At 36.9% G+C, this 1153433-nt stretch overlaps 6 protein-coding genes, 1 long non-coding RNA gene and 2 other non-coding genes across 23 annotated transcripts; 8 read left to right on the forward strand and 1 right to left on the reverse strand.

Annotated features, from left to right (window-relative positions):
* The first annotated feature begins 511 nt into the window (after positions 1–511).
* Positions 512–142175, forward strand: LOC108711037 (cilia- and flagella-associated protein 54). 3 transcript variants are annotated; one of them, XM_018252356.2, is made up of 69 exons: positions 512–755; positions 4070–4175; positions 6238–6381; positions 6534–6705; positions 8370–8428; positions 15650–15793; positions 16540–16653; positions 18101–18202; positions 19679–19877; positions 21164–21256; positions 21903–22015; positions 23701–23875; positions 25594–25676; positions 28322–28453; positions 29724–29874; positions 34095–34168; positions 42846–42974; positions 43259–43412; positions 45304–45381; positions 46235–46353; positions 49811–49990; positions 50397–50489; positions 51170–51355; positions 52686–52828; positions 53864–54011; positions 54754–54909; positions 55920–56042; positions 58075–58239; positions 59370–59475; positions 60670–60759; positions 65105–65231; positions 67480–67585; positions 69015–69127; positions 70865–71095; positions 81711–81859; positions 82793–82974; positions 84079–84303; positions 85998–86221; positions 86814–86922; positions 89336–89444; positions 90923–91075; positions 93794–93994; positions 95906–95993; positions 99261–99458; positions 100161–100227; positions 100323–100523; positions 102258–102344; positions 103090–103212; positions 103752–103805; positions 105395–105605; positions 106850–106923; positions 108878–109047; positions 110538–110661; positions 110921–111065; positions 114153–114310; positions 116332–116511; positions 116787–116913; positions 117357–117491; positions 118271–118379; positions 119396–119522; positions 121783–121881; positions 125820–125961; positions 127206–127346; positions 128152–128363; positions 136997–137179; positions 137779–137885; positions 139020–139191; positions 140385–140459; positions 141950–142175. In XM_018252356.2, exons 1-69 carry the CDS (start codon positions 601–603, stop codon positions 142067–142069), a joined length of 9444 nt encoding a protein of 3147 aa, XP_018107845.1. In that variant the 5' UTR covers positions 512–600; the 3' UTR covers positions 142070–142175. The 3 variants fall into 3 exon arrangements, with proteins under 3 accessions (XP_018107845.1, XP_018107846.1, XP_018107847.1); XM_018252357.2 differs by lacking the exon at positions 45304–45381; XM_018252358.2 differs by lacking the exon at positions 21164–21256.
* A 31899-nt stretch (positions 142176–174074) lies between these two features.
* On the forward strand, positions 174075–208820 carry nedd1.L (NEDD1 gamma-tubulin ring complex targeting factor L homeolog). Of its 2 annotated transcripts, none has more exon segments than NM_001094388.1 (15): positions 174075–174124; positions 178139–178282; positions 182920–183014; positions 185317–185433; positions 185578–185718; positions 187068–187297; positions 187592–187790; positions 189851–190046; positions 191997–192128; positions 193716–193763; positions 194285–194478; positions 195271–195421; positions 197898–198054; positions 205902–205968; positions 207355–208820. In NM_001094388.1, coding segments are annotated over 15 exon segments (2016 nt in total). In that variant the 5' UTR covers positions 174075–174084; the 3' UTR covers positions 207460–208820.
* A 115053-nt stretch (positions 208821–323873) lies between these two features.
* LOC108711038 (dynein heavy chain 3, axonemal) lies at positions 323874–879626 on the forward strand. Of its 4 annotated transcripts, none has more exons than XM_018252361.2 (80): positions 323874–324088; positions 350212–350303; positions 386729–386808; positions 391920–392022; positions 435165–435676; positions 436089–436218; positions 457967–458105; positions 459941–460045; positions 461026–461156; positions 461985–462183; positions 465727–465930; positions 473650–473784; positions 475221–475339; positions 477962–478166; positions 480216–480419; positions 481346–481476; positions 481852–482047; positions 483626–483820; positions 484167–484355; positions 490410–490640; positions 492214–492312; positions 492833–492972; positions 498827–498985; positions 499078–499306; positions 568315–568467; positions 572670–572811; positions 586353–586551; positions 595521–595629; positions 606524–606643; positions 610006–610176; positions 612958–613095; positions 617484–617627; positions 618893–619057; positions 621128–621350; positions 631613–631743; positions 633077–633177; positions 637766–637877; positions 644864–644997; positions 646241–646426; positions 650634–650829; positions 655907–655936; positions 670979–671217; positions 686157–686306; positions 698961–699180; positions 709182–709295; positions 712337–712486; positions 721473–721655; positions 723103–723241; positions 726358–726548; positions 726880–726975; positions 727784–727975; positions 730254–730387; positions 733245–733407; positions 738467–738649; positions 755242–755400; positions 758924–759031; positions 774662–774826; positions 782469–782653; positions 785755–785926; positions 787556–787689; positions 787787–787958; positions 793376–793579; positions 794423–794553; positions 798888–799080; positions 802958–803136; positions 804826–805084; positions 825359–825484; positions 829217–829394; positions 830393–830469; positions 832083–832376; positions 855229–855366; positions 860725–860985; positions 861669–861761; positions 864347–864445; positions 868077–868259; positions 870453–870545; positions 873571–873750; positions 874130–874240; positions 876474–876531; positions 878239–879626. In XM_018252361.2, exons 2-80 carry the CDS (start codon positions 350212–350214, stop codon positions 878382–878384), a joined length of 12633 nt encoding a protein of 4210 aa, XP_018107850.1. In that variant the 5' UTR covers positions 323874–324088; the 3' UTR covers positions 878385–879626. The 4 variants fall into 4 exon arrangements, with proteins under 4 accessions (XP_018107850.1, XP_018107851.1, XP_041442215.1 ...); XM_018252362.2 differs by having other exon boundaries at positions 655910–655936; XM_041586281.1 differs by lacking the exon at positions 727784–727975.
* On the reverse strand, positions 841531–892254 carry LOC108711039. 2 transcript variants are annotated; one of them, XR_001934843.2, is made up of 4 exons: positions 891828–892254; positions 852749–852809; positions 851929–852112; positions 841531–841867 (listed from the first exon to the last, which is right to left on the reverse strand). It is a non-coding gene; the product is annotated as an uncharacterized LOC108711039 (long non-coding RNA). The 2 variants fall into 2 exon arrangements; XR_005966280.1 differs by lacking the exon at positions 841531–841867 and having other exon boundaries at positions 850676–852112.
* A 4797-nt stretch (positions 892255–897051) lies between these two features.
* Positions 897052–909755, forward strand: tmpo.L (thymopoietin L homeolog). Of its 7 annotated transcripts, none has more exon segments than NM_001086208.3 (12): positions 897052–897454; positions 901947–902073; positions 902942–903088; positions 904154–904248; positions 906017–906127; positions 906456–906575; positions 906678–906776; positions 906954–907100; positions 907399–907512; positions 907601–907693; positions 907826–907917; positions 908754–909755. In NM_001086208.3, coding segments are annotated over 12 exon segments (1674 nt in total). In that variant the 5' UTR covers positions 897052–897229; the 3' UTR covers positions 909058–909755.
* A 9411-nt stretch (positions 909756–919166) lies between these two features.
* On the forward strand, positions 919167–928142 carry slc25a3.L (solute carrier family 25 member 3 L homeolog). Of its 2 annotated transcripts, none has more exons than XM_018250691.2 (8): positions 919167–919323; positions 920952–921110; positions 922723–922847; positions 924636–924815; positions 925062–925243; positions 925970–926142; positions 926398–926508; positions 926609–926971. In XM_018250691.2, exons 2-8 carry the CDS (start codon positions 920963–920965, stop codon positions 926767–926769), a joined length of 1080 nt encoding a protein of 359 aa, XP_018106180.1. In that variant the 5' UTR covers positions 919167–919323; positions 920952–920962; the 3' UTR covers positions 926770–926971.
* On the forward strand, positions 924326–924566 carry LOC121401704. The gene has a single exon (XR_005966446.1). It is a non-coding gene; the product is annotated as a small nucleolar RNA SNORA53 (small nucleolar RNA).
* LOC121401705 lies at positions 925308–925537 on the forward strand. The gene has a single exon (XR_005966447.1). It is a non-coding gene; the product is annotated as a small nucleolar RNA SNORA53 (small nucleolar RNA).
* A 53467-nt stretch (positions 928143–981609) lies between the features above and the next one.
* nuak1.L (NUAK family kinase 1 L homeolog) lies at positions 981610–1032262 on the forward strand. Its single transcript, XM_018252364.2, has 7 exons — positions 981610–982512; positions 1003640–1003760; positions 1015665–1015816; positions 1018103–1018168; positions 1025123–1025242; positions 1025847–1025979; positions 1026511–1032262. Exons 1-7 carry the CDS (start codon positions 982261–982263, stop codon positions 1027650–1027652), a joined length of 1986 nt encoding a protein of 661 aa, XP_018107853.1. The 5' UTR covers positions 981610–982260; the 3' UTR covers positions 1027653–1032262.
* The last annotated feature ends 121171 nt before the right edge of the window (positions 1032263–1153433 follow it).

Consider the following 1153433-nt stretch of genomic DNA (forward strand, 5'->3'; position numbering starts at 1 on the left):
TACAAAGTAACAGTAGTCAGCCAGCTCAGCAAAGTAGTCAGACAGATCAGCAGGAGAGCAGGGGGCTAGGCTTAGGGAACTATTCCAAATCATTAAAAATCATGAAAATAATAACTGATGTATATTGAAAAGTTGCTTTAAATTATTTTTATTTTCAAAAACTTCCACTTTTGTGGAGTTCCTTTTTAAGCAGCCAGTCTGCCACACAGTATGCATCTGAATAAACTGATTAGCCATATAAGGCGCATATAATTTATTATTTGTTATTTATATATGCGGTTACGTTTTAAAGATGTCAGAGAGCAATTTAAAGAACCCTACTCTAAAACGGCTCCGTATCCAAATAAAGGTATGTTCGTCGCAAATACTGTTGCACAGCATATGAGACATTATTCTGAGAAACCAACAGCTACGCTTCTTATAAAAAAAACGTTCGACTTGTTAAAAGCTTGTTCTGAACAATGCAACCCGCTGCGTATCAAGCCTCGTTTCGGCAAGGGAACCTTATAGACACGCGGTCTCTTAGCAACAAGCGCTATGGTGCTACAGTGTGTACACATACTGGTAACCAGTGCGCAAAGTTATCTATGATTTTACAGAATGGAGCCATTACCAGCCACCTTCTACGGACAGATAGACAGGAAGAACCCCGTAATAGCAACGTTTGAAAATGAAATTAGCCACCTGCTCGGTTTCATTAGGAAAGTGCGGAGAGCACCCTGCGGGAGCCCAGGATCCATGGACTACAGAAAAGGGTAACGCAGGGGCATCAAATCTATGCATGCATGCAGCTCATAAATCAGGAACACCAGGGAAATGGCCTGCAGAACTACAACTTTCAAGTGGCAGGTTCTGGGAGTTTTAGTTATACAACAGATGGGAGGCTAAATATTTGATCTTTTTTTTTTTAAATGAATGGGACCTTAGTAGGATTGCCACCTGTTCTGTTTTGACCCGAACAGTTCGGTTTTTGTAAGGCCTGTTAGGGTCTGAACTTTCTGTTCGGTTTTCAGCCTTATAAAACCCTAACAATAATCTGGCCAATACTGTACATAAAAAGTATTTAAATACTAAGATACTCACCTTTTTTCTTATTATTACAGGTATAAAAAAAAAGCCAATCAATCAAAAAATAAGTGTTTTTTTTTCTAAATTAGCATTGCTGTAGTTCAGAGCTTCCTGGATAGTTGATTTCTTTATAATAGATCTCATACCTGTAATTAAAGAATTGGGCTTAATCATTAAGCAGAATATAGCTAGAGATAGGGTTGCCACCTGTGTGGTTTTGAACTGGGCATCAACACTTTAAAACATTGGATAGAAATCCAGTCATTTGCATCTAAGTGATGTAATAACCCTGCCCTGGTGTCATAACTCCACCAACATCATTGTGCCCACCTCTGATGTCATCATGCCTGTTCCTACATCACTGCCCCACCCCTGATGTTATCTGCCCTGCCCCTCATGTTCGCGTTGAACCATCAGCAAAGGTGGCAACCCTAGACCTTACATAACGTCTAGCACCTGGCTGACATTGAAATTAGGATACCAATTCTGCAAGATACAAACAGTGCTGGCAAGTGCATGTTGATGGCACCCATCTCCTCCCAGGGACTCCTGCAGTTGTGTGTTCTGCTGCACCTTATAGCAACGCCATAGTATCACGGAGACCCACTCAAAATAGCATGAGATCCTATTTTGGGGTCCCTACCCAGTGTGCCCTTCTGCCTAAAATGACCATCTGGAAAATATTAGCAACCTTAGTGACAATATGCTCCTATTTTAACCTAAAGGAACAATTTTATTTTTATTCTGAATCAGTTACATCGGATACCTCCAGCAACTAGAAACCCCTAATACTTTCTTACATCTCTCCACAAGCCTTTTCCTTTGTTGGTGCTTCTTAAATTTCTTGAAAAGGCAGTTATTGTATTTTTCAGGAAATAATGAAAATATCACTGTTGGTCCTGTATTCATTTGTAAATATTAATTTTCCCTTGAAGATGGACTTTTTCTTTTTTAAATCAACATTAATTTAGGACAACTTAATCCTGCTAGTCTAGTTGCCATAGTAAGAATTATTTCAACTTCAACTTCTGTTTTTTTTTGTTTGCTGGTGTTCAGTATTGAATCCAATAATAGTTGAGGCCTGAGTAGTGTGATTTATACAGAGGCACAATGATATGCTCTTCTCTTGAAGTTATGCCCTCATTTATATAAGATAGCTTCATTGATACCACCGAATTCTGCTGCAGTTGTCCTGAAATATTCCTAGCAGGTCACTATTCTGCTTCAGGTCCTGTTCTGCAGGTCACTATATTAATTTATGTTGGAGGTTACTACCATATATGCTGATGGTGATTATAGAATATAAGCAGTGGCATAAATTTACTTTCTGGGCCCCCCTGCAAAAAATTGTTCAGTGGGATTTTTCTGTGACCTTCCTCCCTGCCGTGCCTAAAGCTGGCCATAGACGCACAGATCCTATTGTACGAATCGAGGATTTGTACGATTTTCGGATTGTGTGTGGAGAGTGCCGACATCTTTCGTCCAGCGGAGATCGGTCGTTTGGTCGATCGGACAGGTTTGATTTTGACCCGACCGATCCCGCCGCAGCCCATTGCGCATCGTAATCGGATTGTTCGGCCATGTGGCCTAACGTTCAGATTACCCCCGATATAGCCATGCTCGTTAATGGCATATCGGGAAAAGATACGCTCGTTTGCGTCTATGGCCACCTTAAGAGTAAATGAATCTGACAGCATAATGTAGTCGAGGAAGGAGGGTACTAGGGGGATTCAGGTCTTTTCTTTGCCCCCTGTCTCCCTGGGCCCCCTCTGGTCACAGGGTCTGCTGATGGTTATTTATACCTGTAAACTCCATTAGGGCAGGAATTGATGTAAACAAGTATAATCTTTCTCTAAAGTGCTGTGGAATAGCTTGGCCATATTAAAGAAAGGATAAAGGCCATCACACTTCTTCTATTTCTTCTATTTCTATATAATGATATGTACTCATATGAAGTTTATATTGCTTTGTATTGCAGGATTCCATGCTAGTCAGAACTGCTGCATACAAGTATGTCGTAACAACACAAAAAGTAGCAGTAGTTTGGATTTTCTCTGGTCCAACAGCCTGCTTTATTCCAGGAAAAAGGCCAGTTAGTAGCTGACAGCTTGATTCATTTGGTTGCAACCAGATTTAAAATAAAAGCTGACATCAAATGGATATGGAATAATTATATAACTGTCTAGTTAAAACATAGACGGCTGTGTTTTTAGGGTACAATTTTGCAGGTTTGCAATACTTGTCTCACTTATAGTTGTTTACAAATAGATATAAACTGGGACAATTTGCTTGGCTTTATGTGCCATTAGCCTAAAGCTTATATAATGGAAGGAGATTAGTAGCTGCTACTTAATGCTGTCTAGAATAGATTTAAATGGTGTCAGTACAGGAATGATAAAATACTTTTCAAATTTAAAACAATGATGCCTATTTTAGAACTATAGCGCCTTGTGTTAAATAAATTGAATGGAATTATCCACTACAAGAAGGGAATAAAGAAGTTTGTAGCAGTTATGGATAATAGTGCCCATTTGCATAGCATTTTCTGCAAGAATCCAGTCTGAGCTTTGGGTATATAGCATAAAGATTTTTTTTAATGTAGCAAATATTTGAGACCTCGCAATGAATATAATGTGAAGCACTGATCATGGCCAGTGGAGCTGGAGCTTTTTAAATGCCACTATTTGCCTTAGCCCTCAAAGAAAAAAGTGACCACAAAGTGAAGATAATTAAGAAGGTGTGGCAGTTTGTCTTAAAATTATATTTACATGAATATGCAACTTTATCAGTGTCGCCAAACCATTGCCCTGCTATTGTGAACTACATATCCCAGCATGCTCAGCCAAAAAGTCTGCCAACTCGTGTATAAAAGATAAAGCATTGTAAGAGAAAGTGCATCTGAGTGTGTATCTATCATCCAGTTTTTATATAACCACTCATTTTACATGCCTGTAATATCTTGTTTGTATGCTCACTCAATCCCTCTGCTGTTTTCTTTTAGCTCCAGCACCTTGTTTCGCATTTGGGTCAAATATAAACCTCGCCTGCCAACCTGGTATTATCAAGAAAAGCTTCTTAATGTTGGAGACAGCCTTGTTCAGATAAAAGTAAGTCAAGGTTATTTCTAGATGTAAATTACAAAAACATCATTGAAAGATTTTAGTCAGTTCTTATCATGTTTTCTAATTTTAACTTTCCATCATTATTTAGTGGGTTTGCAACACCTTTCATCATTAAGAAAGATCATTGTCTAACTGTCTAGTTGCCTTTTAATTTTTTAACACTAATTAGGGTGTTTGTAATGTTTCCATTTGCAAATGGCTAGGACTGAAATTAATTGCGGAAGTAAGGAAGTGACTGAATCACAGGGTTATTGGAGAGACCATCTCAGCAGGACTGATAAAGAGCTTAGGGGTTCTGCTGTTCAGTGATTCACTGGTGTCAATAGAGGATTATATTCCACATGAAAGTCTGACTAAATTTTTGTTTCGAGGCTGAATCATAAAGCACTCAACGACATTAGACAAATCACATCAATGACTCACTTTCCTTTAATAATTCTGATAGAGCGTGGTACATTATTAACTTTAGATACAATGTGAAGAGATTGAAAACAGGAACTGCTACATATAAGGAGATTCAGTAAATATTCAGAACCAGTGTTTTTTTACCAAATGCGGCAATAACAGTCCTCTTTTATAGATCTACAAATGTAGCATGTGAATGTTTCTTTTACAATGTAATATTGACTAGCAATAATTCCTGGTTAATCTTAATATAACGAAAAAATGAGATGTTCAATGTAGTATTAAGCTTGGCTTTTACTGGAGAATCTTCTTGCAACTATAATTAAGTTTGGGATGCCTCGTGTGAGCACTAGGCTCCCAAATGGGTAGTTCTATTAAAGGTTTATTTTCCTTTTAAAGGAGAACTAAAGCTTAAAAAAGAAGTAGAGCAGTAATATTGTACATTATGTTATGGCCAGCTGCACCAACCCAGGGCAACCACAAACCTTTAGCAGAGAAGATCTGTGCCTCAAACGGTGCCTTTAGTATCTCCCCATCTTCTCTGCTCCTTCACTGCACATATTCTCTGCTGCTGTCACCTACCAAGCTTAAAGACCAACTCACAATATAGTGTAAAAAGGATTTGGATTGTTATTAAGTGTGGATCTCTTCGATAATGACACCGTACATTTTACTGGACCTGCACCCAGGCAAGCTGGCCTGATTACACGTGAGTACCTACTTTATGTGCAGTAGTGGATATATATATAAAACATATATATAAATTTCACAGTGTAGGGCTGATGCAGATTATTGGTACATAGCAGCTCTGAAACCAATGCAGTTACTATCATAATTTAATAATCAACCTAATTTTCTGCTTGGTAATTTGCTACAACCCCTGAGTTTAGCTTCTCAACAACCGCCCAGAGCACACTGAGCATGTACAGTGTCACAGACACTCCTAACAAAATCCAAGATGGTGAGCTCCTAGGATAATATTAAAGGGCTGGATCATTACTGTTACAGAGATGCTAAACCTTTAGGCCTGTGCATTACTACTAGTTGTTTGATGTTTCACTGCAAAGTTTGTGCAAGGTAAACAAGTTCTATATATTTTGAATCTACAAATCTCAGCATTCATAGGATGTTTTATTAACGCACAGATTTGGGGAGTGGCAGTAGGAGGAGATACCTTTGCACACATCAGTGCACATATTGGCACATATAGGCCCACTTTAATAGGCTATTTCCTAACAGTGAAGTTACTAAGAACTTTTGCTTGTCAAATTACAATGTAATTAAACAAAAGAATAGAGGATCTAGTTGGATTTATGTATGTAGAGTGATAAAAAAATATGCATTTGCATTTGCATGCATTTGCAGATGTTGAGAACAAAAATTGTAGAGTCTGTGGTGAATTTAGAGCAGCCAGGATTGTCATTAAATCATCTTGCATTAAGCAGCCTTCTGATACTGGAGGGCATGGGAAACGTTTTATTGAGCATTATTGTATTAAGAACCCAGACTAGATATTGCTAATCTAAAACCCTGCATGCAATTTTGTAAAAAAAAAATGAAGGCTTGATGCTGTCACTAGATTGATAAACTGCAATTTTACAAGATTTTAATATATTTTATCTTTTTAAATGCCATTTTTCAGCAATACAAGCTAGCTCTTTTTCAATGTTATGGACGCTATCTGGAACAGTTCTGTTCAGAGGGGATAGATGAAATCACTGATGTCAAACAATTTAAATCAACATTTTTCCCAGATGGAACAGATGATAAAAATGCATCCTTGACGGTATGGTCAGTTTTGTTAGAAAAACTAAAATTATGAATGAATAATGTCCTAAGTATTCTTAATGTTATGATCAGAAAATTCCCCTAACACTTTTGCTGTGTAGTGTACTGAATATGTCTAGCATACTAATTGAAATTTCTTACATATTTTAGTTCCACGCCTTACAAGGAAGGTGCATTTGTTTATATCAGTTGGTGAAGATGAGTGATTTGAACCTTCAAAATCCAGAGTCATTGAAGAAATGTGTCAATATACTGTCTTTTCTTCAACTCATAATGCAGGTTGTCCTGCCACAGGAACAGCTCTGCTGGCTGACTTTCAATGGTATGTCTTCATGGGGCAAGCTTTGGCTGTATTCATATCTATTTACAAAACTAAATAAAAAATGTTTGAGCTTGTAAACCAGTAGACTGTATTAAGAATAATAAAAAAGTCATAAGGCTAACACTAGAAGAGCCATAAGTTGGTTAAATTGCTCCATTTATAGAAGGTACTATTTGTTAGGAATTCATCCAGAGCAAGCCTTTTTCTCTCAAAATCAGGAAAATAAGAAATTCCATTGCTTTCCCCAGACTTCCACTATTATATAAATAGTTTGCTGAGCTTATTTGAGACGTTTCCAAGTCCACTCATAAATTCCAATGCCCTTGGTGACCAAATAAAAGCAAGTGGAAGCAGATGCACCACCATGGGGGTACATGGGGAATTCCAGTCAGTGGCCTCTATAGATGCAAAAGCATGATTCTTGGACTGGGAATGGGTAGGGTTTTCGGGGCAGTGGGTGTGGTTTGGTGAGTCATTGTGAGGTTATGGGGTAAACGGATGTGGCGGACAGATCAGGGGTTGGGCCACTTTTAAGCATTGGGACCCATTTTGCTTATTGACAGATCTCTTTGCCCATTGACTCAGGTGACCATTGGGTTAATTATTGGGACCCCTGGATGGGAAGGCACTGCTAATTTAGTAGTATGGGGCACCATGATGCCTGATGGTGATTAGGGTTAGGTAAGAAAATGAGATAAAACATTCATGCCTCCTGTTCTCTCCAAACGACTGACCTGGCTAGAAGTATACATGCAGAAGGAAAATGAACAGGTGTCACACCACTAATAGCACCAAACACTAAGCACAAAGTTAAGTTCACCCTCCTAAGGCTTGTAATACTAGCCAAGCCAAAACTAAAAAATGATTGTATTATTAGATACCAACATGTTTGGTATTCCTACTTTTCAAAGCTAAGGGATGTGCTGTCATTTATCTTGTTGTTCTTTAAACAAAGAGACTTTTAACTTGCTTATATTACACTGTGATGCCAACATGTTCCCGCTTTATATAGCAATGTATGAAATGAAAGGAAAAAGTAAAGCCATAAGGTGAAACAAATTTACATTTGAAGGGGCAGTATACCCCTTATTTTAACATTAGTTCAATAAATAGGGCTTGTGATGAACATGCTTTTTGGTTATTGTACTAATTAGGAAGTATTATATATTTTTTATTATTTCTTGCACTTAACAGATTAAATTATATAATTAAAAACTAAAGTCACATTCTAGCACATCAAAAGTTCTGTTTCATTAATTTGTCCTCTGTTGGGGATCCTGCATCTGCTGTGCCGCACACAGACAATTGCCACTCAAGAGTGACCCCTGGATCCTGATGGTAGCAGATGTCCTGGATTAGCCTCCTTACCTGCTGAATTGCACCCCCTGGCTAACTGTCACTAGGTACATGCTGCTACTTCCTACCCATAGTTATGACCCTGCTGCTTAAACTATAATTTTGAGCTTGGAGCTGGGTAAAGACCAACAAGCATGTGGAACTGTTTACGTTGGTAAATATAATGCAGTTTTATTGTTTGGTCAGAGAAAAAATGTGTACAGTGCCATTTTGTTTGCAGTACTTAACTTATGTACTAAACTGTTCATTGTATTTTTCATTTCCGAGTGTTTGCATTTTACTAATGTATTTTATTTGATTTCCTTTAGGCTCAATTCATATTTACACTATATGCAGACATCTAATGGTCTTAGGATATTCATCAAAGGTAAACTAATTACGATATAATGAATAAAATCCTCTACCGAATGTTCTCTTAAAGGGCACCTATAACCTAAAAACTATTTCCCCACTGGAGGTGTGGCTAAAAGAGCACTATTATTTTTCTAAAAAGGCCCCTGTGAAAAACTCTGGGCATCACACTGGGAGTGAGATTCTGGATTGGAGGTCCATGTTGGGGCCAATGTATGTGCATAATGAGCGAGTTAGACTCATGTGTGTGACAAAGACATTGAAATAAATTTTTGAAGATTTCTCACAGTCCTGTGTGCCGTTGGAATTCCTTTGCTGTACTCTGTTGTGGGGCTGCCGAAACTCTGCCAGTGAGCACCAGGCATATTGCTGTTATCTGTTGGGTGTGCGGGATCCTGCTTTGTTCCTAGCTGTGACAAAGATAGGTCATATCTTGAAAGAAAATATAGTTAAATGGGAATTTACCACTTGACTTATACAACATATTTATGTTTTGTCAGTCTAAAATATTTTTTCATGTACCACACTGTCAATTAAAGGAGAAGGAAAGTTACAGAAGCAGTTTGTTTCCAATAAGTTAACCACAATAGTGCAAGCTATAACACTATATTTATTCTGCAGAATGCTTTACCATACTTGAATAAACAGCTCTAGAAGCTCTGTTTGTTTAGGATAACAGCTGCCATATTAGCTTGGTGTGGCATCACTGCCTGCCTGAGTCTCTCCCTGCTCACTCATAGCTCTGGGCTCAGATTACACGAGGGAGATGGGAAAGGGGGGAAAAGGGAGAGCTGACCAAACTGAGCATGCTCATGCCGTGCCTTGGAGATTAAAACTGAAAACAGGAAGTCTGATGCAGGAGCCCATGTGTACACAATAGAAGGAAAGAAATGCTGTGTATTGTTTGACAGAGGACTAAGAGCAGCATTACTCTGAGGGTTTACTAGTGTATTAATATAGACCTTTCTGATAATGCTTACTTCATTTTAGCCTTTCCTTCTCCTTTAAAGTTCACCTTCTAAACACTTTTTTCAGTTCAATTGTTTTCAGTTTCTTCCCCAGAAATAAAGAAGTTTTTTAATTTCTTTCCATTTTTTATTGTTTCCATTTTTAAGTTTAAAGTTTAATGTCCCTGTCTCTGGTGTTGAGTTTGTCAGCTCAGTAATTCAGGTGCAGACTCTAAACCAGGGATCCCCAACCTTTAGAACTCGTGAGCAACATTCAGAAGTAAAAGAAGTTGGGGAGCAACACAAGCATGAAAAATGTTCCTGGGGTGCCAAATAAGGGCTGTGATTGGCCATTTTGTAGCCCCTATGTGGATTGTCAACCTACATTGGGGCTCTGTTTGGCAGTGCACCTGGTTTTTATACAAATAAAACTTGCCTCCAAGCCTTGAATTAAAAAAAAAAGCTCCTGCTTTGAGGCCACTGGGAGCAACATCCAAGGGGTCGGAGAGCAACATGTTGCTCACGAGCTACTGGTTGGGGATCACTGCTCTAAACTGTAACAATTTTGCAACATTTAGTTTATACATTTCTCAGCAGCTTCCCTTTAGTATTAGCAACTATTGTACCAATTGAGATTCTGCTCTGCATGGACAAAGATAAGAAATGTATCAACTAAATGTATTAATTTAGAACAGTTTACAGGGTCGGTGACCTCCCCCCCACCAGAGCTGCTTTAGAAGGTGAAAATGACACTTTATACTTCAATAAAAATAAAAAATATAAAGAATCTGGAAAAGTCTTTATTTCTGGTGAACAAGCTAAATCCAACTGAACTGAAAAAAGTGTTGGAAGGTGAACAACCCCTATAAACAAAAAACTATTTTTTGATTGCATGCATTTTCACTGCCTGAGTCAATACTTTGTATAACCACCTGCAATTATAGCTGCAAGTCTTTTGTGGTAAGTATATAACACATTGGCACACTGTTCGGGCTTGAATTTGGCAAATTCTTCCAGGCAGATTTTCTCCATGTTATTCAGGTTAGTCAGATGACACTTCCATATTGAAATAGTGCCATTGGTTCTCAACTAGATTGAGATCAGGGCTTTGACTTGACCACTGCAGGACAGTCACTCTTTTGTTCTCAAGCTTTATAATTACTTAAGAGTTGTATTTGGGATCATTGTTCTGGGAGAAATTAATTTTAGCAGAATAAAACAGGTTCATTTGCAGTATTTTTACCTGTATTTTGCACCATCCATTCTTCCTTATATTTTAACAAAATGCCTAGAGCCTACTGATAAAAAGTATCACTGTACAAATCCTCCCCTTTATAAAAAAAATATCTCCCCATCACTTGTATGAAAACATCTTTCAAGCTTGGGTGCTCTCACTGGTCAGAAAATTGTCTCTTGGGAGTGCAGCATTTCGAGGTTGTGGAATCCTATACTCAACTAAATGAACCAGAGTCTTAGACAGTTCGAAAAAGTATAACCTTTGTGACTACCATTTCGTTTATTAGTGCATCAGAGATGCAAGTACAACATATCACTGTTTTTAAAAGGCAAGTTGTTTAAACTACAGATTAAATGGGAAAGTGTTCTGTGCATCCAAAGGTCATATAATCATTTGCTTAGACACTAATATGACTGTAGGAATATGGCTGTTACTTAAATATCCCAAGTTTTTCTTTGATCTCCTGCACTAAAATATAATTAAATAAGAGGCTTTTGGCATAGACTCCAGATTACTCAATGCCTGAACTTTGATACATTTGAACAATTTAGGGTAAGGCCAGACGAGGAGATTCGGGGAGATTTTTTATCGCCACGTCTTTTGCGCAACTATCTTGTCATCGTGCCAAATTTTAGGCACCCCCAAATGATTGTATTGACTTACCTGAAACCCGGGCTGGTGCGCCTGTCGACATTTGGCACCCCCAAGTGGACAAAGTCTTTCCTTCTCCTTTAAAAGGCAATTCACCTTCATTAGCAAAACTGTAACAACACATAAAATCTAACCCTAAAACCCCCAGAAATATGTTCAAACTTTCCATAACCTGCCAAAGTTTGTAAAGGGGATGTGGTATATAGGGGTTATGGCCATAAAATGGGCGTGGTTTAAAAAATGTCTCCAGACTACGTGTGATCTTTTTGGCTTCTTTCTATTTTTTTAAATGTTGGGAGGTATGCTATAGGCTCTATGCAATAGCATTGTTTGCTATCAAAAAAAAATTGCCATGGATTGTATACTGGGTCTGGGCATATGGGGGCAAATTGACTTACCTTCGAAGTTGTTCCAGGGTTGGCTTCGCTGCACTTCGCCAGGCGAAGTTTCGCTAGCTCAGGGAGGCGAAACGTAGGGAAGTTGCGCTAGCGTTAATTCATCAAGCAAAGCGAAATTACTAATTTGCATATGGAGCCATGTTAAAGTACAATGGACGTATATGTAGCAGCAAATACATTACACTACACAAGCCTGGGAAACCTTCATAAAATAAAATAGAGTTGTTATTTTGCCCTATACATGTGCCCACTGTATAGTTTTGGTGCCATATGTTAGGAAATATAGGAGGGAAGGAGGGTACCCCCAAAAAAATTTACAATCTTTTTCAGCCTATCACCCTTAAAAAAGTAAAAGACGCCAGCATTTTTTGGGACTTATGTAAACTTTTTTTAAAGCAAGCCCTATCTACTCTATTGCACTTCGCCTGGTCTGAGGCGGCGAAGGCAAGTCTGGCGCAAGAGGTAACGTTCAGTAAAATGCGCAAGTTGGTGAATTAGCATAGTTACGTCCCTTCGCCATGGTGCAACTTCACCTGGCGTAAGGGTGCGAAGTAGCACTAAAGTAGGTCCACTGAGCTAGAGAATTTAAACCCGGCGCCCGTTAGTAAATCAGCGAAGTAACAAAATGACGTCAGCGTTAGCCACTTCGCCCTTTAGTAAATTTGACCCATGGTGTTTCCTCAGCTACAGTGTTTGACATGGGCATTGAAGCTTTTATGAGGATGCCTATCATATATTTCTCACACATATGGCTACACCCAAAGGGCACCAACAGACATCTTTCACATAGAGGTTAAATGCTGCATCAAAGTCTGACCTATGCCTAATAAATCTCTAAACATTTTATCTTAATATCTAACAAAGTAGAATGAGTATTACTTTAACTTCAAAAGTTTTCATATAAAATTGATTTGTCCATATACAAATCTGTATGTCTTGTTTTTATATTTAGAAAGAGATGCACAAATGCATGTTTCATAGCATGTTTTTATTGATCTAAATGCTAAAAAAAGTAAAATAAATGTCTTGTAAAACAGTGACCTCTAGTGGATGCTGCTGAGTTTAACACTGATGTATAGTGAGGTTGTGGCATATTTTGCTGATTACACTATAACATCTGGTATTATGTATGCTTGGTTATGTTTCTATTATAAGCATATATCACCCATAGATAGGGTTGCCACCTGGCTGGAAAAATGATCCCAATGTTATTAAAAACAGATAAATATATAGGAAGGCCAGTATTTTTTTCCAGAAAAGATGGCAAGCCTACCCATAGATTTTGATGGATTTCCCAGGAGATCAGACTATGCCACAGCATAAATTGTCTGTCAGATGCTTACAGTGCAATTTCAGCTTCTACACACTAAAATGCCTTCCATGCATGGGACCTGCAATTGCAGAATGCAGCTACAAAGGGTAAAAACTAAGTGTGCGCTGATTCTAGGATTTGCCTGAATTCAGGCAATCCTTTTTTAGCCAAAACCAAACTGTACCTATGGAATCAGCAGAATTTAAGGCAGGGACACACAGCCTGTTGTCAGCTGCTGATCAGCGTCTGTTGTCAGCCTGAATAACACTGGTTACCCTGGTTACCAGGCAGTAACCAATCAGAGGCTTGAGGAGGGCCACATGTATCATATCTGTTGCTTTTGAATCTGAGCTGAATGCTGAGGATCAATTACAAACTTACTGAACAGAAATGTACCATGTGGCCCCCCATCAAGTCGCTGACTAACTCAGAGTTATAGAGCTGAAAAGCAGGAAGTTGGATTCTGGCTGTTTTATTAGACATCTGTTCACTCCAGCCTTTATATATTACATTTTTGGCTAACTAACTATATTAGAATTTTTTTTATTGTGCACAGCCTATCTATTTACACAGTTTTTATTTTCACACTGAACTGTTCTTTTAAGGTAGCCATAGACGCACAGATAATATTGTACGAAACAAATTTTCGTCCGATATATATCGGTCGGCTCGTCGATCGGGCTGGACGGAAAATTTGAAGGGACCCAAACATCGGCCATTGTTAGTACTGAATCGTTAGATACAGGTAGAATTCTATTGTTTCTTCCCGTATATCTACCTGTATATCTGACGATTCAGCTCCACACATGTGCATTGACACAAACGATCTTTCTTGGAAAGATCTTTTCCAAGAAAGATCGTAATTCTTACGTCTATGGCCACCTTAAGTGTTTGTTCAGATCTCAAAGAAAAACATATAAGGTGGCGATGTAACATGTAACAATTAGGATCTTTCCCGCAACCATTGGGAAAGGTCGCTCATTTTCTTTACAAATGTTAAGAGCAGAATGGCTGGATATGCAGGTAGAAACAATAGAATTCTACCTCTATCTGATGATTCAGCAGTATCCCTTGGCCGATGGTCGGGCACCTTCAAAGGCACCCAATAACAATTTTCCATCGTATCTGATCACTGAGGTGACTGATTTTCAAGGCATTTTCCAATGTTGGTCGCTTCGTCTCCCACCATACATGCTTCAAATAACGTAAGATAATATTGGTGCTTTAGTGTAGCCAATGGGAAAGGTTTATGTTCTTTTTCAAATTGTAGTTATTCTAGAAAACACAAAGCATGGGTATTTTTAATTTTAATTTGAGGCTTTAAATTGTTTGACAACAGGAATACCATAAAAATGAATATATAATTATTTAAGGTGTATGAAAAAAATTGTGATCTTAACTTTCTTTGTTTTATGGTTGCTGGAACATATTAACACATGCTGTGAAACTAAATCTTTACAAATCCCTTATTGATAGATCTGTATGAATAACCAAAGTTGGTTCTGGGATTCAGCTGAATCCAAGCACTTTTTACAGCCCTGTGTAAGTGCTTAAACCAAATTTGAACCCTAAGGGTGGTGGCAGACGTGTAGATTCGGGGCAACTAATCTCCCTGAAAAGCCTTCCTGCTGGCAAAAATGTGAATTGCCAGCGGGATGGCATGAGCATGCTGTTAGGGACACTTTCAGGAGTAATGAAATATGGGGGGGGTGAAGCATGGAGTGGGGACTATCTAGGGTAGTAGATGGGGCTTTTCTTATCGGGGGGTTTAGTTCTTCTTTAAAGGAGAACTAAAGCTTAACTAAAGAAATAGTCTAGAAATGTTTTACATTATGTTTTGGGTTTCTGTACCAGCCCAAAGTAACCACAGCCCTTTAGCAGGGAAGATGCGTGTCTCTGATGATGCCCCAGTAGCTCCCTATCTTCTTTTCTGTTGATTCACTGCACTTGCTCTGTGCTGCTGTCACTTACTGAGCTTAGGAACCAACTCAAAATATACACATAGAATATACATGTCACAATAAAAGGCTGATTATTAATTAGATAATTACTAGATGGCAGCACAGACACCAGTGCAACTAGCATCAGAATTTAATAATCAGTCTTGTAGCATCAACTTATATTACAGGCTAACCTTACAGTGCTGTACAATATGTTGGCACTCTAAAAATACATGTTAATAATAATAAAATAATAAGCTTATTTTCTGCTTGATAATTTGTGACAGCCCCTAGGCTTAGCTTCTCAGAAGCTGCTCAGAGCCCACTGAGCATGTGAGTGTCACAGACACTTTACAAGGTGGTAACCCGCTGTGACAAGTTTGAAGTCCTGGATCATTGCTGCTATTGAGAAGCTAAAACTTTAGACTGGTGCAATAAGTTCAGTATATAAAATATGGAGTTTTTAGCCATATTATTTTTTAGAGTTTCGTTTCCTTGTAATGGGGATGGGTTCTCACTTAATAATAATGTCTGTCTGTCATGAAACCTTTATATAGCCACATAGTCCACCCTTATGGTGATTTCTTATAATGCAATATTGTCACACAAAAATTGTACAAAAACCAAAGGAACATAAAAGGCTATTTAAAATTAGCTTATTAAACATTCACTATTATTGGTGACTTAATATATACCACATTATTCCTAACAATATAGTGCCAAAAATCATTCAGGTATGATTTTTTTTTCAGGCACTTGAGTACCTTTTGTGGGCCAGTGTATGCATGGAATCTTCAGTTCCACTTCTATCTGTCCATTACTTGACATGGAGAGCAACACTGTACACTGCTGTTTGCCAGTGCTATTATGACTGCCAAGCAGGTGTGCATGGAGAGGTATGTACAAAACTAAATAGAATTTTTTCCATTGACTGTAACATGACAGAGGGCATCTCTGGTTTAACCCTCCTGCTGTGTGAAAGGTCAAGAAATATCCTAATTCATCCCCATTCGCCCCACCCTGTGACTGTTAGGACGTACACTGTACCATTTGCTTATTTGGCTAAGACCCACCTGGTTGTGCAATATTGTGTTAATACAATTGTTTGGCCCTAGCAAAGTCTGAACGAGGACCACATCAATAAACCAATGCAGTCCTCGATTTAAAAATTAAGCCTGTCTGATCAAGATCTGAATGATTTCAGCCAGATAAGCTGCTCAATTGGTCTAAAGGACCTGAATCAGGAGCTTAAATCTGCCTAGTATGGCCACCTTAAGTGTCACATAGCGGAGGTTCTGACTGTGTTACTGGATATATTAATATTTGGGCTTGGGTTATCAAAGGTACACAGAAGGGAAATGTCAACTGGAGAAAAAAGTAGTTGCAGCTGTGATCTGTCATGTCAGAACTCATTGTATTTACACCTCTTTAAAAATCAACTTTTAAGTAAATAATCTATAAGTGGAACATGGAGCTAAAATAGAATATTAAAAGAACAGGTATATTTCAGAATAATCCTTTGTATAATTTAAAGATCATAAAGTATGTTGTTTCAAGCATGTTACATTTTCAGCCTTTGTTTTCCTGTAACATTTGCAATATTATTAAGATATCTCTTCCTTGAATATGTCTTTTTACTTAGGTGTTTGCACGCCGTGCTCTCAGTAAGATCAATGAGCTTAGTCAGCTCGAAAATATCAGCAATTCGTCAGGCTCAGAAGAGGCGAAAAAAGTATTTACAGAAGCCACTGCTAAGGTAAACTAAGACCTCAAAGCAAAGAAACCAAGTGCTTGTAGCACATGGGCAGGAGCTGCAGTCAGATACAATCTAGTAAGCTGTTCCATAAATCTTGTGAAAAGAAACCAATTACTTTTACATGTAAGGCCCAGAGACCTTACCGGCATTGAACAACATCTGATCTGATAACCAACCGCAACATTCAGCTCTACAAATGCTGGTGGAACTTGCCAGGAAAAATTTACGGAAGAAAAATAGTTCCCATTTGTGACATTTTAAACAAAAAAGTTTGCTCTTTAAAAAGCCTATTTTTGTGGTACTTTTTCCCTGTACTTTTGTGACTTTATGACTAAGGACTCGCTACCATATTCTAAATTATCTTATTATTATTGTTTATACAGGGAATAAGGAACCCCCTGTTGCAAGATATAAGACTATGAGATGTCACCAATAAGGTCCATGACTGTATAAAGGCACACATCCACAAGCCCAATGTTTTTACGGCTTATGGAACTCTAAGGCGGCTTCCAGAATCTGTATAGCTTTGAGCATAGTATATTAATTTTATAGTACACACGTTTTGGTCAGTAGTGACACAAGTAACATCATTAAAGCGATTTATTATGATAAATTATGCAGGTTATTTATGGCTTTTGCATATTATACAGCAATTACATATTAGGCAGGGCTTTACTGAGATTGCTCATCATTCAGATCATGCTTTTGCCCAGTGGAACTTACAGTATAATTTCTCTATCACAGTTACACGCAAACATTAGGGTATGTACATAAATGGACCTCTGATAGGACATAGTTTACTTAATGGCTGCTAAAGGAATAGTTGATCTTAGATTAAACATGCAAGAATTCCAGGTGGGTTAAGTATATGCAAAAAGGTCATGTACTATATTTAAAAGATTCAGTGTTGAGGGCTGATGTGTGGAATAATCTGTGTATTGGCCAGTTCATTTAATTCTTGGGAAAAAGACAAAAAAGATTCAAAGCTGTTCTTTACCTCAGGCGATTGCAACCAGACAGAGAGGTCAGTCAGTATTGGAAAATGCTGTACAGAATGCCTTTTGAATTAAATGGAGCTATATGAGAATACATTTATTTGACATTAAGGGGTCTATTTGTTAAAGGTTGAATTTTGTTTTCACTAAGAAAACTCAAATTTTTAGAGAGTTATATGCCCCAAAGCAGAAAAAAATCAGAATCCAAAAATACTACAGCTAAAACCTGTCAAATTCATGTAAAAGTCAATGGCAGAGGTCCCTTTTTTATGGTGTTTTGGTGTGTTTGATGTTCTAATCTGATTTTTTTCGAGTTTAATTAGTAAATTAACCAAATTCGTGGATGGGAGTTAGGTCAAGTTTATTTCTGGTAAAATATAAGCAAAAACGAGTTTTAGTAATCTATTTTGATGACAACCTATAATCTTAATAAATATGTGGTTCTATATCAGATGGCGGTTATGATCTTCAAACGAGCGGTTTTTGAGTCAAGAAGAAAACCAAAAGGCATGCTTCGGCCAAAGCAAAAAAGCAATTTGAAGGATGTTGAAAAGGTTAGTTCTCTCAGTGCTTAAAATAAATTGACACTGAAACAAAAATAAGCTGTGTATGAAAAGAATATTGTGTTATCCATAGCAATCAATTAGATCCTTGCTTGGGGCAGCCCTCTTTGCCAGACTTGTAATGTTTAGGGGCACATCAGAAAGTAAGTAAGAGTTTGGGTTTGATCCGGATGTTTCTGGGCATAAATAGACAGCACAGATTTTGTTCCCAGTCAGGAAGATTTTTAGTTTAGTTTTAAGTGCATATAGAGGAAGTCGCTGTTTTGAGATGACTCACTTCTTTCCACCTAATTAAAATCTGCAGTCAGAGAGAAGCATTCCTTACGCTTTGGTTGCCCATGCCCTATCGCTCTATATTACTTTTGTCCAACAATGCAAACATTCTAATAAAAGTACTTGCTATTTGGCTCCCAAAGTAATTCTGGACTGGTGTCGGCCCTAGATATTAAGAAAGCTTTTGACTTGGTTGAATAGAGCTACTTGTGGGAGGTGATGGATTGTATGGGCTTCAGGCCAAAGTTGGGTGAAATTGCTACATGAGAGGCCTGTGGCCAGACTCCACACAACTAAATTGGTTTCTGCACTGCTCTTCTGTGTTGCAGTTTGGTAGGGTGTATGAACAGATATGCCTGTATGCAGATGACACCCTATTATATGTGGCAAGTACAGAGCTATGTCTTGGCACACCGTGGTTTAGCAATATAGTGATTTTTCTGGTTTGAGGGTGAAATGGCAATATCAAGGCAGGCAAGCTGTCGCAACAAGCAGTGACCCATACAGGGCTAAAGTCTTTTAAGTGGCATTGATCAAATACCTTGGGTTGCGGATTCATAAAAATCCAAGTACATTTAAGGAACTCAGTGTGGATCCACGGGGGCAGATGTTGGGTACTCATTCTGGAAAGTTTCCTCCCTCTTAACCAATTAGCAAGAATAAGCCTGATAAAGATGGTGGTTTTTCCAAAGCTATTTTATCTCTTCCACAGTTCTTTAGACCAGTCTCATTTTTAAATTGACTTAATGATCTATCCCTTTAAACAGGCAATAAACTGTGAATCAGGTGTCCGTAGTCAAGTATCAGTTATTTTTCACAATGTAAAATTATTTCAATTGTTTTTTTTACGAATGTTTCTAGCCACAGGGCCCTCTGGGGTGGTCCTTGACTTATAACACCCCAAAAACAGCTGTATGGTAGACTTATTTAATGCCTGCAGTCTGCTTTTTCTAGTAACAGTTTGAAACTAGATTTCCATAAGAAAAGTGTGCTCTACACACATCTTGCTTGCAAGTATGTAGTCTTCTTGACACAATTATTTTGAAATAATAAGGATGCTAATCATAATTGGCTTTAATTAGTAGCATGATTGCCAGAAAGCTGTTAATGTGGTTTTTGAAATTATTGTTGTAATTTTTTACCTTTTTATTCTTAATAAATTACAGTATATGTGTCTGTGTGTTGTTACCCTAGTTACCGTGGCCTCGAACCAGCACAGAAAGACTCCTGGTTGAGATGTTTGATAATGGCGCTGTCCAGTTTTTAGCCATCATAGAAGCTCTCTCAGACAGTAACAGAAGAGTCTTACAGGGTGGACCTCCTGTACCCGATGAACCAGAAATACATGACGTGATTGCAGAGCTCTTTTTTGCAGGGAGTGATATAGTCGCAGGTAACAATTTCATTTCAGCTTACATAACAAAAAAATTCTTTACCTGTGATGGGCTAGATAGTATTATAGAACTCCACAACTCCTGTGGAGTATTGGTGATATTTGGAAACAAATAGGCCAATTCACTGGCAATATGTTCTTTTAGACACGAGATGAAGGAATGAATCAAGGGCGGTTTGGTCACACATAAAAGGCCCATTTGAACAAATTGGCAATACATTTTTGTCTAATGGGTATTTTGCCTTATGGGGAAGGAGGTGCAACTATCTTTCACTTTCCATACATTATAACAGGAATATAGAGAACTGGTTTAGGCAATCTGTCCAAGAAAAACAATACAAAACTGCCTTACGATGTTGAAATATTTGGTAATGAGTACTTGCTCATGTTATTATCGCCATTAGTCTTAGTGAACTAAGGGGTAGATCACTAGATTTGATATGGTTTGGTATATTAACCATTTGCTCCACCATCAGTGCATCTTTTGTCTCTTAGTTTGTTTGGATCATCTGATCTGTCATTGCCTCTTTCCAATGAATGGCTAAGGTGTTGCAACATCTGGAATTGAGAGGGGCCACGACTCCCTAAAATTCTTTGTATTTCTACTGTAATAACTCATCAAAACTCTTTACAATTTTCTAATAGGAATGCCATTTTAAATTATGAGAACCCAAAGTTGGTTAAATTTCTCCATCTGAAAATTACATTTTGTGTAGTCTTGTTGCCAGTGACAAATACACAATGGTATCTTCATTCTTTATTTCTGTAATATTCTGTATTCCTATAATATTATATTATTAAATTATATAATATTCTAATATTACATAATATGGCAGTTAGTCGGTGGAAATGAAATGCTTTTTTTTTAAAAAAAACAAGCCATCTGCAATATTGTCTATACATATGAGTGGGAATAGCCATACAATTCTTAATGAGAGTAAACAATTAAATGACATTCACTGTAAAACATTACTTCCAGTGACCTTATTATCATGATACTGATATAGAGGTTGCTGATCTTTACTGAGTATTTCTCCTTCAGGTATTTTGTCGTTTTCCCCTTAATCATGAGCTACTGTATATGATAAGATGCTTCTGTTTTTCTTCTGCTCCCGCCACAGGGACTTTTGGGGGAAATGTGCAGGGAAGTGAATAAGCATTCAGGAAGTATAAAAACACACTAGTTTATTTGGAAAAAACTCTTGATCCATGCATACATAACATAGTAAATTCTTTGCAGTTTTTTTACAAAAGGAAAAAGGTCCCTATCTTGTTTTCTGCTATAGGGGGAGGCAATAAAGGACAACGTGGATCTTGCGGTCAAACTGAATTGCTTAAATGGCTGGAACAGGCTTCACTTCTGGATTTAGCTTTGGAAGGCAAGGTTTACTTCTACATACGAATGTAGTACAAAATAGTAGCTTAGGTACTATTTTGGTACACATGCAGGACTGTTCAGCTTGTATCTATAAACTACATATCTGGCAATATCCTAGTTCCAGTTGCTCTCAGATTATATCTGAATAAGTTTCTGGGATAAACTAAATTAAGTGAAAAAACGGTATCTTATTTCAAATTTCCCTACAGACTGCAGAGGAGTTTTAAGTAGAACTGACTCTGGCCCATTATGCACATTTTTACTCTGCAACTCACCTGGCTGCCACAATGATAAAATATAAGTGAACAGCCGTGCTAAAAATCATATTTGCTGAGAAATCAATAAGAATTATTATTCAGTTCTTTCAGCGCATATTTATAAGGTGATTTAGACTATTTTACATTTTTAAAAGGCAATGGGTGGAATAATATTTTTTCATAAGGAATCAAGAAATACCTTTATTAATAAATGTGTGCCAAGCACTTGGGTTTTAGATCTTTACCATCCCTCATTTATCTGTTATCTTGCTCTGTTTATCCAGAACTGAAAACCCCTTAAACCTTGATTAGCTTGTTACCTTAGCTTGTTTTTGTGCACCTATTATTTACAGTATTTTAAAACGATCAATATATGTTTTTTCCATTTAGAGAAGGATGCCGTTTCTGTAGAAGCTGTTGTGAAGTTTGCTAAATTAGCTTTCAGCTATGAACAGTGGGATGCATTTGATACCATTGTGATGCAAGTCTATACTTTCCTACAGGTAAACAAAGCAATTTGCAAATGTATAAAATCATCATCAACGGTCACTAGCAAACTCTACCTATACTTTACCCTCAGTGCATCTCCAGATTTGTTAACTCATTCGTAGAATGTGCTGAGTTCAAAGGGAAAAAGTTCTGTATTGGTGCCTAAAACGAATATAAAAATTACAATCACAGAAAACCGAATTATCAATTGAAAACTGGCAAGTATCTGACAACTAGGGGAGTATTTATTAAACCTCAATTTTTTCTGGTCGAGTTTTTAAAAGAGAAAACTCACATTTTTAGAGATTTATTATACCCCAAAGATGCTAAACATCCAAAAATACTCCAGCTAAAAACTGTCGATGTCATGTAAAAGGCAATGGCAGATGTCCCTGAAGATGCTTCTTGACATTGTGATCTGCGATGTGTTTCTTGACGTTAATCCAAGTGGGGGTTTTCAGGCAAAAACATGAAATATAAATTTGAACGATTAAAATTGTCGCATGATTTTATCAAAATTTTTCCTGTACCAAATTTTCGAGCTAATGTTCTGATAAATTAGTTAAATTTGTGGATGGGAGTTAGGCCGACTTTGTTTTAATAAAAAAAAACCCCCCATAAATTTGAGTTTTTTTAAATACCCCCCAATGTTAATAGGTATAATAAAAACTCTGCAGGGTCAATGTATGCATGTGGCAGTTTTTGTATATGGTTCACCTTAATTTTCTTATAGTAATCCAGCTAGAAACTTTTCATTCATACATGACAAATTGAGACATGGATCTTAATTATCAGCAGCTAAGTAGCTGTTTTCATATATTTCTCTACATTGATTCTTGCTGTCAGGAGAGGCTCATTAGTGAACAATCTGTGTCAAGTTGTTCATTTTTTACTACATTTTTTAATTGATTTTTTACATAGGTCCTTACCATAATTTAAAGGGCCTAAATAGAATGGTGAGGCAAAGAAAGTAACAAAATCAAGTGAAATGTCAAGTCAGTGAAATGTAAAAGCAAGCATAAAAAAGCAGAAGAGGATGGTAAATAAGTCAAAAGCTATAAAAAAGATGAATTGAAAATGTGTTAAGAATAGGCCATAGGCATAAACATTAGTAGTAGGAAACTATCCTGCTTCAGGAGCTTATGTGGTACACCATATCTTTTTTGTCCATTAAAAGGAATGATACTAGGGTGTCCCTAAAAACCATATCTTTTCCACCACATTGCTCTCTAAAATAGGTATCACATACATATTTACAGATTATGATTGTCATAGGAGACATATCTCCTATGAGAGCTATCCCTACTAGTGCTAAATGAACCATCTTGTATCTAAAAAATTGACCCTTGTTTAGTTGTCCATGGCTACAAAAATGTTTATAGACAGGATTCCTAAAAGGAGGTGTTAATAGATAGGATTCTTATTGTAGGGTCCTCTTGCATCAACTGGGTTACTGGCTATGGCTGATTTGACAGACATTTTTATTGTGCATTGTTTCCTTAAGAGTCTGGATGCTTCTACAACGCCTTAAACCTTGATAATATGCTAAAGGATGCTGGGAATTGGAGTTCAGGAACATATGATTGGGATAATTATGGGAAACAAAATAGAAAGGAGAGTGATATGGTAGCTATGAGCATGCTTATAGTACTTTTATTTACTCACACATCGTTTCTTTGTATCTAAATTCTTGTTGTAGGCTCAGGATAATACAAAATGGAAAGAAGAAAAAATGAATCTTAACATCCTTATTGCAGCTGAACCATTGTTGTCAGGGAAAAAGCAAAAACGCCATCTCCAGAGCGAAGAAAGAAGCATGAAAATACTAAAAAAATCCATCTCACTGGCAATAGTGCATTTAATAGATTTGCATGGTAAGCTATATATACCATTGAAAACATGTCGGTTTACCAAACCCTGTTTTCCAAGACACACTTAATATTTTATATTTATATGTTTGAGGTAACTAACACTGCACTTACATTAAATTTCACTTACACAAAATGACCAAAGAAAGACTTTCAATGAAAACCTCTAGCATAATTTAATAATATGAGATGCAACATTCGCTTTAGGCCTAGTAACTCATAGCAGGCAGCATATACTGGTCTGCTATATAAAAGCTGATTTGTTGTTTGTTACTAGAGTTGGAGCCAGTTTTACTCCTGTTTATGTAAAACTCCCAGTTTATCATATTTACTCTTATAAGTCACACACAGTGAATTTGTCTCAGATATTCAGAGTCAACAGATCTCCTACTGAAATTACTGGATGTTTATTTTGCAATCACAAAAACAGCGGTAAACATCTACTAACTCAGAGTTTAATTATGGACATATATATATGTATTTATCTTTTTTTTTAATGAAGAAGATAAAAGGTGGCCATACACGGGCAGATTTAAGCTGCCGATTCTGGTCCTTTAGACTGATTTGGCAGCTTATCTGCATGTGTATGGGGCCCTCCGATAGGCCTCGCCAATCCAAATCTGGCCAAAAATCATCCAGATCTCAATCTTTCTGTCCGATCGAGGACAGCATTGAATCTTAAAGTATATGTCCACCTTAACATGAGGCAACTTAATGTAGGAATGCACCGAATCCACTATTTTGGATTTGGCCGAACCCCCAAATCCTTCGTGAAGGAATTGGCCGAATACCGAATTTGCATATGCAAATTAGGGGTGGGAAGGGGAAAACATTTTTTACTTCCCTGTTTTGCTTCAAAAAGTCACATGATTTCCCTCCCCTCTCGTAATTTGCATATGCAAATTAGGATTCGGTTCGGCCGGGCAGAAGGATTCGGCCGAATCCGAATCTTGCTGAAAAAGGCCGAATCCCGAACCGAATCCTGGATTCGGTGCATCCCTAATTTAATGTGTTCATTTCTGACATTAAGTAAATGTAACCTATTATATTCTGATTTTTAGGGCTTATTACTAAAGCAGTGCAAAATTAGGGCAATTTGCCATAATTTTTACCAACAGTGCAGGATGCTTCCACCGTAATGGAGCCCTCCACACATTGGCCTAGAAATTTGTGCTAGAAAAAGGAGATTCTACCTAAAGGATGCACACAGCAACCAATCATGCTTTCCTCAAGTGCAATGCACCCTGTCCTTGCACCCTGGTCAAGGCAGATGTTGTGCCGAGATGCACTGCACCGTGCATGTCATGCACATAAGTAGGCATGTGCAGCAAATTGGACACTATGACAGAGGACAGTATTGGGAGGGGCTAAAATGTGGTGATTTGTGTCTGAAAATTACAGTTTGTACACTAAAGTACCCCTTCTTGTCTTCAGAGAAAAGAAATCATTTATGGCCTGAAATATATATATATTGTACCCAGCAGGTGGCACTGTTAGATAACGCAACAAAAGTGATTGTTATTGCTGGTTTTAATAATGTTTAATTTTTCCCAGCTTTACCTTTTTATTAAGAAGGATTCAATTCAAATTAAATTTTTGCCATTTGATATTATTTTTCTCTGCATTAAAAAAACATTTATATTCATTTAATGTTTTTTTTGCAGCTCTTACATACCTTAAATACTGCTAGAGATTCTAGCTTACTTTTGTTTTAATTATTACAGGGGACTCTACACAAGACAGAGCTCAAGATGATCATATGACACTGGCAGAAACTGTGTTTGTCTCTGTTTGCAGTTCTTTACAGGTACAGTTTTAATTATCAGCTTTATCAGTTTATTAATATTAGTTTCACTCAATTTACTGCTCTAAGGTATCCCCAGTTCTTTAACCGTGGTTCAAATATGCACTAATCATTTCATAGGCGTCCCTAAAAGAGTTCTGCTGGCTAAACTTGGCTGCTCATAATACCCTTTGATATATTCAATATATATAATATAAATAACAATAACTTTAACAATGGATTTTAAATAATTCATATACAGCTCCTAAAGGAGATTTATTTGTATTTCTTTAAGTAGTCTTGATGTAAGGAGAAAAGTGGAAGATAGTCTTAGGACAAATGCCATAAAGGGCTGCTTCAGGGCCATTTAACTGCTGTGTTTTACAAGAGCTAAAACAAGTTGTCTAAAACAGTCATTGGTAATGTATGTTACAACACTAAAAGACAATAAATCACAGTCACAAAGAGTATGGTGGTCTTCTTTGGAGCTGTGTTGTCAGATTACCAAACGCCACTGTGCTTAAAGTGCTCTAAGTAGTCTAATGTGCCACTGTCCTAAGAAATTGAAATTGCCACTTGTAGCATTATAGAGAATTTGCTGGTGGGGTTTTCATATTCATTGCAATTCCAAATGCTTCAAAGAAGGCAAAAATATTCTGCTTCCGCCCCTGATGTTGTTGCACTACTGCTCCTAGCATGCTGGAACCTAGGATAATATATTGAAGCACACCGAGAGTTGTCGTCCTGCAAAAGTTATAGAAGTTTTATGCCTCCTTTAAAGGAGAATTCAACCCATTTGTAAAAAACCGAGTACCCCCCACCCCAGGTAGACCTCCCTCCTTCCTCCCCCCAGGCTAACTGCCCCCCCCCTGGGGAAATGCCCCATACTTACCATCTTCTCCGTCCTCTGTAAGCTGACAGGGAGATCGGAATTTCTGCGCATGCGCAGTTGGAGCAGTTTGCTGGTTTGCAACAACTGCGTATGCGCGGAATTACATGGAAATTGTCAATCTCTCAGTCAGTTTACTGTGGACCCGGAAGATGGATGCGTGGAACTCTGCTGGCAGAATCTACTTGGGGTGGGGGGGGGGTACTCATTTATTTACAAATGGGTTGAATTCTCCTTTAAGTTGTCTGTTTTTCTGGCAGCCTGAGTAAGGCCATTCATTACTGTTGTCTGTGGGATTTCAGGTAATTAGGTTGCATCCACTTTCCTGTGTTGGAAGAAATTCAGCACTGTACAAACACGAAATTTAATAAATAGAAATATAGACACAGATCAATAAAGGTGAAGGGCCATATTTGTAGGAGCTTAGAACTCACTATGAGAAGTAAAGACAATAAACCAGAGGGTATTATTGATAGGGTTGTATTATAGGATAAGGAGTTTGACATTTTGGATTGGCTTCTTTAAAATGATGGGTCCCTAGGGAGTGTTTGAAAGCAGAAAGCTCAGTGAGAATGATGGTATGATAAAGAAGGAAGGCTCTGTCTATGTCTTAGTGAGAAAAGTGCACAAATCCAAGGGCAGAGCATGTGGGGCCGTTCCAGATTCAAGTTCTTAGCTATCATGGGTCCAGTTTATAAAGGACATTGCAGGTAATTGATGGCTAGCTGCTCTGCCAGCTGCCAGCATTCTCAGCAATCATCACTTCACAAGGGCTACAGAATGCCATATAGGTGATTCCTGACTTATACTTCAAATACTATACACATAAAACCAATATACATATAATTGCGACAAATGCAGAGTTTTCTAGCTGTGATCGCATATGGGTTTATGCTTAATTCTTTCAATATTTTGTACCATATTAGTTATCAGGCCTCTTCATATTAGCTCATCTGCATTTGGAAATTCCCATTCACAAGCAGAAACAGCAGAATGTGATGAGACATATTATATTCCCAACCAGGTCTGAACTGGAGTCAAAATATGCACTTGCATTCCAAGTACACAGGATCAAACAGCCCAACTAAATACTGATTTTCTATGGTATCTTACAGTAGCCCCTCTTGCATTTCCCAGAACCCACAGATTGCCACTCTGGGCCTGTTCCCCACCCTCTGTATTGATCATATACACATGATTGCAAAGCACCCCATAGCTTTCCATATAATTTTCAACTTCTTTTGTTGTTAAAAAGCGAAAAGTGTCTTTTTTTTGTGTTAGTTACAGTTCAGTTGTGCAAAAATAGGTTTCCCAGGGGGCTATATGTTGGAGTGCTGGGGTAAATTTCTATTAATTTGTATATCAAGCCGTACCCATGTGCACCCAATAAAAAGGGATTGAGCTGCATTTTTTTGATTTAATTATATTATATATGGGGAGGTGGCGCTCTCCTTGATGCTTGCTCTCCCAACCCCCGCTTAATGGTGTCTTTGGAAGAGATCATGCTAGACAAAGAGAAAAGCAGGTATGATCTTTCTCCCCCCAAAGATAATACTTTTTTCACTTAGGATAGGACTGACGCACGGACACTGCCTTGACGGGGCGCGTCAGCTTATGCATGCTTTGTACAAACTTTGTAACTAAAAGTGTCTTTTTTTTGTGTTAGTTACAGTTCAGTTGTGCAAAAATAGGTTTCCCAGGGGGCTATATGTTGGAGTGCTGGGGTAAATTTCTATTAATTTGTATATATATATATATATATATCTCTCTTTATACCCAGGGTATTCAGCCTGACAGAGAAATTATCGTTGATGTCATCTTGTTCCTGTGGCAAAAATGCAAATTTGCACTCCAGAGAATCCAAGCAGCTGATGGTCCCAAATTCATCCACAAATGTGAAGTGAACAGCAAGGTACTCTGCTTTCTTTTGGCTTCATGCTGTGCTTAAAGAGACACTAATGTCAGAAATTAAACTCTTTTTTTAAATCTATCATAATATTGCCTTTGAAATACTTTTGCCATAAAGTGTTTGCACAATGCTTTTACATTACCTGTCTGGTGCCCCACATTCCTGTATGTGGGGGCTGCCATATTTATACAACAGGAGTTCAATAGCATTAGAAACTTTAACCGACAGGCTGAGATGGGACAGTCAGGTTGGCAAAACAGTCAGGTTTAGAAACTTCAACTAACAATTGTTTACAAAAACAAACCTCTCAGTGAAAAACAATCAACATGCCCTATAGGTAACTTTTAATGTACATTCATATTTAAGTAGTTCTTTAGTGTCAGTATCACTTTAAGTGAATGTTCATCTTCTGTGATTAGTTAGTAAAGTTCAATAAAGCCAAATTGCATATTCTTCAAGTATTAACAGTTCTACTCAATAGGGTTCATTTACAAAGCAATGTGCAAAATTTACACACAATCCCAAAATGCAATGGTATTTTGCAGAATTTAAGGGGGTTATTTACTAAAATCCAAATTTATCTCATTGTCCCAATAAAAAAAAGCTTGACCTAACTCCCATGCCCAATTTTAGCTTATTTATTAATAAAAAAAACTAGATTTAATCAGTTCGTGAACAAACTAGATAAAATCAAGCGAAAACTCGAATAGCTCTAATTTCTTGGGCTTTTTCTCAAAAAGCATGATTTTTTTCAAGTTTTTGGCCAAAAACACCAAAAAAAAAAGTTAGGTTTTCGGACTAAACTCAGCGCAGACCAAGAAAACTTCAAAGTGAAATAGGTGCCTCTCACATTGACTTATACAGGACTTCGACAGTTCTGAGATGGCAGATTTTCGGATTCTGAATTTTTGCAGCATCAGGGTATAATAAATCATGAAAAAATCTAGATTTTTTTCCCCTCTAAAAATTTGAGTTTTCTAGTGAGAACATTTTTGGATCCCCATACTTTAAGTCATTAAATAAACCCAATATGACTGTTTTGCTTCCAATACGAATAAATTATATCTTTAGTTTGGATCAAGTAGAGGGTACTGTTGTTTTATTACAGAGAAAAGGGAAATATGTTTTAAAGTTTTTAATAATTGGATGAAAATGGAGTATATGGGAGATCACCTTTCTGTAGTTCAGAGCTTTCTGGATAACAGGTTTCCAGATAATAGATTTTATACATGCACTTGGCAATCTTTTAATAACCATTTTCCATTATCTACAGTGGATATATATTCTTTGTCTTATCTATGAAGTAATGCAGCTTTGCAGTATAATAGACACTGACTCTGTCATCATGGCGGAAGCTGCATTAAAATTAGCTGGGATTGCTGAAGGCATCGCTGATTGCATAATCAAATATGTCAAGAAACCAGGTAAGAAAGTGTTTTCATTCAGTGTTGGCACAAATGTATTTATGTACATTACATGTGTTATGTAGTATAGAACGGGGCATTAATATTTGATATATAAAGCCAAGAGCACATTCCGACTCACAAATATCGGCAAGCACTTATTCACTAAGGAAGCAATTCCTTTAGCTAAATTGTGTTTTGAATTTGACAAGATTATACCCCTACAATTCATAGTTCTGTGCCCAGTCCATATCATCCAGATCACACTAACAAATTAGAGAGCGCAAACCTTGCAGCTCATTGAGACCTTAGGAGTAAATAGTGCCAAGTAGTGGTTATGACTATATATGTAAAAAAAAACCAAAACCCCCCCCCCCAATTTTTATCTAGGATGGGCAAGCCTAAAAATGTTGCTGCTGGGGATAGCTACATGTTATTAAAGGAAAACTATACCCCCCAAACAATGTAGGTCTCTATAAAAAGATATTGCATAAAACAGCTCATATGTAAAATCCTGCTTCATGTAAATAAACCATTTTCATAATAATATACTTTTCTAGTAGTATGTGCCATTGGGTAATCATAAATAGAAAATTGCCATTTTAAAAAATAAGGGCCGCCCCCTGGGATCGTAGGATTCACTGTACTCACAAACATACCAACAAACCATACATGTTAGGTCACATGAGCCAATTAACAGACAGAGTTGTGTCTTTTGCTTCCACACTTCTTCCTGTTACAGTTAGAGTTGAAGTATTTCTGGTCAGGTGATCTCTGAGACAGCACAGAAACCATCACAAAATGGTGGCTCAAGGTGAGAGATGTAAAAGGGCAAGATTTACTTAAATATATATTCCAGTTTGGTAAGATTCTTTAATATGCCACTTAATATGATATGAACTATCTGTTGCTTAAGTGTTCATTTTGGGGGTATAGTTTTCCTTTAAGCCAGTTCTTAATTTCTGTGTTTTGGTGAACACCTCCCTTTGGAGAAAGTCCAAATAATGATTTTATTATTTTTATTATAAGAAATGTCATTATTAATGGGAATATTTTATATAATATTTACATACTACAGTTTGCAAGTTCATGTTTTTATTATATTCACAGACATTTGAGTAGAGAATGTCTTGTGAGAGCCAGCTTTATTCAGCGAGTCTTTCCAGTGGAACCAATTAGATGTTTCTGTTCATAATTCTAACTGCATTTGATCAGTAAAGTCACTTGGCTGTTGATGGTTGCTATGGGTACTGGACCTTTACCCAGGTTTTTAATATAATATATTTCTGCTATGGAACACATTTAACCCAACCTATGGCCCTGCAGCTGTGCCGGGTTCCTGAAAGCTACAGATTTAGCCAATATATAATTAAAATTCCACATTTACAAACAATAATTGCCATTCACCCAGTACTAGAACAATCTGTTTTAGAATTATCATTCCTGAATGGAATCCCTTTATCTTACACATCTTTCAATAAATGTCTAAATGTACTGGATACCAGAACAGAATGTCACATATGAGAATAACGACAATCTCACCTTCAAAATATTGAATCAGAATCATCTTAAAATACAAAATGACTTGGATGATAAGTGAACTCCATTTATATTATTTGTTATATATTTTATTTATTAACAGTGATGCAAAAATATACAGCCAACCTTTAGTTTTTAGTAGGGATGCACCTAATCCACTACAGGTATGGGACCCGTTTTCTAGAAACTCATTATCCAGAAAGCTCTGAATTACAGAAAGATCATCTCCCTTATAAACACCATTATAATCAAAAAATCCACATTTAAAAATAATTTCTTTTTTCTCTGTGAAATAATAATAAACAGTACCTTGTACTTGATCCATACAGAAAAATAATGAATCCTTATTGGAAGTAAAATCATTTTATTGGGATTATCTAATGCAGGAGTGCCCATACTTTACTAATGCGAGGTCTACTTTTAGTGATGTTGTCCCATTATGATCTACATACATAAAAGCATTGTTAGCATTCTGTTCCATGGAAAATATTACTTAAATATTATATTGATTTATATTGCTATTTTTAGGAAAAAACTATTTCTTTTGTAATGTTAGCATAATAAATATCTGAATGAAAAGCATGAAACAGAATGGTGATTTAGACAAGCTGTTTGTTGACAGTGTCTTGAGATCTACCGATCACCAGCTATGGTCTACTGATAGATCCCGATCTGGTAGATCCTGATCTACCTTTTGGGCAAACCTGAGCTAATGTTTACATGATTTTCTAGTACATTGAAGGTATGAAGACCTAAATTACAGAAAGATCCGTTATCTGGAAAACACCAGGTCCCGAGTGTTCTGGATAATAGGTCCCATAACTATATTTTAAGATTTAAAAATCCCAAAACAAACCTGAATCCTAAATTGCACATGCAAATTAGTGCAAGGAAAGATTAAAAGAACCACTTGTGCAGTACAGGAAAAAGAAATTGTAACTTTGTGTGTTGAAATGTCACATGATTGCAATAATTCAAATTCGGTTCAGCAAGGCACTAAATTAGACATTACATTTTACGTAGGGTAGGTCTGCCTCCAAAATGGTTTTATTTATCTTAGGCCTTCAAAAATTCTTAAAAATTTTGAAAACTACCAACAGAAATTGACACGTAGTAAGAAAAATCCTTTTCCTGAGTTTTTGGAGAAATTCATATTCTTGGTACTTTTATATTATAATAGTCTTTTAAAATAATGTTTTTTTTTACACAATCCTCAATGTCTGGAAAATGACTACCACATAAAGCTGAGATTCAAAATGGCATCATCAAAATGGAAAAATTCTATTCTCATCATTTACCCAATATTCAAAGTATAAAAAGGGCATAGATATGTGTTGCTATGTTCAACCTACACAACATGTATTATCCCTTATATCCAGTGTGACTTTTGACTTGAAATATGTGTGCCATCAGCTTGCAGGAAATCAGTATTTTAAAGACAATTTTATGGATTTACCACCTCAAGCAAGTGTTTTGTTAATGTATTTATTTCATCAGTTGCAGCTGTCAGATATTTGCAGATTAAGACTCCAAGGCCATATTGTGAAGTCAACTGTTGGAAATTAGACTAATTTCATGTATTTGCTGTGAATCTGACAGGTTATTCTGACCTAGTGTCTACAACAAGGCAATGTTGTGTGGATTGTTAAAAACTATGTGTCTAGTTCTGTAGAATTGACATTTACAGTTTCTACTAAGATATCATAATATGTCAAAGGCAAAATAACTGTTCTAACTTAGTACAGGTATTGGATCTTTTATCCAGAATGCATGGGACCTGGGGTTTTCCGGGTCTTTCTGTAATTTGGATCACCATACCATAAGCTAAAAATCATTTAAACATTAAATAAACCTATTAACCAAATACAAACGAATCTCAAGTAGTTGACTTACTAAGAAGGTTGGGGATCCAGGTGCACAAGCCCCAGACCTTCAGCTTGTTGCAGGCAATAAATGCAATATGTTTTTCCTAGTAGGACTGGCGCAAACCGGACTTCACTCCAATGCTTGATGCAATTTAAAAGTATATTTTATAAAAAAACATCTCAAATGATATGAAATTTAGCCTTATACATTTCGTGCCTTATGGGCACTTAATCATAGGCGGGGCATCTTCTGAATACACAAAGATGTAATTTTCATTTAAATATCTTTGTGTATATCCAGCCTATGTTTAAGTGCCTATAAGGCATGAAACGCGTAAGGCTACATCATGTGAGTTATAATTTGTTCAATAAAATATACTTTTAATTTGCATTAAGCATTGGAGTGAAGTACGGTTTGTGCCAGTCCTACTATGAAAACCATATTGCATTAAATAAACCTAATCGGATTGTTTTGCGACCAATATGGATCCATGCAGCTTGGTTCCTATCAAGTACAAGGTTCTGTTTTATTATTACAGAGAAAAGTGAAATCACTTTTAAAAATTAGAATTATTTGGTTAAAATGGGGAGATGGCCTTCCTGTAATTTGGAGCTTTCTGGATAACTGTAATAATCAGTTTCACTTGATAGTGAATGAGGTATAGTGAATTATGATGGAGGAATGTTTTTTTGCAATACATATAGAGCTTGATGTAATACAATTTTGCAATAATATACAGGTTTCACATTCACACATTGAGTATTGTTTCTTTTTTTTTATTTTAAACAAAAGTCATGATAATACTTTTTTAACATATTTTACCTGCTTTGTCTTAGAAAAATTGACTGAAAAAGTGAATGATGAATCAGCCACTCAAGGTCCATATGCTGCCAAATTAATACAGCTAGAGGTGGGTTAATCAGCACAATTTGTCATTGGTACAATATGGAGAGGTATAAAATAAAAATGAACTTTTAAGTCCTTTGAAAAAGTATCCAAGCCCTTTAAAATATGCCGGTTGCATATATGTTAACATTCTACATTATGCAGCAATAATAGCTTTTCGTCTTTTGGTTTAAATTTAGTATGATGTTCAAAAGTTGTTTTAGTCCATTCTTCCAAGCAGATTTGTGCTAGGGTATTCCAGTTAGTCAGATGACACTTGTGCTCTTCAGTTTTCATATTGTGCCACAGATTCTTAGCTGGATTGAAATCAGGGCTTTGACTTGGAAATTGTAGGATATTCATACCTTTTGTTCTTATGTTCTTTGTTCTTATGAGTTATTTTGATCTATTGTTTAAGATACATTTTAGCATTTCTAGCATTACTTTGGCCTTGTGTTTGGGATCAAAAACACAAGGCCAAAGTAACATCGGCCTACTATGGTCCAAGTAAAAACACCAATCTCAATTCAGCTAAAAATCTGTGTTGTTATTTTGTTTAAAAAAATTGAGGTACTCAAGCATCATCTAATTAATGTAAACAGCTTGACACCAATCTTCCTGGAAGACTGGGTACAAATCACTCTCTGACTCTTCATCTGCTCTTATAACTCACTAGGGATGTAGCGAACGTCGGAAAAAAAGTTCGCGAACATATTCGCGAACTTGCGCAAAAACGCAAGCGGTTCGCGAACGGTTCGCGAACCCCATAGACTTCAATGGGAAGGCGAACTTTAACATCTAAAAAAAAAATTTCTGGCCAGAAAAATGATTTTAAAGTTGTTTAAAGGGTGCAACGACCTGGACAGTGGCATGCCAGAGGGGGATCAAGGGCAAAAATGTATCTGAAAAATCTGCCTGTGTGTGCTTGGAAGAGATAGTGTAGGGGGAGAGCTGTTAGTGATTTCAGGGACAGATGATAGTAAGTTTGCTGGCTAGTAATCTGCTTGATACTGCTCTGTATTGGAGGGACAGAAGTCTGCAGGGATTTGAGGGACATTTTAGCTTAGGTAGCTTTGCTGGCTAGTAATCTACTGTTCTCTTTAAACAACTGCCATACGTTGACCTTGTAGGCATTGTTTGCCCAGTTTTTTTGGACGCAGCCACTGAAGCACAGTTGCCAGAAAAAATATGCCATATAAATGCTGAAAATAGTCATTTTTCGCCATACGTTGACCTTGTAGACATTGTTTGCCCAGTTTTTTTGGTTGCAGCCACTGAAGCACAGTTGCCAGAAAAAATATGCCATATAAATGCTGAAAATAGTCATTTTTCGCCATACGTTGACCTTGTAGACATTGTTTGCCCAGTTTTTTTGGTTGCAGCCACTGAAGCACAGTTGCCAGAAAAAATATGCCATATAAATGCTGAAAATAGTCATTTTTTGCCATATACGTTGAGTCAACGTATGGCAAAAAATGACTATTTTCAGCATTTATATGGCATATTTTTTCTGGCCTCTGTGCTTCAGTGGCTGCGGCCAAAAAAACTGGGCAAACAATGCCTACAAGGTCAACGTCGTTGACCTTGTAGGCATTGTTTGCCCAGTTTTTTTGGCCGCAGCCACTGAAGCACAGAGGCCAGAAAAAATATGCCATATAAATGCTGAAAATAGTCATTTTTTTTGGTCGCAGCCACTGAAGCACAGTTGCCAGAAAAATTATGCCATATAAATGCTGAAAATATGCATTTTTTTGGTTGCAGCCACTGAAGCACAGAGGCCAGAAAAATTATGCCATATAAATGCTGAAAATATGCATTTTTTTGGTTGCAGCCACTGAAGCACAGAGGCCAGAAAAATTATGCCATATAAATGCTGAAAATATAAATTTTTTTGGTTGCAGCCACTGAAGCACAGAGGCCAGAAAAATTATGCCATATAAATGCTGAAAATATGCATTTTTTTGGTTGCAGCCACTGAAGCACAGAGGCCAGAAAAATTATGCCATATAAATGCAGAAAATATGCATTTTTTTGGACGCAGCCACTGAAGCACAGTTGCCAGAAAAAATATGCCATATAAATGCTGAAAATAGTCATTTTTTGCCATACGTTGACCTTGTAGACATTGTTTGCCCAGTTTTTTTGGTTGCAGCCACTGAAGCACAGAGGCCAGAAAAAATTAAACCAGTAGGGTTTACACCCTAGTTTGTAACGGTGGCGGAGGGAGGAGGAGGACGCTAAAGGACAGCTGTGTGTGGAGTCATGAGGCTTGAAGAGAAGGACAGCTGCATAGAAGTCAGAACAAGTCTTCCGGCGTGCAGTAACCCTCCGAGATCCACCCCTCATTCATTTTAATAAAGGTCAGGTAATCGACACTTTTGTGACCTAGGCGAGTTCTCTTCTCAGTTACAATCCCTCCTGCTGCACTGAAGGTCCTTTCTGAGAGCACACTTGAGGCTGGGCAAGACAAGAGGTTCATGGCAAATTGTGACAGCTCTGGCCACAGATCAAGCCTGCGCACCCAGTAGTCCAGGGGTTCATCGCTCCTCAGAGTGTCGATATCTGCAGTTAATGCCAGGTAGTCCGCTACCTGCCGGTCGAGGCGTTCTTTGAGGGTGGATCCAGAAGGGTTGTGGCGCTGCCTTGGACAGAAAAACATTTGCATGTCTGACGTTACAGACTGGCCAAAGGGCTTTGTCCTTGCAGGTGTGCTCGTGGCAGGATTACTGGCACCTCTGCCCCTGGAATGTTGATGAGTTCCTGAAGTGACATCACCCTTAAAAGCATTGTACAACATGTTTTGCAGGCTGGTTTGTAAATGCCGCATCTTTTCGGACTTGTGGTATGTTGGTAACATTTCTGACACTTTATGCTTGTACCGAGGGTCTAGTAGCGTTGCGACCCAGTACAGGTCCTTCTCCTTAAGCCTCTTGATACGGGGGTCCTTCAACAGGCATGACAGCATGAAAGACCCCATTCTCACAAGGTTGGATGCAGAGCTATCCATCTCCGCTTCCTCATTATCAAGGACTGCATCATCCACGGTCTCCTCCCCCCAGCCACGTACAAGACCAGGGGTCCCCAAAAGGTCACCACTAGCCCCCTGGGAAGCCTGCTCCTGTTGGTCCTCCTCCTCCTCCTCCACAAAGCCACCTTCCTCCTCTGACTCCACTTCTGGCACCTCTCCCTGCGTTGCAGCAGGTGCCTGGGTTCGTTCTGGTGATTCCGACCAGAAATCGTGCGCTTCCAGCTCCTCGTCACGCTGGTCTACAGCCTCATCTGTCACTCGTCGCACGGCACGCTCCAGGAATAAAGCGAAGGGTATTAGGTCGCTGATGGTGCCTTCGGTGCGACTGACCATATTTGTCACCTCTTCAAAAGGTCGCATGAGCCTGCAGGCATCGCGCATAAGCACCCAGTAACGGGGGAAAAAAATCCCCAGCTGTGCAGATCCAGTCCTACCACCCAGTTCAAAAAGGTACTCGTTGACGGCCCTTTGTTGTTGCAGCAGACGTTCCAACATAAGGAGCGTTGAATTCCAGCGAGTCTGGCTGTCAGAAATCAAACGCCTGACTGGCATGTTGTAGCGCTGCTGAATGTCAGCAAGGCGTGCCATGGCTGTGTAGGAACGTCTGAAATGGGCCGACACCTTTCTGGACTGGGTGAGAACGTCCTGGAATCCTGGGTACTTGGAGACAAAACGTTGGACTATTAAATTTAACACATGTGCCATGCAGGGCACATGTGTTAAATTGCCTAGTCTCAACGCTGCCAACAGATTGCTTCCATTGTCACACACCACTTTTCCGATCTGCAGTTGGTGTGGGGTCAGCCACCGATCGGCCTGTGACTGCAGAGATGACAGGAGTACAGATCCGGTATGGTTTTTGCTTTCCAGGCACGTCATCCCCAAGACAGCGTGACAACGGCGTACCTGGCACGTCGAATAGCCTAGGGGGAGCTGGGGGTGCACAGGTGTGGAGGAGGAGAAGGAGGACCCAGCAGCAGAGTAAGAAGAAGAAGAAGACGAGGTAGAGAGCGATGGAGGAGTAGAGGTGGTGGCAGAACCGCGTGCAATCCGTGGCGGTGACACCAACTCCACTGTTGTTGTTGAGCTACCCATTCCCTGCTTCCCAGCCATTACCAAGTTCACCCAGTGGGCAGTGTAGGTGACATACCTGCCCTGACCATGCTTGGAGGACCATGCGTCAGTAGTCATATGGACCTTTGGCCCAACACTAAGTGACAGAGATGCGGTAACTTGGCTCTGCACATGTTGGTACAGGTGTGGTATTCCCTTTTTAGAAAAAAAATTGCGGCTGGGTACCTTCCACTGCGGTGTCCCAATTGCTACAAATTTGCGGAAGGCCTCAGAGTCCACCAGCTGGTATGGTAAAAGCTGGCGGGCTAAGAGTGCAGACAAGCCAGCTGTCAGACGCCGGGCAAGGGGGTGACAGTCAGACATTGGCTTCTTACGCTCAAACATGGCCTTCACAGAAACTTGGCTGGTGGCAGATGACTGGGAATGGGAACAGGTGGTCAAGGTGGAAGGCGGAGTGGAGGGTGGTTCAGACGGGTCAAGGAGAGCAGAGGTAGAGCAGTAAGATGCTGGACCAGAAGGAGTGTGGCTTTTAGTTTGCCTGTTGCCTTTGAGGTGTTGCTCCCAAAGTGCTTTGTGCTTGCCGCTCATGTGCCTTCGCATAGAAGTTGTACCTATGTGGCTGTTGGGCTTACCAAGGCTCAGTTTCTGACTGCACTCATTGCAAATTACAATGCTTTTGTCAGAGGCACACACATTAAAAAAATCCCACACTGCTGACTTTTTGGAAGTGTGCGATCTGGCGGTAACAGTAGAAGTTGGCGGCATTGGCGGCAATGGCGGGTGCGTTGGCCGGCTGAACACAGGTGCCGATACATGTTGTTGCCCTACTGATCCCTGCGGGCTGTCCTCCCTGCTTCTTCTAAGTCTTATTCTCCTACTGCCTCTCTGACTCTCCGTCTCTCCATCTGAACTACCCTCCTCTTGCTCTCTTCTACTAGGCACCCACAAAACATCAATCTCCTCATCATCATTCTCCTCAGATGCATCAATTTCTTCTGACACATCACAGAAGGAAGCAGCAGCGGGGACCTCCTCCTCATCACTCATTATGTCCATCTCTGTCGTGTTCTCTGCCAGAATTAAATCTGGTGTAAGGTCCTCATCTCCTTCATCTTCTTCTGGCAATAATGGTTGCGCATTACTCAGTTCAAGAAACTCATGGGAAAATAACTCCTCTGACCCCAGTGAAGAAGGGGCACCGGTGGTGGAGGAAGTGTTACGTGGGGTGGCCATAGCAGTGGAGGATGAGGAGGATGTTGTGGTAAAGTTAGAAACGGTAGAGGATGGGGTGTGCTGTGTAAGCCAGTCAACTACCTCTTCAGCATTTTGGGAGTTCAGGGTCATTGGCTTTTTAAAACTGGGCAATTTGCTAGGGCCACAGGATTGCATAGCAGCACGGCCCCTAGCACGGCCTCTGCGTGGCGGCCTGCCTTTGCCTGGCATTATTTTTTAAAAAACAACAACAACAACAAAAACTCAGTTGGTTTTTCTGGAAACGATAATACACACAGCTAGATGGCGGGTTGAAGAAAACAGTGTGCAAATAATGCCTACAAGGTCAACGTATACACTACTACAGCGGTGGATACGGATTACGTAAAATATATTATGGCTGCTTGAAAAAAGTCACTCCGGTGTTTTTTCTGGAGACGGTAATATTATGGATATTTAGACAGAATGTGAACAAGGTCACACAGCTAGATGGCGGGTTGAAGAAAACAGTGTGCAAATAATGCCTACAAGGTCAACGTATACACTACTACAGCGGTGGATACGGATTACGTAAAATATATTATGGCTGCTTGAAAAAAGTCACTCCGGTGTTTTTTCTGGAGACGGTAATATTATGGATATTTAGACAGAATGTGAACAAGGTCACACAGCTAGATGGCGGGTTGAAGAAAACAGTGTGCAAATAATGCCTACAAGGTCAACGTATACACTACTACAGCGGTGGATACGGATTACGTAAAATATATTATGGCTGCTTGAAAAAAGTCACTCCGGTGTTTTTTCTGGAGACGGTAATATTATGGATATTTAGACAGAATGTGAACAAGGTCACACAGCTAGATGGCGGGTTGAAGAAAACACTGTGCAAATAATGCCTACAAGGTCAACGTATACACTACTACAGCGGTGGATACGGATTACGTAAAATATATTATGGCTGCTTGAAAAAAGTCACTCCGGTGTTTTTTCTGGAGACGGTAATATTATGGATATTTAGACAGAATGTGAACAAGGTCACACAGCTAGATGGCGGGTTGAAGAAAACAGTGTGCAAATAATGCCTACAAGGTCAACGTATACACTACTACAGCGGTGGATACGGATTACGTAAAATATATTATGGCTGCTTGAAAAAAGTCACTCCGGTGTTTTTTCTGGAGACGGTAATATTATGGATATTTAGACAGAATGTGAACAAGGTCACACAGCTAGATGGCGGGTTGAAGAAAACAGTGTGCAAATAATGCCTACAAGGTCAACGTATACACTACTACAGCGGTGGATACGGATTACGTAAAATATATTATGGCTGCTTGAAAAAAGTCACTCCGGTGTTTTTTCTGGAGACGGTAATATTATGGATATTTAGACAGAATGTGAACAAGGTCACACAGCTAGATGGCGGGTTGAAGAAAACAGTGTGCAAATAATGCCTACAAGGTCAACGTATACACTACTACAGCGGTGGATACGGATTACGTAAAATATATTATGGCTGCTTGAAAAAAGTCACTCCGGTGTTTTTTCTGGAGACGGTAATATTATGGATATTTAGACAGAATGTGAACAAGGTCACACAGCTAGATGGCGGGTTGAAGAAAACACTGTGCAAATAATGCCTACAAGGTCAACGTATACACTACTACAGCGGTGGATACGGATTACGTAAAATATATTATGGCTGCTTGAAAAAAGTCACTCCGGTGTTTTTTCTGGAGACGGTAATATTATGGATATTTAGACAGAATGTGAACAAGGTCACACAGCTAGATGGCGGGTTGAAGAAAACACTGTGCAAATAATGCCTACAAGGTCAACGTATACACTACTACAGCGGTGGATACGGATTACGTAAAATATATGAATGCTGCTTGAAAAAAGTCACTCCGGTGTTTTTTCTGGAGACGGTAATATTATGGATATTTAGACAGAATGTGAACAAGGTCACACAGCTAGATGGCGGGTTGAAGAAAACACTGTGCAAATAATGCCTACAGGGCAAATAATGCCTAAAAGGTCAACTTATACACTACTACAGCGGTAGTAAAATAAAAAAAGTAAAATAAAAAAAAAATGAATATTAAAAAAAAAAATTAAAGTTGGTGCTGCTGAACTACTAGGAGCAGCAGATTAGCACACCAGTCCCACTCCCCAACACTTCTAGACTAATAGCACTGGGCTCTTATAGTAGTAGTAGTAGTAGTAGTAAAACAACAAAAAAATAAATAAAAGCAGTCCTTACAAGGACTACTGTTATTGCAGCAGTCAGCAGATGAGATCAGAAGCAGGACAGCTGCCCACTGCAGCTACATACAGAGCACTGCAGTAGAAGGTAGATTACTAGCCAGCAAAGCTACCTAAGCTAAAATGTCCCTCAAACCCCTGCAGACTTCTGTCCCTCCAATAACAGAGCAGTATCAAAACGATTACTAGCCAGCAAACTTTCAACTGTCCCTGAAATCACTAACAGGCAGCAGCTCTCTCCCTACACTATCTCTTCAGCACACACAGGCAGAGTGAAAAAACGCTGCAGGGCTTCGGTTTTTATAGGGAAGGGGAGTGGTCCAGGGGAGAGCTTCCTGATTGGCTGCCATGTACCTGCTGGTCTGGGGTGAGAGGGCAAAAAAAAGCGCCAACAATGGCGAACCCAAAATGGCGAACGTCGCGCGACGTTCGCGAACTTCCGGCGAGCGCGAACACCCGATGTTCGCGCGAACAAGTTCGCCGGCGAACAGTTCGCGACATCTCTATAACTCACTAAGGGTAAAGGTAAAAAGGACAATCTCAAGCATTTTGACTCTGTCTACAGACCTAAAACATGTGCTTTAAAGTGTTCACTCCATATATAATATATCAGCCAGTGTCAGACTGGGCCTTCTAGGGGCCACCATAGAACCTGATATTTTGGGCTCACTGTCATAACAATTTGATGTAGACACAGTACACTTAATAGGTTTCATATAGTCATTTGGTGGACATGAGAAAGGGCTGATGGAAATGATCCTGAGAGATCCTCTGGTATTCAGGCAATCTAGTCTGACACTTATAGTAGCAGGAAAGCCCCCCTAATTTTTGTTCATAGCTTGAAGAGCACTTAACTTAAAGTAACTGCATCACCTTCTTGTAAAAGTCATTATGTCTTATAATCAACAACAAACTTTGTTTAGAATATTATTCGATAATCAGCCAGTTTAAACCTACTATGGTGTTTATACTCCAGCTGGCCAGGCACTTCTACTTCAAAGCCTTCCATATAAAGAAAAAAAGTTTTTTCCATGAAAAATAACCAGTTAAAATGTTTAACTTTTGCCTAAATTACTAATGATATTTATACCATTTTATTGTTTAATCCTTATATGTGTTACAGAAAAACCCAGTCACACAATTGACTTTTGCATATGAAACTGCAGAAAAGGCAATAAAAGGAATGAGCCTTGCACGCTCACGAGGCTGTACACCAGATGAGTTGTCTGTGATTGACCATTACTGTGTTACGGTGAGATGCTTTTGCTTATGTATTGTGTATATATAATGCTTCTTTTCCCTGTTTTGCTTATCGCTACTCCTAGATCACACATATGGTGTATGCAATAATTCTCATACATCTCTAAGATTAGCTCTCCATGTTCAGCTGAATTCAGCTAAACCGCATATATTATTCAGATTTCTTTCTTACTGAATGTTTAAAAGTAATGTTTGTTAGGATTATAAACTAATTAAATAAGAAAACAACACAAATTAATACTAATCCTTTTTCTGTCTATTTGTATTTGTTACTAGTTGGGTGTGAAGAGACAACATTTAAAGAACATGGCTGTGGAACAGAACAGCCCTTCCAAATCACTTGCAAATAATGGGATGGTAATGGATTTGCAGCTTGAACTAATTATGACTCAGCACCGCGTGTCAGTCAAACTTCTCAATCTGTTGCAAGGTAGGAGATGGTCTTGGTAATATATCTGCGAGAGATTATTCTGGAAATTCACTTCATCTCTTTAGCAAACTGAGCATGGTAATAAAGCTGATGAGGTTGAAGAAAGGGCCAGGTTCGACATACAGATTATCACTTGTGATCTACTCCTCTGTATTTACATTTTTATTGAATCAGAGCAAGACAAATGAATACATTTAGAATGTATTCCTTTTAGTCAGTTTACAAAATTATTTATGAAGCCTATTTTATATAGGGAATAATACACCCTATGTTGTTAAAGCTAAAGAAATTCAAAGTCACCTGGCTGAGTGCTTTTATATAGTTTATGGAACGTGACTTCTAAGCTCCTAAATCCAGATGCAAAACTCCAACAATATTCCTCACCCCATCCCCCAAGGACTTGTGAGTGTCTTTTAGTCTCTGCTATAGAGTGCAGAAAGATGAGCAGTGGTAAATGTAGCACCTGCTATGTAAGGCTCAAATGTAACAATTTCTCCACTGGCTGAGAAAATGCAGATTCAAAAATAAAAAATGCATTTTCAGGCTGAAATCCACCCCATGTGAGCACTGACAGGCAGATGCCATGTCTGCACAATTGGCAAATTGAAGCTGATTTGTGTTTTCTACACTAGTGGAGGAAACATGGGACATGCATATGGGCACTTAGCTCTCTAACATCTTCTCCTAGACCTTTGAAATAGCATGCCTGTATATGTTACAACATATATCTTGGAATACATTTCATTGGTTAGCAGGATGTGTCAAACAGTTTTTCTTTTGTCTCTGCTATATTGTCTTCATTTAAATGTCATTGATTTGCCATTGTGGAATGTGTTTGAATACCTGGAACATGGAACACATTGAATAATTATTATGTGGTAGGTATCATTTTACAATGAAAAGAGACACTATAATAACCAATTATCGATTTTGACAATACATATTTTGAATGTATGTCTTGCTTGTTATATCACAAGTACTCATATGCTTTATGCTTTGTTTAAAAGTTATTTGTTCACAAAGCAAAGCATACAGCCCTCCATTTATTACTGAGCTCTTACCAGCAAAAGTCTCTGTTTTATTAGAATAAATTTATTTAAAGCAATATCCAGATACATAAAACTGCTTTGCATACTAACTGATGCTAACATATTATACAGAATATTTCTTTAAAAACAGAAGTGCATCTAAGACCTAAGGCTAGTGATACACATATCGACTCTCCTCAGCCCACTCCTGTGTCCACACTAACAGGCAATGTGCCAGCCTGTGTGCAGACACGTAGCTAATTTTGGTGTGCATTTTCGCACAGAAAAGCGGCCTAGCGTCTTGTAGATTATAATTATTCGAGGGTTCCTAATATTTTGCCACCCCTCAGAAATGATCTATTTCCTTCTTATTTAAAAGACAAAAGGTACACACACACCATAATATTTTGCGGTGTATGTTATGTTTCAGTGTATTCAGATGTAAATCCTAGTCAACCATTATCTATTGTTTCTTCTGGTGTAAATCCAGTACTATTTTCTAGTGCCAAATTCACTTAGTGTAAAATTTTATTTAGCAATTCAATAGGCCTCCTGCTGTTTCTAACCCCTTCCCATTTCACCCATTTCACCCCTTCACGCACTCATCAGGCACTGATTCTATTAACTGTAATAGTAATTTTTATGAATAGTAAATATTATGAATAGTTATTAAACCATTTATAACTGTATCTAACATATGTTATTCTCTGTATACAGAAATAGAAAAGCTTCCATAACATATTAATTGTAGAAGAATAACCAATTATACTGAACTAAAATCAAATTTGCATACATTCACACAGTCCAGCCCTGTTTGCAAAATATAGTTATTTCCTTACTTGAATTTTTATTATATTTTTTAGGTAGGCATGAACAAATAAAATCATTAAAATCTCCACCTACAAGCCAAGGAAATACAGATCCTTCAGTTCTACCAACAGGTGAAAAAAGTAGCAATTTTATAATATTCCATAATCTCCAAATAGGCATCCAATCAATAGTGCGTTCAAGAAATATATATACAGTATATCTTTTTGTACTTCATTTTTCTCCTGTGGTTCACTGATTATCCTTTTAGTTTGAGTCAGATTTGCAACAAAGAATGCAGAGGCAAAGGAGAATTTCTATGTATTGTGTAGGTACATCTGCATAGATTACATACAGTTGCAAGCGGGTAGCTGTTGAAGCAGCTAGTCAAGTTACCACATGAATTCTTTTGGGCCACAGTGCTTTCAGACACAGCCCTAAAATTCACAGCTTCACAGCTTCTTTAGCTTTAGCCTTAATGACATAATAATAATGTAATATGTAAAGTAATGTCTGGTAATAGGTACTTAGTTTAAGGTGTAATAAAAACTATTTGTGTGTGTGGAAAGAAGATAAGCAAAACTATAGAAGACTGAAGCATTAGCTGACCAAGTTCATGCACACTTTGCCAAACAAGGGATACAACTATCTAATATTTAATCTGAGCAAAAATATTGACACATAATACTTGAGCAAAATTTAAATAAAGTAGACGTACCAGCTGACCCTTGCATACAGTGATTTGTGGTTCAACTGGTAAGTGCACTTGATTTCTACACCAGTATCTGTAAAGATGTAAAAATTGCAGTGTGGATTGTGGCATGTGCAGTCTTATAGCAATGTTTCCACGATTTGTGAGTAGCCAGCAAAGGAGTTGTCTGGTGTTTTCTTTGCAACTGCAATGAAGTCACTGGCAACACCTTCAGATCAGAGACAAAGAAAAAATAACTGGGTTTTCATGTTTGCATTAATTGTAATCTCTTTCAGAATGTAACATCATTGGGAAAATTAAGAAAAACAAGCTATCCAAAGCCATATTTTTAATGCAGAAGGCTGTACTGTTTAACAAAGGTCTTGGCAGTATTTCTCCTAGTCAGCTTCTGGAGGTAACGTGGATTTTTTTTATTGTTGCAAAAGTAACTTGTAATACAAAAATACATGCAGTAAGACATATTAAAGGAGACATATAGGGGCAGATTTACAAAATTCGAGTGAAGAATTCGAATGTAAAAAACTTCGAATTTCAAAGTATTTTTTGGGTACTTCGACCTTCGAATTGGTTAAATTCGTTCGAATTCGAACGATTCGAAGTAAAAATCGTTCGACTATTCGACCATTCGGTAATCGAAGTACTGTCTCTTTAAAAAATACTTCGACCACCTACTTCGGTAGATAAAACCTACCGAAGTCAATGTTAGCCTATGGGGAAGGTCCCCATAGGCTTGCCTGTGATTTTTTGTTCGAAGGATTTTCCTTCGATCGTTGGATTCAAATCCTTCGAATCGTTCGATTCGAAGGATTTAATCATTCGATCGAACGAAAAATCCTTCGATCGATCGATCGCAGGATTTGCGCAAAATCGTTCGACTTCGATATTCGAAGTCGAACGATTTTAGTTCCCAGTCGAATATCGAGGGTTAATTAACCCTCGATATTCGACTATTGATGAATCGGCCCCATAGCATAATTTGCCCCCCCCCCTAATTTCACCTCCACCTCTTTTGATTTCTAGAACGGAAGATTCAATGGTATAAGGAGATGGCATAATTTACCCCACCCTCTCATTTTATTGGTAGTAATGATGGTACTGGTTGCAATTTAGGTTAAAATTATTATCATCTTGAAAAATGACCCGTATATTGGTGCTACCCATAGATCTACTGTGGTCCCTGTCTGTGTTTCAATGAGGGGTGTCCTAACAGTCTGTTCCAGAACCATAGTAGGAGAGGGATAGCCAAACATAGCCTGGCCTTCACACAAACAAAACAAACAAAACATGCATAATTTCCCTATCAGGTCTGCCTAGTTGCTGATTTGTTCATATGCTACAGTGCAGTGGTTTCAGTGCTGCCGGCACCCTTGCACAGCCTGGGAATGGAACAGATGGGTAGGACTTGTCAGTTTTTGGAGAAATGTTCAATAATATCAGCCGGACAACTTTTCTCAGCATATTAATATATATTAAGAGATGGCTTTAACATACAAAAGCAACAAAAGGGAAAGTTGTGCTCACCAGTAAATTGTAAGGTAGTAGAAAGGGGGTGCAATGAGGCTGTGACCATAAAATTCATACAGGAAAAGACAAGAGGTCCTCACTAAATCCATTATCAATATACTGAGGACACCAATACATTGTGTGCATTAAATTACTAAAAATGCCATCCCCTTTAAACAAAACAGGGATTGTTTTTCCATATATTGCAATATATTTAAGCTGGCCAACTATGTCAAAGTTTTCCTAAATATATTGTTAATGGGATGAGTGCAGAGCACCTCTTGTCTTTGTCCCTAAGATAGAACAGGAGAAAAAACTGTTTGACATAAACCATACTGAGGCAAGCTGTTCTCACACAGTAGAGGACTCAGCCCAGTCAAAACCACACTGTATTCACCATCATAGTTTGCATAGTGCATTGTATTATGTAATTAACTACTTATGTTTTACCTGCAACTTGCTTTTCAAGGTTAAATCTCCCAAATGCTTGCCCTTTTTAATGGACAGCACAGTGATCACCTGACAAAAATTGGAATGATAGGAGCTACAACATGAGCTGGCAACTGCCCCTGTATAAACTCTACCAAAAGGGAACAGTGTGCTCACCACAGTTTTAAATTATTAGGTGGTGTGGTAGAGTGACCAAAACAATGTGGGAAAATGTGTGTTTTACCTTTAAGTTCTCCTTAGTGGGAGAGGTAGGCACCAGGAAGGGTGTTCATAAAGAGAGAATAGGTTCTCTCATTAAAGGTTTTGGCAGCCAGATTCTGGAAGCTGGAGTATTCTGGAAAGAACAGGCAAGCCAGGTACTCCGATCCAGAAGTCCAGCTCATGGATTAGAGCTCACCTTTCACAGGAAGGCTGTCCTGTGGAAAGGTATTTAGGTCTAGTGAGGCTGTTAGGAAACTCTCTCAGAGCAGGACACAGAGCAGGAAGGACACCTGCCTGTGTAAGGAACTCCCAGAGGAGCTGGGGGTGCCATTTGCTACTGCAAGGTGCAGAGAGAGGAGACCAAGTGACAGAGGGTCTGTCTGTCTGACTGAGGAAAGCCAGGAGGCTGAGCAATCCCCCAGGAGATTCGTGAGTACAGGGGTGACCCCTACTTATGTGTTTGCTTACTGGTAGTCCACAAGGGGCCCAGTTTAGTAAGGGAACTCTTCATGTGTAAAAGGTAGAGCCCAGTGGGCAGGATTTATTTTTATTATTTGTTTTGTATCCTGAAATGGTCACCCCTGTGTGTAAATAAACTGCCTTAAAGAGAAGAGAAGTGTCTGTCTTGGATCCCGCAGCTTACAGTGGGGATGCAATAGGATGTAACAAACAAATTCTTACAGACATGATTTGCACTCCCATATTATTAAATTAAATATACTGAGAGATTTTGTAACTAAGGCTATTAAGTAATGCCCTCCTATTGTTTCTGTGTACCAGTATTTCCTGTTCTGACCAGTCCAACGCTCATTAAAATTCTATAGATTTACCAGCAACTGTGACACCGTTGGCCAGATTAACTATATTGCAATATAGTGTATGTACAAACAACCCCTGTTTTGTTTATAGGAGAGCGCATTTTTAGTAGCATTTATAGCAGAGGGCACAAAATGTCTTAATGTCCTGAATATATATTGATTTGAGGAGTGTAGAGGATTTGTTGTCTTTGTCAGTATGCATTTTTGGCCACAGCCTCATTGAACCCCCGCCTAATAATTTACAATTGTAGTGGCAAGTGCAACATTCTCTTTTATATTAACTTATATAAACTTATATATACTTATAAATAACACATTTGTGCGTGAAAAAAACATGGTAGATTGATGTTTTTCTACTTTTCAGTTATGTGTAATGCAGTTAGGAAGCAAACTATATATCTATATCCATTACATACATAAACTTTTTACTCCATGTAAGTACATTTTGGTGCACTGAAAAATGTGTCTGCTTTTTCATGCTTCCTGCAACTTGACTAAAATGTAATTGAAATAATGACAGAAAACATATAAAAGATCTGAATGTTACTTTGTTTTAGAAATAATTAATCCTTTTTCCACATCAAATTACTTCTATCTGTGTTGAATTAAAAGAGCAAAATACGTAGAGGGAACACTGCTTGCTTTGGGTTGTAAATGGTTGCTTAGGTGCAAATTTGCCTGATGCTGATGCTTAACAGAATATTCTAGACTTTTTAGTCTAAGGCTGTTCAGGGTTTTTTTTCCTTTACAGAGAGGACATTCTGGGATGAGCTTTGAGGCCCATCATGACTGGTCAGAAAATGCCATAACATTTATAGTCTGTTTCTATCACTTTATAGTATGGCATGTTATATTGACCACACTGTAATTTCTCTGTAGGATTCAGAGAAACTCATTAGAAAACTTGAAGCTGAAGAAAATGCTGTATATTTATCCTGTGTTAAACAAGATCGGTCATTCGGGAGTGAGAAAAAAAGTGTGCCACCTCCACCTCTTTTGATTTCTAGAACGGAAGATTCAATGGTATTTAAACCAGCTCCATTCAAGTCAGATATTAAGGTAAACAGTGTACATTATAAGCCTCATATTAGAATGTTTGGGCATTACAGCATAGATGGAAATGTCAAAGTGTCATTAATTCATATGGATACTGTCTTGAACAAGGACTTTTAAATACAATGAAGGACATGTATTATTTATCATTCATACATATATAACAAAAAAAATGAATTACTAAAATGATGGATTAAAATGAATAATAAATACAGTGATAAAGAGCTGGATGGGTTTATCTTCAAATTAGGTGAGGTATTAGTGGAGTTTATTTCTCAGTGAGGTATAATCTACAGCCTTCAAACTGTTAATTAGCAACAGCTCCCCAAATTCCATTGGCATCAACAACAATTGTATTGCTGTAGCTTTATGTAAATGCACGCAAATCAGTGACCTGAAGTGTTCTTTGCAGGTATCCTGGTACTGTTTGTTTGGAAGATGTGTTACAGGTCCAGATTTAAAAGTACGACTAAAAGACCAACACCTTTATGGAACAGGAGAAGAGGTAATTTTTCACTTCACTCAAAGGGATTGTTCACCTTTGAGTTAACTTTTAGTATGATGTAAAGAGTGGTTTTAATTTTTTATTATTTAGCTTTTTATTCAGCAGCTCTCCAGTTTGTAATTTCAACAAATTACCCTAGCAACCATGCCATGATTTGAGTTAGAGACTGGACTATGCATAGGAGAGGTCCCAAATAGAAAGTTGAGTAATAAAAGTAGCAGAGTAACATATTTGAAGCCTTACATAGCATAATTTTTTTTAGATTTTTTTTTTTTAGAGAAACATGGCAATGAATTCAAAAACAATAAAAAAGAAGGCCAATTGAAAAGTTGCTTAGAATTGGTATTCTATAACATAAAAGTTAAAGGTGAACCACCCCTTTAATATTACAGAATATAGGTAAATGTGCATTGCTTTTGCATGATACTACTTATGCTTTTGTGTTTTCTACAGAAATATACCCAATGTGTCAAAGCACTGTATGAATTTATCTTTTGGGAGCTTGCATTCTAACCTGTTGGTTAACAAATACTCACTATTTCCATTGATAGTCTTGTCTGGTCTAATCCAAACATACAGCAAGTTCAGCCAGTTTGGTCAAAACAAGCAGACTGACTACCCAAATCCCTAGTTTTTGTGGACAGATTAATTATTATGTCTATTTTTTTCAAATTTCTCAGATTCCAGCAGGCAGTGGTAATTTACTGGAAGTTAAAGGTTTAGAAGCAAATGAGAAATATATATTTGCAGTGGCAGCATATTCATCTGAAGGAGTTCTTATTGGTGATGCAGTTGGAGAATCCACCAAACCAATCCTTGCCTTTCCTGCTCTTTCAGTTCCAATGACTTGGGCATATCTTGCACAGGTATATATTGGTTGTTGTATGCATATGTTAACATGTCTGAAAATGAGGAGCTTATGAAACTTTATTGTTAATCCAATAGTAGTTCTGCTTATTGACTGATACTGATCAAACAAAAGTTGCCTACACTTAGGGGCAGATTTATCAAGGGTCGAAGTGAATTTGAGGGAATTTTCGAATTAAAAAAATGTAATTTTTTGGATACTTCGACCATCAAATAGGATACTACGACTTCGATTAGAAGTAAAATAGTTAGAATATTAGACCATTCGATAATCAAAGTAATGTCTCTTTAAAAAAGCGTTCGATTCGTTCAATTCGAAGGATTTAACCGTTCGATTATTCGATTTTACTTCTACCACAGAATAGCCAAATTCGATGAAAAAAAGTTTGAATTCGATATTCGAATTGGAAGTATTTTAATCCGATGGTCGAATTTCTAAGTATTTTTAACCCTTGATAAATCTGCCCCTTAATCAAGATTTGCTTAAATATGGGTTAATATAAAGAAATAGTTTTGAATGTGCCAACATATTTCATAGTGCACTACAATAATGGGTAACTCAGAATAACGGAACAATGATTGCACTTGTTTGTGCTTCTTGGAGAAATGTTTGCCTATTAAAAGTTAATGGCCTTGATCAAAATTAAAAAAAAAATCCCTTGATGCTGCTATTCCCAAGTAAAAAATACATTTAACAATACAAAAAAACTTATATTCTGATTTCTTGTGCAGCTATGACTTTAGATAACACATTCCTTATGCTTATGCCTTACTAAAAAAGTTAATTGGGAAACAAGTGTGCTTAATGTTTTTTCATTGTTATACCTAGAATGCACCTAAAGTTGTGACCCCTTTGTCATTGGTGAAAAATGCTTGCTATATTATTAACAGCTTTGAGGTCTATCATTTATGTGTAGCAGAGTGTAAGACCTTAGTTATTCCTTTAAAGGGAAAACATTGGTTAATCCTGTTGCTTTTTATGAAATCGATTACAAAGGGCATGAAGTAAACATTGCTGTGTTTAATTTGAAACTGCCTGATCACTGCTATATGTATGACTGGATACCCAATCCCTACATTTCTGTAATCTCATTCACATTGCACTGGGGTCACTAGTTCAAAGAATGATTTGCAATCTGCAAATCTGAACAAATAAATCTGTATTGATGTGAGTGACCTGTGTTTGCAGATCTGTTGAAGACATTTTCATGCAACTTGAAGGTCAGGTGACATTTTCCACCACCCACACTCCATCCTGATAAAATGCTGTAAATGATTTTATAGTGTTGTCTTATGAAAATGCCAATTTTGGTTTCTGATTTCTTGCAGAGCGCTTATCATGTTGGCAACTATAACATGGCAAAGAAAGCAGTTTCAGTTCTTTGGAATTACTTTGTTTTACAACCTGTTTCTCCTCAAACTCATATGGCTGTTGTTTTTGCACGTGACCAAGATTATGTGTCGCAGAAAAGGTAAGGAGCTAAAAGTTATGAGCACTGGATACAAGAATCCCAAGCTGTGAGCTAATCTAATGTTCAATAGAAAAAAGAGGTGGACTATTACACATACAATACAAATTCAATTGTTTCCTTGTATTTGGCTCCATTTTCTCAGTTGGAAGCAAGAAACCACAAAAATATCTCAAACATAAAAAAGCATAAGTGGGGAATGGATTGGCTTGTGTCATATACTGCAGTTGAACTTCAGGGATTCAGAATTTGAATTTCCATCTGTTTATATTTTTGACTTTCTGATTGAGGGTGTGCTGCTATTACAGTCAGATACACTTTTTTAAGGTTAAACCTACATGTACATGGTGCTTTTATGTATAACACATATTTATAATACATATTTTTTTTCTAGCTGCTTATGTAGAGCTATTCTTCCTCTGCATTGATTACATCATTAGCAATGTACTTTTATGTTTTCCAAAAACATTATCCTTACAATTGGCTGCCAGGGTCTGCCACCCATTGTACAAAACAGGAAGTGAACTTTGCTTTTCTTTAAAGGAATTGTTCAGTGTAAAAATTAAAATATGTGCAAATAGCCAGGCTGTGCAAAATAAGAAATTTTTCTAATATAGCCAAAAATGTAATGTATAAAGGCTGGAGTGACTGGATGTCTAATATAATAGCCAGAACACTACTTCCTGCTTTGCAGCTCTCTTGGTTTCCTCTGATTGGTTACCAGGCAGTAACCAATCAGTGTCTTGAAGGGGGCACATGGATCATAAATGTTTGCTTTTGATTCTGACCTGCATGCTAACTATATCAGAAAGATTTTTTATCTTGCACAGCCTATCTATTTACCCAGTTTTTATTTTTACAGTGAACTGTTCCTTTAAAAACTACACATGGGACTCCCAATTTCCTTATTGCATTTGCAGATAAATGATTGTGAATGTTACAAATTTTTCTCCTTCTGCAGCAGTGTTTTTTTTTTTGCTTTAATATTCTTAAAAGTGTGCATATAAGGTAAATATTTATAATAAACTGTTTCCAAAGGTTATGTCTCGATGTAATATCAAAGTCATCTCCCGTAATGCTGCAACATTTCCTTACAAGCATTTTTCTATTGACTGACATCAACATAAAGGAAGGGGGGCTGTTTTGTGACTGTCTCTGTAACAATGGAGTACTGAAGAAGTGGCAGGTATACTTCTGTGTATGTTTACTGTATTTATTAAGTGAGGAAGCATTTATGATTGCAAGTGCTTGCACTGCTCAGCCCTCCCTTTTTATTGTTCCAAATCGCGTGATGCTGCTTTTGTTGACGCAGGGGAACTCTAGAGCTACCTCCACCAACTGACCAGACGGTACCGCCACAGTTCCCACAGCAGTCTAACGCCACAAGTACTTGCATTCTGGTGAAAGTGCTGCATTGTGGGAAAAAAACATGGCAATTGTGCTTGAAATTTGATTCTGCTTACTTCACTTGCAGACATAAATAAGCCCTCATATCTTTGGAGGCTCATGGGCCCCGTAACTTTTAGCAGTGCCTAGCATAACTCCTCATTGCTAAAAAAGGGAAAAGATCTTTCCCAAGGTAACGGTATTTTGAAATGCGAAGAAAAGCCTGACAATACAAGGGCACATGCTGAGAGGTGGGAGTGAACCAGAACCAAAGAGCATCCCATAGTAATTTCGTCAATAGACACACAGGAGGCTTATTACAGAAATAATTCACTTGAGAAGTTGTGCACAACAGGCAGTTTGTAGAATCAAAGCAAATGTAATCCACAAAGGGAAATGTATTTGTTTCAAATTGATTTGTAAAAGCAACGGAGATTATAGAGATGTATTTACATTTAGATTGCCAAACACTTTTTATATATAAATAATTTCTTTGGCAATGTCTGTTCTGCCGGACAAAATGCTCTCTTTCTTATCTTTAGATTTGTCGAATTGCTGAATGTGAAAGAATGTTAGTGGCTCTTGATGTCAGTACCTGGCTGAATGATGCCAGCTATGCCCTTCAAGCTGTTGTTCAATGCTATGGTCTGATTGCTCCAATAATCTATCACAGGATCCCTTCTGTTCCTGTTGTGCAGGTAAAAAGTAATAAAATCTGTTTTGCGCATGTCAAGAAGAAAGGCTTAATTGTTTGTATAGAGGACATTAAGCTTAATGTGTGATATGACTACAGTAAAAATAACACAACCCCAGCTAGTGTCAAATAAGTACCCATAATTACATGATTGATCAGCTGCCTGTAGTTCACAACACAAGCAGCCGGCACCTCATGCTTGGCACTTACCCATATTGAATATAGATCAGAGTATAATTTTGATACACAAAATATTAGGAGGACAATGCAATAACTTTACTTATTTTTCTCTGAAATTGATTGCCATGATAGAATTTAGGGTTTAGCTATCTGAAGCCAATCCTTGCTTTGTGGGTCCATTGTTTGATGGTGAATTAGCCATTCTTGTTGAATTTTTTTAGATGCAATATCTGTAATACAATGCACTTTATTGTGGCTCATATTAGCTTTTTTGATAGAATTTGATAGTTTAGTTGATTGACTCATTGATGTTGGCCTCCAAAATGAGAAGTGATTTGGGATGAGAGAAAGGAAAAAACCTAATAAATACTGACTGCATACTACTTTTTGTAGGAAGTATGTAGCAAAAAACGCAAATGTTCCCAGCCATAACATCATTTTGACTTCTTACTATATTATTGTTATTGTCCAGGGTCGGACTGGGCTGGCAGGATACCGGGAAAAACCTGGTGGGCCCCCACTGGCCCAGACCTGCTCCCCCCGATAGGCTGTCCCCTAAAGAAAAGATCTTTTGCCACGGCACGTTGGGTTTCGCGCATGCTTGCGGTGGGGGAGGGAGTTTAGGAGTTAAGAGGGGGCCCCTGGCGAAACTGCCAGGAGGGCCCTTCGTGACGCAGCCCTGTTGGGCAATCAGTACTCCAGTCCAACCATATTATTGTCTATTGTCTGACTTCTGCTGGAAGAATTTAAATTCTGTACACAAGGGCCATTATCTTTCCACCACCAACATATTTAACGGTAAAACCTTTTAAATTATGTTTTTGTGTTTTAAAGATCCTAATTAAATGCCTGGCAGTTATACAAGAAATTCCAAGCAGCACGTGGCAGAGGAAGCAGGCAGCTGTTACTGAGGGAGTCCTCCACATGATTGCATGCATAGTGTATTATGTGGCAAAGGTATCTCATTAAACCAATCACACATTTCCTTCAAAGCCATATTTAGAAGCTTTTTATTTTATGTATGATGCATATAGGAAAACATTTTTCTGATCCTCCTGTGTGTACAGCAAATGGCTGTGTCTATTGTGGTACAATATGAAAAGAATATAATTAGCAAATTGAACAGGAAGTATGTTTAAAAGTGTCATTGATGTTATTGGTGCTAATTATATACATCTGTGTCTTTGTTCTGTATAATTTCATAACATTTATCTAAGTGAGAGACTGTAACTAGATCCTGAGATAGGGAGCTCCTCAGGACACTGGAAGTCTTTATACATTTAGATCTTAACAGAAGGCATAGGACATTTCGGTTTGAATAGACCCACCACTCCATTTAACTTTTGCAATTTTGTAGTTTCATGGGTGGTTGTAGTTCTACAGCAGGCTCCTGTTACTGAAAATATCAATTAACACTGCTAAAGAGAACAAATGCTTTAAGTCCTAAGGCACACATAAATGTATGGATGATGGTGAAAATGCAACGTTACACTTATCCTCAATGCACCAACTGGCCTGCTACTAGTGATGTTTGGGTTGACTCGAAACTTGCGGGTTGACTACCGGTTGGGCAGGTTTGGGTTCAAATTTGGATAGACATTATGGGTTATGGTTGGGTGCGGATCAGACTGGGAAGTACACTCCTCCCTGATTCCTAAGATTCCCTGTCTTTTAACCAGAGCACGCACAAAGTAGTGTACAGCGTGAGAAGACTTAGGTAAGAGTTGGACACGGGTCCAGCAATGGCAACATTTCTCTGATTAGGGTTGGGTGCAGGTTGAGTTTTCTTGACCTCCACATGACTTATTGCTTGACCCAGGCAACAAAACATACAAAAATTGCTAAATTTCATAGGACTAAGGATAAAAAAATTAAATAACAAGTTAAAGTTTGCTCTATGGTAACCCATAGCAATGAATCCCTGATTGGTTGCTATTTGTTTACTAGACATAGAAAGAACTTATATTGACTCTAACGGGGTGATATTTTTTAATAAAAGGCACTAAGTTTGCCCAATTGCAGTACTAGTGCTGTAGCAACCAATGAGCAGGTAGTATTGATCACTTGTTTAAAAGCAACATTGTATTGGCTGCTATGGGTTACTGCACCTGGGCAAGTGATATTATACAACCAAAATCTGTTTTTTACAAATAATAGCTGCATATAAACTGTAAACATTACTATGCTCATTAAAATACACAGAACCCAATCATTGCATAGAAAATGGAAGATAATGTTAAAAAATAGAACATTCTATTTCAAGCTTGAGCTAATTTTGGCAGCAGATAACCAACAGTATAACTGTGCCATCTGCTTAACTGTTAAACAAGTGAACATATTTCCTGAATGCTAGTTAGTATATTGTTTTTGTTTTCTACATAGGCTTTTTATTCATAACAAACATAAGCATAACCTCACATTGTAAAAGCCCATACATCTACAAATTAAACAGATAAGTAACATGTTATTTATGCAAGCCTCCATTGCTTGTTGTATCAGCTACATATGCTTGTCTATTGTTAAGCTCTGGATCTGCTAAAATGCTAAGTGGTCCCCAATGTACCCCCTATTGTAAAATAACATTATGTCACCAAGGAGTTTCCATGACAATATAAAGGCATGAGACCAGAGGCCGAGTGCTTTTATAGAGGTAATAGAACTTGGAAGTGGCTTCCAATATTCTCACCCATCAATGGCTCTTATGTATTATGAAAATGAGTGTACCCTTGTTAAAAAAATGAGACTATTAAATGCTACCCTTGTAGTTTCGTGACCTGTATAAAGCACTCAACCTTCAGACTGTGTCTGTATAGTGTATATGGTCATGAAACATCTCAGTGACTTATAATATCCTTATATTTTACAACAGATGCTACATTATTCCCTATATTCTGCATCGACTTCTAGACAGCTGCAGGTTGCCAATATTGGTTTTACTATTGTGTTTTTCCTGTATTATATTTGTGTATGAGATGTATTTGTTTTATAGGTACTTCGTACATGGGAAGAATACGAATTGGCAATAGCTATAATTGAAGACGGAAAAAAAATTCTTGATATTTCAGAAAATACTTCAATCTTTTACCTATCTTCACAACCAAAATTAAATTACCTTGAGACAGAAAAAGCAAAAGATATAGTTGATAAAGAAAAGGTATGAATATCCTCTAATAGTTATCAAAAATGTGAAATATGGTTTTATACTTAGTATTTAGCAAACTCTGTGGTGTGAATTGCAATAACTGGGCAGATAGGAAACATATTTTTCTTATTGCTAGTCTCCAAAAATGAATCTGATTTGTGTGTGACTGTCTCAGGATAAGTGACTGGGAAGAAAGTCATACCAAGGTTGCTGGTAGAAAAGTTTCAATCAAAGTTTCAATTGATACTTAGACCAGTCTAAGTATCAAGGTCAAGGCAGGAGTCATCAAAGCAATTTATATATTGAAAGGGCAAACTGGAAAACATATATTGCACTTATGGAATTGCTATAACTAGCTTGGCTGCCTTCATAAAGAATCTGGTCTATATCAATTGCAACTGAAAGTAGAATGAAAACATAAACTGCATTTTACATACAAAAAAAGCACGAACAGCCATGTATGTGTGCCAGTACTGTTAGCCACTCTCTGAAATTGTGGCCAGCTTCTTGAAGTCTCAACGCTGCCCAGAATGCTGTTATATATATCAAAATTAACAGACAGCATGGAAGACTAGAGCCCAGCAATTTCATTCCGTTTACTATTTATTATACTAATAACCAGTTTGGCCATATTTCAAAGTCAAGAGAGTGTTTGTTAAGAATAAAGGTGCACTGAATCCATGATTTTTGGAATTCTGACAAATACTGAATCAACCACAAAAGATTCAACAGTATGCTCAGCTAGTAAAAGCTGGAGAGGTTGTATAAAAGTCATTGGGAATGTTCTCTGACAACTTTATTTGTTTTCCCATTTTATTAAAACATTTCGAGATTTTCAGCCTCATTGAAAAAGAATGGGACAATGAGATTCTCACTAGCATGCAACTTTTTTTCCACGAAAAAAAAATGCGTTCAGGAAAATTTTGATTAATTTTTCCTTAAATAAGCTAGCCTTCGAGAAATAAAGTTGCACAAGCTTTGTCTGCATTTTTTTCCTCGCACCTGTTTTTTTTTAATAATAAATCTGCCCCTAACTATCCTTACATATTTTTCTGTCTATTACAATCCATTTTCTGCCAAAAACATTGTTGTGTATTTGCAAGATAAGTAAAAAATTAAACCCAACAACTGTTTTTTTTAAGGTTCAGTTGATGAGGAAATGCCAGAAAAAAAAGCCATCAATTGCTGAAAAAGTGAGTGAACAGTTGTCAGCACTAGAACTGCACCTGCAGAAACTGACTAAACCATGTAAGTATAGATTTTTTCTTTTATGGCCAATGGTCCTGTTATAGCCAAGAAACTGCAGTCAGTGGAAATCCTAAAAATCTTGGATTTTATAATAGGTGATGCTTATAAAACACCCCAGACTTGAGTTATATTAAGGTTGCTCCATATTATCTTATAAATATAAGTAACTCTTTCCTAACTGGACATTTCAGCATATCTTTCTTTTGTGTACTGGCGTGCACCTAGCATGTACTTCTGATGTCCTGAAATTAACTGGAAGATTTAAAGAATCACTGTTCAGTTACCTATTCCTCTCAATGTTAAAACGCTACATCTTTAGCACAGAACAAGAACGTACAGCACATTTCTGTCCCCATAGACCCTTTTGAACAATTTAGATTCCTCCTATATTAATTTTTCCATCGATTTATGCTAAATTATTATATGATAGTAGAATGTGTGGACAGAATACATGCATGTCTTGGGAATTTTATTTTTAGGAATTTCTAATGGTATCTAATATAAATTTTTTGGTAAATTCATACAAAAATGAACATTAGGCAGGGGTTAGAGCAAAATAATAAAAATGAACCCAAATTAATGGCCTGAAATGTCATTCTACTCCTCTGTGATACTATAAATAGATTTCATATCCTTCGCATTTCTGTCTTCCTTAAACTAAGGACAATGTCTAACTACAGAGACACTTCGAAATGTAATTAGCCAAACTTGTGGCAATTAAATTAACAAGTGTATAACTAAATCAATGAGATATGCATCTTAATCAGCTAATTATGCAAGTTGGTTGCTGAAGCATATGATAAATTAATTAAGTCAGTTTACAGTCAAGTCATTAAATTATATTAAAAAAATAGGATAGATTTAGGCTTTAATGTCATGAGACTGGCAATTACCTGAATATTTTCTTTATCAACATGCATACAATAATTCTGAGTTGCGGTCACAATCCAAGATCACTTTGATTAGAGTTTTGAAACTTACCCAAATTGTGTTTGTTTTGACATATTTTATGTTTAAATTGGTATTTGGTCTAAATTCAAACTAAGTGCTGCAATAATTATAAGTACAATCAACAAGCTAAGCTTTCAGGTTGAAAGAAAACAATGAACAATGTTTATAGGTAGATCAGTTTCACTTTTTCTCTAGTTCCAAGGTCCATTACTAACATAATATGTCTGATTTCTGAATATGCAGCAGATGGAGCAGATCTTACGGGACATGAGGATCCAATGTTACTACATGCTGTGGTTGCATGCTGGCCAACAGTCGCAGCTTATAAAGAAGGTAGGAATTATTATATTTATATAATATACCATATAACAAAAGCCATGAATATCCTGTAAATGATATCCTTATAAACGGTGACTAGTGATGTCATCAGTTAAAAACGGTATTGATGTCATTTTTGTCCCATGACTCACTAAAACTTGTGTATTATAACAAATAAAGTACCCCTTTTTGGAAAATATGAAGATATTAGAAGTAACCTTCAGCCTCGTGCTTTTATATGGTTATGGAACTCCTCGATGAGTTATAATATCCTTATATTTTACAATAGGGGGTACTTTATTCACTATATAATTTTCTCGAAAATTACAAAATGTTTCAATTTATAGAGGGATAAAAACATATGGTACTGTAGTTGGTTATTGCAGTTATAGAGTGGCAGGAATTCAAACTCAAAGTCTTATTCTTCTCTTTAGGGGAACTAAAGTCTAAATTAGAATAATGCTAGAAATGCTGTGTTTTTGTATACTAAACATAAACATGAACTTACTGCACCAGAAGCCTAATTAAACAAATTATTTATGTTTTCAAAGTTGGCCGCAGGGGGTCATCATCTTGTTACTATGTTAAACATCTTTGCAAGACAAAGACCATGCACTTTCTCAGTGTGGCCTGGGCTTCAGTTGGGAGGTTAAGCTTAGGGATCATCATATATTATCAAAACAGCACAAATCAAATAATTTCTGCCATAGAAGCCAATACAGCAAGACTGATTAATAATCAGAATATGCAGACTGCACTGGGTCTGCAGGTACAAATCTTGACACAGTTGCCAGCTGCTCTACTGGGAAACAAATTTAGCTACTCAAGCTCTGGGAAGTATGGGGGGGGGGGAGCTTCACCCGTTTAAAGGTATGATTGTTTCCCTGCAGAGCAGTTAGGGACTGTCTGAAGTAAAGCAAGTAAAACGAAGGGGAAATTTCACTGCATACAGTAAGGTTTTTTTTTTATAAAAACAGTACACATTTTTTAATCATAGTATATTGGAGAAAGATTTCTTTTTTTATTAAAGAAAGTAAATATGGGATTTTATTATTTTGCCTTTACATCACCTTTAAAACTACTTTTCTTTAAAAATATGCAAAAAACATTGACCATTGCTTAAAAAAGACACACTGACAACTGTTAATGAATTCTAAAGCACTTGTTTTGACTTTTATGTACATTTGTCTGCGTTATAGAATTGTATTGAATTTAATTAAGTTTCTGAACCAGGCCTTGTGGCCAGAAATGTTCCTGACCCCTTCACCTTATTATGGAGCATGTGTAGTGCTCAGCACCAAAGGCTTTTGTATACATGAACTGGTTACTTAGGCTGGTTCTTATAGGTAGTCTGCTTATCATCAATGATTGGGTCCATCTTCCTTGTGTGTATAGCCACAAGGAAGCCACATTCTATTTGTGAGGTATTACCCCTTAGGCACAGTAGGCCAGGCTGAATAATGGATATGCCGATTTCCAAGCACCAGGACTCTGGCCCACCTGTTTCCAAGCTAGCGGCCATGATCTGGGAGGCTGGGTGAAAAAGGGAGACATGCTACAGACAAAAGCAATATTTCTGTGTTTAGTATTTAGTTTCAGCAGGGTAAGGCATATACAATTGCATGTGAGAAGTTGATTCTCACCCTTGATTTTTACTTTAATACGTTATACAATACATCTATTCACTAACAGTGGTACCAATTCTTGCAGTCATTCCTAACAACCGATCAGCAATAAGTTTTCTTACCTAACTTGCTTCAGGTTAATTGCTCCTAAGTTGTGAAGTGCAGTGATGCAATTTAGAAATTTGTTTTCATTTTATTATTTCCTATTTTTCACCTGTTTTCTGTGGTGGTGCTACTGTTGCAGCGTACAGCATTCTTGTGCAAGCTGCCATTTTCACAGGCTATTAAGCTAATAAGGCCTTTGAGGAGCAGGGTGCAAGTTTTGTGACCACGGTACATGATACAGCATTACAAGGAAGAATTCATAGCCTGTATAGAGCAATACAATACAACTATGTGAGTATAGGTATTTATCTGTCCTTAGCACAATTCAACAAGAAAATGTAACATTAGAATTATGCTACCAAAAACAAGTTCCAGTTTTTCATGGATAATTGTGACAACATCTAGATGTATGAGCTGTACTTCAGTCACAGTAAAATTGCAAATATATTTTGAGTAACCACTAGATAGAGATTTGAACTCGAACATGCTCAGCTCCCAGCATTTAGATTTGTCAGAAACTGGCAAAGCATTAGGAAAAACAAGCAATGTATAGCTGTTTTAATTATAAGCTAAATGGTTTTGTTATTAGAGATTGTAAGCAATACATTTATATCATTTTCTGATATTCCGAAAAACTATGATTGGGAAAGGCATCAGTAAGCCTAAGTGGCCAAAAGGTGTCACTATTGCCTAGTTTTTATATTCAGGTAACATAAGAATTGGTGTGGGCTTGGTTCAACAGCTTCAGATTAATGCCAGTGTCACTTAAACCCAGTGATGGCTATTTGTCAGTGACCTGATTGGTAATGTTGTACGTACATTTGAGATAAAATTGGCAATTTTCTATAAATGTGTTTAGGAAGGCTGCAAAATTTCAGTATGAATTCTAAGGTATTTATTGGTCCATCCTATTTTGTTTGCCCAATAACACTAAAGCATTTTGTTTTGCAAAATGTATTTTTTTTGTATATCACCTTTAATTCCTATTGTTTTCTACTGTATTGCAATTTTTGAGGGACTATATTAAAAGAGAGAGAGCGATACATCTATTTGTTTATGAACTGCATGTTACAATTTTTAAATTTTAAACCTGAATATCCTTTTAATTTCTGATGTCTTTGGTATTTCCAAAATATTCTTTCCTATTTTTTCTTCCACAATTTTTTGTTGTATAATTTATATTTTTCTCTTATCCTTTACTGTTTCTTCTCATTTCTTTCCTCCACCACTGCCTGCCATCTTATCCCTCCTTTCCCAGTGTGTCATTTTATATTCCCTATTGTGCTTTCCCTCTTCTTCTTACATACTTTCCTAACCTCATTTCCTCATGTACAATTAATTCATTTCCCCTCTCTTCCTATGTGCCAATCTCTCATTTTCCCACTCCTTATATGCTATTGTCTTATGCCTTCAACAGATAATGGCATTTGGCAGGCACCTGAAATGGACTCTTATCCCTTATGTTCCATTCTTTCTTCTTTACTCCTCCATGTGCCATCTTTTCCTAATTACTTATGTGCCAATCTTGCCCTATTATTTTATGCTAATCTCTCTAATGCCTCCATGTGTCTCTTCTCCTTTCTCCTAACTCATTAGCTCCATTCTTCCTCCATGTTTTATTCTCTCAACATTTACACCACTCCTAATTTGCCCCAGCACTGTGAATGTTCATCTTCTCCAACCTCTCTAGCTCGTCAACATTTGTTTCCCTTACCGGACATACAGCTGGCATTTGTCTCAGCTGTACATGCAGTTGGGAAATAGTGGTCCTGAACTGAATAGATTTGCATTAGAAGCCAATACATTTTAGTAGTTCAAATAAACGGCCCATTATCAAAGGTTGAATTTTGAATTCATGTGAATTTTTTTTTATTCTAATAAATTCGAATATATTCGACTCAATAAATTCAATTGGGAGGCTATTTAAGTAAAAAAATTGAATTTCCTTGATAAATCTGCCCCTAAATGTCTGAGCTCACTAAGAGGTCAGGTGAGCACAATGTGATATAATCAGTGTATAAGGCAGTTGGCAAAGGACTGGGTTAGCTGGAGTAAAGATAGCTTGCAGGGTCCTGGTGTAGCTTTGGGTGTTCTGTCTGGCAGTTTGACTGAGATTCCTCCTATCCCTAGTTGGTTCAGAAGAAGGCAGGAGGGAAAGTCTAAAACTGTCTAAAACTTGTGTTAAAAGGAGAAATAATTCCTTTGTAATGTAATTCTTGCAAAATTTGTGTAAAACCAGTTCTCCCTATTGATCCTCCAGCAACATTGAAGTAGCAGAGGTGACCATAGTACAAACAAAACCACCCCCAATATTAAAAAGTTTAATTTTCACCGGCCATTTGTACAAGTGATGTTTCAACTATACTTTGTCTTGCAACACTGTAAAAAGGAATCCTTTATACTTATACATATTTTTGATTTTGCCAAGAACAGGGCTGTGTAAACTGCAAGAAGCAAGTTATAAGACATGGTCAAACTCCATTATGTATTCCCCATGGCACAGAATCAATTTGCCATGTTTGTGTATAGATATATATTTTGCTTTATCTACCAAGCATATCTTACAAGAAGTGTTTTTGAATCTTACCATGTTTAAAGAGAATTTTAAAAGTCTTGCAATTTCAAAACAGTTATGAAATTTAAGAAGAGATCTCGGTTCCTGGAGTTTTTTGTACAGCTTTTGCAGAGAGTCGTGTATGAAGAAAAGTTTCAGCGAGCACTTGATTGGGCTAATACAGTGTTGGAACACTTGAAAAGGTAACTCTTCTCTGTATTTTTTTTTTGCAAAAACAACAAGCCTGAAGATGAAATTCATTGCTGCCTCAGAGATTCCAGAATTAAAGCTAACTAAATCAAGTCTCTGTTCTTCAGCACTTATCACTTTCAAGCTACTTCTCCATACTGATCAGCACTTACAGGAACAGTAACACCCTAAAATGAAAGTGTTTTAAAGTAAATAACATATTGGGAGTAATTTATCGAGGATACGTTTTTTCTTTTTTGTGAGAACAACTCGAAATTTTTCTGATTTACGAAAAAACTCGAATGTAAAAAACTCAAATCAGTGAATTTGAGGTGAACAACTGAAAACTTGAATTAATCGAGTTTTCCGTGGGAAACAAATTTGAATAGTTCAAACATCATGAAGGCTATTAAAATCTTCAAATGGTTCAAGGGACATCTGCCATTTATTGCTACATGACCTTCACAGGTTTGGAGTATTTTTAGATTCTAGCTATTTCCAGCCTCGGGCTATAATAAATCTCTAACAATTTGAGGTTTTTTTTGTTAAAAAATTAGTTTTTTATTTTTAATCAAAAAAATCAAGTTTTGACTGCAAAATACCCTTGAAAACTCGATTTTTTTAAGTTAAATACAACTTTACATGTACTGTTGCCCTATACTGCCAAAACTGGTGTGTTTGCTTCAGAAATACTACTATAACTATATAGTTGTATATACTGTAAATGAGCTTCGGTGTAGCCATGAGGGGCAGCCATTTAAAAGACAAAAGGCTCCGGTTTCATAGCAGGTAAGCTCTGTTCCACAGAGCTTATCTGTTATTTGCTGTTTAACCTGTATCATTTAGCCCTATTTCAGATGCCTCCATTGCTACACAGCCTCTTGTTTATATGAACTATAGTAGTGTTTCTGAAGCAAACAGATTAGTTTTTACCAGTGCAGGGCAACAGTACATGATATTTTCATTACTTTAAAATACATTGTTTTTTGGTGTTGATGTTACCACTGAAATCCTTGCAACCTGTTTTCTGTCTCTGCGATCTTTACAGATCATCGGTGTCCTTCTGCCCTTCATGTACCAACACTGCTCAGGGCTTTGCTGGACCATACATGAGCTATGCCATTTCGCCTTCCACTCCATGTTGTCAGAATCTCATTCCATTGCCCCTTCTAAAAATATTTGCACCGCTGTCCCTAGTTTCATCTATGTATAAACACCTCTCATGAACCTTTGATAAATCAGTTACTAACACAGATTCTAGAACTGTTTGGAATCTCAAGGTTCAAGTGCTACCTCTCAAATGACAGTTTTTTGTCTACCTCAGACAGCTGCTTATTTTCATATATCCATATGGCCTCTATGTTGGTGAACCCTAAGGATTTGTGTTGAGGGCCCTGGAGTAGTTCTCTTCTGTGCATCAATGCACAGCATTTTGGTGTACTTGAAATAATAAAAATGAGTGCTTTTAATTTTTCTGCAGTGTCCTGTAAAAATGTTACACTTTACATATTCAGGACTTTATTATCGTATTGTTAAGGTACAGTTACGTATGTTTATTTTCAATTAATGTAATGATACCGTGAATTACTGCAGAGTTCCCCATCTACAAGGTATGTCATGTCATATTTTGATTTATGCAGGTTTAGTCGCTCTCCGAGGGAGTAATGTACACTTATGTTAACATAAGAGTAAATATATGCATGTTATGTAAAAAATGTATGTTGCATTTTGTGTTACATTTAAGAAGGCTGCAAAGACATTTCTGAAAAAAAAAATATGGCATGTACTGATGCTATTACTACTGTAACAGGTATGGGATGCTTGGGACCTGGGGTTTTCCAGATAACAGGTATTTCTGTAATTGAGATCTTCATACCTTAAGTCTACTAAATCATGTAAAAATGAAATAAACCCAGTAGGCTGTTTTTTCTGCCAATAAGGATTAATTATATTACAGTTTGGATCAAGTACAAAATACTGTTTTATATATAATAAAATATAGCTCTCTGTTCAGAAATAAAACATATAGTTATTACAAGAAAAAATGTTCCTGTACTAATGCCTGAGGTTTATTGATTGTAGAGCGTGCTATCTGAGTTTATTTAGGGCTTATAAACTACAGGGAGATTGACACTATGGTAACATTCCATTCTTTTAGCAAAGAAAATAGTAAATAATGTTTATTTTTATTTCAAGTTTTTTCAAATATTTTTTAAATAAACTCATTCGGTTAAGAAAACAAAAATGTTCTTCTCTCTAAAGGAGGAATGAAAATGTACTTGGGATAAGCCGAACTGAGGCTGCGGAAGATGCAATACCAAGTGATTCTTTTAAGAGATATACAGCAGCACTGGTGGAATATCACAAGGTATGGTAAAAAAGCAGTCATTTTTCATGGCTTCTATAGACAGCTCCATGGAAAAATGAAAATGAAATTTAGGGGGTTATTTATCAAAGGTCGAATTATAGAGCTATGTGAGCTTTTTTAGACTTCGAACGAACTCGAAGGAACTCACAACTTTGAGGGAGGAATGAGCTGATTGCTTAGTGTACAGGCATGTAGAATGTCCAAGTTTGCTAAATACTCTATATGTTCTTTCTAGAGTATTCTAACTTCCCATAAAGGCCAGGGGTGTCACAACACATGTTTATCATTATGACGGATTGCTTTTGGCTTAATGCATGGAATAATTTGGGGCCAATTTAGTATATAGATATATGAGATCTACTATACAGGATGCTTAGGACCTGAGGTTTTCCAGATAAGAGATCTTTTTACAGTTTGAATCATCATACCTTAAGTCTACTAAAATCATTTAAACATTAAATAAATCCAACAGGATTGTTTTGCCACCAATATGAATTCATGCAGTTTAGTCAGGGTCAAGTACAAGGTACTGTTTTGTTGTAAGAGAGAAAAGGTGAATCATTTTAAAAAGTTTGAATTATTTGATTAAAATTGACTGTATGAGAATATACGTAGCTTCTGAATACAACATTTGCAAACCAAATTTGGCCCTGTTTGGTATTCTTTACAGCGGTAGGATAATGGGAATATACTGGTAACAACAGTATGATAACAGAATATATGTTAAGACTGTAAGAAAGGATTTCTTTTAAGTAAGTACTGTCAGATTATGGAATTCCTAGGTGATAGCAGGGTTCTTGAGGGATTCATTGACACTAGGATGAAAATGTAAAACACCATTGATATAGTGTGGCAGTATTGAAGGACAACGCAGCACATGGTCACTCATGGTCATGCATTATATCAGAAACAGCCCAAACTGAATTGGAACTGAATTAAAAAAATTAAAACCTCTACCACTCTAAATCACACTCCCACCGTCAAGAATGAGGCACTTTTCTAACCCACTACTTTAAGTTATTTTTAATGTGAGTTTTTTATTTAAGTGCAGATAATACATATGTTTTTCAAATACAAAAAGTATACTGGGAAAATCTGGCTGACATTTTATATGTCTTCAGCAGGACTTTGTCAGCAAAAAGGAGGAGTTTAAAAGAAGGTGATGAAAAGTAAATGGCTTGATAATTGCAAGTTAATTAACAGTGGTGAACTCTGCATACAAAGGATTGGGGCAATATCATTTTAAGTGCACATTTGCAGAATAAAGAGCTCAGCCATCAAAAGTGCATGGTCTAGAGACTTCAAGAGTAATTATTTTTTTTTTTTTTTTTTTTTATCTTTTGTACTGAAGAGACACTGAAAACTCTGGAGTGTAATTGTTATACGATTAATTAAAAGAAAAACCTTTTTCTTCATATTGTCATTTCAGGATAAGGAGCATCCAGCATTAAAGAAAGAAAGAAAACAGATCAAGCCTGAGAAACACAAGGAAAGCTTTCCAACACAGATGAGAAAGAACACAAAGCTTTCTGACTCACACAGGTCTGCCTACACCCTTCCATATTTTGGGTTAATAGAACTGCCATGTTGTTTATTGATTTAGTGTACCCCTTTAAGTATAGCATAATGCAATTCAGAGTTCTTTTCAAATTATCTTTGAAATGTATGATATTACTCCAAAATCTTCATTCTAAATCTGTGTAATTTTAATGTAGGTCATAGTTTTGTAATAAAACTTGATTGCAAATATATAATTAATGTAACGAAAGTTACTAAGGTGATGGCACCACAGGCACTCTCTGTATTTTGCTTCTCCTTCAAGCCACAGTTTCATAGAGTGAGCTTATATTCACAGAAGCTATAATGTGCTTTTATGGGCTATTATGGGCCATTGTGGCAATTGTCTTAGTGATTTTCAGAGTGTATGTAAAACTGCAATCTATCTTTAAGCAATACAGGGAGGTTGTGAATGACATGCAAGTTGCATTTACGTCATTTTGGGCATCACATGGTTTGAGTTTAGGCATATACTTAATATAAGTATAAAACTAGTGGAAACAATGCCCTGTAGTGAATAAAATATATCATTATTTATTATTTGGGGCTATTTCCAAAAGCTGAAAATAGTAGAGATAAATATAGTTGGGTTTATATTCATCCACTTATGACTATAAGATGTGGATTAAAAAAACAGATTCTGCAAACTAATAGCCAAATAAATATATCAAAGAATATAATAAAATTGGCATATGCATACAGTATAAGTAAATATTTATCTTTTACCCTGTACACACACACTCACTTGGCCTGACAAAATGTGTGCAACATCAACGTGGTAATGAGATTTTATTTTAAAAATTGTGTGCATATACAAAAATTCCTGTGATCCATATAATCAGTGCAAGCAGGATACAAAGGATGTGTTCTCTACAATGGCATTGGTCACAGCTTGGGCATCTCAGCAATGGCAGCAACCTGCTTGCTCTCCTGGGTTTAGCCACAGTAGGTCCTGCAGGCTCAGTCAAGGTTTGTGGACTAATCTAAGGGCAAACATGGCAACTTGACAGTAATAACAATTATGTGTATTATCTATATATGGGGTATATATGGCGTTATTTTGAGGGTTACACAGATAATGATATTCAGCAAGATTTGTGGTGGTATTATTTTTAATCATATCTTGCACTTGAAATCTTCTGTGCAACTTATGGCACTGACCAAACAAAGCAATATACAGTATTTTGGTGCAATAGCAAGCCTTATGTTGTTCCTAGTTATGCAGGAGGATGGATATAGATGCATTTGTGTAGCTTTGTTACAGGATTGCTGATTGAAACAGCGCTGGATCTAATTAAGACAGATGTATGCTAGCTTATGCCCTCATTTTACAAAGCTCTGCTTCCTGAAAACTATCTAAGATATAAACGTATGCATATTAAAGAGGACAACTTCGGATTTATGCTAATTCTTTATTTGAAATATGTTGCACTAAAGGTCCAATTGTTATATTATTGTATATTAAAAATCTGCATTTATGCTATATCTACCCTGAGATAACATGTTACTAAATGTCTGTATGTTTATACGAAAATTCCAATAAAAATTATTGAAATATAAGACAGATGTATTTTGAAACAATGTTTTTCTACAATAGAATAAAACATGCTATAGTCTCAAGAGGTCTATCATTTGACATTAGGTTGATGTGTGAGAAAGAAGTTAACTATAAATATAATGTTCAACATTTTTTGTTTATTGTTGGTGTCTTGTCAAATTTAGAAACTTGGGAGAAGATCTTGAGAAGCAAGCCTTTGCAACTCTTCGAAAGCTGTTGCTTCCAGTTGCTTGCAGATACATTAAACATAAGAAGCTCAATACTTTTTGCACTGAAGAGATGCCTTGGAGATCCCAGCTGAACCTTCTACTGGCATATATTCACTTCAACATGTTTAGAAGTAAGCTGGATAAGCTGTGCAGCAATGAGTCTGGATGGGCCCACAACTCTACAAGGTACTTTGTGTATAACTACGGCATTTGTTTTTTTAAAATCATGTTTTTGAGTTGTCATTTCACTTAAAGCAAAATTGCAGATACAACTGTAAAATTGGAAGCACTGCTATATAATTATTTACATGTTTATTTGTGAGATTCTTCAGTGCTATGGCAACACTTATATCACAAAATATTTTTTTTCTTTAATATCAAAAGGAACTGTTTATGTAACTAGTGCCTCATGGGCCCATGTGCAGAATTTCTTCTGGGGTCCACCCTGGCATGGACCTTTGTGCATATCCTCTCCCAGCCCCGGATATTTCTGCCACTGCAAGGAACAAATTCAATATAGAAGCTGAATCATATGGAAGAGGCCTTCTAGTTATTGTCCCATAAGTAGTTATCTTACTTTAGAAATGTATCTATAAGCTGTTACATGTCACACATCATTCCATACTGCATAGTACAGCACTGCACATCTTTTATTTCAGTGAAAAGGTTTAATATCAGGTAGTCACATGGTGACCCAGCAGCCTAATGCTAGATAACATTTGTTCCATGTGAAACCCAATAACAGTATAGCTTTTCCTACTTATATATATATACATCACAAGATAGTGGTACATGAGCAACTTTAACTGGCACTGGCAACAACATGGTGAGGCATTGGAATCACAATTGGTAAGTTTCTTGTGATACAACAACTGCTTATGTGGCAATCAATCCAATGGATCCCTAACCCACACTTTAAAATTATCTACTGGTATCTTTCCAATGTTTCAAGAATTGTGAGTGTGTATTGTTAGATCTGCCTAAATTCTCAAGAAAGTCCCTTAACTCAAAAATACCATTCATACAGTATGTATTGGGTCATATGGAAATGTGGCTATAGAGTACGAATAAGTGCCTGTGGGTGCGAAACGCGTAAGGCGGAGCATCAATTGGTCTGTATGCCTACTTTTTAATATTTATGATAAATAAAGAGTAATTTTTTAACTTTAAGAATTGACTGGAAATATATTTTTGAATTTTTGATTTGAGTGCCCTTTGAAGTTGGGGGCTATATTCCAGCACCTTGGCCCTTTTTTGACAGGCCTGTATAGACTGCAGCAGTTGAGTAGTAAATTTTTGTATTGTTAGATCTGCCTAAATTCTCAAGAAAGTCCCTAAACTCAAAAATACCATTCATACAGTATGTATTGGGTCATATGGAAATGTGGCTATAGAGTTTTTTTTAATTAAGCAAGGTTATTTTTTAACAGTACTCTTTTGCACTAAACCATGCACATCGTGTTAGTATGGAAACCACAGAGACCGTGTCTGTTCTTTTGTTACCAATGTAATACCTGGTTTCTCTTTGCTGAAGACTCTGACTATTTGCCTGAATGGATGTTCATTGAGATATGCTAATATAAACTGTGTAACTCTAGACAATGTCTGTCATTGGTTGCTAAAGAGAATAAATGAATGCCTTGCATAAAAAGGAGATTCATTTGAGGGATGAACAGTTTTGATGAGTGTGAGGAGCTCCCGATCGCGATCCTCTCCTCTTTGGCGCAGCAACCAAGTTGTGTCAATTTCATCTTGGCGCACTGAAGGCATCACACCAGTGCATGATATAATTGCACCACGATTTGCTGCCAAATACAATGCCTGGATTTAGGTTCAACATGTGTTCCTAGGTACGCTACAATGTCACTGACTATTTCCTGGATCCTCACCTTCTTGCTTCGACTCCTGACTTCGCTACTTGCTTCCTGCTCTGACCTTTTTGTCTAGATACGTCTATGAACCTTTTTTTAACCTTTCAGGTACTGCTTATTGGACTTTCTGCATACAGCTTCCTCCTTAGTCCCAACTCCAAACTTTTAAGAGCCACTAGGCCCTGACAGAGGGAGAATGCAGGTATATGCAACTAGACTGGTAGAAGGAATGAAAGAAACAAGTATAAGGAAAGTCTTCTCAAAAAATGTATCAAGGTTGGGGTTGTTTTCCTCTTGGGTGAAGGCGCTTGTAAAGGATTTAGTTATTGATTACAATTACATTAGAGGACATTATAGACAGATGATGGAAAATAAAGAGAATAGAAGAACAAAGAACTGGAAGTAACCCAACCCTGAGGAACTGAACTTTCTTACAAGCAATGAGGGCAGTGAGGTTGTGGAATACCCTGCCAGGTACTATGCTTACGTGATGCCTATCCAAACAACAGTGGATTATTATGAGATTTTTTTTTACTAGAGTGCAGAGAAAATAACACTTTATACAAAACTACAATACACAGTTCAGTCTTATACAAGGGCTTTCAAGCACAAATAAAAATGTTTTTTTTCACGATAGTGTCTTTATAAATTTAACAACTTTACACCAGTTTAATGAGATTTAACTTTAGTCACCGCTCCAGGCTAAGAGCACTTAATGTTCATTTGTATGTAAATCTTTTAATCATGTGTGTATAATTAAGCAGATCCTGGTTTAATATCATGCAGTGCATTCAAAGGCTGTCAGTCAACTTTATTTACAAACTGAAAGCAAGAATGCTGTAGTAAAAGGCATTAGCAAGAAATAACAGTTCTTGAATAAGTCTAATACAAAGTTTGATACTTTTTACATTTACGGACTCCCCCCCCACACACACACACATACTGCTGGAGCTTTCCTAAAAATCCTTATGTTTGTGCAATCTTGCATTTTTATGAGATTTCCCCAAAATAAAACACTTGCATAATTCGTATTTTTAATATCATGGATGTCCTAAATGCTTTTTTATGGCCTTCATCTTCTGTATAATTTAGTATGTTTATAAAGCACAAGATTTTATATGCTCAACACTCAATAGGTACAATTACCGAAAGTGTTTATAGTACCATCTCTACCTAGTTTACTAGCTAGTGAAAGGTACATATACATGTCTTCTCCAGCTTTTGTGACTTGCTGTAGATCACTGTCCTTCAACTCTCCTTGGTAAACTGTTTTTGGGGACCATACATAGAGCTTATGTCCTAGAGGCCAGGACTATTGGGAGGCACAACATAAAAAAGCAGGGTTTCAATTCAATATAGAGAAAGCAGATTTGCACACGAGCCTAGCAATTATTTTGACATTTATTAGAAAATTGTATCATTTCTCACGGGACCTCAGTATGAATCTTCACAACCCTCTTTTAAACCAATTACTTCGTTCAGATTGAAATTTTCAGCAGACTTTTTTCAGGTTGCTATTACATTTAATACAAGCCTGTGAGTGTAGGAAACCTCGGTTATTGATCCGCTTTTTATTAGAAATAAAAAAAGTGATATTTGGCATGCCAAAAACTTTCTTCCTCTGGTTTTTGAAAGTGACAATCTAAAATAGTAATAGCAAATGTAGTTTTTTAACTTGTACATCAAAATTTGAAATGAGTAGTTATTGTTTTTTTAAGGTAAATAAAATAAAACTTAAAAGTTTAAATAGCTAAGAACCATGGTTTGTCTGGTACTTGGTATAAGGATTTCTAGTGATGCAACTGGCCCCTTCTGTGGCCCCCCACATGCTGTGTTTTCTTACCATATGTAAACTTTAAAAGGAATCATCACTACATAGATTAACTGGCCCCTGCATTGTTTAAACCTCAAATCTGGACTAATCCTATGTATTGTTCACACTTGTGACACCTCTATTGTTTATATCCTAAAACCCTGTACTGTTCACACCTGAGATCCAGACTGAAACTGCCCACATTGTTCACCTGTTCACACTTTATACAAAATGCTAATGGGGCACCAGCACTGTATAACTTTATTTAGTACATATTAGAATGATAGCTTTCTCTGTCTCCTGCTCTGTTCTGCCTTCCCTCCCTGTGTGTGCCATTCTCTGCTTACTCAGTGCTGCTTGTGTGTGCCATTCTCTATTTTCCCAGTGCTGCTTGTGTGTGCCATTCTCTGCTTGCCCAGTGCTGTTTGTGTGTGCCATTCTCTGCTTGCCCAGTGCTGTTTGGGTGTGCCATTCTCTGTTTGCCCAGTGCTGCTTGTGTGTGCCATTCTCTGCTTGCCCAATACTGCTTGGGTGTGCCATTCTCTACTTGCCCAGTGCTGCTTGGGTGTGCCATTCTCTGCTTGCCCAGTGCTGCTTGTGTGTGCCATTCTCTGATTGCCCAGTGCTGCTTGGGTATGCCATTCTCTGCTTGCCCAGTGCTGCTTGGGTGTGCCATTCTCTACTTGCCCAGTGCTGCTTGGGTATGCCATTCTCTGCTTGCCCAGTGCTGTTTGGTGCACCATTTTCTGCTTACTCAGTGCTGTTTGTGTGTGCCATTCTCTGCTTGCCCAGTGCTGCATGTGTGTGTGCCATTCTCTGCTTGCCCAGTGCTGCATGTGTGTGCCATTCTCTGCTTGCCCAATACTGCTTGGGTGTGCCATTCTCTGCTTGCCCAGTGCTGCTTGGGTGTGCCATTCTCTGCTTGCCCAATGCTGCTTGGGTGTCCATTCTCTGCTTGCCCAGTGCTGCTTGTGTGTGCCATTCTCTGCTTGCCTTATGCTATCTGAAGAATGTAAGCCTGTCAGGGGTTTGTTCTTGGGGTTTGTTAGCATTTGAAATTGTTGTTAAAGGAAAACTATACCCCCCAAACAATGTCGGTCTCTATTAAAAGATACTGAGTAAAACAGCTCATGTTTAAAACCCTGCTTCATGTGAATGAACCATTATTATAATAATATACTTTTTTAGTAGTATGTGCCATTGGGTAATCAAAAATAGAAAATTGTCATTTTAAAAAATAAGGGCCGCCCCCTGAGATTGTAGGATTCACTGTGCACACATACAAACCACATGTAAGGTCACATGAGCCAATTAACAGACAGAGTTCTGCCTTTTGCTTCCTCACTTCTTCCTGTTACAGTTAGTGTTGTAGTATTTCTGGTCAGGTGATCTCTGAGGCAGCACAGATAGAGTCACGAAATGGTGGTTCAAGGCAAGAGATGTAAAAGGTAAATATTTATGTAAATATATATTCCAGTTTGGTAAGATTCTTTAATATGTCATTCAATTTGATATAAACTATCTGTTGCTTAAGTATTCATTTTGGGGGTATAGTTTTCCTTTAAGGGCCCCTAATGTGTTTAATCATGTGTTGGGGGTTGCTGTATTATCCACAGGGGAGGATGAGGCATATGGATTTAAGGGTATGTTTTAACATGACTTCAATTTTTCACAAATGAGTGATGAGGGATTTCGCTGCAGTGAGCACCAACCATTTGTTTTTTTGGTGTTCTACCACCGTTAATGTGGATATGATCTTAAAAGTTCTTGTGTTTACATGGGTGTGGTTTAGAGTGGGTGTGGTTTAAAAGGGAGAGTGGCCAACCCTGACTTCTATTATCGGCCCTCCACCACAAAGGCCAGTAAAATGTTGGCCCTCAGTACCACAGAAGTTGGACAGCCCTGATCTAATGATTAGATGTTACAGTTTAAAGGAGAAGGAAAGCTCCAAGACAGTTTATTGCCAACAGATTAGCCATAATAGTGCAAGCTAGAACGCTATATTTATTCTGCAGACACTGTCTCTGTTTGTTTAGGATAGAAGCTGCCATATAAGATTGGTGTGACATCACTTCCTGCCTGAGTCTCTCCCTGTTTACTAACAGCATTGAGCTCAGATTACAGCAGGGAGGGGGAGAGAAGCAAACTGAGCATGCTCAAGGCCGTGCCCTGGAGGTTTAAGATGAAAACAGGAAGTCTGATACAGAAGCCCATGTGTACACAATAAAAGGAAAGACATGTGGTGTTTCTTTTGACAGAGGGCTCAGAGCAGCATTACTTTGAGGGTTTACTGGTGTATTTATATAGATCTTTCTGATAAAGCTTACTTAATTTTAGCATTTCCTTCTCCTTTAAAGTTAAGCTCTGCAATTTACCTGCATTTAAAAGGACACTGTGAAATTGCAGTATTACAGTACATATTATGATAAAAACAGTAAATACTGTATACATAATATGTTGTGTATTGTTTGTGGGTTGTATAACATTTGACAAATGTTGCTTTTATTTTTAGGACATTTTAAAATATCATATGCTTGTTTCTTTCCTTATTCCTTAAAATTGGTGGCATATATATATTTGCAGTCTTGCCTTACATTTTCTGGCGTTCTGAAACTATATGGTAAACTGTGAATTCTTTTGCTGTTTCTTTGGCTCTGCTTTTTAACTGTCGGGTTCTTTTTGACCTCAGTGAAGTACTTGTTGGCAAAAAAAATCCCATGTGTCAAAGAATTATATTGCTTTCATTATAACCTGTCAAAAAGAAATACTATAAAAGGAAGTACAATTCAGTTTATTTTTCCCCTCACAGTAAAGGAAGGAGCAAGGTATTGTGAGAAAGCTGCTGTTTGTGTACATCAAACAGTTTATTCAAAAATTGGACATAAACATCAGAAAATAGCAAATATTGTGATTTGTTTGTGTTAATCAAACAACGCATACTCTATAAACACGAATAAATTCTATGTTTGTTGTTTCATGTGTACTTTTTGCAAGGTAAAAACAATGTTTCTACTCTATCCAGTTTATTTATTTATTTATTTACCATACTTGCAGTTTACTTATATCACCAGTCCCTTAATGACAGAGCAGGGAGTTAAATGTTAGGTGGAGAATGTCTGAATAACCACTTAATTCAATTGATTTGCTCTTAAAGAAGAATTCAACCCTTAACAAAAAAAACCCTAACCTACGTAGACCCTCCCTCCCTCCTCCCCTGAGCCTTTCATTGCAGTTTACGGCAGCCATCTTCCAGGTCTTTGGTAATCTGAGACGGGCGAAGCAGCGCCGAAATAGACGAAAATTGCTGAAGCACATGAAAGACCCAGAAGATGGCTGCCATGAACTGCAATCCCTGAATCTGCACAGAGGGGTAAATTAGGGGAATTTCCCTGGGTTAGCAGCTAGGCTGGGAGTGAGGAGGGAGAGGGGTGTACGTAGGGTGGGGGAGGGTTTTTTTTATTACAGGTTGAATTTTCTTAAAAGGGATACTGTCATTGGAAAAAAATGTTTTTTTCAAAATGCATCAGTTAATAGTGCTGCTCCATTAGACTCATGCACTGAAACCTGTTTTTCAAAAGAGCAAACAGATTATTTTTATATTTAATTTTGAATTCTGACATGAGGCTAGACATATTGTCAGTTTCCCCAGGTGCCCCCAGTTATGTGACTTGTGCTTTGATAAACTTCAATCACTCTTTACTGATGCACTGCAAGTTGGAGTGATATCACCCCTCCTTTCTCCTCCCCAGCAACCCAATGTAATGTAATGTAAAGGCAATGTATGTGGTGGTGCCAATGTATGAAAGTGCCTTGAAGTGCCAATGCTAGTGTATGCAAAACCAGTGCTAATGGCATAACTAAATCACATGAATTACATACATAGAACATTTTGAGTTGCATACATCACAACCAATACCAGTACAGAAGGTGAAGAAGGCCCTGTGCAAGGAAGCTTACAATCTAAAGGGAAGGGAATAAGACACAAGGTGTGGGAGTGGGCAAGATCAGAATTGAGTGGGTGAGAGATGTGGTACTGTATTGCATTTGGTAGTTAAGCAGAGTGAGGGTAGGCTTCTCTAAAGAAGTGCGTTTTAAGAGATCTTTTGAAAGCAGAAAGGTTGGGAGAAAGTCGGACAGACGTGGGAGAGAATTCCAGAGGAGAGGTGCAGCCCTTGCAAAGTCTTGAATGCGAGCGTGTGAGGAGCTAATGTGAGTAGCAGGTCAGTAGAGGAGCGTAGCAATCGGTTGGGTGAGTATATAGAGATGAGATCAGACATGTAGGGTGGGGCAGAGTTATGAAGTGCTTTGAATGTCAGGGTAATTATAGAATTGTATTCTGAAAGGTAGCAGAAGCCAGTGTAGGGATTGGCAGAGTGGACTGGCAGAGGAGGAGTGGTTGCTGAGGTTTATGAGCCTCGCGGCAGTGTTCATTATGGACTGGAGAGGTGACAGTCTCTGGAGGGGAAGGCCAATTAAAAGAGAGTTAGAGTAGTCTAGATGTGATATGACTAGAGAGTAAGGTTGAATTCTCCTTTTAGGCCCTGTGATATATCCATGGAAAGGCAGATATCAACTGTTGTTAATGAAAATCATCAACAGTTGATATCTGCCTTCCGTGGGGGTGGGGGGGGGGGGTTGGTTTGCTCTCAATGCTGGGCAAGTCAATTCATATTTATAGAGCCACTAAAATAAAAGGTCACTCAGTCTTTTGCCATGGTTTACAATACCATTTTTGTGTGCACGGAGACCAATAAACTAACTTTTGCCCATATCTTTGCACTGCATCTAAATCACTACAGTTAGCAGTAGCATGTTTAACAACCATAATTTAATATAGGTTCAGCCACCTCTATTATAAAATCTATATATAAATAATTATTGGATAATCATGGTTAGCAGTATGAAGGGGTCAGCTGTTGTGTAAAGATAGCCAACTATGACTGTTAATTAATCCTGTAGGGTTTATTCAGAGATCAAGGGAACTTGTGCAGCAATATTAATTGGTCTTCGTGCTCACAAAAATGACATTAAAAACCAAAAGACTAACTGAGTGACCTTCAATTTCAGTAGCTTTATAAACATGAATTATTATATTGTTCTATTTAGTAAATTTATATTTTCTAGAAAGTGCTTTAAGCACTTTGATATGAAACTTCCATTTTTGATGTGTATATTGCTTGAAGTACAGTGAAAACTCTATTTGACTGCATATTGACCATGCAAAAATACACAATGTAGAGTCCTGCAGACCAGTATCGGGACTTGGTGGACTACCTACTAAGTATGATAAAGGGAATGCAGTACGTAAATGGGAGTTCAACGTAAGAATATGTCCTGTGAAGAATATCCTATTGCAGTGGAGGTTCTCATCAATCACTGGCTGAAATTTAAACAGACTTTCAGGTCTAATTGGTGCTACTTTTGTCAGTTTGGTACTACTCATATAAGCAAGCAGGGAACTGACTTGCAATTATAGCATTACAAAAGGAGCTTGCGGTTAGTATTACATATAAACAGTATGAAAAATCGTTTTCAGTTTTAATTATTGGCATGTGAGTTTAGAGTGCAGAAAAGTATGGAGGTTCAGACTATGAAATGATAATATAGTAATTGACCATAGATAGTTGATGGCTAATATCTTGTAAGAGTTTGCATACTAGAGGATATTCTAGTTTATTAATCTTACACAGAAAAACAAGTTTTAAATCCAGTTCATATTTAATAACTGGTACAGTGTGTTTGCTAGTTTTTATATTGCAAACTACTGTTGTTATAGCAATACTCTAAGCAGAATATAAATAATGTTACTAATAGAAGGCAGTTATATAGCTCTTATGTTATGCCTTGAATCCTATTCGCATAGGTTGATGAATAATAATAGAGAGGAACATTAATATTATGGCTGTAGGGGGAACATGAAAGTTGTTTGCCCAATGACAAAAACTGGAGACTGGAGCCTGAGTAGAGTAATAAATCTTGCAGAATATGGCACCTATCATTTTAATTTGTCTTTAATGAGATCTATTCGTAATTCCTGAGTTCCTAATATTTTCCTAACGTAATTTATGATATATATAAAGAAATGGCAAAGTTTAGACATTTAAAATAATCCATTGCTAACAATCAGCACATAGCTTTTACTGATTTAGGAGAATAAGGATAAATGACTGATTGCTGAGAGTTACTAGGCTGCAGCATACATTGCATATTTCTTAATAACCCTTTAACCATAACTGTCTTTCTTATACCTAGGTGGATTTTCTAATGTCTGATAAGCACATCGCTAATTCATATAATAATCTATAGTCAAAGCACTGTACACCTTCACTTATTGTAACATCACCTGCATCTCTTACATACACACTCGATTCTTAATTCTTGTTTTTTATATTGAACTCACTCAAGTTTTAATATCCCAAGACTATTTGTCAGTTTTTTTGATAACCCTGAAGTCAAAAATAGTTATTTTCAGTTTGCTGAAATTGAAGTGACCATGCCAAACTGATGGGGCAGATTAGCTTGGATCAATTTGGATATGCAGATGAGAATTCCCATTTTGTTTTTATTCATCCAGATCTTATGAGGAGGATAGGGCTGAATGATAGATTTGGTCCATTCAGAATAATGATGTACTTAATAGTGTTTCATAAGCTGTCAGACAAGCTATATTTTAATGTCACCAGCTCTCAGTTGCTTGAACAAATTTAATGGAAATGTTGCTGGTGGGCTGCGTGTCTTATCTTCCGCATCCCCAATTCACACTAAAATGTTTTTCTTTCCTCTGAAGATTATATTATTTGTTTTTTCAGACAAGGTTATAGCCTTGCAGGTGGAACAGGGGAGGAGGGAACAGGAATAACAAAAAATTATTACATTTGTAGAGTTAATGGTGTAAGGATGCAATGTATGTCTATTCTACATGATAATTTAAACTCTGATAAATGTACTGCGCGGTCAATATCTAGGGATGAACACTGAAATTAAAATAAGCTTTTAGGAATGGCACAAATACAAGCTCATGGATATTTTTTTGTAACTATAAAAGCTCCTGCTCAATTTTATTCTTTATAAGTTTCTTGATTCTGACACATACTCTGTTGTTCCCTTTGTTCTGCAGAGTTTTGGATCCCGATTTATTTGCTCTACATCATGCTGGCATTGTTGTCATGACAACAGAAACAACTGTTCTGGATGAGCAAATAGGGAGCCCAGGTCACCTTCATCCCTCACTTAAACTAGATCTTACATCAGGAACCAAACTAAGTGGTAAACACTTATAAATTAAAATCAAGATGTTCAATATTTTGCTGCGTTGTTGCATTAATTACAATTGAATGGCAATATGAGAATGCTTCTATTTAATTGCAAATGACTTGTCAAATCCTTTCAGTTCTAAAGGACAAACCACATCAACTGAAAATTCTTACAATGTGCTATATATTAATGTAATCATTCTCTCAACATTGTTAAAATGAGAGTTATTTCAATGCATGTCTTCCTAGTAAAGCATTATATAAAAAATAAAAAATTACTGTACAAGTGACATGCTGTAAACCAAGTTCTCTCCTTTACTGGACCTGAGCTACATTTATTATTAAATAAATAAATAAATAAAAGTATTCAGAACCTACTTCAATAAACAGAACTGTCTCAATGTCACTGAAAACCTAAAACAGGGGCATGGATGATGCAACACACCATTGGCCTAAAGTTGATTAAATGGAAGGCTGTTAGATTTGTCATTCAAAAATGTAAACATTACAGGTAGGCGTGTGTATATTTAAATGAGCTATAAAAGTGGTATCTCTCCCTTTCCCATTTCACATACCAGTAAGTCATAACTCATAAGCCAGCACCTTATACAGTCCTGATGCTAATCTATTCAAATTTTAAAAGTCCCCCAAGTGCCTTTCATTGTGAGGTTATATGAGTTGAAGTCCAGCAACATCTGGAGGGCTACATGTCATTATAACAGCTTTAAGTGGCTTACTTCTTCGATTTTCCATTAGATACAGGGAAAAGGTGGTTGAGCAAATGAACCTAGTATTATGCGTCTCTTTGTTGAAAGTAAAATATTGACATCCCAATATTTATTGATTTTGTTTTGTTTCTTGTAAGAATGCTCTTTCTGCATTATATAAAATGCAAAGTTGCCAAGTTCTTTGAAAATCATACTTGTGACTTTTTTGTGTATTTTAGATTCCAATGATTTTTCTGAACCAAGTACCAAAAAAACTGAAACTGACACCCCTCGAACTCAAATGACAAATGACACAGAGGATTCCTCCCATACTGTAACAGAACAAGCCCAGCCGAACATGTTATCAGTTATTCTTTTTGACCACCTAGGGAAAATATATATTCATCTTAAAAGAGCAGTGGTGAGATATTTGTACATTATTTCTTAATTAACTGATATAATATATTAATAATGGTACTGAGTGCTGACACAAAATTGTATTCTACAATTTCCATTAGAGATTATTTGCTTTCAGGGAAGCAATGACAGACTCATTGGGCCCCCTGAAAGTCCTGAGACACCCTCTGCCACATTGATACTAGCTCCCTGGGCACCAGTGCTCCATATGTAACTGGGAGACCAGAAAGTGGATTCACTTTCATCATGTAATGGAATAGTTATGTTATTGTGATACATGGTTTTAATTCCCAATGAAACCCTGAGATGGTGCCAATAGTGCAAGGTTTTCACTGTGTCAGTAGATGTGCACAAGAGGGGCAGGCCACATATTTTTGAGAAATATATAATTAGGTTTCATACAGTAAAGTTCTACTACAAACAAAAAAAAAATACTTGACAGCTTTTTCTATATAGAAAGACTTAAAATTAAAATATAAAATTGTACAATTCTAACCTCGCACGTGCAGAGTATGTCTGAATGATACAATACTTTTGTGAACTTTCCATAAGTTGAAAGAGGCAGCTTATAGATAAAATATGAATACTTAAGATCTGGCACAGAGAAACAACTACTTATTATGCTGTTAAAGTTTAATTTGCATGACTACTGTATATATATATATATTAAGGGGGTTATTTTTCAAAGGTCGCATTTCAGAGGTTTGTGAGGTTTTTTATACCACAAATGAACTCACAACTCAAATGCTTTCTGATGTAAGAAAAAACTCGAATCAATGAATTTGGGGTGAAAAACCCAAAAACTTTATGGCAAAAAAAACCTCAAATCGCTCAAATTAATCGAGTTTTCGAGCGAAACCTGACAGGTTTTAGCTGGAGTGTTTTTGGATTCAAGCTATTTCCATGTTCGGGTATAATACATCTCGAAGAATTTGAGTTTTAAAGGACCAGTAACATCAAAAATTTTTTTTTGATGTTACTGGTCCTTTAAGGGGAAAATACCTTTGAAAACTTGAATTTTTTTGGGTAAAAATCAACTAGACCTTTGATAAATAACCCCCTAAATCATTTTCATTAAGTGTGTGTAAATGATACTTTCTGCATCTAGGTGCTTTCACATCGGGCTCAACACTGGACACTCTTTCAGAATACCTGCCGTGTTCTTTGGAATCTGACCCTGGAATTGCAGTTACTCATTAAACAAAATGAGGTTACTAATGGAAGATTTGCTTTGAACAGTGTTCTCAACAATGAAATATGGCTGCCATTTTACCTGGCAGCAGACTCGATTCTAGACATGTTAGTGATCCTCCAGAGCACTGGCGCAGTCAAGGTATTAAAAGTAGTTTAAAAATACTTTCATACTGGGAACCACTTTAGAAAAATTACTAGTCATACTATTACAGATACATTATATCAGATTCATGGACACCGTTCCAAACTAGAATAGCAATTTTTTAAATCTCCAAAAAGGAGGACACGGCCACTACATGTGTATGTATATATATTTGTTAAGTAGTATCATTTGTTAATTTGTTGATTTTATGAAAATATATATATATATATATATATATATATATATATATATATATATATATATATATAGTGAATAAAGTACTCCCTCTTGTAAAATATAAGGATATTATAAGTTACCGAGGAGTTTCATGACCATATAAAAACACGAGGCCGAAGGCCGAGTGTTTTTATACAGGTCATGGAACTCCAAGGTAACTTCTAATATCCTCATATTTTACAACTGGGGGTACTTTATTTATTATAATACACAAGTTTTAGTGAGTCATGTGACAGAAATGACATCAGAACTCACCGTTTATAACTGATGACATCAGAACTCACCGTTTATAAGGATATAATTTACAGGATATTCATGGCTTTTGTGTATTATATATATATATATATAAATAAAACACACAAATTAACAAATTATAGTACTTCACATTTGAATATTTAACCTAAATCAAACATGTTTTATTTTTACTTAATTAGCAATTGGCTTTGATTGGTACAGTTAAAATTTTAAAAGCAAGTTTCTGTTTGGATTCTAAGAACCCAAGAATGCCATTTGACTGTTTTAATATATATAAGGCCTGTGTATACTGTATGTGTTTTCATGGACCTGAATAAAAACTAAGGCACACTTTGAAAATGAAATAATAAACACGTTTGTTTATAGCCATTGCACCTGCAGTACTCCTATGTGTTTGTAACACAAAGTTTTAACTTAAATTTATTTCGATATTTTCATTCAACACACACCAGTCACAATCAGACTGTTGCTGCAGTATTTTCTTATCTATTTAAAAAATTTGAAAAAACATTTTACATTTTCAAATGATCATACTATGCAGTACATTTAATGCACTACCCTTTTATTATTAATTTATTCTAAAAAAATTTATTTACCTGGGTGGAAGAAGCTTGATTATTTCCAAGACCTAAGTGTTTTTTTTTTCATGTTTCACATAATAGTTGAAAGCTTTTGTGTAAGATATGTATACAGTGTGCTCAAATGAATGAAATTAGCATGAAAACATTAGCACTATGCAGAGAGCTCAAGCTGGCCACATAATGTTTATGCATGTCTTACTTATATAACCCCTTTTAGTATTTCCTTTATTTGTGAAGATCATACAGTACAGAGCTGCAAATGCATGCTAATTCTCTCTTGTTGCTTGAAAGGTTTTCACTAATGGAAAATAATGTTCAGTCATGCAAATTTCTATGTACATGCTTTAACAATGAGTGTCCACTTAAAAAAACTAATCATAAAGGGGTATGTTGCTAAGAGCACCTGGGTCTATAGAGTTTCAGGTCATTTCATTTATACTATAGTCACAATATTGCTTTCTGTATTTTATGCACTAGAGATATTTGTTCAGTGCATAACATTGTACATTCTAAATTCATATACGGGTAAACAAGTATTTAAACATTAGTTCCTGTATGCCAGACTGAATTTTTATTATGGAAATATAGGTAATGCTCTTTTGTTGCATCTCCTTTTAGGTTGTTGACTGCGATGAAGCATTTAGTGTTCCAAGCTGTATGGGTGGGCCTGCATACGAGGAAGGTGGATCAAACCTCACATTTGAATACCCTCTTGATGATGTTAATGTCATTGATATGCGATGGATGCATGATCTAGTCCTTAAAGCTATTGAACTTTTGTATCGTGTGCAAAGATGGGAAGCATTGGTTCATCTAGCAGTACAATTTAATTTACTGACTCAGTAAGTACTATTGGATTGATAATTTTTTAGTTGTAGAATCTACTGCATTATAAATCTTTTTGGTTCTGATTCTTTATCCTGATTTTTTGTCATTGACCCATACTGTTCTCATATCATTATTAGTGCTCTTAAATCTAATAATGCTGTCATTGTTGTGATCCTGCAATTTTCTACTTGGAAGCAAAAAATGGGGTCAAGACTCTCAGAATGTGCCATAGTGACACAGATTTAGAAACTTAACAAAATGTAACAATTCTACCATGATTGGGTTCTTTGTCCTTGTATGTCTTGTATGTCTTACCAGAGACTATATAACCCATGAATAAATATATGTAGAATATAGTTAACAGTAATTCTTGCAGACTCCTGCAATTGTACTTGTAATGTTGGCTTTCTGTTGTCCCTTTTTATTATTTTTTGTTTTTACATATGGATTTTCATGTGTAGTGTGTTTTAAGTATTCAATGTTGCTGTTATTGTTCCAAGCTACCTATATTTGCTCTTGACAGTTATGCTTTACGTAGAGACTAGTATCATTGTTAATGACCCTTTGTGTTTGTCTTTACTAAATCTTCATCCTTACATGTTTCAGTGAGAGGTATACAGAACAAGTTACTCCATTGCTGGTTCATGCACAGAGGATGTTAATTGCTAGAATACAAGAAATAAATAGTAAATATGTAGTTGGTCCTGAAGAAAAGGTAAGTAAACGTACAATAATTTTATCTTTTTCAATTCAAATTAGGGTAAATGATAGATTAGGGTATATGTACTTCAAGTGAAGTTAGAGATCGCTACAGTCCTCTAGAGTGAAATTCTGCCACTCTACATTAATTTCTATAGGATTTTGAAAAGCGTATTGATCAAAGGATGAACTTGCACTTTCACCCATTGATAAATACTCTTTTAAAAATCCCATAGAAATGAATGGAGAGTTGCAGAATTTCACTCTAGAGGACTGTGGCGATCTCTTTATTTTGATAAATATACCCCATTGTTTTTAGCTGCTACAATTCTTCATGAATAAGAAGTTCAGAATTACCAAAATTCACATTCCAGTATGTGGAATGACAATTGTCACATGTGACTGATCACATAAACCATTACATTCTATGTATATCATCTGATCTACCCCACATCTCACTTTTTAGGTTTCCTGACTTACTTGTATATATTTTATACAGAACTTGGCGATAAAAAAAAAATTTGAATGACACCAAATGTGCTTCACATTTTATAAAAGGAGTTTTATTGTGGGACCTAAAACCTATGCTACACCAAAGCTTCATTAATTTAATGAATATAGGTAATCTGAGTACTAAGTGTGGAAATTGACTGTAGCATTCATACACGTTGCTTTAAAAAGTTTGGGAAGCCAAATGACACTGGCTCACAGGACCTAGATTTAAAATAGCTTACAGTGTAGTGACTGCAGATACATTAGTGTAGAAAGTGTTCATTTCCTTACTGGAAATAGTTTTTTCATAAAGAATGAGATTAACTTACTTTATGCTTATGTGTGAATATGAGTGAAAAGTATTAACAGGGAGTTAATTTAACAATGAGAAAAGGGAAATTGAAGCTGCAGCATATTTCGTTCTTGTAAAGTAGATAATTAGATTTCCATAGCACATATATGGGGGAATGTAATAAAAGTCTCAAAGCGCAAAACAGTTTGCACAAAATTCACATTTCGCAATGTAGAACTCTTCCTCAAACTGTTATTGCATTGCAAATTTTAATTGCGCATTGACCACTTTTAAAAAGTGGTCAGTGAATTAATTTTGCGCAAATTTGTTCACATTGTGAATATTTTTTCCATTACTGACTTTTATTATATTCCCCCAATAATACCCCTACATAATGGACTTACTTAACTTTCTCTGGTGTTCTTGATTATAGTCCCTGGTGCTGTGACTGCACTGTAGAAATGTGTTGGCACTATATAAATACCAGGAAATAAATAAATAAATAAAATAAAAATAAAATCTACCTTGCAAGGGCCAAACATGGGTTCTATACCAAATAGGAGAGGTATATGAGAGGGATAAAATATATAATTATTACTAAGGGGCCCATTCACTAAGTTCGAGTGAAGGAATAGAGGAAAAAAAACTTCGAATTTCGAAGTGTTTTTTTGGCTACTTCGACCATAGAATGGGCTACTTCGACCTTCGACTACGACTTAGAATCGAACGATTCGAACTAAAAATCGTTCGACTATTCGACCATTCGATAGTCGAAGTACTTTCTCTTTAAGAAATAACTTCGACCCCCTAGTTCGCCACCTAAAAGCTACCGAAGTCAATGTTAGCCTATGGGGAAAGTCCCCATAGGCTTTCAAAGTTTTTTCTGATCGAAGGATAATCCTTCGATCGATGGATTAAAATCCTTTGAATCTTTCGAACGATTATTCCTTTGATCGTTAGATCGAATGAATTGCGCAAAATCCTTCGACTTCAATATTCGAAGGATTTTAATTCGCCAGTCGAATATACATCTGCCCCTAAAAGTTAGGTTTATTGAAAATGCTATAAATGTATTTCCTTTCAATAACATTTGTTTTCTGCTTGATTATATTTTCTGACTAGTGATGGACGAATAAATTCGCTGGCGTCAATTCCCGTTTTTTTTCGTGAAAACGTTTCAAATTGCACGATTTTTTCGTGAAAACATTCGAATTGGTTGATTTTCTCGTGAACTTTCTGAGTTTTTGCGGGAAATTCGCGAATTTTCCAGCAAAGCAAAACGGGAGAGATTCGTCCATCACTATTTATGACATGTCTGTCAAAATGCAGTACTGTAGGAAAGAATTACATACATAATGCAAAAATTACATGTGACCCTGTAAGAAAGAATTGCATGTGTAAATCAAATAATGCAATAATTACATATGAGCCAAACAATACATTATGCTTTCCAGTGCACAGAAAGTGCAAGATAAATATCAGCCTTGTTTATACATATTATAGCAGATGTCTCATTATGCCATACGCTGTATTGTATTGTATAGTATATTATTATTATTATTATTGTGACATTTCAGGCATATGCACAAGGATTAAAACTGTTATCATAAATGCATTAAGACATTTCCTAAATTCACATTTTCAGATAAACTGCAGAGAATATATTGGAAGAGATGTTCATGTTGCTGTGAGTTCTACAAAAATAAAAAATCCTGGAAGCAAAGTTAATTGGAAAGGACAAACTGTTCTACCAGGTCAGAGTAATATTTAGTATATACTATAGAAATAAAGTCCAAAGATGCAGTATAGTGAATCACTTACCTGTAGAGCCCCTAGGTTTGTGTGCCATGCCTCAAACCTACAGGCAGAGGAAGTCATTACCAAAACAATGGTGGCTGGCACTCCAAAAGAGACCAAATTCCGCTGTCAATATAAAAGCAATAAAATATATTTATTCAGTTTACATGTTCATAATCAGCCTTATGCATTTCGTGATGCAAGACATGTACTCATAGACTTTCTTCTTACCCCACCTACCTACCCAACAGTCCTGAGTCTCAAGGAACTTGCTATACCGATTCTGTGTAATTAGTCATTTGAATTACCCTCACATTTAAGGAAAATGATCATGCACCCAATTAAAGTGGGCGTAATTTTAAGCAGCTTTCGAATTTTAACTATTTCAACATTTTCAATGATTTTCAAAATGTTGAAGTTATTCGTTAAATGCAATTGCTATTGAAAGTACCATTTGTTTACTAATGTACAGTATTTTTAATGCCTATTAATCTTAATATGAACACAACTAAATGACTGGAATACAGGAAAAGACAGACACAGTTGTTTGTTTTTTAGATTTAATTTATTAGGACATAATAGATATCAAGCATAAGAACCTTATTTGTAAACACTTTTAATTCTCCTGCATAGGAGAAAAATCACAGATTCTATGTATATTACCAAGATAGAGAAAAAATCATGTGATAATTATGTTAAAAACTCAATAAAAGTATTGTGAACAAAATGTAAGGATATATAATAAAAGACATCTACAGTTTAGCAGTTATATTTTATATTTTTACAGTTTTATGTCAAAGGGTTAAGGGCAAGGGCAGACTAATGTATTAGGATAATTTTGTATGCTTCTTGAATGCTTCTTAAATACCTGCAGAATATTATTGAGGCAAAGAGAAGCGGATTTGCTGAAATCAGCAGCTTCCTCTGCATTTAAAAGTACAGTTTCCGCCTGTGTATGGCTACACATAACGGAGATCGGCCTGAAATATAGCAAAGCAAGTGTTTTTCAGGCCAATCTCTGCACCACTTGGCTCTGTGTAGCTGCACACATGCGCAGAAACTGTACTTTTAAATGGAAGCTGCTGATTTCAGCACATCCGTGTCTCTCCACCTCATTAATATTCAACAGGTGAAAAAAATCATTCAGAATGAGCCTAATCTGCTAGTCTGCCCTTGCCCTAAAGGAAAGGTTTGTGGAGTTGTATAAATCAGACCAGCACTGTGAACGAAAGACCTTCAAGAAGTAGATTATAGTCTGATAAAACTTCAGGAACTAGCAAGCCAAGAATTTTTATACAAGATGCAACTTAATAAATGATAAAAATTTAAAAAAATAAAGATATGTATCTGTATATCCACTTTTCTAATCTTCATAATATCTTGGACACTTCATTGTAAATTTTTGTTTGTCTGCAATTTTTCCTGTTCAATTTAGATGGAAGAGAAGTAAAAGTGCTTGCAAGTGTGCCTCTAGATGTCATGGATACTTTAGCTTGCTTTCGAGAGACCCTACAGAAATCAAAATATTCGAGTAGAGCACTCAGACACAGCAGGAAATTACTCGCTTTATTACTTGCTCATGATCAAGGTACAATGTATTGCATTTATTCTTCTGCATTTTCATAAGCATGAAAGTGGCTTTTTCTGGTTATTCCCTTAACTTGGTAATATGGCATGCATTGATGGCAGGGGTGTAACAATAAAGGAAGCTCACCCTGTGATTGTGGTGGGGGGGGGCAGGAGGTATAGGAGGGTCAATGAGGCACTGACTGATAAGCAGATTTAGTATGTTTGTCAGGAATGTCTTATTCCCAAAACTTTCTGGGGGACCTAGAAACTTTTATTTACACCACTGGTTGATGGTAGCACAGAGCACATATAATGGAGTTGTACCATGCTGTTCGGTAAAATGTTCTGTTTTAAAGTAGGCATAACCCAGCACATCTGCTGCTAATGTAATAGCAACTCAGGTTCCTGCCCCTATTTCATACGTGAATTCCTATATTTTGTACGAGCAGGTGAGTCAAGAAAAGGAATCAAAGTATAACCAAATTGCACTAACCCAACCCTGCACTGTATTATACTTATAAACCTCATTGTGATCCCGTTTTGGGGGCTAATTCAAGTGATTTTTGAAGTGTCAAAAATGATGCCAAGATGAAAGAACTTGGCTGACAGGTATCAGTCAAATATATAAAATGTTATGTATTTTATAATAATAGCATATTATATTTTCTATATAATGTCACATGGCTACTGTACTGGTTCTTAAGTACAGCAACGGTATGCATACTAAATTATTTTCTTACATAGTTACATAGTTAAATTGGGTTGAAAAAAGACAAAGTCCATCAAGTTCAACCCCTCCAAATGAAAACCCAGCATCCATACACACACCCCTCCCTACTTTTAATTAAAATTCTATATACCCATACCTATACTAACTATAGAGTTTAGTATCACAATAGCCTTTGATGTTATGTCTGTCCAAAAAACTTGAACTCCTCTTTACTTAACTTCCTGGCTCTCATTTTACTTTGGGGAAATATATTACAATTTGAGACTGGGTTTTAACATTATATGAGAAAAAAATGTGGGGTAAATGCATTTGCAAATATACTTGAGTATGTATATAGATATGTACTCTGAAGATTTCAAGCAATTTTAAAAAAACTTTATTAAATTTTAAAGTTGCAAACATGGAAGAGCTTGAGAATAAAAAAAGTTCTCGAACTGTTGAAATAAAGAGCAGTATTTGTCTGAGAACACAGCAGCTTACCGTAGAAGAAAACAGTGTTGCAGTGTAAACCAACCTAGATTGAGGTGTGGATTCTTTGCATTCATTCATATTTGGTCAACTTTTATTTTGTTTAGTTGTCCTTTCTCCCAAGTAGAATTTTTTACCTTTAAGTTACCAACAATTAAATGTGTCATATCGAATCTGGTAAGTTCATTAGACCCACAGTATGAGGTGATGGCATTAATGGCTGTCTTTTGTTCCGTTATGAAAACAAACCCTACAACAACATTAAGCTGGCCATCGACGCAAAGATCCGATCGTACGAATCAACGTACGGTCGGACTTTCCCATGTCCCGACCCTCCACTAACCATTCAGATCAAAGTCTTTACCATTCCGATCAAATAGAACAGATCACCCAATGTTCTGCCCCTGAAAGCAAACGTACAATACTTATGTCTGACAACACTAGTGACAGTCTCCCTCTGAAAATCGTACGATCGGCAAAACACGCAGAGATATTATCGGCAGGCGACAGAAATTTTCTAACCTGTCCAATCGACCAAACGACCGATCTCCGACGGACGAAAAATGTCGGGACTCTCCACACATGGTCCGAAAATCGTGGATTCGTACGATCGGATCTTTGCGTCTATGGCCAGCTTTAGTTCTACACAATCCCATATGAAAGACTTCCTTTGTGAGTAAGCTATCTAAATGGGAATGAAATGCTATGGTCTGCTGTTTGCAAGAGTTTCTTTTGCAGAAAAGAATTTTCATCCAGTTGCTTTGTTTCCCCATTCTGTTCATTATGTTGCAGATTAATACATGTATTGTACAAATCCTAATTGTTAAATTACACTTTACATAATGACAATTGTACAAACATTAAAGAGGTCTGCTACAGCATTAAAGGAGCAATTATAGTGTACTTTCAGGGTGTTATTTTAGTAACATAATAATAGCTTATAATTAATGAAAATGCCCTCAATTTGTACTTTAGATTAGGCCCTATGTATTCCTGCTGTTTCCTTATTAGCTATATCTAAATCCATTTGTTTATATCATTACATTATATATCTTCCCATTTGCGGAACACCATTTTTATGTTACATATGTCCTGTTTTCTTAAGCTGTGAAGCTACAAATACTCTATATATTTTAATGCTGTAAAAAATAATAGCATTTGGCAGTACTGCAGAGAAATATACCATTTTCAGAAGTATAGCTTACATTCACTTACTTTTTATGTAAAGGTATAGTGCCACAGATTTTCTGCACATATCTTCATTATTTCCTTATTCATTTGCTTTTATTTATAAGTTTCCTCTGTTGAAAATGTAATGCATAATGAAAAAGTGCCCTCTGATTTATTTTTTTATTTTTGCATTTTGAGTTTATAAAGAAATAACTATTAATTTAATATACCCTTACTTTATGTAGAAAAAGATAAACCATGCAAAACATGTATTGTGGTTTTATATCCATAACTAGCCATTATGGTGTCCTGATTCTCATTTCTCTTGAATATATATTTTACCACATCTGTTTGCTTTTTGATTTATAGGGTTAAATGCAAGAGAACGAGTCAGCAGCCCTTATTCTGCATTTGGTAAAGTAAGTTTTTCTGCAGGAGCTCTGAAAGCACACCAGCCTGTCCCTCCGGACCTTTCAGAAGAAGAATTTCATTCTGTGCACTCGATTGAAAGCAAAGCCCTCCCTCCATCCTACCTTTCATTTGTTATAACGTCTTATGACAAAACAGTTGGTAAGGAATTTCATTGTATGATTGATAACAAGCTCTGTTTGTAGATCAATTAGTTTGTGGGCTTGGGATTAATGTTCTCGTCTTTTAATTAGTATTGCTAAGCTGGACAATGACAGTGAAATATTCTCAAATATATCAAGTTAATTTCATCTTCTTGCTGAAATAGGGTCTCAATCAACAAATCGTGATACCTGAGGGAAAGATTAGTATGCATATAGACATAGTGCTACCTTTCATTAAATCCCTCATCCCATCAAGACTAGACAATTCTGCCTTCCAGAGCTACAGTACAGCATTTTAATCCAAAGAACTGCTTCCTGTCATTCCATGGTATTCGTCTCCCAGCAGATAATTTATCTTCTCCTGACATATTCATTTATTTGCAAATTATGTGAACCTAAACAAAAAGGTTGAACGACCTTATAATTAAAGGTCCTTAACGGAAATGCAGAGGGTGATGACACCTGAAACTAGTAATGTTTCCATTATTTATTTATCTTCCTTTAAAATACTGTAGCAAAACTTATAATAAGGGTGAGCAGGGTGAGCAGTCACTGGAAATAACTTAGAGCTTGAGCAGAAACACAGAATTTGACAGCAGATACAACATAAATGTTCCCTCTAACCTGTCTATTCTCTTTTCTGCCATTGATCTCAGAGCTGTTTTGTGTCTTTGATGGCCATAGTCATATTGCAGACAGAAGGGAATCTTTAACTTCATTGCTCTTAAAATTTCGACTAATACACAATTTGCACTGGACAAAAATCCTAGTGCTACAAGCTAGTCTTATAAATGAAAACAATTTACATCAGAAAATTGTGTATGGAGATGACAACTACCCCAGATGAAACTCCAGAGGTTGCCTCATTTTTACTACTAAGAAATCAGTTTTACACAAGTGATGAAATCCATATAACAATCAGATTGTCATGTGTCGGTCTAAATACTGAAACTCCTTAAAGGGGCAGTAACACCAAAAAATTTAAGTGTTGTAAAGGAAAGACAATATAATGTACTAGTGCTCTGCACTGGCAAAACTGGTGTGTTTGCTTCAGAAAAAAACTATATTTTATATAAACAAGCTGCTGTGTAGCAATGGGGCAGCCATTTAAGCACAGGACACACAGTAGATAACAGACAAGATCTGAAGGATCCCATTGTATACTACAGAGCTCATTGGTTATCCACTGTGTAACATGTGCCTTTTCTCATTTTTCAGCTCTAAATGGCTGCCCCCATGGCTACACAGCAGCTTGTTATATGAACTATAGTTGTTTTTCTGAAGCAAACACACCAGTTTTACCAGCGCAACTCAGCATTACATTATATTTCCATTACTTAAGGCACTTTCATTTTTTGGTGTTACTGTTCCTTTAAATAAACAGTGAAGTTGACTGGCCTTCAGGGAACCTGTCCTTTCCACTGTTTTTGGCAGCACTGTGGGGGGGGGCACTGCACTCTTTTGGCTCTACTGTCTTATTTAAGTGCCGACTGTTCTTGCTTTTTTCTAGACAATAGATCATCACCCGTAAAAGCAATAGTTCTCGTGCTTTAAGATAATTGATTTTAAAACAGTGCTGTCTTTGGCTGCAAAAATGTTGGCAATTTGCATTCAAAATTGTAATTTGCCTACTGCATTTGTCGGGGTAAATAAGCCATTATTTGTAGGTTAAGATCATGCTTATGACCACCTGTTGTAACTAGTGGGTTTTACATGAACACTTTATTGTTTGGGGGTTCTCATATGCTTCTTTTCTATTTTTTATGTGCCTTCTCACATGGAGCTACAGTATTTGTCACATTAGGCATCCAGTAAATTCATTATAATCACCCAATGTTTAAAATCAATTATTATCATTACTGAAATATTAATGATGATTAACGTATTCTTATATTTAACTCTACAACAGAAATTCTCCATTCAGACAACCAACAAGGTCTTAAAGCACAGGCCCTTCATGAGCTTGGCAATCTTCATATGTTTGCAGGAAATAAGAGGTAGTGTACCTTATATGCACTTAATATTTGCCAACATTTGTGTTATTTAAACTGCTTGGATTGTATTTATTCAACATCCTAAGCATTACATTGCTGTGTGGCTCACCTCACAAGAATTGTGAATTGGAGTTATACAGGCAGAATTTTCTATTGATTATTCATGTATTATTCCATCCTGTGTTAAGTGTATAAATGATCATTATAAACTGCTACTCAATAATATTTTCTAGCATTCACTGTTTATTTCATATTTGTATGCACCAAAGTCTGTAATATTTCTGAAGGTTCTTGCAACAGGAACAATATAGACAACACATTTCGGAATGTGTTTATTCAAGAGAAACTGTTTTATTTTATTGAGATATATGATATTTAAATGTTTGACATTACTAAGCTGACACTGCACAACTTTCCACCAGTTATGCCACTCTCAATCAGTTGTACTTCCCAAAAGAACTCTTGTCTCTGTTATAGGTTTCATCATGAATTGCCCAGCTCTTTGGAATGCATGAACAGCAAACAAAAAGTTACCAGGTTCTTGCTTTTCCAGGCCCTAAACTTTCTCTAATGACCCAACTGAGCAGTAGTACACATGAACCTATGTGGAAATGTACAGAGCTTGGGTATAGGAAGCATGTTGTTTAAAAATAGAAAAGCTTTTACATTTCACCTTGCCTTCCTACTAGATGAGAGCCAAGCCATGCTGCACAGTGTTGGTATGAACTAAGCATTAACTCTCATCACTATTTCTATAATCCTTTGATTTTCTATTAGAACATGTGAGCTGGAAGGTTTATTTTGAAGCTACATAACGGCACCTGCATGTGGTCACATTCCAATTCATCAGTCTTTTGTTCTCTAATCTACTGTCTATCAAATCAAATCTGTAATATATGTACACCATAACTTGTGATATAATTATTCGGTCTCGATTCCTGATTCTTAGTTTATAAAATTATCCTTACATTCATTGTGGTAAACTTTGTTGCTCTACCTCACATTAGTATCCTCCAACAATGCTATAGAATATATAATGCTAATAAAATTATTAGGCTGGAGATCGTTTTATACAGTAGTACCAGAGCAGAGGTATAAAAGTAAGAATTATTGGTCCCTAAAATGTTATTTCTGATAACTCTTAAAGACAAGATACTTAAAAAATTAACAATAAAATGTGCAAATAGGAGAACTGATGGTAAACGAGAGTGATGTCTCATCTCAAACTCTCCCGATAACAGATACTGTTTGTATTTAGCTTTTTACTCTACTGTGTGTGAAAATAGTATTCCTTCATGTTTACTGTATTTATTGTAGCAATTTAGTAATCAGGTTGACAGCTGTAAGGTAGAAACCATTAAAACCTAACACTGCATAGGAAATTAATTTATACAACTGCATGTCGTAAATGTTTGTAAAACTGAAAGTGATGAAAACTGTGAAAGCAATTTGAGGATACCAGATTTACAAACTCCACAAATTATTCATTTCCCATTCAGTTGCTTACCAACATTGTGGAACAATGTTGAAAACCATACTTAACTCCTTAAAGGGATACTGTCATGGGAAAAAAATTTTTTCAAAATGAATCAGTTAATAATGCTGCTCCAGCAGAATTCTGCACTGAAATCCATTTCTCAAAAGAGCAAACAGATTTTTTATATATTCAATTTTATAATCTGACATGGGGCTAGACATATTGTCAATTTCCCAGCTGCCCCAAGTCATGTGACTTGTGCTCTGATAAACTTCAATCACTCTTTACTGCTGTACTGCAAATTGGAGTGATATCACCCCCTCCCTTTTCCCCCCCAGCAGCCAAACAAAAGAACAATGGGAAGGTAACCAGATAGCAGCTCCCTAACACAAGATAACAGCTGCTTGGTAGATCTAAGAACAACACTCAATAGTAAAAACCCACGTCTCACTGAAACACATTCAGTTACATTCAGAAGGAAAAACAGCAGCCTGCCAGAAAGCATTTCTCTCCTAAAGTGCAGGCACAAGTCACATGACCAGGGGCAGCTGGGAAATTGACAAAATGTCTAGCCCCATGTCAGATTTCAAAATTGAATATAAAAAAAATCTGTTTGCTCTTTTGAGAAATGGATTTCAGTGCAGAATTCTGCTGGAGTACACTATTAACTGATGCGTTTTGAAAAAAACATGTTTTCTGATGACAGGATCCCTTTAAGTACAGCAACTTAAAAGTACCTTTCTCTCTGCAGTCAGTCTACACTGATAGGAGGTATATGGTGGTGTGAATATCATTAATATACATGAAATATGTACAGGGACACAAAAAAGAAAAAGAAAACGTTAACTGTTATTTGTTAACATTTTAGTAAGTGAGATGCATAGATAATTAGAAATATTTTATATTAGTATGGTTACTACTTTGAGAGATGAAAGTTGTGAAAATATATTGTATGGGGTAGAACTCTCTATTAAAGTCAATGGTGGTCTAAAATACACTTAAAAGAAGCCACTTCCAAGAGGGAGGAGTGTATAAAAAGAGTGTGTAAATGCAGTTATGTAAGGAAGAATTATGTGTGCACGGTAAGGTATGCCATCATGCTTCTTAATTTAAGATAAAATAAAGAGAGAGCCTTATTATAAACAGTGTATATTTTACCAATATATAGATGATAACTGCTGATATATTTTGCCACTTTACTATAATATGTGCCATATACACTGCAGCTAAATAGTGGGGTAGGCAATGCTTCTTTTATCCTCCAAATGAAGGAAGCCTGAGATGACAAGATAATTTATTCTTTTCTATTAGCTCATAATCTGCTTTCCATCTGATATTCATCAACAAAGATGTTCTCCACAGTGACTTGTCATATTCATCTAGTATTTCCTATTGTAGAGGCTGTCATTGCCGTTTACCATTTCAGGTTGGACCATTTGCAAGATTTATTTTTTTGTTGTGTTTCTAACTCATTTGCCAGCTTGTAACGTTTACATTTTCTGCTTTTCATATGTTCATCATTTGTAATAATTTAGAAATTCAAAAAAAGCAATTCATTTCGCATGAAATATCCTCTTCCAAGGTCAGAACAGGAACATTTATCTGTAGAATCTTTCATTTTTAGATTCACTTTGAAGATAAATTCAAGTTACTGAACTTGTAATGTTGGATTTATTTCAGGTTCTTTGGAACCAAAAAGTAAAGGTTAAGGGTCCCTGACTGATAACATTTGAACATGTGAGCACAACTTTTTCCCAACGGTGTCATATTTTGATGCATTTTATATGTTACAGGGCTGCTTTCAAATGCTGGTGTCGGGCCCTTGATGAAACTCTCAACATGTCTGATACCCTTAATTCATGGCAAGAACTGAATAGCTCCCCAGACAGCATAAGCAGTGGAAGATCTAAAGATTACAGTGAGAAATTTCTCAGCCGAGCCGGCATTTGGGGTTGTTTGCAGGCTGCTGTCATCACTGCTAAAATGTCTCGGCAAGTATTAAGAAAACCATCTTGATTCATTTTTATTAGTCACATAATGCTTAGTATCCACAGGGGAGTAATAATTTCTTCGGGTATACGCTGAATTGATAAATCATTACAGTAGAAGAAGTAAAAAGTTCTCCAGCACCAACAGACCTCTATACATACATTAATTTTAGAAAAGAAATAAACCATGCTAACCCCAACAAAGTTACAGTTTTGTGTTATAGGTTAATCAAAGCTACCATTGAAAATTGCTTTGTTACTGTAATGAAAATCGAGCAAGTGAGAATTGTTGTTATAGTGATAATCCAGTCCCAGTCATGGGAGAAAACATGTGTGAAGTCCATCAAGTTTTTGCATTTTGCACTCTGCCCTGAAGTTTGATAAACTTCTGTAGGTCTCTGTGCTCCATGACATTCCTCCCTGAATAAAGCACAGTATTCTTCATTATTAGGGAATGTACACATCCTCGCCGCTCCTCATACCCAGCCTCTAACTTGCACATATTCAAAAAAATGAAACCCTTCCTTTGTAATGCTTTTGTGCCCCTTAGTGCTCTAGCACTTGTGCTTAGTGCTGTTGTATTTATGGAGAGTGGGAATAATCACCAATTAGAAGTCAACAAACGAGTTCATTTCACACACACACACACACACACACTTATGAAACTGCATATCTCTAAACATTTTATATTACATTTACAAATAGGTACATTCTGACATCCAATGTAAGAAAAAGAACAGAATGCTGCATACTTTCAGCTTTACTATTCAAGGTAAGGAAATTCATTTTACACATCATGGATGTTCCACACTGTGCTGATCATTCCAATCTAAATGATTAAAGCTAAATTTGGATTTGTATCTCTAGGCCTTGCTTCTAGCATCTATGCCACATCCAACAGAGAATCGTGATTATGCACTATATGAAATTGGAGAGGGATGTGAAATATCAGAACTGATACCTGGAATAGATCTGTTTTCTGATCGATACAGGGCTGATGTCGCTATTGTTGTTGGAAGCCTAAGTTTTGTCATTTCCGAATTACACGCTGCTTCACAGAATCTCATAGTGAGTATCTGTTTAGAGATTGTTAAAATTTGTGATTATAAATATATATATATAGATTTGCATATACATGCAAGCAGTTAATTTCTAGGTTTCCATTATGAAATGATTCATCCTATCTTAAAGTTGGCAGCCAAATCTAGAAGTGCCAATAATGGCAAAATAAAAAAAGAAAATCTTTCAGAGTTTTTTTTTCTTTCTTTTTGACATGTCTAGGGACATACAGATAACTAAATTACACAACAACCCACCTTATTGTCCATTTTGATATGAAGCAAAACTACTGTACTACGAAGTTGAGGCAGCTAGACTGGAAGTGAGAGAAATATCAGACAAGTCCCTGTTTTCTGCTGTTTTAAATGCTAAATATTATGTACTAATTCAGACACTTTTTGTGCTAGTGCAAGAAACAGTATAGCATTTTATTTTAATTTGTATGTAAGATCTGATGAAGTTAATACTGCATAGCGTTTCACTCCACTGGCATTAATATAGGAATCAATCAACATTACACAGGAAGCCATTTCATGCAAGGTATTGTATGTCAGTGAAGAGCATTTCTTGTCTTTTCATATCACCAAAGAACAAGTCATAGTATTGAAAATAATTTCATGTCAGTTTAGAGTAACTGAAAACATTCCATGTCTTAGATGTGCAAACCATGTCATAGAGAAATATTGATACAGCATTCAACGCCATGGCATGTGGTTGCACATAGATATTTCTCAAGAAAATTTTAAATTCTGTCATAAAATGTTACATTATATGATAAACCATTACATGCCATCGTGAGACAGTTATTGATGGTGTGACTCAAGACAGAAAATTGCATGTCTGTGAAGGAAAATTCAAACTGTTCTGCATTATGATAAGGCATATAGGTGCAAGTCAAGACAAATAACTTTACAATGGCAACATTTACCAATGGCTGCTAATAATAGAAATAACCAGTAGCTCCAGGGATAAATGTTTTTTTCTAGAGATACCATTATTCATAAAATTACCCTTTTGTTGATCTGTTGATGAGAGTCAGTATGTTTTTGGAACATGCAAAAAATGTGAAAGGGGCATAAGCAGATTTGACCTTGGCCTCTAATGGGGTTTGCCCAGGAGCAGTAACCTACAGTGACCAATCAGCAGGTAGAATTTACTGGTCACCAAGGAAACATCTTATAGGTTGAGATGGGTTACTGCTTCTGGGCAAACTTAGTGCCTTTTATTACATATAGGGGTTATTTTGTCAGACTGGCTAACAACAATTTTATTTACCTCCCATAGCACCCAAATCATAGTCTATCCGCTTTATGAGAAGAAGGCAGCTTTACTTAGTGAATGAGAGGCATGGTCTGGTTTCATTGGAGTTATGGCCAGCCAGAAGTGGTCATTAATGGCTTCCTATAGACATTGAATTAACATAACAGAAACGATAGTTCAGGAGGAATATGTTAGGGTATACTGCCCATCATTTGAACTGTACTATTACAGGAAAGCAAAACTTTACTGTTTATATACTGTACTGTGTATTACACTGAGTGGTTTATTATATGTAGTATAACTTCATATACCAGCAAGGTGACGCTTTAGTCTTTATATTGGTCAACTCTCCCTCCTTATAAGATGCGTTTCCTAAATAGGTCTTTTGGACACATTTGCAAGGACCAGGTGATCATGTAGCATTCAGTTATTAAATATATCTTTATTTTTCCATTAACTTTTGCAACATTGGTTTATTTACAGGTTTTGCCATTATTCACATTGTACCAATACTTTGTTTCCATGATTTGCCGTGACCCTGTCAGATCTGTGAAAGGAAGGCTGCTTAAGGTACCTGAAATGTTTAAGTTTATTGACCTTGAGATAAACAGATGCTTGTACGGCATTTACTCGCATCAGACACTCAGTGCTGATTGACATTATCTTGCTTGCCAGCCATTGGTTCAGATACTTGGTACTGTCACATCATTCTTACTGACACAAGCACCAAAACGAATTTAGCTATTCTAATTAGAAAATATTTCCACCTCATAACAACACAGTGTGCTAAAATAACATTAGTAAAATAATATGATAAATGCTTTCCCAAGAGCTTGCAGCATAATTGTTTTTGTTTGTGATATTAGTCATGGTGAGCTGAAGCGTAATTCACAGAGTCTTAGCACTTGTTTTGAATTTAAAGTTCCTATTTAGTAATTTCCTTCTTTATGTTTTATATACCACCTGTTGATTTTTAAAGGGAAACGTTGAACTACAAATTGTTCTTATGGGTAGGAGATTTTTTTTTAATATCCATGAACACACATCAGCATCCAACAACCAAAATAAAGGGAACACCACCATAAGTTATGTTATAGGAGCACAACTTAAATATCATTTATACGTTTCCAAAGAAAATACGCCTTTTCTAACTGGAGGGACGTGTATTCCATGAGTTTTTGTAGATTAAACTTTGTAAAATAATTAATTTAAACTATTATTCACAATATATTCATTTCTGTTTTTCTTGCTGGAATCTATGAAGGAAGACAATTGCTTTTACACTGTGTTTATTCCATTTCTTATTCTCTTTTAGATTAATGTCCTAACAGATCTGCATCTGTTTACTGAGGCCTTCCATGAAATTTGCCTCCTTAATCATGGAAAGCGAATTCCCAGCAGAACAATTCAAGGCTTCAAACAAAATGCAAAGCAATTGGTAAAGTGTTTTATACTGTTTATGCTTTTGCCTTTTACTATTCAACTTATGCTTGTGAAAGTAGCTCACACTAGCCCATTCTGTAAAATCACAGATTTAGCATAAGTTTATGGCCTTACCTTTAGTTCACTGCTTCCTCAATCCCGTGGAAGGAAAAGAGAGCTTGCAAGTTGTTAAATACAGTATATGCTACAATACATTATCCAGAAAACTTTGAATTGCAAAAAGGCCATTTCCCGACAAATCATTTTTAAAGAATTATTTCCCTTTTCCTGTAATAATAAAACAATAATTGTACTTGACGGTAACTAAACTACATGAATTCATATCGGTGGCAAAACATTCCTATTAGGTCTATTTAATTTTTAAATGTAGTCTTATGGTCTGGTGATCCAAATTATAGAAAATTCCTTATCTGGAAAACACCAAGTTCCAAGTATTCTGGATAATAGATCATATGCCTGTTATATTTATATATTTACATCCTTCACATAGATATGTCTAGTCTATTAAATATTAAATTGACATTTATTTTGCAGACTTTCCCTACATTTTCATCTTCCATGACAATGCTCTCAAGTGAAAACCTACAGGTATGAATAGTATGCATAAGATTCATGGCTCATATCTTGTCTATGTTCTTTTTTTCAAATGGTTTTAAGTATTGCATAAGATTGTTTTAAATTTTTCATCTACTTTGAAGAAATAATCCAAACCAAACCTTAGCTTGCTTTTTAAAATTTAACACCCCAAAAATAAGATCTGAATCAAATTGTGCTTAAGTTGTCAACCGCTTTGCCAAATAACATTAAGGGGTGAATGTTAATTTGCAAGTTGCAAATTTGCTGTAAATTATGGCAAAATCTCGATTGTGTTTTATTTGTCATGGTCACTGTTTTTTCTGCAATTGTGTTTTTGAAAGCAAATATGAAAATGTCACCTAACTTCTGAAGAGTTTTCATTAAAAAAGAAAAACCTAACATGGAAAATAATAGCAACATAAATTGTGACTTCCAGAACCAATGATTTTTTCCTCCATAAGTGCGCCCTCACACAGAGCAGAATGGGGCATATTTGAATACTGGAGAAACACTTAAAGAAGAACCAGGGTTCATAATGTATAGCTCTAATGTATAGCACTGTGTATGTTTTGAGTACAAATCCCAAGACTCTAAAAATAATAAATACTATTATTAAAAGTAAAATGCGATTAATATAAACAGAATTTTTACCAAGGACAATGTCTTAAGAGATGGCCTTTCGCATGGAATATTATTCAAATCTGTTTTCTGATATACACTTCTTAAAAATGGACAATTGTTTTTAAACTTTAAACTAATTTAAATAAAAGTAAATGTAATTGCTGCTGAAAGCAGTACCTGTATTGTTTGTTATATAGTTTCTTCACTGGTGGTTGTGAAACAATGTAGCAGCAGCCAACTGAATGACAGGCTTAAAGGAGGCCTAGTTTTTGCTATTTTGTTTCACATCAGAACTAGAGAAATTAAAGGGATAAGTACTACTTTCAATTGCAATCACAAATATTTTAAGACCTTTGACATTTTTAACTAAAGTATAATAAAAGGTTGCTTAGTATTACATTTTCTTTCGTTATACAAAAATTATTTTTGGTGGAGATATCCACTAACAGCTTTGCATTCTTAATTTTTTTAACTTTTAGTGCATTATAATTTCACATCATATATTTTAATCTAATTAAATGTAAATATATATTTTTTAAAAAATGCCTGTTGCATGGTAATTTTGTTGTTGCCATGTATTACTAGTACATAAGTTTGTTTGAATGCAAATTTTGCCCTTGGGCTTTTGAGGCTGAGCTTTTCTGAGTTTACTTTAATTTGTGCTTTATTTATCTTAGTTCATAGTTATAATTCTTGTCTTTGAGGCATTTCTTTTCATAAATAAAGCTTATTTAAATGGAGGACATTGTCATGTCAAGAAAGTTATTTGTTTCAGAGGTAGAAGGGTAAACCACAAAATACATAGTAAATATCTAGAAAGAAAGACCACAGATAGAAGAAATAATAGTTATTGCAGGACATTTAAAATGGAAAAAGTAAAAAGTAGCTAAATTCATACCGAATACTAATACAGTTTAATACTTTTATAGTTTTAATAGCACTCTGCATGAGAATTAACTACTGTACATTCCAAATTGCAGGCAATACAAGAAGTGCTTAACAGGAAACCCAGTTCATATCTACAGTCTGTTTGTGACCAGGACACTGTGAATAAATTTGTGCTGGCTAAAATGCATTTTATTGTCAAGTTGTCTACAACAATTAATGCAATACCTAAAGCAGAGAATAAACCCAGTAATTCAGTGGCTGAAGACTCTGTTAGCAGCCAAGAACTTGAGACTGACATACCAGGTAATGTATCTTTGTGGACTGCAGGAACAGCAGAAATTTGTTAAATGATCATCTCGGCTAACAAGTTTACCATTTTACACTTCTACTGTTTAATACTTTTGGAACTTGCTAGTCATCCATAAATATACAGTAATTGTGAACATTAATGTGCAGTGGTCCAGTAATGTGAAGTGCTTTGTCTCCGACTGGACTTTAGGGATAAATTAAGCAATCTGTGACATCTTTGTGTGAAGAGGCGGAATAACATAGGTAGGACAGATCAATTTCCTCACCAAACGAGCAGATCTTTACATTTAAGGCCAGCCTTAGATACAGATTTAGATATTGTTACAACAAATATCTAGACAATATCTAGTGTCCTCACAAGCTCAGCTATTTTTTAACTTGTCCAGAGTTTCCTTGAAAAATGTTTACATTTTTAGGTAGGTTGCTGACTGCTTCTTTGAGTAGTTAAGAAAGGGGAACGTAGGATATTTGTGAGATGCTATCACTACTGCAATCTCCCCAGCAAACCGTGTTTCTCATCCACCTGACATGCAGCACCCAACACCAGTTTGAGCATATGGTGCGGTCATATTTTTATGCAATACAGTGATGCTTAACACCAGTTTTAGTGCCAATGACTGGCTTCATTAACCTAGTAGTTGTTGCTAATTCTGGCTGCAATGTGATAACCGACTTTGGAATTTAACCCTGGTATGCATCAACATCTACATTTCTAGATAGCTGTTTTTTCAACTTTTGTAAGCTGAAAGTAACCTGAAATGATTTTTATAAACTTACATAGTTAATTTGGATAAAAAAGGACAATAGTTCTTCAATTTAATTAAGGTTCCCCCACACCTCTTCTTATTTTTCCCACCTCTTCCGTTTTCACTATTTATATATTTCAAAAATTATTCTGGATTCATTTTACTCCTCATTGCAATGTTGTTTTCATTCCCTATTATAGTTTGTCTGATTTCTTGTTTGCATGCTTTATTGGCCTTTTTTATACGTGATAAAAGTTTCAGCTGTTCAGCTAACTTGAATGGCATAAATGCAGGGCTCATCATACAGTACTTTGTGATAAAGTAGTTTGTGAGGTGTGTTTTGATTGGCACTTGTTTAGATTTGAGCACTGGAATGAGAGTCAGAGGAACCAAATACACACAGCTAGGCTTTCCTTACGTTGTCATTTTCCACTTGATAAAAGTATTACTTTAAATACATATCTGCTGAATATATTTTTACTTTTAACACAGGAAACAAATCCAAAGATGTTGAAGAGTCAGTCTCTCTTTCTTTGAAACAAGATCTCACACCATCAGAATTAAAGGTACAGTATACATATAAAGAAATAAAGGAACAGCAAAAGTTGACACAATTGAGTTTTCTGGACAGGTTCTCAGCAGTTCAGATTTCATCACATTGTATTTTGACATTCTGGAGAATTTTATTTTAGTTTTCGAAATAATTCAATTATAAATAATTTTTAACCAGAAAAGCAGATGTTAGTTAAAACAAATTGTTGAAATTGTGTTGCAAATCCTATCATTACGGAAATAGATATTCAAGCACAGTTTAAGTCTGAGGGTACTTGAAGATAGATATATGTGCACAGTTTAAGCCTATGGTTACCTGCAGGGATGCGTCAAATCCAGGATTCAGATTTAGGCCAAAAAAAAGGAAACTTAGGAAGTAGCAATGCACATTGAGGATCCTTGATAAATAAAACACTTTATTTTATCATTGCAAAAAAAACCTCTCATTTCAGGCTGAACATATATATATATATATATATATATATATATATATATATATATATATATATATATATATATATATATATATATATACACGCATATACGCTATATACACATATAGATTGTGTTCGATTTTTCATGGTATATTCTTTGTTCAAAAGATAAAACTTACACGATGAACATCAGAGACAAATGTGCTATTTGATTTGCCAATTTTAGCTCTGAGAATACAGTAGGAACCATAGGAAAATGTTTTCAGTCACATTACACAAATTTGCCCCAGACATACTAAGCTCTTTGTTTATATTAGCTGTCAGATTCCTTATCATGGGAGTCCTCTGACAGAGTGAAAATTTTGGTGTGAGAAGCTTGAATGTAACAAACGTTAAACATTCTTCAGTGTATATTGCATACTCACAGGCTTCTATAGCCATAAAACAGAAACTAAAGCATTTCTGCTTGAATTGTTAAGGGTGGTATACACATCCTATTAATGCCTTGTGGCATAATAGTTATTTTGCTGCACAGTGAAAGCTAAAGCAGCACAGAAATGTGTTTAAAGTATCATAACTGATATACCAGCTCACAGGCAATCAAAGCAGCATATGCTTGTATTTCTTTCTTTAACTGGTCATACACAGGCCGCACACAATTTGTGAGTGGATGCAGGTGAAGAAAAAAATCGACTTTAAGGGGATTATTTATCAAATGTCGAAGTTTAAGGGGCAGATTTATCAAGGGTCGAATTTTGAAGTGAAAAAACGTTGAAATTCGACCATCGAATAGGGTAGTCTGACATTCGAAGTTTAAGGATTTTTAGGATCGTACGATCGTACTTCGAATCATACGATCGTATGTTTAAGGCAGTTGAATCCTAGGGTATATGTGGTCAGCCAGCCTTATGATATGAATTGTTAAACAAGGCTAATGCAAAAAGCTGAGTTTGTAACACCTTTATAGAAGCTAAGGAAATTAATTAAGAGGAACATCATTATAAATCCACTTCCTAATACCTGTAATTAAGTTAGAAAAATTGTAAGCTATAAGAGCAGATTAAACTAAGTACAATATCTGGGAAATTCAGAGGGATTACCAGCACTTTAGTGTTTGACTGCTTTGAGCAGTTGAACTCCATGCTTTGCTATGGTATGTTAAAGCTCAACAGCAGTGCTAAACTCTAAGGTATGTGACACATGGGGCAAATTCAAACATTTTGCAAGATGCACAATTTCCAACTCAGCTGGCAGGCAGCAAAAAATTGCCTCTCCGAAGACCTTCATGGTAATTGCGGCTAGAGAGCCTATAGGCTGCATGAAGTATTATTATTTCTATCTTTTTGCAGAGTTCTTAAACTGATGATCCAGTGGGTCTTTCTTTGCACCAACACCATAATAGTTTCCCATTCTTGCTATATTATAATATAATGAAGACATTTTGAGATAGTTGCCTTAGTAATATGTGTATAGCTTATTATTTTAGTCGTACTAAATTGTGACAATGACAAACAATGTTGTGTTTTCTACACAGGGTATATTATTAAATGAGGCAGAGGAAAGACTAAACATGATTCTTCAGAATTTGCAGGAGAAATATGAATGTCAGCTTTCACAGTGTTCTGCAGTTGATTTAAAAATGGCAATTGAAGCAAAACTCCAACTGTCTGAGATTGTTCAGCAGAGACATGAAACTGCTTTAAGGTAGAAATAAAAAATGGCTTAAGGCTCAGTATTTACCTCTTTGCTGTTTCAAGGTCAAAATTCAAAGCATAACTGGAGAAAGAAGGACACTTTGCAAAACAATACAGCTGGAGTACAGGCAACAGAATTAAATATATATATATATATATATATATATATATATATGTATAATCAAGTGTGAAACTTTGAAAAACGGCTAGATTGCTAGCCAAAATCTCAGTCACCATTTAATAAAAACACTGATTGATCCTTTTAAGTCCTGGGAGTGCGGACCTTTCTTCAATCTATGCCACTTCTGTGGAGATACACCCATGCATTTATTGCCCTTCATTTGACGTGAGTGCCGGCATTCCTCCTGTAGAGAGAGATATATATATATATATATATATATATATATATATATATATATATATATATATATATATAGTGAATAAAGTACCCACTAATATAAAGATATTATAAGTTTCAGGGGAGTTCCTTGGCCATATAAAAACACATATATTTATATATATATAATAAACAAGAGCCATGAACATCTTATAAATTATATCCTTATAAACTTACAGTATAATATCCTTATATTTTACATGAGAGGGTAGTTTTATTGTATCTTTCTTACTTTGCTTTAAACTGCTTAAACTGCTCTTGAGGGTTGTAAATTCTAGGGATGCACCGAATCCAGGATTCGGTTCGTGATGTGGCCAGGATTCAGCCTTTTTTAGCAGGATTCGGATTTGGCCGAATCCTTCTGCCTGACCAAACCGAATCCTAAATTGCATGTGCAAATTAGGGACAGGGAGGGAAATCGCATGACTTTTTGTTACAAAACAAGGAAGTAAAAAATGTTTTCCCCTTCCTACCCCTAATTTGCATATGCAAATTAGGATTCGGTTCGGTATTCGGCCGAATCTTTCGCGAAGGGTTCAGCCGAATCCAAAATAGTGGATTCGGTGCATCCCTAGTAAATTCTAAATCCTGTAAGTGTGCTGCGGGGATTGATGCAGACTTCTTTGCTAACCCTGGAACTACCTCCATCTTTGGTGGTGGCGGTAGATCCACGGTTTCCATGGTTCAGTATACGGAAGTGCCTTTTGAATCAAGTACGTTTACTGAACTGGATTTTTTCACGCAATAACTGCAGGCAAATTTGTGTGACAGCAACTGCACTTGTGGATATAAATGACCCCTAGTAAGTTCTGCAAGTAGTGTTAGCTATGCCTTAAAATTAATTTTCAATTACCTTTTTATTATTATTGTTGTTGTTGTTAGTAACAACTATGACCATACTCTGGTTAATTCTGATCCATGAATACACCACCATAACCATATAGTAAATTATTCAAATATGATACTGCTGATTTAGTTATAAAATATTATTATAGCTTATTTTCAAAAATAGTTTGAAATGGTCTGTTTTTATAGTGTTCCTGTAAATGAAATAAGATGACTTTAGCTTAATCTTTTTATTTTAATTTCCTTCTTGCTTTTAGTGTGGCTTTGGCATATTCCACTATGCTTTTACTTCATAAGGCAAATATTTTTATTACTAAGCCCCCAAAGGATGGGAAACATGCATCTTCAAAAGGCAAGCAGCACACAGCACTTAATTTAAAGGTAAAATCTTATACTAGCACACAACACACTTTTTTCTGGTTCTAAAATGTGGCTAAAATGTGGAATAATGGGCGGTAAAAATATCCTTTTACCTATTCTTTTTTTCTGGTTCTGACAAAATATCAGAACAGTTCAGTGTAAAATACACCCAAAAATCCCCTTTGCTTAAGTAAATCTACTATATTTGCACTTTATTGTCTTTGATAATAATTGTCAAGATTTCTATGGCTAATCATTTTCTTCTAAATGTTTTCAAAAGGATGATCAAGCATCTACAATTGTAGAACCAGAACTGCACAGTGAAGCGGAAGCCATACACCTTCTTGACATACGTTTATGGCTTAGATGTCGCCTTTCTCTAGTCAACAGTCTTGTAGCACAGCTCCGGGGTATAGCTCTTAAAGGTATGGCAATCATGCTTGTTTCAATGTGGAATTAATCTCACTGTTGGAGGTTTCTACAAGTTTGGGTTTTTCTAGTACAGTACATACGTTTATCAGTTATGAGACCTCCGTTCCAGTAATCAGATAAAGCATCATATCTTGTTTGGGCTAGAGGAAAATCAGTAAGCAAACAGGGCAACACTATGGGGCAGATTTACATATGGTCGAATATCGAGGGTTAATTAACCGTCGATATTCGACTGCCGAATATAAATCCTTCGACTTCAAATATCGAAGTCGAAGGATTTACCACAATTAGTTTGATCGAACGAACGAAGGATTTTAATCCATCGATCAAACGATTTTTCTACGAACAAAAAAACATAGGAAAGCCTATGGGGACCTTCCCCATAGGCTAATATTGCACCTCGGTAGGTTTTAGGTGGCGAAGTAGGGGGTCAAAGTTTTTTTTAAAGAGACAGTACTTCGACTATGGAATGGTCAAATATTCGAACAATTTTTAGTTCGTTTCGAAGTTGAAGGTCGAAATAGCCAATTCAATGGTCAAAGTAGCGAACAAAAACATTCAAAATTCAACTTTTTTTTATTCTATTCCTTCACTCGAGCAAAGTAAATGTGCCCCTATGCTTAAGTAGGCTGGAGTACTGTTTACATATGAACTCCAGTCTATAGAAGAATCAAGCCACATCTATCTGACTCTGACTCCCTTTTTAGCCATGATGGAGTAGACATAGCTGTAAGTAATGCTGTGCAGGGGATTGGCTTAGGGGAGAATTTTATAAAAAAATAGTTATTCCTCCTTTACTAATGATACCATTGGCATAACATCTGTATAACCACATGGCTGAGGGCCCCAGAGATTATTTTTGCAGGGGATACTATATTGTTATCAATTTTAGCAAAATTCCTGTTTTACCTTAAGTTTGATTAATAGATATTTAAAAAAACTCATATTCTTATTTAAAAGTAATTATTGCTTGAGTGGGTCTCTAGGCAGTAGTAAATGTAGGAGCAGTCCGTAAATGCTGCAGCTATGAAGCATACTCACTAAAGTTAAAATTCAGCCATGACTCTGGCAATTTACTTAAAGGAGAACTAAACCGTAAAAATTAATATGGCTAAAAATGCCATATTTTATATAATGAACTTATAGCACCAGCCTAAGCTTGTCAATAGCAGCTATGATCCAGGACTTCAAACTTGTCACAGGGGGTCACCATCTTGGAAAGTGTCTGCAACATTCACACACTCATAGGGTTCTGAGCAGCTGTTGAGAAGCTAAGCTTAGGGGTTGTCACAAATTATCAAGCAGAAAATTATGTTGGACTTTAATATAAACTGATGCTACAAGGCTGATTAAATTCTGATGCTAGTTGCAATGGTTTCTGACAGCAGCACAGAGCATGTGCAGTGAATGAGCAGAAAATAAGATGGGGAGCTACTGGAGAATCTTTGGAGGCACATGTCTTTACTGCTAAAGGGCTGTGGTTGCCTTGGGCTTGTACAGAAGCCCAAAACATAATGTACAACATTTCTAGCCTACTTGTTTGGTTAAGCTTTAGTTCTCCTTTAAAGATGAGTATGGAGGGTTTTGGTGAAGTTATTTCACATTAACAAACGTTATCTTCCCACCAGTGGGATCTTTTCACCAAGTGAAATTTTTCCAGTGAATGTTTGCCAGATTACTAAGAGCACAAGAATTTTGCCAAGAGAAACTTCTTCTGGATTTGGAAAGAACAGCACATCTTACATTTCATTATCTACATCACCTTCTCCATGCTAATGTTTCATATACATAATTTCTTCATGGCAAAAATTCTCTAGAGGTTTGTCCCTACAACAATCCTATAGGAAATATACACCAACACATTTTCATAGAGAATTTATAACAGGAGAAATTTAATTGCATTTCTCTCACAATGTTTAGTAAACTGATGAATTAAGGAGGCAAACTTTGGTGAAGACTAGGGAAAAAATGCACACTGTAGTAACTGTGTCCTTTTTCTCTTATCCGTATCCTACTATCATAGTCTCCTTCAGGTCTGTTTTAATCCTTAAAGGCATTAACACACATAGCTGTTCCATGACTTTTGTTTCCCAATCCCAGGTGACTAATGGTTAACAATCGCTACCCATTCAGTTAAAAGGCAGTTACTACCAATTGTCTATGATGGTAGTTTGCTCCAAGACATTGTAGTTTATCTAGAGGGGTATGACAAGGATGCTGATCTTCTGACAGAATATACTGATCTTTTGGTCAAAAGCTGGTTTGTTGCTATGAGTTATTAGACCTTTAGCTGACAGTGCCACATTTATTACCTTTACGGCATCTTATTTCAGCTTTAGGCACATTTGTTTAAACATAAATTTAGCAGGGGTAACAGGGGATAGGTAAATGGTGAAAAAAGAGTCCACTGTAACAAAAAGTGTAGGTAGTAAGGTAAATTTACCAGTACCATCAAGGGTTCCAGGTGCTCAAGCCCTAGACCTTCAGCTTGGGGAGGCAATGTTAGACATGTAGTTTTCAGTCAAAATAGATGCTAATTAAAAAAGTTTTATTTATACAAAAAGGAACATCTCAGAAGGTGCCTTAAGTGTTTCGTGCCTTCTGGGCACTTAGTCATAGCCTAATTCATATTTTTTTTCCACATGTTTTTTGTTTTTCCTTTAGCTGAACAGAGAAATTGAAGCTACTCCATGTTTGTTCCTTGTGAGGTAGATAATTTGGTCAGACCAGTACAAAAGTCCATTTTGCAAGGGGAAGGGGATCTGAGCTCTGGTATATGAATTTCCGTGCACAGACCAAACAAGGAGTAGCTTTAATTTTCTTGTTCGTCCTGTTTAGTTTAAAAAACTAGGCAAAAAGAATGTTCAGCACAAGCCCTATTCATTGAGCTCATGCTAAAAAGGGAGTTACTTGGGAAAAAACCCTTTAACATGAACAGCAATAAGGTTATGTCAGATTGTGACTCAAGCAGCTGGATAAATGTTATACTGGAGTTGGAAGTTCATTTCAGTTGTAGCTGTTGTGTTTAAAAGATCTGTATTTTAGGAAGAATTATCATTCTGCCTTGATGTTCTTAACAGAGGAAGACTTTTTAGATAGCTCTGCTATCATAACAGAAGGCATCATGGAGGCTGAATCACTAAGTGACAGCGAGACACAAGCCCACTTTATGCTGCAGGGAGCCTATCTTCATATTCAGGAGGGCCACTCCAAGAAAGCTGTGCAAATTATGTTGGAGGTAAATGTAATATGCTCAAGCATGTTTACTTCTCTTGTTACCATCTTTTAGCTATTTGTATATGTGTGCAGAGCAACTTGTACCAGCTGAACAATCAAGCAACTGAAAATTTAATATAAGCTTCATAAGTTTTCAGGTACTGAAGTTTTATTAGTTACAGAAACCTGTTCATGTAAATCTATGAAGATTGTTATTCTTTTTTCAGCACAAAATCCCATGTGATAAGTAAACTCATGCTGGGATTCCTTTATATTTGCCTAAGCTTGAAAGCTTGGGCAATCATAAATTTACCTCTCAATCTCAAATAAAAAACCTTCTAAATATAATTAATATAAATTTGGCACTGTTTCTGACATAATCAAGTTACGCTTCACTAACCCCCTTTTCATGCAGAAGTTGAGGTCAGATTTTGATTTACAATTATGCCTTATACATTGAGTGGAGGGGCTTCCAGTGATTTTGTAGTTAAAAACTATATGGTCAAGAGGCAGTCAAACCTTATTCCCAGTTTCAGTCACAACACAGTCTTCTCTGTAGATACCGCTTTCCCTGCCGTAACCCCTAGGATACTCTAAAAAACAACTTTTATAAATAAAATTTTGTTTCCAAAGGTTGAGTGAGTAGGAAGAAGACCCAAGAGACTAAATTAAAATGATCTAGCATTTGCTTTGATATGTCTCTGAAATCCTTTCCGAAGCAAAATGGGTAATGTTTGCATGCATTTTGTCTGGAAATGCACTAATAGTTATTCTATTTATGAATTTCTCTTTATTAATTAATTTTAGTTAGTGTGCAGTAAATGTAGAAAAGGTTTTGTTTAGTGATGTGACACAAGATCATTGGGAAGAACAGCAAGAACTGAGTGTTAAATTAAGTACAGTGTTAACAGCCGCTTTAATTGACATCACTATTTATAAAAAATCCAAATGAGGAAGGCACACCTGTCTATGTGCAATTTAAACCCAGTAAGGTTGCTGCAGTAGGTAGGCCATAAACACACAGGGTTCTAGGTTAACATACCATTTCAGATCCCCAAAAAAATATCCCTAAAGATAAACAGAAAACTAAAGCCATTTGTATTTGTCTTAAAATGTATTGTTTTCAAATAGTACACCACAGATAATTATGGTCTTGTAATTTAATATTGATTTCTAATTTAGATTCTGTAAAGTTTTTCAAAATTTACATTTTAACAAATTAGTTTAATTTTCCCTTTCTTGTTTTCTAGTTGCAGCTCACAAGCCTAGTTGCAAATACTTTGAGTGTATGGCAGACAGCAAAGTACTAAACTCCTCTTGCACGGGTGACAAAATACTAGAAAATAACATTTTATTGAAGTCAATATAATATACTGCATTTTGGCAGTTCAAAAATGTGTTATTTCTGGCATAGTAACTGAAAACAGTAAACTACAATTTGTTCCAATTTTAATTGGGAATTCCAGAGGACTTTCTAGCAGTTTGTATTTTTATTGTAAAAAAAATTAGAATACATCTTGATTGGTGAATATAAACATTTAACTTATGTAGAATACATAGCCTGTTTGGTAGATTAGATAATACCTGGCAGATTTGGGCATAGAAAAGTTTAGCTCAATTTTTATTACACCATAATGATTTGAGTGCATGCATGTCACAGAGCGCTAATACAGTATGTATAGATGTGTGTGTGTGTATTTGTGTGTGTGTGTGTGTGTGTGTGTGTGTGTGTGTGTGTGTATATATGCTTTCAGTGCTCCTTTAGGTGATCACAAATGAGTTAACAAAATATCCCTGTAAAGGAGCTGATGGGTTTGTAATCGTTTTAAACTCTATAGTAGGTTGGTATGTGGATCTGTCACTTTTGATAGGTTAAGACTCAAAGCTCCACTATTTAAATATTAAGGAGTAGAAATGTACTTATCTGCCCAGTTTCATTTTGTGAATGGGAATTTTATCACATTATTTCACCCATGTGCAAAATCAGATTGTGTTTTATTGCATAGTTGTTTCTAATAAAAATGTATTTTATCTACTCCTCAGAATATAATCACTTTGCTGGATGAAAAGCAGTTTATGTCTCCAGCGGCATGCCTAACATTTGCTCAAAGCTTGCTTCTCTCAGCTGACTTAATAGAAATGGAGAATGGCAAAGACCAGCAATTATTCTGGGAGAAACAGTTAAACTTTTTGACTTTAGCCCAGGAAATGATAATTAAACAAGTAAGTACGGTATATGCACATTTTGTTGCTGTAGTTCAGCTAGACCGAAGTACAACAACAAATAAATCTATCTATAAAAAAAAGACCGGCAACACTGGAATCCACTTTTCACTGTGTATTAATTGTGCATGTACAACCGCCGTGACATTATGGTCCCTGTTGGGGACTTTGAGCTTTTTAATCTATAATACTGTACAAATGACTTAAAAGAAGTAAAATATATAATAAAATGAGTTCATTAGGTAAGCATTAACATTATCACTTTTTTCTTCCAGATGATATCACTTGGTGAGGCTATTGAGTACCGTGTCACAGATCCTATGACTATATCACCTGTGCAGCCTCTGAAAAATATTTATTTGCCACATATCAATTTATTGGCCAAAATCAAACTGAGAATTGGTAAGCTTAACAGTACAGTTGAGATGGTACAGAACTATAATATGTATTATAGGCAATGATATGTTCGGCATATGAGGGAATTTGTCATTAAGATGGAATTTAATTTTGGTGCAAAGGTATACAAATTGTAGGACAGTACAATTGTACTAGGTCTCTCTGAAAGAACTATTTTAAGAGAATATATGCTTTTATATTAACCCCTTGGGAAACAGATCAAATTGTATTTAGTACAACACTGTGCTAAATGGATTCATGGCATGTACAGCAAGCATTTCTGCTTGGGCCAAAAATATATGGTAGTGGGTCACAGGCGCACTTCAGACCATGAATTATGGCCTAAATTCCACAGCTGTGTATGTATATATAGTATTCTATATTTTATGTCTGTATATAGTTTGAATAGCAAAACCTTAGACATTTCAATATGTTCTTTTTTATTTTAGGACATATTCTGTCCATAAAAGCTTCTACATCATCTGGTATGCCAAGCCTTAATATGTATACCACAGCATTGGAACTTTGCAGGGTATCTTCTTTTCGAGAATATGATCTGGAAGCTGAGCTGCATTTCCAGAAAGGTTGGGGCTTATTTGAGTCTATTTTGTTTCAAAAAGTGAGTTTTTAGAGAATGTTATAAACATGGGAAAATGCCAGATATGAGAGATGTTTTGTAAAAAGCCCAGCGAGCATCTGACAATTTCCATTTTATGGGAACTAATACACAAACAATATTAAAACAGCATTTTCATTATAGAATATACACAGATTAGTTTGTGATAGATATCGCTAGCCAGGGACATTATGCACTGACCCGTTCCCACTCTAGTCTGTTACGTTGTAGATTAACATTTAAAATGGCCCAGGCCCCACCTATGCTTCCACCTACTTATACCTCATTGCAGGGGTCCTAATGCAAATATAAAAAAAAATCTATAGAGGCCTTATGATGCATAGCCCCTTGTTTTCTTTGGTCTGTGACCTGCAGCATAATTAGGCAGTGGTTATTCATTACAGTTCTAAATAGAATAATGAGTAGACCACCCACAATGAATTTGTCACCAGTAGCTAAGTTAAAATAATGTCAAAAGGTTTTGTAATCTATGAAAGCACTTTGCATGAGAAGAAAATGGCATTATTTCATATGGCCAGATAAATATGGGAGTATAACTCGTGATTCAAAAGAATATTTTCTTTTCTTTTTGATATGCAGGTGAATTTATCGTAATGCTTATTTCTTTAGTTTGTGAAAATGTCATCTTTGTCAGAAAAATATGCTTCCTGATCATTTTTGTTTTGCTAAAAAGTTTCTGTAGCAAAATGCAAATAAATGATAATACCGTTATTATTCTGTTTTTAGGCAAAGAGGAGCACAAAATGTTTGAGTTAGGTGACCTTGAGAAAAGCTCTGCCATCCAGTCCTTCTCTGAAGCTATTCACATAAGTCAGAATTATGATCAAAACTTTAGGTAAGCAGGAATAGGAGAATAAAACAAAGATTTTGCTTCCTTTAGCATCATTTTTTGCTGAATAAATTCATATTTACAGGTAAAAGAGTTATTTTCCTTACACCATCTTAGATCAAGTTGCATATACTGTATATATGTGCTATTATGTAGGAGTATTAGTGCCAGTACATGAGAGTTCTACTTTCTTCTGAATTGTTAGTAACGCTAAGATTTTTTTATAATAGGTTAAGAGGCCAGAAACATAACGTTAAAGTGATCTATTTTCACTGCACACTTAATTGCATATAATTTGTGGCAATTACTGTATATTGTTTGAGAAACATTTATGTATTTTGCACTTGTTAATATATATTATCCAAAGGTCGGCTGGGGAGGTTTATCAGGAAAGACTAACCAGTGACCATAAAGATGTTTTTGAGATAAGCTGTCTAGATTTCAGGAATGCGATTCATATAGGTGAAACAAATTACCTGGGTTTGAAACTAACACCAGTTTCACCTAAATCCAATCCATCCTTAAGTGGAAAATGTCTCTTTAAAATTAGATTCCTAAATAGTTTAGGATTGGTGGAATGTAAAGATGTTATGATATATTTATTTAATTGAGAACTTGCATAGCGCTCACTATGCTACAAATGCAAATACAAATGTAGCCCCTGATATTTTGGTCATATTACTGTATTGTAAATATCCTGTTATACAGAGCCAACATTACACAACTCTTTGGATATCATTCACATCCGTCCCTGCCCTGATGGAGCTTACCGTCTAAACTCCCTATCAGATTCACACATATTAGTCAAATATATCAGGAGCCAGTTAACCTCCCTGTATGCTTTTGGAATGTAGATGGAAACTAGTGTACCCAGAAGTCTCTGTAGAAGATTTGTGTTATGTAGCAAATAGGGGGTTAACTACTTCGCACCCTTACTGTGACATACTAAACTGTATAATCACTGCAACACCACATATGTTAAGGAATTTATTTTGTTCATGTTTTTTTCTGTTTTGGTGCAGTTTAATTAGAAAGTCCTATATGGAAATAGCCCTCTTATACCTTCACCTGGCAAATATGGATGCAAACAGGTCAGACCCTAAAGATTCTCCAACAGTGGAAGCCAAAATTGCCTCTGCAAAAGGAAAGGTCAGTCTTTGGTTAGAATCCAGTGATATTTCATTGTGTAGCGCAAGGACTAGTTATAAAATATAATGGTTTTCCTTCCTTTGCCCATCCACCCAACAGCCAAAGGGCCACAGGTTAGACTTTTCCTCCACACTATTCATGAGCAATGGTCTGTTTAGAAATCTAAATGTGGGCATCCAGGCACTCTATAAGGCCCTACACATTTCCTGTAGGCATGGGCTCATGACTAAGTGCCTATAGGGCATGAAACTTGTGTCATAATATTTTAATTTACTTCTTTTAGTGTTATGATTAGAAATGTTTGATCATAACTAATTGCTATAGATCTAGTACTTCAATATACAGTATATTCCTAAATGACATCCATTAGTCTACTGCACTTTATATTTGATTAATGGAGGAGTTCAATCAAATAACGGAGAAAGAAAATTAAATTCTGAATTATTTAAAAAAAACTAATTGTCTTGCAATAAAACATTTTAAATTGGTTTTACGTTATATGTAAATGTTATTGCTATTGACAGTAGTTTATTCTTGGCTATTTCTATACTTTTCCGGGCAAATACTGACTTTGGAAACAATGTACTATAACTGAGCGTTTGTCCAGCCAAGCATGTGTATGGTCAAAAAGAAAAATCAGGCCCTATGGTCCTGGGTGCAAAATTTGCCACACCTCCTTCACAAACCTCTATCCTCCTGATTGACATTGCAGCACATCGCAAATTCCCTGGAGTCCTTCCACCAGGCCCCATGGTGGGGTAGGCCTTGGTACAGTCAAACCCCAGTAGTTCCACCACTATGTATAGCCAGTTGTATAGTATCTGTTCATTTGGCCTGTGGGCCAATTCATTGAGGTACAATATGGATCAGCCCATGTATCCACCCTAAGGTTACCTCTTCTTCCACTATTTGTTACTTAAAATTGCATTTCTTACCTGCTGCCTGTGAGTTGCAAATTCCACAGTATGGTTATGCACATCAGCTAGACTTGGGATACGAAAGATTAATTATCTAGGGCCACATGGCTGGTGCCTTATATTAATGCATATTATATTTACCATTGGACACAGCCCTGCATGTTATTCTATACAGTATGCAGCACTGGACACAGCCCTGTAGTGCACATAACCTTACATAATTATTAGTGGACGTAACACAAAATCTGTAGATTGTACTTGGCAATGGACACATGTCCTTATTACCCTTGGCACTAAAAAAGTTTTGTATATTGTACATGGCATTGGTGACAGCTCTGCAAACCAAACATTAAGCTTTTAGTACAGTAAGAACAGTAATAAATGAATTGCTAATTGGTTGCACAGCAATACCAGTAAATGGTACAGTGACCCACATGAAATGGTACAGAGCTCCCCCAGCATTAAATAGTATAGTGAACCATAAAATAAAATGGTGCAGCGGCTCATATCATCAAATGACATAGTGACCCTCAGAAATATATGGTAAATTAAACAACATTATTAAATGATGCAGTGGCTCAGCAGTAAATGGCCATGTATAGGGAAGAAGCACGTCAACTTATTCTGGAAAATTCATTTATCTTATTTTATTTCAGAAGTTGAAGCACAGCAGTAAATGGCAAAATGACTCACAACATTAAATATCACAGTTGCCCACAGCATTATATGGTATATAGTGCCACAGTTTAGGCAGCAGGCAAAAGAGAGAGCATCTGAGCACTATCACACTCTCACTTATATATTTAACACAAGAGCCTGGCAAAGCAGTTGAAATTCTCACCAAATGCCAGCTCTAGTTGCATGTTACTCTCACCTGCTGTTCATTGTATCAATAGATACTAGTACAGCAGACAGCCATTATTACATGTGGACACTTTGGGGTTAATGTGAGTTAGAGGTGATGTTTCTTGGGATCAGTTACCATCAAGAACCAAAGTCCAGCCAGGTCTCACAGTGCTTTGCATATGATTTCATAGATCTCTTACTCACCAAACATTTAATTCATTGTGGGAAATGGAGTCTTGGCTGGATGAGAGTTGGCTTATACTTCATTGTTTCAAGAATCACAGTTTCAGAAAGCAAAATATACTACTATTAATAGCACTTTCCACTTTAAAACCAAATGAAAATGTTAAATCAATGTAAATTGGTAAGTTTCTTATAATTGTATTTTTATTTTTTACAATGAATGGAGTTCCCCTTTAAAAAGGGAGACAGCCATTGAATGTAAACATTGCCATGTATAAGTATGTTTTTTCATAATGTCCTCTGTTTTAATTTAGGTGGATAAACTAATGGAAGAAGATATCAATGAAAAAATGCTGAGCCTATCAGAACTCTACAGTCTTTTAGCATGGACTGCAATAAGGGCGGCCACACAGGTTTTCAAGTTTTTAACATTTTTGGTGCTATTATAAATACATATATTCCTTACTGTCTTGTTTATTACAGCAAACTCAATTACCATTCCTCCAATCAAAATCTCCTGGTATTCTTGAAGTATTTGGTCCTGGATCATGCATAACAATAATTTCTATTCATCACTACAAGTCCCATTTCTCAAGTCCCATTAATTGCTAATTTTTCCTAAATTTAAGTTAAATGTTCCTGTCTCTGGTGTTTCAATCTAGCAGCACACTAATCCACTTGCAGAATTTGAACTGTTGCAATTTGCTACATTAGTTGATACATTTCCCAGCAGCAACTCTGGGGTATTATCAATTATCGTATCAGTTATAATAACTGCCTTTAATAAAACTGAAGGATTCTGCTCAGCAGGACCAAAGATAAGAAATGTACCAACTTTTGTATCAATTTAGAACAGCTTACAGGGTCAGTGACCCCCTCCCAGAGCTGCTTTATAAAGAAGGAAATGGTCACAAATATAAAATATAAATATAATACATATAATTAAAAAAAAGTATTTTTCTGGTGAACTATATTTAAACAACTGAACTGCAAAAAGTGTTGGTGAACAACGCCTTTAAATGCAAAAAAACCCACTATTATTACTTGTTGTTACTGAGTTTTTGATGTAGAGTTGCTGCATTCTTATATGTAATACTTAGTTCCAAGTCATAACATGTAACTGTGAAAAAGGGTTAGGCCCGCATGCAGTCTGTATCTGTAATTTGTAGTACATATTTGTTCTTTCCAGTGAACTCTTTTAAAGGAAATGACCTCTGCCACCCATATAATTAACAAGAACAAGTGACTGAAGAGTATATATAGGTAAACATATGTATACTGCCTGTTCACACAGTTTTTGGAGGAAATTAGCTATGGTAGGCAGGTAAGCCTAGGACCAGGAGTATAAAGACAAGGACACCATGGTTTATTTAGTCAAACACTTCCCAACATAAAGGTTCATTAGCAGTTCAACAGCACACATTCAAGACTTTCCCCCACGCTGGGGTTCTCTCCATACAGGGTGGCTTCCACCCTCTGGAATATTCTGGGATTCTCACTAAGCCCTGCTGACTCTCCCCTCCTGGGACACAAATTCACCAGTTTATGGCTGCACCACAACTCCCTCAAGCACAAAGTAGGTAACCAGGGGGTACTGAGGTGTAGTCCCACATCTCTTTTATTTCCTGCTTACCTGTGGCCTAATCAAGCAGCTACCTATAGTTGGACAGCTGAAAACACTAAATGGAGTATGGAATGGAGTATGGAATGGGGGGGCATCCTACTTTCTGCTTTACTCCATTCACTCTGGGGATCCATTTATCTGACTTTTCGTGAGCCTGCAAAAGAACAGAAGTTTTACTTGCTGCAACATCATACATTTTCCCTGGAGTTCACAGTTTACCAGCTTAAAGCTGGCCATAGATGCAAAGATCTGATCGTACGAATAGAGGATTTGTACGATTTTCGGACCTTGTGTGGAGAGTCCCGACATTTTTTGTCCGACGGAGATCAGTCATTTGGTCGATCGGACAGGTTAAAAGATTTCTGTCAGCTGACGATAATATCTCTGTATGTATTGCATATAACTCTGCATGTATATATATATGTATATATATATATATATATATACCTGAGCAAGAATACTGGACAACATACTAAATCTATCAGACATTTATAGCTAATATAGTGAAATAGTAGCTGCGTATACATTTGACTAAGAACAGAGATTGCTAATGATATCACTTTCAAACTTTTCTTTTGTTGCTTCCTAGAAACAGGCAGGGCAAGGCTAGACAGTGTGCTCTCCTGGGAAGGGAACAGGATGATGGTCTGTGGTGGGAGCATCTGCTCAGCTTGCACTGACAGTAGGAAGCTGTTTATGAGCAGTCTGTTCTACAGAGCACTGACTACGAGCTTATGCTTTCACATATACCTTTTTTATATTCTGTTTCATGTTTATTGGATCCAAAAACATCACTCAGGCAGTCAGCTATGCTTTGTAAAGCTGAGGAGAGTTTTTGGCTGATTTTACGAGGGAAAATAGTCTTTGATGAACAGATCTTTAAGCAGTGCAAACAGCATCTGTTTCAGCACAGGGTGACTTGGAATGTATAAGATCACACTAGATTTTCTGGACTGGCAAAATATTTTATAATCAGATTTGTGCATATTGCCACTTATTACAGCATGCCACCATATTGCTTCATCCTAAATCGAAAATGTATTTAATGCTGTAATATCTTAGACCAAGAGAATTTGTTGATGCAAGATACATTTGTATACATGGCATTATTCTTTCTGTGTATGAAATCACAAATCTGTCTATTATGACTTTTTTTTTATTTGTCTGTTTAGCAAAGATTTCTATTGCCTTTAACATTAGTTACTTTTACAGCCATTACATTCAGTATAGATAGGCTGTAGTAACAAACAAACCACCCTGCAGCCTTATTTCCCTACCCTGTAGCTATATGCCCTAGTACAGGAGTGCCCATACTTTGCTAATGCGAGTTCTACTTTTAGTAATGTTGTCCCATTATGATCTACATCCATAAAAGCATTGTTAGCATTCTGTTCCATGGAAAATATTATTTAAATATTGATGTGTGAGAAATGTATACTGCTATATTTAGCAAACAACTATTTCTTATGTTACCATAACATAATAAATATCTGAATGAAAAGCATGAAATAGAAGGGTGATCTAGACAAGCTGTTTGTTGACAGTGTCTTGAGATCTACTGCCCTAGTAACTCTGCATGCAGACAAGTTAAATGGGAAATGGGATTTTAAAAGACCACTGCTAATAAAGTTAACAGAATTTACCTATGCCCTTTTTTCATACAGAAAAACCCTCTCCATTATCTGTCCTCTTGAATGCGTCCTATAGTCTTGCTACCTACTTAACATAGACACTTACTGTATGCCAGAGCACATTTCCTTCCATGCCCCCCTCAATCACTTCCCAACACATCCCATTTTCTCCCACTTCTCCTACACCCCAATTCCTTTTTTCCTGCTTCCACTGCACCCCTGATCTGTACATCTGCTTTCTCTAAAACTCTGCACTCTCAAGATGAGCTCTTTGTCCTGCTTCCCAAAGTCACATGTTCTGTTGCTCATTTCAATTGCACCCCCTTGCCAAACCTTGCTGCCCTAATACATTAAGCTAATCCTCAATAAAAATTATGCTACACTGTAAACTGACAACAATACATTAGTGATGGGTGAATTTATTTGCCAGGCGCGAATTCGTGGCAAATTCCCACGATTAGCCTCCGGCGAATAGATTTGCGAAACCACCACGAAAATTCACTGGCGTCAAAAGAAAAATGGACGCCAGCGTCAAAAACGAGACACCGGCGCCATTTCGCAAATTTTTGGGCGAGGTGAAACGCCCCAAATTCGCCCATCACTACAATACATGCTTATTGCAAAATGATTTATAGCTTATAGGGCTAGAAAATACTAAATATGTCTTTAATAATCAGGTAGATACTACAAAATGCAGGATTCTAGTGTTAATGCACACAATATTTAACTGAGCATCTGTAAAATAGAAACGTGTATCTTCCCTAAGTAGTGGTAAAGCACAGTGTTAAAATGTTCAAAGAAAAGCTGACCTGAGAATGGGATCACAATTTGTGTCAAGAGAAAACAAATATTCCCTTTCTTGCACATTGCCAATAAATTGCTCTGGGCTCAAAAGTTCAGAGGCTTCATAAGGATTTAGCCTCTATAGAAAGAACATTGGCAAAACAGAAAATTACCTGTCCATCTGAATGTCTTGCTGTGAAGGAATTTTGCATCTTATTGGTGTGCAATATCTTGCACTTAGTTTCCTTAAGTATGATTCTTTATCTGTAATGAAGTGTAACAATATTTATTTTTATGCCACTGTTTCATTCAGGTGGGCAATGCCATGCTGGCATTTAAACAGTTGATTGGAGTGAGCAGTGTTAGTGCACAGAGCCTTAACACCACTTTGCTTGGGCAGATCCCGAAATTTGCTTGTATGGACCTTCTTGCATCTTATAAGAACTTCTTGTCAGGTAGCCACATATAAAAATAAAAATGGTATACAATTATGTATCTTTCATCTAAAATGTTAAATGTTTTATGAACCTGTCGTTTGAAAACACTGTACTGATATGTATAAAATGGTTAATATGAATCTGTGAACCATCTGGACATGAAATTGACTAACGTAGGTTTAAAAGCCTATTTATGACGGGGATGCAGTGAAGTCCTATTTTGACAAATTCTACTATCCCACATTTCTGTACTTTTCCCTCTTGCAATGCAAGGGCTTGGCATGCGTTGGGTGCATTTTGAGGGCAGATACTACTATGTTTCAATAATTAATGAAAGTGCAAAACTCAAGCACAAAAGAATGCAGACCAGTGATGGATTACTTTATCACCAGCTTCAAGACCAATTGAAAGAGATTCTTGCACTATTTTAGAGCAGGTATTTTAGAGCAGTAAAAGAAAAACGCTGTGCAAATTGACTCCAAGATATTTCACAGATTTTCCAGACGTTTTTCAAAGGTTTTTGGCAAAACAAGTTGAATGCTTTCTTCACTGCTTACTTAGATGCAAAATCACTAGGGATGCATTGAATCCAGGATTTGGTTTGGGATTTATCCCAAACGAAGTCCAAAACTTTTACTTTAAAGCTCTGGGTAAAAATTTTTTTTTTTTTTTTAAAAATAAAAATTCTAAAATTTCTATTTGCTGATTCAGTATTCTTCTGTGGAATATTTAATTTCTGATAGAACGACCAATGTATGTATTTGGTGCTTTCAGGTGCAACAGTGGGTTTTTTAATTGCAGAAATATAAGAAGTCTTGTTGTAGTCAGGCACCACTTTATGCAGAAAACAGTTGTCAACTATTCTGAGGTTCAGATAAAGACACTAAAGTGAACTGTCTGGCTCAAATTTTGCAATATTTCAGTATTCTTGTGATAGGAAAAGAATTACCAGTGCCTCTCTGTAATAGAATCCTATTAATTATTTACTTTTTGGCATATGGTGGGTATAATGTAAAATGCCATCTGCACCTCCTTTTTAAATGCAAATCCTATATGATGTATTAGCTCTTTTTTTTTTGGCTGAACTTACTTTGTATGCCTTTCCCCATATTACATACCCAAACTTTGACCCTGATTCCCCTGCAAATTATTATGTGTTGTTTGTTTGTTGCATTAATTTTTTATCTCAAATGCAATGTTACTACTTTAGGAATACGTTTTTTGCAATTAATTAAATACGAAAATGTTAACATTTCTTACAGGTGAAGGTCAAGGAATGGATAAAAGTGCCCAAAAAGATGGAGGTTTTACAGATAATCTCCCTAAAGAAACATTGTCCTGGGTTCATCTGATTCGCTATCATAATCATCTGTTGAGGCTAATTAGCATGATTAATATGTCTGGTACAGATTTCTATTTCTACATTAATTGTATTGTACATTTTAGTATTCAGGCTTAAGTTTCTTATTAGGTATAGCGTTCACATATTTACCTACACTTAGGGGGGTTATTTATTAAAGGTCGAGTTGTGTTTTCCTGAAAAAATTTGAGTTTTTCAAGGGTAGTTTCACTAAAAACTCAAATTTTTCGAGATTTATTATGCACCAAAACTGCTTAAAGCCCAAATCTGAAAATAGTGCAGATAAAACCTGTCAATGTCATGTAAAAGTCAATGGCAGAGGTCCCTTTAACCCTTTGAAGATGTTTTTTGCCTTCATGATTTTCGGGTGTTTTACAGTGGTTTATGCTCAAAAACTGGATACATTTGAGGTATTTGAAGTTTTTCAGCCTATAAACTGGATAAATTCGAGGTATTTGAGGTTTTCCCCCCATTACTTTCAAGTTTTTTACATTCGGTTTTTTAATAAATAAGCAAACATATGAGTTGTGAGTTTATTTGAGGTAGAAAAAAACCTCACAAACCTGACCTTTGATAAACAACCCTAAATGCCACCACTTTGCCAACATTCCTTCATAACCTCAAGCAGTGGCTATTTAACACATCTTTATTCAAAAAAGGGTACTAAAAAGTCAGTAGGGTTTAGCGTGGAATTCAGCCAAGTGGGCATGGAAAATGTGGACCGAGGTTTGCCCTAATGTCCATAACAGTGGGAGATTTGCTATTTTACAAAATATTTACAAAATATGCACATAAGCAGTGGTGAGAATATTTCTACATAATGCATTGTTTTTTTGTTTTTTTTTAAGGTTCCTCAACATCACTAGAGGAAAACTGTCCTTCAGCTGATACCTTGCTCTCTAGTGTTTTCCAACATGGGGTTACAGTGCGCTTTGCAGCAATGCACCAGTTCCTAAAGAAGAATCTTGAGTCTTATGCCATATGTTGTGTAAATGACTTTCCACAAGAAATTCTGATTGGCACCAAGAAATCTCTCATAGATTTGTGCGTGCTTCGTAAAGTAAGTACCTTATATTTTCTAAAACTCTAAATTGAACAATTGCTTTGAATCATTCTACATATCTGCATAGTATGTATACTTTCTAATAAAATTATAATCATATGCATTTCAATGTAGTTTTTTTTTATGGGAAGTAGGTTGGGTGCTACTGCTATGGCCATGATGGGCAAAAGTTGTAGCAAGTAGCTTTAGAGATGGGAAGACAAGATATAAACAAAATTATTTCGTATCAGCATATTCAGCCGGCAGGCTTTGTTCCCTACATTCTTCTACCCTTTAGAGCTCTACCTCCTTGAGTCAGGTTTTGTAATGATCTAAGTGGTTTTTTTTTTCATTTTTCGAATACTACATTTCTTTGGGTCAGCCCATCAAATTGTCATTTTATGACACATACACATTATCAAGGTATGTCCATCAATGTTCAGGCAAACAACTGCAGAAAGATTGAGTTCCTCAGTTCACAGTTTTTGCAATCGATTGCTTGAACCTGGACATGTACATGGAATAAGATGAACAAAGTCTGCCAAGCATGCACATAAAGTGAGATCATTTTCTAGAACACATGCTATTGACTTAACCAGCTATAACAGGTTGATACTGTAAGTGTGGAAATTATTTAAGGCAAATTTTAAATAGTACAAAGAAGGGAAATTAAGAAAGGAACTAACACAGCTGGCTTCATTTGGTGGACATAATTGTAAAGGTCAAACTTACATGAAATTGATCAGAAAGTTAGCTCAAGTGTCAAAATATTTTGTGAATATTTTGTTATTTGCTGGCCTTATCAAGCGTCACTGTCAAAAAAAATTTGACCCATTATAATTTATTATACTTGAGAGTTGCTTACAAAATGAAGACAATCTGGAATTCCATAAGTTTGCCTAGTTGTTTCTGGAGCTCTTACTCAGGGCTGGAACTAGAGGTAGGCAGAAGAGTGCATTGGTGGGGTGCATGAGGCACATACCTCTTTTGACTGCCTCTGCCCCCTTCTGTAATGTCAAATATCACGGCAGCGCACAAGGAATTTATTTCATGCATTGCTAAGGAATGGGGGAGGAAGAGGAAGTACTAAGTGGGGGATAGTTAATGAGCGGGGGGTGGTAGTAATGAGCATGGCGAGTGGTGTGTGGGAGGAGGCATACCTTGACTCTATTGAGCTTTTGGCTCAGCACTGTCCTTATTTCATTAGAATGACATTAGGAAAAGTCAAATAATATAATACTCCATTGTTTACTCAACCATCCTTTGGAATTAAAAAGTAACAGTTAAGTGATCACCGTCATTTATGTCTAAATTGCCATTATCCCACTATTGTGGAGATACAATTTACAGGCACAATGCATTGCTGAAGGTTAACAGTTATAAGCAGAAAGGCAAAAGGTTGTCAAATACATATATATTTATACACACACCTACAGTATATGTGTGCTTGTGTCAACTAATTATCTCATTCTTTGCATCTTTCCCTCTTTTTTAAGACATTATTCTCCTGTATACTATACATTTATAGAAACAAGCTTGAGTATGTTAAAGGTTACAAATCTATGTTCTACCAAATGCCTTATTTTTTCTCCTTTGTAAATTGGTACTGAAAATAGACATTGTGAAATGTAAAATATAATTGGTTAAAATACCCATAGCAACCAGTCCTCCCTAATGATTCAACTAAATGTCAGCTCTCTAGTAATAAATCAGTGAGTTTTTTTTAATTATTACCATGTTTACATATATCTGAAATTTATTTTCTTAGAGAAAATGTTGTTACCTTAGCAACTAGCAAGTAATTAAGTTTTTTTTTCCTGTTGCTGTGTGTGCTCGGGAAACATCATTTTCTGTTTAAAGCAATTAAATGACATGTGAATGCTAACTAAAATATAAGCACTGTCTTCTGCTATGAGAATTACAATTTCCTAAATGCCAGCAATGACCTTACCATCTGTTACCTTAAATGGTGGTGCCAGCTGAACCAGTGGGAAGCCTTTACATTTATAGACATGCCATTCGGGCTTTTTATACAGTACATGAAGAAAATCTTTTGAATGAAGAACTGTAAGCTTCCTCTGCGTGGGGTGTAGCACTTCTCCATATTTATGGTGTCATTTCTAGTGGCGTGCTTTAAAGCTGTTCAGGTACTTTTATGGATATGTATTTTTATTTGGAAAGTTTAATTGGAGTTGTACCGTAGAAATGCCTAAAGGTGATATAAACCCTCTTGAGGCCTTTTGCAGTGTTTTTTGCATTTTATTGGATAAATAAAAAACCCTAATTTTGTAGGCAATGATGTATACTATATGGTGCTGGTTTTACTTTTGGTTGTAAATTAATATTGTCTTTAAAAATGGACCCTTTACTGGATAGATGTTCACTGGTCCCTGTCTGTGTTTCAAATGAGGGGTGGGCGTGTCTTAATGGTTCTTGACAGAAGCACAGTAGGAGGGGGACAGCCAATCAAAGCCCTGCAGTCACGCAAGCAAAGACAGGCTTCAGTTCCTTATGAGGACAGTCTAGTTGCTGATTGGTTTCTATCCAGCAGTGCAGTGTGCTGAGTGTTACCGGCTCTGCTGCACAGCCTGGGAAAGGAGGCACCAGAAAGTGGAACAGATGAGTGGGATTGTTTTTGCAGAAATTTTCAATAAAGTAACCAGAAACACCAAGTTTTTAAGCACTTGTAAGCAAGGTGCCACCTTTTATGCGATTAGGGTCCTAAGCCTCTCAAGTGAGGCGGTACAAAGGTTTAATTATTCACCAGTAAAAAATAAAGAACATGTAGGAATGTCTTAAAAATATAACTCATTCCACTTCACCCAGGAGTGGCTAAAATAGTGTACATTTGTGAATTTATTGTACAAAATTTTACAAATCTTGTTTACATATAACAACTCCTCCATCCTTATCCATTTCCATACAAAACTCATATCATCAGTATGTACCACTTTATATTTTGCACACAATAATATGTAACAGTAGTGAATATAATTTCACAAATCGTTGAATCCATTGAAGGCAAAAGAGCACATAGGTAAAAATATTATTGCTATTGTGTCATTTGATTTAGATTAGGTCAGTGTGTAGAGTCCTTATTGACCCTGCCTCCAGTGTTTGTCATATTGGCAAACTTACCTTGTTTGCATTCATTGAAGGGGCCCTCCAGACAAAAACTGTTTTTAACCATAGTGAAAGAGAATGTAATTCCAGTCAACCAATATACATTTGTACATTTTCACATTAGTTGTTATAAAGTTTTGAAGTTATATGAAAATACAATTGCTATTAAAAATAGCATCTGTCTGGCTGTTTATGGTCTCTGGTCCCTGTTTCTGACTTATAAACAATGATGCAAGGCTACTGATTAAAGGCCTAGAGGAGAACTGACTCCTGTTACATAGTTTTAGGGTCAGACCAAGAGGCCAAAATATGATAAACAGATATTGCTTTCAATAACAGAATAGTTCATCCTTCATATCACAACAATACTGCCATGTCTGGAATCATGTGTACCCTCTAGTAGAAATTTCTTAGTGTTTGTGTCACCGTACAGTGGAAAATCAAGCACAAAACCGACGTTAAAAGCGAAATACATACCTAATATTGCCTTTTTGATTTCCTATTTACTCTTCCTTGCCCTCAAAACTTGTCCATAAATGTCTGGAGCAAACAGATGATGAGGAGTTAAAGGGGTTGCTCACCTTTAAGTTGACTTTTAGTTTGAAGTAGAGACTGGTATTCTGAGACAATTTGCAATTGGTTTTGATTTTTTTTTATTATTATTTGTGGTTTGCAATTTCAGCAATCTGTTTTGTAAGGTCCAAATGACCTTAGAAACCATGCACTGATTTGAATAAGATACTGGAATAGGAACAGACAGGGGCTTAAATAGATAAAAAGTAGCAATAACACTACATTTGTAGCCTTACAGAGCATATGTTTTTAGATGGGGTTAGTGACCCCCCCCATTTGAAAGTGGGGATGGGTCAGAAGAAGAAGGCAAATAATCAAAAGTTGCTTATAAATGGCCATTCTATAACATACTAAAGTTAACTTAAAAGTGAACCACCCTTTAAAACTAATTAGCAGCCGCATTATCCGATTCAGTATACTCCAATATAATGTTGTCATAATAAAAACACTAGTGGTTGGGTTTAAACAACGGCACCAATATCTTATGACATTTTACATATTGATGCTAGTCCCAGCATGGTTATACTAAGACTTGAACAATATATCACTCAATAATTTTAACGGATAAACTTAGTTCAGTATGGAACTACAAGTATGGGACCTGGGGTTTTCTGGATAGCAGATCTTTCCTTAATTTGAATCTTCATACCTTGTCTACTAGAAAATCATGTAAACATTAAATAAAGCCAATAGGCTGGTTTTGCTTCCAATAAGGATTAATTATATCTTAGTTTGGATTAAGTACAAGGTACTATTTTATTATTACAAAGAAAAAGGAAATCATTTTTAAAAATTTTGATTATTTGGATAAAATGGGGTATATTGGGAGAAAGGCATTCCGTAATTCTGAGCTTTCTGGATAACAGGTCTCTTGTTAATGGATCCCATACCTGTGCTTTTATACATTTTGCTTTAACATTAGAATAGTGATCAGATGGTTGACTGAAAGCACACATATGTGCTAAATACAACAAAAAACAAAAAAAGTTGTGGGGCAGTTATTCTAGAATAAACAGTGAATAATCGAATTTAAAATCAATTTCAATTTCTTGATGTATGCTTTTGGCTGTATTGCAGCATAAATACCCTACCAAAAAAAATCTCTAAAATGCTACAGAATGTGTTAACACTTTGTAAAGGAGCACTGGCTAAGAGTATTTGTAGATTAGTAGTTGGGATAGTTTTCAAAGCAGCCAATACACTCCCAGGAGCATAGCACTTAGAGAGCTTAAGTGAAAAAGCTGAAAAGCCACAACCGGAATTTCAGAACTTTCTCTCTTGTTAGAGATCAGTGTTGCTAGTGACATCACAGAGCTGCACACAGCCCTTCATGCGCTTGAAGGATAACAAATCTCTGCTAAGAACGGCTTGTTTAAAGGTTAGCTCAACCTGAAAGCAGCACATAAAGGTGATTCTCTGAGGACCTATTCTATTGAGACTTCTTTTGTATCTGGTCACTCCTGTTGATTCACTGAGCCAAGCATAAAGCAGCATTGTTAGATCTGGCCTGCCACAATCTCCACTTCGTATAGTTATAAGAAAAATTAGCACCCTTTGTGCTTTTACACCAAGGTCACATGTGCAACAACAGTTGCCTGTTTGTCTAGACATACCATAAGGTATAGCTACTATCACCAATCTGATTAGAGGACTTTGCTAGTTTTTTTCCCAGTAGGTTAAAACAAGATACACTCATATTAAAATCCCAATATTACATGACCACAAATTGTGTTTAGTGTGGTTGTGCTTTACATTTTAAAAAAACATATTTTCAATGCCATATGTTGTGATCAGCCTCCTTAATTTGTCTTCCATAAACGGAAACTGTAATTTAAATTAATCACATTTTTTTTATTTTGAGACCAACATTATGCAACTACACTGTCACCAGTTTGGCAACTTGCTTGCCTTTCTCTCTTGTAGGGCAAGTCCTCATGCCTGTGCCTGGTACCAATCTTTGCAGAGATCCAGGTGCAAAATGGTGTAGTAATGCATGCAGTTTGGCAAAATTTGCTCCTGGAACCAAATTTCAATTGCCCTTCAACTGACTCCTACTTCTGTGTTTTGCACCTGCTGACTCAGGTGCATTAAAAGGGACAAGCAGAGCATTAGGCATGGGAAGAAATAGACACAAGAGCCATATGTGTGTGTAATGTTAAGGTGAGGAAACTAGCATTTCATTTTAAAATTAGGCACTGGTTCCCAAAGCACTGGAGGGGACCCTGAGCCCAGCCTAAAAGCCAATTATGGTAAGAATAGGGAATAGGAAAAATGCCTATTTGCTCTCCTATATACTAGGCTAGATTCAGGACAGCATAAGATTTGGTGTTAAACACTTATGCTGTCCTAGATAAACGTGGAATGATGAATGAACGGGCGATATAAAAATACTTCCATCTATAATTTTGTTTGGCTATGGGGGAAGAGCCTTGAAAAGGGGCCTTGATTTACACATGCTTTAACACCAAGGGCTTGTGCCCACAATAGTAAATGAGCCCCTCAACTGAATCCTTTCTTGTAACCTAATCTGTTTATTATACAGTAACAACTTATACAGATAGAGGTGCAGATGACAGATAGTTGATAGATCTATCTATCTATTTACCTATCATCTATGTATAGATCGATTGATAGATTGATCGATAGATAGATAGATCACACAAGTTTTTGTACACAGTGTCTGATATGCTGAAACCACTGGGAAATGTTAGTGAATGTTAGTGAATCAAGCACTAAATGGATAACTCTGTGTTATAAAGTAAAATGGTATTAACAATTTGCAGCCAGCTTTACATTAAGCACATCTGACATCTTCTCGAGGCATGATATTAAAATGTATAAACCTATTTGTTCTTTTTTTGAAGGAATTAGTATTCTGGTTTCCACGGATAGTCAAGTGTCACAGGCTGACAGGTGCAGGCCCATAATGCCGCATTGCCCTCACGATTGCAGATAGCTAACAAGCATAACATCTTTTGATTATTTCATTTGTTATAGAAAAGAGGCTTTGTTGCTTGCAATCACTGTTTCAGAATCTGTAATGATTGCAATATGTCAGGGTGAATTCAGTTGATCTTTTCTTATACCACAACAGCCTCCATAAGAAAAACACATAAATCATTCTTTCTTTTTTTTTCTTTTCTTTATTTATGTTTTTTCAAAAAAGAAAAAAAGAAGGGGTACAGAAAGATAAAAGAAGGGAGGACATGGGAGTCACAGGCAAACCAAAAATTGCCAATAATTTACATTTCTTATTAAGGAAAAAGTCATACAATGATTACGAAACCAAGTTATGTTGTGACTGATACAATTTATATGGTGCAACAAGGGGTGAAGATATAAAAGGTGGATCTAAGAGTAAAAAGAGAGGGCTTACATATTGCCCATGACTTTAATGAAGTCTATAACCAAGGAGACCATGTTTTCCAATATTCTGGGCTATTATTTTCCAAAATAAAGGGCAGTTCTTCAAGATGTCTGATCTCTTCAACTTTGGCAAACCATTCAAAAAAAGTATGTGAATGCGTTGATTTCCATTTTATTGGTATCAGGGATTTTGCTGCTTGCAAGAGATGTAGGGGCACATTTACTAAGGGTCGAATATCGAGGGTTAATAAACCCTCGAATTCGTCCTACAAAGTAAAATACTTCGACTTCGAATATCGAAGTTGAAGGATTTACCACAAATCCTACGATCGAACGATCAAAGGAAAAATCGTTTGATCGAATATCGAAGTTGAAGGATTTACCGCAAATCCTACGATCGAATGATTCAAAGGATTTTCCTTCGATCAAAAAAAACGTAGAAAAGTCATGGGGATGGTCCCCATAGGCTAACATTGTACCTCGGTAGGTTTAAACTACCGAAGTATGTAGTCAAAGTTTTTTTTAAAGAGACAGTACTTCGAATATCGAATAGTCGGATGATTTTTACTTCGAATCGTTCGAGTCTAAGTAGTAGTCGAGGGTCGTAGTAGCCTATTCGATGGTCGAAGTACCCAAAAAAATACTTCAAAATTCGATGTTTTTTTACTTCGAATCCTTCACTCAAGCTTAGTAAATGTGCCACGTAAATTTAATACACTTGTGATTATATTATTTGACTCTTGATTAATATTTAAAATGATTAATGCTTGGTTATCTTTTCTTTAATCTCTCTTGGTCTTGGTTATAAATCATTCTTTCATTGTATACATTCACCATATTTCTAGCCTAAATAAAAAGGCTGAGGTTCTCACTAACAAACTGGTTGTTTATGTGGACCAATTAAGTGAACAAAAATACCCGGTTTATAAGTAGGGTTTAAACTTTCTTTATATTTTCTTAAACTATAAAGTATCAAAACATAGGAATCAATGGTGCCAATGTTTTCCTATATATCTGCCTCTGTATTAATTGAAGTTCTTCTGCTTTTCTTGACCATGAATCTCCAGGGACAGGATGTATGGTCAGTAGAGGTTGGGGATGAACCCCTACTGTAATCCCTTTGCTCAGTAGGTAATCTTGAGAAACATACCCATGGGAATAGGGCTCATTTTATTTTCTCTTGTATGATTTTTGGTTCCACAGCCACCACCTATGCAGGTTTATCACTTAGCTTGCTAGATCTGTCAATGTAATAATGAAAGGATTTAAGTCTGCTCATGGTTTGATATCTCTGTTTCTCTAACAATCATTTGCCCTCTAATTAAAAGTTACTCACCTGCCATCTGCTCAATTATTTCCTCAGCAACTTTATGAGAAACAGCATGGAACCCTTAGATCCATGTTGTGTGTCTTTCAGGGTGGGGTTGTGCTGTTATTTCAAGAGAAACAGCTAAACAAGTCTATTCCTATATATTGCAACACATTGCACCACACTGTCCAGCAGTATGGGGGTGTTAATCTCTGCATATGCTGTTTTCCTTTTACCACTATATAAATAACACTAACAACCTTAATGATCTGTGTTGCAGACCATTTCAGAGAGTGAGAAATTACAGCCAGCAACATCATCACTGAAGATACCAGCCACTGTCTTTATAGACACCAAACAAGATGTCCTGAATGAACAAATGGCAACCAATTCATTGGGGGAGGAGCTTTGCATACAGTGGTATTTGCCATCTTTAGAACAATTAGGAAAAAGGAAATTTATGGTAATAATCTCTTACTCACAGTGTTACTGTAGTGTTTGAATGCAACGAAGGTACCAGATATTCTGCATGAATAAAGAGTTTGCATAATGATCTCTCTTGTTTTGCAGTGGTAGAATTTCATTATTGTGGAGATTATTTTTAAAAGGTGCCACATAGATGCATTGTCATTCACTCCCACTGAATTAATGTATCAGAGATTGGTTGTGAGCTGTATAAAACACTGACATGAAGTTATACACGTTCAGTGGCAAATAAAATAAGAGTATTGACTGAAATGAGCATTTGTGTGGTCCCGCTTAGAATCATACAGCTCCTCCTCCTCATGTGGCCACTCCACAGTATTACCAAGATACAATGTAACACAAGCCTTAAATAATATTACAATGCACCCATATTTTTGCCTTTTAAGAATGCGTGAAGATCCACCAATTCTAACAAGTCTCTAGAACTCTAAAAAGCCATAACAGTGTTATTATTATTATTGATAGGCAGTGTACAACATCAATAACAGTAACATCTCTTTATACATTGTTCAAAGCAATGTAGACAACAGCTTTAATCATATTTATGTGCACACTGTTCCTTATTATTTCTTAAAGGTATTGCTGTTGTATGCCTACAATAAAAAGGGTTTGACGGTCAAAGATCCTAAAAAATGTGATCCATCCAGCCTTTTGTGCGGCCATGTATGGCTTCCTCTTTCCCAGTAAGTATTTATGTGGGTGCAGTGGAGTTGTTCATATATTAATACATGTTTAGTTGGACAAATGCTTTTGAGGATATACTGTAATATTTCCAGGGCCACTAAATATTTGCATGTTTAATATTAATATTTAAAGTTGACCTGTCACCCAGACACAAAAATCTTTATAATAAAAGTCCTTTTCAAATTAAACGTAAAATCTAAATTCTTTTTTTATTTAAGCATTATTTAAGCATTCATAGCTGTATACTCATTTAAAAATCTCAGCTGTCAATCAAATACTGCCTGCCCTTCCTCTATGCCTCAGGCATAGAGGAGGGGCAGGCAATTACATACACTTTTCATTCACTTACTAGATGTCACTGCACTCCCCACTTTCCCCATGTTCTCTTAACCATTTAATTGTGTAACCAGTGCATGGCAATGGACATCAGGTGCCCCATTCTAGATTTTGAGATGATGCAAGGCTTGGCTTAATAACAGTGTCCACCAAACGGCTCCTTCCTACTTGCTGTAATTATGAATTCCCAGACAGAAGGAAACAAGATTCAAATCATTTTTACAGTGTTAATTAAAGTTAATTTTGCTTGACTAACATTATAAAATAGGATTTGGAATTATTTCTTTGGGTGATGGGTCCCCTTTACATTTCTATACTTCTGTTTCTGATTATGTAGTTTTGCCTTTTTTTGCCAACATAATTCTTTTTTCCAAAATCCACTTTAAAATCTTCTGCCTCTCATATAAGCCTCTATCCAGGCACTGAGGCATGTGTGAATCCAATGTAGGCATGGCCATTTAAAAATAGCTAGTCATGGCAATAACAGCAAAACCACAGACTTGAAGACACTTTTAGGTTTGGTCATAACTTTTGTAGATCAAGCCACCTTTTGGCTATCATGGTATTGCTAAGCTACAACTTCATGTATTATCAGAAGGCTATGGTCTAGCGATGTGGCTGGTGGTTGTTTTTTTGTAGACGAAGGGAAATATATCAAAAGCCACAGTCTGACACCTCTTGTCTTAAAGGGATAATGTATGTTTAAGTATAAATACAACTTGTGTTACAGTATATCATTCTATACTAGTATGTCAGTTGCATGCATACAGTACCTAACATACACATACCTTGTCTAGCGTTTGCTCACTACAGGAGAAGTTGCATGCTTTAAGGCAGAAGGCAGAATCCACTCTTCAGCCTGAGAGAGCTGCATCAGTAACAGACAGTGGAGCCAAGATGAAGCAGTTAACTCAATCAGCAAAATCTAAAACTAACCTAAAAACTATCTCTGTCCCTGAGGAAATACAGGTAATACAAATAGTATGTGCAGTCAACTATCAGCCAGAAATGGAATATAACTTAAAGCATATGTAGCAGATAACATGTAGTACATGTGAATCCAATGCATGCATTTATTGGTAAACTCACGTTTTGACCCATGTCATGAATAAATCCTGTTCTGGTATGAGACCAATTATCTGTAGTTCTCAGAACCTGGGGTTTTCTGGATAAGGGATTTTTTTCATAATTTGGATCACCATACCGTGAGTCTGCTAAAAAAAAATTGAAAAATTAAATAAACAGTAGAATTGTTCTTCCACCAATAACAATGTGTTATGTTTTAAGCTTATTATATTATTTAAATGATGCTTGTAAATAATTCCCACTACAATACAAAACTGCATTGTTACAGAAATTAGGATAGAACATTAAAGAAAATATATTATTCTTGCGTCATTGCAATATATTTTTGCTGTCATTGCTAAAAAAAACAAGTGTATAGTTATTGTCTTTTGACACAGCTTCTGTTACAGACCCTCTATGTCTGGAATCTCAAATACAAAACAATTGTAGGGCAACACCACTATTTAAAACATTATGGTAAACAGTTTATTAGAGTACAAGCAAATCATTTGAGAGTACAGGGGAAAATTTGGGTTCTAATGGTAACTGCACATGGGCACATTTTGTGTATTTTATTATACAGTATATGGAGGTCACTGAATTTTTCAAGAAAAAATAACCAATCTTGATTCCTGTGTGGGTACAGTACATGAAGAGTTCCATATGGGTACTTACTGTACATACAGATTAGGTAAAACTGTTTATACCTGGGGTGCACTAGGTTTTGCATTTTCCTTGCTTGCCTGTGCTTTGTACTGTAATCGTTTCTCAGCTGTGCTCGTTTCAGAGATATTTTACTAAACATAAAGGTATAATTTTCTCAAACATCAGCTACTGTCTACTTTGCTATTATTACATTTTATTCTCTGTGCATTTTTGTGCTATTCTAAATATGGATCTTCCTTAAGTACTTTATTCCCAGAGAGAGAGATTATCTGAGTACATGTTTTATAATTATTTATAGCACATAAAGGATAGCTGGGAGCTATCAGGGTTTACTGAATTATTCCTTGACATGTTGCAATATACCCATGAGTGACCGTGCCTTTATATTTAGGAAATGTAACCCTCACTGGATTTTCTCATGTTTATTACAGAAAAATGTCAAGCAGCTTTGCTTTGAGATACAGCAGTTGTTATGCCCTGTTCAGGATCCAAAGGCATTTACTGAGGTGAGACTGCAGCAAGATGGTTACTTACTTGAAAATAAAACTTAAATGTCCAGTAAAGTTGAGCATGCATCTTGTTACATTTATAAAAAAATGTGTGTGTGTGTGTGTGTGTGTGTATGTATGTATATATATATATATATATATATATATATATATATATATATATATATATATATATATATATATATATACATACATACATACGTACACACAGTTAGGTCCATAAATATTTGGACAGACAACTTTGTTCTACATGGGGTGGGGGGGTTAGGGTTTTTTGGAAAAAGGGGTTCTTCTTTACTGCTTCCACTGCTCTTGTGGATATAAATGAGCCCTAGTGTCTTGCTGTAAAATTAAGCAGGCCATACTGTATGTGTCCAGATTTGGCATTACAACCTATTTGTATTGTACTTTGGAGGGGCAGTGATAATAGGATTGATCCGTCCGATCTGAATATATATTTTTATGTGCCAAAGCCCATCATTAGCTCGATGGAGAATAGTCAGATTTTCTTGTTTGTCCAATCAACCCAAACAAACAAAACAATGCTATATGGCCTCACTGTTATTGGAACTACAATAACTAATATAACATGTTTTGTGAAATGGTAACCTTTATATTTCCTTAAACGGTTACCATAATATATCAGATTTTGTTTGGATGTGGATTCAAATGTAGCCCCAAATATAACCCTGAAGAAACAGTAGGAACTTGCCTAGTAGAAATATCTCCAATTCCCAAAGCTCCTTACCACCACCCCATTTAGTGGGTTGTAAATCTATTGTGAAGCATGCCATTGACCTACAAATATCCATCACGTGGATGGATATTTGCCCAAACCTATAACTTCCACCCTGAAATGGGCCTTTTCTTTCACAGGTACAACTGCATATATCAGCTCCAATACAGTGTTACTTAGACCCCATTGTACGTTAAGGGTGTGGGGGGGGGGGTAACATTTTTGCAGGGATTTCATGATGATTTAAGAGTTTTATTAGTGCTGGTAATAGGGCACATTTACTTAATACAAGTGGTCATGTAACAATTAATTAAGGAAATGTCTTTAATAGGTAGAGAAGTCATTAAAATTCTGCTTTCTGTAAGACTTTTATTTAAAATCCGAGTGCCCTGAAGAAAGCAATTTACTGCCAGCACCAAGATACGGCTTGTCTGCCACTAAATTGGAGCAAGACGAGAACCTGGAAATAGTTGAATTTGCAAATTGTTTTAAAATAGCTTGTTTAGACTTTGACTGAACCGCGTCCTGAGCGGCTTCATGTCACTTATATGATTTTGCTAATTAACTGCATTTATCTATTTTAAGTGCATTGTCATTGCCTATATTGCCGGCTTTTTCTCCCCGCTTGGTGGGCATTGCAGCGATTGTTTGCGTCGTGATATTAATCTTATTAAGTGCGAGAAAAAGATGTGATGTTGCCTATGACAAGAAAAATGATTCTCTCACTGCTCTAATTTCCTGCTTTTCACAGACTCCATTTGACATCACTCTGCCATCATTAATCAGACTGGAGAGAATGTTTGACCCGACACACGGCTGTATGTTAATGAAGGGCTGTCTCTTAGATTGGATCGTTTCACAGCTTACCTAGGATGTACCAAATGTTATCTGTTTAGATGGCGCTTCCGTTACACACAGTGCTTGATTGTTGGATTCCACTAAGCCATTTAAAATGAAATAAACACTATTTATAAGTATTGTTTGGCGTTTTTTTTTCATTTTACTGCAAGTTCTCAGTATATTGCGTCCTTGTTGCCTATAGGGAAACTCTCTCATAAAACCAAGTTAGAAAAGCTATTGTGCCCAGCCATAAAAAAAAAAAGACTATAAAGTGCATCCTGGCTGGCTGATATGGAATTTTCATTGGAAATCGTATCAGACCCTTTTTATTTAGCTTTGAAATATTCATGAGTCCATTATTATATGTTAATCATTTGTTTATAGTGATTTTAATGCTCTCTATAAATATATTGTACCGATTCTACATGCGAGAACACCTATGTCTACCTTCACTATGTCACAGGCTTTATGCGATTGGAGTTTGTGGATGTTACAATAACAATATGGTGGTAAAGTGCATTGCTGCTTTGTACTCTTGGGGTACTGGCTTAAGGAGTTTGTATGTGTGGCTTCCCCCAGGTACTCCAGTAGCTTTAGAAAACGTGAAATGTAAGCAGTATCGGATTCATGTGCAAGTACTAGACTTTATTATAAACACAGTTCCTTCTCCACAATTTTAAAAAATGGCTTTTAAAATGATTGGTTAGTTGAATCTTCTTGCGAATCCATTGAAATATGTGACTGGTACAAGGATGATGAATTCTATTTTACATTTGTTACCATGCTTGCTGGCTGTAGACTCCTTTGGCTCTTCAGTTAGGTTTGTTTACAAGTAGAAAGGGCAGAATTAAAGCTCAAGGTGCCACAAATAGTTCAGTTTTACTAAAAGTATTTGAAGATGTTTTATACAAAGTTTACAAGCTTGTTCCAGTCTGTCAAGTTTTGTCTGTCTAAACAAGCGCCTTTGACCCAGCACATTATTTTCTCTGGTTGTGTTACTTCTTTGGCCCAAATGTGTCATTCAGAATTCACTGAATCAAAAAAATAAGAAGGATGACAACAAGAATATCTCTATTTTTAGAAAGGCAGGCAATGTGGATAAAGCAGATGCACATAGATAACTATGTCATTAGATTGTGAATAGGATTGCTGATAATAAACTGAACAGAAGGGAACTGTATTTTATAAAGGGACAGTAAGCCATTGACAGAGACTGAGAAGATCTGCATCAATCCTACTGACTTAGTATGTATCTTATACTCTACTGTTTGCATGTAGGCTCGATTCAAGCTGCTCAGCTGAGCTGCATGGGCGGATAGAAGTATTTTATTCTGTAGATTGACTAGAATAGCTATAGGAAGATCTCTACAGAAAACAAGAAACTCGCTGCAGCAACAATCAACAGGTAATGCAGTTTAGAAATGATTAATCTCACTAGATTTTCTTCGCCAAAGGCCTACAGGGCTAAAGAAAATGTTCAGGTAAAAGCAGCCATGCCTGTAACCCTCCAGCTAGAACAGTGGCAGTACTAGGAGGAAGGCCATCAGTAAGTGTTTGTGATGAAGCAGGTTGAAGGTAGTAAAGTTTTAGTAGCACCAGTCCCCCTCTTCTCCCCATAACTCCACCACTGCTATAATTCCATTTTCTGTGCCAGACTCTTCTTGCAACAGGCTCCTGCCCCAGAACAATTTTGCTCTATGCACCAGGCCCCTCATCTCTGCATAACTCTCAACTGGCTCAAATTCCTCTCCCTGCACCAGGCTGCTCCAATTCATTTTCATGCACTGCTTTGATACCCTTGTGTTTCACCACTACCTTCTTCCACTCACCTCCCTTACATCCACTAACCACCATACACCTCCACTCTCACCTCCCACACACTCTTCCCCAAATTTTCCAGTTGCTATTTGTAATGGAGTCCGAAATTAGTTTACAAGATGGCGTCCAAGATGGCGGCTCCCTGGTTCCTCACGGACGCAGCCGGATGATGACGACCTCTTCCCGCACTCTGATTGGTCGCCGGCGACGGAATGGACGTCGGCGTCAATAATTGGCGCCGGCGTCAGTCGCACATGTCAGCGCGTCGGTCGCTGACGCCAGCGCGTCCGCGCGCACGTTATGACACCGATGCGTCCAAATTGGCGCCAAATCTGGGACTATATTAAGGAGCTCTGGGAATTCACCTATGCCCAATTATAGGTTTTAGCTTGCTATTCCTGGGTGTGTTCTTGTGATATTCTTGCCTATTTTGTGTACCGACCTCTTGCCTGATTCTTCGACTTCGAACCTCTTCTGCCTGGACTGATATTATTGCCTGTTTGACCATTCTCTCGTCTCATCCCTATTTGTACCGCGAACTTGGACTTTTGCTACCTCCTCCCTTGGTCCTCACTACCTCTGAGGCCTTTTGGCCTTACATTATAATTGGGCCATGGTCCCTTCGGAGGAAAATCCAGCACCGCCTGATGTCGGTGGAGCGCTTCGTGGTCTGGCTTCCCGGATGCAGTCCTATGAGGTACAGCAGTCCCATTTTGGTCAGGCTCTGGAAACAATACTGGCAAAGCTGTCGGCTCTAACACCCGCTGATCCTGAACCTGTACCTGTATCTGTGGCTCCACTCCACGTCTCCGAGCCCCGCATTCCGGCTCCCCCACTCTATAGTGGTGATCCTGCAGCCTGCCGTGGGTTTATCAATCAGTGCGAGGTCCACTTTGCACTCTCACCCAGCCAATTCGTTTCCGAACGTGCCAAGGTGGGCTTCATATTCTCCCGCCTGCAAGGGAAGGCATTGGAGTGGGCTTCACCTCTATGGGAAAAGGAGGATCCTATTATCGACAATGCCAGGTCCTTCGTTCACGAACTTCGTGTGGTCTTTGATGCTCCAGGTCGGGCCACAGCTTCTTCTGCACGCCTGTTCCATCTTCAACAGGGAACTCGCCCTGTCTCGGAGTACGCTATTGAATTCCGCACCCTGGTTGCAGAGACTTCGTGGAATAATGACGGGTATCACACTGCCTTTTACAACGGCCTGGTGATACGCATAAAAAGTGATCTGGTGTCCAGGGAAATTCCATCCCGTTGGGAAGATCTAGTCGCCTTGGCCATAAAGGTAGATACTCGGCAGAGGGAGTTTCAAGCTGAACTCGACAGAGAGCGCTCCCCAACCAAGAGATTCCACAGGTTCCAACCTACTCTGGATCCTCGATTTCAAAGACCCTTCCTTCCCAATCCGGCTTCCACCTTGCCTTCTCCTACTCCTGCGGCTTCCTCTTCTTCTTCCCTGCCTGCGGAAGAGCCTATGCAAATCGGACGGGCCCGTCTGACCGAACAGGAGAAGCTTCGGAGAAGGGCGGCTGGACTTTGCCTCTATTGTGGTGGAAAATCCCACTTCGCCTATGAGTGCCCAGTGAAGCTGGGAAACGCCAACACCTAGGTAAGACTGGGGAGACTTACCTGGGTGGAATTGCTCCTTCTCCCCATTCTTCTGCTCAACGCTTCCTCCTTCCTGTGCAGATTCGTTTTGGAACCCAGACGATTTCTTCTGAAGCTTTCCTTGACTCCGGCGCAGCTGGGAATTTCATGGATAAAGTCTTCGCTGAAAGCCATTCCATTCCCCTGCGATCTCTGGCTGTTCCCCTTCGTGCATTGGCGATTGATGATCGTCCATTGTCTTCTGCTACAATTTCCCACTCCACCGATGAACTTTCTGTTATTGTGGGAACCATGCATCTTGAAAGACTGTCCTTCCTTTTAATTGATTGTCCTTCTACTCCCGTTGTGCTTGGCTTGCCCTGGTTGAATATTCATAACCCAGTAATAGACTGGGCTTCGTCTCAGATTTCCCGATGGAGTTCTTTCTGCCAACAAAATTGTTTACCCACCAAATCCATCATTAAAGTTTCATCTGTGTCTTCAAATTCTTCTTTGCCCTTTGTTTATCAAGCCTTTTCTGACGTCTTTAATAAAAAGTCTGCTGAAGTCCTGCCTCCCCATCGTCCCTATGATTGCCCCATCGAACTCCTTCCTGGAACCATGCCTCCCAGGGGTCGCACCTACCCGCTTTCTCCTTCCGAGACCCATGCCATGAAGGAGTACATTCAAGAGAATCTGCAAAGAGGCTTTATTCGTCCTTCCTCTTCCCCGGCTGGAGCCGGCTTCTTCTTTGTAGAGAAAAAAGATGGAGGTTTGCGGCCCTGCATTGATTATAGAGGTTTAAACAAAATTACTATTAAAAACCGTTATCCCCTTCCTCTCATCTCTGAACTGTTCGATCAACTCAAAGGGGCTTGTCTTTTCACCAAGTTGGATCTTCGTGGGGCGTATAATTTAATCCGGGTCAGAGAGGGAGATGAATGGAAGACCGCATTCAACACCCGCGACGGGCATTATGAATACCTTGTAATGCCATTCGGCCTCTGTAACGCCCCCGCGGTCTTCCAAGAATTCGTAAATGACATTTTCAGGGATTTGCTGGGCCAATACGTAGTGGTGTACTTGGACGATATCCTTATTTTTTCCAGGAACCTTGCTGAGCACCGTCTTCAAGTCCAAGAAGTCCTTTCCCGTCTGCGGAGAAATAACTTATTTGCCAAGTTTGAGAAGTGTTCTTTTGAAGTATCGTCCATCTCTTTCCTTGGTTACATTATTTCTCAACAGGGTTTCAGAATGGATCCTGCCAAGATCTCCGCTATCCAGGACTGGCCTCTCCCCACCAGTATCAAAGCTATCCAAAGATTTATTGGCTTCGCTAACTATTATAGACAATTTATCAAGGGGTTCTCATCCAAAATTGCTCCCATTCTTTCTCTTATCCGAAAAGGGGGTAAGCCTCAGCATTGGCCATCTTCAGCTTTGGAAGCATTCAAGGATCTTAAAGCTTCTTTTTCTTCTGCTCCCATTCTCAGACACCCTGAACCTTGCCAGCCATTTTTCATTGAAGTTGATGCCTCAGATGTCGGAGCTGGAGCAATTTTGTCCCAAAGAGCGTCTACTGATGGAAAACTACATCCTTGCGCTTTCTTCTCGAAAAAATTCACCTCTTCTGAACAGAATTATGATGTTGGAAATCGTGAGTTACTGGCCGTTAAACTTGCCCTAGAGGAATGGAGACATTTGCTGGAAGGCTCTTCCGTCCCTGTGACCATCTTTACGGACCATAAAAATCTAGAGTATATCCAGACACTCAAATGCCTCAACCCTCGTCAGGCCAGGTGGGCACTATTCTTCTCCCGTTTTAATTTCATTCTAACTTTTCGTCCTGGTGCTAGAAACAAGAAGGCGGACGCTCTTTCCAGAAGCTTTCTTCTCGAAGATATCTCTTCTGTCGAACCAGAATCCATTGTACCTCCTACAAAGTTCATCGCTGCTCTATTTCCTTCCTTGGCCTCCCAGTTATTGTCAGTTTAATCCTCTGCTCCTGTAGGAACCCCTGCTGGTGTTGCTTTTGTCCCTCCTGAACTCCGTCATTCCATTCTGGTTCAGTCCCACAGCTCCAAACAGGCCGGGCATCCTGGAATCAGAAAAACCACTGAACTTCTGTCTCGCCTTGTATGGTGGCCTTCCCTAAGAAAGGATGTCAAAGACTTTGTTTCTTCTTGCTCTGTGTGTGCTATATCCAAGTCTGGACGTTCCCCTCCTAAGGGGCTACTCCTACCGTTACCCATCCCTTCTCGCCCATGGACTCATCTATCTATGGACTTCATTGTGGATCTCCCTAACTCCTCTGGTTATACAGTTATTTGGGTGGTAATTGATAGATTCAGTAAAGTCGCACATTTTACTCCTCTTCGGAAACTCCCCTCTGCTCCTGAACTTTCTTCATTATTTATTAAACACATTTTTCGCCTCCACGGTTTCCCTGCTGAAATTGTCTCTGACCGTGGTTCTCAATTTGTTTCCAAGTTTTGGAGGTCCCTGTGTAAAGCCCTTGGTGTTTCTCTTCAATTTTCTTCTTCTTACCATCCACAGTCTAATGGAGCAGCTGAGAGGGTTAACCAGGCCCTGGAACAGTTTCTTCGATGCCATGTATCGTTGTGCCAAGACGATTGGGCGGATCTACTTCCGTGGGCTGAATTCGCACATAACAATGCTTTACACGTTTCTTCTGAAAAATCCCCTTTTTTTTGTATGTATGGTCTTAACCCTTTGGCTTTTCCTCAGGACTTATTACTCACCAATGTCCCTGCCGCCAATGACCAAGCTGCCCACATGTCAGCCATCTGGCACGCCACTGTCGTCAATCTGGAGAAAAGTTCCTTGGTCCAGAAGAAATTCGCAGATCAGAGAAGAATTCCTTCCCCTCCATATGCACCCGGTGACAAGGTTTGGCTGTCTACACGGAACATTCGTCTCAAAGTCCCCTCTCCTAAACTTGGTCCCAAGTTTATTGGCCCCTTCTCCATCGCTGAGATCATCAATCCGGTGGCGGTCCGATTACAACTTCCCCCGGAAATGCGGATTCCGAACGCCTTCCATGTCTCCTTGCTCAAACCTGCAGGTACTTCTTCTTCTTCTTCCTCCTCAGCTCCTGTCATGGTGGACGGTCATCAGGAATTTGAGGTGAAAAGAATCCTGGATTCCCGGGTTTCGAGGGGTACCCTACAATACCTCATTGAGTGGAAGGGGTTCGGCCCTGAGGAGTGCTCCTGGATAAGAAGTTCGGATGTCCATGCTCCTCTCCTGGTCCGAAAATTTCATCGGCAGTTTCCTTCTAACCCAGGTGGTCCTGAGGCCCCCCCTAGGGAGGGGGGTACTGTAATGGAGTCCGAAATTAGTTTACAAGATGGCGTCCAAGATGGCGGCTCCCTGGTTCCTCACGGACGCAGCCGGATGATGACGACCTCTTCCCGCACTCTGATTGGTCGCCGGTGACGGAATGGACGTCGGCGTCAATAATTGGCGCCGGCGTCAGTCGCACACGTCAGCGCGTTGGTCGCTGACGCCAGCGCGCACGTTATGACGCCGATGCGTCCAAATTGGCGCCAAATCTGGGACTATATTAAGGAGCTCTGGGAATTCACCTATGCCCAATTATAGGTTTTAGCTTGCTATTCCTGGGTGTGTTCTTGTGATATTCTTGCCTATTTTGTGTACCGACCTCTTGCCTGATTCTTCGACTTCGAACCTCTTCTGCCTGGACTGATATTATTGCCTGTTTGACCATTCTCTCGTCTCATCCCTATTTGTACCGCGAACTTGGACTTTTGCTACCTCCTCCCTTGGTCCTCACTACCTCTGAGGCCTTTTGGCCTTACACTATTGTCCCAGCAAGCAGGTAGCAACATATATTTTATGAAAACACGTGATTTAAAGAAATACTCAATCCTTCACAAAAGTTGCCATGCTTTGACTACTGCTTCTATCATTAGTCTGATTTAAAGCTTGCAGGTACAGCAGCCTATGATTTTGCTACTTCAGACATACACTGAAACCTCGTAGTTCCTCAATTATTGCTAGTAGTTCAATGATCACAGACACTTTTGTACTGCCGTTTCCCAGGGGCAGAGGCCCAAATGCTAAGTAGCATATTCTGCCCCTGTGCCATATATCCTCATATTTTGCAACATGGGGTACTTTATTATAATGAACAAGATTCAGTCATGTGACAGAAATGATATCACTACTCACCATTTATAAGGATATAATTTACAAGATATTCATGGCTTTTGTATGTATATAAATATATATATATATATATATATATATATATATATACAAACACACACACAGTATATTTATATGTATGATTCAGCTGCCATGCTGTTTGTCTCACTCTCTTAAAAAGGCAGATAAGGCAGCTTTCATTCATATTTATAAATGCAAATTGATGAAGAATCTACCCTGTGCAGAATATAAATTAAAATCAACAGCACATATTCCTATGTATCCTAAATCGTCTGTGTTTTCATTTTAGTACAGATGAGAGGTACTCATGGGAAGATGTTTTTCAATATACATTTATTACTGCTTTTTTTAAGATCTCTGTAAAACATGACTAGATAATGATAGATTGCATGCAGGGACGTAACAATTCACATTATAACCAAGAAGAGACTTGCTGTGCTTTTAACTTCTGCAGAAGGGTTTGTATCTGTCATATCTACCTCTCTTTCTCTGTAACCACAGGCCCCATTATATATTTTTTGTTTACAAAGTTCCTTTAACTGTCTAGTTTCTATAGCAGTGATCCCCAACCAGTGGCTCGTGAGCAACATGTGGCTCTACAACCCCTTGTATGTTGCTCCTAGTGTCCTCAAAGCAGGTGTTCTGCTTTAGTTGCATAACAGCCAGGTGTACTGCCAAATAAAGCCTCCTGTAGGCTGCCAAATAGCCAATCACAGCCCTTATTTGGCAGCCCCAGGAACTGCTTTCATGCTTGTGTTGCATGTTAGAGGACGGATAGATGGTGGCCTACAGGTATGTGCCACCATCTCCTGGTATAAATATAGCACTGATGGAAGCAGTCACTGCAATATTCCTCACAGCGGCTGCAGGTCTCAGTGCCCCAAAACAGAGTGCAGAGTCCTGCAGCAAAAAAATGGGTGCATTGCACTTAGCACACTGCACTGGATGCCATAAATGACCCCTTATGTTTACTGCATTGGACTATTCGATTCAAATCAATGAAAGTTTATTTCATGAAAAAAATATCACCGTTGTCATGTAAATATTTTTCTCCTAATTCAGTTCTGTTTTTTCCCCCATAGACTTTCATATGATAAATGTTGAGATAAGATTGTTTCAATGAATTGCATTTGGCTCAATGGGAACACCTGGAACTGAATAAGAAGATACGTTTATCTCATCTAAACTGAATCTGATCCATTGCCTTTACTCACTCCAGTGCTTTGCAATATACTCTAGAAAAGCCGTTTTCCCCGCTAAAATCCCACTCCATTACTGTGTATCGGGCAGACTCAATTCAATGAGAAAAACCTTTGCTAATTTAATTCCAAAATCCCCCATAGACTTCTATTGCATTTTACTGTGAGATAAACCTTGAGATGAGCCTTTCTCATTGAATTAAATCTGGCATAATGTGTTCTTATCAAGGCAAAGGGAACCACAGTAGTTTTTATTCTAATATTCCAAAACCTGGTTATATTTGCTAAAAGAAAACTGCAATGTGCTAAACAGAAGTGCATAACAAATTAGAATGTTTATGAAATTAGGTTTATTTGATATGACATTATCACTGTAACTCAGCCAACCTGATATTTAAATTTCTCAATTTTAATTTATTGTGTCTCGGTACTAATTTTGTGCCCCCATTCAGTTGGCCAATCCTTCATCCATACTCCTTAGTCTCCTCTTATAAAAGAACCCTAAAGGCAAGGAAAGTCCTTGTCTCACTTAAGTGCCTGTGAAATAATAGCCTGGCACTCTAAACTTAATAAACTATTCCCACACTGGAGAGAATTATGTTCTGCATGTACTTTGTATGTTGTGCCTGTGGCTGAGTGGGTTTCAGCTCATTGCTCGAGTTTCCCCCACAGTTAGTAGATTAAATGGATTCTGATGATATTCACCCTACAGGTGTATGTGTTTTTGTTATAGGCAAATTAGACTGGAACAGGCATGAGAAAGATTAATAATTATTTTAGGACGTGTTGCGCCTTATAAATAGAATAATAATAGACTTTCTCGAATAAATAATAATTTCCCCCATATTACCATCAGTCTAGTGAAACAAGGACATATGCCCATATCTTCAGTTCTCTTTATTCCCCAAACCCCAGCCTCCCCTGTCTACATTTCAGCAGATACTGTCAACCGCTGGTGACTTGCTGGAGCAGGACGAAGAAGAACCAGTGACAGAAAGGACTAGGAGCAGGACAAGGTGCAGGGACGGTACTAGATCAGGGAACAGGAACAGGACTGGAACAAGACAAGGTGGAGACAGGAGCCAGAGCAATGAAACCAAGAGCCAGGGACATGCCACAGTTTTCAGGCAGCAGAGGCCAATGCTCAGGCACAGGAATGAAGTGAGGACGACTGGACTCATATAGGGCAAAGTCAGCCCTGATTGACGGACCCATCCGACCAATAAGGCTGCTGGGAGAGGATAGGAAAGGCCAGATAATAGATAATAAGCCAGAAACCCAAAGGTTCCCAACTTGAATCCCAGCAGAGCCTTACAGTCTGAAGAAAGGACCAGGGAGTCCTAAAAACATGTCTTATAATATTTGTATTTGTTTGACATAGTTAGCCATCAAAAAGCATGCAATTTATGCCCTAGTCTCATTTTTACACTTGCATGCAAAACAATGTATTTTCTTTGCTTCATACTGCCTAACAAGTTTTTTTTTTATACCTACAATATGGGCCGCAAAAGAATATGCAAAAAACGACTCTATATGAAACCATGTTCTTCTTACATTCGCTTTGTTTTCCTTAACCCAAATGTCAGTTCCCCACATCTATATCTAATTTACTAATTTGTACTATTTTGTTCACCTAGTTTGTCATTCTTGTATCCACCATGGATTTCTCTGCTCGGCTTTACTCCCTGGCTTGACAACATTTGCACCAAAGCTTTTTCAATGCATCACTGTCATCTAGAGTAGAATCAGCTGCCACGACTGCAAGCACATACATTAGTTTGGAAATGATGAATGCCTTTACCTCTTGCCAGGGAGAGCCTGCTTACTCGAAAAACAACTTTGTGAAGAAAGGAGACCGCAGTTTAATGATGTAATGTAGGTACAATGCGCAAAATATATATCTGCTATTCTGATACATGCTTAATATGAATCAGATTGACCAGTACCTCTTAAAGGAGAAGGAAAGTCATTAACCATTTGGGGGTGCCAAATGTTAGTCACCCCAAGTTAATGTATTTACTTACCTGAAACCCCAGGCCGGTGCTCCTATCAGCAGAAAACTGCACCTGCCCGGGGTTATTTCAGCTAGCACCACGGAGCGATCCTCCTCCAGCTTCTTCTGTCTTCAAATTTCCCGAGGCAGACGCATGCACAGTAGAATGAAAAAAGTCAAATTTTTAGATAAAGTTCGGCTTTTCACTCGAATGCGCATGCGCAGCTGCGAGAAGACAGAAGTTGGAAGAGAAGCTTTTTGTGGTGCTCACTGGAATAACCCCGGTTTTCTGCTCATAGGAGCACCGGCCTGTCGTTTCAGGTAATTAATTACATTCACTTGGGGGACCTAACATTTGGCATCCCCTATTGGTTAACGACTTTCCTTTAAAGGGACACTCATGTAATTTCTTCTTTCTGCAGTTTACACTTTGTAAGTGATGTAACTGACCCAGTATGCATATAGTAAAAAATATAGATTTCCGTTAAGGCTGAAAAACTAAGCAGCATTGTAATTATTGGTCATTCCCCCCCCCCATATCGTGAAAGTGCATTTTTGAATTATTAGCCATCTCAGTTATTAGTGATAAGCTTTTCCCAGGACCTTCTACATTATTTACATAACCACAAGAAGATGTCTCAGCCAGGAGACAGACCAACCAGAAGGGAAGGATATTTGTTTGACAGAACTAATAAAATGCCAGTTTAGCAAAAAAAGAAGCTCACCTCTCTTATAACCAACCTGAAAGCCAGGAACTTTTGAAATCAAACAGGTGTTTTTGTCACCAGGTAATAGTGATGGGCGAATTTCTCCCGTTTATCTTCTCCGAAAAAATTGCGAATTTCACTGGAATTTTGATGCCGGCGTCAAAATATTTTTGACGCTGGTGACAATTCTGACGGCCATTAAAGTCAATGGGTGCCTAGAATTGTCTTTGGCGTCAAATATATATATATATATATATATATATATATATATATATATATATATATATATATATATATATTTACGCTGCAATTTCACGAATTTCTTGGCCGGCAGCGAAACGCGGCAATTTGCTGCAAATTTGCACCTGGCGAATAAATTCACCCATCATTAACAGTTAATGGAAAAGCTGCAATATTGTAGTACACAGGTATCAGGGAGTAATACAGGAGTGATTCCTTCCTAAGTGCTGAAGAGTAACCCATAAAACCCAATCTACTCCAAGACTCATCTCAATAAAGAACATCTGCAAACAAGAAAGTTCCCTGAGGATAACCCTACTACAATAGTTGGCAAAAGGGAGTCTCCAGCCAGAAGGCATAGACTCCATTATAATCAAATAATTTTTGATTTACTTAAAAAGTATTTCTCTTTTCTCTGTAATATTAAAACAGTACCTTGTACTTGATCCCAAATAAAATGTAATAAATCCTAGTTAGATGCAAAACAATCATATTGGGGAAAACTAACATTTTTAGAGATTTATTATACCAGAGAGCTGCTAAAAATCCAAAAATGTTCAACCTGTCGAGGCCATGTAGAAGTCCATGGCAGATGTCCCTGAAGATGTTTCTTGATATCATGATTTGCACTGGTTTTCATCCAATAATTCAAGTTTTCAATTCAACAATTCGATAAAGTGAAGTTTCCGGGGCCTTAATTCAAAAAAAGTCGTACCATTCAAATTGACACCCAATTTTGAATTTTGTTGGGGCGTTTTTTTTTGCACCGACTTTTTCTAGAAGAGTTATTGATACATTTTTTAAATTCATGGATGGGAGTTAGATCAACTTTGTTTTAATAAAAACATGAGATAAATACCCCTTAAAGGAACAGTAAAACCAAAGAATGAAAGCGTTTTAAAGTAATGAAAATATAATGTACTGTTACCCTGCACTGGTAAAACTGATGTGTTTGCTTCAGAAACTCTACTACAGTTCGTATAAACAAGTTGCTGTGTAGCAATGGTGGAAACTGAAGAAAAGGCTATATGGCACAGGTTAATAAGTGGAGAACAGATAACACCATTATGTTCTACAGAGTTTATTTGCTATCTGCTGTGTAGCCTTTCTCCTTTGAATGACTGTCCCCATTGTTACACAGCAGCTTATTTATATAAACAATAGTAGTGTTTCTGAAGCAAACAGCAGTTTTACCAGTGAAGGGCAACATTGCATGCATTATATTTTTTGGATTTTACTGTTTCTTTAATGTATGGAGATCCACATTATGGAAAGATCCCTTATCTAGAAAACCCCAGGTCCTGAGCATTCTGAATAACAGGTCTCATACCTGTAAACTGTCATCTGTAGTTAGTACCATGCATTTCTGTATCTGCTGTACAGTGCTTCGTTCTAAAGTAGTGCTATAAAAATAAAAAAATATATATACATACATACTGTATATAGCCTTTGTTATAAAACCAAAGTGGCCCTACTAGTTGTGTGACTGGGAGCCTTAACCACATAAAGACCTCTTCCCTACAGACCCTTGGTGAACCTCAGGGTCGTTAAAAGGGTAGGTAAAACTTTAAAGTGACAGTGCTATTATGAGACAGTTTGCAATAGTCTTGATATTTTTATGAGTTTGAATTATTCGGCTGGTTGTTTAAAGGGGACCGGTCACCTGAGAAAATCCTATTTTAAAACCTTAGTCAAGCAAAATGAAATTTACACTATATAGATTATTTGAATTTTGTTTCCTTCAGTCTTGGAAATCATAATTATAACAAGCAGGCAGGAGCCATTTTATAAGACAAGCCTTGCATCATCTAAGAATCCTGTTTGTGCACCACAATGGGGAACCTGATGTCCATCCGCACACACTATTATACAGGAAATGGTGAATGGGGGGGGAGTGCAGTGACATGTAGGAAGTACTGAATGGAAAGTGAAAGTAATTGTCTGCCCTGCCTCTATGCCTAAGGCATAGAGGAGGGGCAGGCAATATTTGATTGACAGCTGAGATTTTTAAATGCGTTTACAACAGCTATGAATGCTTTAATAAATAAAATAATTTGAATTTCATGTATAATTTGAAAATTACTTTTATTATACAGCTTTTTATGTCTGGGTGACAGGTCCACTTTAACAGCTGTCTGGAATTTGAGCCTCTGTGCCATGATGCCTTGACGCATATCAATTTGCCCCCTCTTTGTTTTGCTAGAATGGAGTTGCACCTCTGTCTGCACGCATTGCTACAGGAGGGGTGGGATGTGGTTGGCTCACAGATGTCCTTTTGATTGTCCCTAAACTTGTGCATTATTCTGAGTGCTGGGGTATCCAAGACTAATACTAGTCCTGTACTAAGCACAGTATTCTTAACCTTGTGCAGGGTGAAGTAGCAGCTCTAAATGCTTTTAAATCACAAAAGATTTTACAGCCCTGCAGTTGTGCCTAGCACCTTGTAAATAAAGCATAATTTCTATTGTGTTACACTGGCTTCCTTATGCTGAAATGGTGTATTAGTTTCCTTTATATAGACTATTGTTTGCCCACTGTACATTTACCGAATGGTCTGCATGCATATAGATACGAGAGCTTTCTATGTCATTACACTTGCCCTATTTGTGCTATATATATATGTATATATCCTCATTATAAGCATGGCTCCCAGCAGCTGTACAAAAGCAGCACCACATTGGTTAAACGCACTGTAGCTTGCCATCACATTTGTTCATTATGAAATGTTTAGGATTCAACAGACCGTAGCCATATTGACATCACTGCTTAGAAACAGAAAACATTTCCATTTGCTCACTGTCCAAGCAATCCGTGATTCCAATCAGCCTTTTCTAACTGCGAAGGCAACATGTCTGGGGTCAGATCACGATTCATTTATTTTTAGCCACTGCACACTAAATGAAAAATGGGAACAGTATGCATAGCATGCAGCATGATTGCTTTATGGATTACATTACATGACATTTGACTGCCTTCCTGTATTTTTAATTAGTTCAGTCTCTTTACATGACACCAATTATCCCTTATTTTTAAAAACAAAGCCAATTCCTTTTTTTCCTTTGTGGGTGGGAGAATGTGGCCATAACTGACAAAACTAAAAAAAAAATGAGCAGGAAAAAAAAAAAAAAAAATCTGCCTTAATTAAGAGCCAGGAATATTATGTATAATATTATATTAAATTGACTGCAAAATGACTATTTCTTTTGTGCTGGGCTTTATACTGTATACAATGTGACATACAGTACATAGAACTCTAGAGTATTGCATAAAGGCAAACCTATTGCTTATATTTAGAAATGTTAAGCTAAGTCAAATGTTCCCAATTACACAAATTGTTACTAGCGTCTTACTTATTTTATTAATTGCCATAGCGATAAAAGTATGGCAACACTGGAATACCATTACAAATTGGCAGTGGAACAGTGAGTGAAAAGATAGACTATGGAAAGCAAAAGCAATAAAATATAGGTTTAGAGGAGTGAGGATAGAAAAGAAGGCAGATGTTTTCCAACCCCTACATCATTTTAAAGTATATTTCTCAGAAAAGTTAAACAGGTGTGAAAGAATATTATGGACATTTTATAAAAGATATATATTAATATTATTTCATACCTCCCAACATTTTGTAAATAAAAAGAGGGACAAAAAAGTTGCTGTGCGGAGCGTGGCAAATTTTTTTGGACCATGCCCATTTTGTGGCCACACCCCCGAATTATCATGTTCATTTTACAAAATTTGGCAGGTTATGAAAGTTTGAACATATTTCTGTTTTTTTTTTCCAGTTATAACTGTTTTGCTAATGAAGGTGAATTGCCATTTAAGCTGAGTCGAACTTCTCCCAAGGGACCTGTTATCTTATATTGTTACAATTACTTATTTACTTATCTCAAAATTGTTACAAACGTATCTTATCTGCTGCTGTGGCTGTTCTGGGCCTTCTGCCAAAAGCCAAATAATTTAGAAACATTGTTTCTTTTTCTGGCTGTTCAGTGTGAAGTCCATGAGTGTTTCCATCTTTGTATTTAGGTTATCAAGAAGCCAAAGAAACCACATGTATCTTTAGGGTTTCTATTTGGTATTCTAGCAGTCCCAAGGGTACTTTAGTCTGAGGGATTATAGAGAACAACATTTATTTTTAATGCATTTACATTTTGAACTTTCCCTACAGTTACAATATTTCTTTCAGAATCAAAGCTGGAAAATAAAATGAATTGCGTTTGTTTGATGCCTGAAAACAGTTCAACCTATGTGGAAGTATGTGGGAAATACATCAAACACAAACATATTTAAACAGGCAAGGCTGTACATATCCATTATTTTTTTATAACGTGGTTTGTAATAGTCACTGTGAAATGCATTGTATATGATACAATCCAGAGAAAGTGGTGATACAAACATTGCATTATAGAAAAATAAAAATTTAACATATGCTTCATCTAAAAATAAGAAACTTTGTAAATATAAGCAATTAACAATTCTGAACAGTTTATGTAATAATTAAGTTACTGTTCAGTAGCTCACACTCGGCAAACTGTCACTCTTCGTGCAGAGGTCTGGGTCTGATTTTGATTGACAGGTAGGTCTAATTTGTCTTTTGGGAGGCTTCCTTTCCTGAGCTCACTCAAAAACCAACTCCAGCACAAACAAAATAACTGACTCAGTGTAAAAAAACAGCATACTTTGTTTAATGCATTTTTCTTACATTGACTTCCACCATTCCCATGGTATAAAATAAAACACTTGATAAAATGTTTATTTATTTTTACACAGCCTTTTACACCGTTTTTTCTGCAAATTTTGTTTTACACAGCATAACAGATATGCCCCTAGGTGTATTAGACGTAAGTGTCAATCGAAAACTGACTCAGCCCACTGGATGAAGAGAGAAGGAGAGAGAGACAGGTTGCTAATAGGGGGAAAGTGAAGAACAACTTTATTAATACATAAACGGTACAGAATGTTGAATTGATTATATCTGAAAAGTTCCTTATTTTCATTTTTGCGATTGATCCCCTTTAAGCTGGCCATACAAGTGCTGATATAATCATACAAAACAAAGTTTACATTTTTCATGCTGTGTGTGGGCTCCAAATGGTGATTGGTCGTTTGATCGGACAGGTTATAAAGATAATATCTTTTCATATATTGCCTATCCAACAATATTCATATCTCAACATGTATTGCCAATTTAAGACTGTGAGTCCTATCAGTTACAGGAGATATCTGCTGCTCTGCATAGAGACCTTTATTTACAAGCTGCTGGCAATGCTGAGCTTACAGAACTGACAGCAAAGTGCTGTGTGTGTGATTTTAACTGCACCAATCAAGGAAAAGGTGAGGTCCCTACACAGAGAACCGAGGTGATTAAAACTACTGTATGTCCCCATCAGCTGCTGCTTCTATTTTGAATGAATTTAAAACTCATATTATACTGACTTCCATGTTCTTGATTGATACCTGCTTTATGGAATTACTGCCATAGAGCAAAAACTGTGGCTAAGTAAAAACTTTGGGCACCTCCGTCTTCTTCAGTTCCATGAAGGGTAAAGTAGAAGATGGTTTCATGTGTAACAATGAACTTTTAATACAACCAACAACCGCATTTGTAAGCACATCTGTTCCATGAGCATGAGCTACAACTTACTACACTTCTATGCAGCACTCCCATGATGATTTTTACCTTTTCTCTATGCATTCATCCATCCCCAATGAACCGTGTGCATTCCACTGGACTATCCCCCACTATTTCAGTTTAAAGGAAAAGGAAAGGCATCGTACACTTGGGGGTGCCAAATGTTAGGCACCCCAAGTGATTGTATTGACTTACCTGAAACCCTGAGCCGGTGCTCCTATCAGCAGAAAACTGCACCGGCCGTCGTTGCAGTGAGCATCACGGAGCGATCTTCTTATTGCTTCGTCTTTCTTCAAATTTCCCAGGGCAAACGTATAGGCAGTTGAATGAAATAGCCGACTTTTTAATTAAAGTTCGGCTTTTCGTTCTACTGCGCATTCGCAGCCATGCAAAGAAAGCGGAAGATGGAAGAGAAGCACTCCATGGTGCTCACTGGTATAACCCCGGGCTGGTGCAGTTTTCTGCTGATAGGAGCACCGGCCTGGGGTTTCAGGTAAGTCAATACAATCACCTAACATTTGGCACCCCCAAGTGCTGCAAGCCTTTAGTCTCTCTCTAACTAGACCTCTTTTACTATGTCTATTCTCATTTATATTTGCTCTGCACAAATTTTACCATAATGAAAATCTAATGCAATATAAGTCCTTTCCCAGACAGTCAACATGTTTTCAGTATTTATGTATTCCTTTTAGATTGTAAGCTCTTTTGGGCAGGGCCCTCCACCTCTTGTATTGGTTATTGGTTGCTTTGTATGTAATTCCAAATGTTCAATGTATAAACCCATTTATTGTACACCGCTGTGGAATATGTTGGCGATGTATAAATACATGTTAATAATAATAATGGAAGTAAACTGGGAAAAAAAGGTTAGAGTCCAATTGTTACCAGGCAGTGGGTATATTAATACTCATACTTCACACTGCTCTGAATTCTGGTTTCCACCTATGCTAATTGCTTATTTAAAAACAGCAGCTGGGAGATATGGTTGATACAAAGTGCCCATGACTTCTATTTATGAGAAACACCATTCTCCATGTATGAGGAACATTTGTCTCTGTTTCTGTGCATAAGAAATATACACTACTAAAAAGCTCTCTTCTTGGTTGAATTCTTTGTTTCCCATTCAATTAGCCATGGCTGTCCTGACCTGTTACAGTGCCTCAAAATAGACTATTTATATGCAGTACGAAATGCTTCTTTGAAGCACAATATTCTTGCCTGAAAGTGGAAAACAAATGTAATTTGATTATTTTCAAAAATATCATGACATTTGGTACTTTATTTTCTTCATCTTTTATAATTGCCGGAGCTTGATGGACATCAATGAATTTTCGAGATGCAGCGCTGAGTAAATGAAGGTAACATTTATTTTTTAAGTGACGTACTTTTTGAAGCTCTATTTAATTATATTAACCTGGCAGGTTACTTACTTTCTTGGGTTCATGTTTTTTTACGTACAACTTAATTAGTAACACTATTCAGTATGTGCACTTTGGTGTATGTTTGTGAAGATTCTCATTCATCCAGGTCATGGTATATCTATAGAAATAAGTCAAATCAATTGGACTTGCTGCAGGTCCAGTTGATTTGACTTATTTCTATAGATATGTGCAATTTGGTGGTTCAGAAGTTCACCCACGAAACCATAACGGGGTTGTTCACCTTTGAGGAAACTTATGGAGGCACATTTATCAAGGGTCGAATTTCGAATTCATGTGAGTTTTTTAAAACTCCCATAAATTCAAAATCCAGCCGATCGAAATTTATTATTAAAATCGTTCTTGACTAATTGAAACGAGCCGAAAACTTGAATCGAATTCTATCAAACTCAATTTGAGTTTTTTCTTTGAAAAAAACCTGAATGTTGGGAAGGCTGCAAACATCTCCAAATTGATCCCTGCACCTCTCCCATTGACTTAAACAGTAATTCGGCAGGTGGCGAATAGTCCAATTTCGAATTCTTAAAGGGCCAGAGAATTATAAATCTTGAATATTATATTTTAAAAAACTCAAATCGAATTGGATAACTCCCTAGTCGAATTTGAATTTTCAATTCGACCCTTGCTAAATCTGCCCTTAAGTGTGTTATAGAATGCACTATTCCTAACAACTTTGCCATTGGTTTTATTGTTGAATTATTTGCTTTTCTTTTCACTCTTTCCGGCTATCACTGACTTCAGGTAAAACTCAAATGCTCTGTAAGGTGACAAATGTATTGCTACTTTACATTACTTATCTTTCTATTCAGGCTTTCTTCTATTCATATTCCAGTCTCTTATTCAAATCAATGCATGGTTGCTAGGGTAATTTGCACCCTACCAACCATATTGCAAACTGGAGAGGTGCTGAATAAAAAGCTAAATAAGAAAAATAAAAACCAATTACAAATATCACTCTCTACATCATACTAAAAGTGAATTTTAAGGGAACAATCACTTTAACCTTGCTTTGTATTAGGGATGCACAGAATCCACTAATTTGGATTCAGCTGAACCCCGATTCCTTTGCAAAATATTCGGCCGAATACTGAACCAAATCCTAATTTGCATATGCAAATTAGGAGCGGGAAGGGGAAAACATTTTTTACTTCCTTGTTTTGTGACAAAAATTAACGTGATTTCTCTCCCCGCCCCCTAATTTGCATATGCAAATTAGGATTCGGTTCGGCCAGGCAGAAGTATTTGCCGAATCCGAATCCTGCTGAAAATGGCCGAATCCCGAACCGAATCCTGGATTCGGTGCATCCCTACTTTTTACCTCCACTCTCTTTCTACCGAGAAACTGAAGTGAAATATTTTTACTGGCACCAATTTCTTTAGTCATAGACGAGCCTTCCAAGTCTAAACTCAGGCTTCACTTATTTCATTATGAATAACAGTTACATCGATAGAACTTAACAAAGTGCAGTTGGGACCCAGATAGTCTAAAAACCACTGCCGTAGGGCAAGCAGAAAAGCTTTTGTACATGCCTTTATACGCAATTATTGTAGTCTTCAGAAATGTGTATATTCTAATAAACTTAAGGTAATTGGTTGGAGAAAACAAGGCTGGCTGCCAACAGTCATGGGACAATAAATAAAAGTCATATTCATGATACTAAAATAATTAGAAGTGAAATAACCACCAAAGGCTCAGTCTGTCAGTCTCAGACAATAAAACCTGTGCTTTTCTCAAAGCAGTACTGGAAATACTTCAACCTAAAAAAAAAAATCCCTTTCCTCTGTAATTTATGTGCAGACTCATCATCATTCCCTGCATGATACATGTAAGGGAAACACAAGGCAATAAAAGTGCAGCACTATTATTCCTATAAGACCCATCCACTCATGCAGAAGAGAACATAACCCCCCTCCCGCTACCAAGATGTCTTATTAAATTTGCTTTCGGAGAGGAAACGTAGGTCAGTGTACCACCTATGCTGCTGTAAACCTTAACATTTTTCCATAGATGTTTCTAGTATAGATTTTTTCTGTAGAGGTTTGCTTTATGTTTAGAAGTATTGTGTTACTGCCATCAACTCTGACTAGTGCTTTGGTGCACACATTTTATCTGAGGGACTTCTCATTCTGCCTATGTCATCTAGAAAAAAATCAAACTGCTCCTTTCAGTCCCAATAAGTCCCTCATGGTCAGTTATATTTATTCAGCACAAACCCCTTTCTAATATATAATGCCAGGGAAAAAAAAAACTATTCTTGATCCATATATTTATTAAGTGTCAGACCTCCACTGTGCTGCTAACACAGCCGAGCTGAGAACTGGACAGAAAATATTGGTCTGTTGGAAAAAGCCTGGATGAGCAAACTGTGCAGTTGTCATGAGTACTGTGTTATAGAATGAGAAGACTTGGAAATGACAAGCATTTCTAAAGAGGTTTCTAAGTAGGGAAGGAAAATAAATATACAATTGTGGATACAGTTATGAGCAGTAAAAATATCACAGATGGAGGATGCATGCAGATAAATATATCTGCCCTTAAGGTCTGAGACCAGAATAAACTCACAGCTTCCTTTATGTCATTATTAGACTATTCTCTGTTGCTGGGATAGGGAGACAATTGATGCTTTAGGTCAACATACATGCACAGATTTGGTCTGCTGGCTTAGTCAATTTTTACTATAATAGCTGCCTAGGCAGTTTCAACTATGCTGTGGCCTTTCCAAACTAAATATCTTATATGCATGGCTTTATATTGCATGGTTAGTGGAGGGGAACTCAACTAGTGTTTAAGGAAAGGCTGCAGAGGTAAAAGGGAGATGCATTTAATTCAGCAGCTCTCCAGTATGCCATTTCATCACTCTGGTAGCTAGATTCACAACTTGAATGGTTAATTATTTATTTCTGCGAGTTCGATTTGCAAATCAATCGAGTGTTCCGCAGGAAAAAACTCGAATAACTCCGAAAAAAAAATTAAACATCATGCAGGCTATTAACATTTTCAAATGGTGCAACGGACCTCTGCCATTGACTCCTACATGACCTCCACAGGTTTTAGATGGTGTATTTTCAGATTCAAGCTATTTCCAGGGTCGGGGTATAATAAATATCGAAAATTTTTATCTTTTGTTTTTACAACAAAAAAAAAATCTAATTTTCTTGGAAAACACAACTTGAACCTTCATAAATAACCCCCTAAATGTTAGCAGATCTGCTAGTTATTGTAGAGCACTGGCAGGGAATGCAGACTATCTGGGAATAATTGCCAGCACTCTGTTTGCCCCTGAGTTAAGGAGAAGTGCACCATGGTCTTATTACTCAGTCACAAGTTTTACTGGGGGACTTGATTTTAAATGCACAACAAAGTTAAAATGCTAATAGATAGTGTAGGAAGGAAATTATTCACAGGTACATGTTTGTTGTCTGGGGCTTAAAAGCTTTCCCACTGGAGCTCCTGAGCTGGGGGTAAGTGCACAATGATCTTACTACTCAGTCACATTGGTTGCTGGGGGACTTTTAAAAGCACTACAAACTTATAATGCTCACAAATAGTGTAGGACTCATATACAATGAGGCTCCTTGGCGTAGCACATGAGCTTACATATTCTGGCCAAAGTGTGGTACTAACACATCATTTTTTGTAATTATTTTTAAAAGCAAACCGAGTGCTGGAAAATTTTCTGTTTTTCTTCATGTACAAATATTGGCTTTTTATCGTTTTTGGCAGCTGGTCAATTCCAGAATGTGGGTTAGACCGAGCACTGGGACAATGGTGTATACGGCGGCTGGTCAACGCCACAGCATGAGTTAGACTGATCGCTGACGATTTCTTTCTGTGTATCTGGGAATTATCCCTAAAGAGTTTATTTGCCCACAGAATGATTAGCAGTGGTTCAGTTTGGATACCAAAATATATGGTTAATTTGTCCAATTTTTGATCAGTTTACCAACTGACTGGATTTCTTAAAAATACATTTTACCTGAGTTAGAAACACTTCTTCTATAACAAAGGATATTAGGCTTTTGGGCTTATCAGGTCAACATACATGCACAGATTTGGTCTGCTAGCCTCCAGTAACCCTGGTTTCACATTGCACTTTGTAAGCATCTTTTTGTTTATTTGTACTACTGGATATTCAAGCACCTTGTCTAAATGTATTCTTGCTCTGTCTCTCTTAATATCGCCTCTGCTCTCATGTTCTTACAGTATATGACCTTATATTAGTTTGCTTTTCACTGCAGCTGTAATAAATTGGTCTCACTCTATCAAGGTTTTTGCAATGAACCTAGGAATTATATCTCTCTACTACGATTTCCAGTATACAGTAAGTCGGATTTGGTTCAAGTTAATGTCAAGTCCACAAACAAGGTACCAAGGTAAAGTTCTTAGTAAGACTTCAGGCAGACGTCAGGACAGACTGTACAAGGAGAAGGCCAATAGTGAAGCAAAAGAATGCAAATCACCATGGTTTTTTTTTACCCACAATGCAGTTTTTCACCAAAAATTCCATCTTATAGCGACTGAGTGCTAAGTTGTGAAAAACCAGTATGTGTACTAGTGCATGTTTTGTGAAATATGCAAATGTTGCAGTAACCATGGAGGTGGCCTCACTTTCAGAGCCCCAATGAACATACCTCCCAACTGTCCCGTTTTCAGAGGGACAGTCCCTCTTTTGACAGCTCAACCGGCAGTCCCTCATTTGTACTGGAAAGTCCCGTTTTCTCTGCACTGAACAGCCAGAAAAAGAAACAATGTTTTTAACTTAATTGGCTTTTGGCCTAGATCAGCCACAGCAGCAGATAAGATACGTTTGTAACAATTTTGAGATAAGCAAATAAGTAATTGTAACAATATAAGATAAACTCGAAACAAGCAGACGGAACTTCTGGAAAGGGTTTTATTGGGGTTACTGCTGTAGAACCTTACGCGTTTCGGGAGTAAATCCCTTAATCATAGGCATCATGACCTATGATTAAGGGATTTACTCCCGAAACGCGTAAGGTTCTACAGCAGTAACTCCAATAAAACCCTTTCCAGAAGTGCTGTCTGCTTGTTTCGAGTTTATTGGATGTTTGCAGTGGGGACACTGCTTGACAGAGCACCTGGTCAGGAGTAGCGGTGAGCAGTAGCGGTCCCCTTTTCTTTGTTCTCTAACAATATAAGATAACAGGTCTCTTGGGAGAAGTTAGACTCACAGCTTAAAGGGCAATTCACCTTCATTAGCAAAACTGTAATAACTGAAAAAAAAAACAGAAATATGTTCAAACTTTCATAGCCTGCCAAATTTTGTAAAATGAAAATGGTAATTCGGGGGTGTGGGGGGCGCGGCAACTTTTATGTCCCTCCTTTTATTTCCAAAATGTTGGGAGGTATGAATGAGTGTGGCATAAATAATGCAGTTCACTTGAACTACGCACTCAACTCCCAAGTGAAAGGAGCATGTCTGGGCACAAGTATGAATGGCATCATTATTGGGTTCATTTTAGCACTTTGCGCTTGCCATTGTAATGAGTCTTTGGGCATTTTACAGCATGTACAAACAGGAATCAGGCACAGTGGAGCTCTGTGCAGGTAACAATTAAAGGGGATCATACAGGGTGTTTCATTGTGTTGAACTTGCACAAACATGTGGAACCCTTTACTGCCCTGACGCCATCACCTATGGTCCGGCGCAAATGTAACGGTGTCTTTGCAACTACATAATGTCAGCGGAGGGGCCTCTACCTTACAGTATACATGGACCTTAAACTTGTATTGGAAATACAGAAGCATTTACTCACTTACCAAATGACAACAGTCCCTATATTGCTAGAGCACTTCATTACGATCTCATGCACTTGTGACAAAATATCAAGTATTTTAAAGCCTCTAAACGATAAATGTAAATTGTAAGTAAGTTGTGCATTTGCTTATGTCCAATTACCTTGTGCATCCTAAGTCATGCAAAAAAAACATAAGTTGCTCTCATCTGGGCCTTAGAGTAGAATTGCATTTCCTAATAATAATTTTAATCACCTTCTCCTATCCTATTCAGAAGAACATGTTGTGTGTATAAAGCATGAAATTCTGATTAGTGTCAGATTTGCCGTGTTGACGTGTGTACCTAATACCCAAGTGTTTGAGCCTATTAGTGTTGTGCAGTGATTGTACAGTTAGTAACTATTACATAGCCCAGTGGCAGTAGAATAATGTGTACTCCCACATTGACTTAATATTTAATTTCCTATATTAATAATAAAGTTGTGGATTCTTTTAAACAAGAAATAATATAAGGTGAGGCAACTGTTGTAGTTATCATGTTGATCTATTCCCTTGCAAATAATATGCTGTATGAACAGATGAGATTAAGGGACATGGAGATATTTTACAATAAAGTTGGCTACACAAGGAAGAGGAAACTTTGGCCCTCTTTCACCCATTTTCAAACTATTGTATTCAGTTGAATTGCAATTTATGAATTAAGATCTTGTTAGCTGGTGAAATTCATGTGTGGTTTTGAGTAGTTACTGGATGTCAGGAAGCAGTAGAGGCTGAAGGACCTAAGAACCTGGGGTTAAGTGGATTTCTGCAGCCTTTAAAAGAGATCTATCACAAAAATGAAATATAAGCTTCATCTTGCTGAAATAAGAAACTTTCTAAATATAATCGATTAAAAATTCTGTACCGTTTATGAAATAATCCAATTACTCTTCACTCTCCCACTCTGAGCAACCTGTCTCTGTTCATTCTGTCTTCATGCACTAAATAGTCCATTTTTGATTGACAGATAGGTCTAATACATGCTTTTAGGGGGATGTTGCACCGTTAATCTAGGTGCTCACTCTTTAAAAATAACCGGCTCTGATGGAAATCCTGTTTCTCTTGTGTGCAGGGTGTTTGCGCTGAGTCTGTTATTGTGTTACCTTTTGTTTGTGCTAGAGTTGGTTATTTGAGTAATTCTGCTAAGAAAGGCAGCCCCCACCCCAAAGATGTATTAGACCTACCTGTCAATCAAAATCTGACCCAGACTCCTGCATGAAGAGTGACAGGTTGTGGAGAGTGAGATACTGGAGATTAATGTGATTATTGCTTAAACAGTACAAAATTTTTAATTGATTATATTTAGAAAGTGTTTTATTTCAGTGAGATGATCCCCCTTTAACCTCCTGTGGTTAACAATCGTCTTTGTTTCTAGGAGAAAAGTTGAAAGCCATTTGTTTATTATTCCCACAGCCATCCCAGACTATGCCAGATACAGTAGTGTGAAAAACTATTTGCCCCCTTCCTGATTTTTTATTCTTTTGCATGTTTGTCACACAAAATGTTTCTGATCATCAAACACATTTAACTATTAGTCAAAGATAACACAAGTAAACACAAAATGCAGTTTTTAAATGAGGGTTTTTATTATTTAGGGAGAAAAGAAATCCAAACCTGTGTGAAAAAGTAATTGCCCCCTGAACCTAATAACTGGTTGGGCCACCCTTAGCAGCAATAACTGCAATCAAGCGTTTTTACTAGTCTTTTACAGCGCTCTGGAGGAATTTTGGCCCACTCATCTTTGCAGAATTGTTGTAATTCAGCTTTATTTGAGGGTTTTCTAGCATGAACTGCCTTTTTAAGGTCATGCCACAACATCTCAATAGGATTCAGGTCAGGACTTTGACTAGGCCAATCCAAAGTCTTCATTTTGTTTTTCTTCAGCCATTCAGAGGTGGATTTGCTGGTGTGTTTTGGGTCATTGTCCTGCTGCAGCACCCAAGATCGCTTCAGCTTGAGTTGACAAACAGATGGCCGGACATTCTCCTTCAGGATTTTTTGGTAGACAGTAGAATTCATGGTTCCATCTATCACAGCAAGTCTTCCAGGTCCTGAAGCAGCAAAACAACCCCAGACCATCACACTACCACCACCATATTTTACTGTTGGTATGATGTTCTTTTTCTGAAATGCTGTGTTACTTTTACGCCAGATGTAACGGGACGCGCACCTTCCAAAAAGTTCAACTTTTGTCTCGTCGGTCCACAAGGCATTTTCCTTGGCAATCATTGAGATGTTTTTTAGCAAAATTGAGACGAGCCTTAATGTTCTTTTGGCTTAAAAGTGGTTTGCTCCTTGGAAATCTGCCATGCAGGCCGTTTTTGCCCAGTCTCTTTCTTATGGTGGAGTCGTGAACACTGACCTTAATTGAGGCAAGTGAGGCCTGCAGTTCTTTAGATGTTGTCCTGGGGTCTTTTGTGGCCTCTCGGATGAGTTGTCTCTGCGCTCTTGGGGTAATTTTGGTCGGCCGGCCACTCCTGGGAAGGTTCACCACTGTTCCATGTTTTTGCCATTTGTGGATAATGGCTCTCACTGTGGTTCGCTGGAGTCCCAAAGCTTTAGAAATGGCTTTATAACCTTTGAAATTGAACTCAGGTGTGATAAACCACAGTTAAGTTATTTTTTAACAAGGGGGGCAATCACTTTTTCACACAGGCCCATGTAGATTTGGAGTTTTTTTTCTCCCTTAATAACGTAAACCTTCATTTAAAAACTGCATTTCGTGTTCAATTATGTTATCTTTGACTAATAGTTAACGGTTTTTGATGAGCAGAAATATTTAAGTGTGACAAACATGCAAAAGAATAAGAAATCAGGAAGGGGGCAAATAGTTTTTCACACCACTGTAGTTACTTCTGATCCCATTATGATAGCTGTATTCCAAGGTGTTAAACCACTTTGGCAGCAACATTTAAATGAGTGACTGGCTGCTCACAATGCACTTAGCAAGCAGCCCCTAACTAAATAATGTCTGATGGTTTTCCTTCATCAAAATAACAGTGTTACCCAATTCACCAGCCTATACTATGAGGGTAAATCACACATCACTTAATGTACTATTGTTTATTAGTAAGCACAGCTGTTAAAAGATTTATGTGAAAACACAAAAAATTAACACAGACATAGTAAATCAGTGTAATTGCCATATACTGTGAACCCAAGTTAAACTGGAAAGCCTATGTTACCAGTAGTTATATGTTATTTTTAGACCATCCTTCTCCCTCGATTGGCCATAGTTTTTAGTATCTCCTGCGTGACTTCTTTTTTAAGGACACCAACATAAAAATGGCCAAAGAAAATGCTCAGTGCTGCATGATGCCCATTGCTAATATCTTGCACAACTTCCTTGAAATAAGAGAACTCAGAAGAGAAGCTCTATGAATATTGCCAATTTGTAACTAGGTTGTTGGCATTTGGCGGATGTATATAAATATTTATATATTTGTATAATTTAAATACAAATTGTTATCATAAGTTTGATATGAGATGAGTCCAGGAGACTATGATGGCCACTCAAGAGGCTTTACTGTTTTCTTCTGAAGCCACCGAAGGATTGACTTGGCTTTATGTTTCAGATCATTGTCATGCTGGAAATTCCAATTGCACCACACATACAGCTTCTGGGTTGATGAATGCAATTATTTATCCTGTATTTTCTGATGGTATGCTAGATTCATCTTGCCGTCAGTTTTGACTAAATTTCCTATGCATCTGTAGCTCACACACTCCCAAAATTACAGAGATCCGCCTCCATGCTTCATGTTAGGGATGGCATGCTTCTTTACAAACATAACTTTATGGTAATTGTTTAAAAACAGTTTACAAATTCTGCTAGGGCTATCCAAACGTCTGAGTAAAACTGTATGTAGCGTCTTGTTTACACAGTTAAGGCTTCCCTAGGGGATAATCAGGACCCATACCTCTGTGTGCATATTAAATGGGTCAGCAGTCTACAAAGAAGACTTAATGTTTTATCTCCTATCGGCATAAAAACAACTGTATGAAATGTTGGCCGCTCGTTGGGAACGCTGCATAGCTGATTTGGAAACACCATTACAATGTATCACAGCTATGCGTGAACATAATACGATTAAATTACTAATACTGTATCGTTGCTTCCAAAAGACACTATAACATTGTACCATTATATCCTATCATCAGTGGATTGTATTACTGCACCTAGGGAACACTATAAAGCAGTAAGAGTTGATCATTGTTCCCTAACACTGTATCACTGATCCTTGCAAAGATATTTTCACCATTACTCTTTAGGAACAATGTTATTTTGTAACAAAGCTCCCTAGTAACATCTGAGCTGAGAACACTGTATGTCTGCTTGTTAGGAATAATATAAAGTACTTGGAAACAGGAAAGCAATGTATCATTTGGTCATTCAAGGGTGAGGCACAAGAGAAATCCAGTGAAGGAGTGTGGCTCTATTATGTCTGGAATGTGTGTATGTGAATAGACATGGATGTTCAGATAATGTTCATGCACATTTTCTACATCCAACTGAATTAATGAGTTCATAACAAAATGGCGGGTCTAAAGACTTTTGTAAAATTAATGCTCTGATGCATATACTGAACTAGAAAATAAGGGATTCAGAATATTTTCTGAAAGTCTTTTTAAATGTGCCATTCCATCATAATGGGTTTGTCTGCCTCAGTTGACTACTCTGTTCTGTACTCTGTGGTGTTCAACGGCTGCACTGAATTCTAACAGCCCACCAAGCTCAACCACTCCTCTAATCAGAACCATTGCAATAATACTGGCAGATAATTGCACTATATATTCTGGTAATAAAGCACAAGCAAGTGCAGAAGCATCATTGGGGTGGAATGCTGGAATAGGCATTTCCTTACAGACATTCTTCAAAGTGCAATAAGGCAGTTCTGTTCTCCTGTTATCAAAGGAATTGGCGACTTTGTGACAGATGGACAACCATGTGAAAGATCATATCCTCTATTCCAACCACACTTTTTTCAATAACTCATCAGAGCAAGGACTCCCCCGTTCATTCAGCCATTTATCAGTTGATAAATCAGTTATCTTCTTATATTCCTATAAGTGTATCTTCTCCTGAACTCCCCTCAGCCTTGTACTCCTTCTGCATGATCTTCCAGTCTTCTCATTTTCTCTTTATCCTCTTGTGCTCATTTCAACTTGTTTCTTCTTCCCCTTACTCCCCACATTCAACAGTTTTATCTCCTGCTCATTACTCATTCAGTTCCCCTCTCTCATTTTCTTCCCATGCCTTGCACTTTGTTTTATGTTCTCCCATCTTATCTTCTCCTTAGCCCAATCTCTCTTTCTACCCTTAACTCTTTGTTACACCAAATTCCTGAATTATTTTCCCTTTGAATTACAATCTCTCATTTATCTTCAGATCTCCACTTCCACTTTTGTTCACACTATCCTTTTTTTTCTTCTGTGTTATCTTTGCTTACATATTCTCCTTTTCATTCTTTTGGTTCTTGTCTCCTTCAGATGCTACCCCTGCACTCTCTTCTTTAAAGGAGAAGGAAAGGTTAAAACTAAGTAAGCCTTATCAGAAAGGTCCATCTAAATATACCAGTAACCCCCCAAAGTAATGCTACTCTGAGTCCCCTGTCAAAAGAAACACTGCATTTCTTTCCTTCTATTGTGTACACATGGGCTTCTGTATCAGACTTCCTGCCTTCAGCTTAAACCTCATTGCCCTGGGCAAGCGCATGCTCAGTTTGCTCCTCTTCCCCCACCCCTCCCTTTTCTACTGTAATCTGAGCCCAGAGCAGGGAGAGACTCAGGCAGGAAGTGATGTCACACCATGTTAATACTGCAGCTCCTATTCTAAACAAACAGAGAACTTCTAGAGCTTTTTACTCAGGTATGGTAAAACATTCTACAGAATAAATATAGCATTCTAGCTTGCACTATTGCAGCTAATCTATTGGCTATAAAATGCCTCCGTAGCTTTCCTTCTCCTTTAACACACTGTTATTTTCCCTCTTATTTTCTAGAGCTAGAAAAGTCCAAAGAACTAAAACCCCCCTTGTAGCACTAACTGTACAATACTGTTAATTAGTGAATCTAAAATATGTAATTGACCAAAATATGAGGTCATTACTATAGAAATCCATCCATCACTAAACATTGAATTAAATAGAATGGATTTATTAAAGCGGTAGTAAACCCTTAGTTGGGCCTTTGTGAGGTAGATGATTAGATTACTAGTAGATAACCCCCCCATTCTTTACCCTTTTGTTGTTTTGTTTTTAAATACAATACCAAAAGTGGCAGTATTAGGTACAAAAAGTTAATACCAAACCATCCTCCTGAGGCTAAACTGCCCCCTCTGCCCCACAATTCCTCAGTGGGGCCAAGTGAGAGTTCCCCAGTGTCCCAATAGGCCAGTCTGATCTTGGAATTACTAAACAGATAGATGTTCTTTGGGTAATAGTAAGCCCTTCTATTTCCATTAACAAATATAGCTGGGAGGCACTATTATTTATTACTAACAAGTACTTTTAAAGTACAAACAACATATTCTACAACTACTATCCTTAATAGTACAATTTGCCCTAAATGTAAGAATATGATGACATTTTTCATTTTTGTATGGTCATGCCCTTCTATTTCCTTATAGCTAGAGATTGAGAAGCTAATATCTTCTTCTTTAAATAGCTCAGTGAAACCAAATCCATTAATATGTCTACTAAGCCTTCTAATAGATATTAGTCAAGCCTTTAAAGGAATCATACAGTATAAAAACTAGGTAAAAGATAGGCTGTGCAAAATGTTTCTAATATAGTTAGTTAGCCAAAAATGTAATGTATAAAGGCTGGAGTGACTGGATGTGTAACATAATAGCCAGAACACCACTTCCTGCTTTGCAGCTCTCTTGGTTTCCACTGATTGGTTACTTGAAAACTATGTACCTAGTTTTTATTTTTACACTGAACTGTTCCTTTAAATCTAAGGGAAAAAAAAGAAAGTCCAAATCCAAAAACGAAAGAACGTCTTATTGTACAGTGCTGGGCTAGAGTAGGTAATAAACTGAGCCTCCTGCGTTTATCAATCAGTAGAGGACATAAAGCGTTCCCTTGACAATAGAGTTTACAATCTAACAGGTTAGAGAGCAAATTCCTCTGCTGCCTGGATGCTCCGAGTGATTCATCGGAGACCCACGTGTAGAACTCGTTCCACGAACTACTCACTCTCCGTTTGGCCTACTTTCAGCCCAACCGTAACGCCAAAGCTACCGACGCTTCTATCACTACAATAGCAACTGTCAACTCTCTCTTACACCTTCCAGCGCGTCTGCTTGCGTGCGGGCGGCCGTAGCGTGCCAGGAACGCGTACGCAGAGCACGTAGGGGCGCGAGAGACAGTTGGAACGCATCTGTGACGTCACGTGGCTTTGCCCGAACCCGGGATGGAGAGTAGGGGAGGAGGGGGAAGAGTTCGTTTGCCAGGTGAGGTCTGGACACTGCAGGTGGCGGCGGGGTTTGCCTATCGCTTCCTCCTCCACAAACAGGGCACAGATGAGCTTAATGGCTTGGTATCTCATGTGGGCTCTGTTTGGCGGGAGGTTCGAATAGTTTCAAGCTGGTTTATTGTCTATGTGTCACTGTCATTTAGCAGCCGGTGCGGCGGGGCTTGTTTTTATACATGGCTCCTTTCAATGACTTTACTTCTTGTCAGTGTTGGTAACCCAAAGCTCAACTTCCAGCTCCCTGAATGATGTACAACTTCAACACTCGCAGTTCTGTGTCAACCAGGGGTTTCTGCCTTTAGTAGCTGCGACTTCCCATGTACAGGCTCTAAATCGATTTCCATGGCATATTCAGCATCACATTGACCGTGCATGGATTCCTGAGTGCTGGCGAATCGCTGGGAATATTCCCAGATTGTGTAGCCGTCATACAAGTAGGCCATATAGTCATGAATTGGTTGTCTCAACAAAAAACAACACCCCCTTCCCTCCCCAAAGTTATCATGCACGATTATCATTTTACCCCAATTATTTTTTCCATTTCGTCACAATTTAATTAAAGCCATTAATGAAGGGGATGAAGTAGTATGTATTTTTTGCATTTTGTGTATGAAGTGTGTGTGTAAAATAGGCATAATAAATCCCAAACTGAATCCAGGATTGAGTGCATATCTAGTTTAAAGGGTAGATTCACCTTTTAAGTTAACTTTTAGTATGTTATAGAATGGCCAATTCTAAGCAACAATTCATTATTTATTTTCTATAGTTTTTGAACTATTTACCTTCTTCTGACTCACTCCAGCTTTCAAATGGGGGTCACTGACCCCGTCTAAAAAAACAAATGCTCTGCAAGGCTACAAATGTATTGTAATCCCTACTTTTTATTCCTCCTCTTTCTATTCAGGCCTTTCCTATTCAGATTCCAGTCTCTTATTCAAATAAATTCATGGTTGCTAGGCTAATCTGGGCCCTAGCAACCAGATTGCTAAAATTGCAATCTGGAGAGCTGCTGAATAAAAACTTAAACAACACCAAAAGTAAAAAAAAAAACACCAAAGAAAACCAATTGCAAATTGTCTCAGAATATCACTCTCTACATCATACTGAAAGTTATTTAAAAGTTGAGCAACCCCTTTAAAAAAAGAAAAAAATCTGTCGACAAACAAATGTTCGGATGCAAAAAAAGCCCAAAACACTAAATAGATATTCTTGTCAATTCTGCTTTGTTTGACCATGTTTTTAACCTTTCATAGTTTATAATAACCAATGTTATGCTTGCCATTCTGCTTGCTGCAACCAGCCAATGGGTGTCCCTGAACCTTGTTTTTTTTGTTTTTAAAGAAGTGCCTTTAACATTTGAATGGATCCAATTTATTTTCCATGAGATTTAAGAGTAAATAAAATATGCATTATAAAATCTTTAACCTATCGTGAGATGTAACATGTAGGCTTATCTTGTGCCGGAATAATACCCAATGTATTCGGTATGTTTTATCACTCTCTTAACTGTTGTATTATTGAGCAATCATTTAGAACATCTTTTTTATATATTTATAATTTAACAATGCCTTTGTTGTTTATAAGCATGGATGATATTTGGTTTTGCAAAATGTGAAAGTAACTGATTTTTCCTAGGGGAATTAATGTTTCTGGTAATTATGTATCAAAGACTTTGCATAGAAAGCATCACCTTTTTCCAGATGTATTTCAAGGGTTTATTTTCTGCTTAGGGTAGATTTGAAGTCAACCAAATCTATTCAGTTGAGCATTTTATCTTAAAAAGGGTGTAAAGTTAAAAAATAAATTGCTAACTTAAACTTAACTTACAGTTAAGTCTTGTCAGTGATCTCACATAGGCCCAGTGCTGTCATTCACCCAGTGTAAATTAGTGTAAACATCTGGTCCACGTCAGATGGCAGGACCAAACTGCAAGTCATTTGGAAATCTAACGGGTTATACACCTTCCCTTTCGGTAAAGATGTAAAACAGTGAATTAAAGTGCTTAGAAGAGCACAATGACAAATCAAGTGTCCTGAGTGCCAGAAAAGTCTTTCACCAATAAAGTCAGAAGAAAAGGAGCATGCTGCTATGGTCCACTTGAAGATTAATTGCCAGTGATAAATCTCCTCTTCTGCGGGCAACTAATCTGTAAATGCTTTCCCACTGATGATAAAGTCAATCGCTGCTGAGTAAACTAATGCGCCGCTTCAGTCTTCCAAAAACTCTTGAAGTTTCCTCTTGAGGCAACCTCGGAAGATTGAAGCAACTCTTGGGTTTTACCACCAGCAATTCACTTCATTGTCAGTGGGAAAGCATTAACGGGAGTTTAGTCGACAACCGAAGAGGAGATTTATTGCTGGCAATCTCCTGGTATGCCATTGCCATAAAAGTTATTGTGATGTGGTTGTGTTAAATTCGGGTCACCATTGCTTTTTGTCAGGTGTAAGTTGTGTCGTAATGGTCCCTGCTGTTAGGCATTGGTACCAGGGAAAACGGTGTATTCTGGGATGATGAATCACTTCACTACCTACCAGTCTAGCAGACTAGTTTGTCAGATGACTGAATAGCTATCTGTCTGACTGCATGAACTGTAATGTTTGTTTGAATAGGAATAATGGTCTGGGGCAGTCAGATCCCCGGTTCAGGTGCAAGGTCTCTTAAAAATGGGTTTGCCGAGAAGGGCAGGAATTTGGATCGCCGTACTCAACAGGGTTATTTATTAAAGGTTGAGTTGTGTGTTACTGAAAAGTTAAGAGTTTTTCGAGGGTAGTTTCACTTAAAAAAATTCAAATTTTTCAGGATAAAAAAGAATTTTTCGAGTTTTATTATGCCCCTGAAAATACTCCACCTAAAACTTGTTGAGGTCGATGGCAGAGGTCCCTTTAACCATTTGAAGATGTTTTTTGCTGTCATGATTTTTTGTGTTTTTACAGTGGTTTGTGCTCAAAAAGTAGATAAATTTGAGATGTTCGAGATTTTTCCACTATAACATTCAATCAAGTTCAAAAACTTTGAATTATTTGAGTAAGATGGAGTCTATGGGAGACGGCTTTCCCAAAATCTGGAGCTCTTTGGCTAACAGGTTTCCGTATAACTGATCCCATACATGTATAAAGGATGATAAAATAAAATATTAAGTTTGAGCAAATCCTTAAGTGACCAGGTGCTTTATCCTTAGTCTTGAAAAGGTCATTTATTCAATTGATTGAAAGATTGATGTGCCTATTATTTTGGGGTGCTGTAAATTGAAGTCCATCACATGAGATTCAGAACTGTTGCTTAATGCTGTTGAATTGAAAGCTACCTACAGGTTGTTTAAAGAAGAGCTTGCTACTAGACTTGTGGTTTACTTCTCTGTGGACTGTGATTTTTTTTGTCTGCGGAGTTTCTGCTTGATTGGTTGCTATAGGATTTCACTGGTGCAGTTTGGCATCTCATCCCACAGTTTGTTGCTAGAGTTGTGCAGCAGGTCAGGTACCTGAGTGATACTATAAGAAAAGGGCGATTTGTTGAGTAGGATTTGCAGATGTGGATATTGGTGTAGGTCAGAAGGACATGAGTTGGAGTGCTGGTTGCAATAAAAACTTTATCTAATCGCTTCATCTTTTCCTGCAGTCGGTTAATAGGCTGAAGGGGGGTCTGTCGGATTAAATGGTACAGATCTCTGTGGTTAAAGTTCCTATAGATGGTTACAAATGATTGCTTTTATAATTTATTGTAGAGAAATGAATTTAGAAACATTGTAAGCACCATGCTGTAAGAGAAGCACTTGTCTTCGTCCTTGAAACTAAGCCAAAAGCTTGCGCGATCAACATTTAAAGAAACATTTCGCTGATCACTATGGCAGGTAATCTGCTTCTCCAGGCAGCGCAGTCGTGGCAACAGTATTTGTATTTTAGACTTAAACTATGTCAAACCTGTTACTTCCATGTATCGTTTACCTGTAACCTGCATTTTGTAATTTACTTCTCAATTCATTTTCTTTCTCTTTCAGGTACCACCATGCAGGATAACATCAGATTTGTATCAGCTGGAGATGATGTTAAAATATGGGACTACTCATCCATGACTACAGTGGAGCAATTCAATCCACACAGTGCATCACACCCAGTATCGTCCTTGTGTTGGAGCAGTAATAGTATCCTTTGATGAGTCACGTGGCTGATTTTTTACTCATGAGTAAGCCTTTTGTTTGAAGTGATGTTAGATATGTTTTTCACAAGTTCGGGTTCCAAAAAATGTTTATAGCAATGTATTTGTTTTTTTATGGGAAGAGACAACAGTCACACAATGCACATTATAGGGGATGTAGTTAGTTGAAGGGGTTGTTCACCTTTAACTTTTAGTATGGTGTATAGAGAGTAAAATTCTAAGTCGATTAACAATTGGTTTTCATTTTTTATTATTTGCTTGTTTTAAGTTATTTTGCTTTTTATTCAACAGCTCTCCAGTTTACAATTTCAGCAATCTGGTTGCTAGGGTTCAAATTATGCTAGCAATCATGCATTAATTTGAATAATGGACTGGAATATAAATAGGAGAGGGCCTGAATTCAAAGATGAATTATTTGTAGTATTTGCGGAGCTTTGCCCGAAAAGTACGAATTTTTGTACTTTTCAGGCAAAGCTCTGAAGTGACCCGATTTTTTTTGGACTTTTTTAACTGGTAAATAAGGTCCATTCGGGCAGTCTAAGTCGATCGGATTTTTATGTTAGAAATACTTCGGACCTTGATAAATAAGCCCCACAATGTCCTTGGATCTTTACTCCAATGTCTTTCCCTGAGCATTTTTATTGAGCAGAATAGCAGATATAATTTTTTTTCTGCTATAATCTTTAAAAGTGCTTCTTAGTATCAGCAATAGAGATATAATTATATAAACACATGCTTTTTTTTATTAAAAAATGCTTTGAGTTGCTACATTTTCCAAAATGACTACAGAATACCCTGCCTTTTAATGATAAACATATTTGCTAATTCCTTCCCAAAAATTCAAGGAACATCAAGTCCAAATGACTACATTTGAGAATTTACCAAAATCTCATCTGTTAACCCGATGCACTTAAAAAGTATGTCTGAAGAATAGAAAATGAGTTAATGGATTTAGCTTTCTTTCTGTGTTGTCTGATTCCTGCATTAATGAGTCATTGATGGAAACCAAGTCAATTTGTATTAGGGCAATGGACCATTTCTGCTCCTTGAACAAATCTTTTTTTCCTTTTAGTATGTCTCTAGTGCAAACTAAGAAAACAATTACAAATCAGTATCTGATCCTTTATTCTCCTTGTACTATACGCTTTATAAACAGGCATTGGTTAGGTCCATCGTGATAGGAAAAGTAATTGGTGTACCTGTCAAAATGGCAGTTGTTTTATTTGCCTTTCAGTGCAATTACCACATGTTCACAGCTGCAGTGATGCAGACAAAACTAAACAACAAACAAGGTAAAATAGCTTATGCCGAAGCCCCAAATACAATATGTTGTGCGCTTCCATCCCTCCTAGATTTTTATAGTGTTTTGACCTGTCATAAATAACCTGTCTTCATTGTATGAAGAAAACAAACCTATAAAGACAGCTTTTCTGATTTTTAAGGGGCTTTTCACAAATCTGTTATGTGTATCCAAGAGCTTTGTTCCTATCATTTCTAAATTGATTTGTTGGAAGAGCCATCCATCAACATTGTGTATAAATCGTAAAATATTTATTTGCAGAAGCTCTTTTACAGGCGATACTGATTTAATAAAATGTTTGCTTGCCATAGGAAACACAAATTGTTAGGCAATATACTTTTGTTGTTATTGCATATACCATGCAGATAATGCCAACCCATTATTTTATAAGCAGGGGGCTGCCATCTCTATGGACTTGCATGAAGTATCCAGTTGAAAAAGCTTGCATTCAGTATTGCAACATTCCTAGAAAAGTATGAATGTTGAAAATGTGCCCTGATACATATCGGTACAGGTATGGGGTCCGTTATCCGGAAACCTGTTATCCAGAAAGCTCCGAAGTACGGAAAGGCTGTCTCCATTTTATCGAAATAATATATTTTTAATAATTTCTTTTGCTCTGTAATACTATAGGGCAGGCAGAGTATGGCACACAGGGAGCATAGGGCAGGCAGAGTACGACACACAGGGTACATAGGACTGGCAGAGTATGACACACACAGGGAGCATATGGCAGGCAGAGTATGGCACACACAGGGAGCATAGGACAGGCAGAGTATGGCACACGGCGCATAGGACTGGCAAAGTATGACACACACAAGGAGCATAGGGCAGGCAGCGTATGGTACGCAGGTAACCTAGGACTAGCAAAGTATGACGCACACAGGGAGCATAGGACAGGCAGAGTATGGCACACGGCGCATAGGACTGGCAAAGTATGACGCACACAGGGAGCATATGGCAGGCAGAGTATGACACACACAGGGAGCATATGGTAGGCAGAGTATGGTAAACGCAGGGAGCATAGGGCAGAATATGACACACACAAGGAGCATAGGGCAGGCAGAATACAGAAGGAGACAGGGAAACCACGTTCATTTAAACAGTTCATACTGTGCTACATACAGTGACACAGTGCTGTTGCCCCACCAGCAGTTTGTATGAAGGTGAACAATGTGGCTAGTTTCAGTCTGGGTCTCAGGTGTGAACAGTACAGGGCTTTAGGGGTGTGAACAATAGAGGTGTTACAGGTGTGAACTATACAGTGGATTACAGTCTGAATTTGAGGTGTAAACAATGCAGGGGCCAGTTAATTGCAGTACAAATACCTTTTAAAATTTAAACATGGTAAGTAGTTATAGCAGGCAGATGTGGGGGCCACACAAAGGGGGGGTTGTAGAGGGCCGCTAGTTGGACAAAACTTGCATAAAGAAACGTAGTTTGATCTGTTATCTAAAAGTAGCGTTTGATGGAGTTATTTATAGATCAGTGCATTTATCATTTAAAAAGTTTATAATTTTAAGTCATTATTAAAATTTGTGCCTGATTTTGTCATTAGGAACACTCCTAGAACATCAATAAACACCACAAACAAAGTTCAAGTATTTCTTGAGGTTATCGATCTTTTGCTTGCCTAAGGAACATCCACAGTTGAAGCCAGGGCAGGATTGACTTCCATTGCATAAGCTCCTGGTTGTTGATGAGCACCACTGAGTCAGAAATGGAAAGTGATGCAGCAGAATATGGCATAGCGAAGCAGGGTTTTCTTTAAGCAAAGAAAGCCCTGGATCAACTTGTACTATGAGCTATCTCCCATAACCCTGTATTCCCTCACTTTCTAAAAAGCCATCCAACCCCTTCTTAAAGCTATCTAATGTATCAGCCTGTACAACTGATTCAGGGAGAGAATTCCACATCTTCACAGCTCTCACTGTAAAAAACCCATTCCAATTATTTTCTTCTAAACGGAATGGGTGACCTTGTGTCATCTGGAAAGACCTACTGATAAAGCATTAGAGAGATTATTATATGATCCACTTATATATTTATCCATAGTTATCATATCACCCCTTAAGCGCCTCTTCTCCAGCATGAACATCCCCAATTTGGCCAGTCTTTCCTCATAGCTAAGATTTTCAATACCTTTTACCAGCTTAGTTGCCCTTCTCTGTACCCACTCTAATACAATAATGTCCTGTTTGAATGATGGAGACCAAAACTGTACGGCATATTCTAGATGGGGCCTTACAATTGCTCTACACAGTGGAAGAATGACCCCCTCCTTTAATATCAATCCTTTAGCCAAAAAAAACGTAAAATACCGTTTACTCAGACACTGACATATATCCATCGTTTAATTCCTCAACATTTCCTATCTAAAAAGAACTTAAACGAACCAAACTATAAAATGATATAAATAAAACCATGAGCAATACAACTCATTATCTGAATGAAGACAGACAGCACTGTAGCCTGGCTGATTTCATTACAAATAAACCAGAATATATCACCTTTCCAAAGTGAAATACATTTCTATGTTCATGGATATCTTTATGGGACCAGAAGAAGCATGATATATGTCAGAGTGGCTATTATGTGTGTGTATGTAAAAATGGTATTATCTTTTTATGATGTTCTTTTTCCAGGGCTGAGAAGGCAATGCATAAAATTCTTAGAATGACATTGTTGTTTCTAAAGCTGGTTTTGCCCATCTCCGCATCCCGACCTTTTAGTATTAGGGCTGTGTGGTAGACAAAATGTTGCCTTTCTTCCACACAGGCTATTACATTTTTATTTGAAAGACCTAGAAGTCCTGCAGGGCCCTTGCTGGTTTTTTTTTATCTGAGGAAGTGTTCTCCTTGACAATTAGTTTTGTTCAGGTAACAAAGTTTAATTTTCTGTCAGCTTAGGATTCCCAGAGTATAAAGAAAATTGCATTTAGTGATCCACAGGGCTATAATATCTATTACATGAGTATCTCTATGTCCTACTTTAACACTGCTCTTTGAACGGCATCAGTAGTGTTATTTAGAGACAAGTTTGGTGTATTTCAGAAGTATAATGTTGCAGTTGCCTTTGCTTTGAATGGCAAGCTGAGCAAAACTTTCACATCAAAGGTACACAGACTAAAGCTGGTTTGCAAATTCCATTTTTTTTCTCATTTTTCAGTTTCAGGCATTTTACAGATTAGATAACCAGTTCTTCTTTCTTTGAACTTGAAAGTGACCTTTGTTGATATAAATGTGGAGAATACTAACATCCTTGCTTTGCACTGTCAGAAAATATCCCAAATGTTATTACATTGTCCATAACTACAAATTCAGATCATTTTCTGGTCACTGCTTCTGGCAGTGGTGATAAAATTGTTGTTTCAAGCTGTAAATCTAAACCTGTTCCACTGTTAGAGCTTGCAGAAGGGGTAAGTATGACACTTGTTGTGTTCAGCTTTAGCTCTCAAGAGTAATAAATAAAAAACACTGTCTAGGAATTAAAATCAAAGCACATATTTTTGAATAGGCCTGTACATTTATGGTTTAACATAACTATTAGCATTTATCTGAATGGTTAATTGATAAGTTGGCAGCCTTCCAGTGCCATCAATTGAGATGCCTGCTCTGTTAGTGTCCATGCAACCCTGTGCAGCTAAAGTTATTCTTCAATTCTCTCATAGATTTATCAGATCTGCCTACCCCAATTTGGTATCTTTGAACCACAAACATTTGTTGAATCAGTCATGAATTAGATGATAAAAGTATTGTTGCCATTTGTCTTTCTGTGTCCAAACACAAACAGTCCAAACAAAGCAACAAACAATCTTTATTTATATATAGTTTATGTAAATAGTTCCAAGAGGTATGAGTTTGAGAGAGAGTCCTAAGGGGCTTGATAGAGATTCCCAAGGGGCCTGAGTTTGGGAGAGAGAGTGCGCCAAGGGGCCTGAACTTGGGAGAGAGAGAGCGCACCAAGGGGCCTGAGCTTGGGAGAGAGAGCGCACCAAGGGGCCTGAGCTTGGGAGAGAGAGAGCACCAAGGGGCCTGAGCTTGGGAGAGAGAGAGCACCAAGGGGCCTGAGCTTGGGAGAGAGAGAGCACCAAGGGGCCTGAGCTTGGGAGAGAGAGCGCACCAAGGGGCCTGAGCTTGGGAGAGAGAGCGCACCAAGGGGCCTGAGCTTGGGAGAGAGAGCGCACCAAGGGGCCTGAGCTTGGGAGAGAGAGCGCACCAAGGGGCCTGAGCTTGGGAGAGAGAGCGCACCAAGGGGCCTGAGCTTGGGAGAGAGAGCGCACCAAGGGGCCTGAGCTTGGGAGAGAGAGCGCACCAAGGGGCCTGAGCTTGGGAGAGAGAGAGCACCAAGGGGCCTGAGCTTGGGAGAGAGAGAGCACCAAGGGGCCTGAGCTTGGGAGAGAGAGCGCACCAAGGGACCTGAGCTTGGGAGAGAGAGCGCACCAAGGGGCCTGAGCTTGGGAGAGAGAGCGCACCAAGGGGCCTGAGCTTGGGAGAGAGAGCGCACCAAGGGGCCTGAGCTTGGGAGAGAGAGCGCACCAAGGGGCCTGAGCTTGGGAGAGAGAGCGCACCAAGGGGCCTGAGCTTGGGAGAGAGAGCGCACCAAGGGGCCTGAGCTTGGGAGAGAGAGTGCACCAAGGGGCCTGAGCTTGGGAGAGAGAGCGCACCAAGGGGCCTGAGCTTGGGAGAGAGAGCGCACCAAGGGGCCTGAGCTTGGGAGAGAGAGCGCACCAAGGGGCCTGAGCTTGGGAGAGAGAGCGCACCAAGGGGCCTGAGCTTGGGAGAGAGAGCGCACCAAGCTTAAGAGAGAGAGTGCCCTAAGGGGCCTGAGCTTGAGAACGAGAGCGTGCCCCGAGGGGCCTGAGCTTGAGAACGAGAGAGTGCCCCGAGGGGCCTGAGCTTGAGAACGAGAGCGTGCCCCGAGGGGCCTGAGCTTGAGAACGAGAGCGTGCCCCGAGGGGCCTGAGCTTGAGAACGAGAGCGTGCCCCGAGGGGCCTGAGCTTGAGAACGAGAGCGTGCCCCGAGGGGCCTGAGCTTGAGAACGAGAGAGTGCCCCGAGGGGCCTGAGCTTGAGAACGAGAGAGTGCCCCAAGGGGCCTGAGCTTGAGAGAGAGTGCCCCAAGGGGCCTGAGCTTGGGAGAGAGAGAGAGTGCCCCAAGGGGCCTGAGCTTGGGAGAGAGAGAGAGTGCCCCAAGGGGCCTGAGCTTGAGAGAGACAGTGCCCCAAGGGGCCTGAGCTTGGGAGAGAGAGAGCATGCCAAGGGACCTGTAACTGAGCCTGGAGAAAGGCTGTGTGTTTGGGAAAGTGCAGCAGCTAACTTAAAAGGTGGCGTGTGGTCTGGCTGATAGAGAGCAGTTGAGAGAAAGTCTCTGAACTGTGAGTAACAGAGTGCTAAACTTTGGTGGTCCAGTGTCTGGTAGAGGCCTTGGCTTGTCAGGAAAACTACATTCTCCTGTGTGAGACACATGTACAATCTGGATTCAATCTTTAAAGACAAGCAGTCTATGGTTTATCTTTTTGACTGAATAAAGGCAACATTTTTGTAATTATTGTGTCCCTGTCTGTTCCCTGCTATGGTCCCTGCAACAAGGTGATTTTATTGATTGTTCGTAAATAAATCCTACTGAATTCTAAGAAGAAATTAAATGCTTAAATTTGCACTTTAAAGCAACTGTGAGGTGTTGTTGGGACTAACTATAGATATTCTGTACTCTCTATAGAAAAAGCAGACCTGCGTTAATTTAAATTCTAGTTCGCAATATGTAGTCAGCGGAGGTCTGGATAATACTGTGAACATCTGGGATTTGAAATCAAAAAGACTTCATCGATCCTTAAAGGTAAGCTATTGCTGTTAAAAAAACCTAAAATGATATTGAGTAGCCTGCAGCTCTGAATATTTTCATAGCAAACTGGCAAAGCAGAATGTATTTGAAATGAAATGTATTTGTTTCTGAGCACTCACTGAAGTCGATCACTTCCAGGATCACAAGGATGAAGTTACGTGTGTTACATTTAATGCGAATGACTGCTATGTTGCCTCAGGCTCTATGAGTGGAGAAATCATATTGCATAATGTAACTACTAATTTATCCAGCACACCTTTTGGTCATGGAAGCAGCCAGGTACTGTGCATACCCTTATTCAACAGCATTTCTTTTTTGTTTTGTTATACGTTGAATATACTTTTGTTTTGTGTTCTATGTTCATAAAATACTTTTAGAACATACAACTGGTAAAAATTGGTGGGAAAAATAATGTAAAAAAAAATATATATTTTGCATTCTTTATACATTTTGTTCCTTTATTCAGAACAACACATTTTGCCTTATACAATTACATATAATAGAAATAAAAATTCCTTTAAAGAGAAAAGCTTAGCCCAAAACTTTTTTTTAATAACAACTGATGGGGAAATTTGGACAAAAATCTGGAGATCAGTTACATAGTTAATTTGGGTTCTAGAAAAGACAACTGACTAACGGGTTCAACCATTCCATATAATCTCAGTGCAAAACTAGCTATAAAGTTTACTGTAGCCCTGGATGTTATACCAGCCCAAGAAGTCATGCAAGCCTCTCTGAAAGGCATTAATGGAATCTGCCATTAAAACCACAGACCCCACTGTAAAAAAACATTTGTGTTGTATTAAGCAAATGTTTTGGGCAATGATGTTGGGTGTTAAGGCCTCGTTCCCAATAAGCTTTCCAGTTCATACCACTGGTTTTCAATTGGGTAGAAATTAGGGCTCTGCAGGCCAGTCAAGTTCTTCCACTTTAGTCTTGCTTGAGGCCATTTGTGTCTTTAAGAATAATAGGGCCTTTCCCAAATGGTTGCTTAAAAGTAGGAATCCTGAAAAAATGTCACTATACTCTTTAAGGTTAATGTTTGACTTCACTGGAGTTAGGGGCCCTAGCCTAAACCATGAAAAACCCCAAAACATTATTCTTCCTCTAAAAGACATTACAATTGGCATAAAGGCCGGTAAAGTCAAGTTCATCAGTCCACAGAATGTTGAACTACTTCAGAGTCCTGTGGTGGTAACCTTCATCCCACTCAATCCAATAGTAGGCACTGTGTATGGCAAAAGCCCATTTAAAAAAAATAAATAAAAAAAACTTTCTCCCAACAAATAGTCCCTGTAATAACATTCTTAGAGTTTGGAACTTGGCAGTTTGTGTTGGCAGTGTGTGTCTTTTTCACCCTTCTAGAGATGTTACTATATTTGTTATACAGAACAGAAATAATATTTAATGGACAATAACTAGTTGTGGGAGCACTCCAATGCTATATAAAATACGTAAGTCTAATGGAAGTGTGAGGGATCTGGCCAAGTTAGATTCAAACGTTCAAAAAATGTTTGTAAACTATGTCCAGGGGATGCATTATTTCCTGTATCTTTTCTCTTACCTTTCTCAACTGTGTTGATACATTCTGACGATCAGTGTGATCTAATTTAAGTTTGTTTCTTCAGCCAATACGACATTTGAAATATTCCTATGTTAAGAAGTCCCTTCTGGGCACAGTGTCTGACAGTGGCAGTGTAACCCTTTGGGATGCCAATAGCCAAAATCCATATCATGTGTTTGAAAGTGCTCACAAGGCCCCAGCCTCTGGAATCTGTTTTTCTCCAGTGAATGACTTGCTGCTTGTGACTGTTGGACTTGATAAAAGAATTATTTGCTACGATGTATCCAGCAAGATGTAAGTAACTTTTGTCACTACTTTTGGTCAGTGACTATTTGGAAATTCTCAAGTATAATGTGAATAATAATGAGAACTTCTGAAGCATTATCTATAATAACTGTTAACTGTTTACCTTTTGACTATACATTCTGGCTATATGGACAGTTGCACATGGAATGTCTTTGATCACATCACTTATTTATGTTCGATTTGTTTTTCTTCAACAAGAAAGAAAAAGCTAACGTTTATCAAAGATACAGCCATCAATTCCTGTTTCTGAATGCTACCTGTCTGTTCTGTTTTCTTCTTTAGTCTCTTGCAAACTGTAGTGGCAGAATCTCCCCTAACAGCAGTAGATTTCATGCCAGATGGTGCAACGTTGGCAGTTGGCTCCTCTCGTGGAAAGATTTACCTTTATGATTTAAGAATGTTAAGCTCACCGGTGAAAACAGTCAGTGCTCACAAAACATCCGTCCAGTGTATACAGTTTCAACACAGCAACATTTACAAGGTGAGAGAAGTTCTCATTCCCAAATCACTACATGGCTTGTGTGTTACTTCATTATTGTGCTGCATCCTGAAATATTTGATTTGACCCAGCACAGACATCCAGTAACTTTGTATTCTGTTTCCCCCTTATAATTATTTTTCTGCCTTTTTTTTTTTATACTTACATTTTTTTTATTGACTTGTTGACATTGCCTTTATACCCACACTTCATTTCTCTTTTTCCCTTCTTACATTTCACAGTTTCTGTTTTGCCCTTTAATCCTTCTCCCTCCTGCTTTTATTATCCCTTTAACCAGGCCCATTCCTGTTCCTTTTCTGTTTTACCTCTATCCCATGGTCCCTGCTTTTCTCCCAACTGCTTCCTCTTTATCACTGCTTTCGCCTTTGCTCTAACTTTTTCTTTTTCCTGTTCTTTCTGCCTTGACGTCTCCTTCTCTTCAGTGGGTAATGAGGTAAGCCTGACTTCCCTGCTTATGCTTAATTTCTGTGCAGTGTGTTTCCGAATTCACTATAGATTGCTGAATCAAATTACTTATGCTTAAAATCTACTTCTTCTACTTCTATCTTATTGTTCCTTCATTTTAGCCACTCTTGTTTCCTGGCCATGTTCTAAAGTGCTAAATATAAGGCACTGTAACCAGGAGCCTACTGGCTATGGGGCTTGCATATGTAGCATAGCTGAGGAAGCAAGCTAACCGAAAAACAGATAAGTTCACCCAAGCACCTAGAAGAATAACCCAGGAATTACAATGTATCCTTCGTTAACTAAAGTAATTTGTGACCCACAGAGAAAATAAACAAGTAGAGACTACTCTTAGCTGGCCATACATTATAAGTTCCACTCATTTGGTAAGGTCAACAAACGAGCAGATTTTTACCAATATGCCCATCTTGGGGTAGGAAATATCAGGCTGTACAATTGTTTGGCTTTGGGCCAACAATTGGATCATGACTACTGTAATGCAGTTGGTCAGATCAAGGACCGTGTCAGTGCGCAGATGCAGACCATGTTCCAACAGGGAAAACAAACCTGCTCAATCAAAATCTGACTGATTTTTGGCCATATAAAGTATATTTGTCGGGGGTCAGATTCCTTGCTGGCTGCCATGTGAAATAAACCTTTTAGATGGGCGAGGTGAAACTTTGTTCTTTATGTAAGAGATATAGCCATACTTCATATTGAAATCCAGTCAATGTCTCTTGGAGGTCTTATACTCCATATGCAGAACCTTTGCAAAATTTTACTTCTTTTATTTGTATAACATTGCCTACATTTCTCTTTCCTTTGCTTAGAAACAACCAAAGGGTTTATTCATTCTCTAGACCAGGGGCCCCCAACCACCGGGCTGTGGCCCAGTACCGGGCCGTGGACAGTCTTAAATTGGGCCACCGAGCCTAGGGGACAATTAACACAGTGCACCGAATTAACGCCGGCGCTCCATAATTGGACGCCGACCCCCTCCCCTGGTCCTTACAAAAAAAATTGGCTCTAAATCGGTCCCCGGACCAAAAAAGGTTGGGGACCGCTGCTCTAGATTGCTGCAACTTTTTTTTTGATGTGGGCTTACAATAAGGATCATATTGTCTTCAAAACTTATGTTTTATGCCACTAGAGAGCAGAGTACTGAAAGTGGGGAGAGGTCTGGGGGACTAACATAGGGACCTCTTAGCCAGAGTTTATCAAATAATACGAGATCCTTTGGCCAACTATTATAGATTGAACAACTGCTAGTTCAGCAATAGGTGGATCTCATTGAATGATAGGCTTTTATTAGTCTGCCGTTGCTCTTTACAATAAAATAAAGACATCTTGATAATTGGAAATGTATTTTACTTACTCCTGTATGTGTTTATTGCAACATGACCACCTACCAGTATTCTTGTAACTATTATACAGGGAAACCGAAATCATGTGTAATTTGCACTTAAATTAACATATTTGGACTTTAAATTCTGATAAATAGCAACTGACCATGTTCAGTTTCTTTAACAATACTTTTCCTTAAATTCTGTTTAAGTATTTTCCATTTATTTTGCTGCATGTTTGTGTTTTGGATGCAGTCGAGCAAAGGTCCCTCAAGTAAATCATCCATTCTGTCCACTGCGGTTAACAAGAAGCCTTCAACAAAGACAGCTGCTGGAGGAACGCACAGTGCAAACATAACCAAAGATTTACCACCATCTGCTATATCGTCATTACCTCAACCAGTCATGCCTGTAGATAGTAAAGGACTTCGAGTGAATGATGATAAATCAGGTTGGTTCCAAATATTTTTGTTTCACTTACTCTGTTGTTGTTATGGTTAAAACACCACAATGCCTTTACATATAATGCTTGGTTGATTCTACTCTGATATGCTTCTGTAAGGTGAAAACTCATCTGTACTTTAAAATCCATATATGGCCATATACCTTAAAACAGTGGTTCTCAACCTTCCTAATGCCGCAACCCTTTAATACAGTTCCACATGTTGTGGTGACCCCCAACCATAAAATTATTTTCGTTGCTACTTCATAACTGTAATTTTGCTACTGTTATGATCAATCTGTACCTGTGTGCCAGCCAGCAGCACCCAAAATATTGCTCCCAATCTGTACCTGTGTGCCAGCCAGCAGCACCCAAAATATTGCCCCCAATCTGTACCTGTGCCAGCCAGCAGCACCCAAAATATTGCCCCCAATCTGTACCTGTGTGCCACAAATGCATGATTGCCCTCACAGAGTCTGCACCTGTTGTGCCAAGTTGCCAACAAACAATGCATTGCCCCCTAAGTCAGCAGCATCGCCAAAATTGCCCAGCCCCAGCCCAGATTAGTCTGTACCTCTCTTCAGTGTGTACCTCTCTCTCCAATAACACCAGCCGCCACCAGTTTCAGAACAAAGAATGGCGGACCGGTTATGCCGTACCCACACTGCCTGAGGGCTCCCTCCAACTCGCCAGACCTGCACAACTCCCTTCCTGTGTGGAGTGACGTAACCACGCCAGCACGCCACTTACTACAGCGCATGGATGGGCATCTCTCTCCTCTCTTACTCGAATTGGAGCAAGCAACTAAGCAAGAGAAAGGGCAGGCTTAGGCGCAATGTTTTGCGATGGTTAGGCGACCCCTGTGAAAGAGTTGTTTGACCCACAGGTTGAGAACCGCTGCCTTAAAGGGAAAGGCAATCAGTTTTGAATTGCTTACATTAGAATAGAAAGGAAATGAGCTAATACAAATGCCATTATCCATTGTGCCATATATACATCTGACTCCTTATCTGGCTGTGATTAAAACCACAGAAGGTTCTCTGCCATTCACTGGGTTAATATAAATCAATAAAATGTTACCTAAGTGGCCTAGATATATGTTATAAGGATATCTCACTCTGTTTTAGCTTTCGGTGTTGTCAAAATAGTGCCTTCTAATGCAAAAATTGCACCTGTTTATTTCTTCATTTAGCATGCATATATATATTAACACAGCAGACAGATGTGCTGGTCTGTGTGTTGGGCTTCTCTTTTTGATTGATAGAGAACCGGTGCTTGGAAGGTATTCTGTTCATTCAGCACCTTGAGCCCTGAACCACTGGGCTAGATTAATCATCATGTTGCAAGCCTTAAGTCATCTAATTGCTGTAAAATTAACTAAAACTGGAACAGATTTCTGGGGCAAAATTGCAAACAAAGTAAATGAAAATCTGAGTTGTTTTTCATTGATCATCTTTGTCTAGTGCAGAACTAAATCTTCCAACATGACTGCCCTCTGGTAAAGAACAGCAGAAGGCAATATGCCCCTCCTTTTGTCACTGCTACTTATACTATTAAAGGACAAGTGTGCAATTGATAATGCTCAGACTAGTGATCAGAATATTCAATCTAGTGATTTGGCACCAAGATTTGATTGTCACTTCTCTTTACCCTTTGGTTTGTAAGCTCTTGCGAGTAGGGCCCTCTACATGCTACATAATTTACTGGCGCTATATAAATAAAAGTTGATGACTTCTCCATGTGCATTTAACAGGGTGCTTGCTATTTATTCATATATGGAGCACTGATCACACAGAGGGGTTTTGTCTGCTTGAGGTTATTGATGGACAAAAAGCCAGATGCCTTATGTCCTATGAGTAAAATCACAATATTGACTTTCTTAAATCCTGCATATAGAGATCAAAGTGTTCATTAGTAAAAATGATACAAAAACTATCTTGTTTTTTTTTCCTTTTACAGGTTTTCCAAGAAGCACCAGTCTTGATATAATCCCCTCAAAAGAAACAGACTTTGCCAAAACATCTGATTATAAATCTATAGACTCATTTGGAAGAAGTAGTTTGGGGGATATATTTTCTCCTGTGCGAGATGGTAAGTAAAATGAGCATTGGTATATAATATTGTAATAGCTTTTGTTAATGATTTTGCATCTATTTATTCACATTACTCAAAGCCGTTAAAACTGATAAATGTATACTACAGTATATGCATAATGCTATCAGTGATGCTGGCCCTTTATTCCCTCTATCCTGAATGCTTAGAGAGTTCCATATGTTGCTTCAGTTATACATTTATAGCCATATCGTGTACATATACATTTATAGTTATATTATGTATGACCAAATGTGTTGAGAATTATTCTCTCTGAATATTCCTATCAGAATTAATCAGTTTTGTTATGATGGAGATGGAGTGATATTCTGAGACAGTATGCAATTGAAATCTGGAAAGAGGCAAAAAAAGGAAATAAGACTAATCGAGAACTTACTCAGAATAGGCCATTCTATAATATACCTAAAATTAATTTAAAGTTGAACTACTTTTTTATTACACATATTTGCAAATGTTCTTGCACATTTAAATTTGATTTCACAAACTTTACTTCATCGGAAAAAAGAAAATCATAATTGTATTATGCTCGTCAGTTTGGACACCCTATTAAGTCAGTGTTTAGTAACACAGATCACAGCCTGTAAATGCTTTTTCCATCCAGTAAGAGTCTTTCAGTTCAGGATTTAGGGATTTTATCTCCCACTTCCTTACTGATCACTTCTAGTTCTGACAACTCATTGGGTCGTCATTTTCTACCTCATTTTCAATGATGTGTAAGTAAGGGGAATGTGAGGGCCAACCTTAAAAACCCAACCTAGCCCATCCCATTGTCCGTATGGAGACAGACTCCGCCTTCTGATGGAAGGTTTTTCCTTTAAATGAGTACGAATCAATGTACGATCAGACTTTTCCATCTCCCGACCTGCCACTAACCATTCAGATCAAAGTCTTACCGTTCCGACCAAATAAAGTAGTTAAAGAACAGATCAGCCGATGTTCTGCCCCTTACAGCAATCGTACGATAGACAAAGCTGGTGACAGTCTCCCACTGAAAATCATACAATCGACAATACATGCAGAGATTTTACCTTCAGCCGACAGAAATTTTCTAATATGTCGATTGACCAAACGACCGATTTCCGCCGGACAAAAAATGTTGGGACTCTCCACACATGGTCCGAAAATCATACGAATCCTCGATACGTACAATGAGATCTTTGCATCTATGGCCAGCTTTAGTGTTTATAAAGTCTTTTACTAAAGCATGCAAAGTACAGTTGCTTTAAGTCCATGTCAAAAAGAGTCAGAAGAAGAAGACAAATCATTCAAAAACAATAAAAAAGTCCAGTTGAAAATTTGCTTAGAATTATAGTCATTCTATAACACTCTATAACATACTGCAAGTTAACTTGAAGGTGAACCACCCCTTTATCTGGTTATATCAGTTGTATAATGACCAAAATAGAGTCGCATCATGTGGGGAGCTGGAGTCTATAATGGCAGGAATCAGCCATTCCATTTGGCCTAGAAACGTATCCATGAATTAGTTTACTTTATCAAGGTTTCTTGTCAAGATATGCGTGAAACTGTATTTTTTTTATTATATTGTCTCTTTCTATTCTTTAGATGCTTCACATTTCAGGGGAGCTGAAGATTTATCCTGCAAAGGAAATGGTAGGTACACTTAAATTATATCTAGTTTTGATGGCCATTGCTTTTTTTCAGGTGCTAAGTAAGGCATGGATATTTAGACCTACAGCTTGCATAGTTTTAATACGGAAATAGCATCTGTATATTGCCTTCAAAAATAAGGGGCACAGTCATACTTTAAAGATAAGGTACGTATTGGATCAGTTCAGGTTTTTTTATTTTTTTTATTTTGCGGATGTCAGAGATAAAAATGGAGGCTGACCACTGGACTAATTGAGCGGCTTTCCTTGAAAACCTACTTTTTAAAATATTTAATAAAAATTAAATTAAGAAATCACAATAGTGTGCACATATTTAGAAATGTAGAAGGATATAGAAAAGGCTTCCTTTTTAGAAGAACACCTTGTGTGCCAAAGCAATGTTGGCAAATGAGTTGAAATTTAATGATGTTTTATTAGAATACTGTCGAATTGTTAATACAATTGACATAGTATATGAAGTGTCTTTTGTTTCCTTCCCTTCTTTTGTTTTCTTTTTATTTAAAGATCTGGATTACCTGCCTCAATTTAGTACAATACCTTCTTCAAGGAGAAATCCTGTGGGTGCCAATACGCAAGGAATACATGGCTCTCCCCTACACTTAATTATTGAGAGCCCTATAAAGGAAGAAGATGAATCACAAGATTCCGAATTAAAAACAAGGAAACCACAACTCCTGAAACAAGATTTTAGAGAAAGTGTATGTTTATTTAAGGCTTTTTTCTTTTAGAAAAGGTTTTTCTTTAAAAAAAAAAAAATCCTTATTAGATTTCAATAAACGCACTACATTTACTGGTTGAAAGCCATTTTTTGTCATGATAGATCATTTTCATGCTAAAATGACACTTTCTCATGTTACATATAGGTAATCTTTAGTGTTTTAAAAATTGACCCTTGTTATGCAGTTTTGCTTTATAAATGGATATATTTATACTATTGCACATGTCCCTGTACGCCTATTTATGCTGTTACACTTGACCCTCGAATGCCCATCCAGGACCTCTTGGTAGCTACTTGCGTGGCCCTCTTATTGGTGCAGTCAATAGTAGTCAGCCTCTGTGATAACAGCAGTGTCTTTGTTATATAGAACCAGCAATTGAACACTAAGGGGCATATTTATTATGCTGTATAAAACAGTAGCGGGATAATACGCTGCACATCGCCAGGCTTCACCGTGTAACGGACTGACTTCCGCACGAAGCAATGTAAAATAATGACGTCAAATCTTTCACATGGCGTAAAATTACACACACGTTGAGAAATTCACCATTTATTTTACAAAACTTTTTACACAATTTTTTCTGCGAATTTCCTTTTACACAGCTTATTAAATATGCCCCTAAAACTAAACAGTACCCCGAAAAAAAGGTTACAGAAAAGGTTAATTATAACATCATGATTATTGTACGTTTTGAGTTGCTGAATAAGCAGATTTTATTTATGATGGTTAATCTAGAAAATATTGTTTTAATTTCTTTGTGCACCTCTTAAGTCCTCAAAGCCAGCAAGTGTTGACCAAAATAACCTCAATAATTCACCTATTAATTCTGTGACTCGGACACCGGAAGCAATTGAAAAAACAGGACACCAAATTCTCTCCCAGTTAAAATCAGATGTTCCTGCACATGGCACAAAGATAGCAAGTAAGTTTTGGGTTTGGTTATTAGCATGCACTGAACATCAGTGCTTTGTTTCTTCAGTAGACTGAAATAAAAGAATCTTTTGAAAAGGTAACAATAATTAAAAAAGACATGTATTACAACTATTAAGCTATTGCTTCAATTGCAAAAAAGGGAAGTGTTTAAAAGTCATTAAAATATAATGTACTGCTGCCATGCATTGGTAACACTCATGTGTTTGCTTTAAAAACACTGCTATAGTTTGTGCTCCTATATACAGTCATATGAAAAAGTCTGGGAACCATTTCAGCCTGCATAATAATGTACTCTACTTTCAACAAAAAAGATAACCGTGCTATGTCTTTCATTTCCCAGAGTACTGGGGTGTTTTCTGAACAAAGATTTTTAGTGAAGCAGTATTCAGTTGTATGAAATTGTGGGGCTTTGTGGCTAGTTCAGGGACTAGGGCCCTTGTTAAAGTTGAGGGTCGGATTAATTCAACCCAATATCAACAAATTCTTCAGGATAATGTTCAAGCATCAGTCACAAAGTTGAAGTAACACAGGGGTTGGATATTCCAACAAGACAATGACCTTAAACACACTTCAAAATCTACAAAGGCATTTATTCAGAGGGAGAAGTACAATATTCTGGAATGGCCGTCACTGTCCCCTGACTTGAATATCATGGAAAATCTATGGGATGATTTGAAGAAAGCTGTCCATGCTCCGCAGCCATCAAATTTAATTGAACTGGAGAGATTTTGTATGGACGAATGGCCAAAAATACCGCCATCCAGAATCCAGACATTCATCAAAGGTTGTTATAGGAGGCATTTAGAGGCTGTTACATTTGCAAAAGGAGGCTCAACTAAATATTGATTTAATATCTCTGTTGGGGTGCCCAAATTTGTGCACCTGTCTAATTTTGTTATGATGCATATTTTCTGTTAATACAATAAACTTTGTCACTGCTGAAATACTACTGTTTCCATAATGCATGTTATATATTAAAAGTAAGTTGCTTCTTTGAAAGCTCAGCCAATGATAAACAAAACTACAAAGAATTAAGAGGGGTTCCCAAACTTTTTCATATTACTGTAGCCACTGCGGTAGCCATTCAAGCTGAAAAAGGAGAAAAAGGTTAGGTAGCAGAGAGGCTCTGCAGAATATGAGTTTAAATTCCTATTGAATTCTACATAGTTTCTGTTATCTGCTGTTTCACCTGAGCCATTTAGCTATTTCAGTTTGAATGGCTGCCCCCATGCTGATACAGCAGTTTATTTATTTAAACTATAGTAGTGTTTGTGAAGCAAGCACATCCTTGTCAAATGAAAGTTGTTGCACATCGAATAAAATATCCAATGTCATTTAAAAAATCTGATTAAAGCAGAAGTCAACTTTGATTTATATGTCTACCCCTGTGACTTCAGTTTCTAATAGGGTCTCCCTGGTTAGTAAGACTAATGTTTTAAAAAAATTTGAGAAGACTCTTAGGGCTAAGTCGCATTCTCTTTATATCCCGTGTTAGTATGAACTTCCACTGTGGCGTGAAAACACCAAATAAGCGTTACAATAGAAAACACTGTAATGTGCTTGTTGTAAAACACAAACACACATTTTACATGTGGATATCTGAGAAAAAAATAGCAGAATGTGTGTTTTCTATAACAAACAAGGGAAAGTTATGTTTACCACTAACCATTAAGCAATGAGGCTGTGACCATAAAATACATATAGACAAATACAAGAGTCCTCTGTACTCAACCCATTATCAATATATTTAGGACATTGAGACATTTTGTGCCTTAAGCTACTAAAAAAAGGCCTTACCCTTTAACCAAAACAGGGATTGTTTGTCCATATATTGCAATACATTTAAGCTGGCCAACTACGTCAAATTCATCCCTGGTTGAATAAATGGTTGACCATTTATTGGCCATCAGTGAGATCACCTGACTATAGCTGGAAAGGGTGGGCGCTACAACAGTGGAGCAGTTGCTCCCACCGTTTCCAGCTATAGTATAGTCTTTAATAGAATTAAAGACTAGAACCATATCTTTTGATACTACGATACTATTTGGCATAGGGTTTTGGCTCTGAGTAAAGCCTTTCTGCCTTCTGATAAGTGAAGGAAGTGCTATGTGTTTTAATCGTATACAGTGAGCAATTATCTTCTCTTGTTTTTTTTTTTTTCCACCAGGTGTAAAACATTAGATTTTGGCCCATTTACTGTTACTGGTGATGTTATTTGTCCATCAAGCATAAATTTCCATTATAAGAAGGCATACATTTTTTTTACAAGCAACAATTCCACCCAAAGCTACAGTAAATGTGTGTGTGTTTTTTTTTTTTAGCTATCATAGGTTAGTGAAAAAAAGAACAATGCTGGAATGTGAAATTAATTGAGGAAGAAGACCATTTGTTTTCAAAATGTAGTGGGGAAGAAACTTGTGTTTTGATAAATCTCTGTGACATTGTGGTTTATTTCTTTATACCAGGTCCCAAGGTAGCTGCAACTATGAGTACACAACTTGCCAGTTCTTTGTCTGAAAAGATCGCGGATACCCTTGCAAGTGACAGAACTGGAGCACCATTAACTGCTATACAGATTAATTTCATCAAAAATATGATTGAGGAAACACTGGACGACTTCAGGTAATATTTTTTATATTTTTGCTCAACAATATTTGATGGTTGTGTTTACTTCATATATTTAACATAATATACACACACATAATATCATACAAAGATTCAAGAGTGCAGTTTTGTAACCGCATAATGTAAATGAGAATTTGGATTAGATAGTAGCAGTCGTACTGAGAACCCATTCAGAGTAATCAGAAGTTAATTGTACTTTGTGATAATATTCTGATTGGTGAAATAGTTTATTAATTATTCACATAGACTCTTAACACTTTTATGCAGCCCTTCAGAATTTGGTAGGACAAACAAGGAAATTAAGACCTAACAACACAGTAGGGAGAAGTGCTCTGCCAAATGGAATAACACTATCATTACTTTGTAAGCCTCTGCTTTGAAATACACAGAAGAAGAGTTTTTACATTTATTGACTATAAAAAGAGCTGTACTTTTTGAATAGATTTAATTTGTCTTTAACAATCTTCCCGAGGAACATTATTTTAAGTATTAGGCAGCAATTCTGACACATTGAACCAACTGGAGGTCAGTTGGTTCAGTGTGACCGAATTGCTGCCTAATACTTAAAGATAACATGATATGCTAATGTCAAAATGTTGAAGGGATTTTATGTGCTGATATTGTTTCTGGATAATGACACTTTTTGTTTGCATTAAAAAATATCCATTTGCATTTAAAAATATTGTTGGACTAGGACCTAGACAGAGCCAGGTAATTCATTGGGTATCTAAATGCTTATCGCATACCTAATATTATTCTGAATCGTATGTGCGTTTCCAAGACTTATTACACTGTACACCTTATTGTCTGTTTGCATTTTGTCCAGTTGACTTCAGCAAAAGTGTTGAATATAATTATGCATTCATTTTCCTTTTTTTTTTTTTGCTATCTTTTTTGTAATTGAAATTACAACTAGAAGAGAATTACACATCTTTAGTGCGCCTTTCTTAAGCTGGCCATAGACGCAAAGATCCGATCGTACGATTTTCGGACCGTTTGTGGACAGTCCCGACATTTTTTGGTCCCACGGAGACCGGTCGTTTGGTCCATCGGACAGGTTAAAAGATTTTTGTTGGCTGCTGATAATATCTCTCCATGTATTGCCAATCGAACGATTTTCAGTGGGAGACTGTCGTTACCTTTCTCAGACGTAAAGTTTCATACGATTGCTGTCAGGGGCAGAACATCGGCTGATCTGTTCTTTTACTACTTTATTTGATCTAAATGATTCGTGGCAGGTCTGAAGATGCGGAAGTCCGTTCATTCGAGGATTCGAACGACAGGATCTTTGCGTCTATGGCCAGCTTTAATCTGGGACACCAGTTTCAAAATGAAATAGTTCCTATAAATCTTGTTTTGTTTTTCTTTACACTTTTTTTTTTAATAGATCACTGGTCACTTGATCACCAACATGCAATAACTCCAAAATCAAATTTCTAGGTTATTAATTGGTGAAATTCATGGATACAAAATGTCCTGATAATGTGTTCTGCGTGAAATATTGCATTATATTGCTTTCATGCCCTGCTGTAATTTCACTCTATATTAAGACAGTCTGCCAGATGGAGTTATGTCTAGAAGTTCTAGAGAAGAAAAGCTTCTGACAGAGTGTCTCTGACCCTTTCCATCTTTGTGAACTGTGATAGGACTCAAGGGTGGGGGGTGCTTTTCTGAAGAGAGAGAATTTGTGCCAGCTGCTGAATATAAAAGCTTGTGAACCACATGTGTAGAGCTTCCAAGCTAGCTTCCTCTAGAGAATCTTCATTGAAATGAAAAGCCACCTGACAATCTTAAAATTTCTAGTACAGCTGAGACAAATGGATGTTATTAACCTACTTCTGCAGGGATATTTCTAGAAGAAATATATTGAAACACAATGTTTTGGAGGTCTGGTGCTAAATAACAATCGCCTGTTGCCTGATAGGAACCGGGACAGGTCATATTCACTTGCTTATCAGCTCCCACACTTGCTGTGCTGACAGAAACTTATGGAGGTATAAAACCAAAGAACACCAAGCCTGGTGAGAATTTACCTGATTAACTCCTCCTTCCTTAATTACCAGGCAGAAGGAAAGAGGAAAAAATTTTTTGCTGCTAGCAGGAAATACAACAACCCCTTGTTAACTATATCCCAGACAAAATAAATGCAGTAAGTGTATCCACCAGCTTACCCCACCACAGAGAAAAGAAAAAGTTGTTTACCTCAGTCAAGTAACACTCAAACACACAGTAGTCGGTTATTTGCACTCACTTTCTCCAACGCTTTTAGGTTTTTAACAGCTCCGACACTCGAAGTGCACTCAAACTTATCAAGGAATCAAACCTCAATATAGGCAGGGTCTCCCACCCTGTGGGGATCACTCTTGAAGGAATTTTTCTTCTAAAGAAGGTTCTCTTCTGCTCTTCTTTATGCTGCTGAGTGGAAATTGTTTGTAATAAACCATCAAGTCATAATTTTTAAATGTCTATCATCTGTTAAAATGTTCTCTTCCTTGCAAAGTTTTGATGTGAAAAAACTCATCGGTCTCAATTAAAATACTGTTTTTGTCAAGTCTTCGGCTTATTAAACGTATGAACAGAAAAGCAGATAATGGACATTGGCTACACGTTTACGTTGCTTGTCATCTCTTCTGTGGTACTGAACTTATTAGCTGTGTTCTTGCGACTAATTGGTCATTAGAGAGAGATTCAGCCCATTCAAATGGCAACTAGGAGTTGGCTAATTATGCGAGAATGGGCTTTTATCCCCAAAACTAAACTTGTTAAATGCATTCTTAAGTATATCCTCCTGAAAAACCCAAACTAGTTATTTATGAAACTTTATGTTCTACTTGATGTTACCTAAAATCATTACATAGTTAAAACAAGCTATTATAGAAAACAGTTTTACTCTTCAGCATCCAAACATACAGTAAAAATAATGTACTTTAATAATACATGCATTTCCATGATATTCTGCGTTAACGGCGTTCTATTTCTTAAAGGGGCTCAGAATGCTTATTTTGTTTTCTATAATTGTTCTCTGATCAGGTAAAGCTTTCAACTCCAGCCCCACTAGTAGATCGTTTTTTTCAGGTCCTCCTTAGCTAATAATATTAGAGATACATTAAAATACTGCAATTCAGCCATAGTTTCAAGAATATTTAGAAAGCAATTAAGTGCCAATCCCAAATGCTGGGCTTCCAAGAATACTTGGAATTTTAGTTAAGAATCTACTCCCAAGCAAATTCATCTGTGCCAGATTGCCAAAAACAATTGGATCTGTGGCCATTCGTTTGGATGGTCTAATTGGCTGTAATATGTACCAAGCTTTTATTTTATCAGCATGCGGAATGCTAATGGGTACTTAAACACTCCTAGGTTGAACTAACTAGAAGCTACATGGAGATTTAGGTGCACATGCCTCAGACCTTTCAGCATAGAAAGCAAAATTTTGCCAAAAAGTTGAAAATGCAGTGGATCACCCTTAGAATAAAATGCCGAAAAAATGTTTTTGTGTATTAGGCGTGAAATAAGGAAACTTTCCCTAAAAGGGGCACTTAATCATAGGCTAGTCATATAGTTTTAGTACCCAACTATTTAAACAAAAACAATAAAACGGCTACAGAAAATCCAATCAGGAATCTGTTATTTCCAAACTCTCTCTAATTCTTTTAGTCAAAATAAATCTTTTGACATTCACCAATATATAAATTCTAACACTAAAAAAAGCATATACCTTGTTACATGTAACCTGTAAAAAACAATATGTAGGAAGTGTGTGGAAAGGTTAAAAGCTTATATGAATCTTGCTTTGCCTCACCAAACGATAACACTGAAAGTGTCCCTGAATAATTGGAGTACAGGTATGTAATTTGTTATTCGGAAACCCGTTAAACATAAAGTTCTGAATTACGGAATGATTATTTCCATAGACTCCATTGTAATCAAATAATCCAATTAAAAAAAAAAAAAAAAAAGATTCCCTTTTTCTCTGTAATAATAAAACAGTACCTTGTACTTGTCCAAACTAAGATATAATTAATCCTTATTGGAAGCAGAACCAGCCTATTGGGTTTATTTAATGTTTACAAAATATCTCTTAAGGTATGAAGATCCAAGATATGTAAAGATCCATTATCCACAAAACCCCAGGTCCTGAGCATTCTGGATAACAGGTCCCATACCTCTAGTATGATTTTACCCTGGAATAACATATATACATGATGAATTGTTTTCTGATTCCATATCTAGATTGTAAAATTATGTAATGACTATTATGTCCTCCCTCTTAATTTTACTTTGTAATATTTAGCACATAAACACAGGAAAATATTAACAACCTAAAAGTAACTATTCTGCCTCCTGTTCATGGTAATAAAAAATGTAAAATTAACTCCTGGTGCCCTGAAAGACTTTAAAATTATTCAGAATACTCTTGGCAGTGTAAATTTCCTGAAATTTCCTAGCAACCAATGTCCTGATAAAGGGCAAAATGTAAATAAGGTGAAGTAAAGTAGTACATCACATAATGACATAATGGCATTCTGCTGTAAAATTTGTCATAGTAATTTTGAACATGAAAATACTTGAATGTGGTTGTCTGCATCTTTTGGATCCTGCAGAATGAAAAGAAAAACCAATATCAATAAACTTAGTATAGTCTGTGTGGTTTTTTTATCAAATTTATTTATGAAGAGGTAGCCTCATGTGATGTGGGGCCAGTACTGTCTTTGTAAGGTAATTACTGTTTATTATCCGTTCTATTATACATTGATTAAAGTGCCTTTAGAACCTTAATTTTACTTTGGCCTGTCTTGTCCTCATTGGTAATGACCTTGCTGGAAGTTTGTCTTTTGTTGGGTAGACATTTCTTGTCTGTACAACAATCACTCATTTGTTTGAAGTTGTTGTGTAGGGTTTAAAGCAACTTTAAGGTTCCAAGCAGGAGTAGAATGTCTTGTCTATTGTTTCATCTGGGGATGAAAATGTGCAGCCTGAGAAGCTATCATTTCATTCCTGTTGATTCTGTTGGTTAATGTGTTTAAGGTTAAAGGGATACTGGCATGGGAAAAAAATTTTTTAAAAATGAATCCATTAATAGTGCTGATCCAGCAGAATTCTGTACTGAAATCCATTTCTCAAAAGCGCAAACAGATTTTTTTTTATATTCTATTTTGAAATCTGATATGGGGCTAGACATATTGTCAATTTCCCAGCTGTCCCAAGTCATGTGACTTGTGCTCTGATAAACTTCAATCTAGGGATGCACCGAATCCAGGATTCGGTTCGGGATTCGGCCAGGATTCAGCCTTTTCCAGCATGATTTGGATTCGTCCGAATCCTTCTGCCTGGCCGAACCAAATCCAAAATTTGCATATGCAAAGTAGGGCCAGGGAGAGAAATTGCGTGACTTTTTGTCACAAAACAAGGAAGTAAAACATGTTTTCCCTTCCCACCCCTAATTTGCGTATGCAAATTAGGATTCGGTTCGGTATTCGGCGGAATATTTCAAGAAGGATTTGGGGGTTCGGCCGAATCCAAAATCGTGGACTCGGTGCATCCCTACTTCAATCACTCTTTACTGCTGTACTGCAAGTTGGAGTGATATCACCCCCTCCCTTCCCCTCCCAGCAGCCAAACAAAAGAACAATGGGAAGGTAACCAGATAACCGCTCCCTAACACAAGATAACAGCTGACTGGCAGATCTAAGAACAACACTCAATAGTAAACACCCATATCCCACTGAGAAACATTCAGTTACATTGAGAAGGAAAAACAGCAGCCTGCCAGAAAGCATTTCTCTCCTAAAGTGCAGGCACAAGTCACATGGCTTGGGACAGCTGGGAAATTGACAAAATGTCTAGCCCCATGTCAGATTTCAAAATTGAATATAAAAAAATCTGTTTGCTCTTTTGAGAAATGGATTTCAGTGCAGAATTCTGCTGGAGTAGCACTATTTACTGGTGCATTTTGGAAAAAAACATGTTTTCAGATGACAGGATCCCTTAAAGTGCTTCTATGAATGGTAAACTGGTTAAAAAAATCTCATTGCCATAGATTACTTGCTTTGATTTATATGAGCTATGAATTGTTTTGGTTTTCTCATACTGGTTACTGCATTTATGCTTGTGGCTTGATGGCATTAGATTTTTTGGTTTCCTCTTCGCCCTCTCCACCCTCTCCACCATGCTCTCTAGCAGGGACAGTCTCTTTTGTAGTTCAGTAAAGAACATTATGTTAATGTTCGTCTGCAGAAAATACCTTTCTTCCTCTGAATCTGCAACATTTTTAAGATGAAGAAAATGCTGTACATATTCTTGAGATTAACGATTTAAGGCAGACTAATTTTTTATTGCTTAGTGGTAAAACACTTAAACTTAAAACTTGTTTCTACTAGTTGTTACTAGTTGAGAAATAATGTTTTCTTTATTCTGCCTCTAGTTGTTCATAAAAGGAAAATGTATGTAGCTCAAAAAGAATGCTCTAGGAAGTGTAAATGTCTTTCTTTGTTTAATTATTAGAAGTGTTCCAAGGATATTGTAATCCAAAAGTTTATTGTTCTAGCAAAAACCATTCCTTCTCACCCTTTGTTTGAAATGTTCTACAGTCTAAACAAAGTAAGGCACTGGGATACTAAAACAGCAGTTTGTATGCTGGAATAAAGCTGCCCATAGATGTTGAGATTTTTAAAAGATCAGATAATCCATTGTGAGACCACGATTATCTCGGAACGATCGTACGAATTGTCCATCAACTAAAAAGACCCAATTTGCCAGGAAAACACAGATAGATTGCACTGGGGCCGACAAAGATTTTTTGACCTGGCCGATCAATTTCCTGACAGATGTCGGCCGAAAAATCATAAGATGTCCGATCGTTCGAATCCCACTAACTGCACGATAATTTCTAAGGATTGGTCGGACTTCGCTAATATCGGTCGTTTGGCAAGAGAAATCTTTGCGTCTATGGAAACCTTAGATAGCTGAATAGTAATCTATGACATTTTAGATCATTTGATTACTAGTGCACCGATAAGCAGAAGTCCATTATGCAGGGCAATTATCTGTGCACTTTTAATCCAATTATTTACCTCACACAGTCTAAACATGGAGTAGCTTCAGTTTCCCTATTAAGCTGAAGCAATAACAAAAAACAGATTGTTCATGATTAAAAGTATGTTTGGTACAATGCCTGTGAATAGGTGCCTGTGGGTGCGGGGCGCGTAGGGCGGAGCATCGGTTGGTCTGTGTGCCTACTTTTTAATATTTATGATAAATAAACAGTGATTTTTTAACTTTAAGAATTGACTGGAAATATATTTTTGAATTTTTGATTTGAGTGCCCTTTGGAGTTGGGGGCTATATTCCAGCACTTTGGCCCTTTTTTGACTGGCTTGTACAGACTGCAGCAGTTGAGTAGTAAATTTTTGGTACAAGCCCTAGTCATTGAACTCACGTTGAAAAGTTGATATACTGTTCCTTAAAAAAAAGTGCATACCACACTTTCTACATGTATCAAAGAATACATTTTGAATAAGCCATGTTGACAAGAGGCAGTGCTATTAATACTATTGCTAGTATCTTGCACGTAAATGATCCATGCAGTGCAATGACACTGGTTTTATGAAAACTGAGCTGTAAGCATAACTGTAAAACGTCCACCTGTAAGATTTTGTGTGGGTATATGGAGGTCTACTTTAAAAGGGAACTATCTTGAATATATAATGCAAAGTATAAATAACATATTAAAATGTGGGAATAATACATTTTTATTATTTAGCATTAGTTCATTGTGTTCTTGATATATGCATGACTTTTTTTTTTTTAACTGTAAAGTATTTTCTACACTTTTTGTTTTTCAGAGAAGCATGTCATAGAGATATAGTGAATTTGCAAGTAGAGATGATCAAACAGTTTCACATACAGTCGGTATGTATTGAACCAAAGTGCCATTTCAGAATTACCGATAGAGGACTGGCAAAGAAATGTCTTTTGATTTAGATGTTGTTTGGATGGATAATAAGATAAAAAAAGGGATGGGATTTGGATGCATCAAATCCGATTTCCAAAATAGAAATATGCTTCATATTTTCTAGCAGTCAAAATATATTGAGTCTCTAGGTACTATCACAATTTACAGCAATGCTTTTCATGCCTATCATGCCTCCTTTAGCTCAATTTGTATGTGCAGGTTTGGCAGCAAACACATTTATTTACTGATGCTAAGGAAATATAACAAATGCAGAACTTCAGACTGTAGCTGTGGGAATTACTGGGAAGGTTTTTGCAGCAGAGGAACAAACACTAGGAATGAAATCACTGAAGTATAACCTGAAATGTTTTCTTTTCTAAACATATTTTTGTATATAATTACTGCAAATTTAGAAATTAATTAAATTACAAGTAATCAAAGTACTCTCGGTTACAGTCGGTTTCTCCCTAACCCACAAAAACGGAATAATCCCTCCCAGGCAAGAACCTTTGGCCAAATGATGCCAAGTTTGAAAGCCACTGGCACACAGAACGGAATTCCCTATTCCACAAATCTGTGACCTCAAACTGTCTTGTCTGACGGCTTAGAACATAACAAGCTAAAGAGAGTTTTCGTTTTGAAACAAGCAATTGAAGTATACTGTGTTCCGCAATCAGTGGAAGTATTTTAATATTAAATGTGCCCGTTGAAGCAACATAATAAAGACATGCTGTTTCAGCAGTTTTAAGGAAAAGAATCTTTGTAATAAAACTTAATATGTGCATGACTGTGAGAAAAGTTATTAAGACATTGTAAAACATTGCCTTAAAAGTAACTTGCAGGAATTTCAGTTAATATTTTTTTAACGGCTTACACTGCTGAAAGGAGGGTTCATTTCACAGCATGCAATAAAGCATTGAGGTTATACTCTGGAAACCATGGTGCATTGCAGAAGTTGTAAAAACCAGATGCTGTGTGCATGTTTTTTCTGACATTTGTCATTTATAATGTGAAATTCGTCATTGTTGTCATTATTAACATGCTTTTTTTTTTTATAATACAGTTGACTATGAATAAGGTTCACTACCCAAACAATGGTGTTAATAAGTGAATGCCATAATGTAGACTCTTACATTTGCCCAGCTCTTTTATTGGTTCTTTAATATGCTTTATATGTTTTATTAAAAGTTTTTTAATGAATCCTATAATTCCTCAAATGCTTTTGTCGTTCCTGCCAAGGAATGTGGTGTTTGCTTTTGTCTTGATGTTATGCCGTCTATTGACTATACCATTGTATGCTTGCATCGTTTCTACTTACTTGCATCTTCATCATTTCTCTGCAGAGTGAAATACAGATGTTGTTGGAAAGATACTCCTTGAATGAAAGCTTAGTTTCAGAAATAGAAAAGCTGCGGGAAGAGAATAAAAGATTGCGGGCCAATTTTTAGAAGCAAATGCACTTGGAGAAAAGAATGTTTCTGAATACTCCCCTGTGCTCAAGGAGCAATTTTTCATCCTTGGACGTGTATCACTAAAGTATTGGTCTTAATATTCTGCATGTGAAGCAACCGTGTGAATGAAACTTTCTTAGGCTTCCGATATAATAAGTATCATCACATTCTAAAGTCATCCACTGAGATCATGAAGGTTTTCATCAGGGTTTACATACTGAATTAAGAAAAAGATTGCTATTTATTGTTGCTCAGACATATTTCATGCATTAACAATATAACTCCTTTTCAGGTATGTACTGAAACCATGATCGTTGTTTCTGGCGTAACACTGAATCATACACAATAAATGTTGCCCAAATAACAAAACCGTATCTAAATCTTAACTTGCATTTTAAAACTTTGAGTGCCGATCACAAAGTTTCCACTTCAGTGAACAAAAAAGTTGTTTTGTGCAGCGAAGATAAATGAAAACAATGCTTTTGGTCGAGTTCATAAGAACTAGGCCGTTTGTTATAGGTTCTGTAGACGGGCTCTGTCCGTTTACTGTTGACACTTGCAAATTTTTGCGAGTGAAATGATTTGTAAAGCAGAATGCTTATTTAAAAAGTATGGTTTGGTTCTTCCCAAGAAAATGCAGTTAACTTGCAAAACATTATTATATAGAAGCCTTTCCAAGTGCCTGGTTTTATTGCAATTGCAAACATCTGCGCCTATACAACTTTTATAAACAGGGCCATTGCTAAAGTTTTGGTGGAGAATGATTGTGAAAAACATTTCTAAAATCTATAAGGTAACAAAAGAAATAAGGACATGAACATCCTTTTATCTTTTACTACAACATTTTTCAAAAAAGTGTAATTTTAAAATCTATTTTGTATTTATTAAGATTAGACAAAGAGTTATTTTTCATCACTGTCAGGGTTTACATACATTTGTCTGTTAGTTTTCTTGGATAATGCCCTGTGTCTGTATGTAACTATATGTACAATGTAATGTATATCCTTTGCTGGATGTAGGCTTTGATTCCAGCTAACTAAAATTTGTCTTTAAAGTAAATGTCTTTTCCTTGTTTCACTGGGTGTTTTTAATTAACTTAAAATGTTTTTGTTCCTATCCGATATGGCAAATCTTTTTACTGAAATGGTGAAAAATAATCCTCCGCAGCACTACATCAATACTTGGTAATAAGAGATGAAGAAATGGTACTCTGGCTAAGTCTGATTGATGTCTGGTCAAGCATGATAAGAAAAATTAAAAAGGTGTACCAAGAGAATCACAGTGCCTTTATACGGACGACATGAAATCATTGAATTATTTAATGACCTTGAATTTTAATAAAATGCTTTTATATTCAATCACAATTCTTTTGTAGTTCCAGCTATGCACATTATGTTCAGATACTGACCAAGCAGGTCAAGTATATTGATACTTTATGTGGAGCTGGAATATTGATGCCAGTAAGCAACCTGTTCTTTAAAGCATTATAAAATTACTTCAAACAGTTACTGCTATGTTCTATTTTATGCTCACCTGTTAAAAGGGAATCAAACCCTAAAATCAAATATAGCTAGACCTGCTGTATTTGATATAATGAACTTATGACACCTGCCTACAGGTTCAGTATCCCATTTAACAGTATTGATCCAGGCCTTCAAAGTTGTCACAATAACTAACCATCTTGCATTGTGTTAGGGGTATCATGATACTGCACATGCTCAGTGTGCTCTGGGCAGCTATTGAGACACTAAGGTTAGGGGTTATTGCAAATGATCAAGCAATAGCTGATACAGCAGAGCTGATTAGTAAATGCTAATGCAAATTGCACTGGTTTCTGAGCTGCCATCTAATGTAAATCTGAATTACAAATGAGCCGTGTGTTGTGAATTTTATATTCTATAAAAACTGTATATTGTGAGTTGTTTCCTAAAGAAAAGAAGTTTGGGAGCTGCAGGGACATCTATTGATTTACAAATCTTCGTTGCTAAAGGGCAGTGTTTGCCTTGGGCTGGTACAGAATCTCACAAAATAATATGTAGCATTTTTAGCCTAATTCAATTTTAAGCTTTAGATCTCTATTAAAAGATGGCCACTGCAACATACTACTCCACAATGCTCGCAGATTTGAGGAGCAGTTACCTTTTGCTTCTTGCTTCTTTTGGTTAAAACTTCTGATTGTTTGCTTTCAAATCAACCAAATATTCTGTCTTGTCTTGTAAGAATACCCTCATCTCTTCAACGGATGAAGTTTTCAGTTGCATCCAAGAAGCAGATAATATTTAATTCTTTTAAAAGCAGTTATGCTCAGAGAAGGGGCAACATTATGGATCCTATTTATCATTATTCATTTGTTATTGACAAGATATTTTGATAAATGAGGTATTGCCATTTAACAATTTGTTTAACAATTTTCAGCTTGATGTTCAAAACAGTTCTCTGCTTCTTAATGGCTGCTGAAGTGAATAGAAGAGTTGGCAAAGAACTACTGATGTTTTGATGAACAGTTGTATCCTAAATTGTTGACACCTTTGCACTTCAGAAAATACAGGTCTGCCATAAAAGTGGTGCAAATTAAAATACTTTGGTATTTACATTTGTATTTCTTTTGGTTGCAAAATTACAAATCATAACTTATTCTACACTGAAGCCTGACATGGACTGGACAAACTTAGTGGCACCTGTTCAAAAGATATAGGAGACATTAAACTAGTTTGAATTGAGACATGTTGTTTCTCATTTTGCTCTATTGCATGAGAAAAACACAGATCTGTCAGGAGGGGAGAACATTTTTAAAAACCATGAACAAGCTCAAAGTTACATGTCCATCTTGTATACATCATATGCAATGTTATCAAGAAATATGAGGCCCGTGGCACTGTAGCCAATTTCTGTAGGCATGTTTTTTGTGAAAGTTATTTTGAAAAAAGTGCAAAGTTCGCAATGTTTTTAACCACAACTGTTTGAACCTGGCAGCTGCATTTATTATGGGTCTTAAAGGAGAACTAAACCCTAAAAATGAATGGCAAAAAATAACTTTAAAATAAAGTCAAAATAACTTTCACAAAAACATGCCTACAGAAATTGGCTAGACATTTTGACATTTTGTCAATTTTCCAGCTGCCGCTGGTCATGTGACTTGTGCCTGCAGAGAAATGCTTTCTGGCAAGCTGCTGTTTTTCCTTCTCAATTTAACTGAATGTGCCTCAGTGAGACATGGGTTTTTACTATGGAGTGTTGTTCTTAGATCTACCAGGCAGCTGTTATCTTGTGTTAGGGAGCTGCTATCTGGTTACCTTCCCATTGTTCTTTTGTTTGGCTGCTGGGGGGGAAAAGGGAGTGGGTGATAGTTTATCAGTGCACAAGTCACATGACTTGGGGCAGCTGGGAAATTGACAATATGTCTAGTCCCATGTCAGATTTCAAAATCATATATAAAAACAATCTGTTTGCTCTTTTGAGAAATGGATTTCAGTGCAGAATTCTGCCGGAGTAGCACTATTAACTGATTCATTTTGAAAAAATTTTTTTTCCCATGACAGCATCTTTTTAATTTTCATTGCAAGGTTATGAATAAGCTCCTAAATCTGGCTAGGTGAATTCAACAGTTGAGTCACACGGTATGACCACAGACCAAAATCTTCGCTAGTTTGTCAAAGGACAAATAACTTCTTTAGCATGTCCCACATATTTGTACAGATACCTTATAAAGTTTATTTTATGGGCCCTTCTAATAACCTTACATCTAGTGCCGTTTCAAGTGCTTGATGTTGCAAGGGTGGGGGCAGCTGACAAGGCTTACATGGACACTAAGATATGGGAAGCATATGTCATCCCATTCCAGTATTTGAGTAAAGCATCTTTCTTACCGTCTTCTCTTAGTATAATAAACAGTGACGTATATTTTCTTTTAATCCACCTGAATTCTGTATTCAATGCCTAGATTTTTCAAGACAATTGAAAAAATGTAAAATTATTCTGTCAGTTAAAAAAACGCTATTGATGATCACTGTTTTTCCCCACAGCATTCTCAAATAGCTGCTGGATTAAAAAACAAATTACTCCAAAAATTAATACACTGCTTGATATATATAAATATATAAAATATTTGATCATCATTTCTTTGTTCTTACACAGTTTGATAAATAGGTGTTTTTTGATAACTAGGTGTGTACACATAGGTAATGCAAACCAAAACTGATAACTGCTAAAATCATTGGTTTCATATTAAAATTATGGTCTATGGTGACTTTTGAGTGATGAAAATAGGTATACCAAAGGATTAGCTTCAGAAACAAAATGGAAGTATTGACTTTCTCAGTTGTTACTTGGATTTTCTACAAACCAGCCATGTGAAACCGTACAATATTCAGAACAGAGACAAGAAATGTATTGATAGCAGTAATACAACAATATTGTGTACATGTTGTTGTGGGAAATTAGCTTCTGACCCTTCATCCTTCTGGTTTAATGAGTCAAAATTAATTAGAAAGAAGCTTAGTGGGGTTATAAGTCAACAAGAAAATTACAATTTTACTCATAACAATTGTACAAAAACAAGGTAAAAAGTTCTGTAACTTGAAATTGCTCTGTGGGTTATTTTCCCTCGTCTAGCTCTGCTCGTTGCACTTTTGAACCGAAACCTTATTTATTAGTCATTTTGTTTTCTGTTCAGTAGTGCTCAGAACGAGCTGCATTATTTCATGTTTTCAACTTCAAGAGATATGCATTCAATAGTAATGTTATATTAGTGTTTTATTAAAATCAATATTATGATCATCTGTGGACTAATTGAATGCAATACACAGAGTTCTGCATGAACAATACGACCTTCCCTGAAGTGCTTGGAATCCAGTTTTGATGCTGAAGTTTAAAGGGTGATTTTCCCATAAACTAAAGAAGAGATTGACACTCGTTATTATTGTTCATTTGACGTTCCTAGTTATAGTAGGTCCGTCACACAAAGTTAAACAGTTAATTAAAAAAAATAAAGTATCAATGTATCAGTCCATTGTTGATGCCTTTTATCTTCAGTGCCCTGTATGTTGGGGGCATTGCTCTCCTGGCTCCTAAATCACTGTTACTCTAGATAGCTTTTGGCACAGTATTAGAATTGATTTTGGTGACCACGACTATTGTTTCTGTCCAATACCATATATCAATATGTGGCTAATATCTGTTTTTCAGCCTCTATCTTGCATTCAATAGTTGAGCATATCCAACCAATGCTCATGTTATTTTGAACACTGGAGGCTGTCGTATAACTGAAGTTGTGGTTATTTGGCAAAGAGCAGTGACGGCACATCTATTTGACTAAAAAGGGATTCTATCATGGGAAAACATGTTACAAAATGCATCAATTAATAACACTCCTTTTATCAATTTTTACAAGAGCAAACAGATTTTGCTTATATTTAGTCTTCAAATCTGACATGGGACTAGACATGTTAGTTTCCCAGGTGCCCCCAGTCATGTGACTTGTGCTCTGATAAACTTCAGTCACATTCTACTGCAGCTCTGCAAGTTGGAATGGTATCACTCCCCTCTATCACATACTGTAAATCTGGTGTTTTTATTAGTTTTCAGCTTAAGCTGTCTTTGCTCAAATATTTGGGCAGGGTCTCTCCTCATAAGACATAGATTTTTATATTATTGCTTTATGATACTATGGAATTCTTACCATTGTTCGGGGGTTGTTGCGAAATATGATATTTTCTAATACTGGTCTACAGTATTGTATTTTAGAACTTTCAGGCTAATATTTAGGTTCTTAGTGATGTATGCATACTATTGAGTTATATGTTGGAATTGGTTGATGTTTTTAGGGGGTGGGTTTTGTAATTGTTCAAAATTGGTGATATGTTAAGCATGACCATACTAGCTTCTGATAAAAGGCCTGGAGGGGTCCGAAACGTTGCCCTTTTGTGATGTATATATGGGCTCAATAAACCACTTTTGATAAAACTTGAACAAACAGGTGTGCATCCGGATTTTTTAAGCAATGCAGCTTCTGATAAGGTGGCATGAGGCCATGAAGCACGGTAAGGGTATGGTGTAAGAATATACAGTGTGCCTTGTATTGCTTTTAAATGGAAATAATAAAAGTGAATATACTAAAGAATAGGCAGTTCTGGTGCTCCTTGAATACTTTGCATACGATGGTCTAATCCGCTTGTTGCAGAGGAGAACGCTGTAGCTCCTGGCAATCTGTTGGGATGAGTGCTCTCCATATTTATACTACTACAAGTCACAGTTAAAGGGGAACTCGGCTTCCAAACCATAATTTGATAAAGAGGCCCACATAACACAGAAACCCCTAATATACCCATCACAATTACCTGTTTCTTCAAAAAGTATGTATAAATGCCATTTACATTCTGAAATCCTGGCAGGGATTAATGTAATAATGAACATGCTGTAATTGCAAGTATATTTAAGCGAGCAAACCCCAAGTTAAACCCTGTTTGACCCTGTGGCTGTGCTTCCAGGGTTATCTAGTAAAACAGTCAGACACTCTCCCACTTAAACTAGTCGAGGAGCCCATGCAAACTTTACCCCAGCACTCTGGGCACCCCCTTAGGGGAATAGTCCCAGTATTGGAAACACTGCTATACTGAATAGCTGCATCCAGATACTTTGCATACAAGAGCACTGTAAAGTAATCTGCCATGGACATGTTTTAAAGAAGCAAAACATCAATGGCAGCAGAGTTTTTTGCAGTTTTCTAAATGTACATCTGAAACCACAGTTTTTATCTGGAACCAGTACCTCCATCTTTCTGCAGAACAGTACAAAAGATATTTCAGGCTCGGTGAATTACTGCCCCATACAATCTGACTTTGCCAGAGGCACAGTTAGATTAAGTAGCTTGCTTAAGGGCACAAAACTTTGTCTTGGGAGTTGAAAGCAGGCTTTCCCAGGGGAGATTTCAACTTTCACGTGACTATCATCAGAATGGTCTAGTTTTATTTTATGTATTGAAAAATGCTGTTGTACTTAAATGTAGAAAACTTTAGGAGGATCCTTTGCTAAACCAGTTATTCCTTTCTTTAGTGCAGTTAACTAACAGCATCCAATCAACAATTAGTGGCAAATAATGATGATCAAATCTGACCTGTTTCGCTTTGCCATAAATTAGCAAAATGGCAAAAAAAAAAAAAAAAAATCACCAAACACAGTCAATTGATGTTTTTTTTGGTGCAGCATTTTTTAAACCCCATGACAATTTCCAAGCCACATAAAAATTTTTTTAAACTAAACATTATAGGTGTGGGTTTTTTTTCAAGGCAAAATGCGGCAATATATTGTGCTCATCCTTAGTGGCAAAAGTTAGCAAAGATTGTACAGTTCTTTAGAGAACGACAGTTATATAGAGTTCTCTTCTGGTGAACTGTTTGTTAACCGTTTAATGACTATGATCTTCAAGTTAGAGAATAAAATACAATGCATATTATTTACTATCGGCCACATCACTAGTACAGTTTAGCACATACAGTTTGTTAGCAAATTAGCCCCAAAATCTTTTTTCTAAAACAGTCACATGTTTTCACTCTCTTTACATTATTATGAATTTAATAGAACGTAAGAGTATTGTCCACATTATTATTTAGATGGTTATGGTTTTGTCAGTATGGTTCTCCCTACAGGATAGTGGCATTCAAAATGTCCCATGTGCAAATATGTGAAATGGATGAAACACTAAATAATTATTGGTTTAAATGGCTTTTATAACTTTTTTTTGTAGTAATATAATGGAAATATTAGAAACTATATATGCAATGTAAATACATACATAGGTTTCAAGAGCATCTATGAAGGTTTATGGAGCCTCCGACTACAGTCAATTTTCATAGCTGCTTGTGCTGTGAAAATGACTTACAAGAAACCCTTTGTTTAATAACAGGCTTCTAGTAGAAAGAACAAACCTGTGACTTCTGCACCAGAGTGGATATTTGCTTCCCAACACTGGACAGGAAGTATAGACTGCATAATACTCGATCAGGCTGTCTTAGCACGCTTCCCACCTGTCCCTGCCCATTTTAAGCAGCTAAATTCTGTATGATATGGTTTCTCTTTCTGTCCTAAGACCCATGTCAAAGGGGTAGTGTTCTAAGAGCTTGGTCTACCAGGTTTTCAGCATGGCATCAAGTTGCATCAATTTGCCCAAACCCTCTGCCGCACACACAGACTTATGTCTAGTTCTTTTCATTTTAAAACATAGCCTAGAGTGTATTGAGTCTAAAAGTGTCTGCTAAGCTCCAGTTCTGCTGCTAGCAGACCCAAATGGCAGGGCCATATGCCCAAAATTTTACTTGTATATCATAGACCTGAGACCTAAGTTATTTATTGCCCAAAGTACAACACAGCAACAAACCCTTATAGTATATTGAGCCTCAAAAACAAGTTTTTAAATAAAATGTACTTTTACAGCAAGTAGCTCCCTTAAGTGAATGAATATATATATAAGAATGGAAGATCAACTGCTTAAAAAACATTTAAAACACACAGTAGTGTATATATATACATGCAGGCTATTATAGTAGCCTTGTGCACCCTATGATAAAACTTCCAAGCTTTTTAAAAAATATCCCAGTGATTTATTTTAAATCAACATCTTAGATGTTTGAATGATAAATCATCTGTGTGTTCTAACCTTGCATTATTTGGCCCTAGGCATTCTGGGTAGCACTGGATTTGGCTCTGTGTCAGGTGTCCATTTTGCTGAAACTTTTAGAACCCATCTTTGGGGGATTTCTCCCATTCTTTGAGCAAGGAGAACAATACCATTAGGTGGGGAATGAAAACCCTGCTATAGGCAGCTTACAGTTCTGTTATATAGAACGCCATTTTGGCAAGAATATTAAAAAAAAAATGACGGCTCAATTGAGGAACGGAAACGTGAATTAAAAATGTTAAAGACCTGATTGGTGCGGTCTTTTCATTGTGGTGTGTGTATATATATATATATATATATATATATATATATATATATATATATATATATATATATTTTGCAACTAAGACAAAGTCTGATTCTTTTATGTATATTTCTACAATTAAAATCACAGTCTGAGGGCATTAAGATGCATCATTGTTATTTTGTTTGTGAGGTGCCCCAAGCCTTGTTCTTGATATTATTACAGTGTATGCCTTACTAAGCAAGCTGCACTGCTCAGCTGGAATGTAACGCTGTAATCTATGCAAAGTAATGACAATGAAATATGATTGTTAATTACAAAATATGTAAAACGGAATTCCACTGAATTAGATCTGGGGGCAAATGACATCCTGAAATGAACTGTGGTCCTGTATTTTTATTTACAATATAGTTTCTCTTAAATTCTTTGGACTTCTTTTAGGTTATAAAACAGGAACTGACATTGAACACAATGGTTAGGTCTAGTACCAGCTTAGTACTAGTTGCAGTATCCTCCACAGTGGAAACATGATATTTAGAATGCTTTCATTTCCCAGTTTCCCGATTATTTAGCTCAATTTTAAGGGAATACAGTTATCCTTTAAGCTACTTACTTGACTTGGAAATGCACACATGCATGTGTATTACATTTTATAGTTTATGGAAGGAGACAAATAATTGTCAATTTGTCAGTGTAGAGTATAAAGGTAGAGGGCTTATATCCAAAGCCTGGAAAAATTGTCCCAGTACCGTAACACACAGCAACCAATTAGCAATGCGCTTTGATTAGACTGCTGCAAGTTACATTTCTAACTTCTTGTTATTACGAGTGCAAATTTCCCAAAGTTAAAAGACAATGGCCAAAAGATGCAAATATACATACAAATACCTTGAATAGTTTAATTTATTTAAGAAAACAAAACAACATCCCCATGAAAAAACCCTTCTTCTCTAGAAGTCAATGGGAATTGTTCTCCCAGTTTATGAAAACGTTGATATTTTCAGCATCATTGAAAATGAATGGAACAATGTGGTTGTCGCTTGTGTGCGACTTTTCTTCCTTGATAAAATATATCTGCTACTATTCCAAGTGTTTTTCTTAAAAAAAGCTAATGCTCAAAAATAAGAAAAGTGGTTGCATGCTTTTTGTTGTGTTTTTTTTCCCTTGTAATACGAAAATGTATACATTTGTCTCCCCATGTTGCCATTCCATCAGAAAGAGTATTTAGGCATGCAAGCATTTCTTTAGGCATAAATGTGGATTATTTTGTAACATTTTAATCATAGGTTATGTTTGCATGAACATACATTCTTTGGATTCTTTCAATGATATGGTCTAAGAGTCACCAGTAAAGATATCATTGGTTTATTTGTGATTATGTCCATTTATAGGTCTCTTTATATTGTAAATATCCCTTCCAAAGTCAGATTTGTTTTGAATGTTCATCCATTCTTTAACTGCTTGATATTTGCTCGTCTCTAGGTTGGGTATCACCATAGCCAAATCTTCCATAGCTACTACATAGGACTACTTAATAGCCAACTATCCTCTGTTTTCTATCCTTCTCCTTTTTCAAGAACTGGTTTTATACAATCTCCATTGCCTTATCTATTTATATCAGTGGAGCTTGTCACAACACATATGTTTGTCTACCGCTCATGTGACAAATTCAGGCAGACTGAAGAACTCAAGTAAAAAGAATGTCCTCAACTACAGTTATCCTTCTCTCACTGCAAAGCCTCTGTTGTAAACTATTTGCTGTCTTTCATATTCCGGCTGATAAACAATTTTAATTATCAAATATATGTAACATATTACCTTTTTTACCAATTTAAATAGCTACAGTTGTCTTGAATAACCCACACCCACTTATACACCCACAATGGACATCGGCCTTCTCAGATCACATCGTGCCGATCCTTACTTTATTTCAATTACAAGACATTTATCTCCTTATTAACATCCATGCCCCTAATGGTTACCTGCCTATTTAACATAAACCTCTCCTTACATTTACTTACTTGTGTTTTACTTATCCATACTCCATTTTGATTTGTACCCTTATATACAGAACTGTGGAATATGTTTGTGCTTTATAAATAAGATTAATAATAATGATGCTGTTTGTGCAAACCATACCATAACACCATCATAGAAAATACAACAACATGTAGTGAGTTTTTGATGGTATCCTGTGTAATAATAGATCATACTTAAAAAAAAAAAAAATCATGATTTAGTTATTGATTAGATATTGGGAATACCCAGTCTCGAGAAAGGGGTTTATAGTGGAGACTTTAACTGTAATCCCAAAGACGTTTAGGATCTTATGAGTGTTGAATGGGGAAAGAGAACCATTTCTATCTCAGACAAATATAGTTTAAGGCTGTACTGGCACATAAAAGTAGACAAACAAAAAAAGTTAAAGGGGAACTCCGGCTTCCAAACAAAAATTTGATAAAGAGGCCCACATAACACAGAAACCCCTAATTTACCATCACCGTTAACTTCAAAAAGTATGAATAAATGCCATTTTCTAGTCTGAAATCCGGCTGTTTAACAGTTCTTCTCTTTCTGCATCATTTGAAATCCTGGCAGGGAAGGAGGGACTAAAACACTGATGTTATAAATTGTAATAACTTCTCCACAGCTTACTGATAGCATGCAGGAACTTATTGAAATCACATATGCAGGGATTTGTGGGGTCTAATTCAATTGTCTTCAGCATAGAGGTGCTATTGGAAACCATGATGTTTAATTGACCAAAGTATGTTCAGTAAGATGTGACCTAGGACATAACCTTGTGGAACTCCAACTCCGAAATGTAATGTGAAAAACCATTTCAGGAGAAACTAAATTAGACATTTTAATTATAAGAGGAACACAAGAACAGAGCAGTAACATAGAGTAGAACAGAGAAGTTGGAAGAGAAGAGCATGATGAATGGTGCTAATACCTGCCAAAAGAGTATTTATAGGGAGAATTGATTTTTGCAGGGAGCAGATCATTGATGTATTGTGTTAGAGCAGCTTCTGTGGAATGTTGTGTCTAAAACAAGATAGTGGGGGTCTCTCTTATTCTCATTCAAACTACCCCCCCAAAAAAGTAATTATGTAAAAGATAAATGCTCTCTTTAGTTATACAATGCTTGTACTTGATTCAAACCTGCTTATTGAGTTTATTTCATGTTTACATGATTTTCTAGTATATTTAAAGAATGAAGATCCAAATTATGGAAAGATCTGTTATTCCGGAAAACCTCAGGTCCTGAGCATTCTGGATAACAGGTCCCATACCTGTGATGAGAACATTTGAGTTTCAATAAATACTGCTCTAAGGGTTTGCATTTTGTATGGCTGAGGATGTAGCTGAATCTACACATGCTGGGATTGGACTGAATTCTTGATCTGGTGCATGACTAATACAGGTATGGGACCTGTTATCCAGAATGCTCGGGACCTGGGGTTTTCCGGGTTAACGGATCTTTCCGTAGTTTGGATATTCATACCTTAAGTCTGCTAGAAAATCATGTAAACATTAATTAAACCCAATAGGCTGGTTTTGCTTCCAAAAAGGATTAATTATATCTTAGTTAGGATCAAGTACAAGGTACTGTTTTATTATTACAGTGAAAAAGGAAATTTTTTTTTTTTATATTAGTTGATAAGTAGCTTATACATACATAATTTCTAATGCACAGCACTTACCTACCCAGAATCATATTTGCTTAATATTGCGTTTCAGAAGTGCACTTGGCCTTTGTTCTAATTGCCTCCCATTTTTTTCTGAAGTAGTGTACTTGTTTAACCTAATTTTATAAATACAATGGTATGGGTAGGTGTGGGGGGGTGTTAGCATATTTGCTTCACAATCTCATGTTTTTATTTTGCTTCATTTTGTGATTCATACAAATTTAATGCTCCTGCTGTGGCTCATATGAGACAGCAGGAAGCTGCGGGTGATAAAAGTTTAAGGCAGAAATGAAAAATTGAGCTAGAGCTGCAGGATCTTTTGGTGTGTTTTATAGGCATTTGAATGAAAGATTGGCAGAGGAAACAAGAATTCTACAGTGCTGATTCTAGCCATTTTGTCAGTTGTGCTGCTGTATAACTTGGCGAATCCATTATACTAGGCATGAGATGGTCTACACAGAAAACGCCTCCTTTGATATGCATTGCATTTGGGGATTTCTACGGGGATTTTCTTTCTCGGTGAAATCAAAGTTTAAGGAAATTTCAGCACGAGTATAACAATCACTCGACTTTCATGGGCAGCAATATATGGGATGGTTACAGCAATAACATGTCACAGGCAGTTTTTTCATACAGGGATTCTGCTCAGTACTGAGAAGCTTGTAAAGCCACCATTCAGTTGTGACATCATGGAAGATCAGGGAAAACATTATTTAGTATGTTTGCCTCTATTCGTCTGGAATATGCTGTATTAGTTATAGAGAAGTTGCACCTATTATCACCAGTTGGCTAAATAAATGTAATCGAAATCTATTCTGCTGCGTTTGCTTCCAGCTACCCCACTTAGAAACAAAACCCCGTACAGTGAAGTTTATTCAGAGATGCTGCCAACAGCTCATGCTCTAGAAAGGCATTACTTTAATTCCAGTACGAGAGTTTTTTAATTACAAAAGGATACATAATGGGTTTAAAGGGGTCCTCCACCCAAGAACTGTTTTTTGTAATGTAAGAAAATACTTTCCAGTACAGGTATGGGATCCGTTATCTGGAGCTCCTCATTACAGGAAGGCTATCTCCTATAGACTCCATTTTAATCAAATAATTAAATTTCTTTCAAAATTATTTCCCTTTTGTCTTTGTTCCTGTAAGTCCTGCCCTTGTTACTCATAGTCATCTCACTACCTGGTTTTTGAACTCTAGCCTGTTCTTCTGTTTTCTGCATACCGTATATACTCGATCATAATCCAAGTTTTTCAGCACCCAAAATGTGCTGAAAAAGTCTACCTTGGCTTATACTCGAGTCCGAAGTGAATGGCTGCGCTTCAGGACATCTTCAGCAGAACACACACTCCTGCGTGCGCTCTGTTAGGAATGAACTCATGCTGCTGTGCTCCTATTCCTGGTCTGAACTTCCGGGTTGTGACGTCACTTCCGGAAGTGATGTCACGTAACAACCGATCATTACTGGGACTATGTTTCAGATTCTTCAGTTGCTACTTGCGCTTCTTTGAACAGGCATGGAACGGAGTCCGGACTGTGCAGCACATTGGGATCCTGGTGCTACTGAGGACACTGCTAACTCTGCTCAGACCCTGCACAGTGTAATGAAGCCCCCATCTCCCCCAAACAGGGCTGAGGAGGGAGGACCAAGTCACGAGGGGGGAGATTACAACGGCAAGTGTGGACAGCACAGAGGTCTGACTGCAGCCTCTTCGGATCAGTAAGTAGGAGCTTGTGTTCTGCTGAAGATGTCCTAAAATGTATTTCTCACCCTAGGCTTATACTCGAGTCAATAAGCTTTCCCAGTTTTTGGAGGTAAAATTAGGTACCTCGGGTCCTCTTATACGTGAGTATATACGGTACCCTGATCTTGTGCTTGTTGTTGGACTCTGCTTTCCTACCACCTGCCCAGACCATTGCCTCTACTTAGAGTTGTCTTCTGCTTGCTCCTTTATACAGTAAATTTCTGGAGGGGTTCTTGTTGTTTTATTATGAAATTTTCTGTTGAAACCCAGTTCTTGTAAAGCCTCAGAATGTTTGCAAGTCATTACTTACTCAGCTCCCATTGGCTAATTCAGTCAATAATGCTGACACACACATGCATCCTACTCTACATCACCTGTATATTTGCAATTGCAGCACACTCATTTTCTTGTCTGTACTGTCTGAGCAGCTAATCATATTTAATTGTTCATAATATATAACATATGTATTATGTTAAAACGTATTTATACATGTAATTATATATAGAAAAAAGAAAGTAAATGGGTACTTTTCATCCAAAAAACATCAAGCCCCTGTGCACAATATATAAATAAATAAATGTATAAATATATATTTATAAGGGTTGGAGATGGGGGAGTGATAGACACAGGCTGAAAGAAAGACTATATACAGTAGATATCGGATATAAAGATATAGGGCTGGTAATTTCAGAAAACGGGGATTAGATCTCTACTTAATCGTTGAGGAATTAGCCATGTACTGGAATAGAAGAACTTTTTTTAATAAATTGATTTGCAGAAAGGTTCAGAAAAGTATCTTCCCTTTGAAATATGAGGCCGATAATCTCTCTGCTCGGTGCCTTGGAAGTGAGCACTAAACTGTCACTAAAATATTTAAATATTTCACTGATGATAAAAAGTCAGTGGAAGAATCTGCAGTTTGTCATTTCAATATAATGGACTCATCGGGAACAACATGACTTAGGCTTCATTGATTTCTCCATTAAAGGATCTATAATAGTTATCTAATGTACTTTGAGCAATGTCTGAGTCATTTTTACATGTTACTAGTGAGTTTATGTCCTTGTAGACATAAAATTAATTTCAAATTAAGCTTAGTCCCAAGTGTCGGATTTCTTCACAAGCTGTAAGTCATAGATTTTTTTCTCTCTTTTGGGCAGCCATTTATCAAGTATGTCGTTTTCATTTGTTTAAACGGACTTGGAGACCTTGGAGTATATTTGTGTGGGAATGTAAGTTAATCAAACATAATGTGTCCAGTCATTCCTTTGATGAATAATCTTTCCTTTGCAAGTAATGGCTTATATTTATATACTTTTTGTGAACCCCCAATTGTGTTTTTACAGCTCACTGGTGTGCAGAAAATATTATAAGACTCATTTCATTCATAAATGCACTAGCACTAAAATCAGCACAACCCTGTGTGTACATTGACACCATTGCTTTAGTTACTTGTGTCTATACACCCACCTTGAATCTTGTGGATACCTTTTGGGAGTGCAATTTATTCTGTTAGTGGCAGACTGGGATACCCAAGACCAACCTGGTACTCAAGTTAAGGGCCCACCGTTCAGCCACCACCACATTAGACTCCCCCACTCCTGCCTGCACACTTTTGTGTCCTTTCTATCCCTCCACTGCACCGTACCCTCCACTTTCATACCATCCAAGGATAAAATAAAGATGGCCGTGAGTTTCACAGTGGAATGCAAAATGTCATCTTTTATTTTGTTTCAATCTGTTCGAAGTTGGCTGGTTTGTGGGCAGGTGGAAGGACCCAACAAAATTGGGGCCAACTGAGATTTTCCCGGTATCCCAGACTTCCTTCTAGAACTGTTGAATTGTTTGCAATTATACATATACTGTAGATGCTAGTAAACCCTGTAATTACTGCCACCCTTGACAAAGCGGTGTAATTCCAGGGTTCCTCTTACCAGATATATTCATAATGCAACAGACTTGCACCCAGTGAATAGGAATCATCCACAGCCCCAAATGGTGCAAGTTGCAGTATCCACAATCTCGTAGGCGCCTGCAATTATTTTGACCTTAAGGAAAAAAATCTGCATTATGAGTAAAAACAAATGCTGATTTGACCATAGAACTTGCACTTTGCACCACACGGTGTGAACATAATTAAGCTTTTATGAGTTATTAAGCTCCTTACTGGAAAAGTCTTTATTTTGCAACAAAAACTTTAAGCTGGTCTAAAAAAAATAGTTTTTTAAACTGTTTAGGCAGTTTGTCTGTTATATTCTCCGTTGAGATTTTGGAAACAAATAAAGTCTCATGAAGAAGAATAATAAGTGCTAGACCACATGTTTTCATTGTCCCTGAAAGGTTTTGATGTATTTGGTCATGTCAGAATGCATAAAGAACACAAAGCAAACAAAGCCACAAATGGACAGACTGTATTTATAAGATATAAGATATATAGGAAACTTGATACCCTGCTCACAGGACTTAGGTAAACCTAAAAGTGATTTATTGGAGCAAAACTGAATTTTCACCTGGTCTCCCAGCCTTTCTTAAAATAATTGAATTTTCACCTGGTCTCCCAGCCTTTCTTAAAATAATTGTGACTTCACAAGAATGCAACCCACCCTCTCTCACAGTGTAACACGTCAGAAATAGTAACAAAAATCGAAGCAAATAAATAAATATATATATATATATATATATATATATATACATACATACAGTATATATATATAATATAGTGAAAAAATATCTCAAAAATAATTAAAAAGGACAAAAAAGGAAAAAAGGAACCAATTTAAAACACATATCTTTTTGGCTGTGTCATAAATATTACCTGCCAATTTTCCAACCCCTTGACGATAATGTGTATGGGAGTTGTAGTTCAGCATTGTTTCATCCAGGTCCACAAAATAAAGCAAAAGCTGTTTTATACATATACAAAATTATACAAAATTGTTTTTTTTCCCCCTTATTTTTGATGTAGCTAAAGCGTCAGCCTTGCTCCACTAAATCACTTTTATGCCTAAATCCTGTGAGTGCGGTATCAAGATTCCCGGTGTTATATACTGCACCCTGAACCCCCCCCCCCTCTCTCTCTTGTACACATTTTATAGTTTTCTCTTTTTCTTTTTTACCTTGATTCAGGAGAATGTTTCCCACTTCGTAGCATATAACCTGTCAGGATTACAGGCTCCAGACACTTTGCATGTTAATGAAATGTATTGATTTTTTTGTTCTTTCATTGGCAGAGCAGCCGCTGTTACTTATTTGTCAGATATGGTTAGCTTTAAAGTTTTTCTTTTCCTGGGGTTTTGAAGCATGGTTTTTGGAGTTGGCTTACATCTATTTAGACTGACCAAAATCCTGTTCCCTGAATGATTTCAAATGCATGTGAAAAATATTTCCTATTTTGAAATATAAATGAAAATTGTTCATCTTAAAATCAACTTTAGATATGGTGTAGAAGTTAAAATTTGCAAGATAACAAGAATAATAATAATTAGCCTGTATGTTGATGCTGGATATCCATAGTCTCATTAAAGAAGAACTAATCCCTTAATGTAAACCCCCTACCCCCCTACACTACATAGACCCTCTCCCTGCTCCCCCCCAGCCTAGCTGCTACCCTTGGTAAATGCCCCATACTCTTTACTACGGAGTTCATTGGGGCAATATTCCGGCACTTCGGTAATCTTCGGGTCTTCTTCCTTCACTTCGGCAATTTCCGCAACTTTCGGCGCATGCTCAGTTGTCGCGAAACGGAAGATTGCTCCAACTATGCATGCGCTGATACACCGCTCTCATTCTAAAGATTATCAAAGAGAATAAGATGGCGCCTGTCAATCTACACCGAGGGGTAAGTAAAGAGTTAGGGGCATTTACCAGGGGTATCAGTGAAGGCTGGGGGAGGAGCAGGGTAGGTTGGGGGTTTTTAATTAAGGGTTGAATTTTCCTTTAAGGATGATTTTTAGCATTGGTTTACATCTATTTAGATTGACCAAATTCTGGTTACCTGAATAATTTCAAATGCAAGTAAAAATTATTTCCTATTTTGAAATTTAAGTGAAAATTGTTAAATTCTTAAATTCAACTTTGAATATGGTGCTTAATGGAGAATTGGTTGCACGTTTTGGTTGCTTAAAAACCAGATATATTGCCAAACAGAGACTCCCTGTAGGTTACCATTCCACAAAGGTACCAAACAGCCAATCACAGCCCGTATTTGGTACCCCAGCGACTTTTTTCATGTTTGTGTCGATCCCCAACTTTTTTAAAATTCGAATGTGACTCACAGGTAAAGAAAGTTTGAAACCCCTGACTGTAGACCATAAAGTTCTAATTTGCAACTAAGTTTTTTATTTTATCCTTTGATAGAAGTAATAAATATTATAAGAATAATAATTAGCCTCAGAGTCTATCTACTCTCTGGGTGTTGGATAGCCGTAACCTCAACAAAGACTTAAAAATGAAGGTTAAATGAGGCAAAATACAATGTCAAGTTAAAATCATAAAAAATATCAAGAATTTGCAAATTGTCCCAGAACATATTTTTTATAAGTTGAATTGAACAAGTCAAGTGCTGGGAATTCTGGGAAGAGCTGGAGCATACACTAGGCTTTGTGTCTGTTATAGGTTGAATTCTGTTCCTGAATCAAATGAACTTTACAGATATTTAGCGCATCCCCCTTTTTGGTCTGCATTTCAGACTTTCTGTCATTCAAGACAAGCTTAGAAATATATAAAACATTATTGCACCAGTATACAGTATACGTATGTATATAAATGTAATTCTAAATAGGCTTTCAACTATCACATCCATCTAGTGCTTTGGGTTCTTTAAGTTGGGAGATAGCAGCATATTATTTTGAAGATTACAATTAAGAGAACAGCCCCCGAAAACTTCCCATTCATTGGGTTATCACCCACGGTGAGCACAAGCATACTTTTCGAGCCTTAATAATTATTCTAGGTATGCCAATGGTGGGTTTAGTATTGTTTTACGTTTGATTCTATCTATTGTTATGTTTTTAGAAACTATCCAAAAAGTACAGCACCTTATAGAGGCAGCCTATCGCCAATATCAGTCAAAAAGTTAACAAGGATCATTTAAAAATGCAGGTGTAATATGCAAAGTGCAATTTCAGACATAATTTGACATGCTTTATACAGTGGTTTTCCCTCACCATTCCCATGTAATTGTGGCATGCACAGATTTGCACCGACCACATTTGGAATAATTAGACACAATTGTCAGAGTGGGGTTTGTGTCATTTCCAATGATTGCCATACAAATTAAAAACTGGCATTTAAAAATAAAAAAAAAATTGTAATTCTTTGGACGCAAGTCTGTTGTGACTGGATCCCGCAGAAATAACCTATTCAGGGTGGAGGTAACTTCAGGGTTCCTCGGTGTCAGAATTACACATAATTTATCAGAACTGCCTGGACAGATGCTTAGAGCAACCATACACAAGTGCTAGCAGCATGTTTGGGGCACAAGGACCGTTAATAAAAATGTCAATACGTACATGCAACAATTGCGGCCATTTGTGTGTGACTGCACTTGCAGCTGTGATTGTAGATGATTCCTATTCTTTTAGTACCAAGTCATATGCTGATTTGAGATTGAGTACTCGATTGAGTACTTGAATGTGAATCATAGTCTGGTAAATCTGTCTATTCCCTAATAATAATTATATTAAGGTATACTTATTTATAGTACTTTCACAGATTTAGCAGATGACAAACTATTTAAGGTGTCCTGTTACGATGTGGTATGGAAGTTGGGTCTAAAGTTAGTCAAAATCTGGACCCACCTCATTTCTTTTACTATGAACAAATCATGAAATGAAGTATAAGGGATCTTTTTGTTACTGTTCCCACAGAAGAATCTACATATGCTAATGTTATATTTACATACCATAGAGCAGTAGTACTGTATATTTCTGCTATATTACAAGCTGAGGGTTTTAATTACATATCCATCTGTATGTGTCTATAGGGATATCAGTCACCATGGTTATAGAAGAAGCAGGTATATTTAGAAAAGAAAAGAATTTAGCAGTTAATTATACCAAATATTAATCACACGCTATTGTTGATAGTAGTCGAGAAAAAGTAGAAACACTCTTAGGTACTTGTAGAACTCACCAGTTTAGAAGGGAGGTCCAGGTGCACCGCCCTGAACCCTCAGTTTAGGGAGCGGACCACCGTATAATGAAAAAGGGCAGGCACTAGCAGAGACCAGTCGTCCAGGCAGGCTTGTCAAAACATATAGTAGTTTATTGTAGAACTCAAGGAAACAACCTCACCGCCTTACACGTTTCATATCTCTCAGATACTTAATCATAGGCTATGATTAAGTATCTGAGAGATTTGAAACGCGTTTGTCGGTGAGGTTGTTTCCTTGAGTTCTACAATAAACTACTATATGTTTTGACAAGCCTGCCTGGAAGACTGGTCTTTGCTAAGTCTGCTATAAGTTAATTATACCAGTTCATTGTCATTTGCATTAGGAAAGCTAAGACGTTCTTTGATAATATGTAAGTCTTTGATCATTCAAACGCCTGTAATTGACATTGCCTTGAAGTGTGGACTACACATTTACAGGCAACAAAGACACTTGCACAAGGGTTTCCAGGCAATTCACAAAATAAATTTAATTGTGTTGCTACAAAAACTTGGTAGACAAAGTGATAATATGCATGGGTTTGTTAGAAAACCAGATTTAAAACTTCAACAGCCTGACTGTCTTATTATGAATCTTCAAATATATTAATATACTTATGTATTAGTAGACAGAGGGCACCAAAAAGACATATTTTCGTATATATGTACTTTCTGTAAAGGGAAGGCCACCTTTATATTCTGAGGTGCAAAAATGTTGGAAAAGAATACTTAGGTTGTATATTAATTGGTGTAGCACCTAGTTATAGGTAAAAAAAAAAGTCACATATGGCAAACCCAAACCCCAGGGGAGTGACTGGATTCCTTCCTAGGTGTGCTTTTTTGCCTATAACAATCACCTTTAGCTTTGGGCCTCGCCCTCAGCTTCTCAGGTGCCTCCAGAACTTACTTCATTAGAATCCAGTACTCCCACAAGGGCAGGCAAAGGCGCCAAATGTATACTCTGGGAAGGAGTAGGTAAGGAAGGTGCCCGATATAGGCAGGCTGGGTCAGAACCAGGAGCAGAATGGTGAGGCAAACTCAAGGTCAGGAACAAGCTGGGGTCAGAACCAGGAAGTCACACAGAGGACAGGAGCAGAATGGTGAGGCAAACTCAAGGTCAGGAACAAGCTCGGGTCAGAACCAGGAAGTCACACAGAGGACAGGAGCAGGCAGCAGGAGTAAAAGGAACAACAATCACAGGGAACAGCGCACCTAGGACCAAGCACTTTTGCCCTATAACGGGCAGTGAGTAAGTGCAGAGCAGGGGGTTATACAGGCAGACTAATGGCTAACACAGAGCACCTGTGGCCAGATTAATAGAAGCTGGATCAAGCCATGCCTACTAGGAAATACAAGGATGCAAATAACAGTAAATCACAATCTTGGATGTCTGCTCAAATACATTAGAGTTAATGCAAACAGCATGAAAACACCAGGCCATTGGTTCAAGCCCAGTCAGGGTGTTACAAAAACACAATATGAATGCATCACTAAATATTAACAACAGCAACACAACCCTAAATATTTTGTGTATAAGGAACATAACTGAGCTACATCTTCCCATTTGAGAGAGAGAGGGGAAAAATAACAGCATCAAGGAACACAATAATCACAACCAGTGTTACTATCCTTTGTAAACTACTGAGGCACATACACATTATAATATATATAAACAGGTTGTTTATTGTAGAAAGAGGAGAAGCAAAAGGAATCAGACGGGGGAAAATACATGGGTGTGCTGCAGGTCCGGACTGTCAATCTGTGGGTTCTGGCAAATGCCAGAAGGGCTGCTAAAAGGTGCCTTAAAAAGTCAGTATTTAGTGGGCTGGTGGGGGCTGATTGGGCCTCTGTGTACCTGAAATGCCAGGGCCTATTTTGACTCTCAGTCCAGACCAGTGTCTGTGTGTGTCAAGTAGGCAAAGTATGATATTCAGTTAATACTCTGTACCATTTCAAGGAAAACAACCTATTCTGTTAGTTGAAAATGTAATACAGGCATGGGATCGGTTATCAGGAAGCCCGTTATCCTACTCCTATCTACAGAATTGCCAACTCTCATAGACTCAATTTTAATCTCAAATTTTGCAAAATGTTTTCCTTTTCTGTAATATTTAAATCAGTTCCTCGTACTTGATCCTAACTTAGATATAAGTGGTTGGTAACAAAACAATCCTATTTATTGTTTATCTGATTTTTTTAAGTAGACTTTAAAGCATGGGGATCCAAATTACGTAAAGATCCCTTATCTAAAAAACCACAGGTCCTGATTCTGGTTTTTTAGATAAGGGTTCACCTGTGAACCAAACAGATGGTACAGTGATGCAGCTTTGATGACTTATTTTATGAATTAACTTTCCTATAAAATACATGTTTAATAAAAAACGCATAGGTGGGTATACATAGGGGAACACATAAATAATAGCCTGTCTTTTATACAACCCCAAGAAATATAAGTTTGTTTCTATTAAGTGTTTCACATAAATGCAGAAAGCATTGAATGCCTGCCCTTCATTGATTCAGCTAGAGATGGAGCCACAGTGAGCTCTTCATCTAACACACAGAGAGGTAAGTGGATGCACCAACTAGACAAAGCTGATCTGTGGTGCAATTAAAGAAAGTTGTTTTAAATAACTAGCTGCACATCTTTTACATACATATATATTATCCTGCAGTTAGTGTAGTATATCATGAAGAAAATATTAAAAAAAATCAACAGCTCAAAGATATAAGTTGCAAAGGATCCAGAATTGTTTCTTGATTGAATCCAAAACAAGGGGCCTCATAGGCTTTATATATGCTTTCAAGCTCATACTGAGCAGTAACAGTAGTGACTGAAAGGCTGCACCCAACAAGAACAAGATGAACAGTAATTGAATGTAGGCATAATGAAATCCCAGTCCAGTACCCTTCTTTGCAAATTATAATTCCTTCTAAACCTTTGTTGTTTAAGTCAATACAAACTTCAAAGGTAAGTGCTGCATTGTTCTAAACATACAAATACTTCTCCACAATATGATATACAGCACATGTGATTAAAAGACATTGTATATTCTTTGTGCCATTTAAGTTACAGCATGCAATAGAAGATCTTCCATCCATGAAATCCAATTATGGTAATCACTGGTACCTTTTACACAGACATTTATTTCTTCCATTAATAACTGTTTTGAGAAAATGTAGAAAGAGCTTTGAAGAGTTGAATCTATTGCTAAAATGACTGGATGTTGGTACCTCTGATTTTTGTTTGGCATAGGCAACAGTATAGTAATGGTATCTTCTAGAAATCCTTAAGAACAGTATATTTTGCATAGAGAATAGTAAAAGCTCCCTGTCACCCAGCAGAACAGAATAGCAGAGGCACCTTCACTTTTTTAATGTGACGCAGCCGTGCATAAGCATCCATTATATAGCATTCACAGCAAATGGATGATGTTGAAGCATAAAGAAGGATACAATACTCTGAAGTAAGAAAAACTTACTCAAGATCATAGTGGGCAACAAAAACTTTAGGGATTCTGACAATATTTATGGTATTGTTTTATTACTAAATTATACTTCGTTTATTACTAAATTATAATTCATTCTACCAATTAACATTAATTTTTTTGTTGTGATATTGGTGTGTAAGCAGCCATCATCAGGTCATAGAGCTTGATGTAGAGAAGTAATGGGCAGGCGTTGCCAGATTTGAATGAAGGACTTTTGGGCTAAGCAGCCATCTGTAGCCATCTGACAGGAGTGAGTAGGGACCACCCACAATAAATATTTAAAGCTAATTGTATGTCACAACTGGTAGTGAATCAGAAGCAACTGTACTGGAAAGAGTTGGGAGCTGGGAAGACAACATTCTGCTGGGAATACATAATTTCTGACACTTGGGGTTAAATTTACATATGGGATTACATCATGCTAAACTTTTCTCACTATTTGTATCTTTGAGATCTCTGTGACGCTGGGCAAGTATTGAGGGCGTTTTGTAGATTATTTCTTTGTCTGCAGAGAGGAAAACAATGAGCAGAAACCTTGTCCTATACGGATGAGTTCTGCAAAGACCACACTGGGGGGGGGGGCACATTTACTAGGCTCGAGTGAAGTATTCGAAGTAAAAAAACTTTGGATTTCAACGTTTATTTTGTGGGTACTTCGACCATCGAATTGGCTACTTCGACTACGAGTTTGAATCGAACGATTCAAACTAAAAATCATTTGACCATTTGATAGTCGAAGTACTCTCTCTTTAAAAAAAACTTTGACTACCTACTTCGGCACTTTAAACCTACCGAGCTACAATGTTAGCTTATGGGGACCTTCCCCATAAGCTTTCTAACCTTTTTTTTTGATCGAAGGAAAATCGTTTGATCGATGGATTAAAATCCTTCAAAGTATTTGCGGTAAATTCTTCAACTTCGATATTCGAAATCTAAGGATTTTACTTCGATGGTCGAATATCGAGGGTTAATTAACCCTCGATATTCGACCCTTCGTAAATGTGCCTCTGGGTGTGTATTGGTTCATACAGTGTTCCATAAACATAAACAATTGCTGCTGGTTTGCATGGAGACTGTATGGTGATTAGGCTGCTACCTTTATACAGGTATGGGACCTTTCTAGATGGGCATTTCCAGATAAGGGCTCTTTTTTTAATTTGAATCTATATACATCAAATTGACTTAAAAACAATTTAAACATTAAATAAACCCAATAGGACTGTTTTGCTTCCAGTAAGGATTAATTATATCTTATGTATATAAATGTGCTTATACTGAATGTAGCAAGTCACTGTTATATTTTTTAATCATCAAGTAATGTCATCTTTTGTATTTTAGTTTATGCCATTGATCTGAGATGTAAGATTATGGGTACAACTACACGGACGATTTCTCTACGATTGTGCCGCATCCGATGCTCTGCGACAAAACGCAGGCTTGAAGTCGGATGCAACGGAACACAAGGTAAGCAACATCAATGTCGGATGGTGTCGCAGCGTTCGTCCGACAAGACATGACTGTCAGATGCAGACGCTGCTGTATTTCTTACCTTGTTTTCTGTTGCATCCGACTTGACGCTTGCGTTTTGGCGCAGAGCGTCGGATCCAGCACAATCGCGGAGAAACCGTCCATGTAGTCCTACCCCTAATTCTAACAAGTTTCCACTTTTCCATTTCTCCATTCTTGTTCCCACTAAGTTTCGCTGAAACAATATAAATAAACACAAATTATAGGATATCAGCATGGTATAAATAATTAGATTGTGTCTCCGGGATGCTCTTTAATAAAGTTCAGTCTCAGCACACAATGGAAAATAGTAATGAAAATGAGGTGCATAACTGGTTCTACACCTCAGCGGCAAAGTTGATATATTGATTTATTTTGGTTCCCCAAGAATGATTAACAGTGAGAATGTAGAATGATTCCTACGCCTCTGCTTGTTCACTCATCGTGCCTGGTAACATTTATCACAGCAGCCTTCCCTTTAACTTGCCTTTGGCTACATTCTTGAGCACGGTGTAGTTGTGCATGATCTTGCATTCATGAGTGCGCTTATAAATATTTGTATTAGTAGGAGCCACAGCAAATATACTATATTAACATTCTGATATATAATCTCTTCTTTAGTGCCGCTAATCCACACAGTCACCTCTGTTTCTTGTAACAGTAAATGGCAAGATTTGAATTGTAAATGCTCCGGAAGATAAACATTTAACTCATTTACAGTATAATTAACCTCATGGAGAATTCTGATGGTTTTCTTGCATTCATTTCCAGAGACTTCAGATATGATCAGTGTTGGCTACATTTTAATTATATCAAGTGTGGGTTTTTGGAACCAGTTTTCTAAAGTTTTCTAAGTATTAAGTTATGGGATCTCTTATCGCGATACCAAGTATCCAGAAACCCATCTCCTATAGAGTCCATTATAACCAAGTCATTCTAATTTATAAAAGGATTTCCCTTTTTATATTATGTTATTACAGAGAAAAGTACCTTGTACAAAACAATGCTATTGGGCTTATTTAATGTTTAAATGCTTATTAATAGACTTATTAGATATTATGGTGATCCAGATTAGTAAATTATTAGTTATCCAGAAAATCCCTGATCCCAAATATTCCATGCTTATATTACACTTTTTTTTTATAAACTTTTTATTACAATGTAACCTATGTTTTAGATCCCTGGAAATGACTTTTTTGTGGTTCAATTGCAGTGTTTCCTTCCCAGATTTACAGTTTTCTGAAATTTACACCGTTTTTTTAGGCCCCCAGGATAATGCAAAATTAGTAATATTTTGCTACTTTTCAACTGTTCCCAACACACTATGCGGCAGTTTTATCAAATTGGAGGTGACTTTTCTAATTCAAAAAATTCGAATTTCAACCTATTTTTTGTCTACTTCGACTAGGAAATAGTCCAAATTCGATTTGAATTTTAAACAAAATTTGAATATAAAAATTGATCATGTACTGTCTCATTAAAAATTTGACTTCGACCATTCGCCATCTAAAACCTGCTGAATTGCTGTTTTAGCCTATGGGGGGACCTCCTAGAACCTATTTGAAGTCAATTGGTGGACTCTGAAAAAAATCTACGTTTTTTTGGGGAAATGCTTAGTTTTGAATTCGATCAAATGCGCGATTACTTCGATTCATGCGCTTCGAATTCAGCTGAATACGGACCTATTTGATCTAATATGGACCTATTCGGTCAAAAAAAAAACAACTTTGATTTCGGTTGGTCTTTTTGAGTTCGAATTTCAAAGTTTTTCAAATTCCAAATTTAACCCTTGATAAATATGCCCATATGTAATTATAAATGTAACAGCAAATGGAAGAGAGTCACACAACACTAGGGATGGGCGAATTTTACCTGTTTCGCTTTGCCAAAAATTTGCCGCCGACGCCCATTAAAGTCTATTGGCGTCAAAAATTTTTTGCCACTCTCCATTAGTTAGCAAAGTGAAAATTAACCCTTTGATAAATATGTCTTTCAAAATCCCATAGAAATGAATGGAGATAGGTGGAATTTTACTCTATGATAAATATAGCCCCAAATGGCCAGTGACCAACCCACACAGCTCAAGTAAATATTCTGCAGCATCCAGCGATGGGAACTATAGTCAAGCAACAATAGAGATGTGTTATTTGTTTTTAGCTGCCTATTTGATACAGGTGCCTTTTATGCAGTTGTTGCATTCAAGGAATATCAATTTACAAATATCTCTAAAACCACTGACCCTTTTTAAATGAACAAAAATTGGAAAGTTGCTTAGAATCCCGGTTTTCGTTCATTTTGGGGAGTTTGACTTTCATTTTTTTTTCTAGCTCTGAAATTAAACAGCACTAAATGAAGCACAGAAAGCAGGCAGTGGATTATTCCTTCAGTTGAGGTTTAGAGGTTGATGGTGATTAAAGTATATTTAACCACACATTATCATCAGTGAGGTAGGTAAGGGAACCAAGATCCACTAATCATCCTAATGTGTTTCACAGGAACATTCCATTTTCTCCAAGTACAATTAAAGCAGCCATGAGATAGTTATTATGCTCCATTCAAACAGTACAATTACCACATGTGTGAAAACGCCACTTTATTGATTCACACACAGCCATATAAAGCACATGAAATAAACACATAACAAAGACATTGACCAGTGGATTTAAGGGACAAGATAAAAGCTAATTACTAAAATAAACTAAAACACTTAACAGAATGTATTGCTATTACTGATATATCTATTACAGCACATTCAAGCAGCAGTAGCAAAATATCAAGTTATAGCGAATGAAACCTGTTCCCACTGTCTACAGGAACTAGTGGCTGGCTATTGTTCTGATACCCAGAGGACTATCTGTTTTATTCATTAAGATTTTTTGCCCACTGAATCCTAAGGAATTTGGTTTGATATATACAAGTTTAAAAGCTTTGTCGATGGACATTGCACTAGTAATGTGCTTTATTCTTCTATACAAGTTGAAGCTGTGCTCTGTTAGCAGTTTTAACTGTAAGTCTATACAGTTCCCTCCTCTTCCTAATTTCCATCCTATCCCTTTCTTCCGCCTCTCTTGGGTGGTGACTTGTGAGATTGATGGCATTAGCTATGCAGCTGCAGTCCCATATGTTGTACTATTTAATGCTAAATATTTGTATTAGCATTAAATCTATGCTCTGCTGGTAGCTTTAGCTGTCAATCTGTATGACTCCCTACATTTGCTAATTACCATGCTATCCCCCTTCAACATGGTAATCATAACGAAGCCGTGCTTTATTATTCTGCACATGCTTAATCTGTGATACATGTTTTATACTATGGAATTAAGTGAAATGTAATTTGGTGAGATGGATGGATAGGCAAAGAGACTAATTAACCAAGCCACCTTGAAAAGTACATGTTTTAGTAGCGCTGCTAAGTAGTTGTCCTGTATTAAAGAAGGAAACAATGTTATTGGTGAGTCCTGTCATTTTGGAGTAAATGGTCCTGGTACATGTATTGTCCTTTGTTTCAATGTATTGCAGAATAGTTTTCTGATACTATGGAATGGAACAATCTCAAGGTGTGTGGGTTTGTCCAATAAAGAGGATGGTCTGTTGCAATTGGTCATACCTTATGGAATTCCGACGCCTGGCTATTGTAAATGGGATTTGTCAACCAAATGTAGTCCTTGACCACCTTCATGAAATAATCTGGCCTCAAATGATGAGATATGCAGAGCTAGAGGTTCTTGCGTTTAGTCAAACTGTATGAATGCATAAATAAGAAGTAAAGACAAATGCAATAAATATTTGACTTAAAAGTGGGTGATAGACTTGCAGATGGGAAAACTTTCCTCTATTTCAGTAGACACCCCAAGGTCAGTAAGCACCTACACTCTCACTCCACTCCCTAATAGTGCCAGTTCATTTTAAAGGCAAATTTATTCACAAAAACGATGAGGCAAAATGGAATCATGCTTAGTCATTTCCGTTTTCCCCCCCAGGTAATATTAAATATCTAAACCCAAAACAAAATGAATGGAGTGCTTCTCTGAGTATTAATGTAATTAACATTAATATTCTGTTTTTAGTGATAACTGATATTTGCAGATTAGACTACTAATACCAGGCTTTTGGCTAAACAGAGAGTCAGCAACCCTAGGGTTAAGTGCATGGAAAAGGGTCCATTAGGGTCACTGACACTCTTGGCCTTCAAGATAAGCCTGCCTAACAGTATATAGCTGTCTAAAATTGCTAATATCTCATTAAAATTAAAATGAATCAATGCACAGTGCAAAAGGGCTCAGTGACATAATCTGCGTAAATTTACATTAAACTGTTTTTCCATAATTTATTATTTAGTGTATGTATCCGTAGGTGTGTGCTGGAGAAGGGGGCAGAGTACATACACCCATGTATATATGACTTTGCAGGACCAAACTTTAAATGCTTCTTACTGATCATATTTGCCAACAGATTCTGCTAATATTGTTTCTTCTCAAACCATTAGCGGTTTAATGACTATAATTGTGATAGCACAGGGTAGCACAAAATGACCTTGCTTTCACTCTTCTAGTGATTGCAAACCCTAAACCTAATGTGCATTTCAAAACAGCAGTGCATTATATAATTAAGCCCATTCTAATTTCCAAATCGAGTGATGAATAGGTTTTCTTGGGATCCTTAATAAGAAACATCTCTTTTAAATAATATATAATTTAATGCAAATTATTAATATGTTGAGTGGCTCTCTGATAACAAGATTAACGTTTGCAATTTTTTTTTTAGCTGTAGCTTGGAAGTTATTTTAATCAGTAACAAATTATGAATGATGTTGACTATGATAGGAAATGTTTCTCTGCATTTTATATGCCGTGTGGCCATAAAATTCCTCTTTAGTGTTCAGTATTTTCGTAGATTGTTGATGCAGGAGGCACAGCTGCTTGTTATTTTGGGAGGGTTCCTAGGGATTTACATGGATACAAGAAAGAAAGAAGGGCAACCTGCCCTCTTTTAGTACTAATGTCCAAATCTAAAGAAGGATGAGTCCAGAAACATTTATCCAATGAAAGTTGTTTTTTGCCATCCCATCCCATTGCCGTTGATTTATACATAAAAGCCATCTAGAAAATCTATAAAGCAATATAAATACTGTAGTGGAAACAACACGGTTGCAGTGGACACTTGGGATGACCTCTCTGGATGTGTTATAGGAGGCAGAATGTCTTATATTTTCTAATTTGGCTGCCTACCATTACACACAGGTGCATCACAGAGTCACAGATATTTCTCAGTGGTAGCAAAGCACTTGCATACAATTAATACATGATGGGGACACATTAGGACACATGGGGGCAAATTCGCCAATTGTCTTTGACCTGTGCCCTTCCTTCCCAGCTGATGCTTCTGAGAGCAGTAACCAAAACACCTGTGTGTCATTAAAATTGTATCAATCCTTTGAAAAGCCTGGTTTGGTTTACAGCTCGCTGTGTGTGTGTGTCCATTCCTGAAATAATTCTGCACCATTGGAATATGAGTATGGAGTATTTGAGTATGTATATATTTATATATCACCATCAATGTAGCCAGTACTTTACAAGGCATAAACACAAATAGGTGTATAGTTACGTAATATGTTGGCGCTATATAAATACATGTTAATAATAGTTATATTAAGTGATACAGTACAAATAGACACATCTCTGCTTAAGCACTTCACTGTTTTAATACACCGATCGGATGATATCTCTGTCCTAAAGAGCTTACAATCTATTAAATCTGTTGGTGGAATGATTATATCAATTGAAATGCTGTTGACAGGTTATCGATGCTGAGGTGTATTTTTGGCTTCAAACAATCTGAATAACATGATAAATGAAAAGAGTTTTAACAAGCAAATACAAGAAAACTGTGGCTACATTATATGAACCAGTATCTTTTTTACTTTCTTTATCCTTAGACCTTTTCATGTACAACTAACTTAATACATTTCTGTGATTTATTAAGTAGGGAAGATTAATAACTAAAGGTTTGAATTTGAGCAAAATTGATGCAAAACTGCAAGTTCTATCCTTCATTGTCACCATTCAGAAAGTGATTTGGGTTCATACATGTTACTTTGCAACCTGTGGCAAACCTCAGCCTTCTCTTTATTTGCCACCCTTCAATCAGAGAGCAATGACAATGTAGGGGTAATGATGAATTTCCCCCAGATTATTCATCCCGCCCAAACACTGAACAAGTTGTAGGGGATTAAAGGTTAATACAGACTCCACCAAATGATTTCCCATACGCTTGTCTATCAGGCATCAGAATGAAGCAAGGACTGCTTATGTTATTAAACAGAAAGTTCAATATTATGGCCTCTCTAAGACTAGAATTTAGTAAATCAGGAGTATGTACTGTAATCTGAGCATTACTACATTCCAGCAAGAGCTTTAACTCATATTGTTCTTAAGGGATCTAGAATGTGACTTTCCCCGACCACTTCCAAAGTGAGGCACAATAAAGAAAATATAATTACAATAGGGGACTAAACATCAGTTAACATTCTTAAACAACAAATTGCACTGATTTTTAGCATTTGGTGGGTTAGTAAAAAAAGGTGCAACGTTTATACTGGTCTCATTGCCTATAGCAAATATTTATTGGTGTTATTGGTTATTGCACCTGGGCAAACTTTGTGCTTTTTATTGCATATGGGGGGCTACAGCAATGAAGATGAAAGATTAATATGAAACCAGCTGATTTGTATCCTTATAATAAATCGAAAACAACAATCGCTAACCTGAGACTCTAGGCCAGACCTCATTTTCACTCTTAATTGCACTGAGCCAGGGTTCTATTCAATGTATAAACCTGGGGGCTAAGCAGTTATATTCATTAACAAATTGGTACCCACAGTGAATAACACTTAACTTGTCCTTTAATTAAAAGTTACAGAGTTAAAGGGGTGTACCCTTTAAGTTAACTTTTAGAATGTTAAAAGAGCCAATTCTAATCAAATTTTCAATTGGTCTTCATTATTTATTTATTTTATAGGTTTTTTTTTTCAATTATCTTGACACTTTCCAGCTTTCAAATGGGGGTCACTGACCCCATCTAAAAAGAAATGCTCTGTAAGGCTACACATATATTGGTATTGCTACTTTTTATGACTTGTCTTCCTAACAAGCCCCTCTGCTATTCATAGTCAAGTCTCTAATTCAATCAATGCAGGGTTGCTAGGGTAATATGAATCCTAGTAACCAGATGAAATTCCGAACTGGAGAGCTGCTGAATAAAAAGCTAAATAACTCAAAAACTACAAATAATAAAAAATGAAAACCAAGTTCAAATGCTCTCAGATTAGCATTCTCCTTACCATACTACAAATTAATTTAATGGTGAACAACCCCGTTAAGGGCTGAACTATACAAACGTTTCCCATTATATTTTGACACGTGCCACTACATCTGATTTGTCGCCTGCGTTTTGTCGTTCAAACGCAATCCGACGGAAAACCTTTGTATGCTTTTTCACCTGCAGTCTTAGGTATAGTGAATGCCTATATATGTTTAGTCAAATACTCATATGGGCAGGATAAGATAATTTTGAGCTTTCACTACAAAAGCACATTAGGACTCCACATACTGTAAGTACAGTATATTTTATCATCCTCTCTAGATGCATTTTCTTTCAAAGTTTGGTTATTGCACATGTTCTGAATTTAATTCCTAAAAAAAGTCTAGGATATTTGCTGAAAGTCAATTTCACTTAAAAATTCACACGATTCCATCTGCCGAGAACTCTTTTATCTAAAGGAAAAAAAGTGCAGACCATTCACAAGTAGACAGAAGAGCTTGACCCGGCTTCCCTTGTTTAATGAATTCCTATGGAGAATGGGATACAGACTAATTTATTTTTTCTCGCCATTAGAAAGAAGGCAAGTGGATTTTTGTAGCTATATTAGTGTTTTAATGTGATCTATGAATCATATTCTTGTCCAATAGTTCAAACTAGTATTAAAGTAAAGCCTTTATAATTGTAATTTTCATGAAGGTCAGATTTCATGAAAGCCATATAAACTACGCTGTTCTAATGATTTCTTTAAAATTGATTTTCAGGTTATAAAAGTGGTTTCCAAAGTCTTTTCTGTTGATTAATGGAAAGCTTGCATCCTTTCCACAAACCCACATAATTTAAAATAATGATCACTTCATTGTAGATGTAAGGATTGGAAGAGAAAAGTTTTGTAACTTTAAAGTGGAGAGAATATTAAATAAAAATAGTATCAACTAGAATATTGCCTAAACATGCTACCTCTGCTACCTTTACGTGGCAAGAGCTTTTTGCTTTATTGTTGTTTTTATCTCGGAAATAGCAGAAAGGATATTTTGGAAGATCTCTGCTCAAACTCGGAGCAAGAGGTAGTAAGCTCAAAATATAGTTTTATATAGTATAATGCTCAGTGCCGTAACTAGAGGGGGTGGGCCCTGGTGCATGACGCGCAGCCCACCCCCCCTCCGTACACAATGGATTTCACTGGCGAGTGGGCTGCCGGGGGGCCCTGAGGGGGTGCGGGCCCTGGTCCGCTCGCACCCCCTGCTCCCCCGGTAGTTCCGCCACGGATAATGCTCATTTTATGTTTTATTGTATTGGATAAGTTTATGATAAAATAACATTAAGAGGGGTATTTACTAAGACTACATTTTCCCCCATTTTTGCATAGTCAACCTAATTCCCATCCATGGATTTACCTAATTTACCAGATTGAAAAACTTGGTGTGGGAAAAAGTTGCATGAAAATCGTGCATCAAATTGAATCGTGTGACTTTTTCAATTTGACGATCGAATTGTATGACTTTTTTTTTCGTTTCGATGCCTGAAAAACTTGACTTTCGGATTATCGAACAAAAACCGACCTGAAAACCTCGAAGATCATGAAAGCAAGAAACATCTACAAATTGTAAAAGAGACATCTGCCATTCACTTTTACACTTTTACTTCGACAGGTTCTAGCTAAAGTATTTTCTTATTCTTAGCAGCTTTGGAGCATAATAAATCTTGAAAAATTCAAGTTGTTTTTTCCTCTAAAAATTTGTTTTCTCCCTAAAAAACTCGGCCAGAAACATAAAAAAACGAGGCTTCATATATAGACCCCTAAGACATTTACATTTTCTTAGAACAGTATGCCTATATATGTATGTGACCTGTTATTTAGAATGAGTGGGGCCCCATACAAATTTTGTTTTTTGCCTCCAGTAAGGATCAATTGTGTGTTAGATATGATCAAGTACAATGTACTGTTTTATTATTACAGATAAAAGGTAAATAATTTTTAAAAATTAGCATCATTTGATCAAAATTGAGCCTATGTGAGATGGCCTTTCTGTAATTGGGAGCTTTCTGGATAATAGGTTTCCGGATAACGGATTCTATACCTGTATATAAACTTACCATTGCCAATTACTATCTGTGGTGACAGGGTATATAACTGCCCCTAATTTGTGCATGCCAGGACCAGTACAGTATACTGGACTGAGTGTAGCAGGAATTGCTGTGGGACAGTAACATTAATTAAATAATCACCAACAATAATTAATTAGTCTGACAGCATAATTTAAACATGATTAATCCCAATTTTGCTTCCAATAAGGATTAATTATATCTTAGTTTGGATCAAGTACAAGCTACTGTTTTATTATTACAAGGAAAAAGGAAATCATTTTTAAAAAATTGGAATTATAATGAAGGCTATGGGAGACTGCCTTTCTGTAATTCAGAGCTTTCTGGATAACGGGTTTCCGGATAACAGATCCCATGCCTGATGTCTAAACAAAGAACACGTAGGGGAACATTTACTATTGGTCGAATATCAAGGGTTAATTAACCCTCGATATTCGACCCTTGAAGTTAAATCCTTCGAATATCGAAGTCGAAGGATTTACCGCAATTCCTTCGATCGAACGATTTTCCTTCGATCAAAAAAAGCTTAGAAAGCCTATGGCTAACATTGGTGCTCGGTAGGTTTTAGGTAGCGAAGTAGGCAGTACTTCGGCTATCGAATGGTCGAATAGATAGATCGAACGATTTTTAGTTCGAATCTTTCAATTCAAAGTCGTGGTCGAAGTAGCCAAAAAAAACCTTCGAAATTCCAAGTATTTTTTATTCTAATCCTTCACTCGAGCTAAGTAAATGTGCCCCCTAGTCTTTTGTGTTTACTTTAAAATACTCCATATTCATCAACACCCCCAAACTACAGGTATTTTTAAAGAAGAATTTTTGAGAGGGCAAACAAAGGAGCATATTTGAAAAGATGTGTGTACAAGTGACGAGCTTATTAAGCTCAGTTGTAGTTCATATGCGTGTATTAACACCATACATGGTGATCCTGGAAATAAATCTGTAACTAGCATTTTAAAAGGTATCTTATATGGCAGGTTAATGCTTAAAATGGTTTCAGTATTTTATACTAATCCAGACCTAGTATAACCTAAAGCTGACCATACACAGGTCGATAAAAGCTACTGACATACCGTGTCGGCAGTTTATTGGCCCGTGTATGAGGCCCTCTGATGGGCTTCCCTGATTGATACCGGCAAAAGTCGGCCAGATGATCAGGCAGGGCTAAAAATCCCATCAGATTGTGGACCACATCTGTTTGTTGATGCATCCCGCAATCTGCCCACCCGTACTCCGGCATTATGATCCAATCTCTGTGTATGGCCACCTTAAATATCAGCATTTAAAACCACTATTTATGTGTCTTTTTTCAAATTTAAAAAGAAATAAGAGATCATATTGGCACCAAATGTTAAACATGTTATGGTATCCACAGTGTTTGCATTACAGATAGAAGGTGGCTGCAAAATATAATCCTATTATAAATGAACTGTTAACTAGGGATACCCCAAGTCCAGAAGTTAGTTTGGAACTTGGATGAATTCCAGTACATTTTGCGGGATTTCGATTTGGTGAAATCCTTAGGTGCAGATCTATTATTTGCGCAAATGCATGCAATCCATTACTTATTGAAGAGAAACTTCTATGGTTTAACTATGAATGCTCAAGTCATTTACAAAAAAAACAAACATTTTTCAATTCATTATTTGTTGTAAGGCAGAGTACAAAAAAGATTAAACAGTCGTAAACCACCATATTCTTCACACTTTGCCCCTGTACCCCATTAGCTCCTCTGCCCACAATGTAGCGCAAGGGGCGTTATGGCAAAGTTTTCTTGTTTTCTCTGTTTGCCCTAATGTGTTACTTCAGTGTGCTAATGGGGTATAGTGGCACTAACTTTAGTAACAGTGATACACTCAAGTAACCTAGTTAGCACATTAGGTGTCGCTCTCAATTTAGTTAGGCAATCACATTTTATATTTTTACACTGGATTTCCCAGTTTCCTGTATATATGGTGGGAAGGTGCTACAACTATATGGCCATATCTTTGTATATTTGCTACATTAATCCTGTCTGCTTGTGAGGGTGCTATTATTCATACAGAGAGCACCAGTTAGTGCAGGCTGCAACGGTGCCCTGTATTTGCTCTATGGCAGGTAAAGAATGCAGTATGACACTGGACAGAAATGATTTTTGATTGAGCACTAAAAGTAGCTATTTTGCACCTCTCACTGCTCCAGCAATGGCATCTTGTGCCAGGGTAAATCAGGGTCAAGCTGGGCTGGTGGGACACTGGGAAAAAGTCTGATTGATCCTGGCCCTCATGGGGCCACTGGTCCACGCTGGGAACTGTCGGCGCTCCCCTTGCTTCTCTTATCTTCTCTCATCTCAGTTAAAAAGATATGCAGGGGCCAGATGGAGGTGCTCATGACTGGTGTGGGGGAGGTGCAAGTGGTGGGGTGGGCAGCGACGGGGACAGGGCACCATGACTGGGGTGGGGAGGCCCCAGACAACCCAGTCTAAACCTGGGGTAAATTATACTTTTAGCCCCCCTGTCATTTATGTATCACTATTTGACATCAATTCATACCTGTGAAATTTCAATTCTCTGAGAGTGATTGGCTTTATTCTTTATAAAAATGCTCTTGATTTTGATGGTTTAGTTATTTTTTTGCTGGTAAAGTTCCCGGATGAGTATAGAATGTCCTTAATATGCACCCAAATGCTATATATGAAGGGTCTTGTTATCTTACCTATGTCATGATATCCATGAGGACAAGGGACTGATGATTTTGCAGCTAACTACACGTTAAGTTGAATCCATTTTATAAGCATGTACATACTGACACAGACATGGGACACAGACCTATGTCACTATTAATGCTCCGTTGTCGGTAACATTTCAATCAATGTTACAGTAAGAGCCTGACAAAAGAAATGGAAGGTAAACAACCTTGAAATCTCACAGTTTTAACAAACAGCCGATAATAGTCTCATGAATTGATTTTCTGTGCACAGAAGTGGGTAAATAGTGCTGCTGCCATTCTATGTAAGACATGTCATTTGTTTGCAATATTTCAGGACAGAAACACATAAAGCGCCATTCTCTTTACTTATAAACTCTTGCTAACATGCATAAACTGCCTGTCAATAATTCAAATCCATTGTAGCTGTTATATTTATTAGACTGAAATGTGCCTTTTTTAAAACGTACAAACAGGCAGGTTCTTCCCCCTTCAGGAGAAATCCGAATCTCAGTGTCTGTGTACCCTCTGCATTTTGTCTTTTTCCTTTGGAAGCTGTAAATTTATATCTGCCACATGACTCTAGTGGGAATTAAGTGAGACCACCATCTCGCAACAGATTTTATATGGTAATGACTTTGTAACTAATGACGTGAGCTGGCTGTGAATCAGCTTAAGGTAAATTCTGTCAATGCCAATATTCTGTCTCAAGCTGCAGAGTTTTGCAACAGAACTAATGGCAAGTCAGGGAACAGAGTGCCTTTCCTGCTATGCTCTTTAATAAATTGTTAATGGATAATCATACCATCTGCTCCCACTGTCCTAAAGACCTGCTTCCAAAAGATTTACTCGACATGAACATTCGCTTAGAATAAAATAGAGGATGCTTGCTAATGTAGGAATTCATTTACTAATGTTAAAGCTTTTGTTACAAAATGCCTGCATGCAATTAGTGAAATGTTCAGCATATGCCTTTTGATGTTAACCAAATGAATGATACGCGGTAATAACTAAAATGCTGCAAGAAATATTGCCCTTTAAAGTCACATTGTGCTTTTCTGTACTTGGTACATCATTTTGTCTGCTACCGGGTGTTCAACAGTAGCAATTGACCTTTGCGTATGAATCTTGAATCTTTTGTTGGCTATACTATCAGTGTATTGGGAAGGCTATGGCATTGGTGCTATAACATATGCAGTGCATCTACATGTACAACTTCCTGTTAGGGGTAGGGGAAACACAACTACAAGTACAGAGCTTTTATTGGATCCAGTTGCTTCTCCTTCATTTGAACTTTCCGTTCTTCCAGTTCCTTATGATGCCTCCATTATTTTAATTTAAAAGTAAAAGTTTTCTCACCCTTACTTGAACATGTGTGTCTTTTCTCAAAAATCTCTCTGCAATACAAGTTGTTTTCTCTTTATCATAAGAATATTCATTTACAAGCTATCTGACCATGGTTCCTCTCTTTAGTTTGCAAGTTATTTGCCCTCTTGCTAGTTTAAATCACGTTATGGCTGACATTTTTGTTTCAACATAAGGGGACAGGAGACAGGTCATCTCTGTTTGGAATTAACTGTTCTAACAACTACAAAAAATCATTGCAGGACCATAGGGCACCCCTAGGACTTCCATTATTTCTTGAGGAATAACATCAAGGTGACTAGCTTAATTAAACATAAAACTGTGCTCTGAAAAATCCCTTCTTAGCAGATGAATCTTGATTAGTAAAGAATTTGGAAGCCATAAGAGTTTATTCATCATTTTTTAATGTTTTCATTTGTGACATCAAAAGTTCCAGAGTGACATCTAACACACATCGCTGATGGCAGAAGGTATTTTGCTGGCTTCCCTTGATAATGATTGTATTTTGGACACCATTGTGTCCACTTCTGAAGGACCATTGCTATATTTTATTTGGTACCACTGGCATTTCAAGCAGTTTCTTAACCTTTGCATCCACTAGAGCTGTAGTCTGATTTATAGTAGAGGTCCACTTTACCAAACTAAAGTGCATTGGTGGGGTTCAGGCATATCTGGAAATCCTCTTTGGTTTTAGTGGTATGTGCCTTTTCTGGGTCCCTGCTATGCGCATCTATGCACTTTAGGAAATCTCACCAAATGCCAAAAAACCTACCTACATGTCTGATTATAAGAGGAAACCTTAGCAGACACAAGGAGAAACAGCATTTACATCCATTTGAGTTGATTGGTTGCAAAACTTAAAGATTTTGATATTTACCATGATATGTACAGTGGGAGTGGTTCTGCAATCTCACCATTACTGAGCCTTTGCTTTATTGATGGTAGAGTTGAATGACTACCTGATGACCCATTGAATTGTATATTTCAGATGTGGTTAAGCTTTCTGCTCTGATAAAGTGCCATGCCTCAGCTGTCAGTTTTGAATTCATTACTGAAAGTAAAAATCTGAATTAGGTTTTAGGTCCTTGTTTGCTACAGTTTCTTGGATCTCTCTGATGCAGATATTTTGGGGCATCTTTATCAAGGATTATTCTTCAGATTATTATTCAGTACAACTGATTGAAATTCCACCACTGTTTTATTTCTAGGAATAAAACAAGTATTTATCAAAAACTGAGCTTTTAGTTTTACCCACTGATAAATATGCCCCCCCAAAATCCCAATGAAATCAATAGGCAGAAGTGGAACTTTACTCGGAGAGCAAGCTCTGGTTTCACTCTTAGATAAATATGCCACTTTTCTCCACTCTCTGTCCTACAGGTAGAGATTTATTACCATATATACATTCTGGTGGCACATCATGGATGTCTCTGCTGTGCTGCCTCTTGGCTTGCAGTAAAAAAAAGTAGGTCTCATGCAAGTCGTTTTTAAGTGGGACTAAACAAATTCTAGCAGATAAAATAATTTTAACAGACTTGTTGGGTGCAATTTACAAACTGTAAAAAAAAAATGTTTTCCAGCTGATTCAGATTTTTTTTAAAATACATTTCACTCTTTTGGGACATTGTTTAAGCACCATGATAATTTCTGGGCAGAATGATGTGAAATGAACTTTAGACGTAACACAGTACAAATATTGTGAAACTGTTTAAAAAAAAAAAAAAGGGCAAGAGGTTTGAAAAACCTGTCCAGCTGTGTAGTTTCAGAGTATTCACTTGCTCAGGTGTAGTGTTAATACTTGTTAATTTTTCCCCAATAAAGCTGAAGCCAGATCAATTTGGTATCTTATCAGCCCATGTATTTAGTCAGCCAGACATTGATAAAACAGGTTTAAAAATCCTATTGGTGTGAGGACCACATTGGCCCGTTAATGTGTTCTTCATTGGGATCTGTTTGGCCTGAAGGCCAACTGATCTGATGGGCACAGTATCTCCCATGAGCAGATTTTACCTTTTATGGCCAGCTTTAGACAACAAGCTAGTTAACGTCCTTCTGACTCATGTCAAGGGCCAAACTGGCAGATAAAGGCATTAATCTAGCCTTTAGCAGTTGTCCTGGCAGCCAGTGACAGCAATAGAATATCCTTGTGTTTGAGTTGACAGAATAAATGCCACATCAAAAAGGAGACACCTTTGTTGTACTGTAAAGTAGACCCTTTCTCTTGAACTTTCAATTTCTGCATATTAATATTTCAAGACTAACGTATAGTCTAGCTTAAAAGAGAGCAAAAGAAATCCTATTAATATATTATTTAGACATTTATGAAACAGAAAGTTTCCTTTTTGTCATGAAAGGCAGTTCAGCATCGTCAGATATTTTTGTGTGTGTAGGCTTGCATAAGTGATATCTTTTACATAGCAGCAATAGACTTTTACAGAGCTGTCTAAACCCCCCCTTTTCAAATCCGTTGTTGAAGATCTTGGTCTAATCCCTTGCCAATAGGTTGCCACGGTAACCAGCTACCTGCACACCTGCCTCGCAGTTACAAGGAGAACAGAGAATACAAACTGGTCACACTCAACATCGAAAGGGATAATACAATTCTGTGGAAATATTAATATTTCATACATATGTATATCTTCTAGCTAAGGCTTCATTTCTTTTTTTTTTTTTGTTATTCGCTGAAAAGATTCATTTATGACCCAGTGTTGTATGTCTTCTAAAGTCTTCAACAAAAGTACACAATGGCTCTCTTTGCATAATGGTGAGGAACAGAAGTTAAAATGAGGATTAGGTTTTTAAATCGCATAAAAAGGACATTTTCCCACCATTTCAACTCTGTACATCCTTCGTATGGATTTCTTTATCTCTCGTTTACAGAGCCATTGTGAAGTACAACTCAGATGAATAATGCGAGTGTTGTTAATTGCACCTCTTCAGTATATTTAAATTATACATTAAGTGTAGGAGAAAGAAAATGATGATGAGCTAACTACCTGCACCGGCTTATCTTTTTAACTCCACGCTTTGTGAATAGATGAAATATGCTTTTTCATGGTACAGGTTATCAAGTGCTTATTGGAGGGAGAATTTGAGTTCCTTTACCTTATTATTCTTTCTTTCTTAACGATCCTGCATGTTATATTCAGCAGTCTTAGTAAATGGTAATTCTTCCCAGTATGCTATTTAGTGTTATCAAATACCTGCCATGTACCTGTAAATGAATTGTGTGCCTGGATTTAGTCAGTAGACATGCTAATAAGGGCTAGATAAACTGGTTGTTTTCCATAGCACTTTTTCTCCCAGGAAAGCAGAAGCATTGAAAAAACAGAGAATCTTCATGGAAAACTTCCTACTGACTACAATGGCAAGTTGCCTGAGTTAGCCTGACCATGGTTGTTGATTATTGCTTGAAAACATGCACTGGCTATGGGTTTTTGGATGGCCCTACTACTGTAGTTTACAGGAAGCCATACTGAAAGTGCGTCACATGCCATTGGTCAATATGTAACTGCTTTTAAAACAAGCAGTGCGGTTTCTACCATTTTCTCTTCTCTATTATGTACAGCGTGGGACACTAAGTAACTCCTGCACCCGATCATATGCTACGAGCTGCCTAACTGTAACTACATACTTGCGGTGAGTTGGAGCGGTTACATTTTCTTCAATCCTTACCTACTAAGTATAGACAAAAATGCAAACTAGCATGGCACACGCAGCCTGTTGCTGCTATCTAGCGCTATATTTCGAAAGCATATCATATTGGCACGCTTCCTAAAAGCATAATTCTTTGCCTTCGTTTTCTTCTTGCTACAGCTCTGCATCAATGGTTCATGCACTCTCAGAGAAGAATGGCTAGCCACTTACAAGTCCAGCATTGGATCAACTGGCTTCTGATCAGCGAAGATGTATGCATTAACACATCACAGGATATCAACAGAGAAAGAAAAGAAAATGAACTGTTATAATTATTCTGTCATGCTATCAAAAAAGTTGTGCTTCATCTTCCAAGACATGTAGACTCTGTTTATTTTTAATTTATCGGCCCTCACCAGATACCTTATTGAGTGGATCTCTCAAGGTAATACATTTACAAACCCAGACATTGAGATCTTTCAAGAACCCTTCTTCGATATATTATCTGTTTTACATAGCAAATGGGGAAATGTTCCTTGTGATTTTAAGAGGAATCCTATCTATCGTGATTCTATTTTTGTGTGGAAACATTTATTTTCTCGGCATAGGTATATTTATACAGAAACCCCTTTCATGCCAGCTAAACTCTTACTCAAACCCTCAGATTATCAAAAGTCTGATACTTTTGTATTTTCTATAAAGAGAAATGTATTGGTCTTAGTAAAAGACATCTTTGATCCACTTAAAAAAACCTTAATATTTTGGTCAAAAGTCAAAGAAAAGTACAAGCTTCATGAATCAGAGAGATATCATTATTTAGCCTGTCAATGGGGTCTTTCTCTACTACATAATAACAAAAACCTGGTTTTTGCTGATCACAAGTTAGCAGATGATTTGGCAGAATTTCTGGAACTCCCTGGTCTGATCTCTATTAGCTCTCTATCTAAAAATTTTTGGAATGCCTATGGTATAGACTCGCACCCATTATCAGAATCTTCCATCAAATGGACTGAATTTTTACATTGTCAAGTGTCTCCCTCAGATCTGGTGAAATCTATTAATGATTACAATAAATTAATTTTAGCAGAGAGTTGGAGGATGCAACATTTTAAGCATATCCACCTAGGCTATGGGAAACTGTTTTGGAAAAATCCCTTTAAGCATATCATATTGTCCTAAATGTGACGAGACTAATGTGTCCCTTTTCCATTATTTATGGTCCTGTCCAAAGATTGATCTATTTTGGAGGGAAGTCACTAGGTTTTTGAATTTTAAACTGAAGATAAAAATTAAATTGTCTCCGTGCTTTGCTTTATTGCATCTAGATAATATAATGCTTTCTACAGTTCCTGGATTTTATCTCCCATGAGAGTAAATTGTTGACTGTTTTTTTTAGCTGCTTCTAGGAAAGCTTTATTTAATTCCTGGTTACAAAAAGAACCCCCACATTATCGGATACCATTTCTTTTATGAACCAGCTTAGCTGGCAAGAAGCCTTATTAACTAAAACCAAAAGGAATAATTCCAAAGATTCTATTAGGCAGATTTGGTCACCTTATTTTGAAATTGGCACTTCTAATACTGGTGATCAAATTATGCGGTTTCTTCAATTGTAAGATGTTGCTCTCAACATTCCAGTCCATGAATGGGCATTTTTCTTTTTTTTCTCTCTTATTACATGTACATCCACTGGCTTAGTTAGTTAATTTTAGTTAGTTCTTGTTAGTTTTCTCGAATTTTTTTTGGGGCTCCCCTCCTTCCCCCCTACATTTCGTAACTCATGGCAACTTAACTATACAGTGGGCACATTTGTAGGGCAAAAAAAAAATGTTATTTGATGTTTTGAAGGTTTCCCAGGCATTTGTAGTGATTCTACGTATTCCTCCATTGAAATTTGAATTTGGCGCCGTATGCAAATTAACCATCGCTAGCGTAACTTCGCTTCGCTTAGCGAATCAACGCTAGCGCAACTTCGCAATCTTACGCTACCCCTTTGCGCAACTTCGGATTTTAGTGAATTTGCGGAGCGCTGGCGAAACTACGCCTGGCGAAGTGTGGCGAAGTGCAGCGAAGTTGTGCCTGGCGCAACTACGGATCTTAGTGAATTTGCCCCTATCTATCTATCTATCATTCATCTATCTATCTATCTGGTTCAGAGTGCAGCATTCCTGGACGCAAGGTCATGTGAAGTGAGCAATAAGGGGTGCAGGCTAGTACCCTTAATGCTTTAGCACTTAATGTAGTGATGTGCCGTTCGAGTTTTCCCGACCTGCACCCTCCCAACCCGAACCCAGCCTGGCCCACTCCATCCCCTCTATCTATAGACCTGTGCCCCAGCCCGCGGTGACATCACAAAAGGGGCAGGGCAGGTGCAAGTCTATAAATTGCCACTACATTCCTAGGTGCTAAAGGGATATTCAAGTGGCATCCACCTCCTACCCCTGCATGCAGTGTACTCCATTCTAGGAGTTATAAGAGTTGCATCTCAAGGTGCAACACAAGGTGCTTAGTATCTGCTTTTTGCACCATTGCACCATCTAAGCCCCTATCTTTGATCATTTTCTAATTAACCTTACTGGTTCCAATAGCCCTGGTGGTTTTGCATCACACTAATGTCAAAGGCCAGCGATTATAATCTAGAAGAGTTCTGCTTGTATTGCCCCTTGTAGAAAATGATACTAAAGTGACTCAGTTGTACCATAATAAAAGTCTCCTCAGCTTTATTATAGATGCAAGATAATTGTCCAGTACTAGTCAGCTCTTATTATGTAACATATTAATCTGCAGGTTTTTCTTGTCAATACACTTAAAATACGGAAGGGTAGAAATAGCACAGTTTAGGCGCTTTTATGAGGAAAGCATTGTTTAATGCCTTGGTGTACAGTAGAGTATTTGTTTTACTCCATCTCCATGGTTGCTTGACAGCAGCTTCCATTATATTTTAACCATTAATAATCTGCTGGAAGATGTAGCCCAGTGACATCTAGAGCAAGATTTATGTAGCCTGTAACAACTCTGCAAGGACTTCATATATATCCCAAAATGATCTGTATTTTTAAATTACCCATTTTATCTGAAGTCTATAATACACAGTTCATCTTTTTCCTAATATGCATTTTTTAATCCTTTCATTCAACCATCATCTCTGCAGTTGTGTAACCACAGTAGTCAGCAGTTTTATTTCAGAAAATACAATTGTGGCCTCAAATTACAAATACCTAGATAACATTTAATTGACACTGAGTAAATAAATATTATTCTGGAAGAGAAAAAATATACAGAATATAGAAACAAGAAGTGTGGAAATTCTCCAAGTTGCATATGACCCAAAAAAAAAACTTTTCTCTTTTATATGCAAAGCAATTAAAAATAAAACATTTCCATAATTTCTAACTTATATTCTATAATGCTGCTGGCTGTTTTTATTTCTCAGAATAAATTTTAATAATTGAATAACGGCCAGGAAAAAAACAGCCAGAACTGTCAATAACTTTCTTTAGTTGATGGCAGAAAAACACAATCACACATGTCAGCAGATTCTTCTGTTCCTTCCCAGGGATACTTTTTTTTTATTAGAACAGGGATAAAATATAGAAATAGACAAATTCATTGCTAACTTTAATCGACAAATTGAACAGGAAAATCACATCTAAATATTTTCTAATATGACGTTTCGATATTCCATTTTGTTTTTGAAAAAATAAAATATTTTTTATTTTCTTGTCTTTTAACACATTCTAGAGTTCAAACCAAAGGTACATTTTTTCCCATAGACTACATTTTTATCAAAACATTAAATTGATTAAAATTCTTTCTTTTTCCTCTGTACAAAACAATATTTTCATCCCAAAATATATTTACTCCATATTGGTGGCAAAACAGCCCTATCAGGTTTAGGATTGTTCTCTGTGTTTTTCAACACATTCATCAAATAATCCATCTCCCATAGACTATATTTTAATTTTTAGAAATGATTATTTTCCTCTGTAATAATAAAAAATAGACAAACTAAGATATACTAAATCCATATTGGTGATAAAAAAAATCCTATTGGGTTTATTTTATGTTTAAATCATTTTTAGTACTTTTTTTTCAAGAAACTTTTCATGTTTTTTCCCCCTCAAACCCATACTTATTTAAAGGGGTGGTTCACTTTTAAATTAACTTTTAGTATGATGTAGAGAGTGATATTCTGAGACAATTTGAAATAGGTTTTCATTTTTTATTTGTGGTTTTTGAGTTATTTCACTTTTTATTCAGCAGCTCTGCAGTTTGCAATTTCAGCAATCTGGTTGCTAGGGTCCAAATTACCTTAGCAACCATGCATTGATTTGAGACTGGAATATAAATAGGAGAGGGCCTGAGCAGAAAGATGAGTAACAATAAATGTGTAGCCTTACAGTGCATTTGTTTTTTCATATGGGGTCAGTGCCCCCCCATTTAAAAGGTCGAAAAAGAAGGCTAATAATTTAAAAACTATAAAAAAGAAAAAATTAAGGCCAATTGAAAAGCCATTAATAGCAATTCTATAACATACTATAAGTTACTGTAAAGGTGAACCACCCCTTTAAAGGAAAACTATACCCCCAAAATGAATACTTAGGCAACAGATAGAATCTTACCAAACTGGTATATATATTTGTGATGGTCTGTGTGCTGCCTTAGAGATCACCTGACCAGAAATAATACAACTCTAACTGTTACAGGATAAAGTGTGGAAGTAAAAGACAGAACTATGTCTGTTAATTGGTTCATGTGACCTAACATGTATGGTGTATTTGGTGTGTTTGTGTGCTCAGTGAATCATAGATCCCAGGGGGCGGCCCTTATTTTTTAAAATACCAACTTTCTATTTATGATTACCCATTGGCACATACTACTAAAAAGTATATTATTATGAAAAGGGTTTATTAACATGAAGCAGGATTTTACACATAAGCTGTTTAAGCAATATCTTTTTATAGAGACCTACATTGTTTGGAAGGTATAGTTTTCCTTTAAGAAAAAACTTGGACAGAATAATTTAGCTTGCAGGCAACAATTTGCTCACCAGTGAGAATCACATTGTTCCATTTATTTTCAACGAGGTTGAATAATAATGTTAATATTGACACTTATGTACCAGCATAGAGAGTAGTTGGGACTCATTTACTATAAAATTAAACTATCTTATTGCTTTGTGATATTGCACTTTTGTTGTCCATTATAGGCATTCCTATAAGGGAATATTAAATGTGATCTAAACCCTCTGTACACCTTTTACATTGGGTTATCTAGCTCTTTAATGTACAGTCGGTGTCCCAACTTTGATATATGCACGAATATTGAGAATTGTACATACCTAACAAATATAGGTAAATGCAAATTTGACCTCTGAGAATTACGGTATAATAATAAGTGAGCGGCGAGGACATACTCTTGTTGCTTAAGGAATAGTGATGGGAGAATTAATGCGACAGTCATAAATTTGCGGCGAAACTGTAAGCTAAAATAAGTACTGGAATTGGTGATTTTGGCCCCTATTTGTACTGACAGTCTAAAGTCTGTTAGTACATCTGGTTTTATGCAACCAAAACTTGACTCCAAGCCCAGAATTCAAAAAATAGCATCTGCTTTGAGGCTCTGGGAGCAACATCCAAGGGATTGGTGAGCACAATGTTACTCATGAGCCACTGGTTGGGGATCACTGCTATATAGTAACAGGATTTACATTAGAGGATCATCATGGATTAAGTAGACTGCTAGTCCCCTAGAAAGCTACAGAAAATATTATTCACGCACATTTCGTTAAAGCTGACATTAACTTCTATTGCAATGTTTATCCAATGGCATGTTGGTGAACAACATTCTCCAACATATTTTCAAGGTTCAAAGCATGATGTAGTTCAGCAATAACAGGGGTAAATTCTTGAAGCAGCACTGCAAGATCTTCATACGCTACACTCCAAGTGCTCCAATAAGAGCCCTGTCTGTTCTGTGCATAGTTGACTTTCTCATATAAAATATTTTTTAGCTGAACATATTTAGCCATTAGAAGTCTGTTTCCAGTGCAATACTGACTAGCAATAATTGCATGCTACTCTCAGTATGTTGGCTAACCATGAGATGTTGAAAATAGCATTAGAACAATGATTCCCACTGGTGAATCCTCTTGCACCCATAGGTGAGTTTGCAGTGCCTACTTTAGAGAAAGGGGACTTGAAAGGTGCTCGTTTTAGAGAAGATTTATATCCCCTTTCAAATTCCAACCTTGCTAGACTACAGCTCCCAGCATGGTCTAATCCTAATATAGCTCTGAAGCTCCATAGCACAATACATTATATTGCAGCTTTCTCCTAGCATTATTCTATGACTCTATTATGCTACCCTCTGCCAAATACATGTCTACCTTTGGGCTTTAAATTGTGCCTAATAATTATCACCATACAGTAAAAAATGTATACTTTTCTAAAGTAAAGTAAAATGTAGTTATTAAAACCAGTAAAGTGCAATACAAAGTCTAGTAGCTGCTTCAAATTCAGTGGTGGTTGGAGAGATTTTACAATCTAGTAACAGCAGTTGGTGCCTGTAATTTTAATTTTGATATGCTAATAAGAAGGTGCAATACATTTCTCCCCATTTTTGACATTTAGTACAGCAGGTGGGTAATATCCAATTGCTCTTCTATTATTTGAGGTCTTGAGGCTAAAAAGCATTTTACTATCGTCCATTGGCCAGAATTAGCAGCGGATTTCATGTTCTAATATTGATAGCACACCACATTTAATGCACTTTGAACAAGTCCCTGAGAGATTTGTATGATTAACTGACTTTAAAATTAAAGCTGCCTTCTAGCAGTCCTGCAATTTCATTCTGGAGTGCTTACTCTAGCTATAACGCAGCATGGTCTCAAATATCTAATTAAATAAAAAAACGACATTAAAATTAGCAAATAAGCAGTAGGAGGTTCCAGTTAATTATTCTGACCCTTAAATAGCTCTATAAGCATTCTGCAAAATTCATGAGCAACAGGCTGGGAAAGACTCAGATATAAGCCTTAGCAACAATTACATCTTCCATGTAATTCATAAGTGACACAGTTGGGTTCATTTTTGGCATAAAATGTGTATAAAACCGAAGATATACAGACAAGCAGAGATCTTACTTTGTACGCAACAGTAATAAATTAAATTAATTTATTAATTTAATAAAAATGGTTCAGCGCTAAAAATTAAATCAAAAGTAAAATTCTTTCATTTGTGTTTATTTTCAGTAATATATATATCTTTATATAGTCATTTTTTTCTTGTGGCAGCAGGTTGTAAAAGTAGTCATTATGACTTGTGGTAGGAGAAAGCTACAATATAAAGTAATAAAGCCCAAGTTATATTATTATTATATCAAGGTATAAAGCATGCTGGAAAATGTAGTCTAGCAACATTATAGCTAAAGTCTTGATTTCAACCTTCCCTAAACCTGACTTAAATATTTAGCCCCACTTTATTCAAATAGGCATCCCAAAACTAACTACAGATGCAAGAAAATTTGCCAGTACAGTATGGGATCCGGAAACCCATTATCCAGAAAGTTCCGAATTACAGGAAGACCGCCTCCCATAGACTCCATTTTTATCAAGAATTCAAAAACATATTTCCTTTTTCTTTGCAATAATAAAACAGCGCCTTGTACTTGATCCCAACTAAGATATAATTAATCCTTATTGGAAGCAAAATCAGCCTTTTGGGCCTTATTTAATATTTTAATGATTTTTCTAGTAAACATTATGGGGATCCAAATTACAGAAAGACCACTTATCCAGAAAACCCCAGGTCCCTGAGCATTCTGGATAACAGGTCCCATATCTGTATTACACTATAATCAAATGTCTAAGGGATAAATGCTCTTTATGTGTTTAGATATAGAAAGAAATGGCTTGATGTCTTTGGTGACAAACACAATGTAAAAGAGAAAGACACGGCAAAAGCAGGATTTTCATCTAAAGGACCCTCTTAGAGTAATTGGGCCACTGTCCCTAGATTTCTTTGTAAAGAAATCTTTTATATCCAATGTTGCATTAGGAATCAGTCTCTCTTACTGGTGGGCTATCTCTTAACCACTGATAATATGTTGAATAATGCTGTTGGTTATAGTAACCCCCCCCCCCCCAATAAATCTCTGCCATTGTAACACAAACAGAATTTTGTTATCCATTCTGTTTCATGAGAAAAAAGTGTTCTGTTAAACCAGAAAAATATACAAATGACATTATTATCTGCTCCTTACCTTCTACATCAACCAGTGGGATTGGAGCCTTCTGCAGCCACCCCCCTGTGTGTCTAAGCAGTCCAGGCAACGTGAGCCTTTTTTACTATGAAGAACAGTTATAGTCAGCCCAGATTTGGTTGTCAGGGCTCTGACCTCAAGAGCCCCCCGATGAACACCCCACCTCCCTCTCCCCCCGAATACAGTTTATCTCCATAACTTGAGGCTGTGATGGGGACGAAAGGAGATGGAGGAGCATAATCAGTGCCACATGGGACAGGGCCTGGGTTAGCAAAGGTTTTTTCCTGGTGCCAGCACAGTCCGACCCTGGTTGTAGTATAGTAAAAAGGAGCTTCTCTAAGAAGGTAGGGCAATGTATAGGCTCAGAAATACTAAATAATTCCAAATCCTTTCCCAGAGCTGTCAACCCCCCCTCAAATATTTTGGGAGTTACCAGAATTTGCAGTTTGTCCCTCAGTCTCTCTTCACTTCACAGCTGGAGCAATGTTCCGCTGACATCACATCCCCAAAATTTTCCTGCAATTCCTAGGTCCTCTGATTGCGCACTCTGCCAGGTTTACAGCTCTGCTTTTCTATTGTGTTAAGCTGGCCATAGATTTTTTCGTTATCGCGAGACCACGATTATCTCTAAACGATTGTTTAAATGTATGATTTGTCCATCAACTATATACTATATTGCCAGGAAAACTGAGGGTAGCTGCCTGCTTGGCTCTGCAAACATAGATAGATTGCACTGGGACCGATAACATTTTTTTTTAACCTGGCCGATCAATTTTCTGACAGATGTCGGACAAAAAATCACAAGATGTACGATCGTTCGATTCTCACTATTTTTGATGGATTGGTTGGATTTCACTAAAATCAGTCATTCACCAAAGAAAATTCTTTGCGTCTATGGAGACCTTAAGTTGAGCAAATCTTGTTTCCTTCAGTCTGGGAATTCACAATCATAGCAAGCAGGCAGGTGCTATTTTGTGAACTCTGTTATTAAAGGGATCCTGTCATCGGAAAACATGTTTTTTTTCAAAACGCATCAGTTAATAGTGCTACTGCAGGAGAATTCTGCACTGAAATCAATTTCTCAGAAGAGCAAACCGATTTTTTTATATTCAATTTTGAAATCTGACATGGGGCTAGGCATTTTGTCAATTTCCCAGCTGCCCCCAGTCATGTGACTTGTGCCTGCACTTTAGGAGAGAAATGCTTTCTGGCAGGCTGCTGTTTTTCCTTCTCAATGTAACTGAATGTGTCTCAGTGGGACATGGGTTTTTACTATTGAGTGTTGTTCTTAGATCTACCAGACAGTTGTTATCTTGTGTTAGGGAGCTGTTATCTAGTTACCTTCCCATTGTTCTTTTGTTTGGCTGCTGGGGGAAAAAGGGAGGGGGGTGATATCACTCTAACTTGCAGTACAGCAGTAAAGAGTGATTGAAGTTTATCAGAGCACAAGTCACATGACTTGGGGCAACTGGGAAATTGACAATATGTCTAGCCCCATGTCAGATTTCAAAATTGAATATAAAAAAATCTGTTTGCTCCTTTGAGAAATGGATTTCAGTGCAGAATTCTACTGGAGCAGCACTACTAACTGATTCATTTTGAAAAAAATGTTTTTCCCATGACAGTATCCCTTTAAGGCAAGGTTTGCATAATCCCAAAATCTCATAAATGCACTTGCATGGGAGACCTGATGTCATTGCACAGGCTACACAATTATGGACAATGAGTAGAAGGAGAAATCCAAGGAGGACAATGAGAATTAGGAAGTGCAGAATAGAAAGTGAAAGTGATTGCTGTGACTGAGGCATAGAGGTAGGGATACGTTTATAAAAGGTAAGTTTTAACAAAAAAAATTGTGGTTTCATGTTTAATATGAAAATGGATTTTATTATACAGTCTGGGTGACAGGTCCTTTTTGACTGCAATATCATTTCACCTTGACCAGATCTATGTTAAGTCACTTTGGTTTTAACTGATATCACATTATCAACCAGTGAAGTCAAGCACAGGCTAGGGTCAAATCAGGAAATGCCAACAATATCAAAAGACTCAGGCATGGAACTGTATAAACAGAGCTTACTTGGCAAGTATACATACAGTGAACGGATTTAAATATTCAATATTTAAATACACATTTATTTCCAGAGAGGTATTAGTTCAAAGGGCAGCTCTGCTGCAGATATGTGCACTAATATCCATCCCAATCCAACCTCATTGATGTGTATAGCATGCAGGGAAACAAATTGGATATTTTCTGTTGTGGAACGAATCATTCAGGAGCAGAAAATAGTTAAATCCAAATCTTGGTTTTTACTCATCAGTACTTCTTGTAAAAAAGAACATAAGAATGGATATATGGGGCCCTGTAATTCATACATTTTTTTCCATATAAAGCTCAAATTTAAGAAATGTTTTCATTTAAACAAAGTCGACCTAACGTCCATCCACAAATTGAACTAATTCATCAATAATTCTTCTTGAAAAAGTCGAAAAATTGTGCGTCAATTCGTATCATATGACTTTTTCGAATTGTCGTTGGGAAACGCAAATTTATCAGATTATTGGATAAAGACCAGCGTGGCGCAAAATGTCAAGAAACAACTTCAGGGACACCAGCCACTGACTTTTACATGACCTGGACATGTTCTAGCTGGAGTGTTTTCGGATCCGGATTCTTAGCAGCTTTGGGGTACAATAAATCTCTAAAAGCTACAGGTTTTTTTTCCTCGAAAAATTTGAATTTTCCCCTTTAAAAACTCGACCAGAAAAATTTGAGGTTTAATAATTAGCTATTTGTAGCTAATGTGGCTTAAACCTATCATAGATATAATTCTTCCATAATTCCACTGATGGCTCTGGAATGCTGGGGAGATGTTTTATGGAACAATGTGGATTTAAGAGTCCTGCTTTAATATTGGTAGTCCATAGAAAATATGTATGAATATCTGATAGATATCCTTAAGCGAGGTCTGATGTCTCAGCTGCTGCTGTTTGAACATCTGGCATAAATAAATAGAACCTTGACATATACTGAAGAACATAATCCAAAGCCACAATTCCATAAGACTGCATAGGGTTGCCTAGCAGGGAACTACTGCTCCACAGCTTGGTAGATCATATGCTCTGAAAAATCATATTTCTTTGGAACCCCTTTAAGTGTACTAGCACTATTGGATGGTGCACGAGTACATATATATATATATATATATATATATAAAAAAACTATTTCATTTGCAAAATGGATTTTTTTTTAACAAGAACATAGATATCTTAGGTAAAAACAAAATGGGGACACTTAGGGGTATATTTATCAGAAGGTGAAGGTACAGATCACCACAGTCCATTAGAGTGAAAAAACGCCTCTCTCCATTCATTTCTATTGCATTTTTAAAGTCGTAGTTATCAAAGGGTGAAGGTGAAAGTTCACCATTTGATAAATACGCCTTTAGAAATCCCATATAAATGAAAGGAGAGAGGTGTTTTTTCACTCTAATGGACTGTGGTGATCTCTAACTTCAATTTTTAATAAATATACCCCTTAGTCTTTTTTAATTTTTTTTATATAAAATATATTTCAGCAGCAAGAACAAAACACCCAGCAGATTTATCAAAGGTTGAAGTTAATTTTAGAATTAAAGAACTTCGAATTTCAAAGTAATTTTTGGGTACTTTGACCATCGAATAGGCCAAATTCGACTTCGATTCGAATTGAAAATACTTCACAAATTCGACCATTCGAAAATCAAAGTACTGTCTCTTTAAAAAACTTCGACTTCGACACTTCGCCACCTTAAACCTGCCGAATTGCTATGTTAGCCTATGGGGACCCCCTAGAACCTATAGCCAGTATTTGGTTAAGTTTTGAGAAGTCGAAGGATTTTTTTGTAACATCGTTCGATCGTACGATTAGATCTTAAAAATCCTTTGACTTCGAATGTGGGACTACCCTATTCGATGGTTGAATTTCGAAGTTTTTTTCACTTCGAAATTCGACCCTTGATAAATCTGCCCCCCAGTGTTTTCTCTTTAGATTTTGATTTGAACTAAAATAATAGTTTTGCACAAACTCTTCTATTGAGAAGTATATACCTTGAACAAGCCTTCAAACTTTATTTCAGAATCCTGAATAACGCTGAGTACGCATGTTCATTTTCCCCAATATTTTATATAAACGTTTATATGTATTTTAATGAACTAGATGAGACCCAAATCTGTAACTTGACAATTTCTATGCAATCAAGTATACCTCTGACTAAGTAATTGTAAGCCATAACCTTTAAATTTAGTGTTAATCAATTTTAAATTGGGTACTTTAGTTAAATGCTCTTTACCTACTACAGCTTAAATGCCAAATAGGGCTCAGCTCCTCCAGTGCAGGTGCCTGATGGACATTTATTGTAAAGCTAAATAGAAAGACAGCTTGTGTTTTGGCTGATATGTAGAGATCCTGACTGCACAGCCGTTCTTTCTTCCATAATATGTAGTTAATAGAAATTCTCTGCCCTCTGGTGCAGACTTCATTTATCACATATACCAAGTTGATTTAACTTAAATGGAATGCAGTAGAACAATATATGTTTTCTATTGTGGCTTCTTTTTGTCCATGAGACATTTTTACAGGTAAGAAAATTGGTTTTACTCGTTTTAGAAATACAATTTTTTTTCTTGTAATATACAAAAAGAGATACCCTGTCTCTTAAGTCTTGGATGCTTGGAGTATTGGAGAAATAGTGATTTGCCCAAGCATATAATGAGCTTAGACATGCATTGATCCCTTCATCCACTGTTACAGATCAGTGTCTTAAAGGGGGATGTAAATGTCCCCTACAACATCCATTTACACCTTTAAGCTTTTAAAAGGATCCATCCGAAATGTTTTTACAGATACCATCATACCAAGCAGTGCAGTCATCTTGTTAACTCACATACGGAAATTGCTGTACAATTGTGGCATTCTAATAAACTGCATAGATGTTGCTTTAAAATACAACCCTGGTGTGGCTAGACTTCATGGGTCATTTACTGCCAGTGGGACAGGGTGTTAAGTACAGGATAGTTTTTTTATACTTTGCACCTTGTCATCAGCACCTGTAGGTTGGCGTGGAAAACCATATTTACCCAGTGTAAATTCTTCAGAATGTGTTTTTTAATATATTGTTTTCCTTGCTCAGCTTACTTTTAGGGGCTCTTTATAAAAAAAGATGTGTGCCGCTTTGTATGTACTAGATGTTTGTATATACTATTTTCTTGCAGTATGCATTGGTACTTCAGTATATATTGCACTGGTATTCATATTAAGATATTTTGGGGGGCTAAGATGTTGGAAATTGCAGTCTTTCAGATGATTTTCAGAAATGTACTTTCAATTGCTACATTTAGAAACAAATACAGGAATGGGATTTGTTATCCATAAACCCTTTATCCAGAAAGCTCAGAATTACGGAAAGTCTGTCTCCCATAGACTCCATTTTTTTTTTTGTTACTTAAAATTTTTATTATTTTTCACACAAAAGTACAAAGCATGACATATCCACGAATCATTCATTTACGTAAACAGAACAAGCTCTATGAAGTATCCAGATACAGAAATGAAGAAGCATATCAAATGAATCATGCATTAAAATCAACAGTAGAAAAAAATTAGAAAAATAAAATAAAATAAAATAAAATAAAAAAGACTGTGACATTGAAGCGATTACTGAAAAGTAAGAACCCGCTATATGTGCCATAGACTCCATTTTATCCTAATAATTCAAATTTTTTAAAATTATTTCCTTTTTCTCTGTAATAATAAAACAGTACATTTTACTTGATCCAAACTAAGATATACTGTAATTAATCCTTAGTGGAAGCAAAATCAGCCTACTGGGTACACGTTTACATGATTTTCTAGTAGACTTAAGGTAGGAAGATCCATATTATTCTGGAAAAATCTGTTATCTGGAAAACCCCAGGTCCTGAGCATTCTGGATAACAGGTCTCATACCCCTATACTGTTTTCTGGCGTCACCTTACTGCTAATGGCCTCTTTTGCTCTAAAAACCCAAAGTATGCTTATTTCTGGTACGGGGATTTAAAAATTGGCTTTCAGACTTTTATGGGTCTTTGATCTCTACAAGTCAGTGTTCTCTGTGAAACTATAAATATGTTTTTTGTACACTTGGGGGCACATTTACTAAGCTCGAGTGAAGGATTAGAATAAAAAATACTTTGAATTTCAAAAGTTTTTTTTTGGCTACTTCGACCATCAAATTGACTACTTTGACCTTCGACTACGACTTCGAATTGAACGAAATATCTTTGACTATTTGACCATTCGATAGTCGAAGTACTGTCTCTTTAAAAAAAACTTCGACCACCTACTTCGCCACCTAAAACCTACCGAGCACCAATGTTAGCCTATGGGGAAGGTCCCCATAAGCTTTCCTAGCAATTTCTGATCTAAGCAAAATCGTTCGATCGATGGATTAAAATCCTTCAAATTGCAGTAAATCCTTCGACTTCGATATTAGAAGTCGAAGGATTTAACTTCGATGGTCGAATATCGAGGGTTAATTAACAATTTTTATATTGTTGCACTTTAGAATAATGGAAAATATTGATAGCAAATACAACAGTTGTTGGTATAGAATGAATATGAGTACATCAACATCAGGAGAGTCTATGCATTTAAATACGGTGATTTTACTGAGATGCACAGCTTCACTTTGCTCAGAATTTCTAATAAAAAAACTGTGCCATATAGAAATAGTTAAATGGAAGGTAGATGATATTTGTAGTCAAAAACTGTTATTATTTTTATTGTTGCTTACTTCCTGCAACACATCACACAGAGCCAGGCACCGCCACTAGTGATGGGCGAATTTCTCCCGTTTGAAAAATTTGCAAAAAAATAGTGAAAATCGAAAAGTCGATCGTCCGAATAGTGTTGACAATCATCGATTTTGACGCAAGTGACTTTTCGGACTCGTGTCCAAAATTTTTTGACACCAGCGAAGTTCATTCATTTATTAGTCGGCGGAGAAACTCGCTGCGAATTTGCGCCAGGCGAATTTATTCGCCCATCACTAACCGCCACACCTTCTTAACTTCACAAATCCGAAAATATTACTCTGGAGAACTGTTTCTTCCAAACAGTTGAAGCAACTGAAGAAGAATCTCTTGATCCGAAACATGTAGTGCAACTTACTAAATAAAGGATCACAGTTTGAAAGCAACTGTTCTCCAGAATAATATTTTTGGATTGGATCTGTGCAGACCTAGCATTATTGTTCAACCAATTTGATTTAGTATGTTCAACTGGAAAAAATGGCAGTAAAAGGAATGACATAGAACTGGCAAATACTCAATATGTCTGCAAGTCAGTGAGCTGAATTGGAATATCATGTCTAATAATTACTAAAGATTTGTCAATAAATGTAACTCAAACACAAACGTCAAATATTTTCTACCACATATCCTATACTGTGTATACTGTGCAGCAATCAGGTGGGAGATTAGTACAATGCCGTCTTGTAGAATAAACCTATTGTTGGTTTGTCAGTTGTTGGACAATAATATTGAGTACAACACTTTGGAATATTTTGCGACACTCTGGATAAAAGTGTCACAGGGTGTAAGTGAAGAGGTTTTTGGCACTTGATGTGGCATCATCATATGTATGCTTTCTGGAGGAGCCAGCCTTAGCTTGAACCTTCATGTGAATGGGTACTGTAAATAGACCTCACGAAGACACTGGTGATGCAGAGGGAGTAACATACATTACTGCAGTGGTTTTCAGACCATGTTACTACTTGGAACAGTGGCAAAGCAGGGTCAGCCTGAAGGTGAACTAGGGTTAGATATACCTAATAGCCCAATTTGAATGTTGGTGAATGTTGATGGGGCTCTGACCAAAGGATGATGGCTTAGGCCAAAAGTTATACCTTCAAACGGGGCTTGGACTTAAAAAAGTTTGACAAAAAAGGATTGAGTATCTAACCATAAATAGAAAACGTGTTTTCCCATGAGGGTTTATTGCTTACAGATGGTCAAACTGGCATCAGCTGAAGGCTGACGTCTGATGTTAACATTATTGTTGATAAGTTCCCTCCTTGTACTGAAACCCAAAGAGTTCAAGTAAGGGGCAATATTAGAGAAAGCTAAACTAAAAAGGAATGCATTGGAAACCTGTATTGGAAACATGGCTATTCTTCCAATAAAAAAATGGTTTAATTATAAACCTTTAATAGATCATTGTTTCATTTTTAGCCGTACAGGCTCTCTCTCTCCTTTGGAATAAGAGGAGTTAGTTTAAAATAAAACAATGGGTTCTGAATAAATGATCCCCTCACTTCTCTGACTTCTTCCCTGTATCTTGTGGTTACAGATACATTGGAATTTATTATGCAGTGATTTTTACTTGGAATGCAAATATGATTAGTTACCTTCTTCACAGTTGTTTGAAGGAACCAAGCAGGTGGGACTGTGTGTAAAATAAAAGGTTGTTTTAATTTTATGATTCTGCCTAGTCCAATAATTAACAACATCTCTAATTAAAATCTTTATTTTAAACAAGCAGAGCACATTTTCAACACATGTCCTATATGTTACACTTGTAACACAGGTGCATGGCACATCAATACAGGGGAATTAAAAGGCTGCCCTCAAATTAGACCCTATAAATATTAACAAGATAGTAGACGTTTTACTGTGAACATTTATAGATCCCTGTTTCCAGGATATAAACATCTTGCTTTGAGATACTATATTAAATGTTTCAGCTGTTTGCATTATTGAAAAATCCTTGAATGGTAACTCATTTCTTTTTTTAATTCACTTATTTTCTCTTCCAGAAATAATTTTTAAATTATCCTTCACCATTTTTACTTACAAGCCCTTGCTTTTTATTAAAAATATTTATTTTCTAGGTGCAGTCGTCTTTGATTATTAACCAAATCGGTCTGTATTTTTATCTTGTAAATGAAAAGCTGTTGAGTATATCTTAAATTATGGAGGAAATGTTTAACACAGCACGAAAGATATTACATGGCTGAATAATCCCAATTAATTGCGGCCTGCAGAGTATCTTTCAAAGATGGGTTTATAAACAGCTAAATAAAATTTGATTGTGTTTGCACCTTATTTTGCTAAACCTTATAGAAGCAAATAGCATTTTATTGGTAAAATATTGTTAGATTTTGTATAGCTATGAACTCTTTCTCATATAGTGGCAAGATTCATAAAGGAAAATCCTCATGAATCAAAGGGGTGTTAACCGTTTTCTTACACTGAACCTTTTGTAAACTGTACCTCTCCAAAATCTATATATGATGTTGCTGGGCTGCAACTTTTGTGATTTAATCCTATATAACAGTAATCCCCAAGCATATCTAGTATAGGTAAATCTAAAAACAACTTCAGCAAGTCCAGTTGTTTTTAGATTTACCTATACTAGATATACCATGACCTGGATGAATGAAAATCTTCATAGTCATAATCCCCAAGCAGTGAGTCACGAGCAAGTTGTTGCTCACCGACCCCTTTTACGTTGCTTCCAGTGGCCTCAAAGCAGGTGTTCATTTTTGAATTTTTGACTTTGAGACAAGCTTCGAAGGCATAAAGGCCATGTGCACTACCTGACTCATGGGTAAAATAGTCTGATGACCCCTGCTCTATATTATGCTATAAAATTTTGAGAGCTGTCCTTCAACATCTGGGGGTTCAACAGTGTTATTGAAGGTTTATATACTTATCATTAATGGGGTCATAGGCCCTGTTGCTTGATCAAGCCTTACCCAATGGTTGCTGACCTTCAACTGCCAACATACTCACTTTGAAGGCATTGTGTACACACTTTTTTCGCAATCATTGTTGGAGAAACTCAGCATATTTTTGTAGCTTCAGTTATCTACCTTTCTGATATGAGGCAAAGACAATAATAAAAACACAAAGTTGACACAGTTATCTTTGTAGTTTGCATAACACAAGATTTGCAAGACCCTGTAACTCCATTATATCTGGTACGTTTGTCTAGAGTTGATCTGATCATCATCAGAGAATCTTAATTTTAGCTTAATTTAAATCCCATACAGTCATGGATGGAACATTGGGCCATACTGAAACACTTTGATATTAAATCATAGAACACTACAGGCATTTTTATGCCTTATTACAATTTGTAATAATGTGATTTAAAGAATCGATAACTGTAGCCGTAGTCTCTCGGATGCACAAGCAAGGACTTGTACCTGGACTCATAGTACATAGATACTGTGCAAGTACCAGTAAAAAATATAGTTAAGTGGTCAAAATACAAAAAATACAGTTAATGCCTCTGAAGTCCTATGGGTGCCTTAGGGCATTTATATAAATATATATATATATATATATCTTTTTCTTCTGGATTTATTTTAGTAAAGACAACATTTTTCATAAACAATACATGGGCAAAGAAAACATTATGGCAAGGTAAAATGTAGCAGTCATTAGAAAGATAAAGAAGAGGCAAATTAAATAAGAAAAGTACAGCCTGTTTATAGTGTTATAGTGTATAGAATGAGCTACATTTCTGATGTCATCAAGGTATACTGTACCTTGTAGTATGACCAAAACCACTTATTGCTTGAGAGGAATTTCCACTGATAAGAATTTCTCCAAGCAATCTGAACACAAATGCTGATGTTGAACACATAAGGCAACCTGCTGCTAGAAGCCATATGGATACCTTATAAATGGTTTTGATACTCATCTAGGCATGTTATTTCCTCTTAACACCTGATATGCATCACCAGCTGTTAAAACACCCATTTCAAACTTTGTTAATATTCCATGAGTGGGAGAGAGAAAATAGGAAGAACAATTTTAGAAGTGTTAGGTTTTTTTTTCTAGCAATATATTGATCTTTCCTTCTCAAAAGCTCATAACCTGCAGTGCTACCCTTCAGTTTGATTTTCTTTTCTTTTTAATAGTGAACTAAATTCTCTGATCTCATCGTGGTCAGTATCTTTAAAGGGACATCAGTAAACTATCTGATATTTTTGCACCTAGTAATCTACATGAAATGCTCTTTTGCACCCAGACACATCCTAAATGAATAGACCAATTCCTGTTCAGATTCAGTTCTGCGCTTTGGGTAATGTTGAATAATTGCCATGTTTTCTGCTATGTTCTGACAAAGACCTGATTACTCTTGGTCAACCATCTTCACATGCATTGACCCTACAGAAATTCATTTTCATCCCTTCAGAATGTTGTCTATCTACCTAGATATAATATTTGGTCTGCTCTTGCTTCCTATTGGCATGTTTGGTTGACCTACTTACTAATAAATGACAGGATCTGCACCTCTCTTCTGTTACAGGTCAAATGAGTAAATCAAAGAAATGTGACCATTCATGTGTATAAGTAAACTATTTGCCATAAATTTGGCTCATAAGCTCAATGATCAGATCCAAAAATTGAGGGTGCATGTGTGCATTTTAATGATACACCAGAAACTATTGAAACTTGTTAGAATTGGATTGTCTTGCTCCTGCCCTAGGGGTCCACAGTGAGGAACAATTTCCATCAGCCCTCTCTTATTTGCACCTTAAGTCTCACACCTATTTACATATTACACAGTCTACACCTATTTGCTGTGAGAGTGGGCCCTTATTGTCAGGTTGTCAAGATATTAAACAAAAGGTGGGAGTTTGACAGGAGGGCTAGGACATAATACACAAAAACACAAACAAAAACAGAACAAAGAATAAAATGTATAAAAGGATATATACACACATCCAGGATATAACACTGTAGGTATGAGAATTCACTTTTGGCAGTAGAAAAAAGGCATTTGATTTTATTTACCACCTTTTTAGAATCTCGGTAATATCCCTGTAGAGGTTATTAAGCTTTGTCAGCTCATAAAATGACAGCTCTGTTTACTGAAGAAGACAAGTAATTTTCATGTTGAAGAAAATGGGAGAGTGTTCCTCCCACACTAGCCCTTTATTTCAGAAATGAAATGAGAAGTCACACAAATTATCCTGCTGCAAATTCCATTTATGCATGAGAGACAATTATCTTATACTGGAAATGTATTTCTGTTTAACAACATTTCTCATCTTGGAAAATTGGAGCCCCACACTACAGTAAATAAATGGAGTATTTCATCGAAATGATTATATAGGTTATAAGTGACACATTAGTACCGTTCATTAATGTCTATTATAGTCTTTGTCTTTATGTAATAAGGAGTACAATCAAATGCAGATTAGAACTGGGAGATGCCTTCGCTGCTAAATGTAGAAGAATAATGCAAGTAATGGCATTAATCATTTTTACAGAGAAATAACGTTTTTCCAAGAAGTAAAGAGCTGAAAATGAGGATGCTCACATTTTAAGGTGCATAGTAAATATGGCATTTTAATTGCCACAAAACACCTGTTGTTGACAATGGTTAATACCACAAATAGCCATAAACAGGAAAATATAATTGTATGTAACATAAGTACCACTGCAGTAACCATTAGCAACTATTTAGAAATTATTTTTTTATTCTACTGTAGTTAGCATAATAAAAGTATATCTGTGATCTGCACTGAGATACTTCTCTTAGTAAATGAGCCTACCATAGAAATGATGTTAATTATAATAAACATTTTTGTGTAATTTTATTGAAATGATACAAATGCTATGCTTTACAGATCTGAATAGAAGTTTGTAAATGATTATAGCTTCAAGTCACAAAACATACAACATTTGACTTGATGATGTTACTCTATTTGCAATGACTTTATTCCAGCTTTGTTTCATTTACTAATTAATAAAGGGTTGTCTAAGATCCCACCCACTGCACTATTTACCACTTTTTGGTTGACTTTTTAGAGAAAACTCACAATTTCTGTTGTTGTTCTATATACATGCACCCATGGGGGTATATTTATCAAAGAGTGAAGTTAGATGGCACCACAGTCCTCTAGAGTGAAATTCCGCCACTCTCCATTCATTTGTATGGGATTTTTAAAAGAGTATTTATCAATGGGTGAAAGTTCATCCTTTGATAAATTCGCCTTTCAAAATCCCATAGAAACAAATGAAGAGTGGCTGAATTGACTCTAGAGGACTGTGGCAATCTCTAAGTTCACTCTTTGATAAATATACCCCATAGACTGGGGTGAACTGTGAGTATATTCTCTTACCTGCATTATTTTTGTTTGTTCCTGTTACTGAACTTTAAAGAGATACTGCCCTGACTCGACTAATGACCTTTTAACCACTAAAGCCAACAATCATTTCTCACTACTAATACTGCTTGATCTCTCAGCTGCATTTGACACTGTAGATCACCCTCTCCTCCTCCAGTCCCTCCATTCGTTTGGCCTTCATGACACAGCCCTGTCCTGGTTCTCTTCTTACATCACCAATCGTTCCTTCAGTGTCTTCCACAATCGAGTAGCATCTTCTCCCCTACCTCTTTCTTTTGGGGTTCCTCAAGGCTCTGTCCTGGGACCATTACTATTCTCCCTCTATACTTCCTCCCTCGGCAAATTCATCAACTCGTACGGTTTCCACTACCACCTCTATGCTGACGATACTCAGATCTATCTCTCATCTCCTGATCTCAACCCAGAACTCCTAACTCGTGTCTCCTCCTGCCTCCGCTATCTCTACCTGGATGTCGCAACGCTTCCTTAAATTAAACCTCTCTAAAACTGAAATGGTTCTCTTTCCTCCAACTAACACCAGTAGCATCCCGGAAGTATCCATCATAGCTAACAATTCCACTATGGGGTTATCCTAGATTCTGCCCTGTCATTCACTCCTCATATCTAGTCACTTATTAAATCATGTCACTTCCACCTGTGGAGCATATCCAAAATACGATCATTTATCACCCAAGATGCTGCCAAAATTCTTATTCACTCTCTCATCATATCACGTCTAGACTACTGTAACTCTCTTTTAACTGGCCTTCCCCTCCAGAGACTGTCACCTCTCCAGTCCATAATGAACACTGCTGCGAGGCTCATAAACCTCAGCAATCGCTCCGCCTCTCACTCGCCATTCTGTCAATTCCTGCACTGGCTTCCGCTACCTTTCAGAATCAAATTCAAATTAATGACCCTGACATTCAAAGCACTTCATAACTCTGCCCCACCCTACAACTCTGAACTCATCTCTATATACTCACCCAACCGCTTACTATGCTCCTCTTCCTCTACTGACCTGCTACTCAACTCATTACCTCGTCACATGCTCGCATTAAGACTTTGCAAGGGCTGCACCCCTCCTCTGGAACTCTCTCCCGCGGTCTGTCCAACTTTCTCCCAACTTTTCTGCTTTCAAGAAATCTCTTAAAACACACTTCTTTAGAGAAGCCTACCCTCACTCTGCTTAACTACCAAATGCAACACCACATACAGTACCACATTCCTCACCCACTTAATTCGATCTTGCCTACTCCCACACCTTGAGTATTACTCCCTTCCCTTTAGAGTGTATGCTCTTTTGCATAGGGCCTTCCTCACCTTTTGTACCGGTATTGATTGTGATGTACTGTAGTACTGCATGGCAGAAAAGCTAATGATCGATGCATTAAAATTGTGTAATAATCTTTATGAGGATGCATAACAGAGTGTAGATTTGTTTTGCTTTATCCCATTGACTTTAGCAAATTATGGACACACCTTTATAAATAGATCAATTATATATTTTAATAATGCTGATACTAGTAATTAGCCTCATAGGTTAAACCTATACCAAATAATATAGTTGCATAAATATACTGTAACATAGTAAACCAATTCTTAATGCTATACAGAAAATGGGTAAATAATTTGCGGGGTGAGGATGAAATGAGGCACAGTAATGACATCACTTTGGCTCATGGAGGATGGGGGAGGAGATGATGGGTATATTTTTTCTAGATTCTGGGCAGCCTCAAGGTGGAATGCCAGGGTCTGAACTTTAGTGTAATAACAATTTACCATCTACTACATTGCCGGTAAATTTGCTGGCCCTGGCCTTGGCAGGTATTTTACCTCATAGCCTAGTATAATACCATCAGGGTGGGAACCCTAGCAATAGTGCATACATGCTGTTAAAAGAACAAGCAAGTTGCGATTCCAATTCTAGGGCAATTAGATGTCTGCTACTCACACTAATTTACAATTCCTATAGTGAGAACAAACTTTGATGGCTGACACAATTGCATGCCAAATCCTAAAAATATTTTCTTCATGCCCCCTCTGACATTCATTTTCAAGTTTACCCCCCTATTACCAAGGTTACTAATGACTTCATAAGGATAGCACATTTCCTAATTGAATTTAGCACAAATAGTATTTTTTGAATGTCCTAATTGAATTTAGCAAACACTGCAGGATTTAGCAATTGGTACCATGTGTCATGTGTTTAAGATAAAGATCTTTGTGGTTATCTCACTTTTTGTTGAGTATTTCCACCTCCAGTTTCTTCTTTAGATTGTAACTCCTGTCTCGATGTGCAGAATCATTTTCTGTTTCTTGTTGTTTTTGTTTACCGTCTTCTGTTATGTCACTCACAGTGTGAAAATATTTCTATCAAATGTTCGTACTATCTGTCGAATTTTGCTGTCCAATTACTGCAATGATTTATTAATGTCACATTGAAGCAGTATTTTTCCTGCATGAATAAATTTGCCAGTTAGTGCAGTCATGTGAAACTTTGCAACTTGTAATTGGAATCATTGTTAGCCCAGATGTATCTGCTGGGTTTTGCAATATGAATTACAGTTTTGATTCACATTCACCAACAGGAAGGCAAATGACATTTCTTGTGAATATATGGTGAAACAAATTGGCATTTCCTTTGGTTGAATAAGCTGTATGGTTAAAGCAGTTGCACTTTTTTTGGAGGCATCAGTTAATATTGTAAGTGTCCCTAAAGCTTTTTCATTGCATTTCCCACAACTCCAGGTAGAAAAATTATTAACAGATGCAATAGGATTTTCCAATGACATCCGTTCCTACCAGCACTATGTCGGTCATCTTGCTTTGCAAAGATTACTGTGCAATTTTTTTTCCTGATGTTTTGAGTGGTAGTCTAGCAAAATTTGGGTGAATATTGCTACGGTATAATACTAAAGCCAAACGACAATGAGTAATTATTTCATGTATATTAAATTACAATCATGCAAAAATTGTTCTTTACATAATTTTATTTTATATTTTTAGAGCTTAAGACTATGGTGCGAATTCACTAAGATTCGTAGTTGCGCCAGGCGTAACTTCGCTGCACTTCGCCACACTTCGCCAGGCGTAGTTTCGCCAGCGCTTCGCAAATTCACTAAAATCCGAAGTTGCGCTCAGGGGTAGCGTAAGGTTGTGAAGTTGCGCTAGCGTTGATTCGCTAAGCGAAGTTACGCTAGCGATGGTTAATTTGCATACGGCGCCAAATTCAAATTTCAATGGAGAAATACGTACAATCAATACAAATGCCTGGGAAACCTTCAAAACATCAAATAAAATTTTTATTTTGCCCTACACATGTGCCCACTGTATAGTTAAGTTGCCATGAGTCAGGAAATGTAGGGGGGAAGGAGGGGAGCCCCAAAAAAAATTTCGATCTTTTTCAGCCTATCACCCATAATATAGAAAAAACGCCAGCGTTTTTTGGGACTTAGAAAAAATGTGAACTTTTTTTGAAGCAATCCCTATCTACTCTATTGCGCTTCGCCTGGTCTGAGGTGGCGAAGGAAGTCTAGCGTAAAAGGTAGCGTTCAGTACACTGTGCGCGTTAGTGAATTTGCGTAGTTACGTCCATAGCGAAAATTCGCTAGCCGTAAGGGTGCGAAGTAACACTAGCGAATTTACGCCAGAGTTCGTTAGTGAATTTGCGAAGTAACGAAAATGCCCAACGCTAGCGAATTGACGCTAGCGTTCGGCGCTTCGGCGCTTAGTGAATTTGCCCATATATATATATATATATATATATATATATATATATATATATATATATATATATATATAAAATGGCAGAATGGAGTGCACAACCATAAGTTTATAGAAAGCCTGGGTGCTAGTCCATAGGTTATATAGAAGACTGCAGGGACTGACAGCGAAACATTGGACCACCAATAAAACCTCCACTTTTATTTTCATTATTGATCTGCTGTGAATTATTGCCTTGGAGTGCTGTCAATCCCTGCAGTCTTCTATATATATATATACAGTATATATATATATATATATATATATATATATATATATATATATATATATATATATATATATATATATATATATATATATATATATATGGAACCTGTTATCCAAACTGATTGGAACCTGGGGCTCTCCAGATAACTGAATTGTTTGTAATTTGGATCTTCATTAAACATTAAATAAACCCAATAGGTTTATTTAAACCCAATAGTTTTTTTGCTTCCAATAAGAATTAATTATATCTTAGTTTGAATGAATTACAAGGTACTGTTTTATTATTACAGTGCTGCAAAATATGTTGGTGCTATATAAATACATGTTGATGAATAATAATAATAATAATAAAAGGAAATATTTTTTATTTGGATAAAATAGAGTCGATGGGAGATAGCCTTTCCATGATTGCTTTCGTTACGTTAGTTTTTTTCTGTTAAAATAAAAACCTTTTTTTCTCCATAAGTCCTGTGTGTGCTAGCTTCTTTTGAGCCATTATATATATGGCTCTTGTAAAATATAAGATATAAGATACCGATGAGTGTTTTTATTCAGGCCGAGTGTTTTTATACAGGTCATGGAACTCCAAGGTTACTTCTAATATCCTCATATTTCACAACTGGGGGTACTTTATTATAATACACAGATTTCAGTGAGTCATGTGACAGAAATGACATCAGAACTCACCGTTTATAATTGATGACATCAGAGCTCATCAGTTCTGATATAATTTACAAAATATTCATAGTTTCTGTGTAATATATATATATATATATATATATATATATATATATATATATATATATATATATATATATATATATATATATATATATATATATATATATATATATATAGTCCAAAAATAAAAGGAAGCACTCACGGCATAAAGATTGTTAGAAGTTCTTTACTGAATCGTATAAACATCTACGCGTTTCGGTACCTCAAGGGCTACCGAAACGTGTAGATGTTTATATGATTCAGTAAAGGACTTCTAACAACCTTTATGCCGTGAGTGCTTCCTTTTATTTTTGGATTTAATATTGAATTGGGTTGGCACCCGGTGAAATGATCGAATGGCGGAGCTGAATGCCGGCAACCAATGGCTATATATATATATATAATATCAAAACAGGGGGTTGTGGGAGCACTCTAAAGGCTTTAAAGTATATATATATATATATAAGTATAATAAATGCTATTGCATATGTACCCAAAACAGGGGTTATTTTGTTACAAAGTTATGATCATAAAATTGATAAGCCACCATACCACGTCAAGGTAAACCCCGAATGGCGGTCCCTAACTTGTTTTATATTTTATGTGCATTTTAGCATTACCTGTAATCAATGTCCGTTGAACGCTGTTTTTTCACTGAGGGCTAAAAGCCTGATTGCTGGCTGGGGAGGATTTAGCCCTCAGTGAAAAAACAGCGTTCAACGGACATTGATTATAGGTAATGCTAAAATGCACATAAAAAATAAAACAAGTTAGGGACCGCCATTCGGGGTTTACCTTGACGTGGTATGGTGGCTTATCAATTTTATGATCATAACTTTGTAACAAAATAACCCCTGTTTTGGGTACATATGCAATAGCATTTATTATACTTATATATATACTTTAAAGCCTTTAGAGTGCTCCCACAACCCCCCTGTTTTGATATTATATATATATATATATATATATATATATATATATATATATATATATATATATATATATATATATATATACACACATGCATATTTATAATGCATCCCTGATAGATTCCTTAGTAATTGATGTTAATGGGGTACTCTTCTGCAGGCAGTTTAGTGGTTGATTAGAATTGGTTGGTTTCCTTTGTAGGATTTAAGGGGTACTAGGAAAAAACATGGTCCTTTAACTAAAAGTCAAAATCTTTAGAGGAGAACTGTCATTTTGACAATATTTTACCTAGGGGCAGATTTACCAAGGGTCGAATTTCGAGGGTTAAAAAAAAAATTGCGAATTCGAACGATTTTAGCGCAAAAGGTTCGATCGAACGGTTTCTATTCGATAAAAAAACAAAGAAAAGTGCTGTGGAAGGTCCCCATAGGCTTGCACTTCGGTAGCTTTAATTTGGCGAAGTATGAAGTCGAAGTTCTTTTTAAAGAGACAGTACTTCGATTATCGAAAGGTCGAACGATTTTTACTTCGAATCGTTCAAATCATTCGATTCGATCGAATTTGACCAATTCGATGGTCGAAGTACCCAAAAAATGACTTTGAAATTAGAATATTTTTGTATTCAAACTATTCACTCGAGCTTAGTAAATCTGCCCCCTACTGTATGTCCTAAGCAAACATTTTACTGAATACTTTTTTCTTTTCTCTAGTGAAATTTGTTTGGACGGAACAAATAGTTTTTCTTATTTACATTACATACAAATAGTGTAGCATAGGAATACATTTACTAATTTCAATGTGTGTTTTTATAACTGCCCATATTATTCTTGCCTAATTGTGTCACATTTATACATGTGAAATGTTTTTCATTCGAGCATAGTAATTACATTGTATTTTTCCAGAGATATAGGATGGAGCCAGGCAAAATCAAGTGAACAATAATGAGCAAATAATGCTTATTAGTAGATAGGACTCTTAGAAATCACTACTTACAGCATGCTTCTTCTCAAAATGTCCTCATTACATTTAATGGATGCTATTTCTGCTGTTTAAACACTCAAAATATGAAAAACATGTAGACTGTTTTGCCAAAATATACCTTGTTTTTCCTCCGTGCTTGTTTACCTTGAATGGTGATTTGGATCACTGACCTGGTTGAATTGAATGTTGTACTATTTGTACAATACATGCTGCATAAATCCAATTTAAAAGGTAATATGACTTGACTCCACATACTGTTTAGCTTAACTAGGTGTATTGGGCTGAAAAAATATCTGTCTAAATATGAATTTGTATTAAGCATTCAATAACCTCTGGTACCTTGAATGTCAGAAGCCAGGCATTGTAACACATTTCTGCTATGTGTTTATGAAGAATTCAATTTAGCCCCTTAACAATATTTGTCAAGTAAAGGCACTTACAGCATATATATTATTATTAGCACTCTTGATTCTTCACTTAAAAAGTTACTTAGTGCTGTAACCCCATCTAGGCTAGGCTATACCTTTTCCAGCTAGGAAACAGGCAAAGCACAGTTTACATGTTACCCTCTCTCCACAGGATGGGCCTTTGCTACATAAAAGGGTGAAGAAATGGTGCAACTACACCTCACTTGTGCTGCGTGACTAAATACAAGAATTGGACACCAGAAGGTCCTTAAACCAAACAAATATCAACAGGCTTTATTCTCTTAAAGTGTAAAGCAAGGTTTTATACTCATAATCCTTTGAGGTTTATGTGAAGATAGCGTACCACATGGAAAGATGCCCCCTCAGGATCTCCGTACTGTGACCTGGATCCCACACATTGAATCAGTGAAATCACTAACCCTAAATCCCTATTAGGCTGTGTCTTTACACTACAGGCCAGTTTTGGCTGAGGGGAAAGCTACCTCCTTGTTATCCCTCCTAGTTGGAGCCAGGCTGCTTTTGCTCACTAGCTCTATCTGCCTCACTTTTCTGTTAAGTGCTTTACAGAGAACTACCCTGTCCTGACTACTCCTCATTCACAGGGTCCCTGTATCCCAAACTTCACCAAGGGCCTCGCCACCCTTGGGGCCTTCCCTTTACTGGGCCTAATGCTCTAGGCTCCTAGTGCATCCAGTCCTTCCTGGAGTGGCAGTGGAAAAGCGCAAGCTCCACACTTTGCCCAGCCTCTCTGCCATTAATACACTGTACACATTATGCTATTAAGCAAAAATAGCTATATTGGCTTTTTCCCAGCAACTAGAGAACAAGGAAGTATAGGCATTTATAGCCATGGGGAGTATTAACCCTATGGGTCCCTACAGTGCATTACAGAGAATGCTCTGTCTTTTACAACAATTTATCAGTTGACAATATAACTTCCCATCCTAACTTCACAACTATTACACAAACAGATGGTTCTCAGGTACCCTGCCTGGGTACTCAGCCCAATTACAGGCTACATTCCCCGATCTCATGTAGATAAATCTAACCATTTCCCCTGACACAGTTGATCCACCTCTAGAGCGACGTCACTTGACATCTGCGTAGATCTCGGTTCAGGTTGAAGATTGGGACACTGCCGGTAGGTTCATGCAGCGGGAACAGGGGACTTTATAGAGGGCTAGCAGGTCCGGGTCCAGTTCTCACTTAGTGGGCACGGGTTAGACACGGGTCTGCCCAAATGAACCCGGGCAGTACTCTATCTGCTTTACTTAAATGTCTAACAGATCCTTCTACACTAGGGAGAAAAAAACAAGACAGAGATCAAATTTTGTGTTGCAAAACAAACACGAAAACCTCACAAACTACCTCTACACGGGACATTGCAAGACAAATTTATCTACATAAAGATACCAACTGTTTCTGCCTTGGGGGGGGTATGTGTCTATCAAAATGGATGATAAGTCTGATTGTGGCACGCTATTCTGAAGGGCCCTTGCAAATGTAATTTTTACCCATTATTAAAATGGCCCTGCTTACATCCACAAGTTATAAAAACTGTTTGTAGGAGGAAACATTTTATAATTTAAGATTTTCCAGTATTAAAAACTGAAGAAATTCACAGGTACACATTTAAATACTGGGTTTTGGAAATGTCTCTGCTTAGGATAAAAACATATTCAGTGTTTTAATTGCATTTTTATTAAATATTACAACTTAAAATTCAAGTTTATTTTACAGCTTAAAATACAAGTTCATTTGCTGTTTATTTAAATTCATCTTAAATTACCTTTCTCTGCCTTTTTCAGCATTTAAAATGTTGCTTAAAAAAGGTTAATTTTGTTTTCAAAACTGGCTCTAAGGCATCTCCTTTAGCTAATTATCTATAATTATGAAAAACCTGTGCAGAATATCTTCCTCTCCTTAATATGACCTTTGTCATTTAATTTTGGTCTGAGTAGGTGGTTTCCCCTGTAGTTATGAGAGAATAAATAATTCATAACACTCTGATTATAGGTATGTTAAAAGCTAGCCTACCTTTTCTTTTATGCTAGGAAGGTAGGAATAGTGAATGTTCGCATTTTCCTACTATTCTTCCTATTCTTTTGTGAAAAATTTTGGTGGTTAAAAACAGACTCTCAAATCTCTTGATAGGCGAGCTTCTGCTGCCTGTGTCAGTAAAATAAAAGCATACAGGACATATCATATAAGGAGATGAATTAAACCAATAATTGCTTTGTGACTATTCTCCCTTTACTAGCCTCTGTAGTATTGTATTACTAGATGTTTGAATTTCAAATAACCTACTGAAGAAAGTGCTCAGTAAGACCTTGTATTGGTAATTGATAGTTGGACAAGGGTTGGTTTCCATTCAGGCTTGATAATAAGCAGTAGACTAGACTTCACTTTTGAATTTCTTGTGTAAGACTCGTGTAAGATGTTTCTGTGCTCTTGTTAAAAACTGTGACGAAGATTTATCAGATATCTTGGGATTCCTCAAGGATTCAGGGGCATTTAATCATAAGCAACATTAATATCATATAGCACCAACAAGTTACTATAGAATCAGAGGGTCTTACTTGCAAGAGCTTAGGGTACATATGAAACTAAAGGAATATGAAATAGTTGGTGATTTATTAGTTAATCAAGTACTTCAATCAAGATACATTGTATATACTTCACTAAACAGCTCTTTTGGGAATGTTTAAAAGAAAGGGGAGAGCCTGATAACTCGAGGCAGGTTCTAGGGACAGGCAGAAGCCTAAGTGAAGTTTTGCAGTCAGGAATGGGATGAAGTGATGTGTGGAGAGGCAAAGGTCAGAAGCATAGCACAGGTTGGGTCAAGGAGTGTTCGGTGAAGAATATTGGAGCTGAGATATAGGAAGGGGCTTCATTGTTAAGGGCCTTGAATGTGAGTGTTAGTGATTTGATTCAATTGATTAACTACGATTTTTAGAAGACGAGGGTAATGGTTCTCTCCATACCTGATATGAATGCATATGTTTCTTATATAAACAGGGAATTATGTTTTTAAGATATATGTTTATCTTCACATGTGGTAAGACATAATTCTTCCTTATGGGGCATATTTATCAAGGGTCGAATTTAGAATTTAAAAAACTTTGAAATTTGAATTCAAAAACACCACCCGAAATTAAGTCAAAACTTTTTATTTTTTGGTCGAATAGGGCAGTTTTCAATCGAATAGGTCCGGATTCGAATTTTACAAATCAAAGTAATATCCCATTCAATCAAATTCGATTAGAAGTTTTTCCCAAAAAAAACCCTTCGATTTTTCAAAGTCCACCAGTTGACTCCAAATAGGTTCTAGGAGGTCCCCCATAAGCTAAAACAGCAATTCGGCAGGTTTTAGATGGCGAATGGGCGAAGTCCAATTTTTAAAGAGACAGTACATAATAAATTTCAATATTCAAATTTTTGATTTTTTTTCAAATTTGAATCGAATTTGGGCTATTCCCTAGTCAAAGTACACAAAAAATAGCTCGAAATTCGAATTTTTGTCATTCAAAAATTCACCTCGACCCTTGATAAATCTGCCCCTAAACGTATATAAAGCATTTTCTCTGTTTGATGTTACTGAAAATAATAAAAGGAAAAGGAAAAATAATATTCTCAGTTGGAATTATGTAGAAAAGGTGCATAAACACTATAATAACATCCAAATGTAATACTATTTTTTTACACAGACACACTTCATTTCACAGATTGATATGAAACCATGATAGTCTGCCTGCTTCCCACCACTCCTTTAGTCTCACAGATTGATCCAGCCCCTCCTTGTTCCATTAGGAAGTGATAGATCCTTCAACTTTCCAAAGAATATGTGCACCACCCACTATGGAAAACAGAGGGACTTCAAGTCCCAGAAGTCATAACTTCACAATGAACAAAGTGAGGATAGGGTTGCATTACACTGTGAGCCTAAGGGATCTTGGGGATCGGTTTGTCAGAGTAACATGGTTTCCTTTCAATGTGTAGAATCAGGTATGTATGTGTAAAATAAAATACATCTATATTTCTATCTGTATCTATCAGTTCAGATAATAGTCTTGAATCTTTTCTACATAAGCCCAACTGAATGAGATCATGTCAATAAGAGAGGTATAGTATCCCTTTTACATACTTAGCAGTGGTGCACATACTCTCAGGGCACTTTGTCAAAAAAGGAAAAAGGACTTAAAGGAACAATAACAGCAAAAACTGAAAGTATTTTAAAGTAATGGAAATATAATGTATTAATGGTCTGCACTGATACATCAGAAACTCTACTATAGTTTATAAAGAAGCTGCTGTGTAGCCAAGGGGGCAGCCATTCAAAGCTGAAAAAGGAGAAAAGGCAAAGGACACACAGTAGATAACAGATAAGCTCTTTAGTATACAATGAGATTATTCAGAACTTGTTTGTTATTTACTGTGTATCTTGTCCTTGAATGGCTGGGATCAAGAACAGAGAAATAGACTAGAATTACACCCATGAACTATCAGAAATAGACCTAATTTGGGCAAGGAACAATTGGCGGTGGCCCCTATAAATATTTGGATTGTGTGAATTGAGCTGAATGAAAAAGCCCAGAAGCGCCAGTGCACGCCTGGCAGTGCACAGAAGAGGAGGTGGCGTGCATCAACCCTGCTGCCACCCAGGTATTCTTACAGTGTTACTGTTCCTTTAAGATGTACAGTAGTGTAGCTAAAGCACTGAAAACCTTTCTATTTGGAAGAAGTAATTTGCATGTTGCCTTAAATGTACTATGTATAAAGAACTACTGTATATAACCTGTGGTATAGGTAAAAACGTGTTAATTTGGCATTGGAGGAAGCCATTGCAGATATTTAGCCTCATAAATTTACTTTTATATGCATTTTATATAGTTTATATGAAGTAGGATTTTCTTGGAATATACGAGTGCTGTAATGTAATTAAATGACATTGGATTTATTGTAGTGTTATAATAGCTGCATAGTTTGCCCCATATCAATACACACTTCACACCTGTTTCTATTCTAACTCTATAAAGTATATATCTTCAAAAATGTTCACCGTGGGGAATAACAGGTTTCCTAAATTGGCTCTATATCCTTTATGAAACAGGAAAAAAACCCTTCATTTTCTCAAACAGAGACTACAACCTCCATGCTGATGGCATGACTATTCAGGATCAAAATGTCTTATTTGTGAATCAATTTATCTGCTTCTGAGCTCAGTGAGTTAAAAAATACCTCCAAAAAAATATAAGAAAGGGATTTGTCCTTCTTCGTGTCACAACAATCTTTTTGCTACCAAAAGCGAGAGAGTTCCATTGGACTACATCGTGAATACAAGGAATTATATTACAAAAAAAAATTGTTACCCTTTCTCAACTTCTTGATAATCACAATTCAGTTTGTAGGTTCACTAAACTGCATTTAAGAGACATTTAATTCACATAAGAGCAGGGGATGAATTATGTAATTTATATATATATATATATATATATATATATATATATAACTATATATATATATTTATATATATATAATTTATATATTTCAAATATAGAAATATGCAAACCTGTTTATAGGACATTTATCAAAGATTTATGAGAGTATTCTTTCATTTTAAATAAAGAGCAATGAACACGCAAAGGCCACTTGTTATATTGGTCAGCAGCTGATCAAAAAGCTTTTCACAAGTAAAAGTTTGCTCTACTTCTCAATTTGATCTTCTCCGCTGGGATCAAGACTCAGCTTATATAATTAAAATGAATGATGCTAATGGCAAATGCAGTTCTATTTCAGTGTTCATGGTCCAAAAGGCTTCTTCCTTCTTACCCTTAGTCCAAAACATTCTGCACATTCTCAATCTGAAATGAAATACAGTATGATTTTGATAATAAAGCATTGTTAGCCATCTAGGGGCAGATTTATCAAGGGTCGAATTTCGAAGTGGAAAAAACTTCGAAATTCGACCATCGAATTGGATTACTTCGACTTCAAATGTCAAAGTTAAAGTTTTTTTGTATCGAATTTGGCCGTTTTCAGTCAAACTAAAATCGTTCGATCGTACGATGAAATCCTTTGGATCGAACGATTTCATTGATCGATAGAACGATTTTCCTTTGACTTCTAAAGACTTAGCCAAATGTTGGCTATGGGTTCTAGGAGGTCCCCATAGGCTAACATAGCAATTCGGCAGGTTTAAGATGGCGAAGTGTTGAAGTCGAACTTTTTTTAAAGAGACAGTACTTTGATTTTCGAAGTCGAACTTTTTTTTAATTTAAATTGAAGTCGAATTTAGGCCTATTCGATGGTCAAAGTACCCAAAAAATTGTTTGAAATTCGAAGTTTTTCACTTTAAAAATTCACCCTTAGTAAATCTGCCCCCTTAAACTGCCTTTAAAAAGTTTAGGCTTATTAGTTTCTCATCTGTGGTTTAATGTTCACCAAGCGAAATGGCCATTATTTTTTTCAAAATGGAATTTGTTTGATAACTTGCCCTTGCCCTTCGCTCAGCAGCCCTTGATCTTTATAGGCCATCTTTTAAGCGTCTGGGACACTGCACATGCTCATTTTGTTCTGGGCTGCTATTAACAAGGTAAGCATTATGGCTGCTAGAAATTAGCAGAAAGTGTGGTTGCATCTGTCATAGACACTAATGCTACAGGGCTGACTAATAATTAGTTTGATGCATAATTAACTGGTTTCTGTGCTGCCATGCAATTTGAATATACATTCATTACTAATTAGTCTTGTCTTATGAATCATGATAACAATGGAGGTGTAGCATTTCTAGTCTGTGTTAGCTTTAGTTCTGCATTAATGGTGCATTATTGCTCAACACTGTGCAACATGCTGCCTTACAACTCCATTTATAGCAGAAGAAACAAAGGATTTGTCCTGTTACGCCATGTTGTAAATTCTAATTATTGCCTTTTGCATGCATTCGCCATAAACAAAGTGAAGTGCAGACAGAAGCTCCCCAATACTGAGTGCCATGAAAGTTAGAAATAATGTAAGTTATGCAGTTATACAGTCTACTAACACTAAGGGGGGTATTTACTAAAACTTGAGTTTTTATTAAAACAATGTCCAAACAAACTCCCATCCAAGAATTGAACTAATTTATCTTTTCATTTTAACAATGTGTTTATTATTTTCCATAAACAAGACAATAATGGAGCAGTACATATACAAAATTCCAAAATATTGAATATAAAAGTATACATATATAATAACAAGTAACGATCTTCATGAACAAACTAAGAGCAAAATGACATAAGAGGAAAGAAAAATACATGAAATAAAAACATCCAAGCACTTAGAACATAAAATGGGAAATAATTAGACAATTTGAACTCATTTATCGAAAATTCCTCTCGAAAAATCTGAGCGACAAAATCGAGCATCAATTTGAATCATGAGATTGACTGAACTGTATTGAATTGTTGCATTGAAAACTCGACAAAAATCCCAACTTTATTGGATTATCCAGCGCAGATCAACGATATCAAGAACAACTTCAGGGACATCTGCCATTGACTTCTACCTTGACAGCAGTGTCGGACTGGGCCGGCGGGACAACAGGAAAAAACCCGGTGTGTCCCGGCCCTCATGGGCCCCTGCCAACCCAGACCCCCTCCCCCGATCTGCCGCCCCCCCAAAAAAAGTTTGCGCCAGCATTCTCGTATGCGTGCAGAGGGCTCTGGAAGCAGGGTTTTTCTCACAATACTTCCTACCTGCTGCGACCGGAGTAAAATGCAGTGCGCGTGCGTGCCTGTGCAGAAACGCACACACTCATCGGAGCTGCGGTGTGTCGGGGGGGCAGTGCGTCGGGGGGTGGTGCAGGCTAAGCAGCAGTGGGGACCAGGGGTCCGGAGGGGGCCCTGAACAGCAGCCCCGGTGGGCACCGGGCCCCCCGGTCCGACCCTGCTTGACAGGTTTGAGATGGAGTATTTCCATCTCTAAAAATTTTCCTCAAAAAATTCAAGTTTTCCCCTTTAAAAACTCGACCAGATAAATTTGAGGTTTAATAAACGGGCTCCTAAGTGTATTAATATCTATCATCCTCTGGTTATTTATTAAGTAAAAACGACTTAAACGTTTAGGATTACAGTAGTCTAAACAGATCAGGTACAGGATGCGTTTGTTTTATGTACCAGTTAAGGTCAATTTTAACAAGACTGGAATCTGTCTGTAGGGACTCAAAGCAGATTTGCAGTCTGTCCCACTAAAAAAAGAATTACCAAATTTAATATCTTTTTCTAATCTTAAGATTTTAATATATTTAAGAGTGGGGCAGTAGAATAATTATTGCTCCAAGAGACCCTATCTATTTTGCCTAATTGGAAAAATAATGTGATAACAAAAGGCGTTCATGTAAAAGTGAGTCTTTCATTTCTCCTTCAAAATAATCAGCAGCTTCCCTTTTGCTCTTTCTTTTTCCAATCATCTTTATTATATTCAACTAATCCATATAAAATACTCTTTTTTTTCATGCTAGCCGTTGCTAGGTCAGATGGGAGGTTAGTAGTTGCTACATGTAGCTAGAAGGAAAGACAGTGCTTTTATATTCATGTAAAAAAAACATATATAAATGGGATACCTTCTAATTTCTAACTAAAGAAAAAATTCCAACTTTGCAGTGCACTACACTCATCTTTAAACATTATTGCAGGGAGAAAGTTTGTGATTATTGCATATTTACTTAAAATCATACATAATCTACTGCAGGTCTAATGTGCTGAAATTTTGGTGGCATATTGGTGAATTCACCAATACGTACAATCCATTCAACTGTTGTGGGAAAAACACATTTGTGAATGTACCTTATCAAGCAAAGATGTATATCTGGTTTGTTTGTTCTTTATTGCCTGGATCATTTTATTTAAATGTCAATAAAAATTTTGCAAATGATGGATATGGGATTTTAGTATGGAGGAAATGGATGATATGACTTCAGTAATAAAGGAGGCTAAAGAATGTATTCATCTTTTCATCAGGCAGTCACCATAAGGGTTAAGCCAGCAAAGGACTGGTCCTGTTTTACAGAAAGGTTATTACCTGGTGACATCTGCCAGTATAGGGAATCAAACAGTCAGGCTCACGACTGGGAGATTCCTGTAATAATACTAGCACCTGGTTAAGTGATTGATGAGATCCAGCAAATACAGTTTAAAGGGCAGATTTATTAAGGTTCCAGTTGTGTTTTCCAAGTAAAATTCAAGTTTTCAAGGCTATTTTTGGGTCAAAAACCGTTTTTTCGGGTCATATGTTTCCAGTTTTTTTTTTCTTCAAAGAACTTGAATTCTTCCAGATTTATTATTCTCCCGACCCTGGAAATCCAAAATGATTCCATCTAAAACCTGTTGGGGTCATGTGGAAGTCGATGACAGAGGTCCCTTGAACCATTTGAAGATGTAATAGCCTTCATGATGAAGCTTTTTTCCAGTGGGTTTCGCTCAAAAACTTGATCAAGTAATAGCACACAGGGAGATTTTTTGCCTGTGGTTAAATGTCAGCCTTCTCCCTAATTTTACAGTAGTTTGGCCTCTCATAGTTTACACAGTCAACTTTGTTGCACCTTTAGTAGATAGTCTCCAGTAGACAACATTTGATGTGGCACAGGTGAAGATATGTGGAAATCCTACCTGCACTTTCATGTGTTTCCCATTCAATGAAAGCTGGTCACGACACATTTGAAATACATCAGGTGAAAACTGCTGCGTGTGCCGTTAGTCTAACTATATATTTTTTTCTGTGCATAAAATGTGAAGGCATTTCCTGTATTTCTGGATTTTGCAAGAAAATTAGGTATCTTTGTCAACTGAGGCACAGAAACTGTCATGCTATATTTATTGCAAGTATTGTCTTCTTTTACATTTCTGGCTTAGAGGTTACTACCATGGGTACACTATATAGTTTTCTATATATTTCAGAGGATTTTCTCTATCATAGTTGCTGCATGAATTTGATTTTCTGATGCAGTGGCTTAGTACCCCCTAGTGTGTAAGCAGGTTCAGGCTGAACTTTATACTGCATTCACCTCATCCATGATCTTACAGTGCGCCACTTCTGCCTCCAGTTTTGGCTTTTTATAGACCCCCATCTGCAGATCTATAAATAGGGAAGTGCACTGGGTTAGGGTCTGGTGCAGTTCGACTGTTTGACAACACGCACACCACTGGTACCCCTTGATTCAGGAGATAGAACTTAGGGAACCAAAATGTCTATGATATTAGAACAAATGTGGCTTACTTTATTGTAGCACAATTCAACACAATGTTCTTATTTTTAAATAAGGGGAATGTAAACCATATACAGGTATGTGTCATGTTCATGTTATGTCATGTTCATGTTTATTCACGATTATTAAAATAAAATCCACATGCCACCCAGCTAACTGGTAATATATTAGATGCATGCTAAAGACTACTGGTTTTTGTGCAAATCTTAATCATGCCAGAGCTCATTTCAGTTTATTATAGTGTTACAGTATGCAATGCTGCATTGATCGATATGCAAATACTCTATAGAAGTCCCCATTGTAACCCGTGAGGTGGAGGTATGTGTATATCGGTGGTACTACTGACAAGGGAGTGTTTTTATTTCCCTTTAATTCTCTGTCTCACTCTACGTCTTTCACTCTGCATATTCTTATATTTTTGCTTAAGCTACACAAAGTATTTCTCCAAAAAGTAAAATACTACTGGATAACAGATGGTTTTGAGCCTGGATATAGGAAACACAGAAAGGTTTTGAAATGAAAACCCCTTTTCATTTTGCATATACGCTTACATTGAAGATGAAATATGTTCTTAGCTTCTTCTTGTGGCGGCTGTTCCCCATGATGAAGTACTCATAATCTCATAATTAATGACCTGACAAGATGCAAACATTAATCAGTAAGTGGTACTTCTAGCAATGGAAATGGTTTTGTAAATGATTTTTATACAGTTTTTTCAGTAGGTATTATTTATGCTATCAATACTTAATCTGGGGCTGATTTCCCATGCATATTTCATTGCCTTTCTCAGTATATATTTCTTTTCATAGTTCTTTGTGCATTACGTTATGTCATTCAGAAAACAGAATACTTATCAACGGTATATGAACTGTAGAGTAGTTTACCTTAAAATAAACATTCATATGCAAATCTATCTATCATCTATCATCTATCTATCATCTATCTATCATCTATCTATCATCTATCTATCATCTATCTATCATCTATCTATCTATAATCTATCTATCTATCTATCTATCTATCTATCTATCTATCTATCTATCATCTATCTATCATCTATCTATCATCTATCTATCTATCTATATCTATCTATCTATCTATCTATCTTCATCATCATCATCATCTTAAACAACCAATACAGAGCGGTACTAAAGGATGGAATGTAAATCCATTTCAGACCCTGGATAATATGTATTTCTAATTCACTATGCGAATAAAGTATTACACATACACCTGGTTTTGGCAGTGTTTCATTGTCCTTGAAATTTATGCAAATTAATTCTAGGCATCTTAACAATGGAAGATATTGTGTAGCTGAAGTTGAAAATAACAGTGAAACTGTTTTCCTGGTGGTTTGTTCTTTTTAAGCGATTTCTATCAAGATAGATATAATTAGCATCACCAATAAAGAAGTGTTTTTTTGACCTGTATACACCTCCCCCCCCCCACAATCCTGGGTCTCCTAGTGATGGATTGGGCAGGCATTCTTGGATTGGCATAATGATTCTCCTATAGACTTGAATGGAACACATCCTTTTGATCAGTTATCTGATAAGTATTACTGTACTTGTGCAGAAGGTTGCCGGTAACATCTAACTTAACATCTGTTATTGCCACGTGGCTAAGGAGAATCTTGCTGGGACACAGGAACATTTCAACAAGACATGAAGGCTAAGACATCATTTTTTCCCCTATAATCTATATCATCAAGAAAAACTCAATTATGACTGTAACACGGCTGTAGGTTTGTATTCAATCTGGTTTAATCCACAATGTCTCCTACTGCTTTTATTGCAGTGTTAATGTATGGGATTTACCCATGGACCGCAAACAGTAGCCCTTCATGTTTTCATTTTTATTGTAAAATACTAGTGGTTCTTAAGTAATTCCTGGAAGCCTGTTATCCAAAATACACTTTTAGAAAGTTTATATGTATATTACCACAGATAGAAATGCATGCTATATAGAACAATTTTTCAACCTTTAAATATTTTTGTCTCTACAATAACATAAATGCCTTGGAAGGCAAACATTTACTATAAAAGAAATTCTTTTAAGGCAAAGCATGCTCAGTAGAGTTCATTTCTCACAAAGTATTTAAGGAGTGCTTTAATATTCTGTCATTTAAAATGCAATTGCATGTGTAGTGGATTTCTCTACACTTTAATTTGACCATTTTTGTACAGTTTATAATACAATGAATAAGGGATAATAATGATTAGGTTGTGTTACAGGCATAACCATCGGTGCAATGAGCCCATAATCATAAATCGCGACTCTTTATTGCTACAATCAAAATATAAACACCTTTCGCTGTTGTGAAAATTGTTTTCTGAGGCCTGAAAAGAAGTATTATAGTAGTACATGAGAGAAAAAATACATTCCGTTAATCTTAAGGAGAGAGTGGGAAGTGAAAAAGGCACTAGCCTTGGTATCCAGGTATGTAAATGGGTCAGGACATGACATCATGAGGGTGGAGTCTAAGTGGCAATTTATTAATCTGGCAATTTTACCGGATCTTGCTTTTTGACGCCAAAATTCTGGTAAAGTTGTTGAAACAAAAATAGACCAGCTAAAACCTGTTGAAAACACGTAGAAGTAAATTTTCCTTTGATTCACGGTTTTAGAGGTTTTTGGATATTTTTGATGCTGGCATTCGTACAACAATATGAAAAAGTCAGTTTTTTGCCACTTTTCCCGTTCATGCTTTTTCAGTTCGGATTTTTTAATAATGTCATGACATTTGGGGTTTTATAGAAATTGAATTTAGGCGTGGTTTCAAAAACCACTAAAATTTGACCTTCAATAAATAGGCCTCCACGTGAAGGGGACCAAGCCACATCATCAAGAATGGAATTAAGAGTATTTGGTGAATATAGAGGAAGAAAGGGGCAAACTGATGGCTATTACAAATTTACTAGCAATACATTTGTAATACTGGCCTTGGCTGTTGAAATACCAGCAAGATGGCAACCCTACTGACATTACATTTTCAAATGGACAATACACTGGTTAAAGCAGGCAGTGTCAGACTGGGATGTCCAGGGCCCACCAGAACTGCCAACTCAGGGGTCCCCATCCCAGTCGCAGGCCCCCTGCCCCAATCACGACCCTCTGTGTCCCCTGCCCCAGTCATGAGCGTTTCCACCTGCCCCTTTTGTGCCACACAAGTGCAGTGCCCACCGTTCACAGTAGGGATTGGTCCTGGGTTGGGGGGCACTGGGTTTTTTCCTGGTGCCCTGCCAGCCTAGTCTGACTATAAAAGCAGGATTTTATCAAGGGGCATTTCCAGTGTTCTAAATGAAAAAGACAACTGTTTTTACCCTCTCTAATTTTGAGGTTATTATTTTATTAAGATCCTTCAATTTAACAAGAAAGCACTGTGTGAACAGTATCTTTTTGAAAATGTAGCAGGTTATTAAAGGATTTTGTGGTTGTTTGCTGACTAAATAAAGCTAATTAGGATGCAGGCTGTAGTACACATGCTTACACATCAGTTTACAAGTTCCATTGACCCAGACATAAACTCAAATGTCTTAATGTCCTGTGGCCATGGCTTCACTGCAGACACAGGATTACCAATTCAAATTGCTAATGCCTTTCCATACACGTAGAGAGATATCTAATGACTGTCAGACCCTGTGCTGAGAAAATTTCATAGTTTGTTTCTCATTACAGACAACATCATTAATAAAGTTGCTGGGATTTTTTTTTTTACAAGTGCAGAACCATCTCGCTCATCAGTAGCTGCAAGGAAAAATGCCTATTGTGTATAATTGGCGACTAATTTCTAAGATTGTTATTTATCATAATTATCTTTGTAATATAGTGGCAAAACAGGCTTAATTGCCTTTGACTGGCTGGATATCATGACGAACAAATAAAGTAACAGCAGATGGCCGAAAAGTCAAGAACACGGGGGACAACCTATCGAGGGACACAAGCCACAGTATTGCAGTTAAATTGACCATACGAAGAATTTAGCACTTTCACACCCAAGTGCCAGTTACACATCATTTTTCTATTTGTAATTTTTGGAAGTGCTGAGCTAGGGATACAATGAGCAGCTCATAGATTATAATATAATGGATCAAATTCTGCAACTGGGACTTGATGTTTAGAAGCCTCCAAGAAAAAAATATCACTGCCAGACTTAGGCTGGCATAGACATCTTCCTCTAATGATCTGTATCAAATGTGAGAAATGTGCTTAACAATTTTTGTTCTTTTAAGCAGATATATACTTCGAAGCTCATTTCAAGGCCATTGCTCTATTTTTCCTGCTAATAAAATAGGCAGGCTGAGCCACGACCAAGATGATACATTTCCAGTTGACAAATATCTTCTTGCATACTTGTTTGGAAATGCACACAGATTTATATGCATATTTATCAGACCATGTACCAAGCGCTACTTACAATGCACTTCCCTGGTCCCCTGTCTCATAAGAAATTCAGTATAAATGCAAGTGCATGTGTTTACAAAACAGGGGTTTTTAGTTACAAAGTTAGTCATAAAGTTGAAAAGCCACCATACCACGTCAAGGTAAACCCCATATGGTGGTCCCTAACTTATTTATCTCAGGTCATAGTATAAAAAGACTTGGTTCTCTGCATAATAGCATTACCTGTATTCACTGTGTGTTGAACATTGGTTTCAGTCTGAAGGCTAAATCCTCCCCCGGAGGATGTATTATACTTAAATATACTTTGATTAAGCCTTAAGAGTGCTTCCACAACCCCCAAATTTCGCTTAGCTTCCTGTGGTTTTTAATAGCACCCCATAGGATAGCATCCCATAGAATAGCAAAACACACTCAGGTTCTATAGCACAAGAAACCTATAATTGGGCAGGGTTTCAGTGTCCAGGGCACCCTTTTATGAGAAAATCCCGGCACCAGTGATGACATCATCATGCAGCGACGCTGCACCCATGTGTTCAACATGGGTGCCGCCATTTTGGATTTTCATCGGCACCAGTGATGACGTCATCATGCAGCGCCGCTGCACCCATGTGTTCAACATGGGCGTTACCATCTTGGATTTTTATCGCGACCATCGGGAAGGTGAGCAGCGCCGTCCGGTGCTTCTGGCAGTCCTGACAATCATATCCTTTATTTGGCACCCCCGGGAACTTTTTATATGCTTGCGTTGCTCTCAAACTATTTTTACATTTGAATGCGGCTCACAGGTAAAAAGGGTTGGGGACCCCTGACCTGAGACAAATAAACACTTCACAGTATAAACCTTCAAAATGACCTAGGGCACATTTTGTCTTTATAACCCTTCCAGAACTCATAGAATATAATCATCCAATTAGAAGTTAAACAGCAGGTTAGAACTATATTATCTAAAAATACCAGTGACCTTCTGCTCAAAGAGAAAATAATGCAGGCACAAAGCTATTGCTTTTATGTAGGTATAACGAAAATCAAGTGGCCTATTCGTTACTTCCCCCTTGTCTATCTTAGATCCTTGTCTGTCTTTTTGATTGGTTTCACCCTATCCCTAGTTTGTGTCAAACTGCACCTTCCTCTGTCCAGGTGTCTTATTGCTAACAGTATAGAGGGAGGCAGATTCTTCCATTCTGGAAAATAGTGTCAACAGTGATAACTGCTTCCTGAATTGTTTTGTTTTTGGATGCTTGCCATAAAATGTTAGCTTTAATCATTTTGGTAAAATAGCCTTATATTTTCATTGGAGGCAAACCACTGAAACCTGTAGAGTTTGAAAACATAATAAGTAAATCTATCCTTTTCTACTTATTTATTGGTTTTGAAAGTTTAGATAAAAGAATTAATTTAAACTTGAAATAATAGGGGCTTACTTTAAAAACACATATTTATCAATAATGTTCTTAACAGCCTAGCTAGCTAAAGATTTACGTTTCTCTGATCAACAATGCAATGCTTTTTTACTTCTACCCTTTAGAGATTTTAAAAGGGAAGAAGTCAGTGGCTGCAAAGCCATTTGCTTCAAGATAACAAGAAACAAAATAAGCTGGTGGAAGATTACACTAGTAGGTGGTCAATGAAAATAAATTAGCTGCTTTGGCCAATAAAGGGGGAATGGAATTTCATGTAACTTAAATAAAAGTGACATGCTATCTGCAAAATAATCTGGTTTCCTGAGTGTGCACCAACCCAAGAGTATGGAAGAAATTGATCAATCTCTACAACGCAATAATGAGAATTTGAGATTATTCGGAAATTGTGCTGGTTTGTTACATAGAGTATTTTTCTAGGTTAGTGTCATTATGCATCAGTCTCGGGCTTATAATGTTCTTATGTTTTGAACAGAATATAACACTGATTAATGACTTTGTACAATAAAACAAATGCATGTTTTCTAAGAAAAATGCCTGCTGCTAATTAAGCTATGCAGCATGATTAAACTGTTTTAGCATTTCACAAAAGGGCAGGAACAGAACAAGATGTTGTACTTACCTATGTACTTGTCAAGTTATTGGTTTGTCAGCATATCCTGTAATTCTGGGAAACTCAAGATATTGCAGCTGGACTTTAATGGAAAGGGCTATCAACTATTTCTTAAACCTTAAAATATCAAAGCTGTTATATGCAAAATTTCTCTGTACTCACCGGTGGAAAGATTTAATGCAGTTTTTCAATGTCCTTTCTAGTTATTAGATGTAAAATTATAATTGTTTGGCTTTATAATGGTTATCTATGCAGCATATTCAGCATATTTTTTTTTGCATACCAAACCCTACAGTTATGGTACAAAAGCACATTATTATGTTATTGATACTATAAAAGTAAGTTGAGATTTATAAAATACTTATTTAACAGAAGTAGCCATGTAGAGGCACAGATACTTTTATTTATATTGCAATTTAACAGAGTATATATGAATTGAAGGGGCTGTTTTTATATTTTCTTTGCTGATTTGAGTATTTATAGCTAGATGAATATAGTTCTAGTAAGAAGTATAAAGTTGGAATGGCAGAACAAATATATGTTTGGTGGAATAAATGTTGGGGGACAGATATGTGAACAAAAATGTGAGTGCTCTAAAATAGAATGTGCTAAAAACAATAGTTGGGATTACTGGTTTTGTTACAGAAAGCTTATGTATTTATAATTTAGATACTGTAGCATGTTCTATATAATCTCTCCTTCTGTTGATATACTGATTGCACTATTGTACAGGTATGGGCCCTGTTATGGAGAATGCTCGGGACCAGGCACTTTCTGGGGATCTTTCTGTAATTTGGTGCTCTTTATCTTTTCAATTAAAAAATCATTTAGAACATTCATTCAACCCAATAGAATTTTTCTGCCTCCAATAAGATTTAATTCCGTCATAGTTAGGATCAAGTACAAGCTACTGTTTTATTAAAAGAAAATCATATTAAAACCTGGAATTTTTTTGAAATGGCAGTCTATGGGAGATGGCCTTTCTATATTTAGTATCTGTATAACAGGTTTCCGGATAACTGATCCTATACCTGTACTCTATGCAAGATCATCATAACTAAGGCTAGAATTAATAAATGCTTCTTTACCTTAATTCACATTAGACAATGGGAATTTAAAATAAATGCTTTAAAATCACAATATTTTTATATGGTACTGAAATGTATTTGTTCCCTAGCAATGCAGATCCTCTAAAACATTGTACAATTAGTTACGCACCATAAATTTGTCCAAGTCTTGCCTGTATTCAGTTTCTCAGCTATGTGGGATAATAATGGGCCGAAAACAGCATTACAAAGGTAGAATGTGAGCTATCAATTACTTCAGCTAATTGTACTCACAAAGCATACGTGGAAACAATATCATAAAAGTACAAAGGAAACCTTAAATATAAAATTCCAGACTCAGCAAAACGTAGACCAAGAAAAATAAATGCTCAGCCATGCATTCTACATGAGCGTCTCGTGTGTGTTTTGAGAAAATTACAAAAATGTTATTCAAAATCTGAATTTTGCTTTATACTTGCACAGTAGTCACTTTATTCCATAAATCAGACTGTGTTAGATAAAGTGTCAGTTATAAATCACTATGAGAAATGATCTGTTCAACAGGTAGTTATGTTACACATAGGAATAGTCAGAGAGTAGTGATTGTGAAAGACTGATGTAAAAGGATCACAGAAGACAAGGATGAGGCATATCTGCAATATGAGAAAAATGTTTTCATTGCTTGTGTAGTGAGATACCATACATGTCTGTGCAACATGTGTAGCTGGCAGCTGGGCTGACTCTATCTCCATGCTTTTTGCTTACAAGACACTTAATGCCCCACTCCCAGGTGTTAGACCCATCTCAGTAAAGCCCTGGGCCAGCGATCCTTCCAGGAAAAAAAATGCAGAGAAATACAGCACTGCACCAAGCTGCCATCTTAGCTTTCCCAAGTGTCTAGCACAGAATTACTCATGCATGCGCAGTGGAGTCAAATTTTAAGAATGTACTCTACTGCACATATCTGTCACGATCGCCGCCCGGAGCAGGTCCAAGAGCTCCGGGCAACGCGTCCCTCCTTGCCGGCGTCGCTCCCAAAATGGCGGCGCCCATGGCCGCCACGTGGGTAGCGGCGCCGGCGCGATGACGTCAGCGCGCCGACGTCGGCGCAAGGGCGTCAATGACGTCACAATGGCGCCAAATTCAAAATAAAAACGCCAACTAGACGCCAGAAAGGCGCCCAAGTATAGGACTTTCCCTATAGTATCCTGGGTTTCCTGTGAAGCTTTATTGCTATATCTTGTTCCTGATTTATACTCTGACCCTTTGCCTGGACTTTGGACTTTGCCGATATCTGCCTGCCTGTGAACTTTGCCTGGATCTCGACTACTCTTTTGATTAACCCTTTGGACACCGCGAACTTGCTCCCTCAAGAGGGCTTCCTCCTCGATCCTGACAACCTCCCTGGAGGGAGCTCCCGGCTCCCAGACATTATACTTGGGCCATGGATCCTACTGAGGAAGCTACGCCTGATGTTGGTCGAGCGCTCCGCGGACTGGCATCCCGCATGGAGGAATATGAAGCCCAGCAGTACCGCATAGGGCAGGCACTCGATACCCTTCTCTCCCGAGTGCCTCCAGCGCCTCCTGCTTCCCAAGCGGCTGCAAATCCTCCCATGGCGGACGTCTCGTCTAGCACAGGTTTCTCGTCTGGTGAGCCTCGTATTCCGCCTCCTCCTCGCTTCAGTGGGGACCCACAGGCCTGCAGAGTTTCGCTACTCAGTGCCAGATCCAGTTCGAGTTTCAACCCTCGCACTTCCCCAATGAACGTTCCAAGGTGGGGTATGTGATGTCTCGTTTGGTGGGCAAACCGCTTGAGTGGGCAACATCTCTTTGGGAGAAGAATTCTCCACTGACTTTTGATGCCAAGGCTTTTCTTCAAACATTTCGTACTGTGTTTGATGCCCCGGGTCGGGTCACTAATGCCCCTTCTCGTCTTCTGCAACTCCGGCAGGGAAACCGCAGTGTCAGTGACTATGCTATTGACTTTAGAACTTTGATGGCTGAAACTTCCTGGAATGATGATGCCTATAAGGCCGTATTCTATCAAGGTCTGTCTATTCACATTAAAGATGATCTTGTCTCCAGGGAGTTCCCTGATCTGCTGGAAGATCTGATTGCACTATCCATCAAGGTGGACACTCGTCTTAGAGAGCATCAAGTAGAGAGGGAGCGTTGTAAACGATTTCAACCCGTGTTGGCACCTCGCTTCCAGAGACCTCTCTTGCAAACTCCGGCTGCTCAAGCTTTTCCTTCTCCTCCGGAGGAACTGATGCAAGTTGGAAGGGCTCGTCTCTCCGAACAAGAAAGACTCCGTAGACGAATGGCTGGCTTATGTCTGTATTGTGGCGGACAGTCTCATTTTGCGAACTCTTGTCCGGTGAAGCCCACGAGTTCTGTTCCCCGAGGTATATCTAGGGTAACTCATGTAGGGGGCACTACTCCGAAGTCTCAAGAGAACACTCACAGGTTTCTACTTCCTTTACAGATTCGCCTAGCCACTAAGACCATTGTCGGCTCCGCTTTTATTGACTCTGGAGCTGCTGGGAACTTCATGGACGCTCTTTTCGCCAAACACATGGAAGTTCCCTTATTCCCATTGTCCACTCCGCTTCGTGTCACTGCCATTGACGACAGACCCCTGGTGGCTGAATTTATCTCCATGACGACTGGTTAATTGCCTCTGCAGGTTGGGACGCTGCATAAAGAAAGACTTTTGTTCCTAATTATTTCCTGTCCATCAGTTCCAGTAGTTTTGGGTCTCCCTTGGCTACGCCTGCATAATCCCACCATTGATTGGTCCGCAGGACAGATTTCCCGTTGGAGCCCATTTTGCCAGAAGCATTGTCTTCCTGTTGAACCCCTCCAGAGGGAGGGGTTCAACAGGATGTCTGATCTGAAGACTCTACCCTCCTTTTACAGGGAGTTCTCTGATGTATTCTGTAAGAAGTCTGCAGAATTCCTTCCTCCACATCGACAATACGATTGTCCTGTCGATCTTCTGCCTGGAACCATGCCCCCTAGAGGTCGTACTTATCCTCTCTCTCCAGCAGAAACCACTGCCATGAAGCAATATATCCAAGAGAATCTCCAGCGGGGGTTTATTCGCCCTTCTACTTCTCCTGCCGGGGCTGGATTCTTCTTCGTGGAAAAGAAGGATGGAGGTCTACGTCCCTGCATTGACTACCGGGGTCTTAATAAAATCACCGTTAAGAACCGGTATCCCTTGCCCCTGATTGCTGAACTCTTTGACCAACTGAAGGGGGCTAAAATCTTCACTAAGTTGGATCTCCGTGGGGCGTATAACCTTATCCGCATCCGGGAAGGTGACGAATGGAAGACAGCATTCAACACTCGGGATGGGCACTATGAGTACCTCGTAATGCCCTTTGGTCTCTGCAATGCCCCCGCTGTCTTTCAAGAATTCGTGAACGACATTTTCCGGGATCTCTTGGGAAAATTTGTGGTCGTGTACCTAGATGACATCTTGATTTTCTCCAAGGACCTTGCAAGCCATCGCTCTCAGGTGAAGGAAGTACTCTCTCGTTTGAGGAAGAACTCTCTCTTTGCCAAACTGGAGAAATGTGTGTTTGAAGTGTCCAAGATCCCTTTTCTGGGCTATATCATCTCCCCAGAGGGTTTCGAGATGGATCCTGTGAAAGTGTCTGCAATCCAAGAGTGGCCTCTACCCCTAAGTACTAAGGCAATCCAGAGATTCATTGGTTTTGCTAACTACTATCGGCAATTCATTAAGGGATTCTCTTCTCGTATTTGTCAGGGAGCCGGGAGCTCCCTCCAGGGAGGTTGTCAGGATCAAGGAGGAAGCCCTCTTGAGGGAACAAGGTCGCGGTGTCCAAAGGGTTAAACGAAGAATAGTCAGGATCAGGCAAGAGTTCACAGGCAGGCAGAATACAAACAAAGTCCAAAGTCCAGGCAAAGGGTCAAGAAACAGATCAGGAACAAGATTTGGCAATAAGGCACACAGGAAACCCAGGATACACTTTAGGGAAAGTATTCCTATTCTTGGGCGCCATTCTGGCGTCTAGTTGGCGCTTTTATTTTCAAATTTGGCGCCATTCTGATGTCATTGACGCTCTTGCGCCGACGTCGACGCGCTGACGTCATCGCGCCGGCGCCGCTACCCACGTGGCGGCCATGGGCGCCGGCAAGGAGGGACGCGCCGCCCGGAGCTCCGGGCGGCGATCGTGACAGTACCCCCCCCCTCACGGGGGGCCTCCGGACCACCAGGACTTGGCTTCTGGGGAAATTTGGAGTGGAACTCCCTCACCAGACGAGGAGCGTGAACATCACGGTGTCCTTCCCAGGAGCATTCTTCAGGGCCAAAGCCCCTCCACTGAATGAGGTACTGAAGGGACCCTCTGGAGATCCTGGAGTCTAGGATTTTCTCCACCTCGTACTCGAGTTGACCCTCCACAGAGATGGCAGGAGGAGGAGATTGACCGCCAGAGAACTGGTTGGTGATGGCGGGTTTCACCAGAGACACGTGGAACACGTTGGGGATTCTCATCTCTGGTGGAAGCTGGAGTCTGACAGCCACAGGGTTGATTATCTCCAAGATGGGAAATGGACCCACGAATTTTGGACCCAACTTGGGAGATGGTATCTTCAACCGGATATTTCTGGAAGAGAGCCAGACATTATCACCCACCTTGTAGGGAGGAGAGGATCTTCGACGACGATCCGCGAAAGTCTTATGAACAAGAGCGCTCTTCTCTAGGTTCAACTTGGTAGCAGCCCAAATAGCAGACATATGGGCTGCGGAATCGTCAGCAGCCGGGACGTCAGATAGCACAAAGTCTTGGGGAAAAGCTTGAGGATGCTGACCATACACCGACATGAACGGAGACCTCCCTGTAGAGGAATGACAAGCATTATTATGAGCGAATTCCGCCCATGGGAGGAGATCAGACCAGTCATCCTGGCAGAGGGATACGTGGTTCCTCAGGAACTGTTCCAGGGCTTGGTTCACAAGTTCAGCTGCCCCATTCGTCTGCGGGTGGTAGGCAGACGAAAATTGAAGTGTTATTCCCAAGTCTTTACATAGGGAACGCCAGAACTTGGCGGTAAACTGGGTGCCTCTGTCGGAGACGATCTCCACCGGGAAACCATGCAGGCGGAAGATGTACTTAATAAAGAGTTGGGATAATTCCACCGCAGAGGGTAACTTCTTCAAAGGGATGAAATGGGCCATTTTGCTGAAGCGGTCTATGACAACCCAGATCACAGTATTCCCACCGGAGGGAGGAAGTTCGACAATAAAGTCCATAGAGAGGTGCGTCCACGGACGAGAGGGAACCGGCAAAGGCTGTAACAACCCGCTGGGGCGGGAATGGCTAGGCTTAGAAGTGGCACAGACATTACAAGCAGCCACAAAGTCCTTTACATCCTTGCGGATATCAGGCCACCAGACTAGGCGCCTCAAGAGTTCAAGGGTCTTGGCCGGACCAGGATGTCCAGCTTGCCTGGAGCAGTGGGTCTGTTGCAGGATGGCCAGGCGAAGTTCTGGAGGGACGAAGGCCATGCCAATCGGAGTATCTTGAGGAGCCGAGGACTGCCCAGCCAAGATCTGGTCGGCAAATTGGGGATACAGAGAGGCAATGATCTTGACTGGTGGAATGATTGGTTCCTGCCTCTCAGGGTCACGGTCCACCGGAGTGAAGCTACGAGACAAGGCGTCGGCCTTCAGATTCTTGGAACCTGGGCGATAAGTCAAAACAAAGTTAAATCGAGAAAAGAAAAGGGCCCACCTGGCTTGTCTGGGATTTAGCCTCTTGAGGGACTGTATAAACTCCAGATTCTTGTGATCTGTGTAAATCTGGACAGGAATTTCAGAGCCCTCCAGGAGGTGACGCCATTCTTCAAGGGCAAGCTTGACTGCCAAGAGTTCTCGATTTCCGACATCAAAGTTCTGCTCTGCGGATGAGAACTTCTTGGAGAAATACGCACAGGGGTGCAATTTTCCATCAGTGGAGTGTCTTTGAGAAAGGATAGCTCCGGCTCCGACTTCTGAAGCATCAACCTCGATGCAGAAGGGTAGTGCGGGATTGGGATGTCGGAGAACAGGAGCGGACGTGAAGGCCTCTTTCAAGGACTGAAAGGCTTCTAAGGCAGATGGAGGCCACAGGCTTGGTTTACCCCCTTTCCGGATGAGGGCCAGGATAGGTGCAATGCGGGAAGAGAACCCCCGGATGAACTGTCGATAATAATTAGCAAATCCGATGAATCTCTGGATTGCCTTGGTACTCAGTGGGAGAGGCCACTCCTGGATGGCCGACACTTTCACGGGGTCCATCTCAAATCCCTCTGGAGAGATAATGTACCCTAGGAAGGGGATCTTGGATACCTCGAAGACACACTTCTCCAACTTGGCGAAGAGAGAGTTCTTCCTCAGACGAGAGAGTACCTCCTTCACCTGGGAGCGATGACTTTCAAGGTCCTTGGAGAAGATCAGGATGTCGTCCAAGTATACGACTACGAACCTTCCTAGGAGATCTCGGAACACATCATTAACAAACTCCTGGAAGACGGCAGGAGCATTGCATAGGCCGAAGGGCATGACAAGATATTCATAGTGCCCATCCCGAGTGTTGAATGCCGTCTTCCATTCGTCACCCTCCCGGATGCGAATGAGGTTGTAGGCCCCCCGGAGATCCAACTTGGAGAAAATCTTTGCTCCTTTCAGCTGGTCAAAGAGCTCGGCAATCAGGGGCAGGGGGTACCTGTTTTTCATGGTGATCTTATTCAGGCCCCGATAGTCTATACAAGGCCGAAGAAGAACCCAGCCCCTGCAGGAGAGGTAGAAGGGCGGATAAACCCTCGCTGGAGATTTTCTTGGATGTACTCCTTCATAGCGGTAGTCTCAGCAGGAGAGAGAGGGTAAGTGCGCCCTCTGGGGGGCATGGCTCCTGGCAGGAGTTCAACCGGACAGTCATAGGAGCGATGTGGGGGAAGGAACTCTGCAGACTTTTTACAAAACACATCGGAAAATCCCTTGTAAGTGGAGGGCAAAGTCTTTAGTTCCGCAGTGGAGACATTCACCTTCTCGAGGGGTTTTGGCGGAAGGCAATGTTGCAGGCAAAATAAACTCCAACGAGAGATCTGCCCAGTGGACCAGTCTATGGTGGGGTTATGCAGACGTAACCATGGAAGACCCAATATTACTGGAGTAGAAGGACAGGGAATGATGAAGAAAGAAAGTTTTTCTTGATGCAGCGCCCCAACTTGTACAGATAGTTCCGCCGTGAACATTGTGACGAATTCAAACTCCAGGGGTTTGTCATCTATGGCGGTAATTCGCAGGGGTGAAGACAATGGAAGCAGGGGAATCTTCATGCGTTCGGCAAAGAAGGCGTCCATGAAATTGCCATCCGCACCGGAGTCGAGGAAGGCCCTTTCGAAGATAGACTTACTTGCCAGATGAATCTGCAAAGGAAGGAGAAGTCTGCGTGAATTTTCTTGATACTTCTCCTGAGGACCTCGAGTGATGCCCCCTACATGAGAAACCTGAGACATACCTCGGGGTACAAAACTCTTGGCTTTGGCAGGACAGGCGTTGGCAAAATGGCAATGCCCACCACAGTACAAACAGAGCCCTGCCATACGTCTTCGGAGTCTTTCCTGCTCGGAGAGGCGAGCTTTTCCTACTTGCATAGGTTCCTCCAGGGGAGACGTGGACACATGAGTCACAGGGACAGCGGGTGCTTGCAGAATCGGCCTTTGAAAGCGAGGGGCCAACATGGGAGAAAATCGTCTGCTGCGCTCTCTCTCCACCTGGTGTTCTCTGAGGCGGGTGTCCACCTTAATAGATAGAGCGATCAGTCCTTCCAGGGTGTCAGGAGTCTCTCTGGAGACGAGATCATCTTTGATGCGGATGGATAGGCCTTGGTAGTATACGGCCTTGTAAGCGTCATCACACCAGGAAGTCTCCGCCATCAGTGTTCGGAAGTCTATAGCGTACTCATTGACACTGCGGCTTCCCTGCCGGAGCTGCAAGAGACAGGGGCGTTCGTGACCCGACCTGGAGCATCAAAGACTATGCGAAAAGCTTGGAGAAAGTCTTTAACATCATAAGTCACCGGGGAATTCTTCTCCCAAAGAGACGTTGCCCACTCCAGTGGCTTGCCTTCCAATCGAGACATCACATACCCCACCTTGGAACGTTCACTTGGAAACTGTGTGGGTTGGAACTCAAATTGAATTTGGCACTGTGTGGCAAATCCCCTGCAGGCTTGTGGATCCCCACTAAAGCGAAGGGGAGGTGGAATGCGAGGCTCACCTGTCGGGTAGCTTGCGTTCATAGAGGCTGCCGCCATGGGGGGATCTCCAGTAGGTGGAGCAGCGGAGGGCGCAGAAGGCACTCGAGCAAGCAGGACATCGAGTGCTTGCCCAATGCGAACCTGCTGGTTTTCGTAGTCCTCCATGCGGGATGCCAGTCCGCGGAGTGCTCGTCCGACATCAGGTGTGGCTTCCTCAGAAGGATCCATGGCCCAAGAATAATGTCAGGGAGCCGGGAGCTCCCTCCAGGGAGGTTGTCAGGATCAAGGAGGAAGCCCTCTTGAGGGAACAAGGTCGCGGTGTCCAAAGGGTTAAACGAAGAATAGTCAGGATCAGGCAAGAGTTCACAGGCAGGCAGAATACAAACAAAGTCCAAAGTCCAGGCAAAGGGTCAAGAAACAGATCAGGAACAAGATTTGGCAATAAGGCACACAGGAAACCCAGGATACACTTTAGGGAAAGTATTCCTATTCTTGGGCGCCATTCTGGCGTCTAGTTGGCGCTTTTATTTTCAAATTTGGCGCCATTCTGACGTCATTGACGCTCTTGCGCCGACGTCGACGCGCTGACGTCATCGCGCCGGCGCCGCTACCCACGTGGCGGCCATGGGCGCCGCCATTTTGGGAGCGACGCCGGCAAGGAGGGACGCGCCGCCCGGAGCTCCGGGCGGCGATCGTGACAGTATTGCTCCAATCCTTGCTCTCATCCGAAAAGGGGGTAAACCCAGCTCTTGGCCCCCACCTGCTGTTGAAGCTTTTCAATCCTTGAAGGATGCCTTCACTTCTGCTTCGGTTCTCCGCCATCCTGATCCAGAGTTACCTTTCTTCATCGAGGTGGATGCTTCTGAAGTTGGAGCCGGAGCTATCTTGTCCCAAAGACATCCCTCTGATGGAAGCTGCATCCATGTGGGTATTTCTCTAAGAAGTTCTCTCCTGCGGAGCAAAATTATGATGTAGGAAATCGAGAACTCCTGGCGGTTAAGCTTGCCTTAGAAGAGTGGTGTCACCTCCTTGAAGGTTCCTTGATCCCAGTCACGATCTACACAGATCATAAGAATCTTGAATTCATCCAATCTCTCAAGAGGCTGAATCCCAGACAAGCAAGGTGGTCTCTCTTCTTCTCTCGATTTAACTTCGTCTTGACTTTTCGCCCTGGCTCCAAGAATCGGAAGGCCGATGCTCTGTCTCGAAGTTTCACTCCAGTGGATCGTACTCCTGAAAGATTAGAGCCTATTATTCCTCCTGTCAAGATCATCGCTTCCTTGTACCCTCAATTCGCTGATCAAATCCTGGCTGGTCAATCTTCTGCTCCTCCTGATACCCCCATTGGGATGGCGTTTGTCCCCTCCGAGTTACGTCTGCCCATTCTTCAACAGACTCACTGTTCCAAGCAAGCTGGACATCCCGGTCCAGAAAAGACTCTTGAACTCCTTCGACGTTTAGTCTGGTGGCCGACTATCCGAAAAGATGTCAAAGACTTTGTTTCTGCCTGTACTGTTTGTGCCACTTCCAAGTCCAGCCATTCTCGCCCCAGTGGGTTACTACAACCGTTGCCTGTTCCCTCTCGTCCTTGGACGCATTTGGCAATGGACTTCATTGTTGAACTTCCTCCCTCCTGTGGGAACACCGTGATTTGGGTTGTCATTGACCGCTTCAGCAAGATGGCCCACTTCATCCCTCTACGGAAGCTTCCATCTGCAGTGGAGTTGTCACAGTTGTTCATCCAGTTCATTTTTCGCCTGCATGGCTTCCCAACTGAGATCGTTTCTGACAGAGGGTCTCAATTCACGGCTAAATTCTGGCGTTCCCTGTGCAAAGATCTAGGTATTAATCTTCAGTTCTCCTCAGCTTATCATCCCCAGACTAATGGAGCGGCTGAGCGAGTGAACCAAGCCTTGGAACAGTTCTTGAGGAACCACGTTTCCCTTTGTCAAGATGATTGGTCTGATCTCCTCCCGTGGGTGGAATTTGCTCATAACAATGCCTGCCACGCTTCCACTGGAAGGTCCCCATTTATGTCTGTGTATGGTCTACATCCTCTAGCCTTCCCACAAGACTTTGTGTTGTCTGATGTTCCGGCCGCTGATGACCATGCAGCCCACATGTCTGCTATTTGGGCTGCAACCAAGTCAAACCTGGAGAAGAGTGCTCTGGTTCACAATTCGTTTGCAGATCGTAGACGTAGACCCTCTCCTCCCTACAAGGTCGGTGATAAAGTCTGGTTGTCTTCCAGGAACATTCGGTTGAAGGTACCATCCCCTAAGTTGGGTCCGAGGTTCGTAGGTCCATTTCCCATTTTGGAGGTGATCAATCCTGTGGCTGTCAGACTTCAGCTTCCCCCTGAGATGCGAATTCCCAACGTGTTTCATGTCTCCTTGGTGAAACCCGCCACCTCCAACCGCTTTTCCGTGGTCCAGCCTTCCCCTCCTACTATCTCTGTGGATGGCCAACAAGAATATGAGGTGGAGAAGATCCTTGACTCCAGGATCTCCAGGGGCTCTCTTCAGTACCTCATCAAGTGGAAAGGCTTCGGCCCTGAAGAATGCTCCTGGGAAGGACGCTCTGATGTCCATGCTCCTCGTCCGGTGAGGGAGTTCCACTCCAAATTTCCCCAGAAGCCAAGTCCTGGTGGTGCGGAGGCCCCCCGTGAGGGGGGGGTATTGTCACGATCGCCGCCCGGAGCAGGTCCAAGAGCTCCGGGCGGCGCGTCCCTCCTTGCCGGCGTCGCTCCCAAAATGGCGGCGCCCATGGCCGCCACGTGGGTAGCGGCGCAAGGGCGTCAATGACGTCACAATGGCGCCAAATTCAAAATAAAAACGCCAACTAGACGCCAGAATGGCGCCCAAGTATAGGACTACTTTCCCTATAGTATCCTGGGTTTCCTGTGAAGCTTTATTGCTATATCTTGTTCCTGATTTATACTCTGACCCTTTGCCTGGACTTTGGACTTTGCCGATATCTGCCTGCCTGTGAACTTTGCCTGGATCTCGACTACTCTTTTGATTAACCCTTTGGACACCGCGAACTTGCTCCCTCAAGAGGGCTTCCTCCTCGATCCTGACAACCTCCCTGGAGGGAGCTCCCGGCTCCCTGACAATATCCAAGCCTAAGTCTTTCAAATCATGCCTGGGAAAGACAAGTAAGTGTTACTGCACAACTGTTTTCCCTGGGCTAATTCATTTATTCCTAAAGCTAGTACTGGCCTTTGGAAAAACCTTGGCAACTAAATTCACTGAGGGTTACTTAACATATTTGCACCCATAGTAACTGCAGCGCTGCATTCTATGCCTTGGGCTTATGCTGAATTCTTGAGCACAGAGCATAGTTTGCCCTGCCTCTGGGTATTGTGAAAGTGCTTAGTGCATGGAGCTCTACGAAGTGCAGTTTACACCCCCTAGTGGTCCAGTACTTGGGTTGTAACCATAGTGAATGAAGCCCAAATATTCCCTTCTGTTAAAGTTTTCATAAGCAGGTTGATGGCGGTATCATTCCAGCAGGCTGGACTGTGGGATCAACATGGCTGTGGCTAGCAGCCTGCAATTCATAGTTTAGAGCTGTGATTCCTAACTGGTGGCCTGCAAGAACATGTTGCTCACCAATCCATTTGATGTTGCTCCCAGTGGCCTCAAACCAGTTGCTCAATTTTGAATTCCTAACTTGAAGGCAAATTCTGGTTGCATAAAAGCCATGTGTACTGCCAAACCGATCCTCCTAGTCCACATAAGGCTACAAATAGCCAATTACAGCCCATATTTGGCATCTCTAAGATTTTTTTCCATTCTTATTTTGCTCTCCAACTCTTTTTACATTTGAATGTGGCTCACAGGTTAAAAAACCTGTTAAAAACCTGTGAAAAAAAAGTTAGGGACCCCTGGTTTAGAGCACTGTTTGTCAGACCATTTTAACTTAAGGTCCCCCTTGGAGTTCTAACCTTTGGCCAGGCCACCTTTAGGGAAACAAGTTGCAGATATATGAGACACTGGTGTATTGGTTATTCAATCATTGTTCCAAAACTAAGGTACAAATGTTTCTTCAGTTTTTCTCTAAATAATTGACTATCAAGCTGAGCTGATTGGTGTATCTAGGAGAACAAATAGTTATTCTTTAAAAATCTCACCATAATTGTTCTCAAGTTTGAGCACTCCTGTCACTTCTCCCTGGGACATTCTTATAATTTGGAACCACTGGGTAAGATGTGTAGCTGTATTTCATTAGAGTTCCACCTAATTTGTCAATGTGGGCACCAACCTTGCATCTGTTTAATAAACTGCAGTGATGCTGATTGTGGGCTTACACCATTTTCATGTGATCCAGATGGCTCAAGTTTGTGTAACTGTAAATAAACACAAAAAAGGAGTGCTGGAAAATTCCAGAATTCACATGCACTGTGTTCTGGAGCTTTCAAGGACCATATGCATAAAATGGGGAGCAAACAATCGGAGTAAGTGCAGGTGCAAGAACTTTTGTAATTCTTTATTTTTATGGGTGAAGTTTGTGTCCCCATTTTTGGCACAAGGACTAGAAATCGTAAATGAACCCTGTTGTCTTCCAGGTACAAGACATCTGAAAATACCACATTTACAGACAAAACCAAATGAAATATTCATATACTGAACAATGTTTTTAAAAACAATTTGTTTCCTCTCATTTCACAGCTATTGCTCTTCTCTGAACTTGGATGTACATGGTCCAATCCAATTATTAAAGTCTTATAATAGCAAGCAAGAACTTTATAGATTTGCTGTGCTTAAGAAATGCACTTTTTTCAAAGCTCATTTAGGGGCAATAAAAATAACATCATAAAAAATATTCATCTCCCATTTATCCAATGGACAAGACGCAATTCTTCTGTGCTCTGTTGCACAACCCTTTGCATGGGCTAGACTTAAATTAATTTTAATATCTCTAATATCTCTTTTTTTAATTTCAAGATTTGGGGAACAAAATTAAATTGATGTGTCAACAAACTGCTGTGTAACAGAACCAGCAAATATTGCGGAAAGTAAATTTACGAGTTGATGTTCTTGTTACAAAATAAAATATAGCAAAAAGACATATTGTTTTGGAATAAGCCATCAGGGGAACAAAACCTAAAAGGCAAATTTATAGCCCTTTTTTTGTTACTTCTTTGTAGAGCAGATGATGCCCTCAAAAGACAAATGTTGCAAGCAACTGGGATATAAAACCCTTAATAGGACATTCTAAATGTGTGGGAATCTCATAAAAAACAGGTGCTGCATAATAATGATGCCGACCCACTGAGCCTTCATTTCAAATTGAACAAAACTCCCCTTGCTCTGTTACTGATGTACCAGCTGTTTAATTCTAAGAAGTAGGCATGTTCCTTGTGCTGCTTATTAGTGCTTTAGTTAAAGTCTGTAGTTACCGACTAAGTAGTCTTTCATACTCCGGAAAACATCAGAATCACAGAAGGAACATGAAGTGAAAAGCTGTGAAAAGCACCATTAAAATAAAACACATTAGGGGGACTGTAATAAATGTCATAAACAGAAAAGAACTGCAAAATCAAGGACACAAATTTGCATTTCACATTGTAATATTCTTCATTATATTAGTTATTACTTTGCAGTTTCCTTTGCACAAAGCCGTTTTTTTAAAAAAAAAAATACCTTTTTAATGCATGGTTTAGCACAAAAATAACTTTCTGAGTTTTATTATATATACTGTACATTGGTACAGGTGAGGATATAAAGATTTGCAAAACTTATATTAAATATGTGCAAAGTAAAAAAAATGTTTGCACAAAAGAAAATACTTCACATTGTGTATATTCTTCCATCATTGACTTACTGTATTTTCCTCCAATACAGAGCTATACATGTATTTCTTTATATGTCACTTGTGTGACATTGGTAGCATCTATAGACTATATAATTTGTTTTATTTGAACATGTAAAAAGGACTATTCATTGGAATGAATTTCCTTCATGTTAATGAGCTCTATATTTAAAACTGCAACTGCAGAAATATTCAGTCGTCCCTTAGGACATACATTTGTATGCCATGGAGTCTCATCCATCTGACCCTTAGGAATGTTGTTAATATTGGTTATTATCCTGATGTCAGTGGCTTTCACATCTGGGTGAAAATACACCATCAGCCTAAGGTATTTATTGATTTGTATTATTGAGCTTAGAAAGGCAGGTGTGATATATTCTGTATAATTATTGAGCCCGGTAGGCAAGATAATAGGGTCAGACTCTGCTAGGTTCCATCAAATCATCCAGTTACCCTGTAGTTTGTATGAAAGCTTAGGATATTAGTTTCTTATTTGCTCATAAAAAGTCACCTCTACAGAGCCAGACATATGGCTTAAAGATATAAAGGGAGATGTATCATTCATTGTTGATTTCTTATGAGTTGTTATGATATACACCACTCATAAAGATCATAGCCAGGCTTTTTATATATAAAACACATGTCTGCATTAAAAGTGATTCCAATGGGTGTTAGTGCTTAGTACTGCTGCTGAGCTGCACTGATTCTTAACAGCCGTTTGAAATAAATGTATTAGACTGCTCAAGCAGTGAAACACATGGCTACAAGTTGAGACAGGTATCTTCCTTGAAATGTGTTCCACATAGGGATAGAATTAAAGTTTACTGCCTCAACTGATTACAATAATCAGGCTGTGAATTGAACAGAGCCCAGTTCATTTATTGCCTTAAGTGTTCCTCTTTTGGTCCGCCGATTACTGAATTCCTAGAACTGGTTTCCAAATACATAAAAGGGCAGATCTAACCAAATGATCTATGACGATAAGGTAGAATATTCCCAAGGTTGCAAGATCTGCTAATAAAAAAGATATCTTTATTTAATTGAAACAGCAGAACTTTTCTTTTCTCAATACAATTAGAGGATGTAATGACTGTGCACTGTATGGATATTTGCATGCAATCGGGAACAACACAGAAATACTTTAAAAACGTAAACATACTGTATTGAAGAAGGGCTGTTCAAAAACCTATTACTTCAGCTATTTCCCAGAGAACAGATTTTAGCCAGTGTTGTTGCCCTTAAAAAGATAGAACCTGTTAACATCTATTCCTTAATGTACCTTCATATCCCTTCCTTTTTTTCTATTGAAAGGAAACCAAAAAACTGAATTTCCAAAGCACCAGTGGATCCCACTGAGGCTATATTCTATATGCTAGGCTATATTCATTTTATGACAATGCTAGTCCCACATGTAAAATACAATAAAAAAAATAAGGGTGGAATTTAAAGCGTTTGGCTATTTTGCTGCCTTGCACTGCTGGGGTAGTAGTAGGTTCTAGGTACAATGAGTTTGTATACTTGAGAAAGGGCACTAAGGGCCTGAAACATCTAACAGTATGAATAAACACTAATCACAAGAAGTTAACCTGCGTGCTCTCCTCCTTCTCATCTAATTCTGATATTTTGCATGTTTGGTACATCTATTTAAAGAGGATTGAAGCATTCACCAAAAGTTTCAATTGGCTGTGCGCAGATTCTTCTACTTTTTACAGAGTTTGTATATTCTTCACATGTCTCTATGGGTTTCTTCCAAGTACTCTAGTTTCCGCTCAAACTCCAAAACATATATACATTTAATAAAATTTACCATATTGTGTGGGGATGTGATAGGGACATAGACAGTAAACTCCACTGGAGCTAGAACCGATGTGAATGATGTATAATTTCTGTAAATTGCTGCAGAATATGCCACTGCTATAGAAAAACAGGGTACAGATCCAACAGAACTCTAGTCCTTGCCATCTGTGCTTTTGTGGCTTACACCATATATGACTTTGTTTATTTGTCTACATGGATATTAAAATGGAGGGTGCCATACTCTTACTATAACTTGAACAGAGGTATTGGTAAAAAATGATTTACAAATCATTTTGTGAATGCTGGTCTGTTGGGTATGACTGCCTAAACTCTAATCCCATTAGAAACAGAACTCCCAGTACGATCTAGTTCTTTTCAACTTTCATTTTATTATTATTTAAACTTGCTGTATTTACAAACATGTCTAAGAAAGACTCTTTCCTACAGTGCTTTTAAATGCTGTGGCTGTTGTCATATTAAAAAGAGTTTGAAGTGACATTGCCTTAGAGCCTTGGAGTACTGAGTTCAATTCAGACCAGGGTACTACCTACATGGAATCCAAAGACACAAGAAGCTGAAATCCTTGGACATGTGTATAAGCTTACCACTTTCAACTGTGGGTTCCGGTGCTCATGCCCCAGACCTTCAGCAAAGGGGAGTTAATCATAGGAAATATAATTGCAGGCAGGTACCAATCCGCAAAACACCAACGAGTAAAATCCAGGAGCCCAAAGTTTAAATAATAAAAAAAAGTTATATGTATAAAAAATAAAAGCCTTCCACGTTTTTGTTGCCAAGAGGCACTTCATCATAGGCTTATACTACCTGCATGGGATTTATATAGTTACTTCAGTTCTGGTATCTTCTCATACTCCAAAAACATTTAGACAGGTTAATTGGCTCCTGATAAATTGTCGACATCACCAAACGAGCGGATCTTCACCAATATACCCACCAACGGCAGGGCTATATCGGGGTAATCCGAACATTCGGTCCTAGGGGCGAGTGATCGGATTACAATGAGGAGTAATGTGCTCCAACGGGTCGGTCGGCAGAAAAATGTAACCCTCCCGATCGATATCGTGGTCAGATTTCGATCGGGAAGACCCGTTGAAAGCCCCCATACACGGGCAGATAAATTGCCGAATTGGTTTAAAGGACAGTTGTCGGCAGCTTTATCTGTCAGTGTGTGACCACCTTAAGTCTTAGTACTAACATTATCACTCTATAAATAGGTAGTTGATTTTAAAACATATTTATCTTTTATGGTGTAAAATTATATGCAGCCTTTATAAACACAACCCTTAACTGGAAAAAGGGATAAATTAGAAAATGTTGCTATCAAATTGGATAGAAACAAATGCATTTTATAGAAAGAACTAGGCTAGGGTATAGCAGACATAATTTATTTTATAGTCAGAATTAGGATTTCCCCCAATAACCATTGGATTGTTGAGATGTGTGAAACTGAGCTACAATAAAATAGGACATGGTGAAGAAATCCAGGACATTACTATTCAAGAAATGTCAGCAAATGTTCAGCAGAGTAAACTCTCTTTTTTATGGTTCATCACATTTATTGGAGGCTGGTGAAATTATCTAGAATATGCCCAGCAACCATAACAAACCTATACAAGGACACGCTGCAGTTCAGGGAATATCTGAACATATGTGGCAGTTATGCATAACAGTAAAACACTGATGTGGGAAAAAAACAAAGGCTTTTATTACATGAGTGACTGGAAGACAGGTGGATCAATATTCATGTATATTGCTTTTGGGTAAACAGTTCAAACATTACAAAAGACAGAAAATGATTTTGTTGTATTTATTTGTGTAGCACAAGGCTATGCATAGCATCCCAGTGAAAAATGACAGCACATTCATTGTGCAAAACTGTGGAAAGAATGAATGGTATGTCTTAAGGAAAGGTTAGCCAGATTACAATCAGACGCTAATAAAACTGTAAATATAGACACAGGTGATAAAATGCCCTTGTGGCTGATATCTTTAAGAAAAGAATTCAGCCATGTCAACATTAATATCCAGTGCTTAAAAACAGAAGGGGGATCTAGACTATAGAGATTTACAACTGTGTATAGTTTTATATATTTTTAAAAACATACTATAATGTATTAGTGAATATAATAACCATATAAAAAGTTCAGCAGCCACATATTGATGCAAAAACCGTATGCTTGTCCGTAATGTACATGAAAGAATCACTGGATATGCCTCCATGTATCTCAGCTCCATTCTTGCAAAAGATACCTCGCTGTAAACATATGCCTATGAATAAGCCCTAGAGGGTATGAAATGCATAAGGCAGGATAACTGTTGGTTTGTATGCCTATTCTTTCAACTTCATGTTAAATAAAAACTAGCTTTTTAACTCAATTACAGAGTTTTTGGGATATCTTTTTGTGTTTGATCACTGTAAACATAAGCACATTTGAATTAAAACCACTGTAAGTGTTAGTTGGCAAACAGTACTGAGTTGAAGGACACATACTCATACTTGCGCTTACTCTTCTCATTTTAATAGCTCTATTCCTTGAACAACATGCTAGAGTAAAATGTTCTATGTATTATGTAACAATGACATGTAACGTAGAATATGAACAATGGGAAACAATTAACCTAACTGAACATATAAATAAGGTAGGAGTGAGGGCTTCTAATGCTTCTTAATGCTTTTGAGCAGGAGTAACAATAAAATCCTTTCTATAGCTGGAAACCATTCATTTGTTGGTGTCTCACTTCGTGTATCCTTGAATGACTCTCACAATTAATCATCATGATTATGATTGCTCATAAACAATGATATTTGTGCTTTGGTCTTTTATCCTTTTTAGTAATTAATTGAATAAACTATTCATTGGAAACCAACTTTAGATGCATGGATATGTTTTTTTTCTCTTTTTGACAGCGGTAGAAAAGCACTATCTGCTGAGAAAACCAAGGTTGTTAATATTATTTGTGGACACAAGATCATATTTGTGACCCCCCTGGTCAATATGCCAGATCATAGACCGTGTACATATATGTTTGATCATATTGTACTAACCCTGATATTTTATTCACAGGCTGAATGACTGGATCACATATACATTCTCACTGGCTAATGCACAAAATGCACAAAATAGGGGGCATCCAGGAACTCAAAAAACTCCACAAGGGCCACCAAAAATAGTATAAAATATAGTATTTTTTGAGTGCCTGGATGCCCCCTTTTTAGTGCCATTAGTTTATTCCCTTGTGCAGTTTTTGAGTGCCTGGATGCCCCCTGTTTTGTGCCATTGGTTTATTCCCTTGTGCAGTTATTTGAGTGCCTGGATTCCACCATTGGTTTATTCGCTCCCCAAGCTTAGAGTCTGGAGCCGGTGCACCTAGACCACCGAATCTATGTGGGGAGTACTTTAGAGGTTGAGTCCTGTGCCCCTATTTGTTGTTTCATGCTCTTCAACACAGTCAGATGGAGATCATTGATTGATTTCAACCTAAACATATCAAATTTGCAGTTCCATACATGGTGCACTGGTCAGAAAATCTCAACTCTGCTTAAGGTGGCCATAGACACAAAGATCCTATCGTACGAATCGAGGATTCGTACGATTTTCGGATCGTGTGTGGCATGTGCCGACATCTTTCGTCCGGCGGAGATCGGTCGTTTGGTCGATCGGTCAGGTTTGATTTTGACCCGACCGATCCCGCCGGAGCCCACGGCACATCGTAATCGGATCGTTCGGCCATACGGCCAAACAATCAGATTACACCCGATATAGCCATGTTTGTTAATGGCATATTGGGGAAAGATCCGCTCGTTTGGCGATGTTGCTAAACAAGCGGATCTTTGCATATATGGCCACCTTTACAGCTCTGCAGTGAACACATCACTGCATTAAATGACCACTGTCTCAAAAAAGGGTTAGTGAGGGCGGGAACCTTGTAGTCAGAGCTGCAGTAGTTAGTCTAAAACTTGTTAATAAGAGTTATTCCCTGCTCCCTGTACACATAATAAGTGCATTTGGTTACCATGTTTCTTGTTAGATGGCTGAATTCACCTTTACATGTATACCTATACAGTAAAACTGCTATTGACTCATTTACTTAAATCCTGAACTCTAAATTGTAACACACGCTGACAAGAAGTTATATGTGCTTTTGTTGAGCACTAACTATTCAAAATATATCAGCATGCCACTGATTGTAAATTACATTTTCCTTAAATATAGTGTTAGGGGGAAATAGATTTTGCACAAAATGCAATTAAGACTTCGCTCTGTAGCTTTTGTTCAGAATTGGTAGGATTCCAAGTCTTTGAACTGCCAAGGACATAAAGAAGGTATAGCACCTTGTTAGCTAGAAGAATAGATAAAAGCCCTTTAATGTTTTAATGCAAAACAAAATGCTTGATTACAAAATTAGCTTTTAAACCTTTAGTCATGGATCAGGCAGCAAACAATACTGTGTTAATGTCTGGGTGTAATATAATATAAAACAAACAATTATTATATTGTAGCAATTTTAGAAAGCCCACAATGCTTCTTTTCCTCTTTCAGGTCTGCTTTTCCCCAAGTTCACACTCTCAAATGACCCTCTCAGAAGAGCTGTCTCCTTCAGACATCCAAGGGGGAGGTTGTTTGTGTGCATTGTGAATTGTATGATTCCAGAGGGTGGCCCATAATACTTATTTAAGATTATGGAAAGGCACATGCTACTAAAAATGTGTATTTTTATGAAAATGGTTTATTTAGATGAAGCAGGGTTTTACATATGAACTGTTTAATGAAATATATTTTATAGAGACCTATATTGTTTGGGGTATAGTTATCTCCTTCTCCCACCATCCATACTCAACACCTTCTACCTTGTCTGTTGTCTGGTACATCTATGTTGTGTTGTATAGCACCATGGTCCTAGAGGAACGTTGTTTCGTTTCACTGTGTACTGTACAAATTTATATGGATGAAATGACAATAAACTCACTCTTGACACTCAACTCTCTCAAACATTTCCCCCCCCACAATTCCAGAACAGTGGAAAATCTGTTCTTAGTATAACTTCCTCATCCATTAAATAGGTCACAACAAGCTCATGGTCAACTATCCCTTGTAGTGGATCGAATGTAACATGAACAGTCTAATTTTGAGTCCCCTTGAATATCTAAAACATCTTGGCATGGAAGTGCAGGTAACAACAGTTCATGTAACATGTCAGACACATTGCTGGTAGAATCCAATATAATCCCTAGTTGTATCCCATTCACTTTTAACTGAAGTTACTTTTTACCAGTCCCTTTAAGATATGCAGTATATACTGACAGGGCACTTACCACTCTCTTTTCACATTATCACCCAGAACATTGTGGGAACCTGGTTTACACTTGCCATCCCAGAGTCCTACCTCTCTAGCATTTTGTTCTTTTGCGACCATCACTTTAAGCACAGTCTTACTAGACATTTCTGGAACATTCACAGCCTGGACTGGTGCATGCTGGACCTGTGGAAACTTTGCTGCAGGTTGCAGGGTTTAACTCTCTGCAACTCCATCACAGTAACCAACTTTTACTTTGCTTGGCCTTCTCACCTCTGGCTTTTTTACCATGGCAGGTGGGGACACATTCACAAAAGCACTGTAGTATCTCCAGCATGGCTTCTCCATCTGGCTTGTACAACCCCACTTTATCTGTTGCACTTTATGTTGCTGTACCTTGAGATATTTTATACCCCAAAGCTGCTAAAAACCAGAATCCAAAAATACTCCATCTCAAACCTCCTGAGTTCATGTAGAAATCAATGGCAGATGTCCCTGAAGTTGTTTCTTGACATCATGATCTGCGCTGGATAATTCTAGTTTTTGGAGCGTCAATAGTACGATTCAAAACGGTGTACCATTCTATTGTTACAGTTACAGCATTTTTTTTTCTTTCAGACTTTTCAGAGAAAAATGATTGATAAATGCGTTCAGTTTGTGGATGGGAGTTTGGTCGACTTTGTTTTAATAAATTACTAAGATTAATTTATACTTATTATAATGCACCCTGTAGATGAAAGCATAAGGCCACTAACTAATAAAAGTGATTTATTTTCCTTTTTAAAATTTGAAGCCTCTATATAAACCCAAGTTATACAGACTGTCACTATGGTGTTGAACCTGGCAGTTTACCAGCTGGGTTTGGCACTGTCTATAAAGCAAAAATGAGTCTCCACTTTAATTGTCTGAAAACAGTAAGACTCCAGGCTTTTCTTTGACAGGTAAAGCTGTTACACTGGGGAAATAAAAGGTAAAAAAGAGAAAATATCCATATTCATATCTTAATCGAATGAAAGCTTTTGAGATGATGCTTAGAATTCTCAGTCACACTTTCAAAAGCTTCTCCTATGCAAGTGTAAACAAATTACCTTCAGAATAACTTCTTAATAAGGAAAAAAAAAGTCTAGTCGTTCTTCTTGATCTCCCCCCCTTGGGTGGTCCCAGGCAGAGAGCAGCAGCCTTTCTGATGGGTTGGCTTCTGAAAAGCTACATGGTATTATGCTGACAGCTGTAGACCTCTTTTTGTTAGGGATAACAAACATCCTGCGCCGAGGACAGCATAGAGCCCAGCTTGCAGTATGCCCAATTAGAGAAGCTAAAATCTCATTTGTTTCACCGTGGGGGCTTCAGAAAGCACACCGTTTTGGCCTCATTACTGTATTTTTAACTTTACAAAAACAATTTCATTATGGAAATTAAAGAAGCTCATTTGGCTTTAGCGAATATGCAAAACCTAATAAATTCTTGAAGTATTTTATCCACCCCAGCATGCAGTGTTATTTTCACTTAATCAGAGCTAACTGTGTGTGTTAAAATCTTTTGTGGTTCTTTACCATAGTGGCCGTTATGTGTTGCCAACATCTGATTAAAAACACAACCCTTTATCATTCTCAAGTTTGCTATTTTGGATGAAAGGAGCCATTTGCTGAATGCCTTGGTTTTCAATTACCTCGTTCAGCCACAGTGCAGGTTATAGCGTGATCTTTCTGAAGACCTCTGCTGTCACCGATGGCCCTTATCACTGAATGGTAATAATAAAAAATATTTGGGAATGATATTAAACCACCTGTAAGTTGAATTGATTGCAGTTTTAGATGTGTGAATGGGATCACTGATTGAAAGAATAGCACAGATTTTCTAACACGTCCATTGTTTTGCTGCTCCTCATATTTTGAGCCTGACAACACAATTTTAAACTCCAAGTTATTTTCTTGATGGCTCTGTGCTGATAAAACTCTGATGTGCACTTGGGTTGTCTCAGATAAAAAAAAATAAAACAAAAGCATTGCTTTTAAAATCAGCAGCAGGTCCTTTTTTTTAACCATATTTGCTATGTGTTGTAGTATTTTGACTAGTATCATAAAACCTATATTTTTTGTTAACTGTGTTTTTATTTGGATTTTCACAGAAAATACAAATGGAATGTAGTATGAGTATGACATAGAAATGGCTCTAAGTGGTGCATAGATGGGTATTAACTAACAACTTCAAAAATAAACATATACGATAATAAAAAAAATTGTGTGGTACATGGTGTGGTACAGAGTGATATAGAGTCTATATTTTTTTATATAATGAGCAAGATTCAATTCCATGAATGAAAATGTGAATGAAAATGTATGGATGAGATTCAACTAGAGAAGAAAAAAACTCTTCTCCTAATCCAGTTCCAGTTTTTTTCCCATAGACTTTAATATAGTTTTCATGTGATAAACAAAATCTGTAATTGAATTAGAAGATAAGCTTTTCTCATCAAATTGAATATGACCTAAAAAATTGTGTTAGTGAGTAGAGAAGATACACTTCATGACTCAAGTGTTAACTAGAAGGGAAAGACATTTTCTTGATGGATTGTGTGTGTTTTGAAGGAGAGAGTTACTATAGTCCAGGTAAGATGACGGATGGCTGATGTTTACACCACCCTTGACTTAATTTTGAAATCTCATCTAATACCTCAGACCTTCAGCCTGATCCCTTAGCTTTCAGATCTTCCTCTCTATAGATCTATTGCTTGAAGGCAAAAGGGGACTTTGACTGGTGGAGAGCAATGTTATGGTTGAGACTGCAGGACTTGTGTTAACTAGAAGGGAAAGTCATTTTCTTGATGGCATCTATGCTCTTTGCAGGAGAGAGATATTATGGTCCAAGTGAGCTATGCATTTAAGAGCCATAGTTGTCTCCTGGGTTATGAAGTGTCTGGGAAGGGAATTCATGCACTTATGTTAAATCCACATCAATCTTACATATAATTATGTGGACATTAACATTTAACTATATTTGGGGCTCAAGCTTTACTCACAAACCTTTTTTTGTTCCCTGTGCTCTTACTTCCTGGTTGCCTTGATTCATTAAATAGCAGTTGTTGCAAATAAGTTATTATCCCAAAGATTAGTCACAATTATTTCAATCTTGTTGGAGTTAATACTAAGTGATTTCTAAGCAGATATGAAGTGCGAGAGGCAGACTTACTAGAATGAAAACTGGGGAATAATTTAGGATTCTGAGAAGGTTCTTTTTTCATGGTTATTAACATTGTTTTGACTGTATTCAACTAATACAAGCATTTATCAAACCAAATCAATGGTCAATAGCATTGACTTCTTTGAGTCCCTCTGCATGATGACACATCAAACCATTGCAAAACATTTGACATGAAAACAGACAGGTAAAAACAGACTTAATAGTGTATTTTGTCAACAGTGGATGCAGAGATTATACACACGGTTAGTGAATATAATGTGGTTTTTTTTTTCATTTTTATGGAATGTTAGAATTAATACTTGAGAATAAACAAATATAAATTTTTAGTGAACAAATAAAAACTTTTTATACAAATACTGTACATTGTGTGATATATTCAAATAATTGATCTATATAACAACAGAACAATAATACATTTCAAGTGTTTTCATTGGGACAAAATGTATTTTCCGTTTCCTGGAGAAATCAATCATGTTAAATTTTTTTTTGTGCAAAAGACAGATATGAACTCTAAAGGCATTCTTTGGATACACCTAAAAATACACTTTTCAGTTAAAATGAAAATTGCTGAAGTTTTAAATTGATGTACTTGATGCTGGGGGCTCATTTGTTATAAGGGAGTTAGTGTAAAAAGCATCTGGATAGCTGTGCCTATTTCAAATTTGCAAATAAATTATTAAAGTTGCACTGAATTGGACACAGCTTGATAACTATCTGAAACTCATTGTTTATAAAAATACAGCCTATTCAGTACGAAACAGGATTGCTTAGCAGAGCAATTGAGGCAGGGGAAACTTAGGAAGGAAAGGAAACAACTCCACAGTATTATTGAAATATTTCATTTTTATTATAACTGTATGGAATAGAAAACATAGAATTAGAAATGCTCAACATAGTATGCATAAAGGAAAATTCTCATTTGCCAAATCTAAAAATTGCCAGTTTGGACACGAGGTCCACCTTTAGACCCATTTATAAAGACAGATAGAAAAAAACTCCTGAATCTGTAAATGGAGGGTTTCTAAACACTTTTTCCTTTTAGTTCCACTTTTCCTTTTGGTTCCATATCAATGATGAAATACATTTGCAGGTGTCAGGGGTTAGGAAGGTAGGACAAGATGTCACAGACAACAGAAGTGAGGCAATAAAAGTTGTATTTTGTTTATAAAAAAATATTTGCAACTGTTCTAGTAGCCCATAGCATCTAATGTGTATGTAGCAATTACTCAACCCATGTTTAAAAGCAAATGTTTGATTACTTGGTCAGTTGAATAGTTTGAGTTTTATAGACTTAAGCAAGCTATTTGGCTTGAGTTTGTTCTAGGTCTAAAAATGCAAACAAATCAACTAAGGCTCTAATATTCTCTACGTAAATAAATGTATGTAATGGGTTAGCACCAAATGGTGGGTCATCCGCACCCAAGAAAAATATTTGTTGGTTATGAATTGACTAAACTGTAGGTTTGGGGAAAGTGCACCATTTAGATATATATTAGCATCCAGAGCTTTCTGAATAATTGGTTTCCCAAGATTCACCCAAGAGAACCCAATTGGTTCACCCATGAGAAATATTTGTTGGTTATGGATTAACTAAACTGTAGGTTTGGGGCAAGTGCAATAGTACATTGTTATTGGTGAGCTTTACATATATATTTGCATTTAAATGAAGTAATGGGATGTCTCGTCAATAGGTTGTTACGATAAAGCTTGCTTTGATTTCTTTTTATCATAATTGGGATCCAATGCCGCCTGTATAGTGGATCGGTGCATACTGATTCTGTCCCTCAATTGTCTAGCCTTCTTTCCACAGTACAGCAACTCACATGGGCATTTTGTGGCTGACATGTCAATCTGTTGTAGTAATATGTTATCTGTGATATAGCTTTCCATTGAACAGATGGTAAAAACCTATCCCCAATTATCAGGATATTGCAGATAATGCAGTTAACACATTTGTAAACTCCATAGTTTTGGGAATCCATTGCAGTTGGTCGTGTATACTTGCTTACCGCTATGAGAATACTGTAACCCCTGCTTTTTTCCTGCTTGGGTGCTATTCTAATGCCTACCACTAGGGGCTAGGGTGCACTTTTAGCACTGCAAACACGTCGTAGTACAACTACACAAACGATTTCTCTGCATTTGTGCCGAATCTGATGCGATGCGCCAAACAATTTAAGCAACAGGAACGTCGGATGGCGTTCGTCCGACGTGACACGACTGTCGGATGCAGATGCTGCGTCTGTATCCGACTGTATCAGTCGTGTCGCGCCGAATGAACTCTGCGACACCATCCGACATTTTGTATTTCTTACCTTGTTTTCCGTCGCATCCGACGTGACTCCTGCGTTTTGGTGCAGCGCGTCGGATCTGGCACAAATGCAGAGAAATTGTTTGTGTAGTTGTACCCTTATACACATGTAGTATAATACAATGAGAAGGGGAGAAACAATAGCTGTCTCAAAGCAGTTCCATCCTGAAGTGCTGGCTCCTTCTCAAAGCTCAGGATCAAGTACAATATACTGTTTAATTACAGAGAAAAAGTTAAAAATTTCGATGATTGGGATAAAATGGGGTCTATGGCCTTTCCGTAATTTGGTGCTTTCTGGATAATGGATCTCACACCTGTATATACAATATATATATACATATATATATATATATATATATATATATATATATATATATATATATATATATATATATATATATATATATATATATATATATATATATATATATATATATATATATAAGCAAAGTTCATTGGCACTCACCATTCAAATGGTTAATTGCCGGGTGCTATTCAAAATATCAACAGCAGTTCATGAAAGCACTCACGGCCACAGTCCTCAGTAGTATATCAAAAGATTTTTATTCGTGCATGGTGTAACAACGCGTTTCGGCTCTCAACAAGCCGTCGTCAGGATAGTGACCAGAAGTGAGATACATCATTAAATAACCACCTTATCCAAATCTTTTGGTATACTACTGAGGACTGTGGCCTTGAGTGCTTTCATGATGAACTGCTGATATATATATATATATATATATATATATATATATATATATATATATATATATATATCTATATCTATATATATATCTATAGATATATATATATATATAGATATATATATATATCTATATATATATATATATATAGTGACAAAAAGGCTCCTTTAAATCAGGCTATGACCCTGGAGCATGGTTGAAAGTACTCCTGCCAAATATTCTGCAGGTGGAACATTTAGGAGGAGCCTGGGTGTGATGAGGAGATCTGTGAGTTTGGAGAAGCTGTGAGGAAAGTCTGAATTTTGAAACAAGCTACTTCTGTCACTGGGACTCAAATGAAAGACTGTCTGGTTACAGCAGAGTGGACTTTTGTTTTGTGCTTGTGGAAACTTCAATCTGGTGAGACTCTGCCTTATGATTTTCTTATTCAGCATGGAAGTTGTGTATTGTTTATTTTGTCTGCTGTAAAAATAAACAGAAATAGACAGACATCTGCAATTTTTTCTTGCTAATTTGAGTCGCCTGTCTCATCTGTGGAACTGTATTACCTGATCCATACCCGCTGCTTTGAGCAATCCCCCCACTACTAAAAAATGATTTCAACATTAAATAAACCCAATAGGATTGTTTTGCTGCCAATAAGGATTAATTATATTTGTGTATTAGTTGGGATCAAGAACAGGTACAGGTTCTTTATCTGGAAACCCATTATCAAGAAAGCTTAACATTTCGGTATAGTCCTCTCCCACGTACTCCATTTTCATCAAATAATTAAAATTTTAAAAACCTATTTTCTTTTTCTTTGTTATAATAAAACAGTACCTTGTACTTGATTCCAACTAAGATATAATGAATCCTTATTGGAAGCAAACCTAGCCTATTTGGTTGAATTAATGTTTAAATGATTTTGTAGTAGACTTAAGGTATGGAGAATTATTTTTTAGTAGACTTTAGGTATAGAGATCCAAATTATCTGGAAAACCCCAGGTCCCAAGCATTCCGGATAACGGGTCTCCATTCCTGTACAAGGAACTGTTTTATTATTACAGAGAAAAAGTTAATCATTTTTAAGCTTTCTGGATAACTGAGTTCAGGATAACAGATCCCATACCTATATACAGTATAATGTTTGCTTTTGCCAAAACATGGCTAGCCATATTGTCCAGTAGATGGGATCAGGCTGGTCTCTTCAACATAAGATCTGAATTTAATAGTCTGTTTTTTTTTTATATTAGCTTATGTTAAATGAAGAAAAATATAAAGTATTTTTACTCCATTCACTAAGGCAGAATGCTAAAAAAAAAAAAAGGATTTTATTGTTGTCCGTTTGTTTAAAATATTAAGGTACAATTTTTTTTTCTTCCTTGTTTTGTAGAATGTTGTGTTCAAGGGATTTCATCCTATTATATATTAGTACCTTAATGGTCAGACAGTTTGAAAGGTCAGTGGGATCTGCGTTTGCTGCTGTGGCTGTCGGAACCATTATTGTCCACCATATCACACTGATCTCTGGGATTAGAGCTGCAAACTGCATACAGACTCTGACAAAATTATACATGTGGCATTTCTTTTTAACCCTAATAAAAACAGAAATGACCAAAGAAAGCCCTTATTTATAAAAGGCCCCTTCTTGATGTGAGTGGACATCTCACAGACATTGCTTGCATTTTGTAAACATGACATGGAATTTCTGAAAGGCTATTTGTGTGTTTATGGCAGGAAAGCAATGAGCACTCCTGCCATTGGTAAGGTATAGTTCCAGGGCTAATTTCATGATGTTGAAAAGAGCCTAGTAAATAGCTGAAAGACCCCTCCCAACTTTACAGCTAGAGCCTGAATCAGAATTTGTCGTGGAAACCAGCTAGAATTTTCCCAGTACAATGCCGGGTGCAATTCAGTCTAACAGCACATTTCCTAACAAAAGGTCCCAAACTGCAAACTAGCGAAAGCCTTTATTTTTAAACTTTCTTTGTCAGCTCTTTGCATTGTTTATTGATTAGCTGTAGTCAGTATTTTACCAATAGTCTGCAAGCATTCATGACTGGCATTTTGTCTTTTTAAAACCATCTACATGTGTACAGTCAAAAAGTCGCAGCTTGAAACTCAGACGTGTGTGACGACTGTTCGTGTTCTCTATTATTATTAATGGCGTTGGAGGCCGAGAATATTGAACAGTAATTAGGATCCACTCTATCTGCTGCTGGGATAAACTTGAAAAGGTCACTTTGCAGGCAAGAAATCTTTTATGTACCTATATTTTTTTTTCCCTTTTGCTATTATCATTAATGTAACGATGCTTTGCACATTTATATCAGCAAGGGAGCATGACAGATTGTTTAGTTCATTGGAGAAGATGCAGTAATCATCTGTAGGCAATTTTATGGCAATGCTGTCTCTGTTTAACCTTTCTGTTGTAGCTTCGGGTGGTATTATTGGCTTGCATTTTTAATATGTGGTGGGAGAATGAGCCGAGATGTGCATATTGTTGTAATGTTAATTGAATGAGGCTTATGTAGATGGTAATCGCTCAGAAGAAGCGTATTCCTCCAGGAGCAGTTAGTCTGTGCGAAATAAAAAGTTGGAGTCTGTTTCAGAGCCTAGGCTTGGAGAGCTTTTTTTTTTTTTTTTACATATTCACCTGTTGATAATCAGCACTAACAGAAAATAGAGAGATTAGCACACTCTGTGCCCCTCTTGTATTTGTTTAACCCGCTTCTTCCTGCTTTTCAGCCTGTGGTTCTTTTTAAACTACAACTATAGGTATGGCATATATTAAAACTAAACACGCTATCCAGAAAGCTTTGCAATACCACAGTGCCATTTACCATAGACTATCATGTAAACAAATAATTCATTTTTTTGCTTTCATTTTTCTCTATAAAAGGCAGTATTTTGTACTTGATGTTATTTAGGTCAGCATAAAAGCTTTAGATGGCAAAAGTGTTTAGTAACCTTATGGAAACTGAAAAACTATTGTCTCAACTATTCCAGATAATAGATCCCATACCTGCCTGTACAAGATTTTAAGTTGGTAGTTTGCTGGAAGTTGTAGTTCAGCTAGATTATTGCTCTGCAAGATGAACTATTTCAACCAGAAATCCACAGGGCATACATTTATTCTATACATATACACATACTGTATATATCAAACAACCTTCTAGATTTTGAGTCAATATAGTTTCTAAAAAGTTTTTTTTTCATTCTGTTTGTTTTGTTATTTTGAAAAATGCAGACTTGCTTTATTTAATTACATTCATTTTAACTGCTGAATAAGGAATTCATTTCACTGTAAACAACTCTAAAAAAATTATTAGCTTGGATGCTCACAAATGTGATTCCCAGTGCAAATCTTTTTCTTCTGTTTTTTTCGAAACATTCCATGGATACAGGTGATTGATAGTTTTTATTTTTAACAGCACAGTTCATATTTTTATGTATTAAATTGACCACACCTCCAATTGATGTTTTTTGTTTCTAATCATAAAACAAGCACTGCAGGCATCTTGATCAGGGACTAAGGGTCCAAGGGTAGAGCTCCATGAGCGTTTTTTGATCGGATCGACGCCCGCCGACAAAACACACATGACAAGTTGGATGGAGTTGCACGCATGAAGATATAATTCGACAGTCGTATTTATTATAAATAAATCTGACAGTCGTGTCGTGTCGGATGTAATGTAGTTGTTACCTACGACTTTTCATTCAGTCCAATTATATCTTCAAGCGTGCGTTTGTCGGCGGGCGTCGCTCCGACCAAAAAATGCTTGTGGAGTCCAGCCCTAAAACTGTCAGGGAGTTGCTCAATATAGGTACTGCCCCTGCTGCTTGTTTCGAAGGTTGGAAAGGAACTGGGTACATTTTGATCTCTTTCTATTCTGCACATCAACATTGTGATAAAACAATTGGCGGAACAGATAAATTGTCCCTTGATTCCACTTTTTGCAAACCTTTTATCAGCTTAATAGACTTACGCACTTGATGCATGGCTTCACTGCCAGGGTAATTAAACACTATACAGCAATTGTACGTTTCCTATAATGGCACATATTTAAAAGTTTTCTAGAGAATGGTATCTTGTATAATATTCCCATAAGAATCCTTGAGATACAATTTATTTCAATTTACAGCAATTTTAAAGGTTATTTAAATGTCCTTCTTTGGAACATTACAGAGGAGAAGGGATAGCTGTATGAAGTTGAGGGACTTAAAAATATGATCTAGCCACTTGTTCTGAAACTGCATTGAAGTAATCCTTAAAAAACATACAAAGTTAAATAAAATTAGTTTCTAATAAGGACTGTTATGATTCAGCTATGTGTAAGGCTGGTGACATGCATAGATCTGGTCATTTTACCCATAAAGCATAAGTTGATGTTTGGTTACTTTGGCAATCTGACCTTTACATACACCAATCTATGAATTCAACATTTAAACATGCCTAGGGGAGTTTTGCAGCCTGCTTGAGCCTGTGGAAATCAGTCTGCATATTTGTTTATTGGACATAAATTTCCCAAAATGTGCCTAATAATTTTTGCCTCCTTAACATGTGGCCCATTCAGATAGATGTTAAAAATTGCCCATGTTTCCAAAAACATTGGCCTTTGTGTTAAGTTGAAGAAGTAATATGGTACCTTAAGAAGCAATATAATGCAGTTTTGTAATGCTTCTAATGAGAAAGACGACAGACTTGAGAAGTTGGCTCAAAACATCTTCTGATTGGAAGTATTTATGGTAATTTAAAAAAAATATACATTATATGGAGAAATCCACAAGCAACTTGTAGCACAGTTTCCAATTTTTAAATGTATTTGTCTGTTTTGTTATAGCATATGGGCAAAGAAGCCAAAAACAGGAATTAAAGGATTGCAGTAACTCTGTAACTTTTGGCTAAGCAGTTGACATTCTCATATTGGCTTGACTTTTTGGCAAAAGTTAATTTTATTCTTTATTAATTGCAATTCTTTGTTATACAGGCTCTTAGGGTAATTAATACCAAGCAAACAAATAGCAGTTAAAATGCCTAGCCTAAGACTTGCTGAACAAAAAAAAGACTGTATATATATATACTTGGGATGCAACAAATCCAGGATTCTGCCTTTTCCAGCCCAAATCCTTGTGCCTGGCCAAACTGAATCTGAATCCTAATTTCCACATGCAAATTAGTGACATGAAGGGAGATCAAGTAACTTTTGTCACAAAAAAAGAAACAAACATTTTTTTTCCACTTTTTCCCTTCTCGTCCCTAATTTGCATATTCATATTAGGATTGGTATTCAGTTCCGCATTCGACCGAATCTTTCATGAAGGACGAATCCCAAATATATACATATGTATATGCATATCTATTTGTCTGTCAAAGTAATTGTATTTTATAAATAAAAATAAAACAGAAAAAGAGACCAAACTTTGAAAAGAGCAACTATAGCCCACATTTATAGTTGTTTTCATGCTGCTTCATGTCTGTCCTTGCTGGGTACTGAACTGAACTGGGTAACAGATATAAATGGCATTTTATAAGAAAATATGGTTGTCCTTGTTTCATGGTCCATAGATTTTATTATGTTTACGCTTTTACTTTTCTGCTTTTGGTTCCACCATTTTGTTTATGTCACTTAAGCTAAAATCAAAATATATTTACTGTCGGGTCGTTCGAAAGTCACATTTTTTATGTATATAAAATGCACTTAGAGACCTTTGGCGATTTCTCTGTGAAATGATTCTCAAGAAAGAATAACCTATACTGTAGAAAATACTTATTTATTTAGTTTTGGCCGGTGGTTGTTTTTCTTGTGGGAGGGCTAGTATTCTTTTGTTAAATGTGAGTAGTCTTGAACAGAAAAATAAGTATTTAACTGTTACATATTGTACATCAATCGTTGCCATTACTAATTATATTCTATAGAACTATTGGTACAGTCAGTTGATCCTTAGGTAAAATGGAATCCAATGTATTGAATTAATATTGTATGCAGTTGTAAAATGTTCACAGAAGCGTAATGAGGCTAATGGACAAAGGACAATCTTAATACCAATTCTGTGTTTTATAAAAACATGTGTACAGGTATGTGGCAGACAGATTTACACACTGCTCTCTTGAAGAACAAGGCTTGCATAAGCATACAGCTTTACTCAAAATTTGTGCTCTCACATCTCTATGGAAGATGGCTACTCTGCCATCAATACAAAGTTGAGTCTAAAACAGTGATAAATCAATACAGTCGCACTGAGAAACCCTTGTCAAATCACAACAGCCCTCAATCTGTTTCATTAAGGCCTACTGCCCCCTCCGGGCCTATATACATTGTCACCTATAAGGCAATGAAATACATTTTATATACCTCAAACCTAACTTATACTTCTGGGGAAGTCACTTTCTGTCTATTTGTTTCATGAGACTGACCTTAGCACTCCTACCATCTGTATCCAAGGGACAACCCTCTTTAACTAATTACTTTTCTCTAGGGTCACTAGGAGTACACACTTTAAATAAATTACATTTTTTACCAATCCTTACATATTTCAAAAGGAGTTTGGCTATACCCCCCCAATCAACTGGGGGCTTGAGTTTGCCTTTAATAAAATCTTTCTGAAAAACTAAAGACCAATGTAATTCTGTAAATTTTATGAATTAACATTCTATTGCTGGGATTCTAAAAATATTTCCTCCAAGAAAGCACTAAGCACACTAAGTACAAGTCACTGGTGGTTTTCTATAGCAACCAATCAGCAATTACATCACGACAGAAGCAAATATCTTGTTGGTTGCTCTAGGTAATATAACTGGTGATAATTATCTCTCCTAGCAAAGTTCCCCCTAAATCTTGACACAGTAGTAAAAGTCAGTTATGGTTATTATGCAAGCTGCGAAAGTTACCCTGGATTTATCAGATGAGAGCTGTCTAAAAGGCTGCATTTTTGTGTGTGTTTGCTTCAAGTTGCAAAGGAACAAGTACTGGCACAAGATGTTTTCTGGACAGCATCAATGCATGCTCAATTTTGCATCCAAGCTGGCTTTTTGCACTTGTGCTTACTTTTGTAAATACGCCTTAATTTAACGTGTCCCTTAACTATAACTGTGAACAGTTTTCACTGTTCTTAGGGTAGAACTACACGAGCACTTTTTCCAGCATCCGTTCTGACGGGCTGAGATGAATCATGGCGTCGGTTGGATGCACCGAATCTAATGTCTGAGGTTGTTGCTGTGTGCATCTAACACTACACGACTGTCCGACAGTCTTGTCGTGTTGGATGCACCTAGCAATAACGTTCAACATTGCTATTACCTTAGATTCAGCACATCCTACGTGACGTCTGTGATGCATCTCAGCGCGTCAGAATGGATGCTATCGCAGGTAAAATCGTTTGTGTAGTTCTACCCTTGAGTAAAGCACTCAAAGCACTCTCTATACTGTAAATGTGTTGGTGTGTAACCACAAAAGAGAGAAATGGTCAGCCATTGCCAATCAACTTGCACCCACAGATTTAAGTTCCTACTGCATTTTTTTGGATCATCTGATGTTTGGGCATGATGAGTTTTTAATGAAAGCCCTCCAAATGGGTAAAAGCTCTGGCGGGTTACCATAAATGAAATAATATTGGGCCTGCTAGTCTATGAATTTGTAGCACATCAAAAAAATGTTGATGCCCATAGACCAGTGTTTTTCAACAAATTTTCACCGTTTCCATTTGTCCAATACTGGTCAGATTGGCCCATCACTGGATGCTACCCTTCCATCAGCAGTCATTGGCTAATATTTGCCCTAGTAAGGACTCCTTAAAGGGGTTGTTTACATTTGAGTTGACTTTTAGAAGGATGAGAGTGATAGTCTTAGACAATTTGTAACTGGTTTTAATTTTTTTTATTATTTGTGGAGTTATTTAGCTTTTTATTCCGCAACTCTCCAGTTGGCATTTGAGTAATCTGGTTGCTATGGCTAAATTACCCTTGCAACCATTCATTAATTTGAACAAGATTCTGGAATATGAATAGCAGATGGCTTGAATAAAAAACATGAGTAATTAAAACTAGCTATGACATTACATTTGCAGCCTCACAAAGCATTTGTTTTTTAGATGGGGTCAGTGACCCCCCCCCCCTATTTGAAAGCTGGAAAGAGTCAGAAGAAGAAGGCAAATAATTCAAAAACTCTAAAAAAATAATTAAGACCAATTGAAAAGTTGCTTAGAATTAGCCATCCTATAACATACTAAAAGTTAACTAGTCCCACTGTGCTGAGTGAGATTAAAGTTTATTGCCTGTGAAATATAAATATAGTGCAAATAACAGTGATTATAGGAATTAAATATTATTTAATGAAAAAACAACTGCAAATACCTGCAATATTATATATTACTTAGCCAGAAAGGCTGAAGTAGAATGAATCTTCCACCTATGCTCCATCAATTGGTCCCTTTTTACAAAAAGATTTCAAAATTAAAAAAACATTTTTGCCTGAAAGCAATGCATATGGTTAGCTAAAGATGATACAATTGGAAGAAACATGGGATTTCATTTAATTCTGACAAAGTTATAACCATTTGTGCTAACATGCTATGTTCTTCTACTCCTATCAGTGATCTGAAATCTCCTTGTCTTATATTGCAACACTAAAAACACTGCAACATGAAAAGTGGAGAAGATTCAAAACTAATGATAATGCCCCAATCAAACAGGTGTTCCACTTAGTGATTATTCCCCACAGTATATGGCTAAAAATTATTCTTTTTTGTTCCACAGACTAAAATTTTATGAACTTCAAAACTTTGTGAATTGTTGCAAATTTGTACCTTAAATCATTATTTGGACCTCTCTCCAGGAACTGCAATATTTAAAGCAGTGGGTAACCCCACATTGCAGTTTAAAATTACTGCTTTATGCTGTTTAATCATTTTCTTTAATGATTTACTACTTGATGGTACTCAGACACCGTTATCAACAGCTTTAACGCTCTAAGAAGAAATAGCCTTACCTGGGAACTATCGTTATAATTCGTATATCTTTATATAGGCATAGCATTATCAAAATCCCCCCTTCTGCTTAGGGTGTGATGTAATGTAAATGATAAATTGTACATTAGAACACTCACATTTTGGATTTTACCTATATTCCTTTCACAAGCATGGAAGTATTTGTATTCCAGCTAATAGTTTTTTTCCATTTTACCAAAGATTCAGTGGTCATTTACCATTTTATCTTTATGCGTTTATTGCAGATGAATAAAGTTACAGTAAATGTGCAGTGCTCTAGAGTTATTTATTGCTGATAATGAAAAAAACATTGGATGGAGGCCAATGTTTTAGCTACTGAAATAATGGGAATCCCTAAAAAAAATTATGAATTTAGGAAATGTGTACATATGCAGAGAAATATTACTATCAATATAATACTAGACAAATATGTAGGGGGCTTAGTATAACAGAAAATATAGCAACAACTGGGTATCTGATTGTCATGTATACCTAATTGAAGCAGCATAGTTATCTATATTAAACATATATTGTGTGATTAAAGGTTTCAATTCTGTAGTTAAGAAATGGCATCCTTTGACAGTTAAATTGTCTTCCACAGTTAAACATCCATTTTCAAGCTACATTTTAATGATTAACAACTTACCTCCACTTTGGTAATGTTGAAGTATGGTGCACAATGCCAATTCCTATTTTCGTGCTCAAATACTTTTATGAGTCATTTCATGCTAAATGGCAGATGGCAAATTTGCCTTGGAATGTTGAACATTCATAATCATCAAACCGGCTTTTTTCAGTCAAATCTTTCTTGGTCTGTCTGGGAGTATCCATTCTCTGGAACATGATGGAAGCTGAGTTTACTGGATGCATATAAAAAATGTACATAGCCTTATTGGTTTTGATACTAAAGACGTCACTATATTGTGAAAAATGAATAGATCCTAGCATTACTCATGACTGCAACCTTTGGGTTAGAAACATTTATAAAAGGAAAGCACAGCAATGCAAACATTGTTCTTAAGATTTTTATGCTAATGCTGTTCGTGTGGAATCAGAGAGTCAAAAATGGAATGCAATAATATTTGGCTGCATGAGATTTTTCTTTTGTCCAAAATATAATACGCAGTCACAGTCGTGTTCTGTATAAAAATAATTATACTTGAACTTTGCAATTTATTTAATTAGGATTAAAGGGACACCTATATTAGAGTTTACAATATTATACACTGGTTCACTCCTGGTTTCTGTTTTATGAGTTTTTGGTGGGATCACTATAACAAGAAACGATGTGTTTTTTATGTTGAAATATTGTTATGCACGCCTGTAAAGTCACATGTAGAGAACAATTAAAAGTGGGATAGTGAGAAATGTGAGCTGTAGAAAGGTAAGACCTATTTAATAAACCTCCTCTAAACCCCATTTTTTGGGGGTGGGGAATCTCACATTTTTAGACAAAATAAAACAAAATTTTTTTTTGAGATTTATTGTACCCTGAAGCTGCTTAAAGTCCAAATACGAAAATCCGCAATCTCAAACCTGGCGAGGTCATGTAGAAGTCAATGGAGCATGTCCCTTTTGCAATATGAATATATTGTAATTAGTGATGGGCGAATTTATTCGCCAGGCGCGAATTCGCGGCGAATTTGCGCGATTCGCGCCGAGCGAATAAATTCGCGAAACGCCCGCGAAAATTCGCGGTAAAAATTCGCCGGCGTCAAAAAAAAAATTTTCCGAAAAAAGTCGCCGGCGCCAAAAACGGGCGCCGGCGTCGGAAAAACGGGCGCCGGCGTCAAAAACGGGCGCCGGCGTCAAAAACGAGACGCCGGCGCCGTTTCGCGAATTTTTCGCCGTTTCGCGAATTTCGCGCGAAATTCGCGCATTTTTCGGCGAAGCGAAACGGCGCAAATTCGCCCATCACTAATTGTAATCTGTGCTTTGTTTTTTCTGATAATCCAATAAATTTGGTGGTTTTGGGCTATAAACAGAAAAAAAATCAAGCGATTCGGACGTCAAATCTGAAAAAATTTTTGGTTTCGATCAATTTAATTGAGTCTTTTCCCAACCTGAATTTTTCAAGCTATTTTATTGAAAATAAGATAAAATCGTGGATGGGAGTTTGGTTGAGCTTGGTTTGATAAAAAGATGAGAGAAATTCAAGTTTTAGCAAGTAACCCCATTAGAGTTTATTATACATTTCTAGACTAAGGGTTGTCCCAAAAATGGGCTCTAAAGGGATACATGGTAGGTTGGATGGTTATTTGCTGTCCAAGATATCTCTGAAATCCAGTTGGGGCAGGATTTAAAGTTATTTGGTACCACAGATAATATCAAAACTACAGAAGTTCATATATTACTGATATAGCAATGTTTCTATAGGCAACACAGGTAAGGCTATAGTTCTGACCACATTTTTGATCAGAAAATGGTCTTGTACCTAAAAGTCTGAAAGCCACTGGTATGGAGGGTAGTCACACTAAGGACATTAAGGTCAAAATAAATGGTAATGGTGGATATAACACTAAAATCCAAAACAAATAACTTATTACAAATGATTGTACAAATGACTGTTTTTTTGCTAAATACTGGAAACAAAACAATGCTTTTGGGTTTATTTATTGTTTACATGATTTTTAGTAGACTTGAGATATTTTGATCCAAATAACAGACCCTTAATCTGGAAAACCCCAGGTTCCCTGCATGGATAGCAGGTCCCATACCTCAACCACAGATACACCAAGTGAACAAAAGACACATTGCAGCCATTAAATTATTTTCTCAAATGCTGCATTTTAAAATTCTATGTGGTTATGAGCATTACTGAACAGCCTAGGCACTGCAATCACATCTCACAAGCATGAATCCCTCAACTTAATGAAAGACAACGGTGAAAAAACACTGAAACCAATGGTCAAATCCTGAGGTGCCCTTACAATTTGTGATAAACGTTTTATGCACAAAAACAAATACAGTAATAAAATGCAATGATATTACTGAAATCCATCAAATAGAAGTGATTAAACAGTGTGATCAGTGGTTATTCATCCAATCAACTAGTCACACTGTGCAATTATGTTTCTGCAGCAAAAAAAGCTCAGTACGAAAAAGAAATGCATAGTATTCTGTCACACTACTGTATAAACTAAACTTATGGGAATGCCTTTGTCGCTGCAAAAGTGTAGCTTTTTCATTCAAAAAATAACCTCCTAGGTAGTTACTGGGAACCACAATGGATCATACATCCTTATCCTGGTGAGATAAAATAAAAATATTACAAAGCACCAACACTTGACATAGTAGCTGGATAAAATAAGTGAAATAAAAAGCTTATAGGAGAAAGAATGGCATCCTGCACTTGGGGGTACCAAATGTTAGGCACGCCCAAGAGATTGTATTTAACTTACTTGAAACCCCCGGCTGGTGCTCCTATCAGCAGAAAACTGCACCGGCCCGGGTTATACCAGTGAGCAGCACGAATCGCTTCTCTTCCATCTTGCGCTTTCTTCGCGCATCTGCGCATGCGCAGTAAAGCAAAAAGCCACACTTTAACTAAAAAGCCGGCTATTTTGTTCAACTGCGCATGAGTTTCCCTCTTGAAATTTAAAGCAAGAAGAAGCCAGGAAGAGGATTGCTCCATGGTGCTCATCCGGCCCGGTGCAGTTTTTTGCTGATAGGTGCACCGACCCGGGGTTTCATGTAAGTCAATACAATCACTTGGGTGTGCCTAACATTTGGCACCCCCAACTTGTGCACAATGCCTTTCCTTCTCCTTTGAATACAGTAAATAGTCAGTCAGTACCAAATAGCAATTACCTTTTTAAATGTAATTCACAAAAATTACCGTACACTCAAACAGAGGCATAAAAGAGACGGGCATACTTTTTAAAAGGGAATTCTTGCTTATTTACACATGCATCACTGTTGGTCAGATCTGCCACTGAAGCATGAACTACTGTGCCTTATAAAATTTATGGTGCTGATAATCAAACACTTACAATGTACAGGGCAAATTTTAGGACATATGACGTATGGGCTTAATCATTATAAGAACATTAAACATGCACTTCCCCAAATGATTAAGGGTTCATGATTTAAAATATTTTCTGTTGGTTTTGCAAGCAATACTCGCTTTGTCCTTTATCAGTAATCTAATCTTTTGTTTTTCTTTGCAATCCTAAAATAATGCCTGAAACTGATTATTTTCCATATTAGAAATTCCCAAAAATCCATAATGGTGAAAGTGTTCCAAGAATATTAACATCATTTGCAATACCTTCCTAAGAAAGCTGCCACCATATGTCATACCTGTTCTTGCCATCAATTGTTTAATCCTTTCAGAACAGTGCAAACAAGCCAATCCCTATATTTACTGTTTGTGAATCCATGTGTAAAGCTTGTATATAATACATTTGTAAAGAGGCCGCACCTTAACAAAATACTCCTCTGTAACGGCTGACTGAGAAACTGTGTTTAAACTGGGTTGTTAGGTTTACTGACCAAGTGTTTGTAAACTACAAGAGTTCAGCTGATGTACAAGTACTTGCCTGATCAGGAGCATACGTACTTTGTCTGAAAATCCCAGCTACGAGAGGTGGGAAAAATCATCAAGCAAGGTAGGGGCTATTCAGCAACATTTTAATAGTTGCTCCATGGCCTATAAACTCAGAACATTACATTTTATTGCCTTATAAAAAGTGTGATTTTGTCTGTTTTCTGCATTCTTGCCTGAAATAATAATAATAGACCAAACTTCAGAATATTTAGCAGTTTTCTACATAAATCCTCTCAATATATAATAGAGCAGTGATTCTTGGGAGCACGTTCTAAAATGTGACCTATTTCTAAAATGCCATTTTCATGCTTTGATTTGGTATATTTAGATTTAGGGGCAAATTTACTTATGGTCGAATATCGAGGGTTAATTAACCCTCGATATTCGACTGCCGAATTGAAATCCTTCGACTTTGAATATCGAAGTCGAAGGATTTTCCGCAAATAGTTCGATCAATTGAAAAATCAGAACTATTAAATCCTTAGAATCGTTCGATTCAAAGGATTTTAATCCATCGATCGAACGATTTTTCTTCGACCTAAAAATTGTTCCAAAGCCTATGGGGACCTTCCCCATAGGCTAACATTGACTTCGGTAGGTTTTAGGTGGCGAACTAGGGGGTCAAAGTTTTCTTTAAAGAGACAGTACTTCGACTATCGAATAGACGAACGATTTTTAGTTTGAATCGTTCGATTCAAAGTCGTAGTCGAAGTAGCCAAAAAAACAATTTGAAATTCAAAGTTTTTTTTATTCTATTCCTTCACTCGAACGAAGTAAATGGGCCCCTTAATGTTAAAAATGCTGAATTTAAGAAACTTTGCAATATCTCATAACGGTGATCTTGGCAGTTGTACTGTGATTTGGGATTTGTTTAATTACCACTGGTAATATTTACTGGTTCCTAAATATTGCTTGATGGAGACCAACCCTTAGTTTCTTGCTTTTTTTTAATATTTTTGGTTCTTATAACGGTATGGTTTTTCCAGATAAAAGAGCCTAAATGTTTAGCACTAATGGGGCATTAAATGGCATACAGTAGGACCTTGGACACATTTTTGTCATACATAGCACTGTATTATCTGGTAGTGCTGTGCAGATCGACAAAAAGTTGACCCGACCCCTAATCAATTTAAATGCCCCTGAGTGCTCCTCCTCACCATACTATGCCTTACTACCACCACCACAATATACACCAAGTCCACATGAATTTTTCTTGTTGTACAACACCTAAATAGTGTTAAAATGTTGTTGAAATATTTAGTAATGCATTCTAAGTCTATTAAATATAAGCACACGGAGCAAAGGAAGGTTGCGGACAACTGGAATTATTAGCACAGTTTTCTGAAGGACATTGTGCAAAAGATATATAATTCATGTTCTTGGAAATGTAATGTACGCATCCCTAGATATTACTCAAAGCACAGAAAGTATTGCCATGATCCAAAGGCTCTGTTTACTGCTGTCCCTTGTGGCTGCATCGCCAGTAGTACATCCATTTAACAGCAACCTATACATGCAGCGAAGTCTTTAGCAAAACTCACTTGACTTACGAGTGCTGAAATCTCAAACTTTTGGGATTTATTTGACATTCAAAATATAGCATTCTTACAGTCATGCATAAACAATATCACAACCAGTGCCTTCAAAGGAAAAGTGGGTATCCGAGGCCAATGCAGAGGACCTCATTTATATGTTAATTACATATAAGCAGTGGCTAGTGATTCATGACTCAAGTTATTTGCTCCTGCGGGACTTGTATGTTTATCAGACAGCAAGTATGTGATTATGTTGTACTAATTAGTTTCCAGGTGACACAAAAAATGAGCCCACATTCAATAATTGTATACTCGATAGGTCCATTTCCTGGTAACAAAGTTAATTCTAATTGAATAACTAATCCTCATTGAGCCAAATGAATGTAATTATGTTTAAAACACCTTTTTGCATGGTTTACATGAAAAAAATCTATTAACTTCTTGAACTCTTCTTTCTTCTGTACATATTTATATAAGCATGTGTGTACAGTATGTATATCTGTCTATATGCAATAAATAACATCTTCATTTTCTGGTAACCTACAAAAAAAAAAATCACCACAAACCCGAAACCCAGGGCAGATTCATTTATAAAGTTTGAACTGAATTCTGAAGCATTCTCAGCAGTCTGAATTTCAAAATAGTTAACACTTCCCAGACTCAGTTTATTGGAATCAACTGTTTTGAGAGGTCAATTTCCTATGGGTGCCTATTTATTCCTAAGGTCCCTAGAAATAGTATTGTATTATTGTACAGGCATGGGACCTGTTATCCAGAATGCTTGGGACCTGGGGTTTTCTGGATAAGGGATCATTCTGTAATTTGGGTCTTCATGCCTTAAGTCTACTAGAAAATCATGTAAACATTAAATAAACACAATAGGCTGGTTTTGCTTCCAATAGGGATTAATTATATCTTAGTTTGGATCCAGTACAAGCTACTATTTTATTATTACAGAGAAAAAGGAAATCATTTTTAAAAATTTGGATTATTTGGATAAAATGAAGTCTATGGGAGACTGCCATTCCGTAATTCGGAGCTTTCTGGTATCGGGTTTCTGGATAAAGGATCCTATACCTGTACTATATAAAATGTTGTTTCTGTTTTGTTATATGAATGTGCTGAGTGGAGGTGTCTCATTATACCAGGGACTGAAAGTAGTGGGGCCCAGAGGCAGGGTCAGAACTAGGGGTAGACAGAAGCTGCACATGCCTAGGGTGAAATGGTAGGTGGCACTAGACACACAACTCTTCTCTATCCCAAGTCTGGACCATTGTGTTCACCCACCCACAGCCTGCTCTTCTTCTCCTCCAAACGTCAATGTACAGGCATGTGAGCACTCGTTGTCACATGTGGAAAAGTGTTCAACCAGGTTGCTTAGGGTATCCATTCAGCTTGGTCCACTACTGCCTAGAGGGATCCTATTCAGTGGGCCCTGAGCATATAGGTGCAAATTATGAATGCATTCAGTCTTTGGACTGAAATTTTTTTTTTCTGTCAACAAATTGTAGAGGGGTTGGAAAAAACATAAGGAATCAATCACTTTCTGTACCACAGTTGCAGGCCAACAAACCTCCCCAGTCATTTGAGTGAATAATTCCATTCATTAAAGGTATTGTTAGGAATAGCTGGTGATTTAACTTGCAGGAGCCTATGTGCCGATTAAACACAGTACTTACCAGAACTGCGGGTTTAAACAAAATTTAATGAAAAACTGAAAATATGGAACAGGCAGAAACAAGGTCCAATTTTAGACAAAGGTCTGACCAGGCAGGTTATTTAGACAGGTCAAAAGTCAAGGGTTGGCTGCAGACAACAAGAATCCGAAAAACAGGCCGAAACACAGGCAGAAACCATGCAGAGTCAGATAACCGGCCAAGGTCAAAACCGGGAAGTAAGATCAGTAGTAACATGGGCAGGGCAGGAGCAGGACTTACAGGACAGGAACCGAGTCTCAGTAACAGGATCTCAGAAGCAGGAACAAGATCACTGGAACAAGAACATAAAGCTTGAAATAGGCAATGGTCCAGCACCAGGGTGTAGGGGAGGCAGGTTTAAATAGCCCTCTAATTGATCTATTGCCAGGGCTGGACAGTGGACATGGATCAGGGAATATTAATTGAGTGGGAGGAGTCATGGATGATCATCTGTCAGGCCGAAGCCACATTGCCTCCTGTGGCTCAAGCAGGAGGAGCAAAATGCAGTATTTAACAGGTCCCTGGTTAGAAACCAAAGGGTTTCTGACAGGTACAATACCTGTGTTAACATGTGATTTTTGTATAGTTTATCTTAGTGTTGCTGCCATCCTCCAGCCCCCTCAAACCAGGCAGTAGCTTCTGGGTACCCATGGTGCCCCATGGTGCTGGTGTCAATAGGTGCAGCAGAGATGTATCAATAGAATCAGGGGCACATGCCACTGTCATGGGAAACACAGTAAATGATTCCAATTGGATTTAGAACACAACAACTGCATTCAAAACTGCACATAGCCCACTTTGGTACTATGAGTTCAATGACCCTAATAGGCTTTGTACATGTGCACAGATTAAAATGTACAAACAAAAATCAAAATAATAATGCTATAAAGGGTTAAAAGCATATATCCTATAGCATCAGGCCTGCCTTACGTAGAACAGGGGATATGCAAAATGAATAACTGAAAAGGAGACAAAATAGCTGAAAATAAGCATGAGATTGCTGGCTCCGGTATAATGCAGCCAATGAAACGATGTAATCAGAGTTTCAGATTGGACACTGCTGTACAGATGTGCCCCCTGCTATCACCTGTGCACTGGTCATTTATTTTGATATAGCATGGCAAGCTGGCTAGCTAAAACCTACATTGGACAATGGTCGAATGAAGCAGGCCAATCCATTGTGACTAGTCACGCTGTGCAGCCAGAGGATAATAACAACAATATGCCAGGATTTCTTGGAGAAATGAGGATGAATGGTTTCCTGTCCATGTGAAATTCTTACGAGCTTCGAGCTTTAGTTTAGCCATGCATGCTTTTTGGATGTTGTCGATGGTAAAAATCTGTGTTGCCTGTTATGAAATGTATATAGTATTTGTATTACCTTTTTTAGATTACAGCTGGGCATTAATGACAGGGCTAAGGAATTGGACAACTTGTAAATGTAAATATAAGGTCACGTATAACACCATATTATCAGTTGGGAAAGACTTTCTCTAAAAACTGAAAGGTACAGGTATCTGACCATTATCCGCAAACCCGTTATACAGAAAGCTCCTAATTTTGGAAAGGCCATCTACGATAGAGTGTATTGTAAGCAAATTTTTAAAAATGATTTCCTTTTTCTCTGCAATAATAAAACAGTACCTTGTACTTGATTGTAACTAAGCTGCACTAATCCATATTGGTGGCAAAACAATCCTATTTTATGTGGAAATGTTTTTTATGGTGATCCAAATTACAGAAATACCCCTTATCCTGAAACCCCAGGTCCTAAACTTATCATATACATGTATAGGTACTATAGGGGGCAGATTTATCAAGGGTCGAATTTCGAAGTACAAAAAACTTCGAAATTCGACCATCAAATTATTCGAATATCAAATTCGAAGTTTTTTCAGCAAATTTGGCAATCCTGCGGTCGAATAAAAATCGTTAGAATCTAATGATTTTTATTCGATGTGTAAAGACTTTGAAAGAAGGAAAGAAAGAAAAATGTTGTAGAAGGTCCCCATAGGCTAACATAGCACTTCGGCAGGTTTAATTTGGCGAAGTATTGAAGTCGAAGTTTTTTAAAATATTTCAAATATTCGAATGATGTTTACTTTGAATCGAAGTCTAAGTAAATTCGAGGTCGTAGTATCCTGTTCGATGGTCGAAGTATCCAAATAATTACTTTGGATTTAGAATTTTTTTACTTTGAAAATTCTCTCTAATTCACTTCGACCCTTTATAAATCTGCCCCAGTCAGGGAAGCACTCATGCAGTTACAGGATTTACACCTACACTTAGGAATGATGGGAAATAATAATATACGAAGAGGCATAAATATTGTTTGTAATTACAAATCACCAATACTGTCTCAATTTGACCTTTGCATTCTTTTTAGACCTCCTCAGGAAGGAACAGAGATTTAGTTTTTGCAGTATTTGTCTTGGGAGCTCTATCTAATTATGAGATAATATAAATCTACAAATAGCATCTGATTGAAAGTTTTTTTAGGGACAGGGATGAATTTTCCTCTTAATTGGAAGTGTCTTTAGAGGCTTTTTGTTTATCTTCCCCTGGATAATATTAGGATTGTATAATTGAAGCTGGACTTAATGGGCGTATATCTTTTACCCACTGTACTAACTACAATATTTAACAATGCAATTAGCCTTTACTTGTGAAGGGTCTCTATTTTGTGCCTCTACTGTACAAATGCCTGCATTAGAAGAAAGTGCCTTCTGTGCTCAGATTTCCTGTTAGATAACACTAATTGCTGTATCATAATGGTGGTGAAAGGTGACCCCTCACTGGCTCCAATAAAAAAGGAAATAGCAGGAAAAAAGGCATAAGAATAATAGAACAAGACAAATGGGACAAAACAGAAGAAAAAATACGTAAAAAGACTTACTTTGTGCCGGGCAATAACAGAAGAGCAGGTTTATAAGAACATGACCCCTGCTGGTCTTCTTTTCTATATGTCCAGCATTACAGTGAGAAAGGTCACGGTTCTCTATAGGAACTGGGAAACAATGGTTTCAGAGCAATAAGAAGTTTTTACCATTACACAACGTTTTTGCGTCTGCCTTCGAAGCAAAGGTTTTCGGAACATGTTTTCCAAAAGAAATAAAGTAGTAGCATAACGATAAATTCTTAAGGATAAAGACTAATAAAAAACAGTACAAAGAAATCATGAGAAAAAAAGAGTGAAATTCAGCTGTTTAATTAAATGCAACAATATATGCAATAAAATTGATTTTGTCTTATTCTTATAATATTTTTTTATATTTATTGGAAAAAAAATACATGTAATATAAACCAAGTTTTAAAGAATATATTCTCTCTTAAGTGTAGTGGGTGAAGGGCAATAGTATATAGGAACATGTCTAACGGAATGATATACTACATTTAATTACATCTGCCTGGCCTCATTTTTGGTTTTAAATGGCATCATTTTCAGGGTTAGGCATGCGAGCGCTATCTGCTCGTGATACTTTAGGTGCAAGTTTTTAGCACCTATTGATGCCTGATGTCTTTCCAGGAGGTGGTGGTAACTCCAGGATATCCTGTGTCCCAGGCCTCTGCAGCGCCGAGTGCAACTGTATTGAAGATATATTGGATGCAAGTCTCTTAATTTAAAGTGGTTTTAGGCACAACTACCCCCAACTACAAGGAAAAGGGCAAGTTGCCTTTGCACTTGCAGATGTAAATGAACATGTGTATCTTAACGGTCTATTGTATGAGAATAAAATTTCTCATACAGAGGAGGCCCCACTTCCAAAACTAGCTGATCCAGTTGGGTAAGAGCTGCATTTATAATTTTATGTCCAATCCTATCATTTTCATAAAAGACCACAAGACTAACAGCTTTATGTTAGGTCCCAGAATGCAGAGCAACATTAGTTTTAAAGCTGAAGCTGAAAAATGGCAAGTTCTAACTTTCACCCATTGATCAATACAATTCAAAATATCCCATATGAATGAACAGAACATGTGGGTGAGTTTTTATTCATTAAGTTCGAAACTTACATTTTAATAAATCTACCTCTAAAAATAGTACCTGTGTTTTTATATTGTCACCAATTGTTGAATATCCATATTAATCTCATGTCTGATTGCCCAACATTAGCCAGTAAATAAAGTCCAATTAGTAATGCTATCAATAGTTTTTTTTGGGTTTTTTTAAAGGCAATCTTGTATCCTGTTTTTTTTTATATGTATATTTACTGGTGAGAGAACTCAGCTGACACCAGGAGGCACCTTTATCAAAGGTCAAATTTTGAATCCATGTGACTTTTTAAAAACTCCCATAAATTAATTTGAAAATCGAAACTCATTAAAAAAATCAAAATTTTTAAACTCGGATGAATGGAATTGACCAGACAACTCCAATCAAATTCTATTCAAATTTCAAGTATTTCAAGCAAATTGCATATACTCCATATATAGTAGCTAGATTATGCAGACTGTTGTTGTTCCCTACTCCAAGGGATTAAACTTGACTTCTAATTATTTTATGAGCCGAAACGTTTTTCTGATACTTGGTTGTAAAAAAAAAAATCTCAAACTCATCTTTTTTTTATCCACAATCATGGTTTTTTTTCTCCTTGTCCACTAGCATTTTTATAGAAAAACTTAAAGGGATGGTTCACTTTTCAGTTAACTTTTCGTATGTTATACAATGTCATTTTTTTTATATAGTTTTTGAATTATTTACCTTCTTCCTCTGACTCTTTTCAGCTTTCAAGTGACCCCATCTAAAAAAATAAATGCTTTCAAGGCTACACATTTATGTTATTGATACTTTTTGTTACTCATCTTTCTAGTCAGGCCTTCTCCTATTAGTATTTCAGTATTTTATTCAAATCAATGCATGGTTGCTAGGGTAATTTAGGCCCTAGCCACCTGATTGCTGAAATTGCAATCTGGAGAGCTGCTGGATAAAAAGCTAAATAACTCAAAAACCAAAAATAATAAAACATTAAAACCAATTGCAGATTATTTCAATACCACTCTTCACATCATACTAAAAGTAGATTTAAAGATGAACAACCCCTTTAAACTGGGAGAAACTTGACCTCAGTTGTGAAAAAAAAAAAGCTTGAATTGGAATGTTTAAAATGTATCTCCCCGTGACTTTAATATAAGCTTGCCTGGTTTTAGCTGCCACATTTTTCATTAGCATTTTCCATATTTGTTTGATTGCTAAATCTTGAAAATCAGAAATTTTTTCGTCTTGATTTTCTCAAATTGTGGCAAAAATAATAAACTTGTCCAAAATTGTTGTAGCTTAGATTCACATCGCTGCATGCTTTGAGTATTGACATGGAGTCAAATTTGAAACCATGAATATCCACACTGCAGCATATTTGAGTAGTTTTATTCATAAATAGCTGAAACACTGTTAAAACAAATATGTGGGGGTAGATTTAGCCAATACAGTCTTACAATGAGGTTGATTAGCTGTTGATTGGCTACCAATATCTACATCAAATTAAAATATAATTCTCTGGTGAGTTCCTCCTTTTAAAGTCTTGCATTGAACTACCATTTATGGGTTGTGTACACCTGCAGCCACAGCTTAGCTAAAGCCTCCATTAATGTCATCTGGGTTGCCAAGGAGTTAGACATTTCAAGAATAGCTGATCTGTTCTTTTTAACACATGAAATTCCTAGAAACTCAGTTAACCAGTGGCAGTGGTTATCTACACATCATTAATAGCATAATGCTTTTTTTTGGCATTTTTTTAGCCCTACTTATACTATGGGTGCATTTATAATATGGATGAAATTCTTCTGTAATGTTCATTAGAATGTACCTTCAGATAAACTACTTAAAATGTCTGGCAGTGCTTTTGTTATACTTTCTAATAGCTAAAAACACCTGGAGGTTATTTCAAGCTTCCATTGTGTTGTATACCGCGTGTGAAATTTCTTGTTCTGGTAGCTAGTAAAAGAATTTGAATCTTTAGTGATGATATCCAAAGAGGATTTGACTCTGTTTATTGATGTATTCATGTTGAATCCCTGTACAATTCTGCATGAATTTCATAATCCTCTTCGGTTCCCTACACTTCCAAGCTTTTGGTCTATATGGAGCATTTCTGTCTCTAGAGCTTAAGTGTTTCATCTCCTGCAAATCATTCCCTGTACATTTGTTTTTTTTTCTACCTTGTTCAAAGCTGGCTAACTCTATTATCCCTTGATATTTACTTGTTTGTGTTTATTTCCCACTATTCCTTGCATGACCATTCTATACTCATTTAATAAGTTTCATAAGAGTTTTGAAGTATGATCACATAGCTGGTACAAATGTAAAGCCATTGGACAACCGTAAAGGTGAATGTATTATTTATTTTGATGCAGTGCACTATGAACTAGCAACAAAAACCATAATGTGAATTAATGTGTTATTAAGCTATTTTACTGCATGAGCCCCTTGTTGTGATTCAGTTGTTTGCCTGGGGTCCAACTGTTGTATTTACAGTAGCTCAATTTGGTTCACCAGATAAGGCAAACATATGCTCTTGGAGGCTTTTCCAAAGATGCTATCTTTGTGTGAAGGGCTAACTTAAAAATAAAGGTTGTTATATACATTGTTATATTTTTAGTTGGAAAAGCAAAGCCAAATGTGCATATGCATACAGCTCACTTCTTTGAAAGAAGCCATCCATGCAAACTCTATGAAAGCCATTACGAATTATATGCAAGACAAACAAAAGAGACTTTGCTGGATGCATAATGAATGACATGCACTTTGATTTGTGTGGCTAACTTTATATTTTCCTTGCTCATAAGGTCTTCTTGATAAATGAACTAGAGCCAAGTCAAAGTGCATTAAAGAAAGTATTACAACGGCCTCATTATAGAAACAGTAGGATAACATACATGCTGATGTTTCCTATAAACTAGGCACCATTTACTTAAATTTATGTGAAAACATTAACTGAGCTGTAGAGCTTAAGCTATAGATTTACACATATATTTAAATGTGTCCTCTGCTTATCAGCGCCTTCCTTCCCTCAGCCTATTGAAATGAAATTAATGTGAATGCAAAATATGTTAGGTTTAATAGGAATATAGAACGATTCAATCTATATCCGTTTTCAGATACACTCCCATACTGTAGTAAATCTGCTGTATTTGACAAGCAACTTTACCAGATTACACATATTTGCATTGATACTCATTTCTTTAGCTTATTCTATCATTTACTGAATACATTTAAATACAATTTGTTTAAATAATCTAGTAATGGCCAAAATACACTAGGGCTAATTTATTAACACTGGGCAATTGGGTAACTGGATAGTAACCAATGTAAGCCAATCAGTAATTAGTTTTTTTGCCAGCTGCAGGTAAAATAGTGATAGCAAAAATGAAATTGGTTGCCATGGCTTACTGTCCTGATGCAATTTTGTACAATGTTAATAAATTATACGTTCTTTCTCAGATCAACAAAGAACAACTAATGTAGGTTACTGTAAAAAAGGAACAGCACTAAACACCTTACTGGTGGATTTTAGCACCCACAGAGCTACCCAATGCTAATGCACAAGAATTAATTTAATCAGTGCTTTCAAGAAATAATCCTGGGGGGTGCAGCTCAGGGAACAAGAACATCAGTTATATTAGGATTACAATATAATTCCACTGTTAGATACTCAAGATACTATCCTAGCCACCTATCGACAATCAGTATGTAACGTGGCATCCAGTCACTCCCTATTTACCTTGGCTGACCTGCCCTAATCTAATATTCCATACTTTAGTACCGCTCTGAGATGGCAGGCCTTAAGGTGGCCATAGATGCACAGATAATATTGTACAAAATGAATTATCGTACAATATTTGGTGCGTGTATGGTGGGAAAAGAGCTGACCGATATCGGCAAAAGACTTCGTTATCGGTCGGCTCGTTGATCGGGCTGGATGGAAAATTTTTATTGGCTGTCTTTGAAGGCACCCAAACATCTGCCATTGTTAGTACTGAATCGTCAGATACAGGTAGAATTCTTTTGTTTCTACCTTTATATCTGGCGGTTCAGCTCTACACATGTGGATTGAAACAAACAATCTTTCTTGAAAAGATCTTTTTCAAGAAAGAACGTAATTGTTAAGTCTATGACCACCCTAAGACTTCCCAGTGCCATTCCTCATATCTTCATATCAGCCAAAGAACAAGTTATCTGCTGATCTCTCCCTTATATAACCTTCCCATGGGGGAATTCCCCTTGCCCAATAGTTACCAATTAGAATAACCATACTTACATAGCATAAATGATATAACTCCTTAAAAGTAGTACTGCAATTTTATCTACTTACAAATGCTGTGCATAATTGGTAATGTTTTGTAATTTAGCTAGGCTCTGATTTTTTTTTGTGCACAAAAAATGTATTTCCTTACTAAGACAAGTTTAAGATTCTGTTCACCTTTGTAATTACGATGTCTGCACTGTGAATGTTCACCTGTGTGTACACTGTATAGTATACAGGCCACTGCCTAACCTAACAAAATAGTTGCTTATTAAACTTAAATTGAGAAATGTCAGGTTTATAAATATAGAATTAAAAACAAAACATTTCAATGGATTTGTTCCTCAAATGCTTAGTTGAAACAAACTGCCAGTGGTTTTCTCATGCTTTTCTGAATACAAAGAATTTAAATGGCTATGTGGAGATCCCTTAAGCCCAGTCTGCTTGGTTCAGGAAATCATTATTGTATTTGGCATCTATTAGAACAATATAATGATAAGGTTTTATATAGCTTCATAAATAATTGCTTGCTTTGTTATGTATATGAGGTTCCACATGGTTATTTCAGCTGTAGAAAATACTTTTCACCTGATCCTTCCTGGCAACAAGAATATAATCATTTCACCATCATAAAAAGCTAATTAATGTCCTTTTAATTGATTTCATCATATTTTAAAAAGCACAATGCATGTAGTATTACATATCTCCCATCACGGTGCTTTTACAATTATATATACATGTATACTATCAACAACCATAAATCTTAAGCTAAGTCGCTGTTGGTGAACCTGTGACTTGGAAGAATGTATAAACAACAATGAGCACCAGCATATTGATTGTGGTTGTTGATCCTTTCACCCACAGACGAATAAGGGGGCCTTCACAGCCTTGGTCTTTGTTCCCAATGAATGATTTCACCTAGAATGCAGCTTCTAGAATGTGTTTTCCAGTGGTGCTGAAGAAAGGAGTTAATACATTCCATAAGGAAATAAGAAAAACGCCTCTCAGGACTATAACAACTGTGTTTATATTGCTTAAACAACTATTAGTATTTTTATATACAGGTGCAGTACCTTGTACCAGGTCCGGACTGAGAATTAAAATAGGCCCTGGTATTTCAGGTACACAGAGGCCCAATTAGCCCACATAGAGGCCCAAACAGCACACACCAGTCCACTAAATACTGACTTTCTATGGGACCTTATAGCAGCCCCTCTGGCATTTGCCAGAATCTACAGATTGCCAGTCCGGGCCTGCCTTGTACATAGCAAGTACCATTAATCCTTACTGGAGGCAAAACCATCCTGTTGAGTTCAATTAATGTTTTTTTAGTATATCCAAGTTCAAAGAAAGATTCCTTATCCAGAAACCACAGGTCCACAGCATTCTAGATAATAGGTCCCATACCTGAACTAACATTCTTAGGATTTTTTGTTACTAGAAGTATTTAGTAGATGTTTAAATATTAAAATTGTTGTTATGAGATAACATCTTGTACTGGAAAATAATCTGACTTTTTTTCCTATTACTATAGATGGATGGCAGTGAGAAACCTAAAATACTACAACGAGGTGCATTTACTCAAGCTGCACCATTCAAAGAGGAAAAGTTCCACAGGCATGTCAGGTAAGAGTACTAAGGAACTGCCTTCTATCATTTGTACAGTAAGCATCATGTGACTGACTATGGATATAATGACTATTGATAGTCTTTTTCTCTGCTATTTCTGATAACATGTAATGATGTAAGTATAGAAGTCAGAGATCCCCAGGGTCGGATTTACATAGTGGGTGCCCCTAGGCCCACTGCCGTTTGTCGCACCTGTCCCCTCCCCTTTATTCGTGCAAATTTTTATCATCTGGACTGGAGCAATGGGGATTGGCGCATGGGAAATTTATATATATTTTATATAATTTATATATTCAGTGCATCACCTGTGTTTTTGAACCAATGTTGGTGTGGTTGGGCAGCATGCCACCCCTCTAAAGTCCTGCCGCCCTAGGCCAGGGCATAGGTGGCCTTTCCAGAAATCCGGGCCTGGAGATCCCAGATTATATCTATTGAATGTACCCTAAAGCATCTATATATTGAGGTTACAATAAAGTAACTCAGAAGTATTTAAATATGCAGTACCATCATATAGCTTTTCTAAGTTGCTTATATGTAGTGTTATTGCGTGACTTGTTTGTGGCTTCTATGAGTCCTCAGCAGCTTGGACCCTTTTTTGGGTTATTGCAATAGGAAGTAGAAGCTTTACGTCTTAGGAATGCAGTCTGGCCTCTATCTATATACACCTTGGTTGGGGACAGCATTGTGAAATAATGTTTTCTTATGGAAAGGAATAGTTTCTCTTTATCTCCTTGAAGATAGCAACGAGTACTGTACTTATTATTATAAACAATAAAAGCTATTTCTAGCTACATGTAGCAACAATCTTGCCTTGTGACATAAGCCTTAGATAAGCAAAAAATATCTTGACTCATAAAATCTTTACTCACATAGCCCTATCATTGTTTCTGTTGCATTAAGTGAACAGTCATTGTCAATTGTCGGGCTGTAAATGCAAACGTGAAGGTAGAAAATGTATTTGTGTGCACTGAACAAGTGAGCATTTTAGAAGCTGAAATAAATCAGTGTTGTCAACGACGTTTATACTGTATGTAGGTTGGATAAGTCATGCTATGTTTAAATGCAGATAAGATATGATTTATGCCATGCTAAAATATTCGTCAGCCTACAAACTTTGTATAATAGGTTTCTGAGTTTGTGTGTCCATGGTTCTAGACCTGTTGGCATTACTACAATCACATATGACACAAAACTGTTGGAAAAAGCAAATACACAGAAATAATATTCTTGTCTCTCGTTGCCTACTTTTTAATGTAGAGGGGTGAAGGACTTCATTTCAGTTTTCTCCATGATTCTGGAAATCAATCAGCAGGAGTTTTTTAGCCTAGCCAAAAATAAGTGGCACTATTAGGTTAGTCACAGTGTCCATGCTGAAGAGGGGGAGGCTAAGTGTGTTTATGTTAGATGGTAATAAATGATCAGAGGCAGAAGTGGTCATTTACTTCATGCAGAATAGATTGCAAAAATTTAGGAATTTGGTCTCTGTGCTCCAAAATGGAGCAAAGAGACCTGCAATTACCCCATCAATATGGTACTGCCTGTGTTTGGCAAGTTAGGTAGTGGGCACAGTCCACAATGATACTTACTTACTAACCTATCGCTGGCAATACGGCTGATGCTGTGGTCTGCAACTAGTTATGGAATTGTTACCTTCTGCAAGGCGCTTTTTAAATTGCTACAAAAGGGTGCCTGTGCCTTGGGTCTCAGTAGATGACCCCTAAAGAGTCAGAACAACCACAGAGGGTTTACCTTGCCCTGGATATGGTTACAGCACGTTTATAAACATAAAAGTCCGACTAATACCTGGTACTACTTGCAAAACTGAATTATTGGTTAAATGTGAGACCCAAGAATGTGCATTGATCTATCCCATTTTAAAGTCACAAGTATCTAAGAGAATCTCGCACATAAGAGCAGGAGAGGGTACAGAAGTCACAAACCCCTTTCCAAATAAATGGGTTCTAGGGTACCCCTTGATGTATTCTCCACATACTTGGTTACTAGAAGGTTTAAAGAACATGTCTTCTGTAGTATGCGCTCTTTTAATACCACTTTGCACCAAAGATTATTAAGTTACTCTCTTTTGTAGGGATGTAGCGAACGTCGGAAAAAAAGTTCGCGAACATATTCGCGAACTTGCGCAAAAATGCGAGCGGTTCGCGAACGGTTCGCGAACCCCATAGACTTCAATGGGAAGGCGAACTTTAACATCTAGAAAAGACATTTCTGGCCAGAAAAATGATTTTAAAGTTGTTTAAAGGGTGCAACGACCTGGACAGTGGCATGCCAGAGGGGGATCAAGGGCAAAAATGTATCTGAAAAATCTGCCTGTGTGTGCTTGGAAGAGATAGTGTAGGGGGAGAGCTGTTAGTGATTTCAGGGACAGATGATAGTAAGTTTGCTGGCTAGTAATCTGCTTGATACTGCTCTGTATTGGAGGGACAGAAGTCTGCAGGGATTTGAGGGACATTTTAGCTTAGGTAGCTTTGCTGGCTAGTAATCTACTGTTCTCTTTAAACAACTGCCATACGTTGACCTTGTAGGCATTGTTTGCCCAGTTTTTTTGGACGCAGCCACTGAAGCACAGTTGCCAGAAAAAATATGCCATATAAATGCTGAAAATAGTCATTTTTCGCCATACGTTGACCTTGTAGACATTGTTTGCCCAGTTTTTTTGGACGCAGCCACTGAAGCACAGTTGCCAGAAAAAATATGCCATATAAATGCTGAAAATAGTAATTTTTCGCCATACGTTGACCTTGTAGACATTGTTTGCCCAGTTTTTTTGGTTGCAGCCACTGAAGCACAGTTGCCAGAAAAAATATGCCACATAAATGCTGAAAATAGTCATTTTTTGCCATATACGTTGAGTCAACGTATGGCAAAAAATGACTATTTTCAGCATTTATATGGCATATTTTTTCTGGCCTCTGTGCTTCAGTGGCTGTGGCCAAAAAAACTGGGCAAACAATGCCTACAAGGTCAACGTATACACTACTACAGCGGTGGATACGGATTACATAAAATATATTATGGCTGCTTGAAAAAAGTGACTCCGGTGTTTTTTCTGGAGACGGTAATATTATGGATATTTAGACAGAATGTGAACAAGGTCACACAGCTCGATGGCGGGTTGAAGAAAACAGTGTGCAAATAATGCCTACAGGGCAAATAATGCCTAAAAGGTCAACTTATACACTACTACAGCGGTAGTAAAATAAAAAAAAGTAAAATAAAAAAAAATGAATATTAAAAAAAAAAATTAAAGTTGGTGCTGCTGAACTACTAGGAGCAGCAGATTAGCACACCAGTCCCACTCCCCAACACTGCTAGACTAATAGCACTGGGCTCTTATAGTAGTAGTAGTAGTAGTAGTAGTAAAACAACAAAAAAATAAATAAAAGCAGTCCTTACAAGGACTACTGTTATTGCAGCAGTCAGCAGATGAGATCAGAAGCAGGACAGCTGCCCACTGCAGCTACATACAGAGCACTGCAGTAGAAGGTAGATTACTAGCCAGCAAAGCTACCTAAGCTAAAATGTCCCTCAAACCCCTGCAGACTTCTGTCCCTCCAATAACAGAGCAGTATCAAAACGATTACTAGCCAGCAAACTTTCAACTGTCCCTGAAATCACTAACAGGCAGCAGCTCTCTCCCTACACTATCTCTTCAGCACACACAGGCAGAGTGAAAAAACGCTGCAGGGCTTCGGTTTTTATAGGGAAGGGGAGTGGTCCAGGGGAGAGCTTCCTGATTGGCTGCCATGTACCTGCTGGTCTGGGGTGAGAGGGCAAAAAAAAGCGCCAACAATGGCGAACCCAAAATGGCGAACGTCGCGCGACGTTCGCGAACTTCCGGCGAGCGCGAACACCCGATGTTCGCGCGAACAAGTTCGCCGGCGAACAGTTCGCGACATCTCTACTCTTTTGTCATGCCACCCAATTTATAATTATATCTATCATCTTTCTATCTTGTGTATATATACGTACACTTCTGTTAAACAACTGTGAATAGAAGAAACATTATAATTCTTAAAGGGGTGGTTCATCTTTAAGGTAACTTTTATCATGTTATAGACTGGCTAATTCTAAGCAACTTTTCAGGTGGTCTTCATTATTTATTTTTTATAGTTTTATAATTATTTGCCTTTTTCTTCTGACTCTTTCCAGCTTTAAAAAGGGCGCCGCTGACCCCTTCTAAAAACAAATGATCTGGAAGGCTACAAATGTATCGTTATTGTTACTTTTTAACACTCATATTTCTATTCAGGCCTCTCCTATTCATATTCCAGTCTCTTATTCAAATCGATGTATGGTTACTTGGGTAATTTGTACCATAGCAACCTGAAATTGCAAACAGGAGAGCTTCTGAATAAGAAGCTAAATAACTCAAAAAACCACAAATAATAATAAAAAAATAAAAAAAAACTCTAGAATTGTCTCAGAATATCCCTCTCTACTTCAGACTAACAGTTAACTCAAAGGTGAACAACCCATTTAAAGTAGTGCCTGTGCCATCCCCATCCTTATTTCAATATCAGAGTGAGGCCTATTTTAAGTGCTATTTCCTGGGTACATTACATTGGTTCTGTGAGTATCTTTTGTAACCGGCTGTGGATTTGTTTGGTTCTAACTAATTGTCTCTTTACGCTACAATGATGAGCATATTAACATAATCTGTTTTACAAATCCTCAAGATGCTTTTTGTAACAACAAATATGATCCAAGCCTGGCGTAATGCTGATGTGCTAGAACTGAAGCCATTTCTTTACATCTTTTACTGTAATCACAATTTTCCTCAACACGCCTTTTTTGTTCTTGTTGTCAGTCATGCCTATGACACAGCATGGAGCTCCTTTCGTTTCCTTGGTGAAGTGCTTCATAACAGCAGTTTGTGTTTGCCAAGATTTCCTCAGCCAACCTAAACCCAGTAATTTATATGTGTAAAGCTAAAAAGGAAAGGGGGAAATATTTAAGCAAATACAGTAGAAATATCGTGTGTTTGTATTATTTAATTGAGTTTTTTTCATCTGGTTTCTGCAAAACATAAATATTAGAAATTCTGTGTATTATAGAAGTGTGGAAATGAATGTTAAAGATTTGGTTGGTTAAAAAAGTAAATGTCCATAGGTGATCTAAAATGCCTTTGGCAATAATCAGTAAATGAAAATTGAAAATGCGCAATTTGTTCAAAAGAAAGAGTACCCAACATCGACTGATACTGTGAAATGAAGTTTTCTCCTGGTCTAGAAACCTATAGCAACGAATCCAGCTCAGTAATTACTAACTGCTGATTGCTTGCAATTATTTAGAAGCCTAAAAGAAAAGCTGGATCTATTATATTCCTCAAGTACCTTTTAGGCGAAAAGTTTTTTTTATTTTTTTTAAAAACAGGTTTGTGAAAAATACCCCATTTCTTTCTTTTAAAATCCGGTCAACATCAAGCCCAAGTCCTTAATTATACAAACAAGAGTAAGTTCTAGAACTAACTAGGGTCTCTATAAATGATTGCTTGAGCCTGGAGGCTCATGGACAAAAGCACAGTGGGGGTTGGTAGGTGCCATCTAGCACCATTTTAGGTCCTCTTTTGTTTATTTGGCATGCACAGTTGATGACAGGTACAGATCAACTTAACCTGTGCATGTCCCTGTGCCAATCTCCAAAAGAGTAGGATCTGAAGCAGTGCAAGATGGCTCCTGCCAGCTGCAAATCTTTTGTAGGGAGAAGTTTATACTCATGCATTCTCTGGAAGGATCCTCTGGTGAATTAAGCATTAGAGTTTATTCTATGGTCCCTTTATAGATTATGCATAGTTATCATTTACCCCCTTAAGCTTTAAAATATTCCATTTTGGCTTACCTTTCCTGATAACCGAGATCTTCTATATACTTTTATCAGCTGAGTTGCATTTCTCTTTTTTAATATTTCAGTATATTTTTTTGTTTAGAACATTACATATTTAGTGAGAAATTCTTTTTTATCATTTGAATTTTATTAGTTCCATCAAAGTTTTACAATAAAGAGAGGAAAATAACAAGGGAAACAAGAAATATATGAAAAGGAAAGGATAAAAGACTAAGTAATAGTCAATAGCAAATAAAACATTATACCGAGAACTCAGAATATTGACAATATTGATAATTGATAACTCTGACATCCAAAACTATTAGGCATGTTGATCAAAAGTAAAGGTACAACAGCATGTCTGCCTAGGACCAAATAATGGCCATTTGGGTCTTGAAGAGCCTGACATAAGTTTGTGTATTCCTGCTTTTTTAGATTGACAGAAGCATAGTAGGTGGGTTGGTAGTATTTGGACCAAAGCTTTTATAGGCCCAGTGTTTGAAAATGAGTCTCCTGAACAAGACGAGCCTTTATATTGCTGATTTGACATTGATAGACTCTATTTTGGTCATAGCAGAAGTAATTCAAAAGAGAGCCATTTCTCTCCTGGTCATTTTTGTGGTAGAACGAGGTAAGGAAAATTGACCAGGCACCTCATTCCATCTGGTGGCCCTGATTGCAGTCTGTAATAGTTAGAAAATTTGCTTTATTTTCTTAATTAACTGGTATAGCAAAATAAAATAAAACTTGAATGGTTTTGATATTCTTCAGAAAAACATTTTCAGACATAACAAAAATAAGAAAAGTAGAACAAAGAAAAACTGAAATCCAAATCCAACCTGGTTTAACAACTCAGGGGTTAGAGCCCCTGCTCTTAATGATGATGATAGATCATGCAGGTTAGAGTCTAAATTTTCTTGTTCTAAGTTCTTCTAAGTCTTCTAAGTTGTACTGCATTTTGAGGACAATATGGGCACATCGGGCTCAAGTAAAAAGGGGGGGGGAGAGTGGAAAAGATCACAGTATACTTGTTCCCAGTATTAAAGTGCTCATCTATTTTGGATGAATTATTTTAGTAGTGAAGGAGACGGGGCACTTGAAGGTGCTAGAGGAGAGGATGATGCTTTGGACCATTGAGAACTTAGCAGAGGTCGAATAGAGGGACATTTGTATAAGGTTAATGTGTTGTTTAGTTGCAAGCCCAGAGAAGTTAGGAAGTTGTTTCCTTTGCTAGGATGCATTGCATAAAGTGTGTATCTGTCCTTGGTGGCTCACAAACAATTTAAAGGCAGAGGATCTTATTTTGTCTTATCCTTTGAGTTACGGATCATAGTTTTTTGATATTTCTTGCTCTAAACATGGGTGAAAATTTGAAAATAAAGAGAAGCCACATTCTGTTTTCTGATCCCAAAGAGTAAAAATCAAATAAACCAGTAGTCTACTTAGAAGTTTCTGTATAAATAAAGTCATCCCTTCCCCCAGCTACAACCTATTATCTAGTAAATAGCAGCTCATTATATAGAGGACTTCCCAGTGAACTGCTGTTTTTTTTTTTTACTTTGCTCTATTTGGATCAGGATTTCAATTTCAAATTTTGCCCTGTTTAGAGCAAGAAATAACAGAAACATATATATTTCTTAATTAAAAGCATAGGCAAAGAATGTTCAGCACAAGTCCTATTTATTACACCACTGTTGAAAAAGAAACTACTATACTATATAATTTTCTTCTGAATTATTAAGTATTTGTGCTATGTACAGTCACAGTATTATTTGTTGCATCAAGCAACAGTGCATGTTAATCTTTCAATAGCATGGTCTGTTTGAACTATATACAGTAGTTAATAAAAAGAACTACAAAATAATAAGACAACAAAAACATAGGTGCCAATAAAATGCATTCCCAACACAGTCATAAACTCTGTATATGAATAAAACTATAGCAATATGCAATGGCAAAAAAGGCTGTGATAGATTCTGCTCAGAAACTTGTGATAATAGAATACAAAGCAACTGCCAGTGGCATTTCAGGATTTCACCATTCTTACTATATTATGCAAAAGCTGCAGAACAGTATGGGACCCATGACTGACAATAACTCCCATTGGCTCTCCAATGCTGGATGAACACCTTTGAATAGAACTTGATCAGCTCTGGATCTGTCAATCAAAGTATTGTTTGTTCAAAACAAGATGGGCATACCAAAGGAAAAAAAAAAAAAAAAATGTCTTCCTTAAAATTTAAATAAATAGAAGCGTTATGTGTGTTGGGGGAATAAATTGTGGTCACAAAGAAAAATTATATATAAATACTGTACTATATCCACAGCATATTTAGAAGCCTTCCATCTTGTGCCTACATTATTAGCAGCCGTTGGCAACAGTTTTCATTTCCCCATGCCGTAATTATATGTTTATATTTAAATGCTAAATCTCCATTTGTTTCAGTGTTTTTGCATTTTGTCCCTTCATTATCTGATTAGCTACATGAAGCTGGAAATTGTTCGAATAATGGATTTATTTTAAACCCACCTCAACTAAAGTTGAGAAATCCGATTTGATTAAAGGGTATATTTATGCTAGAAGGCACCATAGGAGTACCCATCTCTTTATCTTACTTGGCTGGTTGTTTCCAAAAAGAATGTAAGCAGGTACAGTGTGTATGTCCTAGATGTATGTATGTATGCATTCTGCTGTGAGAGTTTTGCATTGATTCAAGTCTACGAGGAGTGCTGCCCTTTATTTTTTTTGATTTTTTTGACCTTGAACGTGGAATCCTGAGATGGACATCTTATATCAAGTGAGATTAAAGCTAAGGCTGGCTATGTTATGTCTAAAACATGGGAATATCCAATAGCTTTGTAAAAAAGTATATGTGTAAAAAAAAAAAAACAACCCTTTATTAATATCTTATGTTAATGTATTCACTTGCAAAAATAAGGAAATAATACATGATATTTCTGTTTCAGAATGTGTCCATGCTTTTGTAAAGATGTTTCTAACTCTACTTGTGAATGTTTCTTTCTTGCCTATATTTCTCTCTGCAAATCCTCCCTATCTCCTTCCAAAACACTCAAATTAATTTTAGGCGTGCAATGTATTCTCACAATAGATGGCTAAGCATTTAATGAAAGGCAATAATATATTATTTTTATCCATGGTTTTCAAAAATCATAATATAAATGACACCAATTTACACAACTGTCCAAATAGCTATTCTACATTATTAATGACCCATAATAGATTCCTCTAGTATTTGTCTTATATATTGCATGTTTTTTGTTATATTATTTTCATGTAATTTTCTTCTCTATCTCTACCTTGTCTATATTTCTCTTTCCATAACTTGCTTCATTTCCAACAAAGCCCTCTTATCAGGCTGAATCATGTGTTACACTCTTCTCACAACCATATAGTTTCATCAAATTTTAAAAGTACACAATTTATGATATTATAGATCATATCTCTTTTCAGCATCAACAGATAAAATAATTATTGTATGGGCAGAGACACGCGCAAAGATTCGGTGAGATTTAGTCGCCCAGTGACAAATTGGCTATTCTTTGGGCGACTAATCTCCCTGAACTGCCTTCCCACCGGTTAGAATGTAAATCGCCAAGGGGATGGCACTCGGATCGCTTTGTATTACGAAGTTGCCCAAAGTTTCCTCCTGAGGCAACTTTGGGTGACTTCAGAAAATGAAACACTCAGAGTGCCATCCTGCCGGCGATTTAGATTCTAGCCGAATCTCCCTGAATCTTCTCGTATGTCTCTGCCGTTAAGAGTCTTGTTTAATATAATCATGGATGTTATCCTGCAAGTGTGTAGAGAGCCATAAATAAATTGGCCTAATTGGCTTATTCACACTTTATTACTAAAAACATTGTAATCAATCTGTTATCTGATAATTAAGTGATCCCTACAGCCATATAGAAGTCAACAAGTTGCAAGTAAAACATTTCCAAATCCCAGGAGGGGATTGCATTCTTCTTGTGTGCTAGCACTTACGATCAGTGTCAAAGTCCCTAGTTTGTTTACCTGTATTGGTTACCTTACACTGAGGGCTGTCTTCAGAAATCAGGGGCCCGTACAACAAAATTATTAGGGGCCCCCCCAAGGGAGGGGGCTAGTGATTTAAAACAAAAACACATATTGGCAGTGGCCCTAATGGTCCCAGGTTCTCCATTTAAAAATATAAAAGAATCCTATTTCCAATATACATTCATTAAAACCTTTAGAGATCTGCTTGGGTTTCTTAGCTTCCTCTGCAGGAATGTTGGAATTTGAGATTTTTACTGTTTGTGTATTGGTTTACCTATTAAAGAGTTATCTGTAATGTCATTTATTAATAGGTAATTCCAAATATATGGATTGATACCAAGTTATCAAAGTATTACATTGGTATCATATTGCAATATTTTGGCAGTAACTGGTATCATATTGGTACTATATTGTAACACACTGTCAAATACATACCGTCATTAGATATCACATTGGCATCCCACATACATTACACTAATATCACACTGGCACTGCTCTACCATCACACTTCCACTATTTTGGCAATATTGGAATCACATTAATATTAAATATGCACTACATTTGTATTACATAGGCACTACATGGCACCATTTTGGCAACACACTGGCATTGAATTGCACTACACTGATGCACATGCATTACACTATTCTCACTGGCACTACATAGGTATTACAAAAGCAATATATTGATGGTCCATTGGCACTAAATTGGCATTAGACATGCACCATATTGGCACAACACTAACACTACAGGGGACTATGCAATTCCTTAATAAGGAAGGAATCGCTTGCATCTATGATTTTTTAAATTTTTTTTATTATGGTCAGTTAATTTTCCATTATGCATGTTTAAATGGGAAACATTTTGATTTAATATAAAAAACCTCACATCCCACTCCAAACTGCCCATTATTTTTTCTCCACTATCTGACCACTATCAGGATGGATTCCTTATGAAGGGGGCTGGGCCAATACAGGTTCGGGGCAGGCTGGGCCAATCAGTTGGAGGAAGGCTTTGCTAATGAGGGTTGGGGTGGGCTAACCCAATCAGAGCTGAGGGCGGATTTGGCCGCTCAATGTTCAGCCAGTGGGAGTAAGTAAAAGCTTCTGACCTTATGTCATGCTGCTGCAGTGTGGGTTCTCATAGTCTCTGTGCACTGACAGAAAGGGAGCCCGGATAATACAAGTAAGATTGGCACAGCCGGGCCCAAAACTCACTGGGCCCAGGACAACCGTTCCCCCAGCCCCCCCCCTGGTGGCAGCCCTGCTTGCACTCAATCCTTGATTCCTTAAAAAATCACCAAACAATGTCAAAGATTCAACTACTTATAGGTAATGAGTATTTTGGAGAACAGAAGCTAATTATTTTACTATAAATCAAGTAGGCAAAGAAAAGAATTAAAAGTCCCTATGCAATTTGTTTCCATCTGAAGATGAGAATTGACACTAGATTGATTTTTACACTGGTGTTATGTTCAAATGCACCCTTCAGTAATCATTAAATGTGAGTGTTGCTTTAATTTGAATAAGGCTCATTTTCAATTACAATAACTGTGATAGTTACATAGATACACAGTTGCACAGCTCAAGTTAAACCCCTCCACATGTTCCCCGATTGCATTCTTCTTGTGTGCTAGCACTTAAGATCAGTGTAGCCATGGTCTGTCCAAGACATCATCCAAGCCTCTCTTAAAGGCATTAATAGCATTTTCAATCACAACCTCACCTGGTATGGCATTCCGCATCCTTACTTACCTCACTGTGAAGAATCATTGTCGTTACTTCAAGTGAAAATTCTATTCCTCAGGCCTAAAGTGGTGGCCTCTTGTTCTTTTCTATGTGAAAAATGATCCTCAGCTATCTGCTATAATCTCTATAATGTACTTGTAAAGTGTCCCTTTGCAAGTGGCTCTTCTCCAGAGAAAACAGCTTCAAACTTTGATAGTCTTTCCTTGTGTTTAAATGTTCCACTAATGTTTCATTTCATACTACATTTCATTTTAATATTTTTTGGTATATAGGAAAAACAAAACAGTACATAACCTTTAATTCACTATTCCTATAGAATCTATTTTTCTAGAATCTGGTTTCTTATTGTATACAAAGAAAGATGATTATTAATAAGTAGTTGGACATGAGTGTTGTTACTTAATTAAAACAGTTAAATATGAGTAACTATTAATTAGTATTAAGTAAGTGGGAACATACAGGAAATAAAATCTAAAAGTTAATTGTATTTCCTGCATTTAATTTTGTATCTTAAAGTGGTAAATTCCAGACTTCACAATAACACTAGGAAATAAGGTTTGAGAGTGTTAATAACAGCATTGGAGAGTGAAAGTTTTCTCTTTTTTTATCACAAATAAATAGCTTTTATCAGACTGAAATTATGAAGAGCCCCCCAATCATGATATGAATATTTTGCAAGTGCACATTTTTAAGTCAGTTCATTTGTCCATCTACTATATTGTACAAATCAAAGAGGAAGATCTTTTTTTTTATTAAAAGAACACAGATATATATTGTCATGAGCAAAGCATACATATGGTACTGCACCAGGTTTTAGGCAATTTTAATAGAATTGAGAACAGATGTGAATGTGTTGACATGTGATTAAGAATGCATTAAATTGTCTGTGGGCTATGAGAAAGAGCTTGAAACTTTAATTGCTTTGCACTTCTGTGCAAATACTTTTGGTGCACTGAAAGCAGTTTCATACTTGCCAGATTCTCTACCCTAATGGAGAAAGTCTTGTGGATTTTTAGAACTTGTGTTTACTCTGGGGAAAAAAAAAGAAACATTGCTTGTATTATTTCACATTATTTGAATTTGTGTTCTGTATATGTAAGGAATACTTTGTAGAAATACATATATGTCACATTATGGCTGAGACAAAAGACAATTTGCTACCTCCTCTGGACAGTGCTCCATATATACAGCTGCAGCTTGGCAGACCTATGACAATCCTCAACCATGCTTATCCCTACATCAATAGATTTTGCTTTTTGGCTATTGTTTTCATTATTGACCAGGTATAAACTAATTATTCTTCCCTAAATTCCCTGAAAAATTGCACCACCAGACTTGCATATCAAATGCTCTATCAAAATAAAAAGCCATGAGTGTTATACCAATTTAATGTTGTTTTGTCAATGTAACACTTCTTCTTCCCACTACTTCTTTCTTGCCAGTGTTTTGAGTTGATTCTTGTTTTCTTTCCTACAGAAACAATTTTGCTTTCCTTCTATAGCAACTGCTTTTTATGGCATTTTATTGCTGGGAAACGTCATGCTTGATTCTAAATGTGCCTTTCTTCTAACTGATAGGTTAACTGAGAAATGTCAGTTGAGGTTGCAGCTTGACACATTAATATCTGGTGTTTTGTTTTTCTCCCTGAAGGAACTGCACAAATTTCAGATATTCTTGCCTAATCTAGTACAAAAAGAGTTATAGCCAATGACGAGACAGTGTTGTCAGTTAGATAAAAAAAAGTTTAAGCACTGGTTAAGTGAATATTTGCTGAATTCTGCTTCCCACGTACATTACAGCAGTAGTGTTTGACCAGATTTTTTCTTTGTGGTGCTCAGATTGCCGAAGAGTGCCATTACTAGGAGGATATTCTTATCTTTATACTACCTAGAATGACCTTTTCTAAGCAATGTTTAAATTGGTCTTCATCACTAATTGTTTGAGTTGTAGGAATGAGCAAACATTTTTGCCCAATAAAGTTTTTACAGAACTTTTCAGTTTTGTCACTGGTGGACTTTTTTGCAAATTCAAGTCCCCTGCCTTCCACATCTGCTGCACTCTAGAGCGATAGCTGCATTGAGTACAGTGTATAAGTTATAGAAAAGCAACTGGGGCAACAGTAATTTTACAAACTTTTATGCTCCGAGTTCGCTTATTACTTTCTATTATACATGTATTGAACATGTAACCGAATATATTTTATGGCCTACAGGAGCACTGTTCCTAAAAACAGACTGTGCTTTGAAGGTTCAGTTTTATTGTTCTGATTTTTAATGGATTCACCTTCTTCTCTGTCATTCTGCTATTAATATACCACATTGTTCAACTGTGCACATCTCATACAAACTGCTGGAGGGGCACCAGCATTGTGCAACTGTATGTAGCACACTACTGTTCATCTTAGAGTGGTCCTGATTGGGTTGCTTGTCTCCTGCTGCAATCTGCCTTCCCTATGCTCCCTGTGTGTGCCATACTCTGCCTGCCCTATGCTCCATTTGTTTTTTTTGGTGTGCTACCACCATTAATGTGGACATGATCTTAAAAGCTCTTGTGGAAACATGGGTGTGGTTTAAAGTGGGGTTTGTTTAAACAGAGAGTGGTCAACACTGGCTTCCATTATCGGCCCTCCACCACGTAAGTCAAAAATATCCCGACCCTCTTTCCCACAGAAGTTGGACAGCACTGTCTTAGTTAGTCATTGACTTTAAGAGGGGCCACATGGGACATAAATGTTTAGTTAGTTTGATTTTGATCCTTAGCATGCAGGTTGGATTCAAAAGCAAACGGTTATGACCCATATAGCCCTCCTCAAGTCACTGATTGGTTACTGCCTTGTAACCAATCAGTGGAAACCAAGAGAGCTGCAAAGCAGGAAGTTATGTTCTAGCTGTTGTGTTAGGCATCCAGTCACTTTATAGATTTATATATCTTTATAGATTTAATTGTGTGCTAATTAGAAACATTTTTTATTTTGCACAAACCATCGATTTATCCAGTTTTTTTTTATACTGAACAATTCCTTTAAGGTCTTTACTCAGTGACCACTTGTGTGTAATGGGCAAGGTTACATATTAGAAAATATTACCCGTTATTTTGTATTGACTGATAAGTCATCATCGGAGCTGAAACTAGGTGGGGAGCACTTCCGGCATATACATCTGCTGCCTCTAACTCACTTTCAGCATTGGCTGAAGAGTTGTACCAGAAGGTAGGGAGAGGCTGGGCCATGCCAGAGGCTTGCCTTGGGTGGCCTTCGGCTTTGGCCTGGCTCTGGTCATCATTTAAGCCTCAAATTACCAGGATACTCTAAGAAACTGTGAATCACGTGAGTCTTTACCTTATAATTGCTGGGCAGGTTTGAAAACACATTTAAAGGGTATTTAACCCCCCAAATATATTTGTAAATTTACGCAGAATGGATCATTGAGAACTTTAGCAATATACATTAACTTGCTAATGTTAATGGATTCTGAGAATTAGAATTTGTAGCGACCCCAACTGTCTATGCACTTTCTAAACACTTCTGATACAGGCAATTAACTGTAGGACTGCTGACATTTAGAAATCTGCTAAGCCAAATTCTTAAACTAATGACACATTAGAACCTATCAAACATAAAACATTTGTGTCAGTTGCAAAAGTGCTATCAGAAGCACTGAGAAGTTTTTTTTTATCAATCCATGTTTTGGGATCCCCTTTAAAGGACTTCTAAACTCAGAGACACAAGTTTTATCATTCTCCTTGGTTATTAACAAGGAAAGAGTTAAATACCAATCAAATAGCATTAAGGAAGATACAGTAGTAGGTTGTCGAAATAACCAGTACAAATGTGCAATCTGTACAAACAGCTAACTAAAGAACATAAACCCACTCAATTCCTGAAAGCAAGTCTTCAAATAGAAAACGTTATGCCCATTTTCTTACAGCAGTTCTGTGCTGGTGGTCATTCAGTTCATTCATTTCAGATTTGAAATCCAAGTCTCATGTATCATGAACTGAAAGGCTATTCGGCAAAAGTTTCTTTCAGTGTGCACTGCATCAGTTGTTTGGCTCCAATCCAAGCTCATAAACTCGCAATGCGATCAAAAGGTTGTGACATCGCTCCAGAAGATTAATAATTCCAGCTTTAGAAGAAACAAACACAGCCACAAGACAAATGAATATGCTCCCTCTTTTTTGCGTTGTGCGACCCATGGTGGCATAAATAAGATTTTCAAAAATTGACTTTGTTCCAGATATTTTACATAAATCTGCATTTGTGATTCCTGCATATATATAATTTGTTGTTGTTAAACTCTGGCAAGCAATTAAACTGAAGTCGCATTCATACCTCTTACCGTCCTATCTGATAGCTTGGCTGAATCATGATAAAGGCAAACTGCATACCACATGAAACAATTCCTGTACCTCAGTAACAGTTGCCATAGAGATCATTTGTGCAAAGTGGACAAAAGCTTTTTTTTTTTTCATTTTCTTTTTTTGCTAGGATGAAATTCTAATGTATCCAGATGAATGCTATGTCAACTTCATTAGTTTTTACTTTAAAATTAGAAACGACTCTACACTAAAATAGGAATGTCACTGTGTTGGAACTGTCTCAGGAAACAAAATGTGTAACACCCAAGATGTTTAACAAATTAACACATATTTCTGTAAATGTTCCAGTAAAAGAAGATTTAAATTGTTCTTCATCTGTGTGCTTCTCACATTTCATTCTCTCTCTTTTCCCCTATAATCTATCTATCTATCTATCTATCTATCTATCTATCTATCTATCTATCTATCTATCTATCTATCTATCTATCTATCTATCTATCTATCTTCTATCATTTATCTATCATTTATCTATATCTATCTCCCATTTATCTATATCTATCATTGTCTATCTCTTATTTATCTATATATAATCTATCTTATCTATCTATATATTATCTATCTATTTATCTATCATCTATCTATCTATCTATCTATCTATCTATCTATCTATCTATCTATCTATCTATCTATCTATCTATCTATCTATCTATCTATCTATCTCTCTATCTCTCTATCTCTCTATCTCTCTATCTATCTCTCTATCTCTCTATCATCATCTATCTATTATTTATCTATTATTTATCTATATCTATCTCCCATTTATCTTTATCTATCATTGTCTATCTCTTATTTATCTATATCTAATATATCTTAGTTATCTGTCTGTCTGTCTGTCTGTCTACCTATCTATCAAGTATGTTCTAAAACTCTCCCTATTTATCTATCTGACTGCCTCTTCTTTCTCTTTCCTTCCTCTACCAAACCTTATCTCTGTTTTTCTCAGTGGGTTATTTTATGATAATGTATCTGGTCCGAGGGTTTGCTCTCTTGGCAACCATATCACTTTGCTTTACTTTTAATGGAGGCTTAACAAAATATAAATCTCACAAGTTAACTAGGATCAACAGAAAATAAGTCATCATTTAGTATATAGCTTTTTTTTCAGTACTGGAATTTCCAATATAATATAATGACTATTGGGTTCCTCAACATGATTTATTTATTGAATCATGATTGTTATACTAAGGCCACTATTTATGGGGGGGATTGAGGCAGTGTCGGGTTTGTCTGATTGTGATCTCAGAGGCATTATCTGCTTCAAAGCATATAGCATAAACACAGCAACACTCCATCATTTCTGAGCCTTCATCAGATTTACTCTGTGCACTGTACATTAGCTTCCCTTCTGGATTTATATATATAGCAGCTCCGACAGAATCAAGTCAAAATGTTCAGGCGAAAGACAAAAGAGAATTTCTCACCTCCAAAATGGATTAGATCAGCTGTTTCAATTATCCCCAAAAGAGATACAGAGGGAGAGCAAGACAGAGAGAGAGAGCGCACGAGAGAGAGAGAGCGCACGAGAGAGAGAGAGAGAGAGAGAGAGTGACCAACTGACTTGCACATTAAAAGAACAAAAAGACACTATCCTGTCCTGTGAGGATGCCATATGTTCTGTGTTTTGAGGCAAGCTGCCTACAGTACAGTGCAATTACAAACAGACTGGAGGCTACACTAAAATCCAATGAAAAAAAAGAAAAGACGCCAACAGAGAACAACAATTCTGGGTTTACTTAATTACTAATGGAGACAAACAGCTACATTTTAGTTATTCATCACAACTTAAGTTGGTTAAAATGCAAATTCCTACATTTCTCCTCCTGAAAAGGGACATATGCACAGTTACAAAACAATTACACTTTGTTATGGCTGGGATTATTCCCGCTGGCCTTTCGGTCATTAAGAATCTTAGGATTCTTTTCCATTGTTTTAAATAAAGTATCTATTAGTATGGCAGCTAATATTCTGCTGCTTGAGATGTATATGCTCAATGTTACTTTTGTGCTTCTCTTGTCATTTTATTGTCTTCAGTCCCCTTCATTGCATCAATCACGCTTGTTAAGTCATCACCATCACAATGAGTATCATTTACAGGCACAGTGTGGATGATTTTCATTAGTTGTGTTTTGACATTAGGGTTCACTTCCTAGTTTGTCATACGTGGATAGGTCTAATATTTTTTTTTTTATTCTTTTTTAGTGTTTCCTTACTGATGGTACATTCTCCATGCTGCTTCTGACCTTGTGGTCTACTGGCTACTACCCTATCATCACAACCTTCTATACCACTGTGCTCTATTTATATCTGATGTAAAACCTACCTAGCTACTGTCCCTTGCCCTCTTCTGGGGCAATTCCCTCTCTCCAGTCTACCACTCCTTTATACTCCACTCATTTTTTCATGCTCTAATAGATGTATTCAAAGGTCCCTCCTCTAGAGTGATTCATATTACATCTCTTCCTATATTTTGTTTATTATTTACTGACATTTGCAAAATTGCAATTTGAAAAATAACTAAATGTTCTTAACAAATTGTTGGCCACAGTTTTTGATTTAGAGTAACATTGTCATTTCACTATGTTGCATAATGTATTTTTACACTTCGAAGGGAACTATTGTGAAAATGAAAACAATATAAACTTTATTCCATGGAAATAAAAAAAAATGTTCTAGTTATAATTAGTTGAAAATTCTGGGCACTGTCCCCTGTCAGAAATCTCCTTCTCTCTCTACATGCACATTTGTGTTGGAGGTAGTTATTTCGAAAGAAGGTTAGCTCAAAAACATTGTCATGGCAAAGAGAGGATACACCAATGTATCTGACATAAATGTCAACCATGAACTGACTCTGACTCCTGTCTAGAAACAGTCAGGTGTCTGAGAGGAAGTTAGTGAACAGCAATATGCAGAATTTTTAAAAATACATGTTTATTTCCATGAAGTGATGCTTATAATGCATGTTTGTTGCTGGTATGATGATATGATTCTCTAATTAACAGAATTGCCTATGTCTATTAGGTGTAGATTTCAAATGCATCAATTTTTGCATGAGATCTGCTCCTTCAAGTAATTTTATTTGGCCCTTACTTAAAAATAGGCAACGAGACATATGAATATATTCTGCAGAAGTGCATTTTTCCACATTTTTTAAATTACATGTGGACTATAGCTCACTAATTTAAAACAATCTGTTTAACTGGAGTGGGGGTACTCATTGAAAGAACCTGCAGATATGAAATTAACAATATAATCCTTAAAAACTGTCTGCAGGGCTAACAGAACCCATGCTCCAGTTTGGGTAAGCAATACTATTTTGGGCAAAAATTGTTCCTAGTGAGCACTATGCTACTCACATTGGGAAGGAGATCATGGTGCAGGCAGCCATTATTGGGCTTTTCCACTCACACGATCTTTAAGCAAACCCGTGCGTGTGAAAAATCTCCCCCCGCCACCATGATACTTTTTACAATTCCGGAGGTTACTAAAAGGGTGCAGGCCCAGGATCAATTACACTTCTTGATAGTTATGCCTCTTGCCCAGCGCATGTGCTTTGAATCAGCAGAAAAGAACAAAAAGTGCTTCAGGGGAATATTCAGGGGCAGATCTTTACAGCTTTGGTCTTCTTGGACTGGTACAGAACTCACAGGACATAATGTGCAGCATTTTTAGCCTACTTCTACAAATGCCGATTTTGAAATGCTACTAAAATTGAACAAAAGTATGATAGAACGTATAGTATACAGCAATAAATAAACAGAATTGAGTAGCACTCCTACTGATTTGTTTTGATAATTTCACTCTTGTCAGAGCACCATTTCACTTTATTCCAGTAAGGTGGATTTTCCCAGGCTATCTTAATTAATACGTTTACAAATGATTTACTTCTTAACCTCAGGGAAATCATAAATTGGGTTCAACACTTAAGGACATTATAACTGTATTATATTAAAGAAAAATGATGCTCAGTATGTACTGTTCCTATGTGAAACCATACTTACCATAGCATTCTTACTGTTATAAAATATTGGGTATAAAAGCATTTTGCTAGATTCCAGAGCCCAGTGTAAAGGGAGTGATTAATGATAATGAAGGATGCATGGTTGTTACCTGTATTTGGCAGTGCAATCACCAAAAGTGCTGGGTCTGCATAATGGGTGAGAGTGCTCCTTATATGATGTGCATGACTCTGGCAGTGAGGGGTCATTGCTAAACTGTATATTCCCTACAGTGCCCCTTGGGTTGCTTATAGGAAATCCAGAATGATGACGGACTGTATGCTTAAACATGACACTTTCTAGGCTGTGAAACTCCACACAAGTCAAATAATAGGCACTTGTAAAGGAGGAGGAGTGGGGAAGATATAATGACAATATTTTATTCTGGTACTATTATGGTCCCCCAGGATAATTCCTGCAAAGATAAAAAGTACAACTTTATATGTCTGCTAGAAAGTAAACAAAAAAAAATTAAATAATAGTTTGTCTGCAAATTTATATTAAATGAGTATTAATTTTGCATGTGTATGTTTAAATCAACTTTTATAGTAGGATTTGTGTAGCTATAGTTTATTTAGCAATAGTTTTCCTTTAAAATATGTGTTGTATATTTGGAGGGGGAGTGACAAATCTTGTAGGGACTACAAATTCCAGTCTCCTCAGATGAAGTTGGGGACTGCAACTCCGCACAACTGGTAGACAAAAAGTTTGTATCTGGCAACCATTTACCTGAATAAATCTCTCGCTGTGGTTGACATTGTTTTTCCCTTGTTTCATGTCCTTATAGATGTAAATTTCAGTTAATCTTTCTTTCCATTCCAAAATCAATTCCTGATTATGTCTGCACAACGCTTCTTCCAAACATTTATTTTTAAGCATGTGTGTCAGGGAGAAAGTGACAATATATAAATCTGGGGACTTTGTCACGGAATGTGTAGGAGGGAGCAAGGATTCTGTTGTGTCTGGCAATAAACTATTTGTTCAACTTTTTGTTTAAAGTAAAATGTAGTTTACAAGCAGAGTGCATAAAACTTAACAATCACTGAAACCATATAATTATAACATTTCTTTAACACACCATGATTTGTGCTTAAAGGGAATGGCAACCCAAAAAATAAGAAAACCTAATTCTAAGCAACTTTGTAATATACATTCATTGCAATTTTTCCATGGTTTTTAAGTTATTTGTACAGGCATGGCATTCATTATCCGGAAACTCATTATCCAGAAAGCTCTGAATTACGGAAGTGCCATCTCCCATAGACTCCATTTTAAAATTGAAGAATTATTTCCTTTTTCTCTGTAATAATAATTAATCCTTATTGGAAGCAACCCCAACCTATTGGGTTTATTTAATGATTACATGATTTTCTTTTAGATTTTCTATTTTCTTCAGGTATGAAGATCCAAATTATGAAAAGATCCGTTATCCAGAAAACCCCTGGTCCCAAGCATTCTGGATAACAGGTCTCATACCTGTATATGTAATGCTATTGAAAGCAGTGTTTGTCCCTTTTTATTCTTTGCCCTGGTTTCTTAAACTGTTGATACAATGCAAGACAAGGCAGCTGATTTGCTGGGGAACTTTGTATAAAAAGTACAGTATAAAAAGTATAAGTATAAAAAGTAACAACCAGGAGTTAAGCAAATTCTGCAATTGTTTTTACAAATATAAGCACTATATGTTTTAAATAAATGTATATTGGAAAGTTGCTTAGAAGTATCTTTTATTTTATTAGGCAGATTTTTATTTTTTCTCACCTCTTTTCTTGGGAAAACTCTAAATCAGGTATAATTCAATACTTCTGTATGACTGTGCCCTCTTTATTTTTGTTGCACACAGGCTTATTTATTAAACATTCGACTATTAAGCATTTGTCCTGTTTGTCAACATTTTTATGCCTAGAAGGAACTTTTCTTGATAGGTGTTCAACTGCTTTGAGCAGTCAAACTCCATTTCGATCCATTGGGTGGCTGTGCTAAGCGATATCACTGCTAAGCACAGTCGCCTGTATGTGAGAATTTGGACAAATATTCTCCATGCAGAAAATTCATTTTTAAACCTAAAACCCTAGTAGTTATAAGTAAAACTGGCCTAATAAAAATTTGCAAAACTGTGAATTGTGAAATTCCGCCAAATGCATTGGAATCAGTAGACTTTTCTTCTCAAATTTTTCTTGAGCCAAATGCATTGAAGTCAAGTTTTTCTTGGTTTTTTAACGCACAAGAAAACATAATTTTTTTTCCCCATGAGGCAATTTTTTTAACCTGATACAGATCTGTGGCAAAATGTGTGTTTTTACAAGAGGCAAACATGAATCTGTGATATTATTTCATGTTTTTTCCTGCAGAAGTAAAATCCGTAAAAAGGTTGTAAGTTGGTCAAAGTGCTGTCTTCTGCACATGCTTGATGCCTTCTGCTCCAATGGAAATCAATCAATCATGAGCAGTAGAAAGCTTGTTGGTCGACTTCCTGTTTAAAGGAAAAGCTGCAGTTTTCTGCTTCTATCATAAAATAGACAACTCAAATTTTCAATTTGACCGATAAATCTGCCTCTTACTGTACATTTTAACACCTTATTCTTACTAAGAGTTTCCAGTTGTTTCCTCCTGGCTTTTAAGGATTATTGTGAATACATAGGCTTGTGAAGTCTTAACGAAAATGTAATGCCACATTATAATTTATTGTGGTCTGCATAATGCCCTTAGGACTTAAAGTGGTTCTCTGATGGTACCGATTTAATTGAATTTAGTAACTCCTTGCTGTAAATAACAAGGTTATTAGAAGTCACTGAAGTATTCAGGTCACAGATAAGGTATCTTCAGTGCACATGAGTTTTTCTTAAATTCTCATGAGGCATTTATAAAGCAGAAATGTTATCAAACAAAAAATCTTGCAATTCAGTGCTGCAGACTATTTTTCTTGTGGCTTGTTGAAATCTCTTTGAAATGGCCAGTTACTACAGATTCAAACAACTACTAGCAAAATGTTGAGCTTTGTTGCTTGGTGTTCCTATGGAGCTTGGAGGACAGCACTGGAGCAGATATTCCTTCCATTTATGGTAGTAGTTCCTAAACTGAGTCTGGCCCTGCTCAAATAAAATATGTCATTGTTCAGTTACTATATTGGGCATGCAAGAAACTAAAAGAAAGTGACTATTAATGCTTACAAATTGATATTTATATCATTGGCCAGGTCAGCCATCAGAATTCGCAGAGCCCCCCCATACTGCTTTATTTTCCTGGCTTCATATCGATCTGCTTTAGGAGGCCCCTTGGATGACAGGCCCTGTCTACGAAGTAGAGAGGGAACCCACATTTTAATAAGCTCACCTAAATAAGTCATACATATCTGACAATCGATCTACAGTATCTATATCTACTGTATTTTTGTTATGACCAAATAACAAAATTTTTGTCTGATCAGTCCGAAGCACTTTGTTCCAAAATGACTGTGGCTTGTCTAAATGACCTTTTGCATACAACTAGCGACTCTGTGGTGTGAGTGCAGAAAGGGCGTCCTTCTCATCACCCCGCCATACCACCCTGCCATATAGATGTTCTTTGTGCAAATTACGCTGAATTGTAGAACAATCTACAAATACACCATATGCAGCAAGATGTTCTTGCATATCTCTGGAGGTGATCTTCGGGTTGTCTGTAACCATTTTCATAATCCTCCGCATATGCTATATTAGATTTATCTATCTAATTTTAAACTTAGCATTCAAGGTGTATTTCTTATACTGGTCTTTAGCCACGGTTTTACATTTGTTTTAGTAAAATACAGTTTACATCAAGGGCATACAATGCTTCAGAACTAAATGCTATTAAATATAAAATATTTTTCACATTAGTTTGTTCTTAATAAAACAATATTAAAAAAACAAAGTAAAATGACCTAAAATAGGGAGTATAAAAACAATGAAACGTAAGCTGTTTTAACAGTGTCATGAAAACCTTTAGAGCTCAATGGAGGTTAATCTCCATTTCTAATCCTGTTAAAGCAAATCTCATAAAAGGAAAGCATGTCATAGTTACTGTCATATCTGGCACAGTACAAAAGCCCCATCAGCAGGAAATGTTCCTGCAACTGACACCCCAAAATGAATTGCTGAAAGCTAATGGTGGGACAAGGCATACATCATTTGTATTCCTCCGTTATAAATTACTGCTACATCTCTCTATAAAAGGAAACCAGGAATTTTGCTTTGGAATTTTGAAATACTATCTATACTTGAATCTACTTTTATTTTGTAAAAATAAACTAGAAAGACGCAAGGATTACCAAGGCAGTCTGCACCATGTTTGCATATACTGTATGTACTGGGGAAAAGTGCCCCTGAACTTATATCTATCTATCTTTCTTATCTATCTTATCTATCTATACACACATATATGTTTATATGCTATACATGTATAGGATTTTTTATCTCAAATTATTGAGACACAGGGTTTTCTGAATAAGGGATATTTCTGTAATTTGGATCACCATACCTTGTAAGCTAAATATTATATAAACCCAATAATATTGTTTTGCCACCAAAAATGGATTTGTGCAGCTTAGTTACCATCAAGTACAAGCTACTGTTTTATTACTACAGAGAAAAAAGAAAGATATTTTTAAAAATCAGAATGATTTGCTTAAAATAGACCCTATAGAAGGGGGCCTTCCCATAATCTGGAGCTTTTAATATAGCAGGTTTCCAGATAAGGGATTCAATACCTGTACAGGTATGGGATTCCTCATCTGGAGTATCCCCGCATAAATGTTATTTTGGCTAAAACTATTCTGTATTAAAAATGTTTTATATCAATGCGTGTGTGAGCATTTTCATAGTTTTATAATGTATAATATATATATATATTTATATATATATATTTATATATATATATATATATATATATATATATATATATATATATATATATATATATATATATATAAACAAGCAAGCTGGAGCACTCACTCGAAAACTGGGTCAACTGCCTGGGTGCTGGTTATATAATAATATAAATAGCAACAAAAAACCGCACTCACAGGACTTGATTTAGTGCAAACAAAGTAGTTTTATTCCGACGTTTCGGCTCTAGCACTCGAGCCTTCTTCAGGAGCCTTCTTCATTTCCTGAAGAAGGCTCGAGTGCTAGAGCCGAAACGTCGGAATAAAACCACTTTGTTTGCACTAAATCAAGTCCTGTGAGTGCGGTTTTTTGTTGCTATTTATATATATATAGATAGATAGATAGATAGATAGATAGAGATCCAGTAGTGACAGCACTCCAAGAAAAATTAACCAAATCAGGTTTATTAATTCCAACGTTTCGGTTCTATACTTGAACCTTCATAAGGGAAAGGAACAATAACAGTGCACGAGATGGTGTTTTATACGAAGCATTTTTGGCACCAAAAAGGTTGCTATGGAGTCCTAGCAACCAATAAAGTGAGAAATAGGTACAGTGGTGTGAAAAACTATTTGCCCCCTTCCTGGTTTCTTATTCTTTTGCATGTTTGTCACACAAAATGTTTCTGATCATCAAACACATTTAACTATTAGTCAAAGATAACACAAGTAAACACAAAATGCAGTTTTTAAATGAGGGATTTTATTATTTAGGGAGAAAAGAAATCCAAACCTGTGTGAAAAAGTAATTGCCCCCTGAACCTAATAACTGGTTGGGCCACCCTTAGCAGCAATAACTGCAATCAAGCATTTGCTATAACTTGCAACGAGTCTTTTACAGCGCTCTGGAGGTCATGCCACAACATCTCAATAGGATTCAGGTCAGGACTTTGACTAGGCCACTCCAAAGTCTTCATTTTGTTTTTCTTCAGCCATTCAGAGGTGGATTTGCTGGTGTGTTTTGGGTCATTGTCCTGCTGCAGCACCCAAGATCGCTTCAGCTTGAGTTGACGAACAGATGGCCGGACATTCTCCTTCAGGATTTTTTGGTAGACAGTAGAATTCATGGTTCCATCTATCAGAGCAAGTCTTCCAGGTCCTGAAGCAGCAAAACAACCCCAGACCATCACACTACCACCACCATATTTTACTGTTGGTATGATGTTCTTTTTCTGAAATGCTGTGTTATTTTTACGCCAGATGTAACGGGACGCGCACCTTCCAAAAAGTTCAACTTTTGTCTCGTCGGTCCACAAGGTATTTTCCCAAAAGTCTTGGCAATCATTGAGATGTTTTTTAGCAAAATTGAGACGAGCCTTAATGTTCTTTTTGCTTAAAAGTGGTTTGTGCCTTGGAAATCTGCCATGCAGGCCGTTTTTGCCCAGTCTCTTTCTTATGGTGGAGTCGTGAACACTGACCTTAATTGAGGCAAGTGAGGCCTGCAGTTCTTTAGATGTTGTCCTGGGGTCTTTTGTGGCCTCTCGGATGAGTTGTCTCTGCGCTCTTGGGGTAATTTTGGTGGGCCGGCCACTCCTGGGAAGGTTCACCACTGTTCCATGTTTTTGCCATTTGTGGATAATGGCTCTCACTGTGGTTTGCTGGAGTCCCAAAGCTTTAGAAATGGCTTTATAACCTTTGAAATTGAACTCAGGTGTGATAAACCACAGTTAAGTTATTTTTTAACAAGGGGGGCAATCACTTTTTCACACAGGCCCATGTAGATTTGGAGTTTTTTTTCTCCCTTAATAACGTAAACCTTCATTTAAAAACTGTATTTTGTGTTCAATTATGTTATCTTTGACTCATAGTTAACAGTTTTTGATAAACAGAAACATTTAAGTGTGACAAACATGCAAAAGAATAAGAAATCAGGAAGGGGGCAAATAGTTTTTCACACCACTGTAAGTGGTATGGGACACCGTGTACAGGGAACAAAGGTGCATAATAAAAACAAGTAATGCTAATCTCCTCCAGTCTAACCATCCCCTATGTAGTGTCACGTGCAAGGAACCAAAGACTAGTGTCCAGGACACAGATACCCACCATGTCGACTGCGTCACCTGTCCTGCGTATCCTAGAGGTGGACTGGAACTTAATCAAGCCCCGAGCAGTACAACGAGCCGGCTTCTCAGACGCGTTGCCTAGCAACCGCTAGGTCCCGATATTATGCGCACTGCCTGTTGCCGAACTGCAGCGTAAGTGCCAAAGAGGAAAGTGCGCTGACGGTGAAGGCATACACAGGCATAAGGGGGGACATGATCCACTAATTAAAGCTGAACATATTCCCCTTCTTGTTACCTTGCATTAGCCCATAGGCTACATCGACAATTTGTTCCTGATTTGGACCAACTCCAAGGACTCCCGTCTCTCTTTTCACCAACATTTAAATCATTTGGACACCCCCATCAAACTTACCTTGAACTGTGATTCTAACAACATTGATTTGAATATTTTTGTTGAGAATTTCCATATAGGAACTAGATCTTCAGGAAACCAACAGATCAGAACTCCAAAAAGCAATCATCCCCTGGCTACGATTAGTTTTGTTTATTTTCCTCGGAGTGCTGTCACTACTGGATCTCCATATCACCTCATACTAGACTGGCACCCAGGCATTGACTTCAATTTTGGTTGTGCGACTATTATCTATCTATCTATATATATATATATATATATATATATATATATATATATATATATATATATATATATATATATATATATAGTCAATGTTAAGTCAGTATATTGGCTCATATTGGGAAATATATATATTATAATACAGAAGAGAATGTTGTGCTCACCACTATTTTTTAAAACCATTAAGTATGGGTGCAATGAAGCTGTGACCACAAAATTCACATGTCATAGACAAATATAAGAGGTCCTCTGCACTCAACCCATTATCAATATATTTAGGACATTTTGTGCATACTGCTACTAAAAAATGCATTACCCTTTAAACAAAACAGGGATTGTTCATATATTGCAATATACTCACACTCAACTTTCAAGAAAAGCGAAGATTGCAGACTCAAAGTTAAAGAAAAACAATATTTATTACATAAAAAAAAAATTAAAAATGCCCCAAAATCAGAAAAAGGCATTTCTTTAACTTGTTTGGTTTTTTTGCCCCTGATGAAGAACTTAACGGTCAAAATATATTGGGCCTATGCATTGGGGCCGTTTTTGCCATTTTTTCTTATGTAATAAAAATTTTTTTTCACAGGGACTAAGTTTAACCTGCAATTTACTTGCTGCTTTCATGGTTAAAATGCCCAAACATGGTTTCTCATTAATTGGGATCACCTGACTATAATTGGAAAGGGTGGGAGCTACAACATGGTACTGGCCACTGCTCCTGTATAAACTATAACAAACAAGGGAAAGTTGTGCTTACCACTTCGAAACATTTGAGCGTTTGAGGGTATTTTTCAGTTAAAACTCCAATTTTTGTGTTTAAAATAAAAAAACTTGAATTTTCAAGTTTTTGTAAAAAAACAAGAATTTTTCGAGATTTATTATACCCTGAAGCTGGAAATACTGGAAATAGCTTGAATCTGAAATACTCCAGGTAAAACCTGTCAAGGTCATGTAGAAGTCAATGGCAGAGGTCTCTCTTGAACCATTTGAAGATTTCAACAGCCTTCATGATGTTCAAATTTATTTCAGTGGGTTTCACTTGAAAACTCAATCAATTTGAGCGATTCCAGTTTTCGGGTTGTTCAACTTGAATTCTTTCCATTTGAGTTTTGGAACTCAAATCGGAAAAAATTCAAGTTCTGAGTTCATTCGAGGTAGAAAACCTCACAAAGGTATAAAGTCGACCTTTGGTATAATGTTTTGTCCTTCAGTCCTTCTAAGAAGATATAAAAACCTTGTACTTACTTTATATCTGTAAAAGGTGATTTATATGCACAATTCACTTCCACTTAACTTTCTTATACATTAATTATTATTACAATAATTTGGGCCCAGATTATTCTGCACCAGGGCCAAATGTATAAGCCATATTCTCTGCTATAGATAATGCAGAATCTTTCTCTTTCACTGAACCAGTGCTTTTCAGCCCCAAAACAAAACATTTTTCAGGTTTAAAAATTTGACACTTGCAGTGCTGTCATGTGTTCCCCATTCAAATGAAAACGATGAGTGGCAAGGGTGGATTGGGGGCTTCTCCACAAACACTGCCTACAAATATACCTGTATGCTATCAGCCTAAGCGCCTTGTCTGAATCCATGAACTCAACCATTGTGATGCAGTGCTAACAGTGCACAAATGACCATAAAGAAATGTAGAATGCCTGCTTGGTTTTATCAAGAAAGAACCTTTAATCAAAGAATATATATTATGAAGCAACAAAGCCATGCACAATCTCTTAGATTTGCTAAGGTTGCTTAGGTTTTAAAAACCTTAAGCGGATATATCTAATTATCTTATGAATCATGTTTAAAAGTGACCTCCTATAAGGGGAAAACCTTTTGCCCTTTATATTTCAAGAGATTCCACAGGTTCAAAAACAGACTTTTAATAGATCTTTTGACCTCATATACTCTGATTTAAACAAAATTGAAGCACTGACAAGACTGTGTCTCCATACAGATTTCTAGACGCTGGATACATTATTTGCGAGGATTCAATCTGAACCCAGTTTTTTACTCAACTAATGAGCCAAAAATGTATTTCTTTAATATTGCTCATTGGTGATATTATCTAGTTTCAGCAAACCGTGTTGTATTTTTTAGTAGTGATTTCAATGTAATTAAAGCAAAACCTTGCTGTCTTGTGGCAAATTATATCCCTATCCAGAATTTTGAGTGTCTGAAAACTTCAAAAGATTATCTCCAGAACACATTATTAGGCCCTGTGCGGTTAATGCTGTGGCCTGTGTCAGACCTAGTTAAAGACCAAAGTCAACTCTATGTAACCTCTGAATTAGATGCTACAAGATAACATTTCTTCTCTATTGCTGAAGCCAAGCAAGAAGAACTAGTACTTGCCCTTTTTGAAATTTTAAAAAGTTATAGTCTAATACAGTAAGATAAGGTCAGGAAGGTTACCTGGTCTCACGCTACATGCTAATTATAATTGTTCTTTATTGGGCCACAAAGTTCTTGAAAGGATTTAAGTCTCTGATATATATTCATAATCACGTGTCATCCTGTCAAAATGTGCTATTATTATTATCTTTGACAGTGAAAAATAATTTATCAGAAAGGAAAAATGGCAAATAATTTACCTTACTGTATCTTTCAGGTGGACAAGTGTCTGTTTGCAACTAATGAAGCTTTAAAACAAAGCAAACTTTTAGGCAGTTGTTTCATAGCTATGGGGTTGTTCCATTGTGGACCAAAATCATAGCCCTCAGTGTTAAAGGTTGTCTAACCATCTGACCACAAATCTTCAAGGAATGAAAAAAATCAATGCAAATTCTTTTTTTCTTTTGTTGCAATTAAATATGAAAAGTCACATATCTAATAGTGCTGGGGAAACAAATCACTTTATATAGCATTTTCAATTTAAACTGTACATGCTGATTTTTTGAGCGCCCGTTAGTAAATCGGCGAACTGGCAAAATGACGTCACGCTGGTGAATTTTCACTAGCGTTAGCCACTTCGCCATTTAGTAAATTTGCCCCTTAGAGTGCAACACATAGATGAAACTTTGCACTTGGAAAAATCCGGTGCAATGAAAATAAATATATCTACTCTAGCCTAGTGGGTAGGAATCATCCATGGATTACAATTTGTCCAGAAAAAGAAACAATACCCCAAAGAGAATGGGAATCAGGAATACTCATTAAAGGAGCTAGTCTCTATTGCAGAGGCATTAGTAATACACCTTTATTGATCATAGGTCTAAAAATACATTTAAAACAGAAGATAAGACCTCCATCTTATATATAAGGTAAATGTCAGGATTAACAGCAATCCTCATCTAACAAATATGTGCTAGGGTACATATCTTTCTGGTTTCTGTTCACCAGGTGAAATCACAAAATAAAGTATCAATAGCACATGCAATAATTCATATTGTTTTTCACAGAGACCAGCCAAATATTTCATATTCTACCAAGATTAATCTGTTATCAGGCCAAACCCTCCAAACCTAAAAAGTCACACTTGTGGCCAACAATCCTACTTTGTTATTCTCCCATATGCATGGGCATGCTTTTTGGGAATCAAGAACCTGGCTTGTTAAAGAAGCAAATGTGACTTTAATTGATGAACATGTATTATTGCTTTGTTACTGACTCCAATCCAAGAACATTTATTACTGACTAATATAATGAAATAAGGATCAAAGAATGTGTCACATCATGTGGTAAAACTATTGAAAAGATAAAAAATCTTTTTCAGTTTCTATCATCTTATGTCTGATTTACTCCCACGACAGTGAGTGTTACCTACTCTGTAATTGTGTTATGGTTAATTGAGGAATTCTGTCTTATAATTATTTGTAAATAAGCTGCCAGGAAATGGGGAGCAAAAGAGAAAATCTCCCTTTCCTTTACCATGTACATTAGAGGGGTAGTTCATCTGAAAACACTTTTAATATTATCTAGGGAGCTGTACTCTAATACAGTTTCTTAAAGGGATACTGTCATGGGAAAAAACATTTTTTTCAAAATGAATCAGTTAATAGTGCTGCTCCAGCAGAATTCTGCACTGAAATCCATTTCTCAAAAGAGCAAACAGATTTTTTTTTTTACATTCAATTTTGAAATCTGACACGGGGCTAGACATTTTGTCAATTTCCCAGCTGCCCCTGGTCATGTGACTTGTGCTTGCACTTTAGGAGAGAAATGCTTTCTGGCAGGCTGCTGTTTCTCCTTCTCAATGTAACTGAATGTGTCTCAGTGGGACATGGGTTTTTACTATTGAGTGTTGTTCTTAGATCTACCAGGCAGCTGTTATCTTGTGTTAGGGAGCTGCTATCTGGTTACCTTCCCATTGTTCTTTTGTTTGGCTGCTGGGGGGAAAAGGGAGGGGGGTGATATCACTCCAACTTGCAGTACAGCAGTAAACAGTGATTGAAGTTTATCAGAGCACAAGTCACATGACTTGGGGCAGCTGGGAAATTGACAATTTGTCTAGCCCCATGTAAGATTTCAAAATTGAATATAAAACAATCTGTTTGCTCTTTTGAGAAATTGATTTCTGTGCAGACTTCTGCTGGAGCAACACTATTAACTGATTAATTTTGGATTTTTTTTTTCCCATGACAGTATCCCTTTAAATATTTATTTTTTTTATGCCTGGAATATCATCTACTATCTGATTGCTAGAACTTAATTCCAGTGCATCCAGGCAACAGTTTCAAAGTCAGAAGGTGGGAAACTGAGAGAAAGTAGTCAGAAAAGACAGATAACCAATTAAAATACATAAAAAAATGGTTTCTAAAAGACAGAGACCCTCACAACCAGGTAGCATTTTCAGTTACAGGCTGGAAATAGTCAAATTCAGAAAGGTAATAATTAAAAATCTTACAATATAAACAGTGAAACCAACTCAAACTAAGTTTAGAAGAATAGGCTATACTAAAGTTAAGATGATTATGGAGTCTTTTATATAATGCATGTGGATACAATGTGAACAGGTTTCAAAATTAGCTGGCCATATTTCTTTCCAACCCAGACAGTGGCTCTATTTGTTAGACTTGCTACAAAGATAGACGTATATTTTGTGTTTGAGAGGCATCACACATTTAATAAAGATATATTTTCCATGGAAACAGGTTTAAAAATAAACTTTATTTTCTCTTTATTGAATAACTGAAATGTTATGGAATGTATGTGATCCTGTGTAATAAGATGTCTTTCAAATGTTATTGCTTCACCCAACAAAAAAAAGGAGTATGTGTGCACGCAAAACCTTTGATTGGTATAGTTAATAAGAAAGATTGTTCAATCAAAGCAGCAGCTGCTCTGCTGACATATATGTCAGATATAAGCCTGCGTCTGCCTCGCTTATGACTGTCTAAAATTTCATTTTCAATTTCTTCCTGTCTGCAGATAAAAGTCTAAAAATCAGCATTTTGTGTGAAAAAGTACTTTGTTTTGTACTTTTTCTGAGCTCTTTTCTATCAAGAGTATTGGAAAGTTCAGCCCCTTATTGCAACAAAAGCAATATTTTGATTGTTATTGCAAAATGTTTGTCAAGGGTCTTACTTTAATGTTTTTATACTTCAGTGTAATGGTCAGCAATTCAAAATAGCAGTCTACCAGCCTGGAGTGCAGAGAGATATTTCTGAGAGTTAACAAGCATCTGGTTATACAGTTAACTATGGCAAAGGAAAAAAAAAACATGCTCCATCAGATTAACCAGTGGGTAGATTGTGCTGTAGAGGTAGTATTATTGTGTTAGCTTTACAGTACAACATACCCACTCATCCTGGTTAGTGTGCAATGCTGTGGTGTGATGTCCTATGAAAGAATATTGCAGAAAGTATTATTGTTGCTAAATATTACAGCTAATCAAACATTTCTAATGTCCCTTACTGTCCGTATCCACATAGACATTTGGGGTGAACTTACCTTTTTAAGGGACAAAAAAACCCATTTTGCATAAAACGATAATCCATTTTATTTCTGTTTATTTGGCAAACAAGGGAAGATATGGCACATACCAGGTAGAAAGATTATTTTCATTTTCTTTTAAATGCTTTTAAACTGAACAGTGCAGCGTGGTTCAATTGTCAGCAATACAATATTTCGTTTAAACCTTTTCAAGTTTCAATTACGCTTATTAATGTTTTATATTAGCATGAATGTTTCTTTTTGATTAAATGGGAACAATTGCTTCTTTAAGGTAAAGGTCTGTGAAAGTGTGATTAATCAGATTGAAATGACAGTGCAGACAGGCCATGCCATGCTTCGTTATCAAAATGATTGATTTTTGGCTCTGCTGCCGGGTGAAAAAATATCTGCTAATAAGTGCAGAGTCAAACCTCCAGATGTCATTGATAGCACAAATCATATTTTCACATTCCGTATTATTTGCCTCATTTGCAAGAATGCGGACACCGAAAATGATCTGTTGGATTGAAAATTATACCATGAATATGACACTCGTGTTTAGCTGGGAATGTATCTCTGCACTCCAAACATACAAATAACTGTTCACGGACTTGCCTTTTATATTTTATAAGCACATTGTTGTATCATAGTTGTAAAGGGTTCATTTGCATTTTTGTAGAGAGGTAATAGTAGACCGTTAAAAGAAGACATAAGTAAAATATTAATATTTTGGACCAAAATGGCTACTTGATTTGTTTTCTAAATGACAATTAAAGCTGACCACACAATGTGTGCTTGGCCACGTCACATTGCTTAGTCATTCTTAATGTATATAAGTTAGATATGATAAAGTTTCACCTCTGTTGGCACTTACGGAAGTACAGAAACTATAACAAAAAATCTACAATGTCAATGCTGCATGCAAAGAAGTTTCATTTAACAATGAACCCCAGCACAAGCAGGTACTGAGATTGTAGATTTGCTTAATTTTAAATGTAGGCTTAGTGATGGGTAAATATGACCTGGTTCGTTAAAATTTGCATAACAGCAAAATAATTGGTCAATGGGCATCCCCCCCAATTTTTTTAAACCGTGCAACATTTATTATACAGTAGGATATATGGGGGGGTTCAAAGTAAAATACTTCACTCATCTCAATGTAAGATATAAGTACAATGCTTGAAGTGCATTAGATAAGTTGATCAATTGGTTTACCTAGCTTTGAACTTGGGCCAAGTGCCAATGTGGTAGACACAAAATGCAAGAAAGAAATTTCCCAGCCCTGACCTCAAGTTCATGCACGTAACATCTGCTATATAAAAAAACTAGGCCAAACAAAAAGCGTTAAGATTAACTATAAGGGTAAGGCCAGACGTGGCGTTTTTGCGGCGTTTTAAAAAAAAGAACAGCCAGGCATAAATACGCTACTCAAACCACACGCGACCGTCATGCGTTTTTCAGCATGTACGATTATATTCCTAACATGCTCTTCTCATTGTTCTCATTGAATTTGGACGCCATATTTATAATACGCTGCATTTTTATGTAAAGTGTGGTTTCAAACGTGAAGATCCCATAGAGTCTACTGATTTGGTAGTTTCTTGACGTATTGGGTTTCTGCTAAAAGACGCCAATACTGGCGTCCTGTGGCGGATTTCAGTTTGCAAGCGCCCTGTGTGAATTGTCATAGTGCGTTTTCCATTAGTTTCAGTGGTAGTGCAGTTTATGCATATTTACGCCTGGCTGTTCTTTTTTAAAAACGCAACGTAAAAACGCTGCAAAAACGCCACATCTGGCCTTGCCCTAACTGCGGACACCAAATAAATAAAGATATATTTAAAAGATTTACCTCTTATCACTCTGATCTTGGGCTAGAATTGTTCTTCAATTATTATTTAGCATAAAAAAACTTTTAGGAATGTGTGCAGTATCACTATTATTCAATTATATTCTAATTAAACTATACAAAAATGCATTGATGTGCAATTATAGCACAGTAGTCTGTCATACTATAACTGATGCTATTCTATAAAACTTTGATGGTGGTTTTTACAATATTACAATCAGTTTTGTAAATAAATTGTATACAGTACACCTATTTTTTAAGCTGTTCATGGTTCTCCTCTTTTACGATAGCATACTAAAGCTAATAAAAAGCATACCTGTCTACATATCTTACGGTATATGCTAGTACTGGGGTAAGTCTAGTGGTTTCAGCCCAAAACATGTTCTGTGGCTGATATATGCACTAAAGAGACATATATCTGCTTCACTAGTATCTTTAAGGTAATTTCCTGTGGCTCCAATATTGTCTGTGTAGCTCTCTGTTACCAGTTCGCTAGGTGCAAATGTGCTATGACTACGCCAATTTACTAATATGCAGAGTTTCGTCCTGGGCACCGAACGCTGACGACTTTTCGCTAATGTTACTTTGGCAGTGCGAGCATTTCTTAGCGAAGATGCGCTAACTTTCGTTTGTGCCTAGCAAAATTCGCTAGTGATCTTGCGCTTAGGTCACTTTGCATAGGGCTGGTAATTTAAAGTTATATGGAGGTCTCTATTATAAATGTTGGTGCAAATGCTTGAAGTTACCACTTTTTATTACAAATGTCCAGGGAACATTAATAAAGACAAGAGAGTTAATATAATGCCCTACACATGAGCCCATTGTAAAATGAATGTTCCATATGTAGCGTCCTTTAGTGAATCTACCCCATAGAGAGATAGGTTGCTGTGAAGATGACAGGCTTATTTTTAAAAAAAATTACAGAGTTATTCATTGATAATATTTAGGATGTTTAGTTTAATGATTTAGGATGTTAAGTCCATGAGATGAAAGTTATATTAAGTATTTGTTTTTTACACCTGAAACATCAACATTTGATAATGATATAAATTAAAAGTACTTTTAATTGTGAGAATAACCTTGCAAATACCTATTATGATATTGTATTTCATGTGACAAATCCAATTTATTCATTTATTTTTCTTGTTTCCAGCGATTCTATTGCAAACAATTACAGTCCTGCAGCAAGAGACTTTTCTACCTACTATGTCTACAAACTTAACAGCCTTAACGGTAAGCTAATTTTGGTAAAGCTTTTGAAAGGTAGTGCTTTAGTATTAATGTGTCCTAATTGCTCTCTGCCGCTACTACTTCCTTTGGTTCTGGTCATATGTGACACAAGGAGTTTAGTTCAATCCCTATTGCCTCCAATTTAGTTTAATGTTACATAATTATAACCAGAGACAGAGAGGCCCATTTATCAACATTCTCATGTTAGTGGTCTTAGAAGGTTTTTGAAACCATGACAAAACTCATTTTCTTTAAAACCAATGCCATATAAGTTATAGTAATCTGAAGATCTGAATAAAAAATACAATATCAAAAAAAAACTGAATGATGTGCTAGGTAAAAAAAAACCTTCAAACCCTTAAAAAGTTTTCTGGACAATTACTAGTGAAAAAAAAATCTGAAAACCTCTAAACGTCCGAATCGCAAAAAAAAGTTCAATCGGATCAGGCGAGCTCGCATTGATTTGTATAGGACCAAAACTGCTTTTATTTGGTGAATTTCTGTATTTTTACACTTAATAAATCTACATTTTTGAGCTTTAAAGGAATAGAAAAAAAAAATTTCAGAGAAAAAATATGATTTGTGAAAAAAATAGAAATTTGAGTTTAGATCTCCTCTGATATGGCTGTAAATAATTTATTTTATATACTCAACTTACTGCATATGAAGAAAGGTTCAACATCTCTATAACTGTATTGATCCAGAACCTGGTTATAAACCAGAGCTCAACATCTTGGATGATGTTATATATATATATTGTATATGTCAGTCTATAAGCTCAGTAACTGCCAGTAACACAAAACATACTGTGTGCTGTGAGAAAAGAAGATGGGGAGTTATTGGGGGGCATTTTTGGAGGAATAGATCTTGGCTGTTGCCTTGGGCTGGTACACACGCTAAGATTCGGGGAGATTAGTCGCCCATCGACAAATCTCTTCTTCTTCTGGGCGACTAATCTCCCTGAACTGCCTCCCGATGTCTAGAATGTAAATCGCAGACGGGATGGCAATCGGTGCGCTTCATTTTCCAAAGTTGCTTCACGAAGAAACTGTCAGGACTTACCCTGGTGGTCTAGTGGGCAGCGGGGTCCACCGCCGCTCCTTCGGCGTGGATGCTCGCTGCGCTGCTCCCTCTTCCTCCTATGCCGGTCCCTCTAGGGCGCGCGCGTGCATTATTTAAAGGCGCAGTCGCGCTGGCATGATGTCGCCAGCGCGCAATTGGCGCGAAATTCAAATGTATTTAAGGGGAATTTTGGTTTCAGCAAGTTGCCCGTTGTTAGGTTCAAATTAGCTTGTTCCTGGGTGCTATTCCTTGTGATTCCTGATTGATCTACCGTGTTTGACCCTTGCCTTCCTGATTTACTACGCTGATCTCTCTAATCCTGACCTTTGCCTGTCTGTTAACTCCGAACTCTCCAATCTTGATCCTGCTAATCTGTGACTATTCTGACATTTCCAATCCTGACCTCTGCCTGTCCATTGACCATTCTACGCTATCTCTATCCTGATTTTTGCCTGTCTGATTATTCTGCCTGCTTGTGCTGGCCCGGCCTGCCGGTTCCTGGTGGCTTCCTATCTTCCAGTATCCTTGTAAACAGTCGTGCCCCATTGCCTTCCAGAACTTACACCTTGCACCTCTCGTTAAGTCCAGGTGGCATCTGAGTAAGCTGAGGGCTCCTCCCGAGGCCAAAGGTGGTCACTTAACTGGTGAAATCGAGCCGAGACCAGGGTGCTTGGTTTCTGTTCTGGTGTAGGGTGCCGACCGTGACAGAAACTTTGGGAGACTTCGGAAAACAAAGTGCTCCAATTGCCATCCCACCAGTGATAGCACTCTGAGATTGTACCGGTGGCTGTCAGCTAATGCCTTCCTCCTGGGTCTGGTCGATCCGTTCAGCGGTGGCGCGGAGGAGCCGGCTTCGCGGTGCAGGAGGGCGGTGTCACGCCAAATAGATCGATTCCAATAGAAGACCGCAAGCTAGCAGCTGACGATATAATTCATTAATCTTCCACCGCTGAACGGATAGACCAGACCCAGGAGGAAGGCATTAGCTGACAGCCACCGGTACAATCTCAGAGTGCTGGGATTAACACCAATGTCCGGTAAGCGTACCTAAACCATTCCCCTGCACCCGCAAACCGGCTTTTCTGCGCTATGCAAATTTTTCTTCCGACAGGTTATTAAGACGATCAGCCAGACCGAAGCCAAGAGCAGTCTCTTTTGTGAATTAAATCTACAGATCCCCCGTGAGTAGTTCTGTAGCACACACCACCCTTGTTACAAAAGAGGATAATACACCATCGGGTCCCCCTCTTCTCTTTTTTAGGCAATTACCAGTTAGTCCAGCAAAAGCGCACCTACCTCTGCTTTATCAATTATTCGTTTGTGGATACGTGGATCCACTTTTTTCTGGTGCAGCTCAACCCCCCTTGATACCCAGCAAGCGCAGATCTTCAGCCCCCTCTTTGCAGTTCAAGGAGATTAGTCGCCCCGAAAAAGAGTCGATTTATCAACGGGCGACTAAATCTCCCCGAATCTGAGCGCGTATCTCTGCCCTAAAACATACGTGCAGCATTTTTACACTACTTCTTTTTGAGCTTTAAGTGATCTGGAACAATGTTTTGTCTTATGAAATCAAGGTTGATCATCTACATAATATCTTTGCATTCAAAAACTAGTTTGACAGCTTACCTGACCATCTGCAGCATAGGTTATCTAATCAATGTTAAACATATTCACAAAGGGAATATTTTATCTATGTTTAAGACTAATGATATGAAAGAGGAAATAATTGCAGCAGCTAATGTTCCTCACTGAATGAGAATATCTTCTGTTTGTGGACATTTTTTATGGATCAAAGCATTATAACAGAAAATGATGAATAGGGTTCATAGCAGAGGACGTATTTCTGTGCAAGCAATTATATCTATTATTACATAAATTTAATTTGGCAGACACACTGTTCTCTGCATTAGGACTTTTGAAACATTGTCTATAGTCAATAGCTAAGGATAAGATCTAACCATAATCTAAGAGATCATATCAAGCAAATAATCATGTCATATGCTGATGTGAGCTACAATGAGTATTCAGATAGGTCATGTCAATTAATGCTGCATTTTACTACGATGGGAATGCATTCAACAAAACATCTCAGTTTAGGGGAAGCATGATTGTATAATTGCATAAATATCTCGAAACTCCTTGCTCTGAAGTACTTCTAGGATCATTTTGTAAGAAGAGCATGCATTGACTGGATTCCAACTGCACTCCTTCTCTGGATTTTTCTCTGCATGGCTGGAATCTTGAAACCTGATTTGAAAACATTGGTACCATAGACAATCACATAATAGCTCCCTTCTTTACATAACTAAAAGTCCTGATTGCCTTCTAAGAAGTATCTCATCCAGAAAAAGCACCGCAATACTGAATTCCATAAAGGGAGAAAGGTAACTGAGCATTGAGATAAGAGAACAAAATAAAAATGGGGAATATCGCAAGAACTAAGGGAAACCATGACAGTTGGACAGCAGAATCTAAGGGCCTATTTACAAATTTTCAAAGTCAAGGAAAAAAAAAAAACATGAAAGCCCAAAAAATAAACCAGCAAATGCTGGTTTTCTCAAATGCTAGCTTATTTAAGAAAAAAATGTTGCTCCATTCATTTATATGAGGTTAAAAAACTTGAATCGTTTAATGATCTGAGAAAAGAAGTAAATTTGTGAGAAACTATTCCCATTAACTTATATTGAACCTTTACTTGCAGATTTTTGGTGGGGTTTTGCTGTTTTTTCCTTTAATAAATACTGACATTTTGAGGTTCTGAAGAATTTTCTTGAGTATATTTGCTCTTGTGTTTTTTCACCATGGTTTTGTTTGATTTGTGGGAAAAAAAACACAAATTTGCAGCTGGTATCCCAGTAGGTAACAAAGACAAATCTACAATAGAAGAGAAAGGGGCTGCAAAATTGATGTGGAAAAAAAGGGGCAAAAGTAATTTTAATCGATACAAATGAATACAATCATGGCTTCATTGTGTGTAAATTGGAAGCTGTCCTCATGTTCAAAAATAATCACTAATTCTAGTAATTATAATATTCAGATGTCAACATTCAGATGTCATGGTCTTCAAAAAAAAGTACCTTAAGTTCATTAGCAGTCTGCAGATCAGAAAATGATCAGAAGTTAATTAAGCCTTCCTTTTGCAGGCTGACTATCTCATTAGATACTTTTCAAATAAAAATTGCACAGATATTTTTGAAAGCAAGGTAAGAAATGTATCTTTTGAGCTTCCCTTAATGGCCACTATGTATGTCTGTCAATGTTAGTTAAACTTTGGGATGATTCTTTAGAAAGTAAATTTAGTTTTTGCACTTCCTTTACACTGGAATGCAGCTTTAATTACACACAGCGCCAGGCATCCTAGGCAACCTGGCCGGTCATGGTGCTAAATAGGTGAGCGCACACGTGAATAGGCACATGCGCACATTCACTAATAGCCACAAGCGCACAGTCCCTCACAGCTGTGCAAAAATAGAGAGGGGACTGGACTAGGGGTAGGAGACAGAGAAGGAAGGTGCCTGGAGCCCCCCAGCTTTTGCGCCCTAGGCACATGCCTACTCTGCCTTACCCGTAGTTCCAGTCCTGATTACACACACTAAACTCTGAATGCAACTATATAGAAATTCTCTAAACTGAATGTCCTTTCCCTACTCTCTGAAGATTCAAAAAGGCTCCCTAGGTGTGTTGTGCAGTTATCTAGTATTCAGTTATCCAGTTATTCCATGAAACACATTACACTAGTATAACATTGTCTCAGTGGGCAGAGCTAGTTTGCATATTAATAGCCAGATAAAATTGGTAGCAATGAGTGTTTCATAGTTCTCACCAATTGCATTTGACAACGTAGATCAGATGCCAATATAGAAATAATGGGAGCTAGGGAAGGAAGCCTCCACAATGGATTTGACTGAACATAGAACCAAATCAGAACCCTAATATGCATATTCAGATCCTCCAAATATTGTATCTCACATGGTTAAGGGTTCGGATTTGTTTTATTCCCAATGAGGCCACAAATCTAGATACTAACTTATATTATATTTATCCCCATTTAGAATGTACTGAACAAAACAGGGTAGAAAATGTCACTGGATTCAGATTTCCGAAAAATGTTAACCCTGAACTCAGGACTGTCAAGAAAAAAGTCCACAAGCAAAAGTAAGTACTAAGAAATACATTTATAAATTAACTGCAAGACACAACAGGATTCTCAGATGATGGTATGAAATGCCATCTATTAAAGTTAGAGCAAATGAGCATATACCATTCTTTCCAACGTTGGGGTGTTGAATAGTGGCGTTTCTGACAAACAAAGAACTCTACAATGCAAACATTTTAAAATATTCAAGTACAGGCTCACTAGCTACATCTATGCTTTGTGGCTCTGATGAGGGAATCTGTCCCGTTTTGCCTTGTCAAAAAATTTGCAAAGCCGCGTGGAAATTTGTGAAATGGTAAAAATCCATTCTAAACTAATTGGCATTATCTAAATATCCGGTTTCTACTGTTACTAGAAACTGTAGTGTATCCGTATTAAAATTGTAACTAAAGGACTGACAATTGTATGCATGTTAGTTGGAACATCCACTGAACATTTATGAACACAAACTTATCTAAAATATAAACACACACATGTTAAAGCCCATGTAAACTATTTCAGCCTTTAATGAGAGATACATATACAAAATAAGGAGAGAAGGCGCACACCCTTAAGTTAAACTATGGGGTGCTAATCCATGGTGACTCCCCATAAGGGTCTCCATAACGAATTGCAAACATAAAAATAATGGATATCACACCCGATTTGAAAAGCAATTAAATTTATTACAAAAAGAAAAAAATAAGCAAAAATAGTATACAAAAATCAAATAAAAATAATACTAAGGTGAGCCCAACGCATTTCGACCTTAAGAGTCTTCCTCAGGGGCACAAAATAAACAAAAAAAAACAAAAAATAAAAAAGGCCTTCTTGATTTTTTGTTTATTTTGTGCCCCTGAGGAAGACCCTTAAGGTCGAAACGCGTTGGGCTCACCTTAATATTATTATTTTTATTTGATTTTTGTATACTATTTTTGCTTATTTTTTTCTTTTTGTAATGAATTTAATTGCTTTTCAAATCGGGTGTGCAATCCATTATTTTTATATTTTTAATGAGAGATAAACATGACCTGTCTAGAAGGCACCCCACATATTAGTAACTGAATCATATAAAAGAAATTGTCATCCTTTTTTTTTCAAATCTGAAAGCCAGTTGATTGAATTGAACACAGCGTTTTTTTATGTACCATTTTGTTAAAATTTATATATATTTTTGCACTGTAAACTTTTTTTTAAAAAAATTCCCCCTGCAATCTCGATAAGATATTTTATAGGTACCATTCTGAAAATGCAATGAAATAAACACACAGTGCTCTGAAGGATCTGTCAATAACGCGATCTACATTGAAATTAAAACAAAGTGTTGAATTATATTGTGTGGGTAATGTGATATGGAGGATAAAAAATCAGTTACTCATGCAGTGCACTGCCATGGATTCTAATTAGAGGCACTGTGCTATATGATGCCAGTATAATATTGTTTCATACTGTTAATCCAGCAACCTAATTTTCTCAATATTAACCTTGATTTTATTTCATTAAAACACATCTATTAAAATCCCCACACTGAGCATTAGCTGACATGAAATGAAATAAGAAGGCACTCATGGACTACAAGCTGGATAATTAAAATTCAAAACAAACATTTTGCAAAAATGCAAAATGACAGTGTATGGTTTAGCTCATATTTCCAATGTAAACAGATTGTTTGCAGTGTGTGTAATGTACACCATGACTTTACACTATAGAACTCTATTAGTATAACAATGCAGAGGTGTATGGAATGATCTGATTAAAGAAGTAGAGCCCATTCAAACAGAGCCTCGCTAGAACAGCTGACATTAGCACTTCAACTAGTCTGCAGGGGACACAAATTGCCATCATAGCAGCTGTTTGGAACATACCACATTGGTGCAAAGGCAGTACAATGACATGCTTATAATTGACAGGAGGACTTTGGTTGATGTGCCTCAGACCAGACAGAATTAATATGCTAAAACGGAAATTAACAGTTTAATGTCACACTTCTTACTTGGTGGGTAGCCAGATTTCACATCTAAAGCGCAAAACGTTAAATGTGTTGGCACGTTGTATTGTAAAAAATTCATGTCATTTTTCAAGACTCTTTTACTACTTTTACTACTTTAACAATCCTAGCTCCTGCTCTAACCACAAACTACAATGCACTGAGCAATGGCTGTACATGCACCTTATTATATTGACAGTGGAAGGGCTCAAATCCCATTGGTTGATGTGGAAGGCAAATATGGTGTATGCAATTTTCATTACATTTCGCTAGGTTTTTTTTCCAGAGTTTTTTTTCCACCAAAACAAATTGCATCTTGAAATTTTGACACAGTTTTGTGAAAATTTTCAGTGCTGCCAAAAACATGGAATGTCACCCCACACCCTACATGCCAAGATGCAGTGCCGGGCCATGCTGGGCAGGCGCCCTAGGCAGGCCCGGCAGTCGCACCGCCTATTTAGTGCGCTTCTGCGCATGTGCGAATTTGCGCTTCTGCACATGTGCGAATTTGCGCTCATGTGCGCATGCGTAGAAGCGCACAAATCGTGAAAATCGATGCGCCCTAGGAACGCGCCTACTCTGCCTACCCCTAGTTCCGGCCCTGCCAAGATGTCACTTATCACTAGTCAAGAATTCTCAAGTTGCTTTACTGCTGAATTCTGTGGGAACTGCTATGTATTTTATTGAGTACAAATGATAAATAACCAGGATAAAAAAAGTGAACATTTCTTGCATATTACGCCAGAAAATATGTCATGATAAATGTGTAGCTTATTTCTTATATATTGTCCCATAACACATATTAGATAAATGTGGAGCTAATTTCATGTATAAAGCCCAAAGAACATACATCAAAATACAGTGAAAATTTCATGTATATTACTCCAGAACACATCATGATTAATATAATGCCTGTATCATATATAAGGGCTGATTCGCTAAAATGCGAAGTTTTGTCCCTGGCGTCGAGCACTGGTGAATTTCTGGTAGCGTTATTTCGGCAGTGTGTGCATTTCATAGTGAAGATGCGCTAGCGTTCGTTTGTGCCTAGCAAAAATTGGCTAGTGATCTTGCACTTAGGCCAATTTGCATACGGCAGGTAATTTTAACATTTATTATAAATAGTGGTGCAAGTGCTTGAAGTTACCACTATTTCAAATACATATCCAGGGAACATTAACAAAGACAAGAGAGTTAATATAATGCCCTACACATGAGCCCACTGTAAAATTAATGTTCCATATGTTGTGAAATGTCTGGAGAAAACCAGTTACCAATAAAAGTTTGTCAGCCAAAAAAAGTTCAAGTTAGGACTTTTGCAAATAATTGCGCTTCAAAAAAGGAAAAGTCGCCGGCGTTTTTGGAACTTTAATGCATTTTCGGCACACAGGATATGATGTAAGTGACATAAGATTGAGGAAGATCTAGTTTCTTTTAAGCACTTCACTTGGTCTGAGTTGGCGAAGTCAACTCTGGCGAAAGAGGTAACGTTCAGTGAAATTCACACTTGTGAATTTGCGGAGTAACGATCATTTGCCAGAGCAAAAAGTCGCCTGGCGATAGAGTGCTAATGAACGCTAGCAACGGTCCCGCTACCGAATTGGCACCTGCGTCTGTTAGTGAATTTGTGATGTCCCTGTTGGTGGCAATGCTGGCAAAAAGTCGATTAGTTCTTTAGGGTATCTGCCCCATAGAGTCTCCAGACTCCAGATGTTTCAATGATGCAGGATTATTGGAAAGAAATGGGGGTTATGTAATAAAAGCCACTAAGTTAACCCAGGAGCAGTAACCCATAACAACCAATCAGCAGGCAGAATTTAACAGTCAGCTGTTTAAAAGCAAACCGTTTATTGGTTGTTACAGGTTATTGCTCCTGGGCAAATTTGCTGCCTTTTACTACATATGGGGGTATGTCTATTAGCATAAATAGCTGTGCTTTGACTTCTTAGCATGTGAGGCCCAGCGCATCTAAATTAATTTCCTATTTCTGTTGTTTTGAACACTGCAGAGCAGTAAGGTGTGCTGCAGGAACAAATGGCTTCTCCTTTTGGAAAACATTTATAAAATATTGTTTCCAAACACAACCAGACGAACAGATTGCACTTAAAGGGAAAAAAAAAGCCAGATGAACAGCACGCAAATTATAATTCTGGTCTTTGTCATTTTATTTGCTGCTAACAACCAGATTGCAATCAATGTTATTAATTATATTACTTAATGTGCAGTCTGTTACTGTTTTAGACAACCTTACAGTTATTTGCTGCTCAAATCAACAAAACTGCATTGAGATTTATAAAAAAAAAAAGCCATCTAAAGTCTCTGGTATTTTCCCCCCATGTACATAGTGTATTTCCTACATCTGTCTTCCCACTTGTCTTACTTATGTATCATCTCATAATAACATACATTTTCTTCTGTGTGCCAGATAATAGGATGGGACTTAACCATAATGGATGCAGCTAATGACTCAAGCAATATTTTCAGATACAAATAATTGTGAGCTGAGGAGTGCTAGAAAAGATTTCTGTACGAGTATAAAGATGTTAGAATTCAAAGCCGTCTGAGGAGAAATCATAAATTAAACTCATAAATCTTCCCTATCTTTAGCAGTCCTAAGCATAAGTTCAGCGTGTGCTGTTCTAAAAGGAAAGATGGAAAAAAAAAAAAGTTTATTGAAGGATTTTAATACAATATCTTCAGAACTTCTTAACTGCTGAATTGTATTGTACAAAAAAAACGCACAGAACCCTGCAGAGAGTAAGGAGATGCCTGTCAGCTTCCAGTGCAGATTCACTGGTGGTATTTAAATGAACGACCTGCAGTATGCCTTCTTATTTTGATTAAAATTAAAAAAAAAAGTGACAGCTGTGGAAAAACGAGGTTGAAAAAAATAATATTGCGCTGTCAGTCAGTCCATCAGAAATATTTTTCACTATGGTTTCTGCAGACAGCATTTTCAGTCTGCTGCTATTCAAATACATACATTTAATACTGTCCAATATTTCAGTGTCACAGCAGCGGATCATTGGGAATGTGTTATGTATAAGCTGCAATTTGTTATTGACAAGGCAGAAATCTAGCCTCCCAATAAAGAAGATTTGCTTAATAAACACTAAAGGAAAACCTGTCATCCCTAACAGATACTCTATTACTGGAGGGACATGCTTACTCTAAAAAATGAAATTCGATATGTAAAAAAGGGGAACAAATCTTAAATAAAAATGATCCTACATTCCTGATGTTTGTCATGCGGGAGGTGTTTTTTTGGTGTATATATTAGATGAGTCCTTTGGCCATGGACTGGTCCTCTCTGTGATTTTATTTTTTTTATAGGATAAGCCAAAGCTGAAGGGTTCTGGAAGGCAACCAAGATAGATGTGGAGTTCCTACAAACATATTTGAATAAGTAATTTGACTCCTGTTTGTTTTAAATAGCATTGCACATGTAGTTGGGAAGCCAAACACATGCGAACAAGCTAATTGGATCTCATTTGTTACAAATATTATATCATACATGGCTTTCTGGGAAGTCACACACAAGCTATTTGCATCTCATACAGTATATGGCTGTATGGTAGTTCAGATAAACAATCTTGAGTACCTATACATTGCATCAGGCTTAGTTTGTTGGTGTAAACAGAGGTTTTGCTGTATTCATTTTAATGTTAAACTTGCAGACCAAGTTTTGGATCCCACTGAGCGTTAGGCTTGTAAAAGGTCCTAGTGGTTCCCAAAATGTTGCCTGCATGTTTTTCTGAGCCCTGAATAAATGCTACACTGATTTTGCACCTGATAATGTGCTGCTGGATTTCTTGTTTACCTAAAATTGGATGGTTCAGCGTCTCACTCATAACTCCATTTGCCATGATCTGGCATTTGCCCAGTACACTCAACAAAAACTGCATTCTCCAAAGTAACCAATGACCTTCTCTTGGAATGGTCGCTCACTATTTAATTTTAGATCTCTCTGCATCCTTTTACACAGTTGATAACCCACTCATCCTAAATATTTTGTACTCTGTTGGCATTTGTGACACTGCTCTTTCAGGATTCAAATCATGTTTCTTATTGCTCCTTTAAATTTCTTTTCTAGCTTGACCTCCTTCCCTCTCTATTGGAGTTCCTTCTGGCTCTGTCTCAAGCCCACTGCTCTTCTCAATCTACACTAATTCTGTAGGAAAAGAGAGTCAAACTGAAATATAACTGTTTACTCCAGACCTCTCTCCCTCTATCCTTTCCCAAGTTACATACTACCTTTCTGCTATCTCCTACTTCTTGTTAGAGAACTACCTAAAATTGAACCTGTCCAAAACCGAATCCATTATATTTCTGCCATCATCTTCCCCTGTACCTTAAGCATCACTCACAGTCAACCCCACCTTTCATTCAACCACACAGGCTCCTGGTTTTTTACTCCCATACAAACCCTTTGCAAATCTTGACATTTTCATCCATACAACATATCCTCCATAAACCATTACTTTATATTCTACTAAAACATTAATTCAGTCTCATATTATTTTCCTTGTTGATTACTTCAAAATAGTACTTGCAAGAATTCTAGTAAACCGACTTCAAACTTCAGGAAATTAAATTCAAAATACTAACCCTCAACTTCAAGGCAATTCATTAAAACAAAGAAGCCCCTACCTCTACTTTACCTCAAAATACACTCCTTCATGCTCCCTAAACTCTGCTTCTTCTTTGTAATTTTTTTTCAATAATAGCATATTTAATCTTTATTAGTGTTTATTATTATTCTTTATTTGTCCGTGACATGTCTATTTTAGCCTGTTGTGAACTGTTTACTTTTTTTGTTTCTGCTGTAGATTTTACTTTATGTTGCACATAGTTTCTTGCATAATCTCTCAGGTTGTTTCATTCATATGTGCCTGAGGGCTTAAATGATCCTCATGAGCTGATCTTCATTCTCTTTCTCTCCTGTCCTCTCTAGTAGCAGTTAAGTCCTTGAGGTCAGGTCAAAAATTTTATCAGGACTATTTCCTGCACGTCTTTCCGCAGAACTTTTATTTAAAAGTCCAAACCACCTAGAGCAGCAACCACAATTTATACAACAGAAAATAGTTGGATGTAGCTGAGGTCAAATGGATTTTGAATCAAACTAATTGAGGAATACTATGTGGAAGATTAAAATCAATATTAAGAATCACAATTATAATATTTTGTATTAACTTGTTTTTAATATTGTACCAATGATTTATGTTACCAATATTTAACTGAAAGTAACCTAGTGCCTCAACAATGTTTATGGAGAACTGTATGAGAAGAGTTAGGTATAGCTAATGATAAGCATGAAATCACAATTAGACCCTAACCACATTATGAAATCACAATTAGACCCTAACCACATTAGCTACAGGACAATTTTTCTCATAGTATTTGTTGCATCACCACTTATAAACGAAAAATGCATTGTTTACATTTTAGATGAAATACATTCAAGACTTGATCACTTGGCTAACAGAAAGCCCTGAAACATTCAACTATGTTCTTTGATTCCTCTCAGAAATGGCAGTACCATACATTTCACATCTTGTATGTCTATACGAGAACAGAATTTATTAGATATGAAACACAATTGCAGTGAGCGACAGTTGATATAATTACCACGCATTATTGTATAATTTGGAAATGTTTATAAGAAATATCAGAAGCGCAGTGAGAGGGTGTAATGGCACCCATTGCAAACATTGTCAATTATTTGTCTCAGCTTTCCCCTATGCTACACTTTACCTCAAATTTTACATTTAAGCAGCTGAAGTTCACTTAACAGCTGAGCTTCCAATTTAAATTAAATACATATTCAATCAGAACAGAAGGGGATTTGTAGTATCTTGTGTACGCTTAAAGGGATAATATTGAAATATGCAGTTTCATTAGTTTGCCAAGAATTTTCTCTCCTATTTCGATTTGAATCAAAATTTTGAATTGAATATAGTTGTGGGCAAACAGCCTGCACCGGCAACATTTCACCTTCTAAAGCATGTTAAGTTATAAGGAAGGCCCCCTCCAAAAAGGACAGTTTTGAGCATTTTCCAAATTAAAAATTGTATGTAGCATTCATATTTCTGACTATTAAGGATTATTCCTTAACATATATATATATATATATATATATATATATATATATATATATATATATATATATATATATATATATATATATATATATTTGGTAAATATTAAAATTTTCCACCTTGGCTCAGCAAGTGCAACACATTTAGTTAGTAATGGCACCTGGTTATAGCAGTGAACACTGATGTCCACACAGCTACTTTCCTACAGGACACTATTACTTAGTTGGCTCATATTTTCAGTTATAACACATCTTATCACACATCTTCTCTAGCTGTAACACTGAATCCCAAATTCTTTATATTTTCTTGCTTCTGGTTTGACAAAACCGATTAACTACTTTTCAATGGCAAGGCCATCAACTTAGGTCTTAAACCAATGTACTAAGATACTCTTAAATGGCTTCTTACTCTGTTTACACTAGATATAGAACTGGAGTGATGCTTCCTATAGTAACCATATCTGTAGAACATAACTGAATATTTCTGATACTGGATTTATTCTTTGTAAACAACACTGAATAAATGTATTACGCAATCTGTCCTGAAACAGTAACCTGGCTTTTTAATTTTCAGTTTTCAGTTCATTATTTTGCATGGATTATGTGTGTTTTAACGTACATTCTGCTGTGCCTATGAAACAGCAGCCACATTGTTGTTATTCACTTTGAACAACATTTCTTTAATCCCTGGAAAAATATTCAGACAATGAAAAAGCAAAAACTTTAGAATTAACAAGATGTGTTTTGTGGGATAGCAAAAGAAGTATTCATCTCCTGACTGCCATTCAGAGATATCAAGAAACCAACTGGAAATGTAGTCAGGAATACATTTGTTCATGCTGTTAAAGGCACACTATTGTTCCTGTAACCACACAGTCCATTCTATCTTCCTTTCTGGATTCAGCTCAGTGTTATGTCTTTTGCAGTTGGTAGCTGAGTAAACCAATGATCTCTATGCAGTTGAGTAGAGAAGAAGCATTCACCTGCGTATGTGTGCCTAAACACATTAGAGGGCATTTGCTAGCTAGTGTGCTGTAGAACAGCTTCTACTTAATATGGGGTGCTGTTTGTCCCTATCTGTATATCTGGCCAGATGGCAACTTTTCACCTTGTTTGTTATAGGACAGTAAATCTTGCTCTTATTGGTTCAGTAATGTGACATGACAGTATTGTTTCCCATAATGAATATTGTATCTGTTTTGTAAAACTGAGTTTTCATTTTGTTCATTCTCATTCTTTAATAGAAATAGGTATTTTGTGTAATTTTTTTTCTGGTATATGGTCACAAATACTTATGTACCCTGAGAGACATTCATTCTGTGTACTAGGGATCTTTTTGTATACAGAATGTAGTTGGGACAAACGGCACCCTATAGATATGTAGCTAAAACTAACTACATCTAATATAAGGGAAAACACTTTAATGAAATTCATCACTGTGATATATAGCAATATCATATGAAATGTAATAATAGTTCCTAGGTTTGTTTCTGCTTTACAGCCAAAACAAATCATGTATTTTAAACAGAAGATGATTAAAAGCCACATTAGTGGTGATAGAGAAAGTCATCTTATTTATGGTTTCAAAAACCACTGTAGGGACTGATAAATTAGCCACCAGTTATTATTTAAAGGCAGTCCTCTAGTGTTATAGGCTCCTAAACTGGGGCCTAAAATACAGTTAGGAAGGTGAACTGTTTTTTGATCCTGCATTTAGGTAGGTCCCCTGTATTTCAATATGTGTCCAGTATATGCTAAAGTATATAGGCCTGAACAGCCATGTGCTCAGGGTCCATTTTGTTAATCCTCTTACCTGAGCAGGCAGGAAGGGTAAAGTGGAACCTAGACAATGTCAGGTATAGTAAGGATACGCTAACTCACTTTCATAGGTCACTCTACCAAGGAGTGTGAGTGGGATTATGATCACAGGTACCAAATCCCCAGAAGTAGGGATTAAGTGCACAGATTTAGGAATGTAGTAATTTCCCTAGGATCCACTTAGGATAAAGACTGAAAGCTGGGTTTAACTCTAAAAAATACAAATCTTGGCACCTAAGCCTGCACCTAAAAGGCTGAGATACAGCTTTTAAAACTGCAAAAAAAGTTGCGAATAACCAAAAAAGTGATGGCAGGGAATAAATGCTATCTGGATAAATATCACAACTGCAATCTTGGTCAGACTGGGCCAGTGGGGCACCAGGAGAAAATGTGGTGGGCCCCCTTGTCTCAGGACCACTACCTTCTTCCCTTCCTGCTAGCAGGGGTCTACCACCACTGCTGTGATCTGCGGGCCCATGCTCCTGCTAGTTAAAATCTGCATGTCTAGGGGAATTGAGGAGACATCCAATGGGGCAGGAATTTGTGACCCAAGACCTCTGCCTTCCCAGCCTGTCCAGAGTCTATGGGCCCCAACACCCCCATGCTGGCTAAAAACAGGGCCTGGGAGGAGAGAGAAGTTACATAGCCAGTAAATTGTGACAGGGTGTTGGGGGGCAACCTGCAAAAAAATAAAGAATTGGCCCATAAGTTACTAGTTGTATTCTTTTGTAAAATTGGTTGCTGGCCTCACTGGACATTGCCAACCTGAACTGATTCTTAAGAGCAATTTAAAGGGCTACTGGCAACTTTTGTGATCACAAATAAAAAAAAAAGACTAGTAGTAGCCAATAGTCAACAACATTTAAGGTATAAATTAGTGATGCACCGAATCCAGGATTTGGTTCGGGATTCGGCCAGGATTCGGCCTTTTTCAGAAGGATTCGGATTCGGCCGAATCCTTCTGCCTAGCCGAATCGAATCTGAATCCTAATTTGCATATGCAAATTAGGGTCGGGGTAAATCGTTTGACTTTTTCTCACAAAACAAGGAAGTAAAAATAGTTTTTGCCTTCCCACCCCTAATTTGCATATGCAAATTAGGATTTGGATTCGGTTTGGTATTCGGCCGAATCTTTCACTAAGGATTCGGGGGTTCGGCCAATCCAAAATAGTGGATTCGGTGCATCCCTAGTATAAATACCATTTTTTTAAAAGTTTACAGAGAGCCTTTTTTAAATTACATTATGAGGATGCATTGGGACATTTACTGTGCACAGTTATGATATAGTAAGGCAGCAAATGCTTTTACAATAGGGAGATAACGTTTTATTAGCACAAACAAATTTAATTAGATGGAAAAAGATCTGGAAGAAAAATTACCAGTTATGCAAATATGGCTTTAGAGAATGGAAATCAATATTTGTCTCCCAATTAATGTGTAGTTACAGCATAAATTTACCTTGTGCTATGGACAAGTTATTAAAATAGTGAAACCCTTGCTAGATAAATGACATGCTGTAAGAATTAAGCAGAAAAGACTGACAAAATATATTGTAAATTGCTCATGCACACATTTTTAAAAGTGTAGGCAAGACATTAAGGTTTATGGTTAGGAGGTGTATGCGGTGTAATATTCTGAAGAGAGAGTGACAAATATAAAAGATGTGGTTCTTTGTATATTTATAGCTCACTTGGATTGTATGCTCGACTTTTACTGCTTCAAACCCTGCCACTGGGAATCTGTGATAATATTATGCAACATTATAAACTAGTAATTATAATGAGCAGTGTGTTGTGTATTTGTGTACATGGGGGGGGGCGGTGCTGTAAAGAGCTCCTTGGCTACAGTTGTTATAATGACAATACAGGTATAGCCTTTGTTATCTGGAAACCCGTTGCAAAGCTGCAAATTACAGGATGGCCATCTCCCATACACTGCATTTTAATAAAATAATTAAAAATCTTTTTAAAATTATCTCCCTTTTCTCTGTAATAATAAGAGTACCTTGCACTTGATCCCACCTAAGATATAATGAATCCTTAATGGGAGGCAAAACAACCCTATTTGGTTTAAGTAATGTTTAAATTATCTTTTAGTAAAATTAAGGTATGGAGATCCAAATTATGGAAAGACCCCTTATATGAAAAACCTCGGGTCCCAAGCATTCTGGATAGCAGGTCCCATACCTGTATCACCTGTTTCATCATAATGGCTATGCTGTTAGTAGGCACACAGCTGAAACAGTAAGTAATTTGGGGTTTGAACCGTGAGACAGGGGCTTAAAAACACAACAATGGAGGGTTTAAAGAATTTTGATTAACAATATTTTTGGGAGCATCTGTTGCTATCATTTTAGAAAGGTGGGTGACACTAAAAGCATCCATGGCCAGCAGCAATATTAAAACCTTTCTTAAATACTTTCTTAACCTATGTGAAGGTGCTACTGACTTGAAGGTTTATTTAGATAAATATGTAGCCAGTGTCTTGGACAGTTTTGTCAATATCTTCCTTATTTTATTTTTGATGTCATTTCCAATGGCTCTCTTATTATGTTATAACCCTTTTAACATCAGTCCAGCAGAATTTAAATTGAACACCATTTTGTGGGAGGTCTTTGGCTAAAAATTAACAGTAATGGTCTTGATAGGCATAATTTTACGAGGAACAACTATGGCTTGCACAAAAAAATAGTATTACACTTTTATGGAATGGATTAAAAAATAAACTATTAAGAAATATGGCAAAGCCTTTATCTTAAAAACAATATATTTGGTATTTTGTTATATTTAAGTAAAAGCCACTAAAGACTACTGTGTTGGCAATTTTCCACCAACCTTAGCTACATTTATGATTGTGGTTTCCACAATTTCCACATTCTGTAAAACAGCAGTCATTTTCTTGGCGGAACATAACTGACGACCCACCCTACCACAACATTTCCAGGTTGTGAAATGTACAAGGTACATGCCAAGCCATAACTTGAGATTGATTCTTAAAGGTGAATTGCTCTACTATCATAAATAAAAAGAAAACAAGCTGGATTGTTAAATCCACTTAATAGCGACACTTCTTTAATGACTTGGAATCTAATAAGAGGCATACTGCATTTTAATTGATTGAACAGAATATGTAATATAATTAAATATAGAAACTAGTTCCACATCTTTTGAGGCAAATGCTTTAAGATGCAATTACACAGAGCAGACAAGCAATCCTGATGCAGTGAAGTGTAAGATATTTCAATGCCTTTTGCCTGAACGGACCCATGTAGTCAAATACTAAATTGCTAGGTAAACCATTAAGAAAAAAAATGCCACATATGTACAAAAATCCTTTCAATGCAATAATTTTTTAGATGTGCAAGATAACTATAAATGTTTGTTTACATATTTCCTATGTTTTAACCCCAAATAAACATTTTACATTGTTCAGTGATTTAGATTTTTCTGAATGTGTAACATTGAAGTGTCTTGTTCATCTGGCACTTGGGTCACACCTATGGCATTATCCTTTTCACACTACAATGGAAGGTTTACCCTTTGCCCCATGTAGGCCAGATGATCAAACATAGTTTATTAAAGGACTGCTCATGTCAAAGAAACTGAATTTCCATTGTAGGAGCTTGAACAATGGGGTTGCAGTAGAAGTAATTTGCTTTAACTTAATTCCATTAAGTTCAAGTCCAATGTAACCCAGAATCATGCATGTGCCAAATAAAATCTTTGGTTAGCCAAGTTTTATGCTTTGCAGAAAGAGTGAAGTTGAATTCAAACTGCCTACAGGTTTCTTGATCAATTTAAAGTGGACCTGTCACCTGAAAAAAATATTCTAAATCCTGTTTTATCACATTAGCCAAACAAAATTGCTTGAAAGATAATTCAGAAAAACAGTCAAACTTAAGTACCTTTCTTGACATTTTTCAGTGACAATTTGGCCACTGGATGTCTTGTTTCATCTGCATTTTGTTTATTTTATCTAGCCAAAGTAAAGTTGACCAAGCACATGCAGATATATGTGTTTGCTGTCACCTGAACTAAAGTTTATTGATGTAAATCTATAAACCTGGCCAATCAATGATTTTGGCATATGTATGGGCTTATTGGATGCACCAGGAATGCATAGGCTGCATTTCCCCACAGTGGTTTAAGTGTATGGTGAATTTTTGACATCCACAAGTGTTGCAATCTACAATGATATTTTATTGTGGTAGTCCATGTCCACTGTGTTAGCAGTTTCCTGACAAAAGAAACCTTGCTCTGCCTACACATCTATATTTTTTCAAGTTAGGGTTGCCACCTGTTTTCGAGGTGGACAGCCCAGTTTTGGTAAGGACTGTCTGGATCAAAACTGCCCGGTTTCCAAATTAGGAAAACCAGGCAGGATTCTTCTAGATTGACATGGCATTTAGGCATTCGCTGATCACCACACTATAGCCCCAACCTGTGAAGTCACCGATTCTCCCTGTTATGCCACCGGCCTGCGCCTGCCTGGACCTGTGGCAATCTTATTTTACGCATTTACATTAACATTGAGTGAAATACATTTTAATCTAAAATTATATATATAGTGTGTTTAAGACAAATATATGTATTAATAATTAATAATAAAACAGTAACTTGTACTTGGTCCAACTGAAGATTTATTCTTATTGAGTTAATTTAAACGTCTAAAGAGTTAGTTTTGTACAACCAATACTTATAGGCATATATGTATTACAGTAAAATGTCTGGTTTAATTCAGTCCGTTTTAAAATCTGCATTATTTTAATAATACAATGGAATTAAATATTACATATATTTTTTAAACAGTTTTATAAGTTTTATTTAATTATAGAACACCATGTTCTAAAACCCCCTGGGACATGGTAAATTAGATCATGTGATGTCCCTGCTCCCAGGCAATGTACAAGGCAGTGTAAATATACCACTCTGCTGTACAATACAATGAGCACTATTGGACTGCACAATTGTTTGTTTGCAGTGACTGTATTAAAAGTATTAATATCCAGTTTGAATATTGTTCATAGATAGTAAAGTACATTTATATGTACATGGTGATTTTAGAGTTCTAGACCAAAGAGCCTTACAGTAGTACAGAGCAATATGAATGTTTCTATATCTGTCAAGCAATGAAAAATGTAACTGTGAGAGATCCTATTCTAACATGGCAAAGATGAGTATTATAAGTTAATGAAGGCATTCTTCAAATGCTCTTCTGGCTGTAATTAATATGAATGAATGATGATGGGTTAGAAAATGGTTTCACTCTCTGGAAATATGATGTTTTATATGTATACTGTAAGTACATGATTGGTAAGGTTGAGCTGTAGATGAATACTTGACCAGACTATTATAACAACATATGGATTTTGTCTTGTATTATGATGGGATTTATTTTCTTACAGCAGTCACAACTGTTATTTTTGGAACTTTTACAATTAACTTATCCTTATATAGATCTTTCTCTAAAGAAAATGACAGAACACATTTAAATAAATACAATCATAAACCATTAAAACACTATATGTAATGCAGACAAAGTCAAAGCTTGGGAACATTTCTGATTCAAATAAAACTCAGAATGCAAAATGCAGAAGGCGAAGAGTTAAGCAAATATAATACAAATGGGAATTCCTATTAGAGAGAACAATGTCTTTCCTTTATTTTCCAGCACCTCAAGCGACAGCTATAGACTATTTGATGAACAGTGGTACGTGCTTCTTGTTAGAAGCTGAGCTTGTTTCTGGCTCCTTAATGATCGTCACCCTGTCAAGATTTTTTTTCTCTCTTACATAACCATTGCAAGACAGATTTGTAATATGGCAGTTATCTCTAATTTGTCCATTCTTCTAGCAGACCTCTGTTCCCTCTGTATGGAAAACATCACTTGCTAATTGACAAATAATATCAACTGATATTGGATAAGAGGTACTTTAACTTTTCTAAGGTATTGACTGAAAAATATTTGAACAACCTTTAGTAAGTGATTCACCAAATATACACTGTTGACAATAAAAGAATAAATAAAAAATAAAGTTTAACTAATGCATATTTATTGGACACATGGGGCCCATTTATAAACTATGGGCAAATTTGCACTTGGGCAGTAATCCATGGCAACCAATCAGAGGTTTGCTTTCATTGTTCAACCTGCAGGTTGCTAAAAAAAAAAAAGCCTTCTACTGATTGGTTGCTATGGGTCTTGATAAAGGATCCTTGTGATCCGAAACATGTTGTGATTCAATAAATAATTATTTGCGGCAGAGACTGCTTGTTATGTGTTCCATCTATGTTTCCTGAAATTTCTATGGGTCAATGCCCAGGTGCAAATTTGCCCAGTGTTTATAAATTAACTCCACAGACCTCATTGTAGTAGGGCTCATTTATTTACAGTGGGTAACTTGCACTTTTCCCAGCAGTGAGGTGCGTCGAAACGCACTTTTCACACTTTTCCGCTCAGAGCCACTTGTCCTTACGCCCTTCCATTCCAAATTGGGCAATGCTGCTCCTATTGATGCAAGGAAACAGTGGAGCTACTGCCACTTCGTGACCAGGTGGTTGCTTTAGGATCATCAGCCCCCTGCGTCAATGTTCGGCAAAAAGAACATCACTTTTATTATTTAAGAGGAAACTTCTACAGAGTATTAGTGGTCAAGTTTCTCATGGAAAGTAACTCATGAAAATTACAGCGTTCCATTCATTTTGAGCCTGAGAATCTTAAATATTTTATTATACTAAGAAAACTAGTTGTTTGAGACAATGCCAGTGAACTGATTGAGGAGTTTTCTCCTGTGACTTTTTTTAAAAAAAATTCCTTTGATAAATCCTAAATATTTGAAGTTCCAAAGAATATTCTTGTGTATCTTTGTGTGTGTGTGTGTGTGTTTTTTTTTTTTTATCTCACATTGACTTTGATAAGAGGAAATAGCACATAGTGAGACAACATAAAAGTTCTAAAGAAAGTATATTTTGAGAAGTCCATCACCATATAGAATATAAATTGCTTTGCATATACTGTCAGATGTTCAGATGCAGAACACAGCTCAATAATGTATAACCTATTATACCCTCTGCATCACCTTTGGGAAAATCTGAAAAATCCTCCCTTATGTCTCATCACACAAATCAATAGATATTCACTACACTCGGCTTTATGTATCTTATGAATTGCACCCTACTCAACACTGTACTATGCTGTCTGAAAAAGTCTTCACACAACAACATGTCTAAAAATACAAATAAATATTATTTTTTCAGCAATACCTTTTGGGTCATGTAAGGTTTAAACATGAATTTTAAAATTGTATCAAAGTAAAAAGCAGTTTCCATGAGGAACACCTAGTATAAACATAATTATTCCTATGCTGTTAGAAAATGAAATTCCTTGAATCTGTAAAAATACATTTCTTTTGATGTAAAATCATTTTCAAACTGCACAGGGCATAAATTGTGCTTAGTATGCCTAACAAGCATATGTCATTTCAGTATCTGGATGAAAAGGTTTTCATTACCATTGCTATGATTGAAGTGATAGTGATGGAGTTTGTGGAAGGGTTTGCAAGTTCTATGACTAGTTGAGGGCAATTCAGAGTTTCACTTTTAAAACTAGAACTAAGTGACCAAGGCACAAAACATACGGAGAGCTACTCAATGGAATCTTTATCCTATATGAGATGTGACTGGTACAACTTTTCAGGCATTTTAAATTTATGGTACTTTAGACTGATTTCCGTATACGTCTATCTCTATCACTCCCTCTTTGTCATTCTCTGGCTAGTGACTAGCGATGAGTACATTTTTTCACCAGCCATGTATTTGTTGTGAAATTCCACATTTCACCATCTGCAAATTTTTTCACAAAACTGTGGCAAAAATTTGCAGCGACAAAATTCACAGCAACGTCCATTGACTTTAATGCATTTGGACAAAAAAGTCACAGAGACAAAAAAAAGTTGCCACAAGAAAATTGCCCATTGACTTTTGGAGCGAGAAAAAATGTTGCATGGGTAAAAAAAAAATTGACGCCCATTGACTTAATTGCGTTTGAATTTTTTGCTTTTTCGTTACAGATTAGCTCCCTGCCACTCTGTTCTCCTTCCTTACATTTATCTGTGGCTTGGATTATGGATCTTTGTAGTTTTATGAACAGTAGATTTTTTTATTACTTTCTCCATGTATTTCTAATTATTTGTCACTCTCTTCCTGAGCCTAGATTAGATTCCTGAGCCTGGTGTAGATTATAAAAAGTTAATGGGCCCTACTACTTATCTACATTGCCTTTTTTTCACCCTATCCTCTCCTCATTGCCTACATTCCACTCATCTTTCTGCTCTTAATTTCTAATGTATAAATTGCCACCTTTTTTTTTTCTAGAAATGTATGTTAAAGAATATATCAATTACATGAAAATATTTTCTTAAGTGATGTTGTCATCGAAAAGAAGCATATGTGCAACATTATGTATTTCCTACAAGAGAAACCCCTTAGGGAATCCTTGCATAGTCTATGCAACAAATAAAGGGTTATTGCCAAATGACAATTGCATTCCCAGCAAATTGTTCAAGGACAACCCCATTCTTCAAATTCTTGTCCCCTAAAACATTTGCTGGGATCTCAATAAAAGAATAAAGGGCACAAGTTGTGGCCCAGTCGAGTGACTGTCATTTGGGTATATGATTTGCAGGACTGATACTCTTCTATAAACAGCAAGGGTACCAAATAGACTAGAGCACCACTTCCAAAAAAATTTGAAATATCAGCATTGGCTGTGCATAAGGTTTTAAGCACTGAAGAAATAAAGTTAATCTGTGAGAAACAAGGGCAGACTAATTCACAGGGAGTCTAAAAAACTAGGAGACTTGCTGTTTTTAAGGACTTTAGCCTCTGTTGGTGAAAATCCAACCAGAAAAGCAAAATATGTTTAATTGTTCTTGCTCTCTCAAACGGCACAAGTGTACATCTCACCTGGTTTCTACTACCTGGATATAGAGCTCACTCAAAACTCCTACCCTTTTCCACTGATGATGACTCCTCCATACCAAAACCTGTACTGGCTTTTCCAGGTTCAGTAAACATAGCCCCTGTTATTCTCTACTTTGCTCTGACTTATACAATATTCTGGGAGAGTCAAGCTACTGTGCAGAAATGTGTACAATGTTACCTGATTCTATAGTACATTAATTAGATTTCTTTTTAGGAGACTGGATAACATGTCACCTCATGTTAAATGAGAAATTATTAGGTAGCCCAGGATCATTATTTTAAACTGCAGTATAAAATGTGTTTTTTTTATCTGTAAGTTTTCTCCACTGACATGTCTGACAAACTAACTGCTTGCAGTAGGCAAACAGGGACAGAAACGTGTTTCTAAATATATTACCAAGCACAGATAGCTTTCAGCTTGAAGTAAACATGCACTTGTCAACATAAAGCACATCTTCCAATCTACAAATCTTTATATAGGATTGCACGTACATAATTTATCTAGGAAAGGACTGAGCAAAACTATCACGTCTGGTAAGCATCATTTAAGCAAAACTGATGCTGTTGACTGACATATAGCAGTTTGATGCAGATATAGAGTAAGTAGTAGTTGATCATATCATTTACATATGCTGCAAAAATGAATATTGGGGGTTTGCAGTAGTGGAACATTATTGATGTCATGTAGTGATGGGCGAATTTGGGGCGTTTCGATCCGCAGACTTTCCCGCAAAACGGCGTAAAAAAAATGGATGGCGGCGCCCGTTTTTGGACGCCAGCGCAATTTCGCAAATTTATTCGCCGCCAGCAAATCACGGGAATTCTCGCAAATTCGCGCCTGGCGAATAAATTTGCCCATCACTAATGACATGTAGACAGTATGAAAACAGTATGAGAGAAAACAGTAGGTGTTAGGTTGTTAAGGGGTTCTCAATAATTTTTCATCAAGACCACACTTAATGGAAACATGACTATGTACATTATAATTTGGTTTAATAATCTGTAAGTATTCATCCCTTTACTTCTCTCCACATCCTCACAGTGTAGCCAGAGCAACTGGAGGCCAATTTTCTATATGCCATTAACACAACAAATAATATATGTCGCTTTTTCTTGCATAATATTTCAATTCCCAGGGAGTCTACTCTAGTTTACTTGGGACTCCAAAAGTCTCAGAAAATGTTTTTAAGAGGTAAAGTATCAATCATTTATTATTATTTTTCTAGGTAGTCTTTAATGTTTTACAATATTAAAATCTGGTGGCATGACATTTTGGGACTTTATGGGCTTCCAGGCCTATTGTAATGACTTGACCCTAATAATTGAATTGAATCTTGTTATTGGATATGTGCTTTACTATGCCAAGCAAGGAAAGCAGGGTCTAGCATTTTCTGTAGCTGTTTCCTTGCAGGGTACCCTTTACGATGACAATGCCATGCATTCTCCTTTAAAAAGTTCATGATGATTGTGAAAGGTAAGTAAAATGATCATTTACTTATGATCATTAGTTATAAAAACTAATTTATGATTCCCAATGTGGCAGGTAAAAATGGTTGCAAAACATGGCAAAACAAAAATGAGCTCAAACATGCTTCTGGCTTAGTTGCACCAACCACCAATGTGCGCTCTAGCGATATGTGGGCTTCCCAAAAGCCTGTGGCACCTGCGGATTTACCCGCGGTTGGGCGGGTTTGGGCCGACTTGTGCACAATGTCTTTAGATTGTGGGCAGGGTGGATGTAGGCTAAGTTCAGCCTGCACCCACCCACAACCCTAAAACAGCAACCTTCTACTGCCCCACTTCCATCTCCATGTGCTCTCTTTTTTATACTCATGCTGAACGTGCCCCTCCCCCTTCCGTGACATCACAGTGGGATGGATATATATAAATGAGGGTGCAGGCACTGCTGGGCTTGGTTAGGGTCGGGTGTGGGTCCAGTTTTAGTCAACCCGAACATCACTAGTGCCCTCCCAGTCCTCTTTGATGAATAGTGCTCAAATGAGCCTATAGATATTCAGAACCCTGGAATTACTGCCACCCTGGACATATTAGTATTTACAGGGTTTTCCACAGTGGACTGTGTCAATAGCTGCAACATGAATTGCATGCTAATGCCAATGCACACTTTGAAAATGTTAGCTGCTATCAGTGTCGGACTGGGCCAGCGGGACACCGGGAAAAAACCCATTGGGCCCCGGCCCCCCTCCCCCTCTGGGCCCCCATAGAGCCAGGCCCTGATCTCCAGGCCCCAAATAAAATGAATTGTGGCGCCAGTAGTGTCAGCACGTCGGCATCCGTGCATGTGTGTTCGAGCGTAAGCATTTGTGTTGGCATACGCGCGCGGTGGGGGGTCAAGTCATGTAGTCATTACCTTTGGGACTCCTGGGAACCTGGTCAAGAGGATTTCTCATATTCTTAGAGTTGATGCCATCTTATTTATCTCAGGCTATGACAGGGGACAGAAAGTACCCAAATAGATCCATCATTGCAAAATTCAGACATTTTAAAGAAAGTCATGTATGCATGCAGAGTTAAATATGTCATTCCTCTTTTCCTTATTATATTTCGAAATCTCTTTTAATACAAGTGTATTAGGAACCATTTCTATTCACTCTATTATCACCACAATGGGTTTATTGGTTATTTCCTGTTTGACATTTTACATTCTGTTCATTCATGTGGTGTTCAATGTAGTGCAGCTATTTCTCTTGAGTGTTTTTTCTGCCAATATATATATATACATGTTCTTGTGTAAAAATGTTAACATAAAGGACAATTTAATTTCCTTTGTCTTTCATGGCTAGTTTGCCCTTTGCCCTTTTTGACAATGACTGCTTGCAACTCAGCTTTACTGTTGCCAAGGGAAACAGAACAATTGCTTGCTTGTTTTTAATGGCGTGACTTGGTTACTATTAACTACAAAACCAACACAGGTAATGTAGGACTATCGTATGATTATAGAATGTTCCAATATCAGTTAGGTACGTTATCCATGTAATGTGGAACTGGAAAGAACAGGCAGTGATATATACTGTAACTTTATTCTTTATAACTTTCTAAAGTTTTCTTTATCAAGCAGGGCCTTTTCTAAATTTAAACCAAATTTCCACAAAATGAAAATATGAAGGCCCAAAGCAAAGGGCAGACACTGAGCATCCTAAAAATACTTTAGCAATACTCTTGGAAATTCATGAAATGTATATTGAATTCTTATATGATCTATTTTTGGACACACATGATATTTAAGCACACAAAATGGAACTCTTCAGATAATTTAGAACATTTGATAATGTACATGAGAGTTTAAAGGATAAGTAAACCTTTTAAATAAGTGAATGTAAAATTGATGAGGGTGCTATTCTAAGCATTTTTGTAATTTAAATTCATTATTAATTTTCTTTTTATTCCAAGATATTAAGGGATACATGTGCTGGTCAGTTTCCCACCAGTCTGACCGCCAAGTAGTCAAGGAAGTTGTCAGGAGAAAGAAAGAGTCTGCTCTGATGTTCTTCTGCTTAGGAAAGATGAGAGAAAGGTTTTTAAGGGCTTTAGCACACGGACAGATTCAGGGAGATTTAGTAGCCTGCCGACTAATCGCCTCTTCTTCGGGGCGACAATCTCCCCGAACTGCCTTCCCCCTGCTTTGTGCCTGCTAAAATGAAAAATCGCCTGTGGCAATGCACTCGCGGCGCTTCGATTTCCAAAGTCGCCTTAATTGTTTTCATAAACAGAAGAACATCAGAGCAGCCTCTTTCTTTCTCTTGACAACTTCCTTGACTACTTGGTGGTCAGACTGGTCAGAAACTGACCAGCAGGTGGTGGTGTTATAACAAAATTAATTTAGATTAACAGCACATGTATTGCTTAATATCTTGGAATAAAAAGAAAATAAAGAATAAATGTAAGTGCTTAGAATAGCACTCTCCTCAATTTTACATTCACTTATTTTAAAGGTTCACTTATCCTTTAAACACAATCATTTAGTGCAAATATTAATGTTGGTCTGTTAAACAATAGTGCCATTCTGTAATATTATTTAGAGGAAATATACATTTTAAATATGTTATATATTTCCTTTTAAATGTATAAATATATAAAACCTTTCCTTTTTTTTGGTAATGATGCAGCTGATCTCAAACATTATCTATAAATATGTTTAGGCAAACTTAGAAAGCCCAAACTTGCATCTGAAAATATAATTATAATGGAGAGATTGTAGATGTGCTACCTTGCTTGTTGATTTGATTGCTGCAGGTTCAGGTAGGGGATCTGTTATCCAGAAACCCGTTATCCAAAAAGACCCAAATTCCAGGCTGGTTGGTTATCATAGGCTCCATTTTATCCAAAATTATTTTCTTTTTCTCTACAAAAATTAAACAGTACCTAGTACTTGAGCCAACCTAAGATATAATTAATCCCTATTGGAAATCAAACCAGCCTATTGGGTTTATTCAATGTTTAAATGATTTTCTAGTAGATCTAAGATATGAAGATCCAAATTACGCAAAAATCAATTATCCAGAAAACCCCATGTATCAAGCAGGTCCCATACATGTACATAGGGATTGTTATGGAGCTAGAGAAAAAAAGCAAAACTGTGGATCGCATATGAAACAATGCAGCCAAAAAAAAAATCTTTAATTCTTTCTGTGCATCATAACTAGAAAATGTAACTACTACTACTGTGCTCATCTTGACCATTAAAAAGGATCTGTTTAAATAGTTGTACCAATGAACGTATTATCATCAGTTATTTCAGCTTCTGCTTGTGCTTTTGCCTTCTGCTAGTCAGTAAAACAACACTGCTGCCTAATTGGAGCATGTTCTGATTAAATCAATAAGGGCATATTTTTCAAAGACTGGAAAAGGTTCCAATTGGTGGTGTTCCCTATAATTTTCTCCATAATGAAGATAAGTGAAAACATGTACTGAGTTGCATTTCACTTAGATTTGTATTGTGTTAAATTTTGCTCAGTGTAAAAAGTTTTTAATTCCATTCACTTTGGGTTGCTGAAAACTGATATCAAAAATATTTATCAAACTTGATAAATTGATTGACATTATTTTTGTCCAAGTTTCCAGATCACAATAAAGTTATATAAATATTATATAAATATGATCTATTCAAGTTATTATAAAATAAGCATAGTTTGTTATTTTGAAAGGAAGAATAACGTTTATTTACACATAGTTGTAATGTTCATTAAGGGACAAGATAATAAGTAGTTGTATTCAGACTTTTATGTTGTGGTGAAAGTGCTTTTTAAAATAATGGAATGCTGATCATTCTACAAGGGGTATCAGTGGACTACATTATTATATAATTTACCTATTTGGCTGGCTACATTTTGCCTCTGTCTCTGTGAATGTGGTTGGCAGGTTAACTTTAAGTGAAATGTAGAGGTAGTTATCCGTAGATCCCAACCGAATGTATTTTTCCCTGCAGCAGGTTCTACGAGTGCTGAGCATATCATATTTAGAAAGCAGTAATAGCCCTCAATAGAAATAGAACTCCCTTGAGCCTCGAGCTATAACATTTTCTATAGTGCAATCTTCTAGTCTAGACAATCTATACACAGTTTGTGAACAGTTGTATTGTAAATACTAATAAATTTTTCTGTATGTTTGCATATCCTTTTGCTGGCCTGTGGCTGTTTTGCAATATTATTACAAACTCATGAATTCCATCAACTCAGTTTTGTGATACAATAATGATTTAATTATTCTTAAAGTATTTCTCCCAGAACATATGAGCCTATTAGTTTTCAGTCCCTGAAATTCATATATATATATATATATATATATATATATATATATATATATATATACACACACACACACACACACACACACACACACACACACACACACACACACACACACACACACACACACACACATATAAGCCTATTAGTTTTCAGTCCCTGAAATTCATATACACACACACACACACACACACACACACACACACACACACACACACACACACACACACACACACACACACACACACGTGTGTATATAGTGAATAAAGTACCCCCTCTTGTAAAATTTAAGGATATTATAAGTTACGGAGGAGTTTCATGACCATATAAAAACACGAAGCCGAAGACCGAGTGTTTTTATACAGGTCATGGAACTCCGAGGTAACTTCTTATATCCTCATATTTTGCAACTGGGGGTACTTTATTTATTATAATACACAAGATTTAGTGAGTCATGTGACAGTAATGACATCAGAACTCGCCGTTTATAATGGTCATGGAACTCCGAGGTAACTTTTAATATTCTCATATTTTGCAACTGGGGGTACTTTATTTATTATAATACACAAATTTCAGAGTCATGTGACAGAAATGACATCAGAACTCACCATTTATAAGGATGTAATTTACAAGATATTCATGGCTTTTGTGTATTATATATATATATATATATATATATATATATATATATATATATATATATATATATATATATATATATATTCACTACTATGTAATTCTATGTTTTGTTTAACTGTATGTCTTTTGCTTGTTTGGCTTCATAATGTTAACTATGGATCTCTGTGCAGAGCGATTTTAAGATTTACTTTTATTCTGCCATACATTTCCACCATTTCCATGTGTATTCCAAGATGTGTTGCCATTATAATCACAGTGCAATCAAAGCCGAGACTGTTTTAAAAACAAACTGGATGGATAGAAGGTGGAATACCAGCACTCACGATAACGTAGCTGAATCTGCCTGGGTGACAATCTCGTGTGTAGTTGCAATAGTAGTTGTAAGATGTCGCATTCGCAGGTCTTAAGGTGAACATAAATAAAAATATTTATTATCAACACCCGCAGAGGTGCAACTAATGTTTCGACTGACTCCTCAGCCTGTCTCACATATTTAAATATGTGTGTGTGAATGTATAAACAGTATTCAGAATATTTTTGTACTTGCCAACGTAAACCAGGGAATCTTAATGAAATTATTGCTTTATAATAATAACATCCAAACAGTTCAATCTGCATATAAACTGCCCAGAGGTACCTTAACCAGATGTCATATTTAAAAGTCAAGACTCATGACATGTAGCAGGGGATCTCCATAAGCCTTATTACATAACCCTGTTCATGACCTTAGCAAAGGTTGGTTACCTATTGCATGGCCCAGGTTGCAAATATGAAAAGGTGTGCCTATTTTTGGGTGCATTTCTCCTATTACAGAGTCTGTTGTAGTCTCGTCATTGAATAAGATAACCTTATTCTTAACTATTCTTATGACATACCATAGCTTTCTAGTTGTGACATGAAGTTGCAACTCATGGTAAACAAGAAATAATTTGCTTTCAAACACTGAGTGCTAAGGATTACCAAACTTGGAGTAACGCTGTACTTTTTATTATAGTATCAGTATTGTTGCCTGTGAGGAATAATACTTTTAATTTTTACTTTTAAGTGGCTTTGAGTACTGAAGCTGCAGCTGTCTTTTGTGCATTATAATGAGATATATTCATGTGAACAAACAGATCATGAATGCATAATGCTTTGTTTTGCACAGAAAAAGATACTATATTGGCAAAACAGTGTCTGATGTTAAAATGTATAATTAATACTGTATGTGATACCTGTGTGATTGAAGACTTTAAATTGCTGACTGTTCACCGCTTTAAATCCCTTATCACTGCCTTTATTCAAGTCTACATGAATAATATGAAAAATGGAATTCTAATACAATTTGTACAAAATGCTAGGGGTGAAATCTAGGCTAGTTCCTGCTCTCCTATTCATCTGGTGGCCTTACATTACATTACATTGTACTGTAGCTATAAAAAGTAGACCAGCATCTCTGGTGTACTGGGGGAAGGCAGATGAGTCCTTTGTGAAAATCGAAGATCAAAACATCCATGCAAGCACAGAAAGTAATTAAGTACAGGGGAAAGATATAAACAAAAGTAAAATAAACATTTTCCAGTGCAACTCTCCCCAACAAGTAAGAGATAAGGTGAAAACAAACAAGCAAACAAATTAATGTTTGTGTCAATCACAGCAACTTGGCCTGCCCTTTTTTTGTTCTGCAAAGGTCATTAATCAAAGGCTTTTACCTGCAGCACCGGGTCATTAGCAGGTGCATGTGTACTGAGCGCAATTTATCACCACATTGCCAATATTCTAAAGATATAGCAATGAGATATGACTTCAGTGTGTTGTGTGCTATCATGAAGATTACTGCAGTTGTGCCACAGTGTACTGTTTAATACAAATACTGCTGCTTTAGCAGCGATATTGATCCTAAAGAAGGGTGCTTGATGCTAAAAGATTCTTTAACATTTGTGAGCATACTTCTAGCACTCTTATGCATGTAAATAATTTATGTGTAAAGCTGTGTCTGATTTTATTATTGCTTCCTATTATGTAACGGTTGAACTAGTTTGCAGGAAAGCTGTAAGCATTTTGCTGTTTCTTGATAAGCGGACCGATATCACATAAAATATTTATATTCAGTTATTGTATAATTGCACAATACAGTAGCATGAAGCAAATTCGGTGCTACAGAAATATTTCATTTTTAGATATCCTTATTAAGAAGGGTTTCACTGGCATATTTGCAGGATAAGGAAGGGGCAAATCATTTATAGGAATACCAATTATCCACTTACTCTTCTTACTATTCTTACTATTAGTTTTTATTATTGTTGCAAAATAGTATTATCATCAGTGATAGCAATAATAATATCTGGTTACATTTACAGTAGTATCTGGAAACAGACGGTAAAATTAACTTCTGGCCAAGCAGTAGACTGACTGTGTGTCTGATGGCATATTAGCTTTGCTCCTGCAGAGTGTTTAATTAGCACCTTTGTTCTCACATATAGCCAATTTCCATCTAAAAGTCAAACTCTCTTTGCTCTTGCAATATTTGTAATTGAAGCCCTTGTGCTGAACAGCAGCCAAATATAATCTTGTTTCAGGTAACTGCCTTAGACAGATGTCAGCAATTTTCAAAAGGTGAATTATTGGCAAAGGTTTCCAAAATATGGTCAATACCAACCATTCAAATTAATTAAGGCACATGACTGTGAGAGTCACTCATTAACCCAGCTGCCAGAAACCCTGATACCCAACATATATGTTGGTAATAACCCAACAACATGACCACTTTATGATGTTACAACAGCTAGACATCATCATCCTTTTTTACACAGTTACCACTTACATCTTTATTCGAATGTCTTATATTTGGCCTACACAAAGGCCATTTTTGCAACAGTTGATGATACAAAATCAATGTCCTCTACAAATTTAACAAATACTTTAAATACTGAAACAGCAAACACTGCATTAGAACAAAATAACCCAAGAGCTTTATTGAGTGTGACTACAAGCCCAAATATTGCAGTTGATAATGATATTCCCAAAAAAAGGGTAAGAAATAAGTGTTAAGTTGATGTTATCCTTCTACATAGATTAACCTTTATAAAAATGCAACACTTTACATTGCTCTTTTGGCATCTTTAATTCTGTCATTTTAGTTTTTGTTTGTGGGGGAGGGCAACTGAAGTGAAGAGAAAAAGCTTTTATGTAAAACTGCTACATGATAACTTTAACAAACAAAGGTTAGAGTGTTCCCTTTGAAAGATGTATCTTTCATCCTTTTGCAATCAGGACTTGTATGAGTGTTTAGTAGTAAGACATCTCACAAACATCATATAGACAAAGGGAATGCACACTAAAGATGGATTTTTTCTAAGAATGACTTGTAATAGTTCATTACTTAACCATTGTTTGGCACTCTTTAAACAACATTGGTATGTAATAAGAGTTGTAAGATATTTGACATGACTAAACTATACAAACATATTTAGTATTATATGGAAAGTTGAAACAATACTTACCTACAAGCCACCCACCACTTCATTGACCAGATTCAAAATGTCTGATGAACTGTGCAGAATGAGTCATGCATACTTCCAAGGAAGATGGCAAAAACATTGTTTGAATGAAATTGCTTTCTGTTACGGGGAATTTGCTTCTTAGCACGAGAAGGCAATAAAGCCACATGAGTTCAATCCATTGCACCCATGACATTAGGCAGACCCTCTTGGACATAAAAGTCCCTTTTCCATTTAAGCCACTCCTGTCTGGTGTTGGGAAATTTGATAAATAGATTACATAATTTTTAAGAGTTAGTAGAACCAGGAGAAAGTGAATTGAGACATGGCACTGACACAACCTTCTGAATTTCGAAATGATTACAAATGATTTGTGATGTCAATTGTTGAAAGGCCTCTTTAGGATTTGTATGGATATGTTTGAGTTAACATATCAGATATTAAAATATTTTAATCACATCAATATCTTTTTGAAGGTTTGTCTTGATAGCTTTAGAATGTGACTAATAATTCAGAACAAAAAATATATAGAGGTGTGGGTTGAACATTATAGCGTTATTGGCAGCTGACTACAAAATGGAGTTTATGCCAGGCCCTTTCCAAGTCAACTTGCAGTCTGGATGGTTGCTAGGGTCCAAAACAAATAGTGATAGTACTAGTAGTTGTACTAGTCAGGTGTTATGCACACACTTATTTAAAAAAAAGACATGAATGAACATTTAATAATAAAAATAAGATGAATAGGTCATATATTCTGAATCAGTTTATTTTTAAAAATAATAGAACTGGTACTTTTATTCATGAAATAAACATAGCCGTAGCTGTAAATGCCTTTAAAACATTTGTGCGATAAGGGGCATGTGTGAAAATAGAAGAGGAAAGAGGGTGAAAATGCTTTAGAGATAGGAAAAAGAGCATTTCCGCCAGTTCCAAGTGGTGAAAGGGAAACCCGAGGTTATTGCAAAAGACTTCATGCAATAAGTGGTTTTCGGGTTGTATGGAATTGAGAAAAGTAAGTATTCCCACTACTTTCAATGGGCCATTGGTAGCAAAAACATAGGTAATGGAAAGATATATTGGTTAATGTGATGTGTTTAGTGCAATGAATACCATAGCTGATAAAGGAAAAGTCGCACGTATCACACAAAACGTACCATATCACATTGGATTGAATCAAGCCCAAAGCCATGGTTTTCGGGCGGTAATCTGAAAAAGTTGAGTTTTTGCAGTGAAAATTTGATAAGGTCGATACAAATTGATACAGTATATATTAATTAAATGACTGCTTAAATGCTTGAAAAATCAATAGGGGTCACATTAAACAGGTATTCAATGGCCCTGAAAACTTGGGGAAACATTTCATGAGGCATTAGTGTAAAAATCCATACCTAAAGTAGCTGGAGTACAGTTCCCAACATGCATTAACCCTTGAAACTATATTAGAATGTGCTAAGAGTGGTTGTTCAGCAATATTTGGTAAGGCCTGAGATTTCCTGGATAAAATTTAGTGAGGACCACATTACATTACATGCACTACATTTTTGCAGCTCATTTCACCAAAAGTTTGGATGAGATTTTTCCTTGAGAAATAACACATTTTGTGTCCCAATTGAAAATGAACAAAATTGCATGTTTGACAAAATTTGTATAATATAAAGTTAAGCTCAACTCAATATTCATTGACAAAACTCAACAGCGCAATATTATAAAATCTCTCTAAAGAGTGTCTGTAAAGAAATGTAATATGTTGTGTAGGAAAAAGGTAACTGGTGACTATTTTCTATACAAGTGTCTATTCTGCATGGGGATGTTTTTTTGCATATCTGCACTTATTTTTACAAATTGGAGCTTTTATAATTGTTGCACCAATGAGTAAGTATAAAATGAAATCAAAGGAAAACTATACCCCCTATAACAATGTAGGTCTGTATAAAAATATATCACATAAAATAGCTCATATGTAAAAAGTGTTTCATCTTAATACAACATTTCCATAAAAAGATACTTTTTTTAGTAGTTTGTGCCATTGGATTATCCTAAATAGAACTAAGGGCTGTCCACAGGGTTGATTCACAGTACACACAAACAAACAGGGCAACACATACATGTTAAGTCACATGAGACAATTGATGGACAAAGTTCTATCTTTTACTTCAATACTTCTTCCTGTTACAGTTAGTGCTGTATTATTTCTGGTCAGGTGATCTCCGAGGAAGCACACAGACCATCACAAAATGGTGGCTTAAGATGTAAAAGGACAATCTTTACTGATATCTATATTTCAGTTTGGTAAGATTCTTTAATAGTCCACTTAATATAATATAAACTATCTATTGCTTACGTATTCATTCTGGAGATATAGTTTCCCTTCAAGCAGTGCCACCCACTGGGGCGATTCCAATACACTATTGGAGAATGCTTTACCAACACACACAAGTGACAGTACCATTGTTTTACCTAATTAGAACAATATCAGATTGATTTTATTAATTAAATATTGACTAGTATAATTATAATCTGCTATAATTAGACAAATGTACTGTATAAAAAATATATTCTGCCCTCTTTTATATATTGTCGGTATATAAAATGCTTGGAATATAGCGACATCTTCCTTTTATTTTGTGAATGGCTTTATAACAATACAACAGAGCAAGCCTTTTAACAAGATTGCCCTTAAGATCCAACCAACTTTCACCTTTAAAGAAGTAAGTTTCTGCCTTTAGGTTAGGTTTATTTGTAGTGCGGTAAGGTCTGGAGAAATGTTATGTGCATAAAATGTCTTTTTAAATTCTGTCTGACATGTTTTCTCCAGAGAACTGTTACACGCATTCACAGCATGTGCTTCCTCCAGTGTCTACACTGTAAAATATTGAAGCACTATTAAAAAGATATGGCAAGTCAGCTTAATGGTTTTGCAATGTATATTTTCAGTTCAGGAATGTGAACTGGCAGCTCACCATAGTTTGTAGTATTACTGGGAGGCAAGAAAATGAATGCTCATACAAATAAGGCAAACAGATATTCTAGTGAGCACTTGCAGCATATACCACCTCCTGTTACAGAGCAGGGCATTTAAACATCTTCAAGGTATATTTCTATTGTTTATATTGTTCATACTGTGTTACTGAATTAGAGCATTTATGCCCACACGTTCTGTGTATTGCTACATGTCCCTGTAACAGCACCCTGTCTGCCCATGTCTCCAGATTATCTTCTTTATCTTGCTTTGTTTGTCTCTCCCTACCTAATAACACCTTCTTTTCTTTATCTACCTGCCTTTTTTCAGTTTTAGAGCGGATTACCCTGAAACAGGCCCTTTGCTTTTTAAATATAATCATTCTTTCCTGCTTTCTTTCTCTGTCTTCCTCAATTTAGGGATTACGTCGCTCAGAGCATATTTTAGCTGAACTATTCAATTACTGCTATTGTCTGCAAATATTTTTATCTACCCCTGTGAATTGGTACATCTGGATGTGCAACTCAGAGGTTAATTTAAGGCAAGAGGAAAAAAAGACGTTTGGGCTGAGGCATACCTTGAGAGCAATGGTATCTTACATTTATCTAAGGAGTGCCGTGGAGATGAGTTCTAATTGTTGCTATGGTGATGGCAGCAGCTGATGGTGTTGCATTAAAGGACTTGTCCTATCTCCACATACATCTGTCATCATTCATATTGCTGTAGCATCTTGAGTAGAAGGCTAACACGTGCTTTGTCTAAGAAGATTTTGTAGTAAGCTGAATAAATGCATTTTATTTCAGGTTACTTACCCACAATTACTCCATTGTAATTTGCACAGGGTGTACCTGAAATTAACATAGGGGAAATATGGTACACTAATGAATTAAAAAGGAGAGATTTGATAGTTCTCAAACTGGGTTTATATTTTTACCTGTCTTAATATACATTTATTAGATTAGGGTGTGTATTACGCAGGGATGGAGTTAGGTAGGAGTATCTCCAACCAATGGGGAAAGTCTTTGCTATCAACTTGGAAAAAAGGTTATTTAGAACTGTCTGGCACCCAACCTTCCAGCTGTTGGACTGCTCTGATTTGTGTCATTTCTTTCTCATATTGGGAGATTATACTTTTAAACACAGATCCTTCTAAATAATTTGCATTAGTTATTTATTATTTCTTTAGTTTACATTGTTCCCTTTTGTGCTGCTGCTGCTGCCCCATTCATACATTGCTTTGTTTCTATCAGAGTCTCAGGCAGATCCTATGTAAGGGTGTAGCCCAAAAACACACCAGATTGATGACCCAGCATAGCTGTTCCTGTTAAACTTAAAAAACACTTCGAAGAAGAGAAGATTTAAGAGCATTGTTGAAGTAGCAACATAAATATTGCGCCAACATGTTCATCCATTTGCTTGAAATGCAGTCATAATGCTTAGGGCAGATTTGTTAAGGATCAAGTTGGGTTTTCCATGAAAGTGCAAAAATTTGAGGTTATTTGTTTTGTCAAAAACCAAATTTAAAGGTTAAAAATTAAATTTTTCAAGTTATTTAAAAAAAATTGCATTTTTAGAGATTCATTATACTCTGACCCTGGAAATAGCTCAAATCCAAAAAAAACATTATCTAAAACCTGTTGAGCTCATGTAGGAATCAATGCCAGAGGTCCCTTGAACCATTTGAAGATGTTCATGGCCTTCAGGATGTTCGAGTTTTTTCAGAGGGTTTTGCCCGAAGATTAGATCAATTTGAGGGGTTTTTTTGCCGAAAACTTGATCAATTCAAGTTTTGGGGTTGTTAACCCTGAACTCGCTGATTAAAGTGTTTTCCATTCGAGTTTTTTCTGAAATAAGTTCTTAAATAGTGAGTTCATTTGAGTGCATTAGAGGTATAAAAAAAGTCTGAAGTACCCCAAGCTGATATCTTATGCTACAACCATAAAGAATTCACTCGTACTGTATCCTATATAGTATCCTTAATAGTTTAAGGTACTTAGAAATAAAGATGTGTAAAATTATGTATGCCAGATATACAATGTAAAAAGTGTTGGAATAGAAATGGCGTAGAAAAGTCTATAGTCTTTTATTCAAATCAATAGGGAGAAAACAGGTAGCAAAAACATCCCAGCCTAAGAAGCTGTGCAAAAACTGGCATAAAAGCATCAATGGCAAATGTGGAATGTGGAAACATCACTCTGCGCACAGTGTATGCCTAAAGTCAATACAAATGATACATATGCCAGATTTTAAATAGTGACAATTGGTGGTCTGTTTGTGTCCATTTTTTTTTCCATAGATTTAAAAACAGAGGCCAGATATGGCAGCATACTCTAAAATAGTCAGTTTGTAGAAGAACCGTTACCCCTCTGTCAGTCAGGAATCAGTTGCATAATAAATATTGATTCATTAAATAACTTATGGTTTAAGTAACTAGACCTAGGGTGGGCAAACTGTGGCTTTCCAGCTGCTGAATTTTTAACACCTGTCAACAAGTCAGTTTTGATAGGTGTTTAATTCAACAACAGCTGGAGAGCTGTTAATTGTCTACCTTTGGAGATTCCAGACATTCCAACAACACTTTTTTATAGAACCAGTATGCAAATGGAGCAAGACTTGTTTTTGTCATCTCAATAAACCTTCATAATTAATGTGCTATAAAACATAAAATACTTTTTTTGTTTGTATGCAGATATAACAAAGGGTGGCTATGCCAATGCTATGGTAAGAGAAAAAAATTTAATTTTGTAATCTTTAATTTTTAAAAAAATATATATACTTCTTCAAAAATCTGCATAATTTTTAAAACTATTGTAAGTTCATTTTTTTGTGTGTACCATATTCCTGGCAGGCCACTAATTAACCACTTAAACCACGTCAAATTGTCTGGTTAAATCACAGTATTGAGAGGTATTATTAGGTCATATTGTAATACTGCAACTCTTTATAACAACTAGTTACAGTATAAGTTGGTGTGATGTGACGACCCCTTGAAAACTCAGTGGTAACAAAAGCAGCGGTTATATGGAGAAATCTTAGAGAGCACGATTTTGGAAATAAATGTTGGAGAGTTTTGAATTTCATCATCAATATTTGAGTAGATGCAGAACCTGAAACAACAAATTGGGGTGGACTAATGGGCAGCAAATGTATATGGTAGAGTCTGTGAAGGGTAGGTGAGAAGGCAGGGTAAGCTCAAAAGGGATATGAGAAAAAAAGTCAGTTACAAAGTGGGTATGGAAAATTTGTTGTGGGCAGGGGGCAACCAGAAATAGAAAAAAAAAGCAAATAGCATTAGATTAGAGATGCAAGGCCTCATTTACAAAGTGCAGGGTGATGTACAAATGTGAAAAACCGTAAATATTATTTAAAATGTTTGCATCTTGTCTATACTTTCTATAACAACAGCAATGATTTGCTTTAAACTGGAGCACAAAGGCCTATGTCTACTCCATGAATACAATGCTACCTGAAGGTATCTCAGTATACAGTAGAAACAGACAAAAAGTCTAATTTAGGACCTCAAATGCTGGTGCTTTAAACTAGATGCAAAATTGTAGGTCTATTGACTCCATATTGGTTTCTTTTGGTCAAATGCTATTACATTGTTTCTGCCACTTTTGATCATGCACAAGTATGTCCATTGATACTGGGGGACACTGGAGTCACCCTTGACATCACAGTAATTCCAGGGTTCCCACATTGGTTTATATCAATGGGTAAGTAAATACGCCACTAACACCTAAGTGTTAATAAAGAGTTCAGGTTATGATAGCTCCCCCTGAAATGCTGTTGGTATAGTCAATTGTTATGCAATAACCAACTACACTATGGACAGCATGCTAGCCATAAATTAGGCCCTTGATGCAAATAGCATCATGAGAGTTAGATTTCCAGCATTCACTTGTGATGACTACATCACTCCATCATGAAAAACGAATATCAGGAGCAACTTAGGAAAGCTACAAGGAATTTAGCCAACTGGATTTTGTTAATTGTGGTTAATGGATCTATATATATGAATTAACTTTTAGCAGGTGCATGCAATATCTTACACTGTAACTAGGATATATAAACCTGAAGGCAATATAATATAGAACAGAGGTGGAGGCACATAATTCTCTCAAACATTTAATAGCTTTAATTATCGATTTGTGAAGAAGTACTTTTCTTTTTATTCATGTGTAGTGGTTTCAGCACATATTTAATTCAGGGTCCTATCCATTAGTTTTGCATTAATAGGTAAGGGATAGTGTGAATAGGCAATTTAATGAGAACTGATGCATCTGTCATCTATATCTCTGGTGGCCAAAATCTTTCTTACAGTAGGCTGTCTATAGTCTGTTTTATAGCAAAGGTGCCAGTGTTTGTCATACAGTATGTGAGCACAGAAAGCTCTGATGTGAATGCTAAGTAGGAAGAACAGGGTTGCACCTGCTTTATTGTCATCAATATACGTAAATATAAGATATGTTACTGGCAATGGCTAAACAAAATTTACATTTTTATTCCTTACCTTTATTACAAATGATAAAAGACCTAGATGAAGATGTAACTAGGAAATTCTAATATTAAGCTGTTTTGTTTCTTTCCCTGGAATTATTCTGTCCAATTTTAAATGTTTGTTTCTGCCTTTAGAGAATAAAGCCTATTTATTCCCAATGCAGTTCTGGCCAGTGATTGTTAGCAGATCTCTGACCTGCCTCCTGGGAAATACTAATAGATCATAATAAAAGCTACAAAGCTATGGTTAAAGTAGCAAATTAATGATTTCATTTTCTATGTTTATTGTGCATTCATATAATGTTGTGTATTTATTTTGTAGGGGTTCTTGGCATCAAGTTTAAATTAAGTGCAAAACTCACATAAATACACTCTTTCTCTGTAAATATATATATATAATGTGTATATATATATATATCTACACACACACATACTGAGTAGCTACACACAAACATATAAAAGGTCCTAATGTGGAGCACAACATTGCACTTTATGTGAAGTTCTATGAATAATACACTTTATTTCTTTCACTAATTAAGAGTGCCTGTTCTGCTTCCTTAATTATTAACCCTGTCTCCCTGCAATTTGTTTTGCTGAAACAGTGTGGGTAGATTACATATATAGACGTGCTATATAGGCGTCAATATTTTGCTTTACAAATACTTGCTAGTGATATTACTAATGATACAGCCAGCAGGGTGTAACACAAGAGCATGATTCACAAAAAAAAAAAAAAAATCATGTCATATTACATCTCATTAAGTTATGTAACAAGTGAAAATCTGCAGATTGAAGAAATGATCTGCTATGCACTGGTCCCCTAACTCCAGACAATTTAACTCTTGCTAAAGCAATTGACTAAAATCCTCCATGTTCCCTTATTAAATAAGTATAAGTAACAATCTATCCATTTTAGAGTATAGAAGCTATACTGTTCAGTGTATTCCAGGGTGTACCACCAGGTTAATAGCCCTTCCACTGCCTCTAACTCAGGGGACCCCAGCCTTTTTTACCCAAGAGCCACATTAAAAAGTAAATTAGTTGGAGAGCAACAAAAACATGCAAAGCGTTTCTGGGATTTTCATTTCAGTCCCTCCTTAGAGTTCCAAACCTTTTGTCAGGTTACCCCTAGGCTCAGAGCAATATTATAAATAAAGCAAACATTGATATATGAACCTTCAGTCAAAGTCATAAAAAATACACAAAGTAGCAAATACGTTTTCTCACCCTAACTGACCTTTAATCTGCTTTCAGATGTATCTAGCAATTCAACCTAAATCTTATCCCAACTGTCAGGATGAGCCTTCCTACCATTGCTTCAAGCCACCTTGGGCTGGTCCGCTCCTGAATGTGGAAAACACTGATCTAGTGTATGAGGATTGTGTTCCTTAATGCTAAGCCAATAGTAATTTGGGAGAACTGTCTCTCAATCTTGCTTCACTTCTTTTTGAACTTGAAAGGGGTTCCTCTGTCTAGATATGTCAGTTTGCTGAGCTGTGTAAGACAGCCCTAGATAGATGGGGCTGATTGGCTCATCCATTGCAAGATGATCTCTTTCCTGGCCAAGTGTAAAAGTAATCTATATTATACTTGTGCATCATTTGTTGACACCATGTCAGCAGTTATCCCCAGCAGACAAACTTGAGTTACTAGAACACCGGATAAAGCTATTTTATCTGAAAAAAGGTTAGTGATTGATAATGAGTTTTGTTCTATTACCTGGCATTGTCAGATATATGCACACAATTAACTTATGTTACCTTACTGGAATGTAAAAAAACAGCACCGTTTAAACCGACTGCCAAGCAACAGTTACATTCCACCAACCAAGCCTTTTAAAATGCTTTGACCTACATTTAATATGCCAAACAGTTAAAGGCAATGAAAAGAGAAGCTACAAAATATTTACTACACAAAACCTGCAGAGCTGCAGGAATACTTACCAAGGCAACTGTTATTAGAATCACCAGCTCAATAAATAAACACTATACTATCTTATGTCAGTTGAGGATGGACTTAACATCAGCTTGAATGCTAATTAACTTTAGATTCTTTGAAATCTAATCAGGTATAACTGAAAATAGCCCATTAAAAGCAACAAAAGCCAATTAATGCTTGTGTTAAATGCAAAGATTTGTTACTGTGAATTTTCCTAAAAAGTACAATTAGAATGATCTTGCATACTATTCAAGCACATAAAAACAGGAGGTACTGCAATTAAACATTCTTTTCAAAGATTTATATGAAACAGACATTAAAACATATACAAGTCAGCACACATTGACAATGATCACCAGGGCCATAAAGAAAACTGCAAATGTTTTTGGCATCTATCTCAGCAGAATACACATACTGTATCTTCCTCTTTAGAATAGTTACTAGCACAACAAGTTTGTTTATCTTAAGGCTGATGTTACTCTTGTCATATTCTCCACTGGCATTTTTCAGGGCTTAAAATCACCAGTAGTAGTGTTGTAACACATTCAAGTAAATGGAGGCTTGATAAGTTGTGTTGCGTGTTTCTCCTCCAGTGGAGTATCCAACCAATTCCAACTGGAGGCTTACTGTATGTAGTTGTATTGAGTGTTTCTCCTCCAGTGGAAATTTTCAGGGGGAAAAATTGTTCCTGACTCCAAAATGGCAAATGGACCAATCTCTGGATCAGCTTTGTACTAAGAACTAATTTCACCAACCCTGGATTTTATAACTTGCTAAGAAGCCATACAACCTCTTTTTGAAACTATCTAATATGTCTGCCAGTAAAACCACTTCAGAGAGAATTCCACAACCTTTTTTACAGCTCTCACTATAAAGAACCCTTTTTTGAATATTAAGATGCAACATCCTTTCTTCTAATCTGAATGGAGGCCCTTGTGTCTACAGGAAAACCCTTATCCTCCAATTCTTCATATCAAGGTAGAATATATTTATGTACACAAATAAGTAGTCTTACGCATTTCATGTAATTTTATAACTTAGTCATAGGCTCTTGAGCCTATATAACATGAACCAAGCAAGGCTACCTCTTTTTTATCCGTAAATACATTTCTACTTTTATTTTTAAACACATATTTGAAGGATTGCTCATTGAGTGCCTGTTTTTGCACAATATGGTTGTTTCCATTTCCCTAGCTGAAGGCTCAGGGCTGTACACCATAGTTACCTTTGATTTTGAGTTACTCAATTATATTTGGATTACTTAAAAATGTTGCGATAGTTTTATCTACCCTTGAGCACCTCTTCTCCAGCGTAAAAAAGCCCAACTTAGACCTATCCTTCATAAAGCCATCCTGATTATGTCTCATAAGGCTTTTCTCCAGAACATAATGAGAACATGATCTTTTAATAAATCTCTTAATAAAAAAACTTGCCCACCATAGATGTCAAACTTGCAGGCCTATAATTACTAGGCTGAGATTGTAATCCTTTTACACATATTGGAATTACATTGGCAATCCATAGGTACCATAGCAGATGAAACTGAGTCTGAGGAAAAAAAAAAAAAAAAAAAAAAGAGGGCTGGGTAAAGCTGAGCTAAGCTCACTAAGTAGCCTGTATCAAGCCTTGCTTCTCTATATACAAAGACAGAGATTGGTACAGGGGGAATTGCATCTTCCAGAACTCCATATATTTCACCAAAAGGTCTCAAGTGCAACTTAAATATTACTTTATTATACTTTAGTACAAAATGTTTGAAAATATACACTTTGTTTGCGAGTATATGCATTCCTGTTTTGTTTCCTCTAGGGACAGGAAGAAAACTGAAAGTAAGGTTAGATACTGTATTTACCATTGTAATTTCATTATCTTCATAGTCAGATCTTCACCTACTTCATTGCAATCAAACCGCAATTAAAAAATAGTTGCACGTTGTCTTCAAATATTCCTCTTTAAACTTACTAAAAGTTACTGTTTTAAGTGAACGTCCCCCTTTCATATTTTTAAAAGTTCTCTACTCTGACATAATGATAGATTTTCTTAGGTAAAAAAAATCAATTGGAATGCAAGCTTCTGACAAGAAACATTGTGCATTTGTGTCATCAGTCAAAAGTGAATCTAACATGGCCTTTATTGCAGTGTGCTAGTTCAATTCTTGGCACCTTTAGACGGCTTCAGTGGTGGTATGCTTTAACAGTTGGCTTTTGCATGACAAGCCATTAAACTTTAATGCAAGCTCATTTAGGTTATGTAGCAGTTTTCTCACCCTATGCAGGCAGCATTCATGTTTAGTCATTAAAATGTTTACACTGGTTGCATAAATTAGTGTCATTTTGATAAATTTAACACCACATAAATGAATAAAAGTGCACCTCATGAAGTGAAAGCCAGCAGAGCCCATCTTATGCTGTTTTATAGAATATACTATTATTGAAGTCACTGATTAACCATGGAGATTGCTTAAAGCTTTCAAGAAATTGATCATGGAAGCAAAGACATATTATTTGGAGTTATAAGTATGTATTTTTTAATCTTTAACAATAGATATGGAGTTAAGTCATGCATGTTTTAAAGAATAATTTAGTTTGCAATTAAATTAAAATATAGACTTCTGGGACTTCTATAGCTATTTTTCAGTATCGGTAGAAATGGATCTAAAGTTGCCTTCTATACAGTGAAGGATTCCTGGCAGTGTTTGTAGCTATATAATTGTGATGGGTTATTGATCCCTTAAAGGTGTTGCATTATTCCCTTCCTAATTGCCAAGGTGCAATTCACTGCTCAGTGATACATATGTTGGTGACTGTATGATCCAAAAATAACATTAGTGCTTCTGATGTATAATTACCATTTGGAGCTATAAAGGAATGTTGATGGTTACAGTAAGGGGCCGATTCATCAAGAGTCGAATATCGAGGGTTAATTAACCCTCGATATTCGACTAGGAACTAAAATCGAACGATTTAGCGCAAATCCTACGATCGAACGATCAAAGGATTATTTGTTCGATCGAACGATTAAATCCTTTGAATCGAACGATTCGAAGGATTTTAATCCAACGATCGAAGGAATATCCTTCGATCAAAAAAACTCAAGCAAGCCTATGGGGACCTTCCCCATAGGCTAACATTGAGTTCGGTAGCTTTTAGCTGCCGAACTAGGGGGTCGAAGTTTTTCTTAAAGAGACACTACTTCGACTATCGAATGGTCGAATAGTCGAGCGATTTTTAGTTCGAATCGTTCGATTCGTAGTCGAAGTCGTAGTCGAAGGTCGAAGTAGCCCATTCGATGGTCGAAGTAGCCCAAAAAACACTTCGAAATTCGAAGTTTTTTTAATTCGAATCCTTCACTCGAGCTTTGTAAATGTGCCCCTAGGTGTTCGTATCAACCCTTCAGCAGCGGCATCTATTTCAATGGGATATATTTACAATCATGCTTTCTTTGCCAAGATAAGTTAACTTAGTATTATGTTTGATGTGTTTATTTTTCTTCCTACTTAAACATAGTTAAACATATTAAAACTTTAGGAATAATATTCCAGTGAAGCAAGACTGGAAGGCATAGCAATTAGTGCAATGTTTGCTCAATAATCCATTTTACAGGGGATTTTTTATGTGTGTGTAGTGGGTTATATTATTCAAACTAGAATTGACCCTATTCAGAAAGTGTTGGCCTTCTTCAAACATGATTTATTGTTACACATTTTGTACAATAAAATATTGTATTGTTTTAAGTTTGGCTTATCCATATCAGTGGTTGATCTCCTTTATTGATTGTCTCTCCATTGCAGTGAAGCATTGGTACAATCCTTGGATTGTGAAACAGGCACTACACTTGCCCCAAATGCTCAACCCATGGGCCATCATGTTGAATAACCTGGGTATCTGCCCAATCTTCCACTTTACCCTGTTGATAATATACACTTTTAAAGCAATTTTGAAAACCCCATGCTCATACTAAGGCTACAGAAATGTGATATTTTTTTTTGTGTGTGTGTAGCAGATTTGTAATGCATTCCCTGTGCCTGGAGTGTATTTGTAAAGCATATATCAAGTGATGACACAAAATCAATATATTTAATGTGCAGACAATTGTTATTTTCGAAGAGAAGACATTTCTACTTGAATTTAATAACATGCAACTGGAAGTAGCAAAGTCCTGCTATGTGGTTATTAAAGTGCTCTACACGTGAAGATTAGAAATAGGTTTTAATTGGAAGTTTTAATCTGAGTAAAACATTGATTTCATAGGAAATGCTTATTTTCTTGAAGGGTGATTGCTAGCATATTTGATGCTCATTCTATAGTTCCATTTAATGATAATTTATTTTGCATCTTTGTTATCTTCTAAAATAATCAGCTGTTTTTTTGTTTTTTTTTGCTTTAATGAATAAATCAAGCCTGTTTTTGCTCTGCACCCACAGGTAGTTGTACTTTAAATTTTAACTGCAATTTTTGGTGATGTGGCCAATAACAAAAAGATTTCACTACAAAAAAAATAATAAATAGAAAGAAATTACTAGATACCCACCCTTTATCCACATTTTTGCTCAATGGTTTCTTTTTTAAATAAGAAAAAAAAAGCACAGGGTGAAGAAATTGGCATTGTGCATTGTGTTCTGTTTACTTGTTCTTTATATTGACAGTCTGTAGCATAAGCCTTTTAAACAACAAAGACAAGCAGCTCTACAACCAATCTGGCATAAAAGGGGGGAAAATGAAATCACTATGGAAACTGGAGAAAGGATCTAACCGCTTTCTTTCTAAAGTAAATGCCTGATGTTTGTGACTGCAGGGAAATAAATTTCATAAATTTGTATGATTTTGTCATTTCTGTTTTGTTATAGCAGATTATGCCGTTTCTAAAGCATCTGACCTTAGCTTTATTAAGTGATCCCTTTGCAGAAATAGTTACTGTTTAGAGAAGCAAGAATGCAAAGAGGGGAGGAGTGAATGCTATTCTTGTTTCTTAAATGATTTTTTTTTTTTAAATCACACAGAGATCCTGGCTCTTGGAATGAAGACCACTGTGAGTTTTTCAGCAATGCAGCAACCGGGGGAGCTGAATGCCAGTTAGAAAATAGTGTATCATCCAATTGCATTCCTGCCTTTGATCTTGGACTGAGAAACTCAGAACCTCTCCCTCCAATCCAGAAGCAAATAAATACTAAGGAGAAGAGACAACCCCCGATTCAGTGCACAGACACTCTGAGACAGAAAAACGAAGGCGACTGTCATTTCCAGAGCATAAATGAACCTGTTTGGATTGCAGACTGCAGCAAATACCTGTCTCCCAGTAGGAGTTTCAGACTTCTTTCAACATCATCAGACAATGCAGAAAACCTTGGCGTGCACTGGCCACAGTCTTTATCTCAAAACAAAGGCAGTCATTCTTCAAGTCCACCTGCTATAGAAGAGCAAGGAGAACTGGAAGGGAATAAGCTATGTGCTCATCCTGTAATCTATCCAGTCTCACAATATAGGCAGATGAAAATGGAGAACAGATTTCCTGGTAAGAGAAACAATAGCATTCAAAGGCTTTACCTATATATTGCTTCTTAAACACAAGCATTTTTTAACTTTTATATTATTGCCTTTACAATATTTGAATTTTAACAGTTTCACTATTTAAATGCATGTTTTATTACTTTCTCTTTTGTTTTAATAAATGATTATTATAATGATATAAAGACATTCTCGTATTGAGAAGGGTATTCATATAGCTATTTTGGTCAAACATGATTACAGAAAAGAACAAAGATATCATTCGGTTGCCTTCAGAGTTTTTCTGATCTAGTCTCTGTTGAATATATTTATGCCTCTTCAGTTTTATCAGTATACTTCACCACATTGCTTAAGCTTCTGTTTGATTTTAGAGCTGTGACTTTTTGGCATAGCTAATTATTATTATTATTTCCCTTAAGATTTGGAAGACAGCAAGAGGAGGCATGATGCACCTACTAAAGCAGTGTTAAGTGTGGTATTTCCTCCATCAAACTACTCCACACATGGCCTCTCACGACCTGGAACACCGGCAAAAGGTCATACAGCAAGGTAAGTGTTCTGCATAGTGTGCTGTAGAAAACTCTGAGATTCCATCGAATTATTTTGCTTTGATAGATGTGTTATCTTTTTCACCTCAAATTTCAGTTCTGCGCAGCCCACAAACTTGGCAATACAGTCAACTGCTATCATCTTATACTTACAATAACTGATTTGGAATGCGTGTTTATATAATACAGAATGGCTTTTTAGTAACTTGAAGAATAATGGTCAATTAATCTGGTGAAATTGTTCCAGGCAGATAATTTTAGGGATTCTCCTTTCAGTAACAAGTTCTAAATATATCTAGCCCATTAATCTAGCCAAACACACATATTTCATAATGAATTTCAGGTCACTATTTAAGTACTGTACTGGACCCTGTGTCTCATAATGATTAGGTGTAGCCTGAACAATACCCTTGTTGTGCTTTACCATTTAATTACATAGCAACATATTTATAAATAATTGTATATTTCTCAAAGACAAAGAAGATGGATAAATGTGAATGAAATCTGTAGACTACAGTTCTTTGCTCTACCTGCTTTCACTAAAGTCACAAACTTGTAATTTCTTATAGTATTTTACTTAGAAATATAGAAATATTTTCTTAAAAACCTGTCTGCTTTTTTATTTTAGGCACTGAAATGAAATCATTTGCATTACTAAATTTGAGCACCTATATAAATACAGTATAAAGGGATAATGTTTCCTTGCCCAACACAGCTTTCACTTTAAAACTCTATATCCAAGGCACAGGGATTACTATTATAATATATCCAAAATCTAGCTAGACGTTGGTCTATTATTGTCAGCCACTGAATGTTTTTTTAGAAAAGAAAAAAATGAGGTTTATTGTATTTGCTGTATGCTTGTAACAATATAGGCAGCATGCGTAGAGCTCTATGAATGCATTCACCTACTCAAAATCAGTACATATGACTTGCTAGGGAGAATAAGTGAATTCCAAACAAGCTCAGTGCTTAGCAAGGTTATCCAGGGTTACTGGATAGGCAGGATTGCAATACGAATAGCAGGCTCATGCGCTAACACAAGGCTTGCAATCATTGTTGTTGAAATACATCCGTTGACTGCTGAAAGCTTCATGACCACTAGCTGCCCATCAATGATATACTGTAACCACCTGAGTGTACCCATGTTACTTAATGCAAAAAGCCTTTATTTCAGTAAAATAATCCCTTTATAAAAAATAGTCTTTTTCAGTGCCACACTGCACTATTTGTTATAAACCCTAAACTCAATTATTTTCTCATGTCTTTATGAACTCGGCGAGTTGCATATATTTTTGCTGCAAAGATTTAGTCTTCCCTTTTATCTGGACATGAAGCAGATACACACACAGGGTGTAATGTAAGGTATTGTGAGACAAGCACTTGCTTGTATAAATCTCTATTCAAGCTTATTTAATAACCTCAATGCTCAAGTAAATGTACTTTAGTATCAAGCACCGCTGTACCACAATGCAACCTCTAAAGCTATAAAATAGTGGCTTTTTTAATACCTCAGTCCTTTATGACATGACACATTTCAATAAAATCCAACATACTTTCAGTCTGATGTACAGATGTTTAGTGTTTTTAGTCTGGTGCTAATATGGGGAAGATTGTGATTATCATTAACAATGAGAGACTGCCACATGACCAGTGAAGCAGGGAACCACAAAATGTGGAGTAATCATTCTATTATCTAATGAAGCACATTATATTTGAAGATACATATTTCATTATTATTATGCCAGTTATAACAAACAAACCTGAAATGAAAGCCAGAGTTTACCTACACAATGATGTTTTACTGATGTATACAATTTTGAAAAATAACCTTTTATATCATGAATAATTTAAATGATATTATATATGTATTCAAGCTATAATGAAAATACATTTGTTTTTAGGTTTAGATTGTTGTCTTGGCAATAGGATTAAACTATATATTTCTTTTAGCAATTCATTCATTTGTTTAAATATCCCCAGACAAATTCCTTTTTATTTATATGTAGGCTGTAGTAAGGCACTCATGGAATGTTTCCAAATGTCACTGCAGTCAAAGAATTAGCTGGTTAGATGTATATTTGAACATGGTTATTAAACCTAGTCCCTCACTATATGAGATCATGTCAAAAAGGAAATGAAGGCATACGTGTTGGTTTGCAGAGATATGATAGTGTCTCAGTGGGCTGGGATTTATTTCTGCCTCTGGAACAATAGTTACCTGTGCTCACTATGGGTATTCTTGGCAGACACCAGCAATCTCTATGAGGTCTACCTCTGTTGGGAGATGCTCAGTGAGAATCCCAGATGACAGGCTAGTTTTCATTAATACAAAAAAAAAAAAAAAAAAGAAAAAAAAATCAGTCTGCCCCCTTGGTGAAGGACAGAGCTTTGAAGCTCTCAATTATATCATTTTCATTCAGTCTTGACTTGGCCTGAGGTTTTAGTTCCCCGCCTAAAAGTCAGTAGGTTATCTTCACTCTCTCCCTCCAGTCCATTCTGCTGGACTAGGCAGAAAGATTAGCGTCACAACTTCACAGCCGCATGATGATAAACATTAGTGATCCAATCTCCAGGGTGGCCAGAGGGGTAAGGAGCTGAAAGAATGAAGCACAACAATACAAACAAATGCATTATTACTTTTTCAACTGAATTTTACAGCATAGTATAAAGAATGAAATATCCACTCAAGCACATGATCATTTCTTTTATAATAATACATTAGACATCACAGTAATCACAGAAATACAATGAACAGGCTTTACAAAGTCTTGTTTATGAGATGCTGCTTTGGTACAGTATTCCAATAGCATTTTCAATCACAAGCAAAAAGCACAGAGGCATACTGTGTATATCTGAGTGCATATGTAAAATGAAACAAGGTTCCGACATCTACTTTGTAATTATGTTTACTCTCTACACTATACAAGGTCACACTATTTTAAAATTTAATGAGACTCCCTGCTAGTCTCAAATAGTGCAATTTTAAAAAGGCTACTGTAGAAAAAATAATTAGTCACAAATTTGGAAAATAATACTTCCAAGCTTGGCTCATCCCCCTCCAAATTACTGTATGTAATATCTGTGTTTTTTTAAATGCTAATGCAATTAGGTATGAAATAAAGTACAATCTATTTTGAATTGTATTTAATAGGTATGAAGAGTTAATTATAAAATCTAGATCTAAATCTAGAGCACTTGTAGACAACAAATTCTGATTCTTAAAATAGTTTGTGGTAGCAAAAAACATTCAAAAATGAAGGGTACTAATGCTCACTTATACCATAAAATGCCTAGCTCAAAACATGCATAAGTCTAAATAGGTTTGTACAATGTCATCTGCAAGGGATATTTGCTTGAAGCTCTCAGGGGAAACAAATGGGTTTCTAGTCTCAATGTTTGATTGACAAAAAATAATTTAATAATATTATTTTAGATTTCAAATCACAAGATTATAAGGGTCCTAATTATGGGTTTTGGAAACCGTGGCCAACAAAACATAATTTTCCTTTTATTGTTATAACTATCCCAGTACAAATATCAATGAATGTCTACCTAGGAATCCTTCTTTCTAAGAGTAATTAGAAAAATATTTTTCTCCTATTAAAGTATTACTTATTATGAATCTTGAATTGAGCTTTTCTAGCATGAAATAGTACATTCTCTGAGCTAGTATCTTAGATACTATGCAATCTGCAACAAAACAAAAGAAACGAACACATAGCCTGCCCTAAATTACTACTTCAATTCTCCTCTCCAGTAATGAGACAGTATATTGGCAGTCATGGCACATTTCACACTGCTGAATCAATGATTGTTATTTAGCATATATATATATATATATATATATATATATATATATATATATATATATATATATATATATATATATATATATATATATATATATATATATTACGTATGAGTCTCCACTTATTTAGCCAGACAGAGAATACCAGGATGGTCTTGTGGATGATATGCTTAGTACACATAGTTATTATGATTAAGTATATTTATACCCACCCATACACAGTCTATAACAGGTCAAGTGTTAATCTTATGTACCTGTCTACTCTGTAGGAGATGTCATATTGGAATCCACCATAAGTCCTACATTATTGTCCCTGGAGTTTAACAGCCTCTGAAAGGGAAATTCTCTTATTATAAGGGTATCGAGCTCTTGGAGCAGAGATAATCATAATGCAATGTTGGGAATTACAAGCAAGGTTAGACATCTGCTTTCTGTGTGCAGTACTAATGCTATAGCAAGAAGAGCATCAGATGTGTCTTGTTACTTTTGAAAGGATGCCATGCAGTAACACACAGTCTGTAGAAGTTCCAGTCTCATTAATATTTGAAGTTTGATAACAAAGGAGTTGCCAGTCGATGTGGTTTGCTTTTCAAAAGGTATCTAGAATAGGTTATCTCGAGGGAGAAATGGTAGTTCTTCAAATCAGGCTACAGGGCACTCAATTATTAAAAGGGAAATGCAAACTCTGAAGAATATGCAAACTATATTCAAGGCAATAAATCTCCGTAATTGGCTTGAGTGTGACACAGGTGCTGGTACTGACATATATTTGCTAGCCAGAGCCAAAAAGCCTGCTACTTACCAAGGTCAACTGCTTCAAGAATAAATTATAGTCACTTACAAGAAACTCTGTAGGCAATTATAAATAACAGTCCAATGTTCATGTAATTATTCATTCAAAATATATGTTTATGCTATTGATGATAACTGTGTATAAATCAGTGGAAAACAATTTTTGCTATGTAACAAACTTTAACAGCTATATTTATAACCTGCCCTGACCTGTACCCCCAATTATATGTTATACTGCATCATAGCTCCACCACTGGAAATGCAATAAAGGTCACTGCATGAGAAATCTAAAGCGCAGAGCATATTATATTTATTTAATTATTTAGTTTGAACAATGATTTGATACAAGACTGGAATCCATCTGTGTTACAAATGCAGAGGAGTTTTCCAGTGATGAAACTGTTCGTTACTGAAGCTGCTACACAACATGCATCTCAACATTCTTTATTAGTGTTGTCAATTTATGATACAACCAAAAAAAAAAGGTATCAAAGGAGAAAACCATCTATATGTAATACCAAAGAAGGTGCTGTTCCTCTATACCCTTGTTCTTTTGCAATCTTGTTTTCTTTCAGTCTAAAAAATTACAAAGCAAATATGTCTATGCCCTGTTAAGAGTATTTTTTTTATTTTTTTTAAATCACGGTATATTTTTAAAATCATTGTCGGAATGCTTTTGGATTACATGCCAAATGATAAAGTCACACATGAAAATGAGGTGAACGGAAGTTAAAGACTGTAGCTCTCTGTAAGCACAACACTCCTAATTTATATTTTATGCAAAGATTAATGTGTACCCAGCATGAATGTTTTGATCTCCTCCATCATTATGAGAGAGAACTTTGGATCTGCATTACCTAAGCTGTGTTCCATCAATCAATCAGCAGGGAATGGCTGTAAAAATTCAGCAGGAACCCCACCTGAGCCTAAGGACATCAGCTTCAATAATGGATTACTGCATTTTTGGTTTGGCACAGAATAAATGTCTTTAGTAGATACGTTGCAGTATGATTGTTCAACTGCTTAGAAAGGTTGGTACATCGAGGTAAATTGACAGTTTAAATTACAAACTTCACAACAAAAGTAATCCTTTATATAATATTATATCTTTGTTTGGGAAACACAGCATACACATATTAATATTGGCATTGTTCGATGCTGTTTTTCAGTTTAAAAATATTTTGCTAGTAGTTTTATTACCTAGGGGATCTCTGTAGAGCGTTCGTGTGAAGTTGTATTAATATGTAAAAATCTATAATAGGGTTTATTTTACTAATGCTCGAAATGTGTATTTATTCTAAAGCAAAGCTTTTAACATTTATCATCATAGTCCAAGCTGATTTATGAAGAATCCACACACTGTGCAATAATTTACAAAAGGTTGATAGGATAACAATACAGAAAAATAAATGGGACATGAAATAGGCAGTAAGGAAACCAAAGAATATAATTTTCATTTCCTTTTCAAACGCATTTAATTTCTGAAGCTCTTGGGTGCATAAAAAGACATAACTAATTATAATCTAAATACACATAGGTTACACTGACAGTAGAAGCTATGGTGGTTACCAAACCGGCCAATCATAAAGCTGCTGAGAAGAGGTGGAAAGAAACAAGGTGTGCCTGTTAGGCTGTTATTTGCATCTATAGAGACTCAGAGCATATATAATATTTAAAAAAATAAAATCTGCCTGTATAGATGCCTTATAATAAAATAAAATCTGCTTGTATAGATGCCTTAAAATATAAGGTATGTTCAATTAATAAAGAGCATGTCTTCTAGAAAATGTTTTCTTACTGATTCTAGACCTAGCGATTGCAGACTAAGGATACCATGGTTTAGTTGCACAATGGCTTACACAAAACAGTGTTTAAAAAAAAAAAATAACAAATTTGAATTAAATACAGTTAAGTTAAATACTTTTTGATGCATTTAATATCATGTTAAGTGTTTATTGCTTAAGCATCTTTATTAATTTACCAACATACAGAAATAAACATTAAGGCTCATTTATCAAAAAGGTGCAAGCAACAGGGCATCTTGCTTTAATGAAATTTGTATGGTACACCTTTAGGGACACCTCCTAAAACGGAGAGGAAAGATTTTTAGTACGCAGTGATGGCAGTGTTCAGCAGAGATGCAAAATATTGACTTCCCCTTGAATGCCCTTAGCTTTGGTGTAATTATTTTAATAAAACCTGTGATATACAGATAAAGCAAGGTGCTCAGCAGCCCTGTTCTTAATGCCTGCCTGTACATAGGCTACCTATACTCCTATGCTAAAATTAATTTTTTTTATTTAGGAACCCAGTATGTTGTAACTCATACAGAGTCTTGCATGGTTGTAGGTGTAGTACTTAACTACATAAACAGGCCAGCATAAAGCTGGTCCCAAAATGCCTGCTCAAGGCTGATATAACTTTACAAACAGCTGTATACATATTGTAAGGTTTATTGTTATTGTCATTGTTGTCCATTGTTATTAGTAGCATGTCCATACAGGTCCATAGTAGCATGTCCATAAATGCATACAGTATCTTCATAGTATTTCTATTTCTACTACCATGCAGCACCCCAGTGATATGAGCCATGCACCAGAATCATTGTTCTGGCATCAAATTAAAAAAAATAAAGCCATCCAGACCCAGGTTCCATTCCCAAGATTTTACTCTAAGTTCCTTAGTGCACTTCATTTATCTGTTGAGCCAGTTATTCACTCCTGGCCTGTTCCTGACTACCCCTAATCACTGCCTTTGCCTGATTTTTAGATTTTGAGTCTGCTTGACCCCTCCATGCCATTAGACCTTGCCTGAGCTACACAGTACCCTATTTCGTCCTTACTTTTGGCCATGACAGTCAAATTCTAGTAGTTTGATGACTCTTTACTAGCTCTTTTCTAGGGCAGAAAAATAAATTTGGGTGTCTTTAGTCTTGTCATAAACAAGACTGCTTGTAACTGATGGGAGATCTTAGTAAATGGTGAAAGCTGTAAGAGTGTTAACAGACCACAGTCCCAACAAGAAGAATAGAAAGGACATTTGCAACAAGCTTATTTTTGGCATTAACCCTATTGAAATACTTTTTGTAAAATGATATGATTTGTATATACCCAGTCTACTTACAATACCCTGTATACACAGGGTAGAGATAAGCTAAATATCAATGCTCAAGACAATGTGATTATTATTCAAGAGATCAAGGCAACTTTATTAAATGGGCAAAATTAGCATTTGCCCAGGACCTACAAGAACAGAGGGTCCACAATCAGCAATTGCAAACATATAAACTTGAAGCATCCCCCAGAAATGGAAGACCAATCATTTCCCACCATCTGGGAAAGCTATACAGTATGTGTATTCATATTAAGTATAATACTATAGTAAGTCTATGCTTCTCAGTTAATGTTGTCTTTAAACCTCATTTATCATAAGTTTGTTCTCCTTTCCAATGCTGAGGTTTGTTGGCAGTGGTGTTTGGTGGGGGGTGGGTGGTGGAAAGAATAAGCAAAAAAGGACAGGTTCAGAAAGCTAGTTTAGATGTTCATTTGATCTCACACCTGATTTTCTGTCAGTAATATATACAGCTCCTAAGTTAGAATTTGTGATGTGTGGGAAGGAGAGAGGGATCAAATGGAATTTGTACCCTGAGCCTACCAATGCCTTAAATTGACATTGCAAGGTATAATTAGAAATTAAGAGAAAAAAATAGAAATCAGACTGGAAAATTATGAATCTATAAATGGATTCACTACTAAACCACTAATTCTGTAACATTGTTAAATTGTATTTAACTAAACACAACATGTTGCATCTAGTGTTTAGACCTGTTTTCATAATTACTGCAGAGATTTAAAATTGAATCCAAACAATTTAAAAGAAATCAAGTCTGGATTCGAGGTGATTAATTATAACATTACATTTTGTTTTCCCAGTCTCTCCAAAGATTGTTACTTTACAATTATTGCTCCAGAAATCTGACTAAATAGTTTAGCTAGTTTCCACTTTGCAGAGATGCTGATCATGCATCCAATTAAATAGAAAATTGGCCTTCTATTTAGTATTTCAACTTTCTATTTATATGCATGGTTGTGCTAGTAGCTATTATACTGGTTTTTCTAAAACCATATGACAGAAAGTCATTATCCCTTACTATGTGGTCCATCAGCTTGCAAGCTAATCCAAACACCCCATTCTTGTGTTGTGAACCATGAAAAGTGAATTGAAATTCAGCTGGGATCGTTCTGCAAAAGACTTCAAAAATGAAATTGGAAAATAAAAGCAAGCCATAAAAATAAGTCATATGCCACAGTTATTGGCATTATTTTGACAGTATGAAATATATCTAAGTAACACAATTTTGAATTTCTTTATAAAGAAAAATTTCGTGGCCTAGTGAAGCTTACAATCTAATTTATTATCCACAGTCTCTGTCCGCACAGTAGGATCAATGTCATCAAGAACCAATAGGCCTGCTAATTATTTTGTAACGTAGGAGAAAATTTTAGCACCTGGAGGAAACTCACACACACATATTTGTGGGAGGCATGGTTGGAATCAAGCCTAAGACTTCAGCAATGCACAGCTATGATCGATATCATACAAGGCTAATAAATGTGCAGGCATATTGAGATGAAGTATTGGATATCACAAAGCTTTCTCTAATTTGTCTTTCCTTCAGTAACAGTAGATCAATATTACAGGATGATGGCAATGTTGAAGTAATATTTCTCATGGTGCAAATATATAGCAAGACATACAATACAGTTTTTGCCCTAGTGTATTGAGAATTATTGCTCTATTGTTATTTCAGCAAAATCCATGTTTTCAAGGGTATTCAGTGTAGGAAGCACACATTTATTTCACACGAACACTAACTCCTGTTAATTAGAGATGTTTTGTGACATTGCAGGTAATAGTTACAAAACATTCTTCAGCCTTAAGGCTCTTCACTACATGGAGAGAGACGCTTAGTGCTCCATTAACCACTGATTAGTAGCAGATATTGCTAAATTATTTCAGCACTGGAGAGCTCCTTTTTGGAATTCACTGACTGTTGTCTCTTGGACAAAGTTAATTAAGAAAGATGAGAGGAATTCAGCAGTAGGTTCTTGCACCTATGATTGCATCTTAAAGTAAAATTGTTTGTTACACAGCTTTAATGTGTTTCCTAAGGGAGCAACTAATGCTAGAACATATGATTACTAATACGATTTAAGGAAATAAAATTAGAGAACAATTCTTAGGCTGGTGCTCTTTACACATGTATTAACAGTAATAGATTGCTGTACATCAGACTGTATCATGTATTTGCCATTCTGAATGGGCCCAAATCTTCTGCAACACAATATTCCAACTAGCAACTCACTTATTATACAAAAACATGTACATTTGTTAACGATCTTATCTTATAAATGAAAATAACATGTCATGTTAATAATATGTGAATGATGTCATGACTGCCATGCAATATTGCTTTGGTTGAAATCAGAAAAAGAAAGTGAAATATAACATAGTTGTTGCAAACAGGGGTAAAGGAAAGACCAGGAGGTTGTGTATATAATGATGGGTGACATTTTTAGAAGTTATGGTTTAGAGTAAAGAAATTTTGTGGAAAGGCTAAATTCTGACTCAAAAAAAAATATCCATTGATACCCATTGGCTGCAATGTATTTTGTGAATTATTGCCATTTTGCTAATTTTTCTATGGATTCTCATATCACTAGTTGCCATTTGTTGGTTAGAAGATTATTTGCTGTTGCTGGTAATATAGTTTTCTATTGATTGCTGTTAACACTTTTTCTAAAGTTAAAAGTAGGGTGTTATTTATCAAAGGTTGAATGTTTAGAGTTTTTTATACCTTGAATGAACTTGAATGAACTTGAATGAACTTGAATGAACTTGAATGAACTTGAATGAACTCACAACTCGATTGGTATCTTATTTAAGAAAAAACTTGAATGTAAAAAAACTTGATTCTGCAAGTTTGAGTTTCCATGGGAAAATACTCGAATCGCTCAAATTATTTGAGTTTTCAGTCAAAAACCTCAGAAAAAAATCAAACATAATGGAGGCTATTAACATCTTCAAATGGTTCCAGGGACATCTGCCATTGACTCCTACATGACCTCCACAGGTTTTAGATGGTGTATTTTCAGATTCTAGTTATTTCCAGGGTTGTGGTATAATTAACCTCAAAAAATTAAAACCCGAAACCCGAAAATGTGTTTTAACCAAAAAAATCAACTCGAAAACTCAAAACTTGAATTTTCTTAGAAAACACAACTCTACCCTTAATAGATAACCCCCTTGACCTCAATATAATTTCATTGAATCCAATGCATTTTATCAAATTTTCTAGTTTTGCATATTCTAGATTTGGGGATTTTTTCGCAAAGCAAAATGCCACAATTTCGCTCATCACTTATTATGATGGCCACTGGAACATCGTTTTCAGAATATAAAAGAAAATGAAAACAGAAGCCAAAAAAAAAATGTTTTTAGTGCATTTCATAGGGTAAAGGATTCTTTAAAATTCTTAGCTATTAGTGGTGACACCTATTTTAAACAAACCCTTTTAAATGTGTTTTATAAGGTAAACATCAGTGTTGAAGGAATGTACTTATTGTACTTATTGTAATAATGTATATACATATGTAAAAATATATAGGGGCACATTTACTTAGCTTGAGTGAAGGAATAGAATAAAAAATACTTTGAATTTTGAACATTTTTTTTTGGCAACTTCGACCATCAAATTGGCTACTTCGACCTTCGACTACGACTTTGACGATTCGAACTAAAAATCGCTTGACTATTCGACCATTCGATAGTAGAAGTACTGTCTCTTTAAAAAAAACTTAGACCTCCTACTTCGCCACATAAAACCTACCGAGCATCAATGTTAACCTATGGGGAAGGTCCCCATAGGCTTTCTAGCAAATTTCTGATCAAAGTAATTTCGTTCGATCGATGGATTAAAATCCTTCGAATTGTTCAATCAAGAGAATATTCCTTCGATCGTATGAATAGCGCTAAATCCTTCGACTTCGATATTTGAAGTCGAAGGATTTAACTTCGACAGTCGAATATCGAGGGTTAATTAACCCTCGATATTCGACCCTAAGTAAATGTGCCCCATAATGTATATACACATGTGTACAGAGCAAATGCTGACATGTGTAACCTATATTTATATCAAAATATAGGGACTAATTTGCAAATGTAAAATAAACATTTCTTTGGCATATAATGAGGCCAATTTACTGACTGCAGGGCAGTCAGCATCTCAGCATTTCTGAGGGGTATTCATAAGGGGTGGCAGGTGTTCCCCATACCTATCTCCTAACATACATGTCATTCAGTATGCTGGAGGGTCCAGAGTGTAAATTAGTCCTGTATTTACCACTTACCCTATGGCAAGTGGTAAAGGCAGGAAAAGCTTGTCCCTACACAGCAAGATCCTAGATCAAGTGCTTACTGAATGAGCAAGGTGTGAATTTGCATTTGCACCCCTTATTACTCTACCATTAGCATAATGGATCATTGTAAATAACCCCTAATGGTTTTATTATACAACTTTTTTTTTTCAAATCTAGACATTGGTAGAAGGTTTTTTTTTCAAATTTAGACATTACATAGTAACATAGTAAGTAAGGTTGAAAAAAGACACATGTCCATCGAGTGCAACGTTTTTTTTTTTATTAACTACCTATCTGCCAGTTGATCCAGAGGAAGGCAAAAAAACCCATCTGAAGCCTTTCTAATTTGCCTTAGAGGGGGAAAAATACCTTCCTGACAATCGGACTAGTCCCTGGATCAACTTGGACTATGAGCTATCTCCCATAACCCTGTATTCCCTCACTTGCTAAAAAGCTATCAAACCCCTTCCTAAAGCTATCTAATGTATCAGCCTGTAAAACTGATTCAGGGAGAGAATTCCATATCTTCACAGCTCTCACTGTAAAAAACCCCTTCCAAATATTTAGGCGGAACCTCTTTTCTTCTAATCGGAATGGGTGACGTCGTGTCAGATGGAAAGACCTAATGGTAAATAAAGCATTAGAGAGATTATTATATGATCCCCTTATATATTTATACATACAGTAGTTATCATATCACCCCTTAAGCGCCTCTTCTCCAGCATGAACATCCCCAATTTGGCCAGTCTTTCCTCATAGCTAAGATTTTTCCATACCTTTTACCAGCTTAGTTGCCCTTCTCTTTACCCTCTCTAATACAATAATGTCCTGTTTGAGTGATGGAGACCAAAACTGTACGGCATATTCTAGATGGGGCCTTACAAGTGCTCTATACAGTGGAAGAATGACCCCCTCCTGCCTTGACTCTATGCCCCTTTTAATACAGCTCAAGACCTTATTTGCCCTTGATGCTGCCGACTGGCATTGCTTGCTACAGCCAAGTTTATTATCTACAAGGACTCCAAGGTCCTTTTCCATAATGGATTTGCCTAGTGCAGTCCCATTAAGGTTATAAGTAGCTTGGATATTCTTACATCCCAGGTGCATGACTGTACATTTATCAACATTGAATCTCATTTGCCACTTAGCTGCCCAGATTGCCAGTTTGTCGAGATCCTGTTGCAAGGATGCCACATCCTGGATGGAATTAATTGGGCTGCATAGTTTTGTGTCATCTGCAAACACTGATACATTACTTACAACACCCTCCCCTAAGTCATTAATGAACAAGTTAAATATAAGTGGACCCACTACTGAGCCCTGGGGGGCCCCACTAAGAACCTTACTCCAAGTAGAGAATGTCCCATTAACAACCACCCTCTGTACCCAATCCTGTAGCCAGTTTCCTATCCACGTGCAAACGACTTCATTAAGCCCAACAGACCTTAGTTTAGAAAGCAGTCGCTTGTGGGGCACAGTATCAAACGCTTTGGCAAAATCCAAATAAATCACATCTACTGCCCCCCCACATTGGTAGAAATTAAATGTGCAGATTTTTTTTGATAATATGAAAAGTCTTGTCTAAGACAAATTAATTTAGGGTGAACAATATAACAGGAATATTCTGTAGGCTATGGCATGTCTTTCCCCGTAGATTCAACTGAGGGAAATATCTCAAACACATCTTAGAATAAGTCTTTTAGTGATTTTCAAAACACTGGTTTCTCCAGAGCCTTTTCCTGATAGCAATGCTTAAATGTATCTTAATGGAAGTTTTCTTATACTCCAGTGGAATTCTGAGAGACATTTTCCAGATAAAACTCTAAAAAGAGCCTCCCACTTTCCTGTCTTATCTGCCAACCAGAAGTAATGTCAGTTGTCCTAAGGCCTATCAGACAATTGTTTTAAAAAGTCTTTATTTTAAGCAAATGAAAATCAAATAATTTTTTGAAGATAGTTTCCCTTTAAGACATTCAAAAACAAAATCTTTGCGTTGCAAAACTACACGGATGAGTGCAATAAAGTTACAAAATAAAATAAATGAAAACTACATTCATGCTTAAGCTCATATATTTCTAGTATTAGTGGGAATATATTAAAAGGACACCCCAGGTTTGTCATGATATATGTTGGGAAATCTGTCCATTTACGATACGCTTTGTGATCAGATAGTGGGCTCATGGGGCTTGCCTTCCAAGTTTTGACATTTGTAGGAGATATACGGTATTATAAATGAACTATACCAGCGTCCCTAGTGTCTCCAGGTCAGCTCTCTCTCTTTCCCTCTCTCTTTCCCTCTCTCTCTCTAATATTTTTTTCTCTGTGCAGACAAATATATGTGCATGTACAATTTTTTTTTTTTGGGTAAATTCTCCTATATAAATGTAGCACATTTACTTTTATGCATGCAGTTTGCAAAATGTTTTCATGCAAAGGACTATATTCTAATAAATACTTTTTAAAAACTTGTTGAAAATTGTGAGTTCTGCTTTCTCTAAGGCTGAGAGATTTAAATTACATTTTCAAAGTGATAATTATAAATTAACTCACAGCAGAGAGTTAAAAGTGCACATCCTCCAGGAAATTAAACCAATATGCATGAGGGCAAACATTTATTTTAAACTGGTTACTTTATCGAAACTTTAAAAAAATGACGAAAAAAGTCATTCCACACCAAGGTTGCCACCTGTCTGGTTTTCACCCCAGGTTTTTGGAAAGGCTGACCGGGTGAAAACTACCTGTCCTCATTTCCAAAATAGAAATTCCTTACAGGTCTTTAAAGTGAAAGGTGTAGCAATCAGACAATTTGCCTGGACTCCGAACACTAGAAGGTGGCAAACTTATTTCAAACAACCTTCCAATAATTAAAATCCTTCAATGTAATTGTTTTTTTTTTGTCTTTCTTTGAATTCTCTGCATTGCTTGTACCATTGACAAAATACAGCACTAGACATCTCTCTGATCCAGCCAAGACTTGAATATCCACAATGACTTGCTTTAATTAAGAGGCCTATGAAGGAGGAGGATCAAAAGAAAGTGAACAAAACATTATAGAACTCAAAGTCTTGGCTGGAGGAAAGCTTGCTACTACTACTTTGTTACAATGGTGCATGCAATTAGGACACAAAGTGGACATGAAGTGCAAGGGACAGACAGATACTCCATTCAATTGGTATTTCATTTTCAAATAACAAAAAATGTCATTGATCATAAATCTTAGATCTTAAGCAAAACTATATATTCGTTTTCTTTCTCTTTTAAACGCAAACGTCAGTGTTTAAATTTGCAGTTTAGCAATTCACTGTTGTAGCACCTAATTGCCTCCGGTTTGACATACATGGATGATTTTCCATACTCCCAAGATGTGTAAATCAGTTGAAAGACTGGCTCATGAAAGTTCTGTCCTCTTAACTTGTTATTCTGTCCACATATATAATTGGATTTCACTCTAAATTAGTATTAAATATTTAACCCTGTCTCATAAAACTGATCAGGAAGAATGCTGAAATTGTGTGAAATGGTTTCCCCTGGTACATTCTATATTTAGCTTTTCAGGATTGTTATACAGTATCACAATTTCTGTATAATGCTCAGATTGCTTATGTTTTACAATGAGGATATCTTATTATTTCTCATTCAGAACATTACCCATTAAAGGGTTGCACACCTTTGAGATAACTTTTATTATGTTATATAGAACTGCCAATTCTAAGCAACTTTTTAATTGGTTTTCATTGTTTATTTTTTATAGTTTTATAATTATTTGCCTTTTTCTTCGGACTCTTTGCAGCTTTTAAATGGGCATCACTCCCTTCTAAAAAACATATGCTCTGTAAGGCTACAAATGTTTTATTATTGTTACTTTTTATTACTAATCCTTCTATTCAGACTCTACTCCTATTCATATCCCAGTCTCTTATTCAGATCAATGCATGGTTGCTAAGGTAATTTGGACCATAGTTACCAGATTGCTTAAGATGCAGATTGAAGAGCTGCTAAATAACTCAAAAACCATATAAATAATAAAAATGAAAACCAATTGCAAATTGTCTCAGAATATCACTCTCTACATCATACTAAAAGTTATCTCGAAGGTGTGCAACCCCTTTAACTTTAACTGTTCATTAAAGGGCACTGTCATCCAAATACTTTTCCCCCATTAGAGATGTGGGTTAATAGACCCCACACTCTAGTCGGGGGACTAGAGTGTGGGGCGGCTGGGCGGCATGCCGCCCTAGGCCCAGGCCTTTATGGCCTCGCCACAAATACGGGCCTTGTCATGCTTCTAATTAACTAAGGTCAGCTGACAAACCATAGTGACGTAATATCAATTGTATACAGGGTTGGACTTGGCAAGTGGGACTCCCCCCAGCTCTTGTGGCCCTGCTAGTTCAGATCCGCACTCAAATTCGCAGTCCGACCCTGGTTGTATATGATGACATTACCCATATTTGCTGCTGGTTGTGACCATATCTAACATACTGTAACTTGTTCTTTTGAAGAGTACCATTAATGTTTATGCTATGTGCAGTCTAGTATGCATAATGCATGGGGCTGGACCACTTCACATCTGTGAAATCAACGGTTATGTCCCAAGTAGTGTTATATAGCATGGACTGCAGAGAATGTGCTATTATATAGTATGAAGGACTTGTGCATGCTCTGCAGTGCAGAATGGGAACTCCGCATTTCTACATCAATAGAGCAGGTGCAAATAACATGAGTTTGCCTCTGTTATCACTGACTTGTGAAGATCTTTCACAAAGAATAATTCATGAGCTTGCATCATGCATTTTTGCTATAATGAATGCCCAATTTGAATGTTGTCCACCTGGCCCAAGCCTTAGCATAGTCATAAACACAGCTGTGGTGGCTAAATGATGCTAAAAAATATATATTCCATTGCATGTGCCACAGCATTGTTTGATCCTTTGTTGTTCACGTACATTATTTGTACAATGTGACAGAATTGAAGAGAAGCAATGTATTTTGTCAGCAAGAAAAATATGGAATACACAGTGAATAGAAAACAGAATAGAAAAGCATTGACTATTGCCATGTGATGATGAGAACTCCGTTATAAAAAGAAAGTCGATTTATATAAAATAGAGATTTATCAAATATGTCCATACAAAAAATAAAATTATCCAAAACTTAAAATGCAAAAATAGTAAGAAATCTAATCTAAAATATGTGGCTTCTATTTTCTAAGTGTCACGATTTAAAAAAAATAAATAATTGGCATAACGGGAATGTTATATTTTCAAGCTACAAAAGTTTTACTTTGTTCTTTCTGGCTGACATTTTTCAAAATTGAATTTTGCATAGTCTGACAATTTCTAACTCACATTCTTTCTATTTTCAAACTTAAAAGATTCACTTAGTACCTTTTGCTGACAATGCACAGTATGTAGCAAGGGAACTGTACCTATTATTCATTGCATATAAAATACCTACTTACTCATGCCTGTAGATAAAATCAATGTAATACAGCAGGATCCATAAATGTGGTTGTGGGCTTCTTAGATATTGCTATGAGCATTGTAATTTGCAATCAGCCATTCATTGCTAATATTGTATTTATAAGAGAACAATAAATTGTGCTGAACACAATCAATACCATGGATCTCTGAAAGGATTTACCACACCTGCCTTGAATTCACTGTGATGCTTTCCATTCAGCCTTAATGTCCCACAAACCAAAATCTTGTAAAAAATATGGAATCTTGTTGTCTTAAAATGTATGTCTGTCAGTCAAAAATATAAGTGCCCTCTCTACATACTTCTAGGGGAACTAAATGTTTAAATATAATTTTATTATGTAGTAGACAGCTGTAAATGAGATCCTTTCTTAGTTTTTTGCCTTTATATTGTGTGTCTCTTGAATCTTTATTATCAATTGCCTTCTAGCTGCTAGAGAGAGCGACCTTGCAACAAAAAAATGGATTGAATTTTTAATACCATTATTTTTTATTGCTTAGCTTTTCTGTTAAGCCCCTGCCTACTGTATTTTATCCATCCTATAAATCAAACCCTACCTGCCAGCTAGACTTAGTAACGCGTGTAACCAGATTGCACTTCAGACATTAAGGTATTGAACCAGAAATGTATATAATATAAAACTATGCAGTCCATGTTAAAGTGAAGCACTTGAGACACCAGGAAACTTTGCCCACAATTAATTAAGTTGAATTCCATATGCACCACTGCATTAATAAAGTTTGTTGCAATTTACAAGCTGTGGTTACTGTATATTGTAGTCATGTAGAAATACAGATACGCATGAAGTTCTAGTTAGTGTAGGCACAGAGCAAGACTTATTTTCAAATATATGAGTCGGGATTGGTCTACAGCTCGCCTTTATACAGGTGTTTGCCAGTGACTAAACATGCTTTCCCTATTGCTCAGGCAGAAGACGTTGTTACTATTAGGAGTATAAATCAGCTTATATGAGCAATATGGTAACGGGGGTAATAAAAAATAACTATAATCAATGTGTGGATTGATCTAAGATGTGGAAAACAATCCAGAAAAGTCTTAAAAAGATATAAGTAATAAATGGTCTCTCTAAATAACCCCAGTCTATGGGTTATCAGTAATGACCAATGAGCAGATGGTGTGAGGACCGTCAAAAATTAAAAACAGTGGTAGAATATAAGCTATGAGTAAATGCCCCACTAGGCACAAACCACATAAGGTTGTTTATGTCCTAATAAATACTTTTTAATGCTTCAATTACTTCTACTACTGTTTTAATTTTTGATTTTGCTCACACCTTAGCTGCTAATTAATGTAATACAAAACAAGTTTATCCACATCTTGTAACCCACAGCAGCCAATGAGATGTTGGTTTTCAACAGACTGCTGATTGTTTCAATAGATATTACATCCCTTACTGATTATTTAAATAAACCATACTTTTGAAAAAAAAAATTCCAGATCACTCATAAATATAAATATAATGCATACCCTATTTAGAAAATTGCAGGTCCTTCCCTGGCCTTGTCCATAATGCAGATATTTCAGATATGATTTCTATGGTCGTGTTTAATGAACAACTGGAGTAAACTTTATTTTAACAACATATGGTTCACCATGGCATATGGTGAAAAAAATTCAATATGCTCTGAGATGATATTGCTACTTATCCCCTCTTCTTAGTACGGAAACAGATAGAAGCAAAGGAACTGGTTGCCAATGAATTATAAAACCATTAGTGTCACCTTTGGACATCACAAAAACAAAAAAGAAATGAAAAGGGGCTGTATTTTGTATTGCACCCAGTATGACCAACATTTCTAAAGCTGTTGGGGTGGGGAATGAGATATTTTGTAGCTATACAGGAAAAATGCTATACAGTATATAATATAAGAAATTCTGCTTAATGCCTGAATTGAAGTATGCCCTAAAATGAATGGACACTGATTAAAATGGGCTTAAATGTCCTCTTCATCAGTTCCATGGATATCCATGACCTGTATAAAAGCACTTGGCCTTGATCTTTTATATGATCATACAACTCCTTAGTGACTTATAATATCTATCTATCATCTATCTATCTATCTATTTGTAACAAGGAGGAGTACACCTACCAAATGTCCCCCCATATATGCCCATGAGCAAGGTCTAACACCATTCTCCTATATGGTTTAGGAACAACCAGTTGCTCGATAACATCTTCCCCCTTCTTAAACACATGATACAATAAATCCTGTTTTATTACCATGTGAGGGAAAGAAATCCTCATATCAGGGTCTACCGGGCTCCCATCTATTATCTTTACATTTTCTCTTGCCTTAGCAAGAGTAGGATCTCTTAACTGTTCAGTAAGAATTATCTCTTTAAACCTCTATGTCTCACAAATTTTCATTTGACACACCCCCATCAATTTGAGTATTCTCATCCTCAGCACCACTCAGCACCCACAAGTGGTGTCTGCAACATAATTGCCAGAGACATTCTCCCACGTTATTTTCCCACAGCTTCCAAAGTGTGAGAAATCCCTCCCCAGTATAACATCATGCAGTAATTAAGAGATCAAAACCACAAGGTAAAGAGCCAAAAGGGGTGTCTATAGTTGCATTAATGTTAGGGTATTCACGGGTATCCCGATTTATACAGATGACCCCCTACAATATCTACCTGATACTTTGCAGGACTGAACTTCCAATAAAGTCCGATAAAGCATTTGCAATTTTACCTGCTGGACCCTATTAGCTTCTTGCTGTGTAGCAGCAGCTTGTAGCAAAGCCTTAACAACATCTTTCATTGTCCTGGCAATAGAAAACAATCTTTTGCAAAAGCAGATAACTGTGTGTCTGGCCCTTTAAATTTTCCAATACAGTCTTTTCTTTTCCCAGATTTTTGTGCCAAAGCAACCTCCACCAATTGTAGCGATTTCAGGTTGTTGGACCGTGGTCTCACTGGCGAATAGACCTTTGCGTACACTTCCAGATACTCCAAAACAGAGGCACAGACAATTCAGTTGAGCAGAACTGGCCTTTGACCAGTTTATTCTAGGCTTTTGCAGAGAGAGCAGAAACCAAAAAAACTAAACTTGTCTGGCTCTAACTAATACAAAGAGGCTCTCCCTTACCATACACTATGGGGCCGATTCACTAAGGGTCGAATATCGAGGGTTAATTAACCCTCGATATTCGACTAGGAATTGAAATCCTTCGACTTCGAATATCGAAGTCGAAGGATTTAGCGCAGATAGTTCGATCGAATGATCGAAGGATTATTCCTTCGATCGAACGATTAAATCCTTCGAATTGAACGATTCAAAGGATTTAAATCCAACGATCAAAGGAATATCCTTCGATCAAAAAAAGTTAGCCAAGCCTATGGGGACCTTCCCCATAGGCTAACATTGACTTCGGTAGCTTTTAGATGGCGAACTAGGGGGTCGAAGTATTTTTTAAAGAGACAGTACTTCGACTATCGAATGGTCGAATAGTCGAACGATTTTTACTTCGAATCCTTCGATTCGAAGTCGTAGTCGAAGGTCGAAGTAGCCCAAAAAAAAACTTCGAAATTCGAAGTTTTTTAACATCGAATCCTTCACTCGAAGTTAGTGAATCGGCCCCTATGTGTGTATATATATGTTTGTGTGTGTGTATATATATATATATATATATATATATATATATATATATATATATATATATATATATATATATATATATATATATATTCATTTAGACATATGCAATTTTAATCTTTAATTAATTTAGGTGAAGGACTTTTAACATCAGGACTTTAACAAGTCATTAGAATTTCTGAGGGTCTGCGCATAAAATAAGTCTTTCATACATTCTGTATTAGCAGGCATCTTCTAAAAGGGTTTTCAATGATTTTATTATGCAAATTCTATTTAAATTTAAATGTGTTGATATTGCAAGATTGAACGTAATTGACAGCAAGGTGAAGAAATAATTTGCTTAATTTAAATTGGCTCAAATGGAAGCAGCAACTACTCTAAAGAACATTAATCAAGGGAATAGCAATACAGGGTATTACCATCGGTTTAACTATATTATTTCTGGCATATCTGAACGCACATTGTGTCACAATTGCATTGCATTGCACATTCTCTCTTCCTTTTAAGCAGGGTGTCACATATTTTGCCAAAGAAAAGAAAAAAATCCTCTTCATTCATAACATTTGCTGACAGAAAAGCAAATCTCTTGAACCTGTTCTCATACCGTTTTTTTTACTTTCTGCAGATATTACAAGGTAATTGAAGAATCCATAGACCCTTGTATGGTGACACCACTTAGTCAGGAATGGCTTCAGGGAATATATTCATACATACCTGCAGAACTTTGCAAGGTGTACAACAAATCACTTCAGTGTCTAACAAAGGTACGTATGGATTTGTGTCGGGCATTGACGAGGACTGAATAATTTATAATGTGTGAAGTAGGTACTAGATTTGTTTAACAAAATTCTATATACAATTTATCACTGTGTAGAATATCCAAGGCTTAATAGCTTGTTAAAATATTTAAGCTACATAGAGGCAGAGAAATGGCTAGAATGTGTAAGAAAGGTTCTGGTATTAGATACATGTATTTCATCTGGAATTTATACTGACAAATATGTCTCCAAAGAAATCACAAACAGCATCGTTGTATCTGTCTTTGGCCATTAACATATTTTCAGGTCCAACAAAGTTTGCAGTAATTAGTTGGACCTAGGCCTCCTCTCCTTCATTTTCCCCTCTGTCTTTCTCTGTCTACCTATGAGTGTGTCATCCTACATGTTAACTGAATATACTATATTAGTTCTTGTGTATTATTATCTGCATACCTTGGCTTGAATATTAGAGCTGATAGGCCTGTCATAATATAATATAATTTTTATTGATTTTTAAACAATGCTAAGTCAACATCTTACAGGGGAGCCAAGAGCAATTTTTGAGAGAGTAATTTCATGAAATTTTCTTGAAATGTTTCTCTTCTCGCTTAAAATATATATGTTGCTTTCTGTTACTACTCTTTTTACACCTGCATATACTATAGTTCTACTTTGATTGACTTTTAACATAAACCTCCATGCATCTGAAATATGTTTCCCACTATTGGCATCATTTCTGCTGATTGTAATGAAGCAAAGCACATGGACAGACACAATTCAATGTTTTAGTGCTGCATGTATTGCTCTGCTTATATGCATATGTTCCCACTTCAAAGATAATTTATCTAAAAATATGACTTGAAAAAAAAACTTGATGTCTTTGGGGGGGTATGTTTTCATCTTTGCAGAACAAATTAATAAAACATTTACAATAATATATTATTGCATAATGCCATGGAATGAAGTAAACCTGTTAAATCAGATCATTTTCATCTCCTTTTGTGACTGGTGTTGAGATTGAAGCCTGAGAGAGTACAGTAAGCAATATGTGTAAAAAGATAGCCGTTTAGGCCAAGCTCTTCAGCTTCCTGCTCTCCTAGTAATTATACAATGCACACAGTTAATCTCTACAAGGAAAACTGAGAAAAGATAATATACTCCCTTCTGTAAACTATAAAATATATTAGAAGTTCTATGAACTGTATAGATTCACTCAGCCTGTGTCGTCATGTTTTTATATGGTCCTATAACTTCTTAGTGACTATTAATATAATAAAGTTACATTTCGTAGTGGGGATTCACCCAGGTTGATAATGACCCACACATGATTAAATAGTATTTGTCAATTGATAAATCAGTAATTGCCAACTTTGATCAATCTTAATGAATTCTTTGGGCCTGCAGCATGTTAAATCTACATAAGAATGTTAGAATATCTACCCTTTCTGCCTATCTCTCTTAACAAGGGTCCAATAACACATAGGGGCCTATTTAGCATGCTTTTTAATATGATTTATACCAGAAATATGGTGTAAAAAGTGACGTAAAAGAATATATTATGCCTGTAATACACAGCTTGATAAATGCTTCATTTTTAACTTGCCAATGTCTGACGTGGTTATGTGGGGTGTATTTTATTTTACATAGTTTGATAACAAAAAGTCCCATAGTAATATAATAAGCAGAATCTGCTATATATTATTTATAATGTGTATCTAATGTGCAAGCTGTATTTAAGCAAATGCATTGGATGGAATACAATGTACAGGTATAACTTTTTAAGTCTAATACATTTTGTTGAAAATATGCTTATGTTTTTTAAACACTCCTGTCTTGTATAGGAAGCAGAAGATAATTATACCAGTGCCATTAAGAAATCAATATTAGATTATATTTTGCTGGATCCAGAAGAACAACAAAGACTGGGGATAGAAATTTCACCAAAGGTTAGCATTATCCTTCTTTACATTAAAAAAATAGCCTCCTTCTTTAGTGTTTTAAAATTGTTACTTTACTAAGTGGAATATTTTCTGTGACTTGTCCATACAGTTGACAGTAGGCAAAGGAAATGTGTTGTACCTATATAGCTTGAGATCTATATGTAAACAGCCTTTTTATCTGTTTATAAAAGTAAACTAAAAAGGGCATTTTATTAAAGTCATGAAAGGTGCAAAGACTATATTAGCAGGGGCGCTGTTCCCAGGAGATTAATACTTATGCTTAAATAGCACATTCAAGGGTCTATCGGAATGGAGCAGGTGTAGATTGTCTGTAATTCACATCGCTTCACCGTTTCCTTACAAGATGAGATTTTTCACACCAGTCAACATGTTAATAGAATCCCCTTATACACAAGTCAGATAGAAATCTGAAATGTGCACCGCTAAAAGACAGATAGCCACTGCAGTAAAAGTAATGCTGCTTGGTGCAGCCTAGTCGTGTTGATGGAAAGACACAATAGCAGGAAAGAGATAGGAGGTCAGAGTGATTAGATTTTATAGAAAGAAGAGTGATGGTCACAGAGACAATCGGCAGCAGGAAAGAAAAGAGCTGCCAATACTTGTACACTACAAACTTTATTATTTAAATGAAACCCCAGTTCTTTGGATAACAAGTCATTCAGTGCTCTGTTTCACCTTTTCCATCAACCAAGATATAATTTAAGTTTAATTAGCGTTCAAGTGAATTAGATCTGGCCTTTAGGGACAGTTTTACAGTGGCTCTTTGTAATTTATTTAAAAAGTACTTTTGTGAGCAGGGATTTGATAGCCAAGCTCTTTAACAATTTTCCATTTTTCAATGGTAAAAGTTTGTCATTTTCTACATGATACACCATGCTTTAGAGGGTTTCATTTACAAACATTTGTTTGCATTGCATTGCTGGGATATTTACCAATGTTACTCTCTACTCTCGTTTATTCTTTAGATTTCCCAGAGTGCTGGAAGAAAAACATTTCCTTGGCGAGAAAATGTACGTTCTGCGTGTAACAAACTGAAGAACAGATTGCACATAACCCATCCTATCATGCCTGCCATTCTGCTCAACTTCTATAGCAAGTAGGTCACTAAAAGGGGCTATTCTAAATTGTGAATTACCATGTGTTTTTTCATATTTCTGAAGTCAACTTCTTAAAATTATGAACAAAATGGGTCTGCTAATAACCTATATTAAAATATTAATTTTGAATATTATTTTAAACAGTTTTCACACATTTTGGGCTTGTAAAGGAGTACATTATACTGATGCAGTGGGACTGACCCCTTGGAGGGTCTTGAAGCAGTGGCAAGGTAGGCTCAGCCTGAAAGCCACTTAGGGTGAGAACTGAGAATTTGATCTCCTCGATACACCTGAAAGTCCAACTTAAAGGTCACTTGGTGTGACATATTCTGTAAATATGTATTTGCTGTCTTAGACATGCAGTAAACCAATATTTCATATATCAGTACACTGTAGTCTTAAAGGGAAACATTTTTTTTAAACTTAATAATCTGTAGCCTGTATTCTTTATTTAACATATACAACATATATATATATATATATATATATATATATATATATATATATATATATATATATATATATATATATATATATATATATCAATAGTTTCGATGTTTGTAAATATAGTTTCGATGTTTGTAAATACAGTTTCTAGGTCTTTCTTATCTGAATTCCTCTGCGATAAATTTCTGGGGTGAAGGCACAAAGGGGGCAATTAAGAACATTGAACCCACTGCCCCTGTATGTAGCCAAAATACATGCAAAATATGAATTAATATTGTTAGCTTATGCTGATATCTAGTAGCAACAACTTTATTTTAGACTATCAATTTGCTTTAAACTGATTGTATATCAAGGCCTTATATGACACTGGTTCCTCTTAGGTATGAAAGTTTCAGACTGGTTGACATTGATAATATTCTTAATGCTGCACCAATGATGCTGGATACGTTTGTAAATCACATATGCCTTGTTGCCAAAGAAAAATCAGAATTATTACAGGAATTATGGCTGAAAGATTGCTGTGATATTGTGAACAGAAACCGAGAAAACATAGAAACAATGATGCCTCAGGATGATGAGGTGAGTTTTTTTTTTTTTAAAAATCAGAATGATGTGAAATGATGTCTGTGTTTATGTGTAATGGAAAGTCTAATTTTCAATTGTTAGCCTTATTCTATTGTCGGATTGAGATTAGTGTCCCTTGGCAAAATTGTGAGATTATCCTATTAAATTCTACTGTCAAAGTTCATAAACCAATGCAGTAATATATTAGGGTGCAATTTTCAGGGAACATGTTCAGTAGTAGCTTGTTGTTGTAACTAATTTGCCAAGTTTTATCACTGAGCTACTTATTACAAACAGGAGAGTGCAAAATGAAGGGGGAGCAAATTACAATTGGCAAAAACTGAGGCAAAACACCATGTCTATGTCTTTACATATAACTACAAGTGCATGACTCAAAAGACCATGCTTTTTGCCTACTATTCACCTTTCATTGCAGGGTTTGCCTAGCTGCACTGGAAGGTGCAAGTTGCACATGACATAGAAAGAACATAATACTAGAGTTGCCCTATGTGCTCCTTTTTTTTATAAGGGGTGTCAGGGGGTGCAGGGCACAGCAGGACCCCTATACTAACCCCTTGCTCAAGGCAATCATTGAGTATATAGCCTCCTTGAACCATTGCTCTCCTTGCACTGTACTTGTTACCTGGTATAAGGTGCAGGGTGCAGTTTGCGCTTCACAGTGGTTGATGAAAGGTACTGTATTGTGGTCTACGGGTAGCAGTTAAGTTCTAAACCTTGTGCCAGTCCCCTAGAAAATTAGAACTTCTGTCATTAAATATACAATTTGCGTGTTTAGTGTTAATATGGTTTGCCATTTACAGCATTCAAACTGCATGTAAATTATTTTAAGTAAAACTTGTAAATGCCATTATATATACTGTAAGAGTTGTGCATGGAATGACCATGATTACATGTGTTATTCACCAGTGTTGAACTGGTAAACATTTAACTCCAAGGAGAATGTATAGTGTTGCAGCAAGCATGGCTGTATTTGTGTACCAGCTCAGGAAAAGCCAGATGAATGGGTCCCTGGAGTGAATGGAGGAGAGCAGGATGGGCCCCCCATTCCATACTCCATTGAGTGTTTGCAGCTGCTCGGCCATTGGTTGCTGCCTGATTGGGCTGCAGATGAGTTGCAGTATAAAGAGGTATGAGATTACACCTCAGTGCCCCCTTGGTACCTCCTTGTGCTGGAGGAGGGTGAGTGGCCCCTGGAGACCTCTTTCTGCTGGAGGAGGGTGAGTAGCCCGTGGATTGTGTTAAACCACTGAGCTGAGATGTTGGAGAAAGCTCCAAGTGACTGGTGAGAGTAACAGAGAACCCCTCACAAGAGAGTGTCTAACAGAGGATTCTGGGATTTGTGATGTCCAAGGTTGTAAGTGCTGGAAATATTGTGTTTCTGTGAACACCAAAGTGGGTGTTAGAGCAGGACTGCTATTCTTATGTGTTTTACAAAAGCTGTGATTTTGTAAAAAAAAAAACAAAAAAAAAACCCAGACAAGCTGCATTGAACTTTTAAAGCTGGCATTGGCCTCCATTTTGTGGTTAACCTGTGGCTATGGTCTCAACTAACTTGAATGTCACAAAACATTATCAAATCATGGCAGGGAGGTATATCATTAGCGATCAAATTAATTCATCAGTGACTGCAGATGAGTGAATCAACCATGTTTTAATTCCCAAGCCAAATTATATCAGTAAATATGCATTTTCCAGTACAAATCATTTATGAATCAGCCATGAATCACCTTAAAAGAATTCATGAGGCAGTTTATGGTAGTCAGATTGCCACAGATCATAACAAATAAATATTCATATGATTTAATTTGCTCATTTCTATCAGCGCTAAATTGGGATACAGAATCAAATCATCAAATGCCATTTAGTATTTCAAATGCACCCATATTAATATTATACTTTTCAGCTTGCCTTCAAGGAATCTCTCTTGATAGGACTGTCAATTAATTCTACCACAAGTGTAACATTTCTTTATACAGCCACAAATCCCTCAAGTTTCCCTGCTGAATTTTGATTAGGACAGGGGAATACTATAATTTTTTCGGAATCTCTCTGTAGTAACTGAGATGTTCTAGGGTTTTTTTTCTTTAAAATATTGCTATACTTGGAGATGCTCAGTGAGGCTTCTAGTGAAAAAAAAATCGGAGTGAAGTGCAGTTAGATATGTTTCTATTATAGGCAACGTTGGAGCTCTAACTTAATGAATACTTATTGTTGCCATACATTTTTCCCCAAGAACACTTTAATCACAAAATTCCAAGAATTGCCAACATTGATTTTAATTATAAGCAGAAAAAATCATCAGAAAAAAAACAAGGATGACATTTATGGATAACAGTTCTACCCCTATGCCATTATAAACATTTATCAATAAACTATAGAAGGATTGCTTAACTACTGTCTGAGAAAAATTCAATATAACCCAGGTATTAGATTAAATTAGATCAATCTGAATCAATTCAGATACCAGCAAACCTGGTGTCAACAAGTGTCAACAGATAGAATTCTATATTATTAACAAACTAGTCAGAGGCACCAATGGTTTAATAAATGCAGACTACTTTGAAGGGAATGACATTAACTTAAAGAAACGTGTGTTTCAAAGAATGCTTATTAAAGGCTTCTTAACATTGGCATCCTTTTACATGCAGAATATTTTTTTCTTATAGCTCAAGGAAGAAGGTCACAGGGAGTTATTCCAGTAAGCAAAATATCAATGATACCATTAAAACGGCATCATGTACAAATTTTAAATGCTTTGACGATGCATTGTGAAATACCAAAATGCGAAAATACCAACAAAAAAAATTGGTTTGATTAACAGAAAACTTGGGGCGTTTCTCTTCGCCAGAAAATTAGCGAAGCGGCGCCGGTGTTTCGTTTTTGATGCCGGCGTTCGTTTTTTTTTTCACGGCGGTATCGCAAATTTATTTGCCAGCGTCGAATCGCGGGAATTCGCCGCGAATTTGTGCCTGGTGAATAAATTCGCCTATCACTATATATGATTAGTTCATACACAATACAGCTGATATCATAGCTATTGAAGTTTAAAATGTAGCTTCCTCCCCTTTCAGGAACATTTTAAAAGCGCCCCTGCAAATTTTCCTCAAAATGTAATAATTGGTTAAACTATGGTGACAATGTATTATTCACACAACCATATATTGTAGATTAGGTTTTATTTTGATGTGTTTTGCAATTAAGATGAATAAAATGTTTATTGTATGGTGTTCTGGAGAAAATAATTTATTTGCCAGTAGTTTATGAGTTTATTTGTATTTATAAGTTGAAAGTACAAAAAGTACAATAATGTTGCTCCTGAGCTTTCCAATATGTGTCCTAGTAAATAAAGTAGATAAAAGCAACATTTATCTAGCTTGGATACTGTCATTATACTGTTTAGACATTATAAAGTAGTGTAAATAGTTGTTTAAGAAGGAGTTAAGTAATTCCATGGGAAAGGACAGTATTTCCATTGAAAGCTTTGGACTATACCAAGAGGGCTTCCCTTCAATGCATTGTTCTTTATTTTTTCCCTAGGGCTTAAGAAGGAGGAGGATGGATCATTTGTTTTGTAGTTTAGCTACGCTAATGTCCAATCTTCTAAGAAATATTGTTGAAGCTTCACTTAATGACCTGGTCAAAATGATTGAAACATACAGAAAAGGAAATCGGTATGAAGGAAATCAACCTTCTGATGAGCTATGGTACCCAGTGAAACCTCATCTTATTATGATCTTCATGGTATGTTCCTTACTAGAAAATATTTATGGTACCATCTAATGACTGATACGGTACGTTTTCTTTGCAAATTTCTTAATGCAGGTGATCAGTTTAAAAGGAATATAGTATATGGTCAAAATCAGAAACATATCTTCAGTAACCAGCTCTGTACTACTTACTGTACCTAGTGATTCAAAATTATAAATGGATTCTGTTTTTATGAATGCATAATTTTCTAGATCAACAACATAATGTGGGTCTAGTCTAAGTAAAATTGGTACAAATTGCTTAGCAAAATATTATTTTTTATGCAGAGCAGTGTATACATGAGCAGTGTTTAACAGCGTTAGCTCAGCCCATACAGTTAAAAGAACATTCTTGTCCTGAACATAGCAAAAAGAAGCTGCCCTTCCTAAAAACTACCAAATGAACCTCCGCCCATTTTTAATATATATATATGACATATATATAGTAGATGGCAAAGTGAAAGCAGATAACTAGAATAACATCCCTCCATGGACCATTAGCCAGCTTCTTAAGCTTGGGGGCATATTTATCAAGGGTCGAGTTTCGAATTGAAAAAACTTCTAAATTCGATTTCAAAAAGACCGACCGAAGTGAAATCGAAGGTTTTTTTGGGTCAAAGAGGTTCGTATTCGGGCGAATTCTAATTGTACGATTGAAGGAATAGCGTATTCGATCGAATTCTATTCGAAGTTTTTCCACCAATTGACTCTATATAGGTTCTAGGAGGTCCCCCATAGGCTAAAACAGCACTTCAGCAGGTTTTATATGTCGAAATTTTAAACAGACAGTACATGATAAATTTTGATATTCGAATTTCAAAGTTTTTTTCAAATTCGAATCGAAGTTGGACTATTCCCTGGTCGATACATATAAAAAATAGCTTGAAATTCGAAGTTTTTAACTTCAAAAACTCACTTCGACCCTTGATAAATCTGCCCCTTGGGTTTGAAACTGAGGCATTGCACTCCCATCCCTGGCACGCATTTTTCTTCCAAGCTGTGACAATAAAACATTATGCTCAAATTAAAAATCACCGACCATTATTCCACAAATGGTTGGCCTCTTGCTTGTTCTATGGATCACTGCAGAAAGAAGGCCAAACCTCCGGTAAGTTTTCCTTAACCCATTTACAACTTTCCTTCAGGCCTCAGCTTAAGCAATAACCTTTTCTTCTCTATCTTACTTTTCCTAGCACAGTCAAGCATTCTTTCATAACCATTAATTGATTTTTATTGAAAGTGTTATTTAATGAAAACAATGTGTAGCAGGCACTATGGCTTCTAAGGAAGTGGCTGTTTAGTGCCACAAAATGTGTTAGATCTTTTCTCCCTCTGCCCGGGAAGGCAACTATTTTTAAAGAATTAAATAAAGTCTGATGTCCATATTATAAGGACTTGGCCACCACTCTCTGTCTATTTGGGTCCAAGGTGTATTTCATGCTGCCAAATTTTTTAAATTGGAGGTATTCTTTCTTACACAGAATCACCTTTCCCTCATGCTGTTACCCAGAGTAGATCTCACTTTTACTTATCATTCTGCAAAGGTGTAGATTGCAAAAACTCATGTACATGTTTATCAATAAAAGTATATGCAGAAAGCAGCACCTAGCTGGCATTAACCATAAGCACATCTATTGGAAATGCAGGCGCCTATTGCAAGGTAGTTTGCCAATATTACACAAAAGGAAGTCATGTATGGGAATGGCCATGACTGTATGATGCCTTTATTGGTTAATATGCACTTTTAATAAATAAATGGACATAAATGTTGTGCCATTATTTGTGTATAGTTCACAAGTACAGATTCTTCCAAAATCTGAGATTATTGGAAAACATCATAAAAACCCATGAAAATAGTCAATATTTGGACTTTGCACCTGCACCACTGCAGATAACCATACCAACCATTCAACATATAGAAAATAAATCCATAGGTCTAGTTAGTTTCTATGGGTAACTGCACTTAGTAAAGCAATACCAGAGGGACTTTGGTACTTAAATAAATAATTTCTATGTAAGGTTTTAGTTTTCCCTTAAAAAGATTTTTTTTTTTATCAAACTGCAAGTAATAGGCTGCAAGATTGCTTAAACTGGCAGATAAATTGTAATCTGTGCATTTATTTCTTTAAAAGCACAGCATGATTGCTGTAGGTCTGACATATCAAAAGCTCTTTGTTTTGAGATTACAATAATATCACTTAGACATACTCATTACAATAAAAAACGTGTAATGTTGAAAATAGCAAATAGTTGTTTTCATACAGAGCATAAATATACATGTTGACAGTGTCATGCATCACTACGTTCTGTCATTTTTATCAAAACCTGGCAGTAAATCTGAATTAGAAATCAAATCTATTTGCAAAGTGGTAAATACAGATGGTTTTGAAGCATCCTACTGAAACAGGATAAATCTGGGAGAGAAAAAAAATCACTGTGCCAGCTGACTCAACTGACTGTTTGATACTTTATTATAATTTCTCTTAGTCCTCAGCCAATTCTGTATCAGTATAGTCTGAATTAAACCATGTTTATTGATCTCCCTTGGGAGTGAGTAATGCATGTAGATTATAATGACAAAACTGCATACTGCTCATAAACATTCCCTTACCATCAGGCTCAATTAAGCCATTAAGAGCCATTCTGGAACCTCATTTATTCATTTATGGCACCTTGCTGCAAAACAGCATGGCCCTTGGAAGATGTCTGCTTACCTAATGTGAACTTTTTTGTACTTGGTTTCACATTGGTTAAATATGTAGTTAAACTGTATGGCAATCTGCCCAATCAAGAGACAGCATGTCTTGCTAAAAAACATGACTCTTTCAAGGGACACTATCGTCCGAAAACCTAAAAACTTAGATCATTTAGATCATTAGTTTAGCATTAAATACGTATTTATGTTGCATTTGAAATTTGAAGTCACAAATAACCACAAAAATATATCCTTATAAATAGTTTAGTGAAGTTTGTGCTTAGTGATGCTTTTTGACTTGTTAAATATGTGAATTAAAAAAATAGAATAGACCCCTATACTGAAATATAAAAATACTAGGGGTAGATTTATCAAGGGTCGAATTTCTAAGTACAAAAAACTTTGAAATTCAACCATCGAATTGAAAAACGTTTTTTCCACAGAATTTGGCAATCCTAAAATTGTTTGATCAAATGATTAAATCGTTCGAATCGAACGATTTTAGAGTACGATCGAAGGATTTTTATTCGATGTGTAAAAAGTCTGTAGAAGGTCCCCATAGGCCAACATAGCAATTTGGCAGGTTTAATTTGGCAAAGTATTGAAGTCAAAGTTTTTTTAAAGAGACAGTACTTCTATTATTGAATGGTCAAATATTCTAACAATTTTTACTTCGAATGAAAGTAAATTCGAAGTTGTAATATACTATTTGGTGGTCGAAGTATCCAAAAAATTACTTCGAAATTCGTACTTTTTGTGCTTCGAAAATTCACTCGAACCTTTGTAAATCTGCCCCTAGAAGTCAACTCGGAATTCAATCAATATGGTCTTGGAGCTTCTTATATTCTTAGAACTAGATGTACATTATTCCTTATATAATGCATATATACCCCATGAAAATTGTGTCAATATTTGTACTTAGTGGGTAAAATTGTACCAGTGCAGTTACCCATACCAGCCATTCAACATAATGTAAATGAAACCAAAAATGACTGGTTTCTATGGGTAACTGCACTTGTGTTACTAAATCAATGCCAGGTAAATCACAGTAAAATAATCTAATAAATGGTGTTTAGTGAAGCTGGGTCTAAGTGAGGCTTGTGCCTCATGACTTTTTTTAATATATGTATTAAAAAAGATAATACACCCCTATACTGAAATATATAATGACTAGAAGTCAACTTTAAATTCTATTAATATGGTCTTGGAAATACTTCATGTAAGCAGAGGTACATTATTCCTTATAACATCCATATTAATATTAATAGTTCCACTCATACCTTACTTATAACTAAATGGGATTCTGAACCAGGGGAGTTTCAGGCATTGGTGCCTGAAACTCCCCTGGTTCAGAATCCCATGGACTTCATAATACGCTAAAGGGTACCTTAATTTTCTGAATTAAGGTACCCTTTAGCGTCTCAGATGTCACTGAAATTATTATTTTTCTTAAACTGCTTGATAATGCTTGTTTTGGGGTTAATAATGTTTGGTTGGGACAGCAGTGTATATATATATATATATATATATATATATATATATATATATATATATATATATATATATATATATATACATATTTACCAATGAATACTGGACCCATGTACTGAAGTGAAATGGACTACAAGGAAGGACTGAGACTCATGGAATTACTATAATGGACATTGAATGAAAGTCTTAAAGGAGAAGGAAAGGTTAAAAAGCTTTATCAGAAATGTCTATATAAATACACCAGTAAACCCTCAAAGTAATGCTGCTCTGAGTCCTCTGTCAAAAGAAACACTGCATTTCCTTCCTTCTATTGTGTACACATGGGCTTCTGTATTAGAGTTCCTGATTTCAGCATAAAGCTCTAGGGCTGGGCTTGAGCATGCTCAGTTTGCTCCTCTCCCCCTCCCACCTCCTCTCTCTGCTGTAATCTGAGCCCAGAGCTATGACTGAGCAGGTAAAGTCGGGCAGAAAGTGATGTCACACCAAGTGAATATGTCAGTTGTTATCCTAAACAAACGAGAGAGTTTCTAGAGCCGTTTACTCAGGTATGGTAAAGCATTCGACAGAATAACTAGTGTTATATCTTGCACTATTGTGGCTAATCTAGTAACAATAAACTGCTTTGGTACCTTTCCTTCTCCTTTAATTACTACACTTGATAATGTATTGTGTGATCACCCAATGATATACGGTTACTGGTTTCCCATCCCACTTTTTCCCTACCCCTTATCTCTCTTTCCCTAAATTGGGAACACTGTTTAAGCACTCACAATTTTTGGTGTATATAGGCTTGATAAAGGACACAGTGGGGCCCGGAACGTTGCCTGTTTGACATGTCTATTTTGAGCCAATAAATCACTTTTTGAGCAAATTACCAATTTCCAGTGTGCTGCAGCAACTACGTTGCTTGGATATTAATATTAATAGAGCATTGTGAGGCTATAAATCAATTCTTTGATTTAGATTTGTATTCCAGATGTCCTGACATTATGTGCACGATTTTTCCTTCAATGGTACACTCCATCTACTAACCATTAGAGAATATTTTGTTTTCTGTATGTTGAACAGGCATCATTCCTTTGCATTTAATAGATATTCTTCCCTGGATGATATATTGATTATTTTCCCCTGCCATATGACTTGCAATACTATAATAGAGATTAATTGTATGTTTATAGAACAAAGGCAAATCCGATTTTTCAAATAAAGTTCTAGAGAAATTAAAACACTTATTTGATCTCTTGTGTCTTGTTACTCAGTAAGCATGATCAGCTATTTTAGGACTTACTTTCTATGTGGCTCTTTTGTACAGATGACCATAATCTTTCTGTTTAGAATAGTCCTGCAAAGTAATTAACAACAACAATGGATTTCAAGGAGCCAGTTTGCTAAAAAAAAATTATGAAAGAAATCATTGAAATGTACTATTTAAACCAAATTTTCCTGTAAGAAAAAACAGTTCACAAATATAGAAAAAAATAACCACGATAATGTAGAGGTAAATGTAGAGTTAACCTTTTTTATCAACACCCAACAAATATATATAAAAACTCTGAACATCCATAAAAACATGGGACTAACTGGAAATATTGGAAATCAAAGTAGGCACCTACAAATCTACATTTTACTTATAAATAATTCCATGTCAACTCAAAAACTATCCTAATTTACTACACATATTACTAGAAGCTTACTAGAACTGCTTTGCACACCTCCTTGTTTCAAGTGAAGGTTTTTAAGGTTTTGAAATCATTATTTATTTTGGGCAGAATGGTCATTTATAATTTATTCTTATAAGTATTTTGGTTTTCACCCTGAATTAGTCCTTTTCTGTAAAAAAAAAAAAAATGCAAATATTTCAAGCTACCAGTTTTATTACATAATATACGAATATTTTTTCAATTAATACATTGCTAAATTTCATATCTGTGTTTTTGTGCAAAGCAACACTTTTTCACATTGTACACATTTTATATGAATTATTTCTATTACATTTTACCATTATTTTTTTCATATTTTCTCATTTTCTTTGAATTTTCATTAGATTTGTGATAAACTCCTTTTTTCCCTTGTTAAACTTCATTAAAAGTTTTAGACACTGTAAAACTACATCTAAATAAAGTAGGTGGGGTAAAACTCAAGATTGTTGAAATGTATCAAAGGTCGAATTTCGAATATATGTGAGTTTTTAAAAACTCCCATGAATTCGAAATTCGACCAATTGAAATTTATTAAAAAAATTAAACTCTGATGAATGGAATCAACTTGAATCAAATTTGATTCATTTTTTAAAAGCTGGATTAAATTTTTTCTCTGAAAAAAACTTGAATGTCAGAAAGGCTGCAAACAGCTCAAAATTGATCCCTGCACCTATCCCACTGACTTAAACAGCAATTCAGCAGGTTTTAGGTGGTGAATAGTCGAATTTGAGTTCTTAAAGGGTCAGAGTATGATAAATCTTTAAAATCAAATTAGAATTTTTAAAAAAAACTTGAATCCAATTTGAATAACTCCCTAGTCGAATTTGACAGTTTTAACCATAAAAAAAACTCGACCCTTGATAATTCTGCCCCGTAGTGTATGGTTTTAAAATGACTAAGGGAGATGCACATCCTTTATGAAAAGAGTGGCAAAAGGACTTCAGAATTATCGCTATCACATTTTTGGAAACAAAGCCTTCTATTAGTTTTGTTTACTGAACATGTACCACAGTTTTTAACTGTTAAATTATATTTTGGTTTATAATTTATCAATTCATTATAGATGTGTACCTGTTAGATAAGCGATTTGTCAAAATGTACTAATTGTGCTAGTCTTGCTTAATTACTCCAGTAATGATTAATTGGACCTGCATAGATTTTTTGAGTAGAACAAATTAGCAAGCTTTTGTTTTAAAAGCTTTATTCTTTAGATGATTCTGAGACTTCCTTTCCATTGCAGGTCCAAATTAATGTATTATTGAATAGTGGTGATAGCTTTCCCAGACCTTAATGAGGAGTTTTTCCAAAGTATTACAATGATCAGTCACAAAACTTACATGAACTTATAGCCTAATGACGTAACACTATATATTAAGTTGTACATTCTAGTATTTTTTTGTAGAGTATTTTTTACCCTTTTTTCCAGCATTAACTTGAGGACGCTGCCAAAGCAATATAACTAGATATTTAATTCATTTTTCAAAGAACTGCAAAAGCATACAGGTCTCTCCACTTAAAAAAAGCTAGCCATTCTCCAGCACTGTTAATATTCACACTGCAACAAAAGCTGAAAGAAAAGCAATTAAATAAGTGAAAAGCTGTTGCCTCCTTGGCTCATCTAGCAAAGGAAGCACAGCATATACTGTAAAATTGGTTGTCATTGACATATTAAGGATTTCTAAGCAGGTTGAATTGATTGTTTGTTATCTGAATCCACAGCCAGTCAAACATTATCTACTTTGTCTAAATCATGTGAAATTATGACATAACTTGGTTAAAAAGACATTTGTAAAAATAAAGACATGCTTCACATGTTTCTCTTTCACAGAAACCATTCTTAAACGAATCAGATGTTAGCTTTAATCCATCTGTTGAAGAGATTGTCTGTGGCTTGGACAATGTTGTGGAAAGTTTGGTTATCGGTACTCAACAGATACCCAGGATTGAGAATTTTCTTTTCCAGGTAATTAGCTATAAATCCATTCCATTCATCTTTTGCAATCAATTAGCCTGAATGAAAAGACAGGGTTATGGAATTCTTGTTACTTTAGTAACTATATTATTAGATATAGGAAGCAGATGGGAAAAGGACAGGCACAAAAAAGATGACGACTTTATACATATTAGGAAAGCAATGAGATTTAAGTAAACCCGTAAAACATAATGGGGGTCATTATTAAAGTTTGCACAGCGCATATTTATTTGCATATGGTTGTATTGCCCATGCTTTTTCCTGAATGCTAATACATTGCACTGCTCTCCTCGTCTTTCCATTTTTTGCAAATTTGCATTGTGAATATATTTTCGCAAATGGCTCGCAAATGAGACGGGTGTTTGCATGAGTGCGCCCAATGTGTGAGGTAGTTATGCGCGAAAATAGAGTTGACAGTAACTTAAATTCGCAATTTGCAAATTTTGCGAATATTTTCTCTGCCACCAAAGTTGTGGCATAATGCAAACGCAGAGTGTACACATAAATATTTGCAATTTGATTTTCTGTTTTGATTGAATTTATATTCCACTTAATTTCCACTTCAGTTTATTTTTACTTATGTAGTCAACTGTGGAACAAGGTAAAATAAGATTTAAGTCGTCAGGGCAAAGCATCATTGGATACCACAAAGAACAGTTAATCCAATGGTGATATTGGTTTATGTGGAACACATTATAACATTATTAATGAATGGAATCCACTATTATGGGATTTGGGTGAATCCTGAATCAGAGACCTAATTTGCAGACACTTTTGCATTACACATTTGTCTATCTCGCTATCGCTTAGCGTGGTTTGAAACTGTAATGCTTTTGTATATCTAATTTATTTTTGCATTGACAGACTTCAACTGCTTTTAGGTGCAGACTTTTCATTTTAGTCAAGACTTATTCGTCTTGGATTAATAAAGGAGTGATTTGCATGTCTCCGCCCATGATGCCTTATGGGAGAATCAAAACTCTCATTTTGGTATCTAGGCAGTGCTGTGTATGTAGCATCAGACAAGTAAATACCTTCTGATTTCAGAAGGCTTCACTTTGCATATAGGTTACTATGAAAGTTTGGTGTATGTTGCTTATTTAGTTTGGGTCCTTCTATACCATGACCCAACACACCCTTCTCAATGAAAGTGTGTACCTATGCTTACCTAGGCTCACTTTTCAAGAGGACTATCCAATGAATGATGTTGGCTAAAGGTATTGTACCCCCAGACCCATAGCTTAGGTGAAGGGAATCATGTATTATGCCCAATTCTGTATCTTTGTCTGCAACTTTGCAACAAAACACTACATTTGGTTATACTTTAAGATCTATGATTTCAAGTAAATAATTTATAATTGAATAGTTTATTAGCGCCTACCCATTTCAGATTTCAATGTAAACAATCAAGATACTTGTTTCTGCAGGCAATAGATAATCTGAAAATAAAATACATCAGCTCAGTACAAATCCATGAAGAGATTGTCCTGTCTGCCAAGGCTAGAATAAAGATTGTGATTGAAAAAAACCTATATGGTCCAAACAGGTTAGTACCGTTTTTAAGTTTTCATTTCAGAGCAAAACAAATGCTGCTTGACACTTTAAATGCTGGCCACGAAGAGCGCTGCTTGTCATCACTATTTCCATAGGTTACAATATAACATGTGACATACATTCTTCTATTTGTGGCAACTAAAATGTTAATGATGTTACCAGAACGTGATGTTATTGTTATAATAATACTTAATTTTGCAACCAAAATGATCCGTTCAAACAATAAATCTTAAAGAATTTTGAACGAGAAGCATTAGCATTTCCTCTGCTTTCTGTAGTTTTCAGATTTTTGTGTGAACAGATAATTTGATAAAGTTGGGTGAGCTGAAAAGAAACTAAAATAGAGGAAAGGAAATGTTCATATCAGTTTTTATTATTAGTTTACTTGTGACAAATAAATGAAAAATGGTAAAATGATAGCCAGAAAAAAATATCCAATAAAATATATTTAAAGAAAACAATCACATTATGTGGAATAAGAATGCCTCATCAGGCAGCAGATTTTGACAAAAGGCCAACACTATTCGAAAGGTGTAATACCCGCTTCATATTGGTGAAAATGATTAACTATAGACCAGCCGGTGTTTTACAATATTTTATCTCTCTATTTTACCTGGTATGTGGAATATGTTTCAAAGACTCTAATAAAAAAAAAAGTTTAATTGTCTGTATGGAGAGCAAGTTTATAAATATTGACTTGCTTGGATGTTTTGACTGTGGTATGCAGCAGCTTGAGTCTGACGACTCATACCGTACAACATTTTGTTGGTTTCTACTGTCATCATTGTGGTCAGATATGTTATTGGATTTAAAATGAAAATTGTAGCTTAAAAGATGTGCAAAGAATGGCTGGCATAACAGACCTGGAAGCTTTTCACAACACCTGGGATCAGAAGAAGGACAACCTTACTTTTTGAAAACCAGAAAGCCAAGTATATATTGTTTATTCATCATTTATAGAGTTGTATGGCCTTAAATGGTTTATTTAATTTTTTAAGCAAACCTAATCAACAAATATGGGGAAAATGTACAGTATATATAAGGAAGGAGTATATACAGTATTTAGATCTGATATCCCTTGGAACATACTATTTAATCTATTAGTACAATTTATTCTTTAGGCAAGCCCCTGTAGGTTTCTCAACTGATCAGCAGGTGTATGATTCGAAGGAGCCTTTACAAGTGGCTCAGCAGGGCATCACCACCATGCATTCACCAGAGAAGGCTCATCTGTTTAATCCTTATGTTTTAGTCAACCTTTCTTATTATGCAGACAGGGCTCCTGACGCTCAGCTGGATTTTGACTCTCCGAATAAATTGAGGGGTCTCTTTGATCTTGACTGTGTAGTGCATCTGTTTCATCTTTCATCCTAATTCATGATCTCCCTACCCTCTACTAATGTTCATTTTGTGGGGAATCTATCAATATTACTTTGTTCTGCTCTTTGGCAGTTCCTTTCTGGGCAGTAAACTTTTGGAGCACACATACTGCAGTGGTAATTAAGCAGGAAAATATGTTTAAAAAATGTAGCTGCGAATGTATTGATAATCTATATTACTGATGCCAATGGTTTCATAACACTCTACTGTATATCAGTTGTGCCTTGAAAATTTCCAATTTGTATCTGCTATAACTACATTATGGGGTGTATTTATCTATTTATTAACACTAAAGACAAACATCACCATGTTTTGCTCATAGCAACCAATCAGATCTTTGCTTTTGTTTTCTAACTTGTTGCTATGGGCAGCATCACTGGTGATGTTTGTCTTGAATATTACTAAATATGCCCCTATGTGTGCGTTCAGATACGTTATTTTGAAAAGTAATTTTAAGGCAATATTATACCTAATTTGCTTATAACAAGATTTTCTACAGAGGCTGACCAATCTAGTGTGATTAGAGATATAAAAATTCATATTATTTCCAGTGAGTACGTGAGATGGTATATTCACATGATCTCATTGACCTATTCTGTATTTAATATTGCAGTAAATGAATAAATGTTTTACTAGTAAATTGGTTTATTGAAAGTCCTTTTGTTGTCAAAATGTCAGGATTAGGGTTACCAGATCACCTGAAAACTCAGGGATATGACTAGAAAATCCAGCTGAAAGGGCTGCTCTGATTGTAATTCAATTACATGCATTTATTCGTTGTGTCCCTAAATGTTTACGAGATCTAGTAAACTAATTATGGATGGTCAATCTTTCATAGTCATTCTATTTTAGTATAATAAACAAATTTTCTTTTTATGATGGGAACCTTGAATATTCTTGTTCTGGTTTCCATATTAATAACATTTTGGCAGAGGTTTGCAGACAAGTGGGCCAAAAACAGTTTATTCTACCCATAATTAGGAAGTACATTTCTCAAAGCATATTTACAAACATTTGCAACGGGATTGTGAATGCAGTGTGATTTACTTAAAATTTTGTTTTAGGAATTATACTCTTTCCAGTGACATATTGTGAATGGTACAATATCTTTTAAGGTACTGTACTTCAGGAATGCTGACTTCAGTTGTACTTCCTGTTTTAACGACAATTCATAAAATTTTTTATACTCGTGTATTAATTATTTATGACCATATTCTGTATGTATGCCCTGCAGATATTCCTTCATATACAAGCCTTATCTTTACCTGCTGTCACCAGTGACTGAAAAGAGGCTGGAATCACTAACAAACCAGGATGTCAGTCTCAATATCTACAGGAGAGAAATCGACCATATGAAAACACTGGCATCAGATATAGCCTCTTTTCCAGTATATATATCAATGGAGATGTTTATGCTAGACTGCTCTGAGACTAATCAGGTACCATATTAAAATGTTCCAAAGTATTTCTTAGGTAATAAAGTAATAATGACAAGGCTGTAGTCTGAAGTATACCCAGGACCAGTGATAGTAGAAGAGCATTGTTTCGTAAAATTATTTTTATGACCAGTAGTGCAACCAAAGTTCCAAGCTCTGCACTTTTAGCACCACAAGGGTCAATGGGCTATAGCTAAGTAGTCTGTCTACCAGAAGATTTTTAATTCGTTGTATAGCTGGTAAAACTAAACTGCATTAAAAGTTGAGCACTATGTTTTTACAATTAAGGATTAAAGTATTCACACACCAAAGCAATTGCCATATAAGTTTATTGAAGAGGCACCAGGAATTGTAACCAACATAAAAAATCGTAACCAAATAAATTAGTTTTAAGGATCTGTAATCCCATTCCTATTCCTATTTGTATCCAGCACCCTGGTGGGTACAAGGTGGGCATTTTAAACAGATTCACTAGAACTTTATATGAGTGTAGCATTTGTTTTGAAATTAGCTCACTGGTTTAAATGGCACATGTTTGGGGGCGGGGGTGGGAGAAGATGCCTTTGTGCTTCCTGCCACCCACCCATCATGAATATAGTGCTCATGGCGAAATTGTACCTCTTAGTGCTCTACCCATGGTGTTTTTCGTTGAACATAATGTGTAAAGGGGAAGGTTCAATCATAGAGTGTTTTATTTTTTTGTTTATTTTATAGGATTGTAAAATTGCAATTGCTAAATTGTCAAGCTATTAACCTTCCAATAGATGTTCTAGATTGCATATACTTGGTTATTTTTTTTTGTAGAGTTGCTGTTGTATTTTGTATGTTTGCATTGAGTCCTCAGGCTATATGGATATTGGGTTAAGCCTTCTGTTCTCTTGTTGCATCATAAGCTACTGATGCTGTTACTTTCCTCTTTTGTTATTACTTTCCTCTTCTGTTGTTACAGCTCACCTTAGCTATAGCTCTATAGCAAATCCCATGATTCTTTCCTAGCACATGGTTCTTCAAAGGGTGTCATGAATTCTAGCTAAGAAATAGCTGGGTTTCCACAGTTTAGATCTTAGTCTTAGTCTTGCTTTTAACATTAACTTTTAAAACTATATAGATATATATATATATATATATATATATATATATATATATATATATATATATATATATATATATATAAACATTGTCTAAAAATATCATGTACAATATACAGAAGAAGCATATATACTGTATTTTCTAGATGGATTTGCCTGCTTGAAATGCAGTGAAGCAGTTTCAGATGCATCACTATAGTATTGCCAGACAGATTGATACAATCATAACTGTAACTGTTCCTCACTGGAAACATTCACATTTATGCTTACCTTATATCCTTAAATCATTTTAATATTCACACTGAAGCTGTTCTGTAACAAATAACACAACTTGCTCTGCAGAAATATATCCAGAGATAACTTAGACATTTACTCATGGTTTCACTGGGCCTAATTAAGATTAATTGACGGAAAAAGAATATTCCTTTGGGTGTATGTTAGTGTAGCATGACTGTTTATATATGGTTATCCCCAGAATCCCTATTTTATTTTTAACAAAGGATTCCTGTATATTCAATATATCCGTACATTCATACATTGATAGGTCCTTTTGTAATGTCTTATTTACAATAACTGAGGCACTGAGATGCCGACTCTGCAGTTTTACATATGTACCAGGGAGAGAACCTTAGACCCCAGTAATTGTTCCTGATATAGGGATGTGCTCTTGGTCCCAAATCAATCTTGTCACTCCTCGGAAAGGAAAAAAAGATAATAAGTAGTATTCACCTGATTGCCTTCTTGCTCCGAGACAGCTGGTGACGCTTGTCTTCCTGATAGCCAAGAGTCTCAGATCTAAGGCAAGGATAAAGAAAGGCTGGGAGCTTTCTGAATCTAAATTTGACAGTCGATGGCTGTATAGAGGGTCAGGAGGGATAGAATCTGTGACACGTAGGAGAAAGAAACAAAATTTATCTGCTCGGGCTGCAATGATTAGATGTCTCTTTGTCTGACTTCCTTACAGCGGATGATTGATCATACCCGCCAGCTGACTAATATCATAATTAACAAAGTCGCTGCTACATCGGAGAAGTTTAATCGAAAAATTTGCCAGCAGTATGATGGCATTGTCACAAAAATCACTACCATTGAAGAGTCAACATTTGCTCTGGTGAAGCTGCAGGACTATGTGGACCAGCTAAGGATTGTCGATCTTTTAGAAATCAAGGTAAGTTATATTTAGATTTCTGTGGTTTTTCAATGGTTAAAATGAAAATATTTAAAAGAAAAGACTATATATAGTACATATATTACTGCAAGTGTGCCTTAGTATGCATGTGCAAATTTGTGTATGTGTTTTTATGTCTTGAAAAGCCAACAAGTTATAAGTAATACATTAATTGTATTTCAACACTGCCGTGTGTTTCATTGACAGATATTTTAAATGTTCAATTTTGGCTACAACAATTTGAAATCCATTTCCTTGTCAGTGTCTGGTTGTTTCCCTGTGTACGCAGTGTGTCAGGTAGTTTCCTGCAATGCCTGTTGTGAAAATGCCAAAATGACACATTGTTAATGAATGTTAGAGTGACAGTGACAGAGAGAATGTCTGTGGCATATATTAAGAGCAATAAAAGTGATAGGGACCTGAAGGGTAAATAACACTTTATTTACATATATTGTCAGTTTTTTTTTACTTGAGAGGCTGATAATTCAATTTGGAATAATAATAGGTTTACCGTGTAGGCTATCATATATATTTTGAAGGAATCAAATCACATACATAATCTTAGAAAATATTGGAATAGTTTAGGACTGCTTTCTCCTTAGCTTATATTATTATGTTACTGTGTGGTCAAATTTTAATTCCTTTTTCTTTTTGTTGAATGGTAATTTTTGGTACCTATATATAAGGTCACCGGAATATTATTATAAAAGCAGCGCCAGGTTTGAACCATATGAATGAAATCTCTCCCTGAGGCAAAAGAAGCGTGTGTGTATTCTTAGTACCTTGTGCAGTAGGTAAAGAGATTATGTGTATCTTCTGTGAGCATGTTAAGCACCCAAACAGCACTGAACTAAGGTTATTCCTCTATATTCTTGTCTGCTTAATAGAATTTAAATATATTAAAATACATTTCTTTGAATTTCTAGGACAAACTGGCCATAGCAGCTGAAACCCTTCTCTTTCTAAACGACTATGCACCTTTATCCAAAGAGGACATTATTTTAAATGGGAATACATTTTCCTGGCCTGAAAGAATTATCCCCATCATTAAAAGCAGGTAATATCACTAGGGGGCTGGAAGATTTTGTTTGTTTCTTGAATGAACAATATTCTCTGACATCATCAGAGATACCACAAATATTCAACACTGTAACCTTAATCAGTCAATTTTATTGGTGTGTATAATAAAGAGTGTGTAGTTTGGCACAGGCCATCACTTGTACCTTCATTATTCAATGTTATTAATAGTTTTGGTTAAATGCTATCATGGCTCACCGTAATTATGAAATTACTTTGTTGACCTTTATTAGGATGATTAACCTATCTAGAATTAGAATGATGACGTATTCGAATCATTCTGTTGAAATGGGAACAGTGCAAATGATCTCTCTAAATATTCCATTTCATTTTTCTCACCCATGAATTTTATCAGCGAGACAAGGCTGCAGAGGGCACATGATGCAGCTCTGGCAAAGCTGTCTCAGTGGCAGAAGGATTTTTCCAAGCGCTTAGCTGATGTGGCTGTGGAGGTGAAGGAATTTCAAAGGAAAGAACGGATGAGTGAAGCTGCTGCTTATGTGCAAAAACTGAATGCCATCAATGGGAAAATCCAAGAATCTATTGAAGAGGTGAGTTTCATACTTTTTGCTATAATCTTAAGGAGACTCATCTGGTATTTTTAAGTTGTTACTATTGTCATTGTCTTATATCTCTATTTGTATTAACTGAAACCTCCATATGTTTAATGAAAGGGCCAATACCGGAGGTAAAATCATAACATGTCTGTAAGTGACATGTCTGAGCATGTGCTATATTGTTTAACTACTCAATGAAAAATAATGTTGGGCTAAAGAAAATGGTTTTGATGTTTTATTATTATTTAAATACTAATTAAAATGTTAGTTTTGTGTGTGTGTGTACAGTATATATATATAATATATATATATTCCCAAAGACCGCATACGTTATCTCGGTTTTGATTAATGTTGTGTGCTGTGCTGTGGTTGAAATATTCACAGAAGCAAAGGGTAGCACGCACTTCTTTCACAATTTATTAAAGTACATATAAAACATCTGCTTTACATCATCGTTTCTGTTGTGTTCTACAACCTTTCTCAAGATGTGTTACTGAATAAATACTTTTATTCGGTAACACATCTTGAGAAAGGTTGTTTGAAAGAAGGATAACCAGAGTGCATGCTACTTTTGCTTCAGTATATATATATATATATATATATATATATATATATATATATATATATATATATATATATATATATATATATATATATATATATATATATATATATATTTATGTTTGTGTGTGAATATATACAACTACATATATATATAAGATGAATGATGAAGATGAAAATGTAGGCCTTTATCAAGGATCTATAGTAAAGGCACCCAAGGATGAAAAGTGATATGGTACAATAATAATATTTCTTTTGGATTTTAAGTTAATTGCAATGCTGGTTCTTCACATTCTATATTACTGTGGACTGTTTTTCTGGATGTACGGTACCCATATTATAGACTAGATTAATGTACTTGAAAACGATGACTAGAATGAGAAGTTTCCATGGCAGATAACCATTTATGGGTATTGTAATTAAACATACTGTAAATAGGAAAATGGTATCTCCATAGTTAAAATCATCAATTGTAGATAAAAAAAAGTGGCTGTAGACCTGGAACAAATATTCAGGCCCCCCCCCCCACAAATGAGCTGCTGTGCCTCAGATGCTAAAAAGAATTCCAGCCTATTACTAAGTCCATAAGTACATCTGGGAAAAGGAGAACTAGCCATACCATGCCCCTTGCTAAGGGAAGCAGGTGAGAACACAAAAGAAAAGGAAGTATAAAGAAAGTAATTTAGAATTTTTAATGTACTTAATAGGAGTGCAGCCTCTGTGTGCCCCTGGTATTTGTCTTTTCTGCCTGTACAGCGGTGATGCATCCTTGGATGTAGAATGAATTCTCAACAGATTAGCAACAGAAAGCATTGCACTATGTTGTAATTGTCTTAAAAGCATCACTTTTGTGTTTACAGAGGACTTTCAGAGTGCCAGTCATAAAGCTTTTTCAGGCAAACGTGGTTTACAGGGTCTATTATAAATATGCTATATACCCAGCAAGGCACAGAAAGCGCCAGCTATCCTTTGTTACAGCTTGTGTTTTATTTATTATGTATCTTCTTACAGAGGGCCCTGATTAACAAAGAGGAGGTACTTTTAGAAACTGGACAGATAAGTGCGTTTAACCAAATAGAAGAAATCTGTAAACTAAAAGAACCCTACGAGACTTTATGGGCCACTGCTGTCCAGTTTACGGCCAAATATGGTCAATGGATGAATGGTTCATTTTTACAAGTGAATGCAGAGGAAGTAGAAGAGGAGGTAAGCCTTCATGTGATCAGCTGAAGTAGAATAGTTAAACATTGCTCATGATGTTTGTAGCTATACAGGAAGTTATACACAAGTTATACAGGAAATTCAAATTTGGTTCAAATCATTCTTAATTATTTCATTATTCTTGAAGAATCTTTGTTGCTTATAGACTGCATGCTTTTTATGTTACAGGCCTAACAGAATAGGCAGTATGGGCTGTTTTACAGTGAAATCAATTTAAATTGTATTGCTTTAATATGACAAGAATTAGCCTCTGCTTGGCAATATGATAGATGAATCCTACACCACTGAAAAAAAATCAATAGCTCCTTACTGGAAAAATGTTTGTCATCAGGTACAGAATTTATGGAAAGCGAGTTACAGACTGACAAAAGTATTTTATCACCCGGATTTACACGGACCTCTGAAAGTAGCTACCACCATTAAGACCAAGCTTGAGAAGTTTAAAATCAACATGCCTCTTATAACAGCTTTATGTACACCAGGGATCAAACCCCGACACTGGAGCCTGATCAGTGAAAAGGTAAAGGAACTATTTTGTTTGTTCAATATAAAATTCCTAATCACTATTCACTCTATTTTTTTAGCGATGTAGGATCCATACAGGTATATTTAGCCATAGAAGTATTTGCTGGATTGTATTATAATATTACCAATAATAAAGATGGTTAGTCCCCTTTCCTCCTAATTATATACAATGCTTTGTATGAGCTAGAGGGCAGGATTTTGTGCTTGACATGGGAGTATATGGCATTATACAAAAGGTTCAGGTTTCTAAAAAAAGAACTCAATTTAAATTATAATTTTCTAATGGGATGATACAAAATTCAGCTTTATAAAGGTCAAGTATTAAAAGAGAAACAGTGAGGTTGCTAATCTTTGAGTTCTTTGCCATCTACTTAAGTAAAAAAACTCTGGAAATGTGAAGGCCTCAGGGCAACCTTAGTGATCCTCTGAAGAACACAATGTTGGCTTGTTCAGGATCTAATGTCAGAATGAGGCATCACATAGTGGTTGTTAAGTCTTCTTTTGCATTAGCACTTATATTTTTGGATGCTGCAGTTCTGATTTTAGCCATCTGAGACAGTATGGGCATTTGATGATTAACATCCACAGAGATGCACAATCTACATAAAAACAAAGAGAACTATAATTACATATTGGACAAAAATAATGTTGTTGAAAGTTAAATATGAATCTGCATTAATTGCAGTGAAAACATATATCAAGAAAAGTAAATGTGTGCCAATAAAAGCAGTAAAATATTCAGCCCTTGTTTGTCAATTTTGCCTGTACACATGACTTTGGTGTTTACTCTTTAATTTTCCTTCTCTTTTCTAGCTTCAGAAAATAGGTTTTTTTTCTTTTATAAATATTACTCAAGAATTCAGCCCCCACCCAAAATTATAGACTTTTTCCATAAATGGGCCTAATTACCTGAATTCAGTTTTGATTAGCAGTGTTAATTGATGCAGCTGTGGATGCTATCTGTTTACCTAAATTACCATGTGCAAACAGCAATATGTCTGAAAGTGAATATGCTAAACTGAAAATACTAATTAGCGATGGCAGATTGTTATTCAAGTCCCATCTTTAAGCTTTTTAATGAAAGCTCAGATGTGTCAGGGATTCATGATATTCACACAGATATTTCAATATTATATATGATTTGTAAGTGCAGTGCTTGGGAACAGCTGGGATATTGGATGAGGTTTTTCTAATGTTTTAGATTATCTTTTAGATATTATCTTTGATATTGTAATATCTAGCCATCGGGGAATACTTCCAATACTAAGACATACTTTCATTAGATGCAAGGAGTTTGGTCAGTTTTGTTTATCCAAACCACACACACAGTTTTTGAGAACTGTACTGAGTATTGAAGTCCCATGATATGGACCTACTGTACTTCCCCATTGGTATGCAGAAAACAGTCATAAAAGGCCAACTGTGGCCTGAAACATTGCTGTTATCCAGGCTCTGCCACGTGTATCGAATAAAGGCATTTTATTCTATGATAATTCTGTGCTGTACGTAAAAAGTTTTTTAGTATGAGAATGGAGAATTGTCTGTGCACCGGATATTCCTGATCAGTGTATTGGAGCTGACTCAGCTAATTTTGAAAACAATAAAGATTGCCAACTCATCCTTACTTAACAACAGGTGATCAGGTGTCACTGATAGGATTATCCTTGCATCATGCATACAGCTTTGCAATTGTGTTTATATGCTAAGAAAACATCTCTTTTTTTATGAAAAAGACGTTTTATATCTTCTTCAAATCGATTACTCATTGATCATTGCATGGAAGCAATTACAAAGCTATATTAAATGTGCATATTAGTTTCTTCACTTATTCTAGATGATATTGGGTATGGTGAGGTATGAGGTGGTGCTATTGCATAACTGGAATTTTATTTGCTAATCTATCATTTCATGCTCTGCTGAATTTTACCAGTCCAACTCCTGAAGTAAGTCTGCTTATAGCTCTTAAACCATAAAAACAGGCTTTGGGAAACCTATTAGTAAATTCACCCGGAACTACAAGAAAATTGAACATACCTGTACTTAACCTTTTGGGAGAACAGCTGTGAATCAATGTTTTACTTTAAAATGGACAGCCTCTTGAAGTATATCAGTGATTGTCAAGTTTGTCCCAATAGGATTTGCAGCAGTTGTAGTCATTGCCTTTTTTATATAATGTGGCAAATGGCATCCCTTGTAAGCCCAATATAAGTACAGTTTCCTCAACAGGACGATGAGCCTACTTCTGGGTACATGTTTGTGATTTGTGTATATCAAATTGGTTGATTTTTCATATTATTTTTTTATTCTGAAAATAAAAAATCTACACTTTGTACTAGAACATATTGTAATATATGTAGAGCAGAAGGTTTTCTGTCCCCCTCAAACACCTTTATCTAACTTCATAAGGTTAAACAATACATAACACCATTTTACACTAGAATAATCACAACTTTAGTCATATATAATGTTTGTATTTTCAAGCATTGCTCTATACAATAGTTTTACATATCATATACATATTATTGCAGTTAGGTTTGTTATATCCCCAACTCTTAACCCAGACATGCTGTTCCAGATCTCTCACAGAACATGTAGGTGTCCCTCCTGCGTGCCTTGTAAATAATTCTAAAAGAGTATTATTTTTGCCATACCATATGTTGTGTATATAAAAATGTGTGCTGTTAGTCATCTTTCGAGAGCATGGATCCCACTCAGTTTCACCAAACTTCACACTTAAGTAAAATGATCAACACTTACTAAGAACACAGCTTGTGGCCTCCTATATTAGATTATATTGCACTTTCCCTTTTCTTTACTTTGAAACCTTAATATCTTACGTGTATTATTTATGAAGATATAATTTTAGTGCTTCATTTCAGAAAATGCTGGGCAGGTGTATAAACAGAAATCTATGGAATAGTTTAAATTTCTTTAAACCGTTTATTTTTAATGAAGTTCAAATATGAATTGCATTTAATATTCAGTAAAGGTTTATTAGGTGAACATGCTTTTTTCTTGAATACTTCTTTGCATATGAATAGGAACTGTCATATTGTTTGTTTCGCAGGAAGAATGCTCCATTTGCAGATCAATATAATTCTTTGAATGATCACTAGGCATGGGGGGATTGTGCATAAGGTTAAAGGACTTAAGAGGAAAGCTAGGCTTTAGGTTAGATGAATATTGGCTTATGTCTCAAAGGGGAGGGATTAGAAGCGAGAAATAGATTTCATTATTTTCTGTGATGTGAGCACTCCCTTATGGCCCAAAAAAGATAAAGACTGCCTCTCTCTTTAGTCAGTTAGAACATAATAATCACCCAGTTTGATATAAATGTATAAGTTGTCCTCTTAAAATATATGTATGTGTGTGTGTGTGTGTGTGTGTGTGTGTGTGTGTGTGTGTGTATATATATATATATATATATATATATAAAAAATAATATGGTTGAAGAAAGGATTCTTAATAGCCCTTGATCCCTTCACTTTTTACTTGATACTTCTAAAGTGTTAAACTTGGTGATCGATGGCTTCCTCATTTATATTTAAAGATTAAATCTTAAAATTGTTTGGTAAAATGTATAGCACTGCAGAATTTGGGTAAATATAAAACAAAGGGCAGCATTTTTAAGTGAGATTGTGCAATATTCGTCACATTTGTACCTATAAAACTACTTATGGTCTAGGAAGATTAGTCTCAGAGGAAAATAAATATGCATATCTCTTTCGTTTGGAACATTCCCACCTGTTGTCACCAACTGGTTCTTTCCACATGGAGAAATAAAATGCCACACTAAAGATATCAATATAAAAGTTGAATTAAATTTTATAAAGGAAACATCCTGTTACAACATTTGAGATGGATGTTTACCCCCAATAACCCTGCCCTGGATGGTCTGATCCTCCTTTTATAACTGTTGTCCAAAATATATTAGTGCAGATGAAGTAGACATTCTTGCAAAGACTGCATTTTTTATCATTGTGTTATATTGAGTCTAACAGTGCTAGTACGAGCAATGCTTCATTATAGCCATTGTTGTATTTTTATAGTTTTAGTGACCATAATTACTAAACCATAAATATATGAATATATGAACATGTTGAAGATGCATCACTCCAAGGGGCAGATTTATCAAGGGTCGAATTTCGAAGTTAAAAATACTTCAAAATTCGACCATCGAATTAAAATACTTTGAATATCGAATGCAAACTTTTTTTCATTGAATTTGGCTATTCTGCGTATTCTTCATATAGTAGAGTAGATAAATCATAGAATATAGTGCTTACAACTAAAATAAATTAGGTCAATCTGTCCCAGTGATGTTTGTGCTTATACTATTGAGTGGCTGTTTCATATATACAGTAGATAACCTCTTTAACAATAAGCCCATACAAATGTATTATCCTTCAGCAATTAAAAGTATTGTACCTAAAGTCCATTGAACACAAATGGGACAACCTATGCAAAGGAAATGCATGAAAACCTCAGACATAAAATTACAAATGCATATTATTTGTGAAAAATCTATATTTTCCAATTTTCTTTTTCTGCCGAGTTTAAAATTCAAATATTTATAAAATATCTGAGGGTTAATCAATTATCAAGTGTTATTTAACTAATTGAGATTAATGTTTGTAGTTTTTCTGCATAAAATTATTTTAGTGAACGTCAGTGATATACTGTATGAAAATTGAATAAGATGTTACTCCTGGTTCTAATGCTGTCCTGCCTTATTCTTATGAGTGCAAGAACTGCTGAAGGGAATGATGGCCTAATAACAACAAAGTGTTAATGCAAGGAATCTTTGACATGGTTAGCAAGGCTCAGGGAGTTTGGAGTTAAATGGGAGGTTAACTAGGGGTAAGGGGCATGATTAAAGGGAGACAAAAAAGTAATTTGAAGGAGAAAAAGCTAATTTTTATCCAGAAACTTGGGGAACAACATCTTACCCCACCACCAAGATAGTTTCCCCATAGAATGGGATTCTTTTCTTGGACTAAAGCTAATGTTATGAGTGGGATTTAATGTTTGCTGAAGTTGGTATTCTCCTGGTTGGTAGGGCTTGCAAAATGGGACATCAGTTAGGGATTCAGAGCTAGACTTCCTTTGTTTCCACTTGCCCATCTGAGTGAAGCGGTCACCAGTTCACCATTAAAGGAAAACTATACCCCCAAAATGAATACTTAAGCAACAGATAGTTTATATGAAATTGAATGACATATTAAAGAATCTTACCAAACTGGAATATATATTTGCATAAATATTGCCCTTTTACATCTCTTGCCTTGAACTACCATTTCGTGACTCTATCTGTGCTGCCTCAGAGATCACCTGACCAGAAATACTACAACACTAACTGTAACAGGAAGAAGTGAGGAAGCAAAAGGCAGAACTCTGTCTGTTAATTGGCTCATGTGACCTTACATGTGGTTTGTATGTGTGCACAGTGAATCTTACGATCTCAGGGGGCGGCCCTTATTTTTTAAAATGGCAATTTTCTATTTATGATTACCCAATGGCACATACTACTAATAAAGTATATTATTATGATAATGGTTCATTTACATGAAGCAGGGTTTTACACATGAGCTGTTTTACTCAGTATCTTTTAATAGAGACCTACATTGTTTGGGGGGTATAGTTTTCCTTTAAATGCTGTTGTGTTTGTTAGCAAGTATTTCAGTGTTTTTCTGAGAATCATTCCAATCTATGCGTTACATTGTTTGAAACTGTGATTTTACCGTTCATGTTCTTCATAACAATCCTGGGCTCTCCGAAGTTATTTTTATTCTGAAGTTATTTGTAGATACAATTGTTATTGAAAGTAGTTTGTATATAAACACTTTTCTACACTTCTGGTTCTGACCCTTGAAACAATGTAACAGAAGCCACTTTATTAACAGACCAGTGAAATGGACAAACAAATATTTTTTTAATCTGCAATTTTGTTTACAAATAGCTTTAAAACCACTAAAAATGGCCCTGAAATTCCTTTTTGCATTGTTTGTGAGGAGCTCCCCTTTAAGCTTTCTGGGTATATATTCCTTAGGTTGGTTTCAACATTACTCCTCATGAAAGCACTTCACTTCTAGAGGTTTTACAGTTCGGCCTTGAAAAATACCTTGATGAGTTGAATCAAATCAGTTCACAAGCCAGTAAAGAATATGGCCTGGAGAAAGCCCTGAATAAGATGAAAACAGATTGGGAGAATGTTTGTTTTATTTTTTCACCTTACAAGGACAGAAATGTTCATGTATTAGCGGCTGTAGATGACATCCAGGTAAAGTATATTTTGTTCCTTTTTCTATTATATTTAATATCATTTAGGGGGTTATTTACTAAAACTCAAATTTATCTTTTTATTAAACAAAGCTAGACCAGACTCCCATACACAATTTTATCTTATTTATCAAATTATCAGCTCGAAAAAGTTGGGTCGGGAAAAAACTGTAACAAAATTGAGCGAAAGTCCGAATTGCGTGATTTGTTTGGATTTGACACTTAAATCCCTTAAATTTTTCGAGTTATTGTCCAAAAACCCTGAATTTTTCAGATTATTGGATGAAACCCAGTGTAAATCATGATATCTTCAAATTGTTAAAGGGACATCTGCCATTGACTTCTTCATGACCTTGGCAGGTTTGAGATGGCAGATTTTTGGATTCAGATTTTTTTAGAAGCTTTGGGGTATGATAAATACCTAAAAATGTGAGTTTTTTCCACCAAAAATGTGAGTTTTTGCCCTAAAAACATCAAAAAATCAAGGTTTAATAAATAAAACCCTTAATAATATATTTACATTTGCAGCCCATCCAGAGTTATTTTATTTACAATTACTTTAAGACTTTTCTGAATGTTCTAATTTGTTTAGTTAATTGGATCCCTTATAACATATTTCTATGAATGACTATGTGATCATCTCTACAGGCTTGCAAACACGGAGACAATTTTACAAACAGGTGTTTTGCATATTAAACCTGGTGAGATTCACGTTTTCTTTGTGACCCTTGCAAGTCAGACGATTGAACAATGGAAATAGAGGAACATTATTTACTCACCCTAAAAAAGTGCAAAACAAAGAACTATGTGCGAAAATTTGCAGCGGAAAAATTTGAGGAGTAAAAATGCCTTTGACTTATATGCATTTGGTCAAGAAAGTCCCCATAAGAAAAACTCTCATTGACTTCAATGCACTATGACAAAAATGTCGCCATAAGAAAAAAAGCCCATTGACTGTAATGCATTAGAATTTATACGTAGCAATGGAAGGTACCATCGCTTGCCTCAGTTTACATTTAAGATGTCCATCCACAGACCAATAAAAGCTCCAGATTCAGACCCTCCAAACTGAGTTGGCAGATTATTAGGCCATGTATGGTGCCTAATGATTGACTTGTTCAATGAATAGCTGCTCTAAATCATCCGGATATCTTTTAACCAATCACCATAGGCGATACATGTGTGTGTATGTATGTATGTATATATGTATGTGTGTGTTCTTATGTCGCATAACAGACAAGAAGCAATATATTTTTTTCTCTTGGCACACTGGATTTCTGCCCATCTGAAACAATTATTGTTGGCATCTTGCAATCATACACTACTAGCCACATAATAATAATACTGTGCAGGAATTTTTCTCTGACCTCTTTAAATTATATTTGAGTGTCAAGGGAATTTCTCAGTGACTGGAGGTAATAAGGTTCATTCCTTTTTGCTGGTTGGCTTCAAATCAGCTCTTCAGACGCTCTAACTTATCCATTCGTTTTATCTTGGCTTGTGATTTCATTTAGCTCTGTAATCCAGGTAACTAAGCCTTTTCACATTATTCCCTTTTCTCCACCCTCTTTAAGGTTTTGCTGGAAGATCACATTGTGAAAACTACAACCATGAAAAGCTCTCCATTTATTGCACCATTTGAAAAAGAAATATTAACATGGGAGTCTAAGCTGGTACGTTGCCTTTGGTGAAGCTCTTGTTGGATTTAATTAGCTTTTAGATTTCATCTCCATCGAGAATCTCAGATTTCACCTCCCAATAAGATTTATGCTTCAGTGCCTTTCATTATATAAAACTTTTCAAACTTGGCTTTGCCCTCAACATTCTGCAGAATATTAAGAAGGGGGGAAGAAGTATTGCATTCTTTATGTTAAATTGATTTCACTTTAGTTTTTATTATGTGAGCCTAAATGCAATAGACACAGTCACCCGGTAAGAGAGTGAATCATCCAAGTGAGACACACAAAGAGGCAGCTGCGCTGGCTCATTCTTTACTGTGCTTTACCAAGTAGAACAGAAAACAGGAGTTGAGAAGGCATTTCTGAAAGAATATGTGATGGCACAGAACAAGCAATAAAGAAATTCCATTTCGTTGTAATAATCTAACGTGGATTAGTTTGAGACATCTGCCTCAATTCCCATCAGCAGCTCCGAGAATGGTATTGGTTTCAACTACTTTATCTTTTTGTGCAGTGGCTCATGCAGGAAGTTTTGGATTCCTGGCTCAAGGTTCAAATGGCCTGGCTATACCTGGAACCCATCTTCGGATCAGAGGATATACGCAACCAAATACCAGTGGAAGGAAAAAAATTTGAAATTGTTGATGCAAACTGGTAAGTTTAAATTTTTTTTTATTGTAGGATTAAAGCTGGTATGTGTGTAACAGAAATAAAGATTACAATTGGACATGAAAGGGTAAATCAAGATTTACCATTCCAGACAATACAGCTATTATCAGTGTATAAGTGGTTTACAGCATGTTGTCCTATAACCGTTGTATGGAACTTTTCTTAATGTATAAACATTATTCCAGCAACATTATACAGTTGTATTACTTTGATTTATTTTATTGCATGCATTTATTTTTAATCAGGGCGAACTAGTGACTGTAGTAATTTACAGTGGCTGTAAAAAATGCCAGAATGTAAAAGAAATTACGAACAAAGATTGCCCCCATGCACTAAAAATGAATGAAGAGATCAGATGGGGTCTCTGGTGTTTTATTACATAACATTATCGTTTTTAAAATGAAAGTTAATTTGAAGCATACACGTTGCCCTGTTTATATGTTCCATCTTTTGTTCAGATAATATGAATTTTGTTAGGCAAAGATATATATTGCTAGTTCTTGTTGGTTCTTAGAATGCATAGAAGTAAAGATCATGAGCAGTTATTGCACAGTTATACTATTGTTTATATTATAAGATCATTAGCAAGGTGGTCAACCTCAATAAAATATATACAGTACATATATTTATCTATAAGAACACAGTTGGTGTTGTATTCAGAAACGTTATGTCAAAGAAAGGGAAAATACTGAATGCTAACCAATCATTTCATTCACTTTTCCCTTTCCTTGAAATAAAATGTTAAATATTAAAAATGATTTAAAAAAAATGTAAAACGACATGAGTGTACATACATACATATACAATCAGAGCATTAATAATATCAGGCAATATGCCTTGCATAAACTCTTCTTCATTGCTCAGTGTGTTGCAATTTACTGTTTCAGAGGATAAATCATATTTGATATCCTTAGTCGTATTCATATGGTTAAAGTCAACTTTAGCTAAAATACATTGGTACTTGAGAATGCATGAGTTAGCAACACAATTGTTCCTTCTACATAACTTTAGCACGTTCCCCCCAATAGTTACCTAAATATACACAACACACATATACACATCAGGCACACATGTACACACATATACATAGATCTATGCACACACACCAGCCTTTTTTGCTGGCTTCTCCCTTTATTCTTTATTTTTGTCTTAAATTCTAATCCTGCTGCATTTCATAATTATTCTGTTTCTACTGACTCTTAGGAAAGACTTCAGAAGCCAATGTCATTAATTTTCTGTTAGAAGGCTTTCTTTTATTGGAAACCTTTGATGGCATGAATATTAAGCTGTAGTTTATATTGGTCTCAGCTAGCATTTAATAAAAAAAAAATCAAGAAATAATTTGCATGTGACACATTTCACCTTTTCCAAGTGGAGAGAATAAATCTGCAGAGATCAATTCATGGACGGCAAATAATTGCTTTTTTTTCCCTAGCTGTGCTTTATTTATTTTTTTGAAAGTTTTTTTTTATGAGCTCAACATGCACCTCAGGATTAGAACTGAACAATCAGTTTGTTATTTAAAACTTTCTGACGTGTCTAACAGCAAGACAATAACAAGAACTAGGAAATATTCTTTAATACTACTAACACCAGGATGAATATATTTCAATTGTAGAAACAGAAGGCAGCTGTGATGTTTTTCTTATGCTAAGTTATTTTTAAAAAGAACATGGCTGACAAATGCAAAAATACACCTTGCATCGTCTATCAGTCAATAAAACACTCATAAGCACCTGCTATAACAGTTTCTATCATCTCTGTACAGAAGAAGTAGTATTAAAACTAATATAAAAAGAGTCCTAATTATAATTAAATGAAGATGTGAATGACTTTATTAAGATTATACTCAAAACATATAGAACATCATCTAATGCCATAACAGGGGACAGTGGGTTTGTCAACAGTTAACCCGACCAGGTCATAGTGATTGGATGTCTGTGTTTAATATTTATTTAAAGGGATACTGTCATGGGAAAAATGTTTTTTTTCAAAATGAATCAGTTAATAGTTCTGCTCCAGCAGAATTCTGCACTGAAATCCATTTCTCAAAAGAGCAAACAGATTTTTTTGTATTCAATTTTGAAATCTGACATGGGGCTAGACATATTGTCAATTTCCCAGCTGCCCCAAGTCATGTGACTTGTGCTCTGATCAACTTCAATCACTCTTTACTGCTATACTGCAAGTTGGATTGATATCACCCCCCTCCCTTTTCCCCCCAGCAGCCAAACAAAAGAACAATGGGAAGGTAACCAGATAGCAGCTCCCCAACACAAGATAACAGCTGCCTGGTAGATCTAAGAACAACACCCAATAGTAAAAACCCATGTCCCACTGAGACTCATTCAGTTACATTGAGAAGGAAAAACAGCAGCCTGCCAGAAAGCATTTCTCTCCTAAAGTGCAGGCACAAGTCACATGACTGGGGGCAGCTGGGAAATTGACAAAATGTCTAGCCCCATGTAAGATTTTAAAATTGAATATAAAAAAATCTGTTTGCTCTTTTGAGAAATGGATTTCAGTGCAGAATTCTGCTGGAGCAGCACTATTAACTGCTTCATTTTGAAAAAAATTTTTTTTCCCCATGACAGTATCCCTTTAATCTAATATATCTTGTTTGCTGCATTAAGGTAAACTATTTTAGTGAAAAATCTATGAATTGCATAATCTGACTTTTAGGGGGTTAGTTACTAAACTTCGAATGCAAAAATCCCGAAAAATTTGATTTTTTTTTTAATAAAACCAGACTTTTATTATACGGAATTCATTAAACCCAGAGGATGAAAAAGTCAGAATCAGAAAATCCGGCATCTCAGACATGTCGAGGTTGCATATAAGTCAAGAAGTCCCAATGATTTTTTTGGTGTGTGCTTTTCTGTGCAATACCTTGAGTTTTTGGCAAAAAAAACATAAAAAATCTGATTTTTCGGGTGAAAATCAGATTTTTTTCCCGTAAAGCAAATTTTCAGGAAAATGTATTAATAAATAAGCGTAAAAAACCAAGCAGATTTGATCGGAGTTTGTAGCAGAAAATGTTGAGAAATATATCAGACTTTGATAAATAACCCCCTAAAAAACTTTTTTGAACTTGTACCTGAAGGATTTTTCTTCCAAAACATGCAATACCTTCAACCATAAGGTCACAATGTATGACTTCACTCAACATTAAATTGCTGCTATGAAGTTGCCCAGTGGGATATTAGTCATTTTTCATTTGCTTGGGAATGGTAAATCGAGGCTACTGTATTATATATGTATATAGCACAAAGATGTGTATTTGTACTCCCTCCTATAATATTCTGTAAAAATCATTCATAGTAGCTCACACCTAGCCCTGTTTCCCCTGTTCATGTGGCTTCTATTCTGAAGAGCTTAAGAGATTTCTCACTTTAGTTAATGTGTGCATGAATGTACTGTACATTAAAAAGTAAGTTGTTGTGGCTTAAGCACAGAATGCCCTTTACCTGAATTTATACAGGGATTCTTCAAATTACACACACCCGACTTACATACATCTCACACTTACAAAAGGGGGACTGTTATAGTAACATACTATGGTTTGCTTGACCTATTATTACCATTTAGCTTTAATAACCCACATGCCCCAATCCCCTCTGGTGTGTGTTGTCTACTGTAGAGCACAGAAAGGTACAAATAAATACTATGTTAAGAGTATTTGAAGATTAAACTGTGAAACGTACAGGTGGAGCATTTCATGTAACTAATTGCATTTGAATATCCTATATGATCTGCTAAAAGTCCCCTATATGGCTCAGCATTTTGTGAGGGCCCCATTATGCATCGACTACATTACAGATCAAAACAAAACATTGTTTCATATGGCATTCTTATTATTCCACTTATTTGTGCCTCCTACTGGACCTGTCCCTTGAAAAACCTGTGACTTAAAATAAGTTACATGGTGGCATATGTTGAGCAATTTGAGCATAACATCTAGACAGAGTTTTCTCAGTCTGTAGTTTCAACAAACTTTAAAGCTTCTAAAGTCTAAACATGAAGTACTAAATATGAAGTACTACTGCACTGTGTAATAGAAGATTTATAAAAAACTCAAATGGAGACCAGAGAAGGGCCATCGACGTGAGTGTTTACCTACATAATAAAATATATTATTGAATCCTAAAGTTTATTTAGTTAAATTAGAGAAAGGGTACATATACTGCACATACAAAAATATATATGATAAATTAAAAAATAAGGAACACAAGACAAGACACTCAAAATGCATATGTTTCTAATTATTTTTGTGTCAACATGTCATTTTGATTAATTTCCTTCAATATACTTGTAATTATGGGCAGATATTAATCCTATTGTAAATCAAGGTGAAAAACAGGATCAGGGTAAACAAGTGCAATGTGAATGTGAGATTTGTATTTTCTTTGAAAATGGGATTCCAGGCAAGAGGGATTACAATTGCAAAAACATGTGAAACGTAAATGATATGAATGTTTGAGTGTGCACGAGTGTGTTCTTGTACAAGTTCCCAGTGCCACTGCAGGCTAGTGACTTGTAGATGACCATGGTCTTCTCTGGGAAAACCATAGAAATAAAAAGCCATGTAACCACTGAGAACCACCTACCATTCAATTGAATTGTATTGCCTTTATATTATACTTCATATACTTATATGGGTAAGGGACCTCTTTTCCAGAATGCTCAGGACCTGGGGTTTTAAGGGGTCTTTTTGAAATTTGGAACACTATACTTTAAGGGGGAAATGTAATAAAAGTTGCAAAGAGCAAAACTTTGTGAATAAAAATTCGCCTGTCTCAATGCAATATTCTTTGTTAGGCTTTTATTGCTTTGCAAATCTTAATTGCGCATTGTGAACCTTTAATACCTGCTTTGGGGTTTCGTTAAATATTTTGTTGCAAAAAACTGTTTGCGATTGAGAAATTTTATTACATACACTGCGAACGTTTACAAAAGCAGTTTGATCGTATACTTTGAGAGGAAGGTCTTAATCAGTCAAATATGGCTCAAACATGGTCGCTAACAGAAGGAAGTGTCTTTGGGGTTTTTTTTTTGGTGATAAAGCATATTACATTCCTCCTTTGTCTACTAATAAAATACTCATATAAACATTAAATAAACCCAATAAGATTGTTTTGCCTACAATAAGGATTAATTATATCTTAGTTGGGATCAAGTACAGGGTATTGCTTTAATACTATGTAATATATATATATATAATTAAATAGAAAATTACATTTTTTTTAATTGAATTAGCTCATTGGAGGCTATGGGAGATGGCCTTTGTGTAATTCAAAGCTTTCTGGTTAACAGGTTTCTGGTTAATGGATCATATACATTTTTTTATTGGTTTACTACCGGCCTTGCAGTATATGTACTGTTGAGGCAGCATCTACTTTTGACAGATTTGCTTTGCCATCATTAATGGTCATCAAAAATCATAAAGATCATGTAGATCTATTGATCTGGTTATAGGAAATAATAGAAATAAATCAATCTAGCAATGTGGGTTAATACCACAGAACAAAGCTATTAATTAGGTGGACAAAAAGACTTTCCCTGTCCAATACAGTTAAAATGAAAATCCCCTCACCAAAGTGTCTTAGAGAATAATGTGTTCAGGCTGAGTAGAATTACTGCCTAGCACTTTCTATTTATCTGAAGCTTAAAAGGCAGCTGTGTTTTTGTCAAAAGCTATGAATGTGGCAGTCCTAGTTAAAGGTAGAGAAAAAGATCACTCCTTGTTTTGTAATAAGGGGATTTTCAATTTGAGAGAGAGAGAAAGCCTGTTGTGTGAAGTATGGTTATTACATTCTCTGTATTCTATCTCACCCATCAGGAGGCTAATAATGAAGGAGTCTGTAAAAGAGGCCAATGCCATAAGGGTTATCTTGCAGCCCCAGATGCTGGATAGGTTGAAGGAGGCAGAATTGCTTTTGGATGACATTCAGAAAGGCCTGAATGATTATTTGGAGAAGAAAAGACTATTCTTTCCAAGGTAAACAGACCATTTTCTCTGTCAGCTGTACATGTTTGTCTAAAATATGTTCAGATATCTTTTACGTTGATTTTTCTTATTTCTGAATTCAGGTTTTTTTTCCTGTCTAATGACGAACTGTTAGAAATTCTGTCTGAAACAAAAGACCCACTGAGAGTTCAACCACACCTTAAGAAATGCTTTGAAGGTATTGCAAAGCTGACTTTTAATGGAAACAAAGAGATAACACATATGGAGTCTGCGGAGAATGAGAAAGTAGAGCTTGTGCTGAGAATAATGCCATCGAAAGCCAATGGTCTTGTTGAAAAATGGCTTCATGAGGTGAATATATTTAATCATTTCTGTGTATTTACTTGTTTATAGTAAGGCTTTTATACCATCCCATTATTTAGTTTTTTTAGCATGATCATCATCATCAGCAATTTTTGTCCCAACTGCATTACTCCTACAAACTGCTTTTGAAAATAAGCTGTCCTATTTTTATATGTTTCATTAGGTATGTCAAGATTTACAGGTATATACAGGTTGAGAATTTTATGTGCTGCTGATAGATTAGCAGTTATGAGACAAATATGTCATGTTACTATCCACAACAAACAATATATTTGAAAAAATAGAACTTTTTATATGCAGCCATCCTGCTGTTTGTGACTTACAACATCCACACCTCTCTTCGTTGATTGTAAATGTGATAATATTTTGGCTATGTACCGCAAGAAACCCTGGGACCTGACCCATGAGGCCCAAACATCTATGGCCCTTGTCACAACCAGTTTTCTTAATCTAATGTCCAACCAAATGACTCATCTACTTTATGGGGGTTATTTACTAAACTCTGAATTCATTCTTATTATTAGAATTAAAATTAGTGATTTTGTTTTACAAAATGGGACTTTTAAAAAATAATGAATTTTTCGGAATTTATTAAACCCCGAGGATGGAAAAGTCTGAATCTGAAAATCCACCAAAATACTTAATATTGAGCAAAATATGAATAGCTATTGCATATATTTTTACAGACTCTAAACCGCAATCAGTGTTAATGGTCAAGGGTTATGGTAGGCAGGGCACTTAGTTGCCTGTGGGAGAGGCAATTCCCCACAGGTGACAAAGTATCCCATTTACCATCAATATTAGAAGGGATCAGTTGCTGCCATTATCTTAAACTATTGTTGATTTCAACAGCACAAATGTGTAATTTCCTACAAACTCATACATAAGCAATTAGAGGTATGTTTTATACCACAAATAAGCCCTTTCTAGTCAATAGACTACAATCATAACAAAAATTCTAAATCAATGTTATCCGTATTGTTCCAAATCTTTGCAGGTTCCACAGGGAAGACCCTCTGTGTTTTGATAGTTAAGAAGTGATCCATGAAGCTGTCTATAGCCATTTAACAAAACCTTATTCTCAACAGAGCAATTTCTTATTATATTGGGGCAATTACTTTGCTTATTGTGTGTTTATTTTCAGTAGCAAAAGAAATCCATTTTAGGAATGATCTACTACAGATATATTACTTGTTGCTCTTCTAGATCTTCAACTATCTATTGAGCAATCATTGAGGCATATTATGCACAGGTCAAGACAGACTGCCAACTTGGCCACTCCTGACTATGTCAGCAGATTAGCGGGCAGTGAATCAAAAACCATGGCTTTTCCGATATTTGATCAGGGCTTGGTCAAATAGGTTGGAAAATCCCATGTGGCTGTGTATGTGGTGTTCCTCTGACAGGGCCATATATGTGATCCAATCGTTGGCATGAGGCAAAGCTAAATTAACACATTTTGTCAAATAAAGGGAGCATCTAATAAGAACAACAAAAAAAATATGTAATTTAATTCATGACAGACTGACATGAATGTCAGAATATTTATTTGTTATAGTAAGATGAATATGTCTGTTCATTTGTATCAAATATAACTAAAATTATTCATCTTGTGATAGACCTTTAAAATCATAAGTCATTGTGACTGGTCCTCTGTTTTCATTTATCAGAATTAGTCTTAATTTTATTTATTTATCAAAAGTTGAGTTTTAGAGGTTTGTGAGGTTTTTTATACCTCGAGTGAACTAGAATCATCGAATTTGTAAGAAAATCATAAGTCATTGTGACTGGTCCTCTGTTTTCATTTATCAGAATTAGTCTTAATTTTATTTATTTATCAAAAGTTGAGTTTTAGAGGTTTGTGAGGTTTTTTATACCTCGAGTGAACTAGAATCATCGAATTTGTAAGAAAACTCAAATTAATTGATTTTTTGCAGAAAAAAACCTTGAATCCCTCAAATTAATAGAGTTTTTGAGTGAAACCCCCAGATAAAAAAATCAAACATCATGAAAAACTACAAAAATCTTCAAATGGTTGAAGTGACTTCTGCCATTTGATTCTGACAGGTTTTAGCTGGAGTATTTTAAGATTTGAGCTATTTCCAGCTTCATGGTATATTATATATCGAAAAAAAGAGGTTTTTTTTAACCTGATAGAGTTTTGACTGAAAAATTTTCAGGTTAAATACAACTTGACCTTTAATACATCTGCCCCTTGTGTTTTCATTTATCTTTATTAGCTCACCACCACTTCATTTCTACAATATCCGTATAAGTCACTTTGTGCCAAATCTTAATTAATCATAAACTATGCTTTCATCTTTAAAAGGTTGTTGGACAATATGTCACAGAAAGTCACTCATTCTATTTCAAACTGTCACAAAAGCTGTATGAGACCTTCAGTCAATATAGATCACTCTTTTTGGCTATGCATTGGATTCCATTAGAGTCTGTATCACACTTTTAGATGAGCTGGGTTAAACTCTTGCCTCTGGCGGCAACTTCTATCTTCTATACATCATTTTGATATGTCACCTTCATTACATTGTTAGGTCATGCGTGTGATTCTACAAACGAGATTGCTATTTTTGGTATAAATTAAGGAATGCATTGGGATTTTTGTTCAAACATGGCTTCATCCATTAAAATTGAAATTCTGTTCACAGACAATAAATAGGAATTTCCCTTACTACTTTTTCTTGAATTTATACTCTGTAGAGATATATAGTAAAAGTGTGCAAGAAAAGAATCTGCACATATACCAACAAAAGATAGTAAAAGAGGACAAAACAAGAAAACATACCAAGACTCCATCTATGTAACATGTAATGTCAGACAGGTGGATCACTAATAAATGATTCTGAATGTAGGCCTACAGGTCCATGGGAATCCCCCCCCCCCCCATGGTATTGGTCGTGTTAGATAACAAGTCTCAATTCATTTAAAGTTTAAATAGGCAACTATTACTGAACTAATGGTACCGTATCATTTCTTATCAGTTAAAAAAAAGGTTATACTTACAAATAAACAAGTGCAAAATGATGATCATTATAAGACACTTAATGATCACACATCTAAAGATTTACCGTCGTTCACAGTGAAATTTTCATTGTCCAATTGTTTCCAGGGCCAAGCAGACAGTTACCTAGCAGTTTTCCTAGCTTCAACCAGATGATATTGCTTGAAACGCCTGTTTTAGTTGATGGACTAATCGTACATTTTAACAATATTGTCAGGATACACTTGGTCCTACTATAGTGAAAAGATCTTTTAAAAATCTAAACATCTATGTCCACTTCTAGGCGCTTATAGACATTTACACATAGACTAAATAGTTTAGTAAATCTTTTATTAATTGTCATTCCAAGGTTTGGTTTGTTTTTGTGACAATTGTAAAAAATTCCAGTTACTCGTATTATCCAATTACATGTATGCTTCATAAGTATGTACTAAATGCCTTTCATTTTGTGATTTCTATTTCTTATTTATGCCATCCAACTTGGTTCCAGTGTATAACACAGTAATGGTGGTAAGTAAATCCCAGTACAGGTAATTATGAAGTAGGGAGGAAGTTCTAGTTTACTAGAAAATTATAAACTATTGGTAAATCAGTACCATCTAAGCCAATCCATCACTACGTTAAGTTAAGATCTTGTATGTGCATGACATTATTTTTTAGTATTTACCGATCCATCCGTTTCCTCCATCTGTTTGTCCAATGATTTCAGTTTTATTTTTTGTGTGCGTGTATGTCAAGTTATAGGCAAAAACCAAGCATGTTTTCTTTAGTTTGGTTTCATGATATCTACAGGTGCTGCATAGTTTACGTTATTACCAAAGTGTGGTCTGTCATCAGAATGTCGGCTTGACTCATGAACAAAGAATGCATGTGATTTAATAAGCATTGAGAGAATAGTCAGCACGTAATACAATTTTGTGGAAAGGGCTTTTGTTTCTCCTTGGAACAGTTTGATTCCGGCGTATTGTGCAGCTTTGCGTGCTAATTTGGTTAGAATTGCTGCTTTTTCCGTGATTAAACAGTTTTGGTTTGACTAAAACCCTGCTGTGGGCTAATTTCATTGTTCCTCAGCTACCATGAAGTTTCACAGCATTCTCTAATGCATGTTAGTGTTGTTGTGTTGGTTAGCTGTCTTTGGTGTCCTGTCACATGTAGTGGATTGAGTTGTTTTTTTTGTGTCGTTTGTTTTGTCTCTTCTACCCCCTCCAAAGGATATGTGCATGACAGCTGCAGTTCTGTTAATTTTTTGATGTAACTGTTTCAGTGCAGCTTGTCATTGAAATATAGTTTAAAATGCTCAGTAATGTAGCATGAAATTATAGGTTAGTTTTGAAATGGATGTGAAATCATGTGAAGAAAATAAGTATTGCATCCGATCGAGATAAATTCACTGTGGTGTTTTATGGCTTTTTATTCCTATGTGATAGTAATAATGTCTCATGTAGGGATGGAAGCCATGAAATACATTGTGAAAAGTCATCAACTAAGATGGGGGCCATGAGCATAGAAAATGCAATGGCCATGGAGCTAATAGACATTATTGAAAAAGAAGTCAGTAAAAAGCAGTTTTTTTGGTCAATTTTTTTACAATAACTTTTTAATGATTTGAATGTTTGAGCATTAAACATTGGCTTGTAGTGGGGCTTCCTGGTGGTGAGAGGTCATAGTCAGGGCTTTGTTGCTAATCAGAGGTAACACATGTTGATGTGTTACCATAACAATGGAAGGGCTTTATTGTCATCAGTGGTCCACTTTTAAAATATTTAACTGGTTCCATAACAGATGTTTTCATATTTGTACAGATTGCTGTGGCTGTTGCCATTTATTGCCATTTGTACTATAGCTTAAATGCACACTACTTAGATAGAGTTATCCATAACAGACTACCTTATTGACTTTAGAGGGGTATGTAATTTGCATGCATACCCATTGTTGTTGAAGTATTGGATCCAACAGGTTATGGAAAAAATTTTGTTATGGCATGGCTTGCTACTGTTTAGTAGAATCCTTAGGATGTTTTAACATTATTGCGTTCTGTCTTTTTAGAAAATGTTTTTGTATGTTTTATTCTTCTGAAATGAATTTTTACCTTTTCTGTATGAATTTAAAAACAATAAAAAATATGTTAGTATATCATGCTGCCTCATTGCTTTTCTATTTGCACTACAGAAAACTAATTTCCCTAGCAATAAAGCCTTTCTTCTATGGCCACATTTTAATTTAGATAATTAAAAACCTCATACTCTTGGGGTTAGCTACATTTATTTTTAATTTTGTGACAGTTCCTAGTTTCTAAGGACCAAATTATATCAGTTATAATTTCAAATAAAGGGTCCCTGTTGCCATTTCCATAGTAGACATTTATAATAACATCGGTGTAAAATGATTAGGGAAAGAATACAGCCACAAACACAAGTGCAAATTATTTTGACTGACTTGTAAAATATGCATAAAGGAAAGAGAAATGGCTCCAATTTTTTGTTTTCAGGAAAACTATATAACTTTAGTGTACAATTGTTGCTAGTGTTCAAAATCATGAAAAATGCTCTATGAAGCAGCAGAGTGCCTTCTCAAAGACCTATGAACTTCACACCACTGCTTTTAGGCAAAGTTGTTCACGTATAATGCTGAAACCCCTGTTACTGAAAAGCATGTTTATCAAGGAGGTAATTATACTTCATGGCAATAGACTGTTGCTCTTCAAAGCTACACTTGTATTTTCGCTTATATCCTAAAGCAATTCCCTAAAAAATAGCTCCTTGCAATGTGCTATCTGTTCTAAAAACGTACAACTTAATTATTTATTTTTAAACCTAATAAAAGTACAACTTTATTGTATTTATGTTTACAATAAGAAACAAAAATAGACATTGGAATGACCTGAAATGTAATTTTGTAAATCTTAAACATAAACATGTTAGATTTTTATTAGGAGGAAATTCTTTTCCAATAACAAGGACTTCTGATGCATTCTGAACAGTTGTCAAGAAAATGTAGTATTGATTTCAATAATATAAATCTTCACTCAGCTTGTTAATTACAGTAGAACAATGGATACCATACAGGGACCAATGTGTTCTAGTCAGAAGAAAATAAGTGAAATCAGAGAAACCCTTAAGGACAGCAATCTGCAACTCTACATGACATCTGGTACACAACATACTACAAAGGTGCCTTTTTTGTCATGACATTTAAACCTTGGCACAGCAAGTAGCTTTTGGACCTGATCCACAACAAAACACAAGGGTTTCAGAGAAGCTTCAAGAGAAACTTGGGAATAAGTCTGAAGGCTCATTATCAGTAAATGCATTCAATTCAAACACAAAAAAATGTGGTGTCACCATACATAGAGATCTTTTCCTTTTATCCCTTAGTACATGTTAACTCTTGAGGATAATATAGTTGGATTATTCTCCATCACACATGATAATGTGGACTGTTGAGGCCGAGATGTGAGTCAGTCAGTCAGTAAACAAGATATACTTGTGAACCACTAAACTGCTGTATGTTGTAAAATATGGTCGGAGATAATAATTAATGCAGATACAATACATTCAACATTTACACTGTACTGGTAGTAAAGACATGTAAACAAAAAGTCATTAATGGTCATATAAAGTAAACAAATGAGATTATGCATGGACTGTGACCAGAATGGTGTTCTGTATCAACCAATGAGCCAGATTCAATTTAGTGAGAAAAAGGATTACCACATGAAAACTCATGGATGAGATTCAATTTGAGATGCAATTCAATTGAGCAAAACGTATCTCCCATTTTATTACATGAAAACTCCATTGAAGTCTATGGGAAAAAAATGGACTGGAACTAAGTTTGGAGAGGAGTCTTTTCTCTTTAAATGTGATCTCTTCCATGACTTTTCACTTGATAAACCATGAGATAACTTTTGATGACAGAATTGAATCTGACCCAATGTGTAAAGTCATTATACAACCACAGATCATTTTTGTTTAAATAACATAAAATGTGTGGAAAATTCATTCCACTCATTCATTAAAAATTAAATATTCAGAGAACATCTTTGTTTTTTGCAGTAAAAGCTATATGGAAACTGCTATGTTTTGAGGTTTAAGAATCAACAAATGTAGTGCTATTATGCAAAATAATAAAAAAAAACCTTCATGTATAAAAGGTCTCTTCTAAGAATGTTTTTTAGTCTTCAGAAAAAAAACCTTTATTACAACGGGTAACATCAATGGGAGTTAAGAAAGGGTGCCACTGATATGTGAACAGAAAGAGGGTGAAGAACATGCCAGCTGTTACAGAAGTGATAAAGATAGGAATGATATGTTTTAGAAAGAAATCAGTGTACATTAAAGGAACACAAATAAACTGCTCTGGGCCGAACTTATAAAAGGAAGAGGAAACCTAAACAAAACCAAAGAGCAAACAGAGACAAAAATAATGGTACCAAGAAGAAGCCTGCTTGTAAACTTGAGCAACACAGACAGAATATTGGCTCCACATTAGTCTTTCCAAAGCCTTAGGTAAAATTAAGAGATTAATTGGAACAAGTGCATTACATGGCAAGAACTTGCATACAGATGCAGCCACTTTGGTTTGTCTGTTTGACACAGAATAACTAAACACAGATATCCCATTTATCTCATTTAACACAGAAAACTGCGTCACAACATCCCATCTAATTAAAGCATTCACCATTGTTCACAATGGTGCTTTGGTATGCTAATGGAAAGGTTAAATGCATTAAATGAGTTAAGATGACTTTAGATAACGCAGTTTCTTCAATTAACCATGAGTCATGACGCATTTATCTCACAAATCCAAGTGGCTTCATCTGTACATGCTCTAGCAAGAATCCAAGGGACAACCAATGATAGCAGGGTTCAGGGGAGCACAGCAAGTGATATACAGATCACAGAATGCCATATTCAGGAGCCCAATTAGTGAGACCAATAAGGCAGGTTATGACTTCAAAGACCAGGTTTTTAAATGTAAAATACTCTGAAATGATGCTTATAGTGCTAAAACATATAACAGTGCAGTAGTATAGTAATTTAGAACACAGGTAAGAAGAATTTTAGGTGTTTGCAGCCAGTCTCCACAGCATTGTGGTTAACACAGAAAAGGAAGAAGACATTTGTCTACATTCTCTTTTAAACAATGATTTTCTTTACAGCCTTCTTAGATCAGTTACAAAATTTAACGAGCTTTTTCAAAATTATTGTGCGTGTAAACAAAACAGGTCGCAGAACAGAACCAAGCACAGTTAGCATTTGAATTCTCATTAGATGCACCAGGCAGTTGAATCTATCACTAGAATATGCAACAAAATCACATTACTATTTGTTTATGAAAATCAGGTAAATTTGAAATACACACCATTGATTCACTGTAACCAATAAAAAGCTGGATACACCAATGGATACACAATATCAATGGCCCTCATCACTCCATTAAGGATTAAAGAATTTTGGTTATTAAGGGCAATTTTTAAACAGATAATGAAAGAAAAGTGTGGGAGTACAAACTTTCAATTCTAAGGGACTAAACCTAGGCAATGGATTTATGCCTAATTATGTGGACTAAGAAAGGCCTGCACCAGGTCAGAAATACCAACATGTGTGAACCTGACTAAGAGATCATATGGAATTCCTTTTATTCCACACTCAATTAATTCAGCCCTAATTTAAATTCAGCCTCTTTGACCCACCCTATCTTGTACCTTATCTGCTTGTTTCTTGCTCGTATATGACTTTGACACCTTACACGCAGATTGATATTCCTTTTATTGGTCATTTGACTTATGAGCTAAATGTTGGATATATATACCAGAGAACACCACAGCTTCATTGTAATCAGCTTGAAAAAGGAACTAAAATGTTCTGAAAGCTTGCTATGATCATATTAGTTAACCAATAAATATATTGTAATTTTTTATTTCAAAAGGGTTGCCCTGTAACATTTATGAAAATCAGGGATTCTTTGTGCTGGTTTAGTTTGTAAAATATAGGATTTTCAGTTTGAGGTGAACATATTTCATATTCATATGAAACACTTGGTTATCAAGGTAGCTTAACTTACATATGGGAGTTCAGTGACCATTAAATTAGCATGTCTTTAGTCACATAATATTGATGTTCTCCAACACAGTATCACAAAGAATATGGCAAATAAAGAGCACCAGATACTGTAAATAATATTGCTGTTTTCAATACATTTTTACACAATAAGCTTGTATGAAATTGTGCTAGTGATGTTGATCTAGAGTATTAGGGCATTTGGCTTTGGCACCATGAACATTAAAAGATTCCAGCATTCTTCTCTCTCTCTGACTGATTAAATGGATTATTTGATATTTTGGCAGGACACCAAATGAATCAGATTACAAAGACTTCCATTCATTATTCAGTAGCTGCTCTTTTTATGCAGTTTCTACTAGTGATAATGACTGGTGATTTCTTGTGCAAAGTCATAATATAATAAATCTTGTTGTAGTTTCATTTTCTGCAGAATTTTTATTTTATTATTTTATTCTTATATAGCATACAAAATGTCCCTGATGTCATTGAGAGGGTGTGTGATAGAAACTATAGCAACACTGTGGTTTTGTTTCTCCCTGTTATTTATACTTCATCATGAAGGGTAATGAAAGTATCCATTCTTATTTATTTATATTTTTAAAGATATCCCAGGTAGCCCACTGGTGTTTTCTAATCCCCCAAAATATACACCATTCTTCCTCAGAATGTTGCGATCACATCTTCCTCAGTTTCCCAGATCACACAGTTTGTAGAAATAAACTCTAGGAATAAATTAACTATATGGAACTTTTGGTCAATGCATTCCGAATGTAAAGCAGCAGAACACCCCTTTTTTCTACATGGCTTGTGCTAAATATACTTTTGCCTTATGTTTTAATCTTGAAAAATATTTTTGTTGAGCTAAACAGGTCAAACAGGGAAAGTGAAGATACGCCATCTTTGACCCTTGGGAAGTAGATCATTAGATTCCCAGTTCACAGATAATCTCCCTAAATAATGGACTCCTGCTAACAAAACAGTCACAACGAAGAGGGAAGGAAGGGATTGTATACTAGTAATCTAATTATCTACCTTAGGACTTAAAAGGAAACCCTGAAATCCATACAAACCCTTCTTAAGCCTCCCTCTCCTTGTTCTATTTGCAGGGTTCCCCAACCTGAGTCACATTCAAATGTAAAAAGAGTTGGGGAGCAACACAAGCATCAAAAAAGTCCCTGGGGGTGACAAATAAGGGCTGTGATTGACTATTTGTTAGCCTGTAAGTGAACTTGCAACCTACAGGGAGCTCTGTTTGGCAATACACCTGGTTTTATCCAACCAAAATCTCCAAGCCTGTTATTCAAAAATAAGCACCTGCTTTGAGGCCACTGGGAGCAATATAAAAGGGTTTGGTCAGGGCTGGAACTAGGGGTAGGCAGAGTAGGCATGTGCCTTGGGCGCAAAGCTAGGGAGGCCAGGTTCGTACCCTCTCTTTCTCCTATCCCTAGTCTGGTCGCCCCTCTCTGCTCTGTAGCCGGCTGAGAGGGAGTGCGGTGGCATCTATTTGCGTGACCGTGCCTATCTGCCATATGAACAGACAGACTATAATTGTTCCCTTTCAGTCATTGAAATCAGGTATGTCTGTGTATTAAAAAAAACCCTACATTTGTATTTATTTTGGAATTTCCGATAGTGTCTTTGCATATCTTCTACATAAGACCAACTTAATGAGCTCATATCAAAAGGGATTATATTTTCCCTTTAAAAAATAGCACTTGTGTTACAGCATCAGAAGCAACTCCAAAAGGCAAATGATCAGATGAACACAAAAATAATAGAAAAAGAAACATCAGGAGCTCTGCAATGATATAGCAGAGGGCATTAACCTTACCACATTTATTTGATAATGTGTAGAGTGAACAGGCTATTGCCTGAGAAGACCATCTTTTTGACTGTTGTAAATAAAGGGATCATTTTCACCTTATAAAAATATATATATATCCTGCATTTCTTGTTCGCCACAATGTCCAGGTTATGAAGCTATTAGAAGAAAGGAGTTTGTTCAATATTTTCATCACATTGCTTCCACGCATTAAAAAGAAAAAAAAATCACAGTAGGAATAAATATACAGATACGTTTGCTGAAGTTTGTAATCTAATAATAGAGAGTATGATTAATGCAATGGTACGTTAGAGGAAAATAGTGACAAAACTGTTTATGTTCACTGTCAAGATGATACAAATAATGATAAAGACACATTTTCCTTTAAGTGTAGACCTATGCCATGGGGTATATTTTTCCATGTAGAAACTTGTCACTTAATGATCATTGATCTTGAAGGATAGTCGACGAATCCTTGGCACACAGCCACTTTTACTGGAACCATCATTTGTGGACTGACCTTGTCTAGAATAGTGTGTCAGTTGCAGCACTTGCAAGCAGATACAAGGCCTCTCACATTTACTGTGTCATATTTACCAATGCTACATCTATGTGTCACAAGTTTAGTTTATTATCCCAAAGAGAATGAGGATTTATGGATTATTAGTCACGGTTTATTGTAAATTCTGTCCTCAGCGTATGATTAAACCCTTCATTAATAAAGTTGTGCTGCCTAATTACGCAGCCAAGTAATGGGGCGATTTGTAAAAATGAAACTTTTGGAATGGTGAAGGCTTTTAAGCCCAATTGTATTTGATAGTTTCAGTCTCTTGAGGATTTTGAAATGTCTATAAATGCCTTAAGCACCATACAGAGGTTCATTAGTTATAGAAACACATGAATAGGGAATGAAGCAGCAGTCTTATCATAATGTTCCATTTCCACTCTTACAGACCCCTTGACTGACATTACTCCAAATCTCATTGTTCTATTATATATATGGGTTTTATTCCTTGAAATAATGTGTATAAAGCAGCAACCATGCATGTTGGTGGCTTTAAAAAATGTAGCAAGTTGCTAAAATTACAACATTTTAAGTTGATTTCTATAACTTCTATTTTACACTATAATTCAGCCATTACATTTATTTCAAAGGAAATCTATAATTCCTTCATAGTTCATATGAAATAAATCTATAGCAGTGTCTGAATAATAATGTGCAGCCAATTACACAAACCATGTACCTAGTTTGAAGGGGAAAAAAAGTTTCTATTTTTTTCCATCTTTGCATTTAAATGATGTTCTAGCAACCATTTATCATAACTATGTATTGCTGCAAACAATATTTACATATGATCATAATGCCTGGACTACCCACTGAGTTTGCTTTCTATTTAGAGGTTATAATAACCAAATCTATGCTGTATACTGGTTCTTTCTTATCTCTCTCTTTCTTTTTTGTTTTTACATCATTAAATTGTACAGTTCCTATTGTTCTAGTGAAATTCATATTTTTAATTACACTTATAAAACATATCATTGACAGGAGCATTAAAAACAATATTTAGTAGAACACCAAGTCACCTTTCATGTTGACCATAATGTAACTTTATTTCAGCTCTCCAATAATTAACTTGAAAACTTTGATAAAAGCTGTCTTGCTCAATAAACAGAAGCTGGCATTTTTTCAATACTTCTCCAAATATGTTTACCATTTTCTAACTACAATACATTTGCTGCCACAATAATACATCCAGTTCTGTTAATGTATACATTGTGTTTTTACACTAATACTGCTGCTTTATACAAGCTATAATAACAATATGCATATATGTTTTCTTAGAGACCAAAAAAAAATATTTTACAATAGGTTAGTAGTCCAGTAGTCTCATCTACAATCAGCATTAGTTATAAAGTCTAGTGATGTGCGGATTGACCTGAAACGTGTGGTGACCCACAGGTTGACCACTGGTTGGGTGGGTTTGGGTAGAAATGTGGCCAATCTTTGTAGGTTAGGCTTGGTCAAATTTCGGTAGGACAATCCTCCACTGCTCCCGAAGATTCTTGGTCTTGGAACCAGAGGTGCACACAGAAGTAGCGTACAGACTGCAAAGATGTAGGTACAGGTTGGGTAGGCAATATTTTGTCGCTTAGAGTCAAGTGTGGGTCAAGGTTTTGAGGGTTAGGGTCAGGTCGGGTTGGAATTTGGCAAACCATTGTGGGCTAGGGTAATTTTCATAGCTGTAAACTTTAAGCCATGTAATAATTTGTTTTGTGATGTGCTTCTTCAGTCTCATGCTGCTATTAACTCAGTCATGCTGTTTGACATTTGGGCATATAGTCGAAGTGTGTTGTTCTGATCCACAGCATTACAGGACTGTTTGCAACAGAAAAAAGGTTGGATAAGTAAGAACTGTATGTAAAGCAATAAATTAGGGATGTGTTAAATCACAGATCCAGCTTAGTTTCCATCATATACAAGATGTTTTATTATTACAGAGCAAAAAGGAAATCACTTTTAAGAATGAGAAAACTTTGAATAAAATGGAGTCTATGGGCACATTTACTTAAGAGTGAATAGTGTTTTTTTGACGACATCGTCTATTTACCAAAAGTCCAGCAACATGCTTTACTAGCGAATTATCTTGTCACTGGAGAACTTTCGCTGTTTTTTCCTAGATACATTTTTGCTCAGGCAAATTATTGTAAATCCTCTGATGAAGTGTGAAAATTTCAGTTTGTTACCTGTTCACAAAATCTATTTCACCAGGCTCTGCATGGCGAAATAATACAATGAAGCTACATCCTCAACATGATTGTGTCAGTGACATCATATCCTGTATTCCAAAAAAGTCATAAGCAAAAGTCAAAACACTGGGGTTTTGTCATATTTAAAGTGTGATTATGTTTACAAGTTGTAACTGTTAAAAATATCTTATTTACACTTTTTTAACATTTGAAGCTCATGCCACATTTATTTTAGGGTGGGCTCATGGCCTTGGACATTTTTAATAAGAACGGTGCCACTTCCAGCAATTTTATCAACATCACTAATAAATACATACATATGACCTTTATATAACCACTGAATTTAAATTGACTTAAACGTAAATAAGTTAACAAAGTTTTGCTAGGAAGGAAGTAACGCTAGAGAAAATGTTGTAATTGTGTACTTTAATGAATATCCGTATTCGTCACAATATAACATCTGATGCGCAAAGTATGTTGAAGACTTCTGAAGCGGAAATTTGCAGGTAAGTAAATGTGCCCCTATGGGTGATGGCACAAAGCTAACTGGATAACAGGTTTCTGTACAAGGAATTCTGTATCTGTACTTGTTGTTATTTAACAACCTTTGCGTACTAAGTTTGTGGAGTGTTTGTATCTCTCATATTTGGAATAGACCATCAATAATCCCAGAGGACAAGTAACCCTTGACAATATAATACTGACTATAGTGCAGGGGTGTCCAAACCTTTTTCACCAAGGGCCATATGCGGTAAAATACACAAACAGCCGGGCCACTCACTTGAGGTGAAGTACGTAGGTACGCCGTGCAGATCCTCTCCATTTTTAATTGGCCTGTGTAGCGCAGCAAAAATCTGTTTGCCACGCCCATTTTTGGTCACACCCCCTTATTACCATGTTCATTTTACAAATTGTAAATAAGTAACACACACATACAGACACACACACATAGAGACACACATACAAACACAGACACACACACACAGTAACACACACACACAGTGACACACATACAGACAGATACACACATACAGAGAGATACACACAGTGACACATTTACAGACAGATACACACACACACACACACACACACAGTAACTCACACACTCGATCTGTAACTGACATAGTAAGGTCTCCCTTGCCCGGCTGCAGCCTCCCTAAATCCACCCCTCCCCCAAGCCAAGCACGAAGCAGTTACTCACAGATCATCAGATGCACACACATTTCCAGCACAAACAGCATGTAACAGGCAGGCCACCGCCTTGATGAACAGCACCGGGATCCAGCCCAGCTTTGGCAGCAGCATAGAAAGGGGATGGAGCCATGCTTCCACTTGTTTACCTGGTGCCCCCCTCCCCACACTACACTAAACTCCAGTCACGGGGAGGGGAGGGCGGAGTTTAGGACTTCTAACACTCTTCTCAGAGTCTGATACTGAAGCACTGTAGGTTCCGCCCCCCAATGACGCCTTGGTAAGAAACTTTTTTTTCCTGGCTGCTGAGAAACTTGGCGGGACTTTAGGGGGGAGGGATTTTTGCACACTGCGGGCCAATTAAAAATGGATATCGGGCTGCATTTGGCCTGCAGGCCGTAGTTTGGACACCCCTGCTATAGTGGTTGCTTAGGAATTCTGTTTTTTTTTTTAAGTGGAGGCCTACTTCTCAAAAGTCTCATTTTAGTGGTTTTAGAAGTTTTTGAAACAACTAAACTAAATTTCTATAAAATGTCATGCACACATTGACTTCTAACGTGCCTCGACAACTTTTACCTGGCCTTAAAAAAAAATATTTTTCAAAGTCAGTTTAAATGGTTTAATTGTGCAGTTTTCACTCTACTCTGTTAAACTCTGTCAGTTAATAGTCAATATACTGAATGTTTGTCAGTATATTCAGATTTGTGATTTATGCTATATTCAGCCAGTTAAAATGAATATCTGTCAGCAACTCAGATGATGGGTTTATTATCTGAATCCAGAAAAAACTCACAATCAATTGTTAAATATATAAAAAACAGAAAACATGAGCCCTTCCGTCAAACAAATTTAACATCCACTGTAGAGTATTTTTTAACACTACTAACAGTTCCCCTTTAAAGGAGAACTAAACCCTAAAACTGAATATGGTTATAAATGTCATATTTTATATACTGAATTTATTGCACTAGCCTAAAGTTTCAGCATCTCAATAGCAGCAATAATCCAGCACTTAAAACTTGTCACAACACTCATGCTTAGTGGGCTCTGAGCAGCTGTTGAGAAGCTAAGCTTAGGGGTTGTCGCAAATTATTTTGATTATTTCAGTGAGATGAAGCTTATATTACATTAACATTTTCATGATAGTTTCTGCAATCGTGGTGGGATGTAGACTGTCACTGCTGTTTAGGACAGTGGTGGACAGAAGCAGCAGGGGCCCGTCAGAGAACCTGACCTAAAGCCCCCCCCCCCACACAAATAAAACCAATGGTTGTCAAAATGGCCTGTCTACTTGTTACTACCCACAAATCATTGGGTGGGTTTTCTCTTAAACTAAGGATTTTAGCATAAGAGTTTTAGAAAGGTGAGCGTCCAGGACTCTGCCTAGTAATAAGTGGCAGTATAGGATAGGGGTATGAATGATTTTCTATTTGCTTGAATGTTAAAGGAATGGATCCTTCAAATGCTATAAAGGATAAAGCTACACCGTATTACAAAGTACAACAGGTATGGGATCCATTATCTGGAGACCCATTATCCAGAAAGCTGCTAATTATGGGAGACCATCTCCCATAGACTCCATTTTAATCAAATTATTTACTTTTTCGCTTTGATAATTAAACTGTACCTTGTACTTAATCCTAACTAAGATCTAATGAATCCATAACGGTGACAAAACAATCCTATTGGGTTTATTTAATGTTTTAATGATTCTTAAATCCATTGAAAGTATGAGATCCGAATTATGGAAAGTCCACTTATACGCAAAATCTCAGGTCTTGTGCATTCTGGATAACAGGCCCCATACCTGTACTACAAGCCACTAGGAATATTTGTGAAAAGATCTAAAAACAAAGGTCATTTTTCTAACAGTAACAGCGCATCCACCCACTCCGAAGCAACTCTAACCCCTGTAATTGTACATATTGAGTAGAACAGAGTTTGTAAATGGCTTAAATGATTGTGCAATACTGTCACTGTATCTGATCTGTGGTCAAAGGGCAAAAAGTATTACCTTTTCTTCAGATTCATTTAATTCCATATAACCTACTGCATGTCAGATGGCATCCCTCTAAATCAATACAGTGTCTGTCTCCGATCACCGAGAAAGAATACATACTGTTGAATTACATGGTACAAGCACTCTCAGAGAAAGGGCAGACTGTGTATTGTAGTTGATTATATTCTTGATTACCATTGTGAGACACCTTAAGAGATACTGGATGAAGCAGATCTTTTCTTTTTCATTGTACTATGAAGTGAGCCAAAGAAGGTGCTGAAATCCCAAGTGAGTCAATGAGTATATATGAAATAACTCAACACTCTTTTATTATGTTTAAATTAAAAATGTAATTATCTGATATTAATCCTGAAATACTTTATAATTAAATTCTTAAATTTAGGCCAGGGGGAGGGGGTTGATAGTGATGATCCATCAGTTTGCACTTCCCACATACAGTATATAGCCAATTGCACAAAATCTGTGCTTGTATAAAATACATTTTCTACACAAATAAACCTAGTATTTCTTTTTGTAATTTAATAAAACCGATGGCTTCTTCCAGAGCACTTCTACAATTATAGCTGACTTCTTTCTGGGCACCAAAAATTTTTTTTTTGCATATGGAAGAGCAAAAACAACATGCATAAGATAAATGAAAACAAATGAAATGGTTAGATTATTTACACCTAATCCTTTTTTTTTTTTTGCTGTATACACAAAAATATGACTCCTCGTTATCATAAGCCGCGGTTTACCTTATAAACTTTACAAACAAGTGAAATGACAATTTGGCTCAGAAAAGTCCTAAGGATTCTGATGAAATTTGTGAAAAAGTCCTAGGATCCCTATGAATATTCATGGCCATTTACTTACTGCGTTTGTATCCCTTGTACCATATACTACTTGTATAATTCTCCTGCAAACGTATTTTTAGATTCCTGAATTATTCCTGTACGTATTTTTAGATTCCTGAACACAGTATATATATTATATATTACCACTGCCTTTTGCAATAGCCTGTCTTGCAGTATTCCTAGGTCTGTAACTGTTAAATAGTATTTGTGTTTGACAGTTTCTAGCACTCTATCATACGACTAGCTTATGGAAACACTTTCATTGCAGGCAATATTGATGCCTGTGTTTTCCTCAATTCGCACTAACCTTCTTTATCCCTAATTGCCATTGTCATCATTTACATTCAGATAAGATAGAAGTCAGAAAACCGTGATGAATGTGCACTCCCAGGCAACACATTGCTCTCTTTAATGAATTCTGTTGGTGTGATCTGTCCTTTCATGCAATTGTTACTGGGTTGATTGACAAGGATGGATACAGATGAGAAGCATGTTAAGAGTGCATAATGCAATGCATTTATTATTTTAGGCATGTGCCTGTTTATTAGGATGGTAAACAAATAAACCAGCAAGTTCAGGAATTGCTAAATGCTGAAATGTAACATGATTAATATTTTGGTGACTGCAGAAAAATGATTGAGATTGGGTTTCAAAAACTATAGCAGTAAACCTGCCGTCAAAGTGCCTTAACTCATGTATGAGAAATGTGCTGTTATTTATATATGAATATATATATTATATATTTTTTATTTTTTTTTGCTCTGGGTTGATTCGGTACCTTTGGAGGAACAATTTTAATGTGGTTTAAAAGGAGGAATACTATATGACTTTATTTTTATTATGATTATACTATTACTAATATACTAGTAGCATTATACTAATATTTTACATTAATCATACCCGCTCTTGTTACCTGTGCTGATGCTGGCTGGTTTTCTGGTTGGATTGGCATATAAAGGATAAGTAAAAATGGTTTGAAAATTGACGCATGAAAAAAAGGCCTATTGACTTCAATGCATTTGGTGAATTTTTTGATGTTTTGCAAATTTTTGGCAAAGCAGGTTAGATATGCTCATCATTAGTGTTTATAGGAAACAAAACAAAGCAATGGGCCAATAGGGGTATTGAGAGGTATATTTCAGAACTCAAACAATGAGTCCAGCTTTACGTGTGAAGCCCACTTGGGATGAGACCATAATGGACACCTTGCTTCTCCTATATGGCACTATCAAGTATTTTAACTATTTGGAACCAATCTCAAACGCCAAAATATTACATTTGAATTGTCTTTAAATTTATTTAACTGAAATGTCTGTGGGAACACGTAACTGTAGATGTCCAGTAGTGAACATGCATTGAGTTAAACACATTCAACCAACCAAATGCATCCTTCAAGGTGTGAGCTATGTATGGAAAAATGCATCTAGGCAAAGTGACTAAATAATGAGAAATATTGAATGCTATCATTATATTATAGCAAGTCCTGCTTGTAAATATACATTCATTTGTTGGTCACTCCCTCTAGCTTCAGAATTACTATGGTTTACAATGGACGTTACCATATTCCTTTCCACCTGCATTGATTATATAAAAAGTCTTCTGGTCCTTTAATGAATCAAGTCATGAGTATCTGCAAATGTTTAACATTCCATCCGTCTCAGTTAAACCACACTCTAGTGGTGAAATATTCATCGTAGTAGAGTCCTAGACTATCCATGTCATCTGTATTCTTAGGAATAATTTCAGTGAGTAATCACAGAGTTTTATTTTCAAATAGCTTACAGGGAGGAACAAATAATATATATGGTTTCTTGTGTTTACAGGGTGTCTGGGTAAAGAGATTCTGTAATTTGTGTGTTTTGTATTATATTTTGTTCATTAAAAAAATTGTAAATAAGAAATTCTAGATACAAAAAATTCTAAATTCATTAACAACCATAATGATGACTGTTTACTATTCTAGCTGCCCGAATAAATGCTGTTATACGAAGAAAGGCTGCTTTTATATAACTTTTAAAGTTTAGAATGAAGCCTGTGAAAATATTGACTGGTCAAACTGATCTAGCATGCATCATTAATTTTTTTAATTGAACTAATAAATGTAGAACAAAGCTGAGACCTCCGCATCCATTCTTCCCATTACATCAGGTACAGAGATTATAGCAGTAAAATATTAACTATATTCTTCATGTGCCTGAAGCTCTTCTTTTTCAGTTTGAGCAAAGAATATTATTTTCATCCTAATAATTCATGTTAAAAAGGAACTTCACACACAGCCATTAATGAATATTAAAAGTCATTTCATCATAAATGCCTTTAGATATTAAGATTAAAAAATGTTTATTAGACACAGTTTCAACTTAAAATAGGGTTCATTTAGTGCTATAGTATATATATATATATATATATTTCAAGTTTCAAGTTTCTAAAAACTCCCATAAACCCTTTTTTTAATATATAAAACTACTTTATTATATTCATCTCAATCTGTATTCAAGAAAGACAGTTAACAGTATATGAAATGTCCCACAGATATGTTTGATATTATATATACAAAAATAAAAATAAATGGAGCAAGTGTTTAGCCATTGTCATTTAGGACTGAGGATGCAAATCTAATTTTGCTAAACCACTTAATACAGCACAACACAGAAGTATCTAGTAGTGTTAAGTCTAAAGCAACTGGACTTTCTGAGTGTTTCACTACTCATCTGAGCAGCTTCTTCAGTTCAACTGTGTGGTAGGGAGTTCCCCTGCATTTATACCCTTAAAGGTAGTAAAGTCACAGACATCCAAACAAAATGTTTCCATTGAACTTTTTCAGTTGGTGTTGGCTGAAACACGCAGATACATGAAAGTGTAATCTCTTCATTATGGTACCATGATCCCCATAGAGTCAAGTGTTTTTTTCATTGTACATGACTGGGAATTGTTGTAAAACTGTCTGGGATAAGGATGTCAAAGTGGCATTGTGTGTGTGTCGCAGGCCCCCTCCTCTGTTCAGTGATGCTTTTTCCAGTTTGGCATAAATGGCCTCCTTCACACCTTTTTGAAAGCATCTGTCTTCTTGTTCCAAAATATACACATTGCAGTCTTCAATGAGTGTCCCTTTTCTTTTAGATGTAGACAGACTGCTAAGTCTTGTCCTTATGAGTTTGCCATCATATGCTGGGCCATTCTCTTACTGAGTGGTTAAACAACAGCTCAGTAATCGCCTATCATTAGGGATGTAGCGAACTGTTCGCCGGCGAACTAGTTCGCGCGAACTTCGACTGTTCGCGTCCGCCGCAAGTTCGCGAACGTCGCGCGACGTTCGCCAATAGGCGTTCGCGTCAAAATCGGTCGCCCATTCGACCATTCGATCGCTAAAATCGAACGATTTTCGTTCGATTCGAACGAAAATCGTTCGATCGAACGATTAAAATCCTTCGATCGTTCGAATCGAACGATTTTCGGATGATCGAAGTTCGCGAACAGTTCGCGAACAGTTCGCAAATTATGCCGGTGTTCGCGAACGGCGTTCGCGAACACATCGGCGGCGGTTCGCTACATCCCTACCTATCATAGAAGGATGAACTCCTCAGGACAAGACTCAGCAGTCTGTCTACATTTAAAAGTAAAAGGACACTCCTTTGAGGACAGTTTAAACAACCGCTCAGACAGTTTAAACAACTGTTCAGTAAGAGAATGGCCTAAAATGGGAGGGCGAACTCCTCAGGACAAGACTCCTGACCAGGCCAGTAATTGTGGATCATTGTTAATACACTGAAGGTTGGCAAAAAAAAAATAACAGAAATAAATGAAATGAAAGTATGTTGGAAGTCTCCTTAACTGAGAAGGATTTGGGTATATCTGTAGAAAATAAACTGTGCATCTCTAGGCAGTGTCATCCAGTGTCTTCTAAAGAGAATAACATATTCTCTTACATAAAATGACAATGAGTCAAGGGATGAAAACATAATTTTGCTTCATGTTAAATACCTTGTTAAGGCTCACCTTGAGTATGCAGTGTCATTTTTGGGTCCAGTCATTAAGAAAGGTATTGATGAGTTGGAAAGAGGGCAGACATGCAACTAAGCTGATAAAATGAATAGAACAATCAAGTTCAAGGAAATATTATGAGTTTTGGTTGTGTTTGTGTTCTATTCAGAAAGGCACCTGTGAACAAACATGATTACTCTATATAAGTACATAAGAGGACATAATAAAGAGATAGCAGGACATTTTTTTCACATTGGAAAGAACAATGAACAATAGGTTATACCTTTAGACATGAGGAACAACATTTCCACAAATGGTTCTACATGGCAAGAACGGCTGTTCCTGAGCACCTTGTCTCAGGCGGCAGTGAATGGCCAGATACAAGGGGCGGCAAAAAGCTGCCTCCTGTAATTTTAAGAGATGAATTTCCGGTTTTCAAACCGGAAATTCGGCTCTGCTAGTGCAGAAAGTGCAGTACGCGCTCATTGCACTAGCGATACTGCCCCTTTTGACCTGCTCCGATGCTAAACTTTTAAGTGCGGAACGGGAGAGGGGGGCGGCATTGGGGTTGCTGCCTTAGGCGGCAGCAGCCCACGGATCGACCCTGATGGCAAGGACAGTAATGTTGTGAAATGCCCTGTCAGATGTCTCCCACCTTTTTTTCACCAAACTTTGTGAAAGTCTCTCCACTAATATTCATATATTTTTGATCCAGCACCCCATTTAAGCTGTATCAACACACAGCTTTTACAGTTATAGTACAGTAATGTAAGGGTGAATTTACTCTGACTAATGGTGGTTTGGTTGGATGGATTTAGCCTTAAAGGAGAACTAAAGCTTAACTAAAGAAGTAGGCTAGAAATGTTGTACATTATGTTTTGAGCTTCTGTACCCAAGGCAACCACAGCCCTTTAGCAGTAAAGATCTGTGTCTCCAAAGATGCCCCAGTAGCTCTCCATTTTCTTTTCTGCTGTGTTTGTGAAACTTCTCATTGATACAGGTCATGGTATATCTATAGAAAATAAGTCAATAAAACATTTTCTATCAGTTACTAAGCTTAGGGGCCAACTCAAAATATACAGTACACATAGAATACAAATGTCTTCATATAAGGCTGATTAGTAATTAATACAGATAATTACTACATGACAGCACAGAAACCAGTGCAACTAGCATCAGCATTTAATAATCAGCTTTGCAGCAACATCTTATATTATATCTTTAGGCTGGTGCAATAAGCTCAGTTTATCAAATGTTATTTTTGGCCATATTCCTTTTAGTGTTTAGTTCTCCATTTAAATTCTGGGAACTTTTCCAACCCCTCTTAAGGGAGGAAAAGCAATGTAGACATATCTATGTTGCTATTCTCACATAAATTACTTATTTATACGAGTGGTATTTAAATATTTTAACTTTATATTGAAGCAGGAGTATTAACACATTTTCCAAAACTCTATTGCACTTTCAGAAATTGCTGTTATAATATAATACTGATAGTTTAGCAACGCCTTTCTACCAGGTTGCACATCATTTCAGTGCAACAGCCTGAGAGCAGGACATTTTAGGCTGATTGCCAAGCAACTTACTGTCTGGGGCACAGAATAGAGCTACTTTACAAGGGGAGAGAGAGCATGAGGCAACAGGTATCAGATCATCGCAGATTATTACGGTATATTACTAAAATGCAGCTATTTTTTTTTTAATTTATATTTTTTTGATGCAGTGCAAAATACTCAAATAAAAAAACAGGAATAATGTCCAATTTAGAGACAGGGGTTTTTTTTAAATGTGAAATGAAGTGCTTTCTCCTATTATTGCAGGAATGCCCAATTCTGCAAGAGTGGTGGAGGTAAAACCACAAGCCAAATGCTATCCCTGATTGCTGGGATGTTTTCGGCAGTAACAGCTGGAGGACTGCAGTTGGACAGTCCTTTGTTATATGAAATGTTTTATAATGTGTGTTATTCAAACAGCATGGTTAAAATAGTATTACAATTTCACATTTAAAAATATTGAACTGTGTGCCAAAAAAGGAAAAAAAAAAATATATTGTTAGACTAAGTTCATCCAATATTTGTGCTTTAGCAAACAGCAAATTATTTCAAAACATGTCTGGAATCTTCAAATCTAGTGCAGTTAGTTTCCATGGAAACCAAGACAAAAATAGGCTTATTTATTTATTTTTTTCATCATTATCTGTTATCAGGTTTAGTGCAATTGCAGATCCATTGTTTGCAGACATTACTGAAATATGAGATTCATACATATGTTCTTGTTGTCATACTTAGAGACTCGCTGTATTGACAGTAATCTTTTTTTATAGCCTCATATATTTTGAATATGTCATTTCATGCAATATTGTACAGTGTAAAACAAATCAGGTATATTGATTTCCTTACTTCAAGACAAGAAATTAAATTATGACCACTGAAGACTCTTTGACAGATATGGGCACATTTCCAAATTTTCTATAAAGAGAGACATTCATGGGGTTATTTATCACAGGTTGAATTTTCATAGCTTTGTGAGGTTTTTTATACCTCGATTGAACTCAGAACTGAAAACCCAAATTATTATGACTTAAGAAAAAGCTTGAATGGAAAAAACTTGAATCAGTGAATTTGAGGCGAAAAACCCAAAAAACTTGAATGAATCGAGCTTTCCACAGAAAAAAAACGAATCGCTCTAATTAATTTAGTTTTCGAGCCCACTAAAAAAACTCAAACATCATGATGTCTATTAAAACCTTCAAATAGATCAAGGGGCCTCTGCCATTGACTTCCACATAACCTGGACAGGTTTTAGCTGGAGTATTTACAGATTCAAGCTATTTCTAGCTTCAGGGTATAATAAATCTCGAAAAATTTGAGGTCTTTTTTAAACCGGAAATTCGAATTTTGAAAAATACCCTCAAAACACTCAAATTTTTCAGGTTAAATGCAACTAGACTTAAATAAATCTGTCCCTAAATCTTGCAGAGTAATTTACCAAGGTTATGGACACAGCCACTTAGGTCCCATACAGGAAGTGTTTGTGCCCCACCATTATAAATCCAGAGCAATGTGTAAAGCTCAGCTCACATAAATACCTTATATATTACACCTGCCCAATAAATCCAGTACAGAACTCCCTAGTGCCTTCTCTCGCTAGTTTTCCTTAGCTTAATTCAGGATGCAATGCTAGAGGCGTATTAGGCTATGCCAATGTGCCACCCACCTGGGCATAAAGACTCCGAGCAGGGCCTATTCTATAAATGAGGCCCATTATGTGCAATGCAGAAATAATGCAGGTTCTAACATGCATCATTTGCTAATCCTTGTTTGACTAGCTCTCGTGCTGCTTCCGGTTTTGACATCTGTCTGATGTCATCGCACTTGGTGATTCAAAAATATATAGGGCCCACTGCCAAATCTTATTTGCCAAATGTAGGTCTATTTCTAATATTTCCTGCATCTGTCTAATCTTTGGCATTCCCTAGTTTGCTGCCTGTCTTGACCTTTGCCTGTTTTTGACCATTCTCTCAGATAATGATTTTGTACTGTGCTACTGTTGGTTTTGACCCCGTTCTGACTGAGTAGAACTATTTGCTAATAAATACTCTAAATTGACCTCCATTTCCAGCTAAAATAAACCTTTTTCTTTTTTTCAATACAGATACACAGATAGTGATTAGATAAGATTTTCTTTTGCTGATAAAACATGCATCTGAGAAATATTCAAGAAAGAACAGGAAACTGTGAATCTTTACATATGAAAAAAATGCCAAAAATTGAATGAATATTTTTGTATGTATGGCAAGGGATGAATTAAAAAAAGAGCATAATGCTCTATTTGTATGTTTATGTGACTGTATAGAGGGGTCAGTGTAAGTGTATGTATGTGTACTGGGCTTCCTTGTGAAGGGGTTGAACGTGATGGATTTTGGTCTTTTTCAACCCAACTTAACTTTGTAAATATGTGTGCCTGTGACATAGACTGAGACAGTTCTGGCATTGAGATGAAAAATTCACCAGACACTCAACAGCAAGTGAAGCGGGGCCGACCCCTGCGTGTTTATTCAAGTCTTGTGATGTAACGTTTCTGGGGCGGGCCCATTTGTCAGACTTGAATAAACACGCAGGGGTCCGCCCCGCTTCACTTGCTGTTGAATGTCTGGTGAATTTTTCATCTCTATGTATATTGGAGATGTGCCGACCTCTTTTCCGGACACCACGCTATTTGACTGGAGAGGCTGGGGAATCAGGAATCCTTTTTGTGAGTTAAAGTTCTGGCTAGTGATGTGCGCAATTATTCGCCAGGCGCAAATTTGCGGCAAATTTGCACGTTTCGCCGCCAGCGAATAAATTTGCGAAACGCCCACGAGAATTTGCGGCAAGAATTCGCCGGCGTCAAAAAAAATTTCCGAAAATATGGGCGCCGGCGTCAAAAATGGGCGCCGGCGTTAGAAACGGCCGCCGGCGTAAAAGAAGGCGCCGGCGTCAAAAAAGAGACGCCGGCGCTGTTTCGCAAATTTTTTGCCGCAAATTCGCCCATCACTAGTTCTGGCATTGACATTAGCTGCAGCTTTGTCAGTGCTGCAAAGCTACCTAGTAAGCAACTTGTCTAACAGTCAGATTGTGTTACCTATATACAGTGAACTAGCTATAATAAATGTCATATCTTTTTTCCTCCTTAGTTATTCAGTTGGTCTAATCTGGTTATGTAACCAACATCTGGCCAAAGCCTATTAAGAAAAAAGGGATAAATTATGAGACAAGAATATAATTTATCGATAAATAGTTAAAAACAGTCAAATCAATGTATAGTATATTAGGGCAATACCAAGCCAACAGAAGAGTTCAGAGGGCCTTGCTTATGAATGTTTTCAAAGTAGGAGATTAGAATATTAAACAAAATGGAGGCATGGGGGTCAAGAAATTCTGTTGTATTAGATTTCCAGTAAGGTTGTACCAGATTAAGCAAGTCAATGCCAAGTAAATGGGTTGGTTGTGGCCCAATGCAATTACTAATAACTTTACTACCTGGCTACAAGTATGACTTTTCCATAGTTCACTCTTGTCTACGTCCATTTAATTAGCAAACACATAGTACCTAGAGTGTGTAGCTATGTTTATCTTTGGCTCAGAAGCAGCTGGAAGTGTAAGGGATCTATGTGTAATTTTTGGTTTTAAGTGATTACAACAAAAATATGCTCAGTGATCCAGGCAAATGCAAGGTGCTATTGATATCTGTCAAATGGACAACATAAAATCCATTACTTACTAAAAAATAGTAATGTTAAAATTCGTGATGGGTGATTTATTTGTCAGGCATGAATTTGCAGTAAATTTTTCACGTTGTGCCGCCCGTGAATGTTTTCTCGAAAATTGGCACGTTAAAATTATTCGGATGCCTGTTGACTTTAATCCATTTGGACATTGACGCTTGTAAAAATTGTCACTTGCATTACAATTGACACGTGTCAAAATAATTTTGATGCCCATTGACTTCAATACATTTCTCAAATTTTTGCAGTTTCGCAAATTTTTTTGTGAAATGGGATAGGTTCGCCCATCACTAATTAAAATACAACCATGTATGTATTTAACTACTATAATAGCTTTTCATTAACTATAATAGACACAGGGATCTTGAAAAGGAATTCAAAATTAGGTCACAGATCTTGCAAGGAAGGTAAGAATGAACTAGATGAACAATATATGGGTGATCCCCACTAAGCTCTCAACACAAATTCTGTACAATAACATGTTCCTTGTGTATTAACTTTGGCTTAACACATTTATAGAGAACTGTTGTGTTTTCCTTTCCATGTGAATTGGCCTACTTAATTAGAGGCAACTGAGGACAAGAGAATAAATGCCTAAAATCTGTTATCAAGGTATGGATGACCTGAATAGTTGATAGATTTTATAAAAGGCAGATATTTTTACTTAGTATTCTTAGTACTGTGAGATAAATAAAATAGTTTTCTCTGTTCTAAAAATGTGATAGTTTCTAACATCATTAGGTCTTGATATTTAAGAAAGTTTTGCTTATTGGAGCTTTGCCAGCAAACTGATATCAAAAGTCTTAAGGCCAATCTGGTTTTAGTAGTAAATTTTATTTGACTGTACATAAATAGGGATGTAGCGAACCGCCGAGTATGTGTTCGCGAACGCCGTTCGCGAACACCGGCAAAAAATGCGAACAGTTCGCGAACTGTTCGCGAACTTCGAACATCCGAAAATCGTTCGATTCGAACGATCGAAGGATTTTAATCGTTCGATCGAACGATTTTCGTTCGAATCGAACGAAAATCGTTCGATTTTAGCTATCGAATGGTCGAACGATTTTGACGCGAACGCCTATTGTCGAACGTCGCGCGACGTTCGCGAACTTGCGGCGGACGCGAACAGTCGAAGTTCGCGCAAACTAGTTCGCTACATCCCTATACATAAACCCACTTTATGTAATTTCTTGTCCAGAGGAATCCCCACAAGGCTTCACATTTAACACCAGTGTAGATCTTCAAGATAATGACTGAAATATAATATGAACAAAACCCAAGCACTGTGGCAAAAGAATTTGCTAGATACACACAAGACAAACTTTAAGAAAAAAAATAAAAATGTTCGTAGTCACAGGTCTATATACAAATACAGTATAATTACACCAACTTTTCATTAACATTGCAAAATGGACATTTTGTGTGTGTGTTCCAGATGTTAATGTCACAGATATTGACATCAAGGCAAGTCAAGTAGAAATGTATTGCCATTTGTACATAAGAATTCTTGTGCAGCATAGGGTAGTACAACACATTTAGATTTTTACAGTGTAATACAGAGTACAATAATAAAGTGCAGGAAATATAAATATGTGATAGAATGTGAGATGAGTCCTAATGTTGTTTATTCCTCATCTGGACTGGTTTGCGAATTGTCTGACTGCTCTTGGAAAGAAGCTGCTAAATAGTACTTTACTTCTAGTGTTATGCTTCCAGGCCTTTTGTGCCTAAGAGAACAGTTGAACTTGTGCCAGATAGTTCAGGTCCTCGATGACTCGGGTCACTAGTAATGGTTTTCATTTTGTTCTTACGTTTTAGAGTTATCTAGATCGGATAATGATTGAACTTTAGTGGTGATGAGCCATTCAGCAGTTCGTACCACTGTTTGGAGAGTTTTTTTGCCACAGATTTTTTCACCCAAATGCATTGGAGTCAAATGGCCTTTATTGGCCTTCCTTTGTTCATTGGCCTTCATTTCTCCATCATCAAAAAACAGACTGTCATTCTGGACCCACAAATGGTTAGATGTTGGCCAGGTTTGGAATTGCCAAACACAACAAAAATGATTTATAATCATCTTGTACATTTTATCTGACATTATAGTCCCCTACCTACAGTATAACAAAACATTCTGTCAAATGTTACCTTCTCTATGAAACCCTGATCACACTGTAAACTTTTTAGCAAAGAAGGGTTATTACTAGGTAATGTACTAGAAGTAACAAACTTTAGACAAGGTCTAGCTTCAGTAGCAACCAAGCAGCAGGTTGCTGGCTGTTAACTGGTTGCATATGGATTACTAGACTAAGAGGTTTATTTATTAAAGGTTGACTTTTAGTGGGTTTAGGGGTTTGTGAAACCACAACTAAACTCACCTTCTCTAAAACCATGAATTTTATAAAATGTATTAAAAGATCCACATAAAAAAGTATGAATGGAATAAAATGCTGAACAATCCAAAAAATAAAGCTCTAAAATTTGAGTTTTTTTTGGACAAACCCTAGTGAAAAAAATTGAAAACCACTAACCACTAAAATCAGCTCCCTTTGCCTTCTATAGCACCTTGACTACTTTTACCTGGCAAAGTTTTGTATTAGAGATAGTCGTGGTTTTTAGAGTGTTACATCGGGTTGAAAAAAGACAAAGTCCATCAAGTTCAACCCCTCCAAATGAAAACACAGCATCCATACACACATCCCTCCATACACTCACATAAATTATATATATCCATATCTATACTAACTATAGAATTTACTATCACTTAATAAATCTTGAATTTATAGAGCTTTTAAAAAAAATAGGAAACTCACAAATTTTTAGAGATTTATGGAAAAAATTGAAATTCGATTGTTAGAAATTGGCCTCTAAGTCCAAACATTGCAACTTTTATAAGTAACAGTATGGGATGATAATATCCCCTTACATATTAGTACAGTAGGTTGGGTTACTCTGAAGAATAGTTAAAATCATGTCTAATTGTTTTTGATAAGTGCCAATTTCAATGTATTTGCATGTTTTTCTATGTATGTGTTCTACATTGATGTCTTTATACTCTTAAGGACACTGTAATTAGCTGAGGCATAAATTGGGCTCTAGTCAAAGCACCTGAAATCATGCATCAACTTTCTCTTCACCCAACATAGCTTCTTAACACTATAAAAATAACATTAATATCTTAGTGTGTGATGAATAATGAATGCTCATACATTAAAGGGTTGTGAAATATGAGACACACAAAAGCACAGTGTCAAGTATTCCTGAAAATACTTAAACAACCAAAATAAAGGAAATAAAATGTTTAGCTGTCTAAAATAAATAGGCCAAGACACATCGAATTGTACTTTACATTATGTTAACAGACCAGTAAACTATATTAACTAGTAAATCATTTGTAACCTGTCAGATCTTTTGGTTTAGTAAACTTAATATGTGCAAACAAATGACTCCATTCGAAAAGGCATTAAAGTGACAAATCGGGCTCATTCCACTGTCATTATCACTACTGTTATGCACAGTGCCATCTGACTTGCTGGTAAGAAGTATTGTGCTTAAAGAACACCAATCAAAGAACATCGCTGATTGATATTTATTTATCTTTTTGTTGAAGTTTTTTTTTATGGTTTGATTTTAGTACATGGGTAGGAAAGGTGAAGTTGTTTTCCATAGCAAGGGTTTGAAATATGCTGATAGGACATGGATAGAAGCATACGGTTGCTTGATTCCAGGTCTCATTGATAGTTTTAGTCTAGAATTCTGCATTACAGCTGCATAGAGGTGTAGGACTGGTATAGGATCAAATATCCAGCATTCAGAGGACCTGAGGTTTTACAAATAAAGGATCTATTTTGACACCATTATGACTTCATGCAGCTTAGTTACCATCAAGTGCAAGCTACCATTTTATTATTATAGAGAAAGCCAAAGTCACTTTTAAAAATTATTATATGCTTAAAATGGGCTCAATGTCAGATGACCTTCCTGTAATTTGTAGCTTTCTGGATAATTGGTTTCAGGATAACGGATTCTATACCTGAAGTGGTATAGAAGTGTTTTTTTTAAGTTTGCAGGAATTGGTCAGCTTGTGCCACTACCTTGGTCATGAAGTCCACATGAACTGGACACTCCACATCCCTTCTACATCCCCTTTTATAGGCCAGCAGTACAACCCTTACTGAACATGTACTGGCAGACCTAGCCAGAGCTCAAGCTTTTGTCAAGCTTTTTCAAGCTTTACATCAATTTGATGTATGGCCATTGCAGGTTCTATTCTATTCACATGGGAATTTCAGGCTTCTGCTACTGTATTTGTAGACCTGTGAATACAAAATACCTTAATACTTTTGCAACTGGAATGACACTGGATCCACCAGAGACTGAATTATAAAAAAAAACTTGACAAATGCTCATTCATTCTTATAATTAAATATTAATGAAAGAGATTATTTAGAAAAATTATCAATTCCTAGCAAAATAATATAGAGCATTATAAAGGCAAAGTAGCTTTCGTTTTTCATAAAAAGAACTAATTTGCCATGAACAAAAACACTGAATTCTAAAGAACAGAATTAGCACGATATAGAAATCATTTTTAAATCTCACTATTGTTGGTAAGTACTGAAACTATTTAACGATTGAAATAATTTTAAAATATGGACAGGTTATAAAGGAGAGATTAATGGCAGATTTACCAAAGTTTAAACTGGGGAATTATGAAGGATTTCCTGCAATTACATTTTCCCCAGTTAATAATCTCTTACTGGCTGCTTGGAAATATTTTTGTGAAGCCATAATGTGTTTCATATGAAGTTTCATATGGATCAATAGTGTTTATAAACACCTATAGAAGTATATATTATGTACCCTTTTATAAAATCTTTAAAAGAAGTCTCCTTGCCATGAAAAATTATTTTATTTTTCAGCAGTTGTATTGTTCCTCAGTTTGACATGGGGTTTATTCCAGCTTTTACTAATCTCTGCAACTCATATTGTGAGGATACATATGGGTGGGTTTGTTTTCTTTTTCAATATTCTTATTCATGTGTCAGTCAGAGAAAAAAAAAAGGAACAACCATATATTACACGATAGAGAAAATTATGCAAATCTGGATATACAAGTGTAGCGCTACAGTAAACTGCTTTGTATTTAGCAGTTATAGCTACTTTCCTTTGTGCGTTGATACCACAGATGAGCTCTCTTTCTCAGGGGCAAGCCCTCGCAACGGGGTGGAGGCAGGGTGTAATGTAACTGTAACCAGGTGCAATAGCACAATGATGGGCGCCAGTAGTTCTTTAACGGTTGAACATATGATCCACAATGAAGCACAGAATAACACAGCAGGTTAAAGGAAGCATATACTCACAGCACGTATAGGCTGAATCCCTACAGGCTAGGGAATACACAGCAGAGAGTAAGTTGGCAGCATGTGAGGGGTATTGCCCAGTTTTCAGGATATCTTCCAGTGGCAGACTAGGGGAATTCATATCATCCCTAATCTCAACACTTTAGTCCTTACTCCGGGTCAGTAATACCCTGGGATCTTAATCCCTCTAATCTCCTCGGCGGAGCCTTGAGCTGCTCAACTATTTAGCCTCTCTATCACTCCTAGAGTGATCTATAAACCAGTATAGCTGTCTAATTACTAGGGCCAAGGCGCCTAGGGTCGACACTACCCATTCCCTTCCAGCCTGCTTGGTTGGGCTAAAGCAATGGACCCAGACCTCATGGTTCCTAAACCTTTTATACTCTGGCACAGTGCCATCTGGTGTACACTGTGAGAACTACAGGGGTTACATAAGCACAAGGTCCCCATAAGGACCTTTTAAGCATCCATATAACTAGGGATGTGCCTGTCTGTAATGTGTAAGGGTGTCTAAGATTTTCACATCCCTACACAAGAATCATACATGCTTCTTAGTTCCACTATATATATTGTTGACAGCAACTCGTAAGACACATTGTTTTATAACAAAGAAAATATTAACAATGAAATAAAAAAAAAAAACAATTAAAGAAAAAAGAAAAGAAAAAGGAAAAGAAAATTTTATCTTGGAATCACAGTGCTAGCCATGAATGGATAAGTAAATCGGTACCTTTTACATTTCGTTTTAAACATAAACCCAAAAGGATCAGATTGTCGATAGGCCAAACTAACTTCTAGATACACGGAAGCATTCCTATTGTATCCTCTATCATTTTTAAGGCTAAAAGATGGTTTGGTAGAGAGCCATGATGTCTATAATCTATCCATGGCTTCCAAATTGAGCAAGGTGGGTTGTTTCTAATTTCGGAACACATACAAATCAGGGTAATGATAACTTACAGTATTCAATTTCATGCAGTATATCAATAAAACGCAATCTTAATAACTTGGGTTACACATAGCACACAGTCAAAAGTAACACACAGAACATTCCATATAGTCAGTTATTTAGGGCTAAATGCAATATCTAAGGGTCTGATATTCAAAATAACTATGAGTTTCTGTGAAAAGGTGTACAGGAAAGCTATGAAACATAGGCCTGCATTGCACTGAGGCTTTCTATTGTAGCAAACAGATGCATGTGCAATAAAAAAAAACTTTATAAAGCATTTTTTATACAGTTGAACCATATCCTTATAGCCAATGACATGTTAGACCTTCAAGGAATTGAATAATTAAAACTCTTCTGTATTAAAGCTTAAAGGTGGTTGAACCCAAAAAAAAAATTGATATAAACCTAATCGAGGTGCAACGCTGAGCACTTTTCAAAGTCACATTCATTTTCTGTTTTTAATAGTTTCTGACATATTATGAGAGTGGTAACACCAGGCTCGTGACACCATTAAGAGTCCGCAAACCTAGGGTTAACTGAATCCAGGAAGTGTGTAGACAGTGCATAGTTAGACTGACTGCCAATCTTGGCCTTCAAAGAGAGCTGTTTAGCTGTAGTCTTCCTTTGGGTTGCCACTTGTCCAGTTGTGAACCAGACATACAGATGAAGCCACTTGGATTTGTGAGATAAATGCGTCATGACTCATGGTTAATTGAAGAAACTGCGTTATCTAAAGTCATCTTAACTCATTTAATGCATTTAACCTTTCCATTAGCATACCAAAGCACCATTGTGAACAATGGTGAATGCTTTAATTAGATGGGATGTTGTGACTCAGTTTTCTGTGTTAAATGAGATAAATGGGATATCTGTGTTTAGTTATTCTGTGTCAAACAGACAAACCAAAGTGGCTGCATCTGTACTCATTTTTGAAAGGACTGTAAATTTAGATTTAGATCCCCATTATGGCCATAAATATAAAGATTCAAGTCGACAAGCCTTGCTGCACCATGCTGGACATATGTGCTGGGACAAATCAGCCTGATCCAATTGTTTAGCCAATGATAGAATTAGAAAAAGGGCGTGCACACCAACACTTTGATGGGGTCCTAAACCAACTGATTTTCTAAAACTTCAGTAGAGATCAGCCCAATATTCTGTGAGATATTTTTCAAAAGGCAGATGGGAAGGGGCCAACCAGGGGCAGATAAACTGACTTAGTTTAGTGGGACTGAATTAGCATCTTAAATTGGCACATGTATGGCGAGCTTTAGAACTATCTTCACATTGTGGCTACATTGCATCTTATGTATAAAAAAAAGTTTTGCTTTTCATTGTATAGTGATATTGTAAAAGTAGCAATATGGAAACCAATTATTTAAATGCATGGCTTCTAAGCCACAAAATGTTCCAGCACTTTCAGCCAACTACTTTTATTGAGTTCAACATTTAAGCTCCCTTACTAGGTTTCTGGATTAATGGTTTACACTGTATTTATACATACTGTATATATAACCGCAACATACTGTATGTGCACTCTATTTAATAATGTTAGTTGCCTGGGTGCAAGAACCGAACCATAATTAATAACATCATATTTTATTATGAAAAATGTTCGTCAGGAACAGCACACAAACAGAGCCTCCACCAAAAAACAATACCCCTTCCAAGATGTTGCTATCCAACATTGTAAAAAGCAGTAGAAAATGTGTTACAAATATAATCACGCTATAATTTTACAAAAAGCTTACGTTTGTCATTGTAACGATCCAAAGTGATACTTCATTGGAGTAAGGATAGCCAAAAGTGCAAGGAGAGTGCATATAGAGGAAAAATAGAGTGAGTGGTATAGATAGCATAATTTGCTGATGCAAGGCACTCGAGTTCATTACCTGTATGAAAAGAAAAAAAAGGAGGAATCACCAGTATCTGGCCAAATATCTGTTTATATTGCAGAAGTGAACGTGCTAGAGCACCCAGTCTCCATAATCTACCCCAATGCATAACATTGCTAGACGCCCCTCCATAGCAACCATGGTCTACAGATAGAATGCACATTCGCTGTCCTATATAATATATACCAGCATACTGCTGGCTTTTCAAGTAGACAGTCTTAGCAAGGAAGAACAGTACATAGCAGGTTAATTGGTGTGATAGGTACATCAGAACTATTATTGTCTAGTATACTGCCAGCTAATGTAAATAGTAGTTAGAATTACCTAAATGTATTTGATGGCCAGGCTTAGGTTGGCCTTCAGAGGCATTCTGAATACTTTAGGATTACCGTGCAGAGAAAGGTAGTTATTTAGATATATATATATATATATATATATATATATATATATATATATATATATATATATATAAATTTATAGAAGGAGAGCTGTTGCACGCAAGGGACTCTTGTCTGAAGGTAAAAAATATATGTTCTGTTGGCACCAGGGCATTATCTCCTTTTTTGAAGTGTGTGCAACAGTCCTACAACTTTTTTGTTTTCTGAATATTTAAATTAATTTATAGATACCTCTTCATGGTGTCTCTTTAAACATCAACAGGACAGTACCCCACATTTACCGTACATTGTTATATTACTGTATGGAAAGTCAGATGTTGAGCAAGATGAGGTGTTATAAAAGCAATCCTAGTTGGTATGCAAATAATGCTCATTATTAAATGAGTGATAAATGAAAGGAAGTTCACCTTTTTAAACCATGTATCTTTTTCTCTAATATCTTATCATTTAAAAAAGATTTTTTGCAATAAATTTTAATAGGGTTGGAAGCAATTTTGCTGAAGTTTTGCTGTTTAACCTTAATCTCACTTTTTCAGCCTTTGTGTATTTCTTAATAAAATGAATATAGTTTTGCAAGACGTGGAATAATCTCAAAAGGGTTAGAGTTAATCTGTTTTCTGAGCTAGATCAAGGTGCAAAGGATGAGAAAATTGATACAGAGCCTAGTTCTGCTCTGTTTGTTGATTGTTGCCATTGATTTGGCTGGTGTTGAATTAGTTTCTCTTTCCTATTATTTTTTTAATTTATACAGTGATTTCATTTTAATAGATTGATATGAAAGTTGCTTTTTGAAATAGAACTTCTTTTTATATACATATTAGCAAACATTTGTTTTAATTGCTGACAAGATAATCGCATTTATTGTAATTTATGTGAAATGGAAAGTAACTCATAATTACATTGTTTGTATCTATCTTTAGAGATCTTGCTACATACTGTATGGATGCTTTTAAACCAGAGGTAGCCATAAAGTCATAAAAAGAGCTTTTCAAATATCTTTTGACATGTTTTATCGGGCATGTGTTATTATCTCATTTTTTGATGCAATGCTATACTTACTAGACTTACTCACAGTCACAGCCAGAAGTGCAGTTGTACTTGCATCCAAACATACTCCGCACACTTCCATGTAGTTGCACGAGAAATAACTGAATTCTGACTCAGGCATAGCATCTTGCATCCGTTTTGTGTTGTATAGAACCCCTACCCCCCCCCCCCACACACACTCACAATGTTTTGTGCAGGGAAAAGACATGTGAAAAACTGCGTAATGACTCCAATTGTTTTGGTGCAACATAAGGATAAAACCCCATTTTCTTCAATGCATTTAATGGAAAAAAAGACCTTCCTATTAACTCCTATTTGGTGCATAGCAAAAACAATGCTTATTACATACAATGAAATGTCACCATTTTCAGTGCAACTGGGCAGTTTTGCTCATCACTACCCATAGCACCTTATGAGTATACTGACCACCATCACTCTAAGCAGTATTATTCTAATAATAACTGAGTCAATAAGGCAAGTAGAAACCTTGTAAATAGGCATTCACCAAATCTTTTTCCAAACCAAATTCTAATTTGCATATTTACACTTGAGAAAATGAAATACATTATATCAGTTGTAGCCATAAAACATTACATTACATTACATATCCAGAGCTTTAAAGTCAAATGACTGTCAGTGTTTGAATTCAATTCTGTTGAATTTATCAATATGGCTTACCTTTCTTTATTAATCAATACTATTTCTGTGTATTGGGGTTGAATTTTTGGATTATTGCAGTTAGGGTACAGGTTTAACAAATAAATTCATGGGAATATAATTTTCAGTGTTGGTCAGGAAACAAAAATGATACATACAAGCAATCTATTTTAAAGAAAGTAAAGTGAATTTATACACCAGACAACAAAGAGTCTAACAATAGATGAGACACAGGGCAATGGATGTACATGTAAGACTCAAGACAGGCAATACATGAAAGAGAAGAATATAACCACCACAGCAGAAAGACATGATGTGAAAAGAATAAAAACTATTTTAAAATTATTTTATATTTTAACCTTGGTGCACAATCCCAGAATGAACCAGGTGTTCACAAATCCAGATAATTTCTTAAGGCCTACTGACTTTGATAATGCTTGCTTTCGGATAATTAAGTACTCAGTTACATTTATTTTAATCACTGCTGCAGTCCAAATATTTTATTGATTAAGAGATATATACCATCCCCCTCTTTGCTCTTCATTCACTATTTTACTTTTACTCACTTTTAATTTTAAAGAAAGCTTTGTTAAAGAAACACCTAATCTAAAATCAATTTTCTAATAAAGATACATTGACCTAATTACCATGCACCAATGAATTATCTTGACATTTTGAGACACAAACTAGCCTCTTTTGTGTATTTAATGTGTCATAAATTATGAGCCCACCTATAAGTAGTTTTAAGAAGTCATTGTCTTATAAATGTGTCTTAATAAAACATGTATTAACATTTTCTGACAGTCAGGAAAGTTTTTAACAAATCGACATATTTAGCAAAGCTGATACCAGTGTTAATTTGCCAGAATGTGTTTGACTGCTTTGAAAGGTCAAATGCCATTCTGATCTATGCAGTGCAGTATAGCTGATAGTGTATACATGTGAAATGTGATATACTTTTATGTATGTATTCCAAGTTGTGAAATTGCATAAACCCAGTGTATAGCTGTATAAAACTCTAACTCTCTGATGAATGTGACTAAATTGTTGGTATCTGTATAGCTGACCCAGCTTTTATAATATAAAAATAAAAATGTATAAATGTATATCAATATACAAATCAAAGAAAAAGGTATGGGATGACTGATCCAGAAAGCTCTAAATTAAGTTAAGGCAATCTACCATCGAGTCTATTATGAGCAAAAAATTCTAATTTTTCAAAATGATTTTCTTGATGGTAACTAAGCTGCATGAATCTATATTGGTGGCAAAATGCCAATCCAGTTGGGTTTATTTTATGATTATATTATTTTTAGCAGACTTAAGATATGGTGATCCAAATTGAGGAAAGTTTCCAAGCATTCTAAATGGTTGATTTTTTTTCTGCCCGGAAAACACAATTTTTTTCAGCGAAATTCTGGCTCAGGTTCACAAAGATTTTCACTACTTCTGCAAATTTCCTTTGTATCAGGAGAAAACATTTACTCATGCATATTCAGTAAGATAAAACTGTATGTCAGTCATAATTCACACCTCTTTATTCAGCAGGAATGTTACTATATATTCAGGGACTCCACAATATTATTCAGCTTGGGGCTTAAGTTACAGTCAGGGGGTTATTTACTATACTCCGAATTTATCTGCTTGGGTAAAACGTAATTTTTTTTTAAAAAAAACAAAAAAACTCACATTTTTCGAGATTTCTTAAAGTCCAATGCTGCAAAAAGTCAGAATACAAAAACCCACCATTTCAGACCTGCCGAGGGTGTGTATAAGTCGGCGGCATAGGTCCTTATCCTATTTTGAAGCTTCTGTGGTCTGAGCTGGAATTAGCCCGAAAATCTGACTATTTTAGGCTTTTCAGGCAAAAATCTGAAAAAAGAGCGATTTGGGAATAAACCCTGAAAACATTGTGCAATTCTGGTTTTCGATCGATTTTATCGAGTTTTACCCAAACCGATTAAATCAAGCTTTTTTATTAATAAATAAGATAAAATCGGGTATTTGAGTTTGGTCATGGTTTCTTTATTTAAAAAAAAAGATAAATTCAGATTTTAGTAAATAACCCTCCCCATGTACATTATATCCAGTATATGTTAAATAATCCTTTCAACAATTATTTAATGAACATCATTTTGTGTTTATTACTTTACAGAATGATTTCTGTAGAGCCATGTTTAGCTGGAACACACTGCAGGTTCTCATTTGAGGCACAGTGATCGCTGGCCTGCAATTCAACTATTGCATGTATTGTCTTTTCCTACTGCTAATAATAATACCATATACTGATGGGCTGTTGGTGGTAGGTGTCTTGGAAAGGCATTGAATATCAGGTACCAGCTGTGCCTCTCTTTCTTTGTAGATATCTTTAGAGTTCATGTGTGAAATCTTCTTGCTGCCTTCTCACAAAATGTCTACATTTCCTGACAGCAGAACCCTTTGTTGTTATCTTTATTTTCAGAGCAAAGTATATACCATACAGATTATGACGATAAGCTAAGTGGTTGCTATGAAGCTGTTGAGCAAAACCATAAATATCTGATGGAAGGAAAAAAGAAAAAAAAAGATTATTTTTTAATAATAGTATCTAGACAGAGGGCTAATATATGTTTCTGCACTGTTTTGAATAATTTTTTACAGTCACTTGAACGCTCTACTCATTTGTATTAAGTTTACATAAATGTATAGTAACAAGTAACACGTTAAATTGTACTTTGGTTCTTATATGCATATTTATGTTATATATGAACTACTCTACTGGTATGCTGTGACATGTTGTACATCTAAAACATCAACCATTGATGATATAGTGGATAATGCACCCCCTACCGTAATTTATGAAGATATTAGAAGTCACAGAGGAGTTACGTGACCATATAAAGGCACAAGGCGGCAGGCCAAGTGCTTTTATACAGGTCACGTAACTCTGAGTTGACTACCAATACCTTTATAAATTTCAGTAGCGGGTGCATTATTCATTATAATCTACACATAATCTTTGCACTATGCAACACTTCAGTTTATTTCTGTTCCATTCCCCTATGCTTTACACAGTCCCTCTATACCTGTGTTGTAGCTGCATTTTTTCCTCCTTTGATATGAGTGACTGTGGCATGCTGACCATATATACCATATTGCTACAGGCTGTTGCAGTGGAGGAAAGGGAATAGAGATACAGAGGGTAGAAAGTGCACGGGCATGGGGAGCAACACCAGAGAAGAACGGAGAGTGGGAGGGATAGAAAAGCAATGGGTTAAAGTGGCTCTGAGCAATACAGACAGGAGCTTACTGGTGAATATGCGAGTAGGAGAGGAAAAGGGACTTAGGCCGGCAGAAGAGAGGGAAGGTAAGACAGCAGGAGTGAAGAAGGAGGAGCGACCTTTTAAAGTAAGGAAGCGGGGGAAGTCAAATGCGAAGCTGGAGGAAAAGCTGTAGGGAGAGTGCGACAGTGACAACTGCTGACACATTGTCATAAACGGCACATTCTGATGTAAGAACGTGCCGTTTATAAGGATATAATTTGCAGTTTGTTCCCATAGGGTAATGACCAAACTGTAGATTATATAGTAAATCACATACCCCCTCTTGTAAAATATAAGGATATTAAAAATTACAGAGGATTTCCATGACCAAATAAAAATACGAGGCCATGTCATGGAATTCCGAGGTGACTTCTAATATCCTCATAATACACATGTTTCATTGAGTGAAATTATATCACTAAGTTCTGATTATAATCGATGACATCACTAAGCACTGTTTATAAGGATATAATTTACAAGATATTCATGGCTCTTGTATCCCTGTCTAGGATGTTTACAGCGCCCTTATGAGGGGTTGGACTGGGACACCAAAAAACCTTAGATCAGGGGCCCACTCAAAAACCTTAGACCAGGGGCCCCCTCTCAGTACTATTATTCTTCCTCTCCTCACTCAACGTCTATTCTCCTAGTCTCTTTTCTTTACATACTATAATACAATAATCTATTATTCCATCTATTTGGGCTCTTTGTTCTCATAGAAATAGGGAATGGCCATGAAATAGGCTAAATGTTTAGCAGCATGAGGGTCCACTGACACCTGGGCCCACCGGGGGTTTTCCTGGTATCCAAATGGGCTAGTCCGACACTGCCCTTATGTACAGAAAGGAAGGTAGTTTGTTTGTCCCAATACTGATTTGAGGATACAAATTAGGGGCTACTACACGTGTGTCTCTAAGTTTGCGATTTATGTCTTGATATGTCCGTGTGGTCTCTGATCTATGTAGGTGAGACCGCACAGATCAAGTCACATATTTCGCAACACCGGACTGGTTAGATATTAATTTGGTTAATATGACTTTGCCAGTTTCCAAACACTTTATAGAGAAAGTGCACACCTCTGAACAGCTGAGGTTTATGATATTAGAGACTATACCTCCTCAGAAAAGAGGAGGTGACCGAGAGCTCAAATTAAAAAAGTGAGAGGTTTGGTGGATCAATAAGCTAAATTCACTGCATTCCATGAGTCTCAATAGAGTCTATGATTTATTTGTATTTATGTAAAATAATGTCTGACGCTGTTTACAGTATATTTATGATATGAAACGTATATTTGTGTTTTACATGATATGTGATGTCACTTCCTTTTGAATCCCTTTACATGCATTCTGTGTACCAGTTGCATGTAGCTTGATAAAGGGCTTGTGACTTGCCCGAAACGTTGCATTATGATGTGATTCTTTTAATACACGTTTTTCAGCAAATTACTAAACCGTGTGCCGCCTCTGCTTCTTGGACTTTTAGCAATGTTTGGGGACCGAACGGAGTTCCTTATGGTGGCTGAGCACCGGTACGGACGCTAGTAGTGAGTGTGCTGATATAAACCAGAATGAGGCAGCTTAGCAATAAGATTGAACTATGCTACATGAAAATCACAAAACATACAAATAAAAGCATTGACACAACATATAGAAGACTTAAATGATAATGCTAATAGTTGTCAGGCATCAAACTCTCTTTAAGAGAACATTTGAGTGTGGGTTCCTTAGTAACACCCTATCAGGCAAAAGCTTGCTGCCAACCTCTGATGGCACAGACTGACTATCATGAAACTTTGTCCATGTATTAGATTATAAACTAAAGATATGACAACAAAACTAAAACATTGCACCTTTTGAATTGTGGGCAAGTTAAAGGATCAGTAACACCAAAAAATGTAAGTGTTGTAAAGTAATGAAAATATCATGTAGTGTTCCCCTGCACTGGTAAAACTGATCTATTTGCTTCAGAAACACTACTATAGTTCATATAAACAAGCTGCTGTGGAGCAATGGCGAAAATTGAAAAACGGCTATATGGCACAGGATAACTAATGGATAACAGATAACACCATTAGACAGACAGAGCTTATTTGCTATCTGTTGTGTAACCTAAGCCTTTTCTTCTTTGAATGACTGCCCCCTTTGCTATACAGCAGCTTATTTATATAAACAATAGTAGTGTTTCTTTAGCAAACACAGCAGTTTTACCAGTGCAGGGCACTGCATTATATTTTCATTACTTTAAAACACGTCACTGTTCCTTTAAGCATGAGGTTAAAATGAAGGATCATAAATTATTTCAATTGTTTCATCAAGTCTATACTAGCTTTCAAAAGTTTTTCTCAAAAAGAAACAGCTTTAGTGGTCCAACCAAATTATAACCATTACTGCTATTAAATGTAGCTCTATATGTGGCATTTACACCTCAGTAAACAACTAAGCAAACTGTAGCAGATGCAACACAATGAACTTCCCAAGGTCAGGGTTAAACAAGAAGCTTAACACTGTGGATGGTTAGGAAAGTGAAATGGGCAAGCTGATAGATGAGAGGTCGGATATGCCTATGATGGGGAGAAGCTTAAGATACAGTCACTACAGTTCAGAATAGTGAGTTTAAAATTGTACCTGTGGCCAATATGGGCAAACATAGATCATAGAGACTTTTAAACTTACCATTGTGGCATTGATCATTTGGAGACCCAGTAGTCTGTTTGACTGATGACAGGTTTTTTATTAAGAAATGGACTTCAAATTCCATTGGGACCAATTGGTAATTTCTGGTGCCCCATTCAGACAGATGTACCCTTGCCAATATATCCACCATGTTCAACCAAAGGCTTTTTAAAATGAAAAAAAAAAAGTCATTTAAAAAGACAGGCAGGTTTTCACTAAATCAATATAATATTGCTGAAAAAAGTGAGTAGGAGTTATCTGTTTACTATATAATTCAGTATTTCAATGTAATGTACTTATATATAATTACTATTATTAATATCATCAAAGAGTCATAAGCAAAGCATGAACTAATTTAAAATATAAAAAATGGGTTCACTAATGAGAACACTGAAAATAAATGAATGCCCAAACACAGTAATGAGCAGAAAGCAATAAATTATCCAAAGGGTCTCCTTTAGACATATATTGTAGTAAAGGGAGGAAAGGAAAAAAAAAGTAATGTTAACTTCTCTTCCACTGTGAAGAGTACAAAAATAAATGTAATCTGCTTGTTAGCAAAGCGGAGAGAATACAACACCCATTAAAATTGTTATAGAAAAGGTAAATGTCATTCTGTACAATGTATTGTGCTTAGGGCTCACACTAAGAACAATCTAAATCTGATTCAGCTGCAGAGGTAAACTATCTCAGCAGGAAAACTGAATATAATTTGTTACTTTTTCTGAGCTATGTTTAACGTTGCTGTCAAAGGAGAAGAAAAACGCACAGAACGTGAGCCAAAAACTGTAGACACAATTAAGAAAGACTGCAGTAATTTATTAAAGAGCATGACAATACATTTTTGGTCTCAAAAATTGAGGCATTTAGAAAAGAATAGGGCAGAGGTGACAGCAGTTCAAGAAAAATTTGATATATGTAAGATACTGTATAAATAACTGAAGCAAAAAGCAGGACAAATAACATGCACACTGGTATGCTCAGATAGGAAATACTAATTATTAGACACATATGAGACACCAACTAAATACTACTTTAAAGGGGCAGCATACCGTAACATCTTCTTGTTAAATTGTGCTTAGTATAGGAAATAGCAATGCCCAAGAGCTATGTGACATTATAGAGAAAGTTGTCTCCAACCAACCATTAGCATTAGGAAAAGCTAAACTCTAGTCTAAAAAAGCTAGGAGGAAAGAAATACACAATAAGGTTAAAGGCACACAGAAAAGACCTGCAGCATTTTATTGCCCCCAAGTGATTTCGCTAAGGGATTTGGAAAAAGTGCAACTAATTTTTCAAGCTTGAATTGGAAACGTCACAACTGGGCATTGCTTTCTCTAGTGACAAACATTTTTTTCCATCAAAAATGTAGGACTGTGTGTTTTTGAACCATATAAACAGATATAACATTAAATAATGAATCTGCTACAGCTCTTAGTGATACAATTTTAGTATTCTTGACACCAGCTAATGATTTTTGAGAAATTAAAGTGTATGCATCATATTAAAATGACTTACTTCCTCCATTCATCTGCTAAGTCATCTACAGCTCACAGTAAAATAAATAAGATTATTGATGTAAGGTGTTTCCATTCAATAAACAATGACACGCTCAAAGGATTGAAAAGATTTGGCAGTTTGAGCTCCCAACTAATTTCTTCCAAAATGTTTTTTGCCATTTTTTGGTTGAGAACAACAATTATTCAACATCAGCCCTCAAATCTTCTGTACCCTCTCTAAGTTGTGACCAAAAAGAGTTTGTCATAATTGCTGTATAGTGCCCTGTGCACCACTGGAAATCCCTTTCCTATGCCTTCTATATTATCCCTGCTGCCATTAGATCTCTTATTCAGCCTCAAGTACAGTATCTATGGTTTTTATTCTAACTAACTCTTACAACCTGCTATTTTGGTTTTGGGGAACATTATGTTGTTGAGTTTATACTGAGATTTGCCAATATAGAGAGCTACTGAGTCACCAACCAGCATATGTCCATTCATTTTTATGTCTGGTTGTTTTTTAATAACTTAAACTTTCCCATACTTTTTTTTTTTTTTAATTTGTTTTTTATTAACTTTTTTCAAAAAGACATACAGAAGAAAAGAAAAGAAAGTCTTACAATCGTCTACATAGGGTAGTCAAAGGGTCACCTATTAGTTACAACAAAGCTATATGCAAACATTTCCCTCATGAGGAGCAATACAACCATGCCTAATTCAATGCTCGGAGTGAGTGAGTAGCAGTGTCAAGCAACTCAAGCCAAGGATCCCATATCTTCAGGAATTTGTCCGGACACCCTCTAGCCAAATACACTGCCTTCTGCAGGGGGAGAATTTCGTTTATCAGTCCTTTCCATCTACTTAAAGAGGGGGGGCAAGTATCCTTCCAAGTCAACAGAATGGCTTTCTTAGCATAATACAGTAATTGCAAATAAAATAATCTCTGGTACCGGGGGAAAGTAAGTGGTTCAGTGTGACCCATTAGACATAGCTCCGGGGAGCGAATATTCGGTAAGTCAAAGATAGATTGAATAAAATCTAGTACTTTCCCCCAGTAACCTTATATAATAGGGCATTCCCAGAACACATGGAAGAAAGTTCCAACCTCTACCCCACATTTGTAGCAGGTGTCTGGTGTTCCCGGGTATATCTTGGCAAGCCGTTGGGGGGTAAGATACACCCTATTGAAAATTTTTATCTGAATCAGTCTATCCCTATTTGACATGGAAAGTTCTGGAATCTGCTCTATGATTCCCTTCCAAGCCTCCTTCCCATACTTTTTTAAATGAAAAGAATACCCATGTATGTTCCTGTGAGGTGCCTCCCACGTTTTTAAATCTGTCTTTAATATGTGATGTCTGTGCTCTTAATAAATCAATTCTGGCAATGTTTATGAAGTGAAAGGGATGACAAAATAAACAATATATCAGGCATAAGGTGCATTTTTTGTTGTGGGGTTCTTTATTGTCACAATTGTAGTAGTCCCCTTTCCTATGTTTGTGATTGACATTGAACAATGTCAGTATAAATACAGTAGTAGGGTTCATTCCTTGCTGTAAATTACAATGAAAGAGTTCATAAGGGCAGCTTCTACTAGTAGTGTGGTGGTGCTGCAGGGAATAACTATGCTGGAGGCTATGTGACCTAGTTAAAAGCAACAAATGCACCTTATTTCTATTAATTGTGCAGTTTATGTTGCCATGCATCCCTTACATCTCATAAATGCTGCCAGAGCAAGCTTTAAAACTTTAAATGGCTGTTATGCTGTATGTATACTCCATGACTTCATTTAGAATAAATAGTTTTGCTTCTAACATCTGACCTTGTATGTGTCCATAGGATGTTCGTAAACTTTTTAAGATATATGGTTTTAGAAACCATAAAACACATATTTTAAGACATTCTAGACTTCAAAATACTAAAATATTAATAAGAAAGTTAAGTGATGAAGTAAGAAGTCTTGCTAATTAGCTGGTATGGTCATAATTAGAGGGGGTGGGAAATAGGTGTACAGGTATGGGACCTAATATCCAGAATGCTCGGGACCTGGAGTTTTCCAGATAACGGATCTTTCCATAATTAGATCTTCAATCCTCTACTAAAAAAATAAACATTAAATAAACCCAATTGGCTTGTTTTGCCTCCAATGAGGATTAATTATACCTTAGTTTGCATTGACTACAAGGTATTGTTTTATTATTACAGAGAAAAAGGAAAATTTGAATTATCTGGAAAAAATGGAGTCTATGGGAGACTGCCTTTCTGTCATTCCGACCTTTCAGGATAACGGATTCCATACTTGTACTGACATCTTGGAATACTATACAGTAATACAGAGGTTATAGGAGCTAACATTCCATGTTGCTGATCTGCTATACTGTTTGATCTTTCCAGATGCCTGTAATGTATATAGTGAATAAAGTACCCCCTCTTGTAAAATATAAGGATATTATAAGTTACCGAGGAGTTTCATGACCATATACGAGGCCGAAGGCCGAGTCATTTTATGCAGGTCATGGAACGCCAAGGTAACTTCTAATATCCTCATATTTTGCAACTGGGGTACTTTAATATAATACACAAATTTCAGTGAGTCATGTGACAGAAATGACATCAGAACTCACCATTTATAAGGATATAATTTACAGGATATTCATGGCTTTTGTGTATTATAACCTCTCTATAGTTTTCACTTGGAAAGTAGTTGACAATAGGCCACTTTCTGTCAGTAATAATTGTGCTTTTGGATCTTATTAATATATAATTTTCTGCACAAGTTTTCTTGGATGTTGGTAGCACAATCCAGTAGCCATCTCGGATCCTGGCATAGCAGCCAGTCACCAAACTGGTTATGTCAGCTTTCCATATATGCATAATAAAACCTGCCTCACACTCCTGCAACTGTAATCCTTTGCTGATATCCTTGCCCAGCTGCTTTTCCCAGGACATTTCTTTCTTCTGTTGAATTACATTTAATCAGGTGCGGGCAACCATTCTTGCACCTTCTGTCATGGTAATATTTGTAGCAGAAAGTTCAGGAACCCGAAAGGCTGTTCATAAAGACCACTGCTGGTAGGACTTTCCAGGTCATTTGTCATGTTAGCATGTATATTGTGTATCTTACAGCTATCTCCAATCAACCAGAAATTGCAGTTGTTTTTAAAGATGTAATATGTTCCTCCTTTTACATATAATAATATTGATCATGTACCTCTGGCTTTGACAAGTTTAAGTGTGGGCACTGTGTGACATTTTTTTATATATTGTGGTGAGGTCACTACTAGGACCCTAGGTGGTGGATGGGAAAGGCTGGAACTGCCCTTTACCCTATCTTATGTTTGCTATAAGGGAAGTTCCCAATCCTCAACAGGTTATTAACCATTTGAATTACTCTAAGGGAGACATCGTAGGGGCTCTTAGACATAGCCAAGGAAACCTGGGAAGGGGAAGTGACATCCCACAGTAGTATAATTAATAACAGATGCAAGATAGAATTGCTTCAATTATGCCCATTGTAAGAAAACTTGGCCCAGCCCTAGGCTGCCCAACAAAGGATATACAATTGTAATGCTAAAATACATGTTTTTTTCACCTGGAGACAGAGTACAAGTTTTGTTCCCTCGGTGGAGAGTAAGTTTCTTGCAAGATGGTAGGGAGCCTTTGAAGTAATTGAGAGAGTTGGGGAGGTAAATTACAAGGTACACCAACCTGGCAAGAGGAAGCCAGAACAACTTTATCATGTTAATTTACTTAAACCCTGGAAAGACAGGATGTCATTGGTTGCAGTACCAGCCTATGCTGTTTCCCATGTAACTCGCAAGACCCCTCGGGTCCCTGAGGTTACAATTGAAGAAACTTTGTCCACCTCCCAAAAGCAGGAGGTAAAAGAATTTCTTATGAGGAATAGGGATACCTTCTCTGACCTCCCAGGAAAGACTCAGGAGCATGATATTGTCACTGAGCCAGGGGTTGATGTTAAACTCAAACCCTATAGGATTCCCGAAGCTAGGCCGAAAGATGTGGCTGATGAAGTGGCAAAAATGCTTGAGTTAGGGACTGGTCTAGCCCGATTGTTCTTGTTGCCAAGCCAGATGGTAGCTGGCGGTTCTGTAATGATTTTCGCAAGTTTCATTCGGTGTCCAAGTTTGACACTTACCCAATGCCTAGGGTAGATGAGCTCATAGACAGGCTGGGTACTGCTCAATATCTGACAACATTGGATTTAACAAAAGGGTATTGGCAGATACCATTATCTGAACAGGCCAAGGAAAAAACAGCTTTTGTCACTCCTGGTGGTTCTTTCCAGTACAAAGTCATTCTCTTTGGCCTACAAAATGCCCCAGCCATGTTTCAAATGGCTATGGATAGACTATTAAGACCTCACCAACAGTATGCAGCTGCATACTTAGATGATGTGGTGATACACAGTACGGATTGGGACACTCATCTGCACAGAGTTCAGGCTGTGTTGGATGCCCCCCGTAAAGCAGGCCTTACTGCCAACCCCAAGAAATGTGCCATTGGTTTGGAGGAGGGCAAGTATTTAGGTTACACCATTGGCAGAGGTGTGGTAAAACCCCAGGAAAATAAAACATCAGCCATTCAACAGTGGCCACGCCCTCTTAATAAGAAGCAGGTTTAAGCTGTCCTGGGTATCACTGACTACTACAGGAGGTTTATTCCTCATTGTACCACCTTGGCTGCTCTCTTGACAGACTTAACGAAGGGAAAAAACTCATAATCAAGTGGTCCCCCAGACAGATGCATCAGATGTGGGTTTAGGGGCAGTATTATCCCAGCTTTATACCGGGGAAGAGCATCCAGTGGTGTACTTAAGCAGAAAGCTCAATGATTGTGAGAGGACGTATGCCACGATTGAGAAGGAGTGTTTGGCCATAAAGTGGGCCCTAGATGCCTTAAGGTATTACCTCTTAGGAAGAAAATTTGACCTTATTACTGACCATGCACCTCTAAAATGGATGGCCCAAAAGAAGGAGACCAATAGACGAGTGAATCATTGGTTCCTCATGCTGCAGGACTACTGTTTCACAGTAAAACATAGGCCCGGGTCAGAAATGGGCAATGTGGATGCCCTGTCCCATGTTTATTCCTGTTGGGCCTCAGTTGTTCCAACCATTGGGTTGAAACAAGGAGAGGGGGGTATGTGTTGAGGTCACTACTAACATACCTGGGAAAGTCCAGGTTGGAGCTTATTTATGCCCCAGGTTCCTAACAGAGTGGTTCCGGGACTGCTAGTCCAGCCCAAGTGTTCTAAATTGTCCTGAGGCATCTCAGGTGGTTAATTAAAAAGCCAGAGTGTAAAGCTCCAGTCTGGGGAAAAAGACACAGGGAAGCTGCCTGTGTGAGCAGAGAGAGATTTTTGAAATACTTTTTAAGGTTGGAACTTTTGTTATACTTCCTTTTCATATGTTTTGGGGAGACAGGCAGTAGGCCTACTCCTGGTTAGTTGAGAGAACTGACCTGTATTAGTTAGAAGCCCATTAAGTGGCAAGGAGTTTATTTTGAACTGTTTATGTTGTCTTGCTGCAAGTGAAAATAAACTGCCAGAAAGAAACTACCCTCTTATGAGTTGTGATTGTGCTGTGGGCTGCTTTACCCCTTAGAAAGCTGATCCCAGCTACCTAAGCCCTTACAATATATATACAAGAGGTCCTATGCACTCAACCCATTATCAATATATTTATTACATTGAGACATTTTGTGCATACTGCTACTAAAAAATGCCTTACCCTTTTAACAAAACAGGAATTGTTTCTCCATATATTGCAATATATTTAAGCTGGCCAACTACGTCAAAGTCATCCCATAACTGGCCAAGCAACTCCCAAACTTGGTTGCCCTTTTATTAGTCACCAGTTGGATCACCTGATATATATATATATTGCCAACAAGGCAAAGTCAGTATCTGGTACTATGAATATTTTTTCTATGGTAAGACTAATTGATTGGTTGTCTTTACTTTATTTAAGAAACCCCCAGCAACACAGAATGGCTAGCATGTATTTAAAGGCATCATAAGCAACGTTTTGAAAATGCCTACTGAAGCAAGGTGATTTAGGAGATCAGAAAAATGCTAACACTTATCAGAAATGCAAATGTGGCATTTGTTCAGCTTAATGTGAATACTCATGAATCAGTACCAATTAGCATTCAGCTATGGTTTCAAAGCTCATTCTATCTCACAGATATGATTTTTTTAAAGACGCTGCCTCTACGATGACACTTAGCAGAGCATTTTTTATTTTTGGTAAAAACAGAAGTGTGTTCAGTGTATGCACAGAACTCAGAGCAGACTTTACTTAGTAATACAGGGGGCCAGAAAGGTCATCCAAGGACTAGTCATAAAATGTCTTTGTAAAAGGCTTATATTTGATGGAAAACAAAATACATTTTTTTCCAGCATATCACACTGTAGTACAATAGATGAGGTAATTGCACATTATTTTAAGGATTTTCTTTGGCTCTATTTTAGGAGATAAACTGCGGGCATGAATATAAATAAATGAGACTCTTAAGAAGATGTAAGTGATAATCAAGCCTTTTGAATTGCACTAAATTGTGGCAATCATCTTAAAAATTTTGAAAGATTTCATTAAAGCGCTTTGTCAGGAGCTGCGGTAAATTAGTGGGTCATGTAAAAAACATATTGCATGTTTACATTTGGAAATTGGACTGGTGTTCACAAATACATTAAAAAAAACCTTTGTGTTTATGAAAAAGCTGCCAAATCTCACATCAGCTGAGATAAAGCTTGAACCATAAACGTGATATAAAATTGGAAATGATTGTAATAGAAAATATGTGACAGAATAAGATTTTAGTAAGTATCACATGGACATGCTGAATTGCATGTTCTTTAGAAATACCTACAGCTGCTAAAGGAGAAGGACTTCAAGTGAAGGGGTGAAAACTTCAGTAGGTAATGGGACTACAGGCTGGTTCAGGTTTTGCTGAAGCATAGTCGCTTTAACAACCCATAATATATACATGTGTAATAAAAACTACATACCCTGGTGGTCTAGCGGGCCGGCGGGGTGCCACTCCGGTCTTCACTCCCTGATGCGCTGGTGAACTAAGGAGGCGCGCGGTCCGACTCTGCAATTTTTATTGGTGCTGACGTCACACGTCAACGCGCCTGCGCCTATAAAAATAGCAGAGGCGCGCCGTGCGCCTCCTTAGTTCACCGGCGCATTCTGGGTATTTAAAGGGCCATTGCATTGGATTCTTTGCCCGTGATAGGACGTGTTTTCCTGGTGCCTCTGAGCCTTTGTGCGTTTGTTCTTGTTGATATTGATACTCTGTTGTGACCCTGCCTGTTTTTGACTATCCTGATATCCGTAGTCCGACCCAGCCTGTATCTTGACTACTCCTTCTGCCTGATCCTATTCTGATTGACTACCCGGTTTTGACCCTTTGCCTTCCTGACGATCCTAGTTATCCGCCTGCCTCGACCCTGCCTGCATGACTACGATTCTGCCTAATCCTTTAGTACCGTGACCTTCGGCCCAAAAAGACTCTGCTAAGAGCCGTGCCCCTTTGCCAGCCAGAACATCTCGCTTTGTACCCCCTCGTTAAGTCCAGGTGGCACCCAAGTAAGCTGAGGGTTCCTCCCGAAGCCCAACGGTGGTCACACTACTGGTGAAGCCAAGCCGAGACCAGGGTACTTGGTACTTGTTCTGGTATTGGGTGCCAGCCGTGACAACATGTATGTTTGAAAATCTATATCTTGTGTCTCATACATAGTAGGTTATTTACTAAGAGTCAAATTTTTATTAATAAAGAAAGTCGACCTAACGCCATCCACGACTTTACCTAATTTATCAAAAAATCAGATAGAAAAAGTTGTACGACATTTTCGAATTTGACACTCGATTGTATGACTTTTTTGAGTTGTCATTGTCAGGCCCGGATTTGTGGTGAGGCCACATAGGCCGGCAAAAAATAGGGGCGGCATGCTGCCCAGCCACATTGTGGGGACGTGTGTGTCTCCATTCAATGACACCAGCTGCGCCAGCGCTTTTTCGCCGGCGGGCTGGGAAGGGGAAGTGTAGGCGGGCGCTAGGACCGCGTGGCCGCCTGGTCGGACCAAGCGGCCTAGGGGCGGCCGGGAAACAAATCCGGCGCTGGTCATTGTAAAAGGAAGATCTGCCGTTGACCTCTATGTTACCTCGATAGGTTTTAGCTGGAGTGTTTTTCAGAATTTTTAGCAGCTTTTGGGTATAATGAATCTCTACAAGTTTGAGTTTTTTTACCTCCAAATATTTGAGTTTTTCCACTTTAAAAACTCTACCAGAAAAAAAATGAGTTTTAATAAATAGGCCCCATAACGTGCAGTTTTGTCCCAAAAGCATTTTTATGAGAGTTACTAGAAATGTAGAACTCTGCCTGGCAATTAACATCTATAGTAAGAACAAAGCCTCAAGTATTGTCTCTAACAAAATTTAAGCAACACGCTGTCCTCTGTTTGCTGCACATTCTTAATTAATACTGATAGGCAAGATCAGTAAAACGAGAAGCTTATTCTTTTCATATGTGAACCCTTTGAAAAGTGTAACATATAATCTCATTGGTTTTAACGTTCTCTTGACACATACTGATAATGCCATTATATGTCTGGCTATTGCGAACAGTCCCATAAGGATATATTCCTGTTAGCTTTCTAATATGAGTGATATTCCTAATAATCTGTTTTATATTATAAAAGCATTTATCATTTGAAAGCAAAGCAGTCTAACCTTTTTATCCTATTATGGAAATCCAGTTCTTTATCTCTGCAAATTCCATTTCCTTTTATTTCCAAAAATCCGTTTGATGGGCAGAAGCTGCAGCAGAAATACTGAAAGGCAATTTGAATGCATTCATTAACAGTTAATCCTCTATATGCATTTTGGTTTCAGACTGCTTACAGCAGGATTATTTTATTGGAAATGTGTACTAATTGATATATATTATTATAGCTCGCAAGTTCCTATTGCATATATATATAGTCCATACAGCTATTGGCATTCCTTTAGAGAACAAAAAAAAAAAACATTGTGTGCAATTGAAGGCAAAACAAACAATATAGTCTGGCAGGAGCAGTTATGAAGACTGATGTACTGGTCCCTTAGTACAGACCCATTGTCCTATGTCAAAAAGGTACTTAAAGGATATCATGAAGGGTTCACAGGAGTTTCATTATGCCTTAGACTAGTTGACCAGTGTATTTATATAGGATACACATTTGGGAATAAGAGAAGTTAATAAACAGAACTTAAACCCCCAACCTGAAACTAAGTTTAAACATAGAATTGCATATTTCTTTATTTATAGGTTGATTTATGACCATGATATGATCCCTTTACTATGCCCAAACAGCAGCAGTTAAAACTATTAGATGGGGAGTCCTCCTCCGGCAAGGGTGCCTCTTTCCCTTCTGTTTGTTGTGGTATTCTTGCTACTATCAGACTTATGTCTCCAAATGTACATGTGTTATGATTGTTAATGAAAAATGAAGCATAGCATTAGATGCAGATGTTCTTCTTACAAATAGTGATGAGTGAATCTGTCCAGTTTCACCTTCGCAAAAATGCGAAACGCATTGAAATCAATAGGCGGCAATTTTTTTTGACATGCAACATGCAATATTTCTTGCAGTGATTTTTTTTTTGCAGATGGTGAAATGTGGAATTTCATCGCAAATTCATGCTTGGCGAAAAAAATGCTCATCACTACTCACAACCACAAGACATTTCTCTTACATTAATATGTGATGATTTCCAAACTGAGTTCCTTCAAGGCATTTAAAAAAACAGAAACTGTCTTTTACCCATTGCTCACTGCTGTTTCTCTCAAGTTCATTTTAAAATAGGATATTCCTGTTATATGCGTGGTGGTGGCCATAAGAACCTAGTGAGTACATTTCTCACCACAGTAGGGCAGTCATTTCAAAACATTTAAAAATTCCTATTGATATAATATTACATTTAAAGAAAATCTGATGTGCAAGATAAATTGGGTTCTTGAACACATTACAGTACAAGTATAGTAAGAAAATTCAGAATCACAGAAAATCCCATTTATGTCCCAGTATGATTGACAAATATTGTAGTGTGATCATGAGGTCAATTATGAGGAGGAGTGTGGGGCTCTGGGTAGGTTTTCCTATATATTAACCTTTACATAGTTACATAGTTAAATTGGGTTGAAAAAAGACAAAGTCCATCAAATTCAACCCCTCCAAATGAAAACCCAGCATCCATACACACACCCCTCCCTACTTTCACATAAATTATATATACCCATATCTATATTAACTATAGAATTTAGGATCACAATAGCTTTTGATATTATGTCTGTCCAAGAAATCATCCAAGCCCCTCTTAAAGGCATTAACTGAATCAGCCATCACAACATCACCCGGCAGTGCATTCCACAACCACACTGACATCACTGTAAAGAACCACCTACGTTGCTTCAAATGAAAGTTCTTTTCTTCTAGTCTGAAGGGGTGGCCTCTGGTGCGGTGATCCTCTTTATGGGTAAAAAGGTCCCCTGCCATTTGTCTATAATGTCCTCTAATGTACTTGTAAAGTGAAATCATATCCCCTCGCAAGCACGGTTTTTCCAGAGAAAACAACCCCAACCTTGACAGTCTACCCTCATAATTTAAGTCTTCCATCCCTCTAACTAGTTTAGATGCACATCTCTGCACTCTCTCCAGCTCATTTATATCCCTCTTAAGGACTGGAGTCCAAAACTGCACTGCATACTCCAGATGAGGCCTCACCAGGGACCTATGAAGAGGCATAATTATGTTTTAGATACCATAGACTTCAAATAATCGCTCAAGACATATAAAAATATGTGTAAATCAATCAATGTTTCCATGGAGCATATTTAAGGTGTTAGGTATTCTGCTGAAAGTATTCTTTCTGGGAATGGAAGAAAGGCAGTGTCCTCCTGGGTATGACTTCCCCAAGGCACTGCAAAAGATACTGTAAGGGGATACTAGAGGGTGAGCAGGACAGATGAAAGTGTAATTTGCGAGTATATACTAAAGGATATAATACAAAAGTAAGTAAAACAAGTATATAATGCTGTGTTAACCTAATAATGCCGAGATTGGTCCCAGCAAATAAGCAATGAAGGTACATTATGTTTATGCTAAAACATATTAACTATAGGGGATTTGATATACAAACACATTGAATGATTCCTGGCAGCTTGTGTAAATATGTTATTTATCAAACAGATTAGCATTGTTAACATGTTTAATGAGGCATAAACATTTCATGCACATTTTTCAGTTCTATAACACAGAGCTATTGTACACATTCTTATAGAACTGAATCACAGCATAGCAGCTACAACAAGACAAGTTCAACTTTCTATACAAAGAAAAGATTCCATACCATTCCATGGTGTTCTACTATGAAAAAATTCGAATTTGAGCTATTTGTTGTGTACTTCGACAAGGGAATAGTCCAAATTTGATTTGAATTTGAAAAAAAAATCGAAAATTCGAATATTGAAATTTATTATGTACTGTCTCTCTTTAAAAATTCGATTTCGACCATTCGCCATCTAAAACCTGCCGAATTGCTTTTTTAGCCTATGGGGGACCTCCTAGAATCTATTTAGAGTCAATTGGTGGACTTTGAATCAATTAGATCGAATGCGCTATTCCTTCAATTTGTATGTTTCAAATTTGGCCAAATACGGACCTATTCGATCGAAAACTGACCTATTCCACCAAAAAAAGCTTTGACTTAATTTTCAGTTTCAGCTTTTTGAATTTGAATTGCGAAGTTTTTTCAATTCGAAATTCGACCCTTGATAAATATGCCCCTTAGTGTCGACAGAGGCTAATTCTATATTTGTATATTGTAATTTACACAGTGTCTTGCCTTTACACAGCACATTATATTTTATATATAGTGATGGGCGAATTTGCGCCGTTTCGCTGAAAAATTCGGGCGCCTCGTTTTTGACGCTGGCGTCCATTTTTTGGAAAACAAATTATTGACACCGGCGAATTTTTGCCGCGAATTTTTGCCGCGAATTTTCGCGGGCGTTTTGCGAATTTATTCGCTGGCGGCGAATCGCGCAAATTCGCAGCGAATTTGCACCTGCCGAATAAATTCGCCCATCACTATTTATATATAGGGATGTAGCGAACGTCGGAAAAAAAGTTCGCGAACATATTCGCGAACTTGCGCAAAAACGCGAGCGGTTCGCGAACGGTTCGCGAACCCCATAGACTTCAATGGGAAGGCGAACTTTAACATCTATAAAAGACATTTCTGGCCAGAAAAATGATTTTAAAGTTGTTTAAAGGGTGCAACGACCTGGACAGTGGCATGCCAGAGGGGGATCAAGGGCAAAAATGTATCTGAAAAATCTGCCTGTGTGTGCTTGGAAGAGATAGTGTAGGGGGAGAGCTGTTAGTGATTTCAGGGACAGATGATAGTAAGTTTGCTGGCTAGTAATCTGCTTGATACTGCTCTGTATTGGAGGGACAGAAGTCTGCAGGGATTTGAGGGACATTTTAGCTTAGGTAGCTTTGCTGGCTAGTAATCTACTGTTCTCTTTAAACAACTGCCATACGTTGACCTTGTAGGCATTGTTTGCCCAGTTTTTTTGGACGCAGCCACTGAAGCACAGTTGCCAGAAAAAATATGCCATATAAATGCTGAAAATAGTCATTTTTCGCCATACGTTGACCTTGTAGACATTGTTTGCCCAGTTTTTTTGGTTGCAGCCACTGAAGCACAGTTGCCAGAAAAAATATGCCATATAAATGCTGAAAATAGTCATTTTTTGCCATACGTTGACCTTGTAGGCATTGTTTGCCCAGTTTTTTTGGTCGCAGCCACTGAAGCACAGTTGCCAGAAAAAATATGCCATATAAATGCTGAAAATAGTCATTTTTTGCCATATACGTTGAGTCAACGTATGGCAAAAAATGACTATTTTCAGCATTTATATGGCATATTTTTTCTGGCCTCTGTGCTTCAGTGGCTGCGGCCAAAAAAACTGGGCAAACAATGCCTACAAGGTCAACGTATACACTACTACAGCGGTGGATACGGATTACGTAAAATATATGAATGCTGCTTGAAAAAAAGTAACTCAAGTGGTTTTTCTAGAGACGATAATATTATCAATATTTAGACAATTTATGGCTGCTTGAAAAAAGTCACTCCGGTGTTTTTTCTGGAGACGGTAATATTATGGATATTTAGACAGAATGTGAACAAGGTCACACAGCTAGATGGCAGTTGGTTGAATAACACACTGGGCAAAAAATGCCTACAGGGCAAATAATGCCTAAAAGGTCAACTTATACACTACTACAGCGGTAGTAAAATAAAAAAAGTAAAATAAAAAAAATGAATATTAAAAAAAAAAATTAAAGTTGGTGCTGCTGAACTACTAGGAGCAGCAGATTAGCACACCAGTCCCACTCCCCAACACTGCTAGACTAATAGCACTGGGCTCTTATAGTAGTAGTAGTAGTAGTAGTAAAACAACAAAAAAATAAATAAAAGCAGTCCTTACAAGGACTACTGTTATTGCAGCAGTCAGCAGATGAGATCAGAAGCAGGACAGCTGCCCACTGCAGCTACATACAGAGCACTGCAGTAGAAGGTAGATTACTAGCCAGCAAAGCTACCTAAGCTTAAATGTCCCTCAAACCCCTGCAGACTTCTGTCCCTCCAATAACAGAGCAGTATCAAAACGATTACTAGCCAGCAAACTTTCAACTGTCCCTGAAATCACTAACAGGCAGCAGCTCTCTCCCTACACTATCTCTTCAGCACACACAGGCAGAGTGAAAAAACGCTGCAGGGCTTCGGTTTTTATAGGGAAGGGGAGTGGTCCAGGGGAGAGCTTCCTGATTGGCTGCCATGTACCTGCTGGTCTGGGGTGAGAGGGCAAAAAAAAGCGCCAACAATGGCGAACCCAAAATGGCGAACGTCGCGCGACGTTCGCGAACTTCCGGCGAGCGCGAACACCCGATGTTCGCGCGAACAAGTTCGCCGGCGAACAGTTCGCGACATCTCTATTTATATATCTTATACAGTAACATATATAAAAATAGCTTAGGTTTCACTACTTATCTGAGCGGCTTCTGAAGAAGCTGCTTGGTTGAGTGGTCAAACCATTTCAAGATACTCAGTCTGGTCACTTCAGACTTATTCTTACTTCTACAAGATACTGTAAATCAATAGGAATCAATAGGAATCCCCCAGTGCCAGAATAAAGGACCAGGTGCTCACTATGCACGTGCTACTATATTGACACGATGCGCCATAAAGATCCAGATTGCTCCCGCTGGCTGGTACATCTGAAGGTAAGAGGACACACCAAATTGGCTAAATGCATTACAAATAGTAAGCAGATCTCCTTTTTAATGCAAACATATCAGATTATATTATTATTGTATATACATTTAACTGAAGGGTTATCTTGTCCCTTCAAATTAGTTGGGCTTAGTTGGAAAAAAATAATGTTTTCCTTTTATTATACCACTGTTATCCCTCTTGAAAGTATTTTCTTCTACTAATAAAAATATATTTTGAAGCCTAGAAATATTTTCTGTTTACACTTTGAAATTTTCAATCAATGGGGTTCAGGTTTATCATTTAAATGTCTCTGTTGTGTTACAGACTACTCTAAAAAAAAAAGCCTTTGGCAGGAAGACACATAATTAAAGTACTGAATCTATAACACAATCTATAACCATCCTGCTTCACTATGAGAATCTATTGTTTCTCTACTGGTTTGCTGAAACACAAAGAACTTTAAAATAAATAAAGAACTATAAAAGAGAAAAGAGCAGCAATTTTATTTGCGCTCACAGAAATTCCAACCACCTGCTTGTGAGTTTATGAGCCAAATAAATTTGATGATCCATCTTTTAGATAATGAGAGAATACAGTCAAGTTTTGAAATTTCTTTTAAATAGTGATTGATTATGCTGAACTGTGAACCAGGCTTTTATTAAGCAACCTACAGTGATATTGAACCCTAGAGTCCTCTTTTGGGTGGACAATATGGCATTTTAATGGAAATAATCTTCTTTCTTTTCCTTATGTCAATGTGACAAGTGAGACTAGAATTGAAACTGAAAAAAAGGAAAAAACAGAATATAATGCCATGCACAAATCTTGACATAGTTTCCGCAATAATAGGTTCTTTTTTTTGTACAATTTTCCAGCTTCTGACATTATTATTTATATTAAAGATGTATTATTAAATTGTAATAGGTATTTTTGTTTAATTTTAAATTAATTTTAATGTAATACCTATTAAGAGGCACAGCAAAAGGCATATCAAATGGTGCACATCACCAATCAAATGTTATCTGGATTGAATATTTTGACAAGAAAAAAAAAACACATTTTGTAAATACATTTTCAAATGTAGGTGGATTATTCATTCTCTTTGCAGACAATATGAAAAGCTTATTAGTGCATTAAAGTCACCTTCAACAAAGTGCATTGAATAGAAATGATAATGGTTGGGCAGCAAGTTGTTGGAAAGTCAAATCATGTCAGGTGTAGTGGATTTGATGTGTTGCTTAAATATATACAGTACAGGTATAGGATCCCTTATCCGGAAACCCGATATCCAGAAAGCTCCGAATTACAGAATGGCTGTCTCCCATAGACTCCATTTTATCCAAATAATCCAAATTTTTAAAAATGATTTCCTTTTTCTCTGTAATAATAAAACAGTAGCTTGTACTTGATCCCAACTAAGATATACAGTAATTTAAACTTATTGGAAGCAAAACCAGCCTATTGGGTTTATTTAATGTTTAAATGAATTTCTAGTAGAGTTAAGGCACCAAATTATGAATTATTCCAAATTATGGAAAGATCCATTATCCGGAAAACCCCAGGTCCCGAGCATTCTGGATAACAGGTCCCATACCTGTACAATCATTCTATAATAGGTAACACTATAGATATAGACAACCTGGGCACCAGAGCTGCATAAAACATTGAAAGAAAGAGCACTAAAAGTCATACAGTATAGAAACATTCAATTTTGATTATACAAAGTATATTTTTGATATCTTTAAAGGGCATATATTTGTTGTTTCCAATTCACCAGCGTTTATTAATGCTTTAAATAAAATCACTCTGACTTGCCTAGATGTGAATTGTGAACAGCAGACTCTTTTTTTTCTAACACTTTGAACCAAAAGCCAGATTATTTTTGAATAATTCATGAACTATCCAGTGTTTTTCTTTGATTATGAATCATATATTGCAGGTCCCTCCCTGTGAGACAAGGATCTTCAAATAATCTAGTTTGTGAGTTCAAAGCCAGTATTTAAGCAGCTGGGGTGAAGGAATTCATATTTAAAAAGTCTATTTATGACAGTCTTGTTTATGTGTGATTTTTTGCAAATAAATTTGACCACATATTCCCCCCATACATGTTCATCTAAAGCATCCTATGCATAGCACTCAGGGATTGTATAGCACAAATGAAAAGTCTCAAGAGAGACATTGTATATAAAGGAATAAACTCTTGCCTCTGGCACTGGCGATTTTATAGGCACATTTAAATTCACAAGAAACAAAACGAGAAACAAGACAACTAGCAACAATGAAAACAAGAAACAGAAAAAGTATACATCATTCACTCTTTTTTTTCTTCTTCTTTTGTTTTGCTTCAAGAGCTGGACCAAATCTGTGTTGTTGCTCAGAAAATTCATTTCAGCCATTTTTCTTAAAGAGAATCATTCTCTTTTGTTCATTTATTTTAAAAATGATTTAAAACATCAATCAACATGACACATTATACTGTATAGTGTAGATAATATAGCAGACACGTTTTAATCATTCCCTGCAGTAGACATATACATAGAAGAAAGGAGGTTCCACCTTAATGTTATATATTATATTAAAAATATTTTTTTCACTGCTGAGCTGTGACGTTGTGGAATTCTCTCCCTGAAGTGATTGTACTGGTCGATACAATAAATAGTTTCAAGAAGGGTTGGGTGGCATTTTCGGGCAATACCCTCCGAAAAAAACTCTAGCATCAAGCAGGCTGTTGACCTCTTTAAATAGTTCCAGGGACCCCTGCCATGACTTCTATATGACCTTGACAGGTTTTATGTGATATATTTCCAGATTCAAGCTATTTCCAGGGTCAAAATATAATAAATCTCTAACATTGGACCTTTGATAATTAACACCCCACAGTAGGAGGAAGGGAGCCAATTAGAATGCATCCAAAAGGGCAAATGAAAGATAACATGGGGGTGTATCTTTACATGCATGTTCTTGTTTTTGTCATCCTTTTTTATATGGAGCCAACATATTCTTTAAAACTAAATTCAGATCATAACTCTTTAAGCACCAGAACAGTATCTGGTTCAGTCTTGACACTTACAGTATAGTCACCATCAGTTTTGCATAGCAGCACTTGTTCTATTGTAAGAAGAAAGTTTGTGCTTGTTTGTTTATAATTTGATTATTATTTATGAATTGTATTTATAATTGTGCTACTGTATATCCATTTACTATACCAGTAACCTTTGTAGCTTAGGTTAACCATAAACACAGGCACATACTTATGTTCATTGGCATTATAACAAAAGAAAAAAACAAATATCAATTTAGGTTGTAAGGACATTTTGATTAATTAAAAGTTAAATGTGTAACTTTTAAAAAAGTTTGCTAAATCTTTTTTTTTTACATATTTGACTAAAGGTGGCCATACACGGGCCGATAAAAGCTGCCGACAGACCGTGTCGGCAGCTTATTGGCCCGTGTATGGGGGCCCCCGACGGGCTTCCCCGATCGAGATCTGGCCGAAAGTCGGCCAGATCTCGATCGGATGGGATTAAAAATCCCGTCGGATCGCGGCCGCATCTGTTCGTTGATGCGGTCCCGCGATCCGACCGCCCGTTTGGCGAACGCTAGGATCCGATCGTTGGGCCCTAGGGCCCACGATCGGATCAGCCCGATATTGCCCACCTCAAGGTGGGCATATCGGAGGGAGATCCGCTCGTTTGGCGACATCGCCAAACGAGCGGATCTATCCGTGTATGGCCACCTTAAATGTCCTACATTGTTTTGTATACACATAATGGGGGTTTATTTATTTAAGGTCGAATGTTAATTCAAGTTTTTTATACCTCGAATTGAAAAAAGCTCGATTCTGTGAGTTCTAGTTGTGAAATCTGAAAACTCGAATTGATCAAGTTTTCTGCAGGAAAAAACTTGAATCGCTTGAATCATTTGAGTTTTCGGGCAAAACCCTCTGAAAAAAACGTGAACATCGTGGAGGCTATTCAGATTTTCAAATGGTTCAAGGGACCTCTGTGTAAGGAGCGCCCACTGGCACTCCTTCCATCTTCTAAACCTTTGGGCCCTGACACTCTGCCACTGACTCCTACATGAGCTCAACAGGTTTTAGATGATGTATTTTTGGATTGAGCTATTTGCAGGGTCGGGGTATAATACATTTTTTTAAAAACCTCAAAAAATTCAAGTTTTTAACCCAAAAATTTGAGTTTTGACCAAAAAACAACAACTCAAAAACGCAATTTTTTTTTAGAAAACACAAATCTAACCTTAATAAAGAACACCCATAATGTGTGTCTTCTCCAAGAGCAAATATTGCTATCTCCACAGTCAACTTTCTTTCTGAAGGAAAACTTGCATACAATGTGTGGTAATAACAGACTGTATGAAGTACTGTCTCTAATAACATTAACCCAGCATAGTTTCTTCGACGGTCCCCAAACAGAGAGGTGATTGGCTTTCCTCGAAGGCCACATTTAAATGTGGATCCATGAGGTGTTAAACATGCAGGGTAATTGATGTAAGTAGTGGCTTTTCTTCCAATGTTAAAGGCTTGACTTCAAAACAAAACAAAGGCTTTTATAATTGTAATTCCAAGCAGATAGTTCACCTATTGGAATGCAAAAGTTGTATGAAATAGTATGTAGGTCGCTCCTCCCAATGTCTAAAAGACAGAATAAGAGAACACATCAGGGCTATTGAAAACAAAGATGATAAATCATCCATAGGTAAACATTTCTTATCATGCTCCCCTAGGGGTATCCAAGACCTTAGTGTGAAGGTCTTAGTGTGAAGGTCAGGTGAGAATTCCCCTAAGAGGAGGTAACATCTTGCACCCCTGAACCTAAGGGAAGCATTCTGGACCCTAGTACTTGATGCCAGAATACCAACAAAACACAAGACATGACCTTATGTACTTATATTGATATGGGAGGACATGAAATCGAATGTGATTTCTCCAAAAAATTATTTACACATACATTCATGCTAATTTACCTTGATTTTTTAAAAAAAAATAATATTACATTTTTTTTATTTTTTGAAAAAAAATTTGATTTTTTTTCTTGCATTTTTTGTATGCTTATTGTAAAAAATATTTTTAATCACCTACCCCTCTAAAGTGAACCTACCCATTTTTCCTATACACAACTTTGTAACAAAAATTTGTAACTTATTAAGGTGGTTCATGGGCACATACTCTTGATTAACACAGTACCAGTTCTTTCATAGGTGTATTGTGTGTTTTAAATAGTTATATTGGTTTTAATGTGGATTAATAAAGTGCATTGATGCATTTACCAAAAGACATGGCAATTTTATGTAATTCCTGAAGAGGTCGCTGTCTAATGGCCTTTTTAAGGAAATTACATAGTTGGACCTGTTAGCCCATGATTAAAGGAGTTGCTCCCGAAATGCATCAGGTGATGTGAACCTATTGCAATAAACCACCGTTCTTTTATCTGGAGTGCCGCCTTTCATTTTCTCTGAGTAAGTCTAATTACAGTGGAAACGCTGGTGGCGGAGCACCCAGGATATCATATGGAGCCGCATTAAAGACAACACACGAGGGGTGAGATTGGAGTGGCCTTATTTCCATTTGACTTAATAAATAACACCCATAAGAGCAAATATAGCTATCTCCACAGTCAACTTTCTTTCTGAAGGAAAACTTACATACAATGCCATTTGAAAGCCTATGATGATAAGTGAACTGGCTATTGACTTAGGAAATGTAATTAGAACTGGATGATAAATTGAGCAGTGTGTTAATGTCTTGCCCTGATGCTACACTAACCTCATTTAAAGTGCAGCTTGGATGGTTTGAATAATGAGGCCCCAGGGCTACAAGATTTATAGATGTCTTAAAATTATGTGATAAAGACAGCTGAAAATATAATCTGAAGAAATTACATTCTTGTAAAAACTGGAAAGTGGTGTGCATGTTGGTCACATCCATCAATGAGTATTCGCATACATTATTAGACTGACAGATTTCATGTAACAATAATTTTAAACCCATCAACAATCAGTTTTAGAGACCTTACTTTGAATCAGAAACATGACAACTATGTACAGCTTGCCAGTAAAACAGTTATCAATCTATTTTGTATCATTTCTTTGTTCCATTTTCTTTCACTGCTTGAAATATTTCTCAATGAATTTTGAAAATTTGTGCATCAGTAAAACTGTTAACAACATTTTATAAATGTATAGTCTGTTGTTTGTCATACTGAAACATCTGAAGCCTTCATAATAGCTGTTCTGGGTCGGACAGGCAACTTCTCCTGAAATATAACTAATAATTATAATTTAAAAATAATTTTTTTAGAAGCAATATTATACAACATAGTCTATTTATCCCTACAGCAAACAACACATCCTTCTATAAATTGTTAACTCATAATAAAACCTCTAGTTAAAGCAGGTGAATAGGACTCACAGTTTGTTGTTTGCATCATAATACACAAGACGAAAATATCTTGTAAATTATATCCTTATAATCGGAGCATAGTTATGTAATTTTTGTCACATGTTTCCGTTCCCTTGCCTGCCCAGAACTCTTGCCTTTAAGACCTGGTGGCATCTGAGTAGCAAGGGCTCCTCCCAACATGAAAAGTGGCTGTAATAGGCAGAAGTTTGAGCTGTGACCGTAACCTAAATAAAATTTAGAGCCAAGACCTGGTTTTAGCCAGCTTCCCTAGAGTATACGTGATCTGCACATCTCTCATACGGAACCTCCCTGTCCACTTAGACACCAGCAACCATCACTTCTTGTATTCAAGAGACAATGAGGCAAATTCATTAACCAGCGGAAATTCGCCAGCGACGGCTTTGCTCACTTCGCCACTCTTCGGCAGGTGAAAAATCGCCAGGACAACGCTAATTCACTAAAATGTGAAGTTGAGTCCAGGGCGACGAACGATGGCGAAGTTTCTCTAGCATTAATTCGGCAAGCAAAGTGAAGTTGCGCTAGTGTTGGCTAATTTACATACGGCTGGAAGTTAAATTTCAATGGACGTATATGTTGCAGCAAATACATTTCACTACACAAGCCCAGGGAACCTTCGCTAGCGAATTTACACCAGCGTTAGTCACTTTGCTCTTTAGTAAATGTGCCCCTATATCTGAACTGGTACCATTCTACACCATTCTACACCATTGTAACCAATCACAACTGTTAATTGCCTTACTTCTTTGTTTTGGGTTGTTTTGTGTTTCTTAAAGAAAAATAAAAGTTACCTTTAAAAAAAGATATACATTTGTTTACCAAAAGTTGACGTGCAAACTAACACCAATGTTAGTTCTGATTTCTCTCTAATACAGTCTAGGAAAAGTAGCTGCTATAAATGTATTTAAAAAGCATAGATTTCATGGAAAAAATAAGGTGTTTTACAATCAAATTAATATAGTTGTACTGCTGTGAAGGCTGGAAAGTGTTTTCACAGCTATGGATAACTTCAGCTTTCCTTTCCCATGGTCTCTATGGCCTAGATAGGGATAAACAGCTGCTGGCTTACCAGTCAGTCAATGTTGGGAATTACTGTAGCTACAGTTCCATTTCCTCAGATAATAGAGCGTCTTACTGAAATCTCTATTTGTAATGAATACTCAGTTGCAAGTGCATGTATTCTTCCATACAACAGAAAAAGTGTACCTGCATTAGTCTGTGCTCCATCAGTATATTTAGGGTAGAAAAAAAACATTTTGTATGTCTCAAAATTTCTTTGATTCACTTTTGGTAAAATAATTTGTGGATATGTGGCTAAAAAATGTTTCACAGCATTTTATGAGACTTTTTAAGAGAGTGCGAAAAAAAAATAAAATAAGAGCAATTATAACATCAACAGTAGATTCTTCCACCCTTCTCTGTTATATATCAGTATAGGCTAACAAGAGGATGTCAATGGCAATATGAAAGATAATTTTACATGAATTATTGAAAACTACTGTGTTATTATACGTCCCTGTCCTACATCGTTTGCAATCTATGTTTGGTGCAAAATGTGCTTGAAGAATAGCCATAAATAATGGGAAGTTTTGCAAGGATTTTTATATAATTTTATCAAAATAAACCAATACTGCTAGCCCTTTGTAGATATCAGCCTTTTCACTTTGGTTAGACAGCATTCAATCATTTCTAACTTGGGTAAGCCCATTTATCAAAGGTTGAATTTCGAATTAATGTGAGTTTTTTTCAACTCTACTAAATTCTAATATACTTGAAATTTGATTGGGATTGGAAGGTTATTTAAGAAAAAAATTTAATATCTAAAATTCGAACGAACATTACCGACCCAAAAACTCAATCAGACTAAACTAGAATCGAGTTTTTTCTCTGAAAAAACTTGAATGTCAGGAAGGCTATTACCATCTTCAAATTGGTCACTGGATCTCTCCTATTGACTTATACATGAACTTGGCAGGTTTTAGGTGGCAAATAGTCAAATTCAAATTATTCCCAGGGTCAAGGTTTGATAATTAATCGAAATACGAATAAAGATTCTAATTGAGTTTGGATAATTCACAGTTCGAATTTGAGAGTTTTGACCAAAAAAAATCAAAATTTAGAATTCGAATTTATTATTCAACCCTTAATAAATCTGCCCCTTAATGTGGTCATTTTAAAATGAAATTGTTTTTGTGTCTAGCAAAATTAGTGGTCTCTGTTTCTGTGGAATAGTCATTTCAAAGGTTTTCATTTTGAAAAACCTTTTAAAATATGAAATTAGAAGGAACTGACATTTTAAAAATTTACAAGAGAAATTTCAGTCAAATTAGATCAAAGATAGATGCAACCACCCTTATTTGCCCATGCACAGGTTGGACTTGGTTCTAAAAACACAAAGAGGTGTGGCTCGGTCACAGTACTCAAATTGTATTGGCCAAGCATTACTTTGCTCCCATAGCTTGTACTTAGGCCTTGCCTCAATTTTGTAAATGAGATGAGAAGTCAGATTTCCCTATTTTTACTAATACTATTCATAAATGTAATATTTCAGTAAAAACTAGTGTTTAACATTGCATTTCATTGTTTCAAGGAAATTCATAATATTTGTTCTGAAGACTGTTTGGTGTTTGGTTTAATTGTATCCTGGTAATTATGCCATCTCTTAGTCTATTAGGAGAGTTAGTAATCCATTATTTTGTTCGGAAAAGTGGAATGCATAAATATTTTCATGGAAGTAATTGACATTTAAATGACATCTCACTGCCAAAATTGAATACAAAGTGCATAATGCAACTAATTAACCACTACATGGAAGTGCATAGATGCAAACATTTTATCTTGCCTCCACTAAAAGCTTTATTTGGGACTTTTTATGTGTTTCGTTTTTATTAATTCAATAATTTCTGTGGTTTGTGAATGTCATAAAAAGCCTGGTAATTATATAAATGTTATTATTTTTAATATCACCCAAAGTTTTTTGATGGGTCAAAGGAGAACTATGGGGCCCATTTACTTAGTTCGAGTGAAGGAATAGAATAAAAAAACGACCGATCGATCGAAGGATTTTTACAAAAAAAGCTTAGAAAACTGATGGGGAAGGTCCCCATAGGCTAACATTGTACCTCGGTAGGTTTAAACTGCCGAAGTATATAGTCAAAGTTTTTTTTAAAGAGACAGTACTTCGACTATCCAATGGTTGAATAGTCGAACGATTTTTACTTCGAATCGAAGTCGAAGGTCATAGTAGCCTATTCGATGGTCAAAAAATACTTTGAAATTCGAGTTTTTTTCATTTGAATCCTTCACATGAGCTTAGTAAATGTGCCCCACAAAGTAATAGTTAGTAGAGGAATTAGCCAGGGCCACGTTCAATCTGTGGGCTGCTCTAAATCATGCCATTCAAGTGTGAGTTGAGCAATGAACTGAATTAGCAATGTTTTCAGCAATAACTTGAAGCAATTTTCTGTTTAATTATTTAGGTGGAAAAAACTATGAAAACATCTCTTCAAGAAGTTATGACTCAGTCTATCACAGCTTATGGAGAAACATTACGCAAAAAATGGGTTTTAAATTGGCCAGGGCAGGTGGTCTTGGCATCTAGCATGGTACATTGGACGATGGAAGTTTCACAGGTAACCTAATTACTTAATTAACAGAATTTGCTTCTAATCATATTTTGTTGTAGATATATAGATTTCAATATATTCATTGCCATGTATATCATCTTTAAAACACCTGAAATAAAAAATACAGTTAAAGGAAAACTATACCCCAAAAATTAACACTTAAGCACCAGATAGTTCATATCATATTAAGTGTCATATTAAAGAATCTTACCAAACTGGAATATATATTTAAGTAAATATTGCCATTTTACATCTCTTGCCTTGAGCCACCATTTCGTGATGGTGTCTGTGCTGTCTCAGAGATCACCTGACCAGAAATACTACAACTCTAAATGTAACAGGAAGAAGTGTGGAAGCAAAAGACACAACTCTGTCTGTTAATTGGCTCATGTGACCTAACATGTATGGTTTGTTGGTTTGTATGTGTGCACAGTGAATCCTACGATCCCAGGGGGCGGCCCTTATTTTTTAAAATGGCAATTTTCTATTTATGATTACCCAATGGCACATACTACTAGAAAAGTATATTATTATGAAAATGGTTTATTTACATGAAGCAGGATTTTACATATGTGCTGTTTTATGCAATATCTTTTTATAGAGACCTACATTGTTTGGGGGGTATAGTTTTCCTTTAACTTTTTCAGTTTTGTTTAGTAATATTTTATTACTTTGAGAACATTGACCATATTGTATTAGTTACTTTATGCACACACACCAAAGAGCATCTCAAGAAAGTTAATTTACTAAAAATGCACCATATATCAATATAGCCGAATCACAACTGACAAATGGCTCATTACAGATCAGTCATATAGAGATCTTCTCACCTGCACTCCTTTTTTTCTTTAGATCCATAGTGGTGCCACGTATTTATGGTTATTTTGCAGGATATCACTATATACTCCAATACAATTGAAAATAGGAATAACAATTTACAGGCACTTTGCCTTTTATTAAACCACAGACGTATTTGCCCAGAGAAGTCAATAGTTTAAGGAAACATCAGGATTATCACGGTACAAACTTTTTCTCGACTTGCCTATTTTTATAAAATCACAGAAATAAATTGCAAAACAAAACTTTCCACGATTTCGAGTACAATAAAGCTCAATCGGCCATGTCCAACAGAGATTTTTGATAAATCAGCCCACAAGTGTGGGATTATGGATCCCAGATATAAAAAATATTTTAATCATAGAATAAGCATAGGTAATACATTGCAGCAGAGCAGTTACACTTAGCATTCAATTAATTGTTAATATAGCAAATAGCAATTTTTCATATTTGACTAAACTACAAAATTTCAAATATGCACTTAAAAAAAAAAAGTCAAACCGTAAAAACTAGAATGCTTAAAAATGTGAAAAAAGCAAATGCAACACAGGGAAATCACATTCTACACTTCATTTTCAATGAGTTAAATTTCCAATTGATTTTAAAAACTCCAATTAAAAAATAGCTTGAAATTTAAAAATACACCCTTGACTTTTACATTATCAGTTTTTAGATTATACATTTTTTAATCTCAAATTATTATTTGTGAGTTTTTCTGCAAAAAAAAATTATATTTCAGTAAAAACACAAATGTAAATGTTGATAAATCTGCCCATTACTATCGGAAATCTATTTAAGATGCCCTAAGCTATTTTTCATAATAAGATATTAAAGAATTAATGGTAATAATTTGATCTGAAAGATTATTTTATAAAAATGAGTACACATAATGGTGGAATTTTCATAGATCTGCTTAGTTTTTTGGCATTAGACAATGGTGCACTAGACCATGGCTGTTTAAGAACTAGCTGTCAATTACCAGCCAATATAGCAAATAGTAAAAAGAAATTGTATAACCTTTAACTTGGGAAAAAATATTATTAAAGAGAATAGTATCTTGAGGTTTTGAACAGTTCAGGCCAACAAATGCAATTATGTCATTCAAAAATCTGTTAACCTCTATAAAGGTTATTCAGAAGGCTTTTACACCAGGGTAACCACAGCACTGCTGTATGTCTAGAATCTGAAATATATTACAGCTTTAGTTGAAGCTCATAAAACAATATACTATAGGTCTTTGTTCCTATTGTGATTTTGGCATTTTTATTTTCCACAATCAAATAGAAAAAAAGATCAAAAAGAAAAAATGCCCTAAAGACCTAAAGTGGAACAGTCATAGATTGTGTTTGCTTTTACATGAATCTTTTATACAGATATTTAGGGGCAGAATTATCAAAGTATTAAATTAGAGCTCTCCACAGAAAAACTAACTTACTTTCTAGTGTAGGTTTCCAGACAGTTGGGTCAGCTACACAACCATGTTAGGAAGGTTCATGTGCAGTTATATTAGGACATGTAGATATATTAGTTAAATAGATGGTTGTTTCTAAATTTTGTAAAACAAAGTTTATGTCAATGACTTGACATGTGAATTCTACTTTATGATTAGGGTAATATATAGGATAGGGGACAGGTGCCATTTGAAATATATGTGAGCTGAAAATGTATTTTTTGAGTATTTGTGAGACGTGAAAACCCTGCCTTTTAATTTATAAAGGCTGTTCAGATCTGTACATATACAACTCTGAGGCGTTAATGTATTTTCTCTGAAGCACAAAGTATTACTTTAAGGACATATTTATTATGTTATATAAAAAACAGTGGTATAATACGCCACACATCTCCAGGCTTCGCCTTGTAAAAAAACGGCATAAAAAATAGCATTTTTATGGGGTTTTTTCTTAGAGTGAATTCCACTGGCAGCAATGTAAAATAACTGTGGCAAATCTGGCATTTGCATGGCATACAATTACATACACCTTGATAAATTCCCATTTAAGTTACACTGCTTTTTACAAAGTTTTTATTAAAACAGAAGGCATTCACATACTGTATCTCATGCAATACACTGCCTTAAAAACAAATATTAGAGACTTTAACATTCATGTTAGTACTTATCAGCAGGGACATGCAAATTAGTGATGTGTGGGTCGGGTTTTACCTGACCTGAACCTGTCCAATATCTGCCCTCCCTCCACCTGCTCTCACCGACCCCGACTTCCGTATTCCTTTTATAGACCTGCGCCGACCTGCCCCTCCGATAATTTCACAAAAGGGGCGGGGAGCAGAGCCAGCTCGTGTCTATAAAAGTTGAAGTCGGAAGCCGGCATTGTAAGGTCACGGGTGGGGAGAGCAGGCAGAAGAGCTCAACCCGGACCTGCCTACGACCTAGAAAAGCCTGAACCTGCCCGACCCGCGGGTCCTGCGGGTATTGAGCCTGCCTGCACATCACTAGTGCAAATGGCTCTTTAATGCCCTAGTATTCCTGCTGCCAACTATGCATCCAGATCTTAGGAAGATCAGATGCAGATCACTCTAGCTGTATCTTATTATCTGAATAAGCCTGCATCTGATATTGGGGAGGATATCATTTTGACCCTTCACAGGGGCCAATAGGTTGCAGAACTGGACAAGTGTGTATTTATTGGGAGCCTAAACCTGCTTGTGTAAGTCAAATTTAGAAAGAGACTCACGTATGATTTGAAAAGAATTACATTTAAAAAATTAAAAATAATGTTCCAGTCAACTGCTCTTTGTCCATGGAGAGAGCCAATTTTTTAATTTCCTTTTGGTCCATGAAAACACTTAAAATAATGCCTTGAAGAGTCTGAAATATACAGTAGTTACTTTGGTTGGTTGTTATTGCAGTAAACATTATTGCAATGTCTATACCTGAGAGAAGCAAGAATCAGTTTCTGTGTTGAGAAAATAATGGCAATGTTTTAAATGATGCTCTCTGATTCATTTTGTTTGCTTAAAAAAAATACAAATTGTAATCATTTTAATGATTCACAATCAGTTTCTCTTTCCTTCATATTCCAAAATGTAAGATGTACACATCAATGAAATATTTCAAATGTTATTATAATGGCTTTACTGTTTAGCATTTAAGAAAAAAACAAAACACGATTCTTTTTACTTGGCAAGTAAAATATGCTTACCAATAATTTCTTATTAAATGTCACAAGTATTTTATAATTTAAAATGTGCAGTTGGTTTTAGATAGAAAGTCTCTTGTGAATTATGAAGCACATATTATTCATAAATTATAGCAAATATAGAAGAATGTATCAAATTAAAAACAAAACTACATTATGCTCCATAAACCCATGGATTATTCTTAATGCTCTTTGGCTCTCCTTATGTTTCAGGCTATTATGCAAAAAGCAGGACTGCAAACATATTTGAATGAATGCAGTGAACAAATTGAAGACATTGTCAATTTAGTAAGAGGAATGTTGACGAAAATGGAACGGATTACTCTCGGTGCCTTGATTACTAGTGATGTTCATGGTTTGTACATTTTGTAAATGGCTTAGTTATTCTTAATAATACAAAATGTAATATATATATAATGTAAAATAATGTTAAGCATTTTATTTGACTGCTTCTATAAGTCTCTGATGGACAATGTCCTGGGGGAACATTAATCACTGAATGTGATAATCACATCCGACAGAAATGATCAAGGGTCTTGAATACATTCACGTCAGTTGTAGCTGTGATATTAGAGGCCATGTAAACTTGAATAAACCAAACAAAATTTGAGCAGAATGTCAAAATATTTTATATGTATGCATGTCAGAGTGTATATAAGAAAATTTAAATATTGCAGTGGTAACATCCATAACTTGAACAAAAATATGGTGTGTTATTTAGAGGGCCATTTATTAAAATAGAATTTTAGTGGTATTCAAGCTTTTTGTAACCACATTTAACTCGAATGTAATATGTGTAATTGATGCAAAAAAAGTTTGCGAAGACCATTGTAAATGTTAGCGACCATGTTTACTTCCTTTTTGACCGATTACAGACCTCAATGACTTCCTCGTAAAGTTTGTGACCAAATTACTTTTGTTAACATCCGCAGTGTATGTAATCAAATTTTGCAATCGCAGGTGTTTGACTTCTGTTGGGACCTTGACTGCTTTTGCTTGGTGAAGTTTTGTATCAGACTTTTTATTGATTTTAAACTTAGGATCAGATTCATTAAGGTTTGAGTTGTTTAGTTTTTGAGTTAGTTTTTTAGTCAAAACTCACATTTTCGGGTTAAAAAAACTTTTTTTTTAAAAATAAAAAATTAAATTTGTTGAGATGTATTATACCCTGACCCTGGAAATTGCCTGAATCCACAAAAATACCATCTAAAGCCTGTTGAGGTCATGTAGGAATCAATGGCAGATGATTGAGTTTTTTTCAGAGGGTTTTGCCCAAAAACACAAATAATTTGTGTGATTCAAGTTTTTTACCACGGAAATCTCGAATAATTGGAGTTTTCAGTTTTTTTCCCATTTGGGGTTTTCCTTAAATAAGATACCATTCAAAATGCAAGTTTATTCGAGTTCATTAGAGGTATAAAAAAACACTTGACCTTTGATAAATAACCCCCTTAGTGAATCTTGAATTTTTATAGTTTTAGAAAAATTTAAAAAGCACGCATTTTTAGAGAAATAATATGATTTATGAAAAAAGACCGAATGTTAGTAACTTGACCCTTAAGTGTCAATTTAATATTTGTAAAAGTAATGAAACAATATGCTGTGACTGGCCAGCCTGCTTTGGTATTATTTATCAATATTTGTATCTTTTTCACAATTCGATATTTTAGCTAAAAATCAGGAATTTAATAATGATTTCCTAGCCAAAATGCTAAATATTTATTTAAATTCGAGTTTTGTAAATGCACTAAAGTAAAACATGAATTTGAGGTATTACATTTTCCCCACAGTTTTATTTTCTAAAGCTTAGAGGTCTTTAAATAAACTCACATTTGCCAAACTGTTGTCAAATTCCAGAAACATTTTTCACAAAACTAGCTGTAGCCTTTGAAAAACAATTGCAGAGTGATCTGAGCACATTTTAAGAATGAAATATTCTTGTGATCATTCTTACTGTGAAACACCTCCAGCAATACAATATTTGAACATGTTGTTTCACAATTAAATGGACTTTTCCACACTAACGACCCTTGAGCTCCAGTATTTTTCATAGAAATAGAGCTTTGACAAACTGGAACATATTGAATAAACAACACATTTTTACAACATTTTAATTAATTGATCTTTAATGTGAGTGAATTGTTCTTTACAAAATAATGTTTTTTAAAGAATATTTAATGCAAATGATGTATATAAGTGGATTTATGTCAATCATCCCCTCACCTTTTGTTCTATACAATATCTTAGACCAGTAATTGTATTAGAAAACCTAGTGGTTTGAAATATTTAGCAAAGAGTGGAAAGAAATATGATTATTTGTAAATAAATTCATGGGCAGGAGTTTGTTATATTAACTTACTATAGCAGAACAAAATGGACCTTATTTCCTCGAAAGGCAGCTTATATACTGGTGTTCACTATTTAAAAGTTCATTTTTCCTGGCTTGACTCGGTAAGCATGTTTAGAAAGTAGATGCTCTGCACTTGCAAAGGGAATATAAGTAGTTCCCAGACTTATAGAACATCTTGGTTAGTTTTTCCTAGAATTTCAATTGACTGTGAGACTGTTGAGAGTTTTGAAATAGAAAAAACAGTACAGTATGGCAGTGCTAATATCCCTATATCAAGCAAACATGTTGATAACAGAGGTCTCAGTAAATCTTGCTATCACTGCCATCTCTAGATCCTTTTGCTATTATACATCCTGTCATATTCCGGTGAGACCTAAACCTTATTTAGCAACGTTCACAATTTTGCACTAAAACTTAAAAATTCAAATCATAGTTTCAAAAACGTATTAAGCATGAAAAAGTTGAAAAACTGGTATGTAAAACATCAGCATCTAAAAACTTGTGAGGCCATGTGGAAGTTGATGAGAGTTGTCCTAGGGATATTAAAACTCTTTATTCGGCTTGAGTTTTTCTAACTTTTTTTTTGAGCTTGTAAGCTCACAAATTCAAAGCATTTGATTTGTATTCAACAATTCTATTCAATCAAGTTTTTTTATATTTGGATTTTTTAATAAATATGCAAACATTTGAGGTTTTTTTTTAATGTGAGGTTATTCAAAGTAGAAAACACCTCTAAAGTTACAAATATTAAAATTCTGATGAATGGGCTTCCCCATATTCTGAAGATATATTCTATGCATCATGATGCATGTTGCTGAGATAATGTAGTTATATCCTCTTTTTGTTATTAGTGAAGTATTGCAAGTTTTACATCTGTGTCGAGATGGGATTATCTTTTCATGGCAACACATCCTGAAAATGGTTAGGGAAGATTTGCGAATTGTCAGCTAAACTACACTGCCTTAGCACATTAATCAAACCTGGTGGCAGCTCAGTCTTGGAGGAATGCTCATAGTTTCAAATGTTTATATGCATATTGGCATTACTCTACACAAAGGTGCCATTACTTGAAAAAGAAATTAACTTACAATTCCACACTAATTTTAAATACATCATCATGTCATTTGTCTAATGATTATCATCTGTCACTCCTAATTCTGCTGAGAGAAATGGGTTACAGTACTCTGTTTTTAGCATAGCTTAATTAATAATTGTGTCATGGATTCCTTGAGGTATTTACATTTTATAATGGCCTTATAATGTTTTATCGGCATGATTATATTTTAAAACACCTTGCTTAGACCATCTTTGAAAATCAGTGTCATATTAAAATAATGGTAAAGGTTTATCAGGCAAGCTAGTTGTAATTTTTTTACAGGCAGTTAGTATTTTTTTCTCTCTACCTGTGTAACTCTAACCAGGGAGTTTATTCTTTCTTCATTTTGCTTAATAGGAATGATCAATAAATGCATGTTTATGATTTTATTTCTATGTTTTGGCTTCATAATAGAAGTGAAAACATTTGATATCTGGGCTCAGGGTCCTGAGGGTGTTAAAAAAGAATTTTAGTTTTGAATGACAAATAAAGATTATGCAGCATGTCTTTGCCTGAACATCTATCCATTGACAGCACTCCAATTTCATTAAAACCGCCTTTAATAATTGGAGTGCTGTCAATGGATAGATGTTCATGTACTATGGGGGAGCCCCTGTGAACAGGCTCAGGGATATGCACCCAAAAGCAAAGTTGGCCGAGAAAGTAATTGCGGTTTAACTGGAACTGTATGTGTTTGCCTGAGCAGTGGGTGGCTGATGATACAGAGTAATAAAGTGGCTCAGTATAATCACAAGAAATGTCATTAGTTTTTTAAACCAATACTTGGTAGAAAAGGCATATGGAGATCATGCTTTGGTGAAAACCTTCACTTCACCCCTTTTAGTTTTTGTGTGGAGACATATTTGGTACTTTGTCACATTAGGTCGTTCAATCTCAAATAAGCAGATGCACTTTTTTCCCATTGATTGTTGATTGGTGAAGTTTTGTCTATGATGCCTTGCTTTTTTTTATTTCTGCCTTTTTATTATACAATAAGAGTAGCTGTCAATTTCTTGAAACTGAAGTTCTCCTTTCATCTTACAAATAGATTTTTTTATGCTTGTCATTTGTGTCAATGCATCTTTTCTACTTCAGGCATTTTCAGAGTTGAAGCATTTCTTTGCAATGTTTATATTACCGTTTTTTTTTTTCTGGACCAAACTTCATGGTTTCATGGCTTTTAAAGCCACCTGACTTGATGCAATAAAATAAATAATTGACCAAATGCTAAAACAGCTGTATTTATAAGCTACATATGTGAATTATGTTAAACTTTAGAAAAACAGTATTTTATTGTGCCATTTGGGATGTCAAACAGCTTGGTAATGATAAATCTGTTCTTTGGCCTTAGATATAATTGAATACAGAGAAACTCAGATTTGTGCCAAGCATGTGTGAACTATTCATAAAAGTCTGAGAAACCTGCAGTTAGAATTATAAACATTTGCATGAACATTCATTTGGGTAAAAGGAAGCAGGTACAATAAGCATACAGAATAAACTTATTCAGAAACACATTAAGAAAAAAAAAAAAGCATTATATATGTATATTTATCCACTGACTCTGCAAGGGACATAAGATAAAATTTATTTGAACATGACACTAAAGTTACATTAGCGACTAAAAAAACTGGAGATAAGATCTTCTATGAAAAATGATGGCCATCTTTAATTTTATTTAAATACACATATTTAAATAAAAACTGTTCTAAATACTCACTGATTCTCTAGCTATGCTAAGTGTGATCTTATTTAAAGCGAAATGCTTGAATTACTACATTTTACTTAAGCTTTGTACATTTTTCCCTTGATCTATAGATGTTATTCAACCCAAGTAATCTGTACCTGAAAAGCTTTCAATATTATAGTATTTGTAATGTAGGTGTGAAATCCCAATTTAGGTGTGGAATTCCATATCCATAAACCTGATATTTGTATTTCTAAAAATTACCTCCTTTTTTTCTAATTGTACAGAACCTTGACATTCATGGTTACAGAGCTACATGAATCCATATTGTGACAAAGCAATCCTATTGCATTTATTTAACATTTACATTTTATGTTATTTAACATTTATTTTTAGCAGCTATAAGGTATGGTGATCCCAATTACAGAACAATCCTTCTACCTGTAGTTGTTTAATATCCTCTACCTGTAATATTTTCGAGGATTAGGTAGGGGGTGCTGTGGAGGCTGATGAGGGAAGGGTGAGTCAAAGGGGTTGCATGACCCAAAGGGAACATGGCAAGGAAAGGCAGGAATGGAGTGACAAGGTCGATGAGTCAGACTGGTACAGGAGCAGAGCAGAACAGGACAGAGAGGGCGAAGATCAGGACAGGAACAGACAGGATGAAGAGGGCGAAGAGTCAGGACAGGAACAGACTGGTTGGGACAGGACATTGTGGGTGTAGATCAGGAGCAGACAGAAAGGATGGACAGGATGGTGCAGGAATATATAGGGAATAGAGTGAAACGATAGTATAGGATGGTGCAGGTGTAGACCGGGTCAAACTAAGGACAGAGTGCAGAAGGAGACTAGAGCAGAAGGAGACTGGAGCAGATAGCAGGAGAGGGGATAGGCACATCAAGACAATACAAGGTTCAGAGCCAGGCAGGACAAGACAGGGAAGGCAACGCAAGGTAAGACAGAATAGGAAGGAGGCCAGAACAGGAACCCTTAGCAAGGGACAATGCCACACTGCTAGGATGGGAACCAATGCTCAGCACAAGAGTGTTTGGAGGGCTGGTCTTATATAGGGCAGAGTCAGCCCTGATTGGCTGACTGCAACCAATCAGGCTGCTGCTGGGCTGGGGCTGCAGAGGCCAGGTAACATATAGTGAGCAACCCTACAGGCTGCTCACCTGGCCAAATGGTTAAGGTATCGAGCCAGGCACTGGCCCTGGCACTAATCCTAGCAGAGCCTGACAAATATACTCTATATCGGATGTGTTTTTATTTAATAGGTTTTTTATTGCACATAATTGAACAGGCCAACCCATTTCATCTGGATATGAAATATGTCATATAAAACACAAATTCTTTGGCAAGACTTTGACTAATATGGTGCTACAGGAAGAGATGCTGCTCCAATGTGTGAATCAGTAACTATGCTACAGAAGCTAAAGGTGCAGGGGTGATGTAACCACTGTGTATACTATGGATTCCAAAAAAATGTGCTCAGGAACTGCAGAGGTATCTACTGCCAAGTGTACAGACCCAGATCACTGATTTGATCTAATTACCACATGCATTACTTTATAGTGGAATGCATGAAACTGAAAATGTTAGGCTCTTGCTTACATTTCAGAAGAGATGTACTCTGCTGGGTTATGTTCTACTCTATTTACTTTGTTATTACTGTTACATAATCAGAAACTCAAGCTGTTGGCTGGACCAGAGCATGATGATTGAAGTTCACTGGGTAAACACTGTTTTTATTACATTTTTCATAAAAAGAAAATGTTTTTGTGGTAACATGATATAGTTTATTGACTAAATGTAAGCATGCAAATTTTTAAGAAAAAAATAGAATCTTCAGGCATTTTCATTATGTTTCAATAAAAGGGCACTTAACTGATCTAAAGGTGAAAATTACAGTCCCTAATGCAATACTTATTTATACTTATAAATACTATAGGAAATACTATAAGTAAGCTCAACCAGTGGTTCTGGTCCATGTTGCTAGCTATGTTACTAGCATCAGCTATGGGTATTGGAAACAGTTATTTGTTTACAGCTTTGTATATCAAGGGTTTAAAATGTGTATCATTTATAGACTGTAGTTAAACAGCTGCTAAGTAATTACAGTCACTATTTTTATCTAGTGCTTCTAATGTTATAAAAAGTGCATGTAGAAATTTTAAGAGGCCACACGTCCCTCGTAACATTTTTAATGAAAGCACAGTGATATATATGACCACTTCCTTCAGTTACATTATACAGTCAGAGGACCTTTATCAAAGTATCCAAGGGGCTGATCAAAAATCAAAATGGCAGTCTTTCTGTGGAGAATGTGGAGAAAAACTATGGACATAAAAAATGCAAAAATATTTTCTAAACCATTGAATAGTCAAAATGTATTAAAGAAAAAAAAAAGTTGCCAGAAAAAACTAAGTGAACAAAAAAAAGAAGTCAGTGGTAATAGTCTCTTCATTAATGTCTTTATTTTCCCACTTTATTAAAACAATCTAGGTGTTTACCCTCATTAAAAATGAATGGAACAATATGAAGTTTCATTTCAGTGAAAAATGCACAAGAGTATATGATTTAGCTTTTTTTCTTAAATAAGGTACTGCTTGAGGAAAAAAGAAAAGAAAAATTGTCTGCATTTTGCTAGCATTTTCCACCCTTGCTCATAAAATGACTGAAAATAAAAAAAGAATTATCTGAAAAACAAAGGGCCTTAAAATTTCAAGTTAGCGAGGGGGGGGGGCCCCTCGCTAACTTGAAATTTTAAGGCCCTTTGTTTTTCAGATAATTCTTTTTTTATTTTCAGTCATTTTATTTTTTTAACAAACTGTCAATATGTTACACAGTGCTGACCATGTAATATGCTATGGACCAATGCTTTGTACCATGAACTACACATATGACTCTTCCAACGGAGAGTTTAAATGATAAAGCTTTACGTCAAATTGTACTAATTCTTCAAGCATGTGTTGAAGGATTCCCACATAAAGCTTTTGGTGTTGAACCATTTTCAGCTGTTTCAAAGATCACTGGCCTTTCAGCGTATATAGAAAGCAATACAAGTGGCATTTATACAATGAAGGTTCACCAAAGGTTAAAAGAAGAATCTATGAGCTGCTGCAATGGTGTTTATATCAAATGGCAACAGCAGTGCTAGCGAAATTGCTCTCTTTTTCAATGAATAAGAAAGAAGATTGTGGATTGAAAATCCATTTAATTTGTTAGCACAAAAGTTAAGCCTGCCTCTAGACATTTATAACTTTTTTGTACACAATTTTAACTTTCTGTTGAAAGCAGAGATTTATTAGCCAAGTATATTTATAGTAAGGAATATGGTATGTGTGTATTTACTTGAATATGTGTAGAGTTTGTTTGTATTGCCTTCTGTTGTCTTGTGAGATTCGAGCACTTTACTACATGGATGTTTGCATTTCCTATAAGAAATTTGTGATTTAATAGCAGGTTGCTTTAATTTGCAATGCATTATCAGTAAAGTATATCTTTGTTCTACAGTATTCTTTAATACTTTAGGGTGGTTATTTACTAAACTCGATTTTTTTTTTTTCCATTTTTGAGGTTTTTTGGAGAAAATTTTTAGAGGAGAAAAAAACTCAAATATTTCTAGATTTATTATCCCCTGAAGCTGCGAAAAGTCAGAATCTGAAAATCTGCTATCTCAAACCTGTCAGGGTCATGTACAAGTCAATAGGAGACGACCCTTTTACAATTTTAAGATATCATGATCTGTGCTGGGTTTCATCCGATAATCTGAAAAATTAGGGGTTTTCAGCAAAATCCAAAAAAAGTGGTGTCAAATTCGAAAAATTTATATGATTCAGGTTTTTGCTAGATTTTATCTAGTTTTTTCCCAACCCAACTTTTTAAAGTTTTTGATTGATAAATAAGGTAAATCATGGGTGGGAGTTTGTTCAAGCGTGGTTTAATACAAATATGAGATAAATTTGAGTTTTAGTAAATAGCCCCCCTAGATGTACCAAACAAAATTATACCAAGAATGGCATTATGATGTAGTATTTTGTAATATTAAGTAGAATTCCAATCTTTAAAATACTGGTGTTCCAAGGTTTAAATAAGATCCTGCTTTATACTCCCTTAGTATATACTGTAAAGTTTGATACCATAATAATACAGTATGTTTAGTTTTTGGTGCTTGCACAATTTATTATTTCAGGTACAATGAGCTCATGTCCATCTCTCATTGAAACAAACACGCGTAACGAATAAGCTTTAGGTGAATTTACTAAAAATCATAATGGGGAACAAGTTTGTTTAAATAAGAATAAACTAAAATGAAAAAAAAATGCAATGTTAGCAACTTGTGATTTTAAATTGCGTATAACACACTTTGCACAAATAAGTTTGTTAGTCAGATTTTTATTATATGCACTGAGCACTGGTGCAAAACATAACATTTTCAATCCTTCTTTCACTGGTGGGTGTGGTTGATAAACAATTTTGGGATTTACAAAACCTATGTTTTTTCCTTTATCTGAAAAGAAAAAATATTTTGCACAATGGAATACTGTCATGGTCGGCACCCAACACCAGAACAAATGCCAAGCACCCTGGTCTCAACTCGTGCTCATCTGTAGTGTGACCACCTTTGGCCTCGGGGGGAGCCCTCAGCTACTTGGATGCCACCAGGACTTAAACGAGAGGTGCAAGGCTAGAGGTTCTGGATAGACAGAGGGGCACGACTGTTAGCGAGAGTCTTTTCAGGAAACCAGATTCGTCGCCAGAACAGGCCGGGACGAGGCAGGGAGAAGTAAATTGCAATCAGGCAGGCTAGGGTCAAAACCGGGTAATCAATCAGACAGGAGAGTTCAGCAGAAGGTGTAGTCGATATTCAGGCAAGGGTCAAATATAGAGGTCAGGATAGTCGATAACCAGAATCAGAATACTAAATACAAAAGCTCACATAGCACCAGGAACAAGATCCTATCACGGGCAAGGTCCTGTGGCTTTAATAAGCCTTTTATAGTTTTCAAATTTGGCTCCATTGCGCACTGGCGTCATCACGCCAGCGTGTCTGCATCTTTAAATAGCGAGGAGGCGCGCACCCATGCCCTTAGGGAACCAAGATGGCGCTTGATACAGATCAGCGTGACAGGTGTCCCTGCAGATGGCGCGGTGGGCGTCCCCGCCGCACCACTGGACCATCAGGGAAAGTTTATCACAAATACATTTTAATATTGTAAATATTTTTCCATTAACAACTTTTATTACAATCTTCCCTTAAGGCAGAGTTATCAAAATGTGAGATTAGAGCTCACCACAGAAAAACTCACTTGCTTTCTATTTCGTGCTGTTAAATGTTTTGAAGCGTATTTATCATTGGGTGAAAAATAGCCCTAATCCAAATCTTGCTGAAAAAGGGTTGGCTACAGCCTGACTACAAGTCTTTTGGAGGATCGGTTGGGAAAATTATTGATTACATTGGATACCGCCAAATCCCGAATCAAATGCTGGATTTGGTGCATTTCTGACCCTAAGTAACCTTAATTTATGATTACAACTGTTTCTTTTAAAATAAAATAATGCTCTCATTCTTTTTTCTCCTCTCTGACTTATTAGCTTTCTTTTCCCCTGTTAATTATTTGCAATACTAGGGCAAAAAGCTTTTCCACGACAAGTTACTGTTCTCAATACTTCTGCATTTTTTTTTTTTTTTTGACTACTGAAGTGAATGTTATGGGATGTATAGATGATCTCTATTTTGTTACACATTTCTCTGACTGCTTTTATATCTATACTACTTGGCAATATTGTATTATTCGCACAGTTGATGTCTGAATATTGTGAGAGTTGTATGATATTTCATTCTATCTTAGTGGTTTCATCCACCCACCCACTTCATGTTGGTCGTCTCTTTGTGAATTGCTTTTTGCACTGAAAAATAAAGAATATTTAAAAAAAAATAAAATAATGAATGCGACCAGCATCATGTATAGGGAGAAGTGTTTTCAACTGAAAAGTGCATGCTGTAAATTAAAAAGGAAAATATAAAAATATATAATTTATTTACCTTTTAAGTTAAAAAGGTCCAGCTACTGTATATTTCAAAATCTATCTATCCATACAGGAGAGCAATGTGGCACTGCATTCATTGGGACTAATGAAAAATATTAATTATTGATCAGTTGTGATCTTCCTTATGATGTGTTTATCCTGTTTTCTTGTGATGCTTTTTAAGGGGGTGAATTCTCCTTTAAATGTGGTGTCTGTTTGTTTTTTTCAAGTATTTTTTTTACAATTCATTTTTAACCATGTGCAGTTTACCCTTCTTCCATGTCTTGCAAATGATTATTATTAATGAGCATCAAGCTCCTTTGAAATAGATTTTTTTTCAAGATAAAGCAGATTGCTTTTCATTTTAAGTCTGGCTATAAAAATTAAGCACCTCATTAATCAACCTGATTTCAATTAAATATCACAGAATACAGACACAGTAAACTGATACCTTAGCAGAACATCAGATGTGGACTTGAGTTCTTTGATTTTTATATTTTTAGAACTTACACTATCCAGACTTAATAACTTAACTCCAGAAATCCTAAGAAAGCTGGGTCTATTTTGTGAATAGGTTTCTAGTCATGAGTCTTCTCAGAGTTGTGCTTAAAAGATTTACAGGACGCAGCTAACAATGAATTATAACAAAAAAAGAAAAATTATAGCAGGTAAAAAAGCTAATATATTTTGCAGTGTTGCAATGGCATTATATGCAAGTTATTTTAAAGAAAGAGAATTTGATGTATTTGTTTCACATCAAATAATTCTTTAAGGATAGCCTATATTTTTTGTAAGCTGATCCCATGTGACAGAGCCACCCATTCAATTCTGAAATACACATGCCAACTGCCACCACAGCTCCAGCCATCTAGTACAGAAATGCTTCTGCACCAGGGGGATTTTTTATATATGAGAAGAACAGGCTGTAAAAAAAAGTTACTGTCCAGGTTCAAAGAGTCCTTTACAAAAAAAATGGCTCACACACTAACATGTAAATGGCAAGTTATTCGAAACAAGAAACCACGCAAGAGTTAGGGAACTCTGGTATTTTTAGTACCGAATGCTCGAGCCTGAAATCTCAAGCATTCTTAAACTAGCCCCTAAAGGGTCATTAATCAACATTCAAATTTAGGTTTTTACATTGAATTAGCAAAATTCAAGCTATTTTTCATTTTGAAAACCAAATTTTGATGGAAATTCATTGAAAAGAATGGGTAGAATGTGATTTGAGTTATTTCACATATTTTTGATATTCTAGTATTTTTAGTATTTTAATAAATAAGCACACATTAAGATTTTTTTAGTTTTTACAAATAATAAAAATATGATTTTTGATCAGCCTCCCCAATTCCCTGATGTATTCCACCCCTCCAACACAAAAACCCACTATATATATATGCACACTATAAATATCTATAGGCTGTACTGCTTTTGAAGCTATGAGTATTTTTTTTTTTTCGTTTGTAAAACATACTTCTTTACATCTTGACACCAGTGTATGTGAACACAATGCTAAATCTAAAATTCTTAAATGGCATACTTGGGAAACATAGATAAAATACACAAAACTTTCCCAGGTGCAGTAACCAATTGCAGCCATTACAATTTTTGCTTTTACATAGGTGGCTAGTAAATACTACCTTCAGGTTAGTTACTATAGTCTAGGTAACCAAACCTGTAGCAAACGTTGCATCTATTATTACATAAACTCATTAGACAGATCAATAAAGCTAATTAATAATGGAGCTACACGGCAAGAATGCATCTATCTGTATCTATCTGTTTTTCCAGACTACTAATGGTTATGTGAGGGTGGTTATCTTAATTCATCAGAGAATATATTATCTTCTCTGATTGTCAAAAAATCTCAAAGTATCAAGATTTAACAGTATATTTTATGTAGTATAGCTTGGAGTGGCCATGTTGTAATAATTTAATACACATGATACAGAAAAATAATCTAGTGATCTATTCATCAAATTGGATGCATTATTAGTTTGCAAAAGAAAGTTTTGTCATGAACATGTACTCCAGCAAGAGCAATGTGTTAGCTCAAAGTGTGCATTCATGAAACTCCATGTAAATACAGATATGGGATCTGTTATTCGGAAACCCATTATGCAGAAAGCTCCGAATTAAAAGACCGTCTTCCGCAGACTGCATATATTCAGAGAATCCAAATTTTTTAAAATGATTTTGTTTTTCTCTGTAATAATAAAACAGTACCTTGTCCTTGATCCCAATTAAGAGATCATTATTAGAAGCCTGTTGGGTTTATTTAATGTTTTCATGATTTTCTAGTAGACTTAAGGTATGAAGATCCAAATTACAAAAAGATCCCTTATCCAAAAAACCTCAGGTCTCAAGCTTTCTGGATAACAGGTCCCATACCTGTATATTAAAAGCAGAAAGGCTGCTGCTGGTAATCCTGAAATTATAGTTGAACCAAGTAAAACTGTCATATTTATTATAAATGTTGCCTCTTTTGTATTACAAGTTTCCCTACTTTACATCATGGATGCAATGTATTATTTGCTCAGAAAATAAACTCTTCATTGCAATGTCAAGACTAATAACCTTAATACACAATAAAATGTGTGTTTAAATGAAATGTCACTGCCTCAATCACAATTAGCTTTTTGCTGTGTTTGCATGTATCATTTTAACAAATACTAGATAACTAGATATTAAAGTAAGTAATGCTCTTATAAATATATTTTTCTGTTTTAGCTCGAGATGTGGTATGCAGCCTGAATACACGTGACGTTACCAGCACCTCCGATTTCAGCTGGATTGCACAACTGAGATATTACTGGGAGGACAAAAATGTCATTGTACGAATGGTTACCACAAATGTTCCCTATGGTTATGAATACTTAGGCAACTGTGGAAGACTTGTCCTCACACCTCTTACAGATCGGTGCTTCAGGTACAAATATTCTGTCCAATGTAGTGAACCTTACTCAGATCAAGCAACCCTAAATGATGATATTTTATGTCATACTACATATTCAGGAGATAGACAAGGCACAGCTATAATGATACAATTACATGTATGAAATATAATGACAAGTACACAAAATTAAAAATTATTTTCTACATGTTATTATTATCATTCACCTCATATAAAGATTTTGAAAACATCACCCTTAGGGGCAGATTTATCAAGGGTCGAATTTAGAAGTGATAAATACTTCGAAATTCGACCCTCGGATTGAAATACTTTGACTTCGAATATCGAAGTTGAAGGATTTTTCACCGAATTTGGCCATCGAACGATCAAAGAAAAATCTTTCGATCGAACGATTCAAACGATTTTAGCTTACGATCGAACGATTTTACTTCAATGTGTTAAGGCTAACATAGCACTTCGGCAGGTTTAATTTGGCGAACTATTGAAGTTGAAGTTTTTCTAAAGAGACAGTACTTTGATTATCGAATATTCAGACTATTTTACTTCGAATCAAATTCAAAGTAAATTCGAAGTCGTAGTATCCTATTCGATGGTTGAAGTATCCAAAAAAATTACTTTGAATTTTGAATTTTTTTACTTTTAGAATTCCCTCGAATTCACTTCGACCCTTGATAAATCTGCCCCTATTGCAACTTCAAATGTTGATTTAAAGTAGTTGACCAATCATGGCTCGTTGAACTTTAGTACGTATTGTTTACAATACAGTATATGCACAATGCACTCAACTTTATGTATATTGTTCGTGTTTCACAGTAGGAAATTTAGGAAATCACTAATCACTATACAAGTTTCCTTATTTTCAAAGCTTTAAAAGAATTCAAGTCTCTAAGACCAATCATAGAATAATAGGTAAATTTCCATTATCCATCTGAAATATATATATATATATATATATATATATATATAGATATATATAGATATATATATATAGATATAGATATATATATATATATATATGTAGTCATGCATTTTCTATAAACATATGTATATTCTATTGTCTATTGTGTATTTTTAACAAACGGAAAAACATTTATATACCAATAATAAACCTTTATAGTTTGGAAGTTTTACAGCAACCACAAACTTTATGCATAACTGCTGCCAGTGTTCTCAAAGACACATTTAAGTGGTAAAAAGAGTTTAATGATCCACCCTAGGAACTTTAAAAAATTCCCTGCTGCCAGATACCATTTCGAGAAAAGTATTTTGGCATCTAGCTAAAATAATGTCATCCTGCCATTTCCAGACAACAATTAATGTATCCACGTACATGAAGACAGCAAGTTTGTTTGTGATTTGTTGTTTCTGGCAGAGTTAATACATTTAAAGCAGCTTCAAAATTACAAAACAAGAGTGAATCAAATACCACCTGTCTTTTATGGTCGAAAAGCCATTTATTCAACACTTCTTCTTTAACAGGGTGAGCAGTGACCTTTGCGTTGGAAGGAATCAAATGTTTTCCTGTCATCAGAATATAAAACATTAAACAGTTTAAAAAATAGATGTGGAGAATTATTAAGGTAGATAAAATGGAAGACAGAAGACTAGGTCATGAAAGGCTTTAACCGTGTAAAGCGAACCTTGTTTTTATATAAGCAAAAAGAACTATGTACAATAAATAAATGCTAAATTGATATATAGCATACTCACCCACACCAATTTCCCCTATGGATCAAAAGATTTTCAATGCAAATTGTGCGCAACAAATGCTTTTGTGTGCTCCATCTCTATAAAATCTAGACTGTGTACTAGATAAGTACTATTTCCAACTGAATTTGGATATTTTAGGTTTTGCTTTGCTGAATTTTTACTGTGCACCAGATGCAAGTCTGACCAATCCCTGGATCTACTTGTAATATACATGTTTGCTGCAAAATAATCTCAAACCAAAGCTGGAAATTTTGGGGAAACCAATCTAGACTTCATTAGTTTAAGATTTGCAGACACTCAGGAAATTAGTCTAAACTCTATCAGATAAATGGGATGGCATCACTTCTGACTTGTGGCGTTAAAAAGGCATTAGGGAGAGGCGTGACCAAGATGGCGACTTGAGCGGATTTGTCCACCAAGAGCTCCGCACATCAGCTTAGCATTCTGGCGATTATAGCAGTTAACCTCTCCAACTGATACCGACACAAGGTGTGGACAGCTGTTGGCAGCCAAATGGGGAAATCTGGGACCAGATCCAAGTCGGAAAACCGGCTCGACCGCTACTTGCAGCCTTCCCATGGCCCAGATCAGGCCCCGGAAGGGGAGCCGCCATCTCCAGCGTCGGACCACGAGGCGCCGGCGGCCTCTGCTCCTGAGCCGTCTAACGCAGAACTACTGGCGGCTATCAGAGGTACGCATGCTTCCACTACGGCGCAGCTGGAGACGATAAAGGTGGATTTATCTTTGCTCCGACAGGATCTCCAAACCCTGCGGGAGCGTACCACGGAGGCGGAGCGCAGGGTGTCTGATATAGAGGACGCGATCCGTCCGATGCCTGACGAGATAGCCTCGTTGCGACACCAGGTGCAGGCGCTGAACAGCAGGGCGGAAGATTTGGAAAACCGCCACCGCCTCAACAACGTGAGAATCTTGGGGCTTCCTGAAAGGGCCGAAGGGGCCGCCCCGGAGGCCTTTGCGGAACGCTGGCTGAAGGATGTGTTAGGGGCAGAGGCATTCTCGGCCTTTCTGGTGATTGAGCGCGCCCACCGTATTCCAACGCGGCCTTTGCCGCCCGGCTCGAACCCCCGGCCCTTCATCATGCGGTTTCTTAATTACCGCGATAGAGACACTGCCTTAACCATGGCGCGGAAGAAAGGCCCGATTTCTTGGGAGGGCGGCTCCATCTCTCTGTACCCCGACTACTCGCCAGCAGTGCAGAAGCTGAGGGCCTCCTATCTTGGAGTCAAGAAGCGGCTCAGGGATGTGGGCATGCCCTATTCAATGCTTTATCCCGCGAAGCTAAGGGTGGTGGATGGTGGTGTGACCCACTTTTTTCAGTCGCCACAAGATGCGGACCACTGGATCAACACGCGTGGGCGGCAGGTGGGCCCGCATAACAGCCCGCGCCGTCAGGAATAATCTGCCGACCTGTTCGTGAATATGTTGGATAATTGGTCGCCTATACTGTGCCTTTTCTGGTTGGAACCTTTGTTGAAGTCCCTTCTCGGCCTGCTCCTATACCCTGCCCCGGTCCTTGTTTGTGCCTTCGTGGCGGGCCATATTACTTCTCTGGCTTCCCATGTGGAGGTCTGTCCTGGGCCTCTTTCCTCCCTAAGCGGCGCCATTGAACCAAGACTGTGGCCGGCAATGATGGGACGGAACTTGTGATCTAGTGCTGCAACTTTGCTGCAGGGGCTACAGATTCTGCACCCTTGCCTCCCTTTGCCCCCCTGCTGTCACATGGCTCTACCACCTGGGCGTGGGCATCTGCTGGAATGTTTGCTCCCACAATTATCTACTATAGTGTCTGAGCCCCGTTCTGGCTGGAGGTAGTTGCTCCTCTACTTTATCTGCATCACCGCTGCATTTGTCACGGGAGCAAGAACTCTCTACGGCGGAACCAGCTTCCACTTCAGGGCGGGACATGGTTGCAGCTACAGCCCAGGGCTCGATGGCCGGAGAGCAGGGTCATTATGCTGCAGTAATGACTGGTGGTCGAGACTTTTTCTTCTGGGATCTCTACTTATGACTGTCATTCTCACTTTTACTGCCACAGGGCACGAGTTGCCTACTGTCCAAGGTTGCATTTTGTTTTCAGGGGTTATTCTGCCTATTAAGGTGCGAGTTCAGAGGGTTTTCATGTGGACTGTGAGTATACTCATCGCATAACTTTGTCACTTCTCCTGTTATACTTGTTTTGGGTTTAGGCCATCTATGTTGTCTGGATGTGCAGGGTGGGACGGGGTAACAACCATTTTGGGGTTGTGTTGGGTTTGTAACATAGTTTTGTCATTCAAGGTACATGGGCAGGTAACTCAGGGGCGCTCCATGGTAACATGGTATACACGGGCCAGAGGGCCTTTACTTTCTCAACGGCGCATCACTGGTCATCACACAAAATGGAGGGGGGTAACGTGAAACTGCTTTCGTGGAATGTTCGAGGCTTAAACTCTAAATTCAAACGGGCTTTGGTCTTTGATTATGTCAACAGATACAAACCAGATCTTCTCCTTTTGCAGGAGACCCATCTAGTTGGCCAAAAGCTCCTGTCCCTCAGGAAAAGATGGGTTGGGCACACATATCACTCCTCTTATTCCACCCATTCGAGGGGTGTGTCTATTTTGATCCGTAAGAGTTTACGCTTCGAACACCTCGACTTATCTACTGACCACTACGGGCGCTATATAGTCCTCCATTGTAGGATAGATAACCAGGATCTGCTAATAGTCAACTTGTATGTCCCACCCCCCTTTGATAAAGAATTGCTGGACCTGATCTTCGCTAAGGCCTCCACATACCTCCCTTGTCCGGTTTGCTTCATTGGGGATTTCAACACAGTATTAGACCCGCAGCTGGATAGGTTTCCTTACACGGTTCAAAGAACTGGGCCCCTGGCACAGTGGGTAGAAGCCTTAGGGCTAGTGGATGCATGGAGGCACGCACATCCTCATGATAGACAGTTCTCCTGTCATTCGGCCGGGGCTCATTCCCTGTCCCGGATTGATATGGCTATTGCCTCCCCGGATTTCCTTCAAGGGATCCGTAACATTGATTTTCTTCCCAGGGGCCTTTCTGATCACCCCCCCCTCCTGTTAGAACTTCATTTCGCCCCCAAGCAAAGACACTCCACCTGGAGGCTTTCTCCTATGTGGCTTGATAATGTAGAAGTGGCGGAAGCCAGTAGTTTGGAATATGGTCTTTATTGGGAAATGAACGCAGGTACCAGCACCCCGAACATAGTATGGGAGGCGTCTAAGGCCTCCGCCAGAGACACGCTTATTTCAGCTATCTCCAGAGTGCGCACTCTAGCCAAGCGAACTATAGTCGAGGCTGAAGGCAAGGTCCAAACGGCTGAGAAAGTTTATTGTGAGTCAAATGATGATGTTACTCACCGTTCGCTGGTTGTAGCACAGAGGGAACTAGAACTAGCGCAGGTAGCGGTGACCAGGAAAAAATTACTCTATGCAGCGCAGAGAATCTTTGATCAAGGGGACAGGAATGGTAGGACTCTTGCGTACCTAGCCAAAGCAGCTCAGTTGACTACGCTTATCCCCAGAATTAAGACCCCGGCAGGTACATATGTTACGGACCCGACTGACATAGCCAACACTTTCTCTGATTACTTTGAGGGACTATACTCCTCACAGGTGCAATACTCAGACCTTGAATTACAACAATTCCTGCACCGCATCCCCTTTCCAAGACTAACCAGGGAGGAAGCTCTCTATTTAGACGGGCCAATTACCCTTGAGGAGGTTACAGAGGCCATTGGTAGTCTCCCCTCTGGGAAAACCCCAGGCTTGGATGGCCTACCAGTCGCTTGGTACCGCCTACTCAGAGACCAACTAGCCCCTCACCTGCATGCCACGCTGTTGGGAGCGCCCGCAGCTGGTTCCCTACCTCATTCCTTCTATTCAGCTCTGATAGTTCTTATATTGAAGGAGGGGAAAGACCCGGACCTGTGCGACTCGTACCGTCCTATTTCTCTAATAAATACCGATGTAAAAATACTTGCAAAGATATTATCTAGGCGCCTCAATAAAGTCATAACCTCAATTGTACACCCGGATCAAACCGGTTTTATGCCAAATAAGAGTACCTCTATGAACCTACGCAGGCTATTCTCCCACCTACAAACCTCTCATGTAAATCAGGGCTCTAGGCTCGTGGCGGCACTTGATGCCACAAAAGCATTTGATTCGGTTGAATGGCCGTATCTCTGGAAGGTGTTGGAGGGCTTTGGTATAGGGCAGAACTTTATAGGATGGCTCCAACTACTCTATCGTGCTCCAGTCGCACAGGTCCGGGTCAATAATACGCTTTCCAGGACATTCTCCCTATTTCGAGGGACTAGGCAAGGCTGCCCGCTTTCCCCCCTGTTATTCGCATTGGCGATAGAGCCTTATGCGTTAATGATTCGGCAGTCGGAGCAGATCGTGGGCTTGCAGTGTGGGAGGTTGGAAGAAAAGATTGCATTGTATGCGGACGATCTCCTCCTATTCCTGGCCGACCCACAGGACTCTCTTAGGCACGCTCTTGACTTGGCAGATCGATTTGGTACCTATAGTGGCCTAGTTATAAATAAGAGCAAATCCATCCTCTTTACTTTAGAAGCTGATCAGAGGGAGGGCGACATTCAAGGTCTGTGTTGGGTTTCCCAGTTCAGGTATTTGGGAGTTCAGGTCTCCAAATCTACTCTAGACTATGTGGCCAAGAACATTGACCCGGTGCTGACCAAATTTAAAAGTGTAGCTGCTCAATGGATAAATCTCCCATTAACAGTGTGGGGTAGGGTGAATCTTTTCAAAATGATATATTTGCCGAAATTCCTTTATTTCCTACACAATGCCCCGGTTTGGGTCCCCCAGCAGGTATTTCGGCAAATTGACGCAGTTCTTTTCTCCTTTATCTGGGCACATAAACCTCCCAGGGTTAATAAGGTGACTCTCCTGGCCCCAGTAGACAAAGGAGGCTTGGCCCTCCCCCACCTCAGACTCTACTACTTTGCGAGCCAGCTGTCCTTCATCCACAACTGGTTCAACCCTGACCTTGAGAACCCATTGACCGCATTGCATGCCACCCTGGCAGGTTCGTTTGAAGCTATTCGTAATGCTCCATATAGGAGAGTCAAGGACACGCCAGGACTTCCTCCCACACTGAACTGCCCACAACGGGCTTGGGTGCTTGCCCATAGGATGCTGGCACGGCCAACCCCTTTGCCCTCCCCCCGAGCTCCTTTGTGGAGAAATTCTAATTTCTCGCACCTGCGACAACTTCCAGACTTTGTCTATTGGCCCAAGCTAGGAGTGAAGCATCTATCTGATTTATTGGCAGAGGATACCCTCCTGACCCAGACCCAACTCACCACTGCTTTGGGGTGCCGGCACATTGCTTGGCATAGGTACTTTCAACTCCGCCATGCTGTTACTGCGCAGTTTGGCTCCCTGCTTATTCCCACGGCCACGATGCCACATGAGGACAGATTGTGGGATCCAAACCCCCAGAAACTAGTGTCTAGCCTATATCGAATATTAGTGACTTCCATGGGTAGCCCCTTTGCTAAAGCCAGGACTAAATGGGACACGCTTATTCCTAATATGGAGGATGATGTGTGGGAGGAGGCAACTGGCGAGCTCTACAGCTTTCTGATTTCTACTAAAGATAAAATGATACAATTTAGGATAATACACTGTACTTACATTACGCCACTTAGGCTTAAGGCCATGGGTAGGAGCCCGGATGCTGCCTGTCCCAAATGTGGGCATCTGGGTGCTGACTTTTTTCACTTAGTATGGTCTTGCCCTATGATCAACCGCTACTGGGCAAGGGTGGTTTCTCACCTCTCTGATGTGGTCCTGCTTCCTGGGGTACTGGCACCAGAGGTATGTCTGTTAGGCGTGGTTGAGGCCCTTGCCCCCCTTGTTAAAACCAGATGCCTTCTGCGCGCCCTACTGTTCTATGCTAAAAAACAGATAGCTATCAAATGGATGAGCCCCCTGCCCCCGACAATCAAGCAATGGCAAAAACTGGTCAATGCTCGGCTTCCAGTCATAAAGCTAACGTACTCTGCTAGGCACTGCCCCCAAAAATTCGATAAGATTTGGGGACCGTGGCTTGAGGCACACGATGAAGTGGCCTTATGATGTAATTCGTTAGGGACGCCATCTGCTTTCTGATCTTGTGCTCCTATATTGTGCTGTCTTGCCTGGAGGGAGGTGTGCTTTGGTCCTGTGTATCCGACTGGGAATGTTGTTATTTACGTGCCTGCTCGTTTCTTGTTGGGATCTGCTGTTAACCGTGTGGAGTTTTTCCTTGCTTTATTGCACTGTGGGGGTCCTGCGTGACCTCGCTGTATTCTGATCGCTGTCTATGTTACCTGACGTATACCTTTATGTTGTTTGTTATGTTTTAAATGTGTATAAATAAACACCTTTAAAAAAAAAAAAAGGCATTAGGTTTTAATTCTTTGGTGCGAGTCTAGTGCACCTATTACATGCATAGTGGCATAGTAACATAGTTAGGTCGGTTTCAACAATTATGTCTTTATATGACCTGCCTAATTGCTAGTTAAGGTGAAGGCAAAAAAAAGAACAAACATCTGAAGCCTCTCTAATTTGTCGCAGAGGGGGAAAAAATCCTTCCTGACTCCAAGATGGTAGTTTGACCAATCCCAGGACCAACTTGTACTTTGAGCTATCTTCTATAACCTTGTATTCCCTCACTTGCTAAAAAGTTGTCAAATTCCTCCTCCTTCTTATGTATCTTATGTATTAACCAGCACAACTGATTCAGGGAAATTATTTCACAACGTCACAGCTCTTATGGCAAAAAACACCTTCCAAATATTTAGACGGACATTCTCTCTTCTAATGGGAATAGGTGCGCTCATGTCAACTGGAAGGACCTACTAGTAAATAAAGCATTAGAGTGATTATTATATGATCCCCTTATATATTTATACATAACTATCATATCACCCTCTTCTCCATAATTATCATATCACCCATAAACAATGCAACATGCTGAAGGAACTGCCAAGCTACTGCTTTAGGTTGGCGGTAGCTCAAGAGTTCATCAGTATCAATAGGTGCTATGTAAGGAGTAGGATGAACAAAAGGACTCTCAGTGTGGAAGTTCTAAGAGCAGCTTTAAATGCAAGTAACTTGAATGGTGTATATTCAGGCAATGATTGTGACAAACTTTGCATGTGTGCACCTGTGGTAACACTTTGTAAATGACTCCCTATAGTGTCCATCTCACTCTCTTTTATTCAGAACTTTAATGGGGGCCCTACAGTTAAATCTTGGGGGAGCTCCAGAAGGACCTGCAGGCACAGGAAAAACAGAAACATGTAAAGATCTGGCAAGGGCAGTGGCAAAACAGGTATGAATTTTGTAATTATAATTAAATAAATAATATGTAAAAAAAAAAGAAATATATATATAACCAAACACTTGCACTCTATATTTATAAAGCTGAATAAGAGGGTGCAAACAGAATTGCGATTTTTTTTTTTTCACAATGCGAATGTCTATAGGAGCTTTTTAATATGTCACAATTCGCAAATTGCGAATATTTATGCACACACTCTGCGACTCAATTACGCCACAACTTTGGTGACGGGTAAAATATTCACAAAACAGTTTTGCAAACTGCGAATTTAAGTTACTATGAACGCTATTTTCACGCACAACAACCTCGCACATTGGGTGCGCTCGTGCAAACTCCCGTCTCATTTGCGTGCCATTTGCGAAAATTTGTTCATAATGCGAATTCGCAAAAACCGGAAAGACGGGCAGAGCAGTGCAATATATTAGCGTTCAGGAAAAAACATGCGCAATACAACCATTTGCAAAAAATATGCGCTGCGCGAACTTTATAAGTGACCCCCACTGTCTGCATTTGGCATTGCTGTATTCATGAGGGCAGGGCTGGGGGAGAAAATAGGCATAAGGTATAAGGGCCCTGCTCTGCATCTTGCACTGGATTTTTAACACGACATGAGGTGCAAACTGCTATTCTATGAACTTGAATACATTTTTTATTCCAAACAACCTGTATAGTAGATTCTCTTCATATCTGCATGGTTTTCCTCTGAGTACTCTGCTTTTCTCACACATTGCAAAAACATAACGGTTGATTAATTGTCCATAGTGTGTGTGAATGTGATAGGGACCTTAGGCTGTGCGCTTCATGGGGTCAATAATTGATGACTAATACACAATCTGTGTAAAGAACTGCATAAACATGTTGGTGTTATATAAATAACAGGCAATAAGCTGAGGGAAAATGTTGCATTTGTTTTTGTTATATAATGGCAATCTGCACAAATGTTTGTTACCCACAATATTCCCTCATCTATATTGCCAGCGCCAATCCCTAGCATACAAGTGTAATGAATAAATGGACTCTGACTTTGCTGAAATGTAAGTGTTCATAGATTTATTCATAACAGACACAAAAAAGCAGAACACAATGTTTTGGGTATGTGGGTTTACCCTATCCTTTCTCAAGTGATGTATATTTGGTGTTATATTAATTCCTAACATAAAAAAATAGAACATTTATGGGCAGATTTATCATAGATCGAATTTCAAATTTATATGATTTTTTTTTTACTCTAATAAATTTGAATTTACTCACAACTCAAATGGGAGGTTATTTAAGAAAATCTTCTAATATACGATTGAATGGCCCCAACCCAAACATTCTAATCTAATTCAAATTGAGTTTTCCATCTGAAAAAAATTGAGTAAGTCAATTAACATATTTAAACGGACCTCTGCCGTTGACTTGAAAATGAATTTGCCAGGTTTTAGGTGGTGAATTTTCGAATTAGAACTGTTTCCAGGTTTGAGGTGTGATAGATCTCACATTCGAATTTACAGTCGAATTGGGGGATTAAAATTAGAATATGTGAATTTTGACACCAAAAATTACTATTCGGCCTTTAATAAATCTGCCCCTTAATGTAAACGTTACTTATTAGTCCTGAAACCAATAAGTAACAATAGGATGTTTCTTTTAGGCGACCAGTAAGCACCATCTTCCTTGTTTTTGCTATAGGTTACTAGCCTGGGGAAAATATTCCCTTTTATTACATAGCCCCAATATCATCCATTACTATGCTCATTTTCAAATCCAATTAAACATTAGGGCAAACGGTGTTGCAGAAAATTGCCAGGTAAAAAGAAATTACCATAAGAGGAAATCATTTACTTAACACAACAAATGTAATGTCTGTATATGAAGAACATCTACAGTGACTTGTAATATAATGACATTCTTATGGCATTCCGTCAAGAATGTACTATATGTTATCTTCTTCCTCTAACTGCTTGTCAGTCTGCTTTTGTAATAACCATTATTCCAGGTTTCCATGCTAGTGACAAGTTGGAGAATTACTTCAAATAGAACAATGCACTCCTTACTGAGTTCTTTAACTTGTTGACAGATTGGCGAGTAAATGTTTTGAAAGAAGAATAATGCACCTCAGTAAAGAATATTAAAATGTTTGTTTATAGCTCATTACAAGATTATTGTTGAGACAGGAACATTCCAACGTTGTCTTCTTTTATAAAACATAAAATAAACATGTTATCTTATATCAAATAGAATTTGACATCTACAGTATTATCACAATGCTATTAGTCTAGAGTAAAGCTGTGTAACTCATTTCAACATTCTGAAGGAGCAAATAAACTGAGTAGACGGATTACTCAGTCATAATCTGTAAACAATAAAGACTTAGGTGAGGCTGAAAATGCAAGCATTAATAACAGATGTATGCGTGGTAGCGATTACAGAACTGTAGAACTATAGAAATAATAGTTATTTTAACCCTTTACAAAATTGAAAAGAAAATGTGCGAATCCTTTAGAAAAGTTGTCAGGTTTAGTAGTAGGGAAGGTTTTGTTGTGTAATTTTACTTTATTACCTGCTTTAAATGGCATACTGACTCTTGAAACAGAAAAGGCTAAAGGCAGAAAAGGCTAAATCAGGCATATATAGGGAAGATCAGTAGCAACTAATAAAATTGTTATTTAAATGTACAAATATCACTTACTAGTGATAGATACTGTATACTTTCTAAAAATGTGTACATGTATATCAACTGCTAACTGACTAACCATAATTCATTTGTAGTAGAGGGAACTTATGCAGAGGGTAGACACTGAAGGAAATTCAGCAAAAGACTGATTAAATCAAGTATTTTATCCATGAAAGTGGTATCCACCAAAAGCTTTGTGTGTTTCGTGCTACATATGACACTTAATCACATCTCTTTGTTACAGCAGTCATACTAACCTTTTATTCTAGGACTCTATGCTATGCCAGATGGTGTTTTTTACAATGCTTAGATATGCAGCATTCCTACTATAGGTGTTATTAAAGTCAGGATAACATATAATATATGTATATATAATATATATAGAGTGCATTTGCAATGGAGGCATTAAAAACTGTAAAGCAAACTGAGCCCCTCATTCAACAGCAGCAAAATATTATGTAAATGCTTCAAAATATTTACTGCCTCCTCTTCATGTGTGCAGATGGCATACCTGTACATCCATTTATATAAAACAGAATCTCCTCTTAGCCCTAAGTGGGAAATAGTCAATTAAAGGTTTAGAACCAGAGGTTAAAGGGATGCTGTGATGGAAAAACATGTTTTTTTTTATTTGACAAAATGCATCAGTTAATCAGAATCCTGCATTGAAATCCATTTTTCAAAAGAGCAAACATATTTATTTATATTTCATTTTTAAACCTGATATGGGGCTAGACATGTTTTTGGTTTACCAGATGCCTGCAGCCATGTGATTTGTGCTCTGATAAACGTCAGTCACTCTTTACTGCTGCACTGCAAGTTGGAGTCCATCAACCCCCCCCAGCAGCCAATCAGCAGAACAAATGTCTATTCAAAATAAAGAAAAACGATTGCACACTCTTTAAAGAAAAACAAAAAAGCTTTTATTTGCAAATCCAATGACTTTAATGCATTTGGACAAAATAGTCGCGCGTATAAAAATTGCTGCTCGCGTCAAAATTATTTTGATGCCCATTGACTTCAATGTGCTTCACAAATTTTTCACCATTTAGTGAATTTTTCTGCAAAGCGAAACACCACAAATATACCCCTCACTATTAAAGATTTAAAGATACAAGGGCAAAGTCAAAAATCATTGAAGTCCACTGAAAACATTATGCCAAAATAACTGGACACATGACTGGTGTCCAGTGTGGTTAAATTGTTATATCTTCTCAAATTACATATAACCAATAAAGCTTAATTGCAAGAAATGCTATTTAGAACCAATGACATTACAATGTCTGCAGTCGAAAATCCATTTCACCAAGGGGATACCAGGCACATTTGTTAGTGTCCCCTATAAAAATAAGTAAAAGATAATTTTAGCATATTACTCAAACAATGCAAATACCCTACATGACATCTAGATTGTGGGAGAACAGTAATACATACATTATTCTGGTCAATCTGACAAAGTGATTTAAAAAGACAATTTGCCCCCTAATCATTGCATTCCAAACACCTATGCTTAAGGGTTGAAAAGCCGGAAAGCATCAAAAGTTCCATGCTGCATGTTTTTATTTTGCTACAATAAAGATTATATATTTTAACTGATGTCCAGTGCTGCCTGATCCTTTTCTAAAGGTGTATAAGGCAGGGTTACTAGTGTACATGAGGTGTCAGTACTGTAAATCTGCTCAGGGCAGGCTTTAAGACTAGAGTACAAGCTCCTTTGCCCCTGTTAGAGCTGTGCTTTGTTCATTTTATGAGGGTATTTTCAAAGCAAGCTATGGGATGTTCCAGAACATGCTCATATATTGCCACCACTTGAATGTGAATGCTGTACTGGTGAATACAGGCAGTACTGTATGCAGAGCAAAGAACAGTTTTGTTCTCCATTCTAGGGGGTATATTTATCAAAGAGTGAAGTTAGAGATCTCCACAGTCCGCAGAGTAAAATACCACCTCTCTCCATTCATTTCTATGGGCATATATATCAAAGGATGATAGTGAAAGTTCACCATTTGATAAATATGCCTTTAAAAATCCCATAGAAATGAATGGAGAGAGGCAGTATCTCTAACTTCACTCTTTGATAAATATACCCTCCCATTCTGGATTTTGCATTTTGTCCTTGCTTCTTAGATGAGTGCTTAAGTGTCAATTGTATGGGCTCTAAGGAATGCAAATTTTGTACCCTACAACTCTACAGAACTGGCTCCTACGACCCTAATTAATAAACCCTACATTCTTATAATATTATCTGACCACCTGCTTGTTGTATTATGCTTTAAATGCTAGTATTACATGTGAGAGTATTCCCAAAAGTATACAATAACAGTGCTGTCTTATGGATATGTGTGTGTAATTTATTTGCATTTTTGCAGGAGCTTCCAGAAAATGTTCTGTGAATCAATAAATTGTTAAATGACTTTGAAACTTAAAACACATATTGTAAGTCAGATATTATATTGCATATTAAATAATTTTTTTCACTATTTAGCTAGAGCAGTGCTACATTTATATAAAAAGGACACTGTCTGTAATTATTGTTTCTCATAAAGTATCCTGTCAATAATGTAATAGCTTATTCCATGCAAAATAAGGACATGTTAAAATAAACAAAACTTGTGGTCTAGTTATTTTTTTTTCAAATTACTTTTTATATAATTGCTTTAAAGGGGTTGTTCACCTTCAAACAACTAGTTGTTTTCAGATAGATCACCAGAAATAACTCCAATTATTTTCTGTGTCACAGTTTTCCTATTATTGAAGTGTAAAATGTAATTTTTCACCTTCTAAAGCAGCTCTGGGAGGGGGGGGGTCGCCGACCCTGTAAACTGTTCTAAATTGATATATTTAGTTTATACATTTGTTATCTTTGTCCCTGCTGAGCAGAATCTCTGGGTTTCATTACAGGCAGCTGTTAGAATTGATACAATAGTTGCTAATACTCCAGAGATGCTGCTGAGTAATGTATCAAGTAAATGTTGCAAAATTGTTTAGAGTCTGCCCGTGAATTACTGAGCTGCCAGACTCAAACACCAGAGACAAGAACATCCAACTTTAAATTTAGATTTTGGAAAAACAGTAAAAAAGTAATTTAAAAAACTATTTTTCTGGGGAATAATCTGAAAACAACTGAACGGAAAAAAGTGTTTGGAAGTTGGACAACCCCTATAAGTGATATTCATGTACATTTATACTCACTATTAGTAATGAGCTAAATTTATCACCAGACATGGATTAGCAGTGAAATTCTGTGTTTCGCCTTCTGTGAATTTTTCGCACAAGTCTAGTGAATTACGTGCCCAAGCAGTTAGTGCTGCAGCATGCACTGGCACATTAACACCACCACCATAACTAGTACCAGATTTATCAAAGGGGTGCAAATTGTGAACCATATTGACCAATTTGTACGACAAAGTTAAAGGGATACTGTCGTGGAAAAACATGTTTTTTACAAAATGTATCAGTTAATAGTGCTACTACAGCAGAATCCTGCATTGAAATCCGTTTTTCAAAACAAGAAATGGATTTTTTTATATCTATTTTTAAAATTTGCTATGGGGCTAGATATTTTGACATTTCCCAGCTGCCCTCAGGTCATGTGACTTGTGCTCTGATAAACTTCAGTCACACTTTACTGCTGCACTGCAAGTTGGAGTGATGTCATTACCCCTCCCTCCTACAAGCTGCTGTAATGTAAATAGAGCCTTGTCTGCTGAGCCTGTCAATTGAACAATAGGCAGGAATCAAGATAAGCTCTCACTGACACCACTTCAGAAGGACTGAAATAAGAGTCCTGTGATCACTGCCCCCACTTACGTTTCAAAAATAAATATATATATATATATATATACACACACACAATTCATTTTGGGCACTGGAAAAAATATTTTATATAGATAGTTTATTATATTTGTTTACACAAAAATGAATGGCAGAAACACAGGAGTACACTCCCAGGACTGATGACAGGGAATAGAAAAAAAGGATAAAAATAGGGAGGACATACTTGTAAGTAGTTAATGAAAAAAGAAGTATTGCAGGCAGGAAAGGAGCAAGGTCTGTGTGAGGTGGATAGCAGAGGGAACTCACAGCTCCTTTACCTCATCTAGTAACCAGTAAAACTAACTAGGAAGGCAGCAAGGAGAGAAAGTTCCCCCCTCCAAAGGAATGCAGAGAACACACTTACAGAAGGCAGGAGCTTTGATAGTGTCTGTGGGAGGAGGGGCTGCTAGTGCAGCTGTAGAGCAGAACTTAGGAAAGTGAAAGTAATTGGTTCCCTGCAACCATGTGACCTCTCTCCTCCAAACATCACACGCATGGGCAGAGAGGGGAGGGGGAGTGTACAGCTAGATTCTCATGTCGTAGTACGACCTGGCTTTTCATTACAGAGTGGCTGCCTCCAAGCACACAGGTAATGCTGTGCCTGCTGTTAGAGCAGCACAGAATGAATATGTAATGAGCAGAAATGGAAGCCCCCATGACAAAATACAAACTAAAATAACTTATGCATGGAGTTGTGGATTAACATTTTATTTGCCAGACAGTGTTTATGGATGTGTGTTTTTTATAAAAATGCAAAAAAAAAAAAGTTTAAAATGACGACAGATTCCCTTTAAAATAGCAAGATAAAAGAAAATTTGCAAGATTAGGCATGGCATCACTTCCAGCCACAGCAGTGAATGGATGCACAGGGAGACAAGGGAGGTAGATGTCGGCAGAACACATCTCCTTGCATTGGTTCAGCCCCACAATCTGCTTTTATAACACCTGAGAAAGTGACTGTTTCATGTGCACTCAGAAGTGTGACTTAAGTAAATTTATTTATTTATGTTTAAAACCTTTTTAAAATAAAAGTGAATTACACTATGGGCCCTGCCCCTGCTTTTTAACGTTTTATGCATAAGAGAAATGCTCTGGAATTGGTCCCGGGATGCTGTTTTGATATCAAGAATCTTGTAAGTTATAATCATCATCATTTATTTATATAGCGCCGTCAAGCTACGCAGTGCTTTACTGCAGTTATAGCAAACAGGGAATAAATGGTGGATAACAAACATGGATTACAGAGTACAATAGGGTTAGAAGGACCTAGAGATTAGAGTTTACAAACTAAAGGTTAGGGTACAATTGAGACATTAGGATTATATAAACACTTTGTCATTTTTGATACAGCAATGATTAATTAAGGTACATCGAATAGGCCTCTTAAAACAGATGGGTCTTTAAGGAGCGCTTGAAAGTTTGGAAAGAAGGAGAAAGTCTGACAGCTTGTGGCAGAGAGTTCCAGAGAAAAGCAGAAGCCCGAGAGAAGTCTTGTAGACGAGAATGGGCAGAAGTGATCAGAGGAGAAGTGAGGTGAAGATCAGAAGCAGAGCGAATGTTTTGTGAAGGAGTTGGAGTGTATTTGGAGATTAGAGATGAAATATAGGGAGGGGTTTCATAATTAAGGGCCTTGAATGTGAGTGTAAGTAATTTGAATTTGATTTTAGAAGAGATTGGGAGCCAGTGAAGGGACATACATATGGGAGCAGCTGATGTTGAGCGGCGAGCTAGATGAATGAGTCTAGCGGCCGCGTTTAGAACAGATTGGAGTTGTGAAAGGTGACTTGTTGGAATACCTGTGAGGAGTAAGTTGCAGTAATCAAGGCGGGAGATGATGAGAGACTGAATCAGTGTTTTAGTTGATTCTGAACTGAGATATGGTTGTATTCATGCAATGTTGCGCAGTTGAATATTGCAAGATTTTGCAAGTGTTTGAATGTGTGGTGAAAAAAACAGATGTGAGTCTAAGATAACTCCTAGGCAGCGTGCCTGTGTGGTGGAATGAAAGGTGGTGTTGTTTACAGTGAGTAATATCTGAGGGACAGGGGAAGATCTTGGAGGAAATATAATGAGTTCTGTTTTAGAAAGGTTCAGTTTCAGGTGGCGCTGTGACATCCAGGAGGAGACAGCAGAGAGACAGTCTGTGACTTGGGAAAGGACAGAATTAGAAAGATCAGGAGTAGACAAGTAGAGTTGGGTGTCATCAGCATAAAGGCGATACTGAAGTCCAAATGACTGAATACGTTTTCCTAGTGAAGTTGTATAGAGCGAGAACAGCAGGGGGCCAAGAACAGAGCCTTGAGGAACTCCAACAGAGAGTGGGAAAGTAGTAGAAGTAGAGTTAGAGAAGGAAACTTTAAAGGAACGGTCAGACAGATAAGATGTAAACCATGAAAGAGCAGTGTCCAGAATGCCAGATGAGTGTAGAATGTCAAGGAGGAGTGTGTGGTCAACTGTGTCAAAGGCTGCAGAGAGATCTAGAAGGATTAGAATGGAATAGTGACCTTTAGACTTTGCCAATAGAAGATCATTGTTTACTTTGGTGAGAGCAGTTTCAGTCGAGTGTGATGGGCGAAGCCAGATTGCAAGGGGTCGAGGAGGGAGTTGTGAGTGAGATGCTGGATCAGGCGTTTGTAAACAAGCCTTTCTAGTAATTTGGATGCGAATGGAAGAAGGGAGACCGGTCGATAGTTAGTGGGAGAGCTGGGATCATGGGACGGTTTTTTGAGGATAGAGAGATTAGTGCTTGTTTGTATAATGATGGAAAGGTACCAGTAGAGAGTGAAAGATTAAATAGGTGGGTAAGTGCAGGAGAGAGTGTATCAGAGATTGGGTGGAGGAGGCGAGAGGGTATGGGGTCAAGGGAACAGGTGGTGGGTTTTGAGCAGGCTAGAAGTTTGCTAAATTCATCTAGAGTTGCAGGGGTGAAGGAGTGCAAAGTAGATGTGAGTGGACTGCACGTTGATCTGAGATTGTTGTCGGACGGTATGCACAGCCTAATGAAATCGATTTTTTCATTAAAGAAATGAGCAAGGTCTTGGGCGGTAACATTAATAGGTGGAGGGGGCATAGGAGTGAGTTAAATGTGGCAAACAGTTGCTGTGGTTTGGAGGACATTGTAGATAGATAGTAGATAGTTGCTAATCTCACTAGAGAGTGGGTAGTTCTCATGCTGAGTTTAATTTTCTTTTTGAAAAAAAGCCTTAAAAAGCACTACAGCACTTTAGAAATACAAAAAATACAAAAAAAATCTGTAACAGACTTTCTATGGTTCTGGACACAAACTAAATTGTGTTGCAACACCCTGGTGTTAGTGCTGAACAATGTCAACAACAATATTGTGCTCGGTTCTGTTATTTGTATGTTTCTTTTTCAAAGCCTGTGGCACTGATTTATATTTTATCTTAATATTTGACAATTTATTACAAGTCGCATAACATTGCTGACTGTAATTGCATTGGAATGCTGGGTAAGAATGCTGCATAGTGGGTAGAAACATGGCAATTTACATTGATATTTAGCTCATTTTGTGCAGCGCCATTTTAGCAAATTACCTCTGGTATGGAAGAAAAGTGTAATTATGCTTTAAAGGAGCAGTTCGGTGAAAAATAAAAACTGGGTAAATAGGCTGTGCAAAATAATTTAGTTAGTTAGGCAAAAAATTTAATGTGTTAAGGCTGTAGTGACTGGATGTTTAACAGAACAGAACACCACTTCCTGCTTTTCAGCTCTATAACTCTGAGTTAGTCAGCGACTTGAAGGGGGGCCACATGGGACATATCTGTTTAGTGAGTTTGCAATTGATCCTCAGCATTCAGCTCAGATTCAAAGGCAACATATATGACCCATATGCCCCCCCTCAAGTCTTTGATTGGTTACTGCCTGGTAACCAGTCAGTGTAAACAAGAGAGCTGAAAAGCAGGAAGTAGTGTTCTGGCTATTATGTTACACGACCAGTCACTCCAGCCTTTATATATTACATTTTTGCCTAACTAACTATATTAGAAACATTCTTTATCTATTTACCCAGTTTTTGTTTTTACACTGAACAATTTCTTTAATATCTATAGAATTGCATACATCCTCTAGTAGTACTGTGGAAAAATCTACTGTGTCAAAAATCTAAACCTAGTCACGTGACCATCGGTTTACCTTCTTTGTTAATTCATTAGATATTAGCTATTTGACTATTATTATCCAATCAAGTAAATGTCTTTAAGGTGCATTTTCCTACGCAGTTTATAAAGCCTTCCTCTATATACTCAATCAGAAGAAAAACCTTATTTAAAATACAGCAACACACATCAATAGTTTGTCTCTGAATTCTGTTGTATCTGCGGTTATAATTATATGCTTTAACTTCATTGTGCCATGAAAAAGTAAACCTTTATCTGAATCTTTTTTTTTCAGTGTGTTGTTTTTAACTGCTCTGATGGACTAGACTATAAAGCTATGGGGAAATTCTTCAAAGGTCTGGCACAGTCTGGAGCTTGGGCATGCTTTGATGAATTTAATCGCATTGAGCTGGAGGTAATTGTAACACCATTTTCTCTACATCTTAGTATGCAATGCAAGTTCCAAATCTGACAAGTGCATATGTAAATGCTGAAATTGAACATTGACTTTCAAATTTGGCACTTTCATGTGCTCATATTGCATTTGAGGGCACAATACTATATATATATATATATATATATATATATATATATATATATATATCTATATATATATATATATTATATATATATATATATATGTTTATATATATATATATATATTATATATATATATATATATATATGTTTATATATATATATATATATATATATATATATAAAATCATCCATTGTTTGTTTATCATATATAAGTATTTTGAAAATATATTATTTGCATTGCAGCTCCATAAGCGTTGCACTACATTAAGTCCAGTGAGATTAACCTCATTTTTGAGTGACTCTCTTGTAAATTGGTTGTAAAAAAAAATTATTGAGATAGCACTCACACTGCTTTCACTGAAGTATGTGTGTGTGTATTGTTGCACAGTAACTGGAAAAAAACCCTGAACAGTAGGCATTTATTTCCCAGAATACTCTCTATAAGACAGCAAATGTAGAGAATAACAGGACTGTGTTTACTCAGGCTGAAGATACTGATAAATACTGATGCATAGGTATGGTACAGATCTGCATATATGTTATATTTGGATTGTATATTAATGCCATTCACATGCATCATACAACACTTAAAATGGGAAGCATTTTTTAGTTGCACGAGAATCAGATACACACAAAAGCATTCAAATCTTACATGTACAAGAGACCAAAATCAAATACATACAGTACAGATGCAGACTTTGTATGGTGTTATTTAATAGTTATATAACTGTTTGGTAATGAGCCATGCAGCATAAAGATCTATAGTTTTGTTTTAAATTATATAGCCAACATTTACATAGGATATAAATCAGGCCACGTACCAGTGCAGAATAGACCAAAAATTACATTGCGGTCTGTTTTTCAGGAGGCTAATCCTCCCTAAACCTTTATTATTTTGCAACTATGAGAATAGGACAAATTGTCAAAATATAACGGAGAATGAAAGAAAGATGACACCAAACAATGAGGGACATGAAAATGATAAGATAATTCAGCAATCACAGAAAGGAGAAAGAAAATACTGTTCATAACAAAGACAAAGTAAACTTTTAGCAGAGAACATAGTGAAGTAGGAAATTTCCCTATAACAGCACATTTCTATATATTACGAATTCATTCAAAAGTCAGAGTTGTAGCAGCAGATACATTTTTCTATTTTTGCTGTAATATTTGTTATACATTTTTCAGCATTACCTAGAAAGGATAATGGGGAAATTACAAGATTTCTTTTTTACCATTAAGCTTTGTAGGCTTTTTTAGCAACATTTATGTGAATCATGCTATCAGCCATGAAAATGGAGTTATACATTAAACTCTACGCCAGCATTGTTGTATATAATTTTATTAATAAACAAGAAAATTAAAGCTGCACAGTCTCGCAGAGGGTCATATGTGAATAAATGAAAGGAATTTCATTGGATGAGAAAAGAAAATCTTGCTCACCCAGCAACAAACGTGACCTGGGTGTAAAGACCCCAGGTCCAGCACTTGAACGAATAATCAAAGAAAAAGTCGCTGATGTAAAAATGGGAAAGCACTCACCCGTAGTCTTTAGTGGTCCGGGTGCGTCGCCCCGAACCCGTAGCAGGGGGTGTGTGCACTGTCAAGTATAGAAGAAAAGGCAAGCACTGCCGGACGTCACTTCGAAATGGGTAAAATACAACTTTTATTTCAAATCATTAAAACCAAACTGTCCTGACGCGTTTCGTATCCATACGATACGTAGTCATAGGCACAAGTTCACACAAACTCTCAACGGCTTTTTGAAACAATTCTCAAAGGAAATGACATCACTAATTTAATTCAATCATTTGGAATAAAACACAGATGTTAGCGATGCCCTTAGCGTTACTATGAGTTAATTAAAAATCTGCCGTGTAGAACCACACTCGGTTGTTAAAATATAGGTGAAAATGTTATTTGAAAGCAAGTTATGAGAAAAGCCAAGGAAAATACAAAGATGAACAAACGAATGAATTAACAAATAAATAAACCCTCAATTTCATTCAATGGATATTAACTATGAACATTTAACAAAAAACGTTAAATTTTAAATTTTAAGAAGTTTAAGTTCATCTTAATGTATTAAATGATTGTAAGAAATTAATGTCAATGTGTCAATAATGTCATAAATATTTAATAATTCATAATTATAGTATATATCGTAGATTGTAAATGAATAAAGACACAAGGGCATTAATAATAATTATTATTAGTTATCGATATTTAATATTTTACAATTCATGATTAATGGTGTAAATAATTTAAATAATTTAAATAATTTAAATAAATCATTATTCCTAGGCTAATGAATTTTACCCTGATATAATTTTATTATACCTATACAGTAGTGAAGGGTGAATCAGCGAAAAATTCACAAAACCATTTGAAGTCAATGGGCGTCAAAATAATTTTGATGCACAACAATTTTGACGCAATCGATAATTTTTATACGTGCAAATATATTGTCCAAATACATTAAAGTCAATAGTGTCCCAATAATTTTGACGCACAACAATTTTTATGTATGCAACAAGTTTTATGCATGACAATTTTTTTTGACGCAGCAAATTTTTTGCCACAGTTTCGCGAAAACATCCACCGGCGGCGAAATGTGGACATTCCCTGTGAATCCATGCCTGGGGAATTTATTCACCCATTACTACTATACATTGTTCAGTGTTTTTCATAAACAACATAATTCTGCTACAGCGACTGATATTAGGAGATAAAGGAGTATAGACTCTTGCAATATGTTACCTCCAGGGACAGAGCCTATGGGGTTTTACTCTTGCTAGTTATGAAATGTATGTGTGGAAGGTGGAATTGGTTTATTTTTTTATATTGCTTTAGGCTTGGTATATTGGAGCAGCTTTTTCTGTCTCTTTTGGAGCTTCTTAGTGGAAATTATCATCAGAAAATTAAGCCTGATTAAATGTAAACAGATACATAAAATTATTCCTGTTTGTATGTGCAGCTGCTAATTTCTCATTTTTGTTAGTGAAAACAAAATTAAATCAGCGCTTCAGATCTTGGCAAACTGGTCTTTGCCAAGAATGGGTAAAAGAAGCAGCATTTTGATTCAAATGAAGCCTAGCTCTATTTTGCATAATACCCGAAGAGGATAATGCATTGACTACATTTAATTACGGTGTATATAAGCAATGTATTTTTGAAACATGTATTTTTCACCATATTAGTCTTATTCTGACAAGTTCACATTACATTTGCTTACAGGTACTCTCTGTAGTAGCCCAGCAAATTCAAACAATTCAGCGAGCCATATCTGAGCAGGCTCAAACATTCATCTTTGAAGGTACAGAAATGTGTTTGGATCCATCATGTACAGTGTTTATAACTATGAATCCTGGATATGCAGGAAGAGCTGAGCTACCTGATAACTTAAAGGTAATATTAAACACTGACCCTTTCTTTGACTATTTTACCTTTGTATCCATTTAGGAGAAATATAATCAGATTAATAAAGATCATTTAAGCTAATGCATTCCTTTACAAAAGGGACAATTAAGCAAAACAAGTGCAGAACTCAGAGTTAGAGAGCTGAAAAGCAGAAAGTAGTGTTCTGGCTATTATGTTACACATCAGTCACTTCGGCCTTTATACAGTACATTTTTGCTTAACTATATTTTTTTTATTTTGCACAGCCTACATCTATTTACCCAGTTTTTATTTGTATACTGAACAATTCCTTTAAGACTTAATTTATTGGTTTTTCTCTCTCTATACTTTATCCCATGCAGATCATACTTGTGGTTTATTAGAGCCATCATCAGAATCCTAAGACTCCAGTAACTCATTAGTTTTACTTGATGATGTTGCATATAAATAGTCTACCAGAGGTATCTGTTATTAGAAATATAGCACAAAGTGTGGCAAACTTCCTCAATAAAAACACAAAAGGAAATGACACATTATAGGATAATTTTGCAATGACTGTGGTATTTAGACAATGAGTAAAGAAGTCAATTCAAGTACTGTATATAGTTGAACCCCCATGTAGCATTAACCCATAAGTACATTTTTTTAAAAGTCTCTAAGTTCCAGAAAGGTATTTTTATATGCACAATGTATTTTTAATATGCACAGTAGCTTGAGCTAGCGATACCTCAACCACAGAATGTGGGACAGGAATTGATTGGTAAAGCATTGTGTTTCCTGGTCTTTGTGTTATACTTTATATCAAACAGTTTTTAACCTTTAATAAGAGAACCAATGCTTAGCTATGCCCTAGGTCTTAGGGAAAGGCTTTTCATGCAACCCTTCAATAACTTGCCAGGAATAAATAAAGCGCAGTGCAGTGTCAGTCCAAATTGTGGTCCAATAGGTTCCAGTATCCTTTTAATAACTCTGATCATTTCTGAATACAAAATAATTTTTAAAATCCTTTCTACTATTACATAAAATAATGTACTATTTTATATAACAAATCCTTACATTTATAACAACTTGAGATCCTCTGAGAAGTACAGTAGCTTAGGTTTGTGAAGCTGTAACAACAGCTTAATATTGTAATAACAGCAGGTTACAAGCTTCCTCACAATTATGTTTTACTTTAGATATTATTGCGTTTTTCTCTAAGTCATATAGAGAGTATTCCCATTGGACCTAGACCTTACCTTCTCTTCATTAGAACCCAGCTTTCAATTAAAATTATAATTAGTGCTGACATCCATGATACTCTGAATTCTATTTAATTTCTTTATCTTGCTAATCAGAGATAGATTCGAGGCAGAAACTATTTTATCCTTTTATGAGTTTCTTCAAATATAAATCAGGGCAAGATTTTTCACAATACATTTATTTAAAGTTTTATTTTCTTTACTTTATAGAGTAGATTTTATTAAATGTTAATGGATATAGAAAAAGCAAAAGAGATTGAGTCTAAGATAGAGAAACTGCTTTTCCTTGTACAGCTATAGGATCTAGTGTTTGGAATGTTTAGGACCTTGGTTTTTCTTGATAAGGGGTCAAGCCTTAAGTCTATTTATAGTGATGGGCGAATTTGTACCATTTTTGTTTCGCCGCAAAATTTGCGAATTTCCTGTCAAATTTGCGAAACTACGAAAAATTCACAAAACGTTGCAGGCAAAAATGCGCCAGTGTCCAAAACGGACGCCAGAGAATTTTCACTGCAGTTTTGCGAATTTAATTACCGGTGGCGAAACGCGGGAATTCACCGTGAACTTGCGCCTGGCAAATAAATTCGTCCATCGCTATCTATTAATTCATTTAAATATTAAAAGTAAACCAAATAAAATTATTGTATGACCATATTGAGTTATGCTGCTCAGTTACCCTATATGATACAGTACTGTTTTATTATTATAGAGGATTTACACAGAATTTCTGTGCCCTTCAGTCTAATACATCTGAGCACTCTCACAATGTGGTAAGGCTACATAATCCCACTTGAAGTTCAAGTAGACAGACACCTTTCAGAAACTATAGTGTATTCAAAGAGCTTCGCATTTAGGGGATTATTTATCAAAGGCCGAATGTTCGAGTTTTTTATACCTCAAATGAATGTTTGAATGTTTAAATGGTTTCTTAGTTAGGAGAAAACTCTATTCTGCAAGTTCGAGTTCGGAAACCTGAAAACATCATGAAGGCTATTAACATCTTTAAATGGTACAAGGGACCTCTGCAATTGGCTCCTACATGACCATGAGAGGTTTTAGATGGTGTATTTTCAGATTCAAGCTTTTCCAGGGTTGGTGTATAATAAATCTTGAACATTTTTATTTTTTTTAACCCGAAAATGTGTTAAATTTTCAAGGATAACAGAACTCAAACCTTAATAAACAAGCCCCTTAATATCCTTCATATAGAAACTTTTACTCTCTTCGGTTGAGTTGCCACATACTTCAGAGATCCATACTTAAAATGCAATTTTTGTTAAAGACACATGTATTTACTAACAAAGTCAATGACACTTTGGTCTGGCTTCAAATGAAAACTAAATCAATACAATGCCAACAGCAAGGTTCTGTTTTATTAGCTTGTTCTCATGGATCCTTCATTGCATCTTCTGCTCTGTAGAACAAGGTCATAAGTCCCCTTTTTCCAATACATCATCTCCACAGGACTTGCTGAATAAATAATTGATAAGCAATGTGCACAGTAATTACATTGAGTTTCTCTGTAACCTTTTGTGTTTATTTACTCCAGGTTCTTTTCCGTACTGTGGCAATGATGGTTCCAGATTATGCTTTAATTGCTGAAATCTCTTTATATTCTATGGGCTTTGTTGCTGCCCGTAGCCTTGCTGCTAAAATTGTTGCTACATACAGGCTCTGCTCTGAGCAGGTAAGACTATCATTCCATTTTGCTTTTCCCATGTAATCTCACTTTTTTTGTTCATTGAAATTAGAATTCATATTGCATGCACTTAACAGGGAAACCTCAATTTTAAGTACCCTGATTTTAAGTTTTCCCACATTTTACAATGTTTTTGTGATTCCACCCTGATTTTACACAATGTTGCCCAAAATGGCTATTTGTCCTCTGTGAATGTTATTATTGGTGAAATAAATGGTTTAAATTATTAGCCAGATGTATATTTTGCCATGGTTCTACCTGTAAATAGCCACATCCAATTAGTCTGCACCATATACAGTCATGCACTTATTGCTTTAGATTATGCATCTGATTGTCGGATAGGCCTTGCACATGCCCCCATTAGAGTTATATTAATACTGAGATGCTTATCTCTTGTCGTTAACACTGTAAAAATTGTATTTTAAAGTAAAACCGACTCCTGTCCTTATAGCCTTTCAATACTTGAAGAATACGTTCTTTAACACATTTCTTCAGATTTTTCACAATTTTTCCTGGTTCTTTGGAAAATGTAAAATGGGGGTTCTATTGTACTTCATCTTCCCTTTCCAATTATCAGAAAGGTTGCTATGTTAAGCTAGGACATCATATATTAGTTATTCACTTTCCCTCTCCCCCCTTTTTTTTTATTCTTTCTGCCAATGTCTGCACAAATCTTATCACTGTATGTTTGCTATAGGTTATTGCCCAGATACGTATTTGCCTATTATTAATAATAGAGTCCAATTATATTTTCCTTAATTGGTTACATTATTGATGACCAGCTCGGGGCAAGAAGAATATTTTTAATGCTGAATTCACAGCAGTTTTGCAGTGGGGAGGGGGTTCTGGGGGGATATAGTTAAAAAAAACATTTAAAAAGCAAAAGTACTCTGCAAAATGTGCGTAAATAAGGGCCCATGTATTTGATTCTGGACATATGTATGACACATTTTTATTGCTTTTTTAACTGAAAAACAACCCTAAAACACTTTGAGGCACAGAGGTCGAATTTCGAATTCATGTGAATTGTTTTTAACTCTAATAAATATGAATATAACAAAGATGAAGAAAGAAAAAGAAGCGACCCATGTAACTGCACCTGCCCATCCATCACATCCGACAACTCAGGGGTGATTGGTTAATAGAACACAACTTTTAATAAATGATTAAAACCCAATGTCCAGTGCCCATCAATTATGAATGTAATATACTGAATATACTCAAAATTTGATTGGTGGGGTTATTTTATAAAAAAATCAAATATCTAAAACTCGAACGAATATTACCGACCTGAAAATGTGAAGCAAATTAGAATCTAATTAGACTAAACTCTAATCGAGTTTTTTCTCTGAAAAGTATTTAAATGTTAGGAAGGCTAGTAACATGTTCAATTTGGTCCCTGGACCTCTCCCATTGACTTATACATGAACACGGTAGGTTGTAGGTTGTGAATAGTCAAATTTAAATTTTTAAAGAGCCAGGGTTTGATAAATCTCGAAATTCTAATTCTAATTAAAACAACTTATGTGAAACTAATAACCAATAGCAAAGTGTCCATAAAGGGTTTTTTCCAAAGATGTGGATTTTTGAAGTATGAAATGGTCTGTAGATAGGTGCGGGAGTGATGTTTTTAGTATATGGGTTAATAGCTTGAAAAGGTCCTAGTATTGACATCCTGGAATGTTTTCCTTACAAATCTGCTTTGAACTCACTTGCAACCAATTTCTACATAAAGTAAGGATTTGTTTTCACAAATTTCTTCAACTATGATTTTGAAAAAAAACCTTCATCTCATCCGATGTTATTTAGCACCTCTGGTTTGATTGTTTCCACTGTCATCCAGAGATCATCAGTATGGAATCCCAAGGGACTCTTTTAAAGTCATAGTTTGCTATCAATGGAAAACCCACAGGGAATAAATGAAGGGTAAATCATATTAACCACTTCTATGGAAGAGGCAACCCCCCCTTCCCTCGTTCTAAGCAAGGGAGCCTGCACGACCTAGTTCAGTTTAACAACAACCAAGATATATATATTTATTTCAGTTTAATTCCAATTTTATTGCAATAAGATCATCACTGTTTGTAGTGACATCACAACCAGAACTTCCTTTTATTTTCTACTAAAAATTGTTTTCTCGTTCATTATCCATTTTTATCCCAAACCCAATATTGCAGAAGTGATTTTTTTTGGAAGTTGGATGCTTAAACTGCTTATAGCAAAAATCTAAATACTGGAAATAGTTGTTAATGTAGTACTATGCAATATTCAAGTTCTTAAAATTTAAAAATTATAAAAAAGTTTCTTCCTTAAATCAGTCAGGAACTGGACCTATTAAAATCTGTGCATTTATTGCAGTCATGTCATCTCATTCAAAGTTTCAATTTCATTAGCCAGTCTAATTTTTTTCTCGTAGTGTTTTATGCATACATATGCTCTGGACAATTAAACTGTGTCTCAAGTGTCTTCATTCATCTAGTTACATTTCTGATCTGTGATTAATCAACATCTTTTCTTTACCTTCTCACACTAACTTAAATGGCTGCACAGCTAAGATTATTTTCTTCCACAGTTATCTGACTGCAGCTAAGCCCCATCCATATATATTAGATACGACTGCTCCCAAGACCCATTCATATAGATTAGTATTGTTTCAAAAATATATTTTGTGGCTTTTTTTTTTCTCTGGGTCTATTTTCTTTTCTTAGTTATGAAACAAGATGGATATGGGGCCATTGGTCTTACAGAAAACCATTACCCTTCAGGGTGAATATGTGACCTGAAGCTCATAGATTTTATATCCGACCAGCTTTGAGCAATGTGATTTCATTATTCATTGCCCCTTTTATACTGACACTTGTAACTAGGTAATTGATGCTTTATCTGATTCTTGCAATTCTTCAAGGTTTAAAGGAACTGCAAAAAAGACATGGTCAGTTAGTACTTTAATAAACTGCATTTTTAATGTGAATCTAGTTTAGGATCTTATAGAGGTATATTTCACTTTCAGTAAGGGTTTTGAGGTATTCTTTAAAAATAAACATGTTAATTTAAGTTAGGGGTTTTTCATAAATTGTAAACTAAACATGCAGTTAAAATAAGACTGAGAAAAGTAAAATGCTTCTATCTCCACATGGGTAGAACAGGGTCCAGCAAGGAGATATAACCACAGGTTACAGTATATAAAGACAGCTGGATGGGATTTTATTAAAACAGAGGTCCATTGTGTTGGGTTGTCTTTTTCAGTAAGCCAGAGTTCAAAATGTTTTGGTGAATTGAAACTTGTAAGATGTTCAATGTCCTATTACAGCCCAAGTGATCAGTGCAGAATTGCTTTTACCCTCATATATTTTATACCTCATCATCTAACAGAACTATAATAACAACACAATTAAATATTCTCTGTTTATTTTTTAGCTTTCTAAATAAGAGGTTACTGCATAATAGAGTCCTTATTAGAAGGGAGCAGGAAAAAGTTTTAATAAGCTGGGTTCATGTAGGCACTGCAAAAGTAAGTGCAATGGTTTAGGGGCAAAATTAGAATCTGACAATAGAATACTGACAAATATTAAATTGATAGACCCATACCTCAATACATATGGTTTAATGGCAGCTTATGCAGGGGCGTTTTCAGGGGCTGCTGCCGTCTAAGGGAGCAGCCCCAATGCCACCCCCTACCTGCTCTTTCAACTTTTAGCATTGGAGCGGGTCCAGGGGTGGCAGCATCGCTCGTGCAGTGAGCGCTATTGTGCTTTTTGCTGCGCCTGATAACATGCCTCCTGAGGACCTTGTCTCATGGCAGGAGCGGCCATGAGCTTATGTTTAATGTAACCTACAAGTACCATTTGCGACCTTGTGGACATTGTTAAAACATGAGAACACAATGCTGTAATGGAAATGATTACATTTGCTTTCTTCTTTGCTAACTTAAAGTTGTCTATAAAACAACAATAGATATTAACCTTTTTAAATAAATAGGGCTTGTGCTGAGCATACTTTGTGCCATTTGTTTTAAATAGGAAATATGTTTGTTTTTATTATCTCTTGTACTAAACAGGGCAAGATTTGCAATTAAAAAGCCACATTCTACTTTTGGTTTCCCCTTGCCTCATTACAATAATGTCTCTACTATAATCTTTTATTAAGAACAAATACAATTTAAAATTATTATACATTCCGTTCTGCTAAACCTTTATATATTAATGTATGTTAAAGTAAAATGTACTGTACTGTATGGTTACTCTTTTGTGTGGAATACTCTTGTATTCAAGAACTTGTGAAAAAGCAAGTCACTCATTCAATGAAATTCACTCGTAAGTGCCAAGAGTTCCATTCATTCACATACTAGCACAATAATTTCTCCCTGTTTCCTTTAGCTTTCTTCTCAGCATCACTATGACTATGGCATGAGAGCAGTGAAATCAGTATTAACTGCAGCAGGAAATCTAAAGGTTAAATTCCCGACTGAGAAGGAAGACCTGCTGATGCTGCGGTCAATTTATGACGTCAACCTACCCAAGGTACAATAGTTCTGACAAGGCACATCAGTGGGGTTATCTGTGAACAGTAAAACATGCAGCAAAACAAGAACAAGATTTAAAAATGCTATTTAACTAATTTTAAATCAATTGGTAATTACAAGGCTGGGAAAAAGATCAACATCCTCCATCAGTTTAATTGCAATATATATGGCCATTTGTTCTGTAGAATGTCACTACTCAATACTGTAAAATGCTACTCAAAATATTCTTAGGTCTCTTTCCAAAATTTACAAATTCATATTTTAATATCCTTACACATTTATAATGCTTTTTGTACAAATTGCTGGTATCTTAAGGTTAGTTTTTCCCTATTCACAGTACTGTGTGGGAAGGAAAATATTGAATTCCAGTAAAAAAAAGGTGATACATTCTTGCTGTTAGTTTGAAGGGAGCATAAACCTTACTTAGTGTTACTCCGCCCAAATGTTGCTGACTATAATTTCTGTAAATCTCCAGAATATATCAATGCCTAAAGCATGATGCATCTGAAGCACAGCAACAACAGAAATGAGGACTCATTTACCAAGTGGAAGGCAGTATGCAAATTCCAAAAATGGACACCGTATACTGTGTTTTTGCATACTGCACAATGCCTTTCACTCTCTTAAAATCACCCTTCCTGCGCTCCACTTGTGACCTGTGGCTGCTACCATGAATAAAGCAATGCTTGCATTCAGCAGAGCTGTATTCATGAGGTGTAGGATAGGGGAAGCACATACTGCAGGAGCTCTCTTCCTATCCCCTAATTTGAACTTTATTTGGATGAACACGTTAAGAAACAGTGGCAGATAAAAGCTTTGATGGGACCTAGTACTTACCACCTGGCCTATGGCAGGTGGTGAGGACATTTCTGGTCTGCTCTGGATAGGGTTGCCACCTTTTATTTCTGGCCATACAGGCCAATGAATATTCACGCACATTGCTGGTAAAATTGTAATACTGATCCTGGCAGGTGAAATACCAGCCCAGTGGCAACCCTAGCTCTAGCCAAAACTGCCCTCTGTACTTTGTGCCAGATTTTGTACTTAAATATAATTTCAAACAAGTCAAAGATTCATAAAAAAGACCTGTCTGGCAAGTGTATTGCTTTGCTTTTTTTAAAAAAATATAACACCTCAACTATACTTTTAATTACTGAAGAAAACAAACGTTAAGCAGCATTTGCAAGGTGGCATTGGGGGCACTATATTTCTTTTTATTCTGCTATTTCTTATCCTTTTTTTATCATCACTTTCAATTTACAGTTTTTGTCCCATGATATTCCACTATTTGATAGCATCATATCAGACCTCTTCCCAGGGGTTGTTTTACCAACTTCTGACCATGGAAGCCTAGAAGTGTCTGTCGGGGAAATTGCACGCAAAATGAATCTGCAGCCGGTCCCTTGCTTCATCAAAAAGATAATTCAGGTCAGCAAAATCTCTTCAAACTTTTATGAACTGAACTTTTTCTTTAATGAATGCGTTTTGAGTATATTGCACACCAATTCCTACATTGGGAGGGATATATAGTTACTTCAGGCTAGTACATGGGCTTTGTAATGTTTGGTGTGTTTGTACTCCTGCAACAACTGCTCTGTCTTTGTCTGATTGGAAGATTTAATTGAAACTGCACATTAAAATGTCCTATATTTCATATTACATTTATTTTGTAAGAACAATATATTTAATATTAAATTAAAATGGTATAAAACATCACAAGTCTACCAGAATAATTGTGTTTATTTACAGTAGATGAGTTGAATTCTAATAGTGGAGTTAAATCATAATAAGTAATAACTTTTTTCTCCATTTGGGTTCATATTCCCTCAAATCCTCTACTATCATCATATTATTACTCGTATTTTTTTAATCTGTATTGGTAAATGGTTACACATTGCATTAACCCCATGGGGCTGCTTTATAATGAGCAAGCATTTGTATTATGATATGAACACTACAGTGTGCAGGATTGAAAGCTGGGACACTTGACAAATGGGGGAAAACCAGTGCTGCTTCTGCCACGAGTCAAGGTGAAAACCTTGCAATAGGTGGCAATTAGAGATGGGCGAATTTATTCGCAAGGTGCGAATTTGCGGCAAATTCCCACGATTCACCCCTGGCAAATAAATTTGTGAAACCACCATGAATATTCGCTGGCATCAAAAAAACGGACACCAGTGTCAAAAAAACGGACGCCGGTGTCAAAAAACGAGACGCCAGTGCTGTTTCGTGAATTTTTCACAATTTCGAGAATTTCGCTGGAAATTCACTAATTGTTCGGCGAAACGCCCCAAATTCGCCCATCACTAGTGGCAATGTGCAGAAGGTTACAAATGGTGGCAAAGGTAGCCCCTGGTAAATCAAGAGGTGAATTTCTAGTTCATGAGCAGAAAAGCAAGATGAACCAAAGTGCAGGAAATTCAGCCTACTTGGGTTTCTCCTTGTTTTGTGCATGACTTAAAAAAGTAGGTGTGGTCTTATTAGATCAACAGAATCTGAGTGAGCCAAAAAATTAACCTCACTTTAAAAATTTAGACAGCACTGTGTTAGAGAATGCTGGGAGTTTGAATCCAGCAGCAACCTACGTGTTCCATAATGGGTACATTTCCAAGGATATGCTACATAATGTATATAATATTTACTTGTTCTCTAGAAAAAAATAACTGTATGGATTTGTAGAAACTCTGTGTATCATCATGACATGTATTGTTCCAAATAAAGAAAAGATCAGAAGGGAATGACAAAAATGAGACGTATTTAATAAAAATGTAATGAACAATAATTAGTCATGTAAAAAGAGAATCTAGCTGTAGTTGTAGAACTCAATGCTAAAATGTAACATTTCCATATGAATGGAAACATTTATAATACAGTGCTTAGGACCTGGGGTTTTCTGTATAACTAAGCTTTCTGTAATTTGGATCTTCATACCTACTAGAAAATCATGTAAACATAAAATAAACATAGCAGGCTGGTTTTGCTTCCAATAAGGATGAATTATATCTTAGTTTGGATCAAGAATATGGTTCAGTTTTATTATTACAGAGAAAAAAGGAAATCATTATTTTGGATTATTTGGATAAAATCTAGTCTATGGGAGATAGCCTTTGCTTAATTTGGAGCTTTCTGGATTATGGGTTTCCGGTTCGGATAATGGATCCCATACCTATAATATTTTATTATTATATTAAAAAGTTGAAATTTTTACTTTTCCTATAAAAATGTCTAAGGAATTATCCCTCTTCTGGTTTCATTTAAAAGTTGTCCACGTGAAAAGGTGGGGTTCTGTAGTATTTTGGGACTACTTACTTTATGTTTGCTAAATCCTTTAATAGCATAGTTTAGAAACTTGACTAAACCACCTACGCTAAGCAAGCATTTTGTCTGTGGATGGAAATTTTGGGGTCACTGATGGGGACCTGGAGACCTGTAATTTTCTGCTGTACGTTCTGAAACAGAGGTTTTCTTGCAAGCAATTTCTTTGTTCTTTTATTGCAGATCTATGAAATGATGCTTGTCCGTCATGGTTTTATGCTAATTGGAAGTCCTTTGGGAGGAAAAACTTCTGCTCTTAAAGTTCTTGCAGGGGTTTTAAAGGACCTTGAAGAGAAAGGGCTTATGGATGAACATGGAGTGGATTATATTTTTATGAATCCAAAAGCTGTATCAATTGGTGAACTGTATGGCAGATTTGATCCAGTATCACATGAATGGAGTGATGGTAAGTCTCTTAGCACAGTTAATATTACTTAATAAACTGACCTACTAAAAGGAAAAAGTTGGGCAGTCCTGTGAAGGAGGCTGTATGACTAAAATGTCATGAGTTTAACCATCTAAGGAAGCTCTCCACCAATGACAATACAAGATCAGTTTAAACTGTAGCATACTTCAGCAGGCTACAGCCTTTTTTTTTTTTTTTTGCACAGGCCCGGATTTGTGTAGAGGTCACAAAGGCCTAGGGTGGCAAAATATTAGTGGTGGCATGGCGCCCAGCCACCTTCTGGGGTGCACTATGGATGTACAGTGCTACGGCACATGCACATTAGTGGGGGAGAGGGCTAGTGATGGTGGACTAGGGGCGCCCGCCTAGGAAATCTGGCTCTGTGTGCACACTATGTTCTTCTTTGTAAATGACCCCTAAAAAGTAGCAAATGTTTTAATGTCCTGGCCCACGAATTTCTTTTTATAACCAACTTCATTCTGCAAACTGAGAAAAATACTTTGCTTGCATACAATTCTGCATCAGCATGACCCCCACAGATGTTTTATACTCATGGGCAACCTCTGGGTCTACTAAATCCTAACTGTTTTGAAGATGTCTTCTTGTTTTAAATGTAACAAAATAATATGTGTTAGCCATTTCTACAATAACAAAGACACAGTAGGATGCTTTGTAAAACAAAATTATGGATGAACAGATGAGAAAAAAAATTAAAGCTGTCTGTCTGGGTCTGATTGGAATTGTTTAATTTCAATAATCAAATGCACAGTAAAATGTATTTTATCTCATTTTACCATCATTTCACTAAGAAAAAAATAGTGTTTAATGAAATGTGTACAAAATATCAAAAGTCTGCTATTTGCTGCTTCAATAACAGAACCCAGAGTCATTGTTTTCTAATTATTTAGATGAGTTGGCTTCCATTAGCAGAGTTAAAGGATAATAAGCAAATCCATTTTTTTTTTCAAATTGTCTTGCTCTTACTTGATGTATGTCACACCTTTAGTATGTTAAATTGGTTTGTATGTTGGATCACTGTACCATAATAATACCTACCTTATTAATTTCCCATTTTGTTAAAATCATGATGTAGACAATTCTTTACAATGTATTTAATTTATCTGAAAGAACAGAAGGAAGCTGAATTCTCAATGTTTGAATTAGAGGGAAAAAAGCAACTGTGTAAAAAAAAAAAGAATCACAACCCGCATTAGCAGCCACCTTTCTTTGCAGAAATGGAGTCACACACAGGTGACCGTTAGATTGTTCCATCCATGTTTAATGCAGCTATAAATCTCGAATGAGTTTGAAATGTGTTAAGTGATATTAAAAGTTAGGGTTATCAAGTGAGAATGGTGATGTTGAAAAGCAGGGGGAGAATGTAGGAGGGTAAAGGTGTTTCTATACTTTAATTTTTTAGTTTCCCCAGGAGGTTGCTTAGATAACTAGATTGGGCCTTTATTAGGGGGAGAAAGTTTCCTGGTATATGTACATAGCCAGAGGTGTCAGACTTTTCCCTAGGTTATAAATAAGGGAACATGTGCTCAGTCTCTTTCAGTTCCCTCGCTTATTGGAGGTAGATTCCAGTAGGAGAACACTAATGGAACACTACTGGACTTTACTTCTTTTATTATGCTGACTGTAAATCTGTATCTGCTATAGATTATTTTATGTACTAGTATGTCTCAGTAGGGATAATTGTGATGCATACTCCCATGTTAAGTGGAGGTGCCAAAAGAAACATGACAAACATTGTGATGCCTCCCACCATGATGTCATGGACCAAGAACAGGGATAAGTGTGTACTGTGACATGCCACTGGCCTGCACATGCACTTTTATGGGAGAATTAGCGTTTGGTAGGCAGGTAGCATAGTATTTGGAGCTTAGAGACAGGGACACCAAGGTTTAGGACAAACACACATCTTTATTAAGCACTGGACATTCCCAACAAAAAGGCAACAGAAAAATGTTCAGGTTACAGTTCAACTTCACTGTAGAACATGCAGGGTACAGTTCAGTAAATACACTGCAAAACATTCAGGGTTTTTCCCCCTCTGGTCGCTCACCATCAAGGGAAACTCTCACCCTCTTGCACTTTGAAGTATTTGGGCTTCACACTCAGCCATGCTAGTTAACCCTCCTGGGATTCAGACTCACTAGCCTCTGCCAGTCCTTTTCTATTTCTTTCCCCACAAGGGATTTAGGCTCCAACCTCTGGAACTCTCTTGCTGGCAGCAAATCTCCTTCTGCCCAGCTCTGTCTCTCACAGCACCTCACTTCCTTGGAGAGCTTTGAGCTATGCTCACCCAGCCCCTTTACATTCCCAGGTAGCTCCTCTCTCAGCTGCCACTTAATTACCTGGCTGAGAGGGAATATTAACCATACCTGAGCCGAGTATCTCTCTGCAACACCTATCTTGCAGTTTAAATGTACTCTTTCCCATGTACTTTCCTGCAAGTCAGTGGTGTTTTCCAAACACCTTGTCACAGTACATAGGGCAGTCAGAATTCTCACTATAGTCCCAAGAATGCTTTACACTTGATAATATATATTAAGTATGCTGGTCAGTCCATTGAACTTTTGTCTAGGGCAGCATTGTAGTGATGTGCGGGCCGGGCCGAAACTTGGGGAACCCGCTGGTCTGGCGGGTTTGGGCCAACTCCTGCACAAAATCTTCGGGTCATGGGCGGGTCCGGGTCGAGCTCTTCTCCTGCTCTCCCCACCCTTAACCTAGTACTGCTGGCTTCCAGCACTGGAATTTATAGACTTATGCCTGCCCCCGCCCCTTTTGTTACATCACTGCGGGGCGGGCGCTGCAACCTAGTACTGCCGGCTTCCGGCCCAGAATTTATAGACTTCCGCCTGCCCCCACTGGTCTATAAAAAGTGGGCAGCGGTGGGCCTGGGCCGGGAGCAGTTCAGGAGGGGGCAGGTTAGGGTTGAGAAATTCTCGACCCGCACATCACTACAGCATTGTTTTGGAGGTTTATGTTCCCTTTAATCTGTAATTATTGTATTAATCAGAATAAATACCTCTGACATATAACAAATTATTAAGCACCTCCATGTCAAGAAAGTGTGCAAAGCTGCTCTGTAACACTGAAATGCTATTTTTATTATTATTCTGCCAGATAGATTTTTCCCTCTATTATTCACTGAAACTGAGCTCTTGACTGTTGAATTAATTATTTGCAGGCTGAGTTCATATGGAGTTATTCTTTCCATATATATTTTTTAAATAATATTAAATTAAGAGATTGAAAAAGATACATTGCAATGTTGGGGTAATGAAATGCAAATTACAGAAGAATAATTTGTTTTCAGCAGCATTTACCTCCATATTTTCTGATCAGCACATATTTTTAAGCAGTGATATTTTAAAGCAGAAATCCATTACAAGCCTTGAAGGCACCTAATGGCTTATTTCCCGTGTTCCTCGTGTTTGACACTTTGCTGAGCCTTAGGGCACATTTTTTTCCCATTTGGTTCAATAGTTTCTAGGGTATAAGAAGATTTTACAGTTTTCATGGATTATCTTCGCTGTCAACAGATTTCACGTGTTTCCTCCTACATCTTTCATTTTTATCTAGCTGCTGCAGTGGTTTCATTCATGCTGGTCATTTTTAGCAGAAGTTGATATTAATGCAGCACAGAAGCATTTGTTTTGTTTCCTTTAATACTTGTATTTATTTCTACTGTCTACACTTTGGTATGATCTGGGGTGCAAATAACTTGTAACCCTTTTTAATGCTGGAGGCTCGGTGAACATTTATATTGCTTAGGGCCTTACAAATATTTAACATTTTGACATCCCTGTTCTCAAGACTGGTTCCTTGAGGCAGCTTCTTGTTTACACATGGCATGCACAATATAGTTTCTTTTTTTTTAAACATTTTAAGAATGACTTTTTCTTGAATCCCTCAAACTTTAGAATTATTCATTTAGATTTGGAAGAGAATATCTAAAGATCTAGTTGGAGAGACTCTATTAAAATGAGATGCCCCTGAAATGGGTTTATTTAGATACTGAATCTGCTGTGTAGGAGCTAGTTTGGGAAGGATATTTTTTTTGGTGTACCCAAGAGCAGTTGCTCATATACAGGCGATCTTATGTATTACTGATATAACATGATACAATTATATAACATTTGATCATCAATATTATTCATCATCAATCATTTGTTCAAACATAGACCAAGAACTACTTGTTCCATTTACTACATTCTATTTGGCTGCCCATATGTTTGTTGTCAATTACAAATTTGCAGGTATATAATGCTGAACCCAAAGAATAGTACACTTTCAAACATTCCATTGGCTGCTGGCTCACACCCTTGTCCAAGGAGAGCGTCTCTTTCTAACTCCCAACGTACCACCTTCCCTTTTGATCCTATTTCCTCTTCTTTATTTTTATATTTGCTCCAACTCTTAGCTATATTTTGCTTCCCTCTTAGCTATCACTTTCTACTGGAATATTTCACAACAATGTGGTAATGAAACCTATCCTTAGAAATGCTCTGGATCCTACAATTCCTTCCAACTCATGTCTTCCTTTCACACTATATATCATCTTATATATCATATTATTGACAATATTGCACCACTTTCAATTCACTAATTACCAAATCCTCCCCATCATAACATCTTGTAAATGACTCTTTGCTTATACATAGTACCACTTACTATCCCAACCAGCACAACCACACTGGTTACCTTCACCATTTGTTTCCATTCATCTACCCTTATTGTATCCAAACAATATGCAATTGCAACTATGCGCATGTATTCTGTATGTAAACTGTAGTAATGATAATATTCAACAAATAGCCGTATCTCTCTTCAGTTTACCACCAGGAGATTTCTGTTCAGCAGGTTTTAATTCCTGAAATGAATTATTTTAATGACTCAACTCCAACTGTGTTATGATGCAGCAAGCAAGAGGGTGGATCAGGTGCTCGATAATTTTATTAATTAGGACACAGCAATTGATCATTTTATGACAGATTTTGTGCAGTAACTTTTAATCATGCAAAGCTTTATCAAAGCAGAGCATACGGATTATAGGTTAATATCAATATTTCTATTGCAAAGTGAAACCTACTGCGAATATTGTAAGTTGCTTCACTGGGCTTGATGCATTTTTAATGTTGAAATGATCTGATAAAAATGGTTACTTGGCGACCTATCAGGTAAAAAATATACGGCAAATCAAAAATTTATAAAAAAGTATTGAGTTATTATTATCTTGTTAAATGTACTAGTAATCATTTGCGCTATGGCAAATTCTTCCTTCCATAAGTCAAGCTTCGAGGTTATAGAGTGCTGGTTGGTAATGGGACGGTAATGGGACTCTGTTATTGCAATATAATTATGTAAAAGTGCAGTCAAAGTATGGATCAAAGAACTTGTGCAGGAATAAAACACAAGTCATGGAATAATGTACTATACAAACTTTTTTTAATTTAAGAGAAAATAATACAATTTAAGATAAAAATATATACACAGCATTGATATATTTAGATACTTATTTGTACAAAATGTAAAGTTCCATGTAGGACTCTTCACTTTTCAGAGGAATTTGTCTTAGTTGGAAAACTGCGCAGCAAACTGGCAAATGAGGTTCAGTGTTGATAAAAGCAAGGTTATGCACTTTGATACAAATGACAAAAATTTTATTCGCTAAATGGGAGTGTTCTGAAGGCCTCATTTGGGGATTTTTTTTGGATAACAACCTTTTTAACTCTAGGTAATGTTATTTGATGGAATAAATGGAATGGAACAATTAAGTTATGAGGAAAGATTATCAAGGGTGGGGTTGTTTTCTCTTGAGAAAGGGTGTTTGCAAGGGGACAAGTACAGTAGTAGAGACAGATAGCAAGGAATCTTTTTCAGGTAAAACTGAACAAAGAACCAGAGGCCATCCTTTAAGACTTGAACTAAACCCTCCACTGATGCAGAAAAAATGTTTTTTCACATTGAGGGCAGCGAGGTTGTGGAATACTCTAGGAATACTGCTAGGTGATGGCAGATTCTCTAAATGCCTTCAAGATGGCTTGGATGATTTCTTAAACAAGCATAATATCCAATGTTAAAATAATCTCAAGAGCTACAGTTCATTTGGTATAAGTATTTGTATATATAATTTTATATATGTGAGTGTGTATACAGTATATTGTAGGAAGAGTACTGGGTGTTAAAAGGAAGGTATATTCCCCCTGTCTAAATATTAGCTTTTATAATGGTGGGTAAGTGGGGGCAAAAAAATGAGGAAAAGAAAGGCAAAGATAAGACTTTGCCTTTCATTATTCACTCAAAACACATTAACAAGTGGCATATTTGTATATGGCATCAAAATAAGGAACAGTCTCTCTCACATAGGAAGACCCATAGATGTGGGAACACACACTTTTTACCTACATAGCAGGCTTCCCTAGGCCAGCTTGTGTTTGTCGCCCCTGTCCCCTCCCTTTTATTCGGCAAATTTTCATCATTAGGACCGGAGCACTTGAGATTGGCGCACAGGAAATTAAAAAACTATCATGTCTCCTGGGCATCCCGTTTTTCTGAACCAATGTGGATGTAGTTGGGCAACATGCTGCCCGCTAAAATCCTGCCACCCTAGGCCCGGACCTTGGTGGCCTTTCCAAAAATCCAGACCTGAGTAGCAGCTCTACTCTCAGCTGTCACCTTACTACCTAAAACATTGGCTTTGTGTTAAATTCAAGGGCAGATTTCCTTCAATGCATGGGCATCTGTTATTATGTAGGCTGCACTCAGGTGCAATGCAGCTATACTTTGTCTAAAAAATATTCAACACTAAATTTACCGAATAGGACTGCTACCAATATGGATTTATGCAGCGTAGTTATCACTTACAATGTACAGTCTGATTGTTACAAAAAAAGGAAATTGAATTATCTATTAAAAACTAACTTTATAGGAGATGGCCTTCCTGTAGTTTAGACATTTCTGGAGATTAGGTTTCTGCATAACAGGCACCTTACTTTTATTAACTCTGCCTAGGAAGCAATCAGAAGTAGTATTACATAAAGACTTTGTTTTGACCCCCACCATCACTTGTATGGTTAAGAGATTGGAGATCTTCTTGTAAAAACAGGTGTATAGTGTATTGTTTTGCCAAAATATATAGAAAGCTTTCTGTATATTCCTTTATTCGTATTTTAAGATGTCATTGCAATTCATTCACTGTTATAGTGATACTTTTCTCCCTTTTAATGGAATTGGATTGGTATACAAATGTTAGTTTCTCAATTTCAGATGAATAAAATGAAGGATATGGCATCTCAGAGACTGAACTGAGAAAATAGGTTAACAGAGTATTAGCTGCATGGGCTGTTGCTTTTGTTGTACAGTCCAAATCCTGAATATGGTGCTATTAGTGGGTACTTAAGCAGCAGCGGTGGAAACAGCTGTATCCAAATTTTGCCCTCCAGCATCTAACACTAGCCTTAGCTGAAGCTTTAATAGCTTTTATGCCACCAGATTTGATTATGAAGCAGAACTTGTCAAGTACTTTGAAACCAGTATGTAGAGATTTGTGCTGCAGGGTATTTAAATGAACAATAAACACTAAAATGTTTTTTTGCTGAATTGTGATGCATGATGATATTAATATTCTAGATGTTATACACAATATAAGCAAACTTGGGGGGGTGAGGTGCTTGATCATTTGCATGTTCAGACAATTTTTGAATGACCATGAACGTCATATAGTTGGACTGCATCCTGTTGTTTGTTTAGTTGTCCATTAATTCACATACTTTTACTTACAAAACACTAGTTTATGTGTTTAACTTTCATAGAAACCATTAGACTGCAAAAATAGTTCTGCACATATGTAAGCCAAATTCTAGCATGCACTGACTGGACATAGGATAAAAAGATTCTGTGAATGGTAAAACTATCAAAATATCAAAATACAACTGCATTTGTGCTCATCAAGGCAGCCATGGAGAATGATAAAGAATTTTATAAAATTAAATCCTAATGATAGTTACAATTGGTTTAACAGTACACACAGTATATTCATTCTTCCATCTTCTGCCCAAAGACCTTATTAATAAACAGTTATCGAAGTTCTAAGAAATTCTTAATTTTATGAAAAGATATGATAGAACAGAAATGGGATACTAAAACACCATCTTAGAGAGGGGAGTGGATTTTGGATACATACATTACAAATAAGTATAACTATAGGAGAACATTGCTAAATAGATGTTTTTGCATTGTAATCTCTCCTTTGTCATAATTCATGCCATTGCTCACACATATCTTCTTATAAAAAAGTTCTACCCACTTTGTTTTAGTGTTGCACATTATACTATTGAATCACAGCCACAAGAAATACCTCTTAGGAATTACTTGCTGCACAGTCAAAATCCTGTTGTATTTATTTATGAAATGTCAGTTTGCTCGATTTCATCCAAAAAAACAAAACAGATTTATTTGTACTGACTGCATCTTTAATTATTTTTACTTGTCGAGCCATATCTTCATTCAGAATAATTTGAAAGCCCACACAAAAAGATTTATCCATTCCTTTTTCTATTTATGTGTGCATTGGTGTGAACCTGTGTCTCCATAAAACAAAGGAGCCTATGATAGCTATTGTTTTAAGTGTTAATGATAGAAAATATCAAATAGTAATTGCTCAATCTATTCTTTGATATGCATGCTTAGTAGAATAGAAACAAAGGGAATTAAATGGAAAGTGTTCCAGTATTCATGAGTATCTGGCAAATGCCTAGGCTGCTACATATCTGTTTTTATTTGCAGGAAACTGATAACCCTTATCATGGAGAGGCAAGGCATATCTTGCTCTTCTGATAAACTCAAAGGCTTCAGGCCAGAGTGATGTAATAAAAGAGCACATTTTTGTTCCTGAGTTCCTATAATTCCACTGTCAAAAATAATGAAATTTAAATGTCGCTTTGAGAAGTGCTGAGCTTATTCTGAAATGTAATTCTGCATTATTTTAAGATGCTATAAAATAGTATAACAAATAGGAAAAAGAAGGCTTGGTAAAGGGTGAAGGGGAAGTCAAGGATAAGAAGAAAATGAAAAGTTTCTGACAAATTATAGATAATATTCATTGCAAGCCAAGTCTGATTTGTTATTGAGATGTTGTCAACATAGGGTGTATTTGAAAGTGCTATTAATTAGACATTTATAAGCACAAAAATCAAACCTTCTTTGAAGAAAAATATAGACTCTATATAAGCAAAATTCTTTTGTTTGTCTTTTAATTCTATCCGGATACATTTGTATCCTCAGGGACAGAAGTACAAGTATTGTCTGTCAAGGTGGACAGAGACATCTATAAAGGAAACAGTAGCATCTAAGGACAATATTTCTGCAGTTCTTGCAACCTTTAACAACCAATCTGCATGTAGCATTTACTGTTCTTCTTGATAAACGTAAGATAAAATATATTCTAAAAAATGTAAGGGACAGAAACACCTCTTCTATGTGATATAAACATAACGGCACCTACATTTGTACAGAGTAATTGTCCTTAGAATGTGAAAAAAATGTGATGCCATAGTTCTGTTATTCCACTTTATGGGCTATAATAAAATGTTTTTATTATTATGGAGACCTCTATTTACAGACTGTCCCTTCTCTCTCCCAATGAACTCAAATTAATCTCTATGTATACTAGGCCTTACCCTACACTAGCTTTCAGAAATGAGATTATATTGGAGTTTATGGGTGGAGACAAGTACTGTATTATACAATACAAAGCTGAAACCACTGAGAGCAAATATTCACCATTCCAGATATTTCCATTATAAATCAGTTCTGTGTGAGAGGTAAATTTATTATATGACATTTAACTGAGACCATTTGGTAATTATAATGTTATTTAATGGTTGGCAGGCTATAGAATAGATGACAACAGAGCTTACTATTATGGCTCAAATTCATATATTCTTAAAGGGTTTAATTAAGTTCCAGTGACTATATTTATGGCATTGTCCTTAAATCAAATGTATGTGAGATTCTGTTCTGTTTCTGTTGTCTAGTATCCACTATCTGTGCCTCATGTATCTTTCTGAATCCTCACATATTAACCTGTAGAGTTTATTTGTGTTCATTGGACACCTCGTTTTGTATCAGTGTATAATCATATTGTTGTATCTGAAAGTGCAAGTGTGCTTTATGTGGCAATGGTTCTGACAGCTGGATGAAATTGTTTTAATTAACCAACATACTTCTAAACATTAAAGTATTTTTTACAGGTGTTTTAGCAAATGTTTTCCGAAACCATGCCACAAGCCTAACAAAAGGAAGGAAATGGTGCATATTTGATGGACCAGTTGATGCAGTATGGGTGGAAAACATGAACACTGTTCTTGATGACAACAAGAAGGTATAAATAACTAATTGATATCAATGTATTTGCAGAATTATTTATTATACAGTGTACTAGTACCCGTTCCTTACTGAGATTAAAAAATGTGCTCTGTTGAAGATGCTTTAGTTGAATTGTTTTTAATAGTTAGGGCTTTGGGGGCTGAAGGGATTGTATTATAAATATAGCAAAGTGAGTTACAATCCAAAGGGTTACTGATCAGACAACTGAGCGTTGATACCTACAGCTAAAACTTACTGCATACTTGGTATGCATTACAGCAGGCATGGATTGGGCTCAAAACTGAATGTATCCCATAGTTCTGTGTTAGGAAATACTTCAGCAGCACTCCGATTATTATTTTTAACACCAATGTGAAAGCAGTCTTGCTTTATGGTTCGGAAACCTGGAGACTGACCATGACGAACACAAGTAAGCTCCAAACCTTCATCAACCGCTGCCTACGACACATCCTACACATCAGATGGCCAGAGAAAACTTCCAACATCAGCCTATGGAAAAGATCAAAACAGATCTCCATCGACCGAGAAATCAGAAGAAGAAAGTGGGGCTGGATAGGCCACACCCTCAGAAAAAGTTCTGACAACATCACAAGGCAAGCCCTTGAGTGGAACCCACAAGGGAAAAGAAAAGTTGGCCGGCCAAGACAGACATGGAGGAGGTGCATGGAGGCTGAAAAGAAGTCAGCCGGATGGACATGGGCTCAGCTGAAGAAGACCGCTGCGAACCGAGTTCGTTGGAGGAGTGTCGTTGAGGCCCTATGCTCCCCGCTGGAGCAAACGGACTAAGAGTAGAAGAGACTCCGATTATTGTGAAAAAATTGTTGCTTTATTAGGCTTAGCTTGAGGCACGAATAAAGCAACAATTTTTTCACCATAATCAGAGTGCTGCTGAAGTTTTTTTTTTGTACGTGAATCAGACCTGGGCAGACAGGGTCACAGACGGCACCGCAAAGAGCGGTGAGAGTGTGTGTGTAGCACTACTTTGTGTTTGTTGGATAGTTCTGTGTTAGGATATACCCCCTTATTTAACAGTTGCTTTGCCTTTGGAGGACTCCTTGATAATATATTTGCAGACATGTGATTCAAAAACACACCATAATAAATAACCTCAAATACTTAAGGGAAAATTCAGAATGGACAGAAGCCGCCAGTATAAAATGTAAGCCAAATATTTTTCAATTGTTTGGTGATAACTTGTTGCTTGTCTGTGTTTTTTTTTTAATCAAAATATCAATCAAGCCCAATACAATTTTTTTTCTATTTAGTTTGCTGTATGTATTAAGACTATAGGTTCAGTATTTGCTTGTTTATCTTGTTTTTTTGAACAGCTTTGCCTTATGAGTGGGGAAATTATACAGATGAGTCCACAACAGAATATGATATTTGAAGTTTTGGATCTTGAACAGGCTTCTCCTGCCACAGTGAGCAGGTACAGTAAGACACTATTTTGTAATAATACTATAGCATTTCTAATCTGCAAATTGTGAATAGAGTCCCAGGTGAATAACAATGCGCTACATAAAATTTCAGGGAACTTCCTGACTGGTGATTACCATTGCTTATACCTGGCTTATATTTAATTTTACCAGAGGAAGTAAAAAACAATACCAATCTGAAACAAATTTTTCAATTTGTCTCAAGAAGAAAAATTCATTGCCATACCTGTATAAGTGGAGGGTCCCATTTTTTGTCTTTTGTATTTTTTAAACAGTTTGTTTACCTACTGTAGCTGTCTTCTGTTATAACCAGCAGATACATTTTGGCATGAAAGGTCACCTTCAACCTTTAAATATATTTCACAATATGCTGGTCAAAATGAGGTATAGTGGCAAAGTTGCCACTATGTCACATCCTTGGGAAACCGATTACCATAAAACATACAAAGAGGTCTATGGAGATCTTGGGCATGTTGGGGCTATATCTGGTCCATGATCTCTAGATACTGGTACATTCAAAATATTCATTTGGAAAGGTAATAGGATACATATAAGGACATTAAAAGTGCTAAGAAAGTCAAACAGAGGATTTGCACACATTGAGTATGATTTTGGATACCTATTGTTAAGGCGAAACTAGATAATAGGCCTCAAACTCAGGTCAAACTGACAAGGCTGGCCGTTAAGGGATTACACTTAGAAATTCTTGCTGCAGTTACTTGCTTGATAGTGTACTAAATGTTATAGGAACTGAAATTGTAATACTTGGAAAATGGAAAGTCCCCAGAATTTAGTAACAAGTATAAGGGTATATTTATCAAAGAGTGAATTTAGAGATCACCTCAGTCTGAGGTGGAGTGAAATTCCCCCTCTCTCCATTCATTTCTATTGGATTTTAAAAGGCGTACTGTATTTATCAAAGGATGAACTTTCACCCATTGATGAATACGCTTTTAAAAACCCCATAGAAATGAATGGAGAGTGGTGAAATTTCACTCTAGAGGATTGTGGCGACCTCTAACTTCACTCTTTGATAAATATTGAGACAATAAATCAGATACGAAAAGGAGAGTTTATGTGCTAGGCAAACGAATGCATAAAAGCCTAACAAATGCTTAATGATTAACTCCAATTAAATGAGATTATGAGAAAAATTATTAAATGACCAATAAGACTGATTTACATGCATAATCAAAAATGTTAATGATGTTTTGATCAAGGTATAAAAATGTATGTCATGATGAAAAGAAAAATCTTTTGTCAGGAGCTGTTGATTGCTGTTATTTACTAAACTGCAGTGTTGGTGCCCCTCGATAAATTTGAGGTATTCAAGGTTTTTTAGCATATAAACTTGATAAATTTGAGATATTAGAGTTTGCATTCACTCAAGATTTTTACATTCGGCTTTTTTCATAAATAAACAAACATTTGAGTTTGTTTAAATTGTGAGTTTCGAGGTAGAAAAAAACCTCGCAAACCTCATAAACTCAACCTTAAATAAATAACCGCCTAAATGTACATTTTTTTCTTTGTGTGAATGATAATTAAAGATTGGTTACAATGAAGCATAAAAAAATGCTTTATCATGCCACATCCCTATAAATTCCAGTCAGTCAAAATAACCAGTCCATCAGGGACAGAAATCTCTCTTGAATATGTATCCAATTTTATTACATAACCCCCAATATCTTTAAAATGTATATTCTCTTAATTAAACCTAGATTTACTTTGTGCTTATGCACTTTATTTAGGATTTTTTTTTTTAAAAAAAAAAAAAAAAGGTACTGACCATGAAAAGTTTGGAAGCAGGAGGTAGTAAATGAATAAATGTGTAATGTTAAAGTTCTGAATATTCAGATAGGCTTTTTTGCAGAAGAAAGAATAACTGTTCTTATGAGCTGGATGAACCATACAAGGCTACAGAGAACGTCACTACTTACATTCATTCATCTTTTGACTAGCAGACCTTGTCATACTATTTTTATTCTGACTTTTTATTGCACTCAAGCATATGCTTTTCAGTGGGAGCAACAAGTAGATTTAGTTATATAGTGATTTGTTGATGGATTAACAGAATTTTTCATATTTAAGTGATTGTGTAACCAACTCTTCCTGGAGTAGTTGTTGATCTGCAGAATGAAAAGAAACAGGAATTATATATCTCATATGCAAGTAGTTATGCCAATGTGCTGACATTGCCTTTAAAGTTTTAAGTACAGAAGCATGAGCTCTGGAAAGATTACCCGATTGAGCACAAGAAAGTCTGTTTTTTAATTATATATTAATTAATTAGTTATATAATTTTTAATTATATACAGAGAGTGAAAAGACACCCTGTAGTTTTATCCTGGGATACAAAATCAAATTGGGAGTTGGAAGCATGAAACAAGTAAATGGTACTTTAGATATTTAATTAAACTGAAGGTTTTTCAACAAAATTTGCACATAGTTGCATTCCTTGGCTGGATAAAAGGTACTCGGCTGAAAAACTCAGGATTAGAAATGACAAGAGCACTTAGGGGAAAAAGTTTCAGAATGAAATGACAATGTCAAAATAGACTTAATTAAAAGGATTCTCTTTTCCCCATAGTTCCCCTTTACACGTTGACTCTTCAGCTTCTACTACAGAGTACTTGTTAGATTGCTTTTCTTGTTCTATTTTGCTGAACACTGTACCTATACTGCCCTTTCAACATAACTTTTAAACTGCTATGTTTTCACAGTTTAAAGCTGTTTACTTCTTTTTCTATTCTCTTTTTAATTTCTGTGATTTGTATAAAGTCTCGCTTACTATATTTTTTAAGTTAAAGTATTCTGTGAAGTATCCCTAAGGGCCAATATCACCTTAATATAATATGAAAAATCTGTATCCGAGAGAATATGTTTTTCTATAATAATATGTAGTAATAAGCTTACTTTATGCAAAAACACATTTGAAAAACAGTAAACATAAACTCTTTACATTTTATTGGTTATTTTGTTTTGAAACAAACTAATATAACCCCCAATTATTGCTGAAAAAAACAGATTGCTTAGCTGATTTATTAGCTTATCACTGCTATTCGAAAAACGATTATACAGAGTACAAGGGCTTTCAACAAGTTTATACATTGTGTTTTCTATTTTTTTATTTCTTAAAGAAGATTTTATTAAAATTTGAACTATTGAACAATGAAACTATTGTAAAGAGTGAAAGTGGTACAATTACTATTTTTCGATAATTTACAAGAATTACTGTGTGAATGATCGGATCTCAAATTTTGGGGCTGTTCCAAATAGAGACCAAAAGCTGATGATTGTGCTTTCATAGATGTGTGCTTTCATAGACTGAGGTTTGTGGAATCTGACTGAATGCAGGACCAGTAAAAGTGTTATACATCCAAAGAGCCTGTATACTAATGATCCAGATCCTTTTACCCATGATGCAGACTGATTCTTTTTTTGCTTAGCTAATGCTCAGGGCCGGAACTAGGGGTAGGCAGAGAAGGCACGTGCCTAGGGCGCAAAGCTGGAGGGGCGACAGGCACGCACCTTCTCTGCCTCTGCTATCCCCCTAGTCCGGTCCCTGTTCTGGCTGGCTTATGCGTGTGTGCGTTTGCGCGAGTGCGCATGCACGAAAAATACTAGTGCGCATGCGCAAAAAAACGGAAGTGCGCATGCGCACTCGAATTTTTTCGCACATGCGCACTCGAGTATTGGGCGCTTTACCGGGCCAGGCTGCCTGGGGCGCCTGCCCTGGTTGGCCCGGCACTGCTAATGCTAATATTGGTGGAAATGAAAGCCCTGGTTTAAAATGAAAAATGTTATAATAGGTGGGTCAATTCCTTTTGTGAAAGATGTGACTTTTGTAAATGTTCTTTCCTCAACAATTATATTGATAATGTTACCATAATAATATTGCCATCATTAAGTCAAAAAGGGTATCTACTTTATATTTATTTCAAAGTACTATAATAGCTTAGAGGCCAATTTACTTCAGCTTGTCATGCCATGCATGTCTAATTTCCTGTGGGCCAAAATTTTATACACAAATAAATACAATCAATGGAGAGCACTCAGCAACAGAGACTTGTGTGCCACAAAAATTTTTTTTAACAAGTAAGGTGCTGGAGGATATACAGTACTAATGTCCTAAATTCTTAGGTGGAACTATATACCACATTATACAATTACTCTGCACATCAAGTTAAGTAAATACACAAAAAATGGTAGATTTTTATTATCAAAACTGTTTTCCTAGATATTTACAGCAATACAATAAAGCAACTTTTTCATAAGTGCATACATTTGTATGCATACCACCCAGCAATTAGAAATAAAGCTACCAGAAAGCAGACACCTCTGGGCAAATTAGGATTACCCCAATGTTTCAGCACAAGCCTTTGTCAGGAGGAAAATTCTGAAATTCATTCCGATCATGATTACTCCCTTTTTATGGGTCCTCCCACCCAGCATGAACATGTGCATGAAAATGACATGTCTTAAGTAGCAGTAAGTGTGCAATTGCCATATCGTTTTTTAAATATGAGAATTTTTAAGCTTACTTTGGTTTGATAAAAGTAAAAATCGTTTGTTTTGTAGGTGTGGAATGATCTACATGGAAGCCAAAGACTTAGGATGGGAACCATTAACTGAATCGTGGCTTGTGAGTCTGCCAATCAAGCTTTCTGCTGAGCAAAAACAAATTATACAGGTAGGATTTGTGGTAGTCATAAAGTCATGAGGGAACATGATCATTTAGTACAATATTATAAACAGTTTCCTGCTTCCTAGACATGTTCAACATGTGCCTTTTATCAAGGGGCAGATTATCAACGGTCGACGTGAATTTTTGGATGAAAAAAATTCTAATTTCAAGCTATTTTTTGTGTACTTCAATTAGGGAATAGTCCAAATTCATTTCAAATTTGAAAAAAAAATCGAAAATTAGAATATTGAAATTTATCATGTACTGTCTCTTTAAAAATTCGACTTCGACCATTCGCCATCTAAAACCTGACGAATTGCTGTTTTAGTCTATGGGAGACCTCCTAAAACCCATTTGGAGTCAATTGGTGGACTTTGAATAGTCTAAGTTTTTTTTGGGAAAAACTTTGAATCTAATTAGATCGAATGCGCTATTACTTCAATTCGTACGATTTGAATTCGGCCGAATATGGACCTATTTGATCGAAAAGGACCTAATTCGAATTTTGACATTTGAAATTCGACCCTTGATAAATATGCCCCCAAGTGTTATAAAGATTAAGTTAAATGTTCTCCACTCTACATTCACCTTTAATTACTACATTAAATATTTTATATTTGAAAACAAATGATAAGCAAGTATTGTGGCCTCGTTAACAGAAGAAAACAATTATATTTTGCAAATGTAACCCTCATCATGGAACTGGATAATGATAATTAGCAACTTCAATTTGTAGATATTACAGTCTCTACCTGAATTCCATATGTTTGCAGAAGGCTCATTTTAAGTACCGTATGTAAGTATGTATCACTTGAAGTTGTTTTTAAAGAACTGGATATACTGCACAAAAAATTTTTTCAGTGGATTTCTCTATGTTATCAAACATTCTATTTCAGCAAATGGTTCTATTAGTTGATGCTGGGGAATAGTAGTTTTGATGTTACTGATATAGTAGGATCTAATTTATGAACATAGGGGCTAACAAGGTTAGGTATCCAGAGGTATCTGCAGGTTTTTTGTAGAAAAGCCCTCATTTTCAGCTGTGTGAATGGTCAACTTTCTTGAGCATTCAGGCTTATAATTTTAGTAATAACTTGGTATCTGCCCTTATGATAAGTTTTAGGTAAAAGTGACATCACTGCTGAGTTACATGGTGAGCTACTTTGAACACTTACATCAATACCTGGTTATAGTGACATCACTGGCATTAAGTGGCACACATTGGAAGGCACTGTTGACTGTGGAATGACTGTGTGTGGTCAGGAGTTGACTGAGGGTCAGCAGGTCTAGCAAAAGCAAAACAGCTCTTTAGAACAAGTGCATTTTTAGAATGTGCTATTATATAATTTCTTTGCTTTTGCTATGAATAATATAAAAAATATATTTATTTAAAGTACTACTCTAACTTTTACATTTCTATTAAATGCCAAGTTTACTGCAAACACGCCTGCTCCTAATATAAATATGTAAGCCATTATTACTTTTCATTGTTCCTGTGTGTAACTTCAACAAGTACAAGTATGGGATCTTTGATCTGGAAACCTGTTATTCAGAAAGCTCCCAAATTATGGGAAGGCCGTCTACTATAGACTCAATTTTAAATAAATAATTAAACTGTTTAAAAATGATTTTCTTTTTTCCTGTAATAGTAAAACAGAACCTTGTACTTGATACCAGCTAAGAATAAACCCTAATTGGAGACAATCCAGTCTTATTGGGTCTATATATAATGTCAAAGTATGGTTTTAAAAATTATAGAAAGATCCTTTATCTGGGAAACCCCAGGTCCCAGTAATCTCCATTGCATTACGTAGTAACTTAACTACCAAAGAGAATGAAATGATTGGAAGGGGCAATGTTTTATGTATCAAATTTCACAACTATGTTAATTACAAATATCTGAGGGGGAATATACTCAAATATTTTGTGGACAAAAAGAGTCATCAAGTAAAAGCTGCTGAGTTTCTGTAGAAGTCAATTAGGTTTGAAGATTTCAATCAATTTGATTTTATTTTATTTCCAAGTCTAGAGACCTTCAGCCTCACTAAAAATAAATGGAGCAATTTGATTTTCATTTGTGGGTGACTTTTCTGTGACACAAAACTCTTCATGTCTGAGCTTTTTCTTAAAAAATGCTAGTGCTCTAGAATAAAAAAAAATAGTCATGGAAAAAACATGCAAGTTTTGTTTTTTTTCTCCTCAAACTCAAAAACTGATAGCTTTGCACCTTATTAGCATTTTTATTGTAAGTACAGCTTTTAGTGTTGCTTTGAGTAGATTTACTTTGAATTTCAATTGATTGCTATGTGCATTCCAAATAATTCAATTGTATGAAGAAATAAATTATTCCCTAACTAAAATGCTTGAACCGAAATCATTTGCAATGTTGATATAATTAAAAATCAAAATCTAAACCCAAACACAGATCTGCCTTGATAATTTAGTTCCCAATTTTTGATTAACACGGCAAAAGTGTAAATATCGAATAAAACTAGATGAATGTCAAATCATTTCTAAAACTTGATTATAGCTTCATATTCTCTGCTTATTTTTAAATTTGCTTCTCAACTGATAATTGGGAAAGCAGTATACATATTTTCCAGACCTTGAAAATAGTCATTAAAATTAATTTGCCTTATAAAGCCCATAGCTAAATATCATGAGGCAGTCATTCATCCATGTATTTTATTATTTATTTTGCAAACGAAAAAACCATGCAACAATTATATTAAAATCATAGCCCTGAAATCAGGAAATGGGCATAAACACTTAATGATATATCACTGCACAGTTAATAGTAAAATAAAACTTTGATATTTTATATATTCTACAATGTATAACCTTAATAGACAATAAAAGGGCTCATATATATATATATATATATACCCTATGAGTAATGTTAGATACTGTATATTGCTGTGTGGTGTATTCTGTGAATGCCGCAATTTAAAAAGTACCACCTTTTGTTCTTCCTAAAAGTATTTCTGAATTCAGCCTATAGATATTATGCAAACATTACAAAAAAGCAATCTCTAGTACACATAATGGGTACCAAACAGTATAGGGCTGGGCTTTTTGTGGGGCACAAAGCAATGGGCAGGGGGTCCAATGTAAAAATTTGGATTAGAATTTGGTTTTAGGTCTAACATTTACTGATATTTGGATATTTCCAGACTTTTTATAATGAAGCTAAAAAACCTCAAATATTTGCCTATAGACTAATGTTTATACAATGGGATTTAAATGCAAGGTGAATCACATCCCTATCAGGTTAGTATTTTTCATTAAAACTCATCAGTGTACGGTTTCTTACAGGAAAATTGTTACAGTATAAGCCGTGACCAAAGCTTTGTTGGGTTCATTGGAATTCACTTTTAAAAGAAAGTAACTTTTACCCAAATAACCTCTTGTAACACCCTCTTGGTGACACCTCTGGTGCCAAGGTTGTACCATCTTACCAATTCAGGTCCTGAGTCCCCTTTGCAAGGTGAAAGGGTACTGGGAAGTTCCTCTCTTGGCAGTGCCTCCACCTAATGGGATCCAGGAATACACCTGAGGGTGGCCCCAGTAGGAAAACATTCAACACACACTTTGCTGTATAACAATATCAACTTTATAATAAAGAAAGTGCAGATTAAAGGCAAAGTAAATAGTTATAGTACCAATATGCATGTGGGGGGTACTCACCCTGGCGGCTTAGCGCTCTCTCTTGGCAGGGACGCCCGTCACGCTGCCTTCCTTCTGCTGTGCTGGTTCCTTAATGCGCGCGCAGCTCCTTTATTTATAGGCAAATTGGCACTGACGTGTGATGTCAGCACACAGTGGCGCCAAATTCAAAAGTATTAAAGGGGCTTTAGAACTATGATCATTGCCCGTTACAGGTTCATTCTTTGTGAGTTCCTGGTGCTTTACCTATTCTAACATGATTATCTGATACCTGTTTTGACCCCTGCCTGCCTGACTACTCTTACTTCTGTGATCCTGACTCCTGCCTGGTAACTGACCATTCTAACTTCTGTAATCCAACCTATGCCTATTTGACTCTTCTGATTGACCTCCCGGCTTTGACCCTTTCCTGTCTGACTATGCTAGAATTCCGCCTGCACCGACCTGGCCTGTTTGACTACGATTCATCTAATCCTTGTACTGTGACCTTCTGCCCAAAGACTTTGCTTTACAATCATGCCCCACTGCTCATCCAGAACCTTCGCTTGGCTCCTCTCTTGATAAAACCTGGCGGCATCCGATTAGCCGAGGGCTCCTCCCAAGGTGAAAAGCGGCTGTTAAAGGCGGAAGCAAGAGCCGAGACCAGGGTGATTAGCATTGGTTCTGGATTCTGGGTGCCGATTCGTGACAATGCATTCACATAGCATGACCCACTACCCTGGGGAACCTGTGACAGTCCAGTCCTGGCACCTCCCTGCCAGGCAAACTCCTTTGTAGACAAAGAGTCTCAGTCCCTTTTCCCAGAAGAACACAATTGGCCCCAGGTCACGCTACTGCCCAAATACCTTTCCCGATGGACAAGGTACTTGCTCCCACAAAAAAAAGGCACACTAAAAACCTGTATCACAATAAGAGGCACACTGGATCCGTTTCCTTTTCTCCACCCTCCCCATGCAGACCCCCAGGCAGACTCACCCGGGGGCTCACACAGAGCTGGAATGGGCATCCACCTGATGGCATCCTTAAAGGCTCCAAGCTTGACTAGTGAGTTTAGCCTGGAGTATTATTAAATCATTTCCCAGGAAAGCATTTTAGTGATATATATATATATATATATATATATATATATATATATATATATATATATATATATATATATATATATATATATATACCAGACCTCCATTGTGGAACGTCATCCTGCTATGGTCCTTAAAACCCTAAACATCAACATTAAACAAGAACAGACCAAATATTGAACCGCATTAGTAAAGGAAATTGCAATGGGGTATAATTAGGGCTCAGTATGAACCATGTAATCAAATATGCATATGTTGTTAAAGTTATTACAGGTGTAAGTATCCTATTCCTTCTTTTTGCGAGAGGAATGGAAAATATATAATATTATTCTGCATGGAAATAAACACATCTTGGCTTAATATATTTTAACATTCCTATGTTGTCTGAAGAAAATCCCTCATGAGTACAAGTAGATTCTCTAATCGAACCATGAGCTCGATTGTTTTTTATTATTTTCTCTTGTAAAGATCCAAATATTGGATATTGTTTAACAGTTTACCAATGTTTGTTAATTCTAGTTTATGAATCAAATGTTGCAATAAATAAGTGGTTATTTGTATTTATTTTTGTCTTTAAGTTTGACTATTTCTTGTGTATGTTAAAATGTAGTTTATGATTTGATGTACATTTTGGGGTAGATTTTGCCTATGCTTGGTTATTCATTCATCTTGTACTTCTGACCAGCTGGGAACACAGATTTTTGATGCTTTGCCTACTTCCTTGTTGTACTTTACACTATGCAGATGGAATGCAGTATAATTGTTTAAAAATAAGTTGCCATATGCTACTGAAGCAGAAGATTATTACATTAACACCAGTTCTAATACTTTTCACCATGCTGTTATTTTATCTAAACTTGTCTCCATGTATCATTCAATATCTAAATAATTGTCAAGTTGAAACCTGCAATAATTTTTTCCTAACATATGGTGCAAGAATTTTTGTTTTTGTCATTATGCATTAATGTATAATATATATATAGATGTCTCTGTACAATTAGATGAGCTAAAAAATGCCTGAAGTGGGATCTATAGTACTTCTGTTTTATATTGTACTGTGATTTGGTAAATAGAAGGAACTCATTTTCTTTTTCTCAACATTATTAATTTTATTAGTAATATACCATTCGAACTAACTAGAAGAGAAAGAGAACATTGTTCCTATGGGAAGTGTAAGATGATTTAGTTTTATTTTTAGGATCTGTTATTGCTCACATTAATGTAGAGAGGAAAAAGAATATTAAATGCGATTATAAGCAAAACTACATTGCATGTTTTATAAGGATATGTTTTTAAATTTCTCCATAAATACAAATATTTGCAAATTATTTCAATTGTTTATGTGCTGTGCATTTAAAAGGGCAGAACTATTAATTTTTTCCATTTTATTTTTGATTTTATATACATAATATTTAAATACATCATAGGTGCAGTTTATGTAAACACTGGAACACTTGTACTATACTATACTAAAGTATAATGTGAATAAACTATTTCTGTGAGAGATGTATAGAGTGGTGAGTGATAGGAATTTGTATTCTACTCATGATTTTCAATTGGTTTACCAACTCTCAAAATAATTAGTACATTTTGAAAAACTCAAAATTAAAAAAAAAACTAAAATTTTTAAATTGTAGCTTTTAGAGTTATTGGTACTTAAGAAATCCCTAAATTTTTAGTTTTTGAAACTATAATTTGAATTTGAATGTTGTAACTCAGTTGTTGTAAAAAGTCAAAATTTGAACATTCATAAATCAGCCCTTTGGATTTAAACCACCTGGCAGGTATGCTGAACGTATAACAATTGGTCAAAATATGGATGTAATGGATGGCATAGCCCTGAAAGCCCCATCCAAAAAGTGCTGACTTATGCATTTGCCAATGATGTCAAACTCCATATCATCTCCAAGCCAGTGAGAAAGGGGAAAGATGCAATGCCATGAATAAATCAGGAACTGACAACACTTGTGAGTGGTGATGGGCAAATTTATTAGCCAGGCGCAAATTTACTGTGAATTCCTGCGTTTTGCCACCGGTGAATAAATTCACAATTCTTTTTTTAAAACTGGCAACAATTAAAGGCACCCATTGACTTTAATGTGCATCAAATTGTCGCAGTTTTATTTGCATTTTGCTAATTTTCCGAAAAAATTTGCGAATTTTTCGCAAAGCGAAATGGGAGAAATCACTACTTGTGAGCAAATGGAGTGCACATCTAAGTGCTGCGTTTTTTTGTATTTTTTATAGATGATGTGCAAGTGGCTGCTTCCAGCTTGCTTGGATTTTGTTGAGAAGAAGTGTAAATTCGTTATTAAAACAACTAGCATGCATTTGACCATGAGCATGCTGAAGATTTATGAATGTTTACTGGCAAATTTAAGGTGAGAGCATAACAATATTTAAAAAATTTAAACATTAGTGTTAAAAAATGTTTTTAGGGACATAAGCAAATGTTAACAAAATGTAAAGATAATACAAGATAATAGTTAATGGTTGACGTAACAAATTATTTTACTACTGCTAGTGCATTTTATTGTAATGATGTCAGGAAAACATGGCACACTAATATTCTGACCCCCTTCACCTATTGAATGTTTTTATTTTTTAAAAGAAATTTATTAAAAATAGAAAATAATAGAAATAAGAGTAAGGATGGGGAATGATGCCGCCATATTGTGGATTACTATATAAACTTTTGTATGTCTGCCTTTCAGCATTGCCATTCCAATGTGTGATTTCACTGGCTGCACAAGGGCATTTCCTCTTCTCTAACTGATAGTTCGCACTGTGTTCTCACTGTGTGGAAAGGGAAAGACCAATTTGCAGCTACTGCACATGTCAGGAAAATTTGTGTTATTTCAAACTTTATGTAGGTTCAGCGACACACAATAAATTCTGTTCTAGGATTTGCTTTGTGCTTTTTGTGCTTCTTGTTGTGAAGTGTTCATTTGTCAAGTGGACACAACTGTCTTTTAATTCTTTCTTGTAGTCTCCTTTTCCCTGTTTTTGGCTCTGGCTAAACATTTTAAACATCATACTGGAAACAGTTAAAAACAATATTTAATTGACATGTTACATGCATTCAGAAGTCTTGCTTTATTTCCTTGCCTCAACAAGTTGCTTTATTTCTTCAAGTCTTTTCATTGTTTAATTAATAAGATTTGCTGGAGTTTTGGCACATGGAATGTGCACAATGTAATGTTAGTTCAGTATTATCTAATTTGCAATGTTCTATCAATAATTACTTAAACCTACCAGGGGAAAAATTCTGGTCAACTTTGTGGAACACCTAATCTTGATTCACAATCACTATTCTGTGTTGAGCCTTAAATTACAATTTTTACTAGTTTTTTTTTCTCTGTGCAGTTAAATATTGGTTTAGTCAAAATAAAAACTTTTTTGTAAATCATTAAAATGTGTTTCCCAGTGAGATGTTTTTTATTTGTCTCAGAGGGAGTGCGACGAATAACAGGAAACTAATTATGTGCTTGTAGTATCCATATGCCATATTTAAAATGATTTTGTTTTGTGCAGAACATTTATTGACCGTAAGATATTGAAAATGTAAAAATATTGCTCAGTATTTCATTGAATTTAAAGTTCATAAAAGTTTTATCTTTATAGCGCTGCAGATTCAGGAATTGATAATAAGAGTGTGGTGGTTGATAATTTAGAAGAGACAAATGCAAAAAGTTTCCATGATGTTACTTACAGAAAGAAAGAAGACATTATAAATATGCTGGTTGCTTATGGATTCTTTGCTGTCATCTGGTCAGTTGGTGGGGTTCTTAACTCCGATTCCAAACTGTGGTAAGTAGTTTTGCTTTCAGGCAAGAGGAGGGAAATTAGGCTGTTTTTCATGTGGCAAACAAGAAAGCACAGCTATTTGTTTTGCTAAAACGTATGCTTAAAAACTGAATTATTAGGGGGTTATTTATCAAGGTCTGAAATTATCTCAATATGACATTACATTACATTTATTATATTTTCCAGAAAATTTGCTTTGCGGTAAAAACTCAGATTTTCATGATTTTTTCTGAGGTTTCACTCGATTTTCACAATCTTTTTTGGAGTTTTCACCCAAAATCTCAGATTTTTGCCCGAAACCCTCTGAAAACTTCGGGGTATGGCACGAGACCCAGCGCACATCAAAAAAATCATTGGAACTTCTCCCATTGACTTATATGCAACCTCAACAGGTCTGAAATGCCGGGATTTCAGATTCAGAGTTCTCCAGCCTCAGGGTTTGATAAATTCCGAAAAATTCGTGAATTTTTAAAAGCCCGATTTTATAAAAAAAAAATCACACATTTTTCATGATTTTTGCATTTGGGGCTTAGTAAATAACCCCCTTGCAGTTTTCCACAAAACTGTTTACATGGTTTGCAGTGGCGTCTGGCATGCCATTTTATAATAGTTTAAAGTTAAGAATTGAAAATGGCAATTGTACAGAATAACATAATTAATTGCATGATCATAGATGAAATAGGACAATACATTTCATCTGTGCAATCTAACAGTATCTTGGGATAGTGATGCACAGGTAGTGGAAAAAGTATATTGGAATATGTAATAAGGTGGAAAACAAAGTGAAAAAGGTTTGGACAACCGATGAAGACATGCAACAAAGTGTTGCTTAAAGGAGAATTCAACCCTTTAACAAAAAACCCCTAGCCCCCACCCCATGTAGACCCCTCTCCCTCCTTCACCAAGCCTAACTGCCCCCCGGGGAAATGCTCCATACTTATCCCTCCATGCAGATTCTGGCATCAGAGTTCCATGCAGCCATCTTCCGGGTATTCATGTCTTTTTCCATCGCTTCTGCAATTTTCATGAGTTTCGGCGCATGCGCAGTTGTCGCAAACCAGCAAATTGCTCCAACTGCACATGCACCAACATGCTGATCTCCCACTCAGAATCTGCGCCGAGGGGTAAGTAAGTATGGGGCATTTCCCTGGTGGGCAGTTAGGATGGGGGGAGGAGGGAGTGGGGTCTGCGTGGGATGGAGGGTACAGGGTTTTTTTTTGTTAAAGGGTTGAATTCTCCTTTAAGGGTTACTCGATTCTTCAACTTTGTAACCTAATAAAGATTTTAGATATATTTTTATTGATGAGCAAATTTTTTCTTCATGCATAGATTTGGCATTTTGCCATTTGTAGATTTTTTTTTTTGCCAAGAAAAAAATGCAAGCAAAAACACACATTCACTTCAATGCATTTGGAGTGAGAAAAAACACCCATTGGGGGAAATGTAATAAAATTTGCAAAAAGCAAAACTTTGTGACTAAAATTCACCCATGCCATTCATGGCAATGTAATATACTTCATTAGGCTTTATTGCATTGTTAATCTTAATTGCGCATTGTGAACCTTAAACACCTGCTCTGCAGTTTTGTTAAATATATTGTAGCAAAAAATGATTTGCTATTGCAAACTTTTATTACATACATTGAGAACGTTCGCAAAACCAATTTGGTCGCAAACTGTGAGGAAGTAGTTTAATCAGTCAAAAATGGCACAAACATGGCCACTTAAATTTGCAAGCATCTTTGTAAACGTTTTTTGCGCTAACAAAGTATATTACATTCAACCGATTGACTTTAATGTAATTGAATTGAGAAAAAAAGTCGGCCATAGACTCTCAAGCATTTTGCGACAAAAAAGTTGTTTATAGACTATAAGAAGTTATTTATCAAAAGTCAAGTTTGTGAGGATTGTTCTACCAAGAATAAACTCATAACTGAAATGTTTGCTTATTTATGAAAAAACCCAAATGTAAAAAACTTAATTGAATGCAGTCGGGGTTGAAAAACTCAAATACCTCGAATTGATCGAGTTAAAGGCTAAAGAACCTTGAATACCTTGAATTGATTGAGTTTTCAAGAGCAAACCACCAAAAAAACCACAGAAAATTATGAAGGCAAAAAACATCTTCAAATGGTTCAAGGGACCTCTGCCATTCTACATGACCTCAACAGGTTTTAGTTGGAGTATTTTTGGATTCGAGCTGTTAGCAGCTTCTGAGCATAATAAATCTCGAAAAATTTTACGTTTTGTTTATTCCATAAATTTGAGTTTTTTGTGAAACTACCATCAAAAAACTTGAATTTTTCAGGAAACACACATAAATATCCCTCCAAATTTTTCAGCAGTTTCACAGATTTTTGGCAAAGTGAAACAGGGAAGATTCACTAAATATTTTATATTTTCAAATGCTGGCACTGTTATAGCAGGAACAGGAAATTCCCGTTAAGTTTGCATTTAAGGTGTACACAGAAATACTGAAAAATATATGTGTGACAAAAATAAACTAGATTTCTTATATGGATCTATATTTTGCATCATAAGAATAATGGTGCTTGCAAGGCAAATATCATTAAAGATATTAAGTTAATTTAGTTACATATTGGTCTGTTTTGCAGAAACAGGATTATATTAATCTTGTCCTTTTTGAAGTAATACTGAATTATTATTGATGTTTATGAGGTAAAGAGAAGCAATAAGTCAAAAACACCCTGAAGAATAAATCTAGGGGAGAAGTGTTTTTCCTGGCTCTGAAATGAGACCAAAAATCTTTAAAGCCGACATAATGGTTCATTTTAGTGTTCCAAGTTGAAAGTTATGACATATGAAAGATTGCATCCATCAGAAAGACAACAAAACACTCAACACTTCTACAATTTATAACTTACAAACACTGATGCATGGTATGCTGTAAACCGTATGCTTACAATCTTATAGCTTCTTTCTTCTAGCTTTTTAGTACACCATAATGGAATGAAAGCATTTGGAATCATGTACCACAGTGTATCATTGTGTGTAAACACTGGGCTTATCAATCCAGTTTTTCCTTTCTTAATGGTAGACAAATCTATTTTTTGAGTAAAAAAAAAAGCAGTACTTCCATGTTTTTCTTGTTTTGGAAATCCATTTGAAAGATGCAATTCACAGTGTTTTTTTTACCCATAATGCATTCCCACCCCCCAATTCCAGCATTGTTGTAGCTGTGAGGCTGCGACTGATGTTTTTTAAAACACGTGCAGTTATGCTTGTTTTCTTCATGTATATCAGATGTATTAAAACTCAAATTGCCAAAAATGTCCGGCCATTGGTAGAAAAGTGTTGTTTGCATATTTTTGCACAATACCTAGGCAGGTCCAATGATGTAAATAGATGCAAGCATGGCGAGTGAGTTTAGGGGCAAGGCCTTAAAAAAAGGTTTCATACATGAAATGATTGCCCACAATTTGCCTGGCCCAAACTGTGGTTGTAACTGAGACCTGTTATCTTGTAACAATCCTCATAAAAAGAAGCATCAAACTTTTGAGTATTTTCTGTACAGAGGCATTCAAGTACTGTAACTACTTTATAGCCCTTTGACCTAGATAAATGCACTCAATATACAAATCAGTTATATAGTATGTGAGAGCAGTCCATAGCTACTTCATTAAAAATGCATTGTTTTCTATAATGTCTTAAAGGAAAACTATACCCTCAAACAATGTAGGTCTCTATTAAAAGATACTGAGTAAAACAGCTCATATGTAAAACCCTGCTTCATGTAAATGAACCATTATCATAATAATATACTTTTTTAGTAGTATGTGCCATTGGGTAATCATAAATAGAAAATTGCCATTTTAAAAAATAAGGGCCGCCCCCTGAGATCGTAAGATTCACTGTGTACACATACAAACCACATGTAAGGTCACATGAACCAATTAACAGACAGAGTTCTGCCTTTTGCTTCCTCACTTCTTCCTGTTACAGTTAGTGTTGTAGTATTTCTGGTCAGGTGATCTCTGAGGCAGCACAGATAGAGTCACGAAATGGTGGTTCAAGGCAAGAGATGTAAAAGGACAATATTTATGTAAATATATATTCCAGTTTGGTAAGATTCTTTAATATGTCATTCAATTTGATATAAACTATCTGTTGCTTAAGTATTCATTTTGGGGGTATAGTTTTCCTTTAATATTTGACTTTATTTATTTTAGATGTTTTTATGTTCTTTACAGCTTTAGTGAGTTTTTAAAAAACATATGTGACATGGACTCAGTTTATCCCAAACCACAAGGTCTTCATATTCCAAAAGTTATACATTTACCCAAAGCGGAGAGTATATATGACATTGTCTTGTTTACGAAAAAGCTTTCATCTTGGTGTACATGGAAAGATCTTGTCATTCCTACTAAAATTGAGGATGCTATTAAGGTAAGTGATGTTGTGTATTAGTAAAATGTTTTTGAAAAGACTAATTAGCAGCCAAAACACTTTGTCTAACCAAGTACTGAATTATTTGTGTGCATATACAATTGGACTTCACAATGTACCCTGGAATCAAAACATGTAGATTAGAGGATATTTAAGTAACTTTTTTTTATCTATCAGAAAGAAAAAAACATTACCAGTATGTTATCCATCATCCAGAAACCCGTTATCCAGAAAACTCTGAATTACATGGAAGCCATCTCCAATAGAATCTATTTTAGGCAAATAATTCACATATAATTAATCCTTATTTGAGGCTAAAAAATTCTATTGGGATTAGATCATATTTAAATGATTTTTTAGTACACTTAGGGGCAGATTTACTAAGCTCGAGTGAATACTTCGAATGCAAAAATATTTGAATTTCAAAGTATTTTTTTGGGTACTTCGACTATCGAATTGGTCAAATTCGATCGAATCGAATGATTCAAAGTAAAAATCGTTTGACTATTCGACCATTCGATAATCGAAGTACTGTCTCTTTAAAAAAAATTCGACTTCATACTTCGCCACATTAAAGCTACCGAAGTGCAATGTTAGCCTATGGGTACCTTCTAGAGCACAAGTTTTTTTTGATCAAATAAAGATCATTCGATCGATCGCTTAAAATCATTCGAATCGTTCGATTCGAAGGATTTTAATGTTCGATCGAACGATTTTTATTCGATCGTTCGATCAAACCTTTTGCGCTAAAATCCTTCGAATTCGAATTTTACTTCAAGGGTCGAATTTGAGGGGTTTTTTAACCCTCGAAATTCGACCCTTGATAAATCTGCCCCTACGTGGCATATTTATTATCATTGGAAACAAATATCACTGGTAACCAATCAGATCTTTGCTTTTGTTTTCTAATTTGTAGGTGACTGTTCAAATCTTACAGCTGATTGGATGCTGTGGGCAGCATCAACAGTGTTGTTTGTCTCTGATCTTAATAAATATGCTCCTAACAGGATAGAGATCCAAATTATTGAATGACCCCTTATCCAGAAACCTCCAGGTCCTGAGTATTCTGGATAACAGCTCCCACCTTTATTAGAATCCTCAACAATGAGGTTTATGAGCCAGTACCGATTTAACAGATGTTTGCTTGCTTAATTTTGTTATGAAAAGATTGCAAAGAATCCAAGAAATAAATACATTGATTTATGTTAAAAGGCTTTTGCACCTTCTTGCTGGGAAAATGCAACCTCACCACTGTGTTGTTGACCTGCTGTAACAGTAATACATAGGTTCAAAACTAATATTTCATTTCTTGCTAAATACCTTATGGCTCAGAAAAAAAAACGTTATATGCCATGTTTTATTATTCACATAATAACATAACAATTTTATTTATTATCTATGATAGAAAAGGCAGAGCATTTTTTAAAGGGTTGAAGAGAATTAATTTGTTTGATTTGTCTGGGTGTATGGAAAGCATCTAAGATATTAGACTGCAATCTCAGCATGTGTAGAGATCAATTTAAACCTATGGACATGAAATATTGCATTTTTTAATCTTAACAGAATTAATTCTGTTGCTGCAATATCACATGATGAACTCATAATTAAACTCTTATGAAAACACAGACAAAGGCGCTTTACCTTTTAAATTTGCCAGTCTTTAAATGTTGTAAATGTTTCTTGATTGTCCAGTGTATCTCTTATGAAGTGTTGATTTTCCCTCAGTACAGACATAATGTATTTTAGTGCTGCAATATTTTCATGAATATCTACATAGGTTGGGGGCTCTATAATTGCTTTTAAGGGACAGAGCTGTACAAAAATTCTGCTGCTGCCTAAAGGCAATAATAAAAACAGCCTAGTACAACATAATGGTAAATCCTACCATGGGGAGGAGTGAACCGTTCTACAGCTGCTGTCTTGACTTCTGGTTCAAATCTTTGTATTGCCAGAGAAGCAGCATCCTTAACCTGTAAAAGTTTGCTATGGTGGTTTAAATGGCTGTGATATTTTACAGAAGCAGGTGTTTTCCCAAAGCAGCCTAGATTTATTTTTATCATAATACGAATCAGCTTTAATAAGGCGCAGAAACCAAATAAAGACATAAATGGGAGAATGCAATAAAAGTTTCAAAGTGCAAAACATTTAGCACAAATTAGAATAAAAAGTCTCATTTTGCAATGTAATACTCTTGCTTAAACGGTTATTACATTGCGAATTTTAATTGCGCATTGCCCACTTTTAAGAAGTGCTTGAAGGTGTCGTAATCTTTTGGAGCAAACATAACAACTTTTTCAGAGAGAAGTTTTATTACATTCACTGCGCACTGGTGCGAACTGTAAAATTCGCAAACATCCTTCTATTTTCGGAAGTGGTCGCAGTTTCCGTGTTCGCAAGAGCTATATTTAATTCGCACAAAGGCAAATTTGTTCGCACAGAGGCATAACTTTTCACATTGCGAATATTTTTTCCTTAACCAACTTATATTACATTCCCCCGAAAATGTTTTAAAATAAAGCAATGTTTATAAAGTGTCAAGGGAAAATTTCGAAATAATGCATTCCAATGGAAAAATAATAAATCTTTGAAGGCATGGACATATTAAATATCGGAATTGGATCCGTTAACTAGAAACCCGTTAACCCATAGACTTCATTTTATCCAAATAAACCACATTTTTCAAAATGATTTTCTATTTCTCTATAATAATAAAGCAGTACATTGTACTGGATCCAGACAAAGATATAATTAATTATTGGAAGCAAAACCAGTCTATTGGGTTTATTTAATGTTTACATGATTTTCTATTATACTAAGGGTATTAAGTTCCAAATTATGGAAAAATCCCTTATCTAGAAATCCCCAGGTCCGGGGCATTCTTGATAAAAGGATCCCATAAATATACCAATTTTGTTTGAACTAGTCTATTTATTCAATTGAACTGATAAGCCAGTTGGTTTAATGTCTTAACAAAAAGATAAAATTAAAAGTAGGGTTCCCAGTGCAGTATTTGATGAATGTACCCCTTTAAATATTTTAATCTATGACACAAAGGCATATCCTCCATTGTTGATTTTCAGTCACTGTTCAGCCAGTCACTAACAGGAGGCTCAAAAGGCTTTAAATTGGCAATTAAATCTCTATCTGTAAATCTATAGAACCGTATCACATGGAATTCATTGTATATACCTAAACATACATACTGTATATAAACATAAAGCTCTTGCCTGATTATCTGGGCATTAATAGTAGGTTGAGTATCAGTATCCACTGGTACTAAAGGATGGCCTATAATCTGTCTAGTTTGTAGTACATTTTGACATACCCAGCAGTTCCTATTTGACATGGAGCACAAGAATCAATACCCCATATGTAATAAAATGCACTCAGTTTGCCAAGAAGCAATAGCCCATAGCAACCAATAAGGTGTTTGCTTTTAAACAGGTGACCAGTAAAAGCTACCTGCTGATTGGTTGCTATGGTTTACTGCCCTTGGCCAAACTTAGTGCCTTTTATTACACCCAATGTCTCCTAACAAGATATTAGGGGTCGGTTATCATGGCAAAGAGCACACTTGTGTCAATAACCTCATCATGTTTGGATTTCTTCCCCTGCACCAACACACACACACACTGCCTCAAAATTAAAACAAACAATATCAATTATTTCTGTCTCATCATGCAGGCAGCTTGCTTACTCCCAGTCTTAAGCCCAGCCCTCCCCAATAAAGCCTATGGAGTCTTCTTTGACTACTTCTTTCAAAACAACACAGCACTCTGCAGTAGTTGGCTAGTTCACAGAAACATTGAGTGCTAACCTGTAAGTCATTGTAATTAGTACTGTAGTTTCCTCTTCTTATTTATTAAACATCACTCAGTCCAGTGTTAGGTACTTCTGAACTCAAATAAGTATTGCACAAGAATAGGACCTATTGCCCGGAATACGTGGGATCTTTCAATTATTTGGATTGCCATACTTTAACTCTGCTACAAATCAGTTAAACATATAGGATGTTATTTATTAAGGTTCGAGCTGCGTTTTCCATGAAAATTCGAGTTTTTGAGTAGATTTTTTTGGTCAAAACATCTTTGGGTTAAAAAACCCCCTCAAATTTCTGAGTTTTTTTAAAAGAAAACTCACATTTTTCGAGATTTATTATACTCCAACCATGGAAATAACTTGAATCCAAAAAACACCATCTGTCGAGGTCATGTAGAATTCAATGGCAGAGGTCCCTTTGAAGATAATAATTAATAGCCTGCATGATGATCGAGTTTTTTGGTGGGTTTTGCCCCAAAACTAGAGTAAGTGGAATGATTCGAGTTTTTTTTTCAGCGGAAAACTTGATTCATTCGAGTTTTCAGGTTTCGCAACTCGAACTCACAGAATTTAGTTTTTTTCCATAACAGTTTTTTATTAAATAAGATATCATTTGAGTTGTGAGTTCATTTGAGGTATAAAAAACTTTGCTAAATACCCTAAATAAACTTAATAGGATAGTTTTGCTATCTTCTGGAATTATGGATCTTAGTTACCATCAAATACAATACAGTATACTATTTTAGTATTATGGAAAAAAATAAATAGTTTTTATATATTTCAAATTCTTTGCTCAACACTCTCTATAGGAGGTGGACTTCCCATAATTTGGAACTTGGATAATGGATTTCCAGATAAGGGATTTCATACCTGTACTAAATTGCAATCCTCTTCTTATGTGAAAAGATGTTGAATAATTTCTTGATTTAAATGTAAAGAATATCATCAGACTATTTCCTATAAAGCACAGCACTTGGATTGCTACAATTTAAAGGAGATCAGATTTACATGATCTTTCTTTAGATAACTGATGTCTTAGATTCTGCAGTTCAATGCCTTAAATATCACTTCTGCATTGTGACTTATTTCTTAAGACCAATGATATAAATGTTCTGTTTTAGTTGTCATCACTCAAGATCTCTGTTTGCACTTGTTTGTAATGTATATGTTAGTATTTATGTGTATTTTTGCATTATACTTATATTAATTAATCATTTTATTCCTTTATCTTTCCACTGTGAATCTATTCTTAAACAAGAAGCTGGATGATAAAGATATGCAGCTGACGGTGAGTGTTATATGCAAATATTCCACAAACATACATTTTCATAACAAGTGCTTCTCAAAAAAAAGTCATGTCAACTTACATTAACTGCGTGGAGGTGGGTCAGATTTAGAAATGCACAGCAAGCAAATAAAATAAAACTATTTATACATAGTTTTTAGGACATCTCTTTCTTATACGAATAAAAATATTTCCATAGAACTTTTACAGTTCAGAGCTGTCTTACGTTTGCTAAAATTGTAAACGAATAGACTTTTGGTGTAAATATACAGAAGTGTTAATTCCAATGCCAAAAAGGAAAATGCCTTGTGTATTTATACATGGTGAGAACTTAACTGTCTTTAATAAACTATATATTATCATGCGCTTCCATTTGCTGGCATGTAACTTATATTTCAGGCCTCATCCGCAAATGTTTTTCAAGCCACATGTTCAATCAGTACAGTATGTGGATATAAAAGAATTTTTTAAACTTGAGGCAGTTTCTGTATAGTAATATCTAAATTACACATCACTTCCATTGTGTCATACTTCATGTCCCACTCCCCATATATTCAAAAATACTCATACTCTTCAATTGCATCATACTGCATGTCCCCATATACACAATAACACTCATACTCTTCAATTGCGTCATACTGCATGTCCCCATATACTCTATAACACTCATACTCTTCAATTGCGTCATACTGCATGTCCCCATATACTCTATAACACTCATACTCTTCAATTGCGTCATACTGCATGTCCCCATATACACAATAACACTCATACTCTTCAATTGCGTCATACTGCATGTCATATAGAGATTTGTTGCAAAGACCTTCACACCGATGTTATTTTCATCAAAATAATGATTTTATTTAGTACATTAATCCGACGTTTCTGCCCACATTCGGGCCTTTTTCAAGGATATATATATATGTATATATACAGTACACCCCATTGCATGCTGTATGTGAGCACAATTATACAGCAATATAATAAAATTCCAGCAGCAAAGTTTAAAAAAAAAACATTCTTTGTATTGTTGGCATTACTGACTATTATCATCAAGCTGAGGATTGCAATAGAAATTTCTGGCTATCCTCTAAGTTGCCATCCCACAATATTTATACAAGCTAGGCAAATGTCACCCATATCAACTTGCTCATCATATAACTATGTTTGAATTAAACATTTACCAGAAAATGAATATGTCATGACCTCATCAATTTTCCCTTGCGTAGTTCCCATGAGCACAATGATACTGTTTAGATTTCCTATCATTTCATGAAACTCCCATCACTGCTATTGGAATACATTAAATACATTGTGGTGTTTTTTTTTTTTACCTTTTTAGAGCAGAGTTTCCTACATCTCTGTAAAAATAAATTTTTTTATCATATATATGTTTTCTGCTAGAAAATATTTGAGAAACCAAATGCTATATAATTATATATAAATATAATGATTATATTATAAAAATTGAAATATGTTCAGTGTCCTTATCTCTGGTGAATAGACGAAAAGAAAAAAAAGGGAGATAACAACTTACTCTTTCTAATTCGTAGTTCTGGTTACCGTGTCAGACCTTAGCTATGAATCCTATAGCCACTAGACACCGACATTACCCTCAATCCACTGATGTGAATTCACAATACAGTAATGAATTCTAAGCATGGCTTACATAGCCAAGATTTCTTTTACCAAGGAAAAAGACTAGTTTGTATAGAAATCTAAACTTGTCTTAGGGGTACTCAATGTGACAGTGAGATTCATCCTAGGAAAAAGTAACAAATAGCCAGTACTAATAGGGACAATGATTACTTTGATCTACTAACCTAAAGCAGAGTATATTTGTTTTCAGTATTTAAACAGCAAAAAGATTACAGCTTATGACTTTCTATGGGTTAAAAGAACAGATTAAGCATGGTTATTACATGCACTACCAACAAAAGATCGTAGCAGGCACTCACAGATCCCACAGACAGGTTTTGTAAAATGAAAGTACATTTTATTTCAAAATAATTTGAACACTCCATTACTTTATGGGGCAGATTTATCAAAGGTCGAGGTGAATTTTCGAGCTGTTTTTTGTGTAATTCGACTAGGGAATAGTCCAAATTCAATTTGAATTTGAAAAAAATTAGAAAATTCAAATATCAAAATTGATCATGTACTGTCCCTTTAAAAATTCGACTTTGACCATTCGCCATCTAAAACCTGCCGAAATTGCTGTTTTAGCCTATGGGAGACCTGATATAACATATTTGGAGTCAATTGGTGGACTCTGAAAAATGAAAGGTTTTTTTGGTAAAAACTTTGATTCAAACTCGATTGAATGCGCTATTACTTTGATTAGTAGGATTCAATTTCGGCCAAATAGAACAAATACGAACTATTCACCTGTCTTTTTTAATTCTCAAGCATATAACACTAACTACACTTGGAGGCCCATATATTAGAGGTCACATTTTAGTGGTATTAGAGCTTTTTTGAAACCATGATTAAACTCTATTTCTCACAGCTACTTGAAAAATAGCTCAACCCTCTGATAAACTTCTAGTTAATCTAGATAACCTAACATTGTTTTCTTGAATAAAATCCCTTGGATCCTTGGACCAAAACCTTTCCAGTGTACCAGATATTGTAATTTACCTCTGGAAAGGCAAGAATCCACTAACCTCTGTACCAAATGCTCAACAAATACTAACAAAAACCTTAACAAATACTGACCTTCAGCAGAATTTGGAGGAGGAAGAGAATTCTATCGAACAGCTCTGGATGGCTTTAACAAAGAAACATGAAACGAGTTAGAATTTTTGAGTTCAGGAGGAAGTTCTAAGTGGACAGTGCTGGGACTTATGACTTCAGATACAGAAAATGGACTAATGAATTTGGATCCTAGCTTAGTAGGGGGCACTTCCAATGGAAAATTCTTGGAAGATAACTAGATTCTATCACCAAACTGATACTTGGGAGACACTTAGCAATGCAGAAAAAATCAGAGGCTCTCTTCTGGGCAGCTACTGCAGAAGATAATGAGTTTTGACCCTTCTGCCAAATCTTGGTAGTAATACCAAGTAATCCTTTTCCCTGGCCTATAGGTTTTGTTAATAACACAATCCCCTTTTGTTAATAACCAGTGGGAGCCTGTATTGCAGGAAGATACTCCATCTACAGACATTGTAACATGGACTTAAGTAGTTTTTAGACATGTCCTAGGCCCAAAATCACAGGAATACAGAAGGTTTTAGACATGTCTCCTCACAACTTATTCCAATTGAAGTATTTTGTTAGTGTTCCAATCCTAGGCCCAAAATCACAGGATTATGAGGACAATTAATAATGAAAAAGAAAATTTGTTATGAATGATTAGAACCCATGGACATTCTTGGTTGAATGCATTCCACCTAAATTTTAGATATATCCAACTTCTCTATTTGTAATGTACTGATATTTTTGACATTACAATGTAAGATAAAGGAAGATGCTATTCACATTTGGGTGACATTATGATAAAAGTAACTGAGCCAAGCTTTGTCTTTTATACACGTAATTTTATGTCAAGAGAAATCGTGCTAGACCTGCACAATTGATAACATTTGTTATTTTGCAATAAAACATATCATGCTAATTTAGTCAGCAGTGCATTGATCTTAGGAATAAGTGAATTTCTAAGTATAAAGAATTAATTAAATGTTATCTTCTAGAAGGAACAAATGCAATGAGTGACTCTCTTACAAGTTTTTCAGCAAATTTCACATGGTGAAGAGGCACAGAAAGTCAGAATAGATATTTATGGAAAGATTAAATGCATTGGTTTTATGGAGAGCAAATATTTAATCCTAGTTTAATAAATTTACAGTTCCTTCAGGTTTGCTTACTGTGATTCATTTACAAATTACCTGTGTACAACACTATATAGATCACAATATGGATATTGGTGTTTTAAATGTAAACCAGCATCAGAATAATAGTGTTGAATAAAATTACTGGAGAAGCAAGTTAAACTGTGCTTGCATGACTTAATACTTTCATGGTACAGGTATGGGATCCCTTGTCTGTAAACCTGTTTTTCAGAAAGCTCCAAATTATGAGAAGCCCACCATCCATTTTTTCTTGTTTATTTCATGTTCAGATTAGTTTTAGTAGACTATGATGATCCAAATTACAAAAAGGAACCTTATCTGGAAACCCCCAGGTCCCAAACATTCTAGATCCTAGCTTTGTACTCATAAAGGGCAATCAGATGTTTATTTTTTTAACAATACATAAACATCATTATTAGTGATGGGCAAATTTGTCCCATTTCGCGAAACGCATTGAAGTCAATGGGCGTCAAAAATGATGTGCAACAATTTTTATATGCGTGCCTATTTTGTCCAAATGCATTAAAGTCAATGGGGGTCCAAAAATTTTGACACGCAACAGTTTTTTTGCACGCGACGCCCATCACTAATCATTATACAACAGTGCAGTTCCATAAGTTCAATAAATGGTAAAGATGGATAGATAAATCTGTCCCTTAGTAACATACATAGTAACATAGTAAGTAAGGTTGAAAAAAGACACACGTCCATCGAGTTCAACCTATATTTTTCTCCAATTTGCCTTAGAGGGGGAAAAATTCCTTCCTGACTCCAAAATGGCAATCGGACTAGTCCCTGGATCAACTTGGACTATGAGCTATTTCCCATAACCCTGTATTCCCTTACTTGCTAAAAAGCCATCTAACTCCTTCTTAAAGCTATCTAATGTATCAGCCTGTACAACTGATTCAGGGAGAGAATTCCACATCTTCAGTTTATAACCAACTCCCAATATCTTCCAAATGGATTATGCCCTGTCAGATAAACCATCAGTTGAAGTTTGAATCAGTGTCCATAGTCCTGAATAAAATTCAACCTGTTAAAATAAAATATTTGTGTACTTGCTCACAATTTTTCTTTATATGACTACTGGCAACATTTGATTACTTTTCAAAGTCACTGCATTTAATTGTCATGACATTCCTTTAACCAATTATGGGCTTAGAAAAGCACCCTTGGCAGAATAGCTTGTAGCTATTCTTTTTGTGTTGTTGTACAAAATATGAAAATATGTAGTGAAATATACATTCTTAAGAATCCATGCTTTAAGGTGTCTTTTTTGAATAGATTTAAAATCCAGTGTAATGGGCTCGGGAGGTTTACACTGCATTATAACTGACATTCAACAACAGAATTGTAAATGGCTGAAAGTTTCTGGTTTATCTAGAAAAGAAAATTAGATCACACAGCACCTTTAACATTGAGAAACTCCTGGTCAATATGTTGTTGTTAATAAAACATGGAAATGTCACAATATTGATTGAGGAAAGCACATACTTAAGATGGAAACTCAGATCATGTCACTGTTCAGAATAATTTATTACAGAGTTTGTTGTTTGCAGAGTTGTTTCCTAACAAAAAAACTGCTTAGATTTCCAAATTGGTTGGCGGTCCTGGCACACCAATGAAGTACAAAAAGCATCTAAGCAAAGCAAGCCCCATTTTATGCCATGTGCATGTTAACATTACAATGTTTAGCAAATATGAGTTTTATTATAATCTCCTTTCTGTCTGCTCTAATCAACCCTGTGGTCCTTCCACTGGATGTTAAACATGAAGCGATTCATAGAATGGATTGGCTCCTACTACACTAATGGAAGAAACCAATCATTTGTACTGCATGGGTTCCAATAAACAAACTTTTACTAAATGAAAAAGAATTATTAAACCCACCATTAAAACTACTGAACTCTCTTTACCGTACCTGTTTCTCTTCCTTTCCTCCTTTCATTTCAACTCCTTAAATGCATATCTAAATCCTTCAAAATATGCTACTTTTATATAGCCCTAAAAGTATAAACTAAATTGTTGTGTGCTGCTAAAATTAATACTCCAGAAACAAAAGCAGCTTTTCAACAGTTGACAACTTTCTTCCTGGAGTAAAAAATCATCTAAATAAAACACCTCTGTTTTTTTTTTTTTATCTCACAGATAATGCAAATCTTATATTCAGCATTTGCATTAGGGAGGAATTATGTGGTGTCTTTGTTGAATGTGTCCCAGATACATATTTTATCAAGAATTAAAGCCTCTTCATTTCAGCAGAGCTATCTTTATTATGATAACGACACCTATACAACCCATAAACCAGGCAAGAATTTGTTAGGACGAAACATATTAATATTATAAATAAAGCCAACAGAGATAAAGAAAAACCTCTATGACCAAATTAAGATGCAACAGAAAGTATATACCTTTAAAGTGGTTCTAGTAGTTGAAAGTATCTTTTGCTCTATCATACAGATCTTGTGGTGGTAATTGTAGTCTAGGTTTTCCATACTGGACTTGTTTTGTGTTTGTTGGGACAACTGCAGATTCTATTCTAGTATTCTAATTCCTTTACCCCCCCCCCCCTTTGGAAACATCACTATGCAGAGTTCTGAAAATAAAAAAATTGCATTCTCTGTAATAAATTGTGCTTTTTTAGTATAGGTCAGTGTAAACAAATCTCAGGAGAGCATTAACTCGCCATATAATTAGATTTAGTAAAGGTCAATACCTATGCTAACTTAGCATCATAGTATGTTAAAGGAAAGGATTTAAGCAAATTTATAGCAGAGATGCCAATGCTGCATGATTCTGTGTTTGCTGATAAAGAGAAGGCAGGTTAAATAAGCAATTTAAATATAATTATACTTTGAAATTTAAATATTTCTATTACATAATTAGAAATGTATTGTAAAGATTGTCTACTCTGTTAGAACAGTTAAGTAAATTATCTAGTAAAATTGTAAGGTAATGATGGCTGATGCAGAATCTGAATTTATAGGCATCAATATACACAACTTCCAATGCCACCATAATAAGTTCATGCAGGGTTATTAAAGGCCTAACATATCTATGGGATCATTTTTAACTTTCAAAATTAAAAACTTCAAGCATTCAGGAACATTATACTAGAAATGTTGCTGAAATTGGAAAATTGCTATTGGCAAAATTAATCACTAGGGGATTATATTTGAGGGGAAAAAAATCACGAATAAACTCAAGTGACTTCTTTCTGTAATAACTATCATACTTAATAAGAACACTTGTGCTTTAACTGAGCAGTAAAAAAGTTGATTGAAAACCCAAATTTGCATTGTTCCATTAATTTTAGCGAGGCTGTAAAATCTTTACTCTTTGTACAATTATTTGTAAATTGCCACTCTAAAATACCTTGTTTGAAATAAAGGTAAATATTAAAATTAGTTTTTGCAGGATAATATGCACTACATTAAAATTGTTGGTATTTTAAATAGACTAGAACAATTATATTTTCTAATATTTTAAACTGCTTCTTGGGTTTCCTGGAGCATTATTTGTTTCCATTTCCCAGTATGTTTTTATGTTAAGCATTTCCAGCATCATTATCAGCATGCCGTATAAGTTAATATGAATCTGTATGTCTACAGGGAAGGTCAATTTAACAAACAGATTTATGTCAACTTGTAAAGTGATGTTTAAACTTTAAAATGATTTCTGTCAATTTAACCTGAATTTGAATGTTTTGCCAGAGGCAATTTCCTGCTTCGTTCCATCTTAATTCCAAAATTTCTGGAGAGGAATGAGGTTGTTTTAGAATATAATTTTGTTTCTCAGTAATAGAAAATGTTTCTTTTTTTGTAAATGAAATGTTTGCTGAAGCATAATAACTTATATAGCTGTAGGCAAACAAAGACTCTGCCCCAAGCCATAAATTGCTTGTACCTGCAGGATGCTACTAGGGTTAGGTTTCAAGTTGGCTGAATTAATACTAAACAGACCCATTAATATAAATAATGTTACTGACAGAGCTAAGAGCACAATGTCTCAGACTAATAGCAAAGCAAAATATGGTGTCAAATGTTACATTTATTTTGTGAAGGAAAAATTGCCAGTATAAGGTATGACTTTTTAAATATATATAACCAAAGTGTTATGCCTGGAAGCTTTTTTTTTTGTAATATACTGTAAATTACATAATAAGACATACTTTACTTATAATAAATTAGTATATGTTTCTCTTTTTTTGGAAGGGAAATTATACCCTGCATTATACAATCTTTGCCCTCTTTGTTACTTATTAAAGGGGACCCGTCACCCAAACAAAATTATTCCAAATCCTATTTTATCATGTTAGTCAAGCAAAAGGAACTTTAATTACACTGTATAAATTATTTGAATATTGTTTCCATCAGTCTGGGAACTCATAATTATATTAACCAGGAAGGAGCCATTTTGTGGACACTGTTATTAAGGCAAGTCTTGTATCATCTCAGAATCTTGTTTATGCACTAGGGGACAGGGACCCAATGTCCATCCCCATGCCCTGGTTACACAATTAAATCGTTAAGAGAGCTGAGGGAATGTGGAGAGAGCAGTGACATCTAGGAAGTGCTGAATGGAAAGTGAAAGTAATTGTTTGCTCCGCCTCCGAGGCGGGGTAGGCAATATTTGATTGACAGCTGATATTTTTAAATGAGTTTACAACAGCTATGAATGCTTTAATAAAAAAAAAGAACTTGGCTTTCATATTTAATTTAAAAAGGACTTTTATTATACAGATTTTTATGTCTGGGTGACGGGTCCACTTTAACATAATTTTTCAAGATATTACATGTTTTACACATAGTAGCATCAATACATGGAAAGATTCAGGAATCCAGCAAAAGATCAAGGTTCACTAGCAGTCTAGCTGTGCTCACCGCTCCCATATACCACACATAAACTGTACACACATTACCCTTTTGTCAGATGAGCTGTATGACCATGGGCCAGAATATCCCCTTGTTTATCTGGCAGCATTTTGACACTCTGATCTGTCACTTCTGTGCCAAAGTTACTAGGCAATTAAGTGAGTATCTGCAACTCTATGCATGTAAATATTGTGCTAAGTTGTGTAACGTTTCACATAAATCCTCAGGTCCCCTTTCTAATCAGGTGCAGGAAGAATAAAGAATGCCTGCAGAATGCATCCCCCACCCCTACCATCCCATGAAGTAGTGGGTGCCAACTTCATGTACTGCAAAATTCACATTTGTCTCATTTTGTAAAATATTTTTCTAATGTGAATAAAAAAATCAACATTTCAAATTCTCTTATGTATTAATATATCTTAATTAAAAAGTGATTAAACAATATCAAAAAAAACCTTGACAATATCAAGTTCTTATTTTATTCATCATTTTAATGGATCTACAAGGTCAAAAATTTTGAAAACTAAAAAAACTTGATTGAATAACTTACATTTTGCCTGGGAAAGCTATATATATAACCTCACCATTTTTCAGATGTCAAAGTTTTACATTCAAGTTTTTTTTCTGATTTTCACTTAATAAATATAGAAAATATGGAATTTTTAAACCCAAATAGAACAAAGTAGGTTTAATTGCATAAAAAAAAATATGAACATTCCTAAATGACACCCTAGTGCTGTGCCCACCTGAATGCTGCTTTAGTGCCAGCAAAATGCAACCTACACAGAGTGCATTAATGAGTCAACAATGTACAATTTTCACCAGCAATTCTAGGTCGGGCCACTACTTAATGCAAGAAGATGCTCCAGTGAGAACTATGTTATGTGCCTACCTTTGCTTTGTTTATGTGATCATTACTGGGTACATTATAAATTTCTTCCAGCTCTTATTACCTAAACAGCGCTCTATTATTTCAGCATATTCTAATGTCTGATTACATTGTAATATAAGCTAAGAAAATGTGCTCTCTCTCAAAGAAAACATTGATCTTTCTGACAGATAACAGTAGATTTACTTAGGGTTGAATATCGAGGGTTAATTAACCCTCGATATTCGACTGTCAAAGTTAAATCCTTCGACTTTGAATATCGAAGTCGAAAGATTTAGCGCTATTCGTTCGATCGAAGGATTTTAATCCATCGATCAAACGATTTTTGTTCGACCAAAAAACATTGCAAAGCCTATGGGGACCTTCCCCATAGGCTGACATTGACTTCGGTAGCTTTTAGGTGGTGAACTAGGGGGTCGAAGTTTTTTCTTAAAGAGACAGTACTTCAACTATTGAATGGTCGAATAGTCTAACGATTTTTAGTTTGAAGTCGTAGTCGAAGGTCGAAGTAGCCAAAAAAAACATTCGAAATTCGAAGTTTTTTTTCCTCTATTCCTTCACTCGAGCTAAGTAAATGGGCCCCTAACTGTTACTTACAGTATCTAGCAGTATCTAGCATCAGCATTCTCAGCATGGAAGAGTTGGTGGTTCAAATGGTGTTTAGGAAGGTTTACATTGCTGTGTAACACATGAGTAAAACTCTGTCAGAATACTGTGGGAAAAAGTACAGTATATCCTGTTGCACCAGGATGATGTGAAATAAAGCCTGCTCTATCTGTTCACATTAACACCTTCGTCACATATTACCAGTAGGTGGGATCATGTCCACATAAATACTGAAGTCTTCAGTGTCTGCAAAGCGCATAAATTACTAATGGGACATGATCTTATAAAAATTGTGTAGAGATGTAAAGGTTTTCCTATGTCCCATGAAATGTGTTATCCAGCTAGGCTGGGTCCTTTTTCCCAGAGGGGAGGGGAGTAGTTCCCAGAGGTTATAAAAATGGATATTCCCATGTGTTCGGTCTCTCTTTCTGGTGCACCCCCCCACTAGAGGAGGTGGTGTGTGGCAGGGAGGGATTGAGTTGGATGTAGACCTCAGTATAGGAGCAAGCAAGTATCAGGTCAGAAAATGTAATAGGTCACTATAGGAGTGACAGATAGGTTCAAGAAAGTTAGTGAGCAGCTCATGCTCCAATGAGGAGTTTAGAGAAGGGTTAGCACCCTGCCGCAGCAAGGCCATCAGGTAAGGGACTCAAGTGATCTGGCTCAGCGATAGAGAGATCCTTGGAGCATTAAACCAGCTGTGAGATTCACCTTTACTGGGGATTGTGCACCAAAGGCAGGCAAGACAACTCAATTTTTAAAGCTGACTAACAAAGGATCAGAGAGTATCTGTGAGTAATATGTGTTTAAATATGTGTAAACGATCTGCTGCCACTACTTGTTAGTGGAGTGTACCATCTGAGAATCCACCTGTTACAACTTTAAATAAGAGCAAAATATCTAGGTATGACTTTAATAAGAAAGTTCCAAACAGTAAAAAAATGTTTACACTCACAGCATCATACTTAACACCGCATGGATATATCCTATTGTTATATATAAGAAAGCATTATAGGTCTGTCATAAAACAATGCTTAATAAATGTAATGTCATTGCTGGAAAAAGAAAATCAGTGCAGCATGTGCTTAGTCCATTGTTTCCCATATTTGTTTAATGGGGTCATTTGGGGGAGCTGAAATTGCTCAAATGTATCAATTGGATGATGGATAGGGTGGAACAGTATAGTCTCAGTGATAATAAAAATCTTTATTAAATGAAAGGCAGCAAACAAATCAACAACAAAAGATGGTGATGTATGTGTATGTTCCCCAAATAATTACAACAATATGGACCAGCTCTCTCTCTCAACTCTCTGTTGCACACTTAATAAGGGTCGGAGTGAATTCGAAGTGAACTTTCGAATTTAAAAACTTCGAATTTCAAAGTAATTTTTGGGTACTTCGAATAGGCCAAATTTGACTTTGATTCAAATTGAAAATACTTTGAATATTCGACCATTCGAAAATCGTAGTACTGTCTCTTTAAAAAACTTGACTTCGACACTTCACCACCTTAAACCTGCCGAATTGCTATGTTAGCCTTTGGGGACCTCCTAGACCCTATAGCCAAAATTTGGCTAAGTTTTAAAAAGTGGAAGTATTTTTTTTTGAAAATCGTTCAATCGATTAAATTGATTTCTACGATTAGTCGAACGATTTAAATTCATTGATAAATGTGCCCCCTAGTGTAAATCCATGTCAAACCAATAGGAAGGATTAATGTTTTATTATGCTTAAATAATAGTAGTTCACAGGTCATAAATTCTAGGCCCATCCAAATTATATTTGTGGGAGTGAGAGAATAATATCAGTATAAGAAAGAAAGGTTCAGAAAGTGACATCTGTAATGTAAAAGAGCTAGTAGATTAAGGGGGTTATTTATTAAGGTACAAGTGTTTTTTTTCCACAAAATTTCGAGTTTTCGAGTTGATTTTTGGACAAAACTCACATATTCTAGTTAAAAAAACTCAAATTCTTCGAGATTTATTATACCCCGACCCTAGAAATAGCTTGAATATGAATATACACCATCTAAAACCTGTCGAGATCAGGCCCGGATTTGTGGCAAGGCCACATAGGCCTAGGGTGGTACATTTTTGGGGGCGGTATGCCGCCCAGCCGCTCTGTACTCCCCAGTGCACCGGCGCTTGCACGCTGGTGCTTTTGCGCCAGCGTGTGGTAGTGCGGGCAGGCGCTAGGACCGCGTGGAGCGCACGGCCTAGGGGCGCCCGCCCAGCGAATCCGGCGCTGGTCAAGATAATGTAGGAGTCTATGGCAGAGGTCTCTTGAACCATTTGGAGATGTTAAAAGCTTTCATGATTTTATATTTTCTTGACTGAAAACCTAAATCAATTTGAGTTTTTGGGCTTTGCAACTCGAACTTGCTGAATCAAGTTTTTTCTTAAATAAACCATTTGAGTTGTTAGTTCATTCGAGGTACTGTATAATAAACTCCCTAAAAATCAAGAGGCTTCAAAAGATTTATTAGGATACTAGTTACCTGTTTTAAAGCAACCATGTTACTGGTTAATATTGATTACTGGACCTGGGAAAATTTAGTGCATTCTATTGAATATGCTGCTATATGCTTGCATAGTACCGAGGAACAATTTGCAAGGGCAAATAGGGTATGTAAGATGCATTGTGTTACACTTAGGGGCACATTTACTAAGCTTGAGTGAAGGATTCAAGGTAAAAAAACTTTGAATTTCGAAGGTTTTTTTGGGTTACTTCGACCATCGAATAGGCTACTTCGAACTTTGACTTCGGATCGAACGATACAAACTAAAAATCGTTTGACTATTCGACCATTCATTAGTCGAAGTACTGTCTCTTTAAAAAAACTTTGACTACCTACTTCGGCACTTTAAACCTACTGAGCTTCAATGTTAGCCTATGGGGACCTTCCCTATAAGCTTTCTAAGCTTTTTTTGATCGAAGGAAAATCCTTTCTCCTTCAATCGTATTTGCGGTAAATCCTTCGACTTCGATATTGAAGTCGAAGGATTTTACTTCGATGGTCGAATATCGAGGGTTAATTAACCCTCGGTATTCGACCATTAGAAAATGTGCCCCCACATGTTTTATTAAAGCAGATAGATAGATAGATGATAGATAGATGATAGATAGATAGATAGATACTGTAGATAGATAAATAGATAGATAGATAGATAGATTAGATAGATATGATAGATATGATATATAGATGGATAGATAGGTAACAGCACTATGATATATATATATATATATATATATATATATATATATATATATATATATATATATATATATATATATACACAGTCATTAAATAGATATTAAGGGAATATTAAATATAAATATAGATATTACTTATTAAAAGGGAAATTTTTATTAGATAAATAATTTTCTGTAACATTGTAAAGATTAAATAGTCTTCTTAATTGAATGTTAGTCTTTGTATCTAAAGAATAGTGATGGGCGAATTTGCGCCGTTTCGCTTCGCCGAAAAATTCGCGAATTTCGCGCGAAATTCGCGTAACGGCGAAAAATTCGCGAAACGGCGCCGGCGTCTCGTTTTTGACGCTGGCGCCCGTTTTTGACGCCGGCGTCCGTTTTTCGAAAAAAAAATTTTGACGCTGGCGAATTTTTTCGGCGAATTTTCGCGGGCGTTTTGCGAATTTATTCGCTGGACGCGAATCGCGCAAATTCGCCGCGAATTCGCGCCTGGCGAATAAATTCGCCCATCACTACTAAAGAATCTTAAGAATAATGTAACAGGTGTAATATACATTCAGGATTTTTAACCTATGGGGCTGGACAGAAGCTGCTTTTTTTAGGTCTCTAGGTATCCATAAACCTCTTTAATGCAGTAACATTTTCTTTATACCTGTACAATAGACAACAGTAAATACAATGAGGCACTTGTGTGTATACCTGTACATATTTATGTGAGAATAATCATTGCGTCCTCCAAAAAGCCAAAAAGCACAGACATTGTATTTGTAATGGACTGTTATTTTGAAATCCTATGTGACAGCTGGAAAGGCCTTTTGGGGCCCTGGAATTTTCTTCTGTCTGACAGGGAACCTCCACACTAAGGAGATTGACCAAAGTAAAAGGAATAGAGAAGAGAGTCAGAAATCAGACAGGTGGATAGAATCAAGAGTTCAGGCAGAAGTCATTAATACAAAAAAGAAATTAAAACAGGGCTTGAGTCAGAATTTTTTTAATTAAATCAGAGCCAGCTTGGGCAATGTGCACTGGCAGAATAGGGAATTTAAGTCAGAAAAGGTGCCATAGAGAGCTAGGTGCAGGCAAATGATGCAACAGCATAAAAAAATCTCATCTGTATCACAACACACACAATATGGCATCAATACATTACTGCACATAACAGTATTGTATGGTGAAAAACAGTGACATTGCACCCATCAAATACAACATACATTGCTCTCAAAACATATCAACTGACAAAAGTATATCCTCGAGTGCCCATTCAAAAAGCACTTTATTCAATCACCACACTCGAATCCACAAATACAATTAACCTTCATTTTACATTCTTCAAATAAATTCTTGAAATAAAATTTCCTTCTAACCAAAGACCAGGCCATTGCTAGTAAACATGTATGAATACAAGTGCTCACTGAATAAAAAAAGGAGATGGTGAAAATAAATGTAGGCTTTTTTTTTTTTGCCAGTTATATTCTTTGCAAAACTCATTTATCTTCTGTGTCAAAATGTATTTAAACGTATTTTAGTTTTAATGTTGTGTGAAAGGGGTGATCTATAATGCATTTTATTTACATCTTTGGCCTTGTTCTTTTCTATTCTTGCAGCTTAATGACATTATAGTGAGCACGCCAGGGACCGCTATGCAGATGTACTTCCTAGAGATGTTACTGCTTCAAGACAAGCCATTACTTTTTGTTGCCCCCACAGGCACCGGCAAGACAGTTATTACAAACAGCTTCCTGCGACAGTTACCTCAAGAAAAATATGTTGTATGTCAAATTAACTTCTCAGTGCAGACTACAGCTAATCAGACCCAGGACATCTTCCTAACAAAACTTGAAAGGTACCCTGAGCTTTAATTAAAATCAAATATGTAATAGTGCTTAGTTTGCTCCTCTGAGACTATCCACAAAATAATATGAGCCACTCTGACTCAAGTTGTGACAGTGAGAATGGAAACTGATTTGTTTCACCTTGTAATTTCTGATTACCAGAAAAAACTACATTTTAATTGCCGTTGCCAAATAATCTGATTTATACCATGCAGGAAGTAGAACACCATTTCAGAATGCATGTGTCGTCTTAAGTTTTAATTCTTCCATGAGAGAATAAACAGACATCTGGTCTTGGGCATTCCGAAGTCCATTGCATATTAAAATGAATCACTAAATTGTATCTTAATAGGAAATAAGAGCCATCTGTTAGTGAAGGATCAAAGCGGCAGGTGCACACTTGCCAACAAAAGGAGGGCGAAAGGATAGTCTTTGAGGTTGAAAATGTCCAAGGGATTTTTCCTATTTTGGAAGGCCTTTGATTTATATTATTATTGCTTTTAAAGACACACACACACATGTAAGCTTACACAAATATAAGTAATGTTTTAAATTGGATCCCAACAATATTTATGTATAATTGTTTGAAAACTAGAGACAATTTATTGAGGAATGAGTGCATAAATTAGCAGAACTAGTTTCTAAACAAGTCTGGTGCAGAGACATTTTGAACATCGTACAAGAACATTGCAGGTCACATTTGTGTAGAAATGTAGTTTAAATTAACTTTGCTATTTAGTTACTGAAAAATTGATCCGAATAATATCAGAGTGAATTGATCTGGGCAATAGATATAAAAATGCCGATTTTTTTCTGAATGCAGATTAGGGGGTTATTTATCAAAGTGCGAAATTATCTCAATATTTTCTGCTACAAACTCCGATTAAATCCGCTCTGGCTTTTTACGCTTATTTATTATTACATTTGCTTTGCGGGGGAAAAAAACGATTTTCATGATTTTTTCGGATTTATTTCATCAGATTTTCACATGCACGCCTGCAGAAGAGCATTGGGGAGCTGAGATGTGCTGGGCAGCATGCCCCCCCTATTATTCTGCCACCCTGACCCGGGCCTTTGTGGCCTTGCCACAAATCCGGCCCTGGTTACATTTGCTGTTAATATATTGCATAAACTAATAAAACAGCTTATATGACAAACCTCAGACTAACCTTAAGCTTAGCTTCTCAATAGCTGCTCAAAGAGCACTGAGCATGTGCGTGTCACAAACACAACTCCAAGATGGTAAACTTGGCTTAGGCCTAAATCATTACTACTAATGGAGATGTTGAATTTTTAAGCTGGATCAATAAATTCAGTAAATAAAATATTAGTTCCCCTTTAATATTGGGATGCTATGTTTTCACTGAGGATCTTCATAGAGTCATAATTTTGTTTCACTTTTCCAACTTGCAATTGTATAACAGTCTACCTTCTGCTTTAAAATTTGTTTTGTTCTTACTGCAGTAATCTTTTTTACGGCATAGGTCATATTTTTGTGCTCACACAGAGGCACCAGCAAACCCATACCTTAAATTCCACTTTTCCTGGTTCCAGTAAAACTTAGGGGCACATTTACTATATATTCGACCCTCAAAGTTAAAGGATTTAGTGCAAAAACGATTCGAGGGATTTTAATCAATCGATCGCACGATTTTCCTTCAATCCCAAATTGGCTAGAAAGCCTATGGGGACCTTCCCCATAGGCTAACATTGATGCTCGGTAGGTTTTAGGTGGTGAAGTAGGTGGTTGAAGTTTTTTTTAAAGAGACAGTACTTCGACTATCGAATGGTCGAATAGTTGACAGATTATTAGTTCGAAACGTTCGATTTGTAGTCAAAGTCGTAGTCGAAGGTCGAATTAGCCAATTCGATGGTCGAAGTAGCCAAAAAAATACTTCGAAATTCGAAGTATTTTTTATTCTATTCCTTCACTCGAGCTAAGATCAATGTTCCCTTACCCAATACATGGAAAGGGTTCAAGCTACTGAATTTTTCTCATGTGCAATTGCTTCTCTCTTATGCCACTACTATAGTGTATTGATGCTAAATGGGAATCTAAAATTGTCGCCTTTTGTGTCTTGTCTTTGTGTATTATTCTCTCTCAGATAATACCGGCAGATTCACATAACTTTTATTTACATAACTTACATTCACAAAATAAATATTATTACTCAATTTACTATACTTAAAATTCTCTTTTTATGTAATATTAAAGGGATTCTGTCTAGGGAAAACTTTTTTGTTTTCAAAACACATCAGTTAATACTGTTGTTCCAGCAGAATCCTGCACTAAAATCTGTTTGTTTTTTTTCAAAAAGAGCAAACAGATTTTTTTATATTTAATTTTGAAATCTGACATGAGGTTAGATATGTTTTTAGTTTGTCAGGTGCCCCCAGTCATGTAACTTGTGCTCTGATACTTCAGTCACTCTAGCAGCCCATCAGCAGACCAATGGGGAGGCAACAGAATAACAGCTCCCTGACACCGGCACTGCTAAAAACGCTATAGTAAAGATCTAAGTCCAGCTCACAGAAGACACAATTCCACCAGTAAAATTAAGTAGGAGACACAATAGCTTATCTGAAAGCAGTCCCATTGTGAAGTGCTGGCTCTTTCTGAAAACACAGGATCAGACACAATGACCTGAGATATCTGCCTACATACCACAATTATTATATTACCATAAAATGTTCTATGGTAGAGTGAACTATTTTTTAAGTAAACAGTGTAATTTAGTGAAATAAAAAGTACACCATAAAAATCATGGCAGAATCCCTTTAACAGCAAAAATTAATGTCAGAACAGGTCTGATTTTATCCAGGGAAAATGGATTTTAGGGATCAAACCCTAAACAACGAGTACATGTTGTACTTCTGGGTACTTCTCTGAACATTTTTACCATTTACATTTGCTTCTATTTTTACTGATTTCTGGGACATTTGTATTTTTAGACCTCTAATACCAGGCGCAACTGAGAAACAGTTAACAAGTCAACTGAACCCAGGAACTGCATAGACAGTTAGGGTTACATACCCTCTTGGCCTTCAAAGAGAGAAAGAGCTGAAGTTTACAATTATTCTTTTGGGGTTCAGATCTCCTTTAAAAGGGAGGAAAACTATACCTGCACATACAAAACTAATTAAAAATATAAAAATAGTTTTATTGTAAAAATGTTTATTCCCTTTTTGTACCCACGATACACTGTTGATTTTTATTTCCAGTAGTGATGAGGCTTTTAATAGGCATTATGAGTACTGAATATAAAATGAAAATTATAGATGAAAAATTGGTTAGGATTCCTTGTGAATTCATTGATTTCCTCCTTTATTAAGGAATTGTACACGTACAAATGTAGACATTAGACGCTATTCATCAGCTGTGGGCAAATTAACATCTAAACAGTAACAGAATACTAAATATTGATTGGTTGCTATTGGTTGCTGCCCAGCTGCTTATTTGCCCAGAGCAGATAAATAAGCCCCAGAACTCCAGTGAATTTAGCCTTTTGTTTTTTTTTTTTTAATCCCCATGAGGTACACTGTTCCTAAAACCAAGGGTGCTTTGTAAAATATAGTAACAATGACATAGTAAGCTAAGTTTAAAAAAGACACGTACATCAAGTTCAAACTTTTAACTCTATTATAGCCTGCCTAAGTGCTAGCTGGTCCAGAGGAAGGCAAAAAAACTCTCCAATTTGCCTCAGAGGGGGAAAAAATTTGTTCCTGACTCCAAGATGGCAATCCCTGGAGTCCCTGGATCAACTTGTACAATGAGCTATTTTCCATAACCCTGTATTCCCTTGTTAAAAAGCCACCAATCCCCTAATATGTTTATACATTTACAGTTATCATATCACCCCTTATCAACATTGAATCTCATTTGCCATTTAGCTGTCCAGTTTGCCAGTTTGTCAAGATCCTGTTGCAAGAATACTGCGTCCTGGATGGAATTAATTGGGCTACATAGTTTTGTGTCATCTGCCAACACTGATACATTACTTACAATACGCTCACCAAAGTCGTTATTGAACAAGTTAAATAAAAGTGGACCCAATACCGAGCCCTGAGGCACCCCACTAAGAACCCTACTATAAGTAGAGAATGTACCTTTAACAACCACCCTCTGTAGCCGATCCTATAGGCAGTTTCCTATCCATGTGCAAACGGCTTCATTAAGCCAAACAGACCTTAGCTTAGAGAGCAGTCATTTGTGGGGCACAGTATCAAACGCTTTGGCAAAATCCATATACAGAAGATCACATCTACAGCCCCCAACTGTCCAGCATGTTGCTAACCACATCATAAAAAGCAATTAAATTCATCTGACATGACCTATCATAAAGCCATGATGATTACTGCTCGTAATGGCATTCGCTAGGACAAAATTTTCTTTGATATTTTAAAGATAGATCGATATTAAAGGAAATGCATCTTGAGAAATGTTCAGAGGGTACATGTAAACAAAATAAACGTAACCGGTGTTTACTGTTTATTGTTCTAATGATAGTTAATGATATTTGTAAGCATTTGAAAAATAAAAAATATACATAAACGCAAACTGAGCTCAAGATGTTGAAAAACACCTTGTCCGCATTATAAGCTCACTGTTATCTTGTCCTTTGCCCCAAAGCATTATTCATCTAAGTCACAAGGTTAAATGGACAAATTACAGACACATTACCCAGGGTTATAGCATACAGTAAACAAAATGTAATGTTATTTCTTGTAGAACATGCAAGCCACATTGCTTTTTTTTTTTTTAAATAAGGCCAGTTATTGAGTGTGTCTGTCTTGAAAGTCTGGTTTGTTATAAATGTTGCTTCTGTATAGTCCTTAGAGCATACATATGCTGTAGCAATATAAAGCTGTAACAGCTTTGAAACAATTATCTACTCTATAGAGAATACTTGGTCTAATAAATCTATTGTGTAAAAATGTAAAATAGTATTATGCAATTCACAAGTCTTCTTTCTGGGCTTGATGATGACTAGCAAAGGTACAATATATGTAATTAAAGAGAACATGTATTCATCTTTAACAACTGTAATGGCTAACATTTAAATTCATACTGGTAATTAGGCTAGTAAGTAAAAGCCAGCCATTAAAAAAAAATTGATACACATGGGTCAGTTTAGCAGACCATCATTCTGTGATCGGGTGAACAGCTGAACCCAAAACATCAAATCGAAATGACTTTTTTTAATGCTATTATTGTTCATCATATAAAGGGCCAGATTCAATTCAGTAAGAAAAACTCTCATGGTTTATCAAGTGAAAACTCATGGACGAGATTCAATTTGAGGGGAAAAAAAGTTTTTCTCATTCAGTTGCAGTTTTCCGCATAGACTTCAACAGAGTTTAGGGCCAGATTCAATTCAGTTAAAAAAAAAAAAAAGGTTCATCACGTGAAGACTAGATTCAATTTTAGATGCAATGCAATTCAGAAACATTTATCTCATGGTTTATCAGGTGAAAACTCTATGGGGAAAAAACTGGAACTGAACTAGGAGAAAAGGTTTCTCTCCTCAAATTGAATCTTGTCCATGAGTTTTCATATGATAAACCATGAGATAACTTTTTCTCAATGAATATAGTATAGTATATAAAATAATAGTCTGGCACACTGACCAGTATATTATAAATACATAGTTTGCATAAGACCGTAATGTAATTTATTAATATATTGCAGTAATTGCAATAATAAGATTATTAGAATAAGCCATTCATTTTGGTAACAGCATTCCAAGTGATTGAGTTCATGCTGAGTGCTGATCTACTGTACACGAAATTGGTAACATTTTTGAAGAATAATGATCAGCTTTTTTTCAGCCTTTACCTGCTAAATTAGCTCAAATGAGCTATGTAACTACTAGAAAGCATGCAGAGGTTTGGAACAAACTTAAAGGATCTCAGGAGACAATGACTCAGGAACTCTGGGGACCTGAACTAAGCATACAAAACAACAGGAGGTTTGGCTTAATGCAAAACAATGTAATGATCCAGCACTGGTCTAAAGAAAGAGGCAGGCATATAATGACCCTTAATAAGGCAATTGCCTGCAGATAGATCATAATAGTGTCATGTGTTAGTAAAAGAAAACAGATGCCAGGGGGAGGGGAAGTCATTACCTTTACTATTGAACCAAACTTATATTGCCTCCTATTGATTATCCCAGCTGCTAGTGAACACATGGTCCCTGATTTCAGGATAGGGTGCAACCTAGGTACAAGTTTTGCACACAAAAAAGGATCACAATGATCTGACTTCCTCCATAAAAGCAGCATTCAGCAGCACTAGTGAAATCTACAGTAGGTGAAGACCGTACCCATTAGTGTGATGTAGATTGAGACCCACTAGCATAACAATAGAGGAAAATCTTTTCTCTCTGGACTAAAATTGGGGAGAACTTGCTAAAAGACTTGCATATGGGTGACTATCTCATGAAAACTAATTTACTGCTTGGAAAAGGAGAGAACACTACTGAGTATTACATGCAATAAGGAAATTGGCATCTTGTAAGTAGGCACTTTGGCCAGAGTTGGTGGAGTTTTCTGGAATAAGCTTACATGCATGCTTTGGAGAAGGATATAGGCTCTTTAAAGGGGAACTAACACAAGAAAGGGTTTCTTGTTTTCCAAAACATGGGGGCACATTTACTATGGGTCGAATATCAAGAGTTAATAAACCCTCGAAGTAAAATCCTATGAATTCAAATATCGAATTCAAAGGATTTATCGCAAATCCTACGATCGATCGGAGGAAAAATCGTTCGAAAAATGAAGCAATGAAATCCTCGAATCGAACGATTCTAAGGATTTTAATCAATCGATCGAATGATTTTTCTTCGGTTGGGGCGGGGGGTGGAATGGAATATTTGTTTGCTGGGCCCCCTGATGATTCTTTTTAGAGGGGGCAGTGCCAACTAGTTATGCCACTGCTGAAACCAGTTATAAAGTCCAAGGGAAACAGAGAAGGTGCAGAACATGAGATATTGCTTAACTGTCGGAGTTGTTTATGGGGTTATTTAAGTGTCTTAGAATAAGAACAAACATATTTGATGATAGAATATGGTATATCAAGACTAAGTAGGTAACGTGTTCTCTGTAAAATTATATTTTTCCATTTATATAAAGAAAAATATATATTAAGAATATATAAAGAAAACTAAACATGCTTCAAGGACTTCAATCACTTTGCATTTCACAAAGGAAAAGCAATGTTAATTCATACATATCTCACCTTCCATAAAACAATTGTCTGATGCATCTAAAGATATGCCAAGATTCATTTTACTAATTCCAGCAACAATAATTTTAGAAATCTAAGGCTATTTTAAGGATATTAAATGATCATTATCCTTATTGCTTAAATTATGTGTATCTTTATTTTGAAACTGTAATGTAGAGAGAACCTAATTATATTTTTATGAAATCATTATTACAATTTGCTGTATATCTCCTTAGCTATACAAAATCACTTACAGCGCTAAATAAAAAACATAGCTTGTGCCACACACAGTTTTTATAGAAGGACCTGCACCATTAGAATAGAGCTTTTTTTTCAGCCAAGGAGAGGACCATGCAATATTAAATGACAATAGTAAATCATGTATAAAGGTTACCACTGACTGGTAACAATTTCTATCAGTGTTCCCTTCTCTTTCACAAATTTGTAGCTGTGCCAGAAGTACATGTTAACTGGTTCAATACAGCATTTGTAATATTTTTTAATGCGCTGATTATATTTCTACTCTATTTGCAATATTAAGCAGGTAAATATAATTTCTTTTCAAAGGCTATGGTGCAGTTATTAATGCTGGTATTATCTCCTGTTAATAAAAATGTAGAATTTATTTCATGTTACGCCTGGCACAGAAAAAGTTATCTTCTCTAGGGGAATAATAGCCAATGTTTTATATCTTGCGAGATTTTTTCTTTTACTTTTGCTAACATTAACTAGGGGTCATTTACTATCTGTAATACAGGGGGAAAGTTCAAGGGATTTCTTAATAACCATAGAGAAAGCAAACCCCATGGTCTGGGTGCTCCTGTTACCGCAAGATATGCTTCCTCTATTGTTTTGCAGACTTTAAGCCTTACTTTCAGATATTTAATTTCTATTACATTTAAATGCTCATATAATGCTAAATCTCCTTTTTGTGTAGTGTTACTTCATTAAAATAATTACCTGCTAGTTATCTTTGTTTTTCCCATAATCTTAATCTATCCAAGGTCTCCCTCCCTTAATATTTGCATATAACTTTTTCCCTGCCATCCTCATTCTCCTTGCCTTTATCAGTGCTGTCAATGATGTCTTCTTTGGCTTCTGCCTTGTATTCCAGTAATTTTGCCACCACCATTTATGCTCCCTTTCACCCACAATATGTGTAATAAAGATAATTGTACATTCTCAGAGACAGTCTAAATGAGGGCAACATATTGTATTGTCAGTATATGTATTACAACTTCTGTTGTTTATAGTGTAAAGCATTAACACATTTCAGATAAAAAAAATATATTCAGCTGCCGCAATATTAAATGCGCCAAGGCCATCGTTTTCCATGAAAAAATTAAAAATAATAATATAATTGAATTGTGTTATTCAGTCCAACCAACTGTTAAGCTAAATGCTCTTGTGTCCTTAAATTAAAACCGAGAACATAATCATGAGAAGCTCTAGACAAGCATTGTGCAAGCAGCAATTTTTTTTTTTTAATATCATGAGGGTCTTTCATTTCATTTTAGAGTGTCTGAAGTGGCAGAATGACAACAACTAAATTCTTTCCATATTCCCTTATGAGCAGAATCTGTCAGACCGCACTCCGAGTAAGTGACATATGGCATTTCAAGCTGGCTACAAGTATGCAATTGAGGGGAAAGGGAAACTTTTGTTTATTTCATATTCCAGAAGGCCTGCAAATGAATAAAGCAAAATTATGGGGTTTTTTTATATATTATTCTCTAGGAGATATTCCAGTTTGACTTCCTTTTGTTATGGTTACAATGCTGTAATTATAGGCCCTATGGAATATAAATGTTACACATTGTCAGATACTTTTGCTTCCTTTTAAAGAATCACCGCCCCAAGCTTTGTGCCAAGATAATTAAGTCTTCCGTATAATTTTAGAATGCATAATACTTTCATCTTCATTTTCCTGAATCATTCGTGTTCACGTGGTTCTGCTGCAACGCAGAAGCACTTTAAATAGCAAAAATAATTAGTAATGTTTTCCCAGTATTTTTTTAAAGGCAGTATACAATATTTTTCAACATCTGAATGAGTAGGGCTTATGCTGATCATAGTTTTTGTATATTGTTTTTAATTAAGAAATATCTATGGTTGCTGTTATTTCTGGCACTAAACAAGAATGTAAAGCCAGTTTCACTTTAGTACTTCCTGTCACTTTCATAGAATTTTAAAGGAGCTGATAAAACGAATTACAAGTCCATTGAGAAGCCCCTGATAATAAGTTGATCAAAGGCTGTGTATAGTAAAGGGAGAGGTTTGTTTGTTTGTTCAAAAGTAGATTGCCCTTTATTAAGGAAGGGGGAGGTAAGTTCACTAAAGATAGATCAACTTTCAAATTAGTGCTTTATAATGGCAACAGAATATGAGTCCAAGTGTCATGGGGGGTAAGAAAATTGGAGTGCCAATGGAGATGTGGATCTTTTTAAATTAATCTACAATAAATAATATATTTTTATACTATTTTTGGTGGCCCTTGTGGAGTTTATTGAGTGCCTGGATGTCCCCTGTCCCCTGTTTTGTGCTATTTGTTTATCCCCTCCCCAAGCTGAGGGTCTGTGGCCTTGCACCTGGACCACCTGATCGACATGGTGAGTGCTTCTCAGTCCTGTGGCCCTATTTATTGTTTCACAGCTCTAAACAAATTGACCGTTATATGGGTAGGGAGAGGTAAGTTCAGTACAAGAACAGTAAGTTCAGGACAAAGAGCAACTTCCAAATTAGTGTTTTATAATGGCAATAGAAGTGGAAAATATGTACTGTATATATTTAAATTAAAACAATAGGTAGAATGTAATTTCAACACAAGTCCTATTTAATGTGCTCATTTTTAGTAAAGGTATTTTAGGTACATACTGTACCTTTAATATGGTATGAAATATAGTGGGAGATGTACTCTTAAATTATGTATTCAAATAACTTTGTGCAGCTGACAATGCATCAAATAAGAGCAACATTTAGAGGGTTTAGAACATCAAGATTACTGCATAAAAGTGGTTTGTGTTTAGTGATGGGCGAATTTATTTGCCAGGCCCAAATTTGCGGCAAATTCCCGCAATTCGCCGCCGACGAATAAATTTGCGAAACCGACGCAAAAATTTGCCGACGTCAAAACAATTGGACGCCGGCGTAAAAAACGAGACGCCAGTGCTATTTCGAACGGCCCAAATTCGCACATCACTATTTGTGTTGAATTTTTGAGACCTTAGTCAAAGATCCAAACTGTCCCTCTAAATGGAATAAGGGGGTAAGAACGTACCATAAGGAATTTAAAGAAATGTTAAGGGACACACAAACTTAGCATATCAGAGATGCTCTACCTAGTTGATGCTGGACTCCCAAACTTTTTCAGCATATTATCAAGGGTTAAACCATAATGGGAGCTGTAGTCAAGCAATCATAGAGATGGATTTTTAAAACAACACAACACAATATACTTTTTTAAGTCCACTAGGAAAAGGGGCCAGCTGATTTTTACATATCCTTCAATGGGAATTCTGCCTATTCAGTGTACAATCCTTTTTTTGTCCTTGCGATCATTGCAAAGGATAAACATACATACATACATACATTCATACTTCTTTTCTATATCTAAACACACACAAGAGCAGTATTCTACCCTTCTGTATAATCCTTTTGCATGTCTAGTAAAGTTGGAAATGCCCTGAAACGTTACTAGGCACAAATGGGAACATTTTAAGGAAGTTTTAGGTCCCTTTTTTGTGGACGCATGGTTGGACATGGAACTGTCAGACTGCTATTTTCATATCATAGAAGTTTTAGCTTGGTAGGAATCAGCAAATATGCAATACACTGCGAAAGTGATGCACACTATGTTTATTAAACACTCTTAAGAAAATTACAAAAAGTACGCTTGTCTTAAATTAAAAATCTTTCTAATCACATTACCTAAGCAGCAAGCCCATTTTATCTGTGCCCCTAGCTTTTCCCATCTTAAATAAACTTTAGAGCTTTGTTGATTTATCTTGTGTCTTAAATAAACAGGTTGCAGGTTGTTAATTGCCTCTTCCCTACTGCCAACAAATCCTATGTGGTTTATTTCCCAACAATTCTCAGAGTGATTACATCTCTCCACTCGTCTGTTAAAACATAACTTTAATTGTAACTGTACCATGTCCTTTTATTGCTTTTTCCACTGCGTCACATGTGGTACCTGTAAATATTCAGCCATAGGCAATTTTATGTTGAACTTTAAATTACTTGCACTATTTCTCATTTATGGGAGATGATTGGTCATTCTTTGACTAAATCTGCTTTGCCGAGGATTGATTTGTATGTGAATTTTTAAAATGATACCTAAGTTGCAAATTGCTTATGATAGCTAGTAATTTTCTGTATGTGCAATAATAAATTATTGATAAGATGCAATGTCAGTGGTTCTGTACAGCTCATTTTAAATAAAATGTATTTACAACATATATATGACCTAAATAGTGAGATTTTACTCATTAGAAGGCATTTATCTATGAATAAATATGTTATCCAGAAATCCATTATGGGAAGGTCATCTCCCGCAGAATCCATGTTAATCAAATAATTAAAATGTATAAAAAGTATCCCTTGTTCTCTCCAATAATAGAACAGTGCCTTGAATTTATCTCAAAAAAATGTAATTAACCATTATTGGAAGCAAAACAATCCTATTGGGTTTTTTATTTATTAGTAGTCAAAGTATGGTAATCCAAATTATGGAAAACCCCAGGTCCCGAACATTCCAAGTTATTGGAAATTGGAAGCCAGTGAAGGATTAGCTCAGAAGAAGCTGATATGGAACAATATATTAATTGGAAGAGTCTACCAACAGCATTTAGAAAGCTGATAGACTGGAATACCTGTTAGTTGCCTCTATAAAAGAAATGGTAATATTTAAATGTAGTGATGGGCGAATTCGCTTCGCCGAAAAATTCGTGAATTTCGTGCGAAATTCGCGAAACGGCGAAAAATTCACGAAACGGCGCCGGCGTCTCGTTTTTGACGCCGCCGCCCGTTTTTTCGACGCCGGCGCCCGTGTTTGACGCCGGCGTCCGTTTTTTCGGTAAAAATTTTTTTTGACGCCGGCGAATTTTTGCCGCGAATTTTCGCGGGCGTTTTGCGAATTTATTCGCTGGCGGCGAAACGCGCAAATTCCCCGCGAATTCGCGCCTGGCGAATAAATTCGCCCATCACTATTTAAATGATAAAAGAGGAGTGTTACAAATGCAATTAGAGTACAAAATATCTAGGAGTACTGTCTCAAAGGCTGTCTCTATTGCAAATTTGTTAACTAGCATCTGAATCTCACTTGAACATGAAACCAGAATACAAGGGACTTTTTCCTTAGATATAGATATGATCTTTTTACAGAGCCACAATGATAGTTTGGTAAACAATCTCTGATCCTGTGACAGTTACCAAGTTTTTCCAAATCATTGTCCTCCCAGTAATTGCTTTACATTATTTTTAACTTGTTACTTTTGGGGACCGACTAGTGAGTTGGGCTTTTTGTAGCGCATCAATTTCAACGCACCTGACGAATTTATTCGCCCATCACTAGCAGCTATGCAAAAATGACATACACTCATTATATTTAGAAAGTGAGATCTAGTTCTTTTAGTATTGATGCTGATAATATTAATAAACATACTGCTTAGAAAGAATCCATGTTTTTGAAACCCCAAGAATAAAGCAATGAATTATGTTAAAGATGCCAGAGAAATTGTTTTTGAAATATAAAGAGCAAAGCAACATCAAATATGGAAACATCTTCAAAAGCTCACACATGAAAAGGTATATGTATCAGAGTAAAATTAATTCTCTTCATAACTAGAAGATCTGAAATTGCAACTTACCTTAGTTCACATTTTAGTTCTGTTTTCAAAGACTATTCTAAAAAAGGAATTGTAGACAGTTAAAGGTTTTATAAAGTTTGATTCCTCAATTAAAGTTTAAAATAATACTTGTTACACTACACACAGTGAAAAAACATATTGGATTTCATTAATATTTACCGGTGTTCAAATTAAAGGTCAGTATATAGGGCTTGTGTTGTACTATGCCTATTGTTTTTATTTTCATTTTTTTTTAAATTCTTCCACTGTTGTGTGCTCAACTTTCATTTTATATGGGAGTATGCAATTTTTCCTTATATGTAAATCGAAGACACTGGCATCAATTTAAAACAAACTAACAAAATATATAACACATTTTAAATGCACACCCTTTGGTTCATGTTGAACATAGATGGGGTCTTTTCCATTTAAACTTGAAAAACCACCTAAAAACCATGACTTCAACTTGTCATAGTTTTACGAGGAGGCGGCAACATACAGTACATGTGCCTGTGTATAGCTCAGGTGCATTCAAAAGTGTGCACAAATACCATGAAATATAAATATTTAACGCTTACTGATGCCCATGGACATTGCTTGTTAGTAATTCTATTCTGTCTGATCTTACAGTATGTGTACAGTTTTGGTCTGGACATGTAATTTATGACTTTAACCTATTACTGTGACTCTTCTTAAACTTTGCATGGCTGGACTTGACCTTAACCTAACCTTAATCTCTTTGTTACCTTTTGATACCTTGCTCAATGTTCCCTCTAATTCTTTCTCATCTATGTGCGCCAAAAAATTATTTTGTGTGCACATTTTAAACTTTTGTGCTCAGGTCAGAAATAATACAAAATTCTTTGTGCAAACCACAATTTGTTGTGTGTGCTGCCTCAAAATGTGGGCACGCACATACAAACACACACCAGCACACACTATATAGGGAACATTGACCTTGCTTGGAATTTTCTCAGCTTTTCCTGTCTGCCTACTTTAGTAATGTTCCTTGTACCTACATTGCCTGCCTTGTTTAACCTGCTTTCCAAGATGATCTAAGGAAGAAAATGTTTACATAGCACTAAGTGACCACGTCACTGCACCTCCACCTTATAAGAGTGGGATGTAAGATTATGTTGCATGTAAATGGCATGTATTGTGTATCTGTATTGTCATATTTTTTACAGCTTCCTTTTCCACTTGATACATTTTCCTGTCCCTTCCCATTTCTATTTTACGTTCCCTTTATTACAATCTCAAATGTTCAATCCTCTCACTTCCATTAAAGCTCTTTTCTCTATTAGTTTCTGCAGATTAAGAATGTCATTCAGTTAATGGGTTAATAAGAATTGCTATATTATTATCTGGTAGATTTTCCCATCTTATCGCCAGCTTTATACTTTCTGCACTATTTTGTCTTTTTACTACATAAACACAACTTTTAAGCACCAGAAAGCTATTATCTTCCAAGCTTATAAATTAAAACCTTTCCTTGTGTTGTCAGATAAGCTGAAGTTTGTTTGTTACATTTCTTCCAGTTTGATTAATCCCACTGCCAGCTATTCACATTTGTTGTCAGCAGTTAACAAAGGTTCTAGCTAGAGTGGTTCAGTAAGCTTATTTACTTCAGAATGCCCTGTCACCTTTGATTAAATTCCATGTGGATTTATAACTATCACCACACAATGCGTTGTGACCTTTAAGGCAAATCTGATAAAATCAGAGGTCATAGATTGCTGAAGTCCTTATGTTTGCTAACAACGCTACAACTAAGATTTTATGTATGAATGTGTGGTGGTGTGTGTATTTGCTCTTTCTTGCTGTTTAAAAGTTGGCTGAAAATTAACATGCACTAAATTAATGGTTTAATTTTGCAGGAGAAAGAAGAGGGTTTATGGTGCTCCACTGGGGAAAAGAGCTTTTGTCTTTGTTGATGACCTAAACATGCCTGCCAAGGAGAAATATGGTGCCCAGCCTCCCATTGAACTGCTGAGGCAATGGATTGACCATGGCTACTGGTTTGACAGGTGCAATAAATATTAATTAGTGTGCTTGGCTACAGAGGAGTAATGATATACACTGTTTCTCTGAAGCGTTAAATTGTTGTATTAGTCTTTATAATTCTTCATCTGCTCAGATACAACAGGAAAACAAACTAAGTTTACAAGACGGCTAGCAAAAGAAAGCAATAGAGATTCACCATTTGGACTGAATGGGTGCATTTTTTTTTTTATATTTTTATTTGTACATTCATTCACATAGATATACAGCATAGTACATTTTTGTGAAGAAATAACAGTTTGTATTTACAGAGTACCATGTTCTTTGATTGTTATGGAACTTACATCTTGAGAATAAATGCATATACATTTTTTAACTTTAACATCAACACTATAACATTACATTACAATGTTTGGTAAAAATAATTGGTTATCATAACCAATCTAATGGAGTCTATCAGTCAATTTACTGTTGATGACATTGAATTATGCTTGGAGTGGGTTAATGCCCTGTCTCTTCTATCTGTCTACATCATGCTGAGATTGTGTCGCTAAACCTATAACTAACCCATGGTTGCCATATTTTGTAGATCGCCTGTAATCTATCTTTGGCCAACCCGGTTAGCCTCTTATTGACGTAGATCCAGTCTATCTTATTTTTATCTTATAGTGTAGTTGACACTTGGGGATTTCCGGCATTTTGCTATTGTTTGTCTTGCCGCTAGGAATATGTGATTCAATAATTTGCATTTAATTTTCGGGAAATCTTTAGGCGTTAATCCCATTAAAGCTTCATAGGGATTCTATCTTAAATTTATCTGTAAGACTGAAAATATTAGCTGATAAACTCTTGCCCAGAACATAATCACCTTTGGAAATGACCACCAAATATGCCCCATAGACCCAGGAATCGTGCATCCCGAAAGCAGTGGTTGTTGGAGGTGTAATAAATGTTTGCTATTTTTACTGGCGTTAAGTACCACCTCATAAGAACCTTGTACCCTGCTTCTATCAAGACCGTGTTAATTGAGCTATGTTTTAGATTAGACCAGGCCTTAAACCATTCTTCTTCTGTTAAAGCACTCCCCAGTTCTTTTTCCCAGAGTTTAATATATCCTAGATTAGTGGCAACCTTGGGAGAAATCATATTTCTATATATAACAGTGATACTGTTTAAGGAGGTATAGTTTCATTGGAACACCATCTTTCAAAATAAGTTTGAGAGGCTGCGTCTGGATTCCTCAATTTCCAACCCTCTTTAACCCAGTGTAATAGTTGGGAGGCTCTAAATAACTCCGTGTCCGAGAGGTCTTGGGCTTCTTGTAAATGGGATATAGAACGGGGACCCCTTACTGTATATAGGTTATTTAGCCTGGTTAGCTTCTTGGAAATCCACCAAGTAAAAAGCTGGGTGGAGATCCCAGGGATAAACATGGGGTTACGTATGATCGGAGCTACCGGAAGATGTGGGGACATTAAAGCAAACTTTTTGGCATTCTTGTCCCAGAGAGTGAGTGTGTGTACCAGGCTGGGGCTTAGGATCAGTGGTCTGGCTTTTTGTGGGGTCCACACGAGTGCCTCAGCTGAGTATGGGTACGCTAAGAAGTTCTCGAGTTCAACCCAGAGTGGAGGTAGGTATTGCAAGTGAAGTGATGGCATCTGAGCTATTTGAGATGCTATAAAGTATTTATTTAAATTTGGTAAGCCCAGGCCACCTTCCAAAGGCCATCTATATAATGTAGCTTTGTTAACTTTCGGGGACTTACCTTTCCATTTTTATTACCGTGATTTCCCCTATCCAGGAAATATGATATTTCCACCATTCTTCCAACGACTTTTGTAGCTTTTTGTAGATATATGGATAATTAACTTGATATAGTTGGAATCGTTATTTGCTTCTCGCACCAGTGAAAGTCAAAGTTAATTGATAGCAAATTTAACTACTTCTGGAGGGAGGTTTATGTTTAGGGTTTCTGTTTTGGAAGGATTCAGAACCAGACCAGAAATAGATCCAAAGGTTTGCAGTATCCTATAAAGATTCGGAAGGGATGTAAGAGCCGTAACATTATCAGCGAATAGGCTCAGGATATGTTCATTAGGCCCCAATCATAGCCCATGTATTTCAGGGTCCAATCTAATTGCTATTGCCAGTGGTTCAATCATCAGGTCAAACAGCAGAGAGGATAAGGGGCAGCCTTATCTGGTCCCTCAGGCTATAGAGAACGTAGGTGACTAATGTGGGCCTATAGTAATCCTGCCCAATGGGTTATGATATAATGCTTCAATCCATTTGGTAAATTTACCACCAAACCCCCATTCTTTGAGGGTGCTATATTGGTATGTCCAGTCTACTGAGTCGAATGCTTTTTTTATGTCCAATTTTAATAGCATTTTTGGGATTTTTAGTCTGATAGCGTAATTTGATAAAATAGAGAGTCTATGGATAGCATCTGTTGCTTGTCGCCCTCTTACGTTCAACTTTGTTATGTTCCTGGGTGTGATTATCTTTATTGAACTTCTGATGTTGACCTTCGCCTGTATCCCGACTACGAATCTTTGCTGCCTGTATTGACCTTTTGCCTGTATTGACAACTCTTCTTATTGAACCCTTTTGTACCACGAACTTTGTTTATATCTGCAAAGCTTCCTCCTTGGTCCGCAAAGGCAAATAGCACCTTCGGGCCCTAACAAGAATGAAGAGAAACATATGCTGAGAGTGGGATAGTGAAGATAAACTAGATTATTTCAGAAACCATGCAGAATATTAAATTGATTGTATATGTAGAAAGTTTCTTATTTCAGAATGATGAAGCTTATATTAAATTTTCATTTTTGCAATAGTTCCCTTTAAGTATTTTACAAATGGAGAATCCTGAATTTTCTAACATTGCTGAATTTTCTATCATTTGTAATTGCTACAGTCTTTTGTGTAGAATAAATTGGTTGAGAAGTTCTTTTTACAACATCAGACTTCATGCATACTTCAGAGGTTTAGATTGCTGTATAGAGATCTACATAGACATGCCTGTTTCACCAGGAACAAAAGACAGTTAGTGAATAGAGTTGAAGCTGCATTTTAGTACAATTTTATTGGCAAGTGCCTTTCTCCTATTTTGCTAGTGACCATAACAATAGGAGCAGCACTCCCACAGTGGTGCTTTAGGATATGTCTCGTACTCAGAGATTATATAATTTTAAGAGACATTTCCTATTTTAAATAGGAAGTTTTATTCTTCCTTATGTAAAAGAACTTACCCACATGGGTAAAAAGGATGTCCAGGGTCAAGCAATATAGAAACATGATACAGCTGGGCCTTTGCTTACTGGTGCCAACCAAGTATGGCTGATAACCCATTCACTTTACAACTTTCACAGAAATATAACTATTTTTTGATATACTGTATTTGTCAACTGCATGTAGCTCAATGCTTTCAACTACATTCACTAAAAAATTTAATTTATCTCATCCAGTGAATGAAGGGGGCTGACACTGAACCATGAGGTGTGTATGGCTAATCCATCTCAGAGGTAATTGTTTCTACAACTGGAGGGGGCCATTTATTTTCTTAGAAAAGCAACAGCAGTCTTCTTTATTGTATTGTGTTCTTTAATATAATGATACGCAGACCAGAACTTTAAACTTCTATAAAACCAATAATAAGCAAATAGTAGTAGGGTTGCCACCTCACACCTTTAAAACTGAACACATATGCAATCTACAGCCTGCATAGCTAATTAGCAGATAATTTAGATGCATGGCTGCACATAAATCCATTCAGTCTACAGCATGCATCTAAATTAATTGCTAATTAGCCATGCAGGCTGTGGATCCCATATGTGTTTGGGTTTAAAGGGGTTAGGTGGCAACCCTAGTACATAGTCATCTCTCTCATGTATTTAGTGGTGCCTGCCAATGATGGGCGAATTTGAAACGGTGAAAAATTAGGGAAACTTTTGACGCCCACATCAATTTGCGACAACTTTGACGAGCACGGTAAAGTCAATGGGTGTCCGAATAGGGTCGACGAGTGACAGTTTTGACGCGAGCGACTATTCTGATGCGTGTCCAGATTTTTTTTGACACTGCTGAATTTTCACGGCAGCTTCGCAAATATAATTTGGAAATTTGGAAATTTGTAGCGAATTCGTGCCTGGTGAATTTATTCGCCCATCACTAATGCCTGGTCTCTGGAAGGATGGCAAGATCCGATTCAGGAATATAGAACAAGAGACTGCGTAACACTTTAATGCTTAGGCGAATTTGACTGATTTATTGTGCCATGCCACTAATTTGTAAATACTTCATATAACCTAAGGAAGCATACACAGACATATGAAATGCATAGCATACCAAAGCTATAAAAAATATTCTACTGTACTCATTTAATGGTATTTTGTGCAGACTTCAGTAACAATGTAACATGGCATTGTTTCATAAGACATGCAAATGTATAATTAAATGCTTCTATTAATTGTTTACACCTGAAGTATGAACAAAACAACTGCACATTAGTAGGAAAAGTGGCATTCATGTAGTGCTGATACTTGCTGAATCCTTAATTAAAATTGCTTACTGCTGTGCCTATGAGATTTTCCTCAGACTTTTCGTTATCGGATATTTCTATAACACTTACCCATGTGTTGAAAAATGTGTTGAGCACTATGCATACATTGCAGAGTAATGAAATAACAGTGTGACCAAATGGGATTTCTTGAAATAAGGTAAATAAAACAGATAATCATTACAGTTCTTACAAGGGGAATGTTATATTATTATTTAGTCAGTTTCCATTTAACACTTGCCCTAATGAGATTTTAATAACTTGCCTTATCTTACAATGTCTGATCAGTGCCTTAGCAGAATATTTTTCAAGCCAGGCCTCAGGTGGTGACAAAATGTGTGTCTTTAGGCTATCCAAACACCAGAGATAGGGTTGAATTAAAACTATGTAAACATAACTACACACTTGTATATGCATAAAATGTTGTTTCTGTCCTCTGTTTTTTGCAATAACAAACTGCATACGTATATTAATAGCATTTTCTTTTGCTTTGAAATAATTACTAATATGTCTGCATCTACAACTCAAAAAGATATTTTATAAAATAACATTCATTTATATTATAGTAGTCCTTTTATATTTGGATTATATATCATAATTTTTATTTGGTGCTAAATTATGTAATTTGTAGAAGACTTATTGAACCTGAGCATTATACCAAGAAATTCTATTGTACACCATTTCTTAAAAGATAATAATAGTAAAGCTATTTTACATGGCAAGGTGAAAAGACAGAGAAATGAGATAGTTACGCTATTGGTAAAGTAAGCACGTCACAAAACAGTGGTTGAAATAGACATATATTAGACAAGATAAGATAGCAAAGCTTAGCTAAGCACAGGCAATCCGACTGTTACACTTACATATTTAGTGAATAAAGTAACCTCTCTTGTAAAATATAAGGATATTATAAGTTACAGAGAAGCTCCATACCCATATAATATTATACATACTGCATTATACAGGTCATGGAACTCCAAGGTGACTCGTAATATCCTCGTATTTTGCCACAGGGGGTACTTTATTTTTTATAATACTCAAGTTTCAGTGAGTCATGTGAGAGAAATGACATCACTAAGCTCCAATTATAACTAATGACATCCTTGTGTGTGCCATAATCTGCCTGCCCTTTGCAAACTGTGTGTGCCATACTCTTCATGTGGGAGGTGAAACTGGTGGGGGTTTGTTAGCATTTGGAAATACTTGTTAGGGGTCCCCCAGGTGTTTAATCATGTACTGGTGGGGGGGGGGTGCTGTGTGGGAGGAGGAGGCATATGGATGTAAGGGTATGTCTTAATATGACATAAACTTGTTTCACAAATGAGTGATGAGTGATATCCCTGCAGTGAGCTCCAACCATTTGTTGTTTGCTATCACCATTAATGTTAAAAGTTCTTATGGTAACATGGGTGTGGTTTAAAGTTGGTGTGGTTTAAAAACAGGGAGTGGTCAACACTGGCTTCCATTTTCCGGCCCTTTATCACGTAGGCCAGAACAAATTCCGGTCCTTGGTAACACAGAAGTTGGACAGCACTGCCTTATGGTGTTGTTTTCATGTAAATCTTCTATTGTATCATCATCGACTGCATTGTCTCCCAATATAAAACAATCTGTCATATACCTCTTATTGTATCTGGTGCATTTGACAGACCCTAAAGCCCTTGTATATTCAGCATTATTATTATTATTATACACTTTATCTGCTTTATCAAGTTTCTTATAAAAAACAAGTAAAAACATTTTGTGTATAGCTACACAGCAAAAATAGGATTACATTTTTTTCTCATAATTATAAATGATGTGAAATTAAAAGAAATCCCCTTTTTCCATAAAGATGTAATGAAATCATTTGTTTCAAAGTTGGTATTCTCATTGTTAGGAATTTGCACTTTAGCATTGAGAGGTGACTATACTGTAGCTCACTTACAAATGCAGTACAGCAAATGAATCTTAACTGTAAATCTTTAATTGTCAGTATTCTCACAATATAATATATACGCTTTTTGACTTTACTTTTATTTTTTTTAAAAAGGGCATATATTTCAAAGAAATATTGTGGATTCTAAAAAAATTATGACATGGGTCCAGTGTTTCTTCCCAGAAAGTTGATTGTGGCATCTCATAAAACATATACTCCTGCATCAGCATACAATAGCTATGAATAAGTAACAGATGTACAAGTGCACCTTGGGAAAAAAAGCATTATAGCCAAGGAGCCATCAATACTAATGAGCACCCAACTTATTCACATTTTTCCATCTGTTCAGCTACTGTACACCTGTGGCATTCTGCAATTCATTGCTTCCAACATAACACACAGAGGATTACAATTGAAAGCTTTTTTCACACCCACCGACTTCATCTTTATGGAAAATGTGTTTCTTATATCAAATGCTTTAAAAATTTAATGTTTTCTATTCACCAATCCTACTGAATTATGCTCTCGACTGATAATCCACCTAATGTGACGGATGTCACAGAACATTATAACTGGAATCATGACTTACAAAGAGGGCACTGAACCATGTAAAGGTAACTGTTCTACCTTCCTTCTGCTCATAACAAGGAGTTTGAGTCAGATTACAAGCTACAGGCAATTTATAGGGTTTGCAGCTGGAAATCATACAGCATTAATGGCATTTTACTTTCAAAATAAGAAGCTAGATGAGCACTGCTTAAATGTATCCTCTCTAGTGCTATATGGTTCGTCACTCTCTACATTTAATTTTATTGAAAGGTCAGATCTTTGGTAATGGTTTGAGGAATCTTGATATCCCAGATATTATGAACATAAAAGCAGAATAGGAACACTGTTGGTGTTTTGGTCAGTTGAATAAAGGCTAAGGCTACAGAATTGTGAGTAGTATGGGGCAGATATAAATCTTTTTAATTTTGTATAAATAAAAATATTTTTTGTAAATTATTCTCTCTGGTCCCGTGGATTCGTTTGAGTGCCGGTCGGCCCTGTTTTTTCTTTGCATTCCTTGCCGTACTGCTCCCTAAAGCTGGGGGTCTGGGGCTGTTGCACCCGGACCACATTTTCTACTCGGTGAGTCATTTACAATTCATTCTGGAGCACTGTGTTTTTACCACTATTGAAATAGTATGTAGATTACCCCGTGCCATACCTGTGGTAGCAGCATTTTAAGTTACTGCAATGGTCATGGGTGTCATGTAAAGCTGCAATGTTTGGAAAATATATTTTACCAGTAAATATCTACATGGGGGATAGACCGTAATAAAAATAATTTAGTTGTTGAAATAAATTATTGGTTCTACTACAAACATTGAAAAATTAAATAAATTGCTTTCAAATTCAGGTAGATGAGGACTGAAAGGGAGGTAAATATTTTAAAGAATCTAGTAAAATAAATCTACATCTATCATCCCCCTCCCCTCAGGAACATCAATAAACATCAATGAACATCAAGAAAGCTAGAAAACACTGTTTTCCAAAGCAGTGAGTTAGTTTGTTACCATGTCTAATTACAGATTAGCAATTACCAATAGTTGAGCTTGGAGCTGCTCAGTCCTTTCCTCCTCCCATTCTGAATTGAGCACATACTGTACCTAATGATGCAAGGGAACCCTGGAATTAACGCCCCCTCTGGATTAGGTGCTAGCTCCAGGGTTACCTTTGTCAATAGTTGCATCCAAAGAATCAGACGAACATGTCACTCTAACACCAAACACTGGAAATGATGCCAAGTGGACTTGATAATTTGCATCCAATTGGGATGATATTCAATCACAATTGCATTAATTTTGAGGCATCAGGCGCAACTGTGTCAGACACAATGCATTTTTTTGTGACCATAATGATGCTGGAATTCTGGGGAAAAAACACATGGGGAGAAAACATGACAATTGCCCTTGAAATTGCACTTTGTTTACTGCACTTGCCATCATAATAACCCCTATTGTATTTAAAATCTCAGTCAGTATGTTTCCCCAAACATGCGGATTTTACTGAACATTACCTCTTTCGCCAGACTTGCCTTCGCCAGCTCAGACCAGGCGAAATGCAATGAAGTACACAGATCTTCCTCATTCTTCTGTTACTTAAATCATATTTCTAAGTGGAAGAAGCTTCTAAGTCCAAAAAATGCTTGGAGTACTATGTTTATTGGGTGCACCCACAATTACTAAGCTTCCGACCTGAACATCCCCTAGGCCTTTGCTGTAAGATGTACAGTAGGCATGATAAACATGATGCAGTTGAACGAACGAAGCCAAACGTTTATTGGCAGCTTCTCACAGGTTCACAGGGGCAGACCAGAGTCACAACTAGCCAGGAACATATAGTTAATGAGTTACTCAGATACACTTCCAAAGAGATCCTCTCATGTCACACACACACTCCCACAGTTGTCTCCCTGAAAACTCCAGGACTCCTGGACCCATTAGCAATTGAAGGGCTCTCCTCTCCTAATAACGCTTCACCTATCTGCGGTGTCTACATACAGTGGCCAAGTTTCCTCTGAATTTCTGGCAACAACAGTCTTACTAGGCTGCCACTAACCTAGTCCCTACATGCTCTCTTCCTTGTCTGGTGCACAATCGTCACTTGGGCAGTACCCCATATATACTCTCCACGTTGGCACACAGGCTGTCCTTGCTTGCTAGCCCTATCTAACCCTCACTCCTAGAGTGAGCTACTTACACTTCACTACCAAACTATCTATTCATATCCAGAATAAGGTACCCACCTGATATGATTCGGTGTCGTCTGTCTCTCCTGTGGATTGTGTTAGGCTAAAAAGAGGAAGTGCATAGCTCCTGCACTCTTTTATATAGGCTACCTTATGGGTACCCTCTACTAGCTACTCTGAATATTGCCAGAACCATTTACATCTATAAAATATATTTTATTTCCTTACACATGCATGTATAGGTAAGGGAGCCACAGTGACTAAGTGGTTCTCCTGAAAGTCCTAGCCTAGTTTTACCCCAGTTAGTGCTGGAAACTTCAAGAGACAGAATTATAGCTTTATCAGAGGCTCTACAAAAAACAGAACCTGAAGATGTGAGAAATAAGTTGTCTTTTATTGTTAGGAACAGTTTTTGCTGTAGAAGTAATTTTAGCTGTTGTAGGCAGGAACACTGGCCTCATTCCTTTGTGCTGCCACCTGGTATCTGGAGATTTTGTACTGTTTACAGCAAACAGCTACATAGTCTCATTTTATTGTGCAGCATTTTTCACAGAATTTAAAGGGACTAGACTGTTGTTTCAAGCCTTTTCCAGTGTACTGCCACCTAGCTGTTAGCAAGTGTTGTCTCCTGGATGTAGAGCTTTCTACTTTCCTGGATTTGTTATCGCTTAGTAGCCAAGTTTTGTTACCCAGGTTATGTTTTGTATGAGATCTTGTGGAGCTATTAAATTATGTGTCTAATATGTTTACCTTTATTTCATTCACTCTGGTCTATTCAGTGCATACAGACAATTCATTGTGGTAGCACAAAGGAAACAGGCTATAAGCTCCACTGACGTGAACTTTAAATAACAGGTGCTATCTTAATAACAGGGTTTAATAATATAGCAATAAAATCATAATTTCTTGCTAACTCCTACAGTATGTTTAAAATTTGATAGTTTGGTTCCCAGAGAGTTAAATCTGGACAGAGAATGACTTTAGTTGCAATACAAACAAGACCTTCAAGTTGCACCTTCCTGTAAATGTCAAAATCAGATATTTCTAATAAAATCCACCCTTACTTTTTCCCTGCTATAATTTCTAATAGACAAAAGGTAAAAGACCTAAAAGAAAGGTTGAAGTAAGAGATGGCTGACATAATAATGGGAATGCTAATGGAATTCAGATAAAAGGAGTTGAGATTATAGGTTTCATTTGTAAATGTTTCATGCTTTAATTAAATAATCATGATAGAGCTGAAATTCTTTTATTCACAAGATTTTGTGATTATTTTGCCAGTGACTGTTATCAGATTACATACTTCTCTAGAAATATATTTCCCAAGAAAAAAACTCACAAATATTGGGCTGGTGTTTTAACAAATATCAAATCTGCCACTCATTTCTATTTACTGATATTTTGAATTTTGGAGTGGCAGCATATTCAATATGTCTTCCAAGAATCAAAGAGTAGACGAATAGCCCCTACTGTGCAACTCAAAAACCATGAAAAACTTAAACATGAAATAAATAAAATATTCTTTTATTAATAGTGATGCCATGAGTTATAATCTATGTTTAGAGTTACTTGGGTCCCAAAGCATGATTAATTAGAACTTGAATATGGTATGAAATATATAAAATAATCTGTACCCTATTTAACATGATGATCTTTGACATAAATGTTTGTGTCCTTGTTGGTTTCCATAATTGATGTATTGTACTTTAAAATGCATTGGGCCAGATTCAATTCAGTGGGATAAAGGTTTATCAAGTGAAAAGTCTTGGATGTGATTCAATTTGAGATGCAATTCAATTCAGAAAAACTTCTCAGGTGAAAACTTTATTGAACTTTATTGAACTTTATTGAACTTTATTGAAGTCTATGGGAAAAAACTGGAACTGAATTCAGAGAAAAATGTTTCCTCCTCAAATTGAATCTTGTCCATGACTTTTCACGTGATAAATAGTGATGGATGAATGTATTTACCAGGCACAAATTTGTGACGAATACCAGCCGGCGAATAAATTAGCGAAACCGCCTCGAAAATTCTTTAAAAAAATGGACGCCGGCATAAAAAAAGAGACGCTGGCGCCGTTTCGTGATTTTTTCGTTGTTTTGCAAATTTCGGGGGAAAATTCGCTAATTTTTTCAGCGAATTGAAACGCCCCAAATTCGCCCATCACTAGTGATAAACCATGAAGCTAACCTTTTCTTATTGAATTGAATATAGCCCATTGTTGCTTATATAATCGAAGCCTTCTTTAGTTATAGACTGAATTCTTTAAAAAAATGGACGCCGGCATAAAAAAAGAGACGCTGGCGCCGTTTCGTGATTTTTTCGTTGTTTTGCAAATTTCGGGGGAAAATTCGCTAATTTTTTCAGCGAATTGAAACGCCCCAAATTCGCCCATCACTAGTGATAAACCATGAGCTAACCTTTTCTTACTGAATTGAATATAGCCCATTGTTGCTAATATAATCGAAGCCTTCTTTAGTTATAGACTGAATTCCATTTGCGTTGCTTCTTTTCCACTTCTCTAGATGATTCGTCTCACGCCTACTCCCCATTATGGTTTTGCCCAGACCAACAATTTCAGTGGAACATGTCTATGAAAGTGATTGAGCTTCTTATTTTCAAATATTTTGAAATGAGGAGCTAATCAAAAAAATGTATTACAGATACTTGACTAAATGTGTTAAATTGGAAGAAGGAGGTTCACTGTAGCTAATTAAAAATGTATTCGCTAAACAATTCCAAACAAATGAGCTGTAAAATGTCATACAGTATATTATCATTATGCAAGAAACAATTGCACCTTTGACCTTCAGTTAAATATAGTGAACACAACCCTTGGGATGCTTACTTTTTACAATGGTGATTTATACAGTCTGCTATTTTGCAACTGGGATATAGATTTCCCCTTGTAAACCAGTTTTTATGGAAACCTCTCAATACATCTGTGGTACTTAAAATGCACATATATTTTATACTCTACAATTTGCTGTAACTGTTCAGGCTTGCATGTCCCCCTGCTGTGTGCTGGAAACATACAAAGTAGAGCAGTTCAGTAAATAAAATATGTATGCCATTCACACTCATCCTATGCACTTTTTTGTAATATTGGAAGATTTTGGTTTCCCGTCATTATGTTTAAGAATACTAATTTTTTTTAAGTCGTATTGTACTTTCTGTTTCCTGCTCTGAAACTGCATGCCCATCAAAAGAAGTTATATTTACAATATAACCTGTTTCTCACAGCTGGGTGCAGTCCGTCATTTTTAGTTGTCAGCGTGAGACTTAGTACTCTTGTCATTCTCTGAAGCCCAGAATGCTTTTCATCATATTCTGTATAAAAACAAAGATTTTTGCAAACACAGACATATATGTCTGCAACATACTGTATTCCTGATATTCTTACTACATTTATTAACACAAAACACAATTTTTAATACACTCTTTGCATACTGTGTATTTTGTGCAGAAATGATACCAGTACGATAGAAATCAAGGACATGTCAATCGTTCTAGCCATGGCACCACCTGGTGGAGGAAGACATGCAGTCACTCCTCGTTTTCTAAGACATTTCAATGTTCTATCAATTGATGCTTTTAATGATGAGACTATGAAGAGCATATTTCAACCTATTGTTGACTGGCATTTCAGCTCTGGCTTTGATACATCTTTGAAGAGATACTCAAGGGTAAGACTTTTATTGATTTTATAAAAAAAAAGCTAAATACATTTTACGCACACAGATATATAAAGCTGAATAGCTCCATATGGATTTATAGGTGAACAATGGTAAACAATGATTTTCAATTCACAAGTTTAAAGCAAAAACACAACTGCAAATATCGAATATAATGCAAGATTTCAGGACTCTTTCAAACTCAGTACAAATAACCACATTTATAAAGTAATTAATTTATCCCATTTTCTCACTATGCTAGCCTTCTGTAAAATAAGCTTTCCACCTACAGTAACCCTATGCAGCATAATTTTCATCCCACCCCTTTGTCTTAATCAACTCAACCTAACGTCCAGGTTCCAATTGAGGACATGTAGTCTTCATCTACAGCAATTCTTCTAAACCCCATGCCCAGTTTGGTGTCTTGGTTTCACATTCCTCTTGCACTAAAGAAAATAAGTTATCAAAGTGCACATATCTACAAGCTGAGTAAGTACAGATTTCTGGAGATTTGGCTCCTTCTGAAATCAACAAAGACAAGAAAATACTGTTTGAATTACTATGGAATGTGGGCAAACGTTTCATTTATCAAGTAAACAAGAGAAAATGATGTCTGTAATTATTGAACTGCAGTAGTCCAATACAGAGTGATTGGTTGCTATTAAAACCATATCTGGACAAAGTCTACCCATATTGATAACGCTATATTTCTGAACCTGAACTTATAACTATTATAATTATTGATATACAGTAGTGCCATTGTGTCCAACAAAGTATAGAGAAATATGTATTTTTTTACTCTCAAGGCACATCCCATGGGGGAACAAACACAAGACATAACACTCTTTATGGGATTTTATGATGCATAGTGAATGTTGTTGAAAGACAATTCGGGGAGGGCCCTGCTCATATAAAAATTTTCTATTATTAAATGTGTTCACATTTTCTGTGTTTTTTAATAACTCCACTGGAGGAAATTATAGATTGCCAAATTGTGTTTGGGAATATGAATGCATATTTGTAACTTTGTTTAATTAGTTATACATACAAGTATATCACACACTCAAAAGAAAATCCCTAATGAGCAACATTAAAATCAAACCATTGCATTGTTTGTGAAGCAAACAATGGCAAATTAATTCTACCCCTGAAGAGTAAAGAAATCTGTGTGTTCTTGGGTATTGTAGTCATTCTTGTTTATAAATCAATTATTAAATTAAACCTGTCGCAAAATACAGAATATAATTCATCATTCTGCTGAAAGCCTGTATTAGATGACTTGTTACTTTTTCCAGAAAGATTTGACAGTGGCCTTAGCAACACATTAAAGATATCACACTAAAAAATGATTGATTGGATCACTTTGTTCATCTTTAAATTGGCCTTACAATAAATAAACTTAGCCTTCGCCGGCAACAGATACATAAACTATATATTTGCTGGATGAAGATTAATTTTAAGAAAGGCTATTTCAAAAGGAATTATGACATGCTCTTGTAAAGAATATAATCAACAATTTTATTGCCTATTATGGCCAAGACGCTTCAGTTGAACAACAATGAATAACAATGTTTAGTATATACAAGACCACAGCTTAAGTGCAAAAACCTTGTCATTTGAAATAACAACTGGCTCAAAACTTTGTACCACAGCTCTGGACAGTTTTCTGGTGCATTAATATTACAAGAATAAGACTGAACAGAGTTAATCAAGTATGGTGTAGAACAGTGGTCCCCAACCAGTAGCTCATGAGCAACAAGTTGCTCTCCAACCCCTTGGATGTTGCGCCAACTGGCCTCAAAGCAGGTGCTTATTTTCAGATTCCTTTCTTGGTGGCAAGTTTTGGTTGTATAAAAACCACGTGCACTGTCAAACCAGAGCTTCAATGTAGGTTGACAATCCACATAGGGCTACCAACTGACCAATCACAGCACTTATTTGGCAACCCAAGAACATTTTTCATACTAGTGTTGCTCCCCAACTCCTTTTACTTCTGAATGTTGTTCACAGTTCCATAAGGTTGGGGATCCCTGGTGTAGAGTATATCAGGTTATGTTACTCATCTACATCAACAGAAGAGATGGTGGCTTTCTAACGCAATAAATATATATAGTACTGTCAAAAACGTAATTCAGTTCATAAGCATTTAAAATGTAATAATTTAAAATAATTTGCTAAAAATGTAAGATGCTACAAGAAGGTTTATATATTAAAGCAGAAGCAAAGGTAAAATCATTTGGGGGTGCTTAATTGTTAACTGCTATCCTGGGCTGGAGCACCTCTCCTTAAAAAAAGAAAAAAACTAGTATTGTTTGAGGAGCACCACCATGCCATTTTATTATGGTGTCCTAGACGTCCTCTGCAAAGACCTGGGCAAGTATATGTGCAATACAAAACAACTTTGATGATTTCTATACAGAGCATGAAGCCAGCTTTGGGAATGCCATCTGACACCAGAACAAGATGGTTACAAAGTTATAGTTAAGTTCAAGTTCAACCCCTCCAAATGAAACCCAGTACACATACATACACTCACCTCTCCATACACTATCTATAGATTTTAGTATCACAATAGCCTTGGATACCATTCTTGTCTAAGAAATCATCCAACCACTTTTAAAGGAATTAACAGAATCACAGCCCTCACTGTGAGGAACCACCTATGCTGCTTCAAATGAAAGTGCTTTTCCTCTAGTTTGAAGAGTTGGCCTCTGGTGCAGTGATCCTCTTTATGGGTAAAAAGGTCCCCTGCTATTATGTCCTCTAAATGTACTTGTAAAGTGTAATCATGTCCCCTCGCAAGTGTCTTTTTTTCCTGAGAAAACTTCCACAACCATGTAAATCATAATTTAAGTCTTCCATCCCTCTAACCAGTTTAGTTGCACGTCTCTACACACTCTCCAGCCCCTTTTTATCCCTCTTAAGGGCTGGATCCCAAAACTGCACTGCATACTCCAGTTGAGGCCTTACCAGGGACCTATAAAGAGGCAAAATTATATTTTCATCCCTTGAGTGTATGCCCTTTCTTATGCAAGGCAGTACTTTATTTGCTTTAGTGGCCACAGAATGGCACTGCCCAGAATTAGACAAATGATCTACAAAAACCCCTAGATACTTCTCAGTTAAAGGACCAGTAACATCGAAAAAAAATTTTGTTGAAAATTCATTACTATACACCGAAAAAAAAACACCAACACAAATCAAATTTTAAAAATAGCAAAGCCTTTATCAAAAAATAACTTACAGAAAGTCCACTTCCTGTCGTCTTCAGAAACAGCAAAAAGGCGACCATCCATCCTGCAGCAATCGATTTCTCCTCCCTGGCTTTTCTAGTGACAGCATGTGGCTTTTTCTCCTCCTTGATTCGGGGCCCAGCAGATTCTCGATGAAGAAAGAAGACACCCTGGCTGTGGTGGTGTGCTGGGCTTCCGTGGGTTCGCTGTGTCACCTGCTTTGCAAGGAAGGGTCGCTGTCGCAGGAGCATGGCTGTCTGCTCAGGGGCAGCCATACGCGGGAAGAAAAGGCTTTGCTATTTTAAAATTTAATTTGTGTTGGTGGTTTTTTTTCGTTGTATTGTAATGAATTTTCCAAAAAAAATGTTTTATGTTACTGGTCCTTTAAGGAAACACACTGTCATTTAGTGTGTAACTTGCATTTATATTTTTGCCAAAGTGCATAACCTTGCATTACACTTTTCAAACAGTAGCCTGTGTTGGTCACTTTTTGAAAAGGAGTGCCTGACCAAGGTATCAGGTAAGTGACAAGAATCAAATAGGGTTCCTAGAATCAATGGGGTGCCTGCCTAAAAACGTAACACCTCTCCAGTTTGTCATGTCTTTCTCCTTTAAAGTCATTCTAGAGTATCACTCAATATCAAGTTTCATGAACATGGGCTAGAAAAAAACAAGAGTGTATGATTAGCACTACAATAAATGAACTTATCAAAAAAAAAGAAAAAGAAAAGAAAAAACAGCTTGACATTTTTATGCTCTAGAGAACCTTCCTTTAAAGAACTGAACACCAACTTGGTGGTGAGAAACAAAGGCTTTAAGTGACTACAAAGCAAACTATTAGTGAAAAACAAAACAAAGTGAATGTTTATTTTTTAATTAAGACATCTGCAAACATCCACACCCCAACTTGCTGCTAGTGCTCTGTATCATTCTGTACCTATTTAAGTCCTGATTTAATCTTTCAAATACTATTTTATTATGACCAGGTCCACAAAAATATGCACCTTCAAGCAAGTATATTTAGCAAGCCAGCTGCAAGTGAATTAGGAATTCATGTTTTACCCCAGTATGCAGTTATGTAATGAAACATATTAATGAAAAACAGATTATTTTTACATCCCAAAAGTATGCACCCTCAAACTGGTCTTAAGTCTTAATCTTTTTCTGGTATATGACTTTTATTACATTATCCCTTAAAATTCTGGCATATGAGCATTAATATGTTTATTAAATAGGGATGCACCAAATCCATCTGCTCTATCCTTCACACAGCATTTGGCCGAAATGAATCCTAATTGCGCACTGCTAGAGACGTTGCAAGCGTGAAGTGCACATGAATAGACACAAAGCAAGTGCAGCAACCTTTTTTCTGTTTTCTAAGGTTCAGATTCGGCTCGGCCAGGCATTGGATTTGGTCAATTTTTACTTGGACAAGTCATAATTGCAAACAATTTAAAGATCTACTGAATGCAATAAAGCAGAAAGACTTTATCAGGACATTTAGCCTGCACAAGATAGAAATAAATGCTATGTCAAATGAATATTTTTGGCTTTAGCAGCTCACATCTAAAAAACTGTCACATACATTGTTCTTCCAGCAAGATCCTTGCTGGCTTAATACTGATCTGGAGGTGAGCATTTTTAAATCAATAAAAAAGTAAGTAGAGCTATGGTTTATGCTCAACAGGGTGCCTCTTTATTTCTCTAAATCAAATTCATTCTTTATTTCCTCTAAGCTCAGTGGAATAGTACTTTCTAGTTTATCCCACTTTGATGAAATATTTTTCGATCCATTAACTGATTACATACAGATAAACCATAAATATTCTAAAAGCATATGCAGAAAATGCACTTGCTGATGACAATTAACAAATATTTGTTTTTTAATTAGCTCAGTATTGATTAGTTTGATGTTGCTGTGTGTACTTTAAATAAATAATCTTTCCTGCACCTGTGCTTGTACCAGATGGTGTGCCCTAGGCATCATTAAAAGTAAACCTCAAGTATTAACTGGCTTAATATGAAGGTATCCCAACTGTATTTTAGTCAGCTCCATAGTGACTAGAGGACATTACACTTTATCTTCAAGCAATATGCTTTGCTTTTGATGAAAACTTTTAAAAGCAACATGTCATTCATAGTGATCAAAACTGAGTTTTATTTTAGCAGGCATGTGTATTGAAACCATAATTTGAATGCCCTGTCTTTTAGAATGTAGTGGAGGCCATTTACATCTATGACTTGGCATACAATTTTATGTTACTTTGTACCAGTATTAAAAATGTGCAAGAATATGAATCATTCCAGCTGGAAAGAAAGAAAGAAAGAAAGAAAGAAAGAAAGAAAGAAAGAAAGAAAGAAAGAAAGAAAGAAAGAAAGAAAGAAAGAAAGAAAGAAAGAAAGAAAGAAGGAAAGAAAGAAAGAAAGAAAGAAAGAAAGAAAGAAAGAAAGAAAGAAAGAAAAGAAAGAAAGAGAAAGAAAGGGAAAAAAGAAACAGAGAGAGAGAGAAAGAGAGAAAGAAAGAGAAAGAAAGAAAGAAAGAAAGAAAGAAAGAAAGAAAGAAAGAAAGAAAGAAAGAAAGAAAGAAAGAAAGAAAGAAAGAAAGAAAGAAAGAAAGAAAAAAGAGAAAGAAAGAAAGAAAGAAGGAAAGAAAGAAAGAAAGAAAGAAAGAAAAGAAAGAAAGAAAGAAAGAGAAAGAAAGGGAAAAAAGAAACAGAGAGAGAGAGAAAGAGAGAAAGAAAGAGAAAGAAAGAAAGAAAGAAAGAAAGAAAGAAAGAGAAAGAGAGAAAGAGAGAAAGAGAGAAAGAAAGAAAGAAAGAAAGAGAGAAAACTAGACACTATTATTGGCATTAGTATTGTGAGACTACAGGGTGAGTCAAGTGCAAGCCATTTAGGACACTTGTGCTTGGGGCTGAATAGGGCCTCAGGCATGCCTACTAGCTGTTGGTCGAAAACATTAAACATATATATATATATTATTAAGTCACACTTTTTTGAGTCAAAGGAAGAGCCAACTATTTCTTGGTAATATCTTTCAATGGCAGTGCTAAGGTAGACAGTAGACAGGAGTAAGTAGTTTAATTCTGTCACTGTCAGAAGAATTTCACTGTATGAACATTTCATGTATCGGATGGGGGTGCTTTTAATTTGCCTTGAAAAAACTATGCATTTTTTTCAAGACAACCTAAGCTTTTAAAAGCTGGTCACCTTTTTCTGTAATTCCCATTTTGTATCAAGATATAAGATTCTACATACCTGAAAAATGAAAAAGATTTACAACTCATAATATAGAGAAATATATTTTAGAAACACGTTTTAGTTTATGTACTAAAATACAACTGATTTGGAAAATCCCATGTCTCTCAAACTAGTTAATACCAAATATGAACAATTTTTTGGAGATTTCTGACTTATATACTGTAGGTCAAAAACTCCCAGCAGTTCACTGCCAAATTTACAAATCACCTCTCCAGAAAAGTAAATACAGTAGGTTTAATTCAACATTTTTTAAAATAACATATTCGGAATAATCCAAATGTCTTTTTACTCCAAGCTACCCAATTTTTTTCTCAAGGCATCAGTTATTAAAAAAACATGCTCAATAATCCACCTCAAAGTTTAAGATTTACAGGATTTTATCCACACATAAATTAAGAATGCAAGCGGTCTACTGAACAGTTTGATTTCCAATTATAGGTTGTACCTAAGCATGTGACCTGCAGTGGCCCTAAATGATAATAAATATGGACTTTCTTGACTCGTCATTTTAGCTACTGCCAGATCATAACCATAAAGAAAGTAAGCCATAGAGAAAGTAAGCCATAGAGAAAGTAAAGAAAGGTTTTAGGGTCTCTATATGCCAGATGCTTTGCTGAAAAAGAGTCTGACACCAGAAAAAAAAGTTTTTAATATCTATCACAACATTATCTTTGAATGCTATTTATAATTTTGCCATAAAATTATTTGCCTGATGCTTTTACATTCCCTTTATTACTACCCTGTTCCTCTATGAGGGGGCTGCCATATTTGTGCAGCAGGAGTCCATTAGCATTAGAAACTCAAACTGACAAGTTAAGAAGGGACAGTCAGGTTGACAAAACAGTCAGGTTTAAGAACTTCAAGTGGCAATTACTATCAGCAGAACTATCAGCGAAAAACGATCAACATGGCCTATAGGTAAATTTTCATGTAGGTTAATATTTTCAATAATTTTTTTGGTGTCAGTATCACTTTAACTTAAACATAAGTTTGTAGACACCCCAAAATATATCTTGTTCATGCTACTTGCATAAGTCATCCTGTATCTTAACTATTACAAAAACAAACGTCACTTTACGTGTAGGAAATGCTCCAAAAGGTTATGCTGGCCCCAAAAAACAAAATGGTTTTGGAAAATAGACATTCTTCCAAACCTAAAACTGTATGTCACTACTAGTGATGGGCGAATTTGCGCCATTTCGCTTCGCGGAAAATTTGCGAAATTCGCGAAACAGCGTTTTTTGACATCGGCGTCCGTTTTTTTTTGACGCGGCAAATTTTTTCGGGTGAATTTTCGCAGGCGTTTCGCGAATAAATTCGCCCATCACTATTCACTACTTTAAAATACCAAACTACAAAATGTTTCTAAAGTTAGGGGTTTTTATAAGATTTCTAAAAGCATCCATTTTACAGCTTCTTAGCTGCCATATATATTTATGTACCAAGATCAAACATTCTGAAAAAAATACGCCAGGGGTCTACTGAACAGTTTGATGCCCAATCAATTCTATAGCAAGTAGAAAAGAGAAAGATGTCTTTATACTTCAAAGTACTCGTCCCTTCAGACTCTAAACATTTAAGAGAAAAATATACATTCCATTCACTTTTTCTATATACAGAAATTATGTTATTGTAATGCACAGTATGCAAAATGAACTAAAATGTCAAAATTGGGTATAACCTAAATATTTTTGCCAGCATAGTTTTGCTGCTAAATTCACACGTTTGTCAGTGGTGAGTTTTTTTTTGTAAAAAAATGTGGTCTGTTGTGGAATAAAAAAAACAGACATAATTATTATCCGCCCCTAGCCTTCCACATCAGCCTATGAGATAGAAACCCATCCCAGCTTTGATTTTCACAGTTGGAAGGGTTACCGTTTGTAGTCTTATTTATCATCCTGTGTATAACATTGGAGAAGAAAGTTGTTGGTGATGTTGATCATAGAGACCAATCAGCAATTAGAATTCAATAGTCCCCTACAAGTTAGCCTAAAAGTTGTATTAGAGCTCACGCTTTTAAAATCACCAGAAATCCAATATCTTTATATGCAGGATGTGTGCCAAAGTCAGATTTTGTTTGTGCCAGAATCAGTTATTTGATTTAACTCTACTATATCTACTAGGATAGGGAGCCCCCTAAAAGATATTGCATGAATGAATAGCTTTGAAGAGTCTACTAAAAGTAAGAAAATGAAACAAAGATTTGCATTTAGCACCTAAGTCCATAATGCAACCGCCTGGTATATTAAAGTGAGCCTATGTGGGAGAATTCCATTCAAAATAAAGATGAGGCGACATTCAGCCACTGATATGACTGACATAAAAAGCATGTATCTGAGTTGCTTTGTTGAAAGAATGAAGTAGTCAGTGTACCATATAAGAAATCTATGTTTTAATTAATTTTGACATTTGTAGGAGCATTTTTATGAGAATTCTTCTCTCAAAAAGGCTTCCCCAGTCAGTGTCGTATTTTTGGGAATGTATTCATTATTAGTTCAATTTAATGTCAGTTTCAGAAAAACAGTTAAATGAGACGCACTGTATCACCTTTTTGATACAGATTTTTCCTTGAGTATCTAGATCACATTTTAGTACAGTTGTATAGTGAAGTGCTATTGCAAATAACCTATAAAACCTGTTGTTGTTTTGAAAGAAACAGATGCAAGAGTGAACCTTGCTGTTCTGCATCATCAAAAGAAAGAGTCCAATTGCCCCTTTCTGCCTGTCCCCCTGTACAATCTGTTAGTATAAATAAAAGTGCTCCCATCACTTCATATTTAGAGATAATGAAGAACCATTTGATGACCGAGTATGACCGTATAGATTGCTAGAACTGGTGCTGAAGTCAAGTGATAGCAATTGATCAGATCTGCTCTGTTTTAATATCCTGCTCGCGATAGTTACCTTGAGGTTACCTCTGCTTCTTGCAAACAAAATCAATGTAGCCGTTAAAAAAAATGGTTTGTGCTAATCTGCTTCTTAAGGAAAATCCGTATGTAGGTAAATTGTTGTTCCTTTTTATCATTTACTACACATTAAGCTTTCCACATCCAGGTCATTGAATATCAACAGTGAGAAAGCCTGTCAAATTGGTACTTTGCCTGCACTGTAAAAAGTACATGATCAAAGGGCATGCATTAAGAGCTGCTGGATATTTCTTCTTGAAATGTATTTTTCTCTCCTTGGCAAGCCAAGGACACCAATCATTAAGGCAGAATGTTCACATTCCTCCTTCTGAAAATGTATTTTTATTTTGGTTTTTGTTATTGCTGTCTTTTTTTCAAGTATAAATAGGTACAAAAACCATCTTACATCATAAAGTGGTTTGCATTAGAGCTGAAACACTGTTTGATTTCACATAAATTGTGAGTATCCTTTTATACCTCTTAACTTGGAATGTATGTTATATTTACCCAATATATATCCCATTCCTGTTTACAAATGGGTTACAAAAGAATCCTATAATTGCATAGGCTGATATAAACTTTTACACTAATTATAGTTTTCATATTTGCCCTGTAGATACTGGTATGGGCCACAATGGATGTCTACAGGCAAGTTTCACAGACATTTCTTCCAATGCCTTCAAAATCTCACTATATATTCAGCTTGCGGGATTTTGCAAGGGTTATCCAGGTAAGTAATCAGCACTACATACCTTTGCAATTTTCAACTTACAGGTTTGTTTTTAGATAAGGTGTAAAGTTGGCCATCCACAGACTGCCATTTTAATATTTGGACAGTCAAGCAGATTGGTTGTACATTTAACAATTTGTTCAAACTGGCAAAACTGCACTTATCTAACCGATTGTTCCACAGGATGTTTGTTCTGATTGCTATGCAGAGGTGTGCCTGTCAGCCTGGTTTTCTCTCTATATTTATATATTTAAATTTAGTCATATTTTGATGTTGTAAATGAGACAGCTGCAGTATTTCTAATCAGCGTGCCCATCACTGACATGGGTCACTTTACCACAATTAATATCTTATGGCAAGAAATATGAGGTGTTCGAGGACAAAGGCACTCTTAGCTAATGCTTTTTGCCTTTAGAGAGCGAGAGTAAAACTAAATAAAGCAGAATTCCTTATAATATTATATATTGTGTAGTGCTTGAAGTAGAGACCCAATCCCATGTGGCATTTTGGTGGGCAATACAATCGATAATTCTGCAATTCCCAAAGTCATTTACCTGTTATTATACAATGAATTGGAAGGATATGTAATTACAAATGTATGCTGTTATTTGTGCATTTCAAATGCACAACTTTGTGTCATGGTCGACACCCTGGTCTCGGCTCATGCTTCACCTGTAGTGTGACCGCCGTTGGCCTCAGGAGGAGCCCTCAGCTACTTGGATGCCACCAGGACTTAACAAGAGGTTCTGGATAGGCAGAGGGGCACGACTGTTAGCAAGAGTCTTTAGGCCGAGGGTCACGGTACAAAACAGGAAACCAAAATCGTAGTTAGAGCAAGCAGGGTCGAGGCAGGCGGATGTCAAACGTAATCAGGCAAAAGGTCAAAACCGGATAATTAATCAGACAGGAGGGTTCAGCAGAAGGGGTAGTCGATATTCAGGCAAGGGTCAGATATAGAAGTCAGGGTAATCGTATAGACAGGCAGGGGTCAAAACCGGAATCAGAATCACAAAGCACCAACTGGGCTTTTTATAGCGGCAGTGTCGTGCCAAGATTTTGCGCCATTCTGTGTTTGCATCAGATGCTTGCGCGTCCACATCAATAAGTACAACGAGACGCGCGCGCGCCCTAAGGAATGAACATGGCAGCAGAAACAGACTGGTGCGGCGGGCGTCCCTGCCGAACCACTGGACCACCAGGGTGAGTAGATTTTATCACACTTTGTTCATCAGTTGGGACTGGAGAGACTGGACCACATCTGTAACATATTATGCAGTTTCATTTATAATGTGTTTGCTTATTTAGATATAGGTTATTTAAATATAGTTTCTAACAGGCAGTACTTTTTTTAAAACATGCTCTCTTTTATATTTTTTTTATCATGCACTAATGCTGCAAAAAGTCTGAATACAAAAACTCGGCATCTCAGACGTAGCAAGGTTGTAATCAATGGGAGAGGTCCCTATCCTATTTGGGAGTTTCGGTGATCATACAATTTGGGAAAAAACTCCAAAAAAATCACCTATTTGGGTTTTCACTCAATTTTATCGATTTTGTACCCGACAGACATTTTTATTTTAAAAAATCTGATAAATAAACCCCTTGGTGTTTAAAACAGTGAGTTAACATTACACAGCACTCCGGGGAAGGCTATGTAACCTCTCCTGTAACCATTTAGGGGGGCTACCTAAAGACTAGGTTCTTACCTCATACCTGAAAAGACCCTGCCCAGAAGTCATTAGAGCAAACATATTCAGAATAAACAAGACCATTTCCATGGGTACATTTTATGAAAATATATAATGTTATTGGCTGAAAAAGATTGGTATTATTTAGCATACAACAATAGTGAAAACTTGATTGTTAAAACTAAAAATATATTCTCTATTTTTTTTACAACCAAACTAAAGCTCATAACCCAATATATATAAAATTATAATTATAGCAATATTTATGCTATCAAGTAGCATAGCATGGCAATGATGTTTCCCTGTCCCTCTAGTTGTGATCATAAAAATACTTTTGTGTATAATTAACAAGTACCAGATCTGATGTTTGTAATATGAGCTTCTCCTTACTGAAAAATATATTTTATCATGCTTATGCTTTGTGACTTTTATTTGCATTTTGTGGATATATCATTCTAGCAAGGGAGTCTTAGTGCCTACCATACTGTGATTCCAAAACTGTGGTATAATCACTAAATTCATCTGAAAATATCTGGGGGAAAAGTAAGGTTTATTAAACTAAATATACATCCCTTTAAGGGGCCACTCAATATGTTAATTTTAAAGTGGCACCCTTATTTTGCAATCATGTATATTTGAGATATATATTTTCTGCTGCTCGCTTGCTTATCTGCCACCTTCTTGACTTCTGTAAAACAGAAGCTTTCAATTTAATATAAATATTGTAACTATTTGTACATTTTTTCAGACCAATAAAGAGTGTTATCCCAGAAATAGCTGGCAGTACTATAGTATATATAGTGAATAAAGTACCCCCTCTTGTAAAATATAAGGATATTATAAGTTACCGAGGAGTTTCATGACCATATAAAAACACGAGGCCGAAGGCCGAGTGTTTTTATACAGGTCATGGAACTCCGAGGTAACTTCTAATATCCTCATATTTTACAACTGGGGGTACTTTATTTATTATAATACACAAATTTTAGTGAGTCATGTGACAGAAATTACATCACTACTCACCGTTTATAACTGATGACATCACTACTCACCGTTTATAAGGATATAATTTACAAGATATTCATGGCTTTTGTGTATTATAAACATGTCATCATTTGTTAAATTAATTTTATGCACATGTACAGCATATTTATCTTTTTTGTTTTTAGCCCCTACCAAATTTGCTCTCTCTCTTAACTTTTATTGCAAATGCTGTGCTTAAATAAAATGAACTGAAACTGTGAAATTAGGTGTGATATTCTATAGCAATTTTTAAAATGAGATTTTATCAAATAAGTTAATTTGCGCAACAAGCAGCTAAAATTCAAAATGTCTTCTTTTCTCATGTTTAAGGGTGTGATTCTGCTGAAGCCTGCACAGGTGCCACAGAGTTCTGCAGGTGGCCAGAAATTAATGAGACTTTGGATCCATGAAGTCTATAGAGTATTTTGTGATAGACTGACAACCTGCCAAGACAGACAGGAGTTTTTCCAGATTGTAAAGGTAAATGGTCTTACTGTTCCAGTCACCTTTGCTTTTTATATAATTGACAAACTATATCAAATATTTACTAAAGAATAACAAAGAAACACAATAGTTTTTTTCAGTGAATTGTGTATACTGGTACTGTACGAGACCTGGGGTTTTCTGGAAAAGGGTCTTTCCATAATTTGGATCTCCATACCTTGCGTCTACCAGAAAATCATTTAAAGATTAAATAAAACCAATAGACTGGTTTTACCTCTAATTTTACCTCCACCTGACGAAGCCCCTGAAAAGTTGTGACACAATAAACCTGCAAGGGGCTTGTCCCCTGCTTGAATCGCCTTGAGTGCCAGTACCTAATTCTTTTCCTGTATCTAGTTTGGAAATGCCGTCTTCCCAGGGTCAGTGCACCAGGCGGAAATCTGTATTGAAGGGCTTGGGCTCGGGTGTGCATGTAACTTTCTTGCTAATCTTCCCAGAATTGCAGCATAATTGCAGATACCTCAAAGTTGCAGATGACAACATTTGCACACAATATTCTAATATATATATATATATATATATATATATATATATATATATATATATATATATATATATATATATATAGTAGCATCTTTTAATAAACTGCATACAAGTTGCAATGCATGTTTTTCTCCCTGTGTGGGAATGGCGTCACTGCTGGCACACAAAATTAGTTTCCAGTTCACTGGGGGAAACACAGTTGTGGCTGTTGTAGCAGCCTACTAAGGGAATACTGGAATTATATAGCCATGTCAAGGCTGAAAGTAATTCCAGTAAAGAAAAAGTTAAAGTATGGGCATTTGCTTGCTATTCATAAGAGGAGGCGACAAGTTGGTAGAAGTATGTTTGGGCACAATACACTGGGAACAGTGTCAATGTGCACTTCATTTTACTTTCAAACTTGATTTGCATTCATGCTTACGTTCATAATTGAGCATATTTTTTTCATTTCATATTATGTTAGCAGGCTCTAAAATGCTTTCAGTAATACATGTATTCTACTTAAATTAGAGAAAGTAAGATTAATTAAGATTTCATAGTCTGTAATATCAATGCAGCATGTGAGGTTTGATAATACAGTATATAATAAATATAACAAAGGCTTTTCAAAGTTTATACTGAAGTTAAAAAAAAAACCATGAATTTTACTTTAACTTTTATTGCTCATGAAAATGTATCCGCATCAAAAATATCACATTAATCTCTATTGCCTATAAATATAAAGATACTTTTTACTTTAGCTTTTATTGCTCATGAAAATGGATCCCCATCAGAAATATCACATTCATCTCTATTCCTTATCAATATTTTAATATTGCATAGCTTGATTATTGGACATATGCTCTTATAGGAATATAGTACAACATAGCAGATAAAATCAGATGTTTTCAGTCAGTCACTTATCTAGCCCATGCATCCCGTGCACATATTGCTGAAAATAGCAATCCCTTACCCACCTACTGACTCCCCAATACCACAGCATACTTCTGGAATACTCCATAACGGTTTTATCTTGGATCGCTTGGAGCAAACACCTCTTGGTGGCTTCTTTGCAGACTTTGAAGGACCTGTCTACGCACATTTAGTAGCAAGCAATGTGGAGTGAAGATCTATTGAAGTAATGCTAATGCCTTTATAAGACAACCATACTGGGGGGAGAATGGCATCATATTACGGCATGGCCAATATCACAGGACAGCAGAGAACATGTGAAATGGGGAACAAATGTGGCACCTCGTAAAAATATGAGAATATATTCTGTATGTATTTTACTGGCAGTAGAGCATTTAAACTCAATATTATATATATAATATAATAAATATATATATATATATATATATATAATATTTTTTTTTTTTTAAATCTTTACTAAAAATACTTTAAAGACTTGATGTGTTAAGGATTTGGATATTTTACTGTGTGTGTGACAAGATGAAAAGGTTGAAACTAAATAGGCATGCAGTGGGAAATTTTTATTGTTGCTAGCGGCTTGTGACCTTTACAGTGAAGTGAATGTTCCTTCTGGTTTAATGCTTTAGGTGGTTTGGACAAAAATGATAAACTGGGGGTTATTATATTTTATTAGCATTTTAACACAGGTAATTAATCCAAATTAAACAATAGACTAACCTTTAAAAAGTTCATTGTTATCCTGGAAAAGTGTGTTGTGTTCTTCTTAAAGCTGTCTGATCCCTAATCATCCTTTTCCCACTTGATTTAATGGAAAACTGAAACATAAAAAGGTTAAAAACAGAAAATGCAGTTATAAAGCTATTTTATTTTGTTTTCCATATAATGTATACTACTTTAAGCTGTATTGTACCTGTAACATTATGACATCACTTCATGAATTTTTTTTAACTCATTTAAGGTAGTACAGGTATGAGACTTGTTATCCATAATGCTTGGGACCTGGGACGACTCTTTCTGTAATTTGGATCTTCATACTGTACATTAAATCTACAACAAAATCATGGAAACATTAAATAAACCCAATCGGCTGGTTTTACTTCCAATAAAGATTAATTATATCTTAGTTTGGATCAAGTACAAGCTACTGTTTTATTATTTTAGAAAAAAAGGAAATAATTTTAAAAAATATTTATTATTTGGATATAATGGGGTCTATGGGAGATGGTCTTTCTGTAATTCGGAGCTTTCTGCATAACAGGTTTCCAGATTATGGATCCCATACCTGTAGTTGAGTTTAGTTACAGAGAATCCATAAAATAACAGCAGCAAACCTGACATTCACATGGCATAATATTACATACACCTTGATGAATTTGCCAATTATTTTACACAGCTTTTTACACAGTTTTTTTCAGCGAATTTTACAAAGCACAATAAATAGGCCCCTTAGTGTTTGGGTCTGTATACGAGGTCTGGCAGGACATAACTGTTGATTTATAACCATGGGAGCCTTTTGCCTAAAAGCTGCCAATTTTTTTTTCTATTTCAGGGAAAAGTACCATAATCAACAAGTTTTTTTCCCCTTAAGCCTGTGTGTGAGTTCCTTAACTCATGCAGGGTTTCCTTAATGAACTGAAAGGCTGGAGCAGCCATAAATCCGCCTGCCCTTGTGCAGGAAGATGTAACCTGTAGCAAATTATTGGGTGTCTGAAAGACCTAAGGTGGGAATGCATATACTGTATGTCATACTAAAGCTTGGAATTTATAACAGCATTATGAAAGACTGCACAACAGCAAATGGCCATCATCTAAACACACTGAATTGTTATAATCCCCCCAAAAATGATTCAGATCCCTCATAATTGATGCAACTGGTGGCTTGTACTATTAACTATACAGTTAAGCTGCAGGGATAGTGATAGGGGTAAAGAGATGCAGAAATCACTGCTAAATCACATCTATCTCTTTATATCTCTTGTGTGACTATACTAGAATGTTGAATGCTGTATTGTTAACTGGCAAAGCAATATCTGTAAGTATTTATGTTGCTTCATATGTTTATTTTTAATAAACAATGAGTTTCAATTGGGAAAATCTCGGTAAGTAGCACCATTGTCGCTAAAGCAGAATGAAAGCAACTGACTTAATATTTTGCATAATACTATTTTTATTAGGTATTCTGTGACTGAAACAAATGTTATGGCTCTATAAAGTAGTTTTGTTTATTAAACTATCATATTCACAGTTCCTATCTTAGTCTTTTCTAATTATACTTTGGGGGCATCATTGCAGAGGCAAGCCACTTAACAGAGATTGTCCTCGCAGTCGGTAAAGCTTTGTAAAATGAAATATATGGTTTCTGCGCTCTAATTAGTCATGATCTGAATAAGCCAGGGAGTTGATCATAAAGGAAAAATGTACCTGTTCTGCCTTAACATCAGGAGATTTTACATCTAGGTCAAGTGTATGGATGAGCACAGCAAGGGCAGGTTTTATTGTTTTCTGCAACTGTTGGGGAAAAAAATATACCTCTAGACATTCATTCATCAGAACATCTAAGTCTGCTCCACCAGTTTAAGATGAATTTGCTTGACTCGAAAATGTTATAAAAACAGCAAGCTGGTATTACCGAGGGTGCTACATATTTCAGAAGCAAACATAAAACAAAATGTATCTATGATCTTTGTTAACACTGCCTAATTCTATAGTTCGCATGCTGCGCAATTATGATGCACAAACTTATCTACCAGAACTTAAAAACAACTAAGTTAAAGACCATTAACTTAATGTGTCCTGTGTTAGCAGATTGACTAAGTGAGTCATTAAAAAATCTTTGCTGAGACACTAATTAAATTTCAAATACTGACATTTCTGGCTAAAACATTCATTCATAGTAATTAACAGTGCATTTTCATACCTCTCCATGCCAACCAAAGGGATCTCCTTATAATTATTGTCCCTGTAGGAGCTGTTGGAAGGAACTTGGGCTGTCAGCACAGTAAAAAAAATTGGGAAAAAAAATATATCTAATACTAGTAAGTTGTCATTCTAAACTACTCCAAAGATAGAAATGTTAATATAAATATTGTATGCTAATATAAGTTCTTGTGCTTGTTTTTAAATCTGCAAGGGCAAATGCATCAATATGGGCATCAAACTGGCAGGTCATAGCCTGGCATTCTATTATATGTAGCTCCTGAGAAAATGATGAAATACATAGGGTTGGAGCTGATACAGACATCTACCCTAAAGCATCAGAACTTTTTTGTATAAGCTTCTGAATCCATCTTAACGTTTAGCAACGTTTAGTTTTACGTCATCAGTGTCTGTTAGCATACTAGGATGTACAGATGTAAAAAGACATTTAAAAGAACTGTATTGATGTGACCAGACAAATTTCATTCCAAATGTGGGCACAATATTGATGAACCATTTAGCCAGTTCATTTTGCTGCCCGAGGTAGTGTTCAGTCTCTTACTCCCGTAGCCTCATCTACTTCCAAGCTTCCACTTCCCTGTGCTGCTAATACCATGCTGAATTTATTCATGGGAAATATACAAGATGCCTCATTTGGAAATACAAAGTGGAAATTGCATATTTTTAATGCAAATTGCTATCTATTTTTTACCTATAATGCATTATTGTCCCCTAGTATTCCAGGCTTTCCAGCACAATGTTTTTCGGATATTTTTATTGCAAAACCTTACAGATACATAAATAATAGAACCATGGTTTAAAAACACATTTGCAGCATATCTTTTAAGAATGAAATCCTTCTTTTCACTGTGATTATTGATTTCTACCTGATGAAACCTTTCATGTAATTCAGCACAACAATCTACTTAACATATACTTTATTTACTGAAACATCACTCTTTCTATGGCTTTAGCTTTCCAGAGCAAACCAGAGGTAAAGTTCTTGATTGCAGACAATGCTTTTACCCTACCCTACCTTTCTTATTAAGCAAAATGCATCGGAAACAACTTGCCATTTATAGATATTATATATCACTATTTAAAATGCACTGAATTTTAAGTAAAACATTTTCTAGAGCACTGTGAATTTTGAAATCATACGGGGCTTGTTAGATGTTTTTTACTATGACTTCTCTTTATAATAAGTTATTTTAATTAGTTTCTCACTGTTTTGCAATTGTTTATTATGAAAGTCATTTGGAACACAGTATGCTTTAACATTTGCAAAGATTTCAAGGAGAGTTAAAAAACTAACAAGATTATAATATTTTGCATAATAAATTTTGGAGCTTACAAAAACAACAAATTAAACACCAGTTGTTGAGGAATTACTAGCCACCTGGGCTTAGCAAATGTATTTTGCATCTTGAGCTCCCCCAAGACTTTCAGAAAGGGTCAACTTCTGCATTTCTAGTTCTCTCTCTAAATACTATTCACCAAACAATGCAGAAAAATCAGAGAGGCCTGAGTTATTTAGGAGCCACAGATATATCATATTTCTAAAGTATTCACCAATTAATATATACTAAAAGAATGGCATTAATACACCAAGACAACTTCAATGAATGGATACAGTAGGATTACTAATGAAAAAATTATATTTTAAGTAACACACACATACATTTATATAAGTAAATATATTGCTTCTAAAAGTAGTTAACAGCTACTCCCTATCTTTTCACTGTACTGGTTGTTCTGATGTGTTACAAAAAATCAGTGTAGCAGCTCTTCTGCAGTCAAGGTTCCAACTCCCACAATGCCTTTCTTGGGATTAGGAGACCTGTGATGAAAAATTACAAAAGCATATAATGCATAGTGAAAACTGTCTGGTTGCGGTGACGGTGGCATGACCAGGTGACATCACAACGAAGGTGAGCACAATGATGGCACTGTCATGCCAATATCTTCATCATGCTGAGGACAATATGCATTGTTTTTGGTCCCCAGTTCAAAATAAAGAGATGCCAAAGACCCACGTTCAATGACTGATAGGAGGTATTTCTTTGAACATTCTTAGTGTACACAACATTGTTGTTTATTAAAATTTTCTGTGGTTCTTGACTCTCAATCTGTTCCTGAATTTCATAGTTGCTGCCTGTTTTGACCAAATTGCTTGTTTTTGACTACGAACTGTGTAACTCTCTGGATACCACGCTTTTAGTCTTTTGACCTGTTCTCCTGTGTCAAGCTTCCATTTTGGTCAGAAAGTTGACTACTGCTTCATTGTTTTATTGGTACATGTTGATGTTGGCAGGCCAACAGTGGAAGGGGACAGAAAAGAAAAGGCAAAATACCTTATTTACCATAAGTGGCCAGGGGCAAAGTACAAAAAATTGTTGCAAAGCATGCCTCGTTTTGCTATTGCACCTTGCTCCTAGCTTATGGATGTTTTGCAGTCTAAATGCAACTCTTGTTGCTCCCTGTTGGCCATAAATGCACATATATTTAGTGCATGTATAGCAGAAGACGATCTGACCAATATTGGCAAAAGACTTGGATATCGGTATGCTCGTCGAAAGGCCAAGTTGGAAAAACATTGGCCAGTGTTTACTGCTGAATCATCAAATACAGGCAGAATTCTATTGTTTTTACCTGTTTATACAATTCAGCTCTAAATGTATGCAATGAAAATGAATGAACCAATGGTTGCACGAAAGATCTTAAATGTTATGTCTATGGTCACTTTTGTGAGCAGACATCTGTGTATGCAGGTACAAACTGCAGTAGAGTGTCTGCCTTTTTCCTCCAATGCAGAGTACAGCAATGTCCTGGACATAAGTGCTGTGTAACTGAGCAATCTTGCACAATTGCTTTCAATATCAATTACACTGACAAAGTCTTTAAAGTTATTAAAAATTGTAGTGTGCTTTGAGGGTTTTGCCCGTTTTTGTTGATAGTCTTAATTTATTGAAATAGTTATTTTATGAAATGATTTCTATAAACTTTTTCTATTGAAATATTATGTTGTGGTCTGGCCCAATTTCAGTATTTATTCAAGCCAAGAAATTAATTTAGATGCAAGAAAAAAAATTGTTAATAGGTTCAGTGTAATACCATGCTTAACTTTACTAGAAACATAACCCATACACTTAGCTCCTTTTTTCCATTTTACAAAAGGCAACTGAACTAACATGTGCATTTTAAAGTATTCATAACAATAATTTATCGTACCTACAAATGGAACACATTTACGTAATTGATGTTTCTCAGCAGTGCTAGTCTAGGACCTGATATGCTGGGCATGGTAATTCTCCCCCACTGAACTATTAAGAATCAGTCAATCCAGACTGTGCAGGAGAGTTCACAGCAGGAGGACGTGGCAGGAAATAGCAAAACTGGGATTGGCTGCTCATATCCTACAGTGCTTCTGGGCAATGATGTTCAGGACACTCCCACCACACATTTGTAACACAGACAAGGACCAGCTAGGATCTTTGGGGAGCTCTGATAAATCAGTAATTTTTAAGTTGTTTTTGGCCCTGACTGAAATCAGGTAGTATATAATTCACTGCTCTCTATATGAGGAGATTTGCAAAAATTGCATGTGTACCCTTCAAAGATAAGAAAAATACTTGAACTTTATAGGATGTTTCATATTATATGTTTACATATGTGTTTACATTTTTCTTCCTTTTTTTATGTGAAAACATATATGCAATATTCTTATTGCTACTAGAACAGTTTGTATAAAATGATATCAAAAGCAATTGTTTTAAAATGAGGATTTACATATTTAAAATAAAAATATGCAACAATTCAAGTCCAGTTGACAGTATGGGCAATGATCAGTGAAACAATGATCACTGAAAACAAGTGCTGTCACCCCAAGTGAGAAACATCTAATAAATAAATATATGTATTTTGGTCTCAATCCAATGGCATATAGTATTTCCTGACTCTTGATTATGGAGGAGGAGGCACAAGTAGGCAGAATGCTGAAGGCTGAATGATACAGTTAATTGGAACAACATATAGTTGAAATTACAAGCTTTCTAACCTCACAGTATTTTTCTTCAGGTAGAAAGGGCCAAAAACTGTCTGTGAAATTTGTGAGTTTGCTATTTCAATCACATGTTGGTCTAGCAAAATGTATCATTAAATCTTCAGCATACCATCTCTCTTAGTGTGGGTGTTTTTTTTCAGATAATCTACCATTCCTAGATACCCTTCTGACTAATTCATGAATTTTGCAAGACATTGCATACTAAGCAGTTTATATAATACAAAGGTTTATATAATACAAAGTGTGTGATATCTGAAAGATAAGATAATGTGCACACAACTGTGAAATCATAAGCGCAACAAATTCTATGCAATGTTTTTACATACTTTACTTTGTTGTACATCATAAATAAGCCTATGCAGAGCTTGCTGTACTGTATGTCATCGGCATAAATTAATATATAACCGCATAACAGAAAGGTCAATGTCAATCTGATTAAAAGACAAGACTTAATGACTAGCATATATTCATGTTTTCACTTAGTTGTAAAAACTGTTTTATTCATAGTTTAGTTCAGACTTCCAGCTGACTGAAAATATCCATTATTAACATATAACACTTCTAAATATTTTTTTCCCCTGTGTTTAGAATGTTGTACAGTCTCAATTTAAGGAAAAATTGACCCCTCTCTTTGCTCATTTGGTCATTGGGAGAGAAATACGGGATGATGACATGCGTAGTCTTTTCTTTGGCGATTATATGGTTCCCCAAACTGCGGAAAAGACTGAAAAATGTTACAATGAAATTATGGATATGGAAGAACTTAAAATTGTAAGTTCATTATTTACTGCAGTTTTATGATTCTTTAAACACAAGCCTTAGAAATGTTTATATATAAATATTTTTACACATATATTACATATAGCAGGAGAGAGCACTGTACTCATCAGAATTACGTAAGAAAATTTGCATGTTGGACATAAAGGAAAATAAAAAAAAATTCCTTTAAAACTTTAACAAAATTTGCAAACAATGTTTAATTATTGCATAAGGTATTTTAGGCTGGCATCTTCATTGCTTTGGATACAAGATTGCAGTTTAAGATTATGTATAGCCAAGGAGAACAGCACTAAAACAAGTTAGAACCATGTATAAAATTGCTAAAAAAAATCTTATGGTATGATAACACAGCCCTCAGCATTTAATGTTCCCTACACACAACATATAACATAGGAAAGTCATGATTTCATTTTAATATGCAGATAAAGAATAAGACACATGCGCATACAGCAATTAGGGGTGTGTAATTCTATAATGTGCACCAAATTCAACAAAGTCTTCTTCATCTGTATTAAATTTAAAAACAAGACTAGAGTGCTGCACTACCAGGAAATTCCCTGGTCAGCGTGAACCCTTTCCCCTTTTTTAAAACACAGCAAACTCTTTATTATCTTATTCATGTTCTTCTTGTGCTTTCAAAATTATGAAAGAAAACCACACAAGAAAGATATGAAAAAGTTAAAGCAGGAGAATCAAGTAAGTCTGTTAATTATATAGGCCTGGTGGGTTGCTGTTCTGTGTACGAAATTGTGCCAAGTAAATAGGAGAGCGCTCACTAGTAGGTTAGTGGGTGTTGAAGGGGTAGCACTGCAGAATCATCGTTGTTGTCCTTTATAAATTCACTCGAGTGAGTGCACTGTGAAACCGCTTCACCACCTGTAAAACAAGGAGAACTGAAGTTCAAGGCCATTTTCCCTAAAGAGCAAGAATCAAGAATTGTGAAGAAAATGTAGATAACATTATAAACTTTGTTTTAGTGATATATAATTTATAAATTCAATGTATTTATTATAATGTAGTTATTAAATATTTGCTTTAATTTGATGCTACTGAGCTATTTGTCTGTCATGTAGCCCTCAATTGGTAGCTCTTTTTATATATTGAGATGCAAAATTCAGAATTCAAGAATTTTTTGATTCATCAGAAAATGCTTGAAAGGGAAGACGGCGTCTACAAAAGCAAATATTGACTTTTAGAATTATTAGATTTAATTGAGCGTATTTCAAGTTTTCCCAGTGGACTTAAGTCCGTATTACTTGATGTTATGTTAATTTTATTTTATCTGTCATTTTAAAGTAATATTTTATGTACACAAATCATTTAAATGAAGGACAGCAGCAAACCAAATATGCCATTTTCTTCTAGTCTCTCACAAATAATTAATCTGCTATTGGATGTCTGTGATGTTATTCTTATAATGGGCCTTTTTTCTTTTCAGTGCATGGAGAATTACTTACAAAAGTTTAATGCAAGCTGCAAAACTTCTATGAATTTGGTGATGTTTCATTTTGCTATTGAACACATTTCTCGAATTAGCAGAATCCTGAGACTCCCTTGTGGTCATGGTTTGCTTATTGGTAAGACTATCACAAGGTTATTAAAGAGACTGTCTCAACAAAAATAAAAATTGTAGTTGTGTAGCAAGATTTAGGGGCCAATTCATTAACTTCGAGTGAAGGAATAGAAGAAAAAATACTTTGAATTTCGAAGTGTTTTTTTGGTTACTTCGACCATCGAATGGGCTACTTCGACCTTCGACTACGACTTCGAATCGAAGGATTCAAACTAAAAATCGTTCGACTATTCGACCATTCGATAGTTGAAGTACTGTCTCTTTAACAAAAAACTTCGACCCCCTAGTTCGCCACCTAAAAGCTACCGAACCCAATGTTAGCTATATCGTTATATCGCTAAGTTTTTTTGGTCGAAGGATAATCCTTTGATCGTTGGATTAAAATCCTTCGAATCGTTCGATTCCAAGAATTTAATCGTTCGTTTGAACGATTATTCCTTTGATCGTTCGATCAAAGTATTTGCGCAAAATCCTTCGACTTCGATATTCGAAAGTCGAAGGATTTTCATTCCCAGTCGAATATCGAGGGTTAATTAACCCTCAATAGTTGACCCTTGATGAATTTGCCCCTAAATGTGTAGTAAAGGAAGGTTTAGGGCGGGAGATTAAATAATTTTCTAACAGATTACCAGAGATATTATGCTTTATGTCTTAGAATATAGCTCTCTTTATACGGAGTAGTCAGACCACAGTGGTCACAGAACCTATTGAAAACTGTTATTTATACCAATGTACAATTTTGATTGTACATGGCTGGGTTAGGAGAAATACCAGTGCCATGTTTAGGTGCAGTGGTGGGAAACTATACCCTTCAACATTGTATTTAACAGCCTATATGCAAAAATGTTTTTTATTGAAACATACTTTCTAGTAGCATGTCCCATTGAATAATCCTATATAGCAAATTACTTTTTTAAGTACTAAGGTCCACTGTCAGGTTTATACTATGCACTTACAGTATTTGCATCAGTCAATGAAAGGACAGAGATAATGTTTTCTACACTACTTCCTGTTACAGTTAGAGCTGCATTATTTTCTGTCAGGTGATTTCTAGTCTGTCAGCTCAGTAATTCAGGCGTAGACTCTAAACAGTTACGATTTTGCAACATTTAGTTTATCCATTTCTCAGCAGCATCTGGAGTATTAGCAACTATTGTATCAATTATAATTCTGCTCAGCAACTACAAAGATAAGAAATGTATCAACTAAATATATAAATTTAAAACAGGGTCGGCGACCCCTCCCCCAGAGCTGCTTTAGAAAGGTGAAAAATAACACTTTATACTTCAATAATAGAAAAATGGTGACATAGAAAATAGAAAGTAATTGGAAAAAGTTATTATTTCTGGTGATCTATCTGAAACCAACTGAACTGGAAAAAGTGTTGGAAGGTGAACAACCCCTTTAAGGGACTAAATTAAATAAAATAATAAAGGAAAGTTGGAGATAATACTCTCAAAAACATGAAATAGTGGACTATATTAATTTTGTAACAGATTAAGCACAATAACATATTCAGACATGTGTAGAGTAAACTTTGTTGTATGGAAACAAGAAATTAATTGAATAAGATCAATAGAAAATGGACTGTTTCTGAAATGATTAAGTTAATCTTCCCTGCCCTTCCTCAGCAGTTGTTCTCTTTACATGCAGGCATTAGAGGGCCTGTTATTTTTTGCCTAATGAAAGACAATTTAATTGTAACCAACTTTCCAATTTACATTAATTAAAACGTTCAACAAATCAATTCGTTTTTTTGCTATTTTCTGCCATGTTGCTTATTTTGAAGCAATGTAGCTAAAGCCAGTTAATTAACAGACCAGTAAATAGTGCCACTCCTCTCATAAGGCAAGATGAGGAGGTATATGGGGCAGTGTAGCAAAGGGCCATTGGTTTGCCTGTGAAGAAGCATGAAAAACATTGCGGGAACTTGGGTTTTGGCTAGTGGAGTGTTACATTGCATTCATTGAAAGAAAATAATAAATTCAACTTGGAATTTCCTAGAATGACATGTTCTTTCATTATGCAAAATAATATTTTTAAGTTCACAACCCCTTTATGTGGATATTTTGATTGACAGCTCTAAAACATTACTAGTCTGTGGTCCCTTTGTATAGATGATGCATTTGAGTTGTCTAATCAGAACATCCAGCTCTGACACAAAACCTGCATGAAGAGAAACAGAGTGAAGAGTATCTTGATTATTTCATAAATGGCCCATATTCAGTATTTATATTTAAAATGTTTCTTATTTCTTTAAGATGAAGCTTATATTAATTGTTGGTTCTTCTTTAGATGTAATAGTAAATGTTGTTAACTCTCTAAACCATATACTGTACATACATTTTTAAAGCAATATTAGCATGTCCCTTAAAACAATATTTTATGAAGATGAATATTTACAAAGGAATAATTTGTGCCTCCTCTTGGTGCCATCTAGAAGCCTTTACTGGATGATCATGAATAAGTAAGGTCTTAAACACTACTTCAAAGAGAAAATGTAATGTAACTATATGGAGAATAAAGGGGAGGTGTGACAGCCACAGTATCAAAAACTGTGATTTTTTTCATGAATAAGATTTTGCATCTTTTGCATAAGACTAGATTGCAGGACTTTTTCTGGGTCTAGAAATTGAGACATTATGTGCTGTAACATAATTTTATTAATGTAACCAAGGGACGGAAGTTTTTTCTAAGGTCAAAATTCAGTAGTGTGTATGTGTTTTTTTAATAAAAGAAAACTATAGTAAATATAAAATAAATTTAGTTTTAGGTAAAAGTTTTAGGTAAAAAAAAACTTAGGGTTGATAAAGTTCTATATCTAAAGATATAGGCAGACAAGAAGATGTGTCACCCTTAAGAAGTCTACACTACCCATGGGCTACAAATATCCTGAAAGTATCTTAGCATTGGTGTCTGTGTAAATTGCCAGTGGTAAAACATAAAATGGCATGACTGGTGGAAAATGCTGGCAAACCTAGTTTCATATGTTCGACTGTATTTTTGGGGGAACTGTTGTCCACAGATAGCACTGATTTCTCACCGGTGACAAATCTTGTCATCTGCCATTACTGTAACATTTTCAGTGTATTTATCTACTGTCTCTTACTATAATTTAAGGAATTGGAGGAACCGGTCGTCAGTCAGCAACAAAGCTTGCTGCATTTATGTCTGATTTTGAATTTTATCAAGTTAGTATTCAAAAAACATACACTGTTGTTGAATGGAAAGACGATCTGAAAAGGGTATTTAGAGCTGCTGGACAGAATGGGACACCTACTGTCTTTCTCCTTGCTGATCATCAAATAAAGGTATTTGTTAACTGGCAAAAAAAAAGAAAATTGAATTATGTTGTGTAAAAGCAAACAATCGGATGCATATTTAAAATTTAGAGCATAAAATATATCACTGGATAAAATTAAGCTGTCTGTTGCTTTACTCTATCATGCATATTAGGGGGGGTATATGTGTTTTACAAGGTTTTAATTCATACAGGTGAACGTCAAAGGAAAACCTGTATTTGCACCCAACTGAAAAGTAAAATAAAATGATGCCAGAAATAAATTAATTGTGAAAGGTGTTCTTTCCATTTCTGCATTTATAATTTGACTTGTAAATGAGCAATTTTCTTTTTTGCAATAGGATGAGTCATTTTTAGAAGACATCAACATGATCTTAAGCACCGGTGATGTTCCTTCCCTGTTCAATAATGAAGAAAAACTGGAAGTCTTAGAAAAGGTCATCTTTCTTTTATTGTGCTTTAGTAAGGGATGCTTTCAGGCAGAAAGACAGAAAGAGAGGAGGGCAAAACAGTCATTTTATGTTACAATGACTAAGCTTTGCAGAAAATAAATACTTTGATAAATAAAGGGAATACAATTTCTAGGAAAAGTATTTTGTTTGCTTGTGATGTACTAGATTTCAATTATTTTACTTGGTATGCCATTCTGACGTTTTCACAATATAAATTTGCATTTGAGAGGATAACAAATCAGACTACCAAATCAGTGCAAATAAACAAGAAGAAGAGAGAACAAGCGAAAAAATGTTGGGGCTTGTAATTGTTTTCCATGCTGTATTGTTTCTTTACGAGGGGCAAGAGCTTACAGAAGTAAATGGGTCTTTTTTTTTTAATAGAAAAAAGTTTTATTTATCAACAATCCTCAGGTCTTCCACAACAAGAAAATATATATTTTAGTATAATAAAATGCAAGATCATAGTAGAGACTAGGTACCCCAGCACACCCAAATTTTTCCCGAATGGGTTTTCAATGACTAGCTTGAAATATGTGTTGTAATGTTTTATTTATCTCTTTGCATCTTGACAATTTATGCATATAGTTATTGGTTGGTATAGGCTGTAGAACACTAATTGATACTCCACCGGTGCTGTTTGTGAGTAGAGAAATTTCACCTAAACTATATTTGTAGGGTTTTGAGCTTATTTAAATTGGCTACACAAAGACTTCTGTAATCACATTATTATTATTATTATTATTATTATTTAAAAAATTGTACAAATATAGTCTGTATATTATGTTTGCAGATGAGCCAGCTTTTGCCAGCAAGTGAATCCCAGGTTGAGAATACCCAATCTGAATTGTACAGTAAATTCAAAAATGGAATCAGAAGAAACTTACACATTGTACTTGCATTTAGTCCAACTGGACACGCATTTCGAGATCACCTTCAGCATTTTCCATCTTTGGTCAACTGCTGTACCATTGACTGGTTTCAGGTGAACAATTATTACATTACATTTTTAGTTTTGTTATGTATGGTTTCCCAAAACCCAGAACAGATGCCAAGGTTCCCACTTCTGCCTAAAACAGCCACCTTTTGCTTCAAGGGGAGCCCTCCGCTACTCAGATGCCGCCAGGTCTTAAAGTGAGAGATGCAGAAAATGCACTAGCACACGTGACAAATGCAAGCAGGGCAAGCCTTTCCATGTTTATTCGTGAGTGCAATGGGGTTGCTGCCCCGAAACATTACACTCATTAATAAACATGAGAGGGCTTGCGCTGCTTGCATTGGCTGTGTGTGCCAGTGAATTTTCTGCATCATTGAAGATTGAGAGGGTGCCGATACCTCTATCATTGAGCACCGGGCTCTCAATCTTTTGAAGGCCAGGGTGTGCAAGTTTGGATTTACCCTGTTACAGGTAAAGTAACTTCTGACTTCTGCCTGTAGGCGAGAGTTCTGGGGGAGAGTTCTGGGCAGACAAAGGAACTGTGACGTGCAACAGGAGGAACGGGGCTAGAGCAAAACATAGTCGTAGAACAGGCCGGGGTCAAAAAAATCAGTAAATGCAGTTCAGTCAGTTCAGTCAGGATCTAGAAGAATGGTCAGTAACAGGCTTAGGTCAGTACAGGCAGTGAATCAGCAGACGTCAGGGACAGGCAATGGTCAAGAACAAAGAGACTACACTAGAAGCGCACCCAGGAACTATGTACAATAGACCTATGTTGGGTAATGTGAATAGGATGTAAATATTTGAAATTTGTGGCAAACATGATAACGTCACACGGTGCGCCAAATAAAAAAAGACGCAAGCACATAGAAGCCATCATCAAACCCGGAAGCGGCGCACACCAGCTGTGAGCAGAAGAGAAGGCCGGGGGGACCCCAGGTATTATTGCAATTATATTACAAGAGTGCAAATGTCTTCTTCTTAAAACAGCAATTGTAATAGTATGTTATTTGCAAATTACTTAAGAGTCACTTAGATTACCATTTTCCTTAGCAGGGTAAAGTTCACAGCTCTTGGCCTTTTTTTACAGTAAGATATATCATTATAGTAAGATACTGTATATTATTGTTATTATTGTGCTCTGGGGGGAAGCTGTGCACATCATTAGGGTTAGTGAGATTTGGAGAGAATGCCTATTTGATTTCTTTGACGGTCCTGAAAGTCTACCCTGAAGATCTGTTATGGTGAGATTTTGAATGGAGATTGGGGGGGGGGGGTAGTTTAAGACTTCTGAAGCCTTTCCTGTGTGTGTTCATGAAGTCATTTGTGGTTTTGGGGGGAAAACCTTGTTGGTTGAGGAATTCACGCTGGGTTTCCCTAATGACTCGAGGTGAAAGGGCAATGCGATAAGTTCATGAACAGTTCAGAGGTAAAAGCAGGCTGCAGACAGTAACAAGTTTGGGAACAGGTCAATGGTCAGGTGCATACAAGTCTCAGAAACCTGCTAGGGGTCCAATTGAGGAAATGCAAATAGGAGGAATAGGGAAAAGGGAGGAAGTGATTTACAGGAACTCATGAATACATGCCTGTTATCCAGAACGCGCAGGACCTGGATTTTTCTGGATAATGGATCTTTCCATAATTTGGATCTTCACAACTAAAGTCTACTAGAAAATCATTTTGCTTCCAATAAGGATTAATTATATCTTAGTTTTGATCACGTACAAGATACTGTTTTATTATTACACACAAAAAGGAAATTGGGATAAAATGGAGTGTATGGGAGATGGTCTTTCCATAATTCAGAGCTTTCTGGATAACTGGTTTCCAGATAATGGACCACATACCTGTACCTCACTTTGCAGCAATCTGTGGCAAGCTCTGTCATGTGGAAAATTCTGTACTGGTTATACAGAATACAAAACTGATTCACAAAGCAAAATTTTTGCCCGGGAATGATAGCAGCGGGCATTCATCCCTACTGTTGTCCAATGGTTAATCAGCAGAATATTGTGGATTTACTTATACAGCTTTCTTGTCACCTACCATAATCTGTTAGTGCAAATAGATGTAGGTGATACAACATAGAATAAAGGAACAATACACCCTATTTTACATTAAAGACTATGTAATAAAAGAGAACTTTTAAACATTACTGTGGGAAACCATCAGCAATATACACTTCTGATGTAGATCATATTTTGACTCTCTCATTCAAAATCTCAATTGCATTGTGATGAATGTTGTGCATTGTCATAAATAGGTTGAATTTCCTTCTCAGTACAATAAACAATCTTATTCTCTCTGGCTTATTCTTCTCTAAAAGGCATGGCCTGAAGATGCTCTTGAGAAGGTGGCAAATCATTTTCTTGATGATGTGGAAATGTCACAGGAAATCAGAAAAGAAGCTGTGTTCATGTGTCAGCACTTCCATCAAACCGTTATTGCACTCTCCACAAGGTATTTAATTAAAATTAAATAATTTTCTGGTTAGAGCAGAACAGCAGCACCAGGGGATATTGAAATAGAAATCAGTTCTAGGGTGAGGCGAAGAGATACAAAGTGAAAATACCCCAGGAAAAAACATCAGTGAAATGGACTAGTTTGCAAAATCAGTAATGATTCACAGAAATAAATATACTGTGTGCCACTGTGTAGATCTTCCCAATAAGGAGATACACAGGTTAATTTACCAAAATTGGGACAGATATTTAAATAATTAGGATTAGCACAAATCAGAAAGCACAGTAGCAATGTTAGGTGCAACCCTTTAATGCAACCCTCTAGTCTAAGGGCTGTGATTGTGTGACCCTTAGCTCTCCTGTAGTTGCATCTAGCTCTGCAGTGTGTTAGGGAGACTTGAATGAAGAGGACTTGTTGAGACCTTTGGATGTGGGAATACTATGTATGACTTGAACAGAATTATGCAGGTTTTTTTTAGTAGAAATAAGCAAAATGTATTTTGGTTTGTTCATGAAACTGGAAGCCTTTGTACTTTTGAAAGAGCCTCGCTAAGTGAGAATTACTATATTTATGAGGGTCGATATCATTAGTTCGTTTGACACAATATTACAACCACAGTTAACATAAATACAGTATAGTACATATAGCATTCAAGTACTGTAACTTCCCTTACAAAGGGGTATTGTTAGGCCCATTGTTACTAACTTCCCTGAAAAGGAGGTATTCTCAGTCCAATTGTTACTTACTTCCCAAATAAACAGGTATTTTCTGGTCAGTTATTACTAATAATAACTTCCCCGATAAAGAAGTATTCTTAAGCCAATGGTTCCTTACTTCCCTGATAAAAAGATATTCTCGGGACAGCTGATATATAGGTATTCTCAATCCAATTGTTACTAACTTCCCTGATAAAGAGGTATTTCCACGTCAGTTGTTAGTAGTACTAACTTCCTTGATAAAAATATAGTCTCAGGACAGCTGTTACTTATGTCTTATATAACTTTACCTAACCTTCCTGATAAAGAGGTATTCTCAGCCCAATTATAACTAACTTCCCCGATAAAGAGGTATTCTCAGGGCAGATGCTACTAAACTTCTTAAATAAATTGGTATTCTCAGGCCAATTGATAATAACTTTTCTGATAAAGAAGTATTCTCAGTCCAATTGTTTGTAACTTCCATGATACAGAGGCATTCTCAGGCAAATTGTTACTAACTTTTGATAAAGAGGTATTCTTAGGCCAGTTGGTGAAATTCTAAATTAAAGGCTTTATTTTTAAACAAATCTCCTACAATGTTACAAAAATATGTTCCTTAGAACTTAAGCAATTGTTCTGCTATGTTCCTTTTCTTTACCATGACTTACTGCTAATGGAAGGGAGACAAAGGGTTATATTTTATACTTAGAAATAGGCCCGTTAAATGCACGCACAGCATGAATGATGCAGAAAAAGTAGCACATGCTGGGTCTTTTCTTCACTTCATGCTGCTTCTTTGTGTACATTTCAAGTCCACCATCAGGCATTATGTATGCTGTTCCTTCTAAATTCTAACCATTATATGGGGGAAGCAATAGCACAATGGAGTATAGGTACATAAAACAGCACCCACTATGAACCCTAAAATGCATTAGCTTCTGTTCTTTTAGTGGACTGAGCTTAAAGTAAATACAACAAATAATGTGTGAGGGAAAAGAAAATTCTAGTTAAGAACACACAAGTGGCTGTATCAGAGATTTAGTTTGCTTTAGTGGGGAATGCAGGGCTTGGAGTTTTATAGTTTTTCTTTTCTATGTAAGTTCCTTTGATATTAATGGTTCATGAGTTTATTACCAATTCAAGTTAACAAACTGGACAAGCACAGCTTCATTAATTATAACAATATTCATTTCTCAGTAGGAAAATAGGTTTGGATAAACCTAAATGCCCTTATTGGATGAGTGTAGACAATTCATCTCATTACAATCATAGTGAACTGTCACCAGGGTATTTATTACATGCCACTAGGAATAGCACATTATTTCAATGACTATATGATTACATACCATCACATAACAGAGCAGCTGCTTTATTGTCCGGAAGGAAACACATACACTGACACAGCTACGTTGTACTCTGCAGGAAAAGTGGTGCCAACTTTTTCTTCTTTATTTCCATGTAACAAGTAGGCTTGCTTTTTGTGTCCATTGAAAATGATCTGTCTCTCTTTAATTTTTTTTACCTTACCTGGAGAAATGGGCATAGCAAAACATAGTAGTTAAAAAGTCACTTGGCTTTCTTTTTGGACTAATTAATTGGACGTCTGTAAGACGAGAGGTATGCAGACGCTGCAATACAATATGCTTTTCATACAATTTACTCATGCAGTATTATGCAGTATTATGCGTGGCTATCGATTTTATCTTCATTATTTTGTATTGTGTCTAGAAATAAATCTTTTTAATAAACAAATGCTGACATTTTTTTAGCTTGCAGAAACATTTAGCTGAATGGCCATTAATTTGTACAATATTTTCACCACTAATACACCTCTCTCTTATTTCTTGGAGGGGGGAATCATTGTTATTGCTTCTCATACAATATTCATAAGAGTAAGCTTCTGTGGTTTTTTTTTTCTCTGACCTGACCTTGTAACAGCTCTAGTGGAAATGAGAATTTTTTCCTTTTACTGTGAAAATGCTTTCATTGCTTTGGTTTTCTGAAAAAAACTCAAAAAGTCATTCTGTGGGATTGAAAAGGACAAAATGTGCATTTATACCTGAGCTAGCATGCTCCTAAAAGAATGACATGTCTTGTATTGTACTTGCTCCGAGTTCACTTGTGACTTATGTGATGGTAATTTTAATTGTGGACAGGTTTTTTGAATCTCTCCAAAGACATATCTATGTCACATCGACATCTTACCTCGAATTAATCAAGACTTTTAAGAATCTTTTAGAACGTAAAAGGCTTGAGCTGTTAAGCAGCAAGAACAGATATGTTGTTGGACTTGAGAAGTTGGATTTTGCATCATCACAAGTAAGTAAAGATGTCTTTGGAGCTGATCAAGGCAATGCCCCTCACACTATTCCAGTATTTCAGTAAATACAGTAAGGCTCGCAGAAGAAAATTGGAAACAGGGGTTGGAATTAACAGTAGCCTAGGGTTATAAAAATTCAAAGCAGATGCGCCAAATTTCTCCTCTTTTTAATTAGATTATAATGTGCTCTCATTAGTAAACAAAGCCAGGCAGGCACAGAAATCGCAGGAGTAATTTTTATCTTCCTCACATGTAGTGTAATGACAACAGTTGCTGTGAATGCATCACAAGGTAACATCATATCATTTAATTGGTCTGCCTGTGTAATGTAAAGCTTCTATGTGTAAATCAGAAATGTATCAAAATGAAATAAATGATTATTACAAATATTATTTACTTATATAATAAATGGGAGCACAAAACTTTTAACATACCTCATTTCCTAGTAGTTTTCTACAAGTTTATTAATTTGTTAATTTGTTCTTAGTCTATTTACATTTAAATAATGCTTTTCGCAGATCTCTTGAATTAATTTTCTTAGGGGCTTATGTAATAAAAGACACAATGGAGGTTATTTACTTAACTCCGAATGCAAAAAGTCACGATTTTTTTTTTTTATAAATTTTTTTTTAATTCTTAAAAAATCCCAAAAAATGTCAGAATTTATTGATCCCTGAGGATGGAAAAGTCTGAATCAGAAAATCTGGCATCTCAGACCTGTCGAGGTTGCATATAAGTCAATGGGAGAAGTCCCAATGATTTTTTGATGTGCGCTGGGTTTCGTGGAACACCCTGAAGTTTTCAGAGTTTTCATGTGAAAAATCCGAAAAAATCTTGAAAATCATATGAAAAATTCGAAAAAATCATGAAAATCTGATTTTTTTCCCCAAAAGAAAATGTTATAGTAAATAAGCACAAAAAAACCGAGAGGATTTGATCAGAGTTTGTAGCAGAAAATATTGAGATAAATTCGGACTTAAATAAATAACCCCCAATGTCTGCCCAGGATCAGTAACCCATAGCAACCAATCAGCAGGTAGTATTTACTGGTCATCTGTTTAAAAGCAAAAATATATTTTGGTTTCTATGGGTTACTCCTAGTGATGAACATATCTGTCCTGTTTTGCTTCCCCAAAAAATTCCCGAAACTGCTGAAAAATTTGCGATGGGCATGTTTTCTTTTGCTGACTATTTTGTCTTGGAGACTTATTTGTCATTGGGCATTTTTTTTCTTGCGGCGGCTTCTTTGTCTCAGTGTTTTTTTGTTGCAGGATATTTTTTGTGCCAAATTTTCATGAAAGAAATGTGCAGCTGGTGCAATGAGGAATTTTACTGTGAATCCATGCCTAGCGGAAAAAAACGCTTATCATAAGTTACTTTTATTGGCCAAACTTAGTGCCTTTAATTATATATGGGGGCAAGTTCCTTATAACGTAGCACCACCTCTAGGGTTGATTTAATTTCATTTATAAATAACTGACCTCCCTGTATTTTAGAATATGAGAGAACCTGTTTCTCATATTCCAAAAACATACAGGGAGGTCAATTATCTCCACAATAAATGAAATTGTACCTGAAGATATGGGGAGAACATACATACAGAAATATTGCAATTTGCTATCAAACCTGGAACCCCAACTGCAAGACAGTTGTGCTAACCACTAAGTCAATGTGCTGTCCATACCATCACATAGTACATAACATTCAAATCAAATGACTTCACAGATGTATTGTATTCATTTCAGATGAGTAGAACTGCAAAACAATTGATTCACCAGGGAGTTCTTTTATGCCTTTTAAACCACAATTACAAAGCCCCACAGGCAAACTCAGAAAGAGACCCTAGATGACTCAGTCCCCAACACTATAAAATGAGATACAAGGGATCATTTATGGGTTGTCCTAAACGCATGTATAACAGAAATCAACCCATATGCCATCTAATTTGGAATTCCCAAACTCACACGTTAATTATACTGTTATGATATTGTTGTACGATCAATATCCTCCTAATGATACCAAACAGGAACGTTTTATAACTAGCAGCAGAAGAAATTGTTTCTTAGGGAATGGATTAAAAGGCACTTATTTCTGGTATCACACCAGGAACTAATGTTTTGCACATGCTCCATTTGTAATTTTATCAGAAAGCAATAATAATCTAATATTTAAGGAGAATAGGATATATGTCATAAATATCAGCTAAGGGTGCGGATGTTAGGTAAGTTAAGTATTACTTGCTATGCTAATTAATGTTTTAGCTAAACCAACTTATTGACAGAGGAAAGTGTGTGTGCAAAGACAGGAGTCACAGAAAGCAACAAGCAAATGCATCAGATCATTAATGTTTAAAGAGATGTACTCTCCCTTCATGGAGAAATTGTCCCTGAAATTGACTTGGTTTTTCCTGTCAAGGAAAATTGGCCACCTGCCTATCAACATGGCTGAAACCAATCTTCCTCAGAACAAATAGCTTCAGTTTTTGACATGGTATTTCAATTATCCTTGAATTTTGAAATATGCTTCTGTCAATTTGCAGTAGATGGACATTTCTGTTGCGCCCTCACAAATATTTGATTCCATTTCTAGCTGTTCTACTATGGATTTAACGACCACAAATTGAAATACAGTACAAAAGGACCGCCTTTTATTAGCACTCTGTGATAAGAACCCACTTAAATCTATACTTTACCAAAAAAGAAAAAAACTCACAAAATGTATGTGTATTTCAATAGCAGTCAAAGGGTCTGCATAAATATTATTTTATTTTTGTTTTCATTTTTGAAACTTGCCTATATTTACACTGGGATAATATATAAATAATATGCCTCATCAATCACACTGTGTATATAAATCATTATTACATTATTTTATACTGGATATCATGTCACTCTATGGAAACCACAGAAGAAACAGGTTAAGGTTAGGAAGTGGTCAACAGTTACTGAGGTATCAACAGTTAATATTGCGTCTTTGCCCTGTCTCAACACAAAAACTGTTTTTCTCAAAAGATTTTTTGATAGTTATCAATTTTCTTTTTTTAAAAAAACTTCTGCCTGTATTCAGAAGTGCTGTATTCATGAAGGTGGCATGCAGACATTATCTGTCTGCTAATTTAGGGAGCACAGGATTGCAGGCTGCAACAGAGCCCTTTCCTTACAGCCTGCACTATGGCTGTGACACAAAGGGCCCTCCTTGCAACCCCCCCCCCCTGCCTGTGTCACATCCCATCTTCCTTCCCCTTAACTTAACTCAGCCAATCATGGGAGCAGATCTGGGTCAGAGTGGCCCTTGAGGGCTGGGACACACCCTGCATACAGAGTGCATTCAGACCCTGGACACAACTGCCTTAAAGTGAGCACTAATGTGCCCGCTTATGCACCCCTAAGTCCTCTTGCACTTGTGTTCATGTTCTCTATAAATTACCAGCTTTTTATTAGACGGAATAAAACTAGGTACAGGGTCTTAATGGTGCAGATCTATGTTACCCTTAAAAGACAAGTAAAACTAGAAATGTAAAATGATATAAGAAGAATCATTCCTGAAATGCCCCCATAAAACCATAAAATACTTGGTACATGGGCACTATGTTCAAAATCAAGCCTTACAAAAACAATTATATTCTCCATATATTACTCTACTGCATGGTACAAAAGCACTAAAACACACAGACAATAGAAATACAATCTAGTCTACTTTTTTTTTTTAACTGTTATTTTAGTGATAGAAAATTCTATGATAAGCAGTGGTTTAGGCAGACAATCCTACTTATAATAATCCAATAATCATTGTTTTTCCACATGGACCCTATAGAAGCTGACAGTTAAGATACAACATTCATACTGGCTACATGTATGAATGGTCAGTTTGCACAGATTTAGTTCATAATCTACAGAGCATTTTGTTTGTATCTCTTCCCAGTTTCCCATACCTGTATACTAGAGATAAGCAACACTGTTCACTAGGTATGGCTTCTCGGTAATACCACATTTCACTTTTTGCAAATATTTTCACAAAACCACCACAAAATGGACAAATGCCCAGAGGCTGAAATGTATGTTGTGCAGAAAAAAAAGTCACAGCAACAAAAAAAGTACATACTGTAGACTCCAATGTATTTTATGCTTAAAAAAAGTTGCTGTGAAAAAAAACTCTTCAATGTGTTTCAGTCATTTTTGGAACAAATTTACTTATAACTACTAGTGACCTCCATCTGATCATTTCATGCATTTATGTACAAACTATTAATATACTAAAAATATGATTTACACACCATAAAACGAGTATTGCTTTCTTCCAATCTCCAAGGAATGCCCTTGTATCCCCAGAAAAGGTCTACTGAATCTTTTGACACACTAATCCAATTAGAGAATGTGCCATTAATAGCTATTCTCTATGTACAATTCTTCAGCCAGTTTCTATCTATTCACATATAGCACTAGCAAGAAAAAACAGAAGTAAATATTTGATTATTTTATATAAAAAAAGTTTTTTTTTATATCAAAGAAAATACCTGTTTGGTTCTGATTCCCTAACAACATTATAATTCCCTATACCCCAAACAGAGTTTGAATGGTATTTCCAAGTCTCTATAATTGGACAGTCCATGCAATTAAAAAATATGAAGGTACAAAATGCTTTAAATTTTATTCCAAAAGAGTCTGTTGCATGAGTAATTCTTCTTTATGTTAATATATTTTACTGTATTATTTGTTTGGAACAAAGGGTAAATATTTTATGCCAAACAAAATAAAAGGTCAGTTTACAAGCCATTACAAGGTTTTACTGTACTGTTTATAGTTACTTTAAAGAAAGGATATTTATGAAGATATTATAGTAATGGCGTTAATGTTCTCTGCCATTATTTTACAAACACAGCAGTACAAATGACTCACAACATAGTTTTACATAAAGAGATTAAAGATAAACTCATAATAAGATTTTTGTTCTTACAAGAGGCAGAAGGCACTAATTGAAAAGAGTTTGATTTGTGTTTTAGTTGCAATATTTGTTTGCTTATTATTTTTTTTTCCTTGTCTTTATTTTTTGGCTCATCAGATAGCAATCATGCAACAAGAATTGACAGAACTAAAGCCTATGTTGATTGAACGAAGCAGCGAGACAGAGGAGCTGGTAAACATTATTGCAGATGAGACATTGGAGGTGGAAGCAGTTAAAAGTTTAGTTGAAGCAGATGAGGCTACAGCTAACAGGGCTGCTCAGGAAGCCAAAGCTATTAAGGTATGTTGACATAACATATGCAAGCTTCAAATGGAACAGATTTGTAAATTAGATTTTATATTGATCAGGAAAAACACTCAGGAAAGCTGGATATTCATGTCTATGTAAAAATTGTGAGGTTGGATTTGGTGCTAAAATAGGATGAGAATGTCAAATAGACAGAGGCTTGCCTGCTGTCGACATGATGGGGCCTATTGATCAAAAGGACAGCAAACTGCTGTAAGGTTGGTCATTAGGATCCCTGTTGGCTTTCGGGATTTATCATTTTGTTTCCTGGAGGAATGAGATCTTGAAAGGAAAGATGCAAATATAGTGCATGGCACTTTGCAAGGTTTGACAGTGTAATATATGTCTATTTGCTTTCTGCAAAAATACACTAGCAACATTATCATTCATGAGAAAGCCCATAAATTCGGAAGTTTTACACATATCATTAATGATAAAGAAGTCTTCATTGCCATAGGCAGGCTTGAATATTTCTTATTTTAAAGACAAAACAATGTGACTGGACCATATTTCACTGACTCTACTGTGTATTTTAAAAAGCTACCAATCTTACTTTTTTTCTAGAGAGGTCTATTGTGCTAAAAGTCACTTGCATTATGGGATAATTCTTTTGGAAATACTAATGTAAGTGACAGCACAGTTTCACAAAAGATCACACTGTGCGTCTGGGTTTTACTGCACTGTGCCTTGGGATATGCATTTGATCATACGCAATTGGCAAAAACTTGACAGTTGCTTTTTCCACCTATTATTTTTATGACATGTACATTTCCAAGGTATTATTTAAGCAGGCCATATAGGCACCTGAAATCACTGTAAGTAAGTTTCCTGTAAGTAACAAGGTGCATTCAGGAGCTGGGGGTTCTTAGGGGTATGGAGAGAGGTTTCAGGATGGACAACATTGTTAATAGAAGTAAGCAACAGCACACTAGCTTCACTGTTTAATAATGACTGCATCGTTGGATGTAGCCATAGAAGGCCCTTAAAACATAGGGGCACTTTGAGGGGTTTAATTTCTACCATTTATGTATGGAGTGCATATGTTCATGTGTGTGCATGGGTTTCCCATGAGAACTCTAGTTTTTCCAACACAGTATATATGTGTGTGTACAGTTTGTTTTATGACTGTGATACGAAAATTCAACTAAAGCGCCACTGGGGAAGGGACTTATGACATATGAACTTGAACAACCTAGAGCGCAATGCATAACTTGTTGGGTTTTTTTTCACAACTAAAGGATAATAACAAAGCAGATTCACTCTCACTCACACCAATGGAGAAAGAATTACTGCATGATTCATTCTTATTATATTTTACCCGACAAAATACTTTTGATTTCTTGAAAATCTATTATAAGTACAGTAAAGTAGCCTTGTGTTATATATCTGTGTGTAACTGAGGTAATGAAAAGGCTGATTAATGGATGTTATAATGCTAAGGGCAGTATTAGGTGCAAAATCGCAGTAAATGTTAGGGAAATTAACACCATCCCACAATGGTGTATAAAATATGTACTACAGGTATGGGAACTGTTATGCAGAATGCTCTGGACCTTGGGGTTTCTGGATAATCATTCTTTCCATAATTTGGATCTTAATACCTAAAGTCTACTAGGAAATTATGTAAACATTAAAGAAACCAAATAAACTGGTTTTGCTCCCAATAAGGATTAATTATATCTTAGTGTGTATCAAGTACAAGGTACTGTTTTATTATTACAGAGAAAAAGGAAATCAGTTCTAAAAATTTGTATAAAATGGGGTCTACTGGAGATGACCATCCTGTAATTCGAAGCTTTCTGTTCTATTAATAAACATTTTTCAAATACTTCAAAATGTTTAACTTACAGTGAATCAGTAAAGACATTTATACTAAGCATTGTTAAGGTAGTGTAGTTTAACAGTTCTTTCTGAAGAGCAAGAATAATGTAAATGAGGAGGCTAAGCTCCTGATGCAAATAGAAAAGCATGCTAGTTTGGGTAAAGTAATGATAATGGTGGATTTTAATTACCCATATATTGAGTGGAGCAACAGTACTGTCAGATCAGTTAATGGGAACAAGTTTATAAACAATTTTATGGCACAGGTTGTTGAGGAGTCAACCAGAAAAAATGCTATTCTGGATCTAGTGATCTCAAATGACCCAGAACTGTGTCATTGAACCCCTGGGTAATAGTGACCATAATGTTATATCATTTAATGTCTGGTGCAAAAAACAAATACACACTGGGGCAACAAAAATCATGAATTTCAGATAAGCTAAATTTAGTGCCTTGAGGGCTGCCCCCCCTTGAAAAAAAAATTGTTAGTATACCACGAAAAAAACCACCAAGACTAATTAAACTTTAAAATAACACAGCCTTTATTAAGAAATAACTTACTGAAACTCCTCTTCAGAAAAGGTGACGCGGTGACGATCCATCGTGTGACGCTCGATTTCTCCTCCCTGGCTATCTCCTATAAGGAATGCTGGGAGGACAAATTGAGCTCCGCATGATGGATCATCAGAACACCTTTTCTGAAGAGGAGAGCAAGTGGAGTTTCGGTAAAGAAGTTAATAGGAAACAAAGAGAAAGGCATTTAAAAAATACAAGTCTGTTGGGACAGAAGCTGCATTTAATTAATATAAACACTATAATAAATATTGTAAATCAGCTATCCGGAAGGCAAAGAAAGGAAATGAAGAGTACATTGCGACGGAGGCTAAGAATAACCCCAAAAAGTTTTTTAAATATATTAATAGTAAAAAGATGCAGGTTGAGAGTGTTGCTCCATTAAATAATGGTACCTGTATGGTTGTAACAGACACAGAAAAGGCAAATGTGCTAAATCAGTTCTTTTCTTCAGTGTTTACAATAGAGGAGTCTGAGTTCCCAGTTTACTGCACTAATGGTTTGGTTCAATCTAGTCACATAAAAATGAATGTAAACAAGGCTCCAGGGCCTTATGGCATACACCCCTGGGTTCTAAGAGAGATTAGTTCAGTTTTAGACCAGACCCTATTTCTGATTTTCTCAGATTCAGATCTGGTATGGTACCTATGGATTGGAGAAAATCTGATGTCATTCCAATATTTAAAAAGGGATTACGATCTCAGACTTTTATAGGCCAGTAAATTTGACATCTGTGGTGGGCAAATTATTTGAAGGCTTGTTAAGGAATCACATTCAACAATTTGTGCTAGTGAATGGCATTATGAGCAGCAATCAGCATGGCTTTATGAAGGATAGGTCATGTCAGACAAATCTGATTGTTTTTTATGATGAGGTAAGTAAGATGCTGGACAGTGGGTAGGCAGTAGTTGTGATCTATTTGGATTTTGCCAAAGCATTTGATACCGTGCCCAACAAATGATTGCTTTCTAAACCAAGGTCTGTTGGGCTTAATGTAGTCATTTGTACATGGATAGGAAACTGGTTACAGGATCAGGTACAGAAGGTGGTTGTTAATGGTACATTCTCAACTTGGAATAAGGTTCTTAGTGGGGTCCCTCAGGGCTCTGTATTGGGTCAACTTTTATTAAACTTATTCATAAATGACTTGGGGGGTATTGTAAGTAATGTATCAGTGTTTGCAGATGACACAAAACTATCCAGCCCAATTAATTCCATCCAGGATGTGGCATTCTTGCAACAGGATCTTGACAAACTGGCAATCTGGGAAGTGGCAAATTAGATTCAATGTTGATAAATGTAAAGTCATGCACCTGGGATGTAAAAATATCCAAGCCACTTCTACCCTTAATGGGACTGTACTAGGCAAATCCATAATGGAAAAGGACATTGGAGTCCTTGTAGATGTTAAACTTGGCTGTATCAAGTTCAGCTTTTCGTTCTACTGCACATGCACAGCCACGCAAATAATCTGTGGTGCTCACTGGTACAACCCCGGGCCGGTGCAGTTTTCTGCTGATAGGAGCACCGGCCCGGGGTTTCAGGTAAGTAAATACAATCACTTGGGGTGCGTAACATTTGGCACCCCCAAGTGCAGGATGACTTTTCTTCTCCTTTAAGGAAGATCAAATGGCACTAGTCTCAGCTGTGCTGTGTCATAATTCGATCTGATCTATCAGTGGAAACTAAGGCCTAAAAATGCCCAGCGGTCAGGGCCTGCCACATTATATCTCCTTCCAACATTTAATTATATTTGGTGCCTCAGGTTCCTTGTCCCTTTTAACCATGTTTACAGAGCAGAATAAAACAAACAAATTAACCACCAAAAATGTTCTGTAGACATTCCCTATACTTAGCTGGGTTTGAGAGGGTGGTAAAACAGACTTCCCGAGGTAGGCACCTAGTCTATTTTAAACCATTGTAAAACATTATAGATGATGATTATCTAGATCATTAATTTTTTGAGAATATTGCTTTGATTTGGCAAGTCACACAATAGCAAATATGTCGTTTTATAGATATTCCTGACATGTATAGATTAAAACTCACAGACAAGCAAAACAATAAGTATACTTCAGACTGCAAAGCCAAAAATGCCCCAAACCTTTTCCCACTAAATCCCACTTTCAGGGTATTTTTTAGTCAAAACTCAAATTTTCTGGGGGGAAAAAACCTAGATTTTTTTTCCAGATTTATTATACCCCCAAAGCTGTAAATAGCTTGAATCCAAAAATATACCATCTAAAACCTGTTTAGGTCATGTAGAAGTCAATGGCAGAGGTCACTTGAAGATGTTAATAGCCTTCATGATGTTTGAGTTGGGTTTGCTCGAAAACTTCAAATCAAATCAAGCAAGTTTTTCCTACCAAAAACTCAATTATTTTGAGTTTTTGGGTTTTAAACTCAGAATTAACTGATTTGATTTTTTTTTAAAATTAGAAACCATTTGAGGTGTGAATTAATTTGAGGTATAAAAAACATCACAAAGCTTTAAAATTTGACCTTTGATTAAAAAAAAACTCATGGCTGTCTCAGTACTTTTAGACAAGTTGGAAGTTGCATTAGGTGAACTGACACATACAGACCTATCTGCACGTCTTTGTCTGCAAATCTTCAAATGAGGGTTGAAGAATATTTAATAAAGCATTTGGTTAAAAAAATAGCCTTATGGGGACAGGGTATTAAAACAGGAAAATGTAATCCATTGCAAATTAAATACTTTTTCTCAAAGGATTCCCAGAACATACACTGCAGAAGCCAAATCCGTTGTACAGAGGCAACGTAATAGGCTTGTCAATTAGCCAGTATTTTGAATCTGCAGCTTAAGTCTTGTGCAGCTACAGCTGCTATTTGACTTGCAGAATAATATTTACCACAAAAATATTTGTTTCCCAATGCCCACAATTCCATGTGCAGGTTAAAATAATGTACTCTGTTTGTATGGAAATTCTTCTTAACTCACTGTGAGATTGCAAATAATTACTCATTTGTGTTAGTTATCCTCTGTTCCTTGTTTCTCGTGCAGTTTTGACACAGCAATGAAATTGCTTAAGTAGTGATACATTAAAGTTCAACCATCATTGTTCATGAACCATTCATTTGAACGGGATATTTACATTTTAAAATGAATTCTACTAAACTCAGGAATAAATTGCTCTCACTCATGTGCAGCATCTTCCTTCTTTAAATCTTCCTTAAATAAATTGCTTTCTGGCCATCTGTAAATCTGTCTTTGCTAAATTATAATAATTTCAGAGTTAAATATTGTTGTTCTTTGAGAACAGCCAATATTCATAAAACTGAGGCACAAAATGGTTTGAACAAAATTTTTGGTGTATTTCTCTCCACGTTGCATAATAAAATTTCAGTCATGCCTACTCATTTAGATGAAATGTTATTTTCAGTTGAAATAAAGCAATTGGTCTAATGTTGGCAATCATAGAAGAATTTAGAAGCATATAATTTATCCAGGGTGAACTGATTGGTAGGAAGTAATTTGTGTTTACCTTCTCTAGTGTTATCTTCTATGAATGATTTTAGATGATCTGATATTGCAGTTCAACTCTTACAAATACATTAAAGCTGTGCATAATACAGAAATATTTTGGTTTCTGTAAATCACGTCATTATAAAATCCATACATTAACTAATGAATAACCAGCAGTCTTTTTGTTAAATTTGTTTTTTAGTACAGGTATCAGATCCCTTATCATTTTGAAAAATTATTTTCTTTTTCTCTGTAGTAATAAAATAGAGAATTTTACTTACCTACTTGACGTAAATTCCTTTTCTTCTAGTCCCGACATGTCAGTACACATGGGCATTGCCCCTCCCAGACCTGGAAGTAGGACCTATAACATAGCCAAGTATATAACCACAGTTATACTTTTGCCATAGCAGTACAGTAACCACAATAAATAATAGGGATGGGAAACCCTGTACTGACATGTCGGGACTAGAAGAAAAGGAATTTACATCAAGTAGGTAAGTAAAATGATCTATTTCTTCTACGTCCCTCCATGTCAGTACACATGGGATCTACCAAGCCATGCCCTGAAAACAAGGGGTGGGAATAACCAACATAAGGAAAAAACTAAACTGATGCTAAGGAGGGCCTGAGGAAGGCCAGCATCACATCCATCCAACAGGGGAGCTGATAAAATCTCCTGAAAAAAGAAGATAAAATGCACAAGAACAACATGTCCTAGGACATGGTAAATGACTGACATCAAGAGCTACAAAACCAACCACTAAATTACAGAGACCGGCACTTGAGGATCAAGCATTGCAGGTTAAGAATAACCATATTCTGCTTAAAAAGGTTCCCTCAGCGACTAGAGGGATACCTGCAATATGGTTATCTGACAAAACCCCACCTGGGGAAGAACAAAAATCCTGCAACTGTTAAAACAAAAGGTGCCCTAGGACACAACCAGAAAGATGGCAATGGCCATCTCAGAACTAAAACACCCTAGAAACCACCAGGAAATCAATCAGATCAGAAACTAAACACATCTTGGATGCATCTATCACCAGTGCTGGAGAAATACGCGATCCTCAGCAATAGCAAGTGGCCCTAAAAAGACTTGGCCCACATTAGCCTAGTCCTGCAGCTTAATGGAAGCAGCTCAAACCAGTGCTGACCGGAGTCAACTCCACACCAGAGATCAGCCCAAGATCCACCAACTCCATGCTAATAATACCTAATGAAGACTTAACTAAATGAATACCAACTCTGGGTTATCCTAAATCAGCATATCATTGTAACTATTGTAGAGCCATGCTGGTACAGCCCAGTAGCTCCACCAACCACCAATGTAAATTGGGCATACAACAGCACAAGGATAAGCTGCTGAACCAACCAATGTGACTTAAGATATGCTGTTGCCCCAGCCAACTGCTACACAAGCAAGCAATGGGACCCAAGCCAATTACAGTTCTAGAAAACACCCACAAAAGCCAATGCCACTACATCTCAAGCTGCACAATGCTACAGTTTATGCAAAAACTGAACCAAACCTGTGACCATACATAGAAGCTACTGAGTCCAATAGGCTACTGAACCAGCCAACAGCTGGGGTCACAATCCAAAATCAGGCATGCCAGAAGCTTATAGCCTACAAACACTGGTACCAACCAGCAATGAAGCACAATCCACTGGCCAGCCACCATACATGCAAACTAGTGGTGGACCAGCCAGCTATTATGTATTCCAACATAGATTTGCAAGGCCATTGTCACACTAGCAGGCCAAGATGCCCGTCTGCTGAAGTGTTTGCAAAACACAAGAGTGTAATACACAAGCAATGGTACATAAGCCAGCTATTGTGAATGCCACCCTTGGGGACAAGGTCACCAACTGCACTGGCACCTGACACAAAAGTCAATTTCCATACATGCAACAACGGAGCACAAGCCAGTTGTTGAACTTGCAAAACCCTGGTCCACAAGCCAGCCTTATTGATAATAAGCAGTGGCATACAAAACCAAAAACAATGCATGTAAGGCAGAAGCAAAGGTTAGCTGTAAGCTGACAACATATGACCAACCTCAGCTCCTGAATATATCAGCAACAAAATTAGCTATGGGCTGTGAAACTCAGAGCAAACACCAGCTGATGGTACAACCCATTTTAGATCCAACCAAATAGTCAATCATGCCTACTGCTGGTGTAACCAGAACCGTGCCTGCAAGGATTGTAGACAAGACATAACCAATGACTGTTGTCCTGCCAAGGATTTCCGCAAGGCAAACAGACATGCCCACCAAGGGCCACAGCAAGAATAGTAACAATGACTATCAGCCGCCACAGCCTGGCTGGTGGCCTATGCACCATAGGTCACAGCAAAGACTGGCAGCCACAAGCCCCCAAGGACCATAATAAAAACTAGCGGCCACCTGCCCAAGAACCCTGGTAAAAGGCAAGCAAACACCTAAGTTAAGGGCCATGAAAACAGGCCTGCAGCCATAATAACCCTGGTAAAAGGACAACCAAACAAATGTGCCAAGGGTAAAAGACCACATGAGCCAAAGGCTCATGCAACAGGCCAGCCGAACAAGGGCCCTTGTAAAAGGTCAGCAGACCCAGGAGCCAAGGGCCATGGTAAAAAGCCATGGACCAAAACAAGGGCTCTAACCTAAGCAAAGGGCCATAATGAAAGCCAGAGGCCACACAAACCCAGCTCCCTGGCGAGATGTCCGAGGCCACACAAAGGGCCAATCATGTTAAGGTGCCAATAGACATAACAGTAAGTGTCCTTCAATCTACCAACAGTTAAAGAAGGGAAACCTACAGTCACAAAAACTCAGTAGATATAGTATAACTACAACTGAGCTCCCAACAAAAACCACCAGATGGGAATAGAATATAGAAGGCCTACATCACACAAAAAGACGCCATATAAATCGGAAAACACTGCCTGTTAAGTGTGGAAACATCATAGGAAAAAATGGGGCACAATGCTGCAACAGCAGAACAAACCCCTAGCCGGTCCCCGAAATACCAGGTGTAATAAGAGCACACTTGACTACTGTGTCTGCACAGAGAACTTGGGCTCACAAACCGAAGACCAAAGATGACATCAATACAAGAAGTCAGAGGAACACCTAACCAGATAAAATGCGCTAGACAGTAGGAATAATCCAGTCAGATCCTTTGTGGCAGACTGCTTCTTAGGAGCAGACTCAGGGGCGTAACTACAGAGGAAGCAGACCCTGCGGCTGCAGGTGGGCCCAAAAGGTATAGGGACCCATGAGGCCCAAATAAGGAGCAATTTCAATATGTATTGGAAAAAAAAGCACAACCTCTGGATATGTTAGGGGCCCTAAAATGAATTTGCTGTGGGGCCCAATGACTCAGGTTACAATATTGAGCAGACTCAATGTTAAGTAAAGAAGGGGATACCATACTGCTTCAGCAGTGCAAGCCTCCAGCCAACCCTGCAAGCACCCTGTGTAATAAAAGGCAAATATAACCTCTGTGTCTGCACAGAGGAAAACAGAAACAACAGTAGCAAACTGAGGAGTATCTGCACCTTACCTGATAGCAATGAAAAGTCCGCAGGATGGAAACTTCAGCTAGAACCCTGATAGCTTTCAGCTGAGGGACATAATTAGCTTATTAACATGCAGACTTCCCAGTGTAATGAATGTTTCAAACACACCGTGGATACTGATACTTACCGGATACAGGTACAACCCTGCTTCAGCAGATTCACCAGCCAGTACTGCAAGTACCCTGTGTAACTACATTTTGAACAGAGGACTCCAGCTCACAACATACAACTTCATATAATATAAGAAGGAACACAGGCAGCTTACCAGATAGCTCAGACTTGTCAGCAGGAATATCCAGTCCAGTGGCACACTGCTTGTTAAGAGCAGACTCATAAGAAAGGAAGGAGGTGCCATACTGCTTGAGCACATGAGCCAATATAACCTTTGTGTCAAGAGGATGCAGGTTCACCCATACAAAACATTTATTAAATATTAATATTAAACAGCAATAGCAAAGGGGCCAAAAGGAACACCTGCACCTTACCAGATAGTGACTAGTTAGCTGGATGGAAACTCCAGTCAAAGCCCTGATAGCTTTCAGCTGAGGGACATATTAAGCTTATTAACATACAGACTTCCCAGTGAAATTAATGTTTCAAACACACAATGGATACTGAGAAATCAAACTCACCGGATTCAGGTACCAAACTGCTTAGGCAGAGGGATTCACCAGCCAGTACTTAAGTACCTTGTGTAACAAGAGCCAATACTGTAGCCAATACTGCATTTTGCACAGAGGACGCCAGCTCACAACATAAGACTTCAGATAATACAAGAAGTCAGAGGAACACAGGCACCTTACCAGATAGCTCAGGCTTGTAAGCAGGAATATTCAGACAGGTGGAACACTGCTTAAGAGCAGACTCATAAGAAGGAAGGAGGTGCCATACTGCTTGATCAGTGCAACCTCTAGCCCTTCCTGGAGGTGCCTTAGTGCACAGAGGATGCAGGTTCACCCATACAAAGCTTAAAATATTTAACAGCAATAGCAATGGGTCGAAGGCACACCCTGCACCTTATCAGAGAGTGACTAATTAGCTGGATGGAAACTCCAGCCAAAGCCCCAATAGCTCTCAGCTGAGGGACATAATTAGCTAATTAGCATGCAGACCTCCCAGTGTACTGAGCATTTTTAAAAAACACACAGTAGATAATGAAGAATCATACTCACCAGCTTGAGGCTGTTATAACTAGCCCATATGCATACCCATGGCCCTTTTGCAGAAGTTCTGTAGAGTTCTGTAAAGCCTCACATAACTCAAAAGAAAAGGGGAGTCCAAAAAGCTCACAGGTAACAATGTGGGAAGCCCACACCTATGTCTGTTCCCAAAAAAAGCACTAGATTGAGTCTTGTGCCTCGTTGGGCATATAGCAGGGGGGCTATTTTAGCACAGGGCTAGGACCATGGATATGCCCACACCTGCACTTCTTCCCAATAAGCGATAATTTACAAATTATGCGTTTTGAGGCACAGGTAAATTCTTCTCCATTACCTGGGAATCATCCCTCTGTGTCCACACCGAGGTAAAAAATAAGCAAAAAATACAAAAGAAAAAACAAAAACTGTGTTTGATTTCTCTCAAAATTCACCAAAAAAAAAAAAAGTGAGGAGGGAGATCCTACCTCCCTGTCCAGTAGGACAAAAAATAACTGTGGTGAGGAGGAAGTCATGTGGTCTTATAGGTCATGATTCATTTTGATTGGCTATGTTATAGGTCCTACCTCCAGGTCTGGGAGGGGCAATGCCCATGTGTACTGACATGGAGGGACGTAGAAGAAGCAGTAGCTTGTACTTGATGTTAACTAAACTGCATGACTCCATATTGGTGGCAAAATAATCCAATAGGGTTTATTTAATGTTTAAATGTTTTTCAGCCAACTTAAGGCATGGAGATAAAATCATGGAAAGATCCCTTATCTGGAAATACCCAGGCATAATAGATAACTGTATTGTCAATACAATACCTGTATTGTAACATAGCAAGAAATTTTTTCCCTTCAACATTTGTTTATTATGACTTGTTATAGACCATTTTAGAATGTGAAAAAATTGCATAAATGCAATGTTATCATGTTTTATCAGAAAACTTATTTTACATGAATCTTAGAGATGCTCTGTGACTGTCTGTGAATAGTGATGGGTGAATTTATGCGCCAGGCGTGTCTGTAGTCGCTGTTCAGTGCAAATGTTATTCGCAATCTAATCGCAATGTAATTGTGTTCATGTGACTTTGCTATCAGTGTTGGGAGAAGAAGGTGTATGTACAACTTTTTCAGAAAGATATTCGTGGAGCAATTCCACCGTTCGCATTGCGTACGTTTTTTCGCTATTCTTCATGTAATTTAAAAATGTGGTCAAGTTATATGTGGTAAAGATATATGTCAGCATATTTTTTATATGTGGTAAAGGTATATGGTTATTAGTTTTTTTCCAGTGAAAACATCTTTCATTGCGACTCATCTTATTTTTGCGTTTGCTACTGTTTTGTGCTTATGTTATATATCTGTGCGAAAAATATTGCATTCCGCTTAGCGCAAATATACTCACAAAAGTGCGAATGCGTGCTGCGATAACGCCAAATATTACATTTGGGGGAAAGAACCCTATAATTACCACACAATATGCAGTAGGAGATTTAATAAAGAGCAACATAATGACCTGGCTGGCCAATATAAATACTCATTCAGGTTACTATTCATATGTTTAAAGGAAAACTAAAGCCTAACTAAAGAAGTAGGCTAGAAATGTACATTATGTTTTGGGCTTCTATACCAGCCCAAGGCAACCAAAGCTCTTTAGCAGTAAAGATCTGTGTCTCCAAAGATGCCCCAGTAGCTCCCCATCTTCTTTTCTGCTGATTCACTGCACATGCTCTGTGCTGCTGTCACTTACTGAACTTAGGGACTCACTCACAATATACAGTACATATAGAATATAAATGTCACAATTTAAGGCTGATTAGTAATTAATACAGATAATTACTACATGGCAGCTCAGTAACCAGTGCAATTAGCATCAGAATATAATAATCAGCCTTGTAGCATGACAGACAAACTTAATTTGCTGCTTGATAATTTGCAATAACCCCTATGCTTAGCTTCTCAACAGCTGCTCAGAGCCCACTGAGCATGTGAGTGTCGCAGACACTTTTCAAGATGGTGACTCCCTGTAACAAGTTTGAAGTCCTGGATCATTGCTGCTATTGACAAGCTGAAACTATAGGCTGGTACAATAAGTTCAGTATATAATATATGGCATTTTAAACAATATACATTTTTAGGGTTTAGTTCTCCTTTAGACAGTTGGTCCAACTGTAACTGCTGTTTGCAGATGGACCACTTGTCATCGAATTGTACTGAAGTTAGATGAAGTCATGATTTGACTGGCCAAAATGACCCAGATAGTCAAAACTATTCGATGTTAGAGTAATAGGGTGATTCGTGGTATCCAACAGGCATCCCAAGGACACATGTTCAACTGCAGAGCACAAAAGAAAATGTTTATTTGATTAAAATGCATTGTATCACCCTATCATCAACATAAAATCTAACAGATCTGAATGATAATAATTACAGCTATTCAGCATGTAATCAACTTTAAAAAGTTAGTCTTAGTATGTTTAGTTCATGTATAGACTAGTGAGGCATTTTGTGATGTATTATTCAATAGCAAGTAGGGCAGACATTGCAAATCTATAACTTAGATGCTCTTTTTTTCAAGATGGATTTCACATAACAGTTTCCTTTCTTATGTTTAAAAAAAGGGTGTTTTTTTGCAGAATTTCTGTCTGCAAAAGTTATTTTCTGTTTTAAAACAGTTCTTAATGTGAAATGGGAACAACAAAGACATTACATCCAGAAATATCTCATAGTTTGCAACTGACACCTATTGTGATGTGCAGAAAGTCTAGCAAAAACATGATGTGTTCCATGATCATTACCCTAATTTTATCTTGGCTTCTTGGTACAAGTGTGCCTCGAAGCTACAAGCCAGCATGCAGCCCAATAAAAGAACAGATGCATGTTCAGAGTGAGGGTTTATAGTTTTAGCAGAACATTTTGGGCATGCAGAACATTTCTTTATAATGCAGTGGCTGGAAACCTGAGGGTGCAGACATTGTTTTGGAAAAGTAAAGTAAAGCAATAAACTTATAAGTTATGTCTTAGCAATGACAATAAAGGGTTTCAGTGTCATAAATGTTTATAGAATGATGTACTTTCTTAATTTTGCGTAATGAATTTTTCCCTAACAATTTCATTGTTCATTAAATTAGCCAGTCATCCTGAATGCAGTACAATAGAAGATGTCAAAATACTCAACCCGGCAAATAAACTGCTGGCACTCTAAGTAACATTTTCATTTTAGATGAGAAAAACAAAAACATAAATACTGAATGCTATGGCATTAATTGATAAGGTCTTATTTTACTTCATTTTGTAATCCCAAGCATCATCAAAAGTGGATAGCATTCATGCTGGCACAAAAATATTTTGTATTAAATCACGCCTTATTGTCTGATATAATGACCCAAAATATAATTCTTTGATAAATGAAATTAATGAAGTCTATATTTCATGACATGCAATATGAAATATCTAAATGTAAAGGTCTTTAATAGCAGAGATGGCAGCTTTTCTTACTTCTCTTGAATACCTCTTTGGGTATAATGATTCTTTTTCTTACTATGAGCCAGATTCAATTCAGTGAGAAAAAGGTGCATGTGAAAAGTCATGGACAAGACACAATCTGAGATCCAATTTCGAATTATCTTACTGTTTATCCCATGACGACTCTATTGAAGTCTATGGGGAAAAAACTGGAACTGAATTTGGGAAAAAGTTTTTCCTCCTTGAATTTAATCTCATCCATGAGTTTTCGTGTGATAAAAATGAATTGAATCTGGTCTATGTTGTATTTTACAGAACATAAAATATTATTGACCTTTCAGATGGAATTTATGTGTATGCATTACAAGTATACTAAATGAAACAGTTTTTTAACACTCAGTTATTCAGATATAAAACTTTATTGTAAGTAGTAATCCTTCCTATCTAAAAACACCTCTCACCTATTCTGTGTATTCCTCCCTGTTCATCTTCTAACAGCAGGCAGGCATATTTTGAACCTAATGCTGTAAATCACATTTGCCTATGTTACTGTAATCTGCAAAGTTGCATAAATTCAACGTAGAAAAAGTCATTAAAGTTATTATCATCCTTTATTTATATGTCATCCTTCCCTGCCCTGGCATCACAACATCAGGTCTGTTTCATCACAAGTCAATTAACTTTCCTATGGGCGTTTTTGTATTTGTTAGAAGAAACCCACACAGACACTGGGAGAACATACAAACTCCACGTTGATAGTGCCCTGGTTGTATTAAGCTTTTATTTTCCCTAGAATAAAAAAGGACAGAACTGAATGCAGTGTGCAAACAAAAATGCATCAAGAGGTTTGCAGTTTATTTCTTGACAAAAAACCCAAATATACTATATAATCATGATTTAACAAAAATATATATAGGTTTTATAGGGCATGTGTTATGAATAAAGTACTAGAGAGGCTGACATATATGCAGAATACTGGCTATCCACCTAAAAAGCTGCATGTGAATTCTGACACATGCTGGTTTCTTACATACAGGCCAGTATTCCAGTCTTTTAATAACTGTACAGTATATAGAATGGAACAACTTCTCACTGTTTCAGTAAGTACTAAATGAATGTGGGACATACACTCTCATCTTTGAGAAAGGAAATCTACAGTACATGCAACCCGTAAATCACAGAGCAGACACAGGGATGTAGCCCAAAGGAACCATTTTACAGTACAAAGTGCATTTTACAGTACAAAGTGACTTTTATCAGTGAATACTTTTCTCATACTTGAATATCTTTTTGTAAGTCCTCCAAGGAATAGAAGATTTATACCGGAAAAAAAACGATTATTAACAGACCACCTTTTCGCTAACCTAGTGTGTGTTAACATGACTGATTCAGCTATTGGGAACAATTGGAGAAGATAGTACTAATATATAATAAGCAAAGGTTGATGTATTTTACTTAGCAGCATTACTTGAGGGAAAAAAGAAAAATGATTAAAGAAATACTAATAAAGGTATAAGACATCCAATGCTCGGACTTGTGGTTTTCCGGATTAAGGATCTTTTCATAATTTTGATCTCCATATATTAAAACATGATATAAACCCAATAGGATTGTTTTGCATCAAATAAGGATTAATTATATCTTATTTTGTATCAAGTACAAGGTACTGTTTTATTATTACATAGAACAAGAAAATATATTTTAAAATTTTGAATTATTTGATCTAAATTGAGCCTATGGGAGATAACCTTTCCATAATTAAGACCTGGATAGCAGGATTCCAGATAACAGGTGCTGTATAATTAATATCCCTTTTAGTTTCATTTAAATAAGGCTGTGGTACATACACACATAAGTCATTAAGCACCCAATATTTTATTCACTTAAACATGACCAGAACAACAGATACATGCTCATCAAACATTCCTTAACTGATGGATCCCTGCACAACAGTGTCTCTGCATCTATCTTACGTAATACAACTGTTACAGAGAAATTATTTATGCCTGGCTCAATCTTATATGTCTATCTAAGACAACCTTTCATCTTTTTCTTTACTCAAAAGCTGGTTAGTGCTTTTAACAATATTTATGTTTTTTAATAATAATATATATATATATATATATATATATATATATATATATATATATATAGGACCATATATTTGGGTAAAGTGCAATAGTTTGTCTATATAGATATTATATGAATATACAGTATTTTAGGAAGTTATTTTTATTAGCGGATCGTACAGAGAACAACTTGTGTATTTTGCATGATTAGCATTCTCTGGGCTTTGGAAACAAGTGTGTGCTTGTGCATGATACAGATTTGTGCTAAGTATGGCTCCTGTAACTTTTTTTTTTAACTGGGACCAAATATGGGGCACTGTACTTTTAGATACATTGATTTTATACTGATCCTTCAGCTGTAAAGCATCTAGATAGGTTTAGAAAAAGGACTTAGGGATTCTTCCACAATTGCATTATAATCCTTTTCACATGAATGTTGTATGTCATTTATTTTTTTAGGAAGAATGTGAACAAAAATTAAGTGTGGCGATTCCAGCATTAAATGCTGCAATTGCAGCTCTTGATACCTTAAAAGCAAGTGACATTACTCTACTAAAGACAATGCAAAATCCTCCTTCTGGAGTTCGCCTCACCTTGGCTGCAATCTGCATATTAAAGGTATTGTCATTTCCCCTCTTTTTGTGCAAAGCGCTGAGCTTTAAAAATCTTGAAAATCTTGAATATCTGGTGTAGGGATGTGTAAAATAGCCATCCCCAGTATTATTTAGCAGGAAGTTTCCCTAGTGTTATAGACACCTAACTGGGTCCTAAAATACAGTTGGGAGGGGTAACTGTTTCCTATTCCTGCTTTAAGCAAGGCCCTTGTTGTTTCTCACAGTGACCAGCAGATGACACTGTGCTAAAGTATAAAAGGCTCTGAAGCCATGCTTTCAGTGTCCATCTTGTGCTGGCTCTAGCCTGAGCAGGCAGGCAGAGCTCGAGTGGAACCTAGACAGGTCAGGTCTAGTAAGGATAAGATACTCACCTTTATAGGTCCCTCTAGGAGTGACAGACAGTCAGGATATTTAGCTGAGCAGCTTGAGGCTTCTCCGAGGATTGTGGGATGAAGATCCCGTGTACTAATTGCCCAGAAGTATGGACTAAGTGTACAGCCCTAGGGTAGAGTATTCCCCTCAGGTTCCACTTACAGAAAAGGCTGAAAGCTGGCTGTACCTCCTCAAGGCTGCATTCATTGTTCTCGTTCCTGAGGGAACTTATATTGACCAGAGGTGCTGTGAGTATTCCCTATCTAATGTACTGTGTGATCCTGCAATGTTCTCTTTGATGTACACTCCACTGAGGATTGTATATGTCCAATAAATCTGTTCTATGGTTAAGTTATAAGAACCACTGGCGCCCAATTATTTGCACCCTGAATACAGTTACAGTTGCACTACACCCTGCTTCCACATCACTGCAAAGGCTCACTCCCTAAGATTTCAAGGTCTCATCCAGAGCACATTTATTGGGAGTGGAGCTTAGAGTAAGGTGCACTCAATTTACTATAGCGCTACACTGGTAAGTGAAAAAGAATGCAAGATCTGTGTTCAAGTGTTTCCTGCATAGTAAAATGTAATCAAATATTAATTATAAAAATGTGATTCTTTATTTGCTACCCCATGTTGTATTCTTATATAAATAAACAACATTATTTATAAATAATATTCAGATGTACTGCAACAGTTCATTTACTCAATTAATGGTACACATTTCAGGTATCTACACTGTCAACCAGGAAGATCAGTGCCCATTCTTCAGTCTTTTAGCCTGACCACACAGTTGGGGTACAAACATTGTTAGTCGCTATACAGTAAATGATACACTTTTTTATTTAGTTCTGTAATGTGATGATTTCAACTTATAAACAATACTTTCATATACTATATATGAAAGACAACTGTAAAAACTTAGAGGGAAGTGCACACTGACCCACACTATCATGAAACACATTTTAACAGAATTATTGGGGACATAAAACACTACACCCACTGTTAAAAGTTTGCCAAGAGAAATAAACTGCAGGGTCACCACACGCTGTGTTATTCCCATTAGACGCAGTGTGCCTGGCTACCAACAAGTCCGAAAGGCATGAGTGCACACTGGGGTTTACTTAAAAATATAATTTTATTTTGTTACATTAAAACAGGCCAACGTTTCGGTCCAAGCCTAGGACCTTTATCAAAATGTCCTAGGCTTGGACCGAAACGTTCTCCTGTTTTAATTTTACCAAATTAAAATTATATTTTTAAGTAAACCCCAGTGTGCACTCATGCCTCTCTGACTTATATCTATAAATGTTTATATGAGTAGCACCTGGGTGGCTTTTTGATTTCATTGGAGTGCAGATCAAAATGGATTTATATATATATATATATATATATATATATATATATATATATATATATATATATATATATATACACACAGTATATATATATTGCAGATTGCATTTATTAACATAAATAAATGTCAAAGGGTTACTCACAGAAATCAGATGGGTAGTAAGCTTAAAGATATTTATAACCTAGCCATCACACATTTGCTTAAATGTACCCCAATCCAACGTCTTGATTGCTTACTAAAACACTGAAAATATTTTTCATATATTTTTTAAAGCAAAATTCACTTTACATAGGTAGGAATAGGTGCACATGTATTTAAGGCCTCAATAGGAGCACCAGCCAAATTATTACCAGACATTACCTAGAAGCAGCTAAAATAAATACTAAAGTAAAGTGGCCACTACATAAAGCTACCTTAAAAGAAATGTTCAAGTGTTTGTTCAAGTATATGTATTAATGGGTGTGGTCTCATACATATCCCATAGTAATTGGATACTGACACAGTGACATTTAACATGATGTAACAGAAGTGGTAATAAAGTTATGTCTTCTTGAACCAAGAGAATCAAGGTGTCTTTTGTGCAGTTTCTCCTGCAAAAATAGAAGCAAGATTATTTACTAAAACTTGCATTTATCTAATTTTTGGATTAAAACAAAGGCAACCTAATTCCCATCCACTAATTTAACCAGCTCAGAAAAGTCAGTGCAGGAAAAGTCTCGACAACATAGCGCGACAATTTGAATCATACAAATTTTTTGAGTTTAATGCCCGAATCATATGATTTTTTTCTATTTGTACCCTGAAAACCCAGACTTTTATGGATTATTGAACAAAAACCAGTCTAGATCATGAATTATTCAAATTGCTATTGACTTCTTCTTTTGTTGGCCACAAGCACCATCTAGTTAATGACTCATTCACTAGATGGTGCTTGTGGCCAACAAAATATCCCTGGAGCAATGAAAGAAGATGGCAGCTCAACATTCTAATGGAAAATACCCCAGGCCTGTGCATATTTTAGAGAAGTGGAGTGGTGGTCTGAGGTAGCATTGTCATTTTAGTTGCTGGGGGTGCTTCACTAGCTTCCTTAAACTCATTACTAAGAAACAGAATACTCATAATATAAGAGTAGTCTGCTACTTAATGAGTTTAAGAAAGCTAGTGATGTTCTTTGAAGGGAACATCTATAAAGAGATCCCATCTGGTGCCTTCACAGTTTTCTTGGAGACTTTTGTGCTTGAACAATAATGCTTTTGGTCACAATGTTTCAAAAGCATTGGTGTATGAATCACACAGAACAGTTAATTAACAGAGTACTCTGCATTAAATGAAAAAAGAAATGTGTTTTGTTTCACTTTAAGTATGTCACACAGTCTATTTGCGATCTTGTGTTAGACCAAGTGTCTTCTTGTCAAGCTAAATATAAAACTGAAAATCAAATAAATCTAACTTAATTGAGCCAAATCTTCAAACTGTGACATTGGTTATATGTAAACATTAAGTAATTATATCAGGAAGGATGGGTAATTACAAATAACCTTCCATGGCTTCTAAAAGAATGTAGCAACATATTTCTCAGTAAAGTGGCCTGGATTAATCTTTTGCTGTAACTGCATTTGTTTATTCAGAGGATTTTTATTTATAATGAACTTATTGTCAGTTTAATACATTATTATATTTTTTTAATAAGCTACTTACATTTTTTTATTTATTTCCTTATATAAGAGGTCAAATTTTTATTTATCTTTTATGTTTTATAGTTCTACGCTAATTTCCATAATACCTCATTTATTTCTAGGGAATTAAACCGGAGAAGAAAGTGGATCCGAATGGAAAAGCCATTGATGATTTCTGGCCAGCTTCCAAAAAAATGCTCGGCGATATGAAGTTTTTAGATTCACTAAAGGTAATGTTTAATTGCATTTTATACAGAATTGCAGACAGTAACAGAACATTACGCACAACCTTAATTATTTCCTTTTAAAATAATTGTAGTAGGAAAGTCAGTTATGATAAAATATTAGTTTATGATATTGTAACCATATATATATATATATATATATATATATATATATATATATATATATATATATATATATATATATATATATATATATATATGTTTTGTAATATACAGCACTATTTGTCCTATTAGCGCTATAAAAAGTTATACATATATGATCTGTGTGTATGTGTTTGTGTATCAACATCATCCTCTATCGATATCCGCAGTGCTTTTACATTCAGTATTTCATAATTTATATAAAACCCTTGCCAGTGGAGTTTTCAGTTTAATTTCCCATGCAAACTGGTCAACTTTGCTATTTATCAAATAAATTAATAGTATGATTTTACCTATTGGAATTGAACTTGCTAAGGAGAATTACACAAACACTGGGAAACCATGGAAATTCTATTCAAACAATGCTTCAGAACTGTATCTTAAAGCCCAGAGCCAGAGAGGCAGCAATGCTAAAACCCATTCTACTTGCTCTGGTGGTGGATGGTCAACATAAGAACCTTGCTACACCAAATCATAGTACATGAGAGTAAAGAGTAAGCATCAAAATATGCAAAAATGTTCGTTAAACTAAAAACAACATAATCAATAAATAGACCAAAGATTAAGGCTTGGGCGACCATGGACCATGAATCAACTAGCTGAGATACACTGGTTGGTTTCATCCCTACCGTGGGCAGCAGCCTCATCTCTTTTTCTCATTCCGAAGTATGGAATCAGCTCCAGCACAAACAGATTTAGTCAGATTTTGACCCAAAATGTGAAGACTCTCGGTTCTTCAGTCCTCTGTTTCCCTAGCCTAAAACAGACATACAAGAAAACACATGACCCCTTCCAGACTTATTTGACATTACAGGAATATTGACTTAAATTTAAATTTTTAAACAAAGGCTGTAAATATTCAAATGCTGGAGTAAAATAACTTCCTTTTGTAAGCTGTATTTCTTTACTTTGCAAACCTAAATCAGCAGTGAGGGTAACACTTAAAATTTGGGAAATTTCTAAAATCCTGCACAGGAGGATCATGATCAAAGTCAGTCTGCGGCCAAACTAGTATGCAGCCATAATTATATTGATGCCCATTTTCCTTTTATTCAATAATCAAAGGAATAGAAACTAGCAGATTGTCTTGGTCTGATATCAAATTAAGACTCTTGCTATCACATTAACTACACATTCTGCATCTTCCTAACTCATGAATCAAATTAAAAATCTCATTCCAACCAAATACAGCATTATGACTCTACAAATGTATACAGTCTAGACAGACTACATCAATTAGCCTGAAACAGCATGGGTTTCAAGAGAACAGATATGTAAAATAAGTTGTTTTGGCTTTACGTCAAATTTTGTTAGCAATATGTAATGCATACAATATTTATAATATATACATTTTATGTTTCAGAGCTTTGCCTTGATGTATTCAGAAATAAAATAGTTCTGTTCCAAGAAACAGTCATATATTAATTGATGGTACAAAAATGAGATTTTCTTTTCAATATCACATTGTGTTTTCAAAATGGTTCAAACTGTGAAATGAAAGGCTACAATAACAAATAACAAACCTACATAAGAATTACAACTCATTGTTTGTTCACTTTACCCATAAATACATTTACACAAAGATTTTGAAAATATATAGTATTAGATGGAAATAAAGAAGAACATTCTATAAAGAAACAGGAATGCCATTAGTCAACATTTCTAAATAAAAAGTCATTTCATACAATACTCTGGTTGCCTGTGTTGTTTCCCAAGGTTAGAGGATGCATGCTATGTTCAAAGAAAACAATTGTATAACCCGTTCATAAATCCAGAGTCAGACCGCTGACATTCCTGCATTTAAGGCTCCTATGAGTTCAGGCACATGAGTGAGTGTCAGCTTAGACACTTGCTTGTAAATCAAATGGAGACAACTTCCTGCAAATAATCATCTGTCACTGGTAAAATATGGAGAGCTTTGCCTGCCTTGCCAACCATGGACCAGAAGATAGAGAATGTCAATAACATATTGTATTACAACATTTGCTCATTTGCTGGTCTGTACTCTGCCAAACAACTGTGCAACCGTAGAACACACTGTACGACTGTTATAGGTCTCTCTTCACCTTAAAAGACAAGAGATGTCTTGTAATGTGTTAAATCTGTTGTTATTATAATTACCCTTTTGCAGTCTTTGTAGCTTGCAATGTTTTTTCAAAACAAAATGCAAGTGTGGCTGTTTTTTCTATGGTTTGAGGGGAAAGAATGCAAAGAGTTGCTTGCATTTTGTCACAGGAAGTTGTTTACAGTAGTGGTAGAGTTGCCACCTTTCTGGATGGGCCAATGACATCCTGGGGTTGGTCAATGATATCGGGGACGGGACAGTGACATTGCATGGGTGGGTCCTGGGTGGAGCTATGATGTGGCAGTTGTTGATTGGCCAATCGCCGCATCAGTGTTAGGGAATACTGCCCAGTTTTACAAATCAGGTAAACCAGACCAGGCAGGCAGTTTTGACCCAGACAGCCTTCCTGAAAACCGTGCTGTCCGGGTCAAATCCGGACAGGTGCCAACCCTAAGTCGTGGGTTTCTTCCTCAGTCTTGAATTTTGATAGAATAGCCTTGCCATGTAACAGCCATAATTATGTTGTGTCTTCTATTTGCAAAACAAGCAATATGTCAACTAATATTCAAATAGGTACAAGCAAGTATGGAGAAAAAAAGCAGCTATTTACATATAAGGATAGGAAATCTATGTTGTGCACATTACTCTATTCAGAACTTGAAAATGTATAATGGGTTTCCAGATAATGGATCCGGAAAAGAAGAGTCACCTCGCACACCCTGGCCTTCAGCAGCTCTGCCAGGTGCTCAATTACCTGGAGGGATCGGCACCCTCCTCAACCAATGGTAAGGAAAGAAAGGCAATGGCACACTGGACACGATCAAGCAGGGAAAACCCTTGCAAAGATTTATTTGCACACGATGCAACGTTTCGGGGTAGTCCCCTTTGTCAAGATGCTTGACAAAGGGGACTACCCCGAAACGTTGCATCGTGTGCAAATAAATCTTTGCAAGGGTTTTCCCTGCTTGATCGTGTCCAGTGTGCCATTGCCTTTCTTTCCTTTCCAGATAATGGATCCCATCCCTGTACCATCATACATTATGATATACTTAATAGAAAACAAAAGGATGGTAAACCCAATTTAGCAATTAGATGTACTGTATTTCTTATTTTTAAAAAACTGTTTAAGATACCCATTATCTGTAGACCAAGGACAAGAAAATCCAGAATGTTAACTTGTAATCTCATATTAACTGTCACTAGAAACAGATTATGTTGGCAGTAAGAACACCATTAATCTAACTTCTCTCTTAATCGTTACTTGGGAGCTATAGAAAGGTCAGCTTGTATTGAAATCTCTTGGTTACCATATCAATTTAAGCGTCTTAATGCAAATGTGCTGGCACCGTGCAGATATAAAGGTCTAGCTAACAATGGGAGACGTCATGGACATATAGTCTGACTATCTCAGGTCAGCAAAGGACTAGCACTGCCTTGATTTATCTTTTAGTAACTGAATTTTTCTCACAGGCAAATGTTCTGAAAGCTTGCTATGATTTTATTAGTTAGCCAATAAAGGTATCACCTTTATACCACTTTGTTATTTTTTATTTCAAAAGGGTTGCCCTGTAACATTCTCACAGACAGAGTGACGGATACGGGATGTATCATGCCATAATACAATTAATTATAACATTGACCTCTGATCTCTTAATTGTATTAGTAACAAGGCAGAAATTGAAGAAGCAATGCTGTAAAATGCGGTGTATACACGGTACCTCCAAACTTTTTATTGTGCGGGGAAAAAAAACGTATTTACATGCCTGACAAAGATAGTGTTTCAGAGCTATATATACTGGGACAAGTTGGGTGCCTATACATGCAGTTTTTGGGGGAATTAGCAATGGTAGGCAGGTCAGCAGAGGATCAGGAACTAAAAGACAGGGACACCACTTCTTCAGGCAAAGACATGTTTATTTGCAGGCAGCCTTTTTGCAACATAAACTCCTAGGAACACAGTTCATGAGCATTTCACCATCACACATTCACCACTGGTTTCTAGCCTGGCTCACCTTTTGGCAGTACCACACCTCCCTCCAGCACAAGGAGGTGTCCAGGCATACTGAAGTGCAGTCCCACACGTCTTTTATTTGCTGCTCACTTGTAGCCTATTCAAACCTCTACCTGTAGCTGGGCAGCTGCAAAACACTCAATTGAGCATGGAATGGAAGGTCCACCCTGCTCTCCTCCATTCACTCCAGGGACCCATTTATCCAGCTTTTCCTGACCCATTACACAAACACAGCCATGCTTGCTGCAACACTATATATTCTCCCCAGAGTTAAAGGAGACATATAGGATAAATGAAAAAACCCTAATTTTGTAGGCAATTATAAGTAATATATGATGTTGATTGTACATGGTGCTAAAAATTAATATTATCTTTAAAAATAGCCCCTATATTGGAGTTCCCTATAGATGTTCTCTGGTCCTTGTCTGTGTTTAAAATGAGGGGTGGGCATGTCCTAATGGTCCCTGCGAGACACACATTAGGAGGGGAACAGCCAATCACAGCCCTGCGGTCACACAAGCACAGACATGCTTCAGTTCCCTATCAGGTCCTGCTTGCTTCTGATTGGTTCCTGTCCTACAGTGCAGTGAGCTGAGAGCCACCGGCTCCCCTGCACAGCCTGGGAATTCAGGGAGCAGGAAGTAGAAGAGAAGGGAGTAGTGATGGGTGAATTTCTCCCGTTTCGATTCACCAAAAAACTAACGAATTTCCCTCAAAATTTGTGAAATCCACAAGTTTTCACGAAAAAATCGAGCAATTTGAAAATTTTCACAAAAATCGAACAATTCAAGTGTTTTCACAAAAAAATCAAGCAATATGAACGTTTTCACTGAAAAATTTAGCAATTCACATGTTTTCACTAAAATCTAGCAATTCGAACATTTTTACTAAAAAATTGAGCAACTCGAATGTTTTCACAAAAAAATCGGAAGCAATTCGACAGTTTTTATGGAAAAATTGAGCAATTTGAAAGTTTTCACAAAAAAATCGGAAATTGACGATGGCGAATTTTCATCCGCAAATTTTCATGGGGATTAACGAATTTATTAGCTAGTGGCAAAACGTGGAAATTCACTGCGAATTCGTGCCAGGCGAATTTATTCACCCATCACTAGAAGGGAGGGATTATAAGGGTTTTTGCAGAAATATTCAATAAATCAGCCTGAAACACTACTTTTTAAAGCACAATTCTTCTATATCTACACACTGGTACATTCTTATTTTTTACACAAATTTTTTTGGAAACCCTTTATCCAGCAAGCTCCAAATTACAGAAAGGCTGTCTCCCATAGACCCCATTTTATCCAAATCTATGTTTTTAAAAATGATTTCTCTTTTCTCTGTAATAATAAAAACAGAACCATGTACAGGTATAGGATCCCTTATCCGGAAACCCGATATCCAGAAAGCTCAGAATTACGGAATGACTCCATTTTATCCAAATAATCCAAATTTTTGTACTTGATCCAAACTAAAATATAATTAATCCTTATTGGAAGCAAACCCAGCCTATTCCCTGCACAGCCTGGGAATTCAGGGAGCAGGAAGTAGAAGAGAAGGGAGTAGTGATGGGTGAATTTCTCCCGTTTCGATTCACCAAAAAACTAACGAATTTCCCTCAAAATTTGTGAAATCCACAAGTTTTCACGAAAAAATCGAGCAATTTGAAAATTTTCACAAAAATCGAACAATTCAAGTGTTTTCACAAAAAAATCAAGCAATATGAACGTTTTCACTGAAAAATTTAGCAATTCACATGTTTTCACTAAAATCTAGCAATTCGAACATTTTTACTAAAAAATCGAGCAACTTGAATGTTTTCACAAAAAAATCGGAAGCAATTCGACAGTTTTTATGGAAAAATTGAGCAATTTGAAAGTTTTCACAAAAAAATCGGAAATTGACGATGGCGAATTTTCATCCGCAAATTTTCATGGGGATTAACGAATTTATTAGCTAGTGGCAAAACGTGGAAATGCACTGCGAATTCGTGCCAGGCGAATTTATTCACCCATCACTAGAAGGGAGGGATTATAAGGGTTTTTGCAGAAATATTCAATAAATCAGCCTGAAACACTACTTTTTAAAGCACAATTCTTCTATATCTACACACTGGTACATTCTTATTTTTTACACAAATTTTTTTGGAAACCCTTTATCCAGCAAGCTCCAAATTACAGAAAGGCTGTCTCCCATAGACCCCATTTTATCCAAATCTATGTTTTTAAAAATGATTTCCCTTTTCTCTGTAATAATAAAAACAGAACCATGTACAGGTATAGGATCCCTTATCCGGAAACCCGATATCCAGAAAGCTCAGAATTACGGAATGACTCCATTTTATCCAAATAATCCAAATTTTTGTACTTGATCCAAACTAAAATATAATTAATCCTTATTGGAAGCAAACCCAGCCTATTGGTTTTACATGATTTCCTGGTAGAAGATCCAAATTATGGAAAGACCCATTATCCAGAAAACCCAGGTCCCCGAGCATTCTGGATAACTGGTGCAATACCTGTACTGCAATATGAGTTCTACCAGCACATTTTCTTCTTTATATTGTAACAAATCTGAAAAAGATAAAACACCTTTACCCAATTTCTTTTTATCTTTTGTATTAGAATATGATTATGTCCAGAAAGTAGGGTGTTCATTTGCTGTCATTCATCTTTCACCCCTTTATCTCTAAATATTAGAAAGAAATCAACTAAAATTGGTATATTTTGCTAGAGATTATACCAATGCCAAAGATTTTAGTTCTGTGCCATACTGTAAATGTGCCACTTTATACCTAACCTTTGCATTTTATTTCCTGTAAGGATTCATGAACTATATTAAATATGATTTAGATCTACATATAAATGTAAAGAATAAACATTTAAATGCATTACTGAATCTGATTAGGATAAAATAATTGCATCCATTATTAATTCTATAAAGAGAAGTTTAAATATTTTGTGTCATTCTGTGATATAGTTATATCCATTCTTTTCTCAAAATATACAGTACCTTCATGCATTCCATTCTGCTGTAACTAATTTATTAGTGGTAAAGTCCTTTTTAAGTAGCTGCTACTTTGTATTTCTTTCTTTTTAATATGCTCCATTTAAGTCTCTTTTATGTCTCTTTTGCTTTTTTTAATGTCTTTAATGTCCCTTTATGTGTTTCATCTGATATTTCTCCACAAGGTCTAAAGATAAAAATCAGAAGCAAGGTTCAAGATACAGCAAGAAAACAAGTTTCATTAACTCTTTCCTAGGTTAACTGAAGTACCTTAGAAAGTAAACTTCCTATTAATATAACCCATATACAACTATTTAGTTGGCCCAATACTTTTTTTCAGTATATTGGAGAAAGAATGTGTTAGGTTATGTGGAACTGGAACAGTTCTGATGAATTTCAGAATCACTAACATAGTATCTTGTCATACACAATGAAAGACTTGGTAACAACAAGACGGGATACCTAGGAAAAACAAAATAATATAAAAGAAAACAAATGTCAAACCTATCTGAAGTCAAACAACTTGCATGGCCTGGCACAGAATTTTGTATCACAGATATTGTAATTATCAGGTAAAGTCACTGTCACTGTAGCTACATATAAGGTTTAAAAAAATAATATATACCAACTTGATGAGGATGGTGGAAGTGTCAAATGTTTAAATCACAAATTCACAAATTGTGCGGCTGTAGACTTTAAATAAGAGCTTCAATAAAATAAAAATTGCTATGGGACTCAGAGACAACCTTATTAATGAGTAACGTTTCCAAACTGAAGCCAGGTGTTGAGGAAATCGAAAACAGAAATAGATACTTGCATGATACTTGTTGGATAAGCGTTGCAGTTATATAAGTATTGCATGGTGATTAAAGGGGCAATAAACCCTGCTGCACTACTCAACCAAACTTTACTCAGTTGGTGCTGGACTACAAATCCCAAAATTAAGTAACATATAATAAAGCTTGGGGCATGCTGGGGGCTGTAGTCCAGCAACGTCCGGGTTGTATTCTTAAAGCAATATTGCTTTAATATGCAAAAATTCCTCCAATGTGAATCCCACCTGACCTGTATCAATCTGGTTCCCTGTTCTTTGTTCCGTCAACTGGATTTTGAAGTTTAATGCAGAGTTTCCCAGCACTGAACAAGTCTGTCCTTTATTCCTATATTTGATTCCAGTATAATATAATGAAGAAAAAAATGACATAAATATCTCTATATGTAAGATAACAGTAAAATGGCTGACATGGTGCTGGGAACCAGAATTCTCATTGGTCAATTCTTTTGCATGTATAATCAAGTTTTTGCTCAGCAGCAAATTTTCTTGCATCTATAATTACATTTTCTTCTATAGAAAACTAGGGGGCACTGTAGGATGCCATTACAGCTGGGTTTACAACTAGTTGACCTAAGCTGTGGATGCAACATATATGTTACCACCTTAATACGCTGCACAGCTGGCGGTGCACTGAATCCACTATTTTGGCATTCGGTAAAAACTCTAAATCCTTTGTGAAAGATACCAAATAAATCCAAATCCTAATTTGTATATGCAAATCGAGGTTAGGAATTGAAAAAGAGAACCAAGCATGCGGTTAAAAATTTCATACTTCCTTGTTTTGTGATGAAAAGTCATGTGATTTTAAGGATTCATGTTCAGTACACCAGGCATGAGGATTTGGCCAAATACTGAAAAGAATCCTGGATTTGGTGCATCCCTAAACACGGTACATCTTAGGGGTTTATCACGATGCATACAATATTTTCTTGGTGTTACAGAATATACTGTAGTTATTAATATCCTTAGGTTCTACACTCAAAAACCCATATAACCAGCAAATCACTACTTTTAGTTGTTGGTTCTCATGAGATGCTAAGAGTTGAAATTTAGGAACAACTGAAGTGCCAGAGAATAGCACCATATTTTATTCAGTTCACTCTCAATATAAACTATATACACTCTTTTGGGTGTACACTTTGCACTACAAAAGATAACCTGCCGTAAAGCTAGCCACTGTTTCATGCCTATTTGATCCAGCTATATGCTGTTACTTTGTGAAGTAGAGTGATGAAGATTTATTCTGAATAATCTTGTGCCCAGTATCTTACTCAACGAGGACTTTAGAGGTTAAAAGGGGCAAAATAGGATGCCAATTCCATCTGCTGATCTTAAGTCCAATATCCTACTTTTCACCGGCCTTTTTTTTTTACAGATGCTAAAGTCTGTGAAGCAACAGCTCTTGTGGGATGCAGAAGCATATCCCCCTACATGTTTATAATAGGTTCCCTTTAATAAAACAAGGACATATTCATGCAGAGCTATGGTGCTTACATTCAAATATTCTATCATGAAATGAAATTCTCTCATAATTAGTTTTAACCGTAACACAAACAAATGAAATCCTTACTGCAAACAAGCACATCTGGTAGTGCCCTTTTTTAATGCCAGGCGAAATTGCATTCAGATTTCTTGTAAAGATCCTTTTTAGAGTCCCAAGTGTAACAGGTATTGACTGCCTCATTCATGGCAGAGACATAAAACTTGGATTTATTTGCGATTGCTTTTTGTGTTATGTTTGGAAGCCCCTAGAGTTTTTCTTCAGGAGAATAGGAAGTGTGTGAAGGGATTGGAAGTTATTCTTTGTCTGTAATGGACTGCTATTATACTTTATATATACGTAGAAGCCTTTGAATAAATCTTTTGTACAGTAGATATGCATATTATTTAATCAAGCAATGGATATCTTATATACAGCTTATTTTTTATCATATTTCAATTTGGAACCAAAATTCTACACTTGAAAAGATACAGTTGCGGTTTTCGTGTATTGCAGTTATATAAGCACAGTCCAGTGTGATTGAATCTGCAATTTTTTGTGAAGCCAACATCTTAAAAATGGGTTAATTGTATCTGTCTTGTATATTGTCTGTGTTATGAGAAAACCTGCAAAAGAGAGTTCGATTTACATTTCCATTTAAATGACCAAGGTCAGTGGCGTAACTAGATGTTACTGGGCCCACAGCGAATTCAATTTAGTGTCCAAAAACATCGATAGGTCTACCAATATTTCTTGAAATTGTTCTTCGAATGGATTTCTGGAAATAATAATGTATATTGCTTACTGTGATATCAATCTTGTATTTCTAGAACTGTTAATAAAAAAAACTATTGAAAGAAATTGCTCATTAATGATGCCCTTACTGGCCCCCCTGAAGACTTAGGGGCCGATTCACTAACTTCGAGTGAAGGATTCGAAGGTAAAAAACTTCTAATTTCGAAGTTTTTTTTGGCTACTTCGACCATCGAATGGGCTACTTCGACCTTCGACTACGACTTAGGATAGAAGGAATTATCCTTCGATCGAACTATCTGCACTAAATCCTTCGACTTCGATATTCGAAGTCGAAGGATTTTAATTCCTAGTCGAATATCGAGGGTTAATTAACCGTCGATATTCGACCCTTAGTGAATCGGCCCCTTAGGGTGTGGTTCCTATGTAGTTACAATGCTGATCATGATCCTTTGCATTACTTAGCCATACCACTTCTATAGTGACCATACAGCAACATACATAATCCCTTCTTCTAGAGTTAGTCTTATTGGCCTATGTATGAAGGTAAACCAACAGCTTGCTTATCTAATATCTGTCTAAAAATGTACACATCATATTTAATTAAAGTATTAGTATCACATGGAAACATTTTAGATTGAGAAATTTGCAATTCATGTTATTGGAAATAATGAATCCAGATTCAGATATTTGTTTTTCTAGTACCGTAATTCACAATATTGTAATCTAATTCTAATTGTAACAAATTTTAGAGGAGATTTTGCTTTGTTTAGTCTATATTTTATTTTCAGTGTTAAGGTTAAGTTTATAGTTGCAACTATATTAGCTAAATGGCCCTCTGATGCTGAATGCTATAGCAGGGTGTCTCCTTGTTACTTTGTGTGAACTTAATTCTTTGAAATGTCAAAGATGTTAATGCACAGTAAATTCTGATTGTAAACAACTTAGTGAAAAGCTTGAAGTATCCTCTTATATTAATAATATTTCTCAAGTGCAAGAATGAAGATACATACGACCTATTAAATATTGCCTTGCCTTGAAAGAATGCTTTGAATTTGTGATTTACTCTGTGACATTGAATAGCTGTATACACAGGCCCAGACATTATGATATAAGTGCCTTCAGTAGGAATATAATATCTGTCGGTTAGTTCTGTTAAATAGAAACACTATATAACAGCCCCAGATTTAGAGCTTCTTCATACGACAGAACTTGGTGACATTCATTTGTCGCAATAACTAATCAATGTAAATGATGTTTTATCCCTATCGGGCTCTTCTCGCTACAGATTGCTATTACAACAGAACATATTGTTTAGTAGGAACATTGTCATTGATTTATTTTTCCCACCTCAATGGAGACTCATTCCAATTGCTCTGAAATTCTAGAGCTATTGCAGCTTGACTGAGTCCTTGCTGCAAAATTACAGCTGCTAAAAGCATTATTTATTTGTGGTGACACAATCTCAGAAAAATCTGTCGTGATAAGGAGCACTTGATGCTATCAGACTAAATACAAGTGAGTAAGACAGGAGTCATTTCAACTGTCTATTTAGATACTTTCCCCCTATATATCAGAGTTCATCATTACCAGGATGCAGCTTTAATGGGAAGGAATTCAATAGCAGAGTGTCCAACAGGAGTAAATATAGAAGAATGCTTCTAGAGACACAGCAGTTAATGACCAAATTAATGGTAGTAACTGCAACAAAGGGATAAGCGTAGAATAATGAAATTTTTGACAAGCACCTGCAGAAGTATGAGGAGCAACATAAAAAAAACAGCTATGTTGACTATGTACAGTATGCCCATGATCTCCAACATATTAATTCTAATATATAGTAAAACCTTAATTTTATATGCCCCAATTTTGTTTCCTCTGATTTTACACTGGTTTTTGAGGTACCATAAATATTTGATGCATAATGCATTTCCCTGATTTTACATGGTCCCCTGAAAAAACGTAACATGGGAGTTCTACTGTATCTGTGTTTACCAAAGTGCACACATGTGCTCACAAACACAAGCCTGTGTATCTTGAACAGAATATAAACTAGAACATGAATATATTTATTGAGCTCATGCATTATTTCACTCAGATACCTGCCCAGTTATTTCATAGTTTTTCTTCCCTGCCAAAGTAATCCTTCACCCTATCATATCTTGCCATCTATCTGATCACAGAGGTGCATTGTGATTTGTGCTTTATGATTCAAATTAAAAAGAAAACACAAAGAAAATAAGGCAAATAAAAGCATGTCTTACCTTTTTCTTTTTTTTTATTTGTACAGCTTCTTTTTTTATTTCTCTCTTTTTTTTTTTTTTTTTTTTTTAGTTCTCCCTACAAATCCTTCCCTAACTGTAAAAAGATGGATTACTGGCATGTTTTCCCTTGTGCTCTGAGTTTGTAAAATAAATTCTATGGCTTTCCTTACAGTCAGCAGAGTTTGTAAGATGAAAGTGTGTAGAGGCTTGCTATATCTTTTTCCTTATCTTTTAGGTGACATCTTGTCTTTCGTTAACTTAAACATCAGTGCTCCCAAACACCTTCCCATCCAACACTTTGCTTCAAACCTGAATTTTTCAAGCTTTGGGAAAATGTGACAGGAGTGATAATGTCAAAATGTTCCAAGTCATTCTGCTTAATATTTTAGCATGTTTACTTGAGTAGAGCTGTTTTTCTTTGTCTCACAGTTCAGTTAACAAACCCAAATGTTGTGTTTGATCTGTGAGCAATAATATTGATCAGTTTGATCAGAATTTGTTTTTGGTTGTTTAGGAAGGGTAGGCATCCCTCTGGAAAATGATGGTTATTATTATTAGCAAGTTTTTACTGATACATAAAGTAATAAATAAACATAAGATAGGAAATTAACATAGCATTCCTATTCCACTATGGACTGATATGCTACATGGAATCTTAACATTTAACCCTCAAGATGTTGTAAACGTACAATGCCCAAGGCTGTCAATTGGTGCTGGGAATAGTAGCTCAACCACAGTTGATGGGCTGCAGGCTTTCCATCTGTGATTTATACCCTAATGGATCAGTTTTGTCTAGCCAAGGTTAATGTATTATTGGGATTTATAAGCCTATGAAAAATACAATGGATTGGAAACGTCAAGTTACATTTTATACTCAACATAACTTTTACAGTGCATCTACAGTTATCACTACCTGTTTTAAACCTTAATCCTGCTTCATTGAAACCCTCTCCTTATTAGGAATTTATACAGTATTTCTAAAGCTAGTTAAGACATAATGGTCATGTTCCTCTGGCAGCCACGGAGGGGAGGAAGAAAATACAAACCCCAGCCTTAGAACCTGAATTCCTTTTTAACTGCTTTGCCAGTGACTGGAAAAATAATAATGGAATCAATAGAAAGTGGGTGATTTTTTTCTGTTGTGCGCTCTAATTTCACACATTGATAAATCTTCGCCTAATTGCAGTAGGCAGGTATTGCTACATTTACCAATTACAACAAAATCTTTATCTTATGGTTTTAATTATGCAAACTTGATTATTCAGTAGAAGTATACACCCGCACATAGGGGCAGATTCACTAACCAGCGGAAATTCGCCAGCAACGGCTTCGCACCCATCGCTACACTTCTCCAGGCGAAATTTCACTCAGACACCCAAATTTACTAAAATGCAAAGTTGCTCCAGGGCACCGAACACTGGCGAATTTTCACTAGCGTTACTTTGCCAATCAAAGTGAAGATGTGCTAGTGTTCAATTATGCCTAGCGCAACTTCATTAGGGGGCTTCGCTCAGGCTCATTTGCATACGGTGGGATTAATGGACGTATATGTTGCAGAAAATACATTACACAAGTCCAGGGAATCTTAATAAAAAAATAGAGTTGTTATAATGCTCTACAAATGAGCTCTCTGTATAGTTTAAGTTTAGTGATGGGCAAATTTCTTCCATTTCGATTCTTTTCTTCCGAAAAATTTGTGACTATCCCGCGAAACGTGAATTTTGACGCCAGTGTCAATTTTTTTTTACACCGGAGACAATTCTGATGCCAGCAACAATTCCAAGGCACATTAAAGTTAATGGGCATCTATTAATTGTCGCCGGCGTTGGTATTGTCACCAGCGTCAAAATTGTCGCCAGAATTGTCACGGCAGATTCTCAAATTTATTCCCTGGTGGCAAAAAGTGCAAATTCAAGTCTGGCAAATAAAATTGTAAGTACTTTTGCAGGTTATCACTCTGAAAAAAGGAAATGACGCCAGCGTTTTTTGGGACTTTGAAAATTTTCCACTAAAAATTTACTAAGATTTATGTACTCCAAGGCACTTCACCTGGTCTGAGCTAGTGAAGGCAAGTCTGGCGAAAGAGGTAACATTCAGTAAAATCCGCATCTTAGTGAATTTGCGGAGTAACGTCCATTCACCAGAGCGAAAATTCGCCTGATGATAGAGTGCAAATGAGTGCTAGCTAGGGATGCACCGAATCGTTGTGCCTGGCCGAACCAAATCCAAATTCGCATATGTAAATTAGGGGCGGGGAGGGAAATCACGTGACTTTTCATCAAAAAAGACACTTTTCCCCACTTTTTCCTTTCCGGATTCGGTTCGGTATTCAGCCAAATCTTTCATCAAGGATTAGGGGATTCAGCCGAATCCCAAATAGTGGATTCGGTGCATCCCTAGTGCTAGCGTCTGTCTCTTTTGCTAGCGGAGTTACACCTGCGGCCGTTAAATCAGCGAAGTGCCTAAGAACGGTAACGCTGGTGAATCGTCGCCAGCATTAGTCAATTTGCCATCAAGTTAATCTGTCCCATAGAGAGAATTAAGCCAAACACACAGAGAATGGAAAGTCATTATTAACACAGGACTCCTTATGACATGACTACATGCTGTATATGAACTACAATTACTACTATTACTACTACATTACTTTTCCTTTCTCTATTCCTCTATTTTCTCTACTCTTCTTTCCTCTCTTCCACCTCACACATACGTTTCTAAAGTAAAATGATATGTATTCACCTCACTTTTCAAGAATTAATTTTAGAAACAAAGGTCTTTTTATAAAGGGGTTCATTGGCCAATGTGTATGGCATACAAAAACTGATAACTGGTAACACGGCCACTTAAAAATGGCCTCAGTCATTGTTAGACATAAATATCCCTTTCACAATCTTTTTACACAGGGTTAACTAATATACAAATTTCCCCTTATAATTTTTCCTCTACAGAAATAGATAACAATGTATATCTACCACATGATAGGAGCATAGTCACAGATATGTAACTGTATTAGCTCAATATTTCAAATCTGTATTAATTATTGCTGTTTTTATTTTCTAGGAATTCGATAAAGACAACATTCCCCCAAAGGTTATCACCCAGATAAGGAGAGATTTTATCAGCAATCCTGAATTCCAGCCAGCTGTCATTAAGAATGTCTCTTCCGCCTGTGAAGGGCTTTGTAGCTGGGTCAGGGCCATTGAAATCTATGACAAGGTTGCCAAGGTAACCACTATGTCCAAAGATTCATCTTATGATTCAAACTTTCATCTTGTTAAACTTGTATAGGCAAAGCATAGTGAGATGAATGTTAATACACTACAAGGACAGCTGGGTTCATATTTATTTATACACTATAGGATGGATTTATTGCTGTGACTTTTTTTTTTAGTTTCTGTGTATAGCAGGAAATGAATGAATATTGATAATGTCTAAAAGGGCAAAAGTACTGTAGCACTTGCTTTTTACTCTGCAGAATGTTTTCACATTTCCTTCTTTACAAATTCCAGCATAACATAGTGTGACTGAGATATACAATATTCTCAGATAGTACATTATTTTGCTGTACTCATTTTTGGCAGGAAAGTTCACCAAAGAAAAAGGAATCCTGGCAATAATATAGGATGTATCCTCCATCTGAGTGTAGTAAATTCAACTTACCCTGGTGGTCCAGTGGTGTGGCGGGGACGCCTGCCGTGCCATCGGCGGGGATGCCCATCACGCCGCTCCGTGTCAGGCTCCATCTTAGATCCCTATGGGCGCGTGCGAGCGCCTCCTCACTATTTAAAGGCGATGGCGTGATGACGCAAGCGCGCAATGGCACCAGATTTGAAAAGTATAAATGGCTTATTAAAGCCACAGGACCTTGCCCGTGATAGGTTATACCTGGTGCTTTTGAGCTTGTTGCTATCTTGTATTCTGATCCAGTTGATTCTTGTTTTGACCCCTGCTTGGCTATTGACTATCCTGAACTTCTGATTCCTGACCATTGCCTGTTCTACGACTACCTCTTCTGCTAAATCCTTGCTGATTGATTACCCAGTTTGACCCTTGCCTGCCTGACTACGCTTATTCTCTGCCTGCCCCGACCCGGCCTGGTCTGACTTAGATTTCGTCTCACGCCTTGTACTGTGACCTTCAGCCCAAAGACTCTGCCTTATTTTTTTGTCCGTCTGCTTGTCTAGAACCCTTCGCCTTGCACCTCTTGTTTTAAGACCTGGCGGCATCTGAGTAGCTGAGGGCTTCTCCTGAGGCCAAAGGCAGCTGCTACAGGGAGAAGCATGAGCCGAGACCAGGGTGCTTGGCATCGGTTCTAGATTTAGGGTGCCAATCGTTACACTGAGATTCCCTATATTATGCATCTGACTTGTTCTCTTCCAACTTTTGTTAAATTGTAGTTTGTCCTTGAGGGCTGCAAGATGTACTACAAGAAAAAGAACAAGCAGGCTTAACATTTCCAACAAATTTCCAACACAGTATAATATACACTTGCATATTTATCTGCATTTCTCCCACCAAGTGGGTACCGAAACGTGCTATAAAGCTGTATATGCATTTTCTATATTGCAATCAATATCAACATAGCATTTACTGTATTTTGCAAAGTTATTCATCAAGACATTCATCAGGACTTTAAATAAATCAGTGAAATCACCACATTCATTCAGCTGACAATGTAGTTTTTATGATTTTTCTACAGAAAAGGGAAGATATTTGCACAATTTAGCAAATTTCACACAAATTGACACTTTGAATTCATGTGAGTTTTTTTTAAAGCTCCCATAAACTCCCATGATCTCAAAATTCAACCAAACGGAAATTATTATAAAAATTTAATTTTTTAAACTCGGGTGAATAGGATCAACCCAATAACTCGAATCGAATTTGATTCAAATTTTAAAAACTCAATCTGAGTTTTTTCCGTGAATAAAACTTGAACGTCAGGAAGGCTGCAAACAACTCCTAATTGATCCCTGGACTTCTCCCATTGACTTAAACAGCCATTCAGCAGGTTTTAGGTGGCAAATAGTCTAATTCAAGTTCTTAAAGGGCCAGTTTATGTTAAATCTTGAAATCTAAATCAAATTTTTTGAAAAACTTTAATCAAATTTGAATAACTCCCTTGTTGAATTTGACAGTTTCGACCATAAAAAAACTAAAAAATTTAAATTTTGCATATAAATCTAAAAGGAATGTAGTCTCAAACCAATTTGGGATTTTCCATCTTAAATACCAGCCTTAGAAGTGTCCAAATTGTCCATTAGGGCAACGGCACCATAGTGGATTGTTTGTGTTCCTCAACTGCATTTTGTATACACTAATCCCATTGCAAAAGACTTCGGGAGTTATATAATAAAATGCCCAGTTTTTTAATAGTCTTGTCACCTATAGAAAACAATATATAGAGAGCATTTACTGGCCAGCTATCTAGAAACAAATGCCTTTTTTATTTTTTATTACTTTACTCCCTTTATATCCATGGATTCTGGTCATTGCTTCTGCTTATTTTATTGTTTTTGCTCATAAAATAACTTTAATAATAGTAATATCTTACCATGTGAAACCCCCTGTAGTAGTGCTAGGCATCATTTTAAAACCGCAGCAGTCAAGAACTCCATGTTCCTACTTGTTGTATGGAAGATGACTTGAATGACTTGACCCACATGTTTCAGTAACCAGCAGCAGCAGTACCCAGACCTTGCACCCCCTACAGACAGGACACTGAGTGGCATGCTCCAGGTGTCCTTGACTTGCAGGTGCCACATTTAGTAAATAAACCTAGAGCATTTTACATTTAAATATATATAAAGTCCTTTTATTAGGCGTTCACACCCAGCAAAAGTGTTTAATGTGTTTAAGGTGCTCAACTTTAAATGGAAATTTTTAATAAGGTACAGAGTGCAGAGTAAGGAGTGTTGGTGTCTAAGGGGCTAAGTTTAGCTTCCCTCAGTCCTCTAGTTCTAGCCCTGTTTCTTTTTAAAGCACAAATTCCCATAGGAATCACATGTAAGCAGATAAAAATAATTAATTTAGTCATCGTTAGTTAGAAAATTGACCTCAGTAACTTAACCTCAACAAATTAGCTTAAATACAGTATGCATGCTTTCACTATAACAATAGCAATGCATTCATATTCTTTTTTTATTTATTACATTGCAACTTGTGATGGGTGAATTTCTCCGGTTTTGCTTAACCAAAGGTGAAAAATTAATGAAACTAAAAATTGACGCCCGCGTTAAAGTCAATGGGTGTCCGAATAGTGTTGACGTGCAATGATTTTGACGTGAGCGACTTTTTGAAAGCGCATCCAAAATTTTTTGCCGTCTGCGAATTTTCGCAGGAGTTTCACCAACTTATTTGCCGGTGCCAAAATGTGGAGATTCGGCGCAAATTTGCACCAGACTAATTTATTTACCTGTCACTACATGCAACGATATTATTTGTGCAATTAATAGAAAGTTGAGCAATAAATGTGTAACAAACAGTGATGCTGTTGCATTCCAAAGAATCATTACAACATAAACAGCTTCATATATTATTTTTGTTCAAGATTTGCCAGTGATTACTAAGTTGTCTTCATAAACCTTTATCATTGTTTTCCAGCACGCACAGCTTATTTCAGGGTAAATAAAACGAAAACTTGAAGTTGCTGTTTGTGACAAGGTCACAATAATCTAAGGTTATCTATGCCCTGGGGTTCTTTTATGTTATCTTATTGGTAAACATCTTGGTTTGTTGCCTGAAGGATGACAGCTTGATTATTAAGATCCCTCGCTGAAAGCAGATCTCTCATTGGTGCGTCAATCTTCGTTGATTATCTGTCAGGAAATCTACACTTTCATTTTAAGGTTGTGCGTTCTTTGTTTATTATTATTTTACTCAGCCACGTCTCATTACAACTTTTTATTATAGCTATTTTACTGTAAGTGAGCTTTACTGCAGCAGGTTCATTTTCTTTGCTCCACTCACCAAGGCCACACACAGAGCATTCTGTTTTTTTAAGAGTGTAACAAATGGAAAAGGTTCATTATGAGGATAAAGTAGAGAATGAATTATCTTGGCCTGCATTACCAGCAGTGCCCAGCCCCAGGGACGCTGCTTCATTCAGGCAGCAAAGGTTTGTGCCTCTTTAAGCTTCATTGGCATGTACATTTTGTATGGAAAATATAGCCATTAGCAAGAAACTTTTCCTTTTCACCTCTAAGGAAACCTGAGTACCCACTCTAAATGCATCACATCTTCAAGATGTACAAAATTGAAGAAATGCAATTCGGTTCAGCTCACTGAAAGAAAAAAAAAGCTTAACTGTAAAAAAGGAAAGCCTCTACATGAAAATGAACTACAGTAAAATAACTTGTATGGCTTACTTGAGCATTAACACCATTATATATACAGACTTTGAGGTTTTACTTATCACCAGTGAATGGTGACCTTTAGGTGAAGTCTTCAGGGTTACCATGGCAATATAGTCTTATAATAAATCAGATCTCATTTTTGCATCACATTTCCTCAGAACGAACTAATGAAAGACTTTAACTCAATAAACGCAAACATTTTTATATGTGGAGGAAGTCTATTTTTCTTTCTCATTTACTGGATTAGTTGTTTATCAAAAATAGGTCAGAGCTCTAATGATGGAAACTCTGGCTTCCATTCCTGTGTCACATTCACGCCAGTTGTTATCAATGCAGGAAGTTCTTGGGCCTTAAAAATAATTTGTGAAATGTATAACAATAGAAATACAGGTGACTGATATAACTGGTCACATATGAAACAATTCTTGGCTGTTCTATTCTATTAATTCTTCATGATACATTGTAGCGGCTCCAATTAGATTGAATTCTAATGTGATAAAAAGAAGCCTACAGAATCTTGGGGCAGCCTGGCAAAATGTCTAGATTAGGTGCACTTGGTCCCTGGGAGTAACCATTGGAAATCTGCTGCACCTCTTAATGCAACCCACTGTGAGAACCCTAGAATTACCACCATGTACAGGGTAGCACCAGGACCCCCTAGTGGCAATAAGCTACCTTGCGAACAATTCATTAGACTAAATGGACACAAGGAACTTAGTGCAACTACAGAGAAGTGCAAAGAGAGTATTTGTATGCAACTAGCAGACTGAATAGCATTAGTACGCACAGCATTTGTTATTTTCAAGTGACCACACTTGTGACTGCATTAGTAAATGAGTCCTGAAAACAAAAGATATTCATTTAATTAGTAAGATGCATTTCTCAGTGCAATTTCAGGTAAAGTTGTTGTACCATGTTAGCCATTCACCATTTTGTTATTTTTTTGCTCAATGTATTGAAAAAACTGCATTATGTCAGGCAGGGTTCCCCTTCTTGGATGGGTGCACTTGCTATGCAGAACAAAAGTTGGGTAGGATGCACCAGCACTGAGCACATCTATAGTGATGTGCAAGGAATGTCATTTAATGAATGGCTTCAATATGCACAATGATTGTGTCCATTTTTGCAACACTGCAACTAAATGTTAAAAGGACTTACTGCTGTGTGATCAATTTTTTTCAAGATTTCTCATGATTTTTCAAAGATTCACTTTAGGACATATGCTAAATATCCACAGGAACATGCCCTTGTAAATAATGAAATAGCCTACCAAAATGGCATCCCCAGTGATTTTACCTTTCCATTTGCTTTAACCTCTTTTGTTCCACTAATCGTAAATTCTGTGGTACTCCTTGTCAGGGGCCTGTTCTCTTATGATTTTTGCCAGTGATCCCCAACCAGTGGATTGTGAGCAACATGTTGCTCACCAACCACTTGGATGTTTCTCTCAGTGGCTTTGGAGCAGCTTCTCATTTTTGAATTCCTGGCTTGGAGGCAAGTTCTGGTTGCATAAAAACCAGCTGTACTGCCAAACAGAGCCTCCTATAGGCTGCCAGTCCACATAGGGGTTACTAAATAGCCAATCTGAGCCCTTATTTGGCATCCCAGGCAATATTTTCATGCTTGTATTGCTACCCAACTCTTTTTACATTTGTATTGCTTCCCAACTCTTTCTACATTTGAATGTGGCTCACAGGAAAAGGATGTGCTGTATGTTTACTAGAAATAGGATGAAGGACAAGATCAAAGCAGCCCAGCAGAAAAAGGATTAAAATTTAGCATGTATTTTTATGGTATATGTAGAACATTTTCAGATTTTTAGGAACTTCTCAACAATAACAACAACAATAAAACCTTAAAAAATTGTGTGTATGTTATAAAACCACTGAATGCATTGCCTGCAGATTTTAATGTTAAAAACTATTTGGTGTCCTTAATGGATCACTATCTAAATTCTGTGCTTATAGCTGCAATCTGAATGAAAATATCACTTTGCAAGCCAAATGAGCTGCTAATTTCTGTCATCATCTCCATGCCATTCATTTTAACTGAAGGTCTGCCAAAAGCAAAGAGCCAAATGCATGCTGGTACCTAATGGTTTGGGAAATTGGGGGAGACAGAGTTTCCAGATATCTTTTTTCCGACAATACTTTCCGACATATTTTGAGTTGAAGATAAAAAACAGAGATAGTCAGTTCGCTAACGATATAGTGTTATTAATGTGTGGGCATAATGACTATGTGCACTTAATTTACACATCACCTCATATAATTTAATAAAAATAAAGTTCTTGGCACGTAGAACATTTCTATAAGTGTTACAGAAATACAGTATTAAGTGCAATAAAAATGTATATAAGAAAAAAAGAAAAACACAATTAGGCAACATAATATTGTTCAGTATTGCACATTTAAACAGTGCACAATCCATTCACTATTTGGTTAGAATATTTTATTAAAAGGAAACGGAGATATTTTTTTGTGACTACTAAAATTGTTGTGAATGAAATCGTAGGAGGGGCCAGCAGTGCATGCTAAATCGAGAGTCACCCACTTTTTTTTGGTGCTGTTGGGGACCTGCAATTTCACATGCACTGTGGGACACCTATACCCCCCTACAGAGGAAGTCAACCCAGGCCCCCCTCTTGTCCGCTGGGTCTGGTTCCTCTGTACTTACGCCACTACATGTGAATACCCTTTGTTTTATTAAACTTCTAAACAGTTCAGCGGCCAGTATGTAAAATGCTATGTGTCATGCAGAACTAAAATCAAAATAATTATAGACAAGTAATCAAGAACAATGCAGAATACAGTTACATCCCTAATAACCCAATCATCCCAATCAAAGCAAAAAAAAAAAAAAAAGACTAATATTTATGGTTAAACCCCCAGTTACACAAGTCCTACTGTACATAAAAAAAGCAATTGTTGCAAGAACATACAATGCAAAAAATATGAGCGAGTTAAAGAACCCAATATCCAATTGATAATAGATCTGCCTCCATGTGTAGAAAGAGTGTGTCCACATAACCAGGTATGCAGAAGATGCTGGAAGGCCACTGGACAGTATGAGGTCCAACTTTTGGCAATTGCATTCCAGGGGCCACTCATTGTTCCTCTCTGGTCATTTCTCAGAGGTGTTTCAGGCTGCACAAACCAGTGATGTGCGTCTGCTTCTGGAATTGTTTCAGATCGTCGAATTTATCTACATGACCCCTTTTTGAAAGTTGGAAATAGTCATAAGAAAACGGCAAATAATTTTAAAAAACTATAAATAAAATAAATAATAAAGATCAATGCAAAAGTTGCTTACAATTGGCCATTCAATAACATACTAAAAGTTAAGTTAAAGGTGAACCACCCCTTTACGTAAAACATCAAACAGTGTGTTGATTATATTTTGTATTCTGTATTTTGGGTGTTATTACATCATACACCTTAAAATCAACACATTTCAACACACTTTTCTTTAAATAACATTTCAGAATAAAATATGTTATGTTTATATTGCAGATTGTTGCTCCAAAACGACAAAGGCTGGAGGCAGCAGAAGCAGACTTTAGGATTCACATGGAAAAGCTAAAAATCAAGAGAGCAGAACTGAAGGAAGTTAGTGACAAACTAGAAGTCTTGCAAGAGCAGTTGTCTCAAAAACTAGTTGAGAAAAGAGTCTTGGAGGAAAATATTGAACTGACCAAGTAAGTTATTAATCATTTCCTATCTTTAGATGTCTATGAGAGCTCTATAAATTACTAGGTTTTCTAAGCTGTATCCAAGCCATTACACACTGTTCCGCTGTGATAAAAAGAAAGTAACGATTTTCATAGAATTGAATAATAATGTTACTAAAGTAGGAAAAGGCATTTTAATTGGATTTTTAGTGCAAAAATGTCATATATTCACACCTGAATCTATAAATGGTAAAATGCATGTATTTATACAGAAGTCAAATTTTATTGTATAATTCCACAGTTTGACTTGTTTCAGAGACCACCTTTGGGATACTGCATGGGTATATTGATCTATTCAAGCTGACAAGCTATAGTTTAGCAAAATAGCAAAACAGTGGGAACTCCTGTCACCAAATGATAAACAGTTATTTGCATGTGGCAGAACTAAATTATAAAACTACCTGGTTCAGATAAATACAGGTCATAGTTTCAGGCTTATTCACACTAACCGTGCATGTCAGTTAAAATCCTTTATATTTGCGTTTCAAAAACCTTTAAAGAAACAGTTCTGTGTAAAAAAAAATTGAGTAAATATAAAAAATAAAAATGTTTCTAATATATTTAGTTAGCCAAACATGTAATCCACAAAGGGTGGAGTGAATGGATGTCTAATGTAATAGCCAGAACCCAACTTCCTCATTTGCAACTCTCTAACCTGTTACCAGTCAGTGACCAATGAGTGACTTGAAGGAGGGTCACATGAGACATAATTGTTTATTTAGTTTGCTTTTGATCCTTAGCACGCAGGTCAGATTCAAAGCAAATGAACTGAACAGTTATGTTCCACATGGCCCCCCTTTACATCATTGATTGGTTACTGACTGGTTACAAGTTAGAGAGATGTGAAGCAGGAAGTAGAGTTTTGGCTATTAAGTTAAACATCCATGTACTTCAGCCTTTGTAGCCAACTTAACATGTCAAAAACATTTATTTTGCACAGCCTATCTATTTGCCCAGTTTTGTTTTTACATTTCTAAATGTAGAAGTAACTTTGTATGCTAAGGAGTCATGTTTGTAACCTGTTTTGTAAAAGGGTAGTCTTAAAGGATATCATTAAAGAAAAGACATGTATACAGGTTTCTACATTAGACAACAGCTAAATCATTTTTTCTTATTGCTTACTCTTTTAGTTCCCACCGCTACTCTTAACAGCTTAAAGCTCTTGGAATGTATTATGGCACATATAGTATTTATACATGCCATTGGCAAATGATTTTAACCTTGGAGGAAAGTGTTTTGCATCAATTGCTGCTTTGTGTTTTTATATAGTCAAGGAACTCCTTAGTGACTTAAGCTTAATAAAATTACTGTGCTACATTAACCTGATGAAAAGAGCCCAGTTTTTCCACCTATAACCTAAGCCCAAATTAAAAATAGCTTGTAGTAAATTTGAAGTTATTAGTATACTAGGTGAGTTTTGTTTTGGGGAAAGGGTCAGTACTAGACATAAATTCGGATACCAAATGCATGGAGGATTAGGAGCATCTGTGAACACAGATAGATTTGTTATGAAAATTAAAAATGTATATTCAAATTAATTATGTCAATTATATCCAGGCATGGTGACAGGTATTTCCTGTGGACAGGGATCTGATGAGTCTCACTCTGTCATTAAAAGTGTCATCTTTCTTTATAAAAGTCCCACTGAATATATCAATTAGGCATTATTTTAGGTTAAATGTCTCCAAAGAAAGACCAGGCTAAATAAAATAGGTTTTGGATTTTTTTATTAAGTGAAAGTTTTGAAAAGTTTGACAAAATTAAGAAAGGGTCATATGTGTTTCAGCCTATTGCCTTCACCATTACTCTGAAGACATATTCCTCTGCCGTATAGTCCTTTGTAAAGAAATACAAACAGTGCTTTGTTTTTCTACACCACTTTTGAGGCCTCACTTATGAAAGTGCAAAGTACCCAGAATGGAGTGCAAAGAGTTGTGCCTTGCTTTAAATATAGCACTAAATGAAACTTGGAAAATGCAGCTTTTCCAAGTTCCATGGAATGCCACCTACCTTTCATATCATCTAAGTACAGAGTGTAAGGGATACTTACCAGCGTTCCAGTCTGCTCCAATGCCAAGATGGCAGCGCCCAGGAGTTTCGCGTGGCACGTTCTAACGCCAATGCGTCAAAACATGTGCAGCGTCACAAAGCCAGTGCATCAAAACATGTGCAGCATCATGACACCAGCTCGTCAAAAGTGCAGTATCAATGCGCAACGTCAGCACGTGACACATGACATCATCGCGCTCGTTTGGTGTGAAAATCTGCCTATAAAAGACGCCAGAGCCTTGCAGACTGTGCCCAATTATAGGTTAAACTTATTGTGTTTATGGGTGTGATGTGATTACTTCTTCTAATACTAATACCTTTGCTTTGATTTGACTACTCTTCTTCTTTAACCCCTTGGATATCATGAGCTGTTTTGAAACTTGCTGCTTTCTCCTAGATCCGCAAATCCTAGCGAAGCCTTCATTATTCCACTGGTCGGAAGCTTATGACATAAATATTCAGCTATCACAATGCTTGCACACTTTTTTTTTCATTGTGAACCTCTAAATTTGTGATTTCTTGCAAGGACATTTAATTCGACAGTATTTTGTGGCCCTAACAGTGAATCAAGAGTTAGAACCGGCAGACAAAGCCTGCTTCCAATCAAAATTAAATTTACAAATTTAAACCAATGCAAATGTGAAGTTAATATGGGTCATTTTCTATGCAGAAATCAGTGTGCAAAGTGTAAAATAAGGCCATTTTTTATGCACGTTGCACTTAATTTTGGTTTCAGATCTACTTTATTATCCTGCTGACAATGTTTAAAAATGCTTGCAGAGTCTAAACAAGGACCTATGTCTAATATGTAAATTAAACTCCATGTGTATGCAAATGATGAAAACACTAACCTAATAGTTTGTAGTAAATTATAATTCCTATAAACTTGCTTGGAAATCCATTTGGAAAGCAACCTTTGAGCTGACATGCGATTAAAAGAAAAATATCCATGCTGTGTTACAACCTATCATAATGATGTAAGAATAATGTTTATAACAAATTTATGATAATTATTGAAGGTTGAAACTGGATCGTGCAGAGAAACTTATCAATGGACTTGGCGGAGAGAAAGAACGTTGGACAAATATTGCAATGCACCTAGAAGACACATATCAGAATATAGTTGGGGATTTGCTCCTAAGTGCAGGCGTTGTGGCTTATCTGGGTTCATTTACTCCAAAGTTTAGACAAGTAAGTTCTCAAAAATACTTTGAAATGTGAAAAGTTCACCTCATTTTCAGCAATGGGAATACCTTGTGCAGCATTGCCATTGCCTATATAAGGTATCTTTACCTGTGTGTTGAGGACCAAAATTTGGTTGAGATTGGGTCTCCATTTTCCCCCTAAATAACATTGCAATTATGCATAGTGATTAAAACAAGGCAAATAAAATGGACCTGAAACATACATTTTGAAAATAAAGTTCAAAGACAGCTGGTCTGTATGAATAACATTGTGCTTCTCCTATTTCCTGCCTCTATTTTTTAATATATCTAAAACCTGCTGCATCTGCCTAAAGTGTAAACTGTATTATTATAACCAAAACAGCAAAAGTTTGTTTTATATTTTTAACAAAATGTGTCATCATCTGTGAATTTAAATGTGGTCAGATCCAGAGGGATCATTCGAAATGCTCTGATTTACTGGGTGCAAGTCTGGTAGGCTTTTTAACACAGCCGACTATGGGAACCATGAACCCACATTCAAGATGGCAGCAGTTCCAGGATTCCCTTGTGTCAGTAGCTGTGCACCATTTGTTAAAAGAGGCAGGATGGAAATGTTGAGACCCATCTAGAAATGCAGCACTGTGTTTTGCCACAAATTCCTGTGATTTGCATTAAGATGCTATTCTCACAGAATCCCTGCTATATGAACAACTATACTATGTGATGTTGTATTGTTAATCCAAGTGTGTACTATTTCATATATGGACCTTATCATCTTTTTAGCCACTGTGCCTCAAAGCAAAACAGGGATCAAAATATCTTTTAACTCAAAGGTAATTTTAACACTGAAGTCCTACAAACTAAGGCCAACAATATTATAAATAGAACCAAGCATATCCCGGACCCTTTAGCCTCAGACTTACAACATCAGTGCAATTTCCTGATTGGGTTGCATATATGGGTACAGTTACGTTTTAAAATAAACCAAAATGTTTCCTCAACCAGGAACCGGTAAGTAGCATAAGTGCAAAAAAGTATTCACTTCGGGGGTTATTTATCAAGGTACGAATTTAGTATTTCTAAGTTAGAAATCCGAGCAACTCTGATTGCCTGAATGGACCTTATTTATGAAGAAAAAAGCCAGAAAAAAAGGGTTTGGCAAATTTCATAGTTTTCCCAGAAATTGTTTGTGGTTTCTGCGCAAAAAAACTATGAAAACTACGAAAAAATCAAAGTTATCTGAGTTTTTTGTGCAGAAACCACAAACTCATCGGATATCGGTTCGGACATCAGCGCAGACACTGGGACCTTCCCCTTTGACTTATACAGGACCTCGAGAGCTTTTAGATGCCAGGGTTTCGGATTCAGAGTTTTAAGACCATCGGACTTTAATAAATCCCGAAAAAAATTGTAGTTTTTTTTCCCTCCGAAAACCACAAATTATTCGAGGTTAGGATATCCGGACCTTGATAAATAACCCCCTTCATGTGAGGGTATACTGGGAATCTACTTCTCTGAATACCTAAATAATAGATATAAAATGCAGAGTTAGAAAATTATTATATTGAGCTTATTTGCACCTTAGGATACATGTTGCTATTCTGCATGCCTGTAGTTTTCGTATCATTCAAAAATATTCAATTCCTATCTATAGGAAATTCTCAAAGACTGGTTTAAAATGTGTAAAGACAAACACATTCCTGTTTCTGATGGATTTGCACTCTCAAGCACCTTAGGAGATCCTGTGAAAATAATGGAATGGCAATTTCATGGGCTGCCAAAAGATAAGTATGTCACCTATTGTGGAATGAATTCAATAGACTGTGTTGAAAAACAGATTATATAAATTCAGAAAGAAACATGCAAATATGATTTTGTGTTTCAGCTTCTCTGTAGAAAATGCTATTATTGTTACGTCTGCCCAGCGCTGGCCTCTCATGATCGACCCTCAAGGTCAAGCAAATAAGTGGATAAAAAATTTGGAAAAATTGAATAAGATTCAAGTTTGTAAAGCTTCAGACACAGACTATCTTAGAACAGTTGGGAACAGTATCCAGGTACTAAATTATACAACATTTTCCTTCCCGTTTACATTTTATATTCAAAGAAATATCCAGTCACTGTTGGCAACCAAAACCCCAAAAGCAGATTTGCATAAACAAAATGTGGTTAATTCTTAACACGCTATACTGTTTAAGTTATAATTGCCTTGTTAGTCTCTGTCATCTTGTCTAGCTTTTTATTATGATTTATGACCCCAAGGCACCTGTTCTGCACTCATCTCATGGCTTTCTGCCTATTCCTGTAATTTATGAAATATTATGAGCAATTGCATGCATGGATGTTATACCTATGATTTTGTGCCCATTTTGTGAGGGCTTTCTATTTAAGGAATCAGTATTTACATCGATGCTTTAAAATATTGTCCCTTTACTATAGCCGAGATAATTATTTCAATTAATTTCCAGAACATTGTCAATAATTAAATGGGGAAAAAATTTTGTATGCAGGATAGCATGCATAATTGGGAAGGAAATTCAAGTTCTGCTTCTGATTCATCTGTTTGGCATAAAAAATAAAAAGATGGCCTGTCCTCCTCGTACAAGAAATTCTGCAGAAAAAACACTGCACTGCACTAAAGAGCACCAACAAAGACAAAGACAGTGTGCAGTTGGGGTATAATTAGTGATGGGCAAATTTGTCCCATTTAGCTTCGCCACGAATTCGCCCATCACTAATTATATCCCAACTGCACACTGGCTTTGTCTTTGTTGACGCCGGTGCCCAATAAAGTCAATGGGTGTCCGTTTATCGTCACCGGCATCTAAATTGGCGCCAGCGTCGGAACCACCACCGGTGTCGAAATAGTGACGTGGCTAATTTTTACCGCAAATTTTCAAATTTATTCGCCGGCGGCGAAACGGGCAGATTCACCGCAAATTCGCGCCTGGCGAATAAATTCGTCCATCACTAGATATAATAAATGGCTATACTGGTTGTGCTTTAAAATCCAATGAAAGGGTTACAACCTATAAGGTATTCCATGAAAATGCAAAATTCAAAAAAGCTAAGCTTGGCTTTATTCGAGGATTACTGCTGTTTTATATAAGTGTTTCCAATTTACCTTTCAATCGTTTTTTAAGCTGTCGCTGTATATCCTAAATCCTAATACTAAAGATGTCTGTGCCCTTTTAGTAAAGATATAGCAGAGTTTCAGATATGTTACTGTTAACTCACCTTTTATTAAGAAATGATATGGTGAAGGCTAAAGAATTGCCATAGTTAAATACAGACATATCGGAAGTTTCTTTTATTCAGGTAGAATGGCTAAAAAAGCCTTAAGGATTCTAAAACAAAAGGAAAATATCACAAAAACACCCCCAAGTGCAAAAGCAAAAAGAAACCTGTTTGTTTCATCCCCTGGGGTCAGCTGGCTCAGAGTGAGAATTATATAGTTATTTATTTTTCTTTCAGTTCTTTTGAGCTTTACAGACAACTGCCAACCTTGTGGGCTTCTTATAAAACAGTTTCACACTAAAAGCCAGTAATTGCATATTATCAGGTTCATTTTAACATTCCAGAATCTATATCTATGCTTCGATTTACCAAATACATTGTGAACAGAGAAATAAATGTTTGTGGAAACTAAACACAGGGCTTATTTATTTTTTGCTTTTTAGCGATATTGCTGGTATCATGTTTTGCATATATATCTCCAAGATTTTAATCTTGCAAGTTTGTACACTTATTTCCATGTTATTCAAAATTCGAAAACTGATTTGGACTTTTATCAGAATTATATTATACATTTTTTAATGCATAGTCTTTTTAAAGCTGCTTCACTAGAATTTCCAATAAAATTGTGAAATATCGTCCAATGAGCAACGGTACAAGTGTTGGACCTTGTTATCCTACTATGTTACTGTTCCAGACAGTTTTTTTCTGTTCCGCAGCCCTTGGCTTGGGGACAGTGAAAGGGTAGCTGGCTGTTTGGGATTAAATTTGCAATAGGGATTAATTCAGTGCAGATAACCTGAGGGCTTGTCTGTCAATCTGTCTCTTGTTGGCTTTATACTACAGGAAACAGCTATGGCTTTTGCTTGTTTTACTGAGGTAGCAGATTGTGTCATCAGGAAACCACATTCTAATATGAACATTTTCACAGTAGGAGAGTAGGAATTATTCAGAGCCCCATCAGAGATCGTGATAATAATGATATGGAATTGGAGGTGGAAGTTTCTGTTTCTGATGCCTTGAAGTCCTTGTCCCTTTCTTTCTTTATTTACATCAATAAATTCAAATTAAAAAAAATTAAAAACAAAAAGGCATGTGCACAAAGCATGAATGCAGTGCTCAGCTCAGCTCTGGGTTGGCATCTGCGCTCTTCACTTTGTACCATATTCCTGATTAAAAATACAGTGCAGGACGCAGAATGGTGATAAGGGAACCCTATATGTAACACCTAAGAAAAGTAGGCATTAAGCACAAAGTTCCTTAACTATTTGTGTCCCCCCGATGCCTCTAATTTGCACATTCTTAATGATGCACAAAGTATTGGAGTGCAGGAGAAGCCCATGTGGTCTTCTCTCCAACATTCACTCCTGCCTACTGCATTGCTACATGAAGCTAGAACCTTTGTTCTCTATAGGCTGGCTTTTTTAACAGACCAACATGTAATTCTGTATCATTAGCAGAGGTTTGCCTAATAGGAATGTAAAGATATCCTTTTGGATTGGTTGATGCAGAGGTCTCCCTAAGACTACTCAGATGTTTTCCCAGAAGGGTATACAATCACATTGAGCTGCACAGCCCTTCTTGGATTAATAATAGATTAAAATACTTTATAATAATTCTTTATTTATATACTTTACATTTGACAGATACTGATAAATAGTTAAGTATGGGTCTTCTCACTTTATCATCTTTGCACACTACGTGGTGTCTTACCTATATTGCTACAGACCTCTGTGCTTCTTTTTGGAGCAGCATGTTGGGGGAGAGGCATATAGACATTCCCCTACCCTCTCCCTAACTTGTGTATCATTTGGATAGGGAGTGTCAAGACACTTAAATCACATCAGTGCCCTCTCATTACTGCCTATGGCAGGTGGTGAAGATGAGGCTACCTGTGCCTCCTGAAGCTGCTGTCTGCTCCTCACACTAGACTTTTAATCTGGTCCAAGAAGTGCTTGCAAGTTACCCCAGGGTGCAAGAGAATTAAGGGCATGCACATGTGCCCCTGAGTGCTCTAGCACTTGCAACCTGGGGTAAAGTAAATGGTGTATTTGTGGAAGGCTCATGCCACTTCTATGCCATCAGTGGGTGAAATTTGAAGGCAACACTGTGATTGGGGTTTCGATAGATCAGGGTTGTGTGATTATAATGGTTCATTGACAAGGTTGAAAAGGTCGAAAAGGGTGTGAGTGGGCAGTGGGTTAATATTCCAGATCCTTTGCCAACTAAGTAGTGTGGAAACCCATGATTTCTCCTGGCAACTCTGCCTACTGGCAATAATTTCAAAGGGCATCAATTGTGTTATACGGAAGCATTGGGTATAAGGTTTAACATTGCTGGAGGTGTTTATTGTTTAAAAGGGTATCTCTTTAAGAAATAAAAACATGTATGTATGATCATGAAATAAGCTCTCAACACTAGCAGGCTAAAAAAACTAAATAATACTAGGAAATGGGAGTAAATGTAAATAAACAATGCTTTTTTTTAAAATATATATATTAATATATATATAATATATATATATTTTTTAATATATATATGGATCTATATAAATATATATATATATATATATATATATATATATATATATATATATATATATATATATATATATATAATTACACAAGATGAAATAGCTTAACAGTGGGATCGACTGCTCTTTCCATTATTACAATCATAATTAAGTTATAGATTTGAGAGTGTGCACAGGGGAATATAAAATCATGAAAGCATGCTGTGCTTGAGAGGTACAAAAATAACAAATAGTTCCACTGTGCTATCTGCCGTGGATGGCTTTGCTTTGTCAATTAGATATTTCACAGGATTCAAGCAATTGTACAAATCCATCTGAATTCTGATGCACTTTAGCTGCTTCGTTAAACTCCACCATCACCACATACTAGGTCTCATATGTCTTTTTTTTATGGAGTTTGTTTTATACCACACACTGAGTACTTGCATTGAAACTATCATTTCAAAGATGCAGTGCGTGGAATCTGTTAACATGGAATAGAACATAAATGGGACCATATGTCTATCTTGTTGTGCACCTGCTTAAAACTCACTCCCAGAGTATCAGTTTATCTATCTGCAATGTAATATCATTTCCAATATCCCATCCTACCTATGTAGCTATCTGTAGCAAAGAAAAAAAAGAAAAGTTGAGCTCACCACCTGTTTAAGCCATTAGTCAGGGGAGCAATGAGGCTGTGACCAAAAAATATTCATACAAATAAAGACATGAGGTCCTCTGCACTCACCTATAATCAGTTTGCTACATTGTGGATTGTTTGTCCATATATTGCAATGTATTCAAGCTGGCCAACTACATGAAAAGTCATTCCTTGTATGGCCAGTCCTACACTCAACTTTCATCTGATTCATTAAGATGACTTTGAAATAGTTGGCCAGCTTGAATATATTGCGATATCTATATAAACAATCCCTTTTCGTTTAAAGGGGAGGGCATCTTTGGTAGCTTAATGAACAAAATGTCTTAATTTTCTTGAATGCAGAGGCCCATTTGTTTATGTAGCAGTATCAGTCTAGCAGGAATGTTTAAAGCAGTATTAACACAGAAGGTTCTATTTGTGCATATATACATAACATGCTTGAAAACATATTTATGCATGTTATTCATTTTGCCACTTATTCAGTATATATAGAGTTAAATTGTGTTTACTAATAAACCAGCAATATAATATTTTTGAGAATAATCCCTCTTCTATATTGTCATGTTCTTCTTCTTGGTCGTCTATTGCTTTCAGTGCATCATTATATGGCAATGTCTAATCACTGTGACCTTATGCTTATTAATATTACTCTTTCAGCATGGGTTTATTTTGGTTCTCTTACACCACATGACCTCGAAGGGAATAAAATCAAAGGCCACCAGCACCGCACTGTGCAAAAAGAATCAATAAAGCAAACAACTGACAAATCGCTCATATTAAGCCCTTTTGTCAGCTACCAGCTCTTTGCACATATTAGATTCATAGCAGTGACACCAATTTAATATAGATTATTTTGCTTCCTTTTTAATGGTGCTGCATTAAATACATTGAAAACATAAAGTTGAAGCAATTGCCTTTTTTGACTAACAAATGTGTCCTTCTAGAGAGTTTCCTTGTCACAACATGTAAACACATGGCATTAAATTGGCAGTTTTTTCCTTGAATTAAGTCAGTGTTATGTGCTTGTGTTGATTCTCCTTTCACCTCTTTCTTTTTTATCTTGCAAGTTTGGGACACCGGTGCTTATAGAAAATATCTCCGAAGAACTAGATCCAATTTTGGAGCCTGTGTTGCTAAGACAGACATTTAAGCAAAGTGGAATGGAATATATTCATCTTGGAGAAGCTTTAATTCATTACAGCAGGGATTTTAAACTCTACATGACCACCCGTCTCCGAAATCCTCATTACCTGCCTGAAGTGTCTGTCAAAGTATGTTTTCTATGTGCTTGCCACTGAACGAGGATGATAGGAATTAGGAAAATTGGTAGAAATGCAAATACGCTGGGGATAATGAATGAGGTGCTATGAAGTTATAATTGGTCTGTGGAATTGTTTTCCCATTTCTAATAGTATTATTCTCATATTTATGTGGATGTCAGAATAATGCAGCTGTGCACTGGCACAGGCAGGAGGAAACTGGATTTTTCCTAATGACATTTTATAGCTTGCTGAAATAAGTTGCTGTTTTCTCAACTTCCTTTTAACAGACATTACATGAAAAATGATGATTTAATGGAGAGTCAAGATAATTTGTTTCTGTTCACAGCCTACTAGCCTACTTAGGATCTACTGAAATGGATAGGAAGAATATGATAATTATTTACTTTTTTCATATGGTTCCACAATATATGTAAGAATTGTACAATTTGTTGGATATTGTAACCTACTATTCACTTAACTAAATTGGGAGTGCTTTGATTTTTCCCATCCCTGAAGTCATTGCTTCTTGACTGACTCTCTACAGCTTATTTTCGATCACAGGATGAATTTGCCCCAGTGCTGTTGTTATAGCAACCAAACAGTAAACAGCTGTGATTAGTCTGCTGCTGAAAGAACATTAAGGGGCATATTCATTAACGTTGAATAAAAACATCACCGGCGTTGTTGCCCATAGAAACCAATCAAATCGTTGCTTTTGTTTTCTAACATGTAGGTGACTGTTTAGATATAAAGTCTGATTGTTTGCTGTGCTAAATGGAAGTAACATGAATACATTAATGCTGTACAGAATTTGAGAACCTAATATTTGGTGTTTCACTATTTCCTTTACAGGTTACATTGATCAATTTTGTAATTACACCAACTGGCTTGGAGGACCAACTATTGACTATTCTTGCTGCAGAAGAAAAGCCCGATTTAGAAGACAAGAAAAATCAGCTTTACCTAGAAGGGGCAAATATCAGGTAACAGAAATATATAATGATATATACTTGCAACAAGTCCCACATCTGCCCCTTACCATAAATACTTACTGAATACCCATACAGAGTACTTGCACACACTGAGGGTCATTTACAAACTGTGCACAGTGCATATTTATTTGCATATTTATTTTAAGGATGTTTTCCATAAACAGTAATATATTGCACTGCTGTGCCTGTCTTTCATTTTTATTTGTGAAAAGTTGTAGGATGCATGGTGCACACAAATATTTGCAAATCACATGGGCGTTGTGCATGAATATAGCATTGATGCTAATTCTGCAAATAAAAAATTTGCACTTGGCGAAACCTGTTTAGCAAATCTTTTTTTAATTTAACTTGAACATAGGGTGTGTGCATACAAATTTGTCATTTGCAATTATGCCATATTTAAAAAGTTAAGAACAATTGCAGCACAACGACTAATGTCATGATCCCGGTCTCAGCTCACTTTTCTGCTTCGGCTTTGGGAGGAGCCCTCAGTTACTCAGATGCCGCAAGAACTTAAGGTGGCCATAGACGTAACAATTACGATCTTTCTTGGAAAAGATCTTTCCAAGAAAGATTGTTCGTTTCAATACACACGTGTAGAGCTGAATTGTCAGATATACAGATAGATCTACGGGAAGAAACAATAGAATTGTACCTGTATCTGACGATTCAGAACTAACAATGGGCGATGTTTGGGTCCCTTCACTGGCACCCGATCAAAATTTTCCGTCCAGCCCGATCGACAAGCCGACCGATATCCAAGTCTTCTGCCGATATCGGTCGGCTCTTTTTCCACCATACACGCAATGAATATTGGATGAAAATTCATTTTGTACGATATTATCTGTGCGTCTATGGCCACCTTTAGTGTGAGAGGAACAGTTCAAGAGTTCTAAGCAAGCAAAAGGGCCAGTTTAAACCAAATAGTATCAGGAGGAAAGTTCCAGTAACAAGGTGCAGAGTACAAGGAACGTATTGGAGGAGGACAAATGAGTAGTCAAGGTACAGGCAGGGTTAGTCAAGGAAGAGTTCAAGCAGGGTCAGATACAGGCTAAGGTTGGTCCAGGCAGAATTCAAGCAAAGGTCGGTAACAGCAGACAGTCAGAAAGCACACCCAGGAAACCATGAAACATAGACCTACAAGAGGCACTGAATCACTGCAGAAACAGGTTTAAATACACAAACACGATTCATTACGCGCTCTATGTAACCACATTGCATATACATGAACGTATAAAAGGAACGAACGTTCGTGTGCCTCGCTGTTTCCTATGGAATTGATTTAAATTCTGCAATAATATAGCAACTACTTACATACCTCCTTTCTGGTGATAAAATATCTACCTAACATTCTGCATATTTGATTGGTCAGATTATAATTTGCTATTTAGGTTTTTAAAGAGAAAAATCTTATCTGCTTATTAGGCTGCTTTCATATTATTTTGTCTGTATATTTAGTAAAAGATCAAAAATGTACAGGTTAGTGAACAGAATGACACATATACATACTTTGTACTTAGTAAGTAAACATGGGAAAAGGCTTAATATGTACTGTTGTTTCTTAAAGAGACAGGGTAATTAACAAGAAGAAAATTAGATTCCCAATGCACAGATAATGCCTCTGCATAATATGTATAAAATATGGCAAAGGGGGAAGGGAGTGGTCTGGAATATCTTCAATTTTAGCTTAAGAGTTAACAAAAACAATTATTTTCTTTCATGGGCATAACTACAGGGGGTGCAATTATCATAACCACTACAGAGACCCAGGAAGTTCATGGCACAAAGAAAAGCTGTATAGGAAAAGCATCAAAGCAAAATTCTACACAGTGTCGTTGATGTATATAGTTAGAAAGAGATGGGTGGGGGGGCCAAGATGGAGGACGCACGTACTCTGTACAAGCTCCGTACCATAAGAGACTCTTTCTGCCAGAACATAAGCATCACCACCAATAACTAAACTGATCGGGCTTGCATAACATAGCGGCAGCGTAACCAGTAACAATGGGTAAGAAAAAAGCAAAGGAACAGAGCTCAACTATGTCCCCGTTCCTGAGAAAATCACTACCACGTGGTCACCAGGCCTTATCGCAAGATGGCACCGGTCGCTCCACAGTGCAAAATTTAAGATTCATAGGAATACCGGAGGACATTGAGGGGCTTGATATTCCAAAATAGGTAGTGCTTCCATTTTACTCATATTGATCTTATATCCTGAAAGAAGACTATAGCTATCCAATATTTTATGGAGAGTAGGCAGTGACACCAGAGGATTAGTTATAGTTAGTAACACATAATCTGCTCCCCTTCACAACCCAGTTCAAAATCTCCTTCCTATTTTGTCATTTATTTTCCTACAAACTAAGATCATCATGCTGAAAAGATAATGTAAGAATATCTTAATGCTGATCAAATGTATATACATGTAAAAATTCATCTCAATTAATGTATGTTACAAAAAAAAAAAGAAAAAGATGGGTGTTTGGAGAGTCAGGAGGGTCCAGATCCAGATTTTGCATAGTTACTATAAACCGTTAATCATATTACAGTTTTCCATGTAATATGAAAGTATTGCCAAATAGAGAGCTTTTATTAGAATGCAAAGAATACACCCTAAAAAAGATAACGTGGAATGTTCCGAGCACACAGAGTACCTTAGTACCTTGTGCTCGGAACAAATGTCTTGACTTTGCAAAAGGAATAAACAGAAGATATAACCTAGAGACCCATTATATTATCCTTTTGAAATAACCACCATAATCACCAAGCTGCACACAAATGTATTGCATTAACTACAGTATACACAAAGGTCAGTTTTATCTTAATAATCCGTAATATTACCAAATATTAATAAATTTTAAATCAGAGAACAACATGGTGAAATGTATTTCAGTATTTTATACTGGGTTTATTCATTATAACAAATTAAGGGTGGCATTTTTATTGGTGTATTTGTTGTGATGAGCTACAAAACATACATTGGAAATGCCTTTTAGAATATGATCATAGATCATAAGACACCTTAATACAACTACAATAATTGCACTAATGGCATTTAATTAAATGCAATCTGTGTGTAATCTATGTATTTATTAGACATGCCCATGTTTTTTCAAGTAATCTGGTAACCTTTTAACAGATTGATTGCTCTTTACCAATGGTTTACTTGACTTTCGATAGGCTTTGTCCTACTAGATCTTTGTGTCTTTTATCAGGAAAGCCATAACAAAAAGACAGAGCATAAAACTTGTTTGTTAAATGAAACTTAACTATTGTCCATTTAGGCTTTTTAGGCAGTTCCCTGTTCAAAAGTCTTACAAAGCTCAAGATGGCTATACTATATGGAAGGCCACATTTAACAATGTATCTATGTTCCCGACTGTTAGAAGAAACAGATTTATTTGTGCATTAAAGGGGTTGTTCAAATGATGTAGAAAGTAATTTTCTGAGTCAATTTGCAATTGGTTTCCCTTTTTTTTTTATTTGTATTATTTTCTATTTATAAAAACCATGCATTGATTTGAATAGGAGAGTGCAATATAAATAGGAGAGGGCCTGAATAGAAAGATGAGTACTAGTACTTTATTAAAAATAAAATTGTAGCCTTACAGAGCTTCAAATTTATTTGGGGTCAGTAACCCCTATTTAAAAGCTGAAAAAAGCCAGAAAAAGAAGGCAAATAATTTAAAAACCACCCCTTTGAACCAGAGTATGAACAATAGGGCAAAGTTAATACAACTCTTGTCATTTGAGTCCCCACTTGATCTTGGAAATCATTCTGGGGCTTTATAAATGTATTATAAAATCACACCTATTATGATATAATTATGATGATGATGATGTGATGCTTTAACATTTTCTAACTAGTGATGGGCGAATTTATTCGGCAGGCGCGAATGCGCGGCGAATTTGCGCGATTCGCGGCAGGCGAATTAATTCGCAAAACGCCCGCGAAAATTCGCCGATAAAATTCGCCGGCGTCAAAAACGGGCGCCAGCGTCAAAAACGAGACGCCGGCGCCGTTTCGCGAATTTTTCGCAAATTCGCCCATCACTATTTCTAACCCCTACAGTGTGTCTAGTTTTGATCCTAGTTGATATTATTTTAGCATATTATTTTATATATATTTATATATTATATATATGCCTAGGTTTTTAAGAATTATTGTTCAAATAAAAGTAAAATATAGGATTATCTATTGTACCTATCGTGCTTATAAACCTCTGACAAATCATACTGAGCATAAAATATTTTAGAGACAAAGCCATGCAAAACGCCTACATGCAAAGTCGCTTCTTAAAATAAACTATATATTTTTGTGACAGAAAACAGTTGAAAGAGATAGAAGATCAAATTTTGGAAGTATTATCTCTGTCACAAGGAAACATCTTGGAGGACGAGAGAGCTATTGACATTCTTTCCTCCAGCAAGAAGTTATCCCAGGAGATTCACGAGAAGCAAGAAATAACAACTAAAACAGAAAAACAAATTGATGAAACCAGAGATGGCTACAGACCTGTAAGTAGCTGGGTACACTTAGTTTATAAAGAATTATTGTTTTTATTAATCAGTTAGCATACAATTCCATGCTTACTGCTGATTATTTTTCTTGAGAACATCATCAACAGAAGAGTTACTACTTTTCCATCAGGAATTATTATTAGTAAAGTATTGTTTTCTTTTGCTGTTGCTGACAGTTATTCAGCTATTCTGTTGTATGGATAATATAAAATTATTTAATTGATGTCAAACAGGTCCACCAATAGTATGCATTATTTTCTGCTAGTTACATAGGCATTTATGAAAAAATAACATATTTTAGTACTGCTAGTAAGCTAAAAAAACAAATTCAGCCTTTTTTAAATCATATATACGTTTCTAATTTCCAGTATTAATATTGCTTTGACTCGGGTTACAGGTAGAGTTTAGATTGTAAGCCTTATAGTCAGGAACCTTCTTTCTACTCCGCATCACTTGGCACCTAATCTTTGAGACAATTGTATATATTTATCAGTTTTGTACTATATTTGTGGCACTATATAAACACAAACACATTTTACATATTTAACTGAGCAGCAAATATTCATTTGTAAATTGTTCTTCATCTTACTGTAGGAACAAAGATCGAAAAACACTCTTCATAAGGTTAATCACCATAATCAAATGTTTGAAGATGCCATGCACAATAACTTTGTATGATTATTGGTACGTGCAGACAGTGGCATAACTAGACCCCTAAGGGCCCCTGTAAAGAAATTTACAACTGGGCCCCCCTAAAGGGATTGTTCACCTATGAGTTCATTTTTAGTATGATGTAGAGAGTGATATTCTGAGAGAATTTTCAATTGGTTTTCATTTTTTATTATTATATGTGGCTCTCCATTTTGCAATTTCAGCAGTCTGGTTGCTACAGTCTAAATTCCCCTAGCAACCACACACTGATTTGAATAAGAGACTGAAATATGAATAGAAGAGGGTCTAAATGCATAAATGAATAAAATAATAAATAATAATAAATAAAATAATAAATAAAATGCATAAATAAATTAAAAAGTAGCAGCAATAAATTTGTAGCTTTACAGAGTATTTACTTTTTAGATGGGGTCAATAACCACCATTTCAAAGCTGGAAAGATGTAAAAGAGGAAAATAATTCAAAAACAATAAAAAATAAATAATAAAGACCGGTTGAAAAATTGCTTCGAATTTGCAGTTATATAATTAAAAGTTAATATAAAAGTTACTTGTAAAAAGAACATGTAAAATTGAGGTTTCATTGTATTATAATGATATATGGGATAATGTACCCCTACTGTAAATTATAAGAATATTAGAAGTCACTGAGGGGTTCTGTGACCATATAAAGGCACAAGGCTGCAGGATGAGTTATATAGGGAACTCTGAGTATCCCTCATATTATAAGGGATAATTTACCCCCTACTGTAAATGATAAGGATATTAGAAGTCACTGAGGGATATAATAAAAAGGCAAATAATTAGAAAACTATACAAAATAAATAATGTAGACCAATTGAAAAGTTAAAAATTGCCCATTCTATAGCATAATAAAAGTTAACTCAAAGGTTAAAAAAAGCTCAACGTTTTTTGTCTACTCATCTCCACCCTAGTAACCGACACAATGGACATTTATCAAGTTTTTCAAAATAACTTTTTTGTTTTATGTATAAAAAATTATTTTTAGCAAACATAAAGTTTTTGTTAACAATCTTAGGACAAGAGAAAGCCAGGTTATTTTTAGAATCTAAAGATAGCCCAGAGTTAGTACCTATGCCACCATGATGCAGAAAGGGTTTCACAATTGGAGGCTTCAGTTCAGACAAGTCAAGGGCAGCCTTCAAGTTGATGTGCCATCAGGGAGATGTGCCACATATGTCATTGCCAAGCTCTGCTCTTTCGCCACAACTTGCTTGTAAACTAACTGATCACTCCTGGCCCCTGCAACCTTATACTAAGAGAGCCGTACCTATAGAAGTGCACATGCAGGGCTGCCTCCTGCCTGAAAATGCAGGCCAACCTCTAGCTGCAAAGAATGAGGCTCCATTGGTCATGTGAGCTGGGTCCTTGGCTCCAACTGGGTTACGTGAGCTGTGGGCAAAAGTGAAGTGACGTGGGCGGAGTGACGTGGCACTCCTCCCCTGCATCTCTTCTGTGCATGGTCTTGCAACCAGAAGTACATGAGGTGATTTACAAGGCGGGAAGCGTCACAATGTCTCTTTTCATTTCTTTGCTGGGATGCAGCGGGCCCCATACACTATACTAACACAGCTTAAACAAAGTACATGCAGGTGACCTGAAATCAATTTGCCTTGAAGATTTGATATGTGCATTTACAGCTTTGAAAAATAGCTGTTTTATTCTATTTCTATAATTATCTCACATGAAATAGCCAAATCTTAAGACCACACCACTTCTTAGCAAATATATAATCACAGTATCCTTGAAGTGTATAGTTACTTATTTCAGATGACACTGTACAAAAGTAAACTAATTTTATTGAGGTAATTGCAATATTTGCTATGAGATAATGAATAACAACAAAATGTTCGGGGAAAAAGGCATTTTCGTCCTAAAATTATTATCCGCAGGTTTAGATATAAATTGACTCACCTGAAGCTCAGTTAATACAGTAGACAAACATTTTTCATCTTAAATCCCACTGTGCTGGAATAATCTGTTCTCAAATTCCAGATTTCAGAAAATAAATAACATTTGTCGAAACACAGACACGCTCAGTTATTCTCCAAAACTCCATTTTCTAAAACTAAAACTCATCCTAAAGGCATAAACATTTTTTAAAGCTTTCAAAGCTTTTTTTATGCTTCTGCAAACACAAGATATTGCCTTGCTTTGCCTGTGCGCTAATATAATATTCAAAATTAGGCTGTTTTTATATTTGTGTTCTACCAAATGTGAGTATTTTCTACAGTATATCGGCTCTAGGCTTCTGTTTATTGCAAAATATGCATCATTTCTAGAAATACTGTAAATCTGTCAAAAGTAAGTGTGCTGTGGATCTATAGCATTTAGCTTTCAATACAGCTGCATATGCAATTAATTTGAAGATATATTTCCATCTTGCCTGTAGACCTTATTTTTCACTTTTAAATATTAAAAAAGTGATGTATTGAGCTTTTTGCAATTAGAGATATGCGAATGAGCAATGAGTCTCTTCACAACTAACTTTAAGATTTATTGCAATGGACACTTTGAATTGATTTGGTATGAATCAAGGTTTTAATCATGGCAAATTGTCTTTGAATCAATGTCATTTTACAAGTTGATCTGTAGTTTATGGGAACAACTGATTCATAGCATATCAAGATCCAGCATGTATATTGGATCCTTCTGTTCCTGGCCCTTGTCAGTCAAACAGTTGGAATCCAAGTAAGGAAACCCAGCTCCATAAATTTAAATTTTCCGAGAATAGCCTATAGTCTAAGACTCACCCGGTGATGAGAGCTCAGTGCTCTTGTATTGCAGCTCCAGTCAATATCATTTCTGACATGGAAATTATGCCATAAATATGCAGACATTTGTATTTGTGCCACCATTGATGCAAAGCATTGGCATATAGTACCAATGTGTGTATGTGTGTATGTATGGCAAGTAGTCATGGGCAAATTTGATGTGCAACACCGTTTGGAGTCGATGGGCATCATTTTCGTGGCAAAACTTGGTGAAAATCTCACTCATCACTTATGGCTAGTGGTTTCTGTGTCTAGAAGTATATTTCTAGTCATAACCAAATGCTCAGTATATAATGAGATTGAGTTAGTAATTTTGAAATACTTTCTGATTCATCTATAGGCATTTTATTCTGAATAGTGTTTGCTTGAGTTAACCATAGCAATCTGTTGTTTTTTTTTCATCATTAGGTTGCCAACTACTCCAGTGTGATATTCTTTGTCATCTCAAACTTGGAATATATTGACTTCATGTATCAGTACTCCTTGGCTTGGTTCATTAATCTGTATATTAATGCTATCAAGAAAAGCAAATCATCCAATAATCTCCATGAAAGGATATTAAACCTCAATGACTACTTCACAAATAGGTAAGGATAACCTGATCCAGTAAATTCAGATCTACAATGCTATAATCAAAGATAAGAATGCCAAAGGCTGCTGTTCAGTGTGTATAACCTACAGAAAATACTGGCTTTGCAATTCCCTCCTCTATCTGTCAGTGTTTTAGCTTTCATGAGTATTAGACAGTTACGGTGTATCTTCTCTCCCCGCTCTATGTACCAATAGTTTACTGGCAAGGATGAACATATTTTTTTCCTGTTATTTCAGGCGTAAAAATATCTAATGAGAGAAACTGTTCCCATGGACACAGTGTTCTTTCTGGCAGGCTATCTATTGTCTAAAGGGAAATACCAGGTATTGATTGCAGTTGCTCGCCATCTCTTAAAGTAAATAACCCTAAAATATCTTAATTTGAAATGATTTACATTAATCAGCCTTCATTGAAAGGCCTTTCATGGTAATGACATTTTGACTATATACTGTACATCAGTGGTGGTGTATTTATCATAGAAATATGAATACAATTTAAGAGGCTTGGCCAATGTTGTGTTGTGAAACATATTTCAACAGCATTATTACCCCTGTGAAACTCCAGAGTTAGGATTGAGGCAGAATTCAGGAAGCTGTTGGAAATTGGGGGGTAAATCCTTTCTTCATAATACATTTTAATGTTTACAAAATATTAGGAGGACACAAAATTGAATTCTAAATAAGACTAATTCAGGAAAAACAATGTTCTTAGATGTTGTAGATGGATTGCAGCCCCATGTACTGTGTTGGTAGTATCTATATTATTTAAATCATGTGTGGTTGCTGTGTAATGGCATTCTGCAATATGCTATTATAATGCAATGTAAGAATATCTTGCAATATAAGGAAATATTGCATCACTAGGTCACTGTTAGGTGATTACCAAATGTCAAGGAATGAAAGAAGTGAAAAGTGTTTTTGCATATGAATCAGCTATGGATTGCTAACAGTTATCTAAATATTATATAATATATGCCATAGTATATATGGCAAAATATAGTACATCTTATCATAAAAGTTGAAAACAGCATTAACAGTGTCAGTGGAGACTGACAGTTATATCAGTTATATTACTTTATATAGGAGGTTCTGCTTTGGAAATGCATACTTTAATCTGCCTGTGCAGGTGTCCTTTTTCAGTCAAAGGAGCAATGTTGTTAAATTACACTGCTTCAGTCATGTACAGTATTTAGGGTTCCTAAGGAAATCCCAACAATGTCTGCACTGGTCAAAAAGAGACAGATCATTTCTAGAAAAGGAGATAGTAAAAAGGATATGTAAAAGGACCTCTAAGTAAACACATTCAATGTGTAGCTAAAAAAGCATATCTACTGTAAAGGAGAGAAATATGCTGCTGGAAGAGGGGTCTCAGAAAAATGGTGTCCAGCTGTGATGCACAATTTACAGTTAATAGCACCTTATAGCACATATGTACCAAGGACCAAGAAGTTCCTTGGTTTAGTAGGGAAATGTCAAACCATTGTGAGAAGGTGAACCCAAGATCTCTATTACACATCCAGAATAAATTATGTTTTTTAGCCTAGGGAAAGAGCTATCTGCAAAAAAACACAGACTTCTCATTATAGGTATCTTCCCTTGATCTTAAATTTTGACCTCCGTTTTGTTTTACTACAGAATAAATTGTTAAAAAAAATAACAACCCATCTTTTTATTTGAATTTTCAGTATATATGAGCATGTTTGCCGTTCACTCTTTGAGAAGCACAAACTGCTGTTTTCATTCCTACTCTGTGTGGGTTTACAGAAGAACAGAGGCTTAGTAAATGACAAAGAGTGGTATTTCCTTCTAACTGGTGGAGTTGCACTGGAGATGCCACGAACAAATCCTGACCCTTCATGGCTCAAAGATAAATCATGGGGAGAAATCCTAAGACTTTCAACATTACCTCTATTTACTGGTTTGGATGATCACGTCTGTTCACATGTACGTAACTTTTGCATATACTGTATCGCTAATAAGTAGAGTACCGGTATGGGATCCTTTATCCAGAAACCCATTATCCAGAATATCCAAATAATTCATATTTTTTAAAATTATTTATTTTTTCTCTGTAATAATAAGTACCTTGTACAAGTACCTTATACTTGATCCATACTTCGATATAATTCATCTTTACTGGAAGCAAAACCAGCTTTATTGGTTTATGTAATGTTGTACATGATGGTCAAGTACATTTAGAGGCATATTTATTATGTGGTGTAAAAAATGTCAAGATAATGCACCATACATCAGCAGATTTCGCTGTGGAAAAAACAGTGTAAAAAATTACGTAAAACTTTTACATGTTTATGTCTTAGTGACTTCCACCAGAAGAAATGTAAAATAATGGCAACAAATCTGGCGTTCGCATGGTATAAAATAAAACATAACTTGATAAATTTGCCATTTATTTTGCACAGTTTTTACACCTTTTTTATGGGGAATTTTGTTTTACACGGCATAATAAATATGCCCCTTAAGGTCCAAATTATGGAAAGATCCATTATTCAGAAATCCCTGGTCCCGAGCATTCTGGATAACAGGTCCCATACCTGTGCTCATCCTAATGGCATTGATTTTTTTCTGTTTTATTACACACAAGCTATGAATAATCTTCAGTATACCCTTTTTAATGTTTAGAGGTATGAAATATTACATGTACTATTTATAATAATACTGGAATGAACTCACTTATTCAGAAAGGCCATCTCCCATACAGCCCATTTTGAGCAAATAATTCTAATTTAAAAAATAAATTCTTTTTTTTTAATAAAAAACAATACCTTGTACTTGATCCAAACTTAGCTGCGTGAATCCATATTGGTGGCAAAACAATCCTATTGGGTTTATGGTTTAATGATTTTTAGCAGAATTAATTATAATGAAGGGACAGAGATCCAAATTACAGAAAGGTCCCTTATCTGGAGAACAAAGGTCCCAAACATTCCAGATGATAGATCCTTTACCTACAGTATATAAGTAAGAAAAGAGAGCTCCATTTCTAAATTTGCTAAATATTTGTGTTATTTGAGGATTATGTGATTACCAAAGTTAGTAGTTTAAGTAATACATTCATAAACAATTGCTAAGTGAATCAGGGTTGAACTACTGTCCAGAAGACAATGTTCTGTTTAGAATAATAATCATTTTAGTCCTGGGTATGAAAAGGTAGACAGCTCTGTGTGTCCTACTAATATCAATGAGCGATGCAGCTCTGCATTTGATTAGCATAACGATGTGCTAAGAATGTTGTTTATGCACAACTGTAAATAGACCTAGGTCAATCTCACTATGGTTTTAGTAGATTTCTATAAAAGAAAAATATCCATCCGCAGCTTAAAATAATAGTTACAGTATGGTTCTTAACATCTATTGCAATGATAAACAAATATAAAATTGAAACCACAGATATATGACTGTATCATGTTTCATGCTGTCTTGTTTCAGAACATTCAAAACTGTTTTCTGCCATTAACAACTGAACACGCTTAAGTACTCAGATTTAGTAATCCATAGAAACCAGTCCAATGTTCACTAGGAAATATTTCCTTAAGAGTCAAGAGTGAGTTTATTGTCATTTCATCCATATACGTTTGTACAGTACACAGTGAAACGAAACAACGTTCCTCTAGGACCATGGTGCTACACAACACAACATAGATGTACCAGACAACAGAAAAAAAGTGCAAGTGCAAAAATATGCAACTCCTGCAAGACAGGACAGCACAGTGCAGGGACAGGTCAATACAGTGCACACTCAGCAGATGTAATATGTTAAGTAAAGAATGCTAAACGTCCGACATGATGGGTGAATCATTGTGATATGATAGTAGTAAGAACCTGATTAAGTCTTCTTACTAAGATTAATCAAATGGTCTTGCATACCTGAAATGAGTTACAAGTGGATTAGAAGATAAATAGCAGACACTGGAAAAATATACAGTAACTAAAGACAAAGAAAAGCCTTTAAGACTTTTCAAATTTGAATACACTGTAACCGTATTTCTCTTTATCTATCGTAAATTCAACTGAGTATTGAATGTTTACATTCTGTTGTTAGCTTCAAATCTAGACAGATTTGATTCTCTTTTGTATTTTTTTTCAGCAGTCACATAAATTCACCTTTCATGCAGAGATACTGATGGCAAAAGCCAGCTAGCTCAGAAATGCTCTGCTGGAGACACAGTCAGACTTATGGAATTGAATAGTTTAGAAATAAATGGCAATTACTTAATGTTTCACTGAATTATAGATTTTAGATGACTGTTTAATAAGGTTGGAAACACTTAACACAGTTGCTATTGAATTTTTAAATCAAAAAGCAAAAATTCTGAGGTGGTTAATTCGTGCCAGGACAGACTTTCCACTTGTCTATGTGCAGCTTTTTCAAGTATGTCTAGACTGTAATTTCTCTAAGAGATCGTGCAGCTTTTTGGTGAAACAAACCAGTAATAATATTTATTTCCAGTAATATTTGTTTTGTTTGTGAAGTTATGTGGTTTCATTGATGATAGGTTTGCCTGTAGCAATAGCAATAGCCTGTGCTAACTGCACTAGAACTAAATCCTAATTTGTTTGAAACAGAATTTTACAAAATTGGAAAGCTCAAAGACAAAGAATAAAAAAGTATCAAGAAACCAGATATAATGCTCCAGACATGTAGATGTGTAGAGTAAAGAGTAACTTTATATTTTTTCCTGTTGTAGGCACAATTGTGTCCCAAGTAATAGTATATAGGATAGGTATTTAAGCACATGCAAAATAGTTTCCATTTATATATATAGTGCGAAAAACCGGCACTCACGATACTAGGGTCACCGATGCCTGCGTGCAGTCCTCCGTAAAGTAGAATCCATGGAAATGTTAAAGATCGCACTCACAGGTCTTAAGAGTAATAAATGGTCTTTATTGATGGACAATCGCTGACGTTTCGGCTGATACAACAGCCTTTTTCAAAGTGAAAAGTAAGTCAAACAAACGGAAATATATATATATATATATATATACACATACACCTTAACTTGTAGGTGACTGTTTAAATCTAATTGCTGATGGTTATCATTGGCAACATCTCCAGTGATCTGGTTATCTCCAATATTATCAAACATGCCCCTTCTACTACTACATAGGCATCAGCTCAACAGCTTTCTTTGAAGGCTAGGAATGTCAGTGACCCTGTCTATGCACTTTGTAACCACTTCCTGGATTCAGTTAACCCTAGGGTTGCTGATTATCAGTTGAGCCAAAAGCCTGGTATTAGCAGCCTAATGATGCAAATATCTCAGAAACCTCTAAAAATGACTGTAAATTGCTAAAGTACTCAGAGAAGCGCCCTGTTAAAATCTTTAATAGTATATATATTACACTTGGCTACACATTTCCATTAACTTATTTAATGGCCTTAAAAATATGCATGTTTTTATATGGTTTACCAAGGGGCCCATTTACTAAGGGTCGAAGTGAATTTTCGAATTAAAAAACTAAAAAAGTCATTTTTGGGTACTTCGATCATCAAATAGGCCAAATTAGACTGCGATTCTAATTGGAAGTACTTTACAAATTCGACCATTCGTAAATCGAAGTACTGTCTCTTTGACTTCGACACTTCGCCACCTTAAACCTGCCAAATTGCTATGGGGACTGCCTAGAACCTATAGGCAGTATTTGGCTAAGTTTTGATAAGTCAAAGGATCTTTTTGTGAAGTACGATCGCATGATTCGAAGTACGATCGTACTATTCAAAGTACGATCGTATGATCTTAAAAATCCTTCGACTTCGAATGTCGGACTACCCTATTCGATGGTCGAATTTCAAAGTCTTTTTCACTTCGAAATTCGACCTTTGATAAATCTGCCCCTAGTGTTAAAGGGGAGATTTTTGTTGAGCTTTTTTTTTTTTTTTTTAACAAACTATCTTTATAAAAATACTTTTATTAGCTTTAATGGTTTGATTGAAGTGTTAAAAATGGCATAGAGTTAATGTAATTTAATTCACATTTTAATTCATTAGTTACATTTTATTCGTATTTTGACATTTCTTTTTTTTTTACTTCTCCAACCTTACCAGAATCTTTTTAAACTTGGATAATGCCAACAGTCTCAGAAATTGCTAAAGTGCATTAAAATAGTAATTGTTGCATTGTCAATGCATTATAAATAGAGCTCATTGTTTAAATAATCAAAAATTGATTATTTATTATTTGTGCCCCTGAGGAAGACCACTATGGTCGAAACGCGTTTGGCTTACTTAGTATTTTTGTAATTTCTGTTACCTTTTTTTTCTGTAATAAATATTATTTACTCTTTTTGAATTTTAAAAATTGAGTGTGCAATCCGTTCTTGTTCTTTTGCTGGAAAAAAAACTGGCTGAAAAAAAAACAAGTCACTAATTGTTGCCAGGGGTTACCGTCCATGTGCAAATTTGGCCAGTGTTTATAAATGAGCCTTCTAGTCTGGCTTTTATGTGAATGAAAGCCCCTAAAAACAAGCTGACCTATATATACCATAAGTCATATATTTTCTGACATTTAATTTGGTTTAATACATCTTCCTATTGGCAAATTGCAAATACTTGTACTTGTCAATAGGTACAAATACATCATTAAGATCAATATTAAGGCTTTTCTTGAAATTTTTCTTTAAATCTATACCCAGTATGCAGTTTTAACAAATATAATAAGCTACTGCAAGAACAGCACACTGCCTTTTTTATTGGTGGTAAAAGCCCCTAACAGTAATATGACCACAAAAATTAATAATAAGTACACAATTTGATAAATTCAAAATAGATTAATATATATATTTCCACTCAAAACTTCAATTTTCTAAAATTTGTATTTTTTCAAAAAGTTTTCAAATATTGGACCAAACCTAAAATTTACAGCATCTTAGCTCTTATTGGTTTAAATTTCACATCTTTCCAGAGCATGTAGTTACCATGCCTTCACAGTATATAGCTGTTAGAGAATGTAGATAAGTATTTTCACATTTGAACCCCTGTAAATATTCTTTGGAAGGTTCTCCAAACTACCAAATACCATACTTTTTATAACTTAGCATTTTGACGAAAATAAAAAAAAACTTAAAGCTTGCATTTACAGCATCTTATCTCCCATGTGTCCTTAAGTATAGTGATACATCAGCATATTCTTATAATATAACAGCATATATGAATGTTGTAAATCTTCTGTTCAAAGAGATAAAACATGTATTTCATAGTAAGATTGGTGGTCAAAATCCTTGGACAATAACCACAACCATTTAGATTACAAGGTTCCATGGGTTACTCTCCAGGTACAACTTTGCACAATGTTATTAAGTGACCCCAAGTATGTGTTAGAGTAAAAAGTTTGTGTTTAGATTTTACATGAGTGCAGGCAAACAGATAAAACAAGAAGACCACAGGAGCTCATAGAAGTCCTTTAGATGAGCTCTTGTATGGGCCCCTGAGGCCACTACACCCATGGGCTACATGTACTGCTCAATGCCTGGTACAAAAGACTGTTCCTTTGCTACCCAACCTGGAACTGCTGCAGGTAATGTAATGGTCTTTGGCAGTTAAGTGGTTAAACCCTAGATTACTGTATATTCAGTACTATGTCTAGGAAACTGAATCTGTCTTAACTTATAAACATTAAGAAAAGCTAGAACTATTTTTGGTTAATAGTTGCATGTATTGTATTTTATTTGTTTTAAAATATGCAGTTATTCCCATAACACAGACTAAAAATGAGATTTTAAATAGAAGCTTATCCTGCTATAATATGTTCCTTTGGCTTACATATTTTGATAGATACTTGCACTTGCTAGCACCCCACTGTCTCTTAACACTGACTGCAGCATTTGGCATGTCCCACTTTTGCAAAACATAAATAATTCTTCCTGTAAAATTCCATCACATGCGTAATGTGGTTAAATATAAGTATTTCGCTTTCAGTGTAATTGATTTTGGTTCACAGATGTGCACTCATCAAAATGCTATTTACTGCTATTGCTGGAGCACAATATTTAATGTCTGTGTCTGAATTATATTTCTCCTCTTCCCAATAAGCACTGCAATGAAATCTAGAAAAATGGGCATTCTTTAAAATATTAGCCGCATATTTCTTGTTGTTTTTTAGCACTTTCTGCCAAAGTTCTTGTAGGAAAGCAATGCTCTTGAAATATACCTATTAACTTAGGAGACCACAAAAAATGAAAATGTATAGCTATATTTATATATGCATGCACTTATAAATAGCAACGAAACGGAAACATTTTACTGTTTTCCAGTAGTATAATACATTGCACTTGAGATATGTGTGTTTTGCTGAATGGATGAACCACATCTGACAGCTTTTTATTTTTGTATAATGAAAAAACATATTTCTAAGAAACTTCCCATTATACCTTCATTAAAAATTGAAATTGAAAACAGTTTCTGTCTGTTCTTTGGTACTGCCTTTGCAGAAACAATATATCAGAAATCAGCTCTCCCTCAGTCAAGACTCCAGTCTAGACAATTATTAATGTCATTCATTAAGGTACTCGTTGCACTTCCTTATATTTGCCCTTGGCACCAACGTGGGTGACTCACTACCCTGGAGATGCCCCTGCCTTCAAGCTGGCAGCAATTCCAAGATTCCCTCTGAGGGCTGCATCAGTAGGTGCAGCAGGCTAGTGAATTACAGGAAAACATAACTATAATTTTGCAATCCTCACTGTAACAGCTTCAGATGCAATCACATTCATTGTCATGTATCAGGTGCATGGAGGGGAGATATCATTGTAGTTTTGGCATGAGTAGTCAGGGAAAGGAAAGAAATATAAGAATTTGGCAAAAACTGCTGTCAAATGAGATATAATTAGACATTCAAGAAGAGCTAATAAAAACAAAGCTGCAGGCCTTGTGCGTGACATCTACAATTACATAAAGATGTTAGTTCAGTTTTAGCCACACCATTATTTTTAATCTTCTCAAACTCTCTATATGGTACAGTACTATGCTGCAGTTGCATATCTGTATGTCTGACACTTGTAGGGGTTATTTATTAAGGTTATAGTTGAGTTTTCCACAAAAATTTGAGTTTTTAGATGACCTTTTTGGCCAAAACTCATTTTTGGGTTAAAAAAAATATAGAAATTTTTTCATATCACCGTAATTTCTATTTCCAAGTCACTTCCATGGCAGCATTCACCAACATGGGTTAATCCCGCCTATCAGGTCACTGGACAGGAAAGTGTTAACGATCGGTTTAAATACCTTGCTCCTCCCAGCAATCCTCGTCTAGTAACAAGCTCCAGAAGAAGGGAGGGAAGTTGGTGAATGCTGCCATGGAAGTGACTTGGAAATAGAAATTACGGTGAGTATGAAAAAATTTCTATATTTCCCAAGTCACCCATGGCAGACAATTCACCAACATGGGATTTCCCCAAGCTTAAAGAAGGGAGGGACCATTATCGATCAACCAAAAAACTTTATTTAGCATGAACAACAGATTGCAAAATCTTTCTTCCAAACTTTGCATCTTGAGACAACATCACATTCAGTCTGTAATGACGAATGAAGGTACAAGAAGATGTCCACCTAGCAGCCTTGCAGATGAGGTCTGGCGGGGCCCTGGCTTCCGCCGCCCAGGAAGTAGCCATGGCTCTTGTAGAGTGAGCCCTCAGGTCCTTAGGAATCTCATTGCCTGTCAACCGATAAGCTAGAGCAATGCAGGAGACAATCCAGCGGCCAATCGTAGATTTAGCTGGTGCCATACCCTTTCTAGGGCCCCTCGGAATCAGGAATAACTTGTCAGATTTTCGCCAATCCTTCTTTCGCGTCAGATAATGCGAAACGGCCCTCACTAGGTCCAAAGTATGCCATTCTCGCTCCTTGTTAGACTTTGGAGATGGGCAGAAGGAAGGTAGTGTAACTTCCAAATCGGCATGAAATTGGGAAATTACTTTTGGAAGAAACTCAAAAGATGGTCTCATAACCACTTTGTCCGGATAGACAACTGTGTCTGGCTCTTTTGCTGACAAAGCAGAAATCTCTCCAACCCTGCAAGCTGAGGTAATAGCGACCAGAAACAGGACTTTCAACGTCGCATGCCAGTCCGAGGCTTTCCGCAAAGGCTCAAAAGGTGAAGACATTAAGGCTCGTAAGACAATCGTAAGGTCCCAAGGTGGAACTCTGGATTTCTTGAAAGGACACACCCTTCTCATTGCGTTGAAGAACCGGTTAACCAGAGGCTCCTCCGCCCAGGAATGACCACACAATGCAGATAATGCGGAGACTTGACCTCGCAGAGTGCTTGTGCTAAGTTTTCTCTGGAAACCCACAAACAGGAACTGAATCACCTGTTGGACAGTAGGATCTTTTGGGTCAAACTTGTGTTGTACTGCAAATTCTGCGAAACACTTCCAGACCCTGTAATATTGAGCCGAGGTAGAAGCCCTCCGAGCCTTCAATAAGAAATTTACCAGATCGTCCTGGAAACCATATTCTGCTAGCCTCTGCCTTTCAATTTCCATGCCGTCAGTGACAGGGAATCCACTCCCTCGTAGACCACTGGGCACTGGGATAACAAATCCGGCTGAAGAGGCAGTCTCAGAGGTGGCTCTACTGCCAAACTCTGCAGGAGCGGAAACCAAGGGTGTCTCGGCCAATACGGAATTATGGCTATGACCAAGGCTTTTTCGACATCCACCTTTTTCAACACCCTCCAAATCATTGGAAAGGGCGGAAAGACATAACCAAATATCCTGCTCCAATCCTGGAGGAGTGCATCCACTGCTTCTGCCAGAGGACATGGTGCCCTGGAGAAGAACCTGCTGCACTTGTGGTTTTTGTCCGTGGCCATAAGATCGATTTCTGGCCTTCCGAACCTTTGTACTACGCCTTGAAAGGTAAGCAGACATAAACTCCATTCTCCTGGTTGCAAGGTGTTGCGACTGAGAAAGTCTGCCTCCGTATTCTGACTGCCTGGAATATGTAAGGCTGTCAGCCCTTCTAGATTTTCCTCTGCCCACGTCATTATTGGGGCCAGTTCTTTTAGCAGTCGGGCGCTTCTGGTGCCACCTTGCTTCTGCACATAAGACACAGTTGTAACATTGTCTGACTGAATCTTTACCCAGGCATGTAGAATCTTTTCTGAAAAGGCCAGCAATGCCTCTTTCACGGCCCGTAGTTCCAGAATGTTTGAGGAGACACCCTGCAGGTTCCAATGACCTTGAACACTGCGGCCTTCCAGTACTGCACCCCAGCCTCTCTCTGAAGCGTCTGTCGTGATCACCACATACGGGGGGTTTGCAAGGACCATCCCCTGAGTCAAGTTTCCTACAACCAGCCACCAACTTAAACTGTCTTTGGCGTCCTCTGAAACTACAATTCGTGAATTTAGTTTCAATTGTCTTGAAGCATTCTTCCTCAGGAAGAATTGTTGGAGAGGCCTCATGTGCCACCTGGCCCACTTCACCATCTGGATCGTAGATGCCATGAGACCTAGGACCGACATGCATGACCTTACTGAGACTCTTTGTTGTTCTTTGAACTGTCTTATTTGTCTCAACATATGCTGTATCTTTTCTTGAGGAAGTGAAACTATTCCTTCCTGCGTATCCAGGTGTGCACCCAAGAAGACCATCCTTTGTGACGGAAGTAAGCTGCTCTTCTCCCAGTTTATTACCCAACCGAACTGTTGGAGTACCAGGATTGTTCTGTCCCTGAATTTCAGAGCTTCCTCTCTTGATGAAGCCACCAACAGAATGTCGTCCAGGTAATGAAATATAGGCACACCTTCTACTCTTAGAAAAGCCACGACCGTGACCAGGACCTTCGTAAATGTTCTTGGGGACGTTGAGAGGCCAAAGGGAAGGCAGGTAAACTGGACATGTTGACCTCTGAAAGCAAATCGAAGATACTTCCGGTGTGTCTTGTGCACTGGTACATGGAAATATGCGTCCTTCAAGTCCAGATTTATTAGCCATGACTGTGGCGGAACTGCTTGTAGGATGGACGTCAGTGATTCCATTTTGAAGCGCCTGCAGTTGACAAACTGATTCAGAGGGCGTAAATCCAGTACCGGTCTGAATGCCCCGAGGCCTTCCGGACTAGAAAGAGCTTCGAATAGAACCCTAAGCCCTGTTGGGACTTCGGAACCCATTCCACTGCCCCTGAGTTCAGGAGTTGATCTACATACTCCTGTAACACTTGGTCCGAACCTGGTACCTGCGGGACTGAAGACATCTTGAACACATTGCGAGACGGCACCCTGTGGAATTCCAACTGATATCCTTCCTGAATCACCCTCAGGACCCATTGGTCTCTGATTTTGAGGCCCAGACCGCATAAAAGGATGTTAGACGTGCCCCCACTCTGCTGGTCTGAGCCGGCCTGATCTCATTGCTTCTTCTCTGTATGGCTTGAGCTGAAAGTAGAACTTCTTCTATTGGGAGGCCTACTTTCCCCCCTTGTGGGCTTCCAATTCGTCTGTCTTCCGGCAGTCCTTCCATATCTAGGCTGTCTTGAACCCCGAAAGGACCTGTTAATGGGGGAACTAGGCCTCCCCCCTTGACGCCTGAATCTCTTCTCCTGCGGCAAAAATACACTCTTGCCCCTGGAAGCCTTCTTAATGATGGAATCGAGTTTCTCACCGAAGAGCATCTCTCCCTCAAACGGTAACTGACATAAGTTCCCCTTAGAGGCTGAATCCGCCAGCCATGGCTTCAGCCACAAAGCCCTTCTTGAGGACACCGAAAGTGCCATAGTTCTTGAAGCTAGATGTACCAAATCCAGAGAGGTATCTGTCATGAAATCCACCGCTAGCTTCAATTCAGACAACATTTCACGTAACCCAGACCTTTTGACATTAGAAGAAATGGCATCTTCCAGGTTATTCAACCACACCTTCATAGCTCTTGATGTGGAGGTCATAGCTACTGCCGGTCTACAAGTTGCTCCTGCCACTATAAACGTCTTCTTGAGATTGGTTTCGATCCGTTTCTCCATTGGATCACGGAAAGCTGCTGCATCATCCACTGGCAGCGTCGTCTTTCTTGCCAACCTTACCACCGCAGCGTCGACTTTAGGCGGATTGTCCCACAATTTAGAGAAAGACTCCTCCACCGGATACTTTTTTGCAAACTTCCCCTGAATAACAAACTTTTTCTCTGTTCTCTTCCATTCAGAGCTGATGATTTCCTTAATTGAATCATGCACCGGGAAAGTCACCTGTCTTTTCCTGACCGATGGGAAGAATTTATCTGCTGAACTAGACCTAGGTGGCTCTTCCGAAAGACATAGCGTCTTCCTTACTGCCTTTACCAGATTCTCTATCGCTGTAGGATCAAATGCAATCTCTTCCTCAGAAAACACTTCTCCCTCCTCTGAGAGTTCTGAATGTGCGTCCCCAGGAGAATACAATTCTTCATCTGACACATCCGATAGAGACTCATATGGTAAATCTCTGACCCTCTTAGCTTTCCTCTGTACCCCAGAGGTAGAAGCAGTAGCCTCTTGCATGCCTTGTACTACAGCTTGCTTGATGATGGAGACCAGAGCATCCAATTGTGGGGCTCCTGAAGGCTGAGGGTCTGCAGACGCTACTGGGTCCGTTCTTTGAGAGAGTAGGCTCCCCTTTCTGCAATTCAGTTGACACATGTAGGCTGAAAATGGAAAAGACAACCATCAGCCACTAATTATCGTTCTCTCTCATTACATCCATATATCCACAGCCAGCTTACCTAGGACCTTTGGGCTGAGATCCTTTTCCAGAGCCAGGCTGATCCATAGTAACCTGTAATACATTATTCCATAAGCATAAATTCAATTACAAAAGCAAGATTCCACTGGAAAGGCACTCACAATCTGTAGCCGAGTGAACCAACGCTCTCCAACTTCCGGCGAAGTGTACTATCACATCCAGCCAAAACGCCAGCCTTGCACACATTGCCAGCGTCTTCTTATTGCGTCACTTCCTGACGCCGTTTTCCCGCGCGTCAGTCCGGTCGCGCGTCACTTCCGGGCGCGCGTCTTTCGTGTGCGCCATTCCCGGCGCGCGTCCATTTCCGGGCGCGCGACTTCCGCGTGCGTCACTTCCGGCACGCGTCACTCCGTTCGCGTCAACTCAGGCGCGCGTCTTACACGCGCTTCCGCGTCCGTACTCGACGCGCGTCCGCGTCAGTATTGGCGCGTGTGCTCTTCCATGGAACAAACACTTTACCCAGCCTCAAATCCATCTGAAACGGCTGATCCTCTGGACTGCTTCGTCCTCCTCTCTACCCTTAGGAGGGAATTCTTACAGCAGCTCCAGCACATAACCCTGCCCAACGGGTTCTTCTCACCACAACCCGTATAGGGTGCACTTGGAGGCATCAGAGGGGAGAGAGAGAGAGAGAGAGAGAGAGACCCACTCTGGTATGGTAAGCTTAGCAGCCTTTTAGCCATCTGTAGCAGCCTGTAGCAGTCTGTAGCAGCCTGTCGTGACCTGGACAGGAAAAAAGACGAGGATTGCTGGGAGGAGCAAGGTATTTAAACCGATCGTTAACACTTTCCTGTCCAGTGACCTGATAGGCGGGATTAACCCATGTTGGTGAATTGTCTGCCATGGGTGACTTGGGAAACTAGAATTCTTTGAGATTTATCGCACCCGACCATGAAAATAGCTCGAATCCAAAAGAACACCATCTAAAACCTGTAAAGGTTTTAGATGGTACGTTTAAGTAAGTTCAATTAAGTGATATCCAACATAGAACAAACACAGTAAAAGCCAGGGGTTTTCACCACCCATGCCACGTTGCAATTGACTTGAATGGTAACCATTTGTTATAAGCATTCTCAGTAAAAAGAATATCAAGGACTTAAAACTGTATTTGTGAGGTTTAGGGAGCACTTCTGCCATGGAAGGAATGGTTGAACAAGGCCAATATGCTATACATACCTTCCAGATGGACAGGCAGTCTAGCATGTCCTGAGTAACATTCTATTGTACTACTGTCCACAATGCTTGGGACCTTTTCCAGATAAGAAAATGTTTCTGTAACTTGGTTTATTGTTTTTTTAAAAATTACAATTATTCACTTAAACTTTAATTCATAATTCTGTATTTTCTTGATAATGGATTTCTTGATAAAGGGAAACCTGTAGGATGGTGTGCTTCAAAGGGGGGTAGACAAGCCAGGGTGGGTTGCTTTGGACAATAGAACCAATGTTTCAAAATATCCAACTTTTGTTAGTTTAGTTTTACAAAACTCAATAGCTGTTGCACTCTCCGAGTTATTAATTAGTTTAGCTTTCTATATACACCAAAAGTCAAAAATAATCTATTAAAAATATACATTTAGATATTGAAAACAAGGCATAAACATGTTGGTTTGTGGATATAATCATGTTTATTCAATAAGTCTGAAGCACCTGGACTTAATGAGTTTTTTTTAACTTTTTTTTATTGAGTTTTATATTCATAAATAAATTAACAAAATCCCCAACCTCTTTTACCTGTGAGCCACATTCAAATGTAAAAAAGATGGAGAACAACACAAGCATGAATAAAGTTCCTGCGGTGCAAATTATGGGCTGTGATTGACTATTGGTAGTCCCTATGTGGATTATCAGCTGACAGGAGGCTCTATTTGGCGGTATACCTGGGGGCACATTTACTAAGGGTCAAAGTGAATTTTCAAATTCAAAAACTTCAAATTTCGAAGTAATCTTTTGGGTACTTCGACCATCGAATAGACCAAATTTAACTTCGATTTGAATTGAAAATACTTTGAATATTCGACCATTCGAAAATCGAAGTACTGTCTCTTTAAAAAACTTCGACTTTGACACTTCGCCACCTTAAACCTCCCGAATTGTTATGTAAGCATATGGGGACCTCCTAGAACCTATAGCCAATGTTTGTCGATCGATCGAACGATTTTACTTTGACCAAATATGGACATATTCGATGATATTCAAAAAAACCTTCGACTTCCAATATCGAAGTAATGCAATGCGATGGTTGAATTTCGAAGTTTTTTCACTTCCAAATTCGACCCTTAGTAAATGTGCCCCCTGGTGTGTATGCAACTAAAACTTGCCTCCAAACCATTGAAAAAGAAGTACCTGATTTGAGGCCACTTGGAGCAACATCCAAGGGGTCACTGGTTGGGGGCCACTGCTGAATATCATTACCTGGAGTAATGAAAAATTTCTACCCACTATAAGAATGCTATAGCTAAGATGCAAATATATTATCTTCCCCATTTAGAGCTTTAAATGCAACCAGTTTAAAAGTAAGTGACATGATGCAGAGCATGGCCGAGAGGTACTGGTGCCCAAAGCAAGGACACACACACATCTGACTAAACTGCTCCTCACTGGCCCACTCTTCCCACCAAAACCAACTCCCTATTCTGCATTGTGCAAAAAATAAAGATGTAATAGACATGAAATAGGCTAGAACTACTTGACCTTAATTTCCTTATATCAATAGTTTGTTGTCATGTTGCTACTTTGCTACTTACCACTATGGGGCAGATTTACTAAGGGTTGAATTTCGAAGTACAAAAAACTTCGAAATTTGACCATCAAATTAAAAATTCGATTATCGAATTCAACGTTTTTTCAACAAATTTGGCAATCCCGCGGTCGAATAAAAATCGATCGATCGAATTATTAAACTGTTTGCATCGAACGATTCTAACGATTTTTATTCGACCAAAAAAAATGTAGAAAAGTGCCGTGGAAGGTCCCCATAGGCCAACATTGCACTTCGGTAGCTTTAATTTGGCGAAGTATGAAGTCAGTTTTTTTTAAAGAGACAGTACTTCGATTATCGAATGATCGAATAGTCGAACGATTTTTACTTTGAATCGTTCGAATAGAAGTCAGATGGTCGAATATAGTCTATTTGATGGTCGGAGTACCCAAAAATTTACTTTGAAATTCGAAGTTTTTGAAATTCGAACATTCACTCGAGCTTAGTAAATCTGCCCCTATGTATTGCCACAAATTTAATAGAATGATATGCAGAGACCAAAATTATTTGCAATGATTGGCCATGTACAGAAGCAATCATCATCAAAATGGGTATCAGTGGGACATTTTAAGGAGGTAAACTATATTGTTATATAGTTAATTGTCACTTGCAGTAATCACAAGATTGCAACATCCTCTAAGGTCAGTCCTGGTTAGGAATTCCTTGAAAAGCTTCTAAAGAGGGGGAGGTTCTAGGCACATGACAACTCTACCAGGATCTATTCACATAAAATGCATCTTTTTAAATCTCTTACCGCTTCAACTCTTTTGGTGCATGATTTGAAACTGAAATTGACTGTGGCCTGCAACTATAAACTGGGCAGCTCTAGAACGGTCATTTAATTAATGTCAGTAATGGGAATATAGCAGTAGGTCTCATGATTTTGCTTAGAATATGGTATTTTAATGTTGTGTTGTCAGTTATAGTCACAGTTGTTAGACAAGGTGTCACTACAGATCATTGTCATAGGCTGTTTTATCAAATAATAGTTATATGCTGCAGTGCCACTACACCTACTGAGTTTTTTGGTGGCGGGTGTATCAACCTCAATGCATGTGATTATCGTTTACTGATTTGCCTACTGGAAAAAAAGGGGAGAGATTGTGACTCATTCTTGATTTGCTCATAAACCTGTTTTGGCTGATATTGAACACTTATAATAATAATTTTGAGTTGCACAAAAAACTGGAGCAGGATAAAGGCATCATGGACATACAGTCATGAATTGCACACCACCTGGACATGGAAGTGCATCTTCGTACAATTGGTCAATGTGATAAAAAATCCAGTTTTACATTGTTCCACTTTTGATGAGAGGGCAGAATCACCCTCGACATTGAGGAGGTTATTTACTGAAATCCTAATTTATATAATAAAAGTAATAAAAATAGTAATGAAAAAAGCTTGACCAAACTCCCATGACTGATTTTATCTTATTTATTAATAAAAAAAATCAGATCCTGAAAACCTGAGCAATTTCAAAGACCACATTGTCACTTGTTCCAGCTCCTGCTTACACATGGTTTAGCTATGGCAGCATACATCAGTTAGTACATCTTGACAATATCACCATCAGGCAGTTTGGCCAAGGAGTGTATTCACCTTCTTAGGAGACAAGGCTGTCTGATTCTAACAAAAACAAACGCCTGCTGCTCATCTTTCTGAATTTGCTCTCTTTCATCCAGAAGATGAAGGAGACAAAGAGCAGCCAAATAAGAAGCTTGGAATTTGACTGGTTGATGATGTCACTTAATCCCTCATTATATTGAAAGCTTTTACCATTTAGCTCATAAGTAATTAAAAATAGATTTGAAAATTCTTATGTTAGTGGTGTTAGGTTAGCTTTTCCTGCAAAACTTCCATAGATATCAAGCAAAATAATATAGATCGTATCTATCGATTTCTATAGAATCTCAGCAGGTCTAAGCTCTTTATTTTTGAGAAAGTTCTGTGAGAAATCTAACGTTTCACATAAAAAAAAGATTAAAAAAACACAATATACAAGAAAACATTAATAAATCAAGAAGATATTAATTATCACTGAATTTCCTGTGTGCGTGCAACATATACAGTTAAAATATGGATTCTCTGAGCATCCATATATAAACCATAGATATATTTAAATGCCTCAAGCCCCAAATAGTAGCATTGAAGTACTGTGTATCTGCATTATTAGATAATAATTATGTTTGTTAGTAGTAATGTTGCTTTTCAGCTGTTGTTGAGCTACAGATCAAAAACAATGTTTTTTAAAATAACTGTTTTTATTTAAGACAAATTGATGTCAAACACAAATTACAACATTTAATATGGTCTTTGGTATCCAATTGTTTCAAATATAAAATTACTGTTACTAGATCTGCAGGGCCAACTTGTTTTTCCTAAAAGTTTTCACTTTCACAATATAATCTTTGCTGCTACTTCAAACTTATTTTTTAGCTAAATGTCTCCCTCTGTTGGCTCTTCCTTCTCTGACATTATATTGTCTTTATATGACCAGAAAGAGTGGAAAAATATCACTTCTGACAACCGGTGAAAAGGTTTCTATGTAATATGTATTTATCTATGTGCTGGACTTTAACTGCACTTGCACCGGTCCAGCATTGGTCTGGTATTCGCTCAATAAAGAACAAGCAAAAACCTAGAATGCATAGCTCAAAGGAAAAGCAAATTTGGAAAAAGATTTACAAAAGATAGCTAAGTAAAATTGAGTTATGGCTATAACAAAACATGCCTGGTATGATCTTTTTGCAGTGCCTTCTCACTGAGCTAAGCTACTCAGAATGCTAGTGTCACTAGTGTCAATTGATCTCCAGTTGGAACTCTAGTGAACATGTACTCCAAAGCCCTTGGAAAGAAATCCTCATGAAGGACTCAAGCTAAGGCAAAGGGAAACCATGTCTAGCTAGAGAAAGAGAGAGAGAGAGAGAGAGAGAGAGATATTTGATCCTATGTTCAGATGCTCTAGAGGTCTAAGATAAATGTGGTTAGGACAACAGATGTAAAATCCACCACTTAATGGAACCAAGTATTCAGACAGAGGGTGATGGTGATCCCAGGTAGTCTGCCATGAAAAGGCTATTGACTTAAAGTGAGAACTTTTAAAGGAGAAGGAAAGGCTAAAATTAAGTAAGCTTTATTTGAAAGGTCTATATAAATACACCAGTAAACCCTCAAAGTATTGCTGCTCTGAGTCCTCTGTCAAAAGAAACACCACATTTCTTTCCTTCTATTGTGTACACATGGACTTCTGTATCAGACTTCCTGTTTTCAGCTTAAACCTCCGGGGCACGGCCTTGAGCATGCTCAGTTTGCTCCTCTCCCCCTCCCTCTTCCCTTGCCTGCTGTAATATGAGTCCAGAGCTATGAGTGAGCAGGGAGAGACTCAGGCAGGAAGTGATGTCACACCAAGCCAATATGGCAGCTGCTATTCTAAACAAACAGAGAACACTTCAAGAGCTGTTTACTCAAGTATAGTAAAGCATTCTACAGAATAAATATATTGTTATAGCTTGCACTATTGTGGCTAATCTATTGTCAATAAACTGCTTCAGTAGCTTTCCTTCTCCTTTAAGTAATGCACTAATGCTGAATTGCAATGTTTTATTTACCATGGTACCTGAATTTTCAGTGTTTACTAAACCTGTTATTTCCTGTTTAAGACCCATTGGTGCCCACCTGAGCAATATTGCTTTCACATGGGAGAGTGCATACCAACTTCCAATAAATCAAATAGGTCACCTTTGAGTGTGTGAAGACAGGAGACTAACCTGTCATAAGCCTCACATTATTCTATTATTTATATCACTTTATATATAAACTTTGCACTGCTCATTACTTGTGTTAACATTTTAAAGCAAAACCTTTATGTTTTCCATTATGTGCTTCTAAATACAACCAGTTTGAAAAAATGAGTGATGTAATGTAGATCTGGACCAAGATCTACTTGCACACAAGTAAAAAAAGCCAGCACATCTGCCTGACCTGTTTCCAACACCATCACCCACTGGTTCCACTAAAATCAAATCTTAAGGTTGCAGCATATATTCCCTGCTTTCTTATTGTGTGGCAACAATTTGGTGAAGCACAATGAAGTCCCTATGCACAAAGTGAGGTCTATGCAGAATGGATTTTGCCATGCAATACTTGACTGGTCTGCACAGAGCACTGACTTCTACCCCACTGAACACATGTGGGATGGATATAAATTCTTCCCAGTAGAATAGCAGCTGTTGACTTACTTCATATTAATACCCTCGGTTTGGGAATGAGATGTTGGACTGTCAAGTCTCCAGAAAATTATGGCCATACTGTATATTCTAACACATTTTATATGCATAAGCAGTATATTGATGTTACAGATTGGGCAAGGCCTGGAAATGGGTCACCCCACATATTGATTTCAGAACTTGTTTTGGTTAATCCAGAACTATTTTAAACTATGCTGTAGTAAATTATATCTAAGCAAATTACCAATGAACATATGTAGTAAGCTTTACTGCACTTCCATATGCCCTGTATAATGCACTGATCCTATTCAATATTTATAAAAGGGCTGTCAGAAACTAGTTTTGCCTTAAAAGATAACATATGTCAAATCACTATTGTTATATTAATATAAATATTATAATAGGCTTTTTTGATGTTTATGCCAAAATGACAGATTTTAGAATGTGGGTGCAATCTGCTCATTTCTTGATTTTTGGGTCGTTATGCAGATTTTTTACAATATGCACATTATATTAGATACATTCTATATTCTTTTATAGAATCACACATTGCTGTCATGTAAACACAATATATATTCTGTAATATAGAGATGTGAACTTTAGAAGACAAATGATAAACTGAGCTCATTGCGCTCAATGAAAATCCATTTGCCGTTTATTGCCCCAAAAGGTTTGTTTAAATTGCAAATTATTATGAGCACTTTAGAATGAATTACAACAGATAAATGGGGAATGGGAGGAAACGCTTGGTAATAATCAAATAGGAGAAGAAAAGGTTGAGTTCACTTGAAAGAACTGTTGTTTCTTTTCAAACATGAGACTAGTGATATATAAAATTTAAGACTGTCGAGACTTTCTTCAGTTATGAACATCAACATTGACAAAATAGCTGATTTAATGTAGTGGAAATTCACTTGACATTTTCTTACAGTAATTAGATAGACATAAATACTCTCTCTGCCAACTGGAGATAAAGGTGAAGCTTCATATGTGGGTGAGAGTGGAGTTTGACTGCAACAATGTGTTTGTCGGATTTTTTTTTATATATATATATATATATATATATATATATATATATATATATATAATTTCCATTCTGTGCAGTTGTTGATATCGTAGAATTAAATTCCACAGATTAACACCTTTGAGCTTTTTGTCTAAATTAGTGACTTCACATTTTCTTTTATGTTTCATAACAATCTGACTGGTTAATAAGACAGGAACAAGAGATCTCAAAATCCAATAACCAGCACTGTTCCAAAGAGCATAACTGTAGACATATAAGGGATATACAGGTATATGAATATCTCTATAATGTGTTTCTTAACTGCATAAAAAGTGGTATAAAGAAAGCAAACCCTTTAACAACCATTTGACAGACAGTTTCTATCATGGTTGATATAAATGTTGACATACAGAAACGGATTTGCCCACACTAGTTGTTGTTGTTGCCATAGCTCAAAAGTGTATAAATATATATTGACCTTTACTTTTTGCAGCTTGCCGAATGGAAGAAGATCTACGACTCTCCACTGCCCAATGAAATGGAATGGCCAGATCCTTGGGAAGATCTCCTGACTAGTTTTCAAAAATTACTATTGTTACGCTGCATACGACCTGACAAGGTAGTCATACAAAATATAGATTTTTGCTTCATTCCATACATGTATTCCAGCAAAATATGCTATTTCATGTTCCTTTGGTAAAAACAACAACACAGAAGTGAAAAAAATCACATATGCATACATATTATGCCATATACTACATTTGTTATTGTTTAAGCTTGCTGTCAGTGCTGTCAAAAATTAAAATTGATCAAGTTTCAGGGTATAAGAATCACAGGCTTGAAGCACAGTAACTGCTATTCAGATTTTTATAGTGCATCCACAAAACATGTTTGGGGCATCATGGGCCCTTTCTCAAGTGTGTACAATTTCAGTGAAGACAAGCATTTAAGGTACCAGGCAGGAAGTCCCACCCATTAATTACCACAGTAAACCACATTTAACCCTTACTGGTGTAGGACTTTTTTTTACAAAGTATATCCTCACTTTATTGCTCTTGGCCCTGTCTTTGGTATGTAAAAGCCCTCCTTGGTTTATTTCTCCTACTTGATTTATAATGGGTGGCAATGTCTTTTTTTTTGTAACCTCTGCTGAAAAATTTGGTGAGGTTGTCTACAGAGGATTGAAGTTGCTCCATATAAGAGGATATGCATTGTGCTCTTTGGATTATTCGTACATACTTGCACAAGAGCAGGGTTTACATATCTTCTTGAAACTCTGAATAAATGTGTAGCAGAATCAAATACAAATGGGCCCATTTCAGCAGTGTAATGCCCCTAAACATGAACAGAATACTCTTATCATAGGTAAATAGTTTTCCAGTTTACTGCTTATTATTGTCTTTTAACTCACTATGGGGTATATTTATCAAAGAGTGAAGTTAATAGTGAAGTTCCGCCACTAGAGTGGAATTCCGCCACTCTGTATTCATTTCTATGGGATTTTTATAGGTGTATTTATCAGAGTGAACTTTCACTTCACCCATTGATAAATACGCCTTTCAAAATCCCATAGAAATTAATTGAGAGCTGCGGAATTTCACTCTAGTGGCGGAACTTCACTCTTTGATAAATTTACCCCTTAGTATCAGACAGTTTATTTAGAAGTTGGAAGAGTACAGTGGTGCAGTGGTTATCTTTATCATTTTTGCCTAGCAGTTCTGGGTTACCAGGTTCAGATTCAGCCAGGGCTTAATCTGCAAGAATTTAGTATTTTCTCAATTTTCGTGTACTCGTTTTAAACTCCCCTCTAAAAACAGTAGCTCCTGATTAAAAAAAAAAATGTCCATAATGTGAGTGAATGAGAAAGGGACCTCAGATTGTAAGCTCCACTGGGGTTGGGACAGGTCTGAATGTATAAAGTGAAGCAGAATATGTTGGTGCTATATACATAAATGAAGATAATAGATTTGGGATCTTTTCCACGCCCACAGGTTCAGCAGTCAATTTCTATAGAAAAGGGAAAACAATATCTTATGAATTCAAAAGCACTGTCAGGCTGTTGATCTGTTTCTTAAAGACTACTGAAGAAAATAATGAAAATTCAGTGCAACGGCTGCAGAAATCTAACTGTAAATGAGCTTTTGACAAGAGAAAGCAGCAGGTTGTCTTCCTCTCATGCCAGTTCTTTCTGCTGGTAAAGATTGGTATTCAGAAAACCGTTGATCCTTTGTATTTAACTCTCCAAAAAAACATTACAGCAGGGAAGAATGAGCAGATGCTGATTGCTAGGATTTTATAACAACTCGGCAGTCACTCTGGCTGGTGTGCCCAACCTTTCAGTGGGGGAGAATACTATGGAGCAAATAATTAGGTCAAATCTATTAAATGATGAGAGCAGAACTTGAAGATGCGTCAGACCGTGTGCCTTTGCAGCTTCCAATATCTGGAAACCATAGGAGCTTTAGTAATCTTTACTAAGACGATGCTGGACAGAAGGATTTAAAAAAATCAATAGGAAGTGTGTGTGTTTGTGTGTGTCTGTTTATGTAAGATTATGTTCTCCCTACTATAATATATAAGGCTTTTTGACGTTACCAAGGCGCTCCATGACCATATAAAAGCAGATGGCTGTACTACAGGTACAAAAAAGAAAACAGGTACAAAATGAAAAGACTCCTTCCTCTCAAAACGATTTACTATATTTAACAACAGTATATTAAGTGATAAGACATTCATTATGGGCTCTCACTAAGTTGTCCACTCGTCCCATAAATATCAGGATCTTTCCAGCCTAGCTCTCCCTCACAAAAAGCTGCTATCCCAATACCAAAAATGGCAGCAATCCTACTCCTCCTGCATTACATATAACTTATCTTCAAGTACATCATGCACAAATTAACAAATTACAGCAATAACAAATTACAGCAATAACATCCATCTCCTGTTTTTCTGTCTGTATGCTGCCCTTTACACACCAGTCCATACCAGTTTGTTTATTCAAACAATTCCATCACCAGTACTCCATTTTCTTCTTCTCTACAAGTTTTCCTATCCCCCCCATCCACACAAGCTCTCTTGACAGCAATTTGATTTAAATGTTATACAGTAGTTTTATTGAACCTTCTGTAACAGCTCATTCATATTATTGTCTGTTAGCAATAGACAGTAGAATTGACCTGCTGTCACTGAATTTCGAAGAGGAACATTACTTTATTCAGTGCTACTCTTGGTTCTGTAATAGGAGAAAGTATCTTTTATTTGAAGCATGGTTGATCTTTTATTTATTTTTTAGCATGTATCCCATGAGAAATCCCGAAGATATCTGTGCTGGGTTTTGTGGTTTTCAGGAAAAAATCCAAAAAAGTCTAGCGTTTTTATGTGAAAAAAATTGTCAAATCTGAATTTTTCACAAATTTTTGGGGTTTTTTTTCCTCACAGGAAATTTTCAGTAAAATGTATTGATAAATTAGGGGAAACACCTATGGATTTGGTTGGTTTTTAATAGTTTTTTAGAAAATAATGAGGTAAATTCTGACTTTGATAAATGGGCCTCTAAGAGTGCCCTTCTAATGTAAGTTAGAAGGGCACTCTTATTTTTGTTTATATTTTTGTTTATAAGATATTAACCTGTTTTATGCAAATATAATGCAGCGAACTCTTGATGTTGCTATGCTCAGGAAAGACGTCAGAAATATCAGATTCGTTTTCTATACAAATGAATAGATTTCAATTATTGGGAAAAGAAATACTATAGAGAACATTTTCTTTTTTAAGTAAAAGGAAACAATGATCAAGGGTCTAAATACTTATGAAAGGCACTACATTTAAGTGCCTTATTCAGATTCTAAAGTTTAAGGGTTTGGTTTCCTGAGCCATACAACAAATAAAATGGAAGGTTCTAATGACCTTTGAATAAAAAAGAGAATCAACACAAGAAAAAAAAGTAATCATTGTTTTAAGAAGCAACATCTCAAATACTCCTTGCTGAAAAGGGATAGATGATGGGTGCATTTAGGCCATTTTTGTTAACTGAATTGGAATCACCTCTCTGTCTCTCTGCCATTTCCCTTGCTCTGTATTTAGAGTTAAATGTACTTCCATGCCTATTTGCTGCTACTATTAAAGTAATACTGACACTAAAAAATTACTTTTTAAAGTATGAATGTAGTACATTAAAAGTTACCTATAGGTCTTGTTGCTGTTTTTTTGATGAGAGATTTGATGAGAGAACTTTTATTGTTTGTAAAAGTTTCTAAACCTGACTGTTTTGCCAACCTGACTGTCCCATCTCAGCCTGTCAGTTAAAGTTTCCAATGCTAACAGACTACTTTAATTTGTGGCTTTTATTTAGGTTATTCCTGCAGTCCAGCAATTTGTGACCGAGAAAATAGGTCCTGCCTACATAGACCCACCAACATTTGACCTGCAGCACAGTTACTTGGATTCTTCTCCCAGTACACCACTTATCTTCATCCTTTCCCCTGGAGCTGATCCCCTGGAATTGTTAATTAAATTCGCAGAAGAACAAGGTCTGTTTAAAGCTTAAAGGGATACTGTCATGGGAAAACATTTTTTTACAAAATGAACCAGTTAATAGTGCTGCTCCAGCAGAATTCTGCACTGAAATCCATTTCTCAAAAGAGGAAACAGATTTTTTTTATATTCAATTTGAAATCTGACATGGGGCTAGACATATTGTCAATTTCCCAGCTGTCCCAAGTCATGTGACTCTGATAAACTTCAATCACTCTTTACTGCTGTACTGCAAGTTGGAGTGATATCACCCCCCTCCCTTTTCCCCCCCAGCAGCCAAACAAAAGAACAATGGGAAGGTAACCAGATAGCAGCTCCCTAACACAAGATAACAGCTGCCTGGTAGATCTAAGAACAACACTCAGATGTTTTTCATGGTATCAGTATGTTATCTTTTCACTAAAGGTGGAGTTATCCTATATATATCATAATAAATGTATTACATGTGCCAAGTGATCCTGCAAGAATTCAGAAAAAAGCTTTTCCTTCCCTTTAAATATAAAACACTTTCAGGGGGATTTTCATGTAAGTATCTGAGCTAATGCATAAAATGTATCCTTGAATGATCCCTTGAAGTGAAAGTATTTTTGGCAAAGTTATTTCTATACACCTTACCTCAGTATTCTACTGAGACACCAGTGCTGTACAGAAACAGTTTTTCACAAATGGCCAGGGAAACTGTTAAGACTGCACTTTTTTCAAGTGGCTGGCTCCATATACACATTTCTAGTTATAGTTATTGGAATCAGATAGCAGATAGATGAAATGTCAGGCTGAGACAGCTGAAATGTGTTTCAAAGCACAAAACATATTTGTTAATGTCATATTGGAGTTTAGCAGAATTTCTGTGCCTTGCCTTAATGTTAAAAGCTACTTTATTTGCAAGGATCATATATCCTCTTGTATATATTATAGTAATGTACAGGAGGCACTTTATTCTATTGTGCAATCAGTTCTTATATCTAAGCACATTGTTAAATCTTTTTATTTACAGAAATGAGTGGTGTGAATCTTCAGACAATTTCTCTTGGTCAGGGCCAAGGTCCCATTGCTCGGAGCATGATTGAAAAAGTAAGGGAACATGCTGACTGAGGTTATCATCATTTAATGTGAAAGGAATTTATAGAACATTGAATAGAGGACACATTCTTTTATTGCAATAACATAAGCAAGTTTTCTGTATGTTCAACGTGTTATGTATATAAACTATGTTGCCAAAAGTATCTGGACACCCATTTATCTTATTCTAAAATGGTGTTATATGACATTGGTCCTCCCTCTGCTTTTATAACAGCTTCTACTTTTTTGGCTTTCCACTAGATGTTGGAATATTATTAGCTGAATTTGCTGCCATTCAAACAAACAATTCATTTGTGATGCTCGGCAGGACTGTTGGACAGGCCTGACTCACAGTTGGAATTCCAATTCATTCCACAGATGATTATTTGATCTGAGGTCAAAACTCTGTGCAAGCCAGTAAAGTTTTTGCACTCCTGTTTCAGAAACTTATGTATGGGCCTTAGCTTTGTGCATGAGGGCATTATCAGGATGAAACAGGAAAAGGCCTTCTCCAAACTGTTGCCACAAAGTAGGAAGCATGAAATAGCCAAGAGTGTCACTTTGTGCATTTGTTAAGCTTTAACTGAACAAGGGACCCTAGCCCAAACCATCAAAACAGCCCCAGGCCATTATTCCTACTCCACCAAAATGTAATATTGGTAACATGAATTTAACTAGGCAGCATTCTCCTGGCATCCACGAAACCCAGCCATGTACATTAGAATTACAATGTATCACTTTTGTTGTGCATATTGATAATATGCACAGTCTGGAACTTGGCAGTGAGTTCCACCTATGAACATATGTTAGAAGTGGTTTCTGGTATGGCAATTGATACAAGCCACTGTGGACCATGGAGCTACCGCCCACCAGTGGAGGTAGTACTAGCACCAGGGTTCTCGTGTGTCAATAGGCACACTGTGTTCTATTCAGAACACAAGGCAGCATATAAAGAGCAGCACCAAGCGCAACTATAATGAAGTGCAAGAAGAGCCGTTTTGATGCAAGTACCTTTAATGAGTGGCATTTTCCATGCAAAGTCTGTGGAGACAACTGCACTTGTGGATGTAAATAACCCCTATAGTGTGTATATGATTATTTATATCACTCGCTTTCTGTGCATTGTTTTTAGTGGAACTTTATCTTAATTTCTGCTTCCTGTCCCTACAAAGAGTACTTAGCAGTTGAATGCATTATAACTCTCCATCACCACATGCTTGTTCTTCTTTCTCTGAATAACACTGTTACTTGTAATTATCAAAAACACCATTTCTCTCTACAATATCTTCATTTTAGTAGTGTCTCCTAATTTTCTGTTTCTTATAAATATTTTACAAAGAATTTACACCAAAAGGGCAACGATCCATTATTTCTTCCTGATGACACTCATTTATTAGCCATTAAAATGCAAATACATCTATGATTTTTAAATCAGGAAAATTAACATTAACACTTGGATGATTGATTAAAGGTCACAGAGACTATATAACTTAATTTCCTAGATAATAATTGTGTTTTAGATTTTTTTTTCTATATTGTTTGGGATTCAGTCTTAATTTTATATGTTGACAGGTGAATAATTGGCCTTTATATTTTTTTTCTCCTCAAATATAACATCTTTTCAGGCAGCTGAAGATGGCACATGGGTGATTCTGCAGAACTGCCACCTTGCCACTAGCTGGCTTGCAGATCTAGAGCAGATCTGTGAAGAGGTTATTACAGATTCAGAAAAGACAAAACCTACGTTCCGGTTATGGTTAACCAGCTATCCATCACAAAACTTTCCCGTATCAGTGTTACAGAATGGAGTAAAAATGACCAATGAACCCCCAAAGGGCTTAAGGGCAAATCTTCTAAAGTCTTACCTCAGCGATCCAATTTCGAATCCCCTTTTTTTTAATGGTTGCAATAAACCAGAGGTAGGATCTTTATTTGTTTTCAATTGTAAAGTTAATTAAATCTAACAATAGCATCAACATATACAGTATCATATATTGCAATGTATATAATATTTCACATTTTTTTTTTCAGATGAGATAAATAGATAGATAATTAGATAGTATGTGATATTTGAACTGTCATTAAATTAGAGCTCTATAAGAACATTGAGCATAAAGGAAAACACAAATTTGTAAAAAAAACATTCTTTTCAATGGTAAACTATAATATGGGAAATAAAACAAATTATATTACAGAGTACCAAAGAAACAGAAATGGGAATGGGATATATTTCCTGAGAGCTTTCGGTCTAGAGGCAAAATTAGAGATAAATAAAATGCAGGTGAAGATGGACTTAATACTAATATCAAAACTTGTGTTAGAATTAGTTGGAAGATCTTAGAGAGCAGATCTTAGAGAGCAGGAATCTATTTTGAAAGTGTAAAATGGACATCGTTTTTGCGTTTCTAACTATTTATTAATAAGGCATAGTGCCAAGCTCACTATAGTTTTGGATTTATTATACAAATGTACAAAGATTCAGGAAAAAATAAACAGATGTGTAAAGCCACTCAGTAATGTAACTTGTGAAAAACAGAAAAGAACCTGGAGGCTATAGTATGGTTGAACTGGTGCTCAAGTTTTCTTTGAGATAGTATTACACAATAAATGTAATAGTTAATATTCAAAACTTTATTTACATTACCAATTCTAAAACAGAATATGTATTTTACTTATGAATACAATGCTGCATGCCTTAAGCAGGGCTGTATTCATGAGTGGTGGCCTGGGTGAGGCAACATTGAGATGAGCAGGTTATTCAGTACCGTGGGTACATGGTAATAAAGGGGAATTGCCTTATCCCTTAAACTGGATAACTGAAGACAATTATGGGAAAGTCTTACATCTGAATAGCAAACTAAGGTTTGATACTTGTACAAATGTTGAGGATTCTGCATTCAGCTTAAACCAAAGCTTTCTGGTCTAGAATCAGAGACCCTGTGTACACTGCCTGCTGCTCCTCCTGGCTGAGACACTGTGGTTTTGGCCTGGAGATTAATATCAATGACTTTTCCTCCTGGCTGTAATGCCTTGTTAACACTGATCCTGCTGCAGGCAGTAGTCCAATTAAGTGGATATTTAAGCCTGCCTCCTACAATACCCTGGGCTAGATCATTGTGTTATTGTATTGACCACACCCCAAGAGTTTTCTGTAAGTTGTTCCTGCCCTGCTCTTGTTCTTCCTTTCACTTACTCCCTGCTCTTGACCTGTAGCCTATTATCTGGATTGCTGCTTGTCTGCCAGCTGCTCTGACTTTCTGCCTGTTTCATGAATTCTGTTTGCTTGCTGCCTGCCCTTGTGCCTGAACATGGACTGATTTGTTTACCACTTTCCCAGACCTATTGCCTGTATTCTGATTTGGTTTTTTTTGTCTGCTAATTATACACTAGGCGTCTTGTTTTTTTTTCCCTGTTTTTATTATTGAATATTTTGTTTAAACATCGAGTTTTTGTCAGGCCTCTTTAATGTTTGGAACTTTTTACTCGGCAAATCAGCTCCCTCTGGCTAGTTCAGTAGGGCCCCAAATAATCCCTGGTCTGGGAAAAAGAACTACATATTTCTCTTCGTTATAGGGTACCTACTGTATCATACAAAGATGATTTCTACCACTGGAGGCGCAGAACCAAGAACCTTGTGAGAGCTATGCCACCCACACTGGAAGGCAGCTGCAGGTGGCCATGTTGGGACACACGCATGCATATAATGAACAAGTCCACCAGCTTTAGCAAAAAGATCAGCTGATACATCTCACAATGAGGAATTATTTTTTAATACTTCTCATATTTATATTTATCTATTATACTGGCAAAATAAATTATTTATTAATTTCTACCAACTAGGGCTCATTCCCTTTTTATAACCAATTGCTTTGAGGCCTTTCTAAAAGACTATTTTCTTGAAGTTTCTTTATAAAAGGGTTTCAACTGAAATTAAATTTTCTTTATTATACTATGTAAGTGCTTCTTTTTTGGATGACATGGTCTTTGAGCTAGAATCTTATTTCTCTAATAGTCCCCTAGGTATCATTTTTACATTTTGGTTATTTTATCCCATTATATTTTAGATTTAGATGTAACCACTCTTGAGTTTTTTTAAAGAATTAAACATGTTTAATATCTAACAGTTTCATCCCATTTAATTAGTTTCCCCTTCATTAAAAATATATTTTATTATATTCAAATATTAATGTCTTGATGCAAATCCTAGGAGTACAGCTGATCTAACTGGCCCTGATTAAACTAAATTGCTGTATTATTTGAATGTGCATGTATGGCATCAGTGCTTCAGGACGCTCTGTCAATATCACGGATACCCCCATTGCACATGTATGGTAGATTTGACTATAATACTGAATTAGTTGCTGACATCATTAGCTGATTATAATCAGGTAAGCATATATTTCTCTCCTATTGATTTGCAAGAATCTCTATTTGTTTACTTTTAGCATAAATTACATAAAACTGTTCACTGAAACCTATTCAGAAGCACCTTTTGACATATCTCTGTATAATCAGATAAAAGGACTGGAACACAATGTCATTACTGTACTTAAAGGGATACTGTCATGGGAAAAAAAAAAAATTCAAAATGAATCAGTAAATAGATTTCCTAGATTTTTAAATAGATAAACCTAGATTTCTGCATTATACAATCTGTAAATGTTCATTTAAATACTGATTTACTTTGAAGTTAAAATTTGTTTTAATAAATGGAAAATCTGTTTGGATTAGTGACACTATTGACAAACGTGAGCGATGTATCATAAGAAAAGGTTAAAATTACAAACAAAATTGCAAATTGTCATAAAATATTACTATCAACAACACTGTAAAAGGTATTTTAAATGGCCATATGGCACAATGCTTTATTTTATATGTCACAACACTTTATTAAAAGTGCTTATTTTTTACTATCTTGCCCTAAAAGGTACTGGCGCAACAGCATGGAGAAGAACACTATGCATGCATTCTGAATAATAATAAACAGTTGTGTTTAAATTTTATTATAAAAATTGCCCTTCTTAAACATCTAAATTCCAAAAATATAGCATAAAAATTTGTCAATAAAACGTACACACAAATATATTTTATACAAATACAAATGTATCATAACCCAATCTAAAATATCAATTACAAAATTCAAAAATCTATCCATATACAATATTATACCATGCATTTATAAAATAAAACAAATAAAAAGTTCACCATTGTCTACAACCTGTGTTCTGGCTTCCTTGGCCATCACCTACATGTACGACAGTCAGTCCAAAAGTACGGTGGTTATCTGTGGTCAGATTTATACCTCATTTTTTTTCTACGGTAAATTTAAAAGCAGAGACATGTAAAATATATGTATGAATTTACAGTTAGGTTATTTGAATTTAAATATAAATTGACAAGTGATGGAACCCCAGCTCTTTTTTTACAGCCTAGAAATAAACTAATTCATACAGACACTTTTTGTAAAGAACTAATCCACTTTCAAAGTTTAAATGCTAGTTCTTGGAGCAGGGTATATTCTCCTTTCCTGTATTCTGCATCTCTTGACATGTACGTCAATTGAAATGCAGTTCCATCACTCAGTTTTTTCATCTCTGAATTTATTTTGTTGTATGTCTTCCGCAGTGTAACCTTGTCGTGCTTGAAAGATAGCTGAACTATTGCAGAGATATCCTACTCTGTTTAATGACTTGTTCAATATGTCACATTTCTAGTTTCATAAATGTGCAACACAACATAGGCAACTTTTCATTTGTCATTCAATCAAGTCAAGAAAATGTACACATTTTGTGGCATTTATTAATAAAATTGCTAGGATCACTTCTGGCATGGAAGAACTTTGTTATTGGTAGAACTGTTCTTAAGATGTACTAAAAATATTATAACAATACCAATATATATATTTGCATAAAAGTCAATATTGTATTTTAGCTGCTATCCCCAGAGAGGTAATTATATCAAACGTATTTTGTATATCAGAGGCTGATAGATTTCTGTGAAGTTTGGCACAGCAGGTTATAGTCTATGCCAGAGTTTGCACCTGTGGGAGACAGGTTGAACATGAAGCACAGGGAGAGTTGTTTTGTTGGGGTGTTTGCTCCCTTTAAATGGACTTGGCTATTGTTTATGTCAGACTGACAAGTTTTGGGAATGGATAGTAACTGACAAATTATTCGAATGATCCATTACATATATTAGACCATATAAGTCCACCATTGTAATGGCCCTCTAGACTGAAACATAATTTGAAAACATCATTTTTTAGAGGCAAAATTGTTCTTTAATTCTAGTTGCACCTAAGCCTTATAAATACTGTATCTTATATGATCTGTATGTGTTTATTGCACCACTATCAAAAGGTGTTCCATTATTAACTAAAATGTTTCCTGTTCCCTTGCACTAACCCATCTAGACACCTTTCATAATCTTCAAGCAGGACGGATGAATGCTGCACACAGACAAGGAGTTAAATGTTTACAAGTAGCCACATTAAAATGTTACATTTCCATTCATTAGACCTTAGGTGTTGTGCTTATGATTTGGAACATATGCCCCATGGTTTTCAACCTAGTAGTAGTGGAAACATAAGCATCTAACATTAAATTGACTAGGTTATGATATTCTTTTGGCCATCCTGAATCTAGAAGGCAAAGGCTTGTAGGCATCATATGATTCTTCATCGAGTAAAAAGTTAAGAAATTTGTATGCTTTCAAAGCTTTAATTAGTCTTCAATATAGTATCTGTGCAATGTATACCCAGCACTTTTAGGGGTTGGCAAAAAATGCTTATGACCTGATGTTGACCATTTACCCTATATGTGTGTAGGGGCCCATAGGGGTTAATTTGCCCCTATGGCTTTAAGGCCCCACCCTTTTCTCAGTTACCAGGCAAAATCCTGTGTAGCTCAGAGTTATTGGCTAAGAGGTGTAATGACAACTTCCTACCACACTGCACTATAGTGTGTGTAAGGAGTGGCCTCTTCTTCTTTGCTGCTGGATGCTGATCCAGCTGGGTGTGCCCAGGGGAGCTTGGATACAGCAAGGCCCAGAGAAGCAAGTGATCTTGAGAGAAGTCGGGGACCAGGAAACCCCGTGAATGAGGTCCGCTATAGTAGGGCAGACTTGTAATAGTCTCTCTAGGGGAGAAAGGCAGATAAGTAAGAGAGAAAGAGCAGCTGAAGCTCCAACTAGGATTTGCAGAAGGGAGTAGCTTCCCAGAGGCTCTGTGTGAATGCCTCAAGTGCAGGGACCTCAGTGAAGAGGGACTGTAAGGTAGAGGCTGCTTCCCGACAACTCCCTCGAGGGAATGGTTGCACTGATGTACTGCAAATGCCTAATGGAGTTCTGCTTCAGCTGAATTACCTGTTATCTGAAGCTCTGAGTGAGTTATACGTGTCTCTCCATTTGCTGTTTCTATCTATAAGCTCTTTGTGAGTCTATCAGATTCTGTGTGAGCTGTTTAGTATGTGTCATGTGCTAAAACCTCATCTTCTGCAGGAGTAAACCTGTGGTCGTTGTCTCTGTCTAATAAACCGTTTGTTTGTTTGTTTGTACCAAAGAACCTCCTGGTGCCCAAGTTTCTCTTTTTGTGTACAGTAGCCTGTGGGTTGTAATTCCACTACGCCGTAAAGGGAGAGCTTCCACTTAGCGAATGCCCTGACCCTGTGTGTAAGTCGCAGTGTGGCCCATGCTTATACCGTTAGCTGGACACTTTAACCAATTGTGGTCAAGATTGCCCAAACAGGTGCTACATGTGTTTCTGTGCACAGTTGAAAACTATAATCATTGCCCTAGAGACCTAGGTGCCAGGAGTTTTTATTGTACTTTCTTACTATCATGACGGCTATAGACACAAGCTCAGTGTTTGAAATATTTTATTTGGTTTCCACAATAAACCATAAAAAAATCAATATGATAACAAATAGTATGCAGAATAAGAAGATTAACACAAGCTCAGTAATGTACTGGTGCATCAGAGTTTCCATTTGGCATTTTAATGGTCTTAATTATTTGCCTGAGCACTGAACAGAGAGAGAGATGTACAGTAGTAGGGGTCATGTACTGGCTTTTATAAGACTTCCCTCATTGTCATATCCTTTTTTTACTTGTACAGGTATGGGATCAGTTATCCAGAAAGCTTTGAATTATGGAAAGCCCCATCTGCCATAGACTCAATTTTAATCAAATAATTTAACATTTTATAAATGATTTCCGTTTTCTCTGTAATAATAAAAGAGTGTATTGTACTTGATTGCAACCAAGAGATAATTTATCCTTACTGAAGATAAAACAACCTTATTGGGTTTAATGAACGTCGATAATTTTTTAGTATGGCAATCCAAATTACTTAAAGATAGCACAAGTTCCTGAGCATTCTGGAAAACAGGGCCATACCTGTACTTAATTTCCTGTCTGCCTTTTTTCATACAGTATTTCTGGTTGCTCTCTAAGCAACACCATGTTACCAAACACGTATGCTCCTACCTGCCAGTCTCTAACCTGACATTCATTAAAAAAGGTAGCAAATTAGCTACAGTCTTTTAAGGAAAGAAACAACCAAAGTAAACAACCAACAAAATGAACAGGGGACAAGAGTACTCTCTCAAACTTGGAAAGTGTCCCTCTTAGTCTCCCATTGAGTTTCACCTTGAACACTAATACTTGGGTGTTGTAGATTGTGGACGTTTCCAGTGTTGCATAATTGATAGTCTGCAAACTGTTGGAATTTATTTAAAAGCCTTGGCTCAGTGTATACGTTAGTCACATTAAGCCCCCAGTCTACCTTGGAGTCCAACAGTGAAAATCCTATGAAAAATTGATTGTTTTTCTACAGTACTGTAATTTTTAGGGACATTAAACAACATAATCCCAAATCCATGATATTTGGAGTTTTCAAAAACAAATTTGAACAGTGTCGTCCTTCTTTCTTGTCTTTCTTGTTCCTCTTCTGTCTTATCTGGACAGTATTCTTTTTTATTCTTCTGCTGTTTTAATCTCTGTTTTCACAGATATTAAATGAGCAGATCATAATTTCAGTGATAATTTTATTTTTCATAGGCTATTTAAATAACAATTGTATTTCATTTTCTGGTAACTTAATAACCTCAATTTAAGATATGAATAAAATTAAGGAGAACATAACAGTCTTACCAATGAAAAAATTAAAAGGTTAAGTAATTTGATCACTGATTTACCTCTATACATTTATATCAATACATGTGATTTCATTTGACAAGAGGAAATCTTGTCATTGTCAAATGACCACAGCCAATTCTCTTCGTAGCTGAACAAAACAGCAAGAACTGCATTAGAAGAATTAAAGTTTGGAAATGGGAATGACGGGAGGAGATTACATTATGTCCAGAGACAGACAAGATAACCCACACATTTAGGGAGGTGTCTATCTAGATTTAGCCAAAGAGGTGCAAAATAATGGATTGATTTATTGGACAAATGAAATCCATTTTAAAGGACTGATTTTAAATCAAGGTTTCTGCTACACTGACATTTTTATGTTTCTTATTAGACATGTCATGTGGAAATTGAGAACACTTTTATTTAACAACAAGAATTCTTTGATTACAGTGTGCTTCTGACACTGTAATTTTGCAAATTAAGGCCTCTGCCTTAATTTGCAAAATATCAGGCATCTCATTTAGGTTATAGTGACATTTACAGTAGTTTAGCCAGGCTTCTGAGAACAGAAATACATTTATAACTATAAACAGAGTGAATTCCATTAAAACAAACAAATGAAAAAGTATTTAACTTTTTTATTAGTCCCATAATAATAATAAATTGCAGACTGAAACATCAGTTTGTCAAGCTCCAATTTGTGTATATTTTAACTATACATAAACAAGTTTTAATTACATAGTTAGCTTAGTACTGTCAGTCACATGGCATCCAACAGAATGGACAAGGTACAAAGTGTTAAAAACATGCAAAGGACAACTTGCTCTTGGGCAGTACATGGGCATCCACAATCTTCTGCAAGCCAGGTGCTAGGAACAGGACTCCCTTGCATCACTTTTCTGGCACTCTAAGTGGAATACGTTGCACCTCTTCACAAACACTTGCACCTACCAATAGTAAAGGAGTAAAAAAAATAAAATAAAAGATAAATAGTGAAAAAGTAAACACCCCTTTCACCAACAGCGCACAGAGATGGATCATACCTGAAGCATTACATGAATAGGCGTTTTGACAGGTGTACTGTATATCTATATAGATAATTAGATTTATGTGTTTCGCCAATAGGGTTTCTCAAAGGCATCATGCTTATTAAAAATTTAACTTTACACTATTAGTGGATTTGACTATAAACTCTTTTACCCGAGCCACTAGGACCTGACAAATACTTGATTTATACATTATTATATTTTAAGTGTTAAAAGTTCAGAGGATAAAAGTACCCAAGTGCCACAGATCGTAGAGTCTACGATCTGCAGCACTTCTGGGTTGGGGAGCAGAGGAGCGACTTTTAACTTGCTCTATTCCCAATCGTTCCTCATCCCTAGGCCATGTGTCCGAAAAGTCGATCGCGTCAAAATCAACGCGTGTCAACACTATTCAGACACCCATTGACTTTAACGCCAGCTTAAAAATTTACCAATCAACCTTTCGGATGTGCATCCAAAATTGGACGTGGGCTTAAATTTTAGAGTTTCACGATTTTTCCCGAACTTTGCCATTTTGCGAATTTGCGGGAAATTCTCGAATTTTTCGCTGAAACGGGAGAAATTTGCCCATCACTAATCATGCTTTCACACATTCACAGCACTCACACATATTTGCACACATGCACATAACACGCAGTTTGCCAAGTATAGACAACTACGTCAAAGTCATCCCATATCTGGCCAGTCCTAAGCTCAATTTTCATTAAGATTTCAATTGCTTAATTATACATTTTACAAAGGGACTAAGTTTTACCTGCAACTTACTAGCTGCTTTCAAAGTAAAACTCCCAAACAACAAACAAGGGAAAGTTGTGCTCACCACTAATTTTTAAAAACAAGCTAGTAAGTTGCAGGTAAAACTTAGCTAAAACTAAAACTATTGACAGAATGTTTTGGGGATGTAGATCTAAGGGTATGTTTCCCTGTTTAGGATGTACACAATGTCCTTTTGTTTTGAAAAGTAAGGAGTTTATACATCCCCACACTAGTTATATGGTACAATTACGGGGTTATTTCACATGCATATCTAAATTTGCGATATATTTGTTGATATGTCCGTGTGGTCTCATCTATATAGGTGAGACCACACAGATGGTCAAATCACGTATTTCCCAACACCGATCCAGCATTAATCTAGGTAATATGAACTTGCCTGTATCCAAACATTTCTTGGAAAAAGGACATACTGCAGACCAACTGAAATTTATGGTGTTGGAAACGATACCTCCCTTGAAAAGAGGGGGAGATAGAGAATTAAAACTAAAACAGAGAGAGGTGCGGTGGATCAAAAAACTTGGATCATTATATCCCTCAGGTCTCAATAAAGACTGATCTATTTCTATTTTTCTAATCCATTAAATGCATATATAGGGTTAAACCAGTGTAGTGATGGATGTGGACCAATCATTATGCAAATTATGAAGTCATTTCCTGTTTGTTGCTTTTAAAGTTTCACGTGTATAATGCTGATTTTTTATATGGCTTGATAAAGGGCATATAGCTTGGCCGAAACGTCGCTGTACTGGTGTTTGATATGTAACATACATAGTAACATAGTAAGTAAGGTTGAAAAAAGACACATGTCCATCGAGTTCAACCTTTTTTTTTTTTTTATTAACTACCTATCTGCCAGTTGATCCAGAGGAAGGCAAAAAACCCCATCTGAAGCCTCTCCAATTTGCCTTATAGGGGGAAAAATTCCTTCCTGACTCCAAAATGGCAATCGGACTAGTCCCTGGATCAACTTGGACTATGAGCTATTTCCCATAACCCTGTATTCCCTTACTTGCTAAAAAGCCATCCAACCCCTTCTTAAAGCTATCTAATGTATCAGCCTGTACAACTGATTCAGGGAGAGAATTCCACATCTTCACAGCTCTCACTGTAAAAAACCCCTTCCGAATATTTAGGCGGAACCTCTTTTCTTCTAATCGGAATGGGTGACCTCGAAGGACCTACTGGTAAATAAAGCATTAGAGAGATTATTATATGATCCCCTTATATATTTATACATGTTCATCATATCACCCCTTAAGCGCCTCTTCTCCAGCGTGAACATCTCCAATTTGGCCAGTCTTTCCTCATAGCTAAGATTTTCAATACCTTTTACCAGCTTAGTTGCCCTTCTCTGTACCCTCTCTAATACAATAATGTCCTGTTTGAGTGATGGAGACCAAAACTGTACGGCATATTCTAGATGGGGCCTTACCAGTGCTCTATACAGTGGAAGAATGACCCCCTCCTCCCTTGACTCTATGCCCCTTTTAATACAGCTCAAGATCTTATTTGCCCTTGATGCTGCCGACTGGCATTGCTTGCTACAGCCAAGTTTATCATCTACAAGGACTCCAAGGTCCTTTTCCATAATGGATTTGCCTAGTGCAGTCCCATTAAGGGTATAAGTGGCTTGGATATTTTTACATCCCAGGTGCATGACTTTACATTTATCAACATTGAATCTCATTTGCCACTTAGCTGCCCAGATTGCCAGTTTGTCAAGATCATGTTGCAAGGATGCCACATCCTGGATGGAATTAATTGGGCTGGATAATTTTGTGTCATCTGCAAACACTGATACATTACTTACAACACCCTCCCCTAAGTCATTAATGAACAAGTTAAATAAAAGTGGACCCAATACTGAGCCCTGGGGGACCCCACTAAGAACCTTACTCCAAGTAGAGAACGTCCCATTAACAACCACCCTCTGTACCCGATCCTGTAGCCAGTTTCCTATCCACGTGCAAACTACTTCATTAAGCCCAACAGACCTTAGTTTAGAAAGCAGTCGTTTGTGGGGCACAGTATCAAACGCTTTGGCAAAATCCAAATAGATCACATCTACTGCCCCCCCACTATCCAGAATCTTACTTACCACATCATAAAATGCAATCAAATTCGTCTGACATGACCTATCCTTCATAAAGCCATGCTGATTGTTGCTCATAATGCCATTCATTAGGACAAAATTTTGAATGTGATCCCTTAACAAGCCTTCAAATAATTTGCCCACCACAGATGTCAAGCTTACTGGCCTATAATTGCCAGGCTGAGATCGTAATCCCTTTTTAAATATTGGAATAACATCAGCTTTTCTCCAATCCATAGGCACCATACCAGATGACAGTGAATCTGAGAAAATCAGAAATAAGGGCTGGTCTAAAACTGAACTAAGCTCTCTTAGAACCCGGGGGTGTATGCCATCAGGCCCTGGAGCCTTGTTTACATTAATTTGTATTAAAGCTTTTTGAATCATATCCTGAGTCAGCCACTGACTAGATTGAGCTGAACCATTTGCAATATACACTTTTGCAAAGAATCGTGTGCTGCTTCATTCCTTTACGTACAGCTTTTTCGCCAAATAACAGGCACGGCGATGGGAACGAAATTTGCGCCCTCATACGCCGGCCTGTTTATGGCAATGTGGGAGGATGAGTACATCTTTGGGGCTGACAATCCATACGATGATGACATAGTAGGGTGGCATCGTTATATAGATGATGTCATCATGGTATGGAGTGGCCCGGAAGATGACTTAAAGGGCTTCCTTAATTATGTGAATGATAATCCATATGATATCAAATTCACTATGCAATGTCATGCCAATCAGATCGATTTCCTTGATCTGACCTTCTATGTAGAAAATAATACAATAATGTCTAAATTATATAGAAAAAAGATAGCAGGAAACACTATTTTGAGAAAAGACTCCTATCATCCTTTACATACAGTTAAATCTATTCCTTATGCTCAATTGGTGAGAATCTATCGGAACTGTACAGACAAGGAAATCTTTGCTCAACAGGCTAAGGAAGAATGTAATAGGTTAAAAAGTAGGGGATATAGCAAAAGAGACATATCAGAAGCATTGGAAAAACTAGAGAAATTGAAAATTTCAAAAAAGACTAAGGGCAGTATGAAAATAACGAATAAGCAAGAAAAAGGAGTTAGATGTATTTTAGAGTACGGACTACAATACAAAGCTGTTAAAAAAAGTATAGTCAAAAATTGGAATATTTTGAATACTGACCCTACAATAAAAGCATTAAATTTAACCCCAATGGTAATTAGTAGGAAAGCCAAGTCCATAGCAAATCAAGTAGCTCCTAACCGTCTAAATAATAAAAAAGCAGAGAAAAAGACGTGGCTTGATCTGAAAGGTTTTTTTCCTTGTAAAAAATGTGTGGTCTGTAAAAATAATAAAAGTAAAAAAGTAATAGAATTCAGTGATAAAAATAAAAGCCAGGAGTTAAAAATAGGAAAAATGATTACTTGTGGTACTAGATATGCAGTATATGCAGTGCAGTGCGAATGTGGTGCTTTATACATTGGTCGTACAATCAGACAGCTACGGGTCAGACTGGGAGAACATCTAAGAGGTATTGACAATAAAGATGTTGACAATCCCATTCTGAAACATTTTATAATGGCCCATGATGGCATACCCCAAAAAATAAGGATGTTTGGTATAGACAAAATAAACGAAAATAGTGGGGGCAATTTAACTACAAAATTACTAAGATTAGAATCTAACTGGATTTTTAAGTTAGGGACAATTATACCTGAGGGAATGAATAGCCATTTTGAACTAAAACCGTTTCTTACATCAGTATGGGATTAAAGTGAATGAATTTTTATATAAAAAAGTTTTACTGTATTTTGACAATATATTGTTTATTGATTTATTATTAATTAATTTTTTGCACAATTGCACTTTAGTCATTTAGTCACTGCAATTATATGGTCATGTCTCCGATATTAGTGAACTTTTAAGTGATTTGGATAAAGATAATGTTACAATGCGGATTGAAATGAAATATAATATAAGTAGAAAACTGGGGTTAATGGGTACACAGTGGCAAGTTGAATAGATCTTCTGATTTGTATGTAACACATATGTCACCCCTGAACCTGTAGAAAATAATTCTGCAGGTAATTAATGTGCACGTATCTAACCCTAGAACCTGCATTAAGTAATCTAGCAGGTACTTAAGGGACATGACCAGCACTAGCCACACCTCCTCTGATGAAGCGCCCAATAGCGCGAAACGCGTCAGGAGGGTGTGGCTAACAACAGGTAGGCAGACTGGGGGGGAGACACTGCTTTGTTGTGTGTGTGAATTGAATATTAATATGTTATTTTTTGTGGTTTATATGCACCAATAAATGTTTTTAAGCGAGAAACTGTGCATGTCTTTGATATTTACTTTACGTATGTATATCAAGTGGGGATGTGACGGGGTCCCCTACAGGAGCGTGCACCGAGATTTACACTGACTACACTGTCGAGAGTGCTGGGGCGCATTTTGAAATGTATATATATATGCGTATATATATATATATATATATATATATATATATATATATATATATATATATATATATACATATGGAAAGAAGATCAGCACTCACTGTAGTTTTGGTGAATTCGTGTTGATTTATTTGTCAAAAATCACATCTTATCCTTTATTTTTGACAAATAAATCAACACGAATTCACCAAAACTACAGTGAGTGCTGATCTTCTTTCCATATATATGAACCACATTTGGATCGAGCACCACTGGCTTTACTTTTTGGTTTGTGTGCGGGCACTGTGGGACTTCATATATATATACATATATATGTATAGAAAATATATGAGTAAATATACATACTTTTTAGTACAAATCCAAAAAGATGAAACTGTGAAATTAGATATTCTGTTATCCATCAGTGCACACGGTCCTGTTTTGTGCTTTGTAACTGATATATACAGAACTTGTACACTAATGAGCACACAGCTTTGACTTCTTGTTTAATTATGAAATATTTTCTTCTGTTTGGGCAATTCATGGGAAGCTTATTGTTTCATCTCAAACCTCTTTCCTAACCTTGAAAAGATATTGGATCTATCGTGCATTACCTCAGAAAAGAAAAGGGGAAAAAAAACTTGTGAACGAAACTGACAAGACAGGTTGCTATGGTTACTCGAGCACTCCTTTTATATTTAATATTACCATTTGCAGCTGCTGTGGCAAACCACTTGAAAAGTATCATATCTGAATGAATATTATATCAAAGCCTTGCCTTTTGTGTGAACGAAAGCTCCTGATTAACAATATGTAGCTCATTTTTGATTTCCAGGTTGTGCCCCTGTTTACCAGTAAAACATAATTTTCTCATCAGGAAGGGTTAGGGAATATACAGTAACAACCTACTTCTGCCCATGGCAGCTAAACATTTAACAGTCAGTAAGTAGGCTAGAGTAATGCACCAAGAGGATTCTACAAACACACTTAACTCTACAAGCTTAACCCCATTTCTTTTCCATTCTTTTTTAAGTTTTAATATCAATTTTACAGGATTCAGAAAAAAATGTATTACAGAATTTCTCCATCAGTGAATTTAATTCATTGGGAATCTCTTACTTGCCCTTCTTTCTGCCTATCCACTGGTGAAACAATTTACACAGTCAGCACCCTCACCTCCAAACAACTTTAGTATGATGCACGTCCAACGGTTTCCAGCCTCAATCCGTTCATCAATTCAAATTGCAGTAATAGACAGCACCAATCATCGATTTGTTATCTTTAAAAAGCCTTTATTGGGACATCGGCTCTGACCCCAAACACCCGGCAACGTTTCAGACCTTCCACGGTCTTTTCTCAAGCCACTCAGACAGCACCTGTGCTCTGTTTTTTATACAATGTATCACAGTGACCCCTAGTGACATTTTCCATAATTACAATGTTTCACATTATAGATCGCCATAATTGTGTCAAGTTATATAAATCACAAAACATGTATCTCTGTACCTCTGTGTAAAAAGTCCAATGTTCCTTAAAGTGTCCAGTATTTTAGATGTGCAAAAGTTATGCTGTAAAAAACGGGAACATAAAAAATTACCCCTTCAATAAAATACATATTAAAAGACATTTTTTTCATTTTTTTCATTATTATATTATTGGCCACTACTCAAAGAGGGCTTATCTGAAATTGATTTTTTTAAAAATGTTCCACTTATATCATATAAAAAATCAAAAACAATCGGATCAATGGCAGTTAGAGCAGATATAGGGGGGAGTGGTACCCAGGAGCGATTGTTGCGGCCGAGAAAGAATGGGACATACCCATGTCTTAACTGCAACTGCTGCTCAAATTGCCTGAAAGGTGATATACTGTACCATCCAAGGAAAGGTACAGCAATCAAAATTAATGGCTTTTATACCTGTGAGAGCACTTATGTAATATATGTGATCAAGTGCCCCTGTGGGTTATCCTACGTTGGACAGACTACCAGAAGTGCAAAGGAACGCATTAGAGAGCACAAGTCCGCAATAAATACTAAAAAAAGTGACCAAGCAGTCGCAAATCATTTCCTAACTGCAGGCCATGGGGTACAACAATTAAAGTATCAAATAGTAGATAGTGTACCGAAAATGCGAAGGGGAGGAGATAGAATAAAGATGCTATTAAAGAAGGAAGCAAGATGGATCAGACAATTGGAAACGATGGCTCCCCATGGCCTAAATAGGGAATATGATTTGAGTAAAATATATCGCTGAATTGTTTTTAATAATAATGAAAAAAATGTCTTTTAATATGTATTTTATTGAAGGGGTAATTTTTTATGTTCCCGTTTTTTACAGCATAACTTTTGCACATCTAAAATACTGGACACTTTAAGGAACATTGGACTTTTTACACAGAGGTACAGAGATACATGTTTTGTGATTTATATAACTTGACACAATTATGGCGATCTATAATGTGAAACATTGTAATTATGGAAAATGTCACTAGGGGTCACTGTGATACATTGTATAAAAAACAGAGCACAGGTGCTGTCTGAGTGGCTTGAGAAAAGACCGTGGAAGGTCTGAAACGTTGCCGGGTGTTTGGGGTCAGAGCCGATGTCCCAATAAAGGCTTTTTAAAGATAACAAATCGATGATTGGTGCTGTCTATTACTGCAATTATCCACTGGTGAAATACAAATACAAAACTACAGGCATTGTTATATGAACTAAGCAAAGTTTGTCCTCATCTATTAACCCAGATGTTTTGAGTTCAACCCCAAACTCTTAACAAAATTCTCCAACATTTAATCAAGCCCTGCCACAGCTCATACCGATATTACAAATATATAAAGACATATTCATTCCACTACAGTTCCAGAAATATCCAGAAAAAATACCATTTCCTCAAAGTCAAATTCAAGCAAAAATCAAGCACCGTGGGTATTTCTCACAGGCTAACCCACTGCACTAACCGATAAAAATCATTATTTTACTATCATAGCTTCTCTATTCTGATAATCAAAGGCTTATAAGTATATTGCACAGGATAGCCCATATGTAAAATACTGCATATCTAAATCTTTATCTAAATAAACCATTTACATAAAGATATACCTTTCTAGTATTTTGTGCTATTGGATCATCCTAAAGAGAATATTGTAATTTTTACTACTAAGGACTGTCCCCCTGGCTTGTATGATTCACTGTGCTTACATACAAAGGGCACACATACTTGCTAGGTTACATTAGCCAATGAATGAAAAGAACAGTGTCTTTTACTCCCACACTTGTTCCTGTTACAATTAGCGCTTCATTAATTCCTGTCAGGTGATTTCTGAGGCAGCATACCGACATCACAAATATATATATATATATATATATATATATATATATATATATATATAAAAAATTTATAGTGAAAAGAAAAACCGCACCAACAGGACTTTGTACAGTGTAAATATCAAAAAGATTTTAATTCTCAACGTTTCAGCTCCATTACTTGAGTTCCTGAAGACGGCTCAAGTAATGGAGCCGAAAAGTTGAGAATAAAATCTTTTTGATATTTACACTGTACAAAAGTCCTGTTGGTGCGGTTTTTCTTTTCACTATAAATATTAATGTTTTGACCAGCACATAGGCATTGGACTGTTATTGTCCCTGTGCACCGATCCTAATTATATTGATATATATATATATATATATATATATATATATATATATATATATATATATATATATATATATATATATATATATATATAAATAAACACACACACATCTATCTATCTTATCTATCTATCTATCTATCTATCTATATACACACACATACATAGTTGGTAAGATTCTATAACCGGTCACTTATGATAGAAATTATCTGTTGGTAATATACCTGAGGTATAGTTTTCCTTTCAGTCATATCCTAATTCAAGATGCTATGCAGCCTATATTTTATATTATATCATAATTGTGGGTGAGTGTGATAGTGTCATGTATGCAGTGACAACACAATAGTGGTCATTTAGGACTGCTAGCACAGTTGCATTTGTGCAAATTTACAGTGAGTCGGTTGTATTTAAAACCCCAATCAACAAAATGTGCTCCTTGTGTATGGATGTGCCCATTGCCACTGTGTCGTCTGTGCCTATTGATGCAGGGAAATCCCCAAACTACTCGACCAGACAGCAGCTCCAGGTTTTCCTCTGCACTCTGCATCCATAAGTACAGCTCACATGTGTTTAAAGCATCACACTCTCACCCCAACACTGAAAAATATACTAACCAGAATTAGACAGTTTTCAGTGTAACTGCTCCTAATTTGATTTTGATGTCAAATGCAACTCACATTGGCAACTGCAACAATGTTTTGGAATTCTAGGAAATTTGCTGCATTGTAGGGGGGAAATGTATTGTTTGTGCTTACAAATTACACTTTGATCCCCTAATAATTACCAGTGAATGCCATTTTTAGAGAGAGAGAGTTACAATTATATATGTTATCAATCTCACAGTTTCTTAAATGGGCAAAATAATCAATTTCTATTAGGGCTAACTTGCCTCAGTGGTAGTTCTGTCCTATTAGACTATGTTTACATTGAAATTTAGCATGCAGAATTTGTAAAATGAATTGTTTTCTTCTTTTGTGTGTATCAAGATATTCTGGTTATTATAAATACCTAGAGGAACTTAGAGAGGATATTCTTGCAACTGCAGACACAAAGATATACTGTAACTCTGCTTTACAGACAGTTTGGCTCGCACGTAATCATTTCACTGGAAACAGAGCTAAGAATTCTCACACAGGGAGTGACCTTTGCAGCAGCATTAAGATCTCTGAGCACAAGAAAAGAACAGTAGGTTCCCAGAGAAGTTAAGCTCGATGTGTGAGTTTCCCATTTCATTCTCTACTCTGTCTGACTGACAGATTTTATTTTGGTAGGTCACGTCATATTTTAGAGGAGCTCACACATACAATCTACGTTTGTGTCCACGTCTTTCCGGGCTAAAATGCAAAAAAAGGCACTAAGAATGTATTAAGTATTTATTAAGAATGAAATTGGATAGACCTAACACGTGCCCTACAAATAAATGAAAAACAGTAAATACGTAGATCGATGTTTCTATACCGAGTTTTTCCAAGTGGCCTCTATTACTTCCAGAGCACAGGAATTGAGAAGTAGTTTTTAAGGAAATGCTACTGATAAAATGGATTTTACAATTTTAGGTAAAACAATACATTTAGTGGAACACACTGTATATTCACATAAATACAAAGGGGAGATAAAATTCTCCCCTTATATGTTGCTGGAATAAAACTCTCATAATATTTAGAGTTAAAGCATGTGGGAGATGTAGTCTAGCAAGATCAGGGCTGGTTTCTTAAAGAAGCAGTAGCATTGTTTAATGTATGTATCAGTTGATCTAGAACCTTCAATTAAGCCATTTCTTGGCAACAAGTGTCCTATTTTGTATGTGAAAGGCATTCATTATATAATTTGGTAGAGAGGCATGGCTTGTGATCCCTGTTCAACTTCATGTGTAAGAACTACATCATTGTAATCTACAGAGTGTATCTTTCATCTACTATGTTAACATGTGTATTTCTCTTTTTATTTAGCTTGAATGGCTGCCCCCATGGTTATACAGCAGCTTATTAACATTAACTAGTAGTGTTTGTTAAAATAACACAAATTTTTGCCAATGCAGGGGAAGAGCACATTATATTTTATTTACTTTAAAGTATTTAAATTTTTTGTTGTTGCTGTCCTGTTATAGTGACACTACTCTAAACTTTTGCTCAGCTCTCTATAACCCGTGTACCACTCAATGAAAGAAGATTCAGTGAACAACCATATCATTGCTATAATAATCATATCATTGATTATTGCTGGAACCACCATACATATTTTTTGTGAAGATCTGAACCCCTAACAGCAGTATATGTGCATTTCTGTAGTTTGATTACAAAATAATATCAGAAAAAAATGGTATGGCTTCTCATTCATTCGCCTACCTAGAAGAATAAGGTGTGCAAATGGGTGAGTTTTCTGGAAAGTGTATGTCCTTTTAAAGCAGAAAATACCAGTCTTTTTGGTCCAAGCCCACTTTTGATGTCCACATTTGGTGTAGTCTTCTCTTTGCTTTTAACATCCATCCAGTAGTTTCAAAGTTCTAATTTAAAAAGGCAGCCGAGCATGCTATTATTCCCATTGAAACAGATGGTTAGGGAATTAGCATCTTTACTACAACATAAACCCCATAGTTTGCTCTTACCCCCTACAGGGATATACCATAAATGCACATATAGCATAGATATTGCTCAAAACTAAGCAAAATGAAGAAAGAAAATATATGTGCATGGTAGCCCTTTTCTTAAGTGAGAACAAAATAATTTTTTTTCAGATTAGTGTTTTATAGCAGTGTCCATTTGCATATGCATTACTTCGCTACCATAAACATATACCCCTGTGGATTAGACAATATTCTTTGTAATTTAAATGCCATTTTAGCCACTGTGATACTATAGTTCATTGACTTTCCATTGTGTCTATAAATGAACAACCCAAGGTATATTACAGTAAAATGATTGTGTCTTTTGTCTTTCTTTATTCATGGACTCCCACATTTCTTATTCCACTGTGACTCTAGTAAGCTACATACTATATGCATTATAAACGAATATCTCTTTCTATACAGATATTGTTACTAAACACTAAAATGCATTTATAGCTGTCATTAGTATATTGTCCAGTAAACCTTATTATATTATGTAACACTATTTCTTTTAAACATTAGAATTAATGTAACACTTTTTACTACAGAGATATCCTTACCTTTAATGAGGTGCCGTTTTATTCCCAACCACAGGATTAGTTATTGCGTATAAAGGTTAAACTGAAAGAACCAAAACATGTTATTTCTAAGGATGCATGCCTATACAGTTACAGCTATATTATCATCATGTAATTATAAATACAATATTTTATGATGTTGAACAATAAATCTGTGCATACATTGAACATAAAAAAGATTACATAGTTACATTGTTAAGTTGGGTTGAAAACAGAATCAGCCATCACAACATCAATTGACAGGGTATTCCACAACATCACTGTCCTCACTGTGAAGATCCACCTATGCTGCTTCAAATGAAAGTTAATTTCCTATAGTCTATTGGGATGGCCTCTGGTGTGGTGCTATCTGTCTATAATGCCCTCTAATGTACTTATAAAGAGTAATCATGTCTCCTCACAACCCCGAACTTGACAGTCTACCTTCAAAATTTAAATTTACATCCACCTAATCAGTTTAGTTGCAGGTCTCTGCACTATTCTAGCTCATTAATACCATTCTTAAGGGCTGGAGCCCAAAACTGCACTGCATACTCTAGGTGAGGCCTTACCAGGTTTCTATAAAGAGGCAAAATTATGTTTTCATCCCTTGAGTTAATGCTCTTTTTAATGCAAGACAGTATTTTATTTGCTTTAGTAGCTATAGAATGACATTGACTGGAATTAGACAACTTGTTATGTAAAAAAAAACTTCTTTTCAATTAAGGAAACCGCCAATACACTGCCATTTAGTATATAACTTGCATTTACATTATTTAAAATAGGTAGGAAAAAAACAATACCTGATAGTAGAAGTAAAGAGGGCTCTACCCAAAAAAAGCTTACAATCTATAAGATAGCCTATAATGAAGTTCAGTAGATTGGCATTTGAAGTGAACACTTTCATTTGCTTTAGATATGCATAGATATCCTTGTAACTAGCCTTGAAAAGATGATAAGAGCATTGTCGTCATATATCTCTAGCCATGTAAGCCCTTACCAAATGTTGGACAACAAAGGGGGCCTCATATTGAAACCACTGTTCTGATGTATCATGTGCCAGTTACCGTATATACTAGAGTATAAGCCAACCTGAGTATAAGCCGAGGTACCTAATTTTACCTACATAAACTGGGAAAACTTATTGACTCAAGTATAAGCCTAGGGTGAGAAATGCAGCAGCTACTGGTTAGTTTCCCTAAATTTTCCTAAATAACAGATAGCTTGAATCTCAGCTGCCATAAAGCAGGGCAGGACTGCTGCTTACAATGGGGATCAGATAGGAACTTTTGATTTACAACAACAGCAGCAGCCCTTATTGCTGACAGGGCAGCTAGTGAGAGTGGAGGAAAGCGCCCTTGAAAAGCGCCCCTGCACATTAATGCGATCGCCCGTGCCTCTGAGCCTGCGTTCACGCACACGCACTGAGTAGGGAAGAATGTTGGAGAGGACACAGGCAGGGACGGTCAGCTGTATCTCCCTCCTTCAGTATCCACTGACGTGGGGACTAGGAAGGGGGGACGTGATGTGGGCAGGTAAAAAATCGTGCTTACTTATTAGATTCTGCACATTTGCTTTATCACTCGCTTGTCTGCTGCTTGAACTGACTCGAGTATAAGCCAAGGTAGACCTTTTCAGCACATTTGTGGTGCTGAAAAACTCGGCCTATACTCAAGTATATACGGTACTTACTTTCTTTGTGTAAACTCTGAATGACTATTGGGTTGAAAACAAACAGATAACAAAACAGGATGCAGCAACACAGAACAGTGGTTTTATGAAACAACAAGAAGGACCACATTTCATGAACAGAGACATCAATATGGATCATAAAATTAGCTGCCCTGGTGTTTACCTCCAGTCTGTGCAGTCATACCCTAAATTCTATAAATGGGTAGTGATATTCATTAAAAGAACAGTTAAGCAATTACAATGGGCTCTGCAAACCAACAGATGAAGCATGACTAAAAAGGAAAAGTAGAGCATAACATGCACATAACATACACAGGATGGGAGAAGTAGCAATATGTAGGGAACAATAAAAATAAATGAAAACAAGTCATTCCTCCAGCAACAAAACTGGGTTTTGCGTAGACCTTAAAACTAACAACACTTTCTTATTTGTGCCCATAAAATCTGATATGCATAAACCCAATACAATTGTAGAAAATAATTGCAATATTAAATATTTAGAATATTTTGAGGCATTATCTCTTTTCCCTGGTTGATTGTGTATGTTAGCATAAAACACAGTAAAATTATGAGGCATGGCATGATAAATGCATAATAATTTAGCTATCGCATGTGAACTGTTTATAAAGAGATGAGTCTGCCAAAAGTCAAGAAAGCTTAGTCAATTATAGTTAATAACCCTTGAATATAGTAAATCTTTTTTGTCACTCTGAACCACTTAAAAATATAATGAGATGAGTGTTACATGACTTTTGACTATTAACAATAAATGTATATTTTTTTATTTTAAGGTGTGGAGACGGCTGTTATTTGGACTCTGCTTTTTCCATGCCCTAATTCAAGAAAGACGCGCATATGGATCTCTGGGCTGGAACATTCCCTATGAATTCAATGACTCAGATCTTAAAATCAGTGCTAAGCAGCTTCAGGTATGTTCGGTCACTAAGGAAATAAGACTGATTATAGTTTGAAGAAGATTCTTATTCATCTATTCAAACCCAACCCCCCTTTTTGTTTGTTTATGGGGTAGAATCCTTGGGAAAGTCATTTCATGTTATGTCATTTCTAGTCACTTTCATTTTTAAACTGCGTTCCCTATGAAGTCATGCTCACCAGCTGGTTTAGGGTTCCAAAGTAAGCACCCTAAAATAAATTAAATGTCAGGAATCATCCCTATCCCTGTAAATAATTTTGCTGTCAGTGGGTATGATCATCTCCATATTTAATAAAAGGCACTACATTTTAATACTTCTAGCTATAAATGCAAAAAAAACATGCATCCAGATTTACACAGATCTTGTTGGAATCTCATTTGAAGGTTCTCGTGTAGCTCCTGTAATAATTGTGCTCTGTGCCTTGGACAGCTGAGAATGACTTTTTTTGGGGGAGGGGGTCAGGAGATTCGGACAGCAGGGTGGTTTCCAGTAAAAGGTGGTTGTGGTGGAAATGTTACTATGGAGCTAGGTTAAATTAAGTTACACACCTGGCAGCCTATGGAGTAGATGGAAAGATCCCTTGTCATGGATTGGCTTTTGAGCATTTTATGCTGCATTGACATTTAAATGATAAATCAAACCAACGAAGCTGCTCACCAATGTCACTGGAATCTCTTAGGGAGTAATATAATAATTTATCATGCAACTTGTCTCGTAACCCACAGCAAATAATCTGAAGGTAGCATTTTCTAGTCAGCTGCTTGAAAAAGAAGCATATGATTTGTCTGTGTGGGCTACCATATGTGGACAAAGCCCTTCAATGAATAGTGTTTGTTCTGAACATTTTTGAACTTTTTGACGACTGTGTCTTGAGCTAAACTTTCTTTGGTGCTTGTGAGGTAGATAACTAGATTACCGGTGCACAGATAATCCCCCTACATAATGGACTCCAGTTTATCTGTAAACTAAATATGTCACAACAAAGAGGTTAAAAGACCAGTAACATAAAAAATTTGTTTAAAAAAAAATAAAATTTTACATAAAGAAAAAAAAACACCAAGACACATTTACAGTAACTTTAAATTTGCAAAGTCTTTATTAAGAAATAACTTTTTGATTCTCCACTTGCGTTCCTCTTCAGAAACGGTGACAGGGCGAAGATCCATCGTGCTGTGCTTGATTTCTCCTCCCTGCCTTCTCTAGGAGATAGCCAGGGAGGAGAAATCGAGCGCCGCACGATGGATCGTCGCCCCTGTTGCCGTTTCTAAAGAGAAGCACAAGTGGAGAATCTGTAAGTTATTGTGCTGCTGTCACTTACTAAGCTTAAAGTCTGATGCACAATATACTGAATATATTATATAAATGTCACAATATACGGCTGATTAGTAAATAATTCAGATTATTGGTACATGGCAGCTCAGAAACCAGTACAATTCACATCAGAATTTAATAATTAGCCTACTAGCATCATACGACAGGCAAACCAGGGAAAAAAAACTCAAATTTATTGAGTTTTCAAGAACAAAACAGTGTAAAACACCCGAAAATCATGAAGGTAATAAACTTCTTCAAATGGTTAAAGGGACATCTGCCATTGACTTTTACATGAATTTGACAGGTTTCAGCTGGATTCAGATTTTTAGCAGCTTTGGGGCATAATAAATCTCAAAAAATATGAGTTTTTCTTACTGAAACTAGCCTTGAAAAACTTGAAGAGACGCTGAACCTTTAGGCTGGTGCAATATGCTCACTATTTAAAATACAGCATTTCCAGCCATATTCATGTTTAGGGATTCGTTCTCCTTCAGGGGAGAGGTTGTTTACTTGTAAACCAAGGACCAAACATGGAGTAGCTTCAATCACCCCGTGTAGCTGAATAAATAAAAAACATAGATTCTTTGTGATTAAAACAATAAGCAAAACATATTTTCAGCACAACCCCAATTAATGAAATTCATGCAGGAAAATTGTATTATGGTGTTATTACATTATCCGATATGTGTATCAACCTAGGGTTGCCACCTGGCCAGTAGAAAGTATGCTTGATGTCAGTGTTATTAACAGGGAAGAAAGATGAATGATATTTTTTAAAGAAAACGTGGCAATCCTACATCAACCTTTGGACACTGCAGTGCAGTTTTGCACAACAAATGAGTATTGTGGGGTACAGAGCATGTTAGAAACCTAGTTATCCTACTCTCACTAAAGTAGTCAGACACTACTGTTATCCTTTATCTATCTCACTGACCTGTCTTTGAAACAAGGTAGCTATCATATCAGCGCTATCAGTAAATGTAAACCTACAGTATGAATCATTCAGTAGCATTCTTTTTAAATTAACTCAAGCATTAAATGTAACGTCAGATATGTTCCAGTGTACGTTTGTAATTGTTTGTAAATGCATTGACCATGCACAGTGATAATGATATAGATAAACGTAAATAAAATGAATTCAATTTCACTGTTATGCAGTGCCACCAAGTGGCAATATACATTACCCGTAATGTGCAGCAGTCTTTCCCCATTAAACTTGTGCATGTGTGCTATCTCTCTATAGATAGATACAGTAGATATATATAGTGTTGATTTCCTTTTTTTTTTTTAACATATTCAACTATGGAAAATGATGTATTAATGGGGCACAGCTTGTGATCAGGTGAAGTTTAGGAAATTACCTGCAAACTACAAGGTGCCCTGCAATTACTGGCTCAATCAAGCAGAAGGTAACTACTACAGGGTTCCAGTTGCTCCATGCAGCAGCTGAGATGACCGTCCACATTATGTGTTAGGTGTCAGGCTATGCAACAATTCTTATGAACTTCTGGAGCAACCTTTCCACCTAGTAACCTATACTCCAACAATTGCATGTCCCACATGGTGGTGTCAGGGTGGGCCATTCCTAATCCTATTGGATAAATTGCATGGAATACCGACATATTCAAGTATCATGGTGGTTAATAATAAAGTATTTTGCCATTAATATACAGGAATTAAATTCCTTTTTACTGATTTTATCAGTCAGTTTGCCAATATAAGGGCCTGGCAGATTGGTTTATGTGTTTGGACAAACTGGGAGTCTTACAATCTCACGCCTCTTTCACACTCACCAAATAATGGATAGAATGTCCACCCTGGTGGGGGACAAGCATGCACAGCAAGAAGTGTAGGGTGTAAACTAATACCAGCGTCGGACTGGGGGGGCCAAGGACCCACCAGGCCTACAGCCTCAGGGGCCCCCCACTCCTGTTGGGATAGGAGAAGGAGAGCCAGGATCTACCAGTTTTTTTTTTTTTAGAGAGCTGTCTAAAAAACCGCAAACCCCCAGCACCTTAGCGTAAAAGAGAACGAAGAATGAAGTGCCGCTTTTTCTTATTAACCCAACGAAAGCTGCTATTATTTTTGAATAACCAAAAAAAAATCAAAAGAACAGAGGCTTGCCTGCAAGTTAGAAAACTTTTAACAAAGCCTTTGGTTATTCAAAAATAATAGCAGCCTTTGTTGGATTAATAAGAAACAGCGGCACTTCATTCTTCATTCTCTTTTACTCTAAGGCGCTGGGGGTTTGTAGTTTTTTAGACAGCTCTCTAAACAGATTAGTTAATAATTGAGACCGCAGTCCTCCGTGTCCTGCCTTTCTCCCCGTGTGGTGTTCCAGGGCCTAGAAAAAACTTAGGTAGTAGATTTTGGGACAGCTCCACCTCTACTCTATTTTCACTTTCAAACTTTTGAATTCATGAAATGCTAGCTATTTAATAATTCATACAAAAAAGTTTTTAATAACAATACTTGATTTGTATTTAATAATTTAATTAACTTGTGGATGAATTTATATTCTAATTGATGTGTGCACGCACTGGCACTTTAATGAATGAATTGATATATAATTGGTTATTAATTGGAATATAAGTACTAAGTTATTTGAATGAATTTATGGACTAATTGAAATTACTAAAGAGAAATTAACTGAGCATATAATCTTTGCACTTATAATCAGCACTAAGCACGTTACACATTCATTTTTATTATTTATTTATTATTGCAATTAAGACAAATAAATAAAACAGATAGGGGCACATTTACTATTGGTCAAATATCGAGGGTTAATTAACCCTCGTTATTCGACCCTCAAAGTAAAATCCTTCGACTTCGAATAGCAAAGTCGACGGATTTACCGCTTGTAGTACGATCGAATGATCGAAGGATTTTAATCCATCGATCGAACGATTTTCCTTCGATCAAAAAAAGCTTAGAAAGCTTATGGGGACCTTCCCCATGTGCTAACATTGGTGCTCAGTAGGTTTTAGGTGGTGAAGTAGGTAGTCGAAGTTTTTTTTAAAGTGACAGTACTTCGACTATCGAATGGTCGAATAGTCAACGATTTCTAGTTTGAATCATTGTATTCCAAGTCGAAGTCGTAGTCGAAGGTTGAAGTAGCCAATTCGATGGTCGAAGTAGCCAAAAAAACTTTCGAATCCTTCACTCGAGCTTAGTAAATGTGCCCCATAGGGTTACTACTTTCTCTTCTTTTGGATTAATCTACTTAGTCTGTTATTGGCTGATTTAGAATCTACTTCAGTATTTTTTTTTAGCTCTTTTGTCAACCATGTGGGAACTCCCCAACCATTTTTACCCATTAGCCACATTCAAATGTAATAAGAGTCAGGAAGCAATACATGGATAAAAACATTTCCTGGGGTGCTAAAAAGGGCAGCAATTGGCTATTTGATAGCCACTATGTAGACCTATGTAGACTAGCAGCCTACAGTAGGAACTATTTGGCAATACACCTGGTTTTTATTCAACAAAATCAAGCCTAGAAGCTCCGGTTTTGAGGCCACTGGGAGCAACATGCAAGGAGTTGGTGAGAAACATGTTGCTCCCCGGCCACTCGTTGGGGACCACTGGTCTAGTGCGTGTAAAATACCGGTGCTGGGAAATAGTCTTTTGTGGTTCCTAGTAACTACCTTGTGGGAAATGTAACCTTTAGTAGTGTGGGTTGGTTTGCATCCTAGTGTACAACTGTTGTCTGTCATTATAGTAAATCTGGGAACATGTCCAAAGTGTTGCCCTTACTAAGGCCACAGAGCAGTTGCCGTATTATAGGCAGGATGGGCTGTTTTGGGGTGATTGTGGTGGTACTATTTCACAGTCTGTAACGTATTATGAGCTTATTGTTTAGGGTGAAATGATCTACCACAAAAAGGGGATGTAACCTAGAAGCCTGAAAATTTCTCAGCAAAAAATAATATTTGTTGTACAGTATTTGTTTTATTATGTATTTCATTCAGCAGGTATAATATAATGTTTTTATTACAAATTAAAAAATAGCTGAAAACTTGCTTTGCCCTATAGATGTTCCTCAGTGAATACAATGAAGCTCCTCTGGAAGCTGTCACTTATCTTACTGGAGAATGTAACTACGGTGGAAGAGTAACAGACGAGCATGACAGGCGTTTGCTTTTAAGTTTACTAGACATGTTCTTTTGTACATCTATAATTACTGAGGACCAATACAAATTTTCTCCTAGTGGCAAATACTTTGCTCTCTGCAATGGCACCTATGACAGCTACGTGGAATACATAAAGGGCTTGCCTCTCAACACAGATCCAGAGGTATGTGTTCTAAAAATAAAACCTATAAGCAAGGGTAGGCAAAGGTTGCTACAAGTGTCCTTGGTTAAAGGCAGTCAATTTTATGTAAGCCTGGTGATGTGTAATGTACAATTAAATGGCAATATATTATAATACATATTTTATGATCAGATTTTTTGAAAATAATGCTGAAATGAATATTTTGTTGTATGGCCCTAAAATACTCCAAAAGTTTTCTACAAATGATGTTATGTATTTTTCTTTAGTTGCTACTTTGTCTCCTTGCTTTAATGCGGTGATAGTAATAGCAATCCATAAATGTAATTAATAAAAGAAGATGATGGCAAGCTCTAACACCAATCAGTTCCCATCATCTGTCCTTGTTATGGGAAATAGCTCATAGTACAAGTTGATCCAGGGACTAGTCCGATTGCCATTTTGGAGTCAGGAAGGAATTTTTCCCCCTCTATGGCAAATTGGAGAGGCTTCAGATGGGGTTTTTGCCTTCCTCTGGATCAACTGGCAGGTAGTTAATAAAAAAAAAAAAAAAGGTTGAACTCGATGGACATGTGTCTTTTTTCAACCTTACTTACTATGTTACTATGTTGTGCTATTTACCATATTCAACAAAGCCAAAGAACGGGCAATGGGTATATTGCATTGGAAATAGTAAAAATAGTAAAATATGTGTACCTGCTTTTTAGGTATTTGGACTCCATATCAATGGAAACATCACCAAAGAGCAAAAGGAGACTGCAGAACTATTTGATGGGATTTTAACAACGTTACCAAAAGAGGTAATACTGTACTAGAGGTTAAATGGTTGTAAGCCTTTGATGTAGGATTTCATGCTAAAGATCATAGTTCTATTCCCTGCAGCAACTCCTTGGGACCCTGGAAAAACGACTTACTCTGGTGTCCCAGCATATGTATTGCTCCTATCCTGGCTACCTTGATTGCTATGATGCATTTTCAGTTATATGGGAGAAGAGAGCTATATAAATAATTCCCATACCATTTCCTACATAAGTAAACACTGTAACTTGTACTTTTTTTCCAGGGCATTGGAAAAACTTACAAAACTAGATTCTCAAAGATGATATTATAATTAGATAAATTATTTAGTCAGTACATGGTATAGGTACAGGCGTGATATCCATTATCCAGAAAGCTCTGAATTATGGAAAGGCTGTCTCCCATAGACTATTTTATATAAATTTTTATTCAATTTAAACATTATGCCAATGTCCCATCTGGTTATCTCAGGTCATGGTTCACTATCTTATTTCTACAGGTATAGAATCCATTATCTGGAAACCTATTATCCAGAAAGCTCTCAATTACAGAAATGTTGTCTCCCATAGACTCAATTTTATCCAAATAATCCAAATTGTTAAAACTTTTTCTTTTTTCTCTGTAATAATAAAACAGCAGTTTGCACTTTATCCAAACTAAGTTATTATTAATCCATATTGGAAGCAAACCCAGCCAATTGGGTTTATTTAATAAAAGATTTCTAGTAGACTTAAGGTATAAAGATCCAAATTATAGAAAGATCTGTTATCCAGAAAACCCAAGGCCCCAAGCATTCTGTATAACCGTTCCCATACCTGTATAGGATCTGTTATCTGGAAATGCAAAATCGAGAAATCTCTTGAGTTACAGGAAGGCCATCTCCCATAGAGAGTCCATTTTAAGCAAATAATTGTAATTATTTATTATTCCCTTTTTCTCTGTAATAATGAAACAGTACTTTGTATTTGATAATAATTATGATGCATAAAACCTTATTGCTTGCAAAACAATCCAGCTGGGTTTATTAAATTTTTGAATGATTTTGTTTAGTAGACAAGGTATAATGACCCAAATTAAAAAATAGCCCCTTATAAGGAAAACCGCAGGTTCTAAGCATTCAAGATAATAGATCCCATTCCTGTATTTATTAAGAATTGCATCTGAATAACTGAGTTGTATTCTATAATATTCTTACACAAAACAATAGTCCTTGAAATCACAGTAACTAAACATTAAGAGCTTGGCTAATAGAGCTGCAGAGGTTCCTTATTTTATCCATAGTTTTTGTGCCTTGCCAACAAATTATGTCATATTTGTACTTTGTTACTTTCTCAAAGATAAAAAAATATATAACTATATTATATAAAGAAAAGGCCAAATGGGTTACATTTCAATAAAATGGGTTATTGGTTCACATTCTGGTACTTCATTGTGGGTAACAGAACTAAATTAATATGATCTTTTTTAGTTTAACATAGTTACGTATGTCAATGATACAACAGTATTATCAAAATTACATTTGTAAAAAAAAAAAACAGCTTAATAAACAGTATATCATGTGATTGAAGTTGGATTTAGCCAGTGTTGTCTGGGGCCTTTATAGGATTTTGGCAAATCTCTTAGAAATTCCATTCAAACTGTAGAAAGTTTAAAAGTTGATTAGAAAAAATATTCATAGATTTACAGTATTTTGGTATAAACAAATTGGCATAGGCTAAGATATGGAATAATAGCTTGCAGTATGATATAGGTTAATGATATATATTCAAAATTAAAAGCAAAACGGTTCTATTTTAATATAAGGGTTTAGCATTCTGTTATTATACTTGAGGTGTGTGACCCAGTACTATTTGGGAATAAAACATGACACCCTTTACCAGAACATAAAAGCAATGCAAAACAGTTGAGTTGTTCAATATAAACATTACAGGTATTAATTCCATTATCCAGAAAGCTCTGAATTACGGAAAGGCTGTATCCAATAGATTCCATTTTATCCAAATAATCCACATTTTTAAAAATGTCTTTCTCTGTGATAAAAAAAAACAGTACCTTGGACTTGATCCAAACTAAGACACAATCCTTATTGGAAGCAAAACCAGCCTATTGGGTTTATTTAACGTTTGCATGATTTTCTAATAGCCTTAAGGTATGAAGACCCAAATTATAGAAAACCCCAGATCCCGAGCATTCTGGATAACAAGTCCCATACCTGTATCAATAAGACTCAATAAAGGTGAACAATTATATGATAGCAAAGGTCTTACACCTATATATAGTCCTTCTTAAGCCAATCTTTTTTTTATTCATATATTTCTGAAATGAGTTAGTGATGTGTAATTGTTTAAATCTTGTTTAAACAGATTTTCTCTCATAAAATGAAAATTCCCATTGGAAATGCTGCCAAATTCTAAATATGAAAAAGGCACACATTGTGACAATCCAGCTCCTATGCAAAGAGTTGATCTTCTTTAATGTATTAATACGGTAATTTATAGAGAAATCTGTTTCTCAACCACAATGTTTCAGTTGAGCTTCTTACATAATATTATCTTTGTGCAAGTAATGTCATCTATCTACTGTCTAGACAAGTGGAGTCGGAAAATCATCATCTGAAATTGTCCAAGAACTTACAGCTGACATCCTGTCAAAAATACCAGCAGATTTTAATGTAGAGGAAGTCATGGTAAGAGTTATGTATCTTATTTCTGTGATGTTTTGAAGCATTACTCCAGAGAAAATATTATTTTTAGTGCCATTTGCTTGATATTATCTTGTTCATTCATTTCTATCTGGTAACTTTTGCAGCACAAATATCGGGTAAAAATAATATCAAGTTTTATAGGAGTTATTGTAAAAAATGGTAAGTAAGCTTCTTTAACATTTTAGCAGGTTTGGCTATGGGCCCCATAAAGGCTCTGAATTCAGGAATGCCATTTTCCATAGTTTCCTGTTTAAGCAAAGGATTTGTTTTTCACTAGTTTTCTTTTTTGTAATACTAAGAAAATAATTTGTACATACTTAACTGTTCGATTCTGATATTCTTTATGTAATTATTTTATATAAATATAATATATGCTCAACAGAAAAATCACTGGCAGCAATAACCCCATATAATAGATTCCATAATTATTATCATATTGAAATATCTGAATGCCCCCAGGATAAATGTAATTCGGATTTTGGATGTCAAATATCATTTCAGAGCAGATGAACATATATATATATATATATATAGGAGAATATAGAGTACATTCTTAGAAATAGTGCTTAGGGATGTTATAAGTTATAATTGATGTTATACACCCTGGAGTTCCATAATTTGTTACTCTCATATGCTTTATTAAATTGTATTCATTGTCAGTGATCTAATGGATTATAAATAATTATCCCTGTTTTTCCAAAACCTGGGAATCCCTATTGACAGTAGGGAAAAGTACAGTATTTTCACATTTCACCAATATTTTCATATTCTATGTACAGGCATAAGCTGAATATATTGAATTTTTCTGGTGGGTGTTGCTTGATGCATCCCATCAGCGACCTCCAGTATTATCCAAATAATGTGATCAGCAAAGTTCATGCCTATTCCAAGCAAACCTGCAGCTCCCAAAGGTTCAAGTTCCCCTTTAGTGCAGATACTCTACCTAGTTACTCCAAGCTGCCAACAAGATGTCCCAACATGGTTTGAGAAGCTCTGTCATTTGTACAAGATTGAACTGGCAGCACACCTTTCAAGGCATTGCCAATGTAATGACTTCAAGAGTTTTAGACTCTTGAAGACTACAGGTTATTTATTAAAAGCTGGTCGAGGTTTTTTGGGAGGAAAAAAACAAATTTTTGGAAATTAATTTTTCCCCCGAAGCTGCAAAAAGTCCTCAAACCTGTCGAGGTTATGTATAAGTCAATGGCAGATGTCCTTATCCCAATTTGAAGATATCAATCATTTAAAAAATTCTGGGCGATATGAAAAGTCCAAAAATTGGTACAATGCCGTTTTTTTCCCATGACTCGACTTTTTTGAGTTATATTATTGATAAATAATTGATAAATCGTGGATGGGAGTTTGGTTGAGCTTGGTTTTATAATAATATGGGATAAATTCGAGTTTTAGTAAAGAGTTAAGTGAAGCTGTATGTGTGGTATTATCTGTGTTTTGAGAGAATGCCACACATACAAACAGCTATACTTAACTCTTAAATAGAGAAGTTTTTCACTATTATGCCAGGATGTACAGAACATGTGTGTCAGAGTGGTAAAACAGAAGGTTTCATGGATCTCATACCAAGACCATTTACCTCTTTGAAATTGATATGAAATGAACACCATACCTACCCAGTGCATTTTACTAAATGATTTTAAGAGATTTGTAAGAATCATTCTGGTACACTCCCTCTCTCCTTTGCTTGTTCACTGACATTCTGTTACAGTAACATATTGTCTTGCATGATTCATTATTTTGAACCAGTACAAAATGATCTGACCTCTTTTCTGTTTGACAATTGATTTGTCTGGTTCTTACTCCGGAGACCACAGTCTGAGGTTTTGGCAGCCATAAAATACATGGCCTTCATGCTATACGAAAATTTGGCACTGTGTATTGTTTCCAATCCATTCACACAACTGGTTAGACAAATCAAATGTCTATATTTCACAACAGCTAATGGAAGTCATACAGTAACCTACCATGTTTTTCACAAGATACTGGGGGTCATTAATAAACACTGGACAAATTTGCACCTGGGCAGTTACCCATGGCAACCAATCATACGTTTGCTTTCATTGTTTTCCTTGCAGCTGGCTGAAATCACTGATTGGTTGCTATTGGTTACAGCCCAGGTGCAAATTTGTGTTTTTAAATGAGCCCCAATGTTTTTCTTAGTATCTGCTGAGTGTCACAACATTTTACATCCATATTCCATATTTAGTCTGTTTAAAAGACAAAACTTGTGGGCATTTTTAATGTGTTGCATCTGCGTCATCATGTGTATGGTATTGTGGTATTGGTATTCATTCACATTCCCTCTGTCTGTGCATAACGGTGCTAAAATGCAGCATAGGGACAGGGCACAAAGACAACACCGGAATTAACTTACTTGGTAAATAAGTGTAAATGTGTCAGATCTCCTGGGAGCTGACAATCTGTGGATTTTGGCAAATGTCTGAGGGGCTGCTGTAAAATGCCATATACAGTGTGAACAATGCAGTGGCCAGTTAATCTCTGTATTGATACCTTTTAAATCTTACACAAGGTAAGCAGACGCGGCAGGCAAACTTTCATGTGGGGGTCACACAAGAGGGGTCATGGATGGGCCACCAGTTAGACAGCACTGCTGTAGAATAGGAACCAAAGTTTCTGTAACGTCAGATTAATGAAAACAATTTTTTCCCTTCTGCTTCCCTTCACTTTTTCATTCTCTATCAAGCATTTTATATGACAATGTAACTTGTTTTGCTACTTTCAGGGTCACATTAGTTTTGTTCCTGTTTTTGCAATTAGCCCATTTCTAGTCGACTAATTATATTTATGCCATTTGTGGGTCATTGTTCCAGACTTTTACTCACTGCCTACTGGATATGCTTGCAATTAGTATGCACGTCTGTCATTGTCATCTGTGCCTTGCCACAAAGTTCATCGTTTTATAGAAGAACAGTATTTACATTTGTTTTAATTCATGCATCATACATTTTGTGCAAATAACATTAGATGTTTGCAGAATAGTCACTGTATATCAGACAAAGTTACATTTAGGGCAATTTGGGCCAATGCAGCATTCCTCCCTCTGGATTTTTTTTTATCTGGGCCGAGGTGCAGATCATAGGGCAGAAGTACTCCCTGAAGAGGCACACGTTAAGAGTCCTTTGGTACTTTTGCACAAGGTCTCTGAAAATTACCCCTAAGATATAGTAAGATCAATGGCATGGAGTGTTTTCATACTATGATCCTTTCATGAAGAACTGTGGATATCTGTGACACACCAGAATGCAACTTCTGTGGTTATTGTTAACAAAGTTAATCCCTATAGTTCTAACACTGTCAACTGCTTTTGTTAAACAGACAGCAAAATATGGTGAAATATCTCACTGCCTCTACGATGGTAAATTCTAATTTTATACACAGTCAACATCATCGCCTTCTTAAAAACTAAAGTAGGCTTACATATGTTACATATGCAATGTTTTAACCACTGCAGTAAGAAACCGCAGTCAAAGTGCAGTCAGATGTAATTCTATTTGTGCCTTACATATATTAGTAAATCAGCCCTCCTATCCTAATGTAAGCCAATGCTTATCCATTTAACACTTTTTTTTTCCAGATCAGATATCCCACACAGTACACTGAATCTATGAACACAGTGTTGGTTCATGAGTTATTGAGATTTAATCGCTTGACTTCTACCATTCGAATGACCCTGCAAGATTTAAACAAAGCCATTTCTGGCCTATCTGTGATGTCAAATGAGCTTGATGATTTGTTCAGCAGCATGATTGTTGGTAAAGTAAGTCATTTGTAAGCGTTAGTAAGAGCAGCTCACAATGTGGCTTGTCCATGGAGATTAATATGCAAGCGCTGTCATAGTGCATTAGGGATCTCATTACTCATCTTTCTGTCTCGGCAAACCCAGGAATGTTTTTTTTTCACACTTTCGTTTCCTCATTTCTCATTCTCTGGAGATCAGCCGAATTGGATCATTTTGTTTTAGGCACATATTGTTGCCTGCTTCTGAATCAAATGATCTCCTCTTCTTATTTTTAGCATCATATATTCAAGAGAAAATCTGCAGAAAGAATCCTTTTAGTAAAAAAAAAAAAAAGTCTTAGCTGAGGCTAAAATGTATTGTAAGCTATTTATAAATCAATGTACTTCAGAAACACATGGTCTAATCATTGTAACAATCTAATAGAAGTTAAATCATTAGAAACATTTCAATATGTTTAGCAAGTTATCACTGCTTTGTTTACTACTTTCTGATGCTAAGAGGCACATTTATCAAAGTTCGAATATCGAATTCATTTTTAAAAACTCCCATGAACTTGAAATTCGACCAATCGAAATTTATTTAAAAAAAATCAAATTTGTTAAACTTGGGTGAATAGGATCGACCTAAAAACACAAATTGAATTTGAGTCGAATTTCACTGAAAATAACTAATATCCGGAAGGCTGCAAACAACTCCAAATTGATCCCAGGACGCCTCCCATTGACTTAAACAGCAATTCGGCAGGTTTTAGGTGGCGAATAGTCAAATTCGAGTTCTTAAAGGTAACTCTCAAAAATCGAATTTGAATTTTTAAAAAAAACAAAACAAAAAACAAATCGAATTTGAATAATTCTCTAGTCCAATGTGAATCGAATCGAATCGAAACTTGAAAATTCAAATTTCGATTCGAAAGTCTTGATAAATCTGACCCTAAGTGACTTAATTTCATCCCATGCCAAAATAACCAGTTGATATCTTTATCTTCCCATAAAAATGGTGAGTATTGCTGTGAAGTTTGCATCTGCTGAAGCCAAGTGCGACATTTATTATGCAAAGGGAAATAAACAGGCCTTCCTGCATGCAGACGGTAATTAGTGTGTGGGTCCGAGTGCATTTGCACTCACTGTTCCCCTGGTAATAACCACTGTAGTAGACTTGTTATTAGCACAGAAGAATACCTATGCTGGTGTAGATGTATGTATCTTGCATTACAGGTTATGAGTAGTGATTGGCGAATCTGTCCCGTTTCACATGGCCAAATAAATCACAAAACGGCAAAAAATTCCTGAAATGGCGATAATATATGAAATGCATTGTGTCCAAATGCATTAAAGTTAATGGGCGTCTGAATAATTTTGACCCATTTTTGTGAAAACATTCCCAGGTGACGAAATGCAGAAATTTGGTGCAAACCCATGCCTGGCAAGTTTATTCGCCCAGCATTAGTTATGAGCAAAGCTAGGGAGTGGTGCCTGCTATGCAAAGAGCCTTTAATGGCCCCAATTAACTAGTCAGGTCCCAGTGATCGTATTCCACATCCCTGCATTGCTAGGCTTATTGTAATGGAATTATACATTGTAATGGAATTATATACATAAAATGAACTGCACTCGAATCATGCTTTTCTCTATTGGCATATATATATATATATATATATACCAAGTCCAAAGGTGCACACCGTTGACTCCGTAACAGCCTGGGTGCCAGCAAAAAGATAATAGATATTCGCAAGAACAGCGACACTCACAGGATTTTCTTTGCGGGTAAAAGTATGTTTATTCCACTCAACGTTTCGATCCCTCAAAGGGATCTTCGTCAGGTTTGTAATCTCCTGACGAAGATCCCTGTGAGGGATCGAAACGTTGAGTGGAATAAACATACTTTTACCCGCAAAGAAAATCCTGTGAGTGTCGCTGTTCTTGCGAATATATATATATATATTATATATAGTTTATGACCAACCGGCCAAGTAGATAAAGGCTGAAAATGCATTGCCATGTTTTTAACACGGGGTAAATCTCAGCATGCACAGGTGCGCACCAAAATATTTGGGCTATCCTACACATTATTACAAAATCTGTGACACTGCTCTGGTACATGAGCCATAAGGAGTGGGCTGGCACTGCTGGCTTTACAGGTCTGAATATGAATACTTTACCAACTATTCTCTCTTTGTAATTTATCCTATACTGCTTTTTGCTTTGCAATTAGGTTCCTGCTTTGTGGTCAGCTAAGTCCTACCCTTCCTTGAAACCTCTGGGAGGATATATCACAGATCTTCTACTCAGACTGAATTTCTTTAAGGTAAGGTCAGGGCAATAGCAAATAAAGCACTTTAATCTGTGCTATTAAGCCTTTCCACGGTGAGAGGAAATGGACAGATATAGACGTGCTTGTTTTTGCCACAGTTGTACTTAGATTTGCATAACCAGGGCACTTTATGATAAATCATCTCTACCTTTTCATCAAAAATCCAAAAGTCGCATTACCACTGGTGTATAAACTCTTCTCCATGCAGGAAGAATCCCTGTGGCAACAGCTTAAAACACCCTCATTGTAGAAGATTTATGTCTGGTACAATTGCTCTAATGGGTAATGTTTGCAGTCAGCTTTACAGTAGTGAGACATTATTTGGTTTTGGATATCAGATGTGTGTGGGCAATAATTTAATACAGTGTTTACACATCAAACCTTTCTATAGAAGACTGCCAGGGGATGGTGAGTGACAGAAAGCTACAATCTTCTCCTGAGCAGTAGTAAATTACAAGTTTACTGTGGTGTGAGTCATCTAAATCCCACTTCAAACTGTGCCGTGTCTACTTTTCATGAGCCGAGCTAAGCCAGATGCTACCTGGGAACAGAAGCCTAACCCATTCGGTGCCAGTGGTGCTTGCACTTGGCAGTGTATAATAACTGTACTTTAGAAATAAGGAAAGATAACAAATGATATATTATTTTAGCCACAGTAGAAGACACTACTTTTAATAGCAATCATTGCAGCCTTATGTGCATGCCTGTATTTGTATGCTGCAAAATGCTATATTTATGAGTTACAGTATCACATCAGGTCAAGAAAACCTTTAAAAGCCATTACATTTTATTTGGAGTACAGCAAAAATAACAGTATTATTTCTATAGGAAAATTGCCGGTTAGGCTTTGTATGTGGAAATAAACATTTTCCCAATAAACGTTGGCATAAACTGAAAAACAAAAATCTTTAATGTCAATGCTTGTAATTTGTTCTTGCTGAAGTGAATATCATACTTTTAAGAACAAGCTCCTACTGCAGGAGGGGAAGATCCATAATCTGAAATGCTACAAATGTGAAAGGGACATTATCAATAAAATAAGGGTTACTGCATGCCTACATAATGCATAGCCATGTAAATATATGGCACTATTTCATTACCATCTTGGAGCAATCTCATCAGGGTAATAATGTCTGCTTCCAGGATTCCATTCTGGTTGCATCCTACAGTTATGCATTCAGTGTGTTCCGAAGAATAGAAAGAGCACAGCATGCTGGTGTAGTAGTTAGCAAACACTGGGGTCTTGGGTAATATTTGGGCAATATTTTTGTTAAATGAGCCTTTGTGCATAGACTGGCTTCTGTATGAAGGTGGTCATTAACAGATTTGGACAATTCCAACCGTTTCAGTGTTTTTTATTTAATGGATAAAGTTCTGATGGTTAAAGGTTTTATGCTTCAGTCAGCTAGAAGAATTTTTATTCCATTTTATGCCATAAAAATGTTATTATGACTCCTTTAAAATGTGACCGCCCTGTTTTCCTGATAGCATCAAGCATTAATTAAGTCTGATTTTGTCCAGACAGCAAGAGAACTGGTAGACTAGATAAGTCAGTAAGCTATTTTCTGATAGCAAATTCTAGGTTTCACTGCTCTATATGTCAGATAAATGTGTTACTCAAAATGGTTAGGAAGAGAAATGTCAGGTATGCTTGTTAGTGGGCTACCATAATAATTTCTTATAAAGTTTGAGAGGTGTAGTATCTAATAATGCCTCTAGTGCAGATTCTTCCCTTTGAAAATGTCTAACAGATAAGAACCAGTAGGAAATGGAAACGGTGTATTAGCTCAGATTTGTACTGTGTTAAAACTTGCATCCATGCTTTAGCCTTCATAGCATCGCACTGCCTGATATTTTTATTGGTTATAGATTACAATACACTATATGCCATGTTCATGGACTATTATTTTGTTTTTGATGGGAAAATAGTACACTATTAATAAGTAAAATGCAGCTTTCATTGGTGCTAACACTTCTAACATGAACATAGTATTGTGCTATTAGTTTTTTAACATGTCCCAGTACACTTGATAGTTCTGCATACAGAATGTACTTTTGGTTCTGTAGTGTTTCAGAGGATTTCCTTAGTTTCCTTTTCTGCATACAATATGGCATTTACGCTGAGACTACACCATCTTCTTTAAAAATTAAAATACTAACATTTCTGAAAATCTAAATGTATCGAAAGACTGATATTTAAATTGTAGCAGCTAGCATCAATCACTCTACCAGTAGTTCATATATTGTATAAAGTTTTCTTTGAGGCAAAGTTAAATGGTGAATGGAATTAAATATCTCATAAATGGCTCCATTCAGATCTTATTGTCTGGATCCGTTCTTGCTCCTTCCTGGAGAATAAGTTGGCCATATGATCTCAGTGCAACAATATTTAGTCATCACTGAAAGCAACTATTACTAAAGGACTCGTCTCTTCTAGTAAAATATGTCACCACTCCTCATGTATGTCATGCATTCCTCCACTGTTTTTTATGCCTCAGTATTATGTTAGAGTGAACCATGACTCCCCTGATTAAGATTCTTGCTGATACAGCTGTATGATACACAGAAAAGACAAAGTCCACAGTAATTCTACAACTGGAGCAAGTTCGGGTTTTTTAAATTGCAAGAAGTCCATAGTGGTCATTTATTATTCAGACAGGAGCAAGCCACCATGTTTTCCTCACTTATCACCCTGTCTGTATTGGTAAGTGCCCACAGGTGAAGGTCTTTGCAATCCATAATGTACAAGGAGTTTTGCACTCAGCATGAATACAGCACTGAATGCATTTGGCAAAACTCTGTAGAGGGGCGGAGATTAGAGAAGAAAAGTGCACTTACTGCCTTACAGAGGTTGAAAGTGCTTCTTGAATGCACAATAAGGGGAGCAATTTTGCACCCCTTATTGCTCTAGTACTATTCTCAATCATAACTCCTCATAATTCCACCACTCTGAAAAAAATCCAGAATACTATATTAAAAGACCATAAATGTGTAATTCCTTTACCATTGTTTCTTTCAGGGATGGATTGAACAGGGAACACCAAAAGTGTTTTGGATTTCAGGATTTTATTTCACTCAGTCTTTTCTGACTGGAGCTCTGCAAAACTATGCCCGAAAGTATAAAACCCCAATAGACTTGCTGGGACTTCGTTTTCGTGTGACTGAGCATGAGAGCCCAACAGAAATTGTGGATTCTCCGGTAAACCTATTTTCTTGATTACATATATATCTGCTCAACCAAGCAAAAAGTGCACGTGAATAGAGCATGAAGCCTGCTGCCAAAATTTTTATGGCCCAACACATTGGCCTGTGGATGTTTGCCATTATCTCAAAGAAACATTTTCAAACTAGACACATGACAAAAATTATATATGTGTGATCATTAACAATGAACAATAGAGATTAATCTTTTAAGTGTTGTACACTACAGAATCTATGTTACTGGTATAAAAGTGCAGTTGTGGATGTCACAGATTCTCCGGTTCCCTTTTCACCTCTGCAGTGCTGAGGTTTTACTGGCAATGCACTGCTCCGCAATACCAAAGAACATCAGTGATTCATAATGTATTTTTTTTCAGAGTGATGGCATCTATATTTCTGGACTGTACATGGAAGGTGCAAGATGGGATCGTGAGAAGCGTGTCATTGGTGAATCCTTCCCGAAAGTCTTATATGAGAGCGTGCCCATTGTATCCTTCATTCTTAAGAAATATAGCAGCATATTAGTTTAACAGTTGATATTATGCCATTGACAGATGCTTCTATTCTAGAATAGTACATGCATATGGGATCCATTATCCAGAAGCTCCAGATTATGGAAAGGCCATCTCCCATAGACTCCATTTTTTCAAAATAACCCAAATTTATCAAAATGATTTACCTTTTTCTCTGTAATAATAAAACAGTAACTTGTACTTGATCCAAATTAAGACATAATTAATCCTTATTGGAAGCAAAACCAGCCTATTGGCTTTATTTAATGTTTATATGATTTTCCTATTAGACTTAAAGTATGAAGATCCAAACTATGGAAAGATTCGTTATCCGGAAAAGCCCAGGTCTCGAGCATTCTGGAAAACAGGTCCCATACCTGTATTTGTCTGTTTTAATGCAGCAGACCTTGTTGTACCAGAATTCTGCATTCTGCAACAGTAGCAAGCACTAAATCACTTTACTTGACCTGTGGCTCAAGTAGACTACAGCAGATAAGAGACTTGTTATCCTAACGTTAACATTCGCAATGCGAAAAGTTATGCCTTTGCGCGAACAAATTTAGCTTTGTGCGAATTTAATATAGCTTTTGCGAGCCCGGAAACTGTTTAGCGACCACTTCCGACAGTGAAAGACCGTTTGCGAATTTTATAGTTTGCGCCAATGCGCAGTTAATGTAATAAAACTTCTTACTGAAAAAGTCGTTATGTTTGCTCCAAAAGATTACGACACCTTCAAGCACTTCTTATGAGTGCGCAATTAAAATTTGCAACGCGCAATTAAAATTCGCAATGCAATAACAGTTTAAGGAACAATATTGTATTGCGAGATGTGGATTTTTAGTCTTATTGGTGCGAATTGTTTTGCTCTTTGCGACTTTTATTACATTCCCCTGTAAAAATCCACATCTCGCAATGTAATATTGTTCCTTAAACTGTTATTGCATTGCGAATTTTAATTGCGCATTGCGTGCGCACTCATAAGTGCTTGAAGGTGTCGTAATCTTTTGGAGCAAATATAACGACTTTTTCAGTAAGAAGTTTTATTACATTGACTGCGCATTGGCGCAAACTATAAAATTCGCAAACGGTCTTTCACTGTCGGAAGTGGTTGCTAAACAGATTCCGGGCTCGCAAAAGCTATATTAAATTTGCACAAAGCAAAATTTGTTCGCACAAAGGCATAACTTTTCGCATTGCGAATAGTTTTTCCGTTAGCGATTTTTATTACATTCCCGCGATAGAATGTAAAACTATGTTGGCTCACATTAACCATATGAATGGTGACAGAACCGGAGGATTCAGGCTTGTCATTAAACCCTGTCATATTACAGCATATTCCCCTTCTCACAAGAATTCCTTTTCAAGCCATAAACTCACTGCCTTGCTTCTAGGTACTCTAAGATTTAATAACATCATCACAACATCCAGTAAATAAGCATGATACAATACCAATGTATATTTATTTAATTGTTGTCCTTAACAATGTGCCACCAACTAATTATTTGAAGTAACTGATGGTTCTCCTTCAATCCACAATCTGAGCTTCACTGAATGATATGACAAAATCTGCACTGCAAATACTGACAGATATTTATGAATATTGTGTGTGCTACACAGGTTGAATGAATGTAAGGGGAAACAAGAAAGCCAATGCATTGATATGGTGTTACTATGGCTGGCACTATACATGGGAATAAAGACCCTGTTTATTGCAAGGATAGATTCTGGGCTACCCAGTTGAATGTGATATGTGAAGGGCATGTAATTTATCCAGAGTATGTATTTTTATGCATACAAAAATGCCAATTGAAAAGTTAAGGGACAACTGAACCTAGGGCCAGATTTATCAAAATTATGATCAGTGGGTGAAAGTTAGATTTCACCATTTGCTAAATACGCTTCTGAACATCCCAAAGCTATGAATAGAATGTGGGTGTGGTTTTTTTCTGTGATAAGCTCTAATTTTACACACTTTAATGAATCTGCCCCTAAGGATACATTAGCCAACAACATCTATTCTTTTTTGCATTCTTTATATATTTTTTGTATTCATTGTTCATTGTATATATTGTTCTTCCAGGTAAGTATATTTCCCTGTTCGTCCTTAACTTATCATTTCACCTAACATTCTTGTTATCCCTCCCATCTCTACTTATATTTCTTTAAGTTTCTCCATCCTTTTATACATTTCCTTCACTTACTGATTAAGATTTGTCTTATTCCTGGAGAGAAGATGGAAGAAGCGGAGTCTTATTATAGATGCCCAGGTAAAATGTTGTGCCAAAATATTAATCAATGATAAAATAATGTGAGCATAGTTTAAAGGACAAATCACACAATTTTCATATTTATTCAAATAAGAACGTTACAAAAAGTACTTGTTTTAAAGGTCAAACTTGCAATACAGGGATCTTTTGGTTGATTTAGTTAGGAGTAAAGAAGCTGTTTAGATATAAATAACAGCCAGATGGCACCAGAAAGCTTAATTTAAAGCAAAGCTGTCTGTGTTTTAATTGAAACAGAAGTCCAGGTGTTCCTTGGGACTTCCTATACGATGCAAAGAAGGTGGAAAATAGGGGAGAAAATAGTTAATGAAGTATAAATAATCCTATCTTAATGTAGAATTATAATTCTAACTAGTCATATATGATCACCCCCAGGTACATCGCATAACAAAGAAAGAATGATTATTTATATCCGCTTAATTTGATCAATAAACATTTCATCCCTTGACTGTATGCATACCATCTGCCAAATAATATTCTGGAAATTCAATTAGAGTTAAGGCAAATATTCAAAGAGGTAATGTGCCTTAATTAAGAATCAAATTAATGGGACTACTTGGTTATTTAAGACTCAATTTACATGTGATGAAAGAAAATAGAAATGATAGCTAATTAAGTGCAAAGCGCAATTGCATTTACAAAACCTCTTGGCACAAAGAACAACCTCAAATTATAGTATGTACTGGGGTGAAGTATTTATAGTATGAGATAAGTCAAGAAGATCTTTGCATATTTTATAAGAATATCATTTACACAGTTAAGGAATTTTCCAATATATTCAAATCACATGAAGTGTGCTGAATCTCTGGCCATGGACTACCCTAGCTAGAGGGATAGACTAGAAGAAATAATTTTGAGAATAAATCAATAGTCAAAAAGGCAAACTGAGGGATCAGTGTGCAGCCAAGTCTAATGGTTTGTAAGGAGAAGAACAAAGACGTGAAATGATTGTGTAATAACATATTCATAGAAGAGTGTAATGTGGTCTGATTTAACTAGCAACTGAAACACATTACAAAAGGGTTCATTATACAAGGATCTGTGATAATACTATGCTCATAAGGGTCAAATTTCCTTGACAACCATGGAAGTGTAAGTTTTAGGGTTTATTGTATGGTTGTTTACAGTCACAGGAGATCACAGGAGATCATCTAAAAAGAACTGAATATGTGGAGGACCATTTACTTAGTTCGAGTGAAGGAATAGAATAAAAAAAACTTCGAATTTCGAAAGTTTTTTGGCTGCTTCGACCATCAAATTGGCTACTTCGACCTTCAACTACAACTTTGAATCGAACGATTCAAACTAAAAATCAATCGAATATTTGACCATTCGATAGTCGAAGTACTGTCTCTTTAAAAAAAACTTTGACCCCCTAGCTCGCCACCTAAAATCTACCGAAGTCAATGTTAGCCTATGGGGAAGGTCCCCATAGGCTTTGCAATCTTTTTTTGGATTAAAATCCTTTGAATCGATCAAACTATTTGCGGTAAATCCTTCGACTTCGATATTCGAAGTCGAAGGATTTACATTCGACAGTCGAATATCGAGGGTTAATTAACCGTTGATATTGGACCCTAGGTAAATCTGCCCCTATGTGTAGTGAATAATACAGGTTATAATGTCTATGTGAATTAGCTAGTACGGTAAGCTTTAATATACTTATGTTCTATTTTTTCTGTTTCTCAGTTTACAAAACAAGTGCCCGTCGGGGAGAGCTTTCGACCACAGGACATTCAACAAATTATGTATTATCAATTAGCTTAGCAACAGAGGAACCTCCCAATCACTGGGTGAACAGAGGAGTGGCTTGTCTCTGCCAGCTGGATTATTAAAGGCCTAAAACATTTTACGTAAAATGATTTGCACTGGAAACCAGTGGTGTGACATAAATGGTGGATTTATAAAGCTGTGTAATTAAGCATGGTTACAATCACTTTAGTTAGACATGGTTTCATGCTGTCCATAAAAGCTGTGGATTTTCTTGCAATCCACAACTGCTGTAATTTCCACCATTGTTTTACACAAAAAGCAGTGTATTTACAACCCCATTTTCCAAGCGATCCCTTCTCTTTACCCCAAAATTCTATGCAATTATCTAAAATCAATACATAGCTGGATACATTTGATAAGAAATGAATACTATAATGTGAATGCTATTACTGTATATTGTTTTTTTCAACATCCATGAGTCATTTCATTAATGCTGATCCAGCAAAGTATATTTATGTTTTACCAGTCTACCCCCTGTGTAATAAAATGTACAGTACTAAGTTTGACCAGGTACACTAACCCAAACCTAGATAAATAGGAAACAGGTGACCAGAAAATTCTTTCTGCTCATTACATAACACCATATATATTTTATAAATGGATTTGCATTTGTCGCAACATACACCTCTTCATTAAATATCATTCTAGATTTTAAGCTTACAGGACTTGGGCATTTTCCTACCTTTGTATCAGTCTATGAGCCTCATTCATGGATAGTGGTTCAAGGTGTAAGCAGGCAATGTACATAAATTAGGCACACATTGCAATGTTTTTTCACTTTGTACCCTGCTGTATTGTCAATGCCTGGGGGCAAAGGTCCTTGTCCTCTAGGATGTGCCTGCCCCCTACCTACTTGTCCCCAAATATGACAATTTAGATGTGCAAGTTAGGGAGCACCCAAGGATGAAATGACCTGCATTTTATTTTGAATATTACACTGCCTGCATTCATCAGTGATGTATTCATAAGTGCCAGGCTTGGGAGGCATGTATGTGCCACCCCCCCTCACCTGTTTCCTATGCATCCTCCAATTTGCAAATCAAGATTTTTCATCTGAAGACCCCAGACACAAATGCTTATTAAATGAACATTAAAGGTGATTTAAATCAAAACAATTAATTGACGATATTCCCCAATAACTTCTGCATGCTTTTGTAAGTGACCCTTATCTCCTGGTAATTTTTGTATATGCCCTGCTCTTTATTTTACAGTACAGCCTTGCAAATGTTTTCACGGCATATAAATACATAATAAATAATAACACTCCATATTTATATTAAACTACTCAAATATTTTTAAACTTATTTTGTGTGTGTTTGTGATACAGAATTGGATTAAAAAATTATTGCGGAAATGTAGCATTCCATGCCTTAAACCCACAATAGTTAAATATCCCTAGTTATTAAGCAAGTTTTTACATTTAGGGGGTTATTTATCAAAGTTTGAGTGTTTAGAGGTTTTTTTATACCTCAAATGATTTCTTATTTAAGAAAAAACTTGAATGGTAAAAACCTGATACTGCAAGTTAGGGTCCTAAAACCCGAATTAAATGAGTTTTTTGTGAAAAAAAAAAATTGCTGCACTCATTCGAGTTTTCGGGAAAAACATCATGCAGGCTATTAACATCTTCAAATGGTGCAAAGGACCTTTGCCATTGTCTTCTACGTGACCTCGACAAGTTTTAGACGTGTATTTTCAGATTCAAGCTATTTCCAGGGTAGGGGTATAATAAATCAAAAAATTTGTATTTTAATTTTTTTTAAAAAAACTGCTACCACAGAGTATAATGAAAGCCGTTGGCTGATCCATGTGTATTTTATAGCCATAGGGCAAAGCAATTTATTCTGTTACACTCATTGGAATCAGTTTCTGTATTAACTCAGTGCAGTCTATGTTTGCTCTTTGAGAGGAGTGATCAGATCTTTAAAGGGGTGGTTCACCTTAAAGGAATAGTTCAGTGTGAAAATAAAAACTGTGTAAATAGATAGGCTGTGCAAAATAAAAAATGTTTCTAATATAGTTAGTTAGCCAAAAATGTAATGTATAAAGGCTGGAGTGAACAGATGTCTAATAAAACAGCCAGAATCCAACTTCCTGCTTTTCAGCTCTATATCTCTGAGCTAGTCAGCGACTTGAAGGGGAGCCACATGGGACATTTCTGTTCAGTGAGTTTGTAACTGATCCTCAGCATTCAGCTCAGATTCAAAAGCAACAGATATGACCCATGTGCCCCCCCCCTCAAGTCACTGATTCCTTTAAAGTAAACTTTTAATTTGCTATAGAATGGCTAATTCTAAACAACTTTTTAAATTGCCTTAATTTTTTCTTTTTATAGTTTTTGAATGATTTGCCTCCTTCTGACTCTTTCCAGATTTCAAATGGAGGTCACTGACCCCAACTTAAAAAATAAAATATTGTTATTGCTACTTTTTATTACTTGTCTTTCTATTCAGGCCTTCTCTTATTCATATTCCATTCTCATATACAAAGCAATGCATGGCTGCTAGGGTAATTTAGACCCTAGCAAGGGCAAACTGCAGAGCTGAAAACCAATTGCAAATTATCTCAGAATTTCATTAAAGATGAAGAACCCCTTTAACTCTTGCAAGCATTCCAAAGACAATGCTGCTGCCACATCAGGCCACATTTAACTTGCTTTAAATTAGGGATGCACCGAATCCAGGATTCGGTTCGGGATTCAGCCTTTTTCAGCAGGATTCGGGCGAATCCTTCTGCCCAGTCTTACCAAATCTGCATATGCAAATTAGGTACGGGAGGGAAATCACGTGACTTTGTCACAAAACAAGGAAGTAGAAAATGTTTTCCCTTTCCCACCCATAATTTTGCATATGCAATTTAGGATCCGGTTCGGTATTCAGCCAAATCTTTCGTGAAGGATTTGGGGGTTGGCCAAATCAAAAATAGTGGATTCGGTGCATGCCTACTTTAAATACACAAAATGTCAGTCTTCAATAAATGTATTTTTAAAGCCATCATCAATCAGTGTGACAGGTTTCAGCTACCAAACCAACCTGCTGCTGTTGGACTTTTTTATTGACCTGATGACTGTTGATTTAGAGGCAATGGTCATGAAATGTTTAACATAACATATGGCATATAATATATACAGTTTTTGTTTAATTTTAATTGGTGCATACAAATTTCAGAAGTCAGGATCCCTTTAATGTGCTATGTAGCTGTGACTGTGCTCCACTATGTGAAGAAATTGTGGTCAGGGCAAATAGTCATTACTATTTTGTCCAGTACAACCACAGACATGAAACCCATGGTAAAGGTGTGTTGCTGGATTTCACAACAGAGAAAGAAAAGGCCTTATAGAAGAAGAAATGACATACAGACTTTTCCAGGCAGTTCCCATTACTTGCATTTTAACACTAATATATCTCTCCAAAAAAAACTAGTGAGTTTTCAACAGTTTGGCAAATAAAGTCTTCTAAAATGCTATGTATCTGAATGCTGTTACTCAAATTACTTATGTAGTATCAAGTGCATAGAAATAAGTAACTGCTATATAATGTGATTTCCAAAACACACTTATTTATTTACATGTTCTTCTGTTAATTCTCGTTTGCAAATGCACGTCTTTTTAGAGTGCCAACATCATAATGTGCCTCATGCCAAATATTAATTTACATTTTATTTTGAAATTCCATCTTGACAATTTATGTAACGACCATAATTGAAATGCATATTTTATTTCCTTTGCAGAGGCTTCTGCCAGTATATTACTTTGTAATGCAAAGGGCTTGTCACAGATTGTGTTTACTGACCTTTTAAGGCTCGGAAAGACATTATTTGAGTGATAGTAAAAGGTTATTATGTTTTATAGCAACTCTTTTCCATCTGTTGTTGGAACACTGAACACATTTCACCAGATATTGTAATTGTATATTTACGCCCATGAATTATTTTGTCTGGCAGTGAAACTTTGCCTACAGATATAAAACGAGAACTAAAGCTTAACTAAAGAAGTAGCGTGAAATGTTGTACATTATGTTTTGGGCTTCTTTACCAGCCCAAGGAAACCACAGTCCTTTAGCAGGGAAGATCTGTGTCTCCAAAGATGTCCCAATAGCTCCCCATCTTCTTTTCTGCTGATTCACTGCACATGCTCTGTGCTCTGGTTAGTTATCCCTTTACTAAACAAGATTTGTCCCTCCTACTCTAAATTTCTCAGTTAATGGTATACCATGCACAAACTTTTCCCCAACTTTGGAGACAGCTATTTGGATAGCACAGAGCCATATATGCAGATCAAATCATAAACCCAGACTCTGTATCTGACTGGAAGTGACAGAACAATTCATGCCTTAATTCACTATATTTCTTAAAATTGTCTTCAAGTAGTAAAGCAAAAAGGGAAGCAATTTTTTGAGTCTTTGAGTATCATTTATAAATTGTATATTCATATGCTGGAGCTTTTTTGCGTCTGAGATGGAGCATTGTTGGGTGAATATAATAGCTTTTTGATGAGTTTAGGCAAGATATAAAAAGAAAATTAATTCTTAATTCTTGCCTTGATGCAATTAGTCTAGGCATTATAATTACAGACTTTTCACTGTTACTAATGAAAATAGCGATTATAAGAACATTTCAGTTTTTGTTAATCAAGAACAGGGAGTTTAAATTATCCAATAATACTGTGTAACCATATTATCTGTTCAGAGCGAAGTGGCACCAATATATCCTGCACTGGGTTAGATGGTCTACCACTTACCATTCTACAGAAACTATATTCTGAAACAAAAACCTTTTTAGCGTAGCATTTACTAATGCAGTTTTCCCTTAATCAAAAGCCCTCCGTTTGTATCAGTCTAACAAACAGGCTTTACATGAGGAGAGAGGTCCTGCTACCTTTAGGAGCCAACACTGATGGAGCCTTGGTAATAAAGCTTCAGAACTGAATACATCTTTGTGATCATTTTCAAAATGTGTGTGCTAGTTTCATATTTATCACATAATCATATAATATTATATACTGTATATGTGGATTTTTCATAAATGGAAAACTATACCAACGAACAATGTAGGTCTCTAAAAATATTGCACATCTAATAGCTCATATGTGAAACCCTGTTTCATTTAAATAAACCATGTTAATAAAAATGTACTTTTAAGTAATATGTGCTATTGGGTAATCCTAAAATATTGCCATGTTCAGTCTTATATTGTGACATTTATATTCTATGTGTACTGTATATTGTGAGTCAGCCCCTAAACTCAGTAAGTGACAGCAGCACAGAACATGTGCAGCGAATCAGCAGAAAAGAATATGGCGAGCTACTGGGGCATCTTCGGTTCCTGAATGACACTGCCTAGAGTTGTGGATTCCATTACCCATATTCAAATCACACCTTCTTATTTATGTAGGCTCCAATACAATTCTGTCTAGTCCATAACTAGCATTCATATTGTTTATGTTCAAGTGCATAACTTTACATTTATCAGCCTTGAACCACTGCCAGTTCTGCAATTTATTCATTATCACTCTGGAAAGTGGCAACATCCTGCGAGTAACATATTCACTTGCACAATTCAGCAAATACAGAATCAGTACTTACAAAGCCTGCCTTGAGGTCATTTATGGATAAATGAAAAAGCAATGGGCCAAGGACAGACCCCTACGGTACACCACTAACAACATACAGTAGGTCCACCTAAAAATGAAACCAATTTATAACCCCTCTTTGTAATCAATCTTTCCTTACCTTTCTATCCATGTACAAATATGTCCAAGGCCAGTATTCTAAATGTAACCATTAAGCTTCTGTATCAAATGCTTTAGCAAAATATAAATAAAACACATCCACTACAGCCCCAAGGTTGAGGTTTCTGCTCGCCTCCTTATAGGAAAGCATTTAGATTTGACATGGCAGAATATATGGAGCATACAACCATTCTTTCACATTAATAGTTCAAAGCTTTGGAGAAAGCAGCCTTCTAAAGGGTTAGGCCATAGTTTTCTTTAATTACACTGACAGGAGAAAAATGAATAAGTAAAAATTTGTTCATAAAAGTGATTTAATTGTTATGAAGGAGAAGAAAAGATAAGAAAGCTTTAATAATAAAGCCAAGTACATTTTACTGATCTATTATTTACATAAATACTTGTCTTGGATTGTGGATGATGAATGGTCATTTTCATTTCTATTATTGACTTAATTATTTTTAAATAAAAGAACAGAGAGCTAGAAGTAACACTATGGCAAACTTTTGATCCTTGAAATATTCTCAATTAGCTACTGGTATCAAATATACTCATTTGGTCTGATTCTTTGAAGTTAACCAGGGTAGCAGATGAATTCAAGTGATAGAATTTGTGGGATAATAAAATCATGCATGACAAAAGAAGTGTTATGATATATTTTAATGACACCGGCATGCATTTGTTATGATTTGAGAAAGTACAAATAGCAAGCATCCAGTACATGGTAGTACACTGACATCAAGTGGCCAAAATAGAGATGGCAAGATGATAAATTTGATACATTTCTTCTAGATCTAAAGAAAGATAATTATAAATGGTGGCCTTTATTATAATTGTATTACTTGACACACTGACTGTCCACAAAGTTTAAAGTGCACATTCACAATGCCCACAAACAGACTGGACTACTTAATAGTATAACCATAAAGAAAACCTTCACTGAGCTCAGTGTAAGCTTCAGACATTGGGCCAGATTCAACCGAAAAGAAGTTATCTTATGGTTATCACGTGAAAATTACAAGATTTAATTCACAGACTTCAATAACGTTTTCACAGTGATACGTTTTTTCTGAATTGTGTCTCAAATTGAATCTTGTCCGTGAGTTTTCAAGTGATAACCCTTTTTCTCTCTGAATTGAATCTGGCCCATTGTATTCATCTGACTCTGCCCTGAGACAAATAAAGGTCTTTCATACTGGTGATTTACTGTATGTAGTGGGTAGTAAAATCCTCAGGTTCAAGCTCCCCTTGATACATGGTGACCCCCAACCCCTTAGTTTAACACAAGGTTACAAATAGATAAAAAAAACTATTCATTATGTTCTACATACTGGATTCTGCATCCAGCATTTCTGGCTGGGAAAGTTATCTAATATTTGGAGAACTGACAGAGTGAAGTCCAGATATATGCCCTGTAATGAAACCAACTGGTTTATTTGTATGCTTACATACCTCCCAACATTTGAAAAATAGAAATAAGGGCAAAAAGATCTGCCATGCCATGCACGGCAAAACATTTTTGACCATGCCCATACTCCCTAAATACCACATTCATTTTACAAAATTTGTCAGGTTATGCAACGTTTGTCACATTTCTGCGGGTTTTAGGGTCAGGTTTGATGTGTTTCTACAGTTTTGCTAATAAGACCTGCTTATCTTAAACAGTTACAATTGTATCTTAGATTATCTTAAATAGTTACAATTTTATCAAAGTGCAGGTGCTGAGTATTCTGGCCTCTCTGACAAAAAGCCTCTTATTTAAGTAAGTTTAACAAATTTTTTCTGGCTGTTCAGTGCAGGAGATCAAAGAGAAACTAGGGATATTTAATTAACAATAACTGCAAACTGAGCTGTCGAAATCAGGACTGTTCCGCAAAAAACGTGACAGTTGGGAGGTATGTGCTGATGAACTAAAATGTGGGAGAATGTGTGAGATAATCTGCTTGTTTGTCTACTGCACCAACTCTAAAGTAGCTACTTAAATTTGATCAGGAATTGGTCCCACACTTGGGCATTAGCATTAATCAAAGACAAACAGTTAAGAAATGGGCTTCTGATTGGGTTATTACTCAGTCAAACATAAGAGGGTAGGGCTGAAGTTCACCTAGATGACATGGGTAAAACTTCAGCTAGCTGAAGTACAGTATATGCTAGGGGTGTCCAAACTTTTGGCTGCCCTGGGCCACATTGGAAGAAGAAAAATGTTCTGGGGCCACACTCGAAATACACACAAACTCTTAGGCTAACTTTTGATTTATTTTATTGTAAAAGTAAAAGAAAAGGGGGTATCATAAACCTATGATTGGTTTGTTCACTTGTTAACTGATTTTCCTGCTCTAGGAAGCCACCCACCGCACACCCCATGTAAAATTTAAAGCACACAATTAGTGACCACATACATACACTCTCTGTGCATGACATTGCAACATGATGTTTCCTGGATTGGAGGAAGTTCAAGCTGGGCCGCATTCATATCCATCATGGGCTGTATGCAGCCCTCGGGCCGCAGTTTGGACACCCCTGGTATATACTGTACTTGAAGATGTACGCAGTCTCCATTCCCTGAATCAGAGAGAATGGAAGCTTAGCTGTTATCATATCAAAAAAGGCCAGCCTTAATAAAATGACCAGTGGAGTCTATAATATTTGCTACAGAGAACCTTGACACAAATCACTTAAGAGCAGAACAGAGAGAAACTGAGCAGTTTTATGGGCACAGTCCCGATCAAAACGATTGAAAAATACTGAAAGAAAAGCCAATAATTAATTACTTCAAGTTAGAATTGTTAGCTGTAGCATGGCCATTGCCAGTGAGCACATCTGGATAAACCGGAAGCCCAGGAGCAGCACTGAATAGCCAGACCAACCAAAAAACACACTGGAAGAACACCCAGAAATATTCCATGAGATGAGCCTCCAAGTGACCTGGAATTAGAATAAGCGGAGATGCTCAATTTTTGAAGAACCAGGTATACTTGCACTTGCAGCATAAAAAAGATTTATTCCTTCTCCATTGACATTTGCTAACCAAAGCCTAGATAACGCCCAAGCCAATGAAAAATAACAAGAAATTAACACCTGGATACTAGTCAGAACATGGTCAATGTTCTGCTCTAGAACAGCCAACATCAGACTCAAGAAGTAAGACAACAAAAACATGCAAGTGGCATCCATGAAGAAAAAGGGAAAGTTTGTCCACTCCTCATCCCTACTACTGAAGTAGAAACAACTAGTCATTTCCAGTTTAAGCAGTTCAGTTCGCAGAAATCTCTAGCGCTCACGTTAAGATGTTAGACTCTGAAATGTTTTAAGAAATGAATGATCTCTTCCCAGAGCATTGTTGCAGTATCTTCACTTGACCAGGCACACCTACTACAGCACAAATAATCTGGAAACATTTCACCCTTTAATGTGACTGTCCCAGAAAAATTCATTCAGATCAAGGGGCATACATTGTGCACTCACGAAAATTGTGAGAGCTTGGTCAACCAAAGCTGTAGCTGCTATTTTTACAGCAGTGCTGTCCAACTGGTGGCCTGCATCCCCCTTTGTGTGGCCTCCACATCAAAGTCTGCCTGTTTACCAAGTGTAAACTTTAAAAGGTATCACTACAGAGATTAAATGGTCCTTGCATTGTTTAAATCTTAAATTCAGATTATAAAATCCTCCACTGTTCACACTTGTAATCCCCCCTGCATTGTTCACACCTGTGACACCTCTATCGTTCACTCCCTAAAGCCCTGTACCTGAAACTACCTACACTGTTCACACATACAAACTGCTGATGGGGCACCAGCACTGTGTCACTGTATGAAGTACATCTTAGAGTGGTTCCAATAGGTTTCCCTGTCTCCTGCTCTGTTCTGCCTGCCATATGCTCCCTGTGTCATACTCTGCCTGCAAATTGCAAATGTTCAAAGAATACAAGGTTTTCCTTGAGTATTGGGATTTACAAAATAATTCTTACTTCCTTGGGGCAGATTTTCTAAAGGGCGAAGTGACCAACGTGACATCATTTTGTCACTTCGCAGATTTACTTACAGGTGCTGTAAGTAACCTGCAAGCAAAGAAGATAGACTTTAGCTGTAATTTGCTCCCTTATGCCTGGCGAAGTTGTGCTCTGGCGAAGGGACGTAACTAGGCAAATTCACTAAGATGCGGATTTTATTGAATGTTACCTCTTGCGCCAGACTTGCCTTTGCCACCTTAGACCAGATGAAGTGCAATAGAGTAGATAGGACTTCCTCAAAAAATAGTTGAATATTTTTCTAAGTCCCAATAAAACGCTGGTGACTTTATTTTTCAGGGTGATAGACTGCAAAAGATCATAAATTTTTTCTGGGGTACCCGGTTTCCCCCTACATTTCCTAACATATGGCACATAAACTATACACTGGGATCATGTGTAGGCCAATATAATGACTCTATTTTATTTTATCAAGGTTTCCCGTGCTTGTGTAATGTAATGTATTGGCTGCAACATATACGTCCATTCAACTTTAACTTCCCGCCATATGCAAATTAGGCAATGCTAGCGCAACTTCGCTTCGATTGCCGCAGTAACGCTAGCGCAACTTTGCCAGCATTCAGCAACCTGGACGCAACTTCAGAATTTAGCGAATTAGCGTATTCCTGGCGAATCTACGCCTAGAGAAGTGATGTGAGCGAAGCGGACGCTATCGCAAATTCGGTGATTGGTGAATCTGCCCCCTTGTGTTTCATGAGTTTTTTGTAAAAATCTCTCTCAGTTTAAATTTTTTGTTCTGCTCTTTCAGACATTAGATTAAAGTTTGGAATTAGAATCTTATCAGTATGAGTACATTTTATAGATAATCCAGTAGCATTACTAAGATTTATAGGCAGGTCTTACGCTCAGTCAATCAGTTATCCATGTTCCCAGGCCTAAGACAAAACTTCATTGTTCTAGCCTCTTGGTCTACATTTCAGGCTCACAGTCCTGTGATCCCATCTGTAATTGAAACTACTGAAGATTCGTACAGTTAGACCTTTAGTGACCCCTTAGGGGCAAACATAATTTTTTACATGTTTACTGAAATAATTGTTTTGGAGCAAATATGGCTCAAAAGAGTTTTTTCTTTCAAAGACATGGGCTATAAATTTGCTGCCTTTGATTAAATGGGCTGATTTCATGAAGATCACTTGCTAAGCAGTCAGAAAATATTTTAGTTATTTCACTTTTACTCTCTGCTAATTGGCTTTAAGTGGATAATCCAAGTCTTGCATTTTATGTAGAGTAACAGCATTCCATTCTACATTATATTTTTCAAGTATAAACTGCTGCATAGCATATTGGCATACTAAATTGTCCTATGAAACCAGAAAATCTGGGAGGTTCTTCAAAACTATTTTTTCTGTAGAGAACCACCAGGAAGAAACAATATAAACATGGGGCAGAATGTGTATAATACATTTTAATAGATGCATTAGGGCTGCCATCAGAAATCATGGGGTCCCGTATGACAACATTTTCTGGGCCCCCTGGTCCCCAGACCTAAAGCCCCGCCCCAGACCCCGCCCACCCCAAAGTAAAAAGGCCACAAGGTAATGAAAAGCCATTAGTGGCCAGGGCCCCCTATAGGTAAAAAAAAAAATTAGTGGCCAGCCCTCCACTATAAGTGAAAAAGCAAATATTGGTGGCCAGGCCCCCCCCATAAGTAAATAAGAAAAAAACATTGCTGACCAGGCCCCCTACAAGTTATAAAAAGACATTGGTGGCCAGGGCCCCCCTATAGGTAAAAGAAAATTGGTGGCCAGGGCCCCCTCCCCTAAAAGTTTAAAAAATGATGTTCAGTGGAACTTACCTTACCACTTCATTCTCCTCTTCTCCGGCTCCATTCAGCAGTGTTAGGGTCCTTTCGTCAGAATTTGGGTCCTCAGCTCGGCTCTCAGTTCCTTTTGTCGGATTTCGGCTCATTGCGGAGCGGAGACTTTTGCTCCTTTCGGAAAATTTCGGCAGAGGAGCTGGTGGCTTTCCAATTTTGTTGGCAGAGGGCGCTTTTCGATCTTTTGGCCATGCGAAGGGGGGCCCCGCAAGTGTAGCATGGCGGGGCCCCCCTTCAAACTTAAAAACCTGCCAGGTCCAGTACAGCTGTACCCCCCTGATGGCGGTTTCAACACATTTCTGGGAGTTTTAGGTCAATGTTTTATGTGTTATAACAGTTTTGCTAATGAAGTTGAATTGCCCTTTATGATGCTAGTCTCAGTTCTCCCAAGAGACCTGCTTATAGTCTCATGGCACATGCAGCATATTTTCAGCCATTGTTTTTCAGCCTGGAGGGAGGCCCCATGTTAATGGAATTTGGCCTAGAAATGTCCATCAGGCTAAAATTCCATTTGTACCCAGCAATAAGGGGTTTTCATTAATGCATATAGGCTGCAGCAAAGGATACTTGATACATGAGTGTAACCTCTTGCACGTAGAATGTGTAACCCTTGCTTGTTAAATGATTGTAAGTGCCATTTGCCTTAGGGCTAAATAAAGCAATAAATGCTTTGTCTCACTTCTCTACAAATTTGATATCTATTGCATCGCTTCTGTGATCATTAAAGGGGTTGTTTACATTTAAGATACATTTTAGTATGATTCTGAGACAATTTGCAATTGGTTTTCATTTCATTATTTGTGATTTTTGAGTTATTTAGCTTTTTATACAGTAGGTCTGTAGTTTTCCATTTCATCAATCTGGTTACTAGAGTCTGAATTACCCTAGCAATCATGTATTGATTTGAATAAGAGAATGGAATATGAATAGGAGAGGCCTGAATAGAAAGATGAATAATAAAAGGTAGCAATAACAATACATTTGTCACCTTACAAAGCATTTGTTTTAGATGGGGTCGGTGACCCCCATTTGAAAGTTGGCACAAGTCAGCAGAAGAAGGCAAATAAAAAAACTATAAAAAAATAAATAATGAAGACCACAGAAAAAGTTGCTTAGAATTGGCCATTCGAACACATACTTAAAGTTAACTTAAAGGTGAACCACCCTCTTAAGGAAATTAAAAAAATACCACTGGCCTACAAGTTTTCAATGTAGGCAACGCAGAGATGATTTATAATAGCATTAGATACTATAGGATGGTTGGTTGCGACACACACATCTGACAAAAATCTAAAATTTGCAATTTTGGTACAGATTATGTCTTGGACTATACGCCTTATTTGTGAACTCAAGCACTTGTTTGGATGCATACTGCCCATGCACCAATGCTTTTCACAAAAGATAACACCAGTATATGCTCACTGCCTGAAATAGTGTGTTCAAGCTGCTCTAATCAGCACCTATGGAACAACTACCAGCCTGAATGCATTGGTAAATCTAGGGTTAAGGTAATGGGCAGAGTAAATAGCCACAACTGACTTGCACCAAGTGCTGTTAATGTGGTTATTAACTCCACGTGCCAAAACGGACACAATTGCAACATAAATAATTGTGAAATAATGTTTACTACAGCTTATCTGAGATTTATAGAGATGGATGGTACTTTACATCCATGTTGGGGCAAAATATGTATTGTAGTAAAGACATTGTGCAACCACAATTTCCCTGGAATTTGGGGGGGGGGATTGTGGCATTGTGTGCATAACATGGCGATTTCTGTCCAACTATTACACAATGCAACACTTGACAATTTGGATTGTATTTTCATTATAGTTCCTTAACCAAGTAACATCTTGGGACCCACAACCTATCAAGCTTTAGCAAATGTTTTCTATCTACCTGTAACTGCTTTGCTCTCAAACCTCTGTACCTACCTTTGAATGAATGTCTCTGAACTCAGGGCATCGGTAGATTTATTTCTACATATAGCGATTTCAGTTAGTTGGTGTGTGGTCTCACTGCAGAATAGACCGTTACATGCACTTCCGGACATTCCAAAACAGAGGCGCAGACAGTTCAATTGACTATAGCTGGTCTTTGGCCAGTTTATTAGAGGCTTTTCCAAAGAGAAACAAAAAACTAAATATAGAAAACAAAAAAAAAACCTAAGCTTGTCCAGCTCTAACTGCTTTGTTTGACCCTTACTAACCAAGACCCCAATCCCTAACAAGGTAAATGCACAAATGACTTTAAGACTTTACACTGAACATCCCAGCCCATTTTCTTTGGGAGCCAACCCCTGCACAGTTGCAGCCTAATCACCATGCAGCTATCTGTCTGGGAATCCAATTCACCTGGAGCAGCTTAAGGTGGCCATACACGGGCCGATAAAAGATGCCGACAGACCGTGTCGGCAGTTTATTGGCCCGTGTATGGGGGCCCCCGACGGGCTTCCCCGATCGAGATCTGGCCGAAAGTCGGCCAGATCTCGATCGGATGGGTTTAAAAACCCCGTCGGATCGCGGCCGCATCTGTTAGTTGATGCGGTCCTGCGATCCGACCGTCCGTTTGTGAATGCTAGGATCCGATCGTTGGGCCCTAGGGCCCACGATCGGATCTGCCCGATATTGCCCACCTCAAGGTGGGCATATCGGAGGGAGATCCGCTCGTTTGGCGACATCGCCAAACGAGCGGATCTATCCGTGTATGGCCACCTTAACTGGAATGGAGGATTCACTCACTTTTGTTCAGGGACTCCATAAACCAGTTTTTACTTAAGCTTAAACAATTGTAAAATGAAACACTTTTTTCCCTTTGCAAAACTGACATTTGCTGAAGTTACCACATATAGGAAAGGAATCTGGAAGAAATATACACTGCATCAACCTGTTTCCCAGGGCTTCTCTTACAATATGTACTGCAGATGCAATGCAACAGACATCTGGAAAAGTATCACTCCAAGAGGGAACTAGTCCTATTTTAATTCAGTTATTGAACAACTGCAATTATATAAACAAGAAAAAAATTACAGATGGTTATTTAGGGAAATGGAGAATATTACAAGATGTAAAACAGGAATTTGTAAAATAGCAACAAAAAAAGTAGCAGTAGTGTAAGAAGAGACTAAGGGTCAAAGAGAATTATTTCACTTCCAATAAAAACACTTTCATGAAGTTGTTGCTAACACAGGTTGCTGATACAGTTTGCTGACTTTCCTTATAACCACCTGTTGTCCTCTTGTTTTATTGGGGTATAAGCTAACAATGTAGCATAACTGAAGGTATGGATAGCTAGTACAACCACTAGTACCGTAGTTTACATGAGGACAACTTTGTTTTATCTTCTAAAAGATAAAACAAATCAGTTCCAGCACAGGCATTTCCTTGTATGAAGCATAATAAACGAGCAAACAAAAACAAAATAGGGTGTATCAGCCTCCAGCATTTTGCTAGTGGTGTTGGCAAATGATAAATTGTTTAAGATCTGTGGTCACACCCTAATTGTGCCTACACTTTATACATTTCAAAATATTGGAAACAATAGGTAGTGATACATGCAACAAACCCTTTTGTTTTAAAAGAAGAAATACCATCAACCCCAATAACTCCACCTGATATACTTGTGTTTTGTTGTTTTCTCTACTAGTAAGTGCAGGTATGCTTCTGCTAAATAGATCAGTTATTGTAAAGTAACATTTTAAAACAGTGGTAATAACAGGAGTTTCATAAAAAAATCCTTGTAGCAACCAGAATGCCAATGAATTAGCTTTTAAATGAACAGTGACACTGAAAAATTAAAGTGGTTTAAAGGAAAGACAATATAATGTACTGGTACCCTGCACTGGCAAAACTGGTGTGTTTGCTTTAGAAAAACAACTCTAGTTTATATAAAAAAGCTGCTGTGAAGCCATGGGGGCAGCCATTCAAGCACAGGATACAGAGTAGATAACTGATACATTCTGAAGAATCCCATTGTATACTACCAAGCTTATATGTTATCTGCTGTCTATCCTGTGCCATTTCTCATTTTCAGCTTTGAATGGCTGTCCCAATGGCTACACAGCAGCTTGTTTATATAAACTATAGTTGTGTTTATGAAGGAAATACATCGGTTTTACCAGTACAGCACAACAGTACATTATATTTTCATTGCTTTAGGACACTTTCATTTTTCATGTTACTGTTCATTTAAATCTTGCAGTGATGTAAACAACAGGTCTCATACAGGAGCTTGGGCGATTGAGGCCTGAATGTTATAAAGAAAACTGAAATCTTTACCATAACGAGTGGTTGAAGCTGCGCTCCCCTGCGTTCGGTTTTTCTGCGTTCAGCTGCAGGGGAGCACAGGTATAGGCGCATTTAGCTTTTTTCAATGGGGCTGTACTCACACAGGAAGTCTCAACCTGCGAGAACGCAGGTTGAGACGCAACATGCTGCATTTTTCCTGCGTTCGCGCCTACACGCGCCTGTGTGAGTACAGCCCCATTGAAAAAAGCTAAATGCGTCTATTCCTACGCTCCCCTGCAGCTGAAGGCCCTTAGGGTATTGGCACGTAGGTTGATTTCCAACATGTTGCACCTCAGTGGGCTTGATACAAATACTTCCAATAGCCTTCAATTAACTTGAATTGAATGTACTTGAAAAGTACACTAGTTTTGGAAAAATGGATTTTGAGCTGCCTCATATAGCTGGCTTTGGAAATGTTCAGGTAACTCATAGAGGAATATTTAATTTGAAAAAACTTGAAAAGTTATTTATCAAAAGCTCCAATCTAAATAAACTCAATCAATTAAAAACTTGAATGTGGTAAATTTGCATTTCACAAGGGGGGCCGAAAGAAGGTAGTTAAGAAGAGCTGTTGTACCAAAGGGGGTTTAGTTCTCCTTTAAGGTTATTTGCAAATGAAAGCAGCTTCTGTTTTCTACAATTCACTCCTCTCTTTTCACTGACTCGTCATACCATTTAAACATTGAACTGGTTGTCAGCTCTCCACCAAACCAAGGCTCCCATTCTCATAATGCTCTGCATTTTCTGTGATTATTGGACATGAGAAGAGGGAGAATAAGAGAAGTGTGCAAGGCATTGTGGGAAGTGGAGACTTGGCTGGAGAAGAGCAGATTTCTCATACATTGTTTCTGTAGTTTGGCAAATTGGGAAGGAGTCAGCTAAGGACAGACACAGACTGCTTTTAATAATTTCATCAACAAATACAGTAAAACCAGGGATAAAGTATGTAAAATCCAGGAAAATGTAAAATCAAGGAAATGTGTTAAAGTAACTTTTTCTTCAAGTACTGAAAGGATTTGAGCACAGGAGTCTGATTTACTTTGAGATACAATATGTACTATGTTAATAACAAGGGCTAACATTGCAGTGTTAATGTTACACTATGGGGGGCAAGTGCAAGGCCTCTCTGTCAGTCACATACACAACCTAAAGCAAGTGATTGGTGCAGGACTGTATAAGGGCAGATTAATTGGAATTGACCATTTACAGGCTGTTCAAATGGTTAGAGGATGACAAGGTGCTCCAGAATTGGTTGTAAAGTTACTCACCAAACAGTGAAAGTGGTCAGGGTGCACCAGCCCCAGACCCCCAGCTTCGGGGAGTGGTATAGCAGAAGATAAAGAAACAGGGCTGACTCATGATTAAGCACCCTGAAGGGTGTGAAACGCGTAGGGTGGATGGAGATGGAGGCATAACTTTTAATTTTTCTACTAATAAATGTATCTCTGGTCTTGTGGATCCGTTTGAGTGCCGGTCAGCCCTGTTTCTTTAACTTCTGCATTTACAGGCTGTACCAAAATATACATCAGGTTAGTATTTTAAGCCTCTTTATTTCACAAATAATATTCAAGAAAAAAAGCAGGACAAAATTATGATGTAAAATCCAGGAAAACATTATTTAAAATCAGCGAAATGCACCCATTGAAATGCATATAAGTTGGTGGGACCACAAAAAAAAATTAAAAAATGGAAAATGCGGGGAAACTTAAAATCAGGGGACTTAAAATCAAGGTTTCACTGTAACTTTAAAAATCAAGGTTTCACTGTAACTTTAAAATGATTGAATATTTGTGAGATTATGTATAATGGAAAGTTACCTAGAATTTAGCATTTAGAGGCAGATTTATAAAAAAAAGTGAGATTAGCGTTTACCAATGAAACCTCACCCATGTTCTATTTGTTGCTGTCAGATTTTTAAAGGAGAAACAAACCCTTAATTAAAAAAAAACCCTACCCCCCCTCCTATCCTACGTAGGCCCCCCTCCTCTCCCCAGCCTAGCTGCCCCCCCCCTGGGCAAATGTCCCTAACTCCATACTTACCCCTCCGTGCAGATTTTGTCCAGCGGGGTTCACGACAGCCATCATCTTCTTTTCGGTAATCTTCAAAATGAAACCGGCGAAGCGGGTGCATGAGCAGCTGGGAGACATTTTTTGTTTCGCGACAACTGAGCATGCGCCAAAACACATAAGAATTACTGAGGCACCGGTCTCATTCCGAAGATTACCAAAGTGGCTGAAGATGGCTCCCATGAACTTCGCTGGACAGAATCTGCACGGACGGGTAAGTAAAGAGTTACAGCATTTGCCCAGGGGGGGCAGCTAGGCTGGGGGGGCGGTCTAGGTAGGGTAGGGGGGATGTTTTTTTTAAGGATTTATTTCTCCTTTAAAAACATATTAATCAAAGGGTGAACGTTCACCCATTTGTAAATACACAAAAAATCCCACAGGAATGAATAGAAAGTGATTTTCTATGGGGAATCTGTAATCTCACATTTTGATAAATATGCTGCGAAATATGTATTCCTTAAACTTTGTTTTTTCCACTTTTCGATTGAGCAGCCGCATTGGTCTGTTTCTCCCCCATGGTTAAACCTGAAACAATGTAAAACACAATGTTCCTACTGCCCTTTAATTAAACGGCTCCCTGTTTCTAATCTATAAATGTAAACGTATAACTATTATTGAGCATGGCACTGTCGTTTTGCTGATGATAAACCACTAGCTTCTTAGGAGCTTGAATTGCGCTGAGACGAGTCACCAGCAGAGCTGGACCATTTACACAAAGGCGGGCCCTCACTGTGTTGTGAAAGGCCGCGCTGTCGATTGTTTTTTAAAGAAAGCCCACAGCCAATGATTTGTCCTTTTGGTTTGCCCGCCAGCCAATGGAAGCGCGCTTTGTTGCACTGCATCGTCGAATGTAGTGCGACCGTTGCTACTGAGCGCTCTGTTTCCGTTTTGTCCCCCCCCCTCCTGTTTAACTCATTGGAAGGTTCTCTCATTGTTTTGCGCTTGCCGTGAGAGGGGCTTTGGCTTCAGCATTGCGCAGCACCATGCCCGAGTTTCTGCAAGACCCGTCGGTACTTACTAAAGAAAAGCTCAAGAGCGAGTTGGTTGCGAACAACGTGACTTTGCCGAGTGGGGAGCAGCGGAAAGATGTGTATGTGCAACTCTACCTCCAGCACCTCACCTCCCAGAACCGCGCCACCCCAGACTTCTCCAGCGACGAGGAGAGAGAGGCCACCCCTATGAGAGGCCGAGGCCGCCCACCGGGAAGGGTAAGCGTGCGATTATTATGTGACCGCTCTGGCTCCTGATGGGGAACTCTATCACTGGCTGCCCCTAAGCAGGGCCCTAGGCGGGACAGACGCGCAATGGCTGCATCGTGGCACCTGAATGGCGATGATCTTTACAGTTTTGTTAGCTGGAAACACGAGTCTGCCTTCTGTCAGATGTCTCTGCGCGCTAATCCCATCGTTCATAGTCAGACATGGTCGTCTTATTAGAGCCAATAGGGGAGGAAGGACTGTGCTTTTGGGGGTTCTGTTACAGGCGAGTGAGAGGACACATTTTATTCTATTGCCGGTGATGCTGTTTAGTTTACAAACGAGCTAATAAATATCACTAGATCCTATCCCCAGTCTCCTGCCCTGATACAGCGCCTCTTAGTGGCCACATCAACCCTTATTGTTCCCGCTTTTTTTTTCACCCTGGCAGTTTATATGCCACAAGCTTCCTATGAAGTCATTTCAAAATAATGTCCAGCCGTCTTGAGTCAATTTCAACAGCTTCCCTTTTTCTGCAGCGACAGTGTACACTCTCCAACAATCCTGTTAAATGTATTTGCAAGTTGGAAGCTGTTTGTTTGTCTCTTTGTTGAAACAGTGTAGCCAAAATTAGTTCTGCAGATGTGTTAAGTATGCTACATTGTTTCAGGAGGCAGAAACCGGAGTGATCTAGTGAATAAAGTACCCCTTATTGTAATACATAAGGATTTTATAAGTAACCGAGGAGTTTCATGGCCATATAAAAACACTAGGCCAAAGGTAACTTCTAATATCCTCATATTTTGCAACTGGGGGTACTTTAATTATTCTAATTAGGGATGCACGAATCCAGGATTCGGCCGCTTTGCGCAGGATTCGGCGGAATCCTTGTGCCTGGCCGAACCGAATCCTAATTTGCATATGTAAACTAGGGGCGGGCGGGGAAATCACGTGACTTTTCGTCACAAAAGATTTTTTTCCACTTTTTCCTTTTCTGCCCTATTCGGTTCGGTATTCGGCCGAATCTTTCACCGGGGATTCGGCCCGAATCCAAAATAGTGGATTCGGTGCATCCCTAATTCTAATACACAAATTTCAGTGAGTCATGTGACAGAAATGACATCCGAACTCACCGTTTATAACTGATGACATCAGAACTCACCGTTTATAAGGATGTAATTTACAAGATAAGCTTTTGTGTATTATATAGTGGATAATGTACCCCCTACTGGGATTTATAAAGATATTTTAATTCACAGAGGAGTTATTTTATACAGGTCACATATGATATCTTTATAAATTTCTAGTAGGGGATACATTATGCATTATAATCTACATTTTGTGAGGGGTCGGCATCAAAATTTCTGATCCGTTTTCATCCGTTTCTGATGCGCGGCGTCAAATTCGTCAGCCTGGGGGCCTCTGTTATAAACAGCGCGTTCTGATGTCAGAACGCGCCATTTATATAGTGAATAAAGTACCGCTCTTGTAAAATGTAAGGATATTATTATAAGTTACCGAGGAGTTTCATGACCATATAAAAGTATGAGGCCGAAGGCCGAGTGTTTTTATACAGGTCATGGAACTCCGAGGTAACTTTTTTAATATCCTCATATTTTACAACTGGGGGTACTTTATTTATTATAATACACAAATTTCAATGAGTCATGTGACAGAAATTACATCAGAACTCACCGTTTATAAGGATATAATTTACAAGCTATTCATGGCTTTTGTGTTTTATAAGGATATAATTTACAGTCTGGTCCCATAGGGAAATGACCAGACTGTAGATTATAAGAATATAAATCGCCTGACTGCTTTCAACAAAAATGACATTAAAGAAAAAAAGAAAAATCACTGAAAATTGTTGTCGTACATGTTGCTCAGAATTACATTTTCTTTCTTATGTTTAAAGCAATCATTGGCTACAGGAGGGAGAGCCAGTGTTCAGGGGTTTACCGTCCATGGCAAGCAAAGTGAGGCAATTTGTAAAGTTTCATTAATCCATTATATATTTTAGTATTTCAGAATTTGCATGCTTACAATATTCAGGTATCCTATTTTTAGACCTCACTTGTTTTCTCTGTTAGCATATGGAACAAGTACCGGTCATCACGTGAATTTACAGATTAGAAACTTGTCAGGCTCATAACTGCTTGGTACACACATTTGCAGATTCCTATTGGAATTCATAATGTCTTTTCTCAGTGCTGAAAAGCTGTTAGGGTAGGGACACACTGGGCGATTTGGGGAGATTTAGTCACCTGGCGACTAATCGCAGCGACTTTTCTCCCCGAATGCCTCCCCTCACTCTGCGCCTGGATAAAATGAAAAGTCGCCAGCGCTAATCACACACGGCGATTCGTTTTCCGAAATCGCCCGAAGTTGCCTCACGAGGAAACTTCGGGCGACTTCGGAAAACAAATCGCCGCGTGTGATTAGCGCAGGCGATTTTTCATTTTATCCAGGCGCAGAGTGAGGGGAGGCATTCGGGGAAGATTGGTCGTGGAAAGTCGCGGCGATTAGTCGCCAGGCGACTAAATCTCCCCAAATCGCCCAATGTGTCCCTACCCTTAAACGGTAATATCATACATTTGTTATAGATCAGAAAGCTGATGCTTTGTGGTATTTCCTCAACATTTGGTATACTGTAGTCACAATGTAACTTTAATGCAGCACTTGAACTGAAATAATGTTTCGTACACTTGCTTTGCTTGGTTTTACATGTTGGCGGTTGCAGGTAAAGTACATTTTCTATCGGGATGGAAAGTAGTTGTCAAATTATGAAAGGATTTTCATAGAACACTATTCCTAAAAATAATGTATACCTATCTTTTGTGGTGGTTTAGATGTAAAGAGATTAAGGTAATGTTCCTATGTAGCTCAGTGCTGCCTGGTTTCCTGTAAATTGTGTGCTTATTTCATTTTTGGGGCTAAATTATGTAAAACTATCCAACTAATCCTCCATTAGTCTCATACTTTTTATCAGGCTGTCCAGCAGATAATGGAATAGCCACCTTCACATCTGTAACATATGTAGTAAGAAGAGACTGGAGAGTGATTCAATGAAATTCAGTGTTGATTTATTGAAGAACTTCACTGACTTTCAGTGAAAGCCTCTCCAGTTCCCTTATCTGCTAAGATTGGGATGGACAATTCATTTTCTCTGCCTGATCTAAATGCACTATGTATCAGGCTTGCAACAGACTGTCCCCACACACAAAGTGGACTTTGATGGTAAAATGCATACTTTTTAAAAAAAAAAAATCTGCATTAATGGGCTGGTGCATTAAGAGCCCAGTGTGGATGGCAGCAGATTGGCCTTTTCTCTCGTTATGTGCCCCTTGCCTTAGCATTGGTTTATGCTAGCTACACAATCTACGTAATTCTTAATAGCAGTGATCATGAAGCGAATGACATGCACCCAATTCTATCAATGGCTATATAAAATGTTGAAAGTATTCCCTTGCTGAAGATGATGGTACTTCATGAGTTTTTATTGATTGGTAGCTTCTCGCTAACAGCAATGGAAAGTGCAACTTGTAGACGGTGATTATTGCTGTAAATGAGCTATTGCATGCTTTCGGCAAACATGGTGTACACATTTCCACTCAGTGGGTATTTAAAGCATTGGGGGGGTCAAGCCCTTGCCATATCCCTTGAAACCTTCTTAACAAAAAACTATCAAGAGGATATGGTTTGATTGGAGATTAGACTAAGGGAACTGATGCAATTGTCTATCTATGTGCGGGAGCTAATTCACAAACTGCAACAGTGTGTAGTCGTTATGTGTAGGGCATATTCACTCCAGTTTAGTGTTGGAACAGAAGATGTGTTTAACAGTCTAAATGAGCCCTGAACATATGTTGCTGTTCCAGAATTCAGTGTTTCTGCAAAAAAAGTTGTATAGTTGTGTAAACTAAGTTTTATATGCACTATTTTACTTAAATGGAGAAAATCTATTTGCTGGTACACATTTAACAATTGTCATACCACAGAATCTTTGCTTTATGGCAGGTATTGTAGATGCACTCTGGTTCCATGTATGTGTCCCATGAGACAAAACAAAATCAAATACCCTTTATTTAATTTACTGCAATGCTGCTGGGAATGCCTGTGGATGGCTTAAAGGTAAAAAAAAAAAAAAATTACATGACATCATTTAGGTAAAAAAAAGACACATGACATCATTCAGTTCAGACATCCGGGAATTTGTATTACACCGGCTCATCAAAACAATTTCCTAACCCCCTTCCCTTGGGCTCATTATGCAACCCTTACCTCAGCTTGTTCCATTTTAAGTGATGAATTCTGGTACCTGAAGTCCCTCTGATTTCCAGACATTTTCTGAAAATCTTAAGCTTCATTTTGTCAGCAATGAATGGTGGGTGTACTTTATTTGCTTTTCCTGACAAGTTTGTTTATTAAATTATAATGGGGGGGGGTCCTAATATTGCATGGAGTAGCAAACAATAAATTTGTATTAATTGTTTTTCCCCAGAAAGCGACAAAGAAGACCGACAAACCTAGAGCAGAAGAAAAAGATGACCCAGATGTTACGGAACTCAGCAATGAGGCTCTTAAAGAAGAACTCCTTAAATATGGAATGAAACCAGGCCCAATATTAAGTAGGTTTTTTTTTTAAAATGTCATTTATCTAGTACTAACTATATTTCTCTTTAAATATCTACAGTAACTTTTAATGTTATCAAATCTTTCCAAAATCCTCATGGTTCGGGTTACAAGCAAGGAATGCAGTGGAAGAAAGCCTTCTTAAAGGGTTCAACTGAAGTTCAATTAATAGAGTTTGTGGTGAACATTTTGACTTGTTTTTGCAAAACATGGAGATTGAAGCTACTCCATGCCTAATTCCTTCACAGTTTCTCAATAATTGTCTCAATAATTTTGATTATACCAGTCGAGACGTATTTTTGGCACAAGTCCTTATTATTGCAGTTATGATTAACATAGCTTTTAAACTGTTCAGGGAGCTTTTGCAATAGGGGCTGTAGTTGCTGCTGTTCATAAATGAAATTCTAGTACAGGGATGGCATCCGTTATCCAGAAAGCTTTGGATTACAGAAATGCTGTTTACCATAGACTCCTTTTTATCTAAATTTCCTTTTTCTCTGTATTAATAAAACAATACCTTGAACTTGATCCAAACTAAGATATAATTAATCCTTATTATTATAAATCAGCCTATTGGGTTTATTTAACGTTTAAATTTATTTTCTTAAGGCAGGAAGATCCAAATTATAGAAAGATCCGTTATCCGGAAAACCCCAGGTCCCAAGAATTCTGGATAACCGGTCCAATACCTGTAGTTTAGAGAATTGACATGCCCCTTACAGAGCTGCTCCTGGGATACAAGCTCAAATCTAAAAAGAAAAAAAAAAACCTGCCAAATGAAAAGCAATTGAAAGTTGTTATTCCTGGTGAGCTACCCCTTTGTGTACTATAATGAAGTAATATATTCTTAATATTCTCATTTAGGTAATACTAGGAAATTGTATGAGCAAAGACTTCTTAAACTAAGGGAACAAGGTCTGGAGTCTTCTGCTCCTCCAGCTGATTCTTCAAAAGCAGACAACAAGCAAAATGGAAACACAGATTCTGAGCATTACAGTGATAAAGAAGAAGGTAAGGTGGAGTGTATATAGTGAATAAAATATGCTACCTTGTACACACGTTATATTTATGTTCACAGCAGTGTTTCATAGTTTTCTATGTATACTAAAAAAATATATTTTTATTTAAAATGTGTATGGGTGCAAATTCTGGAAATATTTATATTAACTTGGGACAACCCTTTTGGCAGCATAAATTGGAACCTGAAAAATCACATTTGGGGAGCTATCTGCAATGTCCTTGATACTCCGCAGACATGCCACTATTGGAAGTTTTTGCCACTGTGACTGCCACCATAGCATTATAACAAAAATTAACTGGGGTGGTTCTGGGCCCCTGAAGTTGTCATTGTGGCAGTGGTTTGTGGATAGTACTTTCCCAATGGCAGGGATCCCCAACCAGTAGCTTGTGAGCAACATGTTGCTTTCCAACCCCTTGGATGTTGCTCCCAGTGACCTCAAAGCAGGAGCTTATTTTTGATTTCCAGGCTTGGAGGCAAGTTTTGGTTGTATAAAAACCAGGTGCACTGCCAAACAAAGCCTCAATGTAAATTGACAATCCACATAGGGGCTACCAAATGGCCAATCACAGCACTAATTTGGCACCCCAAGAACATTTTTCATGCTTGTGTTGCTCCCGGACCCTTTTACTTCTGAATGTTGCTCACGGGTTCAGAAGGTTGGGGATCCCTGCCTTAGGGCAATAACTTCCAGCCCCTGACTCCTCCTCCCCACCGCTTATTTTTTATTCTATTTGGCTAGTGTCCTTTAGAGTGCTATTTGTAAGAATAATATAAGACATATAGTTAAATAGGGGATAGCTCTAAAAAAGTTGAGCAAAAAAAAAGTAACTAAAATGTAACCTTAAAACAAAATGTATATACCTCAAGATGTTTACCTAAGGAATGTAAACTGCATGAGTGTTTTCATTAATGTAAAATCTATATATTCAAACCCCTTTTACGTCACGATTTTAAAGAACAGTATAGCGAGACTGGAAGCCTGCCTGTTTTAAATCCACAATATTTTCACTATTTTGTAAATGTGAGATAAGGTAATGCTGTTTGCTTGTTTTCAGAGGCTAAAATAGAGTTGACGTTTGAAAAGCGAGAACCACTGAGGGGAAAATCAAAGACACAAGTAATGCGTAACAGACGGACCGAAAAGACTGAGGTATGTTTGAGTTCCTCCAGATCGTAACAATAGGTCAAATGAAAATGCTGGCCCTGCCTTTGAAATAGTCTGTTTAAAGCACCATCTACATCATATTTTCTTGTGGTTTTGTTTTCTCTTCGTTTGAGGTCTTGTTAATGATTTTTGTGTTTTGTTTCACTGTATCCCATATAAATCATGGGGTATGTATCCTTTCATAAGTAATCATCTTCATTGAACTTTTGGAAAAGTTGTATATCTTAAGCACTTCATATAAGTCACATGATGTCCCTTCTGCTACGATGAAATGTAACTTTATTAGTAGTTAAAATAGGTGTTTATTCAGTGCAATGCTTGGCAACCTTTCTTGTCTTGTGAAAGGTTAAAAATGTCAGTTGTATAAACCTTTTTTTATTTTTGTTGCCATTTATGAAGTCCCACAAGTGCTCCATTTATTTATATACACATTCGTAAGCTATCATATTAGGAATCGTGTTCTTTACATGGCACTTCTTCTGTCTGTTTAAACTCATCAATTAGGTCTCCTATTTATTTGTGTAGGCAACCTGTTACAAGGTAACCTAGTAATAGTAAGTTAGGTTGAAAAAAGACACTCGTCCATCAAGTTCATTATTTTAACGCTTTATATCCCGCCTAACTGCCAGTTGATCCAGAGGAAGGCAAAAACCCCATCTGAAGCCTGAAAAAATCCTTCCTGACTCCAAAATCGGACTACTCCCTGGATCAAATTGTACTATGAGCTATCTCCCATAACCCTGTATTCCTTCACTTGGTAAAAAGCCATCCAACCCCTTCTTAAAGCTATCTAATGTATCAGCCTGTACAACTGATTCAGGGAGAGAATTCCACATCTTCACAGCTCTCACTGTAAAAAAAAAAAAAAAACCCTTCTGAATATTTAGGTGGAACCTCTTTTCTTATAATGGGAATGGGTGACCTCGTGTCAGCTGGAAAGACCTACTGGATAAATAAAGCATTAGAGAGATTATTATATGACCACCGTATATATTTATAGATATATTATATCACTCCTTAAGTGCCTCTTCTCCAGCGTGAACATAAATTGGCCAGTCTTTCCTCATAGCTAAGATTTTCCATACATTTTTACCAGCTTTGTTGCCCTTTTCTGTACCCACTGTAATACAATAATGTCCTGTTTGACTGATGGGGGCCAAAACTGTATGACATATTCTAGATGGGGCCTTACAAGTGCTCTATACAGTGGAAGAATGACAACTTCCTGCCGTGAATCAATGCCACTTTTAATACAGCTCAAGACCTTATTTTCCCTTAGCACTGATATTTTGCAAGGATTTCACCATGAAATGTTTAAATTTCTGCTGCACGCTCCTCATAGCAACAGAAACCCCAATCAATTAAATATTTAGTTAGGGGTTGTGCTAAAATGTATTTATGAATAAAAGCAATGCTAAGGATAGTGCCATTTGGGGCTGATTTTCAGCTTATGCATGAATACAGGGCAAGAATCAGCCGATCACAGGCCTGTGCTCATTAAACGTTAAAGATTTAGTTTTGCAGCATGTTCAGGGGAGGAACATCTTTCTGCGCATCTAGGCAAGAGTTCGATTTAACACACTGATCAATTCTAATAGTACAGTTCTTTGATGTTATCCCGTATGGCTGCTATGTTTAAGATTCTTTTGATTATTTAGTATTTTCTTACTTTTGAATGTTAGAATGGTAATACAAAAATAGAACTAATCCAGGTTTTCTTTAACATGTGCAGAATTGGCTTTCTTGTATTTAGGCAGAAGAAGATACTGATCTCATACCAGAGTTAAATGTCAAGCGAAGTAACAGATCTCCTCCTAAGGGGTTTACCCTTGATGATGTTGAAGACCTATCTACAGATTATGTTGTAAAAAATATATGTATATAATTGCATGATTTTCTAAACGGCTTGAGTCACTAAATTGCCATATTTAAAAAAAAAATATATATATATATATATATATATTTTTTTTTTTTTTCTTTTATTGACCTTTCTATTTATTGGTTGCTTTGAAAGCTGTTCTTCTGAAGCACTTTCACTGATTTGCTATTTCATGATAGACGTCATTGAGCACTTTTATGGGCTTAGGTGTTTATTTTTTGGTCTTTCACCTCTGCATGTGCCAAACTGTTGTGGCCACTGAAGTTTTTGTTGAGTACAGGGTTTATTTAATTTATATTTAATACTTAATTAGACTGTGTCTGAAGATGTGGTTACTGAGGCAGCATGGACATCTGGACCTGCAAAAAGTGGACCTGTGCAGACTGTTTATAAGGAGTTGGCAAAAGTAACCCGGCGAACCCCAAGAAAAAAGGTGATGACAATTATTACACTGAAGTCGCTGGCCATGGGGATGGTATAAGTGACCTGGTGCTAGTTAATACTTGCTTCCATTTTTTTTTTTTTTAATTAACAGGTGGTTGCTCCAGATCCAGTTCCTTTTGATGATGCAGATATTGCAGAGGTCCCTCCTATATCTGAATCGGTAGTAGAACCTGCAAGCAACCAGATTTTAGTAAATATTTTTTAATTTTGTAGCTAACCATAAACACTGTTTTACTAATTGACATTTTTTTTTTGTTGCTAAAGCTGTGTAATTCGATCATTTTAAATGCATCTACAATGTTCTGTTGAGCTGGAGGATACATACTTCCCTCCAAAGATCTTAACAATTTTTTTTTCTTTTATGTAGACTTATGCTGAAAATGAGCATTTTGAATCTCGTAAGGTTGTTAATCAGGTGCCTGAAAGTTTGAAGCATGCAGAGACATTGCTGTCAGTCAGCGAATTCTCAGAACTGACAAGAAGGACCTCCAAGAAACCCCTGATCAGTGAAAAAGTAAATACTTCTAAGTTTAGATTTTTTTTTTTTTTTGTTCCTAATAGCAATTAAGCATTATAAGGTCATTTACATTTATGAAACTGCTTTCTAACAAAATATTTTAGCACTGCAAGCTTTAAAGTGCCTTTTATTTATTGTAAACTTCCCTTTGGATTGTGGTTTCATTTATCGGGTGATTTTAATTTTGCAAAATTGAATGTCGTTATTTTAAAAGCTAAATATTCAAATTGTAATATTTTAACTGTGTAAATGAGCAGGTGCTGTTTTATTTTAACATGTGTTTATACTGTTGCAGCATTTGAACTTAACACGTGAAACGGACTCAGGTTCTTCTCAAATCAGGTTGATTGATGTTCATAGTATTGGTTTTACAAACCCCACTGATCTTCTAAACACAGCTTTGATAGAGGTGATGGCTTAAATTTGCCCCCTCCCCTTTTTATTTTTCCCTGTGGTCTGGCAATATATGGATGCTAAAGATTTTCTTCATATTGAAGGAAACGAAACACATCATTGAAGACTCTTTGGAAACCCCAAAAAAGACAAAGCAGTTGAAAATAACGAAGTTTGTAACACCTGTAAAAAAGCAGGAAAGAGATTTTTTTTTTTTGTGCACATGGTGAAACTTCTTATCTAGCCACTTTCTTATTTGGTGAATCTGTGGTCTTTCTTGATTTCATAAGGTTTGCATTTTAACAATTTTTTTTTTCAATTCTCTTTAGATTGTCGAAAAGACTTTTGAGGAGAGAAGAACTGAAAGAGATATTCTTAAAGAAATGTTTCCAACTGAATTTTCAACTCCAACCGGAATCAGGTTGCTATAGTAATGTTTACTGATACAGTAACACAAATGCATTTTCTATGATTCTTCTAAAAGGATAGGATACTAGGATTCTAGAATGTACCATAATATTCAAAAATGTAACAGAGCAGTGATGCTCCTCTGTAAATTTTCCAAGAGGCTTCCCTGCATCTTCATTCTAACAATCAACATGTAAGTTAGAACTATATGATATTTACTTAACAAGCAGAGTGTCACCAGTGAACCCTTCAGTCATATTTTGCTGGCATTTCTTGTTACTGAAACCTACTACTACACCCCTTACTATGAACAGCACTGAAAGACTGGGTCACAAAAAAGCCATCTCCCATAGACTCCCATTTTATCCAAATAATCCAAATTTTTAAAAACTCTTTTTGTTCTCTGTAATAATAGCAAGTCCTTGTACTTGATTCCAAACTATAATTAATTAAGAAGCAAAACCAGCCTTTTTGGGGTTATGTAATGTTTAAATTACTATTAAGTACCCTTAAGGTATGAAGATCCAAATTATGGAAAGATCCCTTTCTGGAAAATCCAGGTCCAGAGCATTCTGGATAACAGGTCCCTTACCTGTATGCCCATTTATTGTACAACACTGAGGCATATGTTGTTGTTTTAGAAGTACATATAAACAGTAGCCATTTTGTGACTTCCAATTGGCCAACAATTTTACCCAACTAGGATGAAGTATTGTATGTTTTTAGAATAGTTTATGCCTCAGTAAAACATGTTCTTGAATGATTACATATATTTACATACTATTGTGTTGGTTTTAAGTGATTCACAAACTATTAAACTGACTGTTTTCTCAAATTTTTCTTGTCTAGTGCCAGCTGTCGCAGGCCAATAAGAGGAGCCGCTGGGCGACCATTAAATGCCACAGATTTAAAAATAAATGAAACCTATACATCAAAATATGTTTCAAATGTTTCAAAGTACACACCAGCAGTGGAGGTGAAGTCGGAAAAAGTGAAACCTGGACGATCGTTACCTGTGTGGATAAAGATTTTGATGTTTCTCATCTTGGTTGTCTTTTGCTTTTTAGTCTATCAAGCTATGGAAACAAATGAAGGAATGTCATTTTCTAAATTGCTTCTTGGCATCACAGAATCAAACAAGACTGAAAACTGATTTTTAAATTTTTTTTTTGAAGGGGGGTTGAATTACAGTTTATATTTTTAACAACTCGAGGATTAAGAAAAACTGCCATTTGTCCAATACTGTCTGAAAATATCACCGCACTTCAATCTTTTTTGTACATTAATAAAGATGGTACATTTGGACACCTGAATTCCATTCATTATTCTGGACAGCTATAAGAGGAATGTGTGCCATAATGGGTGACTTCTTATTAACAGAATTGAGTGGAACACTTTTTGTAGTGCTATTTTTTAATGTGAACTGCTTTTCATGTTATTGTAAGATTCTTTTTGGAGTTTGGGGAAGCAGTTTTAATTCAATGTGAAGCGTTTTCCTTCTCTCGCAGACAAGATTATGTAAATGCAATTGTATTATGATTGGAGGGTTGGAATTCAGCTAGTTTATTGTGTTAAAAATTGAAGGGGAAATATATTGATTTAATTATGTAGAAAATGTTTGATACATTGCTTAAAAGCCTGGCATTTTAGACTGTACACTTAGGATGTTATGTAACTGTAATCTTGTATTTATAGCTCAGATTCTTGCAATAAGGGATTTTTCAATTCCCTTCAGAAAGCTAGTTATTTTTTTCTTCTGCATAGTTTGCTGCAAATCAAAGTATAAAGCATCAAGCAATTTTACAATACTGTGTGAACCTAAATGAGCAATACAATGACTTTTTTTCCAAACATTGCGTGTTAGTCGTGAAAAAAAAAAAAAGGGTAAAAGTTTTGTGCCTTTCCTTTTTTATGCTTGATACATTTAGTGATGTACTTCAAGCATCTTTGTGGGTATTAATTGTACATTCACGTGTAGAATATGCATCAATTGTATAGAGATTTTGTACAGCAATGGTTACTTTTTGCCATTTTCAGTAGGGATGCACCGAATCCACTATTTTGGATTCGGCCGAACCCCCGAATCCTTTGCAAAAGATTTGGCCGAATACCGAAATCCTAATTTGCACATGCAAATTAGGATTCGGTTCAGCTGGGCAGAAGGATTTGGCCGAATCCATCTGAAAAAGGCTGAATCCTGGATTCGGTGCATCCCTAATTTTCAGTACGGAAATCCTTAGCAGAATGCTATAAGTAGCAATTGATATTTCTAGTTTTAAAGGAAATGCTAAAGCTCAACTGCTGTTAATAGCTGCCCAGAGCACATTGAGCATGTGCATTACCATTGGGGGTGCTCTTGTAGACAGCTTGGCAGGCATGGGTCATATCTCTTCTAGGGCTGTTGAAACTTAAGGCTTGGACAGTAAGTTCAGTATATAAAATATTGCACTTCAAATAGTATAGTCTCTTTTTAGACATTCCTTTATGGTTCATGGCACACTGTTTTTCATGGGCCTTTCTGAGATAATTTCAAAAAACGGTCCGCACACACCAATATTGCAGTCGGGGATTGTGCCCCTTTTATTAATGCCACCAACAATGATTGTTGGTGGCATTAATAAAAGGGGCACAATCCCCGACTGCAATATTGGTGTGTGCGGACCGTTTTTTGAAATTACAAAGCAGTAAGGAGACCGGGCTAGGTCAACGGAGGACCAGCACCACCACGCAGAAAAGTGGAAGGAGGTGTGCGGTAATAGAACATTCTACCTTTCTGAGATAAGCAGCTAGTGTTAGGTATATGGAGTTTCATGTTTGCCAACTATACCTGCTTCCTGTAGGGAGCGAAGTGTGTTTTGCATATCCCTATTTTTGCATCAAAGTATTAGGGCTAGCAAAACTGCCAGTGTCATTGGCCTAAATATCATTGAATTAATTTTTAGTAATTGGCGTTAAATAACTATAAAGCCAATCCTGAAAAAGAAGTAACTGCTTTTGGCACTTCTGGGAGATTGGTCACCCGGCGACAAATCGCCTCTTTGGGCGATGAATCTCCATGTGTGTCTCTTTGTGTCTCTTTCCAAGAGCACTGCAGAGTCCAAGACTCTGCGGTGATTTGTAGCTACTAGATAGTGTGCACCCCTTTATAACAAGATCCTAGACACGTTGACTAAAATTAATATTTAAAGGCATAATAAATCAAAACAATTGTTTGAATATTTGACTAATGTAAAGGAACTGGAAGTTTTAGCTAGTCAATTTATCACATTGTTGTTAAGATAAGACAAAGCAATAATAAAGGAAAAACATATTTCTCTGGTGTCTCCGGGGGATGCACAAGACCAGTGGGGTTAAGCTCCATCCTCCGATGGCAGGACCCTTGATTGGATAAATAGAAAGGGGGCGTGTCTGGATATTCCAGCTTTACCCCAAGCACTTTCCTGTTCACTCAGTTTTTCAAGTGTCCTGTCCACAGGAGGTTGGACACCATGTCTCTAGGAGACCCATCTAAAGGAAACATCTGTCAGTGGTTAGTGCTGACACCAGGGGCTGGACATGGAGTAGGGATTCCTGCCTTCTTACAGTTAACTCCCAACGCTGGACTTGAGGCACCCAGGGGGTCAACTTAGGGGGAGAGACCATCTAGACAAATACCTGCCCACACGTGGTCACGGTGATCTGGCTGGAGATGTACTGCTTCCCCGCAAGTATAGCCTCCCCGGGGGGGCTATCGCTTGACCATCTCCCCTTCCTACTGCAAGCTGTCTGGCACCTGCAGCGGGCTCGACAGCAGCCATCCTCCCCTGTGCTCTCCCCTCTGCTTCTGCATGTAGCGGTTATTCGTGAGATGCCGCACTTCTGGGTTTCTTGGGTGCGAATACTGTTTGCAAAGGGGAGCAGGCACATGCAAGTGACATCATGACGGCGTCATGTGCGGCTCTTCACTTCGGCGCTACTTCTCTGCAGAGTCACTAGACTGAATTGGCGCGCCCTACACTTCTCCCCCAGCAAAGAGAACCTCTGTCACTCTTCCAGCAGGGAGACCAGGGAAGCACGCACCTTCAGTCACTAGCAGCACCTTATTGCGGGGAAATAACTCCTTGGTACCCAGACGGGCACATGGCAGAAGGTAGGACAGGGGCCCTATTTCGCAAAGGGGGGAGACAAGCCCCAGCAACTCTGGCACAGGTGACATCCTTTGCATGCACCAAATGCCATGCCAAATTTGCCAACGGCCAGCATGAGTGTCTCTGCCGTTCTTGCTCTCCAGGGGAGGGGGCCAAATGGATTCCCATGCTTCCAGTACTGCAGCAGGCCCATTATCTGACGATGAAGGATATACCCTACACGCTGTAGCAGGTCCTTCTACAGGCACCTCCGTGGGCCCTCCAGTTGTCCCAATCCCTGGCGTCTTTACAGAATATTCCGTCCTTGGCAGATTTAATTGCCGGCGTAAAAACGCAAGCGCATACTATCCAAATGTGGTGATACACCATTGCTCACAAACCCCCTCTCCGGAGGTATCCGGACACTCGGCTCCAAAGAGGATGTTTTCTCCTCGCTGGCTCAATCGGACGACAAGGAAGATGGAGAGGGATACATCCCATGACACTGATGGCATCATCAGGGCTGTCATGGAAGTTTTAAAATCCTGCCTCAGAAGCATCCTTTCAAAGACCCTATGGACAAGAGGCTGGAAGGCTCTCTAAAGACCATTTTTTTCGGCAGCAGGATCGGCCCTACGCCCTTCCTTAGCTTCGGCATGGGTTAGCAGGGCCATAGAAGCATGGGCAACATCCCTAATATTTGAACTCCAAGAAGGCACTCCTCGTGCGGAACTCATTGACTCGGGCCGTTGCATAGCAGAAACCAGTGCCTTCCTCTGCAAAGCTGTTCTGGACACAGCGCAACTCATAGCGTGCATATCTGCATTAGCGGCAGGAGCACGCCGACATTGCGGCTAAAGAACTGGTCAGCCGACATCAGCTCTAAGAAATCCTTGACAATACTTCTATTCAAGGGTCTTCGCCTATTCATGGTAGAATTGGAAAAGATAGTTTTGCAGGCAACGGGGTAAGAGCACTTTCTTACCACAGTCCAAGTCACGTTCTACTACAGTTCCCAGGAGGGGACGGTTTTTTCAAGGCTAAAACAACAGATCTACAAAAAGCACAAGTTCCTCATTCAGGTCATCTTTTCGTTCCAAACAATCTGACAAACCTCGCATAGGTTGCAGACCGAACAAGTCCCAAGGGAAGTCCACCCACGACAAACCCTCTTCAGCATGACGGGGTAGCCCCCTGGTGTCACAGGAACACAGGGGGGAGGCTTCTAGAATTCCTGGAGATGTGGATGCGACACACTTCAGATGCCTGGGTGAAAGTTATAGTCACAGAAGGCTACCATGTGGACATCACATCCCTTCCACCCAGAAAATTCTTCATGTCAATAGGTCCCTCCAAACCAAGCAGGGCCCGAGCATTCCGGGAGTGCGTAATGTCACTCTGGGCTATAGGGGTCATTTTGCCAGTACCAAGGCAATAGAAATTCTACGGCTATTACTCAAATCTCTTCATAGTCCTGAAAAAGGACGGATCCTTTAGACCATTGCTGGACCTCAAGGAAGGTTCAAGATGGTGACTCTGCGCTCCGTGATCTGGGGAATGGAACTGGGGCAGCATCTATTGTCCCCAGACATCAAGGATGCATACCTCCATGTCCCTGTCTGGAAACCTCACCATCGGTACCTTTGATTCATCTACAACAACCGGCACTTTCAGTTTGTGGCACTACTGTTCAGACTGACCTCAGCCCCCAGAGTATTCATGTAACTGATGGCTGTGACGGCTGCAGTCCTGAGGATACAGGGGGTATCATTCACACCATACCTTGACGACCTACTCATCAGGGCGGACTCTGTAGAGCGGGCCAAACAGAATCTGAATTATAATACTTTACTTTAAAACAAGTTAATTATTTGATGTTACTGTTCCTTTAAGCAATATGACATGCTAAAGATAAAGCATATGTAAGACACTGCTTCTTTTGCAAGAATGTTCATATTTGATGACATTACATGGTAGATCAAATTAGGTCTTATTTTTCTCCTTTTTTCCAACTATTTTTTTCAGTATTTCAATAAACTGTATACATAGTATGTGTACAATGTGACTTCCCCATGCATTAGTGTCCTGTTCAAACTCCAGTGACAGGTTAGAAAGGTGAATAGCTTTGGTGGCATGCCTACCATATATCATTGTGTCAGATTAAATATGTATTCTAAAAACTGTTGCTGTGGATATTAAGATTCTGACTTACTGAAAGTGATCAAAAAAATATCAAGTATTTACTATTGGTGCATTTGGTCTGGTTTTAGAAATGGATTGGCCAACCTGTGGCTTTCATGCTCCTAGCAACTATTGATAGACTGACTATTGATAGAGTAACATTTGGCATTGTAGTTGCACAACAGCTGCAGGGCAAATACCTTTGTTTACGTGCAACTTGTTATTCAAGTTTAAAACAATGTGATTTCTTATTCCTGTATTGGATGCTTTTTAACCTCAGGAAAGCACCAAAATAAACAGTGTAATGACATAAATTCAGGAACACCTTACTATGTACATTGAAAGTGGTTTGGTTTATAAAGGAATAATTGAATGGAATAATGTTGCCTGCGATGGAGAATGTTATTTTATCATCATAATGAAACATCAGAAAATGAAATATTAATAATGTTTCTATTTTAGCATCTTAAAATCAACCATGCGTGTATTCTGTAAGCAGGCAGATCTGGCAGAGAACTACATACTATATTTGCTTGTATCACTGAAGAGCTACTACTGTGCTTTTGGCAAGAACCTGTTAAGACACATGCCCGTCACTCATTTGAACCACAGACAGGGAACAGAGTGGATCTTTCGTAATCTCTAATAAAGAGGCGATTTTTATAATTACCATTCATTTTGGCCCACATCGAAATCATGTATATACTGCCCCCACTCTTTTTTACCCCTGAGTCACATTTAACTGTAAAAAGTTGGGGAGCAACACAAGCAAAAAATAATGGCTTTGGTAGCCCCTATGTTGACTTGAAGCCTACAGGAGGCACTATTTTGCATTGCATCTGTTTTTTTTTTGCAAACAAAACTTGCATTCAATTCAGAAATTCAAAAATAAGTACCTGCTTTGAGTGCAACATCCAAGTGGTAGTTTGAGAGCCAGTAGTTGGGGATCACGGGCCTTGAAGATTAGGGTTTTTGAGTTTTGCTGTATAGCCTTTTAACTACAAACAGCTGTACACATTTAGTCATTCAATAATTATACCAAAGTTGATCTGGGAATACCAAAAACATGCAAACTTATGATCCATTTAGGCTTGGTAAAATGTATATACTATACGTGTTCTTCGAAATGATCCAATCTGTGAAGCTGCCCACTGAACCAGTACAAACTGGCCCTCCACTTGCCTATGATTAAGTGTCTCGGCACGAAACGCATAAGGCTTTCTGCTTTTATACATATTCCTGATTGATGCCTGCCTGTAATTACAATACCTAGTGAACTACTCCCCTATGCTGAAGGTCTGGGGCATGAGCAACCGGACCCATAGTTAAAAGCGGTAAGCTTATACATGTCCAAGGATTGTTCAGCTTCTAGTGTTTCTAAACATCCCCTTGCATGGCCATATTGTTCTAATAAAACATTTTTCCAAATGATATACTGTACATGCGCATATGATTAATATGATTTGCTGGCATGATTCTGCCAATAAGATACCTGATATGAAAATTAGGGATGCACTGAATACAGGATTCAGCCTTTTTCAGCAGGATTCGGATTCATACGAATCCTTCTGCCCAACCAAAAGGTCAAGGAAATCGTGTTACTTTTTGTCACAAAACAAGGTTGTCACAAAGTAAATTTTTTGCCCCCTTCCCACCTAATTTGCATAAGCAAATTAGGATTTGGTTCGGTATTCGGCCGAATCTTTCGCGTAGGAATCAGGGGTTCGGCCAAATCCAAAATAGTGGATTTGGTGCATTCCTTAAAAAATTCAGCTGAAAAGTAAGTGCATGCACAGTAGACCTTCATGTCTCAATGGCTTCTTTACCCTCCTGCAAGCTGACATAAGATGTATTTTATTTGTAAAAATAAATAAAATTTGGTGTTTTTAGTGACATGGACTGTTCATATTGGGACAATTTTCCAAAGGTGTATTTTAGTAGCTAATCGCTACTTTAACGTAGACTCCTGACAAAGCCACACTGGGCAATAAACAGTTAAAGGGATTCTGTCGTGATTTTTATGATGTCATTTTTATTTCTAAATTACACTGTTTACACTGCAAATTATTCACTTCATGATATAAAATGTAATTCCTGAACCAGCAAGTAAGTGTATGTTTTTAGTTGTAAAATGTCTAGCCCCATGTCAGATTTCAAAATTAAATATAAAAAAATCTGTTTGTTTTTTTGAGAAATGGATTTCAGTGCAGATTTTTGCTGGAGCAGAACTATTAACTTATGCATTTTGAAAAAAAAAAACAATTTCCCATGACTATAACTTTAAGGGATGGAATTTTGTTGTGAAGATGGCCCACTTGCCAGTTGTCCAACTGCTGGATAACCAAATGATGCACCGTTAACTTCATTCTACATATAGGTGTGTTAATCATTATCTGTCAAAATGATTCAACAATCACTATGTGAGGATTGCAGTGCTGTCGGCATTCTCCATATATGGTGCACAAACATTGCAAGCTAAGTACTCTGTGTGTCCTTCGTATACCATGATTTTGCTGACTGATTTCCAGTGACTTGCTAGCTTACCCCTGTGCTACAAATCACTGTATTCTAGATAAAGTTAAAGTTTCAACTGGTTTACAGGTTGAGTACTGGTATTCTGGATACACTATTAAGACATGAACCTGACAAGCTGGTATCACTCTTTTTGTATATTATAACTTGGTGTATATAGTAACAAGGGCTGTTGATATTGGGACAATTGTAGGTACAAAGTGTTTCTAGTAGCCCCTCATAGACTTATATGTAATTCGTCTGATAAGTGCAGTGTCACCTCTAGCTGGCTTTGAAATTACAGACCTATTAGCTCTGCTGATTTATTCAGTGACACCCTATTGGATCCACTGGCTCTCTGTAGTGACAATAGTACAGAACCAACTGATTACAGTGTGAACAGAGAGACAGAATAATAACATTCCAAAGCCAGACAAGGAGTGTTGACTGAGTAGTTATAGGTCAGATGTCCCGGGAGCTTACTAGCTACAGTACCAATGCTTTGTTCTTGCTCCAGTCCTGTCTTGCCTTGGCCCTGCCAAGTCCTGTTTCTGTCCTGAGTCTGGTCTGCTTGCTTCTACTCTTGCACCTGCCTGTTCCTGTCTCTACTCCCACTCTGTCTCCCTCCTGCCTGTTTCATTCTTTACATACACCCAAATAGAATAAATCAGGGCAAAGGTTGGCACAGATGTCAAGAATACAGAATCTAGAAAAAGAAATAGGAAAACAAATACAGTATATAAACCTTATCACCACTGACAACAATGACTTGAGACTCAATAGGAGATTGCTTGTTTTATCAAAGTAATTGAGAAAACACAAATAAAAAAATACAATTTACAAAGGGCACATCGAGCCAAATCTACGTATTTGCAAGTGGTGAGTCACCTGCTTCCTCCAGACCAACTATCAGATTGCACAGCATCTCATCTTTTAGATTGTAAGATCTGCTGAGCAGGGCCTTTTTTTCTCAGTTATCGGTTGTTTTATTTATGAAATCTTAAATAAAATTTACAAAGGGCACATAGAGGCAGATCTACTTATTTGCAAGTAGTGAGTCACCTGCTCCCCTCAGGCCAACTACCAGATTGCACAGAATCTCATCGTTTAGATTGTAAGCTCTGCTAAGCAGGGCCTTTTTTTCTCAGTTATTGGTTGTTTTATTTATGAAATTTTAAATACAATTTACAAAGGACACAGTGGTGTAACTAAATATTTCTGGACCCCACAGCAAATAATTTTTCAGGCCCCCAAAATGTCTAGAGGTTGACTTGTTTTACTAATATTTATTGAAACTGTATATGAATTAGGGCCTCATGGGGCCCCTACCCCTCCTGGGCCCCTCTGCAACCGCAGGGTTTGCTTCCTCTATAGTTACGCCCCTGAAAGGACACATAGAGGCAGATCTACTTGCAATTGCAAGTGATGAGTCACATGCTATCTCCATGCCAACTATCAGAATGCATAGAATCTCATCTCTTAGATTGTAAGCTCTGCTGAGCAGAGCCTGTTTTCTCACTTATCGTTGTTTTATTTATGAAATCCTGAACAGTTCTGAAGAAAATGTTGGCACCAATGGTTTGCCTGTGTATGGCCATGCTTACACTTCCAAGAAAATAATTGTAGGTGTACATGTTAGAAAAAAATGATATGTCTAATTAGCACATATAAATATTTTTTTTCCCCATACTGGTCCATTACCTTGCAATTGTTGTGATGCATTAAAAAGTGTTAAAACTATGACTGTATCTGTTGACAGCACTAATGAAATGAAAGTCTCTTGACGCCTATGAAGAAGATACTGTGGAGAGAGAGAAATCAAAGCTGGCAATAAAATAGTGACAAGGGAATCGGTGCAGCATGCTTTCAGGCAAGTTAAACTATCTGAATCAGATCTCGATAAGATCACTCTGCCTTTACAGCAATTTGTAAATTCAAGGGAACAGCAAAATGAGGCTTGAGGATGGTCAGATGAAGAATTAAAATAGCTCGGGATAGAGTTTAGGTTTAGGGCAGTCAGAAAGAAATATAATGAGACCTATATATTAGTTATATATTTGTTTATACTTTAAAAAACGACATTATCATTGGACATTTGTACAGTAACAATAAAAGCCCCAGCAGCAGGGCCACAAACAGGGCAGGAGTTCACTACAGCCCAATCCACAAACGAAGAAAATAAATCTAACCATGAAATAGAAGGCAAAAGCAGCACTGCGAGTGGAAGAAAAAGTAGTGGGTTCATATGCAACTATCTGCACATTTATTTCCTTGTAACACCATGTTGAGAAGGATTTAAAGGTCAGAGTGGAAGTTGACCTCCTACTGTGACATTGGGCACAGTCACTTTGCAGGACGTCCAATCGGAAGATTAGATACGTCCCTTACGTAACAGCACACGAACTATAATCCACGTGACAAGATCTTTTTTCAAGACTCTGCGACTCCCCGTCCAATGGGAAAGCGGGCTTCGTGGTGACGTCAGTCGATGTATCCAATCCGCTCGGCGGTTTGTCTGTAGGGGCGTTGCGCTGACGTCACGGAAGGACAAATTCATTAGCGCTGTAGGACGTTCACTCTCTGTTAGCCGGTGAGGGGGCTGGTGAACGCCATCTTGTTGGGTGAGTTCTGCTAGGCCGCATTGCGAGGGATTAGTACGCGGGGTTTCATTTGCCGTAGCTTTCTGGTTTGCGATGTTAAAATGTCTCCAGGGAACTCGAGAAAGCCGAAGGGTTCTCTTTAGTTCGGTCGTTTCAAATGTAGTTTTCTGTTCGTGGCTGCGACATTTATTTTTTTCTGACAGTGTCTTATTGTGTTCCGCCGCATAGAACTCGTGCGGAGAGTCGCTGTCAGAGTTCCCAGTCTGATTCCGAGCGCAGGAGAAATACATTGATTTCATATTCATAGAAGCGTCACTGTGAGCGAGGCGACCTTCTCCTATGATAAAACAATGAGCGGGGATGGTACCCCATTATTGAGCCATCATCAGGGCTGGTTAACTAGGTTAAATGGCGTACGAATAACCAGGGCATGTATAAGTGGCTCAGCCGAGGCTCCAATCACGCTTTTAAACAAGTAAATCGACTCTAAGATAACTTTTTTAGTGTGTTATAAACTGCCCTATTCTTAGCAGCGTTCCCATTTGTGGCCTGTTTCTTTGCCATTTTCAAATGGGGGTCACTGACCCTGGCTGCTTAAAGAACTGCTGCTCTTGGGGGTGGGGCTTCGTGGCTTTTAGCCTTTATTTTCTTATCAACTTTCTGCTCATGCCCTCTTCCTCTTCAACCAGTGTTTGGTTTCTAGGAAGCATAGACCCTAGCAACCCCCATAATCTGACCAAAGATCTAATTCAAAAGTCATAAAGCATGATCTTGGGTGAATGCACTTTCAAGGTTTGTAATGTGAGGTATCCCTCTTGATGTCACATGATGGATATGGTTAAATTGGGTTTAAATGAAGTGAATGGTAGAGCTAGTACAATGCTGGTGGAACCCATTTAAATTTATGGGAGGTGACCGCTGAAAATCGCTGTGTGCCACCAGTCTTGCTCCTAATGAATCTTGCTGTTAGAATGGGGTTTGGACATGAAAGAAGTCTTGCTTTGGGCTAAGGCAGTGATCCCCCCCCAACCAGTGGTTTGTGAGCAACATGTTGCTCCCAGTGACATCAAAGCAGGTTCTTATTTTTGAATTCCAGGCTTGGAGGCAAGTTTTGGTTACATAAAAATAGGGATGCGCCGAATCCGGGATGTGCAAACTAGGGGTGGGATGGAAATCGTGTGACTGTTTGTCGCAAAACAAGGAAGTAAAAAATGTTCCCCTTTCCACCCTAATTTGCATATGCAAATTAGGGTTCGGTATTTGGCCCCCAAAATAGTGGATTCGGTGCACCCCTACATAAAAATCAGGTGTACTGCCAATCAGATTCTCATGTAGTCTTACCAGTCTACATAGGGGCCACCAAATAGCCAATTACAGCCCTTATTTGGCACCCCTGGAAGTTTTTGCATGCATGTGTTTCCCCTCAACTCTATATTTTTGAATATGGCTCACGGGTAAAAAAAAAAAAAAAAAAAAAAAGGTTGTGGAACCCTGGGCTAAGGTATAGAATGCAGTAGACAGTCAGCAATAAATGTAAGAGGAAGTGGAAAATCTTTGTGTGGGGGGGAGGGTAATATAATATACATTTTATCTAAATTTTGAAATGCTGTTTACATTTCTAATGTGTTTTTTTTTTTTTTTTTTTCTAGTTGCCGCCGAAATGTTTTCCTCCGTTGTGCAGTTAGCGCGGACCAACCCTTTCCATGCTCCCCACTTTCAGTTGGGGCAGGATTCTGTAACATCAAGGAACAGCAATATCCCCCAAGCGAAGCCAACCCGCCAGCTTTCTGCTGCTGCAGTTGCCGATGGTAAGTTTGTAGTATATAATGGTAAAATATGTATCGTTATGTTAGTATAGCCGCTGATTACACGCTACTGTCAAGGTATAAATGAAGCCTTATTTACTGTGACACTGATACTTTAGGTCAGCTGCTGCAGTGCTTAAAGTATTCTATACTGTGTATGCTTTTTACATTTACTCTGCCTTTTATGATCACCTTCAGAATCTAGTGACGTAGCTTTGCACTGCATACCATTTTTAGTCCTGGTTAGAACTTGCAGTGTTGGGTTATGAACTGGCTTTATCCTGGGCTAATTTGCCTTGTTTAAGCCTGCTGAAGTAGGTCACCTGAAGGACAGCCTGTGACTGACATATATGTATGAACTGTAGAGGACAAATAAAGGCCTTTGGTATTTGTGTGACAGTCTCTCATGGCTTTTTAGTTAAGGTATTGGCAAATGTAAATATTTTTAAGAATAAAACAATACATTTTAGCATGAAGTGAATGGTGTTCTAGTGCACTTTGCAATAAATATCTATTTTTATCTTCAAATGATTTATTTACACTTTTTAGTTCAGCCATTATCCTTTGTATTTTACTGAATGTGTAGACCTAAATTCACACAGCAGTTTCTCCACCTGAAAGGTAAAGGATTAACAGAGGTCTCTTATAGAATGATATTAAAATAACTATGTCCAGTAGAGTAAAAATCAGATCTTTTAACTTCTGATTTTCTCTCTACTGCTCATATTCTGGGACTTCATGAAATATGATGAGAACCAGGTCTTAGTCTTGCTTTATTTTTTTTTATTTTTTTTAAAGACACCACAGTGTAATAGTTTTGCATATATTACAGCACAATACATAATTTCCATTGCATGACTACTGCTGTCTATTGCCTTACTAGGCCTTGACTTTTAGTCAATGCTAGAATTTGCATTAGATGTCTTCATTATGGAGACAATTACAACAGACTGCATATGTAAATATATTTTTCCATTAAGAGTGCAGATACATTAAATTCTCCTTGACCCTACTTTAGCAACAGCATTCTCAGTGTCTTGAAACTGATCTGTAAACCTGTTTCATGGACTTAAAGGGGACCTGTCACCCAAAGGAATTATTCAAAATCCTATTTTATCACATTAGTCAAGCAAAATGAACTTTAATTACACTATATAAATTATTTGAGTCTTGTTTCCTTCAATCTGGGATTTCAAAATTATTTGCAGGCAGCAGCCATTTTGTGCACACTGTTATTAAGGCAAGTCTTGTCTCATCTCAGAATCTTGTTTGTGCACCAGAATGGGGGACCCAATGTCCATCCCCATGCCCTGGTTACACAATTAAATGGTTAAGAGAATGGGGGAATATGTGGAGAGCAGTGACATTAAGGAAGTGCTGAATGGAAAGTGAAATAATTGTCTGCCATTGGCATAGAGGAGGGGCAGACAATATTTGATTGACAGCGGAGATTTTTAAATGAGCTTATAACAGCTATGAATGCTTTAATAAAAAATAGAAATTGGATTTCATGTTTAATTTGAAAAGGACTCTTCTTGTACAGATTTTTGGATCTGGGTGACAGGTCCACTTTAATTCAGTGTTTTTGAAGAAATGTCACTTTTTGATTACACAGAGGAATATAGCTGTGCTTACGGATCTGGCAAGTACTTTGCACTTTGTGGCTTTGGTGGAATCATAAGTTGCGGTACAACCCATACTGCAGTGGTCCCATTAGACCTGGTTAAATGCAGAATTCAGGTTTGTTTCTCGCTTAATTTAGTATGTAGTGTAAATGAACTAATGTGTTTCATAAACTAATCTGTTTGCTGCCAAACAACACTTTACTAAAGCTTGCATTTGACTTAAAAGCATGGTGTGTCTTCATTTTTGTGCAACAGATGAATTCAGTTGTGAATATGGCTCAGCACAGTTTTATGCATATTGTGGCTTTGGTGGCATCTTGAGTTGTGGTCTAACCCACACTGCTGTCGTACCACTGGATTTGGTCAAATGCCGTCTTCAGGTTAGTATGCCATACGTTTAACAGCTCACAGTTTTGCTTTCCTTTCAGCAGAGGTTTCTATACGCAGAGCTGAATTTTCCAGCTGTCCACACATCTCTAAAATTCCAAGTGCATCTTGCTGTAGGCACTGCCTGTGTATTCCGTTAACTGTTTCTCCCCCCCCCCCCCAGCAGCTCTCGGCTAAAACTGTGGTTATGGTGTCCAGCAATTTTCAATGACGACTTCAAGTAGAAACATTTTTTAAAGTTTGCTGAGGTGGTTTATACACAGATATTTGACTACAAGATGGCTGTGCTTTATAAATAATAGTTTAAAAGCCTCTACTATGGGAATTTGAGTTGTTTTCATATAATGCGTGCCACAAGTAATAAAAACAAAAACCTGGCTGTCCCTGTTAATTACAAAGAACTCACTTGTAAGAAGTGCAGAGATTTACTAGATTTATCTAATTATAGTGAGGAAAGAGCAGTAAAACCCATTTTTTACCGACTATTAACAATTGTAGTAATTATAATAATTTCTAAACATATTTATTGATAAAATTGTTAATGCGTGGCTCAGTCATGAAATAGAAAGCAGCAGAGTAAGGTGCCACTACCGACCTGTTGTCTTGCTATTCAGCTCTCGTTAGACTTGAAGGGGACCATATGGGACATACTGTTCAGTGAGTTTGCAATTGATCCTCCACATTCAGCTCAGATTCAAAAGAAAGTTATGACCCATGTGCCTCCCCCTCAAGTCTCTGATTGGTTACTGTCTGGTAACCAATAAGTGGAAACGAAGAGAGCTGAAAAGCAGGAAGTAGTGTGTTGCTCAGTTATGTTACACAACCAGTCACTCCAGCCTTTATACATTACATTTTTGACTAACTATATTAGAAACTTTTTATTTTGCACAAACTAATTACCCTGTTTTTATTTTTATACAGAACAATTCCTTTAATCAATATATAATAATATAACACATTCTAACCTTAAAGTATATATGTATTTTATTCTTTCCCAGCACATGAAATGCGTAATACTGCATTGTGGGGTTGTTTACTAAGCATTGTTTAAAGAGACTTTTACACCTTTGCTTTGTGTTGGGTTGCACTCTTGGAATTTGATTTCTGTAGTGAAGTTAGTGGATGCAAGTTCTGGGCTACTAATCTGTCACATTGTGATGTTGTCATTACTGTTCATCAAAGTCGGAAGAACCCCTGTCGAATGCTAACATGCTCCCTTAGATCCACCTTTGTGGAAGTCCGCTTATGCTGAGTCCTGCTAATTGCACGTTTTGGGCTTTTAGCCGTTCCAGCTAAGACGACCAGCAACTTTTTTGGTTGTACAGTCAAAGGTGCTTGAGTCATTGGCATGTGAGACTAATATACCTGCACATTTGTCTTGGCATTTTGATGGCCGTGGTTTCACAACCACTTGCCACCATCAGAATATTGCATATGTGCGGACATGTCTTTAAAGAGTTCAAACAGAATAAGTAAAGCCTCAGAAGCCATTTGCTAACTTATATTTTTTTTAAAGGTTGACCCCCAAAAATACCAGAGCATCTTCAAAGGCTTTTCCATTACCATTAAAGAAGACGGTGTTCGTGGCCTTGCAAAGGGATGGGCTCCAACTTTCATTGGATATTCGATGCAAGGCCTGTGCAAGTTTGGTTTCTATGAAGTGTTCAAGATACTGTACTCTAACATGATGGGCGAGGTAACTAGTAACCCCCTTAGATTAAAACTTTTTGCTAATGCATGTTAATCTGCAGGTGTTGGTAGAAAATGTGAAATTAAACTTTTATATAGAATATATATATATATATCTATATCACTCATTTTTTATAGACATATCTGCCCTTCTAGCTAGTAAAGGAGTGTGGCAGAACCAGATCAAAATAGTTAGCAATAGTAAGTTAAAATATGATTTTTTACCCACTAAAATGTATGCTAACTTTTTCAGGAAAATACTTACCTGTGGCGTACATCTCTTTACCTGGCTGCATCTGCCAGTGCTGAGTTCTTTGCTGATATTGCTCTGGCTCCAATGGAAGCTGCAAAAGTCCGCATTCAGACACAACCAGGCTATGCTAATACTTTAAGGCAAGCTGCTCCCAAAATGTTTGCTGAAGAAGGCCTCTGGGCGTAAGTTAAAACTTTTTTTCCCCTAATGAATATTCTTCTTTGTTTTCCCGTCTGCTTATGAAGTTACATGCTACTCTAAATGCACCTTTGTGGATATCTCATTCTAATTGCATGTCTTATGCCTTCAACAATTCTAGCATAGACATTCAGGAACTTTATGATTTTATAGTGAGCGTTGATTTGGTCATTGGCATGAGAGTAATATACTTGTATTTTAGCCCTTTGTTTCTAATACAGGTTTGGGATCTGTTATACAAAAACCCATTATCCAGAAAGGTCTGAATTACAGAAGGCCATCTCGCATATACGGTTTTATCCAAATAATCCACATTTTTAAAAATGATTTTCTCGTTTTCTCGAATAATGAAACCTTCTACTTGATCCAAACTAAGATATTATTAATCCTTAGTGGAAGCAAAACCAGCCTTTTGGGTTTATTTAATGTTTTACGTAATTTTCTATTAGACTTGTGGTACAAAAATCCTAATTACAGAAATATCCATTATTCAGAAAACCCCAGGTCCTGAGCATTCTGGATAACTGGTCCCATACCTATACCAACAGCTGCAGAGTTTGTTTCTTCTGTCAGGACACTGCTTATTTGCAAATGCTTGATTCTTAGACTCATTAGGGAAGTGACTAAAGATTATAACGTTTTGGTTGTTCTGGCCTGACCCTCACTTTCTTTTCTCTCTTTTTTTTCTTTTTTTTTTCTTTCACATATAGGTTTTACAAAGGTGTTGCTCCTCTCTGGATGAGGCAGATTCCATACACAATGATGAAATTTGCTTGCTTTGAACGAACCGTTGAAGCACTCTACAAGTATGTTGTGCCCAAGCCCAGAAGTGAATGTTCAAAGTCTGAGCAGTTGGTTGTCACTTTTGTGGCTGGATACATTGGTAAGTGGGATCTTCTACTAAAACAATTTGCGTGAAATAACTACAATGGTATGAATAATAAGATGGCTGTAATAGTAGTGAATTTAAAGGTTTGGTGGCTAGCATTTCTAAAAAGAACTTATCAAAAGCACAGCAGCTAAACGTTAACCACAACTCGAAACAATCGAATTCTAGCTGCAGGTGACAGAATACATAGCTGTTTTGTCATTAATAAATGTTGAAAAACTAGATGTTTAACATATCTTATCTTTTTAGCTGGTGTCTTCTGTGCTATTGTCTCACATCCTGCTGATTCTGTGGTCTCTGTACTGAACAAGGAAAAGGGAAGCACTGCTGTGGAAGTTCTAAAGAGACTTGGGCCTAAAGGTTTGTATATATACCATTTTCAAACTTTCTTCCTCAGAGCAAGCTTTTGTGTTTTTTTTTTTTTTTTTTTTTTTTTTAACAATTTTCTTATTCTCAACAGGTGTCTGGAAGGGTTTGACTGCCCGTATTATCATGATTGGTACCTTGACTGCCTTGCAGTGGTTTATCTATGACTCTGTGAAGGTTTACTTCAGACTTCCTCGTCCTCCTCCCCCTGAGATGCCAGAATCGCTGAAGAAAAAGCTTGGTCTCTCTCAGTAATCTTGGACTGAAATCATGCAAAACTCCCCGACATTTTCAAGAGGCGTTTTTTTATAAATTCAACTAAATAGGACCTACAGTTGTTTCAGATGTAATTATTGGTTGTGCTCTCACCTTGCCCCATAGCCCACATGTTATAACTTGGTTTTACCGCTGTACTTATCTGTTGAAATAAACAGATGACTGAGTGTTATGAATGAAATATGTCATTCAAGTTTTAACTAATTGATGGTAAAGAATGAATGTACAGAACTAAATATCCATGCAGAAATACATTTCCGTAGTATTTTTGTTCAAAGTGTGGATGATTCTGGGAAGTTATTGTTGAAAAATTGTTACTCGAGGCAGAATATCCTGTAAACACTTTCAAGGTAAAGTCTTGAGCTTAATCTGTGTGTTGTCTTGGAAAATAGGCAACTCAGTTCATTGACAGAACCCTGGAGCTTCAGCCAGAGCAGGCAGGGATTAACCATAAAAGCTGAGAGGCACACTAGAAGTGAGGAAAGGTTGAGGAGGTTAGAGCAGGCCCACTGATTAAAGGAACAGTAACACCAAAAAATGTAAGTGTTTTAAAGCAATGAAAATATGATGATGTGTTGTCCTGCACTGGTAAAACTGATCTGTTTGCTTCAGAAACACTACTATAGTTCATATAAACAAGCTGCTGTGTAGCAATGGCAGAAATTGAAAAATGGCTATATGGCACAGGTTAACTAATGGACGACAGACAGAGGTTATCTGCTGTGTAATCTGAGCCTGTTCTCCATTGAATGGCTGCCCTCATTGCTACACAGAAGCTTATTTATATAAACAATAGTAGAGTTTCTGAAGCAAACACAGCAGTTTTACCAGTGCAGGGCAACACTGCATTATATTTTCATTACTTTAAAACACTTATTTTTTGACGTTACTGTTCCTTTAAGTATGCTTTTAATTATGACTAGATTACAAAAGTTGTTAAAAAAAAATATTTATATCTATAACATGAGGTTTTTTTTTTGTACCCACTAAAGGCAACATTTTTCACCAATCCCATCACTACTTTAAGTACCAATACCCATGCATGGTGTTTATAGTACAGGTGTGGGATCCAGAAAGCTCCGAAATAAAAGGCTCTCCCATAGACTCCGTTTAAAAAAAGAATCCTTTTTCTCTAATTAAACTGTACCTTGTACTTGTTCCAAACGAAGATATAGTTAATCCTTATTGGAGGCAAAACCAGCCTATTGGGTTTAAGTCTGGTTACCTGGAATATGATTGCACTGTTTATTTTACTTGGATAGTGTCCTGTCTGAAAAGATTAACACTCCACAATGACTAGGTAGAGGTCATTAAGGTGTCTCATTTATTTATTAAATCTTAAATGCAGACTTTTTTTTTTTTTTTAACTTTGTTTAGCTAGCAATGTCACTCTAGCCACTTTAGCTTCCATTCCGCTCTGTAGCAACAGCAGCCATGCATCTGTTTTAAAGAAAATGTATTCCCACTCCAATTTACTGAATACAGAAGGCTATGGAAACAATATTTCAGGAGCAACTGTAGTTTGACCAGATGAAAGTGACGGCAGGGCCCTGGTCTCATTGATATCTGGTTCCCTTGCAGGAAAAGCAATATTCAAAGGAAAATGTAGTTGGTTGTTCTTGATTAGGTTACGTATATGTAAATGATACTCGAGTCTAAAAAATTAATTTATAGCACTTTAAAGGGGGGTCAAAGCTCATAAGACTAAACTTTATTATTGATTATTTACATTAATTTTCTGATTTTAGCCTTTTCTGAGATATTGGCAGTTATGCCAGGGTTTTAGGTCCGTGGATAATTATTTCAAGTGGTACTGGTAGTCTGTAAACTAGCCACTGGCCCATATCTGTGTTCACATTGAAAGAAAATTGCTTCCACTTGTTTGTCGAAGACATGACTGTGGGCTGGTTTTTTTGTTCTGTGAAGTGATAAACTCGAGACCTGGAAAACAACACTGATGGAAATGTGTATATAGCCCTCAGTACTTGTCCAAACTGGTGAAAAATCCGTGGGCAGTAACCATTGGCAACCAATCAAATTTTTGCTTTTATTGTTTTACCTGCAGCTAACTGAAAAAAAGCCTGGTTGCTATGAGTTACTGCCCGGGGCAAATTTGCCCTGTGTGTTTGTGGTATAAAAATGCTTTCTCCTTACAACGTATACCTGTACTTATAAACACGTGCGATAATAACCAATCCAAAGGGAATTGCACCTACCTCTCATGTCATAACAATGGCTCAGCTTGTAGATTATGCCATCACTATGCTGCTGCCTTTCATGTGTCAAATTCATGTTATAGAAGTGTAGCTTGAAAGTGGTAATTCTAAAAGGGATGCGGTGATCCTACTTACCGTTATTTTCATGCTTTCATTTATGAGTTGACTCTACCCACTTCTGCTGTTGGCACAAAATTGGGCCCTACTATTCATCAAAGAAACCATGATGTCTCCCTTACTGCCTAAAAGCGGGATATACTGTACGCGGCCCATCCTCCGGTATCTTACTGAATTGATCTGTATATTATGAGGAGCCATACACGGAATTACTGCCTTTCTATTGTTCTGATCATTCGCCCATGTGCATAGGTATGCATATAAATGAAATACCCGTTCACAGCTCTAAACGTTCTTGAGTACAATCAGGCTGAATATAATGGAACTAATGTGTTCAGGTGTACTCTAACCTGAGTCTCAAATGCCTGTATGAAAGAGCCCTAACAGGAGCACCTATCCGCCTCACAGGACAGAAATCAAGAGGGATGCGGTGTCTTCTCTATGGAGGTGAGTTTAAATTGTTGCATTCTGCTTTACCTTATATTTAGGAGAATAGTGCAAATAGAGTTAACAAGGGGCACATAAATAACAGCTTGGCAAAACATTGTTTTTTTAATTCTTCGGCTGGACTTTCTTTTTAACTATACTATGAAAATCCAGCAGAGGGCTCCAAAGCTCTCTAGATTACATTCCGTAATGCTTTTCCAATTTTGTTAAAAAGATTTTACAATGGCAAAAGGCATATATTCAGCTTTTGTCTCTGTAATAATAAAACAGTACATTGAACTTGATCCATATTGGTGGCAAAACAATCTTATTGAGTTAATGTTTTTCTGTAACAACTTTTAGGAAACAGTATCCCAGTTTTGATGTCGATCCCAATCAGTCACAAGTTTAAAACAATTTACTTCTGGTCATTTGTTTCATAACCTTAAGCGCACCCCCTTTTTAAAGGCATAGGCATTTTAAAAATGTAATGACACCCAACCAAATGGAAGTTTGAGCTGCCTCCCTGCATAATTACTATAGCAGCAACCAGGCAGCCACAGAAAATTCTAAGCAAAAAAAACACAAATATTGAAAAAATCAACTTTTGCTTTATAACTCTGCTGTCTACATTATACTAAAAGTGAATTTTTAACATTAACTACTCCATTAAGTCCACCACACCGGGTTTACATTGACATGTGTATAGTGGTATCTGTATGACCATGATCTGAGAATTCATTCCTGGATAAGGTGCCAAGCAATGTGCATTGATCAATCCAATTTTGTATGGCTGAAGCACTTCTGGCCAGATCTCACACTTCCTTCAAGTTTACCTAAACAGCAATAGGATCTATTTGGAATGCTTGAAACCTGAAGTTTTCCAGCTGAGGCATCTTTCTCTATTTTGGATCCCCTTGTCTCAAGGCATCATCATATGATATATACATATGTACTAAAACTGCTCTTCAATCAGGGTTCCACTGGGCCTGCTACACCATACCCCTATTTAGGAATTTCAGTTGGGACCCCCCACCCTGCTTAGGGCTAATTTACACAGGAGACTTTATCTGCCCCCCAAAATCTTAGGGCTTATTTACATCCGCAAATGCAGTAAGCACAGTGCAATTCCCATGGGAATTGCACTTGAATGCACTGATGCTATAAAGTTAAATACATGAGAAGGCCGTTAGTTTTTAAGAAAAGGTACCAGATTTACACTGAAAGCAATTAGCAGAGATAAAAAAAATCCAGATTTTCTGGGTACAGTACAAATATCTATCAGAAAAACATTACAATACACAAAGTTGACTTGTGACCTTACACCTTCAGACTTTTGTACCTTGTTACAAAGAACAGAACGTGCCTACAGCAGCACAGTCAGTACAGAGTATGTGATAGGCGACTGGGGCAATCAGGTATAATGAAATAATTCTTTATTTGATTTAAAGAGAGGCAATGAAAAGCCAAGACATTTATTGTCTTAGGGGGTTCATTTAAATCAAGGTAAGCTTCACTGCAAATAAACTTGAAGTTGATTATGCTTTTGTTGATTGTTAAAGGACATGTAAAGTCTAAAATAGAATAAGGCTAGAAATGCTGTATTTTGTATACTAAATATAAACATGAACTTACTGCACCACAAGCCTAATCAAACAAATAATTTATGCTTTCAAAGTTGGCTACAGGGAGTCACCATCTTGTAACTTTGTTAAACATCTTTGCAAGACTAAGACTGTGCACATGCTCAGTGTGGTCTGGGCTGCTTTGGGATCGTCATAAACAAAGCTGCTTGAGTTCTGCAAGGCGAGAATTTCACTGCATACAGTCAGGTTTCTTATAAAAACGGTACATATTTTTAAATTAAAGTATATTGGAGATAGGTTTCTTTTTCATTAAAGAAAGTAAAAATGGGAATTTATTTTTTTGCCTTTACGTGCACTTTAATGTTATTGATTCACTATATATTTATGCAGCGGGGTGTAAAAATGTCAGGTCTGATGACAGGACGTAACTGTCATACCTCTTACGGCCCTTCTATGGAGAAGCTTAAAAAGCAAACTCTTACCTTTCTCTTATAATAATTTACTTATCTGGAATCTAAAACAACCCTTAGAGAAAACAATACAGTGAAATAAATTGAAGTGTCATGGAAAATAATGTAAAAATAATATGGGCGGTTTTAGATCATTTCTAATTGAATGCTTCCCCAAAAAAGGGAAAATTAATCTGTTAGAACCAGGGGACCAAACGCAGCACCAGAGGCCTGGTCCTACATTATGAGACTATTGGTCCTGAAAGGTTTTAGTGAGAAGCAACTAGGAAACTGAACTGGGACCCAGACAGGCAGGTACTTAAAAAAAGAAACAAGCTTTCACTGGCAGGCAAAACTAAGCAGGAAGGTAGGGTTACCAGACAGGCAAAAGTTCAATGGGCAATGGGTTGAGGCAGACAGAGTTTAAGACAAGGAATGGAAGCAGGCCAAAGTCTACACCAGGAAGTGCAAACACCCAGCAACCGGGGACAGAATTGTTTACATGTAGGCAGAGTGACTTAAAGGACAAGGCATTCTACAGAAACACCCTTTCTCCTATCTATGGACAAACCTTAATACTTCCCAACCTCTTCTGTATTAAACCAAAAAATCCTTCTCTGCAGTCATCATTTTTCTTCTAATCACTTAACAAAGATGGCTGCTGGTACTTAAGTCAAGGTCAGGAATGACACATTCAATAACGACATGATGCACTTGACAAGCTAAAGAGGAGCTTCTGTATGAATGCACAAGGCTAAGGCTGTGCACAGGTTTTTGTGCACCTGTAAGTGCCTACAAGTCACCAGTCATGAACTGACTCCAGTTCCGTACAAAATCACGTGCACACTCAGGCCCTTTCTCAAACGGTTCCGCTCGGTGCACAGCTCCTCAGGGAGACGGCCCTCACGGCCCTCACCAACCCCTTGGATGTTGCTCTCATTGTCCTCAAAGGAGGTGCTTATTTTTGAATTTTTGGCTTGGAGCCAAGTTTTGGTTGCATAAAAATCAGTTTTATGGCCAAATAGAGCTGCTGTAGGCTGCCAATCCACAAAGGGCCACTAAATAGTCAATCATATCCTTTATTTGGCACCCCCAGGAACTTTTTTCATGCTTGTGTCGCTTCTCGACTCTTTTTACATTTGAATGTGGCTTATGGGTAAAAAGGTTTGGGGACCCCTGCTGTAGGGTGTTGGTTCACTATGTTTTAAATTCTATTCTAGTGTCTGGACAAGATTTTGGGAGTATTCAGGTGGGTGGCAGTATCAACACTGAACATAGATTTTAAATAAGGCAACCCCTAGGGTTTTGTGTCTGTTTCTGCGCTTTGTACATTGCACTTGCATACATAAATAAGCCCTAATGTGTGACAGAGCAGACAGTTTCTATTTACCAGACAGTAAAGGGACTGACTTTGATAAAGCAATTTTCCTTTAGAGAAAGACAGAATTGAATGGCAAGACCAGATGCAGATTGTACCAGAGTATCCCTGCCTACATCAAAAGAAGAGGTTATTTTAAGGTGAACTACTCTTTAACTGCTGAGCTTTCCTTCTCTGATGCCAAGGGAATTCATTTCTGTCCGTTCAATAGCATTCACCCTTACAGTATAGAAAAGAACTCACACAGATATTATTATCCTTAATTTATAAACTCTGCAGAGCTTCACATCAGTCCCTGTCCCAGTGGAGCTTACAGTCTAATTAGTTCTTTTAAGAAAATAATTATTTCTGTGGGGGTGCATTTCATCATAGAGAGTAGCACCCCCAGTACTGTGCTGCTCAGGTACAACCCGCTTGATTTTCCAGAAATTCATATGTTGCCTGTTGCCTAGAGGAATGATTTTATTACTGAACATGTGGTGTCAATAATAAAAATGACTATGCATCATGTATCTAATGTAAGCTTCAATTCAGGTTTCTTATGATCCACTGAATAAAGACCACATTTCCTGTACATATTGTGTTGATAAACTCACTATCAGGATGGAGGAGTCGGGAGGAACTGCAGAAAGAATTGCTGCTGCTGTAGCTCCAATAAAAAAAATGAAACAATTCCGCTCTCCAAATAAAACCCTTTCTACTCTTCTCTGCTGAGTTTTAATATGCTAAACTTGGTACATGCAAGTCTGTCTGTCTCCTTCTGATTCCTTACTCTGCTCCAATGGTTATACAGGTATGGGATCTGTTATCCAGAAACCTATTATCCATGAAGCTCATGATTACTGAAAGGCCATCTCCCATAGACTCCATTTTATAAAAGTAATACAAATACAAAATCATTAAAAATAATTTCCTTTTTGTCTGTAATAATAAAACAGCTCCTTGTACTTGATCCCAACTAAGATATACAGTAATTAATCCTTATTGGAAGCAAAACAATCCTATTGGGTTTAAATAATTCTTAAATTATTTTTTTAGTAGCCTTAAGGTATGGAGATTTTGTAAAGTCCCCTTATCCGGAAAAACCCAGGTCCTGAGCATTCTGTATAATGGGTCCCATACCTGTAATGACTGTAATTAAGGCAGCCTGGGATATTTCTGTGTTGATATGGGGAGTGGCTGGACCCTGGTGCATTGGTGTTATTGGTGGCATCCTACAGCTTTACAGAATCCCCCCTACAAGGAAATAACATAAAAAAAAGAATAATGGATAATGATTGATAATACAATATACAATGGTGTAGTATTTAAAAACAGAACAATCCCAGGACACTAAAGGGAACATAAAACCTCTATAGCAGCATATTTCCAGTATTTTTCAGCATATTATCAAGGGTTAAAGCAGTCTGAGCTGTAGTCCAGCAGCCCCAGAGACGATAGCATTGTAAAATAAAACATTTTCCAATGGACCAAATGATACAAAAGCACCCTCAAATGAGAGTCCTGTCTGCGCTGTTTAAACTTGATATGTCTCCAAAATCAGTAAATGGCACTATGCAACACTTCTGATGTTAATCACAGTGTAATATTGCCAAAGGGAAAACAACATGGTAATACCAATGTGTGAGATACCATTGAGATACTTGGCATGGCATTATTTATGATTCTCATGAGAGAATCCTCTTGCATCTGTGTTTAAGCATGGCATGCCTAGTTTAGGGAGTGGGGAGGGTACAAAATATTGAGCTCACTTTTATGAGGACATTGCAACTTGGGCCTGCTTTTCACTGGATTATTTCTTAATATTCTAGTTGAACCCAAGACATCAGGAAAAAATATGTATTCTAAAATAATTTATTAAACCAACTTATTGAACAAGGAAAGGAAAATATCACTGGGGGTGCAAATTTGTTAGACAGCCCCCCACTAAATGTAACCTGGGATTATAGGGCACAGTCCATCTCAGCTCTGTTGCGCTTCTTCATTTTTCAAAGAATTCCTTGCACCACAAATGCGCCATATAGTTTTTTTTATATGAACCATGGTCTGTTTTTAATACTTTCCTTAATCTTTAGATATAGTAAAGCATCAGAAGACCACTCTTCATGAGAGGTGTACATTTGTGGATGGTAACAGGAGCCTCAAAGTAGGGAATCCCCTGATTACAAAGGGCCCCAGTGCATGATATGCAACTTGTTAGTATTGTACATTTACTGTATTTCCCTGAAACTACATTTACAGAGGACTAACAGCCATTTTTAAGTAAACAAAGCAAAACTGTCCTGTAAAGGGTAGGAACATGAGGTGCTAAATCCAGAGAAAGCACCCACTGAAATGCCTCTGTAGAGTCCACAGTACTGCAAAAAAATGTGTAAAATGCAGCAAATATGTAAACATGAGTTTCATTTATATTTAGAGCTCATTTTATTCATATCTTTAAAAGGGAGAGCTAAACCAGCATCCAAATCACTGCTACCCTCCCAACGAAGTAGTATGGGGCAAGTTGTAAAAAAAAGTGCTTTTCATAAAGAACCCCCCTATCAATATTTGTGATTGGCAAATGCTCTGCTTATGGCACAGGCAAGTGGTGACATGCATCCTCCTCTTAAAAAATGCTTACTGCTGTTTTCCACCTCTGCATAGTGCAGGTCAAATATCCATGTGTGCCACAAGCCATAGTGCATTAGCCAAGAACTAGATTCACATGCAAAGGCTCTCAGAGTTTTTCATCCCACATACCAATGTTTTTCCTTTAGGCCAGCTTGTGCTGTTTCCTCTGAAATTGGGAACGTAGCATGTCACATCTATCTTTATCTGTCATCAAACTCTGGGAGATTTAAAACGCACTTAATTACAAAATTACACCAGTTTGCTATCATCGAGCTTTACTTTCTGCAGGGCAAATGAGGCAAGCGTCTATGAGGCAAACACATTGCTAAAAAAAAAATAATAAAAAAAAGACCTTGTATAAAAAAGAACAGGGATGTAGTATTTCCAAAACATGTGCACTGAATAAAAACATTCCAAGAAACTCATTGCAATTCTCTCTCCCTGTTTTCTTTTTCTCTTCTTACACGTTGCCTGTGCCAGTTTTGCTTCACTACTGCATGTGCTTTTAATTAGATTTCTTTTTAAGTAACATTGTTACATATCAGTCGGTTTCACTCTGTCAATTATGCGATTTGCCCGTGTGTAAGCCTGCAAGAATTTCTTTCTAATACTCCCTCAGTTGTGCTGGACTCAACAAAGTAGAAAAACACTCCCTAAAGATTGTTTCCATCAAATGAAACGTCTGGAAAATCCCCTTTTAGCTGAGAGAAATTCTCTGTTGGGATCAGTTCAACTATTCAGAGTTTTTTAAGTTCTATTTTGGATTGATATTTAAGCTTCATGGTTGCAAAAGGTGGAAATTGTCCTATAAAGATCAATTTTCATTCAGGTTAAAGTTATTTAGTCTGAGGAACTTTTTATATGGCATGTTACCTGTCAGACAGCTTATTTTTAAGTGCTTTTTAATATCCCAGTGTTGAAATGAAAAGTGTAATTATGACTGAGTATTTTCCTGAGTTCGGTAAAGTGGCCTGATGATATTTCAGTTTCCATTGAGTAGTTTAGGTGAAGAATGAGCCTTGTGGTTCTTACCATACACCTTAAAAGAATGGCCACTGTTCCAGAATTTATATTGCTCTAAGAAAAACTTAGATCCCTATCCAAAACTTGTTCAAATCCTTGATTTATTTAAAGGGTTTATATGCCTTGCATAGCCGTGATGCTCCACCCAACGTTTCCACACTGCAATCGCAATATCAGAGATAGTTAACCTTCCCAAACCGAATTTTAGGTTGTCAAAAATAACATGGAGTGCAAAGAGCTATACCTGTCTCTCTGCATTCAATAAAGTGCTATCTTTGTTTTTTCCTGTATAAATGAATGTAATTATAACAATAATTAGTATGGTGTTATTTGTCTGCTTTCTCAAAAGAATTGTAGCCCTAGAAAGAGGGGTAAATATTATTATTATTATTATGATTATTATTGAAAAAGGAAAACTATACCCCCAAACAATGTAGGTCTCTGTAAAAAAGATATTGCATAAAATAGCTCATATGTAAAACCCCGATTCATGTAAATAAACCATTTTCATAATAATATGCTTTTTTAGTAGTACAGTATGTGCCATTGAGTAATTCTAAATAGAAAATTGCCATTTTAAGAGGGCCTCGCCCTACATGTTAGGTCACATGAGCCAATTAATGGAGAAAGTCCTGTCTTTTGCTTCTACATTTCTTCCTATTGCAGTTAGAGCTGCAGTATTTCTGGTAAGGTGATCTCAAGACAAGAGACGTAAACGGACAATATTTACTTAAATATTCCAGTTTGGTAAGATTTTTTAATATGGTACTTTATATGCTTTAAACGATCTGTCCCTTAAGTATTTATTTTAGGGGTAACATTTTCTTTAATATTATGAAACCTTACACTCTCCCTGTGACCCTGCAATTTTGCTTCCCTTAGAGCTCCTGCATTTTGCACCTTCCCTTACCTATATTGTAATGTTGGAGGCTGGATCTCCTTATTTTCATCCATGGACAGAGGGACTAAATATTTTTATCAACTTTTATTTAGATCTGAGCTATTTATCAAAAGTACTACTGCAGTCACTACAGAATCTGCCTTGATTTATTCATACCTTATAGCTAGACATTGAGGTCTGAGTTGAAAAGAGTATGTTGCTGAGGATGACATATCACAAGCTTTATTTGGAGCAGGTGAGAGGCCGCAACAGTACTTAGTATGCAAAAGACTCCTACACAAATGTTTTAGTTTGGGGCAACTGATGGTAGAAATTCTGCATACCACACACTTGTTTGTTATGATATCCTACTGATAATTCATGATTCACTGATTTATATCTCCTAAATATCTGTGTATGTGTTCTCATGCAGTTCTGGTTATTTATTGCTAACAGATTGTCTGTTTCATGTGTGACTCTGCAGCTAATGCTGCTTTTATTGCCGCATTACAGTGTAATACCTGTATTAGCCAGCAGAATTGGCACAGATCTTTTGATATGTTAATAATAGCAAGATGAATGAACTGGGAAAATAGATAAAGTTTGTTAGAGACAATTCCCATTGTCTCTAACCTCGCCAGCTTTTACTTGCCGAGATTTTTCTGATGACTTTTCATAGGTTTTTTTCTTTAATAAATACTGATTATTCAAGGTTCTGAAGAATATTCTCCAGTATAGTCACATTTGCTTTTTTTTTTTGGCACATTTGTTTCTCGAATTATGAAAAAAACACATCTTGAATTTTGATAAATTAGCCTCATTGTATTTGTAAGAATGAGAACCCCTTGCCAATATACTGTTCAAATACATTTGGTCATAACCCCTAGAAAAATGTTTCAAACATAGCACTGGGACATCCTTCCAATGAATGATAAACTGGAAGCGAAAAACTGGAAGCTTATACATATACTTATAAGATAGATGTGAAATTTTGGCTTGTGATAAACAAATTCAATGCAACAGAGCACTTTTACCTGCCAGGCTATGTTGCAAAAAAATACTTTTCTTGACTTAAATGTGGAATGTCCTTAGTTGTTTTTTTATTGGCAATTTCCCCATATTGGTTGTGGTTTTGCTGTATTTTTCTTATGCTAATTAATGATAATATTGTGAAATCAAGCCTTATAAATGCAAAATGATATCTACCTGTGTGGTTTGGGGACAGAAATCCAAGGGATTGATGAATAAGGTTTGAGCCAGAAAATGCTTCACTGATAAGTACAGGTATGTGATCCATTATCCAGATATCCATGTCCAGAAAGCTCAGAATTACAGGAAGTCTCCCATAGACTAATTTTTTTCCAAATAATCCAAATTTTAAAAAATGATTTCCCTTTTCTCTGTAATAATAAAACAGTAGCTTGTACTTGATCCAAACTAAGATACAATTATTCCTTATTGGAAGCAAAACCAGCCTATTGGGTTTATTTAAAATCATTTTGTAGTAGACTTATGGTTTGAAGATCCACATTATGGAAAGCCCCAGGCCCGAGCATTCTGGACAACAGGCTCCTTACCTGTATAACATCTCAGGTACCTGAAGGAATATCAGGCTAAAATAAGAAGGCTGGATTATACTATTATGTTAGGGTCATAGGGTCAAAGCAGTGGAAGGCTATAAAATGATTGCAACATCTAGACAAGCCAAGGGCCTTTTGGTACCAAGCGCTGGTGGACTATTTGACCACAATCATCAAAGGTTTGTTTTGAGAAAAAAGAAGCAGCTTTTGATAAAAAAACAAAAACCCTTGCCAACTGTTAAACAGATGAATAATGCAATTACTCCTACAACAAGACAATGATCCTAAATATATTGCGTGACTTTGAAATGTCCCTCACAGTCCCCTGACTCAGGGCCGCCATTAGAAATCACGGGCCCCCGTACAACAAAATTTTTGAGGCCCCCTGGGCCCCGCCCACACTGACGACCAAGCTCCGCCCCATATCCCGCCCACATCGCAGTTAAAAGACCACACAGACATCAGCGCTAAAAAAAGTAACCCCCCCACACAAGTTGTAAAAAGCTATTGATGGTCAGGGCCCCCTTATAAAAAAAATTGGGGCCCCAAAAAAAAAAAATTAAAAATTTTTTTTTTTTTAAAAACATTGGTGGCAGGGGCCCCCTGTTAAAAAAAACTTGGGGCCCCAACAAAAAAAAATGTAAAAAAACTAAAAAATAAACAAACATTGGTGGCAGGGGCCCCCTTCTAAGTTAAAAACAAATTGGGGCCCCAAAAAAAATTTGAAAAAAAATTAATTTTTTTTTGAAAAAAAAAAAAACATTGGCGGCAGGGGCCCCCTTATAAGTTAAAAACAAATTGGGGCCCCAAAAAAAAATTTGAAAAAAAATTAATTTTTTTTTGAAAAAAAAAAAAACATTGGCGGCAGGGGCCCCCTTATAAGTTAAAAACAAATTGGGGCCCCAAAAAAAAATTTGGAGAAAAAAAATTTTTTTGGAAAAAAAAAAAAATGGTGGCAGGGGCCCCCTTACAATTTAAAAACAAATTGGGGCCCCAAAAAAAATTTAAAAAAAAAATAATTTTTTTTTGAAAAAAAAAAAAACTGGTGGCAGGGGCCCCCTTACAAGTTAAAAAAATTTGGGGCCACCAAAAAGAAAATTAATTTTTTTTTAAAAAAAAAACCCAAAAAAAACAATGGTGGCAAGGGGCCCCTTACGAGTTAAAAAAAAAATTGGGGCCCCAAAAACAAAAGTTTTAAAAAAAAGATTGGTGGCAGGGGCCTATAGAATATTAAAATAATACATTGGTGGCCAGGGGATTAAAAAAAAAAAAAACACAAACTGGTGTTCAGTAGAATTGAACTCATGGCTTCAGTACTTCAACTTCGCCTCCTTTCGTGACTTCGGGTCTTTTCACTGCTTCAGGACTTCGGCTTCGGCTGTTTTCGTGACTTCGGGTCTTTGCGCTGCTTCAGGACTTCGGCTTCGGCTGTTTTCGTGACTTCGGGTCTTTTCGGCGCTTCGTGACTTCGGGACTTCGGCTTTTTCCGTGACTTCGGGTCTTTTCGTCGCATCGGCTTCGGCTTTTCGGCACTTCCGCATTCGGCACTGAAGAGGCAAGACGTACGGCTCGGGCGCTCGTAAGGGGGGCCCGGATCTTCAAAAAAATGCAGCGCTGCCGGGCCCCCCTTCATGCCCGGGCCCGGTACGCTTGTCCCCCCTGTCCCCCCCTGATGGCGGCCCTGCCCTGACTTAAATATCATTGATGATCTGTAGGAAGACAAACCCAAGAAGGCCCAAGAAGAACCCAAGAAGGCCCTAGAGAATCTTGGAATTAGAAGTGATCTGCAAGGAAGAGCAGGCAAAATCGCCTCAATAAAAATTGAAATACTCTAAGCTGAATACAAAAAGCATTATAGGTTTAGATTATACTATTATGTTATGACAACTTTTGCTTTTTATTCACCACTACCTGTAAGCATAAAGGACAAAGTGCAAAAATGTCATAAGGTACACGGGCACATTTATCAAAGATCAAATTTCAAATTCATGTGAGTTTTTAAAAACTACCATAAACTCGAAATTCAACCAATCGAAATGTATTACTTTTGCAACTCGGATGGATTGAATCGTCCCGAAAACTCGAATCAAAATCAATTCGAATCTTAAAAACTCGATTTGAGGTTTTTTTCTCCGAAACAACTCGAATGTCAGGAAGGCTGCAAACAACTCTAAATTGATCCCCGGACGTCTCCTATTGACTTAAACAGCAATTAGTCAGGTTTTAGGTGGCGAATAGTCGAATTTGAGTATGATAAATCTCGATAATCAAATTCAAATTTTAAAAAAAACTAGACATCAAATTTGAATAACTCCCTAGTCTAAGTTGACAGTTTTGACCATAAAAATTCGAATTTCAAATTTGAATTTTCAATTTGACCCGTGGTAAATCTGCCCCATAGAGTCAGGCCAGACCCTTCCTGTTTCTAGTTCCCTATGAACATCTGCACTCTGCATGTGGAGCTTCAGCAAAGCAGACTTTATCAGAAGTGACAATTTTACACCTTCCAGCATATGCAGTTCTTCACTGCACTGCACATCCACCCACCTACCTTTGATGAATATTGGGAAGAAGTCAAATGGCCTAGCATTCCCTGCAGAATGAACCCTGGCTCTCTGCTTAGCAATTATAATCACTGAGACATCACTTAAAAATGTGTTCAGAACTATAGAATGAAACTGTTTCTGCTGATAAAATAGAATTTGTAGTGCTGAATGATTTCATACTAACTTAACTTAAAATGTAAAAAAAATATGGTGTGACTTTAAAAAGGCAAGACACATTTCCAACAACTCCTTCATTTATGATTTCTTTAATAAAGCTCCCATTTGCAGCACATATTTACAGAGGACATACTGTGCCATAGCATAAAACAAGCCCAAGAAAAATATCTATTTCTGTAAGTGGACACCTTCAACTTTGCTGGACAACATTTTCTATATAAAGTTACCAGGAAATTAAGTTTATTTTAGGTTTGTAAAATATAAAACTACTGAAAATTGCATTAGCAGATCTCTAGAGTGCACTGCTGCTAGCTTTGTACAGGTAACATACAATAACATTGCTAACTGGGTAAACTGTTACATTTAAATGGAACATAGACCAATCATGGCTTCTCTAAGCAACGCAGTGAGAATAAAAATGAAGCAAATTGATGCCTACAAAGCAGGGGAAGGCTATAAAATGATTGCAACATCTAGACAAGCCAAAGGCCTTTTGGTACCAAGTGCTGGTGGACTATTTGGCCACAATCATCAAAGGTTTGTTTTGAGAAAAAAGAAGCAGCTTTTGATAAAAAAGCAAAAACCCTTGCCAACTGTTAAACAGATTTAAAATGCAATTACTCCTACTAAGACAATGATCCTATATATATTGCGTGACTTTGAAATGTCCCTCACAGTCCCCTGACTTAAATATCATTGATGATCTGTAGGAAGAGAAACCCAAGAAGGCCCAAGAAGAACCCAAGAAGGCCCTAGAGAATCTTGAAATTAGAAGTGATCTGCAAGGATGAGCAGGCAAAATCGCCTCAATAAGAATTTAAATACTCTAAGCTGAATATAAAAAGCATTATAGGTTTGGAATTCGTTATCAGGAAACTCGTTATCCAGAAAGCTCCAAATTACAGGAAGGCTGTCTCCCATAGACTCCATTTTATCCAAATAATCCAAATTTGTAATTCTCTGTAACAATAAAACAGTATCTTGTATATGATCTAAACTATTATAATTAACCCTTATCGGAAGCAAACCCCGTCTATTTGGTTTATTAAATGTTTAAATTATTTTCTAGTAGACTAAGTGGTTTATTTACTAAAACTCAAATTTATGTCATATTTTTATTAAACCAAGCTTGACCAAAATCCCATCCACAATTAAATCCTATTTATCAATAAATATGTGGAAAAAGTCGGGTTGAAAAAAACGTGATAAAATCAAGCGAAAACTCGAATTGTAAGAATTTTTCGGATCACTATCACTATCACTATCTTCAGATTGTAAAAGCGACATCTGCAATTGACATTCTACATGACCTCAACAGGTTTGAGATGGCAGATTTTCGGATTCTGACTTTTTGCAACTTTCTGGGTATAATAAATCTCCAAAAATGTTAGTTTTTTTCCCTCTAAAAATTCGAAGTGTTGCCCAAAAAACCTAGAACAGAAAAAATCAAGGTTTAGTAAATAACCCCTTAAAATATGAAGATCCAAATTACAGAAAGATTCATTATCTGTGCCAAAGAGGGAATTACTAAATACTGACAACACTTTTTCACATGCCGCAAAAACTATTTCCTATTTACATTTACTACTTTTCACTTACAAAACTAGTAAGTAAAATGTATTATGGTAAGGGATGCCCAAACATTTGCATTTAACTGTATTCATAGTTAACTATTTGTGCATTTGTAGTAGCAGAACCCACATTTATTTACAGATGGCCTGACACTGGAGATTACACTTATACAATCTGTATATAATGTATAGTTATAGTAGACTAACTACCAAAACTTTTTCCATCCTAAAAGACAGCAGGTACAAATGTGGTCCCTGGACCATTTGTTTTATAAAGCTGATGGTACAGTACATGAAAAAAATAAAATCTACTTGCACCACATAAAAGCACCAAATATAAGAGGCAAACGCGCTCACTGCACTAGCGATGTGGCATTGGGGTTGCTGCCTCAGGCAGCAGCAGCCCCTGAAACGTGCCCGATTGTTATTGCGCATTGCGAATGTTAATTGCGCACTCTTAAGAAGTGCTTAAAGGTGTCGTAATCTTTTGGAGCAAACATAACTTTTTCAGTAAGAAGTTTTATTACATTGACTGCGCAAACTATAAAATTCCCAAATGGTCTTCCACTGTCGGAAGTGGTCGCTAAACAGTTTCCGGGTTCGCAAAAGCTATATTAAATTCGCGCTAAGCAAGATTTGTTTGCGCAGAGGCATACCTTTTCGCATTGCAAATAGTTTTTCCGTTACCGACTTTTATTACATTCCCCCGTTAATCATTTAACTGAAAAATTTAGTGTATGTGAGCAACTCAATGTAAAAGATATACATGTATTTTATATAATGTTGTTTTAGCTTGATCTTTGACTAGGCTGGAGACTAAAGAAGGATACAAATGTGCACACATTCTCTTGACTTCCTAAGTTTCTCCCATTAGATTTTGTTGTAATATCAAATCTGCTCGTGACGCTCTCACTTCTTCTTTGATTTTGGCCAGGGTTAAGCCATTTTGTACATTTAGCTATAGATCACGACAGTTAACATGCATTCAAGCATGCCAGACAGGTTGTTAGTATTGCTATGTATTTTACAGTGGAGTAGCTGAGATCAGAAATTTCAATGGGCTGTGAAAGAATTTCCAGTCCATGGGCTGTCAAACAGCCAGAACATATGGATTGTTTGCCCTGAGCATGGTAGCCATGATTTTGAGGATCAGGGAATGCACGGTAGGTACATTTAAACACAATAGGAAATAAAGTACCAAACAAATTAAGTTCAGGCAAAAGGACTGTGGACAACAATTAACTTATGCATTCTGGGGGACTTAAATAACAGCTAAAGATTAAAGATTACAATTAACCAGTTATTCATCCCCTCACAGGGCATGCTAAATTGTTCCATGCTAAATTGACTCTATGCCTAAGGCATAGAGGAGGGTCAGAACATATTTGATTGATAGCTGAGATTTCTAAATGAGTTTACAATAGCTATGAATGCTTTAATAAAAAAAGAATTTGGATTTCATGTTTTTGAATTTGAAAAGGACTTTTAATATACAGCTTTTTATGTCTAGGTGACAGGTCCACTTTAAATCCTCTATTGTAAATTAATTTAAAATAATCATAAAATAAAATTCAAAACAACTCCAGCACGGAATGCTTCTTAAATGTATCCTCTTTACACTGGCATTGTCACAACATATTTGCACGTACTGTTCCCTCTTGTACAATATGTTGGAAATTTGTAAATAAAAGCCAAATAATAATTATTCCAGGCATCTGTTCTTGGTATAGTTACACAAGCTTTCACATTTCATTTTTAATCAGTTACCCAAGCACCTGTGTCTTATGAAAAAAAATCATTGCAATCAAAGACTTATCTAAATTAATCCCATTGTTTCCGAAAGCCAAAAAGTGCACATAATTAAGGAAGTCAATTTTCTTTGAAAGGATATGCAAATCCAGTGAAGCATAAAAATGGAGGAATACCAGATGTCCCTAAAGGAGTAAGCAGCTCTGTACCTAGGAGGTGCTGTTGTATAGTACGTCATTCTTCTACAAAGCCCAGCTGCAGAGGGTCAGGATATGGCCTTTAGCATAGAATCTATAGAGACCTATCTGTCAGCACATTAAATTATTGCAATCATAGCTCTTAGGAGAAGAATCATTAATTATAATAGCCTGTGTTAAAGGGATGTGAACACTGTGGCTCAACCATACCCAGATGTTGCTTGACTTAAATCCCAGCTCTGAAATATTATCAAATTTTAAAGCATGCTGGTAGATGTAGTCCAGCACCACCAGAGCTATAGTCTAAAAACAACTATGCTAAATAACCCCAGGGCCTGTGGCTTGATCAATGTAAGAAGATCCTCATATAAGCTTCCTTTGTGTACATTCAACTCCATAATTTTTATGTTCAGAGTATAATATTGCCACTGTAATCTTCTTATGTAAGAATTCACAAATATCTATTAGTGAATTATTTAGCATTTTCTTATAAGCTTGGGGCATCTTAATTTTGAGCATTTAAATCCCATTTCACCCTCGTCTCCATTTACTCCATTTCCTTGTTAGGAGTTTGACTACAGTGAAATATTGGCAAGCAAAATGTCAGCATAATCGCAGTATGTTAGATAAAAACCAGATGAGACTGCTGTAGCATTAGCAGGCAGGAGGAAAGAGATAGGTAGGACAGACTGAGCTTGATTTGATTCAACAAGAACAAGTTATTTCATAATTCAATTCCAGATTTTCAGATAGACTTCAAAGGAGTTTTTATGCAGTAAGATAATTTTTTTCACAATAAATTGAATTAGTTCATTTTAGGCTGTTTACATTTGAGAGTAATATAAAAGAGATGTTCAATGGTCACAAAATGCCGATTGTCTGTTAGTCACATCCATGGCCTCATTTCACCTTTTCATAATAACACCATTTTCCAACCTGCCTGATCAATTTTCAAGACCTTTCAAGATCATCCTGAGATCTTTTGCTATTCCAATGCTCCCCATTTATTAACTGTAGACTGGTTGGTATTTTTGTTACTAGGCAATGTGGTGTGCAGTCTGTGTTATCAAAGGGGTTGTTCACCTTTGAGAACATTTTTAGTATGATATAGACTAGAGGGTGATATTCTGAGACAATTTGCCATTGGTTTTAATTTTTCACTATCTGTGATTTTTGAGTTATTTAGCTCTCCAGTTTGCAAGTTCAGCAACCACACATTGATCTGAATAAGAGACTGAAATATAAATATGACAGTCCCTGAATAGAAAGATTCTAAAACTATAAAACTTAAATAATTAAGTTCAATGGAAAAGAATTGGCCATGCTATAACATACTTTGGGGGTTATTTATTAAAGTTGGAATGCCAAAAAGGTTTGTTTTACTGTAAAATCTGAATTTAATTTGTTATAAATCTGAGGAAGGGAAAAGTCAGAATCCAAAAATTCTCAGACCTACCGACATTGTATATGAGTCATTGGGAGAGGTCCCTATCCTATTTGGAAGTTTCTGTGGACTGTCCTGTAATTAGCACGAAACTCCGACTATTTTGGACTTTTAGGGCAAAAAAACCCTGAAAAATATGTGCTTTTTGGGAAAAAGCATGGAAAAATCGAGCGATTCAGGCAAAAACTCAGAAAAAAATCAAATTACTCAGATTTTCACTCAATTTTTTTCTGGAATGTCGCCGATCCGATTAAATCCTGCTTATTTAATAATAAATAAGCTCCAATCATGGATTATAGTTTGGTCTGAGTTTTTTCATTAAAATAGTCAGAAAAATTCGGATTTTGAGAAATAAGGCCCTGAAAGTGAACTACCCCTTTAAAAAAATCTGTAGGTTTGTTACTGCTTCATAACATCATCATTTGACCTGTACTAATATGCTTTCACTATGGAGAAGTTCATGAGCAAAGTCGGCTTGCTTAAATAACAGTTTGATTGCACAATGTTCTATTTGAACTTGGATATTTTTGCCTTTGCTACATATGACAGCTGTAGAGACATTTCCAATTAATATGTGGATCTTGACATTAAGGGAAATGTAAAATCAGTTTGTAAAATAAACTTCTTGTTGGCGCTGTTACTTGTAATGAGAATTCTGTCTTTACCCTCACATAGATACCTGAAGCCTTGTTTGTTTGGATGTCAAAGCAAACAGTGTTTTCTGAGCAAAATTGTAATCAATCTTACTGAGGCTGTAGTGACTTTGTAGTGCTTGTTTTTTTTTTTTATTATTAAATCTAGTTTCCTTTTTAGGAAAATTATTACACAGTGAAGGTACCTCAAAATACCTTGTACTTTTTCTAGGAAATATTTTTGAGCTAGGTTGGCATTTATATATGTTTGTCACAAAAACTGTGCCCAAAGCATACTCTAAATGACCACCAGAGGGCCACAACAAAGTCTCAAGTAGAGAGTAGTTTAAAGTAGGGACTAAGTGATTGGGAAACAGGAATGACAGATGCTTGAACACTTTAATGGAACAAGGCAAGTTTATCAAGACAGGTAAATACAGGGATTGCCTACAGGCAGGAATAGGTAGGCCTCAATACAGGACAAGCCTATATATCTTATTTGCCTGTGTAGGATAGAGGTAAAGGAAGAAGCCACAAAGCACCAGGTGACAGGTTAAAACCCAGCAGAGAACAAGACAGGGGATAATTCCTTACCATGTTTAATAATAGGGAACTGTGCATAACCTTTTCTGTGGGCCTACATTTCCATAGAACTGTAGGACTGTCCCCATTGGGGGCACAGACTGAAGACTTAGGTGCGATTTAGGTGCGATTTGGGGTGAAAGCCTAGTTGCTGTCCTAGATACACCCAAAGTCTCTGTGTTAATGTCACTTTGGGTGAGATTTGGGAAACTCGGAACAATGGTGGGCGCTCTCTGCAGGTTTACATTCATTTATTCAGAGCCTGTAGTTCCACTTTTGCGATGTAAAGTTACAATGGAATTTAGATGAGCATCTGATGGTTTTCTTGATACTTAAAACATAACTAAATACTTTGTATGTGCTTTAATATAAGTAAATATATACATTTGGTTAGTCTTCCTAAAAGGTAATAGCACTGTGTTGCATGGAACACAAACCCAGTGTTGGACTCGGGTTTCTTGGCACATTGAAAACCTCACTGCAAGGGCACCCACTACCACCATGAGCACACTGTCAAGGCCAAAACCCCTGTCACAAACCCGTTGCCAAGGCCCCTAAATACCGTGTTGTGAACCCGGGATTTCAGACTACCTCCGGCTGTGCTGACAACCACACACGAGGGAAATGCCCCCCCCCCCACCCTGTGGATTCTGCTCTGGGGCCCACTGGGATATCTCCAAGTCCCCAGGCAACCCAGTCCAGCCCTGCACAAGCCATACTAATGTTGTTGCTGTACTACGACCTATCTAAGAGTTAAACTTTGCCTGCCACAAGACTATAACTACAAACATACCCAATCACATCATCAAGGGTTAATGTACGATGTGAGCCGTAGAACATCATGAATGGTTTCTTAATACAACATTATTCAATACAACCTTTTCTTGCAGGCCGGAGGCCCAAATCATGTAAGATTATCATCAGATGAGAATGCAGCCTGTTCCCTGTTCTTTATTCATAGGATTATTGCCAAAGGTATGGAAAAAGAATTCTAGCACTGAATACCTAAAAGGCTGATAAAAAGAAAAGGCCAAATGATATTACTAACATGCGACATTATGGGTGTTGTTTACATACCCAAGAAAAGAATATACATAAAGGAATTTAAACTGTAACATAGCAATAAACAAACAAAATAGTGATATTTTATGATTGCCTAATTCCTGAGTATATGCAACACTTAAAACATGATTTCAGGCCACATGTCATAAAGTTTATGTAATAAAATACCTCTCTCCAAAATCCATGTCTGTTTTTAATGAGGCAAATCATTTCATAGTTTCAGTCTATTATTTGCTCTGTATTCACAAATCCTTGCTATGGCGCTGTACATTTGTTTTGTTTGAATTGTTTGAATTTGAATTGTTTAATCCAGTGTCCAGTGTTTGAATGTTCATATTTGGCACACATCCTTGCATTGCAAGTCGATATCTACAAATATTTGATTTATAGTACACCAAAAGAAAAGGCTGGTTGTAGTTGCTATTTTGTATTCGCATTTTCAGTGCAACGTCGTATAAAATATTCTATATGTGATAAACAAGTACAGGCATGGGACAATTCTGAATTCTTTAATTAAAATGGAGTATACAGGATTTGGAGCTTTCTGGATAACAGGTTATTCGATAAAGGATCCTATACCTGTAGTACATGGCAACTGCGTGTGCATTTAATATGAAATAATGGCACAACTATGCTTTATATTTTTGCACAATATAGCAAGAATACAATTCTATTGCATTCTCACTAATTACAACTTTTTTGACATCTGAAAGAATATATCATTTCATTTCCATAAATACCGTTTTGCAGGTTTAGCAGAGGTGGAGCTTTGATTACTGTTGTTACTTTTCCCAAAATATGTGAATTATGTGCAGAGGATGTAAATGGTTAATCTCTCAATGTGTGTAATGTAATAGATGCCTTGAGGGACAGTGGGAGGAATTAATCCATGAGTATTAGGACTATGCCCTAGGGGGGAATTCACAAAAGTGGCTGTGAGATGAATTTTGCATTAAATTAGAGTAAAATGTTTGGTTACACCAGAAAATCATTACAATGATCTAAAATGGTCTGAATGCCTTGTATTTATTTATTTTTTTTACAAAACTCTACACTAATATTTTATTATGTACCTGTCCATTAATAACAGGAGCAAAATGTCATTAATAAAGGCAAACAAACACTGGAAGTCATTTATAAACTTTGCGCAGGGCAGATTGGTTTGCACAATGAATATATTTGCCCTGCACATGGTTATATTTATAAAGATGAATAAGAGAGAATTGCTTATTTTTTTTCACAATGCGAATGTCTATAAGAGCTTTTTAAATCGTAATTTGCGAATACTTACGTGCACGCTCTGAGTTTGAATTATGCCACAACTTTGGTGGCGGAGAAAATATTTGCAAAACAGTTTCTCAAATTGCGAATTGAAGGTACTGTCAACGCTATTTTTGCGCACAACAACCTCTCACAGTGGTCACAGTTGCGCAAACATCCGTGTCATTTGCGAGCCATTTGTGAAAATTTATTTACAATACGAATTTGCAAAACCAGAAAGACGGCAGAGCAGTGCAATATATTAGAGTTCAGGAAAAACATGGGAAATCAATAATTTCTTAAAAAATATGTTCTGCACAACTTTATAAATGACCTCCACTGACTGTTTGTTGTGAACTATGATGCAGATTAGTCTGGAGCAGCTGGAGTTTATATGGCCCCAATAGACCAAAACTGGCAATCTATGGATTCTGGCAAATATCAGAGGGGCTGCTGAAACAGTCAATATTTATTGAGCTGGTAGGGGGTTGCTTGGGCCTCTGAAATGTCAGGGCCTATTTTGAATCTCTTAGCCCCCATATCCAAGGTGTAACATATGTTACGATGCTAATATTATGAAAGCCAATCTCCAAAACTGTCCCATTGCAGCCCCGCACTGGCACAGACATAAACACATATTGTGACTGTGGTTTCCAAACACATCTGTCTGCCCTAAAATGTGCATTTAAGGGAATTATATGGGCTGCAGAGGAAGGTCGGGAGGAAAAAAGAGTTAACTTTCCCTGGGGTTGGAGCTTTCATAGCATATATATATATATTAAAATATATATATATGTAGAAGATGCCATACAAATTTGTGTACTGACCGAGAAGAAGAACTCAGGGCCGGGCCAAGCAGACTGAGCACCCTATGCAACCCAGCTGGCCGGCCAGCCACCTCGTGCGTGATGATAGATGGGATAGCAATGGAGGAGAGGAGAGGGAGAGTGACAGAGGGAGCAAACACAGACTAGCGCACCCCTATCATTGTGACCTAGGCAGGTGCCTCTTCTGCCTACCCCTAGTTCTGGCCCTGGAAGAACTGCAGTGAAGTGTAGTGGGCAGAAAGGTATTGTACGCCTTGTTGTTTGGGTGGAAGGAACCCATAATGATCCCAAGGAACAAGGATCCTTCACCTAAGTGACTGTATTGCATTACACTGTTGTGTGAAAGCTGAATGGCAGATAACAAAGTGCAGTGAAACAACAAACACTATTCTGCCATTTCATTTATACCTTTTTTTCTGTATTAATAATTTGGTATACTTACCCCATTTCCCCCTTCTTCTTTCTGTACCTCCTACTTAACTCTCTTTATTAAAATAAAGAAGAATTGAATTGGGAATAGTTTGATAGCCTGACATTATACTGTAGTTAAACACAATGACAGAGGGAAGTGGCGGAACTATAAAGGGGGTCTGGGTCTGCTTCTTCTATTAGGGGGTTTGCTAGACAGGGAGAGTTCATAGGTGATTTCTTGTGTGACGGCCTGTGATCTTTTGAGCACCAAGGGTTACCCACAATTTTGCTTCAACTGCAGTGGTTCAGAAAAAAATGTGCCCAACTAGTTACTGAGAAAGGATATACTGCTGTTTTGTTGTTTGGTGCCAGACGGTTTAACAAACAATATAGTTTTAGGAATACCATACATTATAGACCTTGTAGTCCAGCAACATTTGAGTAAAATATGGTTAAGCTACAGTGTTTTGATGTCCTGCAAATGCTATGATGAAGTACAGGTATGGGATCCCTTATCTGGAAAACCATTATTCACAAAGTTCCGAAATACACTAAGGCCATCTCCCACTGGCTCCATTTTAATAATTCTATTTGGAAAAGGAAAAAAAAATCCTTTTTCTCTGTAATAATAAAAAGTACCTTGTACTCGATGGTAACTAATCTGCATGAATTCATATTGGTGGCAAAACCAACCTAATGGGTTTATTTAAAGGGATACTGTCATGGGAAAACATGTTTTTTTCAAAACGCATTAGTTAAAAGTACTGCTCCAGCAGAATTCTGCACTGAAATGCATTTTTCAAAAGAGCAAACAGATTTTTTTTATATTTAATTTTGAAATGTGACATGGGGCTAGACATATTGTCAGTTTCCCAGCTGCCCCCAGTCATGTGACTTGTGCTCTGACAAACTTCAGACACTATTTACTGCTGTACTGCAAGTTGGAGTGATATCACCCCCTCCCTTTCCAACCCCCAGCAGCCAAACAAAAGAACAATGGGAAGGTAACCAGATAACAGCTCCCTAACACAAGATAACAGCTGCCTGGTAGATCTAAGAACAGTACTTTATAGTAAAAGTCAAGTCCCACTGATTTAGTTACATTAAAGGGATACTGTCATGGGAAAAACATTTTCAAAATGAATCAGTTAATAGTGCTGATCCAGCAGAATTCTGCACTGAAATCCATTTCTCAAAAGAGCAAACAGATTTTTTTATATTCAATTTTGAATTCTGACATGGGGCTAGACATATTGTCAATTTCCCAGCTGCCCCAAGTCATGTGACCATTTTGAGAAATGGATTTAAGTGCAGAAGTCTGCTGGAGTAGCACTTTTAACTGGTGCGTTTTGAAAACAACATGTTTTCCGATGACAGGATCCCTTTAAGTAGGAGAAATAACAGCCATGACTGGAGCAGCTGGGACACTGACAATATGTCTAGCCCCATGATAGATTTCAAAATTGAATATAAAAAAATCTGTTTTCTCTTTTGAGAAATGGGTTTCAGTGCATATTTCTGCTAGAGCAGCACTATTAACTGATGCGTTTTGAGAAAAAAACGTTTTCCCATGACAGTATCCCTTAAATGCTGGAATGATTTTACAGACTTAAAGGGGTGGTTCACCTTTAAGTTAACGTTGAGTATATTATAGAATGTCTAATTCTAAGCAACTTTTCAATTGGCCTTCAGTTTTTATTTTTTATAGTTTTTTTAATTATTTGCCCTGTAAGACTACATATGTATAGTTCTTGCTACTTCTATTCAGTTCCTCTCCTATTTATATTCCAGTCTCTTATTCAATTTAATGCATGGTTAATAGGGTAATTTGGACCCTAGCAACTAGATTGTTTAAACTGCAAACTGGTGAGCTGCTGAATAAAAAGCTAAATAACTCAAAAACCACAGATAAAAAAAATAAAAACCTATGGAAAATTGTCTCTGAATATCTCTACATCATACTAAAAGTTATCTTAAAGGTGAACAACCCCTTTAAAGTATGGAGATACAAATTGCAGAAAGATGCCTTATCCAGAAAACCCCATGCATTCCGGATAATAGATCTAATCCCTGGAAAATAAGCTGTATACATGGTTGTATTGGATATATTGTTGGGAACTCTACAAGCTGCCTCAGCTGTCAGATGGTGATTAATTTCTTGCTCTTACAGTGAACTTCACAAGTGTGTAGAGGACATAAACACACACCTCTTAATAGCACACAGGAGTTTTAAGCTAGAGGTGCCTTTACCTTGCATAAGCCATGTGAATGTCCATGCTAAACCAATACAAGGTGTGATCGAGTGCAAATAATACATTTATATACTATAAACATTGCAGCCATTACTATGGGAAACGTGGCATTCTTTGCTAACCTCAACAGACTTGCTCAAAGTGAAATATTAAAGCTATAAAAATTTATAGACTGCAAGAATGTTGCTAAAACAGTTATATCAGCATTTCTAAATTCATTTGCAAAGAAACCATGTCTAAAGCCTTAATAGACTTGCATCTGAACTTGATGTTTATGTTGCTTTTTATTAGAGCGGAAAGGTAATAAAAATAACATGTTAGCTTTGCACACTTCTTTTTTTTCCCTTTATTATTTGCAAATGCCTAACCCAGATGGAGTAATAGAGTTTGCAAATAATTAAGAGCCGTGAGGGACTATTTGTAGGGACATATCATTGTAATAGTGGGAGATGTTTAATGTGCAGCTATTACGAGAGACTTTACAGATGGAACAGCAAGAGTACACAATGTTACAGATATTTGGTGTGAATTAGGGGGTTATTTATCAAAGTCTGAATTTATCTCAATATTCTCTGAAAACAACTCTGACCAAATCCGCCTTATTTATAATACACTTTCCCGAAAAAGTTGTTTGCGGGAAAAAAATCTTAAAAAATTTTGAAAATAATTAATTTTTTTTTTTCACCTTTTTGCCCAAAACCCTGAAAACTTTGGATTGTTGCACAAAACCCAGCACAGATCAAAAAAACTTCTCCCATTGACTTATATGCAACCTTGGCAGGTCTAAGATGCCAGATTTTCGGATTCAGACTTTTTCCATCCTCGAGGTATAATAAATTCCGAAAATTTTGTAATTTTTTTTTCACTAAAAATTCGGATTTTATACAAAAAAAACAAGATTTTTCATTCAGAGTTTAGTAAATAACCCCCTTAATCTGACCATACATATGCCTGTAGAAGAACCTTTTTAGACCCCACCCAGACCAAATCCGCATCCTATTTGCCCATATATAGGGTCTGTCTGAAATTGGTCTGGCAGGTTAGAAAACCCTGCCAGACCACTGGTACAGTCATCTTTAAAGGGATTGCTTCAAAAAAAGATGAAATTTTTTCTAAGTCCCAAAAAACGCTGGCTTCTTTTACTTTTTTAAGGGTGATAGGCTGAAAAAGATCGTAAATTTTTTTGGGGGTACCCTCCTTCCCACCTACATTTCCTAACATATGGCACCTAAACTATACAGTGGGCACATGTATAGGGCAATATAACAACTCTACTTGTGTAGTGCAATGTATTTGTTGCTACATATACGTCCATTGTAACTTGGCGCCGTATGCAAATTAGGCATCGCTAGCATAACTTCGCTTTCCTTGATGAATAAACGCTAGCGCAACTTTGCTACCGTTCGCCTCCCTGAGCGCAACTTTGGATTTTAGTGAATTAGTGGCGCCCTGACGAAACTTCGCCAGGCGAAGTGCGGCGAAGCCTGCACTAGCGCAACTCCGCAGGTTACTGAATTTACCCTTATATGTCTTGAAATAACAGAAACCTATAAGAATCATCAAGCATGTTTTATGCACATTCTTTTGCTCTTCTTCTAATTTGGCTACTAGTTTACATTCACCAGGGTTGATGTACTTTCATTAAGATTAACATTTGTTACTAGAGTATGGCATATGAAATTTTAACTGAATTTAACTTGTGATATATATCCCTTTGTATAATTGATTACATTACATACAGTAATTTAACATGTAGTGTGTTCTAGGGTTATAATATAGGACTAATAATATTGGTACTAAACTTACTAATTTTTCATACATTGTTGATCATTTATCAACACTGGGCAAAATTTGCCCATGGGCAGTAATCCATGGCAACCAATCAGATTGCTGCATTCATTGTCCTACTTACAGCTGGCTTCAAAAAGCTAATCACTGATTGGTTGCTATAGGTAACTGCCCATGGGCAAATTTGCCCAGTGTTGATAAATGAGCCCCATTGTGTTATGTTAATTTATAATATATAACACTAGCTCTGTATTTACCCTGTCATGGATGTTGGTTTTTTTTTTCAATAGAGTTGGCTCTTCATTTGTCCTGTAATTAATTTTACATGAAACAGTGTATTTATCCTGCTTTGTGTTCTGAGGGCATTTATAAATTAAGTTTGCACTGTATTCTGCCTGTTATTTGGTGGGGTGTCAATATATATATATAATTCTGGAAATCTGTTTATTCATATGTAAAGAATATTCTAACTAGCCTCCCCAATCATAAAAATCACCCTCCGCCTATGCTCTCTCTCACATCATTTGCTCTTCATGCAGGAGTCAGATGTCAGATTTTGACCGACAGTTAGATCTAATATAAATTTCCTAGCAGATGTGTTAGAGCTTACTAAAATAAATGATTTCAATACAAACAAAATAAATGACTTTTGCACAAATCTTGCATTTAGAGGGACAAGATGTCTGGTGATTTTAAAAGAGTGAGCTCTGATACATCTTCTAGGCCAGGGGTCCCCAACCTTTTTTTACTCGTGAGCCACATTTGAATGTAAAGAAGAGTTGGAGAGCAACACAAGCATGAAAAATTCCATGGGGATGTCAATTAAGGGTTGTTGTTGGCTGTTTGGTAGTCCCTTCATGGACTGGTAGCCTACAGGAGGCTCTATTTGGCAGAACACCTGGTTTCTATGCAACCAAAACTTGCCTTGAAGTTGGGAATTCAAAATTAAGCACCTGCTTTGAGGCCACTGGGAGCAACATCCAAGGGGTCGGTGAGCAACATGTTGCTCGCGAGCTACTGGTTGGGGATCACTGTTCTAGGCAAGTGCTGTCCAACTGGTAACCCCCCCCCCGTATGACCCCCCCCACATGAAAGTCTGCCTACTGTGACTGCTTACCTTGTGTAAACTTCAAAAGATATCAGTACTGAGATTAACTGGCCCCTGCATTGTTTACACCTCAAATTCAGACAGTAGGCTCCTGCATTGTTCACACATGTAAATCCCCTGCATTGTTCACACACCTAAAACCCTGTACTGTTCACACCTCAGACCCAGACTGAAATTCCCCCATTGTTCACACCTCATACAAACCGCTGGAGGGGCACCAGCACTGTGTCAATGAATGTATGTAGCACAGTATTGGCCCTGTCTCCTGCTGTATTCTGCCTTCCCTATGCTCCCTGTGTGTGCAATACTCTGCCTTCCCTATGCTGCCTGTCTGTGCCATACTCTGCCTGCCCTATGCTCCCTGTGTGTGCCATACTCTGCATGCCCTATGCTCCCTGTGTGTGCCATACTCTGCCTTCCCTATGCTCCCTGTGTGTGCCATACTCTGTCTGCCCTATGCTCCCTGTGTATGCCATACTCTACCTTCCCTATGCTCACTGTGTGTGCCATACTCTGCCTACCCTATGCTCCCTGTGTGTGCCATACTCTGCCTACTCTATGCTCCCTGTGTGCCACACTCTGCCTGCCCTATGCTCCCTGTATGTGCCATACTCTGCCTACCCTATGCTCCCTGTGTGTGCCATACTCTGCCTACTCTATGCTCCCTGTGTGCCACACTCTGCCTGCCTATGCTCCCTGTATGTGCCATATTCTGCCTTCCCTATGCTCCCTGTGTGTGCCATACTCTGCCTACCCTATGCTACCTGTGTGCCACACTCTGCCTGCCCTATGCTCCCTGTGTGCACCATATTCTGCCTTCTTTTCTAACTCTGGTCTCTTCTCCAACACGAAGCCTCCCAATTCCGGACTGGCCCCAATTGTGCATGCTCCTGCAGACTCCTGCAGGTTTGGTGAAGAGACCCGAAGAAGATGCAAATGGGGAAAAGATGTCAACTCCACTGTGCGTTTTAGGCTCAGGTTTTTAAATACGGGCAACTTTCTACCGAACACACTGTGCAGGGAGGGAGAGGTGGGAGGGGGCATGGATGGTAGCTAAGCAGGACTGGTGTTCTTAGGGGGGTTAAGTTCTTCTTTAAGCAGCCTGCATATTCAATATGCACTGTATTCACAATGGAAGGGCTGGGGGCTATACATAGACGTTTCCATGGATGCCCCTGACTATGGCTGTGTTTCGCCCATAGAGCTGGACTATGCACCCTGCACACAATGGCGTCGTTGGAAAGCAATATAGTAAAGTAAAACTGATAGGGGATGATAACATGGGTGTATGTTTTAGTTGCTTTTACATGACCGATGGTTAAGTAAAATAATAAGCAGAGCTGTATTCATCCCACCAGCACTTATTTGTTTTTTTTCAGTGAACACATGGTGGCACTAAAGTTATACCATTTCTCACTATCTGCAGCTCTTATCTTTCATGTAAGCAGTTATTCCCTGGGCAGAGTTTCTATCTCTGAATCACGTAACATGATATCATTTACAATTCCACAGAAACTGAGAACAAATATTCAAATCCAAAGCTGCGCAGTTCTAAGCAATGGTTCATTTTATCAGGTTTCTACGTTCAACTTCGCCCAACAATGGCACTGTATTTAGCTTTATTCCTGTTAAAGCATAGACTCTTTTACATATCTCTATATACATTTTTTTTTCAGGTTTATTGAGTGTTTATTGTTAAGGAGCTGCAAAGCAACTTAGGCCTAAATATTTCACTGTTTTCTCTGCAGGATGCTTCAAATCATTTCTTGAATTTCTTTACCCTGTGGCATAATGTAGTTAACGTTAGTGTGTAGTTAAGCCTCAGGCTTCTGAAGTAGGCCATAAGGCAGTACTTGTCTGGCTTTTTCAGATCGCCCCTTGGAGGTCCAATTTTTGTTGAAAACATACTGTAGATAGTGTTTAGAGACACAGTACAAAAAATTCAAATGAACAATGGATTTTCGCATAGCATTTTCAAGTGGCTGTTTACATAAATACCAGGTTATTACACAGAAGTATGTGTTCGGAGAAAATCAATACACAACTTGATAAATATGCCATTTTTTATGCAGTGTTGGTGTATTTTGGCACTGTTTTTTTTTTACACAGTATGATAAATAAGCCCCATAGTGTACACGTGCACATTTTAATGCAAACGCATTGATATGTGAGTTCATATAAACACAAATGTGGCCCCACTGCATATGTATATATATGTGTCTTACCATTTTTTACAGCTCCAGTATTAACCAGAACATAAAAACAAAAAGTGACACATGGTGGATGCAACTACTTGGATATAAAGGGATCTTTCTTGTGCATGCTTTCAACAGCAGTGGAAGATTTAAAGGGGAAGCACACCTTATAAAGAGATTTTTTAACACTGGGTGCCGTCCAAATATCCAAACATACTGCACTATTTTGGTTTTCTGTTTTTCTTTTTCTCTGTTGCCATAGGCACTGATCTATTTGCAAATTTTGGAGATTAGCCAGAACATGTCAAACACCAAAAGGTTGTACATTCTGCATTTTAAAAATGTGTATAATAACATAGTGGATTAAACACTCTTTTATTTACAGTGTTGCGGAATTTGCCTTGTATTCGCATGTGCAAGATGTGTAATACAGCAAACCTGTTAAGATACATCTCAATCTTGCCCCTGTGGATATGAGCCCTTATGCAGCAGTTTTTGCTAATTCTATGCAGAACACATTAACTGTAATACAACTGTACCACTTCCCACTCGCTTGTTACAAAGAGCACATTCATTGTGTGACAAGAGCAGTCATTCCTAAAACCATGTTGATTTCTGGTAATAGAATTGGGCTCCAAACATATTCCTGTATGAGAGAAACTGGTGAAACAAGTTCAGTAATCATTAGGCAGCATGATAGCACAATTAGCATTGGTTAAGTGGTAGTACAGTAATTGTTTGTATTAGAGGGGTTGTTCACCTTTGAGATAACTTTTAGTATGATGTAGAGAGTGATATTCTGAGACAATCTGCAATTGTTTTTTATTATTTGTGGTTTTTGAGTTATTTTGTTTTTTATTATTTATTATATATCTGCATTTTAAGCAATCTGGTAACTAGGGCACAAATTACTCGAGCAACCATGTATTGCTTTGAATAAGAGACTGGAATATGAAAAAAAGAGAGTCTGAATAGAAGGATAAGAAATAAAAAGTACGAAAAACAATACTTTGTTGCCTTACAGAGCATTTGTTTTTTTTTAGAAGGGGACAGCGACACCCATTTGAAAGCTGCAAATAATCAGAAGAAAAAGATAAATAACTATAAAAAATAAATAACGAAAACCAATTGAAAAGTTGCTTTGAATTGGTTTTTCTATAATATACTAAAAGTTACTTTAAAGGTGAACCACCCCTTTTAGGGGTCTAGGTAGTCTTGTGATATGGTTTACAGTATAATGGACTGGAGAAACAGTTCTGGGGCTAAGACACATGCTGCTCTGATGTTGAAGAGTATACTAATATAGTGAATAATGCACCCCCCTCTTGTAAAATATAAGGATATTATAAGTTACTGACGAGTTCCATGACCATATAAAAAAAAAGAGGCAGAAATCACTCTGAAGTGAATTCTAATATCCTCATATTTTGCAACAGGGGGTACTTTATTTATTGTAATACACAAGTTTCATGGAGTCATGTGACAGAAATGACTCACTAAGCTCCGATAATAACCGATTACATCATTAAGCATTAAGGATATAATTTACAGGATATGTATGGCTCTTGTATATATATATATATATATATATATATATATATATATATATATATATATATATATATATATATATATATATATATATATATATATATATATATATATATATATATATATATAATTTCTTCAAAAGAACCTGCACTCCAGTAGGTTGCTAATCAAACTGCTTTTATAGTGTGCATCTGTATATCCATATATGGATACATGCAAGCTTCTGGAGTGAGTTTTTTTTTAAGAAATACTGCATGTTTTTTTAACCCTGCACCAACTAAACATTGAAGAAAAATCCAGAATCTTAGTGCGACTGCTTATATATATAAATAGAAATGGCATCAGAAAGATCTATTTTTCCTTATATCGCTAATGAAACAAATAAATAATAAATGTATTTATTTGTTACAGATAGCTGCCTAAGACCTTCTATTGCAGATTCCCATATTGTTTAGGGTTAGCTTCCATGATGCCTATTAGTAAAGTATAGTTTCTCACGCTAGAAAAAAGTGATTAAACCTACGTGCATAACGTGTTCTCAAACAATGTTACTCTCAATGTTCATCCCCCCACTTACTATCCAGCAGTGCTCAACACCAAAATGTTTTAACATTTACAAACAAATTACATTCTCATTTATGGCCAGTTGTAAATGTTGTACCTTTGATTTGGGGACAGAACTCACAGGTGTCCACAGAATGGATGGCAGTAGCATGTGGCCACTGGCAGAGTTTCCATAGTGTCGGGTTTACTTATTTACATATGCTTTCCTGCATGATTAGCACTTTGATAAGCTTATTGGAGGTCCAATCAACAGCTCTGCATAGTGATGCTTACTAGAAGGAATAACCACATTGGCTTGTTATTGTAGGTACTGAAGTAATTATCATTTCTAGGAATTCCACCTCTCCCTCAATCCTGAACATAAGATTGATAAGAAAAAGAATTCTCAATCCCATTTCCCTGCCCCTGCTATATAAACAAGAGCTACTAAAACGTTCACGTTACCTACACTGGAGCTTTTGATCCTTGGCTTGGCTTTGATATGCAGAATTTCAATCCTATTAAGGATTAATGACAGGAAAGAACCAACTCATCCACCCAGTCTACCCAATATAATATTTATTTCATTCCCATGTGTTTTTAGGACTCAAACTTGCAGTATTTCTTTCCATACATTTTCTCTTCTAGTCTCCATCTCTCCTAATTGATGGCTATTCCACATATTTTTTAACCTTTCTGTAATGTGGCTATGTTATTATACCTTTCATTCTTCCTTAATCAAATTTCATATTAAATCATGTTGTAGGCATTCTCCACTTCTTAGACATGTTTCCCTCCTGAAATCTGTCAGTTCGCTTCTTATTGCTGACAGTCTCACTTTTCTCTCTTTAGTATACCTAAAAGCCTAAGGGGGGATTCACAAAAGTGTTGGGAAGTACACAGAAGGGGCAGATTTACTTATGTGCAAATATTTGCTTCGGAAAGCTCCACCATACTTTGAGCAACTACCTCAGATGTTATTTTGTGACAAATACTCTTATTCCTCAAAATGCCCAATTTTGGATAAACATAAAAACGCTGGTGTACTTTTGTCAGTGATAAATCGTTAGCACGAACATTTCTTAGCAAATTTTCTCTAGCGTTACTTTCTTCCTAGCGAAACTTCATTAACTTGTGCTTAGGTCAGTTTAAATCCAGCAAGTATTTAAAGGTCGTATGTATGTATTGATTAGTGATGTTGAAACTTATTATTAAAAATGTCCAAGGAAGCAAAATAAAGACAAAAGAGATCCTTTATTGTCCTAGGCCATGGGCCCAACCTAAAACAAATGTGGCATGAGCTTCAAATAGTTAAAATGTCGCCGGACAAAACGTCGTGAAACTTCTCCAGCGCTGTGGGTTTTCACTAGTGAAGTGTGTTACTTGCCTTTTAATAAATTGTTCCTGAGAATTGTCATTTTGGCTAATTTTCACCAAAAAAAACGTGCTTCACTCTTTATTAAATCTGCCCCAAGGTAACTTTTGGTTTTATGCATTTGTCCAAATGCTGCCAAATTTCAAAAGTCTTGCAGAAATAGTAATGCCAAAAATGTTCTCTATTCAGACTTAACGCCAAATTATCCTATCATCATTTTTCCCTAAAAAATTTTTTATGGCGGAGATATTTTGGCGTGAAAAATATCTGTACAAATGTTACGGGACTAATTCTCAAAAATGTCTTACATACCATGACACATAAATAGCTACACCCACTTTTTAACAGCTTTCTTTTGAAAATTGTTGCTAGAGGCAGAAAAGTGACAGAAAATTGGTCTTTGAATAAGTTGGCACAAATACAACATTTTTATACAACATTTTTACTACATATCCTTTACTGTCATTTTTATTAATCCCCCCTATGCATTGCAGTTGTTATTATATATACTGCATTAGACCTCTTCTTTGGGTACTCTTCCAAATTGTGCTTATGTTTTTGTTGTTTTAGAGATTAGTTATTCTGAATGTTTACTGTTTGCCATGGAACTAGCTTTATGACTTGGAACTATGTACTTCCAGGCGTCCTATTTATTATATATCTGATCCCATGTCTTTTTTCCCCCAAGTTTTCTTGAGCATCAGCAGCTTTGGGCAATTTTTAAGTATATGGAAAGTTAAAGTACTGCTGGCATTTGCTTATTTGTATAGTTTTCCAATCTGGCCTCTTTGGAAGTTGTGGGTCTTCAACAAAACAGCAAAAAGTGGTTTATTATTTATTCCAACATTTTGGTGTCATAATGAGGTTTCCAAAACTCTGTCTGTCCCTGATGAATTTTACTGTTATATGGAAAACCTGTGAGTGAAGAATTTGGTTTATTTACTTTTGTTGTCATTCAGCACATTTAACTATTAACTAGGAATTCTGTCTATATTCAGATATATCTTAAATGTGGATATACATAATAGCCATCTCTGGAAGGTTCTGAGCTGTAGTGAATGAGCTGAATTAATAGTCTATGGAGGTTTCTCACCATTAAAGTCATCATCATCATGCTGCTGAGTTGACAAACATGTGGCAAGTGCTCTTCTTACGGGGGGCTATGAGGGTACAGAAGCTATTAAGGTCCATGAGGTCAGTGAGTGTGGGTTAATGGACGGATGTAGGATGGATGGTTGCACCAGCCATGTCATTCTAGCACCTAGGTTACAATTATAATTGCAAGGAAGATGTGAAAGCTACACTGTGACCTAAACGCTCTCCTGTTGCCCTATGGCACCCAGCATGAGTAACCAGGGCTCTTGGAAAAGAGCAGAGGCGAGAGTGAAGATGCAGCACATTATGTGCCAGGATTATCATTGCTCAATGCTGGTGATCTGGAGTTCTTTCCATAGCCTAGAAATGACCATGTTTCTATGGGCTGGAGGTTGGTGTCTTCTCTTCTTCTAGTAATTGTATGTGGCTCAGGGGCACTATGGTGAAATCAGCAAAACATAAAGCCAGGGGGTTATCATGCCATGAGGTAGTAACCGAGAGCATGGGGTGCAGTGCCACCAAGTAACTGGCAGCTAGATGGGGGTGTAACCTGCTGCAGCTTGGGAGAAGGAGGGCTGCAACTTCTTATTACTTCATATTAGTCAAAGCTGTAGTTGCTGCTCTGTCTTAGTGATGGTTGAACGGTACAGAATCTCGCACACATATAAACATATGTTTTTTATTTAAGTTAAAATCATATATTCTTATCTTATACATTATTTTAGTTTTTGATATAGTGCCAGCAAGTCTTTCAGGCATTTAATAAACAAGGGTTACAGAGTAAACATAGTAACAGAGAACCCTACATACAAGAGCTTACAATCTAATATACTCCAACAAACATCCATTAAGATAAAGAATACCAACACTAGTAAGATTTGTTTATTGGGTTTACAATTGGCCTTCTAGGAGATTAACAGAAAAACATGTAATTTAATCTTACTTTTTTTTTTTTTTAGTAGCCCAATTAAACATTGATTGCTCCACAAACAAAAACACCAAAAATTACAAAAGCAGGTAGCAGAGCAGTTATCCAGAAAGTAGCAAGGGGGAGTAAGAGGATATTTCCAAAATAAGCTTATTTCCAGATTCCTATGTCATTTAAGATTAGAAATATTTATATATAAAACAAATGTAACATTTAACAATTGTGTCACTGCTGCAAGACGCATACTGTACTATTGCCCTCTGCTCTTACTCTACCTGCCTTAACATACACTATGACCTTACATAAAAATATATATTTTAGTAGATATATATGTACAAATGTTTTCATGCTGATACAGCAGTTAATGTTAAAGAGATGTAAACCATACATTTTTCCACACTGCGCTAGCCTCTCCAAACTTCATAAAAGACTTAGTAAAGCTGGCCATAGATGTAAAGATTTTTAAAAGACCACGATTATCTCGAAATGATCGTTTAAATGTACGATGTGATCTACTAAAAAGACCATTTCAGATGATATTGCCAGCAAAACAGAGTAGCTGCCTGCTTGGCCCTGCAGACATAGATAGATTGCACTTGGACCAATAAAGATTTTTAAACCATGCCGAATTTTCTGAAAAATCGTAAGATGTACGATCGTTCGAATCCCACTAACCACACAATAATTTCAACGGATTGGCACTGAAATCAGTCGTTCACCAAAGAAGAATTTTCGCGTCTATAGGGACCAAGACTTACCTGTGTAATGGCATTCTGCTCTGTAGCAATAGCACAAGGCAAAGTTGCATGTTGTGCTCACCCATCGCATTTTTGTTTTACATGTATATTTCACACTGAAATGCAAACACAACTGCTTCATTTTAATGCAGCAGCTGTAATTGCATCAGGCGCATTTCTCCCCTCTGGCACCAGCAATTACACTGGAATCATGGGGGAAAATGCTGTTTGTGGGTAAAAATCATGGTGCTGACCTTCAAATTGCATTTATCCCACTGCATTTCTGCCTGTAAATGATCCCTACTGTCTTGTCAAGATACCAAATAAGTTATATGCTCATATCTTACATTGTTAATCATTTTAGGTAAATTCTACTAGATGAAAAGCCTCATTTAGAAAGAAACAAGCACATTTAGAGGGACAATTACCTCTTAAGTTAAATCCAATATGTGAAAACTCCTTTAATAAATAGGAGAATGCTTCTGGGAATGGAACATTAGTATTATTTTCCAAAACTTCTTATTGTAACATAATCTGCTTACTTTTCCAATGTGTCATTTTATCAACCTGTGTTTATAGTTAGCAATTGTAAACCAGAAATTCCATGTCCTGTTTTCAAGATTTAAGAAATACCAGCATGAGTAAAGATAAAATACTAGGAATCCACCACTGGATCACTTGCAGTGAAATGTTCCTCTTAAACATCTCCAACTTAATGGTGTTGACATCTAATCCTCAAAGTTATCTAAAGTTAAACAAAAACTACAAACGTCCTGTTTTTCCTCTTGCTCTCAAGTTTTCACTGGGGATCTGTGATAGCGCATTTGTGGATGTAGCCTCTATTTCTGAAGCATTCTCAAATATCTAGTGATTGAATTAAATATACAGTTGGGAATTTTGTGTAGTATTTCGTCTGGCTGCTTAACCGATGTCACAATAGGGGTGGACAGCAAGTTTCATTCACCATAAACTTAATGGGAAAAAGATCTGGAAGAACATAATGCATGCACTTAATGTCTGTCTATATGTTTCCATAAAATCTTCCCACTTGCATATGAGTATAAGGAAGAAAAATATTAAAACGTGAGCATACCATGGTTGTTCATTTACATGCCTTTCATTTGTACACTACTTGCCCAGAAATTAAGGAACCATGGGTTATAGGTTTTCCAAGGCAGTGTTTTCTCATTCTCCAGCTACTCACCCTAAGTTTTTTCTGCATCTGATAGGGGTATAGCAGGTGGCTGGGGGGGTTATAATTAATATATTGTTTGCAGACCCCTTTTAATTGAAGGTGCAAGTACAATCTCATACTTTTCACTGTCTGGTGCAGAAACCACATTTGTACTTTTGTGTGTTCTACTGGCACGTCCAATGTTAACTGCATTCTGTGTTGTCCAGTTTTGGAATGCACAGGAATCCACCTCATGTTGTCCAAACCTATGGACAATCATAAGCACAATGCAAATTAAAACAGGATTTTTGAACATTCAAGTTATTTTTTTTTTATTAGAAATAGATGAAACTATTGCTTTATTTTCCTGGCTAGGGATGTCGCGGACTGTTCTGCGGCGAACTTGTTCGCGCGAACATCGGCTGTTCGCGTCCGCCGCAAGTTCGCGAACGTCGCGCGACGTTCACCAATAGGCGTTCGCGTCAAAATCATTCGACCATTCGGTCGCTAAAATCGAACGATTAAAATCCTTCGATCGTTCGAATCGAACGATTTTCGGATGTTCGAAGTTCGCAAACTGTTCGCGAACTGTTCGCATTTTTTGCCGGTGTTCGCGAACGGCGTTCGAGAACACATTATCGGCGGTTCGCTACATCCCTATTCCTGGCCCCAACCACAGGAATCATTCAGCTGCCATGTTAGTAATTTAATAGCAGGACTGATAAGCTTTGACCTCACTCACAGAAGTGCAAAAACAATGAGAGAACAGATGTTCATTAATTAATTATACATAATAAGCAGTCCTTTCTTAATCCCCCTCCTCCTATCTCATTGATTAAACCTATTCACATACTGCTTTGCTGCCCCCAACACAATCTAGGCCAGGAAAACTATCACTTTATGTTACACCTTTAGTAAATGTTGGCCATGCCTTGGCCTTCACAAAGAACCTCATCTATCTGCAATCTGTTATGAGTGGGGGAGGTTGCACTGCTTACTTTTGCCATGTTAAAATGAAATATCCTCTGTAACCTTTAAAACAACAGCACAGCATGATGGAACACTTGGTTGACATTGCTGAGCATTATGTTATGAACTAGCTCACGGACATGGGAGTACCCATGTTTGATTCAAACAGACAGAATAAAAACCGTAATTAATACTGACATTTTCCTTTTATTCATTATTCCCATCAATCCCCTTCCTTCCTATATACCCCGTGCTTCTTTCCCTTGCAGTGCCTGTATAGAATATGAATGTACTTTAAACCTCATTTGTACCTCCAGATGGGCTCCATATAACTATCTTGCATCCATTAAATGTTTGGTCAATAATTTATGGAAATATTCCCTGGACACAAACAAATATAAGTACATATATAGTTGGTGCTGCCCTGTGTTGCTATGTATTTAAGACAGTGAATGCAGAGGTTAAAGGGCTCCATATCACGTTGCAAGTCACTGAGCAACAGAATCTGTTGAGGGAGCAACATGTTGCATCACAGCAAGCATCTGATCATTCAAATATCCCAGTCCTTCACAGCTCATGTTTCCTGCATAAGATCATAGCTGTTTCGGTTGTGTGGGAGGCTGTTTGTTGATTTTGCTTGCATTATTTTATATTTCATAATTTAGTTGACAAAGCGGGTGACCCTCTAACTTGTCTGAATCGGCTCTTTTCTACTCGAACCTCTCAGTTCTGAGAGTTTATGCAGCCGCTATGAGAGCTGTAGTGTGTTTGTCAATACATGAAATGTGGTAAAAAAAAAACCTGTAATAAGTGCCAAAGGCACAGGTACAAACAAGAAAAAGATGTATATAGGGTAATATTTTTTAGTATATAGCACCCTGTATTGTGCTCAGTGGAAGTTATTGAATGCACCACAAATGTGTTAACCCCTTCCGGTTACACCACAATAAAAAAAGAGAGATTGACTTTCCTTATATAAACTTTTTTTTTTTTATATTACTATATTATGTTAATGATATGGGATTTAAAGAAATAGAACGAACATTGTTCTACTTTTGGGAGAATCCCATGATCTTTAGTGTTAGTATTGAAATCTACTTGATGTGGTACTTACTGAGTCATATACACAAAGAGTCATATAATCCAATTTAAATATGGAACAGTGTGTATTCTGTTGCCTTATTACTATATTATATGTAACAACTCCATTGAGAATATAGTCCCTTAAATATTAGCAAGGGTTCATGGGGCAGATTCACTAACCGGCAAAAAGTCGGCAACGACCGCTTCCCACCTATCAGTACACTTCACCAGGTGAAAATTTGCTAAGACAACGCTAATTCACTAAAATGCGGAGTTTCGGCGTAGGTGCCGAATGATGGCAACTTTTCGCTAGCGTTACCTCTCCAATGCGAGCAATTCAAAGCAAAAATTATTTCAGCCTAGCGCAAATTCGATAGAGGTCTTGCACTCAGGTTAATTTGCATATGGCTGGGAAATTTAAAGTTGAATGGACGTCTTTATATGTTGCAGCACATACATTACATTTCCACTGTTAATTACACATGTACAGGGAACCTTAATAAAGACATTGGAGTTGTTATAATGCCCTACACATGAGCCCACTGTGTAGTTAATGTTCCATATGTTAGAAAATTTATTTGGGGAAACTGGTTACCCAAAAAAAATTTTTAAGGACTTTTGCAGGCTATCACGCCAGGGTTTTTTGAACTTTGTTGCTTTTTCCACTAAACAATATGATGTAAGTAACAGAAGATTGAGAAAGATCTATGTACTCCAGTGCACTTTGCCTGGTCTGAGCTGGCGAAGGCAAGTCTGGCAAAAGGGGTAATGTTCAGTAAAATCCGCATTTTAGTGAATTTGCTGAGTAACGTCCATTCCCCAGAGCGAATTGTCATCTGGCGATAGACTGTGAAGGAGCACCTGTGCCTATCTCTTTCACTAGCAAACTGGCGCCTGCGCCCGTTAGTAAATCGGCAGTATCCCTGTGGGAGGTAACACTGGCGAATTGTCGCCAGCGTTTGCCACTTCGCCCTTTAGTAAATCTGCCTGAAGCCTGATAGGAGCTGTAATCATGGAGATGAATTGTTACAGAAACACTTCATAGTTAATCTACTCCCATATCTTCCAGCGTCAGCAGTCCAACTGAGGCAAGATCTCCAATTGGAATCCTGCCTGCTCTCTTTGCACTTGACACTTTCTTTTTGTTTTCAGACAGTCAGAGCAGAAGTTATAAAACTTTTCTAGATCTGAAGATCTAAGAATACCAGCTCCATTATTAATTATTTAATTTTCATTGATTCACAGCTTCTCAGACCCAACAGGTCCATTGTATCAAAATAGATCTGTGATCTGATTTATCCTGCAAGCTTCAACACCCTTACTTGCCTCACTTCTAAAGAATGACACTTTTTGTTCTTATCACATGCGGTCTTGTAATATATTTAAAATACAAGTGATATCACTTAAAGGAACAGTAACACCGAATAAAAATTAAAATGTTTTAAATGAATGACAATATAATCAGTGGCGTAACTACTGGGGGAGCAGGGGTGCGATTGGGCCAGGGCCCACAACCCTCAGGGCCCTCTGGCAGCTCGCGCGCCACGAGGGTTGCCACCTTTTTGTAATTTAGTTACTGGCTGGTGGGGGGACGGGAAGAAAAAGGGGCGGGTGTGACGTCAGAAGGGGTGAGACTATGGCGTCAAAAGAGGCGGGGCCACGGTGCGGAGCTGTGTGACGTCGAAAAGGGGCGGGCTGCGGCACGAACCTGTGAAGACAGAGGACAGAAAGCTAAGTTTTACAGGGGATTGGGGGCTGGCCGAGAGGTTCTTTTTAAGGGTATTACAAATTTACAAGCAGCTACATTGCCAGTAAATTTGTAATACCGGCCCCGGCCTTGGCTGGTGTTTTACCGGCTAGGCCGGTAAAATACCGGCCTGGTGGCAACCCTACGCGCCACTGAGTTTTTCAGTAATTGCGGCTGTTTCCAAGCGTACGGAGGGGGGCGAGGGCCCCGGCTGCACGTCCCGCGCCAGGGCCTGCCCCCCTCTAGTTACGTTACTGAATATAATGTACTGTTGCCCTGCACTGGTAAAACTGGTGTGTTTGCTTCAGATACACAATTACAATTTATATAAACAAGATGCTGTGTAGCCATGTCTGTAGATAACAGATACGTTCTGAAGAAACCATTGTATCCTATTGTTATCTACTGTGTATCTTTTGCCTTTTCTCAGTTTTCAACTTTTTTCATGGCTACACGGTAGCTTATTTATATAATCTATAGTTGTGTTTCTGCAGAAACACTCCCGTTTTACCAGTGCAGCACAACAGTACATTATATTTTTATTACTTTAAGACACTTTCATTTTTTTGTGTTGCCGTTCCTGTACATGTTAACTTTATAGTGGTTGTCCACCTTTAAATTAACTTTTAGTATGATGTGATGAGTGATAATCTCAGACAATTTACAATTGTTTTTCTGTTTTTGTGGTTTCTGAGTTATTTAGCTTTTTATTCTGCATCTCTCTAGTTTGCAATTTCAGCAATCTGGCTGCTAGGTTCCAAATTATAAAGTTGTTAGGGATTGGACATTATATAACATACAAAACATTACCTCAAAGGTTATCCACCCCTTTAAGAACAAAACTATATGCACTCCATTTAGGCTGCTGCCAATACCAGTCTGTCTAAAGTCCAGTCCAGAACGCTGCACTCCCCTCCTCCATACTTTGCCATAATTTACTTCAAATGTTCTCAGTTCACTCTGATCTTTGTAAATAGGGCATCAGTGGAACAACATCAAAGGATGTTAAGACATGCTGTTTAACATATAACCAGGACTACCTAAATCCTTTATGTATTTTCTTTGGTTACATGTATGTCTTATAATAATGTCTTATAATAATCAAAGATTATGTTAAAAAAATGCATGGAACAATATTTAATAATAATTTAGTGATGGGGAGGGGGCGACACAATTTCATTAAAAATATTATAGCAAGCATTGTAGTTATGCCCACACCTGATCTCGCCAGTAAAAACGGGATCTGTTATCCGCAAATCCGTTATCCAGAAACCTCTAAATTATGGAAAGGCTGTATCCCTTAGAGTCCAATGTATTGAAATAATCCAGATTTTTACAAATAATCTCCATTTTCTCTGTAATAATATACAGCACCATGTACTCAATCCAAACTAAGATATAATTAATACTTATTGGGAGCAAAACTCGTCTATTGGGTTTATTTAATGTTTTCATTATTGTTTAGATGAAGATTTCCTTATCTGAAAACCCCCAAATCCTGAGCATTCTGGATAACAGGTCCCATGCCTGTATTGTTCACCCTTAAATTAACTTTTAGGGGCCCATTCACTAAGTTCGATTGAAGGAATAGAGGAAGAATAGTTCGAATTTCGAATGTTTTTTTTGGCTACTTCGACCATCGAATTGGCTACTTCGACCTTCGACTAAAAATCTTTCGACTATTCGATAATCGAAGTACTGTCTCTTTAAAAATTTCTTTGACCCCCTAGTTTGCCACCTAAAACCTACCGAGGCCAATGTTAGCCTATGGGAAAGGTCCCCATAGGCTTGCTAACAATTTTTTGATAGAAGGATAATCCTACGATCGATGGATTAAAATCCTTCGAATCGTTTGATTCTAAGGATTTAATCGTTCGATCGAACGATTATTCCTTCGATCGTTCGATCAAAGGAATTGAACAAAATCCTTTGACTTCGATATTCGAAGTCGAAGAATATTAATTCGCCAGTCGAATATCGAGGGTTAATTAACCCTCGATATTCGACCCTTGATACATCTGCCCCTCAGTGTACTTTGAATTTGTCTCCATTGTTTATGTTGAATGCATTTGACTTGTTAGCATTTTTATTTAGCATATTTTCAGTATGCATCCTACAACGCTGTACCGATGAAAGGATCATTGACTCTGCCAGCAGATCATACATGAAACTTTGATTTAATTGTTATTATTGACTATAATTCATAATCTCTATTTCCCTTCTCTATTCATCTTTCATTCTGTTTCAAACTGCTGCTAGAGTAATTAACCACCAGGCAGCAGTTTAAATTCCAAGCCTGAATGCTACAGATCATAAATGTAAATGTTTCAAGCAACCCAAAAATAAATTTTGCAACTTAGAGTACTGCTGTCTACATAAAGTCAAATGTTAACAATGAACTGGCCCGTTAAAATTGTATATTGACTCTCTGAAATGCTATTCCAGAACAATTTGTGTTTAATCTAAAACTACAGTATAAGTGAATTATAGTCCCTGATTACATCCTGATCCTGGCAAGCATCACGATAATTTCATTTTCATCGCTCCAGCCTATCCAGTATACTGCAGAGTGACTTATTTTTATCACTTGGTGAAAGGAATACACAGTTGCACAGTACATTACCAAGCAGTATTTCCATATTAGCACTAACCCAGAAACATTTTACAAAACTGTAAATTGTAAATTTATGCTGTGGCTTCTAAGTATTTTCATGAACTCAATCACCAAAAGCTCCTCTCTTCCATACACCCAAACTCACACCTTCTATACACCCTAATTCTCACCTTCAAGCAGGACAGGAATTGGGTGCTACATTGGGCACATATTTCACACATTGTAGGGCCCCTGAAAAACAAACATTTAGTATCTTTCAATGTTGCCAACATTCTTAAAGACCACTACCCCAGATGCTACTTTATGCTATCATTGATATATGGTATGTCTCATTAAAGTTATGAACTAACCCAGGTCCCCAGTAGTTTGTTGTCTGATCATGCCCCCTGGTGATGTTAGGTTAACCCCCTGGCTTGTTAGATCATGCTCGCTTCTGACATCCTGGATGGGATTACAAACACAATAGGATGCCTGTGGTAGGTGACAATTAGTTCAGCATGAGAATAAGCAGATGCATTGACAGATTTAAGATAACATCCCCTACCACTACCACCTTTTGGAACCATGCAATGGCTGCTCCATTTTATCCTTTTGTTTTATCCTTTTTTTCTACCATGGTCATGTTACTTTAGAAAAATACTAGTTTGTAAAAGGCCATGTGATTGTTACTAGCATTGATTACCAAAAGTTTGGTATGTAACCTTGGCATGTGATCACCTTAGGGAAGCCCCATCAACTTATAAATGAATTAAAAATGGATGGGACAGCTGCAGGCTTGCCTAATACCTACCAATCTGTATTTATTAAAAGCTGCCATAGGGTTTAGGTTATTTAAGGACAACTCATTAATGCCACCTACATTTGTGGAATGGGGGGAGGTTATTGGTAGTGATGGGCAAATTTGTACTGTTTGGAAAATTTGTGAAACGATTGAAGTCAATGGGCATCAAAATCATTTTGACGCTCGTCAATTTTGACGTCGCGATAATCGGTATATTTTGTCCAAATGCATTAGAGTCAATTGGATGTCCAAATAATATTGAAGCGTGACAATTTTTATGTGCGCAACCAAATTTTTTTTGTTGTGACAAAATGCAGAAATTTACCGCAAATTTGCAAATTTATTCGCCCATCGCTGCTTTTGTGTTTCATATCCAATTTATTTGAGACACAATGGGGCAGATTTACTAAAGGACAATTGTCGCCAGCGACCGCTACGCACAAGTCGCACCACTTCGGCAGGCTCAAATTCGTTATCACTACGCTAATTCACTAAAATGCAAAGTTGTGTCCTGGGTGCCGAACATTGGCGACTTTTTGCTAGTGATACTTCTTCAGTGCGAGCATTTCATAGCGAAGATTCGCTAGCATTCGTTTATGACTTGCAAAAAGTCACTAGTGATCTTATGCTTAGGTCAATTTGAATAGGGCGGGTACATTAAAGTTGTATGGACGTCTTTATTAGAGATGTTGGTGCAAATGCTTGAAGTGGTCACTTTTTATTACAAATGTCCAAGGAACCTGAATAAAGACAAAAGAGATCATATAATGCCCTAGACATGAGCCCACTGTAAAATGAATGTTCCATGCCCCTCAAATGTCTGGGGAAAAATGTTAACACAAAAAAGTTCAAGATAGGACTTTTGCAGGTAATGCCGCTTAATAAAAGGAAAAGTCACCAGCGTTTTTTCAACTCTAATGCATTTTTGGCAGACAGGATATGATGTAAGTGACATAAGATTGAGGAAGATTTAGCTTTATTTTAGCAGTTTGTCTGGTCTTTAGTTAATTTGCGGAGCAACGACCATTCGCCTGAATGTAAAGTCGTCCGGCGGAGATCAGTCGTTTGGTCGATCGGACACGTTAAAAGATTACTGTCGGCTGCCGATAATATCTCTGCATGTATTGCCGATCATACAATTTTCAGTGGGAGACTGTCACTAGCTTTTGTCGGACATAACTTTCGTACGATTGCTGTCAGGGGCAGAACATCGGCTGATCTGTTCTTTTACTACTTTATTTGATCGGAATGGTTAGTGGCAGGTCTGGAGATGGGGAAGTCCGATGGTACGGTGATTCGTACGATCGGATCTTTGCGTCTATGGCCAGCTTTACATTCATCTTTATTTAAATCTACGCATGCATATAACACTGGTGCTTCAAGTGTCCTGGGTTTACTTTTACAGGTTTGGGACCTGTTATCCAGAATGCTCAGGAAATTAGGTTTATCGGATAACTAGAAAATCATGTAAACATTAAGTAAATCCAATAGGCTGGTTTTACTTGCTACATCTTAATTTGGATCAAGTACAAGGTACAGTTTTATATTACAGAGAAAAAGGAAATCATTTTTAAAAATTTTAATTATTTGAATAAAATGGAGTCTTTGAGAGACGGCCTTTCCGTAATTTGCAGCTTTTTGAATAACAGGTTTCCAGATAACTGATCCGTTACTTGTAATCCAAAATCTGAAAAGCCTAACTTGTTTCTTTTGCAGCTTTTTTAACATTTGTTGGTGCTGAAAAAATGGCCTTTTAACAGTGGAAATTACTTGTTAAAACAATGTAGCATGCTGCATATTTTTCACATCCCCATTTCCCCTTTTTTTTCAAAACAGTATTGTCCTGCATAACTAGTGTATGGTGTTACTTATATATAGCCTAATATTGAAGCATATGCTTTTGTTATTGGAACCTTTGTTGTGAATGCAGGTTTGTTAATTAGGAGATTAACTTTGCTATTCCCACTGAATACCATTGTGGCTCTGCTTTGGCTAGGGGACATCTCAATGGATTAGCTGCTGATTGTGATACCCTTAATACATGCATTAAAGTATTCCATCTGCATATCAGGCTGCTATTTGTTTCTAAATAACAATCCCACATATGCAGTCCTATTTCTACAAGTCAGATTCTGGAGAATAAGATGGTTTTCAGGTAGGGGTTAATTATAGTTAATATTACAAATGATATATAATGATATATAATATTGCATCATGGTTTGCAGATATTTTCATTAGATACATCAGGAATTTCTAATGTCTAGACTTCCTGCTATTGTGAAACTGCAGATCTCAGCTTCCCACCAACCGCAGAAGAGAATCATAACGCAAGGAAAGCTGATGGCCATTAAAGCTGAATATCTTTTAATGATACTTCCACCTCTTTGATGGGACTCTTCTTTTATATATCTGTATATTTGCTGTAAAACGTACAGACAATTCAAAGGTGCCTTGTACTAATAAATATAGTTTTATAAAACAATGGTTGTGTTATACTGTCCTTCTTCCTGTTAAAAATAAATATATCATCATGCCATAGTGACATAGTAAGTTAAAATGAAAAAGACACATGTCCATCAACCTTTTCTGTCTATATAAAATCTGCCTAAATGACAGTTTATCAAGAGGAAGAAAAAAAAACCCCCTATAAAGCCTCTCCAATTCTTCCTTCCTTCCTGACTCCAAGATGGCAATTGGACCAGTCCCTGGATCAACTTGTACTAGGAGCTATCTAGGATATACCGACACCAGAAATTAAATTCTTTTTTACATCTGTCATAATATTGCCTTTGAAAGCAACTTATAACTTTGCCATAAAATATGTGCACAATGATTTTACATTACCTGTCTGATGCCTGTATGAGGGGGCTGCCATATTTGTGCAGCCGGAGTCCATTAGCATTAGAGTCTCTAACTGACAAGCTGAGATGGGACAATCAGGATGGCAAAACAGTCAGGTTTAGGACTTCAACTAACAATTACTTACAAAAACAAACCTCTCAGCAAAAAACGATCAATATGACCTATAGGCAACTTTTAATGTACATTCATATTTTAAAAAGTATTTCTATCACTTTGAACCTTTATTTCCTTACTTGGTAAAAAGCCATTGCTTCTTGAAGCTATCTAATGTATCTGCCATGAGAGATGCATTTTCCCCCCTAAGTATAAATTGCTTGAGTCAATAATTTTTCATATGAATACAACCACGAGGGGTTCTTTTTAAATGCGAGTCTCTAGATGGGGTTAGTAGGTTAGAGCAATCACAACCTCTGTTGGCTGCTTTACTGTGCTGACAGGGCTGCCATATGAAATCATAGGGCCACATCTCCACCCTCTCCATGGAGAGCTCAGTTTTTAGTTTGCTGCCCACTGAGACCCTGCCAACCAAGTAAAATGGGGGCCCCAATTAAAAATACAATATTGAACACTTGACCACAATTCTGATCTGCCAAGACTAAACTGGCCTGCAGCCAACATGTTGCTCATGAGCCACTGGTTGGGATCACTGTTCTAAGGTATGAGTAATGAGTATGTGGAGGAGATCACTGGAGAATGTATGCAGATGAGATTTTAAAGTGTTTTAAATGATAATTGCTATCTACGGGACAATGGTGAATATTTGTTGCTGTTACAAAGATGGACTTTATGATACATTCTACCAATATGTAAAGTGCAATTTACCAAACCACATACAAAATGATACTGTGTTGTTTAGTTAGATGTGGATGATTCACTTATTGCCTAATGATTCCCTATTTTTAAGAACGAGACCCGCAATGATCACTTTGATCTGTTATACGGGGGCTGATTTAAAGAGTCTGAATGAGTAGTTGCTTTCGATAAATTAACAAAACAGAGCAGAGCTAGCAAACATGTTCATCTCTGGGCCAATTATCTATCATACCCATATGTTTACGGGCTGGACCCTATTAAAATACGTACGTCATGAGCAAGATTTGGGTATTATCCTGTCCTTGACTTATCTCCAGTTGCTCAGCCCCATTGAAAGCAATCACGTCTGTTCACTATATGGGGGATGATTAAACAATGGCCTAACAATTCCCACATATTGGTGAATCAACCCCACCCAGACACAATATGGTGCTAGATTTTATAGGGGATGATTCAAAGATTGTCTTTTCATACCCTGGTGACTCAAGCATGTGGAACAATATTATATGAAAGCTCACTTGATTTAGAAAAAAAAGGCCCTGATTAATGACCTCTCTCTGTTCTACTTATAGGGCTTGCCGGTTGTTTGCTTTTCCAAACACTACAAAAGAAGCCAAATTTATGGCAGAGTTCTGCATAGTGATCTCATATGTCAGCTGGAGATAAAACCCCAGTTATTTTTTCCCTGGTGTAGTATTTTTTCTGTGGCATGATAGCTTCCACTGAACCACAGTTGGGGCTCTTATTGCAAGTATATATCTATTATAATGATAATATGTATTTTATATGTAAGGGGCCTGAACTATAGCACGTAGTAGATCTTAGAAAACAAGCTAGAAGAGGTTACTGTCATAACACGTTTTAAAAAAAAACAAAAAAAAAACACATTTCATTTTTCACGCAGACTATTTCAATGTCAGTTTCTGCTGCATGTGAGATTTAGTTTGTAACAATCCTTATTTACTAAAAGATTCAGAAAACATGTTTTCCTGTATAAAGACAATTGATTATGTAGATATTTATTCCTAGTAGTTGCCACCTTGATTGCTTTGCCATGAGGTTTAAACTAATTATATCACTATCCCTGCCATAAGCCCAGGTCCAGACTCCAAAATAAACCCCGAAATCCACATATGGTTTTAGCCAAAAAAGCATTTATTATCAGAGATAATAACTGGAAAACACTTCAAGCAGCATTCCTGGAATGGAAATATTAAAGGAGTCATTCACCTTTGAGTTGTTTGATGCAGAAAATTAGATAAATTGCAAATGGTTTTAATTTTTTTTTATTATTTGTGGTTTTGGAGTTATTAAACTTTTTATTCCGCAACTCGCCAGTTCGCTATTTCAGCACTCTGGTTTCTAGGGTCCAATTTATACTAGCTAAAAGACTAAAGACTAAAAAAATATGAATATAAAGATGAGTAATAAAAAGCAAAAACACTACATTCGTATTTTTAGATAGGGCCAGTGACCCCTATTTGAAAGCTGGCAAACAATTAAAAAACTATAAAAAAAAAAAATGAAGACCAATTCAACAGTTGCTTAGAATTGGTCATTCTATAACATACTACAAGTTCACTTAAAGGTGACCTACTACTTTAAGGGTTAGTTCACACGAGGAGATTCGGGGAGATTTTGTCACCTGGCGACTAATCGCCTTGTCTTCTGAGGGACAATCTCTCCGAACTGCCTCGGCGTGTTTTCCCATAGGCTATAATGAAAAGTCGCCTGTGCTAATGCACATGCGGCGATGCGTTTTCCATAGTCGTCCGAAGTTGCTTAATGGGTCCCCTCTACCTTCTAGGCCCCCAGCAGCTGCAGGGTCTGCTTCCTCTGTAGTTACGCCCCTGGTGGAAGGTAAGTGGGGGATTGTATTTGTACAATTGGCTAAGTGTTCCGTGATGTGGGAAGAGGCACAGCAGCCCATGGCTCAGAATTAATAAAGCAACACATCATTTTTATTGTATAGTTTTGATTGACCCATATGTTAACTTTCTGGAAGACTAATTACATGGCTTTATATGCACTCTGCTGACTGCATTTATTTCTGTCCAACTGCTATTAGCCACCCTGCACATGGGTTATTTTATTCCACTGGTTAAAAAATAAAAAGGAGGTGACATGACAAACCTACCAAGTAAATTTCTTTTGCCTTCCAGCCAGACCACCTGCTGCCCACAAGCAACCTAATGCTGCAGTTTCTTATTGTACCTCTTAATCATACATGGGCCTCATCTTTTAATAAGATAGGACTGATATGATCTTGTAAGGAAGGAAATAGTTACAGTCACCACCAAATACTGCCTCTCTCATCTTTCTACAAGCACCACACAAAGTAACCGAAAAATCATTTTACATCTGTGTCATTGCTGCCTACTTTTATACAACATTATGTTATATTGTGGTCAGTATGCCAGCTGGCTACTCAGAGGGCACTATTTTTGTGTAAAAAACCAGCAACAAAATTCTCCAGGCATCGCCATGTAAAAAGCAGCATACATTCAACAACCACGTACTTCCACGTAACTGTAAGCAGCCGCAGCTTTCGCCAGAACTTGCTTGCTGGTTCAATTTTCCCCATTAATGGATTAACGAGGTCTGAAACGGCAAATGATAATGACATCTGGATGGCGTAACACCTTTATAAATTTGCCATTTATTTTTCACAGCTTTTTACACCGTTTTTTAGGATTCATTTTACACAATATAATAAATTGGTCCCAGAGTGTTTAAGGGATTAAGGCCCTCTTGACAACACATTCAGAAATGTATAGTAATATAGCAATTGTGGTTGAAAAAAGACACAGGTCCATCAAGCTCAACCCTTTTGTCATATTGAAGCCTGCCCAACTGCTAGTTAACTCTGGCTCCAAGTCTGTGGGTTGAGTTTGTGTAAGGAGTTAACGTTGTGTGTGTGTGCCAGTACACATGTTTCAGGAAGGAAATTCACAACTTCACAGCTTCACAGCTCTCTCAGTGTAATGGTTATGGGCACACAGGGCATTTTGTCTGCCCCTGGCATCAGAAAACAGGAGTAAGCAAAGCTATTGCTCCTGATAGTCATGACTATAAAACACTGTACTGGATGCACATGAAGTGGTGACAGGCTAAAATTGATGCCAAAAGTTTATTAGGTGTGAGGTCTGTCAGTGTGCATGCATTGAGTAGTGCCTTACACTCAGTGTTATCAGTAGTGCCAACAGCAGCACAGGGATATTTGCAGCACAGCTGTTCAACTGAGGGCTGAGGTAAATGCCCATGTTTCATTAGCACCTTAAAGGGATCCTGTCATCGGAAAACATGTTTTTTTCAAAACTCATCAGTTAATAGTGCTGCTCCAGCAGAATTCTGCACTGAAATCTGTTTCTCAAAAGAGCAAACAGATTTTTTTTATATCCAATTTTGAAATCTGACATGGGGCTAGACATTTTGTCAATTTCCCAGCTGCCCCCAGTCATGTGACTTGTGCCTGCACTTTAGGAGAGAAATGCTTTCTGGCAAGCTGCTGTTTTTTCTTCTCAATGTAACTGAATGTGTCTCAGTGGGACATGGGTTTTTACTATTGAGTGCTGTTCTTAGATCTACAAGGCAGCTGTTATCTTGTGTTAAGGAGCTGCTACCTGTTACCTTCCCATTGTTCTTTTGTTTGGCTGCTGGGGGAAAAAGGGAGGGGGGTGATATCACTCCAACTTGCAGTACAGCAGTAAAGAGTGATTGAAGTTTATCAGAGCACAAGTCACATGACTTGGGGCAGCTGGGTAATTGCCAATATGTCTAGCCCCATGTCAGATTTCAAAATTGAATATAAAAAAATCTGTTTGCTCTTTTGAGAAATGGATTTCAGTGCAGAATTCTGCTGGAGCAGCACTATTAACTGATTCATTTTGAAAAATTTTTTTTTTTCCCATGACAGTATCCCTTTAAGGGTTGGGGAAGATTAAGTCGCCTGGCGTGGCGACAATTGCATGCACTAATGCACTCGCGGCGATTCGATTTCCAAAGTCGAAGCGCCGCGAGTGCATTAGCGCAGGCGATTCTTCATTCAAGCAGACGGAAGGCAGTTCAGGGAGATTGTCGCCACGCAGAAGAGGCAATTAGTCGCCAGGCGACTAAATCTCCCTGAATTTTTTTTTTCGGTTCAGTTAGGGCAGAGACCGATGCAAAGATTCGGGGAGATTTAGTCACCCGCTGATTAATCGCCTCTTGTTCGGGTGACTAATCTCCCCTTTCTGCCGGTTAGAATATAAATCACCAGTGGGATGGCACTCGGAGTGATCCGTTTTCCGAAGTCGCCCGAAGTTGCCTCAAGAGGAAACTTCGAGTGACTTTGAAAAACGATGAGAGGAAAGTGTAGGTGGGTGTTGTTGTTGGAAGACTGGGTGCTACAGCAGCAGCAGGGTGTAGGTATGTGAGTCCCGGGGCGGCATTTCCCTCGCAGTAGCTTGTGCCCCGCTGGCTGACCCCTCATCTCCTGCTCCAGCCCAGCCTGGAATGGAAAGGAGAAGGGGAGGAGGAGGAGGTGCCGCCCCACCCATATGGGCTTTTCCCTCAGACAAGAGGAAAGAACAGGGGATGAAAGGGCCTCTCGCATTCACTCAGCATCGCAAACTGCTGCTCGGGCGCCTCTGGCACACAGGCGAAAGGTAGGGAATCAGAAGAACATGGGGGCACGTAGGGAAGTGAATTATTCTCCGTTAACTCTGCGTCCTGCCGACCCCCGGCGTCCCCCCTCAGGAGCGCTGACCCGCAGGTACTGCTGGGCTTAAAGGCTGAATGGAGACACGGACGGACCCTTGCACTGAGAGAACTGAAGCCAGAGGCCAAATATAGAGTGGAAACCCGACCCCCCCCCCCCTTACCCTACGCTTGGCTGCAACCTCCGCACTAGTCAATGAGCCAGACGCAGCGACAGTCTAGTGAGTGTGTGCGCCCTGACCCCGTGTAGCCCTGATACACGCGCGCTCAGTGTCACCTTTTGTCACCCCCACACACACCGCCGATATCCCACGGGAGACGCAGGGTGGGTTTAGCGACCTCACGTGCCAAATGCGCAGCTGCAAAAGACAGAAACAAGCGACCGTGGCTGCTTCACGCTAAACAGAGAGGCGATTTGCTCCTGAGCTGGGGACATGGATGGGGATGGCAAACAGGAGCCTAATGCTGATGCCAAGAGCCCAGTTGTGGCGCTAGGAGAGCAGATGCACCTTTCCCCTTGCGACGACGAGGAAGACGCAGCGGCAGGGGCTCTGTCCGTGCAACATGGGGTGAGGCGACACCATCACAAGCACAACCTGAAGCACAGGTACGAGCTGCTCGAGACACTGGGCAAGGGCACCTATGGCAAAGTCAAGCGAGCCGTCGAGAGGTTTTCAGGCAGAGCGGTGAGTACCATTTGTACATTCCCAGCGCACATTTAACCTTTAAACCTGTCAAACAAGTCCACTGAATTGCACTTAAATAACAGGCAGCAAATGATTGTATAATGTAAGGACAAGTAATTAAGTCCATGCCTGTGTCTTCTGGATGCCTCTGTCCCCATTACCATGCCTCTATTCACCTTTCTGCTTCTCTGCTCTATAAATGGTACCCAGTGCTAAACATCCCCATTTTATAGGCTCCTCTATGGTGCTGATGCTGGCAAGATAAGTTGGGGGCATTGGGTGAGCTAGTTTCAATAGGACTGCTCAATATGAGTATTTATCCAGCAAGCCTCATTTACTAGCAGAAACATAAATGTAAATAGTTGCATGAGGGCTGTAAAATAAACAGCTAACCCTTATCTAGATCTATAACTTTACAGCATGCAGCAGTTCATTCGGTCCACCCATTTAATGAGAAGCAGATCTCCGACTCCAGGCAGAACCTTCTTTAAAGCACCTAGCGACCTCCAGCTGTTGCACTAGAACGACGGACAACAGTAGAGTTGTAGCAGACCAACGGCTATAGGTCCTCTCTGTCTCTGTGATCAAACAGCGATGGAGGGTGCCATGTGGGATTACCTTGTCCCAGAGAGATATCTGTATTGACATACACATACTGAGCACCCTGCAGCCAGATAACCAGCTAGTTCAATTGAGATAACATCTTAACAAAATGTGTTTGCTGTGGTTGCTTTGCATGTGCATGACTTGCATGTCCCAATCAGCTTGATAACACTCTTGCTGAAGCACCACTTTTGGTTTATAATTGCAACTCGTTACAATAAACATTCATGTAAGCATAAGAATTTCCATAGTAAAACCAGAACTGCCCATGACATTCTTGCCTCCCTTCAGCCTGAGCAAATGTTTATTTTACTGGCATCTGCATGCAAGCCTGTCTCCTCGAACACAGGGCACTTCAACAACGTTTGGTTAAATGGATGTCAGCACAAACAAACATTGCCCTACTATAAAACATGTATCCTGTATATCTCTTGAGATACCCTTAGGATTAAGTCATTGCCAACCAATAGTCCCCCTGCTGTGCTGAACTACAAATATTTATCCTTTAAAAGCTGCTGGGAGTGTTATTTTACCAATAGCTGCCTATTGAACATCCACGAAAAGGCATGGGGGAGACTGGTATGTTCTCATAATAAGGAACATGTAAAGCTGAATAGGAAAGGGTCAGTTGTTATAACAACAGGACTGGGTGCCTTAATAGTTACTGGAGAGCAGCTAAATATGGCTCCAAGAAAAAGGTGGAATATTTTGCTCTGCTGCTGCTAAAGAATTAGCTGTTAAATGATTGGCTGAAAAACCATCATTTATATGGGTTTTCTATATATTTCCGTGCGTTATCGGTGGCTACTATATTGGCCACTACTGATCAAGTGAGAAGCCTTTTTGGCTGTGTATGGGCCTAAAATGGTAATTTGTTTAGGATCTTATAGGGTCTTAGGGGTATCAGTTGGAAATGTTGGAAAATCCCTTCAGGGTAAGACTATGTTAAAGGGATACTGTCATGGAAAAACATGTTTTTTATGTTTTTTCCAAAACGCATCAGTTAATAGTGCTGCTCCAGCAGCATTCTGCACTGAAATCCATTTCTCAAAAGAGCAAACAGATTTTTTTATATTCAATTTTGAAATCTGACATGGGGCTAGACATTTTGTCAGTTTCCCAGCTGCCCCAGTCATGTGACATGTGTCAGCACTTTAGGGTGGAATTACTTTCTGGCAGGCTGTTATTTTTCCTACTTAATGTAACTGAATCAGTCTCAGTGGGACTTGGCTTTTACTATTAAATGTTGTTCTTAGATCTACCAGGCAGCTGTTATCTTATGTTAGGGAGCTGCTATCTTGTTCCCATTGTTCTGTTATTAGGCTGCTGGGGGGGGGGGGTGATATCACTCCAACTTGCAGTACAGCAGTAAAGAGTGAATGAAGTTTATAAGAGCACAAGTCACATGACTGGAGGCAGCTGGGAAATTGACAATATGTCTAGCCTCATGTCAGATTTCAAAATTAAATATAAAAAATCTGTTTGCTCTTTTGAAAAATGGATTTCAGTGCAGAATTCTGCTGGAGCAGCACTATTAACTGATGCGTTTTGAAAAAACACATGTTTTCCCATGACAGTATCCCTTTAAGCTGGGGATTCTGCCGGCAGCTGACTATAGTGCATAGGCACTTTAAGTTACCTGACTGTTGACTTAGGGCCTAGTGTTCTGATCTGCCCAGTGTGGGGCTAATATTTAAATGTGATATCCTTCCAGTCAGTAGCGTAACTAGAGGGGGGCGGGCCCTGGTGCGTGACGCACAGCCGGGCCCGCCCCCTCCGGCGCGCGGGCTGCTGGGGGGTCCTGAGGGGGTGCGGGCCCTGGCCCGCTCGCACCCCCTGCTCCCCCGGTAGTTCCGCCACTGCTTCCAGTATTGTCAGTTTCAGAAATAGGGCAGAGACAAACGCTGCAATTCAGGGAGATTAGTCAGCCGGCGATAAATTTCCTCTTCTTCGGGGCGACTAATCTCCCCGAACTACCTCCCCGCCAGCTTGAATGGAGATCGCCAGCGGGATAGCACATGGATCGCATTGTTTTCCGAAGTCGCCTGAAGTTTCCTCGTGAGGCAACTTCGGGCGACTTTGGAAAACAAAGCGATCCGAGTGTCATCCGTCTGGCAATTTCCATTCTAGCCGGCGGGAAGTCAGGGGAGGCAGTTCGGGGAGATTAGTCGCCCAGTAGAAGAGGAGATTTGTCGCCGTGCGACTAATCTCCCCGAATTGCAGCGTGTGTCTCTGCCCTTAAAAGCCACCTGATTCTAAAGGGTTAAACCAATATTACCAGTTGTTTCTATCCAGCATATTTCCTTGTCATTGAGGTCTTGGTTTTATTGCATTTGTGCTTGTTTTTCTGTTCCGTATTCATTTTATATCTGTACCACCCATTCAATCTGAGCACCGGTGCATCCAGTGGATGATTATGCATTAGGTTTCAGTAATCCATAATTGTGACTTGGGTCACTAAGCCTTACAAAGTGAAAATAAAAGTATACTTAAATAAAAGAGCATTTTGGAACTGGAGAGTCTTGATTATTTTTTTTAAACGCATACTAACACACCATTGTTGCTGTCGGACTTGTCTAAAAAAATCTGTGAAATCTATTCCTCTTAAGTGTTTTCGTCTATAAACATCCCAGTGCCAAGCCTCAGTATGCTTTGAGTGCTTCACTGACTTCAGATACGTGATGAAATATTTAAGGCGGATTTCCAGCAGACTTGGTGAAACTGCAAGAAAATGTCATTGTAACTTAAGGTTTAGTGCAGAGACAGCTTTTTCTTATCCTCAGCATTCTTCCCCATCCAGCAGCGACAGCAGCACATACGTGTAGTGCCAGCTGCAATTTGGTCATCAGCTCTGTTTCTATGGCTGGGCAAAGGAGCCTGGGCAAATGCTTTTCCTTCCCTGCATATTGCAGGTGTGTCCGTGATATTAAAAACTCATTTATATTTAAGATTTATATTTTTAGATGTTTATTTGTTATACATTCTTTATACATATTCTTTATAACAGGAAACAAATTATTGGATTTGTTTTAAAACAATGTAATTTACTTTTATTCGTAGATTATGTTGCAATATTTATAAGGTAAATTATCATGGGGGGGATATGTTAACATTTTAGTAAGTATAATCTGTAACATTATACTTTCTTTGTTTTGCTCCCAACCCAAAGCTGAAAGTCTTCATTGCATGATAGGAAGGGAGGATCATTTGGCATGGAAGATTATTGCATTCATTGTTTCATGGGGAAGGATAGCTAATTGCTGGGTCTCAAACTGAGCAGCAGTACTTGTAGAAACAGTGTGAAGACCAGGTAGGGTCAGAATTGCAAAGCACACATGTTTGCTCAGCTATTTAGAGCTAACAATACTTTCAGGTATGTGTAACAGTGTTATAGATGACTCCAAATGTTGAACTTCAAAGAGGGTCTAATCATCCTCTGAAGAAAATGAGGCATACAGACTGGCTCCTGAATTCAGTGCCTGATGATACCATTTGCACATCCATCTCAATATTTGCACAGATAACCTTGTTTTAGCCTCTGCATTCATTGCACATACTTTACATTGAATCATTTACAAATGGTTTTCATCCTAAAAACTCGATGCAAATGAACTGCATGAAATCACTTTTTGCAACCTTCCAGCTCAGCCAGGACATATGACAAGGCAACTAACAATAGGAAGCACTTAATGTAGTATTTCAATGTAGACTTTGAAGGTTGCTGGGGTAAAAGTAGCCTTTGGATGCACAAGCTTTGGGGGTTAAATGGAGGCACAAGCTATGGGGTGATGTGGAAACTTTCATTGTCGAAGGTTGCAAACAGGTCCTGACTGGTATACAAATCAGGCCCTGACTGGTATACAAATCAGGCCCTGGCATTTCAAGTACACAGAGGTCCAAACAGCCCCCACCAGCCCAATAAATGTCTGTCAATTGCATCTTACAACAGCCCCTAGCCATTTGCTAGAACCCACAGATTGCCAGTCCGGACCTGGTTCCAACATTCACAACAAAACATATAAACAATATAAATGATTGTGACAGAGTGCCCCACACATCCTTTTGTATGCTTTGCAAGGTTAGATTTTGTTCTGATTTTCCACCCGTTTTCATATGAACCCACCAGGTTTTAGAAGAGGAGCCAGGGTACATTGTGATCTCGAAAGACCAATTAAAATGCGCTTGTCTTAAACCAATTCCTTGTACATCCAGCTTGTTATTAGTGTATCAAAGAGCATGTTTTGCTTTCTATGGTGCATGTCATTAGCTAAATGGAAGTAAATATAAAGTCTGAAATGATTATGGGGTTGATCCCTGTTATAAAGAAGTAGCAGTGTCAGACTAATATAACTATGAGCAACAGTCACTTAAAGGGGCTGTTAAATCAGCTATAGTAGTAGAGTAGCAAGTAGATGCCTAGCATTTCCGATGCTTGATCTGCTTTGTCTTGTGGGACAGTGGCTTCCTCAGTCCACATCTATGGTGCCTGCCATAAAACAAGACAAGACTGCTGCTCTGTGCCAGAAATGAAATAGAAAAGTCAAGCATAAAAAGTGAAATCTATTTCCCTGCTATATAAAATATTACACTTTGTGTTTGCCCGGAAGTACCCAAAAGGTAAAACACTCTTATTTTCACAATAGTATATCTTTAAATTCTATAGGAGATTCCAGTCTAGGCTGTCATACATTTGTTATTATGAGAAAATAAATGAAGGGTAAACCCAAGTTATAGATACATAAATACTTGGTGTATGTTAAACGGCAGTGCCTGAAGAGCAAGTAAGAGAAACAGTATTTAAATAAAAAGCAGCTTCCACTCAGTACTGAATAAATGCGGTTTGAAAGTATGGAGACATAGTGCTTAACATATATTTAAGGGTTGCGAGTTCCAGACATGAGGTGCAGCTAGAAAAAGAGTTGTAGACGTGACCGAGCAGCGCTGACAAGCATGTGAGATGATGGGTTTATGTTGAAGTGTAGAAAGCAAATAGCTTTGCATTGTCGTAAGGAGAAAGTGGATGATAGTCTATGATCATGGTATGATCATACTCATGGGTATATTACAAGCAAATTAGTAAAAATAGTAGGATATTGACTTTATGTTGCACCATAAAAAGTATTGGATTTTTCATTTATAATGAAATGTTATATGAAAGTTTATGCTTTTAAATTAAGCACAGGCTGGTCAAATAATATCTTGTTCTTCACCATAAGTTAACGAAGATTGGATGGTTAAATGAGTTGTATAGCCACTGTGCCAGTCAGTCTTTCACATGGAGTGCCATCATCAATGGCAGATATGGTCCTCTTTTTGACAGTAATTCCCGTCCATCCTGAACAATATCTGGTTGAGCGCTATCATTTGGTAAAGACATACTATCGACCCCACGCAGTTTCCAAGAAGCTACTGTCAATATTATTCCATGTATGGCTTGGTATAGAAAATAGGAATGAGTTGGACACATTTACCAATAGCAAGCAAAATTTGATTAGTGCATAAAGGTATAGCAGCTCCTGAACAAAGCCCATCATTGATCAGTTGCTATGGGTTACTGCCCTAGTCCTAATTTTCCCTATGTTAAGATGGCCATAGATGTAAAGATTTTTAAAAGATCCGATCGTCATCGTGAGACCACGATTATCTCGAAATGATCGTACGATCGTACGAATTGTCCATCAACTAAAAAGACCATTTCAGGCAATATTGCCAGGAAAACAAAGGGTAGCTGCCTGCTTGTCCCTGCAAACATAGATAGATTGCACTGGGACCGATAAAGATTTTTTAACCTGGCCGATCAATTTTCTGACAGATGTCGGCCGAAAAATCGTAAAATGTATGATCGTTCGAAATAACCTCACGATAATTTCAAAGGATTGGTCGGACTTCGCTAAAATCGGTTGTTTGGGAAGAAAAATCTTTGCGTCTATGGGGACCTAAGTCAATGAGTATTTTAGTATATTAATCCATGTACTTATGACTTCAATGTTCACAGCTTATTGAACCGATTAGTATGTGCCATTTACTATTATATATCTTTAAATGTATATCTTGCACATTGGCCTTACAAGAAATATGGAGGAAAGGAAATACATGTTATCTTATGAAACAAGCTTGTTTCATAAGAAACTCCATGTCTGAGTTGGGAATTACACTTCTTGGAAAAATTCTTGTGCAGTTGGTAGAAATGAGCATAATATGCCCACAGTGTTGAAGACAAAAACAATGCATGTGAACACTGCTGCAAAATACATTTGTTTGCAATGTTGTATAAATTGAATTTTCATTTTAGTGTTTCAGATCCCCTTGAGAGCTCATTCTTGATATATCTTGGAAAAATGCCACCACCGTAAAACTATCCGTGATTTATTGGCCAGTTCATAATCCATTTGGTTTGTTAATTAATCAGGTTCAAGTGATTCATTTGCATTGAAAACTAATCATATTTTTCCCTGGGGACAAAGGCTGATTGTTGCACCAGCATTCCTCCCATTATGCTGATATTTTACCCATTTATTCTTTGTGATATAATAAACACTGGTCTATGTGCACATAAAGCATCAATTATGCGACCATAGCCTTACCAACAGGAAGGACGTGATTATCATGGAAACTGCAGTTGGGAATTTTTTTCTAGTTATTTCAAAGGTGAGGGACAATTTTCTGTTATGACCATGTTTGTGAGACAGACCAAATTAAATAAAATGATGCCATGCAAAGGAGAGTATGGAGCACAGTGAGCATCCCTTAGAGCAGGGGTGCCCAAAAAGTAGATCTGGATCTACCAGTAGTCCTTTAGCTGGTGATCAGTAGATCTCAAAACACTGTCAACAAAAAGCTTGACTAAATTACCCTCTTGTATATATTCTTTTCATTAACATGTTTATTACAGTTTATTAATTAAGATTACATAATAAATAGTTGTTTGTTGAAGGAGAATGAAAGTCTGTTTGTGCATGGGGTTGCGAAATGTTAGGCACCCCCAAGTGATTGTATTGACTTACCTGAAACCCCCGGGCCGGTGCTCCTATCAGCAGAAAACTGCACTGGCCCGGGGTTATACAAGTGAGCACCACAGAGAGATCTTCTTCCTGCTTCCTTTTACTTCGTGCGGTTGCGCATGCGCAGTAGAACGAAAAGCTGAACTTGAACTATAAAGTCATCTATTTCATGCTACTGCGCATGCGTTTTCCCAGGGAAATTTGAAGAAAGAAGAAGCCGAAAGAAGATCTCTCTCTCTCTGTGGTGCCCGCTAGAAAAACCCTGGGCTGATGCAGTTTTCTGCCGATAGGAGCACCGGCCCGGGGTTTCAGGTAAGTCAATACAATCACTCGGCGGTGCCTAATATTTCGCACCTCATAAGTAAAGGATGGGCACTCTTCCCTTAGAGGTTTGCATCCACCCCTATGCTTCAATTTGGACTGAGGTTTGCATCCACCCCCATGCTTCAATTTGGACTGCTCTGTAATAGTTACAAATACTTGGAAGATTTTGGAATTTATGATGTTGACTATGAAGATGGGTAAAATAGTTTATTTTGAATTTTTCATTGGAGAAAATAGAAACTTCTAAATAATGTATCACAGTCACTGTCCTCTGAAAAATTAATGACTGCCCAGCAGTGGCATCAAAACTCGATTCCTTCTCTTGTCATTTATGTTTCATACCAGAAACAGATCACTTGCTGCTTCTGTGTTTAATTTAATTGTTGATTTTTTTTAATACATAAAAATACAACTAGTTCCTTTCATAAAAGAACATAGGAAGGGATAATATACTGAACAATTATGAATTCTGAAAGAAATATAACAGAAACTACTAAGGCTCCTGCTGTATTAGAGGAGCTCTCATTTTCCCTGATATTCATCTCCTCCTGGGCAAGGGCAGTTATTTTATTCTGAAGCTTAGAAGTAAGGAAATGAACTATAAACACTATAAACACCATCATGCGTTCTGTTCAGGTATTGTAAATTAGTGCTAGTTAGGATGTACACTTGAATTTTTATGTTAGTGTTCATAAGTCTAGGTGGGTTAGGACATGTTCACATAACCAGGTTACCATAGCAAGAAATCCGTTTTAGCAACAAAGCAATATAGATGTGAAACCTGTAAATGTAATGTACATGCACTGCTGGCAATCTGTACTGAACGACATGAAATAAGTGAGGTGTAATGTCTTAAGTGCCAAGGTGTTAATTAAACTTCACAGAAGAATGATTAAAAGTTTCTAGTAACACACGCACACACACAGAAATGACAGTTGGCAGTGTTGCACTCCCCTAGGGTACTACTTTCGTTATATGTCAATATATTAGAAACCCTAATGGGGGAATGTAAATAAAAGTTGGTAACAGAAAAAACATTTGCAATGCGAAAAGTTATGCCTTTGCACGGACAAATTTTCCTTTGCGCAAATTTAATATAATTAAAAAATGTTATAGTTTGCGCCAGTGCGCAGTGAATGTAATACAACTTCTTATTGAAAAAGTTATGTTTGCTCAAGAAGATTACACCACCTTCAAGCACTTCTTAAACAATGCAATATTAGTTTAAGGAAGAATATTACATTACGAAATGTAAATTTTTATTCTTATTTGTGCAAATTATTTTTCTCATTTCTCTATTACATTCCTCCCTAATAGTATAATGAACTAGTGCCCCAAATCCATGGAATCATATCTCCTATTATTCCAGTGCACACAAGACTTAACGCTTTTGTCTCCCAGTAACCCATACTAAGGTGAATGAATGGCTGAAATATGCAGAATGGTGTTACCACCATGACTTGCTTATTAACAGAATGCACCAAACAACCTGTGCCACAAAATACATGGGAAGTGAATTTCTGCTAAAGAGAAAGGTAACTATCATGCATGTGACTGCCTGCCTATACTGACTGAAAACAAAAAGTTTGTCCTTTGTTCCTGTTGTTGATATGCAAGTTTTTTCCATAATTGTGTTTTCCACTGGTCATGTCCTAGTGATAGAGATCTGACATGTTTGCATTGTGCAATTTTAGATGTAATTGTTGTATTTGATGCTCTGCACACGTAATAGAATATGTAATTGGCTGGATAGGATAAACTGTTCCACCAAACCAGGGATGCCCAAAAGTGGTGAAACTGCAACATTTCTTGCAACATTTTCACATATGCAGAGGTAGCTGTACTTCTGTGTACACATGTATGCGTGTACCTAGTTAGAGGGATTTACAGGCAGTCGTCAGACATTTTACTGCCTCTATCATTCCCCAGCTGGAGAAACATATGTAAGATATAACTGGTTAAGGACAATTTCACTCCTCACTTCTCTTTTCAAGAGATGCATGTGATGGGCAGCAAGCCACCAACAGTTCACAGCATGATGCCTTTCCCATCTTAGAACATGCATAGCCCCTTTAGACTAAAAATTTATGACTTTCGATCTCAGCCTGAAGTCTGAATGTCTGCACTGAAATCATCACAATTTATTATAAACACTTTATTAATATACTAGCAGTAATGTACAGGACTTTGTGCATAAATAATGCGCTATTAAAATAAATGAAAACGTGCATACATTAATCTACTGCCTAATCTGGTAGACCCCTCTTTCAATACTATCCTCTTAAATCTAGTAGGATCTCCCTTTCTTCAAATCCATGTTCTCTATTTCTCATCCCATTATGTCTCCCTATTATCTCTTGTCTTTCACTGTTACACCCTGAGCTCTCACAGATGGTAATCAAAAATAATTGTTGGGCTAATTAAGCAAATACCAGCACTAATCCTGGCATTTTGCTTGAACTCCAGCCTAGGAATGAACATTTGGAATCATTACAATTTCATATACAATCCAAGCAGGACCATTTAATATACTCTTCCTAGTAAGAAAAAATATGTCCTGAATAATAGTGTTTCTGTTACAATCAGATTTGTCTTTCATTGGGCTCTGTGATGAAAGGATAATTCTTGCTAACATTTGCTGAACAGACTGGCTGTGCGTTCAAGTATGCTTTGCACATGGGATCAATTATGATGATTCAGAGCTCTATCAAATTAGTATCTTATCTCTGCCTCGAATTGCTGTATTCGGAAATAAAGGAGCTGTAATACTCCATGCCCTCTCCTTGAACTAGCATGTTTTGTGCTTCGGAATTTGAGGGTGCGACATGCACAGGATGTCATTTAGAATGAAAATCTTCCTATGGTTGCAGATATCTCAGTATAATGGGGATGCATTGTGCGCCATTTGTGTGCATTGTTTTCTTTAGGAAACAGATTACATTTTCTTGCTATGGCATCTGCAATAAATCGACTGAGTTTTAAGAATAAGCCAATCAAGGGAAACAGTGTTCTGCCTCATTTGGCCAAACACCGTTGGTCTTAATTTTCCTGAAGATCCATGGATCTTGTAACAATAGCATAACATCCATGGTTTAAAAAAAGCCTTGTCCATTTGATTTGTAGTGTAACCATTTAATATTTTGTCATCACAGGTCAGTAACAGGAATCTGTCATGCTAAAACGTGATGTTCTTGAAAGGTGCTATTGTGCGATTTCTTGTTTATGTATCAATATCAGAGCAGTTGCCATATTGACTTTCTTATCCAAGGTAGGCGCCAGGAGGTTGCAAAATGAAATCTCTTGGCACCTTCTTAGATCACTGGACCTGCTTTCAGGGATGTGTGATAGTGAAATACACGTGTAACTGTCTCTATAATTTTATATCTCTCACTGGCCCAAATTTTTAGAGGTTATAAAAACTTTCCTGCGTGGCTTTATTTATCAAAGAGTAAGAAAAACTGACCATGTAAAAAGAGATACTGCTTCAAAAAAAAGCCCTTTCTTTCTATTTATGAGTTTCTATTTTGTTGAACTATGGACACTATAACAGAACTGGCATTTGTTGTTCATCGGATCTGACAGTTTTTTATTTTGTTGTTACTATGTTGAACAATCTGAGTAAAAATGCTTTCAAATACAATTTTTCCAGATTTTATGGTGGCATTTGCTATTAAAGAACTAATAAATCATGTTATTTTTATTTTCAGAATAATAGCAGAAAGCTGAGGGGGAATATAACTGCCACAGTCCTTATTTTTCAAAGTCCCAGTTTATTGGTGCTTCTGCGAGTTAAACTGTGATTAAGCTTTGTTTTGTATTTCCTTAAAACCTCATCCCACACAGATTTTGGAATTCACTTGTCAACAGTCTCAAACTGATTAATCTGCTTCCTTGCACTGCCAAGCGACAGGCCCTTGTGTAATAATTAAAGGCTTATTTATTCCTTCTTTACGCACAACTATTGTAGGATTAGTATTCTAGGAACCTTCTACTTTGATATAAAAATGGGTTTGTTATGCTCTTCAGAAATATTGCAAATGATTTATTTTCATAAAGTCTAGGTTGTAAATAAAAAAGTGGAGAAAATGACAGTGTGTCACTTATTGGGAGCCTGTTGAACTGATCCATCGTCTGTTGTTCAAAACATGTAGTCACGGTGCCTTTATTGTGCTACATCTGGTTTACAGTATAATTCTCCCAAAACCATGCATGCAAACATCCAATACGATTCAGAATCTTGGTAGGCTGGAGACATGAATAGGTCTGTCTTTTATGCCAAATGATTAAAGGTATACAAGCACTTGATTTTTTTACAGAGATTTCTTTTGTTCTTTGCAGTTTTTGTAGGCCCCATGGCCCACTGGAGATATTGATCTTTTCCAAGGAATTTAGAGATCAATATTCCGCTGCCAGCCAACAGCCACTACCCATTAGCTTGCATGTTTTGATGTTGTTATCTACTTCCTTACAAGCTTGTACCTCAGTCCCAAGTATTCCTGTTTTGGAAGACCAATGCTCATTCCCAAACCTCACTGCAGTCTCCTTAGATTCCCTCGTCTATACTGTTTCTTCTAATGTGCTCTGCCTTAAGGTTAGACAAGGGCACGTCTTAAGAGCCAATCAAGCTTGGTGTACCACTTGTTTGGCTGGGTTACTGAGTCCAATGCATTTAGACATGTCAATTCAAGCTGATTCTTCAACACTCTATTTTTGCCCTCCCTTGATTGGTCACAACTGCACCAGAATTAAATTTAAACCCCACCATTGAAGCAGGCAGAGCTAGGAGTATGATCTTGGCGTAACAAGATGGATAATGGGATGTGGTCAAAACTCGCCCCAAAACACAAAAAATGTTGGGTTGGCAAAATGCTTGGCCATATCTGATTCATACAAGCATTTGGGTCTATGACAGAATCACAGGGGGAAAATGAGTATAGTTGTCATTCACAGACTATATACATGGGCCAGCACAAATATCAGTAGGAAAGATTTTGCTCTTATATGTAAGGCTTTTCTGCATGGCCAGAAAATTCAGCTATTTTTCTCCTGGATACCTTTTTTAATTCACCTTAAGATGTTTTATACATCTTCTACTTGCATTGGCAAGGGCTGACTGCTTCAGTAACCTGATTATTTCCTTATTTTTCCCAAAATATGCAATGCTAATAAGTCTGCTCATCACATAAGCATCAATATTTTTATTTTTGGACATAGGCTGATATTAAAAATATCCACCTCCATCAATCATTAAATCAGTATATATAGTGTTATGTTCCTAAAATGTATTATGAACTACACTTCTAGCAGGCAGAGAATTGTTCTGGAAAGTGATATTACATGTATCATTGCCATAGAGCCTCGCATGCTTAGCTTTGGTATTGGTATGTGAGTGGTAGACACACTGTCTGTCTTTTAGTGGGATAATGTGGCTTAACTTTCAAAGTGAATCCATTCCCTAGAGCCTGAATACATACACCATCCTTAGTGCTGTGTGAAGTGGAGAGTACCCCTGGTACCATAACTACCATTGAGATTTATTACTTGTAAGTTTATTATGCATTTAGAGGTTTCTTTTTCTTCTAACCTCCTACAGTTGTGAGGTTCTGATTTTCATTTGCCTTAAAGGAATGCCCCTGTAAAATGCATTTTGCTCTTCTATGAAAAGGTGCTCTGTTCTTTGTAAGGTAAGATGCAGGCAACTGTTTGTGATATTAGCACATAACAGGTTGACCTTGTCTGTGATGGACTAGTGGCCATATATTGACAACATCTTGTAACTTGTTTATTTCATTTAATGCGTTTGGTACATTGGCAATAACTCCCTGAAGGTTCAACCTACCCGCACATTGCCATGCAGTGACACAGTTTTATTAAACAGTAAGCTGCGTCTCATAAGATAGTAAGTAGCATCATAACTGGAGACAGGGGTCACTTAGGTCCTTTAACCTAAGGACTTAACTCACAGGAACTACTTGAGGCTGAACTGCTTGCAGTAGGCATGTTCTATCTCATATTATGGGGCAAAACTACTGCAAGAAGTCTATTTCTATATAGCTTCATGCAACTTTTACAGCCAGGCAGCTGACTTGAAAACATTGCTAGGATAGCCCATTTATTAGCCTGTAGGGACATGCCCTCTCTAGTTCACGGAGAAACAGCACATGCAGTATATTAGAAGGATCAGAAAAATAACACACATACAAATGGACACACGCATATACAAGCCCATTATAGTTAGATCTGACTTTTTAATATACTATCATAAGCCTTGCATTTTCAGTTAAACTGAAGTTTTTATTTTAATATTACAGTAATATTGTCATTTTATCTTGTTTTGAAGGGATATAAAGACTCCAAATGGCAACAGCGTTTTTCTTTTTTGCTGTACTTTATTTTGATTATTGTACCTAGGTCAGATCATAGACATGGCACAATAAGGAGGGCTCCCAGGTCTGCGCTTGGAGTGAAACTAGGCCCTGGCACTCCAAGTACACAGAGGTCCAAGCAGCCTCCACCAGCCCACTAAATAATGACTTTCTAAGGCATTTTAAAGGAGTCCTTCTGGCATTTGCCAGAATTTACAGATTGCCAGTCTGGCCCTGCAGACAGCTGAATTTGTCAGCTGAAATTACAGTGTTGAGCTTGGTTTTCTGACTGAAGAAGCCTTTCTTACACAGCCTACCATGTGGCAATCTTTCATCCCTGCCAGACTGAAAGAGGCTTCTAATTCCATCAGACGACCGTTTCAATTTAAGTGATACTGAGAACTTGGTATCAAATTTGCAGCTGATGATGACACATGTACCACCACATGACATTGTATTTTTGAAGCTACAATAGCCCGAAATTACAAAACCAGCTGTCTATGGGGTACTTTTAGAATAATGAACAGCAACCTATTTCTTACCATGTATGATCTGTATTTCTTGGCCACAGTTGTAAATTCGATACTTCACTTTGGGTATCGCTTTAAAGGAAACTGCAAAATGTTACTAAGGAGGAAGTTTCTCAAGACACTGTGGTCCATTGTTGAAAAGAGACCCAAGGGCACCGATAGCTTGCAAGATTTACTTCTTCATCTAACACTTAAGGTGTCACCCCAAACCTCTTTGCTTTTCTTCTCAGTACTATTCCACTGAAAAACTTCTCTCAGTTCAGCATGGAAGAAAAGTGTGTCAGATTATCTGAAGTCTTTGAATGAAAGGCATTCTCAAACCGTTCCGATGTCTACTTTTGTAGATGAAAAACTTTTATGAGCTGTCAAGTCATAAAACGGCATAAATCAAAAAACGTCTTTTCCTTTACGGGTTTTATAGTAGTTTCTAGCAGATGGTACATATGCAAGGAAATTAAAGTCGAACATTTAAATTGTTTTAGCTGAACATTGCGATTTCATGGGCTTTTGGGGTGGAAAGAAAATCTTGTTTTTGTTAATATGTGTAGAAGAAGATCTGGCTGGGGCTGGAGTTATGTATGTACAAATAGAGGAAAGCTGATGTTGAGTTTAGCTGATAATGTGCCTGGGATGTGGTCAGATATATGAAAATGTGTAAAGAATATGCCTTATGATATGTTGCCACAAGACTCTTAGGCTAACGTGGAGCATCTTATTTTTCAGCCACAGTCACAGCTCCACCCAAGTCTTCCCCACATACCTCATTAAAACACGCTAAATGCTTCAAAGCCGCTTATGAAGCTGGCACACTTTTAACACTATAACACAGCCAAATGCACACTGATGTCATTGAAGGAAGAAAAACGTTAACATTTAGACCTGTAATGTAATTTGCCTCCTAGACATTGATGCTGGAAATTATAGCAAAGTACATTTCTGCTTGAAAAAGTTACATACACTTATTTAGCATAATGCTAATCTATTCTTCTGCAACCTTTCTATGTGCTCTTTCACCCTCTTCCAAGACACACAGTTTCTTAACAACATCAGTGTCGGACTCGGGGGCCCAGAGCCCACTGGGCCTACAGCCTCAGGGGCCCCCCACACCAACCTCCAGGCCCGCCAGCCGTAAAAATGTCTGACGCCACAACAACTCACCCACATGTGCATACTTTTTACAGCACATCAGTGTGACTGGGAACAGGGAGGGAGGTAAGGAGAGGGAGTGCAGTGAGCGGGTCTGTGCCGAAAAGACCTGGGACCCACCAGGAATTTAAAAATAATCACCTGCTTTGAGGCCACTTGGAGCAACATCCAAGGGGTTGGAGAGCAACATGTTGGTCACGAGCCACTGGTTTGGTATTGCCGCCTTATACACTATGATCTTAGTCAGTGACTGTAGCGAACAGAGATTGCTGGACTGTCATTCTTACTTTTAAATTAAATCTTGATGACCCCCCCCCCAGCAACCAGATAGCTGTAGAACAAAAATATTGAATGATATAAAAACAGTAAAGTATGAAGAACATTAAGCATACTTAAAGGGTTGTTCACCTTTAAATTATATTTAGTATGATGTAGAAAGTGATATTCTGTGACAAAATCCAATTAGTTTTCATTTTTCTATTAGTGTTTTTTGAGTTAATTTGCTTTTTATTCAACAGCTCTTTAGTTTGCAATTTCAGCAATCTGGTTGCTAGGGTCCACATTACCCCGACAACCATGCATTGATTTAATTGAGAGTTGAGTGACGTGCTGGCCCAGCTTGTGCCAAAATCACGTTTGAAGTAACACTTGAAAAAGAGCCCACACCTCGAAACATGTCGTGTTGAATAAACAATGTAGCAGCATAGTATCTACATCGGTGTATCTGTTCCTATATCTAATTTACATTGATTTAATTGAGAGACTGGGATCTGAACAGGAGAGGGCTTGAATAGAAAGATGAGTAATAAAAGTAGCAATAACAATAAATGTGTAGCCTCACAGAGTATTTGTTTTTTCGATGGGGTCAGTGATCCCATTTGACAACTGGAGTCAGAAGAAGAAGGAGAATAATTTAAAAACAAAAAAAGAAAAATTAAGACCAACTGAAAAGTTGCTTAGAAGTAGCCATTCTATAACATACTAAGGGGCAGATTTATCAAAGGTCGAAGTTAAAAAAACTTCGAACTCCGAATTCAGAATCAATAGGAGGTAGAAGTTTTTTGGGATCGAAGTGGGCCATATTCTAATTGTACGATCGTACTTCGATTTGCCTCCATACAGGTTGTAGGAGGTCCCCGAAAACAGCACTTCGGCAGCTTTTAGGTGGCGAATGGTCGAAGTCGAAGTTTTAAAGAGACAGTACTTCAAAAAAATTCGAACTTCGAATTTCAAAGTTTTTTTCAACTTCGAACCAAAGTATGACTATTCCCTAGTCGAAGTACACAAAAAATAGCTCGGAATTCGAAGTTTTTCACTTCGAAACTTCACCTCAACCTTTGATAAATCTGCCCCTAAATGTTATCTTAAAGACAACCTCAAAGTGTAGGTCACGCCAAAGTGTAGGTCACACCCAAGGTGGTGCTGGTGCTTCCCAGTGTCATTGAGAACATTCTCAGTTTTGCCCTATCCTGATTATCTTGCGGCACACGTGATTTACTTGATGATTTCAGCTTACTTATTTGCCTCTGTCATCTCTGGGCTTTCAAGAAAACACACTTGCACACATGCTAGTTATACACACTCTTCACACATATTTTTTCTTCAGCTCCAAGTTAAGCTTTCAGTTGGTCATAGTGCCTAACTATTAGCATATGCTGTGCTAGGAGCAGGAAGTATGCACACATTGCTGGGGATTTCTTTCCCTGAAATAATGCTCTGGTCATCTGAGCAGAATGGCATTTTGCCACCAGAATGTTCTGGCCCTATGTTATTTTTATAAATGTTTTCACTTCTAATGACTTAAGCGTTAAATGCAGGAAGGGTTACGCTAATAATAAGATCACATTCATCCTAATAATTAGATCAGGTATCTCACGCTGTACATGATTTGTACATGACTTAATAATATGGGGGTGGCTTCTCCAGAATGATGTTGCTGCTTGTTAATACGTCTGTTGCGCAAAACCTTGTGTAAAGAACTGTTGCGTTTGCCCAAACAATATAAATAAACTGATGCGGCAGGACCTTCGCTCGGCTTGTGCTTTCTTGTCCAGACATACATGTTTATGCAGCTGCAGACTTGAATACAAGATCGTTTGTCTTGGAAAAGATTCTTGTATTGACATGAAAAAATAAGAGATGTTAAAAAAAGATGAGAGCGCATGAAACGTTACATTTACACTGGCATTATATCAGTAGGCAATAATAAGCATATACAATAATGCACATGAATATCCTGTAAATTATATCCTTATAAACAGTGCTCAGTGATGTCATTAATTATAATTGGAGCTTAGTGATGTCATTTCTGTCACATGACTGAAACTTATGTGTTATAATAAATAAAGTACCCCCAGTTGCAAAATATGAGGATATTAGAAGTCACCTCGGAGTTCCATGACATGAGCTCATGTTTTTATATGGTCAAGGAATTCCTTTTCAACTTATAATATCTTTATGTTTTATAAGAGGGGGTACTTTATTCACTATATAACCTCGCTGTTATCTTTCTTAAATTGCTTGTTACTTGTATAAACATGCTAATCTGTATCATAGGAATAATGCAAACTTCAGTATAAAGTACAGTTATGGAATCTGTTATCTGGAAACCTGTTATCCAGAAAGCTCTGAATTACAGAAATGCTATCTCCCATAGACTCCATTTTATCCAAATAATCCAAATGATTTCCTCTTTCTCTGTAATTCTACAACAGTACCTTGTACTTGATCCAAGCTAACATATAATTAATCCTAACTGGAATCAAAACCAGCCTATTGGGTCTATTTAATGTTTAAATTATTTCTAGTAGACTTAAGGTATAAAGATCCAAATTACAGAATGATTCATTATATGCAATATCCCAGGTACCAAGTTTTCTGGATAACAGGTCCTATACATGTAGTAGTACTTATATATTAGAATACAGGTAAGGGACCTGTTATCCAGAATGCTCAGGACCTGGGGTTTTCAGGATAACGGATCTTTCCATAATTTGGATCTTCATAACTTAAGTTTACTAGAAAATCATGTAAACATGAAATAACTCCAATTGACTGGTTTTGCTTCCAATAAGGAGTAATTATATCTTAGTTTGGATCAAGTACAAGCTACGGTTTTATTATTACAGAGAAAAAGGTAGTCATTTTTAAAAATTTGGATTATTTGATTATGGGAGACGGGCATTCCGTAATTAGTAGCTTTCTGACTAACTGGTTTCCGGATAACTGATCCTATACCTGTAATAGAATACTAGAAAACTATTATAAAGAATACTTTTTTTTAGCTCTGGCATATGACAGAGGTTAGTCATCAACAGTCACTTTCAGAGTGTATACTAACAAACAAACTTTTATTTTTCTTGCCTACTATACCTTATCAGGGGCACTTGCCTCCCATTTTTAATATGTTTCTGTAAAAGGGAAATTAATTTAAATGACATTTTACCCTGCTGTAGTCTGTAATAATCAAAGTAATCTGTATTGTTGATCTGACATTCTATCCTTTATCTGTTTGCTGGGGTCATGTTCTGCATATGACATTAAACTATGGTTGCCACCTGTTCGGTTTTGACCCGGACAGCTTTCAAAAGTGCTTGTTTGCCCCATACCCCCCCCCCCCACAACTTGGGCTAAAATTTGCAAAATGGTGCTGGTGTCTTGTTTTTGATGCCGGCGTCCGTGAATTCGTGCCTGGCGAATAAATTCGCCCATCACCATACACACACACAACATTACAATTCACCTGGAAAGACAAAATGTTTCTCTTTTCCAAAGCTGATGGTTCCCCCTTCTGCAGTTCATTATATTAATTGTATAAATAGGAAAGGTGACATGTCTTTTCTAGACAGACAATCGAGGCCCATATTATCTTTGTAATTCTCATTTCCTAGAGATTTTCATATCAGTATTTCCTGATGCTAGAAACTGGAGCAAATCCTTTAAAAACATCTCGGTGCACGTTTTTCAAGAGGTTTCTCCAGTGGATTGAACTCTCACAGTTTCTGTGTATTGTAATATGATCTTGTCTAGATGTGAGACTGGGTGCAGGCTCTTCTTTTTCAGCAGACATAGACATCTATTTCTAAGCACCTTTCTAATTAAATGAAGTAAGCGGGACTGAATGTTGTTGATGCAGACACCCAGCTTGGAAGGCCATGCATACAAATATGATCCAATAATTGTGTATACAGGCTGATCAATTTCTCTTCTTCACTTTGTTCAGGTGGCTTTATGAACCAAAATGTGGGGAAAATGAAAAATAAACATTAATACAGCAATGAGTGCATTGGCGTCATATCCTTATCCTAATCTCTGTACTTCTCTACAGCTCGTCTCTTACCTTCACTAATTGGCTGCATGTAATGTATGGTAACCTCCTATGGTCTCTTAGCAATAAAGTATTTGTGCTACCTTTTCACAAGATCTATCCTGCAAACTGTTCAAAGCAGCGTACAGGGATAGATGTACACATTTTGATGTGGGCACTCATGGAACATCATCTTCATGTAATATTTCATCTACAGCCAACTTTTACTTTATAAATGTCATAGTACAGAAATAATTCCAAAATTATTATAGGAAGGCTACCCTTTCTAACCATAGAGGTGAGCATTTTAACTGCACATGTTTGCCATTTGCATGCAAATAATTATGCCTGCTGCATGTGGCTTTTGGGTGTATTTACAGTCCGACAATAATAGATGTGGAACATTATGAACATAATTATACATTCTTCAGCAACCGCAGAGAATTTTGAAAAAGGCCAATTTAAAACAGTCAGAAAATACACTTGGTTAAAAGAGATCTCAAAAAGCAGGATACTGGGAAACAAATAGTAAATGAAGAGGCTGAGGCTTGGAGACTGAAGACCTGATGGGTCATTTAAGTAAAACATTCTATTTTACTCTTTATTTGATGCCTTATCTGTATTCATATATACTAATGTGCTATTTTATACTGCTCTAAAGTGTATATCATGCATATGTTCAATTAGCTGATAACTGAATATATGAACAAAGGAAAGGTGCAGTCAGATATTTAGATATCAAACATTTAAATTTTCATTAGGTCTATGTGCAGCTGTAGCAGGAAAATATTGGAACTGTTTTAATTGTTGCTTTTGTTCCCATGGAAATGCTCAATTTCTTTTGTATTAAAGGTTGCCATAAAATCCATTCGCAAAGACAAAATCAGAGATGAGCAAGATATGGTTCACATCAGAAGAGAAATTGAGATCATGTCATCACTCAACCACCCGCATATCATAAGAATTTATGAAGGTAAAATTTATGGGGATTTGTCTGAAAGCAATATTTGTGTGGTCCACCAGATAACTCTCTATGTTGAAGTCTTTGCCAGCATTCTCTATTTGTGTGGGATGGAACACAATGCATTCTGACATTAAACAAATATGTTTATTCCTATGGGGTGCATCCAGACAAATGTAAAATGTGTAGGACTTGAGAGATGCAACATCTGAAAATGTATTCTGATTTATTTCTAACAATTAAAAGGCTTTCAAAGCAGCCCTACCTTGTGCTTCGTGGGGTATTAAGTGCATTCAGCTCCAACAGTTTCAAGCAGTTATTTTGTCAAAGGTGGACATACAGTGAGCAAGATTGGGCAGGTTGGCAGACTTCTGGCTTTTTGTTCATCCATTGCACTATGTGTGGGCCCACCTGATAGATAATGTTATATGAAAGGGGGATGGCATGTTATTTGCAGAGAAATTATATTTGGCATAAAACACAGTACTAAAGTAAAGATAAATTATGTAAACTATGACTCACCGAGGATATAACATGGTCCAGGTGCACCAACTGCAGACCCTCTGCAACGGGTATGGGTAAAATGTATGTCTCAACCTTGAAAGTCACCAACAAATAAGTTAAAAACAACGTTTTTTGGTGACCTCCATAGTTTTTTTTAGTGCCTGCATCCCCATTTTTGTGCAGAAAGAGGCACCGTCTGTCCTAACAGTTAGCATTGCTGTAAAGTAAATCCGCTATGGCACAGAAACAGAACTCAGCTTGTGAAGGAGAAAAAAATATTAGTATATGATGACATGTGATCATATTAACAAACCAATGTCCTGTTGTGGATGTGTCCTGGACTTCCATAAAGGGGGTTCTGCAGTCAGGGGCCCCATGGCATAGGGGGCTTATTCTCATGCGTTTCATACTTTATTTGCATTTTAACATCTGCCAAATTAACTCCAGTATTTTGTATTTCAATTTATGGAGAGTATAATTTTGGCAGTTTGGTTTATTCTTTTTTGTATATTAAACTTTGAATTGTTTTGTTTTTGTAGTTATAAATATGCTGGCTTGAGTCTTTAGTTCATTAAATGGGGAATGGAGATAACATTGTAACCAATTGTCCCAAAGTAACCTGAAGCTATTCGGGCTGTTAGACTGCCAAGAAATTTAAACTACAGCACCAGATGGGAAAGGGAAACAAAGTCAGAGGAACAGCATAAGTATCATCAAGAGTTTTCCATTTAGTTTACATAAGACTACCCCCTACCCGCAAAGGACAGTGAAAGCCAAGAAGAGGCAGGAGTGTGTAATAAGTGGTGTTTTGTACGATTTAGGCCAAGCTTAAACAAAAAGCAGAAAAAACGTCGCAGACAAGAACTACAGAAGAATGCTGGGGCAGAAAAATATAAAGAAACATGCAGTGCTTTACAACAAGCTCTTGAAAAATGATGACTGAAGCACACACCCTAGTTCATAGGTAAAGCTGCCAAGAAGAAACACCTAGTGGGGATTTCCTTTTACTCTGGAGGGAAACTAGAATAAGCTAAAATGGTCTAAAGACTGTGAGGCAGATTCTTAGAGAGATCTGAATAATTTGCATTTCTTCAAAATAATATGTCTCCATTTCAAGAGCATTTTATTGGTACAACACCCTCAAAGTTTTAGCTCACGGCCACTCCAATAATTAACAGCAAAAACGTTTTCACACACAATCTCACATTAATGGACCTTTATTTTTGGGTTTCCAGGAGCATCTAGGAGAACAAATAGTAATTTCCCCAAATCTCACCTTAACTGTCATTTAAGCAGATCCTTCACAGCCACTGCTCCAGGCCACCCATGGTGAGCTACAAAATTTGAGAAACTCTGCTTTAAGGAATATGTCCTGATGCATGATAATTCAATTACTCAATATGATGTGTTTGATGCTGTCTTAAAGGGGATGTAAACTTTTTTTCCCCATATATATGGTGAATGATTCAGCATAACAGCTCATAGAGAGAGATGTTAAACATGTGGGTAAGTCAATACAAATATAAACATGTATAGGAGAGCACAGTGCTTAGGCATATAGCTAAAATCCATGGATTTAGTCTTCTCAGCTCCAGGCACATAAGCACCGAACACTGGAGAAACATTTAGCATACTAAATGCACCTGAGACATCCTGCAATAGGAAGCCGAGTGAACTGCTTTAAAATAATAATGATTTAAATTGTAAATGTGCTCAGTGGTGCACAGCATATGTATCAACAGCTATTGAGAGTTTAATAACCCCCCTTTTTTCTTTTATTTTAAAGCCAAACTGCAAATTATACTCTGAGCTAATATCTTTCATATAGGTAAGGAAGACAGGTTCTTGGAGTTTATGGCCATCTTACACTTGTAGTGGCACGAGTAAATGTTGAGTCCTAGCTCTACCCCAAAGCAACAGTTTTGGGGTCTGCCAAACAAAATGCCAGACTGTTTCTGCAGATGATGTTTTATTGGCAGAACCTTGTTACCTTCTTTCCCTGTGCAGGAAGGGGTAATTATCAATACAATCATTGCCATGCAGAGGTAGCACTACAGACTTAGCTCTGTGAACTTTATCTTTCTTTGTTACTAGCTTATTCTGAAATGCCGTTTCAACAGTGGTTGTTTGATTATGAATTTTACTTAATGCAGCACAGATTAATTTAAAATAATTAATGAAAATTATATTATGCAGAAACCTTTTCCAACCCTGATTAAATACGAAGGCATATGGCCTGTAGTGTATCCTCTGTTCTTTGTTTGAACAATTACAGTGAGGCTTCCAAAATGATGGTAGTGCCATTCTATCCCATTGTTTTCCTTCTGTTGCATTTCCTTCCCTGGCTAAAACCACATTACTTGGTCTTTCCTAACAGAATCAAATTAGGCAATTTGAAGTTTATTTTGAGTAAGTTTTCATTGGTTCTTATGCAAAACCCCTTTAACCAGAAAACTCTGAAAAGAAATTTCCCATAAAGTCCAATTTAAATTGTTTTTTTTTTTCATTTCATGCTGATTTTCTTTTTGTTTGTGTTAATAAACTGATAATGGCAAATAATCCTATATATTTTTTTATGTTGAAATATTTTGTATTTACTATAAGTGATGGTGCTACTTGGTGCTAAAAAGTTCTGTATCTACAAACCCTCAGGTGCCAAGCTTTTCTGTACCAGGTACTGATTGTGGTGTCAATTATCTTTCCATAAAAATTGCCCTGAGCCAGGTTATTTTCTTTAAAAGTTCCTCACTGTTATGTTGTAATCAGTTGCCCCACTGGTAATGGGATGCAACATAGTGCCTTTTCTTAAAGGGATACTGTCATGGGAAAAAAAAAATTTTTCAAAATGAATCAGTTAATAGGGCTGCTCCAGCAGAATTCTGCACTGAAATCCATTTCTCAAAAGAGCAAACAGATTTTTTTATATTCATTTTTTAAATCTGACATGGGGCTAGACATTTTGTCAATTTCCCAGCTGCCCCTGGTCATGTGACTTGTGCCTGCACTTTAGGAGAGAAATGCTTTCTGGCAGGCTGCTGTTTTTCCTTCTCAATGTAACTGAATGTGTCTCAGTGGGACATGGGTTTTTACTATTGAGTGCTGTTCTTAGATCTACCAGGCAGCTGTTATCTTGTGTTAGGGAGCTGTTATCTGGTTACCTTCCCAATCCCATTGTTCTTTTGTTTGGCTGCTGGGGGGGAAAGGGAGGGGGGTGATATCACTCCAATTTGCAGTACAGCAGTAAAGAGTGATTGAAGTTTATCAGAGCACAAGTCACATGAGCTGGGAAATTGACAAAATGTCTAGCCCCATGTCAGATTTCAAAATTGAATATAAAAAAAATCTGTTTGCTCTTCTGAGAAATGGATTTCAGTGCAGAATTCTGCTGGAGTAGCACTATTAACTGATTTATTTTGAAAAAAAATATTTTGCCCATGACAGTATCCCTTTAAGAAAGTACCCTGGGCCTGAGGACACTGGCCCAGATTACAAGGTAACAGAGGATACTGCTCAACATATTGGCATACCCCAGAGCTTTAACCTTTATATCACCTTTAGATCATTGATAACCCCATAAAGCACCATAACTGGCATACAGGTTGTTTAAAGTGATACTGACACTAAAAAACTACTTTTTAAAATGTGAACGTAGACTAAGGGGCAGATTCATTAAGGGTCGAATTTCGAAGTTAAAAATACTTCGAAATTCGACCCTCGAATTGAAATCCTTCGACTTCGAATATCGAAGTCGAAGGATTTAGCGCTAATGCTTCGTTCGATCGATCGAAGGATTTTTCGTTCAATCGAACGATTAAATCCTTCGAATCGAACGATTCGAAGGATTTTAATCCAACGATCGAAGGAAAATCCTTCGATCAAAAAAAGGTTAGCAAACCTATGGGGACCTTCCCCATAGGCTAACATTGACTTCGGTAGGTTTTACCTGCCGAAGTAGGGGGTCGAAGTTTTTTTTAAAGGGAAAGTACTTTGACTATCGAATGGTCGAATAGTCGAACGATTTTTCGTTCGATTCGTTCGATTTCGTTCGAATTCGAACGAATTTAACCAATTCGATGGTCGAAGTACCAAAAAAATACTACGAAATTCAAAGTATTTTTCGTTCGAATCCTTCACTCGAGCTTAGTGAATCTGCCCCTAAAAGTTACCTATAGATCATGTTGATCATTTTTTGCTGAGAGGTTTATTTTTGTGAGTTATTGTTAGTTGAAGTTTCTAAACCTGACTGTTTTGCCAGCCTGACTGTCCCATCTCAGTCTGTCAGTTAGAGATTCTAATGCTAACGGACTTCTGCTGCACAAATATGGCAGCCCCCGGCCATCATACAGGAACATGGGGAATCAGACATGTAATGTAAAAGCAATGTGCACAGTTATAAGTAGCTTTAAAAGGTAATATTATGATAGATATAAAAAAAGAGTTTAATTTCTGGTGTCAGTATCTCTTTAACGCAAGTTGTAGGATCCAAGCAATTAACTTCCATGTGCGTTCAGGGGCAATTCCAAGCATTTTTCTTCCTACTAAGCTTGAAATCTCCAGGCCAACCAAAGTCTGGGAATCAGTTAGTGTTCCACAACCCTAACCTACACTCATAGGTAGTGGATGAGAGTGCGAATGAGGGAGAAATGGTATGGCGGCAGCACTGCTTGGATCCAAGTCTTGATAGCTTCTGACTTTTGTTTAACAAATGAATCCTCTAAATCACTAGGAGTTAATTTCCAGAAGTAATTGGAAAAGATAGACCCATAATTCTTAGTATAGAGAAATTCCATTCACTCAGCAGTATAGAAACTGCTAGTATTCTATATACAGCTGGCATGAAAATACGATTGAAATGAATTAAACTATCTTGAATAGTGAATGGCTAAAGGAGATTTTTTGTTTCTTTTATGAACTTCACTGCATAATGCAATTGCCAAATGTGATTTATAGCATAAATTAGTTAAAAAAAAGTCACATTGATGATAATCTTCAGACCAGTGTGTAAATTCAGTTTTTTTTCTTTCTGTTAGTTAGTCTAACAGCATTTAAATGTAAAGTTAAAAACTGTATTTAATTGTAATGTCTGGTTATGGTATCCTGCAGCAGGCTGGGGAAAGTTATTCTTTTCAGCACATGGCAATTCTTACTCCACTAACTAAGGAAGTGTTTGGCCATGTACAATGGTTAACTGTAATGGCAGCCATCAGATGCCATGGACAATGAGCTTAGGAGCAGCTCAAAGTGATCCATCAAAACTTACATTAAATTAGAAGGTTGACTCCAAAAACATCTGCTAAAACAAATGAAATCATAAGGAAATAAGTTATATACAGTTTAGATTTCCATGTTACATATTTCCTCCATAGTGCTTAACGTAGTTTATACATTCTTGTTTGACTCAATTTTTACCATTAGTCTGTACTTGTAGGGGATACCTGTAATTGTTTGCTTATATTAATGCAGATATGCAGGCTAGTAATGTTTTGTACAACAGAAAGATGTGTGTGTATATGCTATTTCCCTTCAGTAATTCCTGGAACATGCCAGCCAAAGGTGTACAGCAAATAATGTCTTGTTAATGTTATCTATTTTGGAAAATATTATAGCAATTTCTTTATATTCTTTTGCAATTCAGTACACCAAAACTCTTGTTCAGACGTCTGTTAAAGTTTTCTTCTCACACTCAAGCTAATACATTTTTATTATTTAATAAAAGGATGGGCCACAGTGACAAAAATTCATGTCTAGTACTCAGAAGACTCCGTTTTCAGGTCATGCATTCCTTTTCAGTACCATGCTGCTTTTAGGTTATAAAAACCATTAGATTGGTTTTACAAATTATGAGAGCCACAATATATTCCCAGGGAGAGTACTGGAATGAGGTGACCCTACAAAGGGATGAAATTGGATGTAAAAAAAATAATGAAATGATAGACAGGCTCTTAATATAGATCAAGGATGAATAATTCTGGCATCGTTTTACCTCTCAATTAAGACCGTTTCTAATAAATTTCCTGTCTTACTGAGCTGTGATGTCAAGCGCAAGAACATTTCTGCAAATGAGAGTCTTGTCAAGCCAGAAGGGGCAACTGGCATGGAGTCAAGAACAAAATGACCCTGGTTTTCCACTGCTACATTCCAGCCACCTTAGGTTTCCTCACATCATTCTTTTGCACCTATCTAATTAGCTTATTAAAGCACATTAGAAACATTCTGGAGCCTTGGATTCTGACAGTAAATGGCTCCATTCACTGTGGATTGATTTAACAGCTAACATAAAAAATAGAAATGGGAACAGAGTCCATTTTCCTATGCAGAGACAAAATGTTGTGCTTACTAAGCACATTAATATGGGTTGTTGTTTCAGCCTCCTGGATGTTAACTGGATAGGTTGTTTCTCCAAAGCTGGTTTGTAACTGCAATTGAACCAAACAATATGCAGCACGTTTTCTGTGATATATTTTATAATGCAGCCATTTTTTTGAAACATTGAAAACTAAAGCATGTCTTTGTGACAACCAGGTGGGATGGGCAACCTGCCTTGAATGTTATCATGCCACAGGGCAAATGGCTGTTTTTAGGATGACCAATAAATATATTATCTGAATGTGAGTTATGAAAGCAGGACAGACCACGTCTCCTGCTTTTGCACACAGATTCCATTACTGGCCGCAGAACCTCTTTCCATCTGAGACCAATTTTTTATTAAACTCTTACAAAGAGGCTTACAGAGAGGTTTCAACCAGCTGAGCTTTATTAATCATAGAAATGAGAAATTTGCTGATGTTTACCAACCTGTTGTTAATAAATCAGCCCCTGTCTACATTCCCAATGCTGCCCAGTGACCATGACTTGGTAAATGCCCAAATCACTTATAAATATATAAATAGTATACACATCATGGATGGCATGACCATAAATTAACATAATAATGCTGCTACTTGGCAGCCATCTCCCCCAAAATAGCCTTTTATGTTAATGGGAAAAAATCAAGCCTACATCCAGTCAATGAGCCACAGACTTTAAACAAGAGAAAACAAGAATGCACACATAATTGATCACTTAGGAGTTTATTTACTAAACTCAAATTTTTTTTTCAAGGTTTTTTTTGTCAAACATTTAAATTTTTTGTGGAAAAAAAACCTTGAATTTTTTGAGATTTATTATACCACAATGCTGCAAAAAGCCCAAACCTAAAAATCTGCCATCTCAAAGCTCTCAAGATCCTACATAGGTCAATGGGAGAGACACCTATCCAAATTTGAGGTTATCGTGATTTGCATTGGGTTTAGCTAAAAATTGGACCTTTTCAGGGGTTTTCAGGCAAAAACTCAAGAGAGTTGGGAAAAAAGCCTGAAAAATTTGTACAATTCTGGTTTTCGTGATTAAATCTAGTTTTTTTTATTAGTAAATAAGCTAAAATTGGGCATGGGTATTTGGTTAAGCTTTTTATATTAATATTATGAGATACATTTGGATTTTAGTAAATGTTTTACATCAAAAGGTGTGGGCCCATGTAATAATGCATTGCGATGGGAGCATTAATGAACTGTAATTGTAATAGAGAGTTCAATCAGTATTAAGAAACATAGCTATAAGTACCTTTGGTTTGGTTCACTGTGCTTAAAATATAGTGATTAACCAAAAGTACAGCTCAATAAAAGCTTATTTATGTATCCTTTAAGGGCCCATTTACTTGATAAGTGTCCCTGGGTTGCATCTGCAAATCTGAACCAGTCTTTCAGCGGCAAAGAGGGCAGGCTCATGTGTTTAGGATGAGTTTGCTGTTGGTTAAAGAATTCCTGACTAAAATTTGTTTTTCATTATGACCTGATAACCAGCATTTGGAAATAGAATATATGGGTCTGTTGATATTCTCTGATCTAGTGCACATAAAATAAATTATGGCGATTTCTTTTGATTGGTTGATCTTTTAAATAAAGAAGAACTTTGTGACTGTGGAAAGGTAGTTCTCTCTGCTGTTGTCCATAGAGTAATAATATACCAATACAGGGGGCATGAAAAGACAGCAGATGGAAGGAATGTCAAAACACTGGAACTAATTTAGATGATTGCTCAAACTGAGTGGGAAAGTATAAGGAATATTCCAGCTGACCCAAAGCTTTGTCCTTTCAAACCAGCCAAACTATAGAACTTCATGTTTAGGAATAATGGTGGTGGAGAATGTAATGCAGTTTAATTTGGTGCAGATATCTACATTTTATGGTCATATACATATCTGTCAACAGTTCCTATTTTGAAAAGGACTGCTGTAAATTTTAAGTCTTAATAGAGTTATTAATTGGTATGGTTATGGGTACATATGGTTGTTGTGGGTTTAGCGGCATGAACAAAAAAGACAGCAGGTATGTATATTTAAAGAGTAGCACGAGTGGTTTACATGAGTTCAAAATAAATGAAGCCTGACCTGAATGTTTAAGCATACCCTCACTGAAAAGATCTGGAAAATAAAGTCTCATCTGTCTTTTCTCTTTCCACTGCAGAGATGGAAACAATTTTTTTTTTGCTTCATTGCGTCGAAATGTGAGCTACACCTTAGGGAAAATAAATATACATAGAAGGGATTTGGCCCATTGTGTTAATGTTTGGTTATGGATTTTACCACAAAAGTAAATTACTAGTTTTTATTATTCACAAATATCTTACCATGCATTACAGATTGTTAACTGATGAAAAGAACTGCCTAGTTGCACTCCCAACCATAACTCTGTAATTGCATTTATGGAGATTGCTGCCATTCTGGGCAATAAAACCAATATTTTCTCTGACATTTAATAATAACCTACTAAACAAAATATTGCTGGAATACAATATGGACTGACCACCATCTTACATTGCAAAACCAAACTTCGTGTTGGCATCCTACCAACAGCAAACAAAAACTGAGAACTTCCGCCTGGGAAAGTCATCATCTTGAACTCTGGAAAAAAAGAAAGTCAGCGAACGGCTATGAATGAAATAATCTGTGCAGAGACCACTCCGTCACACTGAGGAGAATCGCCAACAAGAGCATGACCTGGGCCTACCGGGTAGAGAACATTCTGGGTTATCAATCAGCTTCATTTAAATTTTAAACAGATCTGCCTGGCTACAAATCAAGGGTGGGAATATAAAGTTTGGCATGTTGGACATGATAAATATTAACATGAAATATTACACATGTCCTGCAGGGAATCCTAAGATGTTCTTTTTTAATACTCCAACAAAATGGCAAAGATAACGTGACAAGATGTTTTACCCTAACGTTTTACTGTAGTATTTTGTTTTTCTCACCATCACTGAGAAATGTTAATGTTTTAGCTTTTTGTCAGTGCCCAACCTCTTATATATGAATAGGAGCCAACCAACATCTACCCTTCCCATAGTAGTAGGCTATTTTAGCAACAAATAGAAAACCAACTTCATATTCAAGCCCTTGTTCCCTAATGTAATATGTCAGGAAAAACTCAGCCCACAATCTGACCCTAACCCACGAAACCTTTACCCACACCCTGACCCCAACCCGCAAAACCTTAATCTGCAAAATGTTGCCATTGAAGGACCCACACCTGTCCTGTACCTGAATCTTGTCACTCTATGCGCATTTCTGGTTCCAAGACACAGCAACTTCGAGGGCAGTGTAGGCGTGTATTTCCCCAAGTCTGACCAGCACCCAACCCTAACCCGCAATGGATGGCCAAATTTCAAATCAAACCCGCCCAACCGGTTGTCAACCAGCAGGTCAATGTGGGTTATGGGTCAACCTGCACATCACTAGTGCCCACATACATTTGGCCATATAGTATATTTTTAGTATTATATTATAATAGGGATACATAATTTTTTTAATGTTTATGTGGACTACTGCATTGACATTGTGACATACATTGTATTTAATGTAAATATGCTCTAACTCTTAACAAAAATGTAAATGTCCATTTTAATGAATTTTGTGAAACACTGCATTCAAGAAAGGTATATTCATATTATTATTGGGAATTTAATGTTCACGTGAGCTGTCTTCTATGCACTGTACTGTAAATAATAGCATATTAGCCCAAAGCAGCTTGATCTACCAGGTTTTGCCCTATCTGTCTGTGTGTGCTCAGACATGGGGAAATTGAATTGATGTCAAAACACAGGACTGACGTCAGTTGAGAGCATATGATGATAAGCTGCAGGGAATGTGGACAGCTCATATCCCTTCTTTTTCATCAGTCACAATAACTCGAGTTGTTAAAAAAACATTGCCTGTTCATTCCCTTATTTGTCTGGCACTGGCTGCTAAATATCCTGACCTACTGAGCTGTCTTCTAACTGCTTATAGTCTTAACATGTGAGTGTGATATTCTGAGCTGGTATCCCAATGATGCAAGCAAATATAACGGTACTTGGCAAATAGTTGAAGGTACTTGTAATATTTAAAGGGTGCTTCCCAGGCTTTATTATTTGTCATACACCAGTGTGAAGGAAATAGGGAACCGGTGATGGAATCTTGCATGTACATGTGCAATAAACAAGTTTTGGTGTTTTTTTATGTTTAAGATTAAAAACAGAAATTAATATCTTAAATTATTTATACAATGCAAAACACAATGTTTTTGAGAATGAAAAGTGCATAGAAAGAAACAATTGGTTTATAGTTATGCATTCAAATGGTATTGTAACAAGTTCAACAGATCATTTTCATCGCATGTGCTGAATAGCCAAGACACAGTCCCTCCTGGACATTGTTTGCAGCCTCATCACAGGTATATCTAAGGGACAGGGATTAGCAACATGCTTGTGCTTTATAATAGCTGAAGATAGTCTGCTGAAACCACATGTATTGAAGTTATGGCAGGTAGCAGTCACAGCCTTCTACCCATTCCCATGACTTTGTGATTCAAAATAACAGCAGTCAAAGCCCTCTATGCTCTATCCATTTACTTTCTGATTCAAAATAAAGTTTAAATCTCTGCCTTTGGCATCATCTGCTACCACAAGCAAAACCTTTGGGTCCCTTATGAAATTAAGTTGTATTTAGAACAGTTAAGAACACAACATCGATAAAAATTCCATGTATGCCACTGCCTTCAGGCCATGGTGTCAACACTTCAGTTGATGAAAAGTATAGAGAATGATTCTAACTCTATCTATCATTATTCCCTTTACATGAATGTTATGGGAATCTAAAAAGATATAAGGAATAGTGGTCCTTTATGTATCTCGTGTCAGTTCAGCATATTTAGTGCAAGCAAATGAACATTATCCCTTCGTTTGTTTTGCTTTTTCAATGCAGACTAGTCTGTACCCACATATGTACTTGCTTAGTTGTTTCAATGATGGATCTAATGCAACTGCAAGTTTATGCAGCTTACCTGAACCTCTACTAACAGCCTGCTCTCTCTGTCTCTTTATTTTTTGGTGCAGTTTTTGAAAACAAGGACAAGATTGTGATTATAATGGAGTATGCAAGCAAAGGCGAGCTGTATGATTATATCAGCGAGAGACGAAGACTGAGTGAAAGGGAAACCAGACACTTCTTTCGTCAGATTGTCTCTGCTGTGCACTACTGCCACAAGGTGAGAAGAATGATGGCTGCTTAAATGTTTTGCTTGAGTTCTCAGATTCCTGAGTTGTTTTAACTGAAGCTCTCCAGTGCTTTTTTTCCACTCGCTCATGTTTGTGTGTGCTCCTATCTTGTACATATTGGGGAATATGTGGCTTGCAGTTAATTTATTCTGACTGGTTACGGATTCTAAAGACAGCAGTTTTGTTGTTTTCTGCATTGTATGAGGGATGTTTAGTTTGAAACTTAAAGCAGAATGTTCCTTTGGCCTTCTGCCTAACTGCGTAACTGTCATTGGTTAAAATTCCACAAGCCCCCCCCCTGACCTGGATCTAAATGTAGAACTGTAGTTGGTGGCTGTTGTTTATGTGCCTGTCACATCCAGTTTTAAGCGCCTTGGAAGTAATCGCTGTGGAGGAGCATGCGCACTGGAAACGAATCTTCTTGTAGCTGTGCAGTCTAAGGGGATTATTTATTAAAGTCCAAATGCCAAAAACCTGAAAAATATGTGTTTTTACTATAATATCCGAATCTTTAGTGAAAAAAAACAAACACATTTTTCAGGATTTATTATACCCCAGGGATGGAAAAAGTCCAAATCAGAAAATCTGGCATCTCACACCTGCCGAGGTTGCATATAAGTCAATGGGAGAAGTCCCTGAAAATATCTTGTTCTGCACTAGGTTTGTGCAATAATCCGAAGATTTTGTGGTTTTCATGCAAAAATCCAAAAAAGTTGGAGTTTTCATGTGGAAAATCCCAAAAATTAGTATGATCTGAATTTTTCACAATTTTTTTGTGTTTTTTCCTGCACAGGAAATTTTCAGGAAAAGTATTGATTTTTCAGAAAATAATTAGATAAATTCAGACTTGGCCTCCCCGTATAGGCGCCCATGGTTGTTTTACTATTTGCAGTGGTGTGACTGGGACTGGGATATTGACTACAAGCACAGAAATTTGTGTCGATGCTTACTTTTGTCTATGGACATGCAGCAGCCCCACTTCCTAAAGCACTTATTAGTAAGCCAGACTCTTAATTCCTGTCTGCTGTAGCTCTGTAAGTAGGGATATTTCATATTGAGTCATAGGAATGACACAGCAACAATTTAAGAAACTTTCGCTATTCTTTATTATTTCCAGCCATTACCTCTCTAAACTAAACCTGTAGCCGCTTTCAACAGCTTGGATTTATTGATGTTAGGAGTGGTATTTTACTGTTGCTACATGACTGTGAAATAGGCAATCCTACTCGGTATTTGCTTTCACAATAAAACGAAAAGACAGGAGCTGAAATAGATAAGCCGTCTGAGTATATTTTTAGTGTCTTGCTGCTAGGAGCAACCATTTATAAAAGGCGCACAGGAAGACTCGTATGTTTTCATTGAACAAATATTTTTTTGCTGATAAGTAGTTCAGCTCCTGCTGACCTTTTATATGAGAATATTTTAGCCACCTTTCAAAAAGATAATGGGTTTTCTTCCATGGAGGAATGAAGATCGAAAAATATACTTGGTGCATCTAAAGATTCAGCTAAAATTAGGTCCATTACAGTATGGCTTGTCAGACAAGTATTTTCCGTTAGCTGTTAACACTCACATACACATAGCCAAACTGTGTCTCTGGTGTAAAGAGGAGGCCACTGAAATATTCTTTGTTATATAAACTAACCTCTGTAGTGGCTGATAGTGATTGCTGTCACACATGGAAGTGATTAGTTGTGATTGGTTGATTAGAGAGTGCCCCCTGCCAAGATATTTTACTTAATTGAGGCCACAAATGGAAGCATACTGCATCTTGCTGGAGCACGGATCTTGTTTAGTAGCCAATTGGTAACGGACGAGTTAAAATCATAGACTACAATAAGACCAAAGAAATTGCAACTGTATTCTCAGAGGGAAAATATTTTGTTTAAAACACATGAAGCTGATTCAGTGAGCTTAATGAAATAGAACATTCTTTCAGCCATCGAGTGTACGTTTCTTAAAAGTTTATATCAAACTAAAGAGGCACCAGAATGGTATTAAATTTGTTTTTACAGCCCTTGGCGCTTACTAAAACGTTTTTCAGCACAAAGCCGAGGAGGGGAGGTGAAACAAGGTACCCAAAGAATCCCCTCTTGTTGCCTATGTTTTGTAGGAGGATGGATTCCATTCATTTTTGCCCCAACCACATAGCTAGTGACTAATAGCCTGTTGCTATACTTTAGCCTGGTAATGATCTGGTGGATAAATCAAACCTAAAGTATAAAACCTATATATAGAACGCTCTTTTATCGTTTTTTTTCTTCTTCTTTTTTTAGAATGGTGTTGTACATAGAGATTTAAAACTGGAGAATATTCTTCTTGATGAAAATGGTAATATAAAGGTATGTATGTATTTTCGATTTCTACTTTGAACTTCAAAGCCTTTTATTATACTTTAAATAAAATATTAGGTTATTATTTGGCTCACTATCATACCTAGTACTACTGGACCGCATAAACTTTCATCATTCTTCATAATCATATTGAATTGAAACTGCTTAATAGTCAGTGCTCCACTGAGCCCCCCTTTACATCATGGGCCCCAAGAAATCATAGGGTCTGCTAGCTTTATAATTACATTCCTGTTCACTGGACCCAAATATTGGGGTTTCAGGGGGATTGAGCAGGAATGATGCCTTAAGATCTGTATTGTATAGGGGCAGGGCTGCATCTAGTGATGGCCGATTCTCACCCGTTTAGCTTCGCCGAAAAATTAGCGAATTTGCCACAAAATTCACGAAACGGCGAAAAATAAGTGAAAAGTCATGAAAACCGAAAGTTTATGGAAAAAAACTTGAAATTCAGGCGTTTTCACGAAAATATCGTGAAATTCGGACTTTTCACGAAAAATTCAAGCAATTCTAACGTTTTCACTAAAAAATCGTGCAATTCGAACCTTTTCGCGAAAAAATCGAGCAATTCAAACGTTTTCACAAAAAAATCATGAAAATAGGAAATTGGCGCCGGTGAATTTTCGCGAAACACGGGAATTCGACGCAAATTCTTGCCAGGCAAATTTATTCGCCCATCACTAGCTGCATCAACTTCTGTACCGACCATCATCATTTAATATTACATAGCCATCAGAAGTTTGGTATACTATTAGAGAGAAGGCTTATATATACTATCTTTACTAAAGTTAGTCATATAATGCTAGAATTGAATAGACAGATTTTGACAGAAACATTCCTGGGACAAACACAGACCCTTCTCTATCTGCAAGACATTTGCTTTGCTTGTATAAGTGACACTGTGCTCCAGTGTAAAGTCTATTAATGGAATGGTTATTCTAAAATATTATCTCATTTAAAAAGGTTGTTCACCTTTAGAATAACTTTTTAGTATGATGTATAGAGGGATATTCTGAGACAATTTGTAATTGGTTTTCATTATTTATCATTTGTTGTTTTTGGGTTGTTTAGTTTTTTTATTCAGCAGCTCTCTAGGGTCCAAATGAACCTAGCAACCATGCCTTGATTTGAATAAGAGACTGGAATATGAATAGGAGAGGCCAGAAAAGAAAGATGAATACTAAAAAGTAGCAATAATAATACATTTGTAGCCTTGCAGAGCATTTATTCCTTCAGTGACCCCCATTTGAAAGCTGGAAAGCATCAGAAGAAGTATGCAAATAATTTAAAAAAAAACTATAAAAAAGAAAAAATGAAGAATCAAAACGTTGCATAGAATCAGCCCATGTTAAAAAGTCAACCCCAATAATAAAAATTTGCCTAATAAAAGAAAACATTATGCTAAGCAACTTTGCAATTTACATTGATTACAAATTTGATATGGTTTTTATTTGTATATGTATTGGTATTGAAAGCAGTGTTTGTCTGTCCCTTTCTATTCTATGCCCTGATGTCTAAGACTGTTGATACAATGTAAGACAAGGCAGCTGATTAACAGACCTTTGCTGGGGAACTAAGACTTTTGCAACATTGTTTAAAAAGTAACAGTTAATCCAATGCCGCTTTCAATATCAATTGTTTAAAAGCACTGAAAATTTGTAATGAATGTTTATTTAAAAGTTGCTTAGAATTATGCTTTCTTTTATAAAGCAAATTTTTATTTTGGGGTTGACTTGCCCTTTAAAGGTGAACCACCCCTTTTTAATGTATTTGTGTACAGGTAGTGAATATTGTTCAGTTTGTCAAATTAACACCTTCTGAGATGGACTGCAATTTTCTGGAATTCTGTATGTGTTATAAGTCTCTTTCAGTTGACTTTGGGTGATGTATGCTTTCTGCTGATATTTAGTTTTAAGTTCCAGACAGGCACATTCCAAATTCTTAACCACCGGATTTTCTGCCTGCTGAAAGGGTCAAATGAGCTAAAAAACCAATGGTAGGAAGCATAGATAGTACTCTGGGAAGCCCATAGAAACAAAGAGCTGCATTTGATATAATGTGCAACTGAAGGTGAAAAATGAAGCCCTATATCTTAAGCCCGTCAGGACTGGCCACACAAATAATGTGTTGTCAGAATCCCTTGCGTGAAACACAGTGTTTTTGTAATTTTATAAGGCTAATTAAGCAGACCAGTAAAATAACTATATTGCCTACAGTGGTTTTGTTAACATCACTTAAATGGTTCATGGTCAGTCTTGCCACTGTTCTTGAATGCTGGTAAACAAATCCTGTTTTATTTAAAACTCTGTATCTGTGGAAACAGCCATAGGCCATATGCATGTGAGAATTGTTCCTTTGCTTTAAAGTGGTAGTTGGGCCTAATGCAGGTGACCTATTTAATCATGTTGTTTTAAACACTGTGAGAAAAGTTCTAAAAAAAATATTCTTTTACCATTTTGTTAGCCACCGAAAAATTTTATTTGAATTTTTTATTTGTCTACTGGAAATCTTAACACACTGCTGCTTAAAGAGTTGTTTTTCGGCTGCCATGTTTCCCTGGTTTCTGTAACAGTAACACACACTTCTGAAGCCAGACGTTGGTGCTCTTTGATGATGCCAAAAATCCAAGAAAAAAAAAAACATGAAGAATGGATGGTCTTATATCACTTTAGACAAATGGCATTTGGGGGCGTTTTGACTACTGCTGCCATTGGGAGGAAAAAGGGCAATCAGAAGGCTCCTCTCTGTCTGTGACAGCTTTGCATAGAGCTCTATGGGAAATGTGTTAGATAAAACGCTCGTGGTAACAGATGGAGCTTGGCACTGAAGCACTCGCTGTGGCATTTCAGGTCAGGATCAAATCTGAAAGAGTTTTTGGTAAACTAGGACATATAAGAGTGTCCTATTGGCTGTTAACAGACCTCTAGGCTACTGTCTAGGCAAACCCATATCTTATCCACCAACAAAAGGATCTGTTGTCTGAAAACCTGTTATCCAGAAAGCTCTGAATTACGAAAGGTCTGTCTCCCGTAGACTCCATTTTATCCAAATTTCTTAAAATTTTTTTCTTTTTTTTCATTAATAATAAAACAGTAAACAGTAAAACTTAATCCAAAGTAAAATATAATTAATCCCTTTTTGAAGCAAAACTAGCCTAATGGGTTTATTTAATGTCTGCATGATTTTCTAGTAGACATAAAGGAGAAGTAAAGCCCTTATTAAAAAAAAACCCACCCCCTACCCTACATAAACCCCCCTCTGTCCATCCCCCCCGGCCTAGCTCCTACCCCGGGCAAATGCCCTTAACTCTTTACTTAGCCCTTGGTGCAGATTCTGTCCAGCGGAGTTCACAGCAGCCATCAGCTTCTTCTTCGGTAATTCGGCAATTTGACAATTTCCGTGTCGCATGCGCAGTTGGCAATAACCCAAAGACTGCTCCAACTGTGCATGCGCCGATACAGCACTTACTTCCCGAAGAAGACCGAAGAGAAGAAGATGGCTGCGGTGAAAGCCGCTGGACAGAATCTGCATTGAGAGGTAAGTAAAAAGTTAGGGGCATTTGCCTGGGGTAGCAGCTAGGCTAAGGGGGAGGAGGGAAGGGGGGTCTAGGTAGAGTAGGAGGGTAGGGTTTTTTTTTAATGAGGGGTTTACTTCTCCTTTAAGGAATGAAGATCCAAAATCCAGAAAATCATAGGTCCTGAGCATTCTGGATAACAGGTCCCATACCTGTACAGGTCTTTAATTATAATTCACTTTATGTTACTAACACAGGGCTACTTCAGGTGCTTAAAGGAATACATTTTTTTGTATCCCAAAGCTACAAAGCACTCTGAAGACTTAGAATTAAATTGTCTGATGAGCCCCAATGTCATTGCTTGTCAGATTATTGTAGCCTGGTAAATTATCTCTACGCTTTAAGCTCCTGAAGTAGCCCCCCTGTGTATTGCTGGCGGTAAAACATATTCAATGTGTAACTGCCAGAGAATGAAGGTGAAGGCAATTTCCGGTGTTTACCTGAATCATATGTTTTACCACTGGCGATTTATATTGTTGAGATTTGACGCTGGCGCATAGCACAGATTTCCCGCAGAGTACAGATCTCTTTGTGTGCCATCACCCTAATGGCTAGTCATTACCAAGCCGCAATGTATCAAGTTAAGAAATGTTACTTTGTCTCACAAAATAGTGTAATATAAGAGCAAAATTTGTTATTTCTGTTTCATAATGAAACCTAAATTTCCTGAAATAAATGAGATTAATTGCCTCTGCATGCTAAGTTATTTTTATACTGTACTCAATTACTGTAATGAGGATTGTGCTCCAATCACATTTATTGTTTGGAAAAAGTGTTTCAAATATGACTTAATATTGGTATTTGAGTTCATATGGATGCTATAATTAATTTAAATCTACAAACAAAGCATTCATTATTTTACAAAAAGTGTATAAAATTACATTCTGTCGTTTTAAAAAATCTCTAAATATCATTCTTTATTTTTGCAATAAAGTTTTGTGCTTTTAAAGTGCCAAGAGTATGAAGTAATCTCCGTTTCTATTAATCTTGTTTCAATGGGTCTGACAGCTTTAATGGGGAAAGCTGATAAACATCAGTCTGTGAGGATGGGAGGGGACATTAATGTAAATAATGTTTTCCTGAATGGCTGCAATAAAAACATGGCTGCTAAATGTTCTTACTCCTTCATAAGAAAACAAATATATCATGCCTTTCCATTCATGATGATACATTCCATGCCATTAAAGGAATTTGTCCTTTATAGGCAGCATAAGTTGTAATTTTAGCCAAATCTACCCGTAGAATATATGGGCCAGAATAAAAATCCAGGAACAAGCACAGAAATATTTCTTTTGGAAATTGTCAATTTTTCCCACTGCTGACTGACAAGACACACTTCTCAAGACTTAACAGTAACTTCCTGTGAGCTAGCCAGGGTGAGCTGATAAGAAAGAGGAATTTAGGCCAATTAAAGGCAATCTTAGGCTGGGAATAGGATTTTGGGATAGGCTGTTGTGATGTAGCCAGACTTTTATTTGTTCTAAATATATGTTTTCAAGTTGCGTTCATCAGACACAGTAAGAACTTGACTATGAGCCCTGTCAAAGTTGCTTTAGTTAGCTGGTTTAAGGTGACTGTGCATACATGTACATATGCTAATTCAATAAAGTAAACTAATCGCACCTTCATTTGTCATCAATAGTGAAGGGCACATTTTAGCTGTTTCGCTTTGCTGAAAATTTGCCAAAATGCATTGAAAAAATGACAAAAGAAAACCAGTATATAGTAGGGATGCACTGAATCCAGGATTTGGTTTGGGATTCGGCCAGGATTCGGATTTGGGCGAATACTTGTGCCTGACCAAACTGAATCCGAATCCTAATTTGCATATGTAAATTAGGGGCAGGTAGGGAAAATCACGTGACTTTTCGTCACAAAAGAAGAATTGTTTCCACTTTTTCCTTTCCTGCCCCTAATTTGGATATGCAAATTAAGATTCGGATTTGGTTCGGTATTTGGCCGATTCTTTCACCAAGGATTTGGGGATTCAGCCGAATCCCAAATAGTGAATACAGTGCATCCCTAGTATATAGAGTATATTATGATAGCTTACCACTGTGTACGGTGGGCCCGGGTGCACACGCCCCAGACCTTCAGCAGAGGGAGCAAACACCAGGAGACATCATAAAAGGCTGGCACAAGCCGAACCACACCAGGTAGAAAATTAGGATTCAGATGTAAAAAATTTACATTTTATTTTCCATAACTAAAAGCAAAGGCCTGACACGTTTCGTACTAGGAACGAAACGCGTCAGGCCTTTGCTTTTAATTATGGAAAATAAAATGTAAATTTTTAACTTTTATCATCTGACTCCTGCTTTTGTACCTGGTGTGGTTCAGCTTGTGCCAGCCTTTTTTGATGTCTCATGGAAAATGCATTGAAGTCTATGGGGTACACCATTTTTTGCCGCGCGAGGTGGTACGACAACATTTTTCAGCAAGTTTCACTGTGAAAATGATGCCCATAGACTCCAATAGGTGAAAAAATTTCTCACATCAAAAAAATGTTGTTGCCCATAGACTTCAATGCATTTTGTCAAGTTTTCGTCATTTTACTAATTTTCCCATTACTAGTCATCAGTAATATATATTTAGCAAAACTGTGCAATCACTCGGACATACGTGGTCCCTTAAAACTATTCATCTGCAACCTTGGGTTCTATCATATCAACGATAATCAACTAAAATATATGCAGATAACCCTATTCAAACAGTGTATATAGTCAGTGGCCAACCTAGAGATGCGCGGGCCTGTGTTGTGAGCCAATCAGTGTGCTTGTGAGGCTAATTTATTGCATCATGTGAATGATTATGGCGGTGATGTTTCTTAGGCCAAGTAGGAGTCAACTAAATGACACCTTTGTTTAATTGTCAGTAAATACATTAAAATCTGAATACAGTAGATTTTAATATCTAAAATATTATAATAATCTACTGGGGTTTCCATAGCTGATGGAGCACATTGTCTGTTTTATACAGTAACTGTTATCAACTGCTCTATATCAAGGACACACAACTAATAAGCAAATATGCCTAGTCAGACACATCTAACAGACGTTAATGCAGAAGAAGTAGTATTGCATGATGGTAGATGGGTCAGCTTCTCCACTGGGATACAAACACCAGCTAGCTAACTGCATTTAATATTAAATATTTATTTCAGTGGGAATATTTGATTGCTAAGTAAATTACTGGGTCTTCTCTTCCAGTTCTCCACTATTTACAACATTCCATAAATTGCTTGGAATGTTTATGATCAAACTGTTATTACAATTTCAAGCGCACATTTCCAACTTGCAGGACATTAATATGATTTAGGAGAAATCGCTTTGGTGAACTGAAAGATGACTCTAATCATCTTCTTGTTGCAGATTGCTGACTTTGGTCTTTCAAACCTTTATCAAAAAGATAAATTTCTGCAAACGTTCTGTGGTAGTCCTCTTTATGCTTCTCCGGAAATCGTAAACGGGAGACCGTATCGAGGTCCTGAGGTATGTTGATGTCTCGAATAAAGCTCTTTCATAAAATTTTAAATTTGTAATTATTTATGTGGTGTGTTCCTCAGGAGAATGAACGTAATATTGTAGTGTTGTGTAGCTCTAATAACAATTTGTATCCCTTAAAGTATCAGCAGCACAAAAAATTAGTTATACATTTGAACTGAAATACCCAGTAAATATTTATGAAGGCATACTTGTTACACTGCCTACAGCTTTATGATACCTATGTTGCCAAACTGTAGCCCACCAATTTTTGCTCCCTTACCTTCTAGGTTTTGATTCCTATGCTCAGCCTCAGAATGGTTAGCCCAAGGGCCTCTCAGAGGGAAAACTTACCAGTTTAGTCAAAAAGAGAAAGATTGGCTACTACTCTTAATCCATTTTGTGGTCCACTCTAGAGAAGTGACATCCATCTTGCAAATCCCAACAGCAATTGGTTTTCTTTCATTCTCTAAGAATTATATTTGGCGTTATTCTAAGAATTATATTTGGCATGGTTAAGGGAATCTGAATCCAGTCCTGTGTTCTTTATGTTAATATGTATCTCCTTGTCATGTGCTCTAGTCATATTCACAGCATCATTCTTTTATCTTAGGTTGACAGCTGGGCTCTTGGAGTACTTCTATACACTCTAGTTTATGGAACAATGCCCTTTGATGGTTTTGATCACAAAAACCTAATCAGACAAATAAGCAGTGGAGAATACCACGAGCCAACACAACCATCAGGTAGCAGTATGATCCGAAACCACATGCTGAGACAGGCTGAAGTTCAAACATGTGACTGGTTTATTGACTAAGCTTGTTGCACGTGAACCTATGAACTGACACTACACCCTAGCCAATATGCAAGTTTGAATCTGCCAGTGTTCTTAGCAGTTTTTTTTCATGAGTAGATCATTTTTCTGTCTTACCTTACCTTCATTGTGGGGGATGTGAAAAATAGAAAACAATCTCAAGCTGTTCATACTGTCGGTATGTTATATGTTTTCCTCAAGTACTTTCATTATTTCATAAAGGGGTTGGTCGGTGACCCATCTAACCCTCTGTTAGATGGGTCACCGACTAAAAAAACTATTGGCCTGTTAGGCTACAATTCTATTGGGACTTTTTATTACTTGTGTTTCTATTCCGGCCCTCTCATATTTCAGACTCTTATTCAAGCTAATGTTTGGTTTTAGGGTAAATGCACCCTAGTATTGGCATTGTGTGTTATATATATATATATATATATATTAATGAAATAATTTTTATTCACAGATGCTCGTGGGCTGATCAGGTGGATGCTCATGGTTAACCCTGAGCGTCGAGCAACAATTGAGGATATTGCAAACCACTGGTGGGTTAACTGGAGCTATAAAAGTAGTGTATGTGACTGTGATGTTTTAAGAGACTCTGAATCTCCACTGCTTGCGAGGTTTATCGATTGGCATAACCGTTCTACCAGCAGGCAGCTCGAGGCTGAAAACAAAAGCAAGTGCCTTTCAAAACCATCTGAAATTTCATTAGAACGGCAAAGATCTTTAAAGAAATCCAAGAAAGAAAATGGCGTTGCACAGTCTTTGCAAGATGGCGGCGATGAAACATCATCGTTGACAATATCAAAGAGACCCAAAGGAATATTAAAGAAAAGAAATAGTGATTATCGTTCACATAGTGCTGGCTATATTGAAGGTGTGGTTAGTCCGGTTTTGTCCCCAGCACACAACATCAATGATGAAAAAGGGCACATAGATACATCTCCCAACAGCACACAAGACCTTGAAGTTCCAATTATATGTGATACCAAACAAGACACAGCAATGCCAAAAAAGGGCATTTTAAAAAAGACGCCACAAAGAGAGTCTGGCTATTACTCTTCTCCTGAACGAAGTGAGTCATCTGAACTGTTGGACAATGATGGAGAAGAAAGTATCAGTCCTTCACATGTTGTCAGTGAGTCAAAGAGAACTGTTTCTCATAGCCTTTCATATAGAAGAAAAGGCATCTTAAAGCATAATAGCAAATATTCCAGCAACTGCACCGATTCTCCAGTGGCTGGTCTTACAGGATCTTCACTGGAATCTATGAAAGAAGGGGTTATGCCTGGAGAAGGGCTAACTCGAAGCTACAGTCGTCCATCCAGCATCATTAGTGATGACAGCATTCTTTCAAATGACTCCTATGATTTGCTTGATTTAAAAGGTGGAAGATCAAACAAGCAGAGAATACGCAGTTGCGTTTCTGCTGAAAATATCCTGTATCTGCAGGATTTTGATGGACTTCAGAAAATCAATCGTCCACAAAACTTGAAACGCTTCCGCAACCGTTTTGCAGACAATAGCTTTTCTTTGCTTACTGATATGGATGATGTGACTCAGGTTTATAAAAAAGCTTTGGAGATCTGTAACAATCTCACTTAAAGTTATTCATTTTAGCTTAAGATACCTTTATGGTGAACACAGGTACTTTGCTGACAGTGGTTGTGAAGAGTAAAAATGTTTCTTATATCTGGCATTCAGTTATAAAATGAGCCAAGTCAGCACATTGAATTTTACCTTTCTTAAATCCTTTTCTATAGAAGTTAAGTCATGTTGTTTACAATTGTATGTGTACAGTATTTTCTAGAATTACTCTACAGTTTTGCTTTGCACTTGTCACTGTTGCACAGGATCTGTTAGACTTCGCACACTCACTTCAATCCTGACAGTGCAATCATTTGAAGGCTTTTGTTTATGGCTTTTATTAATTACTAGACATTAAGCCCGTTAAATTAACGGGCGCTAGAACGGGCCGCCAGAGACGGTCCATGGGGCACATGCGCAGTAGCGCAATCCCACGGACACAGGGACTGGACGCAGAGACACTTCAACTTTATTTTATAGGATACAGTGCAGTTTCCAGTATCCTTCTGTTCCTCTTCTATTGAATACATTTTCTTAAAGGAGAAGGTTGCCAACTTAGTGGATTTTGAGTCAAGTAAGCATTAGTCTAAGTATACCACCAAGATGTTGCCTTGTTTGATTATCTGGTCAGGGATTGTTCTGATATCAGTTGTGCTGGAAAGAAAATCCCACCAGGATCAAGTTATTTAAAAGGGTTTTTAACAGAAAGATTTATCCTTATAGGGCCCACAACATGGATCTTCTCTGAATCCTTCTATATATACCGGCACTACTTAAACACGCAGTAAGGGTTTTTGATTGCAATTTATTAGTCATCAATCCTATATACTTTTTCTTTCTACTTACTGCAGTTACCATCTTTTAATAGTCAAAGTGCAAGATACTCAAGACAGTGGGGGTATATGTAGAAATATGCAAAGCCTCTTTTACCAATATGATTTAGTAGTCACAGAAAAAGTCCATTCAGTAAGAAGGAAATTCACTTACATAAAGATAATTTTTTTTAAGTATAAAATTATATTTATTGTTTTAATAATTATTTTTATTATTTTAATTAATCGTGTAGCACCTTAATTTAGGCATTTATAAATACTGACTGCAGTATATTTCAGTGATAGGAATTCATCTGTAGTTCATTCATTTTAGTGCTATTGTTTTAATCATTTTAATTCTCTGGATAAAATGGTCTTATACCTGGAATTAGGTAATTTGTTATTCAATAGACATCCAAATCTATTAAAGGAAGCAGCTCTTTTAAAATGTATTCTTACACCGATAACAGTGATTTAGCCATTCACTCTTGATCAGATCAATATAGTTATAGTGACCATTGTCATTCAGTCATGACAAAACCATGTGCAGCCCCCCACCAAATTAATGAAGTAGGCAGGCACTTTCCACATCTGGGTCAGCCAACTACCTCATGACACTATCATAAAGGTCCTTGACTCAAGTGGTGGGGCAGGTTCTAACAGCCCTGGTCAAATTATATTCATTCAGTGATATGAGTTCTTAAACAAAATACATTATATATTGGTCAACTTTATCTTACCCTGTGCCAAGATTAGATTGCTTAGACCTCAGTTTCTTCTCAAGAGAAGAGATTGAATAGTTATTGTTTTCATAGACTGAAAATACAAATGCAAAGGGCTAAGTCCAAGGGGCCTTGGGCCTATATCCAAAAATACATTGTTCCCTGCTTGACTGAATGTCTTAGTTGAGACATACTATGGAAGGCTCTACACAGGGTAAATGCAGTAACTCATTAACATTTTCTGTTAATTTATGAGAACGTTATCTGGCCCAAGTGTCAGGGCATAGATACACATGCATTTTACCCCATGGTAATGGCACAGTTTTTAAAAAAGCAGACCACTGCCTAAATACGGTAGCCTAGTGTTCCACTGACTAAGTTTGTAACCGCTTAGTGTTTTTAAAAAACCCCGGCGTGAACCATACTGTAAAAACGCATGTGTGTCCAATGCCCTTAGATTATTGCGCATGTAGACAATCTTTGACCACTCTGCCTTATATCATGTGACTTAATATATGCGACAAGTGAGAAAAACAAATACCTTTTCATTTAGGTCCCCAATCGCATTTTTAGACTCTAAAAATGTGAAAGTATGGAGATATAATGTATAATAATATAGGAGAGTGATATATACGAATATATCGTTTTATTTTATTTTTTGCTTGTTTTATTTATATTTTTCCTTGTGTTTTAATAATTTCTTTATGAATTTAGAGCATGTTTGTTAAACATATTTTAAGAGAGGCAAACTGCTCTGTTGCGTTTCCCAAACTATTTTTTACCTAGATTCCTTTACAACTGATGTCATTTGTAATTTTAGTATGTTGTTACGTTTTTTACTTCACTGTCAGCAAATACTATCTCAAATAATTAGTGATGGGTGAGAAATTTGCGAAACTTTTTCTGTCTCAGCGAATTTTCTCGCCGCTGAATCTTCTCAACAGTTTTGCAAAACAATTTGCAAGTGGCGAAATGCTGAAATCCGCCGCAGATCCATCCAGTACAAAATGGTTCTCGAGTTAAGTTGGTTTTTAGAATGTTAGCTGAAATGGTTATGGCAAGTAGAAAAAGTAAAGAGTCTCAATGTGATTTGAAAGTTCTTGGTATTGAAGGAAATCTGATAAGTGTATATTTTTTTTGGAATGCAAAAATATTGCAATGAAATATACCATTGCCCATCACAATGGTATAGCAAAGTGTATGGGAAAAGTTTCTAGAATGTTGTAGAAAGGAAAAGTAGGTGGTTTTGTTAAAACTCTGAAGAACAGTAGAAAATAGCTTTTATTTTTACCATAAAGGTATTTCAGGGGTCAACTGGACTGTTTGAATGAATACAAGTGTTCATAGGCTACATTGGGAGATAGGCCTGGGCAAACAAATAAGGATTGGTGTATTCTTTTACATCTCAAGTGGCATTTTTTTTTCTTTGTGACCAAAATGAAAACAACCATTTTACAGAAGATAGGCTCATATGAATTTAGCTTAAGGTTAAGTCAGTCATAATGAGTTTTATTGTAGAACTGCTTTAAAAAAATCGGCTCATTGATTTGCTGAATTTCGCTTATGCTATTTTCTAAATGCAAATCATTATGTATTAAATATCAGGCAGAATGGCAGAGTTTTAATATCTTATATGGCTGCTAGACACTGGATCTCATTGAGTCCTTCTATATGAGTCAAATTAAGACTAGGTCAATACTTGTTTAAGTAGACACATTAATGCTAACAAAAATGAAAATATTCCTATTTTCACTTACAAGTCAACTCTTTTTAAAATTTGTAAGAGCAGCCATATTGCCATGTGCCGTATGCATATAATAATGTATTTAGCCACTTATTACATTTTTTTGCGTGTATTTTCTATCATTATTTATCATGTTGGAAAATGTTATTTGTTGGTTGTTTTTTTTTTTTTAATATTCTTTACCTATTCTTGGTATTTTTAAAATCAGTCAGCAGAGACTGAACATTATACTTTATTTTAGGATTCAATACACTGTTATGACTGACAGCTTAAAGAGAAGTATATAGCAATGATGCATCTGTATTTACATTATTATAGCAGCGCCTACACTGCTCCCTTCTTCTCCCAAAGAAAACTGACTCTAAATACATATCAATTCTAGTACAGAAAAAAAAAAAATATATGACTATGACTATGAAGATTTTCATTTATCCAGATCATGGTATATCTAGTAAAGGTAATTCTAAAACAACTGGATTTACTGAGTAATCATTGAAGACGTTTCACTACTCATCACTTTATTTTCCAAAGCATTGCTATTGTTCCCTTTTTAAAATAGCACTGTCAGACCTTTCCTGTGCATTGGTCTTTTAACCAGAAAACGACATGTTTGTGGGTTGGAATGTAAAATTTCAATGCAAAGCTAAGACGCCTATGGAACTTTTAGGCTGGCTGTAGGCTATAAAAATTCTTTGGAGAGATACTTCCTACCTGTGGCCTTCCATCTTAACAGCCCTGTCTTAGAAGATTACAATGTACATTATTTATGTCCAACACTTTGGAGAAATCTCTGTTGGAAAGACCATGTTTATTTTGAATGTATCTCAATCATTTTGCTTTAAAAGTGAAAAGGGGATGTTGCATGTTACCAAAGAAAACAGTATTTAGTGCAGACTATGTTTGCCCAGGTCATACTTTTTGTTTGAACAAAAGATATTTTAAAGAAGAAAATAATTATGTGAATGAATAATTGACTGTTTATTGCCAACTGGAAACATTATATAGGGATTTACTGGCATGTTCTCATTTGTAGAAAAGAAACTTGACTGCACATTGTTATTAGTATTGTGATTTTATTTAATATTATTTGTAATGCTATGGTGTTTTTTTTTATTTGTCTATGCCTTTTTTATTTATTGTTCTAAATTCAGTTTTAAAAGGTATAATATATTTGTTGTAATTTAATCAGTGCAACATTTCTTGAAGCTCCTGCCAAAAGTTTATCGATGATCGGTGTGTTTGGGCTCCATTAATTATTCTCATGTAGAAGTGAGAAGCTCTTGACAAGCACCGAAAATGTGTTTTTTTTAATTGTTTTTTTTATTAAATAAAATTCTGTGATTACAGTCATTATATGTATTGCTGTTATTTTTTTTGCTAGTGGAGGGGAGGTAGTGATAATGATGTTTTCTCACTAACATAATGAATTTGCAGTTAAACACAGTGTTTACATCAGTCCCCAGCCCATTGGAGCTTACCATCACATTCACACTAGGGTCATCCCTGTTTTGGAAGTGATCATTCCAAAGTACTCTTATGCATTATGAGATTGTACTCGATATGCAGATTCTGAAAATGTGGAAGCATCACAAGCCAACTCTGTTGACCCACTAGGGCCATTCTTTTTTTATTCAGCAGTAGTGTTATCGTATAGTTATTAAAGCCATACATTGATGCAATGCTCAAGTTACAAATATATAAAGAAAACAACAACATAGCAATATAGTTACAATGTTATCTAAAAGAGTTGACATTCCAGCAGGAACAAGATGTAAAGGTATGGTGAGGAAGAACCAGTCTTCAGGGCTACTGTATATGAAAAAACAAAAACCCTAACATATCCCATGGCTCCCATGTCTCTAGATAGAGGGAAATTTTATTATGGATTTTGGCGATGCCTTATTCAAACTTCTGATTGGCTTCTACCCACCGCCTGATTTCAACCAGAGTGGGTATAGTGTTAGATTTCCAATGAGACTCTATTGATATTCTGGTGGCCGTTAGGATCTGGTTTATCAGAGCTTGACTGGTTTTACTCACTCTGGGGAATGGTCTGCCCATCAGAAAAGTGCACATGTCCAAAGCAACTGGGGCCCGTAATATCCTGCTCAATAAATCGGCAATTTCAGACTATAATGGAGTAATAGCCGGGCAGGACCAAAATATATGTGAAAGGGTACCAACTTCCCCACAATTCCTCCAGCACAATGGAGAGTGGTCATGAAACAGTTTATGACGTTTGCACTAGGGCCATTCTAATCCACTTAGAGACACAATGAACACCTGAAGCAATACATCTTTTTGCCAGGCACAAGCAGGAGAGAGTGTTACTGACAGAAACAAGGCAGATAGAGTGATGACATGCAAGTTCCTTACTGGATATATAAGGCTGAATTTGCACCAAATTACACCACCCTAGACCACTCCAGTGTGCTTCCTCCCTTCCTCCTCATGGTACTAGTAGAAATGACTAACAGACTTGTTAATTCTTCCAACACGCTAGTTCACCTGCCTACAGTAACAAGTTCTTTAACTTCTCCTTTAGCCCTCATAGTATATAATGTGTTTACAAGAAACCAAGTGCATGTTTGGTGATGTGTTTAGGTGCATGTCCAGTCTGAAACCGCAAAACATACAGTAGAACTATACAAGAATTACATCAGCAGGAACCATCATAGTCTATACAGGAATACAGGATGAACACTGGTCCCTTTTCAGGTAACAACAGAGGCCTCTTCCACCATCTTGCATACATAATGGAGCCTGTTGGGTAATATGTCACATATACAGTACATTGCAGACATAGTCCAGTGGAAGTAGAAAAATTACAGAGAACAAATACCATATTCATAGACATATGCTCTTACAATGAAATAATAAGCATTTCATTAAATTGATCAGACTCTGGTATTCCCAGGGAAAGATATAAAAAGTTAATATAGGGTCATCTCAACCTAGAAAACTACAACAGCCCATTTATAACTAAGCACTAATTCTTGAATGTAACTGCACTTTGTATTTATTGTATTGACCCCTGTTTATTCAATTAATGTGCTGTTCTGCTGTACAGAGCTACATGCACTAGTAGCACTATATGAATAAAAATATACACACACAACAACCAAAGGCAGTCAGATTCAATAAGGCTGAGAGATACTACAAACCAATGCATAACAATGCACTACAAGCACTGCATGGTTAAAGCAGCAATAACCTCAGTATTTTCAGTTTGTGCACCTAAATAGATATATACAGGTATAGGAACTGTTATTCAGAATACTCAGGACCTGGGGATTTTCTGGACAGAAGATGTTTTCTAGAGAGGAGCTGCTGCTACAAAAGATGCAGCCATTGGTGTACCAAAAGCACTGATGCAAGATTTGTATTTTTGAAAGGCTCCAAAACCAATGTTTTTCCCATGGATGGAGCCATCCAAGATTTAACCAAAGAAAAGTCCAATTAATTTCTCTGTCACAGGCAAGGTCACACAAAAATATCATAGTAAACATTGAAAGCCAAAATAGTACAGTAAAAACCAACCATTAAAATCCAATAAAACACAATTAGAGAATGAGCTATTTATTATAGTCATAACATAATATAACATAACATATTTATGGAACTGCAATGCATGCTAAGCTAAGCCAAGCTAAAGGTAGCAAATGGTTTGACATTGTTTTAGATAATACAGTTTAGGAATGGTGATCTAGGTGGCGGGGAGTTCAAACTTCTAAGTCAGCACCACAGTGCTGGGGTAAATGGGGAGGGCTGTAAAGAAGAGAATGGAAGATTGGGGGAGATACATATACTTGTATAAGGCAAGTAAAATTGCCTTCGCTCAAATAGTATGTTAATTGTAATAATTTTTTGTTCTTAAATAAGATCTTTGGGATGTATTCTCACAAAATGCTAGGAGTAATTCATTAGGATAAATAATTGCCCCCATTATCACTGGACTAGTTTACAGTGGCACCATATACTTTATAAAGTAGTGAGCCAGTTTCTCCACACTTTCTCCAGATCTGAACTGGGTGAATAGATTTATGTATCTGGAGTCCAGTACCATCTATACTGGATAGGGATGCACCGAATCAACTATTTTTGATTCGACCGAACCCTGAATTCTTTGCGAAAGATACAGCTGAATACCAAACTGAATCCGAATCCTTATTTGCGCATGCAAATTAGGGATGGGAAGGGGAAAATATTTCTTACTTCATTGTTTTGTGAAAAAAAGTCAAGAGATTTCCCTTCCACCCCTAATTTGCATATTCAAAGTAGGATTCAGTTCGGCTGGGCAGAAGGATTCGTCCGAATCCTGCTGAAAAAGCCCGGATCCTAGCTGAATCCTGAACCGAATCCTGGATTCGGTGTGCATCCCTAATACTGGATTTTCAGCATATGTTTAACCAGTTGTCATATTTAGAAGTTTGTTGGGGTATTTTTCCTTTTTCAGTTGTGCTGGAGCGTTACTTTGTGTTCTGAGATCAGCAGGTTCTATATTAAGCTTACTGCTTTATTAGCTCCAGGAGGGTCTTCAAATTTGCTAAATATTGCCTGATCCTCACATACAGTAGGTATAGAATTGAATATATTTTTTTTACAGATGTTTCATTAAAAAAGTTGTGTCAATGAATTTAGCCCATTGATTTCTCCAGGTTTCTAGGTTCAAATCTATTACCGTCATGGCTACCGAACGCCATGGTGTATGGTAGGTGCTGGAAAAGACATGTTTTGGTTAATTTTAATAGATTCCCAGATTTTTAATGACATCTTTTAAATACAGTATGTAACATATTTGAACTGAACGTTCTTTAAAAGCAAACTCTGTGTCATAAGAACAGTTTAATTGAATATTTAAAAATATAATAATGACATTTTTGGATTGTAATGTGAACAGATGTGCCTTAATTGTTAACATACTGTACCTCTATGCCCTTTAATTATGAATTTTAGCTTGCATGCTTTCACCTCAATGTGAGCCATTAAATATTACTTTCCCTTCTTTTTGATCTTGCTTTCTTCAAAGAATTATAAGTCTGAGGATTTTGAGAGGTTATAAAACCATTCAGTTTTACGACCAGAAATAGTTTTTTTTTTTTATGCTGTAGAATGATTTACACTTTATATGAGTAATTTTGGAATCCAAAAATCCAGTGAAAATAAAACATTCTATCAATCATTTTAATGTTGTAAACTAGGTGTGTATTCCATTCTTGAAATAAGTAAGTCCTTTAGTTTGATCACTGTGTAAATCAAAAGAAGCTGACCGCACAGAGGGGAAGCAGGTTATCCACTAACGGGCCTATAGTTTAGAGGCTTAGAACAGGATTCCTTTATGAAAAGTGGCACCACATTAGATATTAAGGTGGCCACATCGATATGCCACTAACGGGAAGGCTATATTGGGGGTAATCTGAACGATGAGAGAGCAATGGGCTCCGGCAGGATCGGTCGGGACAAAATCAAACCTTGTCCGATCGACCAAACGACCGATCTCCGCCAGTACGAAAAATGTCGGGACTCTCCACACATGGTAGAAAAATCGTACAAATCCTCGATTCGTACAATAGGATCTTTGCATCTATGGCCACGTTTAGTCAGTCTCTGCATCTCAAGGAATCCTGAAAAATTAAGTAGAGATTTTTCAATCAATCAGTATTGCACCTTTCTTTCATATCTGTTGCCTCAATAAATAACTGCAAATTCTTAGTAAATCTAAGAGAAGCAACAATAAAGGCACATAAGTTGTTAGTATCTTTACTATTTGGGGTTTCCTTTGTATTACCACTCATGTAGCTTAGAAGGATTTTAAGATTATTTATTTCTGATTATTTGTAGCCTATTTTAATATATATTCTTAAGTTTGTTAGTGAAAGGGAAACCAATGAGCCATTACTAGATAGAATGAAGGGAAGATGCTATGTCTGGGTGCTCAAGGACCACAAGGGACTATTTATTGAACAGTCTGTAGTTACACGGAAGAGTATGAAGGAGGTTAGTTATCCACTGTTGAGTATTCCATCTTCTTAGTATTATGGGCAAATTTATAAAGCTATGTAATAAAAGGCAATCAAATATACCACACCAAAATCATTGTCAAGCTAATTTATCAAGCGATGTATTGATTTTAGGTATTTGAAGTCCAGTATAAAATTCTGGGATGTATGCTTAAAACTTGCTGTTGCCTCGTTATTATGGCTCTTTTTTTACCACTTACAGTATACTGTTTCTCTGGAACTATCTGGTTGCTGGGTTAAGCAATAGCCAAGCTGGTATAGGATTCAGGTGGTGTAAAAGACAATACACTCCTTTATAAGTAATGTGACTTGTCCTTTTTAATGGATGATTTGAGGAATTGCACTGATGTAAAATCATGCATAAAGAGAAATATGCAGCTTTATAAATGGACCTTTTATTTTTATGCCTCTGGGTGTAGATCCTCAGTAGTCTACTTGATAGGTGTTCTGTAAAGCTTCTGCTGGAACCCAAGTGTGACTATTGCAATCCAAAGTCTACTGTGAGTAATGTGATACTGCTGAACTGTTGTTATTGATAGGGCACATCATCCTCCAATACATGCGAGGGCTCACCTTTGAGTGTGAGGGGTCAGGAACATAACCTGTGATCTTGATGGATAAACCCGTAAGGGAATTTGGCTACCAAAAATAGCATTTTATGTCTTTTTTTCCACAATCGCTCCATTACAGAAATAATCCGGCCAGTTTGACTGGTTAAGTCATACAAGCAGGTGGCTTTTAAAAAGGGGAGGTCAGAAGACTGGTCCTGTAAACAGTGTATAACTTCAGCTTTGTACTCCGTGTTCAGTGTTGCTGAACCTGCCTGCTGTGTAGTCGGGATCAAAATTGAAAACAGATGCCCCTGGTGAATTTGAAAAATGAACTGTTTTTAAAGAGAACTGAATATTGTAATCTGTTCTGACAGCAGATGAGTTAAATAACTCTGAATGAACAGGAATGCTTTGAAATTAGATGGTCTACAAAACTGACTTCTGTATCTTTCTATGTTTGCTGTGTTTCCATAGTGGATGTGTTCGTTAAATGTACCCAGCCCGGTTAAAGATGAAAAGATACAAATATTTTGTGTATAAACGGATAACTCTTGTGCTGACCAGTTAAAAGGAGCTTTACATCTGTGGAACTTTGAGTCCTCGGTACACACAGAAATTTGAAATAGCTTGAAAAATAAATATAACCTTTCATCTTGTCACACAGCTGCCAAAAAACAAAATATTGGAATTTCTTCATTTCCAACCATGTTTATAGTGACCTGCACAGGTATTTTTTCATTTATGTTTTTGTAAAGGATAAAGTATAGGCAAAAAGTGATTTTGGGCTAAGATTCCTTATAATTTATGAAATGATAAGCAGAAATGGGGCTCTGTTTGTGGAACCCCTGCCTTGCCATGATTTGACAGGTTTGAAATTTGATGGTATCTTTTAATTCTTAATGTAGATTGGACCTTGATGACTTTATGGACAAGATGGTAACCACTTGCATGTACTTCACATTCCAGCATTAACGGGTGATTGTGCTATGGGTTATTTTAATCAAATGAATAAAATTTAATTATCAATATGTTTGACTGTATTATATGTTAGCCAAACACAGGCCAAAAAAAAAAGTTTTTTTCCGTGAGAGGGAGGTGAAGCTCCCAAGTTACACCACTGGTACCAATGCAAAATACATGAACCTTTGGGAGGGATTCATTTTTTACTTGGTTCTTCCTACATATTCCTTTTCATCGGTGCATCTTCTCAGTTATTTACTAGAAATGCTTTTCTAAACTTTCTTAGAAATACATTTCATCCTCTTAATTGTCCATTTTATGTAAAATAATATGATGAACCTGTGCTGAACTATTGAGCGGTGTCTTGTAGATTGATTCTGCCTTCATTAAGGAGAAGGAAATATCCAAGAAGAAGATCCTTTGGGAATCAGCCAAAGAAGTTAAATTGATGAGTTAGATATTATATAAGCCTTGGAATGTAACAAAGGGAAATCATTTTCTCCCTGAACATGGGGCACTTTCACATGTGTTACCACTTCACAAATAATGGATCCTAGAGCCCATGTGCCTTACCCCTCATACACCAAAAGTGTATGACATTGTTTTGAGTGCAATTCTGTGTCCTTTTAGTGTAAAGTCTCCCCTCTTCTGTATTTTAACCAAAACTGTCTTTATTCCTCAGTCTTCAAGTCAAATCTAATTGAATGAATTTATTGTGCAAAAAGACTTGCTGAAATCTAAATAAGCAATAACAGCTGGTGGGTTAACAAGTCGGAACATTTCATTAAAAAAAAATCTGGCCGCACTACTACTACTACTACTTCTACTACTACTACTACTACTACTACTACTTGTAAAGAGGCATTGGGTTAGCTAGTCTCCAGGAATGGCTCTTATGTTATGATTGAAATTGGAGGATGTCTACTGGTGGCATCCTACAATGGAATTCTCATCAAAAGAGACATCTAGTGCCTGGCCTAAACACAGGAGAGGGAGCTTCATCAGGAAGTATCATGATGCTACCTGCTACAATAATGCACATTGTAAGGAGACAATAGCTCATATTAAGGGAAGTAAGATGTAAGATGTGGGTGACCAGTGTAGTTATAGAGATGATGTACTAGTTGTAGTAAGTGTGTAGCAAAACAATAAAAATAAAATCCGTAGTTGGGGCTTAGCTTATAGGCTCGGATCCATGTAGCCCATTGGCAGCTAGAGGGCATTAAAAATCTTGGAGTCTGCACCTATCCTGTAAGCATCCAACTTGATGGCTCAATCCTATCTAATGACACTCTTACAGAGAGTAATAGACTGAAATGAAGTATATTAATGTTATACTGGGAATTATTTAACAAAGCATACAAAGTGTTCATATGTCTTCATATGGCTCCTCGCATTTACCCAGTCTAACTTTCTATTCTGTAATTTTTTAAGCTTTTGGAAGAAACAGCCTTTGGAAGCAATAGGGACATACAGCAAGGTATTAGTCAAAATTAGGGATGCACCGAATCTAGGATTTGCTTCAGGATTCGTCCAGGACTCTGCCTTTTTCAGCAGGATTCGGATTCGGCCGAATCCTTTTGCCCGGCCGAACCGAATCCTAATTTGCATATGCAAATTATGGGTGGGGAGGGAAATCGTGTGACTTTTTGTCACAAAACAAGGAAGTAATTTTTTTCCCCTTTCCACACCTAATTTGCATATGTAAATTAGGATTTGGATTGGTTCGGTATTTGGCCGAATGTTTTGGGAAGGATTCGCGGGTTCAGCCGAATCCAAAATAGTGGATTTGGTGCATCCGTAGTCAAAATGCAATTTTAAAGGGTCTTTGTGACTTGTATGAATACTCACAAGTTAAAAACAATAATTTTATTTTTTTCTGTGCTTCTGATAATATGAAAATAATGATTGTCAGTAACTTTTAAAAAGTGTCCGTCTTGTGATTTGAGTTTATTTATGCATCTGAACCTATTAAATTTCTCTTTAGCCATATTAAGGCCATTGGGCTAATTTATTAGACTAGTGCCAAAAAAAAATCTGTTTTTATCTAGTTTTTCATATGTTAATGGTTAATTCTTATTACCAAGCTTTATACAAAAAAAGAACAAGCTAAAGGATTATAATTATCTTTATAAAATGCAGAATACTATCACAGCTGGGAACTCTTCAGCAACCACTAAGCATGTGTGCAAGCACATCTTCTGTTAATATTTTCTAATGTGCTTTTAAATTGTTGCTAATATGTATTTTGTCAACCCGAACGACTAAACAACATCACAAAGACGACAGTTCTCTTTAAACCACATTACCAGTTTGTCTGTTAACTTCAATGGCCATGTGTGATTTGTTTAGCCAAATCTTCCCTCCCACCCTCTAAAGGAAGGAAAGCTTTAATTTTATTTATACTAGTACAAGAAACAAGCCATAAAATAAGGTCATTAGAAACATAACACAAAGAAAGAAATACACAAAAAACAATGAACATATGACAAAGTTTAAATAAAAGTACAGCTTAGATTTTAGACAATACAATTTTAATTTAAAGATCTAAAGGTTAGAGGAAACAAATACAGCAAAACTATTCTTAGATTTTACTTATACTAGATGTTTTCTGGTCAGTTTAATTATATAGGGTCAATACTTACATTTAATATTCCAGGATCATATATGTCACCAGGCAGCTCACTCACTACAAAATAATATTCAGAGTCTTCTAATGCTTTTCTGCTCAGCTCCGTAGTAAGACAGACTTCATAGACCATATTTTTAGGGCAATAATTTTATTCAATTACAGTTAAGTTAAAAGTAAAGCATATGTGCCGCATATTTAGGGTGTACTTTTTAAGTGGTGCAGGGTTTCATAATTCACAATTAATTTGAGGCTAAGCCATTCTGACAGTTTCACCTGAAGTCTCAGTTGGAAATATCCTGAACACCTGCAAGATTTGGAGCCTAGCTGTTAACCCATTGTTAGCGACTTTATTTACATCATGGCATCCTAGTTCCCATTCTCATTGTACAGTAGGTACAAAATATCCTTAAATCACAGTTGAATTTGTTGGAATTAGCCATTTGATAACAGCCTGTACCATTGATTCAAAGTGAGATAATAATTTATTAAAACTTCTTTAATATCACTTTATATTTCAAATAAAGGGTCTACAAAACCAAAGCGTGATCATTAGATCATTGATGGTGTGTTTTACTTGTGTATTACTTGATAACTGTTTATTGTAATTGTTTAAAAACATCCTGAAAAGTGTCAATGCTGGTGAGGTCAGAGGGCTACAGCTGCAAACATCTCTTTCTGTATTTTTTATGGGATGGGATCTCTAAACCAAAAACCTATTATCAAAAAAGTTCCTAAATGTGGGAAGGCCATCTCCTATTGAGTAAATTCTAACTTTTTATTATTATTATTATTATTATTATCATGTATTTATATACCGCCTACATATTGTGTATCGCTGTAAAGTAAAATCACATGAATTCTATACATAGAACATATTGAGTTACATACATCACAATTAATACCGGTACAAAAGGTGAGGAAGGCCCTATGCAGAAAGAGCTTACACTCTAAAGGGAAGGGAGTAATACTCAAGGTGTGGGAGTGGGCAAAATCGAATTAAGTGAGTGAGAAATGTGGTACTGTATGTGGTGTTGCGTTTGGTAGTTAAGCAGAGTGAGGGTAGGCTTCTCTAAAGAAGTGCGTTTTAAGAGATTTCTTGAAAGCAGAAAGGTTGGGAGAAAGTTGGACAGACCGTGGGAGAGAGTTCAAGAGGAGGGTGCAGCCCTTGCAAAGTCTTAATGCGAGCATGTGAGGAGGTAATGAGAGAAGAGTTGAGTAGCAGGTCAGTAGAGGAGTGTAGTAAGCTGTTGGGTGAGTATATAGAGATGAGTTCAGAGTTGTAGGGAGGGGCAGAGTTATGAAGTGCTTTGAATGTCAGGGTCATTAATTTGAATTTGATTCTGAAAGGTAGCAGAAAGCCAGTGCAGGGATTGACAGAATGGCGTGGCAGAGGAGGAGCAGTTTCTGAGGTGTATGAGCCTTGCAGCAGTGTTCATTATGGACTGGAGAGGTGACAGTCTATGGAGGGGAAGGCCAATTAAAAGAGAGTTACAGTAGTCTAGACGTGATATGACGAGAGAGTGAATAAGAATTTTGGCAGCATCTTGGGTGATAAATGATCATATTTTGGATATGTTCCTTAGGTGGAAGTGACATGATTTAATAAGTGACTGGATATGAGGAGTGAATGACAGGGCAGAATCTAGGATAACCCCAAGGCACCGGGCCTGGGGAGAGGGGGTGATAGTGGAATTGTTAGCTATGATCAATACTTCCGGGATGTTACTGGTGTTAGTTGGAGGAAAGAAAACCATTTCAGTTTTAGAGAGGTTTAATTTAAGGAAGCATTGCGACATCCAGGTAGAGAAACAAACAGGTAGGAGGAGACGCGAGTTAGGAGTTCTGGTTTAAGATCAGGAGATGCAAGATAGATCTGAGTATCATCAGCATAGAGGTGGTAGTTGATTAATTTGCAGAGGGAGGAAGTATAGAGGGAGAATAATAAGGGTCCCAGGACAGAGCCTTGAGGAACCCCAACCGAAAGAGGTAGGGTAGAAGATGCTACTCCATTGTAGTAGAATCTTAAGGAACGATTGGTGATGTAAGAAGAGAACCAGGACAGGGCTGTGTCACGAAGGCCAAGCAAATGGAGGGACTGGAGGAGGAGAGGGAGATCTACAGTGTCAAATGCAACTGAAAATGCAGTATTAGTAGTGAGAAGTGATGGTTGGCTTTAGCGGTTAAAAGGTCATTAGTTAGTTGGGTCAGGGCAGTTTCAGTGGAGTGTTGTGGCTTAAAACCAGTTTTTAGGGGGGTCCAGCAGGTTATTGTCAAAGAGGAATGAGGTTAGTCGGTTGTAGACTAGGCGCTCAAGTAGTTTAAAGATGAAAGGTAGCAGAAAGATAGGCCGGAGGTTGTCAAGATTGGAGGGTTTTTTCAGAATGGGGGTGACAAGAGCATGTTTTAGTTGAGAAGGAAACAGTCCAGTTGAGAGTGAGAGATTAAATAGGTGAGTTAAGGCTTTGATTAGACAAGGATTGATATTGTGGAGAAGTTTTGAGGGAATTGGATCAAGTGGGCAGGTGGTAAGGTGAGAAGAGGCCAGAAGCTTTGAGACTTACTCATTAGTGACAGGGGTGAAGGAGCACATGAGAAACTGGGGAGTGTAGAGGGAGGGTGGTGGAAGTCTGGGGGGGTTGAGTAGTGTAATGTGCCTTCTGATAGTGTCAATTTTGTTTTTGAAGTGCTCAGTAAAATCTTGAGCAGAGACAGATGTGCACAGAGGGGGTGGAGAAGGGGAAAGGAGAGTGTTAAAGGTGGAGAGAGTGCTGTTTTTTTTAGAAAGAGCGTTAATGAGTGAAGTAAAGTATGTTTGTTTGGCTTGGAAGAGGCTGGTGTTATAGGAGCACAGGGCAGATTTGTAGCTCCAAAAGTCTGATTCTGAGCGGGATTTGCGCCAGCGACGCTCAAGTGCACGTGAGTTTCTTTGGAGCGCTTTTGTATGAGCAGTATGCCAAGGTTGAAGTGGTTTGGGTCTAGAAAGTTTAGTTTTTTTAGGAGCAAGCTCATTAAGGGCAGTGGTGAAAGTACTATAGTAGACAGAGGTAGCCACATTAGGACATGAGATGGCTGCGATATTAGAGTGAAGAGAGTCAAATGAAGAAGAGAGATGTGACACGTCTACAGCTTGCAAGTCACGGTAAGTACGTGTTTGAGGAATAGCAGGGGGTGAGGAGGGAGTTAGTGAGAGTTGAAATGTGAGCATATTGTGATCAGAGAGGGGAAATGGTGAGTTAGTAAAATTGGTGGTTGAACAGAGTCTGGTAAATATGAGATCCAGAGCATTACCATTGGAGTGAGAGGGGGAGTCTGAGCACAAACATAAGCCTATGGAGGAGGTTAGAGAAATAAGTTTAGAGACAGAAGGGTTGTTAATGTTGTTAATGGGTATATTAAAGTCACCTAATATAATGGATGGGATGTTAGATGCAAGACAGTAAGCAAGCCATGCAGCAAAGTTGTCCAGAAATTGTGCGGTTGGTCCTGGTGGTCGATATATGACAGCAATGCAGAGCTTGATTAAAGGCCGCAAGGCCTGAAACGTTGCTGTGATGCCCCTAAGCAATATTAAAGGCTTTTAAGAAATAACAAGTATGTTACCTGGCATCATACTCTTTACTTTGGATTAGAAGTCCCCTACACAGTTCTTAAATACACATTATAGTGTTTGTAATAACATTTTATCAAAGTGAACCGAACAAAGTCCAAGGTACCTGGTCTCTCCCTGTGCCTTAGTAGTGGGTCTCAGGTTTCTATGTACCAAAAAGTATGCATGCATGTAAGTGTAAAAAAGGCTGCATGGATCATAGTAGAATTATAATGCATTTGATATGGAAACAACTGTGCAAATTTACTGTATATATAAACATGTTCTGTTTTATTATAAATGTATTCATTTTTTATATAAAAAAAACAATAATAATTGCAGGATTCAATATAATTCTAATTTAACTTAACAGAAATAAAAGCATGCCTGCAGATAAGGAATGTAATCTTAGTGATAACAGATCCAGTCAAAGGAAAAATACAATACTTCTTCCATTTCCAAATGTATGAAATAAAAACATTTGGAGTGCCAATAAAAAAGGAATCCAAAATAACAAATGGTTAATGAATACCAGACACTATATGAAAGAGTATATAAAAACATGATATGTGTATATTTTCAGATCAGATTTATTCCCTAAAATGTTTTAACAAGAAGAAAGACCCTTTTCGTTTTTTGGTAGAATTCCAGTTTGAACAACAGTTTCAAAACATAACTGAGACTTATAAAACATGTATTTCAAGAACTGATGAAGTTGGAGCTCGTTAATTATAAACTCGATTGTTCTAACTGATATCAGCCCACCCCGCTACTTTCTTCCTGCCTTAAACCATGTTAAGTTTAGGGCTGTGGTGCCCTTGGTGAGGTTGTTGTGTTTCAAACATCCCAGTGCCATTTAAAACTACAGCCCAATTTATCGACCCATCTAACTCATTAGACCCCACTTTTCAATGTCAACAGCCTACTCTTAGAAACCTGCTGCCAACAAGCTGGTAAACTCAAAGGGAATATTCCCTTATTATACAAACTGTATTCTATATGATAAAAGGGGAAAGAGATGTTTTTGCTGTATAGGCAGAAATCTCCAAAATTTCTCCAAAGAATTCCGCCTACAGGGTACTAATGAGTATATAACCACAGAGAGGAAAATAAAATGTGATCCTTACTTCCCCTTGACATGCTTTTGAGGCTGTACATCAGAAAGGATCTTTATATATATTTGGTGGACCTGCCCTATAGCATTCACCTATAGGAAAACAGTTCTCACCTACTGCAAAAGGTCTTTAATAAGCCAATACAGATTGATATGCACTTTGCACATTTGGCTCTTTCAAGTAGGGATCTACATAAACCCCAAAGCAAGCTCTTAGCCCAAATACTGACTGCAAAAAGAAAGGGGCCAATTCACTAAGCTCGAGTGAAGGATTCGAATGAAAAATACTTCGAATTTCGAAGTATTTTTTGGGTACTTCGACCATCGAATGGGCTACTTCGACCTTCGACTACGACCTTCGACTTCGATTCGAACGTTTCGAACGAAAAATCGTTCGACTATTCGACCATTCGATAGTCGAAGTACTTTCCCTTTAAAAAAAACTTCGACCCCCTACTTCGGCAGATAAAACCTACCGAAGTCAATGTTAGCCTATGGGGAAGGTCCCCATAGGCTTGCTAAACTTTTTTTGATCGAAGGATTTTCCTTCGATCGTTGGATTAAAATCCTTCGATCGATCGAACGAACGTTTAGCGCTAAATCCTTCGACTTCGATATTCGAAGTCGAAGGATTTCAATTCGAAGTATTTTTTACTTCGAAATTCGACCCTTAGTGAATCTGCCCCTTAATCTAGCAAAACAACAGCTTTAAAATAGTTTCATTATTTATTATATGTTGGACAGGGTGAATACAGAGCCTATTGTACCTCACATCATTGTAAGAGGATTCTATGGAAAAACAGAATTGTTCCCATGGATCCTTTATTGTCACTCTTTAAGCTGATCACTAGAATGAAATAGCTACCTCTATCAAGTGTATATTTATTGTCATTAGTATACTAAAGGTATTGGATCATCCAGAAACCCATAATCCAGAAAACTCCAAATTACATAAAGGCCATCTCCCATAGTGTCCATCTAATCCAAATAATCAATTTTTTTAAAATAATTATTTCCTTTTTTCTCTATAATAATAAAATAGTACATTGTACTTGATAAAACTGAGATACAATTAATCCTTATTGGAAGCAAAACCAGATTATTTTGTTTATTTAATTCTTAAATGTTTTTCTAGTAGATTTAGGGCTAGTCCACACGGGGAGATAGCGACGCGTTTGCGGTCGCGGCGACAAAGCGCCGCGACAGTCGCCGCGACCGGCGCAGGCGACAGTTTTGTATGGGCGCCTATGTAAAAACGCCTGTGCTAACCACACGAGGCGATGCGCTTTTCAACAGTCGCCTGAAAATGCCTCGCCAGGCTTTTTCAGGCGACTGTTGAAAAGCGCATCGCCTCGTGTGGTTAGCACAGGCGTTTTTACTTAGGCGCCCATACAAAACTGTCGCCTGCGCCGGTCGCGGCGACTGGCGCGGCGCTTTGTCGCCGCGACCGCAAACGCATCGCTATCTCCCCGTGTGGACTAGCCCTTAAGGTATGAAGATCCAATTTACACAAAGATCCATTATCCAGAACCCCCCAGGTCCCGAGCATTTTGGATTACAGGTCTAATATCTGTATTAAATATACCTTATACTAACTTTCCCTTCCCTTTAAATGGCAATCCACCTCACAGTATTGGTTATGGTTTCTAAATACAGATGGATGATCAGAGATACTGTATGATGCTTTCTATGACCACCTTTTATACAATTTAAATAAAGAGATTATATAAGGAGGTGCAAACTAGAAAGGTATTTTAAAAGTCAGACAAAACAGCTTTTTGTACCAGACAAGAAATGATGAGTAAAACATTGTTGCCTGAAGTTGACTTCAATAAACTATGTCGGGTCTAGCGTGGTGTCCAGCTTTATATATGGCATTACACCGTTCTCTTTGCTGAACTGAAATATTTATAACTGCAAAAATATTTTCTGTTTGTGCATATTTCTTAAGCAATGCTACTAATTAAAGTCATTAAAAGGACAGCTGTGTACCAGAAAAATAAAACCAAAGAAAACCTGTGCATCATCTGTATCTAAGTAAATCCTAGTGCTGTGCTTGATGCCTTAAATTTTGGGATCTGGTCTCCTGTGCTACTCTATATAAACAAAATGATGATTTTAGGGATGCCATTAGGAATCCACTTAGCTCTTTGAGGCCCAGTATAAACAGATCCATATCTATTTATAACCATATGGTTACTGATCAGAATTTCATTTTGGTTTTCCTAGCCCAGGTTTGATGATGCCTTGGTCACCTAATCTCCCTGTTCCCAGGGCCAGATTTACATAGCGGGCGCCCCTAGACTCACTGGCGTTCGTCTCCTCGGTTTTATTTGTGCAAATTTTCATCTTTGGAACCGGAGCAATAGGAATTGGTGCACAACAAATGAAAATAACTTTTATCTCCTGCGAATCCCCAGCATCCCTTGGTGGCCTTTCCACAAATCCACACCTGCCTGTTCCTGATGATGTCCAGTAAAACAAAGTAAAAATCATTAAATCATAGGCACCTAGAAGCACCAATCATTGCTATTTATTTCTATATATTTCAATAAGTCAAATTTTTCATTTCCAGCCCTCTCTGGAAGTCCAGTCTTGGGTCAGGGCCATTGGTGTATTAGCCATCCACCAATATCTTGAACAGGTATTCAACACAACTAACATTCAAGCTGGGCTTTTTGAGTGTATCTAAGTGAACACATTTCCCAATAAATGGCTTTCAGGCTGAGCCCCCCTTACACTTCAGTCAGTCCCTGGGCAGCCCCAGAGTTTGAGAACCAAACTGATGTGTAGTAACAGTAGATTGTATTTAATGTGGTCACTGCACACAAGAATTTTATTTGGCTAAAATATGCCCAAAACACCATGTGGACTGGATATATGTCATTTTGTCCAAGGCAGCTATTTACACAATACATGTTAAATGGCAGATGCCACAATGGGGAGTGTGCTGTATATGTAATGATTTCTATGTGAATAATTCCTTCATGTTCATAGTTTTTTGTTATTTTATAAAGCATTTAGCAGTAGCCAATTTAATTTCAACTGCACATTTTTCATGTCACCAGAATTTCTGATTATGCTGTTCCTATACACATATCTGCAGATATAAAGGATTATCTTTGAACCCTTTTGTATAGCTTTATTTCTTGGAATAAAATCTCTGAAAGGCTGAAAGTCTTGCATGGGCTTGTTATGATTATGTCCTGTCAACTGGATTGGAAATGATAGGAAAGCTGAACTTTTATAATTTTATTTTGCCCTCAAAAACTCACATATTCTCCCTAAATAAGTAAATAAGGAATATTTTGTCTTGTGAATAATTTCATTCTCCATGCTTGTCAATCATTTATTATCTACTGTAGATATTTTAATCAAATCAAATCTGCAAAAGGACTTGTTTTTTCTCTGCAGTTTAACTGCTTTATTTGTTTGTAACTGGAGACATTTGCAGAAAACATCATTTACAAGGACTCTAGCAAATTATGGCAGGAGTCTGGGTGAGACTGATAAAAACAGAGAGGCAGGCAGTTTCATGATTCCTTTTTGTGGTTCGCTTTCACGACTAAGACAATGCATTTTGATTACTAGTACAGGTATGAGCAGTTAAAACTCCCAAAACTTGCTAACATTCGCCAAAACGTGCTGGGTTAAATGCCATAGTAGTTAACAGCATCATATACAGTGGCTGCTTAGCAAATTGGCCCAAAGTTTTCGAGCGCGCGATACAAAAGAATGCAGATATTAAAATGTTTTTATATAATTAGACACGTCATTGACTATAAATTTCTTGAATCTGTTGGACCATTTTGCTCCTAAGTTTACATACATTCTTCTGTTGTCATTTCTTTTTTTTTAAGGATAGTTCTCTACGGTCTGGCTAACTCTTAAAATTTAAAGTTTATTAAATAGATTAAAAAAAGTACCAGAAATTACCCTTGTGGCTGCATGTAAAGGCAAATGTATAAAAATGCTAATCTTCCAGGTGCTCCGACTGCAAGAACCTCAAACCTGAGCTCCCAGTACAACAAAAGTGATGTATTTTGCCAATAGTGATCGGTGAATAAATTTGGCAGACCGGAATTCACTGCGAATTAATTTGCAATACTGCGATGATCATTCCCCGGCGAAAAATCCGATGCGTCAAAAAAAAATGGAGCACATCAGATTGATGTGTTTTACTAATTTTTCATTGTTTTAATTTGCTACTTTTGAGGTGAAACGGCACAGATTTGCCTGTCACTATTTGCCAGATGTACATCACAGCTCATTCTGCTTCTCCTGAGTTAATCTGTGGGAAATCCTTTGGAATTCTGTTGTGGCAGAGATTCTACCATTCATTAGGAGAATATACAGCTCGACAGACTACTCTGTGCATTCCTCTGTGACAGGCAATGAAATTTCAGAAACAAGATGTCTCTAAAATTGCATTTGGGCATGCTCCTATAAGTGTTACTCTGTCATCACAACCACAATCCTGCTTTTTCATTTGTGGGTTCATGGTTGTTGACAAAACATTCATTCATAAGGGCATATTCATCAATGTTCCCTAGCAGATTTAGAAATTTAGATTTAGTAAGTTTCACAAACTTCCCATACCTGTAAGCAGTCATTTACAAAGTGCAGGGCACTCCCTGCCCGTGCTCAAAAATGCAGGACATATACCTGTATGTGCCCCATGTATACGTTTCCCCCTGCATTCAGCAGAGAGGTATTCATTAAGGGCAGGGGAAGGAGGCATACAGATATCCACCATAACATCCCCTATATTTCCTTTAACTTAACTTGTTTGGGAGTGCAATTTGGCACTGGCCACAACAAAGGACAGGGCAGCCTTTCCAATCCAGCACTAGTTGTAGAGCGCAACCAGACCTGAGATGTAAGTGCTTTTTACATGAGCACCCCACTAGTGCTCTAACACTTGCATCTGGGATCACAGTAAGTGAATTGGTCGACGGAAATTCTTTTTTGAACTGCACAAAGCTGGAGAATACTTTCTGGAAATAAAAGAATGGGGGAAGTGGGCAAATGCTTTGGTATTTTCTGGAGAAAAGTTTCAGAATGTCAAGAAATGTTTTTAGAATGCCATGAAAAGCTTTCATAAATGTGACAAATAGTTGAACAGCGAGAAACCGCAATATTTTACCAGGAAAATTTGACCTATAATAAATCTGCCCCATAGTTTAAAAAAAAAGGAATGGATACTTTCACGGGAGGGAAACTTTAATTATAATTCAAAATGCAAATAGAGAACAGAAACCTTATTAGGCCAAATAATGCTGGCACCAATACTAGGCAGAATTTCTGGCAACAAAAATTACTTCCAGACCCTTGGCATGATAACAACAGAAAACAAATAAGAAAGCTTGCCAAAAAAATTTTTTTTAATGTGGCTCTTAGTTAATGAACCTCTCAGGGTTCTGAAGTTAAAAAATCCATGTTCGATTGCAAATAATATAACCTTATAGGGAAGATAAAACCCTACAAACAGTTGATGTGTAACATAGTGTATTCAAGTTGTTGATGTACCAGTACAGTACAGTAGTCCTACAAAAGTTACTGTATGTATTGCAACCACTTCCCTCTGGTTTAAATATATGGATGCATGTATAACTTTATTTATATAGAGCAAGAATATTCAGCTCTACATTTTTACAATAGAGAGAAGTACAAACAGGGAGGGCATACATTGTAATAAATAAATGTAATATACGGAAATTTGGACAAAGATATGGCCATTGCTCCTTAAGTATCAAGACTGTAACAAATAATGTTCTAGTGTGCCATAACATAGGATCAAGAGGTTGAGAAATGTAGGGATGGAATTCCATTGTGCTGAATCAAGTCCCAAGAACCCCTGTGCTTGCTTCCTAGGAGGGTGGGGCCCCCTAAAGTCCCCCTTTGAGTATGTTGTCATATCCTGTGGCTTTCAACTATTTGGCATTTTTGTTTTGCAGCTCTCCTGAGTTGCACATAAGCTAGTTTAGAGAATCAGTACCCAAAAAGCCAACCTAACAACCATTGTACCAATAGAAAGTTAAGTAAAATAAAAAAAATAGAAATAAATGGGTATGTAAGTAGAGGATGAAACAATGGATGGTGGGCACTATGTCCTGGTAGGTCTTAGATTAAACGGGTCTGGTTCCACCTTGGAATATGTTGCAGAAAGCCATATACTATGGTTTTCAACTATTTTGAGTTTTTTGTTTTGCAGCTCTCCTGAGTTGCACATAAGCTAGTTTAGAGTGTCACTACCCAAACAGCCAACCTAACAACCATTTGCTCAAATAGAAAGTTAAGTTAAAAAAAAAGAAAAGAGAAATAAATGGTTAGGTAAGTAGAGGATGAAACAATGGATGGTGGGCACTCTGTCCTGGTGTGTCTATTTATTAAAATGGAGCTGGTTCCCCTTTGAATATGTAGTAGCAAGTCATATACTATGGTTTTCAACTATTTAGAGTTTTTGTTTTGCAGCTCTCCTGGGTGGCATATAAGGTAGTTTAGAGGGTCACTGCCTAATAGCCAGTCAACAGTTTGAATGAAACATTAAAAGCAAAGGGAAAAGAAAAGAGAAAAAAGTCAAGCAAATTGAACGAAAGAATAGATATATATGTAATAAAAAGAATAATAATAATAATAAATAACATGCAGCCTTCAATTTTACTTAGATTAAATACACAAGAAATAAATATTATGATCATATTCCCCTTTACTTTAAAAGAAAAAAATTTGTGTCAGTATCACTTTAAAGAAAGAGAAAGTGGGACGGAAACCAGTACATTTCTTTTAACATTAATTAAGCCTGCCTTAATTGTTTCCTTGATACAGAACCCTTTGTATGCATTCTTATTTTCTAGCTTGCTTATCTCTATAACTTAGCAGGCTTAACATTTTGGTGTGATTATTGGCTCAAACCATTCTTGCTAATTAAAGAGTTTGGATGGGTAATGGGAACTGTTTCTCAGAAGCTTATCAGATATCTACAGATACACATGCCTGGCAGCAATCACAGGAAATTGATGGGAAAACTAATCCTAGAATTATGCACCAGGAAACACCATGTCTCTTAGGGACATTGCTTGATTTAAGGAAGTAGATAGACTGTGATTTCAATCTACTTTTTTGTGACTGTTCGTTAAACAGTTTATAAAATTTATGTGTACACTGCCAGTTCTTATACTGTATGTGGCATGATAGCACTGCAAGAAAGTAAACCTGGTAGTGCTATGTTTATAGCCTTTCTGCAATGGTAAGTTAACAATAAACACTTTACATAACATTGTCAGTTTACAATATGGGAATTCAGTATACTGTATAAGACATAGTCGGCAGCCCTTACACTGAGGGCCCATTTACTTAGCTCGAGTGAAGGAATAGAATAAAAAAAACTTCGAATTTCAAATGATTTTTTTGGCTACTTCAACCATCAAATTGGCTACTTCAACCTTCGACTACAACTTCGACTCAAACGATTCGAACTAAAAATTGTTCGACTATTCGACCATTCGATAGTCGAAGTACTGTCTCTTTAAAAAAAACTTCGACCCCCTAGTTCATCACCTAAAACCTACGGCAATCAATGTTAGCCTATGGGGAAGGTCCCCATAGGCTTTCTTAGTATTTTTTGGTCAAAGAAAAATCGTTCGATAGATTTTTTCGTTCAATCGAACTATTTGAGATAAATCCTTCGACTTCGATATTCGAAGTCGAAGGATTTCAATTTGGCAGTCGAATATCGAGGGTTAATTAACCCTCGATATTCGACCATAAGTAAATTTGCCCCTAGATGTTAACTTACCAGTTGTGGATTTTACATAAATATGGGGATCATTGGGCGATTAGGTTTCCATTTCTGAAATATCAGCTCTGGTGCAGCCACAGAATATGAATTCCCATAACCCAGGTTAATGGTGATCTAGTTCAATTATAAATAACCAAAATGGCGTAACTTTGTTGTCACATATTTGGACAGTTAAACTTTTCTGGGTATTTGATCTGTTGCTCCTTGTGTTACTATGTAAATATCTGCAGGGCAAATACGAGAAAGGTAATATCTGTGGTGCTGGCATTATTGTCACATTATATTGAACTGAAACCCTGTTTTAATTAGTTGTAAAGCATGTGGCTCTTACTTTATTTCTACATTACTCCAGCATAGTCGTCACTCAACCCTGCCAGTGTACTCTCTACTTTTACTAGTGTACCTATCTAGGCACAGTATAACAACAAGGACTCTGGACCCACTATTTCATGGTGTCAACATTCATCCCTAGAATATCTTAACGAGTTCTGCATTATAATGGAAGTACATATTAGAGTGCATTGTTTTCAAAGAGAAAAACAGGGCAATGTAATAAGAAAGATAAAAAAAATTTCATGCTGATATTTCACATTGACCCACAGAATACCCTCTTCAGCATTGCAGGGGCACAGCTGACATATTTAAAAGGCAATAAAAGCCTTATTTTGCAGCATTCATTATCTTATATAGCTTGTCCAGCCCAGGAGTCACTACCACCTGCTTATGCCATGGTTTTCCAAAAAGTTTATGCACGTAAAATTCTTGTTTCCATCCTTCATACCTATGTCAAGAATAAAACCCAGGCCTGTATGTTCACAATTAGCAGACTGGCCCTTAGTCCACAGTGTGTTTTCAACACCACTGGCCAAGCAGTGAGATGAGCTGACTATATACACCCTGCAATTCATGATCACTGTGTTTGGTTGTAGGTCTCTGTCTTCAGAAATCCTGGATGGGCGTCTGTTTTTCTAACTCAAGTTCTGATCTCTGCCTGGATTTGCCTAATCTGACTGACAGCTCAACTGACATGTGCTGCATTTCATCTACCTGATGCATTTAACCTTTTGCTTGCCTGATTTCTCTAAACCTCACTATTGCTTGATGGCAACTATGTTCTTTTCAGAGCTCCTACCTAGTCCTTACTTATTCCTTTGAACCTGAGAATTACAATAGCCCTAACCCCATGCATAAAGTCTAGTGGCACAAGCAAAGAAGAGAAAACATGGGACTAAAAGGCAGTCTATACTGTGAGAGCGTGCACTTAAAGGCAAACCCCACAGGAAAATGTTGCCTTGCATAATTAAAGAAGATTTTAGAGACATGAATGAATCATGCCATATGTGCTTCAATCCCAAACAGTTCTTAAAATGTGCTTATTAATATAAAGAAACCACTTGGATATGTCATGCAACTGTAATTCAGCCATAGAAGTTATGTACAGGTTGAACTTCCACTGACTTCCTAATCGAGACACACCAACTGAGCAGAACTAAAACAACAAATAAAAATCTCAATTACTGTCTCATACTGCTAGTTGAATTTCTTTTGGAAAAGGGCATCATTTAATGCCTAAGTTTAAGGACCTGGAGGGTCTGTAACACATCAGGCAAGGCTATACCTGACTTTATTTTCTCTCTTTCAATAGCCAGGAATAAAAGATGGATTTTCAACTACAATTTTTCAGATATGTGACATATCCTTTGAATTATAATGTGAAAAGGGTATAATTGACTACTTCACTCTTTCGAAGATACATGTACAGGTATGGGATACGTCATCCAAAAACCCCTGCTATACAATCCATTTTCATAAAAATATATTTTCATTTTTTCTGTAATAATAAAACAGTCCCTTGTACTTGATCCTAACTAAGATATAATTAATCCTTATTGGAAGCAAAATAATTTTATTAGGTTTATTTAAAGTGTAAATGATTTTTTTAGCAGCCTTAAAGTATGGGATCCGAATTACGGAAAGACCCCTTACCCGGAAAACCTTCATGTCCCAAGCATTCTGGGTAACTGATCCCGTGCTTGTACTGTTCATTTTGCTTCAATGTTTACAGAACTTTATACCTTTTACTATTTAGTAAGAGGAGTCATAATGCCAACTGTGTTACTAGGATTATTTAAAGTAAAGATTTGGAATTCCCATTGTATTAGAACTATGCATAGCACCAGTTAAGTAACCAACAACTGCTACAGATGGAGTAGACTTATTTGCTCCATGTGGCACACAGAATGCTCCATTCCTTTCATTGGAAAAAAGTTGGGTCAAACAGTCCACTAAGCCTACTTGAACCTTAAATATTATTTTCAATGTCAATTTTCTGCCGCTTGTACAGAATTAAAAACTATTAAAATAAAGTTTAGTGAGGAAGGTGGAAGAAGCCCTGCTTTGCCTGTTTCAGAATTACAACTTCCAACATCTGCTGTGCCTTTCTACTGAGCCCTTCAGTTTTGCTACAGCTGGAGAACAGAAGGATGTCTAGTCCTGGCCTATATTTTATACATATCAATGGCAATTTATTTGAAGTACCAGCAAAAAAGAAGAGTAAACCAATGATCTGTCTCAGTAGACGTTGGTATATGTCTTCCAAAGTCAATATATGGCATCATTAACTATGTATTCATCAATGTAAAAAATGTGATTAAAAGGAATGGTTGAAGTTTGAAAGCAGACTTGACATGTTCAGTGCAGGAGCATTCCTTTGATCAATAAAGGGCCTGGTTATTATACAGAGCTAGTTAAGGGGAAAAAAAATAGTGGATAATGCATTCTTTCAATGTTCATGGTACATTTTTCTTGTTGTTTGAATTTCAGCCATGGTATAAATGTAGGCATATTTTTATTCCAACATCTGCAGTTTGATTATTTGACTATTCCTTGGCTTGCAGTCAAGCCTCAGCAGAACACCCTATCCTGTGATTAGCAAGCCCGACTGTGATTGAAAGAGCTTTTATCTCCATTTATAGACTCATTTGCATAAGTACAAGTTGTTACAGCTATTGAAGTATAATTTGAAATTCTTGCAGAAACAGGTACAAAACGTGTTATGCCATAGTCACTAAACTATTATTAGGTTTTTTATATTATTATTTTGTACTTATTTTCTAAAATATGATATTGAAAAAATGATTGACTGGCAAGGGAATCAACTGTTTGTCATTATATTTGATATAAATGTAACCCTTCTATTACCTGGCACCCAGCAAATATGGAAAAACTTGATGTGACTAAGTTGAGCCCAAACATGTTCATTTTGAGGAATGTGTTTGACCACTCACAGCAGTCAGCTCCATTCTGTGGTAGTGTGTTAGTACTCAGCAGCGACTCCACTAAATGCTTCCATTAAATTCCATTAAAAATTAAAAAGCTGAAGTTAACTCAATGCATGTAAACTGTGGCTTTAGTTGCTCTGAATTGATAGTAACAAAGAAGAAAATGATTAGTAAACCAAAGACATCATTTTTTTAATACTATTTATTATAAAAATGTTATTTTGATGTATTTAACGGGCATATATCTTGTCACATGCTAATTAAATGTATATTTGAAATGTCATGAGGCAAGTGATATCTACTGGGCAGCCAGTGCGCAGTTATGTGGAAAATCAACTGAATGTTTAAACCCCTTTACTGATACCCATATGGGAGAAAATAAATAGCTTTAGCTTTCTTATAGCTGTGATAAAAGATATTGTTTCCATAGCTAAAATAATTTAACCTTAAATGACTGCAACACCAGGGCTCTCCAACATGAGTCTCTAAAGTAAAGTGAAAGCCCTGTGATTCCACAATGACAGCAGTGCCACGGACAGACAAGGATCTCAGCTGTTCACAAAAGTCTTTTTGTGTTTAGTTAACCTTCAAATTAAGCAATGTCAGTGTTAATGTGACATATAAGTATTTTTATTGGGACTGTGTGTGAAAATAGCTTTTAGTACTTTTTCTAGATAAACATCTGTTGGATTGTATGTTATAGTTTACTGTTATCCCTTTCAAAGATTATAGTAGTTAAAAGAACCCCCGAAGAGAAAATCAGCTGTTATTACACAAGTTACACAGCATTATAAAATATGTAAAGCATAAGTGCAATGTGTTACTGCAAGAACGCTATCCTAAAATATCCTGTGATACAAGCACATGACATCTTGATGCCTACCTCATTCTCTATACTTAACTGGGTGTTGACTTACTTTCCTGCCACAACACTGTGTACTCCTTGCAGTTTATAATTCAGCTGCCTGGGGAGAGAGTTTTCTGTCATTTCGGCTAATGTTTTAAAGCATTTCTTTAGAAAAATGCCATCTTGCAATAACATTACCAATAACCATTTATATTTTTTAAAAATGTGTTTTGAAAAAAACTACTGGAACTGTCTTGAAAAACTTTTGTCCAGCACTTTGCGGGTTGCAATGGTAAATGTATTATTGAAAAGTATCAACCAAAACTAAACACTTGATATGTTTTGAAATGGATCTTTTTTTAAATGAAACAGCTAATTTGGGACAAAGGGCCCCTCTGCTGGTACAGGTATGGGACCTGTTATCCAGAATGCTCGGATAACGGATCTTTCTGTAATTTGGATCTTTATACCTTAAGCAAATTTCCTTCATATGCTTTGGTCTTATCCCCCAGTTGAAGTATTCTGGGCTCTCTTAATGGAGCTAAGGAATTAATTTGAATCTTCATACATTTAATCTATTAAAAAATCATGAAATAAGCCCAATAGTCGGGTATTGCTTCCAATTAGGATTAATTATATCTTAGTTTGGATCGAGTACAAGGTACTGTTTTATTATTTCAGAAAAAAGGGAAATAATTTTTAAAAATCTGAATTATTTTATTATAATGGAGTCTATGGGAGACGGCTTTGTCGTAATTTGGAACATTTCTGGATAATGGGTTTAACGGCTCCCATATCTGTACTTATATCACGTCCTCTTTATGGTAGATAACCTTCAATTCCCATTGCTCCAAGAACATGTTTGCATATCAATAAATTATTCAGAACAACAGAAATACTAAAATCGTATGATTAACTATATATTCATTTGTTTTCCGTTCTTTTCTAGATCACACATCATCTCCTATTTCTTTTCCATTCAACCATATCCCTCCCAATTCAATTGCTTCAGTGCTTCCCCAGTTTCCTTTGCTTTCCTCATGGTTTTTCTTCTTTCCACTTGTCTTGTATTCCTCATCTTGCCTTCTCTTCTCCCCCCCTTCTTTTCTTCTAAATCCATATTTGTAGTTGTATTTTGCCTTTCATATTTTTCATTCCTTACTAACCTCTCTGACACTTTGTTTCATTTTCTACGAATTGTAACACATATAAGTTGTGATGGAAGCAGGTAGTTGCAGCACACTGGTATGGTAGTAAACCTCCCAAGATGCAAGCCAGTGATATGTTGCATGAAAAACTTTAGAGCAATTAGCCTAATAGTATTTAAGCATATTGTGCATATGGTTTGCATTAGAAAAGCAATGGCAAGTAGGAAATGAGTAATTTTTTGGCCAGGCAACCACTTTAGTTCATTTCCACAGTCATTTGTGACACGGATCTATACCTACCCTTCTGCTGGGTGGGCTTAACAAGGAATTAAAGTCATGCTGTCCATGGTAAGATGCTACTTATTTTCCTGTCCAGGATTGGGTTACAGTGTATACTCCATTATGCAATAAACCATCACACTAAAATGCTTCAAGTGGGTTCAGGGGTCCACTCTGTAACATTTTATGTCACAAATTGTTGAGGAGCCAACCATAAATTATGATATACTGGATCTAGTGGTCTTTAACAAGTCAAAATGTATTGCAAATGTGCAAGTACTAGAACCCCTGGGTAATAGTGACCATACTGGCAACTCATTAGGGGGCCGATTCACAAAGGGTCGAATATCGAGGGTTAATTAACCCTCGATATTTTACTGGGAATTAAAATCCTTCGACTTCGAATATCGAAGTTGAAGGATTTTAGCGCAAATACTGTGATTGAACGATCGAAGGATTATTCCTTCGATCGAACGATAAAATCCTTCGAAACTAACGATTCGAAGGATTTTAATCCAACGATCGAAGGAATATCCTTCGATCAAAAAACTTAGGAAAGCCTATGGGGACCTTCCCCATAGGCTAACATTGAGTTCGGTAGCTTTTAGATGGCGAACTAGGGGGTCGAAGTTTTTTCTTAAAGAGACAGTACTTCGACTATCAAATGGTCGAACGATTTTTAGTTCGAATAGTTCGATTCAAAGTCGTAGTCGTAGTCGAAGGTCGTAGTAGCCCATTTGATGGTCGAAGTAGCCCAAAAAACACTTCGAAATTCGAAGTTTTTTTACTGCGAATCCTTCACTCGAAGTTAGTGAATCGGCCCCTTAATGTTTGTTGCAAAGAGCAAATATACACTAGGGCAACACATACTTTAACATTTCTGGTAAGTGAATGTTCAGTTCATTAAAGGAGAAGGAAAGGCTTTGTGCACTTGGGGTGCCAAATGTTAGGCACCCCTAAGTGATTGTATTGACTTACCTGAAACCCCGAATTTCCTGCAAAATTTGTGAAACGGCGAAAAATTCGCTGGCGAAACGCCGTTTTGCTAATTTCAAGGGAGATTCGCCAAATGTTAGGCACTCCCAAGTGCTTGTATTGACTTACCTGAAACCCCGGGTCAGTGTTCCTATCAGCAGAAAACTGCACCGACCCAGAATTATACCAGTGAGCACCCCGGAGTGATCCTCTTCCGGCTTCTTCTTTCTTCAAATTTCCCGGGGGAAACGCATGCGCAGTTGAACGGAGTAGCCAACTTTTTAGTTAAAGTTCGGCTTTTCATTAATAGTAAAACAAAGCAGGTTAAACGATGACTATATTAAATAACGGATTTTGTCAAAGCTTCTGATATAGTGCTGCTTAAATTACTTATTCTAAACTAAGGTCTGTTGATCTTAATGAAATTGTTTGCACATGGATAGGATCGGGTACAGAGGGTGGTTGTTAATGGTACATAATGGTACATTCTCTACTTGCAGTAGATTGTTCATGACACTGAATGGAGCTGATTTATTAAAATTCGAGAATGAACTTTCCCCAGATATCCAGATTTCTATGGCAAAAACACACCTTTGTTGTTATTTTGGAATTTAAGTTTATAACCCCCTTAATACGCAATTCAAATGTTTGCACCATCCAAAAATCATTTTTTTATGAAAAAAGTTTATTCATATCTGTTTTCTATGATGTAAGACTGATTTCATGACCATACAATTTTTTTGTTATGTTTCTAATTTTCCTAGAAATGTTAGTAATTCTACAATTAAGCTAATTAATTAGGTTCATGGGGGACTGCATGGCCTGCATACCATGTAGCCTAAAAAAAACACAGATATGTTTATATTATGTACTACGTCTTAAACCCTCTTATTGCACAGAGTCCTTTGGAAAAGGAAATTCAATATAACCTGAATCCGAAGATCTAAAATGGATAACCTGGAAACTAAAATTCAACCCAATAGATTGTTTTTATTTGATTACTGCTCGCAGTGAGATTGGCCGTTCAAAGTATATCAAATTTCCCCCCTTGTTGTGGGACCACCAAGTAATATCAAAAGAGTTCAGATGGAAACACTTTTCTTTCATTATTTGGTATGAGTATACATCTCAAATGGCTTAGCAAGTCTCATTATATGAACATTTTCAAATATTAAGAACCCTAAACTGAAATGTCTAAATATTTTAAAAGGGGCTATACTGCTGAATTATGCTTCTCCTCAGCATTTATTATTTCAGCTAATGCATTTCAATTACAATGCATGTATTAAAGATGTACAGTAGAAAGGTACAGGTTATTCCAGAACTAATAATAAATACACATAATATTCTGTTTTGAAGACAATAATCTCACTAGTCATTCCAAAATATTTATACACTGCACAATACAAAACAAACACACTGATTTCTGTTCTAGGTGTAGCAAAAGAACAATTTACAATTTAATTAGATGTAAATCAATTGCTTAAGTCGTGTCTTGCTTCTGATTTACATTATCCCTACTGTCGTAAGTCACGCAAATGTTTTTACATGTGAGTGTGATTGGACTAATCAGAGTAATGAAACGAAATATCCCACCCATGATGTGGTTGCACTTACACATGAAGAAACTACTGTTATAATGTAGCAGTACATGTAAATCAGTGTATTTTAAAGGGAATGAATAGGAATACAGGAGCAAACGCTCATCTGTTAGAACCCTTTGAGTATCAGTTCACCAGAATGATGAGCCAGAGTCTCAATCACAACCCACCTCGTGTAGCAAAAAAGTGCTAAACATTTAGAAATCCATTTTATACGTCTGATTTGTGAAACCTTTTGTTGTGAATCATTTGCTAGCTGTTCATTGCCTTTATTTACCTTGCCTCCTGTGTGGTAGGTCTTGAAAGATGGCTGCAACATCTTTTTAAAAAGGTCTATGAATAATCAGAAAGTCAATTTACATGAGCAGCATCAAGTAGAAGGATAATATAATGGAGCCTTTTATGGACAGTGCTCTGCTTTTAAAATCTAGGGGGGTATTTACTAACACTCAAACATATCTGTTTTTTTTTTTCTTTATAAAAACAAAGTCGACCTAACTCCCATTTACAAATTTAACTCATTTATCAAATAATCAGCTCGAAAAAAGTCAGTGAGGCAAAAGTCTCGACAAAATCGAATGAAAATTAGAATCATGTCACTTTTTACAATTTGACGATCGAATCGCTTGTTTTTTTTTTTAGAGTAGTCGTCTGAAAACCCAGTTTTTCAGATTATCATACAAAACCCAGAGCAGATCACGTAATCTTCGAATTGTAAAAGGAACATCTACCATTGACTTCTACATGACCTCGACAGGGTTTAGCTGGAGAATTTTTGAAATCTGATTTTTAGCAGCTTTGGGGTATAATACATAGATTAAAACATTTAGTTTTTTTCCCTATAAAAATTCTAGTTTTCCCCTTGTTTGGGAGATTGTTAGGACTCAAAGCTAGGCACCAGCCTCCTCCTTCTTCTGCTCATTGCTGGATCATGGAGCTAATTCTCTGTTGTCTAGTTCCCTGAGTTCCTGAGTGAGTTCTCTCCCAGCCTTGTTCATCACATTTGTGTTCTTCTGGTTAACAGACTTATTTTTATCTGCTGCATGGCCTGTACATTGGACTCTGCATTTTAGTATGCTGCCTGCTCTTACATTTGGCCATATATATGGACTTGGCTTTTTAGTCTTCCGTTCTTCCATCTATTGTTTACCTTTGTTTTCAGTCCACTCATGAAACCAATAACGGTATACAGGTACATACTACATTTTCTAAGTACCCAACTGAGCTAGCAACCACATAGGCTTCTACCTGCCAGTCACACTTCTGTAGCCATATTAGACTCCATTTTAAACTATTACATTTTTTTTAAATTTTTCTTGTACTTGATCCCAACTTAGATATAATTAATTCTTATTGGAGTCATAACTATTTTATTGGGTTTATTAAATATTTTTTAGCAAACTTAAAATATGGATATCCAAATTATAGAAAGACCCCTTATCCAGAAAACCCCAGGTCCCATACATTCTGGATAATAAGTCCCATACCTGTAGTTGCTTGGTGCTTCATGTCAAACCCTCTGCTGTCTTTTCTTTGTATACTAGAATAGCAGAACATCTCCTCCCATCAGACTATCGTTATTTCCATCTTGAGCCTAAATAAACCTATACCATTTGGCACTGTCTACATCTAAATGCTATAAGAGTGGGCTTAGGGTGTAAGGTTATAGGACCTAGGATGCCCATTGTGAGACTATTTGTACAAAGAAATAAAAAGGCACAGGTAGATATTATGTTTTTCCCTACTGTGCACTTCAAAAACTTTTAGTGTGAATCAATATGCCATGACACGTAAAGACATGTTGGTATTTTGAAACTAAGCTTTGTAGTGAAAAAAAAATTAGCTATCTCCAAAATTTATCTGCTTTAAAGAAATATTAAATCACCCTAATGGAACAAAAAACCCTAATGACAGACAATCAGAACGAGAAGCTTTGAAGTTAATATAACATTTTAAAATGTGTTCAGATCTTTAATCAAAGTGTATTTAGGGGATGCAACATTTTTAAGGGTAGGCCGTTAATCACTGCAATTTATCAAAGCAATGATCTGTGTTTATTTCACACTGAAAATAAATAGTACATATTTTTAACAGAAATGTAACGCATACTTTACTTATCAGCAAACACATTTCAAGATAACAAATTCTGCTCCTGCCTACATAACTCCATGTGAGAAATTCTGAGAATGTGGCTGATGCATGTGGTTTTTTTTTTTTTTTGGTGAAGGTCTATGTGTAATCTTCTTGTTTTATAGGTTTGCTTTATGGATTACAGCATATTTATGGGCACTTTATTTTTATAGCACTTGATGGAAGTCTTCCATAGATCATCAGTATTACTAAATGTAGAACATTCCAAATCGAATAATTGCGAATGTTTGGGAACTTTGATCTTCAGTTTCTCAAATATGAAGATATCTTAATTAATGAAGATATTGATAAAATGGTGTCATTAATGTAAGATGGGTAGAGATGTCGCGAACTGTTCGCCGGCGAACTTGTTCGCGCGAACATCGGGTGTTCGCGCTCGCCGGAAGTTCGCGAACGTCGCGCGACGTTCGCCATTTTGGGTTCGCCATTGTTGGCGCTTTTTTTTGCCCTCTCACCCCAGACCAGCAGGTACATGGCAGCCAATCAGGAAGCTCTCCCCTGGACCACTCCCCTTCCCTATAAAAACCGAAGCCCTGCAGCGTTTTTTCACTCTGCCTGTGTGTGCTGAAGAGATAGTGTAGGGAGAGAGCTGCTGCCTGTTAGTGATTTCAGGGACAGTTGAAAGTTTGCTGGCTAGTAATCGTTTTGATACTGCTCTGTTATTGGAGGGACAGAAGTCTGCAGGGGTTTGAGGGACATTTAAGCTTAGGTAGCTTTGCTGGCTAGTAATCTACCTTCTACTGCAGTGCTCTGTATGTAGCTGCAGTGGGCAGCTGTCCTGCTTCTGATCTCATCTGCTGACTGCTGCAATAACAGTAGTCCTTGTAAGGACTGCTTTTATTTATTTTTTTGTTGTTTTACTACTACTACTACTACTACTACTACTATAAGAGCCCAGTGCTATTAGTCTAGCAGTGTTGGGGAGTGGGACTGGTGTGCTAATCTGCTGCTCCTAGTAGTTCAGCAGCACCAACTTTAATTTTTTTTTTTAATATTCATTTTTTTTTATTTTACTTTTTTTATTTTACTACCGCTGTAGTAGTGTATAAGTTGACCTTTTAGGCATTATTTGCCCTGTAGGCATTATTTGCACACTGTTTTCTTCAACCCGCCATCGAGCTGTGTGACCTTGTTCACATTCTGTCTAAATATCCATAATATTACCGTCTCCAGAAAAAACACCGGAGTCACTTTTTTCAAGCAGCCATAATATATTTTACGTAATCCGTATCCACCGCTGTAGTAGTGTATACGTTGGCCTTGTAGGCATTATTTGCACACTGTTTTCTTCAACCCGCCATCGAGCTGTGTGACCTTGTTCCCATTCTGTCTAAATATCCATAATATTACCGTCTCCAGAAAAAACACCGGAGTCACTTTTTTCAAGCAGCATTCATATATTTTACGTAATCCGTATCCACCGCTGTAGTAGTGTATACGTTGGCCTTGTAGGCATTATTTGCACACTGTTTTCTTCAACCCGCCATCGAGCTGTGTGACCTTGTTCCCATTCTGTCTAAATATCCATAATATTACCGTCTCCAGAAAAAACACCGGAGTCACTTTTTTCAAGCAGCATTCATATATTTTACGTAATCCGTATCCACCGCTGTAGTAGTGAATACGTTGGCCTTGTAGGCATTATTTGCACACTGTTTTCTTCAACCCGCCATCGAGCTGTGTGACCTTGTTCCCATTCTGTCTAAATATCCATAATATTACCGTCTCCAGAAAAAACACCGGAGTCACTTTTTTCAAGCAGCATTCATATATTTTACGTAATCCGTATCCACCGCTGTAGTAGTGTATACGTTGGCCTTGTAGGCATTATTTGCACACTGTTTTCTTCAACCCGCCATCGAGCTGTGTGACCTTGTTCACATTCTGTCTAAATATCCATAATATTACCGTCTCCAGAAAAAACACCGGAGTCACTTTTTTCAAGCAGCATTCATATATTTTACGTAATCCGTATCCACCGCTGTAGTAGTGTATACGTTGGCCTTGTAGGCATTATTTGCACACTGTTTTCTTCAACCCGCCATCGAGCTGTGTGACCTTGTTCACATTTTGTCTAAATATTGATAATATTATCGTCTCTAGAAAAACCACTTGAGTTACTTTTTTCAAGCAGCATTCATATATTTTACGTAATCCGTATCCACCGCTGTAGTAGTGTATACGTTGGCCTTGTAGGCATTATTTGCACACTGTTTTCTTCAACCCGCCATCGAGCTGTGTGACCTTGTTCACATTCTGTCTAAATATCCATAATATTACCGTCTCCAGAAAAAACACCGGAGTCACTTTTTTCAAGCAGCATTCATATATTTTACGTAATCCGTATCCACCGCTGTAGTAGTGTATACGTTGGCCTTGTAGGCATTATTTGCACACTGTTTTCTTCAACCCGCCATCGAGCTGTGTGACCTTGTTCCCATTCTGTCTAAATATCCATAATATTACCGTCTCCAGAAAAAACACCGGAGTCACTTTTTTCAAGCAGCATTCATATATTTTACGTAATCCGTATCCACCGCTGTAGTAGTGTATACGTTGGCCTTGTAGGCATTATTTGCACACTGTTTTCTTCAACCCGCCATCGAGCTGTGTGACCTTGTTCACATTCTGTCTAAATATCCATAATATTACCGTCTCCAGAAAAAACACCGGAGTCACTTTTTTCAAGCAGCATTCATATATTTTACGTAATCCGTATCCACCGCTGTAGTAGTGTATACGTTGGCCTTGTAGGCATTATTTGCACACTGTTTTCTTCAACCCGCCATCGAGCTGTGTGACCTTGTTCACATTCTGTCTAAATATCCATAATATTACCGTCTCCAGAAAAAACACCGGAGTCACTTTTTTCAAGCAGCATTCATATATTTTACGTAATCCGTATCCACCGCTGTAGTAGTGAATACGTTGGCCTTGTAGGCATTATTTGCACACTGTTTTCTTCAACCCGCCATCGAGCTGTGTGACCTTGTTCACATTCTGTCTAAATATCCATAATATTACCGTCTCCAGAAAAAACACCGGAGTCACTTTTTTCAAGCAGCATTCATATATTTTACGTAATCCGTATCCACCGCTGTAGTAGTGAATACGTTGGCCTTGTAGGCATTATTTGCACACTGTTTTCTTCAACCCGCCATCGAGCTGTGTGACCTTGTTCACATTCTGTCTAAATATCCATAATATTACCGTCTCCAGAAAAAACACCGGAGTCACTTTTTTCAAGCAGCATTCATATATTTTACGTAATCCGTATCCACCGCTGTAGTAGTGTATACGTTGGCCTTGTAGGCATTATTTGCACAGTGTTTTCTTCAACCCGCCATCGAGCTGTGTGAGCTTGTTCACATTTTGTCTAAATATTGATAATATTATCGTCTCTAGAAAAACCACTTGAGTTACTTTTTTTCAAGCAGCATTCATATATTTTACGTAATCCGTATCCACCGCTGTAGTAGTGTATACGTTGACCTTGTAGGCATTATTTGCACACTGTTTTCTTCAACCCGCCATCGAGCTGTGTGACCTTGTTCCCATTCTGTCTAAATATCCATAATATTACCGTCTCCAGAAAAAACACCGGAGTCACTTTTTTCAAGCAGCATTCATATATTTTACGTAATCCGTATCCACCGCTGTAGTAGTGTATACGTTGGCCTTGTAGGCATTATTTGCACACTGTTTTCTTCAACCCGCCATCGAGCTGTGTGACCTTGTTCACATTTTGTCTAAATATTGATAATATTATCGTCTCTAGAAAAACCACTTGAGTTACTTTTTTTCAAGCAGCATTCATATATTTTACGTAATCCGTATCCACCGCTGTAGTAGTGTATACGTTGACCTTGTAGGCATTATTTGCACACTGTTTTCTTCAACCCGCCATCGAGCTGTGTGACCTTGTTCCCATTCTGTCTAAATATCCATAATATTACCGTCTCCAGAAAAAACACCGGAGTCACTTTTTTCAAGCAGCATTCATATATTTTACGTAATCCGTATCCACCGCTGTAGTAGTGTATACGTTGGCCTTGTAGGCATTATTTGCACACTGTTTTCTTCAACCCGCCATCGAGCTGTGTGACCTTGTTCACATTTTGTCTAAATATTGATAATATTATCGTCTCTAGAAAAACCACTTGAGTTACTTTTTTTCAAGCAGCATTCATATATTTTACGTAATCCGTATCCACCGCTGTAGTAGTGTATACGTTGACTTTGTAGGCATTATTTGCACAGTGTTTTCTTCAACCCGCCATCTAGCTGTGTGTATTATCGTTTCCAGAAAAACCAACTGAGTTTTTGTTGTTGTTGTTGTTTTTTTAAAAATAATGCCAGGCAAAGGCAGGCCGCCACGCAGAGGCCGTGCTAGGGGCCGTGCTGCTATGCAATCCTGTGGCCCTAGCAAATTGCCCAGTTTTAAAAAGCCAATGACCCTGAACTCCCAAAATGCTGAAGAGGTAGTTGACTGGCTTACACAGCACACCCCATCCTCTACCGTTTCTAACTTTACCACAACATCCTCCTCATCCTCCACTGCTATGGCCACCCCACGTAACACTTCCTCCACCACCGGTGCCCCTTCTTCACTGGGGTCAGAGGAGTTATTTTCCAATGAGTTTCTTGAACTGAGTAATGCGCAACCATTATTGCCAGAAGAAGATGAAGGAGATGAGGACCTTACACCAGATTTAATTCTGGCAGAGAACACGATAGAGATGGACATAATGAGTGATGAGGAGGAGGTCCCCGCTGCTGCTTCCTTCTGTGATGTGTCAGAAGAAATTGATGCATCTGAGGAGAATGATGATGAGGAGATTGATGTTTTGTGGGTGCCTAGTAGAAGAGAGCAAGAGGAGGGTAGTTCAGATGGAGAGACGGAGAGTCAGAGAGGCAGTAGGAGAATAAGACTTAGAAGAAGCAGGGAGGACAGCCCGCAGTGATCAGCAGGGCAACAACATGTATCGGCACCTGTGTTCAGCCGGCCAACGCACCCGCCATTGCCGCCAATACCGCCAACTCCGCCAACTTCTACTGTTACCGCCAGATCGCACACTTCCAAAAAGTCAGCAGTGTGGGATTTTTTTAATGTGTGTGCCTCTGACAAAAGCATTGTAATTTGCAATGAGTGCAGTCAGAAACTGAGCCTTGGTAAGCCCAACAGCCACATAGGTACAACTTCTATGCGAAGGCACATGAGCGGCAAGCACAAAGCACTTTGGGAGCAACACCTCAAAGGCAACAGGCAAACTAAAAGCCACACTCCTTCTGGTCCAGCATCTTACTGCTCTACCTCTGCTCTCCTTGACCCGTCTGAACCACCCTCCACTCCGCCTTCCACCTTGACCACCTGTTCCCATTCCCAGTCATCTGCCACCAGCCAAGTTTCTGTGAAGGCCATGTTTGAGCGTAAGAAGCCAATGTCTGACTGTCACCCCCTTGCCCGGCGTCTGACAGCTGGCTTGTCTGCACTCTTAGCCCGCCAGCTTTTACCATACCAGCTGGTGGACTCTGAGGCCTTCCGCAAATTTGTAGCAATTGGGACACCGCAGTGGAAGGTACCCAGCCGCAATTTTTTTTCTAAAAAGGGAATACCACACCTGTACCAACATGTGCAGAGCCAAGTTACCGCATCTCTGTCACTTAGTGTTGGGCCAAAGGTCCATATGACTACTGACGCATGGTCCTCCAAGCATGGTCAGGGCAGGTATGTCACCTACACTGCCCACTGGGTGAACTTGGTAATGGCTGGGAAGCAGGGAATGGGTAGCTCAACAACAACAGTGGAGTTGGTGTCACCGCCACGGATTGCACGCGGTTCTGCCACCACCTCTACTCCTCCATCGCTCTCTACCTCGTCTTCTTCTTCTTCTTACTCTGCTGCTGGGTCCTCCTTCTCCTCCTCCACACCTGTGCACCCCCAGCTCCCCCTAGGCTATTCGACGTGCCAGGTACGCCGTTGTCACGCTGTCTTGGGGATGACGTGCCTGGAAAGCAAAAACCATACCGGATCTGTACTCCTGTCATCTCTGCAGTCACAGGCCGATCGGTGGCTGACCCCACACCAACTGCAGATCGGAAAAGTGGTGTGTGACAATGGAAGCAATCTGTTGGCAGCGTTGAGACTAGGCAATTTAACACATGTGCCCTGCATGGCACATGTGTTAAATTTAATAGTCCAACGTTTTGTCTCCAAGTACCCAGGATTCCAGGACGTTCTCACCCAGTCCAGAAAGGTGTCGGCCCATTTCAGACGTTCCTACACAGCCATGGCACGCCTTGCTGACATTCAGCAGCGCTACAACATGCCAGTCAGGCGTTTGATTTCTGACAGCCAGACTCGCTGGAATTCAACGCTCCTTATGTTGGAACGTCTGCTGCAACAACAAAGGGCCGTCAACGAGTACCTTTTTGAACTGGGTGGTAGGACTGGATCTGCACAGCTGGGGATTTTTTTCCCCCGTTACTGGGTGCTTATGCGCGATGCCTGCAGGCTCATGCGACCTTTTGAAGAGGTGACAAATATGGTCAGTCGCACCGAAGGCACCATCAGCGACCTAATACCCTTCGCTTTCTTCCTGGAGCGTGCCGTGCGACGAGTGACAGATTGATGTTTTGTGGGTGCCTAGTAGAAGAGAGCAAGAGGAGGGTAGTTCAGATGGAGAGACGGAGAGTCAGAGAGGCAGTAGGAGAATAAGACTTAGAAGAAGCAGGGAGGACAGCCCGCAGGGATCAGCAGGGCAACAACATGTATCGGCACCTGTGTTCAGCCGGCCAACGCACCCGCCATTGCCGCCAATACCGCCAACTCCGCCAACTTCTACTGTTACCGCCAGATCGCACACTTCCAAAAAGTCAGCAGTGTGGGATTTTTTTAATGTGTGTGCCTCTGACAAAAGCATTGTAATTTGCAATGAGTGCAGTCAGAAACTGAGCCTTGGTAAGCCCAACAGCCACATAGGTACAACTTCTATGCGAAGGCACATGAGCGGCAAGCACAAAGCACTTTGGGAGCAACACCTCAAAGGCAACAGGCAAACTAAAAGCCACACTCCTTCTGGTCCAGCATCTTACTGCTCTACCTCTGCTCTCCTTGACCCGTCTGAACCACCCTCCACTCCGCCTTCCACCTTGACCACCTGTTCCCATTCCCAGTCATCTGCCACCAGCCAAGTTTCTGTGAAGGCCATGTTTGAGCGTAAGAAGCCAATGTCTGACTGTCACCCCCTTGCCCGGCGTCTGACAGCTGGCTTGTCTGCACTCTTAGCCCGCCAGCTTTTACCATACCAGCTGGTGGACTCTGAGGCCTTCCGCAAATTTGTAGCAATTGGGACACCGCAGTGGAAGGTACCCAGCCGCAATTTTTTTTCTAAAAGGGAATACCACACCTGTACCAACATGTGCAGAGCCAAGTTACCGCATCTCTGTCACTTAGTGTTGGGCCAAAGGTCCATATGACTACTGACGCATGGTCCTCCAAGCATGGTCAGGGCAGGTATGTCACCTACACTGCCCACTGGGTGAACTTGGTAATGGCTGGGAAGCAGGGAATGGGTAGCTCAACAACAACAGTGGAGTTGGTGTCACCGCCACGGATTGCACGCGGTTCTGCCACCACCTCTACTCCTCCATCGCTCTCTACCTCGTCTTCTTCTTCTTCTTACTCTGCTGCTGGGTCCTCCTTCTCCTCCTCCACACCTGTGCACCCCCAGCTCCCCCTAGGCTATTCGACGTGCCAGGTACGCCGTTGTCACGCTGTCTTGGGGATGACGTGCCTGGAAAGCAAAAACCATACCGGATCTGTACTCCTGTCATCTCTGCAGTCACAGGCCGATCGGTGGCTGACCCCACACCAACTGCAGATCGGAAAAGTGGTGTGTGACAATGGAAGCAATCTGTTGGCAGCGTTGAGACTAGGCAATTTAACACATGTGCCCTGCATGGCACATGTGTTAAATTTAATAGTCCAACGTTTTGTCTCCAAGTACCCAGGATTCCAGGACGTTCTCACCCAGTCCAGAAAGGTGTCGGCCCATTTCAGACGTTCCTACACAGCCATGGCACGCCTTGCTGACATTCAGCAGCGCTACAACATGCCAGTCAGGCGTTTGATTTCTGACAGCCAGACTCGCTGGAATTCAACGCTCCTTATGTTGGAACGTCTGCTGCAACAACAAAGGGCCGTCAACGAGTACCTTTTTGAACTGGGTGGTAGGACTGGATCTGCACAGCTGGGGATTTTTTTCCCCCGTTACTGGGTGCTTATGCGCGATGCCTGCAGGCTCATGCGACCTTTTGAAGAGGTGACAAATATGGTCAGTCGCACCGAAGGCACCATCAGCGACCTAATACCCTTCGCTTTCTTCCTGGAGCGTGCCGTGCGACGAGTGACAGATGAGGCTGTAGACCAGCGTGACGAGGAGCTGGAAGCGCACGATTTCTGGTCGGAATCACCAGAACGAACCCAGGCACCTGCTGCAACGCAGGGAGAGGTGCCAGAAGTGGAGTCAGAGGAGGAAGGTGGCTTTGTGGAGGAGGAGGAGGAGGACCAACAGGAGCAGGCTTCCCAGGGGGCTAGTGGTGACCTTTTGGGGACCCCTGGTCTTGTACGTGGCTGGGGGGAGGAGACCGTGGATGATGCAGTCCTTGATAATGAGGAAGCGGAGATGGATAGCTCTGCATCCAACCTTGTGAGAATGGGGTCTTTCATGCTGTCATGCCTGTTGAAGGACCCCCGTATCAAGAGGCTTAAGGAGAAGGACCTGTACTGGGTCGCAACGCTACTAGACCCTCGGTACAAGCATAAAGTGTCAGAAATGTTACCAACATACCACAAGTCCGAAAAGATGCGGCATTTACAAACCAGCCTGCAAAACATGTTGTACAATGCTTTTAAGGGTGATGTCACTTCAGGAACTCATCAACATTCCAGGGGCAGAGGTGCCAGTAATCCTGCCACGAGCACACCTGCAAGGACAAAGCCCTTTGGCCAGTCTGTAACGTCAGACATGCAAATGTTTTTCTGTCCAAGGCAGCGCCACAACCCTTCTGGATCCACCCTCAAAGAACGCCTCGACCGGCAGGTAGCGGACTACCTGGCATTAACTGCAGATATCGACACTCTGAGGAGCGATGAACCCCTGGACTACTGGGTGCGCAGGCTTGATCTGTGGCCAGAGCTGTCACAATTTGCCATGAACCTCTTGTCTTGCCCAGCCTCAAGTGTGCTCTCAGAAAGGACCTTCAGTGCAGCAGGAGGGATTGTAACTGAGAAGAGAACTCGCCTAGGTCACAAAAGTGTCGATTACCTGACCTTTATTAAAATGAATGAGGGGTGGATCTCGGAGGGTTACTGCACGCCGGAAGACTTGTTCTGACTTCTATGCAGCTGTCCTTCTCTTCAAGCCTCATGACTCCACACACAGCTGTCCTTTAGCGTCCTCCTCCTCCCTCCGCCACCGTTACAAACTAGGGTGCAAACCCTACTGGTTTAATTTTTTCTGGCCTCTGTGCTTCAGTGGCTGCAACCAAAAAAACTGGGCAAACAATGTCTACAAGGTCAACGTATGGCAAAAAATGACTATTTTCAGCATTTATATGGCATATTTTTTCTGGCAACTGTGCTTCAGTGGCTGCATCCAAAAAAATGCATATTTTCTGCATTTATATGGCATAATTTTTCTGGCCTCTGTGCTTCAGTGGCTGCAACCAAAAAAATGCATATTTTCTGCATTTATATGGCATAATTTTTCTGGCCTCTGTGCTTCAGTGGCTGCAACCAAAAAATTTATATTTTCAGCATTTATATGGCATAATTTTTCTGGCAACTGTGCTTCAGTGGCTGCGACCAAAAAAATGACTATTTTCAGCATTTATATGGCATATTTTTTCTGGCCTCTGTGCTTCAGTGGCTGCGGCCAAAAAAACTGGGCAAACAATGCCTACAAGGTCAACGACGTTGACCTTGTAGGCATTGTTTGCCCAGTTTTTTTGGCCGCAGCCACTGAAGCACAGAGGCCAGAAAAATATGCCATATAAATGCTGAAAATAGTCATTTTTTGCCATACGTTGACTCAACGTATATGGCAAAAAATGACTATTTTCAGCATTTATATGGCATATTTTTTCTGGCAACTGTGCTTCAGTGGCTGCGACCAAAAAAATGCATATTTTCTGCATTTATATGGCATAATTTTTCTGGCCTCTGTGCTTCAGTGGCTGCAACCAAAAAAATTTATATTTTCAGCATTTATATGGCATAATTTTTCTGTCAACTGTGCTTCAGTGGCTGCGACCAAAAAAATGCATGTTTTCTGCATTTATATGGCATAATTTTTCTGGCCTCTGTGCTTCAGTGGCTGCAACCAAAAAAGTTTATATTTTCAGCATTTATATGGCATAATTTTTCTGTCAACTGTGCTTCAGTGGCTGCGACCAAAAAAATGCATATTTTCTGCATTTATATGGCGTAATTTTTCTGGCCTCTGTGCTTCAGTGGCTGCAACCAAAAAAATTTATATTTTCAGCATTTATATGGCATAATTTTTCTGGCAACTGTGCTTCAGTGGCTGCGTCCAAAAAAACTGGGCAAACAATGTCTACAAGGTCAACGTATGGCGAAAAATGACTATTTTCAGCATTTATATGGCATATTTTTTCTGGCAACTGTGCTTCAGTGGCTGCGTCCAAAAAAACTGGGCAAACAATGCCTACAAGGTCAACGTATGGCAGTTGTTTAAAGAGAACAGTAGATTACTAGCCAGCAAAGCTACCTAAGCTAAAATGTCCCTCAAATCCCTGCAGACTTCTGTCCCTCCAATACAGAGCAGTATCAAGCAGATTACTAGCCAGCAAACTTACTATCATCTGTCCCTGAAATCACTAACAGCTCTCCCCCTACACTATCTCTTCCAAGCACACACAGGCAGATTTTTCAGATACATTTTTGCCCTTGATCCCCCTCTGGCATGCCACTGTCCAGGTCGTTGCACCCTTTAAACAACTTTAAAATCATTTTTCTGGCCAGAAATGTCTTTTCTAGATGTTAAAGTTCGCCTTCCCATTGAAGTCTATGGGGTTCGCGAACCGTTCGCGAACCGCTCGCGTTTTTGCGCAAGTTCGCGAATATGTTCGCGAACTTTTTTTCCGACGTTCGCTACATCCCTAAAGATGGGACAAAAAATGGGTAAATAGCTTAATTTTTGCATGATGCCTCAAAGTTTGTCCATTGAGCAATAGCCCTAATTTCCTAGAATGGAGCACAAAGAATTGAGCTTCACTCTGAATGCCGGCAAATGGGCATGCCCTGGAAAGCTTGCATGCCATTGAGACATGCAGAAGGAAGACCACCTATCTATGGTAGCTTTTAAGAACAGGACTCCCTTGTCCTACACCTAGTACTACACTGTGCATCTTGCACCACCTTTAGCGTGTAGAGCTCAAATTGTATCACTAGTTCAATGGGTGAAAGTGCTCAGTGAATGGGCCTTTCAGGGTCCAGTAATTGTGCCCAGCCAATGGGATTGGTAATTGCAGTCTAGCTTGCAGATATTAGAAGGGGCATTTATATATCAGTTGTGATGTGCAAATTCAGCACGTGTTTTTACCCAAAATCAGAGCCGGGACAAGTTGTATTTGCACCTAAGCAATACTACTTGGCATGACACACTCTCCCCCCAAACCCCTCCAGCTGTCCCGCTCTCATACAAGCCGCACACACTACTACAATCAATTACAAACTCAAAACAATCCCACCTCTATTCATTCATCTGTTCTCTACCTTGCAACTGCGCACCCCTACCATCTTGCACCCAATGCAGCTGCCTATGCGGCCAACTCCAAATTCCTAGTGCCCACAATGCAGGTTGTCCACAAGGTTGCAGTTGCCGAAATGGCATGCAAGTCAAAACTATTGGTGCATAAATACAAACCCAATTGCCATTGAGTGTTGGAAATTGTGTGCAGGTTGCGGGTATCATTGTCGAGTAGAGATTCCATCATTTCTAACATGTGGCATTTAAATGTGAGAGTGATCCTTTGGGTACAAGTCTAATACACCTAATGATAAAGCCTGTTTTGGGAACCTGGATTTTCTGCCATGTTCAAGGTGCAATAACTCCAGAGTTCCCTAGTTTCAATAGGTGCACTTATTCATCCGATTCATCAGAGCTGACAGGGCAAGTGAATTGACTATGCACAAATATATGGAAGTGCGAAAAGTATGTTTGGACAAAGGAAGACTTAGGGGGTTATTGCTTAAAAGTTGAGTTATGAAATCTCGAAAAATTCAAGTTTTTTTTCACTAGAAAACTCGAATTTTTTTTAAAAAAAACAACTTGATTTTTCAAGATTTATTATGCCCTGATGCTGCAAAAAGCCCAAATCCGAAAATCTGCCATCTTAGACCTGTTGAGGTTCTGTATGAGTCAATGGGAAAGGCACCTATCTCAATTTGAAGTTATCGTAGTCTGCGCTGGGTTTAGCCCAAAAAAATCCAACTTTTTCAGGGTTTTCAAGTGATTTTTATTAATAAATAAGCTAAAATCGGGCATGGGAGTTTGGTCAAGCTTTTTTTTACTACCGTTATATTATGAGATAAATTAAGATGTTTGTAAATAAACCCCTTAATGAATGTCATCAATATGTGCAAAATTTGCATCCACTTTATTGCAAACACCCTTGCTGTGGTTAATATTAGTTTATTGCAGTACGAGTACTAAACCTGCTTTTATTAAAGGGCAAGTCAACCCCAAAATAAAAAAATGCCTAAAACTTTGCAATATACATTCATTACAAATTTTCTATGGCTCAGACTGTAGATACAATGTAAGACAAGGCAGCTGATTAACAGACCTGTGTTTGCTGGGGAACTAAGACTTTTGCTACATTGTTTAAAAAGTAAAAACCAGGAGTTAAGCAAAATCTGCTTTCAATAGCAATTACATTTACAAATAACTTTGAAAGCACTGAACAGGAATGATATGGGAAAGTTGCTTAGAATTATGTTTTCATTTCATTTTGCACATTTCTATTTTGGTGTTGACTTGCCCTTTAAATAACCCCTACATTGTTCTAAACATGCCTTTTTGTTAATGTATTCTACCCTTTTTGCAATGCATTTTACTTTATGCAGTTATACTCTGCCAGCATATGATTGGCATGATTAATCTCTCCTTTGTTTTGCTAAGAATCTTCCTTCACAATTAATCGGATATGATTAGTATTATTTTTATGTATAAGACAACCCAACAAAAACAAAAATAGATTCAACACAATGGTCTTTTCAACATTATTTTAAATCTGTTAAGCAGTGCTTCCCGGATATTCTTAGTTTGTTGCCACTCTTTAAAATATTGAAAACATTCTCTTTAAAGCAACACTGTTAATTTTAAGTTAAATAATATGGCTTTTCCTATTGTTTTGTGGCACAGACGAGTATTTTGAAGGTAATTTATATATTCTAATGCTGTGTATATCTACAGTACATCAAGCATCTGGTACTATCAACAGTTGTACCTGGGGCTGCAGTATATATTAAAACCTTATTAATATATGGGTGCGTTCAAGTGATACAAACATTTTTTCATAATGATTTGAAGCTATAATGTTTGTCTGTGTTAAATGTTTAACCAGTGGGACAGAGAACCTTTTTGTTTATTTTTTTACTGCCAAGTGTTTTTCCTTCCAAGCCATCAGTTAGAGCTGCATTTGTGTTGAGGCTCTGGTTGTTCTTGTAGAGTGAAATCCAAGCGCACTTGGGGTTTTTAAATATATTAAAGATTATTAGGGGTCATTTACGATTACTCTGGGCAGAAGTGCAAGAGCACTAAGGGTCAAAGGGAGAACTGTTGGCCAGGGGAGTGTCTGCAATGTGCACCTTGCATAGGGGGAGCAGTCCAACCCTGTCTTTACCTCCTGCCATATATTGCTATATTATTTATTCAGCTATCTACAAATATTTAGGACAAATAAGTAATCTACCAATGTCTCCCTCTAAATGGCCTTCAAGATAAACTTCCAGGAAAACAAAGAAATACTCTGTCCAATTGAGTCCATAAGTTGCTTATAGTCTGTCCCTGCCAACCAATGCACTGGGTCCCCCTATGAGGCATTAGCTCTGACTAGGCCTCATTTGAATGTTACTTTATCCTTATATGACTAGGCCTGGGGCATACCTGTTCCATTTCCAGGACATCATCCATACTCTCTAGCCTCTGTAGGGTTCAAGAAACTGATGTAGCATACACTAGAGATAGAGAATCACAAGGTGCTTGTCTTTCATTTAATGCATAAAGACTCCTAGAAAGAACACTAGTTAAACTACATAGATATTCCCACATAGAATAATGCATCATGAGTGGGGCTGCACTGTAGATATCCCACAACTCCAGGGAAAAATCCACCCCTAATGCAGGTTCCAAACTAAAAATAGCACTGTAGGGGTAGAGGGAGTACGTACCCCCTACCCACTTTCAGTCTGCAGCTCTCTATCACGGCTCTATCACACCCATGAAATGTTACACCTCCATTTATATTCTTTGTAAAAATGTGGTGACAGAATTCCGGGAACTCTCTTAGAATTGGTAGAATTGCTACACTTAAAATATACAGTAAATATTACTCAAATAACAACAAGGATGCAAAATTGCTAAAACTGGAAGTCTACATGCCCGCAAATTGCATTATTCAAACCGCAAATGCCAGAAGCATGTTCTCAAAATATATTTTACTTAATCAAGCTTGGCAGGCAAGCTTAATGTAGGCAACTATTTATAAGTGGAAATAGTGTTTGTTTAAACCTGGATCAAGAATGTCATACTTATGCAGCATATTAAAAGATATGAAATATGTGCTTTGGCAAGGAAATGCCTTATAAATCATCCATATGCTATACATAGAAAAGTGAGAGCACATGGCAAGATAATGTAATTTACTACTTAAATATTTAATTTAGTAATTATTAAGCTAATTATGAATGCCATGAAGGGGATTTAGACTGTGTTTAAAGGAGAAGGAAAGGTTTCATACACTTGGGGGTGCCAAATGTTAGGCATCCCCAAGTGATTGTATTGACTTACCTGAAACCCCGGGCCTGTGCTCCAATCAGCAGAAAACTGCACCGGCCCAAGGTTATACCAGTGAGCACAACGGAGCTTCTTCTTTCTTCAAATTTCCCGGGGCAAACGCATGCGCAGTTAAACAAAATAGCCAACTTTTTAGTTAAAGTTAGGCTTTACCTTCTACTTCGCACGCGCAGCCGCGCGAAGGAAAGAAGAAGACGGAAGAAGATCGCTCCGTGGTGCTTAATGGTATAACCCCGGGCCAAAAGACAGGCAGTGGGCAAATACTACAATGCTTTGGGGGGGGGGGGTTATGGAAAGCCAGACCAAATTGTACCGTGCATTGGCTGCCATTAAAAGGTAAATATTTGATTGATGCAGTGCTCTCTGGGTGCTATGTACAACTTTTACAGTGACTATAGTAGAAACCTGTAAAGAATTAAGTAAAACATTTGCGTTCTCCAAACAAAACGTGAAGGGTAATTCCTGAACACAAGTTTTTTGTGGTTTTAACTTAATTGTTCAGCCTTGTGAATTACCCCTTTTTGTAAACAGCATTAGCTAGGAATTTAGCAAGAATATTTTCATGTACTAGTATGAAGTCTGTATAAAGGCAGTCTTTTTAACAATAGAACTCTGGGGTCTATTTACTAACATTTGGATTTCCTTTTTTTTTCACAATTTGAATTTTTTCTCTAAAAATGTGTGTTTTTTTATTTCCGTGAACATTCGAGATTTATAAAAGGGTTTGTTCACCTTTGAGTTAACTATTAGGGACCCATTTATTACACATTTTTTTCTGGCCGAGGTTTTTAGGACTAAAACAAATTTTTCATGGGAATTTTTTTTTTTAATTTGTAGAGATTTACCACAAAAATGCTAAAAATCCAAATCCGAAAAAACCACCATCTCAAACCTGTTGAGGTCTTGTAGAAGTCAATGGCAGATGCCCCTGAAGTTGTTTCTGGATATTGAGATCTGCTCTGGATAATATAGAAAAAGTCGAGTTTTTGATTGTACGATATGAATTGACACAAGTTTTTGTTGTGACATTTTGCCGCTCCAATTATTTCAGAAAAATTGTTGATAAATGAGTTAAAATCATGGAAGGGAGTAAATAAGGTTTTTCAGTTGTTTAGCTTTTTATTCAGCAGCTCTCCAGTTTGTAATTTCAGCAATCTGGTTGTTAGGGCCCAAATTACCCTGCTAGCAACCCTGAATAGAGGAATGAGTAATAAAAAGTAGTAATAACAATACATTTTTAACTTTACAGAGCATTGTTTTAGATGGATTCAGTGACCCCCATTTGAAAGCTGGAAAGAGTCAGAAGAAAAAGGCAAATAATAAAATAACTAAAAAATAAATAATGAAAACCAATTGAAAAGTTGTTTATAATTGGCCATTCTATAACATAGAAAAATTTAAATCAATGGTGAACCCTGCTTTTAAGTGTAAAAACCAAGAAAAAAACTAATACAAAATGTCTCCTAGTAAAAAGCAGTTGAGGTCCAATAGAAGTCAATGAGAGCTGTGCTGATCCTATTAGACTTTATTTTTAACCATTCAGACTTTTAGAGGTTTGCTGATTTTTTTTTCAACAAAAGTAGTCCAAAAAACTCGAATTTTAAGAGGTTTGAAGGATATTTAAGTTTTTTTCCGTGTTTAATCGTGGTTTCAAAAAGATCTAATACCACTAAAATTCGACCTTGGGCCTCTTAGTGTATAAAACTACTAGTGTAACTTAGGGGGCCTAGGGACACATATAATTTGGGGATACCATTCAACCTTCCTTCTCTGATCCCTAGATACCTATTTTCAGCATGCCTTGTTAATTGTGGTGGCCATGGGTCGATAAGGAACATTACAAGAAAAGTGTATTTTAATTACTAAATAAGTCTTGTTACATAATCTAAATGTATCTTTTCAAGAGACACAGTTTAGATGTATTTACATAAAGGGGAAAAGGGATTTACATGAAATTCTTCTGATTATATTAAGTCAACTCAATGATTATTTTTATAGGCAGGTAGAGAATAGACTAAGCAGATGGGTCTTGAGTTATTTACTGTTTCTAGGTAGCTATTTCTTATTTGATTCTGCTTATGTACTGTATACATGCACATCTGTAGTGTGCCAGCTAATGCCCTTAGGGAGAAACCAAAGTATGCCAACAAAAAACAAATGTTCATGCTGTATCTTGAGCAGGCATGGTTAAAGAGAAATTCATTATTCACCTTTCAGATGTTCCTGCTGTAACAGTATAACTCACTACATGTTTGTAAAATATAGTGTTTTATCTAGAAATAGCCAATTGCAATGCTTAGGTCAACACTGAATTCACCTACACCAAGAAAGGTTGAATAAACCATTCAAAGATATTAAGATGTGGCCCTATTTTATTTCTGTTTTGCTATGCACAATTTAATACCTTTTAAACTCACTCCCCAGCAACCCCTGACAAGCCGAGCTTACTTTACTAAGACAGTGGGAGAGGGTGCTCTGGCAATGCTGGCTACATTTCATATTGAGAGATGGCTAAAGAGAAGGCTTATTGTACTGGTAGGGAGCACCATTGTCCTTTTATAGACTGAACACATACATTTGACTGTGCCCTGTCTAACAATGCACCCAAGTCTTTTCTGGCTACACCTAGTTCAGAACCGTTGCCGACTGGGAGTGGGGATGAAGGGATCAGTAGGACAGACAGTTGTTAGCAGCACTCTGTAGACCAGTGATCCCCAACCAGTGGCATGAGAGCAACATGTTGCTCACCAACCCCTTGGATGTCGCTCCCAGTGGCCTCAAAGTGGGTGCTTATTTTTGGATTTCTAACTTGGAGGCAAGCTGCAAAACAAACAAGTATACAGCCAAACAAGTCTCCTGTAGACTGCCAGTCCTCCTAGAGGCTACCAAAAAGCCAATCGCAGCCCATATTTGGCATTCACATGGACTTTTTTCTTGCTTATGTTGCTCCCTAACTGTTTTATATTTGAATGTGGCTCACGGGTAAAAAAGGTTGGGGACCCCTGCTGTAGATTATGCCAATTCAGGGCTGCTGAGCCCACTGGGATTTTTTCAGGTGCCCCAGTGGGCTAGTCTAACCTTGGCTTCTATGCCAGACCTCATTTTCTAACACATGATTTTCAACAACCCCATAGCTTTGCTTTTCAACTGCTCTCCATAACACACTGGGCATGTGCTGGGTCACTTACACTCAAAAGGTGTCCTAGCAAGATCCAAGATGGCGAGCTCCTGTACAATTTTGAAGGCAAGAATCAGGATTGTTAAAGGATTACTGAGCCTCTAAGCCAATGGTCCCCAACCAGTAGCTCGTGAGCAACATGTTGCTCTCCAACCCCTTGGATGTTGCTCTCAGTGGCCTCAAAGCAGATGATTATTTTTGAATTCCAGGCTTCGAGGCAAGTTTTGGTTTCATAAAAATTAGGTGCATTGCCAAACAGAGTCTCAATGTAGATTGACAATCCACATAGGGGCTACCAAGTGGCCAATCACAGCACTTATTTGGCACCCAAGAACAATTTTTTTGCTTGTGTTGCTCCCCAACTCCTTTTACTTCTGAATGATGCTCACGGGTTCAAAAGGTTGGGGATCCCTGCTCTAAGCTATATAAAATACAGCATTCTTGCCATATACATATTTAGGCTTCAGTTAGCCTTTACAATTAAACGTTTGCTTGCTAGATACATGGGTAGATTTTGTATGTACAGCTTCCTATATACCTGAGCTCAGCTCTGAAATGATGATGCCTTATTATACTCTCATACAATATTTATGAATGATGTTGCCTAAAAACAGTAGCTAATGTGAAGATGCTTTATTGTCACATTTTCAGTTTGCAGCCTGCAGCCTGCCATACTTTCCTTTGCATCAATCATTTTATTATAGCTTTAAAATAGTAATGTACATGATCTTGCAGATACAGTGAATCCTTGATGATGTCAAGAGGTTATAGTCTCAATTTACTACCGGAGGCAAAGGGAAATTGCTTTGCTCAAGGAGCTGACACACCAGAATGCAGCCAGAATCCACCGGTATAGCAAATTGCCTTAACAAATGAAGCACTTCCTGAGAGTCTGATTCATAATCATAATATGCATCAGAATGTCTGCATGAATAAGGTGCTATGAAGCAATGTCCATGTATTATCTGCAGTGTAGCTGCAAGAGCTACCAGAAATGAGAAGTGAAAAGTCAGAGAGCAGGCCTTGTAATATGTGTTATGGCAAATGCTCTGTTTAAAGGGGCACAGACTAGTGATGGGTGAATTTGCCCATTTCGGTTTGCTGAAAAATTTGCAAATCTCCCGTGAAATTTGCGAAACGCGAATTTTGACACCAGCGTTAAAGTCCAAAATATTTTGACGCCGGCAAATTTTTGCGGCAGCTTTGTGAATTTATTTACTGCTGACAAAACGCGGTAAATTGCAGTGAATTCATGCCTGGCAAATTTATTTGCCCATCACTAGCACGGATATCAAATATAAATGTTTTTGCTTGCTTGTTTCAGTAAACGAGTTTTCAAAAACTCTGCAAAAATGATGTCCACTTTCCTGTTTATGTATATTTGGACTGCTTGTAAATGTCTTTTGTTTTTCAGTCATATAATTCTAAGACAATCACACCTAAAACAAATCAGTGAAACTCTTTATTCCCTATGACACACTTAACCATGGTTGCGATGTTGTGTCCATTGTGGGGTTTTGTCTAGTGTTGCAGCTGTAAGCTTGTTTTGTGTTTGAATTGGGTAATCCATTTATTTTCATCATTGGAACAGGAACTCCACCACTTGTCTCCCACATCTCATTCATTCTGCTCCTCCTATAGACAGTACATGTATATAGTGTCAGACTGGGGAGTCTGGGAGACTGGGGAGTGCCTTTATAGCAGTTGATGGACTTTCCATGATGACATATCCTAGGTTGATATTTGCATTCAAATGGTTCACTCTTTTAACGTGTATGTCGAGAAAATGCACAAACCTCACATTGGAGAATAATGCATGTTCATCTATAGTCCTTGTTTAGATATTCTTTCCCTTCAACCTAGCACGGCACCATTATTTTAGCTACTGTTCCCATGAAATTTATACAAGATGAACTAACTAATAAGACCCAAAAGCAACTTCTAGCTCAAATATAAAGCATTCTTTTCATCTAACCAAAGTAGCAAAAATACTTGGTAACTGTGGTTGCATACTTTATCCAAGACCATATGCATGATGGGATGTTATAATAGGTTTTAACAGCAGAGCCACACCTTGAGGAAGCACCTGCTTTCCATATGATATGCATCATTCATTTCCCCATGTGTTTCCTTTCATTTGGGAATAACCTGCACTGCAGAACACACGGAAAATAACTGAAGGCAACAAAAGACTCCATACATTTTAAACAGGTTTAATTTAATATTCTTGCAGGCTGCTTGAGTCTGAAGAATCTTAGGTTATTCATACTGAGAAGGCATTATTAAATCATCTCGGTGTCCCTGGTGTTTTTACCAAGACCCCTGTATTTCTAGGATTAGAAATATAAAGAACAATTATTTTTGGGTTGTATTTTAGTACATGCCCCCCTTCTACTCCACATTTAAAATGGAGTGGGTCAAAGGGGGCAGTATTGTTAATACATAGAGCACCACTGGTAACTAAGGTTCTCCACTTGTCTCATGGCAGGGGTGGCCCTTTATGTAAACAATAGTTTGCATGCCTACACATCCCTCATGAATACAGAGCCACTGAACGCAGGCAGAGCTGTATTTACAGGGGCAGCTCTGAAAGGAGTGCAGAAACCTGCAGCAAATTAAAGAAAGTGGAAGAAGTGCAATCAAATGTCAGTTGCTCCCGTTTTTGTACTTTGCCCACTGCCTTCCACTGGTAATTGACCCCATATAAATTTTATAAACTGGACCATGATGTAAGTATTATGAATTGATATTATTAAATGGATATGTTATTTAGCTATACATTTAAGTAGTATTACTGCAAGGCTTTAAAACAAAGATCTTGTGCATGTATTCCGTGTATGGCTTTTGTTACTCTATATTATACTGCCCTCTGGTGGCAATAATTGCTGTACTTTTCTTTGGGATCAGAGAGTTTGTTGAATTGGGATCCACATTTTCTTAAGTTTAAAAACAGACAGAATTTTAACTATAGCTAATCTCTACTAGTGAAATTGCTTTACAGACCAACACGTTGCAGTGTGCATATCCATTTAGAAGGCAGGAAGGTTTTAGCCATGAATAATAGGGATGGGCGAAAAAATTTGCCATAGTTAGATTCGCATCGAATGTTAGATTTTCGCCTCAGGCGAAATTTTTTGAAAACTTTTTGTGAAATTTTTCACAAATTTTTTGGGGAAGCGAAATAGAGATTCGCCCATCACTAATGAATAGGTTTGTAGAGGGTACAGCCTTATTCTATAGACATATTCCTCTTCATTCTACCTTCAATAAGACCTTCTACAAGACAAATGACTTGTTTTATAATTAATGAATATTAGTGATGGGAGAATAAATTCGCCAGACACAAATTCACAGCGAATTTCCAAGTTTCGCTGCAAGTGAATTAATTTCTGCCATATGAAAAAAATCCGCCACGTCAAAAAAAAATTGTTGTGCGCATAAAAATTATCGTGCATCGAAATTATTCGGACGCCCATTGACTTTAATGAATTTCGACCAAATAGTCGCGCATATAAAAATTGTCGCTCGCGTCAAAATTATTTTGATGCCCATTGACTTCAATGCAAATTTGTCTCAGTTTCGCGAATTTCGTAGTAAATACGCTAATTTTTTGGCGAACCAGAACTGCACAGATTTGACCATCTCTAATGAAAATCAATAAATGTGTCTTCTACAGTTTTATTGGGAATATTTATTTGTACTGTATACTCTATTCCAGGGATCCCCAACCTTTTGAACCTGTGAGACACATTCAGAAGTAAAAGGATTTGGGGAGCAAAACTAGCATGAAAAATCTTCTTAGGGTGCAAATAAGTGCTGTGATTTGCCATTTGGAAGCCCCTTTGTAGATTGTCAACCTACATTGAGACTCTGTTTGGCAGTACATCTGGTTTTTATGAAACCAAAAATTGCCTCCAAGCCTGGAATTCAAAAATAAGCACCTGCTTTGAGGCCATTAGGAGCAGCATCCAAGGAGTTGGAGAGCAACATGTTACTCACGAGCTACTGGTTGGGGATCACTGCTCTATTCTATGCTGTTAATCAGTTGGAGTATGGGTCGGTTTTATTAAGACTGGATCTGACTCAGGCTATGATTGCCTGAGTTTGAATTTATTGTATTCTTGAAAAATATGCAATGAGTAAATAAGTAAATGTTGGTGGTATTATTCTATAACAGGTCTATTACTCAAGGATGATCATCTTGTGCATTCAATGGATTAAACAATGTATCATTCAAAAATTCTTCTGAATGGCAGAATCATTCAACATTCAACATGGCACAACTGTAATACTATATGGGATCTATATGACATAGGATCCTTTATATGGAAACGTATTGCCCAGAAAGCTCTGAATTAAGGGAACACCATCTCCAATATACTCCATTTTAAATAAATAATTTAATTTAAAAAAAAAACAGTGACCAAATACACCACACATCACCTGTGTAAAAAAAATATCTATTTATCAAGCTGTGTGTTGATTTTCAGAAATCGTGTATCTCTGTGTAAAAAAATGGTGTAAAGAGAAGCAGCCGTTTGAAGATGCAATGGGAAAATATGGCGTTCATTCATCGTGTTCTCTGAGTTTTTGTTTTCGTTGGAACTTGCTTGCTGCTTGAATTTTTCCGCATTGATTTTGAATGGATTACACAAGATCTGAAGTGGTGTAAAATAAAACACACACCTTGATAAATTAACCAGGTTTTTACACAGCTTTTTAGACCCTTTTTTCTGGTGTTAATTAAAAACAAAACAAGCTCTATTAGTACCAGGCCCTCCTACTTGCAAACACATACATTTAAAGCAGTCATTGGTGCTTTCACTGTGACCACACCAGAAGGACACAGAGCTAAATGAATCTATTCTGAAGCAATAGGCACATTATTTCTTTAGTGTCTGTAATGTCTTAGGGTTGTAGTGTCTGTGGATGCACATCAGTGCCATGGCCAAGAGCAACCCCAATAAATTAAAAAAAAATTAAACTCTTGTTAGCCTTAAGCAATGGTTTCTGATAATGATACTACTGACTGATGACTTGATGAAATCCAACACTTTTTTTTGTAACACTGTCACAGGCAATGACAAAATCCCTTTGTTTTCAGAATATATGTTACACTAACTCTGTGCAGTCCATCTGTGTTCTTGTGTGTCAAATAGAAGCAGATGTAATCTTCTGATCACTTCCTCCAACAGATGTACTGGCTTACTAATATTTGTTAGTAGGGTGTCATTAACCAACTGTAAATTATTTATTGAACACCATGGCTAAATTTCAATTTAATAAGTTTATGCTGCAGATTTGTGTCTGTACTTTTTTAAAACCATGTCACAGCATAATAATGCTAATCTATCTTTCTAAAATGACTTCCAGTTCCTGGGCTTGATTTCACATCTTCTTCAGCTAGTCGCAGGTACCAAATTTAGATTTTAGTATAAATAACTGTGTGTATGGCAGTGGGAAGCATAAGTAGTAGTTGATACTACATATTGTAACAACGTACCCTGGTGGACTAGGGGGCCGGCGGGGACTTCCTGTTGTTCTTCCTCCTCTGGTGCCGGTTGTTCCTAGGGCACGCATGCCGCGCACTTCTAGGTTTAATGCACCATGCACGTGATGTCATCACGTCCTTGGCGCAAAATTCAAGGTATTTAAAGGGGCTTTGGGCTTGTGATTATTGCCCGTTGTTCGGTCTAATATAATTAATTTCCTGGGTGTGATTTTGTCTGTGTGTATTCCGGTTTTGATTCCTGCCTGCCTGACTCTTCTGAATTCTAACAAATCCCAACCTTTGGCCTGCCTGACTATTTTGAACTCTGCCTGCACCAACCCCCGGCCTGCGTAACTATTCTTGAACTCTGCATGTACCGACCCCGGCCTGCCTAACTATGCTTTATCATTTAATCCGTGAGAACCTGGTGTTGCCTTCTGTCCTAAATCTTGGAAACGAACGTTCCCCTTTGCTCGTTTAGATCACTTGCTTTGCGCTTCTCAAGACTTGGCGGCATCTGTGTAACTGAGGGCTCCTCCCGAGGTCAAAGGCGGATGCTACAGGCAGAAGATTGCGCTGTGACCAGGGAGCCTAGCACTTGTTCTGAATTTATGAAGCTGTACGTGACACATACTTATGTGGGCTAGTGAAATCATTAAAAGCAGTTCTAGACACAAAAATGACTGTTGAATAGTGATGGGCGAATAAATTTGCCTGGCGCAGATTTGTGGTGAATTTCCACGTTTTGCCGCCGGTGAATAAATTCGTGAAAATTCGGTGGCATCAAAAGATTTTGGGCACGCATCCGAAAACTCGCTAGCATCAAAACAGCCGCGTGTCAACACTATTCAGACGCCCATCTACTTATGACCCTATTAAACTCATTAATTTTCCAATCAAAAGAAAATTACAGATATTAAAAAATAAGATTACAATATATCTATTTGTTAAAAGATATAGAACCAAACTGGCTATTTGCTGCCACAGATATAAAAAGGTGTTTCTCCCCACTCTGGGAGACACACTTATTAAAGGTCAAATTTAAGTGGTATTAGTGCTTTTTGAAACCACAATTAAACATCTAGTGATGGAAGAATTTGTCCCGTTTCCGAATATAAAAAGTATGAACAGAAAAAAGTGCATAACGATCTGAATAAAAAATCCAATAACCTAAAAGTTCTGAATAATTTAGTTTTCTGGGGACAATTACTAGTGAAAAAAATCCAAAGACCTCTAAAAGTCTGAATGGCTAAAAGAAAAGTCCAATAGGATCAGCACAGCTCTCATTGATTGCTATGGGACCTCGACCGCTATTTTCTTGGTGAGGTTTTGTATTATGTATTATGAGGTTTTTTGTGGTTTTTACACTTCATAAATCTTTACTTTTTAGAGTTTTAGAAAAATAAAAAAAAATTTGAGAAAAAAGAGAAAATTTAAATTCATACTTACCGGAATTTTCTTTTCCTGGTTACTATGGGCAGCATTCACACTAAGGGTTTTACCCCGCCTCCTTAGCCAATAGGACAGGTTCTCTTCAAATCCCTCCAATAAAAAACAGTCCTATAACCCTATATACCCCTCCTACTCCCTCTTAACTCTGTCTTTTGTCCGAGCCTTTTGTTTTTGGGAGGGTTAGTGTGAATGCTGCCCATAGTAACCAGGAAAAGAAAATTCCGGTAAGTATGAATTTAAATTTTCTCTTTTCCCTGGTCACTATGGCAGCCTTCACACTAAGGGTGATATACCTGAGCTATTTGTAAGGGTGGGATAAAAACAACACAAGAACACAAACTTCTATACTGCTGAAATAAATGTTTTATTCACATACTGATTCTAGAATTTTTAACGCAACATACGCTTTTTGGGTAGATCGCACATCTAAATGATAGTGCTTTAAAAAAGTATTTGTAGAACTCCAAGATGCTGCTTTGCATACTTCTATGATCGGTACTTCTGCCTGAAAAGCCCATGAAGCACTGATTGCCCTCGTAGAGTGTGCCTTTACCCCTTTTGGAGCCCGAATTCCGGCTTCTTGGTATGCCTTGTTAATACAGTTCACTATCCATCTACTTATTGTTGTAGTGGAAGCTCCTTGACCCTTTCTGTTTCCAGACGGGATTATTAACAATCTCTTAGACTTTCTCCAAGTCTTTGTTCTTTCCAAATAAATCGTTAGACATCTCACTATGTCTAAGTTATGCCACTCTCTTTCTTGCTCTGAGGTTGGCTCTGGAAAGAACGCTGGTAAAACGATTTCCTTATTTAAATGCTGGTCGTTTACCACTTTTGGCAGAAATTCTGGTACTGTTCTCATCAATACCTTATCTGCTTGAACCACTGTGTATGGCTCTTCTGACGAAAAAGCTAGCAAGTCACTCACCCTTCTTGCTGAAGTGACCGCTATTAAGAAGGTTGTTTTTATTGTTAATAACATCTCTGAAATCGTTTCCATCGGTTCAAACGGCTCTATAGCTAATCTCTTTAACACCAGAGGTAAATTCCATGAAGCCGAAAACTTCTTGACTGGTGGTCTTAAATGTAGCACCCCTGTCAAGAACTTCATTATTTTTGAATCCTTTGCCAATTGTTTTTCTGTTAGTACTGAAATAGCTGAGGTTTGTAATTTCAAAGTTCTTGCACTGAGGTTCTTGTCAAACCCTGCTTGTAGGAAATCCAACACATCAGCTACTGCTACTTTATCAGGAGTAACTCCTCTTTCAAGTAGCCACGGTAAAAATATCTTCCACACTCTTTGATAAGTCTTATTTGTAGACGGCTTTCTAGCCGCTAACATTGTCATAATCACTGCTTCTGAAAGTGCTTCTTTTCTTAGCCTTCCCCTTTCAATCTCCAAGCCTTCAGAGATAATTCCTGGGGGCAGGGGTGCCTTATTGGCCCCTGCATTAGAAGGTCCTTCCTCCATGGAAGAGACCATGGCTTGTCCTTCGTCATTGATATCAATAACGGATACCAGACCCTCCTCGGCCAATCTGGAATTATTGCTATAACATTGGCCCCTTCCCTCTTTATCTTCTTGAGCACTCTCGAAATTAAGGGGTGCGGAGGAAAAATGTACAGCAGACCCTGACTCCAGTCCTGTAACAGAGCATCCATCGCTACCGCTTGGCCACACTCCGTCCTCGAATAAAACTGACACAGTTTCCGATTCTTCACCGTCGCCATTAGATCCACTACTGGCTGACCCCACTTTTGCACTATCTGAAAAAATACTTCTTGGTTCAATTCCCATTCGTGCTTGTTGAAACTTGTGCGACTCAAAAAGTCCGCCACTTGATTCTGCTTCCCTGGAATGTATAGTGCTGACAAGTCCTGTAGATGTGTTTCCGCCCAACTCATAATTGGACTTAGTTCTTTCAACAAATTTTGGCTGCGAGTTCCTCCTTGTTTCTTTATATACATGACCGCCGCCAAATTGTCTATTCTCACCATCAAGGAAGTTCCCTCTATTTGGTGTGACAACTGTTGAATTGCTCTTCCAACAGCTCTTAATTCCAAAATGTTGGACGACAGATCCTGCTCCTCTCTCTTCCATCTCCCCTGGAGGTATGTATGATCCACATGCGCTCCCCAACCCCACGGGCTGGAGTCTGTCGTCAGTATTGTCCACTGTCTTTCGCTCAGGGATCTCCCTTTGGCCAGATTTTCTTCTGCTAGCCACCATCTCATCTCTTCCTGAACTTGAGCTGTAATCATTAAACTCTGATTCCATGACTGATTCGATTTCTTCCATGAAACTTTGCTGTAACGGCCTGACATGCCACCTGGCCCACTTGACCATTGGGACTGATGAATTTAACAGTCCCAGTATACTGGCTATTTCCCTTGCTGTCATTATTTCTGTCTGTAGTAAATGTGATATCACCTTCTTTATCTTGGCCTTCTTCTCTTCCGGCAATGTTACCAGATTCTGTTGCGTCAGAAACCTCGCCCCCAGATATATCAAATCTTGTGCTGGTACGAGGTGACTTTTCTTCATATTGATCTCCCATCCATGTTCTTGCAACATTCTCACTACAACCCCTCTGTGTGTCTCCAATGTATCTGGATCTTTTGCCCTCAAAAGGATGTAGTCTAAATAATGATAGATCAAAATTCCTCTTTTCCTGATCTCTGCTATCAAGGCTTGCAGCACTTTTGTGAACACGCGGGGAGATGTTGCTAATCCAAATGGTAGGCATGTAAATTGGAAATGCTTGTCTTCTTGCACAGTAAATCGAAGAAATCTTTGATGTGACACTGCCACTGGAATGTGGAAATATGCGTCTTTCAAATCCAGGGACAGCATCCAATCCCCTGGTTGAATCTCTGCAATAATGGTTTGAATCGATTCCATTCTGAATTTTCTTATTCTTAAATAAGCATTTATTGGCCTCAAGTCCAACATTGGCCTCAAATCTCCTGTCTTCTTCTCTAAAAGGAACATTGCTGAATAAAATCCTTTCCTCTGGGACTGGGACAATGGCTCCATCCCTGAGCAACTGTTTTACATAGTTGTGCATGACTTCTCTCTTTTCTTTTTGAAGTGGTACCTCGGACCTTACAAAAACATTGTTCTCTGTTATTCTTTCGAACTCCAGCAAATACCCTCTTCCTATCGTCTGTAATACCCATTGATCTTTTATTGACTTTGTCCAGACCTCTACGAAATCTTGTAATCTTCTGGGTATAAAGGAGGGCTGGACTGCCTCGTCTTCAAAACGATTTCTTGTTTTGACCTCCACCTCTAGATCCTCTTCATCTTGGTTGCGAAAACAGAGAATTTTGACCTCCTTTCCACTGCTCCGAGGTGAAATTTTGTCTCGTTGATCTATTAAATCTTTGTTCTCTTGAAAAACGTCTGTTCTGAAAAAACTGCCTACTCTGGCTATCTTCCTTTTTCATTGTTACTCTTTCTTGTGGGAGAAAAACGCTCTTCCCCTCAGTAACCTTCTTAATGATTTCCTCCAATTTCTCTCCAAATAACATTGTCCCTTCGAATGGCAAATTACAAAGACTTACTTTAGACGCTCTGTCTGCAGTCCATGATCTTAACCACAACGCCCTCCTGGCTGCTACTGATAAAGCCATGGCTCTTGATGATGCCTTAACTAAATCCACAGATGCCTCCGCTATGAAGTCCGTAGCAAGCTTTACTTCTGCAAGCGATTTTAATATGTTTGTTCTATTTACTCCTTCCTTAAGAGCTTTTTCTATGTTTTGGACCCAACATTGAAGTGCCCTAGACACCGATGTTAGTGCTAATGATGGCTTTGTAGCAGCTCCAATTGCCACATATGATTTTCTTAGGGATGTCTCCATTTTCTTATCCATTGGATTTTGAAATGCTACTACATCCTCCACTGGTAATGCTGTCCTTCTAGATAAACTTAAAGACTTAAAGGGATTAAATGAAGATGAATGAGCTTCCTGCGTTTCTGGCAATTCTAACTGCATTCACACCGCCTTTATTAATGGTTCCACAAGTGATAAATTAAATGAAGACCTAATTTCTTCCTCATCAGAATCTTCCTCTGCTGATTCATCGGTCAATTCATCCACAGAAAATTGACTGCTATTTCGCTGTACCTGTATGTCAGTTTCTGTTTCAAACTCCCTTCTAGGCCTTTTTGTGGCAGCCTGAACTCCTTCTGCTACTGCCTCTTTAATCCACTTTAGGATATCCGCAGTATCTGCTGCTGCATCTCCAGCTAACCTTCTGGAACAGCGATCACAAAATTTTGAATGTTTCTGTGCTGTATTATTACATGCCACGCAAACTTTGTTCTTCTCTTTGCTGCTCCTCTTTCTGGGTGAAGACACACTGCCAAAGAAAATACTTCCATTAAAAATGCACTCTTTTAACCCTTGCAAAACAAACCTACCTTACCATGGCTCACCTCCTAACACCTTGGGCAGCAATCTCTGGGCTACTAGGCACCTGTGGCTCCATAGTGAGCGATCTAAATTGATTACAGAAAAAGAAACCCCATGAATGCCTTTTTAAAATAAGGCTCCATAAATTCAGACAAAGCCTCATAGACTTACAAGCTGGTGTCCAAGAAATGCTTAATCAGCTTCTCAGCAACACGGCGCAAATGCTGGCTTCCCTTGCGTGTATTAATCCTCTGCGCGCTGAAGTGACGTCATCACTATGCGCATGGGTGCGCGTCAATGCGCTTCACACCAGCTATACTCACTTGCAGGAAAGGAAAGAAGACCCTGGTGCCGCCCAAACCTGGTGTAACACACAGGTAATACCTCTCACATTGAGAAACGCCTCTGCTGTACGATTTGCATCGACCTCTGCAATAGGCAAAATGTGTATTTTAACCCCTTGCTGCCTAAAAACGGGGTTATGGTCAGCCTGCTCCTCTGAGAGGAAGCATCACGCTAGACCCTTCCAGGGAGAGAGGCAATAGAACTCCCCAGGATCATGGTCCCATAATGGGTACTAGTGAGCCATAAAATAAAAAATGGTTAAAGCTTAAAAAACTTTCCCAAAAAAAACCCTTGTCCTATACCAGCGAGGACAGGAAAAAAAAGACAGAGTTAAGAGGGAGTAGGAGGGGTATATAGGGTTAAAGGACTGTTTTTTATTGGAGGGATTTGAAGAGAACCTGTCCTATTGGCTGAGGAGGCGGGGTAAAACCCTTAGTGTGAAGGCTGCCATAGTGACCAGGGAAATGTGATTTTTGGAAAAAAAAAGAAATCTGAATGTTAGTAAATGGGCCCCTATACATTAGACAGACTACAGCGAGATACAATTCACAGCCGAAAGGTCATAGGTATACGATCACTTATCCAGAAACACAGTATCCAGAAAGCTCCGAATTATGGGAAGGTCATCTCCTATAGACTCAATTATAATCAAATAGTTCATATTTTTAAAAATTATTTTATTTTTCTCTGTAATACTAAAACAGTACATTGTACTTAAATTTAGCTAAAATGTGATTAATCTTTACTGGATGCAAAACAGTCCTATTGGTTTTAATTAATGTTTACATGATATTTTAGTTGATTTAAGGCAGGGGCGTCCAACATGCGGCCCAGGATGGATATGAATGCAGCCCAGCTTGAAGGTGAGAGAAAAGGAAGAGAATGGAAAAAAATAAAAAAATTAAGAATTAAATGGAAATACAGAGAAAACAAGAGTGAAATAACACTTTGTGCTCTCTAAGTCCAGACACATTAACCACCTCAGTCTTTCGTCTTGTTAGGAACATACTTACTATGCCAGGTTGTAATAATGTGGTGACCTACGGAGTAGGGAGGATGGAGGACTCATTTTACAAATCAAAAGTGTTTGTGTATTTCATGTTTGGCCCCAGACAATTTTTATTTTTCCAATGTGGCAAAGAGAAGCCAAAAGGTTGGACACCCCCGATTTAAGGTATGGAGATCCAAATGACGGAAAGACCCCTATCTGGAAAAAAAAGTCCCAAGCATTCTGGATAACATGTCTGATATCTATATTTACAATGCACCACACAGTGTGCAAAACTGAAAAAAGCTGCACACATAATAATCTCAAAAGTTCCATTTCGGAACTGCAAGTTCTAAAAAAAAAAAAATAGAGATTGCGCCTCCTGGTATGACTAAAATCAAGAGAGATCTCAAATTTAAAAAAAAATCCCAACCTTATTGTATCAATCTTCAAGGCAGGGCCCAGGGTCAGACCCGCTCCCTTTGTTGCCTGTAAATTAGAAACACACTCCAAAAAATGCTCACCAATCTGCCTCAAAAAGCATATTTGTATTGGTAACACTGGTGATGCTGTGACAAAAACACAGACATTAGTTTGCATCACTACTGTAAAGTGGAATCCTGGGGAAACTGTTAAACACTTCTTCTAGTTTTATCATGTTCCAATTTCCCTTCAAATTTTTTTCTCTTACGGTACATCAGTACAGTATATACATTCATTTCCCATCAAGTCACACTTTGTTTCCCGCTCTCTCTTCCATTTTAAAGACTTTTTCGGGTATAGATCAACAAATACAGCGAAATGGATGTGTTCACCTGCTCTTGCCCACACTTAACCAGAAAGTAAATGTAAAGCCTGGAAGTACAGTCATTTTTTTGTTTCTGTTTTTCATAATATAAGGAAGCACAGCTGCATTAAGGTAAATTTACTGTATTTGGATAAAACCTTAAACCCTAAACAGATGTTTCAGGAATGTCTGTATTTTAAACAACTGGATTTTTTTGTATAAAGTTCCAAACAATATTCTTATTGATGTTAACTTCACTTTCTGTTTTACCAAAATGACTCCTAAAATCTAAAGTCTTTTATCTTTTTTCTTTCTGCCTGCTTCCAATTACAGCAAAACAATGCAGCTCATTTTTCCTGTATACACACAGCAACATTCAAATTAAATTCAGTAGATTAGCTCGGCTTCCACTTTCAAGTGATTTTATCCCTAGATAGAATTCTCTTTTGCACTGAATTGTATAGCATTATAATATAACTTACTGCACTGGCAAAAACAAGCTAGCTTTAATGTACTTTGTGTACTGGTGGATTTTTGCTTTTCCTAGGCCTGTGCAGACACAACCACACAGGACAAATCCCTACCTGCATAATCATTGACCCTCATGCTCATTTACTTTCTCACTCATACAACTCTAGGCACAGAAAGAGGAGTCCTGCTTATCCCCCAAGTTGTGTACCGCCAACATAAGATGGGCATAGGTAGTCCCTAGGATCTCTGCACAAAAGCATCTAACACGCTGTGCAGTATAAGCCTCTAACTCACTGTGCAGTATAAGCCTCTAACTCACTGTGCAGTATAAGCCTCTAACTCACTGTGCAGTATAAGCCTCTAACTCACTGTGCAGTATAAGCCTCTAACACACTGTGCAGTATAAGCCTCTAACACGCTGTGCAGTAGAAGCCTCTAACACGCTGTGCAGTATAAGCCTCTAACTCACTGTGCAGTATAATCCTTTAACTCACTGTGCAGTATACGCCTCTAAGGGGGTTATTTACTAAAATCCGAATTCCCGAAATCCGAAAAATTGTTGATTTTTTTATAAAATCGGGCTTTTAAAAATTCATGAATTTTTCAGAATTTATTAAACCCCGAGGCTGGAAATCTGAATCTGAATCTGAAATCCCAGCATCTCAGATCTGTCGAGGTTGCATATAAGTCAATGGGAGAAGTCCCAATAATTTTATTGATTTGCGTTGGGTCTTGTGCCAAACCCCGAAGTTCTCGGAAAATCGTGAAAATCTGAGTATTTACAGCAAAGCAAATTTTCGGGAAACTGTAATAATAAATAAGCGTTAAAAACCCGAGCGGGTTAGATCGGAGTTTGTAGCAGCCAATATTGAAATAATTTCGGAAATTGATAAATAACCCCCTAACTCATTGTGCAGTATAATCCTTTAACTCACTGTGCAGTATAATCCTTTAACCCACTGTGCAGTATAAGCCTCTAACTCACTGTGCAGTATACTCCTTTAACTCACTGTGCAGTATAAGCCTCTAACTCACTGTGCAGTATAAGCCTCTAACTCACTGTGCAGTATAAGCCTCTAACTCACTGTGCAGTATAAGCCTCTAACTCACTGTGCAGTATAAGCCTCTAACTCACTGTGCAGTATAATCCTTTAACTCACTGTGCAGCATAATCCTTTAACTCACTGTGCAGTATAAACCTCAAACACGCTGTGCAGTATAAGCCTCTAACACGCTGTGCAGTATAAGCCTCTAACACGCTGTGCAGTATAAGCCTCTAACACGCTGTGCAGTATAAGCCTCTAACACGCTGTGCAGTATAAGCCTCTAACTCACTGTGCAGTATAAGACTCTAACTCACTGTGCAGTATAATCCTTTAACTCACTGTGCAGCATAATCCTTTAACTCACTGTGCAGTATAAGCCTCTAACACGCTGTGCAGTATAAGCCTCTAACTCACTGTGCAGTATAAGCCTCTAACTCACTGTGCACTATAAGCCTCTAACTCACTGTGCAGTATAAGCCTCTAACTCACTGTGACCAGCATATCTAAATATATTATATATGGTACAGAACAAACTAAAGATAAACTTAATATAACTATTAAATAATTTACAGAGTCAAACATGAAAAATTATATGTTTGTGTGAAGACACAAGAGAAAATCTGCTATTTACAATACAAGCAGAATGTTATATTATTGCACCTATCTATTGGCCTCAGTACAAAATCTATGCAAAGCCATTTACAACCCTCTGCTCCAGTGTTTATTCAAACTTTTACTCTAGCAGTTTTGCTCTTAAAAGCCAAGAAAACCATTTGCTCTCATTTGTAGAACTCTGTTTTATCTGCCAATATATAAAAACACATCAGTGAACTTGAACAAGGTCATGGAAAGGGAACTTTGTTATGAAGACCAGCTTTATAGTGCCGGATTGTTAAAACTAGAAATATGGCTTCTACCAGGTGATATAGTTCATCTGTATAAAACCGTCCAAGGTCAATACCAGTGTATTTTCCAAGGAACTCTTATTTCAGAACTATGCACATAATATAGGATCATCTGTTATGTCTGGAAGGGATAAAAGTTTAATTGTTATGTTAGCTCCTGATGTTTTTTCAAGGTTATTGATGCAGGAAAATCCCCTGTGTTTTTTTCTTGACCATTATGAATTAAAGCAATTTAAAAATGAACTGGTGAGACTTGCATCTTTTTTTTCAAACTCAACAGTTGAACTTGCAATTCATAGCAAGTGGTTTTACTAAACACTGATTTCAAATTCCTCTATGGAACAAAGTCATCTCCAGTGAGGTTTGCTGAACACACTGCACAGATAACCAGTGTTAGCACAGGAAGCAAATAGTTGTATGCACACATATGTATCTCTGCGTAGGTATACAAAGCAATACAAAACAATTGTGCTAAGACATATTTTCACTTTGCATGATGTCCAAACAAAATATAAAAACATTGAAACATGTCATTGATATCACACTGTAGCTATTGTGTATTGAAACCATTTGTAACACCCTTTTCATGTGACACATCTGTTTATCTGAATGACTAGGATTCTTTCCAGGGTTATAACCTTACTTATAGTATGATGTTGCTTTGTTATTCAAAATATTTAAAAACATGTGATGAAATTCATACTAACACCAGCTATGTTTGCAGCCGCCTGAAAGAATGCAAACTTTATTTATATATCAGCTGAAGAGAAATAAAGGTATGGCATTGTGTTTCAGGCCCAAAATAACACCAAGGCATTTATAATTAACCGTTGTTCTTTTTCTTCTCTTTTATAATCTTTTTTCTGCAACTTAAAACTTTGACTGTAAAATTTGAAGGTGCCAAGAGCAATTTTACATTTTATTTTCAGTTGAAAAAAATAACTGAACTATGATTCAATCACCTTTGATTTTACACAAGAATGTATCGTGATTCTAAGCCAAGAACTAATACCTGTAGATACAGAGCATCAAGCAGACATGGAATTAGATTGACATGCCTGATATATTTTTTTTTTAGATTTAAGTATTACACATCTGTGAACATCTTTATTTTGAGGCCTATTAGCTAGATATCTGTAAGTACCCACCAAGTAGCATTTGTTACCTATAGGGATGCACCAAATTCAGGATTTGGTTCAGGATTCGGCCAGGATTTGGCCTTTTTCAGCAGGATTCGGATTTGGCCGAATCCTTCTGCCCTGCTGAACCGAATCCGAATCCTAATTTGACTTAAAGTCACTGACTAACTCAGAGTTAGAGAGCTGAAAAGCAGGAAGTAGTGTTCTGGCTATTATGTTAGACATCCAGTCATTCCAGCCTTTATACATTACATTTTTGTCTAACTAACTATATTAGATAGATACAGCCTACTGTTTATATTTATCAAGTTTTTATTTTTACACAGAACTGTTCCTTTAATAAATAGAACCCTATGGGTTGGTATTCTGTTTTTATAAAATGGCATTGTGCTGTTAAATAGTTAAAACCAATTATAGTGATGAGCAAACTTTTTCATCACAAATGGATTTTCAGCATAATTACACATTTTGATAATATTTTTTGAGAAGCTGCCATAAAAAAAAAAACAATAACACCTATACACTCCAATGTATTCTGCATGGAACAAGCCACCATGAAAATAAGTCAGTGGAAAAAGTTGCATAGAAGAATGGCTGTAGACTTCAGTACATTTTACATGGAAAAAAAGTTGCCATGAAAATATACCCATTGACTTTTTCTATCTTTTTGCATATTTTCAAAATTTTTGGCTCTGCAAAATGTATCAGATCCTCTCATCACAAATTATAATAAGGTTGTACATCTAAACTACTTGTCTAACCAGTTCACTCAATAATAGGGTCATATGTGGTGGGTCAGATTTGGAAAACTGGCAGATATGAACAAGTGGCACTCAGGATAATAACTGATGGTACAACTTTCCTAAAGCCAAAACCTATTTATATACAAGCCAGACCATGTATCATACACAGGCATCTAGGCTATTAATGCATTTTCATAAAAGACTCTCCCTTCCTCTTTTCATAGTATGTAGTCTGAGGTCTTTGGGGAACTGTTCTTTATATTCTTATATTGTGGATATCCCTTGATATTTATGACTTTCTCTTCTACATCCAACCAACTTCATACCCCACTTCTAGATATAGTCAATGTTGAAAAATAGGAATTGTATCCCTTCACTGAGAAATTTTGTTTGGACAAATTTACTGTGCTTTACATTTGAAAAAAGATAAGATTGGATTCGGTGCCCTCCAAATCCAATCTTATCATATCTTTTTATGTGGACAAGTGGGTCCATAACTATTTTTGGTGCTACTTTACTCCTAATTTGGATTTTTCTATTCAGATTTTATTACCGTATATACTCGAGAATAAGCCGACCCGAGTATAAGCCGAGGTACCTAATTTTACCTACGAAAACTGGGTAAACTTATTGACTTGAGTATAAGCCTAAACACAACTACAGCCCTGTCTCCCAGCAGCGCACATTCTGCCAAAGCGACCCCCCCAGCGATCAACCGGACTTCTTTGCAAAGTTGATGGTGACAGAGAATTGCCAAACGGATTACTGTGTGCATTGTCCCACTGTCCCACTACCATGTGCAGAGGGTGCTGTGTGATATTGCCATCACTGTTAATCTTTCGTATAACCAACAGAGGGTGCGCTGTGTGATATTGCCATCACTGTTAATCCTTCATATAACCAACAGAGGGCGCTGTGTGATATTGCAGTCACTGTTATTCTTTCATATAACCAACAGAGGGCGCTGTGTGATATTGCCATCACTGTTAATCCTTCATATAACCAACAGAGGGCGCTGTGTGATATTGCAGTCACTGTTATTCTTTCATATAACCAACAGATGGCGCTGTGTGATATTGCAGTCACTGTTATCCTTTCATATAACCAACAGAGGGCGCACTGTTATTCTTTCATATAACCAACAGAGGGCGCTGTGTGATATTGCAGTCTCTCCCCAAGCGAACTGTTGGTATAGGAATGATTAAAAGTGACTGCAATCTCAGCTACTGCACATTGACTCGAGTATAAGCCGAGGTAGACTTTTTCAGCACATTTTGGATGCTGAAAAACTCGGCTTATACTCGAGTATATACGGTACTCATCTTTATTTTCAGGCCCTCTCCTATTCATATTCCAGTCTCTTATTCAAATCAGTGCATGGTTGCTATGGTAATTTGGACCCTAGCAACAAGATTGCTAAACTTGCGAACTGGAGAGCTGTGGAATAAAACACTAAATAGTTCAAACACCACAAATAATAAAAAATGAAAACCAATTTCAAATTGTCTCAGAATATCACTCTCTACATCATACTAAAAGTTAATTTAAAGGTACAACCCCTTTAAAGATATGCAGATATGCAGTGGTCTTAATAGAGACCAAATAAAGTACCAAAGGTGGTCTGACTTCAATACAGAAATTAAATGCTACATGTATTTAGAATGTAAGTGTAATGGCAACACATTGGCAATGGCAAAGCTGTTCTGGATAAATAACATTTGAGTAGTTTGTGCTACAGATTAGGTATCCAATATACTGCTAGGACTAAAAATATACAGTAGTCTGAACCTTATGTAAACATAAGAAATAAACTCTATGCAGAGAAGATAAAATGATTATGGGAAGTTTGGCTAATTGTGTACATATGGGTATAAAAGTGTTCAAATAATAAGCAATGAATGGCTGTTAATGCATTTACAATCACTCAAAAATTAGACACTCGCTTTTCAGTTTTTTGCAAACAAATTTGTATTGAAATTTTTGGTAACTGAAAATGCTTTCATTAAGAAGGGATTATCCATGCAGGATATGTAGGGAGCATTTAAGAAGTTACGCACTTCTTGCCTAAATACTCGGCACTTCCTCAGAGTGATTAGAAATCACCTGCCTCAGGGTTTATATAGCGTGCACTTAACTAATTACATATTCTTAAAGGCAAAGTTCACAAATAGAGCTCATTGAAAGCTGTTCTATTTTATTTAATACATTTAGTAAATTAATTCTTTTATATACTTCTTTTACACATGAATTCCATTTCATTAAATAACAATTTTCTTAACAAATGACTAAATTTAGCCTATACACATTAGTTTATTTTACCTCTGATGTTATTCCCATAATTATATTAATTATTGTTAGATCACCTGGTACACGTACATAGTCTTACATTTTTATTTTAATCCATAAAGTATTTAATATCACATTCCTTATTAAAACATTGTGGGCTCACTGTGCCTAGGGTGAGTATCCATTTAAATTCCCTTTTGGAAAGTAATCTATCTATATCTCCTTTCCTCTTCTCTAGTTTCACAGTCTCAATCACTTTAAACGATGCAAATTGTTCATTCGCACTGTGTGTTTATAACATCAGAGATATCTGATCTATTGATACATGTTATGTGTTCTAACACTGGATCTTTCAATCTTCTTGTTCTAAAACCGACATATTGTTTCCCACATCTGCATGTGGCAAGATAGATAACATTTTGTGTTCTACAATTTGCATATAGTTACATAGTTAAATTGGGTTGAAAAAAGACAAAGTCCATCAAGTTCAACCCTTCCAAATGAAAACCCAGCAAACATACACACACCCCTCCCTACTTTTAATTAAATTCTATATACCCATACCTATACTAACTATAGAGCTTAGTATTACAATAGCCTTTTATATTATGTCTGTCCAAAAAATCATCTAAGCCATTCTTAAAGGCATTAACTGAATCAGCCATCACAACATCACCCGGCAGTGCATTCCACAACCTCACTGTCCTGACTGTGAAGAACCTCCTACGTTGCTTCAAATGAAAGTTCTTTTCTTCTAGTCTAAAGGGGTGGCCTCTGGTACGGTGATCCACTTTATGGGTAAAAAGGTCCCCTGCCATTTGTCTATAATGTCCTCTAATGTACTTGTAAAGTGTAATCATGTCCCCTCGCAAGCGCCTTTTTTCCAGAGAAAACAACCCCAACCTTAACAGTTTACCCTCATAATTTAAGTCTTCCATCCCTCTAACCAATTTAGTTGCACGTCTCTGCACTCTCTCCAGCTCATTTATATCCCTCTTAAGGACTGGAGTCCGAAACTGCACTGCATACTCCAAATGAGGCCTCACCAGGGACCTATAAAGAGGCATAATTATGTTTTCATACCTTGAGTTAATGCCCTTTTTTTGTGCAAGACAGAACTTTATTTGCTTTAGTAGCCACAGAATGACACTGCCCAGAATTAGACAACGTGTTATCTACAAAGACCCCTAGATCCTTCTCATTTAAGGAAACTCCCAACACACTGCCATTTAGTGTATAACTTGCTTATGTTCTACACTTGTATCTTCTATGTGTTACAGTTCTATAGTATTTAGGCAAGAAACGTGTCCTGCACACCCACTGCAAATTATTTGTACCACTAGAGTTCTAATAAAGCTGTTTTTATAAAGTAAATTGTTTCTCCTTGGAGGTCTGGAACAGCGCTGGTGTCTGTGGGACTCTTTGTGCTAATGGGTCAGTATAGGTGAGAAGTGTTGCGAGAGCAGCTTCTGGACAGGAGAACACCGAAGCCGGGTGAGCTCCGATGCGTACCGCATCTAATATAAACGTCTAGCATTTAGGTAAGTTTAAGCTGGAATTCTGTTCTCATCTGTTCTCTTTTCTTTTTTGGATAGCTTGTTGTATATGAACTTTATTTTGAAAAAAAAACCTAGCAGCAAATTTATAATTTCATTAACAACATTCTCAGACAATTTGCTATTGGTTTTCCTTTTTTTTACTATTTGTGGTTTTTCATTTTAGCTTCTTGCTCAACAGCTCTCCAGTTTGCAATTTTAGCATCTATCTGGTCGCAAGGGTCTTGTTTACCTTAGCAGTGATTTGAATGAGAGACTGGAATATGAATAGGAGAGGCCTGAAGAGAAAGATAAGGAATAAAAAGTAACAAAAGATACAATACAATAATAAAAGTGTAAGCTCACAAAGCAATAGTTGTTTTAACTGCTGGGGTCAGGGACCCTCATTTGAAAGCTGTAGAAGAGGAAGGCAAATACTTCAAAAAATACTAAAGATCTATTGCAAAGTTGCTAGGAATAAGACATTCTATTATTTAAGTTATTCTATTATTTAAGTTCAAAGTTAACAAATTTAAATCACCTGTTTCACCCTAATGTTTACTGTAGCACTTGAAAGACAACAGTGTCTACATTCTTTGTAACATCACAGACTCCATAAACACATAAGGGCTGATTTACAAATGGGCACACAATTGCAAAGCAAACATTGAGTGCAATATTTTGTCCATTAATATGCTATTTACAATGGTACTTAAGTCTTTACACACGCCTCTAAACTTCTGCTCCAATCTAAGTTGATCTTGCTTTGCTGTATATATATACATATATAAGTGCAGGGGCACAAGGTAGCCTTTGAATTAACACCTACATGCATACAATGGACTTGCACCTAATAGTATATTGCCAGCCAATGTTGTTTGAAGAAATTTCCCAACCACATTGACCTCTGCTTCCATTTGCAAAATGCAAATCCCAAGCAATTGTGCCACACACACCCTATATAAGCACACATACACACTATATGGCACACACACATGCTATAAGCACACACACAGAATATAAGCACACACACAATATAAGCACACACACACACACTATATAAGTACACACACAATATAAGCACACCCACACACACTATATAAGCACACACACAATATAAGCACACACACACACAATATAAGCACACACACAATATAAGCACACACACACACACACTATATAAGCACACACACAATATAAACACACCCACACACACTATATAAACACACACACAATATAAGCATGTATGTATGTACCTGCAATGTTTCTATCACTCCCATTATATTTGGTGCCTCCGACTTGTCGCCTGCGTTATGTCGCCGACAAATCGTTCGGAATCCTTCTGTGGAGTTCAGTCCTAAGAGGGAGAGAACTATGGTGATAGGAGAAGATGCTGTTTATTTTTATCTTACTGCAGTGTAAATTGGGATTTATTCGTGCATTTACCTTGTAAAGTGATTGGGGCACAAGGCCCTTGTCCTGGGTTAGTAAGGGACAAACAACTATGTATTAGTTAGAGCTGGACAGGCTTATATTTTTTGTTTTTCTTTTCTCTTTGGAAAAGCCTCCAATAAACTGGCCAAAGACCAGTTAATTGAATATGTGCCTCTGTTTTGGAGTGTGGAGAAGTGTATGCAAAGGTCTAGTCCCCAGTGAGACCACTGTCCAACTACCTGAGATCCCTATAATATATATACTGTATATAGCTGCACATTTGTACAGTATGTATGTGTGTAAGAGGAGAGACCAGTCTTATTGTTTAATATAAATTTCAAAAACATAGTATTATTTTTTGACAATGATAATGTTTCTTAATGAAACCAAGTGAATAATCTTCACATACATACAAGACTGACTTATTTCAAGATATTAAACTAAGGTAAGCTATGGTATCAGAAAACAGAATTGTATTTGTTACAACAAACAGGCTTTATGTTACCATTTCATACTTTTAAAGTTGGACACATTAAGTCCATATGTTATATTCTTAAATTATCACTTAAATTAGAAGCATTTTGCAGACAGCACTAGATTTTATGCAGCTATTTATCATGCCTCTAGCCCTGCAGCATGTGTATAATATGTTATATAGTTAAGGTATATGTAAATATTATACAATGAACAATCAAATTCAAGGAACACCAAGCATATATCCACTGCTAAATTTGGGAACATCATGAAAAACTTACAGAGCAGTCGAACTGCAGGTCTGGGGGATTTATGTATGTATATAAATATATATAGAAAATGGAGGAAACCGGCACTCTCAAAAAAGTGTTCAAAATTGCCTGGGCGCAGTCCTTTTACAATGTGAATGTACAGGAATTGCAGAGACCGTACTCACAGGTTTTAAAATGCAAAAATGTTATTTGTAGAAAATAGCTGACGTTTCGGCTGATAAAACAGCTGTTATATCAGCCGAAAAGTCAGCTATTTTCTACAAATATTTTTTTTTCATATTTCTAAGACCTGTGAGTGTGGTCTCTGCAATTCCTGTACATTCACATCATAAAAGGACTGCACCCAGGCAATTTTGAACAGAGAGTGCCAGTTTCCTCCATTTTCTATATATATTTATATACATACATAAATGAGCTTGTGATGTGTCTGAAATTCAGCCTACTACATGCAAACATTATATGGCAATATCCCCCACTGATACAAGAAAATACAGAATAGCATTGATAGCTATGAAGGGAAAGAGTAGAACTCTAGAAGAACTCTCCAAAGGAATTTTTGAAAATTCTTGAAAATGTAAGACTTTATCTTTCTTTCAGCCCTGTCTATTAACATTTATCCTTACTTTCAGTATAAATAAGAGAGACAACTAGCTTTGTAAATAAGTTTGATTAAACCACAAATTGGCTGAATTAATTCTTTCATCTCAATTTCTCATGAACAAAGACAAAAAAAATTCTAGGTTTCTATAGCCATGAGAATTCCATCTCATCACAGTCTTGAGGATACACATGATGCATTGTTCAAATTCATTAGCCACTTCCTCATAAAAGAATGCCAGCAAACATGTAAGGGATACAGAGGTCTGTAAATAAGAAACGGCCTTTATAAAGAGCATATGTCACGGCTAACACAGGTCAAAAGCTCTATCTGGAAGAGTTGAATAAAAACATTAGTTATATGCACCAGAGATGCATTTCATTTTCTGTAGGCATGTTTTATGAATTCCAGCTTTGAAATCTATTCCAGGTGGTTTAACAATACTGTACAAACAATACTAATGTATTGAATTGCCAGAGGAGGGATTTTGTTTTCCAAAATCTGGTTGATATTATTACATTATAAAGACTAAGAAGACTGCAGATTGATCTGAAGAAGAGAGACCAGAGAGGAACAGGACAACATGCTAATGGACCAGTAATATTGTAAGTCATAATGAAATGTATATAAAATACCACAATATAATTGGACAAAATAAAAACAAACTCCATACTAAGGAAGACAACAGGGTTTCAAGCAGACAGCTCTCAAATACATCTGCTTTAATGAGAATTTAATCGTACGATCGATCGAACAATTATTCCTTCGATCGAACGAATTGCACTAAATCCTTCGACTTCGATATTCAATGTCAAAGAATTTAACTTCGAGGGTCGAATATCAAGGGTTAATTAACCCTCGATATTCGACCAATAGTAAATGTGCCCCTATGTGTAACACAGTGAATTTATGCATATGAATCTTCATCAAATAATCTTTGGTTTGCTAAAGACTAAAGGAATAAGGGTAGTACTACACGGACAATTTCTGCATGCTTCTGTCAGATCCTGGGCGACAAAACGCCAGCGTCAAGTCAGATGCGATGGGAAACAAGGTAAGTAATACAAAAGTCTGTCGGATGCAGACGCAGTGCATCATTTGCACCCGACAGTCGCGTCGGACGAATGCTGCGACACCATCCGACTTCTGTATTACTTACCTTGCTTTCCGTCGCATCGGACTTGACAAGGGCGTTTTGTTGCCCAGCATTGGATCCGACAGAAGCATGCAGAAATCGTCCGTGTAGTACTACCCTTAGACCCAAAACAGTTATTTCTGCAGAGCTGTCAACTCCCTCGATTTTATTGGGAGTTGCCAGATTTACCGATCGTCCCCCGGTCTCAGATCACTCTTATACATTCCCCTGATTTCTAACAATTTGCAGACAAAAATCCATTGTGCACATGCGCAGCGCAGTTTCAGCTGGTTCAGGAGAGGCTTTGCGCATGAAGTAACTTCTAATGATGTAACATCTGGTGATGTCACAAACATGGAACATTTTTGGCAAATCCCCCGGTTACTACCTTTACAAAGTTTGACAGCTCTGTTTCTGACAGAAATTCAACCTCATTATTTTATATCATAGACTAAACAAGTAAAGAGTATATACCAGACTTATTTCTCTTTAAGGAACACTCCCTAAACCCCTTAGTGAATACTGCCAAATGGTCTGTTCCTTCCCCAAGTGCATTAATATTTATGGGAAAGGTAAGAGCTCAGTCACTGTTCCGTTCATGACAAAGGATACGGTAATATTCTGTTCTAGAAGATAATTTCTCCTTTGCAATATGTTACGCTGTAATTACTTTTTATTGTGCAGCAACTTTATTGAGTTTGCACTGCAGTTTAGTTGAAGTTTATAGTGAAGCCCTGCAGAGCACCTGGTACATCCCAAGATGGCTGCTGTATGAGTCTGAGCAGCACTCTGTCACCTGATTATGAGTTCTGCATCACACTGCAAGGAGATTATTTGTTATTTAATAATGCTTAATGTATTTTGTGTTATGCTGTATACTAAGGTTATAAAAATCCTGCTATCATTTTCCAGGGATACCAGGTAATAACTGCCTATTCTAATGTAGGTGAGCTACATTTAACAGAATAGGTATAAAGATACACAAAAAAACATTCCTTTAATATATATTCACAGTTTGTATTGAAGAATTCAAGCACCTGTACAGGACTGATGAATTATGGCAATAAAGTGATTCACCGACTGCTTGCATGCAGCTGTTCCAACATTCATATGAAATCACAGATCAAATGGCAGCTGGGCAGCTTTATATTTGGGCTAAAATAAAATGATTTTTTTTTCATCTAAAAACACTAACCATTGAAATACCAAGGAATTTACACTGACAGATAATTTTATCCAGAAGGCAGATTTAAGGGTTTGCTTCATTTCCACAGTTGGATATAGTTATTACTAATTGGCACCATGTTTTTTTTTATATATAGTTTTGTCATTAATTCTGCTAAGTGTAAATGAAAAATGTGAGGTTGTCCTAGGCCATTAAAAGGAAAGACTATACGTGTACATCAAAAAAAAGAATTATTTATTTGATCTATTTAATTGCTTAGAGTATTGTTTTTGGCTGGTATTGCTTTAAGACAGGTTTATTTTTTTAAAATTTAGTCCTTAAATGCTGTAGATTGCATAATCTACTCCACTGAGTTACCTGAGTGTAGATTCTATGGGGGCTAATATATTAGGCCCTGACTTTTTCATATCAGACTTTTTTTATGCCAAAAGTGTGACTTTTTTGGGATTAATTATGCGTCAAAACTGTGACATATCCGAATACTCCAGCTAAAACCTGTCGAAAACACTAACGGGGGAATGTAATAAAAGTCAGTAACGGAAAAACTATTCACACTGCAAAAAGTTATGCCTTTGCGCGAACATATTTTGCTTTGCATGAATTTAATATAGATTTTTTTGCTATAAAAAAATTGCAAATTTTATAGTTTGCACCAACAAGCTGTTTTGGAGGTTAGCTTTGGGCACCTTGAACAGAGAGTGACAGATGGTGGAATCAGCAATACATTGTCCAAGGAGGCATACTGTATTAGCATTTCCAGAGAAGTCTGAGTGTGCAGCACTGTTTCCACCAAGCAGAACATACATACAAAACCTTTATGTGAAAATTCATAATTATAATTTATTTGGATCCAGCCATACCTCTGAAACATGGCTTTTTGAAAGTGTGAATAAAAGGTAAATTTTGCACAAATGCACAAAAAAGAGATGGGAATACTAGCGTGCAGGCCACTGTCTTACTTCACATAATGCCTCAGCCTGAAAGATGGTCGTGTCACCTTCTCACCTTCTTGAAATCATCTGAGATACTTCATAAAACATTATTATTGGCAGATGGGTATGGTCAGTTTTCTTTGGAGAGGCTACTTAACGTTTTTCCTGGGAACATTTTTAACCATAGATTTATATATGTCAGAAGTTCTCTTAAGCCTTCATGAATGGATCTCCCGAGAACAGAACAGTTTTTCCAAAAGAAGACAGATTTCCCTTTAAAGTGATAGTAAAATTCTAATATTATTGAGCCTGCTGTATCATTCGAAACACATGTGCAAAGGGACTAGCACTAAGCTTGAAATGCACATACTGTACGCAATATTTTTAGGAGGATGAATTAACTAGTATGCTTGTAGTCTTCTGCTTCTTTCCAGATTCCAGGCTGGGTATGGATAGAACAGTGTTTCAACAAATTCAACAAATAAGGGCTTTTGATCTGTATAACATATTTCCACTGCTGTAAGACAATTTTTCAATATGATGGAGTAACAAAACAAAATATTTAACCGGCAGCCAGAAAAACAACAGGGTAAATAAACACATAGGGGCACATTTACTTAGCTCGAGTGAAGGATTAGAATAAAAAATACTTCGAATTTCGAAGTATTTTTTTTGGCTACTTCGACCATCGAATTGGCTGCTTCGACCTTCGACTACGACTTCGACTTTGAATCGAACGATTTGAACTAAAAATCGTTTGAATATTCGAGCATTCGATAGTCGAAGTACTGTCTCTTTAAAAAAAACTTCGACCACCTACTTCGCCACCTAAAACCTACCCAACATCAATGTTAGCCTAGGAGGAAGGTCCCCATAGACTTTCTAGCCAATTTGTGATCGAAGGAAAAATGTTCGATCGATTGATTAAAATCCTTCGAATCGTTAGATTCGAAGGATTTAATCGTTCGATCAAATGATTTTTCCTTCGATCATTCGATCGTACTAAATGCGGTAAATCCTTCGACTTCGATATTCAAAGACGAAGGATTTTACTTCTACGGTCGAATATCGAGGGTTAATTATCCTTCGATATTCGACCCTAAGTAAATGTGCCCCATAATATAGTATAGACATCACACTTTGGGGCAAATTTGCTTATGGTCGAATATCGAGGATTAATTAACCCTCGATATTCGACTGTCGAAGTTAAATCCTTCGACTTCAAATATCGAAGTCGAAGTATTTAGCGCTATTCATTTGATCGAATGAAAAATCGTTTGATTCGAAGGATTTTAATCCATCGATCGAACGATTTTGGTTCGACCAAAAAAAGATAGCTAAGCCTATGGGGACCTTCCCCATAGGCTAACATTGACTTCGGTAGCTTTTAGGTGGCGAATCATGGGGTCGAAGTTTTTTTTTAAAGAGACAGTACTTCGACTATCGAATGGTCGAATATTCGAACGATTTTTAGTTTGAATCATTCGATTCAGAGTCGAAGTCGTAGTCGAAGGTTGAAGTAGCCCATTCGATGGTCGAAGTAGCCAAAAAAACAGTTTTTTTTCCTCTATTCCTTCACTCGAGCTAAGTGAATGGTCCCCGTTATGTCTTTTCATTGGAGCCCGGCAGAATAAAATCCAAACAGAAATACCAACACATTGTCCATTCTCTACACCAAAAGGCAATAACTAGGTGAACTACTTGCAGCTCGTTGTAGAGAAACATTTTGTTTCAAATTAGAAAAATGTGATTAGATTTTTAGCAACATTTTTCAAATGTATGTTTTATTCTCTAACTAGACATTTATGGCTGTCCTATGTATATACAGTATATATAAGGAGCACCTCTATAGCAAAGTAGAGCAAAGTAAATGTTTCAGCTCTTTCTCCTTTTCTCTGTCCTTTGCTCCCACCCTTAATTTCTCTTTGTTTCTCCTCTATATCCATAAATCACTTTGACCCAGACAGCAATTTCCCCACTATGATAAATGGAACAAAAGAGATACAGAATAAAAATAGAGAGATGAATCATTGCATTCTGACTTGGCATGTGTCAAAGCAGTCTGCAGAATGTTTTGAAAAATGCCAGCTAGTCTTTTTCAGCTCCCCATTCATGAAAATTTTCCCAGAGATGAATCACCAAAAGGTACTCATTTTCCAAGCTTTTAAAATAATTTTGCTCATTGTTTGGTTAACCTTTCCCCACTTTTCTCCCTTGTCTCCTGTTCTTTGATTTTGTTGATTTTTTCTGTAACTTTCATTTTAAAAAAAACCCTGTCTTCTTTCAGCTTTTATCAATACCATTCCCTTTTTTTCTTTCTTCTTCTCTTCTCTCCATTCTTTCACCCCCATTATCTCTTCTTTTTAACCTATCCTTGTATTAAATTGATTGTTCACCTTTGAGTTAACTCATAGTATGATGTAGCGAGCAATATTCTTAGACAATTTGCAATTTGTACTTTTTGAGTTATTTCGCTTTTTATTCAGCAGCTCTCCAGTTTGGAATTTCAGGAATCTGGTTGCTATGCTTAAAATTACCCTAGCAACCATTCATTGATTTGAATAAAAGACTGTAATAGGAATAGGAGAAAGCCTGAATAGAAAGTCAAGTAATAAAAAGTAGCAATAACAATACATTTCTAGCCTTACAGAGCATTTGTTTTTAGATGGGGTCAGTAAACCCCAAGTGAAAGCTGGAAAGAGTCAGAAGAAGAAGGCAAATAATTCAAAAACTATAAATAAGTAATGAAGACCAAATGAAAAGTTGCTTAGAATTGGCCATTCTATAACAAAGTTAACTTCTCTTTAACATTTTCTTTATTTTTGCACTCCCTAGCTTTCTTAATCTATTCCTACATTTTATCTATTCCCTGCACTTAGTGATGTGTGGATCAACCCATACATGCCCTAACCCACCACTCTGCTTCCCTTTATATAGTCGCGCCTGACCCACCCCTTTCTCTGACATTACAGAGGGGGCCGCCAGGCACTCGTCTATAAATAAACGCCGCCAGAAGCACTGCATTCTTAGGTCGAGAGTGGGATGGGCAGCAGGAAAAGCTTGGCCGGAACCCGTGACCCAAATTCCTTGTGTGTGTATAGGCCCGACCCCAACTGACTCGCAGATATCGGGCCTGTCCACACATCAGTGAACACAAAAAAGCACATATTGACTGCAATGTATTTTGCAAGGAAAACGTTACGGTACTGTTGAAAAAATGCTTATTGACCCTAATGTATTTTATGTGAAAAAAGCCAACAAAAAGTCCCATGACGTCAACTTGTTTTGCAAACTTTAAAAAAAGTTTAAAGTGATTTCCAACAAAGTGAAATGGGACGTATTGCCCTCGTCACTATTAGCAAACACAGTAAAAATATCTATTTATGCAATTTGATGTTTCTTTGAAATTTTATTTAGCTGATAAATATTAACTTTGTGTAACAATAAAAATGTTAAACAAGCATTCGAGGCCTTGAGAATTCCAACACTTTACAGAAACTGGGAAGTTGATTCATGCCCATTCTGCATAACTGCGATAAACAACAGTCTACAATATCTTGACAGACAAGCCCCTAGAATACTCAAACACAATGCCAATCCTTTTTTTCAGAGATTGTCCTAGTATTCTTTCCAACCTCCATCAGTCTGTGATGTTAATAGTTCAATTAATGTCTCAAAAGAATGTAAAACATTACAATTAGCTTACACTGAGCCAAAGCAAACCAATGTCTAATTACTTGCTTTTAGCTGGCAGAGTTTGCAATAACAGTCTGAATGCCACTTCCAGTAACCTTGCACATTGTATTTGTTGGCAGCTTTAGATCATTCTAGAATACACATTGATGATAATTTGAGTGGTGGCTTGTCATGAAACAGTTCTGTGGACGATTATTTATCTGGCAATAGACATATGATTTAAATCCTTTTGTAATTCGTTTTGTCAAACCTTCATCCCAAGTACCCGTCAAACTCACCCATAATTTTTTATCTTTCTATAATGTTTTAAAGCTATGTAAAACGCATTTTGAGTAGCTCAATTATAGTCCAACATTTGTCCATGAAAATAATTTGTTTCTGCTTGAAAACCTGCCATCTTGTTTAACAAAATGCTGTAGTGTATGAGCATACACAGCACTTCAGGATTAACAAGTGCAACCAGGCTTTACAGGGATTGCTCACCTTCAACAGATTCGAATTTAAATGAATGGTAGAGAAGGGTTGGGTTCTTGGTGATGTCTGTCTCAAATGCACTGGTCAGAGCACTCCAATTTGAGAGTTGCCAAGGGATGGATTCTAACTATTATAGTATCATGTTAGAGGAACTAGGGGCAATACTGCCTTTGGTCCTTTGAACTTTCCCACAATAACGTAACCTTTTAGTACCTTATTCACAAAGACTCAATCTTACCCACTTCAATCTATAAAGAATTGTTGCTGTGTTTTTTTTTACATAGATATGGAAACCAATAATGTTTTGTAAAAATTCAATCTCTTGCTTCAGACTTTGTGAACTGAATCCCACATGATTTATAAAAGCTGCCTTACAATAATGTTCTAAAATCCTTGTTAGTATGCATATGTATGGTATTATATTTCATCTACAGATATTCAGATATGAAAACATGCACATTTTGATTTGCCTACTCAGATCCTAGTTGGGAAATGTCTTCTTTACTAATATAAGTGGGAATTCAAACCCTCTCTTCACAGATTTTTTTGTACACATGGTTCCATACTGTATATCATATATATAATATAATAATAATAATATCCTTTAAGATTATTCTGTGGTCCACCTCACCATCTGTTTTAAAAGCTGAAAATGACATTTGCTTAGAACATACATATGAGGTAATCAATAGGTATCTGAATATCAGGAAACTTTTCCCCTGGAAATTAAGCAATAAATGATCCTTTTTACCTGTACATTGTATAGAATATCCTGCAATGGTGAAAACCTCCTGGAAGTTGCAAGTGCAGGACAATTGTCTGGGCCCTTCGTCCTCTTCAAACCATAAAAAGCCCAATAAGCTTGCAACCCTCAGGCTCACAGGAACTCATAATGCATCTCTGCTAAAGTGGCTTTGGTATTATAGAAAAAAACACAAAACATTCCCTTCTAGACATAGACAAAGGAAAATGTCACAGAGCTCATGTTATAAATGCCCTTTTAATCTATTTTAGACGCAGTCACAAACCCATTTGCTATACAATTTAAATAACACAAGACAGATTCACCTGTGATGTTAGAGGTGAATGGTGAAACTATTCATTTAACAGCTCTGATTGTGGCTTCCTGCATTGTGGGATTCACTGAAGCATCACAATAGATTACCTGTCTATGGTGCAACAAAAAACATACATTGAATCCTGGCTGGAGGGTGAATTAAACATGGCTGTTAGTGATGGGCGAATTTGCGGTGAATTCCCGCGATTCTCTGCCGGTGAATAAATTCGCAAAACCGCAGTGAAAATTCACCAGCGTAAAAAAAGCAAGATGCTGGTGCCGTTTTGCTAATTTTTCGCCGTTTTGCAAATTTCACAGGAAATTCTCGAATTTTTCGGCGAAGTGAAACAGCCCAAATTCGCCCATCACTAATGGCTGTTGTTATATACAAATTACTGATTTGAGGAAACTGCCAGAAATATATGTAAAACAATTGCGGAAAAAAAGAAAATACTTCTTTATTCCCCCTAAATAATACAAGTAAATTGTATGTTTCCAAGCCTTTTGTTTCCTGGGAAACAGGCTTAGCACGGCTCAGCTGACGTTATTGTGATCTTCTGTTTTTAGTGGCTGTATCCAACCACACATTTTTCCAACATGATATTGCTAATATCTTTTTAGAAAATGTATATAAACCAAGCTGACACATATTAATAGAAATATTCGTTCCAATGAACCTCTCCCTGGATGACCTACAAAGAAATATTAGTAATAAGTATAAGCTTGAGTGTCTGTTGATCTGCTTGGGGATGGGGCTGGCTATAACCTTGTTAAAGGAGAAGGAAAGGTATGATGGCTGGGGTGGGGGGGTGCCAACCTGAGACTCTGGACTGGTGCTTCAATTAGTCAAAAATGGCACCAGTCTGTTCTTCCCTGCTGAAGAAGAAGATGTGGCACTTCTACAGTAGTACCCCAGGACAGTGAAGTTTTCAGCAGACTGGAGCACCAGTCTAAGGTAATTCATTATCACAATGATGTGCCCCTCAGTGATTCTGCCTCTCCTTTATCTTTAAACTAAGATAGTGGTAAAGTATGACATTATATTTGAATTATATTTATTATATTGAATTATATTTATTATATTGAATTATATTTGAATAATTTATTTATTGTAAATAATTGTTTTGTCTCAAATTCACCTGCACCCCTCCCTCTCCCCCTCCCCAAGTTGCACATTAGAATCCTGACTTAGGGAGGGATATCCCATAAAAACAGTGAGTATTATGACAAGCCAGTCTGTGGGTCAATACAATTGCCTAAACTCGGTTTCTTTTTCTACTCAAGATAATGCTATATGTAAGTGCCTCGCCAGATATCCAGGGAACAAGAGCACCACTAAAACTTCTGGATAAGTACAGGGGGTTTTCTTCTAAAACCTGTCAGATAGGAGCACATTTGTGCCAGATGGGCCGGGTCCGCTTTGCATGCTAAAGGTTTGTGTGTCATGAGGGAGGCTGAAGGAGAACCAGGCAACACAATGTGCTCCATAGTCCTTAACATAATTCCTGCTCAGAAAAAGCTTTAAGTGCAGACATCTCTTGTGCCTGTTAGTGCTGTCTTGTATATTGGTCTGGATTTTCAGTCTAGTATACAAAAATTGGGAGTCCACATCTGATTTAAATTTAATTAAGCCCTAGGGACTCGCCCCAGTTCACAGGCGATGAACATATAAAAATTCCTTTTATCCAAAGATAGCTGTCCCAAGGCTTTCTTTCCATAAAAATTTTTCTTTATTTAAATTAGCATTAAAATTCAAATACAAACAGACCCCACCAGGCCCACCTTACGCATTTCGCACCTTCCGCCGCTTAGTCATAGGTGTATCTGGATTTTCAGTCTGGTATAAAGCACAGAGCTCAGCTTACATGGGCTCTGCATATGAAGCAACTCTACAGTATATGGGGCTCTTATGGGTACAATTCTGCACCAATTATCACTCCAGCACTTGCACAATTCCCAAATGAATTATGCTCTCAGATGATCTTCTACAGCAATGTAGCTATAATTATTTCTACAGCCATCTGAGGGGATTCATAAAGATTTTTGGCCAGATATCGGACAGTGGGCTGTCGGAAGTCCTCTTACACATGCAGATAAACTGCCAAATTAATCTAAATGGCCCCAAAATGGCAGATTAGATCTGCCTATGTATGGCCACCATTACTTTAACCCATTGATATGTAATGAATGATGTGCAAGACAGGAGCATGCCAAAGGTCTGCCATGTGCTTCCCTGTCTGTATTCAGTGCATAAAGGTGCAAACTGCACTGCATGCAGACAGGCACAACCCTTTATGCTTCATTATTGGGGTACATTGCCTTACACATTTAAAGTGCAGATTCAACTGCTGGGGAGAAGGAGTGTTGTGGGCAAAAAACATGGCTTTTTAAACCCTTTTATGTTTACTTCTCTAAGCAGCACAGTATAAAAAGTAAATAAGATCATTAAATAAAGGGTAAATAATCCTACCTTGAACCTTGTGCTATAACTGCTGTGATCCTAGTAACATCCCTGCTATAAGCAAAACATGGTATCTTTTTGTGTCACAAAGCTAGTAGTGGCAGTAACATGAGTAAGTACCAGGAAATGCATCAACTTTGCCTTCTTTAGACACATTTATAAAATTAAATCTCTGCAGTAGTTTCACATCTTTCCTTTTTAATAGAACCCTATGCTTTCTAAATGCTTGAAATCAGGCTGTTTATATTTGCCTTAGAACTTATCCCTAAATTGTGTTTTAAATTATGAAATCCCACCTCACATGAAGTACATTAAATACAAAATTAAAGAAGAACTGGTTTTAAATGAATCATTCTGCCAACTGCAGAACTGAGAGATGAGTGTGGTTGGTGTGGATAGATGTCTTTGATGTCTAAGACGAAGCTCAGATGAAACTATGACCACCCGGAATACAAAAAAATTTGTGGTTGGTGTTGGAATTCCTATTCAATACAGATAATCTACATTAACAGCAGGCAAAGTCAGGCCTGTGTTTATTTTGTATACCATGATGTCTGCAAATTAAATATCTTTGTAGGATTTTAAATGTTTCACATATGATGCACATTTGTGTCTTTAGCTTTGAAGAATTAGACTTTACTAAAAAATGTTGGTCTGATGATCAAGACATTTTCATTCTAAGTCCTCAATTTAAAAGCTATTACATTTCCCAGCTCACGCACAGATGCAAGCAGAATACAAAGATTTATGAACATAGGTGCTAAATTGCACAAGTGCAGTTGCCAATATAAAACAAGCAATTTGTTCTGAGGAGTCATCTACAAGTTAGAAAAATGACCTAATTGAGTGCTCTTGGCAACCCTTGCAGTATAGCGCATATGTTTGTAAATCATTCTTAGTGCATCTCGGAAAGGGGGCTCACAGAAAATGTAGTCATACCTTTAAAACAAAGGATATCACTATATGTATAAAAAAGCAAGTTGTAAAATCTAGAACACTTGGCATAATTTGTAGTAATTTGGTGTAATTCAGACAATTCAGAAACACCATTTTGTGGCAGTTAATCTATTGAAATTGACCCTGTTCTACACATTCACATTCAAAAGTGCAACAAGTACCTTGGTAGTAGATGCAGGATACAATTTGCCCCTTTCATAGCCAAACCAGGCCTGGTGTGTTTTCTACACATATACATAAATTGTAACTAGTAGAAAGGTTTTTGCAAAAGCAGAATTTTATATATATATATATATATATATACATTAACTATTTTATGAACAACGTGCTTTGTGCAGCTCATAAAACATAAACAGCAGTTAAAATATCAGCCTGTAAATGGTCATTATATTAGCAAGGAGTTAGAAACTATTTACAGGTTTGGAACCTGTTATCCAGAATGCTTGGGACCTGGAAAAATAATTAAAAATAAAAACATTAATTTAAATGATGTTGAGGAAACTGCACTCCCTGATTGATTAAACCCCCAGGATTGTTTAGCCAATAAAAATGAATTTTATCTTAGTTTAAGTTTTACAATTTTGAATTATTTCATTAAAATGGACTCAATGGGGCCGATTTATTATGAGGGTTGGGATTTTTGATGCCAAAAATCTGGGAAAGTCGCAAAAACACACACAACTTTTCTGGGATTTATTATACAACAAAACTGCAACAATTTTGAAAATACTCCAGCTAAAACCTGTGGAAATGTAGAAGTCTGTGGCAGATGTCCCTTTTACAACTGGAAGATCTTTTTTTTTAATTTGATTTAGAGGTTTTCAGGTGTTTTTGATGCTGTTTTTGATTCTGACTTTTGTGCAAAGATGTGAAAAAGTATTAGTTAATGAAAAAGTCATCAGTTCAGATCTTTTAATATATTTCATGACATCTGAGTGTGAGGAGCGCCTGGTGCCACTCCTCTCTTCTTCCGCACCGCTTGCAAGATGGCGTCTCCCAGGGAACGAAGACGATGCGGCGCGGTGACATCATCACATTGACACACAATGCTGTGTCAACACGCATCGATGTGGCGCCAAATTCAAACTTTAAAAGACGGCAAAAGCCTAGAATCACTGCTCATGAATAGGTTCTGTATTGTACATTCCTGGGTGTGCTTTATCTGCTATTATTGGACTGATTCCTGATCTTGACTTCGGCTTTTCCTCCTGACTATGAATCTTTGCTGCCTGTACTGACCCTCTGCCTGGACACAACTACAAACTTTGTTCAACCCTTCGGATACCCTGATTGGACTTTGTTTACCCTTTTGGCTTCCTCCTTGGTCCCAACTTTTACATCTGAGCCGGTTGGCCATGACATTACGTTTTTTTTAGAAAGTTCATTTAGTTGTGGTTTCAACAATGACCTCTAAAACCACTAAAATTAGACTGTTAATAAATAGGCCTCCATGGGCCTCCATGGAGCTTTAAGGATAATGGGGTTCCAGATAACAGATCTAATAGCTGTATTTGTAAGACCCAAAAAAGCCAAGTGAGATCTGATGGCAGTTGCCAGCCAACAGCTTTAAAACTATTGGTTACAAATTACTAGCCCCAAATTATTATAACTCTATCTACTATTTATATAGTGCCAACACATTACACAGTGATGCACATAAATTATTCACCATTCACATCAGTCCCTGCTCCAGTGGAGTGTACAGTTTACTTTGTCACATATATTTTATATTAAAGGGGTTATGTAGTAAATGTCAATAATTTTGCCCAGGAGCAATAACTAATAGCAACCAATCAGCAGGTAGCATTTACTGGTCACCTGTTTAAAAGCAAACATGTTATTGGCTGCTATGGGAAACTTAGTGACTTATTATATATGGAGGTTAGGCTTTTGGAGTTCATACCTTTTAGAGGTTGTTTAAAGAACAATAATTTATTACCATTCATTTGCTCTCCTACATAAATGGCTTCTCTTGTTACAGAACTGGTTTCACTGGTGATGTTACACAAAGGAGAAAACATAAATAAAACATGCAGAATATCACACATAATTCTGAAAACATTCCTCGAGATTCATTTGTTTGGACTGTTTTTAAACAATTTGGACTTTTAGAGGTTTTCAGATTTCTTTTTCACTAGGAATTGTCAGAAAAAACCTGGATCGTTTAGAGTAATTTTCCATTCACAATTTTTTATGGGGATCTTTTAACCCTTTAACCACCAAGCACATAGTACCTATGTGCTGCACTAGCTGCATTTGCTGCCATGCAAGCGAGTCCTCTGCGTCCCCAACCCCCTAGGTATCAAGCCAAAGGCGCTACCACCTCAGTCCTCTGACGATCCCAAATTTTACCTCCAATATCGGAGGAGCACAGCAGGATGTTGCAGTACCCGACCTTTAGTGTCCCCAGCGCCGCCAGCGTATCTTTTTTTGCTTTTCTGACTTTTTTCTTTTGCACACTTTTGCACATATTTACACACTCAAATACATATACACAGACTTTTTTTAGTTCTTCATTTTATTTATTAGTTTTTCTCAGTGTTGATTTCACAGTGTGACTATTAGATCAAACATTCTGACCGCTAACCACACAAAACACATTTTTAACAATTTTGTATTCTTTAGAATGTGTACTTTACAAAAAATATATGGTTTTGGGGGTCTTTGTACTGTTACGGGGTCTTGCATCACATAATACTCAGTTTCAGGGATTTGTTCACAGAAGGTGAACCAAGAAAATTCATATGCACTATTTTCATTTGGGGTTTGAACATGCCATATTAGGCATGAAACTGTTCAGTAGACTGGTGGCATTCATATTTAGGGTGATTTACCATTGTATGTAAGAAATTGGGTGATATAAATGCGGCAAATTGCAATATTTGTAGGCGACTTTCAGAAGTGTCAAAAACATTGCTGCCTTTAGCGTAGCTTTTCAGTATGGTAGTTTGAAATAGAAAGACATAATTGCCCATTTTGGATTTATCCGAATGTGTACTTATATATGGTTTTCAGGGGTTCATAATTTTTAGTTTCTTTTACCAAACATAAAGTTGTCAGTGTGCTTATAAAATATGGTTAATGTAAGCAATCAAATAAAGTACTGTAGATTTTGGTGTCTTTACATGCCATGTAACTCGATAAACCTATATTCATATTTAGGGTGTTTTACCTAGGTACTTAATGATATGTGAGAGGTATGTGCAGCTTTACCCCTCATACAATGCTGTAAATGTGTTGATTTTGCAGTACCTGAAATGACAGATCATATGTGGTGTTTTCATTTTGGGGCCCGTATATGCCACATACTTAGGCAAACCTATACATATTGAACATCAACCTGTTTAGTGGACCCAAGGCATTAATATTTATGGTCTTTTATCTTGGTACCTAATGATATGTGGGAGATAAGATGCTGCAAATAAAAGCTTTGAAGTGATTTTTGGAAGACTTTACGGCTTGGTGCTTGGGGCTAAAAAGACATGCATACAAAATTTGGTTTTGAGGGAATGTGTTTTTTACGGTTTTCTGGGGTGAATGTACTTTTTTTTGCATATTTCCCTCAAATATGTTGATTTTGCAGTATTTGGAATTACAGAACTGATGGGTTGTATTGATGTCTTCATATTGGGGTCCCTATATGTAACATACTTAAGTAAACTTATACACATTGGGCATCAAACTGTTCAGTGGGCTCCGGGAATTCGTATTTAGGGTGTTTTACCTTGGTACCTAATGATATGTGGGAGATAAGATGCTTCAAAATGGAAGTTTTGTGGTGATTTTCAGGAAATATCACCACAATCGCCAAATTTATGAAAGCTTTGCAACTTGGTGCTTTGGAGTAGAAAGACATGCATACCCAATTTGCATTTGAAGGAATGTGTACTTTCCTAAAATATATGTTTTTTTGAATGATCTACAACGTACTTGCCTTTCAAAAAACTGCTGTAAATGTGTTGATTTTGCAGTATCTGGAATTACAGAACTGTCTTCATTTTGGGTCCCCTATTTGCCATCTATTTAGGTAAACCAATACACACTGAGCATCAAACTGTTCAGAGGACTCCTGGTATTCATATTTAGGGTGTTTTATCTGGTTACCTAATGATCTGTGGGAAATATGATGCTGTAGACTAAAAGCTCTGAGGTAATTTTCTTAAAATATAACTCATTTTTATAAAACAATTATAACTTTAGGAAATAATTGCAACTTGGTAGTTTGGAGTAAATATAGATATATTTGCCTATTATAGATTTTTCAGAATCTGTTCTTTCCAATAATGTATAGTTTTCTAGGCTAAATCTATTGTTAGGGGAATGTTTGTCCTTGACATCAGAAGTATGCAGTTTTGTGGAGTGGTGCTTTGGAAATTTGGTAGTGTAATGCTTGGAGATTTTTAACCTATATAAGTGAGAAATATCTATAAAACTATATACTGTATATTGGATATTGGCACATTCAGGAGACATAGGACATTCCATATCTGCTGTGTTCTGATTCATAAAATAAATTATGTGTCTGATATATTTGTTTGAATTATGGGAAACACTTAGAAGCCTATATCAAGACACTTAGACATCTATATATTTTACAGAAGTGAAATTACACAACATTACTAGTATATAACATAACTTGATGGACTTTGGTCTTTTTTCAATGTGATTTAACTATGTTTTAAAAATAAAAATTATTTGATTAAAATATAGTCTAATGGAGACAACCTTCCCTAAATTCAGAGCTTTCTGGATACTGGGTTTCTGGATAACGGATCCTATACTTGTACCATTTAAATATTTTTTTTTTGCAAATTTTAGTGACATAGAGACAAATAAATAAGAGATAAAAAGGCTTAATCAAAAATTAAACACACAGTTTATAATGCATCTAACATCTCATAAATAAAATAATAAATTACATGTAGTTTTTGGTCAATGGAAACTTTTAAGCTTGGTGCATGATAACTTGCTAAATCTGTGGTTTCTTTGAAGATGTACCTTTTAGAATTTTTTTTAAAATTAATTTAAGATGTCAGCTTTTCTAAAAAGGGAGATGCCAATATCATGGTTTTCATTTTATGGTACGATGCTGGGAGCTAGAGATGATTTGTTTTGTGTTACAAAAGAACAATCTGCAATTAGTTCAAGCAGAAAATATTACAGCCAGGTGCAGCGTTTGAAGTGATTCTTGTGTTCTTTTGTTAATTGTGTGCATAATAGTAGTCCAGTAATGGTCATTCCACAGGCATCTTTGGAATTTTCGTGTTTTGCAGGTTTTTTTTGTCTAGACAACAAGATCGGAATGGAATTTGTAAGGGGTTATTGGATGCATTAATGGTTTTCTTCCAAACTGGAAATGAAAAAAGATATCAAGACATTTTTTCATTAAACAAGAAAAAAACACACTTTGAAAAACAAAATCATTACTTTTTTCAACTGTTTAATTAATTTTTAATAATTGCCAAAAAAGGATAATTTTACACAGTGCCGGATTTCATATATGTTGTGATATGTGTCGTACTACCAATGAATAAATTAAACAAGTATCCAATCATCCAATCAATTTCCTTAACCACAATCTTTTTTAAATCAACTCATTTTATTTATAAAAAAAAAAAACACGCACATAAAACATTTGGGCAGCTACACTGTATGTCAACTGAGGTTAAGTTTCGGTTACAAGTTTATACAAAGGACATTACTGAACTGGAAAACTGCAGATATTTGTAATGTAATTAATAAAGGAAATTGAATACGGTACTTCTATTATAAAAAGGCTGGATATATTCTGTCTGGAGAACATACAATTGCACAGCCTTTTGGCAACAATTTACAAATATGTTAGAGGTCAATAATGGAAAATCTCTAAAAACAAATACTGTATAGAAAGAAAATTTTCCAGAGGAAAGGCTCTTTAAAAGCAGGTTGTGATCCAAAGATGGATATCTATTGATATGAATTCTAGTGTGTACAAAAGAGCTGGTTCCTCCTAAAATGTCAGAATTAAGATAATTACACTGAAGATAATTGAGCCTCGTAAAAATAGTTATACATGTTTGACAGTGCCAGCAATGCAAAGCAATTATAAAAGCAAAAGTGATAAGGACTCTGGGAAAGGGGTGATAGGAGTGTTACTACTGGGTAATAAATTACCTAGATTGCTAGTATTTTACACAATTGCATCAGGTGCATTGTCACTTTATGGCCACAATTACATTGAATTATGGGGAAAAAACTGGATTGTAGGAACAACTTATGGCAACTTGCACACTTTCCACACTGCTTATGTATGAGCCCTATAGTTTTTGCACTCCAGATAGAATAATTCAGAAACAAATGAAAATATATAGTTTGATATACTAGATTCCCTGATGTTGGCAGCATCAAAGCATTATAAAAGCAGTACAGGTATGGGACCTGTTAGCCAGAATGACCGGGACCTGGGGTTTTCCAGATAACGGGTCTTTCTCTAATTTGGATCTCTGTAAAGTACAAGGAAAGGCTAGGGAAGTGTTGAACTCTATTAACAGGCATACTTATAGTGTTACAAGAATTCCCATAGGGAGGAAGCACACCAGACACTTGGCTTTGCCTTTTAGAACATTTATTCCAGCAGAGTTGGCACAAGCTTTCGGGGTCAAATTGGCTTGGAAGTAGCCTGAGGAGTTGAATGCACCCTATGTGTGCTTCCTCCCTATGGGAATTCCTGTATGAGAAATTGGCTTGGAAGTAGCCTGAGGAGTTGAATACACCCTATGGAAAGAAAGTAAGTGGTGTGCCGAAGAAAATGTGTTTTGGTATACTTATAGTGTTGCCATAAGTCCTTTTCAATCCGCTCTAAATGAAGCCTTTTTTTATTTCAAACACTACAGTGTAGGCTAAATTGGTCGCTTCTGTGTAAAAACACGCATTAGCATAATAATCCAGAGATTGATTTATACTTATTGAGAAGATGTGCTTACCCCTGCAAAGCACAGCCTTCATTTGGTGAGCACCAATAATAGCAGCCTACAAATGTTGCTAGGATAATGCACCAATTTAGACTGGGCAAATGTACACCAGTCGCCAAGTTCTTATTACACATTTCTCTTTGTGTTTTTTTTGTCCCACTCCAGTTATTGGGTTACTCTAAACACCAGATAAGAATTTCATTGTCAAAGTAAATTTCAGAAAAAAGTTTACAGATAATTAAAGTGAAATCAAATATATATTTAATGAAAGTTTTTTTATTTCTTGGAACTGACCATTTATTGCTTGATTTGGTTTCCAAAATGGGCCTTTTAGAATAAAGTAGAGCATTCTGAATCTTTAAATCTAAAAGTACAATTTTAAATAATGTCACTCATGCATTTGGCAAATTTCTCTATATATAGTGCGAGAGAGGTCTATAGTTTGATGGATATAGTTGTAATAAAATTACCTGGTGTGCGGCAGCGTGGACGGCCGCCACGCCGCCGCGCTCCTGGTCCGGCGCCATCTTGATTCTTCTAGGGCGTGCGCGGCGCGCCTGCGCGCCTCTTAAAGGTACAGGCGCGCTGGCGTGATTGCGCCAGCGCGTATTGACGCTCGTTTTGGCGCCAATTTCGAATGTATGTAAAGCCCATTCTGACCCCCAGCCAGTGCCTGTGATAGAATCTTGATTCTGGTGGTTCCTGAAGCCTTGTGCTGTCTGTTCCTGTGAAAATTGTATTTGCTATTCCGGTTTTGATCCCTGCCTGTTCCTGACTATTCTGATATCCGAATCCTGACCTTTGCCTGCATCTCGACTACTCTTTCTGCCTGACCCCATCTGTTTGATTACCCGGTTTGACCCTTGCCTGCCTGACGATTCTTGATATCTGCCTGCCTCGACCCTGCCTGTCTGACGATTCTCTTGCCTGCTCCATTTGTACCGTGACCTTCGGCCCAAAAGACTTTCTACCTGCCGTGCCCCTCTGCTAGCATCTCACCTTGTACCCCTCGTTAAGTCCAGATGGCACCCAAGTAAGCTGAGGGCTCCTCCCGAAGCCCAACGGTGGTCACACTACTGGTGAAGCCGAGCCGAGACCAGGGTACTTGGCACCTGTTCTGGTATTGGGTGCCGGCCGTGACAATAGTGTTTTCTGTCTTCTCATTGGAGGCCCTTTGGCCAATCTCTCTGCACAATGCCTTAAGATAACCCTCCCCCCTTAGTTAAGCCATTTCAACAAAGAAAATAAGCTATCTCCAGTTGTCAAAGAAGGGCACTGAGTTTGCCTTAGGTTAATTTTCACTTTAGAGATCACTATTTTTATAAGCAAAATAATATGGTTTGGTTACTTTACTGCAATTGTTTTTCAGGTCTTAAGTAGGCCTATAATGTTGTTTATTCAAATTCTGTAATGATATTCACATTTGCATTAGCAAAAGATGAAGCTGTTGTCATTATTAATGCCACTGATATGACATAAGTAGCCTATGCTTTTGTATAGCACTTCCATGTTCAGAGGTGCAGCCTTAGTCTTAAGCTGGCCATAGATGCAAAGATCCGATCATTCGAATCCTCGAACGATTGGACTTCCCCATCTCCCGACCTGCCACTAACCGTTCCAATCAAATAAAGTAGTAAAAGAACAGATCAGCTGATGTTCTGCCCCTGACAGCAGTTGTACGAAAGTTATGTCCGACAAAGCTGGTGACAGTCTCCCACTAATAATCGTCAGTCAGTCAGAAATCTTTTAACCTCTCTGAACGACCAAACGACTGATCTCCATGGGACAAAAAATGGCAGGACTCTCCATACGAAAATCCATACGAAAATCGTACGAATCCTCGTTTCGTATGATCGGATCTTTGCACCTATGGCCAGCTTTAGAGTGCTCCTACAATCCTCTTTTCATGATCGTATCTCAGCTACAGACATTCTTTGATCTTGTGGAAAATCATTATGGTACAGTGATTCAGATCTCCAAAGGTAAAAAGATTTAAGGAGTTAATAAACAGATGTTTTCTATTAAATGTTTTTGCCATTCTCTGCTTTTTTGAGCAGTTAATGATTGTAGGTTAAAACACAATACTACTACTAATGATGATAGTACGTAGTATCCCAACAATTAGATTATCTCTTAAAATTCCTTAAATGTGTCGCCATTTGAAACTATCTTCAGTGTGAAGATGCTGTTCTTTGAATTTATGTGCACACAGATTAGTGAGCTGTTCGAATGTTTTCATTGATAGAACTGCAGTTCGCCATGTTGTTCGTTTCATCTTATCTCACTTGTGTCATGAGTCATGAGTCAGCACCTCTTATTTAGCATGTTCCCAGGATCCAGCCCCATATTTACCCTCATCACACATTTTGTATACCTTTTCCTAAGATTTCAATGTTTCTGAAAAACTCAAGTAGTACCTGAGAAAGGAGAGCAGCTACTGCAGTCATGTGCTTTATTAACCATCTGTTTTAGCTCAAACTTTCTTTTTGGAAGCATGACAAACAAAATAAACAGCCAAAAAAGCATGGCAGGAAATCTACTAGACAGATCCATCAATGACTTTGACAGTATGATGTAATGAAGTCTAGATACAAAATTCAAAATTCAGGTCTACACACTGTGCACTAATGTCAGCTAAAGTGAGAAAGAGAGACAAAGAATAAAAAGCTCTCTACGAGCAGTGTCCACAAAGCATGTCAGATAGACCTGTCTGCTGTTTTATATATCCTAATGAAGAGCAGAACAGTTAAGGTGCAGCCCATAGTTTCTTAACTCTAGAGGACAAGAATCATTAGCTTTGAAGGGTAGAGTTCACATTGACCCATACCTCCCAACATTTTGAAAATAAAATGAGGGACAAAAAAGTTGCCACGCAAATTTTTTTACCACACCCATTTTTGTGGCCACACCCACTAATTACATTTTACAAAATTTGGCAGGTTATGAAAGTTTGAACATATTTCTGTGTTTTTTTTCCAGTTATTACAGTTTTGCTAATGAAGGTGAATTGCCCTTTAAGCTGTGAGTCTAACTTCTCCCAAGAGACCTGTTATCTTATATTGTTACAATTACTTATTTGCTTATCTCGAAATTGTTACAAAAGTATCTGATATGCAGCTGTGATTGTCCTGGGCTCTCTGCCAAAAGCTAATTAAGTTAGAAACTTTGTTTCTTCTTCTGGCTGTTCAGTGCAGAGAAAAATGGGATTTTCCAGTCCAAAGAGGGACTGCGGGTTGAGCTGTCAAAAGAGGGACTGTCCCTCTGAAAACGGGACAGTTGGGAGGTATGCATTGACCCCTCTTACGGTCAATTACTAAGTGTGTTCTTAAAATACACAAAAAATGACATTGGTTAGAGAGGTGAGATTTAAGAGGTGGTACCACTGATTCACAGGGAATGATTCACAGGGAATGAACAGTAAAAATATATTTACATATGAAATATTTTATAGAATATTTTTAAACATTTCTAAACAGTTATTTCATACGCTGTATATTTTATAGTTCTATATACGGATACTAGCATCTCTATTACCCACTCTTGGATTGTGTTAGGAGTGACACATGCTCAGTGTGCTTTTGGAAGCTGTTTGTCGCCACAAATCATCAAGCGTTAAATGAGGTTCATCTGTCTAAATGATACTACAGGGCTGATATATTCTAATGCTAATGACATTGGTTTATGAATTCCCATGTAATAAAGCAGAGGTAGACAGCATTTTACCCTGGTGAGTAACAAGAGGGGGTACATCTCTCATTGCTCACTGGCAATTAATACATTTCTAGTAAAACATAATACCATCTAGGTCAGTGATCCCCAACCAGTAGCTTGTGAGTAACATGTTGCTCACCAAACACTTGGATGTTGCTCCCAATGGCCTCAAAGCAGGTACTTGTTTTTGAATTTCAGACTTGGAAGCAAGTTTTAATTGCATAAAAACTAAGTACACTGCCAAACAGAGTCTCCAGTAGGCTGCCAGTCAACATAGGGGCTACCAAATGGCCAATCAAGGGACTTTTTCATGCTTGTATTGCTCCCCAACTCCTTTAACATTTGAATGTGGCTCATGGGTAAAAAAGATTGGGGACCCTTGATCTAGGTAATAGTACACCCATAGATGTAGGATTATTTTTAATTAAATAGAGTATGTTTCAAATTTTCAGTACAATCTATTAGTGCCTCTGTTTAGTATTTGATTCAGAAAAGTAAGCCACAAATGCACTCAGGTTACAGCATGAAGGAAGTCATTGGCTGCATTCAAAATTAGTTTTTAATGTACTTGATTTAGAACTGAAGCTATGTTGAAATTTACTCTGCAAATATGTAAGCCAGTCACAGTGTTATATGCCAGTGTATGACTTCTACACAGATTTATATAATGCTGGTGAACATGTTATTACATAATATTTGGGGGTGTGGTGTTGAAATGAAGTTTCAGTTAAGCAAAAAAATCAACCCTCTTTTACATTTTTATCTGTACAGTAGCTTCACAATTGACCCCTCCTCCTCATTCAAAACACCGCCTACCCTAATGCAGTTTTAGAACTGCAAGACAGTGAATTATTATTAATATACTTTAAATATGAATTAATAGGCACACCATAGCATTTTATTATTCATGTGTTAGAAGTATGAAAGCACACATAACCTGTGTGCTTATAGTAATTTTTATTGCACACTATTTTTAATACGGCTATGTGTTATTTTATCATTGAGATTTTATATTTCATATTCTCCTCCAATATAATAAATTGCTAGATTTTTTCCCATTAACTACAATCTTATAATAATATGCATCCTACAATCCTGTTACTCCATGGAATCTTCATCACATCTTAAGGCTTAAAGGAGAAGTAAACCCTAAAAATGAATATGGCTAAAAATGTCATATTTTATATACTGAACTTATTGCACCAGCCTAAAGTTTCAGCTTGTCAATAGCAGCAATGATCCAGGACTTCAAGCTTGTCACAGGGGGTCACCATCTTGGAAAGTGTTTGTGACACTCACATGCTCAGTGGGCTCTGAGCAGCTGTTGAGAAGCTAAGTTTAGGGTTTGTTGCAAATTATCAAGCAGAAAATTAGATTGGTATGTAATATTAGCTGATGCTACAAGGCTGATTATTAAATTTTGATGCTGCCTTTTATATTCTATGTGTAATTTATATTGTGAGTGGGTCCCTAAGCTCAGTAAGTGACAGCAGCACAGAGCATGTGCAGTGAATCAGCAGAAACGAAGATGGGGAGCTACTGGGGCATCTTCAGAGACACAGATCTTTACTGCTAAAGGGTTGTGGTTGTCTTGGGCTGGTACATAAGCCCAACACATAAATGTACAACACTTCTAGCCTACTTCTTTAGTTAAGCTTTAGTTCTCCTTTAAGTAATGTTAATTTTTTATTTGATGTTTCTGTTTAAGTGCTTATATTATTCATTTAATAATACAGTAAAATGTATACAATGAAATGTGTGATTTCCATAAGTAAAATTTTGTGGAAATGCATGATTTCAAGGGGTGATGTTGGAAGTGTAACACAGAAGCACTAACGGCTAAGTGGTTTTGTCATGCTACAGAACAGTAGCTACAAGAGGTTTTATAAAAACCTCTTGACTAACAGGTCAGGCAGAGAGAGTTTCATATTTACTATTATATCATGGAGAGTGGATTTAGGAAGAGTCTAAGGTCACTGGCATCAGTGGGGCTTTAAATTATTTTACAGCATGTTACCATTCATGCCAACAGCATCAGGGCTGTCACCTCAAAGCAACGACAAGCAAGTGATATTTATTGTGGGTCAGCATTACTCTAAGTTTTCTGATAAAGAAAATCATATAAACATTAAATAAACCCAATAGGCTAGGTTTTGCTTCCAATAAGAATTAATTATATCTTAGTTTGGATCAAGTACAAGGTACTGTTTTATTATTACATTACGTTACGTTTATTATTATGTGGATAAAATGGAGTCTATGGGAGATGGCCTTTCCATAATTTGGAGCTTTTTGGATAAAGGATTTTTGGATAACAGATCCCTTACCTGTACTGGCAAATTGCAGAATTACCATAATGGAATAGAAACACACATTTCCGACATTTTATAGTAGGGTTAGGTTCTGTGTGTGTTTAGTATAAATGTGTATATAAATACACCATATATACATGCACACATACAAAAAAAAAATATATATATATATATTTACACATGTTTTACATTCATCTGTAAAATTATTATTCAGACAAAACTGATATACTTTGTTCACTACAGTAAGCAGTGCCTATTCTAAGGCTCCTCTCCTTGTGTCAGGTTGTACTATATTTCCATTGCCAGCCATTAGAATATATTATTGGCTTGTTGACTATCATTTGTTTTGACAATTGTTGGTATCACCGCATTAATCCTCTTCATAGTGTTTAAACAGTGTATTCATGTCAATGACAAGAAGTATTTACAAATATTGGAATGTGCTAAGTGCAATTTGAAGTTCAAAGACATGTTCCATCATTCAACAGACTATTTGTAGCTGGACAGATAAATAGCTGAAATATGAATTACAAAGAGTGGAACATTTTCTAGTTGGACCAATGCTGTTACATGGCCCTTTTTTTAAATTTGTTCATAAATGACCTTGAGGTTAGATTCCATGCAGTCTGATCACACTTTGCAGTGCAGAGCAATTCAAGTATCTTAGATTACTGGACAGTAATCTGGCCAAAAAGCTTTCATTTTCATAAATGCAAGGCTGTGCACTTTCTCAAAAAAAAAAAAAAAAAAAAAAATATTGCTTGTTATTGACTAAATCAAATCATATTGGGGGCTTCCTTAATTGAGAAGAATTTGGGGGTTATTATGGATAACAAACTATGCAACTCTATGCAGTGGCAGTGAGCAGCTACTAAGAAATAAGAATATCACTATTGTTCTTCTTTCTCTTATATGATCTTATATGTTGAATAGTGCACAGTTTGTAGGGAGTATTCATATTATACCCCTGATGTGAATGGAGCAGGGGACATAGTTTAGGAATAATGGGGCTAAATTTAACCTGAGCTGAGCTGAAATGGGCTTTCGAAGGGAAGTCTTAAAATGATTTAGATCCGGAGAGGTGAACATGTCTGATATACTGACTGATATAACTGATATAGATTGAATGAATTCCATATGCTGGAGAACACTGCTAAATTATTATATTTATATATATATATATATATATATATATATATATATATATATATATATATATATATATATATATATATATATATATATATTTATGAATATAGTATAGACTATTAACTGCAGTGAATGGATGGCAGACTTAGGAAGAGTACAAAACATAGCCAATCTCTGTGATAACAGTACTTAGTCCTAACTAAGCTGCATGAATCCAAATTAGTATTCAAACAACCCTGTTGGATTTATTTAAAGTTTAATTTAATAAATTATTTCAAGCAAACTTAAGGTATGGAGATCCAAATTACGGAAAGATTCCTTATGCGGAAAACTCCAGGTCCCAAGCATTCTGGATTATAGATCCTTTACCTGGAAAATACAGTATTTCCAGACATCTTTTAGATTTTTGTTCTCCTTTAAGGGTGATTCTTCTTCCATCGGTATTCCTTTTTTTCAGTATTTAATAACTTAAACATCAAATATTTCGTGAGTTTATTTCTTTCAGTGATGACTATGTATATGCATGTGAAAACTTTATATAGTCAAGGTTGAAACCAAATTTAAAATATTCTTCAATTATTTTAGCAAGCATTAGAAGTAGTGATGGGCGAATAAATTTGCCTGTCACGAATTTGCGGCGAACTTCCACATTTCGTCACGGCAAATAAATTTGCAAATCTCCTGCGAATATTCACCGGCGCCAAAAAAATTTGGACGCACGTTGACTTTAACAACATCGTCAAAATTGGCTCAAGCAACTTTTCGGACGCACGTCCAAAATTGTACGCAGCCATCAATTTTCGAGTTTCACTATGTTTTCGCAAATTTTTTGCAGTTTTTCGGCAAAGCGAAATGGGAGAAATCGCCCATCACTAATGATAAGGATGGTTCCTATGCTTTACAAAAAAAGTACAGAAGACATATACATTTTTACTTAGTGCAGCTGACCCAGAAGCTTTGGCTGTATACATTGTTTTAAAAGTTTACTATAGTAGATAAAGTATATGAAAAAATGATCTGATTTTTCTTTTCATTGAACAGTCGAAAGCCGCAAATTAAGTTAGATTCATCAAATGTCTTTTTAGTCTTTGAATTGACAACAACATTACTCCGTTATTTTTCTTACATTTTTGTCCTCCAAACTCTCCTGATAACTAATGCTTTTGGTTGGACACGGAATGCACTCAGCATGCATCACAAGGGATATCATTTGACATAATTCCTTTTTACAAACAGAATGCAATTTCTTGACACGCCTCCAAAAGTAGGATAACACTACTTTTCTGTAAATCAGTCTGATTATATGTAACTTTAAACATTTTAAACTTGGCTTGGCACAAGAAAGCTGAATTTTAGTGTGTCCTTGAATGCCTTTAGATGTCAAGAAAAAATGCAATATGCAGGAATTGTGGGATTGCCTTGTCATATGCCAAAACCTGCTGCTACACTTTTAAACACACTGTAGATAAAGCCAAGCATTTAAACACTTTTATTAATTCAATCTTTTAGATAAAAATGCTTATAGTGCATATAATTTAAAGCTTAATGTAATTGCAATGCATTTGTACTTAACTGTCACAGCCGCTAATGAGGAAATGCCGACTCCAGCACTTTTAGTAAAAGTTATCTCACAAAGGAATTGATTTAGAATAGGGTAGGAATTATGTCAGAGACATTGTTTTTAAGATGCAAATAATTTTGTTTCCTGATATAGATATGATAGATCTCAGGGATTGTGAGAGGTGAACAAAAATTCTTCATTGAGTTGAGAAATGGCAGTAAAAGGCCAAATGATGTGGTTTGCCCTGTCCCTCTTGCCGAGGCATAATCAATAATAACTGGACTTCTATTAAACCACTTTCTGGATCTTACTGTCTAAGGCATTTTGCAAGGCCATGAAAATTATGAAATGCAAAGTAATTTATCAAAGGTCGAGTTTGTGAGGTTTTTTCAACCTCGAATAAACTCACAACTGGAATGTTTGCTTATTTATGAAAAAACCCTAATGTAAAAAACTTGAATCAATGTAATTGGGGGGAAAAATTTAAGAACTGGAACTGACTGAGTTATAGGCAAAAAAATAAAAAGCTTGAATGGCTCGAATTGATCGAGTTTTTGAGCGCAAACCACCGAAAAAAAACCAAAAAAACATGAAGGCTAAAAACAACTTCAAATGGTTCAAGGGTCCTCCTCCTTTGACTTTTACATGACCTTGACAGGTTTTAGCCGGAGTGTTTTTGTATTCAAGCTTTTTGCAGCTTAATAAATCTCGAAAAATCCAATTATTATTGACACAACTCAAAAAACTAAAAATTTTTTGGAAAACATACAACTCGACCTTTGATAAATAACCCCCCAAATGTTTTCATATTATACTACTTTTTTTCTAATAAACAAGTTTTATGGATTCATGTGACAAATTACTTCACTAAGCACCATTTAGAAGGATATAGTTTACAGGATATTCAGGGCTCTTTTGCATTATATAAATATATATACAATGCAGAAAGAGAAAATACAACAATAAAACATCTAATGAAAAGGTCCAACATCCAGCCCAACATGAGATGTTTTTAAGGATAATGGAAATGCAAGCAAATTAATAATCCCCTGTATCACTTAACAGATCTCTTGGATCATAAATGTAACATTATAAATCTCATTGGACATTATTCATGAAATAAATCTTAGCCATAAATTGATGGCTAAGCCTTCAATGTTATAGAGTTTTAAATTTAGCCAGTAACATATAAATCACACTTACAATAAAATAAAAATGCTATGGGGAGGCACTGGTAATGATACTCTGCTGGGTGTACCTGCCTTTTAAATAAAAAGATTCCTAGTGAATGAATAAGTAATTGTGCTTATAGGTAGGTATTTAAGGGAAAGGATAGCCTTTCCAACAACTACATATGAAATGCTATTGTAAGGGTTGTGATTGTTAGAGTGTAGATAAGAAACGTTGCTGCTTCAGGTTTGGAGGTTTTTTCCTGCAAGCCCGTAAAGTGCCCGGTCAAGCAAGCAGGGCACCCTAGACAACCCGCATGGCCACCTTGCCCCCCCCATCTGTGAATAAGCTGGTGCACGTGCGATCATGCAGCCGTACACACTAGTTGCAGATTAGATGGGGAAATTCAAACTATGGGTGTTGGGACAAGGGCCCGGATTAGGAGTAGGCTGCATATGAGGTACATGCCTAGCAACCCCAAGCTTTGTGCTCTATGCACATGCCTCTTCTACCTACCCCTAGTTCCGGCCCTGAGGACCTGTAACTCCACCCTTATTTGCTTTTCATTCTCATGCTACTTCTGCCAATTGTTACCAGACCCACTCCGGGGCATGCCGTATAAATATATGTAGCTTTCTTTCCATTCTTCTCTCTATACACTATATGGGCCCTGTTATTCTCTGCACCTCTGCGGCCCTGACAGAAAGACAATTTGTCCCATCTCTGGAAAGTAAGATAAAAAGTTAATCATTATTTTTTTTTTTACCAATTTGAACAATCAAAAAATGATGAGTCTGCACATGCCACCAAAAACGAAAGAGTTCTCTAAATGTCTGTTTTTCTTTTTATTCAGATAACAGACAAAGCCACTGGCTTCCATCCATAGCTGTGTTGCAATTTATACTTAAAGGCATGCATTGAGCCAGGAAAATATGTTCTTGGTGAATGCTTCAAAGCTTAAAATTCAAGACAAAGGTTGATATACATTCTTCTACTAATGATCATCCAATTTATATCAAATCTGAGCAAAGCAAAAACCCTTTTTATTTGCATGGATCATAGCATTTAGTGAATCTGGCGACTGAAAAAAGTAGATATGAGTTTTACAAAACTACCATATAATTTTATGGATCCATTTTTTCAGTGCAGCAGGAATATGTATTGATCCTAAATGAGTACAAGTAATTGTCCTGAGCTCTGTCCCTTACAGCACTGACAAAGTATGTTCTACTTGAAATAGCCACATACTTTATTAGAAACATCAAAATGCTTTAATAATTAGTGCATCACTGCAAGTTTGCAGTGTCTCCCATTTAATGGCAATATCATTTAAAACATGTTTGTTCCATTTGTATATACTTTTTTATAATATACCTTTACATTTACATGAAAAACTCTTACATTGCATAGAGAAATAGCTAATTCTAGTGCATCAAGCTGTTATCTCCAATAACAGTGCTGCCTTTATAATAAGTATAAATTGTAATGATGACATATGAGACTAGAGCATCATTACTTTGTATACATTATTTGCAAATATATTTCCTGAATTTACTCTATAAATCTGCCAGATTTATAGGATGCATAAGTGAGCACAGAGGGGCCCATTTACTTAGCTCGAGTGAAGGAATAGAATTAAAAAAAAACGTCGAATTTCGAATGTTTTTTTTGGCTACTTCGACCATCGAATGGGCTAATTCGACCTTCGACTTCGAATCGAACGATTCAGTACCTTAAATGTTTTTTAACTGATTAATTCAAGATCGTATAGAACTTTTGTTTTAACGAAAAATGTTTCTAATTGTTTTTATTGTGCTAATTATGCAAATTTGTAAACCCACCCACCAACTTGTTAAATTGCGGCCAATGGTGGGGTCTGGGTAATTTGCCCCTGAAGAAGTATTCCAGGATACGAAACGCGTTGGGCTATGGGCGATACTAAAGCTCTGTAAAAGTTTTTATTTATTTATATACTCCAATAAAAATATCCATTCATTCCCCTTAACGTGCCTGAATGCATTAATGCCTAAAAAAGAATAAGCGGAGACAAACCCCTCACTCGGAAGCGTGGAAAACAGGCTGAGAGCTACCCTCCGGAAGTGAAAAGCGGTTGATCCATCGCCTACTGCTGAACTTCATCTCCCAGCTGAATTTGGTAAGAACGGCGAACCGGACCGGCGAATCCATCCACGAGGACTGCTGCATAGGACCGCTACCCCCAGAGGACTGAATGCGCCTAGATTACTCATCGTCCGGTAAGCACAGAAATTTTGTATCTTGCACCTAAACGCCAGCTGCTCTACACTATTGTAAGCTTCTCCCCGCCAGGCACGCAGTAGAGAGGACAGAATACACCCCGACTCGGGAGCGATCACGGATCTGAACTGCCTAACTATCGCTAACTCCATGTGAGTAAGTCCGAGCGCACAAATATCTGTGTACATAAAGGTTAATACACTATCTAGGCCTCTTCTATTTTATTTTTAGGCTATTGCCATTCGGGAATACAGCGCACCAAATCCAGTTTCACTCATATGTAAATTCTGCCAGTTGGTCTTGTGCTCATTGCTAAATAAAAGTAGTAGAAGATTATATTCATGACCTCTAGGTTCTCTTGCTTGATAAATACACAATGCTATCCTTTATGGGTCATGAAGATTTGTTACAGAGGGTGGTTGTCACCCTTTCACATTTTACTTAAGAATAAAGGTTATTATAGCTTATGTGTTATTGCATTGGAATTGTACAACACATAAGCTATAATAACAACATGAACAACAATGTTGTGCAAAGCAGGGTTTCAAGGAGGAAGAGGAAACTATATAAAAATTGTTGATTGTCTACAGTTAAGACTACTGTATGTTCTACAGATGGATGAGACCATAATAGACGCACGTGTGGCATGTGTCAAATTCAGATTGAATGCTCACGTGTCAGGAGGCGGCAGGCATTCCCACGGGTGACGCCCCCCAGCCTGTCAGGTATTATTACAGACCTTAAACACCCAAGTCCATCTACCAAAAAATAGTTAAATCCTTAGAAAGATAATGTTTTGGGATGGCAAATTACTGACCCTGATGCATTAGAAGTGTTGTGAAAAAGGAAGCCCACCACTATCCTTGAATTGAAGCTGTTATGTAAGGATGAATGGCTAAAATTCCACCAAGCTCATGTGCGGTACTGATCAACAGTTACCGGAAACATTTAGGGGCCCTTTTTTTTATAGGGGAAAACTCGAATTTTTTGATTTGTCATACCCCAAAGCTGCTCAAATTGCTGTTGAGGTTATGTAGAAGTCAATGGCAGATGTCCCTGAAGTTGTTTCTTGACTTAGTGGCCTATGCTGGATAGTCCAAAAAAGTCGGGTTTTCTTCAGTTAATCCAAAAAAGTTGAGTTTTCACAGCGAAAATTTGATAAAATCGAACTGAGATGAGTTTACGTTTTAGTAAATCAGCCCCTGAGTTGCAGTTAATGCTGCCCAATGCTACACACAGATGTAACTTTTTCCTCAATACATAAATCAATGAACAGGCATTATCTTTTTGACCAGTTATAGAACTTATGTGAAAAACAAATGATTTTTTAGGTGATATTTATGCTGAAGTATTCAAAAGGGTTCTCCTGTACATGTATAGGGACAATCATGCGGAATGTTTGGGACCTGGGATTTTCCAGATAATTGAATAGTATAAAACTTGTAGTTCTTATATAGTTAGGGAGTTACTGGAGAATACCACAGATCATTGCACTGAAGCATGGAATAAATGACTGATTTGTATGTGTTTTGTTTGTTTGTTGAGAGTTTGTTTTTTTACCCTCTACAATTTAACCAATTACATTTACTGAGTGTTAGGACAGAAATGCTTGAGATTTTTACTGGAAATTCTACTACACTGAAAATCTGTTTTCAATTGCTGCATTTAAACACTTTATTTTACATTGGAGTGGGCCCAAAGCGGAATCAACTTGATTTACGGAGATTTTGTCCTTTTGACACTGAAGCTAATTTTCAGGTTATTGTTTGAATCCTGAGCAATTATGCAGCGATATACATCACATCGTATTTCTTTTTACGTTACAGATATTATTCTTTACATTTTACAACACTTCCAATAAAAAAAAACATAACTCTAAAATTGATTTTACAATATCTGCAAATTGCAAGTTTGACACAGTAACCCATAGCATTTCCTTATACATTTGCTTTTCTGGGTCCCTTGGTGCTGTCCATTGGTTCTTCAGTGAAGGTGAAGCACCTGCACAATATTCTTCAGTGGTTGAATGTTAAGAGTAGAAGGTGGGCAGCGAATGAACCCAAGAGGTAAATTAGGAACAATGGGTTCAGATTAAGTAAATTCATTTTAATTATTTATTTGTTAAAGTATACAGATTCAACAACAGGCATACACATACATTTAATATGCACAGCAATGCAGTTGGTTGCCCATAATATAATGATCCAAATCCTTGTTACTGACTAGCCATATGAAGCAGAATTAATTTTTCTCAAGCTATGTTCTAGATATTTGCCAAGCCTTTTATCTTATGCCAGTAAAAATTTCATTTTCTATTAGAGATATTTAGCTCAATGATTTCCTTTCCTAGTGAATTATTATTTCTTAAAACTAACTCAGTGTCCTGGTTTTGCTGTGAATTAATTTAGGCAAATCTGTTGAATTCTATAATCCAAAACCACTGTCCCATTTATGGACATTACTTAACCCATTAATCCTGTTGGGAAATTTGAGGGCAGATTTACTAAAGGGCGAAGTGGCCATTGCTAGCGAAAATTCAAATACAATCCCCAGGGACATTGGCAATTTACTAACAGGCATAGAGGACAATTTGCTAGTGAAAGAGCTCAGCCCTAATGAAGTCTCACACCCTTTTACCAGGAGAATTTTCACTCAGGAGAATGATCTGAATTTTCCATTACTTTACCCCTTTCGCCAGAGTCTGCTTCACCAGGTTATACCTGGTGAACTGATAAGATGAAGCTAAATCCGCCTCAATCCTGTCAGTGACATCATATCCTGTATGCCGAAAAGTCATAAAAAAAAGACAAATCACTGGGGTTTTTTTTTTATTTTAAAGTGGGATTGTGTTTAAAAGTTGTAACTGTTAAATATATTTTTAATACATTTTTTAACCAATTTCACCAACATCACTAATAAAGACATATGCAGTATATGACCTACTGTATATGTACCCACCCTATTCAAATTGACTAGGTGTGTTAACAAAGTTAAGGTAAGCAGAAATAAACGATAGCGAAATGCTCACGCTGACAAATTTTTCGCCAGCGTTTGTCTGGCGACACGTAACTGCATTTTGATGAATAAGCGAATGTGCTGCGAATTAACGTCCGATGAAATGGAACAAAGTGTGACAGAGCCTTCTGAGGCAAAAAATTGCTTTTTAGTAAATTTGCCTCTTGGAGTCTTCAATCCCCTTTCCTGGACACTCCATGTCATACTTACCGGGATAGCCCCGCCCCAGTGCTCCCATCAGAAGGACCCTCCCCAAAGCTTTAAAAGCCCAACCCCACCCCCCAGTCCGGTGTCTTTTTTTCCTTCTGCTTCAGTTTTTTTTTTTTGCTCCTGTTAGAAGCAAGTTTTTCTTTTTAACCTTGGGGAAGCAGTAGGGCTGCTGTTAGCGTCCTAGGGACTCGGGTTGGTCCTGGTGATCTTTTACCCCTAAGCACATTACCTCAGGTGGAATCTTCAGTGTTTAAACATCTGGATCAGGTAGGCACAGTTTTTACTGTGGCTAATATCATTGCTTTCCTTGATCCATGTGCCCTCCAGCCTGATTACATCCAGGTCTGTGGCAAGTGCTATGTCCCCCCATCCGTATGCCTACCTGGGCATGTCTAAAAAGCGTCCAGCGGCATTGGGTTATATGGCTCATACACCCTTTATGATTTTTACGGATGGGAGAGGGAGGTGGCAGTTAGGTACGTTATTCTGATAACAAATATTTAGTTAGCGGCCTGAACCTTATGGCCTCCTTCTCTTTTTTCCCCCACATGGGGGTATTATTTTTTTCTTCTGGAGGAATTTAGGTGTCAGAGCCAGCTGCCTCCCTCAAAAGACTTTCCCAAGGTTGAGGTAATTGGCAGCTTCCAGGGTTAAATAAAAGAAAACCCTGAGGTCTTAAATCTACTGGCAGTTAAAGCTAAATTTAAGCTGAGAATGCCACCTTGTTCCAGAGTCTCCTAACTCTTAAAAAAGTATGAGCCATGTTGGCCATTGGAAGAACTGTGCAGCTGCAATGCTGATATATACGTTCTATGAGCAATGATAATGCAATGCAGTGATAATGCAAAACTGTTTCTACGTGCTGAGAGCAGTTCTATGCAATGATGATCTGCAGGGTCTGAAAGCAGCATTAAGGCAAGACTTGTCTATATGTTATGTGAATGTTGCAAATACAATGTTAGCCTTCTTATTTCAGCACTGAGAATACTATGTTGATCTGCAGGTTCGGTTTACAGCAGCTGCAGGTAATTGGGTAATTAGTCTGGAGGTCAGTGTTCAGGTTCAGTTAATGAACAGGTAGATCCCCTCCCACCCCCTCCCTTAGCAGCTCAGATTGATTATCTGAAACATCAGGTAAGGTTCTGTGTTACAACTCTTCCTTTATAGTATAGGTTTGTGAACTAAATTAACATGTACTTCTTCTACTCTGCTTCTGATTTAGCTAGCTTAGAAGCTTAGACATTGCTGTATGGAAGGAAGTAAACTGTTTAGCCAGTATATATATGTGTTTATATATGTGTGTATATGCGTGTGTATATGTGTGAGCATGTAGATACTGGCTAGCTGGGATGGGCAGCCAGAGAAAGGGGCCTCTTTACTCTTGGGCCGAGTGCTCTGTCTGCATGATGTAGGAATTCCTAGTCCTGGCACTACTGAATATTGCAACCAAACTGACTGTATATGTGGAAACATTTCAGTGATTTTAGAACTGACTTTAATAACCAAATACAAATGCATATGTTATACATTTATGGGCCGGTCACTGCATAAGGCAGTAACCAAACTGACTGTATATGTGGAAACATTTCAGTGATTCTAGAGCTGGCTTGAATAACCAAATATAAATGCATATATTATACATTTCTGTGTCTGTCACTGCATAAGGCAGTAACCAATCTGACTGTATATGTGAAACATTTCAGTGATTCTAGAGCTAGCTTGAATAACCAAATACAAATGCATATGTTATACATTTCTGGGCCTGTTGCTGCATTATGTGGTAACCAAACTGACTGTATATGTGGAAACTTTTTAGTGGTTCCAGAGCTGGTTTTAATAACCAAATATGAATGTACATGTTAGACATTTTTGGTATAGGCACTCTTTAATATTACACCAAACTGAATGTAGATGGGGTAACATCAGTGGTTCGGAGCTGGCTATAATAACCACATACTAATGCACATGTCATACATTAATTGGGCCAGCCACTGGTCACTACTATAACCTTACTGTATGTATATGCTTAAACATTTCAGTGGCTTTGGTGCTTACTAAGGTTATAACTAAAGTAAATGAACATGCTATACATCTCTCTGGTTTGGACACCAATCAATAGAACAACCAAACTGAAGGTAAATGTTAAACTGATGAGTAATGGGTGTGGTAAGGTTCTAGGCATTTCCGGAGGGTGCCTATATAACCTTCAGGTTTGTATGTAAGCATGGTAACACAAGTTAAGGCTCCAGTATCCCTGGGTCATGTCTGTTTCAAGTAACTTTGATTTAGGTTATAAGCATGGATTACTCTTGCAAATAAGCCAATAGGGTAACGTATGCTTGCTGATAACAGCAGCCAAGACTGACTTAAAGGCACTAGCCAAGTCAGATATAGGTATTATGAACTTAATTAAGTACGTCAGCTGTGTTGCAGATAAGTATTATACCCTTATTTACAGCAGTCCATAATGGCTTAGGGGACTGTGTCCCGGTAAGTATGCCACAATCGGTATATGGGTTACAGATACAGTAAAGGTGGTAACTGATGTAGACAGGTATCTTGTCTAAATGGATTGGCTAAGGCCAATTCTGATTCATATAAATGCTATGTAATATATAGGATTATGCACCGTTACAAAGATGGTGTGAGAGTAGTGGCCAATTCTGGTTTAAAGGTATACGACTATATTGCATATGGGTGTTATGCAATAGTCAAACAGCAGGTAGGTATTATACAATGGCTGTATTATAACATGAACTTGTAGACCACAACTTTTGAAGTCGACGTGGTCCATATATTTGCTTACATTCAACTATAGGCTGTTGGAATAGTTATCAGTCTTAAGGATCTCACTAATTAGAATCTAGGTTCTACGACTGAACTTATTCCTGCTAATTAAGAAAATAAGATAAATACGTATCCTGCTTCTGCGATAGGATTGGCCTGGGGCTAAATGGACGTAGACATGTATACAGTCATATATACATTTAACAAGGATTCTAATATCGCCACAGCTGGATATCAGGCAAGATAAGTGTTCTGTATATTCCAATGATAAATCAAGGTCTATTTATAAAACTGGTATGATATTCATCAGGATCTCTTTCTTGGTTACAGGGGTGCAACTTATCTGGTCTCAGTCTGGAAGACAGTGGGTGCATCAGTCAGTGCAAATGTTTGGTTAAATCACATACTGTATACTGTATTCACTACTGCCACAGGGTTTTAGAGCTTTGCAATGAGGTATTTTATAGTACAGACCTATTTAGTTTGTCTCCAATACAATAGGGGTCAGCTCTCGGACTATATATTCATGGGACATATTATATTAATGGGTACCATATAAAGCTGGCTGTAAAATTAGGTATTCTCCATCAATTCAGTTATAGCTAAAAGTTTTGATCCACTGGTTCGTTATAACAGGCTATTCTGTAATGTTAATCCATATGGTGGACAGGAAGCATGCAATCTTGGCATGCTGGGTTTTCTAAAGGTCTGTTACTCTGGGTTTAGCCTTTTACACCACCATAGACTGGCCTGGCTAGTTGAGGTAAGTATCATAGGGCTTAACATCAAGCTATAAAAAGGGTCTTATACACTTTATCCTTTTAGACCAAGGCTGCAGTATCAGCCTTAGGCAAGGTCCTGGTTATTGCATCTCTTGCCAACAGGCTTGGACATGCTAGTATGGTTAGTAGGGGAGTTCCATTGCAGAATAATAGGTAAATAATTATATCTCCATACCTAGATTAATTTTAATCTTGAACACTTAAGGATGGTACTGTCCATCTCCAGGGATTTGAGAATAACCAATCTCTAGCAGTATTGTTGGTTGTAATACTTCCTTGATTCATTCAAATTTCTTCCTACATGGTAAACTCATGGGAGCAGGCCATACAGATTGTTTATAGGCCCAATCTATGGGGTACAATAACTCCAGCTATGTACAGGTCACATCTGTGAAGGCTCGAGGACTGTATCATAGCAAGGTTATGCATATCTGCAGGCATTTCTTTTACCTGGTCTACTCCAGGGCACGCTGATCTTTAATACTATCCAGTCTTGTTTGGTGTTGGATCATGAGCTAAAGATAAAAAACAATTTCAACCTGTACAGACTGCAGAATGCTTCTAGATACCTCACAGGGCAGGTAAGGTATTCCCACATTGGCAGCACTCCTTCTCCATAAGTCATTCTACGGACCTCTCATTGAGAGGTGTATTGGTTATGGTCTAGAATAAATACAGGTTCCTTAGCATTAAAGAGACGGGGAACTACACTAGGTGATGCCATGTACCGGTAGTGTCATACAGAGTGGGGTCATGTAGAATACTAGTGATGGTATTTTTCCTTCCCCCTACTAAATCCTCTTTTGCAGGTACCATGCTTTTGAGCCATTTCCAAGAGTCCTCTTGTGGATGTTATGCGGTTGGAATAAACGTGCTGGTATGTAGTAGGAGTAAGACTATGTAGAAGTGTTACTCTGGGTTCCTATCCGCTTCTATTTAATTAAGAGAGAGTTCTCTCTTTTTAAATGTAATTGTCATGCTGGTTTCACACTCGGTATCATTACTTTGGTGTGGGTTCCTTTAAGGAGTACTATTTCCTTTATTCTCTTCCAGTCCATTTCCTCTGAAAATAGAGTTCACAGATTTCCACAAGGTGATTTTGGTCCACCTTTGGGGGTTTCATTCTTCTGAGTTTTATCTGGTATAGATTATACTTGGCCACTTCCTTATGTGTAACAAATTCCCTCCCATTGGGATATTAGCTTGCTAAGTCCCGGTAAGTATGACATGGAGTGTCCAGGAAAAGGGAAGATTGTATCATACTTACCGTGATCTTCCTTTCCTGGACACTCCATGTCAGGTTTCCCATCCCTTTTTCGGTAGTTTCTAGAAGCTTATTACGAGACACCGGACTGGGGGGTGGGGTTGGGCTTTTAAAGCTTTGGGGAGGGTCCTTCTGATGGGAGCACTGGGGCGGGGCTATCCCGGTAAGTATGACATGGAGTGTCCAGGAAAGGAAGATCACGGTAAGTATGATACAATCTTCCCTTTTCCTCTTGCCTTTTCCCATTTCGATTTTTCTTTCAGTCCCCCTCTTTTTCTATTTTTCCTTTCACCTACACTTCTTCCTTCTACTGTTGCTTTTTCTCTTTGCTGAGATATTGAAACGGATAATTTTGTATGAGCCAACAATTATTGAAATGTTTGGAAGTTATATTACAATCAAATTTAAAACATCAAAATGACTAAAAAAAACACAGTGAACGCTAATGTAAACAATACAGGAAAAATAAAAGTCAAACAAGAATTATGTGTAGCAGAACAATTTTAGAGGTTTTGGTGATTCCGGAGATCACTCACCCTCCTCAGTGTTCTATTAATGTATAATAGTAGTAACAGCAACAAAGGCTGCAGTACGTCAGTACATTTCTGTGTGGTTATAATTGAAGCTGGAATATTTAATCTCTGCTAAATCAAACCACCATTCGAATCTGCTAAACTAAATTACATCATTATATGAATTTTGCTTTTAGGGCCTTGAGTAGCATATGTCGGAGACATAATGTGCATTATATTACATAACATTTTTTTTTTATAATGATCAGGACCTGACCAAGTCAGCCGGGCGCCTCAGGCAACCTGGCCGGCACCATCGCCCCCTCACCTCTGGTACGTGCATACATGAGCGCGCATGCCAGGATCGCCCCTCACCTCTGGTACGTGTGTGCAGGCACGCAAACCAGTGAAATTTGCCAGACTTTGCAGACCAGACAGGGGGTAGGCAGCAGTGCAAGGTAAGTTTTGTGCCCTAGGCACATGCCTACTCTGCCTACCCCTAGTTCCAGCCCTGATAATGATACAGATGGAGCATGAATAATTAAACAAAAGTCACCTCTTGCATATATGACGGAAGCCACTGAGAAGGAGGGTGACAATATATATCTAAATATATAGATATATATTGTCACCCTCCTTCTCAGTGACAATATATCTCTATATATAGCTGTAAATCCACTCTCTGTAAGAGTTAGTGAAACTTTTTTTATGGTTGAAAGCACAATGAAATGGGAAATACATACCTCCCAATTGTTTTAAGCGGGGGGACAGTCCCACTTTTGACAGCTCCACCCGCAGTCCTGCATTTGTACTGAAATGTCCCGAATTTCTCTGCACTGAACAGCCAGAAAAAGATACAAAGTTTCTAACTGTATTGGCTTTTGGCAGAGAGCCCAGAAAGCCACCGTATGCAGTAAGATACTTTTGAAACTATTTTGAAATAAGCAAATAAGTAATTGTAACAATTAAGTTAAACAGGTCACCTTCATTAGCAAAACTGTAATAAATGAAAGAAAGACAGAAATGTGTTCAAACTTTCATAAACTGCCAAATTTTACAAAACGAACATGGTAATTAGGGGGTGTGGCCACATACATGGGTGTGGTCAAAATAGCTCTTTTTGACCCTCTTTCTATTTCCAAAATGTTGGGAGGTATGGAAATATGCAGATCTCATTATCCCTTATTATCTATAAGATGAAAAATAGACAAAATCATTGCCCTGTCCTATCACTTAACTGCTTGGAGTCATAAGGGACAAAGCTTCAAAGGCTGCAGAGGTTGTACATTAAATAATAAATTAAAGAGAGAGTTAATGGTTTGCATTTGAGGAGAATTGGTATAGTTTGTCAGCTGTAGTGAATCCTCAATGTTGAAAATGTGGGGATAAGGGTACTTTACTGGCAGTTAGCATGACATGGGTACAGGATCTGACTAGCATGCTCTTATCCCAGGAAATCTCCCAAGTGTTTTTTGTTTCCAACACTGAGCATTAACGTCATTAAAAAAAGGACAATTTATTTTCTTTTGAGCATAACTGTATACTGAGACTTCAATATTAAAGAAGAAGTTCAGTCTTATATTGGCATGTTGTTGGCAGCATTTTAGTTGTTTCTTTTTTAATATTTATGTTTTTTTGTTTTCATTTATAATTATTCCTGTTTCTTTCCAGAATGCAATTTAAAAAGTTAGCTGACCAAAAGTTGATGTTGTATGAGGTTATGTTCATTGTTAGGGTTTATTATCTATTATAGGCCTTTTCCTATCCATCTTCCATTCTGACTTCCAAATCATTGACTGATAACCAATGGCATTTCAAACTGGAGACCTGCAGAGCAGAAAGATAAATAATTCAGAAAAGACAAAAAAGATCATTTGCCTTAGAGTTCAATCTTCTCTAAAATTAGAACAATGTATGGGGGCAGACAAGCACCCTCTAGTACATAAGTTATTAGTAAAACTGTTGGCCATGTAAATGGACCTCAATACATAATAAAACCCCCATTCTTGGAAAACAGATCAATTTGCTACCTAAATTCTTGTATCTTGTCTTGAGAACAGGTATGTCGATAACATACATAGTTATTAATTAGGGTCTGTTTTGGTAAAAATTGGGAATCACCTCCAAATGCTTTTCTAGATACCTCTCAAAGCCAAGCTTGAAAGTCAGGATAAATCTGCCTTAGATATTTTTAAAAATATGACTGACGGACTGATATGCTGTACCTGTATTTTCTAATACTCTGATGTGGCACATAGTGAGAATTAACAGAAAAAAATTATAGAGAATTTAAGTCCAGATCCAGCCTAGTCAAGTGTTGTTACTGTAAACCTTAGTAGCAGGGACAGTTAAATAAAAGGGATCAGTTCGGGACATTTCTTTGTCTCTTGGATTGTAGCACATACACACCAAATGAGAGGTGTACTTAATTAGGAGGAGGGCTAATGTGTGTGTGGCCATTATTTTTAGTGTTTATGATGTACCTTTTGAAGATTTATGTTTAGTGTCTTCTGGCAAGAGGATATGTCTCATAACAGCATTCTTTACATTATCTTTCTTTATTCAATTTTAAGCAAAACATTGAAAGACTAACTTTTAAGCTTTCAAAAATACATAAACCTCATAAGATACATATATTTAAAATGAATAGTCAATCTAGTTTACTACATCAAAAATGTCTATGTAAATTTTAGTTTAATACAAATGTGTACAATTACTGTAGTTTACCCTTTGATTACTATACTGTTCCTTTGGAAAACCCATCTGGACTGTACTTAGTATTTCATCTGGCCTAGTGAACTTGAAGAAAAATAAATTAAAAAAATACAGTAAAACTTCATGCACCGTAACAAAAGAAATTATAACTGAAAGAAATTGATTATAACCTCTCACTGGGCTTAACTTATCACTAAAATAACTTAATATTTGCTTGATAACTCAACATTTTCAAAATTTCCAATGATGGCAAAATAATATTCTAATGAGAAACCCATAGGATGGAAGATTTACAACCTCTTTAAACAGTTCTGATATCAGTGTTTCAGCAAGAGTAAAATCACATTTATTATTAAAAAAAAAGAGATCCCTGAAAAATGATTGGTGTAAATGAATTCAGAGCACTTTTGCCACTTACATTAATTTTCTATTTTAAGGGGTATCTGAGATGATAGGTTTACATAGTTTTAAACTGCTAGGCAGGCTTTCAGCTCAACAGCTTTTTGAAGGCCCAGCATGTCAGCTCATTTATCAATGTTTGAATTGGAATTGTTACCATTCAATTCACACAATTTGAATGGTAGTTTTCAAAATTAGAATTTTAGATATTAATTAAGGGTGAAACACTTGAATGTAAAATTCTGCAACTAATCTAATGGGAGTTATCCTAGACAAAATTTAAAAACATTTCAATCTAAAACCATCAAGTTCATCCATAAGTTTCAAATAACATGTGAATCCACACTATTTATTTTTTTTAATTAAATCTAAATGAGAAATTCTCGGTCTATTCCTTTGCCAAGCCATCTTCCTCTTTTCGTTTACAATGTATTAGATTCCAGTCACTCTGTCACATGCCTCAAAGCCTGCTAAGATAATATTTGGATTGGGCCAGACCCTACTAGGTCATGTCATGTGCTGTTTTGATTGTCATTTAAACCAGCAACTAGAGCAAGGTTATGATAGAGGAAGCAGTGACAGCTGGGGGCCTCTGGGGGTAAATCAGACCCAATGGGACCATGAGTGATAAGCAGTTTCAGTATATGTTTTAGGAAGAAGTCACAAACCTTAGGGGAAACTAAAATTATTTGTCTGTGGGCCCCATTAAATTCTAGTTATAACACTGTAACTCCCGGTCATAGAAAATACTGTACATTAGGGATGCTTTTTGAAAGTTCAGCTAAAGCAACTGCAAAAACGCCATTTGCAATAATTTAAACACAATTTGCAACCAGGGGCAGCAACTGATATGCACACTGGGCCAATTTGGCACCCTGTGCTAGTCCAGTGTATAACTTGACTTATTATGAATATTTATTTGGTCATATAACATCCTTGAAAAATATACAACCCAATTTATATAAAACAGTATTTCACGTTTAGCCATTAAGCCATGATTGTTAGACCCCCTCTTTTGAGCTGTAGGTTGATTTATAAGGTGGTGACATGCTGATTCTTTGCACACTGACCAGGATGAAATGTCTGTAATGTTTAATTTAGCAAAGTGTAAATTAATCTACTTTAAGAAGGACGAGGTGAAGGGTGAACAGTAACTTCCCTAGGGGTTTCCGTTTTGTAATGAATATATCTGTCTTAGAGGTGAAAGATAAAATGCTGGTCTGTGAGTCACACATACAGAAAGACATGAGACCACACACGTACATTCTGGTTCACATGGAACTGATAGAAATATATTTGAATACATTTGTGGGAATACAGTCTTGAAAGGCAAGGTGGAATACCATATTCCAATGTATTTAAACAAGCAGAATAACTTATATTTAATTCCTAGTATTCTGTAGAGAGTTGTATTCTAAGACAACATGCAGTTGGATTTTATTTTGTATTTTGTTTGGAGTATTTAAATTATTTGCTGCCTAATTCTTCATCCTCCCAGGTGGTATGTATACATATGGTACTGATAGAAACCTATTTGAATACATTTGTGGGAATACAGTCTTGAAAGGAAAGGTGGGATACCATATTCTAATGTATTCAAATGCGCAGAAAACTTTTATTTAATTCCTAGTATTCTGTAGAGGGTAATATTCTAAGACAACATACAGTTGGATTTTATTTTGTATTTTATTTGGGGTATTTAAATTACTTGTTGCTTAATTCTTCATCCTCCCAGGTGGTATGTATACATATGGTACTGATAGAAACCTATTTGAATACATTTGTGGGAATACAGTATTGAAAGGAAAGGTGGAATACCATATTCTAATGTACTTAAACGCACAGTATAACATATTTAATTCCTAGTATTCTGCAGAGAGTTGTATTCTAAGACAACATGCAGTTGGATTTTATGTTGGATTTTGTTTGGGGTATTTAAGTTGCCAGTTGGCATGTATACATATGGTAAAGGATTTATATAACAAAATTGTGTGCACAAATGCAGGAGAAGACGATTTTGCACAATTACAAGGGATAAACTAATGCCAATCACATTCTTGTCAATGAAAGGATATTCAATAGAATTCACAAATTCCAGAGACTTTATTCCTGGAAACACATTGCAAATAAGCAAGACCTTGATGACTAAAACATAGTGAGTTCAATTTTAAATATATAAATATATGTATACTAAGTGAATATCCAGCCAAGTTTACTTGGATTTAATGTGATTTTAACACTTGCCGATAGCTGGTGTAAGGCTCACTGTGAGGAAGTCAATGTGTCCTTGGATCATGCTTGCTGGACCACCTGGTGCTGTCTTTAATTTCACAAGTTTGTGTCCTACTGGAACTCATTGTGGTCCACACTTACAAACCAGCTTATAAAGCATATTAATATAAATATAGTGCCAACTTAATTGAAAGTGCTAATTATCTACTGCAAAACATCTTCAAAAGTCATTGTTAAATTGATTATAAATAATAAAGGTGATTTTATATGTATGTAACCACATGGAGTTAGGCAGGTTATTGTCCAGGCTTTTTATCTTGTGCACTGTATTTTCTAGATGCATCTGTTCTTTTTCATATAGCCACCTGGTGACAGATCTCTGTTTCCTATCAGACAAAATGATATCACAAGGGGACAGAAGCTGTCCAGAAAAGAGGTGAAAAGTCTTTAGTGGTCACTGCAACACTAAGCGCCTCTAGCCACTTCAGAAGCCAAATGGCATCCTCTAATCTCACAACTCCTTACAAATTGAAGTAAGAGCTGCTTTTCCTCAACATCAGTTAGCTGAAAGATTCACTTGAAACATATTCTTTCGGGTTCAAAGGTTTCTAAATAGTATATGTTCGAACTGTGGCTTTACCATGGAATTGATTTTATTAGAAAAAAAATAGAAAGGCGGAATTTGAATTGAAGAGATTAGGAGCAGATGGATTGTTTCCCAAAAGAATTAAATGAACCAGACACAAACAGAATCTTGCTAAGTGCTGGAATTACAGCTTGACTGTTGCTGAGCAGCCTTTATTTAACTCATCCTTTGCACGGCAAAGTAACCACAGTGTTCTGCTGTTGTGTGTGATGTGTTTCTAGTCATGGGTGGTCAAGATTTCATTTGAAAAAAAGGATTATGCTTAAATTCCAGATTTACATTGTCAGAAAACTTTGTAATTCATTGTGGTATTTTTTCAGAATGACACGTAGCTGCTGAAGATAAATTTTCGTCCAGTTGTTTTATTATCTTTAGTCAGCTGTGTGTTGAAGACAGTGTATGTTTTATGACAGCCTCATCTCAAGAATGAAATGTTAAAGCTTTAGTTCTGCCACTGCCTCAGCTCTGGGTAAACAGATTTTAGACAGCAGTCAAAACAAAAGATAAGGGTAACACATGTTCTTTTTATCCACTTTGATATTATAAAAATGTGGTGGCAGGAGTGCAAATTACATTTAATTGTAGTCAAACCACTGTAAGGAGTAATATCACATAAACAGTACATAGCATTATGACTCAAATATTGGGCCGGAACCAATTCAGTGAGAAAAAGTTTTATCACGTGAAAACTCTTTTCAGGTGTTTGGGGGGAAAACTGGAACTTCGTTAGGAGAAAAGTTTTTTCTCCTCAAATTGAATATCATCCATAAGTTACCTGATCTATCTGTCTAAACTTTCTTTTGATAAGTAAATAAAAATGACACCAAAATAGAAATCTGGGGAACAGAACCATAAAATCCTTCAAGCAACCCAGCCCTGTCCTGTCTATGGCAGGAGGTAAGTACAGAAGAAGGCTGCTCCCATCATCTGCTGCCTAAGAAGCACATGTAAATAACGTACAAGCTGGGACCAAGTTCAGGGCAGGAGGACACCATTTGCCTCCCCCCCCACCTGTTCTTTTATAATTGAGCATGGCCTAATTTAAGATGTAGTCTCCAGGCCTCTGCACTCTGAAACACGCTTTGCACACTGCAAGCTTATGTCTGTCTGAGAGATTAAAGGTAACCCGTCACCCTCAAATATAAAACAAAATCCTTTTTATTGTGTTAGTTGAGCAAAATAAACTTTACTTAATTATTTAAATCTTCAGTCTCGGAATTCACAATCACAGCAAGCAGGCAGGCTCTCTTTTGTAAACACTGGTAATAAGGCAAGCAGTCTTTATAATATAATTCAAATATTAACCTCAGATAGCAAAATCTCATGAGTAAAGAGA

Source organism: Xenopus laevis, chromosome 3L (assembly GCF_017654675.1).
Source record: "Xenopus laevis strain J_2021 chromosome 3L, Xenopus_laevis_v10.1, whole genome shotgun sequence".
In the NCBI taxonomy this organism is placed as follows: Eukaryota; Metazoa; Chordata; class Amphibia; order Anura; family Pipidae; genus Xenopus; species Xenopus laevis.

Bases quoted from the DNA above. Each gene is read 5' to 3' on its own strand.
- LOC108711038 (XM_018252361.2), top strand. From the start codon at position 350,212: ATGGATGGCAGTGAGAAACCTAAAATACTACAACGAGGTGCATTTACT. The intron at 461,157-461,984 runs GTAGGTCACTAA...GGTTCCTCTTAG, and splicing joins CTGCTCAACTTCTATAGCAA to GTATGAAAGTTTCAGACTGG. The intron at 671,218-686,156 runs GTACCCTGAGCT...TTAATTTTGCAG, and splicing joins TTCCTAACAAAACTTGAAAG to GAGAAAGAAGAGGGTTTATG.
- tmpo.L (XM_041584924.1), top strand. From the start codon at position 897,230: ATGCCCGAGTTTCTGCAAGACCCGTCGGTACTTACTAAAGAAAAGCTC. The intron at 904,249-906,016 runs GTATGTTTGAGT...TCTTGTATTTAG, and splicing joins GACGGACCGAAAAGACTGAG to GCAGAAGAAGATACTGATCT. The intron at 906,125-906,455 runs GTTGTAAAAAAT...ATACTTAATTAG, and splicing joins AAGACCTATCTACAGATTAT to ACTGTGTCTGAAGATGTGGT.
- nedd1.L (XM_018251101.2), top strand. From the start codon at position 178,147: ATGCAGGATAACATCAGATTTGTATCAGCTGGAGATGATGTTAAAATA. The intron at 187,298-187,591 runs GTAAGTAACTTT...TTTCTTCTTTAG, and splicing joins TACGATGTATCCAGCAAGAT to TCTCTTGCAAACTGTAGTGG. The intron at 205,969-207,354 runs GTATGTATTGAA...ATTTCTCTGCAG, and splicing joins AACAGTTTCACATACAGTCG to AGTGAAATACAGATGTTGTT.
- LOC108711037 (XM_018252356.2), top strand. From the start codon at position 601: ATGGAGCCATTACCAGCCACCTTCTACGGACAGATAGACAGGAAGAAC. The intron at 25,677-28,321 runs GTACAGTTTTAA...CTTTATACCCAG, and splicing joins CTGTTTGCAGTTCTTTACAG to GGTATTCAGCCTGACAGAGA. The intron at 59,476-60,669 runs GTAAGTATAGAT...CTGAATATGCAG, and splicing joins GCAGAAACTGACTAAACCAT to CAGATGGAGCAGATCTTACG.
- nuak1.L (XM_018252364.2), top strand. From the start codon at position 982,261: ATGGATGGGGATGGCAAACAGGAGCCTAATGCTGATGCCAAGAGCCCA. The intron at 1,015,817-1,018,102 runs GTGAGAAGAATG...TTCTTTTTTTAG, and splicing joins CTGTGCACTACTGCCACAAG to AATGGTGTTGTACATAGAGA. The intron at 1,025,243-1,025,846 runs GTATGTTGATGT...CTTTTATCTTAG, and splicing joins GACCGTATCGAGGTCCTGAG to GTTGACAGCTGGGCTCTTGG.
- slc25a3.L (XM_018250691.2), top strand. From the start codon at position 920,963: ATGTTTTCCTCCGTTGTGCAGTTAGCGCGGACCAACCCTTTCCATGCT. The intron at 924,816-925,061 runs GTAACTAGTAAC...TAACTTTTTCAG, and splicing joins ACTCTAACATGATGGGCGAG to GAAAATACTTACCTGTGGCG. The intron at 925,244-925,969 runs GTAAGTTAAAAC...TTTCACATATAG, and splicing joins GCTGAAGAAGGCCTCTGGGC to GTTTTACAAAGGTGTTGCTC.